Below are 941,603 nucleotides of genomic sequence, written 5' to 3'. Positions count from 1 at the left end.
TTATCGAGAAGGAGGCGTTTCAAACTTCTTATCCTCATTACATTTTTCAGAGAGAAAACAGGTTTTCAATCAATATGTACGGTATAATCCTATCTTTAAAAATATATTATTTATTACTATAAGGGGCAGAGTATATGTGCATATAAACAGAGGTGAAAAAAGTCTGACAGAACACAGGGGATTTTTAGGGCAGTGAAACTCTGTATGATACTGTAAGAGGGGGTGCATGTCATTATACGTGTTTCCAAATCCACAGAATGTACACCACCAAGAGTGAACCCTAGTGTGAGCCATGGGCTCTGGGTAATAATGATGAGTCAGTGTCAGTTCAGCAGCTGTAACGGATGTCCCCTCTGGTGATCGTGGCGGAGGCTGTGCAGGTGCAGGGCAGGGAGTATGTGGGAACCCTCCATACCCTCCTCACAATTTAGCAGTGAACCCAAATTCACATCAGGTTTTTTTCTTTAAAAATATAATCTTTATATTTTTAAAACTTCAGCAGATATTTATCAGACAGATCACAGTCTTCTGAGTTCATTCACTCCCTTGGATATTTATGGGGACCTCCTGTGTTAGACATTTTACCAGAATTGAGTATCAGAATTTAATTAATTTAAGTGATTTACTTTTCTTTCTTCATTCTCTCTCTTTCTTCTTGCTTATCTCTCTTTTCTCATTTTGCAAGTCAACATGTAATGATAATGAACCAAAGAAAAAGAGTTTCAGAGCAGGCCTCCTCCTTTCCCAGCTCTCACACCCCAGGCTAGGCATCCTGGTGGAGAAGCTTCAGACTTCTGCTGTAGTGTTTGGACATGAAGTTCCTGCTCTGCTCTTGGCCCTGGAATCCCGTCGGAGCTCACAGGAAGCCCTAGCCGGCCTCCCCAGTCCCCCAGGAATCCCCGGGGCTAGGATTTGGGTGGCTGTGCAGAGCCCTGTCATCTCACCGAGGTAATATGGCTCTCAGCTCATGCAGCACTGGAGAGGGGGCAAAGGAGACAAATGGAATTTCTGCTCGGTGAGTTGATGATGATAATAAATAAGGTCTTTTCTCCAAAGACTTGAAATCTGTTGGCTCATTTCAATGCACAAAATTATTCATTTAAAAACTCCTCCCCACAGGCTTGAAGTAGATGGGGGATTAGTAATCATTAACCCCATTTTGCAGATGGAGAAACCAGGACCCAGCAGGAGCTGGAGCTCATAACCACTGGCAAAGCAGGTGTCCTGACTCCCCGGCCACTGCCTTATTTGGAGGGGGTGCAGACACAGCCTCAAGCTGGTACTGGAAGCACAGGCCCAGAAGGTCATGGCTGTATCCTCAAGAGTCTATGCTGAATTCTCCACCTATTCCTCTAACTGCTTCCCTCCTCTGACTCTGAGCCCCCAGAGGACCCGAAAACCATTTCTTCCTCTTTCTCTGTCCTCCCAAGACTGAGCAGACTGAGGGCAGGGTCCAGACACTCCCTCTGCTTCCCTCACGCTGAATGTGCTCAGGACAGGGCTCCCCAAAGGCCCCCGATGCTTGGTGATCAATGATGCATGGATCAGCTGAACCGTGGCGGAATGACTTCCCCGGTCCAGGCTCTTATATTTGCCAGGAGAATACTGCCTGGGAGGCAGAGGCAATCGTGTGGCTCCGAGCAGGGAGAGGACATCCTTCTCCTGCTCTGCCTTTGCCTGTCAGAGCTTCCAGCCTCGGGTAACCATGGTAATCACCAGCATTAACCACGGCAGTGACAGGAGCCTCAGCAAGCCAGCTCTGACCTGCTCCCACTGCAGATGGTGCCCTGGCTTCCTGCAGCACGTCGGTCCCCAGTTCGTACCCCTGCTGCCTGTACCCAGGGGCTGCAAAGGATGGTCTGCCTACCAGACCCAGGAGTCAACGCTGGAGAGAGAAAACAGCCCTAAGCCTCCTGCACCATCAGCAGGACCTGGGTCAGAAGAGGTCGAGGATGTGGCCCAAGATCTTAGTGGCCATGATGGTGGTGCCCAAGGACCAGGGCTTATTCCCTGCACTCCCCGTCCTGTCCCAGCCCTGCCTTCAAAGATGGCAGCCATCAGCTGTCACCACAGGAGGCCAGCCTGACCTGAACCTATGGGTGCCCCTCAGGGCAGGAATTAGGGGCAACCACAAGTAAACTTCTGCTGCCCTTGACTTAAGGGCCATGCCAGAAGAGCCGCAGCTGAGCCATTCTTGCGAAATTTCGGTGCTGCCCCTCTGATCCTGCCCACCGTGCCCATCAGCTGCACTGCTCCATGTCTGAGACATCGGGAGACAGCTTACCATGTCCCCAGGTCTTCATACCAGGGACACGTCCTACCAGCCCGGCCTCACTTCTTCCTAAGCCCTGCTCCCCATCTCGCCCTCCTATGAAGCATTAAACTTTTTTCCAGGTGGCACGGAGCTGAGGCACTGCCCAGAACCCAGGGGCCCGTCCTTTGCAGCTCTGAGGGCCAGTCCAGACTGCCCACGGGGACAAACAGAGGCCTTTTCCCAGGTCCTCGGGTGAGGGGAGAAAAGGACAGCTTCTGTGAGCTACCAGAATCCCTGCCGCTGCCGCCCCAGGGTTTGCAACAGGCTTGTGGCCGCATCCGGGACTCAAGGGCTTTGCGAATTCCTGACAAACAACACTAAGGATGGTTGAGCCCAGCTGCTCCTGAGAAATCTTTAAATGGGAAAGGGCCAAAGAATGAGTTTCCCAGGAACCGCTCCCCGAGCCCTGGCTGCCGCCCAGCCTGGCTTCAGCCGGGAGCCCAGCGCGGGTGACGGAGAACGACGCGGCGCTCCCTCTAGCGGCGAACCTCCCGCACAGCGCCTCCCGTCTGCCGGCGAGCCTTCCCGCGTGCAGACGCTCCCCGGGGACCGCGCTCCTGTCCTGTCTCCCGAGTGCAAGCGGTGAACCGGTCAGCTCTGAGGAGCAGGGCCGCCTCACCTGGGCCAGAGGAAGGTCCGTGCCCCAGCGTAGGAGCCCCTCCGGCCTTGAGCCGCTCCCAGCCAGGAGTTCGCAGCAGATCCCCTGACCCGGGGTGAGGCCGCCAAGCTGCCCTCTGCCTCGATGAGGCCAGGAACGGGCCAGGAAAGCTGCGTGGCCTGCCCCAAACTGAGACCTCTACAAGGTCTCTGGGCTGCTTTGCCAAGCCAAGCAGCGCTGACGGCGCAAGACGCTTCGCAGGCCCACCTGCCCCACCCCTACCCCCCCATCGCCCCCCTGCGCCAGCAGCCCCCTTCCAGCCCCTACCCCGCTGAGCTACCACAGTTGGGTCACGTGCCCCACCCACCCCTCGGGGATGCACTCTCTTATTCATCTCTGTATCCTCAGCACCACGCACAGTAACTGTCTGTTGAATTCATGTACGAATGAAGAAATAGAACAGCATTTGCTGTGACAAAAGATGTTCCTCTACACAAAGACGATCTGTTTTGCCAGAATCCACAGGAGACTCGATCTGAGCCGAGAAAGTTACTTCAGTCTCGATTGTGCTCATCCTTTCCACACCTCCTCTCCACCCTGCTCTACTCCTTGAGGAGGAAGGCCCTGTCTACTTTATCTCTGGGTGGGGGTCTCCAGAAGAATGCTGAGAAAAGACTTAAGTGAAGAAGGGAGGGAGGAAGGGATGAAGAGAGAAGGGAGAGAGAGATGGAGGACCTGTTATTCATGTCCAATCAAAGCTGGCTTTTGATTCACACCCACTCTGATTGGCCTGTCCAGTCATGACATCATCAGAGAGCCAGGGGTGCTCTTACTCTAATTAATCAATGTTAGTAGCTTTATTGAAGTATAATTCACATACCATACAATTCACTCACTTAAAGTGCAATTCAATGATTTTTGCTCTATTCAAAGAGCTGTACATCCACCACCACCACCATTTTCATGACCCCAAATAGAAACTCCACACCCATTCACAGTCACTCCTCAGCCCCACCCAGGCCCCCAGCCCTAGGCAACCACCAGTCTACTTCCTGTCTCCACGAATTTGCCCATTCTGGTCATTTCATGTAAATGGAATCATACAATTTGTGGTCTTTAGTGACTGGCTTCTTTCATGTAGCGTAGTGCTCTCGAGGACCATTGATGTTGTAGCATGTGTCAGAACTTCATTTCTTTTTATTGCCTAATAATAGTCCATGGTATGGATATATACATTTTGTTTATCCATGTATCAGTTGATGGACAGTTGGGTTGTTTCCACGTTGGGCTCTTACGAATAATATTATTTTTCTAGTAATAAAAACCAAAACCGTTTGATGTTCCCCCTGCCTCCGAAGAGGATATGAGGTAGTTTACCCTAAAAATGGCAAAGCTACAATCAAATCCAAGACTATTTGCATATTACTGTTTAATTTTGAACTTCTTCCGTGTCTCAGACAGGGTGCTAGAGACTTTCACAAAACATTATCTGTTTTTGAGAGAAAATTTTGAGCTAATTCTTGCATGACAATTGAGTCTCAATTTACCTGTAAGCTTCTTAACAGCCAAGGCAAAAAGGGAAGTATAAGGAAATGTACATTATATTACTGTCCCACTGGTATCACTGTTGGATTGGAAACAGCTCCATCATTCACTCTTCTCCTAGAATTAGGAGAGCAGAGCTGCTCTTTGGTTCTCCATCAAGCATGGAGCCTTATTCCGCCCCACTCCATGCTTGTTAACCATGTACCAGTTAACCACTGACATCCCCAATACCATTAACTGGTTTGCCCAGCACTTCCATACCCGTGATCTCTTTTAACCCAGTGGGGTAGTGCCTGAGCCATATTACTAGCCCTATCCTGCAGGTCTTCAGTGTTTCTTCAACCAATGTCTGTTACAAGTCAAATACTATGAGTCCAGGTGAACAAGACAGATACAGCATTGCCCTCCCAGAACTCACGGCCCAGAGAGGAAACCAGACACTAAACAAGCAGACAACTAAGTAATCCCCAAAGCCAAAGTGCTGGGGATAAAACCAAGAGGGAGTAGTGGTGGAGAATATCAAAGTGCGTGCAGAACATACTCCCAGGAGTGGTCAGGAGAATCCTCCCTAAAGATGGGGTTTTCAGCTGCAACCCTAAGAAGGAGCAAGCCATGTGGTCAGAGGGAGATTGTTCCCTGCAGAGGGAATGGCATGAGCAGGGGCTCTGGGGAGGAAAAGAGCCTGTTGTGTTCCAGGAACAGGAGGAAGCCACCGTGGCTGGAACGTAGGAACAGGGAAGAGGCACAGACAGGGCCGCACGGACACCCAGGGCAGATCAGGAAGGGCCTTACAAACCAAGATAAGGAGTTCGGTTTTTATTTTCAGTGCAATTGGATTCAGTTAAAAGGTTTGGAAAGGAGAGTGATGGGATCCCATTTAAGTTTTGAAAAGACTGCTGTGCGGAAGATGAACTGCAGAGCCAGAGAAGAGGCAGGGAACCCTGTTGGGAGGCTCTCGTAGGGTCCAGGAGGGGATGCCTGTCACGGGCAAGGCGATGAGAGTCACGCTGCAGAGAAGACATAAAGAAGAGGGATACATCACAGGTGGCTCCTAGGTTTTGGTGTGTGGAACTATAGGTAAAGGACAGTGCCATCTACTGAGGTGGAAAAGAGTGGAGAAGAAATAGCTTAGGAGAAATATCAAGAGCTCTGTTAGAGACGCAGTTGGTTTAAGATGCTTGTGTAACGCCCACCTGGAGAGGTCAAGCTGTGAACTGGCTAGGAGCCTGGAGCTCTGAGCCGAGGCTTTTCTAGAGATGCAAATTAGGGACTGTCAGAGTGGAGGTGGCATTTCGAGGCATGGGTATGGATGAGATCACCTGGGGAGATCTCGCAAGCTTTTGAAGCTTTTCTCTGTATCTGCCTCCCGGGTGCCAAAACAATAAGTTAACTCTGTCAGTTCAGAGAGGGGAAAACTCACAGATGATGCTGGCCATTTGGTCCCACGTAGATGAAAGTTTATTGAGCAACTTTTCTTGCAGTCAATCACAGGTTTGATCGCGTGTGCGCAGATACACAAACCGCACCTATCCCCCTGACCACGTGAGGACAAAGGAGACTGGGGCAGCCGGCCAGACTCAGGACAGCAAGTGGGCTCGCCCCCAAAATGGGAAGACAGGCTCTTATCAAGCAGTGAGATTGCACGTCAGTAGGTCACTGCTGCAGCAGAAATGTTACAGCACAGCCATTACTGACGAGCAACAAGACTGGGATGATGCTCCGAGGGCTTAAAACAAGAAACGGAGGCTCTGTGTGTCCACACTCAGGTACAAACGGGAGGGAAGAAGCCCCGCCAGTTTCGACCATCCATATACCACCCCCGCCCACGCACCCTCATCATCTTCACCATCATCGTCAACACTCTGCTGATAGGAGAGACGTTGTTTTGTCCAGTAAAAATCTACAGAAAAATTCCAAGTTTTATTTTTCTGAAAAATCAGCCTTTAATAAAAAAATTGCGCTGGGCTCATTGAGGAACGCTGGTGTATTTCTGAGACATGATCACATGGTTTTCATGATTTTATAGGAAAACCTGGGTGAAAATAAAAGGCTTCTCCAGAATCCCATTCCAGAAGCAAAGACAACTCCAACTTTCGCTGTTTATGAATGGAGGGTGGGTGACTCAGCCTCTTCTGCCGGCCCCAGGGCCCCAGCCCTGGGGGAAGCGTGGGCGGCAGACAGAGTCTAAGTTAGGGAAGGAGGAATTAGCCTGGATTGGCTCGGATGTAGCTTTGTCCAATCATTTCTGAATGATAACGGTGATTCAGATATAAATGAACTAGTGTCAGGAGGAAAAGAAAGATGTCGTCAATCACCCAGTCGTCAGTTGTCAATCATGACGATGGGTCAAGACCCGAGGTGAATGATGCCAGAACGGAGGAGAGGAAAACCCAGCCCTCGTCTCAGGAAAACCAAAGACAACAGCACATGCAAATTTCATAGCAAAGCCAGTCTGCGTGTGCCAAAGGCTAAATAAGGCAGAACTCAGCCCTTCGGGAGCTCTTGGGGAGACAGCACCTTGCAGGGGCAGTGCAGGCAAGCACAGAGGGGAGGAGACCTCAAGCTGGGAGGGGCCCAGAGGATTCAGAGGACAGAGGGGCCCAGAGGACAGATTCAGAGGACAGAGGGGCCCTCCCCTCTGGGGAGGGGCCCAGAGGACAGATTCAGAGGACAGAGGGGCCCAGAGGATTCAGAGGACAGAGGACCTGTGATTCAGGGAAAGGGTCCAAGCACAGCTCCAAAGCTGGAAGGGAGGATGTGGTTGGGGGGCAGCAGGGAGACCAGTGTAGGTAGGATGCAGAGGGCAAGGGTGGGGACCCAGCAGGCAGGGCAATGGGTGAGCACCAGCACGAGGGGACAGGAGTAAAGGCTCTGTCTTCAGGCAAGATTTCACCTGACCTGAGCTGTGTAGGTACATCTGCCTTCCGCGACCCCACCTGAAACTCTGCAACGGGCCCACTGAACTCTGTCCTGACTCCACATTCACTGCAAACACATAGACAAACTGGCTAAACACTGTAATGCAATTTATCAGAACACATGCCTTGCCCTCCTTTGCCAAGCTTTCAACCATATAGATACGTGGGGAGAAAGAGAGAGCAGGTTAACAAATTATGCAGTTCTACCCCAAAATAAAGCACAAGCACCCCTCTCCCCCCTCCAGTTCCCCAGGTTAATTGATTCTCATGAAGCCGTGGCATTTACTGCCCACTGCTCATCTTTATTTTAAAAGATCACAAGCGATACACAAATTGCAGGGTGAAGACCACCTCTGGCTCTAACTGTTTAGTGAAAGGTTAGTCCCCGAATTAACAAAAACGCGTTATGTTATTTTATTTAAAAACATATCTGGGGGCTTCCCTGGTGGTGCAGTGGTTGAGAGTCCGCCTGCCGATGCAGGGGACGCGGGTTCGAGCCCCGGCCTGGGAAGATCCCACATGCCACGGAGCGGCTGGGCCCGTGAGCCATGGCCGCTGGGCCTGCGCGTCCATTCAGAGTACTTACCAGCCCAATTTTTGGCAAATAATTCTGTTTTAAGTAGGCTGGGCCCATAAGAAAAGCTGAGGGTGGGAAAGTGCCTGCGGGTCGCTCACACTGAGGCCGCATGAAGAGAGGAAAGGGCCTGGCCGGGCACGGCTGGGCTGTAGGGACTTGATCCAAAGTAGGTGACTGAATTACAAGGTCCCAGGGGCTTGGCAATCCACGGCAATACTGATGTTAAAACATGCTGTGATTTTCTTGGAAATGACTCCCAGTGTAATTTCATGGGTCCAGGTTCTTTTGTTTTCCCTGCATCCCTTCTGCCAGGCTAGACTATACAGCTTGTTGCCCAGTGAAGGTGGAAAAAAAGCTTCAAAGAAGGTCATAGAGCAGAGAGGCAGGGTGTGACATAAAGATGACCTGAAAAGTGAAGTAGAACATCCTTCATTGCTGGTGGAGGAGCCCACAGAGAGATGAAAAGTACAGGGAAGAGGTCACTGGCTCCCTCTAACTGTTGAAATCTCTGGAGGCAGAAGAGAAATTGGTAGGGCCGCCAGACAGGCTTGCAGGGAAATCCCAGCATGCACAGCTTACTTCTGACTTCCCAGGGCACGTCTCAGGAAATCAGAGTGTCTGCAGAAAAACCATCTCTTAGGCACCGCAGTACAGGGTGGGAAATTAGAAGCGCCTGAGGAGTGGTCCAGCTGGCCCAAGGTGGCACCCCTTCCTCGTCTCCTGCTGTCCTAGGAGTGTTGCATCAGGACCCGAGAAGCTCCCTCCCACCAAGCCCCAGAGTCGACTGCCACGCTCTGCCTGTGCCAAAAACACAGACCATAAGCCCCCGCCCCCAGCAGTGGATGCTTCAGTGGTGGAGCTGGTGAGGCCAGAGGCCACCCCAGGGACAAGTGGGCAAGCAGGTCAGCCGCAGGACTGTGCATGGACCAGGCAAATCCATCAAAGCAGGAGATATGAAGATGTCCTGAACGCAGGCATCCTCCTAGAAAAGTTGGCAGGAGGAGGAAGGGAAAAAGAGCCCGCTTGAGGGGAGTCACAGACCTGAAGGAGAACATGTATTTTAATTGATTTATTTACTGGGGCAGGGGGAGGGGCACTCTTTCAACTAGAAGAAATAATGCTATCTTCCTTGTCAAGGTTAAAGACTGCTTTTGGTGGTGGTGGTGGTGATACTTGTGTTTTTATTATTGCTGTCTTTCCTGCCATCAGCAAGAAAGCAAGCTGAAACTAGTTCTGGAAAAAAATTTTTTTTTTTTTTTTAGGTGTTGGGGGTAGGAGTTTATTAATTAATTAATTTATTTTTCCTGTGTTGGGTCTTCGTTTCTGTGCGAGGGCTTTCTCTAGTTGTGGCAAGCGGGGGCCACTCTTCATCGCGGCGCACGGGTCTCTCACTATCACCACCTCTCTCCTTGCGGAGCACAGGCTCCAGACTCGCAGGCTCAATAGTTGTGGCTCACGGGCCTAGCTGCTCCACGGCATGTGGGATCCTCCCAGACCAGGGCTCGAACCCGTGTCCCCTGCATTAGCAGACAGATTCTCAACCACTGCATCACCAGGGAAGCCTGGTGTTTTGTTGCCCAATTTTAAAGCTACCTTTTCCTGCACATATTAATACTTGCCAGTTACATTTCAGCCCCTTCACCACTTTCAGTGTCTAAAGGGCCTGTCACACAGGGACACATGAGGCAGCAGGAATCTCGGGACTGTGGTATTTGGCAAAGTGCAATCAGGGCCAGCAACTTTGTCCCAGGGGGGGTCCAGCTGTGTTGAAGGAGGACTGTATCCACAGCTACAAACACAAGGACAGAGCCCAGCCATTCTCAGAGTGGCCTGCAAGGGCCAGGAAGGATGTCCAGCACGAGTCAAGCGTGCAGCTCAAGGAGAAATGAAGCTCCAGGCAGGACAACTCGGACCAACTCCAGCTTATGGTCCGGAGAGACTTACTGAAGTTTCCCTGGGGAGATAGCAACTCAGGGGGTCATCTTAGATTGGACATTCAGAGCAAGAATAACTGTAGCACCCACCCACCCACTGCGATAGCGCCCACCCACCTGCCGGGCCAGACTCCTAGGGAAACAAAGGTTGCTAATTCCCCAAAGATGCCAGCCCTCGGTGCTCTCCCACTTCCCAATCACACCAAGATGAGATAATGGATTCAAAAGCACGTCGTCAACTGCAAAGTGCCGTACAAAAGCTGGCATAATTATTAATATCAGCGGCGAATTTTTTTTCGGGAGAGAGATGCCAGCATTTGTGCGTTCATAAATCATAAAATGCTTCCCGCCTAAGCCTTCTTCCCTTGTCTCTCTTTGGCTTGTGAACTTCCCAGGCCTACCAAAGGAGTCCTTTTGATGGAGAGGTTGTTCGTTACAGTGGACGAGGAGTTCATGGCTGTCTCAGTGCCAGGGCCGTGGCAAGGCTTTGTCAACACCTGCCTGTACCGAACAGAACTGGAAGAGATGCCACCCTCGGGCTGATGTGAAAAAGATGGGTGAGCGGTGTGACCACAGCAAGCACTTAAAGAGACTGCATCTCATCATTTACATGTAAACCTCATCCCTGGAGGCCTGTCAGTTTTCCAGAGGGCAGGGCCTGTTTATTCTGCATCTCTCAAATCCAACAGTGCCCATCCTGAGGCTGCAGGCTTGCTGGGTGAAGGAGTGCTTGCCTGATGAGCTAGTGATCTGCTCAACTGATGATATGCTCGTCAAAATCCATAAATCAATGCCTGAGCCCAAAGCCCAGATCTTGCCGGGGAGGTGCTAGACTAAGAGGCAGGAGGCATGAGTTCTGGTTCTTAGGGGCCACAGTTTCATGTGTGACTTTGGAAAAGTCCCCTCCCTTCTTTGGACTTCAGTTTCTTCATCTGTAAATTTAGGAAAGGGGGGTTAAAAATTTTTTGAGTGTGTGAACCGACATTCTGTGACCCCATCTATGCCTCTGCTCTCCTGGGCAGCACAAACAAAACAGAACCCGACGAAATAATCATCAACAATTTAGCAAAAAGAGCAGCCCTATTCTTAATGAGATTCCAGAGATTAAGACTGGTTTTTATTAGATTTTGCAATTATTTAACGCTATGAGAATGTTGTTTGTGGAATGATTAAAAATTGTGGGTAAAATGTAAGCAAGTGATTCATTTAAATCTGAATCTGAAGAGATGATAGAGCCACAAGGAGGACTGAGACCAACATCTAACAGGGGAGCCAAGAAGGCAGCAGGAAAATGGGTCCAGAGCTGCAGAGACCCACCATGAGACTTGCCACGTGCAGCCTAGGGGATGAGAACAAAGAACAAGCAACAAATCCAGGCCCTTTGAACTCTGACTACCGCCAACACCTGTGCACCTCTAACTTGTGAGGCATCTAAATTTTCAAAAGCTTGCAACACAATTAATTTTGAAATCATATTCAGCATGGCTTAATTTTGAATCTTTGATGATTTGAAACGTCCTGCCTCAAATTTAAATTATTGTGGCACATGCAGATTTACACACACACACACACACACACCTCTCTTTCCCCCTCTAGAAACCACTGAAAGTTTCAGTCTTAATGATGAGGAGAAATAACAAAAGCACTGGAATTGACCAAGACTCTGCCACGAGAAGCCATAGCACAATGTCTGGAACACGACGGGTATTCCATTCAACAAACATCAGGGGTGATACGATGGTGACGAAGAAGAAGACGATGATGATGCTCGTGATCACAACAATGACAGTAAAAGCACAGGGAGACCCAGGGACCTACTTCTACTTGTACGCAGACCAGTGCGGCTCTGCATTGGCTGCCAGCAGAAATCGCCAAGGACATAATTCCAACCTTGTGACTCGGCGCTCCTCCCAGCAACTGTCTCCATCCAAGCTTCGGACTTCACCCCTTCTCATCACATTTCTATCCTCACCTCACCTTTCTGACCTGACTCTCACCGGTGCTGAATGTGTGCTCCCCAGAAGCTGCTTTTAAAAATAAACCTTTGATGTTTGTTTCCTGGGTGCCTGTCCCTTTCTCTAATAGCAACTCATTTAATCACAAACAATTCTATGAAGTTAGTAGCACAGCATCCTCACTGAACATGTAAAGTGGTTGTGAACCGAATAAGTGAGTGCTCTTTTAAAAAGGAGGAAACTGAGGCGTAGGGAGTCCCTTGCCCACATAATAGAGCCTACCTAGAGTTGAGGTCTGAGCCCAATTCTGTCCACCTCCTAAGTCTGCATGTTACAATAAGGTCTCATTCTCAACACACTCTGTTCTAAGGATTTCAGGTTATCTTGCCTACAAAGCTGTGAACGCTGCAAGGCCAGAGACATTGCCCATTTTGTTCACTGCTGTGTCCCTGAGCACAGTCCTAGGCTAGGGTACTGAGTAGTGTCTCACTAAATATTTATTGAAGAAATGAATGAATTAATTCTGTCTACCTTAGGAGGTGATCAAGGAAATGGAGGCGAATGTGTTTCGGTGGCACTTAAATTAGATACACGTGAAAGAAAAAGATGCTTGAGGTACAGTTTTTAGCAACTCAGTTAGTTGGGATCTAAACAGGAAAGCCGCAAGCCCTCCTAGTATTCACACACAGGAGATTTAATAACACGTATTGGTATGCCACGAGAGAAAAGAGGCTGAGAAGACAACAGTGAATGGTAAAGCACCCTAGAGATGAATGCAGCGGAAACTACGGCCACTCTTCAGCTGGAGGGATAAAGAAAAGCCACAGAGTTACTGAGCTGGGAGCTGCGGTCACCCAGTAGATGCTGAAAACCACAGTGAGCCCATCCATGAGGAGCTGGGGCCATGGGACTTGCAGCTTCCGCCAAGGACTTAATCAACCCCAGGCAAAGAGAAAAGGAGAGAAATATGCCAGCTTCTCCCTTCTTCTTGCCCTCAGTTCTCCTCCAGGGCTTCTCATTGGCCAGACCCAGCCAGGAGCCTGCTCACAGGGGAGCCTGGAGGAGCAGCCAGCATCACTGTCCCATGAGCTGAGCAGGGGAAGGGAGGAAACAGGCTCAGGTACAGCTCAGGGACTGATTCCAAAGTGAAGATTCTTAAACTATTACCAGGCAAAGGAGGGGTCAGTCTTTTTCAGACATTTCTTACAATACTGCATATTCAGAAAAAACAGGAGGGGGACATTTTGAACAAGCTTGAGAGGAAACCACCTGTAGATCTGAAATTCCTGTCTGAGATGGCTGAATGATGCAGCGCCGGGGGGCCGGGGTGCAGCGTAAGATTTGTCTCTCATTCTGTCATTCATACTGGAGTGCAGCTCCCAAGGAGGCCCACTGCCCAGGGCGCCTGCCCATCCAGGAACATAGCCCCAGCCCGGTCCATTCAGCCCCCGTGTCTCAGAGAGAACTGGCCTCACAGTCACGAGACTGGCTAAGGGAGTAAGTTCTGTGGTCCAAGGGACGATCCATCTCTTAGAGCTGTCTGAGTGTCTGATTGTTCCACCAAGGATTCCCCAAACCAAGGCATAGAAGACAGACTGACCATCAGAGCCAGGACCCTGTGAGCTTGCCTGGTCCCATCCCACTCCCCACGCCTACCTTGTATTCCAAATGAAGAAGCTGAGGTCCGTGGTTGAAAGAGGCTTGGCCATGGTCATATGGCAACGTAACAGCAGACTCAGAGACTCAGAACATCAGCTCAGGTCAGGGTTCCCCAAGGGGTGGGAAGAGGGTGGTTATAAAGTAAAGATGGAAAACTTTATTTATTTATATAGAGAATCAGCATTATGGTAAACTGAGTGATCTGATTGAGAATGTTCACGCTTAGCACATTAATCTCAATTTCAAAATACTTAAAAAATAGTAATTATAAATTATATTAAACAGAACTTAATAATTTATTATCAATGATGTTGAAGATGCCAAAAGACCTTGCCAGCCCTCAGTTGGGGATGCCTCAAAGTAATGCAGGAGATAGAGTTAAATGTGCAATGGCCTCAGGACATGTGCTGGAAACCACTTTTAAAAATAAATATCTGGAGATGTTGGCTTCTGTTTTTGACAGAGTAGCTTGTATCAGGTTAACCATCCTGCTGAGAGCAACTATAAAAGCTAAATATATTGCAGAAAACAGCTGTTTGGAGTCATAGGAGAGTAACAAAAGCAGCCAGGACTTTAGGGGCCAAGATTCCGGAGAAAAGGGAAATGCAGTGAGTAAACCCTAAATGTCCCTCATGTTTTCCCTTCAGGGCATTTGCCAGTTCTCAAAGGGCATCATCACCACAGAGAAGAAATATACGTCTAGAACCACAGCAGCCTTGCTGGTCTGAGAAGACAAAAATTGGAATTCAAAGCTACCAAGGAAGCCAGAACATAGGGAACCCTTATCCTGGAGAAAGGTCCCATATATAGAAACAAGCCAGGCACTCCACATTTGAATTCCCCTCAATGAATTTTCTCATTCATAAGCTTTCCTTGTGATAGGCAAGAAACTAAGCAGTAAACAGCTTCTAAAAGGCTGGGAAAGCCATCAGAGTTTCAGCAATTTCAAAGTGTTAGAAAGAAAAAATGCTGACATTTGGGGCCCACCAAGGAGGAGAGGTTTTGGCAAATAACCTAGATTTTCATTGAGACAGCTAAAGGATTATACACCAAGAGAAAAGACAAGCCAGACAGAGACTAGCCCTCACAAAGCCCAAAATCCAGCCTTAAAATATCTCAATTTCTGACAGGATCAAGGTGATTTGCCCACTCTTTAACTGCCTGCTAGGGAAAAAAGATCCTCTCTAAAGGAAGGTAACATCATCCAGAGCCTTGACAAATTTTCATTTACAGTATCCAGTATTTAATCAAAAATCATCCAGCATTCCATGAGACAGGAAATAAAGCCAAGTTAAAAAAAAAAAAAAGCTAAAGACTTTAGAAATACACAAGATACTGTAATTATCAAAGATACTGTAATTATCAAAGACTTTATCAACCTAGTATTAATATGTTCAAACAAATACACGAAAAGATAGAAAACTGCAATCTATTTTAAAAGAAACAAATAGAAATTCTAGAATTGAAAAATATGATAAGAAAAATTAAGGATTCAATAAATAGGTGATAGATAGGTTTAATAGCAGATTAGACACAGCAGAAAAGAGAATCAGTAAATTAGAAAATAACCAAACTGAAGCAGGAAAATAAAAGATTAAACACACACATACGTACATACTTACACAAAGAGAGAAAAGAGCATAAGAAACACAGTGAAAATAATCACTGTGGAATTTGAATCTCAGAGGAGGGCAAGAGAGGAAAGGGGGAAGACTCAGTATTTGAAGAACTAAAGACCGAGAATGACATCAATATACCCATTCAAGGAGCTCTAACAAAATCAAACACATAAAAACAAAGAAACCGACACAAAGGCACATCATAGTAAAGCTTCAAAAAGCAAAAGACAAAAAGAAAAATCATAAAATAGCCAGAGGAGGAGAAAGGATACGTTAGGAGCAACAACAAGACCTACTCAACGCAAACAACAGGAGCCAGAAGACAGTAGAATGACAAAGCTAAGATGCTGAGAGAAGAGGGAAAAGTGTTAGTCTAAGACTCTTAGTCTATCCAGTAGAAATATCCTTTAAGATTAAGACAAAAATGTCAAGCAAATAAAAATTAAGAAAACGTACGGTCAACAGATACATACTCTAAAAGAAATGCTAAAGGAAGTTTTTCAGACAAAATGATCCCAGTTGGAAGAATAGTAATGCAGAATGCAATAGAGGGCACCAGAAATGGTAAATTTAAGAGCAAATCAAAATGAGTATTGGCTATTTAAAACAGTGAAAATGATGATGTCTTCTGGGATTTCAAATGCATGCTTCAAAAGAAGTAAAATGCATGATCGAAATAGCATAAAAGGAAGAAGAAAGTTGGGTAAATGGAATTAAAGTGTTGTAAGGTCCATTTATTGTCCACGAATGAGTAAAATTATTAAAGAGTAGATTCTGTAAAGGCATATGGTAAATCTCTAACAGAGCTGGCAAACTATCACCCATGTCCAGATCTGTTCCATAGCCCATTCTGTACAGCTTAGGAGCTAAGAATGGTTTTTGCATTCTTAAAGAATAGTTGGAGAAGGAAGAAAAGAAGGAGGAGGAGGAGGAAAGCAGGAAGAAGAGGGGAAGGGGGAGGAGGTGGGAGAGGGGAGTCAGAGACTGTAAGTGTCCCTCAACACCTAAAATATTTACTATCTGACCTTTTACAGAAAAAGGATGCCAACTCCTGCCCTAGGGTAACACTAAACAAATAATAAAAGAATTTATAGCTAAAATCTAATAGAGGGAGGAAACAATAACAAAAAGCATTTTATTAAAATAAAGAAGAAGAGGAAAAGAGAACAAAAATCAGGTAGATCTAATATAAAACAAATAATTTGATGATAGAATTAACACCAAAAAATCAGGAATTTGTTAAATGTAAGCTGACTCGATAATCCAATCAAAAGTAAAACATTGTCAGACTGGAAAAACAATACAAGACCCAATTATATGTTGCTTACAACAGACAGACACATAAAGGGTATAAAACATAAAAGAGTATAAAACAATGTGCCCTGAAGACACTAACCAAAAAAATATTGGCTTAGCTATATTGATATCAAACAAAGCAAGACTTAAGGCAAGAAGTATTCCCAGAGATAAAGTGGAACATCTCACAATGGCAAAAATTCAATTCAACAGGAATATTTAATAATCTGAAACGTGTATGCCCCCAAAACCAAAACCTAAAATATGCAAAGCAAAAACTGACAGAACTAAAAGGAAAAACAAATAAATCCAGTATTATAGTTGAATATTTCAAATACATCTTTCAGCAACTAATAGAGCAATCAGAAAATAAATCAGTAAAGATAAGATTTGAACAACATGATAAACAAAATTGACCTTGTTGGCATATACAGAACACTGAACCCAACAGCAGCAGTATTACGTTATTTTCAAGCGTTCAGGGAACATTTGACAAAATAAACCGTATTCTGAGTCACACGGCAGATTTCAGTAAAGTGCAAGGGGTTGAAATTAAACAGAGTATGTCCTCTTACTAGAGCTGAAAAATCCTAGAAATCAATATGAAATACTTTAAAAATCCTCAAATGTTTGAAAATTACTAAGTAACACTTCTAAATAACCTGTGATTCAAAAAACGAATCAGAACTTAGAAATCTGCATGGGAATTAGAAAATATTCTCAACTGAATAATAATGAAAAGCCAACATGTTAAAAACTTGTAACAGAGCTTAAACTAGACTTAAGGGAAAAATGTATAGCCTTAAATGTATATTTTAGAAAAGAAAAAGAATAACAGAAAATCAGTGATCTAATGACTATCTCAAGGAGTTAGAAAAGAACATCATATTTAAGGCAAAGGAAATAAATAATAAAAATATAAGAAAAAATAAAATAGAATAGAGAAATAACAACTAAGTCAAAAACTGGTTCTTTGAAAAGACTAATAAAATTTACAAATCCCTATAAAGATTGCTCAAGAAAAAAAGAAGGAATAAACCACTAATCTCAGTGATTTTCTTTTTTAAAAAAATGTGCCATCACGAGAATTCATACAAACATCAAAGGGGCAATGAGAAGATGTTATGACAATAAATTTGACAATTTAGATTAATTAGATTAATAATTCTTTTCTTAAAAATCACAAGCTGAAAATATTGACACAGGAAGAATTAGAAAGTCTTAATTATCCTATCTACGAAAGCTGAACACTGCATGCCCATGATCTGGCAATTCTACTCCAGTAGAAATGCCTACCTAGGTGCACAGAAAGATGTGTAAGGAATGTTTATAAAGACACTATTCCTGGGCTTCCCTGGTGGCGTGGTGGTTGAGAGTCCACGTGCCAGTGCAGGGGACACGGGTTCGAGCCCCGGTCCGGGAGGATCCCACATGCCGCAGAGCAACTAGGCCCGTGAGCCACAACTACTGAGCCTGCGCGTCTGGAGCCTGTGCCCCTCAACGAGAGAGGCCACGACAGTGAAAGGGCTGCACACCGCGATGAAGAGGGGCCCCCACTTGCCGCAACTAGAGAAAGCCCTCGCACAGAAATGAAGACCCAACACAGCCAAAAATAAATAAATAAATAAGTAAATAAATTTATTTTAAAAAAAAAAAAGACACTATTCCAAACAGTTAAAAACTAGAAGCTACCCAAGTGTCCATCAGTAGTAGGAAAGATGACCATATCATGGTAGTCATACAATGGAATACTATATACAACAATGTAAAAGCTGAACCCCTGCTACAGGCAACAATATGGATGAATTTCACAGACACTAATGTTGTGTGAAAAAAGTCATATACAAAAACAATCCATACTGTGTGATACAGTTCATGTGGCATCAAAGACAGATGTGGATTACTTTGTGAAGGTAATGACTGGGAGGGGTGTACCAGGAGGCCTTGGAAGTGTGGGCAATGTTCTCTACCCTGGTCAGAGGATGCTCGCTATATAGAAATTTATCAGGATTCTTGAGATTGTGCGCTTCACTGAATGTACGATAACTTAATTTTTTTAACTTACAAATAAATACTAAATAAGTCTCTGATGAAAGTTTGTTCCTGGGCATCTGTCTCTTTCTCATAAATAGTAGACAGCAATACAATAGTTAACCCCTTTATACTCTTACAAATAGAACTTGAGAGCATTTTACGGGCTTCCAACCTAGGATCATGCTTTTCCTATACTTTTTTAGGGAGAAATGATTCCCCTTCTGCTTGGGAATAAACAATTCTCTGTATCTGATGGATCTACAGCATAAGGAGGATGGAATGTGAGATGAGAAGGAAGGGGCTTTGATTCCACCAATAAGGGACCAGCCCACATAAGCAATGGTGTACCTAACAGAGGAGCCAGCAACACCTTCTGAACCTTCTATTGGCTGTTCCCAAATGGGGATTTACAAGGGAAACCACTGGAGCATCCATTATTGAGCACACTCTTCACCCTTGAAGGGTTGGATACTGAATGGTGCCTTTGTTGCCAGAGAGTGGCCACTTTTGCAAAGGGGTGAGATTCCCTAGACGAGTCCTTCCACAAATCAGGGAGTTCTGGAGAAGAAAGAAAATTCAACTGGAAACAAATTAAAAAGGTAAAGCTGTTTTTGCCATGGTAACTAAGGTCGGCCCATACCTAGATTTATTTCGTTGACTGAAGTGGTTGTGTGGGTATAAGTGATTTTTGAAGAGCAAATTAAAAAGACTTTTTATAAGTCCCAGTAGACAACAATATAGTATTAGCTAACGGCAGCTGCCGTCTCTAAAATAATTACTTTTATAATAATCTGCTTATTAATGAAATGATCTGCAAAATGGATAATGGTTTCTCTAGATTTAAAGCACAGGGATTCTTCCTTCCACTTTATTTTGCTTTTTTTGCAAAAGTATACTGTGAAGTAACTCAAAATTTGCTGACAAATTTTACATACAATAATTTCAGAAATGCATGTTCAAGTAGTATGAAGTAACCCATATTTCTTGTATTGTGCCCTTAAATTATTCCCTCTGGTGAGAGAAATGTTCTAAAATTGGTTGTGGTGATGTTTGCACACCTCTGTAAATTTACTAAAATTGCACAGTTAACATGGGTAAATGTTTCGGTCTGTGAATTATAACTCAATAAAGCTGTTTTGGGGAAAAAAAGGGAAAAAATAAAATCAATTGAACATTTAAAAAATAATTTTCTGTTTCCCCAATCTTGTCACAGAAATGTTGAGTGTTGAGAAGGGAGTGTTCCAGGGAAAGGTGGCAACTACACAAAAGTGAGATGCAAGCCTGGGGAAAAGAAGATCCAAGAGTCCTAGCAGACCACAAACTGAACAATGGACACAAGTTGGCTGTGGAATGTTATTTTTAAGAAATCAAGCCCTGTATTAGGAAACGTTCTAAAAGCAGCACCTCTCATGCCTTAACACCAGAGTTCCGGCAGGAAAACAGACCCTGGGTAACTCCCAAACCCAGCACTTCCTCACTCGCTGCTCCTGCTACTTCCTTTTATCTTCATTAATTACCACCTTGTTTAGTCCTTATGTTGTCTAGTAAAGGTTAGTATCCACAGACGTGTGGACTCTGACCTCTCCAAGGGCAGGAATTACGTTGTATTTTCCTTGTACCCAGAGTCAGTGAAAACCCCAGTGCCTAGCACAAAATAGGTGCTTAGTAAGGGCAGTTCCTATCTTTTTAGCCGAGTACCTGGCATAAACAAAGTGTTCAAAATGTTTCCTTCCCTTCTAGACTCTCAGGTGCTCAATCAATACCAACCTTATAACACAGGCTTGATGAAAGCTGCCATGGCATGCCGTGTGAACCATCTAGAAACCACCTGCCAGGAGGGTGAGCTGGGTCCCAACAAGTGAACAGGACCTGAACCCAGTGGACCCAAGGCCCTTCCCCTCCTCTCCCACCATCCAGCCACTGCTCAACGTCACAGTCAGATAACAGCCTCTACCCCACTTCCTGCGCCCTCTGGAATCTCTTGCTGGCAAATACAGCCTGGTGTTATCAGTGATCATCCCCCCCAACATGTGCCTCAGGCCTCTCTCCAGCCAAGCTGTGCTCAACCCACATCCAGCTCAGTTTTGACCCAGAGCCCAGCCCTGCACAGCTAAGCACAATGAGAACTGGCGGCAGATGGATTGTGGGCAAGGCTGACACACTGTGGTTCCAAATGGTCAAGGTGCAGCACACTGGAAGGATGACCAGAGAAAAGACATGCATGTTCATTGGCATGCCCATTGTCCCGGAGCAGCAGCGAGTGGCAGAGCCAGGACTAGAACCCAGGGCCCTTGACTTTGGACCCAGTCTCCACCATGAGTTGGTCATGTGACCTTGAGCACAGCTCTAAGCCTCAGGGTCCCTATCCGTAAAATGGGGCATTGGCTTTCTCCCTCAGCTTTGCAGATGCTGGAAGAAATGTTCCAGTCCAGAGGGGCAGGAGACTCCTCCACTGCCTACCTCAGCAGGGCCTGAGCTCTAGTTTCAGGGGAAGTGGGCTTCAACCAGATGCCACCACTTTTATATCTGCCCTGGGGCCTAAATGCCATTGTCATCATTCTGTTCCTGTTGCCTCACTGAATCACTATGTTTTTAGCCTGCATTTCTGGGATCTTTTTACACTCTACTTGACAACTCTGTTACTTTGGGTTAAAAACAAACTTTTACAGCTGTATAGCCTTTAGTCTACAAAGATTGTCAGATCTGAATTCAGAAAATAACACTGTTCCAAACTCCTGTTGCTGAGAAGGCCCAAGGTGACAAAATCCAGGAGGGGCAAAAGCTGTGCGCTAAAGATGCTAAGGAGATATAGCAGGGGAGGCCACTTAAATTTCATAGGTAGACAGAAATGTCTGACTTATGTAACGTTTCAGAAAAACAAGCTGCAATAATGACACTGCTAAATTAACACCACTAAAGAAAAGCAATTATTAGTGCTTAGAATTAAGGGCTCTGAGAATAATAAAAACATGCGTAGTATAGTGTCAGAGTGGTGAGATCCCCAGCTCTTAGAGTCAGAACCCAGTTTGAATCCCAGCCTCCCTGTGTTCATGGAGGTGTAGTGTGTTATTTAACTGTTCCACAGCTCCAATTCTCCATTTGTTAAGTGGAAATAATGTCCAACTCTTCAAGACAGTGAGGGATCAAATTAAATGAGATAATATATAAATGGCTTGTAGTAGACAGAATAACCACCCTCCCAAAAATCTCACCATCCTAGTCCCCAAAACCTGTGAATACGGTACGTTATATGGCAAAAGGAACTTTGCAGATGTGATTAAACTAAGTACCTTGAGATGGGGAGATGAATCTACATGGGCAAACCCAATATAATCAAAAGAGCCCTTCTGAGAGGGAAGTAACAGGATCAGGGTTGGAGCAGATATGATAACAGAAGCAGAGAGAAAGAGAGAAGACAGACAGATTTAAGATGCTACATTGCTAACCTTGAAGACAGAGGAAGGGGCCAAAAGCCAAGGAATGCAGGCAGCCTCTTGAAGCTGGAAAAGGCTAGGAAAGGATCTTCCCCTAAAGCTTCCAGAAGGAAGAGCCTTACAGACACCTTGATTTTGGACTTCTGACCCCTGGAACTGTAAGATAATACGTCTGTATTGATTTATGCCATGAATTTTGTAGTTATTTGTTACAGCAGCAAAAGAAACAAACGACAACAACAAAACAACAACAAAAAAAACTGGTACAGGATTTTGGAGCCTACTTTAGCACTGTGCCTGGCACATGTTAAGTTATCACTAAATGGTAGCCAGTAATAGTAGCTACTAATATTTGGAGGGACTCTAATGGTTTCTTTGTGGCCAAACACCCAAGGGATGCCTTCATCCCTTCCTTGAAGTACCAACAAGGGATTTTCTCTCTCCAGTTGGTCATGTCCATTGACAGGTGCTCCTATCTCTGAGCAGCCTGTTGTTTGGGGCAGCTGTGAGATGGCTGGAGAGGGTTCATTCTCACGTGGACCTGAAATCTTCCCATCTGGCCTTTGAAGTCTGCCTGGGTCCCTCTGCTCCTGACACCCCTTCAGATAACTGCATACAGGTCTCAGCTAACCCCATGGGCTTCACAGCTAACCTCTGAGTCCATACAGGGCTTTGGGCAGCTGAACAACATCTTTGGTGCCTCTCAAACTGCAGCTGCTGCCTCTTAGCCCTGGACTTGTGCAGGGGACTGTTTGGACCCACATGCTCAATCCTATCATTTGTCTGTTTCATCTCATATCATTACATTTAGCTTAATATTTGAGCCTATTTTTTGGGCCTTGTTATGCCAACCAATGTATTCCCTACACATTATCTCAAAATTTCAGGATTAACTAAGTCATATATGTCTGCATCACTAATAAAAACATCAGATGGAACCATGGCTGTGGCCGTTCACTAGAAATGTACTTTCATACTGATATTGATTAGCATCTTTGGGTGTGTATTACCCAAATACTAGTCTGCAGTTGAAATTATCTTACACACAAATTTGTCATGAGATTCCTTGACAAATACCAATCTGAGGTATGCTTTGCGTCTACCATAGCTAACACAATTCCCTGACATAATAATCTAGCAAGCCTATCACAAAACTGGGAACACAGTTTCCTGGTTGTGGCTTGCTCTTAAAGAAGCCACACAGGCTTTTAGAGAATTCTCCATTTTTCATATGCTCACAAATCAGCCTTAAATATCAACTTAATGAGGGTGAATAGACTATCCCCACTTTTGAAGTCTACATAATCTTTTCTCCTCTTTACTAATAAAAGTTATATTTTCCCATCTCTAGTGTTCCATTTTCTTTCCCACTCTCCATGTTCCTTAAAGATTATCAGCAGAGGCTCTACAGCTCCGGTGGTGAGTTCTCCCTACTCCCTGGGGTGTAATTTGTCCTGGCCAAGAGACTTGAGATCATTTACAGCAGGTTGGAGCTTGTTACAATCTCTCTACTCATCTTGAACTTCAATTTTCTCTTACCACAGTTTTCTATTTCTTTTTAGTCAGTAGATTGTTCTCCTCGGCAAAGAAAAAGGAGGTAAAATCCCGTTTTTTTGCTGCCATTCTAAAAGGCAAATAGCATCGCATTACTTGGTCTACTCTAAACCCATGAGTGGCTGGTTCCCCTTAGCCTCCAAGAGGGATTCTCAAACTCCTCTAAAGTGCTTGTTAAAAATGCAAATCCTCCAGAGAATTCCCCTCTCAATTGCTGTATTAGTTAGGGTAACACTAGCTGCGAAAACAAACAAATCCAAAATAATAAAACAGCTCAAACACAATAGAATTTTATTTCTTGTTTTCTTGAAACCCCAAAACGGGTGTTCCAGATCACTGGTTGGCCCTCTCCAAACAATCATTCAGAGACCCAGAGCTTCCTGGGTTTTGTTGCCCTGCCGTCTTTAACATGCGGCTTCCAAGATTCCTGTGTTTGCCTGCATCAACATGGAGAGAGGGAAAAGAGCATGGAAAGCACGCAGGGCAGATTTTAATGGATCAGGTCTGGCAATGCACATATTACTTCTATTTATATGTCATTGACATGAGTGCACCTAACTAAAAAGGAGACTAGGCAATATAGTATAACTGCAAAGGATGCTGGGAGATGTAGTCTAGCTCAGGAAGAAGACAACATGGTTATGGTGAACTATCTGCTGGTGTGGATGTAGGGTTAGGCTTAGGAATCAGCCTCCCATGTGATCCTGATGTAGGACCCCACTTTAAGCAACACTGCCCCATTAAGCCCCAGTGTAGAGTCTCCGAGGCCCCATGTAAAATGGCCTCCTCTTTCTTTTCAAGCCCTGTCTGCACTCTCCACCCTGCTCTAATCGTATGAAGCACCAGCAGCTTCCCCTGCCTGTCCTGTGCTTGGCCATTCTTGTTCTCCCTGCCCTTCCTCCTATTGTTCATTTGGCGAAATCCTGCTCATCCTTAAGGACTAAGCTCAAGTGTAATCTCTTCTGTACAGGCTTCCCCGACCTGCCTGCTCCCAAGTAGCACTGGCAGTGCCCTTCCCAATGTCCCAGTGCTACCTGTACTGAATCTCATTATGGTATTGATCATGGCCTCGTTTATATGTGTCTTTGCATTAGACTGGAAGATCCTCGAGGGCAGCGACCTTTTTTTGATTATCTTTCTATCCTTAGCCCTTGGCACTCTGCCTGGTACACAGTGGCACTCAGTAAGAGTTTGCGCCACAGAAACCCGCAGTATTAGACATCTTACCACAATCACCAATCAGATCCTTTCTTGATTTTCTGCTCATGTCAAATAAGAAAAGCTGTTTTGTAATCCTGACCATTTTGCTGCCTTCATTAATTATAGCTCATTAGGTGTGTGTAACTCGACACCCTTCTGTCCTTTTTCCAGCTGCACTCAAAGGTGAACTTTCCCACGGTCACTCTGGTTTCATCAACACCCATTCCCACCTGACTATTTCTCTTCAAGAGCACTGGCAACTACACATTAAGAATTCTATCAACAAGAGTTCTTGAGCCATCTTCCCTTTCGGAATCTCTTGTAATGTCCCCTGATCTCTTGGGGACCTTCAGAAGCCTGAAAACCTGAAACCCAGTGAACACCTCCTACCATGCCCACTCTTCCCCTCCCTGAACACATGGAATCTAAGACAATTGTTGTAGTAGTCAGCCTCCAAGATGGCTCCCAATGAGCCCACCTCCCGGTATCCACAGCTTTGTGTCCCTTCTCACGTTAAACCTCTGTTGGTCTATGTTGTTTGTCCAAGATTAAATTACAAAAGACATTACAGCTTCTGTCTTGGCCTCTCTCTCTCAGATCACTTGCTGCTCGGGGAGAAACCAGCTACCATGTCTTGAGGCAGCCCTGTAGAGAGACCCACATGGCAAAGAACTGAGGCCTCTAGCCCGCAGCCATGTAAGTGAGCTTGGAAGCAAATCCTCCAGTCCCAGTGGAATCTTGAGATAATTGTAGCCCCAGCTAACATCTGACTACAGCCTCATGGGAAGTCCTGAGCCAGAGCCACCCAGCAACGCTGTTCTTGGATTCCTAACCCTCAGGCATTGGGTGAGATAATAAATGTTGCATAAGCTACTAAGGTTTGGGGAAATTACTAATACAATTGGGGGCTTCTCTCTTATTCTAATCTTAACTTCCAGTGTCCTTTAGGTCAGATTTCAGTGGCATAAGTGGTATGACCAAAGGCTGGGGATGCCCAGAGCTTACCAGCGTGAGGCACCTGGTATACGCTTACGTAGTGAAAAGGCACAACACGACATCAGACTTCCATTCTGATTCTGAGACGTGCATCCAGAATGAGCCAGCCACATCCCCGCTCCAGCCAATGGATTGTATCACACTCCCTACTGATGAAAGAACATCTGCTCCTCTCTCTATGTGTCTGCATTAAAATTTTTAGACTCAGGATTCATCAATTCCCACATCCTTTGTTGTAAGGAATATAAGAAAAAAAATTTTTAAGAAAATCAAAGGCTTAGAACAGTGTCTGGCACATAGTACTAAACTAATATCAGCTCTTATTGATATTTTCATCATCGGTACATCATTATTTTATATACTGTCACTCCAACTAACATCTCTGTTGCTTTTGAACAATACATACACATCTACTGCCACATGTCAATCTTGACTCCCAGGAAAAACAGTCCTGACTATAATGATGAGTTTATATCTGCAACCCTTTTAAAATCTTAAGTTCATTAATAGGATTTATCTGCAGCTCGGTATATAACCATCTCAGATTCCAAATACTGCTCTGACTCTTTCCAAGCCCTAGGTTTTTCTAAACCTGCTATTCTAATGCTAAGTTCTGGTTATTTCTAATGAAATTTTACATTAGCCAAAACTCTCTGGCTAATTTTGAAACTGACCTGAAGCTACACTGAAATTATCAAGGGTTTAGCATTAAGCTAGAAGATACCTACCTGTTGCTTTCTAGGAAAATTCACAACCACCTAAATGAAATATGTCCAATTTGCAACGCTTTTCCTGAATTGGCAAAAAGTTAAACCTATAAAGAATTGAAATTTTTTTTTTTAATGAAATCATCCGGTAAATATTTTTCAAAGGTTTAGAAGTAGTAAAAAAAAAGTTACCACAAAGATCTGTAGTGTTACACTTTTCCACGATTAGCATTTGTCTCCAAAGTCTAAAGGAGAAAACTTTTACCTCAATAATACTACATTCTTCCATTTACAGCAGGTCTCTGATTTTTTAAAACACTTTCTATTCAAGACATCTTTTATGACCTGATACAAATGTGCCTTTCTTTATACAATCAGGTAACCTGGTGCATTTGCCCCTTTTCCCCTTAGAGATCCTAATTGTAGAACCCATTCATCTTGTGTGCCTAATGCCTCTGACCCCACGGTCCTCCCTTTGGGTTCTATCTGTTCTATTTCATTCCCAAATGTCTCCTTTTGCCCCATGTTTTAACCTGTAAATTGCTCAAGACATCTTGAAAGTAGGTAGGTCACAAGCCTTAAATAAATAAAAATAAATTAATGTGTTTCTGACCAGTTGTATATGAACGGAATGTCTACTAAATCCGCCACACATTAAATATCAAAGGGGAAAGCTTCACTTACGGGCAGCTCATGCATCCTTTTGTAATGTAAACTAGCAAATCCTTCTGTTTTATCATTTTGAATTTTCATATATCATATTTTCTTATATCAAGATGCACCTGGACCAGATGGTGATTTTTATCACAGACTTAGGCTTTTTTTTTTTTTTTTTGCGATACGCGGGCCTCTCACCGCTGGGGCCCCTCCCGCCACGGAGCACCGGCTCCGGGACACACAGGCCCAGCGGCCACGGCCCACGGGCCCAGCCTTTCCGCGGCACGCGGGATCCCTCCAGACCGGGGCACAAACCCGCGTCCCCTGCACCGGCAGGCGGACTCATAACCACTGCGCCACCAGGGAAGCCCTGACTTAGGCTATTTTCACGACGCTTAGTAAATATTCAGAGAGTACCCTGAGTTCAGGCCCTATTGCTTTTCTCTTCCTTGTCACCTCTGATTTCTCGGGGACAGAACCTCCGGGGCCAATGTGTTGACAGTCATGTTTCCATCGGGCATGACCTCACAAATTCCTCCTTCCAGACACACTGCACATAAAGTGTACGCAGCTTCACAAATTCGAGTAGGGGTAAACATGAAGATAAAATACGGGGACACGTATTCCAAAAGACCCCAAATTGCTGAAACCATTAGATACTTCACCCTGCAAACCGAGATTTATCTCACACTCCAAGAGTGCCTGCAGCTTGACTCCCAACACCCCCATCTTTGGGGAGAATAGTGAACTTGTTCCCTGGAGGATGGGCTGCCTTTTGCTTATGAACATGACAGGCAGCCTCTAGCTTTGGGGATACGGAAATAAACAATAACTCCTGAGAGAGTGTCCTGGACTTGGCCGTGTTCATGAAACAGCTGATTAAGATGAGATTTGTGGCCAAAGGTCTCTCTGCCTCCCGCTGTGTTCCCCCCAACAGCCTGTGGGGACTGTGACACTCTCTCGGGCAGCCTGAGTCCAGACAGAGAGCAGAGAGCACAAGGGTCTCTGTCCTAGAGACAGAGCAGAGCACCTGCCCTGGATGGGCATTGTTCTGCTTCTGGCCCAATCCAGGGCTTCAAAATGACCACACTAATGACATGGTCCTGGCCCCAAGTTCTACTGAAATCTCCCAGGGAGATAAAAGACATTGGCACCAGTGGATTCTGGAGTCAAACAGGGAACCAGCAGGCTGGAACCTCTTTACTCTTAAAAACAGCTTAAAAAATATGCATGCAAAGAACTATGAGGATTCAATCTTCTCTCAGAAGTCTCCTGCGTTTTCCCTTTAGTGAAAACCTGTTTCAGTGATCGAAAGACTCCTCTAACACTCAAATAAAATGTTCCTTTCAACTATCCTCCCAATCATTTGGGTCTTCTTTGTACACTCTCTAATAGAGAAACATTAGGCCCTTCTTAAACGTCGAAAAAGTAAAGTGGAATTTTGGTCACTGTGAACAATTCAACACCCAATAAATATGTATTGAGCAACTATGAAACCCATTCCTTTGACCAAAGTGTTTGAAGAATCACTTTATCAATGGGGAGAGTAGAAACTGCTCTCGTAAATCCCCCGAGCTGGTTTGCTGTCGGTTTGGGAGTCAGAACCATCCAGGAAATTTGCTAGTGGCTCTGTCTAATTAGCACTCCTGCCACCTGCAAACAACTGGTACTAAAAAAAGCTGCTGCATTCCCACCATTGAAAATGCCAAAAAAGACACCACCAGTTTCACTCTGAACCTTAGAATCTAATAGTTCACTGATTTGGGCAAAGAAGGAAAACACATTTTCATTTTCACCCAAAGGAAATGACTATTACCAGCAAGCAGTGTTTCAGAAACTCTCACACTGGGATGGGTCCCCCAGTCCAGGAATCCTACTCCTCTACCCTCCTGGCCCCTGCCTTCCACTCTGGCGGCTCTGGGTTCCCTCTGCCCCCCAGGAAAAACCTCCTCATTCCTCAGGTCCAGTCTGACACCCACCCACCCATCCTGACCAGCCCCACTCTTACAGATCATCCCCTGCATCCCACAACACTTGGAGTCTTTTCCCCACATCTGAGCACTCAGTTATGCTTCTTGATAACAACTGTTGTTACCTTAGCCTCTGTCAAGAACAAGAACCAAGTACAGTAGTCCCACCTTATCTGCAGGGAATCCGTCCCAAGAGCCTCGGTGGATGCATGAAACCGCAGACAGTACCAAACCCTATAAGCACTGACTTTTATCCTATACCAATAGGCACGTAGCGTACACAGCGTGGATACGCTGGACAAAGGGATGATTCACATCGCGGGCAGCATGGCATGAGATTTCATCACACTACTCAGAATGGCATGCAATTGAAAACCTATGAATTGTTTCTTTCTAGAATTTTCCATTTAATATTTTCAAACCGGGGTTGACCACAAGTAACTGAAACCACAGATAAGGGGGAGGGGGAAAATCCTGTATTGTATTTGGATGCCTCAGCCCCTTTTGGGGCACAGGCAGGGTAAAAATGAGCAGAGTGAGAAGCGCACCGTGTACCTTCCCTATACTCCTGAGAGCACCCAGCACAAGGCTGAGCGTGCGGGAGGTTCTCTGCAAATGGCTGATTGCATGATTAGCATGTGCCTTTTCCACGCATCCACAGAGCAGGGTGGCCACAGTGAAAATACAGCAGCTGTGACTTCTTACTTCCTGCTTTAATCAACACCATGGGGTTGAAATGCAGGACACACAGTAGGTGCTAAATAGATTTTTATGGATTGATTAGCCACTGGAGGGACCGTGACTTATGTAGGATTTATTCATGCTTTTGATGCCAAATGGGGGTGGTTTTAGTGGAGCAGAATGTTAGAAAAACAAAACAGCAAACACAAAACCAGACCAGCAGAGAGGCTGGCTCCTGCTCTATTTATACCCACTTCGCTCCTGGAAACAGATGTCCTCTCAGACCTGAGGGTTTCTGATGAGGCGTCCACTCTTCCAAGTGACCTGTGCATTCAGTAAACAAAGAGATGCTTTTCCCTCTTCTACATCAGCCCTCTGTGTCCTAAGACTGATTCCCAGTCCTGACTCCAGGACTGGCTGCTGATAGAGGCAAAATCAGCATCCACTGTGTCTTCTCCAAGGGAAAAGCACTGGGTTAATGACAAAAGAAACTGCATTTGTGTGTTGAGGATGGTGAAAAGAACAAAGGCTTTGGAACCAGGCGACCAGACTCAAATACCAGCTCTGCCATTTACTGGCTGTGTGATTTCAGGAGGTCACCTACCCTCTCTATGACTCAGCGCTTGGGGCTGCTAACACTAACTCCACAGGGTGCTATGACCATTGACCAGGTATTGTGGGTAGAATACCTGGTACAATGGTTGGCACATCGCAGCCACTGAGTAAACGATCGTTTTGTTGTGATTACTATTTATAAATACAAACAGGGAGGGAAGTCCGTCTCAGCTACAGTGGGCACTCCCAGACAGTAATGCTGGGGCTTCCTCTGGTGCCTCTCCAGGTGACAGCGGTAGCCTTTCCAGAACAAAGTCCTTGTCTGATGGACTGCGCAAATAATGGTCTATGCTCTGAGTGGGGAATGCATGTTCTGCAGCATTCCAGTCTACCTCCCTGGGCCTCACAAGTCCACTCCTTCACAACCCATCTGCTTGGAGCAGACACATTAGTCCTGATCTCAGAGCCCAGCTTGGGGCATCTTCGTCAGGACAGGGAGGGCTGGGTTTTGAAGCTCACTCTACAGAGCTTGATCCCGTGCTTCATGGAGAAATCTTTGACCGGGGCTGAAGAAGCTCTCACGTGTAACACGGAACAAACCACATTTACCACAGAGAGAGATCCATGCTAACCATGGGGCTTATCCCAACTACCACAAAGCAGGGCAGTGAAAAACCCAGGACAGATCCCAGCTACGGGCAAGGTCTATACAGAGAGATCTCTTACACAACACAGAGCAGATCCACTGTATGTCACCAAGAGCCTGGGGGAACAGGGGCAGATGACATGAACAACAGCACTTCAGGTGAAATGGAGCTCATGTCTAGACCAGAGCCGACTCTTCCTAAGTCCAAACCCAACAGTTCCTAGCTAGGCGGAGCCCCACTGCAGAGGAAGATCTCAGCTTCAGACTCTGGAAATCCTTATTTGCATTCAGGCTCTGGGGATGAAAGAAGGGTGGGGTGAGGAGGGGGTAGACTAGCCCACTGTGATTCTACTTCACACAGCTTTTCTCATTCTCCTGACAGGCTGCCCCCCGCCCCCGTGAGCCGTTATCAAGATCCAACCCTGAAGGCGTTGCAGCACTCTAGAACCAGCACCCCTGGCATCACCCGGCTGGATGCAGATTCAGCACAGTCTCTCTTCTCTGATAATGCCAGCAGGGAAACTGGGAGAATCCTTACACCTTCACCTAGAGATGCAGCTGAGGAAGGATTCCTGGAGTGCGTATTTCCTGCTTTCATTTGAGGATCATTCAAAATCACGTCAGACATTATGAGTGCCTCAGATTGCCAGATTTTAACCTATCCCTTAACCCTGAAAACCTTAGCCACATTTCCATAATGTCTACACCTGTCCTACGTGCCACGGCTCCAGGATGTAGCCTGGTGGATCCCACAAGCTCACAGCTGGTGGGCCCATGCAGATCATTTCAGAGGACAGCTTCCTACAACATGAATGAACATTGACTCACCTGTGCCTTTGTTCTCTTTGCATTCAGTGCTTGAAGTGTTACCTGCGTCCTTTTTTAAAACCCCAAGTAATCCTTCTTTCTCCTTTCTCCCATCTACATTACCCTTCAATCACTTTTCATATACCACGTTCAGACCGTGGCATTCAAACCACATCTCGCGTTCCTCTTCAGGTTGTTGGAGGAGCTTTTGTGCCCCCACTCCCACCTGTTCCCCCTTCAAGGCACCCTCGATCACCCTGGCTTAAAGACACACCACTTCTCCTGGCTGACCCCCCCATCAAGGGGGGATTCCTCGCTGCAGTGCTTTACTCTGTCCTCTCCCCACCGCCAGGCTTCACACACCAAAACTTCATTCGATTTTTTTTCTTTTTTCAGAAAATGCAGTTACTCTAATACCAATGGGTCCTTTCCCTGGTGTTCTCATTCCCTTTCACTGATGGTCCTCCTGCTACTCTCAGTAGATGATTAGTATTTATTATTTATCAGCCACCACACTGTACTCTACTTCCCACAAGATATTAAAGAAGGCACAATCCTTGCACCGAGTTTACAGCCAAGGAGAGAAGAGGCCTGGATTCAGATATCACAGGAATAAGCTGAAAGAGATTTACCAACGAACCCTCCCCATGCCCTGGCAGATGGGGGGCGGGGCCTGGCAGAGCCCTTCCCGGGCTGGCTCCGCCCAATTCAAGCCAAATAGCAAGCAGCTCCCTACCTTTCCACACCCACCTCCCCAGTTTCTACCCAGGCCTCGGGCCTCAGCGGCTTCGCCGGGGAGGCGGGGGGGGGGGGGGGGCGGGGCGGGCATGGGGGGGAGGGTTGTTGAAGCCCAGAGATGGGGGATGGGGGAAAAAGATATATTTCCTCTGAAATTCAAAACCAAATGAGGGGGAGGTAGGGGAGGAGGGAGAGGGCAGGGAATAAAAGCCAGATCTAGATCTACCAAAGAAGGGAAGACTAGTGCTGAAATGAAATGTTCTGGCACAATGGAAAGCCCGCACTGGGGCTGCCACGGGCTTCCGGCCAAACCTTTCCCATCAAGGTTGAAGTTAGGGTCTGTGTAGACAGCGTGTGGAGACGGGGAAGTGGTGGAACTAAGAAAGTCAGTGTAGACAGGGTGGGAGTCAGTGTAGACATGGAAGGCTGGGGTGGCCTGAGTAGGGGCTGTCTAAACAGAGAGGTCCTGTGGATTCAAGAGGGTCAGTGTAGACAGGAAAGTCCGTGTACACCGAGGAGAGTCGAGGGTCGGTGGCCAGGATTTACAGGGCTAGCCGTGGTTCTTCAGAGATTTGGACAATTCCTGCTCCTTACCGTGGCTGGAGTGTCATAGGGAGGGCGGAAGCTGAAAGACGATTGGACTTTTCGTTCTCAAACTTTTCCGCCAGTTTCCTCAGGTGTTGAGAGAGGACGGCGAGCTCGCCTCGGTCCCGTCAGCCAACCCTGGGCGGGCGGGGCCGGGAGGCTGGGGCCCAGGAGCCGGTGCCACGCGCCGTGCATCTGCCGGGCGCGGCCGCCGAGCGGGCCGAGCCGGGAGCCACCGCAGGGGGACGGGGGCGGCGGACGGACGGACGGACGGACACACCCGCGAGCACTCCTCCCGGGCCCGGCGCGCGGCTGCTGGGTATCCCTCGGGCCCCGGGAGCAGCGCTCGGCGCCCGGCCGGGGGCGCCCCGCCTCCCCCACCCTCCGCCCCCGCCCACTCGGGCGCCCGTGATTGGCTCCGCCCGCCCCTGGCTGCACGCCGCAGCCCGCCTCCCTCGCAGCTAAAGCAGACGGTACCCGGAGCGGAGCGAGCCAGAAGGGAGCATGGTCCCCGTGCCGCGGCCGCGCCAGCCCCCGCGCAGCCGCCGTCCCCGCCGCCGCGGATCTAGCTGCAGCTCCAGCCCCGGCCCCGGCTCCGCAGGGCCCGCCCGCAGTCCCGGCGGCCGCCGCGCCTGAGTGCAGCCCCCGCCCAAAGCCCGAGCCCTGAGCCCGGAGCCCGGAGCCAACCCTAGCCCCGCGGCCGCCGCGGCTGCGGGGAGAGTGGGGGGGCGATGCTGCCGGAGCCGCCGCCGCCGCCGCCGCCTCGGTGAGAGCCGCGCCGCGCCGCGCGTAGCCGCACAGGCTGACAGGCAGAAGGACTGACTTCCCTCTCTCGGGCATCCTTACTGGGCTGCCGGGAGGCGGCGGCGGAGGAGGAGAAGAAGGAAAAGGGGGAGAAGGCGGAGAGCAGGAACGCGAGGAGGTGGACCTGGATCCGTTTCTCCCGGCCAGGACCCGAGCAGCCCCAGCTACAGCTACCCGCAGGCGCCGTCCCCTATCCATCAGCCCTCCTGCGCCCACTCGCGACCCCAGGCTCTCTGCGCGTCGGACCGGGGCCAGAGCCGCGCGGCTGGAGGTAAGAGCCAGGCTAGGGCAACAAGGATGCGGCGCCGGGGACCCAGGGTCCTGGAGGCTGCGTGGGGCCGGGCCGGGCTTGGGAGCGGGGCCCGAGTACCCGGAACGCTGGGCTCGGCTCCCGCGGCGGCAGCGGCGGCAGGAGCCTCCCGCGTCTGGACTCGCAAGGCTGCAGGAGCCCTTGCGCCTGCGCTGCTCCAGGGGGGAAAAAAGGCGGAGGGGGGGGAAACTTCCTGCCCCCGGGTGTGTATGCACAGGGGCTGCCCGAGGCCAATGTCGCTGTGGTAGGGGGCGCTGGAAGCGAGTGTGACCCCCCCGCCCCCCAGCCGAGGCAGCTCTTCGGCTGGGCCCGACAGCATGCGTCCCTCTCCAAGCCACCTCCCCTGAGCGGCCCAGGGCCCGAGCCGGGCTGGGGGCCAGGAAGAGGCACCGGAGAGCTGGACGCTGGGGGCGGCCACGCGTCTGGCCTTTGGGGAGGTGCGCGCCTCTGTGCAGCGGAAAGCCAGGTTGGGGTTTCTGATCCCTCCCGTCCTCAGACCCGCATTTGGGCACCTGGTCTCTTCACTCAATCCCAAGTAACTTTCGAGGTAGAGGAGCGAGAAAACCACAGGGAGGAAGCCCATACAGACCTTGTTGTGACCCGCCTTCCCTTAACGCCTTGTGGGTGCCAGCGTCTTTGGGGGGGGGGCGCGGAAAGGAGAGCGTACGGGGCTGGTGAAGCGGCTAGGATGTGTGTTGGGTGGGGAGGGGTTGTTTATGTGCGGGATAGTGTGGACGGGGAGATGTGTAATGTGGGAGTGTGGACGCGCGCCCAGACTGCCGCGGGAGGTGCCAGGTGGCAGAGGGCTCATGTCCGGGTCTCTGTGGCCTGGAGCGAGCCGAGAGCGCGAGGGTTATATGCGGTCGCGGCGCGGTTGCGGACGCTGGGCAGTGCGGGCTCTGGGCCCCGAGGGAGGGGAGAGCTCGCCCGGGGTCGGGAGAGCAGAGTCGAGAGCCCGGATAGGTCCGAGGCAGCTCCCGGGCAGGTCGGGTCTGCGTTGGCTGGGGAAGGCGGAGACGCGCTGGCTGCCTGCAGCCAACGGTGATGGGGCCAAAGCGCGAGTCTCGGATGCCTGGGTCCGCTAGCTGAGAAGCCAGTTGTCGTTCCTGAGCTCTGGAACCCAATGGTAGACACGGTCAGTTGGTGGGTCCCCCCGGGGTTCCCTAGGGAGCCGCCGCCTTTGCCATCCCTGCCTTTCTGCAAACGCTCTCCTCTCTCTCTACGGTGCTTGCGCCGCGGCGCGCCCGGGGCGAATCGTGGGCGCAGGTATTTATGCAGCATTAGACGAGACCTCGGCGCTGGAGGGACGGGACCGCTGAGGACGCCGATCTGCTGCTGCCCGCGAAACTTCCACTTCGTCAGCTCAGGGAAAGTCAGGCTCCACTGCTGCAGGCTCCAGCCTCTCACTAGCCGAGCTATACTGGGATTCGGACTCCTCTTGCAGTGACAGATCTGTCCTGGTTACAGCTGTATTTACCCTAATTTCAGTCGCTTTAAAGTCATCTGTCTACTCACTACAGAGTACCTTTTCTTGCCATGCGGTCTTATCTCCAACTCAGCCCTGGGAGGGCAGATTTAAGGAATTATTTCGGTTTAGGATGAATGACAGCAGATTTAATTAGCCCACCTCATTCGTGATGTTTTTAAAAATTACAATGGAGAGTGCAGAGCTACTTTTTCACTTTTGGGGGGGGGAGGGCATGATGAACAACTTTATTGATTGTTCATCCCGACTCTTGGCCAAAACGTCGGATAATTCACAGGTGAATACTTTAAAGGCTGGTTGGCATGCGTGTATTTGAGTAGTCACATATTCTAGGCATTTATACTAGTATGGAGCTGTGTGCCACTGGTGAATGCAGTCTCCGTCCGGTACATTGTTCTGAGTGCACTTGATTTATCATCCTGCTATAAATCAGGGAATTACTAGCATATGTGCCCTTAAACTCTATATGAATTTAATGGCATTTAAATTAGTTTATGGGCTGATGTATTTAACCAATTTTAATAACTTTTCTGCACAAACATCTTATAAACCGTATTTGTCCGTGATTAAGAAAAAACATTTTCTTCTGTTCAGTCTCTCCATTTCTAGCAGTTAACAGAAATTTATAGGTCTCCAACTTTCATTTGCAAGCAACAATCCAAACGAAATACCTAGAGTTGTACTGAAATAAAATATCCTATGGTAGCCATGGTAACAAATAGATTAAGGGTTACTGGTTTTCATGTGTATGTGAAGGAAGTGAGGAATCTAGGTTGTGTCTTTTTAATTATGCTTCTAATGAGTGGTGGTCATACTTCAAGTACTCAATGCGGGAGATAAACAAGACTGAGAATTCAGTTTTGTGAGAGGTTTAGTGGAACAAAGACTAGTAGAGCCCAAGAGAATGACTTCTGCTAACTGCAGCTCCTCATATCCAAAAAGCAAATGATAAAACCTTTTTTGTTTTTCAAGTAGATGAGAATTGAGTTAGTCCCTTGAAGAATAGAAAATTTATTTTGTAAAAGAAAAGGAACCTTTAAATCCAGCCCGTGTTTTCTAGGAATAAACATGTTCGAAGTGTGGATGTTGGTGTGGATTGTCACAGTTGTTATCAACACCTGTCAATCTCAGTGAGGCATATCATTAGTGTATTCAGATCTTGCCTATTTCAATATTCATGCATTTCCATGGTGATCCATTCCATTTTTGTTTACTTAGTCAACCTTATAAATCTTTGGCATCAATTTCCGTTGTACCATCTTTTTTTCTTTCATTTATCAATTGATTTGACTGCAAATCATTCCCAGTTTAAAGCATTTTCTTTTTTTTTTCTATCTGCTAGTTCCCAAAAGTTTACACTATTCCTGGTTGCACACAGATATAAAAGGGTTAAATTTTTTTAATCGACTCAAATAACACCACTGATGCTAATGTAGTTTTTTAGCATCTCATTTGATATGTGTGTGTGCATGGGGTTTTTTTGTTTGTTTTTCTTTTTTCTTCCAGCAGGCTTACCCTAAAGCTTTCTCACTTTATGGCCTGGAGATGTCAATCCAACCCAGCAGAATTGACTAAAGGTTTCCCTCTCTCCCTTCTTTCCTTCCCTCCTTCCTTCTTTCCTTCTTTCCTTCCTTCCTTCCTTCCTTCCTTTTTTCCCCTCCTACCCTGTTATGGTTCAAGGATTCTTTATGTCTTCAGCTGTATCTGGCTTAAACAGACTTCTGGACTTTGTGTGCTGGAACAAGCCTGTCCTCCTAGGATCTTTTCTCATCCAGTAGTAGCCAAAGACAGAAGGTTCTGGAGCATCTGAGGCTTTTTCTGAATACGATATACGTTTAGTCACAGCATATAGTGTCTCTAGGATCATTGTAACATTGTTAAGTTCACTGAACAGGAAGCTTTGCTTAAATGCGAGTGATGATTTTGCTCACCCGCTTTCAACTTTGCTTTCTAATGATGCAGTCCTATGCTAATCACACCCTGTATATTTTAGAAATATCAAGGCAAGCATTAGCACGCTACTGACTTATTAGGATCAGGCAAAATAATTGGAGCACTTAAGTTCAAAGTCAGATGGAGAAACGGGATTATAACCAATCTTGTGATTCTGTAATCGGTCAGCTAAGTGCTTACTTGGGGATAGGGGGAGGAATAAACACCATGAATAAGAAGTCCAGCCTTTGGTTGTGGTGGGTGAGGCTAAACCAAAGCAGAAACCATGTAGGATGACTGGAGAATAAGAGATCTCTTTGCAGGGAATTCCCTGGTGGGCCAGTGGTTAGGACTCAGTGTTCTCACTGCCAGGGCCCGGGGTTCAATCTCTGGTGGGGGAATTAAGGTCCCACAAGCAGCGTGGCAAAAAAATGAAAGAAAGAAAGAAAGAAAAGAAATCTCTTTGCAGACAGATAAATCACATGTAAACCCAAATGTTTAGAAACTGGAAGAATGTAGTTTATGCAGAAGATGGTCGTTTGTTATTACTCAGGAAATCGGGATTCATCTCCTAACATGCTAAAAAAAAATAGTCTGAATAATTTTGGTTAAGAAGGAAAAGTGTGTCAGAATTTTTTACCTGCCTGCTGAGATCAAGATCACTCTGAAAGCAAACTCTGGTTCTTCCTACAACAGCTACCCGCTTACCTTCCTGAAGTCCTAGGTCAGAAAGGTAGTCTCTGCTTTCTTTAATGAAATCACTTGAAAACAGGGAAATTGAAGCTGCAAAAAAAAAAAGATGAGGTAGGTTGATCATTGAAAATAGCAACACAATTATTTGTGAAATAAACTTTATTGTCTTGGGGGATCTCCACCTTTAGGGAGGGAAAGGGAAGATTTCTCATTTCTCATGAGAGAGGATAGCTGCATGAAATTCACATGATTCGGACTCTTGACTCTGCAGCAGGTGGTGATGATTCAGAAACTAGAACAGGGATGGTTGAACATTGTGAAAGTGATCTGGTTTGGGCCAAGAGGTCAGCTCCCGAAACATTTGATGGCTGTCATTGGCCCCACAGGTGTCAATTTTTTGTAATTATTTTCTAGAGTTTTGAAATTTTTAAATCATTGACTCTTTTAAGGATATATGCGTGTGTTATGTATATACATACACATACATATATACAAATACATTATACATAAACTACGTCTATATACACACATATATACAGATATGTATTCTGCCACTTTATTTTTTTTAATTGTGGTAAAAAGAAACACGTAACATAAAATGTATCATCTTTACCATTTTTAAGTGTACAGTTCAGGAGTGCTGATATTTATATTGATGTGCAGTGGATGTCCAGAACTTTCTCATCATGCAAAACTGAAACTCTGTGCCGATTAAGCAGCAGCTGCCCATTTCCCCCTTCCCCATTCCCTGGCAACCACCATTCTACTTTCTGTTTCTATACATTTGACTACTTTAGATATCTCATGTAAGGGGAAATCTTACAGTACATGTCTATGAACATGGGTGTGCAGATATCTCTTCAAGATCCAGCTTCCCATTCTTTTCCATATATACCCAGAAGAGGGATTGCTGGATTCTCCCATTTTTTACATGGATATGTTACACTGATCCTCTGTTTAAGAGACATGGTGAAAATGTAGTCAACAGAATACAGTCAGAGGAAGAATGCAGTAGATGTGACTGACATTTGTTCTTCCTTTTCTGTGGGTACATTTCCTCACAAGTCTCTCCAATCACTTATGTTTTGCGTTTAGGGCTTGCCTGAGTTGCAGCGATATGGCACAGTGGGTAAAGTCATGGGTTTAGTGTCATAGTCCAGTGCCTGGTGCCTACTAGCTGAGTGACCTTGGAAAGATCCTTAATCTCAGTATGCCTCCATTTTCTTTTATGAAAATGGAAGGAATAATCGTGGTCAAGATAACTCCGGTAAAACCTGCATCACAGTGTCTGTCTGGCCTAGAGAAGTGCTCTAGAAAGGAGAACTTCGGTCAAGTCGTTGTGATAGAAAAGGCAGCAGCAACCCCTGGAGATCTCAGAAACCATAGACACCTATCCTGTTAAATTTGATCATACAGGTTTTCGTAATATGCCAGGGTGTATATGAATACATTGTATTCTGTGAGTCTCATTAGCAGGACTTATTCTGAAACGAGATTTGCATCACAATTACAAAAGTTAAAAATATCCTTGAGTGATTTGATATATGAACTTTTAATTCCATTGTTAGTATCATAATTTTAGAGTTGATGTGGATTTTAGAGGTCAGCTGATCTATTATTCAATCACCAAACCTGTATCAAGCCCCAATAATATAATAATAATAGCTTCCAGTTATGGCTGACCACTATATTTTAGTGCTTTACATACATTACCTCTAATCCTCATATCAACGCTGAGAGGTAGGGATTATCCACATTTTGCAAATGAAGATGAGGCTCAGAAACATAATCAACTGGCCCAAGGCCATGAATTGTACCTCTGGGTTTGAACCCACATCCGTCAACTACCAGTCTGTCTTGTCTTTTCGGTGTGTGTATGGTGGGGCGGGTGTGAGACTCCAGACTGGGTCTCGATGCATTTGCACCACTACACGCTGTCCGCTATGCACCAGGTACCGCGCTGTCTGTGCTAATTAACATTTTAAGTAAAATAATTCTACTAGAGGGAACGTGAACTTTAATAAGAATATTGACCAGGTCCAACATTCACAGTACTTTGGGATTTGCTTACCTGCTTCCATTTCCTCTGTCTCCTGGAACGCTAAGGAGAAAAACTTTCAGATGTTTGAATGGCAGCTGTTTCCACGTTGAGCCAGTGTAATAACTAAATATCGAAGTAAGGAGTAGAAACAATGTAGAGAGGATTAAGGATACATCCAGGACCGCTGAAGACTGATCTGGGTGTGTTCACTTTTCAATCCCCGTGCCTAACACAGTGCCTGGCACAAAACTTGATAGTAAAACTATTTGCCTGGATAAATTTATGCCCAGAGAAGGTGTCAGGTAATAGACATCAAAGGCTACTTTTTGGAGTTCCTTTTCACTCAGTTAGCTGTGTAGCTGTATCTTCGTGGTTTTTCATTGTGTGGAATTTTAGACGCTATATTTGGGCATACATCTATTAAATATGCTTGTTGATGAATTCTAACTAATCTAAATGGAATCTTTTAGGATTTATGACTTGAGACTTGAAGACTAATTTTCTTGGAGCTTCTTCATTCCAGTGATAACTCGAATCTATTTGGCACTTGTGAGAGTCGACGCAAAGTCCGTCCTAGTCCGTCCTTCATATTACACTTCCTCGTGAGGTGTTGTCCCCACTTAGATTTTTTAATTTGTGGCATTTCATAAAAGCATTGTTTTAATGGAAAATAAAACACCTTGCAATCATAGAGACCACTATGAAAGGGCAATAACACTGTGTTTTCCAAGTTCTGTCCTATTTGAATTCTTTGGTGCAGGCGTGGGGGCGAGTTGGTTGGTTGCTTCTGGAGATGGATGAGAGGATGCGAACAGAACCTGGGGCGGACACACAAAGATGTGTTTGCTCCCTGTTTTAACTCTTCTGGCCCTCACTCAGGCAAGGAATGACTTCTCCAGTTTGAGATTCACTGGGAGAAAGGCATGGCTACAGTGCCTTTGATTGAACTTGTAACTGAGTGATCCCACAGGAAATGATGCTGGGTGAGGGTGAGGTTCCGCCCCACCACCTCCCGCTTCCTTACTCCTGGGCTTGTCTCTCCCCTCAAGGTAAAATCAGGCAGGAGGAGGCTTTCTGTTTCTTCAGGCCTCCCTGCAAAGCTCTTAGAAGCAGGGTCAGTGGTGGGGACGATGAAGCACGAACAGACAAGAGGACTCTCTGTCTTGTGAAAAGCAAAAGCTTAGGCCAAATTAGAGACCTAACAGCTGCCAGATCGTCCCTGTTTTCCTTTTGGATATTTAGCGACACTGAGAAGTAGTGGGGAAAGGTGAAACGTGCATTTAAAAAAACAAACCAAAAACTTACCTTTCTCTTTTATCTTCTTGTTTCAAATTTCCAGCTTTAAGCATTTGCTTTCGGATCAAAACTGCAGCTGAGCTTAGCCTCCTAAGGAACTTTAATGATATATTCGTCTCCTGGAGCTTCTGAACGAGTATAGACTCAGTAACTGTTTACTGAGCAGGTACAGTGGAGAGAACGGTTCCTTTCATGCAGCATTTCTTTTGTTGCTCACCTTGTGACGTGGGTGGCATTATTCCCGTTTTGCAGATGAGTTCTAGAGAGACAGAGCATTTGCCTGAGGTCAGATCAACAAACACAGGTGGCTGGATGGGTTAAAGGAATGCACAGGCCTGGCCTCCAGACGACTGCCCACCTCTAAAGAAGGGAGAGAGCCAGTATTCTCTTTCATACAGAATATAAATTGCTTATTTAAATAACAATATATACACACTTAGCCACATTGCTCACTGATTACCACAGTTGACATAATAAGTTGAGGTCCAGCTAATTTTATTTTAAGGCTTGAAATAAACCTGAAAGTGAGACCCGTCAACATGATTTCAAATTCCTTCACACTTAAACTCACTGCCATCGTCGTTTGTAAACTGAACAAAAGTTCGATTCTGAGTTTAGCTTGAAGGCTTAGGTCTAACTGACTATCCTTGTGGTCAGAAGGCTTCTTAGGGTGCCCTGACTTACATGGATGAGAATCAAATATTCGAGGATTAAATGGCTTCCTGTTTACAGCGCTTAGAACAACACCAGGCATATCATAACTGCTGTCTATGTGTATGGGTGGGTTGGTTTCTGCTGCAAATCATGTGAACAAGTGGTTATTTCTGGATTCATTTTGGGAATCATGACCTCCTTGAAGGCAGGCACCAGCTTTGTCTTTTGGCCTTGGACTTTACACATGTTGGGTACTCACTGTTCAGATGCCCTGAGATGTGGCCCCGACCATGAGCTCCCAGCCAACTCAGAAGCCCATGGCATGTGGAGAGCAGGCGGAAGAAGATCAATGAGGATCTAGTCCAGCAGTTTCCTATGAAGTTCTGAAAGACAGACCACAGGGGAAGAACCTGATCCTGAATGCTACCATGGGCATCCACGCAGTTCCACCCGGGCACCTAGGTTGGGCACTGCTGCTGCTGGCCAGGCTGTCCAGGCCAGTAGAAAATGATGCCACTCTAGCCCTCGTCCTCATGCTGCCAGACCTCAAATCAGTTACCAGTCTGAGACAAGGTAAAATGGGAGTAAGCATCTAGAAACTTCTGTTGCATTTGCCACTGCCTTGACAGCCAAGAGCGTGATCCTTGGGCTTCTCTCATTGAAGGTGTGGACCAGTCTGGGGCCACGTCACACTCCCGTGTGCGTTGCCGAGAGAGCAGTATGTGGTGTGAGCTGTGGTCTAGTCGTGCATGCTAAGACCACATTTTGGTTCTTAACAGATTGGAGGTACAAATAAAACCCCCAAACCTGGTCTTTCACCACAGACAGGGGTAGAGGGCAGCGTGGGAGCCTAGATGCAGTTGTCTTGCCAAAGCACGTGCAGTGATTTTCTAAAGCTCTGATCTAGAATCCCGCATCAGTGAGGCCAACCTTGCCACCTTTGGGACAGCAAGCAGACTGAATTTTGGCCAGTCCGTCAGTGCTCACTGTAGCGGGGGGAGCTGCCTGATCTGTTCTGTCCAGAAAATGATGGCCATGTTTGGTGGGCTGTGAAGAGGGGTGTTTGCTCTGTGTTCATGTGCATCCCCAGTCGTTTCCCTGATGCTGAGTGAGAGCTTCAGGGTCTTAGCTCAGGAACCTCATACCCACATTCGTATGAGGCCATTTTGTTGCAATTCTGCACTGTTTTGACTTCTTGAGCCATGCATAGGTTATTTCTGCCATTGAATCAGCTTATTTGTTCGGGGTAGGCTATTTTGCCATTGAACTAGCCTGTTTGCTTGATCTGAAGAACTATAAGATGACCATACTCTGATTCTGGCTTTCCAAACCAAAAGCCAGGGCCACCGAATTTGGGAAGTGTCAGTGCCGCATTCGGAAGCCGGATTAGTGAGGCCCGGAGGCCGCGTGCAGCAAGTGGGGCTGATCTTGCTAGCGAAGAGCCTGCCGTAAGTGGAGTGCTGTAATCTATTCGTTTCATGCTGTTCCAGCCAGCTTTAATCATCGAAACTTGAATAATATTCAAACTGTGAAAGGAACCTTTTTCTTGCTGAAACCTAGGTGTGCCAAGTGGAAGCTCAGAAGCTTCTCAATCTACTGATCTATGGCAACACATTGCAGAGGGAAAAAAAAAAAAGAGGAGTACCTGGGTTGCTTCACGCCCTGTGGGAAAACTGCCTTTTTCCACAATTAAATGGCACTAAGATCTAAAATTTCCTCTTTTGCCCCCAAGGAGAAGAATGATTTTCATGGAAACCATGCTTCATGGAAGTCACTTTTTTTCCTCTCCATGAACTCACCACCTCTCTTGTAAACTGAAGGGACATTTTTTTTCACTGGCCCCAGGTCTCCAACAGGGTCTGCCCTGGCACCCCTGGGGGAGAGGTCTGACAGTGTAGAAGCCCACAGGGCTTTCTGGAGGGAGGGGATGTGTGTTGTGTGACCTGGAAGACACCAGCGACTGGGGAACTGGGATGTGAGGGGAAGGTCACAGGCAGCAGTGGGGAGACTAATAGGAAAGCGGGCTAAGGTAAAGCCACACAAACCATTATCCTGTGGCAAGGGCTCCAGCCCTGCATTTCCAGATGGGCTGTGGGGACAGCCCCTGCCTCTCCCATGCTCTCTCCCTCACATCCCCCAGTGAAAAGGGCATTCCAGAGCCACCACCCTGCTCAGGTTCCCACCTAGGAATTTAAAATTTCTCTCCCAGATTCTGCAGAAAGCACAAAAAGCCCTCTTTGTTGGTGAGGACTCCTGGGGAGGTCACAGAGGTGGGGTGGGTACTCACTGAACTGTGAAGTCACAACTCGAGAGCTGTAACTGTCAGCTGTTTTTATTCCAGGTATGCCTCCCAGAACGTCTGGTCTTCAGAAACATTTTTTTGATATCTGGACTAGACACCAAGGCCAGGTATAATCTCCTTGGTCCTAGGGAAAGGGTCAGGCAGTTGCCTGTCTGACTCTTGGCTCCTGTGCTCTGTGTGACCAAGGGACCATTGGGGGTAGGGACGGGGACATGAGATTGACATCTAGGGACTGAGCATGTGACGGTGGGAAGGGCGAGACTGGGTTCTCAGTCCTGCAGAAAGTTACAGATAAAACTTACTTACTTTCAACTCAACAACAAACAAACAGCGCGATGTGAAAAATGGGCAAAGGACTTGAACGGACATTTCTCCAAAGAAGATATACCAATCACCGAGAAGCACGTGAAAAGATGCTCAACACCACTAATCGTTAGGAAAATGCAAATCAAAACCATGATGAGATATCATTTCACACCCATTAGGATGACTATTATTTTTTAAACATAGAAAATAAAAAGTGTTGGTGAGGATGTGGATAAAGTGGAACCCTTATGTGCTGCTCATAGCAATATAAAATGGTGTGATCACTAAGGAAAACAGTATAGAGATTCCTCAAAAAATTAAATATACAATGATCATACAATCCTGTAATTCTGCTTCTGGGTATATACCCAAAAGAAGTGAAAGCAAGGAGTCAGATAGATGTTTACACACCCATGTTCATAGCAGCATTCTTCACAATAGCCAAAAGGTGGAAGCAACCCAAGTGTTCATCAGTGGGTGAATGGGTGTGTAAAATGTGATATAGTCACACACTGGAATATTACTCAGCCTCACAAAGGGGAAGGGAATTCTGACACATGCTGCAACGTGGATGAACCTTGAAGGCGTTATGCCAAGTGAAATAAACCAGCCATAAAAAGACAAATATTGTATGATTCCACATCTGTGAGGCACCTAGAGTTGTCAGATTCTTAGAGACAGAACATAGAATGGTGGTTGCCAAGGGCTGGGGGAGAGGGGAATTAAAACTGTACCCACTAAACAACCCACTGTTGTTTAGTGGGTACAGTTTTAATTTGGGAAGATGAAAAAGTTCTGGAAAGGGATGGTGGTCATGTTTGCACAACAGTGTGACTATATCGAATGCTGCTGAACTGTACACTTAACTGGTTAAAATGGTAAAATTTATGTTATATATTTTTACCACAATTAAAAAAAAAGACTTCTAAACATATTCCAAATTGGCTCTCCTAATAAATTCTTTAAACAATTTGCTTAGGGGGAAAAAAGGCATTTACTTCAACAGTTCATCAGTTTGAGCACCTGCTGTGTACCTTGCCCTTCGCTGGGCATTGTATGTATGTATGTGTTTTATTTGAGGTGTAATAGTCAAAGCAATACAATAAAATCCACAGATCTAAAGTGTTCAGTTCACTGAGTTTCGATAACTGTATGTACCTGTGTAGCCACCATCCAAAACAAGATGTAAAACGTTTTCGTCACCCCAGAAAGTTCCCACATGCCGCCTCCAAGCAATCCCCCTTCTTCTGACCATTTTCTGATGTCTGTCATCAGAGATGAGCTTTGCCTGCTGTGTGACTTTGTATGAACCGAAGCATGTGGTGTGTACTCTGGTGCCCTCTGGCTTCACTCAGCCTACCCCGGGCGCCACTTATCCATCTTGACACTTACCCCAGTAGTTCGTTCCTTATTGCTAAGTAGCGTTCCGTGGTGTGTACCAGAGTTGGTGTGTCCACTCTCCTGTGGATGGACATTGAGTGTTGCAGTGTTTGGGGAGAGTTGCCAGCGAATGAGGATGTTAGCTGGCCATCTGGGAGTGTCCCCACAGATTGGCGTTGTAATATAAGCTCTCCGTGCAGGGGGGTTTCCTACGAGACTGGCAGCTTACCCGGAGTTGAACAGTCTCCAGGTCCTGGCATTTGGGTGATTCACGCTAAAAGTATGGCACCCGCTAGACCAGATGCTCATGTTGCTACTGGACAGATTTCTCCCTTGAAGGTGCATCACACAGGAACCTGAGTCTCTTATTGGGAGGCTGCTTGGTGACACTGCCCTGGGGACAGGAAGTTGGTGGATGGTCTTAAAGGTTAGTGTCCTTGAGCAGTGACTGCACCTCCCCAGCTCAGGCGGCCACCTGCAGAACTGACTGGATCCCATGGGGTAGGGACTAGGGTGACCGCTCCCCAGCTCGGCCCCTTCCTCTCTGGTTTGCAGCCTCAGAGCTGGTTGACACGTTCTTTCTGCAGCCGCGTGAATGCCTTTAGTCTGAGACTGTAGCGCAAGAGCTATTCTTGCAAGAGCTGTCCTTCCAGTGACCTTGCCCTCTCTGTTGTGACCCATTCTCCAGTGAGTCTGCTGTCTGACTCTGAGGTCAGCGTCCCCCACTTCCACATTTCTGGGCAGCATCTCAGCTCCTGAAGTAGCAGTGAGGCCTTGTGCCCACGAGCCATGGCCTTTGCTGCCAGGGAGGTCAGGCCTCAGCATCCTAGCAGGGCCGCCTAGAAATGGCGAAATCCTAGGCAGTTTACCTCATCTCTTGGAACATAGCCACCTCATATAATGACACTAATAATAGCTTTGCTGCCCTATGTACTGCCCGTAACAGGACTGTAAGGTGGGGGGCGAGGTAATTCTCGCCTTCCAGGAATGCACACAAGGTACATCTGCGTGAAAGCTGAGTTCACTTGTCTCCCCTGGGTCCACATTCCTGGGCCATGCATCATCGCATGACTTGGAGAGTGCGGGGTGCTAACTGGAACTGTTGCCTCCAGTGGAGAGCTGTGGGAACACGGGCCGATGAGGGTGTGGTGGTCGCTGGGAAGCCCCCTGGAGCAGGGCAGTGGGAGGACCTCCCAGGGCAGGTGTGCTGGTGGTGGTCGCCCTCCCTCCATTCGGGTGCCTTCCTTTGCACGCCCCGGACCCCCGTCCCCAGTCCACCAGCTCACAAGCTCAATACAGCTAACAAATCTACTCTCCCCTGTGAGAGGTAAGCTGGGAAGGCCAGCTTGGGTTTGCACTGTGATTTCTAAAGGATGCATTGCTCTGAATTCACCTCTGAGAAGTGTTGGTGGCACAGCTGGGAGTTGTGTGAGCCCCACGACTGTGTGGTTGGCTCCCTGGCCAGAGCCCGTGGTGCTGATGCTCCTGGGACAGGGGAATGGGGCATGGAGCCCATCTCAGCAAGCCAGGGCCTGATGAGTCGTGCCCGCCCACCCGTGGGCACAGGGAACTGAGCCCCTGATGTGGCTGGAGAGGAGGAAGATGCACTGGGGACAGAGGGACTGTCAGCTGGCCGAGGAGCCGCTCTGGCCAGGCTGAGGCCACCCTTGACTCCCCCCTCCCCTCTTCCATCTCTAGAAGGCTTGTCCATCTCTCTGCCCATCCTTCATGGCTTCCTCTGGGATGAGCCCGTGACCCAGGTTCTCCAGGTAAACGCTTCTTAGGGGTCCCCAGCTGACCGTGTGCTCCTGGAGGATTGATCGCCTCACCTTGCGTTTATATTCCTTTGTTGATTTTCCTCTAAGAGCCTAGGCCAGTGCTGGGCACATGTCACAGTTTGATCGAGTGAGCCGCAGAGCAGGGGAATGCCATCTAAGACGTGCCAGTGAGAGGCAGAGCTGGGACCAGAACCCCAAATACTAGAACATGGAAACAGCATCCCGAGTGTGCAAGGAGGGGTGGGAGCGGCAGGTCTGGGTGAGGGATCCTCTCCTGTGAATCCTGTGCTGTTTCAAGCTGTTCTGGGTGAAAAAGTGCAAACGCCGGGGAATTTTCTCTCTCTGCCTTGGTTATTGTCACATGCAAGCAGGGATGATTTCCTAAAATGTGTGACTAGATAAGGGATCCCTTCACCAGGATGTGAAATGACTGTGCATTCAAATCTGAGCCATGAAAGATGATCTTTGCTCCATTTTTCCTGTGCACCACACACGAATCTTCCCAGGACACTAACCGTGTGCTCGTCTGGAGGCCTCGGGGCTTGGGGTCACTGGTGAAAGTGCAGCCTGGAATGGCTCCCGGGTGTTGCCCGTGCGCACCCCCCACTCTACTGTCTTCTCCCCCGACCCAGTCTGCCCAGTGATGCACTGACACAGCCTGGTTTGTCTCAGGGGAAAATCTGTCCTCAGAGTACGTGTTTGGGTACTGGGGTGGAGTTGGCAAAGAGGTGGCGTGAAGAGCATTCCTTGCCTTTCTTCTGATCAGGAGACTACAAGGAAAAATACAAAACACTTCTTTGAGCATTGAGAGCAAAATTTTTAGAGTGACTTTATCATGAGTTTGTTTATCATGAGAATCGTTTTTTAAAAGGAAACTTGGTTAATGAAAAGAAATCAGGGACATATTATATATATATACAATGACGTCAAGTATGTAAAAAAAAAAAAGAAGAGCATAGAACGAAAGACTGAAAATGTGCCATAATGTTAACAGTAGTCATTATTCTCCTTTTAAAATTCTACTTAAAATTTGTCTATTTAAAAAATAGGTTTTTTAAAAAACAATCAGCATATTTTTCATAATGGAAAGGAATAAAAACATTTAACAGGGGAAAGAAATTTAACTATACTAATAAGGTGAATTTTTGCCACCTGCCACCTTCATAGTGAGCACTGTGTTTGTGTACATGCCCACACAAATACTGATGAAAACATGAAAAGGACAGGCCACAATGTGGAAGAGATTTTTAAACAACCAGTTTTTTAAAGGGAGGAAGGAACAAAATAATTTCATAGAATCCCATATATAATATTCTTCACAGTGAATCTCAGACTTACCTTAAATGAACAATTCTCTCAGGGTTCTGTTCCATCCTGGGGCTCCAGCAGGATCCAAAATTGGGGGGCTGTCTTCTTAGAGACAACCAAGCTAAAGCAGATGCCAAACCTGAAAAGCCTGCCTTGCTGCATGCTAGCTGAGTGCCAGCCTTCTCAAATAACTGTGCCCCCAAGTGGTCACTTGTCCCTGTAAATTACATCCAGCAAAAAGGTTGCAATTAACCAGATCCTGAGTCACAGGGTTTATAATTTAATAATAATGATGATGTCAGTTACATAGGACAAAAAGGAGTGAGAAAGGAAAGAAGAAACCCAAAATGTGTGTGTGTGTGTGTGTGTGTGTGCGCGCGCGCAAGTGTAGAGCAAAAGACAGGGAAGGATTTTCTGAATGTTTACCTACCCATACCCCTCCAGAAAGGGGTGTGTGTGTGTGTGTGTGTGTGTGTGTGTGTGTGTGTGTGCGCGCGGGCGCATGCATGTGTTTCCACTGGCAGAGGAGCCTGGCCAGAGGGGTGAGGGCGACTGAGCAGAACCCTCCGAGAATTCTGGAGACTCTGCCCCTTTCTCAGGATGCTCCTCCACGCCTTTGACGGCCTGCTTCTCTGCAGCAATAGTTCCATGATCGTCTCTTTGGCAGTCTGCCAGAGGCTCTAAGTGTACCAAGAATTGTGTTTTAATAGAAGGCTTTACCTCTGATACAGATTTAAAATGAGGAAGAAACTTTCTTCTCCTCAGCCAGAGCGAAATGCATTTTGCTGCTTGTGAAATGCTGGTGATTACAAGCTACTCTTACATAATTTTATTATTTTCAATTGCTGCCTGTCAGTCTCAGGTGATGGTTTCCTGGGAGCAGAAAGGAGGCAGATTCTGGGCGATGATTAAAAAAAAAAAAAAAAAGCCACCCAGTCATTAGCAGATCATACAGAAGTTTAGAAAGGAGAATAATTATCTTTGTGACGATGCGGTTCAAGATAATCGGAACTTGCATTGCTAAGGTAGACATGCAGAAGTGAATCGAGTGTTTAATGGCCTTTTAGAAAATGCATTTTCACTTTAACAAAGGGTTGATGTTTGAAATTTTTTTAAAAATCTTTAATGAAGGACTTCTCTTCAATAACCACATTTTCAGAAATCTTTGACACTATCGAGGAGGTCCACTGTCACGCCCACAAGAGGGCATTTTCTCATCAACTACTGTAAAAAAACGATTTGTTTTTAAAGAGAAGCTAGCTGAGAGGCCTTGGGGAAGGAGAGTGTTAATCAGTAACTGGAGATGGAGAGCTGCTTGCAATTGAGTTGTATGTATGTTCCCACTGAATATGTCCTGCCAGTGCATGAGCCAGTGCTACTGGCCAGGAATTCTGCTCAGTGTGTTTACTCTGTTTTTAATGTCTTATTCCCAGAATGACTGGGCACTAAAGGAAACCTTTACAAGAGTTTTCTCCAGATACAAGATACCACATGCTAGTATAGCTAGTACCCAGCTAGAATTAGGTCCCGAACAGGTATGTTACCCATCAATGACTTTAATACTAAATTTGATTTTCTAGTATTTTAAGACTCCAACCAAAGGCTTCCACCCTTTCCCGCTCCAAGGTCCTTCCTTTATTTATTTAACAAATACTAATTCAGCACCTACTGTGTGTGTCAACAATGAGCCAAGCTAAGACCTTGTCTTCGTGGAACATACATTCTCCATAGGGAGACTTAGCATTAAAAAAGAAAACAAACAAATACTGGAATGTAATGTAGATAATTGTAAATGCTATGAGGGACAATAATTGGGAAAAGGAAAGGGGTAGCTATATGGGACTGGATAGTTAAGAATACTTCTCTGAATGGTAACAAATAATATTCTACTTTTGTTCAATGGGCACCAGTACTATTTAGATTACAAATGTAATAAATTCTTTAAACTCCCTTCTTCAGAAAAGTTAGTTGCAATGTTTAGTATTTTATGGACCATGAAACATGATGAAAATGGGGGAAGAAACATGAAGTTGCCAGTTACTAGTTTGTTAAATAACATTTTAAAATTACCATCTACTCCACCCCATCATTTCAAAGAACACTGAATGTTTTAACACCAAAGCGTAGGAAGGATATAATCCCAGAATATGGAAGAGTTGAATGAACTTAGTGTTTTAGAAAATTCACTACATACTCTTGAGTTTTCTCATTTTCCATGGACTAGTCTGGCTCATGGTAATCATCTACCCTGTCCCCAGACAGGCCCAAGCTACAGAAGGTACAGTAATGGCAGCTCTGTTGACATCAGTTCCACAAGCCTGCCCCACTCACAGCCACGCCTAAGACACAAAAGCAGAAGGTGGTGGTGTGCTTCCTACCCCAGAGATTCTAGGATACTTGGTAGAGAATTCAGCACAAGAGCTATGATGCCCTTAGAGACCCATGTGACAGTTCCTGAAGCCAGGAGTCAAAACTCAACTTTAAAGACATGTTTTGAAAGGTCAGAGCAGAATGGGCTGGGCAAATCAAGGAGGGCTTCGTGGGGGAGGTGAGCCTTCAACTTGGCCTTAAAGTACAGATAGGTATGAGGAAGAGGATCATAATGGGTGGCATGTTCATTTTTTTTCAGTTAATGTGGAACATTTTTGGTAATAAAAGTAACACCCATTGTGTAGTATTTTTGGGCAAAATGAAGTAGGTATTAACCTCTAAAACCCTATTGTCTACAGATGGCTTTTCTTACTATTTTATCGTATTTTCTTCTAGTCTTCCTTTTGTTTTGCATTTTTACAATAGATGGGGCCATGTTGCAAATGAAATTTTGCATCTTGCATTTTTAAACTTTAGAACAGTTTCCCGCGTCATTAAAAGTGATTCCTAAACATCAATTCTTAACGCCTACATGGTATTTCGTCATGCCTGCAAACTGGTTTACTCAGCCATTCCACCCAGCAGGTATACATTTTTTCTCCTATTATCACCCTCTTGTGGATCATTTTGGTTCATAATTTTGGTGTCAGACAGATCTGACAAGGCCCAGGCTAACATCAGGCTCATCACGTTATTCACCCAGGCCTCTGTCTCTCACATGTCACGTGGAAATACTAGTACCAGCATTATGGGGCGGTTGTGAGAGTTACATGAGAGAATGTTTTGGATAGAGTTCTAGAAATAGAATTACCAAGGTTTGATCTTTTAAAATTATATAACTTTCTAATTATAAGAATAATGTTCTTTATGGAAAATTTTAGCAGAAAGAAAAACCATGCCTAATCTCATCACTAAGAGATAAAAACAGTTAACATTTCAGAATCCATTTTTTGTCACTTTGAGTAGAATTGGGACTGTACTATAATATATATCATTTTCTCTCCTGCTTTTTCCGTCTTAACCTTGTATTGATTTCCCATTGTCATTATACATTCAAAAACATCTTAAAAGGCTGCATTTCATTATATTCCATTATATTAATGTGCCATGTTTTATTTAACTTCTAATTGTTGGATATTTAGATAATGATTTGCTATTATTAATGACATTGAAATCAGGTGTTGTTGAAAATAAATATCGGCAGACATTTTGGATTATTTCCTTAAAATTAATTCCTAGAAGAGGTGTTACCAGATCAGAGGTAGGAACATACAGAAGACATTGATTTGTACCTCCGCGTCGCCTATTTACTCTTCCATAAATAGCACATGAACACCTATTTTACCCAACGCTTACCTATGACAATTTTTAAAACTATCTCAATCTCTTCGTGGTCTCAATTTGCACACCCTTGATTACCTGTGGGCTAGAGCATTTGTTTCTGTGTTTATTGACATTCCTGTCCTTTGCCTATTCTTCTATTTACATTCATCTTTTCTTATTGATTTGTAAGAGCTCTTTATGCATAAGAGAACATTAACCTTTTGGTGTCATGTTAGAAATATTTTTCCCAGTTTGTCATTTGTCTTTTAAATGCATTTATGGTTTCTTGATTGTATAGAACCCTTCAATTTGTTTGTTGTCCTATTTGTCAGCCTTTTTCACTTTGATGTTTCCTCTCGGTTTTTTATGCTTGGAAAGTCCTTTCCTATCCTGGCTTCAGATATCTGTTCATTTACATTTTCTTCTACCTGTGTCATGATTTCACTTTATAGATTCAAATTTTTATCCTGTTCTAAGTTATCTCATTTTGTTGTAAGATGTAAGGTAGGAATTTAACTTTTTTCTTAATGGTTATGCAATCCTTCCAGTTCTGTTTATTGAATGATCTTTCTTTTCTCCCAGTTTGAAATGCTACTTCTCTTAAACACGCAATCCTTATTTTAGCTAGAGCATGTTTCCAGCTTCTTTATTCTGTTCCATTCTCTCTCTGACCTAGTGCTATACCACACTATTATAATTACAGATGCTTTTATATTGTGTTTTAAAATCTGGTATACAAATCAACTACATTATTATTATTTTCCAAAATATTTTTAGCTACTATCTCCAACACATCTAATAGCCCAGGTGAACTTTAGAATCATTTTTAACATACTAAAAAATCTCTTGTTGACTTTTTTTTACATGATGTCATATGAATTAGATGATGTCTATAAATTGATTTATAAAGAATTGACATCCTGACTACAATATTGAGTCTGCTCATTCAGAAACATGCTATTCCATTTACTCTCTCGTATTCTGTTTATTTAAGTTTACTTTCATATCTCTCTGTAAATATTTGTGGTGTTTTTCATACGAGCTCTGCACTGTTCTTAGAAATTTCATTCTTAGATGCTACATACAGATTGAGATCTTTCTGTATTTTTGTGAGTTATTTATTACTGAGAAAGCCGTTAATTTTTATGTATTTATTTTGTATCTTGCCAGGTTATTGAGCTTTTTAATGGACTTTTGTGAGGCTTTCCAAACATGCTGATCATTTTACCAAAAGATTGTATCTACAAACAGTAGTATCTGGAAGAGCTTATATTATCATATTTAAGAATCTGTATTAATTTGGAGGAAAATGGCATCTCGTTGTGTCCTATCTACCGTTTCTATGAAATTTCTTTCTGACATTAAGCCTGAGTCCATAATAGAATTTATTTGGCGCGCACCATCTCAGCATGCAATGCTTGTAGGCCTCTCCTGAAGGATGGGCAGCTATAGCGACTCTGATGTGCTGAAGGGCTCAATGTTCAGCTAGGAGTCTGGGGTTCACAGCCCTGCCTGTGGAGGAGGTGGGAGGGACCTGTCATAAAGAACATCGCAGGAGTTAGCCTTGGGCCTATGTCTCAGAACAATTGGGTAGAGTCTGCTGTTACTGATGTTAGGTTTAATTTCACCCAGATGTACACTCACAGCCAGACAAACTGGAGTGTAAAGAAACAGTCAGACACTACTTGTCCCATTGTTGAGCCCTGAAGGACACTCAAGATCTCCATTCACAGCACACAGACAACCCCTCCAAGTGAGCAAAAAGAAGCCTGGCCAGAGATGTAACTGTAGTGTCTAGGCACTTGATTCTCGGCAGGTCTGCAGAACTCTCATTACATTGTTGTCTTCTCCAAATTAAGGCTTTCTATCGGTTGTGGGGAAGGAAAAGGTTTCTCCTCCCCGGCTTCTCCCTAGCATATGGCTGGGGGTGTGGGCGGAATCTCCCCACATCCCCGCACAGACGGCTTGTGAATGTACCGATGGTGTGCGTTTCCTCCATTGGACAACTCTTCTTTTACTCTTTGATTTTTATGCCAGTTCGAGAAGGTTGTTTTTCTCCCACATGAAAATCTCCTTCTGAAGGAATATGTTGCCATCCCCAAGCCCTCTATGTTGTAACTATCTCCTATGAAGCCAGACTGTAAGGCAATGCATCTTCCCTCAGTAAAATCCAAACCCATTATTCGTGCTTCAGCAAATATCTGCGTACCTTCTATGTGCCAGCCTTTGTGCTTGGCATTGGAACTCAACAGTGAGCAGAAACATGCCTGAGTCTTTCCCCCCAAGAGCTTCTAGTCTAGTTGGGGAGACAGACATTTACCAGGGAGTTCAGACAGAAGGCACACTGGGCTGTTACCGGGAGCCTCACTGCATGTTGGGTTCAGGGAGCTGGTGATGACTGAGCTGAGATTTAAAGGAATGGTCGACCTCAGGATTTAAAGGGCGGTCAAGCTGGGGAGGGGATGATGCATTGCAGGCAGAGGAGACAAAGGGACTGCAACCAATAGAGGAGAGAGTATGACACTTTTCAGGAAGAGGGAAAGCCAGAGAGCCTGGAGCTGAGAAAGCAAGAGCAAGTATGGTCCAGGAAGAACCCAGAGAATTACGTAGGGAGAGAGCAGGCTGGATCTTGTTGGCCGTATATGGGATCTTTGTCTTTATTGCAAGAATACTGCCTGACTTCGATGGTTCTTAAGCAAAGGAATAGCATTTTGTTAATAAATATTTGTCTATTTTTATTTATTTATTTGTTTGTTTATTTATTTATATCTCTGCATTTATTGGGTGTTTCCTTATGCCAGGCACTGTGGTAAACACTTTACAGCCTACAACACTTGACATATCTATGTCTTTAAGAGGTGGGAACTATTATTTGTTTGTTTGTTTGTTTGTTTTTGGCTCTGCCATGTAGCATGTGGGATCTTAGTTCCCCAACCAGGGATCAAACACACACCCCCTGGGGCTTCCCTGGTGGCGCAGTGGTTGAGAGTCCGCCTGCCGCTGCAGGGGACGCGGGTTCGTGCCCCGGTCTGGGAGGATCCCACATGCCGCGGAGCAGCTGTGCCCGTGAGCCATGGCCGCTGAGCCTGCGCTTCCAGAGCCTGTGCTCCGCAGCGGGAGAGGCCACAACAGTGAGAGGCCCGCGTACCGCAAAAAAAAAAAAAAAAAATGGTGACGAGACATAGTCATACCCCTCCCAGGGAGCTTTTAGTCTAGGGGAGGAGACAAAAGACAGAAGAGATGGGTTATCATGTTGGTGTGACAAATGCTAAAATAGAAGGATGTCCCAAATCTCATATGAGGCCAAGAGAGGGACGAGCCTATTCCCTGGAGTCAGGAAAGGGCTAGGGTGAGTGTGACATGTAGCCAAGGGCAGGGGTGGGGCAGTGAGGGCATTTATGGTCAGAGGAGGTATCTGGGAAATGTGAAATGGTTTCCATGACTGGAATATACCATATGTGTGTTGGAAAGGTGTGCATGTGATTGGGGTGGACGGGCCCAGGGAATGGGGGTAGATCCAGGGAGATGGGGGTGTGTGATGACTCAGCTGCCCAGGTGAGCGGCATCCAGCTAATGCAGGCCCTGGGGAAGAGAGTGGCAGTTCGGCCGGATTTCCTTTCGTTGTGTGCGCCAGAAGAGTTTTCTCAGCCTTCTCCGTTCCTGCTGTCAGGAGATGAGACAAAAATATCCTTCTTCTCGCGCTGGGAAATGAAAGGCTGCACTGGAGTCTTAACAGGTACTGCCGGTGCTGCCTCCTCTACTTCCCAGATGAAAATGGCAGCTCCCAAGATCCCCACCATTGAGTGGTTTGTTCTGAGGCTCTTGGGCTTTTTTTGGCAGAATTGAGACCGGTAAGTTCCTATCTGAGTCACTTAGGCTGTGTGCTTGGGCCCAATCTAGTAACGAATAACCTTCCAGAGGCACCAAAATGTAAGGCAGGCATGTTTTCTGACTCATGTTCTCCCTGGAATGCCCTTTAGTTCCCTTTAGGTGTGTCTTACTTCCAGGCTCCTTAGGAAATGTCAGAGGGCTCTGACCTAAGGCAGCTCGGGCTGGGCTTCCTCCAGCACCTCTAAACAGACCCAGGGATCGGGGTGCAGTGGAGTCACGGAGTATCCAGCTCATACATGGATCTGCTCAGAGCTGGTCAACGGTCGAGGAATTTCACAGAAGGGATAGAAACGATTCCCTGCCGTTGCTCTGACTGAGGTCCCAGGCAGTGTTTATGATTCCTGGGCCAGGCTCTCATCTGACCTTTATTAAACACCCAGCCCAGTTGGTTGTGAGCACCAGGGGGCAGAGGAAGGTGAGGAGTCAAGAAGCTGTTTGGAGATAAGGCAGATGGGGTCAGCATCACAGGCCGTGGACTGCAGACTCAAAGTTTGACCGGCATATAGAAATGCACCTGCGCGCACTGAATCCGAATTGCCCTCCGAGGCTGTAGGACCTGAAGACCGTCGTCTTGAGGGAGAGAGGGCCTGCAACCCCTAGAGCTGGGGACAACACTGTGAGAATGAGAGGAAGTGGAGATTATTGTGGACTAGAAGTATTTCTGAAGCTCTTTTGAGCAGCTGGGACTGAATGAAAGGATTTCACAGCTTCTTTCAGAAGATTATCATCCTGCACTTGGTAGAGGGAGAAGGTGGTGCATACCAGTCTCGGGCCACTGCACGAGCACCTGCCCAGGTCTCTTCTGCTCGGGAGCCAAAAGCAATGCTGCAGAACTCTTCTACCAGGTCTTTGAGGCTGTCTGGGGTCCACATGACGCTCCAAGGATGACTTGTCTCCTCAAGAAACTCGGAGCTCGAGTGCCCTTTCACAAATGGGAAAATGGGCAGGTATTGGGCCTGTTGGGGGAGATGGCTGGTTCGGGCTGGCCCAGACGTCCTTCTCCCTCTGCCTCTGACTGTTTGTTTCCAAGTCACCTTTAATGCTGTAAACCACGGCTTGTCGCTTTGCCAAATTACTTTGCTCTCACTTAAGGGTGATTCATGCACTGGATGTTTTTGACATTTGAAGATTACTTGGTTCTTTGCGCAATTTTCTTGTTTGCCTTCAAGGAAATGCCTGCAGTTCTCTATTTCATTTGGGGAAAGGTGAGACCCAGGATGCAGGTAATGAAGTGGCTGAACTGCCAGGTGTTGGGTCTGATGAACTTGGAGGGTATGGCTGAGTTATAAGGCTTTTGCTCCTAAACAGATCAAGGCAACTCCTCAACCCTGTGTTAGGGATCATTTGTGAGTAAAAATTATTCATCTGCAGAATCACATTCCCCCTGAGTTGGCCATAGAGGTCATCCCTATGCAGAAGCCAACCATGGGACCAGCCCGTGGCCAGGGAAGGCACTTGGGTGGCACCTAGCCTACCTGCTTCTGTCCTAGCAATGCCCACACGCTGTGTGATCTTTTCCTCTGTGGCCAAGGGCCAATCACTCTAGACCCATGGACATGGTTGTTGCAGTATTGTCTTTCCACTCCACTGAGCCAGAACTGCCATTACTGGGGAGAGGTTGCTAATTGGATTTCATGTAATTACCCACTCACTTATTAAGATCCACCTCCCTCCCACCCAAAATAAACCACCCCCTTTCCAATGCCAAAACTGAGTTTATACCACTGCAGGAGGCAGAATTCAGAATAACCTGGTCCCCACCTTGAAGGAAACCATTGATCTACCAGGGAAAGGCACAGATTCATGGTCATGTACAACTGCTCATCCCTAGATGCTTGCTAATTTTCCCGTTAGTTCCCTATTTAAATTGTCTGTTGCTCTCCACTGAAATCCAGTGCTCTGAACTTGGCATTCAAGGCCCTGGGTTTGTCCTAGCTACCCTCCCTCCCTTTGTATGGTTTCCCACCCTTCCTCATGCATTCCAGGTGAGGAGTGGGTGCCCTGCTGTGGGGTGAGATGGCATCGGCCAAAGAGATAAGGAACCAAGGCTGTAAACAGGTGATTTCACTTTTCGAATGATCCGAAAAGAGGCTGCTGCTCTCATAGATGCCTGCGAACCCCACCTCTGAGCTCCTCAGCCCTCCCAGCTGTGGTGTTCCTCAGATGGAGTCCACTCCATGAAAGCACCGGAAAACAGGGCTCTTGAAGACAGGGTAAGGGATTAGGGATAATTTCATTTCAGAAGAAAGAGGCTGAGGAGGGACTTAATTGTCTTTGAAGGATGCTCCTGAGGAGCACGAAGATGAGCTGTTCTCCATCTCACCAAGAGAGAGAAGACAAAGTGGATCCCAAAGGCGCGAGCAAAGTTGCCGGTGAGCTCCCCGCCTGGAGGGTGCAGGGAGACTCGGCTGGAGGGTGGGCGGCTCTGGAGGGGACGCTGTGGGAGAAAGCAATATCCCAGCCCTCTCCTTGAAAGAAAATTTTAAAAAGCAAGAAATTAACAGAAACGGTAAGACTGTAAGACTGTGGGAGGAGGAGAGCTCTCCAAGGGCTGGGAAGCTGGGCTGCAGGAGGGCTGGAAAGATGAGCAGAACTTTTAAAAGCAGAAAGCAAGGGGCGGGAGTGGATAGCAGTATGAATAGAGATGAGAACTGGGGATATGCTGACTGTATCCTGCAGGCTGGGCAGGAACCATCTCAGCTGAAGTATCTCTGGAGGGAAAGCAGGAGGTAGGGAGATGGGGCTGGCTGGTGTTTTAACCTTTACCTGTGGGCAGTGGGGACACACTGGTGATGCTTCAGCAAGGGAGTGACCATTATGGGGTTCCTGGTTCTCGTGTATAACCCTATGAGGAAGGGTGGGCCGGCAGAAGAGTGTAGTCCGGAACTCCTGTCTACAGGTCCCCTCCTGCCCGTCACAGACTGGTCTGCCATAGAACGAGAAGAACACAGACAGTATAGTGAGCCTTTAATAGAGCTCAATGCTTTCCATTCAAAGTGCTGTCCTTTATCCTAAGATTATGTTCTATCAGTCAAGAGTCTAAGTAGAGGGATAAATTAGGAGGTTGAGATTAACATATATACACTGCTATATATAAAGGAGATAACCAACAAGGACCTACTGTATAGCACAGGAACTATACTCAATATTTTATAATAACCTATAAGGGAAAAGAGTCTGAGAAGGAAAAAAAAAAATATATATATATATATATAACTGAATCACTTTGCTGTACACCTGAAACTAATACAACTTTGTAAATCAACTATACTTCAATAAAAAAAACCTTTTTTTAAAGGATTAAAGACTTAAATGTGAAACATGAAACCATAAAACTCCTAGAAGAAAACATAGGCAGTATGCTCTTTGACATCTTGTATGTGACTAGTTATTTTTGTGGTATTTTTAATTAAAACTTTGAAAACAATATTTCAAAAATGTGCTGAATAAAATTCTTAATTTCAAAAAAAAACAAAAGTCTAAGTAGCAAGCAACAGAAGCCAATTCTGGCTAATTGAAGAAGAAAATGGATTTATTAAAAGGATAATAGGCAGCTCAGAGTCTCCAGGAGGGTGGGGAAGCAGGTTCAGAGGCCACACAGCCAGGAATGACAACCAGCCGTGCCTAGGTCTGACCCAATGAGGATCCCACAGCTGCCCTGCTGGGTCAGACCTCCAGCTTATGCCACCAACACCGCCAGCTCCAAAGGGTGGGTGCAGCTACTGCAGTGATTCTGCACCATCCCCACTTCTGTGCCTCACTGGCTTCTGATTAAAAGTGGATGTCGATGAGTGTGATTAGTGGACAAAGAGAGGTTGGTGTGTTTGCCATTTTCACCGTCTTCCTTGGAAGGTGGGTTTTGTCTCCTTCGGAAGGGGTTCAGGAGCTGAGAGCCAAACAGAATGACGGGAGTCTCTCCTGTGTCTCTTCCCTCCTTGAGTGTACGTGCCCGTCTCCTTGTGCATGTACTTGGTAAAAATGTTCTTTCTTTTGTGAGGCGAAGGCGATTCGTTTGTTTGCTATTTAAAACGTTGTTAATTGGCAAAATGTGAAGCTGACAGCCTATTATTTGTCCCCAAATGTTTTGGAAGCTTAGTAGTCCATGAAACCCAAAAGACTGGGAACCACGGGTTTAGATGATACACTTGGGCGCCAGACAGCCTGGGTCCAAATCCCAGGGCTCATGTGAGTGGTGTCAGATTTCTCAGGCCTCATTTTCTTATATGTACAATAAAGGTCATAATCCTCACGTCTAAGAGTTGTAGCAAGCAGTGAATAAGAAAATATGGAAAAGTGCATAATTGGCAGCCGGTAAGGAATTGGTAATCCTGTTGGGTTGAAATTGACCAGAACAGCTTTCCAGAGGCAGATCCAGAATAATCCAGGACACCTGAGAATCCATTCACGTGCCTATAGGAGGTACACCGTCACGGTACCAGATGCCTGGGGACATGCCTACCTCCTGGGTAGCCTCATTTATTTCTTCTCTGCTAACACTTGTAGGCTGGAAGGAAGCTGTGTTCCAGACACTGACGGAGCCCAGGTTCAGAAACCCTAACCCCCCAAGAGCTCCGCTACTGGCAACACAGCCAGAGCAACCCAAGCCCCACCTGACTCAGGGATTTGGTATCTTGGGGCTGTGAGCATTTTCCTCCTCTTTCTCCCTCTCTCTCCTTCTCTAGCCCTTGTCGGATGGACAGGACAGGTTGTGTTGTCCTCAACAGCTACATAACCTCCGTTTCCTCATTTGGCAAAAGGCAAATGACTGACCAAGGTCACCTGGCCGGTGAGTTGGTGGCAGAGCCCAGAATGAAGTCCAGGCTCTATTCCTGCAAATGTAAGAGATGCTCCATAGCGTTGCAGTCCTGGGCTGAGGGACCGCAGTCCTCTGCTGCCTGTGAGGTTCATGGCACCCTGTCCTTTGGGATATTCCCAACTCTCCATCAGTAATGCTGCAGACAGCCGCTGTCCATGCATTTACTGAATATGGAGAAGCTGCTATTTCATCCACTGTGACCTCTCAGGAGTCACCAGTGTCTCCGTACATTGCCAGCCATGCACGCAGTGACCCTCCCTGCCAGGTTCACTTCCCACCCTCCTGGGCTCCATCTTTGTTCTTTTCCTCACTCTACATATTCTCCTTGAGTCATGTTCTAAACTGCCAAAGACAGTGGTTCCCAAATCCACAGACCCCACGGCTGACCATAAGGTCCATAAAACCAGCTCGCTGAGGATCATCTCCCCTAGACATCCCACAGGCACCTTCTGTAACGGACCCAACCTCTCTCCCCAGCCCCACCCCCAAATCTCTTCCCCCTGGGTCTCCGTGGCCGTCCACCCTGTATGCGATGGTGTGGGCACAGGCTCTCTTAGGAACCCTCTTGGGAGGACGTGTCCTGAGGGTGGCACTCCCCTGTTGGGTGTGAGGGCAGATCCCGTCTCCCTCCTGCCCCTTCCCGCCAAACTGTGACCTGTAGGGGGACAAGGCAGGAAGCAGATGAAGTGCTGTGGTTTGGAAATGTTAGCCTTCAACATGATTTAGTGCCCTGGCATTTCTGAGCTAGTTTACAGTAATCAGGCATTTGTTAATGTTCACTTTCTCCTCCACGGACTGTTGCTGACACAGGAACTTTCTTTGTTGATTAGACTTCAGCCTGTGCTAAACAGTAAGCAGTGTGGGGTGGCGGGCAAAGCTGGACTTTGGCGGCTCCCGTCGCATCAGGGACACCTTCACTGTCACTCACTAACTTGGTTAGCAACTTCACCCTCTGCATCTCTGCTATTCCAGCTGTGAACTGGGGATAACCATACCTTCCCCTTCAGGGTTGTTGTGAGGATCAAAAGAGAAAGAATGTAACACACTGTGCTTGATGCATAATTTGCCTTTAATAAATATTTATCCCCTTTTGATTGTCCCTTAGTACCCGTGTGAAGTCTGGCTTGTTGTAACATGGTAACTGCAGGTGCCTGATGGTACTTTTCAGTGTAACGGAATAGATGTGTCATGAATGGGCTTTCTTTTCTCCTAATAAGGCATTTCTGCCTTTGCCTCCTGCCCTGTCACATTCCCCATCAGTATTTTTTAGAGTCCAGCGTTGTAGACTACTACTAGTAAATTGTCCTACTGACTAAATTTAAATGGGTAGAGTTGGAAGAAACCAGGCTTCTAGAGTCCCAGGCCAGTATTATTCATGCAAAAAGAAGAGATTCCATGAAGTCAAATTTGTGGCTTGAAATTTTGAACCCTGCAGATACTGACTCTACCCTGGAACCAACTCAGAACTGTGTCACTCTTTTTCTTCTCGATTTCTCTTCCATCACTTTTGCTGTGTCTGGAGTCAGTGAAGGTGGAGGCTGGGTGAAGAGCCCTGTCCTTCTAGGTGCTCCCTTTGGCCTGATGGGTCCCGGTTGGGGTGGGGACGGCCACAGCATGATCTGCTGGGTGGTCTGCTCACCCACACTTTCTGGGGGACCCTGGCCTGGGCTGTGGCTGGATCTTTACCACCAGTGTGACCGTGTGACTATGGCAGTGTGACCTCCCCCTCCCCTGACGCTCGCTTCCTGTGCCAGCTCTGGGCATGACTGTGGAGAGGTTGGCAGTGTCCCAGGCAGCCCCGGGGCCATCCTTCCTGCGGCTCTGGGAAACAGCCCATGGCGGGGACTCCTTAGAGCGGGACAGCTAATTTATTTCCTTTTAATCACTCTGGACTCCGATGGTTTATGTTATTTTCAGGGCATCGTCTCAGTTTCATCCTAAAAATATGTCTTTGTTCTGTTCAGAATAGATTTTTAATTGCCCTTTCCCTTGAAAACGATGAGCAGAATTAGTCTTTGGGACACCAGTGGCCTTAATGAGGAGTCCAGTTTCCACTCAGTGCCCGAGGTGGTACCTTCGATCAGGGTCGCGGTGGCTCCGCGGAAAGGACTTGGGGCCAGTCTGTTATCCCATGACGGGGCTCCTGTCCCTCCCAGTGCCTGGGTGACTCCCCACAGCTGCCTTCTCCTCTCTGAGCCTCAGGGGCCTCACACATAACACATCACAGAGGCTAGATCAGCACTTCCCCGTTTGTTCACCCATGGAACGTGGGCAGAACAAGAGATTCAGGCCACTAGTGGTGACCCGCCAGGGACGAGGGCCCGTATGACAGCACATGGTAGCCATCGCCTCCATTGGGCCAGTCTCAGTGGCCCACCATTGGGACACCCTGGGCCAGCCGACCTCGAGGAGCCCCCTCAGCTCTGACCGTGTCCCCCCGTCCACCCTGCCCGTTGACCCTCATGGACTCCCCACACTCTAGCACACAAATACCACCTCCTCAGCCATCGAAGCTGTCCCCAGCTGGAGCTCCCCTGGCATTTTGGTTGCCCCTCCACCCCCAGTCTCCTCGCTTTCTTTGCTGCCCGCAAACTGACCGTGTTATTGCTGCCTCTCGCCCCTCCGGCTGCAAGGGTCGGAGGCTCCCTGAAGGGCGTCAGAACCCCACGGGGGCTGAAGACCTCTGGCTCCAAGGACCAGATCATCCCACTGTGTCCTCCTCACCAGCGTGGGTGTCCACACGTCTTCATCTTGGACTCTGTCCCCAGAGCGACTGCTGCCTGCTCAGGCCCAGCCTTTCCTTTCCGTCTTTCTTCTTTTCCTTCTGCAATCAGCTGATGCATCATGTGGGTTTTCTGGTGCGAATTCCAAAGGAGCGGAGTCCAGCAGGCTCAGCGAGTTGGCGCTGCCCCACTGGGCAGAGCTCTTTGTGCCAGGGCATCTCCGCAGAGCGCCTGCTGGACGGAGTGTTGACTGCCTTTGGGTCAAGGGCCCATCTCTAGTCCCATCTGTGTCCACCGTCCTGCCAGGAGTGGCCCTGCTGAAGCCATATCCCTCAGCGGGGCTCTGGGCAAGAAAGTGTCGGAAGAGCACCCTGGGTGCATGAGGGCGTGTACAGAACCCATCCTACCACCTAAACCCTACTGAACCTTCACATCCCAGCACAGACCGCAGGCCCTGCAAGAAGCCCCTTTGGGTTCCTCCTTGTCTTCTCCACTCGACAGAGCCCGTGTGGAGGTGGGGGCCAGGCCCCATCCCAGTGCTTTCAGCCACGTTTTCTCCCTCGGCTCAGTCCTCACAACAGCCTTCTGGGAGCTGTATTAGCTCTTCACAGGAGGGAAACTGAGGCCCAGAAAGGTCCTATGATTCGCTCAGTGGTGCAGCCAGGCTCGACTCCGCCCCATGACTCCCATCCCATGTTCTTTCCATCCTGATACAGCGCCTCTGAGCCCCTGAGCCCTTGTTTTCCCTTAAACAACACTAGACAGCGCTTGGAGGCAGTCTTGTGACGATCTCTGGTTTGTCCATTGCCCACGGTGTGTCTGCTCCCCGCCAGGTTAAACGGTCAGGTCGGCACCCGGAGGGCAGGACAGGGCACCCTCAGGGCTCAGCTGTGGAATGGGGCTGAATGGAGCTCAGGTTCCTGGCAGTCTCTGCCTCTCCTTTGTCCTCTGCCTAGATGTCTTCTCCTTGAGGGAGGAAGCACAAGATTTCTGGTGCAAAGTCTCTTCTGCTTGTCCTGAATGTTAGGAAGAAAGTTTTAGATGAGTGTGTGAATATGTGTGTGTGTGTGAGCGTGTGTGTCTGGGTGTCTCTGTGAGTGTGTCTGGATGTGTCTCTGTGTGAGTGCGTGCGTCTCTATGTGTGTCTGTATATGTGAGTGTGTGTCTCTGTGTGTAGGACTATGTGTGTCTGTGTCTGTATGTGAGTGTGTCTGTGTGTGTATGTGTGTCTCTGTGTATGTATGAGTGTGTGTGTGTAGGACTATGTCTGTATGTGAGTGTGTCTGTATGTGAGTGCATCTGCATGTGTGAGTGTGTGTGTCTGGGTGTGAGAGTGTGTGTGCACGTGTACACACAGGTAGGCCGTCAGCAGGCAGGGGCGCTGCCTTAGGTCCTGACAGGTGACGCTGTGCTCCGTCTCGGAGCCTCCGATTTCCCGTCCAGCGCCAAGCCTGTGAGGGATCCAGTCGCTCGCCCACACCTCTGTCGGTAAAATGCCAACAAGCCATTTTTGTCCCTGTTTCTTAGAAAATGAAAAACTCGAGTCATTCAACTGAAGCAGCCTATGAATGGGTCTGGCAGATTTGCCTCTCGGAACCCGGGGGCTGGCCTCTGAGACCCGGAGCCCCTGCTGGAGTCCGGGTTCCCAGGGGTCCCGCAGGCTCACCCGGGAGCAAGCACAGACCTCTGCTGAGCGTCGCTCTTCCCGGTGCCTGGCCGGTGGTGCCTGTGCCGAGGGGCAGGCGGGGACCCGGAGAGGATGTGAGAAAGCTCCACCCTGGGCTGGGCTAGTCCTGCTGCTGGAAAGAGGTGCAAGAGGCCGGTGAGAACGTCCCTTGGAGGTGTGTTTGGGGGTCGTGAGGGGCCCTTCTGTAGGTAATATAGACACACTCTTCTGGCATCGTCCAGAGTCGGGGCCTCGGGCTGGGTGCAGAGGGCTGGGCAGGGCTGGGCTCCATCACTGCCTCGGCCTGGAGCCACCGGCCCTGGCTGAGCTAGTGGCTTTGGCTGGGTCCACAGGTGGTCCCCAGAGAAGCTGCTTACGTCCTGGGAAGTGGTTTTCACCCACCTGCTTCTTGTTTCTCTTCTCTCTGCGAATGTTTAAAAAGCCCGTGTGAGCCTCCTAAACTGCCGTGTGGGCTGCAGTGGGCGGGCCTCTTCTAGGGCCTGCTGCCCAGGTGGTATTGCCCCTACGTGGTCACCTCACCGATGGACCCCCCTGTGTACAGCTACTCGAGTCCAGGGTCGCTTCCCTTCACAGAAGGGGCTCCTTCTGCCCTCCTCGGGGCTCTCCAGGGGTCTGTTGGCCCTTGCATTCAAACCTCTTTGAGAATTTCTCAAGCAGATGCAGAGTCGATGCTTTTGCCCCTGAAATTCCCCAACGACCTGAAGAAGAACTCTGGACTCGTGTTTCCCTTGTGTTTCCCTTGGTGATTTCTGGAGTGTTTGATTCCCCTTTGGCTTGGCGGGTCTGTGGCCGGTGGTAGGGTCCATCAGGAGAGGCCTAGCCTCAGTGGGAGGAGGGGGCTCTCAGGGGAATGTCATCCAGATCTTCACTAGCAGGGCTGTTGGAGCTTCTCATTCTCCTGGGCCGTGGCTTGTGCTCGGGGCTCCCTCTGAGCTCCTTTTCCATCCTGGAGTGTCCCAGGCAGGTAGCCCAAGCATAGCTACGTGCCCCGTGGCTCCAGCAGTGATGTGTATGAAATAACAGCACAGCATCTTTCTCCCTGAAAAATAAGGCAGAACTTTGTTACAGGTTTCCTCAAAAGGGCTGTGTGGGATGCCACATGTCACATCCCCAAGGTGCGTTCTCCAAATCCTATTTGGAGCCTCTGATCTCCTGGAAGTTTCCCCAAAAGACCACTGCTCAGACTCTCCTCTCTCACTCCCCACGCCTAGTGCCTCTCCTGACTCAGCCCTCTCTCCTCACTCACCTCCTTCCCAGCCATCCACCTTCACCCCCACAGCCCCGACTTGCTGTCCCCTCCATGCAGAGCTCCCTGAAGGACAGTCTGTGTCACTCCCACTGCTTTTCTTGTGATAAAAGCAACACCCCTTCTCCTTCTCTAACTAAGGATGGGTAGAACCAATACTCCTAGAACAAGTGCTTGGGGCTTACTGTTGCTAAAAGTGGTAAATGCATTTGTTTCAAATCATATATTTTTTAAATCTGTAAGTGACTACTTATGTAATTTTCCCTGAAATGGAACTTTGGGGACCTCTGAGCGTGTGCATGCATGTGTGTACATGCATGTGTGCCTATGTGTGTATCATGGAAGAATGCATGGCTAGCAAAGATCGGACAATTGTGCTCATTTCTCAGTAACCAAAAGCTTTATCGCTTTGGATCAACTTGACTGCTATATACTTTTAAATTGTTTTTATTATTTGTCATATATGGTTTCATGTACAGCCAAAGTATGGCTATAAAAAGTAACAGGGGCTTCCCTGGTGGCGTAGTCGTTGAGAGTCCGCCTGCTGATGCAGGGGACAAGGGTTCGTGCCCCGGTCCAGGAAGATCCCACATGCCGCGGAGTGGCTGGGCCCGTGAGCCATGGCCGCTGAGCCTGCATGTCCGGAGCCTGTGCTCCGCAACGAGAGAGGCCACGACAGTGAGAGGCCCGCGTACCGCAATTAAAAAAAAAAGAAAAAAGTGACAAATACAGAAAACATAAAAAACATTTATATTAAACCACCCCGAGTTAATGAGGAACCTCAGAATGATAGTTCTGCAAATTTGCCTCAGTCATTTCTTCCAGATTCATAAGTGGTGATCATCTGATCCAAGTTCTTATATAGGTCTTCTAAATGTCTTTAGTATGTCAAATGAGGTGACAAAAAAGGATGGGGTAGGGGCCACAGAAAATAAAGAGAAAAATTAATTAGCTTGTCTTTTTATTGACTGGAAAAAATATTACCAGCAATGTGTTATTTTGAAGAACTTATAAATCTCTCTCTGAATCCTGCTTTATCTTATCATTTAGATAACATGTGAACATTGCAAAAATAATGTTGATTTTTCTTAAGCTCAAAATGTGAGAATTCTAAAGATCAGGTCACAAAATACAATTTTTATCTATTTTTGAAGCTGATGCATATAATTAAGTTTCAGTTATGTTTTAAATATATGTTGGTCTCAGAGCCAAAATGTTGTTTTTTTATTTGTCAACAAATCAGTCTTTCCTTGCACAACTAATTTAAAAGAAGTGAAATGTTGTGCATAACTTGTGAAATGTTGAAATGTGTCCTTAAATATAATGAACATTGTTAAAAATTGTCTTTTAATGCTCATTTAATATAATCTTTGAATAATATACTCATATAAAATATTTAACTAAAAATCCTCTTTTACTGTAAGCCATGCAAAAATGATAAAGTGATTTTTTCTAATTGTAGGGGGTTGGTGAAATTATAGATTACTGTGAATAGAGTTCATTAGTCAAAAATGGGGTTAGAAATGCCAATCTAAAGAGACAAAACCCAGGAACTCCCAGTAGCGAATGAGCAGGAAGAGGGAAGAGAGGCGAGCTGTGGTGGTGAGAATAGGGAGAGGCGGGCCCCGCCCGGAACAGTGTGCAGCTTCTGCTCGGGCTCTGGGACATACCCTCTCACTCTCACCCTCCAGAGACCATCCCTACGGCAAATGCCAAAAGCTAGTCAGAGGGGAGGGCACTTATCAGTGTTACCTTTACCTCTTGTTCCCTGAAACTAAGTCACAATGAAAAGTACATCCTTCAAAGATCAAAACCCCAGGTGGGCAGCAGGACCCAACCCTGTTCCTGCAGCCACCCATGAAGTGTGTGTCTCCCCAGACGGCAGCCGAGGCTAATCCCCAGCTAAGCTGCTTTGCCGGCCTGCCTTAGATTAGACTGGGTGGTCAGGGTGCAGGTGACATCATTTCTGAGAACTGGCTGTCAGGTGGCTTGGCAGGAGGATAGCAGGGAGGCAGGACTTCATCCTCTGTACCATTTGTGAGAGCTGGAAGGACCACAGGGCACTGGTCACCCAGGCCAGTTCTCTTTCGGTATGGGGGCCACAGGGAGGCCCAGAGATGGGAGGAGGCTTGCACACAGCCTCCTCGTGGTCCAAGAGGATCCCTTGTGTGCATTCTTCCAGGGAATCTTCAAAAGTGGTCTAGTTCAAAAGTACATGTTATTTAAAAGGTACTGATCACAGGATGATTGTGCCCTTGCCACGCCTGGGAGATGGCTTCAGGGTCACGGGGAAAGGCTCTCGTGCGGGAGGACAGCTTGGTCTCGGGGAGGCAGCCCCGGCTGGGGAGGAGGCATATGTTCAGGGCAGAGGATTACCTCTGCAACAGCAGAAGCCATCTACTGTGTTCGGGGCTCCGTGGGTACTTTGTGACCCATCCTGCAGGAACATTTCTTTGTATCTATTCCAGTTGGTTGACCTGCCATAGCCCATCTTCAAATGTATCAATCCCAGGTACTATTATTTATAGAATCATTGACTTGTGAGCTCCCCAAGGGCTCCCCTGCCAAGTGACTTCCCGGCTGCCGCTGGTCTCCTCCAGGGTCAGGAGCGCGCTGCCCCCATGGCTGTCCATCCCTCCAGGCACGGCCTGTCGGAGGGAAGGCCCTGCTCCACTAGCTCTTTCCCTCCACCTCCAGTTCCTTCTCCCCCTTGGAGTCACCCAGAGCACACCTGGCCTGCCTGCTGCAGGACAGGTACAGATGGTGACCACACCCTCCCCGTGGCCGCAGATAAACGCCAAAGCAGCAATAGTGTCTCCTTCCACTGCTCTTCACACAGACGTTTCACATCCTCTTAACATCTCGGTCACGCATCTCTAAATGGGCTGCAGTTTGTCCACATCCCATGGAAGGCGCGGCCCGAGAACCAAATGCAGCGCTTGGAGCGATGACCAGGCAGCAGAGGGTGGGGTTGCCAGCTCTTTGTGCCAAGATCTCTTTGAGCAGCTGGGCCCAGTTACAGCTGACAGCTCTTCTGGAAGCTTCTACGTTCTAGTGGGGGCTGTGCAGTTTGGCATGGGGGTGAGGCACACAGGAGGGGTGGTGGAATTTCACCTGTAAAAGGACCACATGTGTCGTTCAGAAAGAACGTTTCTGTCCAAGGCCTTTTTCTCTCCTACAGAAAAGTACCATCACTCTTTTGCAGAGTGATATGGACTTGAGACATTCTGTGACTTACTTAACGACACCCAGGCCTCTGGACTGGCTTTTCATGGACCAGTTGGCCACCACGAGGCACCTCTGGAAATCCCTTCTCTCTTTCCCGAGGACCTCATTGGAGCTCAGGATCCCCTGAAATTTGACAAGAAAGCGCCAGCTAATTACACAGCAGGATAATCGTGCAAGAGCCTCTTCTAAGGACAGTACATCCAGTTGATTCTAGGCTGAATACTTCTACAGCGTTCTGTGTTTACACCAAAATGGAGATGAACTTCACAATATGGCCGTTATCACAGGCAATGAATTAATCTGTCAGAAATCACTCTTTACTGAATGACTTCTTTAACCTGAGTTACCAGCAAAGTCTATCACAGTAGGAAGTCACGCTCTGAATGATGTGTCCTGATGAAAAATTGATATTGGTGGAAATAACATTTTTAAACATTCTAGGTATTAACAGTAACTTTGAGTTCTGCATGAGGCGCAGAGGGTGGCAGGTTCTGCGTGTCCACACGCATGTCTATGAGTTTGCAACCTTCAGCCGTGGCGTTCCACCGTCAGCAAAATTGCAGACGTTCCGCACCTGCGTACAGTCACGTTACAATGGCTTTGAGGAGAGATGGCTCATGCCGTCAGGCATTTTGGTGTCACACTCAATTGGCTAAACATAGTCATTTTGTGTTCTATTATTGACAAATTTGGGTAATTCACCCACTGGGAAATATTTAAAGATAAAAATGTAAAATCCTGTTGGTTCATGAGCGAGGTCCTTGATGTCAGTTCTGTGACATATTTTTAAACACAGGAAGCTGTTCGGAAGGAATATTCTGGCATGTTATGGTTAAGTAAAACGGTGTTGGGAGCCCATCAGCTGTCTGTCTGCGCACCTTCCTGTGCTCATGGAGATTCCTACCTGGGCAGCTGTTTCATACCTGGGTGGCTCCGGTTTAATAGAGAATGCCATTAACAAGCGTACCAGACTGTGTCCCCGCTTGGAGCCCTGATGTGTCATCAGCATGCTCACAAGCTTGTTTCTTGATTGGTGTTGAAATATGTCACACCCAGACGGAGCGTTGCAGGCTGGATTAATGACAGAGCACCTGCCTCATGACCTCACCCATGACAAGCCATGCAGAGGGAACAGAGTTTGGGGCTGTGTCTGCAGGAAGCCTTGCAGTGCCACCCTGGGCAGCCTCTAGGACTCTGCGTGGGCAGAAGTGGAGGGTAGCAGTGACTCTGGGACACATTGCCGTGTCTCTCTGTCCCCTGCATGTGGGGTTTGGGAGTTTGAGGCCCACGTTCCCCTAGAAATGTTTTTGAGATGCTTAGGGTCTGACATGGTCGTAGGATTTTACTAGTTTTACCTAACTTGCATCCCTCCTTCCCTGTGTTCTGTAACCCCTTTAACCTGTCTTACGTTATGTGGGTGTCCGTGTCTCGTCTCTTACCTACCCATAACAACGACTGCACATCCTCTGTGTGCAGCCACCATTGCCAGGGTGCATCTGGGTTATATTATCTGGGGGTCAAGAAGGGCAGCCCATTCTGCCCCCCATGCCCCTCACACGTATCATGTCACGTTCCCTGGACTGACTTGGGATCAGTCCTCAGTGTAAGTGGCTGAAAACGAGTCAAACAGGAGAGTAGGGCTGAGTTGTGAGGAAGGACCCTCCTCTCGTGCCCCAGAGCCTAATCACAGCTCAGCACACCCTGAAATTTCACAAGATTTCACAAGATGGAAGGAGTGATCTGAGGGCTTTAGCTCCCCCAACAGAACCAGCAGGGCCTCCAAATACTTTTTTTTTTTTTTTTTTTTTTGGCGGTACACGGGCCTCTCACTGTTGTGGCCTCTCCTGTTGCAGAGCACAGGCTCCAGACATGCAGGCTCAGCGGCCATGGCTCATGGGCCCAGCCGCTCCACGGCATGTGGGATCCTCCCGGACTGGGGCACGAACCCGTGTCCCCTGCATCAGCAGGCGGACTCTCAACCACTGTGCCACCAGGGAAGACCCCAAATACTTCTTGTATTCGCTTTCCAAATGCCTCACTCTTTCTCTTTAAGGCACCTCTCTAGACAATCCCTGGAAAGTTCTGGGCTCCCTCTCTCAGCCCAGGCTGGAGTGAGGCTGGGCTCTGGGCTCTCTTCTTGACTCCTGCTAACTCAGGGTGTAACCTTGGCTGGGCAAATGCCTTCTCTCTGGGCCTCAGCTTCCCCACGTGCACAAGGAGGGAGCTTGGAATGAATGACCCACTCTGAGTTCTGATTGTGAATGTTTGCTTCTCACCAACACAAGCCTGCCCTTGGACACATATGTACACACAAACACACACGTGTGCATACGTGCTCAGCTGGATCCTGATCCGTCACCAACGAGCTCAATGTCTGTCCTCTCCATGTGAGTCCCTTCTGTGCAGCCCAGGGAACCATGGTTGCTGGCAGTGGGGCTGGGCAGCCACTCATCCTGGGAGAAGCTGCCCTGTGCTCCTCGCCATGTAAACCGCCATTCAGCCCCAAAGGATAGAGCAGCGCTCCCATTGTGGGTTCTCACCGCACTGTATAAATGTTTCTCTCTTGCTTTATAACTAATATCACTGCCCCACCAAAAGTTTAGAAACTGGAGATGCAGGGAAGGGAAATCACCTCTAATACCACTTCCCCAGCAGCTGCCACTATCATTTTGTAAGTTTCGTTCTAGTGATTTTTCAAACGTGCATTTGACATTTTTTTCACGCATGGCACCGAACTAGGCACTTTACATATATTAACTACTTGAATCTTCACAACACTCCGGCTGGATTAGGTGTTAATGGGTCCCATTTTATAGCAGAGAAAACTGACTGGAGGTTGAGTGGGTTGCTGAGGATATGTAGCTGCTAGGGCTGGGATTTGAACCCCTGCCTTGTGACCCCAGAACCTCCCCGCCTTCCTCTAGCACAGTGGTTCTCCAGTGTTGCCTGTTTAAAAATCACCAGGTTGCTGGGCCCACCTCCAGAGTTTCTGATGCAGTAGGTCTGGGCCTGAGATTCTGCATTCGTAAGAAACACCCAGGGGATGCTGACGCTGCTGGCCTAGGAACCACACTTTGAGAACCACCGTGCTGGTCGATACAGCTTCCCTGCGCAGACCTATTTCTGCGTCCGGATTCCCCTACTCATTCTGAAAGCATGGCCCTGTGTTGCTCTTCGGCTTCACAGACATCAGTTTTAGCAGCTACGTGGTGTGGTGCATGTTCTTTAAAAGAAATCTATTGATTATTTGATGCCCTGGCATTCACAAACTATGTCTTCAGCTGAGAGCCCGGGAAAACCACCACAGTTATATCCCTCCCTGAGAAGGGCTCTCTGGGTCCTCCATCTGGTCCAAAAGTGACAGTACCTTGGATCATTACATCAGTCCCAATACTGTTTCCAGTCACCTAAATCTGTCCCATTCTTTAAGGCACCATTCAGCTTTCATCTCCACCAGGAAGCCCACCCTGCCTGCACCAGCCCTTTGGGATCTCTTCCTTGCTGAGCACAGTAACATGGGTGTTACTGTGGTTGATGGCCTCTTTTAGAACCTAGGAATGAATTCTGTCTCTTCTGGAAGTTGATCCTCGGCTACCGGAGCACAGACTGGCAGCCCCGGAAGGCCCTGGGTGGACACTTGGTCCAGCCCCCTCACTGTATAGATGATGAAACGGAGGCTCAGAGGTGAAGAGACTTGTCCCAGGCCACACAGAGCCTTGGGACACACTTGTCCCTATCCACTCCATTTTGAATTAATTCATGACAACTATAGATTTGTTTTCTGACCTTCTAGTTGATTTACATTCACTGTTTAAAATGACATCCCAGATATCCCTATACCAAAGCACACAGACTTGAGATAGATGGGGTATGGCAGCTATCCCCCCACCCTGCCAAGCAGCCTGGGGACTGCCCCTGGAGACTGCCACCATCTTGCCCAAGGGCCCTCTAGCACCCGTGTGGGTAGCCACTGGAGAAGGCGCCGGATCCTGGATCCTATTCCAGAAATTTACAAGGGGTCCACTGGAGCCCAGGCACCCTCGGCTCTTCTGACTCCCCAGGGGCTAGAGCTGAGTTTACGGGTGCCCCGAGTTTGCAGATGGACCCTTCATCTACAACTGTGACCTGTGTGCAGAGCTCAGGATGGAGTGAATAATGTGGAAGGAAGCCACAGCTGGTCTTTCTCTGTGGGAAGGAAATATGCCTGGAGGCTTATGTTTTTATTATCTAGCAAGTGTATTTTCTCTGAAGCAGGCTCAAAATGAGGCAAGGATGATTATTCCCTGCAGCCCCACCTCCACCTTCTCCTCTCGGGAGACTGTGTGGCAGGCCCTCGGCTGGCCCTGCTCCCTCGGCCCCTCTACCTGCAGCTGCTCCTCAGTGGCTGCTGTGAATAGGGATGGTGGAAGACTATTCTTCATTTCAAATTTGCCCTTATGTTTTTCTTATTACAGAAGCAATATATATGCTCGGTATTTAAAAATCAGAAAATATGAACCAAAAAGAAATGAATGAAAATACCTCATAATACCAGCCACCCCAAAGATAACCACATATAAATCTGCGGGTACCAATTCCAGATCATCCTTCCTTTCTCCTTCTTCATGTTCTCATTTAAGATTTTTATGTACCTATAAACATGCTATCTGGTGTTATAGGGCTTTTTTTTTTTTTACCATAAATAAAATCATACTTATGTACATTATAACGTGCTTTCTTCACTTAGAGTTTCTTGGGCACCTTTGCATGTCGGTGCTTGAAGATCTAATTCATCCTTGTTAAATAGCATTCAATAATTAATAATGCCAAAACATTGATTTACACATCCCTCTTTTTTTTTTTTTTTTTGCGACACGCGGGCTTCTCACTGTTGTGGCCTCGCCCGTTGCGGAGCACAGGCTCCGGACGCGCAAGCCCGGCGGCCATGGCTCACAGGACCAGCCGCTCCACGGCATGTGGGATCTTCCCAGACCGGGACACGAACCCGTGTCCCCTGCATCGGCAGGCGGACTCTCAACCACTGCGCCACCAGGGAAGCCCCACAGCCCTCTTTTGTTGGCTATTTATTTTCTGACTTCGCCCTATGAACATCACGCACATCTTTGTGTACCGCCCAGTTACCTCCAGTTAATTCACTGGGTATTTTTTAAACGGTGAAGCTTATTTATTCATTCATTCCAACAGATATTTACCAAGCTCCTGGTATGTGCCAGCATTGTGTCACACGTGAGGACTGCAGTGGTACACAAGATCCCTATCCTAGCACTTCTAGAAAAGTGTCATGGTTCATTTAAAATAAGTAAATTCACAAAACCACTGCAGATTGTGAGAAGTGCCCTATGAAATCAACAGTGTGATGTGATGGAGAGATGGAGGGAGCAGGTGTGGGAGCTGGTGTGGACCTGGCAGGTCAGAGGGGACCTCTCTGATGAGGTGTGTTTGAGCCAAGACCTGCAAGAGAAGAAGCCAGGGCTGAGCAAGATGAACAGGGGCTGAGGCAGGAGGGGCTGCAGGGGCTGATGAGGGGGAAGGCGGCAGAGCGGAGGGAGCAGGGGACAACTGGTCTAAGAAGACGCCGGAGAAGTTGGCGGGGCCGGAGCGCTTGGGACCCAAAGGCTAAAGTCAGTTTGTAGATTTCCTTCTGGGAACAATGTGACAGGGCAGTGGCAGGGGGATGGGGAGACAGGAAAGGATTTGAGATTTATTTTGGAGTTGGAACCTACAGGACGTGATGATGGGGCCTGGAGGAGGAGCAGGGAAAGAGAGGAATCAAAGGAGATGTCTTGGTTCATGCACAAGGAGCCTGGTGCAGCCTCCCCTTTGATTTCCAGAGTCAGTGCCCTGAGCTGTCAAGACGATGCCAAGGGAAGGCCTCCTGAACTGGCCAGCTCCCTCTGTGGGGTTCAGAGCACCCTCAGGCCCACCAGCGTTTGCCCTCCTGCTGGTCTCTCTTGCCCCCTGCAGGATGGACGTGTGTGCCGGGCCTGAGTCTGTTTCCACCAGAAGAAGGGTTAGAAAGCCCACAAAGCATGTACTGAAATCTCTTTACAGAGTTACCAGGACGCCTAAATTATGGAGGCCAGAGACCTGTTAGGATGCTGCCCAGATCCTGTTTTCCTAAGACTTTGCTGCCTGACTGTCCCCAGGAGGGAGTATGGGGTTAGGTGGGGGGCCACAGGCTCACGCGTCGCCATGCAGTGCTGTTCAGGTGTCCTGGCGCCTGTGGGGTGTGGGACTGGGAAGAAACTGCATCCCCTGCAGTAACCGGGAGGAGAAGGGTCCTATAGGAGGCACATCACAAAGGCGAACAGATTGCTAGTCAGATTTTACAGAGCAGCGGTGATATCTTTTTAAAAGATAAAAAATGTTACCTTTGAAGTGCAGTAAGTTTTCTTCCTCTTTGAGGGTGCGCATATAGTGGGGTGTGTGCGAGCGTGTGGTCTTTTAAAAGAGCCAGGCCCGTGGGGCATGGTCCCAAGTCAGGAACTCCGTGCTTTGACAAAGTGCAGAACCATGGTTTTGTTTTCTCTGTGGGAGAGGAAGGGCTTGCCCAAACCCCTCATCGGGTGAAGGTACCAGTCAAGAATGCAATCCTAATTAAAACCAAGTAGTCAGTAAATTACAGTTCTAGTGGACTGACGCTCTCCTGATTTCAGGCTCAGGCCTTTTAGAAAGGAAGGAAGAAAGAAAGAAACGGAAGAGCTTAAGATTCCTTCCCCCAGGCTATTTCTGGTGAACCAGTTACTGGGGTTTTATACACATCTTCACAAAAGGACAAATATGTGGGACAGATGAAGTGGCTTTGCAGGGGGCTGGGTTTTGACATGCTGGAAATGGTTGTCCTTAATGGGGCGAGACTGGCTGCACTGAGCCATTACCATGATTAAATCGTCTTCCTCGGGGGCCCCATTGGCTGTGGGTCTAGCTGTGAGCGGAGCACAAGCGTCCCGCCATCGTATGGTCTGGGCGGGCTGTGCCTTTCAAGGCCTGGAGAGAGGGTGGGAGTCTCCGTGGACATGGGCTGTCTTCCCACCTGCCTGAGGGAGGATCTGGGAAGTGGGGACAAGGGCCGGGCTTGGGCTGGCTGAGGTGTTGCCATAAATAAGACTTCACAGAGCTAATGGAAACATCACGCCGTAGTGCGACGTACTGGAGGCTAGTGTGAGGGGGAAACTGGGTGTGATGGAGGGGTGAGGAGGGGGATGATTAATACACTGGGGACCCACCCTAAAAGGGGGCAGCCTTTGAGCATGGCCTTTGGAATGAGGCCTGTCGGCAGCTTTGGCGGAATGGCGAGGTGCGTTCTGAGGTGCGGGAACCGCAGGACCAAAGGCGTAGACGTGAAAACACTTGGTGCACGTCGAGGGCACAAAGTGAGGCCTTGGGAGGTAGGCTGGTCAGTGCTCCTGCAGGCCGTCCTGCGGTCTGTCTCCTGTGCACGTGACTGATGGCATCACCAGAAAAATGAGTCTGTCGAGTGGAGGCTGAAGCTAGGCTGGATGGGAAAGAAGCTCCAGGCCACTGGGAGCCACACCGCCCAGGGGGACAGGACGGCCCTGACCAGGACAGTGCTAGTGGCCTTGGCACAGAATCGGCAGGCCTTGGGAATCAGCTTGGGTGACAAGGTCAAGGAGAAGTCAGCTCAACTCCCGAGTTTGGGGAATGAGCAGCTGCCACATGTAAATCAACTTTCTACTCCACTAAGTTCCTTCATTTAAGCGCCCAGACTTACATTAACTCTTTTTGGAAGAAGGCTCTCTAAACCGTGAGCAGTGAACATCACCCTCTGCCTTTTTCAGCAAAGAAGTAGAACATAACTTAACCACGGTTTGATGGGACAGTTGCTATGAGTAGTTGTAACTGTCCTCGTTGTCACAGGCCTCAAGGCCTGTTGAGGTGTTTGGGACCCTTTGCCCCAGCACTGAATGGCCCCAGGCTATTGTCCTTAGCTAGATCTGGGGGTCTTCTCTTAAAAAGAAAAAAAAATCTATTACTTCCTCCCCATTCTTGCTTCCCTTCTTTGCTTCCAGCTGTCATTTCTCAGTTGTAGAGCTTTTGGCACTCTCGTGCTCCTATTTCTAATCTGCCCCAAGCTTTTCAAATCTACAACTCTTCCTAAAATAAAATATATGGCCATTTTGATGGCTGTTTCTCTTGTTAACTGGCTGGTTCCTTCCAGTTCCTTCCACCTCCATAGCTTTACTGCAGATGGTGAGCCGAGTACACGGGGACGTTTTTGCAGTCCTTTGGTGTGACCCTCAGTGCCTGGCACTGCGCTGAGCATGTTGTCCGTACTCAGTAAACACCAGTGGATTTAAGAGAGGTAGATAGGCTTCTGTCTATTTTTCCGTTGTCAAAGGAGTTTACCTTTCAGTCTCTGGTAGGCTGGCGTTCCAAAGCCACGCTGCAGAGCCAGTTCCTCCTCCCTTCTATGTGGTGTTACTTGTTTGGGGATTGCCGGCGGCCCTGTGGACACCTGTGCTCCTGGAGCGGAATCTCTCTGCCTTTCCTCATTGTCTGTGGATCTAGGGCACCGAGTGCTGCACAGAGAAAAGCAGGTGAGTCACAGGTGTGGATCTGCTGGGTGGCTCTTGTCGTTAGCGAGACAAGCCACAGGTGTGCGTTCAGCACTGGAAAGCAGGGAGAGGAGCCTTGACGATTTTCAGGGTCTCCGGTCAAGTTCATTACGTGTAGACTTGAAAATGCTGTGGAGATGCAGCCAGGCTTCCACAGCCATGGAGCAAATGAGAATGATTTCTGCTCTTTGCTGTGGGGGGCCACCATTGAAGCCCATGTCTTGCTAGGTCAACGTTTTCATGCCCAGAGCTATAAATTAAAACCTTAGACTTGGGTACCATCTCTCTGACGAGAAGCCAGGTGTGTTTATTCTCTTGCAGCTGCTAGGAACATTGTAGACTAGAAGGAAGAGGACAGAGGATGAATGATTTTAAGCATATCTTCCAAGAGGAATAAAACTGCAAACACAAATTCCCACAATCCGGACAGTAACCGCTTTCCACCCGGTGTAGCAAAATCTCATCACAAGATCAAGACTCTGAAAAATCAATCCCCCGCACTGTGGTTTAGCTGGGTCGCCAGCTTGACTGAAAGCCCTAGTTCAGCAGAATGTGTGGGCAAGGTGTAGTAAGTAGGCCAAGTCTATGGGAACCAGCATCTGAAACAACAGGTTGGGGTGACATCAACAGTCATCCTAGTCTAGTTCATCTGGGAGCAGCGGTTCATCTCAGAATCTCATTTAATGCCATGAGATTAAGATTGTTTTCTTGCTACATCAGATTGCAATTGCAAAAATCCTGCAGCATTTTGGTATTCTGGCCCTCCCTCATTTTGATGTGCTCCTTAATGATTTAATCCCACTTCTGGATGAGTTGGAGGCATCCCTTTTACTAGAGAGACTAGGATGAAAGGCGCCATCGTTTATATGGGTGACATGGTTTTGTTTTCACAGATCCAGAAAGAACCTAATAAAGGACAGGCTCTGCTAATTATTATCATGAAGACGGCTGCTGAATAATTATTCTGTACCCAAAGTCAACACTTTTGCTATATGTTCTCCAGTATTTCACTGGCTTATAGTAAACATCCTGTCTCAGTTTATATTCAGTATATTGCTGGGCAAAAATCCACCTCAAAACTTAGCTTAAAAGAACAGCAGTCACTTATTTGCCCAGGATCCTGCAGTTCGGCAGGCCTCAGCCAGGACAGTTCATCTCTGCTCTTAATGATGGCAGCTAGGATGCCTGGACCGAGGCTGGAAGGTGCGTTTCCAAGATGGCTCATGGAGATGGCTGATGGATGGGAGCTCAACTGGGGCTGTTGGCCAGAGCCTCAGTTGTGGTCTCCTCATGTGGCTAGTGTGGGTTTTTCATAGCATGGTGGTTGGGTTCTGAGAGGAAGTATCTTAAAAGTAAAAGTTCCCAGAGGACAACCCCACAGTGCAAGGACATAACAAACTTCTGCTTGTGTCATGCTTGCTCATATCTCATTGGCTAAAACCAGTTACATAGCATGGCAGGCAGCATAACCATCCCTCCCCAAGATGCACACATCCTAGTCCCCCAAAACTGTGGATATGTCATCTTTTACATGGCAATGGGGTTTTGCAGATATGATTAAAAGTTAGGGATCTTGAGATGGAGAGGTTATCCTGGATTATATGGGTATCCCAATCTAATCACAAGGGCCTTGTAGATGAAAGAGGGAGGCAGGAGAGCTAGTGTCAGAGAAAAAGATGTGAGGACAGAATCAGAGTTTGGAGTAACACAGAGGTCGGCTTTGAAGATGAAGTGGCCACGAGCAAAGGAGTGCAGGCAGCCTCTCAAAGCTGAAAAGGCAAGGAAATGGATTCTTACCTAGAGCCTCCAGAAGCCCCTGCTTATACCTTGATTTTAGCCCAGTGAGACTCATTTCAGACTTCTGACTTCCAGAACCATAAGGTAATAAATTTGTGTTTTTCTAAGCCACTGAGTTTGTGGCAATTTGTTACAACTGCAATAGGTAACTAATGCGCATGGCCAAGCCCAGAGTCAGTGTGGGAGGGATGTACCCAGAGTGAATATGGGAGCCTTGGTTCATTGGGGGTTCACCAGGGTAAAAGCTTACCCTTCAAATCAGGATGCATTTTACAAACCAGAATATCCTGGGGTTTTCATCAGAAAGTTATCTTGCTCAAAGTTAAATATTTTATGGTGCCTTATCATAATTTTCCTTCGTCAAGATGAGCATTTAGTTATCTGTGTTCTATAGTTATTTCAAGCTAAAATTATTACTGGCATGCTGAATGGGACAGCACTTTAGGACCTTGTGTTGGAATTAATCTAATATTCTTTTTCCTTTCCCCAATTTTTATTATGAAAAATTTAAACATAGAGAAAAGTTAAAAGACTAGTACAATGAATTTCTGGATACCTACCACGTAGATTCGATCATTGTTAATATTCTGCCGTATTTGCTTAATTTATATGTGTGTGCATATTTATCTATCTACAGATAGATTGATTAGATAGATGATAGATAGATTGATAGATACATACATACGTATATACACACATACATACATAGGGAGAGAGGTGGGGTTTTTTGGGGAATCATTTGAAAGTTTCAGACATCACAACCCTTCATCCCTAAATACTTTAGCATATGTGTCCTAACTATAGGGACATTCTCCTACATTACCACATGGCTATTATCAACAGCTAAGAAAATTAATAATTACCCAACATTTGGTCTATGTTCAAATTTCCCCAGTGGCCAAAACGTATGTCTTTTATAGCTTTTTAAAAATCCTTTCATACGTAGCATTTATGTATCTCTAATACATTAGAGATGTGGACATCTCTAATCTCTTACTCTAAAACAACCCCACACCTTTTTCCTCCTTTCAGGACATTGACTTTTTGAAGAGACCAGGCTAGTTGTCTTGGGAACATCCCACTTCCTAGTGTTGCCTAGTTATTTCCTCCCAGTGGTGTCCGACCTGTTCCTCTAGCCACTGTATTTCCTGTCAATTGGAAATTGGGTTTCAAGGCTTGCCTGGATTCAGGTTTGTTGACTCTTTTGTCAAGAAAACTTCACAGATGATGCTGTGTCCTTCCGCATGGGCCTCACACCTAGAGGCACATAAATGTCAGGCATCCCCTACTGGTAAAGTTAACGTTTAATCACTGGGTTAAAAGTGGTGGCCATCAGATCACATCGTTGCAGAGGTAGGTTTTTCCCTCTGTAATTGCAAGTAATCTTTGGGGTGATATTTTGGCACTGGGAAAATATACTGTTTCCAGTAACTTTTTGCCTAATGGCTTTTGCATCCCTCAAGGACCCTTACCCAAGCCAGTTATTTCAGGTGTAGAATGGTGATTTTTTCTAATTCTATCATTCTTTCTACATTTATTAGCTGAAATTAACCCCTCCCTGATTTTAGGCACAATATGTCCCAGACAGACCTTGTATTTTCACTGTTCCAGACCTAGAATCAGCCATTTTCCTGAAGAACCCTGGTTCTTTTTAGTGCAGAATTTAAAACCACCATCTTAGGCCCTAGGAATGCTCATTCTAAGTCCATTTAGTGCATAGAGCCAGGAAATATATTTATTTAACAAGCTGTGTGGTTCAAATTGATATTTCCAATTCAAATTTAACACTCAAGCCTTTTTTTCTTCTTAGTTTTATTTATATTTGTACCTCCTCAAACTGAACTTTTGAATCCTATACATTAACATATTTACTTTTTTGTACCTAATACACATACACACGTGAAATAGTTTTCATCTTGTAAGACCAATATTATTACTAACAATAAAACTGCTGAGTGACGGTTCTCTTTATATTTGTTTTGATCCTATTATGAAAGCACGGTCAGAGTACTCTGTTCCAAATTCATTCTTTGTGTGATTATGTTATCAATTTGATAAACAGCTTCATTTGTTGACATTTGGATTATAAGGTTTAAATTAAATTAATCCTCTTAAATTAAATTTTTTGGGAAAATGTAAAACATTTACATGGTTTAAAAGTCAAAACTGGGGGCTTCCCTGGTGGCGCAGTGGTTGAGACTCCGCCTGCCGATGCAGGGGACGCGGGTTCGTGCCCCGGTCCGGGAAGATCCCACATGCCGCTGAGCCTGCGCAGTCCGGAGCCTGTGCTCCGCAATGGGAGAGGTCAAAACTGTGTAATAAGGTAACCTCACGGAAATCTTGATTCCACACCTGTCTTTTTCATCACATCCCCCGACATAGGGAACCCTTTTGTTAGCTTCTGGCTTGTCTTTTTTGTATTCATTCTCATTTCCCCTTCTTTCATAGACACCAGTAGCACAGTGTCTGTGCTCTCCCTCACCTTGTAGTGTCCACTTTTTGTACCGCCTGGAAGCCATGCCACTCAGCCCATTGGGGCTGTGCTGCTTCTCCCTGTGTGTGATGCACCTCCTCATTTCAGTGGATTCAGCCAGTCCCTACCCATGGGCTGCTGGGTTGTTTCTGATCTTTTCTTTTACCAGCAATGCCGTAATAAGTAATCTCTAGCATGTGCTTTCTCACACAGGAGAAGGTATATCTTCAAGTGGGATTAATGGGTCAAAAGATAAAATCACATGCAGTTTCTCGCCAGGTATCACTAAATTCTTCTCTCTGGGGGTTGGACCATTTGGCACTCCCCCAGTGATATGTGAGAAGGCCTGGGTCTCCACAGCCTTAACCACAAAATGTTTGTCACACTTTTGGATTTTTGCCAATATGATGAGTAAGCAATGGAATTCCAGTTTAGTTTTCATTTATATTTATCTTATTATGAGTAAGGGTGAGCATTTTTTCAGGTCTAAGGGCCATTTCCCTTTCTCTCTGTAAACTGTACACATCCTTTGTTTTTCTGTCAGACGTTTGGTATTTATATTCTCAATTTTCAGAGACTTTTCTTTTCATATTAGAGAGATTAGACCTTTGTCTGATAAAAGTTGCGAGTGTTTTCCTTTCTGAGTTTTGTCATTTGACTCTGCTTGTTGTATTTTGCCATGCATTTGTCTTATTTTTATGTAGACAGAGGTATCAATCTTGCATTACCTCTGGATTTTGAGTCATAAATTAGAAAGGCTTTTCCTCTCCCAGGTTATCAAGGAATTCACCCATGTCTTCTTTTAGTTCACAAGTAATTCCATTGTCTGTTTAGATCATTTAATCCATTCAGAGTTTATTCCGATGAATAGTACGAGATATGGATTCAAATTTAGGTTTTTCCAAAAGGCCATGCATCTTTCCCCCAAAGGGTTGAGATGCCACCTTCATCATATACCAAATTTCCACACATACTTGGGTCTACTTGCCAGTTTTCTATTCTGTTCACGGTTCTGTCAGACCTGAGGTTCGTGAAGATCACCTTGACCCGCCGATGGGTGGGGAGACGGTGTGTCTCTGTCACGTCCTTCCATTGTCCAGGGTCAGCCCAACCCCAGAGGATGAAAGCTCCTGACTAACCGCTTAATCTCAGCATGGAGTAGCTGCGGTCCGTAGGATCAGACTGTGATAAACATCACAGCAGACTGTAAGCAACCCAAATTGTACCAACAGCTTTGGTTAGGGCAACAGTACTTACAGAGAGAGTCTAGGGAACAGCCAGTGCATCTAATCCTCAGGGGTGGATGCTCCGAGAGCTCTTCCCTGGTCATGCTGGACACTTAGGTACCGTGTACCAGTCTATACTATGTCGACTCCCTGTGGAATTGCTCTTTTTTTTTCTTTTATTTTTGGCTGCATTGGGTCTTCATTGCTGCACACGGGCTTTCTCTAGTTGCGGGGAGCAGGGGCTACTCTTCATTGTGGTGCACGGGGTTCTCACTGCAGTGGCTTCTCTTTTTGTGGAGCACGGGCTCTAGGCATGCGGGCTTCAGTAGTTGCAGCGCGTGGGCTCAGTAGTTGCGGCACGTGGGCCGCAGAGCACGTGGACTTCAGTAGTTGCAGCACATGGGCTCAGTAGTCGTAGCTCACGGGCTCTAGAGCGCAGGCTCAGTAGTTGTGGCACACGGACTTAGTTGCTCCGTGGCATGTAGGATCTTCCCAGACCAGAGATCGAACCCGTGTCCCCTGCATTGGCAGGCAGATCCTCAACTACTGTGCCATCAGGGAAGTCCCTGTGGAATTGCTTTTGGTGGACAACCCTTTAGCGACTGGTCGTGGTCCTATACTGAGGGATGTGCTAATAAAAAAAACCCTGTGAAACTCAAGGGTATTGTTGAGCATTCACTATACCATTCTCTCCCTTCTGGTTTTATCTTATTTTCCCTGTATTTATCCTGATTTCCTGACATTATTTTACTTGTATATTTTTTAAATGCATTTTTGCAAAATGTTTTGAAGCAGAGAGATATATTTTCGAAGGAAAAGGGAAGGAAGGGAATCACAGGAAGGATGGTTTTGCACTGCTGAAATATGTAAACAATGCACCATCCTTGATTTCAGGCTAGATTTACTGTACTTTTCAAAGGAACTTCTCTTTGACAGGTTTACCTAATGCAGAAAAACACCTTTGCTTCCGGGTCAAGCAGCTTTCATCCTTTAAATCTTACCAGTTTAGATCAGAGAGGAATAAATGCAGAAGGATTTTAAAGGCTGATACAGGTTCAGACAAGTGTTTTTAGTGACTAAAGTCAGCTTGAGGCATTCGTGTTTGACTTTATTGAACACATCTGCACCCTGACTCACCTTTGCCATCCTGGGCCTGCACTGGAGTGAGAGCTGCATTGCCTGGTGGACCAAACACAGACCTTTCTGCTGGCATTTGTTACCATGTGGTCTCTATCTCCCTCACTTCCTGATCTTCCTCCTTTGGTCCAGCAGCCCTTTGAACCTGTGTGGAGACCACACCACAGCTAGGAAGTCTCGGCTGCCTCATTCCCTTTAAATTCCCTTGCTCCGGTCTCCCCAGCCCTGGGCTCTGCTTGTACCTTAGGTGATGAAATCGACCTTGCTTTCCTGCTTCATAAATTCATTCACCTTTCTCTCAGGTTTGTCAGAAACCCAGAGTGAGGACTCCCTCTGGAATTGTTTTTGGTGAACAACCCTTTAGCGACTCATCATGGTCCTATATTGAGGGATACGCTCAGAAAAAAACCCTGTGAAATTCAAGGATATTGTTGAGTATTCACTATACCATTCTCTCCCTTCTGGTTTTATCTTATTTATCACAGTGTCCTGTGACATCAGTCCTGTGGGTAGAACATGACCTTGCCCTTCAGTGGTGCTGAGAAAGATGGTTGCACTCATGGTGCAGGCTCTGCAGAGGACACAGTGAGAGGGGAGCTGTGGTCCCAAGACTGCTCCGTGGGGAGGCCCAGAGCTATAGGTAAAATAAACCTCAGAATTAAACTCCTGCCACCGAAGTGGTTTCTGGACACTGGAAACTGCTAGGTCAAAGCATGCAACTTCCTCCTGTGTTCTCCTACACTCATCATCTTCCCAAAGTGATGACACTGCCCTCTGCCCCTCCAGATGTGTCTTCCTGTGGTGTCTTGTCTTCCTTGTTCTTTTAAATGTTTGAAAAGCTTTGCTGGAGTCATTGCTTGGGAGGTGCCTGCATTTGTTGCATTCAGTCAAGCATCCTTGCAAATATAAAAAGTCGCACATCAGCCTGTCATGTCTTCTGAACACTGACGACTGCCTTGGCTCAGACCCAGCTGACCCTTTGTGGCTGGCCACGTGCCCCTCAGTCTCAGTACTTAGGCCATGGTCATGTCATTATTCCTTATGCGAAGACCCATTTTCCCTTATCTGAAAATCTGAAATAGGAAAAGCTCTGGAAGCAAGAAGTCATTTGACAGCAAAACCTGGCCTAAACTGACATGAGGCCACTTAGAGTCCTTATCTATCCCAGTAAATGTAAATATCCATACCTTTTACTATAGAATATTAATATGTCTGATCCTGGGTGCTATTCCAGAACCTCCTGGAAGTACCATGATATGTGGCATTCATATTCTGAATTCCAAAGCAGATCTGATCCCAAGGATTGGGGATAAGGGCTTGTGACCTGTATACAACCAGAGTCTGGAGATGCCTGTAATTTCACTCCATGTGACTGACAAGGTAATTCATGGAGACAAGTGACCCACTCCAGGAAGAGTGAAAGTGTGTGATACCCAAGACTTTGAAAATATCCAAACCCGATCAGTATACTAAGAGCTTCCTCATCCCTGGAAGAGCCACAAGACATGCATGAAGTCTAGAAAAATGTCCTCAAATCAGAATGTAACTGGATGTCTCACAGTCCCCATAATTTGTCATTGCTGGTGCCCTGATTCGAGCAAGTTTCTAGAAATCTGATGATATTAACGTTTAAAATGCTTTTCGTGCTCGCTTCGGCAGCACGTATGCTAAATGCTTTCCACATGCCAGGCACTGTTCTAATTGCCTAATGTGGATTATCTAGCCAAATCCTTGTGACAGCTCTTTGAGGCATAACACATCCCTATCCCTTTACAGATGAGGAAACTGAGGTCCAGAGAGATTAAGTGTATCTACTGCAGTTCAGAAGCCAGAAAACAGAACCTCTCTGGCTATTTAAGCAGAGATTACCAGAGGGGATTGGGTGTTTCCAAACTCATTGGGAAGACAGGATCTAGGCTCAGCCTCTAGGAATGATTGCCAACTCAGTGCAGACTGGACCACCAGGGCTGCTGCTTCCACAGGTGGGAAGGTTGGGAATCAGGACCGCACTATGGGAACTATGGACCTCAGAAACACCCACCTTCACTGCCATCCAGGGACCAGGAGGGTTCACCGAGACCATTGGCTTCAGAGTTGTATCTGCTCCGTGGGTATTCTTCCTTCCAACACACCCACAAAGACAGTGACTGGTCTCCTCGCCCCTGTTTGGCAGGAGAACAGCAGAATCTATGGCCATGTGGCCCCCACCTCATTTCCTTGGCCTCTCAGATCATATACAAGCACATCTGCTGGGTAGAACCTAAAACACATCTCCATCCCTGGAGGTGCAAGGGAGTAGGCCATTTTAGCTTTCTTGACTTTGAAATACAGGAGGAAGCTTGAATGGATGTTTGCTGAGCCAATCTATGGTTTCATGCATTAACTGACTTCTCAAAGATGGTGTAGGAGGTGGTACAACCAGGATTTGAAGCCAAACTGTCTGGCTCCAGAGTCTAAGCTCTGGAAATTCCACTGCCTCTCCATGAGCTCACGCCTGGCCTGGCTGGCCCACCATGACGTGTCTTCTCTGTGCTCTCTTCCTTCCGCAGGTCTACAGCTGGTCCATGTGTCTGTATGGTTCAGATGGGGCCTCTAGCACTGAACCCTGAATTTGGGGGGGCTGAGATTGATGATCTTCATCTGCCCTGGACTCTCTCTGTCTGTCCTGTACTGGCTGGGTGAATCAGTTACCTATTGACCCAACAGTACTATGCAACAAGCCACCCAAAATCTCAGTGACTGAAGACAATAAATATCTAGCGTTGCTCATCTAGTCTGTAGGATAACTGGTTCTTCTGGGCTTAGCCAGGTTCCTTCATATCTCTGTGGTCAGCTGTAGGTCACCTAGGTGGCTCTGTTATCCTGGCTGGCCTCCCTCAGACTTGGGTTTAGCTGACAGATCTCTAGCTGGGTAGGCTGGTCTCTCATCTTCCAGCGTGTTCTTACAGCAGTTCTTGAGAAGTGAGAAAGTGGGAATGCACGTGTACTTTTCCAAACTAAGTCCCATGGCCATGCTTAGGGTCATGGCAGAAAGGGTACTACAAAGTTCCAGGGCAAAGGGTATGGATTCAGGGAGGCTATCAGTTGGGGCCATCAACCTCAGGCACAATATTTAACCTCTCAGACAAGCCCATGCACCTGGTACCATAGAAAGCACTGCTTAGAGGCTTTCCAAGGGAGGCATGGAGGGCCAAGCCTTCTGGAAGCCCACAGCGTCCAATCTAATGCAGAATTCAGCCCCCGGGAGCTGTCTGGCAATGTCCTGCATAAACTAAATCGCCTGTTCTTTCGGCTGGTTCGGTTCTGTGCTCAGGCTAGACTGACCGGCTGACTCGGAGACACAGCCCTTAACTCAGGGCCTCCACTTAACCGAGCCGCTGCTCGACAAAAACAGTCTCTTGACATCTAAAGCGGCATGTCCGCTCGCTCGCCAATTAAAAGGCTCATGGGGCTTCCCTGGTGGTGCAGTGGTTGAGAGTCCGCCTGCCGATGCAGGGGACACAGGTTCGTGCCCCGGTCCGGGAGGGTCCCACATGCCGCGGAGCGGCTGGTCCCGTGGGCCATGGCCGCTGAGCCTGCGCGTCCGGAGCCTGTGCTCCGCAGCGGGAGAGGCCGCAGCAGTGAGAGGCCCGCGTACTGAAAAAAAAAAAAAAGGCTCATGTCCTCAACGTGACAAATACCAGGGAAAACAATTCTGCGATTCAGAACACAGGTGGGGAGAATACGAGCGAGGTAATCATGAACCAAGCGCCGGCCTTTTCCTCGGCTTTCATCTGGCTTCTCAGTGAGACAGCACATCTCTCCCAAGGTTTCCCGGGTCACGCTGGCCGCTCTGCCCGTGCAGCAGGGTCATGTGAAGGGTCAGGGTTGTTTTTCTGTAGCTTAGATTTCGGCAGGCAGATCTTACGTTTTCTTAATCCATATTTAATAGCCTGACAGTGCTGCCTGGTGGCTGTGCTGTGAGGACAGAGCGGAGACCGAGGTCCCCGTGCAGCCGGACCCTTCGGTCCCCCTTTCCCTGCAGAGCAGGAGGGGCTGCCCGGGCCTGAGTATCAGGGAGCAGCTCTGATATTGGAAGACTCTAAGGAAAACAGGCATTCCTTCCAGTTTTTCATCTGGATCCGTTTCCCTTAGTTGTCTCCCCAGACCCCCAGTTGAAAGCAGAGTTGTATATTCCTTGGTTTGCTTCTCAAGAAATTAATTTTAACTAAGTAAAAAAAAAAAAAAAAATTTAACAGCTTTATTGAGATATAACTCACATCCCATGCAATTCACCCATTTAAGGTATACAATTCAATGTTTTTTAGTATATATTCACAGATAGGTGCAACCATCACCACGATCAATACGTTCATCACCACAGAGAGAAACCTACACCCTTTAGCAGTCATTCCCCGTTCCCCCCCTCCCCCCAAACCCTGGCAACCACGAATCTACTTTCTGTCTTTATAGATTTCCTTATTCTGGACATATCAAAGAATGGAATCATAGAATATGTAGTGTTTTGTCACTGGATTCTTTCGCTTAGTTTAAACAAGGTAAATTTTTTCAAGTTTTGCCTTTGAAGGCAGATGAGTAGGTTTGAATCCTGACTCCACAGCCCTTAGGCTGTGTGGGTTTAGGCAAATGGCTTGACCTCTCTGAGCTTCGGTTTCCCCATCTTAATATGCAGAGTGCTCCAGTGTTAACACACATAAAAGCTTTGAGCTGTGCCTGGGACACAAGCTTCAGTAAATGTGAGTTCTTACCATCTTTCTTGTCCTGATTGTTCCTGAAGACCTTTCTAGCTCTGTCTGGGGGGCTTGCCTCTCTGTTTGCATTCCCTCAGCAAACATTTACTGCAGCCTGCACAGCTCTCCCCACAGGGGCTGCACCTGTGTCCCAGGAACTGGGCAACCCTGTGTGTGCCTTGCAAGTCCTCACCCATGTGTTGCCCCTCCTGCACACCACCACCTCTTCCCAAGGCAGTCTCATGGCCCCTCTTCAGGCTCTGAGGTTCAGAATAGTTCTGGGAATGTCACCTGGAAGGTCTCCCCTTTGTATCCTCAGTATTTCTACTCTGCAGTTGGAAGAGGGTAAGCATAATCACAGCCCTGGTTGAAAGGGACCGCTCTGCCTTTGCTCCTACTTGCTGATGTGCAGTAATACATTAATGTTAATATTATTAACCATAAAATGACACAAACACCCTTAGAAAGATCACAGGATAAAATAAAGGGAAATCTATTCCTCAAGCCTGAGATACTTACTGACTTCCTTCTGGAGTATTCATCTTTCCATCTCCAGGTGGGTAGAATTTTATGAGACCAAGTGAACTCTGTTGAGGAGGCTCTGAGAAGACAGATTCCCCCACCCCAGAATGCTAAAGCAGCATTTCTGTGTCACCACCCCATTTACACTGGGACTGTGGTTTCTTTGTGAGTTTTTATGTCTTTTCCATGTCTCCCCTGAGAGCCTGTAAACTTCTAAAGAACAAGAACTGTGTTGTCTCCTTTTATAGGAGTCTGTGTTTCATAAAATAAGTAAAAGTAAAACTTTTTAAATGTTTCTTATCTATGCGCACAACGTTCTCTTATTGACGTGACTATCCGGTGTCTCTGGAAATTGTCTTGCAAACACTTGCCCACCCCCATGGCTTAGTCCTCATGTCTATCCAGCAGTGTCTTTTGCCCCCAGAACCACCTGTGCTGTATAAGATGACAGGAAAATGCGGCAGTGGCCAGCGTAGGGCTGAGAGGCAGGATTTCTCTGAAGCTTGAGGATTTTGTTTGCTTATACGGCATCTCCCATATTGAGACTTTTCAGAAATACTATTGAAAATAAAAGTTTCCTCCCTGCCATGTGGGAACTCTGGGAAAAGAACCCACCCTCTATTCTAGGCCTTTGCTTTATTTCATTCACTCAGAGGATGAAGGAGAAAGCATTTGGTGTCGTAACCAAGGCATCGTCATGGCCTGAGATGGGGCTGTAATAAATAATATAGTGGCTAGCATTTACTGAGTGCCTACTGTGTGCCAGGCCCTGCTCTAAACATCGTAGCATTATTTCATCTCACCTTAACAAAACTCTGTGAAGAAGAGATGCTCGTTTGCCAATAAGGAAATGGGGGCACAGAAAAGAAACACAACCTCAAATGTCCCACAGCTAGTAGCAGTAGAACCAGGACTCCTGCCATACTGGCCACATCTGAAAACACAGAATAACAACATCATTTTCAAAGTTCAGTCTTTCTTCTTTCTGTTTTGAACCATCCTTCATGATGGGCAAAGCATGTGGCCCCATTTTCCCACCGGGGTCTCATAAGCATCCTTTTGAGGTCAGGAGCATGTCACAGGGGCCCAAGTCTCCAGGGGGTATAGGTCCAGGCCTTGGGTGCACTCACTCCTAATCTCTCACATTGGTTGCTTCTTTCTTAACATTCAAAAATAAGGGAAGGAACTTATTAAATCTGCACAGCAGTCCCACGGAGTTCAAGCATTAGCATCCGCACAGAGGTCAAGAGATGCTCTAGGGCTTCCCTGGTGGCGCAGTGGTAGAGAATCTGCCTGCTAATGCAGGGGACACGGGTTCGAGCCCTGGTCTGGGAGGATTCCACATGCCGCAGAGCAACTAGGCCCGTGAGCCACAACTACTGAGCCTGCGCGTCTGGAGCCTGTGCTCCGCAACAAGAGAGGCCGCGATAGTGAGAGGCCCGCGCACCGCGATGAAGAGTGGCCCCCGCTTGCCACAACTAGAGAAAGCCCTCGCACAGAAACGAAGACCCAACACAGCAAAAATAAATAAATTAATTAATAAACTACTACCCCAACATCGTCTTAAAAAAAAAAAAAAAAGAGAGATGCTCTAGGGCTTCCCTGGTGGTGCAGTGGTTGAGAGTCTGCCTGCCAATGCAGGAGATACGGGTTCGTGCCCCAGTCCGGGAAGATCCCACGTGCCGCGGAGCGGCTGGGCCCGTGAGCCATAGCCGCTGAGCCTGCGCATCCGGAGCCTGTGCTCCTCAACGGGAGAGGCCACAGCAGTGAGAGGCCCGCGTACCGCAAAAAAAAAAAAAAAAAAAAGAAGAGATGCTCTAGATTAAATCGGGCTGGGAAGTAGCGTCCCCACCTTAGAGCATTGCAGGGCACGTTTGTGGGCCAGTTGTTTTCCACACTTGGTCTAGGGCAGGACGTCTGTGAGTGTAAATAGAGGGAATATGTGGCTTTATTTTCCCAGTGAAAGCTGGCACTCCCTCGATTCACAAATGTAGGTGACAAACCACAGTAGTATGTGGATTTGTCACCCGTAAGAATCACAGATATTAATATATTCCTCCTTATTGCACAGTCCTCAAAATATCATTTACATTCGTCACTACTTTGAAATTACGGTAGTTTTAAAGATGATGCTAGACTTCATTATTTAATGCTTTAATAAAGAAGGGCATTTACTACATGAACATTTTGTTTTTTAATATTTTGATAACTATACTTAAACGTAACTGGTTTCTTTTATCATCCTATGTGCTTTATGTATTCAAAAGCGTTATTCTGAAAAGGGATCCACAGGCTTTCACCAGGCTGCCAAAGGTGTACACACACACACACACACACACACACACACACACATCCTCACTGAGAGTGGTGGGGGCATTTTCCCTAGAACCAGAGCCCCTGCCACGTCCTGGCAGCCCAGTTCTCTGAGCATCTCGAGGAATGGAAACCACTCCTGACTCATGGCAAAGACACTGCTTCGTTTAAGCCAGAGAAACATGATTTATTACCAGCATGTTTTCAGTTCCAGGCGATGCCTTGAAAAGGTCAGCTTATATGAATATTTAGAAAAAGAAGATCATAAAATAAGAGGGACTTGGTATTTGGGTTTTGGTGTTTTTTTTTTTTTTTTTTTTTTTTGACGAAGAAAATTCAGTCTCGCTCTTACAATGGGCAAACTCCTGTACTCTTCACTTGACCTGCATTTACTCTTTAAGAAGGAAGATGTCTTAGAACGGCATTTGGGGAGAAGATGTATGTCACGGGGATTTTACAGCACTTGAAACCAGGGCAGTGAGCCCTAAACATGGGACCAAAGGCCCACTTGCCATGTACTGGCCAATGGAGATGGCAAATTAGGAGAACACGTCTGCTTTGAAGGGCCTGTTCAGTGCCTAATTGTTTTGTATTTGTTTCAGCTGATGGCTACTCTTTTCATTAGGGGCTTTTAACCGGTGAGTCATCTTTTGAAAATACAAATTTGATGGAGCCAGTTCTTCTAAAACCTCTGTTGGCTCCCCCTTGCCGGAGGAGAAAGTACAAAACCCTTAACCTTACGGCCAGGCCCTCTATGCTCTGACTGCGGTCTCATGTATCAGACTCTCCCTCCTCCCCTCCCCTCCCCTCCCATTCACACAGTGGTGGAGACTCACTGGATTATAGTGTACAGTGAGCTTTGTAAGAGAGTAACCTAGTATGTTTATTCTTTATTTCCTATAGTAATTGTTTTAAAAATAACTTTATTTTTGTGCTTAGTGGGATGGATTTTATTTAAACCCCCAGATTTTCAATTCTTCTGTAAAATGTACAGTCTTGATGTTTTGTATAACTTTGGTAAACATTCTTTACAAAATCCTGGGCTTATTTTTGAGAAGATGCAGATTATACATTTTAAAGCAGTTATTTATTCCGCTTTTTCTGTTCCCTTTTCGAATCATATCAGACAACTGAATAATCATTTACTTATTTCATTTGCACGGTCTCTTATGATTGTCAGGATGCTCAGCTCATCGTGTCTCTGATTTTTGCTGTCCCTCTATTCTTGCATTTTTCTACAATCCTCCCTCTTGCCCAGATCTCTTCCACAGCGAGTGTGCTTTTTCAATTCCCTACGACCACTGTTTCTTGGTGCCTGCCTCCCACCAGACTCTATGCCAAGTCCCAGGTGTAGGGGGTGGAAGAAACAGCCTTTCTCTCGGTATCACATTCCACAGAGCCTGGCACTGATAAAGAACTAAGGGTTTTATGCTGAGTTTGACAACTTATAGAAGCAGAAGGTGGGGGCCCATTTATATTTTTTCTCAAGTCCACACCCCATGTGCAATCAGTTTGTAGTCTCTGGAGATAAACTTACTGTGAATTTATTAAGACCTCCCTTTGATGCCTCCAGAACAGACGTGTCTCGTGTCCGTTGCTTTTGGTAAAGTTGTTGCCTTTAGTCCCTTAAATAATCAGCAACAACGTTTTGTTTCACCCCTAAAGTTAGACCACTTCTACGAAGTCTGGCCTTTCATGACCGATTTACAACAGTGTGTAAAGGAGTTAACTAAATATATATTTTATAAGTGCCGTGTAATTCAGAGTTACAGTTCAGGTCGAAATCAAGGCTTGTCAGCTTAACCTATTTTAACTTAAAAGTGTTTGTAGCTTTGTTTAGTTTGATTAGTTGTTGGTTGGTCTGCTGTTACTATCATCATTGCCATCATCACTGATTTGCCCATCTGTTTTCAGGGAAGGTTGTTGTTAAAACCAAATAAATAAATAGAAATCCAGTGAATGTAAGATAGTTTTGGTTATGAATTGTATTCATCTTTCTGCTCAAGAACTTCCTCTGAGGGCAGACAAGTTTGCCATTGGGTGCGTCATTGGGTGAAGCGTCCGTGGAGGGATGGTCTCCTGCTTCCCTTAATTCTACCATGACATGGTCAAGCATGCTCTTTGGCTCATTTGTTAGCCCCTGTTATACAATGAATTATGTCTCCCCAAAATTGATATGTCAAAGCCCTAACCCCCAGGACCTCCGAATGTGACTGTATTTGAAGATAGGACCTTTAAAGATGCAATTAAAGTTAAGGGAGTCAGGGCTTCCCTGGTGACGCAGTGGTTGACAGTCCGCCTGCCGATGCAGGGGACACGGGTTCGTGCCCCGGTCCGGGAAGATCCCACATGCCGCGGAGCGGATGGGCCCGTGAGCCATGGCTGCTGAGCTTGCGCGTCCGGAGCCTGTGCTCCGCAACGGGAGAGGCCACAACAGTGAGAGGCCCACGTACCACAAAAAAAAAAAAAAAAAGTTTAGGGAGTCATATGGATGGACCCTAATCCAATCTGACTGGTGTCCTTAGAAAAAGAGGAACTTTAGACTCATAGAGACACACCAGGGTTGTGTGCACACACAGAGGAAAGACTGTGTGAGGACACAGCGAGAAGGCTGCCATCTGCAAGCCAGGACGATAGGCCTCAGGAAAACCCAGAGCTGCTGCACCTTGACCTTGGACTTCCAGCCTCCAGAACTGTGAGAAAACTAATTTCTGCTGTTTAAGCCACCCCATCTGTGGTATTTTGTCACGGCAGCCATAGCTGACAGAGACAGCCATCAAGCCTATTTCAAAGGATTCCACTTCTGAGCAGATTCCAGTGTGATGACAAGAGCCAGCATCCCCTCCATTTCTGTAAGTGGAGAAGCCAAGGCAGAGGAGACCCCAGGCTCCTGACGCAGTGGGGCAGGGGCTGAGGCGGGACCCCCAGCAGGGTCCCCCTGGTGGCCCAGTGCTCCTAGGGCTGTGCCAGGGACCCAGGAAGTTGCAGTCGGAAGATGCAGGCAGGAGGGCGTTCTAGAATCCTTGCAGCAGTGACTGGGGCTTTGTGCAGGAGTGTTCCTTCTCTTTTCCACGGATCCTAACAAAACGTCTGAGCGCTAAATCTGAAACTCTTTCTCTAGTGAAGCCACGTGGTGCCTGCGTCTAGCACCCGCGAGGGAAGAGCCGGAAACGTTCTCCCACGCCAGCCCTGCGGGCTTCTGGCTACTTGTGCTCGGATGTAATGTTCACATTGCGTTTTCTGTTCCTGCCACGTTTAACACTTCAGCCTGGATGCAGCTTTATCACTGCTTTGGGGATTTTCTACAACTTATTTATGAGTATTAAAATTCTGGAGTCTTCCCCCACCAGGATGGCAGCTCCAGAAGAAGCCTGCATGGTAGTCCAGGAACCTCCAGGGCTGGCTGCTGGATGTACCCAGGCTGGTTTGAAATGTGCTAACGGGGCCCAGCTTAGCCAGCACTGGACTCAGGGAGGCGGGAGGCAAGGTCACTGCAGGTCACACTCGCCACGGAAGAAGCGGGCCTGGGTGGAAGGGAGCTGAGCGGTGGCCATCAGCATCTCAGGGGTGGGGGGCAGTGCAGCTGGGATCCAGCGTGTTCCGAGGCCTGTTGGCCTTCCCCAGGTGTTTGCTGAGACCCACCTGTGTGTTTTGCGCTTCCTGATCCAGGGGTTGGAGCTGGCAGGGGTGGTGACAGAGGCAGGAGGAGGGTAAAGCAGGCCCTGCTCTGCCATAGTGCAGGGTAGAGAGAAAGGGATGCAGCGACCATTATAGGAGGATGTTTGCCAAAAGGCTGAACTCAGAATGAGCTCTGAACAAGGAATGGCGAGGTCTTTGGGGGCTGAGGTAGTGAAGGCGGTCTTTTACTCTGGGTGGTGGTTGCATTGAGCTGCAGGCTTCCGCAGGTTTGGCAAACAGGAGGGAGGGACAGCCAGGGGTTACTAGTTCTGTCCTTGGGTCTGTCCCTTAGGGGTTTTGCTGTGTTCTGGGCTCCTTTCCCTCCCAGGACCCCCGCTGTGTGGTTGGGACTTCTTTGGACCCATGGAGTCCCCCAAGTGTCCCTGAAGTAGGGTGGCTCGGAAATTGCCTGTTCTTCCTTTAGGGCTGTCACAGGATTTTGACAGGATCCAGCGGGCATGGGGTAGCCAGTAAGAGTTCCCCTGTCTCTGAAGCACCGGAAACAAGGGCCCCATAGTCCGATGAACGGCCCCCTCCTTCCCTGTGGTGACCAGTCGGCTGGGAATCTAAAGAAAATTCAAGGATCCCCACCCCTGGGGAAAAGAGGGGGGTCAGCTCATTAATAATTGCCCTCATTATTCTAATGCAGGCCTGCAGTGGCCAGCATTGCCCTAGAGAGGGTTTACTTCAGTCACTCAGCAGATAACAAGACATCTGTTAGAAACTTATTTATTCCTTGCCTGTTTACTCTTCATCTGGTGAATTTGTATCGAATGTCTGCTTTCTGCTAGGCCCTAGTGCTCCAGCCTAGAGCAGGGGATGGCAGACTTTTTCTGTAGAGTAAATATTTTAGGCTTTGAGGGCCATGTTGTCTCTGTTGCAGCTACCCAATTCTTGTAAGGCCAAAGCAACTGTAAGCAATACATAAGCCCATGGGTGTAGCTTTGTTCCAGTACAACTTTATTGACAGGCATTGGGCTAGATTGGCCCAGAGGCCACAGATAGCTGCCCCCCGCCCCCGGACTGGAAACACAGAGTTAAACAAAAGTAGACATGGTCTCTGTCTCTATGGAGCTTACACGCTAGGCAAGGAAGACAGGAATTAATCATATAATCGCAAACATAAATTATAATTAGAACACGGTGCTTGAAGGAGAGAGAAGCTCTCATAGCTCTAGAAATGGGGGTGTGATATAGTCTCAGGTCAAGTTAGGCTTCCCTCAAGAGTTGATGCCTGAGTTGGGCTCTGAATCAGCATTAACCAGGTGAAGAGAGAGAGGAAACAGTGCATGGAAGGGCCCTGTGACAGGAGTATGGAACATTCTGGAAACTGAAAAAAGGCCAGTGTGGAGGAGTGTAGAAGAGGACAGAGAGGAGGAGTAAGATGAGGCAGGATGGGAAGTAGTAATCAGTCCATGCACAGCCTTGGGGGGCGGCTTAAAGCAGGGGAGTAACAGGATCAGATTTGCATTTTGAGAAAAACCTCTTTGGCTGCAACATGAGAACAGATCGGAGAAAAGCAAGTGAAGCTTCAGGGGAACCGAGTGAAAGGACCGTTGTGAGAGAGAGAAGTGGCAATGGGGCTAAAGAGAAGTAGACGAAGATAAAGATTTCAGAAGGGGTGTTGGTGGTGTGGGGATGGAGGGAGAGGCTCCTAGGTGTGAGGTTTGTACAGTCGGATGGTTAGCGGTGCTGTCTGTCTACTGAGACCAGAGCACTGGGAAATTCCCTCATGCTTTGTTTTGTTTGGGTCAGAGGAAGGGGCCTGGCAGGTTGAGTTGCCATTGAGACATCAAATTAGAGATGTCGGATAAGCAGGTGAGATGTATAGATCTGGAGCTCAGAAGAAAGGTAGGGGCTGGAAATCATATGTTTTATGGAATCATCACCATATGGAGGGTAATCGACGCCCTGAGCATGGATTAGACAAGCTGGGGCAAGAGAAGAGAGTAGGGCAAAGGGAAGAGAGATTAGAGAAAATCCTCAAGGAACTCTGATATTTAATAGCCAGAGAGAGAGGGGTGTTCCTGCAAAATAGACTGAAATAGCAACCAAGGGAGTAGGGAAAAAAGTATGAGATTGCGGGCTTCCCTGGGGGCACAGTGGTTGAGAGTCCGCCTGCCGCTGCAGGGGACACGGGTTCGTGTCCCGGTCCAGGAGGATCCCACATGCCGCGGAGCGGCTGGGCCCGTGAGCCATGGCCGCTGAGCCTGCGCGTCCAGAGCCTGTGCTCCTCAACGGGAGAGGCCACAACAGTGAGAGGCCCGCGTACCGCAAAAAAAAAAAAAAAAAAGTACGAGATTGGGAAGGAAGTGTTTAAGCAAGGCTCGTGTTCAGCTTGTACACACAGCACAATGGGACTGACTGGTGATGCCCAGTGACCATTCTGACTGATCAGTGCATCCCCTGTGATTGGTTGGTGCCCATGCCATGCCAGTTGTTTATATCATGATTATCATCCCTGCTTTCAAGGAACAACCATCATTGTGGGATGGCAAACAGGATGAAGAATGGAAACCTTCCATTGGATTTACCCACAAGTATATCGTTGGTGACCTTAGCAAGAGAACTTGAGGTGGAGTGACGGGCTGAGGAGTGAGCTGAGGAAGGAATGGGAGGTGAGTTAGTAGACAGGAGACCCAGGCAACCATTGAAGAAGTTTTGCTGGGATGCAGTGGAGCTGAGTAGGACAGGTAGAGGGGAAGCCGGAAGGGGATGGGAGTGGGGGTAACTGAAATTTTTCTTTAAGATGTTAAATGATGAGAATGACTTATTTGTTCAACATGCCTTCTCTGTATATAGTCACTTACCAAACTTGTATCTATCTCATTCATTTATTCATTATTTGATCCAACATGTTTATCTCATCCTTGGCAGAGATATTTACTATGTTACGAGCACTGAATTCATTTTACTTCCTTCTTTCCTTTTCAACGGGCATTTATTGAGCACTTACTGTTTGTCAAGTACTGGACTAGGTCCCACTGATAGAGAAATGAATAAGTTATAGCCTATGTGTTCAAGGGACTTATAGTTTAGTGCAGTGCTTGTCAACCAGGGGTAATTTTATCCCCTTCCCTTTCCTGGGGGACACCAGGCAATGTGTGGAGATATATTTTGTTGTCATAACTTGGGGGCAGGGGGTGTGAGGGGGAAACTAGGGATGCTACTGGCATCTAGTGGGTGGAGGCCAGGGATGCTGCTAAACGCCCTGCAGAGCACAGGGCAGCCCCCCAACAAAGAGTATTGGTCCAAAACGTGAATAGAGTGAAAAGTGCCTCAGTAAATGGTAACTGCAGGAGTTCTGAGGTTGACCACTTAGGCACCACTGTGGAGCTGGCCAGGCAGGAGATGAGGGACAGAAATGAGGGGGCAAGATGCCCACTCAGAAGCTTCCAGTAGTGCAGGGTGGGCGCCCCATGGCCAGTAAGGCTGAAGTCGCTAGAGTAGGGCTGAGGCCACTGATACCAAGTATTTTGGATTTTGTCTATTTGGTGGGAAGCCACTAAAGGGTTTCCAATGAGAGGAAACCAGATCTGTGTCTTAGGAAGATCATTCTGGTGGCAGACAAGAGCAAACAATAACCGTTAACATTTATTAAGAACCTACTCTGTATCAGTAGGTTTCCGAGTACTTTCTTGAATTACCTCATTTAATCTCCTGGCAGCCCTATGCGGAAGTGCTCTTCTTCCCATTATACAGCTTAGGAGACTGAGGCAGAGGGGTCAAGAAGCTTGTGAATGGGGGAGCCAGCCCTTGACTGACACTGGGCTCATGCACAAGCGTGAGATAGCCTGTGGTTCTTCCGGTCTCCCAAGTTGGGTCTGGGCTCTGGAACCAGACTGCAGAGTCCACAGGGTGTCAATTCATAATTCATATGTTCCAGCTCTCCCTGCAGCTGCTCCAAAAATTCCATGCCTGCAGCTTTGAAAAGTGTGGCCTTAAGGTAGCCAGTTTAATTCTTCCTGATTAGGAGTTCTCATGTAGCTCTTAATTTTTCAGAGACTTTGTAGCTGAAATGCCCCCATGGAAAGAGAAACACATGCTTCTGGGAAATCAAATCCACTCTTTGCTGCTTGAGACCATTAAGTGGACCCCAGTAACCTCATGGAACTCCCCTATCAGGACACCCCACCTCACTGTCAAATGCACATTTTCGCCTCTATTTTTGCTGGGTGTGGGGGGTAGGTGGATTTGCATGACTAATAAAATTTAAAGTAGGTCTCAGGGCCCAAAGCTACATCATTAGCCAGCACAGATCCTGCTTTCCTGGGTTTTAATTACAGTGGCTCCTCCTCCAACTAGGAGGGATGGTTGAGTGTGACAGCCCCTGGCCCATGACTGACAGACAGAAGGAGCTGGAGGCTGGGCTTGCAGGTGGAAGGGACTGCACCCCAGACAGAGGGGAGGAGAGGATTTTCCTGCTCAGGGAGGTCAAGGGTGTGGACAGAGGTGGGACCAGAGGACTCCCGCCTGGCACTTTTTAGCAGGGCTCCTCGCATTTAGAAAGAAGACTGGAGATGCGTTTTCATATTTACATATGCTTTTAAATAAATGTGACTTCATTTTTTTAAAGCAGTGGCAACATTCTGGCAAGGCAGAGGAAATGCAAACTGGTCTGGGATCCAGAAGAGAAGGCAGGTGTCAGTGCAGCAAATAACCCGCTACCAGGGGATTCTTTGAGGTTGGCTTATGACCAGTGAGTTCACAGCCCCAAAGTATCCCCACCTGATAGATGCAGAGCCTAGGCCCAGCTGCTGTCACATGGGGTGTCCGTGCAAGAAGCCATGTTCTCCTCTTGCACTGATGGTGGGAATGTAAATTTGTGCAGTCACTATGCGAAACAGTATGGAGGTTCCTTAGAAACTAAAAATAGAGCTACCATATGATCCAGCAATCCCACTCCTGGACACGTACCTGGAAAAGACAAAAACTCTAATTCGAAAAGATACATGCACCCCAATGTTCATAGCAGCACTATTTACAATAGCCAAGACATGGAAGCAACCTAAGTGTCCATTGACAGATGAATGGATAAAGAAGATGTGGCACATATATATATCTATATAGATACATAGATAGATAGATAGATAGATAGATAGATAGATAGATAATGGAATACTACTCAGCCATTAAAAAGAATGAAATATTGCCATTTGCAGCAACATGGATGGACCTAGAGATTTTCATACCTAAGAGTATCATACTGAGTAAAGTAAGTCAGACAGAGAAAGACAAATGTTATGTAGTGTCACTTATATGTGGAATCTAAAAATTACTACAAATAAAAAAATGCTATTTACAAAACAGAAACAGACTCATAGACATAGAAAACAAACTGTTACTGTACCAAAGGGGAGGGGGAAGAGGGATAAATTAGGAGTATGGAATTAACAGATATACACTATTATATATAAAACAGATAAGCAACAAAGATTTACTATAGAGCACAGGGAAGTATATTCAATATCTTGTAATAACCTATAATTAAAAATCTGAAATATATATATATATAAAAAACTGAATCAGTTTGCTGTACACCTGAAACTAACACAATATTGTAAATCAACTACAGTGCAGTTTTTTAAAAGTCATGTTCTTATTTTCAGGTTTTCTTCTCGTTTTACTTCTTCCTTTAAGGATTCTGTGATAGGTCAGAAAATTCTCCGGGCTTCAGTTTTCCCATCTGCCCAATGAAGGGACTGTTGCACTGAAGACCTTCTCATGTCCCTAAGTGGGTTTGATTTGTAGACTAAATTTAGCCTTTGCCAGGACGGCAACTGTACACCTACAGTGCTAAGAAAACTAACTTTACACCCAAATATAAGGCAGTTGCCCACGTTCCCAAATAAAAGGGCTCTGAGAAATTTTTTAGCCAATATGTGAATATATGAATATTTTTGGAATACAGTATAAATGAAGCAACAAACTGTTACTTAAAATATGTAATTAATTACTTTAGTTACACATCTTTAAAATTACAAAATATCTAAACCGTCAATTTTTAAATAGTGCTTTCTCCCACTTATATTTCATGAGTCTCTATCCAAACCTGTCAGGTGCGGTTTCAACTCCAGAGTGTGTTTTGTTCCCGGTGTATTTTTTTATCCCTAGAGCAGCTTTCTGAGTCCTCTGACAGTTTTCCAGAGCTGTGAGCCTCACTTCCATCCACGTTTTCAAGAGACGGCAGAGACAGCACTTTCTGAATCCATGGATTATGTCTTCCTGTAAAATTGTATCCCAAGCCACAGGTCCCAATTCCCATAAATGGAGGCAGTTATGTTTTGCTTTTTCACTTGCTTTATAGGTGGCTTATTCATGATCTCTTGCAGCAATTAACCATTGTTGGGTTTCTTTTTAAAGTGACTTTTAAAAGTCTTGTTTACAATGACATCCAAACACTGAAATAATGAAGTCATAATCCCAAGAGTAATTACCGCATCTGTGTTAACTAAATCAGGTGGGAGAGTGCACTGCAAGACGAGACTTTTTATTGATGTCGAATCCGTCAGATTGGATATTGGATATATTGAATTTAAGGCAATGCCCTTTTTATTGTAGTGTAGTTGATTTACAATGTTGGATTTCTGCTGTACAGCAAAGTGGCTGTACATATATATACATTCTTTTTTATATTCTTTTCCATTATGGAACACCCTTTTTTCTGTGGGATAACAGGAGATGCAGGGGAAAGATGGTCATAGATTTGGGCCTAGTCAAAAAATTATAATTTATCAAATTCTCCTTTAACACCCGTCAGCTTATGACGTTGCACATAGGAGCATCTCTTTGCTGGCTGTTCGGTAGTTGATGTCTGTCAACGTAGGCAGACATGTCTGATGGATCCAGGTCACAGAAAATGGTGCTGGGTCTGCTGCCCCACCGAGAACTCTGGCCGCCATCTTTCCCCACTTCCCAAACACCAGTACGTAACTGCAAGCCCCTCCTGGCCACCTTTCTGCCGACCCGTCACTGGGCTTTTGTGTAGTTTAATGAGCCTAGAGTCGTTTGGAAATATGCGCTGTGCTCCACAAAAGGAAATAGTAATGTAATCAGAAATCATTGTATTCTAGCACTTCAGCACTATTGCTGCTATTAATGTCCATTATCACTGTATTCCCTGCAATGTGTTTAACAGTCACAGGCACTAATCAAGGTGCCTGTCCTGGAGAATGTGTATTCTATCTGGACCATACTATGTATTGTGCTGCGACTGTTCCGCATTTTTTTCAGATAATTGGAACCTGCTACTTCATACTCTGAAAAATAATGTAGTGGGTGAAGCCCTGAGAGGTTCAAAGCCTATGCTTACGTCAGGGAAAGAATGCAATTTCCATGCAGAATGATTATAATATTATTCAGTGATTACATGGGGGTGAGGGTGGGTCTGTTTTTGTTAGAGTTTTGAAAGTGGAAAATGGAATTCCATCCAAGTAATCAGAGGTTATGAGTTTCCAGCACAGTATGTTTGCACGTGTTGGAGGCTCATTTTCCCAGAGTCCTCCCCACCCCAGTAACCCCTGAGCCTTTGCTGGCCTCGAGGGACAGACCTGAAGTGCCTACGAGTTAATTCACTGACAGGAGCTCTCAGCCGATGAGAAATGGGAATTGGCGGCAGATACTCCAGCTTCCTCACGTCTCAGGTGGGACAACACTGAGACATGTCCCTCTCTGTCCCCCAGAGGTCCCCAGGGACATTGGCCCAGGTGCCCACAGTGGAGACCTGCATATTCAGGGCAATCTCTGTCGGCTTCCTTCACTCACCGGTCTCGCCTCCCCACTCACCTGCCTGAGCTTTCTGGCATCACTCTTCAGATAAACCACTTGCCTCAATCCTTGTCTGGGTGGGTTCTGCTTCCCAACAGAGGTACACCTGGCGCCCCAGCTCTCCCTTCCCACCTGGAGAGCACCCAGAGGCCTCTTTGGATCCCTCTGTCCTTTAACCTGGCTCCACACAGGAGTCTTAGAGTTTTAAGGCACCATTGTCCTGACAGATGAAAACTCTGAACTTTTTTTTTGGTCAGGAAGGTGATGGGTATAATTTATTTCTCCCTCTTCTCTTGATTATTTTTACCCCATTCAAGTGAGACAAGATGATTTAATCCGGGTTGTATTTTAAATGCCCATAATTGATGTCCTCAGAGCATGAATCTATGTGCTCTTAGAAATTTATGTATAATCTTAATAGATTTGTCAATGGCAACCCTTCCTCATCTAAGCAGGCTGCTTGCAGACGATCACTTAATTTGCTCCCCAATGTTCTTTTTCATACGTGGTTGCTCCATGGCTGACAGCAGATGATCCCATTATGAACGCATTTGACACAGCATGGGCTGTGGGGATGAGCACCCTCAAGGTCCTCTGCTGTGGCAAGCAGTGTGTGTCTCCCTCTCACTCGGAAGGGGAGGGTCCCAGAGACCGAGGCACCTGAACAGGTGCTGAGGCTGCAGTCCCCGGCAGTACGCAGCAGCTGATGGGTGCTCCAGCTTACCTGCGCTATCAGAGGTTGTTGACGCCACACCCATTCCCCAGCCTGGGGATCGCCTGCTGACAGTTCTTGCTTCCTGCCTTTCTCTGTGTGGGAGTGCCCAGCCCATTCATGGGGCAGGCTGGAAGTGCTGGGGGGATTGATACCCCAAAGCACTTGGTAGCCGGTGAGAGGTGGGAGGTCATGAATAAATACCCCAGCTTCCTTCCTCATCTCTTGGTGGGACGACTTTAAGATATGCTCTACCCAGCCTCTCAGAGCATCCCCAGTAGGAATAAGCCCCCAGTTGCCCAAGCGGGAACCCACTGGTTAATGCTTTCTCAACTGAATTTTCCCTGTCTCCTTTCTCACATCTCTGCTTCCTCATGTGCTTCCTTGGGTCTACTCTTAAAAAAAGAAAAAAAGAAGAAAAAAAAACCCACTTACATCAAAATCAGTGTTTCAGGGGCCACTTTGGAGGGGAACTCACACTAAGACGCCTGTCCTTCTGAATGTCTTCAGGTTGATCTTTCAGATGTGCTCATCCTCCAGGACCTAAATTAGGGCCTGGCATGGAGCTTCCTGCACCCAGGAGCTCTGCTTCCTCTGACCACCTTCAGCTCCACCAGCATAGTTAACTCAGCCCTCACTGTCTCCAGCCTTGGGACCTCCCCGGTTTCTGCACGTGGGTGTGTGATGGAGTCGACACCAACTTTGCCAGCTCCTAGCTGACCTGCACGTCTGTCTGAGAGATGATGGTGCTCCAGCCACATCCTTGGTTTGGAGTGAAGAGCAGAGATGCCCAGCAGGGTGGAGGATGGGGTAGCCAGACAACACTGTGGGGGAAAAACCCCTCCTTCCAAAGATTGACGCGGGTGCTATTGGATTATTTGCGCCATTTCTGTCTGCTGGGGTAATTGCAAGGCGAGTACCTTGTGTTCCAAGGGAAAAATGTTCTCTGGATGTGGTAATCTTTGCCATGCCTGCTTGTGACAGAGAGAACCACATCAAGTTCTAAATTTTCTCAATGGAGTGAGATGTATATCATGTGTAATAAAATATAAACAAGCCGTTAAGAAACATCTATGTGTTTCTTTTTGTCAACCTTTAGAAGCGTTAAAGCCAACCACAATTTTATATGAATTCTAGATGATATGTAGTATTTTTATTTGCTACTTCATTGCTAAATGTTTCATATAAAACTGAAGAGGAAAAAAAAAAAAAAAACCACAGTCCCACATATAAAAGAAGCAGCAGATGGCTAAATGTGACCGTGGGAGAGAAGCAGTGAATGAGTGGGTTCAGAACAGAGGCTCCCCCACTGGGTATGGGCCTGAGGTGGAGCGGAGGGAAGTTCACGTATGAGGGTACCTGTGTTCATTAGCCATTTGCTTCCACTGTGTTCTAAGTAGCCCATTAGTATTCAGGAGAATCTACAGGTATCTTTGTTATGGCTTTTTTTTAATCTTTTAAATGTACATATAAATGAGTATGTATTATTTATAGATGTCTTTGGATTTAGAAACATCGAGCTTGAAAAGTAATGCAGCAGGGAATATTTGATTTACTGCTCACTGGAAAGGAGAGCGAAGAGAGGGGGACTTTCTGCAGGAAGGAAAACTGGGTTGGGGTAAGTTGCTTAACCTTTCTAGGGGACTTTCCTGGAATCTTCAGTTACAGTTAAACTGTAGAGAGATGAGTGGGTGGGAAAGGGCAGCGGCCAGAGAGTTTGGAAGCCGGCTTTGTGGTCCCCGCTCTCCTGCTAATCAGCTGTGTGACCTTGAGCTTGTCACTCACTGGTCTTGCCTTTGGTTTCTTGCCCGTATCTGGACATCAAGCCATGCCAGGCTGTGGCCCAGTGATCTGGTGCATTCGTATTGACTGCTGTGGGCTCTGACCGGACTCCTTGGGTGCTGGGTTAGTTTGCAGAATTGCCGTGAGGTTGGTGAGCCGTGGTTGCATGTTTTTTCAGATGGAACGTGAAGCTCTGATGTGATCAAGCCACTTGCCTGCATACTTTGGTAGAGACCAGGAAAACAGAATTAGCTTCTCATTCTATTTTCAGTTCCTAGGCTGTTTCTATATTGGCCAAGAAAAGCAGAGAACTTACAGAAATTCCTGGTAATGACTACTTTCTGCCTGGGTATGGAGAAACTTGCCTGTCTATGGTTTATTTTTAAATGGATAACTCATCATATCTGGGTAAAAAGTACTGTAATCTCCAAAGACTTTTCTTTCACATTTTTTTTTTTCTCTCTGAGAAACAGCCTCAGATCTATTCAAATAAACTAGTTTTCTACTGGGTGAGGAAGTAATGCCTCTCAGACCCACTTGGGGCTGGGAAGGGGTTTTCAGCCGCTGGCCCTATGGCTTGGATTCGGAGGAGAGGGGTAGAAGCCATGAAAGCATCTGCCCTCAGGCCTGGAGTTTAGCAGTTGCTGGGGAGGAGGAGAGGAGGGGCTAAAAGGCTGAAAGTTAAAGGCTGAAAGTGTCCTCCTGAGGGAAGTTCAGGGAGATTAGCTGCAGAGTGCAGGAAGTGGTAACTGACCAGTGTCAGATAGACCCAGGACAACTACACACACGGTCAGCCCATTGGTCAACTAGCCCCCAAGGAAGATCCCTCCCCATTCATTTGTCTTCTGCGTGCTCACTTCTGTGGAGAGGTGGTGGGAAAGAAGGCCCCCACCTTCCCCGTGGCGCTGTAGGTACTGCAGGGATACCTATTCTGTGCTTCAGTTGGCAGGCTATAATAATGTTACAGCCACCAGTTGATATGTGCCATGGGCCATGCCAAGTGCCTTTCTTACAACCAGACATTTAACTTTCAGAACAAACATGGATGTTCAGAAATAGCATCCCCATTGTACAGAGGAGGAGAGTGAGGCAGGGGTGGGAGTGGCATGGAGGGTCTGCCATTAAACTTAGAGATTTAGACCCAGGTCTCTAAGATTATCCATCTTCCATGCTCTTGACCACCCAGGTGTGTCAGGGACTAAGATGAAAATCCAAGGTGAAGCTCTGATTGTGCCATGGAACGAGGCTGCAAGGTTCAGACTTGGGAGAAGGGGTTCCCAAACCTCTCTGCAACTCCCTGGGGAGACCACAAACCCACCGAGTCTAAAAGCCCACCTTGTTTTACTCTGTGAAGCCGCATTTTCCCCATCACTTCTCTCTAAAGCTGTCAAGAGGCCAAAGGGGCATGAGATGCCGAGCAACCCTGAGCCCTGGCAGCTGAGGTATCAGCCGGACCTGGCTCGGTCCAGACCCTGACAGTGAGCAGACGCTGGATCCATGAACTTCTTTGGTAGTTGTGTCTCCTGTCCCCACGGCTGTCTCCCACCCCCTGACGTGTACAGCTGTGGGCCCCATAGAGGACCGATGTGGTAGCTAAGTGAGTGCCTGGGACACAGGTCAAAGGCTCCCCTTAAGAATCAAGGCAGGGCTTCCCTGGTGGTGCAGTGGTTGAGAGTCCGCCTGCCGATGCAGGGGACACGGGTTCGTGCCCCAGTCCGGGAAGGTCCCACATGCCGCAGAGCAGCTGGGCCCGTGAGCCATGGCCCCTGGGCCTGCGCGTCCGGAGCCTGTGCTCTGCAACGGGAGAGGCGACAAAAGTGAGAGGCCCGTGTACCGCAAAAATAAAAATTAAAATTAAAAAAATAAATAAAAAGAATCGAGGCAAACAGCCCCAGGGTCTGTCACCAGGAAAGGGACAGCCTCTGAGAAGAAATTGAAACAGGGAAAGTGGGAGGGAAGAGGGAAGTCCTAGTCTCTCTGGGCTCTACGTGTGGGTCCAGACTTGAGGTGGGCTCTTGCCTGGCTGGGAATTCCAGTGTGCTCAATGCTAAGATGGGGGCTGCCCCATAGAGCCAGGATGGAACCTCCTGGAGACCAGCGGGGGCGCCAGCTTATCAGGCCACGTTCTACTTCCTCTTTCCACTGCTCTCACCCCTCCTGGCGTATTGTTCTGTTTTACTCCCCAAGACTCTAGATAAGTCTTATCCAAATGTTACAGCCTGGCCCCAGGAGTGCAGGGAGAACCAAGGGAAGAGACTTGTTCACATCTGAGTCAGAGTTTTAAGTGGGCAGCATGGTCTTGCGGGTGGAGACTCCACAGATGCCCCACCCACATGGCCACCTGGACAGCACTGAAGAGGAAGGTACTGTGGCTCTCGACACCAGGAAGGAGAGCGACGCCCATACCCACCGCAATCCAGCTCCGCACATCAGCAGCTGGCCTTCCTGTCGGTGAATTAGGGATGCCGGCCCCTGTCCTGCCTCTCCTGGGGTCCACGTGGCCGTCTAATGAGGGAAAGAATATGCAGAAACACTCCAAAGAGCCCATGGCACCAGGCAAATGTGAAGCATCATCATTAAAAGCTTAAATTTACGGGTCTGAAGGAGAAGCAACATCTGGGAAGGAATTATTACAATTTAGAGGGAGGATGCAGGCTTGTTTATAAGAGTGAAATCTGGAAGCAATGTCTGATTCTTTTTTTTTTTTAACTGGTTTGTATTCCAATCATGCGGCTGTGGTGTGAATGTCCAAATGTTCGAAGCAAAATTGTAGAAAGTGAGTTGAGTCTTGGAGGCAGTTTCCTTCCTTCAGCAGAGCCTTACTGAGCATCTACTACGTGCCAGGTGCTGCATGCCCTGCCCACATCTTCCTGCCGCCATGGGCGAGTGGGTGTAACAGATTTGCTGGAGCCTCTGCCCTTCTCTCCAGCCTGCAGCCCTCAGGAAATGCAAGGTCTTCCCAGTCCTGGATCCAGTGACAGGAAAGCCTCTATAAATGTGTGGGGGGCTCTGAGTGGTGGGGCTGAGTTGGTGGATTCCTAGTTAATTGAAGTGGGTCTGCCTTGCAACAAGGAAAGAGTTTGTGTCGGGGGAGCTGATTTGCAACCTTTTTTTTCTGAAACATTTCAGCCTAGGTTTCTGGCAGAGCCCTGTCGTGACAAAACTTAGGATCCAGTCAGGCCACGGGCACCCCGTCGTCCTTATCTCCCCATTCTCCTCGCCCAAGCCAGCCGAGCGGAACCAGGAGATAGGCCATTGCGAAGCCTCCTTTGGTGACACTGTGTTCTTGATATTCTCCAGGGATTCGCCCAGAGTGTCTGTACTCCAGAGAGTGCAGAAAAACTTCTGGAGAGGAGTTTTCAGGAGGAGAAGAGGTGAAGGCAGGGGGAGGAGGTCCGGGAAGCAAGAGCAGGTGTGTGTCTGATCACAGAAGTGGAGGAGACCTGGGGCTGTCCGGGGCCCCAGCTCTGGACGTGGCAGGACACCGTGGCAGGACACCGGGAGGCTGGATGTGGCAGGACACCGGGAAGAGTCCAGACTGGCCTGGGTTCTTGCGGCCCCTGACACGGAGGGACTCTGGCCAGGGAGTGACTTGACCCATTCTGGGGTTGAGCACCACCCCTTAGCAGTAGCCGGGCTGTGAGCCAGGTGAGAGTTGGGGAGGCCTCGCCCCAGGCAGCCATAGCAGAGATTGGAGAGAACTGTTCTGAGCAGTGCCGTGGGAGGCGGCAGTGCAGGGCCCCGCGATGAGGGTCCGGCAGTAGCAGCTGTGGAGGAAGGTCAGTCCCGAACGCACGCAGTCTCAGGCAGGCGGGGGTGACATGGATTGGTGGAGCAGGGAAGCTGCAAGAAAACCTCAGTGCCGTGGTTTTGACCCACCAAAGCTCCACCCTACCCATCAGAATCCTACTTCTTAGAATTGAATTTCTCCCACGGGAAAGAATTTCACGTCATTTTTCTCTTGGGTTGGGGGGGCGATGATGAAAACAGTGTTGGGAAACATCGAGTTAACAGTAACGAAGAACCCGGGTGAGCTGCGGTCCTGCCGACAGAGGTCTGCGGTAGGGGCTGGGCCCGTCTGGGCTTCTCTGCTGTGAGAGGCTCTGCTCAGGGTCAGGGGGTCACTTGGGAGCCTGACCACCTCCGGGGCATCTGCGAGCTGCCGAGAAGTGGGCAGTGGTCGGGGGGAGGACAGCCAATCGGGTTGTAGGGTTAGTTTGGGCTCACCAGCACCTGACTGGAATGCGGACGTCCACCGACACCTGTGCTTTGATTCAGCCCAGGGTGGTGACTGCAGAGAAAACACAGAACAGTGCTAAACTCCTCACTGATTGGGATCCCGGGAACGAGGGGGCCGAAATCCAGAACAGAGACGTGGGATGCAGGCACAAATCCAGAGCTCCCCTTCCAGCTCCCTCCCACTTTCACTTGCTGTGTGACTTTAGATAAATCTTATTGTCCATGAGCCTCAGTTTCCTCGTCTATAAAATGGGAATACTAATTGTAAAGTATTCACAAGCTTGTTAGAAAAGGTGAATGAGAAACTGTGAACGGCTAGGCTTTGTCAACATCAGACGTTATGAAAATATCATTATTGTTCCCTCGATCGCAGCCGTGGCCTCTGAAGATCCTGTCTTTCTTTGAAGAACACGTGCCCGTGGAAAAGCTTGCCGGGTGGCGCATCCCTATCGTGGAGAATATGTAATGGATCTCATCAGTGGCCAGTTCTGGCTCCTTAATGGAAAGAAGAAGCCTGAGCGTTGTGCCGGGTGGGCTCTCGGAACCGGCTTGTGCTCCATCTTTGCATCTTAATTCTCCCCTTTTAAAAGCAGTGCCTTCCGGGCCCCTTGGTCCATGAACTGTCGAGAACCTGATGGATAAACACTCAGAGAGAGTGTTTATTTGGGGGTTGGCAACATGCCTACAAGCTTTGGTGAACCCATGGTTGATGTTATTAATGGATGGCCTGGTTTTCTCTCTTCTTAAAAGAAAGAGAATGTGAATGAGAGTTCCCCTCGCAGGATACGTTCAGAGCAGACATCCGAGCCTGTGCCAGGGGTGCCAGAGGGTCCTGCACCTGGGCTGGCAGGAGGGTGGGTGTGGGAGCAGGTTTTCTCACTATGGTTTACAGCCTCCAGCTCCTTTGCCTTTTTTCTTCCTTCCAAGGAAGGCAGAATCCTTGTTTCCTAGCTGGCTGAGGGGTAGTGAGCTACCCGGGCGCTGGAATCATAATTGGGTAGCATGGTCAAGACCCAGGCAGGGCTGCTCTCTGATCCTGCATCAAACGGGAGACTCCCTAATTGGTTTTTCCTCTCTTACAGCAGTTTCTCTCCAAAAAATTGATACCTTTTATAGGGAAGTAAAAAAAATCCTGGGGCCCTTGTTTATTATTCTCTTCGCTATCCATTTGGTTCACGTCAGGAACCATCTTTATTTGTAGATCTAGAGTTAGAATGGGTCTCAAAGATTTCTTTGAGTTTAATTCTGAGGATCTCCCAGCATTTAGGCAGTTATGTAACCCAGACAGCCTATTCACGGGTCCTGCTTTCATATGAGACTTTATGCTGTCCAATTCAATTAGCATCTCTTAAGGGCCTTGAGAAGGTGAAGGACTTAAGACCAATTTCACGGGCGTTGACTTATTACCTACCGTATTTTTTAAACTAAAGTAAAAAAAGTCCCTCAGCCTTTGGCTTTTTAAATTTTATTTTCCTTAAGCCTGGAAGCTGCCCTTTGATGATGAGATTAGTGGAAAAGAAAGGGTCAGTTTGACCAGAGATGTCAAAGGTCAGCTCCAGAGGTAGTACCTTCATCTCCCCTGGGGTTGGAAAACCACACCTACCTCCCTGTGATTTCCAGGGTTCTTTCCTGAGGTTCATTTTCCCAAGCCATGATCTTTGGAACCTCAAGGTTTTACAGTGTTATCATGGGAATGAAATTATTACTAGAAATCAGTTTCTAGTCATTTATTTTAAAATCACTTTAAATACCATGCATCTCATTAGAGTAGAATGTGTTTCGGTTGATGGATGTAGCTTATACAGGCCTCCCAAGAAGAAAAGGTACTGAATGAAGGGTCTGTGTACACCCCCATGTGATGGGTGTTATGGGCCAGAGATTCAAATATTAAGATGATGTCTGTTCTCAGGATGCTCAGGATTTGAATACAAGGAGTAGAGGTTGGGTGGGAGAAAACAGAGCAAGAAGAGGAAAGAGATGAAATTACTGAGGCATAAACTAATAGCAAATAGTAGCTGAGAACAGCTAGAAGCCCCTCGAGGGAGGAGCATCTGGTTGAGGTGGGCAGAGATGTCGTGAAGGAGGTGTGACTTGCCCTGGGACTATGAGTGGATGATGGCAGTAGTGAGATGCCGATGCTGATGCTTTTGCTGAGGATGATAATTATGTACCAGTTTCTCTGATGCATTAATAACGGGAAACAAGAGTTCATAGAAATTAAATAATTTAGCCGGTGTCACAAAACTAAGGGCCATGTTAGAATTCTAATTCGGATGTCTGATTCCAAAGTCCTGCTTCTAACCATCTCTGAGAATGTATTCATTAGGGTCTTGACAGGAAACAGACACATTCAAATGTGTAATTTGAAGAGAGTTAAACGAAAGGACTATTCACAAAGGTGGCGGAGAGAGAACTGTATGGAACCCATCACCAACCAGAGCCGCGACCTTCAGTAGAGAGTCACAGCCATCCCATGAAGACAAGCAAGGAGGCAGGAAATTGGGAATAAACACCCAGCCCCACCCCAATCCCTGGTCTCCTGCTGGTGTCTGCATTGGCTGAACGTAACTGGAAGTTGCAGGGTCTCAGAGCTGGAGTGACACCCTCTCTGCCAACCGGGTGAGCCTCCCAGGACACAGAACCGGATGGAAAGCCGACCTGGAGGAGCAAACAGAAGATACCCAGCACAGCCTGTGATGTCTCACACGTCAGCTCACGTTAGGATCTTTTCATAAGCACATTAGGGAACAGTCCCAGAGAACTCAGCTTTGCATGTGGTTTATTTTTGTTCGGAACTTTGTTTCGGTTATCTCCTCTAGAAGTGGCCTGTGGAGACCACAAAGGAGGAAGGACGAGGCCATTGTCATCAGAACAGTTTAGACAGCACTGGTGGCTCACCCCCCTGCACTGCCCACCCCCCTCCTGTCTGGACTGTGCTGTATTTGTCTGGCACAACCCAGAGTCGAGCCATCTGGGTTGCAGAAAAGGGAAGTGGATTAACCTGACGTTGGCAACCAAGAGGTTTGTCTCAAGAGAGGGAGAGCTCTTTCTAAGGCTTGCTGGCCAGGGTCTTGGGCTCTCAATTAGTTAGTAGCCTTTACAGTGGCCTGCAAGGCCCTACGCTAACTGAATTCTCACCTCTCCAGCTTCATGTCCTATAGTCTCCCACGTCCAGCCACAACTGCGGATCCAGGAACACAACAGTCACGCTCCTCCCGGGGCATTTGCACGGGCTCTTCCCTCTGCCCTGAATGCTCTCCCCGGACACCTGCACAGCCCAGGCCCGTATCATCTTCCAGCGCGCTCGAATGCCATCCTCTTGGGAGGCTTATTACCCCGACCACCCTCTCTAAACTGCACCACAATCTCCCACAGTCATCTTCTGCTCTACGTCTTCTCTGATAAATAGTGCTGACGACCTTCTAATATATTGTACAATTTGTACTTATTTCTTAAGGTTATTGTTTGTTCTGTGTTTCCATCCACTAGAAGATGAGCTCCATGAGGGCAGGAATTTTTCTTCCTGTTTTGTTCACTTGTATTCCCAGAGCCTAGACACTGCCTGACACCTAAGGGGGATGCCCTTAATATGTATTGAATGCATGAATGGGTCATTAAATGAATGAGATCCTCCAGAATCTAAAAACGGACTGATGACTGTCCCCTGGACCTCTCTCTTCACCGACACGTCACTGCCAAGGCTCTTTCCCAGAAATACATCGATCGTTTATTATCACCAGTACTGTCAGTATTTTGTGGCCAAAGAGATCGATTTAACTGTCTGCTTCACATAAGCTTGGTAGAGGAAATGTACTTACGACTTTGGTTCTGTATCAAAATTAAATGGTGACCTTGGCTTACTTTGCTTCCCCACTGAGGTTATTTCTTAATCGTAAAGGGAACACGCTATCCTTGGGAAAAATAGTATTTTTGCCGCCTTCAGCTTTAAAATGGCTCTTTGATATGGCCCGTGTGTGTCTGTCAGCAGCATCTGAAAAAGCTTGAGTTGAGAGGCTCCGAGAAAGACCCGTTGCATCGTCGGAGAGAAGCTCGTCATAAGGTGGATTTAGTTTACAATAACTTATTTACCTGTCCACATCCTTCATATCGCATTAAAGCTTTCTCCCTGCTATCCGGGACTCTGGAGTGCTAAGAGGAAAAGGGAAAATCAGTTGGTAATGATATATTCAGTTTAGAAAAAGGTATCGATTCCCAGGTAACGACAGTCATGCGTTTTTTGCAGTGGAGGATGCCATTTCCTGTCGTGAAGATGACTTTCACATATATTATATTTGAACTAGGGAACTAGGGATAGCCCTGCCTCCCCATATTCAATAGCCTCTCTCTACGAGGTAGTAAATCCATATATTTTTTTATAACCCTTCTCTCCAGGGAACCCATCCTTTGCCTCCTCAAGGTCTCTTTGTCCATTGTCTAAAAGTAATGATGTGCTTTTGTAGTTCTAGAGTTTGTGTCCTGTGCTCTTTTCAGCCTTAAAGAAGACTTACATTTCTTATTTTTCCCCATCTCTGGAATTTCTTGGTTTGGATTAGATGGAAGGGAATGCCATTATTCTCTCTCTTATTGCGTGTTAATGGGTCTACCATGGGGATTAGGGCTTTCTGTGTTTGGGGGATGGAGGGGTGAGATCTAGTGTCTGCCCCTTGGGGTTCTCTGCTGCCCACTTGGATCCCCTTATCTTGGTGTGCTGGGGCAGAGTTTGGGCATGACCTGTGTGAGATCATCCACACCGGGAAATCCAAGATAGGGACAAGCTTCCACTTAAGTTGGGGACCATCTAAGATGCTGGAATTCCAAAGAGATCTTTTTGCAAAAGATGATACCTTTTCCCCACCCCACCCCCACTCTTCTGTCTCTTTTTAGACGGCCTGGCCTCCTGGTGATGTTCACGCTGTGCTAAGTGTTGGTGGCCATCGAGGATTTTGCATCCTGGGGACGAATCCTGAGCTTGCCAGAGACGGACGGTGCAAGGTAGGTCAGCTCACCTGGAAATCAGAAAGTCATCTTCTCTACCACTGATTTCCTCGGGGAAGTAAGGTGAATGTAGCTGGTCCTCTCACCCTTTTGGTCAGTGAGATTTTTACCGTAGACATGGGATTAACTGGTAACCAGAGCCAAGCTAAGCCACCTGGGCCCCACCCTTCTGGAATCAACACATGAGCAAGGCTGTCACTCTTATTCACTCACCTGGGGCTCTGGTCCTCCAGGAGGTTGGATCTGGGGGTGGCCAGCAGCTAGGTGACTACTTAGCTCCTTAAAAACTGCAATTCTTCTTTTGTAATTTAACTTTTCTTGTTATTAAAATAGTATTATTAAATATCATGAAAATAGTATTGATGTTATTAATATTAAAACAAATAATAATATTTGTTCAGTGTAAAAATATTTTAAAAGATAGCACCTAAAATTATATAAATTACTTATAATTATAATCCCGAGAAATAAGCATTTTAGTGTTCTTTTCCAGGCTGTTTTCCTAAGCATATACATAAAGTGTACACGCACACATGCACGACACAGATGAGGTCACACTGTAGGTACTAGTTGGTAATCCATTATTTTGACTTCACAATATGTTGCAGGTACCTTTTTATGTCAGTAAATACAATTCTATAGCATTTTTAAAGGCTTCATATTGTATGGTTATAATAAGCCACACAGTTTACTTAACCAGTGCCTTAATAATGGGGATCTAGTGTATTTTTAATATTGCACTCTTACGAACAATACTATAACAAACATTTTTGCATATATGTCTTTGCATAGTCATTTGATTATTTCCTTGGATTAAATTTATAGAGGTCAGCCTTAAGATTTTGATTCAGGAATCTCCAAGCTAGATCAGGAAGACCAGGCAGCCAGGAGAGGTAGGGGGAACATGGCCTAACCTTGTGACGGCAGAGTCTGATGAAACTAATCAGCGAGCTGGGCCTGGAATGAAGGTGGGCGTTGGGGGGTGTAGGCGCCGGGGTTCAGGACGCTTGAAGCTGAGCTGACCTAGGCTAGCATGTCTTGATGACACTCGAGCCTTTAGAAGTCCATGGGCTGAAGCCACCTCTGCATCACTCCTAGGGCTGGTGCTGGGCGAGCTCAGATGCTGCATTCTCAGCAGGCCCATGCCCTGGGCCCTCTGACCAGGAGCCTCAGGGGCTCTGCCTGGGACCAGCCTGTAGCCAGGACTCCAGCTTCCTTCCACAGCAGGGGTCTCAGCAGCTGACCAACAAGGTTCCTGCCACGCCCTGATTGTCTGCTGGTCAGAGAGCTTTCTCTTTGGACTCAGAGACAGTGGAGTTGGGGATGCGCTGCACTCCCAGAGCCCTCGCACAATGAGAAGGGATCCTGAGTTGCAGGCAGACTGGGTTGTCAGCAGGAAGCAAGAGGAGGCTCCAGGCTGGGCCTGAATCAGCTACCGAAATAGAAGAAACATCCACGTGCACCCAGCCTGCTGCCACCCAGCAGTCCAGCAGGGGTGGCCAGTGGGGACAGATGGGCGCCTGACCTTGAGAGTTGTTAGGCTGTTGGCACACTCCTAAGGACATCACTGACTGGCTGGCCAGCTGGCCAGCTACTCATCCTGGACACTAGGGAATGCTTTGCTTCTGTGACTGTCAGGCCAGAGGAGGGGAGTTGGAAAACTAGACAGTTAAGCTTGGATTTGGTGACCGTGGCTTTCTCAGCTCTTGGAGGGGGCAAAGGTGGAGTTAAGTGTCTGAGAAAAGATTCAGGAGATGCTCTTCACAGAAGTCAGCTTTCCAAGAATACGCCTTCAAGTTTTAGAGTGTGAGTGTGAGTGTGGCTGAGGTGAAGGGGGTAGGGCAACCCAGGGCAACGGGTTTAATGGCCTTTATTTTGGGGTCTTCTATTCCCTGCCTCTGATGCAGGGTGACACATGGCTCTTGTTCATCCCAACCTTTGAGGAGCATGTATTTTAGGATCGGGAGGGACTTGAAGGTTATCTCACCAGGCATATCTGATAGGACACCCCCCTTGTGGGCCTTAAATCTCTGTGCCCACCAGACTGGTCTTCTCACTGTGAACCCATGGCAGTCTTCCCTACCTCCTGGCCAGTCCCTGGAGGAGAATCATTGATTCTCTCTGTGCTCCCTTCCACCACCCCGCCCAGCGCCTGCCGAGGCTTTCAGTAAATACTCAGCGCACACACACACCCCCAGCCTTTCCTGGGGGCACCGCCATAGCATATGGCCTGCAGCTGGGTCATACGTTTCCCTCACGTGCAGGACTCCCACAGATTCCCAAGAAGATAGGAAGCTTCCACGGCCTGCGTTGACCCCTGGTAACCAGTGGAAGAGCTATCACTTTCCTGTGGAAATTGGGCCAGGTCACTGGGCTCCATGAATCCTGCTACAAAGCGGGATCTGCTCAGAGGCAGAGCGCGGAGGACCGCTCTCTGCTTGTCCGTGGCCTGATGAGCAGCCCCTGTAACCAAGAGCATGGTACCGGGACCAGCCAGCAGGAGGGAAATCTGATGCCAGCACTGCAGTGTGCGACCGTGGCCAGGGTGGGGCTGAAGAGTTAAGGGGTAAAGCTGAGGACCTGGTTCGTGCAGAACTGAAGACTGAGCCAAGAATGGCATTAGCAGACACCTAGGCTCCGAGGTGATGAAGGGCCAGTGCCCATCCCCATCGGTGCGGGGGACGCCCCTGTGCAGCCTCCCCAACCTTCATCCTGGGACTGTCGCAGTGCTGCCTATCCCGGCCCCTAGTCCCCCTGGGCGCCCTGCATCCTGGGAGGACATTACAGATGCCTCCAGAGCTAATGGGACCTGGAGCTGTGCCATCAGAGGACACATTGTGCTGTGCCCCGGACTTCTGCACTCACAGCAGCTTCACCCGGCAAAGCCATCCCAAAGGTGCCCTTGCTGACCGCACACATCCTGTGCCTTTCTGCACTCCCTCGCTCTTCACAGCCTTGCTTCACTGGACCCCTGGCCCCTCCTCCCTCCTTCTCTTTCTGATCCCCCTTTGGCTTCCACCCTGAGGATGGACCTGTGGGCTGCCATTTTAGTGCTGCTTTCGCCAGCATATCCAAGCTGTCACCCACTTGTCCTTTGTTCTTGCTGCCTGTCCTGGCCCGCCCTGGAAACTTCTGCAGCCCCTACCTTCCCTGGGCCTCTGGGCCCTCAGATGCCTGAGGGGGCCGTGTAATCACGCCGAGGGGCTTGGGCACAGATCTTTTAGCAGAGCCTGAGCCAAACCCTCAGTGCTGCCCAGGCATCCTTCATGCATCACTTGTCCATTCCCTTTCCGGTCCTTGCAACTGTTCCCTGCCTCCCCCATTGTCCTCAAGACCTCCAGCCAACCCTGTCCTCCTCAGGATCAGCAAAAGACCTCCCTACTCGTTTCACGTAGACGTGGAGCCTCCCACCCTCGGCTCGGGTGGGCTGCATCTCTCTGTCTTTCTGGCCACTCCAGCCCCTCTTCCTGCTTCTGCCTGTAAACGAAGGTGTTTGTGCTACCGGGTTTCCCTCAGCTTTACTGTCTCTCAGTAGCCCCTCTACTCCCTCTGCTTCAGCTGTCCCCAGGGCTTGATTCTCAGGAAGCACCTCTGTCCTAAGGTCCTGACCACTCCTCCATAGTTCTGAGAATCCATTACCCACCGGTCTGATTGCATCTCAGACTTGACCTGGACAGAAGAAGCCACCTCATTGCTGTGAAGCCTTTAGGGATGCCTCAACCCTCGCCTCTCCCTAGGCTGTGAACCTCTGTCCTCTGTGTCTTGAGCCTCTCATCCTCTTTCCTGGACCATGAGCTTCTGAAGGACAGGGACCATTCTTTTTTTTTTTTTTTTTTTTGTGGTATGCGGGCCTCTCACTGTTGTGGCCTCTCCTCTTGCGGAGCACAGGCTCCGGACGCGCAGGCTCAGCGGCCATGGCTCACGGGCCCAGCTGCTCCGCGGCATGTGGCATCCTCCCGGACCGGGGCACGAACCTGTGTCCCCTGCATCGGCAGGCGGACTCTCAACCACTGCGCCACCAGGGAAGCCCTGGGACCACTCTTTTATCTCCCCATCATGAGATCAGGTGATCTTATTCAGTTCAGAGGTCACAGGACTGCAGGACAGATGACCTCACAGGCAGTGTGTTAGAAGGGACGCTGGACTGAGAGACAGGCCTCTGGGCTCTCATCCCAAATCCACCACTAACGCCAGGCAAGCCCCGTACAGCTTTCTGAGCCTCCATCTCCTCTGCTTCAAATGTAGGATAACCACCCACCCACCCACCTTCCTAGCTCCCAGGAGAAGGTAGACAGGTTCAGAGGCAAAAATGACATTACCTGGGCCAGCAGTGCTCAGGCCTCAGTGAACACTGCAGTCACCTGGAGAGATTTAAAAAATACAGATGCCTGGGTTCTTACCCCAGACCTTCTAATTTCATTGTTCTCATGAGGATGGGCATCTGTGTATCTTAAAGCGTCAACCAATACTCTCAACTCAAAGGTGTTAACCAAATTCCTGGATTCTAAGCCCTGAGGATTTGGGATGGAGGTTGTGGAGATTTGGCAAAACAGAACTGCTGGCTGATGTGTAATTTATCTACTCTTTCAGCTATTCTAAAATCTGCCCCCTGGGGCTCCCCTGGTGGCGCAGTGGTTGAGAGTCCGCCTGCCGATGCAGGGGGCACGGGTTCGTGCCCCGGTCCGGGAAGATCCCACATGCCGCGGAGCGGCTGGGCCCGTGGGCCATGGCCACTGGGCCTGCGCGTCCGGAACCTATGCTCCGCGGCGGGAGGGGCCCCGACAGTGAGAGGCCCGCATACCGCAAAAAAAAAAAAAATCTACCCCCTGGGTCAAGGCTTCTGAAAGCTGGGTACCATGGCGATAGCAATCTGTCAACCCTGTTCATCTCGCCCCACCCCGAAATGATTTTCCATGAACGCTACAGGCTGTGAGGAGATCTTATTTTCCTATGGAGCATGTAGATACGCTCACATTTAGGACTTTGTGGCAGTCAGTGTCCATCCTGTCACTGTGACTCCTTTGCTGGGACCTGAAATCAGTGCCTCTGACTTCAGCATAGGCATCTCCTCCCAAGCCATCATCACAGTGTCTCATGTCGGATCATGTCGTAACAGATAAGCTCCTTGTTTGCCTCTTCTAAGTCTAAACAGTGGCTCTCAACCCTGGCTGCATATTAAGATCACCTAGGGAAATTTTTAAAATTCTGATATCCCGGCTACACACCAGATCAGGTAGATGAAAATCTCTATGGCTGGAACCCAGGCATTAGTATTTCTGTGACACTCCCCAGGTAATTCCCAGTAGGAGGCCAAGGTCAGGGGCACGGCCAAGCCTGGAGGCAAATCTGTGACCCACCTGTGACACACGTTTGAGACCTCCTAGGGGTGTTTTCATGGAGACAGCATGCCCTGCACACTTGTTTGTCTCCCTCCTGCTTTTGATTTGCATTGTCTCACAGTCTCCTTTTAAGTCACCTTCAATCCTTTCTGAACTCAGTGAGGTGAAAACAGGCAGAACCGAAAGCTTCCTGCTTTTCTCTGGCTGGGCCCTGGGCAGCCAGCTCCCACCCCGTCAGGCCTCCCGGGAGAGAAGGTCGCAGACCCCCTTCCCTACCCGCAGGTGCCAGGCCAGAGCCGTCGATTCTGGCGACCCCACAGTGGGGAACTGCAGCCAGTCTGCCAAGAGCCCTCCAAGGCCAGTGAGAGAGGCTCGGTCAGTTCACAGCACCTGTGCGCTGACACGGGACTGGGGCAAAGAGGGGGCCGACAGGGTGGTCTGTCAGAGCATCACTGTGCCTGGGACGGTGGCTGTGCCACCCTCGTCTGCCCTCCCTGGCCTGTGAGACTCGGCCCCATGCTGAGCAGCGTGCTGAGACCATCAGCCTAAGGCAGGCGATGCCCCAGGGGTGGATCCCCCATTTCTGGAGTTGAGTTGTTGGAAGCAGCATATGCACAGGGAGGGCACTTCCCCTTGGCTAATGGGGGCAGGGCGCACACAGCAGTTCACTCTAGCTGCAAAACCTTGTTTGGCACCTGGGCTAGAAATAGCTTATCTGCAAACCTCAGAGTTTATTTTTGTGGCCAAGTTTGATTTCCAAGTGACCTGTCTCCTTCTTTACTTTGCACCTGCCCCAGAGACCAGGGCTGATGGGAACAGTTGTGGGTTTGTGCCCTACAGCAGGGCACCTGGCCCGGGGGGGGCGTGGGAGTTGACGCCCAGCCTGTGCTCTGCAAGCTTGGCTGTGCCTATGAGGGCTCAGAGGGAGGAACACCTCTTTCTAAGTTGCACAAAAATGCTGAATAGGCTGGTAGTGGCCCTGCCAGAGTCCTGCTCCAGTGATTGTGTAAGGACGCTCCCGAATTTGTGAGCTTCCGGCTCTTATTGATAGTTTCATATTTTCACAGGTCACTCAGAACTTTTAAGCTTTTATCTGCTAATCATAAATTCTCTCTCTCTCTCTTGCAACGTGACAGATAGAGCCAGAAGCATTGGGGCTGTAAGAAGAATACCCAGCACACGGTAAAACTCATTCATTCATCCACTCAAGCACTTACTGGCAACCACACTGTATATTGTTCTAGGTCCAGGATCCAGAGAGGTCAGACAAAAGCCTGTCCTCAAGGAGCTGGCAGTCCAGTGGAGAGACCAGCAAGTAAATACATTCTGACAATAAGATGCGATAAATACAACAGTAGGAATTTATACAATGTGCTATGGAAGAACTCATTCAGTCAACAAATATTTCTTAAGCACCTGCTCTATGCCAGGCTGTATTCTGGGCACGGGGGGTACAGCAGTGACCATATGAGACAAAATCCCTGACCCAGAGCACACATTTGAGGCCATGAGAGTATTCAGCAACTAGTTTGATCAAAACCACAGGATTCCAAGAAGAGGTAACTTCAAGCTGGAAATGTGTGTGTGTGTGTGTGTGTGTGTGTGTCAGTGCACACACGCACATAGGCAGCGTTTCAGGCAATAGAAAGAAACAGCTTGTGCAAAGGCCTGAATATATAAAGGGACAGGAGAGCCCAGAGCATAAGTGCTAAGGGAGACCTAAGAGTTGGGAGATGTGGCTGGAAAGGTAATTGGGTCTCGGCTGTGATGGGCATTGAATGCCATGCTAAGCCTCCAGAAGCCACGCTCTCAGATAATGGAAGCAGAGCTGAAGGCTCACAGAGCACTGGCCAGAGAGCACTCTCACAGCCAAGCTCCCCGTGCACTCCCTGAGCCCCAGAGACTCTTTGGCAGCCTCGTGCTCAGGGCAGCCACTGCCCCAACCTCACTTTGTTAGAACATCCAAGACTAAGACCGTAGGACTTACTTTACCTCTTCCCATGACCCAGTGCTTTCAGTTTGCAAAGTGTTTTCACATAACTTCATCTACTTGGTCATAAGGGAGACCCTAGGAGGTAGATAGAGAGGAATTATTGTTGCCATTGATTATACTGAGCAAAACAAGCTGAGGCCCAGAGAGGGCCAGTGTCTTGCCCAAGGTCACACAGCCAATCAAAGCAGAGTGGGAACTAGAGTCCTTGTCTCCTGGTTCCTAATCCAGAGCCCCTCCTGCCTCCACATCAACTGCTACTCCTTAGATTGAAGCCTAAGACCTCTGAGCGAGTGTCAGTCTGCGCCTGCCTGCCTTCCACAAACATTAGTTGAGCACCTACTGTGTGTCAAGCCCAGCATTGAATGACCATCCTCTGGGCCTCAGTGTAGTCCCACCCCCACCCAGGAAAAAAACTGGAAGAATCACATCTTCCTTCCTTCCTCCCACCCACAGTGACCCAAGAGGCCCAAAGACCACAGTCAGCCAGGCCCAGGCATCACCCACCTACACCAAGTTGAACAGCGAATGGAATTACCACTGCAGGCTGCAGACCACTCACTCACTGCATCCTCTCATCCAGGCCACTCGGAGGCACATTCATTACAGCTGCCAGTGCATGTTCTCACTCTTACTTGTAAGAGAGCTGGATGCTAAAAGGATGGGGGAGACTTAATTCTCATTCACAGAGCTAGAGCTTCCCTGTGTAAGACAGATGCAGCCTAGCAACCCTCATGAGCCCTTCTTTTGATTTGTAGCAACTCATTTAGATAAAAGCATCTGGTTTGTGAGGTAGCAACAACAACAAAAAATCATTAAAAGCATATTTCTGCTTTTACAAAGTGACCTAGTAACAGCACAGGAGGTAACAATTAACCTATCCCCCCTCCTCCAGGTACACAGGCAGGTGCCGAAAGTGGGAAATGAAAGTCCGGACACGGAGAGGCTCTATCCAGGGTCCCTTCTCAGATCAGTGCCATGCTCACGGATGTGCACGAGGCAGCCCCCAGCAGCCAGCCAGAGAGCCTCGCCCTCCCATTAGCACGGACAGGAGGCATCCTGCTTCTCCAACCCAGAATAAACAGTGCGATTACTTACTTAGCAGCAGTTCAGGGCTTTCTAAAATGCAATCAGAGTGCTCTGCATCTTGCACAGGTGAGCACAGAGCTGCACTACTGGCTCTGTGAATCAGATAAAGTAAATCTGACCCCATACCAGCTAGCCAAACTCACCTCCCCTGACTTCCACCCCGGCACCCGTGCATGCCCCACGCACTCACACACGGCCTCTGTTCCCCTCCAGACAGACCCTGTGCTTCTAACTGACCCTGCTTGTGTGCCTCGAACCTCTGAGCACCTGTCCTGCTAAGCCTGCATCTCCCAGGAGTGCCTCTCCCATCCCTACCCATCTCCTGGCAAAGCGCTCCCAGGCCACCCATGCTGGGAATTTTCTCTCTTCTCCTCTGATTTCCTGATACGGTTACTCTCCCCGGCACCCATTTGGTTCTTTTGGGGTCAAGTGCAGTCCTTTCACTGGCCAGTGTGCTCAAGGCTCATCCCCGGACCACTGTGAGCTCAGAGCTGAGCACATGTAACACTGTAAAGGAACTGATCATAGGAGGTCAACTCACACGGCCTCTGGCAGTGCTCCTGGGTCCCTCAGCCCCTCTGCTTCCCTTCTGTCACAGAACCCTCTCACCTGGCACCTGGCTGTTTTCTTGTCTGCCTTGGGAGACAGCTGGGAGTCCCCTGAGGGCAGGGACAGTGTCTTGGTCACTGGGTCACTCCCCACAGCCTGACACAAAGAAGGTTCTGGCACAGTTATGGAATGAGTGAGTGGCATGTGTGCCTCACTCAGAAGCATCTCATTTAACCTGTCTCACCTGCGTGTACTCAGGGTCCTGCCACGCCCATGAGAGCAGCTCACAGCTGCCCACCTCAGGGCAGTGAGGGCAATGCACTGACCCAGCCCTTCCAAGGCCACTGCCCCTGGGGCACCAGCACCCCAGGCCAGAGCTCTCCTTTCTGCTGTTCCAAGCTCAGTCCCCAGTCCAAGAGGAAGACAGGCTCCCAGACCCTGCTGGAACACAGGGTCTCAGTATGCTCAATTTAACATTTAAAACACTTTTGGAAAAGAGGTCCCATATTCAAAGGGACCTCCCAGCATTCATTCACTCGTTCATTCATTCATTTGGGGAACATTTGTAGTAAGCAGCGTAGTGTAGTGGTCAAGGGCACAGATGATGAAACAAGACTGCCTGGGTCCTAATCCCAGTCCTGCCCCCACCAGCTGTGTGACTTCCGACACGTTATTGAACCTCCTCGTGCCTCAGTTTCTTCACCTGCAAAATAGAGATTATAAATATACCTACCTCATGGGGTGGTTGAAAGGATTAAATAGTTCATATAATACAACATCTAGAATGGTGCATGAAACATAGCTTAATACAAGGGTTTGCTGTTATTATCCTAAGGGCTGGGACCCCAGCCGACTCATGGACGTAATTCATACTTTCTTCAGGACCAAATGCCCACCCCCTACCTCCGCCCCCTTGCCAGTCACCCTGTGGCCTTTGCTTGCTAAATACACCAGGGGACCTCTGCTCCCAGGGAGGTGGCCCTCCTCAGACCACAGGGATCCCAAACAGCCGCTGGGCTGCAAACTGATTCTCCAGGGACAACGGCAGAGGGTCCTGGGGCCCCTCCGCCTCGCTTCTGGTGGGGGATCTCCCAGCACCCAACACAGAGGACTTGAGCTCCTGCTCAGCCCACAGCTGCCCCCGGAGCCTAAACCCCAACAGCGGACAAATGCCCCTCAGAGCCCTGGGGCCTGCCCCATCAAGGGCTGCCACTGGCCGGCTTCGGGACCGGGAAGCGTGTCCCTGCTCCTCTCTGGATCTCAGTTTCTTTGTCTGTGTCCTGAGGGGGTTGGATTCGTGATTGATCCCCAGGGGCCAGTCAGGCAACGTCCCTAGGAGTGACACTCTGGATGTGGCCACATGGGGGCTTCAGGGACTCCACAGTTAGCACTGTGGCTTCAGAAGGTACGTCAGCTTGTCCTTGGGGCATCTGTCATTAACAATTTTGAGGTCGTCATCTGGTAAATAATTCATGACCCCAGAGACGGGATTAGCCGCCAATAAACAATAATCCATTTAGAACGAGGCTTCCAGGGGCCGTGCAGCCGTGGGGACGCAGCTCCCTCCCCGCCTCCGGTGTCCTGCTGATGAGCCGGACTCGGGCCTGGCCTTTCTGAAGCCCTCCCTCCCCACACCCTCCCCTGGCTCAGCAGGGTTTAGTCTCTGGAATAACAAGGACGAGTATTGAGTGCTGACCAAGGGCCAAAGGCTATGCTGAACGGTTTCCATGTACTTTCTCCTGGAATCCTCCCAGCAACCCTATGGACGGACGTGGGTACTGTTATTGTCCCCCTTTACAGAGAAGTAAACTGAGGTTCCCAGAGGCTAAATAACTTACCCAGAGTCAGAGCGCAAGCGGTCTGGGACTCAGGTCAGCTCTGGCTCTGAGCCCGCCCGTCCCACCCCCTCCTACTGTGAGTTTTAACCTCTCATCCCTCGTCTGGCCTTGATGTCTGTGTGACCTGTGCCCTCCCAGCTAAACTGGGAGCCCTGGAAGCCTGTGTTCCCCCGCTGGTCTCCCTCACCAAGCTGGGGGCCCAGGAGGTGTTTCATAGGGACTGCAGAGCCCAGCCTCACTGGCCGGCTGACTAGTTAGTGGTATCATTAGACTCCTGAGGGGTGTTTAGAGGCCAAACCAAAGCCATTGGAGCCGGGAGGAGGAGGGCATGTCTTCATCTGAACTTCCCATCTTCTCACCGGCCTGGTACACTTCTCCCTATCAGGAGCACAGCCTTCGGGCCACGCTTCCCCATCCTGGGGGAGGAGCTCTGTGCCCAGATGGTGTGAACCCGACTGTACGGGCTGGTCTTTAGGATTGGGTGAGCCCTGCCGAGAGCTGTTCCTCTCCTGCCCATACTGTCGCCCTACCAGCAAGGCCAGCTGCTCGCCCTACATCTGCAGGACTACCTCAGAGTCCTGCCCAGGGACCCCCAGTCAGGGAGAGACCCCAAAGAAAAAGAGGTGAAGTCTCTCCCACTGCCCATTCTTGGCTTCTCCTGGGTCGGGGCACACAAGGACACATCAGCACCCCCACAACCAGCGTCCCCAGGGCCTGCAGTCATGAACGATCTTGGTTACACTTCTCAGGCCACCAGAGCCACCCTGAGTTGGGAGCTGTGAGGAACAGGGCGGAGTTGCTGGATGCTGGGCCCTGGAAATGTCCCACATCTGGAATGTTGCACAGACCTCTGGGCCAGGCCGTGTAGTGGGGGAAGTCCCATGCGTGCTCATTTCTCAATAACTGTGGTAACCAGCCCTGGGAGAGGCCCCCTGTAGGCTTCTCCCCTCTCCTACTGTGGACAGCGGGGTGGTCAGGCCTGGAGGACACAAAGGCCAGGAGAAGTGGTCCCTTGCTGCGTTCCAGAACAGCTTGAATCAGACGGCAACTTCCCCTCTCCTTTGAGGAGGCTTCCCTGAGGAGACACCGCTCCTGTCCTGCCTGTCAGGCTCCCACACTGACCTACGTCCCCAGGCCCCTTCCTGTACAATTTGCATCCGGAAGTGGGGGAAGGTCACCGGGGCATCGCCTGCCTTAGGCCGATGGTCTCAGCACGCTGCTCAGCATGGGGCCGAGTCTCACGGCCAAGGACGGCAGACGACGGTGGCACAGCCACCGTCCCGGGCACAGTGATGCTCTGACAGACCACCCTGTCGGTCCCCTCTTTGCCCCAGTCCCGTGTCAGCGCACAGGTGCTGTGAACTGACCGAGCCTCTCTCAGGGGCCTTGGAGGGCTCTTGGCAGACTGGCTGCAGTTCCCCACTGTGGGGTCGCCAGAATCGACGGCTCTGGCCTGGCACCTGCGGGTAGGGAAGGGGGTCTGCGACCTTCTCTCCCGGGAGGCCTGACGGGGTGGGAGCTGGCTGCCCAGGGCCCAGCCAGAGAAAAGCAGGAAGCTTTCGGTTCTGCCTGTTTTCACCTCACTGAGTTCAGAAAGGATTGAAGGTGACTTAAAAGGAGACTGTGAGACAATGCAAGTCAAAAGCAGGAGGGAGACAAACAAGTGTGCAGGGCATGCTGTCTCCATGAAAACACCCCTAGGAGGTCTCAAACGTGTGTCACAGGTGGGTCACAGATTTGCCTCCAGGCTTGGCTGTGCCCCTGACCTTGGCCTCCTACTGGGAATTACCTGGGGATCCCGGTGACTAATGTGAGACATCTACCTCTTGCTTATCCTGAAAGGAGGGGCGCATCCCCTGTTGTTCAGGGCCTTGTTCCCTGGGGCTGGTACTTCCTCTCCCGCTGGCAGCTCCAAGCTGAGACCTGCTGCGCAGCTCCACGGGGGTCCCAGCAGCTCCCTCTTCCAGGCTGGCTCCTCCAGCCCATCAGGACGAGACTTCCCGTGCCCCGTGCCATTGCGGACGGATTGACAGAAAGCAAAACTGTCATTTAGGGAGGGGGAGGCGGAGAGCATGCATCTCCATGGGCTCTGACAGATAGCAGGTACAACCTCCGACAGCCCCCAGAAACGATGCTCTATTACGTGTGTGCTCCCATGTAATTCGTCCTTGTGTTCTCAGTGAGGGCGTGCTGCGGGGCTGCACGCGGAGGGGGACCTGCTAGGCCTGCCCCGGTCCTTCTCCTCCAGCGAGCCCTGGGGATGGCTCAGCCCTGACACTAGAGCCTCTGCCACAGGTCTCCAGGGCAGGAAATTCCATCAGCTCCCACAGTCCCCACTGAGGTGGCTCCTACAGGCTTTTCTTCTATCTGACCTAAATCTCCCTTGCTGCAATTTAAGCCCATATTCCTTTGTTTTGTCTTGAATGGAAATGGAGAACAGCTAGTCCACAGCTGCCTCCTAAAGCAGGGTGAGCCCGCAGCCCTTCGTACCTCCCGCCACAAGGAAGCGTTCTCAGAAGCCTGCCCTGTCGAGTCCCTCCCGAGAGGAGGCTCTGAGAGGACAGCTTGCACACTGAGGCATGAGACGGGGCTCCATCCCTGGCGGCAGGGGGCCTGGTGGGGGCAGAGCCCCTGCTTCGGGCACAACACTGACGTGGCCCCTGAGGCTGCCGAGTGAACCAGGGGAGGAGCAGGGGAGGGGTGGGCGTGCGAATGGATCACGGTGAAAAGTGCAAGGATGGAATCTGGCCAGGGAGCTGGGGGAGCCTCCAGAAGGAGGTGACACCCACCCACCTTAAATCCCACAGGAGGGAGGGAGTCAGCCAGGAGGAAAAGGACAGGCCTTCAGACGGATACCAGGAGGGGTCTCCTCCCCTCCAGGTCCCTGGTTTGGCTTTGACAACATTGTTCTCTTAGTTATATTTATATTATTATATTATTTATATTAATATTAGTTACAGTTCTATATTAAGCAGATTTTTTTCCTGCCTTCCTCTGCTGGTGGTGAGTCTGGAGTTGCACACCCTCACACGGTCCTTCACTTTTCAGTGAGCGTACAAGTGGCAGAAGCCCCCATGGGCTAAGAGCCTCCTGGAGGGGGGTCTGTTGGCCTTGTGATCTCCTAGACCTCTAGGTTTCTGTCTCGTTTTTGTGCCTTTTTACTTCTGGGAACAAATAACTCCCACTTGTTTCAGCTATTTTGTAGTCCACTGAAGACAGTTCCTAGAAGAGATGGGTTCATAGTTAAAAAAAAAAAATTAAATTTGATTGGAAAGCAGTAGATCGCAGCTAAGTTCTGAGTTTAAAAAGCAGGGACGCTGAGTGTCCCTGACAGCACTCAGGCAGGGTGCAGTGAACGCGAGAGAAGAATTTTTATTTTTCCTAGGCCAGTGGAATTAAAACCTTCCGATTCTGTCGGATAAATGGAGAGAAACTGAATCCTTTTTTCCTAAGCAGTTATCTAACGGCAATCCTGAGATGTGAGCAAGGTCATTTGACTTTTTTTTTTTTTTTTTCCATTGCCTGGTCAGAAGCCCCCTCCAAACTACTCTGCTCAGTACAAAGGGACCAAAAAAAAAAAAAACATTGATTGGATTTAAATAATGGAATTGCCATTAATATCTTCCATAGAAGAAGATTGATTCTGACTTGGATTTATGGGAAGTTAGGGCTTGTAAAAGTAAACAGAGTGGTACTCGTTCAATATTGATGCATCACCCACCCCGAGGGCTGGTTAAATGGATGGGCTCTCGGCCAAAACCCCCCATGCCAGCAGCTGGGTTACAGGGGCCTCTGGAGGGTGGCGAAGGCATCCTGGGCCCAGTCCATTTACCAGCTGTGCTGGTCTAGGAAGCCAGGCTGCGCCCTTCCCCGCCTTCCTTCGCATTCGATTCTAAGGTGAAGATCACTGCCCTTTTTTGTCAGGAGGCTGTGGGGGAGACCAGCAGCTCTCCCTGATACTCTGCAAACGTTCACTGCTCCTAATAGGACCGAGGACCCTCTGATGGGCCAGAAAAGTCCCTCTCTCTCCCTGCACCCGCTAAGAGCTCCCACCCTTCTGCAGGTGGGTGGGTGTGTGGACCACCGCAGCCTCTAGCGCTGCTGTTCTTGGGCCCAGAGCTCAAGACCTTCAGCACAGGGACATGTGGGCTTGGGGTTTCAGAAGGAGTTTCTCCAGTGACTCTTTACTCCTGCCCAGGAGAAGGTGGAGGTGAGGCCCAGGTCCTCTGGGAAAGTGGTGGCAGGGCCCTGCGTGGACTAGGAAGGGCCGGTGATTGAAGGTGATGGGGGATGTCGATCACATCACAGGGCTGGTGGCTCCCACTCGTGCCAGCGTCCCACCCAGCTGGGCCTTCAGCTCCACTCCTGACTCTCTCGCTCTGCCTCTTTCATCCCCATCCAAGCATGTGAAGCCCTTATCACTGTCCTCCAGCCTTCTAGGTACTATTGATCTCCTGTCCCTCAACTATACACCAGCATCTCCCAGACCCATCCCCAGGGTCTGTATAACATGTCCCCCCTGCTCTCCCCAGGATGATCCCCAGGTTCCACAAGACCTCACAGGACTCGTCATCGTTTTTCTAGCCCACTCCCCTTTCCGTGCTCCCCACCTCTGGGAATGGCCACGCCATCTACCCAGTCCCCAAGTCAGAAGTGTGGGCGTGCCACCAGCCCTCTCCTCCGTCCCTCCCCATCCCCAAGCCCTGGAGCTAAGCTCTGTCTCCTAACCTCTCCCCACCCATCCCTCTCCTCCATCCCTGTGCTCTTGACTTGGTTCAGCAGGTGCTCACCACTTGTAACCTGCAGGACCACCGTGGTCTCCCGCCTCATTTCTCCCCCTCCCACTCCTTGCCCCCTTCCGGTTTCTGCACACTGGCCTCCAGAGTGATCCTCCAGGGTGCAAACCACACTGCCAGTTCCCCCCGTCCATGTAGGTTAAGATCCAGACATCTGCCTTTGGAACCCCCCATCACTGTGCTGACAGCATGACCCATGATCACACTCTGTACTTTATACCACGGTGCCTTTTCCATGCCTTTTCCTCTACCTGGAATGCCATTCCCGTCACCCTGTCTGGACTTGCCCACCTAGGCCTCTTCCCAAGGCAGAACCAGCCATTCTCTCTTTATCATGACATGCTGTTTGTACTTTGAGTGCAGGAAAAGAAACGAACCTTTGAGGGCCTTCTGTATCAGACAAGTTTGGGGCTGCCTGCCTTGCCCACTCCAGCTTCTGGAAACATCTGCACCCACCCACAACCCCTGCTGCTGATAGCAGGTCATGCAGCCCCACCCCTCCAGTTTACTGGATGAGGGGCAGAGTCCTGATTTCAAGGGTGCCCTTCCATCGGCTGGCCCGCAACGTAGGACTGATGGCTCCTGACTTTTAAAAATTCGCTAGACCAATAGGATCTCTCTCCAGAGAACCAGAGAGAGTTCCATTTGGGGCTGGGCACTTCAGCCGAATGGTAATACAGATGCAACACAAGAGCAATTATTCTGGAGCTCTGTGCCTGTCCAGGTTCAGTCTCAAAGGCAGTGATAGGGAAGGAAAGGAAAAGGAAGATGATGGCCTAGGAGAAGCAGAACCTTGAACAAGAGATGGAGCTCATCATGGCTGGTCCCTGAAGCTCTTCCTGTTTCTGTCCACCTGCTGGCTCCCTCTGAAACCTCACCATGGTCTCGCAAGAGTCCTCCCTTTCACATGAGCTGGTGTGGGTGCGTTCTCTTTGGTCCTAGAATGTCTACTTTTGAGTGCCTTGCAGTAATCCTGTCAAGCGGGTATTATTATTATGGCCATTTTCACAGATGAGTCTATTGAGGCTCCAACACATTAGGTAACGTGCTCAAGGTCAAGGGCGAGGAAGCGAGAGAGCCGAGATGTGGGCCAGTCTTACATACAGCAGCACCGCTTCCTCAGCATTGGCTGCGTCCTTGCAGTGTGTTCACTCTTCCCTAGTCTCCCACTTGGGGCTGTCAGCTCCTAGAAGACAGGAGCTATGGTCACTCGCCGCAGTGCCCTCACTGCCCACCACGGGCTCCAGCACCACGCAGGCATCAAGTGTCTGATGGGTATGATTTAATTTCCACACAGCCTAGCAGAGAAAGCCCTGGACTCTGAGCCCAAAAGCCAGAATTCAGGTCCTGCCTCTCTGCATGATGGTTGTGTTATCTTGGGTGGATCACTTTCCTCCCTCCATGTCCTGCAACAATGGAAACAGTCTAGGGTGTTCAGGCAGACCTCATGTTATTGCACTTTGCTATGGAGCTTCACAGATACTCTGTTTTTTACAAACTGAAGGTTTGTGGCACCCCTGCGTCGAGCAAGTCTATCGGCACCATTTTTCCCACAGCACTGCTCACTTCGTGTCTCTGAGTCACGTTTTGGTCATTCTTTCAATGTTTCAAACTTTGTCATGATTATGATTTTTGTTACGGTGATCTGTCATCCGTGATCTTTGACATGACTGTTGCAAAAAGATTACGACCCACTGAAGGCTCAGATGATAGCATGTTTTAGCAGTAAAGCATTTTGGAATTAAGGTATACACCTGTTTTCTTAGACGTACTGCTATTGCACACTTACTAGACTACAGTATAGCATAAACATAATTTTTATGTGCACTGGGAAACCAACAAACCTGTGTGACTCGCTTTATTGAGATATTCACTTTATTGCGGTGGTCTGGAACCAAACCCGAAATATCTCCGAGGTATTCCTGTAACGGGCAGTGGATGATTCTGGACAATTTCTGAGGTCTTTTCCTGCTCTAAAATCCCATGGCTGTGTCATCTCTGCCCTGCCTACCTCAGAGGAATGACATAAAGTAGAACACTCCACGCTCCTGGCCAGCTGGGTGTTTGCCCCAACCTGTTCTTGCAACTAGCGCTGCCCTTTTCTACGCAATTCCCTGGAGGCCCCTCGCCCTTTCTTTCATTGCTTGCTGTTTGCCAGGGATTTGTGCCGCGGTCGGGCGGGCCACGATTTTCGTGCACCCCTGATAGCAGCTTTATCTAATGAAGATGAGGTGCTTACACGTATTTTCATTCTTTAAAAAAAAATCGGCTCTTAATTTGTCAGAATTATTCATATTCTACTGATGATATTTTCCATGTATCTAATCAGGGAGCTCATGAATAGAAATGAAACTATTTAAACACAGAGATGGTGTACATTGTAAGATCTTGTTTTCTCACGCTGTTTCATAATGCAGTGAATACATTTATTCCTTCTAAAAACAGGTTTTGCAAGCATCAAAAAAATTTTTTTAATCTTTGATTAAATATGACTCTTCATATTTATATGAAGAAATATGCTAAACTGGTGTGAGCGCCGTATGTATACATGTGTTTGCACGTACGTGTGTGTCTGAGACATGTGCTCATTAGAAGCTTGTTTCCTGGTTTTCTCCATAGGGACGGGAGACTGTTTTCACTGAGAAAAATGGAAAAACACATTTGGATCAAATCTTTAGGATGGATGGGTGACAAAGTCAAAGTACAAATTGAAATGGGGCTGAATAATATTTGAGATAATTATTTGTACAATGTAGACTTTTAAACTGCTCAAAATTCCAGCAGCACTTACCTACATTGAAAGAGGCTTAGAAACCATTAAACAAAGCCAGATATTAAATATACTACTGCTATCTCTCGAAACATTAGCAAGTGATGTAAAACACATGGCATCTACTCAATGGAAAATCTGAGAATACAAATTATAATAGTTGTCTTATAAGACCTCTGGGAAGCTTGTACTAAATTGCTTAATTCCATTAATAACAAACTATTACTCTAGCTATTAAAGTAACATAAGGTAATAGAGATCATGTCGGGAGATTGCACTGAGGCTCTTTCTTCACCTAGCACAAATTTATTCAGGGGCATTGATAGATTTTAATTGACTGTGGCAACTGAATAGCAACAAAGAAAATTGAATGTCTTTTGAAAAGCTCCACATTTTGTAGAAACAAATAGCAACACCAAAGTGAGGGTTTGGGGTTGCTGGGGGAGGTGGGAAGGATATCGGGGAGAATCTGTACCGGCAGCTTCTCCAGAAATGCTTTCCTGTTATCGTAACAAGAAGTTTCTCAGGAACAGGCACACCACTGGCCCGAGCATCTTTTTCAGCTCTTTGCAGTCCAAATTGAAACAAAAGCGATCCACGCTGCTACAAAGACACGTGCTTTGTCATGGGGCACGCTTCCAAGATACAGGACTGGAGGGGCAGAAGGCTGCTGAGTCTTCTCCAGAGAGTTCTGAGAACAGGGTTTGTTTCAGCCTAAGGGCCTGGCATTGGTGTGAGTGACCCCTCACCCTGGGCCAGCCATAATATGAGTGACCCCTGATCCTGGGCTGGCAATGGTGTGAGTGACCCCTCATACTGGGCTGGAGATGGTGTGAGTGACCCCTCATCATGACCCTGAAGCTGAAGACCACTAAAGACTCCCTCAGTTCCCATCTAGTCCAGGGTGGATTCTAGTGACCTGTCTTCTACTCTTCTCTTCCACTTTTGGTCCTGTGTCCACTACTCATTGCCATCAGGGTGTCTCTCCTGCATCTCATATGGGCCTTGCTTTGCATGAATTTAGTTTCTGTATTAGCTCCAGCTGCCGCAACAAAATACCAAAGACTGAGTGAGTGCCTTAAACAACAGAAACTTTGTGTCTCACAGTACTGGAGGCTGGATGTCCAAGATCAGAGTGCCAGCATAGTCGGGGTCTGGTGAGGGCTCGCTTCCTGGCTTGCAGATGGCCACCGTTCTGCTGTGTCCTCACATGGCAGAGAGAGAGGGGGGTAGAGAACTTAAGCCTTCCCTGGTGTCTCTTCTTGTAAGGACACTAATCTTAATGCATCAGGACCTCATTTAACTTTAATTCCATAAAACCTCTATTTCCAAATATAGTCACATTGGAGGTTAGAGCTTTAACATATGGATTTGGGAGGGACACAGTTCAGTCCATAGCAGTTCTGAAGTCTTTGTTGCATCTTGCTGGGCTAATCTCTTCTTCTCTTCTCACCCCCAGCCCCAAGTACCTGGCGCTTCAGTACTGCCTCTGTTCTCTGTTTGAAGGAAAGCCCATTTTTAAAGGAAACTGTACCAAGATGTGAGGGGCTACTGGAAGCCTCCCTGTAGTGGCATTCTAGGGTGTGGTAGGGAGCCCTGAGGGCAATGGAAGAGGTGGTAGGAGGTCACGGGGTGCCCCCCAGTCACCCCCTCACCATGCTTTTTTGTTGCTGTTGATATACAATAATATTATATAAGCTAGGTGTACAATATAGTGGTTCACAATTTTTAAAGGTTACACTCCATTTATAGTTATTATAAAATATTGGCCATATTCCCCATGTTGTACAATATATCCTTGTAGCTTATTGTTTACCTAAGAGTTTGTACCTCTTAACCCCCTACCCCTATATTGTCCCTCCCCTACCCCCTTACCATGCTTGTTGGTGAGTTGCGTCCAGATCATTGCACCACCTGGCCCAGGGCACATGATAATCTTGCTCCGCAGGTGTTTGAAGCAATTTCTGATGTCTGGGTTTTCCCCTGGGTTTTGTGTATGTCCTGAACATCACCCCACTTCAGCCTGTAGGGTGCTCATAATCTTCTTAGTGGCAGCGAGTATAATGGTCAACTCTGCTGCATCCACTGGGATCAGGGACCTTCCGTCTCTCTCTCTGCCCATTGGTCCCAGCTTCTCTCCAGGACATCACAGAGGAGCTTAGAGGGCTTGCCTTCTCCAGAGTATCCCCTCTGTACTCACAGCCCCAGAGAGGGGACTGGCTCTTCTCGAGTCCTTTCAGAGCCAGGCTCTGGGGTGTGGTGCCCAGGAACGGGCTCTGGTCCTGGCTGCGGGCTCTGGGCTCTCTGGCGCTGGGAGAATCTAATCCCACCGCAACTGCAGCACATGCATGTGTTTGAAAACCTCCTTGGCAGGCAGGACCTCCTAATTTTTTCCACTTCTTGTGATTAGCGTTGCAGACTAATCCTAGCGCCAGACTCAATACCAGCTGTTCTTCCCCCACTGCTTGTTTTTACTTATAAACCGAATCCTGGAGCCGCTGCTGCATCGGCTGGCCCCCACTCCTCCCCCAGCCCAAGCTGCAGCAGGTCACCTGCGGCATGACCTCAGGTGCGTTACTTTTCTGCGTGGCCGCCTGTGTCCTTCACACAGCCTGGGTGGCACTGTCAGGTCTCAGAGGGCCAGTGAGGGCCACTCTCGGTCCCAGAGAGGGCTTTGCTTACCTGCTAAGATGGTTTGATAGCAGCAGTTCTCAGAGCCAGGCTTGTCTTAGAGATTTCACTTTGCATCCAGAGATATTGGACATCCCTGAGTACCACATACAATTTTTGATGTGATAAGATAGATTCAAAATAGTAATGCAACATTTAGATAACTTTTGTGACCTGACAGTAAAATGAACACACATGATCCCACCTCTGAACTTAAGAACTAGGATAGTACCAGACTACTGACATGACCTGTTTTCTCCACAGTTCTTTCCAACACCCCTTAAATTTGGAAAGGTATCTGCAAGGAGAACACCTCTCTCCTCCCACCACTGCCTTGTCACCATCCAGAGGACAAGGACCTCTCCCCAGGGGTCCGCCAGTTTGTGGCAGCAGCATCTCCATCCTTCGGCGGGGACCTGGCCAGGAAGCAAGAACTCAGTGGCTTCCAGCCCAGCAGGAGTGGCCAGAGGTTCCACTGTCCTGTGGAATCCAGGGAGGGTGACAAGGCAGGAGCTCGCTCTCCTTTGCTGATTCCTCTGGCATCTCCCCTTCTTCTGATGGCTTCCATGGCCGTGCAGGGGGAAGGTTATTTACAGCAGGCAGACACAGGAGCTCAGACTTCTGCATCCATAGACACCATCAATTTGCATTTCTGTGAGAGTTTCTCACATACCTGGAAGGCCCTAAAAACAAATCAGAGAGCGTGGCATATGGGACATCTGCCCTCCAAACACGCCAGCGTCAAGAAGAGTTGTGATTGTCAGAAATATCATATTCCTGTCGAAAGCCCATGAAATCAGCTCTGTAAATTGAGAACCATAAGTCACGGTTCTCCTTGTTCTGCCGCCGTATAAGAACCACGAGTTTTCCATAGGGTAGGAAACAAAACGAAACCAAACCCTGAGCCCTCTGAGAATGACTTGATGTCCACGCACAGCCACCTCTACCCGGCCTTGCTCTTTCTCTTGGTTTGAAATTACTGACTCCCTTCGGTCCTCACATATTTTGGGCAGGTTGGTTTTTTTCTTGGCAACTAAAATTTACTTTGAAAACAGGATTAGAGTAAATCTCTCTTTTTTTCCTCCCTGGCGATCTCTCCATGGTTTTGCCTCTCCAGCGGCTGCTGTCCATTTACATCTCTCTCCTTCCTCTTGTCTCTCCGTTACTCCTTCCGATTGTTTCCTAGGGTAGAGCCGTGCTCAGCACCTCAGGCAGTGCACATGTGCACATGCTCCCCCTATCCTAACCGCCCCAAAAACATTTTAGTTACACAGGCCTGTGTCGGGGACGGTGCAGCAATGACTCAGGCAGGATGAACAGAGGTGGCAGAAAGAGACCAGAGCTCACCTCTGCCCGGAGAGATAGGGCCAGGCGGGAAGGTAATGTAGGGATCTCAGAGAAGGGAAGCGGACGGCTGGAGGAGTCGGGGAAGGTTTGTTAGCCCCGAGCATCTTCCGCTGGATCCTAAAACAATACAATCTTGAGGTCTAGGGAGAAGAGCGAATGCCAGCTGGGTGGAGAGAGAAGGCTGGGCTGGGGCTGGTGTGCATGTGCATGTGCCCTGAGCTTGACTGTGGTCGGAGGTGCGGGCCAGGGACCGTTTCCTCGGCCCTGAGGTCAAGGGAAACTAGCCTTGTGGATACCATTCTGAAAAAGAATCCTGTGTTACATGAGCACTGAGCAGAGAATGTCCAGGGGGACAAAGACGGACTGGGGGAATGGTTGACTCCGGATTTCAGGCCAGGATCCTAGGATTTTATACACTGGCCGTGAAAGCAAGATCCTGTGAGTTCTCAGACTCAAATGCTGGGCATGATAGTGTTTGTTGCTGTTGTTGTTTGTCGTCATCTGGAAAGCAGGCAAGGATCCCCCTGACAATCTGGGAGTCTGGGGTTTGAGAGGCAGTAGGGAGACCCCCATGTAGACTCCGTTCTTCCGTCCCTTGCTTGGTCAAGTGGGCCGGGGGCTGGAGTGCCAGTGAGGTGCTCTGACATCCAGGTGGATACGGCAAATCGGAGCAAATGCCCAGCCAGGTAGGAGCCTGCTGCCTGGGGCCTCAGCGTGCTCTGCAGAGTCGGGAGCCGCAGGCCTCTGGGTGGGGAGAGGCCCCTCTGGGCAGGGTCGGGAGGGGCTGGAGGGAAGGAGGGCAAGCCGACTAGAAGTGAACTTGATCCTGCTGTAGCCATCACCCAGCCATGCCACTGCTCTCTTGCTTGGCGCCTGCATTAGGAAATTCAGAAAGATTGGGGCAGGACTCCCTGGAACGGTACTGCCCACTGCCCAGAACCTTCTGCAGTCATAGAGATAGTCTGTACTGTGCTATCTAGTACTGTCGAGTATTTAGAATGTGGTTCATGTGACTGGGGGGCTGAATTTTTTAATCTCTTCAAATAAAATTAATTTGAATTGAAATAACCACATTGACTAGCGGCCACAGTATTAGCAACACGACCCTAGAAGACCCAAGGCAGAGCCTGAGTGAGGCTGCCCCGTGCCTCCCAAGACTCCAGAAGATCTTTGATTTTGTCCCTTTCTGTGCCTCAAAGTGGCAGAGCAAACAGAGCTGTCAGAGAGAAATTACCCTGAAAATCTGAACGGGCTGAACACTTAACAGAGGTCCCTGTGGCTGAGGTTTCCTTTCGTGGTTAAAATTGTATTAGGCACAGGAGAAGATCCTGTAGGTTTTCCCAAAGCCCTTTCTTCCTTGCTGCATGAAGTTTCTTCTGTCAAAGGAAATGGGTTTGCAAGGCTTCATTATTTGGGGATTTTCAGCAAATTCACTGAAGTCGTACCCGGGTTCCCACTTACCATTTGATTTCTGACTGCTGGGCATTCCCTCCTGCCCAGGGTGGTGGGGACCAGTTAGAGTTGCCCACATCTCTCACTTTTCCTCGGGGAGATTGGAGAGGGAATCAAGGGGCTGGCGGCCACTGCATACAGAAAATGGGCAGATGGGAGCAGTTTGATCAACATTCCACTGAAAATGCCTGCCTTCTTTGGGTGTAAGTTAGGAATGCCCGGATAGATATTTATTTTCTTGCTCCACGATTGTCAGGCCCAAGCAGCAGCTGGATTTTCGATGATTTGGTGAAGTGCCCTGGCTCTGGGGTAGCTGATGGAGGCATCAGAATCCCCACCTGATTTCAGCAATCTCACTTCCCAGGGTTGTACAAGATGCTGAGGAGAAAGGGGACAGCTGGAGCAAGTCAAAGCTGGGGGACGTGGAGCCACAGACCCTGGTCTATACCTACCCCCACCCCCAGAGGAAGCAAGTTTGGGGGGAGGAGGGGGTCGAGTGGAACAGGACTTGGAGATCCAGAATTCCCCAGATCCCTGGTGTGGTCTCAGGAAATAATGGAGGGGCGAGGGAAATAGCTCAGCAATCTCATCGTGTTTATGACACATCACCGCTTAGGATTCTAAAACCTTACTCTTTGAGGCTCAATTGCTAGAAATAGAGCCTTGTCCACTGGCTGAGAAGGGTGGGAACAGATGATTACTTTTTCTAGGGTAGAAGCCTACATAGTTGAAGTGCACTTGCTTTGGGTTTAGTATTGTGAGAGTAATTAATTTATACAGGACTCTCCTTTAACCCACAAATATGCATTGATGCCAACTGTATGGCAGGCCCTGTGCTGTCCCCCAGCAAGGGAACAGTGAGTGAGATCATCTCTGCCCTAAAGCAGAGACTCTTTCCGGCACAGTTCGGGATGGAAAGGAGCAAGATGTTCAGTGTACAGAAGGACACAGGGTGGTGTGGTCATGCCAGACACCGGTGTGCAGAACACAGGGAGTCCAGGAGAAACTTAAGCTGAGGCTTGAAATGAGTGGCGGACTTCAGATGTCTGGAAAGAGTGCAGGGGGTCTTCAACAGTTGGAACAAAGATGTGGTGGTGGGAAAAGAAATAGGTAAATGGGAAGCCACAGAGAAAATTTTATTATTATAATTTGCAATCCTTTGGGTATATACTTGCTATGTTTAAACCTTTGAATTTACAAACCACCAGGTGTCCTTTTATTAGATCCTGGTTTGTGCCTCAAGCAATCGGGACCAGTGTTGGGGAAAAACTCTGCCCTTACTACCTAGAAATGCCCCCTGACCTTCCCCATCTCCTCCCAGGGCAGAAGGGTGTAGAAAGAGACAGGATTCTGATAGCGGGGACATGATTTTTATGTGATGCCCAATCAACTGTGACTCTGAAGCCACTTTTAACACATTTCCTCCAATTTATAAACCTGTTTGGAGCTTTGGAAGTTGATTTCTAGGTTTATAGAATAACTATTTTGAGCTTGAAAACATAATTAACTATTTCCTAGAAAAGAGTTTTAAAACCTGATTACTTTCCCCATCTCCACATCTCTTTGAGGCTAGTTTAAAATATCAGATTTCAAATCATGCGCATGGAATGAGTCACTTTTTCGAGTTCAGTTGACGAGGCTGCACTTTGACATGCTTTTCAAGATTTGAATATTTTTATAAATCATGATTGTGCTACTGTTTAATGAGAACAAAAGTGGAAATAGCATCTGCTTGTCTGCCGCGGAGCGCCTCCCGGCCTGTGTGTGCTGTCTGGAAAAGTAGTGGCCCAGTCTGGAGAGCTGATGAGCGCCTTGATTAGCTGAAATTGCTTCCTGCAGTAGTTTGGGGGTGTCAGTGTTGTGATGAACTGGGTCATCTCAGGGATGCGGGATGCAGGCCCAGCTCTGAGACTCAAGAGTGGCTGACGGACCAGAGTTAAGTCCCAAATCCCCAGCTCTGCCCAGCGTGGACGCGTAGCCAGCTTCCCTTCTGGCGCAGGTTGGGATCTTGGGTCCATTCTCTGCTAGACCATGAGCTTCTCCAGGGAGGGCTAGGAGCTGGTACAAGTTGAACTGAACCTAATTGAGAGGCACCGTAGCGACTGCTGGCGGCGGGGAAAGAGGTCACAGGCACGGGAGGTGGATTTCAGATGCCGTGGAGACGGCACTGCGGAGTGGACAGAGGGCAGCTTTGGGGCCACACCCTGCGTTCCATTTTCCTTCAGCCCGATCGCTGGTGTTCAGGTTGAAGAGCTTGTGTCAGCAAGAGTTTAAATAACTTGGTGTTCTTTGTTTTCTAAGTTTTAGAACTTTGCAGCATGTTCCTTTTTTTTCAAAATTGCAAAGCTAAAAATATTTTTGATTTTTAACCTGTTACCATTTTTCTCTGGAAAACTCATTGATCGGGAGTTCCTTACCACTATCACCCCGGCCCGAAATTCCTCTCTAAATAATGGCTTAGTGTAACTCTAAAGAAGGAAATGCCTAGATCTTGGGTGTACAGTTCAATCGGCTATGCACTGACTGACAAATGCAGACGTCCAAGTAACCCACATCTTCATCCACAAAAGGAACACTTCCATCAGAAAGTTCTTTGTGCCCCTTCCCAGTCAACCTCCCTACTCCAGAAGCAGCCACTGAAGGGTTTGTTTTTAGCAAGTATTTTCATTTGATGTTGAAACTGAAAAGGGCTGCTTTCTCGGAGGAATGTCGGTTGCTGGCTCCTGGGCACACGGTGTGCCCTACCGTGTGCCTACCGTAACCAGCCCAGGGAGACATTCTTCAGAGGTTGCAGTGCCCCTGGCTCAAAATTGGAGGGTGTCTCTGCACGACTCCATACCTGGAATCTCAGACATTCGCAATACCTGCGGAACAATGTGGATGGCAAGAAAATTCATTCTGTGCTTTTTCCGGGATCGCTTGCATGCAATTGTGCCTGCTGTGCAGGAAGACTCCAGAATAGATGGAGAGAGGGAGAGGCCTACTCATCGGGCTGCAGAATCAGCAGCGCATAGATTTCTGCCCCAACAAAGAGAACAGTGTGTTCCTGAGACATTGCTGTGTAGCTGGGAGGCTCGCTGGTGGGCGGCTCCTCGGGGAAGGAGTCGGGTATTTCAGTAGCTTCCCCCACACGCACTACTCCTTTTTTTTTTTTTTTTTTGGCCCAGACTTTCTGGCTCCTGAGCAGGGGGTGACTCCCATGGGACCTGGCAGAGGATAGAGGTGGCTCTGGCTTCTGTGCCCCTTCCTCCCTCTGACCCTCGCGAAATAAAATTCCTGCAAACCCACCTGTCTGCCAGGTGGGTTCCCCATCTGTGTTCAGCCCTTCCGGCTCTTGTCACTAGCCTCAGGTGGCCAGGCCACCATTCTGGCCACTTTGCTGCCTCTTTAGATGCAGTGTGTGTCTTTTTTTTTTTTGGGCCCCGCCATGTGGCATGCGGGATCTTAGTTCCCCGACCAGGAATTGAACCCACGCCCTTGGCAGTTGAAAGCGCAGAGTCCTAACCACTGGACCGCCAGGGAATTCCCAGATGCAACGTGAGGCTTATTCCCGTGATGCTGGTGGCCACTCCACATTCTTATGGGGACTCTGCTGGGTTCCCAACCACCCCCCACCCTTGCTCTTCCGGTGAGTCATCATCAGGCTCTGCTAGGCACCGTGGACACTTCTAGATAGAATCAGCCAGGATGCCGGCTTCCAAGACAAAAGTGAACAAATACCCAGGCTGCGGCGTGGTTCATGCCCCTTCGAGGTCAGTTCTCTCCCCTGCGGCCCTCTGCGCTGGACCTCTTTGGTTTGATTATTAAAACCCCATCAGGATTCAGGTGCTTGGGGGGTGACCAAGCTTAGAAAAATTCTTTTTCTTTTTTTTTTTTTCTTCTCTTACCTATAATTGTATTTTCCTCTTTAATCATAAGGATTTAAATCAGGAAAACTAGCCAGAGAACTAACGTATGTGCTTTGTTTGAATGTCTCGGTCGTGCCCTTTGCAAAATTACCCCAAGGCATGAGAATTAAAGATGTGAAGAATTAAGATGCATGGGACTGCAGTAGGTGAAGGCGGAGCAGAACTGGAGGTGCTCCCTTGAGGGGGAACGCAGGGCACAGCCCTGGACTGGGATACAGGGGCTCTAGCCTGGTCCTCACTCTACCTCTGTTGTCACTCTGACTGTTGACAAATCATTTTCTGGCCTGTGCCTCAGTTGCCCCATTCGAGTGAGGGTTGGACTAAAAGGTCACTTCCAGCCTGACGCTCTGTGGCTCTGTAACTTCTTTGATATCACTGGTAACTTACATATTTGCCATGATCACTGCCGATTACACTGGTGAATATCTAGCAGGTTCTAGAGACTCAGCCCAGAAAATACAGAAGATGTTATAGAAGTTAGTGCTGTCTCACCGATGGCTGTGGTTTTTGCAAACTCTTTGCATCATCACCAGCACCCAGCAGCTCCGCCAGCCATGCTCAAATGGTGCGGCCTTAGTTATCCACAATGGAGGCAGCCAAGGGGGCTTCGGAGGCCCGTGGCCACAAAGCCCCTTCCCTTTGTTTTGTAGGAGCCTCCCCCATCCATGCAAGGCCGCAGGTGAGAAGTGAGGGCCCCGACCCCAGGAGGCAGCAGCTGCCAGTGAAGGAGGACGAGGAAGCAGACAGGAGATCTCGGAGCGCAGCACTGCAGGCTTGGTCCTGTACATGTTGCTTTCTTTGTTTAAAAAATGGAGCTAGCCTTCGAGACCGTGTAAATTATAAAATGCTTCTGTGTGCCTGCACCCTTCCCCCTCCTCCACTGGTAGCCTCCTACCAGCCCAGAAGAGTCCACTGGGCTGGGAGCATCTCAGAAAAGCACTCTCTGAACCAGCCAGGGAGGCCCCGAGAGCAGGGCCAAGCCCCATTCTTCTGGATCATCCCTTCGGGCCTTAAGGCCAGAGGTCATGTCAGGAGACCCTGGGGGCTTTGCCCCGTGACAGCTCAGGCCGGTAATGCGTTTTCTTGAGAACAATTCCAGGTCATGGAATGGAGGGAAGAGAATATCACGTTCCATGTACTCTACTCAGGGCCAAAAAAGTTCATAATACATGTCACAAGTGTTTTTGTTAAAAAAAAAAATCTTTTTTAAAAATTAATATTCGGTGCTTAAAGTGACAAATGTCATTTCCCTGGAAAATTCACTCATTTGGAAGAAGTTCAAACAGAGAGTGATGCTTTGATAGCCCACCAGCCTAAGCAGGGGCCTCTGCAGCACCGACGGGAGCTGCGGGCAAGTGAAACTGCAGGCGTGGGGTGTCTACACTCGTGCTTACCCTGTTCTCTGAGGAGCGGGGGCTGCTTCAGTCCTCTCCAGCCCCAGCTGTGAAAGGCCTGTGGCCACAGGCAGGGACTCAGCTCTGTGTTCCAGTGGGCGGCAAAGGCGAGCTTGGCTAGCCATGCCCTCTGGAGCCCCAGGGGCAGTTCCTAGGGTTTCCATCTGGGGGCCGGGGCCGGGGAGGAGAGGGCTGGGGGCAGAGGCCCAGCTTTCCCTGAGCCTGGTTCAGGGACTTCCTTGAAAGGGGATCACAGCTCCTGTTGCAGCTGGAACTAGAGGAGGGACAGGCCTTAGTTGGGTCGTAAGGGGCTGGACTCTGAATTTCATCTGGTTCTAGTGCAGGCTGGGCTGGGATTCAGCCTGTAGTTCTGGCGCTCCCTGGGGGAGGGCCTGCCCTTGGGTCAACACGTGCCCTTGGGCCAGCTGGGCAGCAGTGTCCCTGAGCATCCCGGCCTGTGGCCTGAAGCCCTGGCCAGTGGGTGCGGCCCCATCCCTCGCCCCAAACCCCCAGCTTCCCTGATGGTCTCGGTGACCTTGTGGCTAACTCAAACCTCCAGGGGCACAGGGTGGCTTTGATCTGCCAACCTGCCCCCAAGAGGCAGTCATTTCCTGAAGGTCCTTCTGCCTTTAATCTTCCCGCAGGGAACAAACACCCTTCATGGAGCTCCTCCCCTCGGCTAGAATGCTTAGTCTTCTGCCCCGCTGGGCTTTTATACACTACACTTGAAAATTTCTCACCCTTCAAGGTGTAAGCGCTGTTCACCATTGTTTGCAACTGGAGACACTGAGTCCCAGGCACCGAGGGGAGAACTGGAGTTCAGAGCCAGGATTCAGGGTATCAGGACACTAGCCTTGTCCTGGCAGGTCGGTCCCTGAGGGTCCCCCCACCCCAGTGACTGCTTTCCCCACACGTGGGTGCATGCTGTGTGCAGGGGATGCTCCCTCCTGGATGGATGAGAAGAAGCGTGAGGCCCGGGGTGCATTCTCCCCCCCATTCAGAACCCACTCTCCTGGCCGTCCTTGTCCACACTCAGTTTCGTCCCTCTGCCTCTTCCTGAGGACGTTCAGTCGGGTTGCCTGGGTGACTCTCAAGATGGCAGACGCTGGCTTTGGTGCCACTCTGCATGTCCTGCCTCACCCTGCACCCCAAACAGGCTCTCAAAACCCCAGCTTGGGTCTGTTACCCTGGGCCCCATCATCCAGAAAGGAATTTCCACCAAACACCCCCAAGAACCTCCTACAGACAGATCCAGAGAACAGGCACCCTGGGTGACGGGGAAGGAGCCTTTTCAAGGGCAGCACACACGCCCCCCTAGACGGCTGCAGACTTGTGAGTGCACGTGCCGGAAGAGAGGCCAGGGCGCTGGGGCTGGTATCTGCTGCTGCATCTGCATGACGAGCACCTCCCAGCCTTTCCCTGGGGGGTGGGCAGCCAAGGACTCCTGACCCAGTTTGGGAACAGCCTCTCAGCCTGGGATCTCTGAAGAGGACGTTCCGTCTGTCACTGCCTAGGCCAGGCAGCTCCCGGCCAAGCTAATTAGGTCGGCTTCCCCTCCTCACGCAGCCCAGCCAGGCGGCGACCACGGGCCAGCTCAGCTAGGAGGAAGGGCATCATGACTCAGCCTGGCCCTGCCATCTAAAGCCGTGGGAGCACGGTGCGCGGCGAATGCCCGCCATCCTTTCATCTCCTCTTTCGAGACAGTGATGAGAAAACAGGCAGATTTCCCTGGGAGTGGCGGGCATTGTCCAGACGTATTCCAGGTGGGCATGATTTGCAGTCTTCTCCTGCCTCTGGTGCTTCATTTTCCAACAGTCTGGGCAGCTGCCCTTGTTAACAGGTCGTTTGTTAGAAGACGGAGCTGCTTCTCGTCGTGCGCTGGAAGGACTGGGAAGGCACACGTCCTGACCTTCCGGCCGCACATTCAGCGTAGCCGCATCCCCCTGGGTGCCTTTGTCACAGTGCTGCCTCTCTTAGTAAAATGACCCGCAGAGCCTCCAACGTGATGCTGGAGATCGTCCAGGCGGGAGGGGCACGACAGGGTCCTTCAGCCCCACCCTCATCCCCTGAGTCACCTGTCCTGCAGGCGGCTCTGATCAGTGTTTTTTGCTCCACCCCCTTGTCGGACAAGGACTCCAGCTACCTACTCCCTTCATGCCACCCTGGCCTAAGTATGGGTGTTCGGGGCCATTCCCTTCTCTGTGGCCACTGCGATCGTACTAGAACATGTAAAGGAGCTTCACCAAGGGCCGTGGGAGAGCAACAGGGAAGCGAGACAAAGAGTACCACTTCACTGGACCATCTGCCCCCCCAGCATCTGCGTCTCCTCCAGGAACCACCAGCAACTCCTCTCCTGGGTTCAGCCAAAGAGCGGACGCCATCATCGCACCCAGAGCTCAGACCTGGGCATCCGGCTCTTCAAAGGACCCTCAGGGGCAGGCGAGCCGGAGGCAGAGCTCCCTCGAGGCCCACTCTCTGCCCCTGGCCCCGATGTGTACTGTACCTCCCATACCTGCGGGGAGGGGGCAGAGTCTGTCTCTTCAAGAGCCGCATGGGAGCCCCAGGTGGGGGTTCAGGGCAGGGAGGTTGCTGAGTTTATGTCAGAGAAGCTTCCACACTCAAATCCTTTAGATTCTTTTTATACAAGCCGTGACTGGAGCCAGCATGGGGCCGACCCTGGGGTTCTGAGCCAAGTTGTGAAGGTGACCCTTCTGGGTGTGGCTGCACAGGTGGGCCAGCTGTCTGCACACACAAGCGCTCCCGTGCACGTGGGTCCCAGACTTCTTGGTTCAGGATCCAGGCCTGTGAGCACCACCGGTGTCAGGAACCTACAACATAAGGGGCGGGGAAATAGCCGAGGCTTGCAGAACGCTTACCGTGGGGAAGAAATAACCCGCGAGGGAGAAGCGTGTCTTTCCGAGGCCCGTTTATATGCTCTGACCTGCTGGATGATGGGATCGCACGTTCCTCATCTCCCCCATGACTGGGCTCGGTGCCGGCCCGGGTCCGGAGCAGTGTGACGGCAGGACATGCGTCCTTCTTTTCCTGGTCCCCACCCTTAAGAACAGCCACAGGAACAACTCACTTCGGGGATCTGATATCACCAGGGACTCAGCTTTCTGACTTTGTGGAGCCTCTGGGAAGAGGTTGCACTTTTAAGCCTAAGTTTTCAGCATTTGCTCTGCCTGTGACGTCGCCCATCTCTTAATTCGAAAAGCCCAGACTGAGGACCCAAACTGCACGTTGCCGTGAGCAGTTCTGAGAAGCCACCTCTCTCAGGCTGTCCACCCAGTGCAGCAGGTTTGCTCCTGTGGTGCTGTCTGTCCATCTGTCCACTGGTCTGTCAGGCCCCTACTCTCAGCTCCCCAGTAGGGGTCTGGACTGAGCCCCTATGGCCTGATGCTGAGCACAGGGCAGGAGCAGGGAATGGCAGGAAGCAGAGAGGCGGTGTGACCTGGCATCTGTTCAGGCCACTGTTGCTGTGTAACCACCCCCAGACCTCGAGGTGTAAACGAGCGTTTTGTCATGCTCACAGAGTCTGTGGGTCAGGACTTCCGACGGGGCATGGCAGGGAGAGTGTGACCTTGGCTGGGAACGCTCACAGGCTGGGCGATTCCACTGCGGGCCCTGGACTCATCCGGAGACATCTTCTTTCACGTGGCTAGTGTGGAGGCTGGCTGCCCATGGGTCTCTGCTGGGGCTGTCCTCCAGAGCGTCTGTGTATGACCTCTCCTCTCACAGTGTGGTGGCCCAGGAGGGTGGATTTTTTACATGGAGGGTCAGGGCTGGGGGAAAAGGGTGTATCCCTGAATGACTTAGCCTCAGAAGGGTCGCCTTGTCACTTCTGCTCCATTCTGTCGGTTACAAGGGAATCACAAGTCCACCTGGACTCCAGAGGAGGGAATGCGGGAGGTTCCTGATGGAGGAGGCTCCAGGTTCTAGAAGGGCATGAGATTACAGTCTGCCACAGCATCCCTGCTGCAGGCCTCTCTATTTTGCAGATAAAAACCCACAGCCTTGATACGGTGCTCATGGGTCTGTTCTGAGCAGAGTCCTCGAGCCTGACCACACTTGGGATTCCCACCCTGGGCTCCCGTGGCCCGTGGTTTAATACAAGCAACTCTGCAAGCCAGTTCCCAGTGACAATGACTTTTTTGTGGGACCATTTCACATAAATCACAGCCTAGCACAGCAAAAGGCAGCTTCCATGTAGTGGTAAAAGCAGAGACACCAGCTAGACTGCTGGTTCCAGGGCTAGCTCTGTCCCTTACTGTGTGACCTTGGGCAAATTACTTAAGGTCTCTGTGCCTTTGTTCCCTTATCTATAAAATAGGGATGATAAAAACGGTACCTCCTGTGTTAGCTCAGGCTTCCAAAACAAAATACCACAGACTGAATGGTTAAGCAAGAGCAATTTACTTTCTCACAGTTCTGGAGGCTGGAAGTCCAAGATCAAGGTGCCAGCATGATGAGATTTCTCTTCTTGGCTCAAAGATGGCAGCCTTTTCACTTTGTTCTCACATGGCAGCCTCACATGGCTGTGTGGTGTCTCTTATAAGGACACTAATCCCATCGGCTCACTCCATGAGTCTCTAACCTCGTGACCTCATCTAAACATAATCACCTCCCAAAGGCCCCACCTCCAAACATGTCACATTGGGGGTTAGGGCTTCAACTCATGAATTTGAGGGGAACCCAGTTCAGTGCACGGAAAACACCTCCTTGTATGGCTTCCATGAGGATTAAAGGAATTGCTGTTTGGGACATGTCTAGAATGGTGCTTGGCCTGTGGTAACCACTATAAAATACAATGAAAATAATTGGGAGAGGAGCCCAGGGCGGGAAGCAGGAGCTCTGGGTGTCCAGGATGACTGTGGTTTGTGGAGTCCTGGGGACACAGGCAGTTTCTGTCGCTGCATTGCAAGGACTCGCGTCTTTGATGAGAATGGCAAATCACACCCACGTGGGCAGGGAGGTGCAGTGTGGGGCGATGGGCCGGCCACCAAGTCCAAGGTCTCGCACTGAGCTGCAACGTGGAGATTTCACCTTTCTTCATCTTGGCGTGCGTGTGGGTTTTTTTTAAGTTCATAACTTATTCTCATCCATGGTTTTGGGAGAGAGTGGCAGAGAGGAGCCGAAGTTGTCTTCAATTAAACATTGCCCCTCCTTCCTTCTTAAGGTCACGTACAGTCAATAAGGGGAAGGAGAAAGAGCTCTTTAGAAAGCCTTGCAAATGGAGAAAAAAAAATGAATGACTGAATGCAAAAAATATTCTTATCTAGCCCACATCCTTCCTTGGGTTGTGATTTAGAATATGCACAGGGCTGTATAGAAATACAAAGCAGCTTGGAGAAGAAAGTCTCAGCCCTGAGGATCTTATAGTATTAAAACTCGAATTATCCCACATGAGAGAAAAATACAGCAAAGCCTGCGCTTGGCCCCGGCAATCCGGTGGGCTTCACCCACTGCGACCTGGGGCCTGTGGGCCGTCCCTGGAAAGCCCAGTGCGGGCTGCTTTTGACAGCGGAATTTTATTAACTGTTTTTTCATTACTCCTGATGGGCCTGGCAATGAACTCTTATCAGTGTATTGTGGCGAGTACAAGTCAATTAATTTCTTTTAAATAACTTCAACTGAAATCCTATTTGATTTATATTCCAAAAATGATTTTCGTTCCATTCCTTCCCAAGATTATAGTCCCAGCTGAGTTAATCACACCGGCTGCATACCCACTACCCCAGGGAGAAAACAGGATCAAGGAGAGAAGGAAATGAGCAGAGGGTGGATCTGAGCTCATTCTAAAGACCCTTTATTCAGTGTGAGGCCATGTGCCCCGTGAGAGGAGAGCTCGTTTAAATCTTGCCTGCAAAAAGGCTTATTTCTAGTCGTCGTGGCAAAGGATGAATTGAGAAACACACAAGATGTCCAGAAGGGAGAGGAGTTTTTACCAAGAAGCATGACTGGTGTCCACCGTGGCTGCTGAGGTTTGGGTGCAGACCACCCCCTCGTCCGGCGCACAGAGTTCACTGTAGTTCCTGGGGCTGGTGTCCCAGGAGCCCCTCCCTTAGCTCAGCCCCAGCTGTTAGCACCTGAGCTTTATATGGGCTGCTGTCTGGGGCCACCCCAGGCATGGTGGGGGCGTGACAGTGAGCTGTCCTCGTGAGCAGAGCTTCCACGGGCCTTGCTGCCAGTCTTCCCATCTCCCAGACAGAGGCCTGCACAAGCAGACACATCACCTTCCCGAGGGTCTGCCCGCACGGCCCCGGTCTGTCACCAGCCAGGCCTTTCAGGTGATAATGCCGGGCTTTTCTGGGAGGCGGGGAGGACAGTCACACCCTCTCGGAGAAAGTGGCGTGAGCTGGGTGGCATCTGGCCCTGGAGAGCAGAGCTTAGTGAGTGTCTGGTATGACAGTGACGAGAGCAGCTGTCTTCTGGGAGAGGTGCTGTGGTTGAATCCCAAGGCCGGGCAGGCACGGGGCTGGTGACGGGTGCCTTCTCAACCCCTCGAGATTTTGAGCTGTGTATCACTTTGGGCTTTATCAAAAAGCAAATCTGGGTTTTTTCCTGGAACTCCTGTTTGCCGTCTTGGACTGTGATGGCTGTGCCTGACACATCAGTGCTCAGCAGAGGGCTGCTGACTTCAAGGTTGGGGGCGTTCTGTGTGGTTTGTGGCTGGGATGGCTTCATCTCTCTGGATGGAGGTTTGTGGCTGGTGGCGTCACTCAGCCGGTGAACAACAGACGGGATGGTTTGGTGCTTCTGACTCCAGCGGGCGGGTGTTAATATCATTGCTTTAAGTGACATTCGTCCCGCCTATCTTCCTGTATGTATACTTATCCCGGCCAACGAACACGTGACAGGAGACCACATTTAAAGAACTATGTCAGGCCTGGAAATGACAGGAAGCACAGGGAGTCCTGTGGACCTGGAACGGTGTTCACACTTACTGGGTGGGTCACCTGGCAGGTCACCCTCCTCCTCTGTGCCTCGGGTTCCTCATCTGCATGACAGGGAGAATAATAATACCTCTGGCACAGTTCTGTGGTGAGCATTAAGTAGGTTAATTATGAAAGGAGTTTTGAAGAGCGCCTGGAATGTAAGTATGCAATAAACGTTAGCGATCAATATATTTTTTTCCACCTGGGCGAGCAATGTTCTGAGATTTACTTCAAACAAGATATCATGGTTGTTCTCTAGGGACTGGCTAGTCACTAACAAATCCATTTCCTTATCATGATCTCTATAGCTCAGTGATTTTTCTGCTCTCTGCTCCAAGCTGAGGCAAGAGAGCTTCGCCCCCCCCAGACTGAGGGGAAGCCTCAGCCATTTGTGCAGGTCTTGGCTATCCTACAAGGGGCGGGGCCGTGGGCCGTGTGTGCACGTGTGTGTATACACATGTGTGCACATACGCCTTCAGTCCCAGAGTAGCTGTGTGTTGGTTAATCTTTCAGTTCCTGGAGACTCTGGGAACGAGCAGCCTGTTCAGAAGACTTTTCTGTTCGTGCACTGGGGGCTCTGCTTCCTGCGAGGCAGTGGCCCCGATGCACACTATTCACTCTGCCCCGGGTTCCCCTAGAACCCAGTCCCCATGCACGGGCTGTGATGTGGCCAAGGTGGCCCGCTGCAGTCCGCCGTCACTCACCCTTAGCGGGCTCCACCTGTGATGGTCCCCACGAGGGCGGAGGGCAACGCCGCCGCTCCCGACTGCGAGCACAATACTTCTGCAAGGGCCTCCCTGGGACACTGTCTGAGAGTTCTTCCCCGTGCCTGTACTTTAAAATCATGGTGAAATGTTGAATTCGAGGAGAAGGGGAAAAGGTCAAAGGATCAGGACTCACTGACTCCTACTTGTGGATTAATTCTCTAATCCAGTTTTTTTGGGTGCAAACAATCTTCTGGAAATGCACTAGAGATGACCCATAAAAGCAGAGCTCCCTGGTTAAAGTGGGGTGCCCTCCTTCTGGAGCCCCTGAAAATCCCACACAGAATGCTAAGATGTCTCTGAACCCAGGTGGAAAACTCCCGCTGCAGTCTGGGCATCCTCCTTGCTTTCTTAGCTCGTCCCCTGCTGCTGGCCTCTGTCCCTGACCGTGTCCACAGCCCCTCCCCTGCAGCGCAAACAGGACAGTGTCCGGGAGAGGAGGGACCGCTCCTGCCAGCATGGGGCCAGTGTCCTTTTGGATCATCGCTGCAGACCTCTTGGCTCAACTGTGCTGCTGGAACGTGACCTTTCTGCACTCTCCCAGCATCCGACTACCAGCGCTAACTGAGGCCTGAGCGGGGAAGTTGAACATCTTGGAGTGTCCATCCAGACTGTCCTTTGTCCCACTCTGGTTACTAGTCTCCTCCTCCCTCCCACGTCTCTCAGGGGACAGTACAGTGGGAGGAATCGGAAGTGCTGGGCCCCAGGAAGTAAGAAGGCAGGACCCACTGAGGATGCATGGGCTTTGGCGAGGGAGCCTGCAAAGCCCAAATGGCCCTGGCTTCAGAATTTTGCATCAGCCTACAGCCACCCCAATTCTTCTATTATTATTATTTTAACACCACACTGGCCCTATTTTTAAAATCTGCTGCGCTTGAGCAATTTTTTCTGACGTCAGCTGGCTGCCGGCAAATCTGCTTGAAAACAAGAATAACCAAATCTTCTAAGGAGTGATGCTGAACCTGCTTCCAATGCAATAAATCACAAAAACCATTGTTTACGATAAGTGGTATCTGATTGCCGTTAGAACCAGTGTTTATTGCTTTTGTGCATTATGGTCTCTTGTAATTTGGACAGCCAGATATTGTATTCCTTTATGCACTGCGTAGGAAGGGTTTGTAAGGAGGGAAACATCTGTAATTATGCTGCTAGGGAGTGGGTTTGGGGAGCCTCGGAGGAGCGTGAAATGCAATCACCTGTTTTTCACCTGAGGAGCTGTGGGTGCACCTGGCTTCCCACTTTCCCGTTCCTGGAAACCTCCAGGCTCCTTCAGAGACCTGAGTGGAGGGGGACAGCAGCAGGGGCCTCGAAGCCATGGTGCCCCGGATCAGAGAGCTCTCAAGTGGCCACCGGCAGCGGAGCAGGGGGTGGGCAGGCAGCCGCAGCCCTGCGGGAAGCTGGGCAGATGGTTTTCTCTGGAAATTGCCTCAGACGTCCCTGCAGGTTTCTTCACTCAGTCTCGCCCATCCTGACAAGTGCCCACTCAGCTTCGTCAGTGAGGGCCGACAGCAGGGTTCCAAAGACAGACACTGGCAGAATTCTTGGTGCCTCTGTCTGCAAAATTGGAAAAGAATCTACTTGGTCACGGAGCCCGGATCTTGACACACAAGGTACGCAGCGGATCTGTGAATCGCTGATGTCGCTTGATTTCTTTGAGGCACTGTTGGGAAGAGAGGTGGTGTCTGGGGCGCGGTGGGGATGCTTTCTTCCTCATAACTCAGACATCTGGGAAGAGGGTCGAGTCTCTTCCCTGTTGAAATGGACCATGCTCCATCTGTCCGCACTGTGTTTGATCTGTTGGCTCCCCCACCTGGAAGGCTCCATCCTGCTCACTGCACCTGCGTAGAACCCGCCCAGCCTTCACGTTCCTCTGCTTCCGTCGAAGTCTTCCCTGAACTGGTTCCTCCTCCAGTATTCTCAATCGCAGTAGAATTTCACCACCAGCCTCCAGTCTTTCAAACCTAAAAACTGGGGTTCATCCCAGACACCTCTCCTCCCTTCCACCGCAGCGCTAGCTCAGCACCCAGAGGGCTCTCATGAATGAACTCAACAGCCAGTCCGTTGCCAAGGCATTTACCAGAATCGCCCCCTGACTATTTCTCCACATCGTCCCTCTTCCCCATACCGACTATCACGGCCCTCGGGTGGGCCCTTAGCTGTTCTCAGCGGCAGCCCCCATCAGTCCCCCAGCACTCTAGGACGTGGTTGGCGTTTGGGGCTGTGCCTTGGTCTCTGCCCCCTGCCTCACCCCCTCCCTTCCCGTCACCTATTCTGCTCCTCGAGCCCCTCTCAATTCTCAACACAGCTTCCTGCCTCTGTTCTCATTGCTAAGGCAGTTTTCTCTGCCTAAAACGTCCACCTCCAATTCCTCACCTGGTTTCTCCCCTTCGGAGATGGCTCGGGCACCGTCTCCTCTAGGAAGCCTTTTCCAGCCATACCTGTGGGCCTTGGGGTGTTTTCCCCTGTGATAACTCTTACAACCGCAGAAACACCCTGTTGTCTGTCTTAACATCCCCAGCGTCCAGCGCAGAGAAGGGGGTTCCAGAAACGTGGTTCTACATGGAACTTGCACGAAAGCTCAAAGAGCACGTGGAAGGCAGAGAGCTCATTTAAGCCCTGATGGTGCACGACTACACGCTGCAGCAAGTTCATACACGGCTCTCCCACAAAACCACACCCCTGCACAGGCGGGGACCAGGTCCTTGCACGCAGCCCGTGGGTCAGGCGCCAGGCCGGCCTGTCCCGCTGAGGGCCTGAGCACTCACTGTGTACAAGGACTCAGCCTGAGGAGTTCCAGCCCCAGCGGTATCTGAGCACAGAGCAGGTGTCCCTCAGGGAGGCTCCGGCCGTGAGCCAGCTCAGAAGAGGCCTGGCCTCACAGAGGGATTGATATTTATGCCCCACAAAGGATGCGGCTAGTCAAGCATGCTTTCTTGAAGAGGTAAATGATCAGCTCAATTCTCAGGCCATGAGCTCTGCTCTGATGGCCCAAGCCCTGGCCTCGATAAACACAGAGCTGGACAGCAGGGACCCCCATCACCCTTAATGATTTTAATTAATTTTTAAATTATTAATGAAGTATAGCTGCTGTACGATATTATATAAGTTACAGGTGTACAATATAGTGATTCGCAATTTTTAACGGTTCTCCTCCATTCATAGTAATTATAAAATGTTGGCTGTATCCCCCATGTTGTACAATATGCTCTTGTAGCTGATCTTACACGTAATAGTTTGTACCTCTTAATCCTCTACCCCTTGATTGCCCCGCCCCCTCCCACTCCCCACTGGCAACCACTAGTTCTCTGTATCTACAAGTCTGCTTCTTTTTTGTTATATTCACTAGTTTGTTGCATTCTTTAGATTCCACATATAGGTGATAACATAAAGTATTTGTCTTTCTCTGTCTGACTTATTTCACTTAGCATAACTCTGAGGCTCCAGGACCTGAGCTTCAGGGTAACATGTGGATCCCTCCTGCCCTGGCCAGCAGAGCCGTACAGGAAGTGGGAAGAGAAGCCAAGACAAGGGCCCCACTTCCGGGAGACCCTCGCTTCTGGGGCCGTGGGAGCAGCCAGCTGGGAGCAGCTGTTCACACGGCACCCTGCGTGCAGCCCGGCAATCGCGCTTATCAAGTGTCACACGTTCCGGATTTGATGATTTCAACACGTCTCCCCTTAGTTCACTTACACACACACACACACACACACACACACACACACACACATACACGAATGCTAAATTGGCCAAACTCACTGCCAGCACCAAGAAACAAAGGGGATCCTCCTCCCACCCACCCTGCACACCCCCCAGGGACAGATTTGGGCTCTGGTGCCCCTGCTCAGCAAGCTAGATTATGATACTGGCCTCTGTGGTGGAGCCAGATGGGCCCATGACCACTGATGGCTTTGACTCTGCAGGGAAGTACTGATACGATCTGAGTTGCGAACAGCTGACTCCCCAGCAGACTTTTTGGAATCCGAACTGCTTACAAGCCGGAGCCTGAGAAGTGGACCCTGAGGCCAGCTGGCCAATCACCAAATTCACAGGGACCCTGGTCCGGGCCTGGGCTGGGCCCTGGGGAGTCTGAGGAGGAATTAAGGCACAGAACCCCTGGTTCCAATACCCCCGAGGTTCGGTCTGGAACCAGGTCCTCCTGACCCATGGGCATCCAAACCTATGGCTCTTAGGACAGTGGACGGTAGGGCTTAGGGAACCAGAGGCAGAGTGGGCTGGGGCGGGCTGGTGACCGCTGTGCCTCTGCCCGTCCCGTCTCAGCTGCCTCGTGGAGCTGAGGCTATATGGCCCACAGGGAGGAGGCATGCACAGTGTGCTGGGTGTGCTTCCCATGCCCCTATGTTCAAGGGCTGGCATGAGTAGGACCCTTTCTTAGTCTCTCTCCTCTTGCCCAGGGGCCTGCCATCTGCAGACTTCTTTTTTCTTTAAACTTAGCAATATGAGCAGATTGGCAGAAATTGTTTTAAAAACTCAATATACATAAAATGTGAAAGAATCAGCCTTTCCAAGTTCTTGTCGCATCTTTTCCACATGCAGACACAGAGTGGGTACCGGACTCTCCGGGTTTCCGTTTCTCTCCTAATGGGATTCCACTGCCTCTGCGTCTGCTCCATCCCAGAGTGGGCTCCCCCAAACCCAGCCCCCAGTGCAGCCCTCCTGGAGTGCTGTGTCCCACACCTTGGCACCCTCTGGCCTGCGCCAGGGCCCGGGACACCTCCTAGCCCCCGACCAACTGTCACTCCCAGCCAGAGCTGCCCACCCAAGCCATGTCCTTGGTTCTGGGCCCTGGGCACAGCCTGCCCTCCGCAGTCACTCCCAGCTCTGGCCCACCCACCCACAGCTGTTCCCCTCCCTTCTTCTGCCCCCAGATCGTGAATCCAGTGACGGTCCCCCCAGAGACTGACTCTGGATGGCGTGTGGAGCTGAAACTCTAAGGGCTGGTCAGGAAGCAGTCAAAGTGCCCCACCCCCGTTGAGCTCCCAGAGCAATGTTTTCTTTTAATTAGTGACTCCTGGGTGCAGGGAAAGGCCTGGTCTGTGAGCCTAGCGAGGGACACGGCCACCAGGCAGCGTGTGGACAGGGAGCTCATCTCAGAGGTCCTGCACGCAGTGCCCTGGATGCACTTTCAGGGCCCAGGGTTGTTTAGAGGCTCCATGGCCGCCTGTGCTCAGAGGTTATGGGAGGAGCTGCAGTCGCCAGGCCGTGGGGCGGGGGGTGGGGGGGGAGGCTGGGGGGTGTGCCTCTTCCCCCGGGTCAGCAGACCTTGTGTTCTGCTCTTCCTCTGCTGTCAGGCCTGGTCCATCCACTCCAGCCCTCCATCCAGGACACTTTTTGCAGCCAGCTCCTGCTCTCACCTCCTCAGTCTTTGAGATCCCCAGGACCCCTGACCCCTGACCACTACCCCCCACCTTCACCCCACTTCTCTCCTTCCCCCCGCAACCCAGGGCATTCCCACCTGCTAGCTTAGCCCCAGAATACACCTTCTGTGGTTTCTGTTAACTCCCTGATGGCCAATGTGCCATGGCCTCTGGAGAGCTGCTCAGCCCCAGGGCAGCCCCATGACAGGACCAGGGTGTCACCCAGCCTGAGGGCTGTCAGCAGAGGGGGTGTCAGCATAATGATACCTCTCAGTATCACCCAGCTGGGACAGTAGCCAGGTAAGGGAGACCCAGGAAGAGCAGGATAGAGCTGAAGGCCTCTGCATCTCATTGAAGGGGATCAGCGGCCACTCCAGGGGAGGGTGAAGCCCTTGGTCAAACACATGCCAGCCCAGGCAGGGCCAAATCCCCCTGGAAATGGGGTACTGGGTGGGGATGTCCACTGTGGTAATTTTCTCAAGCTTGTCCTCTGCAGTTTCCTGGGATGCAGGGCAAATGCCTGTGCCTCCCAAGACCTCAGTTTCCTAATCTGTGCAATGGGAGGGCTAGAGGGAGAAGAGGCTGCCGGACCCTTTCAGTCTGTCCTTCTCTCATTCATTGAACACTTAAAACCAAAACAAAGCCTTGGATGTGGGTGATGGGAAGAGGGAGGACAAAGCACGCCTGTTTGCTTGTGCTGGAATCCAAGGAGTGCACTCATTGGCATACCCCCCACCCCCTGCTGGAGGTCAAGGCCAGGCCACTACCCTGACTCCTATTTCCCGGTCCCGAGACGGAGACCATGAGACCGCCAGAATGCCCTGGAAAGGGTAGATGCTGGTGATTAATTACACAAGTCTTTTCTTTCAGGGAGCTATTTACAAACCCCCACCCTTTAGGGGGAAACAAGCTTCTGTATTACAGCATATAAACGTTTTCCCTGCTTTAAGGTCACTTTTTCACATATTTTTTCCTTAGGACAACATGAATCCTCATTATAGATATTACTGTATTTTAGCGAAAGGAACCGTACCCATAGTAATGAGATCCCCAAATAGAGTTCAGTTCATTTTCATCTCTCTTTCTTCCCCAAATATTATTGCTGGAAATGTTACATTATCATAAACCAGAGCTCAGGCCGCATACAGGGTTTTCACAATTGTCGTTTCTCTCTGGATACAAAGTCTGATTACTGCCCGCATTTTATGAAGACCCCTCTCCCTCATGCCAGCGTTTTCTTTGTAGGTATGTTTCTTTTCTGAATGCACAATTCAGGTGATGAGAATTAGGCGGGTTTATGACGGAGGGCTCCTGTGTCCTCCGTCCTCTTCCCTGCCGGCCATCTGGGGCAAGGAGCCTGGGGCGGGGGTGTGTATGGGGGATAGTGAGGGAGGTGGCTGATGCAGGGGGCTCCCCCAGAGGACCCTCCTTTTGGCAATCCAGAGGGACTCCTGGAGAAGGCTGTGGTCCCAAGGCCTCCTGGCTGGCCCTACCTTCAGGAGGAAGGGAAGGGGCTCTTATAGGGCAGCCTTGGAGGTAAGATGTTGGTGTGTTGGAAGTTTCCAGGTGGACTTGCTTCCCCTCAGGCAGGACTGACACTCAGACTTCTCGGGGGGTTTCAGGGTCAGGCCTTCTCCCTGGTGCACTGAAGCTGTCTGTGCCGCCTGCCCTTGTGGCCCGTTTGCTGGCATCAGGGCCACAAGGGCAGTCGGCTCAGGCCCAGCGGTTGCCCCTCTCTCCCTCCGCCTGTTCCCTGGCGCTTGCAAATGCCTCCCCCTGTGGACTTTCTGCGAAGCCTATGCTTCCTCCCTGTGCCGTGTAGGGCTTGAGAAAGAAACTGGCTTTGGACTCAGATAAACCTGTATTTGAATCCCACTGACAAGCTATGTAACCCTAGGAACGTGTCCTCACACCTGTGTAAGATCCTTCGTCTGTGAAATGGAGTTTTGTAAGAGGTACAGCCCAGTTGGGAGGATGGAATCAAGTAACCCGTCAAGCACCTTATCCAGGGCCTGGCACCCCTAGGTGTTCTGTAGGTGATGGGTCGGGAGCAGCGGGGGCAGGGCCTGCCTTCATGCCCACCCACGCTCCCTCCCGCTCTCCTCTGGGTCTTCTCCCTGCCACTTGTACCCCTAGTAAAGCCCTCACTTTCTTTTATCTTAACCATGTTGGGTAAATCCTTCCAAAGGGATGGCTCACACGCTCCCGTCTCCTACAGCATGTTGGATGTCAGGGCACATTCTCTGCGTGCCCCAGGCACTGTCCCCTAAGCAGCTGACAGTAGCCGCCTCCCCACAGCCGAGAGTGGGAGCTCCCTGTGTCCCCATTGCCTAGGAGAAAGCAGAGGCTCCAGGAGTTTGAGCCAAGTGCTCAAGGACATGCAGATGACAAACGTCAGAGCCAGGACACAAGGCTCTGCTGGATTCCAAAGCCTGCCGCCTTAAGAGTATCGCTTATTATGCAGTGATGCCATGATGCGCCAGGGTCCGGGCCCGTGGAGGCAGTTAGGAGGTTTGTCCCTGAACTAAATGGCTCAAGGCTGCTGCCCTTGCTGAGGTTGTGCCCCTGCTCACCACAGTCTTTCTGCCTCTCCTCTCATTCTCAGCTTTTAAACTCGCTCTGGTCCTTGTCTTGCCTGAGGCAGTAGCACCCGCTCACCTGATGTGGGTCTGCTTGTTAGAGTTATGTGCAAAGGAGGCATTCATAGGCTACAAACAAGGATGCTGGGACCTGCCCGTGAACAGGGAGCTTCTGCAGTACGATGCCATCTGGTTGGCTTGTTCTGAGGCTCCAATTGCTTCTTGACTCGTGGCTATGTTTAGGGTAAAGGAAGGATGGCTCTTCCTGATTTCTGGGCAGACTGGAGAACTTTCACCTTTTTGAAATCTGACCAGAAAAAAAAAAAAAAAGCTTTTTTGCAGGGTTGGATAGTCATCCAAGTGGGTGAGACGGGAAGGTGAGGCAAGCCTTTCAGGTTTCCCTACAGAGTGGGCTGGTTGCCCCCAGGGGATCCAAGGTCCTGGGGTGCAAGAGGAGGAACCGAGGCTCAGGTCCTTGGAAGGGGGTTTGTTCTCCTCCAACCCCCAGCCCTAAGTCCGGACACCCCGCTTCTATTCCTGGCTCCAGTGTTAGCTCTCTCTAGGCGGTGCCGAGGCATCTACCATCGCTAAGGACCAGGCTGCACGTCTGTGAAATGGGTGTGCTGCTGTGCCTGCACCACCCCACAGAGGCAGCAGCTGCCGCGTCGGGGTGAGGACTTGTGGTACGGCCTTGACTTTGCCAATGCCCTGACTGCAGCCTTCAAAGAGCTGATCCCATGGCAGGTGTTAGGAGTGTCTCTGCAGAGTGTTAGAACCTGTGCACCTGCCCCTCGGGGGTGGTTACGGACACTCGGTGGGAAGGGGGATGGCTTCCCAAGCCTGGGGCAGGAGAGGGCGGGCAGAGGCACTTCGAGCTGCTTGGCATTCTAACTTCCACTGGTTCCCTCCCCAGCCCCAATTTGCGTTCCGTTCAGCAAACTCCAAACTGGAAAAGCTTGCCGCCTGGATCTGGTGGGTAACAGCACAGCGCATCTGGGGCAGGGTCGGGGCCAGAGAACCCGCATTCCGCTGGGAGAGCAAAAAGGATGCATATAGTTATTCTCCAGAGTGAGTTTTCGAATCCCTCCTGTGATCCTTCTTCCATTCTAAAGCAGAGGACATAAATGCTACACTGTGGTTCTTGCCAGGGCTGATAAGGAAAACCAGTGAATACAGGAGTCTCATTAAGAAAATCCTAAAATTTTAGTCTTATCACTGCTGCAACATAATACAGTAAGTATGTTCATTCCAACCTCCCTCAGCCCCCCTGCCGCCTGAAATCCCTCTCAGCGAAGGCTGCAGAATGAACTGCCCTGCCCGTTACAGCCTCAAGTCCTGTCTGACTAGGATTTGTCCCCTTGCCTCGCGTGATGCAGTGGGTCTCCAATTTGAGTGGACAGGGCTTTGCCCTCTCACACTTCCGGCTGCCTCTGCAGTAATCAGTTCAACGAACATTGTCAAAATCCCTACTGTGTGCAGGGTGCCTAGTGAGAGCTGTGAAACGTCAGAGTGTAGCTGAGTCCATCTCCTTGCGAGAGCCAGTGAGCTGAGCGGGGAGCCCTGATTTATGGGCCAAGCTGCCAGCTGACCTCTTCCCCAGCAAAGACCCGTTACAACAGGCTTCTCGTCCAAGTGATTATTTGCTGTTTGTACCGCTTGGACTTGGCAACGATTCTGCAATTCCTATTAGCAAAGAGGGAACAGGAACCTTGAAGTCAGTACTCATCTCGTGAAGAGACGATTCGCAGAGGAAGGCTCGCCTGGGAGTTTGCCTGGACACCTTCAGCCCTACTCTAGAATGATAATGAGCTTTTTTACTAGCACCCTTCCAAAGTCCTTCCCTAGCTGGCATTCTTTTCTTCCCGGTGACGCTTCCGTGAGGGAGGTAGAGTTGCCCCGAGTCTTCGCGTTTCACAGGGAAGGAAGCACATGCCAGAGAGTGGAGGTGACTTGTGACCTGCTCCCCAGCCCATGTGCCATGTGAGGGAGTGGCAGCGCCCCCCCAAACCAACGGCCGAGCATCTCATCTGCATCTCTTTCCACTCCACCGAGCCCCAGGCCAGCTGGGAGGGCAGATGACACCACAGTGGCACAGGCACCCGCCAGGTCCACCTGGGCTCCCTTCAGAAGCTGGTGCTCAGAGGGGCCGAGGAAGCAGGAGAGGCTGCGCCGCCCTAGATGCGTAAGAGGTGCCGCGGGGCACGGTGGGGCCGCAGCTGCCGAGTCACGGTGATAGACGTTCGCGGCTCACAGGTGGGAGCTCACGGGGCCCTGGTGCCAGGGTGGCCGCGCAGCTGGCAGGTCAGAGGGCCAAGCATCACATTTCAGCAACATGATCTCGGCCTGGAGAGTGAGGGGAAACGTGTGCCCGCCCAGCGTTGGCGGTCTTCAGCCGGGAGAGAGGCTGGGGGCCGGCAGGGGGAAGGGCAGTGTCGGGAGTCTCTCTGGTTCTGTGTGTTCCATTCCTCTGCTGGCCTTGCCCGCTTTTTCAGAATAAGCGATGCCGTGTGTCCCTCCCAAGACCCAGTAAGAAAACCGTGCTTAAGAGTCAAGAGTATCTGAAGGACTTCGCAAGGAGAGGAGCACCCTTGGAATGAAAATGTTCCAGGAAGATGCAAGCCTCCCAGTTTCCTTGCCTCTCAGCAAAAGAATTAGAACGGCATATTCCAAGTGTGGGAGGGGCTGGGGGGGACACAATTTATATTCGCTAGAGATCTTACTTGGAAGTAATTTCACTCCCTATAATTTTTTACTTAAACCTTCTCAGACTGGTTCTCAGCTGGGTGGCTTAGTGATCTCGAAAACATGCTGGCATTCGGGCCCCTAAGAATACGTACTGTTACTTTTAATGGCTGGAATTTTTTCAATTATTTTTTATTGGAGTAGAGTTGATTTACAATGTTGTGTTAGTTTCTGCTGTACAGCAAAGTGAATCAGTTATACATACACATGTACCCACTCTTTTTTAGATGCTTTTGTGAGATTTGTTTTTAAAAGGTTTCCCTGAGCCAGCGGAGCGCCCTGGTGCAGCCACAGTGCTGGCCTTGGGGACCGGAGGCCAAATGCACGACGTCAGGTTGCCAGGAGCTAAGTATTCCGTCTAGACACGGAGGAGGGAGGAGAGGACCAGAGGAGACGGGGTCCCGGGAGCTGCAAAAGGCCTGCGCCCCAAATAAAAGAGCTCTCCCTTTGTTCCACTGCCCACTGCTTGTCCCTGAGCCTGACCCCACAGAAGGGCAGAGGAGACCTCTGGGGCTCAGCCTGGAGAATTCCTGTCTTCTTTTCTTACTTCCTCCTACGCCACGTGGCTTCAGACCATGACATTTCTGTTCGATGCTGTCAGTGCCTTGGTTTGAGGAGAATCTCTCTGTACCCGGGTCCCTTGGCCAAAAAGAAATGGTGCCCGGAGCCTGCTGGCATCTGCTCTGGCCTGTCTCCCTTCCTCTCCCACATGATCCTCAGAAAAGAAACAGTTCCTTCCCCCAGGCAGTGGGGCAGAGCTAAGGGGGAGGTGATGGGCCAGGCCCAGGGCCCCAGTCCCGAGCTTGCGTGTCTGGCTGAGGCTCTGCTTCAGCCTGGCCGGGGAGGGTAAGGTATAGAACCAGCCAGGACTTGCCTCTCTTCTCTGAAACTTAGTGATCAAATAGCCACCAGACCCAGCCCCTGCCCCTACCCAGAGGCGAGCCTGCAGAGCCAGGGCCCACCGGCTATTTTTAGAAAGCTATCAGGTGTGCAGGACACCCAGTTGCTTTTTCCACCTGTTTGGGGTCATTATAGGGATCCTGTGTCGCTGCCACAGGCCCTGCCTATTCTGCCATGAGAGTCTCACTGTGGCCGGGGCAGCCACTAAGCTCCTTCCCGATTAACCCAGTCATCTCTTCCGCCTCGCCCGGCCATGGCAAGTGAGTCTTTGGGCCCATAGTCGTTTTGTCGTTGGAAGCATGGACATTGGGCACTAATGCTTGGCCTCCTCTGCTTCCTTGAGAGGGAGTTTTCAAAGGTCAGAAAGTAACGTCAGGTCAGGAAGAACTTGACTCGGGAGCCCATCATGAGGAGTGTGGATCCCGCGAGCGGCCGCACAGCGCGTGCTGTCAGGCAAGGGCATGCTGCGTGCACCCTGGGGTTCATTGCCAACAGATGCAGGGAGCTGGGGGCGTTCAGAAGAGGAGCTCAGCCTTGAAGGATGGGCAAGGTTTGATCAGGGAATACAGGAGGGCAGGTGTGCCAAGCAGAGGAAAACTTGTGGGCAGGATCACCCAGGTTGTGATGGGAACCTCGAGGAGACAGTGAGGCTGGAGCAGGGGGCTCTGCAGGGACAGAAGGACACAGCCTGGAAAGCCCATGAGGTGGAGCCCGGTGTGAAAAGCCTTGGATACCAGGTGAGGTGTCTGGACGTTTTCTGAGGGATCGATGCCGCTGGGGGTCAGAGCGGGGAGAGTCAGGGGAGTGTGGCAGGGTGCTGGCTAGCTTTGATCCCTGCTGCCAGGAGGACGTGGCGTCTTCCCGTTCACAGAGCAGCAGCATTCTTGGGGCAACATCTTTGTGGCCCCGCCCTCCACACCCCGTTCACAAGTCCCGAGGCTGCGGTAAGCTGGGGCTGGCTTGGTGGCTCCTAAGAGCCCAACATTGACAGCTCTTCCCAGCTCTGTCCTCGGTGACACTCTGTTGGTAGCTTGAAATCGAAGTGGGAATGTGTATACAACAGAGACTGGCAAACACTAGGAGTCAGGGTCTAGCTGGTTTGGTTTGTTTGTTTTATCCCTCATCGCCATCACAGACGGCTGTTAAACCTTCACCAGCACAGCCCTGGGTGATGGCGAGCCCCTGAAGGGGTTTACGCTGGGGAGTGAGATTGGGGTCAGCCGTGACCACACTGAACTGGGAGAGAGTATTTGTGGACGTGGGTCGTGCCTCCTTCCCTGTTGAGGAGGCTGGAGGGTGGGCGTGGGAGTGGCCCTGGGCCGAGAGCGTTGAGCCGTCTTCCCCATCTGTTGGCCGATTCTGAGGACCAAACTCCTTAACGTGGTCTAGGCAAACTTTGACCCTCCTCACCCGGAGGAAACTCACACTGCCTTGCCTGAGCAGGCTCTGTCCCGGCCACACTGAACTGCTTTCAGCATCTGAAACGCAGCCTGCTTCTCCTCCATCCGAACCTGGCACTGAGGGTGCACTCAGTAAACGCACACCTGTCCGTAGCTCTCTTACCACACGCTGGCCAAGCGTGAGAGCGGGGTTGGGGGGCACTGGCTTTTCCAGGTGGGCAGAGGAGCTCGCCGGCAGAGAAAGCATCTGAGCGGGGTTGCTTTCTTAACGGTGATTCTGGTTCGTCTTCACTACATGGTGAAAGCAGCAGGATTTGTTCAATGCTTCAGAGTCACAAAGCACTTGGCCCAAAGGATCCTTCCAACAAGCTTGTAAGATGTAAATGTAAAATCCCATTTCAGAGATGAGGAAACTCAGGGCCAACTGGTAGACCCCAAGCCTTGACCCTGACTCCTGGGACCCTCCATCTTGAGCTGGCTCCCTGAACTGGGGGCTTCAGATGGTTCATCCCAGGTGAGCTCAGATGTCAGGAGCAGTCCAGCCTCCCCCAGGAGATCAGATCCAAGGCCTGACCCCAGAGACAGGTCTGCAGACCCCATCACCGCCGTCCCTCAAGGACTTGCCTCTTAAAAATGGGCATTAGTGGTGGCAGTTGAATACACTGTTGCTTTTTTTTGCTCTTTTGGGAAAAGAAAAACCTGGCTTCTTAGAGCTGTTGTATTTTATTTTTCTGTAAAGAGGAAATTAATTTTAGTCTTTCTTTTTGGTTTAAAATGTTGTTCTTTGCTTTTTCTGCCCTACAATTTAAAAGGAAACATTTGTCTGTTGAGAAAAGAAATGATAATTATAGACTAAAAATTGTTTCTATTCTGATTTGAAAAAGTGACAAAAAAATAAAAAAATTCCATCACACAGATGGGGCCCTGCTGACGGAGGGTGTTTAACAATGAAGCCCCAGGCTGGCTGGGGGCTCAGAATGGCATTCGAGGTGGATTTGGGCTCCAGCATTGCGTGGGAGAAGGGCTTTTTCCGAGGCTGCTCTCCATTTCTGATGCTGGGTAGCAGCCCGTGTGGAGTGTGGACACTCTGACCCTCCACGTGGTTCAGCAGTGAGAGGACAGTTTACCTGTGGATTGAATGGTCCCTCTTAGGTGAACTGTGTGCCGAGGCCAGCACTCCCTCTCATGGCCCCTGAGCTTGAGAGCCTCCTAGCCTTATTCCCTTAGCCGAGAGTTTTACAAAACTACAATCGCTCCAAGTCCTTTGATCACTAATGCAGGAAGCTGATTAGACTGTGAAATTAAACTAATAATGTCATACTGTTAACCCTCGAAAGAGCTCAGAGTGAAGGTTATTTCCTCCATCCATATTGCCCTCTAGATACATGTATTTACTTTTTGGAACAACTCCTAGGCGCACATGCATTCCTGGGACCCCTCTCTTTCCCCCAGACCCGGTGTGATCCCCAGTGCAATGCCCCACTTAAGGGAAGAACAACTGAGGCTGAGTGATTGACGCTGTGTGGTCACACAGCTAAAGGAGAGATGAGCCTGACTCTAGAACACTGGTCCAGAACGCTTTGGTTGCCCGAATTGTCTCCAGGGGCTGTTCCGGAATTAACGACGTCTTTGTCCTTCCCTGGCCTTGCCACTGAGGAGGAAGAGCTAGCATGCCCTTCATGCCCTTCCCATTGGCCCTCCCACGGCTGGTCCTCCGCCGGGACCTGTCAGTTCCATCACCGTGGAATGTTGCCAGGGATCAGACCCTCTCTCTAAAAGTGGTGATGGTATTTAATAACTAATTACTCTAATGATCCTGCAGAAATGCTGGAGACCTGTTTTAGGAGAGATGTCAATTAGAGCCATCTGCACGGTGAATAAAGGAACCCTACCCCAGCTGTACTGTTGAAACATGTTAGCGTTTTCCTACCAGCGGCCATATGGTACTTAACGAAAGTGAATTGTTCACACTGCACAACCCGCGCCTCCTGATGAATACCAGCATTTTGTTTTGGAAAATAGTTCTTCAATCGTGTGGAATATTTGTCAATGCAATAAGTAGCAAGTTGGAAGCCGGCAAGCCCTTGAATGCAAAAAGACTTCCCTCACCTCAAGATGCTCTTGCCCCATCCCAGCCCACCCCCTGCCCCCGCCGGCTGCCAAGCCCAGCTCCACCCCAGCCCCGTATCCCATCTGTGCTCAGTCCTCAGCATCTGCTTCCGAATCTGCTCAGGAGAGCCAAGGCCATGCAGGGTTCTGGCACCACCCCACCTTGGCATCTCGATTCGTGTGAAATCAGAAGCAGGATGTCTGAAGCTATGTAGAATGGGAGCACGGAGGCTCCAGCTGGAAGGGCACAAAACATTGGGCAAAAGTCACCCAAGAGTTGAGAAGTAAGTATAGGATGTTTGGGTGTGGCTTCCAAGAAGGGTTAGCTTTCTACTTGCAATCTGTTCCTTTCAAGAGGTACAAAGCTCAGGTTGGTACCTGGATGCTCAGAGAGGTGGAGGAGGGTGGTTTCGGGGGCTCAGCAGAAGCCGGCCTGAAGCCTCGTCCTTGGCACCAGCACAGGCAGGGCAACCAATCAGTAGTGACCGCAAGTTGTTGCCACCTGGTGGCCACTGCTGACCTGTGCCCAGAGAGCTGGGACCAGGGTACAGCCACCCTGTGGGTTCTGTTAACTGAGAACAGGCAGGTTTCAGAAGCCGACCAGCGCCAGGACCAGGCCTGTGCTGTGCTCTGATAGTTGTGCCCCCACCTCCCACCCACTGCCAGGCTGTGCTGGGCAAGGGGACCCTCCACTCCCTTGTGGGGCTCTGTGGCCTCCACAAGCTGAAGGTCCTGCTGTCAGGACCGCAGGAGGAAGCTGTTTTATTGCGGTCAGCTCTGGGACCAACAGGATTTCACTTGCTGGCAACGTCTCTTCTGGAATTTTCCCTAGGACCGAAGTCACTTATTAACGCTTAAGAAAGGACAAGACTGACTGCCGTTCATGATACAGATCTGCTGCAAGTCCTGAAATCCAATACGTTCTTCGCAAAACCGTGGTCCCTTAAATCTCACTTAGTTCCAGTTCAGCAGCAACAGGTCCCTAGTTACAATAATGATACTAAGTTGAGCCAAACACATCCCTAAAGGAAACCCTTCAGGGTGAAAACTAGCAGAAATGAGCTCCCATCTGTCTTGACCAGCAGGCTTCACCCTTTGCTTCCCATGTCCGTGCCCTGAGTGTTGCCCCATTCTCACTGACACCTGGCCCTGTAACAGACGCGTGTCTGAAAGAAGCAAGTCACGGTGACCCCAGGAGGCCACCTCAGCCAGGCGACCAAGGCCACGGGCAGCCTCGAGCACGCTTGACCATGAAAGGTGCCCACAGCACCTCAAGTAAGTCACTAGCCTTTCCATGGGCCAATGACCCTCGCAGACTAGAGCCCACTCTGCTGCCTTTCTTCCCACCCCATTTGGGGCCGTGCTTCGCAGTTACCCTAAAGAGTTAAGGGGTTAGGGGAAGGGTGGGGGAAGGCTGGGGCCAGTCTGACATATGCAGCCTGGTCTGAACATGAGTGCTGTGCTCAGTTGCTGAATTTGATGAATTGCATTATAAAATTTAAAAACAAATTTAAAAAAACTCTATTAACTCCCTGTAATGGCCTCCTCTTGGAATACACAGACAACAGCTCACTGGCAAGGAGAAAAAATACTCTCGTTGGCAATGTGCTTCGCTTACAGCAGGATGGAGGCTGGTGGGAGCTGGTGAAGCGTGCGGGGGCCACACACCCTCTGCCCCGTGCCTGGCTTCCTGCTCCTGGGTCAAGAGCGAGGCCCCTTCGAGTAGACCATCACCGGATCCACACGGCCCAGATTAGACTTTGGCTGGCTCTTATGTCAAAACCTAAACTGTGCTTGCTTTCGAGGCTAAAACACTTCTTTCAAGACTGAGCCATGAGAGTGATGAGCTTACAAGGTGTGGTACAGCCTCGGGGAGGACAGCCTGTGGTTTGGGGATCAGAATGTGTGTCGGGCAGGAGTGGGTGTGTCCCCAGGGTCACCCTCTGCACCAGGGAAAGGGGCAGGGCAGGGAGGTTGTTCATTGGTCACTGCGGGCCTCTGCAAATCCAGGAGCATTTCTGGGAGAAGGCGGGTACTGGCCTGGCTGCAGGCTACCAACTGGAGAGAGATGGACTTTTGTCGAGAAAGGATGCAGCCCTGCAGCTGTGTGTGCACGTGGGCAGAGAGGAGGAGCTCGGCCAGCAGGGAGGAGCCCCGGGGACCCAGGGGAGAACTCCCTCCCTGTCTCTGCAACTCAGAGACCCCAAGCTCAGAGAGGAGGACGAGGGGCAGAGTGACCTGGTCTTTGGGGAGCTCAAGAGGCTTTCTGCCAAGCGGGGGCTCCTCCTTTTGACGGTGGCTCTTGGTCCCTCCGTGCACGTAAAGTGGTTTGGAGATTCTTGGGGAGGATGAGGCGTGGTGTGCACATATGGCAGCCCTGGCTGTCCAGAGGCGGTGAAGAAACCATGTGTGTACGTGTGTAGGTTGTGTGTGTGTGTGTGTGCACGTACACGAAGATCTGTGTGTGCACAAGTAAGCTGTGCCTCGTGACCCGGCTGCCCCGGGGCTGCGGGTTTAATGCGGGCTATGCGTCCAGGGACCGTGCGTTTCTGGGAGCATCCTTCAAAACACTTGAGAAATGCGATGCACTTCAGCAGCCTGAGCCTCCCCCACCCTCGAGGCTGCTGTCGCACCCACTGGGAGGCTACGCTGGGCTTGGGCGCTGAGGAGACTTGCAGCTCCTGCCCGGCAGGACTCAGGACTGGCAGCATTTGGTGTCAGAGAATTCACGAGCCTCTCCTGGGAGCTCAGCTTTGGATACAATGCAAAGAGCTCCAGGTCGTGGCCACAGCTTCTGTGTGGCCTCTCGGGAGCCTTGACCTAGCCCACGGAGAAAAGCCAGGTAGACCCGGGAGCTCCCAGAAAACTCCCCCCGTGGCAGCTCCAGATGGGGTGGGGCATTCAGAGTAAAGGGAAGAGAGATGATGTTTGTAATACTTTGAGGACCACCACCCCCGCTCCCAGGGACTAACAGTATAACAAGAATGGGGGCATCCACAGTCATGAAGAGAACAGAATTTCCTCCTGCCATCACACTCTCTAGAAGGCCCGTTCCTGGACAGCCAGTGCTACTTACAGGCCAGCTGTGCTTGCAACTTTTGTGAGCCTGCTTTGGGCCATTTTGTATCAATAAGACTGCTCTTAGGAAAAAATAATGTTGCTAATTAGCCCCCACTGTTTTAAGTAAATGAGGTTTTCCTATGGCATTAAAAAAACCAGAGATACGTGTGTGCATAATTTACAGAGCTCTTTCTGTGACTGTGATATTGCTCCCACCATTTCAATTGAAATTCGAACCAGGTGAGGCGCCACCCAAGTCCCCGGTCTTTGGAATGCCCTTCAAAGCAGCGCTGGTTCCTCTCCTGTTTCCCCTCTGCGCATGCGGCAGGCAGTGCTTCGGTTTTTGTGTATTTCGTGTAACAGTAAAGAGCAGAACGAGGGCTTCGGAAACATCCAGACCCGGGGTTGAATCCAGGTTCAATGCTTTGTGAACCTGGGCAGTCACTCAGCCACATTGCACCTGATCGAACTTTCCTCGTAAGGTACTCTCCATCATTATTCTTTAATTTTTGTGAAGCAAAATCATGAATGTGAAACACTGAGCCCCATGCTTAGTACATAATAATAAATTACATCGTAAATGACAGTTCTTATGGGTCAGTGCCCTTGTTGACACGCAATGTCTTCCCAGGCTGGAATCTTCTTCTCTTTCTTGCCTTCTGTTCAAAAGCCATGCATCCTTGAAAAGGCTGGCCTGCATGCCCCTGATTCCAAAAAGCCTTCCTCGTTGGCCTCAGCCAGAATACTGGAGGCCTTTGTGGCATCCCAAGATGCAAACGTGTATTCCCGCCCAGATGTCATTCTTTCCATTCTGCTCAGCGTCTCCCCTCCTGCACGTTGGGGCCATTCCTACCCCTGGCCTGCCACAGTTGCACTCAACCCAGGCAGGGCAAAGAGCGGGTGCTCAGCACATGCTTGTAGAGTGAATGGGTTTTGAATTGTTAAGTGAAACTGAGGTCCCACAGTCTGCTTTGGGCTCCAATGGTTCAAAAAATCCCTTGCCAGGGACACCCGGGGTTTCACAGCCTAGAACCCCCCCCCCACACACACACACACACAGGCTTCTTCTAAGTCCCCTAACCCCTTTTGATGCTGCAGCAATTTGGCTCTAAAAGAAGCAGCTAACTTGCAGTTGGGCACGAAGGAACTTTCTGGGCTGATGGAACAGTCTGTATCTTGATTGGGCTGGTGATTGTGACGATGCATACGTTTGTCAGAGCTTCTCAAACTGTACACTTAACATCGGAGCAGTTACTTTATGGAAATGTTACCTCCATCAGATTAGTTCGTTTTTTAAAAAAATGCAACCCAGCCAGACAGGCCAGATGGAGGGCCCTGTTGTGGTCTTTGTGTTTTCCCCTCCCACTGTGGATGAGGTGGCATTGAGACGTGTGGCTAAAGCTAGGATGTCCCAGGATTGCTCTGGGAGGAAAGGAAGAGAGGGACAGAGCAGCCTCTGCGTCTGTGGGATTGTAATCCTTTCAGTCCTGAGCTCAGCCTCGGTGCAGGGGTACCTCCCCACCCTCCCCCCTGGACCTCACCCCAGCCTGCCGCTAAAGAACAGCCAAGCGCTAGCTCTCAGCTTTGCAGCCTCGCTCAGCCCTGAGCTAGAGTCCACCTCTCATCAGATACGAGAGGAGTTAACATTATTGTAAACCCCGCAGGCCCCTCCAACGGACATTTCACACCCATGTTTTGTAGCTGTGTTGTTCACAATAGCCAAAAGGTGGAAGCAACCTGAGTGTCCATGGATGGATGAATGGATAAACAAAATGTGGTGTATACACACAGAGGAACAGTATTCAGCCTTTAAAGGGAAGGAGCTACTACATCCATGGGCATATGCTGCAACATAGATGAACCTTGAAGACATTATGCTAAATGAAATAAACCAGACCCCAGAGGACAAATATTGCAGGATTCCACTTATAAGAAGGACCTAGAGTAGCTAAATTCATAGAGACGGGAAGTTATTAGAGGCTGGAGAGAGGGGAGAATGGGGAGTTAAGAGTTTATTGGGTACAGAGTTTTAGCTGGACTAGGTGAAAAAGCTCTAGAGATGGACAGTAGTGATGGCTGTACAACATTGTGCATGTACTTAATGCCATTGAGGTATATGCTTAAGATGGTCAATTTCAGGGACTTCCCTGGTGGTCCAGTGAGTAAGACTCCGCGCTCCCAATGCAGGGGACCCGGGTTCCGTCCCTGGTCGGGGAACTGGATCCTGCATGCATGTCGCAACTAAGAAGTCTGCATGCTGCAACTAAAAGACCCCGTGTGCCACAACTAAGACCCAGCGCAGCCTAAATAAATAAATAAATAAAAGTAAAATGTTTTAAAAAATGGTCAATTTTATATCCGGTACAATAAAAAAAAAAAATCTTTCAAGAAAAAGGACAGCAACAATCCAAGGCGTATGCCTGCCTTCTGACCGCCATAAATTCTGACATCTCATATTCCAGAGGCGATGCTTGGCTAAGGATTGGGTCTCTACAAAGCAGAAGAAAACAGAGGCCATCTGATGCCTACCCCTTTCTTAAAATCCAAGTGCACGCCCTTTCAGAGTAACAAACGTCCTTCCTGAATGCTGGGGTCCTTTTTGTCAAGACAGACACACTCACACCACTGGATTAACTTGATTTCCTCTTGTTGACTCTCTCAAGCAATGCTTGGCCTCAACCTGACAGCTGAGGGGTGAATTTTCCTCCATCACTCCGGAAACTCCAAGCATTATAATTGGGGTGACCCGGTCCTCAAGACCCGGGGACCCCAAGCTGCAGAAATTAGAGCACACTCTGTGCAAGGAGCCTGGCTGTCAGGGTGGGTTCGTTCTTGGCCTGTAATGCGGAGTGACACTCGGCACTTGTCACAGCAGGGAGCCGGGCCCTCAAACAGCCACATGGCTGAGGACTTAAGGAGGCTGACTGTCCCACCTCTGCCTGGGGGACCAGATTGGATTTGTCCCTTGAATGTCATAACGCTGCACCCATCACCACCTCAAGCTCAGTGCTGCCACTGTGCGCTTAGAGGAGAGACCGTGTGGGCCCAGCAGCATTCGACAAGGGCTGCTGACCTTTCTGTTTGCCAAACAAACCCGGAATGTTGAGTCCTGATCTCTCTCCATAAGCGTATGTTGTGTTCAGGCCTTGAAGGGAACAAAGGGAGGATCCATCAAAAATGCCTGAGACCATTCGGTGGAAAGAAACCATATACTGTCTACCCTTGGATGGATGTGAATACGTACCACACGTGGTAAACAAGGACAGCGGCATTGAGACAAACTTCGAGTCTCTCCTCCTGCCTGATGATTTAGTGGAAACCAAAACACTCCACACACACACACACACACACACACTATACACACACACACGCACACACACACATGCGCGCGCACACACACCAGGGATGGTGGAAAGGACTGTTCTGAACCTACCTGGCACCCCCTTTCGTCTGTTAAGTTCCTGTTCTCTGCAGAGCCTGGATGAGTGTGTGTTGCTCCCACTTCACACTAGCCCCCTCCAGTGATCACCTTCCTGTAATCTGCTTCTGCATTTGTTCCGAGTTCCCTGTGGGTGCCGTCCATGGGCGCATGGACCCATGGGCAGCCTGCAGCCTCACTGCACACTCTGTGGATTTGGGGGGAGGGGTCTGCTTTCCCCTCGTTGTCCCCTCCATCATGCCTCTGTGAAGAGAAGGGCATTTCAAGTCCTTTAGGAAGAAAGAGTAACTTCTCAGTTGGCTTTGAGCTATAGATTCCTGCAGTGGGCAGAAACATGGACTCCATGATACTTCAGGTGTAACACAATTGAACACACACACGTGCACGCATGCGCGCGCACACACACACACACACACACACACACCTATAGCAGATCAAGAGGGGGCATCTGTTTAAGCACTCATGACCAGTATTATGTCAGCTGCATTAGTGCTTGGAACGCAGAGTTGTTTTAACTATAAAATATACTAGGATTCATTTGTTGGCAGAATTAGAGCAGAACTACAGGGACTAAGGGAAGCAGGACGCCCCATCTGGGTATTTGGGAAGGGATGGTCCATCGCCTTTTTGCTGGGATTGTAGGCATTTAGGGCTTGGCTACCTCCAGGAAGCTGCATGTTGAAGGGGAGCTGGAGAGGAAGACCTCTGGCCAGCCCAGCACCTTCATACACTCCTGATCAGGGTGGAAGGGCCGAATTCTTTTTTTTTTTTTCTTGGCATGCGGGATTTTAGTTCCCCGACCAGGTTTCAAACCCGTGCCCCCTGCACTGGAAGTGCAGAGTCTTAACCACTGAACCACCGGGGACGTCCCCAGGGCTGAATTCTAAGGTGCTACTTTGGTTTGGTATTTGGGGCTGCTGGAAGCTTTGCAACGTGTCCAGAGGACGTCAGGATTTATGCCATAGGCTTCATGACAGTGAGAAACACTTCTGAAATCCCATGAGAATTATCCATGAGGAAGAAGGCTGCTCTTGTCTGTAAAGCAAAGTGGCTCTGTTGGCCCCACGCGTACCTACAGACCTCACCTTGCTGGTTAGAAAACAGGTGCAAGGCTGAGCCCATTGGGCTGGACCCCAGTTAGCATTTGGGAAAACAGAGGCCAGCAAGGAGAAAGGGCTTATGCAAATTCACACCACCAGTAAGTGGCAGAACTAAGGCTGGGACCCAGGTTTCTCCTGATTCCTAATACAGTTCTTTGATCACCTAAACGTATTCTGAGCTGGGGAAGGCATCACTCTCAGTGTGCACCCAGCACTCCTGAGGATTTGTTAAAATGCAGATTCTGATTCAGTAGGCTGGGGTGAGGATTCTGCATTTCTAACACGTTCTCAAGTGATGCGGGCACTGGGGGACCACACTGGGGGGAACAAAGATGCTTGCGGCCAGCTTCACTGGCAGGGAGGCCAGTGGTTTGGGTGCAAAGCTGGAATTCGTAATTCTCCATCCTACCTGCTTGGCTCCATTCCTGTTCTGATTTATTATTTTTTACCACAAGGTCTTAAAGCTTTTGGACTAGACCCCCAACAAGTAGGCTGTGTGTCACCCTTTGTCAGCTCCTTGCTCCCAGATCCCTGGTGCTCTCTGGCCTGTAGGAAGCTGGAATCACGCCTAAAAAGTACATTCCAGGCGCTGGGAGGTGTGTGCCTGTGGCTTTGTGTGAGTAAAGCGTGAAAAGTGGCCTCTGGTCATGGGCAGGGACACTGCGAGATACATCACTTTGTGAGTTGCCTGGGCTGCAGCTTGGCTAACTCTCCTGTGTAGTGTCTGCCTCCACGTTTACGGATGATGTGACAGTGTGTGCCGTGGATCTCCATCAGAATAAGAGGTTCTCAGTGGAGTTTGTCAGGGCCTCTGCTTTTTCCACCAATTCTCTTATCTGGAAACCTCCTACCCAGGGCCTAGATTGAGAAAAGGCCAGAAAGCAGCTCTGAAAGGCTAACAGAACAAGTAGAGATCACCAAGTTTGTGTACCCAAATCTTATTCTTTTTTTTCATCATCCACCCATTGGGGTTTAATTCAGAACTATTCTTAAAAAAAACACAAATCGACTATAAGATTGATAACCTAGATTCAAAATTCAAAGCAAATGTTGCAAATTCCCAATCTGGCAAGAGTAAGGAAGAGGGGTTGGAAAGATAACAGAAGCAAGAAACGTTTGCTAGAAGCTAATCGGAGAGGAAGCAGCTGCAAAACTCTGGAATTCGACATGAACAGTTAGGAAACACCACAGTCTGGACCAGTCAGTGTGGGGACACTGGGTCCTGCGAGGGTCCTTCAGTTCTAACTAAGCATGATGCGGTTTAACAGCCCAGTGTCCCTGTTACGTTCAATTCTGTTCAGCATATTGGGAAGTATGCAGTGTATTTCAGAATATTTTGTCTTTACAATGGCTAAAATATTTTGTTCTTATTCAGGATTTAAAGGACTCGATTTCATTTAGCTCAAAAATATGTCTGCATGTAAGAAAAATAAGACTTTTCACTAATAATCCTGGTGAATGTCGATGGTGCTACACCACCCTTATTCTACCTCCTTCTGGTTACGTCCCAGGTCTCTTTTCCTTTTTCTCTCTTTTTCTGACCTCTTAATGGGCATATTCTGCACAATCCTAACCTTGCTATATGTTTAATCTTTCTACAATCTGACCAATTACTCCCTAAGCCCTAATGACTCCAAAAGCTTGTGTCTCCAGCCTCCAACTTCGGATTAAACGACCTTCAGCCTGATGTCCTCCCACCTTAGAGTCCACACACCCCAAACCCAAATCCTCACTTCCCTGGCAAACCTCCATCCTCTTCTGCGTTCCTCATTTCAGTGAATTCTCTCACCATCACCCAGTCCTGGGAGTTGGCTTTGGCGTCTTCCCCCTTTGTAACTTCTCACTTCTGGCTCCTCCCTGTCTCCTCTGCGGCAGCTCAGACCCTCATCTATCCCCCCCTGGGCTATGTGTATCCCTGTTTCCAGTTTTCCACCTCCAATCTGTCCCCCTCATATCTGCCCCCTGTCCTTCGGAGGTGCTTCCTCTTCCTCACGCTTTCTCCTCAGAGGCCTCTGTCCACACCCGCACTATTCAATACAGTAGCCACTAGCCAGATGCACTATTTAAATTAAAGTTAAATAAAATTTAAAACTCAGCTCCTCAATCATATTAGCCAATTTTTGAGTAGTCATTAGCCACATGTGGCTAGTGGCTACCATATTGGATAACACAGATTGTAGAATATTTCCATCGTTGCAGAAAATTCTGTGGGACAGTGCCAGTCCACACTGTTCTTTCATTTTTAGCATCTTTCTTTCCCTCTCCTTCTCTCTGAATCCTCCCAAAGAGTCACAAAGAAGTTTCCTTACAGCCCAAACCTCGTCTTAAGCAGCACAGTGCCTAGTCCTTCTGAGAATGTATAAGAACACATTAGAACTCCTTTGACCGCAGCAGACAGGCACACAACTCCAACTAATTTAAACAAAAAAGGGAACGTGTCAGCTCTTGTAACTGAAAATTTCGGCAACAGCTCCCGTCATCGCTACACCCAGGAGTTCATGTAATCTCAGAACTCTGTTCAGGCTCTAATCTCTGCTTCTCTGTGTGGCTGGCTTCATTCTCATCTGTGTGCATTTCTTCCTCCCCACGCCCAGGGAAGATGGCCAGGAGCTGTTCCAGCTCACAATGTCCACACTGTTCATGAGCCCAAGGGAAGAGAGACCCTTGATTTCTGAGTTCACGTAACAGATCTAAAATATCTGGGTCTGTATGGGCCATGGACCCTGAATCAGCAGTTATGGCCAGGAGGATAGAATACGCTGATTTGCCTGGCCTGGTCACGCGCTGACCCCAGTGGTGGGTCAGAACACCCAAGCCATATTTAATGGGCTCCACATGGAAAATCTTCTTTTACCACATGGAGACAAGGACTGGATATCAGACAACAACAGATTTCACTACTCAATTCTGCTCAGAATCTTTCTCACGGTCTCCATTTAACAGTCATCTTCCTGATGCCTGGAGAAGCATCTGAACAGATGCTCAACAAAGAGTTGATACATTAATGGATAGATAAATAAATCAAGGGGTGGATGGGTGGGTGAGTGCAGGGATGACTGAATGGATGGAAGGATGGATACACACATGCTTAGCTAACACTGTGGAGAGGGCAAGAGGGGAGAACCAGGTCCCAGAGCTCAAGGGGCTCACACTCATGCCCAGCGGAAGCACCACTTCCTGGCTGCTGGTCTAGGATCCCCTTGAGGATTGGTCCAGCCCTGCCAGACGGGGGCTTCTTGAGAGCATCTCTGCACCCCTCACAGCCCTTGGCAGAGTACTGAGTACCGACCAGGGCTGGCTAGTGGGCTACATGTCTGGCAGCGGCTCTGTGCGTCTTTTGTTTTAGAGGGACAGTAAGACAGGAGCTGGCCAGTCATGCAGTGTTATTCCGGTGTCTGAGGCAGCAACTCTCCCAGGATTCCTGGTCGAAGACACTATGCATTCACCATCCTTATGCAAGCCCCTCACAATTGAAAACATGTGTGAGATAATATAAAATATATATTGGTCTCTGTCCCCAAGTTCTGACACAGGGCTCCTGAAACCCTTGTAATTTCCCAAGAGATAAGAACACTTGGAGCATCTCTTGTTCTAATACTGGTCGTTGACCTCTGTTCCTGACACAGGGCTCCTGAAACCCGTGTTTCCTGGGTGAGAGGAGTGTCTTTTGTTCTAGAGGGGCAACTCTGGGTGGGCTCCCAGATGGCCCCTGGATGAAGGCTGGTCACTGGAAAGACCGAGCCATGATTAGAAGCTTGGAATTTTTAGCCCCCCCCCCCTTCATTCTCTTGAGAAGGGAGAGAAGCTGAAGATGGACTTAATAATTGGCCATGCTTACATGATGAAACTTCCATAAAATCCCAATAATACAGGGTTTGGGGAGCTTCCAGGTGGGCGAACACACACACACCGGGAGGAGGATGCACCCCATCTCCATGGGGATAGAAGCTCCTGCCCTCCGGACCCTCGCAGACCTCGTCCTGTGTGTCTCTTCATCTGGCTGTTCATCTATAGCCTTTATCGTATCCTTTCATAAAGTGGTGAGTATAAGTGAGTGTTTCCCTGAGTTCTGTGGGCTGCTCTAAAAAATTAATCAAACCCGGGGAGGAAGTCATGGGAAACTCCATCCATTGTTGGTCAGTCAGAAGCACAGGTGACAACCTGGACTTGCAGTTGGCATCCGAACCGGGGGTGGGAGGTCAGTCTTGTAGGATGGAGCCCTTGACCTGTGGGAACTGAGGCTGTCTCCAGGTAGATAGTGTCAGAAGTGAGTTGAATTGTAGGACACCTGGCTGCTGTTGGAGACTTGCTTGTTAGGTGGGGAGAAAATCCCCACACATTTGGTGACCGGAAGTGTCAGAAATAAGTGTTCTATGTAAAAGAACAGGAGACCCACAGGATAAAGACCCACAGTAGGGAAGAACTGAGTTTTCCCCTACCTGGGAAAAAGAGTTTTTCCTATACAACATGTTTTTTTAAGAAAGTCCAAGCCAAAAAAATCCACATAATTGGTGCTCCCGGCAGACAGCAGCAGAGCGGGTGCCTTCTTCTTGTGCAAAATGTGTGGGTTTTGGCCCAAAGTCCAGCTCCCGGGAAACAGTAGGTGTGTCTTCCATCCAGAAGCTCTTGTTTCTGGCACGGCTGCAGGCACTGTCTAGTAAACTGAAGAATTAATCCTGGGAAGTAATTAGCACTGCTGGGAGTGGCTGGGGTGTGGGCCGTGTGTTCTCAACAATGTCGCCATGCTGGTAGCCTTGGGCAGCAGCACTAAGAAGCCTAAACGGCTCAGTCAGGTGACCAGGGCCGAGCAGTGTTTTGTTTTGCTCTGTTTTAATTTCCATCCCTTTAACCTCTGGTTTAAAATAGCCTCTCTGAAGTCAACAGTCATATTTCTTCCCTGGTTTGTTCGTTCTTTTTCCATCCTTCAATCGCATCTTTTTCTGTGCACATGTTCATTAAGGAACAAAAATTCGCTAGGCTTCTAGAGGACGTATTTCAGCCTCAATAGAGTCACCCGCCTGGAGGCGTGCACACCCAGAGACGCTCCTGCAGACGGCAGGGCCCAACGGTTGTAACCAGGTCTGCAGGGGAGGTGCCCACCCCCCCACCCCACCCCCCACCCCACCCCCGCCTCTGCCAACCTGATCTTCTTCTGTTTCCATGAGGCACTTAAGCTCTGATGGGGCGGCCCGCTCTCAGGGTTTGGCTATTGCAAGATTTGCTGAGTCTTGCTTTCTGGAGTTGACCTTTCCTACAAAGCATGTGTCGTGCACAGGGCTGCCCAGGCATTTGGAAGAAGAGAGTCCTCAGGAAGCCAGGGTACAGCCTCTTTCCTTCCTGCCTTGTCTCCCCAGGATGAGGCAGGGTAGGGACCATCCCACAGGGACAGTCTCCCGCCTGGATCCTCAGGGATTCAGCGTCGAAACTGGGAGTTGAACTTGGAAGATGGGCTCAGAGTAGCTGCCTGGGCCTCTCACTGGGGACACCTGGGGGAGGAACCAGGTCTATTTAACGCTCCTAGTTTACAGCTCCTGCTTGGCTGGGTCCAGGCTCTGGGGGACCTCGGGAAAGTCACTTTCAACTCTCTGAGCCTGTGTTTCCTCACCTGTAAAGTTAAGATTGCACTGGGGCAGGCTGATTGCCGAAACAACCCCAAAATCGTAGTGCTGTAATCCAGTAGAAGCTTCCTTCTCTCTTGGCCACCGTGGGGGTGGGCCTCCAGGAAGGAGCTCTGCTCCGTGACCCCGACAGGAACCAAGGCTCCTTCCACGGTGTGTCTCTGACACATGGTCCTCGTCCTGCCCTACCAAGGACAGGGGACGAGAGGGAGAAGAAGGCAGCCCTGCTCACAACCACGTAGGGCTGTGGGGGACCCGAATCACTCCCACGGCCCCAGCTAGAGTCATGCAGGACTGGGGTGTGTTGTCCCACAGTGGACCCCAAGAAAGAGGGGGACACAGACATGGGAAGTACCAGCGGCCTCTGCCAGAGAGACAATGAGACGTTCCTCCCCGGGCTGCCCGTGAGGGTTAAATGTAAGATGCTGTGGCTCTCCCAGCATGGGGCCTGGCCCCCGGAGACGTGGAGATACTGTTAGTTTTCTTCTGTTTCCCCTACCAGTTATTCCCTTGAGGTTTATGCAAATGGAAGCCCAAGGCAAGGAATTAAGTGCATGTCTGTCACCTCTGAAGCTGCTTATTTCCTTGTTTCCTCGCAGTGTAACATTTCATTAGACCTTCCAGATGCGGAAGAGCAGGCAGATTAGAAGTCGGATAGTGCCTAGAAGCCTGCTTCATGGGTTTCGGGGACGGCTGGAGCTTCAAAGCTATTTGGCATTTCCACTGCCGAAAGGAGCAGTTGTGTTTTAATAAATGGCCGCCTGAGTAATTTTCCTCGAAGGAATTGCTTCTTGGATGTGCCTGCCCCCAAGGGCGCACTGGCTGTTCCCTCTCAGTGCTCCTGGAGCCGGTGCGTTATGAGAAGATGCTTGGGGCCAGGAGCCCATCCAGTCTACCTACCCCGCACTCATGATGTGACCCCAGCGAGCTCTCCAGGACCCTGTGGAGGGCACTGGACAGGGGAGAGGAGTGGGATATATGGGTCTTGACCACAGTTCTAAGAAAGAGGATTTGTCCAGCCAGCCTGACCTGTCCCTTCCCGGCGGCCACGGGCAGAAGTGGTTCCCACTTTAAGATCAGGGCAGATTCATTTCTTCACTGACCTTGACTGACATAGCCCACCAACAGGCGTGGGCGGCCTGGTGGGTGGGGAAGCATAGGAGGGGACAATGGAAGTCCCCCATCCGGGATGTCTCTGCCTATGGGAGCCACGCTGACATGGAATTGCAGCATTCATTCATTCATTCACTCATTCCTTCATTCTTTACTGAGTGCCTGCAAGGGCCCAGGCAGTCTGAGCCATGATCCAGCAGTGAATAGAACTGGTGGTGGGAGGGCATGGTGGCTGAGAGCCACACTGCCTGGGTTTGAATCCTGGCTCTGCCACTTCCTAGCTGGGTGACCTTGGGCAAGGTGCTTGGCCTGTCTGTGCCCCTACTTCCTCATCTGGAAAAGGGAGATGGCCATCGTAATAGCTGACTGTTATGTGGATTAAATGAATCAATATCTGTAAGCACTGCCTTTATAGAACTTACATTCCAGTGTGAAGGAGACAGAGAAATCTAAGTAAATTATGTAGTCTAAAAGAAGGCAATAAGAGCTACCGAAAAATGAAACAGGAAAAGAACTTGGCATTTTAAAATAAGCTGGTTAGAGAAAGTCTCACTGAGAAGGTAACATTTGAGAAGAGACCTAAAGGAAAGCAGAGCCCTAGCCCTGGGGCTAACTGGGGAAGAGTGGGGCAGGTGGAGGAGTAGCCTGTGCAAAGATCCTGGGGTAGGAGGGGCCTAAGGTGCTGGAAAAGCAGCAAGGAGGCCAGTGTGCTAGAGCAGAGCTGTCGGTGGTTGGGGTGGGGGAGATAAAGTAAGAGAGGGAAGTGGGCCGCAGGCTTCACAGACCTTGTAAGGGTTTGGCTTTTTCTCAGGGTGAGATGCAGGCCGTTGCAGGGACTTGAGCAGAAGAGAAAGATGGTCTGACTCAGGTTTTATCAGGATCACTCAAGCTGCTGTGTGGAGAATACGCTGAGTGAGGGTAGGAGATGAAGGAGGCAGCTGAGCTGAGAGGCTCTGGCAGAAACCCAGGTGAGAGACGATGGTGGCTCAGACCAGGGTGGCCAGGATGAAGATAGGGAGAAGTGATGGGGTCAGGAGGTAACTCAAAGCCATCAATCAAGGCGGTTGGACATATAAGAAATATTGTGAGTTGGAGGCAAAGGATCTGCAGGGCCAGGCTGGCTGGGAGCTTGAGTCCAGAAGTGAGGCCCGGAGGGGATGTGGAAAGAGCACAAATACAAGAGCTGTCCTCGTGGCACCACCACTTCCTCCGTTTGTGGCCCTGAAGAAGCCACCTAGTCTCGGAGATGGTTCCCCCTCTGTAAAACAGACGCAGGGCTAGGACTCACTTACGTGGCTTGAAGAGTGAAGGCATGCTGCAGGTGCTCGATAAAGGCTCCTTGCCTCTCCTCCCCGCTGTCTCCTTGCAGCTGGGTGAGGAAGGGTCAGCACAACAGAGGGGGCTGATCAGGAGGCTGAGGCCAGCAAAGGCTTAGGGGTGTAGAAAGTGATGCCCATGCAGGCACAGGGGGTGTTGGCACCTGTGTCTCTGCTTCACGGTGAGAGTCACCAGGTACTTCCCGGGGGTGGGCAGCCCTGGAGGCTGTGGGGTGAGCGTGCTGCTCCTGGGGACAGGTCATTTTCTGGGCAGCCAGGGAGTGCGTGCCAGGTCAGGCCTTTTCTCTGGCTTGAGCTATACTGAGCTCCTTTTATTCTGGCCGCAGAAGTCCATCCTGGTGGTGCCAGGCTGGTATCTGACACCAGAGTCCCCCCAGCCTCAGGCAGGGACCCCCCCAACTTCCTCCCCATCCAAGCCCAGACCTCTGCAGCATTCTTTGTTGAACCCCAGACAGTGGGGTATCAGCCTTGCTCTGGTGCCGCTACAGGCCAGCCCTCTGTTAATGGACCGCTTGTGCCTGCAGACTGGGCTGGGCAGAGCTGGGAACAGATGATCATCTCACTCCCTCTCCAGGGGCCTCTGCAGCTGAGATCTGGCCCACAGACAGCTGAGCTCTGCAGCACCCGTTCAGTGGCCCGGACCCTGTCATCCCCATTTGTCCTCGGGATGCCCACACCTTTGCCCTCAGTAGACCCTGGGACTGAGCCCCCGTAGAGCTGGGGTCTGCACAAATGTGACTGGGGTAAAGTAGGATGGGTGTAAGTAGGGCTTCCACCCGGGCAGCCGATGGGGAGTGCCCGATGCTGAGTGTTTTCAGAGCTTAGCACGTGACCAGGCACATGGGACCCTGCAGAACAAGGGCGGCAGAGAACGGTGCCAAAGTGTAAAGCAGCAGAGTAACCTGGCGTCGTCAGGAAGGCTTCCTTGTGGAGACCAGAACTGAGCTGGAGGAGGACTGAATCAGCTATTGCAGGATGTTTGATGTGACCATTCCTGTTGTCCTGGAGTCTCAGATGAGGCACAAGGTTGAGCGTGAAATGTGCTCAGGAACCTCATGTTAAAAGGGGAGCTAGGTAGCCCCAGGACACCCCCAACCTCCCCCAGCCCCAAAATTAAAAAAAAGCTTGTGATGACTACAGGAAATATACTTCCTGAGAAGAGCGTTATCCTAGGGAAGGGTGCTGAGGCTTTTCCCTCCCCTCCTGGGAACGTACCCCCCACCCCACCCCCAGCCATCAACCCAAGCCTTTCCTCCGCGGGACCTGGTGCTGCCCTGAGACTGGAGCATTTGGGAGGATGTAACCAGACACCAGCACTGTGCCTGACTCTGCAAGTCCAGAGGTGGCCGGTCAAGGTAACGTCCCGGTCATGTTTCCAGAGGAGACAATGCACAAGGGAGTCAGATTTGAGCTGTCTTGGGAGAGCCCACCCAGCAGGGGGTGAGCTGTCAGAGCCCTTCAGGGAGCACACTGAACACAGCCAGCCCATCCGGGCGGCTCCAGCAAAAGAACTCACAACAGTGCCCACTGGGTCTCCGCCACCCAGAGGCCATCTCTGCAGGCTTGCAGTGCTCTGGTCACACGTTTCCTCTGTCCTCTCAACCTCCCTCCTGGGCACTCTGGGGAATCCAGAAGCAGCTGTTAGTGAGTGACAAAGAGGCAGCACCCGGAGAGTGTCACATCCCACCCACCCCACCCCCATTACAGGATGCTGAGCCTGGGTCATCGGGGGCTGGGCCGAGGGGAGAGACTTTGAACTGGCTATGAGATCAGAGTTCTGATAAAAGATTGGACTTAGCTAAGGAGAAGCTGAGGATGAGATTGTTTTTAGAGTTGACCTTGCTAATGACTAGGTGTGTGACCACATAGGCTACTTGAAGCCCTCCGTGCTTCAGTTAAACATTCTAAGCACCCCCCTAATAGGTTTGTTCTGAGGACTAGAAAGGCTGATGCGTGGACAGCCCTCAGTACAATGCCAGGCACACAGTAAATGCTCAGGAAGCATCAGCTCTCAGTAGTAGAAGTAGCAGCAGCAACAGTAGTAACAATAGAAGTAGCACCCAAAAGTGACCAACAAAAAAAGCAGTTTGGGTCCAACAGGATAGATTTGAAGGGAAGTAGTAGGAGAAAAAGAAATCTGTTTGCTACTGATTGATATCCCACTGAGTTCAACCTGTTTAATAAGCCCGTTACATGATTATCATTTCACAGGATCTGTAATAAAAAGAGCAGTGCTGAGTACAGGGGTGGGGGGGGGGGAGACCTGGAGCAGCTATCCCTGCTGCCTGAATGGTCCAGGAAGGCTTCTGGGAAGAGGTGGCACAGAATAAGGCCTCAAGCCATGCAGAGGTGGAGATACACCACTGGGAGAAGAAAGTGGTCTCAGGACCCTTGTACATGTCTTGTCCTTTTTGCTCATGCTGCAGCCCTGGGGACAGTTCAGCCCAGTAAACATCAGTGAGCCCCTCCGTTATGCCCAGCCTGGGGTGGGGGGCACTGGGACAGTAAGATGAGGACACAGGCTCTGCGCTCAGGGAGCTGCCAGCCTTGTGGGATGAGAAGACAAAAATCGTAGCATGTCGGGCTTCCCTGGTGGCGCAGTGGTTGAGAGTCCGCCTGCCGATGCAGGGGACACGGGTTCGTGCCCCGGTCCGGGAAGATCCCACATGCCGCGCAACGGCTGGGCCCGTGAGCCATGGCCGCTGAGCCTGTGCGTCCGGAGCCTGTGTTCCACAACGGGGGAGGCCACAGCAGTGAGAGGCCCGCGTACCGCAAAAAAAAGAAAAGAAACTCGTAGCGTGTCAAGCGAATGTGGCTCCTGGTGAGATAGAGGGATTCAGGGATGCTGTAGGGTTCAGAGGAGGAGAACTTAGCCCAGGATGGGCACTCTATACACACACACACACACACACACACACACACACACACACACACACACACACACACACACACACACACACTTTCATCTCTGTCTTTTCCCCATAACTGTTTCTTCTTCTGGGCAGATGGTAGGGTTGCACTCCTCCACCTGCTTCAAGTTAGACATGACCACGTGGCTTGCTTTGGCCAATGACATGAGAGCAGGAAGGATGCATGTCCCTTTCAAGGGACAGCTTTAAGAGCCAGTGTGTGTGATTCCCCAAACCCTCTTTTCCTCTGCCACTGTGGCCAGCAGAGCCCAGGTGAGGGGCGCTCTCTCAGCCTGGGTCCTGAAGAAGGATGACCCCAGGTGACCAGTGGTGAACGGGTAGCATGAGTGAAAAGCACACAGTTGGAGTTAAACCACTGAGATTGGCTCTGTCATCATCGTAGCCTAACTCACTTATCCAGGTGAATGCAAACATAAATTTTTTAAGTGGCCCAAATAGAAAACTAACCCTGGGAGAATCTTCTCTGAGCCCTGTGGCCTTTCCTTCATTGGAGCCCCCTTGCCCTGGGAGCGGCAGGTCTGGATCCCAGTTCCATCTCTGCCCTAACGCTCTGTGCCTCGGGTAACACTGTCGTCCAAGGGGGTTTCTGACCACAGAGAGGCTGTGAGAGTCCAGCACTGTAGGGATACGGTCTTCGGGGACTTGGGGGTTAGGGAACAGCCAGCGGTCAGCCTGCATTCATCAGCTTCCCTGCCTTGAGCCCTGAGGGTCACGGTGAAGGTCAAACACAGAGTCAGAAGCAGAACAAACCCAGGGCAGGGGGAACCCAGAGGGAACATGGTGGTCCTTGCTGCTGGTGGGCATGGGGCCAGCAGTCCCAGGGTGCCCGACAGGGTGGAAGTGGCAGCCTAGAAGCCAAGTGTCCCTGCTTGGTTAATCTAAAAATAAACAGAAAAGCAACAAAAATCTATGTCTCAATTACTGCACACAAGCTGTTCAAACAGCCAGCTCTGCACTGGAGATGTGAACTTGTCAACAGAGGCTGCCTCGTTTGCATGCTTGGGTGGTGATAAAACACACGACCTCGAAACAGGCTGCCCTCTGGTCTGGGTAGCTGTTTGGGGTTTTTTGTTTGTTTGTTTCTAATTTAATTTAATTAAAAATACAGACATAGAATAAAGACAGTGAACAGCTGAAGCAAGTACCACAAGACAGGGCAGCAGCTCCCAAAATGAAGGTGGAGGAGGCTCTGAGGTCTGGGATAAGCCGGGCCCTTGAGAGAGAGGTGCGCAGGAGAGTGGCCGAAGCAGGGGACAAAAGTCTCTCCCAAGTGGCCCCAAACACTCCTCCCCTCCCCTGTTGATCATGGAGGAAGCCCCAGTGAACAGTGTGGGCCCTCAGCTCCCAAAGCCGAAGCAAAGGCTTTTTAGGGACCTCTCTCTCGGGGAGAGGGTGTTATAGCCCACGTCTGGGATGAGCTCAGTGGGCCGGATGCACGGCGGGCAAAGCTGAGACTTCCATCCTTGGCATTTATTTCCTCTCCCACATGCTCACCCTCACACTGTCCTAGCTCAAATACAGTCTGTTCTCTGAGATGAATGAAGCCCCAGGAAGCTGAGCTTCCCTGGGCTGCAGCCCAGACCAGCCACTCTCTCCCCCGAGCCCACGGGCGCTCATGCTTTTCTGCGTCCTTACTGTGTGCTCTCCTCTTGACAGGGCTACTTTGCACGGAAGCCAGAACCTTGCCCCACCCCTGCCTGCTTTCAGGATCTTGCCCAGAGCCAGGCATAATGAAGGCAAGAGGTGGTCAGTAAATTTGATACGACTTGACAAGGAAAGAGCAGAACGTGTATTAATCAAGAGCATGCCCAAGCGGCTGATTGGGAGGGAAAAGGGGGCAGAGTCCTGACCCGTGCACGTGGAGCCCCGGAAGAGGAAGCAGGCTACCTCTTAATTTCCCAGGAAGGGGTTCTGGGTAAGCAGGAGCCCCCAGAGATGGAGAAGAGAGGGCAGCGTGCTCACGCCAGCGCCGGTGAAGGTGCTACAAATCTTGCTGCTGAAGTGGTGGTTGGTTCTGCATTCACTCTGGACAGGGATTTTAATGTCCCCAGCCCTTGGGGCAATTCTGCAGCCATCAGCCCAGACACTACTTACTCAGTGAACTAAAAAAGCAGCCGAGTCTCTCCCAAGGATGATAATATCCTGTCACAGGCAGTATGATCTGCCAGCCATGTGACGGCCGTTCCCTAATGTTTCCAAATAGACTTTTGAATAGACCCTTGTCTAGAAGAGAGCAAATTGCAAGAGCATTTTTGGCAGCCAAATAGAGAGCGAGTATTAGTCTTTCTTCTTCGCAACTCTTGCTGCTAGGTCTGGCTCCAGGCACCGAGTAGGATTCATCCATCAGCTTGGGTCACTGATGAACACCATTTGCTGTGAAGAGACATCTTGTTGAATTAGTCAATTCTGCAAGATTCGGAATAATCAGGCGTGCCAGAGGCAGCCTGTGAGAGAGCGGGAGGCCTGCTTAGAGAAGGGAAGTAACTGCAAAGTCTAGCTCCCAATTCTGCAATCGCGTGTTTGCAGGACCGGGGGAAAGCAGGCTCCAGGCTCTGGTGTTTCCATACTCTGTGAAGCCACCAAGAACAGGGAGTCAGAGGAGCAAAGATGGTTCCTTGTCATGATGACTCTGGGTAGTTGTCCTCTATGCCGTCAAACCATACCCGCCCGCCATAGCTGCCTCATCGATCCCGGTGTTTACGAGCCCCTAATTTATACACACCTCCCTTCTTCCCTCAGTTTATGCTGGTATTATGCGGCCAACTGTCATTTCCAATATCTTTTTTATTTTTCATTATCACCATTATAAGGATTTACACCAGTAGCGATAGCACAAATGCCTAGTCAATCTGTCCCATGAGAAAAGGCTCTGAATCCTGTGTGCCTTTTTGAAAAAAAAAATTACTGCATCAAAACCCACAGCCAGAATGTCTCAAAGTAAAGGTGCACACGGGAAGGGACAGAAGTGGGAGGCTTGTTCTTTTAATATTGTTCCTCTAATACAGGCACTGGATACCACCTTTCCGAGGCAGGGAGATTGCTTTTTGCGTTAGAAATTGGGCCCAGAAAAGGAATTGGTGGCATTTTTCTGGAAACCTATCATCAGAAAAGCATTTTGAGACATGTGTCTTTTTAGGTCATGTATTAAGCCCTGTAATTATGGAATGTGGATTTTCTCCAGAATACCTCTGCCCGCCAGGGCCTTCCAAGGACCACAGTGCAGTGGCGAGCACTGTAGGAGCATCAGAGCGCCGGGGTCCTAGGGCCGACTCTGGTCCTGCTAATGGGCGGATCTTAGGCTGGTGTGTCTCAGGCTCTACCTGCATTCAGGTCCTCCTGGAGGATCTTGTGAAAACCGCAGATTTCAGCTCAGTAGTGCTGAGGCTGGGCCTGGGATTCTGCAGTCTAACAAGCCCCCAGGTGGTGCCAGTGCTGCAGGTCCACAGACTGCACTGGGTCAGGGGTGCTGAGGCCACTATCCAGGCCCTGATCTTCATCCTCTCCTCTTCATCTCCCCCACTTACAAAAGCCAGTGTCAACGCATCCCTGCCTACACCATTGGGACGTTGTGAGAAGGAAATGATGTGGTGCTTTTGAAGACCCTTGCGAAGGGTAAGCACAGGTCATGCTGTTGTTGCCATGACCACCACTGGACCTTTAATGGAGGGGCTCCCTCCCTGCCCTCCCCTGAGCCAGTCCATTCACTGGTCTGGGGTCTGCTGGGCTGTGTCTCCCCCAAAGCTTTGGATGAGCCAAGACCTAGGAAATACACGCAGGTTTAGCTGGTGGTGGAGAAAGCAGTTCCCTGTCTTCCTTTAAAGGTAAAGATGACACCCTCAAGCCCTCTGTAACAGAGATTGATGCCGCCTGGGGAAGGGAAGCGGAGGTCAGGTGTCACTGCTCTGGTTTCTAACCTGAGCTATCGCATCCCTGACTCCCTTCTCCCCCCAGCCTGGAGGGCCTGGTAGAAGCTGCTTGGTTGGGTCCAGACCCTGGAGCTGCAGCAGGTCTTGGTGGAACCTGCCAGCAGCTAAGCAGCGGGGCTGGGATGAGCCACCGCAGCCTGACGCCTGGACTGGGAAGGTGTCACACTTACCCTGCTGAGTGAGTGACCAGTGACGGCTGGGCGGGGGGCGGGGGCGGGTGGTATTCACAGGAGGACAGTAGTCCCTCCTGGATGCCCAAATCAGGTGGAAGGGAAAGGCCCTTTCAGAGCAGGGGTGAAATACGACAGCAGTGGCTGTGTTCAGCTCACTGGGGCCTTGGTATTTAAGGAAAGGCGCTAACAATAAAACCACACCTAGGTCGCTCTTCTGGCTGAGAACGGGAAGAGGCTGGTGTCAGCCTGTGACTGTTCCAGAGCTTCCCTGGCTTCTGAGCTGGCCCAAAGGATTTGGAACAGGGCCCTGGGTCCAGTCTGGCACCTACACGTGGCCCCCACTACCCGAACATTTTATATCCACTTGGAGGTGCTGAGCACCTGCTCCCCGCTGAGGAATGCCTCCCCCAGGAGCGGGAACTGGACTGGATGAGACGGGTGCGGAACTCTGTAAGGAGCCCGCGCTTTCAGGGCCAGGCCTGAGAGGGTGGCCTCCTTGCTTTTTTCACCCTGGGCGCCTCTCTTGCCTCAGAGTGTGTTCTGAGCTGGAAAGGGCTTGCCACTTTGATCTGGGAGCATTTCCTGTGTCCCGTGCCCGGGTGCCCAGCCAGTGCCCGATCAGCTCCATGGAGAAAACAGAGGGGGGTCCAGTCTTCAGGGAGCACACCCTTGAGGAGTGGCACTCACTTGGGCGGTGGAACGTGCTAGCCCATCGCTGGGTCGTGGCCTGCCTGTGGAGCTCAGAGAAGAAAGGGCTGCTCAGAGGACGCCTTCTACAGGAGGGGCTGGGGCAGGCCCACCCCCGAGCCTCAGCCAGAATCAAGTCGTCTAAGTCAGTGGGGTCTCGGTGGGGACGGGGGTCGGTGGGAGCCGAGGCAGCCCCAGGAAGCCAGGAGGCATGTCCGAGGGGTGCCCCCAGCTCCTGCTGACATCTATGCCAAGTCAGGGCCAAGCCGGCTTCTCCAGAAGCACCTGTAGAATTCCTTTGTATTGCATTTGCCAAGACAGTGTTCCGGCTGCTGTTGCTTATTTTGCTCCAGAAGAAAGGCTAAAAGATGCAGAGAGGGAAACGAAAATAAGAGAGATGGGCACCGACTGTTCCAGCCAACTGGGCAGTGTCTCCCCCAGATGAGGCAATCACATGTTTTCCTACGGGGCCGGACGGGCCATGGCTCATCCCTCAGCCTCCTGTCCGGAGGCAGTGCGGGCTCCCCACTGGCCTGTGGATTAATCACGCCTTCATGTCCTTACAGCCAGCGCCCACTCCTCCGCGTGCCTTAACGATAGGAAGGAGGGAAGGGTCATCGGTCACCTGTGATCCCCGGTACAGCATGTGCACACGGGGCATGTCAATAGTGGGGGGAACGGAGCGCATCCTGCAGCGAGTTCAAGGCTGCACAGCGTGCTGGTCCTCGAGCACAGGGCCTCAGGAGTGTCGTGGGCTCCTGGACCGTGGCCCCTGGGCCCCAGCCCCACATGGACAATACAAAGGAAAGGACTGTGACAGTCACAGTACTTAATTATTTATTCATGCATTATTCATGTAGAGGCAAGTCTGTGGGGCAGGATGCTGACCTGGTATCCAGCAAGTGTACATGAGACTGAATTACAGAGATACAGCCCGGGCAGCAGGGCTGAGCCTGGTGTCTGCTGTTGCCCTCCTCCAGGCCATCCTCGGGCCCTGGACTTGGCATCCATCATGGCTCCCCTGAGCTTCAGGCAGAAGTCCATCCGTCAGGGTAGGCTGTAGGGTTTGCAGTAGGAGATCCCCTAGGTCACAGATGTTCAGCTGAGGATGACCTTCCTTCCAGCCCAGTGTGTTGTCTCCCAGTGGCCCCGGGTGACAGAGCACCCTGCAAGGTCCTGGCTGTCCCCCCAGCACAGGGGGTCTCAGGGAGTCTGTGAGACACAGACCCACACAGCTTCGTAGTTCACAGCCTCCTTTGTCCTCATCCCAGAAACTTGCCAGGTTGCTTTGGCCTTGGAGTCGCAGGCCTGTCCTTTTCTGCCCTGTAACTCGGCTCTGCTCGTTACCCAGCGCTGGGGCTTTTCCCCAGGTGCAGAGGGCTCACAGGATTTACAGTGTGGTCCTCACAGAGGCCCTGGGGGCGGGTAGAGCTGTCCATCCCCGCTTTCCAGATGAATAACCTGCAGCCCCCGAGTTCCTGGGGCTAGTACGGGGTGGTGCTGGGGGTCAAACGTAACCCTCTTGACTCTCCACCCGGCTCTCTTTCCACTGCCCAGGGGCCCCGGGTTGAGTCCTGGAGTGGTCACTGAGGGCTGAGCCGACAGAGCAGAGGGGCCAGGCCCAGCACTTGGACTCAGGCAGGTAGTTAGGTATGGCTTCCCCGAACTGAACAAGGAGTGTGGGCCCCTTTGCAGAGAGGCCTCGGAACGCAACAGCTCGATGGCCAGCCTGTGCACAGGGCCAGAGAGGTGCCGAACACCAGGGGCCTGCCCAGCTCTCGGGGTCGGACAGGAGCGTTGAGCATGGAAGGCTTCAACTCTATGCATGATTTCCGAAGTCTGAACTGGACCTTAAACTAGGCACCGACTGGGGTGGAGCCCATATTTCCCCGCGGGGAAGGACGCACAGGGTAGGCTCCATGGTACCAGACTCTTTCTCATACAATTCCGAAGTAGAGACATTAACTTTTCTATCATTATAGAGGTAACCTAACCACAGCATAGAAAATGTAAAAAGAAAATAAACAACACCTAAAACTTTGGATCAAATTCCAGACAGGTGGAATTACTAAGACAAGGGAGGATGGGTGCAGAGTGGAGGCCCCGGACATGCTTTCTATCTGGGCATCAGGAGCACGGAGAAGGAGAGAGGCAGGGAGATAAGGGTTCCAGGGACAGGCAGTGGGCAGAGGTTTGGGGTAAGAGCTGGAAGTCAGGGGCTGGGGCAGTTTTGTCATTTGGTTTTCATCCCAGTTAGCAACCCGGCCGACTCCTCCAAGGGAATCGAAAGAGCCTGGGGACCGGGTGGTCCCTCCTGTGTCCCTACACACCTGGTGCTCTAGTGGTGCTGGCCACATTGAGGAATTGTCCCCAGTGCCCAGTAGGCAGGGAAGCCGACTTCCAACTTCCATTCACTCCGGATGGAAGGGAAGCCCAAGTGTGGAGCTTGTGTGTGGAGGTCCCAGGCCAAGGCCCCACCCAGGGGAGCACACACCCTTTCTGGTGAGCAGGTGAGCCATCACGGGAGCTGGTACATCATCCCGCAGGGTTGGAGGCGGCAAGAACAGACCCTCCACTCTCTCCTGGAAAGGAGCCCTGGACAAAAAAGGCCTTCCTCACGGGGCACAGAGATGCTACCAGGCACACCAGGGTGGCTTCTATAACGCTTCCAAGGGGTCATCTCAGCTTTGAGGTAGTTGGGCTTGACGGTCGTGATTCTCCCTGGAGCTGGTCTGTGTGGCCCTGCTGCATTTCTGGGGTGCTGGGGAGACTCTGTCCTTAGGCTCAGGGCGTGCCCGTTTGTGTTGAGGCTCTGAACGGGGAGACGGGGGCAGGGCGGGGGGTGGGGGACAGGTGGTGCAGGAACATTGGTTGTGCATTCACAGCAGCACTTTGGCCCATCAGGAGCATCTCAGAGTGACGTTCACCCCGTTCTTCACATTTGCTGTGATTCTGTAGGCAGGGCCTCTGCTCCCCTCCCTCTCCCCGGGGGGAAGAGAGGTGTGTACAGAGAGAAGGGACTGGGAACCGGGGGCTGGGACCGGCTTCCCGAGCGGTGCACTGGGCCCAGGCTCAGCCTCTCTGGATCCGGGTCGGGCTCTGAAAAGTGGAAACCCAGGTGTCTGCACAGGGGGCCACCAAGTGAGATGGTGGAGGTGCGTGCCTTTTAGGAACTGGGAGGCATGTGGCTTCAGGCAAGGGAAAATGGGGTTCCCCCCACCCCAGGGGTGTCCCCTCCTCTCTGTCAGCCCAGCATCCCTGGGACGGTGCAGAGGACAGCACTCGTGGTAGAGAAACAGTTCTGCCGCTCAGGATCCCAGAGGCAAGAGCCAAGTCTCACACGCAAAACTCCCGCCTCTGGGCGACTTTTCAGATTTAACCCCGGACCTGCCCCGAAACATCTGTACCCTGGACCTCGGCCTGACCTGGCTCCACCCACGAATATAGAATTTTCTAGACCCTAGAGCTCTTTCTTCACGCATGTGCATGGATTGAAAAGGTGCTGGCCACACACTAACCCCACCCAGGTGCGAGCCCTGGCTCCTGGTAAACAGCCCCACACGCTCAGGCATGGCTGCGGCCCGGCTCCCTCCCCTCTCGGTGCCGGCCCCCGAGCCAGGCTCTGCCAGTTCGTAGGCCGCCTACCAGGTACGCGCCGTGACAAGGAAGCATTTCTACATGTTCTGTCTGTAACTGCTCGACCAGTCTCGTCTGAGATGCCTCGTGCGCTGGGGGCCTCCTCCCGCCCCAGTGACGCCTCTCCCCCCACCGCCCGGGCTGCACATGTGGGCACAGGGGCCACAGCCCAGCAGGAAGTACTGACATGGCCACCTCTGTTGCTGGCACTCTGCCATCTCACCAGGGTACACCAGGCAGCACTCTCCTTTCGTTCCGTTTGAAAGGGGAAGTTAAACTGAGGAATGAAGTTGAACCCAAACCTGCAAATAGTTGACCTTTTTTTTGGATATATTTCATGAGGCTGAGACCAGATTGTGTGGCCTCCAGCTGCCTGAGTTTCCATCTCCTCTCAGGCGTTTTCAGGAGACTTGAAGGGATGAGCAGCGGGGTGGGGACCCCCGGAGGTGCAGCTGCTGGGCCAACTTTCCTGCCACGCACCGGGGCTGTGAGGAAGAGGGAACCACAGTGTGGTCCAGCGGGCGGCCCAGCCCAAGGCAGCGAGCTGCGAGGTATGACCGCCATCGGTGGTGTCCTTGGAGCCAAGCACACTCTGCCACCTCTGGGCACGTCTCAGGGGCCACCTGAATGCCAGCCCTCCTCATCTCCATTCCCACCAGCTGGAAGCAGATGGTTCCTTGACAATATGTGAGGTTGTGTTGTTTTGTAGGAATGTAGGGGCTGATTTCGTGTATCAGCCAGGCTAGACTAGACTTTTAGGTAACAAACTGCCAATCTCAGTGCCTTAACACGATGAAGATTTATGTCCCAATCATGCCAAGTCCTGCGCTGAGGGAACAACCCTCTCCCGTCAGATCGCTGCACCAGCCGGGAGATGTGGCCTCTGAGGTCGCCAAGGCAAGCAGAGAGAACCACAGGATCATGCAGGATGTTTATAAAGGGCCCCTCCCCACTTATTCCGTCTGCCTGAATTCAGATGCATGATCCAACCTAACTGCAAGGGAGGCTGGATGGGTCTTCTGGGTGAGCAGAAAGAGGACACAGTGCTTTGAACTCTGAGCATCATCTCAGCCCCACTTAGGATCCAACCTAGGGAAGCAGTCGCCCCTGGGGGGACTGGTAATTAACCAGAGCCCTGCCTAGGCAGGTGAATCTCAGGAGACCAGAGTCTAAGCTCTGCAGTCCAGCTGACCCTGGACACATAGATTCTCCTTTCAGAGCTGTCTTTAGAGATTTCAGTTCTGATTTCCTAGAAAGGTAGGACATTTGCTAACTCCAGTGCCTACACAGAATTTCCAGCTGGAAGACTCAAGGTGTTTGTGTCTGAGGTTCTCCCTTTACACAAATGTATTTCTCCCTTCCTGAAACATTGAGCAATTAAGAAGGAATAAACATGTGTTTGTTCATTCAGCAAACATTACGTGAACACCCTTCTATGCCAGAGTCTGCTAGGTGCTAAGATTACAGAGACAATAAGCCTGGAGTTTACTCTCAAGGGAGTAAACGTACGACAGCCATCCACGAATGCTGGGATGATGGTGGGTACAGACGTTCAGGGGGACAGAGGAGCGCCTCTCACCTGACCTGGGGTGGGGGTGAGGGTCAGTGCAACCTCTGAGAAGAGTCAGTGCCTGAGCTGTGTCATAACTGACACACAGAACTTAGCCAGGGGGTGGGGGAAGCCAGTTCTGTCAGGGGAGCCGGGGGGACTTGTCCCCGAGGTGAGAGAGGGTGTGACGCCCTCAGAAACTGTACAGCGTTTGGAATGGCTGGGCATCGTCTCTGGGGTGGGAAGAGTGAACAGTGATGCTAGAAAACTGAGCCATCCCAGATGCTCAAGTGTCCTCTGGGCCACCCTGAGGAGTCTGGATTGTATTCTGAAGGATAGGGTTTAAAGCAGGAGAGGAGAGGATGGTGATCAGACCTGTGCTTTAAAAAGCCATACGGGCAAGGGTAAGCTGGGACAAAGTGAGAGAGAGGCATGGACATATATACACTACCAAACGTAAAATAGATAGCTAGTGGGAAGCAGCCGCATAGCACAGGGAGATCAGCTCGGTGCTTTGTGTCCACCTAGAGGGGTGGGATAGGGAGGGTGGAAGGGAGACTCAAGAGGGAGGAGATATGGGGATGTATGCATATGTATAGCTGATTCACTTTGTTATACAGCAGAAACTAACACACCATTGTAAAGCAATTATACTCCAATAAAGATGTTAAAAAAAAAAAAAGAGCCATAAGGGCAGTTGGTGGAGGATGGACAAGAAGGGTGAAGCTGGGGCAGAGGACCGATTGGGATAATCCATGTGGGAGACACGATTTGGGATGGATGTGCAGATGGAGGGGGGCAGATCTGAAAAACAACCAGAGCGACAGACGCAAAGACCCCACTGTGAAATACGGGATGGACATGGGGACATGTGGCTTTCTCAGAGAGAGGGAATTCCTGAGAATGCGTGTTTGGGCAAAGAACAATGAGTTTATTTAGGGACTACAAGTTTTAGGTACCTTCAGGCAGTCGGATAGTGGGCATGGTGCAAGCAGAGGGAGGGAGCTGGAAACGTGGCCTTGGGAGTTGTCAGTAAAGAGGTGAGAGCTGAATGAGGTCATCCAGGGAGAGCGTGTAGGGTGAGCAAAGGGGAGGAAGCAGGGGCCCTCCAGGAAGCGCTGAGAAAGAGGAGCCTGCAATGCAGACGGAGAAGGAGTAGCAGAGGAAGGAGAAAAAGTGACAGAGTACGACGTCACAGAAACCACAGAGAGGAGCTTTCCAGAAGGACATCAACCACGCCAAGTGGAGGGGGGGTTCAAGGAAGGCACGGCCATCAATGTCCCATTGAATGGAACGAGCAGGTCCTTGTTGACCTCGATGAGAACAACCCCCCAAGGAGTGGCCAGAGCGAGAGCCACATGGGAGCAGGTTGCAGTGTGACCTGGAGGAGGGAAGGTGACCAGAGCCAAGTGTAGACATCTCTCCCGAGAACCTGGCTCGGAAAAGTTTGTGAGGGTGATCAAAGGGATATTTATTTTTATTTTTATGATATTAATATCGAATAGACGAAAAAACAATTTTTGTGGCATTGTGTAAGCCGTGAAGCATAGTGATGAAATAAACAGTGAACCCACCATCCAACTTAAGAGGTTATGGTCAGCTCTGCGTCAGGTAGGCCTGCAGGCTGAGCCCAGGCCTCGGGGTCATGTGCCCAGCAAGACGGGACAGTGCCGAGGGAAGGGACAGTGGCTGCCAGGGCCCCGCCAGCCACAACCCAGGTTGGGCTGAGCCTGGCTCTGGCTCTGTGGCGCTAGAAGTTGGCCACTAGTTCTGGATGTACCAAGACCAGACTAGGATCAGGCTTAACAGAAGTTTTAAAAATAAACTGGTCAGTTTACTAGCCAACAACTCCGGAGTCCCCAGGCTGAGCTGGACTGGGGCAATAGGAAAGTGATCCAGGAGCTGTCCCTGACCTCCAGGAGCTCACACCCCAGACAGGAAGTGGGTGGAGAATGGAAAAGAGTCACAGATGACCACATCCCTTGTGCCTGAGCAAGGGCAGGGCTGGGGATGTGATGTGCAGGCAGGCCCCACACTCACCCTCATCGGTGCCCCGGCACTGCCTATGTTCTCCCATCTGCCTCTGCTTCTGCCTCGCTGAGGCCCCTCCGACTGAGACAGCGTCTCCTGTATCTTTACATCCTTCCTGACCGAGGGTGGCTGGCAGGGAGCCAGGCAAGTCACCGTCGTGCTGAGCAAAATACGATCCCCGACGATGCAGGAGGCCCTCGGAGTATCTGGTGTGTCTAGGTCTCCATGACAACACTGAGGGCCTTATGTTCGGATATTCAGGAAAGTTGTGTGGGAGATCGTCTGGTTGACAGAGGCCGGGGAGCACGGGGGGCTCTGATGCCAGCAAGGGATTTGTAGGTTATGAAAGAAAACTCTCAAGTCCCGGAGGCTTAACACCTTCTCAGACTTGAGCTGTATACTGAGCTGCGGTCTGGAGGCTGGAGATCCCGGCCACTTTCTCACCTGCTAGTTTTCTGACCTCGAGGGAATCACTTATTCTGAATGAACTCCCTGGTCCGTAACGTGGGGACGACCCTGCCACGTCACAGGCCACTCCAAGGATCAAATGAGATCTATGTCAAGGGCCTTGTTCACCACAGAGCGAGTCTACAGACGTGGCCGCTCTCACCCCATCACAGGGTTGAGGAAAACGCAGCCGGGGGGGTCCACGGGGTCTTGTTTTCACAGTGGGGATGGAGGGATAAAATCCCAAGTCATAATTAGAAGGCGCACATCTGCATCGTGCAGGTGATGCTCCAACCAGAAAGGATTACTCTAAACTGCGACTGGGTTCAAAGCTCATTGACTGTACTTTTGCCACGTGATCCCAGACGTGTCATTTATTCCTCGTCTGTGATGGGGCTAATGATCCATGCTTTGTGGGCTCGCTGTGAATATGAAATGAGCTAACGTTCGAGAGCCCTTTCTTTGAGCCTAGAGAAGGCGCTTAATGGATGCTGAAAGCCAGTGCTGTCCTCCTCGGGTCCTGGCAGGGCTGCCGTTGGTCTAAATCATCCTCCTCTCCACTCTGTGCCAGCAGGTCCGGCCTCTGTTTCCACGTGAGGAGCAGCCGCGGCCCACCGAGATGTCCCGGCACCACAGCCGCTTCGAAAGAGATTACCGGGTGGGCTGGGACCGCCGCGAGTGGAGTGCCAACGGGACGCATGGGACCACCAGCATCTGCAGTGCCACCACCGGGGCGGGTGGCGGCACAGCCAGCAGCCTCAGCGCCCGGCCCGGCCTCCTGCCACTACCCGGGGTGCCCTCCCGGCTGCCCACACCCGCCACAGCTCCCGCGCCCTGCACCACCGGCAGCAGCGAGGCCATCCCCAGCCTCGTGGCCAGCTCTGCCTCTGCCGTCACCACCAAGGTAAGACCTGCCTGGCGTCCGCTGTGAGCAGCAGCCGGCCAGAGGGGCCTGCTTCCCCCACAGCCCTGGGGCAGCTCCACAGCCCGTTCCCTGGGCGCTGCCTTCTCCAGAGCGTGGGCAGCCCTGGAGCTGCGCCGGGCACCTATTTAAGTTAAAGTGCGTGTGGTTTTATTTTCCATGAAGCCTCTCTCTGTGACTAACATGGGAAGACAAGCAGGTGGCTGAGGCCCCGCGTTGTCCTCTGCCATGTTGATGAAGGGTACTTAGCCAGTGAAATGACCATGAAACTCCCGGTTGGCAACACGGGTTTCCTAACCAGGCGCCTGTAAGCCAGGCAAGCCCTCTGGGGCACCGGTTACTTGGGTTTGGAAGAAGATCCTGAGCAGCAGTCAGTCCTAAATGGTCATAAATCTGCTACTTATTCACCAGTATTAGTACTGGGAACACTCACATCACTGTCTCCTCCAAGCCTCGGACAACCCCATGACATCAGTACTTTTGTCACCACCTTGCAGTTGAGTATGGAGGCACACCGAGTCTCCGGAGCAGGTCCAAGGTGGGCCCTCCTCGGGGACCCAGGCCTCGGGGGTGTTAGTTCCAGGTCATTCCCCCTCTTCTGGAGGCGGCTAAGCCTGGGGATTGACAGCAGAAAGAAGTTTGTTTTACCAACCGCGATATCAAAATGAAAATGTCACCAAGGCTCCTGCTTAGATTCCGGACAAGCTGGGCCCCCTCACGCCGCTCAGAGCCCCTGAAGGGACAGGGGGACCCAGGCCGGTGGCAGGAGGCCCTTTCATTGCCGTCCTGTCTTCTGGGCCAGCAGGGGCTCTGCAGGCCACTTTGCCTCTGCCAGCCATTCAGAGCCGCCTCCTAGGGGGGAATCTCAGCATCTCAGGGCCAGTGTGCACGCGCGCATGTGTGTGTGTGTGTGTGTGTGTGTGTGTGTGTGTGTGTGTCTAGTCTTTTCTTTTCTGCTTTCATAAAAGTTGCGGGAGAAGTTAAAGGTCGGGGAGCCCCGGCCCCAGCCATTGTGAGGCGGCCGTGGTATTGGAAAGTCGTGCTCCAGGTGTGCCGCGCCTTTGTCTCGGTGATTTTCAAAACTCCCTTTCAGCCCCGCTTCCCATTAATAACTGCGAGTGCTGCCGGCGGAGGCCCGAGACAATGGAGCTATTGGAGGCCAGCTCGGAGTGCACTGGCATCTTCTGCAGTGCCTTATTGATTTTATTTTCCTGTTATGAATACGCCGCCCCACTGAGGTGGGGAGGGAAGGGGAGAGGAGATGGAGGGTGATTTGGGCATGTTACCCCCAGACCAGCCAAACACGCTCCTTCCCAGGCGCCAGCCCCCAGCACTTCTCCGAGGCGTTGACCTCTGCCCAGCGGACCCAGCCGGCTGCCCCGCCGGCCACATCCGGCAGCCGCTCAGCTAGGCCAGCTGTTGGCCATCTGGAGGATGGCAGCCTCTGGAGCTGACTGCTGGGGGCTCCAGGTGGAGAGAGAGGAGATGGACCTGGGAGCCCACTTGATGGTTTCTGCCCTCTCAAGGATGCAGGCCTTTTTAGGGACGGTGTCAGGCTGTGCCTCAGGGCTTTGGGCCCCGCCAGGCGAGGGAAGTGGCGAGGCCTCTCGGCGAGGGCCCGCCCTGCCCGCACAGCTCCTGCTTTGCTCCCAAGCAGCTCTAACTGGCTGGGCTCCAAACCACAGCACATGGGAGGAAAGGAACCCAGCGTCAGACAGAAAACAACAGCTGGGCAAGGACTGAGCTGAGCGGCTGGGAGGGGATAGGGGCTGAAAGTTCATGCCTGTGAGGACAGCCAGCTCCTCAGCACACCTGCCCCCAAAGCCACCTCCAGCCCAGTTTCACACCTGCAGGGCCTTGTTCCGTCAAGCAGAGGTGCTGCTTGCGCCTTGGAATCTTCGGGATGCTCAGGAGAGCTGGGTGTGTGGAGGCAGGGAGGACAGCAGGCAGCAGTGTCTTCCATCCAGGGCGCTGTGGTTGAACTTGGGCCCTGGTGCCTTTCTTCCCTTCTTGCCTAGCTGCCGACCCCCCAGACGCCTGTCCCCAGCCTATTTGTCTAACCCTACACGAGGACCGCATCAAGCGACAGGCAGGCCAAACAGAGGTATCTGCGGTTTCCCTGGTCAACAAGTTGCGTCTTTTGAGCAGCCCAGGGCAGGCTCTTGCCCACAGGGAGCTCACGGGCCAGAATATAATGAATCTGTGGCCTGGACAAATGACTTGAGAATGTCTCTCCCATTGAGGTTGTGGACAGAGGCAGCTTCATGGAGTGGATAAAGACAGACTTTGGAGCCAGACGGCCTAGATTTGAATTCTATTGAGATAGAATAGAATAGAATAGCTTGCTGAGTGACCCTGGATGACTTGCCAAACCTCTCTGGGCCTCACTTCTGTAACACGGGAGTAGGTGGTAGTACCTGCCGTCAGAGCTGTTGTGAGGATTGTGTGAGTTAAAACTCGTGTAAAGTGCTCAGAACAGAGCCAAGCCCGGCAAACAGTCCTATAGAGGTGCTATCGTCGTCACCATTGTCACAGTCACCCAGAGGAGGCCTATGGGACAAGGCCATGCCCCTGTAAGGAAAGGTGATCATTGCTGGCCTCACCAAGAGGAAAAGGTAAGTCTTCAGATAAGAAACAGAAGCTAGGCCCCAAGCAGGCAGGGAGAGGAATTGGGTTTGTGAGTGGTTAGGCCTCAAGCTGACCTCGTGACGTGACCAAGGTGACACGACAGCAAGATGGGCTGGAGGGAAGAGGGCATCTAGCGGGCCTCAAACTGAAACTGAGTCAGCACCACCTGGTGATAGATGACGGAGGGGAGGTGTGTTAAAGCCTTTGTCAGCCTTGGGCCCTTTCCTCCAAGAAAGCCCAGTATCTACACAGGGTCAAAGCCCCCCTCTGGTGGAAGACTGGGGGAGACAGCGAGCTGCATGGAAGCCAGGAGCAGGGCTGTGTGTTCCTCTTCCTTTTGTGTGTTCCTGCTGCCCCGCGTCTAGTAAAGGCTGCTTGAATGTACTGGCCTGGCTTCCTCACTGAAGAGTCTAGTGCCCCATGTGAGCCCGAGCCACCCCTGAGGACTCAGGGAAAGGTCCGCAACAAGGTAACAAGTGTCAACACTGTCAGGCCTTAGCATCCCCACTGGGCTGGGCGTGGAGCAGGCTGAGTGTCACATGCTCTGGGGGCTGCGGGCGTCTCCAGGGCGGGGGGCTGGCTATGCTCCCAGCAGCTAGTTGCGGGCGTCTCCAGGGCGGGGGGCTGGCTATGCTCCCAGCAGCTAGTTGCGGGCGTCTCCAGGGCAGGGGGCTGGCTATGCTCCCAGCAGCTAGTTAGGCAAGTGATGACAAGTCTTTCTGTCACTGCTGCCTTCAGGCCTGAGTTGATCTTTTGGCTTCTTCCTTTTTCCGGGCCCTGAGAATTTCTTGCATGTTTTAGATGAAAGGCCAAAAGGCCATTGGACGAGCACAGACTCCTGGGCCACTGAGGCATGAGGAGGGCCTGGCCAGATGCACCCACACACATACACACACACACACACACACACACACACACACACACACCCCAGACACACTCTGTCATTGCTCAGACCAATAAACTGCTTCCCTGGGGCCTAGATCAGCTCTTGATCCTCTAGGACACAAATTCCCAGAGCCCAGGAGGAGTAGAATAACCATGCCACACAGCCCCTCTATTCTGTAGATCAGAAGAGTGAGACTTGGGACTTCCCTGGTGGTGCAGTGGTTAAGAATCTGCCTGCCAAGGCAGGGGACACGGGTTTGAGCCCTGGTCCGGGAAGATTCCCACGTGCTGCGGGGCAGCTAAGCCCGTGTGCCACAACTACTGAGCCTACGCTCTAGAGCCCGCGAGCCACAACTCCTGAGCCCACGTGCCACAACTACTGAAGCCCACATGCCTAGAGCCCGTGCTCTGCAACGAGAGAAGCCACCACAATGAGAAGCCCGCGCACCGCAACGAAGAGTAGCCCCCACTCGCCGCAACTAGAGAAAGCCCACGTGCAGCAACGAAGACCCAACGCAGCCAAAAATATAATTAATTAATTTATTTATTTATTATTTTTAAAAAAGAAAAAAAACAGAACCTAATATTTAAAAAAAGAAGGGTGAGACCTGGAGAAAGAAAGACTTGCAGAGGTCACCCAGGGAGTGAGAAAGAACCAGGCTGGACTGGCTCCTTTCCCCCCCACCAGGCTGCCTGGTATAGTGCATTCAGCATGGTAACCAATACTGCAGCATTGTTATAGTAACTTTTCCCATCCTCTCATCCACCTAGCTGGCAGCAAACACTGAATTTTGGCAAGAAAATGGGTATGTATATATATACATCTTGTGTTTTACGCAGAAAAATTTAGGCCAAAGATTATGTCAATTCAACATGGCACAGCTGGTGAGAGCTTCAAGCCCTTGAGTCAAACAGAACTGGGTTTGAATCTTACCTCTGCCATGTAGGAGCTGCGTACGTCTCTAAGCCTCAGTTTCTTTGTCTATAAGATGGGAATGATAATAGTATGTTTCTCATGGAAATGTTGTGAGGATTGGTTAAATTAATATGTGTAGAAAAGCATAGAACAGTACCTCACTTGTTAAACACTCAATAAAAGTTAATTTTAAAAAGGTAAATCAGAGACGGGGTCTGACCAAATATCCATACATTTGGGGGAGACCAGTCCACCTGTTGGGTGGAGCCAGTAGGCTAAAGGGAAGCTCATTGGATATTCCCACCGCCACCCCTGACCCCGGCACTCTGGGCTCCAGGCAGTCACGGCTCCATGGGGAGGGTGCCGCTGAGAAGCAGAAATGAGACTCGGCAGCCAGGCCTGTTTATGGGACGGAAAGGAAGCACCGCTGCCCTGCAATTGCTGCTGCATGAAATTTAAATTATTCTCAGCAAACCTGCTTGACAGATGAAACAGAAAAGGGATGGCTTCATAAAATGCAATTTTGTTCTCGAAAGAATGGACTTTGCAGAATCCTCGCTGATGTCTGTGAAATGTATTGGGGGCTTTTTCTCCTTGTGGTCAGGAGCATTCATTGCCTGATGCGAGCTGAAACATTCCCATCGTTCCCTGAAGCTAAGCCCTTGAAAATAAATCTGGGCCGGGAAGAGAGAAACTTAGCCCGTGTCACAGGCCCAGGGAAAACCGAAAGGGGCCGTGGAATCTGCACGCTCCATCCTCAGAGCACCAAACACCCAGATTTTTTAATTTATGGGCATTTGGGCCTTTCAAGGGGAATGTCTGTCATCGTAGCAATGACCCTGGAGACAACGTCTTCCTCGTGCACCCTAAATTCTTTGGAGAATTGTTCCTCTTGGGGGAGATGATCTGGGGTTTCTATAGAGAATCATGTGAATGACCACAAGGCCCGATGCAGCGGGGTCCCCCCCTCTCCTGTGATTCCGGGGGGTCCAAGAATGGATAAAGGCGGCTTTTGCACAAAGTGAGAAGCAGACCTCTCTTTCCTCTTGTATTCACATTGAAAACCAAAGGCTACTGAATGCGCTCAGTTGGGAAAATCACTGAAGCCCCTTTTGTAGCGCATTTCCAGACTGTGCGTGCTTCTCTCTAGAAGGCTCTTTCTTGCCCCATGAATAAGAACTTGTGGTCTCCCTTGTGATACATTATCAGGCACTGATAATGCATCGTAAGACAACTTGTGCATGTTCGTACCCAGCGAATGGGTTGTTTTTGTTTGTTTTTTCGCGTACGGGGGCCTCTCACTGTTGTAGCCTCTCCAGTTGCGGAGCACAGGCTCCGGACGCGCAGGCTCAGAGGCCATGGCTCACGGGCCTAGCCGCTCCGCGGCATATGGGATCTTCCCGGACCGGGGCACGAACCCGTGTCCCCTGCACCGGCAGGCGGACTCTCAACCACTGCGCCAGCAGGGAAGCCCCAGCTAATGGGTTTGACCTGCACTTTAAGTGGCAGCCACAGTTTGGGTTGTATCTCATTGACTTAAAGCCTATCCATTGGTCACCAAGCGTATGCAAAATTGAAAAATGTCATGATTGACCAAGCATCCATGTCAAAGCCTACAGTTTGGGGAGGGTAAACCTGAGTGGCTTGAATTCTTAGGTTTCTGATTCAGGGGGCAAAAAGAGGGGAGAAGGTTATATAAATTCCCATGTTTGTAAGGGATGAGCCATAGTCTGGATGAAAGGTAGCTGTGAATTCCAAAGGAAGGTTGTGAAAAGATGTGCTTGATTGGAGCCAGTAGGGTATATAAGTTAGCTTTTGCTGCATAACAAGCACCCCCAAATTTAGTGGCTTAAAACCATCCCAGTTCTGTGGGCTGGTTGCCAGTTCTGGGCTGGGCTGATCCCTGCTGGGCTCTCTCCTTTGTCTGTGGTCAGCTGAACGGTGGCTAGTGGCTGGTGGATGATCTAGGATGGCCTCACTCACACATCTGTGCTTAGTGGACCGTCAGCCAAGATGTCTCCGTTCTTTGTGTGGCCTGTCATCCTCCACACCGCTGTCGCAGGCGTGTTCACATGAGGGTCTCAGGCCTCCGGGAGCAGCAAGCGGGCAAGGCTTGGTGCACAAGTGCCTTTCTAGCCTCTGCTTGAGGCACATTTGCTAAAATCCTATTGGCCAAAGCAGTCACATGCCCAAGCCAGATTCAAGAAGTGGGCAAAACAAAAAACCCTGCCTCTGGCTAGAAGGTGCCACACCACGTTGCGAAGGGGCAGACATGCAAGGATGGGAAGCACTTGTGGTCATTTTTGCCATATGCCCCCCAGTGTTGCCAGCACACTTGTTTAGACACAGTTATTCACCCTCTAGCTTCCGGCCAAGGCTCGCATGCCGCAAACAGAAGGAACAGGATCAATCTGATCAATCAGTCAATCAATCTACATGGCCTGGTAGACAGAATCAACAGGGGACAGTTGTGACTTACACACACCTGGGTGACACACATGCCATCCACACCCAGAGCTGCCCAGGGAGGTCTGAAAGGAGACACCTGGCGAGGATTGTGCTGCCAGGGAGAAGGCAGTGCAGCTGGCCCCCAGGGAACCTTGTAGGGTACTAGCCAGGACTTGGACCTTAGTCCTAAAGGCTCCGACACTTGATCCCATCACTGCCCCAGAGTTGGTGGGACTGGGACACTGCTGTTCCCGGGACATTCACAAGGACAGATGCTAACCTACTGATTCAGAATCAAAAATCCAACCCAAGGAGACCACTTTCATGGACTTTGCGCAGTGACTCTCTCCCTGTGAGAGTCCACACAAGAAAAGAAATTTAGACCGGAAGACTTCCTGATGAGCCTGAAATCAAGAAAGGGAGCCAGTTATAGGATGCACATATTCAGTAGCTGCAGATCAGACCGAGTCCTGGCTCTTTCTCCTTAAGAGGATAAATCCCGTGCCATTCCCCAAAAAGGACTTGGAAAGGCCTCTTCTTAAATTAAATTAGGTTTTCTGCAAACAGCATCATTCAAGATGAACATAAATCTACTTCTTATTCAGTTTTAATGGTTTTCCCTGTTTCATTTAATTACTCATGTTGCAATCAAACAATTTTTTTTTCATTGCAGAAGGACAGTATTTCAGCTACATTATGGGTTAAATAGGCTTTGGAGAACTAGCCTGGGAATCTCATCACCATTTATAACATTGTTTTTTTATAGGGAAAGTATGTTCCAAAATCTAAACAGCCAAATTACAAATGAACTTTCAGAACCCAACCCATTTTTAACTGGAAACTGTCTGTAATACTAAAAATAACTCAGGGAAACAAACATAAAAAGGAGAGTTGAACGCCCCTCGCCCCTCGGTATCATTTGTTCGCCATCAGCATCTACAGATGTAGTTTCGTTTCAGCGAGAATTTCCTCCAAACCCAGACAGACTCTATCCCTATTTTATTCACTGTCATGACACAGGCGGCCACACTGGCTTTAGTCCTCCTAAAACATCATGCCACTGAGAAGAGTCATGGTGGAGTCCCTGCAGAGCTACACTGTTGGAAAGTAGCAGATTATCAATGTTTCAACACCACATTCACTGCCCTAAAATGAAGGCTTAGGAGAACTCTCTGTGCAGCTCTGCTGCCGTGTCCACTGGTCCAGGTGTATTCATTTGCATTGGGAATCTGCATCTTTAGAACCCGTAGGCAGGAAACCTCATTTTCCTCTGGCAAATAAATAGCCGTGAGAACTCAGCAGAGCATCAGTGTGCATTCAGAGACGCCTTCCACATGCCTTTCCTTTTGATCAGGGTAGGGGTCCTGCCTTCCCAGTCTCCCCTCTCCTGATGCTTCATGGAGAAGAAGTGAATACTTTGTACCCTCTGGAACCATGACAGGAGTCCTGGGAGCTGGGAAAGAAGCAAGGTGCCCACTCCGATCACAGAAGGCCAGTATTCAGCACGTCCCTCTCTTGACTTAAACTGCTGGCTGATGCCTGCCATGGTCCCTTAAGAAAAACACTCTTCTGTCACCACATGAGCCTTTTCTTGCCAGACCTGCTCCGGAGGCCCAGACAGCTCAATCAAGCTTGCTGTCCTCTCTTGCTCCCGGAAGGCCACAAGGGTTTCCCCATGGCCCCTCCCTGGGCTGCCAGCAAGTATAGTGCTTCTTGCCCTGCTCAACTCAGCCCCAGACTCTGGCATTGAATATGATCCAGACTCTTGACCTACTCCTTAAAGAATTCCTTCACCAGGTGAGAAGTGGCCGTAAAGCCATCGGGCTAGGGGATAGGAGGTAGGAGTAGGGAGGTAGAATGGCCAAGCCTGCAAGTGAGTCAGGTAGCCCTCACTGGGGGCGTGCAGAAGCTGGAGAACCACTCCAGGCTTGACAAAACAACCTTCGAGGTCTGTCCTGGGCGTTGCTGGCTGTCTACCCAGTCTCAGTTCTGTTCAGGTGTCCATCACCTCCCATGATTAGGGGAAGTGAACCCTAGTACCCACTGGGATTATGATGATTCAAAACCAGGCGTGGAGATGTAGAGAATGGACCTGAGGACACAGGGAGGGGGAAGGGTAAGCTGGGACGAAGTGAGAGATTGGCATGGACATATATACACTACCAAATGTAAGATAGGTAGCTAGTGGGAAGCAGCCACATAGCACAGGGAGATCAGCTCGGTGCTCTGTGACCCCCTAGAGGGGTGGGATAGGGAGGGTGGGAGGGAGATGCAAGAGGGAGGAGATATGGGGATATATGTATAGCTGACTCACTTTGTTATACAGCAGAAACTAACACACCATTGTAAAGCAATTATACTCCAATAAAGACGTTAAAAAAAAAAAAAAAAAAACCCAGACATGGTAATCCCCTTCCCCTTCCGCATCATTGGTTTAGGAAGGGTCCCCAATTCTGGCCAGTGCAACATGAGGATAATCCTATCTGGGGGCTTTGGGAAAGGTTTTCTTGCTTCTAAGGAAGCGTCACAAGAAAGAAGAAATCCTTCTTCCTCTGGACGCTGTCGTGTCTGGACTTGATGCCTTGAACTGCTATAATCATCATGCTACAAGCCTCAGGATGAAGCCAACACACAAGGAATAGAAAAAACAAGAGGATTCCAGAAATACGGAACTAGAGCCCTGTGCTGCATCCTTACCTTCCTCTGGGCTTCTGTTACCTGAGATAATGCATTTACTGGTTGTATAAAAAAATGATTTTTAAAACTGCCTCCACTGCACAGACAGCTCCCAAGCTGGATGCCTTCTTCCATCTCCCGGACCTCACCCCGCACACTGACTTGCTAAAAATGGCTGCAGCAGCCTTTGTGAGTACCCTCTACCTATTATTCGTTTATTTCAGCTCACTGAAATAAACGAATTTATTTGTTTACAAGGATTCTGTGTACAAGGATTCTGCTCTCTATTACTTCCCTGAATACCAACCCCATTGGCGTAGCTTATGACCCTCACACTTCACGGGACCAGGTTTCTGTCCAAGGGAAATCCACCAACACACTGGAGTGCCTGAGCCATGGGTCATTTGAGAGCTTCACCCCCATCACCCACTTCAGCCACAATCGCCAAACATGAGAGGTGCTCTCATACCCCAGGGCCTCTGCACTTGCCACTGCCTCTTACCAGAATTTTCATTCCCTCTCTTGCCTGCCCAGAAATATTCCTGCTCATCCTACAACCGACACCCTAAATGTTAACACCTCTGTGGTGAAAAAAAATGCTATTATTTCTTTCTCTCCCATGACACATTTCTTTATGTCCCTGTAAATAACTATAACATATGGTACTTATCCATTTATTAATATGTCTCCTTCTAGGCTGTGAACTCCATAGGAATAAGGCACATGTGATACCAAGCATATAAAGTTTCTCAGTAAGTGTTTGAGGACAGAATGGATAAATTTATGCATATGAATATTTATTCATTTATTTAGCACCTACTGTTGGGGTAGGGAGGATGAATGCCTTTGACGTCATCTTTACCTACGCCTTATCTATGTGGTCGATGAGTCTTCAAAAAAGAGTAATTTCTGTGGGTGCCTATGATGAGGATGAAGTTGGGGCCTGCATGTGAGCCAGACTGAAGCCCTCATGGGCTCACTCTCGGGACCTGTGTGCAGCTAACAAAGCCACACTGGCAGCACAGATTTTCCACATCGAGGCCTTTGCCCTAGGTCCTGTGCCTCTTCCCGTCTCTCCCAGAGCATCTGGAGTCATGGGATCACAACATCATCTCTCAGCTATTAGTACCTCCTTGGGATTTTTCTCCCATTTGCCTGTAATTCTCTGCACCCTTCACATTTGTTTATTTCATTTAAGGCACTTGTGTAGTCATTACTTTGTTCCAGACACTGCTCAACATTAACTTTTTAAATCCTCATCACAGCCCTCTGAGGTCGTTATGACAACCACCGCTTAGAATGAAAAAGACCAGGTGACTTACCCACAATCACTCAGCAGGGCTGGGACTCACCCCTGGGCAGTCCAGCTCCAGAGTCCAGGCATCTAGCTCGGACAGGCCCCACCCAGACAGTCCTCAGTGAAATCTGTTGAACGAGCAACTGGCTGAACATCTTCCCATTAACATCTTCCCCAGGTGTTAGCGGCATCTTCTAAAGAGATAGTACGGGCTCCCCACTGAAGCAGCTGAGCTCATCAGTGTTTGAAACAACTGCAGATATCAGGCCCAAAGCAAGTGTAGGATTCCGTCGTCCTGCCCCACACCTCCCAGATGTGACGGCCCGACCTCCTTCCCTTAACAGCCAGGCCATGTGGGAGGTGTAGACACTGCTCAGATGCAGGATCTTGGGGACCACTGAGCCACAAGGCCACAACTTCTCTCTCTTTCTCAGGGTTTCTTGTTTTGGTCCACAACACAGTGCATGGCTGGTGTCCACGTTTGTGGCTACGTTCAGACTGCTTTGGCTTGTTCCATCCCAGAAGGCCAGGCTAGATCATCACAACTGCCCTCAGGTATTGCTGGATGGACTTGGAGCAATACCTACACTCAACAGGGCTCTCTGTCTTGTGGGTGCCTCAGGCGTTCCCCTGGATTTAAACCTAGGCTAAGCACTGGAGATGCCACAGAATCATGGGCTGACCCATAATATCAGGCAGGATTGAAGCAGCCATGACTTGTGGCTGCCTCCCCTGTAAGCTCAGCACTGCTTTGGGGAACAGAAAGAAGCAGGAAGAGGTCACTGTTTGTTACCGTCCTCTTTCTGGGAGGCATTTCTCCCAGGAATGGGGGGAAAAGCCCCAGGCTGGGGTCAGGAGATGGCATTCAAGGCCAGACTCTTAAGCTCTCCAAGACTCAGCTTCCTTACCTATAATCTGGACACAACAGGGTCCACTTCACTGGACTGTTGTGAGGTCCACATGAAATAGCAAAGCAAAAGTGCTTTATAAACATAAATGCTCTAATTCACAGAGACAGAAAGTAGATTGGAAGTTACCAGGGGCTGAGTGGAGGATGGAGAGTTATTCTTTAATGGGTACAGTTTCTGTCTGGGGTCACGAGAAAGTATTGGATTAGTGGTGACGGTTGCACAGCATTTTGAATGACATGAATGCCACTGAATTGTATACTTAAAAATGGCAAAAATGGCCAATTTTATGTCATATGTATTGGACCACAGTGAAAAAAAGTAAAAATAAATAAATGCCCCGCGGTCAAAAGAGAGAGAGGAAGTATCTGTGTAAATCCAGGCAGAGCTGACTCATCATGGAACTTCCTTTATTAAGAGAAATGGGAGTTGCCAATCATGGTGGCTGGAATGGAGACCAATCAAATGATGGTGCTCAAAACAGACCGACATGGGCTTGATTAAAATGTAGGGAAGAACCCCTGAGGAAAGGGCGGGAGGGCGGCCTGGGTGACGGCGGGGCTGGCGTCATGGAGGAGCCCTGTCCTGCCTCACACGGCAGCCTTGGGAAGATGCCGGCCCCCCAGCTGCAGCAGGTGACTGCCAACCACAGCAGAAAGGCCAGGCCCTGGAGAAGGAAGGTCCTGGGCGATGCTGGAGCCATGGAAGGTGTATTTGTGGTCATTTTCTCCAGCACCGGAAGAGCTGGGGCTGCAGGTGAAGACTCAGCTGTGCTGTGTTCAGCAGCGGTTATAAATCTCGCCGGCAGCGAGGGTGCTCTCCACGCCAGACACACGGACCTCACTGGCACAAGCATGCACCTTCCCTCATACACTCAGAAGCCATCCTAGGAAGCAACGCAGGACTGCTGGCCAGCCAGGGCCCTAGACATGTCCTTGGAGTCGCTAATGTTTATAGAGCGCTCTCTATGGGCCAGCCAGGGTTCTAAGTGTATTCGCCCACGTTAACCCACTGCATCCCACAGCGATTGTACAAGGCGGGCGCCGTGATCATCCTCATTGTATAACTCAGCAAGGTGGGCAGTGTTCAGGCTTACACTGCAAGCCCACTGCCGTCCAGCTTCCTGCCTCCTCGTGATGCTGCCGTGATGTGGAGACCAGGCCTGTCGTGGGGCGGGAACAGCCCGGTTCCGATGGTGAGTGCGATCCTGGAAAGGGAGCAGAGGAGTGGGGGAGCCTCGAGCACCCGGCCAAGTGCTGGGGCCTGGCCCGCCAACTGCTCTGCATGGGCACCTCCACTGCAGCCACAAGCAGACAGACGCCCCGCTGCCATCACCTCATGAGTCAGGAACATGCTGAGGGTGTGATTTTTTGTTCGCTCACAATATTAGGCTGAGGAGAGGATATTGGGCAAAATATATTGTACCCATAATTCATATTAACAGGAATTCGATAGTAGCAACTTGTTATCTGCTGAGATTAGAAGGGAATACTGTGAATATTGTGTTATAAAGGCATTAACGAGGCGTTATGAATTAGATTCCATTCCACCACATCGTGTTCCTTGTAAATAACTGAGGAAGAAACTGGTGCTCAGAATTTGGGTTTACCCATTTTTGAGATCCCAGCCGTTCCCTCCACAGGCTGATGGGGCCGCCTTAATCTGACAGCTCACACAGCTATGGGGAAAGTCTGCATGTGGCTGGTCCGAAGGCGCCACGAAAGGAGAATTACACTTCTGAAAAGACTCTTCCTCCCAGCAGAAATCCGTAACTGCCACATCCAACACTAGACACGGTTTTTCTAGCAAAATCTTCCAGAGTCTAGATATTCTCTGTCCCTTTCCTCCAGTCCCTGGAACTCTGGCTTGGCAGCCGGGGCCCAGGTGGGCTCTGGTGGCGTCACTGAGTCAGCAGCAGCCTTCCTACCCAATCTCATGCCCGCCTCTAGCTGTCTTAGTGGCAGAGATCTGAACACCCATACCTCCAGGGTCAGGCAGCCAGTCGAGCATCGGCCACTTCCGCCCTGGTGGAGTGAGCCCTGGCCAGCAGCACCCATCTCCCGTGGGCCTCTCAGTCCTGCTCTGCCATCCCAAAAGATACGTCACCTGCTGGCTGTACCACCCCTGGTGTCTCCGCATGGCCCTGTGAGGGATAAATGGGGCTTCCTGGCTAATGCCAAGTTCGATCATTTGCTATCAAAACCAAGAACGTGGCTTGGAGCAGTGGAGTGGCTGCCCCCAAGAAAAATCTGAAAGGAGAGCAGGGGAGGAAGCCCCGAGCACTTGCCCCAAGTGCAGAGCTGGGCAGAGCTGGTGGACATTCATCCCGTGTCTCTGGCTTTGTTCAGAAGCCCCTCCATAGCTGACCCTGCCCCATGTAGGGACTCTGGGGGCTGAAGAAATTCTCCTGTGACCACTGCTAAGTTTGTGGGCAGTTCTGAAGCAGCTGGTCACTGGTAAATGAGCGACTCCCCTTTATCGTTAATGGTGTTGTTTCAGGATTTCAAGTTTGACGTCTGTTGGATGGAGTGCCTGGGGGCGGCTAGAGAAAGGAGGTGGATGTGCAATGAAAGAGGCAGTCAGGGCCAGATGGTTTTTCACATGGAGCGTGAAATGGTCAGTTGGTTAGCCAACCACATTAATCATTCCTAGTCGGGACACCCAATGTATAAGCGCACCAGATATAGAAGTACTTGACACACCTCTGTGCGTGCACAGTGATGGGATAAGGCGCCCAGACTCCAGTTTCACACTGCCTGAGTTCGAATCCCGACTCTTCTGCTTTCTAGCTGTGTGATTTTTAGCAAGTCACTTACCCTCTCAGAGCCTGGTTTCCCCTTCTATTAAAAGGGATAATAATACAATCTACTTCATTGGGTTGTGGAGGAGATTAGATGAATTAGTAATGCAAGTGTCTGTTGTCTATTACACACCCTGTAGGCATGATCTGTTATTATGACCATGGTCTTCATTGTGTGGCCTCCCGTCTCTGTTTCTCTCCCTCTAGAATGCGGGTCCTTGAGACGAAAGATCCTGTCTTCTTAGGTTTTGCATTGCTAGCACCTCACACTGGCCTGCTATGTGCTCAGTAAATATGTGTTGAATTATTAAGTTGAATTGTTCGAAGAAGGTGTAGTCGTGGAAATTCGCTCGTTTTACAAAAAACATAGTTGTGCACTTTTGAAAATCGTCTTCCACCTTTCCACGGTCATATATTCTCATTTCAGAGAAGGGCCATGACTGCCTCTAGTTCTTCATGTGGCATCTCCATGATTGTAGCCAATAGCTACAAATAAATCAATGCGTTTTGAAATACACTAGCTCCTCACTGATTCAAGGGGTCCCAAAGCAGGGCATTTTACAAAGCAATTACTGTGCTTCCATGAAATGAAAAATCATCTCCTGCATTTGATGATCTCAAATCCAGAACCCTGTGCCCTGAATGGTCCTGGGCTCCAGCCCACTTTCTGTTTGTGGGTGGTTGTGGTGACAGTTGCGTTTTTGTTGTGGTGGTGATTGTTCTTTTGTTTTTTAAACCATTTATGGAGGTCCAGGCACCATGCCAAGAGCTTAACATGTTTTGCCTCCGTTCTTACAACAACTCCACGTGGGCCCACCATTATCCCCATTTTACACACGAGGAGACAGAGTTTCAGAGCCTGGGCAACTTGCTCATAAGTGCTAGAAATGGGATTTGAACTCAGACCTTTCTTACTTCAAAGCTCATGCCTCTGACTCCCAATCCTTTTCCCTGGATGTCTGCCCTTAGATATCTGCCAGGAGCCTTAAATATAAAATGCCCAGAATTAAACCCCACCTCCTCAGCCTCAAACTGGTTCCTACCTCTGGAACTCCTGGCTCAGGGCCAGGTCCACCACCTACGCAGCTGTGTAAGCCACCGTGTCTCTCCCCCGCCATCTGCATCCCATCACCTCTCCTCACCATCCCCATCAATCACTGCCCATCAGGCCCACCTTCAGATGTTTCTCAAGTCCGCTCATTTCCCTCAGTTTCCACTTCCACTGCCATAGTCCAGGCCACATCAAATCTCACCTGGGGAACAGAGACAGCCTCCCTGCCCACGTACCTGCCTCCAGTCCGCCCACTCCCTCTCATCCATTCGCGCCCCCACTGCACATCTGATCTTGTCACACCTCTGCTTTTAAAAGTGCAATTAGGTCTTCCCTGGTGGCACAGTGGTTGAGAGTCCGCCTGCCGATGCAGGGGACACGGGTTCATGCCCCGGTCCGGGAAGATCCCGCATGCCGCAGAGCGGCTGGGCCCGTGAGCCATGGCCGCTGAGCCTGTGCGTCCGAAGCCTGTGCTCCGCAACGGGAGAGGCCACAACAGTGAGAGGCCCGCATACTGCAAAAAAAAAAAAAAAAAAAAAAAAAGTGCAATTACCAGGAATTCCCTGGCAGTCCAGTGGTTAGGACCCGGTGCTTTCACTGCCTGTGCCTGGCCCTGTTCAGGGAACTAAGATCCCGCGAGCCACGAGGCACAGCATAAATAAATAAACAAATAAGAGTGTAGTTACCCCAAACTGGCCCTGAAGATAAAGTGGCTTAAGGCCCTTGGTGACCCTACCTCCACTCACCTCACCAAGCCTCGTCTCTCACGTCTGTACCTCCTCCTGCCTCGTGTCCCACATTTCAACCCAGCATCATCTACAAGCCCCAACTCTGATGCAGGTGAGATTGGCCAGGGCATGCATGTGGGCCTGTGGGACCAAGTGAGGAAAAACACAAACTGGAAAGAACACAAGCCTTAAACTTAAAGATAGGCAGCCTTGGGCTCATATCATGGGTAAGTTGCTTAACCAATCTATAGCCTCATTTTCCTCATCTGTAAAATGGGGACAACAACAGTACTACCTTACAGGAGTTGTGTATGAATTTGGGAAATTACAGGTAAAAAAACCCTTGCCCATCACTGGGCAAACAGGAAGTGCTCAGTAAATGCTGGAGGTGGTAGTGACAGTGTGTAAAATACGAGTTTAGTTTTACAGAGAAATTCCTGGGGGCTAATTTTGTTAGAGAAATGGACTCTCATCTGAGAAAATACAAAGTGTGAGCATTTAAACCCTGACGCCTTGCTGGTTTCTCCCATGTTCTTCAGAGGGAGCCAGACACCTCTTGCCTCGTGGGGCAGCTTGAGTGAAACTCTGGCCTTTTAGTGTATGTGCTTGGTCCTCTCCTGGCCCCCAGCATCCGGCCTGTCTGCCTTCCCACATGCGGGACATTGCTGGAATTCTCCCTCCTGCAGTCATTCAGCAAATGTGCCCACTTTGTTTACTGAGATGGTTCTGTGGCCCAGCCATTTGGTATGGACTTTTGTGAAGGCAGTGTCCCTCCCGTCGGGGCATCCCATTTGTGGTGAAGGACACACCAGTCACAGGCAGTGACAGCCCATCAGCGTCCCCCTGCAGCCACCCCTGCCTAGCTCAGCGCTGAGGGGCCGACAGCATCACCGTGCGTTTAAGCACTGGTGTTCGCCTTTGAAAAACCCTCCCAAGACACAAGTGCACTCATTAAGCGGGTTGAGTCTGATGACCTAAAGGGTAGCTTGTCTCGCAGCCCCTCCTGTCCGAGTCCAGCCCTCGGGCCGCTGCCCCGGCCTCACTTCCCTCAGACGCCCAGCCAGAGTCAGGGAACCAGAGGCCTCACTCAGAAGTAGCACCACCGCCTCCAGGCTCCCATCTCCTGCAGTCTGCTCACCGGGGCGGCCACAAAACGAGGAAGAAAACTCTTTTTGGACTGGAAGAATAGGGCTGCTGCTGTTTTATGGTGGTGTGGTTTACGGTTTTCAAACATTTTAATTAGTTTCATTTTTTAATATAAACGCACCCTGATGTTTTGCACAGGAAGGGCGCGGTTCTTAAAATCTCAGGAATAAAATAGGAAAGTGACAGTTGGCTGTTAAAGCGTCACGCTCAGATGTGTTCTTATTATTGCTGTTATTTAACGTTTCTAAGCACCCGCCCTGAGCCAGGAGTGGTGGTGGGGAGTGGAGGGCGAGAGGCCCGATGCTGCCTCCATCTCAGGGTGGTGACTTGGGGGGCTTCCTGGGGACTGGCAGTGGCTTTCACCGCTGCTTGAGCCGGCCCTGCCCCACAGGGAGCTTCTCGGGGTGCCAGTCAGCCATCTGCTTTGTGATCTGAGAGCACAGCTGGGGGATCTGGGCTTGCTGCCCCAAACCTGTGCTATGCTCACTTGTGAACCTGCCGACATTTCCCAGCCCCGCCAGGCAGGGATCTGAGCTATCTGTTAAGAACAGGCCTCCTCCGAAAAAGACCCGTCTCATCTGTACAACATTTGAATCAATGAGAAAGCAGAGTTAGAAAGACAGGACTTTAATTTCAGGGCCCCGTCTGTGAAATGGGTTGAATAGTAGCCCCCCAAATTGTACGTCCATCCAGAACCTCCGAACGTGGGCTTATTTGGAAACAGACTCTATATAGATGTAGTTAAGGTCAAGTTCTCAAGACAAGATCGTCCTGGATCGGGGTGGGCTCTAAATTTAGCAATGAGTATCATTTTGAGAGAAAGGAAAGGGAGCTTTGACACTGGGAGGGGATGGCCGTGTGAAGACAGGCGGAGATTGGAGTGATGCTGCCACAACCCAAGGAATGCCCGTGGCCAGCAGAAGCTGGAAGAGATGAAAAAGCATCCTCCCTTAGAGCCTTCAGAAAGAAAGCGGCCTGCCGAAACCGTGCTTTTAGACTTCCGGCCTCCAGAACCGAGAAAGAATGCACCTCTGTCATTTAAACCACTCAGCTTGTGGTAATTTGTTGCGGCCGCCCTAGGAAACTACTACACTGCATGCAAGTCCCTCTTCCCCAGATCTCCTTAAAGAAAGCCCACCCGAGAGGGGGCTGGGTTCTTTACGTAGTCTGCCCTTGATGCTCAGAGTTTAATCCCGGAGCAGGATGGCCTACTGACCTCCTCTCCACCAAGTTGAAATGAAACACCATCACACCTTTTTCCTCGATGTCAAAAAATGTTTCGATAAGCTTTCTACTTACCACCCGCCTGCTGCCTGTAACATATGGGCTCCAATTTGGAAAACTTTCAAAGGGCAGTTAAAGTGAGCCGCTCGGGCCCTCCTCCCCTTCACAACCTACGACAGTGTCCCCTCGGAATCTGCAGGCAACGGGGCACACTGACATGTGTTGGTGTCTACAAAATAGGTACGGATGTGTGAGTGCGGGGCGAGACGTTCACTGTGGCCTGCATGTAATGTGAGCCTGGGTCGGGTCTCTTGTTTAGCTGGAGTAAGAAAATGGGAATGGACAGCCTCTGCTGGTTATTCCTCTGGAAGATCAAGCTCAGAGAGCCATCAAGGAGATTCTTTAAATCAAAAAACGACACCAGTCAAATAAAAGCTCCAAGCGCTAACCGCTCCCCTCTTGTTACCAACTTTAGTTCAGAAGAAAATTCTCTTTGCTGCCGTCTCTGCTACTCCTTATCTCATTGTAATTGAAAGGAGAAGAATTTGCCGGAGCCGTGGTCTCGGCCACTCCTCATCTTCAAAGGTGGCACTTGGACCGTGTTATTTCTGGCAGATCATTTTACACAACTACAAGACGGTGCTATAATCCAAGTAATCCAAGGTGGGACCTCCTTGGGCAGAAGACCTCTCCAAACCCATTTACCTGCTTAGACCCAAATGCAAGCTGTGGCTTATGGGCCTGTTTCAGAAGGCAAGAGATCCCCAGGTCATCAGCCTAGCGGGCATGTTCTGTGTCTTTTCTCCAGCTGTTCCCGTGAATCTGGGTATAAAATGAGATTGCAACCCAGCTGTCGCTGGCAGCCTAAAGCCCGTAGTGGGGCAGGCGTCACTGCTGCTCCAAGGATATTTATTCTTCAACCCCTCAGGGATCGGAAGCAGAGCTTTGCTCTCTGGAGGTTAGGGTGGCAGGAACTCTGGGAGTAGAGAACCTACGTTTGGGAAGCATTGGCTCTGCCCAGGGGTGTTCACACTGGTATCTTATGTCTGGGAAGTGATTTAACGGACTCAGGTTTAATTTCTTTGGAGGAACATCTGAACCATTTCGGCTAATCATGTCCCTCCAAGCCTTTGGTGACACTGCAATTCCAGACGGGCAGTGCTGGAGGCACGGAGGCTGGGGGATGACTGTGGGGGGCAGAGGAAGTCAAGGGTGATACCACTTGGTGTGGAAAGTTATACTTGGCCTCAAACAAAGAGATTGAGTGGAAGATGCAGACGGTGGTGCCAGACCCCACTGTGGGAAATGGCCGTCAGTGGGCCACAGATGCGCAGAGGGAGGGCAGGGTTCCTCGGGAAGGCCAAACAAATGAATGGATGGGCTCCGTTTGCCTCGTCTGCCAGAGACTGCTCCGAAAAACGGGGCTGTTAAAGATCAGGACGTTTCGGGCCTCCCTGGTGGCGCAGTGGTTGAGAGTCCGCCTGCCGATGCAGGGGACACGGGTTCGTGCCCTAGTCCGGGAAGATCCCACATGCCGCAGAGCAGCTGGGCCCGTGATCCATGGCCGCTGAGCCTGCGCGTCCGGAGCCTGTGCTCCGCAATGGGAGAGGCCACAGCAGTGAGAGGCCCGCGTACAGCAAAAAAAAAAAAAAAAAAAAAAAAGATCAGGACGTTTCTCCCAAGCTCTCAGCAACATGGCAGCTGAAATCAGTATAATAAAGGAGATAGATTCCAGGAGGTGGAATCCGTTACTGAAAGATTCTTGGACTCTGGCAATGGCTGCAGCTCACTGCTAACCGGGAGACTTACGTGACAGGATTATCAGTGGCATTAAGCACATTTAGAAGAGAGGATTATACCTATTTCTGGGGCAGTTGCATGCCACCAGGCTCCGGTCTGGCCAGCATGTTAACAGATAGACTGCCGGCTGCACGAAGGTGAATTAGATATTTGCACAGTCACAAGAAGAGGGGAGACTCAGGTACAAGTTTAATGCTGGGTGGTTAGTTCAAGTCCAAGGGAAGGATCTGGTTTGGGGTCTCTGTCCAACCTGAGGAAGCTCCATTTCCACGTCCTCCCTCTCTTCCCCCCACCCCGGCACCACCCACACCCCTGGTGGCCTCCCCAGACCTATGGCTCGGTGAACGCCCTCACCGAGAGGAGGGGACCACTCCTAACTGGAAACAGGAGGGCGGAGTCGGGAGGCAGCGAGGGGTGACAGGAAAGAGGCTGTGCCCAGGCCACCAGCCACCCTCCCAGAAGGGGACTTTTACGCATGACCGACTCTTCTCAGGAGGTTGAGGCACGCTTTACTTGGCTTCCTTGGTTAAGAGCTTCTTCAGAGCTTCTAGACACGCTGAGCAGGAACCACAGTGCAAAACCGCCGCAATTTAACAGGGCATCTAATTAAAAGGAGTGACATGAAGGGCCTTTTCTTCCTACTCTGGGTTTTGCTTCTTTCTGTGCAGGGTTCAAAAGTCTGACAATCTGTCTCCACAGGAGAGAGATTACAGTTAGACCTGGCAAAGCTCCGGAGAATATGCTGTTGGGAGCAGTTTCTCGGTGGCCTTTCGGAGGGCGGCTGTGATGTGGCCTGATGGCTCCTCCCGTCTCGGATGTTAAAGCCCAGCCGGGAGCCAGGACTGTGCAGGATGCAAGTTGTCTAGGGGTGCCCACACCCCGCCCTGCCCCATCTCACGGATTGCCCAGTCACCCTTGAAGTTGTAAACAGAGCTTAAATTGAATTTGACCTCAGAAAACGTTACTTCTCAAAAATTGTGCTCAAATATACGCCAACATAAAATTCACCATTTTCAAGCGCACACAATTCAACAGCATTCAGTACGGTCACGGCGTTTTGCAGCCATCATAATTATCCAGCTCCAGAACATTTGCATCACCCCAGAAGGAAACCCAGGCCCATTCGGCAGGCACTCCCCATCCCCCCGCTCCCTGAACGCACTACTTTTTTTAAGTAAGGGTAAGGTAATAGGATGGCCTCACAGAATGTCCACCCTGCCGACACAGTGGGGGGAAGAAGGGCCTTGTGCTTGGGTGCCCCTCCCCTCCCGGAGGCCGCGTGCTGCGCTGCCTTAGCACAACCCGGAGCGCATTTCAGTGGTCTAAACTCTCTCCTGCCCCCTCGGGCGCTGTCAGCGTCTAGCTGCTCTCTGTGACCTCGGCGTCTGGCATAGCAGCTAGCACATAGCAAGCCTCGGCAACATTTGTCGGACAGAAGGATATAAAAACCGGTAATTCGGTAGCCGATATGCTGCTTTTTATTGTTTGGGGACATAACTCTTTGTCCTCCACTTGTCAGACTTTTGAACCCTGCACAGAAAGAAGCAAAACCCAGAGTAGGAAGAAAAGGCCCTTCATGTCACTCCTTTTAATTAGATGCCCTGTTAAATTGCGGCAGTTTTGCACTGTGGTTCCTGCTCAGCATGTCTAGAAGCTCTGAAGAAGCTCTTAACCAAGGAAGCCAGGAGTTCATTTTGTTCTTTTTTTCCTTATTTTCTTTCGAAGACCAATTACTTTTTTTAGACATTTTGCTTTTTGCCTGTGCCATGCGTTGAGATTTGTGTATAGAACAATGTTCCTTTCACAGAGGAGGTTAGTGTGGTGTAGTGGAATCCCCAGGGCCCCCCACTAATCACTTTTGATGGAGTAAGACTTGGAGAATCTATTATTTTGCCTCATAGTCCAAAGAAATGCGCTGTTCTCTCGCCCTCTTACATGGAAAAGTAAGCCACCGGGAGAGCACGGCTCTGGCCCCTCCTCCGCAGCCTCCCCGGGCCACCGCCGAGCCCCCCTCCGCTCTCTGGGGGGACCTGGAAAGATCAGAGGAACAGATGACAGTGCTCGGCGCCCATTTGTCACTCCATCGGAGGGAACCAGTTGCAGTGTTAACAGTCAGGCCTGGTCCTGTGTTTCATGAATATTTTAGAATGTTTGCTGGCAGAATTCTGACTGCACCGTGTCCTCCTCCACGTACGTGTCACCCGTATTCCAGCTCGAATCGGGGCTTTGGGGGAAGGAAGCGCCACTTCTCCACTCGTCGCCTTTATTTTCCTGAAACATGCCGGCTAAGCGGTTCCGCGTCCCGGGTCTGAAGTCCGAGTGGTTTTTCTCGTTCTGAATCCAGACACGAGGACAGGGAGAGCGGTTTCGTTTTTCTTGACCGAAAATTTAGGGGCTAGAGAAGGAACAGCCCATGTGCTGGCGCCGTTGTAACATTCTTCTGGTGTCTTCCAGACTGTCCTTCTGTGGTGGTTTGTTTCTGCAAAGCCCCTCATCCCAGCCCTCCCCCGTCCTCCAACCCCACCTGGGCCCGCCGCCTCCGGCCACTCTCCCCAGAGACCTCAGGTGGTGCTGGATGTCCTAGTCTCCAGCACGCACTTCCGGCTTGTCCTGTCCCCTCTGTGGAGACCCAGTGGCCGGGCCTGCCCCTCCTTCTGGCCTCCCCTCCTCCTAGCCTGGCACAGAGCGGGATGCCAAGTGGGTCTTGGGAGGGAGGCTGAGTTGGTCACAAGAGGCCACAAGAGGCCCGGGCCTCTGCCTTCGCCGGGTGGGAAAGCACACCCGCCCGCCGGGGAGCAGACCAAGGAGGCAGAGTCACGGGGTCTCAGCACCGCTCACCAGCTTCAACCACCCGCCTCCCGCCAGCTGCCAGGCCGGAGCGCCACGGGGTGCTCCCGACCCACACCTGCCTCTCCACCGGGGCCCTGGAGACACATGCTCCTGCCATAGGCGGGTCTGGTTCCCCGTCTAGGTGGTTTCTTCCTGCACACAGTGACAGTGGTACCTCTGGGTGATATTCGTGACCAGTCCCGCTGGGGTTCTCTGGTGATAGAGGCTGTCGTCATGGAGCTGTTTTTCGGAGAGAAGGAGCAACGGCCTCTGTCCTTTGCTAGTGGTCACACAGACTCCCACCTGTGAACAAAATGACACCATGTGTGCCGAGCGTCTCCACGCCCCTGAAATGCAGGAGCACTCTGACTCACAAATTCCTGAAAGGCCTCCGTCCAAGAGGCTCCCCCCTGCATCCACGGCAGGCACACGCTGTTTGTGAGACCAGTCACCACGCTCGGCACCTGCCGGCGTGGGGCAGCCTGACGCCTGGCGACCAGTCAGCAGAGATGTCTGCTGAGGGCCCTCTAGGTGCCAGCCAGAGCCCAGTCCTCAGTGGGGCTCCGCACTGGGCACCTCGGGGATGCGTCCGACTTGGACCCTGCCCACAGTGGAGCCCAGCTTGGGGTCAGGACACCGACTGTGCCCCAGGATGGATAAGTTCAGACGCTGGTCCTCCCGGCCTCCAACTGTCCTCCCCACTTACGCACCCACCCTAACCCTCCGTGCAGGGGTCTGTCTCCTGCGACATGCATGCTCCTCCCGGCCCAGGGCCCTCTCATTCATCCTTATCGCCCTCACGCCCAGTGGGTTTGACACGTTGAAGGTGCTCCATAAATGTCTGTTAATTGAATGTAATCAAATCGCTGAATTGAGGCAGAAAAGGGCCTGGTGGGCGGCCTGTGTGCTCCTCTCTTTGGACCCAAGCAGCAGGAATGGAGAGAGGGCCTGACCTGCCGTCTGAAGACCCTACATCTCCCCTAGTGAAGGAAATATTGATTCTGCTGTTTGCTTTGCAAGGAAGCCGTCTCCACTGGGACAGCCAGACCTAGTACAAGTGAGATGGAAACTCGGAAGGAGGCAGCGCACTTGCAGCTGGTCTATTAACAGGGCGGCCCGGGCGTGGCGTGGCAGAGGTGAGGCCCCGCGCCAGTGGGGCGGCCCTGGAGCTGTGGGCCTTGCAGGGTTACTCTGAAATCCCACCCACCCACCGCCCTCAGCTCGGCTCCGCTCTGCGCTGCTGCCGACAGAGATGGGGAACGCGGCAGCGGCGACCCAGTTCACTTGAAGCGGGAGCCCAGTTCTGAGCAGCCTTAGGTGCAGGACTCCAGTGAAGGACTCCTAAAACCCCGCCTGGACACAGTTCAAGGGTCAGCAGACAGAAGGCACATCTGAGACCTACAGGGAAACAAGCTTTTCTTTTTTGCTTCAGAGGAAAATTTGACTTAAGGAAAGCAGGCCAGCCCAGCAGCCATCTGGATGCTACACAGCCCAGAAGCCAAATCCAGTACTCTCATTTCCCAGAGAAGTCCTCAGAGGAGCCTTCCCAAATACTGGGGCTCGATGAACTTTAAAATGGGTGCTAGTGTCGGCAGTTCAGGACAGATGAGGCTGCCATGTACAGCTGCACAAGCTGTGCACTGAACAACTGTGGACTTCCATTCTGGGTCCTGCCATATTGTGAGAACTTGCAAGGGAACACAGCTGGCATTGTGGAATAGCCCAGCTGGCTGTTTTGAAGGAGGCTGCTAGAATACCAAGAAATGGAGCAGCTAGCAGAGCCAGAAGGCCCAGTGTTCCAACCTCTCACTTTACAAACAAAAATAGAGGCCTGGGGAGGGAAGGGACTTGACCAAGGTGGCACATCATCTACGGCAGAGCTAACTGTATGGCTGGGCCTCCTGGCCCCCAGGCCCCTCCTGCCTCTCATCACCTTTTCTGTTTGATTCCTCTTATAATTTACCTTCCTTGGTACCAGAGAAGGATGCAGCCTTGAAGGAAGATCACCTTCTGGAGTTTTCTGCCTTCCCAAGCAGCGTTCTACATTTTCTCGAAGGCCCTAGGCTGGGCTGGCCCTTCTGCCTTCTCTGTTCAGGCTTTGGCCCATATGTTTTGTCCATTTCACGCTCCCCCTCCAGCTCTCCCCAGATTGTTTCCTGTAGGTTTCGGGTTTTATTTTTTGCATCTGCCACCACCAAAATATGTGGGTTGATGTTCAAGATCTTAAAACTCAGGGAGCCTTTGGAGCAATAAATTCCATCCAACTCCAGGCATCCTGCCCAAGCTCAGCGTTCCTCTCCAGACTTATGTGAGGCCCAAGGGGTGGCCAAGAGCGTGCTAAGATCACCACCCACAGGGAGACCACTTTCCATTCCTACACTGCAGGGCAGCATCCGAGGTCCAGGCTGCCTAGAAAGAGGGTCCCAAGTAGCCCTCCTCGGACCTGACGCCTTCAATTCCCAGACCCGGAGCTAGGCTAGGAGGGTACAACCCTGAGTTAGTGGCAAATCAAGGCATCCTTGATTCAGTGGTGTTGGAGGAGTGGAGTGGAGGAGTTGGAGTGGAGGCCAACCTGTGGAGACTAACTTATTCATTCACTCGCTAATAAACAAATATTTATTTAGCACCTATTGTGTGCCTAAGCAAAACAAACATCCCCGCCTTCATGGAGCTTACGTGCTAATGGATGGAGACAGATCATCAAATGAATAAGTAAATGTCAGATGGTGAAACGTACTCCAGAGAAATAAAACAGAGAAGTAAGTCAGAGAGTGCCAGGGTGGAGAGGGAGAGGGAGAGGGAGGTGTGCTGCCGTTTGAAAATCCTGTTTAGGTGACCTTTGAGCGAAGACCTGAAGAAGGTGGGTGGGGAGCCACGGCGGGAGGGTGGGGCAAGAACGTTCCAGGCAGAGGGATGAAAAAGTGGAGGTGCACCTGACCTGTGCAGGGAACGTGTGAGAGACCACCACTCACGGGGCATTTGGACCAGACCCCTCTGGCCACCTCGTAAGGGAGTGGACTGAAAGGACTAGGGCAGAGCCAGGACACAGCTCCGAAGGTCCCACATGCCCTCCCACCTCCAGGCCAGCCCTCTCTCTGGGGTCGCTGTCCATACAGCCAGCTGCTTTCTGGACCAAGCCTTGGGTGCCCGTGGACACCTCAGCCTCACTTCCTGCAGCCCTCCAGCTCTCAGCCCCCGGCTGGACTTCCGGACTCAGACCCCCACGTCCAGCCCAGTATCATCCCTGACTCCCTCCTCACCCTTCTCCCGACAGCCCATGACTAATCACCACTAACCTCCTTGTTAAACTATCCCTGTTATCCGTCCCCTCCTCTCCATCCCCAAGGCCATGGTGCCAGCCAAGCCCCTAACCCAGACTCCCCTGGGTCACAGGCCTCCAAATGGCCTCCCAGCATCCCACCCCTGCCCCCCAGCATGTCCCCTCACCCTCACCCTCTCCCGGGGTAAAACCGCCTCCTCGTTGGGCTCCAGCCCCATCTGCCGATCCGCACCCTCCACCCCACCTGCTGGGGGGCCACCTGCGAGGCGAGCAGCGGGTTCTCAGTGCAGGTTCATCCCAGCCTTTGCCCTCACACCTTCCTCTGCCTGAAGCGCGCCCATCACCCCTCCCACCTGGGGAGCGTTCCCTCATCTCCCAAAACCCGGCCCTATCGTTCCTCCCCTGAGTCTTCCTGGCCAACCTCTGCCACCCCTGAAAGTGGGACTGACCTTCCCCTCCTCTCTGTCTCCTGAGAGGTCCTTGGTAAGGGTCAAATGGAGAAATGAGGACCCTTCACTGTCCCCCAACTTCCTCTTTCAGCACCTGGCCACTCTAGCCTCAGAGCTGTCCTGGGCCCACAGGGCTGGGCGCACCGCAGGTGTGCAGGAACTGTTGGGCTGGTGAGTGGGCCTTTCTTGAGCACCTCTTGAGGCAGCCGGTGCTCGCTCACTGCTGCGGAAGGAGAGGCGTTAGAGTGGCCCCTGGGGAGAGGGTCCCATCCTCGTCAGGGACAGTGATCCCACCTGGCGTGTGGCAGCCATGGCTTCGCAAAGAGACATGGCCAGGAGCTCGGGAGGGTGTTAGGAGCCCGGGGCGTTAGGCTGCATGATGGCAGCTCTAGGGACAGAGGGGAGCAGGAATGGAGAGGTGGGGTTCTTTAGTCCCAGGGAATTGATTCCCACACTGAGCCCCATGCTGCCCACCCGAAGCTCCAGGTCACTTTGACCCAAAGACCCAGAAGTCCTGGAAGCTGAGCCCAGTGTCTCTGAACTCAGCCCCCGGGAGCTGTCATGGGTGCTCTGGGGCAGGTGCACAGGCACGTTCTGACCTGGGGGAGCAGGGCAGGGGCTGGTAGGTACCAGGAAGCGGCTCAGGTTCCACGTGGCGACAGGCCCCCCTCTTAAGGAGCACGGAGATCCGTTCCGGGCCCTGCCAGGCTGGCTGCAGCCCGGGTGTGCCCTAAGGTCAGCCTTTGCTTTGCTAAAATAGACATTTTAGCAGGAATAACCGATCCCCTTTCCAGAGTGGACATGCCAGGGATGTAGCTTATCTGCCCAGAAAAGAAGGAAGAACAGAGAGCTCGAGGTGACCTTGCTGTTTCTCGGGGACAGCCAAGAACACAAGATTCTGCAGGAATCTTTTGGGAGAAAGGGACCATCTTCTGGCCCCCAAAGGGCTTTGTGTGGGAGCCTCCCTGACCGTCTGCAAGTAAGCCAGCGGCCCTGCCCTGCTAGCACGCTGGTCCAGGACTTTATACCTGACCAGGAAGCTTTTTTTAAGGAAATTTTCACCATTTGGTTTTTGTAAGTTTTTTTAAAAGGCTATTTTCCCCACTACCCCACTGCTTCTCTCAGGGGCCTTCTCTGCTCAGGGGCTGTGGCTTTCTTTGTCTTTGTGCCCATCATGGAGTCACACAGAAGTTAGCAAGCAGGATCTGGAGGGGATCTTGAATGCCCTGGTTGAATTGGAGTGGGCCACACACGTCCCGTGGGAGGGAGGGTCTCCCCCAGGCCCCCAGGTGTACTTGGAAGGGATGGAGAACCTCTCAGTTATCAGGGTACCTGGTCTGGTGGCTTGTTGACAGTTCGGTGATTTCTAATGAAATTCAAAAGTGGAGAAAGGGCTTCCCTGGTGGCGCAGTGGTTGAGAGTCCGCCTGCCGATGCAGGGGACATGGGTTCGTGCCCCAGTCCGGGAAGATCCCACATGCCGCGGAGCGGCTGGGCCCGTGAGCCACGGCCGCTGAGCCTGCGCGTCCGGAGCCTGTGCTCCACAACGGGAGAGGCCACAGCAGTGAGAGGCCTGCGTACAGCAAAAAAAAAAAAAAGTAGAGAAAAATCTGTCATTTATCCCAGTGTTTTGTTTACAAAGCCTGGGTGGTTTGGAGCCATTCAGACACTGAAGGACTTGGGTTGGATTTTCCCCTTCTTTTCCACCAGGAACAGTGTGTCATATCAGAAGAGTGAACAGGGCTGTCTGCTTTGAATAGTTCCACAGGGCTTTCACTCTCTCTGAGGCCCCATCTCCGCAGGATGCTGGTGATTCTGGGTCCCCTTGGATAGCAGGGTGTGCGGGTCCCTCTTTCCCATGGGACGGCCTCTCCGCCCCTCCTTTGGGGCAGCAGTGACCCCTCAGGGGGCGTGGAGTCAGGACCAGAGTCCTGTTTACCAGGCAGGTCCAGTGAGCCTTCCTTTCCATCTCCTCCCTCCCCGCTGAGAGGTCCCCAGCTACACAAGAACACCAGCCTGGAGCAGGCTTCTGCTGCCACTTCCTGCGGGCTTTATGCCTCACCTGCCCTGCCAGTCGCTCTGAATAACCAGCCCTGCGCTGCCTCCCTCGCTCGGTAGTTAGGAGCCTAAAATGAGAGGCTGGGTGTGACAGGCCTTGGAGGCGGGACAAAAATGCAAAGGTGTCTCTAGGTTTGTTAGTGGTTGAAAGTTCCTGCCCGGCACGTTGCCCTGCAGCTTCCTGGGCTGGCCTCACTTGGGAGCCCAGGGACCCGCAGGCTTCATGGATAGAGCAGCAGTTTCATGGTAAAGTCAGGCGCTGGGCTGTCAAGGGGGGTAGGTGCACCATCTGGAACTGATCGGCATTTTCCTAAGTCAGAGGCCGTCCACAGTCTTCCTGCCCAGCTCCTCCAGGCCTTGGAATGGTTCCCACCTGGACCCAGGAGCAGGGGTGTTTCATTCCCCCCCGGAAGCTGTGTGCCCCAAACACTCGGGCATGCACCCCCAGGCAGCCCCGGTGCCATTCTGTGCCGACCCTTTTCATCGCCTTTCTGTAAACACGTTAAAAATTGCCTTTCCGAGATTCAGTTTTCCACCCCTCCTGCAATTTTCTGGCCTCCCCTGAGTTCAGCCTTGAGGATTGAAATTCTTTCTCCTGGTCTCCATGAGGAATTGGTGAAACAGAAAAAGCAGGAAATTAATGTCCCAGCCTCAAGGCTCCACACAGCATTAGATGGAATTAAAGGAGAATAATGAGTCGATACACACACAACTCTGTTGTTCTTTGATTTTCCTTTCAAAATTCATGTAGTGAACGCTTCTTCCATCCCACACCGTCTTAGGCTGAGAGACTCGCTAGCATCCTGAATGAATTTACATACCAAATGGGTTTTAATTTTATATTTTCGCTTAAGGTCAGGACATTTATTTATTATCATTATTTATTACTGAAGCACGAGTGGTTTTAATTATTTTAGTGTTCCTCCTACCAAGCCGGATCGCTGCTAGCTACAGAACAGTTTCCGCTCACATAAATAATATAGTTTTTAATTTCATGAAGATTTAGTATTCGTCTGCTTTGTAAATTAAAGTCATCGTTTACCACAACAGAGACAGAACATTCGGAACACCCTGACGGACTTTCTCGGCAGCGTCTCCTTTGGTGATCACTTTTCCCAAGTTTGGTCATCTTGTGCAGGTGCCCAGAAAGAGGGACCACCGATCCGGGAGGGAAGAGAGCAGTGGGGCGTGGAGAGGGAGGAATGGGAGGAGGGGAAGTGAACCCCTTCTCTCACACGGTATCACTTGCGTTTACATGTTTTACCCATTTGGGCCCCATAAAACCCTTCCCAAGCCAGCGTTATGTGTCTACTATACAGATGAAGAAACTGAGATGCCTGCACATTAGCTAACTTACCCGCGGCCACTCAAATCCAGGCCACAGGTTCAGATCCACATGTGTCTGACCCAAGGCTGAACCCCTCTCCCTCCCTCCTACAAGGACAGGCATCAGGACCCAGGCCCGGGCAGAGGTGGATGGAGGCTGCGGCCAGCATGGTGGGAGCAGGAACGCAGAGAAGGAGGAAGCAGGCAGGATGGGGGACAGTGGCCGCTGGCCGGGCCGCGGAAGTGAATGTGTGCGTCCTAGCGGAGCGGGAGAAGCATCCTGATTGTCTAGCGGGCAGAGGCCCCCAGTCTTGCCTAGAGGCCGTGTCCCCAACACACAGCCAGGATTATCCCTCTGGATATCCTGGAGTCGCTGAATCTTGTGGAAACCCCTCCCCAGCGTCTCTCCCATCCCCGCCACCTTTTCTTTCCACCTAGACCCTCTCTCTTTCAGGGAGGCGGCCGTGTCAGTAAATTATGAGTTCCCCAATGCGGGAAGCATCTCCCATCCATAACCCATGATGCCTTGTGTGTAAATCACTCTCCCTTGCCTCTCCAAGGCCATCCCTGGCTGTCCCTCGGCTGGCTTCCTTCTCGGAAGCCTTCCCAGAAGGCAGCCGATGGTCAATCAGGAACGATTTTCACATTATCTGTCAAAAGGACACCATTCCATGGCACCAGGTCCACTTTTGCTGCCAGCGTAGCCTCTGGAATGAATAGGTTGTTTGGGGTTGCCATGGAGAAGCTGGGCCCTTTGGTGGTTTGAGCTGTGCTACATGCAATAAGAGGCCCTCGCCCAACAGCCAGAGCAGGGCAGGGGCAGCCGCCTCCCACCCTGGTGCCCTCCCTGGACGGTCAGTGCCCTCTGCTCTGACCCAGCCAGCCAGCCGCATCCCCATCCCTTAGGGTTATTAGCAGGTTAAAAACAGATTAAATTTAAATGACGTCAGCTTCGTTCTGCAGGGGGTTTCTTGAGTTCTCATCCAGGCTCCAGCTACAAAGCAGCCCCTGCGAGACTCAGTCTCCAGGCAGAGGTCTTCGTGCCCTGGTGGCTACGTCCCCGGGGAGAGGAGGGAGCCCACTTAGTAACCGCGTTCATGTCAGCCCGGAACAGAGTCACTGGTACGTGCGGCGTGATTAATCAGGGGCCATGCCACACTGTCCTTGCACACAACCTGGCTTAAATTTAAGCATAAAATAGAGCTCACAATGAGTCATACTTCTCCATAACAGAAGATGGGAGTCAGCGTGCTGGGGGAAGTCCCCTGCCGGAGCAGGAATATACCTCTTTAGCTCATCTTTAATCCCTCCCCTGTGAGCATCTCCCTCTAAATGAGGGACATAGGAAGACTTCAATACCAGGACAAAGCCATCTCTTACCTAGAATGGTGAAATTCTTTCCTCCGTCTCAGACCCAGGAGGACGTAAATAAAGAGGAAATGCCCGGGGCAAACTTTATCCATTTTTCAGATTTTCTTCCCTCTTACTTACGGCACTAACGTAAGTGGTACTTCTGGATTGGTACCAGCCAGATAGGTGCCTGGGGACTCAGAAAGTCTCAGGGCTGCATTTAGAATCAAATAGAGCTAATGGCGAAGCCTCTCCCCCCTGAAAAGGGAAATAAACTAGCTTTCGAAGCCGGATTGCTTGCTGCATTATACCGGGGCGAGGGTGTGGAGTCCGTTTTTGTTAGATGGGCTTCCCCTGAAATCCAGGCCCGCACATTAAAAAGACATTTGGGGGCAAAGCGAGAGAGTGGCATGGACATATATACACTACCAAACGTAAGGTAGATAGCTAGTGGGAAGCAGGCGCATAGCACAGGGAGATCAGCTCGGTGCTTTGTGACCGCCTGGAGGGGTGGGATAGGGAGGGTGGGAGGGAGGGAGACGCAAGAGGGAAGAGATATGGAACATATGTATGTGTATAACTGATTCACTTTGTTATAAAGCAGAAACTAACACACCATTGTAAAGCAATTATACTCCAATAAAGATGTAAAAAAATTTATAAAAAAGACATTTGGGGGGAATCTTCCTTTTTAAAAGTGTGCAATTAGGCGTTTGTTTAGCATTTCCCCTATTTTATAGAGGAGGAGACTGAAGCGTGGAGACTGAGGAGACTGCCTGAGGTCACACGGCCTCAGGGGGGTATTGCTTGGTCTGCTCAGCTCAGCTCAGCGCTTGCCCTCATTCTGGCTGCACAGGGAGAGCTAGGCAAAGAGGTGGTCAGGGAACAAGATAAGGGCCACTTGTAATTAGCTCCTGGCTGCAGCAGACACAGCGGCCGTCCTGAAGGAGGCTGGGCCCGATGGGTTTGGGTGGCAGACACTGGGACGGACAGACCAAGGGGCAGCAGGATGGCTCAGAAGAAACCAGCCTGGCAGGAGCAGACACTACCCGGCAGAGGCTGCATAAGGGAAAGGGCAAAGGAGCAGAGCCACAAATGCCTGGACGAGAGTTGGGCTTGATCTGGAGGAGGGAAACAGTCCTAGAATTGAGATTCAAAGCCCTCCTCCAGGCTGTGCTGCAGACTTGATGTAAGCTCCTTCACCCATCTCTAAAACCAGCATCTGTAAGGCCTTCTCTGGCCCCGACATGTCACCAATCCAGGGCAGGACACAGGGAGCCCTTGCAGTTTCGCCTAAAGAAAAGAGACGGGGGCGTCCATGGAGGTGCATCCTCCAGGTCCTTTCCCCACCCTGCCTCAGAGCCCTGGGCCCTCGTGCTGGGAGGGTTTCTCCTCCCCTGGGTGTCAAGGGATGGGCCCCATCTTCCTCTGGGCCTGGTGCCAGAAGTAAGGCTCCTTTGCAACCTGGGGAACACTACAGGACTTGGAGGCATCAGAAAGGCAGCTGGGCAGCTCTGCAGGGTGTGGGGGACATGGCCTCACATCACAAGGACAATAATGACCAGGCTGAGTGCATGGGAGTTTGGTAATGAAAACAGTGGTGATGGTGGTTGGCATTTATTGAATTTTACTGCCTACCAGGCATCAGTAAGTGCCTTGCACGTATTTTGCATCGTATCCTGTAAGGCAGGTATTATCATCCGCACTTTAAGATGAAGACACTGAGCTGTGGGAATCTCCTTTGCCAAGGTTATTTGCAAAGTAAGTAAACTTCCAAGATTTTGAACTCAGGCTCACCTGACTTCAAGACAGTGTGTAAGAGTTTAACATCCCTGTGTTTGCCTCAAGCAAAAATGAAAATTCTGGCGGCGTTCATTGTACCATTTGCATACACACGTGCACACTCGCACGTGGGCTGCGCACGGGCACACACAGCCCGGTCCTGGTTGCACCCACGTTCCCTGATGCCAGCTCCCCCTGCAACCACGGATGGTGCGTGGGAACTATCACTACACGGTCACAGAAAGAACTGATCACCCCTCTCCAAGGGCAGATCAAAAACTCACAAGCACATCAGGGTCTGCAACAGAGAAAATTCCCAGAGTGCCTGCCTGCAACCCCACGGCGGCCCAGGGGAAGGCTTTGGCAGAGGCCTGGGCTGCTGTGCGCTTTGCCCGTGATGGGGAGTCTTCATCATGCTGGGTCCCTGGGCTGTCCTCCTTCCAGTAGTGCCACGGGGAGCCTGATAGCTCAAAATGGCCATATTGAAATTAGGCTTGAGAGTACAGAACTGCAGGGCTTGTGCCCTGCAGATCCCAGGGGTGACCTTCTTCAGACTGAGAAGGCTGGGGGAGAGGGGTGGGCATGAGAGAGCCGGGCCTGGACTGCAGCCCTTTAGGAGCCGCCAGCGCTCAGGCCAGCTTGCCTGGGGAAGGGTCACAGGAAGCCGCACATTCCTATCCCAGCATTCTTTCCTACTGAAGAAGCGTTTATGACTTAAGCAGCTACAATGGGGCAGGCAGGGGCAAGGGAAGGAGAGAATGTGTCAGTTTCTCGATGTCAGACAAGAGTGAGGAGAAAGGAGCATCGTGCAGAATCGTGTGAAGCTGGTGGTGAGGACACTGGCTGAGCCTCAAGCCCTGGGTTCGAGGCCCAGGTGTGCCCCCGCCTCACCTAAGTCTCTTAGTGTGTCTTGGTCCCTGTTTCCTCACCTATTAAGTGGGGACAGTACCCCTGAATATGCCACAGGTAGTTGCAGAAAATGTCAAGGAGCTCTCCGAATGAGGAAGCCAGGGCTTTTCCTGTCAGTAATCATTAGAAGACAGGGAAGGAAATGTTGGTTTCTTTAGCTACCTTTTCAACCATCATTGACTCCTACACTAGTGAAATAGCTGTAAATATTTTAATATATATAACATATATAATATCTTATATACATTTAATATAGAAAATATATTTTTATATTTACATATAGAAATATGCATATATCTACACATGTATACATGTACATATACACATGTCTTTTGGAAAAGTAAGAACAAGAAGCATTCTAAATGAGGCTACTGGTACTCACCCTTAATAGTACCCATGATTTTTTTTTCCTCTAGCGTTTCCTGTTGTGTGAACAGAGAATGTGTGTATTACTGTTTGTAATTTTAAAACAAAGGAGAAGAATGAGCCCAGCCTCTTTGCGAGGTGCCACCGGTGCCAGGTCCTTCCTCTGTGCTTCCTTCCGCATGTTGGTTACACAGAGCTCCTCAGGGTTCAGCCACAGCCTTCCACTGCCTTCCTTAAGGTGTCCCCCAGAGGTCCTGGCCCTCCCTCACATTCTGCAGTGAACAGATATATATGCCACTTGAAGGGATAAGCCACATTATCCACAAGGTTTCCAGTGTGGGACCAGGGTGGGAGCAAAGAGGAAATTAGTTCCCACACATTAGCGGGAACACAGCCCAGGCTGGAGGTTGGTGACACCGAAATAATTGGAGGTAAGAGCTGTGAGGCCATTAAGATAAATTTTTGACATAAAAATATAGGCTGGTTCATAAAAGGTTGCAGTGACAATAGGTTATAGTGACAGCTTTTCAACAACTGTATGTGTCTCCAGATGGAAGGGAATTCAGCATAATGAATTATGGGCAGTCTGGACAACACAGCATCCTTTTATAGGCATAGATCTAAGGGAAGAATAAAGTTATTCAGACTGGCCCATATTAAATAGCATTATTGTTAAAACATGGAGTGGAGAACGAGTGAAAGGGTTAGAAGCTTAAAGACTCAGCTACCGAGGCGGAAAGTCCTTGGTCTTCCAACCTGGGCACTGGGTGTTTGTGGCTCCGATCTCTTGTCTAATGAGTATCTTTGTCCCAGGGTCCCAAGCGGACATCCACGCTTACCTGGCAGGGCTCCCGGGCCTTCCTGTGTAGGGAGCATTGTTCCTCCACCAGCTCAGCTGTTACAGTTTTGCCCCTTTGATTACATTGCCTCCACTGACTCCTGGATGAGACCTTCTTAAATGGAATGTTTTCTGGATGGGAGATTCCAGTCAGAAAGAATGGAGCTCAAGGAAGAAGTGGGATCCGTCAGGCTGGGAGATGGGAAAAGACCTGGCTCACACAGAACCCGCCCTGCCAGAGTCTGCTCTGGGCCACTGATCAAGTTCTTGTCCCTGAGTCAGAGAACAGAAGAGGCCACCTTTGGCGCTGTCCACCTGTGTTTAGCTAAGAATAACAACAGCCACAATGATAGCCACCATCACTGCTTGCCTGCGGTGTATCTGACGCTGCACTGAACACTCTGCATCGTCTCACTGAAATCTCAAACAACCCTATGACATAAGTACCATTATTCCCATTTTACAGATAATAAAACTGAAGCTTAGGGAAGTTAATCTGCAGTTAGCTAATGTTCAAACTGTTTGGAATTTAAATCTGGATCTGTCTGACAGGTCCAGGCTCCTGACCACTCCACTGTACTGTACCAACCCATAAATATTCACATGCTTGAAAACTAGACAAAAAGCATCATTAAAAAGGGGAGAAGGGCTTATAAATGCCTGCAAGAGCTATGGAGAGGCTCAGCAAGAGGGGAAGCAAGATTTGCTGGGCTGCTAAAATTCTCATACTTTTTAAATGGGCTTTGGTTGGGAGGAAAGCGTCCTTGAGAGTAAAATGTTTGAGTTCAGTGATTTCACTCTAGGTGTGTGAATTTAGATTAATAATTTGCTAATGGCAGTTAAATGAGGTGAAGTAATTTCTGTGGCTATAAGGAAGCAGAATTCCACACTGGAACAGGCATATATTTTCAGGACTCCGCTCTCAGTGGTTTGCCACAGGAAAGCACTGGCAGGTCTGGGATCTTATTAAACCATGTTGTGCTTGTGAATGATGCCCTCAGATAAGGGCAGACCCTTTAGGGACCACCTCAGTCCTCAGGGTGGGAATTCAGGACGGAGCCAGGCTCTGTGAGAGCTATCAGTTCCCTTTTTCATTGTGATTTCCTTCCAGCTTCTACAGTCCTGGAGTAAGAGCAAATTCCTTTAGGCAAAACCACCGGAGTGGGAGAGGATGTACTCTTAGCTCCGAGATGCCCAGTGAAAAACAAGAGTGCACCTCTGTCTTACTCAGTTCTAGTTGCTATAACAAATCCACCATAGCCTGGGTGGTTTATAAACAAGAGAAGTTTATTTCTCATAGTTCTGGGAACTGAAAGTCCAAGATCAGGATGCCAACTTGGTCGGGTTCTGACGAGGGCTGTCTTCCAGCTTACAGACTCCAACTTCTTATTGTATCTTCACATGGCAGGAAGAGGGCTCTCTGGGGTCTCTTTTATGAGGGCATTAACACCATTCATGAGAGTTTCCCCTCATGACCTAATTATCTCCCAAACTCCCCACCTCCTAATACCATCACATTGGGGGTTAGGATTTCAACATATGAATTAAGGGGGGGACAAAAACATTCAGTCCATAACAGCCTCCCCACTACATAGTGCATTTTTGCCTTTTAGGTTCTCAGGCTAGCCCACTGCACTGCCCAAACTGGTCTTGCCTGATGACTTTTTTATGTTGTCTTCAGGGATTTCTACCCTATATCCTAGCGTGTCATTTGTTTATGTCCCAACTTCTCATGGGCCATGCCAGATACACAACCTAGCCTCCCTGGCGTCGGGCACACGTGGGGCTCAGTTAAGAACTGCTGCTTCAATGTTACCCAGAGAAGGAAGCCCGTGGGGCTCTGGGTTCAGAGGAGGAAAAATGGCCAGGCTGAGGCAGGGGGAACAGAGCAGAGTCCAGTGGCCATGGCAATCACAGCCCTGAAGAAACCCACTCACCCAGGGGCAGGGGACAGCAGCAAGGGGTCCCAGGTGTGTCGCTGGTCCTCAGCACCTTTGACAAGCACAAGATGTCTACTCTCTAGGGACCCCCTGGAGAATGCCTGGTTTCTGCAGGATTTGGAGACAACCAGAGTGCAGGGCCTCCTCACCCTAACAAGCAAAGGGATAGCATGCCAGTCGGTTAGACATGACGCCATCCCTGTGCCTTCCGGAGCGTCCCCTGAGTCATCTGCCCCTCCTCCCACCTCAGGTCTGTCCCAGGCCGGCGTGTTGTGTTATCCTCTCTCCCTGGGCTTTTCTTAGTAACAGTGCTGGCTACAGCAGCTACGCAGAGGCCTCCTGGAGACATTCTGTCCTGGTCAGTCCCAAGGCTGACCCTGAGTCCATATGTCCACCCCACCTGCCCAGTGTCCTGGGTGAGGTCAGTGGAGCACCTTTGGGAAGCCACTAGGAGGTCAGGAAAGCCGTGGCCATGGCATATAAGCAAGTGACTGTCCCTCCCAGCCAAGGGACAGCGCCAGGCAACTGTTCTAAGAGAAAATGCTGGTGTAAACGCAGGTCCTCTCTCCAGAGGGTCTGATTCCTGGAGGGGTGTGAGGCTGGATCTCGGGTGCTACGTGAACCTGGGCCCTGGGGACGGCACCCCATTGGCTCAGAGACATCAGGACACGGGAGGGTCTGCCATCCCAGCCCAGCTTGGATTAGCCAGCGTTTCTGCAACCCACTGACCCCCTGATTTCTCAGGAAACAACATCACAACTCTTGCCAATTGGCGAATGAGACACTGACTGTGGAGTGAGTGGCCCTCTGTGCCCCGCTTGGTAGTGGGCAATCTGGGGTGAGGTCATAAGTCAGGACAGTGATCCCTGCCCCCAGAGAGAAAGTGAGGTTTTAGGAAAGCAGGTCTGAGGTCAGAGATAAAGCTGGGTGGAATTCTCAGGACCTAGGACAGTGGGGAATGCTCAGCCCATGGGAGTTCGGTACCTGCAGGTCTGCTGTACACACCTCGGGGTGATTTGGGCCAGAAAAGGCAGCCCCACAAGCCCCTGTTCACCCCTCACAGTTGGCTGGACCCCCACTCCAACCAGCAGTCAAGGATCTCCCCTGGCCGGGACTTGTGGCTGGGTGGAGGGGGTCAGGACAAAGGTGTGTGCCCCCGGCCTGGTCCTGGGCTTTTGGAGTCTCTGGAGACCTCGAGCTGGCCCTGAACTCTATGTCTCAGGTTAAAAATCTGGGATTCCAGAGCTGAAGGAGCCTCAAGGTCTCCCACCCAGCCACTCATTTTACAGGTGGGCTCCAAGGACCAGGCTTGTCAAAGACCCTGGGGGGAATTCCCTGGAGGTCCAGTGGTTAGGACTCTGAGCTTCCACTGCAGGGGGCACAGGTTTGATCCCTGGTCGGGGAACGAAGATCCCTCATGCTGTGTGGCACAGCAAAAAAAAAAAAGACCCTGGGGTATATGGAAGAAGAGTGTCCCCTGGTTGGTTTTCTGAAAGAGGCTATTGGAGGATGTGTGACCATGTCCTCTCTCTGGTGCTGGGGTCCAGGAAAGCGTATGGACACATTTGAGTCCCCACCCCATCCACCCTGGGGAGCAGCGCCCAGCTGTGGAGGCCTGTGGGCTCATTATCAGAGGCTCTGATGCAGCTGCATTCAGGGTCAGAAGGAAAAGGAGTCTGCACTCAGCTCATCATGGAGCTCAGGGCAGGAAAGGGTCTGAGCTCCACGACCAGGGGGGCCCCCGGTCGTTCAGCACTGTACCCATGTCCTCCGAGGGGGCTCTACCCAGAGGATGTGCCTGGATCTGTGGTGAGGTGGCCATAGTGCCAGGAGGTCAGTTCTGCGGGCTCAGGCTTGGGTGTCTGGTGGACAGACCTATTGCAGGCCAGGTCCTCAGTGCCCAGGGGCTGGGGTAGGTCCAGCGGACCCCTGTTGCTACCCAGCATGAGGCATCTGGACTTAGGACCACTGGACGGCTGGAAGAGTATTTCCCCCTCTGTAACTGAGGCAGTTGCCACTGGTTACAAGGCCTGCTGACAAGTGGTCCCACTGGGACGTGGGTGTCACCAGAGGAAAGAATTGACAGTGATGAAAGTGGCAGATTTCCTGGGAAACAGTATCCTTTCCAGGCAGCAGCTGGAGCCCTGGAGGTGGACACTGAGAGCTTTTCCTTCTGGTTCTGACGCTGAACGTGCCCTGAGGACTCAGGCCCCTGGACATCTGCAAAATGGAAAGACCAAGTCACTTTGGGTCATTTGATTTCATCAGAGAGAGCGAGAGAGAGGAGGAAGAACAACCATAAGAACAGAAAGAAGGACGTTAAAACACACGTGGATTCCACGCCACCCTCTGAAATTAGAGAGGATCCCTTCCTTGAAGCTGCCGCATTCCACCCTCCCACACTTCTTCTCTGCTCCTTGGCTGGCTGTGGACACAGGTCCCATCCTGACCCAGCTCCCTGCCCTCACCCACGGCGGCAGCCAAGGCCCGGAAGCAGTTGTCCTCTCTGCCATTTGCAGAACCCAGGGCCAGGCCTCTCTGATGGTAAAACAGGAAGGTCCTATGGACGGTCAGCCGAGGGTTCTGCCCTACATGCTGGAGTGCGGCCTGATCCAGCCTGACCTGACCTCCTTACTCTGTAAGGCCCTGGAGTAAGTCCTCAACCCCTTGGAGGGCAGCATGACCCTGTTTCTTGCTGGGTGACTCCCATGCAGCACTGTGTCCCTGCTGGAGAGGCCCCGTGGGGTCCAAGCAGGCCCTGCACAGAACATGGTCCCTGGCTCCCAAGAAACCACTGCCTGCGAGGGGCATGGAAGAAGCCCTCACCCTGCATCTTCCCTCTGTTTTGCTGAGATATAAAGTAAATTCTGGTCATGTTTCAGAACATGTAAATCCTTACTGATTAAAGTGCCCATGCAAATTGACAGATATCCTAGCCTCTGGGCCTGAAAGAAAGAGGGATTCTAATAAAAGCAGGAAAGTTATCCAAAACCCTCCTCCTTCTTCAGCACTGTGAAATTCTGCCAAATCTTCAGGAACTTCAGGGAAAACTCCTTGAAAGACAAGTTACAGTATACAGGGGTCAGGATCAGGGTCAAACTTTGAGTGTATGTGTGAGTGCGTGCATGGTGGGGGGAGGGTCCGGGCGGATTTCAGAACATTCTTTAGACACTCAGGAAGGTGGTGTAGGCAGAAACCACGCTTCAGCTTCAAAACCGGGCCTTGTGCACAGGGGGTGCTCAGGAAGGCGAGGCGGCCTTTCCCCCCCCAACCCCGGCAGGCTCTGCTGCAAGGTGCAGGGGTCCCTGTGACCTCATCTGTTTAGGATCCCCTTGTGGGGCTGCCCATCCTGTCACTTGCTCTGTCATTAGCTGATTTTCGATTCCGTCCCGCTGCTAGATCTAATGCACCATGTTAGGTAATGCCTGACAGGTCCTAAAGGGATCGACCCAAAATTCTGGGTTCAGCCTGACCAGTTTAACAAAGAAATGTTCACTTTATGAAATTCCTCTTCTTATGAAATGCAATTAGCCATTTTAACCTGCTGCGGGAACGAATCATTCACTGCTTGGAGTGAGTACGTTTTATCAGAGTTTTTCTCCCAAAGCTAAACGGAAGTAAGAGGAGAGGGGAAGAGGAGAGTCTCCCATGGAGGATCTGGGCACCCAGGAAGTGGGTGCTTGTGGACACATCAGGGAGGGAAGGAGGAAGCCAGAGACTTGCTGAGCCCCCACTAAATGGCAGACGCTGTCCTGGGACCTCAGCTGCCCAAGGAGTAGTTAGGGTGGTCCATCACGTCCTGCAGGCAGGAGATGGTGACTCAGAGCGGGCTGGCCAATTGCCCAGAGCACACAGGAGACAGAGATCAGTGGGGGACTTGAAAGGGAGTCCTCTGACCTCAGAGAAGTATCTCTTCCCCCTGCCGCGCACTGGGGATGCCTAGAGGGATGGGGTGGGATGGCAAAATGATTGTGAAACACGGGGGGAATGCGGAAAAGGAGGTGGAAGACTACCAGCAATGCACTTTGGTTTTTTAGTCTTGGACCTAATGGGAATGTTGTTTTTCATTGAATATCGGAAACAGAATTATATCCGAAGATACAGAGACTTGGTACTTCTCTCTTAACTTTGTTTCTTCGATGAGCAAGGCTCTGTCGTAATGTGAACTGCCATTCTGCAGTTTATCATTTAGTCAGTTTAGATTCTCACACACCCCTCTTTCTCAGGACACTTGAACTGACCCAGGATGGGGAGGGAGGGGCAGTGAGGCTCCAGCCTAGAGCTTATCAGTAACTGGCCAAAAATGTCACCTTTTGGTGTTCACAGATAGTAATATCCATTTCTGTTCCTGGTATGATGAGAGACAAAAAGGCGATGCCCAGAAATAATTTGGAAGGTGTTACCACATACAGAAGGGAGTAAAACTGTGTCTGTAAACGTGAAAATGGCAGTATCTGCTTTAGTGAAGTTTTAGTCTTTTATTTCGTTTTCTCCTGAACATATCTATAGCTCATTGTCTGTACCAGGAACTCCCATACACCCTGTGATGGTCTCTCCCCTACTGCCCTGAATCACATTGAACATTTTGGTTCTGTAAACATCCTTCTTCCCCAACAAGACCGCAGTCTCCTCGGAGGTAGAGCCCAGCTTTCTTTCTCTTTGTCTTATCTTCAATCCCTGAGATATCATAGGAGCTCAGAATATGTTTGTTGTTTTGTGTTTATTCAAAGTTAGAGCTATAATTCACAAAATACACACCTCACATGTCCTCTGGTAAATTCTCCCTTTAATTGAAATGCATTCATTTGAGAAAGCGATGCTGATAGGAACAAGATAACTAGAGAACTGGTGGTTTTCTAAGTGGCGTGGGCCCCTCAGCCTGTAAATTACAATATGGAGCATTGAGATACCAAACCCGTTGGGGGAGGTACTGAGGGTTATCCATTCTCGCACAGAGCACTCAACACAAACCCCAACTCATATTAATTAAAAATTCTAAATCACACCATTGTTTTTTTCTGGAAGTACTTTTATGCTCTGTTTTATTTGTCACCATTAATAATAACGATCATAAAAATAACAATAGAACTACTATGTGATTAAGGTGCAGATAAGCAATTAGAAAACAACATATTTATGGGCTTTTAGGAAGCCTTGCACTAGGAACAGGAATAGAATAATTACAAGGAGGTTTGTATGAGAGCTGGTTTCAGAAGATTCTTCAACTGGGAGTTGAGGTTGGTCACAGGGTTCTATTTTGTCTGTGATTCTGTTAACCTGTTCCCCTGGTGGTGATCAGTTAGTCACTCATTCATCTGACAAATATGTATGAAGTGTATGCCAGGCAGAGTGCTAGAGGCTGGGAGTGCAATGGTAACTAGAATAGCCCCCACTCTTGTGGTCTGGGGTGGCTGCAGACAGGTGTGTGTCTATTACAGGTAAGCGTGGTATGGCTGGCAATGGCAGTTGTAGGTACTTTGCGCTATGGGGGAGCTTTCCCTGTGGGTATTTTGTCTAAACTGAGACCTATGGAATGAGTTGGAGATATCCAGGGGAAAGTTAGCCCCTGGAGAAGAGAGAGCTCCCTGGAGAGCCCCAGTGACAAAAAAAAAAAAAAAAGGTGCTTGGTAACTCAGAGGACTGAATTTTGGACAGGGGTGGCAATCAGACCTGAGTTGGAGAGGTCAGTTTGGACCACATCCTGAGGGCAGTGGGGAGCCACTGAAGGGTTTATCGGAATAGTGATCAGGTGTGCGCTTCAGAATGTCCACGCTGGCTGCACTGTGGGGTGATGAGACAGGAAGCAGGACCACCAGATGCAGAAATTCATGATGATGGTGGCCTGGATATCAGTAATAACAGTGGGGACAGGTGATAAAAATAACAATGATAAATATTTAATTAGTTCTTACTATTCATCAGACCCCATAGTAAGTGCTTTACATGTTTATTTGATATAAACTTTAAACAGAACTTATGAAGCAGAGTTTATTATCACCATTTTATAGGTGAAGAAACTGAAACACAAAGAAGTTAAATAATTGGCCCAAGATTGTGCACACCACTAATCTGAGTGGCAACTGTGAACCAGACTCCTGTTTGGACTTGAACCCAGACCCCGGTTTGATTTCAGAGCCCACGGTCCCTACTACTCTATTCAGTGACTTGGCAATGGGAAGTATGTTACTCAGGTAGGAAGGATGGGGTAAGCGGATGAATGTTGGTGTGACAAATACATCAGACAGTCCCTTGGGGCTCACTTGGTGCCAGAAGCAGTAGAGAGCCCTCATCCCCTGGACAAGGAGACACAAGAAGACAATATGGAGCTTCCCTGGTGGCACAGTGGTTGAGAGTCTGCCTGCCGATGCAGGGGACACGGGTTCGTGACCCGGTCCAGGAAGATCCCACATGCTGCGGAGCAGCTAGGTCTGTGCGCCATGGCCGCTGAGCCTGTGCGTCCAGAGCCTGTGCTCCGCAACGGGAGAGGCCACAGCAGTGAGAGGCCCGCGAATCACAAAAAAAAAAAAAAAAAAAGACAATATGAACAAACATCAGTAGAAACAACAAAAAATAGAAACTGAGACTCACAGGGGCTTCAGTTATATTAGAGTTTACAGAAACAGACACAAACTTTAAAATAATTATACCTTATCATGATCAAGGTGTTAAAAGACAAAATTGGAGTTTTCAGCAGAGAATGAGAAACTGTATTTTTTAAAAGAACCAAATGTACATAAATGCATAATACCCAAAATTAAGAACTCAATAATGAGTTTAACAGATGCAACCAAAGGGAGGAATATGAACTGAAAGATTGGTTAGAAAAGATAACCAGCATTAAGTAGAGAGAGACAAGAGAAAAAAAATACCCCCAAAAAAGTAATAAGGTAAGGACATTGAAGTTTCAGTGAAAATGTCTAAGATATGTATGATTGGAATTCCAAAGAAAGTTCAGAGAAAATGGGTCAGAAGCAGTATTTCAAGAGATAATGGCAGAGAACATTCCTAAACTTTCAAAAGACATCAAGTCACAGATTCGAGAAGCACTAGAGACTCCAAGCAGGATAAATAAAAAGTTCACACTGAGGCATTCATAGTGAAACTGCTGAAAACTAACGACAAAGACAAATCCAAAAAGCAGGGGGAAAAGATTACTTTCAAAGGTCCAATAATTAAACACATAATTTTGGAAGTCAGAAGACAATGGAAACATCCTTTAAGTGCTGAAAGAAACTGTCAGCTTAGAATTTTATTCCCAGTGACAATACCCTTCAAGAACAAAAATGAGATTTTTTTAATGTGCAGACGGACCAAGCTGAGATAATTCAACGTCAGAAAACCCACACTAAAGGAAATACTGAAGTATATTCTTCAGGCAGAAGGAAATTAATTCAAGATGAAAGGTTGGCGTTTCAGGAAGGAATGAAAAGCAATAAAAAATGTAAAAATGTATGTCTAAATGAATATTAGCTTATAAAACAATAAAAATACTCTCATATGGAACTTAACACACAGAGAGAAATAAATAGATGCAAAAATGGCATAGGGAAGGGAGAGGGGATGGTAAATGGAGTTAAATTATTTTAAGGCCCTTGAATTGACAAGGAAAAGAGTATAAATATCAATTAACTTTAGACGTCAATAAATGAAGGATACAGGTAGTAACGTCTATGGATATTGCAGTGAAACAATGCAAAATATTTAATCTGAAAGAAAGCAAAGGAAAAAAAGAAAGGGGAATGTCGAACAAGTGAGACCAACAGAAAGCATTTCATAAAGTGATAAATTTATACCTAAATACATCAGTAAGTTCATCAAATATATATGTTTCAACTCAAAGAGAAAGATTTTCAAACTGATTTTTGAAAATTGACTCTATGCTGTTTATAAAAAACACATTCAAGGATAAAAGATATAGAAAGATTAAAAGTAAAAAGACGGGAAAAAAAGATTCCCTGTGAAAAGCAAGTGTAGCTACGTCAATATCAAACTAAGTAGACTTTTAGACAAAAAGCAGTACATTCAGAGTTAAGAATAGAGTTAAAGGACATCTCATAATTATATTTTTTTTAAAAAACAAACCTCTGTTCACCAGGAAGATACAATAATTGCATGCACATAAGAATATAGCCTCAAAATGTATGAGGCAAAAATTGATAGAACTACAAGGAAAAAAGTAGAAGAATCCACAACCACAGTGGGAGATTTTTTAATACATTCTCTAAACGCATTCTCTAAACAAAACAAAAGTGAGGGTATAGAAAATTTGAGGATGCAATTAGTAAGCATGTCTTAATGGACAGGTATAGAATATCGTGCACAAAAACTAGGGAATACACACTCTTTTGAACCACAAACAATATGTGTAAGCACCATGGAGAAGAATAAGTATGCAGTGTTGTGCATGTGCCATTTTAAATAAGGGGGTCAGGAAAGACCTCACTGAAGTGGCGTTTGAACAGAGACCAGAAGGACATAAGAGCGTGACTCAGACGCTGGAGGGAAGAAGAGGCTCGGGGCCTGAGGATGCACATGCTGTCTGGTCGGGAAGCAGCCCGGCCCCGCAGGGCAGGAGCAGAGGGAGCTGGGAGCGGGGAGAAGACGTGGGCTGTACTGTCCCCACGGGGGAGCGCGGGACCGGCCGTGGATTGACGGGAATCAGGGGCTGCTGCTCCTTACAGAGCCAGACCACCTGGCTCCATCAACACCATGGAGCCAATGTCTTCCAAAATTCTGTTCAAGGCCTCAAGTTACTTCTTCCTGTCCGTGTCTGCTTAGCCCCTCCAGTCTCCCTTCGTCTCTGGGTCTTGACCCCCTTTCACAGCTCAGCCTTCCTCTGTGTCTTGTCAGCCACCTTTTCAGGGAAGGCACTAAACCCAGTGTCTATGGAACATGCACTGGGGATCTGCAATGTGCCGGGCCTTCTCAGGTACTTTATCTCAGGGGTCCCCAACCCCCAGGCCACGGAGGCCTGTTAGGAACTGGGCCACACAGCAGGAGGTGAGCAGTGGGCAAGCGACAGAAGCTTCACTGGCCGCTCCCCATCGCTCCCCGTCACTCGCATTACCGCCTGAAACATCCCCCCCACCCCGCACCGTCCGTGGAAAAATAGTCTTCCACAAAACCAGTCCCTGGTGCCAAAAAGTTGGGGACCACTGCTTTATCTCATCCTAGCAAGCCTTGGCGAGAGGGCCGGGGGGTGGGGGGCGGGGGTAGGTGTTATTATACCATTTGACAGATGGGAAAACTCTTATGAGATTTTGCTCCTTTGTAAACTCAATCTTTTCACAGATGCTCACTTGACCCTCTGATTGAATTGGAACCAGGCTCTGCTGGTGACCCAGCTTCCAGGGCAGCCACCTCCAGGGGTCGCCGCTCTTCCTCCCACCCTATCCGTATCTCTGGGCCCAGAGGACAAGCGAGGACCCTCAGCACTTCCCTCAGGCACTTCCCATTGCCGCCGGTGGCAGTCCTGTAGCCCTTTCCAGGGCAGACTCAAGAACCCCACCATCCTCCTCTGCAAATCTTCCCATCATCCTGGTCATGCCAAGGGGACCAGTGTGCAGCCCCAGCCTCCAGTCCAGGGAAGGCAGAGGAGAAGCTCTCTCTTCCTTCCCCATCCAGCCTCCCGGGCCCAGTTCAGATTTCCCCTCCCCACTGGGCCTCCTCTGCAGGCTCCAGCCCTCAGGGACGTGTGGTCCACCCTGTTCAGTTTCTCACATGTCACTCAAGGTCTCCTACTGACCTCTGCTCTTGCTGCATGTGAGTCTCATCTTTCTAACCAGGCTGAGGCTCTCTGGTGGCCTTTGTTCCCATCTCCCAAGGCCAGTATTTGCCCCAAGGAAGAAGAGAAGAGCCCTGCTCAGGGGTCTGAGGTTGGATGAGGTTCTAGCCCCTGAGCACTGGCAAGGCTTCTACAGCTCACAATGTGATCACTGACACTCCCCAGTCTGTGCACCACAAGAACCCTCCATCCCTGTCGCTCAAGTCAGAAACCACAGAGTCCTGGTCAAGCCCCGCAGCCCAGGAAACCTGTTTGGTTCTACTTTCAGCAGTGATCCCAAATCCAACTACATCCCACTCCTTCCCTGCACCACCTCGTCCACCTTCTTTCTAGCTGGGCTGCTGGTGCTGCCTCCTAAGTGGTCCTCCTGATTCCACTCTTACCACCCACAGTCAGTTCTGCACGTAACAGCCAGGGAGATTCTTTTTTTAAATTCTTTTCCATTATGGTTTATTACAGGATATTGAATATAGTACCCTGTGCTATACAATAGGACCTTGTTGTTTATCCATTCTATATATCATAGTTTGCATCTACTAATCCCAAACTCCCAATCCAACCCTCCTCCACCCGCCTCCCCCTTGGCAACCGCAAGTCTGTTCTCTGTGTCTGTGAGTCTGTTTCTGTTTTGTAGATAAGTTCATTTGTGTCATATTCTGGATTCCACATATAGGTGATATCATATGGTATTTGTCGTTCCTCTTTCTGACTTACTTCACTTAGTATGGTAATCTTTAGGTCCATTCATGTAAATGGTATTATTTCATTCTTTTTTTTTTTTTTTGAAGTATAATTGCTTTACAACGTTGTGTTAGTTTCTGCTGTGCAACAAAGTGAATCAGCTATATGTATGCATATATCTCCTCCTTCTTTTACCTCCCTCCCACCCGCCCACCCCCATCCCACCCATCTAAGTCGTCACAGAGCACCGAGCTGAGCTCCCTGTGCTATGCTGTAGGTTCCCACTAGCTCTCTATTTTACACATGGTAGTGTATTTCATTCTTTTTTGTGGCTGAGTAGTATTCCACTGTATGTATGTACCACATCTTCTTTATTCATTCATCTATCGATGGGCATTTAGGTTGCTTCCATGTCTTGGCTATTGTCAATAGTGCTGCTATGAACATAGGGGTGCATGTATCTTTTTGAATTATAGATTTTTCTGGATATATGGCCAGGAGTGGGATTGCTGGATCACGCAGTAGCTCTATTTTTAGTTTTTTGAGGAACCTCCATACTGTTCTCCGTAGTGGCTGCCCCAGTTTACATTTCTATCAACAGTGTAGGAGGGCTCAGGGAGATCTTTTAAAACATAAATCTGATCATGTCATTACCCTGCTCAAAAGCTTCCAATGGTTCCCTACCTCACTCGGAAGAAACACCCAGACTCCTCCCCTCGATTATAAGATTTGACCCCCGCCTGCTCCTCCGCTCTCATCTCCCACCCCTCAGTCTCGCTCATTGTGCCTCAGCCTCCCCGGGTTCTTTCCTGACCTTCTCACACGCTGAGGGTGCACCCCCTTGAACACTGCCCTGAGTCCAGGTGTCTGCAGATGAAGGCCCAGTGCTCAGCCCAAAAGGCCTTTCATCAGGAAGGCCTCCCGCGACCAGTCTATCTGAAGTCGCACCTGTGCTGGCAGGCTCTGGACAAGAAACAGATGGCAAGCTCCAAGAGGGCAGTTGGAGACTGCTTAATGACGGGCTACTTACAGAGGTATGCTTCAGGTTAGGGACAGTGAAGCAGCGCCGGTGTGAGCACAGCAGGAAGCTGGTACCGTCCTTAGGCCTGAAGAGGCTAGGAAGGAGAGTGTGGTATCAGGACACAGAGGGGAGCATAGCTGCAGGAGGGGGCCATGCCTGGAGCCACGGCCTTTAGTAGAAGAATGCAGCCACCACCAACCTCAGCCCAGAGGAGCGAGCCAGAGTACATACCCCGACCTCTCCCTGCCCTCCCATCTCCTGCGGATACTTCCAGCAGCCAAACCCACCTGGGAGCCAGAGGGCAAGGCAGCCCAGGGATGCACTCCTCAGAGGCCATCCTCCCCAACACACAGCAAGGCAGAGAAGTGGGGGTGGACCTGGATGGAGCAGAACTGAGCTCACCCAACACAGCATTCGTTACTCTGAAGCTCTACCCTGCTTCATTTTTCTTAAGAACACTCATCACTCCCTGGTGAAGTGTTGTGTATTTAATCGTCTTGCTTTATTTTTGTCTCTAGACCCGTGAGGGTGGGAATGGGGTCCTTGTCAAGTTTTGTTTGTTTTCCATTTACGTCTCCCAGGTACCTGGAACAATGCTGGCCTGTGGCAGGAGTTGAATAAATAGTTGGCGAATGAATGACTGAATGAGGCTGGTATTATCGTCCCATTTTATAGCTGGAAAGACCAAGCCTCCGAAAACATAATCAGTCGAGGTCCCTGGGGGAAGCTGCCTGGGTCTTCTGACCCCCAGGGCATGGTCCCTTCACCACACCCCAGAGCAGAGTTACAACTGCTGAGAGGGTTCTTCGGTGCTTTGGAAACCACTGCGGGTCCAGGTGGCCACCAGAGCATCAGTCCTGGCTCTTCCCACACCCTTGGGCTTTGCACAAAAGTTGAGCATGGTTTGAAATCCTTTATGCCTTAATAAAATTAGCAGAAAAGTCCAAGTATTTTTCGTGATGCTGCATGCTTGCAGCTGGTGTGTTTTCAGCATCCTGATACCTACCCCTTTCCCCACCCCTGCCTTTGATTTCAGAGCCATTGGGAGTTTTCAGGGAAGGTCACACTCGTGCCCCAAGGCCGGGAGCCCACGTGCCCAGGGGCCTCTGTCTACTGCGTTCTGCTCTGAGGGCTACCTTTCTGAAAGGGGCGTCGTTCCCGGGCTCTGTGGGACCAAGCTTCCTCTATCGGCGGGCGGGTGTGGGCTGAGTGCCCGGGCAGCCTGAGTGCATCTGCACAACTGCAGCAGGCGTGGCGGGAAGGAATGTTGCTGAGGCTGCACCTTGCGTGGCCTCCACCCCAGCTCCGGCTCCTCCTGGGAGAAAACCCATTATTCCTGTCTTGGTGGCTTCACACCCACGGGCACCGGCACGCTCTCATTTACAGCCGGATGATTACATGCTTTTGGGGTCACCGCATGGACGCAGCTGGCACTGAGGGTTTTGTGTTGAAATGAAGTGGCCGAGTCAGTCTGGTTCAGCTGCACTGGCCTTCAGCAGAGTGACATCACCATCCCCCTCGTTCAGCACAAGGTCATTTCTGTCCCCTGTCAGCAAACATTCCCGCCCCTGCTCCGGGTACCGCAGGACCCGCCTCTGCTTCTATTCGGGAACCGCTTCACTGTGGCCTCTGGTCTGCCAGGACTGGTGACCTTGATTCTTCCTCATGAGGGACCCCAAGGTCAGTCCCCTCAGGGCTCATGAGAATGACCTCGATGGGCTTGTGGGTCCCAGTAGGGAGAGTGGACCTCTGTGCTCCTGTCCACACCTCCCCACTGGTAGCACATCCGGGGGTTACACCTCCCACCCTGCCGTCCCACCAGGCTCCCCCACGGACCCTCCTCCCCAGGTAGCCCTGTGGAGCCTTTCTTTTCTGACCCAGCTTGTCTTCCTCTACTGAGCCCTGCAGAAAACTCACACCCAGCCTGGCTTCATCATCTTCTTTAATTCTGTGTCAGGAAGGCTATGGGGTTTGGTAGAGCCTCGCCACTCTCATTTTACCTAAACTAGTCTTTCTTAAATTGGGAGAAAGAAGGAAAGATGATAGGAGAAACAAGACATAGCAATGAACGCCAGAGTGAGAGATTTGCCAAGCATCTGAACTTTGTCCTCCCCACACTCCCTGTTCCGCTAAATAAAGAAAATAGAGGTGCCTCCGGGCCTTTTTAAATCAAGATTTTATTAAAAAGAGACGTAGTTTCAATCACCAAGCAAACAATTCACAAAGACATTTTCTGGAATCATGAGAATAATAAAAGCTATCATTTTGGAGGGGCTGAATCCATGCCAGGCCCTGGGCTGTGGGTTTGGCCATCTATCATTCTCACCCACCCCATGAATTGAAGGGTTGATACCATCCCCTTTTTACAGATCAGGAAACAGGTTTGGAGAAGCCTGGCGACCCGTCCAGGACACAGTGCGTGTGAGAGCTGGGTCTGGGGTTGGCACCAAGTATGGGCGGCTCTGGCACTGTCTTCACTGTCCCTCACGGCGGAGCCCCACTCAGACCAAGGCAGGTGGCCAGAGGCCACACCAGAGCTTCCGTGGCCGGAAGCTGTTGCGACTCCCAAAGCTAAGAGAGCACCGCAGGGGGATCCCTACATTTGGTTTCTGCTTCCCATTTCAGAGCTTCCTCTCTGGGTTAGGGCTGTGACCATATCACAGTATGTTTGCCCAGCCCAGTTTGAATCCTAAGCTGGTGAAACAGAAATATCCTTGTGAAAATAGGAGCACACTTTTATTTACCAAAGGTAAACGAAACCTTTCACTGGTCTGAAGGGTTTCCGTGTTTCTGCCTCCCGTCTCCTCCCCTCCGCTCGCTTTGATTGCCCATAACATTAACCTTCAGAAAGAAACGAAAGTAAACAAGCTGGCAAATCCAAGTATCTGATTTCCCGGCTGCATCCTTCTCAGACACGGCGGTGGCACCTGCCACAGACCCTCTCGGGAGTTACCCGGCAGGGAGACCTCCGCGGGCCTCACGTCCACCCCACGCCTGCTCCTCGTGCTCTCGGGGTAAGGGAGTTCCTTGCTGGAATTTGGTCATCGTGAAGCTCGCATATGTATCGATTCATTTAGCTTTCCCTCGGTCCAGCTGGTCTTGGCAAGGCTCCGCCGCAGCTCCAGGCTTGTGGCTCTGTAATGGGGGAAAAAAGGAGGGAAAATGCATTCCATGCAGGACTTGTTTTGCGTTGGGTCAGTCTTATTTTCGGGCATGTTGTCTTAATAGGGGAAGGCTTTTTCTCGGAAAATATCACCTTCAAGTCCTGTGACTCTTTTTCGGGTTATATAAAAGGGCATCAGGCAAACACTTGGATATGCAGCAGCTTCCTTTCTTGGGAGCGCGCATGGTGGGGGAACGGGCTACGGTGCACCTCTAGCAGCAGCCATGCAGAATAAGAATAGGCAGCATTTACCTTCCTAATCAGCCTTCAGTCTGGATAATGTCTGCAGTACTAAAGGTTACAGCTTTTTCTGTGACATGTTGCTTCTTCAGAGAGTATTAAAGATGTTTTGAATCTATTTTTTAGGAATCTTGAAACCACCAGTGGAACATTTTTGATGTCGTGGGTAATGCATAAAGCAGCAGCTTGGGAAGGCTGGGCGGGGAGAGGTACCAAGGGTGTTGGAAGCACAAAAGACACTGCCCATTATAGTTTGAACAGTTTGGAAGCAAGCAAGGTGGGGCATATGCTGAGACGTGGGAGTAGATGTGGCTGGGAAGTGGCATTATTCCTTTTATTTGCAGGGGGATGGAGAAGAGGCAGACAGATCCTGCCTCTCCTGGGAATGGGCAGTATTTATTGGGAAGGGAGAGCCGGAGGAAAAGTTCGGTAATCATGGAAGGAATTCTCAAGCCCTGCTCCACATTCTTATTGTTTTGGCCTTTTTTGCTGCCTGGACTTTCCCAACCCAGAGAACAGATTCATATAAAAATTGCAACAAGAAGTGATATCACTGTGGAAGTTGTAGTAGAGGGTAAATTTTATGTGTCATCTTGACTTGGCCGGGGAGGGATTGGGGGGCAAGATATTTAGCCAAATGTTATTCTAGCTGTGTCTGATTACCATTTGAGTCAGTGGGGTGAGTAAAGCAGATGACCCTTCCTAATGTGAGTGGGCCTCATCTAATCAGCTGAATGTCTGAATAGGACAGAAAGGCTGACCTTCCCACAAATAAGAGGGAACTCCTCCTGACTGACCACTTGAGCTGGGACATAGGTTTTCTTCCAGACTCAAACTGAAACATCAGCTCTTCTTAGGCCTCGAGCCTGCCAGCTTTTGGACCAGAACTTATAGCATTGGTTCCCCTGGGTCTCCAGCTTGCCAACTGCAGATCTCGGGACTTCTAGGCCTCCAAAACCCCATGAGCCAATTCCCTATTAATTGATCAATCTCCTATTGGCTCTGTTTCTCTGGACAACGTTGATTGACTAATACACATGGCATTAATAAAGCAGGGACTGAAATATTACAATCTTTCCTGAATTCATAACCTGACCATATCAGTTGTGTCCACTATGAGAGAAAAGGGTCATTGAATCCCCAAAGTGTTCAGTATGTGGCCAGTGGCCCCAGAAAGCTCTCTGGCCACACCTCTCTGCTGAGACTATCAGAGGCCATGAATGGAAATGAGGAGAAAGCAACACGACGGGGAGGGAAACGGCCTCACCTGCCTGTCTCACCTGGCACCTCCCGGCTCCTCCCACCCAGAATGCCCCTTGGAAGAGCAAAGGACTCAAGCAGAGTTGGCCTGATACACAAGCCCAGCTCCACGTCCCCCACTCCCAGCCGGCCTGGCCTCCCAGGGGTGGGTATGGTCCTGCTAAACTCTGGGAAATGAAAGCTAACATTATCCACATGCTGTTGACACTCTTTTACTGTGATTGAGACCCAGGTCCATGGAAGAGTCCCTCCCACCTCCTCAGAACTGCTTTGGCAGGAAAACAGAAAACCCTCTAGCACCCTCAGGCAGCTGTCCTCTCTCTAACTGCATCTCCCCAGGTGGCCCTCGGCCACAGAGAGGTCCTGACTCTTTTCTACCTGAACAGCCTCTGTTTTTGCCCAGGTGACAGGGCCCTGGGGCTGGTGGGAGGGGCAGGGAGAGGCCACAGGGCTCAGACCCTGGACTGGAAACTGAGAAGAACTAAGAGTCCTGCCTGAGAGACTGGGTATCACCTGGCACCCACACCCAATGGTCAGTAGTGGTCTGGGGGTTCGTTTATGGGGTCCATATGGGGTGGGGGCCCCAGTTGGTCCAGATTCTACTGCCCACCCAGGCACTATTACCAAGAATGAAAATACTGCCGGGCTTTATAGCTCAACAGTTAAGCACACAGGTTTTCTAATCAGACCCAGCTTCACGTCTCAACTCTACCTCGTTAGCTGTGTAACTTTGAGCAAGTTAAGTAACCTCTCTGAGGCTCACCTGTGAACCTGGTTATGAGAAGGAGATTAGATTATGAAGCAAAGAATTTGGTTCTGTACTTAATAAAGTTAGTGCTCAATGAAATTTTGTTATCATTTTCCTATTTAGACCATCAGCATTTCTCACTAGTTATATTAAGACCCACAAGATTTGGAGCCTCAGCAAATAACATCATCCCGTCCATGAAAATGGTGCAAAAAGTAAGTCTGAGTGATCCACTGAAACGTGCTAACTGGGAAAAATCCAAGAGCAGCCCTATGAAGTAACTATTTCATTTGTACCCTCATTCATTCATTCGACAAACATTTATTATGCCAGCTCAGGCTGTCAAGGAACTCACGGCCCGGAGGAGGAAGCAGGCAATACTCTGTGATGAATCCCAAGGTCAACTGTCCTGAGCCCCATCACAGCTCATTGGAGGAAGAGACAGTCTGGCACACAGAGTGGTCAGGGAAGGCTTCCTGGAGGAGGTAATGCCTGTGCTGAAGTTTAAGTTCCACTTGGGCGAGCAAAGAGGTGGTGGCAGAGAACTCCAGGGAGGACTGTAAATGCAAAGCCAGAGAGACAAGAAAGAGAAAGACTGGGGACCAAGAGAGAGGATGCAAGAGTGTGTGAGGAGCATGGTGAGGTGTGAGGAGCATGGTGAGGCATGAGGCTGGAGACCAGACTGGGGCCTGGTCCTGGAAAGACTCGTCAGCTGTATGGCCGGCTCAAACTCTGACCTGAGGACAGTGGAAGGGCCCTGAGGATTTTGAAGCAGGAGTGGTATGGCCAGGTTTGCATCTTTTGAAAGCTTAGGCAGGCCTGCTGGGCTGCCTGCCTTGGAAAGTCACAGCCTGGGATGCAGCAGTGATTCTTCCCTATAAGAACATCACAGGGGCCCCTCCCACCAGGAGGACCCTTCAGGCCAGGGCGTGGCCAGGCCTTCACTGGAGATGCAGTGAGTGCCCTGTGCAAATGGCAGATCTCCCTCGCACAGTGCCCACCAGTCCTTGTGGTGCCTTTGTGTAATTTCGATAAAGGTGCTTTACTAGTCAGAGTTCTCTAGAGAAACCAATAGGCTGTGTATATATATAGTGAATATTTATGTTAAGGAACTGGCTCATGAGATTATAGAGGCTGAAAGTCCAAAATCTGCAGGGAGGGCCATCAGGCTGGAGACCCAGGGAAAAGTCGATGTTGCAGTTCAAGTCCAAAGGCTGTCTGTCTGCTGGCAGAATTCCCTTTTGTTCAGGGAACAGAATTCCCTTTTGTTCCTTCAGCTGATTGGAAGAGGCCCACCTACATTAGAGAGGGACAATCTGCTTACTCCAAGTCTGCTGATTTAAATGATTTTTTTTTTTGGAGGGGGTGTTAGTTTAGTTTTCTGCTTTATGAATAAAAGTTTAAATGGTACATACTGTTGCTCATTTCATTCTTATTCTTTTAGTCATCTATTCAAGCACAAACTTGGAATTTCACAGCCATAAGTTCAGGACATAGACTTAACAAATGAAACCCTGGGCCAACTGTGTTAAGAATTTACTTGCTACCTCATGAACTATACCATGTTAATTACTTCCTTGACACGCTATGAAAAAATGATAAATGTTAATCTCATCTAAAAACACCCTCACGGGAACAGCCAGCATAATGTATGACCACATATATGGGCACCATGGCCCAACCAGGCTGACACATAAAATTAACCATCCCAGACACCCTTCCAGGCGGATGCGACCCTTTGCCCCAGGCACATGGCTTAGTGGGCAGAGAAGGGCACTGCACAGCCACATACATGCAGTAGCTCGGCCACACCCCATGTGCTCGCAGGTCTCTGCTCTGACCTCTTGCCTGCTACCCCACTGGCCCTGGACCAGACCTGAGGCTGTTCAGACACACCTGCAGCAGCTGCAGCTCCTTGGCCTCTCTATTGCAGGAGGCCAGTTCCAACCAGAGCCCCTGGTCCTTGGCCCCCTAGACCCAGTGACTGCCCCTCTGCTCACGCCCGGCTAGAAGGGAAAGGCAAATGTGAATGGCATGCTTTAAAATAATGGGTCTGTGATTGTCCTCACCACAGGTGAGGCTCTGAGTCTAATATGTCACACCTAGGGGCATCTCCAGGGCTGAGCTGAGAGCTGGGGCTCACTCCTCCTGCAGTGTAAGTGCCCGGCCCCGGCCTGGGCCAGTGGGATATTTTGAGGGTAGTGGGTGCACTAAGGGGGTCTGGGGCCTCGACGTGACTGGGGCATGGGAGAAACGGATCTGGGAAATGGGTCCACTCCTGCAGGCCTTGGCTGCGGCTCCTCTTGAAATCCAAGCATCCCAGGGACAGGAACCCTAACACTGATTTTAGAAAACTTGGTCCCAGGGGCCCAGGAGTGGGCCATGGTCCGCGATGACGGAAGAGATGACGATCTACAAATATGAACTGACTGCCGGGACGCAGAATGCAGAGGGGAAGCTGCCTCCCCTTTGGCGAAAAATCAATGCCTGGTGTCAGGACTCCCTATTGACAGCTTGATTAGGAAGGACTCGAAACTCACTCTGCCCTGGAATCATACCAGGAAGAGACAGATGGAAGCATTTCTGGGGCCTTGGTGAAGCCAGCAACTGCATTAAATGCAGACGATTCCCACCCCACCTTCTCAAACATCATGGAGAAGCTTCCTTATTAAGCCTTCATTGACCCCTCAGATCTTTACTGAGGACCTACTATGTGCTGGACCCTATCCTGGCGATAAGGCAGAGTCTTGACTTCCAAGAATTCATGGTCTATTGGGGAACAGATGAGCAAATAGGAATTACAATCCGGGAGCACATGGGGACTCCATCCCCGTGAGGGGGAGGGGTAGAGAGCGTGTTAGAAGACCCCAGGTGATGCATGTGGCCTGGCTGGGGAAGGAGGCTGTTCAGCGGAGGCTTCTCCAAGGAGAGGATGCCCAAGCTGAGTCTTCGAGGGTGAGATGGAGTGAGCCTCGATGAAGGGGAGCCCACTGGACACACAGAGGGGAGGGTTTGAGCCAAGGCATGGAGACAGGAAGCAGCAAAGTGCCAGGGTAGGAGTGGCGAGGAGAGGAGCGTGCTGGGCCCCGGTGCTGACGGGAACGACTCCTCCAGGCTGGGAAATGGGCAGCCTGGAAAGAATGTGGAAATGCTGAGCCCCCAGGACAACAAGGGGAGCACTCATACATCTTAAAACAGAAGGCACCGCCAAAACAACGTGCAGCAGAAAGCTGCCCCCGTGCGTGTGGGGACGGCTCCCCAGACAAGCTGCCTGTTGCCCATCTGTGAGTGACAGGCCCTGGGAGGGGACGGGAAGGGGTAAAGTCCCCCTCTCCCCCCTTCATCCTGAAACGTCCGCAGCCTCCTTCTGCTTAGCACTCAAAATGAGCTCAGGATGATGTCACGCTGTGATGGTCAAATGCAGCTGTTGGTATCCAGGGCCCTGGCATAGGGGCGGCCACCGTACATCCCCAAGGGCTAGAGGCTCAGCAGAGTGCAGCAGGCTGGGGGAGGTGGGAGCACGTGTCAGGACAAAGGGGGAGATACGGGGCGTCAGTGCGCGCCCGCTGCTGTCTCTCTGCACCCTTGTGTGTGAACGGTGGGTGGTTCACGTGTGCCTTAGCTCAGGCTGCCGTCACGAAATACCAACCTGGGTGGCTTATAAACAACAGACGTTTATTTCTCGCAGTTCTGGAGGCTGAGATCAGGATGCCAACACCATCGGGTTCCGGCGAGGACCCTCTTCAGGGGTCCGACTGCCCCATGTGTCCTCACACAGCGGAGAGCGCGGGGAAGAAGCAGGCTCTCTCATCGTCTTCTAAGGGCACCGGTCCCTCTCAAGAGGGCTCCACCTTCATGACCTAATCTCCTCCCAAAGGCCCACCTCCTAATGCTATCACGTGGGGGTTAGGATCTGAACTCTGGGGGGACATACACATTCAGTCCACAGCCGCGAGTGAGGAGTGCAATTACTGCTGCGCTCAGGAGTGTTTATGCCGCGTGCAAGCTTATATGTGCAAATAAGGCCAAAACAGTGGCCCCTTGCGGTGAGCACCTCACTGTGCCAGGAGTCAACCGGGCACTTCCGCTGTACATCCTTACACAGACCCTTCCTCAGGCCTGGGAAGGAGGGGACTCTATCATTCTCCTTGTGCAGGTGGAGAAACTGAGGCTCAGAAACATTCCATCCTTGCCTGGGGGACTTCGGAAATGAAAGAACAGGGATCTAAACTCCCCACTCTGGACGACCTTATGTTCTGACCCCAAAGGCATCGTGTTCCCTGTGCCCAGAACAGCACATCACCCCCTGCTTTCACCCCCAACACGCCTCTCCTCCTCTGGCTCAGGACTCACCCCCTCCTCCAGGCAGCTTTCCTGGACACACACGGCTGGGATAGGTGCCCCCCTCTGTCACAGCACTTGATCTCCAGGTTGGACCCATTTCCTTGCCTGTCTCTCTGCCAGTCTGATCTGCTGGAGGGCAGAGTCCTCGTCCTACCCGAACCATAAAGGGTGGACAAATGGTGGTCCCAGAAGAGGGAGGATGGCGAACTCCAGCTCAGGACCCTGGACCTAGCCATCTGCTCCCAGAGCCTTGCAAACCGCACTCCAGTGTGGGCTGATCCTCTCAGCCCTAACTGCAGTGTTGGCTTCCCCTGCCTGGAAAGCCCCCACCTTTCAGGACCCGGCTTCAGGCTCGCCCCCTCATCCCTCTGCCCTGCAGGCCTTTCCGATGCTATCTGAGTGCCACACAAGAAGCCGGCTGTCTGCATGGGTGACACCAACAAGACAGCACCCACACACAACGCCCTTGCGTGCTAGGCGTGGGTCTAAGTCCTTTGCACTTATTAATTCATAATCCTATGGTGTAGGTTTAGACTTACCTCAGTTTTAGGGGTGAGGAAAGGAGGGCATGGAGAGGTCCATTAGCTTGCCCCCAGCTCACCGCACTTGTAAGTGGCAGGACTTGCATTTGAACGAGGCCACCCAGCTCTAACTACCCCCAACCATGAGAAACCCCAGGCTTCCCTGAGGAGCTCACGGTCTGGAAGGTAAGACAGACTTCTGCTGTCCCAGTGGGCCCAGTGTACAGGGGAAAAAGCCATCCCACACAGACCTCAGGCCTCAGACAGGGCGTCAGAGGTAGTGAGGCTGCCTGGAATGTGCTGGAACGTCTATCCCTCCCTCCCTGGAGAACTGGCCGTTGCCAGGTTCCGGTGGGCCTGCTCTGTGGTGCCTGGAGGCCTTTGCGGCCCCTCCAGTGCTGGCCTGTGCCCTGCAGCGGGGATGGGCCCTGGAGCCCCGCGCCCAGGTCTCCCCAGCTGTGGCCTGGGGACGATGCACTGTCTGAGGCCAGTCTGCTTGCCTGCCCCTCGCAGAGGGACGGGCTGTTTTCTCCCTCCTGTAATTGTTACCATCTGTTTCCCTTCCTCGTGTTTGTTGATGTTTTCTTGTTTTAAAACTGAAATGAGTCAGATTGGAAACTGATTTAGGAAAAAGTGTCTGGGAGGGAAGCTCAAAGTGGCCATGGGGGACTCTGCTTCAGAGCCGGCAGGGAAAAAAGATTCCGCGGGGCAGGCCGGGGGTGTCTGCCAGCATCACCTGCCCTGTGGGGGGCTGGAGTCTCCCGGCTGCCCAAGCAGGCTGGGGCTTGGGGGCGGGAGTGGGGGAGTGTGTCTGTGGGGGAATGTGGAAGGCGTGTGTGTAGGTAGGCAAGTGCGTGTGTGTGCACACTTGTGCACCCACGTGAACGTCCAGCTGCCGTTCTATCGGGGATTTTAAGTCAGTGCCTGTGCCTCTCCCTTCCTGTTCTCATCCACCCGTCACCCTAGACTCTTGGTTCCTCATTGCTGTTATTTAAGCCAAAGAAAGGTGCCCTGGGACCCTGGCCCTGGCTATCTGGGTCTACAAGCCCAGCCCAGCTCTGAGACCTTGACCTGCAAGTCAGACCAGCTGCCACCAGAGCTTGTAATACCCTGGCTTTGGTCTTATGGCCAAATGGCTAGGCTTCGATAGATGTGGCGTGTGACTCACAATCCCGCCTGCTTTCCTCTCCTTTGTCCTTTCTTGATAATTCATAGCCTGGGGGGGTTCTCTGGCTCCAGCAACCCAGAGAAAATGGATACGGAAGACAGAGGTCTTGAGCACGGTATCCTTCTTGCATTCTTGGGTTCCCCCAATAGCAATAATAGCTGCTATTGCTGAGCCCCCTGCTTTGCCCCAGGTTCTGTGATAAGCCCTGGAAGTGGGAGATTTCTACTCCTCACTGAAATCCGTCTTTGGAAGGAGGATTACCAGGCCAGTTTTCTAGATGAAGAGGTAGGGGCTCGGAGACATAAATTGACTTGTGCAAGGTCACAAGGCAAGTTTGAGGTGGGTGCCAGCTCCCACCTGCGGGGCCAGAGCTCTGATCATTATGGAGATGGGAGGCACTTCAGGAAACCCTGTGCTGTCAGCTGGACGATTCCGTGGGTGGCCACCCAGGCTGGCTGGGTTTCCACCAGAAGTTTTCGGATCCTGCTTCTGCCCTTGTACCTTTGATTCCGAGCTCCTTCTTCCTGGGGAGATGCCTTCCTGCATGAGGCAGGGCATGCATCTCACTCCACTTACTGTGATGTTTAGGGGCGAGCAAAGGAATCTTCTCATGTCTGCGTATTTAAGCGCTTTTATTAAGTGGAACAAGCTATTTCTGAACACGAGAGTGGCCAACAGCCTTAGAGGAAATTAAAATGAACCATGACAATGGAAAATTGCATAGGGGCATGGCGGATTCTCCGGAGATAAATACAACAAGGCTTTCAACAGCATTCGGGAAGGACTAGAGATCAGGGAGATTATGTTGTGAGAGGAAAAATCAAACCACCGGAAAATTAGAGCTCAGGCTGGCGGGAGGACCACGTGAACGCTGGTCAGGCCTGTGGGTGGCCCTCCATTAAGCACCCCTGGAGTCCGGTGGACAGAGTGGGGCAGAGGAGCAACGGGCAGATAGAGCTCAACTCAACTAGGCAAGCATTTTCTCAGCATCCATGGCGTGCATGCTATGTGGGTACAAGGGACTGAACTGTGTTCTCCCCAAATTCATAGGGTGGAGTTCCTAACCCCCACTGAGGTGGTCTTTAAAGATGGGGCCTTTGGGAGATTATTTGGTTTAGATGAAATCATGAGGATGGGGGCCCCCATAATGAGACTATTGTCCTTATAAGAACAGGAAGAGACTAGAACTTTCTCTCTGCCATGTGAGGACAGAGCAAGAAGGTGGCCGACCACAAGCCAGGAACAGAGCCCTCAGCAGAACCTCGTCATGCTGGCACCCTGATCTCGGACTTCCAGCCTCCAGAACTGTGAGAATTTCTGTTGTTATGTCACCCAATCTATGGTATTTTGTTACGACAACCCAAGCTGATACAGTGAAGCATGGAGGTGGACACACTCTTCTGGGACTCAGAGAACTCTTGGGACTTGAGTGTTGTAAACTGGCACATCTAAAGGTTTGACAGATATTAGCTGTTATAATTGTGATTTCTCCTATAGCCTGTGCACTCCCCTAAGCCAGAGGCTATCTATCGTTGTCTCAACCACACGACAGCTTCTCAGTAAGTGTGGGTGAATGAATGAGTGAATGAATGATGCATCTGAGTCAATGGGCCCCAGCACCAAATGGATGGAGTTGTGGTATCCAGGCAGCCCTGCAAGGAGGTGACAGGAAGGGAGCATTGGCCCAGGTAGTCTGCTGGGGAAGGGGTGCCCGTGGATGGGATTTGTCTGGGACCCTCTCTGGGACCCAGGATCCACAGCGAGCAGCCCCAGGTAGAAAGCCTCTCAGGCCGTCTCCATGCTGGGTCCAACCCAGCGACCCCAGGGGTTGGTACAGTGCCTGCCGCATCCTCTTGCAGGGCAGGGCCAGAGCGTCACCCTGCTCTGGTCACCCGGAAGCCCACTCCTCCTCCCATGTCACGCCCCTGGAGAAGCCTATCTGTCTGTCTACGCCAAGAGGGGCTGCTTCCCTCTCTCTCCCACCCTTCCACCACCTCTTAAGGATTTAACCGCTTTCCCTTTCGCACCTGGACCTCCAATGAGCTTAGATAGACTCTGTCTGCCCCAGCAAGCTTTCTGAAGCCTGAAGAGATGGGGTAGCACCGAATGATGCCATTTCCCTTAAAAAAAAAAAAAAAAAAAAAAAAATCACTTGAACGGCCTCAGTCCTGAACTACCGTAGCTGAGCCGGACCACGGCCAGAGGGCACACCCCTCCCTCAGGACACTGCCTGACGCACACTGCTCTCACAGAGAGCCTGGGCAGGAGACAGCAGAGAGAAAGCCCCAGGCAGCGGGAAGATGTCAACTGAGCGCCTCTTCAAGCGTTCTGGAAGATTCCACTGCAGAGCTGGCCCACCCCCCGGGCTCCCAGCCCTATGCTGCCTCGGAATCTAGGCTCCAGTGCTGAGACGCACACTTGGGCACTGACTGGCCGTAAAATAGCTCCTTCAGCTGCGCCACCCCGTCGGAGGAGCCGCCTTGTGGCGACATTTGTGCTATGTTGTTTGTTTCTTCGTCCTGCCTGGCCTCGAGGTGGCCCTGCCACAATCTTCTCTCTGATTAGGCTGCTAACGAGGTCGCCGAAGATGCCTGTGTCAGGACCGTCTTACCAGGCGTGAGAGTCGAGCTCTCAGTTGACTTCTGCCCAGAGAGTCACAAGGCAGAGCGCTCAGAGGTCAGGACTGTTCCCTCTCGCCGGCGAGCCTTTGTCTGTAACGACAAACAAGGAGTGCTCCATCCAGACCCACGACTCAGAAGGTGGACGGTGGATTTGAATAGGAGTGTCAGGTGTTTGCTGAAGAAAGGACCCCGGGGGAGCCGCAGACAGTCGGCTACTGCTCATTCTTGGGGTCCTTTCTGGCTCCAGTGGGTCCTCCATACAAGGAGAGCACAGTTTGTCCTAGAATGCTCTCTGGGGAGGGGCTGGGAGGGCCTTGGGGTGCAGAGGGGCCAGGCTAGCCCCTGGCCAAGCCGTTCTTGAGAGCCCGCTGCTTCCCCCGCCTCGGGTGGTTCAGAGCCAACTCCAGGAAGGCCTGGTCCCAAATTAATATCGGGCGCTCAGAGTACAGGCGTCTGAGGGCCAGGCCGGGTCAGCAACCGACCTGCGCGTATCCCCGCACCCGCTCTCAGCTCAACTGCCCTGTGCAGAGGACTTTTCCTCGCCAGACTCACTGAGGATTTCAGATCTGAAGATAACAGGGGCTCCTGACGTGGCCGCTGTGTGATGTGCGTCTGTGAGTCTGGAGCCAACCCCCGGGGAGGACGAGCGGGTCACAGGCTCTGAGGCTGGGAGGTCGAGGGGTGGCCCCAGAGTCATCGCCTGCAGGGCCAGCATCTGGGAAACGTCCATCACAGATCAGAGCAGGGCCGCCCCTGCCTCACCTACCTTCCCGCCCACTCTGGCGACAAGAATGAAGATGGGTCGCTGTGCTCCGGAGGGAGCTGCGCTGTCGCCGGTGTGGAGCTGAGCAGGAACAAGCAGGGCGGCTGGGCCTCTGAGCAGACCGGGCAGGTTCCAAGGAACACAGCTGTCAGGGGGGCCGTGAGGGCCAATTGAAGGGGGCGATGAAAGGCCTGGCCCAGCGCTGCGAACAGGTGCCCCTCACTCTCCTCCCCGTGCCCACCCATCTGTCTGGGCCACTGGCTCCCTCACATCACAGGCGTCTGCTGAGGGCCAGGCCTGCCCTGAACCTTTCAGCAGAATGAAAGGGAAACTGATATCAGAGGGGAGCTGAAGCACAGGGAAGGCCTCTTTCTTTTCAAAGACTTTCGTCTGTGATGGGCTTTTTTTTTTCTAGGAGATCTTATTTCAAAGCCCCTTTGAAAATTTTGTGGGGTTTTGTAATGGATGAAAAGTTACTTGGAAATGGGACTAAGAAGTTTTCCGTTCAACGTCGTTAGAGGAAAGTTGAAAGCTTTGAGTTGTAAGGTTCCACCAGATTTATCATTTCTTTTGTCCGTGAGGCCCATCCACTGGGAGGGGGTCTGGGGGAAGGGGCTGGGGGCCTGGACAGGGCACGCGAGGGAGCACGGCACAAAAACCAGCCCCAGCCGCAGTTGCCTTACATTTGCAAGGGAGGCCATCTGAGCTGATCTTTCCGCAAAAATGTTTCCAAGGTATAGACTTTGATGTTGGAACAGGGAACAGCAAACATACTTCCAGAATACTATAGGAAGCTAGGCTTTACCAGAGATGATGGCTACCACACAGATGTTTCATATCGGAAAAATAATTTTTAAAGAAGATAGGGCCCAGATGGACCTGAGAGAAGAGGCCAGAGCCAGAGCGACACTGGCGTGAGCCCTGGAGCATATCCATGCTGGAGAACCAGCAAGAGAAGAGGCCAGTGAACAACACAACAACCAGAAAAAGCATTGGTACAGAAACTGAAGGGAAGAGTTTCAAGCAGGAAGGAGGAGGAAGCTGGTGTCAGGGATGAGAGCCTGGGGAAATGCTACTGGGTTTGGCAATAGGAGATGACTGTCCATTTAAAGGGGGTGGTTTCACTGAAGAGCAGGGGTGGGAAGAGTTAAAGAGTGAAAGCTGAGGGGTAACAGGAGTGGGTACCAGGTGTTCTGAATCCCATGGAGGGGGTGACCGCAAAAGGTGGAGGGGGGACAGGGAAGGTAGATGGATGCTGGAATGGCAGGTAAAGTGGTCGAACAAGGATTTTTCAGTGCCCGTGATGGAAAGCCAAGGGGGAGGGGCTGATGAGAGGGAGGGAGAGGGGACGTGAAGGGTGGGAGTGCATTGCTGGCTTTGGAGAAGGGTGGAGATGTCAGTCTGTGCTGCCCTGGTCTGAGACTGAAGAACTGGCCCCATTGGAGAGGGCCAAGACCTCACTGGCAGGGGTTGGTGGAACATGTCAGTGGTGGGTTAGAGTCTGGGGGTCTAAGGGAGTGGGAGAGATGATGGAAGGACCAGTGGCTCTGGCTCCCCAACCCCAGCGTGCTGTCGGGGTCAGAGCAGGAGGCCCACTTGGGCTGGACACGGTGGGAGGAGGAGAGGCCGTGGCTGGTACTCCTGTGACCAGGGATTCTAAGTGTAACCCCAAAAGGGTAGTGTGGGCAGGGGCTTGATAGGACTACGCCCATTTATGGAGTTGCCAACCACGATGGGGTGGGGGTGGGGGGGCCTGGGAACATTCCAGCCATCACAGAGCATTTCTGAGGGTCTTAGGATAGAACAGGCCTCGGTTAGCACCCCAAGCCTGGCAGGCTCTAGCTGTCATTGAAGTTCTCTGGGCCTTCTTACTCTCGCCTGTAAAATGAAGGTGAGAGGGAAAGAAATCCCATCCTGCCCATGCCTGGCATGTAGAGGGCGCTCAATAAACGTGAGCCATTAGGATGGGGGCAAGCTGGGCAGCCCCACCTCATCTGTGCCTGAATCCATTTATGGCTGGGCTTTGCTGGGTCCTCGTGGTGATTCAGTAAGAGAAAGAGGCACAGGAAGTGCTTGGTGGTTTCAACTTCAAGTATTTGCCTGGAATCGCAGGGCCAGGTTAGAGGCTGACCACTGGCCTCTGCAGTGCTATCTCCCACCCCAGCACATGGTGGCCCTCGCCACACTGCCCCCTGGAGACCTGCTTTCTCTGCTCCCTTACCCCTCCTCCCATCACATCCTCTGCCCCCACCCAGCTCCTGGCAGGAACACTTGCCCTCCAGAGACATCATCATATTCCATAGTATGATTGGAATCTGAATATATATTTAAAATGACAAGTTTGAAATTAAAATTTAAATAAAGAATTACTTTTCTGTAAGTTGCTCCGAAAGCAGTAATTTAGCAGCAAATTGAAAGAGAAAGGTAAGCACTGGTCCTTTAAACCATCGTGCAGTTTCCAGAATGCAAGCCAGAAGTGTCTCAATTTAACACATCATTGGTTAGTATTATTAGAAATTTCATTGGGCTCCAGAGCGCATTATGGCGCTGCTCCGAAGGGGGTGCTGGGGGCGCGGCCTGGGTTCAGGGGGCCAGAGAGGGCAGCCTGTTTAATGAGGGCAGAGGGGCTCAGGAGAGCCTCCTCCGGCCCCAAGTGGGGATTTAACTGCAATTATTTTCTTGTTTGTAGTTCAGTAGCAATCATGAAATGAGAACTGAGAGACCCATAAATGTCATTTGCTCTTCCCAGAGGTCACAGACTTACAGCTTTGGTGTCTGTCAACACGTTTTACTGACCCCTAGAACCTACGCTGGGAACAGGAGTCCATGAAGACGGTGTCACCTGTCTGGCTCCCATGAGCCACATGAGCAGGACCAAAAAGTGTGTCCCGATTGGGACCTGCCCAGCAGCCTCAGCCCCTAGGCTCCCCACACTGGGGCACAGGGGTCTGAGAACTTGAATGTCAAGACTGTCCTTACCTCCACCAGAGTGAGGTCCATAGACTGCATCACCTAGTAGGCCTGTTAAGGAGCCACATTTTGGGGTCCCCCCCAGACCTACTGAATCAGAAGCTCTGAAGGTGGGGTCCTGAAGCCTGAATTCTTAACACCCTGCCCCCCGGAATCTTCTTATGTGCACTCACACAAGTCAGGGGGCCCCTGCCATAGAGGTGGTCAATGCTCGACCTGTGTGATCTTGGAGGCCATGCTCTCATGGATAACCTGCAAATCCTAGAAAGCCAGACATCTGGGTATAGACCCCGGAGCTGTAATCTAAAAAACTCAGACAGCAAAATCTCTCTCCCTTACTCCCAGCCTGAATTTCCACCATTACAACACCATTGCTGTAAGTAAGAATTGCTTTCCTGGGCTTTCACCTTTGCAGTGTGAGGGCCCCTGGGAGGTTCCCAACACCCCAGTCTGAATAGGTTTACCAAAAGCTGGCCTCTATCAGTCCCCACAGTTGGACCTGAGCACCATGAAGCCCCTACGTGCCTTGCAGGAAGAGGGATGCTGAAAAGGAGGTGAAACTTCCACTCTTTTCAGGGAGCAGGCTGCCCAGTTATGCTCAGTCCTGGAGCTGGCAGCCTCCAGGAGCTGATTCCCAGGGCGACGCAGGCTTTGGTGGTCAGAGATGCCTGGGCGTTCATGTCTGCTAGGAGCCCTGTGGGAACCTGCAAGAGGAGCCCTGAGAATGCTTCAGAGTAAGAAGAAAAAGGAAATGAGAGCATTCACCACTGATGCTGGGCCCAGGACACCAGAACCTGCATCATCCTTGTGCTCCCAAATCCGTGTGCCTCTGCTACCAGCCTCTGCGGAGCGTGGACTCGGAGCTCTGCTGGCTTCCCCACACTGCCCAACCCCCAGACCAAAACCTCACCCCTGTGTGTCTGAGCAGGTGGGCACATGCCTGTGCTCCAGCCGCGAGGGAAGCAAGCTGGCAGAGCACATATTCTGGCTTCCACCTCAAGATGGGGGCAAGATGGGGGTGTTCATAAGGTGCCAGGCAGGGCTTCCCTGGTGGCGCAGTGGTTGGGAGTCCGCCTGCCGATGCAGGGGACACGGGTTCGTGCCCCGGTCCGGGAAGATCCCACGTGCCGCGGAGCGGCTGGGCCCGTGAGCCATGGCCGCTGAGCCTGCGCGTCCGGAGCCTGTGCTCCGCAGCGGGAGAGGCCACAGCAGTGAGAGGCCCGCGTACTGCAAAAAAACAAACAAACAAACAAAAAGGTGCCAGGCCGTCAGGAAAAACATTTCCGAAGGTCCACTGCAGGGCTCAGGCCACACCAGCAGTCCCTCGGCAGAAGGGGCTCTCAGAATCCAGGGCCAGGGGTTGTGGGGATATCTCACCAAACCTTGTCTTTCCCAAATTAGGTGGGGATCACGGGAAGCGGTGACATAAAATGAGGCTGCAGGTGAAGCTCAGAGTGTAGTCAGCTCCGGGCTTCCCACTACTGTCCTCGCTGCTGCTTCTCTTTTCATCACAGGCCATTTCCCAACCCCCACCCGGGTGGGGTGTGCCTTGGTGTCCAGTGGTACTTCTGGCCCAGAGTGAGCATGGGAGTATTGTCTGATCGATTAAAGCGAGGTGAGGGCTGGGGGCGGGGGGGGGGGGACTCTGGGATCCCTTGGGAGAAGGGGCTCACTGCTGTGAGGGATGGGGCAGCTGTACTCAGGAATGCTCAGCAGATGGCAGTCCCCGCTAACACTGTCACACCACATGAGTGACAATAGTGTCAAGACTTGCAGGTTCCAATCTGTGGAGGCAGGTTCATGGGCAGGAGAAGGACTCGGACGCTGGCACTGTCATTCCCCCGGGAGAGGCCCACGTGAGCCCCGGAAGTGGAGCCTGGCTCCGTCCATTGTATCTAGGCTGCAAATGCACCAGCTGCTGTGGGGTCCTTTGGTAGCGACCTTGGCCAGAATCATCTGCCTTGTTGAACCCTGCCCAGCTTTTGTGGTCCAATGTCAGCTCTCCCTAACTTCCAGGCTCCATTGATTCACTCTCTTCTGACGTCCTTGGGTGAACAGTGGAAGAAGTTGAGTTCTGGTTTTTCCACCAGCCCCATCGAGGCAGGAGTCAACCTCAGCATCCCCCATCTCCGACTATGCTCAGGCACTGGGCGAGGGGTCAGCGGATTGGGGCATTAGGCCTCCAGGCAGCCTCCAGCAGCATTCAGGGCAATGATGTTGGGGGTCCCGGCACACGAGGCCTCCATGGTCTGGAAACGTCATCTCCCCAGTGAGAGGAACACATTGTATCAGGCTTCCCAGGTGCACTACGCGATTCCACATCTCTGTTCTGTTACTCCCATCATTCCCTCTCCTGAAGTGTAGGCCATGCATTCATGCACTCGTGAACCAACAGTGATGAACACTCCTACTGTTGGCCAACACTGTAACTCAGAGACCTTGCCTTCCCTGGGCACCTACACCAGGCCGGCAGGAGCTGGGTCAGGTCCTGCCATGCGGGTCCCTGCCATCATGGAGCCCACCCACCAGTACAGGTCAGTACCGGCCCTGAAAGGCAGTGTTCCGAGGCTGTGATCCTCATGTGTGCAGGGCGAGGGGTGAGAACAAGCGAGGCGTGGCAAGGCCCCGGGGAGTCCCATCCCATCATCTTTCAAATTTCCCTGACCACCTGGGATGCTGCTGGTCTATACGGCACCCTTGTGCAAAGTAGAAAAAAGGGCTCCCTTTGGATGGACAAATTAGCAAAAGCGGCCCTTCCGGGCTGTCACAGCTCCACGGGTGCACAGGCATCTTCGCACCGTGCACCGTCTGCGGCCCCGCACGCCAACCCCTAAGTGGAGCAGGGTCCCCAGTGCCGCTCTGTAGGCGACGTGTAACTGGCTCTCCCCACGCTGATAGAGCACAACCCAGGGGCCTCGGGGGCTTGTCGCAGGTGGAGCTTCCCAGCCCCCCGACCAGCAGGCGCTTCAGCCCATGGCGCCCCTCACAGAGAGCTTCATCCATAAAGGATCGGGGTCCTTAGTGTTCCTCAGCCGTTGAAAGAAGCAGGATGCTGTCAGCCGCCATAAAAATGTGACCTTTGAAAATGTACAAGAGCTTGGGGTTTAAAAGCTGCTGCTGATGCATCCCATTAGCATCTCATTAAAGGGAAGCAGAGAGAAGCCTGCTTGGGCCGATGATGGGCAGCTAGGGCCACTCGGAGGCGCCGGGCAGGAAGAGGGCTCTCTTCGGCTGCCTCTCTGTGCCGAGCGCCATCATGTCACTGGAGCAGAAGCAAGGCCAGGAACACTGGGGAAAGGCCAGATGTCTTCGTGGCTTCGGTGATGTCCTCTGTGAGGGCAGTGGGAGGGGCGAGGGGAGGCTCCTCCCCGCCGGCCCAGGCTGTCCTCCTGGTTGGTGTCTGTACATTCTTGAGTTGGCAGCCCCCTGAAAGGGGGGTGGCCTGGAGAGCCTTTGGTGGAATTGTGGACCTCTGGGGACTCTGAACCAAGGCGGAAAGTCTTAGTAGGAGCCAAGTTCGAAGCTGGAGGCGCAAACCCACACACGGTCCCCTAGAAGCCTCCAGAACCTGGGAACCTCGAGTTTACCTTGGGCCTGGAACCCGTTTGCAGGACAGGGCTCTGGTCAGGCCTAGCTGACTCACGTCACCAGCTGCAACATTCCTCACCACCTGGGCATCCAGGCGCCTTGGCGAAGCGCGCAACCCGTGTCCATGTTTTTTCTGGAGGGAGTGAAGGAAGGAATGTTCACTTCTTTTTTTCAATAAAATGAAAAAAAAGTCCTGAACCGCAAGTTGCTCATAGCTTCAGAAGTTGCTAGTGCCAAATAGAATGAGTGGCCTTATTTACCTTTCCTAAAGAAAAAAAAAAATAGGCTGCTTTCCTTCTCACAGCAGAACCTCTTTCTTGTACATAAGAACTCGCTTGTCATAGTCATGAAAGACACAGGCAGACAGCAGGCCTGTTGTAGCCACAGCTCAATCACCCCGGAGCCCTGGGCCCGCCCCAGTACCCCCTGGACCCCCTGCACCCCCAGCTTCCTTCTGGAGTGTGACTCATAGCTGGGAGCAGCCCCTCGAGGGCAGGGCTGAGTCTCAGTGACTGCCCGTCCCCAGCCCAGGGGGCCCAGTTTACTGAAGAGCAAACCCCCTGACCAGCAAAGGCGCAAGTGAGCGAGCTGGCAGGAGTGTTTTAGAATCAAGGGCCTGAGGAAAAGTGTGCAGTTTTTCAAGTTCAGAAACTCCCCCAATTTTAGGGCAAAACCCCGAACGCCTGAAGTTTTAGAGTCCGATTACCTGCTCTCAAGCAGGAGACCCCGACCACCCCTTCTGGCGGCAGCGGCTGCTCTAAGGACCAGGCCCAGGGCCTCCAAGTTCCCGGAGCCCTTCCCCACCCTGTCAGGTTACCAGGCCTGGGTGCTGATTCAGCCAGGACAAAGGGCAACTGCAGGAGGACCCGGAAAACCAAACCTGCCTCTGGCCTAGGAGGCCTCCGGGAATTCCAGGCTGCAGAGAGGGGGCTGCAGCACCTCCTACTGGCAGAAGGGGTAAGGAGACCGGGGTCTCCCCATTCAAACTTCACCCCAAAACAGGGCCCCGAATGGGACATCACACTGGCTTCTTTCCCCCCGGATGCCTCTTACTGTGGGAAAAGCAACCTCTGCACCTCTGACCCACCAGCTCCCCAAAAGCCTGGGAATACAGAGGGGGCTGCAGGCAGGGCACCCTGGAAGGCTGTCTGTTTAGAGAACGCTGTACAAGCCACGCTTCTGTTTCCTAAGTTCCCTAAGACTATTGGTGAGTGTGGCTAGATCCCCAACCTCCCCGCCTACCCTGTCTCATCTGTCCCACAGACAGAAGTGGGGCAGAGGCCTCTGATAAGGAAGCTTGTCCGCAGAATTGTTCTTTCCTCAGGAGATTCACTCTTTTCCTTTGTTTCCTGCACTGTTCACAGAAGTGAAGCATCTGAAATGCAGGCCGGAGATAAAGTACAGCCTAATGCAATTAGCTCAGCGCAGCTTATGGTGCTAATAGGATGCGCTCCCGCTTCTCCCAGCAGGCCCTGATGCAGGCACTGTTTGTCATCTGCGTAAGGCATCAAAGCCCCAGTAAGTCCAAACCCCTTCCCACCTGCCAGTACTCTTCAGCCAGCCTGGTAAGGAGAGTCCCGCTGCTCAGAGATGCCCAGAAAGGGGTGCTGCCCCCCACCAGCTGGGTCACTGACTTAGCTTCCAATAGGAGGCAAGAGCACAGTGGCCTCACCTGAGAGAGGCCTGCAGATGACCCTGGAGGCTCCTTTGCCCTTCTGTGACTGTCCCCAAACCTGGCTGGGCTCTGGCTACACTCCTGCAAGCTGTGGTCACTGCTCCCGGAACCATCTCTCTTGAGACTCTCACCCCCTCACAACCCAGTTATCCCAGTACCAGGCCCTCCAATGTGTTTTGGGGATTTTTTTTTTTTTTTGCTTATTATAAATATTATAATGTTATAAATAATGGTAATGGCCACAGTAGAAAATTAGGCAAATACAGAGAAGTATAGACAAAAAGAATAAAAGTTTCCCTTAATCCCTTCACCCAAGAATGACATTCCTGCCAATATTTTGGGATTTTTCCTTTCTGCACATACCATTTTACATGATAAGTTTATATACGTGTCATTTGATGTCCTGCTCTTCTCGTTTAACATTATAGCGTAAGCATTTTGCCACCTCATCAGGAATTCTTAGTAAACATGATTTTTTTCTTTAAACGAGTCGTAATCTCCAAAGACTTTTTTTTTTTAATTTATTTTACTTTTGGCTGCATTGGGTCTTCGTTGCTGCGCGCAGGTTTTTCTCTAGTTGCGGTGAGCGGGGGTTACTCTTCTTTGCTGTGCACGGGCTTCTCATTGCGGTGGCTTCCCTTGTTGCGGAGCACGGGCTCTAGGCACACAGGCTCAGTAGTTGTGGCTCACGGGCTCTAGGCGCACAGGCTCGGTAGTTGTGGCTCACAGGCTCTAGGCGCACAGGCTCGGTAGTTGTGGCTCACGGGCTCTAGGCGCACAGGCTCGGTAGTTGTGGCTCACGGGCTCTAGGCGCACAGGCTCGGTAGTTGTGGCTCACGGGCTCTAGGCGCACAGGTTCGGTAGTTGTGACTCACGGGCTCTAGGCGCACAGGCTCGGTAGTTGTGGCTCACGGGCTCTAGGCGCACAGGCTCAGTAGTTGTGGCGCACGGGCTTAGCTGCTCCACATGATGTGGGATCTTCCCAGACCAGGGCTCGAACCCGTGTCGCCTGCATTGGCAGGTGGATTCTTAACCACTGTGCCACCAGGGAAGCCCAGTAAACATGATTTTTATTGCCTATATAATATTCCATGGTAAAGTGGTAGCTCAGGGAGACCAGTGCTGTCCTAATGTTTGTTTTCGCCCTGAGGTTTGTTTTCTCATTGAGTACCTAAACTAACAAGTGAGATCCTGGAGCAGAGAGCCTGCCTTCTTCCTGCAGGGCGGAGCCAAAGGTCCCAGTGAAGATGCTCCCTGCCTTCCAGCCCTGCATCAGGACCTGTGCTGTCCTCCCAGGGGCCCCAGTCCACCCCCTCCCACGTCTCCTCTGTGGAGTGGGAAGTCTGGGGCCTCGGAGGCTGGTGTAGAAGCAGGATGGGGCCTGACGGTAATGCTTTGGAGAGCCATCGTCTCGCTGGTCAAAGGGCTGGGCACATGGTGGTACTGGGCCTGGGCTGAGTATACAGTTGGTGCTCAGCACATGCCCGCACATATTGTTGTAGCTTATTAATGACCCAAGGCCTGGGGTGATGTCATTTCTCATAGCACAGAGCGCTCATTCCGTTTTGATGGCTCAGGTAGAGTGGGTGGTGGAGGAGGCACTGGGTTAGGTTGGGTGTCCCTGGAGGCAGGAGTCTAGCCGAGGCCACGGCTGCTGCTACTGCACCAAAACCCTGCGATTATCCCGTGGTACTGGGTGCAGGGCCAGACCTCTGCCTCTGGCCCCGTGGCTCAGGCAGCAGGAGTACTGCGGGGGATGGGTGCCAGGGCAGGACCATTGCCAGGCTGTGCTCACACTCCTGCTCTGCTTCTCCCCAGGCCCCCGGCATCTCCAAAGCAGACAGTCAGTCCCAGGGACTCACGACCAGCATCCGGTGGGGGCAGACGCCCATCAATCAGTCCACGCCTTGGGACACCGATGAGCCGCCCTCCAAACAGATGAGGGAGAGCGACAATCCAGGTGTGTACTCCAGGGCAGACAGAGCCACCCGCACCGGGAGCTGGAGGAGAGGGCGAGAGTGTCTGAGACCTCCTGGGTGCCCCAGCTCCTCAGCAGGTCCTGACCCACGGTCTGCAGCAGCCCAGAACTCAGGCTGCACTGGGGGCAAGGGGACGGGGGTGGGGCAGTGGGGCATGACTGTGTGTAATTCCCTGGGCAGTAGCTGTGTCTCTACCCCTTTCTCAAGAAAATATTGGGAAGGACAAGGGAGTGAGAGTGACATTATAGGAGTGACTCTGAATCTGCTTCGAGTTATTTTGAATAGTTAGTCATTCCTAAACCTCAGTACTCTGATTCATAAATTTCCAAAATCACCCATTCCAGGGAGGTCTTGCCTTGCCAACAGTTACGTGAGAACTGAGAAGCTCCCCCGCCCCGGGGACTGGGGGTTTACCACCTTCTACAGCACCGGAGGCCTTCTTACACGGCTCTGACCATAACAAAAACCTTCCCTGCTATCTCCCTTGGATCCCAGACCTCCCCTTGGGATACACAGAACACGTGGGCTTGGCCATCCACACCACAGCCCTACAGATACCTGAAGACCCCTGCTCATCCCCTCTCCAAGTCTTCTGCAGGACAAACACCCCAAGACTTCAGCCATACCCTCAAGCCCATGGCTTCCAGTCCCTTTACCTTCTTGGGAATTGTTCCTCTTTCTGCATCCTTCAGTGCCCAGAACCCAAAACAAAGAACCCACGAGTGGTCTGTAGCACCTCCTTCATTCAGCCCCTCTACCTTGATCATTGCAGCCTCACATCACTTCTGCTCTGCTGGCAGCCACATCGCATGCTGTCTCAACAGTAAAACCCCAAGACTGTCAAGGTGGCTACTCTGACCCTTGTCCATCTCCTCACAATCTGGCTCAAGCAGCTGGGTGTGGGGACCCAAGGGCAAGACCTTGTCAATATCTTCCTGTATGACTCAGCATCTTTTAGATGCCTGCTTTTATTACTGACCTTTACCCAACCTTCCCAATATGATGTCTCCTGCAGACTGGGTCATACGTCTTCCATATTGTCATCCAAATCATTGATAAAAAATGGTGAGCATATCACTAGAGACCTCCCTTTATGTCTCCTTTATCCCCTGGGCCATTCCCTGGCTCACGAAGCAATCACCTCTGTGGCCCTAGCTCTCTATATGAGAGCTCGCCAGCTGTACTCTGAAGTTCTAATGCATTTTTCCAGGCTCCCTGGCCAGTCCTGCCGAGGACTGAGCTTCAGATGGCCTCATGCCTTGTGCTTAAGACACCGGGCTAGCTCACACTGACGCTGCCTCCCATTCTCCAGGCTTGGGGACGATCCCCCTTAGCAGCCAGTTCTATGATTTTCCTGGCACTGCTTCACTGACGTTTGTAGGCCTCTAGTTTGCTCCAGCCTCTCATAATCGAAATCAAAACTATTTGTTGCACATCTATTATGTGCCTTGTTCTGTGTGTCATCTCACTGCTCACAGCAACACTACGAAGTTGGCATTATTGTCCCACTGCAGATGAGGAAACTACTCGGGGAAGGCTTTGCCCTAAGTTCACTCAGCTAGTGAGGGCAGACCCGGGACTAACATGCCAAGCCAAGCCTGGCTCTCCACCCCCATGCCGAGTGGCTCCCCCTTTGGACAACTCCTCAGAGACAGTACCCACTGGTGGTTAGGGAGTCACCCCACCATCCTGGCTCCTGCCCTGCCTCGAAATTGTACTTCTGTGAGAGAGCTCCAAGCCCCACCTTCTAGCCTCTGGAGCTGGTGGCCCTGAGTACCCCATAGTCCTTCCTCGGACTATGCCGCCACTCCGGGCGTCATGACAACCAAGGTGGCCTTCAGAAGACAGAGTCCTAGACCCAGACTTATTCATCAGAGGTGACCCAGATTGACCTTCCCGGTCACAGCATCTTCCAGCTTCACTCACAAGCCCACTCGGGTCACCTCCATGGCAGCTGAGCTCAGAGGGCCCTGCTCTGCCTCATCTGGGCACAGCTGGCTTTGCATCTTAAACTGGGGCCTCAGGAGGTGTGACTGACCCCTTTGATCAGCCAAAATGGACTTCCCTTGTTTCCCCCACGGCTAGCCATGCAGAGGTTGCTTAGGACAAACCCTGGCCCCCCAGCAAGGCCGTGAGAGCAGCTCCTGCCAGCCGCCCCCACTGCCCCCACCCCTGGCTCTCCCTTCCTGCGCCACAGAACCTTTGCAGGGCTCCAGGCTCTGGCCCTCTCCTTTTGCCCAGCAAACACCTACTATCTTCACAATCCAGATTTCTCCCCACCTTTCTCAGACAGTGATTCTCCAGAAAGGAAGGAAAAACACCCACATCTATGGAACATGTAACGCATGCCAGACATTCTGCTAATTTGGGGAGTTTTTGTCAAATACATCTTCATCATTCAGTTCTTCCCGGGAGACCTATGAGGTGGGTGTTGCTAGTTCCATTTGACAGAAAGAAAGAATGAGTCTCAGAGATGATAAGCGACCTGCCTAGGGCTCTTAGGTAGTAAGTGGCAGAGCTAAGATGTGAATCCAGGTCTCTTGGAAGGTCTCTACTTTCTCCTCTCTACTTTGCTGCTTCTCAGCCTCTCCCTGGCAGGTTATGGTCCCCCCTCTGAGACCCCAAAGCCATGTTTATCTACTCCTAAAGCACGTATTTTGTGCCACTGTAACCACGGATTCTTAGTCCGTGAGCTCCCGTACATAGGCCTCTTGTTCACCTCTGTGACGCCGGCACTCGGCCCAGGGCCGGGGGCAGTCGGTGTTCGTTGAGTGAAGATGTAACTGGCGGGTGACATTTCTTCCATCTCCCTTGCAGGCACAGGGCCGTGGGTGACCACAGTGGCCGCCGGAAGCCAGTCTGCCCTGATCGCACACTCCTACGGAGTGGCCCAGCCTCCCACCTTCAGCCCGGCTGTGAACGTCCAGGCACCGGTCATTGGGGTGACCCCTTCACTGCCTCCCCACGTGGGGCCCCAGCTCCCGCTGATGCCAGGCCACTACTCACTCCCACAGCCGCCCTCTCAGCCACTGAGCAGCGTGGTGGTCAACATGCCCGCCCAGGCCCTGTACGCCAGCCCGCAACCCCTGGCTGTTTCCACGCTGCCCGGCGTCGGGCAGGTGGCCCGCCCAGGACCCACCACTGTGGGCAATGGCCACATGGCAGGGCCCCTGCTGCCTCCACCGCCGCCGGCCCAGCCGTCTGCCACTCTCCCCAGCGGTGCCCCTACCACCAATGGGCCCCCCACGTCAGACTCGGCCCACGGGCTGCAGATGCTACGGACCATTGGCGTGGGGAAGTATGAGTTCACCGATCCCGGGCACCCCAAAGGTAAGTCCTGCTGCCCACACACTCCTGCGTGCCCGCATCTGTGCTTCCCTGTACGGTCACTACCACAGCGCGGACAGGAGTCTGGTTCCTGGCTTCCGTGCTCCCCAGCAGTCTCTCATGGTTTCAATCCAGGCTCCCTGCCAAAGGCAGCCTGGCCTCAGCCCAAGGAGGCAGAGGGGAAGGTGGAGGGCAGGACAAGGAAGGCGGGGGAATGTGAGTGCGTAGGAAGCGGAGGGGAGGGGAGAGCCTGCAAAGTCCAGGGCCTTCCGCCTTCAGCCCGAGCCCTGGGCCATTCTCCCCTCCGACTCAAGGCCAGGCCACATGCAGAATGAGCCGGCATCCTCTGCTCCTCTTAGGGCTCCCTTAGAACAGTCCCTTTGGGGGCCTTCTCCATTTCCACTAACGAGGACAGTCAGAACATGAGCTGTCTGTGTTCCCCGTCCCCACTCCGGAAAACATCCACTGCCGTGCCGTGGGGTGAGAGCAGCTCAGGGGCATGAGGTAAGGCCCAGGAGCCATGCCCAGACCATCCTGAGCCAGCTGAATGTTGGTTCTGTGAGGTCCCATGGGTGGCTCTATGAGGCCCCAACAAAGAGCACCTCTGGCCTTGGCCTTCGTTTAACCCCCCTTCCCCAAGCCCAGGGCAGTTTTCATTCAGGGGAGCACCAAGGCAGATCCTCGAGAACAGAGCCAGGGGAAGGAGGACACCAGGATGTGGTTTTAGGTTGGGCGCCGGCCGGAGGGTCAGTGCAAAGGGCTCCAGCACACCAGCCTCACTCCTGACAACTGTCTGAGGGATCTGGCCAGCTGGGATGAGGAAAGGAGTGGGAAGCTGAGGCTGGTGGGGCTTATCTGCCCCAGGCTTGTCTATCCCCTCCAGGTCCGGTCAGCCAGGCCTCTCCTCCTGCTGAATGGAGAGGGGGGCCAGCGAGCCCTGGATCTGGGTGCGGGCAAGAGGATACTTAACAGGTGGTCTGCCCTGCTGGGCATCCAGGCCTCCTTTGAAAGGGGAGTAGATGGTCTAGGAGGTGTGGATCTCGGGCATGACTTCTCAGCCTCCCTACTTACAACCACTTGAGATGGCAGAGTTGGGGGGTGGGGACACCTGCAAAGCAGAGTCTTAGCAGAGCAAGGACTCCAGCCAGCCACGCTCGTCCAGCCTGCTCTCTATCTTTATCCCTTCGAGCAACTTCCAGGCCTTGTCAAGCGTCCCAACACCACCAAAGCCATGTCTAGATCTCTGATGGGTTTAATTCCCAATCTGATTGTGCCCCTGACTGCCTTTGTTTGGGAAATCAACACTAGTTTTAAATGACAAAATTATAGAAAATTACATCTACATTTTGGTAAACTCTTGCTTTAAGATCTTTTTTTAAAAAAAAATTGACTAAATTGATTTTTGTTTGTTTGTTTGAATTGTTTTGGTTAAGCTCCCTCCCCCTTTAAAGAAAAACTCACTCCCAGTTTATATGCCGCCAACTCTGACACACTGGGCACTAGGTGTCCCGGCTGCTCCTAAGGCTGTGCCAAAGCCTGAGGCACTGGGTGGGCTTCCCTCTCCCCACCCCATCCCACTGCCGCATCCCAGGGGGCCTCCTGGGACTGAGCAAAGGTCTTGCTTACTTGTCAATGTCAGGCATGCACCTAGGAAAAGGTGTTGTTCTGTGTAAAAAGGTAACTGGCCCAGCCGGGGCTGCTCCCTGGTTTAGGGCTTAGCACGGAGCTGGGATCCACCTCCTGGAAGCTGCCAGGCGTCGGCACATCTGATCGCTGTTAAGCATCTGAGTCCCTATGATCAAGAAGATGTAGGTGGTAGAGGCAGGTCCCTGCTGCGCCCCTGTTGGTGCTGGGCCTGCAGGCCCTTACAGAGCCACACCTGTAACATCATCAGACGGCGTGAACCATCCTCTATCGCGGGCCTGAGCCCACACACAGGGGGGGAGTAAAGAGGGGGCCGCTGGTGGGGTGTGCTCTTCCAGCCCGTGTGGTGTATATTCAGCACCAGATGAGGGCCGGGGATGGTGTGGGCCTAGAAAGTGTTCACAGCCCCGCCTTCCGGTGACCTAGCTAGATTCCCCCAGCTCCAGCCGGTGACCCAGTGACCCACCCATCATGATGATTTTCATAGGTTTCCGGTGAGCTGGTTGTTTCCCCAGAAATTACATTGAACTTGCTTCTCTACTTATGGCCCTCATCGGCTGATTTATCCCCTTATATTTGCGGTGAAGAAAGACAATGAAGCATGCACACACAAATGCCTCCCAACTCAAGCCTGGGTGGGTTTTGTCTTTTTTTTTTTTTTTTAGGTAATTTCTCCTTTCATTTCTAATCTTAAAAGCCTTTATTGCTAAAGCTATAATTTGTCTGTCAGATCTAATGTCAAACAACTGCATATTTTTTTAAATAAGAAACCTGAATTTTGAAACCAAACCTTTGAAACCTGCTATGTGAGACTCATCTTCCTGACAAGACCACGTGGGTTTGGATTTGGGTCACTTTTAATTTTGCCCCTAGGGATTTTACATCTCCGAAGCCCAATTGATTTCACACTCGGAAATGACAGGCAGCTGGCTCCGAGGGGGAACCTGGAGGCCCTGCGTGACAGCATCAACACTAGTCAGAAATCTACTTAAGAAAAAAAAAAAAAGAACTTTCCTTTTCTCCTGTTCTCTGTTTGAAAGCTTGCCCAGCATTATAATAAGATCCACCATAGAACTCCTTGAGATCTAGCTCATTAAAGTCCCGTGATTTTTCGTACTATTGTTTGACATGACAACCTGGCCTCTCGCGGGGCTGAGTAATTATGAAGAGATCCCCTCCATGAAGAAAAGGTCTAGCCAGCCAGAAGGATGGGGCCACTGGTATTTTTAGACTTCATTAGTGCCCTGATTTTAAACTTCACATTTTGTTTCTTGTAATTATCTTCCCATCGACTGAGCTGAAATTTCAGTTGGGGCTCTGTTAGTCTGCCTTACCAAGAAAGGGCGCTGGGGCTTTCATTTAAAACTTAACCAGTTGAAAAATAAAGGTGATGTGGAAATGCTTTTTGATTTGCAATAGGTCAAGCAATTGTCTCTCACCTTTGACTAGAGAAGCCGGGCTTGCATGCAGCTCACTGTAATGAGTGTTATTTCAATGCAATGAGCACACACAGATTTGTCTTAAGAAACTTACAAGATAAACCTTTCTTTCTCCAAGAACAGTTTGGGGGTGGGAGGAATCTGTAGGATTTCTTTTCTTTTTTTTTTTTTTTTTTTAGATTATATATTGAAAGCTGATTAAAATAGATTTTATGTGTGCAAAGTGATAAGAGGGGAACAAAGATTTAGTTCCACTTGAATCCTGTTATAAAATACCTGAGCCGTTGGTCTTGTTGCGTCGGAACCCCTGAGCTAATCCACGGGCGGAGCTGGTGGCCAGCATCAGACCTCGTGAGCCGTCGAAGTCCAGTGTCACTGCACTGGTACCACATGAGCCCAGCTGTGTGTCACAGCAGAGGTGCAGGCTGTTGATGTTATTCTTTCTAGCCCCTACCTTCTTCCACAAAGGATTTTTGGTGGCCAGGAGGGTGGCCAGAGACCCTCTAAAGCCCCAGACACTAGGCCTAGTGGTGAGCTGCAGAAAGGCTATTATATTTTCACCTGCATGTCAGGGAGACAGAAGCCAGGATGCACCTGCTCCCTCTTGCTTCTGGACCGAAAAGCAAAGTCCAAGTTGACCAGAAGTGAAGAGGCTTGTCTCTTTTGACTTTAGATTTCACAGGCCCAGGGTGAGGGACCACGAGGATTCTCAGGGCTGGGGAGTCATGTGGTGGGGTGTGTGTAGCCCCTCCCAGTGGGTTTTGCATTTCCTCCTATCCCACCCTTGCCCCTGGACCTCCACCCTGCGGAACTCTGTCTGTCCTCATGCCATCTTCTGCTTGGACAGCAGCTGCCCTGGCCTCCACGAGTGGCAAAGACAATCTGGTAAAGATACTTTGAGACAGAGTGAACAGCTGTGTGACTGGGGCAAGTCTTCTGACCTCTCTGAGCCTTCCTTTCATCATCTTGAAAATGTGATGACAGTACCACCATCATCGGGCCTCGAGGAGGATTGAATGAGATCGTGGGCTTGACCGTACATGACACTATACCCACTTGACATCAAAACAGTTACTCCCGCCGACACAAGCCCCAGGTCCGGGGAGCTCAGCAGAGAGAGAAGCTGGTGAAGGGGCAGAAAGCAGGGGCCTCTCCCCAGTGCAGAGGAGACGGAAGAAGCCCAAGTTTGTTCACAGGGCTGGCAGCCACTGGTCAAGCTGCTTAATGGGAATGCCAGGTCCCTGTCCCTAAAAGGGAGTGGGATGAGTCACCTTCCTGGCTGGGGGATGCAGGACTGCTCCCCCCAGCCCCGGCAACCAGCACAGGTCTCGCCCCTCCCTGCGCCAGCCTCTGATGTGCCAGGGCACACTGCTCCCTCAATAAACATTCTAGAAGAAGCTGGGGATGCCTGATAACACTGTTTGCCCACACGCGGTTAGCCCAGAGACACAAAATGTCCAAACCGAAATCATCTTGCCACAGAGCTGCTCTCCCTGTGTCTCTGTCTCAGAAATGACACCATGAATCCAGGCAGGAGTCCGGAGTCAAAGCCTGTGGTTGTCCTCGTGCCCGTATGCAGGGAGTCTGGAAACGCCTTTGCTTCTGCCTCCTCTGGACGGTCCTCTCCCTTCCACCCCCACCCCACGCCTCCTTTCAGGCCGCCATCACTCCAAGCCTGCATCACCAGACCCACAGTACAGCCCCTCCCATCCAGAGTCCATGCTGCAGCCAGAGTGGTCTTTCCAAAACACAGGTTCGGTCCTGTCACTCCCTGGTGAATGACTCCAACAGCCCCACCGCTCTCAGGACAGAACCCAGCCCTTGACATGGTGCTTCAGGATCCGGCTCCTGCCTGCCCCCCCGCTTCGGCTCTCCCCCTTCTGCTTGCAGGCTGCCCTGTAGCCACTCCACGGCCTGGGTTCTCTCCTGTGCAGCTGTGCTCTGGCCGAGCGTCTGCAATACAGTTTGCCTGGCCCATTCTCCCACCTAGACTGCGAGCCCCTGGGTTGAGGGCAGGCACAGGCTCCATCCCATTCCACCCCCAGTATCCAAGCCAGTGCCTGGCACTAAAGGATGCTCCAGAGGAGTTCGGGGATGAAGGCACAGAGCACTGGGCTGGGAATTATCCAGCGAGGTTCCCTGACTTCTCTCCAGCCACCTCTTCCCTTTGTGTGGTGAAAGCAGGTTAGTACTTGAGGGTCCGGGCATATAGGAAAGTCCGTGGGAGACTTCCTTCTGCAGCTTCATGGTCACTCCCCCCATACCTGTCCCACACTTCTGGGAACAGAAGTCCATCTATTTCAAAGTTCCTCCTGTAGCCAAGCACCTCCACCAAAATACTTACCCCTGAGCACATGGGATCTAAAACTCTGCTTCAGTTTCCTCATCTATATCAAGGGGATAACAATAGAATCTGCTTCTTACTGTTGTGAGGATTAAGCGAGTTATTTGACATAAAGCCCTTAGAAGAATGCCTAGTACTTTGTAATTACTATAAAGGTATTTGCTATGATTATTTTCATTCCTGGTACCAGAACCATCTTTCAGTTGTCCATGGCCCTTTAGGGGCCCAGGGTAATGTGAAAAAGCCAAAAACCACTTTGCCTTCCAGAGTCTTAGGATGTTGCGCTAACATCATGATGTTCGAAGTACCTAGTTCCCGGAGGTCCACTGTGTACAAAAGAAAATTGCCTCCTCTCATCACATCATTTTACAATCCTCCACCATCACAATCACAAGCAGAAGGAACCAGCCCACTGCTGGGAACTTCCCCCTAATTCCAGGAGCTATTTGTCTTGGGAGGGCTCCTCCTAACTACCCAAAGGGGCTCTCAGCATCCTTTGACGTTCAGTTTGATATTGGGGTGCCAAGGATATCGCAGGGGTCCTCCTCCATGGCCATATCAATAGATGGGACAAATAGAATTATGTCACTCATGCAGACCTACCAACCAAGGCTGCAGGTGAAGAGGGGGTTAGGAGCATGTGGCTGGAAGCATGGACAGTGGCCAGGAGCCCGGGTTCTGCACCAGAATGCTTGGGTAGAATTGAAACTCCACTACCCACTAACCCAGTGAACTTGGCTAGAAACCTGGTATCGCTAAGCCTCTAAGTTATCTGTAACGTAGAGATAATAAAAGCGCCGTCTTCTTAGATGTGCTGTAAGGATTTCATAATGTATGTAAAGTCTTAACACAGTGCCTGACACACAGTGTGCTCACAATAACGTTAGCTGTTGTTATTACTCCCATTCCTGTAAATTCTAAAGAATCCTGGATCCTGGGGTTTTGGGGCGTGGGGGATACTGTCTGAAGCCCCTTTGGCTCGGAATCTCTGTTATTTTTAAAGCAGCATTGTTCAAAATAATCTCCCAGATCTGGCTGACATAACACTCAACACAGATCTGGAACCAAACCCCCAGTCCCACCATCACCCTAACTTTCCCCTTTCCAGCCCCCAAGCCAACACACACGCTCTCCCCCAGGAACTAGGTGTCTCGGAGCCTATGGAATTTGAAAGTCTGTCTACACGAGGTCTCCCCTCCTCGCGTGGATGGTACCTGCCTTGGAAGGCCCTCCTTCCCTTCACAGGGCTCTGTCCTCGAGGGGTTTGTTAATCATTAATTGGAGGGTTGTCCAGGGCTTAACAGTTTTGTTAACAGATCATTTGACAGTGAATGAACCAGGCAAGCGGAAAGATGCAGCAAAGCGGCTAGACCACCCAGAGATCGTGTCATGCCTGGAGCAGGAAGTGGCCCGTGAGCCCCAGCCTGTGTATGTCCCTCTCCGGACCCCACTGCTCAGCAGGGCACAGGCAGAGCGAGGCTCCCTGGGCCCTCTCCTCACTGAGCTGGGAGTGGCACATGGGCTTTCAGCCCCAAAGCTCCGCTGAGCAACTTCCAGGTCAGAAATCCCACTCCGGCCCTAACTATCTGACAGGCAGGGCCAGAGGAGTCCAGATGCCGACGGCAATGAGGGGGCTCTTCAAATGGGAGCAAAGGGAGGGAGCATTTCCTTTCCAGAGGTTTCAGGAAATGGTGCTGACCCACAGTAGCAAGCCAGTTGCCCTGGTCCCAAGCCCTGTCTTCTCTCAGGAGTGGTGGCCCAAGCAGACACCAGCAGGGATGACCACTAGGTTCTAGACCACTGACAGTCAGAAGCCACTGACAGGCTTGAGCCATGTTAGCGCCCTCCGTGCTGCACCACCAGGCATTTATTGAGCAAGTGATGTGTTGTATTGGGCACCTCCTGTGTGCAGAGTCCATACTTGGCTTCTCCCAGGCAAAAGATGTGAGGCAGGGCCTCCCTGGTGGCGCAGTGGTTGAGAGTCCGCCTGCCGATGCAGGGGACGCGGGTTCGTGCCCTGGTCCAGGAAGATCCCACATGCCGTGGAGCGGCTGGGCCCGTGAGCCATGGCCGCTGAGCCTGCGCGTCCGGAGCCTGTGCTCCGGAAGGGGAGAGGCCACAACAGTGAGAAGCCCGCGTACCACAAAAAAAAAAAAAAAAGATGTGAGGCAGTGTGCCAGCTGCATGCCCCGTACAGGTCTCAGCTCCTACTGAAGGTGAGGCCCTGTGGTGACGCCCACGGTGTGCCAGACACCACGCCGAGCGCTGGGAGGGACGGAGGTCTCCCTGGAGGAGCCCGAACTCCACTTGAGGGGGCCGTTGGGGGTGGGGGCAGTAATAAGAGCTAAGGGGCTGGAAAAGAGAGGCCAGTGTGGACGGGGCCTCTAGAGGCAGTTAGAATGATGCAGAGGAGACAAGAAGAAGGCAGGTAGTACTGCAAATGCCAGAGCTTAGGAAGGATGTTTGAGATAAGTGCCAGGGACCCAGACTTGTGACTTCTCTACCATAGAGTTACACGCACACGCTTCTACTCAAATGGTTCTTGGGGCTCGTCCTGATCGGAGACAGGTTCAGCTTGTGGTTTATACTGATTTATGCCTGTGAAGTCCATTCTCTGAACCCTTGACACATAAAGTCGAGACAGCCTGGGCTTTCCTCGGGCTGCCTGGCTCTTCTCTTTAGCCCCCCCACACCCCGTCAGTGATGGCGCTATAAGGACCCGGGATCTTGGGCGAGAGTCCATTTCCTCAGTGCCCAAGGCCATTCTGGTCTTACAAGGTGAAGACCCCTTGGTCTTCAGGGGCTTTCATCTGGGAAGGAAGCGCTTGGGGGCCATTAACCCCCAACTGGGGAATCGGTGCACACCCAGGGTCCAGGAAGTCTTGGTAAACCTTTCTCTCTCCTATCGTAACAGACATTAATGGCGAGTTTCCTGTTGCCTGATCACTATTCAAAGAGCCAGCATGTGCCTTCTTGCTAGGAAAGTCATGTCCCGTTTTCGAGGCTGGGGATGAGTTTCAAGAGAAGGAGAGCTGGGCAGGTGTGACGCATCTGCTCCCGTCCCTGAGTGACGGGGAGGTAACAGTACACCAAACCATGACACCGTGGCACAAACCTGACTCAGACCATTCGGTTGAAAGTGCATTCCATTCAGGAGCACACTTACTATTCTAAAAATGTAAAAGGTAAAAATAATACAAGCACAGTAGGTAAGGAACACAGAGCATTGTGTAAATTGCTTGACGAAAACAATGGCCAAAAGGTTGCCATCTACTGAAATTGTTGTCATTGCCTTTTTTCTTAGTGTACCTCTCTTTAAAAATATACATCTTAGAGGGAAGCCCAAGCATTTCCGGTGCAGCACCAAGAAAACGTTCTTCACTTTCCAGGTCTCCCTGCAGCCTTTTGGATGACCAAGCACAGCGCCGTGAACTGTCTGGTTTTGCCCACTGGCCTCTCAATGCCTTTTCGTCCCTTCTCCCAAGAGACCTCTCAGTGTTGCATTGGCTCAGTGTCTCAGACCCAGGTCTACACACGTCCCAGGCAAATACATATTAGTTTTTACCACCTTCTGCAGGACCAATTTCACGGGCTATATATTACTCAGCTCAGGCTGCCGTAACAGAATCCTGCAGACTGGGTGGCTTAAACAACAGAAATTAATTTTCTCACAGTTCTGAAAGGTGAAAGTCCAAGATCAGGGCGCCAGCAGGTTAGTTTCTGGTGAGGCCTCTCTCCTTGGCTTGTAGATGGCTGTCTTCTCACTGTGTACACATGTGGCATTTCCTGTGTGCGTGGGCTCCTGGAATCTCTTCTTATAAGGTCGTAATGAATGAGTCCCATCCCTATGCCCTCATTTAACCTTAATTACCTCCTTAAAGGCCCTATGTCTAAATACAGTCACATTGAGGATGAGGCTTTCAACATAGCAATTTGGGCATGGGGGACACAATTCATTCTGTAACAGGCTATGTGTCAGTCTTGTTGGCAAATGGAAACGGTAGCCCCTTACCACAGCACAGTTACTAGATAGTTACAATGTAACTATGGATATTTTCAATGGTTTATAGTTATCTGAACCTTTTCATAAACTTACTATCACCGTTTTTACCAGTTTAACTTCAAGCTGCTCACCTATTCCCTGTTAAGTGAGCACTGTCCCTATTTTCCATTGTTAGAATCATCCACATTTGGGGTTAACTTTTTAATTCCATAGAACCTTCATGCTGGGAGGGATCTCAGAGCCATCTAGTGGAAGCAGGAATCCGCCCTCCACCACTGGGGACTAAGCAGCGGCCACCCACAGCTAGATGGTTTATCCTGTTAAATGATCAAGAGCTGTCTTCCTGTAACTTCCATGGTCCTGCCCTCTGGGGCCCTCAGAGCAAGGCTGGCCCCTGTTCTACATGACAGCCCTTCAGATTTGTGATGGTGGCAGAATTTCCTTTTCTACAAATATCTCCAGTGACCTCAACAGTTCATCCTATGGGTCCTTCGGTCCTGTACCACGCTGGCGTCCTCCCTGGTCATGCTCCAGTTTGTCAAAGGGCCTCTTAAAGGGACACCAGGCGACACGGGACAGTCACCCCCTTGGTCCTGAGCATCACACTGCAGAGAGTCTAACCTTTCTGTAACGATCATGACTTATTTGTATAAAACACACACTCATACACACACAGGCACACACACACTCCAACTTCCAAATTAAGAGAAAAGAAAAAAATCTCACAAAAGTCCTACTGTCCACTCCACTGGTCCTTTGGGGTCTCCTCCCTCCTCTTTCTCATCAGGCTCGGGATTGTTGGTCATTCCTCTGAACCCCCTTCATTCCTGCACCCTTGTGCCCCCAGTCTTGGCCATAGCAGCAAGTTAACCTTTCCACCAAGTTTTCAAACTTACTTCCTTTGGTGTCTAGGTGTTAAATGTATCTCAGCCCAGCCCGCCGCAGCCCCACCTCCCAGCTGTGCTCTCCCAACAACTCCATACCCTCCCTTCCACCCGTCCCCTCCCTCCTCCACCACGATAGTGAATTTCAGAGTAGGCCATTACCTTAAAGCTCATTTAGAGACTGGCCCCCCTCAGGTTACAAGTGGGGAAACTGAGGTTCAGAGGTGTCACTGAGATATCGCAAGAAACTGCCTCTAGCAAATTCCCTGTGAAACCTCCCCCAACCCCTAGGATCATCTGCTGCTAGGAGTTCTTCTTCCTAGAAGCTTCTCTCTCCCTGCAGACTGAACACCACATAGAGACAGGCCCAGTGAGCACTGTCCCATCCTTATGCCCTCATTTAACCTTAATTACCTCCTTAAAGGCCCTATCTCTAAATACAGTCACATTGAGGATGAGGCTTTCAACATAGCAATTTGGGCATGGGGGACACACTTGGCTGCACTTGGCCTGATCACCATGCCTCTCCAGGACCTGCCCAGGGGACACACACTGCCAGCCCACTGTGATCAAAGCGGCACGGGCCACAGGAATGCTGTGCTCACCGGCAGCTCCACCAGGCCTGAATGGGAGGAAGAGAAGGAACAAGACACCCACACACTTAAAGGGGGACCACGTCATAATAGCACCACAGGGGCAAGGCCCATGTTGGCCCTGGGAGTGACGGGGAGGAGACGCTGTCCACCAAGGAGGGGGAAGGATGACAGGGGGAAACTCTGTAACTCGGGCTCCGGGCCCTCACCCCATCACCCCCGTGGCTGGGGGCTTGTCCTGGAAATGCCTGCTTAGTGCTCCCCTGAGCAGAGTCCCACCCTCCAGGTCTCTACAAATATTAGGTGGTTTTTGTTTTTGTTTTTGAACTTGGGGGCTTTCAAAACTGCTGATACACTGTGGTTATTTCAGTAAGTTGAGACCCATTTAAAGAGCCCAGCTCCTTCCTAGAAGCATGAACGCCTTTAGCGGTCAGCCACGCTTGTCCATTAGGGGCCAGAGCACCTTCGAGGACCAACACAGTGGCCCAGTTCACATGCCCAGGATGCCTTACACTTGCTCAAACCCCAGAACCTGTTGCCAAGGACCTCACAGGTCCCTAAGTTGGGGAACCGCCATGTGGTGATTCTGAAGGCTCCTGGACCATCTGGCCATTTGAACAGGCAGCTTTCAGAAATTCTCATTGATCCAAAAATAATTCCTATATTTTCGGTCTTTCTTCTATATGGAGACATTCATTACCTTCTTAGACTAACCAACAGTTATTTATGAGGCAAGGTTTCTTTGGTGTGGGCAGTGACTCCAGAATTCCTAACTTAATGTCATTCGTCCCGGAAGGCAGGGGAGGAGTAGACTTGTGGCCTCCCCCTGGGTGTCTGCAGTAATGACACCAACCCGGGCTGTAAGGCCGGCCCTGCTGCGTGGTCTCAGCCATTCCAGGGGGGCTGGTGGGCAACGCTGGTAGATGCCGCCTTCCAGAAGGGCACAGAGTGGGGAGTGGATGTTTCATTTTCATCATCTATTCACTCTGTATTTGTAATCCTTGCAGCTGTCCTGTGAGGCAGATTCATAGGTGGAAAGTCAAGGCCTGGGTATATAATCAAGGCCCAAGTATAAGTGGTAGAACGGGAAGGGAGTCATATCAAAACTGCGTGCCTCTGATGCCCACCCCTTTCCACCGCACCACAGCTTGAAGCCTCCGGTTGCAGCCTATATTGTCACTAGGCATGTTTGGGCTAAGGATGGGCAAGTCCCACAGTGGCTGTCTTATGTCCCCGAGAGTCATGCATCTGGTATTTCTCAACATAAATTGATGATTCTTGGGTTCTTTCCTCATCCCCAAAAGTGTCATGTGGATGGATGGGTGACTGGATGGCTGGACCTAATTCCCAAAGTTAATTACGGGGCACATCGGGCCCTTTCAGGAAGCCGAAGACAGGGCATTCACTGGCCACCACAGAAGCCGCTGGAGCTTGAGAGTCAAGCAGATCCCTTCCTGTCGCTACATCTCCCACACGTTATACAAAGTATTACCAGCGCAATAAAGTTAATGGAGCCCGTCATCCTACGAAAGAGCCAATTCCGTACAAAGATGATACATCCTTGAAGTTAATGAGGTCTATTAATTGAGCTTATGCCCTTTTAAATGAACGAAAGTTCTGAAGTCCACCAAATAGCAGCACATCCATTTAGAAGTAGTTACTGACGCCTCATATGTCGGTCACCAGTGGACGAGGAGCCACCAGGGTAGAGCTCTGGGAATTGGCTTCCCACTGACATCTAGCACAGCCTTCCCCTCCTTGGGAGCTCAACAGATATGTCTGACCGACCATTCTTGCCTGAATCACCCCAGTACAGCCACCGGGACTGGACAACGTATGGTACATAGCTCAAGGGAGAAAGTGATCAAACTGAACCGTGGATCTCTGGAAGAGCATCCGCCCTGGCCCACAGCTTTTAGACCCTTTAGACCCGGCCTTAGGGTTAGTGTGGAGAGCTGCACAGAGCACAGGTAGAGGGCCACCCCTTCAGAAACAGCCACTGCACAGGTGCGTCTTGGGCTGGGTGGTCCTTGGGCTCAGGGAAGGTGAGCAGACACCATTCCCAGGAAGTACAGACCTGTAACTGGCTGAGCAGAAAGACAAGTTCTGGCTCAGACCGAACGGGGCCCGTCACGCCATGGCCCCTGGGCCCCTGAATACATACCAGCGCTCTGCCTGATTTCAGCCTCCTCCCCAGCTAGCACCGCTCACAGTTGCTGCAGAGCACAAAGTGATACTTGTTGTGCCCACAGAACATCTGCTGAAGGCAAAACTTGTGTTTATAGCTCTTCACTTCAAAAGACTGGCCGTGTTATAAAAAGAAAGGGACCATCTGTCCCTCTCCTGGACCCCGGCGCCTCTTGGAAAAGATTTCTATGCAAGAAGGCAGTGAGAAGTCAACACTGACTTCAGGGAACTATTTTGAGGCCAGGAAAGAATGGTGCCTCCCCTCCGAGGGTAAGTCGAGGCGGCAGATGAAAGCTGGCTTTGTGGAGGCCAGGAGATGGAGGGCACCACGGGAAGGAGGCGGGCAGCGGCCCCGCAGGGGCTGCCCAGATGCTCTGGCTGTGCCGAGGGCCGGCTGGGAGGACAGAGAGGTGTGAGGGCAGAAGGGGAAGGGCCGAGAGGCCCTGGGGCCCCAGGAGGAGGCAAGAAAAAGTCAACACCGGTTTGCTGCTGCGCAAAACCAGAAGTCATCCGTCTGCATCCATCCACCCTGGCTTGTCCAGCCTTTCTTAACCAAAAAGCCCTTTAGGACAGCATCCGTTTCTGCATCTTGGGGACCACCTTAGGCTCAATGATTCCCTCCCAGTGGCTGGTAATTGAGGCGTTCTTACAGGGCGCACGGGGGTCCGATCTGTCTGTGAGGCCTGCTGGGCGTTTGTCTGCCTTAAGCTCTTGGGCACCCACATGGAAAAGTCACGGGAGAGGCCAGGAGAGGCCGGGTGGGCGCTGCGGTGGAGCTGGGTGAGCACCAGGTGGGGCTGCAGAGGAGGGGTTCCCCGGCCTCCCGGCCATACTCTACCAGGCTGGGGCCCCACTAACCGAAACTCCCCAACGAGGCTCTTCCCTCCTGGTCCACCTGCTGGAAATTTCAGCTCATTGGTTCTGAAACAGTCCTGCTCCTTCTTCCTCCCTCCTCCCCACCCCAGGAAAAAGTTGGTTTCTACCAGATTCCAAGCAGATTCCAGAAAGCCTTGGTCTGTGAACCTCCAGCTTGAGGCCTATTTTGTTTCAAATCAAAACCTGCTTTCCTTTTTAGCTTCTGTCCATGGGGTGGACATGGGGGAAAGGAGCTGGAGGTCAGAAGTGGGGTCCTCTGAGGACACCCCTTGTTCCCTTCCTGCTTGTCTCTGACAGGGCACCCCCGCCCCCGCCAGCTCATCCAGGGTGAATGAATTGAGAGCTTCCGCCTCCGTCCTGAGGAAGGTTCTCATGCAAGTTCTTAAATGCACTGAATTCCCCGCACTTGGGTGCAGGCATTTAGATTCCAAGGACGAAGGCGGCTCCTGGAATAGCATATTCAAGGCTCCCAGAATCCTAAAAGGTCACACTCCTTTTATTCTTGCCTCTTTTCTTTTCTTTTTTGTTCTTACTGATTTCTTTGGGCACATAAGAAAACACAGTAGGCAAAGCCTGCTACTTCCATTGAAATAAAATATTCTGCAGTCAAACCACACACCATAAAGAAATAATTGCAGTCTGTATATATTGCTAATGGACATCTCTCAGCAATTCTCTGTCTCATAAGCTTTAAACACAGACATTAGTATAAATATGCAGAAATCCCCACTCGAGCAAATTACCCTGCATTTCTGAACAGAAGGAAGATTAACCATGTGCTGATATCTTTGAAGGAGCTCAGCAGAGCCGGGAAAATGCACTGGCCCTCTCTGGGAGCGAGCTGGGGACTCTGTGGGGTCTCGAGGACACTGCTGCAGGCCTGGCTGCAGCTCCTTTTCCCCAGAGCCCAGGCTCCCCTGGAGCATTGAGGAGGGGACGGGCTCCACACTGGCCGGATCAGCTCACCTGAGCTGCTTGGTCACCTGGGTGTCCTGCTTCTGGAGGCTTCCAGGCTCTGGCAGGTGCAGAAGCCAAGAGGCTGAAGATGCATTTTTTTCCCTGGCCTTGCAGCTGCCAGACAAAAGCCCTCAGGGATCACCAGGCCTCTGAGGTAAAAGGCCCAGGAGGAGCCTGGGGAGGTTTGTAGAGGTGGCATCACCATTGGAACCAGGGCCCACAGATCTCCCTTCCTCTGGCCTTCACACTTGGCCTCTCCTCCCCTCCCCCCTCCTCCCTCCCCTCCCCTGCTCACTCCCGCGAGGGTCCCACAATCCCCGACAAAGGCCAGCACGGGGATAAGGGTCTCTGTCTTCCAGGGCTCAACAGCCTGTGCCACCAGAGCCGAACCCCAGCCTCAGCTTCGAGGGTCTGTGAGGAAGGCCCCTCCCTTTCAGAAATCACCCCTCACTCCTGGTCACCAGGGAAGATGCCCCATCAGCACAAGTTGCTAAGTCTGGGGGTGACAGGGTCTGACCTCTACTGACGGCTGATTAGAGGGGTGGCAGCAGATGTGGGGGAGGGGGGTGTCCTCAGCCCAGGCCACATGTCCTCTCTACAGATAGAGGCTAGGGACTTGGCTTTGCCTGGGCTGACAGCAGGGGAGATGGGCCAGGTGGGAGGCCCACCTCAGGAACTGTGGGCCAGCCTTGCTGTGGGATGTAGGAAGTGAATTATGAGCTAGTCAGGAATCACCGCGGAGCCAGGGGAGCCTGGTGTGCAGAGGTCTTCTGGTTATTTATTTTGTGTTCGCCTGCCTTTCCCACAGCAGAACTGAACGTGGGCGGAGAGGAACATTTACAATCTGAGGCCGAGGATAGGGAGTTGGGCCTCTCAGAGCTGGAGCCAGAGCCTCATGGCCTCACCTGTGGCAGTAAAGTCTGGACAGGACGGTCGGAGGGCCTGGGAGCAAGGCTGTCCTCAGCCTCAGGCCTCCCATGAGGCTGGGGTTCCTACAACCCCCGAGCCTTCAAGTCAGAACTCTGAGGCACCAGCCTCAGCCAGAAACAGAGGAGCTCAGGACCATCAGATCCTCTCCTCAGTTAACCCCGGCACGCGCAGACTTCACTCGCCCGGCTCACCAGCGAGCATCTTGATGGTCTATTTTCATGTCTGTCTTCCCCACTCGACTGTGAGTGACTTTAGATTTAGCAACTTTATGTGAAATGTTTAAAGATACCCTTTTCTCAAGACCCTTGCCTGCCACCTACCAGAAAACTGTCACAATAACTAAAGACATCTATGATGATGCTAGGTGAATGGCGCCCCCTGGAGGTGTGCCGTGTGCAACGTGAGCAGCCTGTTAGGAACTTATAGATGGTATTACCTCCCGTCACCCTTAGAAGGTGCTCTTCTGGGCATATTACTCCTGTTGACGTGTTTAACTCTTACAGCAACCTCTGAAGTGGATGCTATTATGACTTATTTACAGATGAGGAAAGCTGGGCTCAGAAACATGAAGTAACTTCCCCATGTTTACCCAACTGCTCAGGGACAGAGCTGGGATGGAAATCCAGACTGTCTGGCCCCAGAGCCTTGCCCTTTGCCCCATATGCACTGTTATATCCTCGGCACCTAATTCTGGATCTGGCCACGAGGATGCCCAGCGTGTGTTTTCTGGAACAACACAGAAGGGGCCTGGCTTCCAGCCTAGTCCAGCCTCCCCCGCCCTCCCCCGACCCCCGCACTGAATCTCTGCCTCCCCATGTGAGAAATGAGGAGCTGGATGCAGAGTCTCAGAGGTTCAGGGACACGGAGACCCGACGGTAGCTGAGGCAGGTTGCCACGCAGCCAGGCCCAAGGAGGTGCCCAGACGTGGGCCCAAGCTGTGCTCAGGGCTGGGGAGCCCAAAACCTCCAGGAGGACTTCAGGCTTGTCGGCCGTTCTTCACCAGGGCCTTTCAACCTCAGCCCACCCGACCCTCCACACCCAGGCCCTCCTGCCCACCCCATCAGCCTCAGTGTGGTCTGTTTACCTCCCCGGCTCTGCTCTGTCACCCATCGGTCAGGGCTCCCTGGGTGGCCATGTGGCCTCCTCCTCTCCCCCTGGCCCCAGGCCTGCCCCCTCACTGCTACTCTCCACTCCACAGTTAGAGCATCTCTAAAGTGCCCGTCTGAGCAGGCCCTGCCCTAGTCAAAACCCTTCGGTGGTCCTCACTTCTCACTAAGCTCCCTCCCCCGTCACTGGAGGCTGCTGCCCTCCAGCCACCCCAGGTGTGGCTCTGGTCAGCCCCAGCTCCTGCCACCTGCTGCCTCAGGCAGCACTGGCCCCATCTCTCCGGATTCATGCTGGGGCCTCCACCCCAGCTGAGGCAGCTCATCCTCCTTGGGGAAAGTCAGGTGTGATCTCAGCAGGGTTTCCCAGCAACCATCCCCAGAACCCCTGTGGCTGCCAAACAGAAACCAGAGGGCCCTCCTGAGGAACTGTAGAAAACAGTATGTATGTGCCTGCCCGAGAGTTCCCAGGAGGGCAGAGGATTCCAGGAAAGTGGAGCATTCCGTCCCAACAAGAGCTGGTTCCTGCAGCGGAAAAGGGGAGAGGATCTCAAGTTACTGTCCCCCAGCCCTCAACCTTTGAGGCTCCAGCCCCCTGGGAATCCAGCTCCTCCCCCGGGGGCAGGTAGCACTAGGGCTGGAATGAGAGCTGCTGGTTGATCGGGGCATCCAGCCAGCCTCTGCCCTGGTCAGTCAATAGGAAGGAGAGAAGCCCAAGCTCCGAATGTCCTATACATCCAGGAGACGCCCCTGAGAAGTCTTCACCTGTACGGATGCACCTGCACACGTGTGCAAGGCCTCCGACCGCGTTCATCAGAGGGCCAGTCCTCCACCCTGCCAGGCTCTAATTGTGGCTGGGCTTGGAGTCCTCCTGGCACTGGAGCAGGGGGAGAGGGGAACATGGGTGTATAATCCCCATCCCAGGACTAGGTCATTTATCTGGAAGGATGTGGTCTTCCCCATCTGGGAGTAGAGACCCCACACACACACTAACCTTTGGCCTGGAAGGATCTCCGAAGAAACAACCTCCCCAGCAGGCTAGGAAGAAGGGCAGAGAGACGATGAGTCCGTGCAGCTTGAGGCTCAGAAAAGCCATTTGCTGGGAGCTCTGGGACCAGCTGCAGCCAAAAGCATGAGTGAGGATGCCTGTCGGCCCGGCTGCGCTGCCCAGCCCTCAAGAGCCCGCTGAACCACACCAGCCCTTGAGAAGGAGGGACAGAGAGGTCAGCAAAATCTTCTAGGATCTGTGCTCCGTGGGGGCAGGGCTATGGGTCTGTTTCCTTCATTGCTGTATCCCCAGTGCCTGGAACATGGTAGGTGCTCAATAAATATTGGTTGAATGTACGAGTGAATAGAATGAGTGAAGGAATGAACGACTGTAGCTGAAAGTGATCGATTATGCTCACAGTACTGAAGCATAAACCTTACCGCAGTGCTGTGGACACAGGGTGGGAATCTGGGGGGACGGGACAGCTTGAGTAAAGGCATTGAGGTGGCTCCAGTCAGGGTGTCTTTCAAGGCAGAAGTCATCCTGAAGAAAGTTGTCCTTTTTCAGTCACCTTCTATGATTTTATATAACTTAATTCAAATGTTCTGCCCTTTGTCACATTTTCTCTTGTCCACTTCGGCAGGGTTTAACCTTATTACCTTATTATGGCCCACTGCCCATAGGTAACTCACTCTCTGAGGGAACCTTGCCTCGTGCAGGACCACGTCACGCTTCTGGGCAACGAGCAGAGTTTCTCCTGAGGGGTAGTTGTGCTCTCAGGGGCTTTGGCCGTGTAGGCCTTGGCCATTTCTAGGGTTACCTGGGGGTAGTGCAGCTTCTGGTCTGTGGCCATTGAGTTCACCAGCACCACCTGGGGCCCCAGCCCCTCCCAATGGGTCCATTCTGCCTTCCTTCCCTTCCTGAAGGTCTGAGGTCCCCTCACCACCTCAATTCCAGAGCCCAGGCCCCCAGCTGACTCCAGATCCAAGGCCTGGGCTTCGCCTTGGCCCCTCCCATCCCACCCCAGGGGCCCCTAGCAAGGATCTTGCCCAGCAGGCCCGCCAGCCAGCCCTCCAGCTCGCCTCCCCAGCCAGCTCTACCCAGCCTCCGTCATCCACATTCCCCCCCTTTGGCTACAGCACGACCGTTCATGGTGCTCCTTGGACCCTGAGCCTCACCTTCCCAAATGACCCCTAAATCTCTCTAGGCCCCTGGGCAGGCCCTGCCCTGCCCTGAGAAAGCAGCTAGGGCCAGCAGGAAACAGCAAACTATAGCACCTTAAAATTATAAATGCGGGGCTGCGAATTAAGCAGAGTTTGATTCAAATCTTGCTTCTGCCACTCAGTGGCCAGGGACTCTCTCTGAACCCTATTTTTCTCATCTGTGAAATGGGGACCTTCAGCCATAGAGTTGCTGGGAGAATAAAAAGCGATAATGTAATCCGTGCATCTCAGCGGGGTAGCAGGAAGCATGCACGCTGGGGGCTTTTCAAAGCGCGGGTGCTTCCTCCCCTCCCCTCAACGAGATGAAGCCGATGGGGGCGGGGTGGCCATTGGGTATATATGACTTAAGGAATCAGCAAGGTGGCTGAGGGCGGCAGATGCAAAGTGCCTCTAGACCCAGTAACTGACACGTGGTAAACAACCCAGAAAGGCGCTAGCTTTGGGTTTTAAGGTTGGGTTCCTACTCCTCGCCGGCCGTGAAGCCCAGCACAACACCCAGACCTAGCCGGTCGCTCTGACTGGGGTACAGGCGCCCGCACGCGGACTTGGGCGCGCCGCCTCCGGGAGAGAGGAGGACCCACCCCCAGTGACGTAGCCGGGCCCGCCCCCCGCACGTGCCTCCGGGGAGGGAGGGACCACGGGAGGTTCCCGGGCTCGCGGGGCGGTCGCGCGTCTGCAAACGGCTATTTGCATATGCGCAGGCTGGATATTTATAACTTCTCTTTAGCGAGTTCCAAATTATTGATGTCTTCAAGTGACTTTAATCGGAGGCTTCTTTTCTTCAAATGGGCTTTTGATTTCCGGAGTGATATTATACATGGCTGTAAGCTATTGACTGAGCGATCGCCGTTGTGTTCTCAATGTGCTGATGCTGAAAATCTGCGATATAAATAAACTTCCTCTGGTAGAATCATTATAAAGCACAAGCAGCAGAAATTTATGGAAAGAACAGATTAAATGCTTAGACTTAAATTCTTCCGTGTGCTGCTTGCCCTAAACTGCTGTGTCTGGAGTTTGGGCTGCTGATTCAGGTGGAAAAAATCAAACGGACACATCGCTTGTCGGTGCATTTTTACTATGATCTATAGTGTTGCCAAAAGAGAAAGCTCAAAAGCTGCCATTGATAATCCTGGTTAAAACTGGGAGCATAAATTATTAAGACCTGTAGTTTCTTTTCGGAGTGGTTGGGGATTGGGGCGTGCAGCACAGTAAAGAAATATAACATCAATATGTGCTTATACATTGTAATGTGGGACATTTTTATGCCCATAATAAAAATTCCACCTACAACTATGTTTATGAAAGCAACAGATAGGAGATCCATAATGCCACTTAATAGAGTTAATCACCTCCCATCGGAATGGTTTAAAAGGCTTTTTATTGCATGTTGAAAAGCTCTGACCATAATTAATTCTCCACACACTGTCAGGTGCCAATCAGAGGGCTGGAGACAAGGGAAGGGAACTTTCTAGCACACTGGTGCTGGGAGGGTTCTCAGAAGTGGGTCCAGTTGTCTGAACTTCAGGTGTTTAAATTGATAATCTAGCCTCTGTGTTAAACTGGGCTCTGGCTGGGGCTTGAAGTTCTAGATTTTAAGCTCTGGGCTCTAGATGTAAATTCTCAGTTTGCTCTAGGTCCTGGGCTCTGGACCGGTTCTACCCTCTTAACTCTAGACCCTGGATGACCCACGCTGGGTCCCTGGGACCTGAGTGAGATGATCCCACAGCACATCTGTACTGAGAGAGCCAAGAGAAGGGAACGGATGCTTCCTAACAGTCCTGGTTTAGTTGGCTGTCAGCTTGGTGGATCAGGTTGTCCACAGAAATTTGTGCTGTTTGCCCTCCTTTCACCTCTGACCATTCCAGCCAGTTTTCAACAGAGAGGAGGGAAGCCATGGCTGGCCTGCCCTAGGGTCAGCGTAAGGGTGAAGGCTGGTCCCTCAAGACAACAGCCTGCCATGGAACAGACCCAGTCTCATTGGCCAGGCCCACACCCAACCAGCCACGGAGGCTCCGGAGCTAATCTCTCCCCATTTCCTCCAAAGGAGATGGCTTTATCTCCTTTGTCCCTTATCACACAGTCACTGAGTGACTGGAACCACAGGGAATCTCCCTAACAGCCCAGAAAAGCTGAGGAGGTGAAGGATTAGCCCGAAATAATTAAAGAACAAAATCGCCCTTTACAAGCTCAGTTCCAGCCAGCAAGAGTGAAGCAGGCAGCAGTGAGACAGTGCTCTCCGATGGGGGCGGCGGCGGCATAGGGGGTCTCTCAGGTGCCCAGGCAGCAACTCCGCGGAGGCTGGGAGCTGAGCTGAAGCCAGCTGGTACTCTAGCAGAGATTTTCCGAGTGTGAAAGCTCTTTTTTCTCTTGGATAGTTGGACCACCAAGAACTAAGAGTGGCCCCTGAGGGCAGCAAGTGGAGGGTGGATGAGCAGGAAGGCTGAGCTCTGTCTCCCAACACGGCCTGGCAGACTTCTCTTCGCTGGACTGACCTCCCAGGTCACATAAGAGCTTGGTGGGTAGGTTGTCACCAGAGGCTCAGAGGCTTTTGTCCTTGCTGGGGAGGTCGTCGTAAGAGCTCTGTGTTAGACAGAATCATACCTGAATGGACTTCTGGCACCCCACTGGAACACCAGTCACGGGGTTTCCATCACGGCCTGGAAAGATTGACACCCCTCTGCCACCTCCCTACCACCAGCACCACCCGAAGTGAGACCTGTGCTCAGGTGAATTGGCCTTTCAGCTTGGGAGGCTTTTCCTGACCCGGGCTGTGCACTGGGTCCATGAGGGGCACTGTCTACAGCTGCCCTCCCAGAGGTGGGCACCTCCTGGGGACAGGCCACACCTCCCCCATCCCAAGTCATGCCCAAGTCACAAGGACGACTGGGAAGATCGTCAGGCGGGGGTGCTGTAGGGGAAAGGCTCATTTGTGCCCTCAGCCAACAAAAATGTAGTGAGTGCCTACCATGCATCACAAACAGAACGCTCTGCCCTCACAGAGCTCACATTCTGCCTCCCCAAAGCCTCCCAAATGGCCATGGCCTCCACCCCCTGGATTCAGCAGCGAGAGAAGTTAGAAATTGGATGTGACCTTTCCAGAGCTGTGCGTAGCAGGCTGAGCTGGGAACCCAAAGCGCCGGGGCCTGGTTCTCTGGGGGGTCTTCAGGCTCACATCCCAGGCCCCCTCGGGGAACTCCCTGTACCCCAGGCAGCCACTGGCGGAGTGTGCCCAGCTTAGGGAGGACACCCTGACGAGCGCTGAGCCTGCAGGAAGGAGGATCTACCCCAGGCAGCCACTGGCGGAGTGTGCCCAGCTTAGGGAGGACACCCTGACGAGTGCTGAGCCTGCAGGAAGGAGGCACTGAGGTTTCAGTGCCTCTTAGTCCTCAGGGAACAGAGCCAGAGGCCAGCGGGGGGCAGAGCTGGCTCATCCTTGAGGCAGCAAAACAAGGGAGACTGAAGTTACAGAGGCCATAACTGTTTGACAAGGCCTGGGAGAAGGGGTTGCAAACCAGAGCTGGAGGCACAGTCAGCGTCTGTTGAGGGGATGTGGGGGAACGGTGCCAGTCTCTCATCTTGACCGGGCAAGTTGTCTTCTGAAGTCCAATGTCTCCCACCGGCTTTATGCGAATGAGCTGTAGGACCAGTTGGGCAGACAGCACACATGGGGCACCCACTGACAGGGCCGAGTGGAGTGCCCAGCCACAGGCCAGCCCACCTAGACTGGCACAGTGCACCTAGACCGGCCCGGCCCTCGGCGATCAGAGCTGTCTTCCAGCAGCTATCAGGCCCCCACTCTCTCTGCCCACAGTGCTTGTGGCCTTGAGGTCCCCACCAGGCAACTGCTCCTGAGTCCTCCTGGTCTGTGGCCTTCAGTGAGCCCTGAGGCCTGAGCGAGTTGGGGGACGGGGTTTTGGTGCACAAAGCTGGGCTCTGTGAGTGGAGGACTTCTAGGATGAGTTTGCTAATAGAGATATCTGTTCTGGGAGGTCGTGTTACAACCTGTCACTAACCGGAGCACCCTGCCCGGGGTTCTCACCAAGAAATCACAGACAGCTGCTTGCAGGCGGGTGAGTGATTTGCAAGGACCACAAGAATATTTGCATAAACATATATAGGGAAGTGTGTGTTTATTTGCATTCATTTGCATAAATTCCTGGCTCTTCGAACTGTCGTTCCTTATTTTTATTTTATTTTTTTCACTAAATTTCGTTGAGCTCTGGAGATTTCAGTAATGAGAACAAAAAAGCAGAAACAACAGCGCTGGGGCAGGAGACCAGAAGTTTTCAACTTTGCTACACATTAAAATTTCCTGGGGAGCTTTTTAAAAATCCTGGTGCCTAGATCACCCCCAACCCACTGCGGGTTGTGGGGCCCAGGCATCAGTATTTGTTTTTTGAAGCTTCCAGATGAGTTCTTCGATGCACAGGCCAAGGTTGAGAACTGATGCCTTAGGCAGGGCAGGCTCCTGTCAGATCAAACCCACCTCAGCTTCCAGCGGGAGACACCGGGCACCTCACCTCGCCTCCCTCATATGTAAAAGACACTCGAAACTTAAGAGCAGCGACGTGCGTGAAGGGCCATCTCAGCACACACGGGCTCTCAGTGAAAGGTCGCCATGCCCTTCATCATCATCACCATCTCTGTGCAGTGTCACCATGCAGAACCAGAGCACCTGGTGACCTGCCCGCTCCTTCTGGACCTGCCACCCAAGTCACCCTGGACCGCCCGGGCCTCCGATCCACCCCTAGGAATAGCGAGTGCTCCAGGGTGGGCCTGGGTCTGTTCTGGCTGACGTGCACGGTCCTTTCTTCTTCTAGATGACTTCCAGGCAGATGGTCCGTCACTGCTCAGATGCCTGGGGAGTGGGTGCTGGCAAGGGAGAGAGTGCGCTCGAGAGCGTGCCCGCGTGGCCCTGCTCGCCTCCCTCCGCCCTCTCTCCAGGCTGGGAGAGAGCCAAGTGCTGGGGGTTGCAGGGTTTTCTTTCCCTGGTGGGTGCTGCCGGGGAAGAAAGATGCTGGAGATGTGGAAATGCCTACCGTACTCGGCGCGGTTGTTCCCAGGGCTCTGCGGCTTCTCGCTCTCCCTGCTTGAGGCCATCGCTCTGCCCGTCCACCAGCCCACTGCCCCACACTCCGTAGAGTCCGTGGTCCCTCCATGGGCTTTCCTGCTTCTGTGCCTTTGCTTGTGCTGTGCACTCTGGGGGCCACGCTTCCTCCATGGAAGGACTCAGGATTTGTTGGCTCAAATCCTATCTCTGTGCCTTTGCTTGTGCTGTGCACTCTGGGGGCCACACTTCCTCCATGGAAGGACTCAGGATTTGTTGGCTCGAATCCTATCCATTCAAGACCCAGCTCAGTGCATCCTATTCCGTGACACCTTGTCTGATCCAGCAACTATTCATTCATTCCCTCAATCACTTATTCAGACCTTACCTGAAACCTGTTCGGAGCCAGAAGCTATGCCAGGCACTGGGGTACAGAGGCTAGTCAGATCCAGGCTCTGCTTTTGAGAGCTTTTCTTAGCAGTGGGAGCTTTTCGGAGCAGGGATCAAAATCTATTACGTTCTCCTCCGCAGCAGCTGCCAGAGAAACAGAAAGCTCCTGTCTGTGCAGATGCACCCCGTTAAGAGAGCTGCTCAGGGTAGACAACACAGGTCCTCCTAACAGCGGACAGGCACAGCCATACCTTGGCCTGCAGAGCCTGAGGAAGGAGAGAAGTGCTGGTTTCAAAACCTCCAGGACGTAGCGGGGAGAAGATGGGAGCTGAGGGAGCAGCTTCTGGGGGCAGCCAGCGCACTCCAGCCAGCCCTGGATCCACCTTTGCTAGGACACATGCAGTCATTCCCAAGGCCCCAGGGAGCTCTACAGCTTGCTTTGCAGACCTGCCCAAGTCCAGGTCAGCTGTGCTGGGGAGAGCCTTCTTTCCAGCGTGCCCCAGGGCCTGGATGCTTCTCCCTGGGCCCAGGGTTGTAGGTCCCCACCCAGACCCTCCTACCCCATGGATTCCCCCTCACCTCCACCCACCCAAGGTAAAGTTCACCCCAAGAAGGAGCCAGCCCAGACCCCCACCGGAGAGTTGTAGAAGCTCCAGGCCCACAGGTGGCAGAGACAACTCCCAGGTCAGGACCAGCATCACCTTCCCCATCCCTGGACCCGAACAGGAGGCTACTGCTGGAGCCTAGGAGGATTCTCCATCAGGTTCTGTGTCATCCCTGGGAACTGCAGACCCAGCTGGTCAGGAGCCCTCCACGTGGCCAGGCTGCAAGGTCTCAAACCCTCGAATCCCGCAGGACTCTGCTTTCTTTCCCTTTTAGTCAAAGCCATTCACTCCATCAGCAAACACCCTCCCCGCCCCTCCCAGTCCCCCCACTGGGGTCTCATCTGTGGGCACCCACAGTCCAAGGGCTTGAGAGATGAGAAAATAACCTTGGCTCTGTAGTGAGCCCAGTGTGGTGGGACAGAAGGCGGCATCTGAACCTGGTCTCGCGGGATGGGTAGACGGGTCCTGCAGAGGAAGAGGACCCGAAGAAGGGAAGGGAACAGCCTGTCCAAACAGCAGCTGGTAGCTGCCCCTTCAAGTCCAATCCACGCCCTTCACTACCCGTCACTGCCGTCATTCCCCCGGTGAGTGCACAGTTGCACCTCGTGCCAAGAAGGCTTTCAAGGGCAGAAAGTGGGACAGCGGGGTCGCCTTGGTCTCCTCCCCACCTGCACACAGAGACACTCCATTCCCGTAGGTTGATTCCCGCTGGACACGGCCCATGCGGGAGACTGGGTAGGCTGGGCTTCTTAGCCTTTGTGCCATGCAGGGGGTGGAGCCGCCCCTCATGCCCACCTCAGTCAGCCTCTGAGCACAGTGGCAGGTGCCCAGGGTGCCCACCCGCTGTGTCCAGCCCACCCGGAGCAGAGGTACACCAGAACCCAGGACTGCAGCTGAGACACAGGCCCGGCCCTGTCTGCGCAGGACGGCTTCTCTTGGGTAATTACTTCCAATGAGAGTTTGTGAAAACAGTACTCTGGTTTTATTATAGAGTCTAATAGGTTCAGCTTCTCAAGAAAAATAGACTGTCAGGCTAAATACCTCTGGGGAAGTGACCAGGCAGAGAGGGGTATCATTAAAGCCAACAGCTCAGCTGAAATCATGAGAACAGTGTGAAAGGTCCTGTGTCAGGGAAGTTAACCCAGAAGGTGCAGGAGCACGGCCTGCACGTGTGCCCAGACAGGACTGTCTTCCTGCAACAGGGTCGTGGCTGCGTATGTCGTCACTGGGAGCCCAGCACGTGTGAGCCACCCCGGGACCCAGTCCTGTGGGTTCCAGAGGCTGCCCCGGGCTCTGGGAATGCGGGGAATGAAAGGCACCAGGGCTCACAGTCTAACCAGAGACAGAATTCATCAGGCGAAGATCACATACCGAAGAGGGAGGGCCTGGCAGGGGAGAAGCCTGAGCTGCAGGCAGGAGGTGGGGTCGAAGGGGGTGTCAAGAGAGCCCACCCGAAGACCTTTCTGGGGACCAGGCCTGGGGTACCTCGTCCACGGGCTGCGTGCACCCAGGACCCCACGGCCAGTGTGACAGGCAGGAGCGCAGGACACCTGGCTGGTAGACGGGGCACCAAGAGTGGGCCCACCCGAGGCAGGGCCGGGGCTGACTCCTCCCCGGTGGCCATGGTGTCTCTCAGGTGTGACACCGGGGCTGGCCCGGGCACGCTAAGGCAGACCTGGCCCTCTGGCCCTCTGGCCCTGCAGCTGGCCCCTGATCTCCTGGGAGGCACAGCCCCACTTTCTTCATTTATGCTAATTTTCTAATTTTCCTAGAATGATGGTGGCGATTAAAGACCGTCGGCAATAGGAAAATTAAAATATCGCCTAGGCTTTCACCTCCCCTGAAATGACCTGAGGCGACGTGTTGCCACAGACCTGACCCTGCCCAGGCCCTCAGGAGGGGTGAGCACGGATGGAGACCCAGGGGCAGACGGCCAAGGAGAGACACCCCCTCCGAGAGGAATATAGAGGGACAAGTGCGGTAGAGAGGGGTCCCCATCCCCCCAAACGCACGCACACACGCTCCTGCCCTGCCTCCTCGCCCCAAGTCCTCTCGGCCTGTGAATCCTCTTCTCCTGCGATGTGATTCACAGAGCTCTGAGCTGCCATCAGGCCCTGCTGGCATCTGGGGTCTCCGTTTCACTTCCTTCTTTACCTGGGTAACTGAGCTGATTGTACTCCCAGCTCCGGTTCACTAATTCTCACAAATCCTTTTAAACGATTGATTTGCTGGAACCGTGGGGGAGGGCCATGAGTCCCCCGCTCCTCGTCTCTCTCTCCTGTGTGGTCCCCCATCCTCCCCAGAACCTCGTCCCGCCCCCTCTCTGTGCCGTCCTGCCCCTTCCTCGGGCAGGGGGCTGACCGTCCCAAAGCCAAGGTGGCCGGAGCCTTTGAGGGACTCCCTTCAGGAAGCTTCCAACAGAGCAAGGTTCCACGGGATATAGCCCATGACAATTTAGGCTTGTTGCTCTTCTGTTTCCAAAGCAGGCCCTCCTCTGGGGTCTGCAGTGTTGGGTGCAGAAGCTCTGGGGCTCTTCACTCGCCTCTCCCCTACCCAGCCCCTTTGCTCACCCACACAAGACAGCTGTCTCACCCAGGCTTCCCAGGAGCCTGGTGGAAGGCTGGTCAGCAGGGCCTCTGGGTGAAAGACGATGGGGCCATCATGGTGGTCAGTCCAGGTAAAGAGCCCAGGCCCCTCTGGGAATCCAGGGCAGTGAAGGAGGGAAGCAGGGACCCCTGTGGGCTCCCCCTGCCCTGGGCTGCCTGCTGGCCAGGAATGGAGGGTAGGCAGCCCTCTCCACGTTTGCCCCAGGTGAAGAAACCAGGTGGCGCATTTTGTAGACTGGGCACCTGGAGCGCATCTTCTCTGCTGGGGACTGGGCTGTGCTGGAGGGTGTGGTAGCCGCCGCCGTCAGCTCCCCGATTGCTTAGTTGAGCTCTGAGTTCATACCTCTCTGGGGGTGCACGCAGGACTGACACCTCTTTATTCAAATTCTCTGGCGGGTCCCAGCTACAGATTCTCACATATATTCAGAAGTCTGACGTCTTGCCCCTAAGATAACGAAAGGTAAAACAGAAAGCTGTAAACTCGTAGTAGCAGAGCCCAGGACAGCACAAGTGCTGATGGCTCCGCGTCAGAGGAGGGCCTCTGTCCTCGCAGCCCCGGAGGCAAGGCCTGGAAACCATCCACCGATGCAGAAGGAACAGAACCAGCACCTGGTTTCTGAATGCCGCACTCCAGGCCTTACCCGGAGGTGGGGACCCTGGAGCTCCAAAGTCAGGGACAGTGGTCAGAAATCCTCCCCTCGGCCCCAGCCCTACATGGACTCTCAAAGCCCTGTGGTTCTGCTTCCCCCTAGACCCCAGAGCCCCCTCCACTGTCCTCCAGGCTCTAGACCAGGCTTCACCCTCACCGCTCACTTGCCCAACAGCAGCAACGCCTAGGGGCAGGGTCTCACCACCTCTGGTCATCTGCCCCCAATCCAGCCCACCCCTCTGTGCCCCAGGGAACTGGGACAGCTTTTCTAAGTTTCCCTCCCAGGCCTACAGTCTATAGGTTCTAAGCACAGCTTATCCAGCCTGTCATGGGGCTCCAGGCCTCTGCACAGACAGACCTCCCCTCACCCACTTGTACACTGTGCTCCCCCCACACCCTCGGCAGCTCTGCTAAAGGGGCATTCATCACGCCGCGTATGACACAGGGTAACATGGGTGCATGCATGTCTGTCCCACTCAGGTCCTGGGACGCCAACCACGGTCCACAGCTCTGACGGAGTTCAGCCGGGCAGATCTTTATTTGAGGCTAAGCAGTTGGGCTGGGAAATGCGGCAGGAACAGAGGCAGCACAGGGCGGTCCCCAGCAGGACCTGTCTGCTTGGGACTCTGCACTGGCAACATCTCCCCCCGCCGGTACTCAAGTGCCACTGAGCCACTGACTCTGCCAGTCACCACGGTCACCATCGCCGGCTGGCCCTGCCCTGCACGCCTCCGTGGAACCTCCAAGTCCAGGGCACGAGCATCAGACCAGCTGAGCCCAGGTCTCCTGGCTACATGCCAGCTGCCAGGGAGCCGCCTCCACTCCACTCCCTCAGGGACAAGGCCCAGTTCCCCAGGCATCTTGGGGTTCTCCCCAGTAGAAAGGGGGTTCCAACGTCAGGCAACCAAACTCACCTGTGTTCACTGCAGCGTCTACCTCCCCCATCAGACCGTGAGCTCCTTGAGGTTGGAAACTGCTTTCATCTTCTTAGTCCAGGGCCTGGTACATAGTAGGTCCTCAGTAAACCTGTGTTAGACTGCGAGCTAAATTAGGAAAAATACCTCTCCTCGTGTGGCTTTGGCTCTCCACGGTGACATAGCTAGCCATCCCCCCGACACCCCCTGCTCTTCCTGGTCATCCCCAGGCCACCCATCTCTCCCTCCTCAGGGGGACTTCAGCGCCCCTGCTGACTGCCGTGGAGCTCCTATCCGGCTCTTCACCACGGGCGCCTTGTGTCCCCACTGAGCTTCACTCTCCCCTAGGACGGGGATGGTCTGGCTCATCTACTGCCCCGGCTCCTCTGCAACTCCCACCCCCGACCCCAGCTCGCAGCCCTGTGCCCTGCACTTTGAAGGTACCTGACAAATGTGCTTCAGCTGGTTGACTGTGTACCTGGGAAATTCAGAGGAGGGCATCAGAATGGGTTGGAAGAGCAGAGTGACCATCGGGAAGAAGGGAAGGCCTGATGGTGTGCGAAAGGCGGGGGCCGACGCAGGCGGGTGCAGGGTGAGGGTGTGGGCCCCGGTGTGGGGTGTGAGAGCACTCACAGTTGATTCTGAGCAGCCTTTTTGAGTGTAGGAGACAAAACTGACTCTCGCTCCCTCTCATAAAATTCACCCATGGCACCCAGTCTCCTGTGGGCTAAAGACCTCGGGAGGGTTTGTTTTTTCACAGGCTGATATCGGCTTGCCTCTCACACCGCATGCTCAAACACACATATTCACACACACATATGCTTGTACACATACATGCATGCGTACATACATGCTCATACACACATCACGTGCTACACATGCCATATGTTCCTGCCCACATACTTATACACACCACTCACTCAAACACACATGTACATACATGTGGTTCACACCTTGCCCCTCCAGCCCACCTGGTCAGCTCCTACTTATCTTTCCAGTGTGCCCTTAACCATTGCCAGCCCCGTGGAAGCCTCCCTGCTCTCCATGGAGCAGAGCCAGCCCCCTCCTCTGCCCCTCTTCTGCCCGATGTTCGCCCCACTAAAACTTCTCACCCGGCATCACAGTTACTTAGTGTGTCCCCCGCTAAACAGTGAGCTCCCCAGGTCTCTGAACATGTGCATTCATGTGTGTCCCTGGCACCCCACCCAGTGACCAGCACACAGGAGACAACACCCATTTGATGGATAAATGAGTGGGACAGACACAAGGTATCTGAAGTTCCCAGAGTCTGCCTCTGAAAGGGGATGTCCGCGCCTCAGCGTCATTCAGCTGTGGACTTAGTCTCCTCCTCCAGGGCACCCCTAACCTCTCAATCCCTCCCTGCTTTCTGCCCTGACCCCTGGACACTTAGAGCTCTCCAAGGTGCTGAACTTTGTTCTCTCACTTGGCCCCAACTATCTGTCCTGGCCTCTTGACTCTAGTCCCTGTAGCCAAGAACCAGCCCCGGCTTCCAAGAATCTACACGCTGGTGGAGAAGAAACAGTGTCTCTAAATATACTATAGGCAGAACACAGTTCACAGAGGCACAGAGGATTATGAGAGCACAGAGGGAGGGGGGTGCTCCCCACCCCAACCCCATACACCAATTTCAACTCTGTCCCTGCTGCCAGACCCAATCTCATCCTCCTCTGATCCTGAGGACCAAGGCCCCTGTGGGCACCCGCCTCCCTGAGGGAGTTCTAACCAAGTTCTAGCCCCTGAAGGGGGCCACCTTCCCTCCAAAATCCTTGACCTCTGGGCTGCTCCCAGCTCATCTGCCTTGGCCTCCCACCAGGCCCTTGTGAGCCCCACCTTCAGCATCCTGACCTGAATCACCTGGATGCTTAATTCACTGCACATCAGCCCTCCCCACTCCAGCGTGTCACCCTGGAGTCCCAGCTCCTTGCAGAGCTCTCTGCACACCGGTCTTGACCTCATTTCTCACCCAAGCGTCCTAAGCCCTGGCCTTTTCCTGAGATCTCTCTGACCGCCTCCCACCATGACATTTTCACCCTCTCCTGCTCAGAGTATTCCCGTCAACCCCTCGGCTTCCAACCTCAGAGCAGGAGAAGGAGCCAGGCAGAACCTTCTTTACTGGGGCAGGAAGGACGAACAGCTGCCAGTGTTGACCTAACCAGGCACTTCCCTCCAACTACCTCAGGGTTTGCTCAGTGACCTTCCTGCTCAGCCAAAGGTCTGCCCCCACTTCTGCAGTGACCACCCTGTGGCCAGGCTCCTCAAGGCTGGTGCTGGGGTCCTAAAACTCCACCCCCAGCCTCCCCCATCCCTCCCCAAACAAAGTACCATTCCCTTTGCCTCCTACCCCAAGGTCACAAGGCAAGAGCTGTCAGTGAAGGTGGCCAGTTACTGGCCTACATGTGGGCAGGTCTTACCATCCAGGCAGCTGGGAACCTGGAAAGTTGAGAAGACCACCTCTCTCTGACCACTGTGTGTGAAGCCCCCTGTTCTGAAGAGTTGCCTTGAGGGCTCCAGGCTGCACCTGTGCTCAGCAGAGCTGGTGGGGTGGTCAGTCTTTCCCAGGAGGGCTTTTTAGGCTCTTCAAAGCCATTGGCACTGAACAGAATAGATAAATCCCTCCCAAGGAGGATCTAATCAATGTAACCATGCTTTAGCAGCCATAGATGCCATACGAAGTGTGGGGCCATCATTGTTATTATTAACACTGGTGTCTCCTGAAGTTAAAAGGGGCTTGATTTTTGCATTCTTTCCGTCTGATTCCACACAAGTGTGACATTTCAAATGGTTCTTTTGGATCATGTTTTGGGGAAGTTATTCTTACCACCCAGACCATGTCTGCATCTGGTCTGTAACACACCCTGAATTCCAATCAGAAAGGAACTTTTTGTGAAAAACATGGTGTCAGGTGTCCAGTGGGGAGGAGGGCAGGGCGGGGGGGCAGAGAAGCAAGCCCTCCAGGAGATCACAGCCTAGAAAGGAGACAGACAGATAGACATTCCTCTGAAATTAGGCAGCCAGGGATCTCTACTGCAATTGAGACACCAGCAAAGTCTTGTGGGACCACAGGAGAGGTCTGTGATCCAGGAACTCGGTAAGAATTCTTATAGGATGGAATTTAAGCTGAGGCTTAGGGGATGGATGAGACCCTAAGAAACAAGCATTGGGGGAAAGTTGGCCAAAGGGGCAGAGAGAAACAACCAAAGTGAAGGAACAGGATACAGCGGGCATGAACTTAGAGAAAGGGCTGAGGGGTGTGTGGGGACATGAATAGAAGTGAAGCTATAAACAAAGGTTACAAACAGGTCCTAGAAGGCTCTGGGAGCCACTGGGTAGGAGTTTAGGAATGAGGGATCAGGCATTCCTTGCCTGGGTGGGCCTGTAGAGGAGGCAGTCATGGTGATCCTGTGGCTTGATCTAGGTCTCTGGGTCCTGCTGCCCCCATGCCCAGGCTGGCAGCTGCCTCTGGTCAGTCCTTGACTCTAAGAGACAGAGGAAGAGAGGGCGATGTTTCTGTTTTAGGTGGGTTTCAAAAAAACTGAAGGGGAAAAATTTTAATGATTTTTATATCATCTTGGAGGGCATAAGAATGTTCCAACTGAAATGTCAACTTCATTCTGCCGAGCAAATGCTCAGTTAGCACCCGCTGGTAGGCAGCCCTGGGGCGGGGACTGTAGGAAGAGAAAGGACCTTTGGTGCTTGAGAAATAGGTCTGTCACCCAGCATTGGACGACATGGAAAAGCCAGGCTGGTGAGAGGTGGCAACTGTTCTTAGGGCTTTTGTTCCCTTTCAGAGAGATGGCAGAAATTTCCATTCGGACAGCAGGACAACCAGAAGGTCTCCTTACTAAAATGCTAAGTCAGGCAAGAAGCCTGAGTCTTTCACGCTTCCCTGCTCCAGAGAACCCCGTTTCCTGGGAGGGTTTGCCCGCACGTTTGTGGGACTGGGACTGGGTGACTTCCCCGTAGAAGGCCCATCCCTCCGACTCAGGCTGGTCGTGCAGCCCACGGGGGGTTTTATTCCATCTTACCAGGAAGCTGGAGCCCAGCTGGCTCTCAAGGCTGATTCTGAGCCCAGTACTTCTTTGGAAGCGGAGAAAGGGGTGGTGTGTATATCTGATGGGTGGGAGAGGGAAAAGGAGGAAGGGCAGCATCCAGCTTGGCAGCCCGGCCGCTCCCTGACCAGCTATGGCAGAAGCAGCAGGAGGCTCTGTTTGTGTAAAGCCATCATTTGTCCCCGCGGTGTCGGCACATGTCAGGCTCCTGGTCCCGAATGAATTATCCTCTGGGTGTGCATGAGAGCCTTCGCTGTGCTCTCTCAGTATATTTCACAACTGCTCTGAGTTTATAATTTTTTCCGGTCCTTTATCAAATAGGTGTCATAAATACCAGTGGAGTCAGGTGCATTTATCACCTAGCTGGGTTCTTACTTGAGCTCTGAAAAAAATTATTTGGCCGCACAACCTTTCTCGGGGCTCTGATTTAATGGACTCCACTGCAAAGCCACTGAAATTCGTTGCCTTTTAATATTTGACATCTCTTCCTCTTTATTACCACCTCAGACAGCCCTTCTAGTCCAGCTGGAACAAGCCCACTAGTCTCTGACAAATAACTTGTGTCGTTTGGTGAAAAATATGCAGAAGTTTGGCTGCAACCTCATCTCCAGTGTTGGTTCTGTTTGCGGCCTCACTCTCCTCTAAGCAAAGCATCCAGCCCCGGGCAGACCCTTCCTAGTGTCTCCTTTCCCTCTGATGCCACTTGCTGCTGGATCCACAGAGCAGGTTTACCCTAACCACAGATAACGGGGTTTGAGACAGGGTGTTTAGAGATGTCCGTGTGGGGTTAAGAATTAGCCTCATAGCAGCACTCTTCACAAGAGCTCAAAGGGGGAAGCAACCCAGGTGCCCACTGACAAGTGAACGGATACGCAAAATGTGATCAATACATACAATGGAATAGTATTCAGCTTTTAAAAGGATGGAAATTTTCACATATGCTACAACATGGATGAACCCTGAGGACATTATGCTAAGTGAAATAAGGCAGTCACAAAAAGACAAATACTGTATGATTCCATTTATATGGGATGCCTAGGGTAGTCGAGTTTAGAGACAGAAAGTAGAATGGTCATTGCCAGGTGGTGGGGAAAGAGGGGAATGGGAAGCTGCCCTTTAATGGGTACAGAGTTTCAATTTTGCAAGATGAAGAGTTCTAGAGATTGACTGCCCAGCAGTGTAAATGTATTTAACACTACGGAACTTAAGAATGGTTAGGATGGTAATTTTACAAGAACAGCAAAAAGAATTAACTTCAAACTGCACCAGCAAGCGAGAGAATGACACAGAGGAAGCTCTCTGAGCACTTGAGTTCATCATCTGTTCATGCCTTTGATATCAGTTAGCTCTTGCAGCATAACAAAGAGTTCTAAGGTTTAGTGGCTTAAAACAACAACCACTTATTTAGATTATGCAATTTGGGTTGGGCTCAGCTGATCTGGGTTGGGCTCAGCTGATCTGGGTCAGGCTCAGCCGATATTGGTGGGGGTCTAGCTGGTGTAAGCGGCTCATCTGTGAGGGCTCACCTCTGCTCCACGTGGTCTCTCATCCTCCAACAGACTAGCCCAGGCATGATTATATGGTGGTGGTGTCAGGGGTCCTGAGAAAATGAGCAAAAGCAAGTAAAGCTTCTTGAGGCTGTGGCTCAGAGTCACAGTGTCCTTTCAACCATGTTTTAGGGTCCAAAACAAGTCATAAGACCAGTCAAGATCCAAAGAGTGGGGCAAAAAGGGTGGAGTTATCCACCCTTTGATGATGGGAGGGGCTGCAAAGAATGTTTGCAATTTACCATAACGACTATATATATACTCCAGGACCTGTGCTAATTGTTGAAGATAAAAATAAAAAGAAAATACAATCTAGTGCAGGAGACATCCATATAAATAAATAATTACATAGTATGCTCTAAATAAGTAAGCACAGGACGCCGAGGTGGGCGGAGGGCAAGGAGATCTGGCAGGAATAGGGGAAAGCGGCAAAGAGGCCTGGGACAAAATAATACTTTAACTGGTGTTGCAAGATAAAATGGTAATTAGCCAGAAGAAGCAGGGAGGAAGAAGGATCTGGGCAGAGGGGCAGAGAGGTGAGTGAAGGATGGAGGGGGACATGCCTGGGGTGCAGTGAGGCTTCAGTGGGGAGTGAAGGGCCCACCGGGGAGGGGAGGGGCTGGGCGTTGTTGGGGGAGGCATCACAGAGGGCCTTGTTCCCACTACCCAGCCTTGCAAAGTTTATTTAAGCAGGGGCTGATGGGAACTTCCCTGGTGGTCCAGCGGTTAAGACTCTGCACTCCCAGTGCAGGGGGTCCGGGTTCGATCCCTGGTCAGGGAGCTAAATCCCTCATGCCACAACTAAGACCAGGCGCAGCCAGATAAATAAATATTAAAAAAAAAAATGCAGAGGTTGATGGTCAGGCTGATGTATGGAGAGAGCTTGGAGGGGAACAGGCCAGAAACAGGGAGACGGCCTTAGAGGCTGCTGCAATGACTCAGGTGAGGGATGGCGGCGCTGGTGGAGAATCGATGCAGAGGTTTCTAGGTGGTAAAAGAGGCAGGACTGGGTGGGGAGGAGTCAGGGAGAAGTCTAGTAAACTGGTGGGTGTGAGCTTTCTACCAGATGGTCTGAGTCAGGGGAGTTCCCCAAGGAGGGGCAAGGCAAAAGGCACAGGGCAGCCACTTGGGTGGGCAAGGCAAGGGTGTGGGGTCCCACTCAAAGCAGGGAAGACCAGAAAACAATTCCCTGATGCCAGCCAACAGGGAGGGACCTTGAGGTCAAGACTTCTCCTCCTTCACAAGCCCAAGGCAGCCAAATTCTGCAGGGCGCTGGGATGCGTGCGGCTGGAGTCAACTCTGAGGACGCAGCCCCTGCCAGGCTCTGCCCTGAGGCCTGCAGACTGTCCAACCTGGGCACCGGCATGGCTTGTCCAAAGGCTTCCCCAGGAACCCACAGGCCTCCAAGCCCCTCAGACATTAAGGAGTTGTCCTTGCCAATATGGGGCGGGCAGGAGGGTAGTTTGTGCCCGGAGCCAATACTGGTTTCCTCCCGTGGACCCTCGGTCGTAATGTCCCGAAATGCCAGCTCTCCAGCTGGGCACTCAGGGGGCAACAGTAAGCACGTACCAGCTGATCAATACTTTGAATGTACTTGGGGCCCTGCTGTGAAAAGGAATCCCCTGGTGAGCCCTTTCATAAACTGAAAAATTCTTCTGAAACTGAGTAATCTTGCCCAGTTATTAAATCCAGATTTCCACAAAATGAGAGTAGGAAGAGCCTACAGTTATGATGACCTGGATCTCCAAGCACCACCTCTCAGATCCGGCCCGGGATTCCCAGGGAAGCAGGCATTGAGGCTGGGTCTGGGGCTGCAGATGTAATCGTTGCCGGAACCTTGGTTTGAAATAAAATCTTCCAAAACAATCAGAATGCTCTGGGCCCAGAAGGAGTGGCGTTATGTGTAGCGCTGTGTTCTCCCGGCCCCCTGAGCACGGTTAACTCAAGAGGCATGTGGGGCTGCGTCCATCCCTCAGTGCAGCGTGACAACTGGGGCCACCAGAGCAGGTGCCCGTGGGTGCTTGAGGGAATTGAGCACCAAAAGCTGGAGCAAGTTGCCCAGGGTCACCCAGCCAATTAGTGGCAAAGCTGGAGCAAGAATCAGGAATTCCAGCCCAGAACTCTTTCCCCCCCAAGGGATTTCACTCAAAAACATGACATCATCCATCTGGCTCATGGTTTGGGAATGAACTCAGTTGGTGGCTCTTTTTGGAGCTGATGTGTGAGCGCAGCAGTTCAGCCTTAACCCAGCCTGACCCTGTAGGCCCTTCCTGTGTGGGATCCACCCCGGCAATGTGCTACACGTCCCCACTGCCACCTCTCCCCAGGCATCCCACGGCCCTAACCCTAGGCCCACAACTCAACTCATCACCCCCTCCCTTCCCGATGTCCCCCCCAGAAGCCCGGACATGGTCCTCACACACCCCCCACCCGCCATGGTCCCTCCAGGATGGATGGCCGTGGCATCCACAGCCTAAATACTTGTCTTTCTCTGTCCCTCCGTCACCGCTGTAGTTCAGGCCTTTGTCACTTCTCACTTGGATTGCAGAGTGACCACCACCATCAACAAAAACATGAAAATGACCACCGTTGAGTGTTTACCATGTGCCGGGCCCACGGCTCACAGCTTACCGCGGGCCAGCTCCTTTAACCTCCACCAGAGCGGGAAACTGAGGCTTTGGGGATGCTGCGTAACTTTCCCAAGGTCACACAGCTGATAGGAGGCAGGGTTCAGGTTCTCCCTCAGGCCTGGCTCTGAGGCCCAGCTCTCCACAGGGTGCTTTCCTGCCCCCCATTCGGAGTCTACCCTTGTCACCCCTCTGCACAGAATCCCTGCTGACTCCCTGGTGCCCATAGCATTAAGCTCGAGCCCCCTCACAGGGCTCTTGGGATCTGACCCCTCCTGTCCACCCATCACATCTCTGTCTCTCCCCCAGCCCTTGAGTCTCTCCCCCCGTATCTACCCCACAGGTGCCCTCCACGCCCTCAGCTGTTGCTTTGGGTCCTGCTGGTTTCCCTTACTCCAGGCTCCACGGGGAGCCTTTAGAGACCCCAGCCAATGCCCCCGCAGGACACACACCCCTGCATGTGCCCTGCAGCGACTCCAGCTCAGCCTGATGTGGGGTTGGTGGGGACAGTGATTCAGCATTGCCCGACCACCTCAGCCCCCCCATGTAGGGTGTGCTCCAGGGCCCCCCCTTCCCACCGTCTTCCCTGGTCTTCAGCAGAGCTGGAGCCCAGTATGTCCTCTCAAAGAAGGGCCTGGCTGACCTCAAAGCCCACAAGCCCTTGGCCATCCCCGGGCCTGAGCATCTGATCTTCACCCAGCTCTGGGAGTAGAATGGGGGCCTCCATCCCCATTTTACAGACGTAGAAACAGAGGCTCGGGAAGTACCAGGGCTTGTCCACAGTCACAGTGTCCGGGGAGGAGCTGGGCTCAGCAGGGCATCTTGGTAGGCACCCAGTGCTGGCCCAAGAGGACAGAGATGACTGGTCAGGCTGGAGCAGGGCACACTGGAGGGTAATTCCGGAACACCAGCCAGGGTGCAGCAAATACCCACGCGGAGGGCTTGAGGTGCTGGTGCGGGACTTAGAGGGTGGGGCTCAGTTCTGCAGACCACCCTCTCCCATTCACCTGCTGAACAGTCTAGGTCATTCTGGCCCAAGGATCTGGACCTCTGATGTCCGGCAACCAGCACTGCGAAGGGCAGGCTCTGTCCATGGGCCCGTGGGGTGCGGGGACAGGCCGGTAGGGCGAGGCTGTTGGGAGCATTACTCATCTGAAGGCCTTAACTTTGCAAGTGAAAGAGTTTATATAAACTGAGCAGGGCAGCTGTCAGGCTCTCCTCCTTCCCCATTCTGAGCCTTGATGTGGGTCTGGGAGAAGCTTCTGACATCCCCAGGTTCGGAGCCCATGGACCTGGGGCACTCTCCGTGCTGGCCCCAGGTGGCCAAGCCACCAGGCAAAGGTAGGTGTGTATCAGGGTGGGAAGTCCCCTGAGGCCACTTCCTGGGACTTCCTGGGGCTGCAAGCCAGGCTCCCCTGTGCTGAAGACCCAGGTGAAGGGTGGGGCTCCTGAGATAACCCAGGAAGTGGGAGGAGGTGCAGACTATCCCTGCCCCTTGCTTGCTTCCCCTCCTACCCCCTCATCCCTGCATCTGTCCCGGAAGTGTGAAAGGGAAGTGCTCGTCAGGCCCCCACTCCACCCATCCTTTCTCGGGGGCCCCTCCCCAAGAAGCTCACCCCAGCCATGGCTGTGAGTGTCTAACATAAGTGATGCTGTTTTTGCAGGTTTTGTGGTTTTTATTCCTTTGAACCATATCCAGCCCATCTTACATCACAACGCCATGCTTTACTTGGTATCAAATACATCAGCACTCATTGGCATTTGGAGAACTTGTTGCGTAGTTAAATTACAGTTTTTAGTTGTTTGTGATGATGTATTCTCTCTGTTTCCGGTTGTCAGTATGGGAATCTTTTCTCCCAGACTTTCAGTTTCTGGGTTTGGTTTTTTTTTTTTTTGTGTGGGGGGGGTTTCGTTTGTTTCGTTTTTCTGTATTTGTTTTTTTGCTTTTGAAAGTCGTTATTCCTTTGGTTACGTAGCCCCTCCCAGTTGCTGCTTGTTTACGCATTATGTTTGTGACCTCTTTTGACTGTCAGTGTTGAGCCAGTCTTGCCAAGAAACAGTGTCAAGTATTCTCCTATTTCTCTACTTCTTGAAAAAAAATTTTAATTAAAAAAAAAAAACTCTTAATGGGAACCTGGCCCTGTCTGTCTTCTCTGTTCTGCAGAAATGTTGAAGGAATTGAACCAGCAGCGCAGAGCGAAAGCGTTTACAGACCTGAAAATTGTTGTTGAAGGCAGAGAGTTTGAAGTCCACCAAAATGTTCTAGCTTCCTGCAGCTTGTATTTCAAGGACCTGATTCAAAGGTTTGCCTTCCTTCCAGCTGTGGTCGGGTCTGTTCCTTTGTAGGACGCTTTTGTGTCGCTTTTCTCCTCCCCTCTCTTGCAGGTTCCTGAAGCGTGACTCCCTGTCACAGAGCCAGTAGCCATCTCTCCTCCGCCCCCTCCTCCCCCCCCCCCAGTGCCCTCTCACACACAGCCTCAGAGCAGCCACTGTCCCCGGCCCTGCCCACACAGCTTTGCTGGTCTCCAGGGGCCTCTGCCAGCAGTAGACAACACCCTGCCCCACCCGCCGAGGATCCTGCTTTCTCAGTGGCTCACAAGCCCTCCCTGAGATTAGGAGGACTGCAGACTCCACTTTAAGGGACCACTTGCACGCTGCCCCCACTGGGCCAGCACGTGTCCCCAGCACCATCGTCACTGCTGTCGATAGTGAACTTAACGCCAGGAAAGCACTTCAACCAGACCATCCCCCACCGAGGAGCACGAGGCACCCAAGGGGTCGCTTTTCCCCAGCCAGAGTCGGGGAGAATTGACTTGTAGCTAAAGCCTCATTCACGCTGCATGTCTTGATACTTGTACTCGGAGCCTAAAACCGGCGCTATCTGAGCACAGACCAGGTGTGTCCTAAACACGGTCTCTCTCAGCCTTCGCTCCCCTCCCCTTCTGCCCTCTGCCCTGGCTATTTCTACCTGAATGAGTCTTAATGGTGCATGAGCATTTTTTTTTCCATTATGTTGATTTTTTAATTTGTCTGCTTCATACCCTTGCAAAGACGTTAGGGGCCACCTTCTAGCGCCTTAGTGAGGGAGAGCAGCCGAGGGGGCCGGCCCAGGGTAACGCTCCTGTTTCTCTCACCCATCAGCAGATTAATGCCGCTGCTCATTTTGCCTTGCAGCCTCTCCGGGGCAGACGCTGAGCCGGGACTGTGCTCAGAGTGGGAGGACAGGACCTCTGCTTGCTTCCCAATGCTGTGTTTGGACTTGCCAACTAACCCCAGAGTGACTGTGTTTTGTTTCAGGATGGCACACTGGCTGGCATCTCCTTTCCAATCTGCTGTGTCCTTTCACTTAGAGCTGAGCTGCCCGGCGTGCGAGCCCCGCCGAGCCGCGATGGCCCCAGCCACGCAGGAAGGGGCAGGCTCTTTGTGACTTCCAGTCTCACGGACAGCTCGGGTCTCCCCACCCCCAGTGCTTGGGTTCTCTCTGTCCGAGCACAGGGGTCAGGGGCATGAGCTCTGGGGTGAAGGGGCACGGCCAGTGGCCTCTTCAGGCCAAGGGAGGGCTTTGTGCTGCCACTCTTGGCAAATTCTCAACCGACGGTGACCAGCAACTGGCCACTGGATCGCAGGTGTGGCATCTTAGGCCTTGGTCCCTGATCCAGATCAGTTGGAGAGCACAGAGGTGGCAGGATGCAGGGACAGGTTGGTACTGAGCGATGGCCCAGCCCTGGGCTAGAAAGATGTGGGCAAGGGAGCACAGGAGCTCTTTGACTGTCTTCAGAGACCTAACATGTAAACCAAAACCTTGCACACAACAGAGAAGAGATACCACTGGCTGGGAACCCAAAGTAGTGAACGCTTCTTGGACAGACCAAAAAGAAGGAGGAAGAACATTCCAGGCAAAGGATGGGTTGTGGGGAATGTTCTGGAATGCAAGGAATATTCTGGAATGTTTTAGAATATTCCAGGCAAGGGATGGGTTGCCTGGAATGAAAATTTGAGGACAGAGACAGTCATGAGCAGTGGGGATGGGGAGATGGCCTTCTCAGAGATAGGTTGAGCTAGGTTGGGATGGGCAGACAGGCCCTGACCTCCAGGCTAGGGCCCCGGGCTCAGTCTGAGGGTGTGGAGGCCGTCAGGGTAAGTGGAGTGGGGATGCCTACCTTCAGGCAGGAGAACTGCAGGATGTGCCTCAGTAACCCTAACGGGAAAAGATGGGTGCAGGGGCTGAGAGGCAGTCGCCGGGGGAGAGAGGGCAGCCTCTTGGGAGCTGGGAGACCTGGGTTCTACATCTGACTCTGCCACTCATCCTATGACCCCAGGCAAGTCACGTCCTCTCCCTCAGGCCTCGGGTTTTCTCATCTGTAATAGAGGAGGTTGGTTCAAATGATGTCCAGGTTTCCGTCCTGCTCTGACATCCCAGGGTGACAGTGAGGGGCTGGGCAGGGCTTCCCCAGTGCAAGCACGGGGACGTGAGAAGGACAAAGTCACAGGCAGGCAGGTCCATGGACCAAGGGCAGGGGAGAGCTAGGGGGAGGTGATGCACTGAGCATTCGGCATGTCGAGTTTTAGCAGCCTGAACATACCCAAGTAGAGACAGCTGGTAGGCAGCCAGACGGATGGATCTGAACCCAGAGAGGTCTGAGATCTGCGGAGACAGGGCTGTGTCTTCAGCATACAGGAGGGTCACTCAGCGGGAGAGGTGGCCACAGCAGCGCCCCAAGGTGCCCCTTCAGTTCAAAATCACAAGCTTAATTTGCAGCCAATTTAAATTTGACTCCTCTCGTCCTAACCATGAGCACACGTCACCATCTCTGCCGATAGCTGCAGACAGATCCCTTCCATGGGGAGGATAGCAGACTCTCTTCCGGAAGGTGATTTCCCTTCCGGCCGTGGAAAATCCTCAAGAATTTCACATTCTTAGTGATCGGGGAGCAGCTGATGTTGCACATCATTTCAGTCTCCTCGAGACTGTGGAGCCTCCAAACCTGTGACCCTGGAGACTTAATATGCAGTGGCCCAAATGGCCCAGCAGGGGAGACGGGGCCCTGCCCGCCGAACCCCAGGCAGGGTTTCCCTCTCAGGCAGCTGCACTAACACAAGCAGAGGGTGTGGGGACGATCTGTGGGACATGACACGCTGGTCCTTACCTTCGTGAGGGCCTAGGTGAGCACCGTCAGAGGTGGGGGGCCCAACCTCTGCCGTCCTGGAACCCCCAGGCCTCGAGGCTCGGACTGGACTCCCTCCCACCTCTAGCCTGGGGTGGGTGATACATTCACCGCTTTGGCCCCATTGAGGACCCTGTCCCAGCCCCAGCCCCAGCCCCAGTGTGGATGCCCTCACCTGGAGCCGCAGGCCAGCAAAGAAGCAGGAGCCCCTCCCAGGTTCAGGTCTTGTGAGAATCCCTGGATGGGGTGGGTCTCTGCCCTCGGGGGGCCCACGGTCTGGGGCGGGGGGGGGGGAGAAAGTGTAAAGCAGTGTGGCTGGGAGAGCAGGATGAGGGTAGCAGTGGAGGTTTGGAGCTCCCAGGCCGAGTGCCTGACGCCACAGGGGGAGGGGCATTCGGGCACAGTCCCTGGGAAGAGGTGGCATCTGGCTTGGATTTTGAACCCAGAGGGGAATTGGCCAGGCAGCTGAGGGCAGGGCCTCGGGACATCAGGGGGTGAAGGCAGCGCGAGTGACCTGGTGTCCCTGCAATGCCAAGTGCGAGGTGAAGACGGAGGGAATGAGGCGGCGTGGGGGGATGGGAGTCGGGTCATGGGGCTCTGTTTTAAGCCTGGGGTGTCATGGTCAGACTTGCAATTCATAAAGGTGACACTTGGACCGTGAGTGGGAGAGCCGGGTCTCAGAGTGCCCTCTGGACCAGCCTCTGATTCCCCTTCGGCCCATCATCCCCCCATCAGCCCCCCCACCCCACCAGCCCCATGGCCATGCAGACTTCCTGCCCAGAGCCCCATTCTCCAGGCTCCGGGCCGACGCCCACTGTGTCCACCTGTTCCTCCTTCACCTGTGCTCATGCTTTTGCCAAGGCTGCAACAGCTTCTTGCCCTTCGTCTTCCCTTATTTAGTTTCAAACTCTAGTCTTCTTCCTCTGACAAGAGCAAGATCCAGCCCACAGGGAGCCTTGCTGAGATGTCTAATGTCATCCTGCAAACCCTCCCACTGACCCTGAGGGGCAGGTGCCATTAGTACCCCCATTCTACAGGTAAAGGGATGGAGGCAAGAGAATTTTAGGTAAACGGTAGATCTGGGATTTGAACTGAGGTCTGACTCCAAAGCTCATGCTTTTACCATCACCCATTTGCTAGCCCAGGGAAGAACAAAACTGCACTTTTTGTTTGTGCACAATTTGTAAGGAAGGGAAATAAAATCTCAGTGTTGACAGTGTAGACAGATATGCAAGGAAAAGGGACGCAGAGTGTGTGTGTGTACTCGTGCACGCGTGTGTATCTATTAGAAACACTTGTAAACTGCCCACAGGATCTGCCCAAGAGAAGACACAATCCCCCCCTGAGACAGGTACCTAAGTGGCAGGACCTCTCCCTCACACCCAGGAGGGGCCGGGTCCCCTGGAGTGAGGGCTGGAAGGGGCTCAAAGAGGCCAGGAGAAGAGCGCACGAGGCCATGGGGAAGCTCAAAGCAAAGCCCAGGCCGAGACAACTGGGCTGCCCCACCATCCATCTGTTGCCCCATCTGAGTCCCTATGAACCAGGTGAAAACCCAGCAGGAAAAGGAGCTGCAATTCTGTCTTTGGATAATGTGAAGGCTAGTGCTGCGTAACAAGCAGGCCTCACCTGCATCTCAGCTGGAGGCGGAACCCCAGGAGGACTGAGTGGAGGAGAAGACTGTGGGCTGAGCCTCCTTCCAGGTTTCAGGAAAGAAGGAGGATAGGTTTGAGCAGACTAGACCTAGTGGGGTCCTGGGGATGCAGCCCCCAAGTCACAAGAGTCACTTCTCAACCCCAGCAAGCAGGACCTAGGTCTGCCCTGGACTTTCTCTTTGGGATCATAGAGGAGAAGTCCCTTCACTTGTCCCCCAGGAGCCAAGGAGCTCTGGGGGATGCTTGGTGCCACCAGGGGCACTGGCTGCCCTCACTGGCTGGGTGGGCTGCAGGCCCCATCAGAGGGGACGGGACTGTTCTTTAGAGACAGCAGGGACACTGCCCTCCCTTCCGAGAGTGTGGGAGGAAATGTTCAGCCCCAGAGGAGCACTGCCCCCTGGTCCCACCAGATGGGACAGAGACCTGGCGTTCTACCTTCCAGCGGAAACCCTCATCTCGCTAAGCCTGTGGGAGCCACCGACGTGTTTGAACTGTATCCTCTTTTCATAGTAAATGAAAACAGATGGACAAACTGATTTTGTGCAGGTTGATTTTCACAGGCCCCACGTGTAGACTCTGGGCTTCTCGCTCCAGCTCCCTCTCCAGAGGAAGCTAAAAGGATCTCTCTAATTGAGTGGCACAGACCCGGGATGTAGGGGAGCCCAACAGACATTAACGCAGTAGTCAAGCCATATGCCTTTGCCCTCCTTCCCTGAGACGCTGGGCATTTGTGGGTGGCAGTCTGCCCCCTTTTCTGGGAGAATAGAGCAGTGTGACTAGAAGAGCAGATAGTCACACATCCCTAATGCTGGCAGAATGACATGAACCAGACTTATTGCCAGGAAAGTCCTCAGAGCCAATGAGTCTGGTGTGTGCTTGTGTTTGTGCCCTGGAGCTGATGACACACTTGAGTGCCTCTCCGTGGGGCAGGGTGGGCATCATGTCAGGAGGGTGAGGTCACCCTCCTGAGCAGAGCAGGGTACCATCCACGTTCATCCCTGCTCCGTGACTGTCCCCACCCACCACTGCCCCAACAGTTCCAGGTCCAGCTTGCAAAATGAAAGCATCTGATCACTGAGGTGTGTGAGGGGTAGATGGGGCACTCTGTCCTGAATTCTGGAGAAGGCAGTTCTTATCCCACGTGAGTGAATTGTTAATGGCAGGGTCGCAAACATCCTGATATTGGGGCTGAGGCATTCCCAGCACATCCACAGACTTAGGCCTGCCAAGCAGAGGCTGTGTCCCACACCTTAGAGACACACCCCATCTTGGGAGAAGGTGACCCCAGGAAGTTTTAGTTTTCTGATAGAACCTGTGGACTGGGCAGCTCCAGCCTGACCCTCACTCCCATGCTCCGACCCCCAATTGTCGGGTCCATAGCCCCACCCTGATAAGGCTAAGGCTGCCCGATCCTGCCCTGCTCCCCCTTCTCCAAGGTCATATCATGACCCCGATTGCCCAGCAGCTCCCCAGATACTCCATGGGGCTGAGAGAAATGGGATGCTCAGACCCCCAGACCCAGCTTAGGAGAGGGACGGAATGGTTATCTGGGGAGGACACAACTCCCCACTGGTGACCAGGGCCACCCATCAAGGGCGATACCTCCCAGGGGGTCCTTGCTCAGAGGGAAGAGGTCTAAGGAGCACAGAGGTCCCGTCCCAAGACAGTCTGATGGTCAGGGTTGGAGAGTGGCCACTGGCCTACCTCTGCCCCCACAGCTGTCCAGCCACACAAGAATGCCTGTGTGGACCATAAACATGCCTGTGCAGGGGAGCTGCACGAGGCCTCACTGTCGGGGGCCTCTCTTCCTCCAGATCTTGAACTCAGACACGTGACAAAGTCTTCATCCCATCCCCAAGAGTTCCTCATTCCGAGAGGAATGGTCAGTCAGCTCACAGTGTCTGGCATCTGGCCCCAGGGGCCTCCAGCCACTCCCCACAGGTTGACCAGCGGCCCTCTCCTCTCCACAGGTTGCCCCCATGGGAAGTGGGGGGTCTGGAGGAGCAGAGCCTCAGCTGAGCATCACAGGAACAGCGGTCCTCTTCAACCCTGGACAGAACCTGCAATGGTTGACATCCCATGAGCCTCCCCAAGCAACCCCTTGGCTCCTAGCCATGCGAGCATCACCTTGTCCCCAGGACCCTCTCCCTGGCTCAGATTCTGGGCAAGACAACATCTCCCCACAAGTGCAGCCATGCAGGTCCCATCAGACTATAACTCAGGGCCAGGGGTTCCGCTGGCCTTCCATCTACCCAACACCCATCCTCACAGGGTTGTTCCTTGGTTCTCGGGGTCACAGGTCACATGCATTTCAGTGCGTGCATGTGCACGTGTGTGTGCACATCCTAAAGTCCCACCTCAGCTCTTCACTGATTTTGTGCTGAGGACTCGTGGGGAGACTGGAGGGCTGGCCAGAGGGGGAGGCAGCAGTGGCTGTGAGCCTTGGGAGAAGGGGAGCAGCCCTACTTTGGCCTCATCAGCCCTGCCCTGGCTGTGGCCCAACGTGACCTCTGCAGAGCATGAAGGGCGTGGGGGTGAGGGTGTGGAGGCCAGAGAGTGGCAGGTCGGAAGGAAGGCAGAGTAGAGTAAGAGGTTGACCAGATGGCCCCGGAGGCCTGGGGTGTGGAAAATGCCTGTGGTTTCAAGTGATCACATAATAAACCATTTTTATACTTAACAAAGTCACCCAAGCATGGGACTCCATCCTAACAGGAGAACACTAGGTGTGTTAAGACACTTTAAAACTCACACACACTGTGTACATCTATGGGTTTGAGAAGGGGCTCTGCTCAGACCCTCTGTTTAGCCTGTACCTTTCCGCTCAGCTTTCTGGCCCTGCCCAGGGCTCGAGGCAGAATGAAGCCTTCAGGGCCCTGGTCAGATGAGCCATCCTACGTGGAGGTGCAGAGTGGCACCCCTGAGAGGGGGGCCTGGACGCAGGCTCACTGCTTCACCTGTTCCCTGCCAGGTCATATTTGTATTGTAAAGGCCATGGGAGGCCAGTGCCTAACCGGAGAGAATGTTGCTCAAACGGTGGCATTTCAGGTTCTGTCGTGTAGAGCAGAGTCTCCCAGGAAGGTATCTTCCAGCCTCTGTCACTTGAACTCTATGGGACTTTGGACCTCATCCAGTTCAGTCCTCTGTTTTGCAGATAAGGAGCCTGAGGGCCAGAGAGACCAAGGCTGCCCGCCTGTCGGTGGCAGAGCTGGGGCACCCAGGTCCCCTAACTCCCTGCTTACAGGGGAGTCGGCCTCTCTCTGGGGCCAGCCTGTTCACCCCCCGGACACCTGCACACCCCCACCGCCGGCCACAGGTGCACCCAAGGGACCAGTCACAAGAGTCTCGGCCCCTGGCCTCCTCAGGACAGGGTGGGGAGGCAGGGCCAGGAACGCAGAGGTCATTTCCCAGCACGTGGCTGAACCCAGCCCCCCCGGGCAGGACCAGGCTCAGTGCGAGTAGCAGGACAGGTCAGAGCGGCCGAGACCGCGTGCCAAGCCGATGGCCTCTGAGAACCCTGCCTCCCTCCTAACTCTCTGGGTGTTTCTCCTCTTGGTCACTTCTCGATTGGTGTTATTTTTGCTTCATCTTATCTGTTTCCTTCCAGGTCCAGCTTTAGGGTGCGGCTGCCAGGCCTTAGGAGCCTTTGCAATGGTTTGGTATTTCTGTAGACACCAGATATAAACATATTTATATATCTGTGTCCCTCCCCTGCTCCCCCCAGTTCACAAGCCCGATGCACACTCTACACGCAGGCCACTCTGACCTCTGACCCCGTGTTCCATGTGGCAGGAGGCCCCGCCCCGGGCCAGGTCCTAGGTCATGGCTGCTGGCTGTCTGTGGCGGAAGTCCTTGGTTGTTCTCCCTCCCCTCCTCCTGGCTCTAACCATTCTGTCCGTCTATCTCGTCTCGTCCTCAGTTTCCAAGCAATGTCATGAAGGGCTTCCTTTCCATGCCTAAAAGGAAACAATATGTTTTTGGAAAGAGGTGGGGTTGGAGTCAGGGTTCCGGGACGGCTTGGGGCCCTCAGTCTTCAGGGCAATCAAGGGATTGGCTGCGATCGCAGGCGTTTGGGAGCCTCAGTCACGCTGGAGATTCTCCCACTGGAGGCAGACGGGCCCCGTGGCCCGGGACCTGCCGGCCACGTTTTGTTTGGCGGAGACGCCGGGGCCAGCAGTGGAGCCGAACCGTATTGTTTCCCTTTGAGGCCAGTCTTGGTCCTCGTCCCCATCCACAGCTCATGCTTTTTGATTTGCATCTTTTTTTGCATGGACATGCCGAGTAGTGATAAGCAGGGTTTTCTGTTCTTCTGGGCGTCTCTGGTCAGACTCTTCTCTTTCAGATCCCGTGTAAGGTCGCTAGGTTCAGGTGTGTCATTGCTGTGTCCCTTGAGTCCTAAAAGGAAGGGCGTGACCGAGGTGTGCAGGGAGACCTAGCCCTGTGAGGAGGCGGCGCCATGGCCGCAGGGCGGCAGGTAAGGACACCCTGGTCTCTGTGCCTAGGTCGGTGCAAGACGGCAGCCAGTGTGGCCGGGAGAAGCTGGAGCTCGTCCTGTCCAACCTGCAGGCCGACGTCCTTGAGCTGCTGCTGGAGTTTGTCTACACGGGCTCCCTGGTCATCGACTCGGCCAACGCCAAGACCCTGCTAGAGGCAGCCAGCAAGTTCCAGTTCCACACCTTCTGCAAAGTCTGCGTGTCCTTTCTCGGTGAGCCGCAGGGAACAGTGCTGATGTGCAAACAGCTCAAAAACAGCAAGGATTGAGAGGAAAGGGCTGTGCGTGCCCAGCCAGACCACCTCAGGGTGTAGCTGGATTCCACAGCAGTTTTAAGGTGATAATTCGGGTCACTGTGCACAAAGGCCTCCGCTCACTGGCGGACAGAGATGTTCTCTGCATTGCTCCTCTGAGGGCCAGAAAGGCCACACCGGGACCCCGGGCAGCCTTGTGAGGACAAATGGACCGAGAAGCCTGTGTGAATGATCTGTTCATGGGGAGCCTGTGCCCTGGCCTCACAGCCCTGCTCTCTAAACACTGAACAAACTTGCTTCTATTAGACCCAGCCCAGAGAACACACTCACTTTACAGTTTGGAGCTGCCCAGTTCGGCGAGAGCAGGGAGAGGGAGGGGCAGAGACAGGAGTCACCAGAACCGGCCTGAGTGTGGAGTGAGAGAGGCAGGGATGGGAACAGGCCAGGTGGGGATGGCCAGGGGCCTGAGACGTGACCTTGGGGGAATGAGCCATCTAGAAGAGTCAGGAACCACAGCTCCTGAGTTGGGCCCACAAAAGTGATGGGCCTCCTGGGACCCAGACACGTCTAGACTAGAATAACCATTAGTCGGATCTCAGGAGCTCTGGCCAGACTGATCCCAGGTCTGGAGGTCAGGTTGGGTGAGGCCGAGACCCATGGGAGGTGGTGGGTGGGCTTATAAGGGGTGTTACTGCTACCATGACTCTAAAGTAGAAGGCTGTGACCCCAGACGTGCCTGTCACAATTATGGCGGACACCATAAGCCTCAGTGTGACCCCCCAAGTCCAGGCCTCTTCCACTCACAGGCACTGAAAAAGGTCCGAGCCCGGCACTGACACTCCATACCTCAGTCTCGGCCCTTCTGCCGGGACCTGCAGCAGCAGAGGGAGGCCCCGGGGAAGTCAGCATGAGACGGGGCAGAGAAAAAGCCAGAAAATGGATCTGAAGATCCAGGAACACAGGAAATGGGCTTGTGGGAACTCTGAATGCTGAAGGCGGGTCACAAAGACATGAGCTCAGAGAGGGATCCAGAGTGACAGGTGATGGGGACGGGTGGTGATCCCTTCCAGGGCCCTGCAGTCAGTGGTCCCGTCCTGTGCTCTTGCCCCCAGAGAAGCAGCTGACGGCTAGCAACTGCCTGGGGGTGCTGGCCATGGCCGAGGCCATGCAGTGCAGCGAGCTCTACCACATGGCCAAGGCCTTTGCGCTGCAGATCTTCCCCGAGGTGGCAACCCAGGAGGAGATCCTAAACATCTCCAAGGATGACTTCATTGCTTACATCGCCAATGACAGCCTCAACACCAAGGCCGAGGAACTAGTGTACGAGACCGTCATCAAGTGGATCAAGAAAGACCCCGTGTCCCGTGCGCAGGTAGGGCCTGCCCCACCCCCACCCGGCTTGCCCCTTCTCCCTCACAGTACAGGGATGGTGTCTGGAGCAAGGGGCCAGGAAATTAGAGGAGGCAGGGCTGCCTGGTCTGACCAGCAGTGGGAGCATCTGAGAGCCAGCAGGCCCGGGTAGGGAGCCTGGACCAGCTCCCATGGGTGCAGAGCGGTGAAGGGGGATGAGAGATGAGAAATCAGGCACTAGAGGGTTCTCTAGGGCTGGCATTACACCTGAAGGAGACCCAAGCCAACCGAGAGGCCGCAGGGCCAGGTGCGCAGCACCATGACCCTGCAGGGAGAGAAGTGTGTGCCTGAGCCAGGGTGCCCTGGGCTCCCGTGAGCTCGGACCCAGCAGCAGGAGCCCCACCCACGCTCGGGCTGTTGAGAGGGTGGAGAGCACCTGGACCAAGCAGAAACCACGGCCCACCTGATGGGAGGGAGGGCGAGTCCCTCAGGGGGGACAGCTGAAGAAATCAGAGCCGGAGCCCAGGGCGGAAGGAAAAGAGAGCAGGGTCCGCAGGAGGGCCCCTGAGTTACCGGAAATCGATCACAGCCCGGAAGGATCTCCGACCGACGGCCTTGCTTAGAACGGAATTACCTTGGTTCTAACGTGTGAGGAGCCCCCGGCCGTTAGTGCAGACACACAGGTAGCTCTCAGGAGAGCTCAGAGGCCCCCCAGAGAGCAGCAAATGGGAGGACAGAGTCAGGGAGGCGGGAGCCCAGAACGAGCTGAGGCAGCTGAGTGACACGTGACAGGGGCTACTTCGTTGTGTGCGGAACAAGAAGAGGCATGAGGGAGGGAGGGATGGGGCAGGCGGGGGCATTCACAGCCTTGGGTGGATACGGGACGCAGACATGGCTCTCCACCCCTGCCCCAGCCACTGGGCCCAGGAGAAGGCGGTCCTCTGACTGATCAGGCGGGGTTGGGGCAAGATTCATTTTCAGAGGAAGGAAGTCAGGTTGGGTGGCTGTAGTAATGACCACCACCGTCCACCACAATGCCCAAATCTGTCTCCAGCCCAGACCTCTGCCTTTGATTGTCTACTGGACACCTCCAGCCCATGTCCCCCAAGCCCCTCTAATTCATAAACCCCCAGACCTACACATCTTGTTGTGTTCCTTATTCCAGTTCTGCCCATTACCCATGGCAGAAGTTGAGAGTCCTCCCACACCTTCCACCTCCACTTGGCCACACACCACTGCCACTTGTGCCTCCTCTTACGAGAGCCAGCTTCTCTCTCTCCCCATTCAAGGCCCCTCATCTCACCAGGATGACTGCAGTCGTCTCCTGAGAGGTTTCCCCGCCTTCAGTCTCCTCCTTCCAAATTCATTCCCACCCTGCAGCCTCGTGGTCTTCCTAGGAGCATGTTTGGTCCTGTAATTTCTCTGTTTAAAGCCCCTCATGAGGGACTTCCCTGGCAGTCCAGCAGTTAAGACTCAGTGCTTTCACGGCAGAGGGCACGGGTTCGATCCCCGGTCCAAGACCTAAGATCCCACATGCCACGTGGCACGGCTCCCCAAAAAATTTTTAATAAAACTTAAAAAATAAAAATAAATAAAGTAAAACCCCTCGTGAGTGCTCCCATCCACTCTGCAGGAAACACTACACAGCCCTTGGCAGACAAGGCAGGAGGTCAGCGGAGGCCAGTGCCTAGCTGACCTCTCCAGTCTCATTTCCCCCTGTCTGCTGCCCAACGCCCAGCAGAAGCCTCCTGCATCCAACTCCATAGAGTCCCCCAAATGCAACACTCTCTTTCACACTCCGATGCCTCTGTGTGTGCTTTGAATCCCTCCCCCTCCCCACCCCCAGTCCGCCTTAGGCCTGGAAAAGTTGGCAATCCTTCCACACCCGGCTCAGATGGTATCCACTCTGGGGAGCCTCCTCTCCTGCACTCCCACAACCCCTATCTAGACTCTTGCTGTGGGAAGAGTCCTTTTATGTGATGGATCCCTTCCCCACCCTTAAACTCTGTATACCTGGAGGTCAGGGACCAGGTCTTATTGGTCTTTGCACCCCCAATAGCACACTCAATGCACGGCAAAGAGTGGTCACCGATTAGTTGTTGGATGAAACTAAAATACAGTGATGAGCAAAGAGTTTGCCAGACAAGAGGGAGATTCACATCAGTCCATGAAAAGCCTTTGATGCAGGTGAGGGAGTCCAGTGCGTGCCACGAAAGGGGCTTGCTGGCGATGGGGAGGCACAGGTTCTGACGGTTCTGACTTGCAAGCGCGATGATCATTGTCAGCTGTCCTGGGCCCTCCCACCACCGTCAGCTGTCCTGGGCCCTCCCACCCCTTCCTGAGCTCCTGCCCCACCTCGTCAAGGATCAGGATCCTCATTTCAGTCCCCGGCAGCCTGGTGTGAAGCAGAGGCCCGTGACCTGGGTGGAGGCAGGGAGAAGGTGCTCAAGAGATTGATGGATGGCCCACCCCAGGGTCAGCCACAGCACGCCAGACCTCCCCCTTCCTTCCCTCCTCACCTCCTGCTGCCGGGAGCGCCCGTCAGCTCTGCCTAGGCCGGGGTGAGCAGTGTCGACACTCCCAAGCCAAAGGCACACTCGAATTACCCCTTTTGCCCAGTCCCACACCTCTCGCTTCTTCCTTCTCAACACACCTCACAAGAGGTGATGCCACCTTATGATCTAAGAAGACCCCATGCCCCCTTGACCCCGCAGTACTCGGCGGAGCTCCTGGCCGTGGTCCGCCTCCCCTTCATCCACCCCAGCTACCTGCTCAACGTGGTTGACAACGAGGAGCTGATCAAGTCATCGGAAGCATGTCGGGACCTGGTCAACGAGGCCAAACGCTACCACATGCTGCCACACGCCCGCCAGGAGATGCAGACGCCCCGAACGCGGCCCCGCCTCTCAGCAGGTATGGCGGGATATGCCCCGAGCCCCCAAAGGCAGGCGCCACGCCGTCAGCCCAACTCTGGGTGGTCCCCCAAGGAGGCACCAGGCACAGTTGCTGACACAGTGTCAGGCTATCCCAAGGGTGCCCATCCGTGTCCCTGCAGGTGTGGCCGAGGTCATCGTTTTGGTTGGGGGCCGTCAGATGGTGGGGATGACCCAGCGCTCGCTGGTGGCTGTCACCTGCTGGAACCCGCAGAACAACAAGTGGTACCCCCTGGCCTCACTGCCTTTCTATGACCGCGAGTTCTTCAGCGTAGTGAGTGCCGGGGACAACATCTACCTTTCAGGTGAGGCCCCTCAGGGCTGGGCTGGGGACCGGGCACAGACTTCCCCAGGGGGCCTCTCCCCACAGCAGGGTTAAGGAAGGCCAAGGCCACAAGTGTCTACTTTGCAGGGGAAGCCTTCTCCTCCTGCCCCTGGGGCTGCGCCTGCCCAGCCTGAGACCCTTCCTCACTCCCTGCCCACTCTCTGGACCTCCCATACTGCCCACAGGTGGGATGGAATCAGGGGTGACGCTGGCCGATGTCTGGTGCTACATGTCCCTGCTCGATAACTGGAACCTCGTCTCCAGGATGACGGTCCCCCGCTGTCGGCACAATAGCCTTGTCTATGATGGGAAGATCTACACCCTCGGGGGACTTGGCGTGGCAGGCAATGTGGACCACGTGGAGAGGTAAGGAGGTCACAGTCACGACAGGGGCATCCTCTGACATCCCCTGAGAGCTAAAAGCACATCACTCCTCCTCCCCAAACCCCACCCAATTAAGACCCACTGGAGACTGGACTTTTATTTATTTATTTGTTTATTTATGGCTGTGTTGGGTCTTCGTTGCTGTGCGCGGGCTTTCTCTAGTTGAGGCGAGCGTGGGCTACTCTTTGTTGCAGCGCGCGGGCTTCTCATTGCGGTGGCTTCTTTTGTTGTGGAGCACAAGCTCTAGGCACGGGGGCTTCAGTAGCTGTGGCTCATGGGCTCAGTAGTTGTGGCTCGTGGGCTCTAGAGTGCAGGCTCAGTAGTTGTGGTGCGTGGGCTTAGTTGCTCCGCAGCATGTGGGATCTTCTCAAGCCAGGGATCGAACCTGTGGTCCCCTGCATTGGCAGGCGGATTCTTAACCACTGCGCCACCAGGGAAGTCCTGATGGTGGAGTAGAAGCAAGAAGGGTAACAACTGCCCAGCCACCGAGACGGGACACTCTTGTCCCATTCAGGGGGCCTGACAAGCTGGAGGCATGAGAGCCAATGGTGCAAAAACACAGGATGGGCTTGGATGCCCTGACCAGGCAGTTAGGGAACTTACTGGGACCGGAAGTAGCAGCCCAGAGACTGGCTGGGATGTAGGGCTAAGCTGGAACCAATGGTCCAAATGTGCACCGCGCCAGTGGCTGTGCCTTCGTGTTCCTGCCAAGTGGAGGTGACACACGGGGGAGCTCCCTTCCTCCCTGCCTCCCACACCTCCAAGGAAATCTGCATGTAACCCAGAGAAGGGTCGCTGCACACAGGCCTGGCCAACCCTCTAGAATTCTCTAGAAGAGAATGTAAGTCATGTGTATAAAGCCTGCCCTCTGCTGGAAGCTCCAGGCTGGCTTCCTCACCTCGGCCCTTTGAAGCTGGCCGCACCTGGCGGAGGGATCCTGTGCAGGCAGGAGGGGAATAGGCTGGAGGGGAATAGGCTGGAGGACGGCGCTTCTCTGGGTGGAAACAGTCTTTTCCTTTGAGACGGGGAAATGGATCATGCAGAGAACGGACACCTTGGAGAGAAACTGCAGAACGAGCTCAGATAGCTTTGTGAGTCAGCAGCAAGATGGGGGAAACTGCAGGGCAGTCCTGCTTTTGGAGAATCTAGTGCCCCAGAGAGTGACAAGTTAGGCTGAACTGGCCCCAAATTCCAACCCAGGGGGTCACGGCTAAGGTCACCGGAGTCCTTTTCCCACGTTCTTCCCGCACCCTGGCCCCCCCACCCTGGCCCCCATTATCAGCTTCCCGTGTGATAGCTTCTCGGCTGTAGAGCCGCACAAACCCCTCCGTTTGTATTCTTCCCTCGATGGCTAATTGGACACTTGATAAATGTTACGGCAAAGGTGGTTTCAGAGCAAGACAGGCTCTGGATTTTCACTGTGGGCTTTTAACTCCCCCAAGTGGAGCTCAGAGATGGCTCAGTAACAACATTTAATTGTCATATTGATTTGAAGATAATGGGGAATCCCCGTGTGATTATGAAGATATTAATACTGCTGTTGAACCTGGTTCAGCCCTGACGCTGACAGCCTTCTGTGGGACCCACTGCACACCCATCACTCTCCAAGCTTTCCAGAAGCCAGGTTCCACTCGTTTGTGATCCACTATAAACACACGAAAATGAGACATTTTCTATGTAGGAGTAAACTGAGCTGGATCTGTCATGCTGTCTTGCTCTTATCAGCTATTTTTAATCTCCTAAGATGCTGATTACTCATTTTGCAAACTTGTTGATAAATACAAGGATCAAATGCACAAAGAAGGGGAACAAACTCCACTCCTGTTGGGCCCAGGAGCAGTTCGCCCTGGCAGCTGGCTAGGCCTTTGTTCCGCTGCAAAATCAGCTGGGGCACAGAATGGGCAAGACCACCCTGGGAACCCCAGGAGATGGAGGAGCAGTCCAGGACACGGCGCCCTGAGGCCTCCCCTAGTCCACTGGGATCTGTCAGCCGTCCTTGTATGGACAGGACACAGACCTGAAGGCTCTTGGGTGGAGGGTACATGGAAGGGGTGCCCACCTCTTCCCAAGGAGCATAGCTAGACCCCCTTTGGTCAAGTCAATTTCTGTGCCACACAGTGACAATGATGAGAATTCAGGGTGACAGGAAGGTCGGGGGAATGGGGACAGACACGAGGACACTTTGTTCCCCAGGAAGCACTAAGGGTACAAATTGTTCTTATATTGATAGTGAATGAGATGTATGGTGCATTATAATTACCTTACTGTATTGCAGGACTAGAGCAAGATTATATAATTATAGTTTAAAACAACAGTGTAATAGACAAACCTGTATTATATCATTATATAAATAACTGGGTCTAATACTGTATAGCAATATATTGCAGTAGCTGTGGTTACTGGATAAATGATAGCAGAGCGCCGCACTCCGCGGGGTCATTTGCATGTCATTAGCATATCCTTCTCAAGCAGGAAGCTGACAGATTGAGCTGACGGGAGGGCTTGTGGCTTGGCAATCAGCCACCTGGAATAACAAGAAATTCACGTTTGGCAGAATGTGCCATTATACCGAAAGCCTGAAGACTAACAGCCACATAATCTTCCACTGTCTCCCAGCTCCTTCTGCAGCTCTTTGGATCTCTGCCACATCGGCTTAAAAAACAGATATCTGAACTTCTCATACTGTCCCAAAAGGCACTTATTCCATTGCCTATTAGCCACGTATCATTCGTCTGGGGCTTAATTGAATCAGCCCCTGCTCCCCTTTCAGGTACTTGAGCTTCTTCTCAAATCCTGAGTCTGTGCAAGCACAGAGCTGGACGTCTCACAGCCAGGGGCACCAGCTAGGAGAGACCATCTTCCTGGGTCACTGAGCTGTGACCATGCAATGACTAATGCCTCAAGGAGGCTCACGAGGAAAGGTGGGCCCCGTGTGCTTCCCGGGAAAGGTGTGCTGGGAGAATCCCAAGTGTTGTGGTGCAGCAAGCCCATGGTGGAGGCCCCGCCTTGGGTCCAGAACCCACGAAAGAGCAGTGCACAGCGTGGTGAGCCGTAGATGGAAGATCCAGAGTGAATGCTTGTGAGGGTGGCCCTCAGGGAACAACTGAGAAACACAGCTGCCCCACTAAGAAAGACCTCAAAGATCCCGGTTCAGTGGCCCATTTGCTTAATGCCAAGTCTACTCTTGCCATCCGCTGTGTCTCTTCTCACGTTTTCCCTGCCCTGCCTGGAACTCATGTTCCATCACTTCTCCATCCTCTGACTTTGCCACTTTGTCCTACACCACAGATCCTAGAGACCTGGGCAAGCCTGTTCAATCCTCCCCTTTACCATCTCCACGCCTGCCCTCTGGGGGCTGATTGCTGGTGGAGAAAATCCCACAGTCTTGTAGATTGGCCTCAGGTGTATTGAAGTCCTCCAACCTCTACTGGATCCTCATGGTGCAGGGCATTTTTTGTGTTTCCCTTGTCAGCCGTTTCTCCCACTCTCAAGAGCGTGCGTCTCCCATCTTCACCTCTCTCCTCAAGGCTCTTACCCCACAGACTCCTCTAATACTTGACTCCTGCTTCACAGAGAAAATGGAGCCATCAATCAAGAACTCTCTCTTTTTCCTGCCATCACTCCTGCATATGTCCTTATGCTCATGACATCCTTGCCTTCGTCTCTCATGCCTAAATGGCCACCACTTCCCTGTCTACTCTGGATCCAATTTGCATCCAGCTACCAGGAGCCACCCATCATCAGCTCTCCCCTCTCTTTCATATATAGTTCATCGTTCCTTATCCACTTGGGCTCCTTCCCATCAGCATGTAAACACAATTAAAACTCCCCCCCGCAAATTAAAATAAAACCCATGCTGTGCTGGAGCTGGTTCATACTGGTTCATTAGAGCCCACTGTTAAATCTTCAGGAACTCTGCAAGTCAGTTGTTAGCTACAGAGATTATTAAAAATTAAGTCATATAAACTTAGAATTAAATTATTTAAAAACAAAGGTAATCCATACTCAAAACTCATCACTGTCTAATTTTTTTTTACTACATTTTACTACTGCCTATGTTCTGGAGGTTGTATGTGTCCACTGCATCTGTACTGGGGGAGATTCTGTGTCCTGGGGCACTACTGGGCATCTCTTTCCAACCCCACATTCAGTGATGTCCCATTGGTAGCGTGAAATCAGCCATGATGAGAGGATTTACATTACAGAAATCAGCAAATGCTACACACCAGGACTTTCTTCCCTGGAGAGCTGGTTGTTAAACATTTATCAGCAAAACCCCCTCTTAGCTCTATAGTCCTTTCTAAGTCCCACCTTCTCTGCTCCCTCCTCCATACACAAAATAGCCCTGCACCTCCTGTTCCCCATATGATGCCCTTGACATGACCACCAGTGACCTGTTGGGGACTTCCTGACCTCCTGTCACATCCTCCGTGCTGCAGCTTTGCCTTCTGTCACATCACTCTTGGACTCCTCTCAGCTCCCCTCATACAGGCCGGCATCTCCCCAGTGTCCTCAGCCCGTCCTCACCCCACACGCTCCCTGTGAACTACCTCGTCTTCAGTTTCCATCTATGTGCCCATGATCCCATAGCTGAATATTTAATCCAGACCTAAATACCAACTGCCCCTGCACATCCCCAACTTGTTACCCACAGATACTTTAAACTTCCCATGAATAAAACCAAACTCATCCTCCTCCCCAAAACTCTCCCAACCTCAATTCCCTGTCCCATGAGTAGTGCCCCCTCTGTCCAGTTTCCCAAGCCAGAGACCCTGAGGCATCCTCAGGGACTCCCTGAAATGAGACATCAATTCATGCTAAACCTTATCAGTTTACCTCTCCTTCTGTTCCCAGCTCCTTCCTTGGTCCAGGCCACTATTTCCCCCAGTTTCCAGCCCATGGGCTGGGTATGTAGGAGATGCCCAGTGCCGGGCTGCTGAATGAAAGAGTAGGACTGAGCTGCACAGAGAGGGCTGAAGAGGCCCAGAAGCTGGGGAGCTGAGAGAGGTTTCCACAGACAGACAAGAGCCCCCCTGAGGTTCAAGAGGGAGGCTGAGAGGCCGGTTTGGGCTAGATCCTGGGTGGCCTTGAGTGATTCATCCCAAGTGCCCTCCACTGTGGAATATCGGGCTACACCGAGGGCAGGAAGTGGGTGGTGGGGCTCCCCTGTGTCTGCTGTCTTGCTTGAGGCCCCTGCCCTGCACGAGGCCCATCTGATTCTGGCTCTTCTTCTCCTCTCTCAACAGGTATGACACCATCACCAACCAATGGGAGGCGGTGGCCCCTCTGCCCAAGGCAGTGCACTCAGCAGCAGCCACAGTGTGTGGAGGAAAGATCTACGTGTTTGGGGGCGTGAATGAGGCGGGCCGAGCTGCAGGCGTCCTCCAGTCTTACGTTCCGCAGAGCAACACGTGGAGCTTCATCGAGTCCCCGATGATTGGTGAGAACCAGCTGTCTCCTCGGCCCAGGAGCAGGGCAGTGGCCCCACCTCATCGCTTTAGTCAGTGTCAATATTCCCAAACCCAGGGGGCAGGCTGAGCCCAAGGGTTCTGCACACCCAAGTCCAGGGGGGTGGGAGGGGAGGGGAGGCCCCAGCTCAGGTGCAGCTGAAGCTCCCACTACCTGGACAAAGGGCAAGCTGGTCCGTGCCAGGTGTCTCCTGGCCCCAGCCTTGTTCTCGGGCCAACCAGTGATGTTGGAGGTCTTTGCAGCTCCTGTCCCCTGCAGGGCCTGCTGGGATGGAGGAGGGGAGGGGGCCCGGCAGAGGGCCCTGACCTGCCTGCCTGCTCCGCTCTCCTTGCAGACAACAAGTACGCTCCTGCCGTCACCCTCAATGGCTTCGTTTTCATCCTGGGTGGGGCTTATGCCAGAGCCACCACCATCTATGACCCTGACAAAGGGAACATTAAGGCAGGTCCCAACATGAATCACTCTCGCCAGTTCTGCAGGTGAGGAGGCTGGGCCGGGGAGGAGGAGGGCCGGGGAAGGGACAGAGGGACGGGTTGGTTCATGATGACTGACCACCATCCGATGACCGAGGTGGTGCCTGGGCCCAGAACAGCACCAGCCTCCGCCAGCCGCGGCGGGGGGGGGGGGGGGGAGGGCGGGGGGGGCGTTCGTGCAGAGTGTGAAGTGCTCCAAAAGCCTGACCCTGCCTCCAAGCTGCACAGGAATGGCTTCCTACAGACACCGGTACCAGGTCCTTAAGGCCACACCTTCTCTCAGTGAGAAGTGAGGGTGGTGCTATGAGGTCAGCTTCCCCCAGGACCGCCTGCCCGGTCACAGACGACAGGCCAGAGCTGTGCGATACCCTACATGGGGCAGGTGGCTTTTGGGGGAGTGCCCTGATGGCACATGATCCTGACGGCTCTTTGGAGCTGGACCCAGTGAGGCACAAGGCACAGCTGCCCTGGAGTCCCGCAGTTGACTGGGCAGAAACACACCCAGACCAGCCCCCCCGGAAGAGAGAGGTAGAGGTCGGAGTGTGGCCTGGTTCCCGGGGCGCTCTGGCCCAGAAAAATTAACCACCCTGGGCAGTGAGACACACACCCTGCTCTTCTAGCCCCACCCTTTCCTGGACTAAGAGGAACTAGGGAAAAAATGGGAACCACAGAGACCCCATTTGCAGCATTTCCATAACAGAGCCGTCCTGAAGACATCTTGTACCTGTGCAGAGGTGATCCCTGAATCCTCGGTGTGGCAAGAGCATGAGGCATTTATCAAGTGCCTGCTGTTTGTGTGGTACAGCTAGGAAAGCTACAGTCTACCACCGACACCTTACGTGACCTTGGGCAAGTAACTTCCCCTCTCTGGGGAAGCTCTACCTATGAAACACGCCCTTGGACTAGATGAGTGCTAAGTTCCTATTAGTATGAAGATGCTACAGTTCTCGAGCCCTACTTTCATGTGACATATCCTACATGGTGGCCGTGTGCAGGGCAACTCTGAGAATACTGTCCAGTGATCAAGACAGCCGGAGTGTGGGCGCGGAGAGATGATGCCTGAGGGGATATTTAAGCTGGGTCTTGCAAGAGAAGCAGGGAAAGGATATGCCACAAGGGGAGGCGTGTGAGGGGCCCAGATGGCGTGGAGCTGCGAGAGAGACAGCTGGGGGCTTCAGTGTCTGGGAGGACGTCTAGATACACATGTTCTGTCCAGGCTCAGATTTTCAGAAATGGGTGGAGACTTTGGAAGGGTTTCTGTTCAATTTCAGGGGACAGCCAAGAAGAAATGGCCATTAGCAGAAATGAGAGAGAACTCGGGGCTGGAAGCATAGATCTGGCATCCGTGTGAAGGGGTAGCTGGGATGCAGTGAGATAGTAAGCGCAGAGAAGCAGAGAGCTGCCCGAGACAGCTTGACCAAGCCCATGAGTGTGGCACAGGGAAGGGCCCTTGCAGCCAGGGGCGGGCGGCAGTATCAGGTCACACATGTGAAGGAGTCACAGCAGGAAGTTCTGACTGAGCACCTGGGCAAGGGTGAAATTCCCAGTCGAGTGGCTGATGCTCAGTTACAACTTAGTTCCGTGTTATCCTGTCTGCTATCATTCTGGCGCATCATGTTCCCAACTAGATTTGAGTGGTAGGAAGGCTCTGTCCCAGCAACACCAAAAAGATGCTCCACAGAGACCCAGTGAACTGAGCCGAGCACTGTACACAGAGGCTGCTCATCTCCCAGCTGACTTGAGTCAGGTGGGCAGGTCCTGGGACACCCAGTACGCATCAGTGTCGCCCACAGCTTGGAGGGTAATATAGCATGACGTCCTGATTGGTCCTGGAGGAAAGGTGTTTTTCTTATCCCCGCTGAGGTCAGAGGGAAAAGAAAAGCAGCAAGACCCCCCCATGACTTTTGCAAAAGGGGAGAGGCAGCCTGCGACAGGACAGGGTGCCGGGAATCTATCTCCAGGTCCCAGGTGGAAATCCAGTGGCTAAGTCTCTCCTCGTTCTCTCTGACAGTGCTGTGGTACTCGACGGCAAGATTTATGCAACTGGAGGCATTGTTAGCAGTGAGGGACCTGCCCTGGGCAACATGGAAGCCTATGAGCCTGCAACCAACACGTGGGCCCTCCTCCCCCACATGCCCTGCCCCGTGTTCAGACACGGCTGCGTCGTGATAAAGAAATATATTCAAAGCGGCTGACATCAGCAGAAAGCCCACGCCGAGACTGTGGACAGACACGTCTGGTGAGGCAAATGCTACTCACAAAGATCAACTTCCAGCAACACCAATAAGAGGCCGACCAACACAATCAAGGAACTCACTACGCCACACATTTTGAATACCGTCTACACTGAATGTAGGAAATCATCCTCGCCTTTGGGGAAAACGAGGGAGTAGCCTCCGAGCTGCGGGAACCGCGACCGATCGAGCGAGCTGGGCCCTGGGGCTCCTGCAGAGGCACTTGCTCTGGCCGGAGGCGCTCACTCTGCCCGGTGCAATAGTTTCACATATTTTTCAACTGGGAGAGAGAAGCCGTTTTTTCCTTCCTGCAGGGCAAGCTTGATCCCCAGCCAACCATAGATCAGTTATCCTATGACAATATTAGGCGTCAGGCTCTCTTGAAATAAGATCAAAGTGTCCTTATCACTTTGATTCCTACTTCTGTTTTTAACCCATCTACGATTTCAGTGGCCGAGGGGAAACAAGGGACAATACTATGTATGGGGCCTGAGGCCTAGGAGGCTGCTGGTCCCCACGAGGGCGAAGATAAGTCCAGGTTCTCTGCGGAGCCAGATGTGACTGGAGCGGCGGCAGCCGTGGGGACAGCTAGGGAGAACCGTCTGTCCCTTCCCAGGGTTTTCTACCGTGTTTTTGCTGGAGAAGGACGAGGTGATTGTGCTAGCTTTCTCTTATCCCATATGAATTATTTAGATTTCCAAGGCATTTTCTTGATAAACAAAAGGCTATTTTTAAGTACCGAGAGAAAGAGGCAGCCACGAGAGGGATAACGCGGGAATTCCCAAAGCTCTTTGTAGGTAGTGCCAGAGTGGGGCATTTGCTCTAATTTTTCTATGTTCAGAATAGAGGATCTCTCCTGGGTGGGGGTGAATGCCCCCATTTTATTTTTAGAAAAAGTAACTCCCAGACAGCCCCGTAAAAGCCGTGCCTCATGGAAGCACTGTCGTAGAGAGACAACTCTGTTCCTGAAGGAAACCAGTTCTGGCTCGTGACACCAGGTCAGCTCCCTCCATGAGGTAAAGCTGAGGACCCAGGCCAGGCTGGAAGGGAAGGAGGGAGAATACATGTCTACAAAGCACAGGAGACTATTTTTGATATTTATAGCTATATATTAAGGCACCTGCCACAAAGAGCTCTCAGGATGGGGACAGCCTTCTCAGACGAGCCGTGACAGCCAAGGCCTGAATCATTCTTCTAGTAGCATCTTAACCCAAGCAAGGGGAGCCAGGAGGGAGGCCACCCCGTGGCTCACAGAGAAAGGCCTTCCCTCTAGTCCTCAGACCCTCAAACCTCACGTGGTGACCAGTTTCCATTCCAGGGCACGAAGGAGGCAGCCGCCACTGCTGTGCTGTTTAGCTGAAGTTGGTACCAAATACGCATTTACCATTTTTATACCTGGTAAGTCGACTTGCCGTCATTTCATCATAAAAACCACTTATAAGGAGAAAAGGACAGGACACGCTCTCCATCCTTCAGTATTTGATGACACAAAGTCCCAGTGTCGGGCATCAACTTCTAGCACTACAAGTGTGGCTCCCACTTGGACAAGATACCGAGCTTCGTTATGCAGTTTTTAATATTATTTATTCTTTTAAAAAGTAATAAGCACAAAACTACATACGTTGTATGTCATTTAAAGTATTTATGTCAAACAGGGTGCAAGTGTGAACCCAAGGACTGGAGCACAAGTGTCTAACTGCCTGGGGCAGGGCGATGTCAGCGTTGGTGGGCGTCTACCTCCAAAGGAGGTGTTAGTGGTCAGCGGGACTCAACACAGACGACACTGAAATCCTGTTCTCTCCTCAGTTATCACACTGGAGCAAAACTGGCTATTTCTGTGAATGATATAAAACAGGGTTCTCTGTAACGGTATTGTACATAGTATATGTTTATTGTTAAGTTCTTGTTATAATAAATATATTTATAGATCTAGACTCGGAAGCCAATGTAATGCCTCTGTGTGCCACTGTCCTTGCCACCGAGATGAGAAACCCCAGTGCAGGCCTGTGCCACCTCTCCCATCAGCTGTCCGGGCTCTGTTACAGACTTGAATGCACATCTTGGTGATCATAAAGGATAGGACTCCTCAGCAAGGGAATGAATGTACAGGGCTGAAAGGCAAGAATAAAGGGCAATTACAGGTCAAAGTTGAAAGGGACTTGCAAACACTCTGGCATCGACTCTGAGGGTCTCCCTTCAGTTTAAGTGCTCTTATTACACTTGTGCAACCGAAAGCTTCAAAAAGTTAGCTTCCCCCTGGTCTGCTTCCTGTGCCAGAGGCTGTCCTGGAGAACTGTGACAAATCCACATGGCAACTCCACGCCATCAGCCTGAGAAGAGACGCAACACCCTTCCTTCAGGAAGAACAAGTTGTGACTGCCATTCTAAAATCCAGTCGGGGGCCTCCCTGCCTTCATTCAGTCCCGCCTGAGGCTGTTCTCTAACCTGTTGTAATAGACCGGCTTTGCTCTCCTAAGGATACCCACGCAAAGCCCAGGGCAAAAGCATAGAACACCAGATGGGATTGCTCCCTCTCTTGCATGCAAGGACTTTAGATTTAACGGATTAGTAGGAGAAGGTAGATTTACCAGCATTTTACCCAAGGGAAGAGCCTTAATCCCCAAATCTCACCAAGACCTAGTATCTCCTTGCAAGAAAAAAATCAGAAGAAGGTAGGTTGGGGTGGGTGGAACTGGGAGTTCTCAGAGAACTCAGCTGAGGCCTTACGATGAGTGGACCACACACTTGCCAAAAATATCTGCACTGGTACCTTCACAACACCAGTCCTAGAGGAAAGGATGGAGAATGTCTAGAAGATTCCAATCATGAAGAGCTAAAATTATAAGCTAAATTATAAGCTAAAATTATAAACACCAAGCAATTGTACTTCCTGGTGGTGCAGTGGTTAAGAATCCACCTGCCAATGCAGGGTACACGGGTCCAAGCCCTGGTCCAGGAAGATCCCACGTGCCACGGAGCAACTAAGCCCGTGTGCCACAACTACTGAGCCTGCGTGCCACAACTACTGAAGCCCGCGCGCCTAGAGCCTGTGTTCCACAACAAAGAGAAGCCACCACAATGAGAAGCCTGTGCACCTCAACAAAAAGTAGCCCCTGCTCGACGCAACTAGAGAAAAGCCCGCACGCAGCAACGAAGACCCAACACAGCCAAAAATAAATAAATAAATAAATAAATTCGGGAAAAAAAACAACAAAAAAACACCAAGCAATAGTTTCGTTACCTCCTTCTTTCTCTCCTCTATTTGCCTAAAGCAAAGGAAATATGTTCTCTGGCTCTATGAAGAGTCTGTGTACTTACCGTAGAAGGCATCTGTGTTCGCTGTTATTAGGCACCCATGTAACCATGGGGAGAGTCTCTCTTGTTGGACTCAAGGCACTACCATCAGACCTGGCATGGATGGTGATGAAATTCATTGTGACAGCCACGAACAGGAGATGGATCACATTGTGTGTGTCTGTGTGAGAACTTTAAAAAAAAAACAAAACTCAACCCTAAAATAAGAAGAAAACAGGAAAACTATTTGCGGTCCATATGACAAAAGATTAATATCTTTATTAAAGAGGCCACGTAATTCAATTAGAAACTGTTAAGGGATTCCAACTGTTAAATAGGTCATGAACAGACACTGCAAAGAGGAAACATACAACAAAAAGTTCAACATTTATAATTATTAAATAATGAAACTTAAATAATTAGGTAACATCTTTACCTAACTAAATGAGCTTCCCAAACCTAAAAATAAAGGGAGGGGTGAGGGGTGAGGGGCGCTGATGAAGAGCAGTGAAACTCCTGAGTAGCACCAAGGGCTCTGTAAACTGAAATGGGTCTCAGAAAGCAATGTGGCAGGTGCCATGTATCAAGAGCCTAAAGAGTACCTGACCCAGTAAATCCACTTCTGGGCGTCCATCAGGAAATAATGCAAACGATGGAAAAAGTCATATAACAACCAGCTCCCACTTACTGACACTAACTATTGCCAGACACCATGCTAAGCACTTAAAGCACTGAATCCTCATAATTCTACTAGACAGGTACTAAAGACATGCAGCAATATAGAAAACATTAGAAGAGGGGGGGGAAAAGGAAGATTCATATTTGTATATGATTGTGGTTATGTAAGATATGTATATAATGATATATAAGCTATATATATACACACACAAAGATATGTAAAATATGTATATTAAAATGACCAGATGTACAGTCATAAAACTACTATTAATTGAACTGATGGAATTGTGGGCAATTTTCTTTCTCTCTTCTCCAAAATGTATATAAAGTGATGACATTACTTTTATAATAAAGACATCGATATACATATATATTTTTTAATGGGGAATGAAGGACAGAAAGTAATCTTTCTCCTATATTTTAGTCTGAGAAATTCTCAAAGATCAATTCCTATCTTGGACACCATAATCAATGGAGAAGTTAAAAGGGTTCAGAATAATGTAACAAAGAATTTTGAATAAGAAAACAGATTTCCAGTCATAATCAAGACTTTTTTTTAAAAACCTAAACTCTAGGGGTGAATGGATTATATCTTTCAGTGCGTGAAGATTTGCATGAAACAAATGAATACCACCACTTCTCTGTGTTCTTGGAAGGTCAAGAAAGATGAAAAAGACAATAATAAAGAAGAAAAAATTCTAGTTCAACAAAAGGATACATGTATTAGTGCAAAACTCTGCAATAGGTTACCAAGATCCTTGTGAAGTCCTTTTCTAATTAAACCTCAATAATATATAACATAATTGCATACATTATCCCATTTTATCCTCTCAGCTACCCTAAAAGGCATAGGGCATAATCTTCACTCTTTAAGAGGAAACAATATCAAGAAAGTTAAGTGATTTGTGCGGCAATAGTTATGCCCCAGGTGTTCTCCATGCACTATCGCATTTGATGCTCATCACAGTCTTGCAGAGGATGGTTAAACCTGCTGCACAGATGAGGCCACAGGTTCCAGATGTGAAGCAGAGTCCATCTAAGGCACATCAGTATTCAAAACCCTGCTCAGTGGGCCTCCAGAGAGGCTGCACTACATCATATGGTCTGTTCAAGGCTGCCTGGAACTGTGTAGCTCTTATGGCTCCAAGACTAAGGCTCCTTCCTCCTCCCCAAGCTACCTCAGAAACCTGTATTAAGAAAACAGAGAATTCTGTGACTATAAGAGACATTCAGCTCTGTGTTAGATACAGTCCTCTTTAGAAGCAATTTTTGAAATATCTGGTTAGTGTCTCAATAACACACTGGCTTCCTCCATTGAAGGCTTGGCTTTACACAGGAAACTTGGGTTTGGGGGAAAGAAAGAGGCCTCTGACTAAGATATCATTTCTGCCTCATTTGAAACTCCTCCTGTGAGCCTTCACTCTGCTGTGAAGTCTTAAGGAGTTCCTTACCTTCTTGCTGACCACAAACCTGGTCAGGGAGAGTAAAGGAAAGGGGAGAACATCATTAACACTGGCTGCACCATCCTCAGTCCCGAAGGGCATACCATGACCTTGCCACCCAAGGAGGTAGAAGGTCAAAGAGCTGACTAAAATGAGGACCCAACTCCAAGAAGTCTGCCTTTTCCACATGATGGCAAAAATTAGGCAATCCAAAAATCTGTGTTTATCTTCCCAAATTTATAATCCATGTGCTCTGCTGCCCTCTATGTAACACTTGGCAAGTCACCTGGGTGTCTTTCCTCATGAAAGGTGAGCACAGCCTTTGAATGGATCAAACTAGGTCAATAAGACTACATTCTCTGCAGGCAGGGGTCATGTCCTCTTATCTTCTCCCACAGGGCACCTCACCCTGATGAGTAGTGACAGCCAGATTCTATTGGCAGCATGAAAAATGTTTTGAGTTATGAAAAATATAAAGGCAAGGCCACAAGTTTGTGCACTGCTTTAGCCATCCCTGTTATCTACAGATGACTAAAGAAACAATAGTTTTTGTTAAAGGGTTTCTATTTACTGTGTGTATAGATTTCCATCATTCTCGGAGAAGCTAGCCACCACTAGCGCAAACCTAGGCACCACCGGACCCATCAGCCCTGTCGACTTTGCATCCCTGGTGGTAAAAATCAGTCCTTGAAGCTCTTCAGTTCACTCCCTACATTCTCTGGTACCTCTCTGTTACTACTGCCCTATTTTAAGCCCTTATTTCTCCTTAGTTGTTGCTATTATATTTTCTTTTTATAGGTGTTTTTTAAATAACAGCTTTATTAACATATACTTCACATATGATAAAATGCACCGTTTTAATGTATATAATTCAGTGGTTTTTAGAATATTCACAGAATTGAGTAACCATCACCACTATTTAATTGCAGAACATTTTTATCATCTCAAAAAGAAACCTGGGAGTTCAGAGTTTTGGTGGCACAAGCCACCCGTCTCCTTGCATGGCCCTGCAATAAACTTTTCTCTGTTCCAAAAAAAGAGAAACCTGCATCCATTAGCAATCACTCTCTATTTCCCCCACCCCCAGCATATGGCAACCACCAATCTACTTTCTGTTTCTATGGATTTGCCTATTACGGACATTTCATATAAATTGAATCACACAATATGTGTTCTTTTACTTCTGGCTTCTTTCACTTACCATCATGTTCTCAAGATTCACCCATGTTGTAGTAGGTACTAGTACTACATTCCTTTTTTATGGCCAAATAATATTCCATTGAAGGGGTATATACATGGATACATTTTGTTTAACCATTCACCAATTGATCGGCATTTGGGTTCCTTCCTCATTTTAACCATTAGTAATGCAGCCACAAACAATCGTGTACAAGGGTTTGAGATTAAATAACTTTGGGAAATGCTGGGTTTAACAAAGTTAAACAGGTTTCTTTATGACAGAACTTCTGTGTCAAGAACACAGTAACATTGGGGGAGAATAGATACATGTATACGTATGGCTGAGTCACTTTGCTGCGCACCTGAAACTATCACAACATTGTTAATCGGCCATACTCTGATATAAAAAAGAAACAAACACAGTAACAGTCATTACAATTTTACTGAAGTGGATATGCAAGGCAGGGTTTTCCAAGCTTACTTAGCCACAAATTGCCCCCCCACCTCCCAAATCTAGAAAACTTTTTTTCTTTACTCAATTATGACACAAGCTCAAATAGTTACATGGGATTCTGGGGTCAATACATTCTGTCTTTCATCTTCAAAAGAAGCACATCAGAAAGTAAAGGTAATATTGTGAAATATTCTGAAGCAAATTCTAGTTTAAAATTGTCAAAATATTTCTTAAGAAAAATTGATACATTTTTATATGGTAGCAGAAGAAATGAGATCAGTATTCTTTGATATGAACAAAATACTTTTCCTGAATACAGCAAAATATGTTTCACCGCAATTTTCTAAGTTCCAAAAAGACTTTAGCATCTCTTATACTGCAATGTAAAAACACTGAAAAAATGGAAATAATCACACAATAACCATTCTACACAACTAAAATACCCAACCCACACATCTAATGATAGTTGCAAAAGTGTGACCTGACAATTTCTGGAAAAGACTCTTGGGCATTTTGTATTTTATTAATCTTGAACAACATGACAATCTTCTCAACAAGTTAGCTGCAGAGGAGAACAAAGACATCCATCATTTGTCCCAACAATATTTAAAATTCAAAACTTTCACATTAATTCCAATATTCTCATTAAAATATATTAAAACATAAAACTTTTCTATCTAATATCTCTTTAGATTAACATTTGTGTTAATAGTGAGACAAAGTTTCATCCAATTCCAGCTATAAAACCTCGAGCATGTCTCAGAAACAAAGAGCTTTTTGACAATCTTTTGCTTTTTTGTTTCTGTGGATATATGTTTAAGTTCAAACAATGTGGAAATTAAGTGTAAAAAAAATTCCAAAGACGTGAAACTGATTTTTTACAGTGTGATAGGCAATTACTCCTTCCTTTGCTACAAACTCCATTTAAAACAATCTTATTAAAGAAATTTCTTTATTAAACCATGGTAAACTACACAACTGACAGCTTACTGATGTTTCCTTTAAATATGTGAAGTAATTTGAGACTTCCCACCACAAATAACTTTTATTTCAGTAACATTTTAAGTATAATGTTACTTGTGGATTGTCACATTTCTTTTTAAAAGGACATTCTGTTTGCAAAGGCTTGTTAAAATACTTTGCACTTATTAAAATGCTAAAATAAACATTTGTAATTATGTCCAACACTTTCCCAAGGAAATTTAAGCTATAAGCAAAGTAACTCTACACAATGTTTCAAAATTAATTTTGCTTTTTTGCCACAATGAGACATTAGAAAAGCTCTGTGCTCTACACAGATAGCCATAGACATATGACTCAGGCTGTTCATGTGTTTTTTGAATTAATAGCACCAAAGTTTCTTAAACCTGTGGTTTTACTGATGGCTCTTCAGCTACTGTGACAACATACGATTTTGGAGTAATGCTTACTGATTTACCATTTGTTGAGAAACTCTAAAAAAAAAAAAAACCTCTTCTACCTAAGAAATCTTAAACTCTGTGCTCTGACAAAAGTCTCCATCCAATACATTCACGACTCCTCCCACTGTATTTGCTCTTTAGTTTCATTTCAGACATTCAGTCCTTAGATCCTTTCCATTGTCTCCCAATTTAGTAACCCCACTTTGGTTTCATTTCCATTCTTACCCAGGAATGGAATTCCTCTCCCAAAAGTTACCTCATCCCCCTAACATTCTGGTCCTTCAGTTGGACCAACAAGCCTAATTATAGTCCTAATCTAACTATCAGCCTTCTCTGAGGCTTCATTCGGGGTGACACCTACAAGGGGGAAAAACCTACATTCACATAGGCTGGCACCACTACTAATACATGGCGCCCACACTCACCTGTGCCCTCAACTTCTTCTCATCTGTTCCTGGAGAGCTCCCTTTCCTCTTTCCATCAGTGACTTCTAAACCTTCACTTCTCCCCCTTAAATTTCTTACTTAGAACCCCTCACTCTTATCAGAAGAGCAAACTTTACATCGAAAAAACTAATGCGGAGGATGATGGCAAGTGACAATACAGTTTTTTAAATCGTCCTGAATTGACCATTAAAAACAGAGAAACTGGGGCTTCCCTGGATGCACAGTGGTTGAGAATCCACCTGCCAATGCAGGGGACACGGGTTCGATCCCTGATCCAGAAAGATCCCACATGCCGTGGAGCAACTAAGCCCGTGAGCCACAACTACTGAGCCTGTGCTCTAGAGCCTTCGAGCCACAGCTACTGAAGCCACTGCACCTAGAGCACGTGCCCCGCAGCAAGAGAAGCCACCACAACGAGAAGACCGTGCACCACAACGAAGAGTAGCCCCTGCTCACAGCAACTAGAGAAAGCCCATGTGCGGCAACAAAGACCCAACGCAGTCAAAAATAAATAAATAAACAAACAAACAAACAGAGAAACCAGGGTGAAACATTCAAAGACTCTTGGATAGCATCTAAAACAAAACTAAGTAACAAGGAATCTCCAGAGCTCCAAATCCCAAGTGAGTGGGGTCAAACCGCTGACACTTACGAGACTGTGGTACATGTGTGAGGACGAAAGCAGAGGAGAGGCACCGGCAACTAAGGAAAGTAAGAACCCGCACAGGTACTCAGACCAGGAGTGAGGGTGGGCCACTGACGAGAGCACCTGATATTGAGAGGAGTTTGCACCCTCTAGTTCTCAGGTGAGGGTAAGTGTTCTGTGGGAACTACTAGCCTTGCGAAAATTCTCAAAACAAATCAGCCAAAGCCCCGTTTCAGGCCCAAGCCCCATACTAAGACAAAACTACTAGGGACAGAATCTAAATTGAACAGCACAGGGACAAAAGAGAAATCCAGATAAAATAGGGGAGGGGAACAAAGTAAGCAGATTTCACAGAAAAAACAGAAGAGAGAGCTCTAGAGCCATAAAATTCAGGCTTCCTTGTAAAAGTTCAAGGAAAGTAATTTCATATAAAAAATGAGGAACTTCTGTGTGGATTGAGGGAAAATCCCACATAAATATATTACAAGAAAAAACTTTAAAAGGAGAAAGCTACCCTATAGGCAATAAAGGCCCTCCTACAAAATACATGAAAACTATAACCTACTATTTCAAAACAAGCAAAAGGACAAAAAAACTAATAGAAGAATGAAAGAACAATGTAAACCAGAATTAGAAAAACTTACAAAGGATGTGAAATAACTCAGAAAGAAAAAATATCATGTTAGAAATGTACACTAAAGTAGAAAGAACATAAGAGTCAATTTTTAAAAAAAATAGATAATGCCTTAAGACAAACAGAAGGGAAGAAAAGGCAGGAAATTTTTTTTTAAATAAATTTATTTATTTATTTATTTTTCGTGCTTTGGGTCTTTGTTGTTGCATGCGGGCTTTTCTCTAGTTGTGGTGAGCAGAGGCTACTCTTCGTTGCAGTGCGCGGGCTTCTCATTGCAGTGGCTTCTCTTGTTGCAGAGCACGGGCTCTAGGCACACAAGCTTCAGTAGTTGTGGCTCACGGGCTTAGTTGCTCCGCAGCATGTGGGATCTTCCCAGACCAGGGATCGAACCCGTGTCCCCTGAATTAGCAGGCAGATTCTCAACCCACTCCGCCACCAGGGAAGCCCAGGAAATTTTTTTTTAAGTAACAAAGAAATGAAGACATTCCTGGTTCTGGTTAAGACTGAGTAAGCATACTCCACTGTATCTCTCCCAGTGTTTACAACTAAAAGTCCACATAAAACAATATAATTAATTGCTAAGGGCTCCGTGAAAGATAAACAAAGCATGTGAACTCAGTGGGAAATTCAAAACTCAAAAAATGACCCACATAGTAGTGAGTTCCCTGGTTTGCCTTTTATCACCTATATCGCCCAGCTTACACTAGGGAAGCCAGAATCTCAGAAGAAAAATGGTCTCTCTCTCCAGACCCAAACCCAGGTGAGCCTCAGTAATCAATCAGCCTCCTCATGGCAGCAGTGACAGTGATATTTTTTCTCTTTCTATCCAGATAAGCAGAAAAGGGGGCTTTGGGGAACCTGACAGTGAGGGAGAAGATCACAAAGAGTAGGGAATGGAGAATGAGGCCCTTTAAATTACTGTATGAGATTCTGAGTTGCACATGCATAGAACTGACCAGGATCAGTGGAGCAAAGGCTGTGAGATCCGAACTACAGCAGAGACCACCCCCACTTCCTGCTAGTCCAGCGGCCCCTGCGTGGTGCACATAGGGAGCTATATTAGTTTCCTATTGCTGCTATAAAAAATGACTACAGGTTAGTGGCTTAGGACAACACAAATCTATTATTTTATGGTTCTGGAGGTCAGAAGTCTAAATGGGTCTTATGAGCCAAAATTAAGGTGTCAACAGATCTGTGTTACTTCCTGGAGCTCTAGAAAAAAATCTTTTTTCCTTCCCTTTTTCAGCTTCTAGAGGCTGCCTGCATTCCTTGGCTCAGGGCTCCTTCCTCCATCTTCAAAGCAAATCACTCCAAATATCAGTGGTTGTCTGGGCAGAGAGCAGGGAATGAACAGGTGGAGCACAAGAGACTTTTAGGGCAGTGAAGTTAGTCTTAATGATACTGCAATGATGGATACATGTCGTTATACATCTGTCAAAACTCATAGAAAGTACAATACAAAGAGTGAGCCCTAATGTAAACTATGGGCTTTAGTTAATAATAATGTATCTATATTTGCTCATAAATTGTAACAAATGTACCCCAGTAATGCAAGATGTTAATAATGGTTAAATGGGGGGGGTATAGGTAAGGGGATATAAGGAAACTCTGTACTTTACACTCAATTTTTCTCTAAACCTAAAACTGCACACACACAAAAGTCTATTGCTTTTTTTAAAAAGCAGTGTGCAAAGGAATATCTAGAACAACTCCCTTCTGTGTAAGAATAAAGGGGGAAAATAAGAAAATATACATGTAACTTTATTTTAGCAAAAGAAACAGCAGACAGATAAAGAGAAACAAATGAGGTTGTTTACCTTCCATAGTAGAAGGGATAGGAGCAGTGATACTTCTCTGGATCTAACTATTTTGCACAGTCATGACTTTTATAAGTATGTTAATGTTTTACATATTAAAACACATAAACAACAAGAATAAGAGGGACATTAAAACTGAACACAAAAAAACAAAAGAACCTAACTATATTTCAAAGAATAACACAACCAGAGTAGATGGGCATAAAGAAGATTAACCGAAGTAACTTTTGAACACAGTATTTAGACTATATGCCCTCAGACTAAAGACAAAAAGCACTATGAACAGAATTTGAACTCTACTTAGTAGGTTTGAGGTTTTTTTGGTAGTATGGGCTAACTTATCTAACTACCTTTTATGTAATTAAGAATCTAGAAGGGGCTTCCCTGGTGGCGCAGTGGTTGAGAGTCCGCCTGCCGATGCAGGGGACATGGGTTCGTGCCCCGGTCCGGGAGGATCCCACATGCCGCGGACCGTGAGCCATGGCCGCTGAGCCTGCGCGTCTGGAGCCTGTGCTCCGCAACGGGAGAGGCCACAACAGTGAGAGGCCCGCATACTGCAAAAAAAAAAAAAAAAAGAATTTAGAAAATAAATACATATATTCAGGATAAAGGAGCTATCTTTCTTGTTGGAGAAGGAAGTTACATATATGGAAAGATGACAGGCCAGGGCAAAGGAAGGTAAAATGATGGGAAAAGATGTATCATAAAAACACTAATTTTAAAAAAAAACTAAAGTAGCCATATTAGTAACAGACAAAGAAGACTCTGAACAAGGATAATTACAAGGGATAAAGAAGAATATTACATAATGATAAGCAGTTCAATTCACCAAGACGGCATAACAATTTTAAATGTGTATACAACTAACACTAGAGGGTCAAGCTATAAGAAGCAAAAACTGACAGAACTGAAAGGAGAAATAGACAAATCTACAGTTATGGTTGGGGAGTTCAACACTCCTCTCTTAGTAATTAATACAAGTAGACAGAAAATCAACAAGGATACAGAAGATCTAAACAACGTGAGCAACCAATGTTATCTAACTAAAATTTATAGAACCCTCCATCCAACGACGACAGAATACACATTTCTTTTTCAGGTCGACATAAAACACTAATGAAGGCAGATCAAATTTTAAACAAAGCAGAATAAATTTAAAAGAATTAAAATCATACTGACTATGTTGACTTTACCAGAATTAAATGAGAAGTCATTAACACAAAATCTGGGAAATTCCAAATATTTGCAAACTAAACAATACACGTTTAAATAATCCAGGAGTCAAGAGGAAATTTCAAGGTAAAATAGAAAATATTTTGAAATGAATGAAAAGGAAAATACAACATTTCAAAAATGTGTGGGATGCAGCTAAAGAAGTGCTTATAAATTTTTAACATTAAGTGATTACATTAGAAAAGAAAAGAAGTCTCAAACCAATAATCTAAACTTTCAGTTTAAGAAACTTAACACAAAAGAAGAAGGAAGGAAATAAACTTAAGAGCAGAAATCAGAAAAATGAAAGAGAAAATGGAAAAAATAGGAAAAATCCATGAAACCTAAAACTAGTTTTTTGAAAAGATGAATAAAAACAGACTGAGCAAGGGAAAAAAAGAAAGAGAGCAAGAGAGAAAAGACATGAATTGCCAATATCAGGAACAAAAGAGGAGATAGCACTACAGACACAACAGAGATCAAAAGCTAACAAAGACTAATATAATAGGGTTGTGTCCAGAGGACTCAGGAACCAACTTGAAAAGGTTCCCACTGGCCAGAGATTGGACCATTTTAGCAGGAATAAGCATAATAATGGCAGTGCATTGAAATATATTACATAGGCTTAAATCTATGAATTCATAATGATACCAAGAAAACAAATTCTTCACCTGTGGATGGGGACATCATTCATTTTTTTTTAATTAATTTATTTGTTTTCATTTTTGGCTGTGTTGGGTCTTCGTCACTGTGCACGGGCTTTCTCTAGTTGAAGTGAGTGGGGGCTACTCTTCATTGCAGTGTGCAGGCTTCTCATTGTCGTGGCTTCTCTTGTTGCAGAGCACAGGCTCTAGGCGTGCGGGCTTCAGTAGTTGTGGCTCACAGGCTCTAGAGTGCAAGCTCAGTAGTTGTGGTACACGGGCTTAGTTGCTCCGTGGCATGTGGGATCTTCCCAGACCAGAGATCAAACCTCTGTCCCCTGCATTGGCGGGCGGATTCTTAACCCCGGAACCATCAGGGAAGCCCCCATCATTCATTTTTAAAACTGGTTAATAAAGGTAAAGAATCAAACTTGGGACTTCCCTGGTGGCGCAGTGGATAAGGATCCGTGCTCCCAATGCAGGGGGACCGGGTTCAATCCCTGGTCAGGGAACTTAGATCCCACATGCATGCCGCAACTAGGTCACATGCCACAACTAAAGAGCCCACCTGCTGCAACTAAGGAGCCAGCGAGCTGCAACTAAGGAGCCCGCCTGCCGCAACTAAGACCCGGTGAAACCAAATAAATAAAAATTTTAAAAAAAGAATCAAACATTAATCCTACCTTTCCTATATGATTTGCACTACTGAATAACCGGATAATAGACAAGGCAATAATAAATTAGTAAGGAGTGATTTCATTAGAACTCACCATTTGCAAACTCTAATGAATTAAGGTATCTAGGCATTGAGTATCGATTACTGCTAACATCACAAAAAGAACGACAACCAGGTACTATGTGTCTCCAAGCAGAAGAACACACTCATTATCACTTATAAAGTAGTCTCGCACAAAATAACAAAATAAAACCCGAATCTGATTAGGCCTCTAGATTAGTGCTATCCAATAGAAACACAATGCAAGCCACATGCTTTGTTTTGGCTGCGTCATGTGGTATGCAGGATCCTAGTTCCCCAGCCGGGGATTGAAACCACACCTCCTGCAGTGGAAGCGCGGAGTCCCAACCACTGGACCACCAGGGAAGTCCCACACATGTGTTTTCAAATAACCACATTACAAGAGAAAAAAGAACTAGATAGAAATTGTTTTAATAAATTTAACTTTATATATCCAAGGTATTATCATTAAAATATACACTCAATATAAAAACAATGATATTTTCATATTATTTTTGAAATTAGTCTTTAAAATAGGTGTGCATTTTACACTTATAGTATATCTCAGTTTGGACTAGCCACATTTCAAGCGCCCAATAGCCACATGTGGCTAGTGGCTACCATATCGGACAGCACAGCTCTAGAACCAAGCCCAATTTATGGGAAATACAGAGGACAAACAAGCATGTTAGCTGCACCAAAGGGATTCAATCAGCAAAATCCAGACTCTGGGAAATTCAACAGGTCAAAACTGGTTTCTTCAACAAACTAATGACAAGGAAAAAAGAGAAGAAGGAGGAATCTGTAGATTAAGATATTTTAAAGACAAAAGGGAAAAAAAAGGCAGGAAAAACTTAAATGTAGATTAAGATATTTTAAAGACGAAAGGAAAAAAGGCAGGAAAAACTTAAATGTCTAGAAATACACACAGGTGATAAAACTATAAGGAAGGCAAAAACATCATTATCATAAATGTTAGAATAGTGGTTACATTTGGGGAGAAAAAGAGGGTTTTAATTGGAATGGAGCACATGGAAAGCTTCTGGCTTGGCTGACAAAGTGTTATTTTCTTTACCTGGATGGTGGTTACATCTTATAACAGTTTATGATAAGTTACACATTTGTTTTAAGCAATTTTCCATATCTGTTATGTTTTATAATAAAAAGGTATAAATTCAATACATACATAAATATTTGATAGGAAAAGTTTGACACCAGCAGGTATTAATTTCCTAAGCTTCGCAATATCCTATCCAGTCCCCAAACTTACCACGTCCATCTGTACCCACAGTTTCTGGTCTTCAAGAATAAAAAATCCTTACTCTTATTCAAGACCAACACTGCCACCTATGTTCCTGATTTTATCCCCCCACTCCATCTTTTCTGAAATCTTGATCCATTAATTATCACCTCTTCCAAATCTTCGACCTCCACCTTTCTATTGAGGCAATACAGGATAATGGTAAGTAACTGGACTATTGTGTCAGAATCCCAGGGTTCAAATTCCCCTTCTGCTCTTTACTAGCTGTCAGTCATGTATCAGTAACAATCTCTGTGATTAACTCTCCTCATCAGTGAAATGAGGAAAACAGTATCTATTTCATAGGGTTGATGTGAAGAGTAAAGCCCTCAGAAGAGGACCCGGAATCCAGCACCTTTTCAATAAATGTTAGCTACCTCCACCACTGCTACCATCATCTCCATTCCTTCAGTGTATAACATGCTCAGTCTTTTTCACTTTTATCAAAATCCTTTCCTCAACCCTGTGTACCTCTCTAGTTATGCTCTCACTCCTTCCCTTTTTCCTGAAAACAACAAAGATTACCAAACTGTCATATCTACTGGCAATGTTTTAGTATATATTTCATTGGTCTCCACTGGAGCATTTGATACTGTTGTCCATTTTAAATATAACATTTTCTCCTTGAGTTTGGTGACACCACTCTTTTGGTAGTGCTGCTTTTGAGAAAGTAGGATCAGTCCCCTTTGTAAGAGACATCCTCTAGTGCTGTTTATACATTTTTGTTCCTCTATGTACCATTTTCATTCTGCTTTGAAGCACTACCTAAGTGGTCTGATTCACATTCACAGTTTGAATAACACTTATGGCAGCTAACCCCAAAAGTGTCCAGCTCTGAACTCTCCCAAGCTTCAGATGTATTAATCTAAATGTCTGCTGGACCTGAATCTCAAAATGTCCAATACTGCATTCACCCCAGATTTGCTATTCTCTCCTGTTCATTCTCAGCTAATGGCATTACTTATCTATCTGCTTACCCAGGCCAAAACCTAAGAGCAATTCCAGGCTCCTCTTTTATCCTCATCCCCAAAATACAATCACTCTACATTTTCTGTAAACTGTCCCTTTCTCAACTTCCCAAGTTCAGGCCTGCAGCATCCCTTACCTGGAATACGAGAAAGGCAAATAAAGTCCTTGTTAAACCTCTAATACTATTTTTTTCTTTACTTTGCTTTAGAAAGAGCAAACTAGAAGTGCCCATAGTTGCCTGAACTTAACATGTTTGCCTCTGTCTCTATACCTTTGTTATACTGTTCCCTCTTCCTGGAATGTTCTCCCCCAGTATTTTACTGCATATATTCCTTCACTTTTTGAGATGCTGTTAAAATATCATATCCACCTGAAGAACCTCCTATGAATTCCTAGGTGAGTTGAGTTCCCTTCCTCTGTGCTCCAATGGCACCTAAGCTAAACCATTATCATTGCACTTACCTAATTTAAAACATTTTTTTCTCTTACTGTGTCATCTTCTACTGAATATTTATTTCCAAGGGCAGGGACTGTTTTACCTAGCTTTTTAACTCCCATGTCTAGCACTTACTTGGCATATGACAGGCAGTCAACATATCTTGAAGAAAGAAATTTTCTATTTTGTATGTATCTGTCAAATTAATATTTCTAAAGTTCCATTTTCAACATGCCATGGTGTTGTTCAAAAATGTTCAAGGATTGTCACATGATAAGGTAAAAAATATCTTAAGCCTAGTCCTCCATAACAGGACCCCAAACTACACACACAGCTTTATCTTCCACTATACTTCCATATATATATATATATATATATATATATATATATATATATCTCTTTAATTCTAAACAAGTCTACTCAGTCTTCCAAACTGACTTTTTGACCCTTACCTCCCAAAACCATTACAACCCCAAAAAATGTTGGCCTATTAAATTCAAAACTTTGTTAGCAACTCACTAGTGATTAATCCACAATGCTGTGTGATATTAAACACACTGCTGTAATGGATACCTGGATGGGATCATCACATTCTAACTTCCTTATCTCCAGTAAATGGCTAGTGGGGGAAAGGCCAAGATAACATTTTGTTTAACTTGTAAAAGACATCACATATGTAAGAAAAACACTAAACGTTTCTCTGCTTTACTCACCCTCCTTTCTCCAGTCCAAGCTTCTTTCATCTTTCTTGGCTTGAAACTCATCAAGGATGAGGCGGAGAGGGTTAGCTAATATGGAACTTCTTTCCCTGAGGCTAGGCTTCTTCTGTTAATCAAAACACTGACCCGAGGGCTTCCCTGGTAGCGCAGTGGTTGAGAGTCCGCCTACTGATGCAGGGGACGCGGGTTTGTGCCCCAGTCCGGGAGGATCCCACATGCCGCGGAGTGGCTGGGCCCGTGAGCCATGGCCGCTGAGCCTGCACGTCCAAGAGCCTGTGCTCCGCAACAGGAGAGGCCACAACGGTGAGAGGCCCGTGTACCACAAAAAAAAAAACAAAAAACGAAAAACCGAAACCATTTTTATGGGTACATACAAATAGAATATTTGTATAATCAGCGCAGTAATGACTAAGAATTCTTGAACATTTACTATGTGCCTGGTACTGTTCCAAGTGCTTTACATATGTTGACTCAAATACATAATCCCCACAATAACCATCGTGGGCTTAGTGCTATCATTATCCTCCATGTTCCAAATAGACTGATGTGCAGACAGGTGACGTAGCTTGCAGAATGTCACATAGCCAAGAATGGACATACCTAGGATTCAAACTCAGTCTGGCTCAGCACCCACACTATTACCTTCTCAAATAATAAATTAAAAACACAGACAAGAAAGATACTCATCAAAGGCATCAAAGTGGCTCCCTCTGGGGAAGAAAGTAAAGGAATGGGACTGGGGAGGAGTAGAAAGGGAACTTCAACCTTATCCAGAATTTGTTTTTCTTTATAAAAAGAACAAAATCAATTATGACAAACTGTTAGCATTTAATTCTGGATGGTGGGAATATGCACACTATATTATTCTCTGTAGTATTCTGTAGTTTAAAAAATGTTTATTAATAGGGGAGAAAAACTTGAATAAGGGCAAGTGAATTTCTCTTTCACCTTAATGATAGATAAGAATCCAAGCTCTGAAGCAACACAAGACAGAACCCCAGCTAACACTCATTAGTTGTGTAACCTCGGGCAAGTGGCTTAACCAACTCCTTATTTCAGTTTCCCCTTCTGGTAAGCGGAACCAATGACAGTTCTTACCTCATATAATTGCTGTGATAATTAAATGGTTAATTCTTAAAATAGTACCTAACACGAAGATGTTTGCTATTACTACTACAGGGTGATGCCAGTAGACATACTGTCACCCAGGCATTGGCCACTACTAGATAACATCTTGTTTACTCTTTGCCCACTGAACTGTAAGCTCCAAGAGAAGCAGGACCTTGCTGTCCTGTCCTCAGCTGTAACTCTAATGCCAAGAACTGTGCTTGGCAAGTGGCAGTTGCTCAAATTAATTTGTTAAATAAATTTTGACCTGTAGTGACACGGAACTGCTTGTACTTTCCCCTGCAGCTGTCATGCTATTTCACTTCTCAATCTGTGCTTCTGTTGCTCCTTCTGCCTGGAAGGCCCTTCCTATCCTGATGCCTCAGCTCAGGCATCAGGTTTCTCAGGAAGGCTTCTCTGAGGTTGGGCTACATGCTCCTCCTCTGTACACCTATAGTGCCTTATGCAGAACTCAACTGTAACACATGCCATGTTATACTGAAATGATGTTTGTGTGTTCGTCTACCCATACAAGAAGTCAAGCATAGTGACTAAGGGCATCAACTCTGGAGCCAGACTGCCTGCATTTGAATCCTGGCTGTGTGACCTTGGGCGAATTACTTTATGTCTCAGTTTCCTGGCCTGTAAAATGAGGATAATAATAACTTATCTCATAAGGTTCTCATAGGATTAAAGAGTTTCTATCTGTATTTGTGAAATACTCAGAACAGTCCCTGCCACCTAGTAAATGTGATATAACAACCTCATTGAAGATAGACACAATGCCTTGCCCATGTTTACTTTCCCTCAAACTGATGACTTTCACACTAGTTCAAACTAAAGGATTAGTGCCCAAACTAAGTCAGCTGCAACGAAGATGGAGAAGGGGTGATGGATATTTGACAAGTTTAAAGGGAGAAAAAATATCAACAGAACATGCTGCATGATTAGAATGAGATGTACCATAAGAGGATAAAATTTAGGATGACAAGATTTGGATACTTGATGGACATGGTCTTATTCATAAGATGGAAAATATAAGAAAAGCAAAAAGGAAAAAGGAGGGTTCTTGGCAAATTTTTAACAAAATGCTTCATGCAATGCTTAAAGAAAGAACACTTTAAAAAAATAGTTTGAACCCTGATCAACCATGACAGAAATCTGGCACATTACATCTAAAAGAACTTAAGCTCCATGAAGACAGGGACTTTTTCTGTTTTTTTTTTTTTTGCTGCTTTATTTCCAACTTCTGCAACAGTGCCTGGCATACAGTAGGCACTTACCGTGTATTTGTTGAACCTATGAAAGGATGATTTAGATAAGTTTCAGCCTTCTATGTCAATTAAACCAGAAAGAATTACACATTTTCTATATGTCCAGCATTGTTTTAAATTCCTACAAGGAATATAAAATATAATACTTCTTTTGTATCCCCTTTCCCACGTGAATAAATTACTAAGATTTACATAACACTAGTAATTTACTATGTTACACAGTACAAAATACAGCTAAGTTCTGAGGATGAATGATAGCGTACAGGAGATTTATTGGTGTAGAATCTAGGCCCACTCCTGAAATATGAGCAAGATTTCAACACATTAAGATACTCCAGGTGGTGAAAGTGATAACGATATAATATGAAGGGTCACAAGAAACTAAGAAGAAGTTTTGGTAAAGTGGGACTAGACTATAGAAAAGCCAGGTAGAGGCAAAGGGCAAATAAAATGCCAGCTCCCTCGGAAGGCTTCCCTCATTGCCTCCATCCCTAAACAGAATCAATTGGTTCCCTTCTTAGAACTCTGAACAACACTGTGTTCCTTCTATTACAGCCCTTAACCCACTGAATAATTACTACTAGTGTTTGTACCAACCGCCCCTAGCAGACTATAAGCTCCTTAAGGATAGAGAATATCTCACCTGTGTATCACATATGTCTAGCATAGTGCCTAGGACATAACAGACATACGACTGTGCGGGTCAGAGAGGGAATTTGTATTTTAAAAAACAGCCAAGAGGTAACTTTTCAGGTGTTTGGGCAAAGGGATAAAATGAAGTAGGTACTTAAATATTAGTCTCTCACTTTACTGTAGTTTTGAGTCTGATGGAAACTAAAACTGGATACATAAACCCAGCTTCATCCTTGGAGCCCTCAAAACTTGACTGAGACTCATATGCAGTTATAAACTCTCTAAGGATTCAGATAAAGCTTTATTTTTTTTAATAAATTTATCTATGTATGTATGTATTTTTGGCTGCGTTGGGTCTTCGTTGCTGCACACAGGCTTTCTCTAGTTGCAGCGAGCAGGGGCTACTCTTTGCTGTGCTGCGTGGGCTTATTGCGGTGGCTTCTCTTGTTGCGGAGCACGAGCTGTAGGTGCGTGGGCTTCGGTAGTTGTGGCTCACGGGCTCTAGAGCACAGGCTCAGTAGTTGTGTTGCAAGGGCTTAGTTGCTCCGTGGCATGTGGGATCTTCCCGGACCAGGGCTCAAACCCATGTCCCCTGCATTGGCAGGCGGATTCTTAACCACTGCGCCACGAGGGAAGCCCCAGATAAAGGTTTAAAAAAATCTGTTTCCCAGGTTTATCATTACCAGTCTTTTGATACAGACAATCAAAAGTAAAAATTAGGGACTTCCCTGGTGGTCCAGTGGTTGACAGTCCGCCTTCCAATGCAGGGGACGTGGGTTTGATCCCTGGTCGGGGAACTGGGATCCCACATGCCGCGGGGCAGCTAGGCCCATGCGCCACAACTACTGAGCCCACATGCCACAATTACAGAGCCCACGTGCTCTGGAGCCCATGTACCACAACCAGAGAGAAGCCCGCGCGCTGCAACAAGGGATCCTGTGTGCTGCTGCTGGGACTCAATGCAGCCAAATATAGATAGGTAAATTAATGAATATTTAAAAAAAAAAAAGTAAAAATTATACAATCTGCAAAACCAAGAAAAAGTCTTACTCAAATTCAAACAGTTCCTTTTTACTGTGAAAGAAAAGGAAAAAAAGAAAATTAAAGATTTATATAGAGGAAGTTTAGTATACTAATCTTGGGACATGAAAAGGTGTCTCGTGGCAGACAGCAGAAACATGGGCAATCTAAAGCCAAGAACATTCTATTCACTTAAAGCAATAAGCCTCTCAAAATTCTGGTATGAAATCTCTCTCCACATTTAAATTCTACGTATTGTTCAAAATACACTGATAACTACTTGATTTAAGAGAAAACACTATAGATTAAGTGAACCATACTACCTGATCGTCTATTGTAGCATAGCCTTCCAATGAGAAAAACAAATTTCAGAAGTAATCCATTTGCTGCTACACGACGACTTTTAGACAATCTTCAATTGAAGTTAAAACCACACTTTCTCAACAGAAAAACTTTTAGATAAAAAATACTGAGGGCTACTAAAATCTAGAAGAATCATATAACAAGATTTTTGGCATGCTTAATTAATAAACATCAATACGTCCTAGCTACAAAATAATGAGTTCAGCTAGAAAAGTAGCATTGCACTTGCAGCCAACAGTAATCATAATTAAGCTAAAGAAAGACATGTTTTTCTTGTCATCTTTATTCAAGTATTTCACAGCAGTTATATTACAAATTACAGTAAATGTTCAAAATTCCAGAATTCAAAAATTAAATAATTTATTTCAAACTAATGTAAAATGAAGTCAAATGCAAAATACCAACTTAACACAATTCTAAATTAAACTACAAACCCAAAACAGACCATAGTTGATGAAGTGTACTTAATCTGCAAAGTAGACATACATGACTGAAACCAAAGAGGACTCCCAAAGTCTAAATAACCAAATGTACAAAATACAAAAGATGTAGGTACAAGTCCAAATTCAAGCTTACAATGTGATTACAAATAATAATTATAATAACAATGGCATTCAGCTACGGGACCTGACACTGAAGATACCTACTGAATAGCACCATAGCTGAACCAACTTAATCAAAAAATGGGAAGATATTACCACCCCACTCCCTAAAAATAAAATCCAGTAAACCTACAAATACATTTATTGGCATATGAGAAAAATCAAGTCATGAAAGGACATTAAAAAAAAAAAATCACAGGTGAGATTCAAGCTCAAAAACACAATTAACTCCACAGCCATCAGTTTCAACCCTAGTGCGGTTCCATCATCTTCAAAAGGCTCCTATGGTCCCCACAGCTGAGCATTAATTATTGTTGGGCTGTGCCGTGATACATATTTTAGTGATCTGAGAGCAAGGTTCTACACAGGAGCGTATCATTTATAATGCTCACAATAGGAAATAAGAACAGAGGTCAATTTGTACATATTTTTGCCAATGCTATACGGCAAAAATTAAGAACTTACAGAAAGGTAAACAAAATTGAGTCCACTTGGATAATTTCACAAGCTGCTTTAAACTATAGAACCACCAGATATCTGTAAAATAAGAAAAACTGGTATAGTGGGGGGGGGGGGGGGAAGGGGCCAGAGGAGTTGGTACAATTTCACCTCATTTTTCTCCCCTTGGCATTAGATTGGCTTTCTCTTTAAGACCTAAACTGTTCAAAGTGGCAGTTCCTATCATACTGAGGTTGCCTCCTATTTCTCCATCTATATCAAGGTTAAAATTAAAAAACTTGATCTTTTGGAAGCATTTTAATGCTAAACAGAAATAAATTTCCCTTGTCAAACTCACTGATGGCTAAAATCTTAATTAACTTGTACAAATTTAGTAAACTACTAAGAACATGTGCATTTTTTTTTTCTATTCACAAGTGCTGCTGTTACTTGAACAGAATGCTTCTGAATTAGAGTAACTGGAATAAATATTTAAAGAAAAATAGTGCAGCAAGAACCTGAGACTTGCAAAAAACCCTTTTACCAGAAACTTGCTACAAAAAATCTGCTACATCTTATTTCATCAAATCTTTAAATTCTGTAACAATTTCCATCAAAATACAAAATGCTAATGTATTAGACTGTAAAATAGCTTGAACTGGTATGATGGTAATAAATTACTAAAGTAAGCATGAAAATCCTCCCAATAATCAAATTAGAGGTTTCAAATAACCTCCCCTTTAAAATTGGTTCATCGTTAATCGCACTTGCCCACCTTAAAATACAGTGTGCCTACATGGGTAGTATCTTGAATTATATATGACTAACTGAATATTTTGAAAACTTCCTAGGTATGAAGAAAACAAGTGGCATTATTTAAAAATTAAACTAGAATTAGAAGGCATAAAATGTTAATGTAAATGCAAAGAAGCACTTCAGATTACTGCAGTAGCCTTGGCCAAAGTGTGCTTTCTGCGCTGGCATCCAGCACCCTACAAAGCCAGAGACGAGGAGACAAGTACCTTAGCTTCAGCATGTAAACGGTGGCAAAGTGAATACAGAACTCTGTAGACACTGTTGGTAACTAAAATACAAAAAGCTGAGGTAGCTCATTATCTCTGCAGTAGTCCAAGACCGTTTGCTCTAATTGAAACCCAAACTACATGTGTTGCATATATTGTAAAGACACACCTGCAGCTAACAGCTATAATGAATGAAGATATCAAGAAAACTTGTCAAAATTTTCTACTTTTTTGTTTAAAAATCATCTGATAAAAAATGTCACTGCACTCCCTTTGTCTCTTTGCAACTGCCTAGACTGTGTCTCTGAATTTGTAGAAAGTTTTTGTAAAACTAGTAACCCATAAGTAATTTTAGATAAGTACAAGTCACAGAAATCGCTTAACAAGATCCAAAACAGGTTCCAATCAAAACGAATAGTTGTGAAGGTAAGCTTATGATAAGGGATTTAAACATTAATACTGTTATTCAAGGACCATACCAGAGCTCACTTGCAACTATGCATATAGAAAATGAATTTTATGGAGCTTCTGACAAATTCCTCTCTTTTCTGTCCATTTGGCAAGTCCGGGCTTTAAACCAAAACTGTAACAATTTATTATACATGAAAATCGTTCTTCTCGGGGAACTCAAACATGAATAACTATTAAACTGCCATTGACAGAAGAAAATAGAGTGTCACTCTATTTTCTGACCATCATTGTCATCCATACCAAAAAGGGTGTGTGTTTTTTGACGGACTGTGAATTTTTTGTTGTTGTTGTTTTATTATGTTTCTTAAACAGAAACGGACCATACAGGAAAACTTACCATTTTAGTATATTATGTGGCTTAACCACTGTCTTGATCGAGTTTTGAAAACAAGATAGGCATTTTATACCACAACACTGGTTGCCTCTTAATGATACAGAGTATCAAAACTTATTTTCAGGGTTGTGACCGAAGAAAACATTCTAATCCATTTGCTACAAGTAAGCCCATCCTTGTGTTTAGCCTTATCTTTCTCGAATAAAAAGGCACATTAAAGGCAGTTCTAAAGAGCCTAATCTAATTTTATCCAGTTTCTTCAGTTTCCCACCAGAATATACCATAGCCAACTTTAAAACAGGCTTCAGTCCGTTACCCAGAAGAAAAAATAAAAACAAATATGATAAAAGGGGGTGGGGGGGGGGAAAGGTTGCCCACTGTTTAAACAATTCAACACACTTAGAACTGCCCCATCCAGTTTCCTCGTGTTTGCTGGTCTGCTCCCTAAGAGAGGTCTCCAAAAGAGAGTGCACAAAAAGAGAAGCAGAAGTGAGAGCAGTTTCTGTAGCACCAAAATCTCCAATCTGTGGGGTTGTATTTTTTATTTGTGGAAAATACAACATGTTTCTGAAGTTCTGTTTGGTTCTTGTAGGCTGGTTGGTTTCAGGTACCTGAGACAATAGCACCAAATTCAACAGAGAGAAAGAATGAGTGAGAGAGCACTTTACACCAAGGCTCTGCACATAATTGGTGCAATTTGAAATTGAATGGCTCAGAAGACTGCTCTGGCAGGAGCAGATGGGAGAGGATAAACCACTCTTCTTGAAAGGTTCATAGGAATGTCTCAAACATATGAACTGTTCTTTCCATCTCCTATAAGGGGGGAAAAAAGTACACATTATCTATTAAAGGAAAGACAAAAGCATTACAGAAAAATTCACTTCAAATTAACTTTCTAGATAAAGAATTTTAGATACAAAGTTAAGCTTTAAATATATTCCTGATTACAGTACCATAGCTACTGTGTAAGCCTATCTGCCCTAGACACGTCCAGATGCCTCCTACTTTACATTTAGGCTAATGAGGATGATGCTAGCAACAATGAGTACTTATTGTGCCAGATACTGTACTAAGAAATTTACATGTATAAGTAATCTGCCAGCTAAAAACAGCAGTCAGGATTTGAATACAGGTAGCCTCACTCCAGAGCCTGCACCCTTCCTGACTCATTATATTCGACTGACTCCCAAAGCACAATGAATGTATTCAGTATAATAAAACTTGTACCCAAAGTAGAACGTACCCTGCTCCCAGTGCTACTCACTTCAATCAGAGCTGAAATTTAAAAAAAAAAAAAAAAAAAGCCAGAAAGAGTCGATGCCATCAACGCCAGGAATGCCACTCACTGGTGATTCTGCTATAGATTCCTCCTCTCCTAAATGAGACCCCTAGATTACAGGGTTCCAAGACCCATACTGCAAGGTGTTTCAACTGCTGAAGAGTATTCAATCCATTCACACTAATCAAATGTCAAGCACGTGAACAAAGAAGTTCTAGAATTTTTAAAAAGTAAAGAACTCTACCCCACACATTACATTCAGATGGGCAAATGTCAAATACATCTAAGACATTTGGTTTTCCCTTCCATCTTTAAACACCTCCAAAGAAATTATATCCTACCTCTCTACAGAACTAACAGGCCATACTAACAGATTATCATCTGATCAAAAAGTTCTTATAAATGACCAATCAAAATTACTTCTGCTAAATGTTTCATCATGTTACTGAGTAGGAGAAAAGTTCTGTTATAAAATACAATATCCAATACTATCCCAATTTTTAAATATATATTCACACTTTTATACACATAATGTACATCTAGACATTTTTAAAGGATGGAAGATATTCTAAAAGATTAATGCTGATTAGTTTCCTCTAGATGGTGGGATATGGGTGATGTTTTTATTTCTGTTATTTCTATATATTGTATATGGTCAGAATAGATTCATAAAAATGTGACTCATAAAAATGTGATTACAAAGTAACTTTTAAATGCTCTCTTGCATTGATTCAAGTCCAATACAGGCATACCCTGGAGATGTTACGTTCCAGACGAAAGCAAATAAAGTAAATCATACGAATTATTTAGTTTCCCGGTGCATATAAAAGTTATGTTTACACTATACTGTGTAATGGCATTATGTCTAAAGAATAATGTACACACCTTAATTTTTTAAATGCTTTAAAAATTTTCTTAAAAAAATGCTAACCATCGTCTGGGCCTTCAGCGAGTCATAATCTTTTTGCAATAACATCAAAGATCACTAATCACAGGGACTTCCCTGGTGGCACAGTGGTTAAGAATCCACCTGCCAATGCAGGGGACATGGGTTCAAGCCCTGGTCCGGGAAGATCCCACATGCCGCAGAGCAACTAAGCCCATGCGCCACAACTATTGAGTCTGCGCTCTAGAGCCCGCGGGCCACAACTACTGAAGCCCGCGCGCCTAGAGCCCATGCCCTGCAACAAGAGAAGCCACCGCAATGAGAAGCCCGCACACCGCAACGAAGAGTAGCCCCCGCTCACCGCAACTACAGAAAGCCCGCGTGCAGCAACAAAGAACCAACACAGCCATAAATAAGTAAATAAATAAATAAATTTTTTTTTAAAAAGATCACTAATCACAGATCACCATAACAAGTACAATAATGAAAATGCTTGAAATATTGCAAGAATTACCAAAATGTTATTAACACAGAAGCACAAAGTGAGCAAATTATGCTGGAAAATGGTGATGTTGCCACAAACCTTCAATTTGCAAAGAACGCAATATCTGCACAGTGCAATAAAGCAAGGTATGCTTATATTCTTTATTACACATGCAAAATAATCACATCCTCTATACATAAATCTTTAACATACTAGAAATACTTCTTGAGAGCAGAGACTTTTGTCTTATTCATTTTATTTGCTCAGATGACCGCAAAAATAAGTGTGACTTAATCATATAAATTATATGAATAGAGATATAAGCTTGTATTTATAAAAAACTTTCTTATGGCCCAGAGTTGTCCAGAAAGCGAACGGTTCACCTCTAAAGTGTCTAAGCACAAGGACAACAACTCCTTCATGTGGTTATTTCACAGGACTAGATTTGATTAAATGAGATGACTTTTAAGTTCTCTTCCAATCATAACAGGGTGGCCAGTAAGTCTCATGGCCCACGCCAACTCCTTTTAACCAGTAGTGGCCACCTCGGGAGCAGTGGTAACATGGACTGTGAGGCCATGCTCACATTCAATAGGCCAAAGTGATATATGCTTAATCGGTCAAGTCAGTGATAAGTAAGGGAGGGGAGAACTGTGAATGCTAATCTGTGTATTTGCCAACCATGAATCTCTGTGTTTTGATAAACAAAGAATCCCAGATTACTTCTGTTCTGAGACAAAATGGTACCAAGAGTATATTTTTGTAACTCTTAATGATTCTTCTAATCTTAAATCTTCAAACCACTCTTCAGTTACTTGGTGAAAGATTTAGACTAAAATAACTTTTTTTTTTCCTCTTTTCTTTGGGACAAGTAAAAGCACGTATTTGTTTATTCCACAGATGAAGTAATAAGCACTCACCTCTACAAGCTGTGATTTGTCATAATCTTTACGGTGACGGTAGATGCACTGACTAAGAAGAGAATATAATCTCTCAAGTTGATCAACTGCCAGATTGTTGCTTTTATCTACCAACAAATCAAGCAATTTCTAAGAAAAATTAAAAGAAAAAAGAATAAAATGAAATTTGATTTCATTGTTCAAACTGAAACGGTTCCACTCAAATGCTAGGCAACAGACACCACATGCTATGGTGTAATAGTGACACCTGAGTTTAGAAGATTCCAGGGCTTAATTTATTACCAAGAACATTCTCATATTTCTAAACCCCTCAAAACACACACAACTCTTTTTCATTAGAAGCCCTGAAGTACCTATATTCCTAGGTTAAAGCAAAAGATTATCAAATCTAGCTTTATTTCCATTCATTTAAAACTGCCTGGGAAGAGCTAAGCTTACCTTCAATCTCTCATGATCAACTATAAGAGGTGGCACAGGCTCAGACGGCTCTTCTGGAACCAGTTCCAGGCTTGTTGTTTTTGCCTGCTCTAAAATTAACTTACGATATTTCTTTACTTTAGAAGCACCTACAATTGGGGGGGAAAAAAAAAAAGCACTGCAGCAAATAAAAGTTAAGAAAAATCAGACAAACAATTATACATTCTTTTACCCACCACAAATCCTTTTGGAATAAGCGTGTAATTCTTTAAATAATAAATGATTTTTTTGAGGGGTGTAAGACTAAGCAACCCAGATAAAAGAGAACTAGACCACAACTATGAAAGCCAAGTCATACCAGAATATCATCTTAACAAACATATCCCCTAAAAGGAAGATACGAGTAATCTTCAGCTCTAAGCAGTAACTTATAAACTGTCTTCATTCTCTGTATGATAACCATTTTAAAATTCGGAGCTCTCAGAACTAGAAGAAAGGAAGCACCCTAGAAAAGCAGATACTAACACAAAGTGAGGCCAACCTGCCTCATATTTGCCTCCCAATGCAAAACATTTGCTGCAACATTGCCTGAAACGTCTTACTTTTCTCTGTTATACTGCCTGTGTTACACAAAATTTTCTCTTAAAAATATACACCCATTAAAAATGCAAAAGGTCTAGTGTCCTGTCCTCCTACCTTAGAGTGAATTAGTATAATCTAATTACTTTCCTCCCAACATCTTGCTGAGACCAGCCACACTGAAAAAACAGAAACTGTGAGGTCGCTGAGTGTAGCTTGACAGCGTCAGGCACCCTGATGGGTAGGGAGGGCAGGTAAACCATCAAGCCTTACGCTCCCTAAGCAGGAGCACTCTTAGAGGAGGCCAAGGCGGGAGGAACACAAGGACAAACTTGGACTGTTTCAGAACTTTATACAGGACCTGGCCCATGCTCAGGGCCACTAAGGAGACCCTTCCTCCTCCCTCCTGCATTAGTTCTCTTAGTCGCAAGTCTTTAAACAATTCCTTTTCCTCAATGCCTGCTATATAGATAAATAATAAATGAACCAAAATGTTGCCTTCAAAAACATATCCCCAGAGAAATTTTATATTTCAGAAAGCCTTTAGAGTGAAAGCCTTTATTTACAGTTCAATTAATATAGGCTAGGAGTTTTGTTAAGACCATACGGATCCTCATTATTACATCCATGGACTTCTAGAGGCCCAAAAACCTGAATTAGGAACCACTACACGAGGTTACACTGCCCTGACAGTTACAAATGAAAGCTTCAGGTAAAGCGTTTACACAACAAATATCTTTAAAGCTTTTTAGATCACCAGTTGAACATAATATTCATTTAAACCTTTTCTGCAAGCTTACTAAAATCTCATAGTGAACTAGCATTAAAAAGAACTTCTCCTCCCCATCCATTCTGCCTCATAACAGGAATCTCTCCCTTTTTCCCACTCTGTCCCATTCATTACTTAATTCTAGCTTCAACACATTTTTTTAAGTTGTCTATATGATAGCCCAGGATAAATAATGCTCTTAAAATTGCTTTCTATTATTAAATATTGGAGAAAAAGAAAAATTCTCAACAGGCAGCATTCAAGAACCATACCTCTCTCTTTATCCATTAAAAGAATTCTAAGACTTTGAATACCATCCTACTCTCATTCTACTGGAGGGCTCAAAAAACTGGCATTAAAAAACCTTTCTCACATAGCCCAAATCCCAGGCTAACACTATATACTCCACACAATTTAGAGAGCATGATACAATTTCAAGATAACCTGGTATAAGAAGAGTGCTTATTCGGGAAGGAAATTCAGTACACTGAGCAGAGTAGATCTCTAAATCACCCCATCTCACTATGGGCTAAAGAATAACGATAAACAACCAAGTGGGGCCAGAAACCCTCAACGCCCCCTTTCTGCTGCTTCTTAGAAGAATCATATATCCAAAGCAAGTCAGGAGTGGGCAGAGTGCTCTGACTCTGCGAGAATAAAGTAACTTTGACAGTGAGGATTCTGCTGCTTTCTTCCGCCACTGCTCGTATAGATAGAGTCTCCTAGACTAAACATCCCTCAGATTCAACTAACAGTGACTGCCTGGCATGAATATACCTTAGTACATTACCAGGAGAGGCGATTAATATACATGACTTATATAATCCCTGCAGTGGCACCACTCTGAAGTTTAATTTAGAAGATAAAAGACACAGGGTTGGAGAATATAAGCAACTAGCTCAGAGTCACATGATTATAATGAACACGAGTGGTAATTTAATGTGGGTTTATATAACTTTACTATACCATACTGCTACAGTATCCAAGTCTTCTCACCCACCCCCACCCCACCCCAATAATCCTTCTGTTAGAAATCCATCTTCCTAACACTTGTGGATCTACTCAGCTTTTAGTCATAAATCCATTAGGACAGGGATGATAATCAGGTGGGAAGCAGAAGAGGAAGCAGCCAGGTAAGCAATGCATTCTGGACCACAAACCCTCTGAAACATTCACCAAAATTTATTATGTATGTGTACACTTTTCTAGGCAAAGGGGTGAAAAGTGCAACAGATTCTCAAAGGGGTATAATTATTTATCAACTATTGCTACTGGGGACCAGATAAAATATGCACTTAATTAACTCTGGAGTTAAAACCTTCAGGAAAAATTTTAAAACATTAGCTCTACCTTCTTTATCCAGTTCTGCATCTTTAACCTCCACATCAGGGCCAGGTTCGAGCTTCTCATTATTGCTACATTCCACTGCCTCTAGTTTCTCAGCATCATCTCCGTGATTTTCATTTGAAGCTTCTGGTTTTTCTTTTGACTGGTCCTCCAGAAGATTCTTTTGTTCAGAACTACATTTGTCTCCACTACCACAGAAAGAAACTACTTCAGCTTTGCCATTCTGACACTCCAGAAGTGGTATTCCTTCAAAACTGTCAGTGGAGGCCTCACCGTTTAGACAGCTTCCTTTAAGGAAAGACTCTTTCCTAGATGTCTGTTCTGGATTTAGAGAACTGCTGCTGTTGACCAGTAGAGACTCATTTGAACTTTCCTCTTCAGTAGATGCAAAGTTCTCTTTTGTGCCCGCTCCGTTGTTAAGCCTCCGCCCCTGGTCCATGTCCATGATGTCACACGATGATTCATCATTGGTCATAGATAAGTCTCCAGTCTCTTCTCCATTTTCTTCATGGCAGTCAGTGCTTACCTCAAACTCTCCATTTTCTAGCAATTTCCTGTCCTCCATATGATTCTCATAGTCAGCAAATTTGGTGTCCTCTTCATCTTTTTTTAAATTATTGACTTTCCTTTTCTTAATAATTCCTTTACCCCACTGTGATCGCCGCCTTGATTTTCTCCGAACTCGAACTATTTTACAAAGAAGGGAAAAAGATATGTAGAACCTGGAATGCAATGCTTGTTTTACAAATGTTTATTAAATAAGACCCAAACGAAAGTAAACCCATACTAGCGTAACACACAGACAAAAACTACTTAGCTCTTGACATCCATGCTGACTAATCCTCACAAACTACAAGTAAAATGGATATGAAGTCAGGGATGAACTCTGAAGAATGAAAGGAATTTACATTTATTTCCTGTATGAGTTTACTCAGCACTCACTTTTTACCACTGCCCTGGATTCTACTTTATAGCTGTTCCTAATTCCTAACATGCAGGGGCCAAGCGTACTATACACACATTTAGGGAATGACCACATTACCAAGCTGCCTGGAAGGTTTGGGGCTACATCCCTGGACTTCCACCAGGAAGATGAGTGCTTTGTCAGCAAGATCACCCAAGAGCTTCTAAACCATGAAAGGAAATTAAAGTATGATCCAGTATATGAAGAGAGAATAGTTACAGGTATTCCGACAAAGCAATCTCTACTGCCTCTCCTTCCAGAAGAAACATAAGCCCTATGAAGGTTATATAGACAATGTGGTTAGCCAGCTGTTAGCCATCTACCACAAATGGTTCACCTATCAGGATCAATTTCTTGCAAAGTTGTTATTTGAAAATATGTAGAAAAATTAAGCCCTCTGCTATCAAGGCAGCAACAACATTAACAAACAATGAAAATAAATATTTGGTCAGTTATGTGAAACGGGAGACCTACAAAAGTTGTAGGGACTATACTCCTAGATGTTAGAAACTATCATGAGCTTTTATGAGTAGATAGCTGGTACTTCCAGGTAATGATGGACCCAGGAATCTTTAATTTCCCATGTATGTATCAAAGGTAGCTGGTTATACAAGTCGATCCCATTGTCCCTTAAATAAAAAGTTAACTTTTATTTTGCAATGTGGGACATTTTCGCAAAGAAATTTAAATACAAAGTTATTAAAGCAAACTAGTTAAGCTAGAGACCTATCACTTCTGGTGTCAAACACCAAATTCTAAATATTAGTTTGTTGAAAGCCATCAGAGTAAAAATAATTCATATTTTTCCAAGGCTATAAATGTAATGTCAAATCTGGCTTAATTTTAAAAGAGATAATATGTATTTTTAATATGTCAATGTTGAAAGCTTCCTGGGCAAAGACATTTTAAAAAGAAAATACAAATATGAGACCACTAAGTGTAGATTGTTTAATCCACAGTTTAAAAACTGCTTTTGAAAGACAAATAGAGGGGAATGTGGTCTTAAGACAACCCTCACTTCTTTACTCTAGCACTTAATATGAACTTGTGATCTATCAACAGTATATAGTGTGTTTACATACTTTTCCCATCCTTTCATCTTTAATCCTTACTGAGTCTCTGTAAAGACACCAAGGTATTCACAAGTGTTGACAAATTTTGTCATAACTATCACTCTTCTTTCTCATCTAAGAATAAATCTACTAAAGGTTTCTAAAATCATCTGCAAAATTCAAGTTATTTAGTCACTTGGCTCAAAATTTACTTTGCCTTCAAAACTGTACTATCATTACCATCTCTCCATTCCTTTATCCCCTATTAATTTCTATTTTTACAATTTACAGTTATAGGGTAATTGGAGATGAAATTTCTATATTAGTCTACTTTTAAAAGCACAGGCTATAAGTGATAGGCATTCATAAGCATTCCATTACTTATATGAAAAACTAATCCAGTCCACATTAAAAGTGTAAGAAAAGTATTCAGCTTGCTCTTTCTCTAAAATGTAGAACTGTTAGGTTTTACTACCTGACAAGTCACTCCTGACATTGTGTCCTTGCTTATTCTCCAATAACCAAAGGTACAAGAGGTTCCCTTTTTCTTTCCTCACTAAGCCATGGAGCACTAGAGCAAGAGGCTGGACCCTGCTTGATTAGGAGCCAGCGCAACTCCTTAAAATGTACTCATACCCTAAGCAAAGGTTAGGAGCCCTTCTGAAGTAAGTTTATTTCTAATGCTTTCATCCCAGCTAAGAAAAAGAAAATGTTCTTATTTGGGGAGAGGTCAAGCTAGAGATATTTTCCCCGTCCTTTTATAATCACTTCTAATGCTTAGTATGATTTTGGTAAAATAAGAGGAATTGGTTATATACGTGCCACAAGAATAGGGATTTTTGTTTTAGTCACTGCTCTATCCCCACAGCACCTGGCATGTGGTAGTATATATTTACAGAACTAATCTTTAATATACCCACTTCCTTTTTCAAGGGTGCTTTGTGTGAAAAGCCCATTTAGAGGCACAATCTTTAAAATCAAGTTTTATAACATCTCTGAGTTTGTTTCCAAAACTAAGACCTTAGAAAAGCAACTCTTCCAAAGGGAGATTTAGACATATGATTTAAGTAACTTAATGTAAAACAGACAAATGATGAGTCACATATGCCATCTACTGGTAAGAGAAAACAGGACTCACATTTGTAGATTACAATATTTTAATACTTAAAGGAAATTAAAACTGCTTGAAGCCAATATTCAATGTGTTTTAGTTAGTAAATATTTTTACCAGTTGCAGAGAATGTAGGGATTTCAAGGTTTAACTTAGAGTGCTGTGTCACAGAATCCAGGTCACGATCCAAGGTACAACTAGGATAAATAGCTTAATCAGTTTTATGGAACTAAATGCACCATTAAGTCCTTCAAATGTTCTCACACATGAATGCCACTTATCACAAAGAGAACAAGATAAAAAAAACTGAGTCTGGTTCATTCATTCAAATTCAATGCCACTGGTTAAAGAACTTATTATGGCCATCTTTACTGACAGTTGGAGCAGAATTACCACCTTTATATCAGAAGAACAGCGTATATCTTCCAAAGATGGCTATCTTTAGTGAAACATAAAGATTACATTAGGATTATACCCCAATAAACATGTTAAAAAAAAAGATTACATTAGGAAGATGCTGTGTTTATTAACATTTGTCTTTTAGAAATTTTACAGATCACCATGAATGAGGAAAAGTGAGGAGAACCCAGAACACTGAATTTTCCCCTAAATACATCTGACTTAAACAAAGCCAGTTAAAGAAGGCTACACAGATTTTTCTCAGAAAAATCAACTTCCTGCTGTCAATTCAGTCACTCTCCTAAGCTGGAATTTCCATTTCCCACCATAACAAGAACATTCTGCATAACATACAGCAAGGGGTTGGGGGCGGGGTGGATAAAAAAATCTATTGGTGGGCTTCCCTGGTGGCGCAGTGGTTGAGAGTCCGCCTGCCGATGCAGGGCACACGGGTTCGTGCCCCAGTCTGGGAAGATCCCACATGCCGCGGAGCGGCTGGGCCCGTGAGCCATGGCCGCTGCGCCTGCGCGTCCGGAGCCTGTGCTCCACAACGGGAGAGGCCACAACAGTTAGAGGCCCACGTACCGCAAAAAAAAAAAAAAAAAAAAATCTACTGGCTCCACATCTCTATCTAAAAACCAAAGTTTAAAACTGAAGATATTCAAATCTAGTTCAATTACAACAGCAAGCATTGAATGGAGATAGGAGAAAAGCAAATAAGGTTAAAGAAATGTATTCTGATTCAGCATTTTACCCCACAAGCTCTTAGCAGCCCTTTGGTATATGTGCCCAATTCCTAACACATCTGCCTCATTTGCAGTTGTTCCCACTACTGGATAACATGATCTCAAATACTCACATGCACATTTATTTGCAGAGCTGTGCCAGATATCCATTGGATTTCTTTGTTTGTGCCGAAATGCCTCTTCAACTCTAGTTTCCATCTTTCGAGCTCCAGTACCATGAGGATTTATTTGTTCTGCTGTTACCGATAAGCCTGCAAGCAGAAGATAAGCGATACCTATTTAAATATTTCCAGCTACATAAACCAACAAGGTTAAAAAAAAGTCTGAAATACAAAACTGAATTTTAAAGTCATTAATTATACTTGGACAGTCTGTAATTCGGATGAAATAGTATCTATTGATTTAAGATGGGAAAGAAACTAGATATAAAATCATAAAAATAAAATGGCAGGCCATGCTTATTTACACTTAATCCCCAAAGGGCCCTGTGTTTATTCATTTTACTTTGCAGAGGGATACATTTCACATTTTTATGACTGTGAGACAGTAAGATTATATATAGTCTAAAAGTCATGATTTCTGCCATCTTAGAAAGTATAAGCATATATTTGGCCACTGAACCCCATTCATATGAACTGTTTCCATCTGACATTAGCTGGCTGTCACACCACACTGCGTAAGTTTGGTTTTCGTGCACTGATCTTCATAAAAATAACCATTCCATCTCAATTCTCTTTACTAGATTTCTTTCTTCTATGCCATCCTTAAATGTTGCCTTCCTTAAACGTTTCTAAGGGCTGTCTCTGGAATCCCTTTTCTTCTCACTTTAATCTACACCTTCCACCACAAATATTCATGCCTTCAGCTCCTACTGGCATTATATAATTAGTCCCAAATTACATCTTTAGTCCAAAACTCTCTTGAGCTTCTGATTCATATCAGTTGCCTACTTGATATCACCAACTGGATATCCTAGAGATAGGTCAAATTAAAGATAACTGGTTTCTCTTTCCCCACCAAAAAAAACCTGTCCTTATATATTCCCTCTCTCTACTGGTGGTATTAGCATCTACTTAAGTCATTAAACCAGTAACATGGCAGCCAATTTTGCCTCTTCCTTTCCTTCACAATGCCCTCCACCCCTGCAGCTGCATCTCTCTCATGTTAATCCTACCTTCATTCCCACTTCACTAATTAAAACTCTGGACTACTCCAACAGCCCTCCCCCCACCAAAAGCTTTATTGAGGTACAATTTACACAACATAAAAATCACTCATTTTAAGCGTACGATTCAGTGATTTTTAGTGAATTTACAGAGCTGTGCAATCACCACAGCAATCCAATTTAGGTAACGGTTCCAGGCAACCACTAGTCCACTTTTTGTCTCTATAGACTTGCCTTTTGTGAGCATTTCATATAAATAGAATCATGCAATATGTGCTCTTTTGTGACTGCCTTCTTTCACTTAGCATAACATTTATAAAGTTCATCCATGCTGTACCATGTATCAGTACCTTATTCCTTTTTATAGCTGAGCAGTATGTCACTGTACAATATACCCTGTTATTTTTTGGTGTTTTTTTTTTGCGGTACACGGGCCTCTCACTGTTGTGGCCTCTCCCATTGCGGAGCACAGGCTCCAGACGCGGAGGCTCAGCGGCCATGGCTCACGGGCCCAGCTGCTCCGCGGAATGTGGGATCTTCCCGGACCGGGACACGAACCCGCGTCCCCTGCATCGGCAGGCGGACTCTCAACCACTGCGCCACCAGAGAAGCCCTTATACCCTGTTTTGTTTACCCATTCATCAGTTGACGGACATTTGGGCTGTTTCCGGTTTTTAATTGTGAATAATACTGCTATGAACATTCACGTACAAGTCTTTATATGGACATATGTTTTCATCTCTCTTGGGTAGATCCCTAGGAGTAGAATCGCTGGGTCATATGTAAATATTATGCTTAACTTTTTAGAAACTGCCAAAATGTTTTCAAAACTGGCTCCAACAGCTTTTTAACTGGTCTCTCATCCTCCTACTGAGCCACATTGAGACCTTGCTATTTCCTGCTGCCAAAGCAATTTACCAATCCATTCCACTGTTTCAAATACTTCTATGAATCCTACTGACTATGGAAATTGTTCTCAAACTTTAGTGTACATAAAAAGCACTTGAGTTTGCTGAAGTGCAGATTTCTCGGCCTTCAGATTCTCGGCCAGAGAATCTAATTCGGTAGTTCTAAGCTGATGTGGGTAATAAACACAAACACATTTTAAAAAACATAGATCTACAGGATAAAGTCCAAGCTCCTTAGCAAGACATTGATTCATGCAAATATTTATAAAAAGCCTGTTGTGTACCAGAGATAGTTCTAGGGACTGCAGTAGAGCTATGAATAAGACATTCACAGCACTTATATTCTAAATAAGGAGGAGAGAGACAACAACAGTAACAAAATGCCAAGTGCTATGGTGACCAGAGCCTAATAAGATTAGGTGGCCAGGGAAGGCCTCTCTAAGGCAGTAGAAGAAAAGCGTCTTCACATCTTCAATGTCCTGGACCCAGCTCACCTTCTGAGCTCTGTTTCCCACCATTCTGTACATCTTTAGCAACACCAGTTTGCAGTTCTTCCAATACACCACGTTATTTCACGTCTCTGCGCCTGTACACGTAGTGTGCTGTGCTTACAATACCTCCTCCTTCTCCGTCACTGCCTCCCTTCCTCTACTTCACTAGAGACAACACTTCTATATTCATTCCCCAAACTCTGATCAAAATGCTGGGTTTCCTACCAGGAGGTCCCTCCTCTGTGCTATGAACATGCTTCAATCAGTGCATATGCCACACTATACTCGATTTGTTTTACACTTACTCTCTCCTACTAAAGTGTGAGTTCCTCAAGGACAGGATTATATATAGAACGAACAAAACGCATCTGCTAATTCTGTGTTTATATTAACAAAATTGCACATAAATTCCAACAGGTTTAAAAAAAAAGTATTCCTAAAAACCATTTTTAAGTATCGGTATTAGATATAAACTGATGAAAATAAACCCTCTTCAAATATGAAAGCCTATCTAAATCCTTTAAGAACAGAAATCCATAATTAAAGATATATGCCTGCAAAAGAAATTTCACTAAGAAGTACTTTATTTCTGTCATTTGCACTAAAACTGTTATAGAAAGTAAAATTTTAAAACATCTTTGAGAATTTACATGACATTTTCATATCAGAAATTAAGGATGGGCCTCAAAATACATTTTCATAATACCAGCAACCGTAAAGAAACAACATTCAATGACCTCTTACTCTTCAGTAGCAAGTTCATTTCTATAACTTACCTCTTTTTATTCTTGCTTCCTTAATTTCTTCACAGAGTTTATTAAATTCTGGATCCAATTCAGCTGCAATGATGGCATGCGCAGTGTCCTTCAGGGTACAAGCCCTGTGCCTAATTATTTTATCTGTTAAAAAGTTGGTATACATTTATTATAAATACAAGTGAAATAACATGAACAAAGGGCATCTTAAAAAGAAAAGGAACACAAACATTTAAATAAAACTGTGACTGCAATGAGAAGCCTGGGCACCTCAACGAAGAGCAGCCCCCTGCTCGCCACAACTAGAAAAAGCCCACGCACAGCAACAGACTCAACACAGCCAACAAAAAAATTTTTTAAAAGGCTTTATCAAAATAATTAATTAATTTAAAAAACTGAAAAGCATTTCTAGCTAAGAAGCAAGCTCATTTAAATGATGAGCAAAAAATAAATATAATAAGCTACTCAATCAAGTTGACAATCCTCTGAGAACTATACTTTTAGAACTTCAAAGTACTAAGCCTACTTAACAAATCATTACCTCAAAGATATGGCTTAATTTTATATTTTTCAAAAATGTATGACATTCAATAAAGATTTTTAAAAGATTTACAGGATATTCACCGTATGTCCAGCACCAGAGCTACCATGGATAGATACCGAGATTTCAGAAAACCTTACATAATTTTCTCCACGAGACAAAACTGGTCAAAACTATGCTAAATTAAGGGTGACTGATTAAAAAATTGTGACAGGAACAGACAAATACAATAAGGCACCTAAGATAAGAATGCAAGATGACATAAACTGCAGGTAGATCTAGGAGAGAAGTGCATACTCTGTTCTAGATAAACCATATACCTAAAATTGCTACTAAAAGAAGAGTCTCTGCTTTACACTAACAGAGGAGTCCTCATTAACTAACAATATGCATAAACAGTGCTCCCTAGAGCTGTGCAACTCCAAGATATTAAAAGTCAAGTTAATATACCAAGGTCACTTAATTTGTAACAGAATTTAGCACTAGCATCTAAGTCACAAAATAACATCTGCGTTTTCACCTCTAGTAAAGACAAAAAGTATAAAGATGTATTTTATTTATAACTTTTCTTATTAGAAAGTCTAATAGTTCACTGTAGAAATCTTATAAAAACAAGCATGCAGCACTCAAAAAGCAACCCACTGGTATATTTCCTTCCAATGTATTTTCTCTAAACTTTCACTCAATAAATATTGTCAACTGTACCAGGAAGTAAGTCAGGTGATGGCTACACAGTAGTGAACAAAATAGACAGGTGTCCACTTTCAAGGAGCTTTTCAGAATAGTATAGAAAAGAGGTATTTTACCAAATAATCTCATATACACATATAAACACCTTCTCCTACCCCTCCCTCACCCCCCAAAAAACCTGTAACAGCTATGATGAAAATCTACAGGATACTGGTGTGGATACCAATTTTGAATGGGCAAGTCAGGAAAGACTTCTCGGAATTAGTGGCATTTAAGCTGAGACTTAAAGCATGCATGGGGGTAGCCACTGACAAAGGGAAAAACCAGTGAAGGTTCAGAAAATACCATGTGAGAAAGTTCTGGAGTTAAAAGATCTTGGAGATTTTAAGAAACTGAAAGGTAGCCTAAGTGATTACAACACAATAAGCAAGAGGCAAACGGGAATCTGACCATATTCAAAGGATTTTAGATCTTATCCCAAGAGCAATGAAAAGTCATTGAAAAGATCCAAGAAGAGAAATTACATGATTTAAATGCTCATCTTCGAAAGATCTCTCTGGCTGTTCCCTAGAGACTGGATTGAGAGGGTCAGGCATAAAACCAGGGAGTATAATCGGAAGGCAATTTTTAGTGAAAAGAGAAGAGAGAACTGAACCAGGTGGTAGTGAAGAAAAGGAAGACTACAGCTTTGAAATGTGTTCTCAATGACACAACTTGGTAGTAAAGCAGGGGATGAGATAAGCATCAAGGAAGATTCCCTAGCTTCCTGCATGAAAAATGGGAGGATGGAAGTACCGCTTACAAAAATAAAAATTTTTTAAAAAAAGGAAAAAAAAATCCTACAGTATAATTAGAAAGGAAGCAGGAAAAGAAGTTAGAGATTTGCGCTAGTTTAAAGAGTTTAGTTTTGACATGACTAAAAAATATCTAATAGAGCCTGAGCCAAGATCGCAAAGTAGAAGGACGTGCTCTCACTCCCTCTTGCGAAAACACCAGAATCACAACTAGCTGCTGGTCAATCACTGACAGGAAGACACTGGAACTAACCAAAAAAGATACTCCACATCCAAAGATAAGGGAGAAGCCACAATGAGAACGGTAGGAGGGGTGCAATCACAGTAAAAAAAAAAAAAAATCCCATAACTGCTGGGTGGGTGACTCACAGACTGGAGAACACTTATACCACAGAAGTCCACCCACTGGAGTGAAGGTTCTGAGCCCCACGTCAGGTTCCCAAACTGGGATCCGGCAACGGGAGGAGGAATTCCTAGAGAATCAGACTTTGAAGGCTAGTGGGATTTGATTGCAGGACTTCGACAGGACTGGGAGAAACAGAGACTCCACTCTTGGAGGGCACACACAAAGTAGTGTGCGCATCGGGACTCAGGGGAAGGAAGAGTGACCCCAGGGGAGGCTGAACCACACCTACCGGCTAGTGGTGGAGGGTCTCCTGCAGAGGCGGGGGTGGCTGTGGCTCACCATGGGGACAAGGACACTGGCAGCAGAAGTTCTGGGAAGTATGCCTTGGCGTGAGACCTCCCAGAGTCCACCATTAGCCCCACCAAAGAGCCAGGTAGGCTCCAGTGTTGGGTCGCCTCAGGCCAAACAACCAACAGAGAGGGAACCCAGCCCCACCCATCAGCAGTCAAGTGGATTAAAGTTTTACTGAGCTCTGCCCACCAGAGCAACAGTCAGCTCTACCCACCACCAGTCCCTCCCATCAGGAAACTTGCACAAGCCTCTTAGATAGCCTCATCCACCAGAGGGCAGACAGCAGAAGCAAGAAGAACTACAATCCTGCAGCCTGTGGAACAAATATCACATTCACAGAAAGATAGACAAGATGAAAAGGCAGAGGGCTATGTACCAGATGAAGGAACAAGATAAAACCTCAGAAAAACAACTAAATGAAGTGGAGATAGGCAACCTTCCAGAAAAAGAATTCAGAATAATGATAGTGAAGATGATCCAGGACCTCGGAAAAAGAATGGAGGCAAAGATCGAGAAGATGCAAGAAATGTTTAACAAAGAACTAGAAGAATTAAAGAACAAACAGAGATGAATACAATAACTGAAATGAAAAATATACTAGAAGGAATCAATAGCAGAATAACTGAGGCAGAAGAATGGATAAGTGGTCTGGAAGACAGAATGGTGGAATTCACTGCCACAGAACAGAATAAAGAAAAAAAGAATGAAAAGAAATGAAGACAGCCTAAGACACTTCTGGGATAAGATTAAATGCAACAACATTCACATTATAGGGGTCCCAGAAAGAGAAAAGACAGAGAAAGGACCCGAGAAAACATCTGCAGAGATTAGAGTCGAAAACTTCCCTCACATGGGAAAGGAAATAGCCACCCAAGTCCAGGAAGCACAGAGAGTCCCAGGCAGGATAAACCCAGGAGAAACATGCCGAGACACATAGTAATCAAACTGGCAAAAATTAAAGACAAAGTAAAATTATTGCAAGCAGCAAGGGACAAATGACAAATAACATACAAGGGAACTCCCATAAGGTTAACAGCTGATTTCTCAGCAGAAACTCTACAAGCCAGAAGGGAGTGGCATGATATACTTAGTGATGAAAGGGAAGAACCTACAACCAAGATTACTCTACCCAGCAAGGATCTCATGCAAATTCCATGGAGAAATCAACAGCTTTATAGACAAGCAAAAGCTAAGAGAATTCAGCACCACCAAACCAGCTCTACAACAAATGCTAAAGGCACTTCTCTAAGTGGGAAACACAAGAGAAGAAAAGGACCTACAAAAACAAACCCGAAACAGTTAAGAAAATGATCATAGGAACATACATATCGATAATTACCTTAAACGTGAATGATTTAATGTTCCAGCCAAAAGACACAGGCTTGCTGAATGGATACAAAAACAAGACCCATATATATTATAAGAGACCCACTTCAGACCTAGGGACACATACAGACCGAAAGTGAAGGGATGGAAAAAGATATTCCATGCAAATGGAAATCAAAAGAAAGCTGGAGTAGCAATACTCATATCAGATAAAATAGACTTTAAAATAAAGAATGTTACAAGAGACAAGGAAGGACACTACATAATGATCAAGGGATCAATCCAAGAAGAAGATATAACAATTATAAATATATTAGCACCCAATATAGGAGGACCTCAATACATAAGGCAACTGCTAACAGCTATAAAGAGGAAATCGACAGTAACACAGTAATAGTGGGGGACTTTAACACCTCACTTACACCAATGGACAGATCATCCAAAATGAAAATAAATAAGGAAACAGAAGCTTTAAATGACAACAGACCAGATAGATTTAATTGATATTTATAGGACATTCCATCCCCAAACAGATTACACTTTCTTCTCAAGTGTGCACGGAACATTCTCCAGGATAGTTCATATCTTGGGTCTCAAAACAAGCCTCAGTAAACTTAAGAAAACTGAAATCATATCAAGTGTCTTTTCTGACCACAATGCTATGAGATTAGAAATTAATTACAGGGAAAAAAACGTAAAAAACACAAACACATGGAGGCTAAACAATACGTTATTAAATAACCAAGAGATCACTGAAGAAATCAAAAAATACCTAGATGGGCTTCCCTGGTGGCGCAGTGGTTGAGAGTCTGCCTGCCGATGCAGGAGACACGGGTTTGTGCCCCGGTCCGGGAGGATCCCACGTGCCGCGGAGTGGCTGGGCCCGTGGGCCATGGCCGCTGAGCCTGCGTGTCCGGAGCCCGTGCTCCGCAACGGGAGAGGCCACAACAGTGAGAGGCCCGCGTACCGCAAAAAAAAACAAACAAAAAAACCTGGAGACAAATTACAATGAAAGCACGACGATCCAAAACCTATGCGATGCAGCAAAAGCAGTTCTAAGAGGGAAGGTTATAGCTATACAAGCTTACCTCAAGAAACAAGAAAAATCTCAAATAAACAATCTAACCTTAAACCTAAAGGAACTAGGGAAAGAAGAACAAACAAAACTCAAAGTTAGCAGAAGGAAAGAAATCATAAAGATCAGAGCAGAAATAAACAAAACAAGAAACAAAGAAAACAATAGCAAAGATCAAGAAAACTAAAAGCTGGTTCTTTGAGAAGATAAACAAAATTGATAAACCATTAGCCAGAATCATCGGGAAAAAGAGGGAGAGGACTCAAATCAATAAAATTAGAAATGAAAAAGGAGAAGTTACAACAGACACAGCAGAAATACAAAGCATCCTAAGAGACTACTACAAGCAACTCTATGCCAATAAAATGGACAACCTGGAAGAAATGCCCAAATTTTTAGAAAGGTATAACCTTCCAAGACTGAACCAGGAAAAAATAGAAAATATGAACAGACCAATCAGGAGTAATGAAATTGAAACTGTGATTAAAAATCTTCCAACAAACAAATGTCCAGGACCAGATGGCTTCACAGGTGAATTCTACCAAACATTTAGAGAAGAGCTAACACCCATCCTTCTCAAACTCTTCCAAAAAACTGCAGAGGAAGGAACACTCTCAAACTCATTCTATGAGGCCACCATCCCCCTGATACCAAAACCAGACAAAGATACTACAAAAAAAGAAAATTACAGACCAATATCACTCATGAATATAGATGTAAAAATCCTCAACAAAATACTAGTAAACAGAATCCAAAAACACATTAAAAGGATCATACCATGATCAAGTGGGATTTATCCCAGAGATGCAAGGATTCTTCAATGTATGCAATTCAATCAATCTGATACACCATATTAACAAATTGAAGAATAAAAACCATATGATCATCTCAATAGATGCAGAAAAATCTTTTGACAAAATTCAACACCCATTTATGATAAAAACTCTCCAGAAAGTGGGCATAGAGGGAAACTACCTCAACATAAAAAAGGCCATATATGACAAACCCACAGCAAACATCATTCTCAACGGTGAAAAACTGAAAGCATTTCCTCTAAGATCAGGAAAAAGACAAGGATGTCCACTCTCACCACTATTATTCAACATAGTTTTGGAAGTCCTAGCCACTGCAATCAGAGAAGAAAAAGAAATAAAAGGAATACAAATTGGAAAAGAAGAAGTAAAACTGTCACTGTTTGCAGATGACATTGTACTATACATAGAGAATCCTAAAGATGCCACCAGAAAACTACTAGAGCTAATCAATGAATTTGGTAAAGTTGCAGGATACACAATTAATTCACAGAAGTCTCTTGCATTCCTATACACTAATTATGAAAAATCTGAAAGAGAAATTAAGGAAACACTCCCATTTACCATTGCAACGAAAAGAATAAAATACCTAGGAATAAACCTACCTAGGGAGACAAAAGACCTGTATGCAGAAAACTGTAAGACACTGATGAAAGAAATTAAAGATGATACAAACAGATGGAGCGATATACCATGTTCCTGGACTGGAAGAATCAATGTTGTGAAAATGAGTATACTACCCAAAGCAATCTACAGATTCAATGCAACCCCTATCAAATTACCAATGGCATTTTTTACAGAAATAGAACAAAAAATCTTAAAATTTGTATGGAGACACAAAAGACCCCAAATAGCCAAAGCAGTCTTGAGGGAAAAAAAGAGAGCTGGAGGAATCAGACTCTCTGACTTCAGACTATACTACAAAGCTACAGTAATCAAGACAATACGGTACTGGCACAAAAACAGAAACAGAGATCATAGGAACAAGATGGAAAGCCCAGAGATAAACCCAGGCACCTATGGTCAACTAATCTATGACAAAGGAGGCAAGGATATAAAATAGAGAAAAGACAGTCTCTTCAATAAGTAGTGCTGGGAAAACTGGACAGCTACATGTAAAAGAATGAAATTAGAACACTCCCTAACATCATACACAAAAATAAACTCAAAATGGATTAGAGACCTAAATGTAAGACTGGACACTATAAAACTCTTAGAGGAAAACATAGGCAGAACACTCTTTAACATAAATCACAGCAAGATCTTTTTTGATCCACCTCCTAGAGTAATGGAAATAAAAACAAAAATAAACAAATGGGACCTAATGAAACTTCAAAGCTTTTGCACAGCAAAGGAAACCATAAACAAGACAAAAAGACAACCCTCAGAATGAGAGAAAATATTTGCAAATGAATCTCAATGGACAAAGGCTTAATCTCCAAAATATATAAACAGCTCATGCAGCTCAATATTAAGAAAACAAACAACCCAATCCAAAAATGGGCAGAATACCTTAATAGACATTTCTCCAAAGAAGACATACAGATGGCCAACAAGCACATGAAAAGCTGCTCAACATCACTAATTATTAGAGAAATGCAAATCAAAACTACAATGAGGTATCACCTCACACCAGTCAGAATGGGCATCATCAGAAAATCTACAAACAACAAATGCTGGAGAGGGTGTGGAGAAATGGGAACCCTCTTGCACTGCTGGTGGGAATGTAAATTGATACAGCCACTATGGAGAACAGTATGGAGGTTCCTTAAAAAACTAAAAAATAGAATTACCATATGATCCAGCAATCCCACTACTAGGCACACACCCAGAGAAAACCATAATTCAAAAAGACACATGCACCCCAATGTTCATTGCAGCACTATTTACAATACCCAGGTCATGGAAGCAACCTAAATGCCCACTGACAGACGAATGGATAAAGATGATGTGGTACATATATACAATGGAATATTACTCAGCCATAAAAAGGAACGAAATTGGGTCATTTGTTGAGACGTGGATGGATCTAGAAACTGTCATACAGAGTGAAGTAAGTCAGAAAGAGAAAAACAAATATCGTATATTAACGCATATATGTGGAACCTAGAAAAATGGTACAGATGAACCAGTCTGCAGGACAGAAACTGAGACACAGATGTAGAGAACAAACGTAGGGACACTAAGGGGTAAAGCAGCAGCGGGTGGGGGTGGTGGTGTGATTGGGAGATTGGGATTGACATGTATACACTGATGTATATTAAATTGATGACTAATAAGAACTTGCTGTATAAAAAAATAAAATATAATTTAAAAAAAAATCCAAGTGGAGATATGTAGGCAAATGAATATAGATCTCGACAATTTATGACCAAAAGCCACAATGTGTAATCTGTATTTATTATTTAAAATTTTGTACTTCCCTAAGCCTTAAAAGAAAGAAAAAAGATTATGGCATAAGAGACATATAATAAACTGCACATATTTAAAGTATATATTGTGATATGCTTTGACCTAAGTACAAATCCATAACATCATCATTATATCAAGATAATGAATATATCCACCATCACCAAAAGTCTCCTTGTGCCCCTCTGTCATCCTTCCTTTCACTCTTTACACAACCCCCCATTCCCAGGGAACCACAGCTCTGTTTACTGTTACCATAGATTACTTCATATTTTCTAGAATTATGTACATTATAATAGATATGAATTGCATATATATCTCTATATATTAATGCATATATAATTCTAACATATTTATAAATACATATATAAATGGGGTTATAAAGTATATATTCTTTTTTTGCCTGGCTTCTTTTACTTGTCATAATTATTTTGACATTAATACCTATTGTTTTATATAATACTGTATAGCAACTACACTTCAATTAAAAATTTTTTTTTTAAAAAAATAATAAAAATACCTATTGTATGATCAACACTCCATTCCTTTTTATTGCTGAGTAGTATTCCACTATTGGATATAATACAATTTATCCATTCACATGTTGATGGACATTAGGGATGGTTCTGGGTTTTGGCAATTATAAACAATGTTACATAAATATTCATGAACAAGTCTTTATATGGACATATGCTTTCATTTCCCTTGAGTTAATATTTAAGAGTGGAATGGCTAGCTCAACAATGGGTGTATGTATGTTTAACAATCTTAAAACTGCCAAGCTTTTTCAAAGTTGTACCATTTTATATTCCTATATTCCAGTTCCAAGTGTCAACACTTGGTATGATCAGTCTTTTTAATTTTAGACATTCTTATAGGTGTTTAGTGGTATCTCATTATGCTTTTGATTTGCATTTTGTTAAAGATTAATGAAGCTGAGTATACCTTCATGTTCTTATTTTCCCTTTGTACATCATCTTTGGTGAAGTGTCTTCAAATCTTATACCTATTATTTTAATTGGGTTTTCTTATTATTAAATTTTTAAATAAACTTATTTATTTATTTTTGGCTGCATTGGGTCTTCGTTGCTTCATGTCAGCTTTCTCTAGTTGCGGCAAGCGGGGGCTACTCTTCATTGCGATGTGCGGGCTTCGCATTGTGGTGGCTTCTCTCGTTGCAGAGCATGGGCTCTAGGCGTGCAGGCTTCAGTAGTTGTGGCATGCGGGCTCAGTAGTTGCGGCTCGCAGGCTCTGGAGTGCAGGCTCAGTAGTTGTGGTGCTTGGGCTTAGTTGCTCCACTGCATATGGGATGTTCCCAGACCAGGGCTCGAACCCATATACCCTGCATTGGCAGGCAGATTCTTAACCACTGTGCCACCAGGGAAGTCCCTTATTATTAAATTCTGAGAATTCTTTTAATAGTCTGGATACAAGATAGCTTTTATATTTAAGGTATATTATCCATTGAGATTCTTTATATAGATAAGAGGTCTTTTTTTGGCATACTTATATCCAATTGTTCTAGCACTGTTTGTTGAAAAGACTACTTTCTCCACTGTACTGACTTTGTACCTTTGTCAAAATGCCACTGACTCTGTATGTGTGGGTCCCTTTCAGGACTCCATATTATTCCATTGCTCTATTTGTCATTCTTTATGCCAATATTACACTGTCTAGATTACCCTAACTTTATGTCTTGAAATAAGGTGGTATTAAGTCCTCCAACTCTGTTTTTACTTTACAAAGCTGTTTTGACTATTTTAGATCCTTTCCATTTTCATATGAATTTTAGAATCACCTTGTCCATTTCTATAAAATGTCTTCTGGAATTCTGAATGAGGTGGTTCAATTTGAGAACTGACATCTTCACAATGTTGAGTCTCCCAATCCATGAACACAATATATCTCTCAGTCTATTTAGGTTCTCTTTAATTTTTCTCAGCAATGTTTTGTAGTTTTCAATGTATAGGTCTTGCCTATCTTTTGTCAGATTTATCAACATCTCATGCTTCTTCATGTTAATGAAAATAGTAATTTAAAATTTCAATTTGCTATTGTTTGGGGCTAGTATTGTATTTCCATAAATACAACTGAGTTTTGTATATTGATCTTGTATCCTGCAACCTCACTAAACACACTTGCTAGTTCTAACAGTGTCTTTGCAAATTCCATAGGATTTTCTATGTAGACATCATGTTCTTTACAGATGAAGATAGTTTTACTTCTTCATTCCCAAACTAGATGCCTCTTATTTCTTTTTCTTACCTTACTGCACTTGCTGGAACCTTCAGTATAATGTTGGGTAAAAGTGGTAAAAGTGGACATCTTTGCCACGTTCTTGACCTTAAGGGGAAGCATTTAGTCTTCTGTCATTAAGTATGATGTGAACTGTAGGCTTTTTGTAGATGTCCTTAATCAGACTGAGGATGGTCCTTTCTACTCCTCGTTTGCTTACACTTTGTACTCAGGAATACCTATTGGATTTGTCAAATACTTTTGTGCACTGACTGAGATAATCATTTCTTAGTCTGTTAATACAGTGACTTACATCGATTGGTTTTCAAATTTTAAACCTATCTTGCATTCCTTGCATATTCAAGCAGGAATAAACCCTACTTAATCACAAGGTATTATCTTTTTAACCTATTGGATATAACTTGCCAAAATTTTGTTTATGTTCATGAGGGATACGGGTCTATAGTTTATTTGGTCTTTTTTCTTTTTTCTCCTTGTAATATCTTTTTCAGAGTAATGCTAACTTTATAGACTAGGTTGGAAAGAATTCTCTCCACTTCAATTTTCTGGAAAAGTTTGTGTAGAACTGGTATTATTTTTTTCCCTAAATGTTCAGTAAAATTAACCAGTGAAGGCATCCAGGCCTGAAGTGTTCTTAATGGGAATGTTTTTAACTGTTAGTTCAATTTCTTTAATAGAAAAAGAATTACCTATTCACATTATACATTTCTTCTTTCATGAGCTTTTTTTTTTGTCTTTCAACAAATTTATCCAATTTACCGAAGTTGTCAAATGTATTGGCATAAAGCTGTTCATAATGTTCCCTTACTGTTCTCTTAATATATGTAGAATATGTAGTAATGTTACCTCCTTCATTCTTGTTAATGGTAATTTGTGACTTCTCATTATCCTGACCAGCTCCACTAGAGATTTATCAATTACCAATCTTCTAAAAGAACCAGCTTTGGGTTTCCTTGGTTTTCTCAATTTTTTTTCCTGTTTACTATTTTATTGATCTCCTCAGATCTTTATTATTTCCTTTCTTTTGCTTACTTTGGGTTTCATTTGCTCTGTTTCCTAGTTTCTCAAGTTGGGAGCTCAGGTCAGTGATTTGAGACTTTTCTTCTTTTCTAATTTAAGTATTTAGTGCTATAAATTTCCGCCTAAGTAATGCATTAGCTGCACCTTGTAAGTTTTTATATTTTCATTTTATCCACTTTAATAATTTTTAAACTTCTCTTCTGATTTCTTCCTTGATCCATGGAGTTATTTAGAAGCGTGGTATTTAGTTTCCAAATATCTTTTCCAAATAACCTTTTTTATTGATTTCTAATTTAATTCCACTGTGGTCAAAGAACATACTTTGTATGACTTGAATCCTTTTATATTTAATAAGACTCATTCCGTGGCCCAGAATATGTTCTATCTTGGTGAACATTCCAGTGCACCTGAAAATAATGTGTATATATGTTGCCACTGGGTAAAGTGTTCTATAAATATCACTTAGATAAAGTTGATGGATAGCGTTGTTCAAGTCTTCTATATCTTTACTGACTTTCCGTGTACTAGCCTTATCTAGTTTTAAGAGAGGGATATTGAAGTCTCCAAGAAATTACAAATTTCACTATTTTTCCTTGTAGTTCTATCAATTTTTGCTTCATGAATTTTAAAGCTCCGTTATCAGAAGCAATAAATATTTAGAATTATATGTGTACTTGATAACTATGAAATAATCTTCTTTAACCCAGGTATCTTTAGCCTGAAATCAACTTTGATATTTATATAATCACTCCAACTTGGTAGGATTATGGTATTTCATGCTTTTAATCTATTTGCAGCTTTATATTTAAAGTGGGTTTCTTGTAAAAAAAAAAAAAACTAATTCAAAAAGATATATGCACCCCAATGTTAATAGCAGCATTATTTACAATAGCCAAGATACAGAAGCAACATAAGTGTTCATCAACAGATGAATGGATAAGGAAGATTATATATATATACACATACATATATATACACACACATACGGAATATATATATATATATATATATATATATATATACACACACACACTACTCAGCCATTAAAAAGATGGAATTTTGCAATTTATGATATGGATATGGATAGACCTGTAGGATATTATGTTTAGTGAAATGAGTCAGAGAAAGACAAATACTGTATGTTATCAGTTATATGTCGAATCTAAAAAATAAAACAAACAAATGAATATAACAAACCAGAAACAGACTCACAGATATAGAGAACTAGTGGTTACCAGTGAAAAGAGGGAAGGGGGAGAGACAAGATAAGGGTAGGGGATTAAGAGGTACAAACTACTATGTATAAAATAAGTATGCTACAGGATATAATGTACAGCAAAGGGGATATAGCCAATATTTTATATAACTTTAAATGGAGTATAGTCTATAAGAATTTTGAATCATTACTTGTATAATACTATAAATCAGCTATGCTTCAATTTTTTAAAAAGTATATGGGAGGAAAATGAATGAATAAGTTATTTTTTTTAAATAACCTTAAACAAACAGGGAAGTCAGTTTCTTGTAAAGGAACCTCATTAGTGCAGTAGGTAGAGTGTCAGTCTCATCAAGTGGGCTTCCTGTAGGGAGGATATGGTTGGGTCTTACTTTTTTATCCAAAAGACACTCTCTGCCTTTATTTGTGATGTTCAAGCCAGGTATCAGCAAGTGTTTCTGTATAAGGCCAGAGAGTAAATATCTTAGGCTTCTCAAGCCATAAGGTCTCTGGCAAGTATTCAAAGCCGCCCCTGTAGCATAAAAGCAGCCCTAGACAACATGTAAACAAATGGGCATGCCTGTGTTCCAACTATAAAAACTTCATTTACAAAACCGGGCAGTCAGTTTGACTGTAGTTTGTTGATCCCTGGTTTAGGGGATCATTTGCTTTTAATATAATTTATGTGATTATTAATATGCTTGCTATTTACTTTCTACTTGTCCCACATGCTCTTTGTTTCCTTTTTCCTCTTTTCTTCTCACTTCTTTTGGATTGTGTACAGTTTTATGATTCAGTTTTTCTCCTTGTTGGTTTAGCACCTCTAACTATTTGCTACACTACTGCTAGCCCTATATAAACATCAAGGAATATTCCCTCTCTTTCTCTAGCCTCAGGTAGCTTCCTCACACATATGTGCTGATCAGTATTCAGCTAAAGACTGGAGGAGGCTCTTCTGCAGATCTCCAGAGTGCTCTCTCTGTGCAGCTTTCTCCTTCCTGGTACTCTGCCCTGAGAACTTGATCCACCTTGGCCTCTTACATTCCCAGCAATTCAGGGAGACTTCCAGGCTCTGCCTGGCTTCTTCTTTCCCGTACCACAGTCTGGAAGCTATCCAGGCAACTATAGTGCTCAACTTGTTAGTTTCCCATCCTTCACAGATCATTTCCATCGTTTCCTGATATCCAACGTCTTCAAAATTGTTTTTTCAAATATTCTGTTCAGTTTTTTTTCTCCATTGTTTCAGGCAGAAGAGGAAATTCAGTCCCTTTTACTCCATCTTGGCCAGAATCAGAAGTCTCCTGATATTTTAAAACATTCTTTGAAAACCAAATTTTAATGGTTATGTAACAATCCAAAGAAAGATGAACCTTAATTTTTCAAAATTATTGCTCTATTGTTGGAAGTTGAAAGTTCCTTCAAATTTTAACCACTACAAACAAAAAACTATAATGAACATCCTTAGAAGGAGCTATGCTTTCAAGCTGATATTTGTAGCCCAAGCAGCTTTCTGCCACTGGCTTTCCATTTCAGCTTGAAAAAAAGCTAAAAAAAGAGGTAAAATTAAATATAAAGGTCACGTATCCAGCACATTATACTCTAAAATAACTCAGTGATCTTTCTTTATGTTTTTTTTTAAACACATGCTTCCCACCCACATTCCATCCCCAATTAAAGGGGAGAGAAGAATGAATTAATTAATTAAGAAAAGAATTCCATAAAAATTTCCCACTGATCTGAAGGACAAGGAATTTATTCTAAAGAGCATCTGTGGGGACTTCCCTGGTGGCAAAGTGGTTAAGAATCCGCCTGCCAATGAGAAGCCCGTGCACCGCAACGAAGAGTAGCCCCCGCTCACCACAACTAGACAAAGTCCATGCTCAGCAACAAACACCCGATACAGCCAAAAAAAAAAAAAAAAATTAATACCAAGAAGTTTTTAAAAAAATAAATAAACAATAAAGAACATCTGTGGGAATTCCCTGGCGGTCCAGTGGTTAGGACTCCATGCTTTCACTGCTTAGGGCCCAGGTTCAACTCCTGGTCAGGGAAATAAGATCCCACAAGCCACACAAAGCAGCCTAAATAAATAAATAAATAGCATCTGCATCTGACAAGGTAATGCTTTTTAAATATGCCTATCATTACAATTCTTTTTAATCATTCTTAGCTTCGAACAGTGTCTAAGTTTATACATAGAATAGAACTATAAGCTCACAGATTAAAATTAAAAGATATGTCCATATCTTGGATCTTCATCTTTTTTGAGGGGTAGGGGAGTCATCCTGGATCTTATAAGCTTGTGATAAAGGTGGAAAAGTATACATACAATTTTGTATGTAGTTGTTCAGAGACCCTCTCATGGCCACCAGACTTTTAAATTCCTTGCTTTAAAATTATACATGAATAATAGCTACATATTTACCACCAGTTCTTTTATTTTGTCTCATACGTTAAAATCTTAAGATTCTCCAAATCCATGAAATTTAAAAGTAACATAAGCATAGCAGAAAAACCCCATACATAACTCGCTTTGAAGTTAAGACAGATCACTATCCATTCAGTTGTGCCATGTAATATTTGTGGGTTTGTACACAAATTACATAACCTCTCTGAGACCCAATCTCCTTATATCTATAAAATAAAGATATTACCACCTAGTTTTGCCTTCAATAAAAAGTAATGGCTATTAGAATAAATTGATAAGTATTAATAAAATTAATACAATCACTACTTTTATGAAGGTATTTCAATGTGTCTATGTTTCTTTTGTAGGTGAACAGAAGTATATTAGCTGGGTTTTTTTCAACAAAATTATTAAGAAAGATTAATAATATATATATATTTATTATTATTTTATTTATTTATTTATTTATTTTGCGGTACGCGGGCCTCTCACTGCTGTGGCCTCTCCTGTTGCGGAGCACAGGCTCCGGACGCGCAGGCTCAGCAGCCATGGCTCAGGGGCCCAGCCGCTCCGCGGCATGTGGGATCCTCCCGGACCAGGGCACGAACCCGTGTTCCCTGCATCGGCAGGCAGACTCTCAACCACTGCGCCACCAGGGAAGCCCAATAATATTTTTTTTAAAACTGATTTTTATGGGATGATTTTTCATCCTAAATCATTTCATAAATAAGAAATTTTACTGTATTTACTGGTTCATATCTGCATTATGTTATTATGCCTCCATTTTATAATTTCTATGTACTCTGAGACTCCTTCAGTTAGTATATAAGCAGAGGACATTCATAAAATTTACTCACTGGTCACATTTATTAAGAATATGCTCCATACAAGATGTCTATACAGATCCTGTTCTCAATCAGCTTAGAGTCTAAAATACAGGATAAGGATATGTAAATAAGTAATCACTCCAGGAAATAAAAGAAAGGAATAAGTGTCTCAGAAAAGTTGCATAGTGTTATGATTCCAAGACAAAGGGATTACTTGTAACTGGAAGGAAATCGGAAAAAACTTTCATGAGCATAGCATTTAATATTCCTTGAAGGATAAGTGGGATTTTAAAAGATAAGCATGGTTTTAAAAGTGATGCACTAGGTTTTCTTGTATATAACTTACTTCTCAACAAAACTGATTTAGAAAGAAAGAATGAAAAAAAGAAAAAAGAAAGAAAGAACGAATGTACACACTCTCAGCAGAGGCAACACATTTAACAAAGGTACTGGAAGTACCAACAGTAAGACTGAGACTTAAATTGAGAATTGGGACCCATATTCCCTTGAGGAGGGTTCCTTCTAGGCTCCCCTCTCTTTTCATTCTGTATACTGCCTATGTGATCTCATTCACCCCTATACACTTATGACTCCAACCAGGTCTCTTACTCAAACTTCTATCTCTGAACCCCCATATACAACTACTATACAATGTCTGCATTTTATCTGGGTGTACCAGAGGTAACTTACATTAACACATCCAAAATTAAACTTAGCATACTGCCCATAAACCTGTTCCTCCATTGGTTTACTTGTCAGATTCCTAACACCGAGACCACAAAAACTCAGATGTCATTCTAGATTTCTGTCGGTCATACATAATTGGTTGGTCACTAAGCCCCCTATGTTCAATCTATGCTGCCATATCAAGTGAATCTTTTTTTTTTTTTTGGCCACGCCACGCAGTTTGTGGGATCTTAGTGCCCTGACCAGGGACTGAACCTGGGCCCCAGCAGTGAACACGCTGAGTCCTAACCACTGGACTGCCAGGGAATTCCCCACAAGTGAAAATCTTAATTGGTCTTCCAACCTCCATCTCATCATTCCCTTGACCTTTGATACTGCCTATAATACTATACTCTTAAATGCAAATCAAATCAAATCACTTTCTGTCTCAAAACCAACCAGTGGCCCCTTATCATCTAGACAATTAACTCTGAAATCCTTACACAGGATCAAATGAAGATAGGGAACTTAGTATGACATTTATTTATCTGCAGGACTCCCCGCTAAGAAGCCTTTAGGCATCTCTCAGGCCAGAGCTGCATATCTCCAGCACTGAACACGATTTACACACAGAAAATATTTCATTAACGGATGCTCAGTAAACGGAGATTCAGTGAGTGGAGAAGTGAGTGAATTTCTCACTACTCCTCCACAGACACTCTACTTTCCAGCCATATTCTTTTTTTTTATACCTTTGTACACTACTTTTCTCAGCCTAAAATGAATGCCCTTTTTAATCTTGTTCATCTCCAGTGTCTTCACCTCTGTGCTCTGCTCACACTGTACATATATCTAATACACACCTTATGAAACTGCATTACAATCGTCTGCTGCTGCCTCAAGACAAAATTCAAAATCGCCACCTCTATGCTATCTCTACACCTTAATAATCTATTACAATTACCAATAGTTAGATATTTGTCATTCCTATAAAACAGTGAGTTTCTAGATAGGAAGGACTGTGGCTTATTTATTAACTGTTATGGGCTGAACTGTGTTCTTCCCCAAAATTCGTATGTTGAGACTATAACCCCTAATATCTCAGAATGTTACTGCATTTGGAGTAGACTTTAAAGAAGTAATCAAGGTAAAAGAAGGTCATAAGAGTAGGCCCTAATCTAATCTGACTTGTGTACTTATAAGGAGAGGAAATTTGGACACACACAAGAGACACCAGGGGTGCATGGACACAAAGAAAAGACCATGTGAGGACACAGCAAGAAGGCAGCCTCCGAAAACAAAGGAAAAAGGCTTCAGAAGAAACCAAATCTGCCGACACCTTGATTTTGGACTTTTAGCCTCCAGAACTATGGGTAAATCAATTTCTGTTGTTTAAGCCACGCAGTCTGTGGTATTTTGTTAAGGAAGTCCTAGCAAATTAATACTATAACATATAGCATAAGGTCTGTCACATAGTAATTATTCAATATGTATTACTGATTTGAATATCTCCATCTCAAGAGGCAAGGACTGTCACAGTACTCTAAGCACTCAGCTCAGTGACAGCACATGATACTTACAAATACTAATAGAAAATATGAATGAGTTTGACTGAAGCATAGCCCATAGAGGGCTCCAAAAGCTGAATCTGTGAGCTTTATTCCTAAACAACTGGTGCAAAACAGAAGATTTTGAGAATACTACAAGACTAGGGCTGAAATTTCATCAAAATTAGCTAAATGAGGGTATGTATGCGAATGCACTTGAGGGCTAGGGGGGGCATGTGGTACAAGACAAAGAATGGGGAACAGTTAAACATAAAATATATCACATATTTATAAGATAGTAATTAGATCAAATATCTGATACTAGCCACATTTAGAACCTACAAACTAAAATTCTTCTGGCTAACATATTTAATTTTTGTCCACTTTATCCTCAAGGGAGAATCTGGGTAAACACTTAGGCAACACGTACAGCTTCCAAAATGTTGGCTTTTGTCTTCTATGTACATGCTAGTCTTTTTCCCCAAATGGCCAAGTGTTCTGCAAAACAGAACACTGTAAGCTTTCAAATACTCAGGGGAGCTTATAAAAGTAATACAACATTCATGTAATTTCCACTTGCTACACAACAGACCCTGAGGTTATTTTCCTAATACATAACAAGTTGTTCTGTTGCTAAGAAGAAAAAAAGGGCTCTTGACTGAAGATATGAAAAAATCTGAACAGAGCCGAAATCATGCTTTTGAATTATATGACACTTTTTGCATGTAAAACAGTGAAGAAATGAAGTTACAAGTGTATCATGTCAACTCTAACTGTGAGATAGAGCCATATTCTTTGATTATACAACTGCATTCTGTAGTAAAAGGTTATTATGCACCAGAAATCATTGCTTCTTTCATAAAAGCAATATTATTTCAATGTGGTTATAATTAAGTTACATGGGGCGGGGTGGGGGGAGAATCTGGATTGATCCTTTCTACTGGCTTTTTCTAACCGCTCAAATTCATTTTTCACTATCAGTCCCTAGATTTGTTCCAAAATAGGATTAAATTTTAAATGTGGTCCAGGGAATATACTAATAAGTACAAAGGGTCATTCTAAAGCAAATATGTAGGTACCCACTAAGGAAACAATTTATAAAAAATTAAAGCATAATTTAAATAATAATGATAACAAGAATAAATATATGAATGACTAATCTTTACAGAATACTTCTCACATCTCAGGCACTATGCTAAGGGCCTAACATATTCAAGTTGAACCACATGAAAATGGCAATTTCATAAGGTTTAACCTAATACATTTTCTCATCTAATCCTTACAACTACCCAGTGACAAGAGTTACTATAATTATCCCCATTTGCAGATAAGGGAAGTAAAATTTAGAGGACTTAACTTGATCAAGTTAAAGAACTAGGAAATAAAACTGGGACTGAAGCCCAGGTGTACATCCAAAGCCCAGGCTCTCCTTACCTACTGCACAGTTTCAGTAACCTCTATGTCTTGAAAAACTAACAGGATGAGAGTGTAGGCACTCAAGTACTCTCACACACTGCTCAAGGCCACTATATAGACACTTGTGCAACTGTACCTTCACCAAGAACGCAGCAAGGGAATCAAAGGAGACTGACATCCAGCCCATTCTTTACTAGCCAAACTGTGGCCCTGTTGCTGATGCCATCTACACTGAAAAGGACATTCTCTCAGTCCCACAAAACTGCTATATTGGTTAACAAGTGACCCTGATGCTGCTAGAAGATTTTTTAAATTGTGAGAAAATTTTAACAACACAGTTTAAAAGCCTTAAAAGAGATTATTATACAATCTTTGATCCAGAAATTTCACTTTAAGGAATTTATCTTCAGGAAATAATTAAGGATATACATAAAATTTATGCCATATTCATCAGTGTTATAATAGAGAAAAAAGCTAAAAAATCTAATATGTCCAACAACAGGGTAGTAGCTACTATAATACATCCATATGATAAAAATTATGTGGTAAAAATACATTAACTCATAACCTTTTCACAAAATATTACATGAATGAAAATGTTTACAAGAGTTATATTTTCATTTTAGTAAAAATATTATTCATACATGTATTTCATATATAATATCTGTGCATGTGTGTGTGGCAGAGAGAGAGGGAGGGAGGGAGAGAGGGAAAGAAAAAGAGAGAAAACACTAGGTAACAGGATTATAGGTTGCTTTAATTTTCTTTGTTTTTATCCTCATAAATTTTTCTATGATATACAGTGAAAAGTAAAAAAAAAAAAAAAAACACTAAACAACAACAACAAGATATAAATGTCCTGATACAAAGCTTAAAAACTGTTAGATACCAAGAGTAGCTATATAAAAGTTCATTCTGCCTCTTAACTTGGAATTAAAGTATGCAATTTACTGTGGTCTAAACTAAGACAAGAAATACTTAACTTCATGTAGAAATGAGAAATCCAAGTCATTCTAACAGGTGGCCTGAGTTAAGAACCACTGCCCATAAATACAGACATAAAGCAGAAACTGAATTCTGAATATCTTTAGATAACTGAAAGTCTGCATTAATTTTTTAAAAATAAAAAGCATCTTGGGCTTCCCTGGTGGCGCAGTGGTTGAGAGTCTGCCTGCCGATGCAGAGGACGTGGTTCGTGCCCCGGTCCGGGAAGATCTCACCTGTCGCGGAGCGGCTAGGCCCGTGAGCCACTGCCACTGAGTCTGCGTGTCCGGAGCCTGTGCTCCGCAACGGGAGAGGCCGCAACAGTGAGAGGCCCACGTACCGAAGAAAAAAAAAGCATCTTACTTGTATATCATCTGTTGAAGAAACAGAATTCTCAACAGAGTGAGAAATAGAGTAATGACCCCTGCCAGCTGGGAAAGGGCCTGGCACTATCAGCCAGGCCTTGGTGTATTCATATGAAACATAAAAACAATTTTAGGGACTTCCCTGGTGGTCCAGGAGTTAAGAATCTGCCTTCCAATGCAGGGGATGCAGGTTCCATCCCTGGTCGGGGTACTGAGATTCCACATGCCTTAGGGCAACTAATCCCACGTGCCGCAACTACTGAGCCCGCATGCTCTGAAGCCCATGTGCCACAACTAGAGAGAAGCCCGCACAACGCAACGAAGATCCTGTGTGCTGCAATTAAGACGCGACACAGCAAAATAAATAAAATAATTTTAAAAAATGAAAAGAAAAAAAAACATAAACAATTTTACAGAACACCACTCTGTGACCATGATGGATCAAAATAAAAACAAGACCACTCCATAATCATGTCTGAACACAGACATAAGTATGAACACTGTCCTAACCACAAAAATAACCAAATATAATCCTATCCTGGGTAAGATGAATGACTGCCGCTTCTTTACCAATCACAACTTTAGCCTTGCTCCATTCTTCTTGCCTTCCAGGTTCTTAAAATACCTAGTGCCCCAATTATTCCCACTTCCTAAGAGCATCTAATCCACTGCAAAGCCCTACTTCCTTAAACCCTCCCCAAAATCACTTAACGCTAGCTCAAATCCTATATGGCTCCCCATGATATACATTCTCCTTTATTACAATGTATCAATAAATCCATCTTGTTTAACTACAGATTATTCCTGGAGGTCTCCCCTGGAGGGCATTAACAGAGTTGGGACTACAGATTTGAGTACAGGGTGGGATTAAGAGTAAAATAATAAAATTATATAAAAATACATGCAGTCTATAGAACAGATAACGTCTGTCTACCTAAAGGGGGTCTTTTGATAAGTAAACTTATCCACAATAAGTTTCCACAAATTCGAAATTACCAGTGTTTATCAGCACTGGTGATGTTGACTAAATAAATAAATCTTAAATTCTCAACTATTCAGTTTTCCATTTTACCTGAAAAAAATAAGAATCTAAGTATAAAAAGTGAAAGGTAAATCAAGAAACTAAACCCGGAACACAACACTTAGAATAATAAAATCCTCTAATCTAAATATATTATCTAATAATAAATGAATTAGCAAATATTATATAAAGGATGGATAAACGACAAGATCCTACTGTATAGCACAGGGAACTACACTCAACATCTTGTGATAAACCATAATGGAAAAGAATATGAAAAAGAATATATATATATGTATAACTGAGTCATTTTGCCGTACAGCAGAAATTAAACACAACATTGTAAATCAACTATACATCAATAAAATCTTTTAAAAAAGAATAAAATCCTCTAATTTAAATATATTATTTAGTAATTTAACAAATGAATTTAATAATTAAATATTTAAGTATATTATTAGTTCCTCATCAAGAAGTTTCTAAATACAGTAATATGTCATTAAGATTAATTTATTTATCTGAAATATAGGCAAGCTTTATTTAAATTTTAAACTATCTTCTCATTGATCACCAAAGTCAACCTTGCCCAGTGCATCCTTACCTCCTGGGTCCTTATCTGGATTGTACTCTAAAGCATTGCTACAGATGAGGTCAATATCTTTCAGGAAATCCTTAGCAGTCAGGTAATTATGCTTATCAATTTTAGTGATTACTGTTGATAAATCCATTGGTTCCTTGATTACTTCAAGATAATCTGAAACCTAAAACAGGATATTTTAATGAAAATTACTTCTGATATTTCATATAATCTACTCATAAAAACATAAAACAAAACCATACAGTTATTTTAAAATTAAATCTAGATATCTAGGAAATCATTATAGATAAGGATAAAATTATAGAGCAATTTATGCCACTAAAGATACTATGTCATACTTTCCATGAAAAGCTTCAGTTTCAAGTCACATCTAAACCAACTCTGAAAAGTTTCTCATCTTGAAATATGAAACAAACTGTGTCAGCTTTTTTTTTTTTTAAATCCTTTGGATACACCTGAGAAGAAAATGTATTGGTAAAAATACCCAATAAGCATCAATAAATGTTACCTCAAGAAAAGAATTTTTTAAGGAAAATAAAAAGAAACAGATTTTTTTTTCTTATTATTAGAGATGTTCTCGGGTAAATCTCTTTAAAATCTCTAAACAAAAAAATTATCTGTCTTTTTCAGTTTTCCAGGATGAATCGTTTCATGGAAAGAGTTTTCTGCTCCTTTGGATTCATTACAAACATTCTGAGTCAACTGTATAACAAAAGTAAGTATTGCTTTCATGACTAGAAAAAATTTACTGGCTTTGTCCCTAAATATAAACAAATCTACAAGCAAAAAATACATTTTGCTCAGTGTGATTTTCTGGGAGATAACCCAAAATAGAGATATTGGTCATGACTGCCCAATAAATTGTATGTTTTGTATCATTTGACCAATAAGAAAGCTCTTCCAACCTATATATCCACAGGTATACCTTGTTTTATTTGCACTTGCCTTTACTGCGCTTTGCAGATATTGCACTTTTTTAGAAATTGAAGGTTTGTGGCAACCCTGTGTTGTCAGATCATGGTTAGCATTTTTTAGCAATAAAGTATGTTTAAATTAAGGTATGCACATTTTTTGTAGACGTAATACCATTGCATACTTAAAGAACACTACAATATAGTGTACACATAACTTTTATATACACTGGGAAACCAAAGAATTCGTGTGACTCACTTTATTGCAATATTCACTTTACTGCAGTTGTCTAGAACTGAACCCACAATATCTCCAAGGTGTGTATGACTGTATTGTCTTCCTTAATGCAAATCTCAAATCAAGTAATTAGGTCTGACATAAACACAGTCTTAGAAATGTCTAATTAGTCCGGGACCAAATTCTGGGAATAGGGTAATTTCTGTTCTATGAAGCTAAAGGCTAGTTTTCTCCATTGCAGATGGCACTGATGCTTTTTGGGGATTTTTTTGTTTTTTTCTGGCCTCGGCATGTGGGATCTTGCCCAGCCAGGGATCAAACTCATGCCCCCTGCATTGGGAGCATGGAGCCTTAACCACCAGTGCAGTCCACTGATGCCTTTTTAAAAATTTACATACTGAATATATATTCATATGAATAAATACACATATATGCATATACAAAAACATATGCATATATATATACATACATATTATTTATATGTTTTTAAATTTTTAGATAGATGTGTGTGCATGTTTTGATTTATTTTTCATTCTCTAGGAGCTAAAAAGCCAGCCAATCTCCTTATAGGGAGACAGTGGAGCTACACTCAACAAGGAACAGTTCAGAAGGTATTAGTTGGATCCTTGGCTCTGACAATTGACATGTATTGTGTACACGTGGAAAACATTTTATAAACTTTTGCACTATAAAAATTTATATTACTAAAGACCATAAAATTTTAGCACCTATGCTTATTTAAATACAACACTTATTTTCTAAACTTTTGTTTCCTCTGCAATTTGCTTTGGAATTTGATAAAGTTTTTAGACATTTCAAATTCATTATTTTAATAAAAGTTTTTGTGTTTTAGGTTATCAAAATGCTATCTTAGTTTCCTCTCTCTATCTGTCCCAGAGACCCCTAAGTTTTCAGCCTTAAAAGTAAACAAAGAAGCAGTAGCAAAATGAACCTGAAAAAGAAAAGAAAAAAAGGAAAAAGAGAAAACATCACCCTAAAATTAAAGTTTTAACTGACCAACATCTTCTATCCCCTCCCACTGCCTTACCATCATTTATAAAACTTTCAGTCTATCACAGATGGCATTTGAAATCTGACAATCTCTTCTGGTTAGACAGAAAAAGTTTTCCTGGACAAAGGCAAAACTGGTTCACTCCCAGCATAGGAGGCTGACTTGGGGGCAAGTCCTTATCAATTAAGTGTCAGAGTTCCCATACCCAATTTGAAATAAAAATAAACATTTATAACAATCTTTAAAGTGGGCTGATAGTTTTAAGACTTTCTGAAAATACCACGAGGGAAAATATATGCTTCACGAATATAAAATATGTATTAATTGCAAGAGCAAATAGGCAAGTCCTGTCATTCCAGTAGAAAAAGATTGACAGCTGTGATATAAAGAATGTGGACTTCGAATTTTAAGAAACATTGAGTGCTGGCTGCGTCACTTGCCAATAAGCCTCAGTTTCTTCAACTGCAACATAATAATGACCTTGTGGGGCTGCTGAAAGGATCAAATGGCTAAAACTGTGTATTGTGGATAAACATACAAATAAAATTAAACACAGTCCCTTTATTCCCAAAAAGGGGAGGTGGGGGGAATAGATATTTTCAGGTTTTCCAAGGGGAAAAAACATAATGCTAGCTCACAGGCATAGATGAGGTAATGATTCCAAAGGAATCTGCTCTGATCCAAGAGTACAGATTTCACAATGAGGACACAACATTAAACTCTGCATCACTTCATAATTCAAATGTAAAAAAAGATGAAGAAAAAATTAAAACTAAAAACACCAAAGCTGTTCAAACATGGAGTCTGAACTATAAGAAGAATGCCAGTAAAGACTGCATTATGTGCATCCACACACTATATTATCCCAGGATAAAACAAAACAAAATAAAATTTATTCTACAGTATTATAGTAGATTCCAAATGGAAAATTTCTTTTCTCATCATCACAAACCATGCTCCCACAAGGACACAAAACAATACACATAGAAAGTGAGAAATTTTCCACTCAGAGCAGAGAAAATTCTTGGAGAGAAAAATAACAGGCTGTGCCTATAACCTCATACAGCATCTTAGTCACAGACATTTCCAAAATATGAAAGACAAATTTCAGGTTTCTTAGCTACCTCCTTCAGTAAGGTATACACAATTTGGGAAATGCCAATTTTAATTGGTATTGATTGGTTAATACCAATATTCTTTTGGAGAGCAGGATTTATCCTGGAATAAAAATAGTCTAGTATGGACATTTCACTAAAGTAACTTTTAATCCTCTTCTTAAATGAAGAGTAGGAGATCACAAAGATCAATACTAATCAAGAGGACATATACAAATTGTCATTAACTTCATCCAAAAGTCACCAGATGTTTGCTGATGACATTGGTAGTTATCACATGGATTAAAATTTTACAGGCTAGGGGTAATATTCATCCATGCCTTTGCTTTTTTCCTTCCAAAAAAAGATGTCAACATTTTTTTCTTTTAGCCAGTTCAACTTCACTGTTTGCACACTACTGAAACAAGACCTCTTCAATATCCACCGGTTTGCTGAAGATGTTAAAGCGTTTATCTGTGGCCAGCCTCTTGGTTACATCCCTGAGAAACAACCGCAACTCTCTTAAAGTATTTTCCTCCTGGTCCTCCATCCGAATTTTTTCTGATTCTGATAATTGACGAGGTGGAGAAGGTAGTGCAAGTGGAAGAACTTCCATAGCACAAAGACCTAAAGAAAGTAGAAGAAAATGTTAAGATTCCAACATGGCAGGGTCAGGACCTCAATTACTTTTCTGACACTCTCTCAAAATGTTTTTTTAAGAAAAGGAGAATTCCAAATACATGTGAACCATGTGAATTCAGCAGGTAAAAATTTGAATGGAAACCAGAAGTACATTAGGGAATAGCTTTACTTTTATAAAATAACTTACAACAGGACGTCTTTAAAGCACAAATGATATGATTTTAAATAATTTGATTCTGAGATATTATTTACGTACAACTTTAAGAAAAAGATTTCAAATCAACATAAATATCTTCAGGTGAAGTACTTGTATACTGATTTGCTGAAGTCAACCTTGTTTAAAGACTGTTTCTCAAAATGAGGTTGCCTTATATGCATGAAATTTAAATGGGCAAAGAATAATTCTTTGATCCTTCCCATTCTCAAAGACTTCTAATTTTAGACAAGTCTCCTACCCTCATATTCTTACTACAACACAGTTGGGATAGTAAATGGCACCTGCAGGGAGTGAAAAAAAAAAAGTAGTAACTAAAAAAAAGAATCCCAAAGACATGAAGAAGATGGAAAACCCAGGCTTAAGTGTGATATATGAAATCTATGGTATTCACTATCTACTGTAAAACAAACAAAACATCTTCTTAGAAGGTGAAGTATTAACTTGCCTAACCATAATGCTCTCTAATTCCTTAAAAGATTTTCCTGGTATCACACTGAAGCTCAGGATTAAAATCCTAAGTATTCTCGCCAATTTCTAAATAGCCCCTAAGATGAAAAATGAAAGTCAACAGGAGCAACTCAAAAAGAAAAAGAATTATGTTCAGCCTTAACATAGAAAATTCAGATCTACGGGACTAAAATATGACTAGGAACATGCAAGATACTTTATTAAAATGAATCATTTTAATAATGAAATATTTTAAACGCTGTTATTTAGATTAGCAGAAGGCAACAACCAATAATCAGAAGGTATAACTTCCATGTTGAATATTCCAAAGTTTCTGTGGGGAAAATCCCACAGCTATAGTCATTTGATAGATGTTCATCTTAAAAGCACTGAGAAAATGTGAAAAGGAGCCACTAAAGGACAATAAAATTATTAAAGTATTGGATAATATAGCCACTGAAAAACAAAGTATTGGATAATATAACCACTGGAAAACAAAGTATGAAAAAGCAAGGAGTTGGCAGGGATGGGAAATGTATTTAATATCCTATAAGAACAGCTACGAGAAACATAAAAAGCAGAACAAAAAGAAAGAGGCTTAAATTTTTTTTTAACAAACAGGATTGCTATTTTCTAGAAGAGGATGAAAGATTAAGCAAGGGGATCTTATCTTTTTGCACCTTTAGTATTAGGAAAAGAAACTCTCTTTTGAATGACTTAGCATGCAGTCCTTACTTAAGTCAGGGGACTGAAAATCTAATTTTGAGGCCCCTCTTAATGCTATTAGGCCCAAATCCAAGAAAACTCTAATGCTTAAAGAAAGCCATGATAGATTTCCATGTGCCTAGCATAATATATCTAAATAATAGGTGCTCAATAAATATTTGAAAAATCAATCAATAAATAAGACAAACCAGAAAAGGCAAATGTTCCCACCAGTTCTTGGCCCAACAAAACTACCCTGGCCCAGAAAGCAATAAGCACAACACCTGTTGTTCACAACCTGATAGTTCCAGTCCTTAGTACTTAAAGTGACTAAAACACAGCAGAACCAAAGACTTTCTATGACTTTTTGAGCCTCAGAATGTGAAATCTACCAGAGCATCTGGACTGAAGTGATAAGGAGACTACATAAACAGTCACTCATTAGTAAAGCTTTAACAATGAGGCTGTACTTCCCAATCTCCTCAAGTCAGGTAAACACAATGGCCACTTCCACACGTGTTCATCTAAAGTTAAACAAAACCTGAAAAACTGTCTTCATTTCCACAAAGAAATGGGTTTTTTAAAAAGATGACTCCAAGATAGGATATCTCTTAACTCCAACCCACCCATTTTCCTAAAGGCTTTAGGAACTTTACCAGTGTGTTTCCTTCGTGGTGGAGCCATTGAGGCCTGATTGAGAATCAGTTCTTGGAAAAACTTTCTTCTGTCCTCTTCAATAGGCCTTTGAATATACAAGACCTCTTCGTACTGTATTCTAAAGATACATTTAACCTACACACATACACACACACACAAAGACATTAAATATTTAGAGAATTAAAAGCTTACATATTATACCAAATTATAATTTCTTCAACTTCGGTACCATTGTAAATGTCCATTGAACATCCATGCGCGGTTAAGGTTAACCTAGTCTTAGCCTATGCTGTTGAGAGGTTCAACCTCATGGAATAAACAAGAATGAAAGAATGATCCAGTTGCTCAAGTCATTAATAAATTATACTATAATATAAAAAAGGATAGTTGATTGTAATAGTCAGATGGCAACAATCTCAAAGAGCTGTTGCATAAGAGCTGAAAAGTAATTATCTACAACCTATTTACAATAGAGAGCTGGGAGGATGCTAACAACATTGCCTTATTTTAAGCGGTTTCTGTGTGCTTCTTATCCACTAACTTCCCTTCCTGGGCTCTTTCCCTACTAAGTCTACTCCACTGTATCCTCTGGAATCTTGATTTCATTGCATAAAACTATACCTTCGATCTCACCAAAGAATGCTCCACAATGACACCACCTTCCATGCAAAACTCCCAAGCAAAATTAAGCCAGTCATGCTCATATCCCTCAACTCCTTCCAGTTAGTGATTGCCACCTCTCCTTTGTTCACCTGCTCTATAAAGACTTTGACCTCAGATGTCCCCCTTGCTGTTTAAATCCTCTTTACATCATCCACATTTGTCGATACACTTTATTTAATTCATATGTTTTCCTAGAAGGTCTGTTTCCTACTTCAAGATACTGAACTCCCTGAGAACAGAACTCATCTGTTTTCCTATACCTACCACCATGCCTGGTACCTAGCAATGCTTAATAAGCATATACTGAATGAATAAAGCTTGTCATTTTGTTACCCAGCCCACATCAAATTGGAAACTGCAAATAAAAAAAGGGTAAAGGTCACTAATATGGAAATAAGTACCAACCATGACAGTGTGGAAATACTGGATTAAAATTTAAAACATCAGATTCTAGCCCAAATATAGGTACATATTTCTGGTAAACTTTGGACAGTCCATTCAATTTGTTATGTCTAGCCACTTACTGAATTGCAGACTGTGAAATGAAGAATTACTTAAATATTATTTTAATCTTTGTAACAATGAGGTAGGTACGTAGGGAGTCCCTCATTTTACAGATGAAAAAACCTAGGCTTGGAAAGGTTTAAGTAACTGGCTTGAGGTCACAAAGTGAATAAATAGAGAAGACTAGATTATATAAGCTCTAAAGGTCTTTTCTAACTCTAAAATCCTAAGACAGAGAAGAGACAATGAAAAGTAGCCATCAGAATTCAATATTTAGATGAGAAATTATTTACGTCAACCCAAAGCCAAATCCTTAAAGAGTTTACATAAAATTTCACCTTGTGACCTTCCGATATTTTCTTTGAAGACTACCTTTATGTAAAAACCCCTCCAATTCTTCGATCTATACTTTGCTGGCCTTCCCTTGAAAGTTCTGGCAAGCAAATTTACCACTGAGCATGTGTCAAATATCACGTGTCAAATATCATGCCAAACACTGCAGTTAAAAACTTGAAGAAAACAGGCTTACTTCCTGCTGTCAAGTCTCTTCAGTCTCATAAGAAAGCATTATGATACCATGTCAGAAGTGTTATAACAGAGGTAGTGAAACAGAGGAGACCCTGCAAGGGGCATGGGTGAAGAGGCATTAGATAAGATATAGCAGAAAATGCTAACATTAACTGGGTCTTGAAAAATAAACAGAACACAATACCCTAGAAGTACCAGGATTTTGTTTAAGGGTAGTAAAACATTTAATTTCAGTTTTAAATATTCCTCCTTCTGATCATTTTTCAACATTGTGTTGAACCTGGTAAATGTAAAAGCATACCAAGAGCAAGTCTACAATAATCCCCCTGATATCAGCCTTCCTGATTATTACCAACAGCTTGTTTTTCTTTAAATTCACTCCTATCTTCTGACATTCCCAGCCTCAAACTTCATACTGCAACAAGACAAACCTCATATAATTCCCTGAACGAATCATGTTCTCTTTCACACTGGTTCACAACAGTCTTTACAGATGCTATTCACTCTTTCCTAAACTGTTTTTTTTTTAAACTCTCCACTCAAGCCAGTGCTTTCTGGGTGATGCTTTCTCTGACTTTCCCAGATAAACTTAGACATACCTTCCACTATCTCTCATTAAACTTTTTTTAAGTTCAATAATTTTTAGTGAGTTAATTCAGCTGTGCAACCATCGCAGGTCAGTTTTAGAATATTTCCATTACCTCCAAAAAGTTCCTTGTGCCCATCTGCAGTCCATCCACACTTACACTCCCAGCTGACAACCAATGATTTGGTTTCTGTGTCCAGAAATTTGTCTCTTCTAGAAATTGCGTATCATAGACTTGGTAGTCTTTTGTGTCTAGTTTCTCTCAATTTTAGCATAATATATTGAGGCTCACCCACACTGGAGAATGTATCAGTGGTTCACTCCACTTATTCCTGAATAACATTTCACTCTATGTATATACACGACATTTTGTTTTGCCAATCACCAATTAATAAATACTTGGGTTATTTCCACCATGATTAACAATACTAGAAGGAACACTGGCGTACAAGTTTTTGTGGGAACATATGTTTATATTTCTCTGGAGTAGTTACCTAGGAGTGGAAATGCTGAGTCCTATCATAAGTTTATGTCTAACAGCTTAAGAACTGCCAACTTTTCCAAAGTGGCTATACCATTTTACAATTCCACCAGCAATACACAAGGATTCAAGTTTCCTACATTCTTGTCAACACTTGGTGTTGTCTGTCTTTGTGATTATAGCTATCCTAGTTGGGTGTGCAGTGGTATCTCATTCCTGAATGACTAATGATATTGAGAATCTTTTCTCATTCTTATTACCTTAAGAATATATATACTCTTTGGTAAAATGCCTATTCAACTCTTTAGCCCATTTTTAAATTGTAGTTTTCTTTTGAAATTTGTGGTAAAACGGTCATAAAAAAATTTGCCATTTTAATATTTTTAAATTGTACAGCCTGTTGCATTAAGTGTATTCACATGGTTGTGCAGTCATCACTACCTATCTACCTTCAAACCTTTTCCATCCTCCCCAACTGAAACTCTACCCATTAAACATTAACTCCCTACACTCTCCCTTTCCCCAGGTCCTGTCAACCACCATTCTACTTTCTATCTCTACGAATCTGACTACTCTAGGAACCCTGTATAAGAGGAATCATACAATATTTGTCCTTTTGTGACTGGCTTATTTCACTTAGTATAATGTCCTAAGGTTTACCCATGCTGTAGTTACTCTTGTTGTAGAATGTATCAAAATTTCCTTCTTTTTAAAAGCTAAATAGTGTTACACTGTATGTATATGCCACATTATGTTTATCCATTCATCTGCTGATTTCTACCTTTTGGCTACTGTGAGTAATGCTGCTAAGAACATGGGTATACAAACATCTGTTTGAATCCCTGCTTTCACTTCTTTTGGGTATATTCCCAGAAATACAATTGCTGGATCATATGGTAATTTTGTTTAATTCTTTAAGAAATCACCACACCAAACCATTTATTTTCAACAGAGGCTGCACAATTTTATATTTCCATCAGCAATGCAGAAGGGATCCAATTCCCTCACATCCTAACCAACACTTGTTATTTTCTGTTATGTCAGTAGCCATCCTACTGGGTATAAAGTGATATCTCATTGTGGCTTTGATTTGTATTTCCATAATGATTAGTGATGTTCAGCATCTTTTCATGTGCTTTATTGCCATTTGAGTATCATCTTTGGAGAAAATCTATTTAAGTACTTTGCCCATTTTTGAACTAGCTGTTTAGAGTTTTCTCTGTTGCTGAATCGTAGGAGTTCTTTATACGCGCCGGGTATCAACCCCTTATCAGATATATGATTTGCAAATATTTTCTCCCATTCAATGTATTGTCTTTTCAATCTATTAATAGTTTTATTTTTGATGAAATCCAATTTATCTATTTTTTCTGTTAACCTGTACTTTTGGTGTCTCATCCAAGAAATCACTGCCAAATCCAATGTCATGGAGCTTTTCCCCTATGTTTTTTCCTAAGGGTTTTATAGTTTTAGGATTTTTGTTTTTTTAAAAAAATTTGTTTATTTATTTATTTTTGGCTGTGCTGGGTCTTCATTGCTGTGCGTGGGTTTTCTCCAGTTGCAGCGAGCGAAGGCTACTCTTTGTTGTGGTGCGCAGGCTTCTCATTGCAGTGGCTTCTCTTGTTGCGAAGCACGGGCTCTAGGCACATGGGCTCCAGTAGCTGCGGCACACGGGCTCTGTAGTTGTGGCTTGTGGGCTTAGTTACGCCGTGGCATGTGGGATCTTCCCAGACTTGGGCTCAAACCTGTGTCCCCTGCATTGGCAGGCGGATTCTTGTTTTTTTTGTGGTACACGGGCCTCTCACTGTTGTGGCCTCTCCCGTTGCGGAGCACAGGCTTCGGACGCGCAGGCTCAGCAGCCATGGCTCACGGGCCCAGCCACTGCCGGCATGTGAGATCTTCCCAGACTGGGGCACGAACCCGTGTCCCCTGCATCGGCAGGCGGACTCTCAACCACTGCGCCACCAGGGAAGCCCAGCAGGCGGATTCTTAACCACTGCGCCACCAGGGAAGTTCCTATAGTTTTAGGTCTTGTTTAGTTCTTCAATCTACTTGGAGTTAATTTTTGCATACAGTATAAGAAAAAAGTCGAAGTTTCATTTCTTTTGTATGTGAACATCCAGTTTTCCAGCACCATTTGTTGAAAGGACCATCTTTTTTCCTGATGAATGGTATTCACACTTATCGAAAATCATTTGACTTAGTCTTATTATTATGCTGAAAGAGTTTTTAATACATTCTGGATGTAAGTGTTACCAGATATGTGATTTGATATATTTGAAATATTTTCTCCCAGTCCGTGATTTGTTGGGGTTTTTTTTTCATTTTCTTGATGGTGTCTTTTAAAGAATAAAAGATTTTAATTGTGATAAAGTTTACCATATCAATTTTTTTCTTTTATGGATCATGCTTTTATATATTCTACTATTATAGCACTTCTCCTACTGTATTATTTTTTCCAGATCTCCCCTCCCTCTAAACTTTAAATTCTTGGAGAACAGTGGCTATCTGGATTTTCGCCTATTTTACTTCATTCAATGAAGATACTGTACTAGAAATATGTACGTGTATACATGCATCTATGTGTGAGTATTGTGTGTGTGTGTGTGTGTGTGTGTGTAGAAACTGTGTTAGGCAGTTAGACACTGTGAATGGAAGAGTGAAGAAAACAGACACTGTCTTAAATAAATTACATTACATTGCACAGAATAGGCAATACATTTTTGATGAATGAACAATGATCTTAACTTGATGAATACAAAACTCCATTCCCGGTCTTCCCTGGTGGCGCAGTGGTTAAGAGTCCGCCTGCCAATGCAGGGGACACAGGTTCGTGCCCCGGTCCGGGAAGATCCCACATGCCGCGGAGTGGCTAGGCCCGTGAGCCATGGCCACTGAGCCTGCGCGTCCGGAGCTTGTGCTCCGCAACGGGAGAGGCCACAACAGTGAGCGGTCCGCGTACCGCAAAACAAAACAAACAAAAAAACCCCCCGCCATTTCCCTAACCACTCATCAGCCTAATCATCACAATATGCAAAAACTGTCTCTCTGTAGTTTTAGAGAGTACAGGGCATTATAAGTGCATAGCCTTTGGAATCAGACAAACCTGGGTTCAAATCCTTACTCTGCCACTAGCTGTAAAACCCTAGGCAAGTTACTTTACCCCTGTTGGCCTCAGTTTCTTCATCTGTCAAATGGAAAAGTAATACTTTTCTCACGGAACAGTTTAAGAACATATGTTAGATAATATATATGATTAACCTACAGTGCCTGGCACATAGATGCATAAATAGCAGTAATTCTTTCATTAGCAAATATTTTTGTTTTACCTCATTTATTAAAATGTTAGAATTGTTAGCCCCCAGTTTTGAAGGTAGTGTCCATGTGACCTCTGTAATGGGCAAAATTAATTTTTAAAACCTCGAAATCAAAAAACAAACCAAAAAAAACCCCTCAAAATCTCGAAGAGAAAAGGTGTGGAAAATGAGGTCAGAAATGAATCTACAATAGTTTTCATAAATAAAGTTTGCTTTCCTTAAAACAAAACAGGTAAACAATCCATCAAGTAAAAATAAATATTAGTATTTAACATACCTTAAAATAGTAATAATTCATGTTCATTTACTATACCGTTTTTAATTTAAAGAAAAGAAAAACTTGGGAGGATCACTTTCCTCTTAAATTTTAAGAAATCATAAAATTGTTTTACAACCAAAAAGTTAATACCAAGATATTTCTCTTGTATACATTATCATTTATCTGAGTTTTCAATGTCCCTACTTGATGTTTCTACTTAAGTTACTGATTTTTACCTCCCAGGTCCCACCATAAACTGAGAGATACAAAATGACATGAAATACAGAGAAGACAAAATACTGTATGTAATCTTTACTTTCATCAGTGTAGCTGAGGAGATATTTCTTTAAAATTCACTTCTAATATATTGAATTATACCATTCTGAGCCTGCCCATACTTTAATGCCGAAGTACATACCGTGAATCTCTTCAGAAATTTAAGTGCAATTCCAAAGTCTGCTTTCCTTCCTGCAAATATTTCTACTTTTATCTGCTTCCTTGTTTAAAAGTCTCTTTACTATGCTCAACCTTTGATTCTTTTTTCTAAGTCTCCTGAAGAGAAATAACTTGCAATTCTCATATACAGCAACTAAAATTCTCCTACTATTCTCAGAAAAGTTCTTCAGGGTCCACAGAAGTAAATTTACTTACACTAGAATTTTGCAAAAAAAAAAAAAGATGCAGGAGGCTAGGCAGGAGTTACTTAAAGCCTTTGTGATGATTCAACATTTTCTTCTTTCATGCAACAAACATTTACTAAGCAATTCCACTGTGTCAGGAAGTGAAGGGCAGTAAGACAGTCCCCTCCTCTCAAAGAGCTTGTGGTCTAGGTCAGAGAGTCTCAAATATTTTGGTCTCCACACTTTATTAAACTCTTAAAAATTATTCAAGAACCCAAAAGAGCTTCTGCTTATCTGGATTATATCTGTCAATATTTATGTACTAAAAATTAAAACTAAGAACCTTCCAAATTATGTATTCATTTAAAACCTATTACATGTTAACATTAAAAAATATATTCTTTTAATGAACTTAATCTACTAAACAGAAACAGAATCACAGACATAGAGAACAGACTTGTGATTACCAAGGGAGAGAGTTGGATTGGGAGTTTGGGATTAGTAGATGCAAACTATTACATATAGAATGTATAGGGCTTCCCTGGTGGCACAGTGATTGAGAGTCCACCTGCCAATGCAGGGGACATGGGTTCGAGCCCTGGTCCGGGAAGATCCCACACGCTGCGGAGCAACTAAGCCCATGCACCACAACTGCTGAGCCTGCGCTCTAGAGCACGTGAGCCACAACTGCTGAGCCCGCATGCCACAACTACTGAAGCCCACACGCCAGGAGCCCGTGCTCTGCAACAGGAGAGGCCACTGCAATGAGAAGCCTGCACACTGCGGCGAAGAGTGACCCCTGCTCGCCGCAACTAGAGAGGGCCCGCGTGCAGCAATGAAGACCCGATGCAGCCAAAAATAAATAAATAAAATAAATTTATTTTTTAAAAAAGAATGTATAAACAACAAGGTCCTACTGTATAGCACAGGGAACTATATTCAATATCCTGTGATAAAGCATAATGGAAAAGAATATGAAAAAGAATGTATATATGTATAACTGAATCACTTTGCTGTACAGCAGAAATTAACACAATACTGTAAATCAACTATACTTCAATAAAATAAATGTAAAACATATATATATTCTTTTGAAAGACATATTTTTCCAAAATATAAAACATTATATATATTAAAAAAATTTAGTGAGAAAAGTGGCACTGTTTTACATTTCTTCAAATCTCTCTTATGTCTGGCTTAATAAAAGACAACTGGGGCTTCCCTGGTGGCGCAGTGGTTAAGAATCCGCCTGCCAGTGCAGGGGACACAGGTTCAAGCCCTGATCGGCGAAGATCCCACATGCGGAGGAGCAACTAAGCCCGGGAGCCACAACTTCTGAAGCTTGCGCACCTAGAGCCCGTGCTCCTAAGCAAGAGAAGCCACCGCAACGAGAAGCCCGCGCAACCGCAATGTAAAGTAGTCCCCCCAGCACCCCCTCCCTCCAAGGGGCAAAGAAACAAAGACCCAATGCAGCCAAAAATAAATAATAAATTTATAAAAAGAAAAAAAAGACAACTGGATTCTCATTTTCTGCCTCTGCATTCAATCTGTTACAGTAATGTTGCTCTGATTGGTATACATGAAAAAAACCCATATTCAAGAAGATACATAGTTGCAAAATACAAAAAAGACGAATGTGACAAACCTCTGAAAGTCTTGTGGGGCCCACAAGGGTCCTTGGATCACACTTTGATAACAGCTGGTCTAGAACAATGATTTCCAATGTTTTGTTTTTTGATGAAACACCTCATCAGTAAAAAAATTTGAAAATACTACCTCCAGACTTGACACTTGTGCATATCAAACTCAATAAATGATACTTAAAAAAAAAAAAAAAAAAAAGAACTTCCCTGGTAGCGCAGTGGTTAAGAATCCGCCTGCCAATGCAGGGGACACGGGTTTGAGCCCTGCTCCAGGAAGATTCCACATGCCGCAGAGCAACTAAGCCTGTGCATCACAACTACTGAAGCCCACGCCCCTACAGCCCATGCTCCGCAACAAGAGAAGCCACCGCAATGAGAAGACCATGCACCGCAAAGAAGAGTAGCCCCTGTTCTCTGCAACTAGAGAAAAGCTGGCACGCAGCAATGAAGACCCAATGCAGCCAAAAATAAATTAATGAATTAATTTAAAAAAATACTCCCTCCAGTATATATACATACATACTTAAATGTACTATTCTACTAATATTACTATTTCTATTATGAAACATACACACGTTTTTAAGATAATATGAAAAATAAAAATGAATAGAAGTTCTAATGTTTTTCTCAATATCCCAATGCATTGCCTTATTTTGGGATTAAAAAGGGAGAGCTATACAAAGACACATTTACAAGAGAATTTTAAAAGGGCTCCAAAAGATGAGGTTGTCACTCTGTCCCACAAAAAGAAAACATTTTTGTATCCCTAATATTAGTCCCATGATGACTAACTTTTTTTGTTTGGTGTTGTTTTTAAAAATTGAGTAGAGAACCTTTTCATCTCTGAATGAGTTTATTTTCTGATGAGAACAGCAGCACTTATTACAGAAGATTTAGAAAACAGGTAACAAAAATAACTATAATCTTAAGACCCAGAGATAATTACTATTAACATTTCTATTAATAGTTACATATAGTTTTTTATATATGACTATATACCTAATATATAATTATTTCTATATAAACCCAGATAATGCCATATATATTGATTTAATATCTGCAATTTTTAGCAATACATTCAAACATCTTTTCATGACATTAAATGTCTTCTACGTCAATATTTTTAATGGTCTCATTGTATTTCATGGAAGGAATCCACTATAATCAATCCTCTACTCTAGGACGTTTAGTTTCCAATTGATGAAGAAAGGCTATGATAAATACTCTTGTACTTTTTGTGTTGCCTGTGCTGTATCTTTGTGTTTGTCCATGAAGAAAGGCTATGATACTTTCTGTGTTGTCTGTGTTGTATCTTTTTTATCTATGAAAAACTACTTACCTATAAATGGTATTGCTGACCTAAAATGAATAGACATATTTAAATCTATTACGATGAACTGTCCTGGAGAGAGTTTATCCAACTTTTTTTTTTGGCCTATTTTATAGGTTAAAATCTGTATCTTACTGTTATTTTAACTTACCATTGTATTTTCTTAAATACACTATAGTAACTGGATATTTCTCTCTTTCTTTTAGAATCACTTAGTTTTTGATACCCACTGTCTACTTCATGTCTTCTTCCATAGATCTGGCACCTTGCTAACCTAGTTACTCAGTCTGCAACTCTCCATGCTTTTCATTCACTTACCAAATATTTATCAGTCGGTGCTAAGTATTATTCACTACTATTTCAGTCTGTGACCTAAACAAAGCAATATACTAATGCCAAAGCTGAAATTAAAATGAAAGCCTTGGGGGCAGAGGAGGCTTTCCTAAGGACAATTAGTATAAAATGTTATGTAATCAGTAGTCTAAGAAAAACCCCATAATCTTCACCTACAAATGTGAATATCCATGATAGCTTTAGTAGCTATTTGCTATAATAAGGGCAAAGACTACAGAAGACAAAGGGGGGGGGGGCTGAAATTTCAGGATTCAATGCTTGTAAATTTTTAATATTTTAGCTATTAATTAAGGTTATTGGTAAACAAATAATGAAAAAAGCCTACACACCAGTAGGCTTTTTGAATCCACTAAAAATTATAACAATATAGCAACATTGAAAATATATAGATGCAATGTTAGTTTTTTAAAAAACTAAACAATAAAATCACATATGCAAATAGACAACAAGAATAGGCAAAATTAAAATTGCTGTGTATCAAGACAGGTTCAGTAAGACTTTTATTTACAAATTTTTCAAACAATATAAGGAAACTTCAGGTAAGTATATATTCCTAACTAGAGCCCTTAATTATCCCAATTTTCTTTATTTTTTATAAAATTATAATAAAACTAGTTGACAGTGAGGATCTAATTTTTAAAAGTGGCTCCTAGGTTATGTCCAGGTTCAGTCCACTCTTCTAAATCAATTTCGAGTGCATTCTTACTTTATAATACTAATATAATACCAAACATATTATAGCTCTGTAGCTTCCAAAATAAACTCACATATATAGTCTCACACCAACAAGCCTGTCTGTTATTATCCACGTTTTATAGGTGAGGAAACTGAAGCTACTCTAGGTTCAAATATTTACCCAAAATCAAAAGACAAGTAAGTCAATACCAAGGTTTTTCTGACTCTTACTACATACATCTTTCCACTAAACTTTATTGCTCCCTGTGATAAAAAATATTTTGATTAATGGTCTCCAAATAATATCAGATTCTGAATAGCAAAAAATGAACTAGTCTACATTTAATATAATTTTCTTAACAAGAGTAGTAAGTTGTACAAATCCAGTTTAGCAATAAGATAGATAATAAGAGCTAAAACAACAAAAGAACTTGGTAAAAAAAAAATCTGAATCATAAAATTCTACGTAATCAAGATTTATATTATAGCATTTGAAACATGTAAATTTTTTATAAGAACTGTGTTGCCTGGGCAAAATATTTCTAAGCATTTTGAAAAGAGATTATTTCAAAACCTAGTAAGCTCAGAATGTTAAAATAATTTCTTAAAAATCAATTTCATTCACATGAGTTGATCTACTAATTTTTTCATTCATATGAGTGATCTACTAATTTTTTTCTGAAACTGTGATTTTTATCTTTACTATTGAGTTGGATTTGAATTCAAACGCTAAATATCAGATTTGAAAAATATGCACAGTCATAATAATCTTCAGCTTAACGTGATGAAAGGTCAAATCTCACCAAATAATCAAATCTCACCAAATAATCAAATCTCACCAAATAAAGGTCAGTGAAAGAGCTGAAAGGTCAAATCTCACCAAATAATCTAACAGATGATAAGAATGAGAAGGATAATTATAATGGCATTGATGATGATACAGCTAAGATCTTCTTAGTAGGTACTATATATGTCGAGGTCTGGTCTAAGCATGAATTATCTCAAAATTCACAACAACACTGAGAAATATATCAAAATACATACCAAAAAAAAGAAACTGAAACTTAAAATGTTAACTAACTTAAGTCACATGGCTAATAAATGGTACAACCAAGGCATGAACCTTGACAGTACTGATTTTATAGTAACTAAAATGTGCCAAATTTACGTCAACTATTTTAAAACCATATAATAAGAAAAGATAAATATTTAATGAGTTCTTACCTCTTCAGGCAGTTCACTGTACATGGTTTCAGAGGTAGACAATAAAAATATGGGTGAAAATGACGGTATATCTTGTAGCAAAGTCAGAAAAGTTGCTCTCACAGTTTCACTGACAGCTTCCCACCAATCACCAATGTGAGGCATGTAAACAATACTAGGTACTGTTCTTCGAGCTTCACGAAAAATCTAATTAAGGAAAGAACTGGCATCAAAAATTCAAATAGATATTATTCTAAAGTCTATACAGTAACCCCCAAATACATTAAATGTGTCAGGCCTGTTACTATAATTACTTTCAGCCCCAGTATTTAAGCTGTTCAAGATATGCAAAAGCCATACATACAGCTTCTATCTACCCTTACCCACCTAAGAAAAGGAGTATTTTTTTGTTATTTTATTATTCCTATTCAGTATATACTAATAGTATAAAGGCATCAAATTGTTCCACTTATCTATCATATAAATAAAGCAAAATACCACTATAAAATATGCTGCAAATAAAGAGATAAGCATGTACCTATATGTCACCCACTTAAGAGTGATTATCAGGAAGCACAAAGAAGAAAAAGAGACATAGCTTACATGTTCGTGCACACTGGCTAAAATCACTCAACATATGAATTAAATAAATATTTTAACCAAGATGTACCACCCTAGAGCTTAAAATTAATGAACTACCTGCTGAACCACTTGTTTACCTCCCATTATCTTAATTCAATCTTCTATAAAATAGTCACAAAATACCCTTAATGTCTAAAGAACAATAAATACATTAGCTAAAAGCTATGAGATACTCCCACTTCAGAAAATAGAAAATAAAGTTCCCTCAGGTGTTAAAAAGAGTCTTAACCATAGCTTCAGTCACAATCTGCCAACACATGCCAATAAAGACCAGGTTGGCTATTAATAAGTTGTCAAACAGAACTACTGACCTTTACAGAAGGGTCAACAACAGCTCAACAGCCCATCAAAAAATTCTCACAGATTATTATGACATCTCTTAAATACTTTTAACGAGCGTAAGAATAAGTTAAAAATGACTATCTTTCTTCAATTTAATTTGAGAACTCTACTTCTAAAATTCTCTACTATTTTCTCTTAAACACATTTCAATTAACCTATATAATGTACAAGATACAGAAATAAGAATCAAATAATTTAAATGATTAGGATTATCAGAAACATTCCTAAAATTCAAAAGGATTGTTTTTCTTTAAAGAGTAAGCCTACCACTTGCATGAATTTTTTATATACTATATTTTATATAGCTTTAAATTTCCTGTGTAAAATAAAATGTACTGCCAATTTAATAATAAGCCAGATGAAAGATACTCAAATAAAATTTTCCCCCAAATCGGAAATGTAGATGTTATGATCACTCACATCAAAAGTAACATTTGCTCCTTCCCTTCCTTTAATATTTGCATATCCACCAATCCAGAACAGTTGTACAGTACAACTCCTTCAGGACTCTCAAATTTTGACCTTTTCTGCAAACACGCACCCTCTTATCCTGGATCTTGAAAATCCAAGGATTACTGTTTTCCAAAGTTCATGTAGAAGATTCATAAGAGAAAAACAAGCATAAATATTGGCAAAAGGAAGGAACCACACAGGAGCACAAAGGCAAGAGAGGCATTTGATTCCAAAAAAAAAAAAAAATGTTTTTATTACATGCCACCCAAATCAGGCATGGTATGTGGAAGACACTGACCAACACCTGTTGCTGATAAAACTAGGGAAAGTCAGCAGGGAGAGAAAGGTGATTATATGAAAAAGAGTAACAAACTACACAGCTTACTGAGAAACCTCACAAAACTACCTACCCTAATTCAGCCATGCAAGTTACCACATGCCCAGGGAGAGATGAGACAACATGCCTTTTTTAAAAAATGAAATACTGCCTTGCAGTCTAGTATTTGTAGGTTAGGTTTTCTATATGTGTTGAGAACATCTAGCTGCTAGCAAATATCACAGTATGGGCAAAGCAACAGAAGGTTAAGTGATAATAAATAAAAAACTTTACAGAGCCAGAAGTTAAACAATGCAATACTGTAGGTGTTTTAAATTTATCGGCAAGGCTGAACTAGATACATAAGGGTTTTTTTTCTATTTCTTTCCTTTTCTCATCCAAACCTCTCAAAATTAGCAAACTGAACATGATAATGATACTCTAGTAAACTTTTTATTTCCAAAGACTTTAGGAAAGTATCTTTATAAGTAAACCTTTTGAAATTATATTTGAAAACCTAGAGGGGAAAAAAAAATCAGGAAAAAAGTCTAAGACAAATACAGAAAAATAAAAAGGCTCTGCCTTTCTGGTCCATGAATATATAATTACATGGACTGAGAATTAATCTAACTATATGCAATACCAATAGCCAGGGAATATTTTCAAAATTTTCTCTGAAGCCTTTAAAGGAAAAACATCCTTAATTTCCAGAAAAATTTAAAAATACTACTAAAACAAGTTTCCTTTTTTAATTCCTTACCCCATGTTATCTCAGAATATTAAAATAAACTTTCATATTTTCTTTAAATAGCCAAGCCATCCTAATTCTCCTGCTTTTGAAATGAAATTTCAAAAAAGAATAGAGTCTGAGAATAGTATTTAAAAATTCAGAAAAAAGTTTAAACCTATTGTGATTTTTCTATAATGTAAAATCGGCTCCTCAGCAGTTTGCTGGTAATTTTTGAAGTTATGGAATAAGTTACACTCTGTGAAATCAATTAACCAGATATCTTATAGTAGAAAAATAAAGCCTAGTTTTAGTGAAGCGGCAACTGTCTTGGGAACAAGTGATGCCATTTGATAACTAGAAAAATACTCACCTACAGGGTGTCTTGGATTGGTGGATGTGCAAGGTGTAGTAGAAAACAGAAAAACTGTTATAGAGAAAAAAAGACAGTAGGCCAAATTACTGAACCAACCGTTTCAAAATACCTCTGACATGACCAGCACTCTTGCACAAATAAAATGAACGTACACCAGTGTATGTGAATGTTCATTTTGATTCTTTAAACAATATATTTCTGGCCTCTTCTTGTCCCAGACATCATAGTCCCTTATACAACTTTTTTTAAGTTTCTTTATTTAAAAAATATCAAAAACTACTTTCTCTGAATATTAATGATATGAAAGGCAAAAATCAGGCCACTGAAATTAGAAGTATCCATGCAAGGAAGCACTAACAATATAAACTGCACCTATATTTATAAGCGTGCTTATCTCAAAAGCTAAATTTCAAATCAGTACGTTAGATGCCAAATTAAAATGTTCAGTGTGTGAAAATTCACTGTATCTTTAAAAAATGAAGAATATACAGCCTATAACAAGCCATTTTCATTAAAAACTGAAAACTGGAATAATTTTAAATACAGAGGTACATGAAGCAGAAACCTCCAAGCCAGTACAGCTTTCACTTTCCTAAAAGGGGCTATATGAGAAAAACAACTTTTTGTCATCAATGAATTTCCAGAATTTGTCTTGGTCATGTTACAGTACTAAAATTATAAAACACAGGTAAAAGAAAAATCTTAGGGGCTAAATTTGTCCTCAATTTTTATAAAAACTAAAAAGCACTATTTAAATAAGTTTAATTCCTTAAACCATGCTATCAAAACTGTTAAAATAAATAATATGTCTCCATTACTGATAACTTTATTATATTTGTCACTTACTCCATTTATGTTCTATTGGCCTAAGATTTACTGAGCATCTCTGTGAAAAGAAGGCACTGTCTGGGATCTGAAGATTCAGGATTCAAGAAATAAAAAGCTCAATTTCTTTACAAGCATATAAAATCAGCCTGTTATAAAACACAACTATACTAGAGTTTCTGAACAATGGATTTAATACAAATCAATATTTCTTGAAAATTAAAAACACCCAAAATCCTTTTCTGATATTTTCGTTGCTAAAAACATCAATAATTTCAGTAAATGTGATACAATTTGGGCCAGGATAATTTAATTTGTTTACAATTCAAAAAAAAATGTGCTATGGTAAAAGACAGATGTGTACCCACATGCACAAACACAAGAGTATCCAAAGTATACACAGACTGTTATGGAGAAACCCAGAAATCCTTTTTCATAAGCAAGAGCATCCAAAGTATACACATAGGTAAGTATATTAATTCCTTAATGCCACATAACCAAAACAGATTTCCCCTGAGAATTTCCAGATACAATTTCTTTCTAGGGAACAAAAAATACTAAAATTTTCACCCCAAAAAATACCTTACTGACCATGTGAAATTACTCATAACACCATATAGTACCCAAACTCCAAAGCTTTGAACAGACCATATTTAAATTTATCAATTCGATCATAACTCTGTATTAATGAAAAAGATTAAATATAACACACTCATCAATCCCTTTTTTCCTAAATCAGCAGTGGAAATAATACAAGAGGGAAAAAAATACATATGAAAATGTCAGTAAGGGGACTCATAGTTGTTGCTATTTTTTTTTTTTAAGAGTTTTAATACAGTAAGTCTTTTACTACAGATACTAACATCTCTGACTTTGTTGTAGGGTTCAATAATTACTTGTGAACTTACTGGGACAACCATAAATCTTCCAGGCTACATCAGTTTCCATTCTCCTTCCGGAGCATTTGGAAGACTATGAAATGCTCAGTAACATACATACACACATGCGCACACACAGAGTTACTTTATGAACTCTGGCAATTGTTTCAGTTATAAATGTCGAACTACTGTCCAGTGATCAGCTAAAGTACTATATTTCAAAGTGTGGTTTACTGAAAACCTAGAATAGTTACAACTGGGATGCATGTTTGAAGTGCAGATTTCTGGGCTTATCCCAAATTTCATGAATCGGAATCTCTGGGTGTGGTGCCAGGGAATCAGAAATTTTAATAAGCACCCCCAGGAGATTCTCATGCTCATTAAATTTTAAGAAACAATGAGGGACTTCCCTGGTGGTCCAGTGGCTAAGACTCCGCGCTCCCAATGCAGGGGGCCTGCGTTCAACCCCTGGTCAGGGAACTAGATCCCACATGCTGCAACTTAGAGTTCGCATGCCACAACTAAAAGATCCCACACACATCAACAAAGATCCCGCATGCCACAACTAAAGACCCGGTGCAGTCAAATAACTAAATAAAGATTTTAAAAAAAAAGAAAGTAAGAAAGAAACAATGAGAAAACCCTACAGCAGTCACTAACTCCTCTACCATTTTTCATGCAACTGATAATATTACTCAATAGCTGGGGCATTCAGAAGAAGAAACAGTTCTAGGTCATATATCTGCTTGTGTGTGGATGTTTTAAAGAATGGCATAGAATTAAACACGGTCCCCATGGCATAAAGAAATATGAAGTAGGGCCCTTCCCCCCTTTTCATCTTATCACACACATAAATACAGATCTTTAAAGGTGATTTAAGACTTCTTTCCTTTAAAACTACCTTTTGTGTTCATGTTACACTATTAAATAACCCAACTTAATTTATATCACATATCTTAGAGGCAGGGGAAAAGAAAATCACAGAAGAATAACTTGCCACAGACCAAACCCTTATATTCCACATCTATTTAGAGAGGATTCTACCTATAGAAGGACTAGCTACAAAGAGAAGTAAAGCAAAAGGGAAGAAAAGAAAGGGAATACAGAACAGAAGGATAGAAAGAAGGGGTTTTTTTTATCTTTCTAGCATTTCAGCACCTGACTTATGTGCTCTCCTCCCTAGGACTTTTATACCTAGTTATACCCAGGCTTACCAATCTCTACAAATTAAGAAAAAATTCCTCAGTTTCATTATATAATAGCCTCTTTTTGAAGAATTTTCCAGAAAAGACAGTATTATGTTATAATAAATAATTTTTAATATGCACTTAAAATACAAACAATCAGGGATTAACCGTGACAGTTTACATGGTCTCTGGTCAGTGTTCAGAGAAAGTCTGAGCTTCAGCTACCATGACTACAAAATTCTGTCTCAGTGCCTTGTTAGATTAGACATCCAGGTGGTGGTCACTTAAGAATAAGCCCTACTTCCAACCCAGAAGCTCATAGGTGGAAGCAGAGAAGATGAGATGTCTTGACATACTAGATGCAATGTAACACAACCAAAACAATAAATGGAGGGTTTTTGTTGCTTCCCACCACCAAGTGACACTTCTCTCCACCCTCCTCACCAACATGACAGAAAAGTAGTAAAAGCCAAGATATGTGAAAGAGACCAAAGAACATGCAGTCAGAATTCAAATTTAGCCCAATGATGCCAAGTAGGATTCAGAGAAAAAAAAAAATCCCAGGATTCCAATAAGATCAACATAGTTTACTACAGTGCTTCATATTTCCTCACCTAACATTAAGCCAGTATTGTGTTTGTGAATATACACACACATTAGCCATAAGGAACAACTATAGACAGAATGTTCCTCTTTCAAAGTGATTTTATCTTTCAGTTTGTTTGATACTGTCAAGTATACATGTAAAAGGAAACAAAAAATTCTAAACCATAGAGCAGAGTATAAACTAAAATCACAAAGTTTATCCATTCCCCAAATCCTCCAAATTCCTTCCCCCAAGCCAAAACAAAGATTATTAACCGTTTTTGGGGAGTATTCTTGGATAATATTTCTACTTATATATAAACATGAACATATATTTTTAAGTTTTTTTTTTACATGAAGAAGATCATACTTAGATTTACAACTTGCTTTTTCACTAGTATCTCCTTCACCTTTCCATATCAGCCTATGTAAATCTACCTCATTCTTGTTAATGACTTCCTAGTATTCCTTTGTTACTATATTTTAGCCAGTCCACCATAAAAAGGACATTTAGTTTGTTTCTTTTTGTCTGATTTTGTTTGGTAATTCTACACACAATGTTTTGATGAATAACCTTGTACATTCAGCAGTGAATACTTATAGCTAATATATCTTTAGGAAATTTTTTTTGTTTTTTGAACAAGCGTTTTTTTTTTTTTACATCTTTATTGGAGTATAATTGCTTTACAATGGTGTGTTAGTTTCTGCTTTATAACAAAGTGAATCATTTATACATATACATATGTTCCCATATGTCTTCCCTCTTGCGTCTCCATCCCTCCCACCCTCCCTATCCCACCCCCCCATCCCACCCCTCTAGGTGGTCACAAAGCACCGAGTTGATCTCCCTGTGCTATATGGCTGCTTCCCACTAGCTATCTATTTTACGTTTGGTAGTGTATATATGTCCATGCCACTCTCTCACTTTGTCACAGCTTACCCTTCCCCCTCCCCATATCCTCAAGTCCATTCTCTAATAGGTCTGTGTCTTTGTTCCTGTCTTACCCCTAGGTTCTTCATGACATTTTTTTTCCCTTAGGAAATGTTTTTTAATGTAAAATTCCTGGGTCAAAAGATACTTGAAAGTTTAAAAGATAGTTCCAAACTACACTCCAAAATCAATAAATAAATTTACATTTCCACTAACCAAGTATGAGCACCCATATCTCCAATATTAGGTTTATCAAGCTTTTCATTTTTACAAGCCTGATAGTTGTTTTAAAATAGCATCTTCCTGCTTTAATATGCTTCTCTTTTTTTTTCACTTATAAGTAAGGTAAAGAATCTTTTCAAATTTTTATTGGTTGCTTTTGCTACTTTTTTCTCCCTATAAATGTCATGCTCCTATTTTGCCAATTCTTTTATTAGGTTGTTATTCTTTTTTCTTCCTGATTTTAATATATCTTTGTATAGTAAGGAACTTGTCCTTGACATGTGTTGCAAATACAAATTTTTACCAGGTTATGTCTATTAATCTTACTTAAAGAAAGTTTCTTGTCATATGTAATTTAAAATTTTATAAAGTCAAATTTGTTCTTCTCTTTATGTTTCCTGGCTTCCGTTCATTGCCTTGAAATTAAATACTTTCTCATGTCCAAGATAATATACTGACCTTGTGAATTATCCTAACACTTTTATAGTTCCACTGACAATCTAGAATTTATTTTGGGGCTAAAGAAAAAGGTAGGAAATCCAGTTTTGTTTTTTCTTATTCCCTTCATAGAGCCAGCCAGTTTTCTAAGACTATTTATTAAATAATCCATCTATTATATGATATCAAATGTCATCATCATCATCATATACTCAACATCATCAGATACTAAGTTCTATTTCTACACAGGCCTAAGCATGATTTCTCACTTTTGTTCTATTGTTTTGTCTATCCCTGCACGGGTGCAAATACTTTATTACCACAGGTCTATTACATGTGTAAACATCTGGTAGGGAATCCTCATTACACTTTTTTCTCTAGAATTCTCCTTGCTATGCTCATATTTATTTTCTAGAGGAAACAAAGAGTCTTTTTTTAACATCTCCTCTTAAATTTGGAGGGATTATAATTATAATTATAATTGCACTTAATTTATAGATTAATTTAGAAAAGAACTCATAGCTATCCAATGTTGAGTCTTACCAGCCATTAGTTGTGAAAGGAGCTGCAGCAGTAGTGATAAACATGATGATAGCTGTCATTGTTGAGTACTGTATGCCAAGACTATTGGATGAGCTTGTTTTAATAATCACAGTAATCTTATGTGGCATCATTATCTTCATTTCATAGACGAGAAAATTAAGGCTCAAACAGGTTAAGCAACTTGTCCAAGGCCACAACCAATACACAAGTAGCTGAGATTTTAATCTGTGCAATATGACTTGAGTCTACACTCTGAATTACAGTAATTAAAAACAAGGTGTGGGGGCTTCCCTGGTGGCTCAGTGGTTGAGAGTCTGCCTGCCGATGCAGGGGACACGGGTTCGTGCCCCAGTCCGCGAAGATCCCACATGCCACGGAGCGGCTGGGCCCGTGAGCCATGGCTGCTGAGCCTGCGCGTCCAGAGCCTGTGCTCCACAACGGGAGAGGCCACAACAGTGAGAGGCCCGCGTACCACAAAAATTAAAACAAAAACAAAAACAAAACAAAACAAGGTGTGTCTTTCACTTATTCAACTGTCCTCAAGTGACTTTTTAGCTTTCTTCTTTTAGGCCATGCAAATTAATTGTTTAAGTTAATTCCTAGGTAAACTTAGTTGCTATTTTAAATGGGACCTCTTCTTCCATTACACAGTTGACCCTTGAACAAGGCAGGGGTTAATCTGTGTATAATTTATAGTCAGGCCCTCTAGATTTGCAGGTTCTCTGCATCCACAGGTTCAACCAACCATGGACCTTGTAGTACTGTATTTACTGCTTAAGAATATCCATGTATAAGTGGACCCGTGCAGTTCAAACCCGCATTGTTCAAGGGTCAACCATATTTCTAACTTGTTATCGTTTGTATAAAAGGAAACTATTGATTTTATAACATTAACTTTGAAATTGTCTGCCTTACAGAATTCTCTTATTGGCCCTAACCGTTTTTCAGTTAATACTACAATCATATCATAGGCAAATATTTACAACTTCAGTGTGTTCATTCCAATATTTATATATCTCACATGTAACTGAATCAATTTTGCATGCCTTAGTGATGGTATATTACTCTTTCAATGTGCTACTAGATTCCATTTGTAGTATTTACTTTATGACCACTGTCTAAGTGAGATTAGACTACTATTTTCTTTGTATTTCTTTCAAAGGTTTAGCATCACTCTTTTTTTTGATTTCACATCTTTCCTTCTTTTTCTATGCTTTGGAAAAGTTTAACTGGCATCAAAATAATCTTATCCTTTAAGATTAAAAGAATTCACCTGTGAAACTGTTTGGATTTAGTGCTTTTTGACACTCAATTTCTTCTTCCACAACTACTGTCTATTTAGATCCTCTCTCCTCTGAAGTCAACCTTGTTAATTTGTATTTTCCTAGTAAATCACCTGGATTTATTTTAAATGGTACCAAGTAATTCTCTTACTTGCATAAAAACTGCAATAATTTTGTCTCACTAAAAAGGAAAAATACAAGCAAACATATAAATCAACATTATTGTAAAACACTCACAGCCAGGATAAATTAAATGTATAAAACTTGGAGAAAATTACAGGTATATAGTTTTTTAGGCAGGCCATGGGTTTTGGGAAAAAAAACTTTAAATAGGGCTTTAGAAGTAGTGAAGTACTGCTAGGATGTTCATACCCAAAGAATTGTAAATAAAAGAGAAATAAAACTGACATTATGAACTGTTTAAAAAACTCTATTTCATGCTACAAGGTACAGAACGGTTTTCAATTAGATAGTTTATGTATTAAATATTTATGAACTATAACTGAAAAAACAACAAAACTGTGTGCAGTGCTCTTAAGTGTTACTACTCCAGCCATCTAATCTCTAAAAGTAGGCTAAATATCAAAGTAGAAAGTGACATTCAAACACTTAATGAGTACTTACTATGAGCTGGGCACTGTGTCAGAGACACAGAAATGGTGAAGACATGGTCTCTTGGTTCAAAAAACTTATTCCCTTAGCCTCTAGTTCCAACATGACACACTTATAATAAATTCACAGTTATATATTAAAACGTCAAGAAATATAAACAGCCCCACTATAATTTTGCTTCACAAGCTAGCAAATATAAAGTAGTTGAAAATCAAATATCAAACACACTTCATTATTGATACAAATGTATATAATTTTAAAACTGCTATCACTTTTCTATATTAATTTTAAATCCTGGCATTCTCAAAGTGGATATCATTTCCCTTACTACGATAAGGCTGTAAGTACAGATAGAAGTCTAAAGAGGCCCTGAAAAAAGGGTCAGTAAAAGGCAAAAAGAAGCTCCCTTTCTACACTGTTTAATGAAATGAACCTTTAATACAAGAAATTGGATTATTAAAATTTCAGAGAAGAATGAAGTATCATGGGAAAAACAATGAGCTCACTTTAAAATATCAACAGAATCCTCTGCCTTAATATTAGAATGTTAATGAATAACCAACAAAAAGTTAATATTCATATTACTGTTCTTTGAAAAAATTTTATCTATAATCACTACCGAGATATAAACAATAAGAAAGTAGGAAGTACTTTGATACAGTACAAACCTACCTGTGCACATGATTCTTCAGGTGTTTTGGCACTAACTGAATAAAGTGCTGGGAGATCTAGTCTGTGCACAGAGAATTTTTCTAGAGTGTGCAAAAGTGCTGGAGCAAGGTGAGAAGTTTGACCTGAGCCTCGTTCTCCAGACAGCAATAGTCTTGGCCTGTAAGAGGTTGGCTGATGATATGGTGACCTGCAATAAACGTAAGACATAATAATTATTTCAAAACCATACACTCTAAAGACCAAAATAAAATATTAGGAAAATATTTACATAAAAGAATGTAATGCCAAATTAATAGAACTTTTTTTTTTACCTCTCTCATTTTTTTAAGTACAGCAAAGCATTTTTAAAATAATTACAGTTTTAAAATACTGATCTCTCTGGCCATATTAATACCAAGACATAAAAGTATAAAAATCCATCCTAAAAGAAAGTTCATCCTATCATACCACATATATTAACATGGAAAATGCTTCAGACAGTAAGTATGATTTAGTTATTAATTAACCCAGGTCAAATGTTAAGAATTCCACTTCTCCAACAAAGAGGTACATCTAAAGATTACTCAAAATGTAGGACTTCTGGGCTTCCCTGGTGGCACAGTGGTTGAGAGTCCGCCTGCCGATGCAGGGGACACGGGTTCGTGCCCCGGTCCGGGAGGATCCCACATGCCGTGGAGCGGCTGGGCCCGTGAGCCACGGCCGCTGAGCCTGCGCATCCGGAGCCTGTGCTCCACAACAGGAGAGGCCACAACAGTGAGAGGGCCGCGTGCCGCAAAAAAAAAAAAAAAGTAGGACTTCTTTTTTTTAATGGTTAAAATGGTAAATTTTATAAATATTTTATCACAGTTTTTTTTAACATCTTTATTGGAGTATAATTGCTTTACAATGCTGTGTTAGTTTCTGCTTTATAACAAAATGAATCAGTTATACATATACATATATCCCCATATCTCTTCCCTCTTGCATCTCCCTCCCTCCCACCCTCCCTATCCCACCCCTCTAGGTGGTCACAAAGCACCGAGCTGATCTCCCCCTGTGCTATGCGGCTGCTTCCCACTAGCTATCTATTTTACATTTTACCACAGTTTTTAAAATAGGAAAAAAAAAAAGTAGGACTCCTTCAGTGGCAGCAATTTTGTTTCTAGGCCAAAAAAACTTAACTGTTCTTATCCTAATATACGATATCTAAAGCCCTACACCAGAGAAGGCAAATTTAGGAAAACATATTAAAACAAACTCAATCAGTATTTTCAAGATTCTACAGCACCATTAAAAAGATAAACAAGGGGCTTCCCTGGTGGCACAGTGGTTGAGAGTCCGCCTGCCGATGCAGGGGACATGGGTTCGTGCCCCGGTCCGGGAGGATCCCACGTGCTGCGGAGCGGCTGGGCCCGTGAGCCATGGCCGCTGAGCCTGCGCGTCCGGAGCCTGTGCTCCGCAACGGGAGAGGCCACAGCAGTGGGAGGCCCGCGTAGCACAAAAAAAAAAGATAAATGAAAAAAGTTTATCTAATATCACTATAGATAATGCAGGAAATTCTAAGCAATGCAATAAGAATAAAGCAAATTTAAAAATGGAACTAACGGAAAGAAATTGAACAAACACTGTTACTTGTAAAGAACATGATTATACACTAGAAAATCCAAGAGAATCAACTGATGACTGCCATAGTCCACCAGCAAAATAACAAGACTGAAGATGGAAATAGAAAAACCAAAAGATTTTCCTAAACACCATCAATAACCAATATAAAAAAGGAAGGAAGATTCTATTCACAACTGCAAAAATACAAATGATAAACAATATTAAATAATCTTAACGAGAGAGGTATGAAACTATATAGAATACATCATGAGCCTGAATATAGATGTCAATTCTTCCTATGCATTTATACCTAGCTATAGTTAACTATATACATATGGTTGGTTTATAGTATTTTATTTTATAGATTTTAAAAATGCAAATCAAAATCTCAAAAAAGATTTGAGCAGGGGGGGCGGGGGGGGGGAGATTTAAACTTATTTGCAACATTATCTGAAAAAATAATCAAGTAAGAACATCAAGGGGACTTCCCTGGTGGTCCAGTGGCTAAGACTCTACACTCCCAATGCAGGAGGGCTGGGTTCCATCCCTGGTCAGAAACTAGATCCCACATGCCGCAACTAAGAGTTTGCATGCCACAACTAAAAGATCCCGCATGCCGCAACTAAAGATCCTGCATGCCTCAACTAAGACCCGACGCAGCCAAATAAATAAATTTTTTTTTAAATTAAAGAAAAAGAACATCAAGAAAATTTTGGATAAGTGTGCTAACATCAAGAAAATTTTAGATAAGTGTGCTAGCTCCAATTTCAGAACATTTAAACCTGTTTTAGTAATTAGCACTTCATACACACTTCTTGTTTAATTTTCTTAACAATTCTATGAAATACATAAGTTTCCTCTTACTAAATAGATAAAGAACCCAAGGCTAAGAGGGGTTAGGTATAAGATTATACAACTGGGTGTCCATATAACTGCAAAGTCCAGGTTCTAAAACACAAAGTTAAGATGCGCCCTACTTTATACTGATACATATTACAGAACAGAATAATAGAATGAAGAATACACCAAAGAAAAGAAACACAGAGCAGTGGTACATAGCAGCCCAGGAAACAAATCATAGTAATTGAAAGAATTTTATATAAGATAATAAGCATAAAAATAAATGGAACAGAGATGAATTATAACACAAATATTGTTTTAAAATAGGGAGGGGGTTTCCCTGGTGGCGCAGTGGTTAAGAATCCGCCTGCCAATGCAGGGGACACGGGTTCGATCCCTGGTCCAGGAAGATCCCACATGCCACAGAGCAACTAAGCCTGTGTGCCACAACTACTGAGCCTGCGCTCTAGAGCCTGCAAGCCACAACTACTGAAGCCCACATGCCAGATCTCCTGAAGCCTGCGTGCCTAGAGCCTGTACTCCACAAAAAGAGAAGCCATCAAAATGAGATGCCCTCGCACCGAAACGAAGAGTAGCCCCCACTTGCCGCAACTAGAGAAAGCCCGTGCACAGCAACCCAATGCAGTCAAAAACTAAATTACTTAATTAAATAAATAAATCTATAAAAAAAATAGGGAGGATTCAGATCCTCATTTCACAAAACAAAATGAATTCTAACACAGAAACAAAAAAAAACAAAAGATTCATGTTTTTTGTTTTTTTTTCTTTTTTGGGGGGGGTACGCGGGCCTCTCACTGTTGTGGCCTCTCCCGTTGCGGAGCACAGGTTCCGGACACGCAGGCTCAGCGGCCATGGCTCACAGGACCAGCCGCTCCGCGGCATGTGGGATCTTCCCGGACCGGGGCATGAACCCGTGTCCCCTGCATCAGCAGGCGGACTCTCAACCACTGCGCCACCAGGAAAGCCCTCATGTATTTTTAATTCATAAAAATCTAAAAGCTTTTGTTACTCAAAAATTACAATCTGAACCAAATGGCAAACACTCAAATGAGACAAATAATTAAATTTGCCATTAATAGGATTGGTTCTTAATGCATAAAGAGCTTATATGACAGTATTTTGACAAAAAATACCTTCTTATACAAAGAATGTAGACAATTCAAAAAGAAAATAGAAATAAATAACTTCTTAAAAAATGTTCATTCAACAATTTTTGAATGCTTCCTATGTTGAATGCCTTGGCCCGTGGTATCCAACAGTACCACTGTTATCATAGAGCTCATAACTCAGTGCATTTATTGGAAAAAGGAAGTAAATTACTATAATTCAGTGTGATTAATAAGCAGCACTCTTTAAGTACAGGGTGCTATCAGAGACTCATAAATGGCTTTCCTGAAAAAGTGTTATGAAAGCACAAACCCAACAGATCGAAGGCAGAAAGGATGAATTTCAAGAAATAAAAACAGGATGTACAAAGGACCAGAGGCTAAAAAAACCTCTTGGCCCTTTGGGGTAGAGGATATAGTTCATTACAGCCAGCTTCTTTTAAGGTTTTAGGGTAATGTAAGGGTAAAGATACCGGGGTAAGGGAGGGGAAGGGGGAAGGAGAATCAGACTGTGAAGGGCTATGAAGGGTTCTGTAAACCACGTTAAAAGTTGGAATGTACACTGAAGACAATGAGGAAGCATTAAGATGCTTAAGCAGGGGAAGTGACATAAGCATACACATGTCTTTGGATGACAACTCTAACTCAGCATGTCAGTATAGGAAAGGGTTTTGAAAGAAGGCGAAACAATAGGAAAGGTGACCAGTTAGGAGTTTGCTATAATAACCCAGGCATGAGATGTTAATAACAGTATAGACAAGAACAGTGTCAGAGGAGGTAGAAGGAAGAGCCTGGAATTAGACTTACTTAGTAAGAAAAATCCATAGGACTTGGTCATTTACTAGATATAGAAGGGAAGAAAGAGGAAAGAGTTGAGAATGATGTCGAATTCTAGCTGGGACAACTGAATGGATGGTAGCTCATAGGACTCATGGGAAGAGAAGGAAAGACACAAGCCAGCATATACCGAAAGATCTGTGACAACAAAGGGTGATAGGCAACTGGACAAAGTTTAAAGCTCAAGAGTGATCTAGGCTTGAGAAAGATTTGGTAGTTACTAACAAAGATGAAAAATAATGAAAATATTGAGAAACATCATTTATCTGTTAGATTGATAAATATTAGAATACCGTTATTAGCAAATAGATGATGGGAAAATCGGTATTCTCATGAATAGTGAGAATGGAAAAAAGTACAATTTTCTGAAATTAAATTTGGCAAGTAGGCCAAATATATGCCAAAATGTATATCCAAGGATATTCTGCAATTCATCCCACTCCCAAAGATTCCCTTACTTCTTAGTGTTCTCTACATTTTTTCCCATAGTACTTATCTTCTAACATCTTATCTATCACACTGATTGTTTTATTGTCCGTCTCCATCTAAAATGTAAGCTGAGTAAGGATCCTAGTATATTTGGTTCACTGACATATTCCAATTACCTAGGACAGCATCTGGCACATGATGGGCACTTTGACAAAATATCTATATGAGTGAATGAATATATGAAAGTGCAAACGATTCAAATAAATAAGAAAATATTATTTTCATCTATCTAGTTGGCAAAGATTTTAAAAGACGAACAGTGCTCAGAAATTACAAGGGAATAGAAAAAATAACCCTCTCATATATTAGTGATGAAATGTAAATTGGTACAACCTTTCTTGAAGGTAATTTAACAATCTCTATCAGGTTTTGAAATGTATACACACTTTGACACAGCAATCAGTTTTTAAAATCTACCTTAAGGTCTGAATCAGAAAATGTTATAAAGATGTATACTTAGAAAGATGTCTATCACAGCACTGTTTATAAAAGAGGAAAACTGGAAATTTCAATTTTTATCAATAAGGTTATATAAATTATGAAACATCCAAAAAATATACTATGCAGCTATTTTAAAAGAATGACATTAAACATATACTGACATGAAATAACATTCCCAACATAGTGGGGGGGAAAGCAAGTTACATTAACAACCTTACAGGAGAATATAATTTGTATAAGATAATATATGGGTCTGTCTATATGGATACAGAGAATATGGAAGTGTGGTCACCAAAATGTTAACACATATTACCTTCAGGTGCTTGGGCTTTAATTTTTACTTTCTTCTTTATGCTCTTCTTTTTTATTTGAATTTTCTACAGAGTATATCATCTTTCTAATCAGAAAAAACAAAGCTACTTTCATTTGGAAAACCTTAAAAAGTTCTGTTTCTAATCCCCTTATGGTAATATACAATAAGAAAGAAAACTTATCTTCCATCATAAGGGTTCTCTACCAGATTGATAGGCCTTAAATAGCTTGACTTCTATTTCATCTTAAATCTAAAGAAAAGGTTGCAACACTGTTTTAGGAAACTATTGCCAGAAAAAGAAACCTACCATCAATGCCCAAACTAGTGTTACTGACACCAGCATTAAAGTCATGCTTTCTATTTGTCTAGAATCTTTTATGTATTAATCTGGCATGCTAACACATGTTGCTCAAACAAAAAAGCTAAACCAAACCAAATCAACAACAACAAAATACATGTGTAGTCCTCATTAAAGGCTTATGTTCTAAAGTAAATGCTTCTTTGGAAAGTGTGAAAAATCATATCATCCAACCTACCCTAAAAAACCCTATCTACCTATTAAGCTCAGAAATCAATTTGGAAACCACATAGTACAAGAGAAAGAATATGATCCCAGGAAACAAACAGTACCAAGTCTGCCCCCTACTAGCAGCATGATCATGGGCAATTTACTTAACTTCTTTGTATCTCAGTTTCCTCATCTATAAAATGATGATACCACAAATGCTAATGACTGTTGAGAGGCCTATATGTATTACTATATACGAAGCCCCAGCTTTATATACCTACCACATGTCTAGTTTGTAATGAGCAACAAATGCTAACTCCTATACCTTCATACTCAAAAGGACAGCAAATGTCACCATTTTTTCTGTGAAGCATTCCTGGACTTCCCTGTGGAAGCTTCTTAGTTCTGCTTTCATAACACTTTAGCCATATCACAATGTTTGTCACCCCCAAGAACAAGAACTCTTCCAGAGTAAGAACTATGTTATATCTTATTCATGCTTCGAGCACCTAGTACAATGCCTGGCACAGGGTAAAAAAAAAAAAAAATGGCAGAATGAGTGAATAAATAAATAATTTATCAAAACATCTTTAAAAAACAGCTCATTCTAGGATATAGCTGTCTCACTATTAAATTAAAGTCAAAGCAATGAACTAGAAAAGCGTATGTAAAAGAGGTTAAAATTAAACCAATTCCTTGAAAAAGGCTAAGCCAACCAAAATAAGCCATACCACTGATATACATTAAATCAGTAACAGAATGTTCTTATTGAAAAATTGATAGTTTCTTAGCTCCTACTATGTATTTCAATTCAAATAACTAAAATTGTCAAAACAAACAGCACACACATGGCACACAGGCTAGCCAGGTGAAAGTCAGAAAAAAATGATTATTCGGTTTTCCCTTAGCCATTAATAAACAGATCTGTAAAATCACTGAAACAGTTTAAGAAAACTTCCCAGAGGGCATAAAAGAAAGGCTCTGGAGTGAAGAAAAAAGTTTCTAATAGAAGAGCTTGCTGTTAAAGAGTAAATTAAAGTAATTTAGTCTCATTTCAAAAACCAAAAAACAAGGAAGGGTTATCAATGCAAATAATCAAATTAACATTTCACCAAAATCTACATGGGAAAAACTTTGATTAAAGACTTAAATGTGTTCAAAATATCTCTAAAGAAAAATTACTTAAAAGTATACACAATCCAGTGTCTTCTAATAAAAGTCCTATTAGACCTACTTGACTGGAGCATTATGGTTCTTTAACTATCATGATAATTATGTAAATGCAAGTGATGACGCTGTTAGTATTTGAAAACTATTTAGTCTCTTAATTTAAAATTACATTAGCACTAAAATTGTTTACCCATTGAAGTGCACAGCAAAAGCTGCTTTAATATAGACAAAGGTAAATGTAAATAGAAAAAACATAAAATCTAAATTAGGAAAGTGTAAACTAATGAGGTTCTGGAGAATCAGAAAGTTATTTGTTTAGTTACTGAGCAATTTCTAATTCAAAACCTCTTTAGTACCCTTAGAATCCTAAATTATCATATGAAACTTATTACAATCAAAATATTCTAGATCATGGTAAATATTTCATTTCTGTCCACTTTAGTTCAAATAAAAAGCAATAAAATTGGGGACATGGGTTTACTTTCTGAAGGCAACCCTTCCTTCTACTCTACTTAAAAAAAAAAAAAAAATCCCACAATCATTTTAGGAAAAAATATCTTGAGTTGACCAATAAACCAATTTATTACCACACAAAAACATAGACACAGTAAAGTTTTCCAGAATTGTGTCCAAACAACAGAAAAACAAAGTCCTCCAGGTTACAACCATAAGTAAAAATATACTGTAATTCTAACTATAAAGTAGTAAAAATCACTCTAAATTGAAAGAAATTTCAATATAAATTGAAATCAATGATATAAATTGCTTACATTGTAAAATGAAGGTAAGGTTTATGTACAGCAGCAGCTGATGACTGTTTCTTTGGTGATCCTGAGTGACAACTGGTCTCGAAAATTGATAAAGCATTCTCATCTTCACTATCATCTAAAATCAGAGTTTCTATATCTGTTTAAAAAAAAAATCACAAAGATTATGAGGCTTAAAAAGTCCTTTAATATTAGTGCCCTACCAAAGCTAAGAAAAACTGTTTTAAAAATCAAGTGGCAAAAACTAATAAGTTATCCATCAAATAACACAGATTGTCCAAGGAAATTGACAAACTACAGTATTCTGAATAATTTATAAATGGAACCAATGTAATTCTTTCACCTTTACAGACTAGTTAAGTGTTATGAGATGCATTTTGGGAGACTACAAGAACTCTGGAAAAGAAATGGCACTCTCATAAAATACTCACCTACTTACTAAAAATTTCTAAGTTAATTTTGACCAAAACCAGTACATTTAATATAAATAAGATGGTTTAATTAATAGAGTAATTGAAGTATGGCCCAGTTCTTACAAAAGCAACAAGGAACAAATTGACCTTTATTTTTTCACATGGCACACACACACATATTTCAAGGAAAATCTAGTCTTAGTTAAGAAGGGACTCAGGAATTCAGTGGGAAAAAAACCACTCTTAAAAAATGTACTCATTCAAGTAACACTGGGTCTTAAGTTGTTGTTCGATGGACTAACGGGAACTAAAATTCCTATTGAAAGTGCCATACTTAAAAATTTATCTGGACTACAACCTAAAGTATTAATAGCCGTAATTCATACACACCTAACAAAAGCGTCAATTCATTCAATAAAAAGCAATGCAACATATGTAGGAGAAATGGGAGGAAATTAAGATTGACAGAAATCATACCCTTCCCCCAAAAAAACAAAGATAAAAATTAGGCATGCTTTCTAAAATGAGATACTGAATTGTGCTGGCAGACACAGATTTCAATGGCTTTTAAAAGCCAAGTATTTAATACAACTAATATTGTAAAGGTTAATCAGAAAATAATTGAGTACCATGTGATTGATAATTTCATATATAAGGAAAGGATACTTGTCTAAGAAAAATATTAAAGACCAAAACAATCCAGAATAATATATCTAAATAACTAAAAAACAATGATTAATAATCAAAGAAAATTTGGGTTCTTTCCTCCACTGGTATGTGACGAAAAAAAATGAAACTAAAGCATACTTTATACTTATGGGGATAAAATGGTAAGAAAACACAGATAATAATGCCATAAAAAAATTCTCAAATGCAAGTAAAGAAGTTACAATCTCTCAGAAGAGAAGGCAAGATTTTTATGACCTTCTAAAGGTGACATAGTCTTTTAAAAATTAAAAAAAATTGGGAGAAGATACATATCCTCAGTTTTGAAAATCAGAGATAAGAAATGTACAATTCATGGCAGAGTAGCTGGCTCATACATAATATTTGTTCTCCTCCTCATTTGACAAATTTAAGAAATCAAGTAATCGATGTGATATTTCATGAGATATTTCATGTGATATTTCATGAGAAAATACATATATGACAAGCAAAATTCATTGAATATCGATGATTTTTACTATATATAACAGTTTTACCATTAACATAATTCATTGGACAATTTTTTATACAGTGCAGACTACATGTTAAACAAAGAAAATGAGGATAATTTTTTTAAATTACTGTCTCTTCTAAGTTCATGGGCTTTTACTTTGATTAGCACAGGAACCTAGAGTTTTCCTGTATATGAGTAACATTTTTAAAAGTAGCTTTCTGTTTTTATCTCAAATCCAACCAAACTACAATCTTGAGGCCAGAAGTCAAGACCTTCTATCATCAGGTTCTAATTTACTGCCCTACTAGTAATTTACACTCCATTAGCGCAGCACACTGCAGAGTGCTGTGCCAATAAAACAGTATGATGAGTTGAATCCAGAGGGACATTATAGCAACATGGTTAAGTGCATGGGCTCTGGAGTCAGGCTCCCTGAGCTTGAGCAAGACCTAGAACTTACTGAGTGACCCTATCTAAGTGAACATCTTCATTTTTGATAGAGTAAGAGTACCTACCCCCAGGATTGTTATGAGGATTAACAAATGACAATTTATGTAAGGGCTTTATGATAATAAAAGAAATGTAAGCCAATAATATCATAGCCAACTTTTCTAAAGGTGGTAACACTCCTACATTAAGATAGTCAGAATGTTCCAAGAGTGAACAAACAGAACAAACATCCATTCATTCTTTTTATGGACACTGACTAGGCAACTACTGTATGCCAGACAATACGCTAGGCCTAGAATAAACAGTGGCCAGTGAAATGGATACATTTCCTATATTCATGGCAAATACAAAAGAGTAACACATAAATACCCTTATAAGAAAACTCAGAATTTATTTACTTATGCCTGTACTTGTTTCATTTTAACAATATGAAAAGGTAATTTATACTACCTTCTTTCTTGTCACTCTGGCTAATTTCAGCATGAGGAAACACTTTTTGCAAGACTGCTAGGATGTTGTTGAAGCTTCTTTCCAGCAGTGGTCTTATGATGGGGGATAGTGCATGTCCCGAAGACATGACAGCACGCTGGGAAGCAGGCACGATATTCTGCATTGCGTGGTAAAAATCTTGGGCGTTGAGCACTATTGAGGAAACATCTAGCTGCAGTTTATGACTGCTAGCATAGATCTGGGGGTAACGCCTCCGCAGGGCAATCAGGGCAGCTTCAGTGCACAGGGCCTTGATATCAGCTCCGCAATAGCCTAATGCACAAAAGGAAAAGGATAACAAAGGTAAGTCCATTTTTCCAAGTATCAACCCTATTTTGCAAATATGCACATCTTTATCTAAAATAAAATACTAAATCAATCATGTGCAATTTCACTAGCAAAATGAAAACTGACCATTTAAAGTCACCTAATAAAACTGTTTACTCATTAAAACTAAAAATGTTTTGAATATTTTAATTAACAAACACATGAACTAATGATATTAAAAGAAAACAAGTCATATATTTTGTGCCAAAACCAATTACAATGTACATCTTTCTTCAGGAAAGGTTTTAAAAAAATAGTTTTATATCAATCTTTCATCAATATTTCCAATTATTAGTTTAGTCCTCATGACATTACAGTTTTCTATAAATTTTTCTAATATTACTAATTTTCAAACACATATAATGGAGCAGTACAAAGTAGTGTACATAAGCGGAAACTTCAAAATCAGAGCTATTCTACTACTAACTCTGAGTGCAACCCACAAGCAGGTTAATATCTTATTACCCCCAAAACTATACTTTAAAGTTATGATCATCTCTGATAGTTCCAAAGGTATTACAGGGAATGAGAATCCATTAAATTTCTACATTATCTTCCTTTATATATATCTATTTAGTTTAAAATGATTGATAATCTAGTTCAAAGGGCTACAAAGATATGAGGTATCATCCATTACCCATATTTAACTGATCATGTAGTTAAACGACAGATCAAGCCACCAGTGCTCTGAAATCATTTCATTCATTTGAGCGACAAATACATAGAAAAACATATGAACTCTTAGGTTTTTACCACAAATGGGAAGAAAACCTCAAACTAGTCATGGTGTTTTTTTATATCGACAATGAAACCTGCATTTGGCCACCTTTATCAGTTATGCCAGCAGTGGGAACCACCCGAACTAATTACAGAACATTAGTCCCTAAGCTCTTCAAAGAGTGGTATCAGGTTTATTTATCTTTTTATATCTCACAATGACCTTGTAGAACACTTAAATACTGAAATTAAAATGGTAATTAGATAGGAAAACTACGAGCAGAGAAGAAATAGTACCAGACTAACTGGCAGAAAAAGAACATTAAGGAACAAAACCATATAAATCAAACTGACTCACACATCTATAATAAATTCTATCCCTATATCCCTCAGTAGGGCAAATGATCACGTTAAACAAGTCCTACACATAACAGAAAACTCCTCACCCTGCTCTCCTTTTTCCACAGCACTTACAACCTTATCATCTACCTATTATGTTTACTGTCTGCCTTCCCCAACTAGAATGTGACCTCTGTAAGAATAGGGGTATTTGTTTGTTTTGTTCGCTAAATGTATCTCAACTACCAAGAACGATGCCTGGCCTGGCATTCAGTAGATATCCAAAAAATATTTCTTGAGTGAAAGAATGAATGAAAAAAGAAAAGAGTAACTCCAAGGTTATAGTTTGGAAACGTATAATTATTAGGTTACCATGTATTACAAGAAAGAAGGGGATGAATCATATCTATTAGGCTTTTCTTTTTCTAAGAAATCTAAATTCTTTTACTATTAAACCAACTTACTCACTGTAACTAAAAATTTCAATGAAAACTATCAAGTACTATATTCATAAACATTTATTCAGAGGTAGGGGAAAACTTAATATGACCTATGAGAATTTAATTCAGAAAACTATAAGCAGATTAAGCATTAACACTGCCCCATGACAGCAATCAATCTCCCAAATAATTCTTCAGAATAACCAAGTTTACCACGTCTCTCATTTTATTTTCTATTTCTCAATGAATGAACCTGACAAAAAGTATCTTTTCCTGTTCCATACACATCTGTTACATTAGTTCAACAAAATAACTGCAGAACACCAGCTCAGTTATAAACAGTTAACTAAATAATTCATTTCAGAGGAAGTAAAGAATAAACTACCGTCTTCAAAAAAATATAAACCACATTTCTTTTTCTTCTTTAAAAGTATATATACTTAGTGAACATACCACATGACCCTATTTTTAAGTGCAAAAACCTAATTAAAAAAGAGAAAACGTTCAAAAACAATGCAGAACAGAAAAAAGCCACTAAAAGGTATTTTATGTAGTAAATGTTGCCCATAACATTTATGTTTGACATAATAATATAAATAGCAATGTTTGTTCATTTTTTTTTAATTTATTAAAGATAATTTTAAAGCTTATCAACAATAATAGATTCCACTTAAAGAAGTAAATTTTCTTCACTGAGTTAAATAGATGTTTTGTATATTGACACATTTTATTAACCATATCAAAAAAATCACATTTGTTAATATCATCACCAATCTCATCGCTAAAGTCTTTTAAGTGCTGGCAAGCTGTCAGCTCACAATGACAAATATAAGTCATAGAATGCCCTTTGAGAACTGCTGTGTAGCTTATAATCCCTTTTTTGTTTTTTAAAAAATCCTAATTTTTGCTTGGAAGTTTGAATTTCATCATTAGTTATAAACTAATCCTTGAAAAAAATAAAGAAGTAAATTTTCTCATGGATTATCATAACCAACAGACTATAAATGATAGGATTTATCTTCTTTACATTTGTTTGTGAATGAGAATTACTAGTTTATATCTGTGGTTGTCAACCTTGACTAGTCATCTGAATAAACAATGAAAATGAGTCAAAAATAGATTCCCGACAAACTTAATGAATCAGAATCACTAAGTGGTGGTTTAATATCATAAATGTGTATTTTGAGAAAACTTTACAAGTGATACTGATATACAAAAAAATTGAGAACTACTGAATTTATAATACACTTTCCTTACTAGACTCTAAAACAGAATTAAAGGTACATCATAACCATGGCTAAATAGGCTATATTAAGGGTGACCACATGTCCTGGTTTTGGCCATTTGCCTTGTCATAATTAACAGCGTATTTTTTCACTCTCAAAAGGGTCCTGGTTTAGAAAAATAGACGATATGACTATTCTAGAAATACTGAAATACAGCCTTTTGAGAGTTAAAAGTTGATGTTAAATATCAATATCCCTTCCATAAGAATTCCATAACTATACTAGTTCTACCATTACAACTCTAATAGTCTGATGAACACACATAGCTAGATACCAAAGAAAACGCATTCCTAAATACTGCTATTAAGATGGAAATTTGTCTGAAAGAATGAAAATATAAGCTATTCAAAGAGGTTATAAACTAGAGAAAGGTAATAAAATTTTATGAAGTTACTTTTTAAGTAAAATACCAAACAATGAAGGTCCACAAGCTAAGATGCCACACTGACAGATACGCTTTCATTGTTTTGGCCCTCTTAGTGAAAATGAATAGAGAAATATGATTAGATTAAAGTTCTTCATTAACCTTAAGTTCCTACTATTTGTGCACATGTTCTGGATACCAAATTATTTGAAGACTACTAAAAATCACACCTATTATGCATGCAAACCTCCAAGTACTTGGGAATTCATTTCAAGATAAAAGTTACCAAATCCATAACCTCTAACAAGAGGTCAACTATCTTTGCAGTCGTTCATTAAGACTGCATACTCTTTTGTTAGGCATAAATTTCATTCAGCTGAACCCATACATGTTAAAACATCTTTGGGATACCTAAGTGCTAAGCTCATAATGAATTAAAAATTTATTGCTATTCCGTTCCTGTTGGAAGACCTGTATTTGCTTTTTTCTTTTTTTTTTTAAAGTGAACTTAAATGAAATAAATGTCATAATCAAAATCAGAAGTCAGTTAATTATAATGGATTTTTATGTCACTCTCCAGTAAGAAAATAGAGTATATATAAGCAGATTCTAAACCAGCAACGCCACCCCCAAAAAAGGCAAGAGAACTTTTTCAGTCCTATAAAAAAATATGTCTTAAAATTTTTTTAACTTAAGAAACAGACTAAAAGCTAAAATAAATAACTTGGTAAAATGAGAAGGAGTGGCCTTTCGAAATGAAAAAGGAAACTGAGAGTCTAATATTTAAGATGAAGAATTAGAGTATATAGTATTTCAGATGGTAGATAGGGTAAAAAAGTAATTTTAAAATTACTCTTAGGGAATTTCCAAAATTATTTGAAGACTTCTGCTTATTTCAGTTAAGGATCATTCTGTGACAAATTCACAGATGAATCTACAAATATTTCCCATTCTGATCTATACTGTAACACAATAATATCATAAAAGTAACAGGAAATAAAAGGGGTCAAATTTCAAAAAGGGCAAAGACTGGATTTTGTACCAAATACCACCCTCTCCCATAAAGCAGCACAAGGCTTTGCAAAGGTCAAGCCAAATTTACATGAAATGGGTTTGGCGCATGCTCTCTTATACCAGGCAAAGCTTAAACTGGAGTAGTGCTGGAGAGATTTACGTTTTCTCCTCACCAGAAGATGTCGAGGTCTTTGTGGTTCAAAAGCTGAGGTATGCTGCTTCGGAGATGGAGGTCCCTGTGGATGAAGAGGATAATTCGGATGTAGCTAACTGAATGGACTAATGTTCTATTTAAGTTTTAATTATTTGATGGTGGACCACAATGATTTTTTAACTAAGTTGTTCTTTTTGGTTTTGGTAACTTTAAAATTTTCCCAAGTAGACTGCTGACTGTTAGTGGACTTATTAGGGGGACTTCTTCATAATGCTTAAAAAAAGTTCATGGAGAGATTTTTTAATTTATATTTTTGAGAGAATAAGAGGAAAACAGACAAAAGACAGAAAAAGAATGAAGGAAAAATACCTGTGTGTATATTCAGTTGCTTAATACCACATTCATTTTTATTTCAGACCTAATTAGAGCCAAAACCCTGAATTCTAAAACCTCTGAATTCCGTCTCCTATGTATGGTCATGCATGTACATAAAACACTCTCACCATATCCTTTTAGGACAGTAGTGTTCGTTCACTCTGTAGGAGATCTTCTACTTTGTGAATAACTTATTAACTTGGAGAGTTTTACATTTGGGGAAATACTAGCAGATGTCATTAAGTATTTTCTTTGAAGACTCCTCTCACTCAACTTCTTTCTAAACCACCAGCATGAGGATGAGTCCATCATGTAATCTGTGAAGTAAAAGACTACAATCCTGCCCTATCCCTGGACCTTCACCTCTCGTTTAAGCTTATTTTTCTTAGTAAAACTTCTGAAAGGGAACAATTCCTAAAAGGAGACACTGTAGTAATACTGGAAATCCAGCACTCAATGAAAGGCATATGACCACTGAGCTTTGATAATCAAAACACCTAATGGCAGCTAAAATTCTAATTTAGAAGTGTTCAAACGTCAAGTGAAATGTTTACATTTAAAGGCAAAGCCATCTATTGCACAAAAACACAACTATACTCATTCACATTCCAAACATAAGGGGAAAGGGAGGCTGATCAGAACAAACAATGACAATCAAAAAATTCAAACAGTAGCACTTACCAACACATGTTTCAGCCAATTCACCTAAAAAAGCATCTGACAATTTTGGATTCCAGTCCCTGGTATGGATCTGTAAAATGTGTTTTCTTGCCTAAGAAGAAAAGCACAGATAAATAAAATCTTGCCTAAGGAAAAAAGTACAAATAAATAAAATATCCTCAACCCCAAAATGTATTAGATGGAACAAATTTATCAACTAACCATATCCCAGAAAAGCAACTGTTTATTTTAAAAGAAACATAAACAGCTTGGCATCCGTATCAACTCTGATTCCCATAATAACCTTGTGAGCTATGTAGCAGAGATCTTTGTTTCACAAACTAAGATACCTGAGAGGTAAAGGAACTTGACTAGCGGCACATATGACTACGTGACTGATATAGGACTAGAACTCAAAACTAAATTTCACTTTCCTCCAAGTCATTTTAACCATTTGAAAACATGTAAACAAAAAAACTTTAATGTGTTATAATAATCATCTTTTAAACAAACCTTATATTTAGATTTCACAGGCCTTTTGGTTCTAATATGCATAAAGTATCATTAAAGTTTTAAGTTGAAGAAGTTTTCAATTAAGTAAATAAATATAATAAACATCATCTTGTAGGTTAGTTAATGCTTTCACATTTAATATATAACAAGGTAATCTCCATAAATATTAATTGAATTCACTGTAAAAGAAAGGTTTAAACAATTTTACCTTGATTTTTTTCTTTCAAAAGAGCATTCTTTACCTTAAATCTAACTGTATAGCACAATCAAAATTTTAACATCTTGGTTCCAAATTAAATGAAATTTCTTTTTCTCCCACAGTAAAACATAAACACTGAAGTATGAGTCCATAATCACCTGAAAAGTCACATCAGAATTTTTTTTTCACATTTGCCTTCTTTCAGGGGAAAGACAATGCTTTCTAAAATTGAGTATACTTGGGCTTCCCTGGTGGCGCAGTGGTTGAGAGTCCACCTGCCGATACAGGGGACACAGGTTCATGCCCCGGTCCAGGAGAATCCCACATGCCGCGAAACGGCTGGGCCCGTGAGCCGTGGCCACTGAGCCTGCGCGTCCGGAGCCTGTGCTCCGCAACGGGAGAGGCCACAGCAGTGAGAGGCCCGCGTACCGCAAAAAAAAAAAAAAAAAAAAAAAATTGAGTATACTTGTTTCCTCAACACTGTTACTTGAGTTTCTTGAGACTATGAAAAAGCAAATTATAACCAAGATGATAATATTATTGCCTTGGTGAGGAATCTGGGGTCTAGCACAAAAACAAAAAGAACTTGAAAGTTTTCAAGATAAACTTTGCTCAAAAAGTTGACAAAATCTGGAATCAATAGCTATTGCTTCAATTCCAAGTTCCAAGTTAGGTGTTCAGCTACCAAAAATAAATCAATGATGTAAGAAATATTTTCTTTCAACTTGAAATATCTGCCTGAACAGATATTAAAAGAATATAAAACCAAGGCCCCCAAAAAATATAATTCTCAGAGCTTACATAGTCTAGAAGATGACATTAAGAATCTATATAGACTTCATTAGCAGAAGGGGCGCCACTCATTCAAGACCCTTAGAGAATCAGAAACACGGCAAAAAAAAATCTAAGCTGGAAGATATCTCAAAAAAGATCTATCGGGGCTTCCCTGGTGGCGCAGTGGTTGGGAGTCCGCCTGCCGATGCAGGGGACGCGGGTTCGTGCCCTGGTCCGGGAATATCCCACATGCCGCAAAAAAAAAAAAAAAAAAAAAAAATCTATCTGTATCCCTTCATTTTACAAAATAAGTAAAGATTTAGAGGAAATGAAATTAATTACGTAAAGTCAAAAGTTATTGTCAGGTCTCTGAGACGTTTAAGTGCCTTTCTCTTTTTCTATATAAAGAGTCTCCTTTCTTTATCATAAAAACAAGAAATAGAAGAATTTATTTAAATCAAGAAATGTTTCATTACAATTTACTCTATATGGCATACAGAATAGTAAATCATATGGTTTCTCCTAATAGAAAGTAGCTTCCTCTATTATTAAGAGTCAAAGGCAAACTCAGGTCACTCATTCTTTAGGATTCATGAATATACACATAACATTTATAACAATAATCATACTGCTGCTGATGATAAACAAAAGAAATTAAGCATTACTGCATAAAGAAGGTACATGCTATTTTATGGTAATAAAGAGTTAACAAAATTATTAAAATTTGGCACCAAGACTTACTTTTTTTGTTGTTTGTTTTTTACTGTCACTTGCTCAAATAGCAAGAGTCATGATATTCCACTTCCCAAACTGCATGCTAATATTAGACACTGACTGGTATCAATTTAAATTAATAACCAAATGGAGCCTTATGACTGCCCTTAACCCTTCTCTATTCTATTCATGAGGCTATCTTCCAGCAGACTAGTTCATGGCTTCTCTGTCTTCACGCTCAGCCTCTCGTTCAGAACTTGCTTCCTAATCCACTGAGAAAACTGAAGCAATCAGAAGGAAACTTCCAAAGGTACCCCATACCAACTCTGTCCACCTGTTAGCATGTGTACCCGCAATATTCTGTCTTCTCCCTATTATAACAGATGAACTATCAAATTCCTATCTATAGTCATTCTCGGGACCTCCCTGGTGGTCCAGTGTCTAAGACTCCACGCTCCCAGGGCAGGGGGCCCAGGTTTGATCCCTGGTCAGGGAACTAGATCCCACATGCTGCAACTAAGACCCAGCAGAGACAAATAAATAAATAAAATTTTTTTAAATTAAAAATAAAGTCATTCTCATCACTCATACATTAAATCCAATCCCCCTTCTCGCCTATCAAGGCAAGAAGATAATTCTCCTTTCTCAATTTCATCACCAAAACTTCCTTCCCTACGGGATATTTCTCCCATCTTAAAAATAACAAAACACCTTCTCTTGTCCCCAATTTGCTCAACATCTCACCTCAATCCTTTGCTTCTTATTACAGCAAAACACTTTGAAAAATTTATCTCCATTCACTGTCTCCAATTCCTCCGCTCCATTCACTTAAACTAACCATATTCGAGTCAAGTTTTTTGCACCCACTACTAATTGAAATTGTTCCCATCAGGTTTCACCAATGACCTACATAATGCTAAATACAATCGCCAATCTTCTGTCATGTGATTTAATTTAGCAACATCCGACACAGTTAATTATACCTTCCCCATTGATATAGTTTCTTCACCTGGCTTCCAGAATCCCACTCTCCTAGTTTTCCTCTTACCTTACTGACTGCTTCTTAAGACAGAGGAATTGTATCATCTAGTCTCATGACCTTAAATATTACCTAAGGAAAAAAAGGTGAACAGCCAGTCTAGGTTTTTTCCACAGACCCAGGCCAAGAAAAATGATCTTAAGTTTAGGTCTTAAGCACTGTTTTCTTGAAACTTCGAAAGTTAAAATTAACATGGAAAACTATGTTCAAGATCCATACTTATACAATATAGTAAGCCACAGAACATTTCCATCATCACAGAAAATTCAACTGGACAGTACTGTTCTAGACCTCGTTTACTGTTAAATCTCTGATTTGTGTGGACTATACCTGAATTGTAAGGACTATGGTTGGCATATGGACTTTGAGGCCTACATGACTAGGACACTAGAGAAGATAATTGGAAAATCAAGGTAATGGCTTTCCTGTGCCGAAATGAACACTGGCTGTGTCTCTTAGAGCTAATAAGCATATTTTCCCCATCTACTGGTAGAGCCTAAAAGATGTGCTTGAACTGTTGTAAGATGTTCCAAATAAGATAGCTGATGCTTCCCCATGCTGAAGTAGACTACTTCAGTCTTGTCTCCTATAACTAAGCGTACCTCTATGCACTGGTACAGCCCTAGAAGCTCACTCGGGTAACAAAAATGATGCTGTATACACTATGTTTCCCATTCTGACAAAGCTAAATAAACTTGGTGCCAAAAAAAAGCCTATAAGTTGGATCGTCAATCCAAAACTGAGACAGATATAGTGGCTGTTCAGACTGTCGAACTGAGGTAGAGACTGCTCTACACAGACTGCTCTATACAGCAGAGCCATTGCCTTCATTTCCCTAGAGTCTACTGTACTGTACTAATCACTAAGCTTCTCACATCTATGTACATAAACAAGGCATTTTACAGAGATCCAAAATCAAAGCCATATAATAGCAAGTGCTCGTGTGTGCGTGTGTGTGTATAAATATATATATTCATATGTAGTACCTTCTCTGCTCTCTTTTGGTTATATTTATATAGGTATGTGTTATAAAGGTTCTAATTAGGCTTGATATGTTTAATACATGCAAAGCATTGTCAAATACAGAATCTTCTCTGAATATGTCCCTCCCTCTCAAATATAAATGTGCAGTGAAGATGACAGTCAATGATTAAACTGGTCAAAGACTAACCAAAATATTGCCAAGTAAAAATAGGACAAGAGAACTCTGTATAACATATTAAATAACATTTTACATAGTCAATGACTACACATTGCCCTGTTTCACTTATGTTCTTATTTTTTTTATTATGTTCTTTTTAAAACTACACTATAATGAATGGCATTTGCTGCTTTTAATTAAGATGTTACAGCCATTTCTATGAGAATTTGCATATTGGGCTCTTATTCATAAAGCTACCATTACTCTAAAAATGTTATTTTTATGGGAACAAAGCTACTTTGGTGAACAAGAGACATATAACCTGTCATACAAGATAATTAATACAATGTGGAGAACTAAAGAAAAGAGTAAGTAAGCATCTATAGTAACCTAAAAATCATACCCTTACTTCCTAAAAATCATAAACTTTCTGATAATTGTTAACAAAAAAGATTAAATTATTCAATAATGACAAGAATTTTTTACGGAGTAACTAAGATATCCAACAAGCACAAAATTTTGAAAATGACAACTCATAAAATACCACTTTCAAAGTATATGTATACATATATATATATTTCATAATTGAGTCACAAATAAATCTTAATATATCAAAAACTCTTACCTTTTGATCAGGAAGGTTGAAAAGAAATTCTCTGTCAAAACGACCAGGTCTCCTGAGAGCAGGATCTATAGAATCAAGTCTATTTGTAGCACCAATAACAACAATTTCGCCCCTATTGTCTAATCCATCCATAAGAGCAAGGAGGGTTGATACTATAGAGCTGTAACAAAATTTTCAGACAAAATTTTAAAAAGGGAAGAAAGAAAAAGTTGCAAAAATTGCTGCTTATACTAACTTTTATCAGTCTTAAAGACTAAAAAAATGGATTTTTATATCCATGTTCACAAGTAAAACTAAGTTCCATTTAACTTTCTCATATCACTCTAAATAGGTTTAAGTCTTCTGCAGATATAACTGACATACAATACACTGAATATATTTAAAGTATACAAATTGCTAAGTTTTGAAGTATGTGAAACTATCACCATAATGAAAAAAAGTAATATCCATCATGCTCTTCTTCATGCCCTTCAAAATCCATTCCCTACTGCTCTTCTTTGACCCAATCCCCTGGCAACCACTGATCTGAGTTCTGTCACTATAGATTAGCTTGCATTACCTAAAATTTTATATACATGGGATCACACAGTAAATACTTTTTTTTTCTGGATTCTTTCCCTCAGCATGATTATTTTGAAATTCACCACATTGTTGGTTTAACAATAGTTTATTCCTTTTCATTGCTAAGCAATATTCCATTTTGTGGATGGATCCCAATTTGTTGATTCACATGTTGATGGACATTTAGACTGTTTCCAGTTTTTGGCTATTACCAAAAAAGCTGTGAACATTCATACAGGTCATGAAGATGTTCCCACAGGTTTTTTCCTAGAAGTTTTATACTTTTACCTCTTAAGCTTAGGCCTTCATCCTCTTAACCTTTAATGCTTACAGAATCTAAAATAACATCATATTTTGTATTCCTAAATATTGCTTTATCACTGTCTTTTTTTATCATGGCCAATTGTGCAACAGGTTGGTCAATTTTATTTTTTTCAAAGAAGTGACTTTCTACTTTCCTGATTTCTGCATATCTCTGTTTGCAGTTCATACATAGTTAGCTATAATTTTTTATTTTACTAATACCAGAGATTGCTTAGAGTTAGGACAATAGTTCTCGATAAAAACATAAAATTCTCTGCTTATCTTTTTGTCATTTGTTTCTTATATTTTGTATATTACTAAACTTTGGAAATTAGTTGTGATTTAAGGCACAATATATGGTCAATTTTTATAAATGCTGTATTTGTTTGAAAACAGTGTTCATTCTATAATTGCCTTAGATAAGTATGCCCACAAGATCAGATTAATATAATAAAGTTTTTCAAATAATCTGTAGAGAATTTATTTTATGCTCATTTGGTCTATTAATTACTGAGAGGTACATGATATCTCTCACAATGATTATCAATTTGACTCTTTGCAGTTCTGTCAATTTTTGTTTTATACAGTTTGAAATGTAGTAATTAGGGAATTATAAATTTTAAACTATTACATCTTTTAATAAATTGAAGATTTTATCATTGTAAATTGATCCTCTTTTTATGTATAATAATGCTTTCTGTCTTAGTCTCTTTTGTCTAATATAGCAATAGTAGCTTTCTGTTAGTATTTACTTGATACACTTTTATACCATTTTCTGAATTTGACTATTTTGGACATTTTACATAAATGAAACAGTACAATATGTGATCTTTTGTGTCTGGCTTTGTTTCAACTAGCGTAACATATGTGAGGTTCACCAATGTTACATGTATAAGATAAACACATGTAGCATGTGTCAGAATCTCATTCCTTTTTGAGGCTGAATGATATTCTACCATGTGGATATACCACATTTTATTTAACCATTCATCAGCTAATGGACATCTGGGTTATTTCCATGTTATGACTATTATGAATAACACTGCTGTGAATATTTGTGACTAAGCTTTTGCATCCCTTTTTCCCACCATTTGGAACCTCTCTTATATGTATCCTTATATGTATTGATAGTTACAGTTTCACAAGTAAATACATATGTTAAAATTACCAAGTGTACTCTTCAAGTATATCAATGAGTATATACAGTATTCTGTATCAATTATACCTCAATAAAAGAGCTTTAAAAAAATCAGTAGTAGGGGGCTTCCCTGGTGGCACAGTGGTTGAGAGTCCGCCTGCCGATGCAGGGGACACGGGTTTGTGCCCCGGTCTGGGAAGATCCCACATGCTGCGGAGCAGCTGGGCCCATGAGCCATGGCCGCTGAGCCTGCGTGTCCAGAGCCTGTGCTCCACAACGGGAGAGGCCACAACAGTGAGAGGCCCGCATACCGCAAAAGAAAAAAAAAATCAGTAGTAGGGCTTCCCTGGTGGTGCAGTGGATAAGAATCTGCCTGCCAATGCAGGGAACACAGGTTCGATCCCTGGTCTGGGAAGATCCCACATGCCATGGAGCAGCTAAGCCCATGCACCACAACTACTGAGCCTGCACTCTAGAGCCCGCAAGCCACAACTACTGAAGACCGCACGCCTAGAGCCCATCCTCCGCAACAAGAGAAGCCACAGCAACGAGAAGCCCGTGCACCGCAATGAAGAGTAGCCCCCCTCGCCCTAACTAGAGAAAGCCTGCGCGCAGCAACGAAGACCCAACGCAGCCAAAAATAAAAATAAATTAATTAATTTTTTAAAAAATCAGTAGTAAAATAAAAAGATTCTAAAATATCTCCAAATATTCTCTTTAGAAAAGCAAGAAATGAAAAACAAAAAGAAAACACACATAAATAGAAAACAAACATGAAATGGTATTCTCCAATTCATTTGTGTCAATGATTACACAAACATTAATGGATTAAACTTTCAAATTAAAATGAAGAGATTGTCCAGTTAGGAAAACAAGACCCAACTATGTATTATCCACAAAAGTAATACTCTAAATATTAAGACACTGAAAGGTAGGTAGTAAGTTAATGGAAAAAAAAATGTACCAAGCAAAAAACATCAGCAGTCTAGATTAGCTTAATCATTATCTAATCATTAGATAATCATTTCATTAGATTCTAATGAAAATAGATTTCAAAACAAAAAGTATTAACAAAGATAAAGAGGGGCATTTCATAATTAGAAGGCAACTTCAAAATAAAGACATCCAAAATAATAAATGCGTTTGCACCCAAAACAAAACTTCAAAATAAATGAAACAAAAACTGGCAGAATTAAAGAGACAATTCTACAATCATAGTTGGACATTTTACCACATCTCTCTAATGTTCATAAAATAACTAGACAAAAAAATCAGTAAAAACACAAAACGTCCTGCATAACATTATTATAACCCTGTCTTACTTGATATATATAGAGAATATTACACCACAAACAGCAGAATACAAATTCACAACACAGACAATACCTGGGACATAAAGAAAACTGCAGTGAATTTAAAATGACTTTAAGAGTTATCGTTTCTGACCACAATAAAATTAAATTAGAGAAACTAATACAGTGTTTTATGTTAATTATACCTCAATTAAAAAATTAAATTAGAAACAATAAGATAAAAAACACAACTTGTAAACTAAACAACACACTTCTAAATATTCATTGTGTCAAAGAAGAAATGACAAGACGAATTGGAAATTAGTTTGAACTGTAGGACACTGATTATATAAGAGGTCAAAAACTGGGATGCAGCTAAAGCAGTGCTTAAAAAGAAATTTATAGCTTTCAATGCCTATATTAGAAAAGAAAAAAGTTGCAGTCAAAGTCTAAAATTCCATCTGAATAATTTAGAAAAAGAGAAAACTAAACCTAAAGCAAACAGAAGAAACAAACAAACAAAAAGCCAAGAAAAGTCAAAATGCATATTGCTAAATGCATATTGCTAAATGAAAGAAGTTAACCTGAAAGATTACATGCTGGATGATTACAAATACATAGCATTACGGAAAGGGCGAGGGTAGATAGTAAAAAATCATTAGTGCCAGGGACTGAGGGGGTGGGGTGGGGAGGGAAAGGAGGGATGAGTTGGTAGAGCACAGAGGATTTTTAGGACAATGAAAATACTCTGTGTGATACTATAATGACATATGCATGTTATTATACATTTGTCCAAACTCACAAAATGCAAAACACCCAGAGTGACTACACACTTTGTGTGATTATCATGTGTCAATGCAGGTTCCTCAATTGTAACAAATGTACCCTCTCTGATGAAAGATGTTGATAATGGGGGAGGCTGTGTATCAGTGTGGGCACAGAGTAAATGGAATAATCTCTGTACCTTCCTCTCAATTATGCTGTAAACCTAAAACTGCTCTTTAAAAAAGATTTTTTTTAAAATTACAAAGAACAAGGTTGGGGACTTATACTAATAAGACTGTATAAATTTCTCAAGTAATTAAGTCAATGATATAAGGATAAACCTAAAGATCAATGAAACCAACTAACAAGTCTAGGAATAGACAACTTAATGGTCAATTTCTGACAAAGATGCCAAGTAATTCAATGGAGACAGGTAACCTTATCAATAAATGGTCCTGGAACAATTGGAAAAAAAAATATGGAAAAAGTAAATTTCAGTCCATACCTTGCACTAGCTATAAAAATTAACTCAAACCCTTACCTTATGTTGACATATGAATGTTAACTTTAAAATGAATCACTGACCAAAATTTAAGGGCTAACACTACTAATATTTTAGAAGAAAATATAGAATAGTTGACAAATTGGTTTAGGAAATTATTCTCAAGACACAAAAATATATACCAAAACAATTTACATAATGGGCTTCATCAAGACTAAAACTTTTTGATTTTCAAAAAGTCATATTTAAGAAAAAGGCAAGCCAGACTAGTAGAAAACTTTTCAAAACATAGATCTGACAAAGGGCTTGTTTTAAGAGCACATAAAAAAAATCTTACACTACAATGAGACATACAATATGATTTCTTTATTTTTAAAGGGTAAAATAATATAACAGACATTTCACAAAAGAAAATATGTAAATGAGCAATAAGTGCATGCAAAGATGCTCAATATTATTAGTCAACAGAAAAATGAAAATTAATCCACTGCTACACACTCATTAGAATAGCAACAGTTAGAGAGTAAAAATACGAAATGCTGGCAAGAATGAGAAGCATCTCAAATCCTGATACATTACAGTTAAAAACATAAAATGGTAAACCACTTTGGAAAGTAGTATCAATTTAAACAAACATTTAACATAGGATTCAGCCATTTCTCTCTAAGGTATTTACCCAACAGAAATGAAAACATATGGTCCCATGAAAATGTGTATGCAAATGTTCACAGCAGCATTATCATAATGGCCAAATATAGAAGCAAATCAAATCTCTATCAGAGGAATTAAACAAATTGTGGTACACATACAGACATACACATACACACAGAGACACACACGCTGCCCAAGGACTACTACTCAGAAATTAAAAAGAACAAAATATTAGTGTATGTGACGTGGATAAATTTCAAAAACATTATGCTATATCAGGATTAGGCATCTTTTTCTGTAAAGGGCCAGAAAGTAAATGTGTTAAGGCTTTGCAAGTCATATGATCTTCCTCTCACAACCCCTCCCTCATCTCTGCTCTTGTAGTGCAAAAGGAGATGTATATAACGCAAAAAGCAATGAATATGGCTGTGTTCCAATGAAACTTCATTTACAAAAACAGGGAGAAGATTTGGCTCATGGGTCCTGGTTTGCTGACCCCTGTGCTAATGAAAGAAGTCTTCCTCAAGGACAGAGGTCACATCTTATAAGCCTCATAGCACTTATCCAAGGGCTAAATCTAAATACTATGTCAACAAATGAAAAGAATTCAACATAATCAGATTAGGAAAAATTACCTGTGGATCTGATCTTGCCTGCTAGAGCGAACTGGAGCTAATCCATCTATTTCATCAAAAAATATTATAGACGGTCTCATCAAATATGCCTAGTATAAAAAGAAAACAAACATTATTTATTGTATTAGTTTTCATTTTTAATTTAATTACTGTATTTTCTTAATAGGTAATATAAGCAAATGGTACAACATACAGCAGGTAAGAAAGATTATACAGGAAAAAGGAAAGCTCCTTATCACCCCAGACTCTAACCACAAGGTCTCCACCCAGTAGACAACTACTGTTTTCAGTTTGTTTATTCTTCCATACATGTCATTTATACACATAAACAAACATGTATTTTTAAACACATTTAAACACACTATACATATTGCTTTTATTGTATAACACAGCCTATTTTATGTTATTGATATATTTTAATTAGCTTACATGTAAGTACATAAAGATCTGCTTCATACTTTTTTAACAGCTACAAAATGCCGCACTATATGGATGTGCCGTAATTAAACGAGTCCCCTACTCATGGACATTTAAGCTGTTTTCAATCTTTTCCTATTATCAATAATGCTTGAACAAACATCTGTGTACATTTAACATTTCACATGAATATAAACATATCAATATAAAAAATTATAGAAGTGGAACTTATGGTTCAAAAGGCATGTGTCATTCCTAATTTAGATACTTGCAAATTATCTTCCATTGATGTATCAATTTACACCTCTCACCAGAAATATTTAAGACTGCTCACCAACAATTTATTATCAAACTTCTTGTTCTTGACTAACGTTTTAAGATAAAGGATGTTACCTCATTTTCATTCTGATTTTTATTTCTATTATCAAGGAAGATGAGCATTTTTCATATCTTGAAAGAGCCATTAATATTGCTTTTTCTACACAAGTTCTGTTCATATCCTTTGCCAATTTTTCTATTGGATCATTGGTCTTCTGCTTACTGATTTCTAGGAGCTATATTTACTTAAAAATTAGACTCTCTCTATGAAAGGAAATGAAAATATTTTTCTTCAAAGGGTATCATCTTTTGGTTTTGCTTACCATATTGTTGCCACGCAGAATGTAAAAAAAAGATTTTATATAGTGGATTCTTTTCTTCCATAGTTAAGACTTTCCCTACTCTGAGATTAGAAACAAAATTCTCCTGAGTTTTCTTCCGGTACTTTCACAGTGTCATTTTTCTCAATAAATCACAGATCTATGTAGGAACTTGATTTAAGGTAAATAAATTTTAATTACAAATGAAAACTGTTATATAATTTACTCAAATTAATAGAGTTTATTTTCATTTCAAAATTACTTAAAGCTAATTCTTAGTTCACAGGAAGGTCAGCTTATTAAAGAATGGATACAATTTTTCATTTCTCCCTTACTGATAACAATGTTCATTAAACTTCCAGTGTTCTCTAATAATTTTATTTTTTTTAATTTATTTATTTATTTTTGGCTGCATTGGGTCTTTGTTGCTGCTCACGGGCTTTCTCTAGTTGTGGCGAGCAGGGGCTATTCTTCACTGTGGTGCACGGGCTTCTCACTGTGGTGGCTTCTCTTGTTGTGGACAGAGCATGGGCTCTAGGCAAGCAGGCTTCAGTAGTTGCAGCACACGGGCTCAGTAGTTGTGGCACACGGGCTCAGCAGTTGTGGCACACAGGCTCAGTAGTTGTGGCTCACGGGCTCCGTTGCTCCGCGGCATGTGGGATCTTCCCGGACCACGGCTCAAACCCATGTCCCCTGCATTGGCAGGTGGATTCTTAGCCACTGCACCACCAGGGAAGTCCCTCTAATAACTTTAAATGAAAGACAATTCAACCACAAAACTTTGCCCCTTTTGAAAAAAAAAACTTTATAAGGCTAGAATTACATAATGAGAGAAGAAGAGTAAAGATTTAATCATTACTTTTACATACATGAAACACAGCTCTTTTTTAGAACTATGGCCTCACACAATTGCAAAAAGGAAGTACAGTGTATTTAACACCAGTTAATGTGATAAGCACTTTACAGCTGACCTTTGTATACGTGGATTTCTTTCAATAAATATATTGAAAATATTTTGGGGGAGATTTATGTCAATTTGAAAAAACCCACAGATGAACTGGGTAGCCTAGAAATAGTGAAGAAATTAAGAACACAGTATGTAATGGGTGTATAAAATATACGTAGATACTAGTCTATTTTATCATTTACTACCATAAAATATACACAAATCTATCATAAAAAGTTAAAATTTATCAAAACTTACATGAATAAACACTGTACCTGCTCCATTTACAGTCGACAGAAATGTAAACAAAGATGCAGTATTAAATCATAACTGCATAAAATTAACTGTGGTACATACTGTACTACTGTAATAATTTCATAGCCACCTCCTGTTGCTATTGCGCTGAACTCAAGTGTTGCAAATATCCGCTTAAAATGCCGTGTGATGCTAATCTTCTCCTCGTGAACAGTTCCTCTCTCCAGTAAATTACATATCACAGTAAAAAGTGATCTTTTTTTACTTAAAGTGATGCTGCATATTTTTCTTTGTGTTTACTGCAATACAGTAAACTTTAAATAACACCATGGGACCTATACAAAGTGCCACTGTTGATGCTGGAAGTGCCCCCAAGAAGCAAAGAAAAGGCATGACATTACAAGAAAAAGCTGAATTGCTTGATATGTATTGTAGATTTAGGTCTGCAGCTGCAGTTGCAGCCATTTCAAGATAAATGAATCCAGCGTAAGGGGTATTTTAAAAAAAAGAAGAAAAGGAAATCCCTGAAGCTCTTGTTGCAGCTACACCAACAGGTGTGAAACCTTGAACTTTTTGCAAAATACCTTTTTATCTCATATTGAAAATGCAGCTTTTATGTGGATGCAGGATATAAGAAAAGTATTCCTGTAGACTCTAATATAATTCAAGAAAAAGCAAGGTCATTCTATGAAAACTTAAAGCAAAAGGAAGATGAAAAATCTAAACCTGTAGAAATTAATGCCAGCAAATAATTTTAGATAGAGGTATGTGCATAGGCTAGGGAGGATAAATTACAAGGATTTATGGAGCTGGATCATATTACCGGGAACATAGGAGTGAATTCCTGCCCCAACCAAAAGGCATTCGTGTGGATTTTTTTTTATTCAAGTTAACTGGCTATTCCAAAGTGGTTTTTTTTCCTATTTTTGACGATTGGAGCCCTTCAGATGCAGGATGGAACTGTGTTTTGCATTTTTTGGTAAAATAAGCAAAGCAAGGACCTGGAGATATATGCTGGAGCAATCTCCTTGGAAGGATTCAGCATAAGTAGATGGTAAACATGTAAAGGGGAAAGGGAGGGTTTGTTTGTTTTTAAACATTTATTATTTATTTTATTTTTGGCTGCGTCTGGGTCTTAGTTGCGGCACGCGGGAGATCTTCGCTGAGGCACGTGGGACCTTTCGTTGCGGCACGGGGGCTCTTCATTGCAGCACACGGACTTCTCTATAGTTGCGGCGTGCGAGTTTTTCTCTCTCTAGCTGTGGCACATAGGCTCCAGGGCTCATGGGCTCTGTAGTTGTGGCGTGCAGGTTCCAAAGCGCGTGGGTTCTGTAGTTTGCGGCACGCAGGCTCTCTAGCTGAGGCACACGAGCTCTGGCAGGGGCTTAGTGGCCACGGCATGTGGGATCTTAGTTCCCTGACCAGGGATCAAACCCGTGTCCCCTGAACTGTAAGGCAGATTCTTTACCACTGGACCACCAGGGAAGTGCTGGGGTTTGTTTAAAATAGTAAATCAGTTAAGTCACTTCTAAATTTAAAGAAAACAAAATTGGAGTTGAAGAATAAGCAGGTTTCCAGTTGGCTATTGCTATTTTTCTTTGAAAAAAATAAACATTTTTTTTAAAAATTAAAAAAAAAAAAAATGTCAAGGTAACAGAAGCACCGTCTGCTGACCAAGAGGTAGTAAACAAGTTCCCAGACACAATTAAGAAAACCGTTGATGAGAAAGGGTATCTGCCTGAACAGGTTTTTAATGCAGACAATAGTGCCCTATTCACATTTATTAGTAAAGAAGAGAAATGAGCACCAGGATTTAAGGCTGGAAGGGATAAGGTAATTCTACTGTTTTGGGCAAATGCAATCGGGTTTACGATCAGGACTGCCTTTATCTATAAAGCTGCTAACTCTTGAAGGGAAAAGATAAACACCAGCTGCCAATCTTTTGGTTGTACAAGCAAGCCGGGACAATGAGAACTCTTTTTCTGGATTGTTTCCCTCTATGCTTCATCCCTGAAGTGAGGAAGCACCTTTCCAGTAAGAGAACCACTTTTAAAGTTCTTTTGATATTGGACAATGCCCCTGGCCACCCAGAACTCGATGAGTTCAATACCAAAGATGCTGAAGTGGTCTACTTGTCCCCAAACATAACAACTCTAATTCAGCCTCTAGATCAGGGGTTCATAAGGACTTTTAAGCCTCATTATAGACAGGACACTATGGAAAGGACTGTCAACACTATGGAAGAGAGCCCCAATAGAGAGAACATCATGAATGTCTGGAAGGGTTACACCATTTCTCTCCATTATTGTTAGAAAAAGCCATGAAAGTCACCAAGCCCAAAACAATAAATTCCTGCTGGAGAAAACTGTGTCCCGATGCTGTGGGTGACTTTACAGGATTTATGATAGAGCCAATTAAGTAAATCACAAAAGAGATTGTAGATATGGCCAAAAAAAAAGGTGGGGCATGAAGGGCCTCAAGATATGAATCTTGGAGAAACTCAAGAGCTAACAGACGTAACACCAGAGGCACTGACAGAAGACGAAATATCCAGAAGATGGATATGAGTGCTTCCGAACTAGTGTCAGGCAATGAGAAAGAAGATGTAGAAGAAGCAGTGCCAGAAAACAAACTGACCTTAGACAATCTGGCAGAAAACTTCCGATTACTCAAAACTGCTTTTGACTGCTTTTACCACATGGACCTGTCTATGACATGGGCACTGAGACTAGAGCAAACGGTGGAAGAAGGATTGGTACCATACAGAAACATTTTTAGAGAAATGAAAAAGCAAAAAAGTCAAGCAGAAATTAGGATGTATTTTCATAAAGTTACATCAAGTGCGCCTGTCTCTCCTGCCGTGCCTTGCATCTCCTCCACCTCTTGCACCTCTGCCACCCCTGAGACAGCAAGTCCAACCCCTCCTCTTCTCCTCCGCCTCAGCCAGCTCAACATGAAGATGACAAAGATGAAGACCTTTATGATAATCCACTTCCATTTAATGACTAGTAAACAATCATCATTCTGTACAGTTAATAAACTTTCTATTATGTATGTGTGCCAGTGTCTTCATGTGAAAATCTAATAACTGTACAGCAAGAACTGTATGAGACATTTTTGTCATAATTACCATTTAAAGTATTCATTGTGTAGACTATTGTGTGCAAGACTTGTACTGAAACGGCCAGCATATCCTTACATAGGTATAAGGTGAGTGATATTTAATAAAAAATTAATAATGTGTTCATTTTCTTACAGTTTTACACCTTTGCTTTCAAAGAACTATATTACTATACAGCATGCCCCTCTCTCGTAATTGGAGAAGCTGCATATCAGCCAATCATCACAGGTAAGAGTTTTTTTCCTAATATAACAATGTTTCCATTACTGTATTATGAATATGACTGTAATTTGTGTATGCCATAAAAATTTTATAACAATTCATTCACTAGTGCATAGGCTAGGCTACCATGAAACAATCATACTGCTGCTTCTTTGCTATCAATGCATGAATCATTATACCTGTAATAAATATGAATTTCTTTTTCATATTATCTTTTCATTCTTGATGTCTAGTGTTAGTAATATATATAACATGTACAGTGTTTTGTATCATATAAGACAATATTGATGTAGGTTGAGAGAGAATTCATCTTGTATTCAGGCAACATAAAATTTTGTTTGTGATAAATACAGTACAGTACTGTAAATCTTTTATGATTTTCTTAATAACATTTTCTTCTCTCTAGCTTACTTTATTGTAAGAACACAGTATATAAACACAATACAAAACATGCGTGCTGTTTATGTTATTGGTAAGGCTTCCTATCAACAGTAGGCTATTAGTAGTTAAGTTTGCGGGGAGTCAAAAGTTATACACGGATTTTCAAATGCGCAGAGGTTGGTGCCCCTAACCCCTGTATTGTTCAAGGGTCAACTGTATACACTTCCTTTCGGTAAAAACTCACAGTAGTCCAGTTAGATAGGTATTATTTCCCCCATTTTATAGAGGATGCAAATAAGGATCAGATGCTTTCATTTACTTAAAGTTACATACTTAACAGTAAAGCTAAAGATAAACTAACACTTTTCTGACACCAAAGGCCAAACTCTTAGCCAATATATTGTACAGTCATCCCTCAGTATCCATGGTAGACTGGTTCCAGGACTCCCTGCAGATACCAAAATACGAGGATGCTCAAGTCCCTTATATAAAATAGCGTAGCACAGTCAGCCCTACATATCCATGGATTCCACATCTGTGGATTCAACCAACTGGAGACGAAATTGTTGCCTGAATCTGTGGATGTGGAACCAGCAGATATGGAAGGCCGACTGTACCTCCTTCATCTCATTTAGTGAATAGATCATATACTTAATTTAGGAATGTAGACTCTTCACATTTAAAAAGACAAAAATGACTATGAGCAGTTTTTTTAAAAAGAAAGCAAACATTTCAAATACTCTTACCCACAAAGAAATCTATGAAACAAAGTAAATATAGATTTAAAAAGCAGATTAATGCTATGGTTTTGAATGAAACCAAGACACATTCCTACCCCAGTAGGAAGTGGCAAAAGGAATAAGTCTGTCAAAAATTTAAAATTAAGTCATGGACAATTTGCCAGCATTCCCAAGCTAACTCTTCCCTAATCCACCAATGTTATTTTATATTATTTTCCAATTATTATTAAATTCTCTTTAAACATGAAGACTGCATATGTTTGACTTCCCAATGGACATTGAGCACCTTGAGGCTAGGAATTTTATTTTATTCCTCTTTCTAGAGCCCGCGTTACCTAGAACACAGCAGTTTTTAATACTAATATAACTAAAAATATTTGAAGTGCTTTACCAATTACAAAGGACTTTGATACACATCAACTCAGTAATGGGTCTTCAACAAATGCTTGCTGAAAGCATTTTTTTAAATGTCATGTGAATTTCCTTAGACAGAACAAAATATAAGTTGCATTACCAAGTATGAATGACTTCCTTCAGTAGCTCAAACAATTAAAAGTAAATTTATATCAGGACTAATTTTTGTAAGTATTAGGAAATGATATTTTTAAAGTTACTGTTATATATAAATAGTAAAGACAGCCTACATGATATTATTCACTTACCTTACTCTGCCTTTTAAAAGCATTCACTTAATACTGAGTTCTTCTAATACCATATTTACAACTTATGAAAATAAAGAATATACTGCTTCCTGAGATTTCTTGCACAGATATTTAACTTTTTATGCTTGTTCTACTTCCTCAGTTAGATTATAATCTAGTGATATATATGTTATATCCAGGGTTCTCAAAAGCACTTAACATGGTATTATATGCCTAGTAGCCACCTCAGTAAATATTTTGTGAATCATCTTAAATTAGTACTAGTGAAATTGCTATTAAATACCTCTAAGGCATACAAATTCAGATTACTGATCCTAAATTTAACATTGGAAACTGACTGGAATTGATTGGAAAATATGACTCGTCATGAACAGTTTGTATTTATAGACCAAACGTGTTAAGTATTCTAAAGAAGATATTCTCATATTACCTGACTTCACTTACCTGATCAAAAAGAAGCCTAAGTTGCCGCTCAGATTCGCCAACCCACTTACTTAGACAGTCTGCTCCTTTTCGCATAAAAAAAGCCACCTTTTTGTCTCCTTGACTGCACTCATTAGCTAACGCTCTGGCAACCAAGGTTTTACCTGTGCCAGGAGGGCCATAAAACAAACAGCCCCTAGAGGAATAAAGAATCAATAAAAGTAGATAAATGTTACCACCAGCACTAATAACCAATACAAAAGCATGCACCTCCCATATAATTTTGTACTAATGTATATTTTATTATTATTAGACACTGATATAGCTTTTTCTAATATACAGACAAAAGTTTCACTTTGTTGAAAGTCCTCAAGGATGTTCTCAAAGAACCAAGCTTTGGTACACAAGAAATAGTTCAATCAGAGTAGAGAGTAATTTGGCAAGCTACATCAAAATTTTAAAGGTACTTTCCCTATGACCCAGAAATTTCACATTTTAGATTATATCATGTAGAAATAATCAAAAGAAAGTGAAAAAGATAGATTTTTTTAAAAACCTAAATGCTATCTATTAACAAGGGACAGATAAATACACCACTACATCTGTAATTTAAACACGAGTATGATGTCAAAAAGAATAATACACACATTATTTATGGATATGGAAAGGTGTAAAGTGAAAAATGAAGTTACATAAGGGTATTATTGAATAATCTCATTTATATTAAATGTTTAAATGTGCATAATACAGGCAAAATATAAACTTATTATATGCATACATATATAAAAGAAAGCTGTTCATCCCTAAGGAGTAGGATTACTTTCTGCTTATAATACTTTTTGTTTATAACTCCATTTTTTAAAGTTTCTCCCAAGGCTATACTACTTTAATGGCTTTGAAAAAAATAACAATTATTTTTAAAATTCAAGTTATATCATATAAGAAGTAAATAAATTGCTACTATGATTTCTAAAACCCACTGCAGAATTACAGGCCAACTCTTAACCCACTCAAACAGAAGATGACTCTTTAACAAGATTTTCTGCATCCTTAAACACATGAATAATAAATTAGAAACACATGAATAATAAATTAGAAATAAAAAGGGATATTTCACAGTTTAAGTCTGTATGCACATCTTCAAAATATTTTATTCTGCCCAATTTCCTTTGACATAATTTCTCAGCCTTTACTAATAGTTAACTAGCTAACCACCTCATGATCAAACACAATTAATCTGATCATAAAAATAAACTATCAAGCTTACCATTTCAAAAATACCACATCAATGAGTCAAAGCAACACTTCGCTGAAACTGTGCTTTCAAAGACTAACCAGTATACCGTATCAAACTGAATGCTATTAGGAGACCAAATTAAGGAAAATCCATTTAGGCGATCCACTTGTAAATTCAAGGCCTGTGTAAAGAATCTCATCCTGTGTCTGACTCTTAAATGCTGAAATATAAACTTCAAGAACACACTTAGTACCACAGCTTTTGAGCCCTAAATAATAAAATTTCATTCCTAATTCTCATTGCTAGAACACATCAAATAAATACATATGAAATATCTATAAATAATATTTAGATTTATAATCACCTACTAATTGAAATTTGATAAATTAACAGTAATAAAAATAATAAACATCTAGGACATTACTCACCTTGGAGGCTGAATTTTAAATTTTTCAAAAATTTCTGGATATAAAAGTGGGAATACTACCATTTCCTTTAGTGCATGAATATGATGGCTCAATCCACCTATGCTATCAAATCGCACCTTGGAAAGAAGTGGAAAAGTTTATTACAAAATAATTTTAACCGTTTATAGATTTCTTTTTAATTTATGAGATAATCTTATGATTCCAAAATATATGCCTTCAGCAGGAACTGAAGTTTAAACATAAAAGTTCATATATAAAGTTAAACAGAGTTCAAAAAACTATACTTTGAGGAATTCCCTGCAGGTCCAGTGGTTAGGACTCTGTGCTTCCACTGCAGGAGGCACAGGTTCAATCCCTGGTTGGGGAACTAAGATCTCGCATGCCGCGCGACAAAAGAACAACAACCACCAAAAAAAACCCCACTAACAATGGTGATCTTCTACTTTTATTGTGTGTTGTGTTAGAAACAAGTAATGACCTTTAAAAAAAAAAAACTATTTATAGAAAAACATTTACAAAACTTACTGATTTATCAATGTTCATTGGATCAACATCAGCCAAGCTTGCACCCACTTTGACACGTTCTCGGAGAATACCACTAGCTAAATCTTCTGCTCTTAAGTTCATAGGCAAACATCTGAAATTCATAAACATTCAAGTAGATAGCATTAAAGTTTCATATTCTTAATGTCATAAGCAAGTTTAAATCTTTGTTGACACATTTTCATCTTCCTCCCTTTTCTCATAACCCAGAAAATGACAAGAGATTTCATATTTTTAAACTACTTTTCCTAAATTCTTTTCAACAGGCCAGAAATAAATTTATTCACTAGAGAAAGCAAATAAGATCATGAATCTCTTTGTCCAAAAAGCCCAATCTAGTCTAAATTAGAAAACTTAACAAACCTGATATTCCACATTATATAAGCATAAAATAAAAAGACCTACTATAAATACTATAATATATGGCATTAAATGAACTCAAGCTTTATTATAACATTTAAATTTATCCTCAGATATTATGTGGGTATGTCTACTCAGTTTACATGATTGAAGAAATAAATTTCCCTCTGTTTTATTCAAGGGAAACCAATTTTAGACCCTATTTTGAAAACTAAGCATTATCGTTTGTGTGACTACCTTAAAATACATTTTCAGCTACTTAAAATCCTATATGATATTAATGTAATTACCCCTAAGAAAATATAATCTACTTCCTCTTTTAACATTGCATAAACACCAAAAGATGACATAAATAGCCTAAAAAAAGTATAGCTTCTACAATGAATGTACTTTCACTGACATTTCTGAATCCTAACTTACTTTAAAAATCTATTTCCAAAGCAGGTAACAGAATAGTTCAGATTGAAGAGGCATTAAATTCTTTTATTTAAACTTAGATTTTTCTCTTACATTTTCTTTCCATCATCCACATGTGGAACTCTTTTTAGCATACAATCTACACCAACCCAAACTTGTTTCCAAGACCAGCTAACTGAAAACTTGGTATTTCTACAATAGATATATAATGCCAAATTATAGAAATGCTTTCCTAAACGTAAAATTTCTAAATAAAATGTACCTTTAGTATTATAAATATAAGCTAGAAAATTAACTTAAATTTTAAAGAATAAATTATAATTTGATGCTTTAGTAACTTACTAGACAAAATACTGATTCTCTCATCCACTGAAAATTCTCAAGATTTTAGTGAGCCATGTAGCAATGAGTCATTTACTCTAGTTAAGCAAAGATCACCAGAGCTAAAACAAGTTTTCCAACAAAACCCAAGGGCTCCGGAAATAATTCTACTTACTCTTGAGTGCTATAATCATTATAAGCATCTGAAATCAACCTCATTAAGTGGATTTGGATTAGAGGAGAGGTACTGAAAAAGACTGTCCAAGAGGCTGGCCTCTTCCACTGGCTCTTTCTTTACCTTCCCACACACTATTTTATTGAGTACTTACAAAGCAAGTAATTTGTGGGAAGTTTCCCAAGGTTAGATTTCTACTCTAAAAATTACTAAGTGAATACCAAGTCGGTGTATTACTCTAGACTAAAATATGTGTTAAGTATCACTGTTAGCAAAATGCTAGTACAGGTAAGAATCACATTCAAAAAGTTTAAACTGTTATTCCTTTTTTCTATCATGGAAATAACAAGTAAAACTTTACTAACCTATTTCTTGCTCTTGCCATGCTCTTTGATTTCCTTCTTTCAAAGCGTTCTTCATCAGAAGAAGTTGTGTCACTACTATGAATGGCATGCTTCTTTCTCCTATTTAAAGAGTAAAATCCTTAAAATCATTACAGCAGCAAAGGGCTTTTAAAAACACATTCTGAGCATCATATATATATGAAAATATACAGTCACTCATTCATTTGGCAAATATTTATTAAGATCCCTATACTCATGCCATTTACATCTGATGAAGTAAAAACATGGTAAGTTCTACAGATAAAAAAAGAAAAACAGGAGGAGGAGGAGAGGGAGGCTATAATTTTTTAAATAGGGTAGTTCATAAAGGCATCAAGCAACAAATTGAATTTGCATCCAAATTTAGGGAATGTCTATCACTGATTGATAAATAACATTGAACTCTTATTAGAAAAGAAAGTTTATCTTTTTCTCTTCTTATTTCCCCTTTCCCAAATAATCAAAAAACAGTCCAGACACTAAAGAAAATAATATATTGGTTTACAGAGAGACAAGCATTTCCGCTTTCCACTTAAGACTTATATCCTGAAAAAAAAAAAAAAAAACTTATATCCTGTTTGAATTTCTTATAAAATGTATAAAGTATTTTTGATGAAATAAGCAAAGAAATAGTTTACAATCAGAACTAGTATGGAATGAGTAGATAATGTATCAAGCTAAAATCATCCTCGAGGAAAAATAACAATAAATGCTTCATTATTAATATACTTGATGACATCTCTATGATACCTATGGAAATCATACAAAATGGAATCATTGTAAATTAATTTACTTCAAACTCAAACTGGCTTTCAAGGATGGTCCACAGCCTGTGCATCCCTATTTTACTGCAATTCCCACCAACCACAATAGCAAAGCCAGATTTTCCCCAACTCCCATTAAGATCTTTAACCTGTCTAATATTCCTTCTCCTGATTAATAGAAGTCCCTTCATTTCATCCTGCATCAGTTTTTAATGTCTTCCAAAACTTCAAGAAGACTGTTGCAATAACTACCTACTCAATCTTTGCAATTCTGATATAAAACCTCTTTCCTATTTCTTTCTCTCCATCAGGAAAATGCCTGTTTCCAAGTTTCTTATTTACCCTGTGTGTGTGTGTATGTCTGTATGTGTGTGTGTGGTGGGGGGGTAAGCCTAATATATAAAAATGTAATATACCTGAAAATAGCACAAATGAGGTAGGCAGAAGCAACAATGTAAGTATTGGGCTAAAGAAATGATTCCAGATGATAACTCAAATGCACAAGAACAAATGAAGAGAACCAGAATAATAAAATAAAAGGTGACTATCCAAAAGCTATAAGCATGCACTTGATTGACTTTCTTCTCTCAACTTTTTTAAATAACAGAGAATTATATAAGTAACTTTAATAATGTATTGCTAGGTTTGTAAAATGTATAAACGTAACATGTATAACAATACCACAAAAAGCTGAGTGGACCTTAAAAGGGAAGGGGCCACACCATATACAAAAGTAAGTCAAAATGGATCAAAGATCTAAACACAGAGCTAAAACTATAAACTCTTAGGAAAAACCACAGAAGTAAATCTTCATGACAGTAGATATGGCGATGGATTCTTAGATATGACATGAAAACATGAACAACAACAAAAAAGATAAACTGAACCTCATCAAAATTAAAGTCTTTTGTGCTTCAAAGAATACCATCAAGAAAGTAACAACTCACAAAATAGGATACAATATTTGCAAATCATATATCTGATAAGGAATTTGAATCTAGAATATATAAAGAGCTCTTACAAGTCAATGATAAAAAGACAACACAGGGCTTCCCTGGTGGCGCAGTGGTTGGGAGTCCGCCTGCCGATGCAGGGGACACGGGTTTGTGCCCCAGTCCGGGAGGGTCCCACATGCCGCGGAGCGGCTGGGCCCGTGAGCCATGGCTGCTGAGCCTGTGCTCCGCAGCGGGAGAGGCCACGACAGTGAGAGGCCCGCGTACCGCAAAAAAACAAAAAAACAAACAAAAAAAAACACCACAACACAATTTTTACATAGGCACTGGACACAAAGAGACAGTTCTCAAAGGAAACTTTTAAAATGGCTAATAAGCACATGAAAAGATGCCTCATATCATTAGTCATCAGGGAAGTGCTATTCAAAAACCACAATAAGATACATTTCATACTTGTTAGGACAGCTAGAATCAAAAAGTCAGACAATATTAAGCGCTGGGGAGGATGTGAAAAACTGGAAGTCCCATACACTGCTGGAGAGAATGTCAAATGGTGTAGTCACTTTGGAAAACATTCAAGCAGTTCTTAAATGATTAAGCATAAAGTAATCACATGACCCAATAATTCTACCCGGAGGTATATTGTCAAGAGAAATACAAAAATATATCCGGGAATTCCCTAGCAGTAGAGTGGTTAAGACTCCATGCTTTCACTGCCAAGGATGCAGGCAGGTTCGATCTCTGGTTGGGGAACTAAGATCCCACAAGCCACACAGCATGGCCAAAAAAAAAAAACAAAACACATATATCCACATAAAAACTTGTACATGAATTTTTATAGCACCGTTACTCATAATAGCCAAAAGTTGGAAACAACTCAAATGACCATCAACCAATGAGGAGATGGACAAAATGTGACATAGTCCTACCTTGGAACATCATTTGACAATAAAAAGGAAGGAAGTACTGATAAATGCTTCAACATGTATGAACCTAGAAAACATGTAAACTGAAAGAAGCCAGTCACAAAGACCACATATTATATTCTCATTTTTACAAAATGCCCAGAATAGGCAAACCTATGAGGAAAGAAAGCAGATTACTGGTTGCTTAGGACTTAGGGCATAGGGGTAGTGGTAGGAAGGTTAGAGTTAAAGAGAACAGGTTTCTTGCTAAGCAGATGAAACAGTATTTAAAATTGTCTGTGGCAACAGTTCCAGTTATCTGTGAATATACCAAAAAAAAAAAAAGCTGAATTATATGATGTGGATCTTAATAAAGCTTTTTTTTTAAAAAAGCTACGTGAGGGCTTCCCTGGTGGTGCAGTCGTTGAGAGTCCGCCTGCCGATGCAGGGGACGTGGGTTCGTGCCCCAGAATGGGAAGATCCCACATGCCGCGGAGCGGCTGGGCCCGTGAGCCACGGCTGCTGAGCCTGTGCGTCCGGAGCCTGTGCTCCACAACAGGAGAGGCCACAACAGTGAGAGGCCCGTGTACTGCAAAAAAAAAATTTTTTTAATGTTTGCCTGAATAGAATTGCAAGGATGGAAGATAAAAAGAATAAAATCTCTCAGGAAAAAAAAGGGGAGCGCAAAAACGACAAAGAAAAATGAGAGAAAAGGCAAGTGCCACAGAGGACCAATGTCCAATGTTGGACTAACATAACACTAGTTACTAAGCAGAAGAGGAAAAAAATGAAGAGAAGAAACCTAACAAAAAATAATACAAGAAAATATCCCAGAGTTGAAAAAAAAAAATCTCCAAACCAATAGGGCCTAGAGCAAGAGGCTCAAAAAACTGAACAAACGAACAAAAATATATATATACACACACATATATATATATATATTTATGTTCATCTACAAAGAAACAAGATATTAAACCAGACTGAATTCTCAACAGCAACAATATGTCATGGAGTACGGTGAAGCAAGAACTTTAAAGGTTTAGAGGAAACCTATTTGGATCTACAATTCTCTTAACTCACAAAACTACTGGGAACTATGAAAATAGAAGACATTTACAAAGATGCAAAGTTGACTTCCACAAATTCTTTCCGAGTAAATTACTTGAGATTATATTCCTGCAAAATGATACAGTAAAGCAAAAAGGAGAAAGACATCAGATCCAGTAAGTGGTGGATCCAAACCATGAAAGCAATCTTAAGTCCTACAGCAGTCACTTTGCTGCAGGTCTAAAAAAGTATCCCCCCAAAGTGGAACAGAAAGATGACATTAGGAGAGATGTCATCTGACAAAAAAAATATGAATGCTTTGGTATGTTCAGAAGCTAGGAAAACTTGATACTACTTGAATGTTAAAAAGGAGAATTCTTGGGACTTCCCTGGTGGTCCACTGGTTAAGACGCTGAATTCCCAATGCAGAGGGCCGGAATTCTGGTCAGGGAACTAGACCCTACATGCCGCAACTACGATCCCACATGCTGCAACTAAAGATCCCACATGCCTCAATTAAGACCCAGCACAGCTAAATAAATAAATTATTTATTTATTTATTTTTTTATTTTTTAAAAAGGAGAACTCTTGAAATCATCACCTTTACTGAGACTATCAGGTGATCTCATTGGGTCCTTTTTCTCCATTTACATGAATCACTTCAAGAAGCCCCACACATTCCTGTCCCTGAAGGAATATGTAGGCTGTGCAGAAGGTGATACAATCGCCCCCATTCCTATCCCTTTGAACTCTATGTTCCCCTTCACCCCACTATCTTTTTCCAAGCATTTGTCACGATCTGACACACTATGTTTATGTATCCATTAGTTTATCTCCCTCTAATGGAATGTAAGCTCCGAGAGAAGAGGGATTTTTACATTTTTAACTTCTGAATATCCAATGCCTTGAATGATATTTGGTGCGTACAGAAGATACACAACATAGATTTGTTGAATGAAAGAATAAACTTAATTCCAGGAGCATTTCCCATTGAGTGGCCAGAGGGAGTAATAAAATCCACAGAGGAGGGCTTCCCTGGTGGCGCAGTGGTTGAGAGTCCGCCTGCCGATGCAGGGGACACGGGTTCATGCCCCGGTCCGGGAAGATCCCACATGCCACGGAGCGGCTGGGCCCGTCAGCCATGGCCGCTGAGTCTGTGCGTCCGGAGCCTGTGCTCCGCAACGGGAGAGGCCACAACAGTGAGAGGCCCGCGTACGGAAAAGAAAAAAAAAAACTAACAAAACATACCTGATATGACTCCTTCTTGCTGGAGATCTGTGAATATCAAAGAGCGTATTTTCCCTCTTTTTTTGATGAGCTGGTACTGAAAGAAAAAAAGAAAAAAAAAAGAACATAGAAATAACTGATAATAAATTGATAAACTGATGTATTAAAGAAGAAGACATTAGTTCTGTTAACTTTCTGAACAGAAGCCAGTCATATGTCTTCAAGTTCTAAATGCTGCCTAGAAGAAGCACAACAAAAATTAAAACTTTGTGGTAAATACTGTAAGTTTCAAATAAACATTCTAAAAAAGAATGTTAAGCTAAATCTTTGTGACTTTGGGTTAAACAAAGATCTCTTTGACACATCACCAAAGCACAACCCATTAAAAAATTTTTGAGAGCAACTTCCCTGGTGGCACAGTGGTTAAGAACCCGCCTGCCAATGCAGGGAACACGGGTTCAATCCCTGGTCTGGGAAGATCCCACATGGCTTGGAGCAACTAAGCCTGTGTGCCACAACTACTGAGCCTTCACTCTACAGCCCGTGAGCCACAACTACTGAGCCCATGTGCCACAACTACTGAAGCCCAGGTGCCTAGAGCCCATGCTCTGCAACAAGAGAAGCCAACGCAATGAGAAGCCCACACACCGCAAAGAAGAGTAGCCCCCACTCTCCGCAGCTAACTAGAGAAAGCCTGTGCATAGCAACGAAGACCCAAAGCAGCCAAAAATAAATAAATAAATAAATTTATAAAAAATAAATTTTTTCTGGCTTCCCTGGTGGCGCAGTGGTTGAGAGTCCGCCTGCCGATACAGGGGACGCGGGTTCGTGCCCCGGTCCGGGAGAATCCCACATGCCACGGAGCGGCTGAGCCCATGAGCCATGGCCGTTGAACCTGCGCGTCTGGAGCCTGTGCTCCGCAACAGGAGAGGCCACAGCAGTGAGAGGCCCACATACCGCAAAAAAAATAATAAATTTTTTCATAAACTGAAATTCATCAAAATTACAAATTCTTCTCTTTGAAAGACACTATTAAGAGAATTTTTTTTTAAAGCTACAGACTGAGAAACTATTTACAAATCACAAGGACTGATACCTGAAGTACATAAGGAACTCTCAAAACTTCAATAATAAAAAAACAAACCGCTTAATTGAAAACATGGGCAAGAGATTTGAATACTTCACCAGAGATAATGCTGGCAAATCAGCACATAAAAATATGCTCAACATCATTAGTAATTAGGGAAATGTAAATTAAAACTATAATAAATATGTATTAAAATTAACTTGGAAAAATAACCACACCAAATGTTGGCAAGAATATGGAGCAACTGAAACTCTCATACACTCTTAGTGAGAATGTAAGCAGTATAATCACCTTGGAAGAGTTTGGTAATTTCTCAGAAACTTAAACATACACATAGTCATAAAACGCAGCCATTCCACTCCTAGGTGTTTATAAGAAAAATGAAAATATATGTCCAAACAAAGACTTGCAAATATATGTTCATAACAACTTTATTTATAATAGCCAGACACCAGAAATGTCAACAATCCAAATGTCCATCAACAAATGAATGGATAAACAAATTGTGATATACCCATACAATGGAATGCTACTCAGCAATAAAAAGAAAAACACTACTGTTAAAGCCGACAACATGGATGAGTCTTACAATTATTATATTGAGTGAAAGAAATCAGACCAAAAAAAGAGTATATACTGTATATAAAATTAAAGAAAATGTAAACTAATCTATGGTGACAGAAAGCAGATGAGATCTGTCACTGCCTGAGGGTTAGGAGTGGGGAGGCAAAAGAAAGTTAGGAGTAGATTATAAACAGGCAGAACGAAATTTGGGGGAGTTGATGAACATGTTCATTACCTTGAGTGCGGTGACAGTTTCATAGGTATATCCCTCAGATAGTTCAAACTTGCCAAATTGTACACATGAAATATTATATATGCAATGGCAGTGAACTACATATAAATTATACCTCTTTAATAACGCTTTAAAAAAAAAAAACTAGAAAAATGGCTCACAATCTTTTTTCTGTCCCAACATACCTCCCCCATTATTAACAGGGCTATCTTTGACAGTGACTCTTAACTGGAGTAGAGAAATGTCTACATACTTGGGCAAGCTTCTTGTGAGGTAACTCTAATAATTCCAGAGAATCAATCACTGCTTCAGAGCGTTAAGAGTTTGAATAAAATGATCCAGGTTCTTCCTTGAAAACATTATGCTAAGTGAAAGAAGCTAGACACAAAAGGTCACATATAGGCAAATCTATCGAGACAGAAAGTATCAATACATTAGTGATTGCTAAGGGCTGTGGGGATGGAAGTGTAGAAGTAATAAAATGTCCTGGAATTAGATAGTGGTGATGACTGCACACCCTTGTGAATACTAAAAAGCAATAAACTGTACAGATTAAAAATCAGCAAAACCCAGCAAAAATGGTAAATTTCATGATATGTGAATTTTATTTCAATTTTTTAAGAATTGGAGGAAATCAATAGTGATGGAATTTCCCAACAGCTGGGAAGAAAGTCAATAAAACAGTACCTGTGGAACTGATTACCTGTCATTAGATTTAAAAGCATTAAGATATGGGCTTCCCTGGTGGCACAGTGGTTGAGAGTCCGCCTGCCGATGCAGGGGACACAGGTTCATGCCCCGGTCCGGGAAGATCCCACATGCTGCAGAGTGGCTGGGCCCGTGACCCATGGCCACTGAGCCTGTGCGTCCGGAGCCTGTGCTCCGCAACGGGAGAGGCCGCGACAGTGAGAGGCCCACGTACCGCAAAAAAAAAAAAAAAAGATAAACATTTTCCTTCTCAAAAAAATAACCAGAAACAAAACACAAACATAGGTTACTGGCCAAGTTGCCCTCTTCTGACTGTAGCTGAATTATCAATACTTAACCACTTGGAACACAGAGAAACTTGCCCTAAAGAACTGCTATAAGAGATTTCATTCTTTTAAATTCAGCAACACTGATTTTTTTAAGGGGTGGAGTAGAATAAGCTACTCTACTACAAAAAGGAAAGAAGTTACTTAGAGTCTCTTACCTATTGGAGGTGCTTGGTATCGATCCACTGTTTTTCTTTGTCTCAAATTATATGGCCTATCGTTTTCTTCTCCTTCTGCCTCTTCAACCTCAATATCTCCATCTTCCTCTTGAGATTCTAGTTTCACACACACACACATACACACAAAATAAAATACTGTTTTAATCCACAAGGATTGGTCCACTCTAGAACTGAATATTTTTATTTTATTCTTTCTGCACAAGTTAGCTTTAAAAATGTCAACATTGTATGATACAGCATAAATCAATACAATTAAAAATGAACCCTGATGGGGACTTCCCTGGTGGCACAGTGATTAAGAATCCACCTGCCAATGGAGGGGACACGGGTTCAATCCCTGGTCCAGGAAGAGATCCCGCATGTCGCAGGGCAACTAAGCCCCTGTGCCACAACTACCGAGCCTGTACTCTAGAGCCTGCGAGCCACAACTCCTGAGCCCTCGCACCACAACTACTGAAGCCCGCACGCCTAGAGCCCAGAGCCCATGCTCCACAATAAGAGAAGCCACCTCAATGAGGGGCCTACGCACCACAACTAAGAGTGGCCCCAGCTCACCACAGCTAGAGGGGGCCTGCGTGCAGCAACGAAGACCCAACGCAGCCAAAAAAATAATAATAATAATAAACATTTTTAAAAACTTAGAGTAAGCTTTCAGATGTCATGAGTAAGTTGTAAAGTCCTTTGCATTTTTAGTTTCTTATTTCACTGAGCATGGCTGACAGTTTTAACATTTTTTTTCAATGTCTTAATATGACTGTGTTATAGTGACAATTCCTGTGGTTAAAAAGTTAATCATAAAGTACACTGCATTTGAGGACCATAAGCTTATAAAGTTTCACCAGACTTTTATTTTAAACTATAAATAGATGTCACATTATAGCTATAGCCAAACTGCCTTTTTTTTTTTTTTTTTTAATTTATATTTTTGGGCCACGCCGGGCAGCATGTGGAATCTTAGTTCCCCCACCAGGGATTGAACCCATGCCCCCTGCATTGGAAGCACAGAGTCTTAACCACTAGACTGCCAGGGAAGTTCCCCAAACCACATTTTAAAAATAAACTTTTAGAATTTATGTACATTATAATTTACTTTTTATTTATTTATTTATTTTAAAATTTAGTTTTGGCTGCGTTGGGTCTTCATTGCTGCGTGCGGGCTTTCTCTAGTTGTGGTGAGCAGGGGCTACTCTTTGTTGTGGTGCACAGGCTTCTCATTGTGGTGGCTTCTCCTGTTGTGGAACACGGGCTCTAGGCATGCTGGCTTCAGTAGTTGTGGCTCGAGGGCTCTAGAGCGCAGGCTCAGTAGCTGTGGCGCACGGGCTCAGTTACTCCACGGCATGTGGGATCTTCCCCGACCAGAGATCTAACCTGCGTCCCTGCCCTGGCTGGTGGATTCTTAACCACTGCACCACCAGGGAAGTCCCGTAATTTATTTTTTAAATGTATAGCTAGGTGAATTATCATAAAGTGATCACTCATGTCAAGGCATAAACTATTACCAATACCCCAGAAATCTACTTTATGCTCTCTCTCAATCCCTGCCTGAATTTTTCTACCAAAATGACTAATCTGTGTTTACCTGTTGTCAACAGGCCTAACAAATCATTATACTGCCAACAAAAATTGCTCTTGCTGTAAGATAAGTAATTATCCTTTAAGCATTTTTTTTGAACTATCAAGTAGTATGTGAATATTGACCTTATTCAGTGGTTAACTGGGCATTGAATGAAGTGTGCTGTAATAAAGTTTTGAGTCATTCTATTATTGCTTTGTATGACCAAAAAGGTAATAAAAAAGACTGAAAGGTCATAGGTAAATCAGGAGCTCAAATATGATCATATTGATATATTTAGCAGAGAACTAATATTTTTAAGAAAGGCATTTTCTTTTACATCTGTTGTTTTTTTAATTAATTAATTAATTTAATTTGGGCTGCGTTGGGTCTTCGTTGCTGCACGCGGGCTTTCTCTAGTTGCGGTGAGCGGGGGCTACTCTGGAGCATGGGTTCCAGGCGCGCGGGCCTCAGTAGTTGTGGCGCACGGGCTTAGTTGCTCCACGGCATGTGGGATCCTCCCGGGCCAGGGCTCGAACCTGTGTCCCCTGCATTGGCAGGCGGATTCCCAACCACTGCGCCACCAGGGAAGCCCCTAAATGTTTATTATTAAGTTATAGAGAGAATCAGTAAATACAGTATTACTTAACTAAATAACACTATAAATCACTTGCACCCAAATAAGTTTCCTTAAACCTTCAAAAAAATTACTTTTTGAAAAAAAACCTTGCATTATTTATTATGGGAAGAAATTCTATACATGGCAAATCTACTCTGGGAAATCTACAAAGATGTTCAGTTAAAGATAAGGCAAAAATCACATTATAAATCTGTCTCACCTATACTGATTTTCTCCAAAGGAAGCAATATAGAGGTTCTAGCTGTAACAACAATAATATCTGCTCAATAAAATACCTTCATTAGAAATATCACCTCTTCAAAACTTGCTAATAATATATTAATTACAGAATTTGAGAAATAAACCCATTCTTCTCCATCTAAGCTACACAAGTAGAATAAGGTTCCCTGGTGAAATACGACTACCTTGCATTTACAGTACACCAAATCTGCTGAAAATCCATTTTAATAAAGAAGGTTAACACCTACAGAATTAAATCCTATGGATGCACTGGTCATCAATTTATAATCCTTGGGGCAAACGTGCTTTCATCTGTTCCCAGCTCCAGCCCGACAACTCCAGTCAGGATTCATCAATTCAAAACCCAGACAGGCCTCAGAAAAGAGCAGTACAACTCCCTCCACTAGTTCTGGCTGTCTCTCTTTACTGTACCATTTACTACTCCTCTGTCCATAACTAAATTTGAGACCCAAATAATCCGAGATTTAGAGGCTATGGATAGAAGGTGGCTATGGACAGAGACTTTCAGTTAGAACGTACCTAAATACAAAAGAGGCCTCACCTAACACGCAAATCAGCCCATGGCAAATGCTACACCAGATTAGGTCACTTAAGGACTACCAATAGCTACTAATAAGATATATTACATAACAATGCACAGTGTACAGCAAAGGCATTTTTCCAAATGAAGAAAATGAATACTCAGAAATGCCAATGGAATAAAAATTATTCCAAATTATGTAACATAGACCTCTAAAGCCAAAAATCACCCATCCAGCAATATTACACATATATTACTTGTACATATTTTCTTCGCTCCCACCTGAACTTTATAGTATTTATTTCATAAGGTGCTTTCACAAACCTTCTTCTTCACCCTCAGTAGAGACTTCATGATGATTTTGTATCCCATAACTATTTCTTCTCAGTGACTTTCTTCGCCTTTTCACTCTTGAATACATATCCATGTTTTCCTTTTAAAGAGAGAAATCTGTCAAATATTAACATGAATTTTATTCCCAGCTATAAATATCATTAACCCAATGGGACATGCCCATTCAATAAAATTTACTGAGGACCTATTTGCAAGGCAAAGATTCATGAAAATGGACCTTACTGAATTCAATACATGTAAGAAACAAGAGGAAAAACAAATAAAACTTATAAAATATTTGAAAATGTAAAACTACAATGCCATGGACATACTTTCTCCCTTAAGCAAATTACAGCCTAGTAGGATAAAACAAGTCAAGTCACAGGTAACTATAAAAGAAAGTAGAGGGCTTCCCTGGTGGCGCAGCGGTTAAGGATCCGCCTGCCAATGCAGGAGACACGGGTTCGAGCCCTGGTCCAGGAAGATCCCACGTGCCACAGAGCAGCCAAGCCTGTGCACCACAACTATTGAGCCTGCGCTCTAGACCCCACGAGCCACGACTGCTGAGCCCACGTGCCTAGAGCCCATGCTCCACAACAAGAGAAGCCACCACAATGAGAAGCCTGCGCGCCACAACAAAGACTCAACGCAGCTGAAAATAAATAAATAAATAAAATTTATAAAAAGTAATAATAAAATAAAATAAACTAGAACAAGTTTAATGCCATAAATAAAGGTACATGGGCGTTCCCTGGTGGCCTAGTGGCTAGGATTCTGGGCTTTCACTGCTGTGCCCAGGGTTCAATCCCTGGTCAGGGAACTGAGATCCCACAAGCAAAAGGTACAGAAGAGTCTAGAATTCAAAAAGATTAATCCGCCCCTGCCCGTGTTTGGGGGAGGAGGGGAGGAAGCATCTGAAAAGAGCCTTGAAACAAAGGTAGAACTGCATCAGGCCTTAACCAGAAGTATTAACAGGAATAAAAAATAGGAGAATAAGAATGATTCATTTATATTTTGGCAATGGTATGTGAGAAGATAAAGTTGAAACCAGATTATGAAGGTCAAGGTGATTTTAATTAATTCAGTACACATTATAAAACCATTAAAGGGACTTCCTTGTTGGTCCAGTGGTTAGGACTCTGCCCTCCCAATGCAGAGGGCACGGGTTCAATCCTTGGTGGGGAACTAAGATCCCACGTGCCGCACAGTGCCCAAAAAAAAGAAAAAAGACTGTTAAAGGTTCCGATGAGAAAAGTGACAGAATCAGAGGTGGACTTTAAGATGACCCTCTGCAGAAGTGTAGAGGGTCTTTTGGGGAAGGTTGTGGCAAGGGGGTTAAGGATAAAAGAAGAAAGAAAAGAATAAAATCCCAGATTAAACTGGAAACGAAGAAGGAACAATTCTGTTAATTCAAGAAAATCCAAATGCTGCTCTCTCTCTCTCTCAATTCCTCAGTCCAAATAAAAAATACGTGCAAAGGTTGTTAAAGTTAATATACTCACAAATTCTGTATCTGTCCACATTCGAAGCCGTTCTACTTCTCCTGATCGACGATTCCTTCTAATGTTTATATTGTCCATTTCCTGTAGTACAGCTTCAGCAGTACTACAATTATATAATAAAACTAGGGTTTAGACAACCATGGAATCAAACACTGTGTCATACATGTAAAAGAGCTCTTCGTCAACGCATAATTAAATCCTGATATGTAACTGTACCTAACATCCCAATTAATATCTGTTTCTGAACTGGCATCCACCAGAAGATAATGCCCCCAAAACAGATGGAAACAGGGAATTCTCTGGTGGTCCAGTGGGTATGACTCAGCACTTTCACTGCTGGGGCCCAGGTTCAATCCCTGGATGGGGAACTAAGATCCCACAAGCCATGCAGCACAGCCAAAAAAAAAAAAAAGATGGAATCAGAACATCTTCTACCTTAATATAACTTACAAATATAAGACCTTTGTTTGTAAGTCTGCAAATATTTAAATTCATAATGCTACTACAAATAACTGACTACCAGACTTAAGGCACTGAAAAAAAAAAATTCAAATCTTTTTACTTGAAGATGGTGTTAAAAATTGTATAGAAAAAAGGATTTGTAAAAAGTTTAAAGCTAATATAAGGTTAACTGAATAGATACTTTTAGAAATTAGAGGACATTGACATCCACAAAATATATGGTAACATTGGCACATTTTATGTTTTAAACACACACATAGCCCAGATACTGATCTAAGTACTTAACGAATAATAACTAATTCTGACACTACCACTATAGAATAGAATATAATTTCTTCTCATTTCAAATAGCAATTACACTGACCTCACTTCTCCAGGCTACTGCAGTGATTAAGGAGGATGATTTATTAGCTGAGAAGAATAAAGTTTCATTGCATGTAGACACTGAACAGTCAGCTAGGCTACATCCAACATGTGCAGTCTCAAAAGCCTTTCAATTCAGAATCTTGACTAAGTAAAACTATGCCTACTATGTATCAATAATGAAACTTAATGCTGCTTGAAAATTGTCAAAAACACAAATGTTAAATGAGCAAATATTAAAGGACTATAGTAGTGAAGTCAAAATAAAATTACTTTTTATATTATCTATGCACAAGTGCTTTAAAAAGTATGAGAAAAAATGAGCTATCACATAAATTGTATTAAATATAATAAAGTAACCAGAAACTGACAATCATTGCTAGCCATGGTTAATTCAAATTAAGTTTTTAAATAATTGTATTGATTGCTAAGTCAGTGCTTAAGTTACTTTTTAAAACATAACTGGCTTAAAAAAATCAACAGTTACATGAAACTGCTGACTGCAAAAGCATTCATACCTATTTACTAGTTGATCAAATAACAAACTCTGGTTCACGCTTTCAAATCTGTTTTTCCTGGAACGACAACTTTTTCTGACTTCCATGTCACCATTTATACAAGAAAGGTCCCCATCTCCCTTCTTTTCGCCTCGAAGGGGATGGCTTCGAAGGGCTACAAGAAGAGAGAAATTGCCATTTCAAAGTATAGAGTATAAAAAGAAAGAAAAAAAATCAAAAATTACTTTTAAAAGACTATAAAAAGTTTACTATAACCTCTTAAATGGCTTTAATATCCAAAATCTAAAATTTCTATAACTGTTTACAATCTGCTATAATAATTTAAATTATTTCAGTTGTACTGATTTCTCAGTGTTTAGCAATTACATATTTACCATGACTGAAATCCAGTCACTTCCAACAGTATACTTAGCATACTAGTAAATTACGCTATTTTACCCCACTTTAATACTCTTAACAACATTATAAGAATTTCAATACTAACCAGTTTCATAACAGAATACTCACATAAGCTACTATGTCCGTTTGGTAATGTAGCACCAGGCTGAGAAGTTAACCTAGAACACAATTATATTTAATACGCAAACACATCAACATTCATTTAAAGAAGCAAGAAATGCAAATACTGGTGGAATCATTTTAATCTTTAAAATGTCAGTAATGTAATATTACTTTTTTAAGAGTAAAGACATTTTTTTACCCTAAGACTGATAATATACCAATTAATAAAATATACTAGCTAAGAGTCGTTTCATTACTTCAAGAAAAGTTTTAATAACAGATTACAAACTGAACTTACTGTCTTCAACTCTATAAATTAAAATCCAATGAAAAGGCTTAAGCTTAATATGTATCATAAAGTCAGCTGACGCCATAAGTAACAATGGTCACAGACATTTACTATTGGTTTTTGTTGACAACATAAAATTCAAACAATGACAAAGTTATTCAAATGATAAACTGTAAGACGAAAAAAGTATTTGCACACCAACACCACTTAATAATTTCCTCAAAGTATTATATTACACATTCTAAACTAATAAATGAAAATTTAGCTAATTTCTCAAAATCTATTGCACAACTCTCCCTTTTGGTGGAGGAACAGAAATGTTAAGTCACTAGAAAGATACTTAAAGGGTCATTAAAACATGAAGACTTATGAAAAAAGTCACAGTACGCCTTACTATAATTAGAAATTCAAAACCAAAAGCTAAATTGTTACATAGTAAAAGAGCTATCAATTTAAACTTACTAGAGTATTTTTTGAAATATCCAACAATTATCGTTTTCAAAGAGTAAAAAAGGGGGGAGAGAGGACATTCAAAAAACAGTACATATGACTGTCATCCGCTTATCTATGTGGTTTGCACAACATTTTTTAACTAAAATATTCTAACATTTTTGGTTATTCCAGCATTCTTCATGTAAAATTATAAATGTTATAAATATTAATTATAAATGTCCCTGTCTAATAAAGGTCACAGATAGGATGACTAAAGGTATGAACAAAAACTATTCTGTGCCTTCAGACTATCAAAAACACAAAATAAAAAACTCCATCTCGGGCTTCCCTGGTGGCGCAATGGTTGAGACTCCGCCTGGCGATGCAGGGGATACGGGTTCATGCCCCGGTCCGGGAAGATCCCACATGCCACGGAGCGGCTGGGCCCGTGAGCCGTGGCCGCTGAGCCTGCGCGTCCGGAGCCTGTGCTCCGCAACGGGAGAGGCCACAGCAGTGAGAGGCCCATGTACCACAAAAAATAAATAAACTCCATCCCTCCTTTCCCCATAAAAACAACATAACCATCTTGTTCTAATATACTACCTCTTAGAAAGTATTTCATTTTTAGCACCTTTATATACAAATACACAATCCTCCTGGTATATGAGTTTGACTCTAAAGTAATAGAATTGATGTGTTAACAGGTCATTCCTTAGAAGATTATACATGTGGAATTCCCTAGAATCACTCTTAAAATCCACTTAAAACCACATAGAAAAATAATAAATATAGTTTGGCTTTGGACCCAATATAACATTAACTCAGTTTAATCACTTAATTCACAAGTCTTGGCTCCATATGAATTTTAGCTGTATGTAAGACTAAATGGTTGGAATTTTACACACTTAAATTATTCAAAAGAGTTCGTGCCCGGTCCGCGAAGATCCCACATGCCGCAGAGCGGCTGGGCCCGTGAGCCATGGCCACTGAGCCTGCGCGTCCGGAGCCTGTGCTCCGCAACGGGAGAGGCCACAACAGTGAGAGGCTCGCGTACCGCAAAAAAAATAAAAAAAAGAAGACAGTGCTTAATTGGCTTTTATTTCATTGCTAATGAAAGATCTATTTTAAGGTGGGGGGAGAAAAAAACTTGTTCTTCAATCAATCCAATTACCAATTATAGTTTATTGTCATCATTTTACAATTATCATTTCTCTTTATAAAAAGGAGAAAAAGAAGGAGATAGAATATGAAATACTTGGGTATGAAAATAGAGAATATTGGGATTTTAAGGGTTGGTCTGCCTATACAATAATAAAGGTACCTAAAATGTCTCTTAAATCAAGGTTGCCAAAAATTAATCACTTAAAATGTAACCAGGTGGGTTCACTGCTTAAATTAATCCTCTAATAAATCCTTTATGATTATGAAGTCTCTTTTATTTTTAAAAGAGGCTGCGACAAAAATAAACTCAAAATGGATTAAAGGCCTAAATGTAAGGCCAGACACTATAAAACTCTTAGAAGAAAATACAGGCAGAACACTCTGTGACATAAATCACAGCAAGATCCTTTTTGACCCACCTCCTAGAGAAATGGAAATAAAAACAAATTAATAAACAAATGAGACCTAATGAAACTTCAAAACTTTTGCACAGCAAAGGAAACAAGACGAAAAGACAACCCTCAGAATGGGAGAAAATATTTGCAAACAAATCAACAGACAAAGGATTAATCTCCAAAATATACAAGCAGCTCATGCAACTCAATATCAAAAAAAAAAACAACCCAATCCAAAAATGGGCAGAAGACCTAAACAGACATTTCTCCAAAGAAGGTATACAGTTTGCCAACAAACACATGAAAGAATGCTCAACATCATTAATCATTAGAGAAATGCAAATCAAAACTACAATGAGGTATCACCTCACACCAGTCAGAATGGCCATCATCAAAAAATCTAGAAACAATAAATGCTGGAGAGGGTGTGGAGAAAAGGGAACACTCTTGCACTGCTGGTGGGAATGTGAATTGGTACAGCCACTATGGAGAACAGTATGGAGGTTCCTTAAAAAACTACAAATAGAACTACCATATGACCCAGCAATCCCACTACTGGGCATACCCTGAGAAAACCATAATTCATAAAGAGCCATGTACCACAATGTTCATTGCAGCTCTATTTACAGTAGCCAGGACATGGAAGCAACCTAAGTGTCCAACAACAGATGAATGGACAAAGAAGATGTGGCACATACATACAGTGGAATATTACTCAGCTATAAAAAGAAATGAAACTGAGTTATTTGTAGTGAGGTGGATGGACCTCGAGACTGTCATACAGAGTGAAGTTAAGTCAGAAAGAGAAAAAAAAATACCATATGCTAACACATATATATGGAATCTAAAAAAAAAAAAAAGGTCATGAAGAACCTAGGGACAGGATGGAAATAAAAGCGCAGACCTACTAAGAGAAGAGACTTGAGGACAGGTGGAAGGGGAAGGGGAAGCTGGGACAAACAGAGAGTGGCATGGACATATATACACTACCAAATGTAAAATCGATAGCTAGTGGGAAGCAGCCGCATAGCGCACAGAGAGATCAGCTTGGTGCTCTGTGACCACCTAGAGGGGTGGGATAGAGAGGGTGGGAGGGAGGGAGATGCAAGAGGGAAGAGACATGGGGATATATGTATATGTATAGCTGATTCACTTTGTTATAAAGCAGAAAGTAACACACCACTGTAAAGCAATTATACTCCAATAAGATGTTAAAACAAGGGGGGGGAGGGGGTGTGGGTGCGGGATATTTCACTATATCTCTGTATCCTAAATTTTTTAAATGGAGACAGTATCACTCTGCATTAGATAATTATTACATTAAAAGTTTCTAGGGCTTCCCTGGGGGTGCAGTGGTTGAGAGTCCGCCTGCCGATACAGGGGACACGGGTTCGTGCCCCAGTCCGGGAAGATCCCACATGCCACGGAGCAGCTAGGCCCGTGAGCCATGGCCACTAAGCCTGCGCGTCCGGAGCCTGTGCTCTGCAACGGGAGAGGCCACAACAGTAAAAGGCCCACGTACCGCAAAAAAAAAAAAAAAAAAAAAAAGTTTCTACACCTTTAATTATGTGAAGCACACTGCAAATGCAGTATCAGACTCAAAAATCATTACTTATTCTCCCTTTCCCACATAAACCCAAGGCATTCAATGATTTATGAGAATTTTAAACCTCAATTCAGCAAAATCAATCATTTGAAAAGACTTTAACCACTACCAGCCTTCATTCTAATGAGCCTCAGCAGTGGTGATTACATTTCTGCCTCACCTCACTACTCCCTCATCATCTGACCACAAAACAAAATTTTGGGGACTTCCCTGGCAGCACAGTGGTTAAGAATCCGCCTGCCGATGCAAGGGACACAGGTTCGAGCCCTGGTCCAGGAAGAACCCACATGCCGTGAAGCAACTAAGCCCGTGCACCACAACTACTGAGACCGCACTCCAGAGCCCACAAGCCACAACTACTGAGCTTGCATGCCACAACTACTGAGCCCACGCGCCTAGAGCCCATGCTCCACAACAAGAGAATCCACTACAATGAGAAGCCCACACACTGCAACGAAGAGTAGCCCCCGGTTGCCGCAACTAGACAAAGCCCACACGCAGCAACGAAGACCAAACGCAGCCAAAAATAAATAATTTTTTTAAAAAAAACATAAATAAATAAGTTATTTCACCAATCAACAGTAGTTTCTTTAAAGAATTTAGTGGTTGTTGGGCTCCCGTGGTGGTGCAGTGATTAAGAATCCAATGCAGGGGACACGGGTTTGAGGCCAGGTCCAGGAAGATCCCACATGCCACGGAGCAACTAAGACCGTGCGCCACAACTACTGAACCTGCACTCTAGAGTCTGCAAGCCACAACTACTTAGCCCGTGTGCCACAACTAGTGAAGCCCATGTGCCTAGAGCCTGTGCTCCACAACAAGAGAAGCCACCGCAATGAGAAGCCCGTGCACCGCAATGAAGAGTAGGCCCCGCTCGCTGCAACTAGAGAAAGCCCCGCACGCAGCAACGAAGACCCAACGTCGTAAATAAATAAATAAACTAACTAAATAAATAACTTGTTTTAAAAAAAAGAATATAGTGGTTGTTAACAAAGTTCTTTAGGATTCATTATTTTTCATAGGTAATACTAATTTTTATCTATATTCAATTTTCCTCCAATGAACTGTATTTTAACAAATTATTTTTGTGAAAGAACTTTTGTGAAAGTCATTTTACCTTAGATGCTCTTAAAACTTTAGAGTACCAAAACAAAGGAATTAGGATTCTCAGGTTCATGACATAAAAATTAATACAAGCCTTCAAACAAATCCTGATTTTTGTATTTATACTATCTCAAAATCTAAAATATCTTTAACTACAAGTTTCCCTAAAATTCAATTATGTTGAATCTGATAGGTCAAACCTATCAGATTTCTTTTCAGGTCATCTGAAACACTAAGAGTCTAATTCTAACAGTGTAGCACTTAATCACATCCCTTGATGAAAGTCTAACTCAAAAAACTTTTAAAATTGTGTGACCTGCTAAACATTATTCTCCTGCCAAAAAAAAAAAAAAACCAGTAAATTTTATTAGTATTCATTATTTCTTAAGCTTTTTATTCAAAATGTACTTAGTATTTTTTAAAGGAATATCAAACTCTAAGGTACCTAAATGGAAGCAAAACTCTCTCCCCTCAAAAGAATTTTAAGCCTTTTTACATGAAAGACATGATCAAGATTAATTTACATAAAAGATTTGAGTGGATAAGATGTGGGAAATCTATGGTATCAGAGACTTACACCCGAATTAAACTGTTAAAATTATCTTACAATTAAAGGTCAAACTTTTAACACTACAAGAACACTTTTTTAGAGCATTTACTAGAAAAAGAAGCTTGATTCACTCATTTAATAAGTACAGGATACAGATTACAACAGATAGATCAAGTGTAGAAGTGTAATTAAAGGGCTGTACTTATTTTAAGTAACATCATTATAGTTATCTGGATCTGTTTCATCTCACAGATGAAGGAGTATGGTAAAGTTAAAAAAAAAAAATCAATAGACTATGATTCACATAATCTACTTAACTCCCAGACAATGCAAAATTTAAATTTTTAAATACATATTAAAATAGGTAAAGACTCTTTAGAGACTAGTAAATGTACAATGCCTGTCAAAATCTATATAACTGCAAAGATTATTTTCATTAAAGCCTAAGAGTATCCCGAATTTACCTACACACATAAAATCAAAATATTGTCAAAAGGGAATTCCCTTTTACTTCTGGTTTGCAGTTGGCACATCATCAGCACTTCTACATCAAACACTGGAAAAAAGAGAAGCTAAAGACTCTAAGCTCAAAATTTAAATCTTTTCTGAGTGTGCGTACACCTATCCTATCTACATTAAATTAGTACCACTTACTTTGGTTAAGTGAGTAAAATTGTTTTCTAATACATATCAAAACAGACACAAAGCAAATTTAAGTTGAAAACAACCAGATAGATGAAAAGATTTCTTTAAAAATTAATTTAGATTTTATTACATTTTAGTATACCAATTCAAGTGGAATACTTAATTTTAGGAAGGGGAGATTTTATCTTATTTTCAAGTAAAAAATATAATTTTAACCATATGTTTTTACTTAAATTTTCAGGACTATAAACACGTCTGCACATTCAAGACCTATCAAAATTCTTATTGTTTTAGTAATATTAGTTTCTATTACATACTACATATATTTTTGGCATATTTAGAGAAAATAAAATTACATACAGAAATTATAAAATAAGCTTAATACAATTTATAAGTATTTCTAGCCAGGTAGCTTTACAATTTAAGAAAATTAGCAATTATCAGCCCTGAATCATGTCAAATAATTCATGAAAAAACAATGGAGGAGTTCTCCATTCTCACCTGGCCTGTCCAGTTGATATGTTCCATTCCTCTCGCTGACCAGTACTTCGTGATTTTGATTTGTCTTTGCAAACAGAATCAGGTTGTTTCAAAGTGCGTTTGGCTGGAGGAGACACATGGCTATCACTTAAACTACCATCGACTTCAGCTTTCTGAAAGACAAAGTTTAAAATGTATTTATTATCCTATTAAATTCACAGAATTCTTAAATTCTTGGATAAAGTACAGTGCTTATTCAACCAATAAACATTTACTGAAGGAATCTCTCTACAAGTGTAGCAAAATGTAATAATCTATAAATACAGAAACAAAAAAGTTAGAAAGATAAATTTATCCTCAGAAAAGTATGTTTAGTTTGTTTTTATTTTAAAATAGTTTCAAGCCTACAGAATATGTGTAGATACAACTTTTTATGACATGATTCATCATTCCTCTCCTAAATACTCCAGTGTGTAACTCCCAAAATTAGAACACTCTGCTATATTAGCATCATTCAACCCTCCCAACTAGGAAATCATCATTGATGTAACACAGAGCCAGTCCACAGACACATTCAAATTTTATCTAATGTCCCAAAAAGGTCTCTCTTTCCTTTCTGGTTCAGGATCCTAACCAGGAACATATACTGTATGTACTTATCAGATCTCCTCGGTCTCCTTCTATCTGGAACAATCCTTTAGTCTTTCCCCATTTTCATGCCCTTGACTGTAAAGAATATAGGCTTTTTATTTTCCAGGATGACTATCAGTCTGGGTCAGTCAAAGGTGGTTCCTGCTTGGCTCCTCATCCCCTTTGTGATGTGGGCATCTACCTGATGTTCCTCATAACCCAAGTCAGGCCATAACATTCATAGAAAGAATATACAGACATGATATTATGCATACTATACCTACCCATCATTAGGTATAACCTTGATCACCTAGTCAAGTTGGTGTCTGCCAGGTTTCTCCACCGTAAAGTCACTATTTTTCCCTTTGTATTTGATTAGTTTATGTGAAATCATTCTGATAATTCACCAATATCCTGTTCCTCAACAAACCTCCACCCACTAGCCACAGCATTCATTGACTACTCTTGCCTTTATCCAATACCATCATGGTGGTAATTATCTAATCGTATCACTCCTATATGTTTTAGTTGGCATCCTACTTTAAAGAATTTTCTTGGGATTTCCCTGGTGGTCCAGTGGTTAAGAATCTGTCTTGCAATGCAGGGGACACCGGTTCAATCCCTGGTCAGGGAACTAGGATCCCACAGGCCACGGGGCAACTAAGTCCTCGCACTCTGAAGCCCACGCACCACAACTAATGAGCCCGTGTGCCACAACTAGAGAGAAGCCTGCACACCGCAACAAAAGATCCTGAGTGCCACAACTAAGACCCGACGCAACCAAAAAATAAATAAAAAGAATTTTCCCTCCCCAACCCTCCTTACTCAATTCAGTCACTCATTTATTTGTATCAGTATGGATTCATGGATTCTTATTTTATTCTGTGGGTTTTAATCCATTACTCTATTTCTTTGCTCAAATTATACAAGATTTGGCCATCAGGAGCCCTCTCAAAGTGGTTCCAATATTCTTTTGACACGTCCCCATCATTTTGAGTACTTCCTTACTTTCTGGCACAAAAGAAATCTGTAGGCTCATCTAGTACTCTCCCTTCCTGACCCTAGAAATTAAGCTCAGGTTCCTTTCAGTCAAGGACAGTATTCAGAAATCAAGATCTGGGCACTAGGTGTGCTCAATGTTACTGGAGTTTCACTGCTATTGAATCCTCTCAGCAGAGAAAGCTAGGAAATATATTAATTTATATTGATACATAGAAATATAGACATCTATACCTATTTCTTTATCTGTGCATAAATAATAATTGAAAAAATGTGTGTACACCAATGCGTTCAACTAATTCCATACCTTAAGTTTCTTTCTAGACTTGCCCTTTTTATGTTTGTTTGTAAGTCCTTTCCAATGAGAAACACGGCTTCCATTATCTTCAAATACATTTATTCATTTGCTCTTTCAATTAATTAATTTGTTTAATGTAACCAATCTCTCAACCCGAGACCTCCATCCAACACGCTTCCGCTAATCCCTCCCTAGCTTCATGTCTTCAAACTAGGGGAGTCACTGTCTCTGAGGAGAAGCTTTCCTCTTCGCCACCCAATTCCTTGGATGCTGGATAGGTGGGGAAGAGAGTGGAGGAAAGGGTTCTCTTTTCTTTAGAGAAGATTTAATTCATATGCTAATACTTTATCACTTAAGATTATCGATCAGTATTTCAAAAGCATGTATGATCATTTTCAAAATACTACCATTTAAACATTTTTGAGTTATTTCCCTTTATGCTACAAATTTCTTTTAAGAAAAATATATAGGGACTTCCCTGGTGGCGCAGTGGTTAAGAATCCGCCTGCCAATGCAAGGGACACAGGTTCGAGCCCTGGTCCGGGAAGATCCCACATGCTGCGGAGCAACTAAGCCCGTATGCCACAACTACTGAGCCTGCGCTCTAGAGCCTACGAGCCACAACTGAGCCCACGTGCCTAGAGCCCGGGCTGCACAACAAGAGAAGCCATCGCAACAAGAAGCCTGCGCACCACAACAAAGAACAGCCCCCTCTCGCCGCAACTAGAGAAAGCCCACGTGCAGCAACGAAGACCCAATGCAGCCAAAAATAAATAAATTTATTTTAAAAAAAGAAAAAATATAAAAGCTATCCATTTCATAAATGTCATTTCTGTATCATATGTTCCCAAAGCAACACAACTACATTACACAAATAGTCAAAATGTAGCCACTCGCAAACATGAGAAATACTTGCAATATACGTTTAAAGGTATCCAAGTATAACCTATAGAATTAATATCCACTTACTAAAATGTTTTTCACAAAAAGACCAATTTTTTATTTTGTGCTGTAATACAATTTACCATGAACTAGTTTTAAAGCCACAAGACCACGTTTCGTACTAAACGGCACAAAGGAAAAAACAATTAGAAATTCAAACATCAAACTGTCTATAAGTAAGGATAATAAACATGTTAGTTGTGTAACATACACCTCCACTTATTAGTTTAAGTTCCCCAGAAAAACTGGTTAGCTACTTCCAAACCATCCCACGTAGAGGTGGGAAAAACCATTTAAGATGCAATTCAATCATGTAATAGTATTTAACAGTAAACATGCTTAATGTACTTAAGAAATGGATGTTTCTTTTTTTTTTACTTTATTTATTTATTTTTTAGCTGTGTTGGGTCTCAGTTGTGGTGCACGGGCTCTTTGTTTGAGGCATGCGGGCTTCTCTCTAGTTGTGGTGTGCGGGCTCCAGAGCACGTGGGCTCGGTAGTTGCAGCACACGGGCTTAGTTGCCCCATGGCATGTGGGATCTTAGCTCCCCGACCAGGGATCGAACCTGCGTCCCCTGCATTGGAAGGCAGATTCTTAACCACTGGACCACCAGGGAGGTCACAGAAATGGGCTTTTTAAAATTGTATTATTTCACTTCCTCAGGCCCTTGCCTTCTCCAACCCCACCCTTAACAGAGTAAATAGAGAAGCTCAGACATAAGTTAATTAACTCTAGCCCAAGGTCATATAGCTAACAAATGACTGACAGAACTTGAGAAAAAAAAAAACCCTAGAATTTAGGTCCTTCCATTCCTAATATTGTTCTCTGTCTACTACCTCAGACACTCCGCCCTAGAATATTTATAAAATACCAAGTTTAAAGTGTGCCTCAAAGGTCATCTTACTCAACTACTGATCCAAGACTTGATCAGCCTCTACATTTGTCACTTCAAATGTGCTCCACCCATGACCCATCCAATCACAAACCATTTTTGACAAGATTCCCCAGATAATTCTTATATACGTTAGTTCGAAAAGCATTACTATATAACATATTCAACAAATAAGTCACTGAGGAAGCACTGTCATATGTTCTAAGCTAAGACATATTTGTGAATAAAGAAACTGATACCTGTAAACTACTTTACCAATTTAGATAGTCCAGGCCAGCATTACTCCTAATCAAACCTCACCACTCATCCTTCAAGACCCATCTGTTCCTCAAAATCTTACCTGAAGAATCTAACCTAAAGTGACCTTTTTCCCTCTGCTAGCTGCAACTCTACATTTTGGCACTTCATTATATTCAATTTAGCATTATATATTTACTTTTTTTTTTTTTTTTGCGGTACGCAGGCCTCTCACTGTTGTGGCCTCTCCCGTTGTGGAGCACAGGCTCTGGACGCGCAGGCTCAGCGGCCATGGCTCACGGGCCCAGCCGCTCCGCGGCATGTGGGATCTTCCCGGACCAGGGCATGAACCCGCGTCCCCTGCATCGGCAGGCGGACTCTCAACCACTGCGCCACCAGGGAAGCTCCTTATTTACCATCTTTAAAGTGTCACATCCAAGTCTTGACATTCAAGCAAGATTTTAAGTTCTTTAATTATAAAAAATAGCAAGATTTTAAGTTCTTTAATTATAAAAAATACCCTACTTCTTTTTAATTCCACAATACCAAGAAAAAAAAAAGGCAAGACTTTCCCAAGTTTGTTCTGTAAATTAATAGAAATTATTAGGAGAAACAAAGGAAGGCTCATGGACAAATAAATTTGAGAAACAATGAGGTCCAAGGTTTTTTGCTTCAGGACTTGTAATAGTCTTTAATATGTTAATATGCAGGGATTTCCCTGGCAGTCCAGTGGTTAAGACTCCAGGCTTCCAATGCAAGGGGCTTGAGTTCAATCCCTGGTCAGGGAACTAAGACCCCACATGCCGCGAGGTGCCGCCAAAAAAAAAAAAGTTAACATGCAGTATAGCTCTAAGTATGGAAGACAGTATATAACATTTCACAAGCTTATTTGATCAAGCTCTTTTTTCATGGAGCATCTGTAGGTACTGAAGTTTCACAAACACACTCTGAGAATAAGTACTATGTACTTATTAAATTAAAGACAAAATAATAAAATATTTGAAGTCCAGCCATTTTTTTAAAATAATGTGAGTTATTATATAACTCTTTGAATATTGATTTAAATGAGTTTGTGTTTATTTATTACTCATTCTCTCATGTTCTACTGGCTTTTTACAGTTGCATTCAGGAGTGTCTCTCAAAGTGTTGTCCACATACTACCTGAATCATAAAGCACCTGACTTCTCATTAAACAAACATAACCTGCTAAACTAGAGTTCTGGAGGTGGGATATTTTAAATGAGGGCCTCTGAATGATTCTTAGTACACGAAAGTCTGAGGATCTCTGGCATATAAAACAGTTCAAGTATAATATGACACACATCATCCTAACTGCTGCACTACACTACTGTACCACTCTTACAATGAAAGGGTTTCAGTCGTGACTTGGCTCAGTGACAGAGACCTCAGAATAAATAGCATTACAAAAGATTCCTTCCCTCCAAAGAAATACAGGGATTTAAATAAAGCAAATAACCAAAATGTAAATACTACAAAATAATTACTTCAACACCATTTAATTAACTTCAAGCTTTGGGAAAGTTTTTACCTACAAACCTGATACTAACAGTTCACCTTTAATAGGATGATCATAATGCTCAACTTTAACTTCTTCAAAGCATTTTACTAGTTAATTATAACCTAACCCTTTGAGGGAAGGCGTTGTCAGTTTCAGGACAAAAATATTTAAGAGAGATTATGCAACCTACCCAGAGTCATTTAGCAATATGTGTCAGAGTGATTACAATCCACGAGCAGGAAAGGCATCTCAAACTAAGGGAATAATTTCATTTAACAAACATTTGTTAAGGACCTACTGGGTTCATAAGACATGGGGGTTGGGGGGGAGATGGTAAAAAAAAGAGTAAAACCTACTTACAACCCAATACACAATCTGTTGAGTTCACAAACAGTCACAGTAATGATATACGGCATATTATACTAAGTACTATAATAGAAATACACAATTCTCTGAAAGCAAAAAATGATAACTGCTAACAGAGATGAAGGAAGACATCATAAATCACGTGGACTTTATTTTGTAACAGTAATGTAACACGTAGAATGGTCAGAGGAACATGATTCAAGGATGAGATAACTTCCAAGAGAAGTGTAAGAGTAACAGTGTCAAATACTACAGAAAGTAAAAGTACAATGAAAAGTTAAGTCATCCCCACCTAAGTGACTTTTTCTCTTAAACTCTAACCTTCTAAAATCAGGCAGAAAAATTTTCCAATTTACAGAAATGATTTTCTCCTTGAGTCTTCAGTTTCTTAAACCATACTCATCAGCTACCACAAATACTGAACACGATTCTACCATAAATCTTGTAAAAATAGGTAAAAGATGTTGAAAATAATAAAACAGAGAAGAATTTATGCTGCCCTGGTTTTCAGGGAAGGCTGCCTGCCCGGATCACAATTTGTCAGAAATCCAGAACCTGTACTTCAATGTAAAGACAAAAAGAATGTACCCAAGTAGAGCATTAAAAAATGAAAAATTCAAGGAAATAAGTGAATTAGCAGACCAATAGATTAATTCAAGTCTTGATGATGGCCTCATACAGAATTGTAAAAGCAGAAAATAAGAAATTGATTACATAAAGCTGAATAACTAAAATATTAGTAATACCAATATTCAAAATAAAGACTGGGCAGGTGTAAAAAGTGGATTTTGTGTTTTAGGAGCTATGGAGGAAGGTGGGGGGACGGGAGGCATATGTTGACGGGAGAAATGTAACAGTGAATTCCAATTTTGAAAATAAGGTTTAGAATTCTAGCCAGAAATCTAGGGAGATGTCTATCAGACTGTCAGAAATGCAGTTCTGAGATAGAGTGATGTGAGGACTAGAGATAGATATGAAATTGTAATAAAAGCGTCACAGGTAATAATATATAGGAAAAAAAACAAGAGGGCAAAAGTCAAAACCTTGGGCTTCCCTGGTGGCGCAGTGGTTGAGAGTCCCCCTGCCGATGCAGGGGACACGGGTTTATGCCCTGGTCCGGGAAGATCCCACATGTCGCTGAGCGGCTGGGCCCGTGAGCCATGGCCGCTGAGCCTGTGCTCCGCAACGGGAGAGGCCACAACAGTGAGAGGCCCGCGTACCGCAAAAAAAAAGACAAAAAAGTCAAAACCTTTAAAAAATGCCTACATTAAAGGGATAGGCAGAAAGGATCTCATATAAACTAAAGAAAAATACAGTGTCTCACTCTAACAGGGGGAGTGGAAGTTGGTTACAAAAAGACTAAACAATGGGGCTTCCCTGGTGGTGCCGTGGTTAAGAATCCACCTGCCAATGCAAGGGACAAGGGTTCAAGCCCTGGTCCGGGAAGACCCCACATTCCACGGAGCAGCTAGGCCTGTGTGCCACAACTACTGAGCCCATATGCCACAACTACTGAAGCCCATGTGCCTTAGAGCCCGTGCTCTGCAACACGGAGAAGCCACCGCAATGAGAAACCCGCACACCGCAAGAAATAGTAGACTCCCGCTCACGGCAACTACAGAAAGCCTACACCCAGCAATGAAGACCCAACACAGCAATGAAGACCCAACACAGCCAAAACACAGCCCACGTACCACACACACACCAAAAAAAGTAAATAAATTAAATAAATTAATTAAATTTAAAAAACAAAAAGACTAAACAGGATGAAAGCTGATAAACATGTGGATTGGTAATTAGGAGGTCACTGTAACTTCTTGATAGGGCAATTTCTGCAAAATGCTGAGGTGGAAATCACTAAGTGAAGAACCCAGTGAGTGGTAAGAATGTAGAGCTGATAAACTACAGGGCTACTCTTATGTGTCAGAATTAAGAAGAATAAGATAATAGGCTTAAAGAGGTTACAAAGTCAAAGAAGGCAGTGAAGGATTTTCTTTTTTTAAAAGAAGACCTGGATTCTTGTAAACAGAAGAAAAGGAACCACAGAAGAGAATAAAATACAATAAAATTTTAAAGAGGGTAATTCCCTGGAGGTCCATGGGTTAGAACTTGGCGCTCTCAACGCTGGGTTCGATCCCTGGTTGGGGAACTAAGATCCTACAAGCTACACAGCAAGGCCAAAAAAAAAAAGAGCAAGATAACTGATGAGAAAAAGATCCTCAAGAGACAAGAAAAAACAGAACAGGAACTGCCAACAGGTTAGATCAGAAAGTATATGGGTGCAATCAATCTTTTCCAATTTCCTTTATAAGACAGTCTTTTTTTCTACCTTTCTTAAAAACAGGTACTCCTGTTTTCATGAGAGTTTAGAAGTTCAGTCAATTTCTTTTTCTTTCATTTGTAAAAAGAATTCACAGAGGCAGCAGTTACCATGACTTCAGGAAACAAAACTCACACTGCTGTTTATTTTCTTAGAGCCAGTACTATTCTACGAAGTCCTAAAACTTCAGGCACACAAAATGTCCTAAAATTTCCTCAAATATCCCAAGAGCAATGGCTTACTAGTTTAATATTTCTAAACAATCATCATGAAAGAATACAGAAAGGGAAAAAAATATATAGAAGTGAGCTGAGGAGTTGTAAAAAGATAAAAATAGCCTATTATAGTTTAAACTGCATTTTTCTTCCTGGAAGATAATTCTTTTACCTGAAAATATTACATTACTTAAAATGACAAAGAGGGACTTCCCCGTGGCGCAGTGGTTAAGAATCCGCCTGGCAATGCAAGGGAAATGGGTTTGAGCCCTGGTCAGGGAAGATCCCACATGCCATGGAGCAGCTAGGGCCCTGCGCCACAACTACTGAGCCCACGTGCCACAACTACTGAAGCCTGTGCACCCTAGAGCCCATGCTCTGCAACAAGAGAAGCCACCACAATGAGAAGCCTGCGCACCACAACAGAGTAGCCCCCACTCGCCACAACTAGAGAAAGCCCGCGTGCAGCAACGAAGACCCAAAGCAGCCAAAAATAAATAATAAAAAAATTTTTAATGACAAAGAGACAATAGGCATACTGAAAAATGCCACAGACTTAAAAGTTAGACAGAACCAGTCTTATATTGCAGCACTACCACTGTAATTCAAAAACTACTATTGGGGCTTCCCTGGTGGCGCAGTGGTTGAGGGTCCGCCTGCCGATGCCGGGGGACGCGGGTTCGTGCCCCGGTCCGGGAGGATCCCACATGCCGCGGAGCGGCTGGGCCCGTGGGTCATGGCCGCTGAGCCTGCGCGTCCGGAGCCTGCGCGTCCGGAGCCGGTGCTCCGCAACGGGAGAGGCCACAAGAGTGAGAGGCCCGTGTACCGCAAAAAAAAAAAAAAAAAAAAAAACTACTATTTACCTAATAAGATTGTTAGAACCAGGTGAAGAAGTATAAGTAACAAATATTACACCTGCAGCCTGACAGTGGATACAGTCTCAAGTAAGGATACTTGTTTGGCTTTGTGGTATTAACATAATTTCATAAGCTTATTAATTATCTTCAGGGATCCATTCCTTCCACAAACAAAATTTATTAACACCTGTTACTGTGTTAGATACTAAAGATACTTGATGATTAAACACTCTGCCCTTCAAAAAACTTAAATCCTAACTCCTTAAATCGGCCAGTAAAAGGTATATAAAAACTTAACAGTGCTGAGAGTACTGGGGAGAGGAGTGCATACTGATTTAGCCTATTTATAGAACAATTTGGCAAAACCTATAAAAATTTAAAGTACAGTATACCTTTGACTCAGTATTTATTTCCACTTTGCCTAAAAGAGAAAGGTCATTTTATGTGACATTATTTATAATATTAAAAACATGGAGACAACGTAACTGTGTATCAATAGGGAAAAGTTAAAGTGATGGTGTAATGATACAACAAAATGTTAAAAAGCCAGCAAGGACAGATATGAAAGAATGTACATGATACATAGTTAAGTAGAAAAATTAACTATCATAAATAGTATATAAGGTATGATTGTATTTCTGTTAAAAGTATACACATATAGGGAATTCCCTGGCAGTCCAGTGGTTAGGACTCCGTGCTTCCACTGCAGTGGCCAAGGGTTCGATCCGTGGTCGGGGAACTAAGATCCTGAAAGTTAAGTGGTGCAGTCAAAAAAAGATAATAATTATTATTATTGTTATATATGCATACACACACATACACATATAAATAACCCATACATACACGTGCAATGGTCTGGAAAGACGTACGCCAGCTTTAACAGTGATTATCCCTAGGAAGAACGAGCTAGAGGAATTAGGGGAGATGGGGAAGGTCCTTCCTTTTTCTGTGTACTTCCATATTATTTGAAATACTGATTTCATAATTTTTAAATAAAAATATTTTGCCAAGGAGCTGAGGTTAAGAGTCTTGTGTACTCCTTTATCTTCAGTGTCTGGGACATCGAGTCACTCAATAGATATTAAAGAATTAAAGAAAGACACTTCCATTTCCAGTTGAATTGTTGCCTTTAAAATCATATGGTCAAAAAAAAATTAAAATATCATATGGTCTTGGACAACTATCATTTCTCCTCAATTCTCCCACCTAATAAACTTGGAGACTTAAATAGAAGAGTAATAACTAAAAAATGAAAACTAAACTAAATTTTTAAATTAATTTAAAATATTTTCAAAATTTTAACATAGAAGCTACCCCGCACCAGTTTCTCTCTTGTTTGCATATCTCAAAGAAGTTTCTCCTACTGTCTCTATATACACATTTTAAATTATTATAATGTGTCACTGATTAAGGAGGTATAGGTCTGCACCAGGGCTTAGTTTTGTGTTTTTGTTTTTTGTTTTTTGCGGTACGCGGGCCTCTCACTGTTGTGGCCTCTCCCGTTACGGAGCACAGGCTCCGTACGCGCAGGCTCAGCGGCCATGGCTCACGGGCCCAGCCGCTCCGCGGCATGTGGGATCTTCCTGGTCCGGGGTACGAACCCGTGTCCCCTGCATCGGCAGGGGGATTCTCAACCACTGCGCCACCAGGGAAGCCCAGTTTTGTTTTTTAAAAGTAGATTCCCTTAACTTGCACAATCAAGTACACAACTGCAACACTCACCCTAAGTGTGAGCACTGAAGTATGCGTTAGATAAAGGATGTTACTAAGTCGTAAAGGAAATGAACTTTCATCAAGCAACTTCAAGGCTTTATCCCCTGACAAGTGGGCCACTTGACACACAGGTACCAAATGGTCAACAGAGGTCTGCAACAAGAAGCACCAAGTCTTGTTTACTCAAATAACTGTCAGTAAAGTTCTCCAGCATGCCATCAAAAGTGCTTTAAAAAGTTTGCTTTATTATCAGTTTAGAGACAAAATGTTTCTAGGTGCCAACATCTGAATGAAATGAGTTCCAGAAGGAATGAAAAAGAGAAAGAATAGTTGAAGAAATAATAATAATTTTAGATTACCATTAAGAAATAAATTTACCACAATCAAATAGATGAAAAACCGCAGACTAAAAGATCTAAGATTGCCAAACAAGAGAGTGATGGAAAAACCCACGCCTAAAATACAGTAAAATTTATGAAACATAAGACCAAAAAATTCTACAAAGTTTCAAAAGAAAAAGAACACCTACAAAAGAATCAGACAAACATCAAACTTCAAGAGTAACACTGAATACAAGATGACAATAAAGTAACATTCTTAAAGTACTGGACCTAGAATTTTGTATCAAGCCAAGTTTTCATTTAAATTAAATGAATTAAATTAAATTCATTTAAATTAAATTAAAGAGCATAATGAAAATATTCTCAGGCATGTAATGCCTCAGAAAGTTTGTCACAAAAAGTCCCGGACTGAAAATATTCTTGGAGGAAGCATTCACAAAGAAGAGAAATAAATACAGAATAATAATGCAAAGACATAAAAAGTAAGATAAACTGGTATCTTAGTGAAATTTATTGTTATTGGAAAAAAACTCCAACAAAAAGTACTTATACCCATAAAAAAGTCAGAACAAAAATTCTAGACAATATAGGGCAAGAAGGGAGGTAGAACATTACAAGAGTATGTTAAAGAGTATGTGGTTAGAGGAAATACAATTCTTTTAAGAAAAGAGTTAATCAACAGACATTTAGGTCTTAAGAGCAATCACACACACACACAAAAAGGAAAAACCTTTAAAACCAGAAGACGCACAAACATGGTCTAGTGGACACATCTATAACATTGGACCGCCGATGGCAGAATTCACATTCTTTTCAAGTGTACGTGGAACAATTACCAAAACTAACCATAAACAGGGTGACAAAAATAAGTCATAACAAATTTCAAAAGATCAAAATCATATGGAAAACACAATACTGTAAATCAACTGTACTCCAATACATTTTTTTTTTTTTTTTTTTTTGCGGTCGCAGGCCTCTCACTGTTGTGGAGCACAGGCTCCGGATGCGCAGGCTCAGCGGCCATGGCTCACGGGCCCAGCCACTCCGCGACATGTGGGATCTTCCCGGACCGGGGCACGAACCCGCGTCCCCTGCATCGGCAGGCGAACTCTCAACCACTGCGCCACCAGGGAGCCCATAAAATTTTAAAAAATAAAATAAAATAAATCATATGGAATATGTTCTCTGAGTACAGGAGTATTAAACTGGAAGTAAATACCAAAAAGGTAATTAGAAAATAAACGCTCAACAATTTGGAAAAGTAAACAATATATTTTTAGATAACTAATAGATCAAAGAATAAAGCAAGAAGAAAATTAGAGGGACTTCCCTGGTGGTCCAGTGGTAGAGAATCCGCCTTGCAATGCAGAGGACATGGGTTCAATCCTTGGTCAGGGAACTAAGATCCCACATGCCATGGGGCAACTAAACCCGCGCACCACAACCACTGGGCTCACGCACCTCAACTAAAGAGCCTGCTTGCTGCAAACTACAGAGCCCACCCGCCCAGTCTGCACGCCACGACTAGAGAAGAGAAAACCCACAAGCCACAACTTGAGAGAAGCCTGCGAGCCAAAACAAGAGATCCTGCATGCCTCAACGAAGATCCCACGTGCCACAACTAAGACCTGACGCAGCCAAAAATAAATAAATAAATAAATAAATCTTTTTTAAAAAGGAAGAAAATTACAAACTATTCTAAAATTAAAAGTTTATGTAATATATATATATGTATATGTATACCAGAAGAATCCGAACAATAAAAAAATTAGGTAGAATCTTTTTTTTTTTCCAGCCACACCCCGCGGCTTGCAGGATCTAAGTTCCCCGACTAGGGACTGAACCCAGGCCATGGCAGTGAAAGCCCAGATTCCTAACCACTAGGACACCAGGGAACTCCCTAGGTAGAATCTTAATAAGGGACAAAATTGGATATTTGAGTATCAACAATCAATAAATTCACACTGTAATATTTTTCCATCTCAATGTTTTCCATCATATATATATACTTATATATATATTTACATTTTTCTACATCTAATAGAATATATACATTTTTCCCAAGCACACAAAGAATGTTTACCAAAACTGACAATATATTAGGTCACCAAAAAAAAGCATCAAATTCCACAAGAAAAATATGCAAACTATGCTATGTGAGAGCTGTTCCTTGCTCATGGACAACTTAATATGAAAGTGTCGATTCTCTGTAAATTAATCTAGGAATTCAAAAACATTCCCAATCAAAATTCTAGTTGGGGGAATTCCCTGGTGCTTCAGTGGTTAGGACTCCATGTTTTCACTGTCAAGGGCCCGGGTTCAATCCCTGGTGGAAGAACAAAAATCCCACAAGCCACACAGAGCGGCCAAAATAAATAAACAAAATAAAAAATTAAATTAAAAATTTTAAATTTCTAAATCAAAATTCTATGGGACTTCCCCGATGGTCCAGCGGTAAAGAATGCACCTTCCAATGCAGGGGACGCAGGTTCGATCCCTGGTCAGGGAACTAAGATCCCACATGTCGCGGGGCAACTAAGCCCACGCACCACAACTACTGAGCTCACGCACCTCAAGGAGAGAGCCTGCGTGCCGCAAACTACAGAGCCCATGCACCCTGGAGCCCACGCACCACAACTAGAGGGAAGCTCACACACAACAACTAGGGAGAAGCCCGCACGCTATAACAAAGAGCCCGCGTGCCGCAACTAAGACCCGATGTAACAAGAAAGGAAGGAAGGAAGGAAGGAAGAAAGAAAGAAGGGAGGGAGGGAGGGAGAGAAGAAAGAAAGAAAGGAAGGACGAAGGAAGGAAGGAAGGAAGGAAGGAAGGGCGGGAGGAAGGGAGGGAGGGAGGGAGGGAGGAAGGAAGGAAGGAAGAAAGGAAAATAAATAAAATAAGTAAATATTTTTTTAAAAAAGTCAAAATTCTAGTTGGATCTTTAAAGGAAGTCCATAATCTTAACTGGAAATATATACCAAAATCTTTGACTACATAAGTCAACTTTGAAAATAACGAAGAGGAAGAACTTGCCTTTTAGGATATTAAGACATACCTCAAAACCACAGTCACAGAAACAGTATGATACTGCCGTAAGAATTAATAAACCAACAAAAAAGAATATAGAGATCAAAGCAGAATATATATGGGAACATGGTATATTATGAAGTGGCGCTACAAAGTATAGGTTGTCTAGTAGAATGAATAAAATAAATCAAAGACCTAAACAGGAAAAGTAAAACTGTATGTGTGTACAGCATCACAACATAAAAAGTATCCCTTACTATGGCACAAAAAAGGTTAAAAGCCACTGATCTATAATACTCTCGGAAAACACAACAAAAATAGCAACTCCAGTAGAAAACAAAAATATTAACAAGCATTTTAAAGATGAAGAAATTTTTTAAAGAATTACTATAGACAGGGACTTTCCCAGTGGCGCAGTGGTTAAGAATCCGCCTTCCAATGCATGGGACTCGGGTTCGATCCCTGGTCAGGGAACTAGATCCCACATGCGTGCCACAACTAAGAGTTCGCATGCCACAACTAAGGAGCCTGCCGGCCGTAACTAAGGAGCACACATGCCGCAACTAAGGAGGCTGCCGGCCCCAACTAAGACCCAACACAACCAAAATAAAATTTTTAAAAAAAATTACTAGGAAAAAAAAAAAAAAAATTACTAGGACATAAAGAGTTGCCCATTCTCATTGATAATCAAAGAAAAGCAATTGAAAAGCTAGATATTGACAAATACTGGCAGGGGTGTAGGGATATAGGAACTCCTATACACTACTCCAGAAATGGAGACCAGAACAACAAATCTAGAGATAATATTTAAGTACACATATACTCTATTCCACTTCTGGGTATTGAATTGCAGTATGTAACATACAAGGAGTACACTGCACAATTCCAGGGGGAGCCAGTAACACAGACTATAGTGTGAATGGTGCCTCCTTGACTTTTGCAACATGGCAGCCCTATAACAATGAATCAAAGAGACAAAATGTTTGTCTACATGGCACTTAACACTTTAACGTAGTAGCTGGTTGATAAATATTTGTTGATTGAATGAAAGAACAAAGGAATAAGGAAGTCTCACTACCAAAAGTTAAACTCAATAACTTCCAAGTTCCTATCTGGCAAGATCAGAGAACATTTCATTCTAAGGGTATCTGAAGCACCACTGTTCCAGAGATCCCAATTCAGGTCCTAGAATACAGATGGAAACTAATAACGCTAAACATATTTAACCAATAGTATGTATCATCATATATAAATATACCATATAATGTCTTTTCAACAGGTTTAAAGTATGAAACATTTTTTACAAATGGAAAACACTTATCTACCCCAGAGATAAATAGATTCCTAGAGCATAAAATAAATGTACACACTGATAAATCAGTATCACCAAGTAGAGGGAAAGATGGCAGCACAAGTACACTGGAGACCACAAGGCCTCAGGCTTAGTCTTTTTATAGGGGTTTTTTACCCAAGCCATCTTTAAAATACTGGGAAGCAAAAATATTGCCAAAGAGTGGTCTCTACGTGATATGCCTGCTCCTCTCCTTACACGCACCCCGTGAAATCAGGCAGCAAAGCAATTACTGAAAAATCACTGTCCTATATTTCATATCCCTATAGGCTACTGTTCATACTTCCAGTCTCAATACTAGACACCACAACTCCAGATATTCTAGTAAAAATCTGTCTATACACAGTGCGTACAGTATTTTCTGACTGTACAATGGCATCCTTCTTCACTTTTTCAGATTTTTTTTTTTTTTTTTTTTTTGCGGTACGCGGGCCTCTCACTATTGTGGCCTCTCCCATTGCGGAGCACAGGCTCCGGACGCGCAGGCTCAGTGGCCATGGCTCACAGGCCTAGCCGCTCCGCGGCATGTGGGATCTTCCCAGACCAGGGCACGAACCCGTGTCCCCTGCATCAGCAGGCGGACTCTCAACCACTGCGCCACCAGAGAAGCCCTGGCCCCTATCTTGAACTGATTTATCCTGTTAATTTCTCATGTGTATACCGTGTGCATACTTAGAGCTCTGAAGGTAGGGGCTATGGTTTATTTACCCTCTATTCTCAGAGTCCAATCAACACAATTTTCACATACTAGATCGGCTCCTTAATATGCTATTCATTCATTCATTTAACACGTATCAATATTTATTAAGCATCTTCTATATGCCAGATGATGCACTAGGCCCTGGGAATGCAGCAGTCAGGAAGAAAGTAAGATATAGTGGCTGGTCCCAGGGAGCTTACAGCCTACTCTAATAGAAGAGTCTAGGAGAGAAAGACTTTAACCAAAGGCGTATATTCAACCTCCACATAAAACTACAATAACAATCTAAAAATGAAAAAAAAAAAAAATCTTATACCAAAATACTCACAGTTCAAAAGTATCTGAAGTTCAGAATCTTACAGCATATACTCAAAGTATCTAAAAGCTAATACAAATCACAGTCTATTAATTTTAACAGATAACTTTTCTATTGTTTGATATAAGCCACACACAATAGTTACCTCTCTAAAAACCGTCTAGCTCATATTTAAATAAAGATAGCACATTTTACATGTTTTTTCCCCTAACTCTGTACTTCCATAGAACTTTTTATCCAAAATTCCATATGCTTTTTACTCAACTCATTTTTCACAAAATCCTCCCCCAGCACAGAGACATAACAGAAATATAAAATATGCCTAGTACAAGATCAAAAACCCAAATATCAAGAAATCAAACTTCATTATGTATGTCCAAAAAAAATACCAAATACGTAATTCAAAGTAATGCGGCACTTTTCTGAAGTGGAACCTTAAAGAGACAGGATCACACCCCATTCAGGTGCAGACACTGGTTGGGCTCCTTAGTTCTCATAACAAGTATTAATCCTACCACCTGTCCACCTAGCTTTCAGAGGTTACAGGTTTATCTATAATTAGGTATTTAGAAGACATGCAATCAAGGATGTATCCAAGGATGGTTAAAAAGATTATCTGCCAGGGAAAATGATTTAAGGAATTAATATGCATTCACTTCTACAAGTGTAAATTTCATCCTTGACCTAAAAAACTGCAAGTTTGTATATTTGAACTACAGAAATGGCCAAAAACTGAATTTTTTTTCACATTTCCCTCTCTATTTTTTGACATTTTAATTTTTTTATTTTATCTTTTTTTTTAACATATTTATTGGAGTATAACTGCTTTACAACGTTGTGTTAGTTTCTGGGGTATAACAAAGTGAATCAGCTATGAATTTTTTAAAGTTGCATTTTCAGTTGGATACCGGAGATAATCCTATGAACTCTATAGCTGCTTTGCTTCAAAACTGTGACGGGGAAATTGTTTTACAACATTACTCAATATCACCCATATGCTGCTCTATATGAATTTTTTTAAGGTAAGATTATTTTCTTTTTTTTATAAATTTATTTATTTTATTTTTGGTTGCATTGGGTCTTCATTGCTACAGGCAGGCTTTCTCTAGTGGGGCGAGTGGAGGCTACTCTTCGCTGCGGTGCGCGGGCTGCTCACTGCGCGCGGGCTTCTCACCGCAGTGGCTTCTCTTGTGGCGCACGGACTCTAGGCGCACGGGCTTCAGTAGTTGTGGCTCATGGGCTTAGATGCTCCACGGCATGTGGGATCTTCCTGGACCAGGGCTCGAACCCATGTCCCCTGCATTGGCAGGCAGATTCTTAACCACTGTGCCACCAGGGAAGCCCCATATATGAATCTGATATAAGGAAAAACTTGCTCTACTCTGAGGAACTTGTATTTTTCCCTACTCATCTGAGAGTTATATACATGGTTACATTTCCCTCTCAGACTTCTTTTCCATGTTTAACCCTCAATTTCCACCACTCTGCTTCTGTTACATTGGCAAACGAATGAATGTTGGAGAAGAATAAGTATAGAATGATAAAAGAGCATATTAAAGAAGGATTGAGAGGTTACTTTCTAAAAATAAAATCAAAAATCAAACAAATTTACCTATAAAGTTACTTAAAATATGTATTTTGATTCTCTCAACTAAGATGTGGATTCAAAAAAGCTCAAAAAATACAAAAAGCTAATGACAAGCCAAAAGTACCAACAAACAGGCCTAAAAGAGGTAGAAAAAGAGTTGAAATATTTTCAAAGACTGCTTTCCAGTTCTGTGACTACAGTATTAGTTTGCCGAGAGTGACTCTTAGGTGAAGCAAATAAATGCTAATTACTGACATTTAGGTTAACCTAAAAGAGGTGAAGTTTTATACATGTTAAACAAACAAAAAAGCCAAGTATCAATATATAGCAGTAATTATTATACAACTAACTGCAGAGCACAAGTCAACTTGACATTAAAGTATAGGCACAAAAAAATCATTCCAATAACCTACAGAATGTGTCATGTGTGTATTTCCCCACCCTACACACACTTGGGGGGAAAGCAAAGCTATGACAGATCGTGGTCCTAAGGCTTTTTAGAGCAAATAAAATGTCTCTAGACACACAGTGGATGAAATAGTCTAAAAAGAGTCAGGGCCAGGGGGTGGGTGGAAATCAGCATCAACTGTAAAGTGAAGAATATCACACAAAAACAGAAAAAAGGGAACCTCTTCAATTTATATCGTATCAAGAGGAATACATTTCTTCCTACAAAAATAAAGCAACGTCCTAAAGCAACGACATGAGCAACCCATTTTCCACCAAATAAGTCTTTACAGATGACAGCAAATGTCTAAGACACCACAGACACAGAGGGTGCCTTTAGGTACACCAGAAAGGGTGAATCAGGAGTGCTAAATTCTTGTAACATAAAACAAACTTGAAAGCAAGAGCTTACCAAACTCAAATCAACCCATTTCAGAAATATACAACAAGGAAATATACAACCGGCTTCAAAAATATACATAAACTTAAATTCAGAATTATAACTTATGTTCTTCTAAAGGACCAATCACAACATAGGATTAGTAAATCTCTTAAATTTCTGGGAGAAAGCAATTAGATCATTCCATCATCTACTAGGGTCAAAATATCAACCTTCTTAAAACTGAAAAACAAATGTTTCAAAGTAACTCTCCACTGGCCTGTTGTTCATGGTCTTTTAATACATTTTAAAAAGACCTTTGAAACAAAGTTTCATTAGTATCCTTCTAGAAAGAGCTCTAATATCTTTCATTCTTCTAGCAATTGAAAAGCTACCCCATGTTCATTTCTACATTAGATTATTGATTCCTTGCCTTTTAACATCTCCATAACAGCTGCTTGACAAATTACCTCACCTTATTCCTCAGGGGGTAAGGACAGCATAATATCCATGAATTCAAAAACGGGACCACAAAATGATCAGTGACAGATGAGCTAATTGATTCACATAAACGAGACACTGCTCTAATAGGCTAGGCATTCATAGCATTATACAATTAAATGCTTACACTCTAAATATTTTACTTGTCCTTAAGGATACAGGACAAACCCTTCTTAAATTACTTTTATTTTAAAATATATGTTAGCTTCATAAAGTCAGTAAGCTTGTACATGTTTGCAATAATTTCTACAGAAAGTCTGTACATGTTTGCAATAATTTCTACAGAAAGTCTGTAATTATTCTGAATAGTTTGCACAACTTTCAGATTTAGCTTTCTTATTTCCACCTAAGAGAGCCAGCTATAAGCTCCAAAATAAGTCTACTCATAAAGCAATTTTTAAAATATGTTCCAGATTTTTAGCAAAATAAAGGCCAATTATATTTTCAAAGATACAACATATTTCAGATAAGTACAGTAAAATATGTCTATTGTATTTGCCTTGGTTCATTCTGATTAGTGTCAGAACAGTATAAGATACAGAGAAAAAAATACATAATTTGTATTTATAATTTGTATTTAATATAAGTTGTACATAATTTGTATTTGTATGCCAACATAATCTTGTAGACCCCTACAGAAAATGAAATATTGCTTTCCTCCCCTAAGAATAATAAAATGATGTGGATTTAAAGGACTATGTTAAATGAACAAGTTCCAGTCAAATTACTCTTAGAAAATTAGCCTCTCTCTAGACAGATGCAACACTCTTTTCTGAATTCATAACCAATCTCATAACACAACCTTATCAATTCCTTTAAAGTGATAAAACATACGTGCTAGCTTAGAGCCTTACCCTGTAATAAATTTCAAGATCTACCACTTTAAAAAAAAAATACTAAATCATCACCGGTCTTCTTCAAATGTCACTTTCGCAGTAGTAGGACGATGGTGTTAATTCACCTTTTATAAACTATTCCCAAAGCAAAAATGGAGACATCCAAGACACCAAACAATTTGGAGATGATAGTGCCTACTATCAATCATATTCGACACGTTTCTTTCGACGTGCCGCTTTTGTGATCTGAAGGCTCTACTAGAAAGCTCTACCGAGTCCCTACTAGAACCCTGGTTCGCTGGCTGGCTGATTCTCCAGCTAAACATCACGTTTGATCGCTCCTGCCTGGAGAGGCGATAGTGTTGATTTTGTTTTTAAAGTTGGTGTCAGAGCAGCTCCAAACTTTTTTCACCATCCCTGCCTGGCTGCCAACCGGAGCTCTCCGTTCACTTCCTCACAAACTTGAACCACCCCCAAACAGTTTGAGAGTAAGCTGGAGTTAGACACCGGCAGGAGCTCTCACACTTACAGGAAGGGTTTGACACCGCATAAAACTTTCACTTCTCCTCTCCAACCCTTCCACCCGGGAACTCTGGCCCTTCGCTCTTGCTCCCCTAGAATTCCCCTCTCAGGCAGGACAAGGACACGGAAAGCAGGCTGTTCTAATGTTCCCCGAAAAGACACCCCCCCTCCATAGCCCTCTCCCCTGGACTCAAGTCCTGTTCTTTACACAAAAGAGCGGGGCCAGCAAAGCTGTCGTGGCCCTACCTAGCCGGCTGCCATCCTCCAACGCACCCCCAGACCCGGTCTCCGGCCGCCCGAGCGGTCTCCACTGGAGGCTTGTTGCCCCAACCTGGCCAGACAAAGCCCCGGCGGCCGGGACGACTCGCAAGCCTCCGGACTCGGGCTGCCGCGCTCTTACCCGGGCCTCATCCAGAGCGACGCCGGCGCCGCCGCTTCCCCCGGCCTTGGCGGCGGGGCAGCTGGCAGCGCGGGTCTTGGAGGAGCGGGTCCGAGAGGAGATGAAATGGCTGCTGCCTCCGGTCGCCCCAGGCTCTACTCCGGCCCCAGGCCCAGGCCCGGGCCCAGGCGACTTAGATCCGAGAAGCCGCAGAGAGCTCTTCCGGGTGTTCACCATGGTCCAGCCAGGAGGACGGGGTCCACGCCGCGCCCGCGGCGCCCGCCGCGCCGGGGAGAGCCGAGGAAGGCCGGCCCGCCTGCCGGGCAGTCAGGGCTAGTGGAGCCGGGCCGGGAAAGACAAGACGACCCGGACTCTGCGCAGCGCAGACGAGGACAGGCGAGGGTAGGGCAGAGGAAGGGAAGTCGGCGTGCGAAGGCAGGTAGCGGGAGGCGGGAGCGATGTTCCAGGCCAAGAGCTCAGACCCTCCGCCGGCTTCAACCTACTCAGCGGGAGCCAAGCGGAGCCGCCATTTCTACCCCTTTCTCTCCCGTTCTCGCTCTCGAGCTCCGTGCGTCAGGGCTCCAGCGCCGCAGGGCCGACAAGACCTCTTCCGACTTGGCCGCTGCGGGGCGCTGCAAGGCCGGCCAGCCCTTCCCTTGCCGGCTCTCCCTCCTCTTCCCCCGCCCCGCCAGTAGGCCCCGCCCAACGGCGCGCCGTCAGCGCTCGGCGGCCACGGAAGGGACGCTCTGGGCTGTTTCAGCTCTATGGTTTCCAGGTCTGGCGGCCGCCTAGGAAGTGGGGGGATGGGAAAAACCAGAATGCGCGCGGGACTAGCTAGCGCCGTGTAGTCGGTCGTGGAGTCTTCGTAGCCGGCCAGGACCGACTACCCCCGCACCCCCAGCGTCATCCCAGGTGGCCTCGATGGAGCGAGGAACTACCCGAAAAGGTGGGGGATGGAGGGGGACCGGTGAAGACGAGGGCGCTGTGACCTGAGTTGGAATCCCAGGGATACCCAAGGCAAGACACTGAACTTGAGTTGTACTTTTCACGGCTGTAAAAATGTGAATGATAACTGAGATAAAATATATCTGTGCCGTATCTGGCACACGAGAAGCTTAAGAAAGAGCAAACGCTAGAACCCTGCCTCTTTAAACAAAGCAAGGCACTGACGATTTCTATAACCTTAGCCAGACCTAAGGCGTAGTCACGAAGAGTGAATTCTTCGTACTAAAAACCTCCTTTTAGCACTGCTGCCCCGCCCGCGCAAGAATTAAGAATACAAAAAGCTGAATACAAAGATATAAAATGTGTGATTTAACTTTCAAAGAAAAAGATTAAGGGACGCAATTAATATGAAAAGCTATGCTGTAAGTAGAATTATGTTCATTTCCAAAAATTGCCTCGCTAAGAAAAGTTGAAGACTCAAGAACAGTGCTGTAAAAATCAACAAGCTGCATCAAAATTAGAAATTCCACCCATCCAAGCTCCCAGTTGGTCAACAAAACTGCATAATGCAATGGGAATGGAAATAGGTTTTCTGTTGGGGAATCAGAATAGATTCCAGGAAAGCAGACAAGTCCCTCTTACACTAATTTGCATACCACACCCTCCCCAGAACACTTCCCCCACACTTTAAAACCGGCCTCTTTGGGTGTGGAGACCTCATAACGGAAGACCTGAGTTTTCCTGTGTCAATTACCTATGAGATCATTGAACAGGATAAACAATTTCATTTCCTGAAGAAAGAGGCTGGCCTTAAGTAGTATTTGAAGTGTCCTGAAGAGGTGTATGGTATGCAAATTAGCACACAAAGGACTTGAGTGCTTTCTTCCTTTGTTTCTGTGTTTGTATTTGTAGTCCTAAATTGAGAAAGCCAGATTGTTATTCAGGTTATGATAACCTATAGCATTTACCAACAACAAATGTTTATTCTAACCCCAATTGCTGTTAGATACTCTGTCAGGCCAGGAAATGGAGATTTTTTGAAAACAACATAGTTCTAGCCCTCAAAGAGGTCACAGACAAGGAGGGAATGGAGACAGGCAAGGAACCAGTAAGCTGCAGAACAATGTGATTAGAAAGAATAAGGCAGAGGGACTTCCCTGGCCATCCAGTGGCTAAGACTCCCAGCCCCCAATGCAGGGGGCACAGGTTCAATCCCTGGTTGGGGAACTAATATTCCCACAGGCTGTGCCAGCCAAACAAAAGAAAGAAAGAAAGAGAGGGAAGGAGGAAGGAAGGAAGGAAAGAAAGAATGAGGCAGAGACCTCTAATTCAAGCAGGGAGCTTTTGAGAGGTGATGACTCCTGAGATGCATCTTGAACCACAAAATGGAGAAAGGAAACATGGACAAAAGAAAGGAAAGCTTGAAAAAGATATGAAGGAGTTGCTTGTTTTACACAGTATGACCTGAAGAAAATAATTGAAAAAATCAATTAAAATCGTTTTTAAACTTTACTTAAAACTATATGAGGGCTTCCCTGGTAGCGCAGTGGTTAAGAATCCACCTACAATGCAGGGGACATGGGTTCGAGCCCTGGTCCGGGAAGAACCCACATGCCACAGAGCAACTAAGCCCACGAGCCACAACTACTGAGCCCATGTGCCACAACTACTGAAGCCTGTGCACCTAGAGCTCTTGCTCCACAACAAGAGAAGCAACCCCAGTGAGAAGCCCGCGCACTGCAACGAAGAGTAGCCCCTGCTCACTGCAACTAGAGAAAGCCCGCGCACAGCAACAAAGGCCCAACGCAGCCAAAAATAAATAAAATAAATTTTTTTAAAAAACTGTATGAGCTGGCAAGATACTAAGGAATACTTAGACCAAAAACTAAGTCACAGCAGGAACTCAGAAAAGCAAGCAAAGCTCTAAAGACAGCTTTCACTTTCAGTACATTTGCTCAACTCCAGTGAATTTGATCTTCTATTTCTTCTGCCTACAGGAGATAGGAAAGACAGAAGACATAGTCCAGAACCTGCTCAAGTTACAGAGTCTAACGTAATAACCCTGCAAAATCCTGGTACAAAAAAGGATACACCTAAGTATAAGGGTGAATTAGAAATCAACCAACTGGGACTTCCCTGGGGGCACAGTGGTAAAGAATCCGCCTGCCATTGCAGGGGACATGGGTTTGAGCCTTAGTCCGGGAAGACCCCGCATGCTGCGGAGCAACTAAGCCCATGCACCACAACTACTGAGCCTGCACTCTAGAGCCCATGCACCACAATTATTGAGCCCGCGTGCCACAACTACTGAAGCCCATGCACCTAGAGCCTGTGCTCCATGACAAGAGAAGCCACCACAATAAGAAGTCCACGCACTGCAACAAAGAGTAGCCCCTGCTCGCTGCAACTAGAGAAAGTCCACGCGCAGCAACGAGGACCCAATGCAGCCAAAAATAAATATAAATTTATAAAAAAAAAAAAAAGAAATCAACCAACCAACCTTCCCATCACTAATCTCCAGGAAGCTGCAAGAACTGCCTTTCCCAACATTTACACTAAGAATGAGAGGGCAAAAAAAATATCCCTTAAGAATTCAAAACAACAAACGGATCCTCAGATTTACAGGCTAAAGTCACCAAATCTGATAGGTATGAAAAACCTCAGGACGATAATTGAAATAGGCTTAAGTCAAAAGTGATCCTAAGCACAAAGCAAAGGCAAATGTAAATTATCTCCAAAAGAATGCAGCTTCAACAGGATATACAAAAACTCATGAATATGACTCAGTTAAAAACAAATCATCAGGGCTTCCCGGGTGGCGCAGTGATTGAGAGTCCGCCTGCCGATGCAGGGGACACGGGTTCGTGCCCCGGTCCTGGAAGATCCCACGTGCCGCGGAGCGGCTGGGCCCGTGAGCCATGGGCGTTGAGCCTGCGCGTCCGGGGCCTGTGCTCAGCAACGGGAGTGGCCACAACAGTGAGAGGCCCGAGTACCGCAAAAAAAAAAAAAAAAAAAAATCATCAAAAATAGCTAACACATACACACACAAAAAGCCAGCCAGCACAAAAGAATAGACAACAGAATGAGACCCACAATTTTATATTCAGATATGTACTATACATCAAAGATTAGAAAATATTATTAAGCAAAAATGACAGTAAATTTTAAAAGAATGAGATAGAACACATAAAAATAAAAAGATTAGGGCTTCCCTGGTGGCTCAGTGGTTGAGAGTCCGCCTGCCGATGCGGGGACACGGGTTCGTGCCCCGGTCCGGGAAGATCCCACATGCTGCGGAGTGGCTGGGCCCGTGAGCCATGGCCGCTGAGCCTGCACGTCCGGAGCCTGTGCTCCACAACAGGAGAGGCCACAACAGTGAGAGGCCCACGTACCGCTAAATAAATAAATAAATAAATAAATAAATAAATAAATAAATAAAAAAGATTAGAGTTAGAGGTGAAGCATGACCTAAACAAGAAAAAAACCAATAACTTGGAGCTCATCAAATTTAAGACTTTTGCTCTGTGAATGACCCTGTAAAGATTATAAAAACCACACAACAGACTGGAAGAAAATGTTTACAGACCACATATCTCACAAAGGACTCACTTAAATATAAAAGGAACTCTCAAAATTCAGCATTGAAAAAAACAATCCAGGGCTTCCCTGGTGGCGCAGTGGTTGAGAGTCCGCCTGCCAATGCAAGGGACACGGGTTTGTGCCCCCGTTTGGGAAGATCCCACATGCCGCGGAGCGGCTGGGCCTGTGAGCCATGGCCACTGAGCCAGCGCGTCCGGAGCCTGTGCTCCGCAACAGGAAAGGCCACAGCAGTGAGAGGCCTGCGTACCGCAAAAAAAAAAAACAATCCATTAGAAAATGAGGAAAAGATCAGAAGTTATTTCACGTAAAAGGATATATAGATGGAAAATAAGCATACGGAAAGTTTTCAGGGGTGGCGCAGTGGTTAAGACGCCACGCTCCCAATGCAGGGGGCCTGGGTTCAACCCCTGGTCAGGGAACTAGATCCCATGTGCATGCCACAACTAAGAGTTCACATGCCACAACTAAGGAGCCCGCGTGCCGCAACTAAGACAGAGCACAACCAAATTAAATAAATAAATAAAATATTTGAAAAAAAGAAAGATTTCAACATCATTAACCAATAGTGAAATGCAAATTGAGACCATGATGAGTTATTATTACACACCTGTTAGAAAAACTAAAAAAAATAGTAACAATACCAAATGCTGGTGAAGAGGCAAAGAAACTGGATTATTCATTCATTGCTGGTGAGAATGCAAAATGGTACAGCAAATCCCAATATGAAAAGCAGTTTGATGGTTTCTTAAAAATTTAAATATACACTTAACAATACAGTCCCTATTGCAACCCTGTGTATTTATTCCAAAGAAATGAAAATTATATCCACATAAAAACCTGTATAACATAGTTCATTGCAGCTTTATTTGTAATAGCCAAAAAAAAGTCACTCATAGGTCAAAGGTTAAACAAACTTTGGTACATCCAACACGGAATACTGCTCAACAATAAAAAGGAATTAACTAGTAATATATGCAAAAATGTATGAATCTCAAAGGCATTACACTTAAGCAGAAGGAAGGAAATCATATATATGACAGCATAAAACAAAATAGAAAGCAAATAATAGAGAAATTCAAAATCAAAAGTTGATTCCTGGGAGTTCCCTTCTGGTCTATTAGTTCAGATTTGTCACTTTTACTGCAGAGGCCCAAGTTCAATCCCTGGTTGGGGAAATGAGATCCCGCAAGCTGTGTGCCACGCCCAAAATAAAATAAAAAAGGTTCATTTCTGTAAAAAGGAAAAAAAAGAGAGAGAAAGAGAGAAAGTAAAGATAATCCACTAGCCAGACCAGTCAAAGGGGGAAAAAAAGCGAGAAGACCCAAATTACAAATTTCAAGAATGAAGTATAAACATCACTCAAGATCTTAGACTTCAAGTAGCAAACTATTTTCTTGTTATAAATGGCCAGTTTGTAAATATCTCAGGCTTTGCAGGCCACCCATGGTGTATTTCACGTACTCTTTGTTTTGATTTGATTTTTGGTTTTTTGCTTGCTTTTTTTGTTTTGTTTTGTTTTGTTTTGTTTTTTAACAATACTTTAAAAATGTAAAAACCATTCTTAGTTCACAAATGTACATAAATAGGCCACAGACTAGATTTGGCCCACAGGCTGCTAATTGCCAACCTCTACTATAAACTTTAAAGGGACAACTAATAAATAATAAGGAAGAAAAAGTTATTTTAAAAAAGAAAATAATAATAATAAGGAACAACTTAACTTTATGCCAGTAAGTTCCAAAACATAGGTAAAGTAGACAAATTACCTGAAATAAAACTAATTACTAAAGTTCACTCATAAAGAAATAGATAACCTGAATACCCATATTATTAATTAAAGGAATTAAATATGTAATTAAATACTATTCCACAAATGTTACACCAGTTCCAGATGACTTCACTGGTGAATTCTATCCAATATGTAAGGAAAAACAATACCAGTTTTATCCTAACCCTAACCCTGATTCTTTTGGAATATAGAAGAAATATTTCTCAATTCACTTACAAAGTCAGCATAACCCTTATATTAAAACCAATAGCATAAAATAAACCCACAAACTAATTATTATACATATATAAAGAGAGACAAAAAAATTCCTTAACAAAATATTATGAAATCAAATCCATGAATATATAAAAAGACTGATAAATCATGACCAAGTGGGATTTACCCCAGGAACACAAGATTGGTTAAACATTTGAAACTGAAATAATCAGTGTAATTCATCATATCCACACAATAAAGAAGAAAAACCATAAGGTCATCTGAGTAGATCTAAAAAAACATTTAACATATTCAACATCTATTTGTGATTTTAGCAAACTCAGTAAAGTAGGAATAGAAGGTAATTTCCTCAGCCTTATAAAGAGCACCACAGGGACTTCCCTGGTGGTCCAGTGGTAAAGAATCCTCCTTACAATGCAGGGGACGTGGGTTCGATCCCTGATCAGGGAACTAAGATCCCACATGCTGCAGGGCAACCAAGGCTGCGCGCCACAACTACTGAGCTCACACACCTCAACTAGAGAGCCTGCGTGCCACAAACTACAGAGTGCACGCACCCTGGAGCCTGTGTGCCACAACTAGAGAGAAACCCGGATGCCACAATGAAAAATCCCGCATGCCTCAACGAAGGTCCTGCGTGCTGCAACTAAGACCCGACACGGCCAAAAATAATTTAAAAAAAAAATCCTATATCCAGCATCATAATAAATGGTGAAATTGATTTCTTTCCCCCTAATTTCAGGAACAAGGCAAGGATGTCTGCTCTAATCATTTCTATTCAACACTGGACTGAAAGTCCTAGGCAATGCAATAGTAAAGAAAAGTAAATAAAAGGTATATAATTTGGAAATGAAGAAGGAACTATTATGTCCTATGATAATCTCATGGGAAATCTTAAAAACAATAATAATAATAAATAAATAAATAAACTAGTAGGTCTAATATGTGATAAAGTTTAGCAAAGTCACAAGGCATCAATTTATAAAAAATTTATTTCTGTACAGTTGTAATGAACAATATATAATCTATATACTGAAAACTAAAAAACACTGCTAAGGAAAAAAAGGAAGATCTAAATAAGTGGAGAGATTTACCAGATGACTTAATATTGTTAGGATGAAAATTATTATCCCCAAATTGATCAACAGATCCAAGCCAATCCCAGTCAAAATCCCAGCAGACATTTTGCAGAAATTGAGAAACTGAATCATCACCTAAACAATCAGGAAAAGACAAAAATAGAGAACTTACACTACTTCATTTTAAGTCTTACTACAAAGGTATAATAATATAGTGTAGATATATAATCAAATAGCTCAATGGAAAAGAATAGAGTCCAGAAAGAAACTCACATATATGGTTAATTGATTTTTGCAAGGAGGACAAGGTAATTAAGAGAGAAAGGATAGGCTTTTCAATTAATGATTCTACAATAGAACAACTGTATATCCCTGTGGCAAGGGAGGCGGGGAAGCCTTGACCATTACCTCATTCTATGTAGAAAGAATAACTTCAAATTGATCACACACTTAAACACAAGGCCAAAACTATAAATTTTTTACAATAAAACCTACCTTGGGGCTTCCCTGGTGGCGCAGTGGTTGAGACTCCGCCTGCCGATGCAGGGGACATGGGTTCGTGCCCCGGTCCGGGAAGATCCCACCTGCCGCGGAGCAGCTGGGCCCGTGAGCCATGGCCGCTGGGCCTGCGCGTCCGGAGCCTGTGCTCGGCAACGGGAGAGGCCACAGCAGTGAGAGGCCTGCATACCGCAAAAAAAAAAAAAAAAAAAAAAAAACCCTACCATGGGGTAGGCAAAGTCTTATTACAAAGGACCCAAAAATGGGACTTCCCTGGCAGTCCAGTGGTTAAGACTCCATGCTTCCGTTGCAGGGGGCACTTGTTCGATGCCTGGTCAGGGAACTGAAATCCTGCATGCCACAGGGCATGGCCAAAAAAAAAAGGGCACCAAAACAGAAACTATTAAGGAAAAAGTTGATAGATTGGGCCTTCACTTTGAAAACCACTTTTAAGAAAATTAAAAGGCAAGCCATGGGGAATTCCCTGGCAGTCCAGTGATTAAAACTTGGCACTTTCACTGCTGTGGTAAGCCACAGACTGGGAGAAAGTATTGATAAAAATAAGAACAGAAAATAATGATAATAGAATATAAAGACTTAACTGAAAGGATAAGCAAGGACAAAATTAGTTGGTTTTTTTGTTTTTTTGCTTTACTTCTGATGAAGTTAAGGTAGACACTGTAACTCTATAAGGAGGTCCTTAGAGAAGAGTTGGTACTGATTCCATAAGTATAAGATGAGTTCCAAGAGACGGTATTTCTAAGAAGCATGACACATTTTATGAACACTGAATCATTAGACAAAACCAGAATTGGTGACATTAGTATTTTATACTCTCCAATATGATAACTACCACATATGGCTATTTAAATCTAAATTTAAGGAGCTTCCCTGGTGGCACAGTGGTTAAGACTCCGCCTGCCAATGCAGGGAACACAGGTTTGAGCCCTGGTCCGGAAAGATCCCACATGCCACAGAGCAACTAAGCCCGTGCACCACAACTACTGAGCCTGCACTCTAGAGCCTGTGAGCCACAACTACTGAGCCCACGTGTCACAACTACTGAAGCCCGCACACCTAGAGCCCGTGCTCTGCAACAAGAGAAGCCACCGCAATGAGAAGCCCACACATCACGGCGAAGAGTAGCCCCCGCTTGCCGCGACTATAGAAAGCCTGTACTCAGCAACAAAGACCCAATGCAGCCATAAATAAACAAACAAATAAATAAAAAATGGATCAAACACCTTATGTAAGAGCAAAACCTATAGAATGCTTAGAAAAAAACATAGAGGAAAATCTTCATGACATTTGATTTGGCAATAGTTTCTGCCAAAAGCACAAGGGGAAAAAAAGAAAAAACAGATAAACTGAACTTTATCAAAATTAAAAACTTGTGTATCAGGGACTTCCCTGCAGTCCAGTGATTAAGATGTCACCTTCCGGGGCTTCCCTGGTGGCACAGTGGTTGAGAGTCCGCCTGCCAATACAGGGGACACAGGTTTGAGCCCTGGTCTGGGAAGATCCCACGTGCCACGGAGCACCTAAGCCTGTGTGCTACAACTACTGAGCCTCTGCACTAGAGCCTGCAATCCACAACTACTGAGCCTGAGTGCCCCAACTACTGAAGCCCGCGTGCCTAGAGCCTGTTCTCTGCAATAAGAGAAGCCACCGCAATGAGAAGAGAAGCCCGTGCACCGCAATGAAGAGTAGCCCCCACTCACCGCAAGTAGAGAAAGCCTGTGCACAGCAATGAAGACCCAATGCAGCCATAAATAAAATAAATAAATTTATTTTTTTAAAAAATGTCACCTTCCAATACAGGGGGTGTGTGTTCGATTCCCAGTGGGGGAGCTAAGATCTCACATGCCTTGTGGCCAAAAAACCAAAACATAACATAGAAGCAATATTATAACAAATTCAATAAAAGACTTTAAAAATGGTCCACATCAAAAAAATCTTTAAGAAAAAAACAAAAACTGGGCTTCCCTGGTGGCGCAGTGGTTGGGAGTCTGCCTGCCGATGCAGGGGACACGGGTTCGTGCCCCGGTCTGGGAAGATCCCACATGCCACAGAGCGGCTGGGCCCGTGAGCCATGGCCGCTGGGCCTGCGTGTCCGGAGCCTGTGCTCCGCAACAGGAGAGGCCACAACAGTGAGAGGCCCGTGTACCGCAAAAAAAAAAGAAAGGGCAAAGGACTTGATTAAACATTTCTCCAAATAAGATATACAAAAGTTAAGAGCCGCATGAAAAGATATTCAACATCGTTAGTCACTAGGGAAATACAAATCAAAACTGTAATGAGATACCACTTCACACCCATTAAGATGGCTATTTTATAAAAAACAAACAAAAACAGAAAATAACAAGTGTGTTGAGGATACGGAGAAATTGAAACCCTTGTTCATTGCTGACTGGAACGTAAAATGCTGCACTTATTTTACACCTTGGCAGTTCCTCAAAAAATTAAACATAGAAATACCATATGGGGACTTCCCTGGTGGTCCAGTGAGTAAGACTCTGTGCTCCTAATGAAGGGGGCCCAGGTTTGATCCCCGGTCGGATAATGCATGCATGCCACAACTAAGAGTTCACATGCCACAGCTAAGAAGTCCGCATGCTGCAACTAAAGATCATGCATGCCGCAACTAAAGATCACGCATGCTGCAACTAAGACCTGGCGCAGCCTAAATAAATAAATAAATATTTTAAAAAAGGAAAAGAAATACCATATGATCCATTAATTCCATGTCTAGGTATATACCCAAAAGAACTGAAAGCAGGGACTTAATTGGATACTTGTACACCAATGTTCACAGCAGCATTATTCACAATAGTCAAGAGGTAGAAACAATCCAAATGTCCATCCACAGATGACTGAATAAACAGAATGTGATATATATTGTATACATACAATGGAATATTTTTAACATAAAAAGGAATGAAATTCTGATATCATACAACATGATGAACTTGTAAAACATTAAACTAAGTGAAATAAGCCAGACACAAAAGGACAAATATGATACGATTCCTCTTATAAGAGGTACCTAGAATAGGGCAACTTCATAGAGATAGAAAGAGATTATCAGAGGCTGGAGGAATGGGGGAGCGGATTGAGGAGTTATTGTTAAAATGGATACAGAGTTTCTGTTTGGGTGATGAAAAAGTCTTGGAAGTGGATAGTGGTGAGTTGCACAAGATTGTGAAAGTACTTAATGCCACTTAAAAATGGTAAAGAAAAAAAAAAAAAGGACTTCCCTGGTGGCACAGTGGTTAAGAATGCACCTGCCAATGCAGGGGACATGGGTTCGAGCCCGTGCACCACAACTACTGAGCCTGTGCTCTAGAGCCCGCGAGCCACAACTACTGAAGCCCGCACGCCTAGAGGCCATGATCCGCAACAAGAGTAGCCACTGCAATGAGAAGCCCGTGTACCACAATGAAGAGTAGCCCCTGCTTGCCACAACTAGAGAAAGCCCGCACACAGCAACAAAGACCCAACACGGCCAAAAGTAAAATAAACAATAAAATAACAAAAAAAGCAACTGAGCTTATTAAAAAAAAAGATCATATTAAAAAAAAGGTAGGCCTTCCCTGGTGGCGCAGTGGTTGAGAGTCTGCCTGCCAATGCAGGGGACACGGGCTCGTGCCCCGGTCCGGGAAGATCCCACATGCCGCGGAGTGGCTGGGCCCGTGAGCCATGGCCGCTGAGCCTGCGCGTCCGGAGCCTCTGCTCCGCAACGGGAGAGGCCACAACAGTGAGAGGTCCGCGTACCGCAAAAAAAAAAAAAAAAAGGTAAAAAAACAAACCAAACCAAAACAATAACAAAAACCCTACAGTATTTTGATTATTGTTCTATTGTTAACAGAAGTCAAAAAATAGATCAGCAGAACAGAACACAGACCCAGAATACAGGGCCCAGAACAATCCTCAGCATTGATGGGGATTTGGTATATAAGGTAGCATTCCAAATTTGTAAGAAAAAAAGGGACTGTTTGTTAATGGTCTTGGGACCATGAGCTCTATCTATTAGATATTACACAAGATAAGTATACCTAGATCTAAGTCCAAGATGTCAAGCAAGATGGAAGGGCATTAAAATAGATCATTCACTGAATATAGTTAAGCAGATTAAAATAGAAGGTTAACTACAGATGTACTAACACCCCCTTCCCAGATGCCCAACTAAAAGATTAATAGGAAACCAATAAACAGATTTGCACTGAAAAAAATCAATCAATGTAATACACTAAATTAATAGAATGAAGAAAAAAAAACACATGATCATCTCAATTGACACAGAAAAGTATTTGGCAAAATCCAAGAAACTTTCATGATAAAAACACTCAACAAACTATGACTAGAAGGGAGTTTCTTCAACATGAGAAAGGGCAATCATACTCAATGGTGAAAGGTTAAAAGCTTTCCCCTTAAGATTATGAATAAGACAAGGAAGCCCAGTTTTGCCATTTCTATTCAAAATTATATGGGAAGTTCTAGCCAGAATAATTAGGCAAAAATTTTAAATAAATAAATGCCATCCAAATTAGAAAGAAGTAAAACTATCTCTATTCACAGATGATGTGATCTTGTATGTACAAAATACTACAGAATCTATTTTAAATTTTTAAATTTTTATTTGTTTTATTTTTTGGCCATGCTGCACGGCTTGCAGGATCTTAGTTCGCTGACCAGGGATTGAACCCGGGCCCCAGGCAGTGAAAACGTGGAGTCCTAATCACTGCACTGCCAGCGTATTCCCAAGAACCTATTTTTTAAAACCCACACAACTATCAGAGCTAATAAATGAATTCAGCAAAGGTGCTGTATACAAGATCAACACACAAAAATCAGTGGTATACACTAATGATGAAAAATCCCGAAGGAAATTAAGAAAGCAATTCCTTTCAGAACAGCATCAATAAAAATAAAATACTTAGGAATAAATTTAACCAAGGAGGTACAAGACTTGTACACTGAAAACTACAAAACAAAGAAGTCATAAGTAAATGGAAAGATGTCCATATTCATGGTTTGAAAAAACTTAACACTGTTAAGATGTCAATACTCGAATTGCTCTACCAATTCAAAGCAATTCCTACTAAAATTCTTTTTTTTTTTTTTTACAAAAAAGAAAGAGCTGGTCTTAAATTGCAAGGGACCTGGAATAACCAAAACAATTTTTAAAAAGAACAAAGTTGGAGGACTCACACTTCCTGATTTAAAAACCTACTATAAAGCTACAGTAATTAAAACATTATGGGGGGCTTCCCTGGTGGCACAGTGGTTGAGAATCTGCCTGCTAATGCAGGGGACACGGGTCCGAGCCCTGATCTGGGAGGATCCCACATGCCACAGAGCAACTAGGCCCGTGAGCCACAACTACTGAGCCTGCGCGTCTGGAGCCTGTGCTCTGCGACAAGAGAGGCTGCGATAGTGAGAGGCCCGCACACCGTGATGAAGAGTGGCCCCCGCTTGCCACAACTAGAGAAAGCCGTCGCACAGAAACGAAGACCCAACACAGCAAAAATAAATAAATAAATTACTAAACTCCTACCCCCAACATCTTAAAAAAAAACAAAAACATTATGGTACTGTAAGCAGCTCTTTGCAGGAGATCACCCTCAGCAGAAAGCCCCTTTTCTTGTCATTTTAGCAAAGCTATAGTATAACTAATTTTTAACCCCCATGCTCTACTCATCTCTGGCCCACACACACCTTTCAAATCTTTTAATCACACAATACTTTGCCTAACTTGTCAGTTCTTTCCATAGATCAAAGAAGTCGAAATGAAGAATAAGTAATTAACAGATGACCAAATCTCTCCCCTAGCTTCCCCTTCAGTAATCTCCCGCACAAACTGTGTGACCAAACTGTGTGAACCAAGCTGTATAACATCTAGAGGAAGATCACAAGAAGTCAACGAGCCTGCAGACAGGTGGGGGATGGCAACGACTCTGACCCCATATCGCAATGATTAACTGAGATTACTTCTCTCCTTCCCTTTAAAACTTTCATGGCTGAGCAGAATTTTCGGAGGTGGTTTTTGGGGGACCTTGAGTCCACCATCACCCCAGATTGCCAGCATTCTGATTTTTGTTTTAATAAATTCATTTATTATTTATTTATTTTATTGTTGGTTGCATTGGGTCTTCATTATTGCACGCAGGCTTTCTCTAGTTGCGGTGAGTGGGGCTACTCTTTGTTGTGGTGCGTGGGCTTCTCATTGCAGTGGCTTCTCTTGTTGAGGAGCACAGGCTCTAGGCATGCAGGCTTCAGTAGTTGTGGCACGTGTGCTCAGTAGTTGTGGCTCACGGGCTCTAGAGCGCAGGATCAGTAGTTGTGGCTCTCGGGCTTAGTTGCTCCATGGCATGTGGAATTTTCACGGACCAGGGCTCAAACCCGTGTCCCCTGAATTGGCAGGCGGATTCCTAACCACTGTGCCACCAGGGAAGTGCCCAGCATTCTGATTAGAGGCACCTTTCCTTTGCTACCTGTAAGGCCAACTGGCCCGAGGCAGGGGAACGCAATCAGACTCACAGGTTGCATCAGACCGAAACTTTCCGGACCACCCACTTCCAGAAACTGACGTGGAGACTTTCCGGACCACCCAGTTCTAGGAACTGACCTGGAGACTTTCCACCCAGAGCAGCCTTCCCGCCTTTCGAGGGGCGAGACTAACGATCCCAAGACGGATGCAACCGGCACTGGATATTGCCAAGAGACCACCAAAATAAGGAATAACCTGCGCCCTCTCGGATTCACCACACCCCTTTCCCTTCTTCCCCTATAAATTCTGCCCAAACCCTCGCCCGGGCGCGACTTCTCTGGCCTCTTTCTCTCGGACCAGTGAACCTCGCCCAGGAGCGGCCCCAAGTAAAGCTTGTTTAAGCTCTCCTCCGTTTCTTGGTGCCGTTCCTTACACTACCAACATTTGTGAGTATGTAACTGACTTTGTAAGCGGCAAGCAGCAGAACCCCCATTGGATAACAGCACAGGTGTAAGGACAGACATATAGATAAATGGAACAGAATTTTGAGTCCAGAAATAAACCAACATATCTAGGGTCAGTTGATTTTTGACCAGGGAAGAGTCCTCTCTTTATCAAATGGTCCTGGGACAAAAAAGAACAGGAAAAAGAAGAGGCCTCACATCAAGGCCATTCATAGAAAAGTCTCTTTGCCCTAAGGAATCAAAGTAACTCCTTACCAGTGGCTTCAACAGACAAGATTTCTGGAGAACTGGTTTGAAGCTGAACTCACCACGGGATCCCAGAATTGCTCTCGTAAAGAAGAGTTCAAAAGACTCAGAGGGTGCCTTTACCTGTGTGGGGATGGCAGGGGCCTGTAGGTGAGGCCCAGTATCAATCTGAATTCCAGCACTAAAAACTATCAAGTAAAAGGGAGATGGGCTCTGTGCGATGCCCTAGAGGGGTGGGATAGGGAGGCTGGAAGGGAGGCAATATGGGGACATGTGTATGCATATGGCTGATTTCCTTTGTTGTGCAACAGAAACTAACACAGTATTGTGAAGCAAGTATATTCCAAGATTTATTTTTTAAAAAAAAGGAAAAAAGGAAGAAAAAGATAGAGAGGGAGAGAGATAGAAAGGGAGAGAGAGAGATAGAGACAGAAAGAAATAGGAAGGAAGGGAGGGAGGAACAAAGGAACAAAGGATGCACCTTTCACTGAACTGCCTAACCCAGTAGAATATTCCTGCTGTAACAAATGTCCCTTAGTTTACAATAATAAATGTTTTGTCCAAGTATTTATGTAAAAAAAAAACTGTCACGTAAAAACAAATATGAAATAGAGATTATATTTGAAAGGATTATTGGGGGGAGGGGGAAGACTACTGAAATAAGGCTGGAGGACAATTACAATGGGGAGAATGTTCAATTGTCAAAAAAAAAAATCCTGGATTTAGATAAAGAGAGACTTTATTGGAAAGGTTTATTCCAAGAAGAGGAAAAGGAACTACTGCAATGGGGTTTGGGGGATGAGGCAACAACCATCGCTACAGGGCAAGGCTATGACCGTGAAGTCTGCAACTGTCTCCAAGGTCAGACAGAAAATGGCCCTTCTTGTATAGGGAGGAGCGAACAAAGGCTACAAAGAACTGGGTGTGGGGCACAGTGGAATGGGTGGGTGGAGGTGGCAGTGATCGCGTGGCAGATCAGAGTGGTTTACATGGAGGTCAGCCTATTTTTCAGGAGTGATGGTGAAGGAGGGCTTGTACGCTGGATCAGGATGAGGGTGGGTCAAAGTTTAGGAGCCTGGAGGAAGGAGAGAAGCTTAAGTTTGGTCAAAACAAGGTAGCTGGTATTTTGTCCAGATTGGTCAGTGAGAACAATAAGTAAAGCTAATCATTTATGAGGCAAAAAAAAAAAAAGGGCATTTGGAGGGTCTATGTCTGACCTTGTCATAGGTAAACAAGGGGGCATCCCTGAGTCTTATCTAAACCACGTGGGGAAGGGTGGTTTCTTCCTTGCTGTCAGCCCTTTCAGGGGCATGAAAGGATGGGAGAATTTTTTTTTAACCTTCGCTTTCCAGAATCACAGGTCTCAGGTGAAGTTCAACATGGTCAGAATGCAGGTAAATCTCTCCACGGATTCAATCAGCGGCTGACGACGTAGGGAGGTAAGTTGATGCTGGGTTCTCAGGTAGGTAGCTCTCTGCATTTCCCGCGTCGGGTGAAGAGGCAAGGAGCAGCAGCGCCCGCGGGAAGAAAGCGGCGGCCGCCATTCGCGCGGGTAACGCTGCGGCCCGAAGCGGCCGGCGCCGCCAGCCCCGCCCCCGCGCGCCCCCGCGCGGCCCCCGCGGCCCCGCGCGCGCTCTCGGGTCTGCGCAGAGCCGGCCACGGCGCGTCCTCGGCGCCGGGCGGCAGTGACCGAGGGAGGCGCGCAGGGTCGCAGCGGCGCGGCAGCCGAGCTTGAGAGGGTCTGGGGACAGTAGTGCTCCCAGTGTGAGGGGCGGCGGCGCGGCGGCGGCGGCGCCCGCGGTCCCTGAGCGAATTGAGGACGAGGCCGCGAGGCGACGGCGCGGCGGGGCCCCCTCCAGCGGCCGCGCCCGGAGGTGAGTTTCCTGGGGCCGCGCCGCGCTCCTGGGCCGGCCGCCGGGGGTGGGCGGGCGTTTCCCGGGCGGGGCGGTGGCGGTCGTTGGGTCGGGCCGAGTCGCCGCACCCGGTCTTTGTCTCGGTTTCGGTGCTCGCGTCTGTGACCCCGAAAGGGCACAGTCGCGCGACGGCCGGGGCGGGACTCCTGGTCAGCGCAGGTGAGGCGCGGCTTTCCCAAGCGGCGGACTCCGGGAAAGCGCCACGGTGGTTTTCTCTCTCTGCGAGCGCTCGGAAACTTCGAGTTCTCTAATCTCAAAATGCAGAAGTGCAGTACAGAAATCCAGAGCATGTCTGTTTGGGGTGGACATTTCTTCGGTAACTTCATTAGCTGCCTCCCGCAGCTCACTTTTGTAGGCTAGATGGTCTCTGTTTTTATATTTAATTTCTTTTTTTCTGTGTCCGATTTTTATTTGCAGTTTGTTACTTGTTAGCAATGACGAACGTTAGTGTGGCATCCAGCGTTGCTTCCTTCGTACTTATTCGAGATCACAGAAAATAAAGACAGGTGGGACTTCCCTGGCGGTCCAGTGGTTAAGATTCCGCGCTTCCCTTTCAGGGGCGCGGGTTCCTCCTCTAGTCGGGGGAACTAACATCCCGCATGCTGAAAGGCGACCAAAAAAGTAAATTTAAAAGAAGTAATAGTAGGGCTTCCCTGGTGGCGCAGTGGTTGAGAGTCCGCCTGCCGATGCAGGGGACACGGGTTCGTGCCCCGGTCCTGGAAGATCCCACATGCCGCGGAGCGGCTGGGCCCGTGAGCCATGGCCGCTGAGCCTGCGCGTCCGGAGCCTGTGCTCCACAACGGGAGAGGCCACAACAGTGAGAGGCCCGCGTACCGCAAAAAAAAAAAAGTAATAATAAAGATAGGAAATTGACAGTCTGTGTTTATGTCAATGTGGAATTGTAAAGTGTGACAGATTGTATAAGCGACGTGAAAACCAGCTTCTTCACTTCGTAGTCATAGCTCAAGTGTGTTTTTGGACTGTTGATAAGGTTTTTAATTATATTGATACTTTAGTTTTAATGGGAAACTTTAAAAGTTGATGTGTCTTATGTGTAAATATGCTGAAAGTCATATTGATTTAAAAAGCAGTTAAATCCACTGAATGTTGAGCACGTATGTGTAACACTGAAGTTAGAGCGAGGCACTGATGGAATCCAAAAATGAATAAGAATTATGTGCAGGATGGCGGAAGTGATTAAGCACACAAACAGTGATGCAAGGCAAAAACTACAACGCGTTGAGCACTGACTCTTAGCCCTGCGTGTGGTAAATACTTTACATGCATACTTTAATTACTTAATATTTAATGTTAATTACCTAGTTTATCATCGGAGTGTTTTTAGTACCTGTTGTGTGCTGAGTACTAACGATATGATGGTGACCATTATAGGTTTTTGCTTTTAAAGACTTTACATTGTCATTGGAGGACACAAGTAACCACACAAGTGAATGCCAGTCTACTTAGAAGCTAAAAAGGAAGAATGTAGGGTGTTGTGAGCGTATAATTGGGGTACATATCCCAGCTGAAGAAATCAGTTAAAGTTTCCCTAGGAAAAGTAATCTTTGCACTCAAGATATTACGGGTAAGTAGGAATTAGATGAAGGTGACTCCCAAATGAGGGAAGAAAGGTCCAGGTAAAGGAAATCCGTTCCACAGAGGCTTGGGAAGGTTTTGGGAACTGAAGGTCAGAGCAGTTGGAAAGAGTGTGGAAAGCGAAAGGGGGCTGTGGTTAGGGCCCCAGAGATGATGTGGGGCCTTTTAAACAATGTTAAGGATTTAGGACCAGCTTTTTCTTTTCTTTCTTTAAACTTTTATAGGGAAGTTTTCAAACCACTCAAATGTAGTGAGAGGACATTGCAGTGAACTCCCCTGTCATGTTATCCAAAGGATTTAGACTTTATTTGAAGAGTAGTGGAAGGTCCCTGAAAGATTTTAAGCAAGGAAGTCACACAGTCAAATTTGTATCTTAATCAAAAAGGTCACCCTGACTCCTGTGTAGACACTGAATTGAATGGGGACAAGAATGGATGTGGGGAAACCACCCAGAGATGGTCGCTGGGACTAGGTTTGTGGCTGTGATGGTGGGGGAAATTCTAATGTAACAGGGAAGAGCCAAATTGGACTCCATGTTGGATCCGTTTCTGTAACCTTTGCTTTCTGCTGCTTTTGTTCACTACATAACGCCCTGCCTGGGGGAACCCTGACCCTCTGCCTGAAGGTTAAACCAAAGTGACTTTGTTCAGGGAAACATCTGGACCCTGTTCCACCTGTGGATGGCCACAAGAAAGAAGAAATTAACACATCCTCTCCTCCAGGCTGGCCATCCCAGGGGATATTTGCAAAACTTATGGCCTTTTTACTTTACTTCCTCATCTCCTCCCCCTCTCTGTGCTATAAAAGAAACTGGCATCCACACCCCTGGAAGATGGTTTTTCAGACACACTTATCTGCCACCTTCTTGGTCTTCCGGCTTTCCGAATAAAGTCGTATTCCTTGCCTCAGCACCTCGTCTCCGATTTTGGCCAGTTGTGTGGCAAGCAGAGCGAGCTTGGACTCAGTAACACCAAGAGTACATAACTGATCTCTCCTTGCTGTGTTAGCAATTCTATATTCATGCCTTTTGGAGGAATTATGGAAGGTTTTCTTGAGATTGTATTTGAGATGGGTTTTGCAAGGTAAATAACATTTCAGTATGGAGCCCATTCTGAAATGCGAACATCTTGGTATCAAGAGGATGGCTGACTCAGCAACCTTAACAGTTTCTGCAGAAATTTCACCTTCTAGGATTTTCTCATTTAAATTACTTTTGTCACTATCACTTTGGTCTTTGGGAGCATATAACTCCCTTATTAACAATTTTTTCTAGAAGACAACAAAAATGTATTTTCTTCATTACTGCAATTACAGCTAAGATAAGCTGAAACTTCCCAAAAGATTTCATTTTTTTGTTGTATACATAATAGTTAATAAACTAGAATTCACAAAATATACAAATAAACTGTCTTTTAAAGTGTTTAATCTGATGCTCCCATAGTTTGCTCTTGGAAGCCTAATCCTATTCCATAGAAGATGTAACTGAAAGGTGATCCAATGGTTTCTTTAAAGAGAAACTTCAGCTTCTACATAGCAGGCCTAGTGGCATAATATCTTGATGTAAATCCATAATCTTAAAGAAAATAGCCCATAGTGTATGTTTATAAAAATAAGTAAAATTTGTAATATGCAAGTTTTTCTTTCAAATTTTAATGTATACATTTAAAAGACTACATTTCTTAGTAGTCTAAATCTATTTTGACTGAATTTTCCTTTCAGTCGATCGATATGTTCCAAAAAGCTCAGTCTACTCTGGTTCCTGACTGATTTTATTACTGCAGTTGTTGGGAGTAAGTGAGATAATATTTGAGAAGATGTTGAGTAAACTGATGTACAGTACAAATGTAAGATGGTAGTGGTACTGATTAGAAGTAAACTGAAGCAAAATGAAGGAAATTCTGTTCATCTGTCCATTCTGATGCCCAGCCTCATACTGGTAACTAAGATATTTGTCAGATGGCTTCTTTATTCTCTACATACAGTACACAACGACTTAGGTTCATTCGTGTCACATGACTGATGATTGTAGACACTCAATAGATACAAATTTTACATGGTCCATTTCCATATTACTGATTTATGGTAGGAAATACCTAAAATAATGGTGACTTTATGTCCATTATAGAATGAGTTTTTACTTCATAATTCTATGCCAAGGATAAACATTCAGTATGTTTTTCCTTGTTAGTCTGTAAACTCCCTGGTGATAGATACTGTGTCTGTCCTATTGACTCTCCTATCATTAGTTGTAAACCAGTGCTTTATACACAGTGGTGGGAGGTTCAGTAAATATACAAATGTTGTTTAATTAGTGAAATCAAAAGTAAAATTTCATAGCCATGTCAAAATTAAAACTTTTAAAAAATTATTATTAAAAAAATTTTTTTTAGTTCTTTTTTTGAGTTTTTATTTATTTTCCTTAATTTTTTTTTTGGCTGCGTCAGGTCTTAGTTGTGGCACACGGGATCTTTGTTGAGGCATGCGGGATCCTTTTCGATACAGCGCAGGTCTGCTCAGGTTTCTCTCTAGTTGCAGTGCACGGGCTTCTCTCCAGTTATGGCATGCAGGTTTTCTCTCTCTGGTTGTGGCGCACAGGCTCCAGGGCATGTGGGCTCTCTCACTGAGATGCACGAGCACAGTAGTGGCACGTGGGCTTAGTTGCCTCGCGGCATGTGGTATCTGAGTTTCCTGACAAGGGATTGAACCCACGTCCCCTGCATTGGAAGGCAGATTCTTTACCACTGGACCACCAGGGAAGTCCCCAAATTAAAACTTTTGAGACTTAAGTCTGAAGGTGTTTTCTTACCATAAGTCCTTGTAACAGAGGTTATGATTGTGGGCTGGGAAAAGAGAAGGGAGCATAACATTATTGTATTTCTTTTGTTCTCAAAACAACCTTCTTAGGAGGATAATTATTTCCAAGTTACAAGTTAGGCAACTAGGACTTAGAGAAGTTAAATAACAACACTTAAGCTCAAAAATGATGTAGCCACAAAAACAAACAAACAAACAAACAAAATGATGTAGCCAGTATTCCAGTACAGGATACTTTGAATCCAGGGTCTGTTCTTCATTCTTTTGCTGTCATGAAACAAGTAAAAACAATTATCAGTAGCTTATAGCTACGAAATGATGAAAAACATTAGTAATTTGCTAGAGAACAATAACCTATTAACAGGAAACATAGTGAGATACTCTAAGGATGGCTAGTCCTTGTTTTGCACTTGCTAAGCACTACGGAAGAAACAGGAAATGTGTAAGTTGTGATACCTGTCTTCAAGGATCTTGGATCTAGTAGAGCTAAAAGAAACAATAGTAAATAATATCAGACAATATGATTTAAATGCCAGAAATCTAAATGCTTTAGGAGAGGATTACTAGTAAGGGTTTACTATTTCACCTTTACAGTAGAAGTAGATCTTGAGCTGGGACTTGAAGGATAATTTAGATTTGAATGCCTGGAAGTGAGGCTGGAGATAGATGGGCTCCAGGCTAGGCATTTACAACTGGCCTCCTGTTCACACCTCCTGGGGTGAGAAGAAGATGGGCTCCAAGCTGGATATTCATTACCAGCCCCCTCCCCTGTTTACACTTCCTGAAGCAAGAGACAAACGGGCTCCAGGACTACATATTTATGACCGGACTCCTGTCTATATTTCAAGATCTGCACCTCGTTATAAAAACCAGCAACAGGAATAGGGTAAATAACCAGACATTGGGCATTTTTATGGCAGGGACAGAGTGGGACTAAACCCTCTTAAAGGATCAAGAGGTCATACACTTCCCATCCTTGGGACAAGGGAGACATTACGCATGTGCAAAAGCCTTCATGGGGTCAAAAAGGCAGGGGATGCCAGACCATAGTAAGTCCTGCTATCTCCTCCCAGAGGCCTTCTTGGTGGGCTCCACCTTAACTTAGGGGTGCGTGAGCATCCAGGGGAGGGTCCAGAAGCAAATTAGGCATGGGCTCAAAGCACTACTATTGGTCAAAAGAAGACAAAGACCTGGAAGACTGCCCCCTTATAAAGGATTTAAACTTCCCGAGGGTGCGACTCTTTGAGTTTGCCCATGCATCTTTCCGCATGTACTTTGTTTTTCCAATAAACTTCTTGCTTTTCTCTTTACCTTTTGCCTCCTTGCCTGAATTCTTTCCTGACAAGGCAGGTAGGAAACAGGGACCCAGGCCCTAGCTGCTGGCCCCTGTGGTCCAGTGGTTAGGTCTCCCTGTCCTGGAACTAAGATCTTGCTTCCTGCTACTGCTTGCTGCAAGCTGCCGCTTACTGCTGCCTGTGTCCAAAATCAGAAGGGTGGTTACAGTGTGAACAAAGAAGTGGAGTGAACATGTTATGTTTATGAGACAGTCAGGATCATATCTAAACTAAAGGATTATTTTAGAGTAGTTGAAAGTAATGTTGGAAAACTGTCAACTGAAAAGCAAACAGCACCACCAGAATGTAATGTCCACAGGGGCTGGGATCTGTTTTATTCAGTATGTATCCCAAGCACCACCTAGAATCATGCCTGGTATATAGTAGGAGCTGAATAAATATACATTTTATATATATATATATATATATATATATATATTTTTTTTTTTTTTTTTTTTTTTGCGGTACGCGGGCCTCTCACTGTTGTGGCCTCTCCCGTTGTGGGCACAGGCTCCGGACACGCAGGCTCAGCGGCCATGGCCCACGGGCCTAGCCGCTCCGCGGCATGCAGGATCCTCCCGGACCGGGGCACGAACCCACGTCCCCTGCATCGGCAGATGGACCCCCAACCACTGCGCCACCAGGGAAGCCCCTATTTTTTATTTTTATTTTTTTGGCCGCACCGTGCGGCTTGTGGGATCTTAGTTCCCTGACCAGGGATTGAACCTGGGCCCACGTCAGTGAAAGTGCCGAGTCCTAACCACTGGACTGCCAGGGAATTCCCAAAAAGGAAGTAATTCTTAAGTGAAACAATTAAATAGTTTTAGAAATATGAGATTTGAAGGACAAGGTCTTAGGAGAAAACCATGAAATTCTGGCTTTCTGAATATACTTTCAGTTGGTTTTCTGGTTTTTAAATTTTTAAAAAATCACAACAATATATAGTTTAAAAGGCAAGTATGTAGTGTCAGAAGACTTAAAACTAAAAGTGCTCCCACTCCGTTTCCCTAAAGACAACTGCTTTGAACTCATAGCTGTTTCTTATGTAATTTACAGCCGTATTTCTGACCAGTAGGTGTTTTGAGTTATTAATTTTGAACATTGCGTTTTGTATTGCTGTTAGGATAGATAACTGTTTTAGCTCGATTATGCTGTTAGCTACAAATTGGCATTTTCCATTGGCACTTGCCATCTACCTCTACAAGGACTAAATCATGTGCTGCTGCAGCTGCTGATTTTCAACACCCCCTGAAAGGAGTTCAGGGTAGAGACCAGAAATGAGGCACTCTGTGCTCCAGGAAAAACTGGCAGAACAGGTCTTCAGATATATCGTTAGATATTTTCAGGAGCTGATTTTATGAGCCCAATTCTTGTTATCTCCTAATATCTAGAAAAACACTAAAATCCTTCATGGTGACATCTAATCTTCGTGACTAGCAGAAAACTTCCGCAAAAAAAGTCTGTGCTGGATTGCATATACTCCCCCTTCACCAAAATCACATATATACTGACATTCCCCCCCTACCTCTTTGGAGCAGTTTCTCAGAGCTACCTGGGATGCTGTCTCCTGGGCTGCAGTCCTTATTTTGCCCCAAATAAAACTTAAAGCTCTCGGGCTTCCCTGGTGGCGCAGTGGTTGAGAGTCCGCCTGCCGGTGCAGGGGACGCGGGTTCCTGCCCCGGTCCGGGAGGATCCCACATGCCGCGGAGCGGCTGGGCCCGTGAGCCATGGCCGCTGAGCCTGCGCGTCCGGAACCTGTGCTCTTCAACGGGAGAGGCCACAGCAGTGAGAGGCCCGTGTACCGCAAAAAAAAAAAAAAAAAAGACAAACTCTCACATTGTGCATTTTTTTAAGTCGACAATGCTTATCCCCTTTTCCTTTTCACATTCTTTTAATGGCTTTAGCTAAGTTTTTTCCATACCAGAAACAAATATATACACTATTTTTTTTCCCTTTGGACCTCAGATTTATCCTTGGCCCAGAGATGACATAATTATATTTATCTAATAAATGTAATAAGCACTTGCAAACTCAAAAGGACATTGACAGTGCTGTATCTTATATTTAACAATCAGCTTTTTTTTTTTTTTTTAAACATCTTTATTGGAGCATAATTGCTTTACAATGGTATGTTAGTTTCAGCTTCACAACAAAATGAATCAGTTATATATATACATATGTTCCCATATCTCTTCCCGCTTGCGTCACCCTCCCTCCCACCCTCCCTATCCCACCCCTCCAGGCGGTCACACAGCACCGAGCTGATCTCCCTGTGCTATGCGGCTGCTTCCCACTAGCTATCTACCTTACGTTTGGTAGTGTATACATGTCCATGCCTCTTTATTGCTTTGTCACCGTTTACCCTTCCCCCTCCCCATAGCCTCAAGTCCATTCTCTAGTAAGTCTGTGTCTTTATTCCTGTTTCACCCCTAGGTTTTTCATGACATTATTTTTTTCTTAAATTCCATATATATGTGTTAGCATACGGTATTTGTCTCTCTCTTTCTGACTTACTTCACTCTGTATGACAGACTCTAGGTCTATCCACCTCATTACAAATAGCTCAATTTCGTCTCTTTTTATGGCTGAGTAATACTCCATTGTATATATGTGCCACATCTTCTTTATCCATTCATCCGATGATGGACACTTAGGTTGTTTCCATCTCTGGGCTATTGTAAATAGAGCTGCAATGAACATTTTGGTACATGACTCTTTTTGAATTATGGTTTTCTCAGGGTATATGCCCAGTAGTGGGATTGCTGGGTCATATGGTAGTTCTATTTGTAGCTTTTTAAGGAACCTCCATACTGTTCTCCACAGTGGCTGTATCAATTTACATTCCCACCAACAGTGTAAGAGGGTTCCCTTTTCTCCACACCCTCTCCAGCATTTATTGTTTCTAGATTTTTTGATGATGGCCATTCTGACTGGTGTGAGATGATATCTCATTGTAGTTTTGATTTGCATTTCTCTAATGATTAGTGATGTTGAGCATTCTTTCATGTGTTTGTTGGCACTCTGTATATCTTCTTTGGAGAAATGTCTATTTAGGTCTTCTGCCCATTTTTGGATTGGGTTGTTTGTTCTTTTGTTATTAAGCTGTATGAGCTGCTTATAAATTTTGGAGATTAATCCTTTATCAGTTGCTTCATTTGCAAATATTTTCTCCCATTCTGAGGGTTGTCTTTTGGTCTTCTTTACGGTTTCCTTTGCTGCGCAAAAGCTTTTAAGTTTCATTAGGTCCCATTTGTTTACTTTTGTTTTTATTTCCATTTCTCTAGGAGGTGGGTCAAAAAGGATCTTGCTGTGATTTATGTCATAGAGTGTTCTGCCTATGTTTTCCTCTAAGAGTTTGATAGTTTCTGGCCTTACATTTAGGTCTTTAATCCATTTTGAGCTTATTTTTGTGTATGGTGTTAGGGAGTGATCTAATCTCATACTTTTACATGTAGCTGTCCAGTTTTCCCAGCACCACTTATTGAATAGGCTGTCCTTTCTCCACTGTACATTTCTGCCTCCTTTGTCAAAGATAAGGTGACCATATGTGCGTGGGTTTATCTCTGGGCTTTCTATCCTGTTCCATTGATCTATATTTCTGTTTTTGTGCCAGTACCATACTGTCTTGATTACTGTAGCTTTGTAGTATAGTCTGAAGTCAGGAAGCCTGATTCCTCCAGCTCCATTTTTCGTTCTCAAAATTGCTTTGGCTATTCGGGGTCTTTTGTGTTTCCATACAAATTGTGAGATTTTTTGTTCTAGTTCTGTGAAAAATGCCAGTGGTAGTTTCATAGGGATTGCATTGAATCTGTAGTAACAATCAGCTTTAATGGTTGCATTTTTAAAGCATACAGTTTATCTAATTGTGTAACCCATTTAAGATGTTATACATTTTTGATATTTAAAAAAATATCTCCCCCCTTCTCTGATTTATTATTGATACTTTGTAAATCTAAAGCTTAATCCAGTGCCTTACATTTAATAAATATTGAGTAAAATTCTTTGGATGCAATAATAGTCTGTTTTCTTTCTCCCTTTGCGGAGCACAGGCTCCGGACGGGCAGGCTCAGCGGCCATGGCTCACGGGCCCAGCCGCTCCGCGGCATGTGGGATATTCCCGGACCGGGGCACGAACCCATGTCCCCTGCATCGGCAGGCGGACTGTCAACCACTGCACCACCAGGGAAGCCCTGTTTTCATTTTTTAAGTCTAGGGAATAATTTTGAAGAGCAGTACAGGAGGGATTAAGAAGTCTTTATAAATACAAAATACCCACTTGAGACAATAAAGACATCCAATTTGCCTTGATTGTTGGATGCCATCTTCTCGGATGTGGCTCTAGTAACTCCTACCCAAAAGCTAGCTGAAAGGCTAAAAGGCAGCCTGTGAAGTTCTTGTTGGGGGTGCTGCTGAAGGTGCCCTCCCCCACCTTATGTTGGGTACTGACTCCTCTGCCTCATTGCATTTCCTCATTTTTCCTTCCTTTCAGTTTCTCCTTGTCTTTGAGAATTGCTCACAATTTTGTTACAAAAAGGCTAAGAAATAAATTCACTAACAGTTTATGTTCAATTCGTAATGAAGACAATAGAAGCATTTAAAACAGTTTTCAATTATATTTTCCAGAGCAGACTCTACTATCCTACTTTCATTCCTAGCAAAACAGATGCTAAGTGGGAATTAGTGCTCCAGCCAAATTGGCTGTGGTTATGAGCCCAGTTCCATTAGCAGCAGGAAACTGGAATGGAAGTCAGGACCTAAGATCATTCAGACTGATGTTGTCTGGTGAAAGGCTGCTGCTGGATCCTCAGTTACCCAGATTAAATCCACCTCCAGATACTTTGGAGACTTTTAAGTGGGAGCAGTATGCTACTACTTCTAGTGCCCATTTTCTGTTTCTCATTGCTTTGAAATGGATCTGGTGGATCTTCAGTGGCTATTACTGAGCAGGTCTGCCCTCTTTAAATATGCTTAATACTTACATTTTTTAATACTTATATTTTTAAATAGAGGTATTTGCTTTTTTATATACATATTCTCCAGAGAGAATTTAAGAAACATATTTGATATAGTCTGTTTGAGAGTTGAAATATTTTTAATGCTTTCTGGAGATGTCTAGCTTGATTATATCTTCTTTTTGGTAAAGTGTTTTTCTTTATTTTTCTTTTATTTTGGCCGCACCGCACGGCATATGGGATTTTAGTTCCCTGATCAGGGATCGAACCTGCTCCCCCTGCATTGGAAGTGTGGAGTCATAACCACTGGACTGCCAGGGAAGTCCAAAAGTGTTTTTCTTTAGTTTTAAATCTGTAGAGTAGACTCTGGGACCTTGATTATCATAAACAGTCTATCATGACCTAATAGTAACATTCTCTTAACTGTTTGTTTTAAGCACATATAAAAAGTAATTGTAATCTTGTTTGGGTGACTTAAAAGTCTAGTTACAAATTATAACTATATAGGTTTACTAAAGCATTGTACTTTTCTCTCTATAATCAGTTTGGTTGTGTTTTCCTTTAATAACCAGACATTCCAGGTTACACAGAACAGATCTGATTTTTCCTACCTTGAATGTTGACAAGTGATAACTTTAATTGTGCAATAGGCAGCTTATAACTATTGTCTGTGTTTGACTTCACATTGCACATCCGTGTGCTGCTAAAATTTCTCTCTGTGCCCACATTGCCTTCAAGCTGTGAGTCAACCAGATGTCTTATGAAGCTCTTTGGTTGTCTTAAAACAGATGTATCTTTATCCTAAACATGATCAATCTATTTCTCATGTTCATCACTTTAAATATGAGTTCATAGTACTTTTCCCCACTTCACATTACTGATAGAGCAAAAGTACTGCCTTTTAAGAAGCTAATGAAATGACATTGTACAACTCTACATGTATATATTTTTAAGATAGTTCTTTTATCCCAATTTTTATTATGAAAATTTCAAACATATATAAAAATGTGGAGAATAGTAAACTCCCATGTATACTCATTACCCAGCTTCACTAATTATCAAGTCATAGCCATTTTGGTTTCAATTATACTCCCTCCACTTCTCACTCCACTTGATTATTTTGCAGCAAATTCTAGTTATTGGATTTCATCTAGATATTTCAGTATGTAGCTAAAACAAATACTTTATTTATTTATTTTTGACCTCACCACACAGCATTCAGGATCTTAGTTCCCTGACCAGGGATCGAACCCATGCCTCCTGCAGTGGAAGCACGGAGTCTTAACCACTTGACTGCCAGGGAAGTCCCTAAAACAAGTACTTTAAAAAGCTACAGGGGACTTGCCTGGTGGGTCAGTGGTTAAGAATTCACCTGCTAATGCAGGGGACATGGGTTCGAGCCCTGGTCCGGGAAGAACCCACATGCCGCGGAGCAACTAAGCCCGTGCGCCACAACTGTTGAGCCTGCACTCTAGAGCCTGCGAGCCACAACTACTGAGCCCACATGCCACAACTACTGAAGCCCGTGCATGCCTAGAGCTCGTGCTCCGCAACAAGAGAAGCTACCGCAATGAGAAGCCCACACACCGCAACGAAGAGGAGCCCCTGCTCACTGCAACTAGAGAAAACTCGTGCGCAGCAAAGAAGACCCAACGCAGGCAAAAATAAAAATATATACAAAAAAATAAATTTATTAAAAAGCTACAATCCCATTGTCACACCTTTAAAATTAACAATTACTCCACATATCATCAAATATCCATCCAGTGTTCAAATGTTCCTGATTCATAGCTTTTTTCCATTTAGTTTCTTTAAATAATAACATAAATATGGTCCATATGTTGTAATTAATTGATATATCTCTTAAATATTTAAAAAGATTATTTCTACTTCTTTTTTCTCCCTGGTAATATATATATTGAAAATGGATCATTTCTCCTGAAGAATTTCCCGAGTTCTGGATTTTGTTGATTGTGTCCCTGTGATGTCATCTGATCATGTGCCTCTGTGCCCTATATTTCCTGTAATCTGATGTTTAGACCTAGAGGCTTCAATGGATTCAGTTTCATTTTTAGAAAGAAGGCTTCACACATGGTGGTTGGAGCTTTCACACTGAGGCATATATTTATGTCTGTTTTCTTTGTGTGATGTTAGCAGCCATTGATATCATTGCCTAGGTCTGTTTGCATTAGGGGTTGCAAATTGGAGATACTCTAATTCTATAAACCTTCATTTAGCTGAATTCATTTATAAAGGAAACTTCTTTTATTAACTCTTTGATTACTCTGAGTTAGTTCATACAGGAAAGGCAGGATGAATACTTGATTCTTTCCCTTATTTGCCAGTTTTCAAAATAAGTTGGTACCCTACTGTTCTGGAAAGATGACCAGTGAATGAGTTTCTGTGTTTTAATGAGTATCAATATGAACTTGTACTTGATGTGTTTCAATTCATGTAGCTGTTTTTCAGTCCCATCTTTCACCAATGGTAGCCTTTTCAAACTGACTTCTGAATCCTTTCTTTCATTTTGTTTTGTTTTTTCTGGCTGTGCCTCGCGGCCTGGGAGATCCTAGTTCCCTGACCAGGGATCGAACCCAGGCCCCCGCAGTGAAAGCATCGAGTCCTAACCTGTGGACTGCCAGGGAATTCCCAACTTCTGATTCCTTTTGACATTAATCCAAGATGTCAATACAAGGCATAAAGTGCATATTTCTTGCCCCAGACCTGGAGACAGCCATTTCTCTAAGAAACTGATTCCTTTTGGTGGGAAATAGTATCTGGAGACCACAAATCTGGGCGGTAGGTGTGCTGTGCTCATTGTTGTCTGATTGCTTATTGCTTTTTGGCCTTTTCAGTGGACAGAGCTACTATGTATTTTCTTAAGAGAAATGATGATGTTCATAATGATGTTTCTGATTTAAAATATAGAATTACAGGATTTTTGCTTGGTTTCTTTGATTTTTATATTTCTATCTCTTTACTCTTACTCTGAAAAAAAATCTTGGTTTTTAGGGACAGATCATAATTACTTCTTTGCTTTATCTCAGCGTCTCTCAACTTCAACACTGTTAACATTTTGGGCAATACTTTCTTGTGGGGGCTGTCTTGTGCATTGTAGGATTTTCAGCAGCATCCCTAACCTCATCTACTAGATACCAGTAGCACCCTCCACCTCAGTTGTTGTGACAGCCCAAAAATGCCTCCAGCCATTGCCAGATATCTTCTTAGGGGCACTATTGCCTCCTGGTTGAGACCCACTGCTTTATCTTTATACCATACTTTTCATATAAACAATACTAATATATTATTGCTAATAATATGACTACTAGAAACTTCATTTTTCCTCTTTGGGTTCATCCCACTAGGATATATGGTAAAATTACCATGTTTTAAATTTACGTGAAATAATTCCTCTCTGTCAGTTCAGTTAATTCGTTTCATTTTTACTTTCAGTTTTTAGGGATTGCTTTTTTAAAGTTTAACTTTGTTTTATAAGTACATAAAATATTTACATGGGTCCAAAGTTGATCTAAAAAACAAGATACATTCAGAGAAATCCAGCTTCTGCCCTTACTCCCTTCACCCAGTGCACTCTCTCCCACTTTATAAGTAACCTTAGTATTTATTTTTTGGTTTACTTTTTCATTTTTTCCTAATGTAAACAAATATACATATATTCATGTTCACCTCTTTCTTAGATAAACAGTACCATATCATACATATTTGTCTCCATTTTGCTTTTTTCACTTAACAGCACATCCCACTGTGTGGATTTACCATAGTTTATTCAAGAAGTCCCTATTAGGGGCTTCCCTGGTGGCGCAGTGGTTGGGAGTCTGCCTGCCGATGAAGGGGACGCAGGTTCGTGCCCTGGTCCAGGAGGATCCCGCATGCCGCGGAACGGCTGGGCCCGTTGGCCGTGGCCGCTGGGCCTGCGCATCCAGAGCCTGTGCTCCGTGGGGGGGGAGGCCGCGGCAGTGAGAGGCCTGCGTACCGCAAAAAAAAAAAAAAAAAAAAAGAAGTCCTATTAATGGACAAGTTGAGGCTTTTTACAGGCTTTGCTGTTACAATCAATGCTGTAAATAATACAGTGAATAGTGTAGTGTATTCACCTTTTTATACTTTTGCTAAAGTATCATTGGGATGGATTTTTAGATAATGGGATTTCTAGGTATACATGTCAAAGAAGAAACAGAGCTGGACAGCAGTTAAATCAGTGAAACCAGATTATGTTCAGGAACTATTGTGATAGGGGAAAAGAGACCTCAGTGTGGAACTGGACTCGATTCTGAATATAACATGGACAGGGGCTTCTCTGGTGGTGCAGTGGTTAAGAATCCACCTGCTGGGCTTCCCTGGTGGCGCAGTGGTTGAGAGTCCGCCTGCCGATGCAGGGGACACGGGTTCGTGCCCCGGTCCGGGAGGATCCCACATGCTGCAGAACAGCTAGGCCTGTGAGCCACGGCCACTGAGCCTGCGCGTCCGGAGCCTGTGCTCCGCAACGGGAGAGGCCACAACAGTGAGAGGCCCCCTTACCACACACACAAAAAAAAGTTTGCCTTTTTTTTAAAGTTTTTTTTATTGTGGTAAAATACATACATATATAACATAAAATTTGCCATCTTAACCAATTTTAAGTGTACAATTCAGCAGCATTAATAATATTCACAATGGTGTGTAACCATTACCACTGTCCATTTCCAAGACTTCTTCATGGTCCCAAACAGAAACTCTGTGCCCGTTATGCAGTAATTCCACATTCCTGTCTTCTCCCAGTCCCTAAAAACCTCTATTTTACTTCTCTATCTCTATGAATTTGCTTTGTATGAAATATGAATGTAACTAGAATCATGCAGTATTTGTCCTTTTGTGTTTGACTTAATTCACTTAATATTTTCAAGGTTTATTCGTGTTGTAGTATGTATCAAAACTTCATTCCTTTTTACGGCTAATTAATATTCCATTATATGTATATACCACATTTTGTTGAGACATTCATCTGTTGATGGACATCTGGATTATTTCCACTTCTTGGCTATTGTGAATAATGCCTCAACCACCAAATCCTTTTCTACAGCAGCTGTACCGTTTTACATTTCCACCAGCAACATTCCGGTGTTCTAATTTCTCCACATCCCTGTGAGCACTTATTATTTTTGTTTTATTAAATAATAGCTATTATGATGTGTATAAAGTGGTATCTCATTGTGACTAGTGATGTTGAGCATCCTGTTCATGTGCTTATTGTCTACTCATATTTCTTCTTTGGAGAAATGTCTGCTCACATCCTTTGCCCAGTTTTGAATTGGTTTGTTTTCCCTGCTGTTTTTAAGTTGTATTTTTCTTGATTCATCATTTGCTTGATAGCTGTAAACCTTTGACTACTTTCCAGAGTTCTAAGTTGGTTCTAATAGTTTCTGCTTGTTTTTCAATGTTTCTGTGGGAACAGGAGCTTGGAGCTGCCTATTCTTTCATTTTGCTGACATCACCCTCAGGTTCAATTTTTAAATTTTAGATCTTGGATATATCTGGAATTTATCTTGGTAATGGTGATTCCATATGACTGTTGAATTTATTTACAAGTCCATCTTTTCCTGATTTTTTTAAGATCTAATAGTATGGACTCCTCATGGGTTTCTGTTTTATTCAGTGAGTTATAATCCATTAGTATCATTATTTACTTTGATGTTCCATTTCCCAGACTTGTCCAGTGGGAACCCCTTCAGGTGGCTTCAGTGTCCTTTTGATATGTCTTCATCATTCACTGAGCACCGTCTTACTTTCTGGTGCAAGGTATTTTGGGCTCATTTGTTCTTTCTCTGTCCCAGCCCTGGAATCAGCCTTTTCTCTAAGGAGCCATGATTCCTTTTCTTGGAAAATTATATTTAGAAGCCAAGATGTAGGCTTTTGGTATGCTTATTGCTTCTAGTCTGTCATTGCTTTCAGGACCTCTCAAAGGGCAGATGGCTTGGACTCTTTTAAACATCCATTTGTTTCCTTATTTCTTATATTATTTTTGTTGTAAGGGCAAGAGTATTGCAGAAAGTTTGGGAAAGAGAGAAAATAATCCAGTTTTTTACCCCCCCAAAAATAACTTTTCACCCTTGCTTCTCTCCATTTTTAAAAAAATTGATTAATTTATTTTTGGCTGCATTGGGTCTTTGTTGCTGTGCGTGGGCTTCTCATTGAGGTTGCTCCTCTTGTTGTGGAGGAGCTCTGTTTTATTCCCGTTTTGCCCCTAGGTTCTTCTGACCATTTTTTGGTCTTTTTTTTTTTCTGTTTTTTTTTTAGATTCCATATATATGTGTTAGCATACGGTATTTGTTTGTCTCTTTCTGACTTACTTCACTCTGTGTGACAGACTCTGCAGACCTACTAGAGAATGGACTTGAGGATATGGGGAGGAGGAAGGGTAAGCTGGGACAAAGTGAGAGAGTGGCATGGACATATATACACTACCAAACGTAAAACAGATAGCTAGTGGGAAGCAGCTGCATAGCACAGGGAGATCAGCTCGGTGCTTTGTGACCACCTAGAGGGGTGGGATAGGGAGGGTGGGAGGGAGGGAGATGCAAGAGGGAAGAGATATGGGGACATATGTATATGTATAACTGATACTCTTAGTTATAAAGCAGAAACTAACATACCATTGTAAAGCAATTATACTCTAATAAAGATGTTTTAAAGAAATTTTGACAAAAATCATCTACATTGGAAAAAAAGAATGAGTTTATATTGATTTGATATTTTGTTACTATTGGAGATTGAGTGAAATGTTTACATTCACTTTTGTTTGTTATTAAACCAAAGCATACATTATTTTTCATCATAAATTTTTTTTGGCCGCGAGCACTTGCAGGATCTTAGTTTCCCAACCAGTGATTGAACATGGGCCCTTGGTAGTAAAAGCACAGAGTCCTAACCACTAGACCGCCCCGGAATTGCCCTCATCATAACTTTTATGAAATCTTTCTTTTGTCAGATTATCCGAACCCAAAATTTACTTTTTATTGCTTTACTTTAAGTGAAAGTGACAGCTTTGAGTTAGGTCACTTGTTCTTAAGACCCCTTTAGTGCTACTTTAGGAGTACATAATAACTTAATGGTAAAGAATCTTACTGCATACGCTGGAATGAATTTATTTAAAATACGGTATTAAGAACTTTACCTTATTTTTCTTTTTACTTTTACAGTAAGGCAAAAGAGAATGAAAGAAGTAGATAATCTTGAAAGTATAAAGGAAGAATGGTGAGTTAATTTATGCATTTTCTTTGTTATTAATGCCTTTGTTACCGTCTTTCTCTGTTTTTACATTTCACTGACTTAGTTTTCATTATGATTGTCTGTTAAATACCTAATAGTAATGTACTTTAAAGTTTTTTTTTCCATAGCTGCATTAAATGGATTTTAGTCAAGTTATAAATCTTTTTGTGATTAATTTTAAGTGTTAAATTTCTCTCTGCCCACATATTCTTTCTGTTATTTAAGAGGAAAATTAAAGTAACTATTTATTACTTCATTTGCCTCTTGTGTTATACTATCTTGAAGTCATAGTGGAAATATAAGGGCTTTGGAATCAGATAAACCTAGGTTTGAATCCCATTTCTGTCTTAACATTACTTCTCTGGCATTTGAGCAACTTAGGTAGATTCTTTGAGCTTCAGTATCTCATCTAAAAAGGAGGTTGGGCTTCCCTGGTGGCCCAGTGGTTGAGAGTCTGCCTGCCAATGCAGGGGACACGGGTTCGTGCCCCGGTCTGGGAAGATCCCACATGCCGTGGAGCGGCTGGGCCCGTGAGCCATGGCCGCTGAACCTGCGCATCCGGAGCCTGTGCTCCGTGGCAGGAGAGGCCACAACGGTGAGAGACTGGCGTACTGCAAAAAAAAATAAAATAAAATAAGAAATAAAAAGGAGGAGGTGTACATAGGTACCTGAAAGGTTTTTATAAGAATTAGATAGCCAATTTAAAGCACTGAGCATCGTATTAGCATATAGCAGGCACCCAATAAATGGTAGATGCAAAGTCTGTCGTTCTTATTAATACAAAATTCTTTATTCTCACTTCTCTGAAGTGGAATATTTATTTTTGTATTATGTTCTTTGTTTTAAATACTTGAAAAGGTAAATATCTTTCATTCATAGTCCATTTAAGGAGACAGGTAAGTATTTACAAATACTTTGTGAACACTTTCTATACCGAACAAATATTATTTATTATTTTTTCAGTAGAGTACTTACTGTTTTATATAAATATCTGATACTAACTATATAATTGTGAGGTTATGTCAGGAGCCCCTAAGACTGCCTCCAGATGTGATGATTTGCTTAGAGGATTCACAGGATTCAGCCAATAGTCATACTAATGACTAAGCTTTATTGCAATGAAAAGATACTTTGCAAGAGGGTGAAGTCCAGGGGAAACCAGGCATAAGCTTCTAAGAGTCCTTGCCCAGTGGAGCCACCAGGACACACACTTAATTCCTCCAGTAATAAGTTATATAGCACGTGTGAGATGTTGTCTACCAGGGAAGTTCATTGGAAATGAGCCTAGGGTTTATACTGGGGACTAGGCACATATTAAAATTCCATACTCTCATGAGAAAAGTAAAAAGGATAGCAACAGTTAGGCCTGCTATGTTAACTCTTTTCTACAGAGAAATAAGTTGAATGGCTTGCTTATTTACTTATTTATTTTTGCCGCACCTTGTGGCTTGCAGAACTTCCCCAACCAGGGATCCAACCTGTACCCCCTGCAGTGGAAGCACGGAGTTTTAACCACTGGGCCACCACAGAAGCCCCAGTTGAATGACTAATTTTTTAAAAATTTTTTGTTTATTAATTTTTGGCTGTGTTGCGTCTTCATTGCTGCGCGTGGGCTTTCTCTAGTTGCAGTGAGCGGGGGCTACTCGTTGTTGCGGTGTGCAGGCTTCTCATTGCGGTGGCTTCTCTTGTTGCAGAGCACGGGCTCTACATGTGTGGGCTTCAGTAGTCGTGGCTCACAGGCTCTAGAGCGCAGGCTCAGTAGTTGTGGCGCCCGGGCTTAGTTGCTCCACAGCATATGAGATCTTCCCAGACCAGGGCTCAAACCCGTGTCTTCTGCATTGGCAGGCAGATTCTTAACCACTGAGCCACCAGGGAAGCCTTGAGTGACTGATTTTAAAGAGTAAGATTAACTTAGGACTTCTAACAGTTTTGTGGAGATGTAATTCACATACCATATAACTCATCCATTTAAAGTATACAATTCAGGGACTTCCCTGGTGGCACAGTGGTTAAGAATCCGCCTGCCAATGCAAGGGGACAGGGGTTTGATCCCTGGTCCGGGAAGATCCCACGTGCCGCAGAACACCTAAGCCCGTGTGCCACAACTACTGAGCCTGCACTCTAGTGCCCTTGAGCCACAACTACTGAGCCCACGTGCTGCAACTACTGAAGCCTGCACGCCTAGAGCCTGTGCTCTGCAACAAGAGAAGCCACCGCAAGGAGAAGCCTGCGCACTGCAACGCAGAGTAGCCCCCGCTTGCAGCAACGAAGATGCAATGCAGCCAAAAAAAAAAAGTATACAATTAAGTGGGTTTTAGTACATTCATAGAGTTGTGAAACCATTACCACAGTCAGTTTTATAACATTTACATCACCCAAAGAGAAACCCCATACCTATTAGCAGTCATACCCCATTCTCCTGTGCCTTACGCCTGACAACCAATGATACACTCTCTGTCTCTATAGATTTGTCTCTATAGGTTTGCTTATTCTGGGCATTTCATATATGTGGAATCATAGAATATGGGGTCTTTTGTGACTGGCTTCTTTCATTTAGCATAATGTTTTCAAGCTTTATAATGTTATAATATGTATCAATACTTTGAATTTAAATAATTAGTAAGGGGCTTCCCTGGTAATGCAGGGGTTAAGAATTTGCCTGCCAGTGCAGGGGACACAGGTTCAAGCCCTGGTCGGGGAAAATCCCACATGCCACAGAGCAGCTAAGCCTGTGCACCACAACTACTGAGCCTGCGCTCTAGAGCCTGTGAGCCACAGCTACTGAGCCCAAGCGCCACAGCTACTGAAGCCCACACGCCTAGAGCTTGTGCTCCGCAACAAGAGAAGCCACCACAGTGAGAAGCCTGTGCACCGCAACAAAGAGTAGCACCCACTCGCTGCAACTAGAGAACGCCTGCATGCAACAACGAAGACCCAGTGCAGCCAAAAATAAAATAAATAAAATTTAAAAATAATAATAGGGGATTCCCTGGTGGCACAGTGGTTAAGAATCTGCCTGCCAATGCAGGGGACACGGGTTTGAGTCCTGGTCCAGGAAGATCCCACATGCCGAGGAGCAACTAAGTCCGTGCACCACAACTACTGAGTCTGTGCTCTACAGCCCGCGAGCCACAGCTACCGAGCCCGCGTGCCGCAGCCACTGAAGCCCACGCGCCTAGAGCCCATGCTCTGCAGCAAGAGAAGCCACTGCAATGAGAAGCCTGTGCACCACAACGGAGAGTAGCCCCCACTCACCACAACTAGAGAAAGCCCGTGCTCAGCAACGAAGACCCAACGCAGCCAAAAATAAATAATAAATAAATAAATAAATTGAAAAAGAGTAGGGGCATTAGAAGCCTGAGTTCAGTTTCCAGCTCTGCCTACCAATAGCTTTGTCATCTTTGGCAAATTGCTTAAGCTTTTTCTTTACCTAGTAAATGAGGATAAAAACCATATGTGCTAGGGAGGGTGGGAGGGAGGGAGACGCAAGAGGGAAGAGATATGGGAACATATGTATATGTATAACTGATTCACTTTGTTATAAAGCAGAAACTAACACACCATTGTAAAGCAATTATACTCCAATAAAGATGTTAAAAAAACACAAACAAACCAATACGTGCCTTTTAGGTCACTGTGAAGATTGAAAGAGTAAACACATTGAAAGCGCTTAGAAAAGTTCCTAACATGTATTAATAAATGCTTAATAAATATTAGCTATTAAGAGAGGCTTTATAATGTATCATGGCTAGGAGCATAGACTTGGAAGACAGATTAACAGGGTTTGAATTCTGTTTCTGCCACTTACTAGCTGTGTAATCTCTAACATGTAACTTAACCTCTTTGTGACTCATTTTCCTTATCTATAAAATGTGGATAAAAATATCTGCCTTGCAGATCCTGGCACAGTGTAAGCACTATAAAAGTGTTGATTCTCATCTGAGAAATCTGAGAAATTATCTCTCAGTACATTTATGAATTTTCTATGTGACTTTAGAAAAGATCAACCAGAAACCATCCTTTTATCAAACAAACTCTTAGGTAATATTTCTTATATGACAAAATATAAGCACACATACACATACAAAAACAGTAGATGGGGTGGGCAAAATGGAGGAAGGTGGTCAAAAGGTACAAACTTCCAGTTATAAAATAAATAAGTCATGGGATATAATGTACATCATGGAGACTTTAGTTAATAACACTGTACTGCACATCTGAAAGTTGCCAAGAGAGTAAATCTTGAAAGTTCTTATCACAAGGAAAAAATTCTGTAACTATGCATGGTGATGGATGTTAACAATTAACTAGACATTGTGATTATTTTTCAGTACATACAAGCATTGAATTATTATATTGTATATCTGAAACTAAAATAATGTTGTATGTCAGTTGTACCTCAATTTAAAAAGAAAGAAAGGAAAAAAAAAACCCAGTAGAGTATTAAACCACTACAGATGAAAGTCTTGAGTGGGAAATTTCATTCTGAAGTGTGCAAAGGAGCAAAACTATGATTATGACTGTTCCTCACACCTTACTACCTTTAGTTTCAAGAGTGCTTTGTGTTACCAAAAAGTACATAGTAACCCCCTTTAAAGCCATTTTGAGAGCTTTACAAAGAACACGTTGTTTTTTTACTCTGGACCAGTGGTTTTCAACCTGGTGCAGTTTTGCCCATCCCACCCCCAGAGGCCATCTGGCGTTGTCTAAAGATGTTTTTTATTATTATAACGCTGGGGGGTTGGGGGATGTCCATGCTACTGGCGTCTAGTGGTTAACGGCCACAGGTGCTGCTAAACTTCCTACAGTGTACAGGACAGCCTGCCCAACAAAGAATTAACCCTCCCCAAATATCAATGGACTGAAGTTGAGAAAACCCTGCTCTGGACCGCAAGTGTTAATGACTTGCCGAGGCCACTTATCTACTATGTTAATTCAGAAGAGAGTCTCAACTGCAGGCGTGGAGGTAGCGTGTCAGCTCTAGATCCTTTAACTAGAACAATTTGTGTAAATTTTTAGAGAATTAGTGGTTAATAGTGCTTATTTTTCTTTTTTTTGTGTGTGTATAGGGTTTGTGAAACAGGATCTGACCACCAACCTCTTAGTGATAATCAACAAAGAAATTGTGAATATTTTGTTGACAGCCTTTTTGAGGAAGCTCAGAAGGTTGGTGCCAAATGTTTGTCTCCCACTGAACAAAAGAAACAGGTAAGTGTCCATAAATTTTTTCTTTCCCAGTGCTTCTCAAAATATGGCCCTTTAGAGGTCAAAACTGTTTTCATAATAATAGTAAGATATTATTTTTTTCACTCTGTTGAGTTTGCACTGATACTGCAAAAGCGATGGTAGGCAAAACTGGCACCTTAGGAGGAATTGAGGTAGTGACACTACTCTGTACACTGTATTCTTTCCTTGAACTTGCAGGGGGAAAAAACACTCGTTTCAATTAAAGATTTCCTTGATGAAGCAGTAAAATTTACACATTTCATTAAATCCCAACTCTTTAATACACATCTTACAAATATTCTATGTGATAAAATATGAAGTGTATGTAAAACATTTCTACAGTATACAGAAGTATCTTAAGGAAAAGTACCATTGCTTGAGATACAAGCTGAACAGTCTGCTTTTTCATGGTGTACTGTTTTTACATGAAAGTGATTTACAGACAACTAGTGATTCAGTCTTGGATATTCTGCAGACATTTTCTCAAAATGTATGAAGTAAGTCTGACACTTCAAGGGAAACAACTTACAGTATTTGTTGCAAATGATAAGATATGATTTTATCAACTTTTTTACATGAAAGTAAGAATTTTGATAATCTGCCATCATGCACTTGACAGCTTCCCAAAACTTAAAAGATATTTCTGATAGGATTATTGTCATATTAATAAATGTACCTTTAAGTTTCAGATTCCATGTTCAGATTCTCAACTAAATTTTTTTTTGAATAAATTTATTTATTTTTTATTTATTTATTTTTGGTTGCGTTGGGTCTTCGTTGTTGCATGTGGGCTTTCTCTAGTTGCGGCGAGCGAGGGCTACTCTTCGTTGCAGTGTGCATACTTCTCATTGCGATGGCTTCTCTTGTTGCGGAGCACAGGCTCTAGGCGCGCAGTCTTCAGTAGTTGTGGCACATGGGCTCAGTAGCTGTGGCTTGCAGGCTCTAGAGTGCAGGCTCTGTAGTTGTGGCACACGGGCTTAGTTTCTCCGCGGCATGTGGGATCTTCCCAGACCAGGGATCGAACCTGTGTCCCCTGCATTGGCAGGCGAATTCTTAACCACTGTGCTACCAGGGAAGTCCCTCAACTTTTTTTTTTTTAAATTGAAGTACAGTTGATTTAAAATGTTGTGTTAGGAAATTCCCTGGCTGTCCAGTAGTTAGGACTCTGAACTTTCCCTGCTGAGGGCACAGGTTCAGTCCCTCACTGGGGAGCTAAGATCCCACAAGCCACGCAGCGTGGCCAAAAAAAGAAAAAAGTTGTGTTAGTTTCAGATGTACAGTAAAGTGATTCAGTTTTTTTTATATATATATAATATATATAACGTACATAAAATATATATATGATATATATAATATAAAATATGTGTAATATATATTCTTTTTCATTATAGGTTATTATGAGTTAGTGAATATAAGTTCCCTGTGCTATGCAGGAGGCCCTTGTTGTTTATCTGTTTTATATGTAGTAGTGTTTATCTGTTAATCCCAAGCTCCTAATTTATCCCTCACCCCACCTTTCCCCTTCAGTAGCCATAAGTTTGTTTTCTATATCTATGAGTCTGTTTCTGTTTTGTAAATATATTCACTTGTATCAGTTTTTTAGATTCTACATATGTGTTACCGTGTGATGTTTTCAACTAACTTTTTTTTTTTTTTTTGGCAATACGCGGGCCTCTCACTGTTGTGGCCTCTCCCGTTGCGGAGCACAGGCTCCAGACGCGCAGGCGCAGTGGCCATGGCTCACGGGCCTAGCCGCTCCGTGGCATGTGGGATCTTCCCAGACCGGGGCACGAACCTGTGTCCCCTGCATCAGCAGGCGGACTCTCAACCACTGCGCCACCAGGGAAGCCCTCAACTAACTTTTGAGATACTACTACTTACTACATTTTGATGTAGTATCTTGGAAAAGCTATTAAAATGCTTTTTGCAACTATGTATCTGTTTGAGGCTTGATTTTTTTTTTTTTTAATGTACTTCAATCAAAATGCCATATCACAGCAGACTGAAGGCAGCAGCAATTATGAGAATCTAGCTGGCTTTTCGAAGTCAGACATTAAAGAGATCCCTTTACTCTAATTTGCCTTTTATTTATTTATTTTTTTTATTATTATTTTTTTTGCGATATGCGGGCCTCTCACTGTTGTGGCCTCTCCCGTTGCGGAGCACAGGCTCCGGACACGCAGGCCCAGCAGCCATGGCTCACGGGCCCAGCCGCTCCGCGGCATGTGGGATCTTCCCGGACCCGGGCACCAATAATGGATCTCTTGGACTGAGTCTCTTATTATTTCTCCTGTTTTCCACCTCTTCGTTGTTTTGTTCTATTTTAATTGTAATATTTCTTCAACCTTATATTCAATCCTTTTATTTAATTTCCATTTTAAGTTTCTAAGAGCTCTTTTGCTCACTGAATATTCCCTCCTACTCCCTTTCAAACATCCTCTCTTATATAAGTGTATTAATTATCATTTTTGGATTTTTGTGTTTAAGTTTCTTCTGTTTTCCTCAGTGTCTTTTTTTTTTTTTTTTTTGGGCGCATGCAGCTTGTGGGATAGTTCCCTGACCAGGGATTGAACCCTGGGCCCTCAGCAGTGAAAGTACCGGTCCTAACCACTGGACTGCTAGGGAATTCCCCTCCTCAGTATCTTTATGTGCTCTTTTCCTATTTGTTCTGTTCTCATTCTTTTCTTTTCTTTTTTTTAAATTAATTTTTATTGGATTATAGTTGATTTACAATGTTGTATTAGTTTCTGCTGTACAGCGAAGTGAATCAGTTACACATATACATATATCCACTCTTTTTTAGATTCTTTTCCTGTATAGGTTATTACAGAGTATTGAGTAGAATTCCCTGTGCTATACTGTAGGTCCTTATTAGTTGTCTGTTTTATATATGTGTTACTCCCAATCTCCCAATTTATCCCTCCCTGCCACTTTCCCCCTTGGTAACCATAAGTTTGTTTCCTACATCTGTGACTCTATTTCTGTTTTGTAAGTAAGTTCATTTGTACAATTTTTTTAGTTCTCATTCTTTTCTGTGAGTACCATGAGAGCAGAGTCTTGGCAGTTTGGTTATAGGTAAAAAAAAAGAGGTAATATAGTATAGTGGTTAAGAGTATGGATTCCAACCCCAGCTCCACCCTTACTGACTGTGTAATATTGGGCAATTTAATTGATCTGTGTTTCTAATTTCCCATCTATAAAAAGGATAATAATAATAATACCCATCTTCTGTAGATTTTAGGGATTAAATAAATATATGTAGGGAAAGTACTTTAAACAGTGTTTGGTACATGTAAGTGTACACACAAGTGCTCTCTCAGGTAAGTACATAGACAGACAGATAGATAGGCAGGCAGGCTAATAATATATGCTATCATTATTGTGACTGTTTTCCCTAACATCTTAATGGGGTGTCTGTTACGTATTAGGCACTCAATAAACATATGCTGAATGAATAAATGCTAGAGACAAGGGAAGGCCTCTAATAGTCTATTTTCTTAAATGGATTTTTCAGTCCTTCTGTGTTCAGCCTGAAGCATCCCTGCATTCTACTGTATTTCTGAACCTTTCTATATTTCTACAGTGACTTCTTTGATTGAATGAGTGAATAAATAATGTTCTTAGGAGATGATCAACAAGATGTTGAGAGATTAAATATTGATAACAGTAACACTGATAGTTTATATTTGAAGGAATAGCCATTAATTACTCATAGTTTTTTTTTCCCCCTTTATTATTCTTAATGTTCAAAGTCTAATGTTCAAGTCATTTCAAAGTTCTTCTCTAACTGTTGAGAAGTCTGTTCTGGCCAGAAAGCTTTAGTGTCCTCTAAGACAGGGCACAGAATATTTTTGCAAATGACCTCTCTTAAAGAAAATTATTAATGAATTATTTTAAAATATTATTCATTGTTAACCATATTTTATGTGTACATTGTAATTTTTGATATTTTACATTTGAAGCTTGCTGTTAAGAATGGTATATTTAAAAAATTTGTAGCTGTGTGTGGTGATGGACGTTTACACTTATTCTGTAATCATTTTGCAATAGATATATGTATCAAACCATTATGTTGTATACCTAAGACTAATACAATGTTATGTCAGTTATATCTCTATTTTAAAGAAAAGATTGATATATAAAATATACACTGATAGAAGAAAGTTTCAAGGGACTTTTAGTTTATTAGTACATTTCATTTATTACATGATGCATTTTGTTTCTTACTGCTTTGCAGGCAGATGTAAGTATAAAATTATGGAAAAATGGATTCACAGTCAATGATGATTTCAGAAGTTATTCTGATGGTGCAAGTCAACAGTTTCTGAACTCCATCAAAAAAGGGTAAGCAATCTTTGTAAATAGAGGGATATTTTATTTATTTATTTATTTTAAATTTATTTATTTTTGGCTGTGTTGGGTCTTCATTGCTGCCCACGGGCTTTCTCTAGTTGTGGAGAGTGGGGGCTACTCTTTGTTGCGGTGCGTGGGCTTCTCATTGCGGTAGCTTCTCTTGTTGTGGAGCACAGGCTCTAGGCTCGTGGGCTTCGATAGTTGTGGCACGTGGGCTCAGTAGTTGTGGCTTGAGGCTAAAGCGCAGGCTGAGTAGTCGTGGCGCAAGGGCTTAGTTGCTCCACAGCATGTGGGATCTTCCCGGACCAGGGCTCGAACCCGTGTCCCCTGCATTGGCAGGCGAATTCTTAACCACTGCACCACCAGGGAAGTCCAAGGAGGATATTTTAGATATATTTCATTTAGAAGATTCCTTTTAATGTTGTTCACATGTTCCTATGCATTCAAAGACACTTTTTCTTTTATAAATTCAGATTTTTTCATAAGGTGAGTTTTCTTAAAAGAACCACAGCTGTAATTTTGAAGGGTCAGGAATTTGAATTCTGACCAACCAAAATCTGACTTAAATTAATTCACTTTTTTTTTTTTTTTTTTTTGCGGTACGGGGCCTCTCACTGTTGTGGCCTCTCCCGTTGTGGAGCACAGGCTCTGGACGCGCAGGCTCAGCAGCCATGGCTCACAGGCCTAGCTGCTCTGCGGCATGTGGGATATTCCCGGACCAGGACACAAACCCGTGTCCCCTGAATCAGCAGGCAGACTCTCAACCACTGCGCCACTAGGGAAGCCCTACGTGTCTTTTTTTTTTTTTTTAAACTGCATTGGGTCTTCCTTGCTGTGTGCAGCTTTCTCTAGTTGCGGTGACTGGGGGCTACTCTTTGTTGCGGTGCGTGGGCTTCTCATTGTGGTGGCTTCTCTTGTTGCGGAGCACAAGCTCTAGGCGTGCGGGCTTCAGTAGTTATGGCACGCGGGCCCAGTAGTTTTGGCTCGCGGGTTCTAGAGCTCAGGCTCAGTAGTTGTGGCACGCAGGCTCAGTAGTTGTGGCACACGGGCTCTAGAGCACAGGCTCAGTAGTTGTGGCGCACAGGCTTAGTTGCGCCGCGGCATGTGGGATCTTCCCAGACCAGTGCTTGAACCCGTGTCTTCTGCATTGGCAGGCAGATTCCTAACCACTGTGCCACCAGGGAAGTCCCAATATAATATATATATATATATATATTTTTTTTTTTTAATTTTGACTATCTTGGGACTTCTGTTGTCATGCAGTGGTTAAGAATCCGCCTGCCAGGACTTCCCTGTACTTATTTTGGTCAGTTTTTATTTCAGAAGGGTTGATAGTATTCTACATCTAACCAATTTTTAATATATACATACACATATATAGGTCTCTATGTATGTATATGTACAAGGTATATACAGATTTTAAATGGCTCTATATTATGTAATATAATTAATTTGGAATCTTTTTCAAACTAATACAGAAGTTGCAAGTGTGGTACAAAGAACTTTTCTAAAAGTATTTGAGAGTAAGTTGCTAAAGTAAAGTATTCAGGATGATGAGGCATCAGTTTGTATTTTTATTAAAAAGGAAATATATTTTCCTATGTAACCACAATACAACCATCTATTGATGTATAATATTATTACCGATTATTCCTCAGAATGTATTCAAGTTTCACTTTTTATCTTAATATTATCCTTTATAGCAAAAGCATCCAATTCAGAATTACACATTGCTTGTAAATGTCATGTCTCTTTAGTCTCCTTCAGGAGGGAACAGTTTCTCAGTTTTTGTTTTTGTCTGTTTTTAATGACCTTGACACTTGAAGATTATGGGCCCAAATTATGTAGAATGTCTCTCAATTCAGATTTATCTAATTTCGTCCTCGTGATAAGATTAAATTACACATTATTTGTAGTAATATCACAGAAGTAATGCTATCCTAACTTCAGTAGTAAGTTGTTCTTTGCTTTTCTTTATGGTTTTTTGCTTTTCTTTATAATTTTTTCATTTTATCTGTTTTTTTGAACTCTGTGTAAATGCAATGTGTTTATTTTTTGTGTCTACTCAACTTATTTCTTTGGGATATTCATCCATGTTGTTGCATATAGCTATAGTTGGCATGAATCCCAGAAGCAGTATAAGAAAGATAAATTTGATTATGTAAAATCAAATGCCAAACTGGGAATACTTGTTTCTCGTATATCCTGTAAATGGAATATATACATATTTCTTACAAGTCAGTGAGAAAAAGATAAAAAGAGTATTTTATGTTTGTACCATTTGATCTACTTTATAACAGAATAACAGTGTGCATGTGGTAAAAATGAATGACATATATCCATATACTAACATGAGAAAATTTCTGTGGTATATTGCTTTTTTTTTTTTTAAGCAGTTTGCAAAATACAGAATAGTGTACATAGAATGATACCATCTTTGGAAAAAATATAATTATTATGTGGAATTTTACTGTATAGAGAGAAAATTTAGGAGATACACTGCAAAACTTTTTATTAGAGTGAGAATGGAATTATAAGGACTGTCACTTTGGGGGGAGGGGGCTGTCATTTTCTTTCTTAAGTCTACATGTGTTTACATTTTTTTATGTCTTGTTTTTCTAGAACCAGCATGTAGCTATATTTTCATTTTAAAGAATGAAATAAGAGCTTGATTTTTCTCTATTATTTTAAATACATTTAGTTTTTATTGTATAGAATATATATGCCTCTTATTTCTGTATATTTTTCTATTCTTTTTACATGCACAGTATGTTTTTCAGAGAAAGAAAAAACATATTAGGGGCTTTATCACTTTCTTTCTTTACTTTCCAAGAGAATTACCTTTAGAATTACAGGGAGTTTTTGATAAAGAGGAGGTCGATGTTAAAGTTGAAGATAAGAAAAATGAAGTATGTATGTCAACGAAACCTGTGTTCCAGCCCTTCTCAGGACAGGGTCACAGACTGGGAAGGTGAGTAGGCTCATGATCTGTAATTTCCATAAGCAGAGGTTTGACTAATATTCAGCTTGTCATTATTTTACTATGTAGACCACATATATAGAGTTATCATTTCTCCCATTGGAAATGAGATTTTTCATGTTAACTTTTATGAGAACTTCTAAGTCATATTCACCTTAGTGTAAATTAACATATGCTGGCACTATACTAAAAAGTCATGGTGGCTGTTTTGGTTTTGTCTGATCAAAAGTGCCTGGCTTAAAAAAAAAAAAAAAGTGCCTGGCTTAATGAGGACATTGGGCAAAATTGGGTGGCTAAATCATTTTTTCTCCCTTGCACCCACCACTTGAGTTTTGCTGTTAATGTCACAGAGTACATAGGCTAGCTTTTGGATACAGGGTTCTGTATTATAGTTACCAATGCCTTCAGCATTGTGTTCTCTGATCAGTATCTGAATTTTGAGGTAATAAAAGTGAAATAATGCCTGATAAAGTTAGTATCGGTATCAGAGCCTTTAATTATTGGGTTGGCCAAGAAGTTCGTTCGGGTTTTTCATAAGCTCTTCCAAAAAACCCGAACGACCTTTTTGACCAGCCCAATATTTTCAAACTTTGCAGTATTCATCTTATCTAATTATGCCTGTGGCAGAATATGCAAAGAGGTTAACTATAGGATTGCTTTCATTTTTATGAATTCTCATATATTAATTATCAAGATTGGTAAGTTATATAAATGCATATTCATCCACACATGTAAAAATATCCCAATGTGACTTTCAGAGTGATGAGGGAATACTTTGTTTCCTTTCATTTCCTTTATAACCCAAGGACTGTTCTCTACAGAGAACTTACAATTTCTTTTAGAAATTTTAACCTGGGGAGTAGGTAAAGGTAAAGTCCATAGATCTGTCAGCACTATAAAATTGTTCTGTAAGGCATGATTCAAATACATAAGTATACTCTTCAAGTATACTTACGTAACAGTCCACAAGCTTACAACTTACTTATATGTGCATAATTTTATTAGATTCCTATGATCATCATGTATAATGGATATAACTGATATTAATACCTTTATGTGTTAGGGAACAGCTGTGACTAGCTAAAATCTTCCTAAAAGCTATACTTACTGTAAAGTTTTTATAGTAATGGTTTAATGATAAAGTTCTGCTTAATGAAAAACATGCATCTGACTTGTTGTCTGGATTTTCTTAGTGCTACACCAAAAATTGTTTCTAAAGCGAAGACTATTGAAGTTGAGAATAAAAATAAGTTGTCTACTGTCCCACTAAACAGTCTGGAACCCATCACTAATATACAGATCTGGTTAGCCAATGGGGAAAGGATTGTCCAGAAATTTAACATTTCTCATAGGTGAGTCTTCCATTTCATTATTAGTCTGACTTGTTCCCTAAGTTTTAATTGTATTTCTTCTTTTCAGGTCAGTCAACAGCTATTTTTAAGAACTAAGGATCTTAATAAATAGTTCTCTAAACATAATGTTTCATGACAATGGAAATTCTTGGACATTAATATAGTATTTTCAGTCTGTTTTATGGATTATCATTTCATTAGTTTTCCTGTTTATCTAGATACATAATTTTAAAAGCATTATTTTTAATATGTTTTTAAGTTGATCGTTAGCATTATGTGTGTATTTTTCTGTTAATTGTAGAAAAGGAATGATAATGCAGGAAAGTACTGAAAGAAATTGAAATCAAGTTAAATTCCATTACCCAGAGATAATCACTACTACTAGTTTGATGGATTTTTCCAGTCTTTTATCTCGTCTTAAAATGTTTTTTCATTTTAATTAAAGTAGGAACATATTGTATATAGGTTTCCAAGTCCCTGGGACCTCCTTTAAACTTTTTACATCTTCCCATCATTCTTTGAGCATTTTCTTGTTTATTGGCACAAAATTTTTTTTCAGGTTCGTTCTGTACGTTTTCTAAGAAGCCCTGGTTCTTTTTAGTGGCCAAGGGTATTGAGGATCTGGTTACTAGGTATACTTATTGCCAGCATTCCCAGGCCCTCTGAGTGGAAAGAGCTACAGGTGTCTATACATACATACACATATGCATATATATACACACACTAACACACACATTTACAAATGTATTTCTATATCTTTGCATAGCGAAAACCATTAGTTCACATAGATAGCTCTAATTTCAATCCACCACCACAGGGTTTATTCTAGTTTTCCCCTTTCCATATTTGTAATTAACTTCTTCACTTTCTTCAGTTTAACTTTCTTCAGTGAGAAACCTAGCTCCAGTTACTCTCAATATATTGATTTATTTTTTAAAAATATTTATTTATTTATTGGTTGTGCTGGATCTTAGTTGCGTCAGGCGGGCTCCTTAGTTGCGGCTTGAGGGCTCCTTAGTTGTGGCATGTGAACTCTTAGTTGTGGTATGCATGTGTGATCTAGTTCCCTGACCAGGAATTGAACCTGGGCCCCCTTCATTGGGAGCACAGAGTCTTAACCTCTGTGCCACCAGGAAAGCCCCCAATATATTTATTTACTAATCAGTTCTCCTACATGTAACCAGTCTCCTTCTTCTACTGCTGCCTCCTCCCCAGCCTGGAAACCTCCCTCTTCCTGCTGGGTCTCTTGACATATCACATCATGCCAATGACCTGTTTGCCCTCCTGGGCTCTGGCAGTCAGTGCTGCCTATCCTCCCCTATGAGTGGTCACTTGCCACCTCTTTCTGGTTCTGACACACTGCAGTTGGCCCCTCCTCTGTATGAATGCTCTTTTTATTCTGCTTGAGACAGCCTGCTGTGTACCATCTCTCCTATATTCCTAACCCAACTTGGCTTCTGACACTCTGCACTGAGCACCTCTTCTGTGTGGACACACTCCTAACCCTGCTCATACTGCAACCGTCCCCACCTGCCTCCCTCTACATGGGCGCACTCCTCGTGCTGATCAGACTCTGACACCAGGAAACTGGGCCACTTTCCTGTGCAGATGCCCTCTTCACCCAACCTGGACTCGGATTCCCTGATCTGGGCCACCACAACTCCCTCTCATATCTGGCCTGTATGCCAGTAGGTTCTCATTATTATCTATTTTATACATAGTAGTGTATATATGTCAATCCCACTCTCCCAGTTCGTCTCACCCTACCCTTCCCCCCTTGGTAACCATAAGTTTGTTCTCTACAACTCAGGTTTGTTTCTTTTTAGGGAAATAAACTATTTTAATCCCAACTTCTTTGTCTAGAAAAATACTTCTGGCATTTTCAATAACAAATAGTCACCTACCATTTTTTTTCCCTGAATGACTTGAAGCATTTAAAAACCTTTGACTGGCCAATGGTATTTATTAAGTGATAATTAACCAAGCTTTGTTTTTTAATTGGAATGTTTAGTCCAGTTTTTATAATGTTTTATAATATCCTGAACTAGTTAGGTTTAAGGCTACCATCTTGCTCTTTTTTTTCTCTTTACCTCATGGCTTTTTATTCTTCATTCCTCCTTTCTTGCCTCTTTTTGAGCTTAATGAGTATTATTTTTTATCCTCTCATAGCTTTTTAGATTGGCATTTCTTTATTCTTGTAGTAGTATTGCAGAGATCACAGTGCACATTTTTAATTTTTACTGCACAGTTCCTTTAATCTTTATTGGGTTTTTTTGTATTTATATTCTTTGCCATAAGCTTTAGCCTTTCATTATCCAATTTTTGGTACCCAATAAATACAAGTGACCATTTTCTTGATTTTGTTGGTAACCTGCACAGATTAACAGAGTAGCAATTGGTGAATTTGATTGAATGGGAAAATTCTGTCTTTGGTGATGTCATATTTCATTAATTCTTGTTTGCACATTTTTTCACATTTTAGCATCTCTGAAATGGGGATACATCCTTATAATTTCTTGTTGGCCATATGGCAGTAATGACACAATTGTCTTTGCCTTGGCATCTGCCTCAAAGCATGCAGAACAGGTGTCAGCTCAATGAAAGATCATCCCAGAGACAGTAGTGGAGCACTTTTCAAGGTACTGCTGTATCATCAACACACACGATGATACAGAAGGGAGTATTATATGGAAAAACATGTACATCAATGAACTGAATCAGAAGTGATTTGAAGGATCTGAGTCTGAATAACGTTCAACTGTTAGGAATGACTTAACCATTTTATTCTAATCTTATTATGGAAGTAAGTGATTTGATGAATGTTTGTGTGAAAATTAGTTAAAAGTGCTCTTTCAATAAGTATAAAAATTCTAAGTGTTTAAGAAACTATTTTGTCATAATCTGGATTTTTAAAAATTTTAGTAGTATATAAAATGACAAGTCTTAGAATCAGTGGCATCTCAGGGGGGTTTTTTTGGCCGTGCCACCTGGCTTGCAGGATCTCAGTTCCCTGAGCAGGGATTGAACCTAGGCGATGGCAGTGAAAGCCCAGCATCCTAACCACTAGGCCACCAGGGAACTCCCAGTGGCATCTTAATTTCGATGAACTGTATACGTACTTTCCCTTTCTAAATACACATGCATATACTTACATGAACATAACTTTGAGCTACCTTCAAGATAGCAGTGATTGGGAGGACTTCCCTGGTGGCGCAGTGGTTAAGAATCCACCTGCCAATGCAGGGGACACGGGTTCGAGCTCTGGTCTGGGAAGATCCCACATACCGCGGAGCAACGAAGCCTGTGCACCACAACTACTGAGCCTGCACTCTAGAGCCTGCGAGCCACAACTACTGAGCCCATGTGCCACAACTACTGAAGCCCACACGCCTAGAGCCTGTGCTCTGTAACAAAGACAAGCCACCACAATGAGAAGCACGTGCACTGCAACGAAGAGTAGCTCCCGCTTGCCGCAACTAAAGAAAGCCCGCGTGCAGCAACGAAGATCAAATGCAGCCAAAAATAAATAAATAATTTTTTAAAAATCACTGTTATTAAAAAAAAAAGGTTGCAGTGATTATATTACATTATAGTGTTTATTATACTAACTGAGAATCTACGTGCACTGGTTTAAGAATTATCTTAACTAGATTTGAAGCACAGCCTGATGTGGTATTGAAGAGGTACAGCCTGTGTCTGTGTAGGATTACTGGTTGGACCATTTCTGATCCATTCAGAGCAAGATATGTAGATATTTCTGTTATAGAAACTTTCAGGCATATGCAAAAGCAAAGATATGATATAATGATCCATCATCACTCAGTTCCCACTGAACTATGTTAAGCAAATCCCAGACTTCATATAATTTCATATGTAGATATTTCAGAATGTGTTTCTAAAAAATAGAGACTCAAAATGTAACTCTAATACCCTTGTCACATCTAAGATAAGGAATAGTAATTCCTGACTATTATCAGGGGTGAACCTTTAAAAGATAGCCCAAGTGAGTAGTTACATCAACATAATTTGATTATTCTGGATTAACATAGCCAGGTATCATCACAAGTTATTACCTTAAATTAACTAATTCAGGTTTTCATAAAATTATATTAATAGTTTGTGCTATTTTACAGGGTAAGCCACATCAAAGACTTCATCGAAAAATACCAAGGATCACAAAGAAGTCCTCCCTTTTCCCTGGCAACAGCTCTTCCTTTCCTCAAATTACTAGATGAAACACTCACACTGGAAGAAGCCAATTTACAGAATGCTGTAATCATTCAGAGACTCACAAAAACCGCTGAACCTTTTAAAGAACTTTTATAACATTGATTTTTGATACACTAAGTGGAAGGTTTCCAGAAAAATGATGGTCATAAGTGGACATGTACACCAAAATGGGGGGGAAGTCAGATTTGCTGAGCTTTGCACTATTTAACTCCCTCCTGATGAGAAGATTTTAAAATAAGTACAAGTTAGGAAAATAAACTATGACTGGAAACTATATTCAATGAACTTTTCCCAGAAGGCTACTCAGAAAGAAAAATAGACTTATTTTCAAATACCAGTTATTTAACGTAAGATATATTAAATAACTATATCATTTAAAATCTTAATACGGTATAAATTAGCAAATATGTTCATAGCATCTTTCATTCAAACATCATTCCCAAACAGCAGTGATTTGTTTAAATGTTAGCTGTCTCAGATTTTTTTAAATAGCAATACATTAAAAAATTATACATGGCAGGTTAAAAACATCAATGCAATTTATTTATATCTGAGATACAATCAAAAGGCTGAAAGGAACTGCTTTCACCACAGCTATGCCTCACCCTCAGAAGCGTTCCCAATTTGCATTGTCTAGTGGCAAGATACACTCAAATATTAACTCGGCAACAATATCTGGAATGTATTTTCATTTAAGAATAAAATTGTGTGGCTTAGTATAATGTCAGTATCAATCTGCTGACATACATTTCAACATTTTCTAAACGTATAAATTTAAAAGAATTCTTTTTTCTCTAGGAACCGCAGTTTATCCCCTACTTTATTTTCTTTCAGAAATTAGGGGTTTGGGGGCATCCCTGGTGGCGCAGTGGTTGAGAGTCCACCTGCAGAGGCAGGGGACACAGGTTCGTGCCCCGGTCCAGGAAGATCCCACATGCCGCGGAGCGGCTGGGCCCGTGAGCCATGGCCGCTGAGCCTGCGTGTCCGGAGCCTGTGCTCCGCAATGGGAGAGGCCACAACAGTGAGAGGCCCGCGTACCGCCAAAAAAAAAAAAAAATTAGGGGTTTGTTCTTAGTTAACATTTGGAGCGGGCCATTTGTTTGCCACCACTCACATAGAATCTAATGCTAGTGTTGTCACGTTACTAATTAACATTTTTTAAATGCGTCATGTAAAGTATGGTTTTCTATTTCATACATCACACAGCCCATTTATATATTAAAGGATTTATTACATTATGATGTCAGTAAGGAAAACATGCTAGATTTTTAACTAAAACTGGTTACACTTCAGTATTTCCCTGTCAGATTAAATCCCCTTGCCTGACAATAAGTTTAAGAAGCTTTTTGCAGACGATCTATTGAATCATATTTAAAGTGAAATATACATTGAATGTGCCAAGGAACTAAGTGGCCATGCCTAACAGCAGTAATGTTCATAGGGTGCTGGATGTCTGCTGGAAAGAGCAGTTCTCAAACTTTTTGGTCTCAAGACTTTTGTTTATGTGGGTTATAAATACTAATATATTTAAAATAAAAAAGTTATAAAATATTCATTAAAAATAATAAACGTGTTAATATAAAGAACATATTTATGAAAAATGTCTATTTTCCAAAATTTAAAAAGATTTAGTGAGAAACGTGGCATTGTATTTCATTTTTTCTAAATACCTTTACTGTCTGATTTAAAGAAGACAGATGGAATCTCATCTGCTTCTGTATGTCTGTTGCAGTATCACACATCATGCAGCCTATAGTAAATGCTACTGTACTTTCATGAGAAAGTGAAAAAAAGCAAATAACGTCTTAGTATAATTATGAAAATAGTTTTGACCTTGCAGAACCCTTGCAAGAGCTAGTCTTATAAAGCAGTGATTTGCAGTGATTCTCAGGCCTTAATATGTAAGAATCACTTGGGAAGCTTTTCAGAATGCCTATTACCTGCCACCTACCACACACATTTTAACAATTCATTGTATTTGGGATGGGTTCCAGATGTCTACATTTTTAATCCCAAGTAATTCTTAGGTATGTAGTAGGAGAACCAGTCTTCAGGAAATCCTGCACTAAGCTTCCACCCTAATAAAATAAAACCTGTGTGCTGCATCATGGACAGTGCAAGACTCAACTGAAATCGGACTGTTAGACCTTTAAATTTTATTGTAGTCCACCAGTTTGTTCTTAGACTGTCCTCCCACCCTTTAATTCTGAACTAATCATGAGATAAACCTGTGCTTTATCTTCTGTAAGCACAGCTGAGACAAGGCTGCAACATTTAAATGAGGTTTTTATTAAAGGCTCAGGGATAACAAAAGGGAAATATACACATAACTAGATGACCAGATTTATAAGATATATCTTATGTTTGAAGTTCATTTGGAGAATGCTTCCTTTTCTAGCTCTCAGCCTTCTAGGTGGTAGAGGTCTTTTTATCAAGAAGAGAGGGAGAACAAAGGAGAGCCTTTTCCTTTTGTCATTTACCCTCAGAAATGAACAGATATATAATAGAAAATATTTATTGTCTGTAACGTTTACGTCTGTGGTAGAGTCGTCTCTTTAGTAAAACAAAAATAATGGCATTCTTAAAAAAAATGAGGGGATGGTAAAATCAGATGTAACGTAAGTCATTGTTAATATATTTTCAAGAATCTGTAAGAAAATGTTTCATGTAGGCCTATCATGAAGCATTTTATAATTTTCATTTGCATAAATATAAGTCAATTTTTGATTCTCCATATATTTCTATAAAGGGGCTTCTTGTTGGAAATATTTTTCTTGTACATATAAAAAGGCCTCCTTTGTGGATTTTCCAGTTTATAGTAATAACCAGAAGACACATTAGAGGTTTTCTTGTGTGTACGTGCAGAATACACCCCAGTGAGAAGTTCTGTAGAGAAAGACCTGTCATCAGCAAGAACCCTCATTTTTGTAACTGTGAAAACTCTAATTAATGTGGATGATATTCTTAAAGGTTTTCTAAAGTGAGAACCATCTGATAAAGCTCTTTACATTAAAGTTTAAAATTCTAAAGTTGTTAAATATGTAGAATACCCAAAACATGTTGACTTTAGAAAACAAACTGAATTTAGCAAGGGAAGGCAAACTTGAAAATAAAGCCAGCATCTTAGATGAGGAATATAATTTGACCTAAGTAGTTGTTTCAAAAGTGGCATCAATCAGTTTAAAACCATTGTTGGGGGTGATATGCAGAAGTACATATCTAATTTTACAGATTCTAATTTATTGGTTAAATTACTATGCATTATCCAGGTTCTAAAGGTGATCTTATTTATTTTATATACTTCTGTCATTCAGAATACTTTTCATTATACTTAATTGTGTTGAAATTATGTATGTGTCTATTTCAGTGCCTTAAAGTATTTTGAAAGCAATCTTGCTAATGGTTAAAGAACTGTTGTCTTGAAGATGAAATACTTACTGTTCATTAAAAGGATCAGTGAGATAATTTACATTTGTTTGTTATGAAATAGTTACATATGGATGCATTTGTCATTTTTATTTGGCAAAGTCATTCAGTTTGAGAATCAACAAACATTTATTAGGTGCTTTCTGTTTGCCAGGTACTTTAACCAATGTTACTTTCATTTAGTACTCAGAAGTGTTAAAATGTGATATTTTTAATACTAACTCAATGGTTGTGTTTATTTCTTACACCATCCTTTGTGTCCTTAGTTGAACTAGCATGAAAACTCCTTAGTAAGATTTACCCCTTTACTCTTAGTACAAACCATTTAATTTAAACATTGCTCATCACACTGAATCTTCAAATAGAAGTGGCTTATTCAGTAGACTAATATTTGGCTCTTTGTCACTTGATTTAACTGTATGTTTTTTGCACAGATAATTCATATTCATTGGAGAAAATTATACCGTTATGCTACAGTGATCTTTAGCTCACCTGTTATTCCACCATTCAGAGATAACCACTAATAACATATTGGTGTGCATCCTTTCAGATGTTTTGAAGTGTATCAGTCTTTAGTTTTGTTTCAAAAGACAGGCTTCTTGATTATTGTCGGCGTGTTCTATTTATTGAAGTCTATTTGTCTTTAAAAATTGCATTAGGAATATACCATCACTTTAAGCAGAATAGTAACTGTTAGGGAAAAAAATGCCTTTTAGTTACATTTCTGTGCAAAAAAGGGAGGGAGGTGTTTTTTGTTTTTATTCTGTTGCCCACTTCCCTTCAAAAGTAAAATTGTGGTAGTACATGCAACACAGTGTAAGTATTGTGAGTGAAGTGTTTCCAAACCTGCTGAAATTGCATATAAAGTGTTGTGTTCAAACGTAAATTATCCAAAGAAACTCATCTTGAGTTTGTTTAGTTTCCAAGAAATTAAATATTTAACACATGCATTATCTAGTTATCTTTGCACTATTTGCTAGGGCTGCAATCAAGGAAACTGAAGGTACCCATTTTCTAGATTAAGGAATTGAGGCATAGAAAATGGGATGACTTGCTTTATACTGGGTAGTGTATACTTTCAGGTTAGATTTAGCTGTAATGGGAAATCCAAAATAATAATGGCTTACAGAATACATTTTATTTTATTTCCCATGCAGAAGTCCGGAGGGAAGCAGTTCAGAGCTGCTAGATCAAAAGTCATGACTCCAGTATTGTTAATCTGCGGATCTCAGCACCAGTTAGCTTGAGGTCTTCAGATAGCCTGTTGGCACCAGCCATCACATTTGCATTTCATCATTTCATCCAATAGAAGAAGCATACCCATTCCCTTTTTGAAAAAAGCTATTGAGATGTAATTCACACACCTTACAATTCACCCATTTAAAGTGTACAACTCAGTGTTTTTTTAGTATATTCACAGGATTGTGCAGCCATCACAATCTGATTTTAGAACATTTTTATCTCTGAAAGAAACCCCATGGGGCTTCCCCTGGTGGCGCAGTGGTTGAGAGTCCGCCTGCCAATGCAGGGGACACGGGTTCGTGGCCCGGTCCGGGAAGATCCCACATGCCGCGGAGCGGCTGGGCCCGTGAGCCATGGCCGCTAAGCCTGCGCATCCGGAGGCTGTGCTCTGCAACGGGTGAGGCCACAACAGTGAGAGGCCCATGTACCGCAAAAAAATAAATATAAAAAATAAAAGAAACCCTATTAATAGTCTTTCTCCACCCTCAGTTCTAGACAGCCACAAGTCTACATTCTTTCTATAGGTTTATTTATTTGGACATTTTCATGTAAATGGAATCATACAATATGTGGTCTTTTGTGACTGGCTTTATTCACAACATGATGTTTTCAAGGTTCATCCATGTCGTTTTTATTGCTGAATAATAGTCCATTGTATGAATATTCCTAACATCCTAAATAGCCATTAGTTGATGGACATTTAGGTTGTTTCCACTTTTTAGCTATTAAAAATAGTGCTGCTATGAACATTTGTGTTCAGGTTGTTGCGTGATCATGTTTTCATCTCTGTTAACATCCTCAGGAGTGGAATAAATGCTGGGTCATATAATTTCATACTTAACTTTTGAAGAACTGCCAAACGTCTCCAAAGCACCTGCACAGTTTACATGCCCACTAGCAATGTATGATTTTCCATATTCTCCCCAACGCTTGTTACTGTCTTTTTATATAATTATAGCCCTCCTAGTGGAGTGGTATCTTGTAGTTTTGCATTTCCCTAATGACATGAGTATCTTTTCATGTGCCTTTTGTCCATTTGTCTGTCTTGGAGAAATATCTATTCAAATCCTTCACCTAATTTTTAATTGGGCTATCTTTTTACTGTTTAGTTTTGAGTTCTTTATATATTCCAGTACAAATCCTTATGATTTGCAAACATTCCTCCCATTCTGTGGGTCGTCTTTTCACTGGTTGCATAGGTTACAACACAAAGTTTTTCATTTAGATGTAGTCCAACTTATGCTTGTGGCATCCTATCTAAGAAACATTTGTCTAACCCAAGATTATGAAGATATGCTCCTGCTTTCTTCTAAGAGTTTTATAGTTTTAGCCTTTACACGTAGGTCTGTGATGGGTTTTCAGTTAATTTTTGTATATGATGTGACCCCTTCCCTTTTAAGGACCTTTCTGGGAAATTGCTTACACCACTCAGCTTTTATTCAGTGGCCAGGACTTAGTTACATGGCCATACCCATTATCTGTATGAGGCTGGAGAATGTGTATTTCGGGCATCCTGTATCAGTTTTTTAAAGAGGGTTGTAAGTCTGCTCAGTCATAGTCTTAGTCTGAGCAGGTCAATTCTATTGCTTCGTTTTTCTAATGAACTTGTTTGTCGACTTTCACGAGGATTTAGCAGGCGAGATTAGCGCGAACGGCCGCTGGCTCTCCCTCGGAGACCTACCCCAAGGAAAACGGTCCCGAGTGACTTGGCCAGCCTTTCCCCCGGCAAATGTGGGCTCTGGCGTTTTTCACTTCGGGAAACCGAACCCGCGCACTTCGCGGCTTCCCCGTTTTCCCGCGCGTTGCCCCTGGCCCGGGGCGCGCCCGCTAGCCCGCCCGTCTTTGCGCCGCGCCCTCTCGGCTCGGGAGCCGCCCTCCCTGCGGGGGCGGCCGGGCGATAACACCGAGGGCGACGGCCGCAGTGCGCGTGCAGCCGTGCGCAATGGCAGTGTCCCCCGAAGGGACCCTGGCCCCGCCAGTTGAGACGCCGCCACACCCGCCGGAAGCGCACACCTTGGAGCCCGGTTCGGTGAGCGCAAATCAAGGGGAGCGGGGGCTGAGCCAGGCGCAGAGCGGGCGCTGGGCCGGAGGGGCCCCGGGGACCTTCCGGGCGTCTGGGCGTAGGCCTTCAGCCAGCCTCGGCAAGCCTCCAGGTTGTTGAACTGCACCTGGTGGAGTTTTGACAGTTGAGAGCCGAGAGGCTTGAGGGTGTTCGGGAGCCCCAAAGAGAACAGGATGGGAAACCGAGTCCTAGACAAGCGAAGTAAGCTGCTGATTCCTTCACCTAGTCAGGCAGGGCCAGGGCCAGTCTAGGGCTCTTGTCCACCGCACTCCAAGTCTTCCCCAGGCCGCCTGCACCCTGGGCAGGCAGGACGCTGAGTGGTGCGCGAGGAGGCTGCCTCCCTTCCCCAGCCTCCGGGCAGGTGCTGCGGGCAGCCACAGCGACCCTCTCAAACCTGGCTTCCTCCAGGCGCCGGGCTCTCTTTGAGGAGACTGCCTCTAGAGATGTCCTTCCTGGCAACCAGGCTCCCAAGTGAGGGTAGCGGGCAGGCGGGAACCTAGGGGCGCCCTCAGCCCCTCGCATTCCCCCTCCCCCCACCCCCTGGATGGGGCTGGGGCGCATGTCATTCAGGGTGGCTGTGTTGGAGAGGAGTTAGGACGTCTGAACTTTCCTGATGAGTGCAAAAATCCACTGCCCGCCCTGTGCTCAACGCGTTCATTCTGTCTGTGGCTTCAATTCCCTATGCTGACTCAGTGCTTCCTCTCCAGCACCTCGGAGCAAAAGATGGTGGCGTCCAAGAAAGCAAGCAAGATTAAGGGGCCCTCTGGGGACTCTCACTTCCCAGGGAAATTTAGAAACTCAGGGTGAGAGGAATAGCTAGAGGGGAAACATGGTCCATGAAATGCTAGCATTTCATTCTCATAACAACCCTATGAGGTGTATTATCCCCATTTTAAATGTGAGGAAATGAAGCTCGGCACACTGAGTACCTTGTCCTGGGTCACACAGCTAGAAATGGCAGGCAGAATTTGCATTCAGATTTGTCGAATTTGTCTAACTCTGAAACTTGATCTCAGGTGACTGTGAAGGGCTTATGATTTAAGTAGGTAAAACTGCCTTCCTCAAGATTCCAAGATTGTATCATATACCTAGTTTCAGCTGGAATGTCTGTTTCAAGTGCCTTCTATGTATCAGAAACTTGATAGGTATGTTTAGTGGGAAACCAGAGTCCCATTATGGAGGGGGCAGGGTGGGGGGAGAGTTATCATGTTGGATTCTGCCTGTTGTTAAGCTTTCTGGAAGTTGAAATAGCGTTCACAAAAATATCAGAAAAGGAGACCACATCCTGCCTCATGTGTGGGTAGGAAGAGTGCAGAGGACTTGATAAACCCTTATCTGGGAAGACCTTCCTTTCATTTGGGGTGTCTGGCAAGATACAAAAATGGGTGAAGCCATGGTCCTCTCCACTCCCCCTCCCATCTCCGGGCAAAAGATGAAAAAGAAGGATTCCCAGCGTCTATGGAAGAAATAGCACTTTCCACAGTGTCTTCATGGCATTTATTCTTTTAACAAATATATATATTGTCTATATGCCCAGCATTGTTCTAGGTACTGGGGACATGGTGGTGAATCAAAGTTATATAGTTCATGCTCTCAGAGAGTTTATATGCTGGTGGGGAGAGGCAGGAAATGAATAAGACTATATCCTGTAGTTAGTACAATTGAGAGAGATTTGGGTGGTCAGGGAAGCCCTCTCTAAAGAGATGACATTTAGGCTTCAGCCTGAATGGCAAGGAGTCAGCTCTTGCAAAGACTGGGAGGAAGAGCCTTCCAGACAGAAGGGACAGGAAGTGCAAAGGCCCTGAGGCAGCAACAGAAAAGGTCATTTTGAGTAACAAGAAGGAGGAGGCTACCATGGTAGAGCTATCTGAAGTGAGGTGGGAAAGGGAGTGGGAGCTGATTGGGTGGGTGCCTGTAGGCAATATGGGAAGGACTTGGAGTTTTATTCAAACTGTAATGGCAAGCTGTTAGAGGGTTTTAAGCAGAGATGAGGCACAATCTGATTTATGTTATGAAAAGATCAGTTGGGCTGCTGGATGGAGAGTGGATAGTAGGGAACGAGAGTAGAAGCAGAGAAGCCACTCAGGAGGCTCTCACTGATAGATTAGACAGGGGAATTGGGAAAGAGTAATCAAGGATGACTCCTAGGTTTGTGGTCTGAGCTGCTGAGTGGACATTGGAGCTATTTAATGCAATGGGGATGACAGGGTTAAGAGGTTAAGACAATGGGATGGAAATCAGGAGCTGTGTTTTGACCATGCTAAGCTGAAATGCCTGTTTGGTAACCATGTGGGGCTGTGAGTAGACAGTTTAATTTGAGTCTGGAGTTCGCTGGGTAGCTTATGGATATATATATATATATAGGGATATACACACACACATATATTTGGGGTCATAAGCGTTACTTCATTTTAGTGGTGGGTTGGTAAACAGTCTCTCCAGAAAAACAAAACTCTGATTTTTGCTGTTTACTGATTTCTGTGGTGTAAATACTCTCACCATGGCCGATTTCAGGCCGCCAGTAACTCCTGGCTTGCAAAATCCCGAATATTTAACCATCAGCTCCTGGAGCCATTGCCTCATTTGCTCATCAAAACATCCGGCACATATATACAATGGAATATTACTCAGCCATAAAAAGAAACAAAATTGAGTTATTTGTAGTGAGGTGGATGGACCTAGAGTCTGTCATACAGAGTGAAGTAAGTCAGAAGGAGAAAGACAAATACCGTATGCTAACACATATATATGGAATCTAAGAAAAAAAAATGTCATGAAGAACCTGGGGTAAGACAGGAATAAAGACACAGACCTACTAGAGAATGGACTGGAGGATATGGGGAGGGGGAAGGGTAAGCTGTGACAAAGTGAGAGAGTGGCATGGACATATATACACTACCAAATGTAAAATAGATAGCTAGTGGGAAGCAGCCGCATAGCACAGGGAGATCAACTCGGTGCTTTGTGACCACCTAGAGGGGTGGGATAGGGAGGGTGGGAGAGAAGGAGACGCAAGAGGGAAGAGATGTGGGAACATATGTATATGTATAACTGATTCACTTTGTTATAAAGCAGAAACTAACACACTATTGTAAAGCAATTATACTCCAATAAAGAAGTAAAAAAAAAAAATCCCTTGAAGTTGGCAGGAATATCCATTTGACAGATGAGGCTTAGAGAGATAAAGTGATTTATTCGAAGTCCACACAGGAAGCTGGTGGCAAATTTAGGGGCCTCCTAACCCCCAGTTCACTCTGGCTTGCTGACTTGGAGAATAAAACAGACTGCAGCAGGAAGCACTGTGGGGAAATATAAGGAAGAACTTCTCCCTGGAAATGCTTAGAGGTCATGGTTTAGGATTTTTTTTTTTTTCCTTTTTCTGTCTCACTTCCTTTTAAGATGATTTGGGACAAATTAGGACTGAGAGGTTGCTGGAAAAGCCTTCAAGACATAGGGACCTCAGGATGCTTTTGGAAGTCAGGGGGCTGGAGGGAGCTGTTGTGTGTCTGTGGGGGCTTAGCTCCTGTGTCTCCCCCAGGACAGCGGAGCTGGTCGCCTCTCATTCTGTACGAAGGTGTGCTACGGCATTGGAGGGGTCCCCAACCAGGTGGCCTCCAGCGCCATAGCCTTTTACCTGCAACTTTTCCTGCTCGATGTGGCCCAGGTGAGTGTGGGCAGCAGCCTCGGGGGCCCCCTGCTTCCATCTTCCTTGGTGTCTGGTCCTTTCACCCCACCTTTACTTCCACCCCCATCATCCTTGGTAGATGGTACTTCTGACCCAAGCCTGAGAAGAAACCAAATGCTATTGAGGGCAACCTCCTCAAGGATGTTTACTGCAGGCTGTTTGTAGTGGAAAAGTGGGAAACAACATGAATGCCCCCAAATATAGAAGTAGTTGGAAAATAAGTTGGGCTATATCCACATAATGGACTACTGTTTAGTCACTCAAAAGAATGAGTTAGATCTATACCAGTTGACTCAGAAGGATTTCCATGATGCACTGTCAAGTGAGAAAAGTTCGTTTTAGAGAAAGCTATATAAAATGATCCTATTTTAGCAAAACAAAAACATGCCCCATATATGTGGGTGCATGGGTATATAGATGTATATACATCTGTACATGATTAAAGGATGAGCATGGGGAAAGTAAATTCCGGAAGGATATCCACCAGAGTGTTAATGTTGGCTATAGGAGGGAATGGTGGAGGATAGAGGGTAAACAAAAAAGAACTTTTTAATAAGGTATCCATGATTTATTTATCTTTCTGTGATTTTTTAAAATGACGCTGATACGGTCCCATTTGTGTAAAATTATAAATTGCAAATGCACATAAGGAAACGCAGGACAGGATGATCAAAATGTTCCTGGCAGCTGTCTCAGGATGGTGGGATTTCAGATGAGCTTTGCTCAATATTTTTCTGTACTGTTTGAATGTGTTTATAATGAGTGTATCATTTATGTAATCAGAAAAATCAATAAAACGTTTTCATTGTGAAACACAAGGTCTGCCTTTGACTGTCAGCTTCAGTGCACCCTTCTTGCACTGAGCCCTTCAGGGGAAGATCTCTCAAGTCTTCTCTGAAAGTGACCGGGCATAAGTATAATAGGAATGTGCTAGGGAACAGCTATCACTCCCTCCCGCTTCTCTACTGGTGCACATATGCCCTCGGAGCTCTCTGGATTCCTGTCCTGGGGAAGAGACCAAAAAACCTTTGCACCGTGGCTCTGGCCCCTGCCAGTTTCCCAGATCTTCCTCCTGATGGGCGGGCAGGCCTAGACACCCTCTCTGACTCTGCCGGGCCTTGGCTATCCCCTCCCCTGTCCCTTTCAGATCCCTGCTGCCCAGGTGTCACTTGTCCTGTTTGGAGGGAAGGTGTCTGGGGCAGCTGCCGACCCTTTGGCTGGGTTCTTCATCAACAGAAGCAGGAGGACAGGGTCTGGACGACTCATGCCCTGGTGAGCAGCCCCGTGGTCCTCAGGATCCTGGCACCCACCCCTGGCTCGAGGTCACTGTGTTTGTCACATCTGCTTCTTAGTGGATGGTTAGAGGACAAGTCTGGACAGTAGGTGACAGGAATGGATTGGGTCTGACTGAGTCATGCAGGTGTTCATAGACCTCTCCCTCACCTGGTGGCAGAGAGCTGGACAAACCCTCCAAGAGTCGCTGCCCTGGCCCTGGGTGTCTAGGAATGTGGCCAGACTGAGCTGGGTGTATTGGAAGGTCTCACAGAGATGTGACTTGCCTGTGCTCCCTGGAACAGGGAATGGCACAACCCAGCCACTAAGTGCCCCAGCCTCTACTCCTGGCTACCTCCTCGCCCTCGGCCACCTCGCGCCCTCCATGGCTCCCACCCTGAAAGCCCCAGCCCAGGGCTTCTCCAGGGGCCGAGAGCTTGAACCCAGAGGGGTGAGGTTGCTCCAGGCCCAGCCTTTGCGTCCCCTGTCCTGGTGCCGCGGGGCGCTCCACCTGGGCTGTGCTTCCACAGGGTGCTGGGCTGCACGCCGTTCATTGCCTTGGCCTCCTTCTTCCTGTGGTTCCTGCCCCCCTTCACCAGCCTGCGCGGCCTCTGGTACACAGCCCTCTACTCCCTGTTCCAGGCCCTGGCAACGGTAAGCAGGTGGCCCCCTTCCTCGGCCTGGACTCCTGGAACTCCAGTGCTGGCTGGAGGCCCCTCTGAAGTGTGTGTGTGCTGGGGGTAGGGGTCCAGGTCCCTGCTGCCCACCTGCTTACCAGGTGGCCACCGACCATTAGCTTTTCTCGTGGGCTCTAGGCTGGGTGCCCCTCCTGTCCCTCAGCCCCTAACTCCAGGTTGAGGGAATCAGTGGGGATGTGCCAGCCTGGCGCAGGCCTGCCCTCAGGAAGCTGCTGGCCTGGGTTGGCAGTCTGGTGGCAGGCGCCATCCTAATCTCTGCCCGGTGCCCCAGTTCTTCCAGGTACCCTACACGGCACTGACCATGCTCTTGACCCCCAGCCCCAGGGAGCGGGACTCGGCCACTGTGTACCGTGAGTGCAGGCAGGCGTGGGGTGCGTGGGGTGGGATGGCTCTGCCCCTGGCCCCATGAGCTGTCACCTTGCTCCACGCTGTGTCCCAGGGATGACCTTGGAGATGGCAGGGACGCTGATGGGAGCCACTGTCCATGGACTCATCGTGTCTGGTGCCCACGGGTCCCACAGGTGCAAGGAGACTGCGCTCCCAGGACAAGTGGCCGTTTCCCCCAACGCGGTGAGTGCCCAGGCTACCCAGACCCACTGGGACCCCCGCTTCGGGGTCACTTCTTTCTTCCAGGGCTGTTTCTCCCCCAGGTCTCTTCATGGTTGTTTGGGGGCTCAGCTCTGCACACCATGCCCTCTCATTCCTTCCCTGCTCCTGTAGCTGAGCCCATGCCCTCCGTCCTCCCTGCTAAATCTGCTTCTGCTGGGTGCCTTCTAAACATGGAGTCAAACAACAGATCAGCAGGCCATCTGGAGGGGAGGAGGCAGACCCCAGAGAAGGGACAGGGGTGGGGAAGGGCCACAGGCAGGGACAGGGCAGAGAGACAGCAGAACGGTTTGGTGTCCTGGCAGAGCTCTGGGCAAAACCTGACCTATGACCAGTCCTACCCATCCCTGAACGGGTGACTACCAACGCCAACGCCACCCCCAGTGTGAAAGGGTCAGTACCCCTTCCTGTCTCCTCAAAGCAGGTCCCTTTTCAGCAATTAGGGGACGTGCATCTATTTATCCATCAAGTTCATCTTCTATCTGCCCCCCCGCCCTTTCTCCTTAAGCAAATGACATCACTCACCTCCACCAACATTTGGGAATTAATGGTATGAGAATAATACTACCAACACCCATGGTTCACCACCCGTAAGAAAACATTACAATGAAGTCCTTGTGTACCCATCCATCCCCAGACCCATCTGTAGCCCAGCTACAGAATTTGCCCGAGTACAGTGCAAAGTGAAGCTGTAGAGCCCCAGAGAGAGCGGGGAAGTCAGTTTCCCCTTCCCATGGTCTACTGCCCCAATCTAGGGATTGCCTGAATCAGGGTCGGGGAGAGACTCTGCCCAGTTGCCCTCAAACCCCATCATGGTGCTACGAGCCTGGGATCAGAGGGATTGCGACCTGCAGATTCACCCTCCCCGCTTCCACGCCTAGGCCCCACTGAGGCCTCTACAAGTGCCCTCCCCAAAGCTACTGGGTCACTGTCTGGGTGAGGGTGGAACAGAGGGTGGCAGTGGCCTTGGGTTGGAGAGCAGGAGGCCGAGCGGGGCCTGGGATGCCAAGAAGTAGGGAGCAGGAGACTGAGAACCATCCCCACCCCGGAAGGCGAAGCCTCGTGTGAGCCAAGGCGAGTAGCATTCAGGTGCCTCTTGGTAGTTCCAGCTCTGTTGTTCCACTGACTTCACTTACAAAACACAAATTCATAGATAAAATCATCACGAATTTCAAGACAGCAGAGCATTAACTCCCAAGTGCAGTGCCTTCTGAATGTGGGACCCTGTGCAACGGTGCTGGATCCACACTGGTGAAGCCCTGCCCATCTCCCTCTTTCTTCCCCCACCAAAGGCAACCCCTATCCTGAATTGGGTGACTGGTACTCCCATGCATGCCTTAAGTGTATTTTAGTACATAAGTGTCTGCCTCTGAATGCTAGGTAGCACCGTTCTGGTTTTGACGTTTATCTGCGTTATCATGCGTCACACTGTCTGCTCATGGATCTGTCTCCCCACCCACTCCAAGCCCCTTATTGTGGATGCACAGGATCACTTATTCATCACCGTAACCGCAGGGTCTAGCATGCAGAAATCAGCCCCAATGAACGTTTGCTTAAAAATAGAGAGAGAGAGAGGCGAAGGGGGCTTAGACCCATGGTGGCATGGATGCTTGCAGGAGGCAGAGGGTCAGCAGAAGGACCACTCTGGGCCCTTAGATCTCCCTCTCCTGCTGCGCTGGTTGGGAGGAGGGGCACCCAGCATCCTTGGGCTTGGGCTGAGGGTCCCTGTGCTCCCATTGGGAGGTACTCCTGCCCGGCCCCTGGGTATCCCCACCTCCGTGGGTTGGAGACATCACCCCCACTGAAGTTCTGTCCTGTCCCACAGACTCGTCTCTACTCCATTGCAGCCACTGTGGTTGCTGTGACTTACCCTGTGTGCAGTAGTTTGCTCTGCCTGGGGGTGAAGGAGCGACCAGGTAGGTGCGGGGTGCAGGCAGAGTGTGGGAAGCAGAAGCTGCGGCTGGGCTCCTCTTGGGCGTGGGTTTTGGTTTTGAACTCCACCAAGCCAAGATGTCCCCTTCCTGTGTTGCAGATGCTTCTGCCCGAGCCTCCGGCCAGGGCCTGAGCTTCCTGGCTGGGCTGCGGCTCACAGTGCGGCACCCGCCCTACCTGAAGCTGGTCATCTCCTTTCTGTTCATCTCAGCAGCCGTTCAGGTACCTCTGGCCAGGCTGATCCCCACTGGCTTGGCTCTGGCCATACTGACCCTGCGTAGGTTCAGGTGTCTCTCGTCCCCACCGCACCAGAGAGAAACCAGTGGCTGGCAAGTGCTGGGCAAGGCTGGTGCTGGGAGGAGAGGAACCTACCTATAGCCTGTGGGGCTGGGGAGGGTCAGGGCCCAGACACCAGGAAGCTGACGCTGTCTGGGGTGGTTCTCAGCCCTGCTGGGGGGCGGGACAAGGAATGGCGTTTATACCCGTGTCAGCGATAAGCGTCCTTCGTTGGGGAGGGGACTGCGTGATGGCGGTAGGAACTGGACGCTTGAGATCCCAAAGGGGAGGCCAGACTTGAGACCTTGGCCTTGCCCTTGACTTCCACGTTTCTGCCATTTCCCATACACGCCCACTTCCTGTCGACCTCTTCAGGTGGAGCAGAGCTACCTGGTCCTGTTCTGTGCACACGCCTCCCGGCTACATGACCATGTGCAGAGCCTGGTGCTAACCATCCTGGTGAGGGGACCTGGGGTGGTAGAGGCAAGGGCGCTCGGGGGCCTGAGTTGGGGGCCTTGACGTGACACATGTGACCGGACTTCCGATGGTCAGGGTTCTGGACTCTGCTGTGGTCTTGGTCACCTGCATTTCAGCAGAGGGTAGAATTGGGGCCAGGGTCATAAAGTTCACAGCCACTGTTTCCAAACAGGTGGCAAGGTCAACATCGAGCATCCCTCCTAAAAGGCAGGGCTTTGAGGGCCTGGCAGAGGCGCAGGCGGCGTGTCCTGGGCTGTGATGATTCTGTCCGCTTACAGGTCTCGGCAGTGCTGAGCACCCCGATGTGGGAGTGGGTTCTGCAGCGATTTGGGAAGAGGATGTCGGCCTTCGGGATCTTTGTGAGTGAGGCAGGAAGCAAGGCCTGGAGGGATTTGGTGGGGGGGGAGGCGGTGACCTTGGAGCCTAAGCCTCCTGGGGGCCGGCAGGGCCGCGTCTATATTCACCTCGTGCTCAGTGCCTAGCAGGGGACCAGGCGCAGGGGGTCATCAGTAGAGCGGTGAGTGTGTGAATCAAAGAGCAGTTGAGCTGGGGGGTGCAGGTGGAGGGAGCAGCTAGTGTGTCTGTCTCCCTAGGGGATGGTGCCATTTGCAATCCTGCTGGCTGCTATGCCCACAGCACCCGTGGCATACGTCGTGGCCTTTGTATCTGGCGTGAGCATTGCCGTGTCCTTGCTGCTACCCTGGTAGGCTGGGTGAAGGGAAATGGGAGTGGGAGCCTCACGTCCTTCCTACTGGGTATCCCTCCTTCACATCAACCTGCTATCCCAGGCCTTGTGCACGGGCTGCGCTGGGGAGGGGCTCTCCCCCTTGCAGGAGATGGAGGCTGCCAGCGCCATCTGTGGAGCCCTCCTGAAAGAGCACCAGGCGGCAGGAACGGTGGACAGCTGTGTGTTGGGGAAATATTGCCTGACTCTGTGGGTCGGTCCTGGGCAGCGGGGACCCAGGGGTGAATCTGACTCACTCTCTGTCCCCAGAGAGCTCCCAGGCTGGTGGCTGTCGAGGGGATAAAAGGGATAATTCTGCAGCCCCCTCCCCCAGGTCCATGCTTCCAGATGTGGTGGATGAATTCCAGCTGCAGCACCAGCACGGCCCAGGGCTGGAGACCATCTTCTACTCATCCTATGTCTTCTTCACCAAGCTTTCAGGTGCAGGCGCCCTGGGCATCTCCACTCTCAGCCTGGAGTGAGTCACAGAGCTGGGCTGTACCAGAGGCACAAAAGACTAGCGGCGTGGGAAGCAGAGGGCAGAGTCCCCCACCTTAGCCAGCCAGGGGTCACCCGTGGGTCCGGAGGGTGTGTGGGAACCTCCACCCTACTTTCTCTGTGCACATGACTGGGAGGGGCCCTTCTTGGTGGCTGTACCCCTTCTGAAGCCTCTGCTTCCCACATCCTCAGCTTTCTCTGAACTCCTCCCTGGTCTGTTCGTTCCCTCACACTCCGTCCCCCATAGTTAGGCTGATGTGGCCAGGAAACTATCCAAGTTTCAGGATAGCGTGGTGGTTGGGCATTTGGGACCCCTCCGTCAGGAAGCCAGGCTCTGAGCTGGATGCACGGGATGGTGTTTCCCCAGCTTTGCGGGGTATGAGTCAGGAGCCTGCAAGCAGGCGGAACAGGTAGTGGTGACCCTCAAGGTCCTCATCGGAGCCATGCCCACCTGCATGATCCTCATCGGTCTCTGCATCCTCATGGTCGGCCCCACTCCAAAGGTGCCCAGTCGGAACAGCTCCCGCTCCCTTGGGAGGTAGGCACCTCTCGCACACGGGTATACATACACAGGAGGGCCGCCAACACCCGGGAGGCATGCAGATGTGCACGGCTCTCATTTGGTCACCTCCACCTGATGTCCCACAAGCATGGCAGTCAGTCTTAGTGGGCCCCAAACCGAATCAATCTTCTTCCCCAATCGCTCCTGCTGTGCCCTGGTCCCGGTGAATGGCACCACCCTCCAGCCTGGGAGCCGAAACCTGGGAGCCATCTTCCACTCTCCCCCACGCAGGCTGCACCGAGCAGCTCTCTCTGACCTTGTTCTTCCCCCTGCGAACCGCCGATCCCACCGCCCAAGGGTGATCTGCTCACTGTCTGGCTTTCGCAGTAGACTGTGGGGACCTTGAAAGCTGGGTCTGTTTTCTTCATTTTTGCGTCCCAAGAGCTCAGCCCAGAGCCTGAGGCCAAGCAGGCGCTGCAGTATCAACACGTCTGGGCCAGCAGACGTTCACGAGCCTTGTCCACGTTTTTGCCGACGCTCACGCGTTTACAAACACGAGTCCATGTAGATACAGAGGACCACGCACGATAGGCAGGAAGTGGCTTTGTCATGGGTCTCCCACTGCTTGCTGTGGACGGCCTGGGACTCCAGCCCATCTTACTGAGATCATGCGCTACACTCGGGGAATAACAGGTGGATGGGGAACTGCTTGGTGGGACTCGGAAGAACAGAGTTTTAGCTTCATTCACAGGGTTGAGAAGGGGAGGAGCTGCTAGAGAGACAAGGAGCAGCCACTGACACTTCCACGGGACCCCCCCCCCACCTCATCCTTCCCTTTGGCTTCTTCCCTTTCCAACAGGAGGACCAGCTACAGCCTCGCTTGAATTTGAGACTCCTGGGACCTGGAACGGCCGGAGCAGCATCTTCTGGGCTCCAAGTCCCCCTTCTCAGCCCTTCGGCACCCCTGCTTCACAGTTTACACACGACCCACCTTTTCCCCTGGGATATGGCATCTTCGGTGACTCTCCTGAAGGGAGTGGCCTGGGCTCCAGGACCCCCGCCTGTCATGTCTTGCCTGTTGACTGCAGGACATCTCAGATAGGCCTGTGCCCCTGACTACCCAGCTCCAGGCAACCTGTGACCTGGAAAGCATACCAGTAGCAACTATTCCTGGAAAAAGGAAGCCCCTACCAGCTTGGTCTGCAGACTTCCTGTGGGAGCACCAGGCCCACCAACCTGCTTGGATGGCAAAGCTACCTGACAGGACAGACACACAGAACTCGTTTCCCCTGATGTTCCAGTGGATGTCTGAGAGAGGCTGACAGCACGTGAGTGGGCAGAGTGGGGACAGATGGACGTGCTGGGATGTCCAATTAGGAGAGAGACAGATGCAGCGAGGCCAACAGACCCCAGAGGGAGCGAATGGGGCCAGTGGTGGGGATAGACTGAGCAAGACATGAGGTGTTTCCTTCCCTTTGTACAGCTAAGTTGATGACACTGTTTCTAGAAGTGGACATTGACTGATGTGGAGCCACCGAAGACCCATCATTTTTATGAACAAAAGTTATTTTTGCGGAAATATTTTTCTGAAAGTTTATCTTTTTTTTTTTCTGGCTGTGCCTCACCACATGCGGGATCTTAGTTTCCCAACCAGGGATGGAACCCATGCCCCCTGCAGTGGAAGTGCGGAGTCTTAACCACTGGGCGGCCAGGGAAGTCCCCTGAAAGTTTATCTTATAAAAGCACAGGAACCACCGTTTTCTAGAGGACATGTCTTCGGGAAGGAAAGATCCACTGAGATTTATTTTTTCAGAAACAATTAAAGGGTTTATCTTCTATTGAGTCTGTAAAATTTGCCTGTGGCCAGCCTTCTCACCCCACGTCCTGGGAAAGCCCTGTCCTGAGGAGGGAAGGGGAGGGTGCCCGATGTCACTGAAACTGGCTATGGCCCATCAGCCATATGTCCCAGCGTCTGCATTTCCTCAGACCAGAGATGCCGTGTGGGAGCTGGGTTCCTTCCTAACTTTGGAAGAGAAGAAAAGTTGAGACTCGATAGTGGCCAGGTGGCTCTTGTGGGTTTGGGGCCTGGGGAAGAGTTGAGGAACCTGTGGGGACCCTGATGCCCCAGCAACTCCTCCTAGAGAAGCCCAGATACCTCAAGGGAGACCAGGAGGTGCAGACCTGCCCCCCACTTCTCCCAGCCCCTGGCTCAGTCCCCTCCTGAGCCCACTGCCCAGGGCTAGGCCCCCTTCCACTTCCTCTTTAGACCTCTGGCTGCCTCTTAGGTGTGAGATTAGGTGCGAGGTCCAAGATGGCCAGAGCTCAGACACACTCAGGCAGGATGTGCCCCTCAGAGCTTAAAGTGTTCAGCTTCCTCTACAAATGCTATAGCACAAGAAGGAACCTGACCTCAGAGAGAGAGTACAGAGTGTGACCCAGTCTGTCTGATACCTGAACTTTCTGGCCCCGTGACACTGACATGGGCATCTGATCCTTGAGGTCACAGGGCCCCAGAGAAAGAGCTGGGCTCGGTCTCTCTTCCTTGTCCACCTGACTGGTTCAGGAAGGGGCTGACAGGAACTCTGCTCACCCCCCGCCGTGCACAGGCGCACACACCACACACATACCTCACACACTGCACACTCACATATACGCACACATACAGAACAGTTTCTTAACACTGGAAGATCACTTGCCCTGTGGAGACAGTACCTGTTATGACCGAAGGCCAGGTACTTTCTACCATGTTATGTTATGCTGTGCTTTGGAAACCTGGGCAACGCAGGTGGGATCAGAGCTTGTGCCACATTTTATGTTACCTATACTATTTCCCGGGAGTGCAGTCTCAAGGATCAGAGCCTCACTGTACAAAGACAGCTGCAGGGGGCCACCTCTGGGGGTTAGGGGTTAGATCTCAGAGACAGGAGGTAATCATGGGCTGGCCAAAAGGTATTCCATTTCTTCTTCATAGCAGCCCTATGAAGCAGGTACTATGATTCTCATTTTCAGATGAGGAAACAGGCTTAAAGAGATTAAGCAACTTGCCTACGATCAGTTGGTGGTAGAAACGGTCTTGTACCCAAGTTGGCCTGATTCCAAAGCTTGTGGAGCTATCCAGGGCTTAAAATAGTTTTTGGAGGTATGGCTGACCCAGGACTTCGGTATCACAGGACCACTCCTCCTCTGAAACCAAATGCCAGCATCCCTGCCTCTGACTCTATGCTTCGATTCCACTGTAATTCCATTAATCCTACTCTTCGACCTTCGGCTCACATTTGCCCACTGAGCTCACCCCATATCCACGTCCCTTTCCTGACACCCACCCTCCTCAGAGCCCATCCTCCTGTTTCAGAGGAAGATCTCTCCTTACCACCACGGCCAGCCCTGGGCCTATCGCCGGCAAAGGCAGACATCTCCCCTTGCCCCTTCCCTTTCCACGACCTTTTCCATCCCCACTTAAATCCAGGAGAGCATGCCATCCACTTGCTCAAGACCCTCTCAGCCCCACCCCTGCATCCCATCAACAGTCCCTCAAGGTCTCACAAGATCAGGTCCCTCCTTAAGTATCACTTCCTCAGGGAGGCCTTTCCTGCTTCCCCACAATCGCCTGCTCCACCCCGTCTCTACGCTCCACCCACTTTGCTTGTGCTCAGTAGAACCCACCCCCACATACAACTCTATAGTTCTCAAAGGCTTTCTTGTTTATTGCTTGACACCCCTGTTAAAACAGAAATGTCATGAGGGCAGGGACTTTGACCGCTACATCCTCAGTGCCCAGAAGTGAACGTTCAACAGGAATAAATGTTTGCTAACTGAACAAGTGAATGTCCATGGTGCCCTCATCCTCAAACAAACAAAAACAGCCTTTCCTGTTCCCTTCACTTTCTCCTCCTCTTCAAATAATCGGTTTACTCTCCTCCCGCCACCCCGCTCCACAGCATTGTCTCCTGTCTCCTGACCCTCACCTGCCATTCCCTCCTTTTTTTGCGTGTGATTTTTTAAAATAATTTTTTTTTTAATCTTTATTTTTGGCTGTGTTGGGTCTTCGTTGCTGCGAAGCTTTCTCTGGTTGCGGTGCGCGGGCTTCTCATTGCGGTGGCTTCTCTTGTTGTGGAGCACGGGCTCTAGGCATGTAGGCTCAGTAGTTGGGCTCACGGGCTCTAGAGCGCAGGCTCAGTAGTTGTGGCGCACGGGCTTAGTTGCTCTGTGGCATGTGGGATCTTCCTGGACCAGGGCTTGAACCCATGTCCCCTGCAGTGGCAGGCGGATTCTTTTTTTTTTTTTTTTTTGTGGTACGCAGCCCTCTCACTGTTGTGGCCTCTCTCGTTGCGGAGCACAGGCTCCGGACGCGCAGGCTCAGCAGCCATGGCTCACAGGCCTCAGGTGGGATCTTTAGTTGAAGCATGTGAACTCTTAGTTGCAGCATGAGGGATCTAGTTCCCTGACCAGGGATCGAACCCAGGCCCCCTGCGTTGGGAGCACGGAGTCTTAACCACTGGACCACCAGGGAAGTCCCTCCATTTATTTCATGAAAGAAATGTGTACACTGTTACCTATGTGTTGGGACAGGTCTGATGATTAGGTGGGGTAACACTGACCAAGGAAACCTCAATCACAGGTAGCCATAATGCTGTCCATGCTTCTTCAAAACCTGTCCTCCTTGGCTCCCTTACCTCCCTCCCGGTTCTCCTCCACCATCTCTGACCATGCATTTTCTGACTTTTCCGTTGCTTCTTCCTTTGATGCTCTGTGGTCATCTTGGGCTTCCCAGGGCCAGTGATTTCATTCACTACCACCACCTCTACCCCACTCTATTTCCAACCCTGAGCTCTCTGCTGACCTTCAGGTCCCCAGAATCAAAGATCAGATGCCCATCTCAGTGTCTTCCAGGCAGTTAAAACATCACATGTCCAAAATGGACTCCTCACCTTCTCCCCACCCACGTTCTGTCTCCTGCATTTTCGGTGAATTTACGTCAGCATCTATCCAGTCACCAAAACCCAAAACTTGGTCTCTTCTTAGTTTCCTTTCTCTCCCATTCACTCCACCACCCCATTCCCCATATACACCGAGTATGGATTAAAGCAAGGGAAAGTGTTGCAATTTGTGGGTTCTACCATTATCAAATGGTAGAAGTTATTTGAAATTTAACAGAAAGCTGTAACACCAGATATGGATGGGTGTGGCTCATAACACACACAGCAAACTGATGTAGCTGATCGTTAGGTGTTTGAGATGTGTATATATGTGTATCTATGTTTGTGTATCCCTACGGGACTCAGTTCAGCTGGGTACAGTTTTCTGTGTTCACCTAGTGTTTCTTAAGGACAAAACTGGTACACAAGCAACAGGAAATTCAAGTTATGCTCTAATAGTTCCCTAATATAACAATTGTGTTGGAACAAATTTGTTTTCAAAACAAACATTGTAACAGAATTGAGTGTATATGTGTCTGGGTGTAAATATACAGAAATCCTAAATGGTCCCATAAATATTAAAGGAATAAAATAAGTATTTTAAAACATTCCCACAAAGAAAAGACCAGATCCAAAGTCTATCAAACATTCAATCAAGGATCATTCCTATCTTATGAAAACTTTTCCAGGGAACAGAAAAAGGCATACTCAGCAACTCATTATACCAGGCCAGAATAAGCTCGAAACCAAAACTAGACAAGCAAAAGCAAACAGAAAGGAAATCTGCAGGTTAATCTTACTTATGAACATAGAAGCAAGAATCCAAAACATCCCACCGCTGCCACCAAAAAAAAAAAAAAAAACAGTATTCCAACAATGCAGTTTGTTTAATGTTAGAAAAATCCATCAAGTGATATTCACCACATTAACAGATTAAGGGAGGTAAAAATTACAGTCTCAATAGATACAGAAAGAACCATCTGATAAAAATCTAACACCCATTTATGATAAAAGTACTTAAAAACCAAGAAGAAAAGGAAATTTTTAAACATAAGAACGTGTACGTCTTCCCTGGTGGCGCAGTGGTTGAGAGTCCGCCTGCCGATGCAGGGGACACGGGTTCATGCCCCGGTCTGGGAAGATTCCACATGCCGCGGAGTGGCTGGGCCTGTGAGCCATGGCCGCTGAGCCTGCGCGTCTGGAGCCTGTGCTCCGCAACAGGAGAGGCCACAACAGTGAGAGGCCCATGTACCGCAAAAAAAAAAAAGGGTATCTACCAAAAACCTAGGGCTAACGTCACTTTTAAGGATGAAACAGTTCCTTTAAAATCAGGAATAAGGAAAGGATGCCCACTATCCACAAAATTTTCATTATTTGTGAATGATATGATTGCCTACATAGAAAACCCAAAGAATCTACAGATAAATTATTAGAATTAATAAGACAGTATAGCAAGGTAGTTGGATATAAAATTAACAAAAAAGAATTGCACTTTATATGCAACACTTATATAATTTTTTAAAAATATCATTCACAGGGCTTCCCTGGTGGCGCAGTGGTTGAGAGTCCGCCTGCTGATGCAGGGGACACGGGTTCGTGCCCCGGTCTGGGAAGATCCCACATGCCGCGGAGCGGCTGGGCCCGTGAGCCATGGCCGCTGAGCTTGCGCGTCCGGAGCCTGTGCTCCATGATGGGAGAGGCCACAACAGTGAGAGGCCCGCGTACCGCAAAAAAAAAAAAAAAAAAAAAAAAATTCACAGTAGCAACAAAAAATATCAAGTACCTAAGAATAAATGAATAAAATGTGGAAAAACTTCTGCTTCTGGCCATGATGGAGCGGTAGAGACCAGATCTCACATCTTGGCTGGTTTGTTAAAAAACAAACAAACAACAACAAAAAGAACTGGACAGAATATATGAAACAACAGTTTTCAAGGCAGTGGCATCAGGCAACAAAGGAGGAATCTCTAAGAGAAGGGAAACAAATGAGGTGAAATTTACAACTGCCCCAGTTTACTGCCTTGAGAATTTCCAGATGACAGTGAAGAGAACCAATTTAGAGTCCAGAGGGCTCCCTGAGTTGAGAAGACCGGCTGGAAGAGACCAAAGTGGCTAGAGTTTGCAGGACAGAATAGTGAAGGAGTGAGCTACTCCTCAAGAGAAAACTCGAGAGATCTATAGAGGGTCCTACTCAAGTACCCAACAGAATGTTGATTAAAGAAATAAATGTGAAAGACAAAACTTTCATAAAAGGAAAGATAAATGTGACTTCATTACATTGTAAATCAAGTTTAATTCAATATAAAAAAGTGACTTCGTTAAAATTAACTATGTTTGTTCAATAAAACACACCATCAAGGAAGAGAAAAGACAAGTCACAAACTGGGTGAAGATACTAGCCACATACTAAACAACATCTAGAATATATAAAGAATCCCTACAACTTGGTAACATAATATTGTAAATCAACCATACTTCAATTTAAAAAAAGAAGAGAATCCTTACAACTCGACAAGAAAAAGACAACCCAATAGAAATTTGGGCAAAAGACAAGAACAGGCATTTTGCAAAAGAGAAAACTGGAATGGCCAATAAACACATGAAAGATGCTCAATTTCACTGTTGGTCCAGAAGTAAAAATCAGGTTAAAGGAGAAACCATTTATAACTATTGGAGGGTCATAAATTAAGAACCCTTGAGCCTTAGAGCAATAGGAGCTGTTGGGAATGAAGACTGATATAATCACCTTGGAAAATAACTTGAATTTACATACACCCTGTGCTCCAGCAATTCCACGTGTAGATAAAAGGCCCTAGAGGGACTTTTCAAACACCTGCATCAGGAGACATTTAATAAGAATATTCAAAGCAATATTGTTTATAATGCAAAAATAGAACCAGGGAACAATCCAAATGTGCACAGCAAGAAAATGGATAAATTGTGGTAACTTAAAACAATGAAAGCAATAGAACATACACATAACAAGTATGAACCTTAGAAACAATACTGAGTGAAAAAAAAGCAGGTTGCAGAAGAGCACATACAATAAAATACCATTGTATAAAGCTCAAAAACATTACATTATCTAGGCCAATGTGTATATGTGATCATGGTGAAACTCCTTTTTAAAAAGAAAGAGGGAATTCCCTGGTGGTTTAATGGTTAGGACTTGGCGCTTTCATTGAGGTGGCCTGGGTTCAATCCGTGGTCAGGGAACTAAGATCCCGCAAGCTGCACGGCGGGGCCAAAATAAAATAAAATAAAATTAAGAATAAAAAATAAAAAGAAAAGAAATGAAGAAATGATAATTTACAACAATCTAGAGATCAGTCACCTCTCGGGTGGAGTCACCTCTATGAAGAAGGATCCAGGAGGGATACACAGGGAGTTTGAATGGTTCCTAGTAACGTTCTGGTTCTTAAATTAGGTGGTAGGTGGTTCACTTTATTATTAAGACTTCCTACACCTTACATCTATTGCATTTATCAAATAATACCGTACAAGATTTTTTAAAATGTGGGCCCAAAATAGAATTTATAAATAATGTCTTTATGCAAAATATTCTCAATGTAACATTAAACAATAATTTAAAGAATTTAGCTCTTCTCTCCCTGTTTCCCTCTCTCCCCAAACCAACAAATACTGGATTATCTTCTATGATTCCAATGATTATAAATAGTAAAGGCCAAGGAAACATCTTATGTTTGAGAGTTGTCACGGAATCAGATTTGCCAGAAAGAAAAAATTTATGTTCTCGACTGTCCACCAGAAGAAATACAAAGACAACATACACATGTGTAAAATCAAGAACATTCCTTTATACCAGCAACAATCACAAAGCAAACACCATCAAAACATTCACAGAAGCCACAACAACCATTAGTGATTTTATTGAAGACTCATTCACAGGATTCTGACCAGCGAAATGAGTATAACATACACCTTGAGTGAGGGACCTACACTGATCTTACTATGGGGTACCCCAGACCCCCTCTTGAGGCTTCACAGTTCTGTGCTTTCACCCCACCTGGACACTTTCTTTAAAAATGGAAGCAGGCCTCAGACTGTCCTCAGCCAATGCTCTCAGGCGACTGGTTCCAGGGGCTCCACTTCATTATCCCAGCAGCTCCTCTAACGCATTTCAATCACAAAGTGGGCCCTCGCTTCTTCCCTATCCCAGCTCCACCTTCATAAACTGTAACAGACCAACAGGAGTCCTCAAGGGTACAAAATATTTCTTTCCATGATTTTAAAAGAAAGGGTGAAAAAGACGCACTTGAGCTCTTATGCATCTGAGCTCCTATGGCTGAAACAATTTATCTGCAGATGTGCTCTGACCAGCTACACACTGATCCGTTCGTTATGCTGCAGTGACTGAAGCTTATGACTGTCTGAAGGCAGTGAGAAAAGGTGAATCTATCTGAAGCTGGAATCAGGGCTCTTTCCACTATGCTAAGCTGGTGCTTTAGCCCATAATTATAATAAACTATCTCAGATTCAGTGAAACCTCCAACTTTTTGAAATACTTTCTCTCGCAGATTCTATGCTGGTCTCTAAGACTTGAATCCGGGAGGTGAGGGGAAGAAAAATATCAAAATTAAAGTGACAATTTAAGGGAGTTGATTACTGGGAAAAAAATAGGACATTTTTATGATCCCAACAATGGGGGGTGGGTAACCTATCAGGGAGAAAATCATGAGTGGCAACAGCACAAATCATGCTGTAGGCCTCACCTATGCTTAGCATTATACTAGTAACATCAGGACACACTCAAGTGGGGTCCAGAGGGAGTCAAAGCACTTGAAATTTCATTTGAAATTCGCCCAGGGACAGTTTTTAGGAGTACCTGGAACTATGTCAGCCAGAATTTTCTAGGGAAGTGAGAGGGTTAGGTTTATATCCTGGGAGGTCCAGCCAACATGAGAACTACTTTCTGTTCTAGGTAGCCCTGGGAGCAGAAGTCAATCGATTTTTTGTCTTCCTTTGAGCTCTGCTGATTCCTGCTCGTTTGGCGTAAAAAGATAGGCTGCAGCAGATGTTCTCCAGCACTCCTCACACTCAACTTTAAGCCAAGAAAAAGATTTATAACAATGCTGAGGTACCTTTTAAGTGCTTCTAAGGGCTTTAACATTGTTTTGGGTAAGGGACAAAAAAACCTCAGAGAAACCATAAAACACAATCCACATGGCACCATAAAAATCGCTTTGCACCGGGAATTCTGCCCTTAGACAAAACCACACAGTAATGAATACATAAATAACCACTTTCTGAGCCATCTACCAAAGACTGGGCTCTGCTGAGAGTAGGCAATGTCAGCCTGCGGGGAGAGGTGGCCGAGCTAGCCATGGCAAGTTCTTCACCTCCCAGCGACAGTACAAATCCTAGCTGGGGAGCGTCAGAAAACAGATCTTGCTTGTAAAAACCTCATCTGAAAGGCTGTGCAGCAAATATTCTACAAACAAGTATCAGACTATACTGCCAAAATGGTTAGAACAGCCGGTGGCATCTACGCTTTGGGCAGTATGTCTCTAAAAGACTTCAAGAGACAGGGCCCCTAAAGTCATTTGACCTACCATCTCTTATGACTATTTCCTGTGTGGCTGTGAAAGTTAAGGGGATGAAGCCTTCGCTATCAGCACAGAGAAGGATCCAGTGGGAGTCTGCAAAGTAAAATAAACACATAGGCAATTTAGAATATCCTGTCTTATTCTATAAAGAAAAATATGACAAATACGACTTTTTTGAGGAAAAGAATGTAGTAGTTGATGAACCTGACCATCACAAGACATTACAGAGAATGGGGAGATGGAGGGACCCAGTATAGACTTAAGGTCAGGTTACATGGCAGCAAGGGGATGTTGATGACAGGCATAGCTAAGGAACATGTATTTTCACCCAGGTTAGGCATTAATCACTCAGTGCTATGCATTTGAGCTTGTGTGTGCATGTGTGCCCACAGGTGTTAGGGGTGTATGGTGTTCCTAACTTATATATCAATACATGCTGTTAAGCAGTTTCTCCAGAAACTATGTGAAGTTGGGAACAGCTACTCTTTGGAGGAAACTTCTATATTCTTGAGATCCATACCAGCCTCTAGACACCCAAGGAGGCTGAGCTGACTAGAGGTAGACTAGAATGGCCCAGATAATCCTAAATAGTTCGTTCTGGGGTAACCTACGGCCACTAGCATAATACATACATGGACTTTCTCTGGTTCTTTCGAGTCTACTGTGTCTCACCTGTTGACCCTGTAATTTCACTTCTAAAAATCTACACTTTCCAAAAACATGTAAAAGATGCAGAGAGGTTTTTATTACGGTTATTTATGATAATGAAAAATTGGAAACCACCTAAATGTCAAAGAAAACATGGCCAAGTAAAATATGGTATTAAAAGAGTAAATTCTCATCACAAGGAAAAAAAGTTTTTTCTATCTATATGAGATGATGGATGTTCAATAACTTACGGTGATAATCATTTCATGATGCATTTAAGTCAAATCATTATGTTGTACACTTTAAATTTATACAGTGCTGTATGTCAATTATATCTCAATAAAACTGGAAGGAAAAAAATATATGGTACGCCCAGGATAGACTATTAACCCAGTAAAAATAACAGTTATGAAGTCATATCATAAATGCATGTTTCAAAATAGAAAAATGCTGATGCTACAATGTTAAGGGGGAAAAGATGAAACAAAATTCTATGTTCAGTGTAGTGGGTGCCCTGAAGACTCAGGCATAAGAAAACCGCCATGCTCTCCATTGGATGGAACACAGGCATGACTCAGTCCCTTGCCACCTAGGAGTACCCTTCATGTCCACAAGTCTGCTGCATATTAAAATGACAATTCCTTTAAGAAATATTCTGTGGGAGTTCCCTGGTGGCCTAGTGGCTAGAATTCTGAGCTTTCACTGCCATGGCCAGGGTTCAGTCCCTGGTCGGGGAACTGAGATCCTACAAGCTGCATAGCCAGAAATAAAAAAGAAAACAACAAGGTCTACTGTATAGCACAGAGAACTATATTCAGTGTCCTGTGATAAACCATAGTGGAAAAGAATATTTTTAAAAAAATGTATACATAAAACTCCCACCCACACACACAAAAGAAATATTCTGCAACGCTATGATCTTTATGTTTTAGTGCAACAAGTATATATGAGGTTTTTATGTTATTTCCTTGCAGCTGTTATATATTGCTTCATAACTCTATTTGGTTTTTTCATGTGTACATTTAGGTTTTCCAGCTAGGTTGTAAGTTCCTTAAGGGTAGAACCCATATTTTCCATGTATTTTGGCACCTATAATAGGCCTGGGCATACAATAGGCAATTAATGATACTTTTTAACTATCTAATGAATCACTGAATGGTTGGTACACTTCATTTTCATCACCAGTGAAAGTTATATAATAGAGGGAGGGGGTGTCAGGTAGAGTCAATTTCTGAATTTTACCTACCATGTAGCATTTCAATAAGAGAGAGGCCAAAAGTCTGCTGGACTGCACTGAGTCTTAGCTTGCCATTGCAGAGAAGCACGGCTCTTTTTTCTACAACAGGACCTAAAAAATAAGATTTCTTCAAATATAAAAATAAAAGTTGTTAAACTGATTGCAGAAGCAATGGAGTTAACATTTCCTAAGAATAGAATGTGTAGTTTTAAAAATTCCTATCTATTACCGCTATCAACTAAACTTCAGTTTTAAAAATAAGGAGCTTTTTGCTGCATCATTTAACACAACTAAAGAATCAGACAAAACACAACCCCTAATTTCCTTTTGCTCTGTTCTTCCCCAGCGTTATGTCCTTATTGCTAGGAACTGGCTTTCCTAGGACGTGACTAATAACACTATAGGATGATGGATGGCAGCCTGAGAGATAAAATCTGATGGTAAGGAACAACTGCTTGGCTGTTGTAGAAACAGGTATACCTTGGAGATACCGCACGTGTGGTTCCAGACCACTGCAATAAAGCTAGTATCACAATAAAGTGAGCCACATGAAAGTTTTTGGTTTCCTAATGCATATTCTATAGTCCATTTAAATGTGCAGATGCATATGTCTAATAAAATAATGTACATACCTTAACTTAAAAATGCTTTATTGCTAAAAAATGCTATCATCTGACAATGTAGGGTTGCCACAAACCTTCAATCTGTAAAAAACACAATCTCTCTGAAGTGCAATAAAACTAGGTATGCCTGTATAACTAAGAAGTTTTACGTTTTCTTTATTGGGGAAAAAAATGCCAAGAAAGACTGCCCTAAGTCGTGGAGTAGCAGAGGATTTGCATAAGTAAAATAAACAAACTGTGGTAAAAATTCACTTAGCTTAGAAAAAGTACAAATAACAGTGATTTTTAAATTTTAAAAAGTTATATTAAAAATTAATGCATCTTTGAAAATGTTTGCAAATATCCATACAGAAAGAAAATATAGAACAATTATAGCTCTATTTTAAGACACATTGAGTCCAAAGGTATATTCATAGAACATAGAATAAAAAATGTAACTTCTAATTCTATATTATGAGACAATATCTTCATGTAAGCATTTCTTAAAGTTTTATAAGTTATGTGTCTAACTTATTTTCTTGTTAAAGTTATCACTACTCATTTTCTGACTACTAAGAAAAATAATTTCAACGATAAAAGGTAAACTGTACTCCATTTTTGATACGATGAACAGCTCAAAAGATGTATGTCTACTATGTAATAACATTTTAAAAGATAGCACATGAATAAACTGTAAGGGCCATAAGCAACTAATTATTCATCTTAACTCTTATGAAATGTCGCTTCTGATATTATAGGGGGAAAAACTCTTCATTGCTTTTATTTTGTTTTTCTTTTACTTTTCTCATTAAAAAAGAAATATATGCTCAACATAAAGAAAACAGAAATTTAAAATGCAGAAAGTAAAGTCCCCAAAATTCTACCTCCAGAAGTACTTACTGATAACAGCTTGGCTGAACTAGCTCATTATAAACTGAGAAAAGGAAGAATTGAAAGGCAAAATACACATTTCTTTTTACTTAAAAAAAAATGCATTTACAAATATAAATATTTGTAAAAATATTTGTAAAAAAGTATATATTGTTTGATAAAATAATCTATTTAGGGACTTCCCTGGTGGCGCAGTAGTTAAGAATCCACCTGCCAATGCAGGCGACACGGGCTTGAGCCCTGGTCCGAGAAGATCCCACATGCCACGGAGCAACTAAGCCCGTGCACCACAACTACTGAGCTCGCATGCCACAACTACTGAAGCCTGTGCACCTAGAGCCCGTGCTCTGCAACGAGAAGCCGCCGCAATGAGAAGCCCGAGCACCGCAACAAAGAGTAGCCCCTGCTCGCCGCAACAAGAGAAAGCCTGTGCGCAGTAATGAAGATCCAACGCAGCCAAAAATAAATAAATAAATAATCTATTTAAAGAAAAATAAAATCAAACAATTAGACATTATATCTTTTAGATCGACAAAGGTTTTAGTAAATGCATAGAAAAAAATGGAATAAATACTTCCATTACTAACTATACCTGTGATTTTCTCTACGGGTTTGGTTATGAAGAATTTTTACTTTCAACATTAAATATTCTTGGGAATTCCCTGTGGTCCAGTGATTAGGACTCTGCGCTTTCACTGCTGAAAGCCCAGGTTCGATCCCTGGTTGGGGAACTAAGATCCCACAAGCCACACAGGATGGCCAAAAAACCCAATAAACAAACATTAAATATGCTTATGCTTACATAAAATATGCTTATATTAAAAAACCAATAAACATTAAATATACTTAAATATGCTTATATTGGTTAAATTTTTTCTTCAATGAGCATACATTACTTTTGTAATTAGGAAAAAAAAATACTGTGTATCTGTTAAAAAAATTTAAAAAGCTCTGTGTGCTGACAGAGTTCTTGAGACTATGAAACTAAATGGAAAAAGATGAAGAACATTGTATATAGTACCTTACCTTTTGTGTAACAAAAGGAAAAATAAAAATAAATAGTAAGATCTGCTAATATCTGAATAAAGTAATAAAAATAAAAATGGTTACCTATATGAGGTGAAGGGAACAAGCTGAACAAGATGGGGTGAAACTAAGACTTCTCAGTATATACCTTTCTATTGCAAGAATGTTTTGTTTTTTAAAGCAAGTAAATGAATTGCCTATTCAAAAAGAGAAATAAAAAGGGAAAAAAGAAAAAATATTTGAAAAGTCATGGAAGGAAAAAAAAATCCAAACTAGATTTCACACTTATAAAGTATTATAATTTTTAAAAATAAAAAATCTCTTTATTAAAAATACACTGAAAACTTCATGTAGTTAATAAAGCCATTTAAATATTTTGGCTGAAGACAATGTGGGAAAAATCCTCTTCAAAAATCTAGGATTGGGATGTTAAATGTTTATAAATATTTGTTTCAATTAGCTTTGGTACGTAATATAACTAAGATCACTAATGTGCTTGTGAAATTAATTAAAAAAATTTTTTATATCAGTGACTTAACTGATTTTTAACTGATTTATTTGTGATTTAACCGGTTTGGGGGACAATTTAGGAATTTGAATAAGAAGTAGGTATTAGATGATATTAAGTAATTATTGTTAATGTTATCAAGTATGGTAATGGTACAGTGATAATTAAAGAAAATGTGCTTACACTTTAGAACAACATCCCAAAATACTTATGGGTGAAACACCATGATGCCTCTACTTAGAGAAATATTTTAGGAAACAAAAAAAAGAAGCAATTATGGTAAAATGTTAACAACCATTAAATCCAGGTGACAGATATAGATAGGGTTTCATTAGGTATTCTTTCTATATGTTTACAATTTTTTCGTAATTAAAAATATATTTTATGTGTTTGAAACTTTTTATACTAAAAAAATTTTAGGGCTTCCCTGGTGGCGCAGTGGTTGAGAGTCCGCCTGCCGATGCAGGGGACACGGGTTTGTGCCCCGGTCCGGGAAGATCCCACATGCCGCGGAGCGGCTGGGCCCGTGAGCCATGGCCGCTGAGCCTGTGCATCCGGAGCCTGTGCTCTGCAACGGGAGAGGCCACAGCAGTGAGAGGCCCGTATACCGCAAAAAAAAAAAAATAATAATGTAAAAACAATATAGTAAAATAATTCAAGAAAATCTAGACTATTACATATATATCAATTTCTATAATATAAAAAAAGCTCTTTTAAACTGATAATAGGAAAAAATGAGCAAAACGCAATTCACATTCAGTTGGCCAAAAAACATGACAACATGCTCAAATTCACTAATAGTAAAGGAAATACAAATTAATAAAAGTGAAATACCACTTTGCACTCATCAGATTGGTAAGGAAGTGAGGAAAAGGACAGTCTCATTGGTCGCTGATGGACATGTGATGATGCACTGTTTAGTAAAAAATCTTTGAAAGGCAATCTGTCCACTCTATATATATGTGTCCACTCTATATATATGTGTGTATATATATACTCTTCAAACTTGCACTTCCACTTCTGGGAACCAAGCCAACAGAAATAAAAGTATGAATACAAATAGATACATATGAGAATACTATTGCAGCACCATTTGGAGTGCCTAAGAACTGAAAACAAAGTGAATGTCCATCAGCAAGGGAAAGGCTGAATAAACAAGCACACTCCCAACATGAAGTAAAGAATGCACCATACGACCCCATTTTTGTAAAACAATGACAAAGTCACCACCAACACCCCCCGCACCTATATACCTATGTATACAAAGACCTGTGTAAGATTATATGAGCGTGAAGTAAAATATGAAAGGATCCACATTAAGCTGCTAGTTAAAGTGGGTTACAGGGAGGAGGAGCAGGGCCAAGTGTGACGGGAAAGGATAGTGTTCATGATAAAAACAGATATAGTATGATCCCACTATATAATATTTTATGTTTGCGTATACAGGCATAAACAGATGCATTAAAAATTTTTAATGACTATAACCTCTCTTAACAGCATATTATAAGATGCTGTTATAATCTTATGCTGTTATGCTATTATAAGCTCTCTTATAAATAGAAGAGTGTCTGCGATTGCATAAGGAAAAGGTTTTCACAATGAAACAGCATGAATTAAAATTTTTTTCTAAACATAGCGTGCCACAATGAGTGCAATCATTCATGTTTTCACACCATGCACATGATAAAATCACGGTGTATACTGGTATGTGTGCCCATCCAACCAACCTGGAAAGGTATAACAACTTGCCTGAATATAACATGTCCAGATCAGTGAAGTTCAACTAGAATACTATACTTCCTCATCAATAAATTTCTCTTGCAGTACCTACTGGCTGCAGGAGCCAGTGGTAGCTCCTCAAAGGAGAAGTTACCTGGCAAGTGATGTGAACGTAAGGCACATTCTGAGAGAGTGGATACACTGGAGAGGATTTCTTTCCATTATGTAGAAAGTCTGTGAGTTCAGAAAGACGCTGCTGCACTTCAATCAGGTTCCTAGATAAAATTTCCAGTATCTTAGATAGCTGATAATTTTCATTTTCCACTTGTAAGTTAGAAGGTCCCGCGGTACTGTTGTGGTCTGGTGTGCCGCTGGGTCCGGGCAGTGTTACCGACTGGTTAACAGGCCCGGCATCTAGAGTTTCTAGGGCTGTGGAGCCATCACAGATACTGGATGGAGGACTTCTGATTTCTTGAATAAGTGTTCTTCCAGGCCTTCCACTTTGACTGCTGCTATTAGCTGTTAACAAGATCCCTCCGTTTTGGTGACAAAAATCTGGAGAAAGACTTTCAATTAGCTTTTTTCTATTTGCTTTATTTAACAGATTACTGAAAGCAGAGTGACCACTCTGGTTTTCACTCGGTGTCACTGGAGAGTCTTCTTCCAACATAACTTCTCTAACAATCAAACGAATCATATACTGATCAGACTTTGAAGAAAGAAGAAATGCCGAATCAGTGGATTTCTGTTTTCCTATCAAAATTAACAATAATTTATCTGTCAAGAAACATATGCCTTTTGGTCTTTCATTACTCTCTAACTGAATTTGCTGGATGTTTGGCATAAATGATGGAACGACAGAATAGATAAAAATTATATTACACGTATTGGAAGCCACTGCGACTACCTGTGCTTTAAGATTAAACGCCATTAGATCAGGAACCAGAATGCCCGGGATGGTGACTTTTCTGTTCTGGGTAACCTCCTTCTCAAAGGTCAAGAGGACCAAGTGTGAAGAATCCAGGCCAGTTCCTGTCAAGTAGTCCTTTTTTCTTAGACAAATAAGAGAACTATCCTCAGATTTAGATCCATCAAAGTGTATATGAGTTAGATCCAGAGGATCAGAAAAGGATGAAGAAAAGGGAGAAACTGGTGTTTCAGAATTTGTTTCAGAGGAAACTTCGTCAATAACTGGTAAAGTATACAGACAAGTGCCTTCACTACTAGGGGGAACATCAAAGGTTCCAGATGCATTTAAGCCACAAATCTTATCTAGTGGAAGCTCAGTGGCTATAGCGACCTGTGAGTCCACAGTGGCTCCGATTGAGCGCACGTAGCTGGCCACATCAAACACTGGGCAGAAGGAGCACCTGTGAATAGTCTTCTGAGCACTGTCCCAAATATAAGAATGCACGCTGCTGCCTACTGCCACCACCAGCCTCTGGCCATCCGGGGTCCAACATGCACAGTGAATGAGGCCTTGGGTGCTGATGTCCACTTTGACCTGGGAACTGTCCCAGTGAACATTATGGAAAACGGAGACATCCTGTGCAGTCAATACAGTCAGGACAGCACTTTTTGGGTGCCACACACAGCCCTGGGGAAGGACAGGGAGTGACTGTCTAATCTCACACGTCTGAGACATCAGCCATTTGCTTGTCTCCGTAGTGCTAGGACACAGCTGCCACACAATGACATGCTTCTTGTGCTGGACAGCGAGCAGAGCAGGTGTGTCAGCTGTACCAGGTGGGGCCCAGGACACCCGATACACATGTTCAAATTGTCCAATGACCGCTGAGTCCCCAAACTTGGCCTCTCCACCGTGAAGGTGTAAATCGGTCAGGACTACCTGATTCCCATCAGTCCAGGCAAGGCCGTGAATTGGGTGTATTGCTTGATACAACGCATTCAGTCCAGTCCTGAGAAGTTTTCCTCTTCCCAACTCCATCCTTTCTGATAAAGGTTATCTGAAATAATTAGGAAGTTATACCATAAGAATATAGTCAGACAAATTCAGGATGTAGTACATTCTACAAGACAACTGGCTTAGCCCTTTCACAGGTCATTATTGTGAGAGGATAAAAGGATGGGAGGAATTTGACAGATTAAAAGACTGCCTGGCAGTGCTGAGAAATTATTTTTCCTGCAAAATAAGGTCGAACTTTTGAAACCTAATGAATAAAATGTTTTAGTAAAATTTTAATAATGGGGATGAAATTTCAGATTTTGTTATTGTTCCACAGGTTCATTCTATGACTGCCTCTGTGGAATACTGGTTTGTTTGTTAATTTTTTAAAATTCATTTTATTTATTTAGGCTGCATTGGGTCTTTGTTGCTGCGCTGTGGCGAGCGGGGGCCGCCCCTCATTGCAGTGCACAGGCTTCTTCTCATTGCAGTGGCTTCTCTTGCTGTGGAGCACGGGCTCTAGGTGCATGGGCTTCAGTAGTTGTGGCATGTGGGCTCAGTAGTTGTGGCTCTAGAGCCACAGCCTGTGCTCTAGAGCACAGGTTCAGTAGTTGTGGCACATGCGCTTAGCTGCTCCGTGGCATGTGGGATCTTCCCGGACGAGGGATCGAACCTGTGTCCCCTGCATCGGCAGGTGGATTCTCAACCACTGTGCCACAAGGGAAGCCATACTGGTTTTTAACAGTTGGTGATTTATGCAGCCAAACGTATATTTGGGGCACCTCTAGTTCAAACTTCCTTGATCACAGAACTGGGATACTAAAAATCAGCAATACAGGCAAAATAGTAACGCTTATGGTAGCAGTTTCTGGTTCAAAATTCTGAGCCACTCATAGGAAATCAGGTAAACAAAAAAGGCTTACTAACCCTGTGTCTCCGTAAGTTACTGTAATCACAGTTTTTTACTGTAGCCTCACTATGATACTATGATGAATTAGAAAGAGCCAATAAAATATGCAAGATGCACATAAGGCCAGAAATGAGTCAACTCATCATGGAGTTGATCAATACTATAGATGGCTGCCTCTAGTCCTTCTGTAAACAGAGTATGTAACAATTACATATATAATAAGATCATAAGTGTGCATAAAGATTAAAATCTTGTAAAGTTAAATGTCAAAACCTAATTACAAAATGCATCATATTATTTGAAAGAGTAATAATTTTTATTACAATTAAGGATCCAAGATATTTTAAAAGACCCTCATTTTTAAGGCTTTCAAATAACTTTATTTCATGTATATTTTTCTTTTAGATTGCTTACATCTGACTCTTGTCAGTATGCTTTATTTCATTTCCTTCCTAACACTGAAGGAAAAGCAAAAGGCAACACTTAAGCTCCCTTTTGTCACCAGTTTAAAATATGGTAGAGCCTTACTAACTTCCATCAATTTCGATGGTAAAATTTTGGGGTTAGCCTTTCTGTGAAATGTGAGACATGTCAAAACTGAGGAAATCAGGATGACATTGTTATTGAATATGAAAAAACAGACCATATTCTATAAACACACCCAGATACTACCTGAATTTGCTGGGCAAATTAGAAGGAAAGGAAGGGAATAAACATGTCCCGTATGTGCCACACATGGTGCTGGTCACCTAGAATCCAATACAACCCTTGTAACGGTCCTGTGAGGGTAGTACTGTTATTCTTAGGTGAGAGACAACAGATCTGAAGCTCTAAAAAGTTAAGAAACTTGCTCTTCGTATAACAAAACACCTTCCAGATAGATTAAAGATCCAAATGTGCAAAACAAAAATTAAGAGATTTAAAAGAAAGACTTTTTACACTACTATAGAAATACTCAAACATGTATATGTATGTGTATAAGGATTTACTATAGCATTTTTTGTAACAGAAAAACCTAAATGTACATCAACATGGAAATAAATAAAAAAATAAGGAAGCTCCATGGGTAGTGATATGGAAAAATCCCTCCCCAAAAAAAGCAGTGAAATTCACAAGATAACATGTTTAGTAAGCTACTATTTATGAAAAAGAAATCCACCTCTATATGTCCATATACATGTGTTTGTATATATTTACATAAAGATGCAGAAAAAGATCAGAAATAACACATACCAAACTGTTCACAGTACATACTGAGATGGAGTGAGGTGACAGAAGAGAGAAGGTGGGACCCTCTTTACTTATTTCTGTATTTTTTGGAAAGACTGTTTTTATAATAAGTATATATTCAAATAGCCCTTTTCTAATTGAAAAAACAAACTAAAGATTCAAATGTACAAAATACTTAATTTACAAAAAGTTCTTGGGACTTCCCTGGTGGCAAAGTGGTTAAGAATCTGCCTGCCAATACAGGGGCCATGGGTTCGAGCCCTGGTCCGGGAAGATCCCACACGCTGGGGAGCAACTAAGCCCGTGCCTCACAACTACTAAGCCTGTGCTCTAGAGCCCGCGAGCCACAATTACTGAGACCACATGCCACAACTACTGAAGCTTGCATGCCTAGAGCCTGTGCTCTGCAACAAGAGAAGTCACCACAATGAGATGCCCACGCACAGCAACAAAGAGTAGCCCTTGCTCGCTGCAATTAGGGAAAGCCCCTGCACAGCAATGAAGACCCAACGCAGCCAAAAATAAATAAATAAATAAGTAAAAAGTTCTTTTAAGCCAGTTAAAACGACAAAATTTTGCAAAAAAAAAAAAAACGACAAAATTTTAAGTGGCCAAAGAATATCAACAGGCAATTTACAAAACAATTATGATGATCAATAAACATATTCTAAATGATGTTTAATCTTATTAGTTATCAAAGAATTGTCTAAACTTGCAGTGTCCATTTCTTCACCACTCATTCTCTTCTTAACCCACCCCAAATTGACTCCATTCCCAACTCTTCTCCAAAACAACTCTCACCAACCCACCAGTGCTATCCACGTCACTGAATCCGATGGACATTTTTCAACCTTGTTTTATTGTACTTAGTAAATGTCAAAGACAGAACTTGAGAAGCTGCCTTCAGACCCTAAATCCAAAGAAATGTATTCTTCACCAAACTGGAGGATTTGCTTTTAACTTACCTGCAATTTTTTTCTCATTCCTCTTTGCTAGCTTCATCCCTACTCTTAGAATCTTTTACTAAGAGGGAATGGTCTGTTATACTTCTTCTTTTTTTTTTTTCTGTTATGCTTCTTACACATGAGGTCAGGTTAAGTGGTTCTACAGTGGTTTGCTAAATGGAAAAATATGTCTTCTGACATTACTAATGAAGAAAACTGCCATCTCAAACCCGCTGGTCTTGTATAAGATAATATATGCTTTTCCCTAATACCTACTTATGCACTTTAAAAAAAAAGACTTTTATTGATAAAGAATGCATGATACATTTTCCTGGAAGAGAAAATTCCTAACGGGCCAGTTACATCAAAAGCAATTTATGTGATATGTTTTAGGCCACCCAAGTCAGTCTAATGTCATTGAGGATGTGTATGGCTAGGGTTAGCACAGCGTAAGGATTTGTAAATAAAGGAAAAAAAACTTGACAATAAAGTTACTGAGATGTTTTAGAAGAATTAATTTTAATATTTTCATCTTTACTAACAAGAAGAAATTTGGTAAAAAACTAAAGATAGAGTTACCATATGATCCTGCAATCCCACTCCTGGGCATATATCCAAAGAAAACTCTAATTCAAAAGGATACATGCAACTCAATGTTCACTGCAGCACTATTTACAATAGTCAAGATGTGGAAGCAACGTAAATGCCCGACAGATGAATGGATAAAGATGTGGTACATATATACAATGGAGTATTAGCCATAAAAAAGAATGAAATAATGCCTCTGCAACAATATGGATGGACCTAGAGATTATCATACTAAGTAAGGTAAGTGAGACAGAAAATGACAAATATATGATATCACTTATATGTGGAATCTAAAAAAAAAAAGATAGAAATGAATTTATCTACAAAACAGAAATAGACCCACAGATACAGAAACTTATGGTTACCAAAGGGGAAAGGACGGGGTGTGGGGTGGGGTGTGGGGTTTAAATTAGGAGGTTGGGATTAACGTATATATACTACTATATATATTGATGTAAGATGTTATGGAAGGGATTCCCTGGTGGCGCAGTGGTTAAGAATCCACCTGCCCATGCAGGGGACACGGGTTCAACCCCTGGTCCAGGAAGGTCCCACATGCCGCGGAGCAACTGTGCCCGTGTGCCACAACTACTGAGCCTACGCTCTAGAGCCCGCGAGCCACAACTCCTGAGAACACGTGCCACAACTACTTAAGCCCGCACGCCTAGAGCCCGTGCTCCGCAACAAGAGAAGCCACCACAATGAGAAACCCGCGCACCGCAACGAAGAGTAGCCCCCACTCGCCACAAATAGAGAAAGCCCACGCGCAGCAATGAAGAACCTACACAGCCAAGAAAAAAAAAAGATGTTATGGAAAAACCCGAACGTTTTGGCCAACCCAATAAAATAGATAACCAACAAGGACCTACTGTGTAGCACAGGGAACTATACTCTATATTCTGTAATAACCTATAAAGGAAAAGAATCTGAAAAAAATATATATATATAATATATATATATATATATACACTGAATCACTGTGCTCTACACCTGAAACTAACACAACATTGTAAATCAAATATACTTCAATAAAATTAAATTAAAAATAAAAATTATGAAAAATTTCCTCAAAAACCCAATGATAATTACAAAAACCTCTTCCAATCCCTTTTACTCCCATTATTAGTCAGGGTCCTGACCACCTCTTCCTTTGTAGTAGGGTAGGACAAGAAGTCCTCTTCATTTCAGTCTCTTCTTTCCCACAGAGCCTGGACTCTGTGTTGGGTAGAATTATCTTGAGAAAAGTCACAGCTCTGGTAATTTTGCATTTGTGCTCAAATACCTTTGATGAGTCTCCACAGTCTGTGTATATAAAAGTTCTTCCAAAATGTTTAAGGAAAGCACTGAAGGCCTTAAATTATTTTATATTGCTATACCTTTCCAACCTTATCTCCCTGATCATAAAAGCCCTGCTGAATAATTTGGAATTTAGAGGAACCAGCACACATTCATGCAACAATGTGCAGAATGGACCTGAGAAACTAGGAAGCTGACAAGTTTAATAATGGACCATGGAATAGTTTGAATGTCAGGATGAGAAAGTGAGCCAAGTTTGTAGCTACCTCAGTAGAGAAAGAGGGCCAGATTCAAGCGATATTTCTAAGGCAGATAAAATTGATATCAAGTAGGGTAAGTGGTGAGGAAGAAAGGAGAATTAAAGATAACATGCAAATTTTTAGCTTGGGAAATTGCTGAACCATTAATCAGAGATAAAGAAGACAGAGAATGCTTCAAAGGTAAGAACAGTGTGTAGTGTGTGATAAGCTTAGTATTAGATGTGCTTCATTTAAGATGTTTATAGGGTAGCACTGCACCTCAGGCAGTCAGAGGTAAGGATTTGGGAGTCACTGTTATAGAGTTGGTAGTTAAAAGATCAGAGAACCAAGAGGACAAAGGCTGAAATGACCTTCTGGTGCTCCCCAATTATTTTGTATGCTTTAAAATATTTACAATTTGCCTGAAGCTAACTGTATACCTGTTGGTCTCTCAACCCTCAGACTATAAGATTTCTCAAATCAGGAGCCCTGGTTGTTTTAGGAAGAGAAAATCTGACTATATTAATTCAGGGGAGAGGTGGTCAGAACGAGGATCTGGTGCTCAGTCTATGGCCATTTAATTCTTCTGTTTTTAACCTTCTTTAAAGACAACTTATAGTGAGAATCAAGGGGCTCCGGTGAAATGGAGCACTTCCAGTAGGTTTAAACAGTTACATACTCCCCAACTTGTTTTTCTAAATTTATTGTGTTTTCACTATAAAATAATTCCAAGTTCTTTACACTTATTAATGTTTTTTTGTTTTATTTATTTGGCTGCATTGTGTATTCGTTGCTGTACACAGGCTTTCTTTAGTTGCGGCTAGCAGGGGCTACTCTTTGTTGTGATGTGCAGGCTTCTCATTGTGGTAGCTTCTCCTGTTGCGGAGCAAGGGCTCTAGGCGCACGGGCTTCAGTAGTTGTGGCTTGCAGTCTCTAAAGCGCAGGCTCAGTAGTTGTGGTGCACGGGCTTAGTTGCTCCGCAGCATGTGGGATCTTCCCGGACCAGGGATCGAACCCGTGTCTCCTGCATTGGCAGGTGGATTCTTAACCACTGCGCCATCAGGGAAGCCCTTATTATTGTTTTAAATTAACATACAAGAAAAGTCAAAAGGACCTAGAGACTGTCATACTGAGTGAAGTAAGTCAGACAGAGAAAGACAAATCCCCATATGATATCGCTTATATGTTGGATCTTAAAAAATGGTACAAATGAACTTATTTACAAAACAGAAATAGAGTCACAGATGTAGAAAACAAACATGGTTACCAGGGAGGAAAGGGGGGGGAGGGGAAGGGATAAATTGGGAGATTGGGATTGACATATACACACTACCATGTATAAAATAGATAACTAATAAGGATTTACTGCATAGCACAGGGAACTCTACTCAGTACTCTGTAATGACCTATATGGGAAAAGAATCTAAAAAAAGAGCGGATACATGTTATGTGTATAACTGATGCATTTTGCTGTACAGCAGAAACTAACACAACATTTTAAATCAAGTACACTCCAATAAAAATTTTTTAAAAAGGTCAAAAGGTAAATTCACACACAAAAAAACATTCATCCAAAGAAAATTATGACTACATCCCTCCAGATATTTTTCTATGCAGTTTGGGTTAAACTTTTTCAATCATACTGTACAATTACATATCACGATCTTTTCACTTTACATTATATATTAGGATTTCCCCATGTTATTTAAAGACTTTATAAATTATTTTTAGAAGCCACTTAATATTCACTTTTCCTTACTGTTGGGGAAGTTCCATAATTTTTCCTTACTGGTGAGATATCTGGTTAGAGCCAACTTTATCCTTTTATAAATAACGCTGGGATAAAGGTGTTTATGCATAAAGCATGTTTTTCATTTTGAATGGCTTCCTTAGGATATATTCCCAGAAGTTTCACTCGTGAGTCACAGGGAATATACTCTCTGGTTTAAACCCACCCGCTGCTCGTCCGCATCCGCCAGCCCTCGCACGCGGCCCCCCACCATTCTCTCCATCCTCTCCGCACATGTGACACTTCCTCTTCTCCCCCCTCCCGCAAAGTGCCTGTCCTTCCACCTCTCTCCCCGCCCACCTACAGCCTCCCCACAACAGCCAGCCGGGAAGCAGTGGAGACAAAAATACCTTTGGTCTCACTGCCCCACCGAAAATCAGTCTCCCCTGGGCCCTACCTGCTCACAGACCGCGGATCCGAAGCCCTGAGGGGGGACCGGAAGCATCGGCTCCCAGGCCCCTGATAGGTGAGCGGTGGCTGGGAAGCTCGGCAATGACCCTTGCCTATTGGCTATTGCTTGTGTCCCGTTATCAGACGGTCTTTCCCATTGGCCAATAAGCTCGGGCTTTGCCGCACGGACCTCTGGGAGTTGTATTCCCCGTGAAACGCCACCGAAGGTAAGCGTGCTACAATTTCTCCCTTGAAAGGTATAGCGCCTTCCCCCACTTCTCATCGGTTCTCTTAGTCTAAGGAGTCCGGGAGCCCTGAAGTCAACACGGCTTCTTAACCTTTTTAGGGGTGCGGGGGTTGTTGGGGGAAGGAGTCGAGGACCTCTAAAATAAGATAAAATCTCCTCAGAAAAATGTTCTTTTCCGTACACAAAATACTGAAGCCGTTCCATGGACCTGTGCTAATTACAAACCGTTATTCTACACTTACCCCCAAAGTGCCTGACCATGGCCACAGTTCAAGAAGCTAGTGCTTCACTAGGCTTAAGACCGGCTATACCCCTGGGAGACTCTGGGCCACGCCTTGAGGCCGCCCATGGGGAATTTCAGATCCTGACCCTCACAGTACAGTTGAGCATCATGTTTCTTGAACACACAGCCAACCCTCCTTCAGCGATGCTGATAACCTGAAGTTTCTGCCCCGACCATCTGGGAGACAAGGAGAACACCTCTAGGGCCCACTCTTCTTTGCTCAGGCTTTTCTCCCCATGCCTATCTTCCAGCACCATAGCTGGAAGAATCATACCTTCATATCAATTTTTGCAACAGTGCATGAAGAATGAGAAAAAGAGAGAGAAAGTCCCATTCATTTTTCAAACAAATGTTACCTTCTCCAAAAAAATACCTTTCCAGATTCTTATGTCTCCTTTGGGTGGAGGTGAAGGGTCTGGTAGAACTCATTCATTCATTCATTTATCCCACAACTTAAATCACTCCACGCCGTAACTGTTTGTGTCCCTGCCCATCACAGATTCAGTTCCTCTAGGACAGCAATTCTGTCTTAATTCAGCCGGTATCCCCAGGGCACAGTTCTCTGCCTTGAAAGGTGGGAGTCCACCTGTGCGTACGTCAGAACTACGCAGGATGGAGAACAGTGGTCTAGGGGGGGTGGGGTAGAGTCAGTAATTACTGACTTCTCCTCCACCCCCCGCCCCCACCCCTCAGCTTGCCCCTGCAGATTCGGACAGCCTAGCTGGGGTGGGTACCTCTCTGGTGCTTCCATGACGCTCTGAACGCTATGGCAGTGAACGCAGTTAATGAAAGTGTTGGTTTAGTTGCCGGCCTTCTCCCCCAAGTCTGTGAGACCGAGTTGACCGGCCCCCCTCACCCCAGCTTAACACAGAGTAGGTGCAAGATAAATATGTGTTGAACGGATGGATGGATGAATGGATGGATAGATGGGTGGGTGGATGCGCACGAGTGTCTGCATGCCTCCCGCAATAGCCTGGTCAAGCTCCCGAGCAGCCGCGTCAGGGTCCCTTCCCCCGAGCCCCGCCCCGGTCGACCCCACCTTTCCGCGCCGCTCCGCCCCGCCGCCCCCTTCCCGGTGGCCCCTCCCCGCGCAGGTCCCGACTCCAGCCGCACCTCCTCCGACTCTGCAGTGGCGGCGGGGTGGCGAGCCGGAGCGCCAGCGGGCCAGGGCCGGAGCCGAGCCGGGGTCGGGGAAACAGCGGGGACCCTCGGAGGCGGGGCCAGTGGGACCGCGATGGGCGTGGAGATCGAGACCATCTCCCCGGGAGACGGTACCGGGTGGCGGAGCCGGGGGAGGAGGAGGGGTCTCGGGGCGGAGCCCGGCGGGCGGGGGTCCGATTCCGAGGTGGCGCGGAGGGTGCTGAACAGGGAGAGCTGGCCTAGGATGGGGGAGGCGGGAGAAGACCCTAGATGGAACTGTTGGATGTCTAGCACACATCCTTCGCCATCCCCTTACGCGCCTGCTCACCTAGAGAAACGAAGGCGGCGGCTGGGAGGCTGGGGTCTGCGGCCCGCCACCGCCCCGGGGGCCTCGGGCTGCCGCTGCCCGCGACTGGAACCGCTCGATTATCCGCTACTCCTGATTTCCTAGGGCCGTTTTTTAGCTCCGCTTTCCCTGCCCTGCTGGTTGAGCTCTGGAAACAGGGGAAAGGACCTGCTTTGGGGTCTCTTCTGCTCGGGGCAGCCCCCTTCTAACGCGCCCGCCTCCCGGCCTCTGGTTGGGCGGCCCCCTGCGATCTGGGCGTTGAGACGCTGTAGGGACCGACCCAGTCTGGGAATGATGGAGCGCTTCTTCCACTGCTTCTGCATCTTGCTTTATCCTCCCTGTCCCACTCAGCCTCTCCGGCCATCCTGTCCACTCCCATGGCTTTCATTATGGGCTGCAAACCGATGGTCTCCAAACTTAAGCCTCCAGCCCAGGCCTCCAATCTGAGTTCCGGGTGGTCCATTTATCCAGCTGCTGCTCAGCCTCTATCTGCACATCCCACGGATCCCTCAAAGTCAGCAAGTACAAAACAGGACTCATGCTCCTGGTCTCCCCCACTCCCTAGCACTCCTCTGTGTTCCCTTGTTTCCTGCCTCAGGATTGGCACCAGTCACTTTCCCAAGCCAGACATTACAGGCATCACCCTTCTGTAATTGAGTTTGGATGTGCCAGGAGTAGCTATTTCTTTATTTCTTAAACCAACCTTAATTCAGACTGGAGTCCTCATTTCTGCAGGATTTGACAGGCAAACTGCATGTCAGACATTATTGACACTCCCCCACCCCCGGGAAATTGGAGGGACTCTTGGTTCTTGGCCACCCTCCTTATTGAAAAGCAGTGGTCCCTAGAAAGTCCCAGCCACAACCTTGGATCACCCATGGGCTGCAGGCTTCTTTTTCCATGCTGGGAACCATGGTGCTGTGCCCCAGGAAGCATCTCCCTGAGGCCTTTTTACCCCCCGGGGCACTGCCATAGAGTTCTGCCAGTGGCCTCCAGGCCTCTTCTCCTTTCCCTGGTTCAAAGAAGCCTTTAGAGTTTTCTCTCCTTATCCTCCCTCCCTGGCTAGACAAGGGGCATTTTCTCCTGAAGGGGGATCAGATTTTTAGGGAAAGCCTGGAGGAACTTTGGCCTTCTGCTTTAAGCTCAATCTAAACCCCTGAGTCAAGAAAGCACAAAAGGGCCAGCTACCATGCTATAACCCAGAGGGGGCAATGTACCAATTAATATTTCAATGACTACACTGCAGTGCTGGGGATGCCTGCCTTGGTGGAGCCCACACCACATCCTGCCAAGTTCTTCTGCTGAATATCTCTAAGGCTCCATCTCCTCAGCCCCTGCCCTAGTTCAGGCCAACATCCTCTCTCACCTGGATTTCTGCACAGTCTCTAAACTGGTCTCCCCACCTCCATTCTCACCTCCTGGCCTTCCATCTGGCCTCCCACCCCACCCCCACCATTTTCCCCACCACAGCCTGAGCACTCTTTAAAATGCATATTTGACCATGCCCCTCCCTGGGCATAAAACGTTTTAATTAATCTTACTTTTTCTCCAGGCAGACAGTGATACAGCCTCCTGTTACCTTCCATGCTAGAGCCTCATCTCTTACTACCAGTACCTACCCCCACCACCAACTTTCCCTCCGGCTTTATCGAGCTGCCTGCCAGTTGTTAAATATACCAGTCATTCTGCAAATATTTATTGAGCATATACTGTGTGCTAGACCCTAGGATTACACAGCAGGGAACCAGACGGGCTCCCACTACTGCTCAATTTGAAGCCTTTGAACATGTGGTTCACTCTTCCCAAATTATCTCCCTTACTTCCTTGGTAAACTACTCATCTTTTAAGACCCAGTTTAACCATTATCTCCTCTCTGATACTTTCCCTGCTGCTCAGTCAGTCAGGTGCTCCCTCCCAAGGGCCCCCATCTAAATGTTGGCTCAGCTGTTAGCCCTCACAAGGCTTTAAATCCCACTCAAATTTATACCTCCAGTGCAGACTCTCCATCTGTCTACTTGTAGTACAAATTCACATGTCTAAGAGGAATCTTAAGATTGCCACCTGCACAAATCTGTTCCTCATCAGCCTTCCCCGTCTCAGGAATCAGCTCCTCCATCCTAAATCAGCTCCTCCAAACCTAAAACCCAAGCATCGTGGTTGTTTTCTCCTTCTCTCTCATCCTGGACCCCATCTCCATGCCATTAGCATGCCCTGTCAGCTCCAATTCCAAAGTATATTTCCAATCTATTTTACTCTCTTCTCTGCTGCCAACCACTTTAATTCAAGCCATCATTGATTTTCTGTCTGGATTATTGCAACAGGCGCCTAACTGTCCATCCTACACACAGCAGCCAGAACGATCTTATAAAATCTTAATTCAGATTATGTCATTCTCTTGCTTAAAACCTCCAGTGCCTTCCTGCTGCACTTAGAATTAAATCCGGCTCTGCAAGGCCCTGTGTGATCTGGCTCTTTCCCACTTGTCTCCACCTCCTTCCCTTCTTTCCAGTCGTCTAGGCTCCTTACTGTTTTGTAAATGCACTGATCCTTTTCTGCCTCACAGTTTGTGCACTTGCTGCTCCCTCTCCCTGCAGTGCTTTTCCCAGCGTATTGCTCATCCTTCAAGTCTCAGCTGAAATGTCATCTTCTCTGAAAGGCTGTCCTGGACCACCCATTCTAAAATGGCCTGTCCCACTGTATCTCTCTGTAATTTATCATTGTGTTTATTTAGAGAACTTATGACAATCTATATTGTCTTGTTTATCTGAGTATTGTTTGTCTCCCTCCATTAGAATGTAAACTCCAAAAGAGTAGGGATCTTGTCTGTATAATTCACTGGTGTATCCCGAGATCAGGCCCAGGCCTTGCACACAGCAGGTATTCAGTAAATATTTGTGAATGATTGTGTTTATTCATCCTTGTGCACAGTCATCACCCTGCATTATAATCTATTATTTATGTGTCTGTTTCCCTAACCTCATTGTGAGTTCATAGATTGCTCTGTGTCTCTGGAATCTAGTCCAGGCCTGGCAGAGAGCAGGCTGTCAGAAAGGTTCGTGGAATGGACAAAGGAAAGTAAAAAGAGCAATCAAAGAAAGGAAAAGGACCAGGAGAGAGTGGAGTTGTGGAACCCAAGGAAATAAAGGTCAAATCAAGGCCAGAGAAGTAAAGTGACTAATCTGGCTCGTACAAAGCACAGAGCCAGAACTGGAACCATGGGCATCTCCATGGTATGGAGGGGAATGTGGGCCAGAGCTCTTGGTCACAATCACACCTGAAATGTCCCAGGCGGCTTTCTCCAATGTGCTGTTCATTCATCTATTCTCATGTCTCCTTGCAGGAAGGACATTCCCCAAGAAGGGCCAGACGTGTGTGGTGCACTACACAGGTAGGCTTCACTCCCTGAGCCCTCATCCAGACCTGCCCCTCCCCAGGCAGGTCTCTCCTCTGATATTCCTCTCCAGAGGTATCAGCTCCCCCAGACCAGGCCCAGAGCCCAAGGCAGCCAAGTCTCCCTCTGACCAGCTATCCCCAACTCCTCCCAGCCAGGCTTGAGGGAATGAGAAAGGGGGCTTGCAAGGTTAACCCCTGCCCTCTTTTTTTTTTTTTTTTTTTTTTTTGCACGGTACGCGGGCCTCTCACTCTTGTGGCCTCTCCCGTTGCGGAGCACAGGCTCCGGACGCGCAGGCTCAGCGGCCATGGCTCATGGGCCCAGCCGCTCCGCAGCATGTGGGATCTTCCCGGACCAGGTCACGAACCCGTGTCCCCTGCATCGGCAGGCAGACTCTCAACCACTGCACCACCAGGGAAGCCCACCCCTGCCCTCTTATACCACCTCCATTCCCCTTCTGTCTGTTGCAGGCAGGGTGGAGCCCTGGCCCTCCTGGTGCTGTCCGATACTTGGAAATTCCTCTTACAGCTCTGAGAGCCCTGACCCTCCCTGCAGACTCCCTTTTCATCCTACAGTGTTATTAGAGCAGAGGAGGTCAGCTTCCTGAGAATTCCCTTTCTTTTTTCAGAAACAGACTATTCAATTCAGCCTACTGTTATTGATCACCTACTGTGTGTGAGATGCTGTGCTGAGCAGTAGGGGCACAAAAATGAAACAAGAGGATCCCTACCTTCATTGGGCTGGGGGGTGGGGGTGGGGGAGGGCAGGAAGTCAACTGGAGGCTCTGACGCAGTGTGAGGCACGGGTGGCAGTGGCTGTGTCAGGGTGCTGTGCGGCCAGAGCAGGCCCCGCCTCTGCTGAGCCCTCTTGGATGATCTGCACTGGAAGGCCAGGTGGGCTGAGATCCTGAGGACCACTGGCGGGAAGGTTACAAGCAGATGTTTGTTCTGGGGGTTGAGTGCTCTGCCTTGTGACTTGCTTCCCAACGTGGCAAACTTGGTGACAGCCACTTAGCAGACAGCAAGGCCAGTTTAATTCCTAGGACATAGTCAGATGGGGCCATTTTTAGCAGTTCTCTGGGCCAGTGTGAAGTGCCAGGTTGATTCTAGGCAGACAGTGTGGGTATTTCTCAACAGCTGTGTTGCCGGTCGCTGACGTCAGTGGGCTGGAGCTGTGTTTTATCTCCTGGTGATGTGGCCTAATTACCATGAGTCTTCTGGGGCCTCTGACCTGTGTAATTGATTTATCTGTTCGACATGTTGCAGACAGACCAGTCCTTGTCAAGTTACTCAAACCACAACATCCTTTTGCAAAGACTTTTCACAATACATACAGACAGGAGGCAATGTGCATTAAATACTAACATCAGCCATGAGTGGCTCTGGTCTGGGGAGGGATTGTCTCATCAAACCCAGCAGGAGACCGTATGGGACTTTTTGGTAAACTTTTTTATTATATATAAATACAGTAGAGAATATAACTCTAAGATGAACAGCTCGATGAAATTTTTCTAAAGTGATCACACTTATGTAACCACCCCCCAGATCAACAGACATTTCCAGCACCCCCAGGACTCTCCCTCTTGCCTCTTCACAGTCATTACACCTCCCTAAAGGTAAACAGCATTCTAACTTTTTGTCCCTGTGGATTGATTTCACCTGTTTTTGAACTTCATATAAATGGAATTGTAGAGTATGTACTCTTTTGTGTTTAGCTTATTTCATTCATTATGTCACTTTTTTCACTTTTTATGTCTGTGAGATTTATCTAGAGTAGTTTGCTCTTTTTTATTCCTGTACAGGTCATTGTATGAATATATTGCAATTTATCGTTTCTACAGTAGATGAACATTTAGATTGTTGTTGGTTTTTAGCTATTATGAATTGTGATGTTTTTTGGTGCACGTGTCGACATTCTGTTTGGCTATATATATGCAGAAGCGGAATTGCCGGGGCACAGGGTTATACCTATGCTCAGATGTAGCAGATCCTGCCGAACAGCTTTCCAAAGTAGTTGTGCCAGTTTCCACTGATACCAGCAATGTCTGAGCATTCCAGTTCTACATCCTCATCAACACTTGGTGTTGTCAGGCTTTTGTTTTGTTTTTGGCCTGTCCTGGTGGTTTTGACTTGCACAGCCCTGATGATTAATGAAGCTGAGTACCTTTTCACGTGCTTCCTGACCATTTGGATATCCTTGTTAGTTTGCCCAAATTTTGTCCACTTAAAAAAAAAATTTGGTGGTCTCTTTTTCTTATTGATTTGTAGGAGTCCATCTGTATCCTGGATATGAGTCCTTTGTTGGTTACACCTATTCCAGACATCTCCCATGCTATGGCTTGCCTTTTTACTCCTTTATTGGCATCTTTTGAACAGAATTCTTTTTTTTTTTTTTAACATCTTTATTGGAGTATAATTGCTTTACAATGGTATGTTAGTTTCAGCTTCACAACAAAATGAATCAGTTATATATATACATATATTCCCATATCTCTTCCCGCTTGCGTCTCCCTCCCTCCCACCCTCCCTATCCCACCCCTCCAGGCGGTCACAAAGCACCGAGCTGATCTCCCTGTGCTATGCGGCTGCTTCCCACTAGCTATCTACCTTACGTTTGGTAGTGTATATATGTCCATGCCTCTTTATCGCTTTGTCACCGTTTACCCTTCCCCCTCCCCATAGCCTCGAGTCCATTCTCTAGTAAGTCTGTGTCTTTATTCCTGTTTCACCCCTAGATTTTTCATGACATTTTTTTTTTAAATTCCATATATATGTGTTAGCATACGGTATTTGTCTCTCTCTTTCTGACTTACTTCACTCTGTATGACAGACTCTAGGTCTATCCACCTCATTACAAATAGCTCAATTTCGTCTCTTTTTATGGCTGAGTAATATTCCATTGTATATATGTGCCACATCTTCTTTATCCATTCATCCGATGATGGACACTTAGGTTGTTTCCATCTCTGGGCTATTGTAAATAGAGCTGCAATGAACATTTTGGTACATGACTCTTTTTGAATTATGGTTTTCTCAGGGTATATGCCCAGTAGTGGGATTGCTGGGTCATATGGTAGTTCTATTTGTAGCTTTTTAAGGAACCTCCATACTGTTGAACAGAATTCTTAATTTTAATGAAGTCCTACATATCATCAGTCTTTCCTTTATAGTTAGTACAGTTCAGAAATCTTTGTCTATCCCTAGGTCATGAAGATGTTCTTCTATTTATTATTTTATAGAAGCTTTATTATTTTATCTTTCATATTTAGGTCTGTGACTCATCTGGAATTGATTTTTTTTTTTTTTTTTTTTTTTTGCGGTACGCGGGCCTCTCACCGCTGCGGCCTCTCCCATTGCGGAGCACAGGCTCTGGACACACAGGCCCAGCGGCCATGGCCCACGGACCCAGCCGCTCCGTGACATGCGGGATCCTCCCGGACCGGGGCACGATCCCGTGTCCCCTGCATCAGCAGGCAGACTCCCAACCACTGCGCCACCAGCGAAGCCCCTGGAATTGATTTTTATGTGTGGGTGAAATAGGGGTTCACTTTGATGTTTCATTTTCCCCCATATGCATATACAGTCAATCAAGCAACATTAATTTAAAAAAAATCATCCTTTATCCATTGCATTCAGTGGCACCTTTGTCAAATCAGGTCACCATGTATCTGTGGGTCTGTTTCTGGACTGCATGGTTTTGGATGAACCTGCAGCAGTAGATAACAGTATATGGTCTGAAGTGGATTAAGTCATATGAAACCTGAAGAAATTGGGGAGTGAGCAAATCAGTCTTTAAATGGAGTGTGTGAATGTGTGTGTGCACCTATCCATATATGTATTGTACAAGTATGTGTCTGTGTGAATGTATTATATCTGTGTATCTAAATATTTTCCTAGCATCTGGCCATCGGGGTTTTCTTCTGAGGGTCTATGCATATATGCATGTGAGCATGCATGCGCATCTCTGAATATCTTAGCAGCCTGTGTGTATGCATGAGTTTGTATTTGATCTCCTATATTTGATACAGAAGGATCCATCTGTTTGCCTCTCTGTGTAGCGATAGGGTTTTCTTCTTTGCCTGATTTAGTACCCAGGGCAAGAGCACAATTTATTCTGCCCAGAAAATAGGTAAATAAGAATGTCTCTTGTATACATTTATGTTGTAGAAATTAGGAAGTGGAATCACAGATGCTCAGATACTGAGCAGGCCCAGACCTTTCATGTTAAACATGGCAAATCTGAGGCCAAGAGAGAGGAAGTAATTTGCCTCACTTCACACAATGAGTTAGTGTCCGGGTGAAGTCAGAATCCAGTCTCTGAACTTACAGGCTAGGCCTTTCTCTGGTCCCAAACTGCCTTCTGTTGTGGTCCAGGGGCCACAAGAAGTCATGGAATAGCATCATTTACAGAATGTCTGATCTTTGAACTAGAGACACCAGTAAGAACAGAAAATAAAAAAGCAGCTCTTGGGTCTTAGGCAGCTGGACTGAGACAACACATGTACATCAGGGATGACAAGGTATTTGCAGCTGGAGGCTGAGGGGTGCTCCAAACTGCTAAGACAACACTCGGGGTGTTCTGGGTTCACATATCTCTTTTGTATGAGGTCTGGAGGCCACCACTGACTGGCTGGGTCACTTTTTTAAAAAAAAATTTATTTACTTATTTATTTTTGGTTGTGTCAGGTCTTAGTTGAGGCATGCGGGATCTTTCATTGCGGCGCACAGGCTTCTCTCTAGTTGTGGTGCGCACAGGCTCTAGCGCGCACAGGCTCAGTAGTTGCAGCTCATGGGCTCTCTAGTTGTGGCGCGCAGGCTCCAGAGCGCACGGGCTCTGTAGTTGTGGCACGCGGGCTCTCTTGTTGTGGTGCATGGGCTTAGTTGCCCTGCGGCATGTGGGATCTTAGTTCCCCAGCCAGGGATCGAACCCGTGTCCCCTGCATTGGAAGGTAGATTCTTGACCATTGGACCACCAGGGAGGCCCCTGTCTGGGTCACTTTACAGTTACAGTTCACTGTAGTAAAGGATGATATGACCTTTGGGTTTTGCATGTTGGGGGAACCTTGGGCAGACCAGGTGCGGACTCAACCTGAGGATGAAATGCCTGGGAAAACAGATCTTCAGGTTGAGGCAGCTCCATGATAAAAGTTGCAATGTGCAGAAGTACTTGAGAAAGGTATAACCTGAATAGGGCAGGGAAGGGAAGGAAGGGAGGGCAGAGAGAAGGTTATCAGGCAAACAGTAGCTAGATCTTAAAGTGCCTGGATACAATGTAGGCATTTGGATTCTGCCTCTGGGGAGTTACTGAAGTATTTTAAGCAAGGGAGTAATAGGATCAGGTATGTGTTTAAAAAAAAAAATCATTCTGGGTACAGTATGGAGAATGGAATGGAGGAGTAAGAACAGAGCAAAAAGGCCAGTTAGAGTTGGTTCCTGTACACAGGTGAGATATGATGGTGGCTTGATGAGGACACAGGGTGGTGGTAATAGAAATGGAGAAAATAGCTGGACTCCAAAGATATGTAGGACTTGGTGATAGGCTGTATGTGGAAGTATCCAGGTTTCTTGCTTGGCCAACAGGACGGATGGGGAGGACTGAAAGACAGAAGGTTTGTACAGAATAGGAATTCCATTTTAGACATGTTGAACCTGAACTGGAAGTTAGCTCATGACCACAATTATTTTCCACCCTATCCTTGCTTTCACAGGAATGCTCCAAAATGGGAAGAAATTCGATTCATCCAGAGACAGAAACAAACCTTTCAAGTTCAGAATTGGCAAACAGGAAGTCATCAAGGGTTTTGAAGAGGGCGCAGCCCAGGTAGGATGAGGATCCTTGTTAAGGGGGATTTGAGGAGCTGGGGTTCTGGGCTTAGCACTCTGCCCTCCACCCTCACCCTATCACAGACCACTACTGCTTTGACTCCACTGTCAGGCATGGTGATGCCACCTAGTTTCAGTCGTGGCTTTGTGTCCCCACCCTTTTAGTTGCCAGCATGACTCCTTTCTGTCACTGGGGGCTCTCATCCCAAGCACATCTCCCCAGCTAGTTCTGAGCAAGCCTGTGAGCTACCAGCTGTTTGGGACTGAGGCAGCAGAAGAGTTGGGGTGGGGGAGGCCAAGGTGATTTTTTTTTTAAACTTAAAAAAAAAAACCCAATTTCAGACTTGCAAAAACATTGCAGGTAGAGTTCCCATATACTCTTTACCCAGCTTCCCCAAATGTTAATGTTTTACATAACCATAGTACAGTGATGAAAACCAGGACATTAACATTGATACAATACTATTAACCAATCTATTCAAATTTTTGAGTTGGTTATTCAAAATTTAAAAATCGATTATTCAAATTTCACCAGTTATCCCACTAATGCCAGACAAGTTCTTGAGGACTGCTGTGATGAGCCCTGGTTCAAACTCTTCTTCTTTGCTCTGTGAAGTCATGTGATGCTCCTTGCTGTGGCCTCTAATCTCTAAATCTCTCTAATGAACTGCTTCTATCACCTACTTGAGCATGTACATGTACATGTGCTCTTTATACACCTCTTTAGGCTTCTCTGGAAGAAGGAAAAATTATGAACAAATAGAAGTGTTGGGCCATACACTAATTGAATAACCAGCAGTGTTGTTGGATGAATGAATTTGAGACTACTTTTCCCGCAGTCAAGTCTCTGTTAGTCTGAGGCACAATCTGCATTTGTTACAACTCTTAGCATCACTTCATGTGCCACGTATAAAACTCATCTCAGATCTTCAGAGTTACCATGAGGATGGTTTGGGAAAATGCCATAGTTATCTTACCTTTTTCTTTTAAATCAAGCTGGGTCCTCTTTCTCCTCTCCCCATCTGCCCCCATCCCTGCTAGATGAGCTTGGGGCAGAGGGCGAAGCTGACCTGCACCCCTGATGTGGCGTATGGAGCCACGGGCCACCCCGGTGTCATCCCTCCCAATGCCACCCTCATCTTTGACGTGGAGCTGCTCAACTTAGAGTGAAGGCAGGAAGGAACTGAAGGTGGCTGGAGATGGCTGCTGCTCACCCTCCTAGCCTGCTCTGCCACTGGGACGGCTCCTCCTGCTTGGGGCTCTTGATCAGTGCGCTAACCTCACTGCCCCAAGGCATTATCCATTCTCTCTGCCCAAGTTGCTCTGTATGTGTTCTGTCATTGTTCACGCGCATCTTTGCTTGAGGAAACTTCAGTTGCAGATTGAAATGTTTCAGGTTGTGCATTTTGCGTGATGCATGTAGTAGCCATTCCTGATCACAGAACAGATTTCTTGTTCGCACAATCTACACTGCCTTACCTTTACTTAAGCCAGACACACAAGGTGCTCAGACATGAAATGTACATGGTGTACACAGAGGGACTTGAGCCAGTTGCCTTTGCTGTCACTTTCTCTCTCAGAAATTCTGCTGACTTAAACGATGTCCTTTTTGGAAATGATATGAAAAATAAAGGCTCTGTGCTTGACAAATTCCTGTCCATCCTTATTGAAGGTAGAAAGTGCTTTAAGGACCACATAAGTCAGTTGCCCTTGGGAAAAGAGTGGAAAGGAGAAGTAGCCAGGAGAGTGATAATAAATACAGTACAGGTTTCCCCCACTATCTGAAAGTAGAAAGTAGAGCATTCCTATGAAGCCTTTTGTAAGCTGAAATGGTATAAAGCGAAGAAGCAATTACCTGAGGGCACATCTTGCTTACGGATGCATGAAATAAATCGAGATAAAAGCACAGATGCTCACAGACACAGTTCAAAGCTATGACAGCTTGATGCCGAGATGCTGAGTATAGTTCTTGGGGAAGGAGCTTGGTGGTGTCACTTTCACTGCTCAGGGTTCATACTGCCTCTATAATGGCTCTGAATGCTATTTTTGCTTTTCTCCTTTTTTCATAAAAGCAAAAATCCTTTCTGGATTTCTTTCGTGCAGCAAAAACAGGTACTCCTGTAGGTCTTTCCTAAAAGTGAATTAGCATGAAGCAAACTTTTGAAAAGCAGCGGATACTTGTAGCTCCGACGTACCTATTGTACTTGCTGGGCCTTGTTCTATTTTTAATTTTTTTTAATTTTAAAATAAAATTACCACCAATCCTCTAAGCAGCCCCACAAGGTAGGTTATGACTTGCCACTCACCTCACAGGCTCAGAATTCCCCTCTGAGTAACTAAAGGAATACATTGTGCTCAAAACCCACAGTTTAGCAATCAAATGTGGGATTTGAAACTTTAGGTGATCAATCATGAAATCTACATTGGGACTTAGAATAAGAAGGATGAGCTCCCTTCTTGGAAAAGTGCATTTTGTGCACCTAAAGAAATGAGGGTGTGTTAGGCCTCAGAGCCACACACTAACTCACATTAGGAAGTTACTTTTGAAAATAAATGTGTGCTTATTTTCGTGTAGATTTGCTCTAACTTTACAGTGGGGAATTACTTCTGAGAAGAATGTATGATTTTGAACTTGTTTCCACATATGCTGCTTATTTTAATCTACATTTATTATAACTTACAGGACTTTCCAGTTAGGTTTTACAACCAGCCTGCTTATTGATATGTGTTAGTGTACGTCAGGGGAGCCTGTGGCAATGTAGCTAAGAGATTTTTCTTTTAGTTGGCATGGGTGAGAAAAGCTCTTGGCCATAGTCAGAGTTATTCTGTCAGCGATGTCTTGGAATTGTTTCAAGACTGAGGGAGGGGCAGGTAACAGGTACTGTTAGTTTCCTTCATAGACTCATTGATAATACGTCACATGACGATACATGTGATATGGGGACACAACATCTTGATTATTTTATGTATCCCTTTTGTCTCCAAGAAGTCCTGGCTGTATTCCCCTGCTGAGGACTGAGGAGTTAATGAAGATGCAGTGCTTTAAGATGCAGAAAATGAAATGAGAAAGGGGCTGCTTTGCTTTTAATCACCAGTCCCTGTGCTCACCTCTGCAGTGGGACCAGACCAGTCAAAAGGTGCTGCACTCATTCCTTTCTGGGGGGTTTCCTTCAGAATGTCTTGGTTCCTAGCTTTCCTCAATGATACAAATGTCTATAATTTCTCAGCACTCAGCCTGTATAAAAGACAGTCACGTTTTCTGCTGTGACACCAATAGGATAACTAAAAATAGCACCAAGGACCATTTCAGGTGCCCATTATGGAGTCACATAAAAGATCTCAGTCTAGAGTATTTATAGCCAACGTGGTAACAGGAGGCACTAAGAAGAGGTGGGGGTGGGGGGAAGCAAATACCTACTGGCTAGCACCTGGAGAGGATATGATGCTAGGCTTCACAGGCCCTGCTTTACTGACGCTCTTAAAACTGCACCTTCAATGCCTGGTGCAGAGGACTGATTGTAACTATGTCCTCAGCATTTTACTACACACAGACGTGGCAGAGCAGAGGCTCAGTATTTGTCCACTGAATTAAAGTTCTTGTAACATAACTGGAACAGGCTAAAAAATTTCCAAAGAATTAGAGGGCATTTTTTTAAACTCTTAACTTCAGGTCATGAAATTCAACTAACAGATATATTAATCAAAATGACAGACCTGCCGTAACTGTCAGTAGAAGGAATTTCCCCTTATTAATTTAAAACAACTTATACTAGGGGCAAGTCAGTCTGCCATTTAGACAAATCATACTATAAGTCTAATTTGTCGTCCCCTTACAAAAGTCTTTTAGAAAATTCTTTTTATATTTGTAAATACCTAAAAGCACACTGTGCATTACAAAAATTAGTAAGAAACTCATAAAAACATTCACAAGAAAATTACAGCTGTGGCTCCTTTGTCATCTTCCTGCCCTTATAGAAATGACTCTTTCTACTCTTTAACAGTGCTTTCAAAAAGCACTCAGACATAATTAATAAATAAGACAATTATTTCTTCATTTTCAATAGTAGGCTTTGAGAAGACAGTACAAAAAGTATAAAAAAGCCCATTTTCTTACAGTAATGTTAGATTTGAAAGCTAAATGCATTTAAAAGTAGGATAGGCTTTTGTCCATTTAAATGATTCAGTGCTTGTACCCTTCAAATTGATTCTGGGTTATAGTTATATACAAAACAATTAGTCCATGTTTTTCCATTTGGCCCATGCCTAAACTATAAAAAGAAAATTATAGCTATCTCCTCCAAGCTGCTGAGCTATGATGAATGTGGTAATAACCATACTATTTCCACGCCATGGGAGTCTGTGATTATAAGAATAAACATTAAGTATTTTATTTATGGCAAAGATAAACTGTGAGCTAAGGTCCAAAATATACACAGACACTTACTAACTAAAGGGAAAAGTACATAAATACATCTTAGACGTGTAACAACAAATAGCACTACCCAAGCAGCTTGCTCTCACATTTCTAACCATGTGCTGTCATCTGAACGACGATTTCTAGAATAAACCTGTAAGGACAAGGGTACCCATACTGACAAAGGTACGTTGTTAACTGTAAAGCAAGTATTCAAGTGTACTCATGAGGCTAGTAACTAGTTGATGTAAAAAAGCAGCTTTTGGACTTCCTCGGCAGTCCACTGGTTAAGACTTGGCGCTTCCAATGCAAGGGGCTCGGGATCGATCTCTGGTCGGGGAACTAAGATCCCACATGAGATGCGGCCAAAAAAGTATTTAAAAAAAAAAAAGTAAAAAGCAGCTTTTTATGTAAGCATTTTATTCATTCACTCAACATGATAAACTTTGGATCTGCGAAGTGGAGATACCTATACCTTCACTAAGTTGTTATGGAGATTTCATTATTAATAGACATTCAATAAATAACAATACTCTTAACAAGTTCCTTTGATGGCTAAGCACTGTACTGGTCACTGGAGGCATTAAGAATATCAAAAGGTCCCCATCCTCAAGAAACTCAGTCTCTAGGACCACCTACCACTGAACAATTCTTGATACGGTTCAAATGCTGTTTTATTATTTTTTTTCTGGTATAATACAGGAGGAGAAATTTTAAGAGAAAACACTGACATGTTTTACAAAAAGCTACAAGTTTATTAACATAATATATTCTAAAATATATCAAAGTTTCAAGGAGGTCTTTTTGAATCTCAAATAAGAAATCACAACATTCACTATTAGTTAAAAAAAAAAAAGGGTAGTGGTGGTCATTCATGGGTTTTAAACAGTCCAAAATGAAAATGCAGAAAACGTTTACTTTGGTGGATCTGTGTTGATGCCGTATTTCTCCTTGAGAAGCTTCAACTGTTCTTCCTTCTTCTTTGTGTCCATCTTCTGAAATGCCTGAAAATGTGGTAAGCATCAAAGTTAACAGTTACCAATCTACAGTCAAATGAATTTCACCAATAGCAGTAGCTAGAAAAGAACTCAGGGAACACATCTCCCCTAGTGCTGGTACAGCTCTCTACTAACTCTTACATGGGGTCCCCACGTGATGAGAACCATGGCCATACTTACCCTGTTGGCATTATAGTACAAAACCACGAGGTATCTGTTGCAAACATTGAATCCTGACAGGTGATCACACGCATTCTTGGCATCAAAGATGTCTTCATAGACCACATAAGCTGTTCCTCTAGTTTCAGGTGTGTTCCCCCTACCGAGTTGAATCGGACTTAATTAAAATACACATTTACCTGAAAACCATTAAAGGAAATAGATACTATGGACAGGTATGCTGGATAAGCCTATAATTTCTCAAAACATGTAATTTTTGTTTTTATTTTAAGTAAAATAGCTCAGGTTAAACTTACTGTTATATCAAGAATACTAATATGGCTACTAAAGCAATAGCAGCAAAGAACTAGCTTGAAACTTTCAGTTTTCATGTTCACTGCTCTAGTCTTTCCTACTTCTCATACTAAGAATCAATTTTCAGTTTTACACTGGAAAGTATGCTACCTTAGGATGATAGTTGTGATTAGTCAGCAGTGTCTAGAATGGGGTTTTTCTTACTATGCATTTATGCAACAGAACCAATACTTTAGTTATTTACCACACTAGTCCCTTGTTTCTAAAGATTCTGATTTTCTCCCTCACTCTAATTTTAGTTCCAGTCCTTAAAAATAAGACAACCTCGGGATCTCCCTGGCGGTCCAGTGGTTAAAACTCCGAGCTTCCACTGCAGAGGGCATGGGTTCAATCCCTAGTCAGGGAACTAAGACACATACCACACAGTGCGGCCAAAACCACTCCCCCAACAAACAAAAAAACCCACAAAAAATCTCCATCAATGTAGGGGACAAAAGTTTCTGGGTAATATTTTACTAAAGTTTACCAAATCCATAAAAATAAAACCATTTTGTGTCTGTAGAAGGAGCTGGGGTTGGAAGGAAGCCCCTACCAGGAAGATAGCAAAATTATAAATGATACACAGGAAAACAGCAACCACCATCCTTTATGGCCAGGAAAGGATGTCCTCCAATGTAAAGAGCCAATGTAGTTTCTTACACTTTTCTTAGAAGATTCATTGCTTGCTTGCTTATGTATTTATTTGGCTGCACCACGTGGCATGCGGCATCTTAGTTCCCCAACCAGGAATTGAACCTGTGTCCCCTGCAGTGGAAGCTCGGAGTCCTAATCACTGGACCACCAGGGAATTCCCCCAAGATTCACTGCCCTTTTAAAACAAGCGTCAACTCCCAACTTTCACACATTCATTTTTAATAATATCTGCACTTTTATGCATTACACAGCCCTGTGTAGCTGGAGAAAAGGGCTGGGTCTCTGGAGGGATTGGGTTTGAAGTGTGCTTGTTGGTGGGGTTACCTGTGAGCCAGAGCAGAATGCTGGAAGGTGGCTGGAAGTGGAAAGCGGAAGCTGGATCTCACTCATGGATATGGGGCTGCTTCTTGTGTAGGTGTTCCTTGCCACCTCCTCTCCTCACCTCACCAGCTTCCGTTAGGGGAGGAGCTAGGGAAGTGTGAGGAGCAACAAACTGCAGGTGGCAGATGGCCATGTGCTTGTGAGTGGGGACAGCTGGCAGAGGTCCCATTCAGCTTATGCTCCAGTAAGCTAAAGATGGATCCCCTTTCCTCCATCTGTGTTCTATCCACCCAATGCAACTGCAGAATAAGGTTTATTAACTGCCACAGTCCCTGCAGAGGTTCAAGGAAAGGCAGTGGGCCCCATGGGAAGGGGAGGCACCTGCCTAGATTTGATCTAGGATGAGACTACAGTCTTGGGCGCTGGTCAGAGCTTGTGCTTCCTGTAAAAGGGGATGGGATAGGTATAGGGCGCCGGGTGGTTGGAGGGTGCCAGTGTCATCAAACACTCTCACTTTGTCAGGTTACATGGGCCTGATGAAAAATTTTATAATATTCTTTACTTTCTGCAAATAATCTAACAACTTTTGGACTTTTGACTTTTAACCATTTTCTTAAATGCTTTAGGTATGAAAATTGGGACTACCCAAAGGAAAAAAAACACTGTCCCTAAGATTTTCCCAAAAAGTCTACCTAATTTTTCCTTCAGAATAAAACCATAAAAAACTCAACAACAATTTAAGTTCCTTAAGGGCAAACATGACCTTATATTTTATTTTACTCCCACAGTGCTATGCATTCAGCAAGTGCTAATAAGCATTTGAAGGGTGGAGATCTACTTTCTCCTATTAGTTCTCTCACACATCTTTTCTCCAGGAAGCTAACAGAACAAATCAAAACAAAACAAAAGCATCTCTCTTCTTTCCTCTTACATCTTCTTAGGAAGTAGAATAGGGAGAGGCGCTAATTCCATTTTAAAGACTCTCCATCTCAATTTAAAAAAGCGGTACCGATGAACCTAGTGGCAGGGCAGGAATAAAGATGCAGACGTAGAGAACAGACTTGAGGGCACGGGGCTGGGCGGGGTGGGGGGGAACTGGGACGAAGTGAGAGAGTAGCATGGACATATATATACACTACCAAATGTAAAATGGATGGCTAGTGGGAAGCTGCTGCGTAGCACAGGGAGATCAGCTCGGTGCTCTGTGACGACCTAGAGGGATGGAATAGGGAGGGTGGAAAGGAGGCTCAAGAGGGAGGGGAGGGCTTCCCTGGTGGCGCAGTGGTAGGGAGTCTGCCTGCCAATGTGCGGGACACGGGTTTGTGCCCCGGTCCGGGGGGAATCCCGCACACCACGGAGCGGCTGGGCCCGTGAGCCATGGCTGCTGAGCCTGCGCGTCCGGAGCCTGTGCTCTGCAACGGGAGAGGCCACAGCAGGGAGAGGCCTGCGTACCACAAAAAAAAAAAAAAAAAAAAAAAGAGGGAGGGGATATGGGGATATATGTATACATATAGCTGATTCACTTTTATTGTACAGCAGAAACTAGCACAACATTGTAAAGCATTTATACTGCAATGAAGATGTAAAAAAAAAAAAGACTCTCCATCTCAAGCGCCCCAGTCCCTAATTATCAACCTAATATCTTGATCTCCATATTGTAATTTTAATTAAAAACATGTACTTGCTACCTACTATATGTTAAGCACTAAGTCAACATTATTTTCTTGATTGGTGGTAAAAGCTTAAAGTGAAAACAAGAAAACCTAATCATGTAACTTAACCTCTCTGAGCTTTAGCTGCTTCATGTGTCAAATAGTGACATCAGGCTCCATCACCTGTCCTACCTTACTCATGGCCTTAATAATCAAAATCAAAGCACCGAGAGTCTACTACATGCCAATTAAGGTGACCAATTATCCTACATGTGAGGAAAAAGCTGGGCAACTTGTCTAGGGTCACATGGCTAGTAAAAGGGCCTGCAGTAGAATCTCGTCTCCTGAGCCCTAAGTCAGGGATTCTTCTGTACACTATTCTTGTATGTCTAGAACAGGAGTTCTCAACCTAGAGTCCATGTACCCACTGAAATCACTTGCAAAACGTTGTGTGTATTCTGTAGAAAGGGTCAAAAGCTTTTATCAAATATGCAAAGAGAGTTCCTAAAAAGGACAGCTGCTCTATAACACTTCATTTTCATCCCTGTTTGAGTACCAATGATGATATACTTCTAGCTCTTGGTTTACTTTTTGGAGGGATAGTGATCATTGTAAAGGAAAGTCCTCAAGATCTCAGAGTTCTAAAAGCCACGGAGGAACTCTCAAGTCATGAAAGAAAATGTATTAAGAAAGGGATATTCCAATTAAAAATAAAAAGCTTAGAAATCCTCTTAGATGGACTCAGGTAATTGGCTTATGTATACTAGTTAAAATGACAGCAGCTGTGGTACTGTGTAGATTCAATTTAGAATCAGAAGATTTTATCACTAAATAGCTGTGTGAAGTTAGAAAGGTACTTTACTCTCTAAGCCTTAGTCTCACCTGTGAAAGAGACACTCTCACCTCCACACAGGGCTGTAGTGTTGGTGATGCAAACAAAAGCACCTATTACAACTGGCATATAGCAGATGTTAAACATCATTTGAAGGTATGAACCCCAATCTTTAAATTAAAACATGGGTTTATGTTATAATTATTTTACCCTATACTTTTAAATCTTCAATAGAAAGCTATAGTTGGAAAAAAAAGCCTTTTTCTGTTACTTTTATATCCCTTTGCACAGCTTATTCAGAAATTCCGGAATCAGTAAAGGAGATGGTGAAGAGTGTTGAGAGAGTTAGAGTTAATGCATATAAAAACCACAGTAGAGTACTTCTTAACAAACAGTAGGTATGTAATAAATGTTGGTTCTTTCTCTTCCCACCCATTCCCCTCAAACCACTCATTACTACTTCATGCTCTCTATAATTTCACAACTACCATTCTTGGCTCTCACTGAGCTGGATCATGAGGGTCTCTGTAGGTACTTTTCCCTTGGTCTCTAGGCTCTTGGTTAGGCCTTCTGTCAGCTATAATTCTGAGATTATAAATTACACAATCATTTTCTTTTAAATGACATTTCAAATGTCTCAGTAAGACTCACACTCTGATTTGACGAATAGGTCCATATTTCCCAAATATATCATACATTTCTTCAGCCGTGATTTTGTAGGGCAAATTTCTTATATACAAAATTCGATTTACTTCAGGTGGAAGTCGAATCTAAAATGAAAAATAATGTGTTGTCACTATAATCAGAGGCAGGAGTGCTATCATTTAAAAAAAAATTCTCATAATAAATTCTAATAAAGATGATGCATAATTTTTATAAGCCAAGAATTATAATCTGATATTACTGAAAATGGCACGCTCTTTGGAAAAGCATTGGTTTTAGGGAGGACTATTAGTAGGAACTAATAAGGGGCTACTACAAAACCCAGGTTTTCAGTCACTACAGGTAAACAAAGATCTCCAACCTCATTTAAAAGTCCTCAATGCCACAGACATGTGTGGGACAGAACAAGGGAACTGTTCCTGTTTGCTGGATAATAAAACTCCCACTGATAACCATTCTCGGGTCTTCTCAGAAACTTGTTCTATCAGTGATCTCTTTCTTTTGAATTTACAGCCTTTCCCTCACCATTGGCTTCCTTTATTACTCACGTGAGCAGCTGCTTATGTACTCCCAACTGTTACACAAAACAAAACACTTATTTGGATCCCTCTTCATTCACTCAAATATTTAATAAGTGCCTTCGTTAATACACCAGGCAAGGCAAGGTATTAGGATTACAGAGTGAAGGAAAAAAGACAAGTTTTCTGCCTTTCCTGAATTTATCAGCCCTCTATTTGCTATCCTATCTTGCTCTTTTTTCTTTTCTCTCAGTCAAGCATATGAAAAGAGGCAGGTTATACTCACTGCTTCTTCAGTTCATAACACTCATCAGCCTACCACAATCTAGCTCCTACTCCAGCACGCTGATGAAAAATGCTTTTAGGCACTAAGACCTTTCACTTGCAGTGTTCTTTTTTTTTTTTCATTAAAAAAATTTTTTTTTGGAGTACAGTATTCAATTCTCATCAACTTAATTTCTCTGAGGCTTCTGACACTGTTGACTATTACGTTTTTGACCTTTCTTGACACTCTTTCCTTGGATTCCTCCTAACTCTCTGGCTAGTTGTTCTCAGTCTTCTTTGTCATTAAAATAGGCTCTTCCACAGAGTTTCACCTTTAGACTTCTTGACTCTCTGTATACTCCCCTTAACTCTACATTCTCTTAACCATACACGTTTTCCACACTGAGTCGATGACTCTCAAATATGTATCTCTGGTCCCGATTTCACTCCTGTGCTTCTTATTAACATACTTAATTACATACTAGACATTAATTTGCTCAGTAACTATTAAACTGGCAACTACTTCAGGCATTAACCTAAGTGTTGTATAAATGGAAGAATAAGATACTTATTCCCTGCCCTCAAATGGTGACAAATGGTAAACAAATAAGTACAATAAAGTTTTAGACTTTAAGATTTAAGGTTAAGTTCAAATAGATGATAAACACTGTCAGACAATCACAATATACATCTCCAGTAAATCTGCTTTCTCACTCTGCAAGAGACTATATCACATTTTCCCTTCTTTCCTCAAACCTTACCATCACCACTCCCTCTAACATCCGAGTTGAGCTGTATCCTCTCTTCCCTGCTCATCCCAGGTGATAACCTTGGCTCTTGTTTATTGGAGAAAATAGATGCGACCAAATGGTAAGTACCTTATATTCAATATGCATTCATGCATATCCAGCCACTTTCCCTCTCATTGCTATGCCAACCCCTCACCTACCCCAAACTACTCCTGAACTTAACCCACCTTTCTCCTACATCATCAGTTTCTCCGGCTCTACTGGATCATTCCCATTGGCATACAAATACACCTTGTATCACACATCCTAAGAAAAGTTAACTATCATCCAATTTCTTTTCTCCCTATTTACGAGAAAATTTGTGGAAAGAGCTGTCTCCATTTTCTCAACTTCTACCTTCTTTTCATCCCACCACATCCCACATTTCATCCACTGAAATGATTATCATCAAAGTTACCAAAAATCTTCATCTCACTATATTTAACTGTCTTCACCTTACTGTACCTCTCAGCATCTTAAGATCTGACTACTCTTTCTCCTAAGATAATTTTTCTTAGGTTTCCATAACACCCCGACTCCCTAATATTACAATGTAAGCAGCAGGCCTTTCTGTTTTATTCTAGGTATCTCCGATACCTAGACTAGTGTCTGGCACATAGTAAGTGTTCAATAAATATGACTGATTTATTGTATCCTATCTCTCAAGTCTGGTACATACTAGGTGCTCAAATTATCACTGAAAACATTAATGAAGGATCCAAAAAGCTCCATGATCTGAGGAGACTTCCAGGTTCCAGCTGCCTGTTAAGCATAAGTTATTTATTGCGGACTCATCTGTGCTACCGACTTTTAGGCCGAGGAGAAGATCCTGACGCCGGGTCCTCGGTGCAGGTGAAGCAACACAGGCTGTTAACACTATCACTGACACTAGGATAACAGACTTAAAGGAACTCTCAAAAGGGGTAGGGGCGGAAGTGTGGCTCAAGGAGCACATCCCTAAGGACCGGTCCAGGATGGAATCCCCCCTGACAGGTCAGTAACTTCTGGGCTTCCCCGCCTAGGGGACGGAGGAAGGCCAAGAATGCTCTGATTACGCCAATGAGAAAGCCCAGCAGCGAAGTGCTCCCCCTCCTCGACAGAAGTCCCAGACACTCACGTTCGCTCTCTTGGCCGCTTGCATCGCCATCTTGGCAGACTGATGAGGTTACCGCAGCAAATACGTGAATTCCTCCACACTCCTCCGAAGCTCGCTCAGCTTCGAGTGCAACAAGGCGTCAGACGCAAGACATCAACGTCCAGACCCCGCCGGAAGCTGTTCTAACACACCGGAATACCACCGTCTCACGCCGAAACGTGCTGACGTAGTCTCCCGTCAGGAAAAGACTCCGGGGCAAAACAGGGCTGAGAGACTTAAGAGGCCGGAAGGTTGAAAGGCGGGACCTGGGCTTAAGAAGGGGCGGTGTTCCGGTCGCGGAGGCCCAGAGCAGCGGAAGCTGGCAGAAGGGGGTGGAGCCTGAGGAGAGCTGTGAGAGCTGGGTCTGCGCCTGGGTGAGTTGCCGGGGAGGGCGGGGACTACAGTGGGGTCCGGGCCTGCGGGGCGCGCGCTGCTGTGCGGGGGATGCGTGGGTGTGCCTGGGCCCCTGACAGTGCACTAAGACGAGCCTGCAGGGTTCTGGCTGATTGGGTCGTGGCCGACGCTCTACTCCGTACCCAGAACCCCTGGCGCTGGCTCAGCCCCCAAAGTTCAGCATCAGCTGACCGGGCCTCTTCTGTAATCTCCTCGGCGATGCCAGTCCCGACTCCCACCTCACCCCCACCCTGACGGCCACAGTCCACGCGCCACTCTTCAAGTCCACTCTTTATTTCCTTAGACCGGCTTTGCACTGATCGTTTGAGGCTCGGAGAGGAACAGGGGATTACAGGCGAGCCTGGTGTAGCACCCGGTCGCCTGAGTACTGTGAATTTTCTCCAAGTTTGCTCTTGGAAGACCTGAGGTAGCCTTGTCCTGTACTGCCCCTCCTCCTTCACTGGGGCAGCTCCAGGACGATTTTGCCCACATTCTTGTTAGTCTCCATGTACGCATGGGCTTCTTGGATTTCAGTTATGGGGTAGACTCTGTCCAGAACCGGCAGTAAACTTTGAGGGTTCCCCGTGGAGAAGTGGGGCAAAATTTGATCTGTGAAAGCCTTCACCAGCATCTGTTTGTACTAAGATAAGGAAAAGGAGACCATCAGCCTGGACAGAGGCCTTACCTTGCCACTCCCCACCCTGCTTAGTCTTTCTGCTTTCTCTGAAACTTGTACACATGTGAAAAGTCACACAAGGGTATGTAATCCCTTCACTACCAGCATGTATGTGCATGTCCCTAGATTTGTAAGCTCTATTCTGTCCCAGATAAAGACCGAAGCTTGGAGAAAATATTAGTGTCACTGAAAGCTGAAGGGCTGTTTTTAAATAAAGACTTCAAGCAGGAGGCAGCCACAGACAGGACTTAATATAGGTTCAATTCAAAAGGGATGCTTAACCTCTGCTATCCCCCCAGCAGTTGTGAAACCTTGTTACAAAACTCCCAAAGCTGGCACCTGCTGGAATGCCACACAGAAAAGATTTCATGAATGTATAATCTGTTAAAGGTAGAAGCTTACTAACCTTACTTACCTAAGAGGCTTTCTTAGCACACTGAGAACAGTTCTGCCTTTGAAAACAAAGTCTTGGAACTATTAGTAGTATTTCCTAATATGGTCAATGCTTTGTTCATTGTTATAAAGTTTACATAATACATTACCCTCCTTCCAAGATGTTGAGGCCTTTATCAACCAATTTTAATTAGTTCTGTGAAATTAGGTTACCTATTTATACACAGAGGGGCAGGTTTCTATTAATACATAGGCTCTCTAACTTAATATATGATCTTACTTTCTCAGGATTATGTGAATGAATCACACTTTTATGGATAATAGTTAAATCACATTTTCTTTTCACCCATCACTCACCTTTTTGTCCCTAGATCTTAGCAGACTGGTGATCAGACTTCCTCCTTTAAAGAGTATCTTTGAAACCAGAGGCCCACTGATGTCAGCACCTCCCGTCAGACCATAGAGAACCCAGCGACCATCAAGAGCTAGGCAGTTGACATTTTTCTCCCAGTAGGAGCCGCCTATGCAGTCTAGAATAAGGTTGACTCCAGCGCCTTTCACATGAAACACAGATATATGATGCTAGTCAGACACAGAAAGCTTGGTGTGAAATAAGATTACATGGTATATTTGTGGAAATATGGGTATAAATAAATACAAGTGCAAGCAGTAAATCTATAGGTTGGAACTCAGAACATTGCTTATAGAAACATGGTTGTAAATGGAGTTTAGTTGGCTGAACTCTATTATACATGTGTGATATTATACATGATCATATTTTATGATCCCTGCCACAGCAGGAGGGAAATGGGGCAGCACCATGATCTGCTATTTCCCCTGACCTCCACGTAAGTAGAGAACCCACTGGCACCCAGGGGAATAGGGGAGATCCACCCCAGGCTACAGGACAGGCTAGTCCATATCTAAGTTATCAAGTGTCTGAGCTGGGTTGCCTGAATCATGGCTTTGTTAGCTTTGTTTTCATCTCTCCTTTTTGACTCATGTGGAACAATGGAAGGGGATGAGCCAAATATATGCAGGTTCAGTTTCAGAATATAGAGGCATACACATCTACTCACCCACTTAGGGAGCTACCTACCCAAGCCTACTCTGACCAGCTCCAAACTGGTTTCTGCTCCATGCCTCCTGTTAATTCACTGCAGAGTGGCTGGTTGGGAAAAAGAGGTCCTGAATAATTCCAGGCCAACTCTGTGTGATTATCCACTTTCTAAAAAGCATGTGAATCATATCACTTACAAGAATGCACAGGAAAATCATCTTAGTCCTAAATACTGCCTGCCTGTCTCCAGTGGTCAAACACCAGAGTACTAGAATTTGGCCTGGGCAGTTGTTGTGCTTTTAGCAGAGGGGAGACAGATCCAGAGGCAACTCTGAGGCTGGTGAGGATTTTATTTAATCATCTCTGAAACTCCTGCTGAATTGCAGAAGCTTTATTTACCTTTGCTGAATTTCAGTGTTGCTTCAGAAAAATCCTCTTCTTTGTAATTGAATCCAGCAGCTGCTCCAAGCGTTTCTGCCATTTGAAGCCTGTGCTGGGAGCCAGCTGTGACCAGAGGAACAGCTCCAGCCATCTGGGTAAGTTGGATGGCAGCTGTGCCCACACCACTTGCTCCTGCATGGATTAGCACAGAGTCTCCAGCCTGAACATTTCCTGCGACAGAAAGTACAGGAACCATTTTCTTTGCTTTGCAACGGCTACACATTCTCCACATAGGCTTATTCTACCATGATCACCTGGCCCTGAGACCACCAAATGTCAAATCTCTGGCTGTTTTGAGAGCACATATTGACTTTTTGTCTTACTGCCTCTGGTCAAAGTGGGAAACAACTTTTGGAAACAGTTACTAGCAGCCACATCCATAATCTCTGTTCTACCTGTGAAATAGTACGAAAACATATCTCTGACCTATACCTGAATGAGTAAGAATAACCACCATTCCCGCTGTCACTACCTGAAGGCAGCCCCTCTTCAGTCTGAAACTGGCCTCCAGCTGGTCTCACAAATCCAGGCCCCACACACAGCCACCAGGCTCCTCCTGAAATGGAGCTTTCATTATGTCACTTTCTCCTCAAAATGTCAAGTGGTTCTTGATTGGTTTTCGTGTCAAGTCCAAATAGCCTGCCATTCAAGGCCACCACAATCTAGTTGCAGTCTCATCTTTCATAAATTACAGTTGTCATCCTTCACTTCTGAGTGAAGCAGCTGATCTCACCTTGACCCTCTTAGGCCACCTTGGTATGCCATCTGTCCATCACAGCTCTACCACCCTTCAAGGCCTTCTGTTCCAGAAAGCCTTCTCGGACCCCCTTTGCCCACACCAACTTTTCCCATCTTGAGCTTCTGTTGTAGTTAGAGCCAGGGCCACCCTTCCAAACACTGTGGTTGTCTTGCCAGTTACACTGGTCTCCCCAAAGCCAGGGACCCTCATGTAAGCTCTTTGCTGGCCTCAGTGGGATTGGGGAGGAATTAAAGAGTTGATTGAATGGCTTCTTCTGCTGTGCTAGGGCTCCCAGAGAGAAGCTTAGCCTGACTGAGAAGCTGGGACTACTGCTGGGCTTACTGTGTGAAGATGTGCACAGGCCTTTCATCCAGCGCTTTCCAGGTTTTCTATGTGCTAACCATAATTTTCAGCCTCAGTATTGCTGCACAGTATGAGGACCTGATACTACTGATGGTACAGTAGGCTGAGGTGCTGGGGTTGGGTGTGGCTCAGTGGCCAGATCAAAGCTGCCCTGCAGGACTGCTGGGTTCTGAGGTGGCTGAGTCATGAAGCAATTGAACCATGCTGTATGGAGTAAGCATGAGGTAGGGTGAGGTGGTCCTTACCCAAGAGATGTAACAGCTGGGAGGCGGTGAGCCAGGCCTCTGGGATGGCGGCAGCCTGGGGCATGGTCAGTCCTGCCGGGATGGGCATGAGGAGCCCTTCGGGGACAGTGACATACTGGCCCCCGCTAGGCAGCAGAACTATGGCTGGGTCCCCAATCTTTCAGTGTCCCTGGCAGCCAGGCCCCTGCTCTGCCACGTGTCCAGATGCCTCGAGTCCCCAAATGTTGCTGGCTCCTGGGGGTGGGGCATACTGGCCTTGTCTCTGTAGAGAAAGGGTGCACTAAGTAGTAAACGTGATCAGAATTCTGTGTGTCACCGTCCCTGGCCCTCTTCCCATAGCCCCTTTTTTTTTCCAAGACAAAGTTCAGGGTAAAGTAAGGTGTTTTTTTTTTTTTTTTTGCGGTACACGGGCCTCTCACTGTTGCGGCCTCTCCCGCTGCGCAGCACAGGCTCCGGACGCACAGGCTCAGTGGCCAAGGCCCACGGGGCCAGCCGCTCCGCGGCATGTGGGATCCTCCCGGACTGGGGCACGAACCCGTGTCCCCTGCATCTGCAGGTGGACTCTCAACCACTGCGCCCAGGGAAGCCCTAAAGTTAGGTTTTTTAATTCAAGAAAAAAGAGAGCAGAGGTGATTTGTTTCATGCAAATAAGAGACTGTAGGTCCCATAATCAGTGGATGTCTAACTGGTAGAGTCCTTAGCTATTTCTCTCATCTAAACCCCTTGTTTTACAAATGAAGAAACTGAGACCTGGGCAGGGAAATGCCTTGTCCAAGGTGGCAAAGCAAATTAATAGCAAGACTGGGAATAAAACCGTGGACTCCTTTTCTTTTCAATTTAATTAAATTAATTTTTTTATACAGCAGATTCTTATTAGTTATCTATTTTATATATATTAGTGTATACATGTCAACCCCAATCTCCCAATTCATCCCACCACCACCCCCGACCCCCCACCCCCACCCCGCAGCTTTCCCCCCTTGGTGTCCATACATTTGTTCTCTACATCTCTGTCTCTATTTCTGCCTTGCAAACCAAACTGTGTACTCCTTAATGATAGTTCTGATATATCAAGTGCCAGGCTCTGTACTTGCTCAACACAGTCTTCAGAAGCCTTCAACCAGATGCTTGAGACCAGAGGGACTGAACTAGGAGTGTGCATCTGAACCATTTGAGGAGCCTTTTCAAAGTACACATGCCTGGGTCCTGGTCCTATTTATTTTGAATAAGTGCCTCCTGTGATTCTGGTGTACATTTCTTAATTCAAAAAATGCAGCTGGCCTAGTTTACTGCTTCAAAAAGAAGTCAGAAGAAAATTCTTAGAGTACTGCCCCCTGCCAGCTCTGGGACCCTCAGAGTGGAAAGAATACAGACTTTGGAGCCTTAAGACAAAGACCTCAATTTGAGTCACAGTTCCCCTGGTTACTAGTGTGTGGCCTTGTGGGGGCTTCCCTGGTGGCGCAGTGGTTAAGAATCCGCCTGCCAATGCAGGGGATACGGGTTTGAGCCCTGGTCCGGGAAGATCCCACATGCCACGGAGCAGCTAAGCTCGTGTGCCACAACTACTGAGCCTGCTCTCTAAAGCCTGCGAGCCACAACTACTGAAGCCCGTGTGCCTAGAGACTGTGCTCCACAATAAGAGAAGCCACCGCAATGAGAAGCCTGCCCACCGCCACTAAGAGTAGCCCCCACTGGCCACAACTAGAGAAAACCTGAACACAGCAACGAAGACCCAACGCAGCCAAAAATAAATTAGTATGTGGCCTTGGGCTCATTGCTGAACCTCTCTGACCCTCAGTTTCTTTATCTGTCGAATACAAATGGTGAACAGGGCTGCCTGAGGAGTAAAGGAGATAGAGCAAGGTCTAACACTCGCGCACGGGAGCACACACACACACACACACACGCACGCACGCGCGTCCAGTCTCCTTATCTGCAAACCTGAGCAGACAGTGGTTTGATGCAGGGTGGACTCTGCTGTGCAAACACCCCTGTATTTTGTGTAAACAATGGAGGCTAAGTGGTTCTAGTTTCAGAACCCCCAGCACGCATGATGAGCATTAATGGTAGTGCCTTAGGTCTTTCCTTCATCCGGTGAATATTTATTTTCATTTATTTATTTATTTATTTTTGCGGTAAGCGGGCCTCTCACTGTTGTGGCCTCTCCCGTTGTGGAGCACAGGCTCCGGACGTGCAGGCTCAGCGGCCATGGCTCACGGGTGTAGCCGCTCCGCGGCATGTGGGATCTTCCCGAACTGGGGCACGAACCCGTGTCCCCTGCATCGGCAGGCGGACTCTCAGCCATTGCGCCACCAGGGAAGCCCCTGGTGAATGTTTATTGAAGAACCTGGAGTCCCGCCCAGTCCCAGCCGCTGCCAGACCCCTGGGTACCTGGAGTAAGTCCGCCCGGTTCAGGGCGCTGGCTGCCACCTTCAGGAGGACTTCACCCTCCCCTGGGCTTGGCTTGGCCACTTCCTTCAAGTAAAGGTTTTCTGGTCCTCCGGGCTTATCAAAGTGCACAGCTAACATGTTCTCTGAGGACACAGGGTAGACCGAGGTTCTTTGAGGGGCGCAGCGACTCCTGCCGGCCAGCGGCCTCCCTCAGTCCGTCCGGCCCCAACCCCCTGAGCGCCTTCCCGCGGGGACCCTGCAGCCTCCGGACTGACCCCACGCGGAGGACACAGGCTGGGACGAGGTGCAGAGAGGATGGCCGTGCGGGTTGGCTGCGGCGGAGCAGGAAGACACTGAAGAGCGTCAAGCAAGTTTCATTCCCTCCGAGTTGGAATCCCCCGCCCGCCAGGGTCACTGGAGCCCATGAAAGTTATTTACTTGCTCTGGGTGGCCCCCTCTGCTGCTCCAGGTGACGCGGCGTGGTCCTGCGCCCCCTGCGAGTCCTCGGAGCAGTAGCGCTGCCTCGGCCACCACCACAATGGACGGCTGGACTCTGGGTAGTGCAAACGGTGGGGCTGACCCTCCCCTTCTTCCTTCGCCTCCTTTCCCTTTAAAATGCAAAGCTAGTGGCGGCAAATCAGATTTTCTTTAACTTTGAGCCTCTGGAATCTAGTCTTTCTCTTGGTTTGGCGTGAAATGCTGTTCCAGCCCTCACTTTGAGAAAACTTTTCCGCTCTCTAGGCAGCAAGACGCGAACTCTTGGCAGGCGATCGGTCCATTTCTCAGTCAGGCCAGGCTTTTAGCCCATTTGGGCTTTATGTCTGGCTTCCTGCCCTTCTTGTGGGCAGGAGTCCCAGTAGGGTGGGCAAGCAGGGTGCTGCTGAGAAAAAAGAGGAGCATTAGGGGCAAAGGGAAGGTAAAACAGTCCCGGGATTCTTGTCACTTCTGCGGTTCCTCCAGTCTTTCCAGGGGATGAGGGAGCGGCCTCTGGAAGACGCTGCCCAGTGAGGCAATTTAGCCTGGTTAAAAGCTGTATAAATAGGCTACATCAGGGTTTCTCAACCTTGTTGCAATTGACATTTTGGACTAAATTTTTTTGTTGTGAAAGACTGTCCTGTGCAGCTTGGGATGTTTAGCAGCATCCCTGGTCTCCACCCACTAGATACCAACAACACCCCTATCTAGTTGTGACAATAAAAAAATGTATCGGCATTGCCAGATATCCCTTGGGGGGCAAAATTACTTCTAGTCAAAAACCACTGGGTTGGAAGAATACACACGTATGTGCGCCTGTGTAAAAACAAGATAGGTAGCTTTTTTTCTTTTTTTTTTTTTTTTTTGCGGTATGTAGGCCTCTCACTGTTGTGGCCTCTCCCGTTGCGGAGCAAAGGCACCAGACGCGCGGGCCCAGCGGCCATGGCTCACGGGCCCAGTGGCTCCGCGACATGTGGGATCCTCCCAGACCGGGGCACGAACCCGTGTCCCCTGTATCGGCAGGCAGACTCTCAACCACTGCGCCACCAGGGAAGCCCAAGATAGGTAGCTTTTTTTTCCTCCCCTGCTGGGGGACGGCAGGAGGGCAAAAAAAAAAAAAAAATTGGATACTTATCTTTATTTTTTTAAATAAATTTTTGTTTATTTATTTATTTTTGACTGCGTTGGTTCTTCGTTGCTGTGCAGGGCCTTTCTCTAGTTGCGGTGAGCGGGGCTACTCTTCGTTGCGGTGCACGGGCTTCTCATTGCGGTGGCTTCTCGTTGCAGAGCATGGGCTCTAGGCATGTGGGCTTCAGTAGTTGTGGCACGAGGACTCAGTAGTGGGCTTAGTTGCTCTGCGGCATGTGGGACCTTCCTGGACCAGGGCTCGAACCTGTGTCCCCTGCCTTGGCAGGCGGATCATAACCACTGCGCCACCAGGGAAACCCCTGATAACTTAACTTTAAAAAAAAAAAAAAAAGGATACAGCATCTTATGAGCCAATCAATAGAAGCTAAAAATACATTGATTAAACCTAGAAGCCATTTGTTACAAAAACCCTGAGCAAAAGAAGAATAAAAGGAATTGTGTATTATTTACCAAAAACCCGCAGCAAGTACTATCCTAAATGGAAAAACACTAAAACCATTGCAGTTAAAATCAGGAAGTAGATAGGGATGCCCACTATTGACATTATTATTTAACATTACTTGGGAAGTTTTAGTAAATGCACTAATACATACACAAACAAAAGGAAGTAACATATAAACATTGGAAAGTGATAGGACTATCTCTTTTTGCCGTTGATATGAGCGTAGACCTAGAAAACCTAAGGGATGCCAGTAAACAAAACAAAACTAACATTAATGAGATAATTTGTTAGGATGCCTGGATGCAAGATGCGTACACCAAAATCAGTAGCTTTATTCTCCAGCTAAGCACTTAGGGGAAAAAATGGGAGAAATATCCCTTTTACAATAGCACAAGCTGTAAAAGGCTTAGGAATAAGTTTAACTTATTTAAGGAACTTAACTTTAAGAAAGGCATAGGAATTATATATAGAAGACTATAAAACTGTATTGGAGAACAGAAAACAAGATCTGAACAAGTGGAAAAAATCATGCTATGGGGTAAGAAGACAGTACATAAAATTGTCAAATCTACCAGATTAATATATACGTTTATTGTTAATTTAGTTATAATGCCAACAGGGTCTTTTTATTTTTAAAAATTATTTATTTATTTATATTTTTGGCTGCCTTGGGTCTTTGTTACTGCACGCGGGCTTTTCTCTAGTTGCGGCAATCAGGGGCTACTCTTTGTTGCAGTGCACGGGCTTCTTATTGCGGTGGCTTCTCTTGTTGCAGAGCACGGGCTCTAGGCGCCCGGGCTTCAGTAGTTGTGGCTCACGGGCTCAGTATCTGTGGCTCACGGGCTCTAGAGCGCAGGCTCAGTAGTTGTGGCTCACGGGCTTAGTTGCTCCGTGGCATGCGGAGTCTTCCCTGAGCAGGGCTTGAACCCGTGTCTCTTGCATTGGCAGGCAGATTCTTTTTTTTTTTTTTTTTTTGTGGTATGTGGGCCTCTCACTGTTGTGGCCTCTCCCGTTGTGGAGCACAGGCTCAGGACGCGCAGGCTCAGTGGCCATGCTCACGGGCCCAGCCGCTCTGCGGCATGTGGGATCTTCCAGGACCGGGGCACGAACCCGTGTCCCCTGCATCAGCATGCGGACTCTCAACCACTGCGCCACCAGGGAAGCCCGGCAGGCATATTCTTAACCACTGCGCCACCAGGGAAGCCCAGGTCTTTTTATACATTTATTTATTTTTGGCTACATTGGGTCTTCGTTGCTGCGCATGGGCTTTCTCTAGTTGCGGTGAGCGGGGGCTACTCTTTGTTGCGGTGCATGGGCTTCTCATTGCGGTGGCTTCTCGTTGTGGAGCACAGGCTCTAGAGCGCAGGCTCAGTAGTTGTGGCACACGGGCTTAGTTGCTCCGTGGCATGTGGGATCTTCCCAGACCAGGGCTCGAACCTGTGTCCCCTGCATTGGCAGGCAGATTCTAACCACTGGGCCACCAGGGAATTCCCCCGGGTCTTTTTAAATTGTATAAAATCTTAGAGTATGTGGAAGAGTAAATTCCCCCAAATGGCCAAGAAAAATATGAAAAACAATAGTAAGGAAGACATATTACCAGATGTCAGAAAATATTGTAATGATGATAAAATGACAATATAGTACTTACTTCTGAGGCGTTCCATAGAAATAAAAAACACAAATATGTAAGGACAGACAGAGAGAAATGTTTACTGCAGCATTGATCACAGTGCCAAAAATCTAGAAACAAAATAGATCCCAACACTAGGGGAATGGCTGAATAAATGACGAATACTGTGCATCCATTTGAAAAATGACCAAGAGTTATAGCAGTTGTCACAGAGTGATTTACATGAAACGTTTGTTTAATGAGAGAAACATTGTGTTAAAATAATGACAAAACATCCCCATACACATATACATGACTACACACACACACACACACACACACATGAGTTACATGAGCATGGAAAAAGATATGGAATCTTTTTATATATATCATTATCTTTATATGTAAGTTGTTTGGGGTTATCTGAAAGAGGGTGATGTCATGGGAGTTAAGGAACAATAAAAAAGGAAAAGAGAAAAAAGTGTATAACTTTTAAGCACTTTATATGTAGAGCTATGTAAAAGAAATTAAATAAGCCTTTAAAATTAAGAAAAAAAATTGAGGAACGTTGAATGGTCCCACTGAACCATATTTCCCTGTAATCACAGCCTATGGGTAGTCCCCTCGCACACTGATTTGGGTTTGACCGTGTGACTTGCTTTGGCCAATGGAACAATGAAAAGTGCTTATAGGGAATTCCCCAGCGGTCGGGGAACTAAGATCCTGCAAGCCACGCAGTGCGACCAAAAAAAAAAGGTGGGGAGGCGCTTATATGTTGAACTTGCCCGCTCTTGCTACTGAACTTTTTCACTGTCATGTGAAGAAGCTTCTTGAGCTACTCTACCAGCGCATGAGACTTCATGGAGCAGAGACAAGCTGTCTAAACTGAGCTCTCCCGGACCAAATAGCCCCAGATGATTTGCAAGTTGACTGAACCTACATGAATGACCTACCGTTGAGATCAGCAGAGGAACTTCCTGACTAATCGCAGACCAAATTATTGACCTACAAAATTGGTTGCAAGTAAAATGATTATTGTTTTAAGCCACTAATATTTGGGGGTTGTTTGTTATGCAGCAATAGATAATGGATACAAAAAGGCTCCTCAAGAAGAGTGAGGCCTCCTCTCCTCTATTCTATCATAATACATCTCTTAATAACACTTGTAGCACTCTATTGTCGGACTTTCTTCCCGACCAGACTGGGGATGTATTAGAGTATCCTAGTCTAGAGTATCCTAGTCATCTCAGTATCCCCTGTGCTTATCACCTAAGTGTTCAATTCAGATTTGTTGACTGAATGAATGATTTCAGATTTATTTGGGATATCGAAGAGTTTGAGCCATTGAAAGAGGCCAGGGAGGGAAGCGCCAGCATTTTAAGAAGAGAAAATCCATGGGAGAAGTGGGGACAACTGCATCTCTGCTGTAATTAACCCCTCTTTTCTGTAGGCCAGGGAGGCGAAAAAACAGCCCCTTTTCCACCCAGCCCTTTTACTTTGACCCAAGAATGATTTACTTTAGGATATCAAAAATGATTCTCAAATCTCAAGGAGTTTGTGATGTTTAGTCTGCTGAGGATGGAGTCTGGCCTCTGCAGGTCTGAGCACTATGTGGGTAAGGAACTGTTCTCAGGGTAGACCTGCTCAGAGAACTAGGCCATTAGCATGGGCTAGAATATGTATAATATTTCCAATCTGTTTCTCCCCCTCCCTCCCTTCCTCCTTCCCCCTTCCTCCCTCCCTCCCTTCCTTTCCTTTCTTACTTTAAATATTCATCCATTTTATTCACAGATAATAATTGAATGCCCACTGTTGAATAAACACTGTGCAAGGTGATGGGATAAAATGATGAGGTATGGGAGGTTGGGCAATATAAGTAAAGAACACTTTTTAATAACTTAAAGAAACCTTTTTTTAAAACTTTGAAATAGAAATATTCAAACATATATAATGCAGAAGAATGAAGTTGGACCCTTACCTTACAGTATACACAAAAAATTAACTCAAAATGGATCAAAGACCGAATGTAAGAGCTAGAATTATAAAACTCTTAGAAGGAAACATAAAGGAAAAGCTCATGACTTTCAATTTGGCAATGATTTCTTGGATATGAAACAAAGGCACAGGCAACAAAAGAAAAAATAGGTAAACAGGACTACATCAATATTAAAACTTTGTGCATTAAAGAACACATCTACAGAATTAAAAGGCAACCCATGGAATGGCAGAAAATATCTGCAAATGATACATCTGATAAGGGGTTAACACCCAAAACATATATAGAACTCCTACATCTCAACAGCAAAAAAACCCCAAGACAACCCAATTGAAAAATGGGCAAAGTACTTGAATAGACATTTCTCCAAAGAAGATAGATATACAAATGGCCAATAAGTACATGGGAAGATGGTCAACATCACTAATCATTAGAGAAATGCAAATCAAAACTGCAACGAGATACCACTTCACACTCATTAGGATGGCAATTATCAAAACGCAGAAAATAACAACGGTTGGCAAGGATGTGGGGAACTCCTGTGCACTGCTGGTGGGAATATAAAATGGTGCAGCTATTATGGAAGACAGTATCACAGTTCCTCAAAATATTTAAAATAGAATTACCCTATGATCCAGCAATTCCTCCTCTGGGTATATACCCCAAATAATTGAAAGTAGGGACTCAAATAGCTATTTGTATACCAATGTTTGTAGCAGCATTATTCAGAATAGCCAAAAAGTGGAAACAATCCAAATGTCCATCAATGATGAATGAATAAACAAAATGTGGTACATACGTTCAATGGAATATTATTCAGTATTAAAAAGGAAGAACATTTTGACACATAGTACAAGATGGTTAAACCTTTTTTTTAAGTCTCAGGTTTTTAAAAAAATATTTATTTATTTATTTAGGCTGCACCGGGTCTTAGTTGCAGCACATGGGGTCTTTAGTTGCAGCATGTGGACTCTTAGTAGTGGCATGCAGACTCTTAATTGCGGCACACATGCAGGATCTAGTTCTCCAACCAGGGATTGAGCCTGGGCCCCTGCATTGGGAGTGTGGAGGCTTACCCACTGGATCACCAGGGAAGTCCCAACATGGTTCCACTTTGAAGACATTATGCTAAATGAAATAACTGGTCACAAAAGGACACTTATATGTCCACTTATATGAAGTACCTGGAGTTGTCAAATTCATAGAGACAAAAAGTAGAATGGTGGTTGCCAGGGGCTAGAGGAAGAGGGAAATGGGGAGTTAGTGTTCAATGGGTATAGTGTTTCAGTTTTGCAAGATGAAAAGAGTTCTGGTAATGGACGCAGGTGATGTTTGCTCAAAAATGTGAATGTACTTAATGCCACTGAACTGTACACTAAAAATGGTTAAGATGGTAAATTTTATGTATTATTTACCACAATTAAGAATAAATAAATAGGAAAGTGGAAAAAGCATATAAAAGTATAGAGAATAATATAATGAACCTCTGTATGCCCGTCATTCAACTTCATCAGTTAACCCCTGGGCAGTCTTATTGTGTCACATCAGGAGAGACATAATGTCTGGTTGAGTCTCATTTCGTGTTGTAAGACATCCTGCATTCAGGTATTGCCAGGTGGCTCACTTCATTATGAAGTTCCCCCCATTAGGTTTTTCACCTGATCGCTCAGTAGCCATTGATGATCATTCTGTAGATCAGTTTTCTCCAGCTTTATTGTGCATAGGTATCACCTGGGGATGTTGTTAAACTATGTATTCTGATTCAGTAGGTCTGAATTGGGGCATGAAACTCTGCATTTCTAACATGCTTTCAGGTGAAGCCAGTGCTGATAGTCCATGGATCACACTTGGAGTAGCAAGGGCCTAGATTATTTCATTAGGGCTTTCCTTTCTTTCAGTAACTAATATTTGGTTACTGTGAGCCATAGCTTGTACCAAAAAAAAAAAAAAAAAAAGATAAACGGTATTTACCAAGCTTCAGAATAATGATTTGATTTCCTGGCATCTTCCAAAGATGACTTATGATTTTTATTTAAAAAGTAACATTATAAACCGTGGACTTCAGCATAGCTGAGGAGTTTCAACCCATTACAGTTATCATTCTTTTTGAGGCTCAACTTGTCTCATTTTTGGCCAGTGGGGCCTTGCTTTTTGGTATGGCAAGATGTTTCAGGCTCATCTTGTACATTTCCTGCTCAAATCTGGATTCAGTCATTTCTCAAAGGAGCCTGGTTCCTATTATTGGAAAGTGACATTTAGAGACCACAATCTGTACACAAGGGATGCCTGATTGCTATGGCTCCTGTTTCTAGTCCTTCTTAGTGGACAGAGCTAGGAAATAGCTATTTTTTTTAAAAGAAACATGAAGAGTTTCAACTGATATTTCCAAGTCAGATTTAGGATTATAGGGTTTTAATATAACTCCTTTGAGTTTATATATATTTTTCCTGAAAATCATGGCTTCTGATGATCTTACTATACTTGTTTATTTGATTTAATCTATGCTATATTCATATAATTGTTTCAGAATACAATTATTATTAATAGTAACATGATCACTGAAAACAGTTTTAAAGTTCATTGCTGTTCTTTTTTTTTTCTGTATTTATTTTCATTTTGGATGATCTGTCCATTGGTGTAAGTGAGGTGTTAAAGTCCTCCACTATTATTGTGTTACTGTCGATTTCCTCTTTTATAGCTGTTAGCAGTTGCCTTATGTATTGAGGTGCTCCTATTTTGGGTGCATATATATTTATAATTGTTATATCTTCTTCTTGGATTGATCCCTTGATCACTATGTAGTGTCCTTCCTTGTCTCTTGTAACATTCTTTATTTTAAAGTCTATTTTATCTGATATGAGGATTGCTACTCCAGCTTTCTTTTGATTTCCATTTGCATGGAATATCTTTTTCCATCCAGTCACTTTCAGTCTGTATGTGTCCCTAGATCTGAAGTGGGTCTCTTGTAGACAGCATATATATGGGTCTTGTTTTTGTATCCATTCAGCAAGCCTGTGTCTTTTGGTTGGAACATTTAATCCATTCACGTTTAAGGTAATTATCAATATGTATGTTCCTATGACCATTTTCTTAATTGTTTTGGGTTTGTTTTTGTAGGTCCTTTTCTTCTCTTGTGTTTCCCATTTAGAGAAGTGCCTTTAGCATTTGTTGTAGAGCTGGTTTGGTGGTGCTGAATTCTCTTAGCTTTTGCTTGTCTGTAAAGCTTTTGATTTCTCCATCGAATCTGAATGAGATCCTTGCCAGGTAGAGTAATCTTGGCTGTAGGTTCTTCCCTTTCATCACTTTAAGTATATCATGCCACTCCCTTCTGGCTTGTAGAGTTTCTGCTGAGAAATCAGCTGTTAACCTTATGGGAGTTCCCTTGTATGTTGTCATTTTTCCCTTGCTGCTTTCAATAATTTTTCTTTGTCTTTAATTTTTGCCAATTTGATTACTATGTGTCTCAGTGTGTTTCTCCTTGGGTTTATCCTGTATGGGACTCTGTGCTTCCTGGACTTGGGTGGCTACTTCCTTTCCCATGTTAGGGAAGTTTTCGACTATAGTCCCTTCAAATGTTTTCTCTGGTCCTTTCTCTCTCTCTTCTCCTTCTGGGACCCCTATAATGCGAATGTTGTTGCGTTTAATGTTGTCCCAGAGGTCTCTTAGACTGTCTTCATTTCTTTTCATTCTTTTTTTTTTAAATTCTGTTCCGCAGCAGTGAATTCCACCATTCTGTCTTCCAGGTCACTTATCCGTTCTTCTGCCTCAGTTATTCTGGTATTGATTCCTTCTAGTGTATTTTTCATTTCAGTTATTGTATTGTTCATCTCTGTTTGTTCTTTAATTCTTCTAGGTCTTTGTTAAACATTTCTTGCATCCATTCTTTTTCCGAGGTCCTGGATCATCTTCACTATCATTATTCTGAACTCTTTTTCTGGAAGGTTGCCTATCTCCACTTCATTTAGTTGTTTTTCTGGGGTTTTATCTTGTTCCTTCATCTGGTACATAGCCTTCTGCCTTTTCATCTTGTCCATCTTTCTGTGAATGTGGTTTTTGTTCCACAGGCTGCAGGATTGTAGTTCTTCTTGCTTCTGCTGTCTGCCCTCTGGTGGATGAGGCTATCTAAGAGGCTTGTCATTGCTGTTCTTTTTGTTCCTGGGATATATCCCCAAATAAGGACATACCACTCAAATTATTGTGTTTTTAATTTAGCGTCACTTGAAATTATTCCTTTCTGTGTGGCTAACCTATCAACTGGAAACCCAATTAAGGTTATTTCTTTAATTTTGAATTTTAGAGATTCTTTTTTTTTTTTTACATTTTTAAGTTTTTCTTGAAATTATGTAAAACATTTACATGGTATCCAAATTAAATCTTCAAAACAGGGTACATTCAGAGAAATCTAGCTTCTATACCTGTCCCTTCCACCCTGTTTCCTCCTACTCCCTAAGGTAAACATTGGTTTACCTTAGTTTTTGTTTTATTCTTTTTTTCTTTTTTAATATTTATTTATTTATTTGGCTGCACTGGGTCCTAGTTTTGGCATTTGGGGTCCTAGCTGTGGCACGTGGGATCCTCGTTGTGGTGTGTGGACTGTTAGTTGTGGCATGTGGCATCCAGCTCCCTGACCAGGGATTGAACCCAGGCCCCCTTCACTGGGAGCGTGGAGCCCTAGCCACTGGACCACCAGGGAAGTCCCTTGTTTTATTATTCTATTTTTAAACAATAAGCAAATATGTATAGATATGTTCACATATTTTCCTTTTCTAAGGTAAAAATGTAGCATACCAAATATATTGTTCTGTATTTTGCTTTTTTCTGCTGAACAACATATTTTGGAGATTACTCTATAGCAGTTTATGTTCCTTTTTATAGCTACATCCATTGTGTGAATATACAAAAGTTTATTCAACAAGTCCCCTCCTGATGGATATTTGGATGGTGGTAGAGAGATCTGAGATAGAGGAGATATGTTTGAAGGCCCTGTGGCTGGAGGAGGAGCAGGGTGGGAGATGAGGCTGCAGAGATAGGCATGGGTCAGTCTATGCAGACTTGTTGGCCCTGTAAGCTTTTTATTATTACTCTAGAAGGAATGGAAGACTACTGAAGTGTATTAAGCAGGGCTGTGACATGATTAAATCTGCATTTGAAGAGCTCACTTTTATTGCAGCATAGTGTGTGGGTTAGAAAAGATGAGTGAGTGTAGAGAAATCTTTTAGAAAGTATTGCAGTAGCCCAGGTGAAAGGTGATGGTGGCTTGGACTAGGGGAGATGGCAGCACAACAGAGAGAAAGGGAAAAGTGAACGTATTTAGAAAATAAAATTGACTACTTAGTGATCTTTCGGATATGGAGTTATATATATGGATATATATATATATATATATATATAGTTATAAAAAAAAAAACCCCCCCCGAGATTTCTGGATTCTGCACTGGATGGATGGAAGCACTATTCTCAGAGATAGGAAGCCCTGGGAGAGGAGCAGATATTGGGTGATGATTATGTGTTAAATTTTGAACGTATTAAAGTAGAAGTTAGGGAATTTCCTGGCGGTCCAGTGGTTGGGACCCAGCGCTTTCACTGCTGAGGCCCAGGTTCCATCCCTGGTTGGAGAACTAAGATCCCACAAGCTGGGCAGCACGGCCAAAATAAAAGAAGTACCTTTGAGACATTTGAGTGGAAAAAGTCAAGAAGTTGGTTTGATATGTGTGTCTTCAGCTCTGTTTCGGAGTTAATCAGGCTGAGAACCTTAGTTCTGTCTCACATTGGTCATAAAAACTGTCCATATTTGTCCCCATGGGAGACAGGTCCCGGCACTGGGATTAGAGGTCAGGGTGTGTCGCAGCATCAGTGAGGGGCTCAGAGTTGAGGGTGAGGGCAGTTTGAGGCCTGAGTTGGGGTCAGCAGTCAGCATCAGATGACAGGGTGGAAGGACCGCAGCTTTCCCTTCTGGCTGCTGCCCTAAAGGGTAGGTAACCTACCTTTGGAAGAAGGGGTGACCATCTTTTGTCCAGTCCTGTGCTAGCCCTGCAGTGGGCAGAGAGGAGGCAGTACAGACTGTGGATGGAGGATGAAGAAGGCTGGGGGACAGGTCACAAGTTATGGATGTGGCTGTGCTCACTGGAGGCTCACAACACCCTAAAAAGGCAGACAGGTTATGAGGTCCAGATGGAGAAACTGAGATTCAGAGCTAAATGCCTTCTAGGACCTCAGAGCTAGTCAATGCAGAGCAGCCGCTTGAACTCAGGACTCCTGAGTTAGGCTGTCTCAGCAACACTCTCACCTAAAGGCTTCCATTGAAAGAGGAGGAAAAAGGGCAACAAATAGAAGGAAGGACACTGTAGAAATAGCTGGGCCTCACAGGAGAGAGAAGGAGGTATTGCTACGAAGTTGTAGGGGCGTTTATGAGGTTTCCCTTGGTGCTACACAGACTTTCTCCATCTCTGAGTGCACTATCCTCCCAAAGGGTCAGCACAGAGCTCTGCTGCAAACCCCAGAAAGGTTTTTTTTTTTTTTGCGGTACGCGGGCCTCTCACTGTTGTGGCCTCTCCTGTTGCGGAGCACAGGCTCCGGACGCGCAGGCTCAGCGGCCATGGCTCACGGGCCTAGCCGCTCCGCGGCATGTGGGATCCTCCTGGACCAGGGCACGAACCCGTTTCCCCTGCATCGACAGGCGGACTCTCAACCACTGCGCCACCAGGGAAGCCCATGATTTTCTTTTTTTTTAAATGTATTTTATATGTATATATTTATTTATTTATTTTATTTTTGGCTGCGTTGGGTCTTCATTGCTGCGTGTGGGCTTTCTCTTGTTGTGGCACACGGGGTCAGTAGTTGTGGCTCTCAGGCTCAGTAGTTGTGATTTGCGGGCTCTAGAGCGCAGGCTCAGTAGTTGTGGCGCATGGGCTTTGTTGCTCCGTGGCATGTGGGATCTTCCCTGACCAGGGATTGAACCCGTGTCCCCTGCATTGGCAGGTGGATTCTTAACCCCTGCACCACCAGGGAAGTCCCAATGTTGATTTTCTTAAAACAAAACATCCCCTGCTCCAACCCCTTTTTTTCAAAATATAAATTTTGGGATTGGGTGGTAATTTTCAGATGAACTGGTTGCAGTGGCAGTATTCCACAGTCCTCTACATCTCTGGCCTCTAAAGGGACTCCCCAAAGGTTCATGTTTTAGCAGAACAAAGATCTTCTGGGTAGGAATGAGGTGGAAGCATGTGTCCCAGAAACCCAACTGATGTGAGGGTACAGCTGCCGCTGCTTATCCTGAAAGGTAAATGGGGGTGGGGCTATAATCTCTCCCAGATGTCCTTTGAAGGGTTCTGCGCAGTTCTGCTGAGTCACCTTAACACAGCAGTTTCTGTGGTAACCAAGCCCAAGCTAGGGCAGCCCAGCAGCTCAGTGGTGACTCATGGTTCTGGAACAGCTAAGGGCTGACCTTTCCCTAGAGAAGCTGGGGCAGTTCAGCTCTGGGTACTGTGCCAGCTTCTGTCCCTGCATGACTCTCTGGGCTCTTCCTCCCCTCTCTCCATGGGTACTCCATCCTTAGGGTGGCAGAGCGAATCCCAGGAGCAGGGATTCAGGAAGGCTCTAGGAGAGGAAAAGGCTTGGAGTCCGCTTGGTGGAGTTGCCTGTTTGGTTACCTGCCCCTGCCATCTTCCTGGGCCTATGGGCCTAGGGCATCCATATCGCTCAGGGCTCAAGACATTTCTTACTCCAGGCAGTGGTTTTCACACTTTTTTATTTGCAAATAGACAAAAAGCCTTTTCAAAAACTATGTGTCCCCTCTCACATTTTTAAGTTGAGATCTAAAATATTTCATCTTAAATTTAAGTAGTGCAAAAGATATGATTTCTGGTCATAAATATTGAATTTAAAACTCTTATATCAGGCTTTTAAATGTGTCAAGTGGAATTAAGATTTCAGAGCAATTTGATACTATAATCATCCACTAAAAAGTACCCAAACAAGTTCTTCTTTAAACAGTTAGAAGTTTTAAAATTTTATTTTTCTTCCAACATTTACATTTTCATTCTACATAAGAATTACATCTGCTATATTTTATGCTTTATTGATCATTCTTATCTGCAACAAAATATATGTAATCCGACATATATTTTATTTACTGTGACCATAGGGCTATAAGTGTTAAATTTCTTCTGGATTTAATTATCATTACAGTATTATTAGTGCACAGCTGATCAAAACAACATTATTTTAAATTATTTTTATGTTATTTAAAGTATTATTTCAGGGGAATTTCCTGGCAGTCCAGTGGTTAGGACTCTGTGCTCTCACTGCCAAGGGCCTGGGTTCAATCCCTGGTTGGGGAACTAAAATCCCATAAGCCACATGGTGCGGCCAAAAATAAAAGTATTATTTTAAATATTAGTAATTATTGAACATAAAAAGTAAAATTTTATTGGACCGTTGGTGAAGCTGAATTTTTCTAAATAATTATTATATCTGTGGATGAATATTAATTATTGCTAGAATGAGACTGGGCTCAACGTTAATTTCTTCCTGTTTTTCATTTTTATGGACAAGCTCTGAGAAACCTAATTTGCATAAATTAGATGGGAAAGAAATTTCATTATAGGAATGTCAGCCAATTATTTGAATACCTCTGAGTTATATGATAAAAACCATATAATGATCTATCATCAAAAACTATTTTCAGTGATCTATTAGCTGGCAAATTAATTAGGTATTCCTTCAATTTTATTGAAAGCAAAGATTTGGAAACCACTCAACCTGTAAAGTATTAGTTACCCAGTCATAAGTGTCATTCCGGTTCTCAGCTTCTGGGATTATGCCAACAAATCTTTGCAAAGATTTATCAAATGATTATTAATTATTTCTGCTACTTTTTCACTTAGAGGCACTTTGTTTATTTTTATTTATTTATTTTATAAATTTATTTTATTTATTTATTTTTGGCTGCATTGTGTCTTCTTTGCTGTGTGCAGGCTTTCTGTAGTTGCAGCGAGCGGGTCCACTCTTTGTTGCCGTGGGTGGGCTTCTCATTGTGTTGGCTTCTCTTGTTGTGGAGCACGGACTCTAGGCGCGCAGGCTTCAGTAGTTGTGGTCCCTGGGATTTGTTGCTCTGCGGCATGTGGGATCTTCCCAGACCAGGGCTCGAACCCGTGTCCCCTGCATTGGCAGGCGGATTCTTAACCACTGCACCACCAGGGAAGCCCCGAGGCACCTTGTTTAAATTGATATACTCAGGAAGATATGGAAAGTAGAAGTGTTTATTCCAATACACTTTTGCTAAGACAATTTTTGGGCCAAATCCTTTTACCTTATCATGTGCTTTAAAAATATTTTTATTAGGGGAGGGGAGGGGTAAATTGGGAGATTGTGATTGACATATACACACTACTATATATAAAATAGATAACTAATAAGAACCTATTGTATAGCACAGGGAACTCTACTTAGTACTCTGTAATGACCTATATGGGAATAGAATCTAAAAAAGAGTGGATAACTGTAAATGTATAACTGATCCACTTTGCTGTACAGCAGAAACTAACACAAGATTGTAAATCACTATACTCCAGTAAAAATTAATTAAAAAACTAAATACATTTTTATTAATATTTTGGAGTTGTAGACTTAACCCATTTATGAAAAACAGCTGTGACATTCTTATTGGCAAAGCCAGCCATCATTGTTTTAAACTAATCAGCCAAGTCAAATTACTTTCTATCAGAAAAATTTCTCATTTTTCAAGTAATCTTTTTTTGTTTTTTTGGCCACAAGGTGTGTGGGATCTTATCTCCTCAACCAGGGATCGAACCTGCACCCCCCTGCATTAGAAGGCGAAGTCTTAACCACTGGACCACCAGGGAAGTCCCTCAAGTAATCATATTAATTCATGTCCTTATGATAACTGTCTTGCTTCTGAATTTTAAGAAACATAAAGACAAGGAGTCTTTCTCTCCTAGATGAATTATGATACAAAGATTTTCACTATTTCTCAGTGATGCTCTTTTTGCAATATTCTCTTGGGACTCTTCTTCACATATGATGTATTTTTGACACTGGAGGACAGAAGAGGTCATTAAATTTAAAAACATTGAGAATTTTCCTTTCCTTTGGCACCCTGCAGTTTTTACCCTCCAAGCCAAGCATCACAGTAAGATTGGGACTGGATGAGAGTAGGCCTTTCTTTTGTATACTGGGAGAAAGGCGGTTGGAGATGGGAGATGCAGGAGAAGAACTGGCATTACTGCTCAATCACAACAGATAAATTTTAGGAAAGTACATATGGAAGTTAAAGATCTGGGAAAAATGAACCCCTTAAGTCCATTCATGCCTGTATGTGCCATTTAAAGTCTCTGTGAACTACCAGGATACATTTCCCTGATTTGGAGACCGCTGTTTCAGAAGATCACCTGCTCCCTGGGCACTTCCACAGGTACTGTGTAGCTACCATCAAAGGGTCCCTTTTGTGGGTCTCCCTGAGTAGCTAAGCCCAACTGGAACTTCGTAGTGAGAATTGTAGGAAGCAACTGGACCGCCTTACATAGGAGGGTTCCAGACAATGAGGCATTTGCCTTGATGAGGTTTATGAAAAGGGCTCCCACTAGGCACCCAACAGTGCAGTGTGTGTGCGTCTGGGAAATGCTGGTAAGTAGCCAAGAGGCTTCATGATGGCCTTCAGTACTTTAGAGATCACTGTGATCCAGGATCAGACCTTCTGCCTTGTAGGCTCAAAACCCCAGCTTGTCAGCATGTGGAGAGTAGGTGTACAGTCCACATAACTAAGTTATAACATTCAGATGTCAATGTGCTAATTTAAAAGGAGAAATCATTGGCAAGAGGTCTGACCCCAAAATCTATAGGTAGATCTACATGGAAAGCCAAATGGTGAGCGAAGATTCTGGACAAGGTGGGATGATTGAGATGAATTGAATGTTAAATACTTAATCTGGCTAAGACAGCAAGATATATCCACCTCTATACCTGGTACAACCTTGCCATGAAGATCAGAAGTGATATAATAAAATATATTTAGCCTTTGTCCCTGGTTCCTGGCACAGAGTTCCTGAAACTCTTGGAATTTTGTGAATGATAGGAGTGCCTTTTGTTATTCATGCTAATGAGGGGCTGGATATCTTTAGAATGGGGGCTAGTCACTAGTCAATTAGATTAGAGGGTTGAAATTTTCAGCCTCAACCCCTGATCTCTGGGGAGGGGAGAGGGACTGGAGACTAAGTTCAATCAGGTGGCCACTGACTTAATTATTCATGCCCACTAATGAAACCACCATATAAAAACCCTGGAACAATGAGGTTTGGAGAGCTACCTAGTTGGTGAACACAATGATGTACTGAGAGAGTGGTGCACCAGAGCATGGAAGCTCTGAGCCCATTCCCACCTCCGGTACCATGCCCTAAGTATTTCTTACATTTGACTGCTCCTGAGTTGTATCCTTTATAATAAAACTGTAATCATAAGTATGGCACTTAAGTTCTTTGAGTCATTCTAGGAAATTATCAAACCTGAAGGGTGGGTGGTCAAGGGAACCCCCAAATTTGTAGCCAAGTCAGAAGTGTGGGTAACCTGAGGACCTGGGAGTTGTGGCTGGCTTCTGAGGTGAAGGCAGTCTTACAGGGCTGAGCCCCTTAACCTGTAGGGTCTGCACTAACCCCAGGTAGTTAGTTCAAAATGGGATTGAATTCTAGGACACCCAGTTACTGTCAGAAAGTTGCTGCTAGAAAATACCAGACAACTTGAATTGTTTGCTCAAAGATCCTCCCACCTGGAATGGCCCAACCAGCCTTTGCTCCCATGACTCCTTTTCTAGGCTTCCCTGGCTGACCAGCTTCCACTTTTTATGGTTACATCTCCCTTCTACACACATCAGCATGTTCAGATGTTCTAGTCTTGTGGGTCTGAGTGCTATTCTTTGCATATCTCTGCTCTAGTCCACTCTGTTTTGATAATAGAGTGTGACTTTAGCCTGAAGCATTGATAGCCCAGCCTTCTGTTTAGCTCTGGGCCTTGGCATGCCTGGACTCCTTTGGAGTTGTATCTAGAAACCCCCAAATGTTTCCTGGCTTGTCCTGCAAACCTCATGAGTATCTCTGTATCATACAGGAGCAACTGTCCAGTGTCACCATGATTTAGCACTGTCTGATTCAAATAGTAACCTGCCTCTCTGGTCTCTGACTCAGCCAGTTCAATTGACTGTATTTCCTCTCTTTCTCATTTACTGAGGCACTTGGTAAGATTGCCTCAGACCCAATCCCACAAGCATAGGAAACTGATGAGTTAACAGCTGAATTACAAATAACTCCCTCCCCGCCCACCTACCCCCACAAAAACCCCTGCCTCTTATTAACATGGTGTAAAACTTCTCTGTTAACAAAACAAAACAACAACAACAAAACTACAGAGAGCTGTAAAGTTGCTCATACTCTGACCCTGAAACTCCACTTCCAGACCTAAGGAAATAATCAGAGACACAAAGAATTATGTAAAAGTTGTAAACTGCAGCGTTATTTACAAAGTGAAAAAGTGGATATAACATAAATATCTAACAAAGAGGAATACCATGTGATATGCAATGATTAAAATATTTTCTAAGCAATTAAAATTTTCTAAGCAATTTTAAATGAAATACAAGATTTTATAACATTATGCTATATGAACAGGGTGGGTTGTCAACCATCTGTGTTCATGATTTAGGTTAGGTTATATTGTATATATTATGGTCGCCACTCCCCTGGCCGGCCCGACAAGACGCGCCAGTAGCACGGCACCGATTCCTCTCGGGCTCGTGGGCGCTGCTCTGAGCAGCGTCATCCTTTATACCAGAAAGCTGGTGGGTACTATGGGGAAAAAACAAAACAAGAAGAAAGTGGAGGAGGTGCTAGAAGAAGAGGAAGAAGAATATGTGGTGGAAAAAGTTCTCGACCGTCGAGTGGTAAAGGGCAAAGTGGAGTACCTCCTAAAGTGGAAGGGGTTCTCAGATGAGGACAACACTTGGGAGCCAGAAGAAAACCTGGATCGCCCCGACCTCGTTGCCGAGTTCCTGCAGTCACAGAAAACAGCACATGAGACATAAATCAAAGGGAGGCAAGCGCAAAGCTGATTCTGATTCGGAAGATAAGGGGGAGGAGAGCGAACCAAAGAAGAAGAAAGAAGAGTCAGAAAAGCCACAAGGCTTTGCCGGGGGTTTGGAATCGGAGCGGATTATTGGAGCTACAGACTCCAGTGGAGAACTCATGTTCCTGATGAAATGGAAAAACTCTGATGAGGCTCACCTGGTCCCTGCCAAGGAAGCCAATGTCAAGTGCCCACAGGTTGTCATATCCTCCTATGAGGAAAGGCTGACGTGGCATTCCTACCCCTCGGAGGATGATGACAAAAAAGATGACAAGAATTAACTCTCCTGAGTACCAGCCCCTGTCACATCTGACTGGGTTTCAAGTGGGGAAAGAAGGAGTTCTACTTGTCTTGACACCGTAGAGGGGGCTTGAGAAGATGTCCTTTGAAGAGCCAGTATAGTTTCTGTGCCCTACAGCAGCCCAAGTGCTTTAAAGCTGCTACATGCTGTATAGTTTGCACACCCATCCCAGTGGAGGGGAAGGAGGGTCAGTGTTTCAAGACAACCCATTCTGAACTTTGCTGAGAAAAGCAAAGGGCCTTCTATGAAGGACAAAACTTGCAGAATAGGATGTGGGAGAGCAAAAGATACTGTAGATCTTCAAAGAGCATCTCCACAACCCACAACCTTCTTCCCAATAGTGTTAACTCTGCATTTTTACAGTGTAGCATGTATGTAGTTTTTGGCTATTTCTGGTGTATTATTTGGGGTGGGAGGGATGGGGTGGTAAAGAAGGGGGATGGGTTAGAGTCATTTTTGTTAAAATTTGGGGCCTGTTGGGGGAAAATGGTGAAACAAAGGAAAGAACAACTAATGATGATTTGGTTCTGTGTCCAGAATTTTTCATCCTTTCAAAAAATGTCATTGGCAACCTAAATGAGGTCTGTGAGAGACTGTTTAAAAGCTGTGAATGCCTGAAACTTAGAAGCCAAGGTGTTCCCTGCCTGAGCTTAATGCTGTTCCCAAAAAGCATTAAGCTTTGGTAACTTCTTAACTTCCCAGTTAAGAAGTTACCAAAGCTGCCATTTGGGGGATGGAAACTGGTTGAGGAGGAAATGTCTTATTGGAGTTGTATACACAGGCAGATCATTCTGTCTTAGAGGTGCTAATTCTTGAAATTGACAAGAAGACCCTTTCTTTTCCGATTTTGAAGTTATAAATATCAGCTTCTCTATCCAAGCCACTGGCTGAAGTATTTGGGGAAGGGCAGAGGGTGGTATAGGAGATGGGAGAGTAGGCAAAGACAAGGGCCGGTGCTCTTAGGGTGGAAAACTCCTGGAGCCTCTGTTTTTTGAACTTTGAGACCATTGGTGGCAGGGTTCAGTCACTGACAGCACAAGTTCAGAGTCACTTCAAGAGTTGAATGATTTCTGAAGCCCTGGTCTCAGGAGATTAAATTTTCATACTGGGGCAGTGGTTCACTTTAAAACAAAACAAATTTTTTTAATCCTAAGAATTAACTAAAACCCAAAATGCTGTCTTGAATCATGAGATCCATCAGTTCTTGACATCATTTAGACCTGCATCTAGAACTCTGTTGTAAAATCTTTTTAGGCATGTGTTAGGTTTCTGTGAAAACTTTTGTTTAAATGTTAAACTTCATACCAACACTGTCAGTTTTTGTCTCAATAAAACTATAGATTTATAAAAAAAATGTATATATTATGTGCACTGAAAAAAGACTGGAAGAAAATAACAAAAACTATCAACAGTTGTTTTCATTTAATGTGAAATTATGAGTAACTTATTTTCTCAAACGTTTTTATGAGTGTATATTACTTTTGCAATCAAAATTATAAAAGTTTCAAAAAGTACTGTTTATACCGTAACACTGCTTGATGTCCTTTGAGTCACCCTGAAGAAAGTAGCCTTTTCTCCTTTGGCCCCATCCATCTTCCCAGTTTCATTTATCATTCTCTCATACATACTATTTTCCAGCCACACTGAACCTCTCACCATTCTTTTCACACAACAGGAACTTGCATATGCTATTCCTTAAACCTGGAATACTTTTCGCTCTCTTCTGTACTTACTTATTCTTCCAGATTCACTTCAAATGCATTTTCAGGCTCCTGAATGCACAGTTGATTGCTTTAGGCTTTGTGCTTTACAGTTCTTTTTTTCTATCTGTTACAGCATTTGTCACATGGTAATGTGACTCATTTATAAATTTTCTTCACTAAATTGTAATCCTATCTGCGGTGGGGTGTATGTATTATTTACTTTTGTATCAACAGTACCTAGCACACAGTAGACTACTCAACGAATGCTAAATAAGTAAATTTTAAATGTACTTTTACCTCTAATTCAGAAAAGAATCAAGCAGCTGAACAGATAAATGAATGAACGGACAGTGGTCAGCTTGACCACCCAGAACAAATCTGTAGTTCTTGGCACCCAAGCTCAGAAAAGGAATTGTATTGGAGGTAGGCTCCTTGAAAGGCTGTTATACAAAACCTGAAAGTGGGAGAATTTTATAAACATTAACGAAAGACACTTTGCCTCAGATAGCATGCTTTTGGAATTCAGAAAACTGCATGGTAATGTCAAGAAATGCCAGTGGCCTATGGTATTCCCTCCCTAGGGACACTTGGAGGCTGTACAAACAGACTGGCCTGGGGTTGCTATTAGGAGAAAGAAAGATGCACCATGGCCAGGAATGATCAGGGTAGAATCCTGAATTTTCAAAATAGGTTATATATACTCTCTACCCTCATCATTCTGATCATCACCCAGGAGGTGACCAAGAGGAGATGAACCCTTTCTGGGGAAGGCTGTATTCATTGACCCCACTAAGTTGTGTGGACTAGGAGGAAGTGAGGGAGGTGGAGTCAGAAATCTTTTTGAGTTGATTTTTGGGAAGACCTTTCCAGTGCTCAACAAAATCAGATGCCTGCAGATGGTGGGGAGTGCAGTGTGTCCCTCAGATACCTTGACAAGTGGCCTGTTGTTGGGTGGTCTTTACATTGGTTCCCCTTTTCCCCAGGTCCCACAGGGGTGATGTGGACCAGATAGATGCCACACATGCAGTGAGCTGCACTCTAGGACAGGAACACTGAATTCAGGGAATCTACCTCTTTCAGAGCAAGCAGTAAGCAAGCTTGCCCTTGGTTCTGAAGGGAGACATCACTTCATTTTTCAAGGTTGCTTCCTGCAACATAACCCTGAAATGGTCTGCATGAAGAGTGGTTAGGGCCTTGTATTCTTGGCATACCTAGCAAGATGTGTGGGAATACAGAGACTCATGGAGGAGTCTCCCAACAGAAATGCCCTGTGAAACTATCATATGCCCTGTGAAATGCCTCACATTCATGCCAATGACCAACACTAAAAAAAAAAAAAAGGAACAAATAAAGTGGACTAAGTAATTCCAATTAAAGAAGAGGATCTCTTGAAATAAGAAAAATTGCTTCCTTAACTCATTCTTCCTTTTCAGTATCTTCTGCCTAGTATTTTTCAACCACAATATAAGGCATTACTTTTTCTTTAGGATCTATAGTTTTCTTCTAAAATCATAAAAGCTGTCTTTCATAGTCCTCTGATGACTTAATTTCCTTTTCTTCTTAGATATTCTCCTGAAAGAAAACAGAATATAGTTATTACTTATGAACAGTACATTATCACAATATGATTCATTCATTTATTCCATAAATGTTCGTAACTACCACGTGCTAGGCACTGTGCTAAGTACTTGGAGATATAAGGATGACTGGATAGTTAAGACCCAATCCCTGACTTCAAGGAGTTCATTGTCTATTAGGGGAGATATATATTTGTGTATCTATATATACACACACACAATGCTCCTAGAATCTTTCATAATAAAAAATTGTAATAGCTCTTTATTTCCCAAATTTTCTATAATTGTCATGCATAATTTTTGAAAGAGAAAAATATAATTAAAAGAAAAACAAGTCAAGGAAATAGAGTAATGAGACATGCGGGAATTCCCTGGAGGTCCAGTGATTAGGACTCAGCGCTTTCACTGCGGTGGCCCAGGTTCAATCCCTGGTCGCAAAACCTGCCAGCGATGTGGGCGCAGCCAAAAAAAAAAAGAGACATGAGATAAGTAACTGGCTCCTGAGTGGATATCAGCCTCATCCATCCCTCATGAGCATTCAGTCACTTCCAAGATAGCCGATCCCTTCCCAGAGTAGTGAGATCTTAGTGGAATGATGTCAGCCCTGTCCTTCTAAATAACACACATTCTTTGGAGTCTCTTGTGGCCCTAAGCACTCTTTGGTGCCAGCCACAGAATCTACATTACAGTGGGCAGGCAACTTCTCTGGCCTTCTCCACAGGAATACCTGGGGAATTAGCCCTGGGCCACAGCTGATAGGATAGCGTCTGGCCTCTTTAGAGCCTAATTGCTCATTTTCCTGGCTTCCTTTTCTGGATAGCTTTAATTCGATAATTAGCCCAGATATACAAGTCTCCATTCTGTCCTCCTGCTCCTGCCCTACGCTACTGAAACTGAACCTCCCTTAAATCCTGATACCTGCTCAGGAAAGATCCTCGGTGGTTGTAATTGCCTGTTCCCCCCATGCTGGAAATCACCCCTCCTGTTAGGTGCTTCCTAAGTTGTGTCTTGCCTACGCTCAGTCCTTTTTGCTCCTAGAATACCTCATTGCCAGCCATGTAGCATGGTTTATGACAATCCATGCCAGGGAACTATTTATGACAACTGTGAAGGTCTGTACTTATATACATTTTGTGTGTGTGTAGTTTCTGTGATGGTAGTTAATTTCTCAATTAATCCTTTAAGATTCAGCTGTCTGAAAAACGGTGTAGATGATCTTATTTGCAAAGCAGAAATAGAGACACAGATGTAGAGAACAAACTATGGGTACGAAGGGGGAAAGGAGCGGGTGGGAGGAATTGGGAGATTGGGATTGACATATATACACCATTGATACTATGTATAAAATAGATAACTAATGAGAACCTACTGTATGGCACAGGGAACTCTACTTAATGCTCTGTGGTGACCTAAATGGGAAGGAAATCCAAAAAAGATGGGATATATGTATACGTATAGCTGATTCACTTTGCTGTACAGTAGAAACCAACACAACATTGTAAAGCAACTATACTCCAATAAAAATTAATCAAAAAAAAAAGATTCCGCTGTCTGGAGCCCTCCCAGATTCTGCTAGGCAGAGGTCATTCATTTATTTGTTCATCAAACATGCATTAATTTCCTACTCATCATTAGACACTGTTTTAGGGACTGGATTAAGACGAAATTTTTGCCTTCTAGGGACTCACAATCAAGGTAAACAAAGGACTCTAATGTCAGTAATAATAAAGGTATGCATAAAATACATAGCACAGTAGAGAGAAGCCCAAGATCTGATTTGGGTTTTCAATGATAATTAGGAATTTGCCAACTGGATGTGAAAGGGCAGGGACAGAAAGGGAAGATATTTCAGGCAGATAGGGCAGCAGTATCGTATAGAGGCATGGAAAGCAGAGACTATCTTAACCAGCTTTGATTTCCTAGTTTATTAGGATAGTGCAGTGCACATACATGTAGGTCATCACTGAGAATTCGTTGAAAGAATGAAAGGTTGGCTGCTTTCCTCACTAGCAGAAGTAGATGGAGGATTCTCCTATCTCAAAGGAGTGTTCAAGCAACTCCAACAAAAACTTTTTTTTAGAAATTTAAATTTAGGTGACTTCCCTGGTGGCACAGTGGATAAGACTCTGCGCTCCCAATGCAGGGGGCCTGGGTTCGATCCCTGGTCAGGGAACTAGATCCCACATGCATTCTGCAACTAAGAGTTTGCATGCCACAACTAAGGAGCCTGCCTGCTGCAACTAAGACCTGGCACAGCCAAATAAATAAATATTTTTTTTAAAAGCGACTACTAAAACTGCTAAAAAAAAGAAATTTAAATTTAGATTAAAAAATCTAAACACAGATACAATTTATCGTTTATTAAGCTCAACTCTCATAGATATAATTTCCCAGTTAGTTCTACATTAGATCTTTATTTTAAAATGTAGAGACATGGAAGGGGAATGCAGCAGACACCAATAAGCCTGGCTCACAGTAATTTATTTTTCTGTAGAAAATCCTTGTATAGAGGATGGCCCCCAGCAACTACATCTCTGCTTTTTAACCCTGCCTTTCCCACCTCCTAACCCCAGCTGACTGATATAAAGGTAAATTATATGATCTAAGACTTGTCAGATCAGGGTTCTAAAAGAAATTAAGAGATAGGATGCAAGGCTTGACCATGACACCACTAGGAAAGGAGGCAGTCTGCAATGGGATGGAACAAAGCTGACCCTCTTAGGAGGAGAGACTAGAGTAGAGTGCTAGCAGTGTTCCAGTCCCTGGAATCCATTTTCCTTGTGGCTCAGCTGCACTCTGTCCTTTCACCGGTTATATAAGTAACCCTGGTACCCTTCCAATAAATTCCTCCTTTCTACCCTAGCTGGTTTGATTGGGTTACTTGCAGTCAGAAGACTTGACTACCACAGGGAACAAAGACAGGCATTGGGAGCAAACTTACCCAATTTCTCTGTGGCTTCCACACAGACACTAGGATACATGCCCTCAGTGTAAGTTGCCACCAGAAGATACAGACGGGTCTTCACAACAACCACACCAGTATTTTCCTGGATAAAAATAAAACAGAATGCCCTTCTCTTGGTTCTAGTTACAGGACAAGAAGTTACGCGCCAGCCACATTTTTCACCATTTCCTGACTTCCATATTCATTATGTTTGTTTTTGGACTCTCTGCTCTTTTTCACTGATTTAGTTGTCAAAAAGTTTTAGACTGTTGTAATAACAGCATGTGTATTCTGAAAAAAGCTCCTGAATTGATTGTAATATACCCCTATCCCAGTGAGAACAACCGATGTCACGGAAAGGAAATACATTTTGGAATTAGATAGCTCTGGGCTTGAATCCCAGCACCTCCATTTTCTGCTGTATGACTATGGAAGAGTCATTTAACCTGGTTAAGCCTCAGTTTCCTCATCTGTAAATGAGGCTACTTATTTTATAATGTGGGTGAAGTGTGCCTAACCCATCATATAGGGCATACAGAAATATGACTGTCATCCCCTTAATTCCTTATAGGCAACAGTGAACCAACAGACGTTTTAAGCACAAGAGTAATATCACTTTGTTTTTTAAAGAAGGAGAATGTAGAGTATGAGGAATAATTACAGTGGAAAGAGACAGTTCAGGCAAGGTTCAGTTGATAAATTCTGGAATGAACATTTCTCAGAACTAGGCTCTCTGTTAGAACTTTCTTTTACATGTGCCTTCCTGGCACTAGACTGCTATCTCAAACATTGCCATTGCAGTAACAGGCTTAGTCTGTTTTAAAGATAGTATCAGGAGAGGAACTGAAAACTGGAGTCAAATTCTTTTCTTAAGGTTTTTACAAAGTTGTCTTCAAATCTTGAACACTCACACTCTTAGCATAAAGAGAATAGTCATCTGCCCGGACACATTTGTAGTCCTTCTCCTTGAAATACAATCCTTCTCTTCTGGTTTTCAAAGGGTTCTTGGCAAATCCATCCACAAGTGTTCGGACATCACTGGGCATTACCTGCAGAGGTTAAATAGACTAGAAGTTGGCAACCTATGGTGGACTGGCCAAATTTGTACCACTACCAGTTTTTGTAAGCCTGCAAATGAAGAATGGTTTTTACATTTTTAAGTAGTTGAAAAAAAAATCAAAATAATAATATTTTGTGATATGTAAAAATTACATGAAATTCAAATTTCAGTGTTCATAAAGTTTTATTGGAACATAGTCACTCCCATTCTTTTATGTACTGTCTATGGCCTTTACAGAAAAAGAGTTAAACTCTTATGCCCAAGCCTGTTTTTTTCTTACACTAAATCCAGGTGATGCTACACATAGGCTCGGCTCCTGGAGTTTGATGAGGGCTGCACTGTCTACATGCTTCGTTCCCAGGAGTGTATCTAACAGTAAGTTCTGCAAATGGCTCATGCTCCCTCAGCCCTGAAAAAGGGAACTGCAGTTGAAACCATCTGCTCTGGCTAGCTTTTAAAAGCCCTGTGAATACAAATGTCCCTAAGACACCCTGGACAGCTTTAATATCAGCATGTGCACTTTGAAAAGATGAAGGGTGAAAATGGAGTTCCATCATCCAGTGCCCACCAATACTCAAGAGGAAAACAGAATCATAGAAAATCAGTTCACAGAGAGGGTTATGAGTTTGGAAAATCACAGCTCGTAATTTTCTATCTGTGTCAATAGTTTGCATCAGAATCACCTAGGATTAAAACTAAAAAAATTAAAAACCTGACGAAATGGAGAACTACTGAAGTTAACAAGACTAAATGAGATATACTGGTCATGAGTCCTCACGTTCCTTTCCCACTGACCAACATCAGCACCAACTATGGACACTGATCAATACCCCAGGGGACTAAAAACACCTTAAGGAACCTAAAGCGACATTTTCCGCACAGGTTCCCAAGTCTTCTTGGGCCCTCCTCATCGGGACAAACTCCACAAACACTCGTCATTCCAAGGAGCCCCTAGCCCGCCACTCCCTTCGCAGCGATTTGGCCCACGGGGGTTCCCTGGAGCGGGGTTACTGAGGGCGAGGGAGGGTGTGTTAATGTCCAGTCTGGTTGGCTGCGGACACGCACAGGAGGGGCAGAGGGTTTGGGGGATCGCGGCGGGCCTAACCAGGAAAAGCCCCCTTGCTCTCGGGAAGGAGCCCAACACTCAACCAAAAGCTGGCTTGAAGCGCATGCGGCGGTCAACGGACGAGGGGGGAGGCGGGGCGAGAGGGCGACGAGCCCAGCTATTGGCTGCGGCAGCTGCCCGTCACCGAGAAGCGCTACGGCCCCGACCGCAGACCACGACTAGCCGTTGGGCGCCGGAGCTACGACTTTTCTGGTTTTTTCTCAGCCAGGCTGGTCTGCGGTAGCGCATTTGCGCGGGACTCAGGGACGCAGCGGCCGAGTCTCCGGACCGGGCGGTCCTGCGGAATTCGGAGTCCACCGGCCGCCTCGGCGGCGCGCGGACTCCTTGTCCGCCGCGGCGGAGGGGTCGCGGGGTGCCTCGACCGAATCTCTGGACACGAAACGTTCTTAATCTACCGAGGCGACGGGCTCGAGCTGACTGGACCTCAGGTGGGACGGGCTCACTCTCCCGCCGCAGCTGACGACTCAGGCGCCGTGGGCTGTCGGGCCCGGCCCTGTCGTGGTGCCAGAGAACCGAAGGCCCTGCCAGTCGAGGGAGGGGAGCTGAGGTACCTGTCGCGGCCTGCAGCTTTTCCTCCAGGCCGGGCGGAGGCCACACGCACCTTGCCAGCGGGGTAGGAGGGAAGGGGCGCCGTCGTGGGTGCTTCTCCCTCAGGCACGGGCTGGACGGGGCTGGACGGGTCTGGGGGTGGCGGTTTGGGACTCTCAGAGCTTGAAGACAAGCTAATTGTGTTCAAAAGCCCTTCCTTCCTTCTGTGAGAAGCCCATCCTGGGTGTGCTTCAGGAGTCAGAAGGCTGCAACTCTGCCCACTCCGAAAACTGCAGATGCGACTCCTAGAGGCCAGGCTGAGAATTGCCACACCGGCTCCATTGGGCCACGTTGTGGGAAGCCTGGGATTCGAGGGGACAGCGGGTGGGTCTGGAGAGAGCTCCCCTGCTTAAAGGAGGCTGGCTCGGAAGACACCAGCAGAATCCTGGGTGAAGGCCCCTCTCCTTAGGGAAAGTGTGGGTGTCTAAAGTTCAGAATCCGTTCCACGTCCGTTCACGGCCACGAATAGTGATTATTAATCAAATAGAAGAGAATAAATCTGAATTCTCGTTACTAAGTAAGCTGATTTTTTAGTTTTTCTAGGGGCTCTGTTATTTGTGAACACAATGAAAAGTTCAGACAGTGATGTGATAACTGACAGACTTACCAGGCTCAAGAGCTCAAACGAATGGCTGGAGCCCCAGCCACTTTCCTTCATGGAGGTACAGTAGTAGTGGCATTCTGAAGTTTATACTTGGGTGGTTGCACTGACAAGTGGCCTGTGCTAAATATATTATTCTCTGTGTTTTCTATTCTATTCTTTATTATCCCTTTCTTTCTATTAACCTTGTGTTTACTTTGCTCTCCATTTTCTAGTTTAACATGGGTTATATACCTTTTCTAGTATAACAGAGTTACGAAGTTTCTTCTGAAGCTTTAACTGCATCACCCAAATTTATATATGTTGTGGTTTTGTTTTCTTAGATTCTTTTTTTCTACACAGCTTTATTAAGGTATACTTGATATACAATAAACTGCATATATTGAAAGTGTACAGTTTGATAAATTCCTAGCTATGTATTCACACATGAAACCATCACCACAGTTGAGACAGTGAACATATTCAGTACCTCCAAAGTTTCCTCATTGTGTCCCTTTGTGAGTGCCCCCTCCCTGCCTGCTTTCTATCACTATAGTTTATTTTATTTTTCTTAAATTTTATTTTTATTTTTAAAAAATTTTTTTTGAATTTTTTTATACAGCAGGTTATTAATTATCCATTTTATACATATTAGCATATACATGTCAATCCCAGTCTCCCAATTCATCCCACCACTATCACCCCCCAACACTTTCCCCCCCTTGGTGTCCATACGTTTGTTCTCTACATCTGTGTCTCTATTTCTGACCTGCAAACCGGTTCATCTGTACCGTTTTTCTAGGTTCCACATATATGTGTTAATATACGATATTTGTTTGTCTCTTTCTGACTTACTTCACTCTGTATGACAGTCTCTAGATCCCTCCACGTCTCTACAAATGACTCAATTTTGTTCCTTTTTGTGGCTGAGTAATATTCCATTGTATATATGTACCACATCTTCTTTATCCATTCGTCTGTTTCTGGGCATTTAGGTTGCTTCCATGTCCTGGCTATTGTAAATAGTGCTGCAGTGACCATTGGGGTGCATGTGTCTTTATGAATTATGGTTTTCTTTGGGTATATACCCAGTAGTGGGATTGGTGGGTCATGTGGTAATACTATTTTTAGTTTTTTAAGGAACCTCCATACTGTTCTCCATAGTGGCTTTATCAATTTACATTCCCACCAACAGTGCAAGAGGGTTCCCTTTTCTCCACGCCCTTCCCAGCATTTGTTGCTTGTAGATTTTCTGATGATGCCCATTCTAACTGGTGTGAGGTGATACCTCATTGTAGTTTTGATTTGCATTTCTCTAATAATTAGTGAGGTTGAGCAGCTTTTCATGTGCTTCTTGGCCATCTGTATGTCTTCTTTAGAGAAATGTCTATTTAGGTCTTCAGCCCATTTTTGGATTGGGTTGTTTGTTTTCTTTTTTTTTTTGGCTGTACGCGGGCCTCTCACTGTTGTGGCCTCTTCCGTTGCGGAGCACAGGCTCCGGATGCGCAGGCTCAGCGGCCATGGCTCACGAGCCTAGCTGCTCTGCGGCATGTGGGATCCTCCAGGACCGGGGCACAAACCTGTGTCCCCTGCATCAGCAGGCGGACTCTCAACCACTGTGCCACCAGGGAAGCCCTGGGTTGTTTGTTTTCTTAATATTGAGCTGCATGAGCTGTTTAGGTATTTTGGAGATTAATCCTTTGTCCGTTGATTTGTTTGCAAATATTTTCTCGCATTCTGAGTGTTGTCTTTTCATCTTCCTTTGCTGTGGAAAAGCTTTTAAGTTTCATTAGGTCCCATTTGTTTATTCTTGTTTTTATTTCCATTATTCTAGGAGCTGGATCAAAAAAGATCTTGCTGCGATTTCTGTCAAAGAGTGTTCTTCCTATGTTTTCCTCTAAGAGTTTTATAGTGTCCAGTCTTACATTTAGGTCTCTAATCCATTTTGAGTTTATTTTTGTGTATGGTGTTACAGAGTGTTCTAATTTCATTCTTTTACATGTAGCTGTCCAGTTTTCCAGCACCACTTATTGAAGAGACTGTCTTTTCTCCATTGTATATCCTTGCCTCCTCTGTCATAGATTAGTTGACCATAGGTGTGTGGGTTTATCTCTGGGCCTTCTATCCTGTTCCATTGATCTGTATTTCTGTTTTTGTGCCAGTACCATAGTGTCTTGATTAGTGTAGCTTTGTAGTATAGTCTGAAGTCAGCTCCGTTTTTTTCCCTCAAGACCACTTTGGCTATTCGGGGTCTTTTGTGTCTCCATACAAATTTTAAGATTTTTTTATTCTAGTTCTGTAAAAAATGCCATTGATAATTTGATAAGGATTGCATTGAATCTGTAGATTGCTTTGGGTAGTATAGTCATTTTCACAACATTGATTCTTCCAGTCTAAGAACATGGTATATCGCTCCATCTGTTTGTATCATCTTTAATTTCTTTCATCAGTGTCTTACAGTTTTCTGCATACAGGTCTTTTGTCTCCCTAGGTAGGTTTATTTTTCGGTGTTTTATTCTTTTTGTTGCAATGGTAAATGGGAGTGTTTCCTTAATTTCTCTTGCAGATTTTTCATCATTAGTGTATAGGAATGCAGGAGATTTCTGTGCATTAATTGTGTATCCTGCAACTTTACCACATGGTGTTGATTAGCTCTAGTAGTTTCCTGGTGGCATCTTTAGGATTCTCTATATATAGTATCATGTCATCTGCAAACAGTGACAGTTTTACTTCCTCTTTTCCAATTTGTATTCCTTTTATTTCTTTTTCTTCTCTGATTGCTGTGGCTAGGACTTCCAAGACTGTGTTGAATAATAGTGATGAGAGTGGACATCCTTGTCTTCGTCCTGATCTTAGAGGAAATGCTTTCAGTTTTTCACCATTGAGAATGATGTTTGCTGTGGGTTTGTCGTATATGGCCTTAATTATGTTGAGGTAGTTTCCCTCTGTGCCCACTTTCTGGAGAGTTTTTTATCGTAAATAGGTGTTGAATTTTGTCAAAAGCTTTTTCTGCATCTATTGAGATGATCATATGGTTTTTATTCTTCAATTTGTTAATATGGTGTATCACATTGATTGATTCACGTATATTGAAGAATCCTTGCATCCCTGGGATAAATCCCACTTGATCATGGTGTATGATCCTTTTAATGTGTTGTTGAATTCTGTTTGCTAATACTTTGTTGAGGGTTTTTGCATCTATATTCATGAGTGATATTGGTCTGTAATTTTCTTTTTTTGTGGTATTTTTGTCTGGTTTTGGTATCAGGGTGACGGTGGCCTCATAGAATGAGTTTGGGAGTGTTTCTTTGCAGTTTTTTGGAAGAGTTTGAGAAGGATGGCTGTTAACTCTTCTCTAAATGTTTGATAGAATTCACCTGTGAAGCCATCTGGTCCTGGACTTTCGTTTGTTGGAAGATTTTTTTTTTTTTTTTTGCGGTACACGGGCCTCTCACTGCCGTGGCCTCTCCTGTTGTGGAGCACAGGCTCCAGATGCGCAGGCTCAGCGGCCATGGCTCATGGGCCCAGCCAATCCGCGGCACGTGGGAATCCTCCTGGACCGGGGCACGAACCCATGTCCCCTGCGTTGGCAGGCAGACCCTCAACCACTGCGCCACCAGGGAAGCCCTGTTGGAAGATTTTTAATCACGGTTTCAATTTCATTACTTCTGATTGGTCTGTTCATATTTTCTATTTCTTCCTGGTTTTGTCTTGGAAGGATATACCTTTCTAAGAATTTGTCCATTTTTTCCAGGTTGTCCATTTTATTGGCATAGAGTTGCTTGTAGTAGTCTCTTAGGATGGTTTATATTTCTGCGGTGTCTGTTGTAACTTCTCCTTTTTCATTTCTAATTTTATTGATTTGAGTCCTCTCCCTCTTTTTCTTTTTCTTTTTTTTTTTGCGGTACACAGGCCTCTCACTGTTGTGGCCTCTCCCGTTGCAGAGCACAGGCTCCGGACGTGTAGGCTCAGCGGCCATGGCTCACGGGCCTAGCCGCTCCGTGGCATGTGGGATCTTCCCAGACCGGGGCACGAACCGTGTCACCTGCATCGGCAGGCGGACTCTCAACCACTGCGCCACCAGGGAAGCCCTCTCCCTCTTTTTCTTGATGAGTCTGGCTAATGGTCTATCAATTTTGTTTATCTTCTCAAAGAACCAGCTTTTAGTTTTATTGATCTTTGGTATTGTTTTCTTTGTTTCTATTTCATTTATTTCAGCTCTGATCTTTATTATTTCTTTCCTTCTACTAACTTGGGATTTGTTTTTCTTTCTCTAGTTCCTTTAGGTGTAAGGTTAGATGGTTTATTTGAGATGTTTGTTGAGGTAGGATTGTATTGCTATAAACTTCCCTCTTAGAACTGCTTTTGCTGCATCCCATAGGTTTTGGATTGTTGTGTTTTCATTGTCATTTGTCTCTAGGTATTTTTTGATTTCCCCTTTAATTTCTTCAGTGATCTATTGGTTATTTAGTAACGTATTGTTTAGCCTCCCTGTGTTTGTGTTTTTTACATTTGTTTTCCTGTAATTGATTTCTAATCTCATAGCGTTGTGGTCAGAAAAGATGCTTAATATGATTTCAATTTTTTTAAATTTACTAGGGCTTGATTTGTGACCCAAGTTGTGATCTATCCTAGAGAATGTTCTGTGCGCACTTGAGAAGAAAGTGTGATCTGCTGTGTTTGGATGGAATGTCCTATAAATATCAATTAAATCTATCTGGCCTATTGTGTCATTTAAAGCTTGTATTTCCTTATTAATTTTCTGTTTGGATGAGCTGTCCATTGGTGTGAGGTTTTAAAGTCCCCCACTGTTATTGTGTTACTGTCGATTTCCTCTTTTATAGCTGTTAGCAGTTGCCTTATATATTGAGGTGCTCCTATGTTGGGTGCATATATATTTATAATTGTTATATCTTCTCGGATTGATCCCTTGATCATTGTGTAGTGTCCTTCCTTGTCTCTTGTAACATTCTTTATTTTAAAGTCTATTTTATCTGATACAACTATTGCTACTCCAGCATTCTTTTGATTTCCATTTGCATGGAATATCTTTTTCCATCCCCTCACTTTCAGTCTGTATGTGTCCCTAGGTCTGAAGTGGGTCTCTTGTAGACAGCATATATATGGGTCTTGTTTTTGTATCCATTCAGCAAGCCTGTGTCTTTTGGTTGGAACATTTAATTCATTCACATTTAAGGTAATTGTTGATATGTATGTTCCTATTACCGTTTTCTTAATTGTTTTGGGTTTGTTTTTGTAGGTTCTTTTCTTCTCTTGTGTTTTCCACTTAGAGAAGTTCCTTTAGCATTTGTTGTAGAGCTGGTTTGGTGGTGCTGAATCCTGTTAACTTTTGCTTGTCTGTAAAGCTTTTGATTTCTCCATCGAATCTAAATGAGATCTTGCCGGGTAGAGTAATCTTGGCTGTAGTTTCTTCCCTTTCATCACTTTAAGTATATCATGCCACTCCCTTCTGGCTTGTAGAGTTTCTGCTGAGAAATCAGCTGTTAACCTTATGGGAGTTCCCTTGTATGTTATTTGTCGTTTTTCCCTTGCTGCTTTCAATAATTTTTCTTTGTCTTTAATTTTTGCCAATTTGATTGCTATGTGTCTCGGTGTGTTTCTCCTTGGGTTTATCGTGTATGGGACTCTACGCTTTCTGGACTTGGGTGGCAATTTCCTTCCCCATGTTTGGGAAGTTTTCGACTATAATCTCTTCAAATGTTTTCTCAGGTCCTTTCTCTCTCTCTTCTCCTTCTGGGACCCCTATAATGTGAATGTTGTTGCCTTTAATGTTGTCCCAGAGGTCACTTAGGCTGGCCTCATTTCTTTTCATTCTTTTTTCTGTATTCTGTTCTGCAGCAGTGAATTCCACCATTGTGTCTTCCAGGTCACTTATCCGTTCTTCTGCCTCAGTTATTCTGGTATTGATTCCTTCTAATGTATTTTTCATTTCAGTTATTGTATTTTTCATCTCTCTTTGTTCTTTAATTCTTCTAGGTCTTTGTTAAACATTTCTTGCATCTTCTCCATCTTTGCCTCCGAGGTCCTTTGTTTCCGAGGTCCTGGATCATCTTCACTATCATTATTCTGAGTTCTTTTTCTGGAAGGTTGCCTATCTCCACTTCATTTAGTTGTTTTTCTGGAGTTTTGTCTTGTTCCTTCATCTAGTACATAGCCCTTTGCCTTTTCATCTTATCTGTCTTTCTGTGAATGTGGTTTTTGTTCCACAGGCTGCAGGATTGTAGTTCTTGCTTCTGCTATCTGCCCTCTGGTGGATGAGGTTATCTAAGAGGCTTGTGCAAGTTTCCTGATGGGAGGGACTGGTGGTGGGTAGAGCTGGCTGTTGCTCTGGTGGGCAGAGCTCAGTAAAACTTTAATCCACCTGACTGCTGATGGGTGGGGCTGGGTTCCCTCCCTATTGGTTGTTTGGCCTGAGGCAACCCAACACTGGAGCCTACCTGGGCTCTTTGGTGGGGCTAATGATGGACTCTGGGAGGGCTCACGCCAAGGAGTACTTCCCAGAACTTCTGCTGCCATTGTCCTTGTCCTCACGGTGAGACACAGCCACCCCCGCCTCTGCAGGAGACCCTCCAACACTAGCAGGTAGTTCTAGTTCAGTCTCCTGGGTCACTGCTCGTTCTCCTGGGTCCCGATGTGCACACTACTTTGTGTGTGCCCTCCAAGAGTGGAGTCTCTGTTTCCACCAATCCTGTCAAAGTCCTGCAGTCAAATCCCGCTAGCCTTCAACGTCTGAGTCTTTAGGAATTCCTCCTTCTGTTGCCGGATCCCCAGGTTGGGAAGCCTGATGTGGGGCTCAGAACCTTCACTCCAGTGGGTGAACTCTTGTGGTATAAGTGTTCTCCAGTTTGTGAGTCACCCACCCAGGAGATATGGGGTTTGATTTTATTGTGATTGCACCCCTCCTACCATCTCATTGTGGCTTCTCCTTTGTCTTTGGATGTGGGGTATCTTTTTTGGTGAGTTACAGTGTCTTCCTGTTGATGATTGTTTAGCAGTTAGTTGTGATTCCGGTGCTCTCTCAGGAGGGAGTGAGAGCACGTCCTTCTACTCCGGATCTTGAACCAATCTCACTATAGTTAATTTTACATTTAAATTTTTTTATACAAATATAATGTTATGTATTATTTTTGTCAGGCCTCTTTCACTCAGTATAATTTGCAATTCATCCATGTTGTTTCATATTTCAGTACTCAGTTCCTTTTTTTTTTTTGCTGAATGCTATATACCCCAGTTTGTCTATTCTGTCATTGGACGTTTGGGTTGTTTACAGTTTTTGGCTATTATAAATAAAGCTGTTAGGAACATTCATGTACATGTCTTTATATGGATATATATTTTCATTACTGTTGGGTAAACATCTAGTTGTAGAATGCCTAGGTCATATGGTAAATGAATTTAATATTTTATGAAACTGCCAACTGTTTTCCAAAGTTATATTATATTATATTATTTATTTATTTATTTATTTTTCTGGTGCGCGGGCCTCTCACTGTTGTGGCCTCTCCCGTTGCGGAGCACAGCCTCCGGATGCGCAGGCTCAGCGGCCATGGCTCACGGACCCAGCCGCTCTGTGGCATGTGGGATCTTCCTGGACTGGGGCACGAACCCGTGTCTCCTGCATCGGCAGGCGGACTCTCAACCACTGCGCCACCAGGGAAGCCCAAAGTTATATTATTTTATATTTCCACTAGCAGTGTATGGGAGTTCCAGTGTTTCACATCCTAGCCAACATTTGGTACAGTCTGTGTGTGTTCGTGTGTGTGTGTGTGTGTGTGTGTGTGTGTGTGTGTGTGTGTAGGTGTAGTCTTTTGAGACATTCTAAAAGATGTAGAGTCACATTTTAAAAGATGTAGAGTCACGTTTCATTGTGTGGTGTTTTAAAAAAATTAAAAATTTTTTGGCTGCGTCGGGTCCTAGTTGCAGCTCGTGGGATCTTTGTTGAGGCATGTGGGATCTTTGTGGTGGTGCGCGGGCTTCTCTCTAGTTGTGGCATGCAAGTTTTCTCTTCTCTAGTTGTGGCATGCAGGCTCCAGGGTGCGTGGGCTCTGTAGTTTGCGGCACGCAGGCTCTCTAGTTGAGGTGTGCAAGCTCAGTAGTTGTGGCACGCGAGCTTAGTTGCCCTATGGCATGTGGGATCCCAGTTCCCCGACTAGGGATCGAACCTGCGTCCCCTGCATTGTAAGACGGATTCTTTACCACTGGACTATCAGGGAAGTCCCTCATTGTGTGTTTTTTTTTTTGTTGTCGTTGTTTTTTTTGTGGTACTCGGGCCTCTCACTGTTGTGGCCTCTCCCATTGTGGAGCACAGGCTCCGGACACGCAGGCTCAGCGGCCATGGCCCTTGGGCCCAGCCGCTCCGTGGCATGTGGAATCCTCCCGGACCGGGGCACGAACCCGTGTCCCCTGCATTGGCAGGTGGACTCTCAACCACTGCGCCACCAGGGAAGCCCGTGCATTTTTTAATTTAAAATTCACTACCTTAAAGTGTACTATTCAGTGGTTTTTAGTATATCCACAAGGTTGTATAACTGTCACCTCTCTAATTCCAGAACATTTTCATCACCCCAAAAAGGAAACTCATACCGTTTAGCAGTCCTTGTCCATTCCCTTCTCCCTTGTTCTCTGGCAACTGCTAATCTACTTTCTCTTAGATTTGTCTATTCTGGACATTGTATACAAATGGAATCATGTAGTATGTGGTCCTTTGTGTCTGACTTCTTCCACTTAGCATACTGTTTTCATGGTTCATCCATGTTGTAGCATGTATCAGCACTTCATTCTTTTTTATGGCCAAATGATACTCCAGTATATGGATATACCACATTTTATTTATCCATTCATCAGTGGATGGGCATTTGGATTTTTTCTGGTTTTTGACTATTATGAACAATGCTGCTGTGAACATTGTATACAAATTTTTGTGTGAACATATGTTTTCAGCTGTCTTGGGTATATAACCTAGGAATGGAATTGCTAAGTCATATGGTAATTCTGTGTTTAACTTTTTGAGGAGCTGCCTACTGTTTCCAACAGTGGCTGTACCATTTTACATTCTCATCAGCAATGTATGAAGGTTCCAGTTTCTCTACTGCTTAGAGTTCATTGAACCTCTAGTATTGGTGAGCGTATAGTTCCCAACACATTTGGAAAAATTTCAGCCATCGTTTCTTAAAATATTTTTTCTACCCCACCCCTTCTCCTTTTGGGAAATAAAATTACATGTTTAATCGCCTGCTTAAAGCTATCCCATAGCCCACTGATTATCTGTTAAACTTTTTCATACTTTTCCTCCCTGCATTTCATTTTGGACAGCTTCTATTATGATTTTAACTTTACTAATCATTTCTTCTGTAATACCCAGTCTGTTGATAATCCTGTCTGTTGTATTTTTCATTTCAGACATTGTGGTTTTTATCCCTTAAGTTTTTAGGGGGCCTTTTAAAAAATCTTCCGTGTCTCAAAACGTCTGCTGTTTCGTCTAGCTTCCTGCACTTATGAACTATTTTAATGTCTTGGTCTAATAATTATATCATCTGTGTCATTTCTGGGGTAGTTTTTTTAAAAAATATTTATTTGGCTGCACCAGGTCTTCGTTGCTGGGTGTGGGATCCTTAGTTGCAGCATGTGGGATCTTTAGTTGCGGCCTGCAAACTCTTAGTTGCGGCATGTGGGATCTAGTTCCCTGAGCAGGGATCAAACTTAGGCCCCCTGCATTGGGAGCATGGAGTCTTAGCCACTGGAACACAAGGAAGTCTCCTCTGGGGTAGTTTTGATTGATTCTTTTCATTAGTCAAATTTTCCTGCTTCTTTATATGCCTGGTGATTTTTTTTTTTAAATTTCTGAGATATACATTTTAAAGTAATAACTAGAATTATGACTTATAACATTATACCAGAACATATAAGATTTTTAGAAATTTCATGTAATGTCTGAAACATTTATATAAACATATTTCCATACAAATAACCCAAAGAAAGTTTAGTATTAGTTGTTTTTTTTTTGTTTGTTTTTTTATATTGCAGGTTCTTATTAGTCATCAGTTTTATACACATCAGTGTATACATGTCAATCCCAATCGTCCAATTCAGCACACCACCATCCCCACCCCACCGCGGTTTTCCCCCCTTGGTATCCATACGTTTGTTCTCTACATCTGTGTCTCAACCTCTGCCCTGCAAACTGGTTCATCTGTACCATTTTTCTAGGTTCCACATACATGCGTTAATATACGATATTTGTTTTTCTCTTTCTGACTTACTTCACTCTGTATGGCAGTCTCTAAGTCCATCCACGTCTCAGCAAATGACTCAATTTTGTTCCTTTTTATCCAATATGGCTGAGTAATATTCCATTGTATATATGTGCCACAACTTCTTTATCCATTCGTCTGTCGATGGACATTTAGGTTTCTTCCATGACCTGTATGCCTGGTGATGTTTTTAATTGGATGCCAGATGTGAATTTTTCCTTGTTGAGTGCTGGATATCTTTGATTTCCAATAAATATGCTGAGCTTTGTTCTGGTATGCGGTTAAGTTACTTGGACACAGTCTGATTTTTTTCATGTCTTGCCACCAAGCTTTGTTAGACAGAACTGTAGTATCATTTAGTGTATGGCCAATTTTGCTTTAGTACTTATTTTGTAAAACCCCTCTAAGTACTCAACTCTGTTTTATGCACCATAAAGTTTGTCACCCTGGCTGATGTTAAGAGGAATAACTCCTGGGATTGTGTGACCTCTAGGGATTGTTCCCCTAATCCTTTCAGGTACTTCTTTGCCCAGTGTTTCTTTGGGTAGTTTCCCCACATGCATATAGTGTTCAGCATTCACCTGAAGACGCAAGGGGGACCCTCTACAGATCTAATTCTCTGCAGATCCCTAAAGCTCTTTCTCTGTATGACTTTCTTCCCTCTGGTACTGTGCTCTATGAACTGTAGCTACCCTGGCCTCCCCAGACTCCCAGCTCCCCTGCTCATTTCAGGGAGACAGGTGGATTCCACCTGATTTCCTCCTCTCTGTGCCACAGTCTGGAAATTCTCTCCAGGCTCTATTGAGCTATTTTAAGGCTTACCTTGTGTTCTGTATCTCAGGGGCCACTGTCCTTCATAGCCTGATGTCCAGTGTCTTGAACTGTTGTTTAACTTTTTTTTTTTTAAGGTAGGAGGATAAATCTGTTCCCTCTTATTCTATCTTCCTTCCTAACTTTCTTTCTTCTCCTATTCCATTCTTTTATTTATCATTTCTAGGACTCCAGTTATCAACTTGTTGAACCTTTTGCTATTGTCTCATAAGTTGCTACAACTCTATTCATTTTCCAGTCTTTTTTCTTCCTGTTTCCCAGATTGGATAAATTCTAATGATTTGAATTCAAGTTCACTGACTCTTTTTATGTCATCTTCAATCTGCTGTTAAGCCCATTTAAGTTTGTTTGTTTTTTAAATTTAAGAACTGTATTTTCCACTTGGTTATTTTTCAGTCTCTATTTTTCTGCTGAGGTTTTCTATTCATTCATTATGAGCATATTTTCCTATAACTTCTTAAACATAGCTATAATAGTTGACCTAGAATCCTTGTCTGCTAATTCCAACATATGGGCCATCTCAGAGTTGGTCTCCAGTTGATTGTCTTTCTGTGTAAGGGTCACGTTTTCCTATTTGTCTAGTGATTTTGGACGTTATGAGAGATACATTGTAAAGGGTCTGGATTCTGTTATGTTCCTGTGATTAATACTGAGTTTTTGTTTTAACAGGCAGTTAACTTGGCTGAACACGAACTCTGAACTTTGTCTCTCCTGCAGTTGGCAGCAGGTGAAATCACTGTTTAGTCTTTTTTAGCTTTAGCTGGGCTCCACGGAGTCTGATTTGTGCTTATGTAGTTCAAGGGTCTGCCAGAGATTTGGTCTGCAGAATTTGTGGCATTCTGTCTATGGCTTACTCCTTTCAGGTATTTCTCCTCTTCATTTTTCTGCTGCTATGGTTGCCCTGAACTCTGTCTTCTAATTATTGAATCTGTAAAACTATGTATTTCTGTCTGCATTTGAGCTACCTTGTTTAGCTATGACTGAGGCCTGCTGTTAGACAAAAGTCCATAAAGAACTGAAAACTTTTCCAGTGCTGTTCTCTTTTTCCAAGTGTTGACTACCCTTTAGTTTCTTCCTGCTCTGGGTCAGTCTCCAGTATTTTCAGGTGGTGGTTTTAATATTTCAGTACTCATCTTGGTTTTGACAGCAGTAGATTTGCTAGGAATAGCAACTCTGAGGCAGAAAGACAAAGAAAATGAATTTAGAGTTAGATACATTTGAGTTTGAATTCTGGGCTCAGTGCAGGATTTTCTAGGCTTCTGGTTGTTGCTTAACTCCCTTGAGCCTTAATTTCCTTGTGTGTTAATGGGGAAGGTTAGTTCTTAGATTTTGAGATTTTACTCATCTATTCTGGAAAACAAGGGTAGTGGAAGTGAAGACAACTAATTCCAATGACAGTTAATTTGAGAATATTTTATTTTTGTGTAATTATGAGAGGATTTCAAAGGCCCATCCCAAATGCCCACTTTGGGACTCTTTTATTATTAATCATTTTTTCCATTGTGGAAAAATTATATCATAAAATTTACTCTTTTTAACTATTTTTAAGTGTGTAAGTCAGTGATGTTAATTACATTCACATGTGTGCTAGAAATCAACCTCTTGCATTTTCTGACATGTTTAATTGTGGAAAATTTGTTATGAAAATGGAAAAATTTAATTTTATGAGCTATTTCCTGAAGATTGTGTTGCTTTAAAATACTGAAAATGTGGCTTGTTCATAAAAAGTATTAATATTTGATAGCTATAATGACTAAATGAATTCAAATAGAATTCATTCAGAGTAAATGAATTCAAATAGAGGCCTGATTGTATCACTTTATAGGATGTGAAAAAAGATGGGTTTTACCTACCATGTGTGTCTGGGCGAAGTCATTTGACCATATTGGGACTCAAAATGTCTGTGATCTGAGTTATTTTTTCCCGAGAGTGAACTGTAGCTGAGAGCAGAAAGATTCAAATCCTCTTTAAAAAGTACTGATGATATGATTTGAAGTAGAAAAATTGGATTTATAGAGAACTTTCCAGGGATATGTATGTCACATAAAATATTATGAGTCTAGGTAGTATTAATAATTTAATTTTCAAATATTTGATTTTCAAAATGTCATTCTGTCATTTTAGGCATTAGCTAAAGAAGATATTGATGCAGCTATTCAATCAATATTATACAGAGAAAATTATATAATTAAGGTAAGAATTGGCTGCAGAATGTGTCTCAAAAATTAAATTTTGTTTTTCCATTTCAGATGTAGTACATTGTCATTATAAAAATTTTAGGGGGCTTCCCTGGTGGCGCAGTGGTTGAGAGTCTGCCTGCCGATGCAGGGGACACAGGTTCGTGCCCCGGTCCGGGAGGATCCCACATTCCGCGGAGCGGCTAGGCCTGTGAGCCATGGCCACCGTGCCTGCGCGTCTGGAGCCTATGCTCCGCAACGGGAGAGGCCACAACAGTGAAAGGCCCGCGTACCGCCAAAAAAAAAAAAAAAATTTAGAAAATATAGAAAACAATTAAAACACTCATTAGCCTTTAGGATTGAACTTAAAAGAGCTCTGAGATTGCTTTAATTTAGTTCCTCTCTTCCTATACTTTGTGAGGACTCTTTTATAGATACCTTATAAGAGTTTCCTCCTACTCACTTGTTCCTTCGTGTTAGTGGGGCTTCTGTGGAGTCACTAGGTATTCTTATTTTTTTTTCTGGCTGTGCTGTGCGGCTTGTGGGATCTTAGTTCCCTGACCAGGGATTGAACTCGGCCCCTCGGCAGTGAAGGTGTGGAGTCCTAATGACTGGACCGCCGGGGAATTCCCTCCATAGAATATTCTTCTTCCTCATTCTGTGTCGTTCCTTCTCTTCCTAGATAACTCTGTTCTTTAAGGCCCATCCCAAATGTCTACCAATTTGGAAATCTTTTAAAAAATTTAATTTTTCTATTGTAAAATATATATAACATAAAATTTGCTTTTTAACCATTTTTGAGTGTACAATTCAGTGACATTAATTACATTTATCTGTTGAGCAACCATAACCACTATGTATTTCTAAACCTTTTTCATCACCCCAATCAAAACTTTGTAGTCATTAAGTAGTAACTTCCCAGCTCTCCTTCCGCAAACCTCTGGTAACATCTAATTTATTTTCTGTCTCTATGAATTTGCCTATTCTAGACATTTCATATAAGTGGAATCCTACAATATTTATCCTTTTGTGTCTGTCATATTTCACTTAGCATATTGCTTTTAAGGTTCATCCATGTTGTAGCATGTGTCAGAACTTCACTCCTTTTTATGATTGTATAATATTCCATTATACGTATATACCACATTTTGTTTATACCTTCATCTGTTGATGAACACTGGAGTTGTTTCCACCTTTTGGCTGTTGTGAGTAATGATGCAGTGAACACTGGTATACTAGTATCTGTTTGAACCCCATATATCTCTTGCTACATGGTCCCTCCTCCTGTTGTTTTGTAGATTTGTTTTGTTGTCTGTCTTCCAGGGAGAGCAGGCATGTTGTCTAATTTATTCATGTATTCTTTGTTTCCAGTATTGTGTGTGTCACACAGAAGCCAACCAAATGATTTAATTAATGGATGATTTTGTGGGTTATTCTTATGAATATAAATTAAGTTTAAAATTTGGAACAAGAAAACTTTAAGATAATATATTTGTCTTTCCTATCACTGTTTACTAGGAACTAGGTAAATATTTAAAGCATCATGACTTCTTAAATGCAAGAAAAAAAGAGATATTATATAAAAGATGGGTTGATCATGTGGCAGATCCTCTCCAGAAGAAAATTATAGAAAATGTTGCTTCACATAAGAAGATTATAAAAAGGAGACAAGAGGAATTAGATGCTTTTTTAAAATACGTAAATAAAAAGGTACTAAGAGATCATTTATTACTTTTTTCAGTTGCTTTAAAAGCTACAGTTATCTTTATTTATAATCATCCAAACAGCCTGCCCTTCCCAATTCTGTATATGTGTAATCTGTACTCCGTTATAGCACATACTATTCTTAAATCCAGGGCATGTGGAAAGGATGGAGGGAAAGGGTTAGGTCTGAATTTAAATGTGTACATTAGTATAATTTTTCTTTCTTTCTCCTATGTAATTGTTAATTTTATATACCAATTTAAAAAAATTGGACTCTAGGTTCAAGATATATGTTTTTTTGAATTTTTTGTTTTTTATTCTGGAACTTGATTATTTATAAAGCTATAAAATATTTCTGTTCTCCTGGCATTTTTAAGAGATCTGAGATGTTTGAATATTAAGTACCTAAAAACAAATTCCTGTATCTTTTAGTGTTCCAACATCCTTTATTAAAATCTTGCAAATTTTAAGTAGATTCCTTCTATCACTATAATATTTCTTACTTAAATACATTAAATTTAATTTCCAATTTGGTCTTCCCTTCCCTTTTGCATCTGTCATTGATGCCATTTCAAAGCATAAGAGTGGAACTGTGTGTTTGACTCTTGAGTCCTGTTATGCTCAAAATTAATTATGGACTGCTTGTTCTTATGTGTGGTTTTATTTCCTTCCTATAGGGAAATGCATTTATAGAGCATTATGATCCAAAAGAATATGATCCTTTTTACATGAAAAAAGAGGACCCGAATTTTCTGAAGGTAGACTTCTAATTTTAACTTTGGTATTATGTGGTTTGTTTTTTTGAGCAGTCCTAATATATAAGTAGTCCTTTAGTGATTTCCAATGAATGCAGTAAAATCTTAAGAATCATGTCCCATCTCCATATCTTAGAAAGGAACAAAAAAGCCAAAGTCCAAAGTAAATTAAACCTCTGTAAAATTTGAAAATATTGTATAATAATTGGGTGATAGATAACGTTAAAAAATTTCAGACTTTTAAATTTTTTACAAAAGTAATATATTTTTATGATATGTAAATGAGAAAATCAATTTTAAAATAAATAATAAGAGACCACTCACAATTCCATTACCCAGAATGAACTCATGAACATTTTTCTGTATATTCTTCAAGACTTCTTTCTAATTATAAACCAACTATACTTCAATTAAAAAAAAACACTTCTTTCTATGGGTAGGTATATGTACACATTTTTATTTAACAAGAATGGGATCATACCACACATTAGGTTTTAAAATCTTTTTTTTCTCAGTAGTTTATGATTTGCTTTCTTTCTTTGTCAGTAAATGTAAATATACAATTGTAATCAATACATGGTATTCTGTTATTAATAGCTAACTTGCATTGAGAACTTAACCAAATGTTAAGATTTCTTTTCACTTTATTTGAGCATTCACTGCTAATTTACAAATAAGGCAAGTGAGGCACGGGTGGGTTAAGTTACTTGTCCAAGGTTACACAGCTGTAAATAGCAGAGTACGGGTACGTTTCTAAACACATATACTATCTTGCTATACCATCTTTTTTTTTTTTTTAACATATTCCTTATTTTGAACCTCTAGATTGTTTTTGACCTATTGTTGATATAAATGACATTATGATGAACATCCCTGTAACTATTTATTTCTTAATTTTTTCCGTTGGGTAAGTTGCTAGAAGTAGAACTGCTGGGTTAAAAATTATGCATGATTTTAATTCATATCACGAAATTGTCCTTCAGAATGGTTATATAAATTTGTACCTCCTCCCGAGAATCTATTTTTTCCACACTTTTGCTAATAGTGGATATTATTAAAGAAAATAAAACAAAAAACCTACCTTGAATCAGACATTTTAAACTGCTGGTAGTTGCAGGGCAAAGCAGGTCTTTTAAGTTTTTCCCCAAATTAGGGTGTGTGTATGTGCTATTGTCACTATTTTTATAGGTCAGAGTTAAACTGAGAGTTTAGAGTTATATCCTTAGACATACTAACTAGTAGCATACCTGGTAAGGGTTAGAATTGGGATTTGAAATCAGATCTTTTTTAAAAAATTTATTTATTTATTTATTTATTTTTTGGCTGTGTTGGGTCTTCGTTGCTGTGCGCGGGCTTTCTCTTGCTGCGGCAGGGGCTACTCTTCGGCGTGGTGCGCGGGCTTCTCATTGCAGTGGCTTCTCTTGTCGCGAAGCACGGGCTCTAGGCATGCGGGCTTCAGTAGTTGTGGCTCGCGGGCTCCAGAGTGCAGGCTCAGTAGTTGTGGCACATGGGCTTAGTTGCTCTGCGGCATGTGGGATCTTCCCGGACCAGGGTTCGAACCTGTGTCCCCTGCATTGGCAGGCGGATTCTCAACCACTACACCACTAGGGAAGCCTGAAACCAGATCTTTTGGGTACCAGAATTCCATTCTGTTCTTTCACCATGTTGCCGCTCTAAATGAAGCTGATAGGTGACCTCTTAAGGTAAGCTGAGCACTTTGAGGTTATAGCAGCAGTTCTCCAAGTGAGGTACATAGACCTTTGACAGCCCCAAAACCCTTCTAGGGGGTCCATTAGGCCAAAACTTTTCATAATAGTGCCAAATTTTATTTGCCTTTTTCATTGTGTTGACATTTGCACTGATGGTACAAAAGCAGTGTTGGGTAAAACTGCTAGTACCTTAGAGCTACTTAAGTCAGTGTTACCAAATTATACTGGTACTGTACTCATATTCTTCACTGTCATGCACTCAGAGTAAAAAAAAAAAAAATTCAATTTCACTTAATGTCCTTGATCAAACAGTAAAAAAATTATTTTTATTAAGTCTTACTCCCCCCTTTTTTAATTGAAGTATAGTTGATTTACAGTGTTAGTTCCTAGTGTTCAGCAAGGTGATTTGGGTTTTTAGTTTTTCAGATTCTTTTCCATTATAGTTTATTACAAGATATTGAATATAATTTTCTGTGCTATACAATAGGACCTTGTTGTTTATCTGTTTTACTCTATGCAGTAGTTTGTATCTGCTAATTCCAAACTCCTAATTCATTCCTCCCCTCCAAGTCTTGGACTTTTCTACACATCTTTTTAATATTCTGTGATGAAATGGGAGGTATGCAAAGAACATTTCTGCATACTGAAATACAGTATGATTGTTTGAATTGTGAGCTGAACTGGCTGATTTTTTTTCATGGAACATCATTTTTACTTGAAAGAATGACGTACAGACTATGTTTATTAAGTCTTGGGTGTTTGGTAGACATTTTCTGGAAAATTAATGAAGTGAGTCTGTCACTTCAAGAAAAACAGCTGACAATATTTGTTGCCAGTGATAAAATGTGAACTTTCAAACAAAAATTTGAATTTTTGAAATATCATACTGACCATCATGTGTGACAGTGTTCAAATACTCAAAGACTTTACTGATGAGACTGGTGATATTAATGAATGTGATTATTGTATAATGAAATGTATTAACATTTGGAAGACCTCACATAACTCAGTGATCTAATTTTCTCTAAACAACCAATTCATGATATGGATAAAAGATTCATTCAGAGTTCAAGTTCAAGATGGACCAATGGATTTTAATGTAGCAGAGTTTGAATAATTCATTGATATGGTTTCAGATTCTACATCATAACTGACCTTTAAGAAGCTGCCACTTGTTGAGTTTGGGTATAGTATTGATATCTAAAAAGAAATCCACAGTGATCTGAAAAGGCTATTAAAACAAGAGCTAACCATGCTTCTTTGGCTGAAGGGCCTTGTTAGGAGATGTATTGGAGTGCTGCCATCTCTTTGTAATGTGTTAAATATATATAATAATTAGATTGCTGTTAGTTTGTAGATGCTGTAATCTTGGTTATTCTGGCATAAGAGCTTGGCATGGATGCTTAGAATAGACTGAAAAAGAGCTGGAACCCAGTCCTCAAAGAAGTGTTTTTCTTGTAGGTTACCATCCCACCATTTCGTGACCCTTTGAAAAAGGCACAATATGACAAAGACGATGGAAAAAGAATTCTTCTTCAGTGTGAGACTGGTACTTAGTTTCTAATTGTTATGTGGTTTCATAACCCAAGAGCAATGGGAGTTGCATTTAAGGATGCTAATTTAGGTTGCTCATCTTCCTACAGGCAGAATATTTACAATGAAAGAATTTAAAGAGGTTGAGAAGGCCAAACTGCATTCCAGATTTCCAGGAATTTCTAATTCAAGGCACTTTATGACTCCAAATGAGTGGCTTAAACTGCCTACAAACTACATAGAGAGTGAATTTTGTAAAAGGAGCAGGTAATGGTTAGTTTGATAGAAATTATGGAACCTCTTCGAATTTGAAAACTGTTTCTTGAGACAATGATATATATTTTGTCATAGTTATGATTTTTAAAAACTATTTCATTTTTCAATGAGAAGTCTACTGTAATTCTTGTCGTTGTTCCTCTGTATGTGATGTTTCTTTTTTCTTGGGTACTTTCAAGATTTTCTCTTTGTCTTTGGTTTTCATTAGCTAGTCTATGATGTGTGTAGGTGTTTTTTCCCCTTTCTTTTTGTTTGATCCTACTTAGGGTTCACTGAGATTCTTATATCTGTGGTTTGATGTCTTTCATTATTTGGGGGGAAATTCTAGGCTGTTATCACTTCAGATATTTCTTATGCCTCATTCTTCCTGTGTGGTTTTTAAAAAAATTTATTGGCGTATAGTTGATTTAAAATGTTGTGTTAGGGCTTCCCTGGTGGCGCAGTGGTTGAGAGTCCGCCTGCCGTTGCAGGGGACATGGGTTCGTGCCCTGGTCCGGGAAGATCCCACATGCCACAGAGCAGCTGGGCCCATGAGCCATGGCCGCTGAGCCTGCACGTCCGGAGCCTGTGCTCCGCAACGGGAGAGGCCACAGCAGTGAGAGGCCCGCGTACCGCAAAAAAAAAAAAAAAAAAAGTTTCTGCTGTGTAGCAAAGTGAATCAGTTATACATATATATATATCCACTCTTCTTTTAGATTCTTTACTCATATAGGTTATTACAGAGTATTGAGAAGAGTTCCCTGTGCTATACAGTAGGTTCTTATTAGTTATCTATTTTATATATAGTAGTGTGTATATGTCAATCCCAGTCTCCCAGTTTATCTCTCCCCCGTGTTTTTTTTAACTTAAGTATAGTTGATGTACAATATTATATAAGCACAGTGCAGTGATTCACAATTTTTAAAAGTTACACTCCATTTATAGTTATTATAAAATATTGGCTATACAAAAATATCCTTACAGCTTATTTATTTTATACATAGTAGTTTTTACCTCTTACTCCCCTACTCCTAACTTGCCCCTTCCCCTTTCCTCTCCCCACTGGTAACCACTAGTTTGTTCTCTGTATCTGTGAGTCTGTTCTTTTTGTTGTTATAGTTACTAGTTTGATTTATTTTTTAATTAAGTTATTTATTTTTGGCTGTGTTGGGTCAGGTCTTCGTTGCTGCATGCAGGCTTTCTCTAGTTGCGGCGAGTGGGGGCTACTCTTCGTTGCGGTGCTTGGGCTTCTCATTGTAGTGGCTTCTCTTGTTGCAGAGCACAGGCTCTAGGTGCACGGGCTTCAGTAGTTGTGGCACGTGGGCTCAGTAGTTGTGGCTCCTGGGCTCTAGAGTACAGGCTCCATAGTTGTGGCGCATGGGCTTAGTTGCTCCGCAGCATGTGGGATCTTCTTGGACCAGGGCCTGAACCTGTGTCCCCTGCATTGGCAGGCGGATTCTTAACCACTGCGCCACCAAGGAAGCCCCTGTTTTAGTTTCTAGATTCCACCTGTAAGTGATATCATACCATATTTGTCTTTCTTTGTCTGACTTATTTCACTAAGCATAATACCCTCCAAATCCATGCATGTTGTTGCAAATGGCAAATTTTCATTCTTTTTTCAAGGCTGAGTAGTATTCCATTGTGTGTGTGTGTGTGTGTGTGTGTGTGTGTGTGTGTGTGTGTGTGTATCACATCTTCTTTACTCATTGATCTGTTGATGGACACTTAGGTTGACTGTATATTTTGGCTATTGTAAATACTGCTGCTGTGAACATTGGGATGCTTTTGTTTTTTTCGGATACCCAGGAGTGGAAATGCTAGGTCATATGGTAGTTCTATTTTTAGTTCTATTCTTCTTTTTTTTTTTTCCTTTCTGAGGCTCCAGTTCTATGTATGTTAGACCACTTGATATTGTCCCTTAGTTCTTAGATACTCTGTTTTTATTTATTTATGTATTTTTTCTTCTTGTATTTCAGTTGGACAGTTTCTACCCACCTATCTTTAAGTTCACTGAGTCTCTCCTCAGCTGTGTCCCATCTATTGATCACCATCAAATGAACCTTTTCTCAGCTTTGTCTTACATACTGAAGAGACGATCAGAGGAATTCTCCATTTCAGATGTGATGATTTTTATTTCTAGTATTTCCATTTGATTTTTTTCACATAGGTTTAATTTTTCCTAAAATCCTCCATCTGCTCATTCATATTATTCATCTTTCCACTAGACTCTTTAACATATTAATCATAGTTATTTTAAGTTCCTCATTTGAGAGTTCCAGCTCAGGTTCATTCTGAATCTGGTTCTGTTGACTGCTTTATCTCTTGACAGTGGGATATTTTGTCTTGCTTTTTTTTGGCATGTCTTGTAAGTTTTAATTGAATGCTAGGCATTAGAGGTAGAATAGTACATAGTGAATATTTATGTCTAGAAATGAATATGCTTTTTCTTCTGTCAGGCATTAGCGTGGAGAATTGGGCTTACCTAGTCCGAAATTGAGCAGGGTTTAGGTATTATTATTGCTATTGTTACTTGCAATGCATCACAGACTTCAGATGCCTCTAGTGGTGGGCTTTTGTTACCTTGTGCTTAGGGTAGGGGCTGGGGTACCTGAGGGGTTTTCTCAGGTATTCCTGTGCCCTCCTCAGTTTTTGGCTATCCCTGCAAGGCTGCATCACAGAGGTGGAGGGAGTGAGGTGTCTCCATGGTCTTGCTTCATCCCAGAAGTATTCTTTTTTTTAAAAATTTATTTTAATTAATTAATTTATTTTTGGCTGTGTTGGGTCTTTGTTGCTGCGCGCGGGCCTTCTCTAGTTGGCAGCAAGTGGGGGCTACTCGTTGTCGTGATGCATGGGCTTCTCGTTACGGTGGCTTCTCTTGTTGCGGAGCATGGTCTCTAGAGTACAGGCTCAGTGGTTGTGGCGCACGGGCTTAGTTGCTCCGCGGCATGTGGGATCTTCCCAGACCAGGGCTCGAACCTGCGTCCCCTGCATTGGCAGGTGCATTCTTAACCACTGCACCACCAGGGGAGACCCCCCGCCAGAAGTATTCTGCTGTTGCTTGTTGGTAGGCTCAAAGAGGGAGGTAAAGGAATGTTCTCTGTTTTCTTTATCCTAGCCTCAGTTTTAGGCAAGCCCTATATACTTGAGCCTCAGGAGTAGGGTTTTCTTAGAGTTCCTTTCTCTTCTCCCTGTAGCACCCAAACACTATCTTATGTCTGTGGTTGTTCTTGGATGGTAGTTTCCTGCCCCTCTTCCAATAGTAGCATACCTCTGCTGGGTTTAAGTATAGGATTCTGGGCACAGGCAATTTCTTGCACCTCCTCCTGGGACAGAGGGTTTTTACTCCTATCCCTATCTTAGTAACAATAGAGCCTTAAGTCTGTCCTGGATATAAGAGGATTTCTCATCCCTCTTCCAGAGGTAGATAGAGTTTGCTTTTACTCCTCTCCCAAAAGCCCTAGATCTTTGCTTATCACCCTGGGGGAAAAAGAGTTTGCTTCCCTTACGCCAGCAGCTTAATGCTTTGCTTTGTAAGGGGGAAGGATCCAGGAAAGTGGGAAGGGCACTTGTTTACCTAGCACTGTCAATCTCTTCCTGCATATCTTTGCCACTGATGGGGGTTTTCTCTGGTTTTCTGCTCTGTGCCCAGTCTTTCTTGTTAGCACCTGGTGCAGGCCCATGGAAAAGAGCTTGCTCATGAGTGTAAACACTTCTTGTATGAGGTCTCCCCAGCTATTCCAAAATGACATGCTAGCCCACACTTGGCCTTTAAGCATTCATTAAAGTTTTAGCTGATATCTTTTGTTTTTAATTATTAGGCTTTATTTTTAAGAGCAGTTTTAAGTTTATCAAAAATTTAAGCAGAAAGAGAATTTCTGTATATTCTGTCCTCCCCATTCCCCACTTTAGTTTCCTCTATTAACATCTTGCATTAGTGTGGTACATCTGTTACATTTTGTGAACCAGTGTTGATTCATCCTTAAATGGAAACAGAACTCTAATAATTTTCTTATTTTTAAAAAAATTTGCTATAAATGGCACTGTAAATGTTACATAAACCAGAAATAAACCTTAAGACAGAATTCTGAAAGAATGGGCTTTCTACTTTTTTTCATTGTCTTTGAGAATCATAAGCCTAACTCTAGTAATTAGGTAGGGTCTGCCCAAACCAGGAATCTGTTCATGACAGATTTAACTCAGGTTGTATGTGAAGGTGATGATATTGAGAATATTGATTTTATAGTGAGCTAATAATGGGCACATGGTAGGTTCCAATTGCAGTATTTATTTTCCTCCTCAGGAAGGTTCTGGAGAGGACTAATATGGTAAGGAAAATGTTTTCTTTGGATGATTTTCTGGATTTTTCTCTGTGTATCACATTGCTCCACTCTCGTGGAGGCTAGTACGTTTGGGGAAGACTGGCTTATCTGAGCCCTTGTACTAAATATTAGTCTTTGTATATATCATATGTAAATATCTTATATATTAATACTTTTAATATCTCTTTCATATTTTCCATCACCTTTGGTAATTTCTTTGGATATATTTTCCAGTTTATTATTCTTTTTTTACTGTGTTGAATATTAAAATGTTAATTTCTGAAATTTTCTCCCCTTACCCACCCCATATGCTTCTTCATTCCTGATAGGCTCTTCTTGTTTTCTAGTCTTGGTGATTGGATAATTTATTTCTTTAAACATTTTATATATTGCCATTCTACATTCTATATTTGATCATTCCAAATTCTGTATTTTGGGGGGATGCTAATAAATCTTTTGTTTTTCTCTGCTGATTCTCATTTATAATGGTTTGCTTTCTCGTATGCTTGGTGAATTTTATTTGTGAGTTCAATTTATCTTTGGGTGTACTATTGGCCTAAATTGGGGAAACTTTTCTATCTACACAGATGATTTGCTTCTGTTTCTGCCTCTGCCAGTAGCTGGGATGCCATCAACCTGGGCCTAACCAGCTCCCTTCAAATGTCTAGGCTCAGTGTGGCAGTCTCAAGTGTAGTGTCCCCACCTTACAGCTGGCATAGACAGGGCTCAGTATTCTGTTAGCTCTGTTATTGGCATCTGCCCTCAGGGATTATTATCTGTTATTCCACCTGCCCTTGCTGCCCACCATTATGGCCGTAAGTTCCCACACCTCTAGCGTCTACTACATTTGTGTGTGTGTTTTTTTCTTAAAGACCCTCTCCTTCTCTTGTAAGACTAGTGACACCTCAAAGGGTACATTCTATCCAGGGTCTAGTTGTTTGAAGTAAATGGATTCCCTCAAAGCAGTGAATTTCAAATTGTGAATTTCAAAATATACAGTAACAGCTTGTAAAGACACCAAGGCGTACATAGGCATGGATAGTCTTAAGGGTCTCAACTTCCAGATTCTGAAGTCTATATGTACTCTTTCCAAAAGTTGATCTGCCTGAGAACAAGCCTGCATTCATATGACTTCTTATCCCACTTTTTAAAAGAGAGGCATATCTTTCAACCTGGTTATAAAAAATTTTAAGGTACCAAATAAAGGGACAAATAAAAATACTGGCTTTTGAGAGACTTCCTTTAATGATGAAGCAAGAAAACTTAACCAACAGGTCTTTCTGTATTTCCCTGTCATATATATTTTATTTTACTTTAATTAACTGATTAATTGATTGATTTAAAGGCATGCTACAGAATCAGGGTACTTGGTCTGTGTTGGGTTGCTTTGAATTTGGAGTAGCTAAAGCTGTATAATTTAGTGATGCTTCTTTTATTTTATTTAATTTATTTTTAAATTTTATATATATATATTTATTTTTGGCTGCGTTGGGTCTTCATTGCTGCGTGCAGGCTTTCTCTAGTTGCTCAGTAGTTGTGACGCACGGCTTAGTTGCTCTACAGCATGTGGGATCTTCCCAGACCAGGGCTCGAACCCGTGTCCCCTGCATTGTCAGGCAGATTCTTAACCACTGCACCACCAGGGAAGTCCTGATGCTTCTTTTAAATATAGCTGGAATGTTTTCTGGTACTGTCAGAATTTCAAAATATAATAGCTATAATCCTCTGATAACAGTTTTTTGTGATTGTTTTCAGATTTAGTGTGCTTTATTTAATATGGTGGTTAAAATATATTTTATCACATAGTATCCTAAAATTTTCATTGCTTGTAAGGCCAATACTCATTTTATCTTAATGAATATTTGATATTTTAAAAAATCTATTAAGATACAAACTTATTTAAACTTGCAATGAAAAATTATAGGTGTCACCTTTAAAATGTTCAAGGGGTTATGTGGTTTTTCAAAACTCTTTTAAGGAGCATATAAACAAAACTGCTTGAAGATCACTGCCTCAGAGCTGCTAGTCAGCCATTACTATATACAGTATATTTTTTGTTCATATATATACATATATATATATATATATCTTTACATGTACTGTAATTACCTTGAGGATAGTAATTGAGTGGCATAAAGTGCTTGTTTCATGGACTAATGAAGTAATGAGCAGGGAGAGGGGGAGGCCAAAGACCCTGCTATATAAATCTAGGTCACTGGAAGATTGGAGGTGCTATCAGCAGAAGATGGAACATAGGAGGAGCAGATTCAGAAATGCAATTGATGAGTTCAGTTTTGTTCATACTGAGTTTTATATACTGGTAGTCCTTTCAAGTAAAGATGTATTACAGGTTGTTGGAAAAGTGAGGCAACAGCTCAAGAGAGAAGGGGATTTGAGGTTGGAGAACTAAATTAAAGAGTTGTTCACTTTGGAAATGAGAGTAAAAGCATAAGAATGGATTAGATAGGCTGAGGAGAGAATACTGGGAAAAAGAAAAATACTGAGATGAAAGGTTGTGCTATAAAGTTTAGGAGGTGGGAAGAAGAAAAGGAGACAGAAGAAGCAGTCTGTGATTTGCCACAGATATCAGGAGAGGAAAGGGTGACAAGAAGGATCAGGCACTGTGCCAAATACAGAGAACTGAGAGGAAGCCATTGGATTCCTTGACTAAGGACATTCCTGTCCCTACTTTTGGTTTGCTCTGAGCAGGAGAGGTAGTTGAGAAGTCTAATCCGATAATACTCTTCTCATCCAACCTTTTCATTATTGTTTGGTACCCTTAGTATTTACTCTCATCTCAAGGTTCTGCCCCAGGATAGCTTTGCCTAAGAATGTTCCTGCAGACAAATGGGCCACTGCATTAGTCCTTCTCAGATATATTAACACAGGAAACCCTTTTTTCCCTCTTGTTAGTAGTGCTTTATACCCTAATCTAAATGTTTGCCATACCGATTTCTTTTACTCAAAACATATTTCAAAATCCACATTCTCTAGGAATATTCATTCTGACTAAATCAGGATCAGACTGATCCTTTCCATTAATTCTTTTTTTTTTTTTTTTTTTTTTTGCGGTACGCGGGCCTCTCACTGTTGTGGCCTCTCCCGTTGCGGAGCCTCAGCGGCCATGGCTCACGGGCCTAGCTGCTCCGCAGCATGTGGGATCTTCCCGGACCGGGGCATGAACCCGTGTCCCCTGCATCGGCAGGCGGGCTCTCAACCACTGCGCCACCAGGGAAGCCCTCCATTAATTCTTTGTGTGGCTATTTGCATGCTAGGTGTACTGGGTGTGTTAGTTACGATAATGGCTCTTGGTTTCAGACAACTGAAGCCACCCCAGAAAAGGATTCATTTATTGAGGACTTAACACTGCTCATGAAATCATTGGGAGGTCTTAAGAAACAGGGCTGAATTTCAGAAATAACTCCCAAAATTACAGTGTAGAATTGGCTGGCCAAGGGATGTGTTGTTTCTACTATGATCAGGAAACTGCTGAATCAGGAAGCTGCTGCTCCAGTGGTTGGCTTAGAACCCCACCAGGTCTGCTGTAATCTGTGCCAACAAAATGGATGCTCCTCACAGGGCCAGTATCACCCTTCCAACCAACTCTTTTTTTAAGATTTATTTATTATTTATTTATTTAATTAATTTATTTTTGGCTACGTTGGGTCTTAGTTGCGGCACACAGGACCTTTCCTTGCGGCGCACTAGCTCTTCGTTGTGGTGCGTGGGCTTCTCTCTAGCTGTGGCCTGTGGGTTTTCTGTTCTCTAGTTGTGGCACGCTGGCTCCAGGGCGTGTGGGCTCTGTAGTTGTGGCGCGCGTTTTCCAGAGCGCGTGGGCTCTAGTTGAGGTGCGCCAGCTCAGTAGTTGTAGTGTGTGGGCTTAGTTGCCCAGCAGCGTGTGGGATCTTAGTTCCGTGAGCGGGGATCGAACTCGCGTCCCCTGAGTTGTAAGGTGGATTCTTTACCACTGGACTACCAGGGAAGTCCCCCAACCATCTCTTGACTGGGGCAAGACTAGAGGGGTCTAAGGCACCTGCCTGCCACCTTATGGCAAAGGAGACTGGGAAATGGGTTGTTTGGATTCTTTCTTAGGAAAAGCATTTTACGTTTATGCTTGTAAATGACAATCTCTGGAGCTTCTTTTTACATTTAGAGTATAAGCTGTAGGGTATAGGGAATACTTTAAACTTTGCCTAGCTGATTCTAGGGTCTCAGTAAATAGTAAACCAGTCTCTATCATAGTTTCAGCAATTCTGAAACACCCAAGAATGCACACCAGTTTGAAGTAATGATATTTTGGACAATATACGTAGCAGTCAATGTATAACAATGATTTCTGTATAAATGCAAGCTAATATTGTTTTCAGGACATCCTCTCACACCTGTTATCTTATTAAAGGTTAAAAGTAAAAGTGAATTTTAACGAAAGTAGTTTTGACTTGAAACCCTCTGCAAAAACTCCTCATCTTCTGGAATCCCAGGAAGAAGAAAAAGCAGTTGTTTACAAGTAAGCCTATTATTCCATAGCTTTGTTCTTCTTTCATTTAACATGCTTGGCTGTGTTTTCATCCCCTGCCATCATTTTAAGTTGCTGGGGTCGGTGCCAAGGAATACACCAGACTCTTGTGGCTGGACATCAGGCATTTCCCACCACTGGGAAAGGAGGCAACTTTCCTCAGCTTTTTCTGGTTTTAAAGAACAAACAGCTGACACATTCAGAAATAACAAGCATAGACATAGAAAAAAGTTGTTAACAACTCATACTAAAGTTAAAGGTTAGGAGGTTTTTAATTGAATTGGAGCGGTAAAAATGGAATTTTGGACTAGTTCTGGTGGGTAGTAGCTGTTACAATATTGTACCCAGAGTGAAGAGAGGTTATAAGCAGAAAAGTGGTACATACTACTGTGTGTGTAACATGGCGAATCATCTCAATTTACTAGTTAATGGAATTAAAAGTAAGAGATTTCTCTACATAGTTACATAACTGGTTAAGTATCTGATTAAAAGTAATGAGATCCATCAGACATTGTTTTCTTGGGTTTTTTTTACTTCTTTTTTTTTGAATTTTATTTTATTGTTTTATACAGCAGGTTCTTATTAGTTATCTATTTTATACATATTAGTGTATATATGTCAATTCCAATCTCCCAATTCATCCCCCCCCCCCACGCACACACTTCCCCCCCTTGGTGTCCATATGTTTGTTCTCTACATCTGTGTCTCAATTTCTGCCTTGCAAACCGGTTCATCTGTACCATTTTTCTAGATTCCACATATATGTGTTAATATTCGATATTTGTTTTTCTCTTTCTGACTTCACTCTGTATGACAGACTCTAGGTCCATCCACGTCTCTACAAATGACACAATTTTGTTCCTTTTTATGGCGGAGTAATATTCCATTGTATATATGTACCACATCTTCTTTATCCATTCGTCTGTCAGTGGGCAGTTAGGTTGATTCCATGACCTGGCTATTATAAATAGTGTTTCAGTGAACATTGGGGTGCATATGTCCTTTTGAATTATGGTTTTCTCTGGGTGTATGCCCCTCAGACATTGTTGAAGGGAATGTAAAATGGTGCAGCAACTTTGGAAAACAGTTTGTCAGTTTCTCAAAAAGTTAAACATTAAATTACCAAGTGACCAGCAATTTAACTCCTAGGTTTCTATCCAGGAGAAATGGAAATATATGGCCACATAAAGGCTTGTGTATGAGTGGGTGTACATGGCACCATTATTCATAATAGCCCAAAAGTGGAAACCACCCAGATGTTCATAAAGTGGTGAATGGATAAACAAAATGTGGTGCATCCATACATGGAATATTATTTGGAAATTAAGAGGAAAAGAAGTACTTACACTTGCTATACAACACGGATGAACTTCAAAACTATTATACTCAGTGAAAGAATACAATCACAATTTTTATTCTATTTATATTTAAATGTAATGTTCAGCAAAAGCAAATCTATAGAGACAGGAAGTTGATTATTGGTTGCCTGGGGCTGGAGTTGGGAATGGAGAGTGACTGTAAGTGAGCATGAGGTTTTGGACTGATAGAAATGTTCTAAAACTAGATCATGGTGGTGGTTACACAACTCTAGAGATACACTAAAAATCATTGATTTGTGCATTTAAAATGGGTGAATTTTATGGTGCATAAATTATATCGTAGTAAAACTTGATAATAATAAAAAAAAGAACCTAGCAAGGCAGAAGATAAGTGAGCTTACATGATGTTTAGGAGGTTGGCTTACAGTTAGTTCTCTGTTCCTAAAAAGCTCGAAAGTAAGCTGCAGTAGTTTCCCTTTCCTCATTCTGAATAAACTCAGAATTTGTTGAATAAATACAACGTGGCAGAAGCCAGAGGGCTCTTAGAGATGCTTGATTCTGACATGTCCTGCAGAGAGGACAACTGGTTGCCTCATGAGGGTCTTTTTAGTGATTTAAAGTAGAAACAGATAACTGTTAGAGATGGTGCTCGCCATTGTGGACTTCTCAGTGTTTTTGAGGTGTGGTTTAACACTTTGCTGCTTTTTTGAATGGGAGCTGAAGTTGAGGGATAATAGGAAGTATTGAAATTAAGCCCTATTCACTTGGTAGCTGAAATCCTTAAAAGATGGAATGCTTTAGCATCACTCTTTTCTGTTAGGCTCCAAAAGAGTAATAAGTTCCTCTGCAATCTGTAACTGCCATGGTCTCATACATATTTGTATGAGTCAGGTTTTAGGATAATAAACATCTTAATCCTATTTAATTTTTATATATTGTATAAAAGGAGAGGTTTTGTCCTTTAATGTCTTTTATAGCAGAGTGTGACTCAGATATGAAGGAGAATATTGCATTGTTGGAGTACCTAGGGGCTTAAACTAGAGGCTTAAATTCATGAGCTCCCCCTGGAGGAAGGAGGAAGATTATATTTTCTTCCATGAATTAGGGAAGCATACCAATTACAGCATCGAGGTGGAAGAGGCATGTTTGTCTTTGGTAGAGTTAGACCTTCCCAGGGAAGCCACAGTGGACACCTCTGTGAGGGGCTCATATATGCCAGAGAACCCTCACTCAGCTATTTGATTAAGCAGCAATGAAATTTCAGATGAAAATATTACTAGAGCAAGGTAATGCTATTTATTTGGGTTTATTTTTCATAAAAATGTGTAAATTCATATAGAACTCATCAGCTTCAAATTTAAATAAAATATTAAATGCTACAATTGAGTTGATAGGAGAATTTTTTCCTTTCTGGTTCCTCCCTCTGGAAACACAGGGTCATCCTTTCTGGAAAAAGAACCTCTATGTTATCAGGAAGGATAGAATCCAAGTCCCAAAGAGGCCAACTCTAAAGGGCACTTTTCTTCCTTGAACTTTCTTGAGCTAGGAGGCAGACAGGGATGAGGACCAGGATGCGGTGAGAGCCGGTGTAGTTCCATCTTGTAATACACAAGGCAGCAATTGCTGATACCAAAATCTGAGCTGCTGGGAACAACTTCTCTGTATGGCAGTCTTCCCGGAAGACAGGAAGCAGTGGGCCACCCTCCCTACCCTCTCCCCCTGCCAAAAGGGAGTGAGTAGAAGAAACTGAGGCAGGTTTCCTTGGTTCAGAGGGAATGAAGAGAGTTGCCCCTGGCAGCTGCACAATAGAGGTGTCCTCTAGAAGGTGGACTGTAGGATTTCCCTAGCTCCCTCTCCTGATTTTGCCCTTCTTCCATCCCTCCACCATCTCTACCATCTCTCTACCACATTTACCAGTTACCACACTCAAGCCAGGCCCCAAATTTTGTTCCCCTTAATTTAGCCAAGAAAGGCAAAAATTTTCAAAAGGACCATATACTGAGTTTTTAAGTAAAGTTTAAAAAGTAAAAGTCCCCAAATGTAAAATGTATAGGAATGTAGTTGTTCACAGATTTCTCATCCTAAGGTGACTTTGGTTAAACTTGGTGCCATTTGACTTGTCTAGGCTAGCCTACTGCTTCCCGGTCTAGGGGCCACTTCCCTTCAGTTCTCTTCTCTACACCCTGTGTCCCGAGTCTCTGGAGTGTAGCTTCTGTTAGGAGTGGATTTGAAGGAGAAGTCACAGCCTATCCTCCCTATCTCCCAATTAGAAATCAATAGGGAAATGATTTGTTTGTCTGAGTCTATAGTCAATCTATCATACTTCTTTTCTGACTCTGTTTCCCCACTCCTAAAGGATAAGGGGGCTACTTTTTTTTAACTCACGGTAAATGTATTAAGATTTAATTTTGTGGTTTCACTCCTTTTACGGTCATGTTTTAGTATCCTCCCATGTGCTTGCTTGCTTTCTTCCTCAAATTTTAACAAGAACCTTCTCTGAACCAGGCAGTGTTTGAAAGGCTGGAGACTAGAGGTAAACAAGACAGATAAATCTCTGATCTCAAGGAGCTCACATTTTGATGGGAGACAGACAATAAACAGGCAAATATATATCACTTGAGCTAGTAATTGCAATGAGGAAAATAAAACAGGAAGTTGCTGGAGAACTACCCAACCAAACAGGTTTAAATGGACAGTGAGGAAAAACAATACAATAAGTTGCTTTGTAATCATACCTTACACACCCTTCTTATGTACTGTACTGGTTATGGGTCTCTTGATATAACCAGCCCCAAACAGGATTATTCTTTTTTTTTTGGCTACACCACATGGCATGTGGGATCTTAGTTCCCCTACCAGGGATTGAATCCGTGGCCCCTGAAGTGGAAGCACGGAGTCTTAACCACTGGACCACCAGGGAAGTCCCAAGGATTAGTCTTAATTTTGCACTCTGCCCCTCTTCCTGCCAAATTTCTCTTAGTTCAGTGAATAGGACTGTAATCCAAAAAGGACCCCTAGGATAAAAGTCTAGAAGTCATTTTTTATTTCTTGCTTTCACTCAGTTCGCATGTCTTATAGGTAATGAGCTCTGTTAGCTCGTTCACTTCTCAATTCTTCACTACTACCACTGGTTCAAGCCTCTGTGATCTTACCTGGCCTATTGCATTAGCCTCCTAACTCATTTTCCTGCTTCTGCTCTCGCCCCTGTATAATCAGTTCCCCATGCAGCACCATATTCTTTTAAAAGTGTTAATTAGATCAGAATTCTCCCCTACTCAAAACCTTCTAATGGCCTCCCCTCACACTTTGAATTTTATTCTAACTCCTTATCATGGCCTCTAACCTCCTATACGATTGGGCACCTGCCTCCTCCCCACCTGTATCACCTGCCTTTCTTTCCACGCTCACTATGTTCCTTTTCTTGTTGTGTGAACGCGTCAACCTCACCCCCATCTCAGGCTTTTGCCTCTACCAGTCCATCTGCCTGGAACACTCCTTCCACAGATCTCTCCATGTCTCATTTTCTCAGGTCACTCAGAATTCTGCACAAACATCATCTCTCCAGAGAAGCCTTCTCTGACTTCTCTACTTAAAATACTCTACCTCATCCATTCCTCCACCCTCCCACTTCCTTTACCTGTGGAGAGGTAGGATCCACGACTTGAGGTCAGGACAATCCATCATTACAAGAGGAAGGAAGGCAGAGGGCATAGCCATAGATGAAACCAGCTTGGTGAATTTTGTGAAGGAAGATTGTTTACTTCTGTTTAATTTGTTTCCTCACATAAGTCAGAAGGTCATCCATCAGCTGATAGTGAAGGCGGACAGAGATTCAGAGGTTTGAAAAGAGAAGGGAAGAAGGGAACCTAGTATTTTATAAATCACAATAATCCTAGTGTAAATTAGCACTCCAGGCATATTGACATCAGAAAGCAGGACCATAGGGGTCCCTCAAATCATATCACACATCAGTGCTCTACCCCACCTATAATAGGGTTGGCTCTGTCCCGGAAGCTCCTTGTTTCTGAATCCAGATAGAGTGAGGAGAGGCTGAGTCAGGAGCTTTAGGTGGGGACCCTGCCTCCAAGTCACTTAGCGCCAACAGGAGGGCTAGGTTTCAGGGAGATCAGCTCAGCTAAAGCAGAGGAATTCTTTCTGCTCTTGTAAGCCCCTCATCCCTGTATCAATTACACTTTTCTGTCATTTTCAAAAGATTTTAGCAACCAAGGAGCACACACCCTGAGCCTTGGCTGGTAAAAGAGGACACAAAAGAAGGCTGCTTCAAAGGAAGCCATCTGCCAGCAGGAATCATTCAGGATGAGGAGCAAGAAAGGCGCTCAAGAATTGTTCTGTGTCTAAGAAGAGCATCTGCAATAAACTTCATCTTTGAGTCCAGTGTCTGTATGATCATTAAGAAATGACAGTACTGTATATTGACAGTTACTGCAAATGTATTTCCCCAGGAGTTAAGAAATGTTGCCTGAAAGATACAATAAAAATACTAATAGCTACCTTACTTAGCACCCATCTCAGTTCACTTGCTCTTTCCCTAAATTGTCAGGCACCCTTAAAATCCACACCCACATATTCTCCCCAGGTTTCTCCAGCAGTCTTTAGAAAATTTAAAAATTCATTTTGATTACCCACGTGCTGATTCTGAGTCTGCAAAGTTACAAAAATTCATTTTGATTACCCCTCTGGCTCATGTTGAGTTTGACTCCTAGTCACAGAAGACTTAGGACCTGGAGCATAGGAGGAGAGACTTTTGTTTTCCTTAGGCAAAAGGGGCACTAAAAATCAATCCTCGCTTCTTCTTCTTGCCCTGGATCATACAGATAAATGGTAAGTTCTCTTTAGGATTAATTTACATGACCTAAATTTATATATATGTATATTTTAAACTAAAACCTGGGGTGGTGTCGTATTGGACGGTTGAAGGCCTGGCGGACGTCGCACGGAGAGGCCGGGGTGGCGGCGAGCCCGAGTGGTGGCGGGGGGTGGTGGTGGTGGGGGCGGCTCCTTCCTTTCTGTGCCCCCTGTGGAGAGAGGTGTAGGGGGCTTGCGGGAAGAGGGGCTGGGGTCTAAGCGTAGTGCTTTAATTTGTTTTTAGAGGAGCTCCCCTTCCCCTCCCAGAACAGTGAGTCGCCGTGCCACCGGCCCCAGAGCGCCCTGAGCGCAGAGCCCGAGGTGGGGAGCAGAAGGCAGCCCAGGCCTGTGACCACCCACGGTGGCCCCTCGGCGATGTGGCCCAGGGGGGCCCAGCCCCGGGCAGACCCTGAGGCGTTGCCTGATTGGGTCCTTAAGGCCACGGGTCGGGGAGCCTAATCACCCCCTTTTTGAAACAGGTTTAGGGGACCCGAGGATTTATTTTTTGTTTATTTTACTTACCGAGTCTATTAAGTGGCAGAGCAAGGATACACTGCTTTCTGAATTTGAAAGACCTCACTTTTTCAACTGTAATCACCTATCTCCTCAATTTACTCTTTCTTCCTTCGGGGATTCTGTTATTTATGGCTGCCACGAAAATGTCCAACTATGATAAACATTTTGGGCCAGAACAATTAAAGTGGCCAGAACCCGAGTCAGTTGCTTTGATGGAGGTAAAATAATGTGGCATTTGGGGGCCGCCTTTGGGTGGTGGGACATAAATCCCTTGAAATTAGGATCTGTTGTGTCTTAATCACAGTTGTTTTCCCCAGAACTAGAACAGCGCCTGGCATAAACTTGGCTCTCAAAGAATTCGCCGAATGGGAATGGCCAGGGATCGCATTTGGCCCAGGGTGGTTGTAGTGTTTCCCGTGGTCGCCGCAGCATCAGGACAGCAACAGGGCGGGCTGTGGGTAAACAGCAGTCCCTGAGCTGCCCTGCGGGAGAGGTGGTGAAAGCCAGGTCTGGGCTTGCCAGTGAATTCTTGATACTCCGGGGTCTGGTAAAGCAATGATTTTCTCATAAAGTTTCATTATTTTATAGAGAGAAGCTCTAGGATATTTCTTCTGTTTTACCCCTTTTACTGTGGTGGCAGTAAGAGTGGCGAGAGAGTGTGTGTGTGTGCGTGTGCGTGTGTGCGCACACACAATCACCAAGAAGGAGCTATCAAAAACTATTTCCTTAAACGAAGAAAAAGTGGTTCAAAAATCTGACATACACCCAATAGTGTGTATAACATTTGCTAATAATGTTAATAGGATGGCTAAAAAAATGTGATTTCTCAAGATGATTGTCGGTGTATGTTTCTACTTCAGATAAATTGATTTATTCTAAATTTGTGTTGTATTAGGGGAAAACATTTAATTGTTTTACATGATTTTTCAATTTCCGTCTTAAAATAAGTGTAAGAAGGCTTTATTTTAAAGCAAGAGTCTGTTTACATTATCAAGAGGGTTGTATTTTGGAGAAGACCCTAGTTAGCTGTCTGAATATCATTTTAGATTTCATGTGAAGCTGTTAAATATACCGGTAAAAATACAACTGTCCGTTTTGAGATTTCTCTTATTCACAGATTTGGTATTTGAGTTTGAGGTTTAGTTTATTTTGATGCACTCGTTGTGGCAGAACTGAAAGATGAGCCAGAGATTGAATAACATAGTTTTAAGAACCTGTATCACTTTACACTAGATAATTCTATTAGGTAACAGAATTTCTCTTCCAGATGCTGAATTTTTATTGCCTTTCCACTTGTCCTTACTTAGTTCTGTAAGAGTAAAAGCTGGAAGATCAGTTCATAGTGATCCAAATGAAAAGCCCTAAAGTAAGGATTTAAGTGCATCAGCTTTACCCAAGCTCATAATGGAAACAGCAAGTCCCTAGATGTAAGACCATCTTGGTCCTCAGCCAGGAGTTCCCAGCTAATTGGCTCTGGACCCGTTGAACTAAATCAAACTTCTGTAGTTTTGACTTATAAATAGGTTTTAACTTATAAAGAGACCTAGCAGAAGTCAGGAAACTTCAAGGGCTTTTAAAACACACCTACAGACTGCCTATAAAGAGGCTTCATTTTATAGAGGATCCCTTTAATTAGTAAGCTTTCTTGGTGCTTTAAAAATAATGGTGTGATGTAAGGGATTTGATTCAAAATAATCTGGGTGGGGGGCAGGGGAGTGAGTAGGGATTTGGATGAAATAAGATCGACTCTGAGTTGATCATTGTTGAACCTGGGTGATGGGTTCGTGGAGAATTGTGTTTGAAAATTTCCATAATAAAAAGTTACAAAATATGTTTTGAGGTACAGATGTTAGATTTACACTCAAACTATTGGTAAAATACACTGTATTTTGTCACTGGTTTGTTTCTTCAGGATCTAAATGCTAATATTTAATTCTGTAATTTTAGGCATTGGCTAGAGAAGACATTGATGAAGCTGTATACGTGATATTATTTAGAGAAAATTATGTTGCAAAGGTAAGAGTTGGCTACAGAGAGTGGATTCCAAGTGTGTTCTAGGTAAGCAAGAGTGATACAGAGCAGTGTGGCCAAGAAGATGTTACCATGTCAGAGAGATTCATTTTTCTGGGAGAACGAACCTCCTCTGAATCACCCATTCATACTACATAGATCTGAGATTGTGCCATCTCCTTGCAGAATCACTAGGAGGTTGGGAGTCCCAGATCTATCCTTAAGGGATCTGAGAGATTGTTCTAACTGCTCCCCGTCTTTGTCCTGTTACTGAATAGAAATTCTTTCCTAAAATCTACCCCTCTCTCATATGTTCCTACATCACAGTGGGAATATGTAAAGCCACAAGAGATGAATTAGTATTTAAGGATAATGACCAATCAGTACTGATCGTCACTATGGAATTAATAAATTTAAGGACGTTTTCATCTCAATGAGAGGGATTGAAATTTGGTGTATAATACGTTAACATTTGTACTGTGGCTTATAATTTATAAAGGAAGTTTATATATATTCTCATTTGAGCATCAAAAGAGGTAGGTGGGTTTACCCTCCTTTATAAAAGAGAGAGAGGTGCTGATGCAAGTCTAGGCTCTTTTTCTTCTACCACTTTTATCACAGTCTTTACTGATAATGAAGGCTGGAGACATGGAATGGTGACCAGGGAATGCTTTGAATTCTTAAAAAGAAGCAGGAGTTTTCTTAGTTAGGAGTGGTTTGGATGTGGTTTAATCTGGAGGCACAGTTGTGGTGTAGAACTGTTCATGGGTTCTTTCTGCTCTGTGCTCTCAGGTTCTCTTTCTGAAATTTACACTGTTCTTCAAATATCTTATTCTATGACTTTGCAGCCTGAATGTGCTGAGAGCTGAGGAGTGGGAACAAGTGTTCTCCCCCCGCCCCGCCCCGCTTATTCAAATGAAAATAAATGGAAAACTTCTTTTTTAAAAAATAAATTTATTTATTTAATTTATTTTTTTGGCTGAGCTGGGTCTCTGTTGCTGCACGCGGGCTTTCTCTAGTTGTGGCGAGCGGGGCCTACTCTTCATCGCGGCGCGTGGGCTTCTCATTGCGGCGGCTTCTCTTGTTGCTGAGCACGGGCTCTGGGCACGTGGGCTTGAGTAGTTGTGGCACACGGGCTCAGTAGTTGTGGCATGTGGGCTCAGCAGTTGTGGCTCACGGGCCCAGTTGCTCCACGGCATGTGGGATCCTCCCAGACCAGGGCTTGAACCCGTATCCCCTGCATCGGCAGGCGGACTCTAAACCACTGCACCACAGGGAAGCCCAAAATTCAGTTTTTTTTTTTTTTTGCGATACGTGGGCCTCTCACAGTTGTGGTCTCTCCCGTTGCGGAGCACCAGGCTCCGGACGCGCAGGCTCAGCAGCCATGGCTCACGGGCGCAGCCGCTCCGCGGCATGTGGGATCTTCCCGGACCGGGGCACAGACCCACGTCCCCTGCATCGACAGGCGGACTCTCAACCACTGCGCCACCAGGGAAGCCTGGAAAACTTCTTAATAATTTGTTTTCCTTGTTTGTATTACTTCCTTAGAGATTGGATACGTATTTTCAACATCTGGATGTTTTTAAGGAAAGAAGAAAAGAGTTGTTACATAAAAAATGGACTGAAAATGTTGCAAAGCCTCTTCAGCAGAGAATTATGGAAAAAGTAATTTCATATAAAGGGTTGGAAAAAACAAGAGAATTCTGAATATTTTTTAAAGCACACAAATAAAACGGTATGAGAATTTTTTTTTTTTTTGGCAGCTTTAGAATCACTGGAGCATGGGGTTTTTATTTTTATTTATTTTATTTATTTTGGCCATGCCACAAGACATGTAGTATGTGGGATCTTAGTTTCCCAGCTAGGGATGGAACCCATGCCCCCTGCAGTGGAAGCACGGAGTCTTCACCACTGGACCACCAGGGAAATCCCATGAGAGTTTTTTTTTTAATGAAGCATTATTTGAAAAGTTGGGTCAGCATTTTTATTTATGCAGAGAGTCTCAGATTTATTTTTGTATTTAAGATGAATTCATGGAACTGTGATACAACCTACTGCATTTTTAAACCTGAAATTCCAGGTAGAGGGAATAGAAGTGTTGATTTGGAACTAGATTTATCAGGAATGCTTTTAGGTAAATGTTAATAGAATAACAGTGGCTTAAACCATAAGAACATTTATTGGTTAATAAGAAATAGAGGGATAGGTGGTCTCATGGTGGGTTCTGGCGGCATAACAATGTCATTAATTATCCAGGTTTTTTCCTGTTGTTCTATTCTGCTATCCTGAATATTTTCAGTTTCTGCCCGTCACCCTCACATTTGAAAGCACATTTGGTTGCTTACAGCTCCAGGTATTAGGTCTGTGTTCAAGGCAGGAAGAAAGGGTGAGAAATGATGCCAGGGGGTCCTTTTCTTACACCTCATCTCATCCTTTGTGATCAGGAAGCAAAAAGAGTCCCCAGAAGCTCCTAGCAGATTTCCCCTCAGGTCTCATTGGCCATAACTGGGTCACATGCCAAGTCCTAGCTAAAAGCAGAGCCAGGAAAGAGTGTGTGCCTTTCCAGTCTCTCTAATAGGTTGTGGGCAGAGGAGAAGCGGTTTCCATGGCTGTTGAGTTAGTCAACCATGAGGTGAAGGGATCACCAGTTTATACCCTCTGTTATTCAGTTTGGTTTTACAAAACAAGAACAAAATTTTGGCTTCTTCTATGGAAGAGTTTTCTATTTTAACTTTGAGATCAGGACCCTCTTTTGACATTAAGGTCCACCTAAATTTCCAGGTATTTAGCAGAGATCTAGAGTAGTTTGACTGGAATGTTAGAGTATTTAGGTATATTTACTGAGCAAAATTTCTGGACGTGTATGTTAACTACTTCTTCCTAAATGCCCTAAGAGACAGAGCTCAAGGTTGAATCCAGGTCACTTTGAAACCAAAGTGCAACGTCTTACAAGTATGCCCAGAAATGTGATCACACAAGTGTAGGATGGGGAAGCCATGCCTTAGAAAAGCCATGTGTTGAAGTCTAAGTGATTTAAAATGACAGTAAATTCAGTGTGAGTCAGCCGTGTGAGCTGGCTTCCAAGAAACCATCTGAGTTCTTAGGCTGTATTGAGAGGCGGTGCTTCGAGTGGGAAGCATCAGGCCCAACCTGTCCACCTGGGGATAGTCACCAGTTACAGAACCTTTAGAAGAGGGTGGAGCTGGACAACACTTCACAGGAGGAAAAGTGGAAAGAAATACAGCATATTTAGCCCAAGGCAGAGACGATACAAGAGGAAATGAAACCTTTAAGTACATATTGTAAAAGGCTGACATGTGGATGAAGAGTAGTTGTGTTTTGTGTTGCTTCACGGGGAGAACTGGCAGTGACAAGGCAGACTTCAGCTCTGTCTTAAGGACAAGCTTTCTGGTGGTTAGAATGACCAAGAATGGAGCAGAAGGTTCTCAAACAAGGCTAGTGGATGACATGAGACTAAAGCTGGATGATTACTTCTCCCAGAAGGTGGTGGACTCTCACTGCAATCTCAATTACTTCTGAGATTTCTTCCAACCCTTTGAATCTATGATTTTATATAAGAAATGGAATAAAGTATTTGGCTTTTTTGAATCTTGCAAAAACAAGAAATATACTAAAGCACGTTTAAATGTAATGCTTTGCTCTTAAGTGTACTTATTTTTTTTTAAAGGAAATTATATTTGGAGACTTATGATCCTGAAGTATACAATCCTTTTTATATGAGAAAAAAGGACTCAAATTATGGAAAGGTAAGTAAGTTTCTTACGTTTACCTATTTATTCTTAGAAGCTCTGGGGTTGGGGAAAACCTGGTCACTTTAGAAGTCTCATAGTTATTCTGCATTCATTAAAAAAAAATTCACAAAAGCATTTCCTCTGAGTTTTAGATTAGGAACCCAAAGTAATTTCGACTGCTTGGGAATTGACATTGTGAAAAAGGCACTTGCATGTGTGTGATAATTCGTCCATTCATTCATTCATCCACCCACTCACATTCAGCAAACTCGAAGCCCAGGAGGTAGGGGAAGGTAAGTGGACAGTGAGTGTGATGAGAGTGTCACAGAACCAGCGCCGGGAGAGCTCCTTTCTAGGGGAGGTGAAAGGAGGGATGCAAGAAAGGCCGCCCAGGGAGCCAGTAGTTGAACTTGTAATGAGTCTTCACATTTTAAACCAACAATATAGGCTTTAAAATTGTGAGATGTAGGTTTCAGGTTTTTTACTCCTGTGTAACAAAAGTGACCATCTGATAATACTATTCATTAAAAAAACGTGTGTGGCTCTGAAGAGAAAAGTGGTTTCTTTTGCTTCTCCCGAAAACCAAGGCAAATCATGGTTGTGAAGATAGGAAGGTTCTTTTGGCTCTGGGGGACTCACTGTATTGTGTTGGGCAGTCATTATGCTGTCTCCTCATTCAGTGGATGTTGTCCTTGCAAATTTGCAAGGGTCAAGGTCAAGTGTGTGGGGAAGTAAACAAGGGGAAATAGTCCCTCTGTCTAAAGCCTATACTTAGGATGGGGGAGGAGAAAATCACCTTCCTCCACGACCTCTGTAGCTGGTCCCTGACCCTCAGCACACTGATGTTCTCCTGCCCCGCGGTTCTCATGGGCCCTTAGAGACCAGTGGTCAGCCCCCAAGGGGGCGCTCTTCCTCCCAAGCCGGCTTAGGGCTCTGCCTTGTGCTCCTAAAGCACCCGAGCTGACGCCTCTCATGACAAGGTGGTCGTTGTCTATGACTTGTCTGTTCTAGACTGAGAGATCCCCAAGGACAGGACCTTGCTGGGTTGCAGCACGCAGTCGCATTAGCAGATATTTGTTGACTGATGCAGTGATACTGTAGAACTCTGAACAGGAGTATGTGTCTTCTCTTTGGGTGGCCCTTGCTCCATTCAGCCACTTAAGGCTCAGTGAAATATCCTAGTGTGAGGCAGGTGGCATTTACGCTTCCCTTGCTCTGTATGACATTATTCCTGGGTCCTTATTCTCAGCCGAGTTGGTATAGAGTAAGGCCACACTCGAATGCTTCAGACAGATTTAAAATGCTTAATACAAACTGTACTTGCGTCCTCAAAGAGTCATGTTCTCGCAGGTTATGGTCCCACCGTTCTGTGATCCTCTGTTTAGAAGACAGCAAGAGTTGGATGAAGAGCGGAGGGCTATTTTTCAGTATAAGATGGGTACTTGTGATCATGGGGCTTTGTCTTTAGAGACTTCAATTGTCAAGTGATTTCCTACCCCAAGAGTGACTGGAGTTGACTTTAAGAGTGTTGATTTAGATTTTTATCTTCCTGTAGGAAAACGATGTACCTTAAAAGAATTTTAAAGAACTAGAGAAGGCCAGGCAGTATGCCAGATTGCCCCAGCTGACTTTCAGTCTCCACAGAGTGGTTCCAAGAGAGCAGCCCACAGCTTCTGCAAGGCCTGTGGGAAGCAAAACTCGTAGCAAATGCAGGAAAGGTCTTTTTGCTGTGTCTATAGTTTTGCCTTTTACAGAATGTCATATAGTTGGAATCACACAGTATGTAGCCATTTCAAGACTACTTTCATTCTTTTTTTATTTTTTATTTTTTTTATTACTTTTTTTAAATTTTTATTTATTTTTATTTATTTTTTATTTTTTTTTTTTCACTTTCATTCTTAAAGGCTGTTCTCACAGGATTAAGAATGTTAGGTTGGCAGATATTTTCTTTCAACAAATATTATATCCCCCTGTCTTTTGCTCTTTCAATTGCCCATCCTACCGTTGTTCCTTTGAAGATAATTATTTTTTTTTCTGGATGCCTTTAAGATTTTCTTGTTGTCTTTGATTTTAGTAGTTTTCCATGATGTTTCTAGATGCGGATTTCTTTTTATTTATCCTACTCAGGATTCATGGGTCTTTTTGTATCTGTAAAGTGATATCTTTAGTCAGTTCTGGGAAGTTCTCATTCATTTTCTCTTTGATGGTTACCTCTGCCATATTCTCTACTTTCTTTCTGGTACTCCAGTTAAACATATTTTAGATTTTCTCATTGTACTCCCTGTCTCTTACCCTTTCTTGTGTATTTCCCATCCTTTTTGTTGCCCCATATTTGATACTAGGTATTTTTACTAATTATCTCTTCAATTGTGTCTAATAATATGTTGTTAAACCCACCCACTGAGTTCTTATTTTCAATTGTTTTATTTTTATAGTTCTAGCATTTTATTGGGTTCTTTTTCAGATGGGTTTTGGGGAAGGCTGTCTATATTCAGGGCCTGAGGGGACCTCTTTCAAGTGCCCTGGTTTGATCCCCCCTCCGCAGGGTGGGGTGGTGTTCAGAACAAGGTTGACTACTCACTTTCAAGGACAGCACCAGGCCTGGGAGGAAAGATCCACCAGAGGTACGCCGGGGGCATGGAGGAGTCAGTCCCTGCTACCTGATGTTGGCCAAAGCTCCCAGGGGACAAAGTAGCCAGAGATTGCCAGCTCATTCTGGAAGGGCTCTTTCTTCTCTGGAATTGTTTACACTGCTGTCCAAAGACTTTAAAGTATGAATTTTGTGGGGCCGGAAGGAGGTGAATTCTTTTTATTTTTCTCTAGTTTTTGCAGCAGGAGTGTCAGTCTGTGCAGACTTATAAATTCTACAAAAAAAAAATTATAAAAGAGAGAAAGAAAGAGAGGAAGAAAGAGAGAGAGAAAGAAAAAAAAGAAAAAGCCCTGTTGTGTTTTCTTGGTGTTTCCTTTTTATCCCCCATCCTGAGTTTTGCTGGAATGAACAACACTACTTTGTTTTCTTGTGATTTGGAAGTTTTATGTTCTATTTCTGGTTTCATGGTTTCTTTATCAGTTTTAACAAATATTTTTATTTAAATGTCAATAATTATATAACTCCCCATCCCCTAGCAAGACAAAGACTTTATATTGCTTTATTTCCTCATCTCCCTTCTCTGGCTCCTCAGCCTTTATAGATGGTCATAGCTCCTTAACTGGTATTCTGCGCTTGGGTCTGTCTCTTCTGATGGACTCTCTACCTTTCCATCTTTTTGAAGTGATCAACCCTCCCCAACAGAAAACCCTTCAGTAGCTTCCCATAACCCTTCCAATAATGTCCAGACTCAACATAGCACATAAGGTGCCCTCTGAATCCTGCCACCTTTTCTGGCTTCTTCTAAAAAATCCCCACTCCCTAAAGAAAAGAAATATACTAAAGCACAGAAATATCTGGGTCAAGTCAGCACTTGAGAGGATTATCACACGATGAAGTACCTCTACTCCCCCATTTGCCTCTTGCCTCTACAGCAAGCCCCTTGAGGGCAGGGGCTGCTAACTTATCTTGGTGCTCCCAGCACTTAGCTGGAACATTGTATGATGAGTAAATGCTTCTGGGAACATTGATGAGTAAATGCTTAGCTGGAACATTGTATGATGAGTAAAGGAAGGAAGGCAGGAATGGAGGAATGAAGGAGGCGGTGATTTCTCTAGATAGGCCTGGGCTTCCCAGGGCAGGAGTGGAGACAGCCCTGGGAAACATTCTGAGAGGACACTCCTGGAGGTGCCTCAGGTGGCTGTTCAATAAAGTAAGAAAAGGACTTAAGAGCAAGGTGGCTATGTTAGAGACAGTTTGATTACAAAAAGCAGAGTCCTTGTCAAGTTAAAAAAAAAAAGGCAAGGGGGCCTGGGTATGTTAGAAAGCATCAGTCTGTCATGGAAGCCACAGTCAGTGTCTCTGTCTGTTCAGGCTGCTATAACAGGATACGAGACTGGGTGGCTTATAAATGACAGAAATACATTTCTCTCAGTTGTGGAGGCAGGGAAGTCCAAGATCAAGGTGCCAGCAGATTCAGTGTCTGGTAAGGACCTGCTTTCTGGTTGACACTGTGGAAGGGGTGAGGGAACTCTCTTAGGCCTGTTTTATAAGGTCACTAATCCCATTTATGAGGTCTCTGCCCTCATGACCTAATCACCTCCCAAACGCCTCACCTCCTAATAACATCACATTGGGGGTTGTGTTTCAACATCTGAATTCTGGGGGGGACACAAACATTCAGACCATAGCAGTCAGGAAGATAGCCAGGCCACTTGAGAGACCACGAGGCCAGTCCTTTCCTCTTTGGGACTGTGTGGCATTCGTCATAGCTTCTCTTTGTGAACTGCTTCCTTTCTCTTTCTCTGCTTTCTTGTGCATGTCCTGGAAAATGGATGCCCTGGTCCTGCCTTTCTGGTCTGAGCCCTCTAAAGCTGCCTGGAGCCCCTCTGTCCCAATTACAGCTCTAGGGCCTGAGGCTCTGGGTCAGGGGCCTCTGCCACAGCCTGAGAAGGTCACGTGACTTACTGCCTAAGAGTGGCAGCAGCAGAGGTGTGGGTGGCGCAGACTGATTGACGGCCACAAAGTGATGTTTTCTCAGTCTCTCTTTTTCATCAAGTGAGTATTGAGTTCCTTAACTTAATTTTCAGACAGTTATTGAATGGTACAATTCTGTTTATACTGAATTAAGGTAAATTTTTTCTACTTTTCTTTGCAGTCCTGAAAAGCTTGTCTGTGCAGAAGAGAAATATCTGCCTGATAAAGAGAAAACGACTAGTGACCTAAGTCAGACTGTTTCTGAAAGGCAGTTTTATTCCTCGAAGCTTGGCCAGGAGTAAAAAGCATGAAAAGAAGAGTCTGGTGAGCAGAGATCTGGGGGGAACAGGGCTCGGATGGCAGAGTTGTGTAACATCCGACAGATAGCAAACAGAGTCCAGAATCCATTGACAAATCCCTTCCTCTCAGACAGACTCTGAGGGCAGAACAGGCAGTAGTAGCCAAAGAAGGGAGTGAGAAAGAGGAGGCAGAAGGAGGGTTTATTTCATGCAGAAGAAGTGGTGGGGTCTCTTCTGGGCACCCTTTGGCAGGAGAGCCTTGGGTGAAGACGCTCAAAAAGGAGATTGTGGGACCCCGGACCCCACTTCTGGGGGACAGATTGTGCCCTTCATAAGGTGAGAGAAAACCTGGCCAGAGGGGATCTTCCCTCTAGGATATCCTCAGCTCTTTTTTTCTGAGTTTTTGCTCTCCTGCCATTTTCCTACCATTTACTGCTTATTACATCCAAACCAGACCAAAAATTTTGTTCTCCATAGTTTGGTCACAACAGGTGGGAATCTTTTGAAATGAAATTTATACTAAAAAAAAAATTAGGGCAAAATGATAGTTTATGTGAAGGGCCTTTACATGCAGGAAATTTCCATGCACAGATTTCCTACCCAGAGCTCACACCCTGGTTGGTACAGCTGGCAGCTCACGGTCTATTTCCCCTTCCATCCTCTCTCCCACAACCTGTACCCTGAAGCCTGAGGGTTGGGACGCTTCTAGGGAGGGCTTCGGGCACTTGGTAGGTAGCAGCTTCCTGCCGTTCTGAGCGAGCCGTAGATTTTTGCATCTCTTCTTTCACGCACCAGCCTGGCTCCTTCCCTCCACCACACACAAAGCGCGAGGGGCTGTCCTTTTCTCTAGCTTAAAAACCTTGTTAGATAGGTATTTTGTGACCCAACTCCTACCCAATCCCATTGTTCTCCTGTCTGTCCAGAGAGAAACGGATGCCTCTCATGTGGTAAGTTACCTCTGAGCGTATTTCTGTCTGAGAGCACGGGGAGCCAGCCCCTCAGTCAGGTTTGAACGTGACTGTGGTCAGCCAGGCCCTTACGGTAGGGCAGCCTAACTGTTGCTCCCAAGAGATCAAAAAGTGGAGCGTGGGTTACGTACACTGGAAGTTTATTTTTTGCTCCTGTACCGGAGCCGGTGGGTCAGCAGGTTGGCAGGCCGTCCCTCTTTCATTGCAGTCTTTAGGGCGCCTGGCTGTAGGAACATTTCTCATCTCCAGCACCTGGCTGCTAAGCTTGCCCCAGGAATTCATTCCTGTCAAACTGAAAAGGGAAGAGGTCATGGAGGACGTCTGGCCTGGGGGTGTAGGGGGGCCCCCAGGACCAAGTCACAAGGCGGCCCCTGACTGCAGGGGGCAGGGGGTGCTGGGAAGAGTAGTCCCTGCTGCTCAGAGCACAGTGGCAGGGAGAGCTGGCGTCTCATGGAGAGCTGGTCATCTCTGCCACACCACAGAAAGTTAGTGCTGTGTGGAGTCCAGAGACACGGGAAGCCCTGTCTGAGAGGTGCAGACCCCAGATAGAGTGAGGGTAAGGTGAGGGGAGGGCTGGCTGGGAAGCTGCCCGGAAGATGAGTGTCAGTTGGAATCAGCCGGGAAGTTCCTCCCTGTCTCGTGAGCCCCTCTTCCCCACCCTACACTCAGCTCTTCTGTCAATAGGTTTTAGGAACCAGACGGCACAGACCCAGATCCTGGGTAGGTGGGGAAGGCCAGCAGAGGCAGAGGTCACAGCCCGTGGAAAGAAGAGTGATGACAGCAGAGGTCCTGGGCCCCCGGAACTGTGCCCCATAAGGGGCCATTTGTAACAAAGCTTTGCTGACCTTTACTTTGCAGTGTCTCTACAACAGTTAAAACGTTGCCAACATTTTTTCTCTCCAGAAATGGAAAAACAGAAGAAAGAAATAGAAGATCAGTTTGCTTTGCTCAATGCAGCTCAGCCTGACCAGCCAGACTTTCCCTAAATTGAGGAATATCCGAATAATAAGTTACTGTTTATTGAGCTCTCCTTGTGAATCGGGAACTGCGTGAGGTACTGTGTATTCATTTAAAAAATTTCCCAGCAAGGTAGTATTATCACCTTCCATTACACAAAGCTCAGAGGTTTGCTAACTCGCTCCAGGTCAGCTGCACGGTTTGAAAGTGGCGGTGTTCTCTATCCCACGTCCAGTCCCTCTGGTGCCAAAGCACATGGTCATTCACCAGGGTACTCGATCTCCTCGAAGCCACTCTGACTTTGTGATGTTAGACTGCTCAGAATTTGGGTCCCCTTTCAGAGCGTGGAGCTGTCCGGCGTGCCCGCCTGGGCACCCTGATCCTGAAGAGCACGGGAGGGGCTTGCTGGGCTCTCCTCCAGCCACTCAGTCTTTCCCCTGGAGGGGTAGGTAGTGTAAGGTAGTCCCTTCCTCGCCCTTCAGAAAATCAGGCTACCGTTTTTGTCAGGAGAGGATGTGACTTCTTAAGGAGCAGTGCCATGTTCCTCCATCAAAGGGGGTGACTGGAGTTGCTGGAAGTACTGCCATTAACTATCCTCTGTAACTTCATAGTTGTCTGACTCACCTCTTGCAGGCTCCTCTGTCCTGAGTCCCACAAGAATGCTAACATATCTAGACATGGAGACATGGCACTAGCCACAGTTCATCCCAGTGAGGAAGTCCCACAGTCCCAGGAAAGGATTATCCTATAGCTATGGTCACAGGTAACCCCAGGACTGGTTTTAAGCCTGCCTGACATCAGTGGCAGCTGTATGCTTTGAAAGTCAGCTGGTCAGAGGCAGACTTGTGAACATCAGCCCACACCTGCCTCCATAACCAACACAGCTCGAGTCTCAGAACCCTGTAGAAGATCAGCAGTTTGCTTTGCTCAGTGCGGCTGAGCCTGAGCAGCCAGACTTTCCCTAAATTGAGCAACATTCTTAATTGTCTGGGTTCAGATATTGAGCGTCTCTTCCTTTGACACTGGGGCGTATTCCTTTTAGGTCTGTGTTTTAGCCCATCAGTGCCCAGGATCAATACCTGGAATGATGGATTTTTTTTCCTTGAATATTCTGAATTGTTTTCCAGTTTTTCTTTGTCCAGTGATTATGTTTAGGCAGAAACAGGGGCTATGGTGTGGGGACATTTGAATCCTTCCTTATAGCTGCTAGAGAACACCTGCTCCCTGAGAAATCAGGGCTTCTGTAGCCTGTGTGATTCCTTCCAAAAGGCAGATCTTTTCCCAGTTGTACTCATTAACCCAGGGATTTAGTGTGTAAGAAAGACCTTATTTTTATCAGTGTTCAAGACAGAGTTCACATTTCAAAATCCAGAGGCTGAGTAAACAGCTCTGACAGGTGTGGATGTGTCTCTGACAGCATGGGGGCAGGGGGAGGGAGACAGGTGCTTCTGGAGCTGGAGGGGCTGAGGGACCTGCTGATGATTTTTAATACTTGTGCATTTTCTTCATGGCTAAGTTACCCCTGAGGGTTTACTCAGCTAGGCAAACAGAGGCACTCAAAAGGGAACGCTCTAGCTCCCACAGAGATCATCCATTCTAGCCATCAAAGAAACCAAGCCCCAGAAACAGTAGGTAAAGTGACCAGAGTCACAGAGCAAGTCAATGGCAGTCAAGACGAGGCTCTGGGGTCTCCTGACTGACCACTCCCCCGCCACATTCTGTCCTGATTCATTACAAGCAGCCCCTGAAATTACCTTTTAAAAGCCTTTCACATAGAAAGTAAATCAGTCAGGCTTTGAAGTTACATTCATAAACTTATATTTTTATTCTCTTTCTGTACATATTGGCAATGATAAAGCTTAAAGATGCATGTCCTATGACATATGCAAAAACAAGGAATTTACATAAATAATTTATACTTCAGAAAACTAACGTTGAAAAATATTTTCTGCATCATTAGAGTTCACAGTATTTAAAGTAAATCAAGCTTTCCCCCTTAGATTTCAAACTATATTGTCTCAGCAGAGAATGATAAAATCTAATCAGGAATAAAATGATCAAGTTTCTGTTTTTATTCAGTGCACAAGTGGACACTATTTCCGTAATCAGGCTGTTCCCACGCTGAGGCTGCATTTCTTCCCAGTCCTTCACCTCCTGAGTGGCTGTGACCCAGCGGAAGTCACGTGGTGTGAAATGATTACAGCGTCACCCAAACCACCCACAGTGGACACATTCAACCAAGTGGTAACGTCTGGTGGTCTGATGCCTCATTTCCACATAATACTTTTTATAGCCCTGAAAATGGAAATCCTGGCATCTAAACACAGCCGAACATGTTAACACTAATACAAGGCACTGTGCTATGGGGTTTGGTTTATTTATAGGGAAGGTCATGTTTGCATAGATTGCTAGCGATTTAGTGTGCGATAAAATAGAGGCCCCAGCATGCGTGGCCTTGTGATGGATGAAGCGGCGCGACGCTCCGCCAGCTCAGGGGCAGCACTGGCTATCTTCTCCAGCCCCAGCCTAGTGGGCAGATCCCTAAGGCCCCTACAGGAGAGTTTTTTGCTCAAAAAGCTGCAGGTCAAAGCGCACCCAGACCTCCCCAGTGGGGACCTCATGCAGCAGCAGTCGGCGGGTTGTAGGGCCTTTGCTTTCCTGTTCTGTTCGAATTTTTGCCACTGGAACTTCAGTGCGACCCAGGAAATCTGGTGAATAGACAAGTGAGAGTCAAAAGTCTTCTTTAAAAAACTGTTAAAAAACTATCACAGAAGGAGTGTCTGAAACAGGATTCATAAAACTTTCAAATTCAAAACAAGTAACTTCTTTTGGTTAATGGCCGTTGGATACTGTGAATGGATGGATGCATGCAGAACAAGGGATTTGTGTGAGGGAAACTGAAACTGCTGGGAATCCAAGCCTCTTTGGTCAGGGAATGGCTCACCCATTCAGTAGGTGCCAGGAGCACAGCGTTTCCATTAGGTAAGCAGGGGTGACTGGGGTCAAAGACCTGAAACACACCTGAGGCCACCCCCCCCTTACCCCTGAGAAGGTATCCCACCTGCAGCCACTGAGAGCTGCTGAGGACCATGGCCTGTGTCACTGCCCTTAGGTGTCTTGGGGTAAAAACAAGGCTGAGCACCCGGCTTCCAGACCCCAGATCCTAGAGTATGGGGGAAACTTCATATCCCCGCCCCCACCCCCCGGAGTTATACTTTACCATCTGGTGAAAACTGGTCTCTGTCGAACATGGTAAGACACAGCACATCCTGATAAAGATCCTTAATAAAGAACTGGCAGTTAAAATTCCACTTGGGATTTAGTGTGTCCTGAAGGGTTCTGGTGGTGTAGCTCTGGGAGCCCATGCTGATTTCACAGTATGGATTGCTCTTTCCTGAACAAAAACAAACCAGTATACATGTGGCATGTGACAAGAGGGCCTTCTTCGAGCAGAAGCAGGATCTACACAGATGTTTCTCTATAGACCATGGCCGCAGGGGTCACTGCCTGAGGGTCTGCATCTGCCTTGTGGTCTCTGTTCCCAGTGCTGACAGCATCATAAACCTGGGGAGGGACTGTGGGCGCGAATGCCAGGGCTGCTCCCCATGAGCATGTGTCAGTGCAGCTTGCTTCCTGCCTTCTCTACTCAGAAGCACTGAGGAAGGAGGCATCGGTATTTATTGGGAAACTAGAGTGATAATAATTTTGGTCCAATAACCATTTTAGTGGCACTGGAAATACTGACTTTTAAAAAGTGTCCCGTTATTCACTGTTCAGAAGAGTTATCAGCAAAGAGCAGGGTAGTTACCACACCAGTTGAATGAAAGAAGCATTTACCATTTGGTTTACAGGCTTTTAGTTCTGTAGCTTCAATGACATGTACCATCAGACGCCCGATGCCTGAAGACTTTTGAGAGCGAGCTACAAAAGAGGAAGAGTAGTGATGTTAATTTCTTCTCTGAGAATGCAGACAGCAGAGTGATGATGCTAAGCTGTAGATAGTCTTGTCTTTCTGACCAACTCCAGCACTCTCCAGCCTCACGTGCCACTGAACTGGGCCTGGCAGCATCTGGCTGCTCTGTGACTTTGCCCAGGCTGTGTCGCCTGCTAGGGTACCTCGCCACCATCTCTGCCCATCAGCATCCTACACATCCTTGAACATGCAGGTCCAATCTCACCTCCTGGATCCCTTCCCTCCTCTGTGCATCCCACAGCCTGCTGGGTGTGAACTTCTGTGTCAGTCCATCCCCTCTGTCAGGAGGGGCCATGGCAGAGCACAGACTTTATTCATCCTTGTGTTAACCCCTCCACTGCCTAGCAGTAGTAATAGTAATAACATCACCACACATTATATTCATTCAGCACTTAAAAGCAGCTAACATTTATTGGATACTTACTTTGTGTTAGGCACGTGATCGACTTTTACATAAGTTACAATACTTAAACTGCACATTTACAGCGCAGCTCTTTGTAACTGCCATTGTCAAATATGAGAAAACTGAGTCTTAGAAATGACCATAACGTGCTTATGTCACAGAGCTTCTAAAACGGCAAGGTCAAAAACACATCAGATACCAAAGTCCACTTTCTTTTTTTAGAATTTATTTTTAATTATTATTTTTTTTGGCTGTGCTGCGTGGCATGTGGGATCTTAGTTCCCCAACCAGGGATTGAACCCGTTCCCCCTGCAGTGCAAGTGGACTGGACCACCAGGGAAGTCCTCAAAGTCTACCTTCTTAACCACTCACCATAATTCCAATTACATGTAAACACTTTAGCTTATAAACTTTTATTTAAGACCTTATTTTAGGAGGTACTCAGAAACACTTTTAATATGGAGAGAAATGAGTTAGTGAACTCAGATTATCTTGGTAACTATAAAGTTAGTTAAGCAGGGTTTGCCCTTAGGGGTTTAAAAACTAACAAAAGCTGCTTGGTGAGCTACTGACTTTTCAAAGCTCAGGGCAAGTAGACCCTTCTCTGTGAGAAGTGGCCCACCCCTCCTATGTGCCCACCCGCCCAGCAGGCACTGGCATTCAGTTCCCCTTGAAGGCAGGGCTGGGCCATATTCATTTTGTAGGCCCAGTTAAGCCTAGCACAGGGCCTGGCACAGAGTTAAGTAATAAAGGTCTAAAGAATGGAACACGTGGAAAGTGCATAACAATATGTACAGATAATGGTGTAAAGAAAAACTTCGATTTATCTTCGACCAATTAAGAGATCATTATATGCTTTCTGAAAAGATTCAATCATTGATTTTTCAATAACACGCCTTTAAAGTACCATTAAAATAAGATTCAATTAGCAAAAGCCAATTTACGTATACCTTTCAGGAGTATATAACAAAATAAGGGAAACCTGAATAAAAAAACATAAAGAGCTGCAACTCCAGCAGCCAGGAACCTAAGTGGGAGGACTTAGGGAGGGGCCTTGTGCCAGAGCCTGGTGGGAGACTGGAGGGTCTTAATAGGGCTGTGCCACCAGGAGAGGACAGGGCTATGCAAATGGGGAAGAGAACCACGGAGAGAATCTATGCGGGACTCTGCAACTGTCTAGAGATGCAGGGGGATGGGGGTGGTCAGAGAGCACATTTCCAGTGTGCGCCCAAGGACAATACTACCGGCCACTGAGATTATCGGGAGGAGCTACTTCTGGAAGGAGGTTAATCCAACAGGAGGAGTGGTGCAGGTGTTTCTGGAGAGCAGGGGCTGCAGGGACAGCAGGCCAGCCGTGACCACTGAAGCTGGGGTGACACGAGGGAGGGAGGCTCAGAACTCTTGGGGTAGGGTGGGAGGAAGCAGAGCTAGGAAGGAGATGATGAAAGAAGATCTGATGGTACAAGGACCCTCAGGGGTGTCATGAGGTCCGGGGGAGGGAGGGGCCTCAATTTCCTGCTGTTGGGGAAAGCGAGCCAAGTTGTTGGGGGTGGTCACTGACGTCGTGTGAGCAAGCCATTCGCACAGATTGATGGGACAGCAAGCGGAGTGAAAGGCTCTGAGTGTAGGGTCCCGAACCCAGTGCTGGGAGGAGGCTGGCTGGACCTGGAGGAGGGGTGGGGTAGAGGCTGGGTGGGGGAGGAGCAGAGGGGAAACGGGCTGTAGAAGTGAAGTTTGATGGAGCAAAATGGACCAAGCAGAGGCAGGGCTGGTTATGCAAAGGACAGACCCCTCTTCCTGGAAACAAGAGTGAAGAGTGTGTGTGGGGAGGAGGGACAGAGACCTTGCCACAGAGAGAAGGGAGGTCCCAGGGCTCGCACTGGATGACCCCCGTCTATGTAGGGGACAGTGGGGGGGGGGCTCAGGGAGGCCCCCAGGAGGTTTGAAACGGCTGTGGGAGGCCGAGCGGGCTCTGCCGAGCTCGCCCGCGGCAAGTCTGGTCTTTCAGGCTGTCCCTGTTTATCCCCTCACTGCAGGAGCAGCAGCCTGTGCCCTGAAGCTGGGACCCCGCCCAGTGCCCAGGGTCCCCTGGTGGCTGGTTCCAACCCTCTCAGGCACCGCCCCCCCCCCCACTACCTTGATAAGCCTTCTCCCGTTTCTTCTTTTCGGTGTCGATGTACTGCTCAGATGCCGCCTTGATCTTCTGGACCCAGGCCGTCCTGGAGGAGAAGCAGAGTGCCATCGGGCAGACTTCGCACACGGCTCACAGGTCCACCAGGAGCCCCAGAGCTCTGTGCTTGCTAACCTTGGCTTTGAGAAGTTCCCAATCATAGACTTCACAGTAATTCAACTGAAGGACTTGTTTGCTAATTGAGGATCAAGCTGAGAATTTCTAGAAAGTTCTTGACGGCACCAAGCACTTGTCAGGTGCTGGGCGCACAGAGATGGAAGATGCAATGGCAGCTCAGCACGACAAATGACAGGTTCTACTGCAGAGAGCTGTGCACGCAGCGGAGGAGGAGCTACACCCAGAGGACAGGACGCGTAGCTGGCCAGGCAGGGAGGGAAGAAGGCACCCATGCAGAGGGCAGTGGGGGAGGGCAGTGGGGGAGGGCAGACAATCCGGCGGGAGTGCAGGGATGGGACTGAGACCCAGAGGCACGGGACAGCCTCAGAGAGCAGGCGAAGGAGCACAGACTGTCCCTGAGGGATTGCAGTAGGAAGTGAGGTGTTGGCTCTCCCACTTCGGAAGATCCCGAGGAGAGGCTGGAAGCAGGAAAGTGTGTTAGAGGCGTTTGCGGTAACCTGGCACGTCTAAACCAAGGCCTGCCAGTGGGACTGTGGTGGAGGAGGAATTAGTAGGGCGTGAGCACGGGCTGGAGGTGGGTTTATGGCGGAGGGAGAGGTCAGGCTTTCTCCTAGGCCTCAAGGCAGGTCACACGTGGTCAGGACTGACCTCTCATTAATGTTGTCTGTTCGGAGGGTGTAGACCCGGTCAATGTGAGAAATGTGGAAGACAGGCTCATCGCTGGAAGGGTCTGTGGGCAGTTTCACCAAGGCTTCATTCAGGAAAATGGGCTGAAAGAATTAGGGCCAAAACACAGGCTGTGAAATGGGTCAGAACACTCCACCCTCCTACGTCCAGAATTGTCTGTTCTGAAGAGCCTTGTTGAGAAGTAGAGGGGTCTAGCTTCCAGAGTCCTTTACTTAGGAGAAAAGAAACTGCCTCTGTGTCATGAAAGTAAATATCTAGGGTAGATCAGATGTTACTAAAGTGGGGACAGGAGCACCGAGTGTCTTTGACAGCTCACGTGACAGGGTCTCTCCTCCAGGCACTGACACTTGACCCTTCCCGTCAGCCTTGGTTTTACGGAGAGACCCGATGCTGAATGTGGACGGAGGTGGGATCACACATCGTGTTTGCTGCGAAGGAAGCTGGAATCCATAGCTGGAATCCAGCTGGTGGCTGTCAGAGGGCAGTGAAGGCCCAGCCACACTAGGCTTCTTCCCTGGGAAGTGACAAAGGAAGCGTGAGCCGTCTGGAGGCAGGTGGAGAGAGTCCCATGAGGACAGGAAAGGCTCAGGCTGGGAAGGAGGTCCTTAAAGTAAAGGAAACACCTCGTTGTGCTCTTGATGCTACTGCCAGGAATGTGACACTTACCATTTTATACATTTTGAATTGAGCGTTGGACTTAGAGCTGAAAAGTTTCTCGGAGCCCGAGGAAACAGCAAACTGCTTGACCATGTAGGTGAGAAGCAGGAAGTCATTGAAGAGGAACCCGTGCAGCTCCTTGTTGCTCTTGGTCTTGTACAGCTTTCCGCTGTGCAGGAGCTTGCGGGGTCCCAGGCAGTTGGTGAGGGAGTTGAAAACAAGTTGCTTAAAGAGAAAGAAACTGTCACTTTGTAACTCCCAGCACCCCTGGCGAGGCCAGCGCCCTGGACCTGAGGGAGGTGCGGTAGACCTTCTAGGTGGGAGTGTGGCTGTAATCATTCACTTTTGCACAGAAGATCCTTACATTTATTTCTCTTCAAAGTTCAAACTGGCATAGTGAAAATAATTACTTACAAAACCACAGAATACTGATTCTCCCGGCTGAATTCAAAGAACTCAAAACATCTCTCTTTATGAGAAAGGAAGATGACAACCCAAGAATGGGCAGGAGGGTGAGTCTGCATGGGCTGAGCTGAGGCACACACTGTCTACACTAGGGGAAGGCACGAACCTGGCTCCCCACCCAGAGCCTGCCTGGCGGCACCCAGCTCAGCCCCACAGGCCTCACCTCCGCGAGACCTTCACACTGCACGTGAGTCTGGATCCACTCCAGTCGGTCTGAATTTTCCTTCTCCCGAACTCCTTCATTAACTTGCGAGCAGAGCTCCTCTGCCCGCTCGAGGGCCAGCTTCAGAGAGGAGTGGTCTACGTGATTTTCTGGGGTGTTCTCCAGAATCTGGAAGAGAGGGGGCTGTGTCATGTGGGATGTCTTACGTCTTCCACCTGCCCTGCCATCTGGGTGCTGGGCGCTGGAAATACAATAGTGGGCAAGACAGTCATTTACCCTTGAGAGGCTCAGGGCCCCCGAGTACTCGGGGAGACAGGTGACTCAGTGACAAGAGGGTGGGCCAAGCGCTACATGGACCAAGTGCCCTGTGGGTCTCTGGTGGCCCTCTAGCTGGGTCTGGGGATAGGCTGTATGTGTAAGGGTGCGTCCCTACTTCCCCCAGTAACAAGCCATGTGCCTTTAGGGTGAACCCTCCAGTATAAACTGCCTGCGCCTTTGGTAAGTATGTTAACTTGCTGAATAGCAACATTTCATTATATTTTGGGGGTCACTGATCCTTCTGAGAAATCTGCTGAAAGCAATGAATCCCCTGCCACGGAAAAAAACACAATAAAACCATGTTGTCAGCATGTAGGAAAATGCATTCATTTCACTGAGAAGTGACTTCACGCTAATGTTCCAAAGGTAAAGGGATAGAGAATGCAAATTTGTGTGGTCCCTCTGGAAATTAGCGGGCCCATCAGTAGACGACTCCTGTGCTTCATTTATAGTTCCAAGATATGAAAAAGCTCTGGAAGCCTAAAGCTGTTTTCATTACTCATTTAGTGGCAAAACTTGACCTAAACTGAAGAGATGAACTTTTTATGTCTACTTATAGTGATTATTCATGAATTTCTCTATAGGACTATTAATGTGTTGCTTATCGGTGCTGCCCAGGCTTGTTGGGGTGTCATGTAATATACAGCATTTGAATTACATTCTGAATTCTGAAACACATCTGGCCCCAAATATTTCAGGTAAGGGACTGTGGATTAATGTATATTAACGGGTCCATTTGGTATCAGAACTGTGACATTAATTCTGTAACATAAGGTCTATATTGAGTTAACATGGCTTACAAACCAGAGATCAAGGCATAATAAAAGCAACAGTCTTATATTATTTCTACTGTTTTTCTTTGTAAGATGATTAAAATTACCTCAATGATTACCTGTGGAATAATCCTTTGAAAGTCTGCCTTCTCCTTAGAAGGCGTATCAGCTCGAGAGGCCAACATTGTTTGTGTCAAAAAGATGAATGGAATTTTAGAGGGACTGTGTAGTCAGCCAGCTGAGGTAGGATACAGCCAGGGGACGATGATGAGCTGTCTAGGACACTGAGTTGGAGACTGCTGGGACGTCTAGGTTACACATTCAGTTGGTAGATGAATTCAGATCTCAGCAGGAAGACTGGACCCCAAGGTCATACTAACTGTGGACTCTTTCCACAGCTGGAGACCTAGAGGGCGTTGCCCTGCCTAGACAAAATACACTCATGACCCCGAGAGGCCAGGGAGCTTCCTGGGAAGGGGGAGGACAGGTAACCCAAATGACCTGGATACCTCTTTTATTTGCCCACTTCAAGGATTTATCCTTTCAGACTGCATGTGTGTCCATGGGCGTGTGCGCGCACACACACACACGGTGCCTGGTCCACCAGACAGTATAGTCGGACCACGTGGTGGGTGGCTGGTGTATCTGGAGGCTCCCTATCAGCCTCTGTGAATCTCAAAGGGTCCTGCTTCTCCCAGCTGGGCACTTACACTTCTGATGAGGAGGGGGTAGCGGGTGATCCTCTGCATGGGCTTCAGCAGGAAGCTGGAAAGGGGCATTCCTTTACATCGAGGGTCAGATGCCAGCCTCTGCAAAATAATTGAGAGGCTTGTGAGGAAATCATAGCCTGAGGAAAACAAGGAAACATTGGCTATTCTCCTGACTTTGACCACCTTTTAGATTTCTAACTTCTTTTAAAAACTCAGGATCCAAAATGATACGTATCAGGTTAACAGCAGGAATATCCCACTTCATGCGCCAAAGCCAGTGGATGCTTTCAGTTCTTTCTTAGGTGCGTCTGACAGCCTGTGCGATCCCTCCCTCCCATTGCTTCCGGAACCAGACTGTCTTCCCAGCCCACTGACCCTCTCAGTCTTCCTCACTCCTTTCCTCTCCTCTGCCCAAGATCCCACACGACTGAGCCCCACAGTGTGACCAGACCAGCTGTGGAGCTCTACACTTGCCAAATTACTCTCCATCTCACCTGGATGTCCCAAAGGCACCTCAATACCTCAGCATACCCGCAAGTGAAGTCCTCGTCTTCCCTCATAAAAGCATCCTCTTCTACCCCTATTCCTATCAGAGTTGGTAGCACCATTCTTCACCCACTCACCTTCCCCCGCACATACCTAGGAGTTACCACTGATGCCAGTCTGTCTTCTAAGTAGCTCTTGATCTCCCCCATCTCTGCCTGCTCATCACCCTGCTTCATTCATAACAATACATTTACTGAGCACCTGCTATGAGCCAGGCTCACAATGTCCTTTCTGCTCTTCCTTCACTTGGCTAATTCATATTCATCTCTGAAGACTCAGATTAGCCTCCTCCAGTCCAGGCTCTCCCCTTCTTCATGCCTCCCCTCCTTTTCAGTGATCCTTCTCAAGCCCCCGAGGCTTCCTTTATCATCATGCCACATCTGAACTGGGTAACACAGGTAGAGGCATCACATAGGAGGTGTCTCTATAACTCCCACCCAGACTGTTAACTCCAGGATGCCAAGGACCACATTTATTTGCTTCTACTCCTAGGACTAGTACAGGACCTAACAGAGTAGCTAGTACTCTAGTATGATCATTTTAAGGACTGAAAAATAATACATTTACTATAATTTACCTAATCATTTCCCACTATGGGATATTAAAATTACCCCCTCCTTTTGTTTTTGGATATATATATATATATATGTTTCTAAGATAAGCATCTTCATGGTATTTATTTCTATATTTTGAGTCTTTTTAAAAAGTAACATTTTAGAACACAGCTTGTTAGATCTGCTTTTTAATGTAATCAACACCACGCCTTTCATTATGAGACTAAACACTTTTTATTTATTTTTGCTACTGTTACAATTGTGGTGACACTGTCATCCTATTTACATCCTATTTTTTTAATTCCTATTTTTATCACTATTTGAAAAAATTTTAAATCTTTTACTATGCTTTAGAAGGTAAATGTCCTATATTTAATTCTACTATTATTTTAAAATGTTCACATATACTCATAATTCCACATTTATGTAATTATTCTGATTAATGTTTGTTTCTGTGATCTTGGTTTCTTTCTATGTTTCTTCTAGTTCATTTCTAGGCAACACCTTGCCTCCCATCAACTGAAGGGGTCTGTCCTCAGTGCCTTATACTGAACCATTTTTACATCCCTGAGATCATCATAAGCTAAATAAATGAAATTAGCATTTATTGAATGCTTACTATGTGCTGGTCTCTGTGCTAAAGTACTTTAAAAGTATTATCTGATTATCTCCAGGTGAGAGATGAGGGGACTTAAGGCACCAAATGTTAAGAAACTTGCCCTGGTCACACAGTGGACCATGATGGGGCTGGAATTTCAGCCCGAGCAGTCCAGTTCTGAAGGCTGTCTTGTTCTGAGCATGAAACTGTGTTGCCTCTTGGAATTGATCCTATTTGGTTATGACAGACTCTTCTTTTCATGTAATGCTTAATTTTATTCACTGTTATTTTAATTAAGATTTTAACAACTATATTTATAAAAGGTATTGGGTTATAACTTTTTTTTTCATTTTTGTAATTAAACACAAATACAAAAATGGGCCTTGGCGTTAGAGTCACTTTTGTCTTATATAATGAATTAGGTAGGCTTTCTATTTTTTTCTGGGATCTGTTAACAGTTTATATAAAATAGAATAATCTATTCCTTTATTGTTGTAAAGAATTCACCATTAAATCCATCAAGTGAAACTATCTCCTCTTTTGGGATAGGTTACTCAGTTTTTTCCCTTGTTTAATATTATCTTCAGATTTCCTTTTTTTTTTTTAACATCTTTATTGGAGTATAGTTAACTTTACAATGTTGTGTTAGTTTCTGCTGTATAACAAAGTGAATCAGCTATATGTATACATATATCCCCATGTCTCCTCCCTCTTGTGTCTCCCTCCCACCCTCCCTATCCCACCCCTCTAGGTGATCACAAAGCACGGAGCTGATCTCCCTGTGCTATGCAGCTGCGTCCCACTAGCTAGCTGTTTTACATTTGGTAGTGTATATATGTCCATGCCACTCTCTCACTTTGTCCCAGCTTCCCCTTCCCCTTCCCACATGCTCAAGTCCATTATCTACGTCTGTCTCTTTATTCCTGTCCTGCCCCTAGGTTTGTCAGAACCATTTTTGTTTTTTTAGATTCCATATTATGTGTTAGCATACAGTATTTGTTTTTCTGACTTACTTCACTCTGTATGACAGGCTCTAGGTCCATCCATCTCACCACAAAATAGCTCAATTTCATTTTTTCTTTTTTTTGCGGTACACGGGCCTCTTACTGTTGTGGCCTCTCCCGCTGCGGAGCACAGGCTCCAGACGCGCAGGCTCAGCGGCCATGGCTCCTGGGCCTATCCGCTCCGTGGTATGTGGGATCTTCCTGGACCGGGGCACGAACCTGTGTCTCCTGCATCGGCAGGCGGACTCTCAACCACTGCGCCACCAGGGAAGCCCCTTTTTCATTTCTAATTCTGTTGATTTGAGTCTTCTCCCTTTTTTTCTTGATGAGTCTGGTTAATGGTTTATCAATTGAGTTTATCTTCCCAAAGAACCAGCTTTTAGTTTTATTGATCTTTGCTACTGCTTCCTTCATTTCTTTTTCATTGATTTCTGATCTGAGCTTTATGATTTCTTTCCTTCTGCTAACTTTGGGTTTTTTTTTGTTGTTCTTCTTAGGTGTAAGGTTAGGTTGTTCATTTGAGATTTTTCTTTTTTCTTAAGGTAGGATTGTATTGCTATAAACTTCCCTCTTAGAACTGCTTTTGCTGCATCCCATAGGTTTTGGGTCATCGAGTTTTCACTGTCATTTGTTTCTAGGTAATTTTTTTTTGAAGTAAAGAAAAGGGTGGAATTTAATCTTTATTTACAGGACACTGCAAGATATGAAATCCCACATAGAAATAAGAAACCCATTGAGAGGAGAAGCTTCATACAGTATGTACAGTTTGGAACTGTTCAAGCATAGTTTCTTTGTAAAAAGTGCTACAATAACAAACCACACGTAAAAAGAGTTCTTAGTAGAGAAACAGTAAGAGAAACTTCTACCAAACATAGTACACAACAAACAACTTTATGCCTCAGAGGTACAATCTAAAAGCTGAAGGTCCCAGCAGTGCCATCCTGAACTTGGAATGTATACCCTTCAGAGGTAGTTTCTGGCACAATTTTGATCTTCCTCTTCTTCCACAGAGAAATACTTCTCAATCAAATTTAATGAAGCTTTGTACACAGACTCATTTTCATGGTTTTGTAGAGCTTCAATTTTGTCCAAACCTCCACATTCTTCAATCATTATATTAAGTTTCTCAGTTTCACCTAGTTTCTCAGCAGCCTGAAAGATATTTGAAATGGCATCCAGGATAACCAGAATAATTCTGTTGCCTTTTGCAGTTAGGAGGTTCATCAATGGTTCTATTATGCCACAATGAACAAGGTATACGATCTGCTCAACTGTTCCGCCACTTGTATAGTTGGTCACAGCCCATACAGCTTCCTTTTGTGTCTTAAAGTCTGCCTTAGAAAGAATGCCAACAAGGAATGGGACTAATCCATGATTTACAATTCGTTATATCTTGTCCTGGCAGCCAGCCGTGATGTTTGATATTGTCCACATAGCTTCCTTCTGAATATTAGTTTTGGAGTTTGTTAGCAGGCTGGGAAAGATGGCAAGTGCTCCTGCATCCATTACAACCTGAGTCTGTTCATCTGTCCCAGTGACAATATTCCCTATGGCTCTTAGCGTGGGAATCACAACTGGCAATTCAGTAGCTCCTAAAAGCTTCACAAGTGGGGGTACAACCCCAGTTTTCACAACCATTTCAATCCATTCATTTGGACCATTGGTAAAGTAGGAAATAGCCCAGCAGGTATCAGCTAAAACTTCTGGATCATCGTGATGCAGGAGATGAACTAAAGTAGGAAGAATCTGCTCAACAGCATCTAAGGGGGTGTGCAGGATTCTTGTTGTGACAAAGATTTGAAAGTGTCCAGGTAAGATTATGTAAGTAACCACATGCTAAAAATGACGTATCAGGAACCGCTGAAAGTGCCAACAGTGGGTCAACTGCACCGTACTTGATAACCAAGTCTCGGAAAACTGAGCCATCACCTGCAATGTTTCCTAGAGCCCATACAGCTTGTTCACTGAAGTAAGCATGGGGAGATGCCAACAGAGAAATGAATGCTGGGATAGCACCTCCATCTACCACAGCCTTGGTCTGTTCTGATGTCCTGGAAGCAGTGTTAGTGAGGCCCAAGCAGATTCAAACTGAATGGGACTGCAATCAGTTCTGCCCAAGGAGGACACAATTTTGGAATCAAACCAGCCCAGATTATGCTGTCTGTGGGGGGCTGTTTTTCCCTAGAAAGCAGTTTCCTAGCAGCTTGAGTAGCTTGGAGCTGGCTTTCCAAATTGTTGCTATTTATGCCTTTGACAACGTCATCAACAGACCAATTTACAGTGCCCTGTTTGTTGTGGTTTTCCTGCAGTGGAGAAGCAGCATCATCTGGAAAAGAGCTGACGTTTCTCCTTTTCAGCATCGGGTCATACTTCTTAGGTTTCTGGAACTCCACATTAACCTCTATTCAGTGCTGCCTCATTTCTGTACTGTCTTTCCCCTTGTTCTTGAATCTGTTAAGGCGGGCAGCTGGTGAATTAGAATTCTCATTGGTGGACATGGTTATGAGACAAAGGGAGAAAGCTACACGGCTGGCTCAAGCTTCCACAGGAAGTGGTGCGGGGCACACAGGTTGCGGATCAGCTGCCCTCAAAATGTCCACCATGGTCAGCCTGAGGACGGTGTTTCTAGGTAGTTTTTGATTTCTTCAGTGATCTCTTGGTTATTTAGTAGCGTATTGTTTAGCCTCCATGTATTTGTATTTTTTACAGTTTTTTTTCCCTGTAATTGATATCTAGTCTCATAGCATTGTGGTTGGAAAAGATACTTGACAATTTCAATTTTCTTAAATTTACCAAGGCTTGATTTGTGACCCAAGATATGATCTATCCTGGAGAATGTTCCATGAGCACTTGAGAAGAAAGTGTATTCTGTTGTTTTTGGAGGGAATGTCCTATAAATATCAATTGAGTCCATCTTGTCTAATGTGTCATTTAAAGTTTGTGTTTCCTTATTTATTTTCATTTTGGATGATCTGATCTGTCCATTGGTGAAAGTGGGGTGTTAAATCCCCTACTATTATTGTGTTACTGTCAATTTCCCCTTTTATGGTTGTTAGCATTTGCCTTATGTATTGAGGTGCTCCTATGTTGGGTGCATAAATATGTACAATTGTATCTTCTTCTTGGATTGATCCCTTGATCATTATGTAGTGTCCTTCTTTGTCTCTTGTAATAGTTTTTATTTTAAAGTCTATTTTATCTGATATGAGAACTGCTACTCCAGATTTCTTTTGATTTCCATTTGCATGGAATATCTTTTTCCATCCCAGACTTTCAGTCTGTATGCATCCCTAGGTCTGAAGTGGGTCTCTTGTAGACAGCATATATATGGGTCTTGTTTTTGTATCCATTCAGCCAGTCTACGTCTTTTGGTTGGAGCATTTAATCCATTTACATTTAACATCATTATCGATATGTATGTTCCTATTACCATTTTCTTAATTGTTTTGGGTTTGTTTTTGTAGGTCTTTTCCTTCTCTTGTGTTTCCTGCCTAGAGAAGTTCCTTTAGCATTTGTTGTAAATCTGGTTTGGTGGTGCTGAATTCTCTTAACTTTTGCTTGTCTGTAAAGGTTTTAATTTCTCCATCGAATCTGAATGAGATCCCTACTGGATAGAGTAATCTTGGTTGTAGGTTTTTCCCTTTCATCACTTTAAATATGTCCTGCCACTCCCTTCTGGTTTGCAGAGTTTCTGATGAAAGATCAGTTGTTAACCTTATGGGGATTCCCTTGTTTGTTATTTGTTGCTTTTCCCTTGCTGCTTTTAATATTTTTTCTTTGTATTTAAGTTTTGATAGTTTGATTAATATGTGTCTTGGCATATTTCTCCTTGGATTTATCCTGTATGGGACTCTGCACTTCCCGGACTTGACTATTTCCTTTCCCATGTTAGGGAAGTTTTCAAGGGAAGTTTTCAACTATAATCTCTTCAAATATTTTCTCAGACCCTTTCTTTTTCTCTTCTTCTTCTGGGACCCCGATAATTTGAATGTTGGTGCGTTTAATGTTGTCCCAGAGGTCTCTGAGACTGTCCTCAATTCTTTTCATTCTTTTTTCTTTATTCTGCTCTGCGGTAGTTATTTCCACTATTTTATCTTCCAGGTCCCTTATCCGTTCTATAGCCTCAGTTATTCAGCTACTGATTCCTTCTAGAGAATTTTTAATTTCACTTATTGTATTGTTCATCATTGTTTGTTTGCTCTTTAGTTCTCCTAGGTCCTTGTTAAACGTTTCTTGTATTTTCTCTGTTTCCAAGATTTTGGATCATCTTTACTATCATTACTCTGAATTCTTTTTCAGGTAGACTTCCTATTTCCTCTTCATTTGTTTCGTCTGGTGGACTTTTACTTTGCTCCTTCGTCTGCTGCATATTTCTCTGTCTTCTCATTTTGCTTAACTTACTGTGTTTGGGGTCTCCTTTTCACAGGCTGCAGGTTCGTTGTTCCTGTTGTTTTTGGTGTCTGCCCCCAGTGGGTGAGGTTGGGTCAGTGGCTTGTGTAGGCTTCCTGATGGAGGGGACTGGTGCCTGTGTTCTGGTGGGTGGGGCTGAATCTTGTCTTTCTGGTGGATGGGGCTGCATGTGGCAGTGTGTTTTGCGGTGTCTGTGAACTTAGAATGATTTTAGGCAGCCTCTCTGCTAATGGGTGGGGCTGTGTTCCTGTCTTGCTAGTTGTTTGGCATGAAGCATCCAGCACTGGAGCTTGCTGGCTGTTAAGTGGAGCTGGGTCTTAGTGTTGAGACGAAGATCTCTGGGAGAGCTCTCACCAATTGATATTACATGGGGCTGAGAGGTCTTTGGTGGTACAATGTCCTGAACTCAGCTCTCCCACCTTGGAGGCTCAGGCCTGACACCAGGCCAGAGCACCAAGACCCTGTCAGCCACACGGGATGTAAATTAACTGAGTGTGTACTACATCTTCTACCAAAACTGCCATTTCATGAAGAGGCCTCCTAGAATCACCTAGAGAAAACCACCTATGTTTTCTTAAAGGAGTTTTTTTTTTTTTTCTTATAGGAGTTTTATGGTTTCAGGTCTATGTTCAAGTTTTTAATCTGTAAGCAAAAACATCATACTCTGCAATTCTGCTGCAAAGCTTATAGACTTCCCTGTACTTCTTCCACTACTTGAAGTGGCAGTAGACATTGGGCTGGCTGCAGTATTATTCATCTGTGGCTTAAATGGACAGGTCACTTGCTGGCTTTATTCCAGATAGCTCATCTCTGCTCTAAGAATACTTGTAGACCTGGCTGCACGTCCCGCACGGAGAATGTGTGGGTAGAGATGGTGCGGTTTTGGCGGCGGTGGCCCGGGACATGCTTGGAAAGGGGCGGGTGGGGGGCTGAGAGTGTCTAAAGGGAAAGGGTGGCTGGGCACAGACGGTGGGGGCAAGATGGCACAAGCCTGACTCTCTCTAGATGTTCTACTCTTATTGAATCAGTTTTCAAACTTTAATAGAAAACTACAAGTTTTATTAATGTTTTCATATTTATTAGCATATATTTTGAATTGCATACACTTTTAAGAAATAACTTTGTATCTATTCTTGTTTTTACTTGTGTTTTTTCCCCTCTTTTTCTATTAGATTTAGTGGAGTTATATTTTATCAGTTCTTTTCACTGTACTTGTTTGCAGACATATTGATATCATTTGTGCTTTTATCTTTATTACTTCCTCTATTTTCCTCTTAGAATTTTATCCTCTGCCTATATATCTTATATTTTATGCTGATTTTTCCATTCTTTTCTGATAATAAAAATATTAAAATTATGCACTTTCCCATAAAGTACTACTGTGGCTGTATAATATATCCCAATATAAAGTACTTCACAACAACAACAAAAAAATGCAAAAAAACCAAGAAAACAGATTTTTCTTTCATTTCCCTCACCATTTTAACATGTTTAGTAATATTTCTATTACTGAACGTCAATAAAAATGACTTATCAAAATGTGATTTTCTATTATGATATAACCGGACATATGAAGCTCATTGATGTATCACTGTAAGGTTGTTGCCGACTCATTATGTTATATACAGTGAATATACACATAGTGTACTTTCTGAGTACAGTTCTAGCATTACTTCTCCTTACCAGCTGCTTGTTTTTAATTTATGACCATGGCATCATGGAACCAATTGTTTTCTGTCTTCTCATTGGTTTCTGGAAGCATACACTTCTTGTATATATACAGGATCACAGATGCGCTTTTTATTTATTATCCTAATTCCTGGTGTCACCATTTTCTTTCCTACTCTCATTTCCTTTTGTCCCATTTTATTCATACACTTTTTTTTTTTGGCCACACCATGCAGCTTGTGGGATCTCTGTTCCCCGATCAGGGATTGAACCCGGGCCACGGCAGTGAAAGCACCAAATCCTAACCACTGGACCACCAGGGAACTCCCCATCCACTTATTTTAAATTTTATTTTATCTTGTTGCATTTTATACGTTTAAGTAAGCTAGTTTATATTCCTTCTGGAATAAGATGGGTATAAAATAAATACAATTTACAAAATTAAGAAAGTGACATTCTGGACTTTTCTGGAGTATAAAGTAGCTGATTTATGTAAGTAGGCTTAAAAAAACACTCTGCTATTAAAGATGGGCAAAATCATGGTCCCAGTGCCAAGAAAAATCAATTCAATATGAAAGGCAACTCAAAGCAGTCAGAAAATTCTTTGCCATATCTGTGTTTCCTTTGGAAGGTGATGGAGGTGGCCTTCTCCACTGCTGAGATTCCCCACCATGCCGCCATACACCCCTGCCTCCTGACTCAGAACAAGGCTGACCTGCCTACATTCCCAGAATGGAGTTACCTTTAAAAATTCTTTGAAGTCTGCGTGTTCATCTGTCTTCTGCTGTAAAAGAGCTGCTCCATTCAGCTGACAGCTGCAGAACCGGATGTAAGCCTGCATGTGGGACAGCTCAGCTGCCAGGATGTCCCCAATCATCTGCACGGGCATCTTCTCACCCCCAGTCTTCTTCCGTACTCGCAAGGCCCTGCAACCAACACACACTCTCACTTCCCATTTCTAACTGAATGTGCTTTGCAAATGAAGGATGAATACCTTGCGAGACTAACGGTAACGACAACCAGTGAGTTACCTAAAAAGCTCTGGCACCGTGAGGGAAAAGTCAGGAGGAGGAGGCAGCAAGGGCTTAAAGCCCTGCCCGCCCAGCCAACCTGGGTGAGCTGCTAGAAAGAAGAAGAAAATGAAGTGTGTGCACTTGGGTGTTCCTAGGTCTTTGGAATTGTTTTGGATTCAGCTTAGTATCTTAGCAAAGTTCCTTTTGAAAATTTTTTAACTTGTTTTCAGTTGAACCAAGAAGAAAGAAATTTCCACCCTCTGTAAGGGAAAAAAGGGAGCAGGAGCCCACAGAGGCCATGTGTGGAGGCGGCATCGTTCCCAGAAAGCTGCTGAGCCCCAAGGAGGGCAGAGAGGCAGCAAGCGCTGGGACTGCTCATGCCTGCCCACAGGAGCCTGTCCTCACAGGCGTAAGGGACAGAAAATCACCACAGGCCACGGAATTTCACACTGGACTTAGGAGAGTGCCAGACCAGCCAGTTATGTCTAGGCCATGAGCTGCAGCTTCTCTCCTGACTCTATCTGATGCAGAGTCAAGTATATTTTGGAACCATATGTTGATATATTGTTTGTTTAATGATTTAATTTTTCCTTTGCTTAATCAAATATTTTCTTTGTTATATTTCTTTACTTCAATAATTATGCATTTCAGAGTTAGAGAGCATTTCATAAAATGATGATAAAATTAAAAGCCTGAGGGAGGGACTTCCCTGGTGGTGACGTGGTTAAGAATCCACCTGCCAATGCAGGGGACATGGGTTTGAGCCCTGGTCCGGGAAGATCCCACATGCCACGGAGCAACTAAGCCCACACGCCACAACTACTGAGCCTGTGCTCTAGAGCCCCCGAGCCACAACTATTAAGCCCGTGCACCGCAACTACTGAAGCCCGCGCGCCTAGAGCCCAGGCTCTGCAGCAGGAGAAGCCACTGCAATGAGAAGCCCGTGCACCGCAATGAAGAGCAGCCCCTGCTCACCGCAACTAGAGAAAGCCCGTGCGCAGCAACCAAGACCCAACGCAGCCAAAAATAAAATAAATAAATTTATATTTTTAAAAAAAAGCCCGAGGGAATAGAAAACAGTGAAAGTTCTTTGCTAAGCAGCCCTGGCTGCAGAGAGTTAGGTATGAGTCTCAGCCCTGGGGCTGGGGGCGTCTGCTGCAACGACAGGTGATGCCCACGACTCACTTCAGCAGCTTCGTGTTCGACATGATGAGCTCCTTCCAGTTAACAAAGATCAAGGCCGTTTCTCCTTCAGTGAGAAAACCTGGTTCTGCCATTCGTTTCTGAAAAACCTAAATTCAGAACACAAGGGAAAGAAGTCAGCTGAAGTGCAGTACACAGGCTGTGTGGTCTAAATAACACATTATCTTCGGGCTTCCCTGGTGGCGCAGTGGTTGAGAGTCCGCCTGCCGATGCAGGGGACACGGGTTCGTGCCCCGGTTCGGGAGGATCCCACATGCCGCGGAGCGGCTGGGCCCGTGAGCCATGGCCGCTGAGCCTGTGCGTCCGGAGCCTGTGCTCCGCAACGGGAGAGGCCACAGCAGTGAGAGGCCCGCGTACCGCAAAAAACAAAACAAAACATTATCTTCATACACTAAACTAGGAAGATCATGGCACTTTTAAATAAACATATTGGGACTGTTAAATTTTAAATTGCAAAATTTCCCTACTTTTTGCTATTTCGTCTCCTATCAGGGCTGATTTTAAGGACTGAATCCAGCAGTCTCATCAAGAAGAGGAGATTCTCATACCTACCTCCTCAGGGTGTTACACAGGTTAAATAAACCATGGGCATAAAGCACCCACACACTGGAAGAGCCTGCAGAACTGAGGGAGCATGACCGTTGTCAGGCTGAGCACCTCAGGGGTCTGGAAGCAGTTTGTGAGAAGTGCACCAGAAGAAAGAGTGATGCCTTATCCTATCCTCAAGACTGGCCACCAAGCACATGTGGATTTCAGGGGTTAAATGATAACACTTTGGTAATCCGTAGCACTTAAGGTTTCACAAAGTTCTGATATTCACATACATGCATATGCTTGTGTGTGCGTACATGCACACGTGTGTGTGTGGGTTTCTCAATTAACTTCATAGATGATGTAGGTCATGCTGAGTCAGGTATTATTATTCCCAATTGACCCACGAAGAAATAAAAGCTGAGAGAGTAATTTGCTCAAGGTCACAAAGCTAGAACGTGGAGGAGCCAGAACTAAAACAACTTTTTGATTCTAAGCTCAAGTTTCCACTAAACAACTAGGGAATGACTTTAAAAGCCTTAAGGAAATGGTGAAGTCATCTGAGACAACTCTTCTCACGTGAAATCTCTCCAAAATACACATGACATTACCCTCCATTGAAACTGTTCTAAATTAATGTTTACTTACTGCACTGAATTGAACCTGGATTCAGAGAACTCAGATAAAAGTGCTATGAACTAACGTCTCTAAACCTCTACGGTTCCAGAATCAGACTGAAGATGTCTGGACACCCCTGTGAGAGAGAGCCCTGGAAACAAGGTCGACCTGCTCTGAGGCTGCTCCTGGAGGACAGCGAAAGCGTCTGATGTCGGTTCTTTCACTCGCTGATTAATTTAGGTTACTGTTTATTCGTTCTATCTGCCTGCTTTGTGCCAGCCTCAGTGAGGTAAGCAGAGCATGAGATGGCTGGGTCCTCTGGGGCCCTCCACGGCAACGGTAATGAGAAGCCCTTGCCTGTGGGCAGTGCTTTTTCCCCTAACCCCCTGACCCCAACATGATGCCTCACCCCTCAGAGTGTCTTGTGAGGTGCGCTGAGTGAGAATAACCAAGCCCATGTGGTTAAGAGGCTGGCCTGAGATGGGGAAAGCACCTGGCCCCCGTTCACCTTCTGTGCTAGTCAGAGCGGTTCTCCACACCCATTTACAACCACTTAGGACTGGAATCTGACTGGCAGCAGGGCTGACACTTGTAGGGGTTAATCAAAAAGATGGGCTTTTCTTACAGGCCATCCATCCTGGTGAGAGAAGTGCAGACAGACATAAACACACCTAGCCACACATAAATCCAGTCCTGTTGGGCAGGCCTGTAAAGGGCCAGGCTACGTTTGGGGTGTAGGACGAAGGACACACAGTCTCTGCCCTCAGGAGCTCACAGCCTGGGGGAAGATAGACGTTATCAACCGAGAAGTGCAGGACAGTGAACGTCTGAGAGGAGCACGTGTGCCATGTTTGAGATCCCAGCCCGAATTCAGGGGAGAGAATGAATCGGGGAAAGGCCTTGCTCGGGCAGATGCAGGACTCAGCTTCTGCACCCTGTGTTCGCAAGGTCACGACCACGTAAACAGTGCACCTGTTGGGCCTGAGTGGGGACACCTGTTCTCTTTAAGTTTTTTTTTTTAAACTGGTCTCATCTGAGGGCCTTGACAAATTTTTGTGGGAACTGAAAGCCATGGGAAACAAAAGCATAATAAAGTATAAAATCTTACTTTGCTCAAACGCGAACCATTTAAAAGTGCCACTCTAACGGCCGTTGTCTGCTTCAGGGTCGCTGGCACCATTAATAGTCACAACACAGTAAATATATGAGATTTGGGAGCTATTTTACAGTACACTGTTTGGTTTTCCAAACTGACATAAAGGTTAGGTGAACACCCCCACTGCCTCACAATTCCTCTGGAAATCATTAAACTTTATGAAAGCGTCAGGTGCCAGAAGAGCGGTGCAGACATCGTCAGAGAAAAGTCTGAGGCAGATACATTTGCTGGAGAGACTTCCCACCTACTCCGTGCCCTGGTCTTTCCTGACGGGGCCTCTGCCACATCCGACTGAGGCACTGAGTGCCTTTTCTCTCTCTCTTCATTCTGAATTACCTAATCTGGAGAAAGAGCCGACTTGAGATCTTCAGGGCCTCTCCAAGGGTCAGAGGAAGCATTCTGAGGGTGTGAGCACTCCCGTCACTGCCTGAGAATTCACTCGTCAAAGGTGATACCTCGCTACGAGGCCCCACCCCCTGAGCAACCGGCGGCGCCCGTGGCGCCCTCACCTCCACGACGAGCTGAAGGTCATCCACATACCGCTCCTCAGTCTCCATCAGCTCATGGATGTAGCCCTGCCTTTTCCTCTCCACTGGCTGCATGGTGTCCAGGGTTTGGAGATCTGCACACCCTGTGGAAAAGCAGGCTAGAGTTTCAAAATATTATTTTATCTTCTTCGGAGAAAACAGACATGAACCGTCAGATACACGGGGTTTGCAAGTGTTGCCGGGAAAGAACCATGTGGCCTGCCAAAGGGCCCTGGGACTTGGGTGAACAGCGCACGCCTGCGGAAGCGGGATTAACCACCGGCCACTCCAGAGCGCCAGAGCCGCAAATTAGCAACACCTGTGACTGGTTGCAACGCCTGCAATGCTCGGTATGGTCCCAATTTCTTTTCCAAATAAGTAATGACAGAATGAGGGATTTTCAGAAATGGCCTCAAAGAAACCAGCGCTGTGCGGAGGGAGCCCTGTGAAGAATCTAGTCTATTCTCACCATCCTGAGACATTTTCAAAGCACTGTAACGATTAAGTGACTCAAATGCTGGAGACCAGTGTTTTCCAAACTGCAGGTCATGAGCTATTGGTGGGCCATTCTATCGATTTTTTAAAACAAAAACAAAACAAAATAAATAACTACCACGTGCACAGGATCTGTCAGTACTGTACTGTGAACATTTTTAGTTAGGTATGTATTTGAGGATGTAAAATGTATTCCTTACTGTGAGCCACTGTTTAAAAAATGTTTGAGAAACACTTCTCTAGATTTCTCAAAGTTAAGTGCTCAGTTAGGAAACCTGAAGTCTCCAGGGCCCAGCAGTTCCCAGCAAGAGCACTGTCTTAACCCACTGGAACAAAGAACTGGTGGTTTGGGGTACACTGCAGCCACGGGGGCTTTGAGGGCAGCCCCCAGCCATCTCGCATGGCATCAGAGTGAGAAGTACCATAGTCACTTCGGATCAATGTACAGGCACATGGGAGCTGAGCTCACTGTCACACTGGGAAGTGACGTTAACCCAGAGTCATTCAATAAGAAGCTGAGGGCCTGCTGAAGGCCCAGTGGGAGGGGAAACGCCTCAGAAAGCCCTTCCTCAGGCAAAAGGAAAAAGCAGGTAGGTGCCCAGCAAGGGACAACAGGAGGCGGTAGCAGTGCACGTCCAAAGCGGGAGAGATGGGGAGGCAACACGAAGGTCTGGGGAGCAGAGGACACAGGAGCAGGGCCGGCCCTGCAGGGCCTCCGCAGCCCGCAGTGTTCGGACCGAGGCAGACGCCCTGCACGGGGACAAAGGCGCAGAGCCACAGAGGCGGAAAACGCCAGGATCAGACTGGCCTTTTAAGTGGGGGCTTCTCTTCGTGACTGTTTTTGATTTTTTATGTATTTTGTATAGATTTGGGCTTTCAGAGAGTCCTCACGAAGACAGACAACTGTTCTATTTTCTGCACATGCTGCCGACAGCTTTAAAAAAAATTACTCCCACAGTCAAACAAAAATTGAATAAGGCAAAAGTCACGTTTGGTGCTACCAAGATGAAATCGCAGTGCCACTCATGTTCAGACTTATCCAGCTTTTCTGGGGACTGTGTTCCGTCCTGTTCTGCCAAGGAGACCTGCAGGAATGAGCGAGAGCTAGGGATGAGCAAGGCTAACACAGGCCCCTGCCGGACCTGGCTGTGTGCAGCCAGGCGGCTGGATGCCGAGGCCGACGCCTGATGGGGAATGTTGCTGACCACGTGGCCATCCAGCTGACGCTGGTGGGGCAATCGCAGCAGTCTCTAAGGTTGCCCTAGCTCTTTGCTAGTGGTTTACAAATCTCGGTCCTTCACATTCGGCCACATCCACATAGTATCTCTACTATTATTTATGTAATATTTTTTTTCATGTTTGAGCTAAATGTCTATGAAATCATGGGTTTGATGTGATGGTTATGTTTCTTCTAATAGTAACTACCATAAACATATAACTATTAAAATAATTCGAGTCCTCCTGTGCACTATTTTGTGGGCCATTGTGTTGTGCACCACCGGGATATCACACTTTGGGAATCGATGATTGATGTTAAAACCCACAAGTACTGGCCTATCTATTCAGTATCTTGGGATAATAGGAAAAGTCTCAGGTAGTTTATCGTTTCTAAGGCTGGGACGTACACGACATTAGCTTCATCAGGATGAATGTGGGACAATCCTTGTACTCCAACCCTAGCTGACACCTCTGCATTTCATTACAATGGTTCTTAAATTTTTATTCTCCAAGTTTCCAACCTGACCCCTATCCCCACTTTCAGATGCTCTCACCTCTGACATCAGGGGGAAAAAAATAAAGGCATGATGCCCCTTCTACTTCCAGCCCCATCTTCCTGCTCACTCATCCCTGTACTTCCTTCCCGTGTCAGGGGGTGAGGGGATCCTACTTCTTCTAAAGCCAGCATCCCTAACCCGCCCCCTCCTGCAGGACACTTCCCTGCCCTTCACACTTCCATCTTCAGTCTTCACTGGTCCCTCTAGTCCATGAACATGGTTATGTGTCCCTCCTACCACAATATGTAAAACAAACAAGCACCCTTCCTGCAACCCTGCTCCCTCCACAAACACCTGTCTCTAGTCTCACTGCCAAATGTCTGACAGTAGAGGGGTCTGACACTCATTCCCCCCGCCCACAGCTCTCTCTGTCACTTCTCCAACTTAAGATACTCTGGTTTCTCTCCCACCACTCCACTGACACTGCTCTTGTGAAGGTAATGATGACCTTGAGCATCGCCAAATGCAGAGACCCCCTTGGGAGCTGGCGTCCTCCTGCACCTGCCCAGAGCCCTGACACCTGTGATGAGCTGCTGCTTCCAACACTCGAATCTCTCCCTCAGCCTCTGTCACTCTCTTCTTCCTGGTGTTTCCTTCTGCATTTCTGCCTCTGCCTGCCTCCAGGCCCTCTGGTCCCCCCAATCCAGCAAATACTATAATGTGTTCCTGGCATTCCTGACCTGCAAGGTCGAACGAATCTGGCTTTGCATTTCTCTGCCAGGGTCACAAGGCACATCCGCATACTATGCTCTGAGCAACCCTGCTCTAAAGAAACATTTAATTTGAGTGAACCCAGAGTTCCCAACACTTATTTGACCATAGAACCCTCTGTTTTGAGAGGAGAGTGAATCTTTTGCGAACTGAGGAATTAGGGTTTGTGGATAGAATACACCCCTCTGCCATCCTCCACACCTGCACTGTCCAATACAGCAGCCATTAGCGACATGTGACTACTGAGCACCTGAACCACGGCCAGTCCAAACAGAGAAGAGCTGCAAGTGTAAAATATACACCGGATTTCAAAGACCCAGTAGAAACATCCTAGAATGTAAAATAATGCATCAGTACAAAAATTATTATACCGATTACACCTTGAAATGATATTATTTTAGATAAGGCTGGGTTAAGTAAAAATAATTATTAAAATTAATTCCATCTGTTTGTTTTTACTTTTTAAAATGTAGCTGCTGGAAAATTTTAAATTACATATGGGCTTGTATTTGTGACTTACATTATATTTATATTGAACAGCTCAAGCCAGCCTCTACATTTTTTATCATGTTCTTTTCCTGACAGAATGTTCAATGACTTCTGTTTTTTGCAGAATGAAGTCCTAGCTCGGGGGGAGCACAGGGCTCCAGAGTCTCCGTAATGCAGCAGCAGCCTGCCTCTGACCATGCGGTCCACCTTCTACCCACCCTGGCCTGGGCTCGGTCCTCATGATGTGCTGTACTAACTGTCCACGGCCTGGCTGTTTCCACTCCTGTTGTTGCCTCTGTCCATGGCCCTTCTCTGCACAGAAGCCATCTCACTACCCCTTCAGGGTGCAGCTCACATGATCCTACTCTGGGGAAACCTTTTCCATCCCCGTCCCCAGACTGCCTCTCCTTCGTGTTTTCATGGTACTGGCTTGCATCTATATTTTAAATACTTCCCACAATGTAATGTGTATTGTAGTTCTTCTGTATATAGTTACTATGTCCTTCTCTCCCAGTGGGGGTTAGGGACTGTGTCTAACACAGTCCATAATATCACACTTGGCAATGTTTTGACCACCGAGGTCAGGAAATATTTGTTGAGTAGACTATTGTGTTGTCCCCAGACCCATTTCTCACCTTTCCCCTGCTCTGCTCCATACTGCAAGGAGGCCAACCTCTAAGGCTACTTTTGTAAGCTCTTTTCTTAGTTGACTTCTGCCTGGGCTTGGCTAATGAGAGGAGACTGAAGACTACAGGGTGGACTAGGGAAAGAGTCCTCCTGCCAGAACGGTGAGATGCCAAGAAAGCATTTAGTCCCTGCTGGGTAAAGAACAGAAATGCTGGGGCTGCATCTCACATAAATTTGGAGTTCAAGAATTCCGCAACTGATGAATTAACACAAAAATTGGTCCCTGGCTGGTGATAACTTCAGGGTGCTTGGCCAAAGAAAATGTACAACTGGTCTGGAGGGTCACTCTCACAACCTTGGTTCCACAGGATTTACAGACAAAAACTAAGTCTCGCTAAAGATGAGTTCAAAGTAAAAATTACAAAAAACAAGGAACAATCCACCATTCATAAAAAACTGAGGATTAGAGCAAAAGGAGATGTAAAATATGTATGTTTAAAATAGCTTGAGACATATATGAAGGATTTGAAACCCTAAATAGAGTCTAAAAAACCCAACAGGAAGATTTGAAACAGAAACAAATAAAAAGGTAAATATTATCAAGGAAATAATAAATTAATAGATGAGGCAGCAGATCAAACACACTGGAGGAAACAATTAGTAAATCTGAAAACAGAGCTGAAGAAATTACTTAGAATGCAGCTCAGAAAGACAAAAAGATGGAAAACATAAAATGAAAGCTAAAAGATACAGAGGATGGAATGACAAGGCCCAACATACATCTAATGGGAGTCTAGGAGGGGAGAACAGAAAGAAAGGGAAGGGGTAATAACTGAGATTATAATGGCTGAGAATTTTCTAGAGTTGATGAAAGATATAACTCCACAGATTCAGGAGGAAAAATGATTCCTGACCCATACCTAGACTGTAAAACACCAAGGAAGAAAAAATTTGTTGAAATAGTAAGAAAGAAAGAGCAGAATAACTATACAGGAACAGCAATCCAGACTGGCTGCACACAACTCAACCCAACAATAGGGAGTGTTGAGAAAAAATAACTGTCAAACTAGAATTCTAATTACACTATTGTTCATGGAAGAGGGAGAAATAAAGGCATTTTCAGGCAAAGTTTGACAGCATTTACCACTAGCAGATTTGACTAAAGGAACCATTAAAAAAAAATGTATTTTGAAAAGGAAAAACAGAGATGTAAGGAGTGGTAGAAAAATGTAAGAAAAAGGAATGGTGAGCAAAAATACCAGTAATTATGTGAAAAAAAATTACTGACAGTAAAAATAACAATAATAATAATAAATAAGTTGGTGGGATAAATTCAATGTTAATTTTTTAAAAAGAAGCAAAGAAAATGCATGGTAAATATAAAATGTCAAATAAGATAGATATAAATAAAAGTATAAAATAGTTCTAATAAATATAAGTGGCTAAATCTGTCAGTTAAAAGAGAGACTCTAGATTGGACAAAAGAATTCAGCTAGATGCTATTTACAAGACACCAGAAACGTAAAGTTACAGAAATGTTAGAAGTAAAGGGCTGCGGACTTCCCTGGTGATTCAGTGCTTAAGAGTCCATCTTCCAATGCAGGGGATGCGGGTTCAATCCCTGGTCAGGGAACTGAGATCCCACATGTCATAGGGGAACTAAGCCTGTGCGCTCTAGAGCCTGAGTGCCACAACTAGAGAGCCCACGTGCTGCAACTCCTGAGCCTGTGCACTCTGGAGCCTGCATTCCACAACTAGAAAGCCCGTGAAACGCAAGTACTGAGCCCGCGTGCTCTGGGGCCCCCACACCACGACTAGGAAGAAGCCCATGCACCGCAGTGAAGAGCCCACATGCTGCAACAAAAAAAAAAGATCCCGCGTGCTGCAACAAAGATCCCATGTGCCTCAACTAAGACCCAACGCAGCCAAATAAATAAATAAATAAAGACCTAAAAGAAAAAAAGTAAAGGGCTGCAAAAAACTATACGACTGCAAAATATAAAAGAGCAGTGGGGGAGGATTCATTAGCAACAGACAAACTAGGCTTCCAAGGATCTGTATAAGATGACATCACAAAACCTCATGGAAATATAATAACTCTTATTTGCAACTAATGGGAGAGCCTCAAAGTGTGAAATGAAAAACTGATAGAATTACCTCCCTGATAAATTGAGAGATTGGGATTGACATACACACGCTACTATATATAAAATAGATAACAATAAGAACCTGCTGTATAGCACAGGGAACTCTACTCAATACTCTGTAATGGCCTATATGAGAAAAGAATTTTAAGAAAAAGTGGATATATGTATATGTATAACTGATTCACTTTACTGTACACCTGAAGCTAACACAACAGGTGGATTGACACTTTCCTTCTTCTTTCACCTCACATTCAACCACCTGTGGCTCTATCTTCAAAATAGATAATAGTGGTCCATAATCTGACCACTTCTTACCTCACCCACCACTGTCATTCTGATCCAAGCCACTGCCATCTTTTGCCTGGATTGCTGAACGAACCTCCTAACAGGTCTCTTTGCTCTGACCCCTGCCCCCCAACCTCCAGATTAATCTAGCAAGCCAGAGCTATCCTATTAAAACACAGCAGATCATGTCACTCCTTTGATCAAAACCCTTCAATGGGTCCTTCTCACTCTGAGCAAAAGCCAAATTTCTTACAATCAGCCCACAAGAACCTAAACGGCCTCCCCCATCTCCACAGATACCTCTCTGTCCTCATTTCCTCGTCCTCTTGCTCCTCCCTCGTTCCAGCCACACCGGCCTCTGTGCTGTTCCTCAAGCATTACGGGCATGCTCTTTGCATGTGCTGTTCCCTCTGCCTAGAATGATCTTCCAGGTAACCACATGGCTTCCTCCAGATAGTCATCACATCTTTCAAGTCTTGGCTCACATGTCACCATTTCAGAGAACCTTTATCTGAGTAACCTGTTTAAAATTGAAATCCCTCTGGATCCACCTCTCCCCACCCAGTACTCCCTTTCCCTAACTTGCTTTATTTTTCTAAGATACTACACACTTATTTGTTTTGTTTGTTTTCTGTCTTACCCTACTCAAATGTCAGCTCCAAGAGGGCAGGAATTTTTGTCCATTTTATAATCTTTTATGTCCCCTGTGCCTGACACATAATAGGTTTTCAACAAGTATTTACCGAATGTGATATGAAGATACACTCTGAGATAGTACATTGATATTAACTATAAGCAGTCAGAGAGAATGATGAAAACTTCCTGGGAAGTTCTTTCTGGCAGACAGGAAGAATGGGAAAGTAGGAAAAATGAGAGATCATGGCTACTACCAGGTCAAAGTTCCCAGAGGAATAATTAGCAGTAGGCTGGGCCACAAGACCCCCGACATTTGTGTTTAGGATGTGGAGACTGAGAGACAAAACATACATAATGAATAATGGTTATGAAAACTGTGTCCCACTACAGCTGGGAACCACCGTTCTAAATTACAGTGCAAGCAAGCAAACAAGAGAGCTTAGAAAGGAGAAAGATCTGCGAAGATTCCAAAAAGTGAAGGACAAAAGGCAATTTGTGATGACTGCTACAAAGAGGGCTTGTTCAGATTATGTCATAAAGTCCCAGAATAGTCCTTGCCCATTCTGAGGAGACCAACGCCTCTGAACAATGCTATTCTGTGTGCCCAAAATTAAGAGCCAGAGTATCACATAATGGTTTTCAGTCTCACTGTGTTTAAGCTCAGTGAAAAGATGAGATTTTAACAGTAAATCCAGACAACTCAACTGCATGCATTTTCTGAAGGCTGCCTTTAATACTCAAGTCTTATCAGGGCGCTGGCAATTACTGGGTATCTTGTTTCGTAAGAGAATAGCCTTTTATCCGCTTGGCAAATATTTACTGAGTGCAAACTGTGTACCAGGTGGCACCATGAAGCCATACATATTTGTGGTTTCGTTTTTGGAAATTTAAATAATTCTTGAACAAGTTTTTGTGTCTTTTTTGATGCCTGTTAAGTTCTATGTCATCAGGTGTTAGGTTGCTTGTTTAAGAACAAAAAGGGCTATTTGTGTTATAAAATTGGCCTGTTTGTGTGATTCTAATGCCGCAGACCATCAGAAAGCAAAATATTTGACTATCAGAAAAGACACATTCTAGAACTTACAAAAGCAGCTCTGTTGATAAATGCAAGTGGATTTGCATTTATCAAAAAAACACAATTTTTTATTTTTATTTTTGAATCTACGGTAAAATGTTATAAGCCTAAAGACAGCAAAGACCCCCCCCCAACAGAAGACAAAAGTGCAGATTTTGGCCTCAGAAAGCAATTAGTTCAAGCTGATTTTTGCATCACCTTCTAGTCTGCCAGACTTGACCCTGATTCACTGACTCAACTATTAATGTGCTATTCAGAATATAGAATATTACGAAGAGATGTCATGAAACAGTAGTTTCTTCATGTTTACCCCGCACAGAACTTCGTTTTAACAATACTAATAAACAACATGTGTGTCACAATTTACAACCTCTGATCAATTCTCTAACAAATATAACTTTGACTCCTACTGTATAAATACATGGAGAATCTGAGGCTTTGGTGGTTAAGTAACTTACTGTAGAATTCAGAGCTACTAAATACCTAAATCTAGGTCTCTTGATTCAAGTCTTACACTTTGAAATGCCAGGCCACTTTAAATGACGCTTACACTGCAATCCTATTTGAGGTGAAACTCTGACAACAGCGTGTACAAACCTAACCTGGTCTTATGCTTGTTGAACTGAATTCTAGAGGAAAAAAAGTTTTAGTATAAATACTTGGAATGCCAAAGAGCCCAAAGCACTGAAAACTAACAGGGCCCTTATTCGCCTTTAACTCTTTTTTGTGTCTATGTAACATAATTGGTCCCTTTACATACCCTTCTACTTGGTCGCATATGCAATTAACAACTTGTATCTAACAGCTAATTTCAAATAGACTGTACCCTTCAGTGCTCTGTATCAGTACGCCCATTACCACAGTACTGACCTGGGGCAACAAGGGTTTCATATGCACATATGTTTTTTTCTTGGTATTACTAAGCAGACTGCTACACCTCTACTTTACCCAATGGTATGATTATACAACCCATATTTTCCAACTTGTTTATGACTACATAATACTATGCCCAAACTGCTGAGTCTAGGACACACTAATTCTATAGCACTGCCTGACTCTGATTTCGTGGTGGTTAACAGATGACCACTGGACACAGGGATCCCAGTAGCAGGTCCTCCCAGTACCTTGAAATGTAACTTGACCAGCCTGGATTCATTTAAAGAATGAATTAGTTAATTCTCTTTACTCTCTTCTCACCTATATCTTGGAATTTAATGATGATTGTTCTAACTTTGTGATCTGAAGTAACAGCAACTCCAAGTTAGTGAGAAGTGGCTAAGAGCACCAGCTTTGGAGTCAGATGCTGACTCAGGTTTTAACTCCATCACTTACTAACCCAGACATACACCCAAAATGTTTAGTCCATCACTTAGGACACAGCAAATGCTTGGTAAATGTTAACTGTAATTTCTAGTAGCTATGTGTTAGACACTGAACTGGTGTTTCATAAATCCCTTAAGTCTCATCTGTAATACAGGTATTACTATCCTCATTATACAGGTGAGGCTGAGGCTCCTAGAGGTGAGCTCATAGAGTCACAATCCAAAGCAGCCCTCCCACTACACTCCCCATTCCACTCATTTTATCATTCTTTGATTTTATCACTCTAAGTGATTCTGCCTTTGACAACAGCATTAAGACATTTCTCTTAAGCACATCTTTCATAATTTGTTGTTCTCGTTTAAAATAAAGTTTTAAAAGCGATTATGAAGATAATTTACTCAATTTAAAAATGGGCAAAGGGGACTTCCCTGGTGGTGCAGTGGTTAAGAATCCACCTGCCAATGCAGGGGACACGGGCTCGAGCCCTGGTCCGGGAAGATCCCACATGCCGTGGAGCAACTAAGCCCACGCGCCACAACTACTGAGCCTGCGCTCTAGAGCCCACGAGCCACAACTACTAAAGCCCGCACGCCGAGAGCGCATTCTCTGCAACAAGAGAAGCCACCACAATGAGAAGCCTGCACACTGCAACGAGTAGCCCCCACTCGCCGCAACTAGAGAAAGCCCGTGCACGGCAACGAAGACTCAATGCAGCCAAAAATAAATAAATAGATAGATAGATAAATAAATAAATAATGGGCAAAGCATCTGAACACACATTTCTCCAAAGAAGACACACTCATGGCCAACGAGCACATGAAAAGATGCTCAACATCATTAGTCATTGAGGAGGTGCAATTCAAAACCATGAGATGTCACTTCATACCTACAAGGAAGGCTTTAATAAAACGCCAAATAATAACAAGCGTCAGTGAAAATGTGGAGAAACAGAAACCCTTGTACACTGCTGGTGGGAATATAAAATGGTACAGCCACTTTGGAAAACAGTCTGGCAGTTCCCCCAAAAGTCAAACCATTTGACCCAGCAATTTCACTCCTAGGTATATACCCAAGAAAGATGATGATGTATGTCCATGCAAAAACTTGTACGCAAATGTACACAACAGCACTATTCATAATAGCCAAAAAGTAAAAACCCAAATGCCCAACAATTAACATGGATAAATAAAATGTGGTATATCTAAACAATGGAATATTATTTGGCCACAAAAAGCAATGCAGTACCGCTATGTGCTACAGCATTATGTACCTTGAAAAGATTATGCTAAGTGAAATAAGCCAATCACAAAAACCCCACACACTTTATGGTTCCATTTATATGTGTCCAGAGTAGGCAAATATATGGAGCCAGAACACAGATTAGCTGTGGCTGCAGGGCAGGCAGGGTACACAGGAAGATGCGAGGGTGATAACTAATGGGTTCTGGGTTTCCTTTTGAGGTGATGAAAATGTCCTATAATTGATTGTGGTAATGGTTGCATAACTCTGTGAATATACCACTGAATTGGTATAGTTGGGGGAACTGTATGGAATGTAAATTATATCTCAATAGAGCTGTTACCAAAAAAGTGATTATGTTCAGCTTTATCCTTCTAGATGTTATTCTTAGAGATTCTTATCCTTGTTTGTTAATTTCAGTCCTTGCCTCCTCATCTCTTCTGATTTTTCTTCTTGCCTTTTCATTGGCTCAAGTGGTGGTTGTACTGCAGGAACTTCCTTATTATGAAAATGGTGGCAATATTAGCACCCTAGTGTAGAGGTTAAGAGCAAGGACTCTGGAGTCGGACCACTTGGGTTTGAACCCAGCTCTACCACTGACAATCTGTGTAACCTTGAATAAGTTACTTAACTTCTCTGTGTTTTCATTTCCATGCCTGTAAAAAGAAAATAGTAATGAGGTAATACATTTGAGGCCTTAGAAAGGTGCCTAGACTAATAAGTACTCAATAAAGAGCACTGGGACTTCCCTGGTGGTCCAGTGGTAAAGAATCCGCCTTACAATGCAGGGGATGAGGGTTCAGCCCCTGATCAGGGAACTAAGATCTCACATGCCATGGGGCACCTAAGCCCACGCGCCGCAACTACTGAGCTCATGCACCTCAACTAGAGAGCCTGTGTACCGCAAACTACAGAGCCATTGTGCTCTGGAGCCCACGCGTCCTGGAGCCTGCACACCACAACTAGAGAGAAAAAAAACCTGCACCCCACAACTAGAGAGAAGCCTGCACACCACAACGAAAGGTCCCGCATGCCTCAACGAATATTCTGCATGCCGCAGCTAAGGCCTGACACAGCCAAAAATAAATTAAATAAATAAACAAAAAATAAATCTTAAAAAAAATAAAGAGCACTTTTCCTCTTTTCTTTTTACTGGTATGGGCAACGGTTATATAGCTAGAACTTCATTATTTTATAAAAATGGTAGCAATATTAGCACAACAATCTCTTTATTTTCCCAGAACCTTTGTTTTGTCTTCATGGGTTCCTTTCACTACCCAACCCTTAACTGCTGATACCCTCAAAGGTCTTATTTTCTCCCTGAATCATCTCATTTACTTTCAGTGGCTCAAAAACTATCAATAGGCATTCATGCCACCAGCTGATGTATATCCGATGCTGTATATCTTAATTATATCTCACTACCAGCTGGACAATTCTATCTGGATGTCCCACAGGTACTGTGCAGTCAAAACTAAACTCATCTTCCCCCAACTCCGATTCTTTACTGTAGCTGGTGGCACCATGATTCCGCCCTGTCACCAAGATACAAACTTGGAAGTCAAACTGACCTTCCACCTGACCACGCATCCCATCAACCCCCAACTCCTGCCAAGGTTCCCTCAGAAACAAGCCTTAACTCAGTTTCATGACTTTTTCTCCACCTTGGCTTCATATCAGAATCACCTGAGGAGTTCTTAAAACTCCCCACACCCAGGCCCCACCACAGGCCATTTAAATCGGGACTCAGGCATCAACAGCTTGTTAAAGGTCCCCAGGTGATTCCAATGAGCAGCCAAGCTAGGAATCTCTGGTTTAGCCCTCCGTCTGCTCTCAAGCGTCAGCATTCAGTGTCGCTGGCTTTCCACTTCCACTCCAGCAATAATGAACTTCTTATAAACGCACCTCTCCTCCTCCGCCTGGCTGCTGCTTGTCTCCATCACACTCTCCACCATTCCACCCTCCAATCTGGCTTACTCCTACTTATCTTATGACTCTGGCAGTTGCCTCCTCCAGGAAGTCCTCTCTAATTCACCAATCTACGGTTGAGTTAGGTATTCCTCCTCTGTACTCTCTTGGTGCCCAGTAATATCTATCAGTGTGCTCAGCAGGCTGTTTTATACTTATCTGCGTACGTGCCTGATTCCCTCACAGAGTTAGGCACTACCTGAGGCCAGGACCACCTGGCACTCATTTTCATATTCTCAGCACCTAGTACTCTGCATTTGCTTATGCAAATACTCAACATATGTTAGTTGAATGACTTTCCAGAGATGAGGAAAGATTTTGGAAAGAGACTGTTGATGTCAGACATTGATGGATGGGTTGGATTTTGATCCATGTTTTTTTTCACTCAAGGTGAAACCACCAACATGATTATTTAACTGTAAAACTCTGCTTAACTCTGGTACCCCCCAAGCAACCACTTCAGTTTCTTTCACTGCATACAGACTCTTACTTTGTAGTATAAATATCTTAGTCTACGTTTGCAGTGAGTATTGTAAATTCCTTCCAATCTTTTTGGAGAAAAAGTCAGAATAAAAATTATAAATAACATAGTAGTCTATTATTATCCTAGATTATATTTTCTTTTACTTTCAAATCAAAATTTCTTTTGCTTTTGAGATACATATGCTTATCTTGGATCAAACTATCTCAATCTTTACCACTTAAAATTTTCTTTTGTCCCCCTACTATAAAACAATTTGCTGGTCTGGACCCAGAGACTATGTTACGGAAAAAGAGACATTCCAAAGAAATTCAACCAGGACTATATATAAACAATTAGTTTTAAAGGATGCTTCAAAAGAAATACACAATACAAGTAATGTAGTTTGTGTCCTTTTAATAAACACACTTGCATAGTTATATTACAATTTTGTAAAAATAAAAACGGATGACCTCATGCCAAGCGTTTCCAGCATTTGCACAAATCTCAAGACCTTTAATACTATAATTTTCAAGACGCACAAAATAAAAATTTAAGGCAAAAAAACAGCACTTTGCAACAATTTAATAATTTATTACATTACAGTAGCATCACAGCAGCATCCAATAATGCCACTTCACGCAAAAGTCTCTCAGTATTTCCATTATAGATTCTATTTACAAGAATTTATAACCTGGTAAAATTCATCCTAAGAAAATTTGGCAAATAAAGCTTTGGACTGAAATTGGCATTTCTTTCTCTACTTTTCCTCCCCCCAGTTCCTTTATTTTAAACTATCAGTATTCATATTATATTTTAAAACACTAAAATAGCAGTTACATTGTTTTAATAGTTGTATTATTTTAAAATGATTCCTTAGGATAAAGTTTTAGAGGAAACTATACAACAGGTAGGGTGGATTTAGATTTTCAAGTGTTCTAAAAAAATCAGCTTTGGTCTTAGAACTGATTTTTTCATTGCTGAAAAACCTATCAGGTTTAATCATATACCTTAAAAATGATCAGCACATATTGCAATTTTTAAATAAATTTTCATTCTTTACCTCCTACAGGGTTCAGATTTGTTCATTCTAAAATTTTATGTTCCTGATAAACTCCTTCCAATGTTGCTTTCTATGTTGCTTTCTAAGTAAATGGAAAGCTGCCTCTTATACTGAATGAGAACAAATACGTGGCTGAATACGAGGTATTGCAAAGGACTGCATGCTCTTTTAAGGACAAGTTATTATTATATGTCATACCATTTCCTTTACTTTTAGTTTCTTCTCAAATATATGACAAAATACCTAAACAAAGAGGGGTATTTTTGTAAATACAGTGAATTTATTTCCCAGACACTTAGCTTAAATATGCCATTATGTGATTTAGTCCATAGGTACCTGATGAATATATTACTTGCAAACTGATTTACAGACACTAAGCTCTACTGAATGTCATTCTTAATAAACTATATTTATCAGTGTAAAAGTGAAGCAATTTGAGCTACAAAAATACTTTTGAAATAATTTATCAGTGTATTAAATAAACCCAAATTCAAAATTATAAGGAGAAAATGTTACACCAAATCATGTGACTAATTAAGTGGTCTAATTTCTAACCTCAGGGTTTAAAATGGATTTAAAGTAACTGCCCTTAATTTGAACCCAAATAACGGTTGCAAAAGCAAAAAGTTCAGAAAATAAAAGGCAAGACCAAGTAAACTGTACAATTTAGAAGATCAGTTGAATTCACAAGGACTCAGTCTTTACACTCTACCCTTCAGTGACTGCAGGCAAATCTGTTATGCCACCTGTAAAATGGTATTATTGCTTTCCTATATGTCATGTTTTATAAAAGTATCATGGTAGGGCTTCCCTGGTGGCACAGTGGTTGAGAGTCTGCCTGCCGATTCAGGGGACACGGGTTTGTGCCCTGGTCCGGGAAGATCCCACATGCCGCGGGGCGGCTGGGCCTGTGAGCCATGGCTGCTGAGCCTGCGTGTCCGGAGCCTGTGCTCCGCAACGGGAGAGGCCACAACAGTGAGAGGCCCGCGTACCGCAAAAAAACCCAAAAAAACAAAGTATCATGATGATGCCAAATGCTAAAAGTTGAGGTGGTCTAATAGCTAGAAATCCCTGCCTCAGGGAGCACACACACATATCACCATACATCCCAATGATGTGAAGTATTTTGGAACACAGACATTTGAACCTTGTGACGTTCTAACTAAACTGTTGATTCTTTCTCAAGTGTTGCGAAGTTATGATTTAGGCAATGTATGACTAAAATCATTCATTTATAATGAATAGGCTCATTTACACAAATATTGCACAAGATATGCCTCTAACTTAAAACTCAGATATATAAAAACATATTTCACTCTTCTTAAAGAACTGTGTGAGGAAATAAGACTCTGTGATTGTATGTACACTTTTCCTGATAATACTTGGACATTCATAAACAGTAGATTGCACTGCAGTTTGTAAACATTTTAAATTGCATAAACTTCTCATTGATTTTCAAATATAGTTTAATACTGTCCACTAAAACTCCCTTTTGTTTCAGCTAAGTACTCTCACGTTTATTAGTTTATAATAATGTTTATTATCTTTAAAGTTTTCCATTCAAGGAAAAGAAGTAAAATCCTATGCCAAAGTAGCCAATGTGGTTGAATAATAGATAGTAGCCAGAGAATTCTGAATGGTAAAATCAACCCTCTAGCCACAAAGCAGCTTCATGGACATAGAGGAATGCCAGCTCTCACACGTTTCCTTCACTGAATTCATTCTCAACTAGACAGAGACTGTCTGCCTGCTTCATGGGCATTTAAATTCTTCAAGGATTCCTTATGTTCTTTACTAAATACATTAAGAAGAGTGTCAACCAGTGTCCCTTTGTGACCTGGGACAAGCAGTCACCTAATTAAAATAGATAACATGAATTCTGACTTCAAAATGTACAGATATAAATGCTCTAAGGAAGGGAAGGTTTCATATCTCATGGTCAAAGGGAGCCTTTCATTCCTCAAAAATAATCCATTTTTAGCTCATTAGTAAAGAAGTAACAACTGACCGCTGTAGCACATGAAGCTTCTTCATGAGCCCAGACCACAGAGATCCCAAGGGAACTCCCATGCACAGGACTCATTCTTGGGCAGCCAGAACAGATAAAACATACCCTGCTCTGCACATATGGCTGGGGCAGGCCACTTTCCTCTTCTGTGAGATAATAAAAGCTCCCTCAAAGTGTTATTGCTCCCACCCCAAAATACACAGAAAATAGAGAAAAGGATATTTCCACTTCTTGGCCTTTAAACAAATTTAAATATTGGTACTCATAGTGGCATATTAGAAAGTAATAAACAGTGCACATTAAGGGACAAATCACATATTGAACCAATTAAGAGCTCACTGTGATTAGGATTAGATCAAATATAATAGCAAAACATAAGCAATTCTGAATTCTGTAATGAATATACATGTTGCAATAACATTAGAAAAGCATGGCAGCCCATTCCAAACCAGCGAGAAAAGTCTGTGCAAATAGTGGGTCTTTGTGTGTTTGAACTCCCACCATGTAAGGGCAAACTCAACATGCATGCTAATGACCTACAATTACCAAATTAAAAAAGAAGAAAAATGCTCAAGGATGCCAGAGTGAACAGCAGGGAAAGCCACACAAAGACCCACTATCCTTTAACTTGTTACAAGTAAATTTTAACTGTAAATTAGAAACACGAAGAAATAATCACAAGTGGCTCTAACATTCGAACGAAGTTAACGAATTGTGTAGGAGATATTTGATCAGGGCTGCCTGCCCTGCCTCCACGCTAGAGTCAAACTTGGATAGTGGGTCTCTGGGGTGCTTTCACACTGGAAGACAACATTGGGTCCTATAAAAAGAAAAATGAGGAATAAAATGAACATAAAGCAAATCAAGTGGGTGAGAAAAAATTCTACCGATTACACGCAACATCAACAAATTTGAACTATTAAAATTCTCAACCTTTAGAAAATATCCTAACTACATAATAAAATGCAAGTGATATTTATAAGGGCTACAGAAACACAAATGATAGTCTAAAACTTAACCAGTTTTCACTGACTCATACACTCCTGGCTGTTCTTCCTTTAGAACAGCTTCTATCTGTTCTTTGTATTCCTTATTATATACGACTTAATTGGAAAAAAGTTCCGCCACTGAAAAACAAGATAAACAACAACAAAACCTTTGGAAAACTATCACTTTACATTGTAGACACTATAAAAGCCAAATGTACTGACAAACCAGAATGCCTCCAGGGATCACTTAGTCAAAGATCTTCCAGACCCAGTAGGTTTGAAAAGTACCTTCCTCTCTCAGGTCCAGGAAAGACATCTCAGGTATTTCTAATTAATCAGATAAACTGGCAAGCACTGAAAACTGCCAAACCATCAGCAGAGTTTAAAAATGGTCATTCATTTAGGTAATCCAAGTTGTTATAATTTTCTTTACTACCTCTCCTGAAACCCTGAGATACTTTTAGGAATATTCAAACCATAAAAAACTGGACTCCACCTCCAAATTGGGAAATTCAGTTGCTTTATCTAAAGAAAAGTCTTCTCCCAAAATCAGAACGATCTTATAAGCTCTGAAGCGAAAATAATGCACTAGTATTTTAAAATTATAGATATAGTACAAAGTAAATTCACAATACTTGCGCTGAATCATAAACACATCTCAGCTTTTTACCATTTACATGTTCTTAGAAGCTAAGTTAAAACGAAAGGCTAAAGCTTTTAGATAATTTCACAAGAATGATAAAAATATAAATCATGATATATTTTATTTAAGAAAACAAAAAAATCAAAAGGGTGGGGAAAAGTGACATCTATTTTATAAAAGTAAAAAATATTTCCAAGTATTGTTTATTCTCTAATTATTAATGCTATGTTTATTCTCAAATATAAGAAGGGCTAGGTAACTACCAAGAGATAATTTTATGTAATACCGAATCTCATACATTGGGATCTGGACGCTTGCTGTAAAAGTAGTGAAATAGATCTTAATTCATATATCTCTTGCAGTATGAGTTATCTACCTAAAAAAATCACCTAATGAGTTTTGCAAGCACTTTATTTATAAAATAAATTTTATAATTTTCTTTTAAATTTTCTAAGCTGGATGATATGTAAAAAGGTGGGAAATAAATGAGAAGGTTGCAAAATTAATAGCACCTATACACTAAAAGGGTCATTTTGAATAGGTGAATAGGGTAATTGCCAGCTACTCTTTGTTAAGCTGAAAAAGGCTGGTGTAAAGGGAAGTTGCAGTATAGACTGTTATCATACCAAAGAACCCATGAGGGAATTAGAACTTTTTTCAGATAAAATCTAATAGTAGGGTCTGAAGCTAGGAAGAAAGTATTTGAAAAAAAGCAGTATAACTTCTTAACTTGTGAAAGTTTCCTGTTATATTTTCTTACTTTAAACGTTAATATAACATTTGCTAAGAGTGCTAAGTTTAAGATCTGATTCAGAGCAGTAATGAATGCCATGTTGCACATTAAAGCTTATGCACTAGTTAAGAAGTAAATAATTTGATATTACTCACACTGCTGACTTGGATCCGTGTCTGTTGTCATCTTAACATAATTTGAAGGAAAGAGACCAGTCACCCCATTGATTTCTCCTTGCCACCAGTCAGGATCATCTTTGTTCAAAACATTAATAAGTTGCCCCTTGGAGAAATTTAGCTCATCCTCATTATTTGCTATATAGTCATACATGGCGATCACCTGACACACTACCAGAAAAAGAACAACGAAGTAACAAATTAAACAAAATAATTATTCCTACAAGGATCATATGTTAAAATTCAGCTAAAATTTCCCTTTAGCTGTTTTCTCCCACCCTCCTTCCCCCATTCCCTGTTTTACAAAAACAAGAATTTCCCAAATGCAGTTAGAAATCCAAGCAGCTGGTTTGCTTTAAAGTATGATGGTATAGCAATTAAAATATGTCAATGAGTGAGGTAGTTCAAGTATCACCGAACAGCTGGCTGTTTCTACACAGAACTTTTTAGAAAGGAAGTTCTCATTGCAATATTACTTTTAGGCAGAGGTAAGGAAAGAACAAATTTTAAAATATTTTTCAAAGAATCAGCTAATCTAAGAAGTGCTAAGTTGTAACAAAACTTCTCTAAGATGAAATAAAAGTAAACCCATTTCCATACCAGGATGAAAGGCAGGTGTAGTTCTTTCACTGCTTGGACCCAAAAGTTTAACATGGCTGGCAGGGAACCATCCCTTCTGTCGCTTTTTTCCTCTGGCCTATAAAATTAGCAAAAAGAATATAAAAGATGAGACTAAAGACAATTATTGAGACATAAACTAAAAATAAGAAAAACCCTGGCTGTGTAGTAAAGAATTTAAACTTGCCCAAAGAGAGGTCTGGTCTTTGCCTTTGGCTCCTGGAAGGTAATGAGGTAACCTCTAAACCTCTGGAAGGTCTTGACTGTTAAGAGTGTCTCACTTTACGTGGGGGCCTTAACCAAGCCAGATAGCCTAACCATGTGATTTATGGTGGGCCCTCCGGGTCATAGTATGAACTCAACCTCTGGAGGGACTGGGGACTGAGTTCAGTCATGTGGGCAGTCAACTGTGTCTACGTGATGGAGCCCCAGTAAACACTCTGGAAACCAAGGCTCAAGTGAGCTGCTTTGCTTGGCAATACTCCATGGCTATTGTTGCCAGGAGAATTTAATGATGTCCACGACTCCATGGGCAGAGGACAACTGCAAGCTCTGTGTTTGGAATCCGCCTGAACTCTGCCCCATACATCTCTTCCCTTGGCTGATTTTAATCTAAATCCTTTTGCTGTAATAATCCATAACCATGAGTATAATAGCCTTCTGTGAGCCCTTATGGAGAATTATTGAACTCGGGAGTGGTCTTGGGGACCTCCAAACTTATGACTGATGTTAGAAGTGAGGGTGTCTTGTGAACACCTGAATTCTGCACTGGCCTTCCACGTCAGTATTAAACAGCTGGAAGATTCAATATGCATCTCAACACTATTTGTAGAAGTCTATTTGGAGATCTTTCAGGCTCAAATTTCTCTGCATATTTCACACAAATAATATTTATAAACTAAAAAAACCTTTCTAATGTTCTCCTAGTAAGTTCAAGTCAACACTTAATGACATAGCTCACAGTAAATACCTCTTGGGGCTTTGCTAATAATTAATCAGGAGATCATGAACAAAATTTGTGGAAAGCCACATCTCCCACTTAGTTGGGTCAATCTTCAAAGCAAATCAGAAGGTGAAATTTCAGGGGGTTAGTCAAGAAGATACTGAATTTTCAACCTCCACTTTTCTTTAGAAACTGTAAGACCTTGATTTGCAAGAATGACGCTAAATTAATCCTCCATATTACAATCATGTATCAATTTCACGTAAAAATCCAGCTCTTACACCTGTCATCACCTTTTAATCCTAAAATGCTTTTTAGTTTTAACTAGTAAGGAAATTTTAGGAGTGAGAAAAGAACTCCTCTTTCTGTATCAAAACATGCAATTACTATCTCTGTTAACATTTTATGAAAAAACCAGGCTCATTCACTCCTGCAGCTCCTTTCCTTGCACTGCTGTTTCAAAAACGTAAGACTGTGGGGGAGGGGGGGACTGTCCAGTGAATAGTATTTTCTTAGCGCTCAGTCTGGAAGTTATGCCGCAAGCCTGGGGTTATCCCAGGCAAAGATGATGTTAAGCTTTCCTTTAAGAAGGTGTCCTGTGGTTTATTAAAACAGCTATTATTGGAAAACAATTATGTCTTTAGGGAAATTACCCTTCATATTGTTACTTGTAACATCAACTGTGCTAAAAATAAACAGGCAAAAGAGAGAAACGTAAGATACTAAAATGGTAATAATGACTACCTCCAAGTGGTATGATTATAGGTGATCTAAAATTTTTATTAACCTTATTTTTCTAATGAGCATGCATTACTTTTATAATAAAATTAATAAACGTTATTTAAAGGTTATTACCTGTAACTCCCCTTGCCACCAGCCACTTGTATTTTTCTTTAGAATTAATATTAACTGTCCTGGTGCAAGGCTAAGCTGTTCAGAACCAGAAGCCACATATGCTGAAGTTACTTGAGCAATCTCTGAAAAGAAGAAAAATAAGAAACTGAATTCAAGACTACTAAACACTTTAGTAGTTTTTCAGCTTCATTATTATACATACCAGGTTTCTTGTTTGATGTTCCAGATTTGCTAGCACTCCCAAAATCCTGTAAGGAAAAGATACACTGTTTTATCATTTTCCAACAATCTAGATGTAAAAGTACAAAGGCTATTAGGAACTAGAGATTTCTAATTCCCAGGGTCCTTGTTTCTTTCAAGTAAGAGCAAAATAATGATTAACCTACATTAATCAAATAAATTAAGAATCCAACACTTATGGGGAGATCTGGTTCTGACAGAATACATTATATACAAGTAGCTGATGCTGGCATCCACTGACTCAACAGGAATAGCTCATATTCTGAATCTTTCCTGAATATTAAACATAAACACAAATACATTTCATGTATCAATGTGGTTAGAATCAGTGTCTACCACATAAAACAAATGTGCTCTGGGTATGTTAAGGCATATGTGAGTTTAGCTCCTGCTGCACACAAGGTAATGATAATTTAAATTTTTTGCCACGTTCCTCCTGAACTTGACCTAAGAACAAAAAACGCATGATACCCCAGCAACTATGACCTGTTTGACTTTATAGGATGAGCAAGATGAGGGAAGCAGTTAAATTTCCTTTTCTCTTAGTGGACACAACTGTAGTAAAAGCACCCAAGCAGAGTTGATGGTAGTCAACAGCTAACATTTCTTGAGTACTTACTATGTAACAGGCAGTGTTGCAAGAATTTTACATCTATTCACTTAGTTAATTTTTGCAATAACACTATTAAGTAATTATGATTATCCCCATGTTACAGAGAAGGAAAGTGAAACACAGAAAGGTGAATGAAGTAACTTATCCAAGGTCACCTAGCCTCTAAGTGGCAGAGCCAGAAGCCAACCTAAGCAGTCTCAGTGGTTCTCAATGTGTGGTTTGTGGATCCCTGGGGGCAGTCCTTCCAGCCCCTTTCAGGGGTCTGGAAGATAAAAACTACTTTCATAACAGTACTAGGACATTATTATTTGCCTCTTTTGCTGTACTGACATTTACACTGGTGGGTAAAATTGCTGATGCCTTAGCACAAATCACAGCAGTGGTGCCAAATAATACTAGTAGTCGTAATACTCTTCACAGCCACATGCTCACAGGAAAACAAGGCCAGTTTCACTTAAGCATGTCCTTGATCAAGCAGTAAAAAGTTTACTGAATCCTAATCCTCAGGTACGCATCTTTTCAAGAGTCTGGGTGGCGAAATGAAGTGTGCCCAAAGCACTTCTGCTGCACACTGAAGTACAAGGGTTGTCTCACGGAAAAGCCTTAGGTGATTCAATTGTGTCAACTAGATTTTTCATGGAACAGCGTTTTTATGTGAAAAAATGACTAATGACAAATTATTCAGACTTGAGATTTAGCAGACATTTGCTCAAAGATGGATGAAGTAAATCTGTCCCTTCAAGTTAAAGAGCTGACAGGATTTCTGCCAACAATAAAACTCAAGCTTTCAAGGGAAAACTGGTATCTACCACCATGAGCTTGACCGCTTCAAAGTACTTAAGGACGTTCCTATGTTAACAAATGTGATTTACTTTTTAGTGAAGTATGGTTGATTTACAATGTTGTGTTCATTCCTGTTGTACAGCAAAGTGATTCAGTTATACATATATATTCCTTTTTTAACATTTTTTCCATTATGGTTTATCATAGGATTTTTAAAAAATTAATTAATTTTATTTATTTATTTGGCTGCGTTGGGTCTTCCTTGCTGTGCGCAGGCTTTCTGTAGTGGCGGCAAGTGGGGCTACTCTTTGTCTAGGCGCGCGGGCTTCAGTAGTTGTGGCTCTCAGGCTCTAGAGCACAGGCTTAGTAGTTGTGGTGCACGGGCTTAGTTGCTCCGTGGCATGTGGGATCTTCCCGGACCAGGGCTCGAACCCGTGTCCCCTGCATTGGCAGGTGGATTCTTAACCACTGTGCCACCAGGGAAGTCCCTATCATAGGATATTGAATACAGTTCCCTGTGCTATACAGTAGGACCTTGTTATGTATCTACTCTATATACAGTGGCTTACATCTGCTAACCCCGACCTCCTAACTCCATCCCTCCTGCAACCCCCTCCCCTTTGGCAACCACAAGTCTGTTCTCTATGTCTGTGAGTCTGTTTCTGTTTCATAGATAGGTTCATTTGTGTTACATTTTAGATTCCACATATAAATGATACCATATGGTATTTATCTTTCTCTTTCTGACTTACTTCACTTAGTATGATAATCTCTAGTTGCATCCATGTTGCTGCAAATGGCATTATTCCATTCTTTTTTATGACTGAGTAGAATTCCATTCCATACATACATACATACATACATACATATATATATATATATGTATATATGCCACATATTTTTATCCATTCATCTGCTGATGGACATTTAGGTTGCTGCCATGTCTTACCCATTGTGAACAGTGCTGCTATGAACACAAGGGTGCATGTATCTTTTTTCTTTTAATTTTTATTGGAGTATAGTTGATTTACAATGTTGTGTTAGTTTCTGCTGTACAGCAAAGTGAATCAGTTACACATATACATACATCTTTTTTTTTTTACATTCTTTTCCCATATAGGTCATTACAGAGTATTGAGTAGAGTCCCCTGTTCCCAGGAGGTCCTTATTAGTTGTCTATTTTATATATAGTAGTGTGTATATGTCAATCCCAATCTCCCAATTTATCCCTCCCCCTGCATGTATCTTTTTGAATTATAGTTTTGTCTGGATATATGCCCAGGAGTGGGGTTGCAGGATCATATGGTAATTCGATTTTTAGTTTTCTGAGGAACCTCCCCATACTGTTCTCCATAGTGGCTGAATCAATTTACATTCCCACCAACAGTGTAGGAGGGTTCCATTTTCTCCACAACCTCTTCAGAATTTGTTACCTGTAGACTTTTTAATGATGGCCATTCTGACCAGTGTAAAGTGGTACTTCATTGCAGTTTTGATTTGCAATTCTTTAATAATTAGCAATGCTGAGCATGTTTTCATGTGCGTATTGGCCATCTGTATTTCTTCTTTGGAGAAATGTCTATTTAAGTCTTCTCCCCATTTTCTGATTGTTTGTTTTTTGTTGTTGTTGAGTTGTATGAGCTGTTTGTATATATTGGAAATTAAGCCCTTTTCTGTTGAACTGTTTGCAAATATTTTCTGCCATTCTGTAGGTTGTCTTTTCATTTTGTTTATGGTTTCCCTTGCTGTGCAAAAGTCTGTAAGGTGGATTAGGTCCCATTTGTTTATTTTTGTTTTTATCTTTATTGCTTTGGGAGACTGACCTAAGAAAATATTGGTATGATTAATGTCAGAGAATGTTTTGCCTGTGATCTCTTCAAGGAGTTTTATGGTGTCATGTCTTATGTTTCAGTCTTTCAGCCACAAATGTGATTTTCTTAATATTATATGATGAAATGTAGCAATATGGGGAATATTTGCATAATTCAGTGATTCAATATTTCCCAAATGACCAATGAATGGTGTTACCATATTCAGTGTGCAAAACAGACTGGTGAATTTAATGTTACAGTAAGAAATGTTCACTGATATGGCTTCAGATTCCATGTTGCAACAACCAACCTACAACCAACCTACAACAATCTAGTTCTCAAGTTTTGATGTAGTACTATCAAAGAAGAGTATCTGCAGATATCTGCAAATGTTATTAACACATTTCTGTTTCCTCTCATATATGCGTGAGGGTGAATTTTCTTCATATACTTCAACCAAAAGAATATACCATTCTTTTCACTAAACTTTTTTGGTGAGGGAGGAATACATAGTTGTTTTTCATTAAAAGCATGTTATTTGGGGCTTCCCTGATGGTGCAGTGGATAAGAATCTGCCTGCCAATGCAGGGGACGTGGGTTTGATCTCTAGTCCAGGAAGATCCCACATGCCTCGGAGCAACTAAGCCCGTGCACCACAACTATTGAGCCTGCACTCGAGAGCCCATGAGCCACAACAACTGAAGTCCGTGTGCCTAGGGCCTGTGCTCTGCAACAAGAGAAGCCACCACAATGAGAAGACCACACACCGCAAATGAAGAGTAGCCCCCACTCACCGCAACTAGAGAAAGCCCACGTGCAGCAACGAAGACCCAACACAGCCAAAAATAAATAAATAAATAAAATAAAGACAATCCTGCAGGCTGTGGAACAAAAAACCACATTCACAGAAAGATAGACAAGATGAAAACGCAGAGGGCTATATACCAGATGAAGGAGCAAGATAAAACCCTAGAAAAACAACTAAATGAAGTGGAGATAGGCAACTTTCCAGAAAAAGAATTCAGAATAATGATAGTGAAGATGATCCAGGACCTCAGAAAAAGAATGGAGGCAAAGATCGAGAAGATGCAAGAAATGTTTAACAAAGACCTAGGAGAATTAAAGAACAAACAAACAGGGATGAACAATACAATAACTGAAAAGAAAACTACACTAGAAGGAATCAACAGCAGAATAACTGAGGCAGAAGAACGGATAAGTGACCTGGAAGACAGAATGTTGGAATTCACTGCTGCTGAACAGAATAAAGAAAAAAGAATGAAAAGAACTGAAAACAGCCTAAGAGACCTCTGAGACAACACTAAATGCAACAACATTCGCATTATATGGGGCCCAGAAGGAGACGAGAGAGAGAAAGGACCCGAGGAAACATTTGAAGAGATTACAGTCGAAAACTTCCCTAACATGGGAAAGGAAATAGCCACCCAAGTCCAGGAAGCACAGAGAGTCCCATACAGGATAAACCCAAGGCGAAACACTCCGAGACACATAGTAATCAAATTGGCAAAAATTTAAAAAAAAAAAAAAAATTGGCAAAAATTAAAGACAAAGAAAAATTATTGAAAGCAGCAAGGGAAAAACGACAAATAATATACAAGGGAACTCCCATAAGGTTAACAGCTGATTTCTCAGCAGAAACTCTACAAGCTAGAAGGGAGTGGCATGATATACTTAAAGTGATGAAAGGGAAGAACCTACAACCAAGATTACTCTATGCGGCAAGGATCTCATTCAGATTTGATGGAGAAATCAAAAGCTTTACAGACAAGCAAAAGCTAAGAGAATTCAGCACCACCAAACCAGCTCTACAACAAATGCTAAAGGAACTTCTCTAAGTGGAAAACACAAGAGAAGAAAAGGACCTACGAAAACAAGCCCAAAACTATTAAGAAAATGGTAACAGGAACATACATATCGATAATTACCTTAAATGTGAACGGATCAAATGCTCCAACCTAAAGACACAGGCTTGCTGAATGGATACAAAAACAAGACCCATATATGTTGTCTACAAGAGACCCACTTCAGACCTAGGGACACATACAGATTGAAAGTGAGGGGATGGAAAAAGATATTTCATGCAAATGGAAATCAATTAAGCTGGAATAGCAATCCTCCTATCAGGTAAAATAGACTTTAAAATAAAGAATGTTACAAGAGACAAGGAAGGACACTACATAATGATGAAGGGATCAATCCAAGGAGAAGATATAACAATTATAAATACACATGCACCCAACATAGGAGCACCTCAATACATAAGGCAACTGCTAACAGCTATAAAAGAGGAAATCGACAGTAACACAGCAATAGTGGGGGACTTCAACACCTCACTTATACCAATGGACAGATCATCCAAACAGAAAATTAATAAGGGAACACAAGCTTTAAACGACACAATAGACCAGATAGATTTAATTGATATTTACAGGACATTCCATCCAAAAACAGCAGATTACACTTTCTTCTCAAGTGCACATAGAACATTCTCCAGGACAGATCACATCTTGGGTCACAAATCAAGCCTCAGTAAATTTAAGAAAATTGAAATCATATCAAGCATCTTTTCTGACCACAACGCTATGAGATTAGAAATCAATTACAGGGAAAAAAAACGTAAAAAACACAAACACACGGAGGCTAAACAATACGTTACTAAATAACCAAGAGATCACTGAAGAAATCAAAGAGGAAATCAAAAAATACCTAGAAACAAATGACAACGAAAACACGATGATCCAAAACCTATGGGATGGCAGCCGCATAGCACAGGGAGATCAGCTCGGTGCTTTGTGACTGCCTGGAGGGGTGGGATAGGGAGGGTGGGAGGGAGGGAGAGATATGAGAACATATGTATATGCATAACTGATTCACTTTGTTATAAAGCAGAAACTAACACACCATTGTAAAGCAATTATACTCCAATAAAGATGTAAAAAAACCACAAAAAAGAAAACCTATGGGATGCAGCAAAAGCAGTTCTAAGAGGGAAGTTTATAACTATACAATCCTACCTCAAGAAACAAGAAAAATCTCAAATAAACAATCTAACCTTACACCTAAAGGAACTAGAGAAAGAAGAAGAAACAAAACCCAAAGTTAGCGGAAGGAAAGAAATCATAAAGATCAGAGCAGAAATAAATGAAATAGAAACAAAGAAAACAATAGCAAAGATCAATAAAACTAAAAGCTGGTTCTTTCAGAAGATAAACAAAATTGATAAACCATTAGCCAGACCCATCAGTAAAAGAGGGAGAGGACTCAAATCAATAAAATTAGAAATGAAAAAGGAGAAGTTACAACAGACACTGCAGAAATACAAAGTATGCCAATAAAATGGACAACCTGGAAGAAATGGACAAATTCTTAGAAAGGTACAACCTTTCAAGACTGAACCAGGAAGAAATAGAAAATATGAACAGACCAATCACAAGTAACAAAATTGAAACTGTGATTAAAAATCTTCCAACAAACAGAAGTCCAGGACCAGATGGCTTTACAAGTTAATTCTATCAAACATTTAGAGAAGAGCTAACACCCAACCTTCTCAAACTCTTCCAAAAAACTGCGGAGGAAGGAACACTCCCAAACTCATTATGTGAGGCCACCATCACCCTGATACAAAAACCAGACAAAAATACTACAAAAAAAGAAAATTACAGACCAAGATCACTCATGAATATAGATGCAAAAATCCTCCACAAAATACTAGTAAACAGAATCCAACAACACATTGAAAGGATCATACACCATGATCAAGTGGGATTTATCCCAGGGATGCAAGGATTCTTCAATATATGCAAATCAATCAATGTGATACACCATATTAACAAACTGAAGAAGAAAAACTGTATGATCATCTCAATAGATGCAGAAAAAGCTTCTGACAAAATTCAACACCCATTTATGATAGAAAACTCTCCAGAAAGTGGGCATAAAGGGAACCTACCTCAACATAATAAAGGCCATATATGACAAACCCACAGCAAACGTCATTCTTAATGGTGAAAAACTGAAAGCATTTCCTCTAAGATCAGGAACAAGACAAGGATGTCCACTCTCACCACTATTATTCAACACAGTTTTGGACACGGCAATCAGAGAAGAAAAAGAAATAAAGGGAATACAAATTGGAAAAGAAGATGTAAAACTGACTGTTTGCAGATGACATGATACTATACATAGAGAATCCTAAAGATGCCACCAGAAAACTACTAGAGCTAATCAATGAATCTGGTAAAGTTGCAGGATACACAATTAATGAATAGAAATCTCTTGCATTCCTATATACTAATGATGAAAAATCTGAAAGAGAAATTAAGGAAACACTCCCATTTACCACTGCAACAAAAAGAATAAAATACCCAGGAATAAACCTACCTAGGGAGACAAAAGACCTGTATGCAGAAAACTATAAGACACTGAGGAAAGAAATTAAAGATGATACAAACAGATGGAGAGATATACCATGTTCTTGGATTGTAAGAATCAATATTGTGAAAATGACTATACTACCCAAAGCAATCTACAGATTCAATGTAATCCCTATCAAATTACCAATGGCATTTTTTACAGAAATAGAACAAAAAATCTTAAAATTTGTATGGAGACACAAAGACCCCGAAAAGCCAAAGCAGTCTTGAGGGAAAAAAGCAGAGCTGGAGGAATCAGACTCCCTGACTTCAGACTATACTACAAAGCTATAGTAATCAAGACAATATGGTACTGGCACAAAAACAGAAATATAGATCAATGGAGCAGGATAGAAAGCCCAGAGATAAACCCACGCATGTATGGTCAACTAATCTATGACAAAGGAGGCAAGGATATACAATGGAGAAAAGACAGTCTCTTCAATAAGTGGTACTGGGAAAACTGGACAACTACATGTAAATGAATGAAATTAGAACACTCCCTAACATCACACACAAAAATAAACTCAAAATGGATTAGAGACCTAAATGTAAGACTGGACATTATAAAACTCTTAGAGGAAAACATAGGAGTAACACTCTTTGACATCAATCATAGCAAGATCTTTTTTGATCCACCTCCTAGAGTAATGGAAATAAAAACAAAAATAAACAAATGGGACCTAATGAAACTTCAAAGTTTTTGCACAGCAAAGGAAATCATAAACAAGATGAAAGGACAACCCTTAGAATGGGAGAAAATATTTGCAAACAAATCAACAGACAAAGGATTAACCTCCAAAATATATAAACAGCTCACGCAGCTCAATACTAAAAAAGCAACAACCCAATCCAAAAATGGCCAGAAGACCTAAATAGACATTTCTCCAAAGAAGACATACAGATGGCCAAGAGGCATGTGAAAAGCTGCTCAACCTCACTGATTATTAGAGAAATGCAAATCAAAACTACAATGAGGTAATACCTCACACCAGTTAGAATGGGCATCATCAGAAAATCTACAAACAGCAAATGCTGGAGAGGGTGTGGAGAAAAGGGAACCCTCTTGCACTGTTGGTGGGAATGTAAACTGATGCAGCCACTATGGAGAACAGTATGGAGGTTCCTTAAGCAACTAAAAACAGAATTACCATATGATCCAGCAATCCCACTACTGGGCATATACTCTGAGAAAACCATAATTCAAAAAGACACATGCATCCCAATGTTCATTGCAGCTCTATTTACAATACCCAGGTCATGGAAGCAACCTACATGCCCATCAACAGATGAATGGATAAAGAAGATGTGGTACATATATACAATGGAATATTACTCAGCCATAAAAAGGAACGAAACTGGGTTATTTGTTGAGACATGGATGGATCTAGAGACTGTCAAACAGAGTGAAGTAAGTCAGAAAGAGAAAAACAAATATCATATATTAATGCATATATGTGGAACTTAGAAAAATGGTACAGATGAACCAGTGTTCAGGGCAGAAATAGAGACACAGATGTAGAGAACAAACGTATGGACAACAAGGGGGGCAAGTGGTGGTGGTATGATGAATTAGGAGATTGGGATTGACATGTATACACTAATATGTATAAAATGGATAACTAATAAGAACCTGCTTATTATTTATATTTATTTATAAAAATAATAAATAAAATTCAAAAAAAAAAAAAAAAAAGACCAGCAGCCAAGGAGGAAAGAAAAGGATTCTAAGACTGTCAATTCATTAGATTAAATTACGGTGTTCAAGTCAGTAAGCAAGGGGTTTGGGAGGCTCTAGGATTTTTGTTTTGTGATGTTTTAAAGTTTTTAATATCTTCAGAGCTGAGTTACGTATTTGGTCAATCAATGACAAACCTATAGAACATCTATGATTTCAAGTTATTAAAATGAAAAAGACTCAAGCCCAAGGAATATTACATAAGGGAATATTTTGGCTAAGACAATCAGGACTTGAGTAATATCTTCCTCTGTTTCTCAAGAATAACAAAATCTACCTTCTGGTTTTGGATGCAGTGTTTTAATTGTAGTCTACATCATTAATATAAGGATGTTAGAAGGGGAAAAATGGTCTTTTTTGGGGGGGGGTAGTAATTTTGCTGGAGTGAGCTGAATAAATAGCAATAACTCTTTAGGGAATTTTTAAGAAAAAGGAAATTTTCATGATCAAATTCTGAACTAAGAAAGCAATGTAAGGTACTTTATTCTAAATTAGCACTTTACAATAAGGTAAGCACAAAAGCAAGGATTTTATATTGTTTTCCTAGCTGCAGAAGAGTCTATTCAATTCCATGAAATACTAAGGAACAAAGGACTAGTATAACAGAGTGCCTACTACGTGGTAGGCACTGTATAGTAACTTACAGGGCATGTAATCCTCAATGAGGTACTACTATCCTCATTTTTCAAGTGAGAAAACTGTGGTTCAGAGAAGTGAAGCAACTTGTCTGAGATAAAATCCAGATCTGTCTTAATCCAAGGCATGCAATCATCCCACCTCCCCACTGTGACCCCAGGGAGTTAGCTAGTGTCTGATGATGGATATGACACTCAAAAACATATAACCAAATTAATGCTATAAATGCCTTTAGAGATACATATCTTGGTACTTAAAGGAGAGAAAGAGAGAGCGATCTCACAGAGCAGGAAATGACAAGTTCAGGCTTAGCCTTCTCAGTAGAGAACAGTCTGGAATTCCTTGGCACAGCAGAGTGGCAACCACGCAACCAGAACCCTTCAGCGCTGCCTCAGAGCCCTCAGAGACCAGTAGAGACACATCCCATCAGGACACGGGAGCTAGTTGAGTGTCCCTGAGAAAAGGCTAGGCCCAGCACATTTCCGGCTTCTGCTACGCACACCTGCTTGCTCTGCCTCTTGCCTGGCTCGCCGGCTGCAGCCATCTTATTCACTTGCTACCTTTTCTCTAATGCTGCCACTCAGGGTTTTTCTCAGTTCCTCCAAGCTCTCTCTCCCTCTCCTCCCACCTTAGGGCTATTGCATATGCATCTACCTGCAATGTACTCCAGTCTATCAGGATTTTTAGATGGAATCATCAGAAACCGACTCTGGCTGATTTAAGCCTAAGAGAAATGGAGTGTATTGGGTGGCTCACAGAATTTCCAGGAAGGCTGCAATACGAGGTCTGGAGATTAGGAAGAGACAAAGCAAAGCTGGACAAACAGAACTTCAGGCAAAATCACACCCAGAACCAGCCTGAAGAGGGCTCTGTTGCCTTTGCCTCTGAATGCAATGCTCCCTTAGACAAGGATATCCTGGAATCACTGCTCCAAAAACTGAATGTTGCTACCACACTCATTGCCACCAAAAGAAATTCTCAGCTATGCTTTTTGGTATCACTAGTTCCTGATTCACTGCCTTGGACAGATGACTCTGACCAAGCCTGGGTCATGTTCCCACACTCTAACTGCAAGGAAGGCTAGGAAAGTGAGTAGGTGGGCTTTGGAGAAGCCTGCCCCTTACCAAGACTCACACCGTGGGAAGGAATTCAGGAAAGGAATTCAGATGCTAAACAGCCAAGAAGTTCCACCCCTCGTTTCTTCCCCTGCTTTGCCTTTTCAAGACTGGCCTCCTTACAGTTCAGGTCTTTGTTGAACCAGCTCCTCAGAGGCCTTCCCTTGACCACCTCATCTTCAAAGATCTTCAGTCTGTTGTTACCTGCACCATGTTTGTTCCTTCACTGTACTTATCACAGTCGATCATCATTTATTTGGACTGTATCTTTCATGAGTACCTTGACTGCTTTGTTCACCTGTTTCCCAATGCCCCCGACCAAGCCTTACACAGATGCTCTCAGTGAACAGCTGTTGAATGAACGAGTAAGTGCATGAATACTTAAGAAGGCAGAGACTCTACCTGCTTAATTTTCTCTAGATTCAATGTAGCTTTATGTTAAAGGAGTTTCCACACATTACACTGGGAATTAATCAAATTACTTTATAGGTACAGTCACAGTCTTATTAATTAGTACAATACCATGTTCCATTTTGTATTTCCATTATTATTATAATGGAAATATTATTACTATATTATTACTATTATTACTTGAGTGGTATTGCTTATCTAATTGGCATGCGATCATGCTATGGATTTTCACTAGGCAGTTTCTGCTCATAATTGGCCACTTTTCTTACCTGAACACATAAGAGATTTAAAAACACGTTTGAAAAGGTATATCTTGCTCTCTGTAACAAATCAGGTATAATCTTGTGTGCTATTATATGCCAAGTGTTTTCTTATAGAGAACTTCATAATCAAGATCTAGACGTGGCATTAATGACTAATGACTTCCCGGCTATGTCAGGATCTGAGATCATTAAACCTTTTCAGGAATGCTTCCCCACCATTACGCGGTTAAGTCCCTTAATGGTGCCTTAATTGGGGCTTTTATCGACTGCAGCAGCTCAGTAAATGTTTTTAATTCATCATTAGCTTTACAGTAATGAGTGTAGCCACTCAGTCGCCACTTCCAGCAAGCTGGCTCCTGGCTCCATGCCCCTGGACCTTAAACATGACTCTGGTCTAGTACTTCTCCACCACGAGAATCTGAGACCCTGACGTCTAGAGTCTTATAGATCTTTGCATTTTCCAGAATGTTCAACAGAGGCTTGGACACATGTTAATTATTACTCTGTTGAATGTTGGCTACATGAGTTCAGTGGCTATTTTAAAGTCTCTTTTAAATGTGTCTGCGTTCTCTCTCCACACGTAATGTAGTGCTTGTAAACACTGTCTATAGAACTGCATCTGGCTCCTTGTCCCACCACCCTGGGAAGTCTAGAGTTTATGCTAAAAGGGCTTATCCCTTCTAAGGGTCCTTATCCCACTCGCAAAACTGTGTACAATATTTTGTGTGTAGGTGAATTTATTCAAGGAGAGGTTGTAATTTTCACCAGCCTCTCTGAGTTAGAAAAGTTTAAGAACTACTGCTCCAGAGGCTTCTAAATCTCAAATTGTCTGTCGGAAGTATACATGCACACTACATGCACACTTCCTCTCTCCCTGTATTCCTAAAAGGGGAGAAGCAGTGGTAACAGTAATGATAATAATAGTAATAATAAACGTTCATTGGACATATACAAAAAAATAAATAAAAAATAAAGTGGGACAGGTTCTTAAAATGAGGAAAAAAATATATTTATACATATGTGCTTATGACTTTTATGTGCAAGAGAATATAAATTTTAAAAAAACAAAAAAAAATTTAAAAAGCAAGTTATGTCATCATATAATGGGTTTAATTTTGTTATTTCAAAATGAATTAATAAATATTTTTAAAATTTCTGTTTTAATTTCTAATATGGAAAGTATTGCTAGATATAATCCATATATTTTCAGAAACTTTGGAGTCCCTAATAATTTTTAAGAATGTAAAAAGTTCCTGAAACCAAAAAGTCTGAGAACTGCTACACTATATCATACTAGTGGTGGGATGAAACGCAGCAGGAACTCAGAGTGTGGGCTGGGTCACATTCATGTCAGAGCCTTAAAGATTTACAGACTTCTTCAAGGCGGTCCCTTGTAAGCCTCCATGAATCCAGACCATTCCCTAACTTCAGTTATCATAAGGCCCAGCCCTATCTATGGCTTTTGTCCTTGGAATTTCATAGAAATAGTTTTGCCCTCATCTCTCTAACAGGATCCCTATAATAAACTACATTTTACTGAAGCTACCTTAAGTGGCTTCCTTGTAACCAAAGCAGCCTGACCAAAACCATATACATGCATCTGTTTTAAATATGAACCCTGATCAACAGGAACGGAATGCTTCTGTTTCTGTATCAAACTAACTCTACCTCGTGATCTTTTGGTTTGACGTAATTTGATGGAAAAATTCCAGTTCTATCTCCGATACTTCCTGTCCACCATTCTCCATCTTTCTGGGTCACCAATATTTCTTCACCTTCAGTGAAAGTCAAATCTCCAGGTTCTGCACTTGAATACGGATAAAGTGCAATATACTCTGTAGGAAACAAAGCAAAAAGAAACTAGTTTTGGTTGCAAGATTACAGAAGTAAAAAAAAACAACTGTTGATCTCCAAGATCTTGAGTAATTTTACTGTAAAAGCCCTTGTGACTTAAGGAAACTTAATATAAAGAGATGTTAAGGTAGAAAATGGAATGAAGTAATTATTTAATAATTTCTTAGAAAAAGATTACGTCTTTGACTGAACATAAAACTTTATCACAGGGTTTCTTTTTTCCCCAACCGTATCGTCATCACCATGAGCATCACCATCATCATCATCATGTCACAGAGAATAACCCCAAAACTACAAATAGATATCAGTATCTTTACAGAGAGTCAAGACATGAAAAGTTTTTTTAACCTTCTTACATATAGTTTAATCTGCTAAATTCTTTTCTCTTTAATTCTTTTACATACAGTTATGGAAATGCCCACTATTCAGCTGACATCAGTACTAGAGGCCAATTTCCATCACAATGGCCCAGCTCCTAGCACAGTGCTTGGCACAGAATAGATGCTCAATAAATATTTGTTCATGAATAACCTTATGGGAAATGTCTAAGTTTTTATACTGGCTTTGTTTTTTTGTTCAGATGATTACTAGTACTTAGAAGAAACAGTCAATGACCAGGTTTTAGAAGTCTCTTTTTCTTTCTTCTAGTACTATTTGTATTTGTTGACATGAAATTTGCTCAGTAGATCATAAACTGGAGATGGCCAGAACCAGTATCCGGAAACTATTTACTATCCACATTTCCATATTATTCAATTTAGCTGACTTAAGAAGATGAAAAATGCTTACAAGATTAAGGTATGTTGCAACAAGCCAGGTCCTTTCCAAAATGCTCCTCACCACTTTCCTAGGATCATTCCACTGCAGTTATTCCACAGTAAACCTCTGGTTGCAGCCTTGCTGGTGACTCGAGTTCCCTAACCTTTCACAGCTGAGCCCTGGCTCATACCTTTCCCTCTGTCCACCAAGCGTTCTCTTCGTCACTAAGCAAGAACTTACTCATTGTTTAAGATGATTCAACGTGGCCACCTCTGTGGATTCACAGGTCCTACTCAAAATTATGTTTTTGTTCATTCATTATAGAATTTATTACAATTATATGCCTAGCCTTCCCATTTTACTGTGAGCACTTGGGAAACTATTTTATTCATCCGTGTATATTTCAGGCTCTAGCATACAATCTCTAATGTAGTAGATACTGAATAAACTGTTTAATTTACCATTAAGCTGATTTTCTTGAGCAATATAAACAAAATGTACTTAAACTGTTCAACTAATTTTACAGTGAATATATAATTCATTTATAAACCTACACAACTATTAAATAACAATACTGTCTGAAATAAGGGTGGACATTTTTCAGCACAATATCAAAATTAAGATACTCAAACAACCCAAAGGGCAATAAAAAAATTCTTTGTAATATTTATGATTAAAGTGTATCTTGATTTCAAATCCTACTTAATGATTTATATGGTACACTGTAATTAAAATGCAATTCAGGGGGCTTCCCTGGTGGTGCAGTGGTTGGGAGTCCGCCTGCCGATGCGGGGGACACGGGTTTGTGCCCTGGTCCAGGAGGGTCCCACATGCAGCGGAGCGGCTGGGCCCGTGAGCCATGGCCGCTGGGCCTGTGCGTCCGGAGCCTGTGCTCCGCAACGGGAGAGGCCACAACAGTGAGAGGCCCGCGTACCGCAAAAAAAAAGAAAAGAAAAGAAAATGCAATTCAGGGAATTCCCTGGCGGTCCAGTGGTTAGGACTCCACACTCTCACTGCTGAGGGCCCGGGTTCAATCCCTGGTCAGGGAACTAAAAATCCCACAAGCCGCGCAGTAAGGCCAAAAACAAACAAACGAACAAGTGCAATTCATAAACAACTAAATGTACTGAAATTTCCTTATATTCTAAACATCTATAATCTAGATATATAATAAAAGGAAAACAAAAGACTTCATGTTATCTCATTGCAACACTTATCTATGATCTTATTTATTGAGGCAGTCTATGCTGAATTTTTACAGTACTGATTTTCTAAAAGCGTCAAGTATTTTCAGCTATATATTTTTTATATCCTCAATATTCATGTGAAATAGAGCGGGAGCAGGTTTTCCTAACCTCACTTTAACACTGAAGACACAGAAGTAAGGAGAGTAACAACTGTGGGAAGTCAGTAGCTAATTTGACTTCCATCTAATTTATAAATCGCCAAAAGCTCACCTTCTCCCACTGTAGAGGCTGCAGAGGTAGGTTTCTTGTTTACAGCTGCATACAAAGCTTCTGGTCTGCCAAATATACACACAAGCAGATTAAAAAAAATAATAAAATAACCAAAAAAAGACATCAACAAGTAAATAAAAAAGGTGATTTGATGAAAACAGGAGGTTTTTAGCAGTGCATTCTTTTTAAGGGCTAAAATTAATTGAAATATTGTCTCAGTACACAGGCTAGAAATATGCAAAGTCCTAGTGGATTAAGAACTGCCTACTTACAAACGACTTAATTTTTTTAAATCTACTGAGGTAATTTCAATATGATTTATAAACAGTTTTTCAAATGTGAGATATTTTGCCTTTCTAAAGTAACTTAAAAGACATGAGGCATTGGTAAATGGGCAGTTATTTGGTAAAGCACACATGGGACTTGGCTTGGTTTAGAGAAAAATAAGGGCAGTATATAAATTTTACTACTTGTTTAGAGCACAGTACATTTAAAAATATGTAAAAATAACAGAACTTTATTTTTACATTTTGGAACATACATAGCTTTTATTTCCAACTTAACCCAGGAAACTGTTTTCAAAAATCTGGAAAACTGTGGTATTTTAAGAACTAGACATCTGTAGAATACATCAGGGCTCCCCAGGACCTGTGAGTAAATTGTATAGTGAAGCAGTTTATAGGTTAACAGAGGGGACCCTTACTACAACTCATGGGCACACTGTATGGACTGCCTTGCTGAATTCTCCATTACCGCAGCATTTCGAGTTGCATGCCTTATCTGTTAGAAAAGATCAGTAATTGAATGAAAAGTTAGAAGAAATGCCCTTTAAGGCATTTAAACTTAATCCCTTTGTGTTTAAGTCTTCCTTCTCTGTAAAATGTCATGGAGTTTAAATAAGATAATTACTATAAAGGGTCTAGCACAGTGCCAGCATACATATCAGCTATGTATTATTGTTGTTCCTGTTATTACACACTCTAAATCTAAAATTCCATGTCAGTCTGAAAAGTAAATTTCTGCATTTGAACTGAAAATTGATGTATAGAACCTTAGCACTGAAAGGATTTTTAAAGGTTTTTTAGTTTATTATTTTCATTCAACCAATTAAAAAACTAGAGACCAAGCAGGTTACCCCATACAGTCTGGCAAAAATAGCAGAATCAGAACTCAAGGCTCTTGATTTCCAAAGACCCCGTTCCTTTTCAATAAATCATTTTGCTTTTCTATTTAGATCAATTTCCATATAAAACACAAATGATAATTACCCACAGCTATATTAGAGTACTTATTTGTTTGTATTAAAGATGTTTGATGACCTGACTCCCTTACAGACTGGGAAACAAAGGCCAGAGACCTTATCTGGTTTTGTTTTTTGTTCATGCAAAAGTTCATTCATTTGACTGTCCTTTCATTCGCTTCTCTCCTCATTTACTAAGTAAATATGATTGAGCAGCTACTATGCATTAAGATCACACTAGGTATGGAAAAACTGAAAAATGAACAAAAAAGACGTGAATCCCACCCTCCTGGAGTTTATGACCTAATAAGGGATATAGGTAAGAAAGTAAATAACTACAACACAGTGTGTCATGAGCCGTAAGAAACGTGATGTTCAGGGAACTCTGGAGGCCCAGAGATGGGAACGCCTCACTCTGGCAAAGGCGAGGCCCTTGGTATTGATTTGTCTAAATATTGACAATTTACAGTAAATAATAAGGGAGAAACCTCCAAAGGAAATGAAAAATAACTTCTCTAACTGACCTGATGTTAGTACAAAGAAAGCAACAGATCTAAAATCTTAAGCACTTTGAAAACTTTAGGAATCTGAAATAACTAGATTAAAAGATGTTCAAAAATTGGACCAAATCATCTGAGGTATGATTTTTTTTACTCTAGGAATCACCCTTCTGATATCAAACTCAAGCATAAACTTTTAATTTTCCTGCACAGCCAACTGTACTGTGGCTGACTCATCAGTGAAAATACCAACATCCACGCCTCATGTAAACACACAAAAATGCTTACTCTTGGGCTTCCCTGGTGGCGCAGTGGTTGAGAGTCCGCCTGCCGATGCAGGGGACACGGGTTTGTGCCCCGGTCCGGGAAGATCCCACATGCCGCAGAGCGGCTGGGCCCGTGAGCCATGGCCGCTGAGCCCGCGCGTCCGGAGCCTGTTGCTCCGCAACGGGAGAGGCCACAGCAGCGAGAGGCCCGCGTACCGCCCAAAAAAAAAAAAAAAAAAATGCTTACTCTTCCCGCCTGACTTCACTCCCAGGGATGATTTTGACGTAAGATTTTGGAAACCATCCTCTTCCTCCATGCACCTCCCCAAACCACCAATTTTCTTGCTGCTCCAAGACAGTAATGATATCATGTTTTGAGAAGTTCAAGTGGTTATCTTTCTTTGCAGTCCAGGAACAAAGGGCCTGTGCTTTTAGGTTTTCTACAACCTGTCCCTGTGAAATCAAAACCACAAAATTAAAAACAAACAAACAAAAAACACAATGGTAACCATGATTTTTGTTTCCTAGTATATAACATACTTACTGTTCAAACAGCAGACCAGTTTGGTGTGGTGGTGACTTAATATCAATGGTGACTTAATCTACTAACCAACTTAAAATTATATATGACAGACAACCACCTGAATAGCCTTCTGTGAAGTTAAAGACCCAACAGCTACCATTCAAGGAAACATCTTGGCACTAAGTATCACAGGTATGGAAGGTAAACCCTGGGTATGCAAGAAGTGTACTCATAGATCCATCAAGTATGTATCACAGAACAAATGAAAAGGGGAACCCTTTCTCTCCTCCAGTTTCCAAAGTCTCCTCACTGCAGTGGATTCTGTTTATTCCACTAGGAGTGGAGATGCAGTTGTGATGGGCCTCCCTCCACTTTTCTGTTTTCTGTTTCATAACGTCTTCTTATTCTTATTCATCCTTCTTTCTTTCCTTCTTCTCTCAGAGGAAGTAGTGTTTTCATTTTGTTGATAGGGCTAGCCTCTTCACCTGTGCTCTAAACTTTCTATCATGTCCTCCCACCTTCTAACAATATTTTGTAACACTGTGATTTCTCTCTTGAATCTTTAACTTTCCACTTCTCTATTTACTTCTACTTCTTAAAAAATATTTATTTATTTATTTGGCTGTACTGGGATCTTAGTTGCTACATGTGTGATCTTAGGTTGTGGCATTTGGGATCTAGTTCCCTGACCAGGGATTGAACCTGGGCCCTCTGCATTGGGAGTGTGGAGTCTTAACCACCGGACCACCAGGGATGTCCCCTTACTTCTACTTCTAACTTCCTTAAAGAAAGAACAGTCTTAAACTTGCTTTCCAATTTCACCCCTCAGTCCATTCTAATTTAGCTTCTGTAACCATCACAATACTGAATCTCTTGACAAGATCATTGATAACATCAGAGCCAAAAGCTTCTTGCAAACCCTTATCTTCTCTGATCTCTGAACAGTGCTGACATCACTAAAACCCCTGCAGTTCGTGAAGTTCACTCTCTGGTGATCGATGGCTCCTCTTTGGTCCAGTCTCCTTCCCTTCCTGTTTTACATGATTTCCCTAATCTTATTTATGCCTATGATTTCTCAAATCTGTATCTTAATTATAACTTTATCTTTTGAGCTCCAGACTTGTAAATCAAGCTGCCTGCTGGGCCTTCCCAGCAGGTTGTCCCTCCTACAAATACCTAAGTTGCACGTCTGAAATGTAATCACTTTTAGAACCCACAAAACCCACTCCTCCGGTACTGCCATCCTCTCAGTTACTCAAGCTAAAGACCCTGAAGAGGTATGTTTAACTCCAACTTCTTCCTCACTCTTCACATTCAATGAATTGCCAATTTTATGCTGACTCCTAACACTCTTTTAAGTCCATCTCCTCTTCTATATATTTTCATTACTGGTTCACATCATCTGTTACTTAGCTATTGTAATATCCTCCCTTTGTTGGTCTCCTTCCTTTGCTTCCTTCCACAATCTGGCCTCTATACTACTGCCAGAGTTATCCTTCTAAAATATACACTTCAACTCTCCTCTTAAAAACCTTCATGGGCTTTCCACTGCCAGTTGCTTAGCATGGTATTAAATGCTTCACAAATAAACCTCAACCTCTCCAACTTCACTTAACCCTTTCTTCACGAATCCTGTACTCTAGCCACACTATAAACAATACTTGTTTCCTATAAACTCCTCTTGTTAACATGCCTCAGTGACTTTTCCCAAATTGTTCTTTCACAGGAATAACTTTCCTTCTTTGTTTGGTGGAAGCTTGCTCATTTTTGAAGGTTCGACTGAAATGCCTTACCTATTGTGAAGCCTGCTCCAATTCCCACAGATTGAATTGAAATGCTCTCTCCTATACCCCTTGAGATTTCATAAAATATCTTTATTACAACACTTCTCATACAGTTATTTATTTATATGTTTGTCTTCATTAGATTGACTTCTTAATGGCAGAGGTTTTTTTTTTTTTCCATTAAATTTCTAGCACATAATAAATGCCTGGAACCTGTGGTCACACAATAAACATTTTTTGAGTGAAGGACTCTATTCTGATGAAGTCTGCGATTTCTTTTTAATAATGTTAACGTAACAATGCTGGCATCTCGGTTACATCCAAACCAGAGGCTAAACATATATATAACACAGTTCTCACACAAATGACTTACTTAAGGAAAACACAAACAAAAAAACCCCAAGCCCAAGCTCTTCTTACAATAACTACAAATTAAGACTATAATCAGATTTGTAAAAATGATATTTTGAGCTCAGAAACCTTAGCTGGTAGCAACTTGCTACTATGAGAATAAATTGTCGGGAAACCTCTAATAATAATTTCTTCAACCTCGTATCACATATGAATGGTAAGAAAAGAAACTAAATGATACAAACTTTGGTTAGATGAGTAAATGATGGCCTTGTACAAAAATCTTCATTCTATTTTATGTGAACCAGGAGCAATGTCAAAGAATAAAACACAAGAAAATTAAAGATACATACCTGTCCGTGAATAGGTGATGTAGATACAGGGGACACAGTGCGAGTAAAAGCTGATTTTTTCTGCCATGATGTGTTAACAGTTAGGCTTGAAAACGATACGTTTTGATAATCAGTCACTGATGCTGGTTGATTTGAAGAAAGTGATCTATAAATATAACAATATGACAAAAGTATACTTAATTGTTCAGAATCTTATGAAGTACTACCAATTTATCTATTTGTATATAATATACATTGTGTTGAAACACAACTTGGGCAAAAAAAAAAATTTATGAACTACTGACCCATGTTTTTATTTACTAAACATCAGAATTAAATTTGGAACAAAAGGTACTCTTAGAGAGTCCAGTGCAGATTACAATATGATTAAATAGCAGGTTGACACAAATACATATTAGGTGTTCACACATTTGCAGAGACGTGTAAACTCCATTATTAGCTAAAAACTTACTCAGAAGTTGAGGTAGCAGATAAAGACACTGTAGGAGGAAGTAAGGCCTTCTTAGGCGACACAGATTTTTCAGACATTATTTTTTCTACATAGTTGCATGGAAACCAGCCAAAATTTCCTTGAAAACTACCATAAAGCCAACCAGGTTCTCCTATGGTTTTTTCATCAACCTATGGAAACAAAAAGTAGGGTTAACAGTGGTTAGAAAGCCACTTATTTACAAAGGAAAGAGATGCAGACCACTGTCCGGCAGCCTAATTTTCAGAATTAAGTCCGTCTAACTAAACAGCTAAAGCACTTTCTACAGATTATTAACTCTAATGATGGACAAGGTGCCTTTTTAAATTTAAATTTTTAATTTTATCCAAGTTAATACATAAAAATAGTTTACATTCCTATCAGAGTCTTTTTGAATTCTCTAGGAGAAACAGAAAACTTTTTCTGAATACTATTTTCCAGCTGGTAAAACACAGAGGTGATTTATAGCTTCATTTCTTCTCCCAGACATTTCCCTCCTACAGTCTGGCATCCTCTGTCCTCACAGCACCCCTTCTTCCGCTTCTTGGTCCTTTGTCCTTTAAACACTGATGATACCTCAAGTTTTATCGCTGGCTCTCTTACTTCATACTACACACTTCTGGAAGAGGCCCACTCACTTCTATAGTGATCAGTTCTTTATACGATATATTTGCAGAACTGACTTCTTTTTTCTAATGGGATAAGCCTGTACTTTCAACTACTTCCCAGATATCTTCAACTGGATAATCCACAAGAACTTCCAACTCAAGTCTAAGATTGAACTTGTTTTCTTCCCCAGTCTACTCCTTCTCCTAAATTCCTGTATCTCTGTTATTCTTACCATCAAAGACTTAGTCATTCTAAATAAAAAATCTTTGGATAGGGAGGGTGGGAGGGAGGGAGATGCAAGAGGGAAGAGATATGGGGACATATGTATATGTATAACTGATTCACTTTGTTATAAAAGCAGAAACTAACACACCATTGTAAAGCAATTATACTCCAATAAAGATGTAAAAAAAAAAAATCTTTGGCTCTTACCTCTCTTACACTTCCATATCCAAACTGTGTTGATTTTGCTTCTAAAAGCTCTTTCGAATTTTTTTTTTCAACCCTACCCTCCTAACCTACTTCAGGCCTTTTTCATTTCACAGCTAGATTACCGTAATCTTTACTCATCCTTCAAGATTCTGTTAACTGCCCCCAAACTAGGTCAGAGTTATCTCATACATACTGTCATGAGATAGCATGCATTATCATACTGTGTGATTCTTTATTTACATGTATCTCTTCCATTTGTCTGTGAGCCTTTTAATTGATACCCATTGCCCAGCATAATACATATTTGCTTAATTCATTGAATAAATATGCCAACTATGTCTCTGTTCTCCACTCCATTTTCTATACTTTTTAGATAACCTTTCTAAAATAGATTTGACAGTGTTTTACCTATCAAAATCATGTAGAATTTGTATGGTGATTCCATATCCATTAGGATTTTTAAAAACACTTTTTTTGAGGTGTAATTAGCATATTATAAATTTCACATTTAAGGTATTAAATGTGATAAGTTTTGACATACGTATACAGTTGTGAAAAATCACACAACCAAGATAATAACCATATCTATCAACCCAAAATGTCTCCTTTTGCTCTACTGAAAGCACTCCCTCCCATTCCTCCACTTGACCCACACCCCATCTCCAGGAAGACAATGGTCTGCTTTTTGTCATTATAAATTAGTCTGCATGCTCTAGAACTTTATATAAATAAAATCACACAATATACATCCCTTTCTGGGGGGTCTGACTTTTACTTGGCCTATTATTTATTATTTTGAGATCCATCCATGTTGTAGTGAATGTGAATAGTTCATTTCATTTTATTGTTGAGTAATATTACATTGTATGATGTACCACAATTTGTCTGTTTACCTACTGATGGAAGATTGAATTGTTTCCAGTTTCTGGCGATTAAAAATAAAGCTGCCATAAACATTTGTCTTTGTATGGACATATGCTTTCAATTCTCTCGAGTAAAGATCTAGGAGTGACAGGGCTGGCTCATATGGTAGATGCATGTTTAACTTATTTTACTGATAATAATGACTTTATTGAGATATAATTCACCATACAATCCTTCCATTTAAAGTACACAAATCAATGGATTTTAGTATATTCACTTATGCAACCATTATCACAATCGATTATAGAAACTTCTCTATTAAAAAGAAACCTTGTACTATGTTGTATCTAACAGTCTAAGAAACCCTTGAGCAGCCCAAAGCTGTAAGGATTTTCTCCAATGTCTTTTTCTAGAAGTTCTACAGTTCTAGGTTTTACATTTCAGGATTTACCTCTGATCTATTTTGAGTTAACTTTCATATATGTTGTAAGGAATAAATCAAAATTCATTTTTGTGCATATGGATATCCAAATGTTCCAATGTCATTTGCTTTTTTGAAAAGACTAGGACTTCCCTGGTGGTGCAGTGGGTAAGAATCCGCCTGCCAATGCAGGGGACATGGGTTCGAGCTCTGGTCCAGGAAGATCTCACATGCCGCAGAGCAACTAAGCCTATGCACCACAACTGCTGAGCCTGCGCTCTAGAGCCCGAGAGCCACAACTACTGAAGCCCACGCGCCCTAGAGCCCGCGTTCCACAACAAGAGAAGCCACCGCAATGAGAAGCCCGCACACCTCAACAAAGAGTAGCCCCCGCTCGCCGCAACTAGAGAAAGTCTACGCAGCAACAAAGACCCAATGCAGCCAAAAATAAATACATAAATTTATATATAAAAAAAAAGACTATCCTTTCTCCACTGAGTTGACTTTGTACCTTTATAAAAAATCAGTTATATAAATATGCAGTTGTAGATCCAGTTATTCTGTTCCACTTGTCTATTTTCCAATCTAGATACTAATACTACACCATTCTTATTGCTATAACTTTTATAATAAGCCTTATAATCAGGTAGCATAAGATCTCCAACTTTGTTCTTCTTTTTCCAAAGTGGTTTGGTTATGAATCAGCTTGTAAATTTTTACAAAAAAGTGGAAAAGAAGTACTGAGATCTTCCTGAATGGAACACTTGTAGGATAGAGCCTGAGGATTTGCCCAAACTGTTCTCATTTAAGTATTATTTCCTAAGCTCTGTATTTATCTAAAACAGAGATAATTTAGAAAAAAAAATGTTAAAAAAATATATAATATGTATAAAATTCTCTATTAAAAAGGGCTACTCTTTTAATATGTCTGATGAACTTAACGTGATTGAGAGACGCCGATATTGCTGTTTCTGTTATCTTGTGCACGAGACCTATTAGACGTGTGAAAATACCCCTTGGAAAAGAAGTCTGTGCTAATATAATTGTACATTCTATGCTGTCATATGTAGCATATCACATAGACAACTGTCTGGCTGTACTTGGAAGACTTTTTGAAATCTGATTGCTACTCAATGATTTTCTGTTTTAAACAGTGTTAAACAGATCACATATGCAAGTAATAAGACCAAAAATCTTAACACCAATGTATACAATTAAACTGCATAGCTTATATTCTTAAAAAAAAAAAAAAGCCTGGTGGGAGTTTGATTGAAACTGCCTTGAATCTATAGAACAATTTGAGGAGAATTGCTTTCTTATCAATACAGAGTCTTCCAATCCATAAACATGTATAGCTTTCCATTTATTTAGGTCTTCCATTTTTCTCAACAATACTTTGTAATTTTCAATAAACAGGTCCTGTACATCTTTTGTCAGTTTTATATCTAAGCATTTCATATTTTGTATGTTACTGTAAATGTTATTTTTAATTTCAATTTCTGAATATCCATTGCTTGTATGTAGAAATACAACTAATTTCTGTATATTGATCTTGTTTCCTGCAACTTTGCTAAACTCACTTATTACTTCTAGTAGCTTTTTTTTTCTTTTTAAGATTCTATGGGATTTTCTACACAATCATGTCTTCTGCAAATTAAATCTTACTTCTCCATTTCCAATCTTGATGTCTTTTATTCTATGCTGAGTCACTGCAGATCCATCACGATTTTTATCCTAGAAGATCCCATCTCTCTAGTTTTAAGCTCTTCAGAGTTCAAACTTCTTAGTGTAGAATTCAAGGCCTCTGAAATTGTGGTTTCTTTGTCAAGTACCAACTTACCTTTCTAGCTTCATCTCCTAATATTTGTCCCATATTCTAGGTAAGTGGTTATGTGACATTCTTTAAACACACCAGGCTCAGTGTTTTTGTTCAAGATATTCCTCCTGCCAGAATTTTGTCGGGTTTAGGGGAAAGAACACAGACTTTGGAGTTAAGTGAACCATGTTTCAGTCTTAGCCATGCCACCTGGCTGGTAATCTGCTGTAAGGTAATGAATATCATCTAAAGCCTCAGTTTGTTCATCCATAAATTTGGGGGGAAAATACCTGCCCTACCTTCCTCCAGGTTATTCTGAGGATTAAATTAAGAATATTTATAAAAGTGCTTAGTAAACTGTAAAGCTCTAAACAAGTATAAAGCATAATACTTTGAGCCCTTTCTCCATCCTATCCTTGGGGAAAATGTCCCCAATGCTATTTGGTTGTGTTATTGCTTCATCTTCTGGGTTCCTATAGCACTTTATTTCCTTAAATGGTTAATCTAAACATATCACATTATATTTTGTACAATTATACATATTTCTTTTTTCTTCCTAAACTTTGCCTTCCTTATTTATTTTTATATATCCCCAGTAGGCACATGGCTAGAAACTCAACAAATGTTAACTTGAATAGACTATTCTAAATTAGATAAACAACAGATTCAAAGTTTAATTAATAACAAATGGATTTATTATCAGGCAACTTCATTTGTGTTTATGGTAAATAATTCTCATTTTAATGCCATATGTCTGGCTATTTATTACATCATGAATGAGATATTTAAAAAATCCCTCAATCTAAGCTGCTTTGGTTAATTACACAGATAGTATCATAACTATCTAATTACCATAAAATGGTGTTCTGAAATAGAACAAAGGAACCATTGATAAAATATTATCCTGTAGATCTAGTTAAGACTAGTTTAAAATAGCTAATCCAGAGCACTAAAAATGAAGGCAAGAACATAATAAACCCTGAGGAATATGCAACCTAAACCTGATTTAAATATTTGGTCTAAAGGCAAGGAATCATTGAAAGGTATGAGTACTAGCATTCAACACTCACTTCCTCCTTTTCTTACAAACTTTTAAAAGCAAAATTTCTTTAATACTATTTCCTAATGTTTTCAACCTTCTAAAGAAGAAAAGGCTCAATCATTTATTATTCAGAGTTAGACCAGGTTGGCTCTGTAAGGGGTCAATTTTAACCAATTTCATACCTGTCGTTTATAATTCTAATTGATTTCTAGTGGTCAATTTACATAGAGAGTTAAACTAGAAAAATTTACATAAATTCTCACAGGCCTAGGGAAACTATTACTTCAAAAATATCATTAACAGATAAGGATAGAAAAATAGGTTGTCATGAAAAATGTTGCCATGGTTCAGTGGAATTTATCATCTTTTTCACTTTCACTCAAACCTCCTCGGCCACCTTCATTCATTAAGTTGACCAGATGTTGCCTCCTATCTTACCAACAATACAGAAGCCCTCAGATTTGACCTCACCTCTACCTCAGCACAAGTTATGATCCCATCCATCCCTTCGTCCAGCCCTCCAATCACGAAGGAAAATGTATCTAGCCCTTCCACCTCTCCCTCTTCCTGTGCTATAGACCCCAAGCCCTCAAGATTATCATGAATCTTCCTCCTCTCCATCCATTGGTCAGAACAGAGAGGTCTGACAGTGAGGCATGAGGTGCCTTCCTGAGTGCTCTGTGTTCTGTATGTTGAATTGAGTGGTGGTTTCAAAGATCTATATACATGTACAAATTATTTGAGCTGTACACTCATGGTTGTGTACTTCACTCAATGTAAATTACATTTTAATTAGAAAAAACACCTCCCTCCATTGGTGATTTACTCTTTCTGGTATCATTAACCCTTTTCCTCTGCAGATCCTTTCTATTATTTAAACTTGCTCAAGCTTCTGCCAAGTTAAAAAACAAAAACCAAAAAACAAGAACAACTTCCCTCAACCCACATTCCTCATTATTTACCACCTTTGCTCCCTCCCCTCTTTCAAAAGTCAAGCTCCTTCAGAGAGTTTCATATATTCACTGTCTCCTCTTCCTCCCTTCCAACTGTTCCTCAACTCACTGAAATCTGGCTTCTTCCCCCACCACTCCACTCAACTAATACTCTTCTCCTCAAGGTTAACAATAACTGTGCTGTTGTTAATCTAATGGTTATTTTTTTAGTACCGTCTTATTTTACATGTGGACCACTCGTCTCAAATGTCCCTGACACTAAACTCTGTTTTGTTCCTACCTCTAGTCATTCTTTTATGGCTCCCCGTCCTCTAACAATCCCTTCCATGTCCGTGCTTTTCAGGGATTGCACCCTCAGTCATCTTCCCCCTTCTTTATTACACCCTTGGATGAGCTCTGCCACAGTCGTCTTCAATAACCATCACAACACACTGATGACATCCAAACTGGCCTCTAGATATCTCTGGATATCCAACTGCTGCCTAGAAATCTGAAACTCATCCCAAACTGAACTCATTATAATTCCCACTTAAATTTCCTCCCTCTAATCTTTCTGTCTTAATGAATGAACACCATTATCAACCAAGCTGTCCAAATCAGGTATCTGGTAGTAACTCATGACTCATTCTTTACGTCAAAGATTCGGCAGAGAATATAAGCGCTCAAGAAACTCCAGCTAACATTATGTTCCTGCTGTCACTACCACCAGACTGGCTCTCTGACTGTGGGAGACGTCTGCTCTAAAGCTGGAAGCAGTCTACACCCTTTCTTCCTCTACTTCTTTAGGATGTGTCTTTCTCATTAAACCATAAACTCACTAAGAGCAGAGACTGTCTTGTTCACTATATCCCTAGCCTATCATAGCTCCCAACAAGTATTTGCTGAAACAAATAAAAGATATAACCAAAAATATAAGTAAGCTCTTGACCAAACAGAGCTAGGCTACATTGCTTCACTCTTGGACACTACCTCATCATCACCAAGTAGAAGAGGAGGAACGGCAGGGCCAGAAGACTATGGACTCAAGCTCCTCAGCTGAGGAGCAGCTATGGCACTGTCCGTGTGGCAATGGCAACAGAAGGAATGTGTAGCTGGGGATTGTCTTGAGCATTTGAATAGATGGTTCTGGTAAACCCTATTCCAAGTATCATTAAACATTTGTTACCTAACTGATAAAATACACCAAACTGGTGACAGTGCAGGTTAAAAAAGAAAACAGACACTGGCTAGGTATTCTAAGTAATACTGCCTTTATTTACTAAGAAGAAAACTGAAGCCAGGATTAAAATCGAAGTCGGTATGCTTCTAAAGCCTGTATTCTTTCCAGTAAATCACATAGCTCTGTCAAATGCTATTCCCTGCATATTCTCTTATTCATTCATTTTACATCATTTGTGATTATACAATAAAAATCTTTCTGTTCCAAGGAACAAGGGTCTGCATCTAATTAGAGCTACAGAACTTAACTCCTTCAACTCTTTTAATGGTTGCCAGAAAATAACCAGCTCCCCCAAACTTCATTGGTAATTTATTAAAATAACAAAATATCACCTTTTATGACATAAAGCAGTATGGCAGAGTGGAAAGAACACTGGATTTGGAAATCAAAAGACATGTACTTGCACTCCACATTGGCAGTGTGCTGCTGACAGTTACAACTTGTGTTAAGTCTTCCTACCTAGCATATGGCAGTAATAATAACTGTCCTATGCAGCTCTGTGGTATGTCATAAGAACCAAATGAGGTAATGCTTAAGGTATATTTTTAAAATGGTAAATCACTATATAATAGTATACTCAATATTATTATAGAAAGTAATATAGTACATTGCATTCAGCTTATTCATGAGAGAAAAAGATTTTGTTTCCTACCTGTATTATATCCCCAGAATTAAAACTCATTTCGTCATGGTTCCTTGCTTCAAAGCAATATAATGCTCTGTAATTTACCAAAGCACTGGCTGGCTCACCTAAAGAGAAGATAATTGTCATTATCTGCTTCTTTCATATATACACGTCTTTGCTATGACTCAATAAAGAGCTTGAAAAGAAAAAAACTGAGCATCAAACAGTATCATGAAAATCCATTTAATATAGGCTTGTTAGAATTTAAATATTTTCAATAGTCACAGAATCAATATAAAAACAAACAAGGATATTCGTCTTAAGTAGGAGTCAGTAAAACAAAGAGATGGCTTGCAGGGTGTGCCACGCGCATGGATGAAGGAAGGTGGGGTGGTAATTGTCAAGTGGAGGGAGACTAAGTTCCAAGAGGCTTAATTTGATCTGCGAAGGTCAGAATATCACAGGGAAGAAGAGCACAAAAGGGAGGTCACAGACAGAAGGTTAGTCAGTAAACAGGGTTGACTACAGATGTATCAGTACGGTTCTAAAAAAAAAAACAGTACAAGACTTCACAAGTGTACTTGACAATAGATGAAAAATATTTTACTTTGCTCATTTGTAGAATAAATGCTTTAACTTAGAAAAATTTCAACACATTGTATCATTAATAAGGATTCAAAGGTTTGTGCATTCAGAAGAAATACAATAATATTTAAAGTATTTTAGAAATGCACTCTGGGGTGTATCAAAAACAATGTATATCTTCTGAGAAAATTTCAGTGTGCAAAGACTTAAAACTTTACTGTTGCTTCATTAAAATAAACAGTTTAGTTACACTGGTGGAATAAAATATTTTAAACTATTTACTTCAATTATGAAAACTGTGTCAGGGTTTATGCATTGTTAGTGACGCCTATCTTCTTTTCTTTGTGTCGCTTTAAGATTTCTACCCTCAGTCTGTTTTTTCTTTTTTTTTTTCCTCAGTTTGTTTTAATAAACCCACGAACTTCTCATCCAAGTTTAATTTAGGAAAAGGTCTTTTCTGACTCTAGGATTAGCATTCATTTTAATTTTCTTCTTTTTTTGAACCTCATCAGAGTCTACTTTTTTCTTTTCGCTTTTGTTGCTCTGTTTCAGAAAAATCAAATCAATTATTTTCATCCTTATCCTTACTTTGTTTCTCCTCAGCTTTCCACTCCACTTCTTGAACTTTTTCTTGTGTTTTTTCTTCTTGGAGTCGCTTTTGTTTTTCTTCTTCCTCCTTTCTAAGATTTTCTTTCCATAAGTTTTCTTTTCCTTGTTTTGCTTTCCTTTACATGAAAGAAAAAGAGTTTGCATAATGTCCTAAATTTTTTTTATGCAAAATAAAAATGTAATAGAAGATCTTGTTCCTGACAAACTAAAGAAAAATTACACATTTCTTATATGTTTAAATATAATCTTAGGGACTTCTCTGGTGGTGCAGTGGTTGAGAATCTGCCTGCCAATGCAGGGGACACAGGTTCGAGCCCTGGGCCAGGAAGATCCCACATGCAGCGGAGCAACTAAGCCCGTGCGCCACAACTACTGAGCCCATGGGTCACAACTACTGAAGCCGTGCACCCTAGAGCCTGTGCGTCACAACTACTGAGCCCATGCACCACAACTACTGAAACCTGCGTGCTCTAGGGCCCACATGTTGCAACTACTAAGCCCGTGTGCTGCAACTACTGAAGCCCGTGCGCCTACAGCCTGTGCTCCGCAACAAGAGAAGTCATGGCAATGAGAAGCCCGCACACCGCAACAAAGAGTAGCCCCTGCTCGCCGCAACTAGAGAAAGCCCGCGTGCAGCAATGAAGACCCAACACAGCAAAAATAACAAAATTAAAAAAAAAATACAATCTTATATAGTTATATATTTATTATATATAGCAAAGACATATTAGTAGGGGGGTGTGGAGAAACCATGGGGGTCAGGGCTGAAGGGGAAAACCAATTAATCAATCAATTAATCAAGAGAGAAACTAAGCACAAGTAGATGAGCTAGGGAGTGTGACTAACAATTTCTCACACTCTCAAATTTCTTCCTGCCAGCCAACCTCCCAAACCCAAGAAAAAAAGTGGAAAAAAACTGTAATGGAACTGTTCAGAAAACGAATCTAAAAATTATATCTAAATTTCCTTCCCTTGTCTCCAGATTCTTCACAAGGACTGCTGTCAAACTCTTATTCCCACTATCCTAGCTAATCCCTGTTTTCAGGATTGAGTCATTGCTGTGAAAATAGGAAATGCTGCTGGACAGATTATCTACTTCTTATATTATCACTTAAAAGTCTTTCATTTGTTAGATTTTAGATAATAGAGCATTTTTCCTCTATAGGTCCATACTTCTGTACATGTTTCTATGACATTTGATATAGCTGCAGCTTGGTTTCTAGCTGGTCAAGATGGTCTAAGATCAGCTTAGTTGTTTTAGTATTAGAATTAATGCTCACTGGAGTTCTTCTTGCGTATACTTTTTATGATCTTACTGGAGGCAGAGCAGTCACCACTAATTAGCACCTTCTTCAAGTCTCAGCACACATTATCAGGGGCTATGAAGATGGTGACTGGATGCATCCCTAGGATCTGGGGGCATTTATGCCCCACCAAGGTGAAAGTCTTGGCTTAATTCCATATCTCTATTCCTATAATTCCTGGAGGAATTTGGAAATCCTGGATAATTCCAAAAACTGTACACCCACTCAGTCATGAACCCTTCCTCCTCATCCCCCAAATGTCTTATACTTCATACTCCTGGTTCATTATCCCACAACTAACTTCCTCTCAACCCTTTGCAAATCCTCCTACACCCTCTATCACTTTGCAGAGTGCTTTCTCTAGCACTTTCTGTAACTGACATCCAGCTCTCCTTTGAGAGGCATGCTTCTCTTGCAGTCCTTAAGCAATTCCGACCAATATTCCCTTTCCCAGTTCTCAGTAACTTTCCCTGACACTCTCCCATGCCTAGGATGACCCAACCTACCTTTATTTAAATTCCCATAGCATTATAAACACCACTATCAGAGTACCTGCCACATATTTACTGGGATAAAGACTAGAGAGTTAAGAGAATAAAAAATTAAATTTTGGTAAAGTTTCTATGTGCGTGTTTGTGGATGAGAAACTGGTCCATGGCCAGAAGATGCTTCAGAAGTTGGACAAAGAGGCCACATCTACAATGTGAAAACGTGACTATTACCAATAGCTCGGGACGAGAAGGCAACATACCTGAGCAAATGGCCAAGAAATCAAGATGTAGTACTAAGACCCAGCTCTGGACCAATTCTACATGTTCTGATTTCTTCCCTCTACTAAAGCAGGATAATGTGCGAGGACAATGAATAAAATGAAAATGTGTATTACTAATACGGTCTGTTGGCCTGAAAGGAATTGTGAGCAATGATGGAGAGATATCAAGATACTTGCATATGTAAAGAGAAAATTCTTACTAGCACATGACAGTCTCCATCTCTGTCAATCAAGAAGATTATTTACTACTAATGAATGAATGAATAAAAGTTGTTTTATTTGAGGATGCTCTTCAGAAGACTTAAAATAATATTTGTGGAACATTCTGAATGTGACTAATTTATTTTGATTTTGATGATTTATTTTCATGTCTGTCAATTTCTTTGACAACTACTCATTTTACTTTTTAGAAATGGACTTCTTATATCTAAGGGAGAGCCCAAAATGAATAAATTCAAATAGAAAAAAAAAAAAAGAAAATTCTAACACAGGGACTGCACTGCACAGTTCCCTTGTGCAATGTTAAGTGGCACAAGTTAGGTGGCAAATAAAAGCCTTAATTTGAACTTTACTGTCTCCACGTCTATATTATTCTGGGATCTCTTGTTAGGGAATCACAAAAGTAGGGGTCTTAGAATAAAGAATATTATAGCTATTTGTTTAGCTGTCTGACTCTCCTACTAGAATTATGAGAAATCTAGGGGCAAGGAGTAACCCAGAGACTACCTGTATCGCAGTCAACAGTGACCACTCAGTAAAAATGTGTTTAAGTGGTTATCCTAAAGCCATTAAGAAAAGAGGCCTGCTATATGGTAATGTGTCTTTCTTGCCTTCCCAGTAACTATTAGCTCTTTCATAGACATTATTGTCTACTCTTCTCCAGGGCAAAGAAATGTTGGTTTATTGATATTTGTTCACTAATTATAATAATCTCTGACACTAGAGAACTTGGGAGAAACATAGGAACATATTAGAAATAGAATCTTACCGATAGAAAAAAAAATCATGCAAAGTCTCTAAATGAATGGTTCTAAGCTTCAGATACCACAACTGTCTCACTTTTCCTTGCTATAAATGTAGGCAGTTGATATAGCTCAGATATATACAAAGAAGCCTGCATCAACATGGCATTTCTACACTCAGTATTACACTCTATAAGATTAAGTACTTGGTTTTCATGATTTTTCAGGAAACGGTCATGGATTTATTATTGAGAGAGAGAAATAATGAGTGCTTATTACCTGCAAAACATTATACTTGGTTCTTTAGTTTTATTTAATTCTGAGTTACTTATGAGGTATGCATTAATGCTTCTATTTTTCAGATGGAAAAACTGAGGTTCCAAAAGGTAAAGTGACTTAACCAAGATCATTCAGATAGTAAGTGGTAGATCAAGAATTCTAAATCAGGTCTGACTCAAAAGTCTGTATTTTTCACTAATGGAACATAAAATTGGTTACTGTAAACTCAGTCCACAAAAGAAGGACTGAACTTCTAAAATTTAGTATCTAATTAGCATCTTAGGATAATCATTTTATTCCCCTTAATTTTTCATAGTCAAACTAAAAATATGGGCAACAAAATTAGAATTCTAATAGCAATATAGTATAATAAATTTATCAACTATATTACCTTGTAGCCTCGTCTTCTAGTTTCTTTTTCTGTATTAGCTCTAATCGTTTTCTTTCAATTTCCCTCAGCTTGTCACGTTTGATCTTATAAAGTTGTTCAAGGGCTAACTGCTGTGTATTGTAGCTTTCTCTCAGTTCCTAAGGAGAAAATAAGAAGTTAACGTGGCATTGATTTAAATACTTTTGTCTTATGCAAAAATGTGGCAACTGCATTAAAAGATAAAAATCATAAAGCAAGTTTAACTAAAGTAAAAAGATTAAAAGTCTTAAAAAATCCAGATGATTGAAAAATTCTTGAAAACAGTAAGTATTTAAGGTATGTGGCCAATGAGGACAAATGCATGTTAAAATCATCTGCTTTTATATTAATTCATTTCTAAGGAACACAGAATCTTTCACAAGCTAATTCTTTGATTTGGTACTTCCTTTTCAATAAAAAAGCAATCTATTAAAAATACAGGGAAACAATTTTCTTATTCTAACATTTGAAGAGGAATTTTGCTCAGTCATATTTTTGACACATGTAGTTTAACCAAGTTACCCATAACTTTTCCCAGTAAAATAGTGAACTAAACACAGAAGCAATTATTCAATAATTTAATAATTATTCAATATTTATTTAATTTAAATAATAATATATTAAATAATTTAATAACTAAAAATGGAAAAGATAATGTCTACCTAAAACCATGACTAGAATGGGCCAAAATAATGAAAAACATTCCAAACAGGGATTAAAATAAATAATTGTTTATTGAGCATCTAGCTCACTGCAAAGTGCTATAAAGATTCACAGCGATCCAATCCAAGGCCGTCTTGACTCCCAAGTCCATAGTCCTTGTCTTCAAAGAGTTCAGTCTCAAAGTAAAGTGCCAAAATATGGGATATAGGTAAGTGTCTTCGCAGAAACTTGTGACTATCTGTTCAGCATTTCCTTTCCCTCTTCTGCTAACTGCACCCTTCCTCCTTTTGGGAAGCTGATTTACCCCCCAATCCCACCCTTCTATGTGGTTTTGATGAGTCTGTCAGATTCAGTGCTCCTAACTCCCACCCAAGTGTGGTCACTGGATCTAAAACAATCACAGCACCTCACCTCCCTGGCAAGAATGACTGGTTCAAAGGATGTGCACATGATCCAGGCTGGGCCACAAGCCCTTCCCAGGATTCAGATATATTGAAGAGGGCAGAAAGAAGTCTTTCCTTCACTAAACTCATTAAAATGGGATAAGGTAAACCTGGAGCTGCCCCACTTCCTAGTGAGGCCATCAGGGGTAGGAATGAAGTCAAAACAGGAAAGAGAGAAGCAAAGATTAGAGATAGAGTTGGAGAGAGAGGGAGTGCTGGGGGAACCAAATCTCCAACTTCATTCCTGTGTCTAGGAACTGCCCCGTCTACTGATTCAGTCAATGGTCTTAGTACTCTTGCAATAACCACTCTTTTCAGCTTAACTATTTTGAACTAAATTTCTTTTACTTGGAATCTATAGAATCCTGAACAAGGGAGTAGAAAAAGCCTGGGATAAGGAAGAGGAAAAAAACCCAAAAAACTCCCACAAAAACCTAAAGTAAACAAAAGAGACTTCATGGCAAAGGTGGGAGCTTCAACAACATTTAGATAGAATTTTTTGGTAAAAGATGTCTTGGGGCATCTATCTACACACAAAAACAAAACTCCAAACCACAAACAAATGAAAACAACCTAAGCTCTACTTCTTAATATTTTATAGGTGAACCTTTTAACTCGATTGAAATGGTAGATCTGAGAAAATGTGGTATCCAGAGACTATGCCCAAAATGTCTAAGATCAAGACTTGCAGCTTAAGACAACAAGAATACAAATACTACATTCATAGCAAAGTTTTCACAGATCTCAGCTTCTGTAGTTCTCTTTGTTGCACCTTTCTCTAAACTCTATTGATGGGACTTCCTGGCGGTCCAGTGGTTAAGATTTCGCCTTCCAATGCAGGGGGTGCAGGTTCGATCCCTGGTCAGGGAGCTAAGATCCCACATGCCTCGCAGCCAAAAAACCAAAACATAAAACAGAAGCAATATTGTAACAAATCAATAAAGACTTTAAAAATGGTCCACATCAAAAAAATCATTAAAAAAAAAACCAAACAACTCTATTGAAAAGCGGAAGGCTACAATGGTTACAATCTGTGGAGAAGCAGTGTGGTTTAGTGATAAGGGCACATGGAGCACTGGTCTGGAATAAGAACGCCAAGGTCTGAATCAGGCTCTATTTGTGACTAGCTGAGTAATCTTAGGAAAGTTACTTAACAGTCTCCTCATCGTAAAATGGGGTTAATTATAGTACATGCCTCATAACACTGCTATGAGGACTGAATGGGTTAATACACATAAAGTGCTTACAATAGGGCAGGGCACATAGTAAGTCCTCAGTAAATATTAGCTATATTATTGGCTGAAGTCATAAATAGAATTATAAGTTTAAAAGGAGAGTGAAGAGGAGTCAAATTAATGTCTGATCTTAATATGGCTCTAAGGTTAGCCCTCTAACTTGTCCTTTAAAATACTGTTCCAAGACTTCCTTCATTAGCCCATTCCTCCAGTGTGTGAATTAACGAGCTTCCTTGTGCTCCCCAAGACGTTCTGTGCATTCCCCTATCACAGGCAGCGTCTTCTGACTGTATGACTGTCTCCACTGGAGTGAGTTTCTGGACAACAGGACTGTCTTTCATCAAGGTATCCCCACCCAACAGAGAGCCTGGTACAGTGTAGTTATTTAATTAGTATTTACTGGATGAATGAAAATACATAAACCATAGTCTATGCATATTAATACGATTTGAAGAGCACCACAGGGCTTCTCAAAAACATTTCCTCTGCCTGACTTACAATGATCCTAGAAATTCTTATCATTAGACTCACTCCTCTGAGTTAAGTCCTGCTTCCAGGAGGTCCTGGTTAAATCTATCAGTTAACTATCACTTTGCTGTACAGCAGAAATTAACACAACACTGTAAATGAACTATACTTCAAATAAAAAAAAACTATCAGTTAACTGAAAAGAAGTAAACAATCTGCACTTAACGAAAAGAACTGTACTCCGTCTTAACGGAATAACAGATCATTCTTTTCAGGTTAAGGAAGTTCTCTTCCATTCCTAATATGCTAATAACTTTTTCATTTTTTCATCATGAATAGATGTTAAATTTTATCAAATACCTTTTCTGCATTTAGTGAGATAAGCATACTATTTTTCTCCTTTAATCTGTTTATATGGCAAATTACAGTCAACAGTTTTACATGTCAAATCATCTTTGCATGGCTAAGATAAATCCAACTTGGTCATAATGGACTATCCTTCTTATAAATTTCCACATTCAACTTTGCAATATTCTTTAGAATTTTTGCCTCTATGCTAAATTGGTCTATAATGATCCTTTCTCATACTATTCTTATCAAATTTTGAGGTTTATGATAGTTTCATACAATAAGTTGGGAATATTCCCTCTTCTACATTTTGAAACAGATGTATAAGACTGGAGTTATTTATTCCTTCAGTAAAATTCTGGGTCTGGATTCTCTTTTAGGGAAGATTTTAAACTATGGAATTAAAATATTTTGTGACAATAGAGCTACATAAATATTTTATTTTTCTTGAGCCAGTTTCAGCAAATTCTGATTTGTTCATTTCACCTACGTTTTCATATTTATGTGCAAAATTTTTCATAATAGTCCCTTCTCTTTTATTGTTTGCAATGTATTTAGTTATAGCTCTTTTTCACTCCTTTATTTTTATTTTGTCTTTAAATTAAGTCTTGCCAAAGGTTTGATAATTTTATTAATCTATAAAGAGAGTCAAATTTTGGCTTTCTTGATTCTCTGTATTAAATATCTGTGTTCTGTTTCACTAATTTCCTTCTACTTTTTTCCCTTTATTACGCTAGTCTTTTTCTAGCTTCTTAAGTTGAACACTTAGCTTATAAATTTTCATCTTTTTAACAAAAATATAACCATTTAAGGTCAAATCCTGACTCTCTGGGTTGAATTTCTGCTTGCTACCTCTGTGCAACTTAATTTACTCCTATGTGAAATGTGAACAAATAATAGGACCTACCTCAACGGGTTAATATTAAGGATTAAATAAATTAATATAAGTAAAACATTTAGAACAGTGCCAGTCACAGATAAAGCCTTTAATAAATCCTATTATTAGTATATCTTATGAATTAGAAAATAGTTATTGACTCCTGATATGGAATATGGGGAATCTGCTCATTTACACTATCCCCCTATCTCCTCTCCATCTTCCAGTGTTTGTTATAATTTAAAAATATACTTATTCTACTATTTCATTTTCATAAACATTTGACATTTTGCAACGTAATTTTCCTCCAAGTTTTTATTTTGAAAACTTTCAGATCTACAAAAAATTTGACTAAGTTGAAGACGCTGATGCTTTCACCCCTAGAACTTCATCATTATTCTATGTAACTACGGTGTCAATGTCAGTACCAAACTAAAGAAATTTAATAGTGACATAATAATCTTAATACAGAATTCATATTCAAAAGATGTTCCCTCCCAATAGTGTAAATATTGTCCTTAATAACAGCCTTTTTTTGGCTCCATAATCCAATCAAGGACCCTACACTTCATTTCATCATTGTAAGAAGATTTCCTCCATCTTTTATGAGATTCACATTTTTAGAGTGTGGGTTAGTCAGCTATTTTACAGACCAAACCACAATTTGAGTTTGTCTGATTATTTCCTTACACTTACACAGATGAAATATTTTTGGCAAAAATAGTATAGAAGTGATGTGTCTTAAAAAAAAAAAAAAAGAAGTGATGTGTCTTTTTCAGCACATCATATCAGGAGACACATAATGTCAGCTTCTGCCATTTGGGTAATGTTAAATTTGACTGCTTGGTTGAGGATGGTTTACCAGTTTCTGGCCTGAGTATTTTCTTTGCTCTTCATTGCCATTTCTAGATGATTATTTCTTCTTACTCTTACAAACTCCATCTTTTTCTGAGGCTCAGAATAACATCTAGCAGTACCACCCTCCCATTCCTCTTTATTGTCATCTATGGATCACCTGGTCACTGATCCTCATTCATTCATTTTCATTATTCTTCCAGTCTTTGACATCAATGTAGATGACCCCATCAAAACCTCAACTCAGACTGATCTCCTCAAACACGGGGAGGGGGAAGTGTAAGCCGGGACGAAGTGAGAGAGTGGCATGGACATATATACACTACCAAATGTAAAACAGACAGCTAGTGGGAAGCAGCCACATGGCACAGGGAGATCCGCTTGGTGCTTTGTGTCCACCAAGAGGGGTGGGATAGGGAGGGTGGGAGGGAGACGCAAGAAGGAGAAGAAATGGGGATATATGTATAGCTGATTCATGTTGTTATACAGCAGAAACTAACACATCATTGTAAAGCAATTATACTCCAATAAAGATGTTAAAAAAAAAAAAAAAAAGAAAGGTAGGGATTGAAATAGTAACCTGGGAAATGTCAGTCAAGTAACAACTAAGAGCATGTGGTTTATCTGATGCTGAGTTGAAAACTGTAAGAACTGGTGTCCAGGGTGTTGACAGGACTTGGGCAGCTCTGCTAAGTCATTCTAAGTGACCAGAAACTATGAATTCAAAAGCATTCTCAATGTTCATTCTTGGGGCTAAACATATGTATTTCAGCACACTGGAGGAAAATTTTCCAAGTGAATATTATACAGATAAGAAGGCTTAATTATCCCTTGGCACTGTTCCTTTCCTGCCTCAGAATTATTGAAAAAAATACTGAAAAACACAAATAGGATTTATGCAAATGTAAGTATTTGACAACAGATCTTCTGTATAGATAGTTTTATAAAACATAATTATAAAAAAGTGTATATGGTTTAAGAAGGTTATAAAGTTTAAGAGCATCACAGTAGGAGGATTATAACTTTCTATTGTGATAAAATCCATGGACAAACACATGAAAGAATGCTCAACATCACTAATCATTAGAGAAATGCAAATCAAAACTACAATGAGATATCATCTCACACCAGTCAGAATGGCCATCATCAAAAAATCTACAAACAAATGCTGGAGAGGGTGTGGAGAAAAGGGAACCCTCTTGCACTGTTGGTGGGAATGTAAATTGATACAGCCACTGTGGAGAACAGTATGGAGGTTCCTTAAAAATCTACAAATAGAACTACCATATGACCCAGCAATCCCACTACTGGGCATATACCCTGAGAAAACCATAATTCAAAAAGAGTCATGTACCATAATGTTCACTGCAGCTCTATTTACAATAGCCCGGAGATGGAAACAACCTAAGTGTCCATCATCGGATGAATGGATAAAGAAGATGTGGCACATATATACAATGGAATATTACTCAGCCATAAAAAGAAACGAAATTGAGCTATTTGTAATGAGGTGGGTAGACCTAGAGTCTGTCATACAGAGTGAAGTAAGTCAGAAAGAGAGAGACAAATAGCGTATGCTAACACATATATATGGAATTTAAGAAAAAAAAATGTCATGAAGAAGCTAGGGGTAAAACAAGAATAAAGACACAGACCCACTAGAGAATGGACTTGAGGATATGGGGAGGAGGAAGGGTAAACTGTGACAAAGCGAGAGAGTGGCATGGACATATATACACTACCAAACGTAAGGTAGATAGCTAGTGGGAAGCAGCCATATAGCACAGGGAGATCAGCTCGGTGCTTTGTGACCGCCTGGAGGGGTGGGATAGGGAGGGTGGGAGGGAGGGAGATGCAAGAGGGAAGAGATATGGGGACATATGTATATATATAATTGATTCATTTTGTTGTAAAGCAGAAACTAACACACCATTGTAAAGCAATTATACTCCAATAAAGATGTTAAAAAAAATAAATAAATAAAATAAAATCCATCGAAAATAAAACTTCTCATTTTAACTAAAAAAAGTAAAAACAAAACAACTGATCTCCTCAACAATGATTTTTTTGACTCCATTTAATCCCTCATTCGCATTATTATACCCTGAATCTTGTCATCATCACAAAGAGAACTACCACTGATCAGTATCCCATTTTCCAAACTTAAGTTCTTATCCTTCAAGCTTTTCTTATATATGGTACATCCATTTCAACAGGTTTCCAACCTCACTGAGACCTCCATTCTGTTGATCCCATCATCCTCTCTTCATATCCCTTCATGTCCAGTACCTATTTCAGAGTCCATGTTTATCACAGTTACTGTGTTAAGATCTGTAGTTCCCTTGTTCCTCCCTATCTGCCCATGTCTATTAAAACCTCAAACCCGTATGAATCTATTAACCTATGTCATCATCCTTTTCCATGCTTACACATAAACAGCTGAATTTTGGTGGGGAAAAAAAAAAGACACAATTAGGCCTGCTGTTTTCAATTTAAATTTATGAACTCCAACTTCAAATAGGCATTCAACATTGCTCAGGACACCTACTGTTTTCCTCTACTAAGCTTGCACTCCCCACCCCCACTAAGATGTGTATTTCATGCCTACTTTTCACTCCTGAAATTTCCCAATCTTCCATTCATTCTTTTCACTACCAGCCAATAATCTTGCCTCATTAAGCCAGACTGGAATTCCCTCATCTTTCCATCTCAAAAGCAATAAAACTTCCTACATCTGCATCCATCTCCTTCTAGTCTAGTTTGAGTTATTCCATGTCCTCAACCACCCATGAAGACTCTTTGTAATGATCTAACTTGCTTCTGATTTTAGGTTTTGAAGCTATCAACTTCCTACTCTCTACCAACAAATTTAGCCGACTTCACACCTATCTTATCCCCATATGTTACACTGGAAGTATTCTTTTTCTCTTGTCCTTCAATCTATGCTCCAGATTATATCTTAGTCTGCTTCCTTGGGACTTTGCTCCATCAATTATCACTACTTTATATGGTCAATCTCAATCTCTCACTTTCCTCCTCCTTCCCTTCCTCTCTCTTCTACTTTAAGTCTTGTCTTTCTTTTCTTTCTTCCTTTTTTTGAATTTAAAAAATAGCCTTTACTTAAAAGAATAAATTACATGGAATCAGAAGTTTTCCTAAAACCTGTGATACATGGTTTTCTGCTGTTTTTTGACTAATTTCTTTCTACTTTTTTTCTCATAAACTCTATATACCAATACTAACTCTAAATGCTGTATATTTTCTGACTGAGAACATTCAAAACCATTCATTCATTCAACAAGTGTGTATTGCCATACATGATGTTCCATGCACTGTTCTAGGTGCTGGGAATTCAGCAACGAAATATTTGGCTTGAGCCTGGCAATCATCTTTAAGACACTGAGATGGATAAGGTTAGTTACCTAAAAAGCTTAATTTTCTCCATTTCCATTCTCCGGTCCTAACAGAAACTATCCATTCCTCATGTATCCATAAGCTGCACAAAAAGGTGATACCACTTTCAAGGGTGGTCCTAATTATTCTTTTATTTTTCAACTTTATTAAAGTATAATTGGTAAATAAAAACTGTATATATTTAAGGTATACAATTTGCTGCTTCAATACACATATACACTGTGAAATGATCACCATAATCAAGCTAATTAACATATTCATTTCCTCATATAGTTACCATTCCCTCCTCCCCCCCCCTTCTTCTCTCCCCCCCCTTTCTTTCCTCCCTCCCTCCCTCCCTCCCTTCCTCTCTTTCTTTCTGTGGGAGAATGTTTAAGATATATACTCTTAACAATACTGTATTGTATAGTTGAAATTTTCTAATTATAGTCACCATGCTGTGCAGTGGGTTTCACAACTTATCCATCTTACATAACTGAAACTTTGTATCCTTTGTCATCTTTCTTAAACAAACAAAGTTTTCCTCATGCTCTCTTTTCACTCTCCTAAAGAGTTGTTTACACGCACTCCACCCCTCCTCAGCTCCCATTCATTCCTGATCTGCCGCAATCCAGCCTCTGCTGGTCACTCAACTGAGATGGCACTTTCAGAAAGGTCTTCAAAGGTCTCCTTGTTGACAATTCAATGGATACTTTTCAGTACTAAGTTAACTGACTGCTCTGTATCATTTCCAATGACTACAGAAAGCCTCTTTTCTTGCTTTCTGTAACAACAGTCGGTCTCCTGACCACTCTGACAGTATAGGTTTCATTCCCTTTTACATTCCTAAATTGCCTCTGATGAAACCTCAACAAGCAGTGAAAGGTTGGAAGGCAGGAAGCAGAAGGAAGAAAGGAAAACAAGAGACAAGAATAATCTGCTAGCCTGTGGAGAATCAAATGCTAACTCGAAGAATCAGACTTCGGTGTGTGAGTACAGTCCACAAATATCATCAAACTGCACTGTATACGTGAAGAAACACTTAGGTTTACATTTCTGTGTGATCTGCAGCAAAAGTTCTAAGACCAGATAATCTGGCCATTCATGCTATAAAGGAAAGGATGATACCATCTTTCCAACTGCCCTACCTTTGCTTAGGTAACAAATGAGCTCTACTTATGTTCTCGTCTTCACTGTGTATATATATGTAATTGCCCCATTGCCATCCATTTTAGTACTGAGTAGAATACAGTCAAAAATCTACTAGGGTCAGCAAGTGGTAAATATAAAGCAACTTTCTTTAAACTAAATTAAAATAGGAATTCACTGAATGTTTTAAATATTCTTTGTGCTATCTATACATGACAAAGTGAACTACTTGTTTATAAATATGATTTAAACATTTTTATCTGTGGTGCAAGGGTATCTAAATATGAGGCCTGATAACTAGACAAAACTAAAGCTGCACCTGCATTATTGGTTCTTTAAGATTTTTCTTAAAGAAAAATCTTATAGCAGTATTAGGAAGCAGCCTGATATATACATGACATAACCTTGCACTAGATTTCAGAAGGTGTAAGTTTTATTTTAAACAATAATTTCAGTGATATGGGTAAATAATTTAATCTCACATTCCCTTAGTTTCCCTTTTAATTGAATGAGTAATCATCCCATCAGTTAGCCCAACTCACAGGGATGTTGTATGGGAACCAGGAAATATTTCTCAGAGTCCTGGGCTCCTCATGAGAAAGGTTACTCTGGGCAACCCTAGTGATTCCTAGCATTAGACTCAAACAGGCAGTGAGACAGCAGAAGGATATTTAAGCAAGCAGAAAGAAAAATGTCTATACTGTATATGTTATTTCAAACAAGGATATTTAGATAAATGCAAAGAATAGTCTAGTTTTTTAAAAAAGAAAACAGTAAAGTAACTCAAAGAAAAGGAGCTAGATATTAGAAAATAACCTTAAGTAAGAGGAAGAGGTTGTTGAGACAGCTTAGCAGAGACAAAAGGCACTGAAGAACAGAGTCATCCATATTCCCACACTGTAAGATAAGGCAGATAAAAAGCCAATTAAACTATGTACAGATTTAAAAAAAATAATGTAGGGAAGATAACTTGGCTGGTTTGTCTGTCCATCAAAGACAAATTATTTGGTTTTCTTTAAATTTTTTTTCTACAGAATATATGCTTGGGTAGAATGTATTATTTACATTATTCACCTCAAACTTCCCTTTCTTAACTGAAGCCACCATGGTTTCTTTTACCATTCTGTTTACTCTATGGTTGGTGTAACATTACTCTAAATAAGTCAGCAAAATGAAAGTCACATGAAGAGACAGAGAGCTGCCTGAAAAGCTCTGTAATACATTATGCTCTAAAAACTTCACGCTTCATTAGCAAGGGAGTAACTGAAACTAGTCCCAAATTTTAATCATATGCCATTACTCTGGTTGCTAGCTTTTAATATTTTCTTTTACGGGCATGGCTTCAGTATACAACTAACACTGAACAGAATGATAAGCATATGGTATACGTTTTGGACATCTGCTCTGCCACTGCAGCAAATAATGGATCATGAATCTACTTTTCATGCAAAATTTTTAGTGCCAAATTATGCTTTGGATTTCATTGGTTATGGCATTATTTCACAAAGGTTAATTAAATTGTAAAAAAAAAAAAGAATTTAGTGTGTTAAAAGAGCCTCTACAACCTGGACTATTTAAAATTTTCCATATTTCCCATTTTCAAATTTGCCTAAGATCATTCTGGCTGAGATTTAATACTGACAAATCTTATCTAATCTAATCCTAATACTGACAAAGGTAATTATTTTTTAAATGTATAGATGCGGGCTTCCCTGGTGGTGCAGTGGTTGAGAGTCCGCCTGCTGATGCAGGGGACACGGGTTCGTGCCCCGGTCCGGGAAGATCCCACATGCTGCGGAGCGGCTGGGCCTGTGAGCCATGGCCGCTGAGCCTGTGCGTCCGGAGCCTGTGCTCCGCAACGGGAGAGGCCACAACAGTGAGAGGCCCGCGTACCGCAAAAAAAAAAAAAAAAAAAAGAAAATGTATAGATGCCAATAAAAACAGTCATCAAAAACTGGAAACTATGGTAAATTATAAGTTTATTTACACGACTCAATGTTTATAATACACAGAGAACATTAAAAACAATCCTGCAATTCTGGTATAGCTCAAATTATAAAATAAATTATGAAATGTACTACATATAACAATAATAGCTTCAGTTATTTATTCAATTAAATCAAAATAAGGAAGGTAAAAGGCAGCTAACTAAAAATGAATATAATAGAAGATAAATACCTTTAGTTGATTGTTAAATGAATCCATTTCTGATAGCTTAGATGCAGTTTCTTTTTCAAGAGCATCTAATTGTTCTTTAAGTCTTTGGCATAATTCTTCCTTTTCTAATGATTTTTTATGAAGTAAACCGACTCCTAAATCTGAAATACAAACATCATACAGTTTACATTTGGTAGAAGTTCCTGTCATTACCAGTAATTAACATTTACTGTCTGGTCAAATTGGTATAACTAGAGAGCCAAAGGCTATACACACATAAGGTGGATCAACTCAAGGGAAAAAACAATCAGCAGTCATTTCCCTTTTTCGGATCATATCTTGGAATATCCTCATATGGAAATGTTATAAGCATTGGTTCTGTACTCAAAAGTACTAGAACTTGAAGTGACGCTCCACTTTGGGTAAGTTGCTTCACCAATCTGATCCGTAGGCTCTCCTGTTCAATGGGCATTATATCACCCACCTCATATATGAGGTGATGATACAAAGCCATTAGTACAGAGTCTGGCCCATAGTAAATACTCAATTAATAGCACCTATTGTTAAAGTAGCTTTCTATTTATTCTCAGTGCTACCAAGAATAGGGGAATATTCATTACAAGGACTCAATAAATATTACTAACTGGATCATTCAGTGGTATTATTTTAGGAGGTAGGAACAGAGAGCTTCATTTTATATGACCTTTTCTTACACATTTAGGCAAGGATGAAAAAACTGGATGGAAATATGTGATACAGATTACATTTCAATAAATTAAGATAGCAATCTTACCATCTATCTAAATACAGCTGACCCTTGAACAACAATTGGAGGGTGGCCCTCCGCTCTGTTGAAAATCTAAGTATAACTTACAGTTGGCCCTCAGCATATGTGGGTGCAGTTCCTCCATATCCCCAGTTCTAAGTCCTTGGATTCAACAACCACGGATCTGTGTAGTACTGTAGTATTTACTTATTGAAAAAAATCTGCACAGAAGTGGACCTGTGCAGTTCAAACCCACGTTGTTCAACGGTCAGCTGTACATATTTTAAAACTTTATGGTATTTTTTAAAGTACAGAAATCTAGTACAAAATTCAAATAAAATGAAGCATATAGAGTAAAAAGTAAAAAAGTCTCTCTTCATCTCAACTCCTACCCCCCTCTTAGGTACTGGATATGTGCATATTCAGCATTTCCATGGGGCTTTAATGGGATCACGCCGTCTACACTGCTTGGCAACTTGTTTTAAATTTAATAACACATCTCACCATTAAAGACATCTAGATCTAGTTCATTCTTTAAAATTGCTCCCTGGTAGTCCACATTATGGGTATTCCGTAATTTATGTAACTATTTCCTTTTTGATTGCCATTTAGGTTGTTTCTGATTTTCTACTATTAAATAAAAATGCTACCATAAACATACTTGTATGTACATTTTAACACACACAAGGAGGTATTTTAAAAGGCTAGGAGGTGAAAGAATTGCTACGTAAAAGGATGTGTACACTTTAAATTTGGACAGAAACTGCCAAACTGCCCTTCCAAAAAGCTGTACCAGTAACAATGACACCAAATTACCTGTTTCTGCATATCCCTATCACCAGATACTATCACTCATTTTTCTTTTTTTTTTTTAAACATCTTTATTGGAGTATAATTGCTTTACAATGGTGTGTTAGTTTCTGCTGTATAACAATGTGAATCAGCTATACATATATCCCCATTTCTCCTCCGTCTTGCGTCTCCCTCCCACCCTCCCTATCACACCCCTCTTGGTGGACACAAAGCACCAAGCAGATCTCCCTGTGCCATGCGGCTGCTTCCCACTAGCTATCTATTTTACATTTGGTAGGGTATATATGTCCATGCCACTCTCTCACTTCATCCCAGCTTACCCTTCCCCCTCCCCGTGTCCTCAAGTCCATTCTCTACATCTGCGTCTTTATTCCTGTCCTGCCCCTAGGTTCTTCAGAACCATTTTTTTTTAGATTCCATATATATATGTGTTAGCATACAGTATTTGTTTTTCTCTTTCTGACTTACTTCACTCTGTATGAGACTCCGGGTCCTCCCACCTCACTACAAATAACTCAATTTCATTTCTTTTTATGGCTGAGTAATATTCCATTGTATATATGTGCCACATCTTCTTTATCCATTCATCTGTTGATGGACACTTAGGTTGCTTCCATGTCCTGGCTATTGTAAATAGAGCTGCAGTGAACATTGTGGTACATGAGTCTTTTTGAATTATGGTTTTCTCAGGGTATATGCCCAGTAGTGGGATTGCTGGGTCGTATGGTAATTTTATTTTTAGTTTTTTAAGGAACCTCCATACTGTTCTCCATAGTGGCTGTATCAATTTACATTCCCACCAACAGTGCAAGAGGGTTCCCTTTTCTCCACACCCTCTCCAACATTTATTGTTTGTAGATGTTTTGATGATGGCCATTCTGACCAGTGTGAGGTGATACCTCATTGTAGTTTTGATTTGCATTTCTCTAATATTAGTGATGTTGAGCATCTTTTCATGTGTTTGTTGGCAATCTGTATGTCTTCTTTGGAGAAATGTCTGTTTAGGTCTTCTGCCCATTTTTGGATTGGGTTGTTTGTTTTTTTGATATTGAGCTGCAGGAGCTGCTTGTAAATTTTGGAGACTGGAGATTGGAGATAAATTTTGAATGATTGTCACTCATTTTTCATTTTTGCTAACTGGCAAAAAAATTCTTATTGTCACTTTAATTTGTATTTTCTTGACAACTACTGAAATTAGATAAACATCTATTTATATGGCCATCTACTTACATTTATGAGCCATCATCTTGAATTGTCTCATCTCAACCTTTGCTGGCTTTTTCCTCCTATTGGCTTGTCTTAGTTTCTGATTTGTAGAAGCTCTAAATTCTTGTGGTATCATACATATTTCAATTTTTTTTTTTACTGTTTATGACATCTTTCATCATGAAAAAGTTTTTCATTTTTATTTCATCAAAAACTATTTTCCTTCATAGCTCTATGTATTGTTTGAAGAGACTTTTCTGACACCAAAATTATAAAAATGTTTTCTTCTGTAATATTTTTTTCTAGAGTTATATTTTATGTTTAGCCTCCCACTTTACCTAGAATTTATATCTGCATAGAGTGAGGTAAAGAGCTTCTTCACCCCCCTTTCAACTATCCCTCAAATCACTTAATGAAGAGATAGTAACTATCAAAAGCCCATCCCTTCCCCACTGATGTTAAATGCCAACTTTATCTAATCCTAAATTGCCATATATATATATATATATATATATATATATATATACACACACACATGCATGCTTGTCTCTAGACTCTCTATTTAGTTCCAGTGTTCTGTTTCTACTTTGGATCAATAATACATTATTTTAGGTACTATACCTTTTCATAACTCATGTTTCGGTATATGATAGGGCTAGACTCCTCCCCCCACCAATGTTTTTTCTTTTTAAGTCTTGGCTCATGTTGTGTATTTTCTCTTCTAGGTTAATTTGTGAATTATCTGTCAATTTTCATTTAAGGAAACCTGAATAAAACTGAATATATGGATGAATTAGTAGAGAACTAAATAACATCTTTAAAATATTGAGCAAGTTCATTCAGGAATATAATATGTATCTACTTATCCAGGAATCTTTTATGTCAATCAGTAAAGTTTTATGGCTGTGCATTTCTTCTTTGTTCATTTAACAATGAGAATGCTGATGTGAATGAGACCTTTTCCCCCCTTATATTCTAAATAAATACTTTTGATATACAGTAAAGTTGCTGATTTTTATATGCTGATTTTGTATCCAGGCACCTTGTTAAATTGTCTTATAATTCTAACAGTTTTCCAGTATTTCAATAAATATTTAATCATTAAATTACAAATCTGCCATATGCAAGGCCTTGCACTTTGTCAATGGTAGGTAAAAGTGAAGGATAAGGCATGGGTCCTATTCTAGTCAAGGTGGGAGACAAGCAATGGGAAAAATAACAGTAAAAAAATATTCATTCTTAGTATTCAAAATGAGCATCAGTAATAATGGATGTTTTCATATTGAATGTGATCATATCACATCTATGAGCACTGTGTTAGGTAACTGAAAGAGGCAACATGGTAGTGTGGTGGGCTTTAGGAGTCAGACACACAAGAATTTGAGACCTACTATTACGTGATCTTGGGTAATTACTTATTCTCTGTGAACCTCAGTTTTTCCAAGCTGCACAATGGAAATAACAACGACTACTTTACAGGGTTGTTGTAAAGATGAAAGGAAATAATGCATGAAAACTGCCTAGCATGGTGCTTAGCACAGGGCTGAAAATCTTAAATGGTTACTATTATGGACAGAGGAATCTAAGGGATACTGGGTACTTTGCAAACTCCAAATAAAAGCTTCCTATTCTAAACTGGACTACAGCAAAGATTAATAAATTTATAAAAGCTAAACTGGATCACATTCCACAGAGAAAGAGTAGCTCTACCAGGCCCCTAATAAGACATATCCTACATTCTCTTCACAATCCAAATACTAACAATGAAGATGACAATATACTTTCTACCCTGCACAGATCAGGAGTGCTGCCTTATCCTGCTTCTGGAATGCCCGTGAGGGGTAAGGTAGGAGCTGATACACTTCGAACGGCCAAGAAAAGCACCCTGTGCAAGGAAGATTGTCTGAGACGAGACATCAGTGGAAGGTGGGAGACATAATAAGAGAAGTTCACAAGATCAAATTTTCTATTCCTGGTATTCCTTCGATGTAAAGGGACCTTTACTAGAACAAGTCCCAGCTTCTTTCTAACTCTTAAATACTTAGTGAGATCAAGATAAGGACCCGGGTGTACACAGCCCTATACCTTTCCTATTCCTTGCTTTCTTGAGGTTGAACTGCCTACAGGAATCTGCATTCTTTTTTGTTCATGCACCCAGTGTCTTACGGGGCAGCTGTACTGCTCACAGGTAAGCCATGCTGTCTAACATCAGCTTTATTAATAATGAGGTGATATTCTGGTCTCTCATGTCTTGCTCCTTTGCCTTATTTCTTAATTTGTTCAGAATTTGGGCAAAGAAGAGGGATGAACCTATTTATTGGCCTGCCTAAAAAAACAAAAGTGTAATAAAGAGCCCTAGAATGAAAAAACTGACAGATACTCAGTGGGAGACATTTAGGATACTCTAGCTAGTTCTAACACATTTGCAGAGTTACTTTTCTTTAAATAAATCTTTCTTCTGCTACATTGTTATTGGCATGCTATCCAATGTAGAGATTTTTTTTTTCCTTCAGTTTCCTGGTTGAGACTTGAATCAAGAGAAATGTTATATTCTCATAAATTACACTGGAATATTTTGTTCCACAGATGTCAGAGGGCCAAGGTGGTAAAATTCCTTACATGAATCACAAAGTTAGATGATAAAAAAGGTCTGGGAAGAGCATACCAGTCTGCTTAGGCCTATCACTGCTGTACACTATCACCCTAGAATCCCAACAGGTTTGGCTCCATAGAAAAGTCTCCTCATGAACAGTTCTTTACTATCAGTGCAGGATTTTGCCAAAATGCACATATAGCCTCGTGTTCAAGCCAAACTGAGGTCTTGTTTAACTGTAATGTAACATTTTATTTGATTGGTATTTGAAATATATAAATAAAAATGGTATCAAGACAGGAAGTCAAACCACAATTGTTATTTTATTTCTATTTACATTTTATTGCTAAAAATGCTCCAACATGAGGTAATATTTTTCACATTGTTTAAAAATTTTTAACTATAGACAAAAAATGTTATTTATAACAGAATAATGCTATTTTAAAACGTAACAGAATATAACTGATACATTCAGAAAAGAATAAAAGAGGCAAAACAAACCTTAGAGACTTACCAGGTGTGTTACTGAGCTGCATATTTTTAATTCTTTCATTTAATAATTGCTTCTCTGGCACCAAATAGATAAGCTTATTTTGATATTCCTTATAAAAAGAAAAAGAAACTCTGTAATGTTGTCTAAGAATTTTCTGAAAATGTTAAAACATGATTTAATCACTCTTGAAACTTAGTATAGGAATAATACATAGAATAATATGTAAATTGCTTACAACTTATGGATAAACTAAAATGGAATTAAATGATGTATTTATTTACTAAAGACTTAAAACTCAAAGTGGTAAATGCCCAGATATTGTATAAATATTAAGCAGAATTTAACCAGATGTTAAGCACAGTTTTAGGGAGTCCATGAGATTCCTGATATTATACAAGATTGTGTATATCTACATGCCTTTAGGAAGGATGTCTATCAGAGGCTCAAAGGGGTTCATGACCCCAAAAGTGAAAAACACTTTATTAGGAAGAATTATTAATAACTGCTCATGTTTAAGGACAATTCAGCAGCTAAGGACTTACCTGAAGTTCCTGTTGAAGCTGCCTGATTTCCATAATTTCCAGATCACACTGCTTATCCAGAACTTCCAGCTCAGTCTTTTGAGTTTGCTTCCTGAGTCGGACGTCTTGAAGTCTGCTTGAGATCTGCTGATGTTTGCCATTCTATAGGAAGAGAAACATATGGTAACATAAAATGCTAATAGGAAATGTTCTTATCAAGAGAACAATATTTTTATTTAAATTTTAAATGTCATTTATCATTTATACTCAGTCTAAGATAAATGTCTAAAACCAAGTTAACTCAAGAGAGTTATTAGCAGGAAATGTACCACTGTGAGTGTAAGAGCCTATTATGTTAAGATGAGAAAGCACAAACATAACACACTGAATTTTTTTCTCAACTCAGCATTTAGGCACTAATTCATAATTTTAAAATATAAACAATCTCTTAGAATAATTTGGAGGAATAAGTGTGTGCATATGACAATTAGCATTACATTCTCTGAACTTCTATTTCTATCCTCAATGCTGCCATCTAATTCTTCTAATTAAGCAGTGTACAGGAGGGCCTTTTGGGGCCACACTACTTTCTCCTATACCAATATTCCTTTCCCCTTGTTCTGAGAAAAAAAAAAAAAAAAAAACAGAACAAAAAACAGCAGGATTCTCAATGGAAGCTAATAAGAAGGGTGAGGTGTTATGAGCTGAACTGTGTCCTCCACAATTTATATGTTGAAGTCCTAACCCTCAGTAACCTCAGAATATGACTGCATTTGGAGATAGGACGTTTAAAGAGGTAATTAAGATTAAATGAAGTCTTATGGGTGGGCCCTACTCCAATCTGACTGGTGTCCTTATAAGAAGAGAACATTTAGACACAATAGAGACAGCAGAGATGCACAGGCAGAGAAAAGACCACATGAGGACACGGCAAAAGGCATCCATCAGCAAGCCAAGGAGAGAAGCCTTAGAAGAAATCGAACATGCTGACACCTTGATCTTGGACTTCCAGCCTCCAGAACTGTGATAAAAATTGCCACCTGGTCTGTGGTATTTTGTTATGGCAGCCTTAGCAAATAAAGTAGGGTGAGGAAAAATGAGGCTCCTGGTTAAAAATCACCAATAATGAAAGTTTTTACTGAAAAGTATGTTTCATATTTGAGAAATACACGCTGAAGGGAATATGCTGTGTCCACCCTGGAGATCATGTTATTATCTTCAGCAAATATAAGTATAGGCCCTGGACCTTTCCAGACTCTACACATTAATCTATGCTACTGCTTGGTGTGTTACCCCAGTTCTTGGGGGGAAAACAATCAAAAGGTTTCCTCCCATTGTATTTTTAAGGAAAAACACACAGTCAAGATAACGGTTCAGACAGATACCCAAGTAGCTACACAAAGCAGTTAAAGTTTTTAGGACTGTTTTGTAGTACTATGGCATGATTAACAACTGTGGTATGCTTTCCTATTCATTTGAAGGCATAAAATAGTACCTTTCTGATGAAAGATATTGTGATTTTTTAAGAAAATGTAATTCAATTCATCAACCAAATAAAACATTAGACTACAATTAAACAAGATGTAAATATGGCTCTACTACATAGCTACACATGCATTTTTTGCAAAACCTTACTGTATAATCAGGTCAGGCTTATGGGATTACAGGGTCGTAGTAGAATAATATGCCTTACTCAGACCCTTTCTATCTTCTCACTTTGCATTTCAAGTAAAGTCTTTTAACAGATACTCTGACATCTGATGTGTAAAAACTGAGAAGCATAATGGCCAATATTTGTTAACAAACATAGTCTTTTAGAACTGAAAGGAATCCTAAGAGATCATTTAGGTCAGCAGTTTCCAGTCATTTTTTCTTTTTAGCAGTAAAATCCCTTTTTCCAAGCAAATTTTAGATAAAACTCCAATAAAAGTACAGCAGATAAATGTGGCGATTCTCTGTTGTGAAATGTGGGACGAAGAAGTGGGGAGAGGAGACGCTGTCCTAGCGCCTAGGCTCTCCTCTCCTCCTTCTGGTTATTCCTCTGCAGACCACCTTCCAGAGGCCATGCCCAAGAGTACCTTGTTTATCCACATCTGAACTAAGACCACAACATAATTCTCAGCATTTCGAGTCACTATCCTTTTTTAGTAACCTATACTGTCTAAACTGTTAAAAAGCACATATGAAAATATGACTATTTAATTACATTAAAACATAACACATTCATGAGGTAGATTAAAAAAACAATAATATTTTTCAACAGGTAACTCTAAGCATCATTCAGATAAATTTCACTTAAACCTATAGCCATACCAGTGCTTCCAACTCGAGATGAAGGCTTTTCTTTTTAGAGTTTAACCTGACAATTTCTTCCTGTTCTCTATTCCTTCGATTGAGAAGCTCCTGTCTACGAATTCTCTCCCATTCTAAACGACGTTGTCTTTCAAGTTCTTGTTTTGCTGCCTGAAAATAATGAATTAAAGTTAATTTTTAAATTAACAATTTTGCCTCATTCAAAAACTGATGGAATGACAAAGTAAAGATCAGGCAGCATTTAGCACTGAGTGGGCTTGAGTTTCTAAGGGTAACTGGGCAAACCTAGTTTTATCAATGGGCCTAATCTAAAGACTTCCACAAAAGCAAATTCATCCACCAGATTTTCTGATTGCTTCATAGGGCCATCCTCTTGCTGCAGTTACTTTTCCCTTAATAAACGAAAGGATGACTTCAGGGCTTCCCTGGTGGCGCAGTGGTTGAGAGTCCGCCTGCCGATGCAGGGGGACACGGGTTCATGCCCCGGTCCGGGAAGATCCCACATACTGCGGAGCAGCTGGGCCTGTGAGCCATGGCTGCTGAGCCTGTGCGTCCGAAGCCTGTGCTCCGCAACGGGAGAGGCCACAACAGTGAGAGGCCCTCGTACCGCAAAAAAAAAAAAAAAAAGGGATGACTTCATAAATGCAAATGTTAGTAGGAATAACTGTACCTTTATTCTGTCATCAGGGAAGAAAAATATTTTATTTACCTTATTTCAGTGCCACTGTAATTTACTGTGGTCCACGCACAGCCCTTGAAAACACAACCAGGCCTCCCAGGGACCCCACACAGCACCAGTTTTCCCAAAGACCTGTGCAAGCCCACCCTCGTGATCCCTCTCATGGCCTTCAACTCCCCACTCTCTTCTTTCTGCCTCTCCAATTACTTGGCCTTTCACTCTGGATCCTAAGCTTACTTTCGTTTAAGGACCTGATCACACTGACTTCTTCCTCTGGCTCCTCACTCAACTCAGCTTTGCAACCAGTCTTGCACTGATTGAGGTATCACCTGCAGACATGCTTTCTCTACCAGCTGCCAGCCCTGAAACCCCTCACAAGCAAGGACCCTCTATCTCTCCACAGGAGAAGGAAGATTCAGATTCGTACAGGGTAAGAATGAACGAATGATGCTGAGAAAAAGCACAACAAAAATTACCATTTTTTATCAAATGAAATGTAGCCACTTACTAAATGAAACGATTTTCCTGGGAAATAAAATAACTTAAAAAAATAACCTCTCGTCTTTCTATCTCTTTTCTCCTTTCTTCCTCCCGTTGTCTCTCCAATTCCCTCTGCTTCTCCAAGCGTTTTTCTAATTCCAGTTGCTTCTTCCATTCTTGCTCTTGTAACTCTCTCTGTTTCCGTTCCCACTCTTCCTTTTCCTTCTGGGCTTTGCGCTCTGCCTCCCTCTGCTGCTGCTCCATCATGGCCTGGCGTCGCTTCTCCAGTTCCATGTTCCCCCGCTCATAGTTGGCTTTCCGCTTGTCCTCGAACGTAACTAGATAAGGTATATTGTAAGCATTCTTCAACATCAAGCCTAATGAACCTGTAATCTAGTTTCAACGTCCTCATGCCTCGTGATCACGTGACTGCTATTTCTCTGTGGATACTTCTCCGAAGGATAATTTTAACTCAAATGTAAATAGTAAAATATTTACTTTCTTATAAGAATATTCATTTTTGGAAAACAAATCTCTAAGTTTGAGTCCATCCAAGAGAAAAATAATTTTACTATTCCTGCCAATGAAAATGCTTTTCAATTTTTTCCTCAGCATTTTCTTCAAGGATAACCAAAGTTGTATGGCTATATATTTGTTATATTTGGTATATGTCATTAACTTTTTAATATTTTAAAATACCTACACATGTACTTTTTCAACCAGTATTTAAACTTTTTTTAAAGCTCAAGATTTCGTTACAAAGCTTGCTATAATGATTTTTCCAAAAGTGGGAGAAACACTTTAACTAGGACACCTAATACATACACTCTTGCCAAATATACATACCTGTCTCTTCCTCTCAGTTTTGACTATCTTAATTTTACTGATGTTGAAATCCATCTCATTCATCAAATAGTGTCTCGTACAGCATAAAAAATATTAAGAATTTAAAAATTCTAAATATTCATTTATATTTCATGGTAAAATTTAAGAGAATTCACAATAAATATACAACTTGGACACTCGATGCTACCTGGTAATTTTTTCTGAGGTTCCTCTTCTTGTATTTTCTGATATGAAGGCAGAGTTCCATTAATGGAATCAATTTGCTTTCCTCCTCTAAGAAAAGCAAACAACAAATAAATTTAGCATCATGAGATCTGAGAATTTTTAGACCAGACTATATAGACTACCACTGACTAGAGCAATTTAATATTTAGAATGTAATTAAAGGTATTTAAAATATAGTGTGGTCTATAGTTACACTGTACAGCAGTATATGGATTATCAAGCCAGAGAGATGTGGATTCAAATCATGGTTCAGCCAATTGCTATTCTTGGGTAAATTTATTCTTAATCTCTTTACACATCAGTTTCCTTATCTATGATGTGGTGAAAATACACACCTACTTCTAATATCTACTCTCTTCTCAGTGTAACTCATTAAATACCAAAATCAAATGGCAATGTAAATGTTCGATTTTCCATGAAACTAGAGCAGAGGCCTCAGGAAATCCCAAAGTAATAATCATGTCTGCCAAACATGATCGAAACAACACCCCTTCATCTACAGAGGCACTCACCTAAAAGACGGAGGGACAAGCTCCGGAGGTAAAGTCAGTGGCAATGGCTGTCCAGCTTTGGCCATATCAGTGAGGTGCATTGCAAGGATAAACTCCTCAGCTTTTAGCTGCCCATCACCATCAATGTCAGCCAGAGTCCTAAAGAAAATATGAAAATTCACAACTAAGAAAGTCTATTTAGAGTAAAATATTTTCAGAAGAGTTCAATTTTTTATTTTTAAAACAAGAATAATGACAGTAGAACAGCTGGGTTAACACATTTTAGTGAAAAGTAAATACACACAGAAAGTGAGCTAATTTTTACCCTTAATTTTCATATCACAAAAGAGAGGGAAGAAACGTTGAAATGGAAAGGGAAATATTCCTTCTGAAAAGGTGGCTTGTCTTGGTACATGGTTAATTCACCCATCAAATCACATTTAGCTCCACATTAAAAATGAGATATTCTCTAATTCTCCATAGAAGGCATTATATAAAAGCAAACAAGTTTTACTTGTAAAATAATTAAATGCCAAATTCTTGAGGATAACATTTTACAAAGCAATTTCATTAGCTTACAGGTTTGCATTAATTTCACATGGCCGCTTTTATGGAATGCTTCTGAGTCACAAACTTTTACAGAAACAGTATAACAGAAAATGTATAGTTAAAAATCATAATCAACGGGCAAACTCACCAAATAGTAGCTAGCTGAGTTTGAGAAAGGTTTGACTGAAGAAGGGCATTTCTAGCTTGAAAACCTGATTGTGTGAGAAAAAGCATAAAAAAATTCTTTAGCCTCTTAAAGTCATGCAAACTTAAGTAGCTGTACCCTTGAAATAACACTGCTGCTACCCTGGGATAGCATCGGCTTTTACCATGCACCAGACACTGAGCATTCAGTAGTCATCAAAACAAACACATTCCCTGGATCAAGGAGTTTAAAGTCTACAGTTAGTAGAATCAAGTGCTCCCGTGTCCTTTCAGAAGATAATGGTACACACAAGTGACTGACACGAAGGACTAAGCCAGCGACACAGAGTATTAGAGGCCAAGCTCTCAAAGCACAGCTTCCTTAAGCATTTTCAGATATTCTCTTATCTCTCTGATCATTCCTTTGTCTCTACTCTTCCTCTTCTAAATGACCTGTAAATGCTGGCATTCTTCACGGATCTATCCTGGGCACTCTTTTCTCTCTGTGCATTCATATCCATTTCTATGACTTTAAGCAGCACCTAGAGGCTGAGGATTCCCAAATGTACATCCACAGCCCAAACCTCTCCTCTAAGTTTAGACTTCTATATCCAACTGAAAAATCAATGTATGTATTTTATAAGCATATCAAACCAAATACATATAAAACTACTCTTTCAATCCCCATCCAGGCCCCTCTTCCTAATCTTCACCCAAATCATTCTTCCTCAGTCCTCCCTTCTCTATGAATGGTATCACAATCCATCCAGTGGCTCAAGCCAGAAATCAGAAAGTCCCCCCTGAGCCCTCCCTCTCCTGTACACCCATATCCAACATCAAGTCCTACAGTTCTACATCATTGCATGTCTAGGTCCATCTCACCTGTGAAGTCGATATCTAATGTCACCTTCTCAGAAAGGCCTTCTCTGTCCACCCTACCATTCAATACATTTCCTGCTTTTATCCTTTATATCTCATATCACAATTTGTAATGTAACATTTGCTTGTTTACCTGTTTGTCTATTTCCCTTATTATGCTAAGTTCTATGAAGACAAAAGCCTTGACTGTTTTATCCACTAACGTATACCCCACACCTAGTAAATAGATGCTTAATAAATATTTGCTAAAGTAATGAAGAAAATTGTAATCCAAAATTATCCTCTATCTAAGGTGCAATGGGGGCTTACTTATGTGATAGCAACTGATAATAACAATAGCTAACACTCATTGAATGCTTACTATGTATGGTAAACTGTTCAACTTCTTTTCTCTCCCTCAGTGTGAGAAAACAAAAATATGTCTCTGTAACAGGCTCCTAATCTTCAATGAATATATCCCAGAACAGAAAATCCCTCTCTGCTTCAGAGGAGCGTTCACTCCTGGTGAGCTTGTCTGTGGCTTTCTGACCATGATGAAGCCTGAGGCTTCTCTAGGGAAGGTCACCTAGTCAATAAAGCAGGTGCAACACCTCCCACTCTCAGATGCCTAAGCCACAAGTGCCAGAAGAGTCAGCCCTACCCTGCGTTTAGCCTGAGTCAAGGACTCTCGAAACAACTCTGCACAGAAGAGATACAACTGCCAGTTCTTCCTCAGCAACAACTTGCACTACAAAGCCAGCAGCGATGCCGTTAAACCCACTGCTTCACTGAGCTTTGAACACAGAGATCTGGATAACCAAAGCTACATATTCTATATGGAACAACCTCAAATATACCACATATTATAACAAGCAATCAAATGTTTATATTATATAATTTTAAAATCTTTTCCATTCTTTTTTTAATCTGGCCACTTAATAGAAATTACATAAAGGAAACACACTGGAAATAGCTCACAGCCTCACTCAATTAATACTTCTCAATAGATTTCATATAAAAAGTAAGCTTTGAGGAGGTTTTTATGTTAAAAAGAGGATTCTTCCAATAAAAAAATGGCAGGCTATTTCAAACCAAGAAAGGTTCTATAACTAAAGTTTCAGCTCTTGGACAAAGATAACAAAGCAGACCCCTCGCACTAGGCAACAGAGCAAACAACAGGAAGAAGGGAGGGAATGCAATGGTTAAAAGTGCACTGGCGGAAGGCTTAAATGTGTGCAGGCCATGTGAGTAATACAGAGGCCAAAGAGAGGCAGCAGAGGAAGCTGCACTAAGGAAGCTCACTCGAGCATGCACACTACTGGTCTGCCAACACTTTGGATATCCTATTTCCTGCGCGTAAAATGCTAGTCCCCCGACTCTCTACCAGGCAGTCTATTTATCCTCTAAGATCCAGCTCAAATGACACCTCTCCTGTGAAACGCTCTCTTACATCCTCAGCATTAGTCACTTTCTCATCCGTATTAATCACAGCACTTTTAAACCACCATTCACTGAGATTATGTGACCTATACTATGGGCTCTTTAAAGACATGGGACATGTCTTCTTGTCTGCATTCCAGTGTCATACTGAGTGCCCAGAAGATATGTGACTCAGGAAATATTTGAGTCAATGAATCAATCTAAATAAATCATGACTGAGGGTTTATGGGGAAGAGAGGAGGAAGAACAAGAGGGAAAAATTAGACCACTAACTGCTACATTCACTGAACAAAGCATACCACATAAGTCTAGGTTAGCCCTGTCCTCATATACGTGGGGCTCATGTTCAGTTTCAAGACACCAGAGACAACTTCTTCTTTCAAAGAAAATCAATCCTTCCCTTAACTACCGATATATAGCTTTACTCTTGTAAGTCTAAGAATAACAACATTTTCTGAAAACACAATACACGCCCTTCATGCAATGTGTCACATACAAATAAAGTAACATTAAGGGAACATTTCCTCACAGTTGGCTCCCCACTACCCTTCATACTGCAACACAAACCCACTTTTGTTTATACTCTATGTTTGCAGTACATACACAAAGGGTACTAATTTTAGGTGTACTTATCAGTGGATTTTTACATGAGTATGCACACATGCAACTAACACCCACCTCAAGATACAGAATGTTTCCAGCACCCCGGAAGGTTCTAACATGGTCCCTTGTCCAACAGAGTAACTACACTATTCTGATTTTTATCACCATCAATTCAGCTTCCTGTTCTTCAACTTCATATAAATGGATTAAATATTATGGATCTTTTGTGCCAGACTTCTTTGACTCATGCAACATCTGTGAAATGATCCAAGTTGTTGCATGTATCAGTTCATTCATTTTTATTGCTGCAAGGTATTCTGCTAAAGAAATACACCACAATTTATGTATCCAATCTCCTGTCGATGGACATTTAGGCTACTTATTTTTTGGATGTTGTGAATGAAGCTGCCATGAACACTTCTGTACATGTCTTTTTAGTCCACTTCTGTTAATCTGAAAAAAGAAACTTCTTCAATGCAAAATGCAGGGCCCAAAGAAGTTCATTTTTTCAAATATGAGAATTGTCTGACTTTATGTTAATCTTTTTTTTTACTTTATGTTAATCTTAAATACTATAGTTAGAATATAATTTCACAGAATCTAAGATGCCATTGATTATAAGATACCCCATTATTTTAAGTAACACTAAGAAGGAAAAATCACTGCCAAAAAAAAAAAAAACATGACACAATGGTAAGATACCACTGATGATAATACACATCCCAATTTCAGAGATGTTAAATCCCAAAAAAAAAAAAAGATTACTTAAAAATATAGTATAGTTCCACATAATTTAACAAAGTTACAGAAATTTATAGTTCTTATATAATATTTGATACATATATAGTATAGTTGTAAGTTATGAAGTATACTAATAAAAGTCACCCATTAAACTACTATACAACTTAAGAACTAGATCATTACTAAATTCTTTGAAGCTATCTGTGTTCCCTGATTTTATCTCCATGCCTCCCACAGAAAAGGCAACTACTATACTGATTTTTTTGTGTATAATTCTCGTTTTTTTTAAAGATTTTACCACATAGATATGTATCTTTAAAGAAAATATTGCATATTGCGTATTAGCTTTTCCAATCAATTCCAAAAGTTTTATTGCTCCCTTGCCCCAGTGCACAACTAGAGACCCCATACTCCTATTTCATATACTGCTTTTCATCCTCCAAACATGTCGTGTACTTTTTGCTCTTAGGATTTCTTCCTTGTCACCCTCAAATGCCCTCACCTTCAATCTCTATCTGAATCCTAACTTTTTTCTTTCATGATAGGGCTTCAATGCTCCCTTCCTAAAAGATGTTTTATCTTATTTCTTCAGTATTAATATCTCCTATTCTATGTTCCCTAGCACTTTAAAGCTCTATTATTTTTAAACACTCATTTTACTCTGTCTAAACTATAATTCGTTGTTAAGTGAAGAGAGAGGCAAAAGTTAGAAGATGGGAATTCTACTTGCCTATTACCCTCTGTTTATGTCCCCCTTCACTATCCTCAATTAGTGAAGTTTGGATGTTTGTTCTAGCATGGACTCAAATGTTCTATGGGGATCTCAGGTCAGGTTTTATGGCTACATTTGGGTTGGAGCTTTAAAGGGGAACAATGCTCACATGAGGTGTTCGGAAGGACAAGCAGAGAAAGAACCAATGAGGAAGGAGACTCTCAGGGAAACTGAGCTGAAGCTTAGTGCTATACTCTCTTATCACATGAAGTTCTCCATTCACTGCATTGGAGGATGAGGTTTGACCTTCTCAAGGGAGAGGTCTTCTTTCCAAAAAGCTGGGTGTGCTCAACTTGATTGTAAGAACTTTGAACTCTTACACAACTTAAACATTATTTGTATTTATCAAATGCCTGCTAAATTTTTTGGATGTTAAAATTTTAAATGAGCTACAAAATACAACTTCAAATAAAATTTCTTTAATAAAAGTCCATATAAAATCATAACTCTCTCACATTCTTAAGCACCGTATGCCACTTACCTGAGAGGTATCCACTCATGCTTTTGTCAAGACTATTAAATTTTTGCCGATATTTTAATCTTGAAGGCTGAGGAACTGCCCACTCTGAGGTCCCAGTCTTGGGTGAGTTCCCTGAGAGGGAAGCAGTTGAGGAAGTTGAGCTGTAACAAAATTTATTTAAAATTTTTGTTACTAAATCAAATACGTTTAGTTAAGTCAGAGACAATAAGAATCATACCTTCTATAATATAACAGTAATTACTTTTATACTTGATACTGAAAAAATTCAATCAATTATCATTATTCTTAGGAAAGCAAATACCATATGAAGTACAAAACTACCATATACCAAGAACCTACTATGTGCCAGGCCCCACATTGTGCTAGGGTTTTCACAAATATTATTTCTAATCCTCATGACAAACTTAAAAAGTATTACTGTCTCCATCCTTTAGATGGACAAACTATGGCTCAGTGATGTTGAGAAAAACAAGGTCACACAATCAGTGAGTGTTTAAACAAGGATGCAGACATTGTTCTTCTGGGTCATTGCTTTAAAGAGTATTATTGTGATTTATACGAGTGGTGATGAATGAACATTGATGCTTTTGTGCTTTCTGAAATTTTAAAGATACTCAATCAGCAGCTTTTGCGCGAGAAATAATAATGTACAATGATTATGAGATGTTTTGAGAAATATTTTTGAAAGAAAAATGTAGCTTTGTGCAAAAAATTGATTAAAAATACAGAATATTTTTAGTTTACGTAAGATATATTTTTCAAAAGTAAAATACCACAGACAGTTAATAATTCTTAAATAAAATTATTTTATGTGAATTACAAATAGTAAATTTACCAAGTGTTTACATTTGGCCACTATAAAGTAAAACCTGGATAAGCTCAGAGCTTTAAAAAAAAAAAAAGTCTTTTGTTAAATACTCCTTATTGAAAGCCTAAAAAGTTGGAAGTTTTAAGTATTCATACCTACTGGATCCTAAATCAATCAGAGACTGGGCTTTCTGTATACTAGCACCACCAAATCCTCCCATCATCAGACTGTAAGACGACGTATGAGGCAATGCTAAAAAAAACGAGAAAAGAAAAAGGTTCATACCAAACAATTTCACAAAGTATGAAGGAAATCTATCTATTGGGATGCAAATATAAGTTTCTTCATAATAAAATACCGAGTCATCAGAAACAAAGCACTTACTTGAAGAAGAATAAGGAATGGATAAAGGCTGAATGAGACTGGCGGTTCCATTTGGTAATGATGAAGTGCTAACAGAAGGCACTAGGGGGGCAGGCATCATTAGGGGAGGACGGGTGGTCCCTGAAGTCGCAGAGGACAAGGGAGTTGCTATGTGTGCGACCGGAGGCAATGACTGAGGAAGGGACAGATTGGGCATGCTTCCCATTCCTAAGGACAAAACAGAACACATTCCCCAGTGCTGCTAAACCAATTATAAAACACATGACAGAAAACAAGTTCACAGTACAGTGAGCAACTGCTATGTTACAGAAACACTGTTGGCAAACTAGTTTTAAAAAGTTCACTAAAGCAGCTTGGACCCAGTGCAGTGCAGGAGGTAAGCTACTGCTTTTAATATCAATATTCTGACCTGTGTGAACTAAGCGAATGCCTACTAAGGAGTTAAAAATTCTCTTCTAGTATCATGAATAAAACTAAAGAGCCTTTTCCAACTAAATATTAGTATCCTCAATGAGAGAATGTATTACCTGATCAAATGTGGGGTTTTGTGTAGGGATAATAAATACAGTGCTGTTGAGTTCACACACACACACACACACACACACACACACACACACACTCACTCCCCAAACTCTCCCCTCCCCTGTAAAGGATGTTCTAAATACTGCATACTTTAAGAGAACCATTTATGCACACACACTATGTGCAAGAAGGAAGCATGCCACGTTTCACTTTTCTTATATGTAACACAATACATATGGATTCAAGGACAATTCTTTAAAAGGAACAAAGTGATGACTCATTTGTTTACTAACTGCAGAATATGAAGTACACTATATAAATACGGTTACACAAGGATTTGATGTTATCTCTAGAATTCACTGCAATAGTGAAAGAACTTAGTATTTTAAGGTCTAACATCTAGAGTGGAAGAACATGTTTCTGATACATAGACATATCTAATTGAATGTTCTGTTCCAATGAGTGCTTCTCACAAATAATAGGAAAATGGCTAATCAAAATTAATGGAAAACTAGTTACCTCTGATGAATATGCAAATTAAATAGCACGAAGTCTCCAACTTTTAGCCCTAAATTTAGCTGGCTAATTAACCTTTAAATTAAAGAAATTTCTACTTATGTATAACTTTAAATTACCCCCCAAATGAAACCATTTCGAGTTTAAATTGTTCACAGTTTTGTTATGCATACAGAGTATAGAGGAAACTAATTAAGAATAGTATTTAGGCTCAGCTATAACTAGCAGGATCATATAATTTATCATCCAACTGGGAATTATGAAAGGGAACGCTAACCAGACTAGATGCCAGGACAACAGGCATAATCACAACTGTCCCTGGAAAACTGGGACACATGGACTCCCTAGCTATGACAGCGAACTTAACATTTCTAGTCTCAGACATGAAAGTTAACTTGGAGTCTGGGGACTGTCATTTTATGCCAACAAATCCTTTTCTGATTCTCAAATATTATGCCTAGGAATCAAGTTTAACTATCAAATGCATCTAATTAAATTAATAAACACATACCAAAACGAGCAGAAATTAATGGAGAGAACATAGGAGGTTGTTTCATAATAGGGGGAAGAACCACGGGCAACTGTTGGCCTTGAAGCTTTAGTTTGATGAGTTTCATAGCTATGGAGAACTCTTGCTGATCCATCTTCCCATCCTTGTTCAGGTCTGACAAAGCCCTAAAAGGACAATGAGGGCGGTAGATTTGTTTTGTTTTGATGTATTGAGCTCCCCTGATTTTAAGAGCTCAAAGTCACTCTTTTATTCAGGATGGAACAGGGCCCTCCTCACAGAACCTGACAGCAGATCAAACTAATGCATCTGCTACTTAGTTTGGAGGGTGACAGATTGTTATTCAGGGTCAACATTAGTTTTGAGGAGGATGATAAAATGGAAACAACGACATAGCATTTACATGTAGATCATCACTTAATTAAATATGTGTATGTGTATAACAAAACACTAAAACCTGTACATTAATATACACTGACCAAAGATAGTATCTAATAAAATACTATCAGTCTATATAGTATCTAGATATCTTTGGGATGAATTCCACCAGTGCAGATGGAAAGAAATTATACAAGAGTATAACCACTGTAAACAATTTATTCATTTGTTCAAGTATTTACTGAATGCTTGCTATGTGCCTGGCACTCTGCCAGGCATGGGGATATTCTGAATGGAAAGAAGGATGGAGTAGGGGTTGATGTTTATTGTAAATACATTAAAAACCCAAAACCTTAGATATTATAAAGAACAATTTCTTTAAGGTAGGAATAAGGGAAGGGAGGGCTAATGTGGGGTTTATAGATGATGAAATAAATGAAACAACTACAAAATAACAGAATGAAGATCAAGACTCTTGCCAAATTGTAAAGAAGTGTTTTTTTTAATAGAAAAGCACTTAGAAATTTCCTTTCCTTAGAAATTCTAAGGAAATTAGAAATTTATCCTATAGAACAAAACCCCAATTGATTTTTAGTCATTTACTCAATAAAATTTATTTTCTAAAAAGCTGAAGAAATACTCTTATTTTAATTTTTTGCGGTACGTGGGTCTCTCACTGTTGTGGCCTCTCCTGCTGCGGAGCACAGGCTCCGGACGCGCAGGCCCAGCAGCCATGGCTCACGGGCCCAGCCGCTCCGCGGCACGTGGGATCCTCCCGGACCGGGGCACGAACCTGTGTCCCCTGCATCGGCAGGCGGACCCTCAACCACTGCGCCACCAGGGAAGCCCAGAAATACTCTTATTAACAACAGATTACAAGTAAAAACAACTTTATGTTAACACTAAGTATTAAAAACAGAACAAAGTCAGACTACCAGAAAGTTAAGCTCATCTACAAAAGAAAACATTTTACCATATTTCAGCTAAAACAGGAGCTGGCAGGCCTGACTGTAAGAAAAAGGTACGTGCTTGATCACCTGAAGACAAAAAAAAAAATCAAACAGCGTATTAGTAAGTGGAATTACTTTGATGCCTCTGAATAACAATAATGGCCAATAATAACAATGTTATTGATTTATTTTAATTACAATTATTATTTTTTATAAATTGATTGTTGATTGATTGATTAGCTGCATTGGTCTTCTTTGCTGCACGTGGGCTTTCTGTAGTTGCAGCAAGCAGGGGCTACTCTTCTTTGTGGCGCGCGGGCTTCTCATTGCGGTGGCTTCTCTTACTGCGGAACACGGGCTCTAGGCGTGCGGGCTTCAGTAATTGTGGCACACAGGCTCAGAAACTGTGGCTCGCGGGCTCTAGAGCATGGGCTCTAGAGTGGAGGCTCAGTAGTTGTGATGCCCGGGCTTAGTTGCTCCGTGGCATGGGGGATCTTCCCAGACCAGGGCTGGAACCCGTGTCCCCTGCATTGGCAGGAGGATTCTTAACCACTGTGCCACCAAGGAAGTCCCTAATTACAATTATTAAAGAAAAATTATTTATATTACTTTAATAAGACTTAGAGGTTTTAAAACAAAAATGTCACAACTGAAGTTATATATGCATTAATCAGTGATGAAAGATTACATTATTCATCTTAGTTTTTCCTCATAATTAGGGTCTTATTTGATAATACACCTATCTAATAAAATTTATAGTTAAAAACACTATTCCCTAGAAGAGCTCTAATTAAAAAAAATACAAGGTTTGGGAAAGATACTCCTCATGGGTGTCTGATATGTCTGATATGTCCTGCTGTGTATGCCAAGAACGTAAGATCCTAACTGCTCTTTACCTGGATCATGTCTCAGAGTTGGGTTTGCAGTGAGCTGTCTTGAAGGATGAGGTAATGTTTCCCTCTGGGACAAAGAATAAGCTTGCTTACTGCTTGCTGAAAAATGGTGGGTTCCCTGAAGTCCAGTGTTCCTCTTCTATAACAACCACTGCATGTGAAGCATCCTTCTGGCCCCTCTGCCTGGCCCCTATGTGACTCAAGGGACGAGGGAAATGGACAGAAATATGCCGGTGCTCATGCTACCAGCTGTGCCATTAGAAAGAGTGTCCTTGGTCTCTGACTCAGGAATTCTGGGTCTTCTGCCAGCATCCATGAGACAGTAACAGACCAAATTATTACCTTGTAAGTAGGGTAATCAAATCCCAACCCGGATACCAGGTAAGGTAGTTTTTATTACTGAAGTGCAAATAACATTAAACTATAATGTTTAAGAGGATGGACTCCAAAGTCAGACTGAAAGGTTTCCAAGCCCAGATCACCACTAACCATCTCTTGGCAAGTTACAGAACACCTCAAAGTCTCAGTTCTATCATCTTTAAATACAGACAACGACAGGGCAACGTCACCGGCTTGTTGTGAAGGTTAAAGGAGATAGTACATTTAGTATAGTATCTGAAATACAGTACAGATTTGGTAAATATTAGCCATTATATTTACTACTACTGTAAATAAAGCCCTAAGGTGCTTTAGCATAGAAAAGAAAGTTTCACTTATAGAAAAAAATTTGAAAGACACACCTAAATTAATCCTCTTTTGGTTCTGGGGGACTTCTTGCAAAACAAGGGCTATAGCATCAACAATCAATGCTTATAAAGCCTCCCAAAGACAGAGGGCTAAATGTTAGGAAAACAGATTCCAGAAAAAAAAATTCTAGATTATTTTCAAGAAAACTGATCTGATATATATATTTCTACTAGGTTTTAGTAATACTGATCATTATACTAGTATCTGGCACAACATATTAAGAACACATTAATAAATTTGCTTAGGGAAAAAAGTCTCAACTACCTTGAGAAATAAATGGAAAACTTTCCAGATATAAGGTTAAAATGTGAAATTGGACAATTAAAGTTTAGGATCAGGAAAAGATCTTCTATTATGCCAAATCCAAAGACAACAAATTAAGATGGTTCCGGGTAAAATAAGAAAGTCACATTTTAAAAAAATTCTAGAATTCGGATATGAATTTTATCATTAAATAATACAAATTGATGGCAGTCAAATTAAAACTAATTATAAGATACTACATGAAAAGGAGCATAATTTACAAATAAAATATAAACACAAACCTGTTATGTAACCTCCTGAGGGTTTGAGGTTATCAAACTGCTTGTCATGCTTAGTCCGTTCTTCAGAGGTGATAGCCCACATGTTTGGCCCTCCTAAAACATAAATGAAAGAAAAAGATTTTATAATGTATACACGAGAATACTTAAATACAATTCCAAAATGTAAACAAGCATCACAAATATCCATTTAATGACAGTACTTAATACTGAAGTGACACAAAGAGGAAAGCTCTATCATAACCATACATAGCATGGCCCTAAGGCTTTTCACTCACTCACCCAGTTAACATCTACTTGAACAATTACTGTGTACAACTCACTGGAAGTGGGCAACAAGCTAAATACTGGAAATGAAAAGATTAATAAAGTATTATTCCCATCCTCAAGCAACTCTTACTCTAGAAGATGACTACCAGCATTTACAATGTTAACCTGTGAAGCATCCTAAGCAGAAATACATACAAAAAGCTGTGCTAGGGCTTCCCTGGTGGCGCAGTGGTTGAGAGTCCGCGTGCCAATGCAGGGGACACGGGTTTGTGCCCCGGTCTGGGAGGATCCCACGTGCCGCGGAGCGGATGGGCCTGTGAGCCATGGCCGCTGAGCCTGTGCTCCGCAACGGGAGAGGCCACAGCAGTGAGAGGCCCGTGTACCGAAAAAAAAAAAAAGCTGTGCTAGTACTGAGTCAGAAGCATCAATGATGAGCTAACAGGAAAGGTAAGAACAAGGCACAGCCTTGAAGCTTGGCTTTAATTTTTGCCATGTGAAGAGGTGGGATAAGAGCATTTCATACAAAAAGGGCATAGCATGAGAAGTCAAGGCATGTTCAAGACACTGCAACTGCACTGAGTAGACTAATAGCTAAAGCACCACATGAGTGTGGGAAAGTTTGCAGTACGCGGGCCTCTCACTGTTGTGGCCTCTCCCGTTGCGGAGCACAGGCTCAGCGGCCATGGCTCACGGGCCCAGCCACTCTGCGGCATGTGGGATCTTCCCGGACTGGGGCACGAACTCGTGTCCCTTGCATTGGCAGGCGGACTCTCAACCACTGCGCCACCAGGGAAGCCCCATCTGGTACTTTTTAAAGTAATTTTTCAATTTGAAATACTTTTAGATTTACAGGAAAGTTGCAAAGATAGTATGGAGTTTCTGTATATCCTTCATCCAATATCCACTATGTTAACAATTTACATAACCACAGCACATTTGTCAAAACACATAAATTAACACTGATATACTACTACTGGCTAAACTAAATACCTCCACCAGCAGGACTAGCTGGTGAACCCCAACACAATTAGACTCTGGGTACTGGAAACAGCACAAATCTTTGTTACTGAGGATTCTGCCAAGTGGAGCCTTTGGCAAAGGGAAACAGCCTCCAGATGGGTCTGCTTGATCTAGGCAGGCCTAGTGACTCTCTGGCCTGATAGTCCCATTTAGGGGTGGGTCAAACTTAAATTCCACAACTAACAAGGTGAGAAGGATCCCCAAAAGCCTTGCTTGCCAAATGGAAATGGTATATTCAAGAATACAGGACAGCCTTGCCCCAACGGCATTTTGGCTTTATATGAAAAAGTGGCAGGCAATCCTCTGAGGGGAAACTTTATTCCTACTCCACTGTCTGAAGCAAAGCTACTGGATCAATGAGGTTCCCTGAAATGCCTCAGCCTGGTTCACTAATGGTTTATAGAAGCTGAAGCTGACAGTGTCCACTGGGCTGCCATGACTGTTCAGCCTCAGAGCTATGCAGAACCAAAAGGAGACACAGCATTCTCTTCAGTGGGCAGAACTCAGATTCTTGGGCTGTTGCCAGTGGCCCAGCTGTTTGGTTTGCCACTTGGAAAATTACAACTGACAGATTAAAGGTAGCCTCTTTGGGGCTGCAAACTGAAAACAAATTTTAATTGCTAATTGAATGGTCTGGGTCACTTAATGTAGCTACCCATGGCAAGAGTCCATTCTCTAATTTAGACTGAAATCAAGCTTCTGATTAAGTCTGACCCTGTGTTTCTGATGCAGAGGATACCACTGCATGCCAGACTTAATGATTCCTGTCTGGGAGGTCTCACTGCACAGGGCACTGCCCTTTTTTGGCTCTTGGCAGATGGACTACATCAAACTTTTGATCTCCCCCTAGGGCTACTGGTGGTTCCTCAAGCTGCTGACACTTTTTCAGGTTACCAATCGGCCCCTCATGTCCATACTATTGCGGCCCTTGAAAGTAATCTGTGTCATGTTTTTAGCTTTCTAGACTATTTGCACTGACGCTAATGAATCATTTATCAGAAAAGCTGTTCAACAATGCACTGATGATGTCTGACTCTGCTTCCATAACCTCCTCCTGGTTCACCTTACTCCTTAAACTCAGACAGTTTGGCCACTGAATGTGCTGTCCCTAAGAAAGGGATCATCATCGCCTCTTAGCTGGTTGGTGCATCCTCCAGGTGGCAGCTCAGCTAATAAGGGACCTAGGGGAGTCGAAGTTAATTCTGGTTAGGGTTTACAAAAATGTCCCTGTCCCTCTTGCACCTAACACTTCTAGATCACTAGAAGATAGTGAAGTTATAGCTAAATGGAACATCGAGATTTTTGGCAGTGGAGAGCAACGAGCAGGCATCTGAAGAGACATACCTTAGACCCCAAGAGGTATGGGAGTGGGAGAAGCATGACCTTTTCTCTTTCAGAACTGGCCCTGGAGCCTTCTTCCCTAAGGACAATGCGCTGGTGTGGCTCTCCTAAACTGCTGGAAGCACCTTAAAATTTATGTGACTCTGAGTCTGCCATCCCCAACCAGATGGCTTTCACTACCATCTGATCCTCATCCACTCAGTCTCAGGCAGGCCATGTGCACCTGAGTCCCAGGGGTATGGATTTCTCTGTTCCTGCCCCTCCACCCTGGGGCATCCAAACTTCTCCTTGTATCTGTGATTAGTCTTGGGAAGCACTTTCCTGCTGGTCCACCACCAGTAGTAAGAGTAATACCTCTGCTTGGTATTGATATAGAATCTTAGACACAAGGTTTCCTTCCCCCACGCTCAGGGGTAGACAGGTTTTTCTTCTACTCTTACCCCAGCAGCAATGTGTCTCTGCCTGTGTCTTTGGGGTGAGTCTTTAACTGACCCACTCTCAGTGGCTTAAGGTTTTTACTTAATAGGAAAAAAAGATGCAAGGAAATGCATGGTATTTCATGTTTGTCTGCCTACAGCTGCCTGCAACTGAGGTGGGGGCTCTTTCTGGTCTCTTGCACAGCCTCCATCTTTCTCATGAGCACCCAGTTAATGCCCAGAGGAACCAGCTTGTAAGTATAAACTCCCATTTGTCTATAGCCCCCAGTCATTCCAGACCAACATGCTGGCCCTCACTTGTCTTTCGGTAGTTCATTGAAATTTTATCTTATTTCTGTAACAAATGCCCTTCTTAGAGTACTGTTTGCATCCATAAAGTTTGAGGTTAAATTCTGTGGAGAACTGCTCCAACTTCATTGGAGTCATAGAAATCCTTCAATTTGCCATCAGTCCCATGTTCCACCCTGCATTCCAGCCCCCTTTACTCAACAGCTCTACTGAAAACATCAGTCCATTTATTTATCAAACATGACTCTCCTATGCCTATGTTGAATCCAATCTAATCTGCTTCATAATTTCTAGAAACTTTCAAAGTTTTTGGTACACCGACGGTGACGTGATTTCCTAAAGCTACCTTGGATTTTTTTTTTTATGTTCTCTTTGATAATTTAAATAGGATCCAGGAAGAGAAAGGCCAATAACATAGAATTAAATCACTATCTTGAAACAAGACTTAGTTATGAGTGCATATTTCAATAGGAACAACAAAGCAGCTCCAGAGAAGAAGGTGGTATGAGAGGCCTAGAAATATTCTATGAGGCAATTAAGGAACTAAAGATATTAAGCCTGAATAATCAATCAAAGGTTAAGGAAGAAAAAGTAAAAAAATATATATCCCTTTTAAAAATCACACTAAAATACAAAAATACTTATGGATAAACCTGACGAAGGAGGTGAAAGACTTATATGCTAAGAACTAAAACACTGATAAAGGAAACTAAAGATGATTCAAAGAAATGGAAAGATATGCCATGCTCTTAGATTGGAAGAATTAACATTGTTAAAATGGCCATACTACCCAAAGCAATCTACAGATTTAAGGTGACAGGGATCAAATTACCCATGATATTTTCCACAGAACTAGAACAAATAATCCTAAAATTTATATGGAACCATAAAATACCAAGAATTGCCAAAGCAATCCGGAGGAAAAAGAACAAAGCTGGAGGCATAACCCTCCCAGACTTTAGACAATACTACAAAGCTACAGTAATCAAAACAGTGTGGTATTGGCACAAAAACAGACACATGGATCAACAGAACAGAATAGACAGTCCAGAAATAGACACACACCTATGGTCAATTAATCTTCGACAAAGGAGGCACCACTTCCCAGCAAGTGGTGCTGGGAAAGCTGGACAGCCGCATGTAAATCAATGAAGTTAGAACACGCCCTCACACCACACACAAAAATAAACTCCAAATTGCTTAAATACTTAAATATAAGATGACACCATAAAAATCCTAGAAGAGAACATAGGCAAAACATCCTCTGAAATAAATTGTACCAGTATTTTCTTAGGTCAGTCTCCCAAGGCAATATAAGTAAAAGCAAAAATAAACAAATGGGACCTAATCAAACTTATAAGCTTTTTAAAAACTCTTTATTTTATATTGGAGTATAGTTGATTAACAATGTTGTGTTAGTGTCAGGTGTACAGTACAGAGATTCAGTTATACAAATACATGTATCTATTCTTCTGCAAATTCTTTTCTCATTTAGGTTGTTACGTAATATTGAGCAGAGTTCCCTGTGCTATACAGTAGGTTCTTGTTGGTTACCCATTTTAAATATAGTAGTGTGTACATGTCAATCCCAAACTCCCTAACCATCCCTCCCTCCCACCAATCCCCCCTGGTAACCATAAGTTCGTCAAACTTACAAGCTTTTGCACAGCAAAGGAAACCATAAACAAAATGAAAAGACAACCTATGGACTGGGAGAAAATATTTGCAAATGATACAAATGACAAGGGCTTCATTTCCAAAGTATACAAACAGCTTATACAATACAGTAATAAAAAATAACCCAATCAAAAAATGGGCAGAAGACCTAAATAGGCATTTCTCCAAAGAAGACATACAGATGGCCAATAGGCACATGAAAAGATGCTCAACATTGCTAACTATTAGAGAAATGCAAATCAAAAACCTACAATGAGGTACCACCTCACACTGGTCAGAATGGCCATCATTAAAAAGTCTACAAATAAATGCTGGAGAGGATGTGGAGAAAAGGGAACCCTTCTACACTCTTGATAGGAATGTAAATTAGTGCAGCCACTATGGAAAACAATATGGAGGGTCCTTAAAAAATTGAAAATAGAGTTGCCATATGATCCAGCAATCCCACTCCTGGGCATATATCCAGATAAAACTATAATTCGAAAAGATACTCGCACCCCAATGTTCATAGCAGCACTACTTACAACAGCCAAGACATGGAAGCAACCTAAAGGTCCACTGAGAGATGAATGGATAAAGAAGATGTGGTATGTATACACAGCGGAATACTACTCAGCCATTAAAAAGAATGAAATAATGCCATTTGCAGCAACATGCATGGACCTAGAGATGATCATACTAAGTGAAGTAAGTCAGAAAGAGAAAGACAAATACCATATGATATCACTTATATGTGGAATCTAAAATATGACACAAATGAACTTATTTACGAAACAGAAACAGGAAACAAACTTATGGTTACCAAAGGGGAAAGAGGGTGGGAGAGAGATAAACTAGGAGTTTGGGATTAGCAGATACAAACTACTGTATATAAAATAAACAACAAGGTCCTACTGTATAGCACAGGGAACTATATTCAATATTGTGTAATAAACCATAATGAAAAAGAATATGTATATATATATATATATGTATAACTGAATCACTTTGTTGTACACCAGAAACTATCACAACATTGTATATCAACTATACTTCAGTTTAAAAAAAAGATTAAAGAAGACATGGTAGCAACTCTAAGTGTTTCTACAAGTTGTTATGCAGAATACGAAGTGGTTATTTGCCTTCCATACATGAATTAGGAAAAGGACCACCATTTTGAAGAAAGTTAGGACTGTATGAAGAGGGAATCAACCCCACCAGAAATTACTCTTTTGTTACCAGAGGTGTTAAAACAGACAATGGTCTACTAAATCTGAAAATGTCTGAGGGTCTCTTAAGCCATGAAAAACAAACAATGATTTTATGATCCTTTCCATTTGCTCTGAACATGAGACCCAGTCTCAACTCACTACCCCCAAATACATCTCCACCCTCTTCCTTTCATAGCTAAATGGCAGCAGTGGAGCATAAAGGAACACAGTGGAGATTCTGCTCCTGTGTGCTAACCAGTTTTGTGACTTGAGCAGGCCTTTAAACTTCCTCACCCTTTGTTTCCTTACCTAGGACTTGTTGTAAGAATGGTGTATGTAAAGGTGATTTCAAAAGTATAAAGTACGTAGCAGGCAATACTTGACTAGCCAATGTCCTACACCAGAGATATGCAACCCCTGGCTGAATCACCTGGGGAGCTTTAGGAGACAAAACCTATTCCAGCAGACCAAGTAAAGCAGAATCTCTGGGGAATGAGGCACAAGCTTCACAATTTTTAAAAAGCTCTCCAGGTGATTCTTTTGTGCAGCCAGGGTGGGGAAACACTGTCCTATACAAACCAGGTTTGCACCTTGCCTCCTCTTCTTTCTATCACTCCGCAGAATATTCTGCTCCACCTCTACCCTTCCAGCCAACTCAGGACAACTAGCAAATAATGCTGTCCAAAGGCAACAACTGGTGGCTGTCAAAGTGAATTATGTGGTCTGTTTCTCCTAAGGATGCCACAGGCATCCTGCAATTCTATCCTGTTAAAAGATGAGTTAATCTCTTCTTACTTTTTCTCATAGAGATATACGCAGATCTTTTTTTAATCCCCTTTACCCTACTGTTCTCTCAACTCTTGACCATCTCAGAGAAACAACCTTCCCTCTCTTATCATTTGCTTTTAAAGTCCAACAACATTAGCAGAGTAATAGTAGTACTTAGTAGAAGAAGCAACTACTATTTACTATTACTTTATACCAGCAACCATGCTAAGCATATTAATATTTACAACAGTTCCGTGAACAAGGTTTACAGAAGTTACAGATGAAAAAAACAAAGCTAGGGAAGTTAAATAACTGGCCTAACACCATATAGCTGATTCAATTTTTAGCTAGAATCTTCCTGTACTTTAGAGTATAAGTCCAAAGTTTCTGCTCTTAACTATTACACCACATTGCCTCCCTGACTACTTTGATATTTATTTTACTTTAGCAGTATTATTTTTGTAATTTAAAAATGACCAGCAGGGGCTTCCCTGGTGGCGCAGTGGTTGAGAGTCCGCCTGCCGATGCAGGGGACACGGGTTCGTGCCCCGGTCCAGGAAGATCCCACATGCCGTGGAGCGGCTGGGCCCGTGAGCCATGGCTGCTGAGCCTGCGCGTCTGGAGCCTGTGCTCCGCAACAGGAGAGGCCACAACAGTGAAAGGTCCGCGTACCGCAAAAAAAAATAAAATAAAATAAAAAAGACCAGCAACAAAATGTAAAGGAGATACATATAAATTTACATTTGAATATAAAAATATGTGTCTCTTTTACATGTCAGAGTAACCAAATTTTCCCTTGGAATAATGTATCTTAAAACATTGGGGGGGGGGAATTCCCTGGTGGTCCAGTGGTTAGGACTCCATGCTTCTAGCACAGAGGGCCCAGGTTTGATCCCTGGTGGGGGAACTAAGATCCTGCAAGCTGCACAGCATGGCCAAAAATAAAAAAATTTTTGAACACTGATTATATAAAAAATATGTAGAAAAATGTTAATCGTGATACTATTATTTACTATTTAACAAGAAAGAAATCTATACAAAACAAAAACCAAGAACAACAAGAATGCTGGTAGTGTATCCCTATCTCAGAAAAGTAAATTCTTACAAACGCCATATACATAACATCCTCTTTCTCATCCCATGACATATGTTCCCTTTACTTGGACTGCCATTCATATCAGCGTCTTCCATTTCAAACTTTCTCTTTCAAGGTCCAGGACAGGTGTCACTTTCTCCAGGAGGTCCCTGACACCTGCAGGTCAAATTAATTGCTTCCTCCCCTAGATTCTCAAGAGACTTCTCCATGCTTCTATAGAGCACTTAAAAAGGTTCTGTAATTGTTTGCTATCCATCTGTTCTACCAGACTATGAGCCCTTGGAGGACAAGAGCTTTGTGTGTTTATCTTTCTATGCTCAGAACTGGCAGAGTACCCAGCACAAACACTTAAAAATGTCTGGAAAAATTGGAGTACAGAAAAAGCAGAGAGGTAAGATCAGGACTTGGGGAAAGACAAGAGTCATTTACAAATCTTTCTGTTGTCCATCCTTCACATATAGTTATATCAGCTTTCTGTGGAGGTCTTTAAAGCTATATATTCAACATGGCTAATAATCACCTATACTTCATTTCTGATTACCTTTTCAGTTTACTCAGCTTCTACCAACAAGAAACCAAGTATGTTTAGGTATGTAAACTAAAACATATTTGCTGACTATAGTCCATAAAAATTTGCCTTACAAAGTTGTTTACAGGAATGCATATCACTGAAATATAGGTGCCCACTATAATTTTTTTTGTTTTTTTTTGGTGCTACGCGGGCTTCTCACTGTTGTGGCCTCTCCCGTTGCGGAGCACAGGCTCCGGACGCGCAGGCTCACCGGCCATGGCTCACGGACCCAGCCGCTCCACGGCATGTGGGATCTTCCCGGACTGGGGCACGAACCCATGTCCCCTGCATCGGCAGGCGGACTCTCAACCACTGCGCCACCAGGGAAGCCCTGCCCACTATAATTTTAAACACTAGATGGATTTAATATTTCTAAGCCTTAAATGAGTGGATTTTTTAAAAAAAATCTATAAACATCCTCTCTTAAAGACAAGATTTAAGATTAGAGTTAAAAATAAAGAAACAGGGAATTTCCTCGCAGTCCAGTGGTTAGGACTTGGTGCTTCCACTGCGGTGGCCCTGGTTTAGTCCCTGGTCCGGGAACTAAGATCCCCATAAGCCTTGCATTGGGGGTGGGGTTAGTGGGGGGGGGGAGGAAGGAAAGAACAGATGTACTGAAGAACTAAAGACCTAAAATAGCTAAACCTACACACTTTTAAAATAAATACCATACACATGGTAAAGAAACCCCTACTTTATTAGTTTATCATGAAATAAATTAACCAATCATGAATCCTGTGACTAGGAAGGCAAGTAGTGTGGCTACAGAACTGATTTAATACTGTATGACTTTGGAAAAATGATGCTGATGATAAAAAAATAATGACCACAACAAAAAGGATTACAAAGATGGAAGCAACTCACCTTTATTGAGCCCTATCGGTCAGGGACTTCAAATACAGTAACTCACCGACTGCCACCACTACCTTATATATAAGGTACTACACTATTACCCGCATTTTACAGATGAGGAAACCAAAACTCATCGTGGTAAAGGAACTTGCTCAAGGTCACACAACTAACAAGTGGCAGAACTGAGATTAGAACCTAGGTAGCCTGAACTCTCTACACTACACTGTCTCCCAGTGTACATAGATAAGATGCTCACATTCTCTGTACCTTGATTGCCACCTCTATAAACAAGAGTATTACCTAACTCCTCAGGGTTGTTGTAAATACTACACGTAATATGTAACATATCCACACTAAAAAACACTAAATATCATTTTTTATCTATTAGACTGACAAAATAACAATAGCTAACATTTAACAAAACTTACCATGTGTCAGGTACTTTTCTTAAGAGTTTTACATGTATTGTTTCTATTAAGTCTCACAAGAATTCTATGAGGTAACTATTATTACTATCACTGTTTTTCAGAGGAGAAAACAGAGGCATGGCGAGATTAAATAATTTGTCCAAGGTAACAAAGTCGGCAAATGTTAAAGGCGGGATTGGAATCCATGCAGGCTTAATTAAGGGTCTTAATCTGCACCTTGATGATAATTAAAAAGAAACAGACCTACAGATATGTTGTCAGTTGATTTCAACAAAAATATCAAGATAATTCACTGGGGAAAGAATAGTCTTTTCAACAAATTATGCTTAAAGAACTGGACATCCATTTAAAAAAAAAGAATCTCAAACTTGTACCATATACAAAAATTAACTCTAAATGGATCATATCTAATGTACATGTAAGGGCTAAATTATGAAACTTCCTGAAGAAAGCAAAGAAGAAACTCTCTGTGACTCTGGTTAAGGCAAGACTTTTTAGGACACAAATGGCACAAACCATTAAAAATTTTTTGATAAATTGAACTTCATCAAAATCTAAAACCTCTGCTCTCATAAAGGCAGTGTTAAGAAAATGAAAAGACAAGCTACAGACTAGGAGGAAATATCTGCAAAACATATGTGATAAAGGACACATATGCAGCATATCTAAAGAACTACAGATTCGACTCAATAAGAAGACAATCCCTGCTTTCAAAAATGCGCAAAAGATCTGAATAGACACATCAAACGATACACAGATGGCAAATAAGCATACGACAAGATGTTCAATGACACTGATCATCAGGGAAGTGAATACAAAAACCACAATAAGATATCACTACATGCCTATTAGAATGTCTGGAATTAAAAAAAAAAATGCTGGCAAAGATGCTGGGCAACCAAAACTCTCACACATTGCTGGTGGGAAGGCAAAGAGATAATTTGGAAAAGTCTGGCAACTTCTTATGAAGTTAAATATACATTTACCATAATAACACCCCAACAATAACCCTTGGGGATTTACTCAAGAGAAATAAAGACCTATTTCCAGATAAAAATCTGTCATTTGATGGTTATAGCAGGTTTAGACATTATGTCTAAAGTTCCAAAACCTGGAAGTAACCCAAATGCCTTTTGCAGATGAATGGGTAAACAAATTGTGGTATACATTTATACAATGGAATACTACTTGGCAAGAAAGAGAAATATATGCAACGCCATGGATGAATCACAAAAGTATTCTGTTAAGTGAAAGAAGCCACAAAGATACAAAAGGCTACCTATTGTGTATTTCATTTATATAATATTCTGGAAAGACAAAACTATAGAGACAGAAATCTGATCAGTGGTTGCCAGTAGCTAAGGGTAAGGTGAAGGGACAAAGGAAAATTTTAGGTGATGGAAATGTTCCATATCCCAATCTACACGGCTATATACATTTGTCAAAACTCATCAAACTGTATTAAAAAGGGGTGAATTATATCTCAATAAACCCAACTTAAAACAAAAATATAAAGCCTCTAACACATGCCTGTCACATGGAGAGTGCTAAATAAATCAGTTTCCTTACTCAACCCAATCCCAGGGAACAACATAATTAAGGAGAAGGCAGAGCATTAAAATCTTTCTCAGGCTTTTCTTGTGATAAAGGTACTCTTGCCAGAAAATACTGAAAGTGAGGCCTTTTAGTCAGAAACCTTACGACTATTTTAAGTCTGAACAGTCTGGTTGGGGAAGCTTGAGCTGCTCTAACATACATCATCCCCAGGCAGTGACAGACTGCTATCCTAAGACTACAGAGAAGTCTGTTTCAGCAGAAGGGAATCTGTGTCAATCCTTATCACATTATAACACTTTCTTATATACTACTATCTCCTCACCTTTCTTTGGGTACCTGTTTTTGCAGTCGCCAGCTCACCCTATCTGATAATGCTTACTGCTTAGTTCTTCGTGACTCCAACCAGCAACCTTGACACCTTCATATATTGTACATTCATTCAACAAACATTTACAGGGCACCAATGTGTGTAAGGACGAGTGGTACAAAAATAAAACGACCCCCTTAAATAAGCTCAGAGACTTTCTAATATTTAAGGGACACCACAAGCCAAGAGAGTCACACACAACAATCATGATTAAATATTATCATGATTAATGTTACTAACAGAATTAAAATGTCCTAAGTCATATGAGAATAATTTTTAAGTAGTATTCAAATAATCTTCAATTCTGAACACTTCCCCAAAGATGACCATATTAAAACATGTTATTAACGCACTAGAATTTTACAGAAAGGAAAAGTCACATAGAAATAAGAAAACTATGAAATATATGTAATTCAAAGCCAATTTTAAAATAGTTGATCCAATTCTAGCTTTCTTATTTAGAATATATACTAACAGAACCTTTTAAAGAGCCAACAGTCTATTATTTTGAACTTCAAGTAAAATATATCCTAAGGTTAATCTACATTTATTCATAAGTCTTATAGAAAGGCAGGAAAACCTAAGTTTTGGGGTTGATGTTTTCAATATTTCCTTAAAGATCTAAAATCTTTTACATTGTCTGATGATCACCTTAGAAATCTATTACAATTCTATCCACTGCCCCCCAATTCATCACTAAATTGAGAATGTGGTATTTTCATAAAGATTTCTGTCGCTTAGTCTCATCTACTGGCTCTGTCAAATATGTTCTTATTGTCTATGTAGCAGGAAAAATACAGGTTTACAGAACATCCACAGTATGCTAGATCCCATGCAATAAGTAGTGTCATCCCTGTTTTACATATATAGATATACATACATATGCATATGTTCATACACACACACACAAATAAGTTCCACATGGTTAAGCTGCATAGCTGGGTAGTGGCACAGCAGTATTCTAACACATAGTTCTGAACATACATGATTCAGAAAGGTTATATCCCACTTGTATGCTATAAAAATTAAATGATATCAGAAATAGTCTTCATTGGTACATTTCTCCAATTCAAAGTAAGAGTCAAATGATATATATTGACCCAGTACTAACTTAAATCTCTAAAACACAACTGGAATACTGGTCTAGATAGAACTGAAGTCTCAACTGTAGGGACCTGAGTAATAAATGCTTGGGTGGTTATATGTGCAGTACAACACTACAGCTGATTCTACAGGTCCAATGCTTAACAAAAATTTCTTAATTACACAGTTGAAAACAGTAACAAGCTCTAAAATTCTAAAAAGGTAATAAAGCTCTAAAATTAAAAATGGTATTTTTTTCCTCCTAAAGCCACTAGCTGTTGCTTTTCTCTCCTTCTCCCTTCTCTCTTCCACATTTTAGGCAGAGCCACTGTCATGGGCTTCAGCACTTCGTACTCACATAACCAGTCTTTAGTACCTCCACAATTTTGAGGCTGAAACAACCCACATTACACTACAATATGAAATGGTAGCAACATGTATCTGAAGTGGCCTCTTGCCTATCACCTTATGGCTCATATATCATGCCCTGTGTATTTAAAATTTCATTAAATTTTTGAAAAGCAGAAAGCAAACCTACCATGATTAAGGAAGGCTTTGGCAAGGATGATTCTGCTGGTGCAGAAGACGTCAGAAGTAAAAATCACAAATGGTTAAAAATACAATGCAATGATCTTTTTTAGTTTTGTTAAGGAGATGGGAGGCGAAGCAAACAGACTAAGAAAAGAATATCTGTTCAACAGAGCTTTCTGAGATGTATGTGCATTGTCCAACACAGTAGTCACTAGCCATACATGGCTTTGAGCACTTGAAATGTGGCTGTGTGACTGAGCAACTGAATTTTTTACTTTACTTAACTTTTATTAATTTAAATTTTATTTTTATTAATGTAAATATAAATTTAAATAGTCACATGTAGCTAATGGCTACTATATTAGACAACACAGCTCTAAGAACCAAAAAAGTCTAAAATGTCTGTGGTTAGTCTCAGGATGATAAAGTAGACATGGCAAAATTTGAAGACTATGTCAGAAGTATTTAGACAAACAGCCTGGTGTAGGGAGGGCACTTAGAGACAAGTTCCAATGGTACTGGGCATGAAAAAATTTTAACCCAATCAATAACTGAGAATTTACTAAAGGAGCAAACACTGCTTTTGAAGGCTCTGTGCTATACATGGATGCTTATTTCAATAAGATCTTAAACCTTGAATTGGACTTAAATTAGATATATACACGATTATCTTCAATATTTTATAAACTAAGTAGGAGGATAAGTACCTCCTAAGTACTACAGTCTGCATTAGCTGTCAATTCTTCAGAAGTTTAAAGAAACTGACAATTCTGCAGCCTGTGGAAGGAAAACCACATTCACAGAAAGATAGACAAGATGAAAAGGCAGAGGACTTTGTACCAGATGAAGGAACAAGACAAAACCCCAGAAAAACAAATAAATGAAGTGGAGATAGGCAACCTTCCAGAAAAAGGTTTCAGAATAATGATAGTGAAGATGATCCAGGACCTTGGAAAAAGAATGGAGACAAATTACAACGAAAACATGGCCATCCAAAACCTATGAGATGCAGCAAAAGTAGTTCTAAAAGGGAAGTTGAAAGCTATACAAGCCTACCTCAAGAAACAAGAAAAATCTCAAATAAACAATCTAAACTTACACCTAAACGAACTAGAGAAAGAAGAAGAAACAAAACCCAAAGTTAGTAGAAGAAAAGAAATCATAAAGATCAGAGCAGAAATAAATGAAATAGAAACAAAGAAAATAGCAAAGATCAATAAAACTAAAAGCTGGTTCTTTGAGAAGATAAACAAAATTGATAAACCATTAGCCAGACTCATCAAGAAAAAGAGAGAGAGGACTCAAATCAATAAAATTAGAAATGAAAAAGGAGAAGTTACAACAGACACCACAGAAATACAAAGCATCCTAAGAGACTACTACAAGCAACTCTATGCCAATAAAATGGACAACCTGGAAGAAATGGACAAATTCTTAGAAAGGTATAACCTTCCAAGACTGAACCAGGAAGAAATAGAAAATATGAACAGACCAATCACATGTAATGAAATTGAAACTGTGATTGAAAATCTTCCAACAAACAAAAGTCCAGGACAGGATGGCTTCACAGGTGAATTCTATCAAACATTTAGAGAAGAGCTAACACCCGTCCTTCTCAAACTCTTCCAAAAACTGCGGAGGAAGGAACACTCCCAAACTCATTATGTGAGGCCACCATCACCCTGATAACAAAACCAGATAAAGATACTACAAAAAAAGAAAATTACAGACCAATATCACTGAAGAATATAGTTGCAAAAATCCTCAACAAAATACTAGCAAACAGAATCCAACAATACATTAAAAAGATCATACACCACGATCAAGTGGGATTTATCCCAGGGATGCAAGGATTCTTCAATATACACAAATCAATCAACGTGATACACCATATTAACAAACTGAAGAAGAAAAACCTTATGATCATCTCAATAGATGCAGAAAAAGCTTCTGACAAAATTCAACACCCATTTATGATAAAAACTCTCCAGAAAGTAGACATAGAGGGAACCTACCTCAACATAATAACGGCCATATATGACAAACCCACAGCAAACATCATTCTCAATGGTGAAAAACTGAAAGCATTTCCTCTAAGATCAGGAACAAGCCAAGGATGTCCACTCTTGCTACTATTATTCAACATAGTTTTGGAAGTCCTAGCCACAGCAATCAGAGAAGAAAAAGAAATAAAAGGAATACAAATTGGAAAAGAAGAAGTAAAACTGTCACTGTTTGCAAAGGACATGATACTATACATAGAGAATCCTAAAGATGCTACCAGAAAACTACTAGAGCTAATCAATGAATTTGGTAAAGTAACAGGATACAAAATTAATGCACAGAAATCTCCTGCATTCCTATATACTAACGATGAAAAATCTGAAAGAGAAATTAAGGAAACACTCCCATTTACCACTGCAACAAAAAAGAATAAAATACCTAGGAATAAACCTACCTAGGGAGACAAAAGACTTGTATGCAGAAAACTATAAGACACTGAGGAAAGAAATTAAAGATGATACAAATAGATGGAGAGATATACCATGTTCTTGGATTATAAGAATCAATATTGTGAAAATGACTATACTACCCAAAGCAATCTACAGATTCAATGCAATCCATATCAAATTTCCAATGGCATTTTTTACAGAAATAGAACAAAAAATTTCACAATTTGTATGGAAACACCAAAGACCCTGAATAGCCAAAGCAATCTTGAGAATGAAAAACGGAGCTGGAGGAATCAGGCTCCCTGGCTTCAGACTATACTACAGAGCTACAGTAATCAAGACAGTATGGTACTGGCACAAAAACAGAAATATAGATCAATGCAACAGGATAGAAAGCCCAGAGATAAACCCACGCACATATGGTCACCTTATCTTTGATAAAGGAGGCAGGAATGTACAGTGGAGAAAGGACAGCCTCTTCAATAAGTGGTGCTGGGAAAACTGGACAGCTACATGTAAAAGTATGAGATTAGCTCACTCCCTAACACCATACACAAAAATAAGCTCAAAATGGATTAAAGACATAAATGTAAGGCCAGAAACTATCAAACTCTTAGAGGAAAACATAGGCAGAGCTCTCTATGACATAAATCACAGCAAGATCCTTTTTGACCCATCTCCTAGAGAAATGGAAATAAAAACAAAAATAAACAAATGGGACCTAATGAAACTGCAAAGCTTCTGCACAGCAAAGGAAACCATAAACAACACCAAAAGACAACCCTCAGAATGGGAGAAAATATTTGCAAATGAAGCAACTGACAAAGCATTAATCTCCAAAATTTACAAGCAGCTCATGCAGCTTAATAACAAAAAAACAAACAACCCAATCCAAAAATGGGCAGAAGACCTAAACAGACATTTCTCCAAAGAAGATATACAGACTGCCAACAAACACATGAAAGAATGCTCAACATCATTAATCATTAGGGAAATGGAAATCAAAACTACCGTGAGATATCATCTCACACCAGTCAGAATGGCCATCATCAAAAAATCTAGAAACAATAAATGCTGGAGAGGGTGTGGAGAAAAGGCAACACTCTTGCACTGCTGGTGGGAATGTGAATTGGTACAGCCACTATGGAGAACAGTATGGAGGTTCCTTAAAAAACTACAAATAGAACTACCATATGACCCAGTAATCCCACTACTGGGCATATACCCTGAGAAAACCATAATTCAAAAAGAGTCATGTACCAAAATGTTCATTGCAGCTCTATTTACAATAGCCTGGAGATGGAAACAACCTAAGTGTCCATCATCAGATGAATGGATAATGAAGATGTGGCACATATATACAATGGAATATTACTCAGCCATAAAAAGAAACAAAATTGAGCTATTTGTAATGAGGTGGATAGACCTAGAGTCTGTCATACAGAGTGAAGTAAGTCAGAAAGAGAAAGACAAATACCGTATGCTAACACATATATATGGAATTTAAGGGAAAAAAATGTCATGAAGAACCTAGGGGTAAGATAGGAATAAAGACACAGACCTACTAGAGAATGGACTTGAGGATATGGGGAGGGGGAAGGGTAAGCTGTGACAAAGCGAGAGAGACATGGACATATATACACTACCAAACGTAAGGTAGATAGCTAGTGTGAAGCAGCAGCATAGCACAGGGAGATCAGCTCAGTGCTTTGTGACCGCCTGGAGGGGTCGGATAGGGAGGGTGGGAGGGAGGGAGACGCAAGAGGGAAGAGATATGGGAACATATGTATAACTGATTCACTTTGTTATAAAGCAGAAACTAACACACCATTGTAAAGCAATTATACTCCAATAAAGATGTAAAAAATAAATAAATAAATAAATAAAAAACCGAATCCGCCTGCCAATGCAGGGGACACAGGTTCGAGCCCTGGTCCAGGAAGATCCCACGTGCTGCAGAGCATCTAAGCCCGTGCACCACACTACTGAGCCTGTGTTCTAGAGCCCACGAGCTACAACTACTGAACCCACATGCCACAACTACTGAACCCACATGCCACAACTACTGAAGCCTGCTCGCCTAGAGCCCATACTCCGCAACAAGAAAAGCCACCACAATGTGAATCCTGCGCACCGCAACGAAGACCCAGCAATGGCAAAAACAAATTAATTAATTTATTTTAAAACACAGCAACAAAAAAACAATGTACTAATCTTGCCCTATGAGTGAGAACACTTTTTTTTTTTAATGTAATTGATCAAATACTAGATGGTAACATTAACACAATCCCTTTGTGAAGGTGGTGGAATTATTGGTGATTTTTTCCTCTTTTTTTCTTTCTAGTGTTCTTTTCTATTATGGTTTTCAATTCAAGTGTTAAAGATTACTGACTGGACCCTCTATTTCTTTATATTTTTAATTAGCTAATAAAATTTACCTCAAAATTAAGAACTCAGCATCTTTGATTTGTTTAGTGATTTAAAAAATATAATGCATTTTCTCGGGCTTCCCTGGTGGTACAGTGGTTGAGAGTCCGCCTGCCAATGCAGGGGACACGGGTTCGTGCCCCGGTCCAGGAAGATCCCACATGCTGCGGAGCAGCTGGGCCCGTGAGCCATGGCTGCTGAGCCTGCGCGTCCGGAGCCTGTGCTCCGCAACGGGAGAGGCCACAACAGTGAGAGGCCCGTGCACCGCAAAAAAAAAATAATAATAATGCATTTTCTCAATTATAAATAACATACACAGTAAGACGACCTATTAAGGGTAATTAATGTGTATCTGGGAAATAAAGCTATAATCAGGAAAAAAAACTTTAAAAACTTTTTATTATTGAAATTACCTAAACATTTTCCTCTAATATGTTTCCTATTAAACAATTGGGTATAGGCATACATCATCCTTTATAAAAGGGAAAATGAACCAATTTTATATATATATTAATAATTGAATATTTACTGGTTTAATCAGTTTACAATCATCTCATGCTATCAAAAACACCTTTAATATTCTCCACTTATGGCACTAAGCTTTTTGTCCTCCAGTTTTACAAATTAAACACAATGTTTGTTTAGTTTATTCTTAACTGCTCAAAGGCAAGCACCACATTCCAGATGATACTACAGAACATGCTTATACTGAGCCGTGGGATTTACTGCATAATATTCTAATAGAAGATACATGCAGTATTCTGAAATAAACTATCTAAATACTTTCAACAAGAATACTTTAAGTTTTTCATTTATAAGTTTAAGAAAAATATCTAAATGGAAATTTTATAACCTCTACCAAAGAAAAAAAATCTCATAACCTCTTTCTCTTGCCACAAGCACGAAGCCACTTACCATTCATAGCTGTGGGAAACTGAGCCATCATGGTCCTGAATTTTCCTTGCTAGCACTCAGCCATCTACAACATGAAAACATTGTGCCATTAATAACACAACAAGGGCAGATTGCAGCTTAGTGCTTCCGCTAAGGAGTAGGAATGTCTGTCCCCTTCAGCTCACACTTCCAACAAAAAACAATGCAGGGCTTCGGCAGCAGCCGAACAGACAATCTACATTTGGGGAAGGGTAGGAGATTTTGTTGAGTAATGGTACTGCCTTTAAAATAAAACTATTTAAAAGAAAAACAGTCATATTTAATAGCAAATACTTAATAGAGAAACCTTTGGCATGAACCAATTTTGTAGAAATTAATTTGGGAAAGAGGAGGATTGTTACAGCTAGGCGAGAATTTATTTCAAAGAAATCAACTCTATAAATTAATTGTACAATAACATGGAAATCCATAATACTCTTCTTCAAAAAAAAATCCCCAAACAAGAAAAATATCCAAAATAAATGTAGCATAACTGTAATTAAGTTCTACAGGTTTATAAAAATGGACTAAAAGTAACTATTAAAACATGTATGTTGGGCTTCCCTGGTGGTGCAGTGGTTAAGAATCCGCCTACCAGTGCAGGGGACATGGGTTCGAGCCCTGGTCTGGGAAGATCCCACATGCCGCGGTGCACGGGCTTCTCATTTAAATATTAACATTTTTAGAAGCCTGAGGAAAAATGTTTGCACAAGCCATCTGAACAAAGAAGGCATAAAGAGTTGCATGTCGTGGTGGAAGGTGTCACCAGAGAAGTTGGCTGAATAGCTGCCAAGAAGTGTTACAAGGCACCATATCATAGTGACTGCAGTGTAAGTCACGAAAAAACTGGTATATAAATCCAGTTTGTTCAGTTATAAATTTAATGGCTAAGAGAACAAACAGCAGCTTTTCTTCCTATAAAGCAAACAATCATCTACTAAATTTTGGCCAGATCATTGTGTGGTGAGCAAAGGGATTTAACTGTGATTAAAATGTTTAACGGTATCAGGCATCAGCAGTCTGACACATCCACCTACACAACAGGGATAAGCAAGGACTGGGCAGTAGGGATGAGCAAACCCCCAATAATGCTTGGAATGGCACTGCCAGTTTCAGTCTTCTGACTCGCAGCTTTTCTGTATGTTACCATGATAAACCACCCTCCCTCTCAAAGTGCACATTCTTTTTTTAAGCTTTACTGCAATGGAACTTTAAACCTTTTACAACACTTAGACTTCACCTGTCACTACACTCTTCTTAGGTAGGAGGAAATTTTACCCATGTACCAGTTAGTTTTCTTCACTTCTTTCTCAAAAGGTAATGTTAACTCCAGGTTTGGAGTTGCTTACTATACAGAAAAATAATACCTAAACTATGGTGGGGTGGTCAAGAACTCCTAGAGGAGGTACTGTGTAGAGCTTCAACAGGTGAGTAAGAATTAGTTAAAGCTATAATGTTAAGAACCTTGTACTTGAACCTGTGGCTGACAAGTTTTAAAAGGTTTTAAGGAGGGACACAGTCATATTTCACTTAAAATAAGACAGTCAATTGTGAAGAAAAGGCCAAGCCTGCATCGCGGAGATCAGTTAGAATATCTGGCACAGATAAGAATGCTATCTGGCACCTGATCTAGAACAGTGGCCTCAGGAAGAGAGGAGAAGGGATGAACTGGAGAAGCAAAGAAGTGTTTAAAGCAGGTAGAACTCAGGGACTCTTTAGACATAAGAGATCATGGAGAAAAAGGAAGCAAAGAGACGACTCCCAAAATGATACTCTGTGAGACTGGGTGAAGCGTGGTGTCACCAGCTAAATAAAGTGAACACAGAAGGAAATTTCATAAATCAAGTTTTGATTACAACTTCCTCAAATACAGAAATTCTACAAACAGGGGCTTCCCTGGTGGCACAGTGGTTAAGAATTCGCCTGCCAATGCAGGGGACACGGGTTCGATCCCTGGTCCACGAAGATCCCACATGCCGCGGAGCAACTAAGCCCGTGCGCCATGACTACTGAGCCTGCGCTCTAGAGCCCATGCTCCGCAACAAGAGAAGCCAACGCAATGAGAAGCCCGTGCACCGCAATGAAGAGTAGTTCCTGCTCTCCACAACTAGAGAAAGCCCGCACACAGCAACGAAGACCCAATGCAGCCAAAAATAAATAAATAAATTTTAAAAAATAAATTCTACAAACAAGTATAACACTTTTACCTCCCCAATTTTAAATTATTACAAGTAATGTTAAACCAAAATAAGCCAAATCTTGCAAAGAAACTACTGACTTAAGATATGCAGTAGCTAGGACCCCTATTTTATTAGGAGAGAATTTTTTTCCCCAAGATTTAATTTTTTTTTAGGCAAAATATACTTTAATATATCTGAAAATACAGTTAACAATAATTTCTACCATAACTTTAAAAAAAGATTTCCTTGACTCCTTTTTGTTCTAACCTTCATTCTGCTTGATTAATTTGTAATTGCAAACTATTTACTTTGCACTCTAATATGTTTACTGCATCCACTTTTTAAAAATTAATGTTATTGGAGTATAGTTGCTTTACAATGTTGTGCTAGTTTCTACTGTACAGCAAAGTGAATCAGCTATACGTATACATATGTCCCCTCTTTTTTGGATTTCCTTCCCATTTAGGTCACCACAGAGCACTGAATAGAGTTCCCTGAGCTATACAGTAGGTTCTCATTAGTTACCTATTTTATACATAGTATATACATAGTATAAACAGTGTATATATGTCAATCCCAATCTCCCAATTCATCCCACACCCCTCTCCTGAGATTTTTTTAAATGTGGGAGAAATCCTCCAAAAGCATTACCTACAATGCATTTTATAACTGCATAAAAGCATGTGCATTTCCAAAGATAGCTTAAAGAAAAAGCACAGGCTTACAAAAGACAAATAAGGAATAGGATCCCACAGTCACAAAGCCTTTATCAGTTAGATCTAAGTCCAAAACTTACAGATCATCTATCTAGAAGCTCTAGCTAGTCACCATGTACTCTGTGAATACAACAGAATGCCACATAACAAATGCTCAATAATCACAGGTATAATCCTGAAATAAAACCAAAAAAATAAATCAAATAATGTGAGGGGCAGGGAGGGCAAATCCCCTTAGGGAAGCTGAAGGTACTGGTATTACAGAATATTCTTCACCTGGTACATGGGATTTAGCCACCCATGCATGCAGGTACTACATTATAACATGTATGTACGTAGGTTACATGTGATTGACTGTGGTAACATCTGAATATGGTAGCATAATTTGTTGGAATCAATAAGCTTCTTTTTAAAACTTTTATATATGATTTATTTAGGAATTTTTAATGCAAAATATTACATTATCTTTGCCCAACTATATCTGGATTGTTCAGATGACGTTTAAAAAATTTATTTATATATATGTTTGCATGTGTATATATATATCAGATTATTTTCCATTATAGGTTATTACAAGATATTGAATATAGTTCCCTGTATTATATAGTAAATCCTTGTTGCTTATCTATTTTATGTATAGTAGTTTGTATCTGTTAATCCCATACTCCTAATTTATCCCTCCCCACTCCCTTTCCCCTTTGGTAGCCATAAGTTTGTTTTCTGTCTGTGAGTCTGTTTCTGTTTAGTATATAGAGTCATTTGTATTATTTTTTTAGATTCCACATATAAGTGATATAATATTTGTCTTTCTCTGCCTGACTTACTTCATTTAGTATGATATTCTCTTGGTCCATCCGTAGGACCATTAAGCTTTTAAAGCCTACCATTTCATATCTGTTATGTTTATATCAATTCTCTCTGGCCTATTGTAGAATAATTACTTCACGCTTAACAATTCTAATCTATATTTGCAGAGAAATAATATCAATTGAAATTTTGAAAAATACAACAGATACATTTGATGTTTTTTAAAAAAATCAACATTTTTACATTATGTAATCATAAAAGTTACTATTTACTAAGTGCTTACTGTCAATGCAGTACACTTCATTATCTATCTGTCTTGTTCAATAGTCATTGAGAATCTAAAATATTTCAGGTTCTGTACAAGGAGCTTCACACACAGGAGCTTGTAGACTAGTCTAACAGGTGCCAGACAATGCTAGGTACCTTTGATAATACTAATAATCCTCACAATACCCCTGGAGGACGGAGATACTGTACTCATTTCACACTTGAAGAAACTGAACGATTAAATTACTTGCCAAAATTTAGTAAGTGATGAAGCCAGGATGCAATCCTAAACCTGTCTAATTCTAAAGCCCATGAACTTCCCATGGACTTTATCTGCCTTTTCCTCTCTTAAATGGGGATAATAATTAATGCTGAGTGGGTCACAGGTTCCTGCAAGCAACAGATCAACTTACTCTTGCTACATTTCTAATGGAAAAGAAACACAAGCCAGAGACGCCCTCCAACACTTAGGTCTACAAGCAATCACATACATAAATTAGGGAGTGCTAATTATTTCTTACCTCTTGGTATAACCCTCTGACAGGAGGAAAAGGATAATCAGCATCTCCCCAGTTACAGGGCTGATATCTGTTTCAGGCATGTGTGATTGAAGTCAGCATCCAATAAACACCTCTCTCTACTCCTTAAAGGGGGTAACATGTAATGATTGGCAATCTTGGCAGTTTGCAGTTATCATATAATTTGAACACTGTGCTAATTATCAATGGTTTTAGAATATTTATGTGGAGATTTTCCTGCTCATAAGGGGAGAACTGACATTGTTACCTTTTTAGAAACCAAGAAAATATGTGTGGTAGATAGCAGGCATAAGGCAAAGACCACTGCTTCAATTTAATATAATCCAAATGCAATTTGGAGAATGTGGTAAATATATTCATACTAAGACAGAGAAAAGTAGAAATGCTTGAATAGGAGTAGGAAATCCTTCTTCTACAAAGGGTCAGTAAGACCCAGAAGGAAAAAAAATTGTAGCCATTATAAATAAAAAGTAGTTCAATTAAGGTTGGATTTGTTTAGAAGCACAGAATTATAAGGAAACAATTACAGTAATTATTTAGTCTAAAACCCTCAATTTTCAAGATGGGAAAACTAAAAGACTTCTATGAGCTCATATAGCTAGTCAGTAGCAAAACTGGTCCTAGAAACCACATTTCTTATGTCCAATGCTTTGTTTTTAAGTTTCCCAACTTGCCTGATTATATCACCTGGGACATTTTCTAGTTCTACAGATTCCCAGGCCCATCACCGGGAGCTTGTGACTCAGTAAATGGGTCATTACATTAATTAGGGCATGAACCTCCTAAAATGGTCTTCCTGCCTTCCACAGAGCTAGTTTTTTCCACAACATCCACTGATGCCCTTCTACTTAAATTCCCCCACTGATTACAAGTTAAAGCCCAAACTTCTTAGTATGAAATATGGCACCCTTCAAAATCCCACCCCAATCTACTTTACCACACGCATCTCTAGACACTTCCCCTAGATTCAGATGTCCTAAGTACACCAACCTTTCTCCTTGAAACAGAGAGGCTTTTTTCACTCCTCTATTCCTTTGTAAAGAGCTGTCCCCTCTGTCACGTTCACCATACTTTCTTCTCATTCTTCAACTCCTAACTCAAATGTCACCTCTCCTTTGGAAGACTTATGTCCTCTCAGGTAGTTAGTCACTATCTCCTAGGTATGCCCATAACACTGTTCATCCCACAATAACTTCACTTATACTGTATCCCAATTTCACGTGTTTGCCTGTTTCACTTGTTCTGGACACAGACCATTTTTATTTACCTCTATGCCTAGTGCCTAAACCAGATCTACTTGCTAAACAAATGAACTGGGTAAATGAATAAGATGGTTGAGATATGGGGGAAAAAAAAAAGAAAGCGAGGGAGGCATGGAGAAAGGTAGTACTGAACTGAATACGTATGTAGAAAAGGAACTGGTAAGAAAGCAGAGCAGGCTCCAAACTACTTCCTTGAAACCCTGCAGGCATCAGAGCTGTGGATTTTAAACCAAATTGTTCCTTGCAACATGGGCCTTCTGTAACTTGTTTATTTTTTTTCTTGTAAGTACACTTTTAGAGATAAAGGTTTATTTCCCATTGAATTCTAAAGGCTTTTTATTGGGATGAGGAGAAAGGCTTGCGTTTTTCAATTATACTTTGAATTATGTTGGTTGAATGCTGATTAGTGTAAATAATTTGACTTAAGATCTGACATTCAAATGCAAGATAATCAAGTTCCTGAAGGCATATCTTATAAAACTTGCTCCAGTGCCTCCTCCACTTCATGTGCTACACACATAAAAGGCAACTCTCCAAACTTGCTGATTAGTTTGGAAAAATGTTCTTTCCCCATCTGATTCCCAAGGAGATCAAGGTCAGTTCCACGAGAGAATGATTAAAGCAAAATACCTACTTCTTTATAGTCCTTGCAGTAATATGAAACTTACAGAGTACATATATTCTCCATACCTGTTCCCCATCTATCCATTCATTTTTTCTTTCACCCACATATCTATTCATCAAACATGAACAGTCACAGAAGTCATGACTAAGCCATTAGTTTTGGCAATCTGTTGTGAGTACAGTTCCAGTATGGTGAGCTGGCTGTAAAAGTCAAGTTGAAGTAGATTAGGCAATAAACGGGAGGTGAAATGTAGGTGACTCAAGAAGTATGTTGCTAAGGGAAGGGGAAAAACGGGTGGGAGGAGAGATAAGAGGCTTTAGGAAAGAGGAAAGATTATAAGGGTTTACTTTTTAGATGGGAGAACAAAACTACTTTTAGAGGAAGAGGGAGAGATTTAATTTTGAAAAGGGAAAAGGAAAGGAGGTTACCTAACAGAAAGAAGTCTGGGTCCAGAGAAAGTTGAAGTTGACAGCTCTAGAGTATAAAGTTAGACTCTGGGACAGAATAAAATACAGGAAAAGTGGTAAAGATGAATATACGTAAGTTTGGAAACAGAGGAAAAGGAAGCTGAGAAAATGAGAAAGTAAAGCTTTTCTTTGCAACCCTTCTTTCTCTCTTTTCTTTGGGCCCAGACAAGAGTTCAAAGGGACAATAGTCCCAGGGGCCCAGGTGCCTAAACACAAATTTCTCTTCTCTACAGCCTAAAAAAAGAGAGGGTCACATGCAAATCAGTTCCCATGAATCAACCAGACATGTGCATTTCAACTTAGCTCATGCGTTATACATCAAAACATTTGTTAAATGAATGAATATGGGGAAAAAATTTCTAGGCAGAGGTAAAATACTACATGCAAAAGCAGAGGGAAGAGTGTGGTCTGGGAAAATAGGCAGCAGCTTATTCATATGAAACACTGAAGAGCTAACAACAATGCAAGGAACTGTAAGAACAGCTGTAAAAATAAGTATTGCATCAATACTTAGCTAATACGAACTACAAAAATGATGCCTGAAAGTATAGTCTTAATGCCTAGCTAAAACAAATGTAAATCAGCACAACCTTTCTGGAAAGGAATTTGGAAACATATTTATAGGCTGCCTTATTACAAAAAGAATTAAAGCCCCCACAAAAATACAAAACACATTTAAGTAAAAAGCAGATTACTAAATGAAGTAATATAGAAAATAAATGATCACTGTACTTCAAACTTTTGCATATGTTTGACATTTTTCATAATAAAAGTTGAAAAAGAAAACTAGCTTTTGACCTTCATGTATCTGACTTGACCACTGGCTCTCCTCCTTCACTGCTGTCCCCTACAATCACCAGAGTAATTCCCTGACTGCTTTAACACCTAGCTCACTATCTACTCTCCAGCATTATTCCCAAAAAATTCTTGGTGATGTCAATATTCACACAGATGATCCTGCCCATATCTTGGCCTTTAAGTCTTTGACCTCCTTTGTTCCAAAAATCTTACCCTCCATCTTATCTTAGCCATCTACTCCCAGCTCACAACCTAGGCCTGTTATTACCAGTAACTGTACTCTTCTGTAATCCATTTCAATTCTGCCATGCCCCTTTCACCAGCACCATCTCAACAGCCCCATCTCTCCAGTTCCCTAACTCCAACAATTCTTTAACCCTACCTGGACCTACAAACTATTGGTCTTATCAACTTTTCACTGTCCCTCAATCTTCCTTATATCCTCACACCCTTCCTGATGTCCTAATGTCCCTCCTTACCCAAATTAAATATCACAGTCCACCATTATAAGGAGTTAGTTGTATACACCCTCAACTTCACTCTCCTCTCTCCCTACATACTACAGATCTGGCAAAATCTCAGTCTTTTCTAAATCCAACTCTCTAGTTATTCCATGACTATATAAATGAAGTTGCTGACTGGTCTCACTTTAGATTCCTGAGCACTAACTCAAGTGGACCCTATGTCCTGCCTGACAAGTCCACATTTCCCTAGTCCATTTGCTTTCCCACTTGCTTAGATGACTATTTCACACTTTGCTCTTTCAGTCTCCCAGACTTGTAACATGTTACAAATACTTTTTATCCAGTTTGTTGTTGTACCAACTTTGTTATACCTTTTTTGTCAATCTTTTCCTTTATGACTACTGAGTATGCTATCATGCTAAGAAAGGCCTGTCTCACATCAGAAAATTGCCCAAATTTTCTTCTAGTACCTGTATATTTTTCCAAATTTATATATTTGATCTATCTGGATTTTTATTTTAGAGCGGAAAGACAAATATGAGTCTAAATTATTTTCTCCACTCTTGCACTAGTGATGTCTGTCACTTTTTCTGAGACCATTTATGAAATAATTTGCTTTTCCTAATTGATCTAAAATGCATCTCTTTTCTTATACACTAAGTTTACTCACAGCCTATATTTCTGTTCTGAGGGTCTTCCTGTGTCCTCCTATCTCAGGGTTCTAATTATCATAGTGTTCGAATATGCAAATCCCTCTCTACTCACTATCCTATTTTTTCATAATTTTTGAGGCTATTCTCAGATGCGTATTTTTGCATCCTTCAGTAGATCCCGCCTCTTATCTCCTTTATTTCTAGGTATTTTATGGTTATAGTAAAAATGACATACTAACTTTATATATTTTTGGTATACAAGAAACATATTCATTTTGGTAAATTTATATTGCAATGAATACGTCTGGTTCATTTGCCTGCTTGGTCCATGGTTGTTTGTCTCATGACAAAAACATCAGCCAAATTCCAATAGGAGAGCATACTACAATATACCTAACCAGTACCCCTCTAAACTGTCAAAGTCATCAGGAACAAGTAAAGTTTGAGTAACATTCACAGCCAAGAGGAGCCTAAGGAGCCATGACAATTAAATGTACTATGGTATGGGATCCTGGAACACAAAAAGGACATTAGGTAAAAACTAAGGAAAAGTAAATAAAGCATGGACTTTAGTTAATAATAATGTACCAACATTGGTTCATTAATTGTAACAAATGTATTGTACTAATTTACCAATAATGAGTAGAAGGGTATATGGGAAACTCTGTACTATCTGCTCAATTTTTCCTGTAAATTTTAAACTGTCCAAAAAGAAAAGTGTATCCATTTTTTAAAGAAGGCAAATACCACAGAAGTAGAAGGTTTAAGGTAAAATATGTGCCTTTAACTTTGGCAACAGTCATCCAAAACAAAATACCCCACTTGGCCCATTTGTAAGAACTTATCTTAAGAAAATAATCCAAAGGAGGAAAATAGAATGCAAAGATGCATATCACAGTGTCATCAACAGTAGAAAAAAAAATACAAATAAGGTTATTTATCTAACAGAGAAAGGAACAAGAAAATAAAGTTATATTAACTTAGAATAATATACGTCTATTTACAAATGATAATTTCAAGGCCACGGTAGATAGCTAACGTTTATGATACAATGTGTTTCTAAAAAATACAAAATTCTAGAATGGGATACAAATATTCAAAATTGTTAGCACATGTCAAGGATTAGAAGAAAACCTCTTGAGGGAAATGTATAATAAACGTTTATTATACATTCACTAAATAATAATATTCATAACAGTTTTATTTATAATAGCAAAAAACTTGAAACAACCTAAACATCTGAGAACAGGAGTATGGTTAATAAATCGTAGCCTACTACTAGATAAAAACATCACAACCATTAAAACTTATGAAAATTATGAAACAACACATAAAAAAAATTCTTCCGTGTAACGTGTAGACAAAAATCTACACTATGATTACAACTACGTAAAAATTACATATGGGTGTGTGTGCGTGTGTATAAACAGTTCAAACTCTAGCACCTACCTCCTCTTCCTGGAGGTTGGTGAGTGGGGCTGAAAATTCCCACTCTCTAATCCTCTAGGTCTCTCTGGTTGTTCAGCCTTATGCTGAGGCTATCTAGGGGTGCCCCTCTCAGTCACCTCATTAACATAAGCTCATGTATGATGGAAAGCAGATTTCCTATCACTCAGGGAATTCCAAAGGTTTTAGGAGCTCTGTGCCAGGAATCAGGGACAATGACCAAATATATTGGTATTACACTACATCATCTTTTTTTTTTTTGCGGTACGTGGGCCTCTCACCGCCGCGGCCTCTCCCGCTGTGGAGCACAGGCTCCGGACGCGCAGGCTCAGTGGCCATGGCCCACGGGTGCAGCCGCTCTGCAGCACGTGGGATCCTCCCGGACCGGGGCACAAACCCGCGTCCCCCGCACCGACAGGTGGACCTTCAACCACTGCACCACCAGGGAAGCCCTACACTACATCATCTTTTAACCCTATATATAGCCAATATCAATCACCCAGAGCCTCTCCCTCGTCAATTTCTTAGTCTATTTTAAACAATATTAAGTAACAAGTCTGTTTTACCAAAAACATTTATCTGAAATTACCAACCTCATCTCAAATCCAACCATGCTACATCCAGTGCTAAAACAGGAAAAGTATACTCCACACACACCATACTGCAGAGGCCTAAAGAGACTGAATCCAAACTGATGCCACACCAGAGCAGGGTCCACATGGGAGAGCTTCTACCGGTTACTGGTAAATTCCAATCTCCACCAAAACACAAACAGAACAAGAGAGTAAAGGAAAGAAAAACTAGTGGCCAATGGATAGAAAAGCATTCATCCATTTTCTTACTCTGGCAAGCCAATTAACTCTTTTTTTAAAATATCAATACATTTCAAGTAAAGCATGCAATCACTGCAGCAAAAATAACACTCTTAAATAGAACATCCCAATCATTCAAGAAAGTGAATATGAATAAATATGCAGTGAGGACTTTAAAGGCAAACTCCAAGTTCTGACAGGGACAAAAATTACCAGGGAAGAATAAAATAGAGATATTCTAACATGGAATGAGTCACACTTTAAAAAAAAGTGTATCCAGAAAACATCTATCACTGAACAGCAACACCTAACCAAAGTAAGGTCTCACTTTCCCCAAATACTTCAAATCACAAATTTACAAATTCTCTTCACCCATCTGAATTCTTTAATTTTGAGGGGTCATGGACTTTTTTTTTTTTAAAGAAATTCGGCAAACCCAGTTTCTCTCGGAAAAAAACACAAATGCACAAAATGTGGCATACAATTTCAAAGGTTTCAGGCTTCTAAAGCCAATCTGTGGACTTTCAGAGATTCATGTAGTCCATAGTTAAGACCCTTAATTAAATGTACACTAATACCCATTTAAAAAAATTATTAGAGTGGGATAGAGTGAAAAAGAATCTGTCCAATTATGTAGTCCATTCATTCTCAAACTATTCTAACCATGGCCCACCTAAGTGGAACAAGAGATCCAACCTAGCCACTTGCTCCTATTTTCCAGTAGAAAAATAACTCCATGATGAAGAAATTATAGCAATGAAACAGTTACACAAGAGCAAAATGGTCAACAAAAGTAAATCTAACATAAGTCTTTAATTACAGTTAATTCAAGAGTAGCAGAAACGGGAACCAAATCAAACTCAAGACAATCCAATGATGCAATGAAAATAGTATCCATCAGTGTGGGCGTGCATAGTAGGAATTTTTCAATTCAATTCAGTGCTGCCAAAGTTTTGTAGAGTTAACAGATTTCTTAGAAGAAAACTAAGAAACCTCAGGAAGCTCTAGAAATTGGCTAGTTTTAGTTTATGAACACTAAATTTCAGTAATCCTTAATAACTCAGATTATAAGTAGCCTATAGGAATACATAAAAACCAAAGACTGTAAACGGAATAACAATAGCCCCCAAGAATTGAGGAAATGACTTGCATTTTACTTTCATTCATCAGAAAAAAGCCTTCCGACCTAGCATATGTCTTGAACTTATCTGGGAAGCAGCAACAGAATCCAATAATTTTCAACCACCGTGATTCTGTGATTCTGCTCACCAATAGTATAAAATCTAATCTCCTACTAAATTGGATCCCTCATACCTTGCTGGTGAGAATGTAAAATGATTTAGCTGCTTTCAAAAACAATTTGGCAGTTCCTCAAAATGTTAAACATAGGTTACCATAAAACTCAGCAATTCCACCCCTAGGTATGAACTCAGGAGAAATAAAAACATAAACCTATGTCCATACAAAAACTTGTACACGAATGCTCACAGCAGCATTATTTATAATAGCCAAAAGTGGAAACAACCCAAATGTCCATCAACTGATGAATGGATAAACAGATGTGGTATACCCACACAATGGAACCTTTGGCCATAAAAAGGAACTAATTACTGACACGTGCTACAACATGGATGCACTTTAAAAACACTATGGTAAGTGAAAGAAGCTAGTCACAAAAGACCACATATTCTATTTTCTCATTTATATGAGGTGTCCAGAATAGGCAAATTCATAAGAGACAGAAAGTAGATCAGTGGTTCCCTAGAGCTTGGGGTATTGGAGGGAAATGGAGAGAGGCTGCTAATAGGTATAGGGGGTTCTTTTAGATGATGAAAATGTTCTAAAATTTGTGATGATGCTTGTACAATTCTGTGACTCTAATAAAAACCATAGAGCTGTAAACTTAAAAAGGGTGAATTTTATGGTTTATGAATTATATCTCAATAAATCTGATTTTTTTTAAAAAAATCTGATCTTCACATGGCATACAAGGTGTTTTAGGGTTTATCTTCTGCCTACTTTTCCACTCTTGGAATACCTTCCCCTTCCACCTCTGCCCCATCTTATTCCTATTCCCTCTCTCTCTGAATCTGTGTAACTACCTACCTTCTCAGTGACACTTCTACCTACAAAAGCTTTCTTTGCCACATTCTCATTTTATCCTGTATATATCTCCATTAAACTACATACCAACTAGTAATGTAACCTTTGTTTTCATTCCTGCCCACCTCTATTAGACTGTGAGTTCCTGTGAATGTCTCTTCATCTTCATATACCTAGTGCTCAGCAGTCAGTCACATGGTAGGTACTAAAATATCCTTTAATAAACACAAATGCTTTGACTCAGAGATTAGCATCCTTTCAACTGCACTGAGGACAAGCAAGTTGACAGTCTGGAACTTGAACTTTGAAAGCAGATCAACCAATTGAGCTCTAATCCCAGGGCAGTTACTTCTTAGTTTAGTAGACTTCCACATGACATAGCTTCAATTTCCTAACCTATAAATGTGGATAATGCCAGGCTTTTTTAAGGCTCAGCTATCACGTCTGTAAAGCAACTGGCACACACAAGGCGATCATAAATGATGGCTATTACTACTATTATTTCAACATGATTTTCAACTATAATACAGTCAGTCCCCTACATATGAACCTTCAAGTTGCAAACTTTCAGATATGAACATGTGTTCGCATGTCCAATCACGTTAGTTCACATGCCGGGTGTACACTGTCACGTGCGTGCATCCTCTACAAGTGGTTGTGCTTTTGTGTACTCTACTGTACAGTACTGTATAGAGTTCACTAGTACAGTATCTTTATTTCAAGCCCAGCATGTCCGGAAGAAAGCGTAAAAGCAGCACTGACGTAGCTGGTACTGCTAAGAAGCGCCAAGCGATACCGATGGAAACAGAAGTGAAAATAATTGAGAGAGTGGAGCGACAAGAGGAAGAAGAAGTGACTGAAGAACCGAAGAGATTCATGACACAGGAAGTGGCAAGGGGATTTTCTTTATTTGAGGAGGCAGTTAGTTTTTGATGCACAGGACCTGAACGTAGAATCATACATGAAGGTTGCAGCAGCAGTTCAGAATGCGATCCAGTGCTACCGTGTCATCTATGACGAGAAAAAAAGAGCTACTACCCAAACATCACTGGATCGTTTTTTTCACGAGGGTAGACAGAACTGAATCCAGCAAGGAACCAGAACCTGTGCCATCAACTTCAGGCATGGGTGAAATTGCAACTTGCCCTCCCTCTCCTATTGCTGATGATCCTTCAGCTCTACCATCTCCCACCTCCTCTCCCTCCTCCAGTCAGTAACTCTCCTTGCCTGTTCACTTGATGCCAGCCCCTGTATGCCAGCTGTTGTATTGTACTACTGTATTTGTCAAGGTACTGTACTGTAATATTAAACATGTTTCTTTATTTTGTTTGTTTTTTATGTATTGTTTGTGTGAAAAGTATTATAAACCTATTACAGTACAGTACTATATAGCCAATGTGTTAGTTTGGTACCTAGGCTAATTTTGTTGGACTTAGGAACATATTGGACTTACGAACACGCTCTCAGAACGGAGTTCATTCGTATGTGGGGGATCTACTGTAGTTGGCTTGATTTCGCTGAACTGGTATAACAAACCACAGTTGTACCAATTACTAATAAAAAGGACATGTTTTTCTTACAAATATTGATTATATTTGAATAAAAGGTGACCACTATTTCTACCGAGAGGCTTAGGGCCCCAAATACACAAAGCATGTTGAGACTCAAAAACTTCAAAAAGAGAATTGTTCTATACAAACTTAGTTCTTAGTTCTAGTTCTTCAACTTAGCATCTTCAGTTTAAGATGTCTGAATATAAATTGTAAGTTTGGACTTTTATAAATGTTAAGTTTAGCCCACAAAGAATCAACCAATAAACGGGGCAAAAAAAGAACTGGAATGGTAAACTAATACTGAAGTAGCTAGCGCTCCAATAATATCAAAGATTTAAATTAAACCAATTTTAGAAGAATTAGTCAACAACACTGAACAAGACAATTCACCCACACGAAGGGGGAAAAAACATCTAAGAATAGCTTGTGACTCAGCCTGCATTGCTGTAAGGGGAGGGCTGGGGGTGCTGGTTATTTGGTCTATTCTCTTCTATCAGGACTAAATATTAAAGCAAAATTATTTACTTGAATGAGAAGTACAGAGGGAAAAAATTCAGGTAGATTCTTCACCTTCAAGTAAAATATCACCTCTCTGAAATAAAGATAACTTTCTAAGTTTTGAAGCCATGCAAGAAAACACAAAGGAAATAGTAAAAATTCATTTATATAAGTATTTTAAACTTCTGTTGAAAAAAAATTAAAAGATATACAATTGGAAAAAAATCACAACAAATATGATAGCCATTATTTTTAATATACAGAGAACTACTAAAATAATGAAAACAAATAAATAGACAATTTTCCAAAGAGGAAATAAAACTGGCTAATAAATGTTAACATCACTAATAATCAAGAAAATACAAATGAAGTTCTCTTTTGTTTCTCCTTATAAACTTATTAAAAAAACCCCACAACAACAGACACTAGACAGTAGTCAGGGCTAGCAAACATGAGAAGAGATGAGTACTACAGACATACTCATGGGGGTGCAAACTGGTAGAGCTCTTCAGAAGGCAGTGTGAAAATATACAGCAAGAATCCTAACAACGTTCTTATCCTGTAAGTCAATAATTTCATTTCTGGAAATCTGTCATAAGCAAATAATAATAAATGTGGGAAAGACTTTACTTACAATGATATTCACTGCAGTTATTATTAGTTACTACACAAAAAAATTGGAAATAATATAAGCATCCAATAATAGGAGGACACACTGAGCCAAGTATTATGGTGCCACTTAAATTCATAATGATATGTAAATTATATCTCAATAACCTACTTTTTAATAAACAATTTCAGCTAGACCATATAATAACCTGGAAACTGGTTATGCTCTTATAACCTATGATATACTATAAATGTGTATTTATCATTATTAAAAATAACAGCGGCTAACGATCACTGAATACTTACCAAATACCAAGCCTGACACTCAGGTCTTTACTTCTTGTCACTGTTATCTCATTATCACTGATATCCTCATTATCAGGGCCATCCTAGAAGTCTGAGGCCCAGGACCACTCACCCACTGTGAGGCTAGCCCAAGATAAATCACACTTTAAAGGAGGTCTCAGTGTAAACATTTTCATAGGCCCCTTGAGAATATTAAAAAAAATAGTTTGAAGTTAAAATTTAATTATTTCAGAAAAGAAAGGTACAGTACCCCTGACTCACCCCCCTCCCTGCAACCACAGCCCAGAGCAGCCCCAGCTGACCTAACCAAAAGACAGGTCCGATTATTATTGTTACATTTATTGAAAAGTCATTATGAGATGGTCACACTAAACATACATTATCTCTTCATCCTCATAACAACTCTAGGGATAAATATTATTAGGAAATCTCCACTTTTTAAAGAAAAGAAAACTGAGGCTTAGTGAGACTGTTACACTCACAAAGCTAATGAAAGGCTAAGTTGGAACTAAAACCCCAGACAGCACAAGCCATGTTCCTAACTACAGTGTTGTATTGTAAAACATGTACAAAAATATATATGCAAAAACAAAGAGAAAAGAGAGCGTGGATGGGAGACACCAAAATATGGTTGTCATTGGTTGTTGGACTTGGAATAACTTTTTTCTCCTACTTTTTCTCCCTCTATTTTACAAAGTTTCTTCAATCAGCATGCATTATTTTCATAATGAAAAAAAGTTTCAGTTACATGATGAGACATAAAGAGGAAAGGAATTTGAAAAAATATCAAATTAAATGACAAATAAATTACGTTGTTAATATATAAAGTGCTCACTTTTTATTCTTCTAGATCAGCAGTCAGTATACCTCAAGATTAGGCTAGTGGAACAACAGAATGTCCCTTAGTCTCTTATCAAAGCTAGAAGAACAGAAACGTAATGAACCCTGGAGAAAAAAGGAGTTGAGATCTTATCCAGTGTGCTGACAGCCAGGGAAAGGTGTGCAGGAACCCAAGTCTCCACGGACAAAAGCTGCATGGTTCCTTCTCTTCCCAAGCCCAAGGCTTCTACTTCAGGCAAAGGCTGCCAGTGGGCCTACCCCACCAAGTCACCAAACTTCCCTGGGCATTTCAAGATCTTACCAAGTTTACACCAGGACCCTCCAACTTCCCCTGTCCCCTCACACTGAAAAACGGGGGAAGTCAGAAGAGAAACTGAACACTTTCACAGTAGAAGAAATCTAGAAGGAAGATTTAACTATTCTGAACACTAGACCAGGTATGCTGGGTGAAAGAAGAACTTATTTCATCAGGCTTTCCCAGAGGCAAGGTTGATAATCCTCAAAATCACTCTAAATAACTTGCGGTTCCCCGAATGGGGAATTTCCACATCTGTTTTCACTCGGTTTTAGTCTCTGGGCCCTCCCTCTCTCCCTCCTTCCCCACGGGCCTTCAAAGCGCAGTTCCAAGGTTACTTCCTCAGTGTAAGTTTCTCTATTTTACATATTGGGAAGGTTGATTTCCTTCTTGATATCACCAACGTCATCATGAGCACCTTTAATTCAAATCAACAAATCTTTACGGAGTCATCAGAGGTATAGCACCTGTATAAGATGTGTAAGCGCAGGGAATACACAAGAGGAATAAGACGAAAACTGAGTATTGCATGTAAGTGCTATAGGTATAAAGAAAAGACAGAAGATGGGCACCTAACTTTGCCTTAAGACTAGAAAGTTGTTAGATGAGTAATCCCAGAGGAAATGAATCCTAAACTAATGAAGAACTAAACAATAGGTATCACGCAGTAGGCTAGGAAAACAGATTTTTAGGAATTGGGAACAGAAATGGTCAAGGACACAGAAGAAAAAACTGTCTGAAAATTTAAAACATAATGTCAGAGGTTTGTAAATGGAGCTAATAATAGCACCTACATCACAGGGGTGTCGTAAAAATTAAATGAGTTAATAAATATAACGAATTAGAATAGTGCTACACATGGGGATTACAACATAAATGTTAGCTATTATCATTATCATTGATAAGAATCAATTTACAAAACTAAGAAACAAACTTGGAAAAAAATTTACACCTATAAGCAAGAGTTAATATTCTTAATGTATAAAGAATTCTTAGAAATAACCAAGAGATGAACATGCCAATGAAGTGAGAAAAAGACAAATATTTCTCAAAGAAAAAAAAATTTAAGTATAATATTATTAATATTCAGTGAAAGAAAAATTAAAACAAGGGTTTTTATCAAATTATTAGATTAAAGAAAAAAAAGCCAGTGTTTCTGAGGATGTGGGGAATAGGACTGATTATATCTGGTAAGAGAACACTTTGGTACTGACAAGTTTTTCTAGAAGACAACTTGGCAATACATTTACATGGGCCTTAGGAAGTGTCCATACCTTTTGATCCAATACCACTGCAACTACTAGAAATTTATTCTAAGGAAATAATCATAGACATAAACACAGATATGGTTACAAGGATGTTAACTGTGGCACAATTTAAAATAACAACAACAAAAAAACTATAAACTACCTTAATGTTAGAGAACCAATATGAGACAATGATATGAGCACAGTATATACAGTCAGACTAAGTTCATAACCTACGGCTGCCACTTATTGGCTATGGGATCTTGGGAAAATTACTAAACCTGTCCTTGCTCAATTTTCTCAGCTGTAAAATAAGTAATAAAAGAACAGGTCTTATAGAGAGTCTGAAGACTAGATGAGCAAAAATATGTAAAGTGTCTCAAAAGTATTGATAACCAGGATATAGTAAATGCACAATAAATACTAGACATTATTAACATACCGTAGTAGCAAGCCAATAAAAATTATATTGTAGATAAATATATAATAAAGTAGAACCATGGTTTTTGATAAATGCTAGTAAGCTAAAAAGCAGATTATATAAGCAGAGTATATAATTCCATTTTTCCCAAAGAAAAATTTCTAGAAGGAGATCTACTAAAATATTAACACTGAACATTTCTCCGGGTAATATGAATTACGGACTATTATTTTCTTCTTTCAACTTCCCTGTAGCTTTCCAGTTTTACACAAGGAACATGATATTACTCATCACAATAAAAATGGTACAAACAAAAAGTCTATAGAATTTTAAAACAAACACAACATAGCACTTTTAGAAAAAACCAAATTAAGGTATCTATTCTAAACTATTTGATAAATCTCTGCTCTAGGCTCATGTTGCGCCTGAGGTTTTTTGTTTTTTGTTTTCTGGCTTAAGTTACTAGAAAATAGAAATATTAAGAGATCTGCTGGGTCCAAACCAAACAGTAAATGATAAACATTTCTGTTAAATACAATGACCTGAAATACTATTAAATTTACTCATAAAATGTGTACAATAATCCTTCCCCAATCTTGAATTCCTTAATAATTTTGAATGAGGCCAATTTACTTCTCTCGATTTACCCTCACCCACCTACCCACACATTCCCTAGCCTCATTTCCTACCTTACTTTTCTCCATGGCACTTAACAAATTCTAACTCCTAGACATTTTGTCTCTGCTCCCCCCCTTTTTTTTTTTTGCGGTACGCGGGCCTCTCACTGTTGTGGCCTCTCCCGTTGTGGAGCACAGGCTCCGGACACACAGGCTCAGCGGCTATGGCTCACGGGCCCAGCCGCTCCGTGGCATGTGGGATCTTCCCAGACCGGGGCACGAACCTGTGTCCCCTGCATCGGCAGGCGGACTCTCAACGACTGCGTCACCAGGGAAGCCCTGCTCCCCCTTCTTGAATAAAAGTAGCACAAGGGCCAAGGTTTTTGTGTATTTTTTTCACTGTTTATATTCTCAGTGGTTGGGCCAGTTCCTGGCATGTAGACACTCATTATTTGCTAAAAGAATTAATTCAATACCAAGAATTACAAGTGATTTCTATTGGGTTTAACTTTTTAAAGAGGAAAGACAGTGTTTGAGAAAAAAGAAAAGAAAGTTAAAGCAGGTGGCAGAAAAGGTGGGAAGAGGGGATTTTTTTTTTCATTGAAGCCCCTGGAAAGACAAAGATGGGGTAAAGTCAACTTAATGAGGAAAGCAATAGCAAAGATGGATTTAAGAGAGAGCTGCTGCATGTACTTTTTCAAAATGGGATTACCACCAGGTTATGAAGACTATAAAACCCAGGTATTGGAAAGTAGTGCTCAGAAAGTTTTGGGTTATCTGTCTCTAACCTAAATGGCTCTTTCCATCTCCATCATCCAAGTGACTTAGCTTTCTAGGACCCAGTGGAACCCCGGATCCTGGAGGTAGGAGCTAGTATGCTGGAAGAAGGCGGCAAAAACTCCAATTAGAATCATGGAATGAAGACCAGACACCAAAAGAAAGGAGAGGTGGTGAGGGGAAAGCCTTCCAATACAGGTTGTCTAAGCATTTCACTGGAACTTTAGCAGAGGGAAAGCCTAAAATGTTTCTCGTGAGGTGAATAGAGTAAGGGAAATTAAATCTCAAGTCTTAACCATGGCTTCTCCTCTACAATTCCGGTTTTTAGGGCTTACCACAAAGTCAGAGAATGAATGCTACACAAGTGTTCCCAGCCTGCATCATTCTCAGCAAACTTAACTAATCCTGAAGTTCTCACTTATATTCACCAAAAAGTATCTCATACTTACTAAAATTAAAGTCACCTAATGTTACATAAATTGAGAAATTATTAACTTGACCTACTTAATTCTTATATTTAAGCAGTCATTCTTTTTTTTTAACATCTTTATTGGGGTATAATTGCTTTACAATGGTGTGTTAGTTTCTGCTTTATAAAAAGCAGTCATTCTTAAGTGTGAAGGAGGAGGGGTGAGGGGGTGAAGAAAGTGTCCAAATACATATTTTAAGCAAAAATAAAATGATAAAGCAACAGTTATCAGTGTCCTCCTAACTGTCGGAGCAAACCCTGCTGGGTCCTTATCTGTATGGGCTCTGCAGTTTCACACTGCCACCGTCCTTGATCATTCTTTCCCATTATCAACCTCACACTAGCCAAGCACTCCTCACACTGAAAAGTAGAAGTTATTTAAGCATATGGATTCAAAGACTTTGAAGTAATAATCCAAAGCTGTTGTTTCTTTTGCAGATATACAACATTTTCTTCTTTCAGGCTATGTTTCCCCATCTCCCCACTGCCCCAAATTAAGGGGACTAAAAGGGCAGATTCTTTGTTGGGAGATGGGATTGTGGCTAAATTCTACTCTATTTTCCAGCCTTCTTTTAGGAATGGTAAGATTAAAAATTAAGGGCTAGGGCTTCCCTGGTGGCGCAATGGTTGAGAGTCTGCCTGCCGATGCAGGGGACACGGGTTTGTGCCCCGGTCTGGGAAGATCCCACATGCCGCGGAGCGGCTGGGCCCGTGAGCCATGGCCGCTGAGCCTGCGCGTCCAGAGCCTGTGCTCCGCAACGGGAGAGGCCACAACAGTGAGAGGCCCGTATACCACAAAAAAAAAAAAAAAAAAAAAAAAAAATTAAGGGCTAATCATCATCAAAAAATCTACAAACAATAAATACTGGAGAGGGTGTGGAGAAAAGGGAACCATCTTGCACTGTTGGTGGGAATGTAAATTGATACAGCCACTATGGAGAACAGTATGGAGATTCCTTAAAAGACTAAAAACAGAACTACCATACGACCCAGCAATCCCACTACTGGGCATATACCCTGAGAAAACCATAATTCAAAAAGAGTCATGTACCACAATGTTCACTGCAGCTCTATTTACAATAGCCAGGACATGGAAGCAACCTAAGTGTCCATCCACAGATGAATGGATAAAGAAGATGTGGCACATATATACAATGGAATATTACTCAGCCATAAAAAGGAATGAAATTGAGCTATTTGTAATGAGGTGGATGGACCTAAAGTCTGTCATACAGAGTGAAGTAAGTCAGAAAGAGAAAAACAAATACCCTATGCTAACACAAATATATGGAATCTAAAAACAAACAAACAAAAAAATGGTTCTGAAGAACCTAGGGGCAGAACAGGAATAAAGACGCAGACATAGAGAATGGACTTGAGGACACAGGGAAGGGGAAGGGGAAGCTGGGACAAAGTGAGAGAGTGGCATGGACATATATACACTATATACACTACCAAATGTAAAATAGATAGCTAGTGGGAAGCAGCCACATAGCACAGGGAGATCAGCTCAGTGCTTTGTGACCACCTAGGGGGTTAGGATAGGGAGGGTGCGAGGGAGACGCAAGAGGGAGGAGATATGGGGATATATGTATATGTATAGCTGATTCACTTTGTTATAAAGCAGAAACTAACACACCATTGTAAAGCAATTATACTCCAATAAAGATGTTAAAAAAAAAATTAAGGCCTAAAAGGCTAATTTCTTTTCCAGTTACTAGGTTAAAAAAAATTTTTAATAAATAAAAAATAAAAAGGAGACTAAGTTTAGTTTTGAAATTTCTCATCGACATAAGTTGGAATAATAACAGGTAACATTTATTAAGCACTTATACTGAGCAGAAGTCACTGTGCTAAGCACTTTATATTATATACAACAGCACTATGAGTTGGTAATGTTACTTCCCCCATTTTACAGATAAGGAAACAGAAGCTTAGAAAATTAAAATAAGTTGCTCAAGGTTGCTATTTAGTGTTGGAGCTGGGAGCAGGAGGCTTAACTTGAAAGCCTGTACTCTTATCTACCACAGTTAAGATAAAAATAAATAAAATTTTCATTGAAACACATAACATGAATATGTATTAGTGAAGAAAAGGATCTAGAAAACATGAAACTGTTGCTTAAGTAAAACAAGTTAAATGTCTGCCATCTGGTATTAGATCCCTAAATATCTACCATAATCACTGCTAAACAGCTTCACAAATAAATAAATCATTCAGTGTCCTGATATAGCTGTGAAATTAATTTTTAAGTGAATCTCTCAAAATAATACATTTGCAAATGAAATATGCTGCCCTCTTAGAGTTGTAAAAATACATTATCTCTTGATGTATTCACTGCCCTACTTCTATTTCTGCTGTTTCCTCCCCCCTCCCCCACTTCCTCTCTGCCTTCAGATCCTTTAAGGCCCGTTCAGTTCCTCCTTCTCAGCAATACCTATATGCACACACTTACTCAATAGGACTCTAACATTAGTCGCTGTGCTCTGTAGTTAAAGGATGACAAAAAGTCAGGAATGAACTCAAGTAAAAGATACAGCGTTTCTGATGCATCTTCATCTTTAGAACTATTCTTTTACAGAACTAATCCTAAACATGATTTTTCTACTTCATACTTGGAATCCACCTTTAACAATTAACACACAAAAAAATCTGCCTTTTTTAAGCTTTTCTTCATAAATAGTTATTCCATACATTTTTCCATAAATAAGGTATTGAAAAGATCAGAATATAAAAAAGAAAAACAAGAAAATGCACTGTTGTATGGTAATAAAATACCCCATTTTGAGAAATGTAATTAGTTTATTTTGAATCATTCCTGGAACTTGTTAATATAAATGCTTTACAAGTAAATATAGTATATAAAAATGCTAGTTACTTATCGATGGAATAATATGTACTTTCATTCATCTATTCAACAAATATTTATTGAATGCCCAAATAACCTTTTGTTTTTGTTTTAATTTCTGAACCAAGATGAGTGTACCAGATAAGGGAACAGGTGCTGAAGTTAGAAGGATCCTGGTTTGCAACCTGGCTCCTGTACTTACTAGCTCAGTGACCTAGAGCAGCTCAGTTAGCCTAGAGTAGTCAGTTAACCTTCAGGTTAACATTTCATTTATCTATTTGATGGGAGGGAAAGAACTACTCATAGGGCACAGCACAGGGCCTGGCAGGCAGTAAGTACTCAATAAATGACAAGAATGGTAAATACATTTTAATACTGAGGAAAGAAGCTGAAAAGGGAGATGGCCAATAATGGTCTTTTTGTCTTACTAGAAAGAAATTTGTGAAACTGTATTAAAGATACAATAAAATAAAAATCTTAGGGTTATGTAAGAAAATTTCCATTTTAAAAAAGAGAGATAAGTATATAGAGTGAAAAAACTAAAAAATAAAGATAAGGAAGAAAGAAAGAAATGGGTAAAGAAGATCTTGAAAGCTACTGAGTTTGGGTGACGGATGTATAGAGGTTCCTTTTACTATTCTGATTCTGTGAAAATACAAAAATTTTTAAAACCATAATTCCAATCCCAGCACATGCCTAACACATTTCCTCATATTCAGGAGAGATCAGGATTTTATCCTTGAGATGTGCTGAACTAACAATAGTACCTCCCTGCTCAATAATTCAGTACAGGTCAAGTTTTCTCAGACAATTCTACCTTTCGTTATAAAGGTAAACAAAAGGAACAATTACATGCATTAAAGTATAAAATGCAACCTCTTCTGAGGCTCATTAATACTACACTAAAACAGCAGCCATGCACATTTTTTCCATGTCCTCTAAAAAAACCACAAAATTCTGTTTGTCCTTAAACGAAGCTTTTAAAAACAACTTGCACCTTACATACTTTTGAAATAATAAAGGATATATGTCAATCATATCTCAGTAAAGCTGGGGGAAATAAAGAAATGACAAGAAAATCGTAGGCACAGCCAAAGAAACTTAGCACATCAGAACTGCTACTATCTTTAAATTTTGAGGGACGTCATTATTAATTTATGTAAAGGTTCTACTTTATGTTTCTAGATTGCGTTTAGGTTTTACCACTGATTAACAACATAGCAAACAAGCACAGGGAGAGAGGCAATTAATTTTCTTAAGAGGCTTAAGAGGCTTAACCTACAGAGTCTAGGCTACCTAAATTAAGCTGACTGGGACAACATAAAATTTCAAGGCACACCTTGCCTATTTCTGGTTAAGCAAGTAAACACTAGTAAAAAACTAGAGCATTTAGTAAAGCAAACATTTTTGTGTTAACCTTAATTCCTATCACAAAGCGGTTGGCTCCATCAAAAATATTCCTAATTCCTAAACAATACAAGTTTCAAATGAAGCATACTTGCCCTCAGCAATCATTCGACGATAAAGCACAGGATTAATAAATCCCAATACAGCATCTTTCTACAAAATGCAAGGCCATCTGCAGTTTCAGCCTCGGTTTACCCATTCACTATGCATATGCAGGCGTCTTTTAAAAAAAATTATAAAAGCAATAAACTTTACTCTGGTCCAAGAGATTACATCTCTCCGTGCTTCCTGTACACCCTGGGAAGTCAATAGCACTAAAGTCAAATTGTAACATTTCCCAACTTTGGTTTAAGGTGAGCGGTGGACGCCGAGCATCCGCCCACTGGCCTCTCGTGACTCGGGCTACTTTGACGCACCAGGATGCGGCTCACCTGACATTCCGCACCAACCCTTACCAGGAAGGAAAACCAACTCCGTGAAAATAAAATGGGGCTCCGAGGAAGCATGCGGGTGCCCCTCAGGGCTGTCTCTCTTCTGCCCGCACCCCGAAAGCGAGGGGGCTACGCCGCCCTCGGCCCGCCGCGGCGTCCGCACCTGCCAGAAGAGGCCGCGGCCGGGGGCCGGAGCTCGGCCGTGGAGAAGAGGCAGCCCGGCCCCGGCCTCTCGTCGTCCGCCCTGGCCCCGCCGCGGGGGCAGGAACCCGGCGCCGGAGGTTTCCGCCCGGCGCCGCCAAGCCCGCCAGGGGCCTAGCTCGGGGGCCGCCCGGGCTCCCGAGGGCCCGTCCGTGTCGTGCGGGGCGCCCAGCCCGGCCCGCGAGCCTCCCCGCGGCGGACGCGGCGGCGTCCGCACCTGCCCCGCGCCCTGCGGCAGGCCCGGCAGCAGCTTCACCCACCTGGCGCGCCACCGCGCCTCCCGCACGTCACAGCGCGGTCCCGCGCCCCTCGGCACCAGCGGCGCGGGCGCGGGCGGACGCCGGGAGACCCTGCCCAGCAGCCGCCGCCGCCGCGGCCGCTTCGTAGTCAGGCTGCCGCCAACGAACCTGTTGCGCAGCCTGTCACGGCCGCTCGGGCTCCGCGGCGCCGCCTCAGCCCCACAACAACATGGCGGCCGCGGCCTCCGCAGGAAGCCGGGGGGCGGGGTGGGAGGCGACGGTCCGGGCGGCTGACTGCCCGCCCGCTGCCGGGCACCGACTCCCCCACCCTCGGGAACCCGAAATTGGCCCGGGCGCGGCTTCTCACCCCCAGAGCCCCAGGGCAGCGGACCCCGCGGGCCTGGTCCTAGTGTTCCGCTCTCCCCTCGGGGAAGCCCCGAGGCCCGGACGCGGCAGCCCTTCCTGGAGGGGCGCCTACCCACCTGGCTCCTCCTCCGCGAGGTGACATATTGAGGCTGGGTGGTGCTTTTCCCGCCACCGCAGACCCCACAGTTTTGGAAAAGGGCCAAACGGTGTATGGTGCGTGCCTGCTGCACCTCCCGTGGCGCTCTCCCTGGAGCCTTCTAACTCACTACAGTATCTTCGCCGACCTGGGAGCTCGATTCCCCTGGAATGGGGGGTGGGGCGGGAGGAGGTTGTTCCCACCCTTGTTCATGGGTGTGTTACACGCCTTTCCCTCAGGTAGCGCAGAAGGACTCACTGTACCCAACGGTCGTCCATGCAGCGTTCCTCACCCTCCTCCATCACAAACAAAAAAGGGCAAGAGAGGGGCCTTCCAACCCTCATCCACGCTCAGAGCAACTGCCCCGTATACTCTGGCCGAGCAGTAAGAAATTAGTCACCTCTCCGTGAACTCCACCACCTGAGGGTCTGCGGATGCTGGACGTTCTTCCCCGCCTGATAGCTGCCTGACAGGTGAAGCTCAAATTGTGTCTCTTTTTTCTCCCCTTTCAGCTCCTAGTTTCTTCGCAAAAGACTAGATAACACAAGTCACCGCCATTTATGGAGGTTTTGCCCGTGACACAGCGCTCCTACAAGAGAAAGCCTTTTTGTTAGTTGGGGTTAGAGGAGTCGGTGGTTCCTCTGGGCATAACAAGAGTGGGGGTACGAGACCCAAGAGCTCTGTTGGCTTTCAGAGGCAGGGGCGAGGCTGGTCCCATGTGCAAAACTCATATCCCCATGACTTGTTGGAAAGGGAGAAATCTGTGCAGATCAGATGATCCCATGGCTTGCTTTCATTCTACCTGTTGGGGCATGTGAAGGTAGCAAGGCTGGCTTGAGAGGCATGACTCCAAAGCCCAGGCCTATCTGAACTAGTCAACCAAGTCATGTGAGGAACTTAGCACACATCAGTGATGATAAACAGGCTTTTCCTGCTCTCACACTCAGTGTTTTTCCTAACTCTTGGGTTTGGACCTGACCAAGACCTGACAGGTCCTGAGCTTCAGTGACACAGAGAGACCTGACTCCTTTGCATTAGCCTAGGAAGTCCTTTATCTACTAGAGACCAGTCAGTCTAACCCTTATCTGCTGAGGGCTAATCAGTCTGCAAACAAACCACCCAAGCTAGAGGTAGCACTCTTGAGCACATGGTCTCATTCCCTTGACAGACATCACCAGTTAATTGTGATTCCTTTCAGAGCCCCTACTTCAGTCCAGGCCTCTGAATCCTTCTCAACATAGTGCTCCAGAGAGTTGGCTTGTAAGGTGAAACCTGTTTGTTTGTTTTTTTGCGGTACGCGGGCCTCTCACTGTTGGGGCCTCTCCCGTTGCGGAGCACAGGCTCCGGACGCATAGGCTCAGAGGCCATGGCTCACGGGCCCAGCCGCTCTGCGGCATGTGGGATCTTCCCGGACCGGGGCACGAACCCGTGTCCCCTGCGTCGGCAGGCGGACTCTCAACCACTGTGCCACCAGGGAAGCCCGAAACCTGTTTTTAATTCCCGATAGGCAGATTGTTAGCCAGTCTCCATTTCCCTCCCATCATTTGATCAATGTCATTTGTGTTTCTGGGTTCTGGACCGGACCTGATACAATTCACCCTGAGTCCTCTTTCTTTCTGAAGGAGGAGCCAAATCCTTGGCAAGACAGAAATGAACTTTATAGAAAGGAATGGTTATAAAGAAGTAAAAAACATTTTAAAAGTCTTCGTAAAATAGACCAAAAAGCTAAGAACCTCTGATGGAAATTGAGGTCCTGAATACAACTGGGAGCCTATAGTACCCCAAACAATCAAACAATTATATCCCAGGGTTCCATTCAGAGCTCTGAGGCCAGTTTGTCCATCCTATCCTACCCTTCAGCATTGATGATTCACTAGGTGGTACCTCCACCATCCCAGTTCTTTGACTTCCTCTTCTCTCCATAGGGCACACCTTGGAACTGTATCTATAATTTCTCTCCTTAGTATTTCCCAAATCCCACCATCTCTTTTTTTCATCTCCAGCACCAACTGGAAATCAGATACCTGGAGGAACTAAGTAGTACCTAAGGCATATAGATGTACCGGCCAAGTCTAAAGAAGTTTAGGAATTATTGTAGGGTGAGAAGTTAGGTAGGGGGCTAGGTATGTTGCATTTCTCTTCCCCAAGTTCTGCCACAATTTAGGATAGATTCAAGGCGTGTTGCTGGTAACCTAGCTTTTACCATGGGAGCATTTAATCTCAATCTGTTTTCCTTCCCTGCACTGATCCTCCCTCCCAACCATATATATCCTATGTTCTAGCAATCTCTGTTTCTGTTAGTTTTCAAAGATTCTGTCCTTCACCCCATTCCTACCCAGTCAACCCACATAAAAATTCATAGTAATGGAAAGAGGCTAGAGTAGAGTACAGAAGCAATTCCAGACTCTAAGCATCTCATAAGATCAATATAGAGTAGGAAGAACTTGGAGCTCATATGTAATACCTCTACTAGTAATAAATCTCCCAAGACAGTGGTGTAAACAATTTATAAAGAAATTAAGAGAAAAGGGGCAAAAAATAGTTTTTAAATTTACTCAGAAACTTATTTTTGATGTGCTTCATTCTTTCCTGATGATCCAAGTTTCCATCTGATAATATTTCTCTTTAACTGAAGAAGTTCTTTTAGTGTTTTTTATAGTGCAGGTGTGTTGGCTACAAATCCTTTTAGTTTTATTTTATCTGAAAATATTTTTATTTTGCTTTCATTCTTGAATGATATATGCCCTGAATATAGAGTTCTGGATTGACAGGGGAGTTATTTATTTATTTATTTAAAAATTATTTATTTATTTTTGGCTGCGTTGGGTCTTCATTGCTATGCACAGGCTTTCTCTAGTTGCCAGGAGTGGGGGCTACTCTTCGTTGCAGTGCACAGGCTTCTCATTGCGGTGGCTCCTCTTGTTACAGAGCACGGGCTCTAGGCACGCAGGCTTCAGTAGTTATGGCACACAGGCTCAGTAGTTGTGGTTTGTGGGCTCTAGAGCACAGGCTTAGTAGTTATGGCACACAGGATTAGTTGCTCCGTGGCATGTGGGATCTTCCTGGACCAGGGCTCGAACCCGTGTCTCCTGCATCGGCAGGTTTATTCTTAACCACTGCGCCACCAGGGAAGCCCAGGGGGGTTTTTTAGTTTCAGCATTTTAATGATGTTTTTCCATTCTCTCTGACCTCCATGGTTTCAGATGACTGTTGGCTGTTGAGCAGATCATTTTTTTTCTCTGTGTAATATGTTATTTTCTCTTGCTGCTTTCAAGAGTTGCTCTTTGGCTTTGGCTTTCAATAATTTGACTCTGATGTACATCAGTGTGAACTTTTTTGTGTTTATTCTGCATGGTGTTCATTTGTAATCTTGTATCTGCAAGTTTCTGTCTTTCATCAAATTAAGAAAAATCTTAGCCTTTATTTTTTAAAATACTTTTTTTCTGCGCCATTCTCTCTCATCTCCTTCTGGCATTCCAGTTACATGTATATTTGACTATTTGATACCATCTGGGGTTCATGTAAAATGTGCTTTAGCAGTGGAGCAGTGTTCCACACTGAACACCAGAAAAACCTGGCTCTACCCTCCTGATCCTCAGGGCATCTGGAGATAGAAGTGGTGGGCAGTATGATTCTAAAGCTGTGCCCCCTCTACCTTCTGTCTTTGGTAGGAGTTAATCTGCCTCTACTGTTAGCAACTGTACTTTCCAGCTAGGGTGTCTCTTCTGTTCTCCTGTAGAAAATAACACAACCTCACAGTCTTTCCGTGCCACTACCAAACACACACACACACACACACACACACACACACACACATACTTATATACTGTCACATTGATTCTATCCCTTCTGAGAAATAGATGGAAAGTAAGGTTTGTCCCTTTTTTAGTTTCTTTTTCCTCTTAAAGCTCACACGAAAGAATAGATGTGCTGACTGGTCCTTTGCATAAAGAACTAAAGTCAAAGTTAACCTGGGAAACCAAGCTGAGGCTGCCCTAGTTTCTGAATATAAAAACAGATGAAAGCAGGCCAGGAATAGGGGAGGTCAGGGTCCAGGAAAAGGCCTTGGGCTTCATTCGACACCTACAGATGTACCTCGTTTTATTGCACTTTATTGTGCTTCACAGATACTGCCATTTTACAAATTGAAGTTTTGTGGCAACCCTGCATATCAAACAAGTCTATCGGAGCTGTTTTTTCAAAAGTATTTGCTCATTTTGTGTCTCTGTGTCACATTTTAGTAATTCTCACAATATTTCAAACCTCATTATTATTTATTGTGGTGATCTGTGATCATGATCTTCGATGTTACTGCTACAACTTGCTAAAGACTTGGATGATGGTTAGGATTTTTAACAATGAAGTATTTTTTACTTAAGGTATGTACTTTTTAAGGCATAATGCTATTGCACACTTAATATACTACAGTGTAATGTAAACATAATTTTTATATGCACTAGGAAACCAAAAAATTTACTTTATTGCAATATTTGCTTTATTGTGGTGGTCTGGAACTGAACCCTCAAAATTCCCAAGGTATGCCTGTATTTGCTGATTCATTAATCTGATATTTGTGTTCCTTTGGTAAATAGTTATTAAGAACCTATTGTGTTCCAGCTACTCAACACAAGGAGTTAGCAAGGAAGTAGCACTAGTGGGGAGCAGTTGAGTCTCAATTTAGAGGAATGGTCAGTGGGACAAACTTGTTCCTTTGCTCTTATCTTAGCTTCTTGACCTCCCATACCCTAATCTGGAGCCCTAGAGAAGATGAGAAACAGAGAAGTGGAAATAGGAGTGACTTTAGGGGAAAAAGGAGGGAAGTTCCCTAGTGTGAAGGAAGGAATGTTCTCATTATTGGGGTACTTGTTCCCTGCAAAATTTGTGACTCTGGCTTAAGGCCTGATGGTACCGGAAAGGCAGTACCAGGCAAACTAGAAGGGGAAGTTAACCAGACTTGGCCCTGGGCCAGCACTGCAGGGTAGAGCCAAAGGCCAGACTGGGGTGAGGCCCTGGAGGCTCTGGACAGGGTATATGCCCATTCATGACTGAAGCACCAGGGGCTTCCAGGCTGGCAGGTATAGCTCAGCAAAAGGGAATCCAGCCTGTATTCAAGAGTCAGACATGTGGATGTCTGGCAGATTTGTCCAGCTGTCTGTTTAGTTTACTGTTGCTGTCTCCAGCACAAACCTGGAGTGATACTGGTTTCCTTCTTGTAATAACGTAACTAATATTTATATGGCGCTTTGTACTTAACAGAGTAATTTTATTTCATTTAATCCTCACAGCAGTCCTAGAGAGGAGGCTAAAGTTCTGTTTGTGATTATCTAACTTTGGTTGGTATGAAGAAAAGGAAGTAGAGTCAGGCATAAGCCTTGTGTTGGGAATTTCCCCATGCAGAGTTGTGATTTTTCCCCCCCTTTTAAATAGAGGAACACAAGCCATGCTATTCTGTGTTCAGAAAGCAACAATATTTTAGTTTAGTTTTTTTTTTAATATTTATTTATTTATTTTGGCTGCACTGGGTCTTAGTTGCAGCATGCAGACTCTTAGTTGTGGCATACATGCAGGATCTAGTTCCCTGACCAGGGGTCTAACCTGGGCCCCCTGCATTGGGAGCGCAGAGTCTTACCCACTGGACCACCAGGGAAGTCCCAACAATGTTTTAGTTTAAAATATACAGTAGATCAAATCATTTTGTACTACTTGGCCCAGACTGGTGGGACAAACATTTTTATTTCTAGTATTGCCATTTTCTTCTCCCTAAGTAAGTTATCTTGAGCCAGTGAAATATAAGATAACTGCCCCTATCCCGACCTTATGCCCACTCTCAGGAGAGAGAGATTGAGTAACCATCCTTGCTTTGGAGCCATAACAGTATAGGAGTATAGACTTCATGCCAATAGGAAGCCACAGTTTGCTTGTTTAGGTGATATAATTGATTCCTTCTAGTGTAGTTTTCATTTCAGTTGTGTTGTTCATCTCTGTTTGTTTCTTCTTTAGTTCTTCTAAATTTTTGTTAAACATTTCTTGTATCTTCTCCATCTGTGCCTCCATTCTTTTTCTGAGATCTTGGATCACCTTTACTTTTATTACTCTGAATCCTTTTTCCGGTAGATTGCCTATCTCCACTTCACTTAGCTGTTCTTCTGGGGTTTTGTCTTGTTCCTTCATCTGGGATATATTCCTCTGCCATCTCATTTTGTCTAACTTTCTGTGATTGCAGTTTCCATTCTGCAGGCTGCAGGATTGTAGCCTGGCTCCTGTCTGTCCCCTGGTGGATGAGGCTGTCTAAGAGCCTTGCACAGGCTTTGTGGTGGGAGGGACTGGTACCTGCCCACTGGTGGGTGGAGCTGGGTTTTGTCCCTCTGGTGGGCAGGACCCTGTCAGGGTGTGTGTTTATTGGGCAGCTGTGTGCTTAGGAAGACTTTAAGCAGCCTGTCTGCTGATGGTTGGGGCTCTGTTCCCACCCTGTTGGTTGTTTGGCCTGAGGTGTCCCAGCAATGGAGCCTCTAGGCTGTTGGTTAGTGCCAGGTCTTGAGAAAATGGTGGCCTCCGAGAGGGCTCACTCCCCGCAGTGAGCCACAGCTGCCCCCCACCCCGCCTCTGCAGGAGACCCTCCAATACTAGCAGGTAAATCTGGCCCAGTCTCTTATGAAGTCACTGCTTTTTTCCCCTGGGTCCTGGTGCACATGAGACCTTGTGTGTGCCCCCCAAGAGTGGAGTTTCTGTTTCCCCCAGTCCTATGGAATTCCTGCAATCAAACCCCGTGGCCTTCAAAGCCAGATTCTCTGGGGGTTGCTCCTCCTGTTGCCAGACCCTTAGGCTGGGGAGCCTGACATGGGGCTCAGAGCTTTCACTCCTGTGGGAGAACTTCTGTGATATAATTATCTTCCAGTTTGTGGGTCGCCCACCCGGCATGTATGAGATTTGATTTTATCACAGTTGCACACCTCCTACTGTCTCATTATGGCTTCTTCTTTGTCTTTGGATGTAGGGTATCTTTTGGTAGGTTCCAGTGTTTTTTTGTCGATGGCTGTTCAGCAGTTAGTTGTGATTTTGGTGTTTCTGTAAGAAGAGGTGAGCTCATGTCCTTCTACTCTGCCATCTTGTCTGTGATCCAAGGTGATATACTTGAAACTTGCCCTGTCTTGACTTCCCTCAAGAACAAGATGAACATTTAAAAATTAGAGCAATGGGGGCTTCCCTGGTGGCACAGTGGTTGAGAATCTGCCTGCTAATGCAGAGGACACGGGTTTGAGTCCTGGTCTGGGAGGATCCCACATGCCGCGGGGCAACTAGGCCCGTGAGCCACAACTACTGAGCCTGCGCGTCTGGAGCCTGTGCTCCACAACAAGAGAGGCCGCGACAGTGAGAGGCCCGTGCACCGTGATGAAGAGTGGCCCCCACTCGCTGCAACGAGAGAAAGCCCTCGCACAGAAACGAAGACCCAACACAGCCAAAAATAAGTAAGTAAATAAATAAATAAGCCATTAAAAAAAAAAAACTAGAGCAGTGAAATCACTGCCCAAAATGAGGTCAGCAACCTGAAGTCAGTTGCCATCCTCATCCACCCTTCCAGGAGAATTTTCTGCCTTGGAGGTTAGTATTGGGTACCGGTGTTATTTGCCATTTCTGGTTTTTTTCCTTTTGTGTTGCATGTATCCAATAAACATTTCCCCCCATTTCTAGTATCTAGTTTTAAAGTGCTTAATTCAGTAGACACGTGTAGAAGCACAAGAAGAGACAAAAATAGACTGCTTGCAAATTAATTTAACCTCAGAAGCCATTCTTCAACAGGTGGATATTTTTGGCTTTTTTTACAAATGAAAAATGTGAGTGTCAGAAAATCTACAGCCCTTGAACAAAGCCATTCAGCCATAAGTGCTAAGAATGGCTGGTATCCAGTTCTAATATTTAACAATCACCACCACCATTGTTTGCTGAGCATGCCAGTCACTCATATAGTCTCCAATCCTTAAGATAACAGTGTATAGTGGGTATTATAAACCTCATTTCACAGGCAAAGAAATTGAAGTTTAGAGGAATTGGATCATTTTCCCACAGTCACATATTTAGGAAGTGGAAGAGCTAGAAGTTAACTCCTGACTTTTATGACTCTCAAGTCTGTGCTCTTTATGAGACTTCCTCTCACTATATTACAGTGTCAATAATTTCTCTGTTTTTGTATTAAATGTGCACAAGTAACAACTTCCAAAATTATTTATCTTAGAAGAACATTTACCCAAAATATGAAGATGCAAATAGTAGGTCAAGCTCCTCTTTACAGTCAGACACACTGCGTGTTACTCCTGGAGCTTGGGATTCCTCCCTCTGCAGCCAGGGCCTCATGTCACCATGCAATTGCCCCTTCTCTATGTTGGCCACAGACTTCCAGGATGTGACTTACATGGGCTTATTTCTTAGATTCCTTTAAGAGTCTGTCATGTAAATAACATAACTCTTTAGGAAAGAGAATCCACCCGATCATTTGAAGAGGAGAGGCAGCAATGGCCTTAAGATGTACACTCCGTCTGGCCAATGTGAGCCATAATAACTAATTAAATGAACATCTTGCCATTCATGACCACCCACACTGACCCGAAGTAATTTAGTAAGGTTGGATTACTCAAAATACTTAGAAAAGCTTCATTACATTCCAAATAGGCAGTTTAAGGAAAATGAAATCTTCTCAATGGCTGTGTCTGGTTTTAATTCTGTGAAATGATCTTATCTAATTACAAACCATTTTTGTTCTTCTTTATTGAGGTATAATTTGCAGGCGGTAAAGTACACACATCATAAATTTGCCAGCTCCCAGATTTTATGTCAGTAAAATCACACAGTATGTACCCATCTGTGCCTGGCTGCTGCTGCTTCTTTTTTTTTTTTTTGCGGTACACGGGCCTCTCACTGTTGTGGCCTCTCCCGTTGCAGAGCACAGGCTCCAGACGCGCAGGCTCAGCGGCCATGGCTCACAGGCCCAGCCGCTCCGCGCCATGTGGGATCTTCCCGGACCGGGGCACGAACCTGTGTCCCCTGCATCGGCAGGCGGACTCTCAACCACTTCGCCACCAGGGAAGCCCCCTGGCTTCTTTTATTCAATGTTGTAAACAATCCACTTTGAAGCAACAGAATTTTTACCACACTTTTGAAATAGTCTGCCTAGAATTTACTCATTTGTGGGAAGAGGAACTAGAAAAGATTTCAGACTGTCATTTTTAAGAGATCGCCTTTTCTCTCATTTTCATCAAGAGGTATTTAATGAAAACCTTTGTGTAAATGTTATGCATCCACCTGTCTGTCCATCTCTCACTTTGGTCTGAGAAATAATTTCAAGTTCTTTCTTTTGCTGCACTAAGAATTTTCAGTTCTGTGTTCTGGAAAATGCCAGCATTGTTTTGGTACTTAAGAGGGTTGTTGACCAAACTCCCCATAGCCAGCAAGTCTTAACTCTCTACAATGTTCTTTTCCTAGAATTCAATTTTTTCTTCAGAGAAAGGGGGTTGATTTTGTTTTTATTACCCAAATAACATTGTATCAATAATTATAAATAAATTTAGAATTACATCTAGATTCTAAATAATGCAGTTGCACCATTCCAACAAATTAAACTTTCATTCTACTTCTGGGACTTGTGTATATGGATATATATTTATTAATTGACTGTAGTCATAGTGTAATATAATTTTATTTTCAGCTTTTTTTCACTTAACATTATGTCATAATTATTTTCCTACAATAGTATATTTTCTATATTTTCCATATTTATCTTCTTTAGAAAGTACATATTGGGGGCTTCCCTGGTGGCGCAGTGGTTGAGAGTCCGCCTGCCGATGCAGGGGACACGGGTTCGTGCCCTGGTCCGAGAAGATCCCACATGCCGCGGAGCAGCTGGGCCAGTGAGTCATGGCTGCTGAGCCTGTGCGTCCGGAGCCTGTGCTCTGCAATGGGAGAGGCCACAACAGTGAGAGGCCCGCGTACTGCAAAAAAAAAAAAAAGTGCATATTATGTATTGAATGAAGTACCATAATTTACTTAAGGATTCTCCTGCTATTGGCTGATTTTAATTTTTTATTATTATAAATAACTTGTATAAATTTTTAAAAATATTTATTTATTTGGTTTCACTGGGTCTTAGTTGCGGCAGGCAGCCTCCTTAGTTGTGGCTCGTGGGTTCCTTAGTTGTGGCATGCGAACTCTTAGTTGCAGTATGCATGTGGGATCTGGTTTCCTGACCAGGGATCGAACCTGGGCCCCCTGCATTGGGAGCACAGAGTCTTACCCACTGTACCACCAGGGAAGTCCCAACATGTAATTTCTAAACACCTAAACACAGATAAAAAACATTTCACAGTAAACATTTTCATAGATATCATTTTTTCTTCTTTTGGTGTCCATCCTTAGAATTAATCCTCAGAACTTTACTGCAGCAAAATAATTATTGACAGTTTCTACAAAAATATATTTATTTAATCTGCCATAGCAGCATAGGAATATACCAGTTTCATTACACCCTCATCAAAAGTATATTTCATCTACATTTAAACTTTTTAATTACTAGGCAAAGTAATCTTTCAACTTGTTTTTCTTAGATCAGTCCTGATGATCAACATTTTTGTTACTTTTTATTAATAAAGTTAATTTTTTTCTCCTATGAACTATTCACATTCTCTGTCCATTTATATATTATGATATTCCTATTTTACCAATTCATATGAATTCTTTATATAATATATACAAAAGAGGGTTGTTTTAAAGTCATCATTTAGTCATTGTCTCATTGGACAGATTATTTTATTCTCTACTTACCAGATAACATGGATTGATTCTTATTTATCTTTCAATATTCTTGCTTATCTAGAAATGTTTAGCGTGTGCCTTTTATATGCCAAGAATGTGCTAAGCGAAGAGGATATAGCAGTAAACAAGATAACATGGTGCCTGCTCATATTAGATGTTCAATAAATGTCACTGGATGCTAAAAAAATAAGTGTTATAACAGAATAATGTCATCTACATTTCAGCAAGGTAATTATTGTTGAGTAATTCTCAGGAGTCCTTGAGGAGGTTTCTAAGATTCTCCCACCTGATCAGAATAGTCAGGTGGTTCTTTTCCAAGTTCTATTTTTAAAACTTTTTTCTAAGATATATGTACTAACAGTACTACTTTGTAGAAGTTATCTTTTACTACTTTGTATGACCTGTTTGAACACAAGCTGCTGGTGGTAACCTAGGAGAGGCCCAGTTTGTTTTCATTGTATAGTACTACTCTATGCAGTAGAACTCTTAAAACATAATAAAAATCTTTGTTTTTACAAATTTAAGTTCAGTGTTTTCTAAGGCTTTTGATACATTGAAAATAATGTTATGCTGGGCAAGTATATTTATCAAATTCCTACAGAGAATAGCTCCTTTGATGAAGTCTACTGAACGAAGCTTCTTTACCTATAGGTTCACCGTGGTGAGATTTTTTCCATGTGTTTCAAAGGGACTTAGTCCCACTCTAATAATTTAGGCAAATGCTTTTCTTATATCTTTGTATAAGGAAACATAAAACTCTCAGTTCCATGTCAGAGTGACCAGGTTGAGTTAAGATGTTTGGTTGGAAATAACAGGAGTCAACTCAAGGGGCTTAAGCAAAAAAAAAAAAAAAAGTATATATTCTATATAAGGTTATAGGAGGGCACAGTGTTGAATGCTGAATAGGCACCCTCTCTCTCTCATCTCTGCACTTGTGCTTCATTTTCTCTCTGTAGACTGACTTCCTATCCTTTTCCAGTTCTCCTCGCAAGGTGGAAGATGCCCTCACCTCATTCCCACCCCACCCCCACCTCCATGTTCTAGATCTAGTCACCTAAGGAAAGGTTGAATTGCTCAGTTCTGATTTCAGATTTCTTGGGATGAGACTCTGATTGGTCCAGCTTGGGTCAGGTGCCCACTCTTGGCCCGGTCAGCTGTGGTCAAGGGGGTGGGATCAAGCTGTATAAACAAGTCTGACTCAGCTCCACTCTTGTGATTTTGGGGTTGTAGTGTCTGGAGGCCAAGGGGAAAGGAGGAGCAATAGGAACAGACAGATACCACAAAAGATGTCTCCTGCAATATTTTTGTCAGACAGACATATTGGTACTGATGGCTGGTTTTTTTTAAAAATTTATTTATTTATTTATTTTTGGCTGTGTTGGGTCTTCGTTTCTGTGCGTGGGCTTTCTTCTAGTTGCGGCGAGCGGGGGCCACTCTTCATCGCGGTGTGTGGGCCTCTCACTGTCGCGGCCTCTCTTGTTGCGGAGCACAAGCTCCAGACGCACAGGCTCAGTAGTTGTGGCTCACGGGCCTAGTTGCTCCGCAGCATGTGGGATCTTCCCAGACCAGGGCTCGAACCTGTGTCCCCTGCATTGGCAGGCAGATTCTCAACCATTGTGCCAACCAGGGAAGCCCATGGCTGGTTTTTTTAATGAAAGAAAAATAAATATTAAAATCTCTTTGCAGTATTCTACTATCTTTGGGGCTCTTCTTACAACAGCTTGATATATTTTAGTTCACTGAGATGACTGAGGAGAATCTAAGTAATATCAAAGGGTTTTATGTTGCTGTTTGATATTTTTCGTTTGGGACAACACGAGAGAGTAACTGAAATTATATTACAACTCTAGTGTTCTCTCTTTAAGTTAAATGTTCTTCCCATGAACAGTGGCATTATTAGAAGATTAAAACAAAAATACAAAATTCTACCTTCAAACCAGCAAATAATTCTGGTTAGAATTTTGGTAACTTCTTAGGGATTTATAAAAAAAAGTTTCCTGAAGTTTGTGTCTTTCAAGTTTAGCCTTGCTTTTAATTTGATGCAGTGTATAGTCTGAATTGATTTGTTTTTGTAATCTGTGTCATACGCCTTGGGGCAGGGATCAGGTTTTGACATGTAGTTTGGTACTTTATACTGCACTCTCAATACTTAGAAAATAATGATTAATAGTTAGGTGTTGGGTTTTGGGCACAAAACCCTAACTATAAGTAAAATTAACTTTAAGAGCTATTTTGGTGTATGTTGAAAGTGAGATATGAAAAACTTTTTATGGCTTCTTAGAAGGAGTCAAGAATGTTCCAGTGGCTGAAACATGTTGAAATTTAGAATACATATATGTAATTGCCTGATGAATGTGAATGTCTGGTGGTTTTAACGTTAAAAGTTCTAAAAACACTTATACTAGAATTAGTATCACCAAGGTTGGATAAAGAGTTTAGAGGCCCTAAACTCATGTGTGAAATTTAAAAAAAAAAAAAAAACACAGACACCAAAATATACTAAACCTTAAAGTAAACATCAGGAAATCCAATAAGTTCTATGGTTTGTTTGTTTTGTAAGTTTGCATGATGACTGTTTGAATGACTTTTTAAAAAAACTCTCAAATATTGAAGTATATCCAAATAGCTGTGTGTGTATGTGCACGCACAAGCACTGCTAGCACCCTAAGGATTGCTTAGTTTGCCTTTTGGATGATTCACAGTAGGTACACCATGTTCTTAGAATGTTAAGTAGATTGTGTGGACTTTGGTTCCGATTACCGAAAATTTGGATAGCTAAGTTGGCAACCAAGGAAGCTACCCCAAGGGGCAACTCCTTTATGACCACTTCAAGAGAGAGAGCTGGGCCCGGTGTCTTCTGCCTCATGTGGTAGAGGCTCAGTTTCATATTTGAGCATAAAAATTTTACCCCAGAGTGGTACTGGTTGAAGAGCAAGTGAGCAGTTGTAGAAGGCCTTGTGTGATGGTTCCTAACTTCTTCACCAAAAACCCTTTCCATTATTTCCCCTTTAGATTTGGAATATTTTTTCCTAATTAAAAAAATACATTTACTGTATAAAATTTGTTGTATGTCAGTGTATAAATAAGATGCCTTTTTAAGAAAGGGAAATTAAGAAAATAAGATAATCTTCAGAGTTAAAGTACATAAATACAAAATTGCAGAGAAGAAAATAGACGAAAATTACTTTAAAGAAATGGAATGGCTCCAGATCTGAGCAAATTATGATAGTATATGCTGAGGGCATAATTGGAGGGAAATGGAGATTTGTTAGTCTGGAGACATTTTTATAAAAGAGCATCTGAGATGAATTTTGGCAGTGTCCATCCAATTACTACTGTCCTGGGAAGAGAAAATCTCACACTTGTGGTAGTTATGGTTTCATCAGAAAGGCCATGTTTATTGAGGAGAAGAGTACTAATGCCAGGTCGCATTAAACTTAAGTTACTACCTGCCCTTGGTATGATTCCAGTCTAAGTAAACAACATTCTAACCATAATTTGATTCCCTATGTAGTTCACCCCACAGGGAAAAAAATGTGCTGGTCATGCTTAGACTACTATTCTGGCCCATGTGACTGTGATAATTCTCAGCACAAATTAATACATTATCCGAGTTTGTTCATCAACCTCTGTAAATTTGGTTAATGTGAGGGATGATCCCGAATGGGCTGACAAATGGGCTTTTGAAGCCAGCAAGACTGAGAGCCAAGGAACCTCACCAAAGAGTATGGCCTTTAGACTCTTGGAGGGCGGAGGATGTGTCCAACTCATCTCTATCCCCAGCTTGTAGCACAGGGCCTGGCACCCAGTAGAAACTGTGTTCATTTTTCTGAACGAGATACTCCTTAATGTTAAAGCCTATTTTATAATTGCAATCTCATTTTATAATTACTCAAAAGTATAATTCACCAATCAGAAATTTTTTTAAAACTTTAAAAAATTTACTTTGGTAATATACATTTTGAAGAAAATATATAAAATAGATATAAGTGAAAAGAAAAAGACTAACCATCCAAATTCAATTACTTGGAGAAAGCCATTGTTAACATTTTGGTGTATACCCTTTCAGACATTTTTTATGCATAAAGTACATATATGTTTAAATAGCTATATTCTTACAAAAATGGTATCTTACCATAATGCAGTTTTGTAGCTTGCCTTTTTTTTTTTAAATTAAACTATATGGTGAAAAATCTTCCTGTCAATAAATAGTCTATGGAATCATTTTTAATGACTGCATAGTACATTCCTTACTATATGGATATACCATAACTTAAACATTCTCCTATTGTTTATCATTTAAGTTCTGCCCATTTCTTTGTTATTATAAACAACACACTAAAGAACACATTATTTCTTTAGAATAAATTCCTGGAAGTGATATTGATAAGTTAAAGTGTATGCATGTTTTAAAGCTTTAGATGTATAGCCAAATTGTCCTCTAGAAAAACTGCTTTAAATTATTCATTCACTAGCAGTGTTTGAGAAGGCCCATTTTCCTACCTTAGGCTTTCTACAACTTAGTATCACTTGACAGCCCTGGAGCTTAGGGCCACTACACAACCCACAGGATCCTTAACAACTAATTGGAAGCCCAGATGCAGCTTTTCCAGTCAGCCTCACCATGCTCCTCAATCCCAGCCCTTGTCCCTCCAAATCTAACTCTAGCATCCCCCTTCCTTTCTCCCTCCCTCCTTCCTTTTTCCCTTCCTCACTCCCCACTCCCCTCTTTCCTCCCTTCCTCCTTTCCTTCCTTCCTGTCTTGAAGTTCCTTCAGGGAAGCTGTGAATGGGCTCTGAGGATGATCACCAGACAAAATACAGGATGCCCAGTTAAATTCGAATGTTAGGCAAACAACGAATATTGCCTGAACATAGTATAAATAGTTTTTCTACTAAAAAAAATTATTATATATTGTTATCTGAAATTCACATTAAACTGGGCAACCTGTATTTTCATTTGCTAAATCTGGCAAACCTACCTGAGTATTCTTTAATCTAATACCATCTGCCGTAAATCTAGTAAAATTCCTCAAAATATCGGATATTTGGATGCTTCTCTTCTCTGTCTCAATGCTGACACAGATTATTCCTTACTTTACATTTCTTCGGTCATTTTTTTGGGGGGGAGGGGAAAGGGGAAGGAAAGGAATCAACCATGTCTTCTCAATCTGCCATCTTCTCCCAGAAGTATAAAAGTTTTACGAAAAATGAAACAAAACAGTGAATTTGAAGGCTATAAAGTAGGAGAACATTCATGACTTATCATTTGGATAAATTGGTTACAAAGCATGTGTTATGATTTCATTTCAGTTTAAAATATACTACTTTTATTTTAAATTTTATTGAAGTATAGTTGATTTACAGTGTTGTGTTAATTTCTGCCGTACAGCAAAGTGACTCAGTTATACATATATATATTCTTTTTCATATTCTTTTCCATTATGGTTTATCACAGGATATTGAATATAGTTTCATGTGCTATACAGTAGGAACTTGTTGTTTATCCATCCTATATGTAACAGTTTGCATCTGCTAATTGCAAACTCCCAACCCTTCCCTCCCCCACCCCCTTCCCCCTTGGCAACCACAAATCTTCTCTATGTCTGTGAGTCTGCAGTTTTGTAGATATGTTCACTTGTGTCATATTTTAGATTCCACATATAAGTGATATCATTTGGTATTTATCTTTCTCTTTCTGACTTACTTCGCTTAGTATGATAATCTCTAGGTCCATCCATGTTGCTGCAAATGGCATTATTTCTTTTTAATATTAATATTCCATTGTGTGTGTGTGTGTGTGTGTGTGTGTGTGTGTGTATATATGTATGTATACCACATCTTCTTTATCCATTCATCTGTCGATGGGCATTTAGGTTGTTTCCATGTCTTGGCTATTGTAAATAGTGCTGCTATGAACATAGGGGTGCCTGTATCTAAAATATACTACTTTTAGGGACTTCCCTGGTGGTCCAGTGGTTAAGACTTTGCCTTCCAATGCAGGGGGTGTAGGTTCAATCCCTGGTCGGGGAGCTAAGATCCCACATGCCTCATGGCCAAAAATCCAAAACATAAAACAGCAGCAATATTGTAACAAATTCAGTAAGAACTTTAAAAACAATGGTCCACATCAAAAAAAAATCTTTTAAAAAATACTACTTTTAAATTATAGTAAAAAAATAATTTTTAATAAGATTCTAAACTCAGACTTCAATTATATTCCTCGTTCTGCCTTTCCAGCAGTTTTTACCTTAGACAAGTTATTTAGCCTTTCTAAATCTTTTTCTCATCTTTAAAGGGGGCATACATTCTTCTTTGTAAGTTTGTTTGAAGTAGTGAGATAACAAGCATGGCACTCTGGCATATCCTAGGCCTTTTCTACCTGTACACTGAGTGAGAAAGCACACACAGGACAGTCTTGATGATTGGATTACCCTGTTCAATTTTCATTTTTTATGACACATTCTAGGGAGTCTTAGATTAAATTTAGCAATATTATTCAATCTAGTTTTGGGTCTGGAAAAATAAAGAGGCTTTAATATTTAGATACATTCTTTCTAAATCAAAATGTATGTGTGTGTGTGTATTTACTATATATTCGGTTATATATATATCATCAAGATCAGTTGTGTGTGTAAAAGATTTTTGGATTCTTATCTCCAAATACTCCACCAGCCACCTAGATGGACACCCCACTAGATTGCTGAGAAAAATATATGAATGGAGGATAAGGACATTATTTTTTTTGCAGGCTGGGAATTTGGCCTAATTTCCAGCCTAATCTTCTGCTAAACCAGGCAGGACTTCACGAACAAGGCCTGGGTAAAAAGCAGGCCTCTCAGGTCCTTTGCCCTCAGGGCCACACTTGATCTTATCCTAGGAAGAGTGAAAAAAAGAATGGAAAAGGAAACCAAGAGAAAAAGAGCCCCTGCTCCATAAACCCTGACAAAGACTCTCCTTGACCAAAGCCGAGGCTCCTCTGAGAACCTCTTCTCAACTAGGCCTCAAACTTGGCCTCCCCCACAAGCCCAGGCCTGCGTAGCCCAGTTTTAGCAAGAATCCTGCCAAGTCAGTTTAGAGAGACTCTCTCACCCTTGATATCTGATAACTCTCAATATCTGATCAGGTTCTTCACCTGTACCTTTGATGTCTAAGTCCTTGGCCAGCCTTCAGCAAGAATCCTACTAAGTCGGTTTAGCAAGATCCTGACCCTTGATTTCTCCTCTTAATAATGTTCCATCCACTGAATTTTCTATCCACTGCCCTCCCCTCTCTGCTCCTTGGCTGTAAATCCCCATTTGTTATTATATTCAGAGTTGAGACTGATCTGTCTCCCCATTGGGATAGTCTTGACACCTACTGCAAAGTCTTGAATAAAGTCTTCCTTACCATTTAAACAAGCGTCAGAATAACTTTTTCCAGCTTTATTGAGATATAAATGACATACACCATTGTGTAGATTTAAGGTGTACAACATAATGATTTGATACACGAATACATTGTGAAATGATTACCACAGTGAGGTTAATCTCAGATAGTCCTGATACTTTTTAGGGGAGGGGTGTGCTGAGAACTTCCGAGATGTATACTCTTAGCAACTTTGAAGTATACAATACAGTATTGTTAGAATAATTTTTTCTTTAACAATCCTGGCAAATCCAGCCAAGGCTACCTCAGAGCACCACTTTTTTTTTTTAAATTAATTAATTTATTTTTGGCTGCATTGGGTCTTTGTTGCTGCACGCGGGCTTCCTCTAGTTGTGGCAAGCGGGGGCTACTCTTCGTTGCGGTGTGTGGGCTTCTCATTGTGGTGGCTTCTCTTGTTGCAGAGCACAGGTTCTAGGCACGTGGGCTTCAGTAGTTGTGGCACGTGGGGTCAGGAGTTGTGGCTCGCAGGCTCTAGAGAGCAGGCTCAGTAGTTGTGGTGCACGGGCTTAGTTGCTCCGCGGCATGTGGGATCTTCCCTGACCAGGGATCAAACCTGTGTCCCCTGCATTGGCAAGTGGATTCTCAACCACTGCACCACCAGGGAAGTCCCAGAGCACCACTTTTTAAGATGCAGAGATTTAAATAGGAGCCAGGAGGAAAGGACATTCCACATGTAAGCAAGTGCTTTTAATCTTTTGGATCCTTACATTCTTTGCTACAGGCTTAGTAATAAAGCCCCCAAACGTCCTTGACCTGTATCAGATTTCCTCCCCCAGGGAATGGAGCTGTGTGTGGAAATCCTTGGGCTCCCCCTAACGGGTAAAGTGTGCATCCAAACAGTGACTGGCAGATTTTGTGTGTGTGTGTGTGTGTGTGTGTGTGTGTGTGTGTGTGTGGTGGGTGTTGGGGGTGGGTTTGTTGTTGCCTCTGTTGTTTACTGTTAAAGTCAGGAAACCTAGGGTGTTGCTTTCCCTCTCCAAGGAGCTTAGCAGAGTATCAGAAATGTCCTGTCTGCACCTGCATGCAGCTGATTCTTCAGTCCTTGCTAGTTCTCCACTTGGGACTCATGAAGTGGGTAGTTCAGTCCTTTTACAAGTGTTCCTTTGATGTTCTATCCACGGAGCCAGAGAGCTAGTTCAGGACATATCATGTGCAACCCAAGTGTTTTTCCAAGTATGGACCAGCTGCATAAGGATACCCTAGAGTGTTTTTTAAAAATGAAGACTTCTGCGTCCCACCCCAAACCTTCTGAATCAGAATTTCTGGGGCTGGGTGTTGGGGAGGAGGGCAGGGAAGGTGAGGCAATTCTTACGCACACTGAGGTTTGAAGATCAGTGCTATACACTACTTGAGAAGGCGTTCCCCTATTCTATGTCTCATTTAAAATTATGCTGGGGCTTCCCTGGTGGCGCAGTGGTTAGAAATCTGCCTGCCAGTGCAGGGGACATGGGTTGGAGCCCTGGTCTGGGAAGATCCCACATGCCACGGAGCAACTAAGCCTGTGCGCCACAACTACTGAGCCTGCACTCTAGAACCCGCGAGCCACAACTACTGAGCCCACATGCCACAACTACTGAAGCCTGTGCACCAGACCCTGTGCTCCACAACAAGAGAAGCCACCACAATGAGAAGCCCGCGCACTGCAACGAAGAGTAGCCCCCACTTGCTGCAACTAGAGAACGCCTGTGCGCAGCAACGAAGACCCAATGCAGCCAAAAATAAATAAATAAAATAAATAAAATAAATAAATTTTTAAAAAATTATGAAAAAAAGTAAAATTATGCTGTATGATGCTGTAATCAGACTCCTCAGGGTTAACTATACAGTGAGCACAATATAATAATATTGCATGCTAGTTTTTTACCCTGAAAAGAGAACACAGCAAACACCCTTCCCTTATTCAGTGTCTTGAATTTAAATTCTCAAATATGGGGAGGGGGAAGGGTAAGCTGTGACAAAGCGAGAGAGACATGGACATATATACACTACCAAACGTAAGGTAGATAGCTAGTGGGAAGCAGCCATATAGCACAGGGAGATCAGCTCGGTGCTTTGTGACCCGCTGGAGGGGTGGGATAGGGAGGGTGGGAGGGAGGGAGACCCAAGAGGGAAGAGATATGGGAACATATGTATATGTATAACTGATTCACTTTGTTAGAAAGCAGAAACTAACACACCATTGTAAAGCAATTATACTCCAATAAAGATGTAAAAAATAAATAAATTCTCAAATATGTAGAAAATGCTTTCCTCTTCCCTTTTTAAATCTTATTCTGTTCAGTCTAGATAAAGGAGTCTTATTCACTCCTTCAGCTGTGGCAAAGTTGGGTTAATTCAGTCCAAGTCTCAAGTGTTCCAGGGAGCTATGAGGAACAGCCCTTCTCACCAAATTTAGGAAGCCTAACTAACTGTGCATAAATATGATTGCTTAAAATCTAACCATAGTTTCTCTTTAGAAGGATAGGTGAAATGCAAATTCGTAAGTTTCACTCTAAAAATTCTGGTTTGGTAGATCTTGGTTGGAGACAGGAATCTGCATTTTACCAAATATCCTAAGGTAACTCTGATGCCGGTGATCCTCAGACTATATTTTAAGAAACTCTATCTTGTATGCCAGAGTTTTCCAAACAAGTATAGTATTGCCAGAATATTTTACAACCAACTCTTATGTAAATCTTATAAATTATAGTTCTAATCAAATATTTAATGTTAATCTGGAGAAAAGCAGTAGACTTGGGATAATAAATAATGGCACAGAGACCATAATTTCACCCTTTTCTCTATTTTACATAGGTTTTACTTTTATCATGGTAAAATATACACATAATATTTGCCATTTTAACCATTTTAAAGTACAATTCAGTGGCATTCCATTCTCAGTGTTGTGCAATCACCACCACAATCTATTTTCAAAACTTTTTCATTACCTCGAACAAAAAATCTGGACGTGTTATGCAATAACTCATTATCCTCCCCATTCCCTCAGACCCTGGTAATTTCTAATCTACTTTCTGTCTCTGAATTTGCTTATTCTAGGTATTTCATATAAGTGGAATCATTCAGCATTTTTCTTTTGTGGCTGGCTTATTTTACTTAGCATAATGTTTTCAAGGTTCTTTCATGTTGAAGCATATATCAGAACGTCATTCATTTTCATGGCTAAATAATATACATATATATATATATATATCACAATTTGTTTATCCTTTCATCTACTGATGGATATTTAGGTTGTTTCCACGTTGTGGCTATTGTGAATAATGCTGCAATGAACACTGGCATACTAGAATCTGTTTGAGTCCCTGTTTTCAGTTCTTTTGAGTATATAACCAAAAGTAGAACTACAGGGTCATATAACTTTTTGAGGACCAGCAAACTTTTTTCACAATGACTGCACCATTTTACACTCCCACCAGCAATGTAAAGGAGTGCCAATTTCTCCACATTCTTGCCAACACTTGTCATTTTCTCTTTTTTTGATAGTTGCCATCCTAATGGATGTGATGTGATATCTCATTGTAGTTTTCATTTGCATTTCCCTAATGATTAGTGATGTCGAGCATCTTTTCATGTGCTTTGGCCATTTGTATATGTTCTTTGGAGAAATGTCTATGCAAGGCCTGTACCCATGTTTGAATTGGGGTTTTTGTTTTTGTCATCGTTGAGTTATAGGAGTTCTGTATATATTCTGGATATTAATCCCCTATCAGATGTAGTTTTGCAAATATTTTCCCTCATTCTGTGGGTTGCCTTTAACTGTGTTGATATTGTCTTTTGATACACAACATTTTAAAATTTTCATAAAATCCAATTTGTCTATTTTTTATTTTGTTGCCTTTGTTGTCATAGCCAATAAATCACTGCCAAATTCAATACTGTGAAGCTTTTGCCTGTTCCCTTCTAAGAGTTTTATAGTCTGATGTCTTACATTTATGTCTTTCACTCATTTTGAGTTAATTTTTGTATATAGTGTTAAGTACAGTTTCAACTTCATTCTTTTGCATGTGGGTGTCCAGTTATTCCCAGCACAATTTGTTGAAAAGACTGTCTTTCCCCATTGAATGGTCTTGGCACCCTTGTCAAAAATCACTTGATCTTATAAGTGAGGATTATTTCTGGGCTCTCTATTCAATTCCATTGGTCTTTATGAAGTACCACATTATTTTGATTACTGTAGCTTTGTAGTATGTTTCAAAATCATGATTTGTGAATCTTTCAGCTTTATTCTTTTTCAAGATTTCTTTGGTTATGTAGGGTCCTTTGAGATTCCAAATGAATTTTAGGATGGGTTTTTTTAACAATAATATTTTTACTTATAATGATCACATAAATGTCCATCCACTGATAGGGAGAGATGTTTATGATCTATTAATTGAGAAGAGCAGAATACAGAAAAGTATTTGTAACATGATCCAGTTTTGTTTCTGAATTGATGGTTGGAAAGAGAACTATAAAGCCTGAAATGTAGGATGGAATTTTTTATTTTGCAGAAAAAATGTCATTGGGATTTTGATAGGGATGGCACTGAATCTATAGATCACTTTGGGTAATATTGACATTTTAACAATATTAAGTCTTCCAATCCATGAACATAGGTTATTTCCATTTATTTACGTCTTTAATTTCTTTCAGTAATGTTTTGTGGTGTTCATTGTACAAGTCTTTCACCTCCTTGGTTAAGTTAGTTTCTAAGTATTTTATTCTTTTTGATGCTGTTGTAAATGGGATTGTTTGTGGGTTTTTTTTTTCATATTGTTCATTGTTAGCATATAGAAATGCAACTGATTTTTGTGTGTTGACATTGTATCCTGCTACTTTGTTGAATTTGTTTATTAATTATTAACAGTTTCTTTGTGCAGTCTTTAGGGTTTCTACATATAAGATCATATCATCTGCAAAGAGATAATTTTACTTCTTCCTTTCCAGTATGGATGCCTTTTATTTCTTCTTGCCTAATTCCTCTGGCTAGAACTTCCAGTACTATGTTGAACAGAAATGGCAAAAGCAGTTGTCTTTGTCTTTTTCCTGGTCTTAAAGGAAAAACTTTCAGTCTTTCACCATTAAGTATAATATTCACTATGTGTTTTCATATGTGGTTTTTATTATGTGAAGTTAATTTCCTTTTATTCCTAGTTCATTGAGTGTTTTTATCATGAAAGGGTATTGAATTTTGTCAAATGCTTTTTCTGCATCAATTGAGATGCTTATGTGACTTTTCTTCTTCATTCTGTTAATATGGTGTATTACACTAATTGATTTTCATATGTTGAAACATCTTTGCATTGCAGGAATAACTTCCACTTAGTCATGGTGTATAATCCTTTTGATATTTTGCTGAATTTGGTTTGCTAGTATTTTGTTGAGAATATTTGTTCATAAGGGATATTGGTCTGTAGTTTTATTTTCTTGCAGTGTCTGTCTGGCTTTGGTATCTGGGTAACGCTGACCTCGTAGAATGAGTTAGGAAGTTTTCCTTCATCTTCAGTGTTTTGGAAAAGTTTGAGAAGTATTGGCATTAATTCTTCTTTAAATGTTTGGTAGAATTCACCAATGAAACCATCAGGTCTAGGGCTTTTCTTTGTCAGATATTTGATTACTGATTCACCATCCTTACTGTAGGTCTATTCAGATTTTCTATTTCATTGTGATTTAGTCTTGGTTGATTTGTGTTTGTAGGAATTGGTCCATATCATTTAGGTTATCCAAATTGTTGGCATACAGTTGCTCATAGTGTTCTCTTATAATCCTTTTTATTTCTGTAGAATTGGTGATATTCCCATTTTCATTTCAGATTTTAGTCATTTCAATCTTCTTTTTTTCCTAGTCCATTAGCTAATGGTTTGCCAATTTTGTTGAGTTTTGAAAGGATGAACTTTTATTTTCATTAATTTTCTCTATTTTTCTATTCTTCATTTACCTTTGCTCTAAATGTTTGTTATTTCCTTTCTTCTGCTAGCTTAGGATTTAGTTCTTCTTTTTCTAGTTCCTTAAATTGTAAAGTTAGGTTACTGATTTGAGGTCTTGTTTTTTTTCTCCTTTAGCAGTGCTTTCACTACATCTTATAAGTTTTGGTTTGTTGTGTTTTTATTGTCATTCTTTTCTAAGTATTTTCTAATTTCCCTTGTGATTTCTTCTTTGTTATCTTGGTTGTTTAAGAATGTATTAATTTCCACAAATTTGTGAATTTTCCACTTTTATTTTTGATAATCCTATTATAGTTAGAAAAGATACTTTATATGATATCAATCTTTTAAAATCTATTGAGACTTAATTTGTAATCTAACATAAAAAAATCCACTTTCCACTTGCCCCTTCAGACCTACGGGTGGAGATAGCCCCCCTGTACTTCACCATCCCTTACTGGTTCTTTTAATGCTGCCCACACCTCTGTAAATAGTTTCCTTATCAAATTCTATTCAATTCTCCTTTGAGTGTGCCAGTCTGTTTTCTGCCAGAACTCTGACAGCTTCATCACTGTTCATGTTCTCCCTTTACTGTGTTTATTCATTTCAAGAATTTAATCTCATTTTAGCAGAGTTTCTAGAAGCAACAGAAATAAGTGCCATATGTTCACTCTGCTGTATTTAACTGTTAAATATCCTTTTCCCACTATCTTTTCCTATGCAGAAGTATCTGACTCTATTTTCTTTGATACACTAATTTCTCTCCAGTACCCAAAGCAGAAGACTGGAGGCCTTAATCTATGGTTAAATTGAAAAGACAGGTCCCAATTCAGGGACAAGCACAGTGGTAGGCAAAGCAGAAGCACCATACTACAAAGAGTGACAAAGTCCATATGGTGAAGGGTGACCGTCCACTCATTCTCTTGAGTTTCTCAACTCCAAAAAAAGCTGAAAGCCAGAAGGCCCATAGCTCTGTTCCCATGTACCCACCAATCAGAAGGTTCAAGGTTTTTTCCCTGGAGAAAGTGAATAGCTCTAAAGAAAATTTTAAAATGCACGCTCAGTCATTCCACAGTGAACCTTACCAGGCGAAAGTCTGGCACACTTACTCAAATCTTTTTTTTTAATTAATTTATATTTTAAAAATTTATTTTATTAAAGTATAGTTGATTTATAATGTGTTAATTTCTACTGTAGAGCAGAGTGATTCAGTTATATATATATGTGTGTATATATATATATATACATTCTTTTCCGTATTCTTATCCATTATGGTTTATCACAGGATACTGAATATAGTTCCATGTGCTATACAGTAGGACTGTTTTGTTTATCCATTCTCTATATAGTAGTTTTCATCTGCTAATCCCAAACTCCCAATCCATCCCTCCCCCATCCCCTCTCCCCTTGGCAACCACAAATCTGTTCCTCTATGTCTGTGAGTCTGTTTCTGTTTCATAGATAAGTTCATTTGTGTCATATTTTAGATTTCACATACAAGTGATATCGTATGGTATATGTCTTTCTCTTTCTGACTTACTTCACTTAGTATGATAAATCTCTAGGTCCATCCATGTTGCAAGACCCAGCTCTACCCAAAAGAGGGCAGGCACCAGTCCCTCCCACCAGGAAGCCTACGCAAGCCCCTGGACCAACCTCACCCACCAGGGAGCTGACACCAGAAACAAGAGGAGCTACAGTCCTGCAGCCTGTGGAAAGGAGGCCACAAACACAGAAAGTTAGACAAAATGAGATGACAGAGAAATATATTGCAAACGAAGGAACAAGATAAAAACCCACAAGAACAACTAAATGAAGAGAAGATAGGCAATGTACCTAAAAAAGAATTCAGAGTAATGATAGTAAAGATGATCCAAAATCTCAGAAAAAGAGTGGAGGCACAGACTGAGAAGATACAAGAAATGTTTAAGAAGGAGCTAGAAGATTTAAAGAACAAACAAACAGAGATGAACACTACAATAACTGAAATGAAAAATACACTAGAGGGAATCAATAGCAAAATAACTGAGGCAGAAGAACAAATAAGTGAGCTGGAAGACAGAGTGCTGGAAATCACTGCCACAGAACAGAATAAAGAAAAAATAATGAAAAGAAATGAGGACAATCTCAGAGACCTCTGGGACAATATTAAATGCACCAACATTCTCATTATAGGGGTCCCAGAAGGAGAAGAGAAAGAGAAAGAGAAAGGGCCTGAGAAAATATTTGAAGATGTTATAGCTGAAAACTTCCCTAACATGAGAAAGGAAGCACTCAAGTCCAGGAAGTACAGAGAATCCCATACAGGATACTCAAATCTTTGAATCAGTGTTTTAGTGCCTTATTTAAAAATATGAATGGACAACAAAAGTGTACTAGGTATTTGAAAAAGACTTAAGAGAGACAAAGACAACCAAAAATAAATGCACAAACAAGCCATAGCGAAAATTCAAAGAAAGGAGAAGCAAGTCAGGACTCAGAAAACAAACAAAACAAAACAAGAACATTGAATTAGTCTGGAGAAAAAAATGAAGCAGTGCTTTAAAATTCTGAAGAAAAATGATTTCCAATCTAAAATTCTATAGGCATATTATCACTCTAATAAGAAGGGTAAAATAATGACACTTTTATTCAGGAACACTGAATGATGTGAAAAAGGAAGAAGCCAAGAAAGAGAAAAACACTGGATCCAGGAAACAGAATATCTAACATATAAGCAAGGGGAAAAGAATTCCCAGGATTTTAGTGATGGGAAGTTTCAGGATGACAGCTGGGCAGTAGGCCTAGTGAGTGACCAGTACAGTTAAGAGAATGAAGGCAGAGGGCTCCAAGAGGGATACTTCCAGGGAGAAAACTACTTCTAGATTATCTGATGTATTTTAATGTATTCAGGGGACTTCCCTGGTGGTCCAGTGGTTAACACTCTGTGCTTCCACTTCAGGGGGCATGGGTTCGATCCCTTGTCAGGGAATTAAGATCCCACAAGCCACACGGCCACAAATAAATAAATTAATGTATTCAGAAATGATTTTTAGTTCTATTGGATAGTTTGGAGTTGAATTAGTGATTTTGACTTGGGAAATAAGCAAACAAGTAACCAAAAGACCCTGAGGCAATTATCAATACCAGGAAGAACATAAAGTTGTTCAAGTATGAAATGTTATCATAGTATACACTATCACACAGCTGTGAATAATAGAAAGTAATCATAATAATATAAATAATAAACATTTATTTAAACAAAAATGCCAATGTAACTAATTTGGTAAATGGGAATGAGGAAGTATATGTGAGCAAATATATTTGAGGGAGATGACTTAAGAGAACTAAATCTTCATTTACCATAACAGCAAGTCAATAGGTAATAGCTAACATAAAAAAATAAAGAAATGGCAATGTAAGCACATAATTTATGTAAATGGAGTTAAAACCAGAAGAAAGAGCCAAAAAAATTTAAAGAAATTGCTTAAGAGGAGTGGGAATTTGGGAATAAAGCTCAAAGGGGCAGACTTCTGCTATTGTCCACTGTAAACACAGTTCTCTTTAATTTTTTTAAACAAATTCATGGGTTGGTCTCATAAAAACAAAAAATGAGAAGAAAAACAGGGGACTTCCCTGGTGGTACAGTGGTAAAGAATCCACCTCACAATGTAGGGGATGCAGGTTCTATCCCTGGTCAGAGATCAAAGGTCCCATATGCCGCGGGGCAGCTAAGCCCGTGTGCCACAACTACTGAGCTTGCGTGTCTCAACGAGAGCCCACGTGCCTCAAACTACAAACCCCATGTGCCCTGGAGCCTGCGCACCACAACCAGAGAAGAGAAAAGCCTGCACGCCACGACTGGAGAGGAGCCTGAGCTCCACAATGAAGAGCTCTCGCACTGCAATGAAAGATCCCACATGCCTCAATGAAGATCCCATGTGCCACAACTAAGACCCAACGCAGACAAAAATAATAGAAAGAAAGAAAAGAAAGAAAGAAAAGATAAACATATCACATAGGTCAGGGAACCCCAACCCCCAGGCCATGGACTGGTACCAGGCTGCAGCCTGTTCGGAACTGGGCCGCACAGCAGGAGGTGAGCGGCAGGTGAGCGAGGGAAGCTTCATCTGCCGCTCCCCATCACTCCCCATCGCTCGCATTACCACCTGAACCATCCCCTGCCCCCCCATCTCCCCCCCAGCCCATGCATGGAAAGATTGTCTTCCATGAAACCAGTCCCTGGTGCCAAGAAGGTTGGGGACTGCTGACATAGGTGGTCTGAGGAGCTGAATAATAGTCACATAGCAATATTTCTCTGTCTCTTCTCCCCACCTCTGTTCCTTGTAAAGAGTTCTCGGAATCTATGTGGTATTTCACAAGTGTTCTGTGAATTTGTTCTCTTGGCTGCCTTGAAGTTTCTGTTCTTGCTGTCTTTTTTCAAAGGCCAACTAAAGGCCACACCCCTGCTGGCTGCTGACTCTTACTGATCTCTGTTCCCAGGCTGCCGATTCCCAGTGTCAAATTGTGGATGTTTGTGCCAGCAATACTTCTACTTGTCACTGCTGAAGCTGCTGGCTCCAAGGCTGTCAACATTTTACACCCTACTCACCCCACACACTTGTGTTTTCCTAAATGGGAGAAATTTCTCTCAATTTGCAAAATCAGGAATCAGTATTCTCTCTTGAGTATCTGCTTTTATCTCTTATGAATACTGTGGACATGCAACTGACTTTTCTTTTTGGGGGCTGGCTTCTAGGAAAGTTCTTAGCTAAATCTACTAGAGGGTGGAGAGGATCTTATGGTTTGTATGTTTGTTTATTACTTTTAAGTGACTTTTGGACTTTGTTTTAATCTTATGTTTTCACTTGTCTTTTATTCATTCATTCAATACTGTATTTATTTTGGTAAGGTGACTAATATCCTTTTTTTGGAAATGAGAATATATAAAAAATGGAATAAATAAGTGACAAAAATTTTTAGATTAAAAAAATTTCCTCATATTAAAATCTCTTTATCTTAGGAATCAGGACTGAATGCATGGTAGCGCTCTTGATTACTGTAGCTTTATAGCAAATCTTAAGACTGAATAGTGCATTTCCTTCAAATTCTTCTATTTCAACATTGGTTTCGTCATTTTAGTTCCTTTGTCTTTCCAATAAGTTTTAGAATTGGCTTGTCTATATTTATAAAAACTTCCGCTAGAATTTTTTAAATAACACCTTTACTGAGATATAATTCACACATTATAAAATTCAACCTTTTAAAGTGTACATTTCAGTGGCTTTTTATATAGTCACAGAATTGTGTAACCATCATCACTATCTAATTCCAGAATATTTTTATCACCTGAGAAAGAAAGCCCATACCCATTAGAAGTCACTCATTCAATCAGTTGAAGACCTTAGGAAAAAAAAGCTTGAGTCCCTGGAGGAAGAGAGAATTCTGCCTTGGACTCAAGCCTACAACATCAGCTCTTCTCTGAATGTCTAGCCTGCTGGCCAGTTTTGAACTTGCCAGGCCCCACAGTCCTGTGAGCCAGTTCCTACTCTGGAGAACCCTGACTAATACAGATTTTGAAATCATACAATATGTGCCTTTTCTGTCTGGCTTTTTCATTTAGCATAATATTTTCAAGGTTCATCCATGTTCTAGCATGAATCCATTCTTCGTTCCTTTTTATGGCTGAATAATATTCTATTGTATAGATATATCACATTTTGTTTATCCATTCACTAGTTGATGGGCATTTGGGTTGTTCCCACTTCTGTCGATTATGAATAATGATGCTGTGAACATTTGTGTACAAGTTTTTGTGGGGGTAGGTTTCAGTTCTCTTGGATTTCTCTTCAATATGTGGCCACACCATCTTACATTCCTCTCAGCATTGTATAAGTGTTCTAATTTCTCCACATCCTCGCCAAAAAGTGCCTCTCTTTTTTATTATTGCCATCAGAGGGGGTGTGAAGTGGTATCTCATTGTGATTTTTATTTGCATTTCCTTGATGGCTAGTGATGTTGAGAATTTTTCCTATTTATGTTTAGAGTCATCAGAGGACTGATTCATGCGTTCTGTCCATTTTATAGCTGCATTCAGTGGGAAAGATTGGAAATATGCTTACTTCATTTTACCTGAAAACAGAAACTTGTTAGTTTTCGATTCTTAGAACAAGAGTATCTTTACATTTTCTAATTATTATTGCTGGTGAATATAAATACAATTGATTTTTTGATGTTCACGTGATTTCCTGCAAACTTGCTAAACTCTCTTTAATTCTAGTGTTTTATCATCTACAGATAACGAAGTTTTGTTTCTGTCTTTCCAATCTTTATTTGTTTATTTATTTTACATGACTGTATTAGCTAAGAACTCCAGAACAAAAAGGTAAATTAGAAATGATGATATGACAACCCTATTTTCTTCCTGGCCAGCCCCCATCTTGAATCATCTTGTTAGCATAAACTACCTAGGGGCCCACCATGGGTCACCTTGTTAGCATAAATGTCAGGTGTAGTCCAAGGGACCCACCATGAATAACAGAGACACTTTTGCCACTTGGAAAATTCCAAGAGTGTAGAGGTTATCTCCCAGAGCTAGGACAAAGGCCAGACCTCTCTATGGAGGTCAAATTCTTTACTACACAGTGGTATGAGGATTAAATAAATAATTACATGTAAAGCTCTTAAAATATGACCTGGAACACAGTAAATTCTCAATAACTGTTAGTTACTACTATTACTATTGTTATTAATCCTTGCCTCTTTTATTTTTGGTCTTTGACTTCTAAGAGAGCCTTGTTACCTAACTTTTACTTTTGTCTATCCAACAGCCTTTGCTTTCCTAGTTTCCCTTCCTCTTACATCTCACATAAGGAGGACATTGCTTGACCGAGAGAGGGAAGGAAAGTGTAGAAATCAAGCTAATGTCTTTCTCCCTTCTCCCAACAATCCCTGCCTCTTCCATTCTAAACCAGCATCCTCCTTCCCTTCTTAACAGCTCTCTTTCCTTCACTCCTAAATTGGAAGATCTTGACACCGTGAACCCAAATTCTTGCAGAACAATATGCTGGTACTGGTCCCCACTTTAAACAAGCTCCATCCTGTCTCCATAACTCCCAAGTATCTGCTTCATCTACCTGTTTAGACCCTCTAGGATCTGATTTTGCAATGAAAAGTTTAGAGATTATTACCAGTAGTCTCTCAACATCTTACCAATAAACAGAACACAGGAAACATTATTAACAAACTTAGCAAAATTTTCTTACTAAAGAATTCTCCTGCTAAAACTCAGGCATGCTAACTTATATATGAAGAGCAAAGCTTTAATGATGTAAGCTCATGTTAATTTTTTGAATAAACTGGTCTTACCCCTTGCCATTGCACCTGAGAAATGGTGTTTCCATATTTTTTTAACTTATGTTACTTAACAAAATGCCTTCATTAAAAAACTGAAGGTCCGGGGCTTCCCTGGTTGACGCAGTGGTTGAGAGTCCGCCTGCCGATGCAGGGGATGCGGGTTTGTGCCCCGGTCCGGGGAGATCCCACATGCCGCGGAGCAGCTGGGCCCGTGAACCATGGCCGCTGAGCCTGTGCGTCCGTCCGGAGCCTGTGCTCCGCAACGGGAGAGACCACAACAGTGAGAGGCCTGCATACTGCAAAAAGAAAAAAAAAAAAAAAAAACGAAGGTCCTAGTAGAGAAATCCTGTGTGACACAAACCAGTTGCATGAGATTTACCTTATCGCTAGTTCACTTATCAAATGTTCTTTTCCAAGGGGCTGGAACTTCTAGTGCATAATTGGTTTTGGTTAAGAAAATCAGAATTCTGAATTAAAATGATTCCAAGTTGAAATAGAAAATAACTGTTTTTGGTTGTTTAAACAATCATTTCAAGGATTAAGTGACATTAGAGATCATTTAATCCAACTCCTGCCTTTTAAATATAAGGCAACTATCCAAGAATAAACAAAGTTCCATGCTGTGTTTTATGTTTTGAAGCTGTCAGAGCCTCTTAAAAAATTAACCACTGCAGGGGGGAGACAGCAGAGGATTTGCTTCTTCAAATGTTGGAAATCACACCATGATTTTCCTATTGTTTTGGGAACAACTACTTGGAAATATTTCAAGGAGTTCATTTTAAGTTCAATCACATCTAAAGTGATGGAATTTATTATAATTTATTAGTCACTGAATATCCATGTCCTCCCATGCATTTCCCAGCTCCCTTGTAGTTAAGTGGGTCTATGTGACTAGTTATGACAAATGAGATGTGAGTGGAAGTGACATGTGTCACTTCTGGGACAAAGTGTAGAGAAAAGAGCACTTGTTAGTTCTTGATGCCTCTCTCTTTTCCTGCCATTACAACAGTAGAAGCTAAATGTCGAGATGGTGTGACCAAAAGATGGGAATAGCCTGGATGTCAGGTGTGCTTAGAAGGGAGATGTCCAGAGGAGCCACGGTACTTGCAGCTAACTTCATGTAAGTGAAAAATAAACGTTAATGGGTTAAACCAACAAAAGTTTGGGATTATTTAATTCTGCAGCATAACTAATCTATCCTGGTTAACACATTAACAATACTATCTTACATTAGCTATGTTTTAAACTTGCCATAATTATCTGAAACATAATTTATAATCTTTGACATTCATACAGATTTGAAACCTTAATATTTGTATGTATCTCTTATTTTTAAAAATGATGGCAAACAAATTCTTATTTTTTCATGTTGAATGAGAAGAGAGCACAATAGAAGTCTATATCACCTATGATTAATATAAAACATGGTCAAATTTAATATTATTTAACATCTTGATTAAATCTGAATAATTAGGTAACCAAACAAATTTTTATTTGGTTTATAAGGTTGCAATTTGCTATATATATCAGCACAGGCTAAGCCATTTTGGAGAACAGCACAAAAGTTCTTTTAGGACTACATGATATATTTTTCCTTTAATGTTTTCCTTTAATTTCCTTAAAGAGATGGACGGGTTAATTTTAATTTGTTTCCACAAAACTGAGAGCCAAAAGTTAGGTAATTTGCTCTAAGCCATACAAATGAATGGAGAAGGTAATACCAGAACCCAACTTTCATTGTTTCCACTCAGTATATGCTTCCTCAGAAAGATACAGGATGGTAAGTAGGAAGAGATGAAAAAGTAGAGGGTACACTTCTACTTCCAGGAATGAGGAGTTAAGTAATTTAGACAAATCCTCCGTTGAAGACAGCTAGAATGCTGAACAAGATATAACATCATCTTTCTAGAAATAGCAAATTAACAAATAGTGAGAAATTCCTAGGCTAAGGTCCTGGAGAAGAGGAAAATCCACAGAGATGTGCCTGGAAGTGGTGTCACTTTGTTCTGAGGATGTCTAGTAATACAGAACAGGGAGTTGAGAGACCTGACTGCCTTTGGGGCTAGGAAGACAAAAGTTGGAGTCCATGGCCCACCACAGTAAGGGCCCTGCACCTTGGGTTGAGACTAGAAGGATGGACACTAGAAATAAGGGTGAATTGTACGCAGTCTGCTCTTGAGTCATCTGTGCAGCCCAGAAAATGTCAATCTGTGAAATTGGATTAGGGTAATCTTGGATTGTTTGTGCCTCCAACTGCCTGGCAGAAGCAATGAAAATTCTCTTTGGAGAAAGAGAACATCACTGCAGGCCTCAAATTATTTTTACAAATAATTAAAAATAAAATTGTCAGGACACAGTAAAAAAGAATCAGGTATACAAGATGAAAAATGCCATGAACAAGAAAAATAAAATATAACAGACTACTAAAACAGATCCTCAAGGATTCCAGATACAGATTGTAAAGCAGCTATGCTTATCAAAGTGAAGTAGATAAAAGGGAAGCTTGAATATTTTAGTAGAAAACTGTACAGAATTTTTAAAAAGTAACACATCAGAGTTGAAAAAGAACCAAATAGAATTTCTAATAGTAAAAAATAGAGTAACCTAAATGAAATCAGCGAATGCATTTAAGGACAAATTAGATACAGTTAAGAAAGAATTAGTGTACATGAAGACAAAAGAAACCACACAGAATGAAGCACAAAGAGAAAAAACAATGGAAGAAGAAAAGAGAGCAGAATGAAAATGTCTAACTTGTTTAATTGGAGTTTTAAAAGAAGTAAAAGACAATGAGACAGAAGCAACATGTAATGAGATAATGGCTGGGAATCTTTCAGCTCTAGACCTCAACCTACGAATTCAAGAAGCCTGGTGAATCACAAGAAGACTTGTAAAAGGAAAGCCACACATAGTCACATCATAGGGAAACCAAGAAAACCAAAGGCAAAGAGAAACTATTAAGAGCAGCTTAAGTTGCTGCTCTTAATAGCAGCAACTTAAGACAGTTGACTGTCAAAGAAGCAATAGTTAGACTGATTGCTGAATTCTTAGCAGCAGTCACTGAAGCCAAAAGATTGAGTAATGATACCTTTAATGTGCTGAGCTAAAGAGCTGCCAACCCAGAATTTTATACCTAGTGAAAATATCCCTAAAATGCTGTGTGAAAATAGCCTCAAGTCAGTAATTAAGTTTTCCCTTCTGGTACCTGCTGCAAGTACACACCTGTGTGTACTGCTCTTCTTATTCTTACTCACCTCCGACCTATAAGCTCTGTGCTCTTTGTAACTCTGCAAGGAGCTGCGAGAGAGGTGAGAACAGGAGTGAGGTAGGAAGGCAAGACGGGGAGTTAGAAAGTTCTTACTTGGCTAACATTTTTGTAAGATGGCTTCACATCCTCTAGGGCCAGTAAATGTTTGAAAACTGGCTCTCCCACAGGCAGTTTCCAGAATTCCTCATAAATATTGAGTTGTCCATATTTTTCTTACTGCTTTGTAAGTTTTTTATACATTCTGGATACAAGCCTCTTTTCAATAATATATGGTTCAAATATAATTCCCCATTCTGTGGCTTACCTTTCCATTCTCTTAATGGTGTCTTTTGGTAAGTAGAAGTTATTACTTTTAACAAAGCTTAATTTATCATTCTTTTCCTTCTGGTGAGTGGATATTTTCTTATTTGCAAAGAAGTTCCCCTTTGTCTCTTTTAATAGCAAGGCCAACCCTTTTTCCCCAGTAGCATAAAACCCAAATTTAACTGTGTGATGTCGAACAGAACTTGGTAGCCTAAGAACAGCCATTTCCCATTTCTTCCCTGCTTACAAAACAGAATTGATAGGAGAAGAGATTAGGGGAAACGTGTACCCTAAAAACATAGGTTGTTTAGTCAAAGCACCCCACACCTGCCCCACTGAATCATAATTCTGGGACTGGAGTTTGGATGTGTGCAATTTTAAAAAGTTCCCCCAGATGTTTTGGTTGTATCTTAATAAAGATTACAAAGAAAAATAAAAACCCTCAAGTTTCAGGAATGTGATGGAAGGAAGGGGAGAATTTCATGCAGGGGTTGGAAAATAGACAGTCCAGGGAGGATAAAGATTAAGAAGGGCACAAACTTCCAGCTCTAAGATGAATAAGTTCTGAGGATCTAATGTACAGTGTGGTGACTATAATTAACGGTACAACTTGATTAATTGATTAACAACTTGAAAGTTGTTGAGAGTGGATCTTAAATGTTCTCACCACACACACAAAAAGATAATTATGTGAGGGAATGGTGGTGTTAACTAACCTTATTGTGGTAATCATTTTGCAATATATACATGTATTAAATCATCACGTTGTACACCTTAAATTTTCTTGTTATATGTCAATAGTATCTCAATATAAAGCTGGGGGAAAAAAATGCAAGGCATATGCAAAAACTGACAAGAAAGATATGGGCTACAAATATACCAATGGTACCAAGGAATTCAAATTTTAATTTTGTAGGCATTTATACAAGAATGAGGATTCTAAAAAATACATGGAGATTCTTTGCACGTTTGCAGAAAAATTATCTAATTTAAAAAAGATTAAGAAAAATGTGTTGGATTTAGTTTGAATCTTCAGTCATTAGTAAACTAAGAACACTTTTAGTATAGAGGTGTGATATAGAATTTGGGTTACATGATGTTAAAGATAGGGAATAAGGAGTCAGAAAGCAAAGAACAGGTATATATTAAATATTTAAGCAGAGAAGATGGTAATAAAATGTTTTGCAGAGTCGTACACAAAACATTTTTCAGTTTTAAGATTTGAGATCCAGGGGAATTCCCTGGCGGTCTAGTGGTTAGGACCTGGGCCCTTTGGTTTGGGAACTAAGATTCTGCAGGATGTGTGACATGTGGCGCAGCCAAAAAAAAAAAAAGAAAAAAAAAAAAAGGCTTGAGATCCAAGACCATTAAAATCCTTGAATCTTAGAGCTGAGAGGAACCTTAAAGGTCATCTAGTCGAATTCCGTTTGATACTTAAGTTTTCTTTACAAAGTCCTGTCATTCTGTCTATACTCAAGCTCTTTTGTCGGGGAGGTCTGCAGTATCTCCGCATGGCTTTGAGTGAGGGTTTTTCCTTGTCCACTTTCCTCCTCAAAGTTTACTGATTGTCATATTTGAAACAGGAGGACAGGTGTCAGCTGTGACGGAATGTCATCTCAGTAATTTATTTAATAGCTTTCCAAAGGAAATGATAAAAAAAAGGGTCTGGCTTGAATTTTATTTTCCAAGGGCGAACACTGGATCAAACTTAAATAAATAGGTCAGTGTAAGAAATAGTGGTTCGTCAAGAATGAAGTTTTGAAGGTCAGTCCTTTGTTTTATTTATTTATTTATTTAGTCCTTTGTTTTAGTCTTTGTGAGGAAAATTTAACTGTGTGGTATTTATTATGGTAATCCCGAGTCAGAAATTTGAGGAGGAGCCATATCATTTAGGAATGACTTTGGCTGAAAGAAACAGAATATCCGACTAAAACTGCTCAAAGCACATGACCCATAATATGCCACTTAAGAAAACGTGTGAAAGCAGGTGATGACTGGGGTGCTCAGCAGCTGGATGACGGTCGGGCACAAGGGCTGTTCCCTTGTCCTGCCCGTTCTGGCCACCAGATGGCGCAGCTGCTCTACACAGTGTATCCTCAGAGCGCCGAGTCCCAAGCAGGAAGGAAGGAGACAAGCAAAAGGGCTTTCTCTTTCTCTTAAGTCTCCCTAAGCAGGAAGAAACATTGAGGCTCCCAGCAAACGTCTTGGGCCTGAATTTGACCTCATGTCCGTCGCTAGACTCACAAAAGGGAAGTGAGAGTGACATGATTTGCTTAGGCTCTGAAAATGGGCACATCATTGCCCAATCGAGATAGGGCTTTTATTTTATGCATGTAATTATTATTATTATTATTAAGCCAGAAAGAAGTGGGCAATAGCTGCTGGGTAGGCTACTAGTAGCCTTGCCAGAGGAGCTCAGGAGAAATTATACACACTAAATCCACCTGGCCCTGTGCCAAGGCAGCATAATGCCTCTTCAGAAACTAGTAAAATGTTTTTCTTCCTCTGATAATTATTCATTCTCTTCAGTGACTTAGAAAAACTTTTTGGACTACATTTCTTGCCATTAAGTACTTGAAGAATATAGAAACGGACTGTAAAACTATTTTTAAAAGTCACTCTGCTTCTAACCCAAACTTCTTACTCTAGCTCTTAGCACTACACGAGTTGTACAAATCACCTCCAGTTTACATATTATAGAAGAGCCTTACATGGAAAAGAATAAATCATTTTCAAATTAGACATTCCATCTAGAACTGAGTAGCTGATTCCCAGCACTGTCTTTTATTTCTGACATGCTTTTACATGAGAGTAATCTTCTACTTGCAGTAATTCTCAGGATAAAATTTTCTTCTCAAAGCTCATTTTACGAAGTGTTTTTTGTTTTTTTTAGTTTTGAAGAATAAAGCAATTATTCTTGAGTCTTGAAATTGCACATCAAGTCCAGGAACATGAATTATTCTTTGTTTTTGAAATTGCATATCAAGTCCAGAAACACTGACTTTTTAATTTAAAATATTAATGTCAAGTGATGGCTGTAAACATCTCGTATTTTCACCCTCATTCTCTCGGTGTGCCTCTCTTTCTCGGTAGATCCTCATTCCTACTGGATTTCCATTGCACGCCAATTATCTAGGCTACTGCTGTTTACTGACAGCTGTTCTCTGCCCACCATGCAGCCACCCTTCTGCTGGTAACTGGACTCTCATTCCCATCTGTGGAAATCCCTGCCTCCCCAGTGTGGTTGCTTTGGCTGTGGCTTCACCCCTGGCTCAGGCACAGAGCTTGTGATCTAAATCAATCCAAATATTGCATTCCCCTGGCCAGACTGATTCAGAATCAATGAGAAGTAATGATACTTTTGCTGGGACTTCTGGGAGAGAGATTCATTCTCTGTCCTGCTAGATTTTTATGTTTAATGCAAGGCTCAGAGTTGCTGTAGCCATCTTGACATCTTAAGGGGGAACCCTGTGAGAACTGACCTGTGAAGAGAGAGAGAGCTGAGAGAGAGTGAGAGGCACCCTGGTGATACTTTTCAGCCTTCAATCCAAGACAGCAGCGTAGAAGCAAGCCCTATTCCTGGACTGTTCAGTTACATAATCAAGTAAGTTCCTGTTTTGTTTAAGCCAGTATTTGGATCAGATCTTTTCTCACTTGCTGTCAAAAGAGATCTAACCTGCTATCAAAAGCTATACAAATGTTCAGAATCTCTTATGACCAAGAAGTGTCCTCAGATACTGAACATGTCATAAAAATTAATATGGAAAATACTTGTTAGGGAATAAATGCACTTATAACTTGTTATGTCTAATATTTTTGCTGTCTTTTCTCCAAATAATAATGTTCACTCATCATACAATACAATATAGAAGAATTTGAATTAGTATTCTCCATTTTACATACTTAATATATTCTTTCTTTTTTTGTTGTTGTTTTCTATAAATTTATGTATTTGTTTAATTTTGGCTGCGTTAAGTCTTCTTTGCTGCATGCGGGCTTTCTCTAGTTGCGGTGAGCCGGGGATACTCTTCGTTGCAACGCGCAGGCTGCTCATTGCGGTGGCTTCTCTTGTTGCAGAGCACGGGCTCTAGAGTGCAGGCTCAGTAGTTGTGGCGCATGGGCTTAGTTGCTCTGCGGCATGTGGCATCTTCCCGGACCAGGGCTCGAGCCCGTGGTCCCAGCATTGGCAGGCAGATTCTTAACCACGGCGCCACGGGGGAAGTCCCTCATTCTCTTCAAAGGCAATATAGAATTTCTTGTGAGGCAACTGACATTAACTTTTTTCATTAAAAAAATTAAGGTATAACTTATGTACAGCAAATTTTACCCTTTTTAGTATACAGTTCTGCAAGTTTTGACTAACACATATCTTCCTTTGTCATTTTGATAGATACTGCCAAATAGCCCTTTTGAGAAAGTTGTGTAGATATGTGTACCTGCTTTTCTACAATCTTGTCAATTCAGATGTGTCATCAAACTTTTTGATCTTTATCCATCTGTAGGTGAAAGTGGTATTACATTATCATTTAAAATTTTATTTCTCTTATTATGATGAAGCTTTTCATTTGTATAAGATTCATTTAGATGTCCTTTCCTGGGAATGATCCAAACCTTTTCTTTTTCGGTCCATTTTTCTACTGTCGGTTGGTCTTCTTATTCATATCAAGTAAGCACTCTTGATATATTAAGAAATTAGTCCTTGTTTGGTATATAAGTTACAAAACTTTGGGGAACGATGTTCACAGAAACATCACATAAGAACTGCACCCCTCAACACACACACACAACAAACACTTAAACCTTTGTCAACCACTGGGAGTGTACTGTATAAACAAAATTCTCCTCCAGGAGAACTAAACTTCCAAAATTAGGTTTTGGCTCAGGAGATTGTCATGCTTTGCAAAGGAATCAGAGATGTATTGTCTGGAAACAAAAATAAAATGCACGTGTCTGTGCAATTAACTGTATAGTCTTTGAACAATCTACAAGGATTAAGAGTAAATTTTTTTAAAAATATTTATTTATTTATTTGGCTGTGCCAAATAGTTGAGGCACTTGAGATCTTTGTTGCAGCACGCATGCGGGATCTAGTTCCCTGACCAGGGATTGAACCCGGGCCCCTTGCATTGGGAGTGCAGAGGCTTAACCACTGGACCACCAGGGAAGTCCCAAGAGTAAATGTTTTATTATCTATAATATAACTGACCTGGGTCTCTCTAATTAATATATGAGAATATCCATCAGTTAATTTCAAGCACATGGAAAAATATAAAGTCACTTCTGGGTGCTTCCTGCCTTATCTTTCCAAAACTATCACATCATACTAAAATGAAGAATACATTCACAGTTTCAGTGATCTAATCTCCAAACCGCACATGTAATATTCAGTAGAGATCTCTATATTTCAGGATGTAATGGAGAAGAGGTGGGATGTAAGAAAATTAAAAATTACTTTATTTTCACATGGCATGGAGAAATAAAATGTGTTATTTGGCCCCCAATACAGCAGAAGACAGCTTGTGAACTAAAAATGAGGGCACAGAAAACTTTACTTGATTTATTTGGATAAATAAATTTATAGAATGTTTAGGAGAGAACCTCCAGGAAGAGGGAGATGGAAATAGGGGGAGAAGAGTGACTCAATATGCCTTCTTACATATGGGACAATGGACATAAGGGTATAATGAAGTCATCCATTATGAGCTTGTACCAGGTGAGAGTACTGGTCACTGCCTTAGATTTTTTTTTTTTTTTTTTTTTAAGAGCAGAGAAAGATTTATTGCAGGGCCATGCAAGGAGATGGGTGGCTCATGCCCCAAAATACCCTGAACTACCTGAAATGTTTCAGCAAAGAATTTTTTTTTTAACATCTTTTTTAGAGTATAATTGCTTTACAATGGTGAGTTAGTTTCTGCTGTATAACAAAGTGAATCAGCTATACATACACATATATCCCCATGTCTCCTCCCTCTTGCGTTTCCCTCCCACCCTCCCTATCCCACCCCTCTAGGTGGTCACAAAGTACCGAGCTGATCTCTCTGTGCTATGCAGCTGCTTCCCACTAGCTATGTTTTACATTTGGTAGTGTATATATGTCCGTGCCACTCTCTCACTTCGTCCCAGCTTACCCTTCCCCCTCCCTGTGTCCTCAAGTCCATTCTCTATGTCTGCGTCTGCGTTTTTTTAGATTCCATATATATGTGTTACCATACGGTATTTGTTTTTCTCTTTCTGACTTACTTCACTCTGTATGACAGACTCTAGGTCCATCCACTGCCTTTGATTTTAATTTGCATATTGATATTAAACATTTTGTGTACTCTGTCATTATACCTGACTTTTTCAAACATGGATAATTGGTAGAAGTCATACATATTGGCAGCCTTTTAATTCTTTCTCTTTCACACCAATCCTTTTGTGTAACCAGCTCACTGAACAAGCAGGACTTGTACTTTGTGACCATAGAAGCAACTTATTTTTATTTCCTACTCTCTTTTTAAAGCTCTCTGTGGGAGGGAAGCCCTTGCCTTCCCCTCTGGGTGGAGATTCCAGCACTTGCATCACATTCTGCTCACTTTCAGGTAATAAGAATCCTTACGGTGGCTTTAAGTCCCAAACACAACCTCAACCTAGTAATTAAAGCTTATGCCTTACTTCAGCTGCGGCCTGTTGCAGGTGAGAGTCTGTGATCCAGGAAAGGTGAGAGGGGGAAACAGCGTCTCTTGCCTCTCCCCAGCTGGACACTGTCTGTGAGGAGCCAAGAGCAGGCATGGGAGCAAGGAGCGAAGTGAGTGGTAAGAAAGTGCCTTGCTTCCTGGTGGATGCTGGCTGGCTTCCCTTCTCCGGGCCTAGTGATGCCCACTCTCATGGGCAGTTTTCTATGTCCTTCATGCATTCTGCTCCTGGGCCTTCACTGACCCATCCTGTGACCTGAGAAGCGCCCTTTCTTTCTTTTTTTTTTTTTTTTGCTGTACGCGGGCCTCTCACTGTTGTGGCCTCTCCCGTTGCGGAGCACAGGCTCCGGACGCGCAGGCTCAGCGGCCATGGCTCACAGGCCCAGCCGCTCCGCGGCATGTGGGATCTTCCCGGACCAGGGCACGAACCCGTGTCCCCTGCATCGGCAGGCGGACTCTCAGCCACTGCGCCACCAGGGAAGCCCGCGCCCTTTCTTTTGATTGGTTGCATCTGCTCTCTTTTTGGCACCGCTCCTGCCAGTCTGCTTTCTACCTATGTCCCCTCACACCACAAAGCTGCCCTCGAGGGCAGGACCCACTGAAATGACGTCTGGACAGCAGGAGAGGTCCTGCTCATGCTGTGGGTGTGGGCAGCCCCTGTGTCACCTTTAGCTTTCTCAGTCACGGGCCCCTGTAAGCAACCCTACTTGGAGTGGGTCTCCAGGGCATCCTACTGAAGCTCCCTTACCTTTGAGGGGAAGGTTTCAAAGCTCCCTTCAGAGGAACCATCCTCCCAAAGTTCTTCCTCTCTCAACACGGTAGGGCCTCAATGTGGGCTCCTTGTCTAACCTGTTCTTGGCACCTGATTTGAAGTTCCCACATGGCCTCACACCTCACTTGGAATCTGAAATCTATCAAAACTAGGTGCATGAGTCAAACCTCCCATTTACACATCCTGTCATGTTGTTTTCTCTTTTTCTTCTGAAGGAAATTCCTTTTACTTGTAGTTATTGCTAGCAAAACTTTCTCCCTGCCAGAGGCCATCACTCAAATTGGTGAAATGGCCTTTATTATCTCATGTCCCTGGGAGGCCCCTCAGCTGTCTTTGTCTCTATTTAGGTCACCTGTTTTTGATTAGGCAACATATGCGCATGGTATAAAATTCAAAAGGCACAAAAGGGAGGAGCCAGAAAAGCAGGTTTCTCCTCAACCCTGATCACTTGGATTCCTTATCCCTCCCTCCAAAAGTAACAACTATTTTGAGATCTGGAGTATGTTTCCAGAAGTATCGATACAGGTACAAGTACATGTGTCTATGAAACCTTTTGCTTATAAAGGTAGCATGTAACACACTTTTCTGTACTCTGTTCTTTCCACTTAATATATATTGTAGATCATTACATACCAGCACATATAAAGCTATTTCTTTCCTTGTAATGTCTACATTAAATTTCAAGGGGTATAACATAATTTGCTTCACCAGTTCCATAGTTATAAAGATTCAGATTTATCTTTGTTGACTGATTTAAATAACCCATTTACGCAATGGTTTGAGCATGGGCTCTGGAACCAGGCTGTCTGTATTTATGTTTCAGCTCAACCACTTACTTTCTGTGTGGCCCGAGGCATTCTACTTAACCTCTCTGTGCTTCAGTTGCTGCATCTCTAAAATGGGCGTAAAAATAATATTTACCTCTTAGAGTTGTGACGATTAAATGAGTTAATACATGTAAAGAGCTTATAACCATGCTTAGCACACACTAAGCGTTTAATTAATATACGTTAGTGTTTATTCTTACTGGATAAAATTGCTCTGTGCCCTCCTGCTGTTCCTAAGCCTGGTTTCGATTTGTAGAGGGACAGAGCTATTGTTTCTCCCCTGTGGTGTTGCGGGGAGGGACTGATTCAGACATGCTATCTGGTACTTGCTGACCTCAGGGGTGCCTGGGTGCTCTTTGCTACTTTGTTCTCACAGATGAATTCTGGGTTCTAGGACTTGTGGCCTGGTTCTCTCAGCCAGGTGAGGCCTTATGGCACTTCCTGGGCCATTCACCTTCCCTCCTGGCCCTAAAACCCATCTGAGGTCTGGCTGCTTCTCCAGTTTAGCCCAGTCCAGGCAGTTTGCTCTGTATTCTCTCAATTCAGAGCCATGGCTTTCGTACTTTGGTGATCCCCTCTGACAAGCTTCACTCTCAGCTTCTGTCAAGAGTCTTCAGTAAGTTTCTGGGCAGGAGCCTTCTTCTTTGTCTTTTGTGTTATGCTCTAATCTAATGAATGCACCTCTCCAAATTCTCCATCGTCTCTTGGTTGGCTAAAGGTTGTCCTGTAGTACTTTCTTCCAGAAAGGAACAACAGTTCACCCTTGAACAACATGGGCTCAAACTGAGAGTTCACTCACACATGGATTTTTTTCAATAAATGTGTTAGAAAATTTTTTTGAGATTTGTGACAAATTGTAAAATCTCACAGATGAATTGTGTAGCCTAGAAATATCAAAAAAAATTAAGAAAAAGTTAGGTATGTCATGAATGCATAAAGTATTATGTAGGTACTAGTCCATTTTATCACTTACTACCAAAAAAATAAACAAATCTATTATAAAAAGTTAAAATTTATCAAAACTTATGCAAATAAACACTGCGCCATTCGCAGCTGAGTGAAATGTAAACAAAAGTAAAGATCGGTATTAAGGCATAATTGCATACAATCAACTGTGGTACATACTGTACCGCTGTAGTAATTTCGTAGCCACCTCCTGTTGCTATCGTGCTGAGCTCACATAAAATGCCGGGTGACACATTTTCTCCGCATGAGCAGTTGGTGGCTCCAGTAAATTGCACGTCGTAGTAAAAAGTGATCTCCTGTGGGTCTCGCATATTTTTCTTCGTGTTTACTTCAATACTGCAACCTTGAATAACACATGGGAATCACACAAAGTGCCACTACCGATGCTGGAAGTGCTCCCAAGAAACAGAGAAAAGGCATGACGATACAAGAAAAAGTTAAATTGCTTGATATGTACCGTAGATGGAGGTCTGCAGCTGTGGTTGCAGCCATTTCAAGATAAATGAACCCAGCGTTAAGGGCCATTTAAACAAGAAAAGGAAACTCGTGAAGCCGCTGTTGTTGCAGCTACACCAGCAGGGGCGAAAACCTTGCACTTTTTTGCGAAATACCTTTTTACCTGGCATTGAAGATGCAGTTTTATGTGGTGCACGATTGCTGTAAGAAAGGCATACCTATAGACGCTAATATAATTCAAGGAAAAGCAAGGTCATGCTATGACAACTTAAAGCAAAAGGAAGGTGAAGCATCTAAAGCTGGAGAATTTAATGCCAGCAAAGGATGGTTTGATAATTTTAGAAAGAGGTTTGGCTTTCAAAACGTCAAGATAACAAGAGAAGCAGCTTCTGCTGACCAAGTGGCATCAGACAAGTTCCCAGACACCATCAAGAAAACCACTGATGAGAAAGGGTATCTGCCTGTACAGGTTTTTAATGCAGATGAAAGTTCCCTATTCTGGAAAAAAAAAAAAAAAAATGCCGTGAAGGGCATTTATTAGTAAGGAAGAGAAGCAAGCACCAGGATTTAAGGCTGGAGGGATAGGCTCACTCTACTGTTCTGTGCAAATGCAGTCGGGTTTACGATCAGGACTGCCTGTATCTATAAATCTGCTAACCCCCAAGCCTTGAAGGGAAGAGATAAACACCAGCTGCCAATCTTTTGATTGTACAAGAAGGCCTGGACAATGAGAACCCTTTTTCTGGATTGGTTCCATCAAAGTCAGGAAGCACCTTTCCAGTAAGCCTTTTAAAGTTCTTTTGATATCGTACAATGTCCCTGGCCACCCAGAACCCCGTGAGTTCAACACCAAAGGTGAGCTGTTTGAGTGGTTTACTTGCCCCCAAACACAACGTCTCTAATTTAGCCTGTAGGTCGGGGATCATAAAGACCTTTAAGGCTCATTACACACAATACTCTTTGGAAAGGATCGTCAACCCTATGGAAGAGAACCCCAGTAGAGAGAACATCATGAATGTCTGGTAGGATTACACCATGAAGATGCCATCGTTGTTAGAGAAAAAGCTGTGAAAGCCATCAAGCCCCAAATAATAAATTCCTGCTGGAGAAAACTGTGTCCAGATGCCGTGTGTGACTTCACTGGATTTATGACAGAGCCAATCAACGGAGTCAAGAAAGAGATTGTGGATAGGGCAAAAAAGGTTGGGGGAGGGAGTGAAGGGTTTCAGGACATAGATCTTGGAGAAATTTAAGATATAATAGACATCATACCGGACGAATTAACAGAAGATGACTTGATGGGTATGAGTTCTTTGGAACAAGTGCCAGACGATGAGGAAGAAGATGTAGAAGAAGCAGTGCCAGAAAACAAACGGACCTTAGACAATCTGGCAGAAGGATTTTGATTATTCAAGACTGGTTTTGACTTCTTTTATGACGTGGACCCTTCTGTGATATGGGCACTGAAACTAAAGCAAATGCTGGAAGAATGACTGGTACCGTATAGAAACATTTTAAGAGAAATGAAGAAGGAATAAGTCAGGCAGAAATCATGATGTCTTTCTGTAAAGTTACACTGAATATGCCTGTCTCTCCTGCTGCCCCTTCCATCTTCTCCACCTCTTGCACCTCTGCCACCCCTGAGACAGCAAGTCCAACCCCTCCTCTTCCTCCACTTCCTCAGGCTGCTCAACATGAAGATGGCAAGAATAAAGACGTTGGACTTCCCTGGTGGTGCAGTGGTTAAGAATCCGCCTGCCAATGCAGGGCACACGGGTTCAAGCCCTTGTCCGGGAAGATCCCACATGCCGCGGAGCAACTAAGCCCGTGCACAACAACTACTGAGCCTGCACTCTAGAGCCTGCGAGCCACAACTACTGAGCCCTCGCGCCACAACTACTGAAGCCCATGCACCTAGAGCCTGTGCTCCGCAACAAGAGAAGCAGCCACCTCGATGAGAAGCCTGCGCACCACAACGAAGAGTAGCCCCCAATCACCACAACTAGAGAAAGCCCACATGCAGCAATGAAGAACACAGCCAAAATTAAATAAATAAATTAATTTTAAAAAAAGAAAAAAGAATGAAGACCTTTATGATGATCCACTTTCACTTAATGAATAGTAAACAGTCATCATGCTGTACCTTTAATAAACTTATCTGCTGTGTATGTATGTGAGTGTGTTTGTGTGAAAATCTAATAATTGTATGGCAAGAACTGTATGAGACATTTTTGTGTCATCATCGTCATTATCATCACCTAAGTATTCATCGTGTAGAACATTGTGTGCAAGACTTGGATTGAAGTGGAGATTCTATCCCTACCTAGGCATAAGGTGAGTGATATTTAATATAAACTTAATAATGTGTTAGTTTTCTTACTGTTTTATAACTTTACCTTAAAAGAATTACATTACAGTTTAGTGCGCCTCTCTCGTAATTGGAAAAACAGTATCAGCCGATCATCGTAGTGTTTTGTATCATGCAAAACAATATTGATGTAGGCACTGACAGACAATTCATCTTGTAAACATGATGTAAACTTACAGTATTGATAAATACAGTACAGTACTGTAGATATATGTTCTCTTTTTTTTTTTTAAATTGGGGGATAGTTGCTTCACAATGTTGTGCTAGTTTCTGTTGTACAGCAAAGTGAATCAGCCATATGTATACGCATATCCCTTCCTTTCTGGATTTCCCTCCCATCAAGGTCACTGCAGAGCATCGAGTAGAGTTACCCATGCTGTACAGAAGGCTCTTACTACTTATCTATTCCATACATAACAGTGTATACATGTCAGTCCCAATCTCCCAATTCATCCCACCTCCCTTCCCCCACTTGGGGTCCATACGTTTGTTCTCTATGTCAGTGTCTCTAGTTCTGCTTTGCAGATAGGCTCATCTGTACCATTTTTCTAGATTCCATATATATGCGTTAATATATGATATTTGTTTTTCTCTTTCTGACTTACTTCACTCTGTCTCTAGGTGCATCCACATCTCTACAAATGACCCAATTTCATTCCTTTTAATGGCTGAGTAATATTCCACTGTGTATATGTACCATATCTTCTTTACCCGTTCATCTTTCAGTGGACATTTAGGTTGCTTCCATGTCCTGGCTATTGTAAATAGTTTGTAATAAACATTGAGGTGCATGTGTCTTTTTGAATTATGGTTTTCTCAGGGTCTTCCTTATGTTTTTAGTAATAACATTTTCTTTTCGCTAACTTACTTTTTTGTAAGAATACAGCATATAATACATATAACATACAAAATATATGTTAATCAACTTTGTTATCAGTAAGGCTTCTGGTCAACAGTAGGCTATTTGTAGTTAAATTTGGGGGGATTTAAAAGTTATATGCAGATTTTTGACTGCACATGGGTCAGTGCCCCAAACCCCTGTGTTATTCAAGGGACAATTGTATATTCCCTGACTTTTGGCATCTTTGACAATATTTGTCTGTTGCGTTTATATTAAATATGCTGAGTATGAAAATCTTGGATCACACTCCTTTCTTTATAAGGATTGCCTCACTGTGTTCTGTTGTTGAATGTGACTATGGAGAAGTCTAAAGCTCATCTGAAACTTTTTCCCTTTATAGATTCGTTGATAATTTTGCATGAATGCTCAAAGTATTTTTTTTTCTTTATCATTAAAGACCAGTAACTTTATTGGGACATATTCTTTTTTTTGTTTGTTTTTGTTTTTGTTTTTTTTATGGTACGTGGGTCTCTCACTGTTGTGGCCTCTCCCGTTGCGGAGCACAGGCTCCAGACGCGCAGGCTCAGCGGCCATGACTCACGGGCCCAGCCGCTCCGTGGCATGTGGGATCCTCCCGGACCGGGGCACGAACCCGTGTCCCCTGCATCGGCAGGCGGACTCTCAACCACTGCGCCACCAGGGAAGCCCCTATTGGGACATATTCTTGTTGACAATTCAAAATGTTCATTTTCGTTTGTTTTGCTTTTTTTCTCAAGCCTTTCTTGTGTGTTCTTTATAGGTTATTCTTTATCTGCTAGTCATTTTTCCCTCTTGATTTCCTTCTTTTTTCTTGTATTTTTGTAAAGCGCTGTGCTCTTCCCCTTTTGATTATTTCCCACCTTTAGTAAGGGCACTTTTTCCTGCAGGGCTGATACACTACCCATTTCCAAAGGACAACATCCATATTGTATTCTCTCCAGGGGGCGCCGTTCACACAGAATATGATATGAATAGTGTCTTCTGAGACACCTCTGCTGAGACGACCTATCTGCTGAAATTCTTGTGGCGAAGGGACCAGAGCAGAGTGCCAAACCTCTCCCCGAGCCCCCATGATATCAGCGGGGTTTGTATGTGTGCTTGTGTGAGCTGGTCTAGCTTTTCCTCCTCTTCAGAGAAGGTTAGCAACTGCAGGGCAGCTTATTACTGACAGCCATTCTTCTACCTGACATCACCATGGTGGGTCTGTAACCTTCTTTCCTCACCTGCTGCCCCTGCCCTCTGTGGTCTCCAAAAGGTCCGAGGAAACTTCAACAGCTGACCTGCACCAATTCTTGTTCTAAGCAAGTATTGTTGGTTTTGCACCTCAGGAATCCACTTATGTTTGAGCTGAGTTCTGCCAGCTCTGCAATATGCAATTTCCCTGCCTGAATCTCCTTTCTCAGGTTGGATTATCACCATAGAAAACAGCCTTTCTTCATATATATTAAGGTTCATGGTGAAAGCGGCTTAGCCATTTCATCAAAGATGAAGTTGCTTATTCTCCTTATTGCTTTCAGGTGACTTAAAAAATTTTGCTGTCACAAACAGTGCTGCAATGTATATAATTCAGTTTGCATATATGCAAGTGTATCTGTAGAACAAAGCTCTAAGATTGGAATATGGGTTAAAAGGGTATGTGCATTTATCATTTGAACAATACCTAGAGGTTGTACCAATTTATACTCCCATCAGTAAGCATGCCCATTTCCCCAGATCGTTGTCAACACCATGGACTATCATACATTTTGGTCTATGCCGTTCTAGGAGGTACAAAATGGAGTCTTAGTATATTTTGAAATAACATTTTCTCTTTTTGTATATCTAAGAATCACTTGTCTTAGTGTTACCTTTGTACTTCCTTTTCTACAAAATGTCTATCCATTTTATTAGCCCATTTGCCTATTGAGGGTTGGTCTTATTGATTTGCAGGAACTCTTTATATTAAGGAAATAAGCCCTTTGTGATACGAGGTGCAAATATTTCCCCCAGTTTGTCATTTGTCTTTGGATTTTGCTTAGAGTAACTGTTGCTTTATTGATTTTTTTTTTTATTCACGAAGCTGCAGTTATGGATCTCTTCTTTGATGACTTATGGGGTTTTTACATCCTGAGAAATGATCCTCACTGTAATGTAAGGTGCGTCCTTTTGTGGTCGCCACCCATGGTGAAACAGGGCTTAGAAACATGATGAAATAGGGTCAACATCATGCAGTATGGCTTAAAGATCAGATTTTATTGAAGAAACCTACAAGCCAGGGGTCAGCAAGAAGAGATGAGGTGAGTAGTCCTCTATCTTCTCATCATCCTGTGGAGAGACATACCAGGGCCTGGGTAATCAGCTAGACACAGAGTAGGTTTGAGTTTCAGTGGAAGGATCCCTCATCCTCCCCCCAGTGTTCTTCCTTCCTACTGTGCTAGCATCTTGTTTGTGGGGCGGATAATGAGACTACCGGGCACCAAGAAGTCTAGATTTGGTATTTAGGATTATGACTATCCACAGGGATTATTTAGGAAAGCTAGCTGCCCAAAACTTGGAGACTTTGGGGCCAGCAGGAAGTTGTATAATAAACATTGAGAAGGATAATTATGCTGATATTTCCTAATCTTTTATAGCCAGGGGGTCAAAAGATTTCATTTAAACTGATAAGTCAGATAAAGCAGTAGAACACACTAAATAGCACAAAGGAAAACCCTAAGACTGATTGTAAAACTGGGCCGAGTTCTTGGTTTCAATGATAAAATCCATACTCACTAGTTTAGGCAGAAAGGGATTTATTAAGTAGCTCATCTAAGCATTGGAAAGGCTGGAGGAAACGGGCTTTAGGCTAACGTTGTAGTAACGACTCTTAGAACTACATTGCAGAACTAGCCTGGTGAGATAGCTGCTGCCACTTTTTGTCCTCAACCATACCCAGCAAGGCACTTCCTCGAAACCACGAGCTGCTGCCTCCAGCTGCAGAAATGTCCTCCCCAGCACAGAATGCTCTTCCCCCAGATAGCTGTGTGGTTCCCTCCCTCCGACAGCCCCCAGTTGGCTTCTACTCCTGGGTTTGAAGTTTGCAGATTAAATTCGGCCCCGGGCCCCGAGAGCCTTAATAATGGCCTTGGGCATGGAGACTCAGTATAAATCTGTTGGCGTCCTCAGCTTTCATCTTTCATTACCCATTGCTGCTCACATGCCCCAGGGATAAATCCCGGCTTCAGTACTCTTCTTCTTTTGAAGCAACTGGGTGGTTTCTTTCCCCAGGAACTAAGAGAACCATTTGCTGAAGGGAGAAGAATGCCTTCCACCTAGTTGTGTACAGAGTAGACATGGATCAAGTGCAAATTCCATCTCAGAATCAAAAGGGGGATTTTAAGAGTATCTTGTGCTGGACTCTCTGTAATTGCCTTTAGGGAATTAATACATTTCAAGGCTAGTGTCCACAGTAAGCCTTTGAAATCATTTATTATTTAATAGATTCAAAATTTTTTTGACATGTGGGACAGGCTTTGGATACCAGTCAGGTCAAAAAGTGGGTCCCCAGTTCACTGGTGATGTCATTCCATTTCACATGGACTCGCTGGTGTGTTCTTTCTTTCCGAGTCTGCACACCACTTTCATGCACTCTATGGGGAGATTATTTTTAGTCATCAAATTCCTTGACAAGCTGGTGATGAATTTCTGCTAGAAAAAAATTTTTTTGCATTAAAAATATCAAATCACAGCATGAATTTCATCTGGGAACCACATGTCTAGGAAAGTAATTATTTCAAACCCAAGGGCATAACCGACCACAGCTAAAATGGATCCAGTTTATGGTTCTGCCATACTTTCTCATAAAGCATTGTACTCCCAACAAAATCACAGTGCTACACACTGGGTACTGGCCACTGGCCTTGTAACTTTCTTCTTTACTGACTTGGATATTTGAGACCTGAACTTCAAGGGAGTTTGTAGTCTCTGGAAATGGAGAACAGGGACCAGCTAAAATGATTAACTTTGAGGGGTTCTGAGAGCATGACATGCATACGCAAGAAAACAGTACTACAGAAAGTTCTCGAAAATCTACCTGTATTAGGGTTGACTGTGGTTCTGAGAGGAAATTTGATTGTAAGTTCCTTCTAGGAAAGGAAGGAGTGTATCCCTAGCACATACCTGCTTGGTAGGTGCTTTGATGATGAACGGAAATAAAACCTTGACCTCATGAAGGAAAACAGCAGTGTCTCCTGTAGCTGCCATTCAATAAATAATCATTGAATGAGGGGCAATGAAGGGTAATTATACCCTTTAGGGAGTAATTCAGCTAAACTTTGCATCTGTGCTTGTGCACAACCATGTGGGTAAGGGCAAGTTTCCTCAGAAAGACATTTTCCCAGTGGAAAAAGACTTAGAACTGAATTAGAAGATTTGGATCTTAATCCTGAGACTTACTATCTATTTGACCTTGAGTACCTCACCATATGTCTCTGAGACTCACTGTGTTCTATATAAATCATTTATGAAAATATAATGGGCATGTGGACTAGTGCATTCATTCGGGAGAACAATCTACCCTTACCATGAGAAGTTGGGTGAGAGTAATCCTTATGGCCCTGTAATCCCCCCGAGTGGCTCACCTCTGTGTATAAGGGCAGCTTTATGAGGATGTTCACTGCATATAGAGAGTGTGCAGCAACCTAGTATCCATCTCTAGGGGAATGGGTAAATAAATTATGAAGAATTTTTGTCACAAAATACTCTGCAGCAACTGGAAGTGATGAATTAGAGATACAGAGAGCAACATGGATAGATCTTTAAACATAGCCTTGAGTAAATGAATAAGACATAACAGTATCATAGAACGATTCCATGTTGGCTAATTAAAATCACATTCATGGAAAATAACCCATGTATTTATCAGAGATACATACCCATGGAGGACATATTTCAAACATGTCAGAAGGATACATATGGAGTAGGGATTGGGAAAAATAACAATATAAGAGAGGAGCCTTATCCAAAACCAATGATGAGAATGTGGCTTAATCATCTCCAGCCTAATTAGAAACATAGCAAAAAATGCCATTCTTTACCCCATAGTTGGAATTGTTCCACTCACCCTGCTTGCTATCATGGTGTCTCTCTTTTTTTTCATTGTTCTTTAGGAGCCCATGGCTTTTCCTAAACTCTGTTCAGTGATATCATGGGTAATGCTTAGAGTTTAGGTATAGTTTGCAAATATCCTTTTGTTCCTTAGATTTTCCTAGTCAAATTAAGTATTAGATGTGAATATAAAGTAATGAGTTTTAAACTTGATCCAAATGAATGTTATTTCTTCCAAGTACTCATAGATTCCACCAGTTCTGCCAATGCTTGAAACATTTTTGGAACGTGTGTGTGTGTGTGTGTGTGTGTGTGTGTGTGTGTGCACGCATGCACAGTCATTTAAGGATCAGCCGAACTTTATATTATTTAAAAGCCTGGCCTTAGTTATCTGGTCACTGTCCACCTCTCCAGCCTCATCTCCTTCCAGTCTCCCCACCTTGCCCACAGTGTTCCAGGGACATGTGCCTTCTCTTAGTCTCTGCTGCACGTGAAACTCATCCTTGCTTGGGGCCTTTGCAATAGCTGTTCCCCTTGTCTGAGATGCTTGTCCTTCTGATCTTCCTTTTCCGGGTGGGCTCCTTCTTGCCATTCGGGTCTTGCTTTAATATCATATCCTTATGGGCTTCCCTGGTGGCGCAGTGGTTGGGAGTCCGCCTGCCGATGCAGGGGACACGGGTTCGTGTCCCGGTCCGGGAAGATCCCACATGCCGCGGAGCGGCTGGGCCCGTGAGCCGTGGCCGCTGAGCCTGCACGTCCGGAGCTTGTGCTCCACAGCGGGAGAGGCCACAACCGTGAGAGGCCCGCGTACCACACAAAACAAAAAAAAATAAAAAAAAAAATCATATCCTTAGAGAAGCTCTTTCTGTCACCCAACTAAAGAGCCATCTAATGATGTGCTCTGCCACCACCCTGCTTTAATTCTTTCCATTGCCACAACTTGAATAAAAGTTATGTATCGTCAGTACCTAGAAAGGTGCCTGCCACATAGTAGGTGCTCAAAGGATGTTTGCTGAATACATTGAAGAGTATGATTAACTCAGATCTCTGTGCCTGAGGTCCAGAAAACAAGCAACATAAATATAAGGGGTTCGTATAGATTCTTTCTCCCTTGTTAATTTATTACAATTAATTGTTTATTCTTTTATTACGTCACTTCACACTTTACTTTGTACCACATATGTCTATTTATAAATGTATCTATTTCTCCTACTAAGTTGTGGGCTTCTGAAAAAAATGAACTGTGTTTCTAAAATTTATATCCCTTAGAGGACTTAGCACCAAATTTTGATATTCTGAGTACTAGATACATATTGCTATCAGATTGAACTGAATCTGAGTGGCGTGAACAAGTGTGCGTGTGTATATATGTGTGTTAAAGAGAGCGTGTGGGAGAGAACACAGTTGTATGGGCCTGTTTGGGTACTTTTTGTGCCAATGATTTTTAGACTGATTTTGAGTGTCTGCTTACATTTAGAAAGTGCGTATTTGGACAGAGGTCAAATTTCTGGACCATGTAGTCGTAATAGCCTAAATTCTGTAGGACAAAAAGCAAAATAGACAAATGGGCAAATGGAAGTAAGCTCATATACTTAAGGTGGCACATACCCATTTTACACAATACTCTACTCTTTTCTGTATAAAAACAATGACATTAGGGAGTTAAAGGGGGGTAAGACGACAAAACCCAGGGTTACCCCAATATTTAACTGGAGTGGGTGGAGCAGATAGATTGTGAGTGACTTGAGGACTGACCCTGTGTCCTGCAAATTTTTCTCTGCACTAGTTAGCACAGCGCATAATGCATAGGAAACGCTTAACAAAAGTTTGTTAAATGATGGATTAAATGAAAAGTGGATACATGAACAGTAATGAGATTGATTTTTTATATGACTCATAAATTGGCTCAGAGACCATTGGCTCAGGAGGAACTCAATTGAATAGTTCCAAAAATGTGGCATCGTTGACCTAAGTGTGAAGTCTCTCTAGAGTACATATTTATCTGTAGAAGTGGCATTACTCTCCATTGTCACCATCTTCCAGTCTCTCAGACTAGAAACGTTACAAGCTTATATGAGCCATCTACCTTACTTTTCTTCCACATCTAAGCAATCATTAATTCCTGCTAGATTTACCATTACCTTTTTGCCTAATTTCTAGACAACAGCCTCTTAATTGGGATCTGGCCACAAGTACCCCTCCCCTTTGCAATCAATCCTCTCTCAACTCACCGAAGTTATCCACCTGTATTTAGTATAATAAACAAGCTGGACTTGGGAGGACTTGAGCAAAAAGCAACTTTGTTCTATCTTATAACTGGCCCTTTAAAACTGCTCTCTCCAATCTTTCTTCCCTACCCAGGGGTATTGAAAATTTCAGTCCAATCTAATATGAAAACTTCAACTTCTTATCCCAGTTAAAGTTCTCCCTTCCACTAGTGTGGGCCTCAACCAGACTTGCAAACATATGGTGAAGAGGCGGGGTTCACAGTCATTTCTTCTCTTTTTTCACCTCCTCTTGCACTAGCTGAGCCCAGGAGAGAAGAGGGATTAGAGAAAGAGGCATGGTCTTCAGTAGCTCTTGCAGTTGTAAGAACAGAGCCCTCTGTGAGTGGCAGATCTAACGGGTGTTTCTCTGGTGGGGTGATTTTGAGGATTCATTTAGAGACCCTTCTTCCCTGGGATATCCTACTATAGCATTTCCTAGACAATACCCACTTCAGGTAGGTTCTTAAAATTCCTCCCTTATCACCTGGATTCCAGCAGCCTCCCCCACCCCTGGCAGTGTCTCCGTTGTTGGAGTCGTCTAGAAGGGCCTTGTCGAGTCTATAGGATAACTCAAGTCCAGCTCTCTTCCACATATCCTCATGACACAGACTTCTATATTGTTTCTGTAGTGAAGCTTATTCCCTCTGGGACCCACTGGCTTTGCTCTGATGCCCCAGGTGCCACAGTCAGCCTTTTGCCAAAGACTTTTTTTCCAGTGGAATCACTCGGTCCCTTCTCTTAGCCTTCGCTTGCAAAGCCTGGAGGTGTGTGAAGATCTAAACGTGGTAGAGCCAGCTCTAGGCATCTCTTTGCAAGTCTTGCCTAGACAATCTTGTATCTCACTTAGGATGTCTATGAGTGGAGAGAGACATAAACCTACTGTTCTCAGCTTTGGAGCCTCAGCCAAAACCCTGAGAAAGGAAGAGCCCTATTTTAACATGCTGTTACATTCCTTTAGAAACATCAGATACCGTTTTGTTTTGTTTTAATTAACTGTTCTAAGCTTACAAGGCTTGATTTTAAAGTCCCAGAAAGACATTTTAGCAAGCTAAGTAATTCATCCCTGAAACCCCATTATTTTGCAAATGAGAAACTAAAGCACAGGAAAGTTGATTGATTTATGGACAATCACACAGATAGTCATGACTGACCAGGGCTTGAACCTAGATCTTCGGCCTCCAAATACTGTGCTCTTTCCACTACATTATCCTGTTTAACATGCTTCTCCTTAAAGAGGACCAGAGACATTTTCTCTTGAAATAAAGCTATCTATATGTGAAGGTCAAATGAAAATAATACATACTTTTAACAACTTTCAAAGTCTACAAACTGGATGCTGTGATTATGGAGGATTTTAATTTTTTTGGCTTACCTATATTTTCTAAATTTTCTATGATGATCATATATTTCTTTTACTATAAGGAAACAATACATACAAAATTATTCTTTTTAAGTATAGTTCTCTATTATAGGAAATAATTCTGTATAAATTAAAACAAAATTGCATCTATATACTTTACGGTAAGTCTATTTGAGTAGAATAATAAGACCTGAGTTAGGGAATTCTCTGGCAGTCCAGTAGTTGAGACTTGGTGCTCTCACTGCCATGGGCCTGGGTTCAATCCCGGGTTGGGGAATTAAGATCCCAAAAGCTGTGTGGTGCGGCCAAAAGAAAAAAAAATAAAAAAGACCTGAGTTACAGTCTTGGAGCTACTTAACTACATGACCTTGAGTTAGTCATGTGACCTCTTGGGGAATCATTTCCTCAAATGTAATGTATGGAGCCTGGACTATATAAAATCTAAGATATTTTTCAATTCTGAAAATAAAAATTATTTCTTAAAAGCCTTATGAGGAGCAATTATGAACATTTATATGAAAAGTCTCAAAACATAAATCTCCATGTAAATTTATGGTAATAAAGGACCATGGTTTCTCATCCTTCTCTAAAATGGGCCTTCGAAGCGAATGATGTCAACCTTGTTAGTTTATCCAAGCAAGGTACCCTGCCCCTGTATTTACCCTGAAGGGCTCCACTCGTCCTCAAGTCCCACCTCCTCCGTGAAGTCTCCCTGACTACTCTAGCCCTCCCTGCCACCCCTTCCAGTTCCTACAGACTCTGAGCCTGCACCACCCCGTCATTTGTTGCTCTTCTCTGTTGCACATTGTGATTCCTTGTGTGTTAGATTTTCTTCTCCGGCACGTTGCCTGCATTCAGCAGCTTCCTTTGTTGTTCCTGTTTCCCCCACTACTGCCCACAACAGGCTTGAGCACGCAGGGCCTCCTCCATGCACATTTGTTATTGAGAGATGTCCCTTAGGAGGAAAACTATCTGAAAGGTCCAATTAGGGACTCAAGCGATGTGGGGTCCCTGGCTGTCTTTGGAACAGGGCGCCATCCTCAGCCAGTCTTGGTCTAGAAGCAAATGAAATTGATCCCTTTTCCTCCAACTCCCTTTGGGTCTTTCCCCTCTCCGGCTCTGGGCAAGGCTGACTCTGGGTTACTTTCTGCTGCTGTCACTTCCTGGAACTGGACCCACGGTTTGGACCTCTTCTGGAAAAGGGATCATGAGTCTCTCCTTACACTGCTGGCTCCAGGTGACCTTCCTTGGGCCAGGCCGAGGGAGTAGAGTCGTCCAGAGCTCTGAACTATCTGGCGTATGTTTTGGGCCTCTTGGCTGAGAAGGCCAAAACACTCATGGTGAGCTCTGCTGATTTTTACTGTCTCGCAGGACCTGGGGGAAAGGAGGTGGGGCCCCCTCTCTGCTGTCTCTAATTGGCCGTCTCTTTTACGTTCCTCTTCCACCCTTCGTGCCTCCTCTTCTCCCCTTTCTCCTTTCCCTAACCACTGCCCTCTGGCTGTCTTTCTAACTTTCTGCCTCACTTTACTTGCCTCTGTTATCTCCTCTTCTTTCCCACTGGGCCGAGCTCTTGCCCTCTCTATCTGTCAGCCTACCTTCCTGTTTCTGGTTATTTCCACTGTCTTCTCTGCCCACAGAGCAAAGAGGGGGAGACAAAGTGGTCACCACTCGTGTGTGCCAGACTGGGAACTAGGTGAGTTCGATACATTTTTCTCATTCTGAGAGCTAGACTTGTCACTTTAAGATGGGGAAACAGAATGATTGCATCAGCTGCACGTCAGAACCTGGTCAAGGGTCCCAACAGGAGTTGTCTTACAGCCTGTTGTGCTGCACCGGCCGGGAGGCAGTGGAGGCGCTGGTACTGGGGTGAGATGTCACAGGAGTGGTGGAAGTCCTCCGAAGTAGGCCACATATGCTCTGCTGTACGGTTCTGAGCTCTCTGATAAGCCCTTCCGAGCACAGTGCCTCAAGTCACACATCCAGAGTGAAATGTGGGTGTTCTAATCGCTGAAGAGAATACTTCATGCTGCTCCTTCAGCACATAGCTGCCTCTCCCGCGCCAGGAACCGCAGGGAGCCTATTGCTTTCCATCCTGAACTGGTTCCAGAAGCGTTAGGTGATGCTCAGTACAATTTTCAGTTGTTATCATATGAGGCCCTTAGAGACGCTTCTCAGTTCTAGCAATTAGCCGCACCGGGGTCAACCAAGTGTTCTCAGCTCTAATTAACAGCTGTGTTGAATCTGGGACACATACGACTCCTTTGGGGATATGCTCTTCAAACAGAAACAAAACCGGAATATCAAGCTCTTTCCTCCTTATCAGAGGCTATGAAGTCTGAAAATTATTGCCGAGGGTATTCTTAATAAAAATTCCGGGAAGCTGAGTGGCTTCTGGGCTGAATTATGAATTTAAAGGTAAAAATATCATCTCGGCTGTACCATGAAATTATCCAGTGGGGTTCAGCAGGCTCCAGGGAGTGCGAGGGGGATTAGGTGCCTCCCAGATGCACGCCCAGAGCTCAGCTACACCCAGCAGGCTACATGATATCATTGCCACATGAATCAAAGGCTTGCTCTCTGGCTTCAGAAGGAAAAGGAAAAGGAACAGAATACTCTGTGTTGGGAGTCCTGCCCCAAGCGGGAACTATGCTGATGCCTGCTCAAGTTGTTCTCTGGGTTTGCTGGCTTCTTGCCCTGCCTGACAGCTGCAGGAGTTCTGTAAGAAATCTGAGGGAGAATTTCCTCTGCAGCCATGACTGAGACACCCAGGATCAAGAGCTTTGCAGACAGAAAAGACATTACCCTTCAAATATCCCGAGTCATCTATTAGGGTCAATAAGCAGCCGGCAAAAGAGGACAGCTGGCTGTCCAGCCCCGGATGGGGAAAACGAATTCCCCTGGGAACCAGCCAGTTGCATTTTTCTTTACTAACTGATGGCAAATGTACAGAGGCATTTAAAAATAAGTATATTTTAACACTAGAATGTTTCAAATGAATAGAAATATACAGAACAATGCTGATTAACAAATACTAACTTTGTGCCATACTTACTACTTCACATATTTTTCTAAATAATTTACATATATGTTCGAATCTTCCCCCACGTTCTCTGGCCTCACTCACCACTGGTGTCCGGAGGTTGACATGTATCTTCCTTTGTATCCACATCCAAGGGTTTGTATTCTTACTACACATGGATGTATCCATAAGCAATAATGTCCTTCTCTCTGTTTTTGAAATGTATGTAAATGGTATCATTCTGTACCTCTCCTTTTGAAACATTTAAAAATGTCTCTCAACATGTTTCAGAATCATCCACATCAGTACATATAAATCTAGTTCATTCATTTTAATTTCAGAGAGAGATTTTATTATATGACTGTTTCAAAATGTGTGTATCCATTCCCTTATTGACAGACTTTAAGTAATTTAAAAAAATTTTAATCACAAACATGTCTGCAGTGAATAAGCTTGTACATGTCTCTTGGGGAACGTATGGGAGATAGTTTTCTTTAGGGCAGTGGTTCTCAAAGTTTTGCTCTCATAATTCTTTTACACTGTTAAAATTATTAAGAAACCCAAATAGCTTTTGTTTGTGTAGATATATCTATTGATGTGTATGGTGTTTAAAGTTAAAACTGAGAAATTAAAAAATATTTATTTAACAACAAATCCATTGTGTTTAACATAAATAATGTGTTTTTAATGAAAAATAACTATATTTTACCAAAAAAGTTAGTGAGAAGGTCATTGTTTTGCATTTTGCAAATCTCTTTAATGCCTGGCTTGATGGAAATTATATCTCCTTCTGCATTCAGTCTGTTACAATATGTTGTCTTTGTTGAATTATATGAAGAAAAATAGGCCTCACATAGGTTGGAGAAGGGAAGAGTATTTTAATAACCTTTAAAGATAACTTTGGATATTCTTCATCAAAGATACTAAATCAAAAGTCAATAAATAATAGTTTCATAAAGGTTGCAGTGTGGAATCTGAAATAGTGTCAATGAACTTCTCATACTCTGTTACACATAAAACCCATTGATCTTTCTTGGTCATTTGGAAAACATTGCTTCACTGAATTATATGTCTTACAAACATCGACAGATTTCATACAGTATCAAAAAAGCACATTTATTTATATTACCACTGACTTCATCATAGAAGTTTCTGAAAGCTGGGAAACTCTCAAGGTCATAGTAGTGGATGTAAGTTTTCCAAAATTCTAACTTTTTCTTGAAAGCTCAAAATTTATCATTGGCAACAGATGCAGTCAGTTTCTTCCCTTGAAGTGACAGGCCCACTTTGTTCATTTATGAGAAAATGCCTGCCAAAATCCCAAGTCTGAATAACCATAGTTTGTCAGTCTTTCTTTCAAGTAGAAATGGTGTTCCATGAAAAAAGCAGCTAGTTCAGCTCATAGCTCAAAAAAAGAATTAAAAAAAAAAAAGCACAAGTGTTTTTCCGTGAGAGGGAACCAACTACCCTCATGTACAGAAACGTTTTATGCGTATTTTCCATTTCATTTCGCAGGATATTAATATTCAAAAGACATGTACTCCAGAGTTGAGCTTTATTTAAGAAAATTTATTAATTTTTACTGCTTCATCTGTAAAATTCATAAGTACAACTGGGTGATGTTGTTGGTGATGATGATGATGATGATGATGATGGTGGTGGTGATGATTTTATTTCAAGTGCCTGACAATAAAAAATACAACAACAACCAGAACAGTTTGGGACCACAGCCTTAATTTGTGCTAAATCACCAGCATTTTACCCACATTTGCTTTTGCATCATCCTTGCGAGCAACACCACATTGAAAAAGGCAAATGGTACCGAGTTTAGATCTAAGAGTGGAACCGCTGGGGTCTAGGATATACATGTATTCAATTCTGCTGGATAGCATTGAATTGTTCTTCAGAGAAATTGTGCTCTCTTAGATATCTACCAGCAGTGTATGAGAGTTCCTATTTCTCCACAACCTTGCCAACATGGAACTTGTCTTTTAACTGTGGTTTTGGTGTCTTGGTACAGAGGTTTTAAACTCTGTTTTGAAGCATGCCCAGAGCATTTGTTCTTAACAAGGCCTGCCCTCAAGAGAAACTGTTTTACCAGAGCCTAACTGACTGGGGTTTTACCAGAGACCCACTAACCTGAAGGATGGGAAATACCTAACTCCAGTCCCTGCTAACCTTCCTGTCTCACTTAAGGGGGAAAAAGTAAAATAAAACCGAGAAGCACTGGTGAAGGTCACAGCCCAGGGGACAAGGCTCACTAAAAATCTGGGACCTAATCATAGGCTATAGAATATTCCTATCTCCCTACCCTTGACCACCACATCAATAAGACCTTTGTATAATAACAGGAGAACACAGATGGAAGAATTGTGTGTCTCAGACGTTATTTAAGAAGAAGTCTCTAGAGAAACCTAAAGACAACAGGGCAGACAGAAACAGAGGAAATTTTAGCCTCTGACACCTACAGTTACAGCAAATGGTAACCCCCAGCCAGATAAATATAAAACTGCACCCCAAAGGTCTATTTACCTCAGTTCCTTTTATTTGTATATCATGTCTGGCTTTCAACAAAAAATTACAAGGCATACTAAAAGACAAAAAAACACAGTCTGAAGAGACAGAGCAATCATCAGAACCAGACTCAGAGACAGCAGAGGTGTTGGAATTATCAGACCAGGAGTTTGAAACAACTGTGATTAACATGCTATGATAGTTTTTTTCTTTGGTTCCAATTCTTTCACATTTTATTTGTTTCTTTCACAGGACCTCCAGGACGATGTTAAATAGAAGTGGTGATAATGGTCGTCCTTGTCTTTTTTTTCTGAATTAAAAAATGCTTCTAAACATTTCACTATTGACTATAACGTTTGCTTCAGGTTTTTGATAAATACTCTTTTTCAGGGTAGGAAGTCTCCTTCTATTTCTAGTTAGCTAAGTGTTTTGTGGTTTTTTAAAAAAATCATAAGTGGATGTTGAATTTTATTGAGTGCTTTTCCTGTATCCTCTGAGATGATCATGTGGTTTTCCTTCTTTAATTTATTAATGTGTTGAAATGAAATAATAGATTTTTTTTCTTATGGTAATTCATCATTGTATTTGTGTGATAAACCCAACTGGTCATAATCTTTTTAAAAACTACATTCCTGGGTTTGGATTGCTATTATTTTGTGTAGGAGTTTTTACATTTATGTTCATAACCAAGGTTGACCTATATTTTCCTTTCTTGTACAGTTATTGTCTGGTTTTGGTATCAAGGATACACTAGCCTCCTAAAATGAACTTTCCATTTTTCAGTTCATTTTCTGGAAATGAACTCTCCTGCAAAATAATATGAACCTCATGTATTCTTTGTGGTAGATTTAACTACTATTCCATTTCTTTCATAATTATAGAACTAGTAATATTTTCTATTCTTCTCAAGTTAAATTTAATAATTTATCTTAAAAATCCATGTCATTTGTTTTCAAATTTATTGGCACTAATTTGATTGGAGAATTTTATTATTGTAATTTTATCTTTATATCATTTCCAATATTGTTTATTTGTACCTTCTCTTTTTTTTTTTTTTTTTTTTTGCAGTACACGGGCCTCTCACTGTTGTGGCCTCTCCTGTTGTGGAGCACAGGCTCCTGACGCGCAGGCTCAGCGGCCATGGCTCACAGGCCCAGCCGCTCCGCGGCATGTGAGATCTTCCTGGGCCCGGGCACAAACCCGTGTCTCCTGCATCGGCAGGCGGACTCTCAACCACTGCGCCACCAGGGAAGCCCCTGTACTTTCTGTTTTTTCATTGATCAACCTTACCAGAAGTTTGTCTACCATATTTTATTAAATCTTAGATATTTTACTCCATTAGATATTTACTCCATTCATTTTCTAATATTAATTTTCATACTTCTTTTAAAAATATACCTATGAAGCAATAAATTTTCTTTTTGTGCTATTTGTACTACGAGTTTGATACGCAATGCTTTCATTGCCATTTATTTTCTATGTATTTCGTATTCATAATTATACTTTGAAGACTAAATTAATAAAAGTGTTTAAAAATTTCCAAACATTAAATATATTTTTATTTATTTCTAACTTTATCATATTGTACTCAGAAAACATGGTCTATATATAAATTCTTTAGTGTTTGTGAAGACTTCCTTTGTGGTCCTATGCATAGTTAATATTTATAAATGTTTTCTATATAACTTTGTAACTGATCTTAAAAAATTATGTATTCTATAATTGTTGGGTGTAGTGTCCTCTACATGCTCATTAGATTGAAGTTGTTAAGTCAGTTATAAAAATCATCTGTATCTTTAACTAAATTTGTGTTTGATCTTATTATTTCATGTGTGAGAAATGTTAAAAACCTCCCAGTGTTATAGATTTATCAGTTTTCTTCAGAATTTTGTCAAGCTCTGCTCTCTATATATTTTAAGGCTAAGATGTTAGGTCTGTATCATC

At 43.7% G+C, this 941,603-nt stretch overlaps 11 protein-coding genes, 2 long non-coding RNA genes, 1 other non-coding gene and 2 pseudogenes across 31 annotated transcripts; 8 read left to right on the top strand and 8 right to left on the bottom strand.

Annotated features, from left to right (window-relative positions):
* Window positions 1-33,785: 33,785 nt before the first annotated feature.
* On the top strand, window positions 33,786-344,564 carry KLHL29 (kelch like family member 29). Of its 2 annotated transcripts, none has more exons than XM_030858308.2 (14): window positions 33,786-34,054; window positions 116,390-116,497; window positions 200,070-200,399; window positions 274,416-274,557; window positions 277,394-277,906; window positions 317,694-317,832; window positions 326,846-327,048; window positions 328,202-328,461; window positions 331,154-331,352; window positions 331,495-331,677; window positions 331,883-332,063; window positions 337,328-337,521; window positions 337,885-338,029; window positions 340,035-344,564. In XM_030858308.2, exons 3-14 carry the CDS (start codon window positions 200,115-200,117, stop codon window positions 340,216-340,218), a joined length of 2,628 nt encoding a protein of 875 aa, XP_030714168.1. In that variant the 5' UTR covers window positions 33,786-34,054; window positions 116,390-116,497; window positions 200,070-200,114; the 3' UTR covers window positions 340,219-344,564. The 2 variants fall into 2 exon arrangements, with proteins under 2 accessions (XP_030714168.1, XP_060165481.1); XM_060309498.2 differs by having other exon boundaries at window positions 200,067-200,399.
* Window positions 341,904-358,401, bottom strand: LOC132598228 (uncharacterized). The gene is made up of 3 exons (XR_009566198.1): window positions 358,276-358,401; window positions 343,576-345,416; window positions 341,904-342,368 (listed from the first exon to the last, which is right to left on the bottom strand). It is a non-coding gene; the product is annotated as an uncharacterized lncRNA (long non-coding RNA).
* Window positions 358,402-362,943: 4,542 nt separating this feature from the next.
* Window positions 362,944-513,576, bottom strand: ATAD2B (ATPase family AAA domain containing 2B). The gene is made up of 28 exons (XM_030858299.2): window positions 513,068-513,576; window positions 491,693-491,844; window positions 485,016-485,065; window positions 484,509-484,662; window positions 483,166-483,268; window positions 481,655-481,763; window positions 478,358-478,474; window positions 475,304-475,379; window positions 470,369-470,467; window positions 468,713-468,824; window positions 468,188-468,303; window positions 466,544-466,718; window positions 458,718-458,806; window positions 452,871-453,030; window positions 447,887-447,977; window positions 442,151-442,462; window positions 439,682-439,817; window positions 431,603-431,789; window positions 420,592-420,777; window positions 408,407-408,542; window positions 406,170-406,366; window positions 402,488-402,647; window positions 379,839-379,961; window positions 376,612-376,749; window positions 372,230-372,913; window positions 369,553-369,680; window positions 369,115-369,243; window positions 362,944-366,358 (listed from the first exon to the last, which is right to left on the bottom strand). The coding sequence occupies exons 1-28, from the start codon at window positions 513,281-513,283 to the stop codon at window positions 366,317-366,319; spliced, it is 4,377 nt and encodes a 1,458-aa protein (XP_030714159.1). The 5' UTR covers window positions 513,284-513,576; the 3' UTR covers window positions 362,944-366,316.
* Window positions 513,577-529,974: 16,398 nt separating this feature from the next.
* UBXN2A (UBX domain protein 2A) lies at window positions 529,975-576,488 on the top strand. The gene is made up of 7 exons (XM_030858303.3): window positions 529,975-530,247; window positions 548,176-548,230; window positions 553,315-553,453; window positions 557,709-557,815; window positions 560,658-560,795; window positions 561,998-562,156; window positions 566,290-576,488. Exons 2-7 carry the CDS (start codon window positions 548,190-548,192, stop codon window positions 566,480-566,482), a joined length of 777 nt encoding a protein of 258 aa, XP_030714163.1. The 5' UTR covers window positions 529,975-530,247; window positions 548,176-548,189; the 3' UTR covers window positions 566,483-576,488.
* Window positions 575,617-585,575, top strand: MFSD2B (MFSD2 lysolipid transporter B, sphingolipid). Its single transcript, XM_060309239.1, has 14 exons — window positions 575,617-575,637; window positions 576,637-576,780; window positions 577,949-578,073; window positions 578,604-578,727; window positions 579,043-579,121; window positions 579,211-579,341; window positions 581,203-581,293; window positions 581,410-581,531; window positions 581,961-582,044; window positions 582,341-582,421; window positions 582,656-582,765; window positions 583,121-583,264; window positions 583,652-583,822; window positions 584,646-585,575. Exons 1-14 carry the CDS (start codon window positions 575,617-575,619, stop codon window positions 584,668-584,670), a joined length of 1,452 nt encoding a protein of 483 aa, XP_060165222.1. The 3' UTR covers window positions 584,671-585,575.
* A 5,488-nt stretch (window positions 585,576-591,063) lies between these two features.
* On the bottom strand, window positions 591,064-611,984 carry WDCP (WD repeat and coiled coil containing). 4 transcript variants are annotated; one of them, XM_060309502.1, is made up of 4 exons: window positions 611,836-611,984; window positions 601,055-602,867; window positions 596,164-596,281; window positions 591,064-594,362 (listed from the first exon to the last, which is right to left on the bottom strand). In XM_060309502.1, the coding sequence occupies exons 2-4, from the start codon at window positions 602,846-602,848 to the stop codon at window positions 594,241-594,243; spliced, it is 2,034 nt and encodes a 677-aa protein (XP_060165485.1). In that variant the 5' UTR covers window positions 602,849-602,867; window positions 611,836-611,984; the 3' UTR covers window positions 591,064-594,240. The 4 variants fall into 4 exon arrangements, with proteins under 4 accessions (XP_060165485.1, XP_030714143.1, XP_060165486.1 ...); XM_030858283.2 differs by lacking the exon at window positions 611,836-611,984 and adding an exon at window positions 610,200-610,248; XM_060309503.1 differs by lacking the exon at window positions 611,836-611,984 and adding an exon at window positions 605,912-605,993.
* FKBP1B (FKBP prolyl isomerase 1B) lies at window positions 610,378-623,080 on the top strand. 3 transcript variants are annotated; one of them, XM_060309504.1, is made up of 4 exons: window positions 610,378-610,419; window positions 615,549-615,596; window positions 621,307-621,419; window positions 622,463-623,080. In XM_060309504.1, the coding sequence occupies exons 3-4, from the start codon at window positions 621,309-621,311 to the stop codon at window positions 622,589-622,591; spliced, it is 240 nt and encodes a 79-aa protein (XP_060165487.1). In that variant the 5' UTR covers window positions 610,378-610,419; window positions 615,549-615,596; window positions 621,307-621,308; the 3' UTR covers window positions 622,592-623,080. The 3 variants fall into 3 exon arrangements, with proteins under 3 accessions (XP_060165487.1, XP_030714138.1, XP_030714137.1); XM_030858278.2 differs by lacking the exon at window positions 610,378-610,419 and adding an exon at window positions 611,811-611,993 and having other exon boundaries at window positions 622,418-622,554; XM_030858277.2 differs by lacking the exon at window positions 610,378-610,419 and adding an exon at window positions 611,815-611,993 and having other exon boundaries at window positions 622,463-623,079.
* Window positions 623,081-626,567: 3,487 nt separating this feature from the next.
* SF3B6 (splicing factor 3b subunit 6) lies at window positions 626,568-634,340 on the bottom strand. Its single transcript, XM_030858276.3, has 4 exons — window positions 634,156-634,340; window positions 631,457-631,575; window positions 627,014-627,152; window positions 626,568-626,839 (listed from the first exon to the last, which is right to left on the bottom strand). The coding sequence occupies exons 1-4, from the start codon at window positions 634,183-634,185 to the stop codon at window positions 626,750-626,752; spliced, it is 378 nt and encodes a 125-aa protein (XP_030714136.1). The 5' UTR covers window positions 634,186-634,340; the 3' UTR covers window positions 626,568-626,749.
* Window positions 633,718-663,735, top strand: LOC115854262 (chromobox protein homolog 1 pseudogene; annotated as a pseudogene).
* TP53I3 (tumor protein p53 inducible protein 3) lies at window positions 635,024-641,012 on the bottom strand. The gene is given in 5 exon segments (XM_030858280.2): window positions 635,024-635,206; window positions 635,993-636,189; window positions 637,095-637,307; window positions 638,484-638,745; window positions 640,875-641,012. Coding segments are annotated over 5 exon segments (993 nt in total).
* On the bottom strand, window positions 661,391-667,654 carry PFN4 (profilin family member 4). Its single transcript, XM_030858275.2, has 4 exons — window positions 667,538-667,654; window positions 667,109-667,246; window positions 666,195-666,300; window positions 661,391-663,248 (listed from the first exon to the last, which is right to left on the bottom strand). The coding sequence occupies exons 1-4, from the start codon at window positions 667,652-667,654 to the stop codon at window positions 663,220-663,222; spliced, it is 390 nt and encodes a 129-aa protein (XP_030714135.1). The 3' UTR covers window positions 661,391-663,219.
* A 145-nt stretch (window positions 667,655-667,799) lies between these two features.
* On the top strand, window positions 667,800-708,018 carry FAM228B (family with sequence similarity 228 member B). Its single transcript, XM_060309238.1, has 9 exons — window positions 667,800-667,900; window positions 668,424-668,996; window positions 681,323-681,380; window positions 682,778-682,846; window positions 688,460-688,547; window positions 688,642-688,798; window positions 697,508-697,615; window positions 706,273-706,341; window positions 707,884-708,018. Exons 1-8 carry the CDS (start codon window positions 667,800-667,802, stop codon window positions 706,310-706,312), a joined length of 1,194 nt encoding a protein of 397 aa, XP_060165221.1. The 3' UTR covers window positions 706,313-706,341; window positions 707,884-708,018.
* A 4,136-nt stretch (window positions 708,019-712,154) lies between these two features.
* On the top strand, window positions 712,155-728,900 carry LOC115854268 (uncharacterized). The gene is made up of 5 exons (XR_009566293.1): window positions 712,155-714,732; window positions 714,833-714,975; window positions 716,822-716,972; window positions 718,955-719,857; window positions 723,439-728,900. It is a non-coding gene; the product is annotated as an uncharacterized protein (transcript).
* Window positions 718,659-877,594, bottom strand: ITSN2 (intersectin 2). Of its 12 annotated transcripts, none has more exons than XM_060309812.2 (40): window positions 877,437-877,593; window positions 851,040-851,103; window positions 831,772-831,864; window positions 829,610-829,673; window positions 828,262-828,425; window positions 826,713-826,919; window positions 826,484-826,580; window positions 825,521-825,660; window positions 820,630-820,693; window positions 819,954-820,091; window positions 819,404-819,489; window positions 818,446-818,708; window positions 817,212-817,361; window positions 814,920-815,060; window positions 814,399-814,486; window positions 808,528-808,667; window positions 807,166-807,246; window positions 796,901-797,037; window positions 793,172-793,308; window positions 792,026-792,123; window positions 784,000-784,169; window positions 783,549-783,693; window positions 780,785-780,990; window positions 778,532-778,596; window positions 776,130-776,296; window positions 762,621-762,666; window positions 762,419-762,540; window positions 760,603-760,699; window positions 759,982-760,173; window positions 741,143-741,264; window positions 738,311-738,417; window positions 736,855-737,038; window positions 727,333-727,431; window positions 725,532-725,699; window positions 724,913-725,128; window positions 724,208-724,329; window positions 723,388-723,470; window positions 720,713-720,796; window positions 720,096-720,269; window positions 718,659-719,583 (listed from the first exon to the last, which is right to left on the bottom strand). In XM_060309812.2, exons 2-40 carry the CDS (start codon window positions 851,068-851,070, stop codon window positions 719,426-719,428), a joined length of 5,046 nt encoding a protein of 1,681 aa, XP_060165795.1. In that variant the 5' UTR covers window positions 851,071-851,103; window positions 877,437-877,593; the 3' UTR covers window positions 718,659-719,425. The 12 variants fall into 12 exon arrangements, with proteins under 12 accessions (XP_060165795.1, XP_060165801.1, XP_060165797.1 ...); XM_060309818.2 differs by lacking the exon at window positions 877,437-877,593 and adding an exon at window positions 877,322-877,381; XM_060309814.2 differs by lacking the exon at window positions 877,437-877,593 and adding an exon at window positions 877,123-877,188.
* On the bottom strand, window positions 729,815-732,532 carry LOC115854260 (importin subunit alpha-1 pseudogene; annotated as a pseudogene).
* Window positions 877,595-877,800: 206 nt separating the features above from the next.
* Window positions 877,801-941,120, top strand: LOC132598214 (uncharacterized). The gene is made up of 3 exons (XR_009566109.1): window positions 877,801-877,929; window positions 909,931-910,041; window positions 940,728-941,120. It is a non-coding gene; the product is annotated as an uncharacterized lncRNA (long non-coding RNA).
* The last annotated feature ends 483 nt before the right edge of the window (window positions 941,121-941,603 follow it).

The sequence above is a fragment of the Globicephala melas genome, chromosome 12, assembly GCF_963455315.2.
Source record: "Globicephala melas chromosome 12, mGloMel1.2, whole genome shotgun sequence".
NCBI classification, from domain to species: domain Eukaryota; kingdom Metazoa; phylum Chordata; class Mammalia; order Artiodactyla; family Delphinidae; genus Globicephala; species Globicephala melas.
This window is presented reverse-complemented; position numbering and strand designations above follow the sequence as displayed.

Coding starts and splice junctions, on each gene's coding strand:
- KLHL29 (XM_030858308.2), top strand. CDS start 200,115: ATGTCCCGGCACCACAGCCGCTTCGAAAGAGATTACCGGGTGGGCTGG. Junction 200,400..274,415: donor CCTCTGCCGTCACCACCAAG/GTAAGACCTGCC, acceptor GCTTCTCCCCAG/GCCCCCGGCATCTCCAAAGC. Junction 331,353..331,494: donor GCGGCCCCGCCTCTCAGCAG/GTATGGCGGGAT, acceptor GTGTCCCTGCAG/GTGTGGCCGAGGTCATCGTT.
- ATAD2B (XM_030858299.2), bottom strand. CDS start 513,283: ATGGTGAACACCCGGAAGAGCTCTCTGCGGCTTCTCGGATCTAAGTCG. Junction 442,463..447,886: donor ATTGGCTGAAACATGTGTTG/GTAAGTGCTACT, acceptor TTTGTGCATTAG/GCTATTGCGGAGCTGATATC. Junction 376,750..379,838: donor GGAAGCAAGAATAAAAAGAG/GTAAGTTATAGA, acceptor TTCTGCTTGCAG/GCTTATCGGTAACAGCAGAA.
- UBXN2A (XM_030858303.3), top strand. CDS start 548,190: ATGAAAGAAGTAGATAATCTTGAAAGTATAAAGGAAGAATG. Junction 548,231..553,314: donor GAAAGTATAAAGGAAGAATG/GTGAGTTAATTT, acceptor GTGTGTGTATAG/GGTTTGTGAAACAGGATCTG. Junction 553,454..557,708: donor CCACTGAACAAAAGAAACAG/GTAAGTGTCCAT, acceptor ACTGCTTTGCAG/GCAGATGTAAGTATAAAATT.
- MFSD2B (XM_060309239.1), top strand. CDS start 575,617: ATGGCCGATTTCAGGCCGCCA. Junction 579,122..579,210: donor GGACTCGGCCACTGTGTACC/GTGAGTGCAGGC, acceptor GCTGTGTCCCAG/GGATGACCTTGGAGATGGCA. Junction 581,294..581,409: donor GGGGGTGAAGGAGCGACCAG/GTAGGTGCGGGG, acceptor CCTGTGTTGCAG/ATGCTTCTGCCCGAGCCTCC.
- WDCP (XM_060309502.1), bottom strand. CDS start 602,848: ATGGAGTTGGGAAGAGGAAAACTTCTCAGGACTGGACTGAATGCGTTG. Junction 596,282..601,054: donor ACGTTCACATCACTTGCCAG/GTAACTTCTCCT, acceptor TTATATTTGAAG/AAATCTTATTTTTTAGGTCC. Junction 594,363..596,163: donor TCTTATTGAAATGCTACATG/GTAGGTAAAATT, acceptor TTTACTTTGCAG/ACTCCCACTGGATCCTTCTC.
- FKBP1B (XM_030858277.2), top strand. CDS start 611,957: ATGGGCGTGGAGATCGAGACCATCTCCCCGGGAGACG. Junction 611,994..615,548: donor GACCATCTCCCCGGGAGACG/GTACCGGGTGGC, acceptor GTCTCCTTGCAG/GAAGGACATTCCCCAAGAAG. Junction 621,420..622,462: donor TTGAAGAGGGCGCAGCCCAG/GTAGGATGAGGA, acceptor CATCCCTGCTAG/ATGAGCTTGGGGCAGAGGGC.
- SF3B6 (XM_030858276.3), bottom strand. CDS start 634,185: ATGGCGATGCAAGCGGCCAAGAGAGCGAAC. Junction 631,576..634,155: donor AAGCGGCCAAGAGAGCGAAC/GTGAGTGTCTGG, acceptor TTTTCATTTTAG/ATTCGACTTCCACCTGAAGT. Junction 627,153..631,456: donor CCTATTCGTCAAATCAGAGT/GTGAGTCTTACT, acceptor TCAACTCGGTAG/GGGGAACACACCTGAAACTA.
- PFN4 (XM_030858275.2), bottom strand. CDS start 667,654: ATGAGCCATTTGCAGAACTTACTGTTAGATACACTCCTGGGAACGAAG. Junction 667,247..667,537: donor TAGCATCACCTGGATTTAGT/GTAAGAAAAAAA, acceptor TAACCTCTGCAG/GTAATGCCCAGTGATGTCCG. Junction 666,301..667,108: donor ATTCTCTTTATGCTAAGAGT/GTGAGTGTTCAA, acceptor ATTTTTATCCAG/GAAAATACTGGTGTGGTTGT.
- FAM228B (XM_060309238.1), top strand. CDS start 667,800: ATGGAGTTCCATCATCCAGTGCCCACCAATACTCAAGAGGAAAACAGA. Junction 668,997..681,322: donor ACACGCACCTTGCCAGCGGG/GTAGGAGGGAAG, acceptor TTGTTTTAACAG/GCAGTTAACTTGGCTGAACA. Junction 697,616..706,272: donor GAAAAAGCAGTTGTTTACAA/GTAAGCCTATTA, acceptor CTGTAATTTTAG/GCATTGGCTAGAGAAGACAT.
- ITSN2 (XM_060309812.2), bottom strand. CDS start 851,070: ATGATGGCTCAGTTTCCCACAGCTATGAATG. Junction 784,170..792,025: donor ATTCTGGGGATATAATACAG/GTAGGAAACAAA, acceptor TTGTTTCCATAG/GTTGATGAAAAAACCATAGG. Junction 720,270..720,712: donor AAAAGCCTGTAAACCAAATG/GTAAATGCTTCT, acceptor GTTTTTGTTCAG/GAAAGAGCAATCCATACTGT.